The sequence below is a fragment of the Bos mutus genome, chromosome 4, assembly GCF_027580195.1.
Source record: "Bos mutus isolate GX-2022 chromosome 4, NWIPB_WYAK_1.1, whole genome shotgun sequence".
Taxonomy (NCBI): Eukaryota; Metazoa; Chordata; class Mammalia; order Artiodactyla; family Bovidae; genus Bos; species Bos mutus.
In genome coordinates, this window is record NC_091620.1 from 84,884,253 (window position 1) to 85,973,282 (window position 1,089,030).

Genomic DNA, 1,089,030 nt, shown 5'->3' on the forward strand with positions numbered 1-1,089,030 from the left:
AGTAGGTCCTTGGTGATCTTATATATGCTAATGTGTATATGTTAATCCTAAACTCCTGATTTATACCCCCTGACCCCATGTTTCCACTTTCATAACCATAAATTTGTTTTCTATATCTTTAACCCTGTTTCTGTTTTGTACATAAGTTCATTTGTATCATTTTTAAAAATTAGACTCTACATATGAGTGATATCATATAATTGTCTTCTAACTTACTTCACTTAGTATGATGATCTCTAGGTGCATCCATGTTGCTGCAGATGGTATTATTTCATTCTTTATTATGGCTGAGTAATATTCCATTGTACATATGTACCATACCTTCTTTATCCATTCTAATTCTGGGCTTTCAGAGGAACATCATTTACAAAAGCTGCTGCTACAGCTCAGTGGTCAACAGAATTACAGTTAGAGGTTTTAAACTTGATTTATTTTAAAGTTTTCTAAAGAGAGGTTGATATTTTTTGACTGCTTAAATACTGTTAAAATATGTATAACTTCCTGGCCAATTTTCTACACTAAAAGATAAGTCATTTTATTATTAAAATTATCTGATTAAAATATGTATAGTTTAGGTGGTGCTTTATGATCAACTTAGATGCCTAAATCCATATATGTATCTATATCAATGTCTACATTTATGTCTATATAAAACCAAAGGTTCATTTTTTAATCCATTATGAAAAAATACAGTACTGCTTACAAAAAGAATTTGAATAAATATTAACTGCAACTTGTCATATATCTTCATTTTCCCAACTCTCTTCTAAATACCAGTGTTACTTCCCAACACGGAGAATCACCATAATTTTATGAAAAACACATTTTTAAATGAAAGTGTTTATGTGGTAATTGGAGGGTATTAATGCTTGCCTAGATAATCAGAATGTTCAAATACATTTGCAACCAGCCACTCATCCTGCCAGACCACAAGTGAGACAGACACAGTGCTGGCCTTATTGTCATTAACTTCTTTAGCACCTCAGCTGACTCTTAGATAGGTAGACTTGTCTCCACATGGAGCAACTTGGTTTTTTCTTTACAACAAAAGCCAGGGTTGGGAGCTGAGTTGATATAGAAATAAGTGGACAAAAAACCTGTAATGACATAGTTTCTTAAAGTGAATCCTAACCTCTGTTAGGTGCACTGTGATATCACCAGTCTTCTTTGTCAGAAAGTTTTCTAAAGAAAGGTTGATGGTTTTTGACTGCTTGACTACTGCTAAAATATGCATAATTTCCAGGCTGATTTCCTACATGTCTACTGAAAGGTAAGTCATTTCATTATTAAAAGTTATCAGATTAAAACGTATAATCTAGATGGTCTTTTTACTGTCAATTTACATGTCTAGATCCATATCTGTATCAATGTCTATATTTATGTCTGTATAAAACCAAAGGTACCTTTTTGAATCCATTCTGGAAAAAAAATCAATGCTACTTAGGAAAAGAATTTGAATAAAAACTAACTTACTACTCATATGTCTTATATATGTCTTATATAAGACACACTACTTATGTGTCTTATATCTTCAATTTCCCATTTTTCTTCTAAATACCAATGTTACCTTCCCAACACAGAAAGTCACCATAATTTTATGAAAAACACATTTTTAAGCAAACACTTTTAGATGGTAAATGGGAGTATTTATACTTGCCAAAATAGGCAGAGTGGTCAAATATATTTGCAACCTGTCACTAGCCATTCATCCTGCCAGAGGACAAGTGAGACAGACACAGTGCTTGCCTCATTGTTATTAACCATCTTCCCTACTTATCACCTCAGCTGGCTCCTGGGTAAGGTGGGACTTGTCTGAGGATGGAGCAGCTTGGCTTTTTCTTTATAACAGAAGCCAGAGTAGGGAACTGAGTTGATACAGAAATAAATGGAAGAAAAACCTATAAGGACATAGTTTCTTCTGAATCCTCACCCCTTGCACTGTGATATTGCCAGTCTTTGATAGAAATATTCATTCTTTGAGATCATATTTGATCAGATTTTCTAGATCTCTCTGAATGGATTAGAGGCACTGATAACTTAAACTTTTAAGGCAGTCCTCTAAAAATAAAGTATTTGTGTACCTTTGTTATGAACCTGATCAGGGGGTGTTGAAAACCACAGTATAAAATTGGCACATTATTTTGAAGGGTAATGTTTACAAGTATATGTAGTCAGATGGGGTGGGTTCAGATCTTGACCATATGACTGAGAAATGTCCATTACTAAACCTTTTTGAAGATCAGTTCCCTGAATTGAGAGAACTGAATGAGAATACATGCGGAAAGCGCTGAACACTGCCTGGCACATACTGAGTACTCAATAAATATAAGCCATTATTATTATGAAAAATATCAAGAATATTGCTAAGTTTAACTCATAGTAAGCATGGGTTTCTGTTACAAAATAAGAAATTTTAAAGAAATTAAGCTGGTCTTTTCTTTCTGTGCTTCAGTCTATTCTGCTCATATTCACTGTACCTTAGAAGGTTTAAGAAGGTCTGGTCTGTGGGAATAATGGCTTTTTCTGTTTTTCTTTAAAGCATTGCTATTAACTAGTCCTTTCTTTTTTGAAGTTGTGCTATTATTAGTGCTTGCTATTATCTAGTCCTTTCTTTGAAGATGTGCTGTTGTAAAGGTCTGGGACTGACCATGGCTTCAGTTCAGTTCAGTCGCTCAGTCGTGTCCGACTCTTTGCGACTCCATGAATCCCAGCATGCCAGGTCTCCCTGTCCATCACCAACTCCCGGAGTTCACTCAGACTCACATCCATCGAGTCAGTGATGCCATCCAGCCATCTCCTCTGTCATCCCCTTCTCCTCCTGCCCCCAATCCCTCCCAGCAACAGAGTCTTTTCCAGTGAGTCAACTCTTCGCATGAGGTGGCCAAAGTACTGGAGTTTCAGCTTTAGCATCAGTCCTTCCAAAGAAATCCCAGGGCTGATCTCCTTCAGAATGGACTGGTTGGATCTCCTTGCAGTCCAAGGGACTCTCAAGAGTCTTCTCCAACACCATACTTCAAAAGCATCAATTCTTCGGCGCTCAGCCTTCTTCACAGTCCAACTCTCACATCCATACATGACCACTGTGAAAATCATAGCCTTGACTAGACGGACCTTTGTTGGCAAAGTAATGTCTCTGCCTTTGAATATGCTATCTAGGTTGGTCATAACTTTCCTTCCAAGGAGTAAACGTCTTTTAATTTCATGGCTGCAGTCACCATCTACAGTGATTTTGGAGCCCAAAAAATAAAGTCTGACACTGTTTCCACTGTTTCCCCATCTATTTCCCATGAAGTGATGGAAAGTTTGAAATCCATTAGATAAGATGTTGTTTCCTGGGAACAACAGACACAAGATCACCTGAAAGGCGTCCTTTTTTTGGTGTTTTATTTTTCTGTGAAAACTAAAATATATATTTTAAATAACTTTAACAAAGTTATTTTCTAGTTAGGTTACTTGATTAAGCTGTGAAGACTGTGTGACCTTTTTATGAGTCTTGCTTTGTCTTTAAAAAAGCTGTATATTTGTCTATCAATCCAACCTACCTTCCTAGTTTGATTCACTAAAAAGACCTAGAAATAACAATAACCCAGTAGGAATAGGCACCTCTGTCCTCAAAACTATGAACTCTGAAATGTTATAGCCACTAGTTGTCTTAAATTATTGGCTGACTCAGGACTATTACAGGAAATGTTCAAGGTGAGTCTGTGATACTGCATCACAGCAAAATAAATAAATAAATAAATGTATAATAATGTTATATCAAAAGGATTTTGGGACTAAAATGAAGGAACTCCAACAAAGGTAGGAACTTTGGCAACAAATGTAAAATCAGGTTTTGTTGATTAATATATATGAAATATATATTTTAAAACATTGAGTTAATAATGATACTAAAAAAGAAGATATAGGGTCAATTTAAAAATTAATAAATAACACAAACAAAAACCTTTATTTGTCACCACCTAGGTATATAGAGCATCACTTCTTTACCCTGAAATTGGTAATTGATGGAAGATTTAATATCTTCCCTACTGATCTCATATTAATGGCATTTTGTTATAACTCAGTAGTCCTAGCTGTTGATGAAAATGTTTTTATTATAGAAAAACTTAGTTAATAAATGAGGAATACCCAAATGAGAACATTTCCACTTTGTATTCTGTAATTAAATAATTGTTTCAGACAGAGGAGTAAACAATTAGATCTAAGATTGATGGGGAGCTTTACAAAGGATGAGATAAATGTTATTGCCACCAGAATCCTGCTTAGCAGTCTTACTGCTATTAAAAGTGAGACAGCCAGATAGCCAAATACTGTGTACCTCCTAGAAGCATTATTCCCAAAGTTGAACCTGAGTCTTCTAGATAATGCTTCCAATTTATAAGGGAAAAAGAATTGTTTCTCCATCAATTTAAATGGCATCCAAAGGAACGAGACAGAAAAATCACCAATGCAATCCATAACACTTGACAGTTTACTTGGATTTTGCATTGTGTCAAGGTTGCAAAACAAGAATCAGGAGGACTTGGAGAGAGGAAACCATTCTAGAGTAACAGACCTCAGAAATATAACAAGCAAGTCAATGAACTTAATTTGAGTAACAATTTGAACAAACTGATTTTAAGCAGATGTTATAAGACAGTTGAGAAGCTATCAATAAGAAATGGCATTAGATGTAAAGAAATTATTGCTAAATTTCTTAGATAGGTGTGATAGTAGAATTGTGCCAAAGAAAGAGAGATATTTATCATTTTATAGTGCCCTCCACATTCCTGATAACATCCCTTCCCCTGAAGTCAGCTTCATCTGAAATTATTACAGATTTTGATTAGTGCTAGCATGATATTTATTTCCTTAAGGAGATCTAAATTTCTGATGTATATAATTTTCCCTTGACCTGAAAAAAAAATATTTTAATATTTTTCATAAGTAAGGACTGGTTGCAATGAATTCCTTCAGATTTAGTGTGTCTGACATGTTTGTATTCTTCTTAACTTTAGAATGGTAATTGTACTAGACACAGAATTCTAGGTTGGTAGGCTTTCCCCTACCCCCCAGCACTTTAAATGTTCTAATCTGCTGTCTTCTTTTTTGCATAATTTCTGACAAGCATCTGTATCTTAGCTTCTGATCTTTCTTCAGTTATGGTTAAGGTACTCTGCCTCAATCCTCACCCTCTACCCCCAAGAAAAAGGCTTTTTTCAAACTTTTCTCTTTGTTTTGGGTTTTCTACTGTGTAAGGGTGATCATGTATTGGTCTGCTTGAACTACCCATAACAAAATACCATAGACTGAGTTCCTTAAAAATCAGGCTTCTTCCCCTCATAATTCTGGAGGCTAGTGGTCCAAGATTAAGGTGACAGCAAAGTAGGTTTCATTGTGAAACTTCTTCCCTTGGCTTGTAGGCAGCGACCTTCTGGTTGTGTCATCTTAGTGGAGAGGGATGAAAAACAAACTCTTTGCTGTGTCTTTTTACATGGCTGCTAATCCCTCATCTAACCATAACTGGGTCCTAACGGCTCAAATACCATCACACTGAGGATGAGGGTTTCAACATATGAATTTTGAGGAACACATTCAATCCATAGCAATTTAGTGTGATTAGGTTTTGGTATTTATTCCTTTTTTTTGTTATCTGAGCTTCTCATACCTGTGAGTTGGTACCTGTCTTTAATTTTAGGAAGTTCTCAGCTATTACTGCTTCAGATATTCATATCCTCCATATTCTTTTTTTCTCTTCTGGTATTCCATCTATATACAATTGCAACTTTTAAAACTGTCCAACAGCTCTTGGATATTCCAGTCTGCATTTTATTTTTTTCTCCTTTAGTTTCATTTAGTTTTTATTGACATATCTTCAAGCTCACTGTTTATTCTCTTGGAAATTTCCTCTGAGGATTGTCAGATACATTGTTTATTATTTTAAGTTACTCACTTGAATTCTTCTCTTTTTAATATAAATACTTATTGCTATAAATTGTCTCTGAGCACTGCTTTACCTGTATCCTATAAATTTTGGAATGTTGGATTTTATTTCCAATAACCTCAAAGAATAACCTTTGTCCTATTGGTTATTTAGGAATGTGTTACTTAACATGCACATATTGTGAATATTCTAATTTAAATTTATTTATTTTAATTAGAAGGTAATTACTTTACAATAAATTTCCTTTTGTTATAGATTTCTAATTTAATTACTTTATGATTAGAAAACATACTTTGTACACTTTCACTTTAAACTAGTTTTACATAGTTTTTGGTCCTCGAGAATGTCTCATATTTATTTAAGAAGAATGCATGTTCTTCTCCAATTGGATGGTGTGTTCTGTAGACGTCTGTTAGATCTAGTTGATTTTCTTAAGTTTTCTGTTTCCTTATTATCTTCTACCTTATTATTATATATATTGCAAGTAAGGTATTGAAGTCCCAAATATTTATGTTTTTCCTTCAATTCTGTCAGTTTCTATGTATTTAGGAACTGTGATTCTGTGCAGATGCTTGTTTATAATTGTCCTATTTGCCTAGTGGACCAGTCATTTAAACATTAAAAATATTTCTGTTCATCTCTAGTAATATTTTTTGTCTTAGTCTTTTATTTTTTTTATCCTTTACTTTCATTCTATTTGTGTCTTTGAATCTGAATTATGTCTTCTGTAGAACACATACAGTAGAATATTGGTTTTTTAGAAATGCAATCTGAAATCTGTGACTTTGTTGCATTTTAATCTATTTACATTTATTATGGTTATTAGTATGTTTGCATTTATATCTCTTCTGTTTTTTGCTTTCTATGTGCATGATGATTTTTTTTTGTTTCTCCATTGCCCCTCTTTTGTCTTCCTTGAACTAAGTAGTTATTTTTAGCATAACACTTTAAATCTTCTAATAAATCCTAATTTTATTTTTTGAAGTTCAAAAATCTGCATCACTGGTTATAATAACATGAGAGAGGAAAGTGACTGTAACCCTCAGTGAAGGTAAATTGCTATCCCTTGGATTTGTAGTATTTCCTTCTGATGAACAGTGAGTTTCAATCCCTAATGAATCAGTATTATTTTCAAGAAATGTTACTGATGGGAATGTGCTCTGTAATCAGATAAGGGAGAAAGGAATTTGAGAATCATTATTCTGTATTAAGTAGAAGAAGGTTACACTTTATCAGTCACTAGAAAAAATAAAGAACCACAACATAATGTAGGGCTTCATCTGGATGAAAATGTATTACAAAACTGAAAACGGTATCAACAGCAATTCAGCCCAGTGTATAAGGAATATATGTGTGATGGGCTTCCCTGGTGACTCAGACAGTAAAGAATCAGCCTGCAATGCAGGAGACCCAGGTTTGATCCCTGGGTCAGAAAGATCCCCTGGAGAAGGGAATGGCTACGCACTTCAGTATTCTTTCCTGGAGAATTCCATAGACAGAGGATCCTGACAGGTTACAGATCATGGGGTTGCAGAGAGTCAGACATGACTGAGCAACTAACACTTGGGCTTCCTGGGTGGCACTAGTAGTAAAGAACCTGCCTGCCAAAGCAGGAGACAGAAGAGATTTGGGTTCAGTCCCTGGGTCAGGAAGATCCCCTGGAGGAGGACATGAAAACCCACTCCAGTATTCTTACCTGGAGAATCCCATGGACAGAAGAGCCTCATGGGCTACAGTCCATAAGGTCATAAGATTTGGACACAAATGAAGCGATATAGTATGCATGCATACATATGTGTGATATAGATATATGTTTATACACATACACATGTATTAGTATATACTGTGTATATTGATATGTACAGGTAACGCTTGAACAACACAGGTTTGAGCTGCAAGGGTCCACTTATATGTGCATTTTTAAATATGTATTACAGGACTACATGATCCATGGTTGGTTGAATCCTAGAATACAGAACCAGGGATGCACAGGGCCAAGTTATGGCTGGATTTTCAACTCTGTGAGCACCCCTAACCCTCATGTTGTTCAAGGGCCCACTGTATATACATATGTACATATATTTATGTATGTATACATGTATGTATATGTATAAACATTGATGTAATTATTCTATAATAAGTAATGTTAGAATGCTTAATCCAATTAGTTGCAAAGAACCTTATGATTTTATCTTTATCAGTATCCACTTTAGGTGGATCTTGAATATAGCATGATAAATCAGCTTTTCAGGAAAAGCTACATAGTTTATCTGTCCAACTAGTTGTTACTGATAAAATAGAGAAGTTCTAACTAAGAATTAACTCTGTTGAAGAAAATATCCAAGGCACCTGATTTGGGACATTTCCATATTTGCTCTGAAAATTTTCCACAGCATTTTCCACAAAAAGCCTAATAAAGCTTATTGAGGCACTTGCTTGAGAAACCAAGGTAACTCTTTTTGTGCATCTGAGTTCTTTAATGATTACCTGGATCATCTCAGACCACAGTGGGAGTGGATGGTTGTACTCAGGCCAGGAGAATCCCTCTTTCTGACCCCTTGTCCTACTGAACAAATCCACCCTCCCAAGTTCAGATTTGTGGAAATTTTATTAAATAACATTCTTTACCAAAGTTATCTTGCATGGTTTTTATTCATTTTGGAGCAGTTTTAAGTCTAGGAACTGATCATGTATAGGCAATCCTTGAATTTCTGGTTCTTAGACATTCATACACTTTTTGAAAGCAAAGGCATTATTTCCTATTACCATCAATGGAATATTCCCTTTTAATCTTGCCACAGTGCCTTTCTGAAGGGCAGACTGAGATTCCCCACTGAATTTTAAGCTTTGAATTCTGTAAACATATAATGCAATTGTCCATTTGCACCCAAAGTGATGTTCAAAGTGACTGTAAGATTAGACATTCACTTGTGGCATAAACATTTCCCATTTCTAAATTAAGACACATCTGTTATAATTTTAAAATGTTAATTTTTAATGTTTAAATGGAAATAACACTAAATATTAGAAAGCAATATTTATGTTTTATACAGATAAGTTCATTCTATAAAAAAATGTGTTATTAATGGAAATAAACTTATGAACTATGTTTTTAAATAAACAGACTCTCACTGTTTCTAGGCAATGTTTTGCTAGAAAAGTAAAGCATAAGCTTTATTTAACTCAAAAATTGTCAGGTCATAACCTGAAAATGCCAAAAAAAATTTTAGTGCCATCACTAAGAAAAATAATCTTACTTGGTAACTGGCTTTAGTCAATACGTCTCAAAATATCATGATAACAGATCAAGAGTTTCTTAAGTTTATCGGTTTTAGTACATGTAGCTCAATTGCTGACTTGACAATTTTTTGAAAAGCTCTAGTGAAAAATTTATATGGGAAAGAAGTTACAGTAAAATATTTTTAAGACAAAGCAGTTAAAGCTGTTTTAACTCTGAATATGTTCTGCTCAGAGTGAAGCATGATACAAAGCAGTGGTAGGTGATAAAGAAATAGCAATATTGTACTCTTTAGTCAGTCCTGTCTGACTCTGCGACCCCATCAACTGTAGCCCGCTGGGCTCCTCTGTCTATGGAATTCTCCAGGCAAGAATACTGAAGTGGGCTGCCATTTCCTTCTCCAGTGCATGAAAGTGAAAAGTGAAAGTGAAGTCGCTCAGTCGTGTTGGACTCCTAGCGACCCCATGGACTGCAGCCTACCAGGCTCCTCTCTCCATGGGATTTGCCAGGCATTCACTGGAACAGCCTCTTGGAGCTCTGGGGCAGAGCTGCAGGAGAGTAGGTGGGGTCCATTTCTGTGAATTCTTCTGCAAAGTTACTCACATCTAATTCATCTCGAATGACTGGCTTAAAACGTGCGGGCACTTTCTTGGCAGCTAAATCATCCCAGTTTATTTTCTGAAAAAAGGGATGTTCTTTGATTTCATCTGCATCGTGTGGACCACATCCCAGTCTTTTCTTGGGATCTTTCATCAGGAGACACTGGATCAGGTCTTTGGCTACAGCACTCAGTTGACTGGCAGAGTTTAGGTGTTGTAATGTATGAATTACTACCTGGAGCATCTCCGTTCACTGTTGATGGAGAGAACTCCCAAGCTGAGATATCTAGGAGAATATTAAAGAGCGAGCCTTGTATCCCCAGGAAATGAGCGCTGTAGCCAAAGAGATCTAACCTAGGTCTCCTGAATTGCAGGCAGATTCTTTTCTATCTGAGCCATGAGGGAAGTCCAGCAAAGACAACCACACAGTGAAAAAAAAAAAAAAGCTTATTATCTGAAGATAAAAATAGGTGAGATCAGATTCTTTTCTTTTTAAAATATCTACCATTTAATTCTCACAAAGAGGTCGATTTATAGGACATATATACAAGAATGAACTTTCTGTTTAGTAATTATCCCTTCTGGTATATTCTGTTAAACAAAACAAATTACAAGGTTATCACGTTATAAGGGATAGGAAAGTAAACTATTACTAATGCAATAAGTTGCAAAGATATATCACAAGGGCATGAATGCACAGAGAGCTAAATAATTAAGGCTAAATATCATTGTAAAGGAATGAAGACTAAAATCATAATTTAAATTTATAAATCTGGTTATGCATATATATGTATATAACATTAATAAATAATATTTAACATTAATAATAATATAATGTAGTTAGTATAGTATATTCATTAGTAAATACCTGACATCTCAATTATATAGTTTAGTGATTGTTGAAGTTTATGATTTAATAATACGGAGAAGGCAATGGCACCCCACTCCAGTACTCTTGCCTGGAAAATCCCATGGGCGGAGGAGCCTGGTGGGCTGCCATCTAAGGGGTCGCACAGAGTCGGACATAACTGAAGTGACTTAGCATAGCATAGCATAGGGTTAATGCACTATTCTGCTCATTAAATTAAAATCTATATATCCTTTCAGCCTTTCCCACCTAGGGTCACAGGAGCAATTTAAGCCCTAAGGCCTTCAGGCAGCTCTTTATTGTAATAAATTAACATTCTTCCTATGTATCTAGAATGGTACTAGGTAAGTACCATGCTTCAGAAACTGGAGAATAAAATATAATAGATAAAGTATATTAAAATTATATGCTTCATTTGTTGTATAATTAATTTGATTTTACCAAGTAAATTTTAATAATGAAAACTATTTAGACTTCTAGCTTTTATTGACCATCTAGTCATCAATATAATGAATCAGTATCTTTCTTTATTCATGTTACAAGTGGACCTACAGTATACACTGTTTGGGGCTTCCTAGATGTCTCAGTGGTAAAGAATTCGCCTGCCAATGCAGTAGACATGGGTTCGGTCCCTGGGTCAGGAAGATCCCCTGGAGAAGGAGTAACAACTGACTCCAGTATTCTTGCCTGAGAAATACCATGGACAGAGGAGCCCGGAAAGCTACAGTCCATGGGGTCACAAGACTTGGATATGACTTAGCCACTGCTGCTGCTGTTGCTGCTGCTAAGTCACTTCAGTCGTGTCCGACTCTGTGCGACCCCATAGACGGCAGCCCACCAGGCTCCCCCGTCCCTGGGATTCTCCAGGCAAGAACACTGGAGTGGGTTACCATTTCCTTCTCTAATGTAGGAAAGTGAAAAGTGAAAGTGAAGTCGCTCAGTCGTGTCCGACTCTTTGCGACCCCATGGACTGCAGCCTACCAGGCTCCTCTGTCCATGGGATTTTCCAGGCAAGAGTACTGGAGTGAGTTGCCATTTCCTTCTCTGACTTAGCCACTAAACAACAACAAATAGACTGTTTAATACAGCCAAGTATTTCCCAGCTGTCATGAGCATATGTGAATTCTGCACTAAATCATGAGGACTTCTAGAACTGTAAATCCAACCAAGGGAAAAAATAAAATGGATGTTTGGCACTACTGAGTAATGGCAGCATTGGTATCTGTTGCATTTTTGCTGTATGAAAAGATTTTGTACATTAAAAGCAAGAATGTATTTGTCTATTTTAATGTAGGCACTTTCTGTTTAAATGTTCTCTGTACCCCAAAGCAATGGCACCCCACTCCAGTACTCTTGCCTGGAAATCCCATGGACGGAGGAGCCTGGTGGGCTACAGTCCATGGGGTTGCTAAGAGTCGGACACAACTGAGCGACTTCACCTTCACTTTTCACTTTCATGCATTGGAGAAGGAAATGGCAACCCACTCCAGTGTTCTTGCCTGGAGAATCCCAGGGATGGGGGAGCCTGGTGGGCTGCCGTCTCTAGGGTCGCACAGGGTTGGACACGACTGAAGCGACTTAGCAGCAGCAGCACCCCAAAGCAACATCTGTCTTCCAGTGCCAGCAGTGACCTCACCCAGAGTTCACAGCCCTTTGATGTCATCATGTTTCCTATTAAGGACACCTGCAGAGAGGTTCATTAGTCTCAGAATACCAGATTTAGAAAATACAGGTTTTGATTACTCAATTAAATTTAAGTTTCAGATAAATAACACACTTTCATATGGGTATGTGGGTCTTTCCATGTGTCACTAATGGTAAAGAACCCGCCTGCCAGGGCAGGAGCTATAAGAGATGAGGGTTTGATCCTTAGATTGAGAGGATCCTCTGGAGGAGAGGGCATGGCAAACCATCTCCAGTATTCTTGCCTGGCGATCCCATGGACACAAGAGCCTAGTGGGCTAACAGTTCATAGGGTCAAAAAGAGTCAGACATGACTGAAGCAACTTAGCACGCACGCACGCATATGGGTATGTCCCCAATATCGCAAGAAATGTCATTATATATATGGAATTCAAACTTACATGTGTGTCCTGTATTTTATCTGGCAGTTCTACATTAACCATGAAAGGTGATGTTTAGTGTTACGGGTTAAAAACTGTGTACCTATTGAGCATAAAATCCTATTGAACAATTTACCAGTGGGTTTTTTTGTTGGTGTTTATGTTTTTTAACAAGTGTGTTTTTGGTTGGTTTGTGATGATTCAGGTCCTCAGAGTTGCCAGATTCCAGGGCCCAAAGCAAGGCACTTCTGCTCTGTTCAAATGCTAGTGCTTTGCCTGAGTGCTGTTTTTCTACTCTGCCATTTTTAAACTTTTGGCTAGTTCCCTTTTCATTATTTAACCCATCACTAACTAGAGACAGAAAAGGACTATTTTTAACCAATGCTCATTTTTCTTTAAAAGCAAAGACGCATAAGATAAGCTTTTTGAAGAATCCCTCTTGCATTTCATTGGCCTGGAACTGGGATGCTTTCCTATGCCAAAACCAGTCATTAACAAGAGAAATCTAAAGGAGTGAACAGGTGAAAACTGGATGTGCAGTTTGTTACGAAATCCTGTTATATACCCCTTGTAAGCCAGCTCTTCTACTCTCCAAGGTAAGAGTTTCCTCTCTCTCTCTTTCCATTCATTCCTTCAGCATAGAATTGTGAGGATTTCTATGTGCCAGGTATTCTTGGTCCTTCAGGTATTCCAGCGTACAAGCTCTACTAGCCTTTCATAGCCCTCTCTTCCTTTTTCTGAATCAGCTGATGATGCCACTTGATAACTAAATAAGAAAATTTGTTGTTGTTTAGTCACTAAGTCATGTCCGACTCTTTTGTGACCCCATGGACTATAGCCAATCAGGCTCCTCTGCCCATGGGATTTCCCAGGCAAGAATACTGGAGTGGGTTCCCATGCCCTCCTCCAGGGGATATTCCAAACCTGGGGATCAAAACCGCATCTCTTGCATTGCAGGAGGATTCTTCACCACTGAGGCACCAAGGAAGCCCAAATAAGAAAACACATGATCAAAAGGAAAGGATTCACCTTCTCAAAACAGAATCCACCCATGTAGATTTTGCTTAGATTCTGTGGCTTCTCTTCTATTATAGTAGAGAAAATACTACTTTTTTAAAAGGACAACTTTCCTGCATAAGTTCCAGATCCAGGACAATTTCACTCTTGCCTCCTCAGGGTCTTACTCTTCTAAGTATTCCTTCTTTTCCTGCATCATCAATCTCTCCCTCCCAGTTTGTTCTATCAGTACATTTTATTTCTTAACAGATGCATATTTTTCCAGAAACCACTCAGTTTCTATATTCCCCTTCTAAGCAAAACCTCTCAGTAATGTACGTACACTCTTCCAGGGCTTCATTTACCATTCACTCTTTTACCTATTTCACTCGGGCTGGTCAAAGTCTACATTCCATTGAAATGTCACCTGTCAACATGACTAAAGACCTTCCTTTGGACAATCCCAGTGGACATTTGTCTGTCTTCACCTTAGGCAACCTCTCACCATATGCTACACTTGACCACTGCATTCTTCCTAAAATATCCCCTCCTTTGGTTTCCATGATGCCTCACTTTTCTTGATTTTTATTCCCTATTTTATTTTCCATCCTTTCTCAGTCTGTATATGCTATCTCCTTCTCAAAGGGATCCTGTAGGATTTCCTGTAGGCCTCTATTTTCTTCTCTACTATACCCTCTCCTAGTGATCTTAAAAATTTACATGGCTCTATATACCATATGAAAATGACAGTGAAAGTTGCTCAGTTGTGTCTGACTCTTTGCAAAACCATGGGCTATACAGTCCATGGAATCTCCATGCCAGAATACTGGAGTGGGTAGCCATATCAGTTCAGTCCAGTTCAGTCTCTCAGTCGTGTCTGACTCTTTGTGACCCCAAGAACCACAGCACACCAGACCTCCCTGTCCATCATCAACTCCCAGAGTCCACCCAAACTCATGTCCATCGAGTTAGTGATGCCATCCAACCAACTCATCCTCTGTTGTCCCCTTCTCCTCCTGCCTTCAATCTTTCCCAACATCAGGGTCTTTTCAAATGAGTCAGCTCTTCACATCAGGTGGCCAAAATATTGGAGTTTTAGCTTCAACATCAGTCCTTCCAATGAACACCAAGGACTGATCTCCTTGCAGTCCAAAGGACTCTCAAGTCTTCTCCAAAATCACAGTTCAAAAGCATCAATTCTTGGTAGCTCAGCTTCCTTCACAGTCAACTCTCACATCTGCAGCCTACCAGGCTCCTCTGTCCATAGGATTTTCAGGCAAAAAGTACTGGGTGAGTTGCCATTTCCTTCTGACTTAGCCACTAAACAACAACAAATAGACTGTTTAATACAGCCAAGTATTTCCCAGCTGTCATGAGCATATGTGAATTCTGCACTAAATCATGAGGACTTCTAGAACTGTAAATCCAACCAAGGAAAAATAAAATGGATGTTTGGCACTACTGAGTAATGGCAGCATTGGTATCTGTTGCATTTTGCTGTATGAAAGATTTTGTACATTAAAAGCAAGAATGTATTTGTCTATTTTAATGTAGGCACTTTCTGTTTAAATGTTCTCTGTACCCCAAAGCAAACAGCACCCACTCCAGTACTCTTGCCTGGAAAATCCCATGGACGGAGGAGCCTGGTGGGCTACAGTCCATGGGGTTGCTAAGAGTCGGACACAACTGACGACTTCACCTTCACTTTTCACTTTCATGCATTGGAGAAGGAAATGGCAACCCACTCCAGTGTTCTTGCCTGGAGAATCCAGGGATGGGAGCCTGGTGGGCTGCCATCTATGGGGTCACACAGAGTTGGACAGGACTGAAGCAACTTAGCAGCAGCAGCACCCCAAAGCAACATCTGTCTTCCAGTGCCAGCAGTGACCTCACCCAGAGTTCACAGCCCTTTGATGTCATCATGTTTCCTATTAAGGACACCTGCAGAGAGGTTCATTAGTCTCAGAATACCAGATTTAGAAAATACAGGTTTTGATTACTCAATTAAATTTAAGTTTCAGATAAATAACACACTTTCATATGGGTATGGGTCTTTCCATGTGTCACTAATGGTAAGAACCGCTGCCAGGGCAGGAGCTATAAGAGATGAGGTTTGATCCTTAGATTGAGAGGATCCTCTGGAGGAGAGGGCATGGCAAACCATCTCCAGTATTCTTGCCTAGCGATCCATGGACACAAGAGCCTAGTGGGCTAACAGTTCATAGGGTCAAAAAGAGTCAGACATGACTGAGAAACAACTTATATATATACATATGTATGGTATGTCCCCAATATACATGAGAAAATGTCATTATATATGGAATTCAAACTTACATGTGTGTCCTGTATTTTATCTGGCAGTTCTACATTAACCATGAAAGGTGATGTTTAGTGTTACGGGTTAAAACTGAAAATTTATTGAGCATAAAATCCTATTGAACAATTTACCAGTGGGTTTTTTGTTGGTGTTTATGTTTTTTAACAAGTGTGTTTTTGGTTGGTTTGTGATGATTCAGGTCCTCAAGTTGCAGTTGGGAGCCCAAAGCAAGGCACTTCTGCTCTGTTCAAATGCTAGTGCTTTGCCTGAGTGCTGTTTTTCTACTCTGCCATTTTTAAACTTTTGGCTAGTTCCCTTTTCATTATTTAACCCATCACTAACTAGAGACAGAAAAGGACTATTTTTAACCAATGCTCATTTTTCTTTAAAAGCAAAGACGATAAGATAAGCTTTTGAAGAATCCTCTTGCATTTCATTGGCCTGGAACTGGGATGCTTTCCTATGCCAAAACCAGTCATTAACAAGAAATCTAAAGGGTGAACAGGTGAAAACTGGATGTGCAGTTTGTTACGAAATCCTGTTATATGCCCACTTATGGCCAGCTCTTCTCTCAAGGTAAGGTTTCCTCTCTCTCTCTTTCCATTCATTCCTTCAGCATAGAATTGTGAGGATTTCTATGTGCCAGGTATTCTTAGTCCTTCAGGTATTCCAGCGTACAAGCTCTACTAGCCTTTCACAGCCCTCTCTTCCTTTTTCTGAATCAGCTGATGATGCCATGATAACTAAATAAGAAAATTTGTTGTTGTTTAGTCACTAAGTCATGTCCGACTCTTTTGTGACCCCATGGACTATAGCCAATCAGGCTCCTCTGCCCATGGGATTTCTGAGCAGAATACTGGGTACTGGGTTCCCATGCCCTCCTCCAGGGATATTCAAACAGGGATCAAACGCCGCATCTCTTGCGTGCAGGAGGATTCTTCACCACTGAGGCACCAGGAAGCCCAAATAAGAAAACACATGATCAAAGGAAAGGATTCACCTTCTCAACAAGATCCACCATATGATTTGCTTAGATTCTGTGGCTTCTCTTCTATTATAGTAGAGAAAATACTACTTTTAAAGGACAACTTTCCTGCATAAGTTCCAGATCCAGGACAATTTCACTCTCTCTTGCCTCCTCAGGGTCTTACTCTTCTAAGTATTCCTTCTTTTCCTGCATCATCAATCTCTCCCTCCCAGTTTGTTCTATCAGTACATTTTATTTCTTAACAGATGCATATTTTTCCAGAAACCACTCAGTTTCTATATTCTTCTAAGCAAAACCTCTCAGTAATGTGCATTACCTTCCTTCCAGACTTCATTTACCATTCACTCTTTTACCTATTTCACTGGGCTGGTCAAAGTCTACATTCCATTGAAATGTCACCTGTCAACATGACTAAAGACCTCCTTGACAATTCAGAAAACACATGATCAAAAGGAAAGGATTCACCTTCTCTCAAAACAGAATCCACCCATGTAGATTTTGCTTAGATTCTGTGGCTTCTCTTCTATTATAGTAGAGAAAATACTACTTTTTTAAAAGGACAACTTTCCTGCATAAGTTCCAGATCCAGGACAATTTCACTCTTGCCTCCTCAGGGTCTTACTCTTCTAAGTATTCCTTCTTTTCCTGCATCATCAATCTCTCCCTCCCAGTTTGTTCTATCAGTACATTTTATTTCTTAACAGATGCATATTTTCCAGAAACCACTCAGTTTCTATATTCCCCTTCTAAGCAAAACCTCTCAGTAATGTAATGACACTCTTCCAGGGCTTCATTTACCATTCACTCTTTTACCTATTTCACTCGGGCTGGTCAAAGTCTACATTCCATTGAAATGTCACCTGTCAACATGACTAAAGACCTTCCTTTGGACAATCCCAGTGGACATTTGTCTGTCTTCACCTTAGGCAACCTCTCACCATATGCTACACTTGACCACTGCATTCTTCCTAAAATATCCCCTCCTTTGGTTTCCATGATGCCTCACTTTTCTTGATTTTTATTCCCTATTTTATTTTCCATCCTTTCTCAGTCTGTATATGCTATCTCCTTCTCAAAGGGATCCTGTAGGATTTCCTGTAGGCCTCTATTTTCTTCTCTACTATACCCTCTCCTAGTGATCTTAAAAATTTACATGGCTCTATATACCATATGAAAATGACAGTGAAAGTTGCTCAGTTGTGTCTGACTCTTTGCAAAACCATGGGCTATACAGTCCATGGAATCTCCATGCCAGAATACTGGAGTGGGTAGCCATATCAGTTCAGTCCAGTTCAGTCTCTCAGTCGTGTCTGACTCTTTGTGACCCCAAGAACCACAGCACACCAGACCTCCCTGTCCATCATCAACTCCCAGAGTCCACCCAAACTCATGTCCATCGAGTTAGTGATGCCATCCAACCAACTCATCCTCTGTTGTCCCCTTCTCCTCCTGCCTTCAATCTTTCCCAACATCAGGGTCTTTTCAAATGAGTCAGCTCTTCACATCAGGTGGCCAAAATATTGGAGTTTTAGCTTCAACATCAGTCCTTCCAATGAACACCAAGGACTGATCTCCTTTAGGATGGACTGGTTGGATCTCCTTGCAGTCCAAAGGACTCTCAAGAGTCTTCTCCAAAATCACAGTTCAAAAGCATCAATTCTTCGGCGCTCAGCTTCCTTCACAGTCCAACTCTCACATCCATACATGACCACTGGAAAAACCATAGCCTTGACTAGATGGACCTTTGTTGGCAAAGTAATGTCTCTGCCTTTTAATATGCTATCTAGGTTGGTCATCAGAGAAGGCAATGGCACCCCACTCCAGTACTCTTGCCTGGAAAATCCCATGGACGGAGGAACCTAGTGGGCTGCAGTCCATGGTGTCACTAAGAGTCGGACACGACTGAGCGACTTCACTTTCACTTTTTACTTTTATGCATTGGGCAAGGAAATGGCAACCCACTCCATTGTTCTCGCCTGGAGAACCCCAGGGATGGGGGAGCCTGGTGGGCTGCCATCTATGGGGTCACACAGAGTTGGACAGGACTGAAGCAACTTAGCAGCAGCAGCAGGTTGGTCGTAACTTTCCTTCCAAGGAGTAAGCATCTTTTAATTTCATGGCTGCAATCACCATCTGCAGTGATTTTGGAGCCCCCCCCCCCGCCGGCCCAAAAAAAGTCTTCCACTGTCTCCCCATCTATTTGCCATGAAGTGATGGGACCAGATGCCATGATCTTAGTTTTCTGGATGTTGAGCTTTAAGCCAACTTTTTCACTCTCATCTTTCACTTTCATCAAGAGGCTCTTTAGTTCTTCACTTTCTGCCAAAAGGGTGGTGTCACCTGCATATCTGAGGTTATTGATATTTCTCTCAGCAATCTTGATTCCAGCTTGTGCTTCTTCCAGCCCAGCGTTTCTCATGATGTACTCTGCATATAAGTTAAATAAGCAGGGTGACAATATACAGCCTTGATGTACTCCTTTTCCTATTTGGAACCAGTCTGTTGTTCCATGTCCAGTTCTAATTGTTGCTTACTGACCTGCATATAGGTTTCTCAAGAGGCAGGTCAGCTGTGTGGGTACCCATATATGGGATGATAATTCCCAAATATCTCATTGAACATCTTATTATATATCTAATTGATTACCTGATCATTTCTACCAAAATGTCTCATAAACATGATAAATTTCACAAAACAGTCTTTTGATTGTCTTTCCTCTTTCCTAAAAGTTCATCAGTTAATAATCCTGTTTCTCCACTAATCCTTTTCATCTTAGTGAATTCCTAGATATGCCACCCAGTTATTTTAATCTGAATTTCTCCTGATTACCACCATATTCACATAAACACATATATGTAACTTGTCAGTGCCAAATTCTTCTGCCTTAACTTAAAAATGTGTCATAAATTTTTCTTTTTAACTTTACTCTTACCAGCCCAGTTATCATCGTGTTCCATTTAGAATATGGCAGTAGCCTCCTAAAAGGTTTCTCTTTTCCCTCTTTCCACCTTCAATTCCCTTTACATCAGATAATCAAATTGATCTTTAATAACGTGGTCATTTAATGTACCTTTGCTACCTGAAATTATCCATTAGCATCCAGTTTTTACTTAGAATAACATAAACTTTTTCCCATCCCTTCAGCCTCGCCTTAGTCTCAGTTCAGTTCAGTTCAGATCAATCACTCAGTTGTGTCTGACTCTTTGCGACCCCGTGAATCGCAGCATGCCAGGCAGGCCTCCCTGTCCATCACCAACTCCGGGAGTTCACCCAAACTCATGTGCATCAAGTCGGTGATGCCATCCAGCCATCTCATCCGCTCGTCCCCTTCACCTCCACTTTCCTTTGTTTGGTACATTCCTACATGCAGGACTTCTGACAGATAAAATCCATCAAGTCTTAGCTTTACAGATTTTGAAGAAGTATTAAGACCTTGATTTTTATGTGGAGAGCTAATAGTTTGACATATAAAACTAAACTATCCATGCATTCAATAAATTTTTAATTAATGTACTGTTTCTTGGCACAGTAAAGGAGCATAGCATTTCTGTCAGTCAAGTTCCTAAACTTTGGAAGTACAACTTGCTATTCACATTAGAATCATGCTCTTAAGTATCAGCTCAGACTCAGATTGACCTCAATTTCAGTGAAGAAATTTGACCTGAAACAGAAGGATTTAACCACCTCACACTCTTGTGCTCAGCCCTATCACTGCTGCTCATTCAAACATGATGCTGTTCCAGTTCTGACTATTCAGCTTAAAATTTTACTTTGACAAGTCCTTGGCACAGCACAGGCACTGAAATAACTCTTTTTTAAGTGATAAGATACAATTTGTACCCTTCTGGAGCTCTCGTTTTCAGACTCCTCATCCCTATTCCTCAGTCCTTTGCCTTTTATTCCAAGCCCCCTTCCCTGTCTGTCCACTCCATTCAACCATTCAAACCCGCAGTCTTATCACTGTTCTTCAGCTTTGAATACTATTTCACTCTTCCTTTTCTGGAATCTGGCTGATAAGTAGGTTCCCACGTGTGAGATTCTCTGTTGCTTTTATACTGTAGGTTGTTGTCATGTCCTCTCCCAGAAACAAGGGCATCACTCCTAAAAGAGATCATCTAGCTTTTGACTCCAGAGAAGGCAATGGCACCCCACTCCAGTACTCTTGCCTGGAAAATCCTATTGACAGGGGAGCCCGGTAGGCCGCAGTCCATGGGGTCACGAAGAATCGGACACAACTGAGCCACTTCACTCTCACTTTTCACTTTCATGCATTGGAGAAGGAAATGGCAACCCACTCCAGTGTTCTTGCCTGGAGAATCCTGGGGATGGTGGAGCCTGGTGAGCTGCTGTCTATGGGGTCGCACAGAGTCGGACACAACTGAAGCAACTTAGTAGTAGTAGTAGTAGTAGTAGTAGTAGTAGTAGCTTTTGACTCAGCACCGAAATTGCAATCAGTAACCTGATAAATTGCCTGATTCAGTTTATTAGTTTGGTACCCTTTATTCCTTCAGCTTTGCCTTTGAACTTCTTCTTCTCTTATCTTTCTGGTATTTTCCAGAGTAGTAAACAAAGGATCAGGGAAGACAATGGCACCCCACTCCAGTACTCTTGCCTGGAAAATCCCATGGACGGAGGAGCCTGGAAGGCTGCAGTCCATGGAGTCACAAAGAGTCGGACACAACTGAGCGACTTCACTTCACTTTTTACTTTCATGCATTGGAGAAGGAAATGGCAGCCCACTCCAGTGTTCTTGCCTGGAGAATCCCAGGGACGGCGGAGCCTGGTAGGCTGCTATCTATGGGGTCGAACAGAGTCGGACATGACTGAAGCAACTTAGCAGCAGCAGCAGCAAACAAAGGATATCATTCTTTGCAACTCCTTATTTAGTCCAAAATACAACAGAATAGTGATTATTGGTGGGATGAGTATGTCACTAAATTTAAATTCTGTATACAAAATGTTGTGTCATGAAAAATTCAAGAACAATTGACTAGGTTGGAAAGTATGCATATCTTACAAATTAAAGGAGCTGTAGCCTCTAAGTTTCTGCTAAAGAAACTCTGTGGAAATAACTAGTGTCAATAATTTTCCAAGGCTTAGTTCCATCTTTTAAAATACTATAAATAATTGAATTTTAGATGAAGAAGCCAACCAGATCTACCAGTTAAGACAGGGCTTTCCTGATAGCTCAGTTGGTAAAGAATCTGCTTTCAATGCAGGAGACCCCGGTTCGATTCCTGGGTCAGGAAGAACCTCTGGAAAAGGGATAGGCTACCCGCTCCAGTATTCTTGGGGTTCCCTTATGGCTCAGCTGGTAAGGAATCCACCTGTAATGCAGGAGACCTGGGTTCAATCTCGGTTGGGAAGATACCCTGGAGAAGGGAAAGGCTTCCCACTCCAGTGTTGTGGCCTGGAGAATTCCATAGATGGTATAGTCAATTTGGGTCACAAAGAGTTGGACACGACTGAGCAACTTTCACTTCACTTCACCAGTTAAGACAGTCTCATGAAACTGTAAATTCAAATGAAGAATGTACCCATTTAATTGCTCTCTATTTGCCACTTTAAAGTCTCTTCTAGAAAACAACATAACAAGGTCTTGTATTAGAAGGGGGGGATAGATTGGTTCTAAGCTGGAATTCCACATGTTTATCTTTATGATAGTATTAGTTTCCAATGGTTGTGCTAACAAAGTACCACATTCTTGGTGGCTTAGAACAGCACACAGTCTCTTATAGATCTGAGGTTCAAAATCTGTTTCACTGGGCCAAATCTAAGGGGTTGGCAGGACTGCACTCCTCTGGAGGTTGCAGGGGGTAATCTGTTTCCTTGCAGGGATTAGGAGCTAAATCTTAGACAACCCAAAGATTTTTCAGCCTTCCACAAGGACTTTGTGTTACCTTTGAATCTCAGTTTCTGGTATAAAATGGGGCTAAACAGGATATTTTTAAGAACTGAAGGAAATGAAAAAAAACTTAAACTTGTCATCTAAGGGGCAGTTACAGCTCCTGATTTACATTTGTTACTAGCTTTATGGTTTAATGTAAAATCTCTTCTTGACTCTTATCTATAAGTTTAATTTTTCAAGAGACAGTGCTATTTAAAAACAAGGAAATGATTTTCTGATTTTCCATGTTTGTATGTGAGTGTATCATATTGCTGTTTAAAGTATGGTACTTTTTCCAGTTTGGTATTTGGAGTTGGTGGTGGTGCTCAGTCATGTCCAACTTTTTGCAGCCCCATAGACAGTAGCTCTCTAGGCTCCTCTGTCCATGGGATTTTCCAGGCAAGAACACTGGATTGGGTTGCCATTTCCTCCTCCATGGGATCTTCCCGACCCAGGAATTGAACCCATGACTCCTGTTTCCTGCATTGACAGGCAGATTCTTTACCACTGAGCCACCTGAGAGGTTTTAGCATCTAAAACAAAAGTAATCAAATCACTGATGCACCAGACATAACATAAACACAAATGCCAGCATATCTCTTAATGTTTCAGAAATTCGTCTTGAGTGGACTGGTGAGAATTCTCTGGACTTTGTCATTGGAATTGCAGATACCCTTGTTTTATCTTAACCTTATCAGCCATGTCATCTCTCCCATTTTAGGTAGGTTTAGCCTTAGTGGGAGAAGGCAGGGGCACCCCCACTCCAGTACTCTTGCCTGGAAAACCCCATGGACAGAGGAGCCTGGTGGCCTGCAGACCATGGGGTCAAGAAGAGTCGGACACGACTGAGCGACTTCACTTTCACTTTCCACTTTCATGCATTGGAGAAGGAAATGGCAACCCACTCCAGTGTTCTTGCCTGGAGAATCCCAGGGACGGCGGGGCCTGGTGGGCTGCCCTCTATGGGGTCACACAGAGTCGGACACGACTGAAGTGACTTAGCAGCAGCAGCAGCAGCCTTAGTGAAAACAACACTGATAGCATGAGTAAGTTAAAGGGGAATGCATTTCTTTTAAATCAGTTTAAATTATATATCTCAAGGTCTCTGAAAGTTACTAAGACAGCTAAAGCTCTTTCAGAATATTTACAGTAGCAGAAGCTGTCAAATTGGTAAAAATATTTGAGAGAAATTGTATCTTAATAAAAGGGAGACACTGATTGAGACATATTGATTTAGTCTTATCAGAGACCTAGACCAGACTTTGGAACGATAAATTTATATCACAAGTATTGCTGCTGCTGCTGCTGCTGCTGCTGCTGCTGCTGCTGCTGCTGCTGCTGCTAAGTCACTTCAGTCATGTCCAACTCTGTGCGACCCCATAGATGGCAGCCCACCAGGCTCCCCCATCCCTGGGATTCTCCAGGCAAGAACACTGGAGTGGGTTGCCATTTCCTTCTCCAATGCATGCAAGTGAAAAGTGAAAATGAAGTCGCTCAGTCCTGTCTGACTCCTAGCGACCCCATGGACTGCAGCCTACCAGGCTCCCCTGTCCATGAGAATTTCCAGGCAAGAGTACTGGAGTGGGGTGCCATTGCCTTCTCCACAGTATTGCTAAGGAACTAATAATCTACTTTTGACTGTAAACAGCATTATCTGTCTCACACTGTTGTTAATTTCAGTTCAGTCGCTCAGTCATGTCCGACTATTTGTGACCCCATGAATCGCAGCACACCAGACCTCCCTGTCCATCACCAACTCCCAGAGTTCACTCAGACTCACGTCCATCAAGTCAGTGATGCCATCCAGCCATCTCATCCTCTGTGGTCCCCTTCTCCTCCTGCCTCCAATCCCTCCCAGCATCAGAGTCTTTTCCAGTGAGTCAACTCTTCTCATGAGGTGGCCGAAGTACTGGAGTTTCAGCTTTAGTATCATTCCTTCCAATGAACACCCAGGACTGATCTCCTTTAGGATGGACTGGTTGGATCTCCTTGCAGTCCAAGGGACTCTCAAGAGTCTTCTCCAACACCACACTTCAAAAGCATCAATTCTTTGGCGCTCAGCTCTCTTCACAGTCCAACTCTCACATCCATACATGACCACTGGGAAAACCATAGCCTTGACTAGATGGACCTTTGTTGTCAAAGTAATGTCTCTGCTTTTAGTTTAAGTCACTTTATTATAATACCGTATTTTAAAAGAACATGGAATATGATAATTTTAAGATATTTTAAAGTTTTTAAGTATTCATGTAAGCAGTATTGATGCTTGAGACTGTATCTTTATATTTCCAAATGCTTGGGCATGATATTTATTTATTGTGAAATGTATCCAGGAATATTTAAGTTTTAGATTTTACATGGTTGGCTACTATTCATTATTCAAGTCCTGACTCAGGTGTCACATGCTAGGAAAACTACTTCATGAACATCTATTCTAAATTAGTATTTTCTACTAAGTTATTCTCTATAGCGCCACTCTGTTTTACTTCCTGCATAACATCTGAGTTTCCCTGAAATCACCTCTTCACTATTGTCTGTATTCCCATAACATGTAAGCTCCATGAATTACAGACCTCTATACCTCAATTGGCTAACAGAGAATGAGGTCCTCTAGGCACTTAATAGTTGATGAGTAAATGAGAGACCCAAAACAATTTGATGGAGGTAATAATAGTTTTGGGATCTGGCATTTTATGATGACATACTGTCTGATGTTTTTATATCTCTGATGACTTTCAGTACTCAGAAGAGTCCCTGGAGATTGGCAGATTCAAAGGGAGTAGAGATCATTCCTCTCACAGGACCCTGGAATGCAATTCAGATACAAAGGACAGTCACAAGGTCTGTCTGACAATGCCTTTCAAGAAAACATCAACTTTAAAAAAAAAAAAAACAAACTTTAAATATATCTCAAGAGCTTAGAGGATTCTTAGTGAAGTAAAAACTAAGTGCAGATTTCCTTGTTTCCGGTTGAGTTAAACACAGGGTCCCTCACTCCAGCAAAAAGTTCAGTACAGTACAGTCGCTCAGTCATGTCCGATTCTTTGTGATGCCATGGACTGCAGCATGCCAGGCCTCCCTGTTCATCACCAACTCCCAGAGTTTACTCAAACTCATATCCATTGAGTCGGTGATGCCATCCAACCATCTCATTCTCTGTCATCCCCTTCTTCTCTTGCCTTCAATTTTTCCTAGCTTCAGGGTCTTTTCAAATGACTCAGCTCCTTGCATCAGGTGCCCAATGTACTGAACTTTCAGCTTCAACATCAGTCCTTCTGAAAACATTCAGGGCTGATTTTCTTCAGGATGGACTTGTTGGATCTCCCTGCAGTCCAAGGGACTCTCAAGAGTCTTATCTAACACCACACTTCAAAAGCATCAATTCTTCAGTGCCCAGCTTTCTTTCTAGTCCAACTCTCACATCTATACATGACTACTAGAAAAACCATAGCCTTGACTAGACAAACCTTTGTTGGCAAAGTAACGTCTCTGCTTTTTATTTTTTTTGTCCCTGCTTTTTAATATGCTGTCTAAGTTTGTCATAAATTTTCATCCAAGCAGTAAGTGTCTTTTTTAATTTCATGGCTGTAATCACCATCTGCAGTGATTTTGGAGCCCAAAAAAATAAAGTCAGCCATGTTTCCACGGTTTCTGCATCTATTTGCCACGAAGTAATGGGACCAGAAGGAGAAGGCAATGGCACGCCACTCCAGTACTCTTGCCTGGAAAATCCCATGGATGGAGGAGCCTGGTAGGCTGCAGTCCATGAGGTGGCTAAGAGTTGGACACGACTGAGCGACTTCCCTTTCGATTTTCACTTTCATGCATTGGAGAAGGAAATGGAAACCCACTCCACCATTCTTGCCTGGAGAATCCCAGGGACGGGGAGCCTGGTGGGCTGCCGTCTATGCGGTTGCACAGAGTCAGACACGACTGAAGCGACTTAGCAGCAGCAACAGTAGCAGCAATGGGACCAGATGCCATGATCTTAGTTTTCTGAATGTTGAGCTTTAAGCCAACTTTTTCACTCTTCTCTTTCATCAAGAGGTTCTTTAGTTCTTCTTCACTTTCTGCCATAAGGGTGGTGTCATCTGCATATCTGAGGTTATTGATATTTCTCCCGGCAATCTTGATTCCAGCTTGTGCTTCATCCAGCCCAGAGTTTCTCATGATGTACTCTGCATATAAGTTAAATAAGCACAGTGACAATATGCAGCCTTGATGTACTACTTTCCCTATTTGGAACCAGTGTATTGTTCCATGTCCAGTTCTGACTGTTGCTTCCTGACCTGCATATAGGTTTCTCAAGAGGCAGGTCAGGTGGTATGGTATTCCCATCCCTTTCAGAATTTTCCACAGTTTATTGTGATCCACACAGTCAAAGGCTTTGGCATAGTCAAGAAAGCAGAAATAGATGTTTTTCTGGAACTCTCTTGCTTTTTCGGTGTTCTTGCCTGGAGAATCCCAGGGAGTGGGGAACCTGGTGGGCTGCCGTCTCTGGGGTCACACAGAGTCGGACACGACTGAAGCGACTTAGCAGCAGCAGCAGCAGCGGATGTTGGCAATTTGATCTCTGGTTCCTCTGCCTTTTCTAAAATCAGCTTGAATATCTGAAAGTTCACGGTTCACGTATTGCTGAAGCCTGGCTTGGAGAATTTTGAGCATTACTTTACTAGCGTGTGAGATGAGTGCAATTGTGCAATAGTTTGAGCATTCCCTGGCATTGCCTTTCTTTGGGATTGGAATGAAAAGTGACCTTTTCCAGTCCTGTGGCCACTGCTGAGTTTTCCAAATTTGCTGGCATATTGAGTGCAGCACTTTCACAGCATCATCTTTTAGGATTTGAAATAGCTCAACTAGAATTCCTTCACCTCCACTAGCTTTGTTCATAGTGATGCATCCTAAGGCCCACTTGACTTCACATTCCAAGATGTCTGGCTCTAGGTGAGTGATCACACCATTGTGGTTATCTGGGTCATGAAGAACTTTTTTGTATAATTCTTCTGTGTATTCTTGCCACTTCTTCTTAATATCTTCTGCTTCTGTTAGGTCCATACCATTTCTGTCCTTTATTGAGCCCATCTTTGCATGAAATGTTCCCTTGGCATCTCTAGTTTTCTTGAAGAGATCTCTAGTCCTTCCCATTCTATTGTTTTCCTTTATTTCTTTGCACTGATCACCGAGAAAGGCTTTCCTAACTCTCCTTGCTATTCTTTGGAACTCTGCATTCAAATGGGTATATCTTTCCTTTTCTCCTTTGCTTTTTGCTTCTCTTCTTTTCACAGCTATTTGTAAGGCCTTCTCAGCCATTTGCTTATTTGCATTTCTTTTTCCTGGAGATGTTCTTGGTCCTTGTCTCCTGTACAATGTCATGAACCCCCTCCATAGTTCATCAGACACTCTATCAGATCTATTCCCTTAAATCTATTTCTCACTTCCACTGTATAATTCTTAGGGATTTGATTTAGGTCACACATGAATGGTTAGTGGTTTTCCCTACTTTCTTCAATTTAAGTCTGAATTTGGCAATAAGGAGTTTATGATCTGAGCCACAGTTAGCTCCCAGTCCTGTTTTTGCTGACTGTATAAAGCTTCTCCATCTTTGGCTGCAAAAAATATAATCAGTCTGATTTTAGTGTTGACCATCTGGTGATGTCTATGTGTAGAGTCTTCTCTTGTGTTGATGGAAGAGGGAGTTCGCTATGACCAGTGTGTTCTCTTGGCAAAGCTCTGTTAGCCTTTGCCCTGCTTCACTCTGTACTCCAAGGCCAAATTTCCCTTTTACTCCAGGTGTTTCTTGACTTCCTACTTTTGCATTCCAGTCCCCTATAATGAAAAGCACATCTTTTTTGCATGTTAGTTCTAGAAGGTCTTGTAGGTCTTCATAGAACCATTCAAATTCAGCTTCTTCAGCCTTAATGGTCGGGGCATAGGCTTGGATTACCGTGGTATTGAATGGTTTGCCTTGGAAACAAACAGAGATCATTCTGTCATTTTTGAGACTGCATCCAAGTACTACATTTTGGACTCTTTTGTTGACTATGATGGTTACTCCAGTTCTTCTAAAGGATTGTTGCCAACAGTAGCAGATATAACAAAAAGTTACATATACATAAAATATCTAAATATGAGAAAAATGAATGTATGTATATTAGATGTGCTGTGCTTAGTTGTTCAGTCATGTCCAATCCTTCATGACCCAATGGACTGTAGCCCGTCAGGCTCCTCTGTCCATGGGGATTCTCCAGGAGAGTATACTGGAGTGGGTTGCCATCCCTTCCTCCAGGGGATCTTCCCAACCCAGAGATCAATCCCAGGTCTCCCACATTGCAGGCGTATTTTTTACCATCTGACTTCCACCAGGAAAGTCCATGTATTAGATGGATATAGATGTAAAAGATAGGAGAAAAGGGAAAATAGTGAAAGAAATTAGCCAGTTTAAAAAAAAAAAAAGCAAACTAAGAATAAGACAGAGCTGTAACAAAACAAACATAGCTAATAACAGATCTGATATCTTGCACATCTGTATTCACAGATTTGTGTTTTATTAAAGTTTTTAAAGGTCATATGATCGTTTGAAGAGCTGTTTAGAAAGTCATGAGATAAGAACCCTCTGTATTAACTTACTAGGCTGAGGCCGATATACTTTGAGGCTAGGAAAGCCATCATGAATGAAGGGAAGGCTTGCTGATCCTTGATGGCAGCCAGGCCCAAACCAGTGGCCTGCACCTCCTGGTACAGTCACATCTGTCTTCCCTCAATACTGCAAGCTCCTTGCAGCAGCCCCACTCAATTGACCCAGAGTGGTCAGAATACAACAGAGTAGTCTGATTTAATGAGTATATGAATGAATGCATGAGTGAATGGATTATTTACCTCCTGTTTTACCAAACTTAAAATATTGTCAATTTGAGCTGAATCATATCCTGAAAGTTTCAGGTCACCAAGATAAGAAATGCCCTTCAGATAGAATTTTGCAAAATTCAGAGTAAACTGCTGAGTTGCATGTTCCATTTCTTTGTAAATATTCACTCTCATCTGGAGCATGCCCATTTCTGATAATTCTGCTGTTTACACATCATCCCATAAAAAAGATTTGAGCTGCCTATTAAAATAGCTGTATAATCTGACATTTCTGAAATGTGCTAGGTAAATAAGTAATGAAAAAAAAATCTTGCAGTTTCCCAGGAGGAATCAAAATCACCTAATCAAGGTACCAACCAAGTATCTTCAAAAATATTTAAAATATTCATTATCTTCTCATGCAACTTAACTGCTGTTCTGTTTCTTTCTTTTCATTTGGAAATTATATAAACTGTGTATTTTCTAAAAGATTATGTATATTTAGAAGCAAGTTTTTTAGTAAGAAGCTAGTCCTTTTACAACTGTCCTGTGGGAAAGAAAGAAACTTCAAAGAGAGAGTTACTGAAATATATTAGAATGTTATCCCAGGATTGTGAATGTTTTATAGACACAGGAAAAAAGCTCTTTGGAATTCTGAAGGCAAGACTAAATTGAGCACAGTAGAACTCAGAATGTCCTTTGAACCCCAAGTTTTTATTCTCAGCATATAGCCAAGGTAGCATATAAAGGTTTCAAAATTTTTCCTTAAAATGAAAAAGCAAAATCTTTGCACTTGCCTATAAACAATGCAAGACTGTGCTCTAGTGTAGATATAATTCACTTAGACTGTTTAAACAGTTCTCTCAGCCTCAACATTTGTCACATAAAATTTAATATTAATAGAGCAATATTTCAGTATTCTTAATTTTAATAAAAATGTTTATTTGTATAGCTTCTCAGGAAGAGCTTTCTTCAGTTCAGTTCGGTTCAGTTGCTCAGTCGTATCCAACTCTTTGTGACCCCATGAATCGCAGCACGCCAGGCCTCCCTGTCCATCACCAACTCCTGGAGTTCACTCAGACTCATGTCCATCGAATCAGTGATGCCATCCAGCCATCTCATCCTCTGTCGTCCCCTTCTCCTCCTTCCCCCAATCCCTCCCAGCATCAGAGTCTTTTCCAATGAGTCAACTCTTCGCATGAGGTGGCCAAAGTACTGGAGTTTCAGCTTTTTATACTTTACCTAATTTGAATTTCTAAACAGCTTCTGTGAGAGTCACAATAGTTGTCTTTGCCCCTTAGAGGCATATGACTCCTTCACTCTTTCATAGTTTTAAGTACAAGATTCCATGAACCTTTGAGAAAAGACTGCAACACAAACTACCCTCCAGGTGTAACTATGCTTATCATGAGGAATACCAACTCTTACAGTATCCACTGTCATGAGGACATGGCATTATTCATACCATTCCGTAATGAGATGTATCTACAGGAACAGTGGTATTGTTCAAACAAAACATGTATACCTTATCAGATATTTCTCTGAGTATTAAAATTTTATTTTATTTAAAAGGCAGACTCTGAGGAGTCTCTTTGTGCAGTAGTTTATTTAGGATACACACATAGGCACACAGAAAGGAAGAATTAACTTCAACCTGACTGATTAAGAAAACAAAGTCACTATATCTACCCATCCAGTCACATACTCAACTAGTTAAACACCTAGACTCTTGTGCTTAGTATAAGCAAATCATTAGGGTTTTATATTATTTCAGATTTTGTAAAGCATAACAAAATCTTGCTTCGACCAAAATAAAATATCCCTCATTATTTTTTTAAATTAAGCTGATTGTATTTTGGCCACCTCATGCGAAGAGTTGACTCATTGGAAAAGACTCTGATGCTGGGAGGGATTGGGGGCAGGAGGAGAAGGGGATGACAGAGGATGAGATGGCTGGATGGCATCACTGACTCGATGGACGTGAGTCTGAGTGAACTCCGGGAGCTGGTGATGGACAGGGAGGCCTGGCGTGCTGTGATTCATGGGGTCGCAAAGAGTCGGACATGACTGAGTGACTGAACTGAACTGAACTGAATTGTATTTACATTTGTTGTTTTTAAATCAAAGTACAATAAACTGCATCTGTGTTAAGTGTATAAAATATTATATTTGGACAGATAAATAAGTATGTGGATACAAGCCACAATCAAGTTACATAATATTTCCATCATCCTCAATGCTGTTTCCTCATTGTTCAACAGTCTGTCCCCTCCCTCTGCTCCCAGATCCAAACAGCTGGTCTGCTTTTCATTACTTATAGATTGTATTTTCTAGAATTTAGTATGAATGGAATTAGGCAGTAAGATATTATATTTGACATTCTTAAAGACAATGATTCTGAGATGTGTCTGTGGTGATACATGTATTAGTAGTTTATTATGTTTTATTTGCTCAGTAGTGTTTTTTGAATGTGTGCCATGTGTTCAATTGTGTCTAACTCTCTGCCACCTCATGGGCTGTAGTCTGCCAGGCTTCTCTGTCCATGGAATTTTCCAGCCAAGAATATTGGAGTGGGTTGACATTTCCTCCTCTGGGGGATCTTCCCAACCCAGGGATCAAACCCACGTCTCCTATATCTTCTGCTTTGCAAGTGGATTCTTTACCTGCTGATATACCTTAATTTCTTAGCTCATTTTCCTGTTGATGAAAATCTAGTTTATTTCTAGTTTGTGTCTACTATCAATAACACTTCTATAAACATTCATAAACAAATATTTTTGTGCATGAATGTTTTTATTTCTCCTCAGTGAATATAGTGGAATTGTTAAGGTATATGGTTGGTATATATTTGACTTTATAGGAAGCTACCAAACCTGTCAATATACAGTAAATCTTAAAATCAAATTTTGTAGGTGCTCTAGCATTCCTCCACTTTTTAGTAATTGTTTTAGTATTTATAGATTTTCAAAAAATAGCATGGTTTTCATAGGAGCATACTAGGATATTTTTTGGTATTCCATTGAATCTATAGATCAATTTGGTGAGAACTGACTGCTTAAAATAGTAACTGTTGCAATCCTTGAGCATGGTATTTTCAACATTGTCTTGTTTTCTTCAATATTCATAGAAATAACTAGCTTTATTATAAAGATTTTGAATGTTTCATTAAATTCACTCCCCAAATCCTATGTTTTATGTCATTATAAAAGAAATTTTTGCTTGTTATATGCTGGAACAATTTGCTAATTTATTTAATATTTAGGGATCTGTGTTCATAAGCAATATTGACCCATAATTTTACTTTTTTGTAGTATCTTTACAGGTTTGGTATCAGAGTAATTCTGATTTCATTTGAAAGAGTTTATCAGTAATTGATATTAATTTTTCTTTGAATTTTTCATAGACTTAATCATTAAAAATATCTGCTGGTACTTCTGGGAAAATTTTTGAGTAACATTTCAAAAATTCAAATAGACATAACACTATTTATATTTTTTATTTATTTGTGTTGATTTTAAGCTGTAGATTTGCAGTTATCCCTTTCATCACAGCTATTTTATTTGGACATAAAATTATTCATAGCATCATATTATTCTTTTAATCGGTACAGAATCTATAGTGAAAAACTTCTTACGTTACATTAGTAATTGTACTATTTTTGTGTTCACTCTACTTAGAGTTTAATCAGATTCATTTATCTTTTTAATAAACATGCTTTGGCTTTATTTTCTTTATTCTCTTTTTTATATTTAACAAATTCTTGCTCTTATTTAGTCTTATTATTTAGTTTTTTCTACTTGAAAAACATACTTTTCACTGTTTTTCTAGCTCCTTTTGATAATTCAACAAACAGAGAAATGATTTAATTTCTTTATTATTGTCTTATATAATCATGTAAAATTTCATACTGCTGTCTATGCATTACTTTAATTCCCATAACTTTTGATGTATGTATATGACACCACCCTTATGGCAGAAAGTGAAGAGGAACTAAAAAGCCTCTTGATGAAAGTAAAAGAGGAGAGTGAAAAAGTTGGCTTAAAGCTCAACATTCAGAAAACGAAGATCATGGCATCTGGTCCCATCACTTCATGGGAAATAGATGGGGAAACAGTGTCAGACTTTATTTTTCTGGGCTCCAAAATCACTACAGATGGTGACTGCAGCCATGAAATTAAAAGACGATTACTCCTTGGAAGGAAAGTTATGACCAACCTAGATAGCATATTCAAAAGCAGAGACATTACTTTGCCAACAAAGGTTCGTCTAGTCAAGGCTATGGTTTTTCCTGTGGTCATGTATGGATGTGAGAGTTGGACTGTGAAGAAGGCTGAGCACCGAAGAATTGATGCTTTTGAAGTGTGGTGTTGGAGAAGACTCTTGAGAGTCCCTTGGACTGCAAGGAGATCCAACCAGTCCATTCTGAAGGAGATCAATCCTGGGATTTCTTTGGAAGGAATGATGCTAAAGCTGAAACTCCAGTACTTTGGCCACCTCATGCGAAGAGTTGACTCATTGGAAAAGACTCTGATGCTCTGAGGGGTTGGGGGGCAAGAGGAGAAGGGGACGACAGAGGATGAGATGGCTGGATGGCATCACTGACTCAATGAACGTGAGTCTGAGTGAACTCTGGGAGTTGGTGATGGACAGGGAGGCCTGGCGTGCTGAGATTCATGGGGTCGCAAAGAGTCGGACATGACTGAGCGACTGATCTGATCTGATCTGATCTGATATTCTAATATTCTTCACTATTCATTTAGAAATATTTTCCACTTTCTCTTGTGATTTTTCTTTGATGCATGGGTTTTTTGAAATTTTCTTGTTTAATTTTGGAAATACAATTTTCTTGGGAATCTTAGGGTTTTTTAATCTATAATCTGATTCTGTTATGGGCATACAATATACACAGTTAAGTTTGCTTTTAATTTCTTGATCCTTGCTTTTTGGTCCAGCATGTTGGCAAATATCCTTTGTGCACTTGAAAATAACAGTTGTATCAGTTCAGCTCAGTTCAGTCACTCAGTCGTGTCTAACTTTTTGTGACCCCATGAATCACAGCATGCCAGGCCTCCCTGTCCATCACCAACTCCCGGAGTTTACCCAAACTCGTGTCCATCGAATCGGTGATGCCATCCAGCCATCTCATCCTCTGTTGTCTCCTTTTCCTCCTGCCCCCAATCCCTCCCAGCATCAGGGTCTTTTCCAATGAGTCAACTCTTCGCGTAAGGTGGCCAAAGTATTGGAGTTTCAGCTTCAGCATCAGTCCTTCCAATGAACACCCAGGACTGATCTCCTTTAGGATGGACTGGTTGGATCTCCTTGCAGTCCAAAGGACTCTCAAGAGTCTTCTCCAACACCACAGTTCAAAAGCATCAATTCTTCAGTGCTCAGCTTTCTTCACAGTCCAACTGTCACATCCATACATGACCACTGGAAAAACCATAGCCTTGACTAGACGGACCTTTGTTGGCAAAGTAATGTCTCTGCTTTTGAATATGCTATCTAGGTTGGTCATAACTTTCCTTCCAAGGAGTAACCATCTTTTAATTTCATGGCTGCAGTCACCATCTGCAGTGATTTTGGAGCCCCCCCAAAAATAAAGTCTGACACTGTTTCCCCTGTTTCCCATCTATTTCCCATGAAGTGATGGGACCAGATGCCATGATCTTCGTTTTCTGAATGTTGACCTTTAAGCCAACTTTTTTCACTCTCTACTTTCACTTTCATCAAGAGGCTTTTGAGTTCCTCTTCACTTTCTGCCATAAGGGTGGTGTCATCTGCATATCTGAGGTTATTGATATTTCTCCTGGCAATCTTGATTCCAGCTTGTGCTTCTTCTAGTCCAGCGTTTCTCATGATGTACTCTGCATATAAGTTAAATAAGCAGGGTGATAATATACAGCCTTGACGTACTCCTTTTCCTATTTGGAACCCGTCTGTCGTTCCATGTCCACTTCTAACTGTTGCTTCCTCACCTGCATACAGGTTTCTCAAGAGGCAGGTCAGGTGGTCTGGTATTCCCTTCTCTTTCAGAATTTTCCACAGTTGTATAATAGGATATAATTATTAAAAAAAAAAAACAAACAGCTAGGCCACCGTATGTGATAATTTTTCTAGTCACCTCTACTTGTACCAACTTATTACCGTTTTATATCAGTTGATGAGATAATTCTGTTAAATATATCCTACTGTACTTGCATTTCACTTTCCTGATACAATTTTTGGCTTTACAGATCTTGAGATTCCTTTATTATTCACCTACACAGACAGATTGTCATGTCTTCCTTATGAACTGACTCTTACCATTATACAGTGTACAATTTTATCTCAAAAAATACTCTTTGATATTATATATCAATGATCCCATAGTGGAAAATTTGATTGAATTTAAAAATGAGTCATAGAGTCAACAACAATTATATACTCTGTCTTGAAGACTATTTCACCTAATACTAATAGAACATTCTAAACCACTCAAGCTACTTGTTATATCATTGATCCTCTGTATCCCTGGTATCCACATCCTGGGATATAAAGGGCCAGGTATGTTATGCCATTTAATATAAGGGAGGGCCCTGGAACCATGTCCCTGAGAATGCTGAGGGATGACGGTATATTATTTCTTTTTAATCCATTTAGTTTGAACCCACCAGTGTCTTTATATTGTTTCTTCTCCACAGTATGTAACTCGGCCCTGCTTTTTTTCATTCTTACATTCTCTGCATTCTCTGGAGCATTTAGTCAATTAATTTTTTAAATTTAGGTATAATTAATATACAGTGTAAGTTCCAGGTGTACAACATGGTGAGTCACAATTTTTAAAGGATATGTTCCATTTATAGTTATTATAAAATATGCCTGTATTCCTTATGTTGTACTCTATGTCCTTGTAGCTTATTTATTTTATACATAGTACTTTGTACCTCTGAATCCCCTACCCCCAATATGTTCCTTACCCCACTGGCAACCACTAGTTTGTTCTCTGTATTTGTGAATTTGTTCTTTTTGTTATCCCCTGCAGGAGGGCAGGTTACATTAGTTTTACATTTAAGATTCCACAAATATATGTGATATCTTACCATATTTGCATTTCTTTGACTTACTTCACTCATCATAATATCCTTCAAGTGCATCCATGTTAGTGAAAATGGCAAAATTTCATTATTTTTCATGACTGTAGTATTCTATTTTATATATATATATATATATATATATATATATATATATAATGGAATATTATATCTAACATCTTTATCCATTCATCTTTTGATGGACACTCAGGTTGCTTCCATGTCTTGGCAATTGCAAATAATGCTGCTGAACATTGGGTGCAAATATCTTTTTGAATTAGTGGTTGGGTTTTTTTTTTTTTTGATATGTTACCTGGAGTGAAATCAATGGGTCCATATAATAGTTCTTTTTTAGGCTTTTAAGAAGCTGGCACACTGTTTCCCACAGGGCTTATACCAATTCACATTCTCACCAACACTGTAGAAGTGTTCTTTTTGATGATAGCCATTCTGATGGTTATGAGATGATGCTGCATTCTGGTTTTGATTTGCATTTTGCAGATGATTCATGATTTTGAGCATCTCTTCAAATTTCATGATTTTTGAGCATACAGGCCACCTGTATGTCTTCTTTGGAAAAATATATATTCAGGTCATTTACCCATTTGTTAATCAATTTGTTTGTTTCTTGTTGAGTTGTATGAGCTATTGATATATGTTGGGTATCAACTCTTTTTGTTTTTAATTTAATTTTATTTTTAAACTTTACATAGTTGTATTAGTTTTGCCAAATATCAAAATGAATCCACCACAGGTATACATGTGTTCCCCATCCTGAACCCTCCTCCCTCCTCCCTCCCCATACCATCCCTCTGGGTCGTCCCAGTGCACGAGCCCCAAGCATCCAGTATCGTTCATCGAACCTGGACTGGCATCTCGTTTCATACATGATATTTTACATGTTTCAATGCCATTCTCCCAAATCTTCCCACCCTTTCCCTCTCCCACAGAGTCCAAAAGACTGTTCTATACATCAGTGTCTCTTTTGCTGTCTCGTACACAGGGTTATTGTTACCCTTTTCTAAATTCCATATATATGCGTTAGTATACTGTATTGGTATTTTTCCTTCTGGCTTACTTCACTCTGTATAATAGGCTCCAGTTTCATCCACCTCATTAGAACTGATTCAAATATATTCTTTTTAATGGCTGAGTAATACTCCATTGTGTATATGTACCATTGCTTTCTTATCCATTCATCTGCTGATGGACATCTAGGTTGCTTCCATGTCCTGACTATTATAAACAGTGCTGCGATGAACATTGGGGTACACATGTCTCTTTCCCTTCTGGTTTCCTCAGTGTGTATGCCCAGCAGTGGGATTGCTGGATCATAAGGCAGTTCTAGTTCCAGTTTTTTAAGGAATCTCCACACTGTTCTCCATAGTGGCTGTACTAGTTTGCATTCCCCCAACAGTGTAAGAGGGTTCCCTTTTCTCCACACCCTCTCCAGCATTTATTATTTGTAGACTTTTGGATCACAGCCATTCTGACTGGTGTGAAATGGTACCTCATAGTGGTTTTGATTTGCATTTCTCTGATAATGAGTGATGTTGAGCATCTTTTCATGTGTTTGTTAGCCATCTGTATGTCTTCTTTGGAGAAATGTCTATTTAGTTCTTTGGCCCATTTTTTGATTGGGTCATTTATTTTTCTGGAGTTGAGCTGTAGGAGTTGCTTGTATATTTTTGAGATTAGTTGTTTGTCAGTCACTTCATTTGCTATTATTTTCTCCCATTCTGAAGGCTGTCTTTTCACCTTGCTAATAGTTTCCTTTGTTGTGCAGAAGCTTTTAAGGTTAATTAGGTCCCATTTGTTTATTTTTGCTTTTATTTCCAATATTCTGGGAGGTGGGTCATAGAGGATCCTGCTGTGATGTATGTCAGAGAGTGTTTTGCCTATGTTCTCCATGAAAAGTACAACTTTCCAAAACTCGACCAGGAAGAAATAGAAAATCTTAACAGACCCATCACAAGCATGGAAATTGAAACTGTAATGAAAAATCTTCCAGCAAACAAAAGCCCAGGTCCAGACGGCTTCACAGCTGAATTCTACCAAAAATTTAGAGAGGAGCTAACACCTATCCTGCTCAAACTCTTCCAAAAAATTGCAGAAAGGTAAACTTCCAAACTCATTCTAAAGGCCACCATCACCCTAATACAAAACCTGAAAAGATCCCACAAAAAGAAAACTACAGGCCAACATCACTGATGAACATAGATGCAAAAATCCTTAACAAAATTCTAGCAATCAGAATCCAACAACACATTAAAAAGATCATACACCATGACCAAGTGGGCTTTATCCCAGGGATGCAAGGATTCTTCAATATCCGCAAATCAATCAATGTAATACACCACATTAACAAATTGAAAAATAAAAACCATATGATTATCTCAATAGATGCAGAGAAAGCCTTTGACAAAATTCAACACCCATTTATGGGTATTAACTCTTTAATGATCATATAATTTGCAAGTATATTCGACCATCCAGTAAATTGTCGTTTCGTTTTTTCAGTGGTTCATTTGCTGGCTGTGGAAAAGTGTTTAAGCTTAATTAAGTCTAATTTGTTCATATTTGCTCTTATTTCCTTTGCTTTAGGAGACAGATGGAAACATATTGGTATGATTTAAGTCAAAGAATATTCCAGCTGTGTTTTCATCTAGGTCTTTTATGGTTTCTGGTCTTACATTTAGGTCTTCAATCCATTTTATTTTTTTATATGATGTTAAAGAGTATTGGAATTTCATTCTTTTACAAGTAGCTATCCAGTTTTCCCAGAAACACCTATTAAAGAGACTGTCTTTTCTCCATTGTATATTCTTGCCTCCTTTGTCATAGATTAATTGACCATATGTGTGTGAGTTTATTTCTGGATTCCCTATCCTGTTCTATTGATCTATATGTCTGTTTTTGTGCCAGTATCCTACTATTCTGATTAGCGTAGCTTTGTATTATATTCTGAGGCCAGGAAGATGATTCTTTAATCTCTGTTCTTCTTTCTCAAGATTGTTTTGGCTATTCAGATTCTTTTGTGCTTCCATGCAAAATTTTAAAGTATTCTAGTCCTGTGAAAAATGTCATTGGTATTTTGATAGGGATTGCATTTAGTCTATGAATGGCCTTGGATGATATAGTCATTTTAACAATATCGTTTCTTCCAATCCAAATACATGATATACCTTTCCATCTCTTTGTGTTGTCATCAATTTCTTTTATCAGTGTTTTATAGTTTTCCAAGTAAATATTCTACCTCCTTAGATAGATTTATTCCTGGGTATGATATTCTTTTTGATGCAGTCAGGTCAGATCAGATCAGTTGCTCAGTCATGTCTGACTCTTTGTGACCCCATGGACTGCAGCATGCCAGGCCTCCCTGTCCATCACCAACTCCCGGAGTTCACTGAGACTCACGTCCATCAAGTTAGTGATGCCATCCAGCCATCTCATCCTCTGTCGTCCCCTTCTCCTCCTGTCCCCAATCCCTCCCAGCATCAGAGTCTTTTCCAATGAGTCAACTCTTCGCATGAGGTGGCCAAAGTACTGGAGTTTCAGCTTTAGCATCATTCCTTCCAAAGAAATCCCAGGGCTGATCTCCTTCAGAATGGACTGGTTGGATCTCCTTGCAGTCCAAGGGACTCTCAAGAGTCTTCTCCAACACCACACTTCAAAAGCATCAATTCTTTGGTGCTCAGCCTTCTTCACAGTCCAACTCTCACATCCATACATGACCACAGGAAAAACCATAGCCTTGACTAGATGGACCTTTGTTGGCAAAGTAATGTCTCTGCTTTTGAATATGCTCTCTAGGTTGGTCATAACTTTCCTTCCAAGGAGTAACCATCTTTTAATTTCATGGCTGCAGTCAAAATCTGTAGATTTTGGAGCCCAGAAAAATAAAGTCTGACACTGTTTCTACTGTTTCCCCATCTATTTCCCATGAAGTGATGGGACCGGATGCCATGATCTTCGTTTTCTGAATGTTGAGCTTTAAGCCAACTTTTTCACTCTCCTCTTTCACTTTCATCAAGAGGCTTTTTAGTTCCTCTTCACTTTCTGCCATAAGGGTGGTGTCATCTGCATATCTGAGGTTATTGATATTTCCTCCCGGCAATCTTGATTCCAGCTTGTGTTTCTTCCAGTCCAGCGTTTTTCATGATGTACTCTGCATAGAAGTTAAATAAGCAGGGTGACAATATACAGCCTTGATGTACTCCTTTTCCTATTTGGAACCAGTCTGTCGTTCCATGTCCAGTTCTAACTGTTGTTTCCTGACCTGCATACAGATTTCTCAAGAGGCAGATCAGGTGGTCTGGTATTCCCATCTCTTTCAGAATTTTCCACAGTTTATTGTGATCCACACAGTCAAAGGCTTTGGCATAGTCAATAAACCAGAATTAGATATTTTTCTGGAACTCTCTTGCTTTTTCCATGATCCAGCGGATGTTGGCAATTCGATCTCTGGTTCCTCTTCCTTTTCTAAAACCAGCTTGAACATCAGGAATGGTAGGTGTCAAATGGTGTATAAAAATGCAACACACTTCTACATATTAATTTTGTGTCCAGCAATTCTAATGAATTTATTGATTAGCTTTAGTCGTTTTCTAGTGGCATCTTTAGGATTTTCTATGTATAGTATCACACCATCTGCCAACATTGATAGTTTTATGTTTTCTTTTCCAATTTTGTTTCCTTTTATTTGTTTTCCTTGTCTGAGTGCTCTGGCTAGAACTTCCAAGACTATGTTCAATAAAATTTTGAGAGTGGGCATCTTTGTATTGTTCCTGATCTTAAAGGAAATTCTTTCATCTTTTCACTGCTGAGATGTTAGCCATGGCCTTGTCATACGTGACCTTTGTTATGTTAGGTATGTTCCCTCTATGCCCACTTTCTCGAGAGTTTTTATCATAAATAGATGGTGAGTTTTGTCAAAAGACTTTTTCTATTGAAATGATAAGATTTTCATTATTCAGTTTGTTAATGTGGTATATCACATTGATTTGTGAATATTGAAAAACCCTTGCATCCCAGAGATAAATTCCACTTGATCATGGTGTATGATTCATGTGTTTTTGGATTTAGTTTGCTAACATCTTGTTGAAGAAATTTGCATCTATGTTCACCAGTGATATTGAAATGTAACATTCCTCTTTTGTGATATCTGTGTCTGATTTTAGTACCAGGGTGATGTTGGTCTTATAGAAGTAGTTAGGACATATTCCTTCTACTGAAATTTTTGGAATAGTTTCAGAAGGATAAATGTTAACTGTATTCTAAATGTTTGCTTGAATTCACCTGTGAAGCCATCTGGTCCATTATTTTTAGTTTGCTGCTCTGGACATTACAATATATATTCTTAATTTCTCAAAGTGCATGGAGTCATATGTCCCTAATTATTCTGTGTCAGTAATTTAGAATTTCCCTGCTTATTGTGAATTTTATAGAGACTCATATTCTAAATTGGTTAAACTCTAACTTCAAGCTCTCTTTTCAGCTGCAGGCCAAATCTCAGTTAAATGCATTTTCTTCTAAGTGCACTACTTTGAGTAGACCACACACACAGATGATTCAAAAGGCAGTAAAAAACTTTAGTAGTCATTAAACACAGACTTTGGGGTTCCCCTCCTTGGGCTTCTTCATTTAAAGGATTCCCAGCCATTTCATTTGATAGGACTTCTCTAGTGGCTCAGATGGTAAGGAATCTGCCTGCAGTGCAGGAGGCATGGCCTCAGTCCCTGGGTTGGGAAGATCTCCTGGAAAAGGAAATGGCAACCCACTCCAGTATTCTTGCCTGGAGAATCCCATGGACAGAGGAGCCTGGCAGGCTACAGTCCATGGGTCACAAAGAGTCAGACACGACTGAGTGACTATCACTTTCACTTTAAGACTACCATAAACTTTTTCTCCAGTTCCTCACACCACCCCACACCATCAAGAATCATGGTTTACCTGCATTTTAATTACACACAAGTGTGTAACTCAACAAAGACTGGTCTTTTTCCAAGTTTTAACTTCTCTCCAAAATCTTCCTATCTTTATTCAGTCTCTAGAATCTCGATGTTGTTAATTTTGGCATGCTTTTGAACTATGGTGTTGGAGAAGACTCTTAAGAGTCCCTTGGACTGCAAGGAGATCCAACCAGTCCATTCTGAAGGAGATCAGCCCTGGGATTTCTTTGGAAGGAATGATGCTAAAGCTGAAACTCCAGTACTTTGGCTACCTCATGCGAAGAGTTGACTCATTGGAAAAGACTCTGATACTGGGAGGGATTGGGGGCAGGAGGAGAAGGGGACGACAGAGGATGAGATGGCTGGATGGCATCACTGACTCAATGGACGTGGGTCTGGGTGAACTCCAGGAGTTGGTGATGGACAGGGAGGCCTGGCGTGCTGCGATTCATGGGGTTGCAAAGAGTCGGACATGACTGAGCGACTGATGTGATCTGATCTGATTTTATTATTTTCTCTAAGGAAAGGCCTCCTATTAGGAGCTTATTCTTACATTACTTTTTTGAAATGTGCAATGCTGTTTTCTTTTACAGTGCCTCGTACTCTGGATTTGATTAACTGTCCCCTCATGGTTCTTTAGAGTGGCAAAGAACTCACCTGCTAATGCAGGAGATGTAAGAAATGTGAGTTTGATCCCTGGGCCAGGAATATCCCACGGACAGGGGAGCCTGGTGGGCTACAGTCCTTTGAGTCACAAAGAGTTGGGCACAACTGAAGCTACTTAGCACACAGCACACAGTTCTTTATTCCTCTATCCTTTGAATTTAAATGGATATGTATTTAAAAGTTTCATTACTTTTAGCTTAATATTTGGTAAGAATAATTTCTATGTTCTTATTATATCATACAGAGAATAATTTCAGATGTATGTCTGTAACTGATGCTATGATGATTAAGGTGGTCACTGCCAGATCTCTCTATTGCAAACACAAAATTTTTCCTTGCTAAGACATAAGTAACCTGCTGTGTTATATTTTGGCACTCTGCCATATTGTGTCTCCAATAACATCTCTTTGAACATTCTTGCCTGAATTGGTTAGTACAGTGGAAATGATAAAATGATGGTTTTCCTAATTATAGTTCACTAGTTGATGTGTACTGATAGATTTTTTTTTTTTAAATAATGCAAGAAGTAGAGTTTTTAATTACAGGGGAAAGGTCTACTACAGAGAGCCCAGAAGAGAGCAGGTTCAAGAGCTAGTCTCAGGACATATTTATAAGGGCACTGGCAATGAATATAAGGAGTTTTAGACCATAAGCTTAGCACAGAGACCAGAACCTGAGAGCAGTCTAAGGCTGCAAAATCAGCCTAGAAATTTGAGTGAAGCCAGTTGCCAGTTATTTAGATTTTAGACACTAATTTGCATTCTACATACCTAAGCCTGAAATTGTAATAAAAAGTCAGCTCTTTTAAGAGTTTGAAAATTGTGATGAAGCAATACCAAATAAAACATTGGACTGTTTTGGTAAGCATATGTCTAAACATCCTGTGTATTTTATTGAGTAAGCACAGATATTTTAGGCACTGCTAAACAAAAAGAAAAAGAAAAAAATTTGAGAGAGAGACAGAGATGAAGAAAATGTATTCTAATGGGCCTTAAAGTATGCCAGGGAAATCAAAGTAAATTGATATGATAAATTGTTTGTAATTTACTCTGTGTGTGTATATATATGTGTGTATTTATGTTTAGAATGTCTCCATAGTGGGAGACTTTGGGAGTCATCTAAATCACAATGCATTTGATATCTGATGGAGGCACTGAGTTATAACTGGCTGAAAATTTCTCAAAAGACACTCTGTTCCAAGGGGGCAATCTGTCTTACCTGTAGGTGGTCTAGGTAGTCTAGCTCCTTGTCTTAGATATAAAATCCATCGCTCTGTAGCATTAACATACTTATTCAGTTTCAAACAAACATATATTGAACACCTACTATATTATAGTGTGCTGATTCAAGTAATAGGTACTCTGTATTATGAGAACAATTACTATAAGAAGACAGCCCTTTAAATATTTGATCTGTGAGGATTTCCATGCAGACAGTAACTTGCATAGAGATGCCATGGAAAAAACAATGAAGGATTATTTAGTTTTCAAGAAAATATATATACATTTATTAATAATTATATTTATCATGATGTGGGAATTTCAGTGGAGTTGCTTTTATGGGGACTGTTTATCATAACCATTTATGTTTAAATTATTTTAATTTTCATAACTTAGAAATCAGTAGAAAGAATGAATTCCCTTTTATCCTTGATTCTTTGTCTACCAGTTAAAAGTGAAATTAAGGCTCTAATATAATATTTACATTATTTAAACCAAATATATACGTATATTCATTGAATGTCGATATATAAAGATACACAGGAATGCCAAGCTTCAGTAAGGACTACAATTATTAGCAGTCTTGCCTTCTGCAGCAGTGCTGAGTGCTGGCTGGCTGTGGATACTTCTCCATTGTTGAATGACCTCCCACTGCATTTAATTTGAATGTTGTTCTGACAGCTTTAATCAACCATAAAACATTACCAGCAGAAAACAGACTAAAACCTTCAGATGGTTTGCCTAAGTATTCAATATTGTCATAAACATTAAGCTTTGTTTTTAATGTTCACTCTTCCCCTACATCAACCCCAGTTATACTTTCCAAATAAAATTGAGCTACACAATACAAAGCTTGGTAGAACATGATTAATTAACATCCATTTCCTCCGACAATAGGATCTTCCTCTTCAGAAAGGGAAAGCATGTGGGAAATATTTCTGCTGAACAAATTAGGTGGGGGAACCTCTCTCATTAAATAAGAAGGTATATAAATTTAGCACTCAGTATTCAAATGGAAAATACATTCCTGATGGTATATTGACTACTCCCAATTGAAATATTATACAAAAGCAATAGGACTAAAAGATCAGGCAAGAATTCCATTATGCTTCATTTCCATTAAGTCAGACAGCTAAGTGTGCTTGACAAAGGTGCATTTGTGTGGGCTCTATCTCCACATACCAGGTAGCTAACTGTCATGAGCAGCTTAAAGAAGTCTGACACACTGAAACCACTATGCCCCAGAAGAGTGCTGGGATCCTTTTCTTTAGCCATTGAATATTAAGAAGGTCCTTTCATTGGTAGCAGTGTACACCGGAGACAGTTCACACTCGCAGCTCTGCAGAGAATGGCATTCCAGAAGTCTGCTTTTCTGCTGATAGCTCTGATTGTCTTTGGTGTTGGATATGCAAACAGAGGAGTGGCATACATGGCTAGGAAGTGTTCAGAATCAGACCCCACGGGCAGACCTGAAACAGAAGCAAGGACACTTGATGCTTCAGTAATTTGAGAGTGGGCTACAGCCACATGTCTATTTGTGTGAGACGCATAAAACCCCTTCAGGTGCTTAAGCTTCAATAAACCCAAACCTCTCCAGTTATCTTTGTGTCACAGACACTGAACACAATGCCCGGCTCAGTATTTTTTTTTTTTTTTTTTTACTCTTATTGAGACTTTCCATCACCGTTCAGTTCAGTTCAGTTCAGTCCAGTCGCTCAGTTGTGTCTGACTCTTTGAGACCCCATGAATTGCAGCACGCCAGGCCTCCCTGTCCATCACCAACTCCTGGAGTTCACTCAGACTCACGTCCATCGAGTCAGTGATGCCATCCAGCCATCTCATCCTCTGTCGTCCCCTTCTCCTCCTGTCCCCAATCCCTCCCAGCATGAGTCTTTTCCAGTGAGTCAACTCTTTGCATGAGGTGGCCAAAGTACTGGAGTTGCAGCTTTAGCATCATTCCTTCCAAAGAAATCCCAGGGCTGATCTCCTTCAGAATGGACTGGTTGGATCTCCTTGCAGTCCAAGGGACTCTCAAGAGTCTTCTCCAGCACCACAGTTCAAAAGCATCAATTCTTCAGCGCTCAGCCTTCTTCACAGTCCAACTCTCACATCCATACATGCCCACAGGAAAAACCATAGCCTTGACTAGATGGACCTTATTTAATTTAGAAACTGTTTATAATATCTGAATTACTTTCAGATATATATAGAAAATGTTTTTTTAATCTTTTATGTTACTTAATATAGAGTATTTAACTTTATTTGGGTAAACATAACTCCAAGGTTATGAAAAAAATTCATAACAGTTGAAATAGAGCTTTTACCACATCAGTGAAGGAAAGGCTGACCAAAAAATGAGGGGCTACGTTCAGTAATAGAGATTTTGATGATGAATGTTTACTAAATCAGCTCTTTTTTTAACCCTCAACTTAGTTTATCATTAATAGTCCAGTTTATGTAGGTTTATATCTTATACTTTGTCAACTACATAAACAGGAGAGATATGTATAATTACAAGTAAAACATGTTATGAAGTTATGAAATTCTTTTTATCCCTTTGTTTTAAACTTCCCTCCAAATACATTTTAAACTGTATTTTCTAATAAGATGTACATCAGTTCTACTTCTCACCCATTCCTAATCAATTCTCTCATTTTCAACTCTAATCTTTCTAAAATTTTTAGAAAGAAAGTAACAAATAAAAACCTAAAAGTCACCTGAAACATTCCCTATAAAAGTGTGGGTAGCGAAATTTATAGTATACATTTAATAAGTCAGTGAATATTAATAAGTCAATGTAGGGTTAATAGTGTAATGCACATAACATATGCACTATAGATCTCATATAATGCTACCCTATATTTTCTTTTTGATAAGCAAAATTTTTCATTTAAAAATATGTCCTGAACATTACTTCATGTCACTAAATATCCTACAAAAAAACATCAATACCATTTATTATATTAATATACCTATACCTAATTTCATATAACCAGTCAACTAAGGGAAAGTTAGATGGAACATTAAAGGTTAAAAGAAGACTTTCAGGGGGAAAAAAAAAGCACAAACCCTACCAGACTGGTGACAATCTTATGGTATGCAGTACAAAAACAGAGTTGATCTAGATCCAGATTTCCATTTCCTATTCTGAATCATGAGTTTTTAGAAACTCTCTGTTTTGGTCAGGTGAGTTTGAGTGACTTCTCTCAGAGTTGATTACAAATTTCTAAATACCACTCTCACCTATGGTTACCATGTCTGCTTCCCTATTAACCTAAAATAATTTAAATAAAAAACAATTCAAGCATTGCTGTTTTGTATCACCAAAATAACTGAAGCATTTTATAGTATATAGAGTTTTACCTTAGCTCTCAAATTTGTCATCTTTCACTAATTATGTGAGAACATTTAAAAGAAGAATTGAACCCTGCTTAAACCCTCAGCCACTTAGTAACTCTTATATTTTTTCATTATTTAGAAAAAATTTAAGTAGATGGTAAGTGTTTAAAATAGTATTCTCCATCTGATTCAAATTGCAATTTTTGTTGGGTAAACTTTTCCAATTATAATTTTGGTGTATTTAACTTTATTTTTTCACTATAAATCAATTTTCTTAAAGATCTGGGTATTAGATGTGCTCATACCTGCAATAATCATGCTTTTTTATCTTTATGTCTCATCAATGGATCTCAAGTTGCATCAGCTATTTCTAACATTTGCCATCTCTATTAGACCCACGTTTAAGACTGGGTTTATGTGTATCCCAGTATTTGTGCATCTTTTATATTCTTTGGCTTTAACTCCAAGTATGCAGTCATGAGAACTAGAAGAAAAATCATGGGACAAGTGGAAATGGTCTCTAACCACTTAATCTTTCTTGGAGCAGTGAATCCATATGAGGACACTGATATACTAAGTTATCATGGTACTATTCCTGAGAGACTAATTTGTAACGGTATTCTTTTGAAAGGAATGCAAAATAACTAAATTTAAATTTGAGTGCCAGCTAAAAATAAATTGAATGTCTTGTGTGTCAGCACTTAAAAGCTCCCTAATGGGCTTTAAACCACTATTCACTATTATTGAGAGATGACTTCCAATTTATAAGGCAGACACTTTTGTCATTAAAAAGAAAAAGAAAAACCTCTACTACAGAAATACTGTTAAGTTGCATCCAAATGGAAATGTTATCGTAGGAATGTAAAACTTTATTTTGCCTCCAAAGTTTTCTCTAGTTTCAATCCTGACTTTTTCTCCCTAAGACCAAATACCACTCTCTTGATCATTTTCAAGATGATTTTCTTCATCCTGCTAACCAGACTCAGTTTGATCAGCACTACAGCCTCTAGCATCATAGACTCTTTCTTACACAAACTATTCTTTAATATAATAAGGAATCCTAATAAGCCTGGCTCTATATTAAATCTATCATCCATTCCTTGTACAAAATGTTCCCCTCTGCTCCTGGTCCTATTTCATGAAGAAATTGTGGAGAAATGCAAAGCTGTAACAAAATTTGTGATTTTTTTTTCCTTTAAGCCATAGAAGATTAATTTGAGTAAGGCTAACTCTTTCCCCAAAACTGGAAAATCTGGACGATATGCAAAATAAAACATATGTCTTTCATAGTATTGAAGTAGGAACACTTGAATGGTCATGATCCTACCAAGATGAAATGCCCCCAGATGTGAGTAATGCATTCAAAACTGCATTTCCTCTAAAAAGGTCAGTGCCTTAACCACAGCACTACAGACATATTAAATCAGATATTTGTTAAGGGGAGTTGTCCCGTGCATTATAAGAAGTTTTACAACATCCTTAGTCTCTATGTGCTGGATGCAAGTAACACCATGATAGTTGTAAAAACCAAATATGTCTATTGACATTGCCAAATGTCCTGAATGGAGGAGACCAAATTTCCCCCAGTTGAGAAAACTACTGCTATACAGCATCAGTGAATCAAGAGAAGCATCTGTTAACCTGGAAAGAACATTCAGGAGCTTTTAAGAGCTGGGGCACAAACTGTGCTAATCAGGGCATTCAAAATGAGCTCTCAGGTTAAATTCCTAAAGGACAGCCACATAGCAGTATGAGTGAGCCAGAAATAGTTAAGTCCTGATTTTGGCCAACTTTGAAACAGCACAACCAATGATTGGATTAAAATTATCTATTTTGGCCCTAATTGCCTTGAAGAGCCAAAATTAATCCTCTCTGAAAGAAAAGATCAGCCAAGTCCTCAAATTATGTGAACAAATTCATGTGTGTGTGTGTGTGTGTGAGACATGTAGTATCATTAAAGTCATAAATGATTGACCAAAATGAAGAAAAACAAGTCAATTGAAATAAATTCATGGAATAGGCATTGACTTAACAGATAAAGGTTAAAATAACAGGTATAAGAAATTAAAGAATTATAAAATGGATTAATTAGGACAGAGCAGATAACGAGAAAATAATAGAATGAAATTTGTAGTCTAAAACTAAAAACTGAAATAAAAAATGTAATATATGGGTTTGAAAACAGATTAGACAGTATGGAAGAAACTGCTATTAAACTGTTCAGTTCAGGTCAGTCACTCAGTCGTGTCTGACTCTTTGCAAACCCATGAATCACAGAACGCCAGGCCTCCCTGTCCATCACCAACTCCCGGAGTTCACTCAAACTCATGTCCATTGAGTCAGTGATGCCATCCAGCCATCTCTCCTCTATCATCCCCTTTTTCTCCTGCCCCCAATCCCTTGCAGCATCAGGGTCTTTTCCAATGAGTCAACTCTTCTCATGAGGTGGCCAAAGTACTGGAGTTTCAGCTTTAGCATCATTCCTTCCAAAGAAATCCCAGGGCTGATCTCCTTCAGAGTGGACTGGTTGGATCTCCTTGCAGTCCAAGGGACTCTCAAGAGTCTTCTCCAACACCACAGTTCAAAAGCAGCAATTCTTTGGTGCTCAGCTTTCTTCACAGTCCAACTCTCACATCCATACATGACCACTGGAAAAACCATAGCCTTGACTAGACTAACCTTTGTTGGCAAAGTAATGTCTCTGCTTTTGAATATGCTATCTAGTTTGGTCATAACTTTTCTTCCGAGGAGTAAGCTTCTTTTAATTTCATGGCTGCAGTCACCATCTGCAGTGATTTTGGAGCCCAAAAAATAAAGTCTGACACTGTTTCCACTGTTGCCCCATCTATTTCCCATGAAGCGATGACCAGATGCCATGATCTTTGTTTTCTGAATGTTGAGCTTTAAGCCAACTTTTTCACTCTCCTCTTTCACTTTCATCAAGAGGCTTTTGAGTTCCTCTTCACTTTCTGCCATAAGGGTGGTGTCATCTGCATATCTGAGGTTATTGATATTTCTCCCAGCAATCTTGATTCCAGCCTGTGCTTCTTCCAGCCCACCATTTCTCATGATGTACTCTGCATAGAAGTTAAATAAGCAGGGTGACAATATACAGGCTTGACATCCTCCATTTCCTTTTTGGAACCAGTCTGTTGTTCCATGTCCAGTTCTAACTGTTGCTTCCTGACCTGCATATAGGTTTCTCAAGAGGCAAGTCAGGTGGCCTGGTATTCCCATCTCTTTCAGAATTTTCCACAGTTTATTGTGATCCACACAGTCAAAGGTTTTGGCATAGTCAGTCAATAAAGCAGAAATAGATGTTTTTCTGGAACTCTCTTGCTTTTTCCATGATCCAGCAGACATTGGCAATTTGATCTCTGGTTCCTCTGCCTTTTCTAAATCCAGCTTGAACATCAGGAAGTTCACGGTTCATGTGTTGCTGAAGCCTGGCTTGGAGAATTTTGAGCATTACTTTACCAGAGTGTGAGATGAGTGCAATTGTGCGGTAGTTTAAGCATTCTTTGGTATTGCCTTTCTTTGGGATTGGAATAAAAACTGACCTTTTCCAGTCCTGTGGCCACTGCTGAGTTTTCCAAATTTGCTGGTGTATTGAGTGCAGCACTTTCACAGCATCATCTTTCAGGATTTGAAATAGCTCAGCTGGAATTCCATCACCTCCACTAGCTTTGTTCGTAGTGATGCTTTCTAAGGCCCACTTGACTTCACATTCCAGGATGTCTGGCTCTAGCTGTATATTAAACTGTAATATAGGTCAAAAAAATACAAACAGGCTCAGAGAGAGAAAAGATTAAAAATTCAATAAAGAGTAAACGGTGTACAGTTATAGCAAAAGAAGCTGAATATATGCATGATTAGAGGATAAGAAGCAGAGGAGAGAGATTGTGACAGAAATGGTATCTTAGAAATTTCTAAATTTGATAAAAACATGAACCCATACATTTAAAAAAAAATTTTATGAACATATATAGGAAGAAAGATATACCTAGGTACATCATAAAGCATTGCTGAAAAAAATCCAAAGACAGAAAGTTTAAAAGTAACCAAGAAAATGAGACATTTTTAAAATAGAGTAATAAAACACGCAACTAACTTTCCAACTTAAACTGGAGGCTAGAAGGTAATGGAGTGCTATTTTCTGCCAACCTCAGACTCTCTATACAGTGAAAATATCCTTCAAAAATACAGACAAAAACTTATTACCCTGAAAAAAAGTAAAGAATTTATCATCAGTATAACTACACTAGAAATAGTACTTAATGAAAAGTGTTCATTAAGCAAAAGAAAAGTGATCCTAGACAGAAGTATAAAAACTGAGGAACAGAGTAAAAATAGCTAAATACAGATGAATATAATTACACACACAATGATAATAATCAAGTTTGAGGAGTTTAAAATGTACTAGAAATTAAAATACATGGCATACATACAGCAGTACAACAGAGTCAAAATTCAACAGTGTTTGAAAAAGGCAGGAGGGAAGTACACATATGTAGTGAGTGTTGCAGCTTCTTTATCTAGGAAATGTAAAAGTTTTCGTTCATATTACATGCACATATTATTCTATAGAGGTATCACTAAAAACAGGAGCAGAATGTATTGCTAACAATTTAGTACAGCAGGAAAATGGGAAAGTAGTAGTTCATCAAAAAGAAGACAAGAAGAGAAAATATAAATGTACATTGAAAATAGAAATGAGAAAGAGTAAGATGGTAGATATATTGTTAAATATATCAATATTCACAGTAAATTTATGCTAACCTTTTTATTATTAAAAGAACATTATGTGAACTATTCTGTTATGTGAACTATTCTACTGGATAACTGCGTACTGCAGATAGGTATAAATTCTTCAGATAAGCTGTGACATAGGCACTGCAATATACTTGTTAATAATACCCTAAAGAGATCTCATTATGCACACTGGTGTGTTTTCTCCCCATTCCAATCTAGCACATTCTTGAAAGATATACCTGAAATGCTTTAAATATCATAAATGACAGCAGTGTTTTATATAACCTGGCATAAAATGACACCATCCTGGCCTAAAATTATCTTTTACTACCATCCCTGCCTCTTTCTCAAAATTTATTCTCTCTCAAGTTCATTCACAGGTGCTTCAGTTCTCAACACTGTTAACAAGATGTATCCAGCATATTTCTTCTTTTTTTATATTTTACACTTATTAAATATCCATATATGGAAAAATAATACCAATGTTAGGACCCACCTCAGATCAAATAAATTAGAATCTCCAATGCTGGTACTAAAGTTTTGGCCTTTTTATGCTTATCAGCTATTTTCAACGGGATAATGATTTTATAGGTCAACAGTTTTATAGATATTTCCTAAGGCTTATGTGAATATTCATTTTATGTAAGTTATAACGCAATAAAACTTTTTAAAAAATCAAAACTTCCACATATGATCCCAGTGCACAGCTATACTGAATAACTGCTAAAGTAAAGAGGGACAAAAGAATGTAGTCAAGAAAGATTTCAGTGGTGAATGTATGAAGTAAGATAATGGGTTTAGTTCCCACTGAGTTTCAAGGATCTTAAAAACATACAAATAAATATGCCCGGAAGATAGTTGGAGTTAAGAATGGTCTTTGAAAGTCAGTGGTTAAGTTCGAAGATACACATTTGGAAGTTTTCAAGTTTCAGTTGGATAATTTCTTCCAAATTGTTGGTGTAGCAAGAGATTAGCAGATGTTTTAGGATAAAACCCTGGAGTACTACCAATATCAATGGCCTGGAAAAGAAGATTGAACCAAAGAGAATATGAGGAACATGAAAAGTGAAGAGAATCAGAAACCTCAGATGAATCAAGAAAAAGTTAAAGATAGTTTTAGAGGAAGAAACTAATTGCCTGTGTCAAAAGATGTTGAGGGACCCAAAAGGAAGAAAAATTAGAAAAGATCACTGAATTTTTCTGAGAGAATATCACATAAAAGTAAGTGGTTTTGTAATATGAAAATGAAAGAGGCCAAAATGTAAAGGATTTTGAAAGAAGTCATCAGATAGTGAATCTGTTGTATATGAGGAAATTGATTAAAGAAATTAGATATTACACATTTTAGGAAAGAAAATTAATAGAGATGCAAAATGATAATACAGTCAGGAAGAGTTTTGAAGACCAGTGAACTCTTAGAGAAGTCTTAGAATTATATGCCAAATATATTTTGTGTCTAATATACAATACAGCAAATGGTAACTGCTTGATATATATTAATGAATAATTATTATGAATGCTGGACATGAATATAAAAACCTTATACATCTATTTCTATTATAGAGTAGATATTTGGTTTGTACAGCAGAGAACATGAAAACCCTTTAAATAGCATTATCAAGATTTTATTACTGTACATACAAATTTTTGTTCAGGAAAACAAATACAAGAAAGAGCTTTTGACAAAGTTGGTAATATTTTATAAATAGTACTTCATTTATTTTTATAAGTTTTCATCAGTAGAAGTACATTGGTCTTTCTTCATAGTCCAATTCCTACTTTGTACTGAGCAGTCAGTTCTAAACACAGAATCATATTGCTGGGAGTTTGATGGTAGCCTTTGAAACTACCAGTCATAAAGGAATTACAAGTTCCAGTACTTCAGTAAAGATTTGAAAAGTGGTGCAATGTCACAGTTAACAACCTTTATTTAAAAAAAAAAAAGATTCCTAACTTGGTGAATGACGACAAATCAACATTCAAACCCTTCCTTTTAAAAATTACTGTTTTTACTTTCATGAGATTAAGGTGTCATTAAATATTTCTCAAGAAAGTTTATATAGTTCATATCTTGTTTATCTTACATCTATTAAATTCAAATTTCCAGTGTCCAAAAATTTGTAGGTTTTTGGGTCTGTTCAACAGAAGGAAACATGTGTATGTGTTCAGGAAAGTTCAGAATTTTGTTTCAGGTGTTGTCATTTCTTAAACAACTCACTAGTCTAGTTTATGTCCTCAATGATATATTGACACGAAAGAAAATTAAAACTTAAAAGAGGTGATGTCAATTCCCATTTGAAACACCAAATTGCATTCCAACTCAGTGTATACTATAGTCAATCAAGATCTCCAAGAATTCTTAAAATTCTAGATCAGAAATAGAAATGAAAATTAAATTACCAAGTTTCTCACAAAAAATTAACACAGCAATGTTGTTATTGTTCATCTTCATTATTTTTTTTCTTGGTTGGTTGGCTTGTTTTTTCAGCTTAATTGAGATATAATTGATATATAATATTGTATAAGTTTAAGGTATACAGTGCATTCATTGGATATACTTACATATTGCAAAATGATTATTACCATAGCATTAGCTAACACCTCTGTCATGTCACATAATTGGCATTGTTTGTGCTGAAAACAATTTAAGATCTACTCAACAGTTTTCACATATATGCTGTGCTTAGTCGCTCAGTCATGTCCAATTCTTTGGGAACCCATGGACAGCAGCCTGCCAGGCTCCTCTGTCCATGGGTATTCTCTAGGCAAGAATACTGGAGTGGGTTGCCATGCCCTCCTCCAGGGGATCTTCCCAGCCTAGGGATTGAACCCAGGTCTCCTGCATTGCAGATGGATTTTTTATTGACAGAGCCACCAGGGAAGATCTCTTTCATATATGTAGTACAGTATTATTAACTATAATTCCATGCTGTCATTAGATCCCTAGAGCTTATTCATCTTATAACTGCAAATTTTAAGCCTTTGACCAACATCTCCCTACTTCTTAGAACCCCCAGCCTTTGAAAAACAGTGTTCTTTTCTGTTTCTAGGCGCTTGGCTTCTTTATATTCCACATGTAAGTGATAAAACATAATGCCCTCAAGGTCCATACGTGTATTGGAAATGACAGGATTTCCTTATTTCTCATGTTGGTATTTGTTGTTTAGTCTCTATACACAACTTAGGACCCCATGGACTGTAGCCCACCAGGCTCCTCTGTCCATGGGATTTTTCATGCAAGAATACTGGAGTGGGTTGCCATTTACTTCTCCAGGAGATTTGCCTGTTCCAGAGACTAAACTGGCATCTCCTGCATTGCAGGTGGATTCTTTACCATCTGAGCTACTTGGGAAGCCCTGCTGCTGCTAAGTCACTTCAGTCGTGTCCGACTCTGTGCGACCCCATAGATGTCAGCCCACCAGGCTCTCCCGCCCCTGGGTTTCTCCAGGCAGGAGTACTGGAGTGGGTTGCCATTTCCTTCTCCAATGCATGAAAGTGAAAAGTGAAAGTGAAGTCACTCAGTCATGTCTGACTCTTTGCGACCCAATGGACCACAGCCTACCAGGCTCCTCCATCCATGGGATTCTCCAGGCAAGAGGACTGGAGTGGGGTGCCATTGCCTTCTCCATGGGAAGCCCTGGAGATGGCTTATTGTTATTTAGTCACTAAGTTGTGTCTGACTCTTTATGACCCAACGAACTGTTGCCTGCCAGGCTTCTCTGTCCATAGGACTTCCCAGGCAAAAATACTGATGTGGGTTGCCATTTCCTTCTCTATGACTGGATAATATTCCATATATAAACATATATATATATATATAGAGAGAGAGAGAGAGAGGGAGGAAGGGGGAGAGAGGGAAAGATAGAAAGGTCATTTTGATCCATTTATCAGTTGATGGACACTTAGGTGATTAACAAATCTTGGCTATTCGGAATAATTCTTCAGATAATATGGAGGGGCAGAGATCTCTTCAAGATCCTTCTTTCAAATTGTTGGATATATACCAGAAGTGGGATCACTAGATCATATGGTGGTGGTTTAGTCACTGTCATATCTGGCTCTTGTGACCTGATGGACTGTAGCCTCCCAGGCTCCTGTGTCCATGGGATTTCCCAGGCAAGAATACTGGAGTAGGTTGCCATTTCCTTCTTTAGGTGATCTTCCCAAACTAGGGATTGAACCCTGGTCCTGCAATGCAGGCAGGCTGTGTACTGACTGAGCCACCACCGAAGTCCATAAGATGAGAGGTAGATCACATAGTAGCTGTATTTTTAATTCTTCAAGGAACCTTCATACTGTTTCAATAGTGGCTATACCAATTTACATTCCCAAAACCAGTGTATAAGGGTTCCCTTTTCTCCACAGCATCACTAACAATTATTTTGTCTTTTTGATAATAGCCACTCTAAACAGGTTCCAGGTGTTATCCCCTTGTGGTTGACTTGCATTTCTCTGATGATTAATAATACTGAGCACATTTTGTGTACCTGTTGGCCACTTGTGTCTTTGGAAAACATCTATTCAGGCCCTCTGCTCATTTTGTAATCAGACTGCTTTGATTGATTTGTATGGGTAATTAATATATTTTTGATATTAACCTTTTATCAGGTGTATGATTTGTAAATATTATCTCCCACTCTGCAGGTTGCCTTTTTATTTTATTGATTATTTCCTTTGCTGTGCTGAAGCCTTTTACTTAGATATTGTCCCATTTGGTAATTTTTGCTTTTCTTGCTTGTGCCTTTGGTGGCACATCCAAAGTATCCTTGCCAAGACCCATGTCAAGGAGCATCTTTTCAATATTTCCTCCCTCGAGTTTTAAAGTTCCAGGTCTTATGTCTAGGTCTTTAATTCATTTGAGTTAATATTTGGGGGTGATAAAATACAGGACTCCAGCTAAATTATTCTGCATATGATTATTCAGTTTTCCGAACACTATCTATTGATGAGACTATCCTTTTCCCTTTGAGTATTCTTGACTCAGTTTCAAATGTTAGCTGAGTGTGTATTCAGGCTTTATTGCTGGGTCCTCAGTTCCTTTTCATAGGCCATGTGTCTGTTTTTTTGGTCAGCACCATACTGCCTTGATGACAATAACTTAAATATAGTTTTAAATCAGGAAATGTGCTTCTGCCAGCTTTGTGCTTTCACAGAATTACTTTGGCTATTCAGGGTCTTTTGTGGTTCCATACCAATTATAGGAATGTTTTTTCTATTTCTGTGAAAAAAAAGTCATTGCAATTTTGATAGGGGCTGCACTCAATCTGTAGATGGCTGTGGACATGGTAACATTCTTTCAATCCAGGAACATGGGCATTTTTCCATTTGTTTGTCTTGTTCAATTTCTTTCATCAGCATCTTAGAGTTTTCAGGTACAGATCTTTCACCTAGTTAAATGTATTAATAAGTATTTTATTGTTTGGGTGCTATCATGACTGGAATTGTTTTATTTCTTTGTCAGATATTTTTGATTTTCATTTTCTTTGTTGACTCATGGTTTTCCAGTAGTGTGTGATTTAGTTTCCACATGCTTGTGAATTTTCCAGCTTTCCTACTGTTACTGATTCCTAGTTTCATTCTGCTGTGGTTAGAAAAGATACTGGATATGATTTCAGCCTTACCAAATCTGCAGAGGCCGTTTTTATGCCCTATGACATGCTCTATCCTGGAGTATATTGCTGTGTACGTCAGAAGAGTCTGCATTCCGCAACTGCTGCATGGAGTATTCTATGTCTGTTTAAACCTCATGATGTCGTAATGTCTTTATTAGTGTTTTTAAAAGTTACACAATTATTTTTAGGAAAATTAAAAATTTATAAAATATAAGTAAGAAAATCTAACACTAATCTGGTCCCCATTTTTCAGATATAATTTATTTATATTTTTAAATACCTCTTAGTAATTTTTCTATGCATTGGAATCACTTGTCATTAGATGTCTTCATTTGCTCTGTCATCAAAATGCTTCTGATGCTTGTCTATTCACTGGATACATTTCTATGTTAGAATGTGCAAACATATATCTAATTCCTTCTTTTCTTTGTCAATTGTCACATTTTACTCTCATTAATAACTCTGAATTTAACTCTGAATTGTCAAAAAAACAATAAATATATTCTTAATTCATTTTCCTTAGACAATTCTCCTAAAACTATAATTACCAGGTCAGTGAATGTACACATTATTAATTCTGATTTTATTATCACCCTTCAGACATATTGTGTCATTTCCTTTTCTACCTTATTATACAAAGGCATATTTAAGTATATTTTTGCCAAAATAGAGTTATTTCCCTAAAATCTTTTCTACTTTTATTAGCAAAATTATAGGAATATTGAACTTTTTCCATGATTTTAAAGAGAAATGTTACCAATATGCAGTAGCTATTTTTATTTCTTTTCTCATGCTTTTCAGGACATGTATACCAATAGGTTGTCTGGTAATCTTAGTTTTCCAAGTTTTTAAAGTCCTTAATTTTCTGAATTGATAATGAGGAAGATTACATCAGAAGCAGCTAGAAAACACTAGTTTTAAAATGTTAACCCTAATAAAGAAGAGAATCCCAGGGATGGGGGAGCCTGGTGGGCTGCCGTCTATGGGGTCACAGAGAGCCAGACACGACTGAAGTGACTTAGCAGCAGCAGTAAAGAAGCAGCAGAATAAACAATTTAATTGGAAATAAAGTAAGTTTGATGGCATAAATATTAAGTATTAGAAGCACGTGTTACCATCTCTTTTTTGGAGTATTCTAAAAATAGGAAATGGATAAGTGATTTTTGTCAAGGAGTAGAATGAGTAAATATTCAGTGTGTCCAACTTCCCAATGTGTATCAGTCTATGCAGCCACAAAGGCATTTGGGCATCTTTGCTTGTAATGTAATCAATCTAGGAAAGAACTTTAAAGGTATCCGATATCATGTCCTTACTACCTACACTGTAAGATATTTAAACTATTAGAGAAATTAATTCATTTAGACACTTCTATGTGAAGTCAAGTGGACCTTAGAAAGCATCACTACAAAAAAAGCTAGTGGAGGTGATGGAATTCCAGTTGAGCTATTTCAAATCCTGAAGGATGATGCTATGAAAGTGCTGCACTCAATAGGCCAGCAAATTTGGAAAACTCGGCAGTGGCCACAGGACTCAAAAAGGTCAGTTTTCATTCCAATCCCAAGAAAGGCAGTGCCAAAGAATGCTCAAACTACTGCACAATTGCACTCATCTCACACTCTAGTAAACTCATGCTCAAAATTCTCCAAGCCAGGCTTCAGAAATATGTGAACCGTGAACTTCCTGATGTTCAAGCTGGATTTAGAAAAGGCAGAGGAACCAGAGATCAAATTGCCAACATCTGCTGGATCATGGGAAAAGCAAGAGAGTTCCAGAAAAACATCTATTTCTGCTTGATTGACTATGCCAAAGCCTTTGACTGTGTGGATCACAATAAACTGTGGAAAATTCTGAAAGAGATGGGAATACCAGACCACCTGATCTGCCTCTTGAGAAATTTGTATGCAGGTCAGGAAGCAACAGTTAGAACTGGACATGGAACAACAGACTGGTTCCAAATAGGAAAAGGAGTACATCAAGGTTGTATATTGTCACCCTGCTTATTTAACTTATATGCAGAGTACATTGAGAAACGCTGGACTGGAAGAAACACAAGCTGGAATCAAGATTGCTGGGAGAAATATCAATAACCTCAGATATGCAGATGACACCACCCTTATGGCAGAAAGTGAAGAGGAACCAAAAAGCCTCTTGATGAAAGTGAAAGAGGAGAGTGAAAAAGTTGGCTTAAAGCTCAACATTCAGAAAACAAAGATCATGGCATCCAGTCCCATCACTTCATGGGAAATAGATGGGGAAACAGTGGAAACAGTGTCAAACTTTATTTTGGGGGGCTCCAAAATCACTGCAGATGGTGACTGCATCCATGAAATTAAAAGACGCTTACTCCTTGGAAGGAAAGTTATGACCAACCTAGATAGCATATTCAAAAGCAGAGACATTACTTTGCCCACAAAGGTTTGTCTAGTCAAGGCTATGGTTTTTCCCATGGTCATGTATGGATGTTAGAGTTGGACTGTGGAGAAGGCTGAGCACTGAAGAATTGATGCTTTTGAACTGTAGTGGTTAAGAAGTCTCTTGAGAGTCCCTTGGACTGCAAGGAGATCCAACCAGTCCATTCTGAAGGAGATCAATCCTGGGGTTTCTTTGGAAGGAATGATGCTAAAGCTGAAAATCCAGTACTTTGGCCACCTCATGTGAAGAGTTGACTCATTGGAAAAGACTCTGATGCTGGGAGGGATTGGGAGCAAGAGGAAAAGGGGACGACAGAGGATGAGATGTCTGGATGGCATCACTGACTCGATCGACGTGGGTCTGGGTGAACTCCGGGAGTTGGTGATGGACAGGGAGGCCTGGTGTGCTGCGATTCATGGGGTCGCAAAGAGTCGGACACAACTGAGTGACCCATCTGATCTGATCTAATCTGATGTTGCTTCTGAATATCATTGCTTCTTGGCATTTTCAGTGGAGAAAACCACATGCTTATGTTAAACTATTTATGTAATAAGTTTCAGTGCGCAACACAGAATACTACTACTAAAAAAATTAATGAATGACAAGATTTCTCTGCAGTTTTCTTTTTTCTTTAGAAAGTGTCACTAAGGCAGTAGCATAAGGGATCTGGTCTTCATCTATTTGGTTTGTTAACAGTTTGGGATTTAGCCTTCTCACCAAGTTTCTTGAATGTGTAAAATATTGATTTGGTTCTAAATGTGCAAAACTATGTAATAATATACTCGGAAAAGTTTTGTTCTCAACTCCACACCTTATACTCATTTCACTCATTCCTATACTGATCACTTTTATTTACATTAGTTTTTATCAGTACGTCTTTGATAAATAAACATCTGATGATGTGTGTATATATGTGTGTTTAAGTATGTAGATGTATCTATATATTTTCCTAACTTCTTACATAACAAATAGAATGCCATCTACTCTTACTGTTCTTTTCTAGTTTAACAATGTACATATTCTTTCAAGTCCATAGAAATGTCCTTCACTGATTTTATAATACCATGGTATTTTGATGTGTAGATTTTTAAAAATTTACACTGTCTCTTAATCTGAACATTTGCTTTGTTCTGTAACCAGTGCTACACAGGATAGCATCAGCATTTCCCATCCCCCACAACCGCCCCTTATTTTCAAAGGGCTGTTTTTAGGTTGGATCCCTAGAAGTTAATTTGCTAATGTAAAACATCTGTCTAGCATTTTGTGTGATAGTTTCCCCTAGTAAATTTCATGGCATTTTGCCTGTGGACCAGTAGACTGACAATGCCTTTCTCCTCAGCAAACTTGTAAGGCCAACAGAGTTTGTTGTTGATATTTTTGCATTTCAGATCTAAACAATGAGAACATTTTTTAATGTAGGTTTTAATTTGAAAAATTTAAAATTATGAATGTATGTTTCCTAGATTTAAGGGTATTTTTCCCATTTTACTCATTTCAACTGTTTTCTAATTTTTCTATGAGAATTTACTTTTCTGAAAGAGACAGAGGAAAGAGGGTCTGAAAGAGCCAACCTAAGGATTAAATTTATGAGGAAAAGGTGCACATGTCTTCTGGTTTTAGTTTGGGGGGGGTGTATGTGTTTTTCCATGCCTAAGGTTTTCTTTTTTTTTTAATAGTCAAATTTACTCATATAATATCACTCCTGAATCTTGAGACATACTACTTAGGCTTCTCAATTCTGACATAAGATACTTAATAAATATTTACTACTGGCATGATTTCTTTTAAAATACTTACATATCTGACCTACTTGGAGTTTATCCTAGTGAAAGGTAGGACATACAGGTTCAATTTTAGCTTTTTTAAAAAAATTACTCTCAAATTGTCTTCAAAATATTAATCAAAAACTCATTACATCGCCCCCCACCCCAACTTAATTTATGATATATAGTACTTCTATTGGTACTTGGGTCCAATTTACTTTGGTACTAGTGGCCTTTCTGATTTTTCAGATATAAACAGCACATTGCTTTCATAAGAGAGGGTTTTTTCTTTATTTTAATGTCTAGTAGGGGCAGTCTTCCTCCACCTTGCTGATCTTTAGGGTTTTCTTGTCTACCATGTTTATTTTTTCCATATGACATTCCTAATAAACTTGTTTACATATAATGAAATTCTACTGGTAAACTTTTTGGGACCATGGTAAGTTTATATTTTACCTAGTATAGATCAAGGTCTTTACAATGATTGATTTTATACTAAAAGATTGTGCTTCCTTCCATCTAAGATGACATTTGTGTCTTTCTGAAGAATTTAAATACTTTCCTTCTATAGGTTTTGTACATTTCATCTTCGGTATTATCTTTTATCTTAAACAAGACCTTCTCTGTGATCATTTTGTTTGAATGTATGAAGGTTTTTTGAATTTATTAAGTTTTAATACTCTGATAACTTACTAAAATGTTTGCATTGGGTTTTCCTTTTTTTAAAACTTCGTCTTGAGTTTTCCATAAATACTATTATAAAACTCACAAAATTAAGCATGTTTATTCTTTTCCAAATCTTTTCCCTCAAATTATTTTTTCTTTTCTTATTGTTTGAGTAATAACTATAAATCAGCCTTAAATATCAGTATAGATAGATAATGGGCCTTTTTCTTATTTATTTTGGTCTTACTGCTCTATTCCTTCCTACTATGTCAGATGTTGGTTTTGCAACTGAGGCATATACATTTTATCAAGGTTAGGAAGTCACAATAATTTTTTTTTTAATTTTATCAGTGTTTTGTTAACAGTGGAATTTTAAAGTTATATCTCTGTAGTATAAATTGAATCATCCTTAAATTTCTATAATAAATCCTACTTGATCATCATATATTATTTTTAATGTGCTTTTAGGTTCTTCTGATATTATTTTATTCATGATTAAGCAGGACCAGCCTGTCCTTAAATTCCATATCTCTTACACTATTACAATTCTAACATCCTTATATAAGGAACTGACAATCTTGACTGGTATAGTAGGTATAGTATTAATGTGTGTGTGTTACTAGCTCAGTCATGTCCAACTCTTTGCGATCCCGCAAACTGTCACCTGCTAGGCTCCTCTGTCCATGGGATCCTCCAGGAGAGAATACTGGAGTGGCTTGCCATTCCCTTTTCCAATAGTATTAATATATCCTCCTTAATCTCTCTAACATTTACGTGGCATTAGAATTGCTTTTGTATTTTTGGTAGATTTTTCAGTGAAATAAATCTAGGTATGTGGGGGAGTGTTTTGAAACAAGGTTTTGCTTTCTTTTTTTCTGTATTTTATTTTTTTTGAAATCTGAAAGTTAAAAAATATATAAATGTTTTATTGATAAAATTTTCATCACAGAGGCTGAAAAATAACATTTTGAATGGAGTTTTATCACTTCTACCTTTCTCTCGGCCAGGAAAAACCATTTATTAAGATGGTATCTCTTCTTTATTGTGCTCTTCACCAGGTGATTGATGATGAATAGATATAGTATCTTGTTGATAGCTTACAGAGCTTTAGAACAGAGTGGAAAACACTCTGCAAACTGAGACTGCTAACTCAGATTTTAACAATTTGAGTTATTTTCCTCTGCTGCTATCTGAAAGAAAAGAGTGATTAATAATTACTAATCTGACAACTATTATGTATCTACCAATTGATTTAAAAATTCAGTGATAGAACTCTTGCATTTGGATGTAGACATTTTAATTTTTAAGAAAACTTTCAGTGTTAAGAACTTTCCTTCCCCACCTAGCTCAGCTGGAAAATTCTCTGCCCCACAACAAATGGAGATATGATACGCCCATGGAATTCTATTCTAACTCCATCCTTTTCCTGGAGTATTTTTTGCACAGCATCCAAAACTTTCTAGGAATATTTCCTTTGCCCAGGGCATACTTCTGATTTTTGAATATCTTATGCATGGTTTAAGAATTAGAAAAATGAGTGGTCTTTGAGCCACATATTTGCTCTGTATCCTCTTTTTTATATAAGTTCCATTCATTCAGCAAATATTTAATAAGCATATGATATCCTTTAGTTGGAAATAAACATATTTATACCTATGGTATTTATGATGTCTTTATATTATTGTGTACTTAATGTCCATGAAATAATCAACTCTAGTTCAATTCCAACCTGCTTATTAACAAGGTAGCATACTAAAAATGGTGAAATGCTTCCAGGCTCAGTGAGTTTAACTCTTTTAACTTTGGTATTGGAAGTTTAAGTGAAAAAAGGGCCAATCTGAAAATAAGTGTCAAGATATTCAAAAGTCTATAAACTCTGATGTAATGACTCTCATCTTAGAGCTCTCTCTTAAGAAAGCAGAAACTCAGATAATGATTAACGTATAAAGAACTTCAACATTATTTAATGTAAAATTGGGAATAAATTGTATAGCCAATAATATGGGACTAAGTTAATACTATATTTCTGAGTTCCTATACTATACATACAGAGAACGCACTGGTCATAGCAAACACCTGCTTCCAGCAACACAAGGGAAGACTCTACACGTGGACATCACCAGCTGGTCAACACCGAAATCAGACTGATTATATATCTGCAGCCAAATTTGGAGTAGTTCTATACAGTCAGCAAAAACAAGACCGGGAGCTGACTGTGGCACAGACCATGAACTCCTTATTGCCAAATTCAGACTTAAATTGAAGAAAGTAGGGAAAACCACTAGATCATTCAGGTATGACCTAAATCAAATTCCTTACAATTATACAGTAGAAGTGACAAATATATTCAAGGGGTTAGATCTGATAGACACAGATGGAGGTTCTTGACATTACAGGAGACAGGGATCAAGGCCATCTCCAAGGAAAAGAAATGCAAAAAGATGAAATGGTTGTCTCAGGAGGCCTTACAAATAGCAGTGAATAGAAGAGAAGTGAAAGGCAAAGGAGATAAGGAAAGATATACCCATTTGAATGCAAAGTTCCAAAGAATAGCAAGGAGACATAAGAAAGCCTTCCTCAGGGATCAGTGCAAAGAAATAGAGGAAAACAATAGAATGGGAAAGACTAGAGATCTCTTCAAGGAAATTAGAGATAGTAGGGGAACATTTCATGCAAAGATGGGCACAATAAAGGACAGAAATGGTATGGGCCTATCAGAAGCAGAAGATATTAAGAAGAGGTGGCAAGAATATACAGAAGAACTATACAAAAAAGATCTTCATGACCCAGATAATCATGATCACTCACCTAGAGCCAGACATCCTGGAGTGCAAAGTCAAGTGGGCCTTAGGAAGCATCAGTACAAACAAAGCTAGTGGAGGTGATGGAATTCCAGCTGAGCCATTTCAAATCCTAAAAGATGATGCTGTGAAAGTGCTGCACTCAATATGCCAGCAAATTTGAAAACCTCAGTAGTGGCCACATACGAAAAAAGGTCAGTTTTCATTCCAATCCCAAAGAAAGGCAATGCCAAAGAATGCTCAAACTACCGCACAATTGCAATCATCTCACACACTAGCAAAGTGATGCTCAAAATTCTCCAAGACAGGCTTCAGCAGTACGTGAACCATGGAATTCGAGATGTTCAAGCTGGATTTAGAAAAGGCAGAGGAACCAGAGGTCAAATTGCCAATAACCATTAGATCATCAAAAAAGCAAGAGAGTTCCAGAAAAACATCTACTTCTGCTTTATTGACAAGCCTTTGTGTGGATCACAACAAACTCTGGAAAATTCTTCAAGTGGTGGGAATACCAGACTACCTGATCTGCCTCTTGAGAAATCTGAATGCAGGTCAGGAAGCAACAGTTAGAACTGGACATGGAACAACAGACTGGTTCCAAATAGGAAAAGGAGAACATCAAGGCTGTATATTGTCACCCTGCTTATTTAACTTCTATGCAGAGTACATCATGAGAAACAGTGGGCTGGATGAAGCATAAGCTGGAATCAAGATTGCCAGGAGAAATATCAATAACCTCACATATGCAGATGACACCACCCTTATGGCAGAAAGCAAAGAACTAAAGAGACTCTTGATGAAAGTGAAAGAGGAGAGTGAAAAAGTTGGCTTAAAACTCAACATTCAGAAAACTAAGATCATGGCATCCAGTCCCATCACTTCATGGCAAACAGATGGGGAAGCAGTGGAAACAGTGACAGACTTTATTTTGGTGGGCTCCAAAATCACTGCAGATGGTGACTGCAGCCATGAAAGTAGAAGACGCTTACTCCTTGGAAGAAAAGTTATGAACAACCTAGACAGCATATTAAAAAGCAGAGACTACTTTGCCAACAATTCTATGTAGTCAAAGGTATGATTTTTCCAGTAGTCATGTATGGCTGTGAGAGTTGGACTATGAAGAAAGCTGAGCGCCAAAGAATGGATGCTTTTGAACTGTGGTGTTGGAAAAGACTCTTGAGAGTCCCTTGGACAGCAAAGAGAATCAACCAGTCCATCCTAAAGGAGATCAATCCTGAATATTCATTGGAAGAACCTGATGCTGAAGCTGAAACTCCAATACTTGAGCCACCTGATGCAAAGAACTGACTCATTGGAAAAGACTCTGATGCTGGGAAAGACTGAAGGCAGGAGGAGAAGGGGACAACAGAGAACAAGATGGTTGGATGGCATCTCCAACTCAATGGGCGTGAGTTTGGGTGAACTCCGGGAGTTGATGATGGACAGGGAGGCCTGGTGTGCTACAGTCCATGGGGTCACAAAGAGTCGGACATGACTGAGCAACAACTGAAGTGAACTGATACTATACATTCAGTTGTGTAATCAGGATTTTAAAATCAGAAGCAAAAGCTTGCAAACTCTAAGTAATGCCTCAACTAAATGCACTGTCCCAACCCTGGTAACTAAGTTCCAACTACATTGATGTTCTTTATCTTCCTGGAATGTGCCATACTTATGCTGCCTCAGAGCTGCTGCACTCCGGTTACTGTCACACTATCCGTTTTCATCATCTTTATTACTGTTATCACTAGTGGCAGTCATCAGATTGATTCATTTATTTATCTTTCTTTTTTATGTTGAAGTTTAGTCTCAGGTGTACAGCAAAGTTTAGTTATACATAAATATACATCATTTCTTCACATTCTTTCCTTTACAGGTTATTACAAATATGGAGTATAGTTCCCTGTGCTATACTGTAGGTACTTGTTAGTTAAGGATTTTATATATAGTAGTGTGTATCTGTTAATACTAAACTCCTAATTTACCCCCCGTGCCCCTTGCTCTTCAGTAACTATATATTTTTTCTATGCCTGTGGGTCTATTTCTGTTTTGTATATAAGTTCACTTATATATATATTTTTAAGATTCTATGTATAAGTGATACCATATATTTGTCTTTCTCTATCTGGCTTACTTCATTTAGCATGGTGGTCTCTAGGTCGATCCATGTTGTTGCAAATGACATTCTTTCATTCTGTTTTATTGCTGAGTAATATTCTACTGCACGCCACTTCTTTATCCACTCATCTGTTGATAGACACCTAGGTGGCTTCCAGTTCTTGGCTATTGTAAGTAGGGGTACATGTATCATTTCAAATTATGGTGTTTTCTGGATATATGCCCAGGAATGGGATTGCAGAATCATGAAAGAAAGTGAAAGTGAAGTCATTCAGTCATGTCCGACTCTTTGCGACCCCATGGACTATAGCCTACCAACTTCCTCCATCCAGTGGATTTTCCAGGCAAGAATACTGGAGTGGGTTGCCATTTCCTTCTCCATGCAGAATCATAGTTCTGCACAATAGTTCTATTTTTAGTTTTTTAAGGAGTTTAGTTCAGTCACTCAGTTGTGTCCAGATCTTTGTGACCCCTTGGACTGCAGCACACCAGGCTTCCCTGTCCACCACCAATTCCCAGAGTTTACTCAAACTCATTCCCATTGAGTCGGTGATGCCATCCAACCATCTCATCCTTTGTCATCCCCTCCTACTCCTGCCTTCAATCTTTGCCAGCATGAGGGTCTTTTCCAGTGAGTGAGTTATTTGCATCAGGTGGCCAAAGTATTGGAGCTTCAGCATCAGTCCTTCCAATGAATATTCAGGACTGATTTCCTTTAGGATGGACTGGTTGGATCTCCTTGCTGTCCAAGGGACTCTCAAGAGTCTTCAACACCACAATTCAAAAGCATCAGTTCTTTCTTTGGCACTCAGCTTTCTTTATGGTCCAATTCTCACATCCATACATGACTACTGGAAAAAACATAGCCTTGACTAGATGGACCTTTGTTGGCAAATAACGTCTCTGCTTTTTAATACGCTGTCTAGTATGGTCATAGCTTTTCTTCCAAGGAGCAAATGTCTTTTATTTTCATGGCTGCAGTCACCATCTGCAATGATTTTCGAGCCCAAGAAAATAAAACCTGTCACTGTCCATTATTTCCCCATCTATTTGCCATGCAGTGATGGGACCAGATGCCATGATCTTAATTTTTTGAATGTTGCGTTTTAAGCCAACTTTTTCATTCTCCCTAGTGGTTGTACAAAATGTACAGTCCCACCAACAGTGTAGGAGGGTTCCTTTTTCTCTACATCCTGTCTTTTACATGTATTTATTTTTTACTATCTGCCTCCTTCAGTAGGAATATAAACTGCACAAGCATATAAGAGTGTGGCCTATTCTCTTGAGTACTCCATGTTTGTATAAACTTACTTCTTGATAAGCACAGACACAGAATCTAAAGCAAACAATAATATGAAGGTAAATTCATATGAGTGGAGACATTTCTTCCTGTTAACTTACTTAACACATACACCTTGAATATACTACTGGAACACTCAAAAATCTTAGGAGGAATAAAAACCACACACACATAACATGGAAATAAAGATGTTCACAAATACTCAAAAGAAATATCTCTTGATAAACTACCAAAAGTTTTATAATCTGTATGATTTTTAAGGTCAATATTTTACAACGAATGTTCAAGAGAATATTGTGTAAGCATAAAAAATTTTCTTTTAATATTTATAGGGCAGAAAGTTTTTCTATCCCTTTATGAATGAGAAAAAAATTACAGAGAAAATACTGAAATAAACCCTTTTGGAAAGTAACAGAATATCCAGTATCATTACATATCTCTTATGTCATTGTGTCACTAATATCCTTTAAAATGAAATGACAAATGGATGTAATTTTCTTGATATGAATGGTTGTAAAATAATGTTAAGTGAGTCAGAGATCTAGGAATGAATCACAATTTTCTTTTCTTCCAGAGATCTAGCCACTTAAGTAGTTTTTGTGTATTTTTGACTGTATTATAATAGAATTCTGATAAATACCAAAATTTTTCAAAACAGTTTTTGCCTAAAATACACCAGTAGTATTTTTGAATGGCTTGTATAAATAATCAGTAGTTTCCCTAAATGATATCATCCACAAATGTATTCAAATTATGCAGCAATCTAACATTACATTGACCAAGCAATTATGGGCTCACTAAAAGATTAGTCCCAGTGTAATCTTCAGAAAAAAATAATAAGTACATTCTATTTCAGCTTAGAAATATAATTACAGTGTTACTGGGCTCAAATAAGTATCATCAAAGAGAATTAGAATAAGGTACATTAGCAATGACATAACTTTGCTAGCTGAAGATTTTTATAAAATTATTTAACACTGAAGAGAATATTCTTAGAATCAATTAAAACTTACATACATAAGGAATAATATCTGTTTAAACACCTGAGAGTTACTGGGTTGTCTTTACAGTTCTTTTAACATAAATGAAAAAATGCAAACAATATTTCATTGAGGAATCTAAAATGAATTATTTTATATAATAATTCCAAAGTCCCTTTTGATGGAAGTTAAACTCTCCAGAATACTTTAAGAATTAAAGAGAGTAATGGTTTCAGGCTGTCATTAATCGCCTTAGTTTTCTTTAATAAAGAATTCATTTTGTTCAAATCAGCTATATGTTCAAATCAAATGATTGGGACTTTCTTTGGAAAGTTGGATGCATTCATTCTCAACAATTCCTAAGAATTAAGACCTGACTAAATGACATAGCTCCGTTGGTAAAGAATCCAATTGCAATGCAGGAAACCCCAGTTGGATTCCTGGGTCAGGAAGATCTGCTGGAGGAGGGCTAGGCTACCCACTCCAGTATTCTTGGACTTCCTTTGTAGCTCAGCTGGTAAAGAATCTGCCTGCAACGTGGGAGACCTAGATTCAATCCCTTGGTTGGGAAGATCCCCTGGAGAAGGGAAAGGCTACCCACTCCAGTATTCTGGCCTGGAGAATTCCATGGACTGTATAGTCCATGGGGTCATAATCACTAACATTTCCATTCCCTCATATACTTAACACTGATGATGGGGGAGGAGGTGGTGAGAACATTTTACTTTCTTAACAACTTTAAAGTATATGATACAGTTTTGTTCATTATAGTTATCATAATATACATTAGATCCCCAGAACTTATTGATTTTATGGCAAGAAGTTTGTACACTCTGGCCAAATTCCCTCTATTTTCCCCACTCCCAGAAATGGACAATTGCTATTCTACTGTATCTCAGAATGACTTTTATTTTTAGATTCCTCATATAAATGAGAACAAATACTTATACTTTATATACTTTATTTTGGGGGGCTCCAAAATCACTGCAGGTGGTGACTACAGCCATGAAATTAGAAGATGCTTACTCCTTGGAAGGAAAGTTATGACCAACCTAGACAGCATATTAAAAAGCAGAGACATTACTTTGCCAACAAAGGCCTGTCTAGTCAAAGCTATAGTTTTTCCAGTAGTCATGTATGGATGTGAGAATTGGACTGTAAGGAAAGCTGAGCAACAAAGAACTGATGCTTTTGAACTGTGGTGTTGGAAAAGGCTCTTGAGAGTCCCTTGGACTGCAAGGAGATCCAATCAGTCCATCCTAAAGGAGATCAGTTCTGAATATTCATTGGAAGGACTGATGCTGACCCTGAAACTCCAATAGTTTAGCCACCTGATGCGAAGAACTGACTCACTGGAAAAGACCCTGATGCTGGGAAAGATTGAAGGTGGGAGGAGTCAGGGACGACAGTGGATGAGATGGTTGGATGGCATCACTGACTCAGTGGACATGAGTTTGAATAAACTCTGGGAATTGGTGACAGACAGGGAGGCCCAGCGTGTTGCAGTCCATGGGATTGCAAAGAGCCGGACATGACTGAGTGACTGAACTGAACTGATAATTAAGCAATGTTGACTTATATTCATACCCCTGTTGGTCATCTGCATTTCTTCTTTTGAAAAAAGTCTAAAAATGGGCAGAAGACCTGAATAATCAGGTTGTTTTTCAATACTGTATTTTCTATGCGATTTATATAGTTTGAATTTTAACACCCTTTGGTCATATCATTTGCAAATATTTTCTCCCTTTCAGAAAGCTGTCTTTTCATTCTGTCAATGGTTTCCTTTGCTGGGCAAAAGCTTTTAAATTTAACTAGGTCTCATTTCGTTTTGCTTTTGTTTCTTTTGCCTTAGGTAACTGATGCAATAAAAAAATAAAAATAAAAACATCAGAGTGTTCTGCCTATATTATCTTCTAACAGCTTTATGTATTTTAGTCTTACATGTAGATCTTTAATCCACTTTATTGTTGTGTATATTATGAAAAAATATTCTAAGTTCAGTATTTTACATGTCGCTGTCCAGTTTTCCCAGCACCACTTACTGAAGAAACTCTCTTTTCTCCATTGTATATTCTTGATTAATTGACCATAAGTGTATGGGTTTATCTGGGCAGTCTTTATCCTATTCCACTTATCTGTGTGTCTATACTGTTTTCATTACTTTTTTGTGTGCCAGAATCATACTGTTTTCATTACTATGCTGTGTGCTGAGTCGTTCAGTCATTTCTGATTCTGTGCGACTCCATGGACTGTAGCCCACCAGGCTCCACTGTCCATAGGATTCTCCAGGCAATAATACTGGAGAGAGTTCCCATGCCCTCCGCCAGGGGATCCTCCCAACCCAGGTCTCCAACATAGCAGGTGGATTCTTTACTGTCTGAGCCACCGGGGAAGCCCTTTCATTAACATAGATGTATAGTATTGTCTGAATTTAGGAAGCATGACTCCTCCGGCTTTGTTATTTTTCTTCAAGATTGCTTTAGCAATAGGAATCTTTTGCCTATATAGTGGTTCCATCTGTATTTTCAGATGATTTTTTCTAGTTATGTGAAAAGTTTCCTAAGTATTTTCATAGGTATTGCATTGGTCCCTATATTGCCTTGGGTAGTTAACAATATTAATTCTTCCAATCCATGAACACAAGATATTTTTCCATTTTTGTCTTCTTCAAATTCTTTCATTAGTATCAACAGTTTTGCAAGGACAAGTCTTTTACTTTCTTAAGTAGGTTTATTCCTAGTTACTTTATTCTTTTTGTTGTGATTGTGTATGAGATTGTTTTCTTAATTTCTCTGATTGTTCACTGTTAGTGTATAGAAATGCAACAGATTTATGTGTATTAATTTTGCATCCTGCAACTTTACTGAATTAATGAGCTCTAGTACTTTTTTGGAAACTGTTTGCTATCACTGTAGGTTTCTGGATACAGAATTAATATACAGAAATCTTTATACACTAATAAAGATCTATCAGAAAGAAAAATTAAGGAAACAATCCCATTAAAACAATCCCACCTAAAAGATAAAATACCTAGGAATAAACAGACCTGAGGAAACAAAAGACCTGTACTCTAAAACCAGAAGATGCTGATGAATGAAACTGAAAATGACACAAATGGAAATATTGTGTTCTTGGGTTGGAAGCATCAATAATGTTCAAATGACCATAATACCCAAAACAATCTTGAGAAAGAAGGGTGAAGCTGGAAGAACTATGGTCTGTGACTTAAGACTATACTACAAATCTGTAGTAATGAAAAAAGTATGTGGTACTTGCACGAAAAAAGACAGAGACCAATGGAACAGGATAGAGAGACCAGAAATAAACCCACACACTTATGGTCATTAAATGAGGTAAGAACACACAATGGAGAAAAGACAATCTCTTCAATTAGTGGTACTGGGGAAAGTGGAATAGTAATGACTAAACTTAAAATATTATTTCACACCATATACAAAAATAAATTCAATGGATTAAAGACCTAAGTGTAAGTCCAGATACTATAAAATTCCTAGAGAAAAACATAAAAAAAAAACACAATCAAAAAATGGGCAGAAGACCTAAATAGACATTTTTCCAAAAAAGACATACAGATGACTAAGAAGCACATGAAAAGATGCTCAACACTCTTAATTACTAGAGAAATGCAATGAAGTACTTCCTCCCATCAGTCAGAATGTCCATCATCAAAATGTCTACAAATCATAAATTCTGGAGAGGATGTGGAGAAAAGGGGACTCTTCTACACTGTTGGTGGGAATGTAACCTTGTGCAACCACTGTGGAGAATACCATGGAGGCTCCCTAAAGAAAATAGGGTTAACATTCCCACACCTGGGCCAGGTCCAGAGAAAATTCTAAATCAAAAAGATAAATGCACCCCAGTGTTCACAGAAGCACTGTTTACAATAGCCAGGACGTGGAAACAATCATTTCCATTATGACAATAAAGAATATAGTATATGTTGTGGTTCAGATCATGAATTCCTTATTGCCAAATTCAGACTTAAATTGAAGAAAGTAAGGAAAACCACTAGACCATTTAGGTATGACCTAAATAAGATTCCTTATGATTATACAGTGGAAGTGATAAATAGATTCATGGGATTAGATCTGATAGACAGAGTGCCTGAAGAGCTATGAATGGAGGTTATGGCATTGTACAGGAGACACGAATCAAGACCATCCCCAAGGAAAAGAAATGAATTAAGATGAAATGGTTGTCTGAGGGGGCCTTACAAGTAGCTGTGAAAAGAAGAGAAGCCAAAAGCAAAGGAGAAAAGGAAAGATATACCCATTTGAATGCAAAGTTCCAAAGAATAGCAAGGAGAGATAGGAAAGCCTTCCTCTGTGATCACTGCAAAGAAATAGAGGAAAACAATAGAATGGGAAAGACTAGAGATTTCTTGAAGAAAATTATAGATACCAGGGGAACATTTCATGCAAAGATGGGCACAATAAAAGACAGAAATGGTATGGGCCTGTCATAAGCAGAAGATATTAAGAAGAGATGGCAAGAATACATAGAAGAACTATACAAAAAGATCTTCATGACCCAGATAATCACAATGGTGTGATCACTCACCTAGAGCCAGACATCCTGGAGTGCAAAGTCAAGTGGGCCTTGGGAAGCATCACTACAAACAAATCTAGTGGCGGTGACAGAATTCTAGTTGAGCTATTTCAAATCCTAAAAGATGATGCTGTGAAAGTGCTGCACTCAATATGCCAGCAAATTTGAAAACCTCAGCAGTGGTCACAGGACTGGAAAAGGTCAGTTTTCATTCCAATCCCAAAGAAAGGCAATGCCAAAGAATGCTGAAACTACCACACAATCGCACTCATCTCACACGCTAGTAAAGTGATGTTCAAAATTCTCCAAGACAGGCTTCAACAGTAGGTGAACTGTGAAATTCCAGATGTCAAGCTGGATTTAGAAAAAGCAGAGTAACCAGACATCAAATTGCCAGCATCCGTTGGCTCATCAAAAAAGTGAGAGACTTCCAGAAAAACATCTATTTCTGCTTTATTGACTATGCCAAAGTCTTTGACTGTGTGAATCACAACAAACTCTGGAAAATTCTTCAAGAGATGGGACTACCAGACCACCTGACCTGCCTCTTGACAAATATGAATACAGGTCAGGAAGCAACAGTTAGAACTGGACATGGACTGGACTGGTTCCAAATAGGAAAAAGAGTACGTCAAAGCTGTATATTGTCACCCTGCTTATTTAACTTATATGCAGAGTACATCATGAGAAATGCTGGACTGGAAGAAACACAAGCTGGAATCAAGATTTCCCGGAGAAATATCAATAACCTCAGATATGCAGATGACACCAACCTTATGGCAGAAAGTCAAGAAGAACTAAAGAGCCTCTTGATGAAAGTGAAAGAGGAGAGTGAAAAAGTTGGCTTAAAACTCAACATTCAGAAAACGAAGATCATGGCATCTGGTCCCATAACTTCATGGCAAACAGATGGGGAAGCAGTGGAAACAGTGACAGACTTTATTTTGGTGGGCTCCAAAATCACTGCAGATGGTGACTGCAGCCATGAAATTAGAAGATGCTTACTCCTTAGAAGAAAAGTTATGACCAACCTAGACTGCATATTAAAAAGCAGAAACATTACTTTGCCAACAAAGATCAGTCTAGTCAAAGCTATAGTTTTTCCAGTAGTCATATACGGATGTAAAGTTGGACTACAAGGAAAGCTGAGCACTGAAGAATTGATGCTTTTGGACTGTGGGGTTGGAGAAAACTCTTGAGAATCCCTTGAACAGCAAGGAGATACAACCAGTTCATCCTGAAGGAAATCGGTCCTGAATATTCACTGGAAGAACCTGATGCTGAAGCTGAAACTCCAATACTTTGGCCACCTGATGCAAAGAACTGACTCATTGGAAAAGACCCTGATGCTGAGAAAGATTGAAGGCGGGAGGAGAAGGGGACGCCAGAGGATGAGATGGTTGGATAACATCACCACCTCAGTGGACATGAGTTTGAGTTGGTGATGGACAGGGAGGCCTGGCATGCTTCAGTCCATGGGGTTGCCAAGAATCGGACACGACTGATCGACTGAACTGAACTGAGCTGATACTGGTAGCTCGGTTGTAAAGAATCTGCCTGCCACTACAGGAGATGTGGGTTTGATCCCTGGGTCAAGAATATCCCCTGGAGAAGGAAATAGCAACCCACTCCAGTTGTCTTGCATGGAAAATCCCAGGTACAGAGAAGCCTGAGGGGTCACAGTCCATGGGATCACAACTTAGCCACTAAACTACAACATATATGTATCTAATGGAAGGTTACTTGGGCATAAAAAGTAATGAAATAGTACCATGCAGCAATAGGGATGGACCTAGAAATTATTGTTTTTAGTGAAGTAATTAAGAAGTGAAATATCACTTACATGTGGAATCTGATTTTAAATGAATTATACGAATAGACTTATTTACAACACAGAAACAGGCTCACAGATTTCAAAAATAAATTTTTAGTTACTAAAGGGGAAATATGGGCAGGGAGGGATAAATCAAGAGCTTTGGATTAATAGACACAACTACCATATATAATACAGATAACCAACAGGGACCTACACATAGTACAGGGAACTCTACTCAGTATTCAAGCCTATATGGACTAGAATCAGTAAAATAATATTGAATATATATGTATAATTGAATCACTTTGTTGTACAGCTGAAACTAAAACAACATTGTAAATCAATAAAATTAAAGAGGCAATATATAGCAAGCATGGTCACTTGTCTCCCTAACAGTGTCTCAAGGTCAGTTGGGATAAAATTTTGTTCACTTTGCCACTCTTTTCCCAAATAAATCATGTATACATTCCCATTAGAACAACCCAGAGAGTGTAATCCTCCTTTTATTAGTACTCAATTTGAGAGAAGCAGTATTTTCCAGTTCTTGATACTGAGATTTGAGATTTATGCCAAAGAAAAAGGAAGTGTCAACTCTACTGACAATTTCCTCACTCTTAAAAGTAGCATACCTAAAAAGATAATCTCTTCTACTTTTGACAGTGTCCAAAAGTAGAAGGGTTTGTCCATAATTATAACTATCTTTTTGCAAAAGTGAGAAAATAAAGCCTGATAAAATGTAAATACTTAAGACAGGTAAAAGCTACAAAGAATCCTTAAGTTGGTGCCACCACTAAACCACTAAAATAAGTAATGATTTATGGATCCCTAGACCTTCTTGTCCATGAACTAATAAATATGTTTTTTGCTTAAGTTTCATAATCATGCTTCTAAATTCATGATAATGTTTTTCTCACCAGAACTATACAGTTCAATAAATTATGTATGTAAATGAAGAATAAATGAATGGAGCATATTTTAATTCCCTGAGACTTAAGAGTAAGTGTTAATCACTCAGTCGTGTCTGACTCTTTGAGACCCCATGGACTGTAGCCTGCCAGGCTCCTCTGTCCACAGGATTCTTCAGGCAAAACTACTAGAATGGGTTGTCATTTCTTCCTCAGGGGATCTTCCCTGAGACTTAATAAACACTGTTAAATGGAGTAAGATGAATCTGGAAATAAAGGCAGGCAGTGTTCTTGCTTGGAGAATCCCAGGGACGGGGAAGCCTGGTGGGCTGCTGTCTCTGGGGTCACACAGAGTCGGACACGACTGAAGTGACTTAGCAGCAGCAGCAGGGCATGGAAATTTTAACACTCATTATGAAGAAACTTAATCTCTATTATGTAAAACAATGTATCCAAAAGTTTTTATCAGAAATAGCTCCATGGACTGATAAAGGAATGGCATAAAAGAATCTTTAAGTAAATAAGCCTTAAGATTTCATTCAGAATTATAGGTTTCTTTTCTTCAAGATTATATATATAGCCATATGAAAAAGGCATTATATTCAAAAGAATATTATATAAAACATCCTCATTTTCTTATTTTAGGGCTAGTGTTTTTAAAATAAATTATAGAAAATACTAATCTAAACAAAGTAATCAACTGAAGAATTTTAAAACTAAAATGTATGATTTTTTTTTCATTGTGACAGTGGTATTAAAGATGGGTTTTAGAAAAATATGTCAGTGGCAGATCATTGAGAAGTCTACTGCAGTAATCCACCCAAAAGATCTAAAACCTTGAACAAAGGAAGTGACACTAGATATGAAGGAGCAAGAATAGAGTTGAGACCTACTTACATATTAGGATTACTAGTAATCACTGAGTAACAAGATGTGTCCAAGTCTGAATTCTTGGATGTATTTAAGAAAAAAATTAATAAATTGAGATGATATCAGTGCCTTCACAGAAGCCATGGGAAAGTTATACAGGACTTGTCTCATCTTTAAACACCAAGGCAGCTTACAATGAATATCAATGTTTCTGTCTGAGGATTTTTTTCCAGCTGCAGGATCCAGATAATTAATGTCCCAGAAGCAGCTCTCAATCAGTAAAGGACATTCAGCTACTTTATAATATACACTGTATTCCTTGTTTCTCAGATAGGATCATTCTGGCATAGATTGGATGCTGGATCCTGATGGCCCCAGAACGATGTAACTACAGTTGTTCATAGTGTTAACCCCCTCACTAATGCATCTACTGTACTGGAAATCCTAGCTAATTCAGTAAGGAAAGAAAACAGTTTAAAGGTATATAGATTTTAAAGTAAGAATTAAGAATACCTCTAGATGTCCATTGGCAGATGAATAGATAAGGAAGTTGTGGTACATATACATGATGAAATATTACTCAGCTATAAAAAGGAATGCATTTGAGTCCGTTCTAATGAGGTGGATGAACTGGAGCCTATTATACAGAGTGAAGTAAGTCAGAAGGACAAATGAAGGATATTAATTCGTATATATAGAATTTAGAAAGATGGTACCGACAGTCCTATATGCAAAGAAGCAAAGCAGACAGACAGGAAGAACAGACTGTTTTATTCAGTGGGAGAAGGTGAGGTTGGGATGATTTGAGAGAATAGCATTGAAACATATACATTACCATATGTAAAATAGACGACCAGTGGAAGTTGAGTGCAGGAAGCAGGGCACCCAGTCAGTGCTCTGGGACAACCCTGGGATAGGGTGGGAAGGGAGGTGGGTGGGGGGTTCATGATGTGGGAGACAGATGTATATACTTGTGGTCAATTCATACTGATGTATGGCAAAAACCATCACAATACTGTGAAAAAATTACCTTTCAATTAGTAACAACAACAAAAAAAACTCAGGTTATCTGGGTGGGGGGCGGGGGGGTGGAAAAAAAGCTCTATAGGCCTATAGCAAAATTCTATAGGTAGAAAAGGCTACAGAATCTATAAAAATTATAGAATAATGGAATAATAATAAGTTGAAAACAAAATGATGAGTGGATAAACAAACTTTGGTATCTATATAATGGAATTCTACTCAGCAATGAAGAGGGACAAAATATTTATATATGGCCATTATGCTAAGTAAAAGAAGTCAACATGAAAGACTTAATAGTGTTTGAGTCCCTTTATATTAAATTCTAGAAAAGGCATAACTAGAGTGACAGGAGTTAAATCGTGGTGACTGGGAGCAGGGTCAGGCAAGTGCACAGAATGCAAAGGGGCAGAAATGTTAGAGGGCGATGGGATTTTTACCTTCATAGTCGTGATGGTTAAGAACATATAATTACTAAACATCAAGTTATACACCTAAAATGAGTGAAAATTATCTATTAAAAGTATATATACAATTAAAATTAAAACAAGGAATTAGAAAGGTAAACAAGACAGGAATGAAAACAAAAGGAGGCCACTGATGACCTTACCAAGAGAAGTTTGAATAAAATAGTTGGGTCAAAAGTCAGATTTTATTGGGCTTTACATCAATGGGCAGTAAGGAAATATGCACTAAATATACATTATAGTTTGGAGAGTCTGAGTTGAATGACGGAGAGAGATTACACGACAAGAGGAACCAACACAGAGGGTAAAGGGAGAATGTTCCAAAATAAAAGAGATGAGACTTAATTAAGATGCAGATGAGAAAGACTGATGGGAAAGGATAGATTGAAATCTTCATTGAGATGGTTGCCCTTGGTTAAGACCCACATCCAGACTAGGAAGAAGAGAAATTTAGATATGGCTATATATATTACACATTCATATGTAGGGCAGGAAGGTCAGAGAGATGTTGGTTTTCTCAACTTTCTCAGTAAACTAGGAAGCAAGGAAGTTTGGTTAGAGTGAAGTTCAAGAATGGTGACCTTGAGAATTAAAATTTTGTAGCCAGAAGGGAGGAAATCAGTATGGTCAGTAGCTAATGAAGGCCAAGAAAAGGATTGAGCAGTGCTAATAGTGGTGATGAAATTTCAGACGATGAACTGAGAGTGGTTTATATTTACGAAGTTGAATGATACATTTAGAAAGTACAGCCTTGGATAAATAAAAATATTGTAAAAATCCACAGTATATAAAAATATCAAGTCATTGCGCTGTACACTTGAAAATAATGTTATATGTCAATTAGAATTTTTTTGAAGTTGAGGTATAGTCTTACAAATTGTACTAAAAGCCAGAAAGTTTAATTTTAGCATTGGTCTCAGAGCTTTGCTTGGAAGGTGTGGCTAGAGAAAAGAGATACAAAGGTATCAAGAATTTTAGGCAGAGTGTTGTTTCACATGATCGCTTGTCGGATCCAGTAGGAAAAGAGAGTTCAGAAAAGAACTATTTGTTAGGGTTACTTATCTCTTAGTAATACAATCCCTGCTTCCATAAAGCATATATATACACATCTTTATGACAAGACGTTTTCAAAGAAACACCTTTTTAAGTATATGCTGAAGGAGGAAAAATCCACAAAGACAGAAAACAGACAAAATTGTTTTCAAAGGATGTCTATCATTGGTAGTTTGGGTATTTGTTTAACTTAAATTATCTATTATATATATCAAAATTAGAAATGTTTAAAAGTTTATATCTAATCTTTAGCCTGATTTCAACAAAAGATGTAAGAATTTGAAAATAATAGATCCCTTAGATAGTCTTCTGATTCATGACTAATCCAGCATCTTATCTCTGTGACATAATGATGAATACAATTCATTTAGTTTCATAATTATGCATAGTTCTTTCATGTTTGACATGAAGAATATGAGAATGGGAAAAATTTTTATATTTTTCAGTGTTACTTGTACATACTAACAATTTAAAAAACACACATTCTGTCAAACCATGTCTTTACTGTTTCATGTTTATGCAAAATAAAATGGTATACCTCAGTTATTTTTTAATTATATAAAGTGATTTTTATTTTGTGGCTTTCAATATCTGTATCTCTTTTATATATAAGATGCTTAATCTTTAGGATAATCTTTTAAATTTAAGATACTTAAAATATAAAAATACTGATGATAAAGTTATAATTTTGAAATTCTCACATAATATACCAAAAAAAGCCTCGAAGGACATATTTCTTATGTTTCAACCTTTAACCATTTCCACTGGCAATTCAAGCAACTCACAGTTTAATTTGCACTTGACATTATAAAGCCTGTAAGTGAGTTTATCTGGTGTCTGCGTGTACGTGTGCCTGCCTCACACAAAGGAGCCACATATAACGATTCACCTTGCACACCTTAGAAGCTCAGGCAGTGATTTATGGGAGTATGACAGCCTTTTTGTATGATGTGTTTGTGATCCATGATACTGAAACTTTCCAAATAAAGCTGAAGGTCATTTACAAGAAAGTATTGATCATTTTAGAAAATAAGTAGTTAGAAAAAGCCCTACATCTATACAAGCTAGGTTAAGCACCACTTTTGAAGGCAAGAGGAATTGCATTTGTCTGGACTGTAAAACCCAAGTTTAGATAAAGAATCTGGCAATAAAGCTGAAAGGCAGACAGGATAAAAGAACAGGGTATTATTAGCGCTTATCACTCCTTAGGTCCATGCAGTTCAATGACAGATTCAAAGGGATGTGCTGATAAAGGATTTGCCTATAGTTTGACACAGTGTGCAGTGGTTCCAATAAGCCTCTTGTGGAACAAAGAAAGCTAAGACACTTCTGAAGTTTGAATAGATGAATGACAGCTCTGAACCCAAGTGGCAGATAGTGTTTCCTTCAGGCTTTGTTACACATATATGATATATAACAATTTATATATATATATAAATATCTCTAAGAGATTATATCAACTTGCTGTGTTAATGACAAAGTAGTGACTGCAATTCCTGCTTTAGTTTCAGGAATTTTTATGAGAGCATCAAACAGAACCCTAAATGTTCAAGGAAATACCATTGTTTTCACTTTACTGCAGATCTTAAATTTTCTGGATCTTTCTAAACTTTTTAAAACATATCACTGAACATGCCAGCACATTACCAGCAATGAGGAAAAATATGCCAGAAAATACAGACTGTAAGAATTTATTCTACCAAATCAAGCACCTTAAAATTTTAAGGCAGTGAACTCCAGATAAATATTAGATTTTGACTATATATTTCCTAGTAGTTTTCTAGTAGACAAAACATGCAAATAGTTTAAAATTGATCAATATTTTACTCATGTGATTATCAGCTAATTTTACATAGAGAATACTAAATGTCATGTACACAGGCCTTAGCCTATATACGCCTGAATAAATGTTCTGAAAATAAGTCAAAATGAAAGTTCTATTTCTTTTATCTTTGTATATACTGAGTACTTTTTTTAATAAAATATAAAAATTACACAGGTTTACTTTATATAAGATGGACAACATTTAAATGATAAATCTTCCATAGTTAAAAATATCTCAACATTAATGGTTGTTATATTTTTTATTCTTTTGTCCTAAAGAATTATAGTTGAAATTATTCATAATACGTATTCTGAGACTTTGTTTTTCATTTATATTTTCACAAGCATGAGTCAAGTAGTTTTAAGAAAATATGGTCAACTGCAAATATGTACTTTATCATAGAAAATTTGTCTTAAGTCATCTCAAAGCCATGGAGAATTGGGGAGCTAGAGCACTTTTGAAATTCATTTTTCAATTAAAAACAGTAAAATTAAGCAGGTAGGTGACTCATATGTATTGAATATAAATGATGAAAATTAAAATGAGTTTCTTCCTCTCCACAAATCTATAGTAAGTCCACCTAAGAGGCTGCTATTTTTTTTTTTTTTTTGGTACCGTTTTGGATATTTTATGTATTTAGAAAAAAGACCTCTTTCCATTCCCACCCCCTTCTCCCTTCTACTCCTCTGCACTGACTCCTCCTCCCTTCCACCTCTACTACTTTCTCTCTCTCTTCCTCCTCCTCTGTGTGCATTGTCTCTAAGATGCACATATATGTTTGGTAACCCTTCCATATCTGTACATACGTATCTAAATTCATTATGCTAATAGTTTCAAAGGGATGTAGGATATTTAAGCAAAATATATTGTCCCTATTTGTGGGCTCTGCCTAGATGCTCTGTTTGGTCTTATTGTGTGTCCTTGTGTCAGTGTATGCACACTGTTTACATACTGTGTGTGTAGGTGTGTCTCTCATGTCAGTATATCTGTATGTCAGTCATGTCTGACTCTTTGTAACCCCCTGGACTGTGGCCCACCAGGCTCCTCTTTCCGTGGAATTTTCCAGGCAAGAATACTGGAGTGGGTAACCAGTCCCTTCTCCAGGGATCATACCCAGGTCTCCTGCACTGCAGGCAGATTCTTTACCATCTGAGTCAAAAAGACTATACCACCTTAATAATTCTTGATACCTGTTACAATAAGTCCATTTTGTTCTTCAGTATTGCATTTTCTCCATTTGCCTCTTAAACATCTTTCACTCCTTGATTATATAGAATTATATTGCTTAATTTTCAAATATAAAGAGATATTTTAGTTAACTTTAGTTTCTGACTTCTGCCTTAATTTCCATGAGAATAGAAATATAATCTGTTTATTTATAAACATTTTGGAAATTAGTTGGGAATTTTCTTTTTGGCCTAATTGTTATATAAATACACTATGCACTTCAAAAGGATTAATGTTTTTTCAGATTTTGCAGGAGCAGCTAGAAGTAAGAGCATATTTGACATATATGACATATATATATACATATATATATTATATAAGTATGGATATTTATATCAAATATTCTAAGTTTATACATCTTTTTCAAAGTTCCTATCTCCTTGCTTACTTTTGGTTTCTTATTCTAACATTTATTTAAAGAGATATGATAATTGGAGAAGAAGAAGAAAAACTCACTGTTTTATAGATGACATAATACTATCATAGAAAATTCTAAAGATGCTACTGAAAAACTCCTAGAGCTCATCAATTAGTTCAGTAAATTTTCTGGATACAAAATAAATATACAGAAATCTGTTGGAATTTCTACATACTAACAATGAAAGATCAGAAAGACAATTTAAGGAAATAGCTCATGCTGCTTAGTATCCAAAAAAAAAAATTCATTCAAAAAATGAGCAGAAGACCTAAACAGACATTTCATCAAAGAAGATATACAGATGGCAAAAGGCACAAGAAAAGATGTTCAACATGCTAATTATTAGAGAAATGCAAATAAAAACTACAATGAGTTATCACCTCACACTGGTCCCAATGACCATCGTCAAAAAGTCTACAAACAAGAAATGTTGGAGGAGGTGTGCAGAAAAGGAAACCCTCCTACTCTGCTGGGGGGATAAAATTTGATATAGCTGCTATGAAGAACAGTATGGAGGTCCCTTAAGAAACTAAAAATAGAACTACCATATGAAGCAGCAGCCTTACTCCTGGGCATATATCTGGAGAAAACCATAATTCAAAAGGATACATGAACCCCAATGTTCTTTGCAGCACTGTTTACAACAGCCAAGCCATAGCAGCAACCTAAATGTCAATCCACAGAGGAATAAAGAAGATGTAGTACATATATACAAGGGAATATTACATAAAAAAGAATGAAATAAAATCATGTGCAGCAACATGGGTAGACCTAGAGATTATCATACGAAATGAAGTAAGTCAGAGAAAGACAAATATCATATGATATCACTTATAGGCAGGATCTCAAAAAATGATACAAATGAACTTACCTCTAAAACAGAAACAGACTCACATACTTAGAAAATTAACTTAGGGTTATCAAGGTGGAAGAGAAGGGGTGAGGGATAGGTGGGGATTCAGGATTGACATGTACAAACTTCTATATTTATAATAGATAAACAAAAAGGATCTAGTGAACTCTGCACAGCGAACTCTGCAATAACCTTCAAATGGGAAAAGAAGTTGAAAAAGAGTACATACATGGATATGTATAACTGAATCACTCTGATGAAACTAATAACATTGTTAATCCACTATATTCTAATAGAAAATAAAAATTAAAGTCCCGGATTTTGGATTTGTTGTTTTTTCCTTTTAATTCTATTAAAATCTTATCTTTTGAGGGCATTTTATTTGGGTATATATGTACATTTTAAACTTTTATCATCCTGGGAATTAACCCATTTAATTACTATGAAAGAGTTACATTCATTTTTCTGTTATATATTATTCTAATCCATTACTTTCATATTTCCTGAATATTATATTTAAGTTGTAATTCCTGGAAGCTGCATATGTTTTGTTTTTTTTTTTTTTTGAGTCTGAAACTCTTTCCTTTTTCAATTGAATGTAAGGCATTATTTTAAGGGTCTTATGGTACCAAATGTATTTTGCCCATTTTCAAATGGAACAAAAGTATTTTTTAAGAAAACAGCTTCTTACACCTATACTCCAAAATACAGAGGAATTATTTTATATGGTGCTACTGCTTAATAGTTGTTTTTGTATATCTTTACTGTTTCCTTCCCCCTTCATTGATCCCTGCCTTGTCGTGGCAAAGAGGCTTGCATAATTCAGTGAAGCTATGAGCCATGCCACGTAGGACCACCAAGACAGACGGGTCACAGAGGAGAGTTCTGACAAAACGTCATCTATTGGAGGACAGAATGGCAAACCACTTGAGTATGCTAGTCACAATAACCCCATGAACTGTATAAAAAGGCAAAAAGATGTGACAGTAAAAAGTAAGCCCCCCAGATCAGAAGGTGTCCAACATGTTACTGCAGAAGAGCAGAGGACAAATACTAACAACTCCAGAAAGAAGGAAGCAGCTAAGCCCAAGCAGACATGACTCCTGGTTGTGGATGTGTTTGGTGATGAAAGTAAAATCTACCACTATAAAAAACAGTATTGCATAGGAACCTGGAATGTTAAGTACATGAATCAAGGTAAATTGGCCCCCTAATGCAAATAGCTGACTCACTGGGGGGAAATCCTGTTGCTGGGAAAGATTGAAAGCAGAAGGAGAAGAAGGTGACAGAGGATGAGATGGTTGGATGGGATCACCTAGTCAATGGATATGAGCTTGAGCAAACTCCAAGAGATGGTGAGAGACAGGAAGGCCTGGCATGCTGCAGTCTGTGGCGTCACAAAGAATCAGACACAAGTTGGCAACTGAACAACAATTTCTTTCTTCAAAACACTAGTCATTCATTCAATTTGAAATCAATGAAAGAGTTGCATATGCCCAATTTCAGTCATTTGTTTTATTTCATATAAAGTTCTAAACTATTTTAACGCCATTTTTAACACAATCTTTGCCAAAAGAATTTAATTATTTTCTGTTGCATATTTCTTATTAAGTATTAATAACAGTACTTAATGTTGAAAAGGTCTCTCTACCTCACTGTAGGCTCTTTTAAACCACTTTTATTAGTGATCTTTCTTGACCAAAGAGAATGCACGATTGAATTTAATAAGCTGGATTTAAAAGTTGAAACAAACAGATAAAAGAGCTTTAACACAGAAAAATTAAAGCAAGACTGATGAGAGTGAGATGAAATGAAATGCAAAAAGGATCTGAAGGGAGTCTTTGAATGTGATATTAAAGCAATTGTTATGTCGTTCAAAAGCTGAAAGCTGATACCTATTGATGATTCTTTAATAGGCCCATCCAAAATAAGAGAAGTTCACAAGTTCAACTGAAAACAGATACATGACTTTTTCTAGGCCCCCCAAAAAACTTCTATCACTTTGCAGAAAGAGACATAAAGATACAGATATAAATACAGATATAGGTATCTATCAAATGCCTTTTGTGAGTAAATCATGTCAAAAATAAAGAGGTGTATTTCTTTTTCTAATTTTCTCCAGCTGGTGGTTTAACTATAGAGTAGTTAGGCTGATTTCCATAAACTGAAGTCACAAATCAGTCTCATTGCTTTTCTGTAATTATGTCTTGTATAATGCAGAAATTAGAGGTTTACAGAAACATGCAATCAAAAGACATTTCAGGAATCGACAAAAAAAAAAAAAGGCTACTTTTCTTATGTTTTAAAATACTTAGAAATTATCTCTCCTCTCTCAATTCCTTTATGTGTAAAATCAGATGCTAGTAATACCTACCTACCTACATAACAATTATAAAGATAATTTAAAATAGATTATGTGGAGTACTTAATTCAATGGCAGTCTCTTTGTTATTGCTTAGTATTATTTGAAATTGAATATAAAATTGATCTAAATGTCCAGCCAAGTTACATGTTTTATCTTTATCTACCAGATAACATTTGAAGTAAAATGTCAAGTAGTACCACATATCTAAAATTGATTTTTAAAAATTTCAAAAGTATAAACTTGAGAACACATCAGATTGTTCTCATTGACTAGATAAACCAGAAGTAAAACTGGCAGCAAATGACATATCATAAAAGTAATAAACAGTGCCCAAAGAAGATGTCCAAGACGATCCACTAGACTGCGTGGGAAAATGCTACAAATTCTATTGATAATTATAATTAATATGTTGAGGTTTTCATTATGATGTAGATTAAAAGAACCAAAACTCAAATATTAGGGGTCCAACCACAATCCAGATACACCCACTGCTACTGCTCATGTCTGAGTTTTCATCAAGGAACCACACTGCTTGGCCATTATTTGCACAAAACATACAGGAACTCAGACATCAAAACAAATGCAGTTGGGGAGGGGGGTGGATCTAAATATTCAAATGAAAAATAAATGTAACAATAAATTATTTAGTGCAGAGCATTTTTGTATTTGGGGTTTGTTTTTTGAAAACACAGTACAGCCTAGTTTCCCAATCCTTTGAACTTTCCAACTTAAAAATCTGCAGGGCAAGAATGCAGACACAGATGTAGAGACTGGACTTGGGGACACAATGGGGGAAGGAGAGGGTGGGCAGAACTGAAAGAGCAGCATTGACATATCTACACTGCCATGCGTAAAACACATAGTGGGAAGCTGCTGTAAGCACAGGAAGCTAAAGATGGCCTAGAGAGGTGGGATAGGGAGCCACTGGTGGCTCAGACTTTAGAGTCTGCCTGCAATGCGGGAGACCCGGGTTCAGTCCCTGGGTTGGGAAGATTCCCTGGAGAAGGGAATGGCTACCCACCCCAGTATCTTTGCCTGGAAAATCCAATGGCCAGAGGAGCCTGGCGGACTACAGTCCATGGAGTCGCAAAGAGCCAGACACAACCGAGTGGCTTCACTTTCACTTTCAGAGGGGTGGGATGGCGGGGTAGGAAGGAGGCTCAAGAGGGAAGGGATATATATATATATATATATATATATATATATATATAGATCTGACTCACTTTGTTGTACAGCAAAAACTCACACGACATTGTAAAGCAATTATACACCAATTTAAAAAGATAAGTAAATTTAAATATAACAAAAGCCACCAAAGGAGATCACAAGTAATTAAATTTATATCATTAAAAGACTTATCAAAAAGTTTGAACACTGTTATTTGGAAAGTCATATTTAATTTTTAAATGCATCTGGGTTTTCCATAATTCAAGGGTTTTATGCTATACATAGTGTGTTTTACCAATATAGACTTCATATATCTTTTGTTTAATATAGAAAAATTCACAAAGAACCCATAATATGCATTGGGACATATCTGTTTTTGTTCTTTAGAACACAATGTTGAACATTTAAAACTTTTTTAATTTACAGCCCCATTCTCTCTTTTAGTTAACCACAGGTACCAGTTTTGTTAATTAAGAAAAAAACATTTTAACTCCTTTCTATTTTTTCTTTCATTATCGTTTAGTGTCTAAAAATTCTTTGTAATGTCTATTTCCAAATATACCTGGCAAGATCCTTATTTAGTTAAAACTCTTCTGGAAAACAAGGGTTTAGACAGTGAGCTTGTTTTTTTCTCTTTTTTTCAAAACTAAAGTGTATTATCATTACCAAAATTGGAATATATTTTTATAATTTTGAAATATTTTAGAGTAGTAGGAAGTTGGAAAGTTATCACAGAAAGTTTCTATGTAATCTTCTTCCAGAATCCCTATTGGTTACATCTTATTATATAAATAGAATCAAAGGGTCACATGTTTATGACTATTTGTATAATATTCTCAAAATGACAAAAGTATAGAGATGGAGAACATAGTAATGATTGTAAGAGATAGGAATGGTAGGTATAATGATTACCTGGATCTAAACATATGATCAGAGAAGGCGATGGCACCCCACTCCAGTACTCTTGCCTGGAAAATCCCATGGACAGAGGAGCCTGGTAGTCTGCAGTCCATGGGGTTGCGAAGAGTCAGACATGACTGAGCGACTTCACTTTCATTTTTCACTTTCATGCATTAGAGAAGGAAATGGCAACCCACTCCAGTGTTCTTGCCTGGAGAATCCCAGGGATGGGGGAGCCTGTTGGGCTGCCGTCTATGGAGTTGCACAGAGTCGGACATGACTGAAGCGACTTAGCAGCAGCAGCAGCAATGGTAAAGAACCTGCCTGCCACTGCAGGAGACATAAGAGATGTGGGTGCGATCCTTTGGTCAGGAAGATCCCCTGGAGCAGGACATGGCAACCCACTCCAGTATTCTTGCCTGAAGAATCCCATAGACAGGGGAGCCTGGTGGGCTACAGTCCATAGGGTCACAAAGAGTCAGACACAACTGAAGTGACTTGACACGCACATGTACATAAGATAAAGTTCCTTGAAACCACACAGATACCTTACACCAATGTCAGGTCCTTGAGTTCGATATTATACTAAAGACATCTAAGATATAGCCAATAAAAGATAACATTGCTCCTGTCTGCCTTGGCTGCTGATAAAAGTTCAATTTGCCAGGTATAGAGCTCCCAAAGGGCCATACCGTCCTTCCAGGGTGATGTTTGATTATGACATGTACCTTGTGTTTTAGTGGAAGGAGCTGTGATTCTTCTTGAATCAAATATTCTGGGTAACATTCCTGAGCCGAGAGCCTCTTAACCAGTGCCTCTATCTAATACAGTGGTTTTTGTCCATGAATCTGGCATACTGCATGAATCAAATATAAAGCACCCAATTTAAAGAAGAAAAAGGAGTGTAGCAGATCATAGGATACACTTGGTGCTATGATACAGATCATGGTGCTATCACATATCGTACCACCAGTAACTGCTGGTTTGAGAGAGAGATGGCCTGCCTTTTGAAGGTGCAGTTAAAAGAACAAGTTAGACATATTACCTATGATCTTAGCCATCCTTCTTGATACACCATCCTCCAGCATGCAATCTATAAGATAAAAACCATCATTCTATATATATGGTTGTCATAATAAATAGAATGCATGATTCTGGGAACCAAAGTTTAGAAATAGGACTGCCATGCTTCTAATAATTTCCTATGACTCATGAAGAATCAGTGGTTTCTGTCTCTTTTTCCCACAAGGGAAATCACTTTTACCAGAATTTCTATAAACTTTATATCAAATTTTAAGTTTTGCCTGCTGCTCAGTCACTTTGATTTATGCAGAGAAAAAATCAAGGAAAAGGGTCACTATTTGGACAAGAATAATTGACCCTGAATATTAGGAGACAGAGCTGCTCTAACAGTTTTGGGCAACCAGGTGATCAACTAGGCCTTCTTCTGTCTCTTAAATCTTCCCAAATTTTTCGCTTTGGAGAAGATGGAAGATAGTGTTGCTGGGTTTTTTTTTTCTTTTTTTTTTTTAACTTATGAAGGAAAATATGATTTTCCCCCCTGGAATATTCATGACATAATTCCTTGTTCTTGATGTTTAGAAAATTCAGGAAATATTCCAATATGGATCATTCTCTAGTGATGGTGGGTACTGACAGTCTGATAGGTGCTGGCAGCTTGTTCTAGTTTGCCTGCAGAGAGAATCCAACATCTCAAGTGATACTGAATAGAAGAAGAGTGATAAATGTGGACATGCAATTACATGGTGTTTATTACTAAAATCAGCTCGAATAGAAGCAGCAGAAAGAAGCCCTCCCCAACAGGCAAGCTCTCAATACTTAACTCATAATTATAAACTTGTCCTGGTGGGAGTCTCAGCACCCCTGTAGGCCTCACTGATACAACCCTTCACCCTGTCGTTTCTTAGGCCGTGATGTTCCTAGCTTGTCAGACATCTTCTTCTCACTTTTCAGTGTTTTTTTTTTAATTTTTAAGCTTTACATAATTGTATTAGTTTTGCCAAATATCAAAATGAATCCACCACAGGTATACATGTGTTCCCTATCCTGAACCCTCCTCCCTTCTCCCTCCCCATACCATTCCTCTGGGTCATCCCAGGCACTAGCCCCAAGCATCCAGTATCGTGCATCGAACCTGGACTGGCATCTCATTTCATACATGATATTTTACATGTTTCAATGCCATTCTCCCAAATCTTCCCACCCTCTCCCTCTCCCACAGAGTCCATAAGCCTGTTCTATACATCAGTGTCTCTTTTGCTGTCTCGTACACAGGGTTATTGTTACCATCTTTCTAAATTCCATATATATGCGTTAGTATACTGTATTGGTGTTTTTCCTTCTGGCTTACTTCACTCTGTATAATAGGCTCCAGTTTCATCCACCTCATTAGAACTGATTCAAATGTATTCTTTTTAATGGCTGAGTAATACTCCATTGTGTATATGTACCACAGCTTTCTTATCCATTCATCTGCTGATGGACATCTAGGTTGCTTCCATGTCCGGGCTATTATAAACAGTGCTGCGATGAACATTGGGGTACACGTGTCTCTTTCCCTTCTGGTTTCCTCAGTGTATATACCCAGCAGTGGGATTGCTGGATCATAAGGCAGTTCTATTTCCAGTTTTTTAAGGAATCTCCACACTGTTCTCCATAGTGGCTGTACTAGTTTGCATTCCCACCTAAAGAAACTAAAGACCTATATATAGAAAACTATAAAACACTGGTGAAGAAATCAAAGAGGACACTAATAGATGGAGAAATATACCATGTTCATGGATTGGAAGAATCAATATAGTGAAAATGAGTATACTACCCAAAGCAATTTATAGATTCAATGCAATCCCTATCAAGCTACCAACAGTATTCTTCACAGAGCTAGAACAAATAATTTCACAATTTGTATGGAAATACAAAAAACCTCGAATAGCCAAAGCGATCCTGAGAAAGAAGAATGGAACTGGAGGAATCAACCTACCTGACTTCAGGCTCTACTACAAAGCCACAGTTATCAAGACAGTATGGTACTGGCACAAAGACAGAAATATAGATCAATGGAAAAAAATAGAAAGCCCAGAGATAAATCCACGCACCTATGGACACCTTATCTTTGACAAAGAAGGCAAGAATATACAATGGATTAAAGACAATCTCTTTAACAAGTGGTGCTGGGAAAACTCGTCAACCACTTGTAAAAGAATGAAACTAGAACACTTTCTAACACCATACACAAAAATAAACTCAAAATGGATTAAAGATCTAAACGTAAGACCAGAAACTATAAAACTCCTAGAGGAGAACATAGGCAAAACACTCTCTGACATACATCACAGCAGGATCCTCTATGACCCACCTCCCAGAATATTGGAAATAAAAGCAAAAATAAACAAATGGGACCTAACTAACCTTAAAAGCTTCTGCACATTAAAGGAAACTATTAGCAAGGTGAAAAGGCAGCCTTCAGAATGGGAGAAAATAATGGCAAATGAAGCAACTGACAAACAACTAATCTCAAAAATATACAAGCAACTCCTACAGCTCAACTCCAGAAAAATAAATGACCCAATCAAAAAATGGGCCAAAGAACTAAATAGACATTTCTCCAAAGAAGACATACAGATGGCTAACAAACACATGAAAAGATGCTCACCATCACTCATTATCAGAGAAATGCAAATCAAAACCACTATGAGGTACCATTTCACACCAGTCAGAATGGCTGCAATCCAAAAGTCTACAAATAATAAATGCTGGAGAGGGTGTGGAGAAAAGGGAACCCTCTTACACTGTTGGTGGGAATGCAAACTTTTCAGTGTTTTTAATGTTCATTTTACATAGAATGTCCAGGGTTTTAGCTGTATTAGCTGGAAGAAAAGGGAACATCTCATCTTCCCAGAAGCAAAATACCATATTGATTTTTAATTGTTTTAACTACTATACAAGGCTCACTCGTCTAAGAGAAGGCATATTTAGTCTTTGACGTCCTTGTGTGCCTTCACAATTAAACCCATTTCCCAATTGCTTCCCACGTGGAGCTAATGGTAAAGAATCTGCCACAAGTTCGGGAGACGCAGAAGACATGGGTTTAGTCCCTGGGTAGGGAAGATCCCCTGGAGAGGGAAATGGCAACACATTCTAGTACTCTTGCCTGGAAAATTCCAGGACAGATGAGCCTGGTGGGCTGAAATCCATGGGGTCGGAGAATTGAACAGGACTGAAATCCATGGCGTCAGAGAGTTGAACAGGACTGAGCATGCACATTCACAAACACACACCTAATGCAAGATGAGTCTGAAACCAAACAGGACCCCATGGGCATCCTGAGCAAGGAAGCCCTTCTGTCTCCCCCATTTCTTATTTTCAGGAAATAGACTCTGGCCTCTATGGCCTTCCCTGAGTTCTAAAGGGCAGAATTGAATAGCTGCTAATCAAGGAAGGGAGGGGGTGCAGAGACAGGGGAGGAGCAGTGAAGGAGCAAGAGTGGAGTCTTGGATGAAAGTCGTGGTCCCCCCCAAGGGATACACTTAACAGTATCTCTGAGCAACCACCAACAAAGGAAAGATGTTAGCATTCTTTACTCCAGAGAAGACCTCCTAAGGCCAGATCAAAGTAACCCAAGAAGCTTATCAAGAGATTCTGAGACCAGATTAAAGGACTGCAGGCCCTTCACACACCCTGGGTTATCAGCGGCCCCATCCTTGGACCATTGCTAGGAAACTCTTCACCCCATCCTCCTGAGTTGAGAACCCCAAACCTGCTGTGTCCCCTTTTACCTGACAAAGCAATAAAGATACTCTTCTACTTCAGACAAACTGTCTCTGAGATCTGATGCGGCACCAGCACACAGAGGCCAAGTTTTCTACATCAAGCCCACTGCTCCTGCTCTCTCAAGTCTCCATTTCTCTCAGGAATATCAGTTCTATGACTCTCTTCATTTTATGGAACTCATCTACATTCACAGGGAAGTAGTATTGAGTTGGAGTGAGAGTAACAAAATTTAGGAATCTCTTCTACAACATAGACACCAGGCTACTGAAAAAATGCACATACGTCTTGGTGATACAATTTTGTACCATCAGTTCAGCTACTTAGCCTCTTTCTGTATTTAGAGAAGCAGCAAAGACCTCAGGCATTCATGGGAAAGGAATATTGTTTCTATACATATTTGCTTTTACTCTTTAAATCCATTTCTCAAATGCTACATTTCCATATCTGCTTGTGTATTATCTGTTCTGCACATAGATAGCACAGATACTTCTAGACTTTCCTCTGCTGCTACTGCTTAATACTTAGTTGTGTCCGACTCTCTGCAGCCCCATGAACTGTAGCCCACCAGGCTCCTCTGTTCATGAGATTCCCCAGGCAAGAATACTGGAATGGGTTGCCATTTCCTTCTCCAGGGGATCTTCCTGAGCCAGGGATCAAACCTGCGTCTCCTGTGTCTCTTGCATTGGCAGGCAGATTCTTTATCGATGTGCCACCTGGGATATTCAAGGTAATAAACGGCCAAGATGAACGTGAGGTAAAAGGGAGTAAGGGGTGACCCTTGTTCCACTATTACATCCTGTGTGAGAGCTGTGTGATTCTTCAGATCAAGAAACTAGTTTGCTGGGTTTTTGTTAAAATAAGCTATCACAGGCCATAGGCCTTGTCCCATCTACATTAGACGATGTACTGTCTTTGGCCATTCCCTTAAATCCTTTTGCTTTACACATTTAAGTCCTGACCCCATACAGTCACAGGCATGAGGAAAAGCCATCTATTCAAGTTCTTTGTTTGTTCTTTAAACCATAAATAAACACACATAACAAACCTTTCTCTTGCTTAAAAAAAAAAAAAAAATGTATCCAGGAAACTAATGGAGAAAGATGAGGTGACAAAGCAAAAAGTATGTCATTTTATAAATGGCCTCTACTTTCTATTGAATCAATATTTTCATAGAAAGCTATCTAGAAAAAGGGCTTCTGATTCTAAAAATTCAAATATCATGCTGTTTTATCTGCAGTTTGTTTTTGTTTTTGTTTTCAGTGCATCTAGAGAAATCTTCGATTGTGAAACAGTAGACTAAAAGTGTTTCTTAGCAGTGGACTCTGTTTTCCTGTGACCTGCTCTTACTCCCTTATTCCCAACCCCCACTGCACACTGGAAAGCAGGTCACACAGTGTTATCACAGCCCCGTACTTGTTTTTTCATATCCTTGCTGCTACATCTTTGAACTTTCTGCTCATACATATATAGTCGCTCAGTCATGTCTGACTCTTTGCAACCCTTTTGGACTGTATCCCACCAGGTTCCTGTGTCCATGGGATTTTTTTAGGCAAGAATGCTGGAGTGGGTTGGCATTTCCTCCTTCGGGGGATCTTCCCTACTCATGGTTCAAACTTGTGTCTCCTATGTCTCCTGCATCGCAGGCAGATTCTTTACCCACTGAGCCATTGGGGAAGCTCTTGAACTTTCTACTCAGGAGCAATGAAATAGGCTCCCTCTGTGACGATCACCTTTCCCACTTCATCTTCACCTCTGGCCCTCAGGCTTTCATATCTGGGACTACTAGCCTGGTCTTCTGGGGTTTTAGTCTATTTTCTATTTCACTTTGCTTCTTTATAACTGTCCTTATGTCAATTTCAGTATCCTGTGCACATCTTCAATCAAAGTTACAGTATTAATGACCCATATGATAAGGTTTTCTTAACCAGTTTCTATTTGCTAGAATTATAGTCCTTCACTGAAAAGCCAAAAGTTGCCCCCACCTTTTTGGATTATATTTGAGTTTAGGTTTTTCTTAAATTGTTTTCATACCAGTCTGCCTAGAAATCTCTTAATAAGCTATATTTACATATGTAAAATGAAAAAAATATATATTTTAAAGTGTAAGTTTATATTTACCCTCACAAAGCACATTATTGCATATTTATAAATTGAATTTAGACTTTTCTTTTTAATTCCACATTACAAGAGAACTAATACTGTGCTGGAAGTAATTCTACCATGATGAAGATCAATGTTTTATCTACTTTAAGACAATGTGGGAACAAATGAAATAAAGAATAGCAAATCTGGCTGAAACCCTGATAAGCCAAGTAACCAATTTTTCTTTAATGTATTTTTTTTGACTATTCATAATTCAGCGGAATTCTGCTTAAACTACTTACTGCTGGACAATTTTTAAGTCAGGGAACAGACTGAAGGATGCCTGCTGCAGAAATATAATGCCTTCCTGAGCAGCACTTACAGTTTTCATTTTGGATTTTCAAATCTCAAAGGAAGCATCTACTTAAAGAAGTTCATGTGTGTGATGAAGAGTCTTAGTCACAAAAAATAACAGGAAATGTAATTAGAAGAATCTAGCAAAAGGGAAAAAGATGTGCAGAAGACATTTTTGTCACTTAAAGTGCCATTTTTTACTCTATTGTTTCCCACTGTCTGATAAGCTTAAACTTTTCCAGAGAAGTTTGTACAGAGATTTTAAAAATTAATTTCTGTGGGATTCTTTTGAGAAAATGCTTAAATATAATACCATTTAATCAGGCAAGCCATGAGTGGTAAAAAACTGAAGTGACCTTTCTGTTACTAGTAGGAAGGCACTTAGGTTGGAGACAAAGTGGCCTCCTGTATCTGACTGCTTCTGTAGAGTATTCAGATCATGATCTTTCTTGTTCTGCAGCAATTGAAAGCAATTGCACAGCTCTGAACATTTTAATTTGACCACCATCAAATTTGTGTAAGGTGTTCAGCTTGTGTAGAGGTCTGTGTTTAGAGAAACTATTACAATCTGATGAAAATGTACCATGAGATCAACCCAATCTCTATTAGGCATCTGCTTTAAGAGATTTTGTTTTTAATTTATTTTTTACAGTGTTGTTGTTTTCTTCCATACATCAGTGGAAATCAATCATAATTATACATGTGTCCCCTCCCTATTGGGCCTGGCTTCCCTCATCCCACCCCTGTAGGTCATCCCAAAATGCCATGCTGGGTTCCCCGTGTTACATACCAACTTCCTACCAGCTATCTGTTCTAAACTTGATAGTGTATATATGTTAATGCTCTTTCTCCATTCGTCCCACTTTCTCTTTCCCCAACTGTGTCCACAAGTCCATTTTCTACAGCTCTATTCCTTCCCTGCAAATAGGTTCATCAATGACATTTTTCTAGACTCCATATATATGTGTTAATATACATCTATAGCAGGCATGAAATCAAAGTGAAATAAAGAAAAAATATACTGAACAAGTTTCAAGTTTATCTCCTATTCATCAGAGAAGGAATGAAAAAGATTTAATAGATAAGCCTGCTTAAAATAAGGAAACAAATAGGAAACCTTCGGTATGAGAATTAGCTATGGAAGTAGAATTTAAAGTCAACTCTGATAAAGACAGACCAATTATCCTTTAAATTAAATTAGGATTTCAGCTCTAATGAACAACAGGCAGACACTAATTTAGATGTTTTTAAACCTCAAATTTTTAAGGAAATATAGAAGCATGCTGGAAACCTTCAAATCAATAGAATCAGTTCCCCTGCCATATTCTTCCCTATCAGTGATAGAGGCACAGATAACAAGATAATCCCAATTTTATTAGTTTCTACAGGCAGTATAAAAATAATATGAATATAGAGTATTTTTCTCAAAAACCACTCACACATTTTTATAAAATTGTTCCCATGCTTGCCCCATCAGTTGGATTCATACCTTTAGGATGAAGTTTGACACATGTGTTGCACTATAATACTTTGTCATGGTTTATAACTTCTGCCACAACTGACCACATACCTGAAGTACATTCTCCCAGTGCTGAGTCAATGGACTTATTATTTGGAAAATTAACTATAAATAACTATAGTCAACAAAAGAGTCCTAAATGCAGTACTTGTATGCAATCTCAAAACACAACACAACAGAATTAGGTGTTCCTCCAACATCACAGTAATCCAAGTCTATGCCCCAACCCCTAATGCTGAAGAAGATGAAGTTGACTGGTGCCAAGAAGATCTACAACACCTTCTAGAACTAACACCAAAAAAAAAAAATGTCCTTTTCTTCATAGGGGATTGAAATGCAAAAGTTAGGAAGTCAAGAGAGACTTGGAGTAACCGGCAAGTTTGGCCTTAGAGTACAAAATGAAGCAGGGCAAAGGCTAACAGAGTTTTGCTAAGAGAACACCCTGGTCATAGCAAACACCTACTTCCAGCAACACAAGACAAGATTCTACACATGGACATCACCAGATGGTTAATACAAGACCCGGAGCTGACTATGGCTGGGATCATCAGCTCCTTATTGCCAAATTCAGGCTTAAGTTGAAGAAAGTAGGGAGAACCACAAGGCAGTTCAGGTATGACCTAAATCAAATCCCTTACGATTATACAGTGGAGGTGATGAACAGATTCAAAGGACTAGATCTGGTAGACAGAGTGCCTGAAGACCTATGGAAGGAGGTCTGAATATTGTAGAAAAGATGGTGACCAAAACCATCCCCAAGAAAAAGAAATGCAAGAAGACAAAGTGGTTGTCTGAGGAGGCCTTATAAATAGCTGAGAAAAGAAGAGATGCAAAAGGCAAAGAAGAAATGGAAAGATATGCCCAACTGAATGCAGAGTTCCAGAGAACAGAAAAGAGAGATAAGAAAGCCTTCTTAAGTGAACAATGCAAAGAAATAGAGGAAAATAATAGAATGGGAAAGACTAGAGATCTCTTCAAGAAAACTGGAGATACCAAGGGAACAGTTCATGTAAACATGAGCACAGTAAAGGACAGATATGGCAAGGACATAACAGAAGCAGAAAAGATTAAGAAGAGGTGGCAAGAATACACAGAAGAACTATACAAAGAGATCTTAGTGATCCGGATAACCATGATGGTGTAGACACTCACCTAGAACCAGACATCCCGGAGTATGAAGTCAAGTAGGCCTTACGAAGCATTAGTACAAACAAAGTTGAGGTGATGGAATTCCACTTGAGCTATTTCAAATCCTAAAAGATGAGGCTGTGAAAGTGCTACACTCAATATGCCAGCAAATTTGGAAAACTCAGCAGTGGCCACAGGACTGGAAAAGGTCAGTTTTCATTGTAATCTCAAAGAAAGGTATGCCAAAGAATGTTTAAACTACCACACAATTGCTCTCATTTCACATGCTAGCAAAGTAATGCTCAAAATTCTCCAAGCTAGGCTCAGCAGTACGTGAACTGAGAACTTCCAGATGTTCAAGCTGGATTTAGAAAAGGCAGAGAAACCAGAGATCAAATTGCCAACATCTGCTGGACCATAGAGAAAGCAAGGGAATTCCAGAAAAACATCTACCTCTGTTTCATTGATTACACTAAAGACTTTGACTATGTGGATCATAACAAACTGTGGAAAACTCTTAAAGAGATGGGAATACCAGACCATCTTACTGGTCTCCTGAGAAACCTACATGCCAGTCAAGAAGCAACAATTAGACCTTATATGGAACAACTGACTGTTTCAGGATTGAGAAAGGAGTATGACAGGGCTGTTTATTGTCACCATGTTTATTTAACTTATATACAGAGCACATCATGAGAAATGCCAGGCTGGATGAGTTACAAGCTGGAATCAAGATTGCCAGGAGAAATACCAACAACCTCAGATATGCGGATGATACCACTCTAATGGCAGAAAGTGAAGAGGAACTAAAAATAAAAAGCCTCTTGATGAGAATGAAGGAAAAGAATGAAAAAGTCAGCTTAAAACTGAATATTAAAAAAAAAATTAAGATCGTGGCATCTGGTCCCATCACTTCATGGCAAAAAGAAGGGGAAAATGTGGAAGCAGTGACAGATTTTCTCTTCTTGGGCTCTAAATTCACTGCAGATGGTGACTGCAGCCATGAAATCAGAAGATGATTGCCTGTTGGCAGAAAAGCTATGACAAGCCTAGATAAATGAGTTAAAAAGCAAAGACATCACTTTGCCAACAAAGATCTGTATAGTCAAGGTTATGGTCTTTCCAGTGGTCACGTATGGTTGTGAGAGCTGGAAAATAAAGAAAGCTGAGTGCTGAACTATTTATGCCCTTTAACTGTGGTGCTGGAGAAGACTCTCAAGAGTCCCGTGGACAGCAAGGTGATCAACTCAGTAAGTCTTAAAGGAAATCAACCCTGAAAATTCATTGGAAGAACAGATACTGAAGCTGAAGCTCCAGACCTTTGGCCACCTGATGTGAACAGCTGACTCAATATTTCCCTGATGCTGGGAAAGATTGAAGGCAGAAGGAAATGAGGGCATGACAGAGGATGATGTTTGGATGGCATCACCAATGCAATGGACATGAACTTGGACATACTCTGGGAGATGGTGGTAGACAGGGAGACCTGGCGTGCTGTAGTCCATGAGGTCACAAAGAGCCGGACACAACTTGGCAACTGAACAACAAACAAAGAAATCATAGAACATAATCCATCCTCTCTGATGGATAAGAAATATCCATAAGATAATAAGTTTATTATTATAAATAACAGTTTTCTTATTACCTTTTAACAACTGTTACATGAGTTGTTTTTTTGTTTTATGCTTCTTTTATGGTTTACTGTGTATATGTGTGTGTGCTCAGTCACATCTGACTCTTTGCAACCCCATAGACTGTAGCCAGCCAGGCTCCTCTGTCTGTGGAATTTTCCTGGCAAGAATACTGGAGAGGGTTGCATTTCATATTCCAGGGGAATCTTCCCAACTCAAGATATTGAAACTGCATGTCTTGTGCCTCCTGCATTGGCAGAGGGCTTCCTTACCAGTGCGCCACCTGAGAAAGCCTTATGGCTTATAGACTATTCACCAAATAGAAATCTACACATCAAAGAAACATTTTAACTTACAGTTTTCAAAAAAAATTTCAATACTTAACCCTATACTGATATAAAAGATCTTGTAAAGCACTACAATGAAGTGTTCAGGAAAAAACGTAAATTTAATACAATAGATATTAATATTTTGGTGAAGAACATTTTTACTGGTACAACTGTTTACTATAGATATTTTTATTTCAGTTGCATATTTTCCTTAGCAAAGAGCACTGGTACATCATAAATCAAGACAAGGTCAGCTTCCCAGCAGAAAATTAATCCTAGCTTACAAAGAAGTCAATAGGAATTGAGGGGATATAATTAATATAATGTTAATTCCTCAGTTGTCTCTGTCTGGCTTTATATTAATTAAAACTCTGGGATCCCTGCAACTCTGATAAGGCTCCAGTAATCTTACAGTCTTTAAAGGGTAGAGTAAAGGACGAGCTAGACCATCAAACAGTTACAGCTTAAACATGCTTTCTCCTTGAAACAATCCTCAAATCTCAGCACTTAAGGATCCACAATGCATGAATTCACTGCCAGGAGAAAGAGAAACATTTGAACTATGTAAAATCACCAATATTCTACCATTTTTCCCTTAGAAATTTTCGTGATTTGACCTGGTATTAAACAAAACAAAAAGACAACCCACAAAATGGAAGAAAATACTTGCAAATAAAGTGACTGATGAGGGATTAACCTCTAAAATATGCAAATAGCTCATATAGCCCAATATCAAAAAACAAACAACCCAAATAATGGGCAGAAGATCTAAAAAGACATTTCTTCCAAAAAGACATACAGATGGCCAAGAGACACATGAAAACACTAATTATTAGAGAAATGCACATCAAAACTATAATGAAGTATTACTTCACATCTGTCAGAATGGCCATCATAAAAAAAATCTACAAACAGCAAATGCTGAAGAAGCTGTGGAGGAAAGGCAACACTCCTATACTGTTGTTGGGAATGTAAATTGGGTCAGCCACTGTGGAGAACAATATGGAGAGTCCTTAAACTAAAAATAGAACAACTATTTGAACCAACAATCTTACTCCTGGTTATACACCCAGAGAACACCATAATTTGAAAATACACATGTACCCCAATATTCATATAAAACATTCTGTGACATGGAAGCAACCTGAATGTTCATTGACAGAGGACTGGATAAAGCAAATGTAATACATATATACAATAGACTAAGACTCAGCCATAATAAAAAAAACGAAACAATGCCATTTACAGTGACACGGACGGACCTAGAAATTGTCCTACTGAGTGAGGCAAGTCATACAGAGAAAGACACATATCATATGATATAATTTATATGTGGACTCTAAAAAAAAAATTGTACAATGAGCCTATTTACAAAACAAATAGAATCACAAATGTAGAAAACACACTTTTGATTACAAAGGGGGAGAATAAATTAGGAGATTGGGATTGACATATGTACATTATTATATATGAAATAGATAATTAATAAGGACCTATGGTATAGCACAGGGATCTCTACACAGTACTCTGTAATGACTTATGTAGGAACAGAATCTAAAAAGAGTGTATTTATGTATATGTTAACTGGTTCGCTTTGCTGTACAGCAGAAACTAATACAACATTGTAAAGCAACTATAACAAAATTTAATTAAAAATAAAACATTTAAAAGGGATATGGAATCAATGCAAAGTATAATCTCTCTAACAAATAATCAGGAACCTCAGCAGTGATAAGAATCATGTACATTAATAAATTTAACAGATACAAAAAGTAAACCTTTTCCCAGCATTGAAACTGCTAAAGAATGAAAGGGACAAACTGTGGGGGTACGTACCTATGTTTAAAGAGCAGTTTATTTACATTATATAAGTCTTTTAAATGAGTCATCATTGTTATCACTGCTGCTGCTGCTGCTAAGTCACTTCAGTCGTGTCCGACTCTGTGCGACCCCATAGATGGCAGCCCACCAGGCTCTGCCATCCCTGGGATTCTCCAGGCAAGAACACTGGAGTGGGTTGCCATTTCCTTCTCCAGTGGATGAAAATGAAAAGTAAAAGTGAAGTCGCTCAGTCGTGTCTGACTCTTCGCGACCCCATGGACTGCAGCCTACCAGGCTCCTCCGTCCATGGGGGTTTCCAGGCAAGAGGACTGGAGTGGGTTGCCATTGCCTTCTCCACTAGTTTTTACTTACTTATTTCTACTCTGTCTTATTTCTAGAATGATTTCAATGGATTGGATGAGTTTTATGTGAGCCAATACAAAAAACAAAACCCTGAGTACAACTCATATTACAGTGTCCTTGCAGTAGCGTCCCCTCAGAAGATATACTATTGTGCTTATAAGATCTCGTAAGGGTAGTAAGCAATGATGTAAGACTCAGTAAGGCTTATGCCTCTTACTTCTTTATTAAAGGGCATTGTAACCTTTAATTATGGAGATCACAGTCAAGACAGCAAAAGGAAATGCAGAGTTGAAAAATGGAAATAAATATCTTTTAGTCATGTTACACAGAGCTGGCCTAGAATATAACCATAATGTAACTTGTTGCAACAAGTATAAAATATGTGCTATTCACCTATTCACTCTTTTAGTCATTCATTTATTCATTCATTCATTCCACAGGTGTTTACTGAAGAATTCACACATGACAGGAAGCATTCTTGGTGCTGGGATGCCTTCTCTTGTGGAAACGACAGCCTATTGGTACTATAGGATTACCTATGAACTCTGTGTTTTTAGAATAATATACTGTAGGTGCAGAAAATGCTGTTTGACTCCGCTTATGGAGGTACCTAGAAAAGTCCAATTCATAAAATCAGAAAGTACACTGGAAGATGCCAGGGGCCCAGGAGTGAGGGTAGATGGGAAGGGCAGACAGGGACTTAGTGTTTAATGGAGACAGAGTTTCAGTTTAAGCAGGTGATCAATGATGCTGCAAGATGACTGCAATTGTGAATGTACTTAGTGTCACTGAACTGTACAGTTAAATATGGTTAGAATAGTATGTTTTATATTATATGACTTCTACCACAATAAACGTTAAAGAAATGTGATTATATCTTAGTTACCTCTATAATCAACTTCTGAATAATTTTTAAAAAACGGTATTATCATACACAGCTTAATTATAACACAACACAGAAGAATCTAACTTTCATCCTCCTTCAGTATTATATTCTTAGTAGAAGACACTGTGTGTGTGTTAGTTGCTCAGTTGTGTCCGACTCTGCAACCCCATGGACCGTAGCCCACCAGGCTCCTCTGACCATGGAATTCTCCAGGCCAAAATACCAGAGTGGGTTGTCATTTCCTTATCCAAGTAGAAGACACTACCATATTTTATATCAACTATTGCAATAATATCCTAACACCCTCCTATAGTCTTCACAGAACTGCTCGAATATGTTTCTAAAATATAAGCCAAATATTTTCCATGCTCTGCTCAAAACCCTGTAATGTTTTCAAATTTTCTATCTCATTGAAAGTTATTTTTTTATCATAGCTTTAAGGGATAACCCCTGGTATGCCTCTGACCCAGATAATTATCATTCTCTCCTTTCTGCATCCATTATTCGGATTCCCTGCTGTTCCTCAAACATAACAGACATGTTCCTGTCTTAGGACCTCTGCACTTATCTTTCCTCTGCTGAAATACTCCACTTCCTGGTCCCCACAAACCTTAGTTCCTATTAAACTGAAACTCAAAAATTCTTTTTATCAGAAAAGCTCTTCCTGATCACTTTATATAAAATAGCTCTGATCTCAATTATATACCATCACCCACATTATTAAATGTTCCTCTATGCATAACACAAGCCAACATGAAAAACAATTTTATTTTTCAACTTGGAGTTGTATAAAGATGACAATTAAGTTAAATATTAATATATGCAACAAATCCTGAATGCACTCAGATGTTGATATTTAGTTGCTCTCTAGGGGTTAGTGAGATTCTTTATTCAGCATGAATAAGGAACCATCACTTTTTCTTTTGTTTCTGGATGCCTGTTTGTCCAGGTCCATCTAATCCCCTTCTCTTTCTCATGGCCATCATGTTTCTAACATTGTACATTTATATATAGATTGTTGTTTCTGGTTATCTATTACTGTTTACAGAATTGTCTTAGTTTTGCATCTGCAATTATTTGAAGCTCACTTTGAGTACAGTATTTATCAAGCTCCTTGGCAGTATGCTTTTCCAATAAATTATGCAAAATTCTGTTTTCTATTCAACAACAAGAAACATCTGCTACATATCAGACACTGTCCAAATATTGGAGACACCTAGAATAATACACACAGGCAACAATCAAATAGATGGGAATTAAACTCCATATTTTAAAAGAAAGAGTACCAAAGAATTTGTGGACATGTTTTAAATCATTACACAAGCATTTAAAGATATGGCTGATTCTCAACACAAATGATGGGAACTTCTATGGGGCCATAAATTAAAAACTGCAAACAAGAGAGGTAAAGGAGCTGTCCTGGATATCTGCCTACTAAAGAAACCTAGAGCATTAATATGAAAATACCTGAAAACTCATATTCCAGCTTCTCTTGCAATAAGGTTAAACATAGGACTATGCTAACCAATAAAATATGAATAAAAGCAATGGGTATATTTTCTGTGCCAACGTGAGCAATCATCCATCATGTCTTCTTCCCTTTTCTCTCTCCCCTGTGTGGATGGTAGTAAAAAAAACTCCAAAATGTCAGTGCCCCATGATCAAAGAACTTTGGATACCCAAGTCAACTTTTGGATTAGGACAGCCCAGGAATACGCCACTGGACTTCACGTTAGATACTTTTATGATGTCAAACCCCTGAGATTTCAGAGGTAGAGAAGAATGACTCATTCACTCGTGATCATCTAGAACTTTGAAGAGGTGTTCTTCTGCAACAAAACCATAATATATGTGGCTGCTGCTGCTGCTGCTAAGTCACTTCAGTCATGTCCGATTCTGTGCAACCCCAGAGATGGCAGCCCACCAGGCTCCGCCATCCCTGGGATTCTCCAGGCAAGAACACTGGAGTGGGTTGCCATTTCCTTCTCCAATGCATGAAAGTGAAAGTGAAAGTGAAGTCGTGTCCAACTCTTCGAGACCCCATGGACTGCAGCCTACCAGGCTCCTCCGTCCATGGGATTTTTCAGGCAAGAGTACTGGAGTGGGTTGCCATTGCCTTCTCCAATATATGTGGCAGTGATCAGCAAATATTGCAAAGGGCCAGCTTATAAATATTTTAGGCTTTGAAGCTACTATGGTCTCTGTTATAACTGCTCAATAATCCTATACTCAGCCATAGACAGTACATAAATGAATGAACATAGCTGTGTTCCAATACCATTTTACTTACAACAACCGGCCAAAGGCTGGATTTGGCCCATAGGTAGTTATTTGCTGAATCATGGCTTACAATGTGAAAAGGAAATTGATAATGAAGGATAGAGATGAGATGATCCATGTTATACCACAGCAAAACTTCCAGCAAAACTGTTGCTGCCATGATATAGAAGTCAACCGTGTGCCTAGTGGGTTTGGAGATCTAGCAGAAGGGATTTTAAAATCCTAGCACTAAGGATATACTTTCTAATACTAAAAAGAGCTCAACAACAACAAAAAGGGCATCACTGAGCAAGTCAACGGGAAAAGTATCAGACTTTAGAAGAAATGAAACAGTTGAATATTTTCAGACCCTAACCAAAGAGATTAAATGCTAAAGGCTCCAAGCAAAAAAGAGCTATAAAAGACCCTCACTTGCATAAAGTGAATAAGGGAACTCAAAACCAGAGTAGAAGACTGGCCTGCACAGGCCACCTCTGGGCTAAGGGGTGACAAGGGCACCAAAAAGCACAGCTGAACTGACCAGAAGCACAGGTTTCCTAAATTTAAGAGATCTGTATTGCCAAGGTAAAGAAAGCTTTGGGGTGGCTACAGAAAAAGAAGACTGTGTAGGAAAAATCGCTCTGAATCTTTTTCTAGAGGATTAAATTCTCTGTCTATCTATGAAAAGACTATAGGCAAAATCACACCTTTAAGGTTACTTGAAGATGGAGGATGTAAACTTACTGTTAATAAGAAGAGAAAGAGCATGGGATGATCAGCACCACAGACCAAATGCTCTCAGTCATCCCCACGCATCTCAGTGCTCCACGACAAGGAAAGGAAGGGAAAAAAATAAACAAAAGAAACACAAAGAAAGGACACTTGCTAAGGAGCCTGAGGGTGAGTTGAAGCAACCAGAGGAAAAGGGAATCTCTGAAGTGGGACAAACAAAACTCAGATCACACAACAAACCTCCAGGAAGGGACTGCCAAGTATTTGCCCTTAAAGAGCCAAACAGTATAAAAAGAGAGAGGTTCAGGATATAAAGAGATACACTCCATTTCAGGCATTCAATTTAAGGAGGTAAATTGCTTCATGGGGCAAGTTTCTTAATCAGGAAACGTGACTTTCTAAATTTCATGGAATAATCAAGGGAACAAGATGTTAATGTCTGTTCATTAGTGGGGTATTCCCAAAACTAGTTCACTACTTCAGCGACCATGGTTTTAAATTGAGCATTAATGTCTCTGGGGAAGACAGAACATATTTTCATTATTTAGATGTGTTTCCTTACCTAAGACTTGTGTGTGGAGGGGAGGTGGGGAGAGCATGATTCTAAAAATGTCTTCCAAACACAGAGCTCTGAAGAGGTACAGGAACCAAAGAAAGGAGTGAGGTCTGTTAATTGGGTGACAAAAAAGGAAAACAGTAAGAGAAAGTGGAAAGGATACAGTGACGAGAATCTATCAACCTCTCCTCCGTCATCAAAACCAAACAATGACAACAATAAAACACTGCTAAGTTATTGTCTTTGCTAGGTTCATAGAAAACGGTACCATTAAAATAAGAATTCTATAAAATATAGAGATATCATTCAAAATAAAAACAACAAAGTCCACAGAGATCTGCTGCACAAAAATCAGGTTTAAAAAAATGCAATTTAAATGAGGCATCTTCCCCACTCCCACATATATGAAAACATCAACCCAAAGAAAAAGTCCTAATCTACACACTGAATAGAATTAAAAATACTGAAATGAGCAGTTGAACACATGAAAAGCTACTTTGAATCAGAAATCAAAAATCAAAATGAATTTTCTAAAAAAGCACAAGCTTCACCCAACTTAATTATGACTGTGAAATTTTCAGAAAAGGATAGATAGCAAGCATTTCTTGAAAATATATGAATAATATATGAATATACTCATAAAGGGAGAGATATGTGGGAGATTACCATATACATTTTAATTGAAATAATATTTACATCTAACATTTTATTATTTTCAGGTATAAAATATAATAATCCAACATATACATATACTGTGAAACAATCCCCACTATTAGCCTAGCAAATATTCACCACCAAACATAGTCACAACTTTTTTCCTCTGTGATGAGAACTTCTAAGATTTATTCTCTTAGCAACTTTCAAATATGGAATGTAGTATTATTAACTATAGTCGGCATGCTGTACTTTACATCCCTAGAACTTAGTTTCTAACTAGAAGCTTATACATTTCATAACCTTCATGTTGTATATTTTGATAACAAATAATACAATTAAAAATTGAGAGAAGGGAGAAGAAAAAAGAAAACCACAAAAAACTCATTGTTTATAGACAAAAAGTAGATATTTAAGGCCACCTCCACCAAAAAAATTAAAAAGTGGTAAAACAGAGAGTAAAAGGTTAAATAAGAAGGAATTAAAGTTGCTAGAGGAGATCTGCTGCTGCTGCTAAGTCGATTCAGTTGTGTCCAACTCTGTGCGACCCTGGAGACGGCAGCCTACCAGGCTCCTCCATCCTTGGGATTCTCCAGGCAAGAACTCTGGGTTGCCATTTCCTTCTCCAGTGCATGAAAGTGAAAAGTGAAAGTGAAGTTGCTCAGTCGTGTCTGACTCTTCCCCACCCCATGGACGGCAGCCTACCAGGCTCCTCCATCCATGGGAGTTTCCAGGCAAGAGTACTGGAGTGGGGTGCCATTGCCTCCTCCGAGAGGAGATCTAAGTACCAAAATAGCCCTTGACAAACCATTCAACCTTCTTCAATACCCAGTTTTGTATAAAAGAGACAGTGTACATCTTATAGATAAATAAACAAAGCAAATAAAACAAAAGGCCCATAATTATAAATTATGATGCAGTTGAAAACTAAACCAATCAGTCCTACAAATGAATTTGAATGAGCTTAATTAACCCTCCAGCATAAAAGAAAAAAATAAAAATATGATCCTTTATGATCCAGCCATCCCACTCTGAGCATATATCCAGACAAAATTATAATTCAAAAAGATACATACACCTCTATGTTCATTGCAGCACTATTCACAATAGCCAAGACATGGAAGCTGCCTCAATGTCCATCAACAGATAAATGGATAAAGAAGATGTGCTACATATATACAATGGAATACTAGTCAGTCATAAAAAGAACAAAATAGTGTCATTTGCAGCAGCATTGATACAACTAGAAATTATCATACTAAGTGATGGAAGTCAGAAGGAGAAAGATAAATACCATATGACATAACTTATATGTGAATCTAAAATATAAAATGAACATTTCCACAAAACAGAAACAAACTCACAGAGAACAGGCTTGTGGTTGCCAAGGGGAAGAGGGTGGGGAAGGGATGGAGTGGGAGTTTGGAATTAGCAGATGTAAACTATTATATGAAATGGATAAACAACAAAGTCCTACTGTATAACATAGAGAACTATATTCAATATCCTGTGATAAACCATAATGGAAAAGAATATGAATATATATATGTATCGTAACTGAATCATTTTGCCAATCAGCAAAAATTAACACATTGTAAATCAACTATAGGTCAACAACATAAATTTTAAAAATTAGACACATGGTCATAATATTCCCAGTATTAAAAAGGAAACTTGCTAGTAAGATTTGACAGAATGAACTTTATAATATATGATCCAAAATCCCCCTTTTGTTTTCCCACAGAGCATTTTAGTGCAATTTCTTTTTCAGGAAATGTCACCTCACTGAATTTCACAGAGTCATCAAGGGAACAATAAGATACTGCATGCTCATCAGTGGGGTATTCCCAAGCTAGTTCAGCAGCCACTATTTTCAACTGAACATTGGTGTCTCTGGGGTGGGGGTGCGGGGACAAAACAGTTTTGATTTATTTAGACATATTTGCCTGTCTTATCCAAGACTTGTGAGATTCAGTCTCCATATGTGCCTTCACCTTTCCTTCTGCACCAAGCCCAATCACAAATGCTCTGTTTCTGTTATTTATCTTCCTAATCGAGTTATATATGTCCTCCCATCTGTCATGAAAATAACACAGTCACTTAGCCTTCTTTTTCAGCTGTGCCTTGGTCACACTGCCGTTGGTGTTATAACCGTCCTGGTTTTCTTTACTTTATCTGAACTCTTAGAAAATATGCTCACACTATTTGCCACGTTAAAAGGTCAACCAGCTCTATCTTCCCATAAAGGACACCAGTTAATCCACAGGCAGAGACAAAGAACTCTGCTATTAATACCATTCCCAATTCCAGCACTGAAGGTGCATTTTTACATCATGACATGTGGAAGGCTGCAACAATGGATAATGACCGTGAGCTGTAAATCATGGTTGCCAACATCTGTCATAAGAGATAGTGAGTACATCGGTGAATCATCTCAACCCTATCCACCTACTAAAAAGTTCCTCAGACCATATACAGATGAAAAAATAAATTTGAAAGTATGTTAGGACTCATGCAATAGATACTCTTGGGCTTAGGTATACCCTATTTCCTTTTAGAATTAGGACTCCAAGAAAGAAAAAAATCTACAATTTCTTTTTCATTAGTAACTCTGGGAGATTTTGATCATATACCTGTTAACATAGGACAACACCAAAAGAGGGTGAGGCCTTCTCCTTTTGCATGGAACACAGTGAAGCACAGAAAGGATGCCACATCACACAACTCCAGGGCAACTGAGCAGCTGTGTTTTGTGGCCTTCCCGAGTCCTAGGCACTGATGTAAAAAGGTCCAGTGGCAGCCAGACCCGTCAAGAGAAGAGCAAGGTTAATACAGGTGGTGCTGCCTGGCAGGGCCCCAAGGTACCCATCTAAAACTGGAGTGCCAAACAGATACCTTGGCTCCAGACTAACCTGTGCGCCTGTAATACGGACATTTATACAGATCCTTCGGATTTTTAGATGCTCGTGAAATATAACTGGCAGCATCTACCACTCCCCACCCCCACTTCTCGGGCTTAAATGATTAACTCACCCTGGCAAAATGTTTCTTCAAGTCAGTTCTAATTCGCATGTCAATGGCAGCATACAGGTTAGAAGCAGCCTGTGGAAAGCTGGGCAGAAGATCAAGTTCCTTCTAATGAAAGCCTAATGGTACCCTCCAACCCCAGAGGAAATCAATTCCAAATCAGCGGTGTGAACTGATGTGTTTAATGAAGCTGTTGCTGATGTTTTCAGAAGGACGTGTCGGTCATTAGGATGCTGCCAGCTTTCCTAGATACTGCAGACGATTCTTCTAAATATTTCTGGACTTAAAAGGGAATAGTTTTCCAAATGTTAACTGTTACTTGCAGATAACCTAGGATACCTAAGCTTTTTGAATAAAATTAATTCATTGAGATTATTTTATGTAAAGCATCCAAGAGACCTGGAAAATGCAGGTAGTTGACCACAAAAGTCTCTTCTATTTTCTTCATTTAATACTGAATTCTTTAAGTATACCCACATAATTCACTTGCATGGCAGAGATCTTTCACTTTATTAGCTAGTCTTTATATTTTTATCTGGGCTTCCCTAGTGGCTCAGTAGTAAAGAATTTGCCTGCCAATACAGGAGACGCAGGTTTGATCCCTGGTTTGGGAAGATCCCCTGCAGAAGGAAATGGCAACCCATTCCAGTATTCTTGCCTGGAAAATCCCATGGACAGAGGAGCCTGGCTACAGTCCATGGGGTCACAAAAGAGTTGGACACAACTTAGCAAAAAACAACAACAATAACAATATTTTTATTTTAAAAGACTTGGGAAAAGTCCTCATATTTCTCTGAATACTCTCAAGTCTTGGATTGTCCCATTCATCTTCCTGATATTTCACAGCCAAATTCAGTATAATTTGTAGAACCATTTTTGAAGGTATTCATTTCATGAGTATGTCTATTCTAAGAAAAACTAACAAGTATTAACTATTCATTAAATGGCACTTTTTTAAAAATCCAAATTTTTACTGAGTGAAGATATTTTTTCCCAAGCACTTTAGGAAGTAGTGAAAGAATTTATAGGAAAAACAAAAAGGCTGAATAAAGAAGGAATCAGGGTAGGATCAGGGCTTCGTTGGAGACTATTAAAACCTTTATGGACTGGTGTTGCAGCAGTAACATCTTGTGTTACTGCATAAGGCATGTCATCCTCAAGAATTCTAAAGCAAAATATTTAGTTTGCAGGTATCTGAATAGACCTTGATGTCTTAACAGTGAAGCCCTCATGATACCAGTTAGTGTTCAAAGTGTCTGTAATTCACTTGGGCTGGTAATACTAATATATATGCCACTTCTAGTAAGCAGAAATGAATGCTCATTAGCTCTCCAGATTCAAGGTGTCCTGCCTAGGTCTGAATTCTGACTCTGCTGGTTAATAGAAAAATATATATTAGCCCCTATTTTCCTTTGCTTTCTCAATTTTAAATTGTAATAATTACAGCACTTACAAAATCAGATTGTTAACATTGTTGCTATACCTAAGATACTGCAAACATTACTTGGCACAGAATAAGCTTTATAAAGCATTAGCTTTCTATGCTGTGCTTAGTCACTCAGGGGTGTCTGACTCTTTGTAACCCCATGGACTACAGCCAGCCAGGCTCCTCTATCCATGGGGATTCTCCAGCCAAGAATATTGGAGTGGTTTCTATGCCCTCCTCCATGGGATCTTGCCAACCCAGAGATCAGACCCAGGTCTTCTGCATTGCAGATGGATTCTGTACCAACTTGGGTTACCAGGGAAACCCAAGAATATTGGAGTGGGTGGCCTATCGCTTCTCTAGGGATTCTTCCCAACCCAAGTATTGAATCAAGGTCTCCTGCAGTGCAGGGGGATTTTTTACCAGCGGAGCTACCAGAGAAGCCCAGCTTTCTATGATTAAGACACAATTAAAATACAATAAAATATCATATATCATCCCACAACCTAAGGAGGAGAACCAAAAATAAAGGTAATTCCAAAAATAATAACTATTGATCCATGATAATAATCCCTGAGGGTTGGGTTTTGTTGTTGTTGTTGTTTTTTAAAATAAGTATACAAACAATAAGTGCTTCAGAGGGTGTGGAGAAAAGGGAATCCTCCTATGCTGTCAATGGGAATGTAAACTGGTATAAACCCTGTGAAGAAGAGTATCAGTCAGTTCAGTTCAGTTCAGACGCTCAGTCATGTCCGACTCTTTGCAACCCCATGAATCGCAGCACGCCAGGCCTCCCCGTCCATCACCAACTCCAGGAGTTCACTCAGGCTCACATCCATCTAGTCGGTGATGCCATCCAGCCATCTCATCCTCTATGGTCCCCTTCTCCTCCTGCCCCCAATCCCTCCCAGCATCAGAGTCTTTTCCAATGAGTCAACCATTCACATGAGGTGGCCAAAGCACTGGAGTTTCAGCTTTAGCATCATTCCTTCCAAAGAAATCCCAGGGCTGATCTCCTTCAGAATGGACTGGGTGGATCTCCTTGCAGTCCAAGGGACTCTCAAGAATCTTCTCCAATACCACAGTTCAAAAGCATCAATTCTTTGGTGCTGAGCTTTCTTGACAGTCCAACTATCACATCCATACATGACCACAGGAAAAACCATAGCCTTGACTAGACACACCTTTGTTGGCAAAGTGATGTCTCTGCTTTTGAATATGCTATCTAGGTTGGTCATAACTTTACTTCCAAGGAGTAAGCATCTTTTAATTTCATGGCTGCGGTCATCATCTGCAGTGATTTTGGAGCCCCAAAAACATAAAGTCTGATACTGTTTCCACTGTTGCCCCATCTATTTCCCATGAAGTGATGGGACCGGATGCCATGATCTTCGTTTTCTGAATTTTGAGCTTTAAGCCAACTTTTTCACTCTCCTCTTTCACTTTCATCAAGAGGCTTTTTAGTTCCTCTTTACTTTCTGCCATAAGAGTGGTGTCATCTGCATATATGAGGTTATTGATATTTTTCCCAGCAATCTTGATTCCAGCTTGTGCTTCTTCCAGTCCAGCGTTTCTCATGATGTACTCTGCATATAAGTTAAATAAACAGGGTGACAATATACAGCCTTGATGTACTCCTTTTCCTATTTGGAACCAGTCTGTTGTTCCATGTCCAATTCTAACTGTTGCTTCCTGACCTGCATATAGGTTTCTCAAGAGGCAGGTCAGGTGGTCTGGTATTCCCATCTCTTGAAGAATTTTCCACAGTTTATTGTGATCCACACAGTCAAAGGATTTGGCATAGTCAATAAAGCAGAAATAGATGTTTTCCTGGAACTCTTGCTTTTTTGACCTGGCAATTTTTCAAATTGCTAGCGGACATTGGCAATTTGATCTCTGGTTCCTCTTCTTTCCTAAAACCAGCTTGAACATCTGGAAGTTCACAGTTCACATATTGCTGAAGCCAGGCTTGGAGAATTTTGAGCATTATTTTACTAGCATGTGAGGTGAGTGCAATTGTGCAGTAGTTTGAGCATTCTTTGGCATTGCCTTTCTTTGGGATTGGAATGAAAAGTGACCTTTTCCAGTCCTGTGGCCACTGCTGAGTTTTCCAAATTTGCTGGCATATTGAGTGCAGCACTTTCACAGCATCATCTTTTAGGATTTGAAATAGCTCAACTGGAATTCTATCACCTCCACTAGCTTTCTTCATAGTGATGCTTTCTAAGGCCCACTTGACTTCACATTCCAGGATGTCTGGCTCTAGGTGAGTGATCACACCATCGTGATTATCTTGGTCGTGAAGATCTTTTTTGTACAGTTCTTCTGTGTATTCTTGCCATCTCTTCTTAATATCTTCTGCTTCTGTTAGATCCATACCATTTCTGTCCTTTATCAAGCCTATCTTTGCATGAAATGTTCCCTTGGTATCTCTAATTTTCTTGAAGAGATCTCTAGTCTTTCCCATTCTGTTGTTTTCCTCTATTTCTTTGCATTGATCACTGAGGAAGCCTTTCTTATCTCTTCTTGCTATTCTTTGGAACTCTGCATTCAGATGCTTCTATCTTTCCTTTTCTCCTTTGCTTTTGACTTCTCTTCTTTTCACAGCTATTTGTAAGGCCTCCCCAGACAGCCATTTTGCTTTTTTGCATTTCTTTCCATGGGGATGGTCTTGATCCCTGTCTCCTGTACAATGTCACGAACCTCCATCCATAGTTCATCAAGCACTCTATCTATCAGATCTATTTCTCAGTTCCACTGTATAATCATAAGGGATTTGATTTAGGTCATACCTGAATGGTCTAGTGGTTTTCCCTACTTTCTTCAATTTAAGTCTGAATTTGGCAATAAGGAGTTCATGATTTGAGCCACAGTCAGCTCCTGGTCTTGTTTTTGCTGACTGTATAGAGCTTCTCCATCTTTGGCTGCAAAGAATATAATCAATCTGATTTCAGTGTTGACCATCTGGTGATGTCCATGTAGAGAGTCTTCTCTTGTGTTGTTGGAAGAGGGTGTTTGCTCTGACCAGTGCATTTTCTTGGCAAAACTCATTAGCCTTTGCCCTGCTTCATTCCGTATTCCAAGGCCAAATTTGCCTGTTACTCCAGGTGTTTCTTGACTTCCTACTTTTATATTCCTGTCCCTTATAATGAAAAGGACATCTTTTTTGGGTGTTACTTCTAAAAGGTCTTGTAGGTCTTCATTGAACCGTTCAACTTCAGCTTCTTCAGCGTTACTGGTTGGGGCGTAGACTTGGATTACTGTCGTATTGAATGGTTTGCCTTGGAAATGAACAGAGATCATTCTGTCATTTTTGAGATTGCATCCAAGTACTGCATTTGGGACTCTTTTGTTGACCATGATGGCTACTCCATTTCTTCTGAGGGATTCCTGCCCACAGGAGTTGATATAATAGTAATCTGAGTTAAATTCACCCATTCCAGTCCATTTTAGTTCGCTGATTCTTAGAATGTCAACGTTCACCGTTGCCATCTCCTGTTTGACCACTTCCGATTTGCCTTGATTCATGGACCTGACATTCCAGGTTCCTATGCAATATTGCTCTTTACAGCATCAGACCTTGCTTCTATCACCAGTCACATCCACAACCGGGTATTGTTTTTGCTTTGGCTCCATCCCTTCATTCTTCCTGGAGTTATTTCTCCACTGATCTCCAGTAGCATATTGGGCAATTACTGACCTGGGGAGTTCCTCTTTCAGTATCCTATCATTTTGCCTTTTAATACTGTTCACAATGTTCTCAAGGCAAGAATACTGAAGTGGTTTGCCATTCCCTTCTCCAGTGGACCACATTCTGTCAGCCCTCTCTACCATGACCCGCCCATCTTGGGTGGCCCCACGGGCATGGCTTAGTTTCATTGAGCTAGACAAGGCTGTGGTCCTAGTGTGATTAGATTGAACAGTATGGAGGTTCCTTAAAAAACTAAAAGTAAAACTACCATACGATCCAGCAATCCTACTCCTGGGCATATAGCTGGAGAAAACCATAATCCAAAAGAATAAATGCACCTCAGTATTAACTGCAGCACTGTTTACAATAGCCAAGACATGAAATCCACCTAAATGTCCATCAACAGATGAATTAATAAAGAAGATTTGGTACATTTATACAGTAGGATAATACTCAGAAATAAAAAAAATGAAATCATGCCATTTGCAGCAACATGGATGGACCTGGAAATGACCATACCCAGTGAAGTCAGTCAAAAAGAGAAAGACAAATACCATATGATATGATTTATATGTGGAATATGAAAAAAAAAGATACGAATGAACTTATTTACCAAACAGAAACAAACTCACAGACTTAGACAATAAACTTATGGTTACCAGAAAAGAAATGTGGGTGGGGGGTGGGGGGCCAGTGGGGAGGTGTGATAAATTAGGAGCCTGAGATTGACATATACACACTCCTATATATAAAATATATAGTCGCAAGGACCTACTGCCTAGTACAGGGAATGGTACTCAATTGTCTGTAATGACCTATATGGGGAAAAAATATCTGAAAAAGAACAGATATATGTATATGTATAATTAAATCACTTTGCTCTATACCTAAAACTATACACAATGATATAAATCAACTGTGCTCCATTGTAAAATTTTTTAAAAATAATTTAAAAATTAAAATAGTAAAAGTTGCAAAATGTTGATGAAAAACTCAATGGTCTAAATAAATGGAAAGCTATTTCCTGTTAAAGACTAGGAGGAATCAGTATGTTTAATATGTTTGCTCTTCCCATTTGATCTAAAGATTCAATATAATCTCACTCAAAATCTCAGCAAATGATTCTAGGTTTCAACAAACTCATTCTAAAGTTTATGTGGAGATGCAAAAGACCCAGAATCGTCAAAATAATACAGAAGAAGAATATAGTTGGAATACTGATGCTACCCACTTTAAGATTTCACTACAAAGCTACAGTTATCAAGACTAGTAATGGTGACTGCTGTTGCTGCTGCTAAGTCACTTCAGTTGTGTCTGACTCTGTGAGACTCCATAGATGGGAGTCCACCAGGCTACTCTGTCCCTGGGATTCTCCAGGCAAGAATACTGGAGTGGGTTGCCATTTCCTTCTCCAATGCATGCACGCATGCTAAGTCATTTCAGTCATGTCTGACTCTGTGCAACTCCATGGACAGCAGCCCACCAGGCTCCTCTGTCCACAGGATTCTGCAAGCAAGAATACTAGAGTGGGTTGCCATTTCCTTCTCCAAGTAACGGTGAAAGAATATACAAATGGCCCAGCAGTCCATTCCACTCCTGGGCATATACCCAGAGAAAACCATAGTTCAAAAAGATACATGCACCTCGTTTTTTATAGCAGCACTATTTACAATAGCCTGGACATAGAAGCCAACCTAAATGTCCATCAACAGAGGAATGGATAAAGAAGATGTGATGCAATGAAATATTACTCATCCGTAAAAAGGAATGAAATTGGGTCATTTGTAGAGAAAAAGATGAACCTATAGTATCATATGGAGTGAAGTAAGTCTGAAGAGAAAAGCAAATATAATATATTAATGTATATATGTGTAATCTAGAAAAATGGCATTGATAGTCTTATTTGCAAAGCAGAAATAGAGACAGTGACATAGAGAACAAATATATGGATACCAAGGGGAAGGGGGGGTAATAGGAATTGGGGTACTGGGATTTACACATGTACACTACTGACACTATGTATAAAATAGATAACTAACGAGAACACTACTCAATGTACAGGACAACGAACACTACTCAGTGCACTGTGATGACTTGAATGGGAAGGAAGTCCAAAAGGGAGTGCATATGTGTATCTGTATGGCAGCACAGTAGAAATTAATACAACACTGTCAAGCAACTATACTCCAAAAAAAAGTGATTTCAAAAAAAGAATAGACAAATAGTGACCCTCCTACACTGTTGGTGGGAACATAAATTGGACTAGCAATTGTGGCAAACAGTATGGAGCTTCCTTAAAAAACTAAAAATAGAGCTACCATATAATCCACCAATCGCACTCCTGGGTATATATCAGAGAGAAACATGATTTGGAAGGATACATGCACCTCAATGTTCATAGTAGAGCTGTATAAAATAGCTAAGTCATGGAAGCAACCTAAATGTTCACCAAAAGATGAAATGATAAAGAAGATGTGGTCTAGGGTACTCTTTCTACCCCCTTCTGATGTCTATCTCAGAAGCTTTCTCTATCTCCCTTATACTTTAATAAAACTTTATTACACAAAAGCTCTGAGCAATCAAGCCTTGTCTCTGGCCCCAGATTGAATTCTTCTCCTCCGGAGGCCAAGAATCCCAGCGTCTTTGTATGATTCAGCAACAACCTTTCATCTTGGGGGCTCATCTGGGATTCTTCAGGACAAGATGGGAGCTAACAATTCCAGCCTCACTCCTTTGAACTGTATCCTGAAAAACTGGGATAGATTTGATCCCCAGGGCTTAAAGAAGACACACCTGGTCTTCCTATGTGTACTGCGGGGCCAGAGTATCCATTGGAGGATGGCAAATGGTGGCCAGTTGGAGAGTCTCTTAAGTATAATACTGTTTTACAATTAGACTGGTTTTGTAAAGAACAAGGTTCTGTAAAGAACAAGGGAAATAGGTAGAAGTAGCATATGTGTTGCCCTTTTTCTCTCTGCGAAATATGCCAGACTTATGTCCTAAGGGTATAGATTTGGGCGTGAAACCTTCAGCTCCCTCCTGTCCTCCTTGTTTGCTAGTTGAGATGGAGGACAGGAGACAAGAGATAAAGAAAAGCAGGTTTCTCCAATCTATCCCTGGGATCATATGTGCAGAACAACCAGAGAGACCGAGGAACAGCCACACAAGCTGTTGCCTCTTCATGAAACACCCACCAGGAGAAATAATCAGTCTATGAGAGTTAATAAGCCTTTTTCTAATCAAGAAATACAAAGAATCAAGGAGGATCTGGGAGACTATTTAGAGGACGCAGAAAAAAATATATTAGAGCTTTTAAAGGTGTTACTCTGCTTTATGACCTTACTTGGAAAGATGTGATGTATATCTTGGGACAAACGCTAACTCCCAACTCAAAGAGTCAAATTTTGGGAAAAGCGGTTGCTTATAGAATGAATGGCTTGGTAATGAATCAGTAGGGAAGAGGGAGAATGAGATAACCGCCCTCCCCACTGGAACGCAAGCCATCCCAATTACAGAACCAGACTGGAACTACAACACAGCTAAAGGAAGATGGGATCAGAGTAATTTTGTCAGATGTATTCTTGAAGGACTCAGGGAGGTGCATGCTAAGCCTTTAAACTATGGCAAATTGGCAAACATAGAACAGGAAGAGAAGGAAGCTACTGGTAAATTCCTAGATAGACTGAGAGAAGCCCTTCACAGATTCACTGAGATTGATCCCGAAAGTGAAGAGGGAAAAGTGATCTTAAAAGATAGATTTCTCACTCAGTTGGCTCCAGATATCCGCCATAAGCTATTAAAATGGGCGTATGGACCAAATCAGTCTTTAGATAAATCTGTTACAACTGGCTCAGACAGTCTATTATGGTAGGGAATATGAGGAAAAGAAAGAAAGGCAGAAAAAGACAAAGGAACAGGCAGAAGCCCTCTCAATGGCCATGAGAACCATTCTTCAGTTCAGTTCAGTTCAGTCGCTCAGTCGTGTCCAACTCTTTGCGACCCCATGAATCACAGCACGCCAGGCCTCCCTGTCCATCACCAACTCCCGGAGTTCACCCAGACTCACGTCCATCGAGTCAGTGATGCCATCCAGCCAACCATTCTTAAAAGGCCTGAAGAAAAATGCCCAGAGGGACCCAGATGAAAAGAAATGGGCATGCTATTACTGTGGAAAGGAGGGAGACCTCAAGCGGAATTGCCCTCAGGCATCTAAGCCGCACCCAGCTCCATGTCCTATCTGCAAAAGACCGTACTGGAAGAGAGACTGCTCCCAGAGGTATAGGTTTCAGGGGTCAGACTCTCAAAACAATCAGGACTGAAGGTGCCTGGGGGTCCCCACACAAGCTCCCATCCTAATTACACCCGAGGAACCCCGGGTATTAATAACTGTGGGGGGCCAATCCGTCGATTTCCTTTTAGATACTGGGACAACTTACTCCGTGCTTACTGAAGCCCCTGGCCCACTTTCTTCCTGATCTGCTTCCATAATGGGACTGTCTGGACAAGCCAAAAGATGGGCCTGATAATCTATATGAGCCTACTTCTGCTGACTCCAAAAATCCTGAGTCTGCCGTTTGGCCTTCCTGTCCTGGGCCCACTCCTATGCTGCATTTCATAATTGGTCTAACTGCTGGGTCTGTGGAGCACTCCCCTCTTCATCAGTGGAAGGCTTCCCATGGTGGACATCTCCACTTCAAGGAAAAGACTTTCTCCAAATCTGCAAATACCTTCGACAACAATTGCATGTGATGCCTCTTCTTAAATTGATGACATCTAACAACCCTAAAATAGACTAGTGCAACATTTTGTACTTTAACTATGGACATAATGTGACTTTTCATTTTGGTTTTAACTTGTTTTAATGACTATTTTGCCTTACCTCTGTAACTGTATAATGGGGTTTTCTAATCGTCTAAAAGCTTTTAAGTTACAAATAGTTGTCCATGCTCCTACGAGTGCCACAGCCTCCTCCAACTATTACTTGGGGCCCCTGGATCAGAGACCCTCAATATAAGGGTTAGGAGAATATGTTGCCTCAACAATTTAGGGACCACACCCCTAAACAGAAGGAAGTAGTTATGGAACTAAAAACAACGCCCCATTCCCTTGGTGACATAATTCTCCTAAAAGAAAAGGGGGGAATGAGAGAGTCATTTCCTAGGCAGGTTGATAAGAAGTCTAGGGGTCCCCAAGGAGAGAGGGGTCTGGAATCCTCAAGGAGGAAGAAAGGACAAACTTTTTTTTCCTCTACGTTCCTTAGGATTATATACCAATAATGTATCCTGCCTGAGGACAATCTCTGGATTAAACCTTCTGGCTAATTCTGTTATCTTAAAATGTAAATTATGGGAGTAGGTCTGGTGAGGTCTTTACAACCTCCAGACATTCTTTGGATTCATTGGAGAGTATATAACTCCATTGCTAACACTAAGCAAGTGGGTATTCTTTCTACCCCCTTCTGATGTCTATGTCAGAAGCTTTCTCTATCTCCCTTATACTTTAATAAAACTTTATTACACATACACACAAAAGAAGATATGGTCCATATATACAATGGAATATTACTTAGTATAAAAAGGAATGAAATACGCCATTTGAAGTATCATGAATAGTTTTAGAGATTATTATACTAAGTGAAATAAGCAAAACAGAGAAAGACAAATATCATATGATACTGTATGTATATGGAATCTAAAAAAATGATACAAATGAATATATTCACAAGACAGGAATGGATTCACAGACATAGAAACAACTTTATGGTTACCAAAGGGGAAAGGGATAAATTAGGAGTTGGGGATTCAAATATACACACTACTATATATAAATGGCTCAATGATAAATATACACACTACTATACATAAATGGCTCAATGATAAAGGGTCCAGCTACCAATGCAGGATGGCAACCAACTCCTATATTCTTGCCTGGGAAATCCCATGGACAGAGGACCCTGGGGAGCTATAGCCCATGGGGTAGCAAAAGAATTGGCCATGACTTAGCAACCAAACAAAAACAACAATATATACAAAATAGATAACCAACAAAGATGTACTGTATAGCACAGGGTCCTATACTCAATATCTTATAATAACCTATAATGACAGAAAATGTACAAAAAGAATATTTATGTATATATAATAAAATCACTTTGTTGTATATATTAAAGTAACAAAACATTGTAAATCAACTATATTTCAATTTTTAAAAAATCTAAAGTGTGTTTTAAAAAAACCTGATGCTTAACTGGGGCTAAGAAAGTAATAATATTTAGTTATATTAACAAGATATCTAACCTTATTATTGAAGCTTTTAAAATCAAGAATAACTGCTGAGTTTTTAAAAATTAGGTTTATGGACAATAGAATGGGAAAGACTAGAGATCTTTTCAAGAAAATTGGAGATACGAAGGGAAAATTTCATGCAAAGATGAGCACAATAAAGGGGAGAAACATCAAGGACCTAACAAAAGCAGAAGATTAAGAAGAGGTGGCAAGAATACACAGAAGAACTATACAGAAAAGTTTTAATGACCCGGATAACCACATGGTATGGTCACTCACCTAGAGCCAGACATCCTAGACTGTGAAGTCAAGTGGGCCATAGGAACCATTACTAAAAACAAAGCTAATGGACGTGATGGAATTCTAGCTGATACATTTCAAGCCCTAAAAGATGATGCTGTATAAGTGGTACAGTCATCATGCCAGCAAATTTGGAAAACTCAGCAGTGGCCACAGAACTGGAAAAGTCCAGTTTTCATTCCAATCCTAAAGAAGGGCAATGCCAAAGAATGTTCAAACTGCCACACAATTGCACTCATTTCACACGCTACCAAGGTAATGTGTAAGCCAAGAACTTCCAGATGTACAATCTGGATTTACAAAAGGCTGAGGAACCAGAGATCAAATTGCCACAATCCATTGGACCATAGAAAAAGCAAGGGAATGCAAAAAAAGAAGAAAATATCTACTTCTGTTTCATTGACTACGCTAAAGCCTTTGACTGTGTGGATAACAAGAAACTGGAAAATTCTTAAACAGATGGAAATGCCAGACCACTTTACCTGCCTCATGAGGAGCCTGTACACAGACCAAGAAGCAACAGTTAGAACCAGACATGGAACAATGGACTGGTTTCAAATTGGGAAAGGAGTATATCAAAGCTGTATATAATCATCCTGCTTATTTATTCTGTGCAGAGTACATCATGTGAAATGCTGGGCTGGATGAAGCACAAACTGGAATCAAGACAGCCAGGTGAAATATCAATAACCCTAGATATGCAGATGACATCACCCTTATGGCAGAAAGCAAAGACGAACTAAAGAGCCTCTTGATGAAAGTGAAAGAGGACAGTGAAAAAGCTGGCTTAAAATTCAACATTCAAGAAACTAAAATATTGGCAGCTGGTCCCATCACTTCATGGCAAATAGATGGGGAAACAGTGGAAGCAGTGACAGACTATTTTTTTCAGCTCCAAAATCACTGAGGATGGGGACTGCAGCCATGAAATTAAAAGACCCTTGCTCCCTGGAAGAAAAGCTATGACCAACCTAGACAGCATATTAAAAAAGCAGAGACATCACTTTGCCAACAAAGCTGCATAATGGTTTTTCTATTAGTCATGTACGATTTTAAGAGTTGGACCATAAAGAAGGCAGAATGCGAAAGAATTGATGATTTCGAACTGTGGAGCTGGAGAAGACTCTTGACAGTCCCTTGAACTGCAAGGAGATCAAACAAGTCAATCCTAAAGGAAATCAACCTTGAATATTCATTGGAGGAACTGATGCTGAAGCTCCAATACCTTGGCCACATGATGTGAAGAGCCGACTCATTAGAAGACCTTGATGCTTGGAAAGGTTTAGTGCAGGAAGAAAAGGGGGCAATAGAGGATGAGATGGTTGGATGGCATCATTGACTCAATGGACTTGAGTTTGAGCAAACTCTGGGAGATACTGAAATACAGGGAAGCTTGGTGTGCTGTAGTTCATGTGATGGCAAAGAATCAGACAGGACTTTGTCACTGAACAACATTTGAAGTATAATATCCATAGATTAAAATTCCTAATATTTTATAGGACTCAGAGAATTTTGAGAAATGTATGAAGCTTGCTAATTATGAACACATTAAAGATATGGAATAGTTTCAACACCACAGACATTTCTCTTCTGACACTTGATAGTCAATTTTCCCAACATTCCTGCTGCTGCTGCTGCTGCTGCTGCTAAGTCACTTCAGGTGTGTCCGACTCTGTTCGACCCCATAGACAGCAGCCCACCAGGCTCCCCTGTCCCTGAGATTCTCCAGGCAAGAACACTGGAGTGGTTTGCCATTTCCTTCTCCACAACATCCCTACCATCTGGCAATCAATGATCTGATGTTTTCACCCATGGTTTTGCTTTATCCAGAACAAATGGAATTATACTGTATATAGTGGATACTTTTGAAATACATTCCTATAATTTTATTTATGAATTGTTGTTGTTCAGTCGCTCAGTCATTTCTGGCTCTTTTTGACCCCATGGACTGCAGCATGTCAGGCTTCCCTGTCCTTCACTGTCTCCAGAGTTCTTTTTTTGTTTTTGAGGACCCCATTGTGTGGTTGTACCACAATTTGTCCATTCACTAGTTGACAAATATTTGGAATGTGTCCAGATTCCAGCTTTTTATAAATAATCTACAAATATTTGTATATAATTATGCTTTCATTTTGGAGGGTAAATATTTAAGAATAAAAAATATGAGTTGTATGGTAAATGCATATGTAACTACTAGAATTTTCCCAACTGTTTTCTCAAGTGGCTATATCACTTTGAATTCACACCATCAATGTATGAGAATTATAGTTACTGTGTATTTCTGCCAAAAAGAGACAAGACAAACAGATACATTACATGGAATACAGAACCCAGAAATATACCAACACAAATATTAGCTGATCTTTAACAAATGAGCAGACAATTCACTGGAAAAAGGAATGTCTTTCAACAAGTGGCACTGGAATGACAGGACATACGCATGCACACTTAGTGATAAATTTCTAAATATATCACCAAGCATAATCCATGAAAGAACAAAATGGCAATTTGGACTTTATTAAAATCCCTACTCTTTGAAGACATTGTTAAGAGAATGAAAAGACTAACCATAGGCAGAAAGAAAATATTTACAAAACACGTATCTAAAAACTGACTTCCCTGGTGGCTCAGACAGTAAGGAGTCTGCCTGCAATGCAGGATCCCCCAGTTGGGGGATCTCCCCAACCCAGGGAGAAGGAAATGGCAACCCACTCCAGTATTCTTGCCTGAAAAATCCAATGGACGGAGGAGACTGGCAGGCTACAGTCCATGGGGTCACAAAGAGTCAGACATGACTGAGTGACTTCACTTCACTTCAAAAACTGACTTGTATCTAAAAAATCCAAAATATACTTAAATTTCAACAATAAGAAACAAGACAATTTTAAACAGTGCAAAAGATCTGTACACATGCCTAGCCAAAGCAGATATAGATACGGCAAACAAACATATGAAAGGATCCTTAACATCATAGATAATTAAGGGACTGCAAGTTAAAATAATAATGAGATACCACATTAGAATGGCTAAAATCTAAAAAACTGATACTACCAAATGCTGACTAGGATTTGGAGGATAGGAATACTCTTATTGCCAGTTGGAATGCAAAATGGCATAGCATTTTAGAAGACAGTTTGACAGATTCTTAAAAAGCTAAACATAGTCTTATCATCAACCAGGAATTATTCTCTTAAGTATTTTACCAAATAAGTGGAGAACCAATGTCAACACAAAAATATGTATGCAAATATTGAGAGTAGTTTTATGTTAATTGCCAAAACTTGGAATTAGCCAAGATGTCCTTCACTGAGTGACTGGTAAATCAACTGTAGTACACTGCAGTTCATACACTGGAATATTTTTCAACAGTACAAAAGGAGCAAGTCAATTGTCAATTCCCCAAACTACTAAGAAAATGTGTTATGAAGAATAAAAACAAGTAATTAAAATTATAAAAAAATATAAATGAATTCCCAGAGAAATGCCAAAAAAGAAATGATCTATCAAACCATGGGAATTTATGGAGAAATAGTAAATACATTTTACTAGATGAAACCAGTTCAAAAAGCCACAAACAATATGGTCCCAACTATATACCATTCTAGAGAAGGCAAAACTATAGAAACAGTACAAAGAGCCATGGTTACCAGAGGTCAGAGAAAGGAGAAGGATGAATATGGAACACAGTGGATTTTTAGCTTTGAAACTATTCTGTATGATACCTTAATGATGGATATGTAAACTTGCAAGCATTTGTCAATACCCATAGAATTACACAACATATAATGTTAGAAGTGTGGTTCATCCATTCCAAAACTAAAGTAATTATCAACACTGAAGAAGAAAAAAGCACATGGTTATCTCAGTAGGCAATTACAAAGTAGTAACAAAATCCAAATCCATTCCTGATAAAATCCTTCAGAAAACTTGAAAGAGGAGCAAACTTCATCAACCTGATAAAGTACATATACAAAACACCTATAGCTAACATCATATTTAATTGTGAAAGGCTCAATATTTTTACTTAAATTCAGGAATAAGACTATAAAGTCTGCCATCACTATTTTGACAGAACATTTATTAGCGGTTTCAAAATGTATCCAGATTGGAAAGGAAGAAGTAAAGCTGTCTTTAAACAGATGACATGACATTTAATAAATATCTTTATAAAAATTTCAAAATATAATACCAATATACATTACTTAGTTGGAATTCTATACACCAATAACAATCAGAAGTTGGAAACAATAATCCTGTTTATAATAATATCAAATTCTATGAAATACCTGTGGATAAATCTAGATGAGTATGTGAAACCTCTACTGAACACTACAAAATATTGCTGACAGAAAATAAAAACTTAAATAAATGGAGACAGCATCCGTATCTTCATGGATCTGAAGACTGTTATTCAGATGTCAAATCTCCAAAACTGATCAATAGACTCAATACAATCCTGTTGAATAAAAATGCCAGCAGGTGTTTTTGAAGAAATTGATAAATGTATCTAGTAATCCATATAGAAATACAAAGGACCTGGAACAGCCTGGACAACTTTTAAACAGACAAGCAAAGTTGCAAGAGTGACACTATGTATGCTAAAGACTTGGATGAAGCTACATAAAGAATACAGCATTGTGCTGACACAAGTATAGGTTTAAAAACCAACAGAACAAGAAAAATTGAGAAATAGGTCCACACTTATAGAGACAACTGACCTTCAACAAAAGTGCAATGGCGATTGATTGACAAAAGGTATATATCTCAACAAATGATGCTGGAAACACTGGATATTAATATACAAAAAAATAATGTTTCTTATTTCTTATTCAAAAATTAATTTTCTTCACAGGCATAAAGGTGAAACTTCAAACTATGCAATGTGTGGAATAAAACAAGATAAGATATTTGCTTCCCTAGATGAGGAAAGATTGTTTAGTTATGAAATAAAAAGCATATTCCACAGAAGAAGAAATAGATAAATGAAACTATCAAAATTATAACTTATGTACTTTGAAAGATACTATTAAAAGAATAAAAGTACAAGCAATACTTGTTGTACCTTTTTTTGAAATACAATATTTCCAATATTGTATTGAAATACAATATTTCAAGGAGAAAACACTTGAGAAGCATGTATCTGATGGACTGGTATTCAGAACGTAAAAAGAACTATCAAAGTTCACTAACAAGAAAACAAGCCAGTTTTTAAAATGGGCAAACATTTGAAAATGGACTTCACTATGAAAAGAAAACTCTACAACAAATAAGCTCACGAAAACATGACCCACATAATAAGCTATCCACACAATTTATTAGCAAATGTAAGTTAAAACCACTTGAAATGACACTGCACAGCTATTAGAATGTCTAAAGACTGACTGTATCAAGGGTCATTGAGTATACAGAGGAGGGGGAACTCAACACACTCGCTGAAAAATGAATGGTACAACCTCTTTGGAAAACAATCTGCCAGTTTCTGGCAGTTCCCCTAAAAGTTAAATATGCAGGTATCATACCATCCATCCATCTAGAGATACACCCAAGAGAAAAAGCAGATATCCATATAATCCTGGGTACAGTGATTTTCATAGCAGCGTGATGTGTAATAGTCAATAGGAGAAACACCCCACACGTTCTTGAGATTTGATGACTCTTTAGTGCTATGTTTAGATTCCTTTTCTTTTTTGTATGTATATTTATTATAGATTTTTGGTTTGCAGTTAGCATGAGGTTTCTGTATAAAAGCGTAGTAGTGAAATTATCCGGAGAAGGCAATGGCACCCCACTCCAGTACTCTTGCCTGGAAAATCCCATGGAAGGAGGATCCTGGAAGGCTGCAGGCCATGGGGTCGATAAGAGTCAGACACGACTGAGCGACTTCACTTTCACTTTCCACTTTCATGCATTGGAGAAGGAAATGGCAACCCACTCCAGTGTTCTTGCCTGGAGAATCCCAGGGACGGGGCAGCCTGGTGGGCTGCCTTCTCTGGGGTCGCACAGAGTTGGACACAACTGAAGTGACTTAGCAGCAGCAGCAGTGAAATTATCTATATCTGCAGTAAGCAGTTAAGGGGTACACAAAACAGATATAAAATGTAATATCAAAAATAGTATCGGGGAGGAAAGTAAAAATGCAGTTTTTAAAATGCTTTGAAATTAAGAGATAAGCAACTTAAAATATATTTTAAATTATATAAATGATTTTACTACTTTTGTTTTTTAACCTCTCTACTAGCTTTGTATGTGGATGACTGCCTGCCCTTACGCTATGCTTGCCTTTACCAGTGAGCCTTTTCACTTCATAATTTTCTTGTTTCTAGTTGTAGCCACATGTTCAACAGGTAAGCTGATAAAGAAATTGTGGTATATCCAAACAATTAAATACTACTCAACAACAACAACAAAAAACCTGTCAATATATGTAGCCATGGGGATGCATCTCCAACTGACTGTGATGAGTAAAATAATCCATACAAAAAAGAATACATGTTATATTATACAATTTACCTTATATTCCAGATATGCAAACTAATCTATAGTAACAAACAAGATCAGTGGTTGTCTGGGGTGGAGAGGGGATGGAATAGAGGGATTATAAATTAGTCAAGATAAACTTTCCAATTGATGGAATTATTCACTTTTTGAAATAGTCACAGTTTGATGAGTGTATTCATATTTCTCAAATGATACATTGTCTGTCAAACTCAATAAAAATTAGGAAAATAAAACATTTTAAAAAAACAGGTCAAGAGGGAAGTAGAAGAGAAGTTCTCCAAAACAGGTTCAGGTAGCCAAATAATTCTTTTCATACAATACATTACATATAGTCACAGCCTTTCCCCATAACTAAGATTCCATTTAATTCTATGGGCATTTATTTTCTACATTGTTTAGTCTTTCCTAAGTGCCAGATGCCATGCTAATGGCTGAGAGTTTAAAGATGCAGGAGAGATACTGTGGAATATTTTAGCACAGAGGTTGTTAGGGCTGGATTTATTGCACACTGACCTGGGTTCACCCTTCCCTCCTAAATGCTGCTGCTGCTGCTAAGTCGCGTCAGTCATGTCTGAGTCTGTGACCCCATAGATGGTAGCCCACCAGGCTCCTCTGTCCCTGGGATTCTCCAGGAAAGAATACTGGAGTGGGTTGCCATTTCCTTCTCCAATGCATGAAAATGAAAAGTGAAAGTGAAGTTGCTCAGTTGTGTCCTACTCTTAGCGACCCCATGCACTGTAGCCTACCAGGCCCTCCATCCATGGGATTCTCCAGGCAAGAGTACTGGAGTGGGGTGCCATTGCCTTCTCCGTCCCTCCTAAATGATCATATGCCAAATACCCAAATTATTTAAGCTTCTGTTTCCTCTAATGAAAATAAGAGTAAATGGGATAATGTATATCACATTCTAACTAATGCATGGGGAATGGTAGCGTTCAATCAATTATTACTATTGCCATATTACTATTAAAATAAAAAAAGTGATTTTGAGCATATCATCAAGACTCTAGAGAAATAAAAGAACAAACTGATTTGCAGAACATTGAAAAGCTTTTAAGAAGCTTATTTCTTCTCACAGAAGGTGTACTAATTTGTCAGCCTAAAAATACACTATCTGGAAACCTTCTGCCTTTAGTATACTATTTTTCAGTGGCTAAAGAAACCCAAGATTCCTTTAAAATGTCAGAACAGTACACATGACGCCAACTAGTGTTGTCTCAGTTAGCAAACTGCAATTCAATTATCCACATGCAAGATGAAGAAAATAAAGTTCCAGAACCCATTCTAAAGGCCTTCTGTCAGCTGCAGCAAAGATCACCTGCTGTTTGAAAGTTGTGTTCAGCCAAAACAGCTAATATACTTTCAAATGTCTTTTTTTTTTTTTCCATTTCTGTTGGGACATAGAATGTCACTCCTGGCAGTCTTCAGAGCTTCTCAACGATCTGAACTCTGAAGCATGAAGGCATTGTATTTCTGATCATCACCTTTGAGACAGGGGGTGGGCAGGGTAAAGGAACAAATGGAAGAAAAAAATCCCTCTATAAAGCATGATGTTCGTTCTAGAACATCAGCAGGAGGGACAGATACTGAGCAGGACTCAGGCATGGCTGCCATGCAGAGCCCATTACTGCCTTCTTCATAGTTTTCAGGCTGAGTATGTATTTCCATGGCTGAAAAGAGGCCAAGATGTTTTGTAGAAGTAAATGAATCCTGAAAATGTCTGTGCCAGAGGAAACTCTTCTCAAGCACCTAAGCTCCTTGAAGCCAAGGTCTAGGAGTGCTTCAAAATGGCAGATAATAATTTGATATTTTGAGGCTAGATCACTCCCTGCCTCCCCCACCCGCCCAAGGACTCTCCCACCTGCCCAAGTCACGTGTGCATGCACGGTCAAGTCTGACTCCCTGTGACCCCATTGACTGTAACCCGCCAGGCTCCTCTGTTCACGGGATTTTCCAGGCAAGAATACTGGAGTGAGTTGCCCTTTCCTCCTCCAGGAGATCTAGACACTGGTCGAACACAAACAGCTCCTGGAATTCTACTTGTTAAACTTTTAAAACCAGTGAATTGGGCTAGTAAACTGGTCAAGGGAATGCATTAGCTGACATTTGAAACTTACAGAGGGAACAATTAAAAGTGTGGAGGGTTTGGATGGTTACTGCTAAACTGCACTGTTGCTGCAGAGAAAGAGAATGAAATCCTGAAGCCAGTTATCAAACATTTTAAAGTCAAGTATGAAAGCCAGAGGACCCTTTTCGTAGCATACAGAGCCCTATCTGCTGTATCAGGAGTACAGACACTGTATCCTGGGCAGAAAACCAGGCCCAGGATATAATGGTCTCAGTGGGCAAGCTTCAGAAGGTTAAATGCTCCAGCCAGCTAAGTCTTTTAAGTCAAGATCAGAGTCCTGACTGGGAAATCCTAGGAGTTTGACATACAGAATAGAGACATCTGGGAGAAACTCTGAGATTTTAGGTTCCCTAGACTCCACTGAACCTTCTGAGCCAACAGGGTGACAGACCTCTCTTCAGAGTTGGCACTCCCCTAATGGCTGCAGGAACACAGAGGTCTCTCCCCATCAAGGCGACCACTTCTCCCTAAGGGTCTGTCCCATCTTCCTTCCTGACAAACTAGGCACCTAGCTAGGCTTAAGTCATGGCATAGACTAGCTGGGGACATACCTGGCCTGTTAAGGAAGGAAATACCATATATCCCTAAGGAACTACAAGGCCTATTTAGCATGGACCCATAGAAGCTGGAGGAATATTCATAGAAATAGATTCTAAGAGTGCGTTGTCAAAGGGTCCAAACAGCAATAACAAAAATGGACAGGAAAGTATTTATACATTTGCAAGCACTCTCCTAAGATACAGGATTTTAAACCAACGAAGATTTCAGGAGACAGTTCCTCATAACGTGGAAAAGAAGTTTAGAACTGGTCTGTGTTAAGCAAAGTTGAATTGCCCTGGCAGATGGTGAAAGAAAAAATTAGAAGGCTCAGATAACTGGGCATTCTTGAATAAATATACTCTATGTATTTGGAACACTCACCAGATGATTTTCTTCCATAGGAAGACACAAAGTCAAGTGCTGCTGGAAAGAGGCATAAAAAGTGAACTAAAGAGTTACCTGGCAGTTCTTTTCTAACTATAGAAGCTGAAGGTAAGCTTCGCTTACCAGAACTCCAGAACTTGGCTTGCTAATATTAAGTGGGATCTCAGACTAATGGTAGAAGCCAAGTAGCTGATTTGAAGACTGTAAGCAAGTCTCTTATTGATCAATAATGGTGCAGCTGCAGCCAAAGAGACCTGACATCTAGAATGTTATCAAACAGGCTAACAGAACCATAGCAATCTTAGGGGGAAAATGGATGGGCATCCACCAAGAGTACCACTCAGCTATACAGGGATGATGGAGAGGCTGAGACCAGTCACTCCTATAAGAAGCCTTGACACCCAGTATACAGACTAGTCAGGTTTTACACCTAGAACTCTTCTAGAATCAAAACGCTTTCACAAAAAGAAGGATTCTGCAATACCACCAAAAGTGATCATGTTTCCTCAGTCCTTCCCCAACTACACATGGCCATTTAGTTGTTTTTCTGCTGTATTTCAGGAAGAACGAAACACCCATATATTTCAAGGAGTATTAGAAACAGAATGTGAGTTCATTTTAATATCCAGATAAGCCAAGTGTTACCTGGGCTCTGCTGCTGCAGTGGACAGTACATGGGAATAAATAGAATGGTAAAAATAGAATCCTGGCCAAGATTTGATTTATGATGGGTGTTCTGAGCCTGGGGACTCACTCAAGCTTTCTGCAGTCCCTGAATGTGTAACGGGGACTGACATACTTGGCAGCTGATGCAGTTTCCACATTGAGTCCTTGGCATGTGAAGTAAGAGCTACAGTAATGGAAAACAAAAGTGGAAGGCTCCAAAATTTCCCTCAGATTGCTAAAACAGTAAATCAAAAGCAATGTTACGTTCTGGACTGGAATGGCAGTGATTAGTGCCACGCTTAAAGATCTTAAGGATTTTCATCATATCAATCCATTTTCATTACTTTTGATTGCTGCTATATTAAGACCTTCTTTTAAGATCTTGTTTGCCGTCTGCTTCCCTGATTCTGTTTCTCCCCTTTTCTTCCTGTTGAGAAAAAAAATAGTATTTTCTAAAGTACCCGATGTTCTGGAAATATAAAATTAATTTCTAATATTTTAATGCATGTCTCTTGATTTTTAACCTGCATACTTATTTTTTTGAAGTCTAAAACCACTCAAACGATTTCTCAGGATAAAGCTGTTAGCTTCTTTTTGTCACCTGCTAAATATACTATTTTTTTGCTTAGTTTTACCTTTATCTTTTTACAAAGTAAGTATTTTTTTAGTCAAGAATAAATTAAACTCACCAAAAGATTGTTAACTATCATGTTGCTCTGATATTCTGTAATTTTTAATATCCTACATCCACCATCTTAATTTTCCTTTTCACTGTAGTCTATTTTTAAAGAATTCTTTAACAGGTTTCTTGGTTATTCAGATATCACAGTATATCTTTAATTTATTCTTATACTTGGTAATTTAACTGGGCATGCACTTCAAGGTTATTTTCCCTCAAAACTTTGAAAATATCATTTTATTGCTTTCCAGCATCTGTTGTTGCTAAAGAGAATTTTATTGTCGGTTTAATTTTCACTTATTTTGTCAATCATCTGGCAGCTTTTGAAATGGTTTCTTTAATCTTGATAGTCTGCAGTTCAACTATGCTACGTTTAAGTCAAGTTTGTTTCTGTGTTTTTAATTTTTTATCTTACCCAGAACTCCAGGAGGTATGTTAAATTGAAGCTCTAACTTTCTTTAATATTTGAAAATCCTTAGCTCTTGTCTCTTCAAATACTGCTTCTTCTCTTTTTCAGTTCCTATTTTGGGATCTCTTAGAATCTTGATATATCTTCCATGACTCTCATTTACTGTCTGTCCCTTTTACCAGTGATATGTAGTAGGGTGAATGCATTAGTAACATTTTCCTATTTTCTGTTTTATATCCAGTCCAGGGCTTTCCCTTCCTCTTGCTTTTTTTAAATTTTATTTTAAAGACTATATTTTTATTTTAATGAATATATATCAGCATTAATGATTACTTTGCCAACAAAGGTCTGTCTAGTCAAGGCTATGGTTTTTCCAGTGGTCATGTATAGATGTGAGAGTTGGACTATGAAGAAAGCTGAGTGCGGAAGAATTGATGCTTTTGAACTGTGGTGTTGGAGAAGACTCTTGAGAGTCCCTTGGACTGCAAGGAGATCCAACCAGTCCATTCTAAAGGAGATCAGCCCCAGGTGTTCTTTGGAAGGAATGATGCTAAAGCTGAAACTCCAGTACTTTGGCCACCTCATGCGAAGAGTTGACTTATTGGAAAAGACTCTGATGCTGGGAGGGATTGGGGGCAGGAGGAGAAGGGGACAACAGAGGATGAGATGGCTGGACAGCATCACCGATTCAATGGACATGAGTTTCAGTGAACTCCGGGAATTGGTAATGGGCAGGCAGGCCTGGCGTGCTGCAATTCATGGGGTCGCAAAGAGTCGGACACGACTGAGCGACTGAACTGAACTGAACTGATACTTATTTTGTGATCCCTTCTACCTACCTTTTCTTGTTTCATTTCTATTTTGTTTCACATTTTTTCTATATATGTGATTTGTAACATGTTTTGAACACTCTATGTTCCTTTTAAGTGCTATTAGACTATTTTATAAAATCAATTTTGTTTCAAGTAAAATTATCTTTGAATTGTTGAGTCTGCATTATTTAGTATGCTCTTTCTTCATCTTTCCCCCATGTTAATTTACCAAGTTAAGATATCAATGTTAGCAGCATGAGACCCTCTGTCTTTATGAGGGTTTGTAGGGATTTACTCTAAAAAGGAAGGGCTTTTCCCCTCCCTTCTTTCTTGCTCTTTCCCTTCATTTCCTGACATCCTTCTCTGTCGGGTACTTTTTAAATTAACTCCAGCACCTCTACCTCTCCAGAGTCCAAGTTAAGAAACAGATCTTAAAATAATGATTTAGAGTGACTTTTACAAAGCTTGAGTCTACAGCACATCCAGTAGTGAACCAATGTGCTTTAAAAGTAGTGTATCTGGACCCCCGAATGTCACTAGTCCCACACGTCTACATAAAACCTAAATCTTGGCAGTGTTTATAGGACATTAGTTTGCTTTCCTTTTCTTTGACGGGGAGGGGTGGTGGTCCTCACTAAGGCACTGGTTTCATGAGTGACTCAGGTCTATTTCCACATCATAAGGGCTGTTTTTCATCCCAGTTACCACCTGGAGGTGAAGTGCAGACCCATTGTCCACCTGCAGACCTGGGGCCAAGTGGGTCTATAGTTTCACATTTATTCATAAACTTCCTTTATCTTTTCCATTTTTAGTACAAAGTGCAATTCATAAAATAAAAAAACTACTAAAAATTTTTGTTTTCTTCTCAATAATATCCATTCGTAGGGAAAATAAATTGGTATGTATCAAAGTGATATTTTGATTAATTTAAAACAGAAATGACTTTTCTCCCCTCCCTTCTTTTATTTGTATCACAACCTACCCAACTTTTTATAGTATCAGGGACTTAAGAATTACAATGCATTAGGAAAAATGAGCAATGTTTAAATAGATTAGCTATGATGGGATGGTGAAAAACTGAAGGAAAAAATAATCTTTCATATGTTATTGGGATTTTCCAGTATATATTCTGACTTTAATGTTTAGCATTTAGTAGTATGTATTTTTTGCAGAAATAATAAGTATTCATATTATGCTTTTTCTTCTGTACACTTACAAACATAATTCATTTTTGAAGTATAGTTAATTTATAATATTAAATTAGTTATAGGTGTATAACATAGCATTTCAAAATTTTATAGATCATACTCCATTTAAAGTTACTATAAAATATTAGCTATATTCCCTGTGTTGAATACTATATCCTTTTAGTATATTTATTTTACATATAGAAATCCAATTAATAGAGTGATAGTTTACAAAGAAAGAGCAGACGGAAGATTTAACTCTGTGAACATTAAGAGAATATGTCTAGGTTTAGTGTCAAACCAGATGATCTGCCCCCCATCCCCCACCAAAAAAAAGAGCAAACAGAAATTAGGAAATTGACCCTATGAGCAAAACCTAAGGAATGTGAAAAACAAATTCCTTAGACTAAAGATGACCTAATAAAAAGAGGACTGATAAAAGACAATTAGATGTATGGAGTCAAATATCTATTTCTCTATAAACAACAATCAGAATGAGGGCAGGGAAGGAAGGAAGGAAGGAGAGAGGGAGGGAAGGAAAGGGAAGAAAGAAAGAGAGGGATGAAAACAAGGAGAGGTGGAGGAAGGAAAGGGAAAAAAGAAGAGAGGAGAAAGAGAGAGAGAGACAAGGCATGAAAGATAGGATGGGAATTTAGTGAATACACAAAACTCCTTGATTCTAAAGATTGTAAGCTGTGAATGCAAAATCTTGGTCACTGGGGACTATTCACCAAAGTGTAAACAGCTCTCTTTCTGAGCCAGTTTAAATATACTTAAATGGCAGCTTTAGCTGAGAACTTGACTTCCTGAAGTTCCTTCTAGTTTAGTCATTCTCTCTCACGTCTTATAGCTAGACGGAGTGCCTCATAAAAGTTCTTTCAACTTCTGCATATTCTTGGCCTGAAAGTTGGAGGGAGTTCTGCTGAGATTTGCATTTCCGTATTACTGATCTAAGAAGTTTGTGAGCACACATAAACCTTTGGATACTGATTGGAATTGCACTCAAGAGCTTCTTGGGTTGTCTGCTACTTAATTAGACCTTCCACACAGGGAAAGAGCAATGAGCTGGTGTCCCATCTCCAGCAGATGCTTGTGCCAGATGTGCAGAGAAACACACACTCCATTTCCTATAATATTCTCTGTTGTTCATTTTTATACTGTAGCAAAGAAGCCTTTCTGAGAATACTCCTAGAATTTATGATGAAAACAAAAAATGTAAACACTAAAAGAGCTAATCTCTATTTCAATATTTTTGCTGTGTATGCTTTTAATGTATATTCTCTCTTCTCTATTGTTCTACTGCTTATACTTTAACTTCTACACAGTCATTTCTGATGATTCTAAATTGGACTTCCTGTGCACCAAAAAGAGGCCTGATTATCCCCTATATCCCAGAGCACTGGAGGATGATGCCTGAAATTCCACAGTCAGAAAATCTAGTCACCTTAGGGCAGGCTTTGATAAAATGTGATGTTGAGAGCATTGAGACTGATGTAGTGGAGAAACAGAGAAGAAAAGAACATTCCTGAGGAGATGTAAAAATTTTAAAGAAAAATAAACTAATAATAAATTATATCCATTGTGGTATTTTGCTAAAGGCAGTCTCTTTAAACCTTCTCATAAAGGCATTAGAGGGAGGACCTCAACCAGGACATCCAGGCAGGCAGCAAGTTTCACTGACTTAGAATTACTACAGATTTTGCCAGTAAAAATACCAATAATATCATTATTTGTTATCTGATACCTTACTACATTGATGAAAGAATACATTTGAGAATGCTTTTCTAGAATTAGTTGAGTCTGCATTCAGGGGTCTCTTGCCATTGCAGTCATATTCCTACTTCATATAGAATGAGGTATAAGAGAGGGAGTATAGGATTTACAGGTAAATAATATAATAGTAACTATTCTATGTCACAGTCTCTGAGCTCCTGTGTGACACACAGAGTTTACAATTCCTAACATACAGAGTCATTAAGTTCACATGATAAAAATACGCAAAGCATTGCATAGAGCTTAGTGCCTGTTTGGTGTCCAGTAAATATTAGCTTCCAACATTCTCTGACATAACTGCAGAAAGATCTATTTTGATCCACTTCTGAGAGTAATGAAAATTAAAAAAAAAAAAATCAACAAATGGGACCAAATTTAAGTTAAAAGCTTTTGCACAGCAAAGGAAACCATCAGCAGAACAGAAAGAAAACCCACAGAATGAGAGAAAATATTTCCATATGAAGTGACTGACAAGGGATTAATCTGCAAAATATGCAGACAGCACATGCAGCTCAATTAAAAAAAAAAAAAAAAACCCTGATCAAAAAAAATGGGTGGAAGATCTAAACAGACATTTCTCTGAAGAAGACATACAGATGGCCAAGAGGCACATGAAAAATGTTCAACACCGTTAATTATTAGAGAAATGCAAATCAAAATTACAAAGAGATAGCACTTCACACTGGTTAGAACAGCCATCATCAAAAATTCTACAAACAATGGGACTTGCCAGGTGGTCAAGAGAAAACCCTAATTCAAAAAGATAGATGCACCCCAATGTTCACTGCAGTGCTATTTACAATAGCCAGGACATGGAAGCAACTTAAATGTCCATCAACAGAGGAATGGATAAAGAAGATGTGGTACATATATACAATGAAATATTACTCAGCCATAAGAGAGAAAGAAATAATGCATTTATAGCAACATGGATGGATCTAGAGATTGTCATACTGAGTGAAATAAGTCAGACAGAGAAAGATAAGTATCATATATCACATATATTGCTTATATGTGAAATCTAAAAAAAAAAAAAGTACAAACTTACTTACAACTTACTTAAAAAACAGAAATAGAATCACATGTAGAAAACAAACTTATGGTTACTAAGCGGGGAAGATGGGGGTTAAATTGGGAGATTCAGATATGATATACACACACTACTATATAGAAAAGAGAACTATAAAGAACCTAATTATAGCACAGGGAACTCTATTCTGTGCTCTGTAACAACCTATATGGGAATGGAGTCTAGAAGACAATGATATATCAATATGTATGTGTATGGCAGATTCACTTTGATGTACACCTAAAACTAACACAACATTGTAAATTAACTATATTCTAATTTAAAAAAAAATCAAGGTGCCAAACAAAATATAAAAGTATGAATCATAATATTTAAAATGTTTATGAACATATATCTGTATATTCACTGGGATAGGAAAGGAAATGCAGGAAGGGTGACAGGAAGGGAGATAAATTCCAGTTCTTGATACCCAGTTGTAATGTCTGAATTTGTTCAAATAAATATTTATAGCTCATGGAATTTAAAATTATTAATAAATCAGATGACCAATGAAAAAATAAATTAAAAACAGACAAATAGTTTCCTTCCCACTACTCCCACCCCCACTGCCTAAATTTTCTCTAAAGGATAATTTTTTCATAGTGAAATTGAAAGTATTAGTCACTCAATCATGTCTGTCTCTTCATGACCTCATGGACTGTAGCCCACTAGGCTTCTCTGTCCATGGGATTCTCCAGACAAGAATATTGCAGTGTGTTGTCATTCCCTTCTCCAGGGAATCTTTCTGACCCAGGGATCAAACCTGGCTCTCCTGCAATACAGGTGGATTCTCTACTGATAGGACCCATCCTTTATGTCCCCTCATGGGCTTCCCTGGTAGCTCAGCTGGTAAAGAATATGCCTACAATGCGGGAGGCCTGGGTTCGATCCCTGGGTTGGGAAGAGACCCTGGAGAAGGGCATGGCAACCCACCCCAGTATTCTTGCCTGGAGAATCCCCATGGACAAAAGAGCCTGGTGGGCTATAGTCCATGGGGTCACAAAGAGTCGGACATGACTGAGTGACTAAGCACATTTGTTGTATGATAAATATCAGCTAATGATATCTTGCCTTTGGATTCTTAGATAAAACTATCTCACTCTTTTCTATCACAGTTTATGTAAAATCTAATGCCTTGTCAAAAATTTCAGCAAATTTCCCAAAACTTCCATTCATGGCTACATTTGGACACTAGTTTCTGACCCAGGGAACTCTCATATTCCCTTAAATTCCACCTTCTACAGCTATGCATTTCTCCCAACTTGATGTGGATCCCTATATGAAAAAAATTCTTATCCTTGATTTCTACCAAAAATTTACATAAGCAACAGAGGTAATACCACAGAGATGGAAGAACTCAGAACAATACATACCACTGTCCCTACACTTTCATTGCCTCTCTAGCATGGGAAATTTCTTACTGGACGTCCTTTTCCCCAGGTTCAGCCCCTAATCAAACTGCTTTGCCTTTTCTTCCAACTGTTTCCCTTCATTATTTTCATATTTACCCCCACCACTATTCCATTCATCTCTTAGGTATCCATCCTGTATTTTCCCAGCTTGCTTCTTCAGAAGCTTTTCTTGTCTCTGTTAACTTAGTAGAGTACATTCAGTTTCTTCACCAAGAAGACCCTAGATTCCCCACTATTAAACTATATTTTTTGTATTACTGTAAGAGTGCTGGATACGCTTACTGAAAGTGAGTATTTTGAATGACAATTCTTTTGTATCTTCTTTTTGTAAATGACTGAAATATAAAAGTGAACTGTCCTTCCGCAGGATATCAACACAAGCTTCATTTATTTTTTTCCTGTTTTTGTTGTTGTTCTATAGTGAGCTACTTTGAGTATTCACATATCATCACTTTTAAACTGTACACTGAACCTCTGTGCAAGAATAAACAAACATATTATTATAGTCAAAACAAGTCTTTTTAAAAAGGAGGAAGAAAGGTAGGGGAAGGGTCAAAGGCAAAGTCAAGGGCAAGTCCAAACAGCTAGTGTGAGGCCAAGTTCAAAGTCAACCTCAAGTTCAATCCAAGGTCAAAGTCAAAGTCAAGTCTTTTTCCTTGTTTTAATAATTGCTCCAAGTGATTCTGTTGCATGCTGAAGTTAGCAAAGCACTACTATAATGAACAAACTTTCACTGTATCTTCTTCTGTTTTAAAAAAATTGGAGTTTAATTGCTTTACAATATTGTGTTAAGTTTCTGCTGTACAAATGGATCAGGTATAAGTTTACATATATTCCTTCCTTTTTGACTCTCCCTCCCATTCCACTCCTCTATAATCTATACCACTTTTGTAAAAAATTCTATTAAAAATCATTCTGAAGCATTTTCTTTTTTTAAATTTATTTTTTTTAAAAAAGACTAGAGCTATCCTATGATCCCGCAATCCCACTCCTGGGTGTATATCTTGAGAAAATCATGATTTTAAAAGATACATACACCCCAGTGTTCACTGCAGCACCGTTTACAATAGGCAAGATATGGAAGTCCCTAAATGTTCATCGGCAGAGGAATAGATAAATAAGATGTGGTACATATATACAAAGGAATACTACTCAGCCATAAAAAAGATTGAAATAATGTCATTGGCAGCAACGTGGATAGACCTGGAAATTCTCATACTGACTGAAGTAAGTCAGACAGAGAGAAATATATGATATGGCTTATATGCAAAATCTAAAAAAAAAAAAAAATGATACAAATGAACTTATTTATAAAACAGAAACACAGACTTAGAGAATGAATTTATGGTTACCAGGAAGAAAGGGCAGGGGAAGGATAGTTTGGGAGTTTGGGATTGGCACACTACTATATTGAAAATATATAACCAACAAAGACCTGCTATATAGCACAGGGAACTCAGCTCAATATTCTGTAATAACCAAAAAAGGAGAAAAATTGAAAAAGGATACTGGTATTGGTATAACCAAATCACTTTACTGTACATCTGTAAGTAACATATCATTGTTAATCAACTTTTCTCCAATATAAAATAAAAATTAAAAAAATAAAAATCCTATTAAAATTTTTTCTAAAGAAAAAGTCTTTCTATACTTGTTCATTTATTCCTAATACTTGAACATCCAATACTAGAGCTCTCCAGTGCTGCTCTGACCCAACTAGACTGCAATCCTCATGAGGGGAGCAATTTTTGTTTTACCTACTGCTAAGTCCCTGACATAGTACAACAGCGTTTGGAGGTCTCTAATGCAAATGTGAGATAAAGCTTCAGGCTGGAGTTATCTGAATATTCAACTGAGATGTGTGTGCAAATGACCTCTTCATTCCTATGGCTGGCCTTTCAGTGCCCCTTTCTGAGGTCTCTATTAGAAGGTACTTGAATTTCTCTTTTGGTAGATCAGGGCTCCAAGAGATAAAGGAAGTAAATACTAATCCTCTAACAGTCTGGGTATGAAATTAGCATAATGCTATAAACTGAGTGTTCCTGTTCCCCCAGAATTCATGGTAAATCCTAATGCTCAATGTATTTGGAGGCAAAGCCTTTGGGAATTGATTAGGTCATGAATGCATAGCCTTTATGACTGTAACTGTGCCCTTATAAAAGAGACTCTAGAGAGTTCCCTGGAACCTCCTACCATGTGAGGATACAGTGAGAAAAGGGAATTCTAGGACTGAGGCTCTCACCAGAACCCAACCTCGCTGGCTCCCTGATCTTGGACTTCCTAGCATCCAGAACTGTGAGTAATAAATGATGTCTGTAAGCCTCTCTGTCTAGGGCTTTTGTGTTATAGCAGCCCAAATGGACTCAGACATGTAGTATCACTTCTGCCGTAACTCACTGGTCAGATGTCCCTGGTAGGTCAGCCCAGATTCAAGGGAGGGAACTACCTCCCACTCTTTGATTGGATGACCATCTTTACCAGCAGCTCATACATTAAGCCCTATTTCATTGATCTGTGTAGTGATCAGGCTCCATACAAAACTAGAAATACACATTATCTCATTTAATGGCCATAGCAACTCACTGAGGTTATTATGAGTCGGTTTGGGCAGCTGACAGCCATGGTTACAGTGAGTTGTAAAGTGTGCTACTGGTTCTTGTGGTCTGACTTTGATGCCCAGATATTTTATTATCATGACATATAGGCTCTGATTTAGTTCACCAGAAGATTCTGCTAGTAAGATTTATTGTCATCCATCTTCCAGGGTGTGTCCAGCAACACTGATATATTCATATATTTCTGAAAACTCCAGACAGTTGCTTCTGCAAACATCAGATTGCAATTCAACTTGCAATTTTTTTTAGTCCACTGCCAACTGACTACAGGAACCTATGACAATAGGTCGGACATTTATATAATACTTGATCATGGTTGCTTTTGAGGATACAAAACTACCTATGTTTATTTTCTGTTTGTTTTTAAAATTTACAAACACATATTGGCTTGATATTGGTTGACAAGCTTGGGCAGAGCTTGGAATATTTGCTTGCTCAGGAGGGCATGTCATAATTTTTGGAAGTTCCACTTATTCCTTTAATAGCAAACAAATTGACACAATAATCCTGTCTTCTAGATGAATCTCTCTAGTCCTTAATCTATGAAAAGATCTGGCACATGAACACTGAAGTAAATTTATATAATGGAGAAATACTATAAGTTTCTTTCTTTCATGAGAAATACTCATAGTAATCTGGAATATCCTGTATACCAAGTCTGTAAAACAGGAAGCATTATTCATTTTTAGCAGGAAGTTTCTTTTTAATATTAAACTAATTTCTTCTTTCTAGTTGAACTTTTCTTTTTTCTCATAATTTCTTACTAAAAGATTTCCACACTTGTAAAAGTAAATATTTTTTTAAAAAGAGACTAAAATTTATTCAGTAAAGTGCTTTACACCTTAGGATTGTGTATGTGGGTATTCTCTGTTCAAAACTGTCACTAAAATATACAAATAAAAAGACAACATGGTATATATCTTAAGGCAGTATTGCAGATCATAAAGTTGTTTAATCCATCTTTCTTGTCCAAAATCTACTCTAAGAAGCTGATAGTCTCAAAATCTATTGAAAATGAAAACAAAAAACTTCACATTCTGAATGTCACATACTCAGTGATATATTTGCCTTTCATTCTATAGTTAATCATTCTGTTAAAAACCCACTATGATTGAATATTATTATAGGTTAGTCTTAGCTTCTTTTTTAAAATTTATTTTATTATTAAAGTTCAGTTGTGCTAGGTTCAGGTGTACAACAAAATAGTTCTGTTACATATATTGTATATATAGATACACACACACACACATATACATCTATATGTATATATATTCTTTTTTTCAGTTTCTTTTTCCATATAGGTCATTACAAAATACTGAGTGCAATAATATATGAAAGTGAAAGTCACTCAGTGGTGTCCACCTCTTTGCAACCCCATGGACTATCAGTCCAGTTCAGTTCAGTCGATAGTCATGTCTGACTCTTTGCAACCCCATGGACAGCCTTGCTGTCCATCTCCAACTCCCCGAGTTTACTCAAACTCATGTCCACTGAGTCGCTAATACCATCCAACCATCTCAACCTCTGTTGTCACCTTCTCCCACCTTCAGTATTTCCCACCATCAGGGTCCTTTCAAATGAGTCACTTCTTCACAACAGGTGCTAAAAGCATTGGAGCTTCAACTTCAGCATCAATCCTTCCATGAATATTCAGGACTGATTTCCTTTAGGGTGGACTGATTGTATCTCCTTGCAGTCCAGGGGACTCTCAAGAGTCTTCTCCAACACCACAGTTCAAAAACATCAATTCTTTACCACTCAGCTTTCTTTATAGTCCAACTCTCACATCCATACATGACTACTGGGAAAACCATAGCTTTGACTAGTAGGACTTTTGTTGGCAGAGTAATGTCTCTGCTTTTTAATGTGCTGTCTAGGTCGGTCATAATGAATTCTCCAGGCAAGAATACTGGAGTGGGTAGCCGTTCCGTCTCCAGGGGATCTTCCCAAAACAGGGATTGAACCCTGGCCTCCCACATTGCAGGTGGATTCTTTACCAGCTGAGCAACCATGGAAGCCCAAGCATACTGGAGTGGGTAGCCTATCGCTTCTCCAGTGGATCTTCCTGACCCAGGAATTGAACCAGGGTCTCCTGCATTGCAAGCAAATCTTTACCAGCTGAGCAACCAGGGAAGCCCTTTAAATATATATAAATAAATAATGTATAAATTATATAAAATAAAATTGTATATTTATATAAATATATAATATATAAAAATAAAACTATATAAATAATCACATATAAATACATATATATGTGTAATATACTATATTATATAGTATATATATATATATATATATATATATACACACACACACACATACCAGGAAGCCCTTCAAATATATATATATTGCATATGCAATATACTATATTATATACTATATCAAAATTGTATATTGTCACCCTGCTTATTTAAATTATATGCAGAGTACATCATGAGAAACACTGGGCTGGATGAAGCACGCTCTGGATTCAAGATTGCCGGGAGAAATATCAATAACCTCAGATATGCAGATGTCATCACCCTTAGGGCAGAAAGCAGAGAGGAACTAAAGGGACTCTTGATGAAAGTGAAGGAGGAGAGAGAAAAAGTTGGCTTAAAACTCAACATTCAGAAAACTAAGATCATGACATCTGCTCCCATCACTTCTTGGCAAATAGATGGGGAAACAGTGGAAACAGTGACAGATTTTATTTTAGGGGGCTCCAAAATCACTGCAGATGGTGACTGCAGCCATGAAATTAAAAGATGCTTACTCCTTGGAAGGAAAGTTATGACCAACCTAGACAGCATATTAAAAAGCAGAGACATTACTTTGCCAACAAAGGTTCATCTAGTCAAGGCTATGGTTTTTCCAGTGGTCATGTATGGATGTGAGAGTTGGACTATAAAGTAAGCTGAACACTTAAGAATTGATGCTTTTGAACTGTGGTGTTGGAGAAGTCTCTTGAGATTCCCTTGGACTGCAAGGAGATCCAACCAGTCCATCCTAAAGGAAATCAGTCCTGAATATTCATTGGAAGGACTGATGCTGAAGCTGAAACTCCAGTACTTTGGCCACCTGATGCAAAGAACTGACTCATTTGAAAAGACCTTAATGCTGGGAGAGATTGAAGGCAGGAGGAGAAGGGGTGACAGAGGACGAGATGGTTTGATGGCATCACTGACTCAAGTGGACATGAATTTGGGTGGAGTCCAGGAGTTGGTGATGTACAGGGGAGCGGTCCATGGGGTCGTGAAGAGTCAGACACCACTGAGTGACTGAACTTAATTGAATATTATATATATATACACACACACACACAAAACATAGAGTTCCCTGTGCTACACAGTAGGTGCTTGTCATTTACCTGTTTTCTATATAGTAGTATACATATGTTATGTATTCAGGGATATATTTTCTTTCCATTCTATAGTTTGTCATTCTGTTAGGACTCACTATGACTGAATGATATTATCACAGTTTAGGCTTAAGTTTCAATACCGTGTATATCTGCTTAAAAGGAAGGAATTTATTAGTCTCTCATCATCAAGTCCTTACATTTTGCCCCAAGTTTATTATAGCACATTGTGTTTCTGAAAAGCAGATCCAGTATTTCAAATTTCCCTAGTGTCTGTTAGAAAGAACTCAGTAGTAGAGGATACTCAAAGGAGAATGTGAACTTGCAGTTTAAAATTAAAAACAAAATTATAATCCATGGCAATGAGTCTTACTTTATTTCCCTATTCCCCAATCCTCTTTAAGGACTAGGAAAATGGAATGGGGCCCAGATTTATGATAATAGCCAAGAGCATAATCACATAAATAGGTCACAGAGTCTGAAATCTTTGAGCTTATTCCCTGGCATTCCCCTGGTTGGTTAGGAATTGTCTGTGGGCGGGGGAGGTGTTTGAGTACATGTACTCCTTAAAAAGGAGAAGCATGATACAAACTTTAAACACTTTTAAATCTTTAATTAAAGTTTATATTGTTAGGAATGAGAATAATTATGCAAAGCTTCAGTTCAGTTCAGTCACTCAGTCATGTCCGACTCTTTGCCACCCCATGGACTGCAGCACACTAGGCCACCCTGTCCATCACCAACTCCCAGAGTTTACTCAAACTCATGTCCATTGAGTCAGTAATACCATCCAACCATCTCATCCTCTGTCATCCCCTTCTCCTCCCTCCTTCTATCTTTCCCAGTATCAGCGTCTTTTCAAATGAGTTAGTTCTTCACATCAGGTGGCCAAAGTACTGGAGTTTCAGCTTCAGCATCAGTCCTTCCAATGAATATTCAGGACTGATTTCCTTTAGGATGGACTGGTCGGATCTCCTTGCTGTAAAAGGGACTCTCAAGAGTCTTCTCCAATACCACAGTTCAAAAGCATCAATTCTTCAGTGCTCAGCTTTCTTTATGCAAAGCTTAGTTTAATATTATATAAGCAATGGACAGACTTTAATATGATTTCACAAAAGAATACTTTTATTTTAAAAATTCAAATTAGCACCAGAAATAACTGCAAACTTTACAATGAACCTTTTTCAAGATGAAGTTATAATTTTCTATCCATATTTAGTAATCAAGATAGATTTTGAATGACAATTATTATTTTCTAAACTCTAAATAAGATTCCTAAAATACAGTCTAAAACATGAGAGTTTGGACTCCATTCTATCACTTGTGACTTGACTAGGTCAATTTCTAAGACATGCACAAGTCATTCCTGAGTCATTTCATGAGTTAATGTGAAAAACAATCACCAAAGTTGTTAAACTTGTGACTTGATAAAAACAGATTCCTCCTATGAGGAAGAAACAGATGTGGAGAAGGTGCTTCTTAATGAAATCATTTGCTGAAAAACAATAAAGAGATAACAGTATACATTGAAATGCTGTCACTTCTATTGTAATAAAATACAAACCTTTTATCCTGGGAGACTAAGAGAGATTGTAATTCAGTAGAGGAGAAACATGCAGACTGCTCTATCGATCAATACAAAGTAAAAGATAATTCATAATAGCCCACTTCAGAACAATTAATGTCTTTCATTCTAAGTTGAATGAAGAGGAGAAAAGGAGGGCACAGACAAGATAGCAATAAAGAGAAAGAGAAGACATCGTTAAAACATGGTCCTTCAGTTACTTTCCAGCACAAAACATTGTGAAGACTAGAGACCAGGGCAGTCAGGATGTGATTTATTTGCCTGTAGCTGGGATTGACTGATCCATCCTATCAAGAATATTCTGAAGTAATTAGATTAAATTTTGATTTGAAGGTATTTATTCATATTCACAGTTTATGTAGTACATTGGAATGATGATTTGGTTCTCTGGGGGAAAAAAAACTCTTAAGAAAGAAGACTATTTACTTTCATTTCTATTGAGCCATTATCAACCAAGTACAGTTAGACTATCTCTTCAGGGTGAGGACAAAACAACAGTATTTATTCAAGAACATTAAAAGACATATGCTAGAGTTCCTAAACCCTTAGTAAGCCTTCAAGTGGAACAGAAAATGCTTTTAAATATATTTAGTGAGAAGTTCTCATACAATAATTGTGTTTACCTCCAAGGGGATTCAAGTTTTCTAATCCCAAAATCAAGCCCAACAGAGTCAAATATTTGGATATGGAAAGTTATCTAAAAAATTTGACAAAACTATTTAAGCCCTGGAAAACAGGCACCGTGTACTATGCAATACAATTTCTTGATGATCCTTCAATACTCCATATAGCTATGACTTGTAATACAATGTCATTCCATGCTTTCATGGTCTTCATATAAAGTCATAAATTTGTATTTGTTAAAATTTAGATTAAAATAAAAATAGTGGTTCAAGCTATTTCAAGATTCAGAAATGCTAAATACTTAATTTATCCTAAGTCTTTGGAATACCTAGTCTATGCTAAAGTTTGGCATTAATATTATAAAGCCTTTAGACATTGAAGAAAGTGAAAGTATCACTAAATGAAAGACAAAATACATGACTAAAGATGCAGTATATGATTTTAGAACTGGACTTTTAAATTAACTGGCATCATACATTTTTCCAATGATTCAACTTGGATAACAATTATAACGTTTCTTGAGATATATTAAGTTAATATGTGGGGCATAATTGGAACTAGACAGTTAGACTGTAGTATTAAAAAGGAATCAAGTAGTTTGAGTCTGCACAGAATGACCATTTAGAAATTTTTAAACCACACTTATGATTAATACTGGTAGATAGGCTTTAAAATATTTTGTGCTACTGAATAAATGTAAGGGATTTTTATAAATGGAAGTCTGAATATATGATCATGAATGTGTCAAGGGGAATAAATACAGACTAACACAATGGAAGATTTCTTCACAATGGTGACCTAAACTGGGTCTTACAGTTTGAACAAGGAAAATTTATTTAAACCATGAAGAGAAATAAAATATGAATTCCAAATATTAAAAAAAAAAACAACAGAAATTTGGTTAATTTATATTACAAAGGCAAGTGCCTAGAAACTTGCAGGCTAAAAATTTAAAGGGAACTTTTATGTTAACCCATCTACCCCTTTGTAAGTCTCCAGCTTCTGAAAGGGAGAAGGCAATGGCACTCCACGCCAGTACTCTTGCCTGGAAAATCCCATGGATAGAGGAGCCTGGTAGACTGCTGTCCATGGGTCGCTAAGAGTCAGACACGACTGAGCAACTTCACTTTCACTTTTCACTTTCCTGCATTGGAGAAGGAAATGGCAACCCACTCCAGTGTTCTTGACTGGAGAATCCCAGGGATGGGGGAGCCTGGTGGGCTGCTGTCTATGGGGTCACACAGAGTCGGACACGACTGAGGCAACTTAGCAGCAGCAGCAGCAGCTTCTGAAAGAATGCAGATATCTTAGCAGATGACAAAAGCACATGTAATATGATGGCAATCCATTCTCCTCAAGGGAAGTTTTTCCCAGAAGTAGAAACACAAGTTTTTCTCAACAAGATATTTCAGGTGCTGTAATAGGGCAATTCAAAGAGAAACAAGAGTCTCAAGAAATTATCAAGGTATTTTCTTTGGCTCCAAAAGCACTGCAAATGGTGACTGCAGCCATGAAATTAAAAGACGCTTGCTCCAGGGAAGAAAAGTTATGACCAACCTAGACAGCATATTAAAAAGCAGAGACATTACTGTGCCAACAAAGGTCCGTCTAGTCAAAGCTATGGTTTTTCCAGTAGTCATGTATGGATATGAGAGTTGGACCATAAAGAAAACTGAGGCTGAAGAATTGACTCTTTTGAACTGTAGTATTGGAGGAGACTCTTGCTAGTCCCTTGGACTGCAAGGAGATCAAACCAGTCAATCCTAAAGAAAATCAGTCCTGAATATTCATTGGAAGGACAGATGCTGAAGTTGAAGCTCCAATACTTTGGCCACCTGATGCGAAGAACGGACTCCCTGGAAAAGATCCTGATGCTGGGAAAGATAGAAGGTAGGAGGAAAAGGAGATGACAGAGGACAAGATGGTTAAATGGCATCACCGAATCAATGGATATGAGTTTGAGCAAGTTCCAGGAGATAGTGAAGGACAGGGAATCCTGGCATGCTGCAGTCCATGGGGTCGTAAAGAGTTGGACACGACTGAGTGACTGAACAGCAACAACAAAATTTAGGTAACAAGATGGCCTCATCTGGAAATCACAGAACTTTTGCTTTAATTGAAAAGATGTTATTACCAGTCAGAACAGTCTTGGTGGTACAGTTTGGAACTCTGAGCTGTGTAACAGAGTTTATTTTATGTCTACCCAAGTGGCTAGCAAAACCATGATTGTCAAAAGCAAGGTATTATCTGAAATATTTATATCCAGTGTAATGACAATGGTACTGGGTAAAAATAGTTCAGTAAATGAAAATTCTAGAAGGCATCCAGTAGTCCTTGCCACACTGGTTGGCATTAAAATCCTTCTCAGTTAGTAATCACTTTATTACTTTTCTGAATTACTTTATCCAAATGTTCAAGAAATACTGCTATGGTAATATATCTCTTGAGGTACATTTACTACTGCTTTCATATTTTCTATACTTTCATTCTTTTTAGTTTGCTATATTTTATGGCCTAAAACTTCATCATTTTTGCACATATATCCTATTTTGTCCAGTTTTTATAAGTCTTCAAAAAAATGCTCTTATGAAGGACTGCTCATATCACAGATAAAAATTAAGGTTCTATTTTTCTTCAAGACCTAGAATTTCATGTACACATTAAGATAAAACAAAAATTTCTACCTGCCTAACATTATGACCCAGACACAAGATTAGAAAGAGAAAGCAATAGCTATTGTTATCTTCTTTAGTTTAAAATAATCACTGATATTTTATTTTGGTATGCAAGTAAAAACTTGCATTGTTAGCAAGAAGAAAGAAAAAAAAAATACCTCTGTTGGGGCAAGTTGAGATTCCCACCTGTGTTTTAAAGTGCATCTATTGTAATCATGCAAACTTATATTTTACAGTAATTTATAGAGAAGGCAATGGCAACCCACTCCAGTACTCTTGCCTGGAAAATCCCATGGACAGAGGAGCCTGGTAGGCTGCAGTCCATGGGGTCACAAGGAGTCGGATACGACTGAGTGACTTCACTTTCACTTTCATGCATTGGAGAAGGAAATGGCAACCCAGTCCAGTGTTCTTGCCTGGAGAATTCCAGGGACAGGGGAGCCTGTTGGGCTGCTGTCTCTGGGGTCGCATAGAGTTGGACACGACTGAAGCAACTTAGCAGCAGCAGCAGCAGCAGCAACATACAGACACTAATATTGTTTCTTATCTAAGTGATGACTGTCTAAATGCCTAAAGCAGAATTTGTTATTGAATTACACAGACCTTCCATTAAGCGCCATTGAGATTGATGCCTTTTGATTTCAACTATAATTTTAAGATCAAATGTAAGATACTTGAAGCTAATGCTATTAAACCACTCTCAGACTTTTTATTACTGGTTAGGAACATAAATTCAGCCTTGAACTCTCCTTTTAAGTCACATGACATTTATCTGATAGTGGCCACAATGTCCTCTCTGTAGGAATCTAAAGACCTGTATCTGCTAGTTATGATCAGATAGCAAAGTTCAAGGCGATGGAGGTCAAAAGTGAAATTAAACCATGAATACTGCTCACAGTAGGGAAAGGGGAAAATGGTTAAAGAAACAAAGGCGCACTCACAGGAACAAAATGTCAACAGTGAATCTACAGAAAATGTGCAGAGGTGTACGTGCCCAGAAATAGGTATGAACAAAGGGGACAGCCCCTAAATATACTCTAGGAAACCAATGTTGGAGTCAAAGAGACCTTTATTTAACTCTAGGGTTTTCCTTTACTCTACGCTTTCAGACCTAGATTCCAGGATGACAAAGAAAAGCCATTATATCTTCTAAGTGAGAGCGCTTCTGCTATTGGAAGATAGAAGTACCAACTCTTCAGTAGTCTTATCAGTTCTAATCACATATCATGTTATTTGCCCAAAATTCAAATAGTACAAGTTGACCCTTCATTTAACCCTTCACAAGTCCAGGCATTTATCTTTGTCATGTGAATTTTTTGCCTCTTCATTTTAATAAAACAAACCCCCCAAAAAATCAATACTGTAGATCATGACAGAGCAGTACATAATACACTGCTGCCGCTGCTGCTAAGTCGCTTCAGTCGTGTCCGACTCTGTGTGACCCCATAGACGGCAGCCCACCAGGCTCCCTCGTCCCTGGGATTCTCCAGGCAAGAACACTGGAGTGAGTTCCCATTTCCTTCTCCAATGCATGACAGTGAAAAGTGAAAGTGAAGTCACTCAGTGGTATCCGACTCTTCGCGACCCCGTGGCCTGCAGCCCACCAGACTCCTCCGTCCATGGGATTTTCCAGGCAAGAGTACAGGAGTGGGGTGCCATCACCTTCTCCGTCATAATACACTGGTCCTGTCTTAATTTATAAGTTTTTTAAATTACTTTATTTTAGGTAATATTACTTTACTTCTTTGGCTATAGGATTGTATTTAGGTCTGAATCAATAGAGCACATTACTGTCTTAACTAGGTATATAGTTATTTTCTCTGTATAGTTTTGTATATTGAGGTAATTGGCAAATTTTTTGAGGACATATTCAATATATCCTACTACCAGGTATGATATTTTTCTGTGCCCAGCATAGAGTTTTGAATAGATGACCCAATGGTCACGGAAAAATTTAAAGCTAAATTAAAACACACACATACATCATTACCTTAATGTATCACTCTATCCAATAAATATAGAAAGCAAGTAGATCAGAAGTATATTTTATCTTTCTCAACCCACATGTTCACTCTTCTCCATGATCCCCTGATACTTTAATAAATTAGCAATAAAATCAAACAGTTTAGTAATAAGCATTTTACTACCAGCACACAAGGAGCATTTCTGTCCTCAGAATTTACATGTATTTTTAACTGCATCTTCCCATTATGTTACTGATTATTTAAAATAAATATGACCATTGTGATTCAACTACTGATTTATATTTTTTAAAAAACTGAAATAAACAAGATATTTTATCTTTTCAAGGTCATCCAAATGACTGCAATGAGTTGAAAAAAGCAAGAATGTCACTCAGCTTGAAATAAAAATTATGGCTCTGAATTCAGAACAAAGGTTAGAACATTAAAGTTTCCTTTACTTCTCATGTCTGACTTAACTCTATGCTGGAAAATTAAATGTAAGATAAAAAAAAATTATTTTCTCTCCAAAAATATTCTAGTTAAAAATAATTTTACTTGAATTTCTTGTGATTCTAGTATGCAGATGGCTACATAGGAGACACCACATATGTTGGCAGCACCAAGCCTTATATTTGAACTTCACTAGCCATATGACCTGTGACAGGGTCCTTTACTCCCTGACAAAATGCTATTGTCATTCTTGACTGTAAATGTTTAACTAAGATTGAGAACTTCTATCTTTGCCTTAAAGTTTTATTCTCTTTGTTCAGCCTGGGTGATCTCATTGACTTCCATTGTTTTAACTTCTACTTGTAAGTTGGTAACAAAAATCTTGCTTGAGATTTTCAGCTCTTGTAGCATAGACAATTCCAGTCAACCTGCTCAACAGCCCCGTCTTACCTTTTTCTCCTCCAGTATCTTCCCTCAGTAGGTACAGAACTGATTGCCCTGGGATCTACTGTCTAATACACCAATTTTTTCTCCTCTGCTTCAGGTACAAGAGCAGCTGTTCATGAGATTTTAGCCTTTCCATTCTCTTGCTTAAATACTTAAGTGAATCCCAACAACTTACAAAAGTTAGTATTATGAGATTTAAATCCTATCTTTTAGGACCTCTATGTACTAAACCTTGTTTACCTCTCCAATTTCCCCTCTCACCATTTCTCCCCTCACTTTTTTTGCTCACACTGAGTTATTTACAGTTCTCCACAAATATCAGGATATTTCCAATTACTCTTTCTTCATGTTTCTCTATTCATTTATACTTTCCTCAACCCTCCAACTCAGAGAAGGCAATGGCATCCCACTCTAGTACTTTTGCCTAGAAAATCCCATGGATGGAGGAGCCTGGTGGGCTGCAGTCCATGGGGTCACTAGAGTCGGACACGACCGAGCGACTTCACTTTCACTTCTCACTTTCATGCATTAGAGAAGGAAATGGCAACCCACTCCAGTGTTCTTTCCTGGAGAATCCCAGGGACGGGGAAGCCTGGTGGGCTGCCGTCTATGGGGTCACAGAGAGTCGGACATGACTGAAGCGACTTAGCAGCAGCAACAACTCTCCAACTAAATAACGTCATCTCTTCAGACACAGATCATGTGTCATCTCCTACCGAAAACAAAACTCTTCTCTAATTCCCTTTCCTCACTTGCTCTGATTAATATGCAATAAAAACCCAGTAACAATTCTATGGCAGCATACCACATTTATTTTTGAAATTATCTCTGCCTATATCTATGTTTCCTTATTTCTACATGGTTCTTATCATTTGATTCCTAAGCATGTAAGAGGTATTCAGTGAGGATCTGAAGGATGAATGAATAAATATATAATATCTGAGCTAGGCTTTAAGAAGATAAGCAAGATAGTGACTTGTGCAAGTGGCAGAAAGGTTGTTCCAGGCACTGCCACACCCTAAGCCCACAAGTGAGGAGGAAACCAGAGCACATACAAGTCAATGTAAAGTCAGTCAAAGGGAAAATGGTTCAGACAGCATAAACCATTCAGTAGCAATGGCTACTGCCACCTGGCTGTGTCCTCTCAGGGTACTTTAAAGTGTCCAGAGACCCTTCTCCAATCCAGGTAGCCTTCTATACCTCAGCACTTAATATGGATAATGAGAAGATTTGTTAAGAATTGCTGACTTCATACTTTACAATAAATATTATATAAAATCAACCAAAGTATCATTTCACAATCATATACCAGGAAGAATAGAGCCCTGTCTATGTCCAATTCCCACTTGATCAGGAGAAAAGTCTTGTTCATGGATTCTTACCATGAATAATCTTCCTCTTGTCAGGGAACGTCTCTGGTCTGGATTTCAGCACTCTCTCATGGTCTTCATACCACACCATTCTGTGCTGGCTGCTTTCATCCTTGCACTGCAGAATTTTTTCAGTCTTTGCTTTAAGGTCACCTTAAGTATTCTTTTTTTTTTAATCAAAGTGATGGTTAAGCTAGTTTTGTTCCTCTCTGTTATGCTCTACAAACTGTCTGGCCTGCATCACTTGGTACTGTAGACTGATTTCTTTCTATTTGGGGGGACCTGAATTTCTCTGTCTCTAATCTTAGGACATTGTGTTCTCTAGCCATCTGTTCCAGGGTTCTGCCTACACAGCAGAGATGGGGGAAATGTTTTATATCCTTCTTCTGTTGGGAAGAGTAGCTTCCAGATTGAGTGTGAACTAACAGCAGAACCCCTACTGCATGGGAATGTGGAGGCCATGACATTTCAGGTACAAAACAGTGATACCCACTCCTAAGTCCCTCAACTCTGTTCATCTCCAATAGACAACCTCATACTCAATGTCATGAAACTGAACAGGAAACATTTATGGTAGCAAAACAGAATTTATGAAGCTATTAAATTTGCAAAGTCAGATGAAGTCAAAATTCATGCAGAGTTTTAAATGAAGAGCTGCATAAAGACTGGATAATCAAATAAAGGTAATTCCATGAAAATTGTAACATCAAGACTTACTCTTACAATAGTGAGATATATCTTATTTTTACTTTCACATCGAGACTCTCAGTGGGTGCAAATGTTGTCAGTATGTAAATCAGCTTGGTCAAAAACATATCATATGCTTCAAAATTCTAAACACACTTTTCCTAAACATTAGCTGGAATTTTCCATTAAAAGGCATGACTTTTTTTTTTATAACCAACTACAAAAACTTTACTTTTCCAGGTTGTTTTAATACTAAAAATAAATAGCTCCTGGTCACCCATGCATTTATACAAGAGTAGTATCCACAGCAGTTATTGCTGAAGGACAGCTATACCTTCTGAAAGCATAAAAATAGGCTTGAATTCACCCTTGGAAACTTGAAAACTCATAGTGACATGTGCTATGTTTGATAACAGTGTTACTTGGCAGAACAAATTAGTGATGTCCAATCAACATCAAAAAGGACACTGGAACATATCAGACAGAAAGTTATTTTGACACATTGGAAATGTAGTATGTATATTAAAAAAAGACTCAGTTGAGCTTAATTTAATTTTATACAAATTTGATCTTCTGTAGATAAATGTGACATCTCTAATTTTCATGAGGTATCCTCAGCATTTAATTATCAGTTATTCATTGAAATGTTTTGGCTATCATGACACTTGATTGTTTTTCTTTTTGTTATTACTGGGTTCTCTGTGTAATGTGGTAAACATATCTCTATTTCAGAGATGAAGGAAAATATCCAGTAGGGTCTTAATACTGTAAAACACTAAATAAAGTATATGTAAATTACATTTCTCTGATATTATAAAATGTTCACCTATCTTGTTCACATTGGTTATTTTGTCATTAGTATGCCTTGCCTTTAAACAATGTTAATAGATACTTTCTCACAAGTGTTCAAATGACTATGTAGAAATGACTATCTCATAATAGTTTCTTTTTATATATATAAAATTGTTACTTCAGTATTTCAATGTTCTAGGTAGAAAAACCTCAAGACAGTTTGCATACATATAGAAGAATGACTTCCATGGCTATTTTCCTTTGAAAAATATCCACATATTGAAATATAATACCAATTTCAAATTTTTGCCTTGAAATGTTAAAGGCTCAGTATTAGAGAAGTTGCTCTCATTTATGATTTGGAAAACATAAAATGCTACCAAATGTACCATGATACCAATATGAATGAATTTTTCTGACAGTGCTGAAGATAATGTGGCATGCCACCCACATCTTCTCTTTAGGAATGAAGCCTCCATCCCCCACATGCAAGGACTTCTGACTGTTGAATCAAGGAGATTCACCTCCTTGCCACCCTTGAAAGACTACAACTTCAGACCTCCAATGGGATCTGGTGAGGCCTGTGCTGAAAATACAGCCCTTTTCAAATAACCCCTCTGGCCACCCCCGCTACTCTGACATTCTCACAGGAATTAAGGGTATTTCCTAGTGTATCTACTGCATGTAAATGTCTACCTTAGAATCTATTTCCTGGGGAAAATGATCTATGAAAACTAGCACTGGGAAACAGACACTAAAATGAGGTTTTGGGACCATACCATCCACTGTCCAGATACCATCCATCACTGGTGTTAGATGAAACGAAGAGCCTCTGGCCTGTGATCTTCTCCACTGGTAAACTGGATAGGTTGGGAAAGGGGAAGCTCTGGTGAGTACACTAACTTAGACACTCCCAGAGTTTCAGGGAATTGGCAGTCATAATTACAACAGAGGCAGATGGTTCTTGCTGGATGCTACTGATGTATTAGAGAAAAAATATAAAAAGAAGAGTAGAGGGTGATTAATTACCAATTCAAGGAAAAGTGTGACAGCTAGATAATCTCCCTGGTAAAATAGAAAAGTATCTTGTCTCCCTCATCCTGGAAGCAGTAAAGGCTAGGGATCAGACCCAGAACTTAAGAGTACTAAAGCTCTCAGGAAGACTCAGTTCTCACCTCCAGCAAGTCTATTATGCCAAGGTCAGATTCATTGTTGGGAAGGAGTGGGAATCTAAGATTAAGTTTGGAAAATCTGAATTTCCAGACCAATAGCCCCATGCAAGCCACAGCCCTCTGGTCCTTCACAAGTGACTCTCTTTGCTTAAGTTAAAGGTTGGTGCTCCTTCTACTCACCAGAACATCAAGTTAGAATTTATTTATATGAGGTCATTATACATGATGCAAACAATAAATTCCAAGCAAGGACATTGGAGACAGATGTTGACACTGTATTAGGATGGCTCTTAGAATCACAGAAGAAGCAATGACCCATACTCAGTGAAATAAAAATGACAAAAATATCATGGAAAATTGTGGAAGAGTTCAAAAGGCTCAGAGATTAGACATGCTAGAGTAGGTATACTATGCAAAGTCAGAACAAATGTCCGCCAGATAACTATATTTCACAGAGAAGACACAGAGGAGCCTCTGTTTAGCAAAGTGCTAAAAAATGTGTTTGTGAGAAGGGTACCAACCAGCATTATTAGGAAGCTCAGTGGTGGCTGTCATCTGTAGGATAAGGGGATCAGTAGGAGATGCTGTTACAGAAACGACTCCCCTGACAGCAGGGGATGGTATCATCTCCCAACCAGGAAGGCCATATGGTGTCACTTAACCATCAGAGACAAAGTTGGAGCCATGATCCTAATGAGCAGCAAGGCTGAACAAGCAGTCAGCATGGCCTGACTCATAAAACCTTAGAGACGGTTAATGGAACACAGTGTCCTTGGGGAAAGACAGTGTTTTGCTCCATCATCACAAAGAAATGAAAGATGGATGGTCAGGAGACTAAGAGTGGCTAGCCTTATAAAGCTCACCATCTCTAGCAGAGGATCCAGGCCTGAGCCAGTTTGCAGATCCAGAACCCCTTGATTAAAGGGCAGCTCAGGTCTAATGTAGGGTGGCTCAGTCAGTGAAGAATATGCCTACAATGCAAGAGACTGCCTGCAGCACAGGAGACCTGGGTTCGATCCCTGGGTCAGGAAGATCCCTTGGAGAAGGGAACAACAACCCACTCCAGTATTTTTGCCTGGGAAATCTCATGGACAGAGGAGCCTGGAGGGCTACAGTTCATGGGGTCATAAAAGTCTCTGTCTTACTATATAAAGGGTATGTAGTAAAATTTCCTCCGGCATTTTACCAAAGGAACCTTTGGCCATCTATGAAAGTAACTTCACTTTGAGGAAAAAGAGAATAGGTGGATTTGATTTATGACTCTTAGACACAGTGCTTGAGCCGACAATTACGGTTACATCCAGGTAACTGAAGTGTCAACATATCCATTCCCTGTCTCCACCTCTGTTATCTGAGAGGATGTGGAAGCCAGGCAGTAACTGTCCTGGCCTGGATCTGGCTTCAGTCTAGGTCTACCAATGTATTTTATGGTAATTTCCTTGATCCCTGAATGTATAATTGAAATGGATTCCCACACTGGTTCCATGGTTTGTGAGGTAGGAGCTATTAAAGAAGGGACAGCCAGATAGGAGCCTCTGAAACTCAACCCCCTCCCAGCCAAGATATTAAGAAGCTAGATTGTATCTCAGGAAGAATTATCTAAATATTTAAAAGGTGACTCGATGGACGTGAGTCTGAGTGAACTCCGGGAGTTGGTGATAGACAGGAAGGCCTGGCGTGCTGCGATCATGGGGTCGCAAACAGTCGGACACGAATGAGTGACTGAACTGAACTGAACTGAAAGAGCTTTTGGTCCCTTCATATCATCATTTATTCTCCACACTGGCTCTCACATCAAACAGATCCTGAAGGATGAGAGTGGACTACTGCAAATTCAGTCAGGTAATAGTCCCAGTTGCAGCTTCTGAAACTGATGTTCTATTTTTGCTAAATCAATAGACCTGAGGTAAACTACCATTAATATGAAGAATGCACTCTTTCCTCGTACCTATTAAAAAGCAGTTCACATTGACATGGGATTGACTACAGTATATATTTTCAAGTTTCCCCCAGGGTTAGGTTTACTCTCCTGCACTTTGTTATATTGTCTGAAGTTCTCTACTACGTTAAATCAACCTCAGAATATTACGTGAGTCCCTACATCAATGACAACATGTTTGTCAAACAAGGTTACTTGTTCATCAATTTGGTTAATTAAATGAACTGAAAGCAAGTTAATCAAACCAAAATATACTTTGTACTAAATATGTTGGAGGCCTCCATGAAGTACATACACTGTACAAGGTTTTTAATCAGTGAACTTTTTCTATGTCCTGTGGTCTGGGGCATTCTTGGACATGTCCTTTGTAAAACATGGATTATCACCTCTCCCACTGCTAAGGAAACAAAACCTGGCTGGACTCCAGGATTTGCTCCCAATACAGTAAAGGCATGTCCTATGTCCTGGATTACATAGAAGGCTGCCAGCACCAAGGGGACCAAGAAGAGAACAGATCTCCACAGCAGGCCCAGCTTTCAGTACAGGCCTGTCTGCCTCTTGGGCTACATGATCCAGGAGACCCTATGGCTTCAGAGGTATATATGATAAGAAAAGATGCCATGTAGAGAATTATCCAGCAGTAAAATTACAACACAGACTGCTAGAGTCCTTGATAAAGGCCATGTCATCTGTGGCAAAGAGTTAAATAGCATTTGAAATGTAACCTGTATTGGCCTTCTGGGCCTTGATGGAGATAAGGCAAATGACCATGCAGCCAGAGGAACTCATAATGGGTTGCATTCTGTCCTATTGTAAGGGGGCACCCAACCATAATCCCTTGTAAGATCAGATGGAACCTGTGGGATAGGGCAGAAGCAGGTACAGAAGGCACAAGGGTCTGTTCATAAATAGTTGAAACAGATTTTGGCCTGTCTCTCAGCTCACTATAACTAAATCAGGAGGACCCCTTAAAACTAGATGATGGAGGGGGAAAAAAAAGTCACTCTGGAATCATAGATAACATCAGCTCAGTGTGAATCTGAAAGAAAATCTGCTAATGCAGGTTATCGTCATCCAGAGATGGCTATGAAAGTCAGTCATAGGGAAGAGTCTTTGCAATGACCAGAGCTTCAGACAGGATAGACCATCCACTTTGTGTGGGGAAAATGGCCTGGATTAAGAAGATTTATAACCTGATAGAAAGCAGAGACTGACTTGGCTATTGGGTCATGGATGTAAAAAGATAAAGGCTGGAAGACCAGGAGGTCTGGAGAAAATGTTGATATATAGATCCAAATGAACTTGTTTATATTATATGTTAAAGGCTATCCAAGAGCATCTACCATAGAAATGACACCAATAACACAGACACAATGGCTCAGCCACTTGGTATCCACCAGCTTCTGTTACTGGCCATCACAATGCTCTGGATTCATGAATAGTAGCATGGGGTCTCATTCATTAAGGCTGATTTCACTACTACCGGTGTTGAATATCTTGAGTTTCAGCAACACAGACCAAATCCCAGGTCTCAAAATACAGTAGACATTAGTAACTATTTAATAATTGGCTGTCAGAGGAAAAAAAGTCTTTGTCTCTGTGATATTACTATTTTCTGCATGATGACTTTGAAGTTACCAAGAGGTCACTACTGAACTTAGAGGCATAAAGAGAAGGGCACAGTCACCAGTTGAGACAAAACTAAAAGCAAACACTGCCACAGTGGCAAGCTGATTACACGGGAAACTTTTCATCTTGGAATTGAATCATCCTAACTGAGATCATTAATTATGTATATATTCCATCATTGGCTGCTTCTCATATCCACAAGGCTTAAATGAGCATTAGTATCTATGTGAAGGTCAACAGAATGTTTAAACCCTTGACATGAGATCCCATATATCATCATACTCAAGGTTAAAGAACCTCTTCCCAGCATAGGAAAAGTTGCAAAGGGAACATGTTCATGGAATAGAGTGATGCATCACATCAGTCCTAAAGGAAATCAACCTCTGAATATTCTTTAGAAGGACGGATGCTGAAGCTCCAATACTTTGGCCACCTGATGCAAAGAGCTGACTCACTGGAAAAGACCCTGATGCTGAGAAAGACTGAGGGCAGGAGGAGAAGTAGGTGACAGAGGATGAGATGGTTGGATGGCATCATTGACTCAATGGACATGAGTTTGAGCAAACTCCAGGAGATGATGAAGGACAGGGAACCGTGGTGTGCTGTAGTCCATGAGGTCACAGGGAGTCAGATACAATTCAGCAACTGAACAACAACAAATCGCATACCATAGAGAAGCTGCTGGCCTGTCAGAACAATAAAATGGACTTCTGAAGGTGCAGCTACCTGCTTAGAAATTATCATCCTTCAAGTATGAGGCATCATCCTCTCGGTCTTAGAACACACCATACACCTCAGTTACAGTTTTATTTCTTTAATAGGTTGAATGCATGGAATCAAGAAGATGGATGTAGAAGAGATGGCCGTTTTTAAGAGTTCTCATTTTCTTTTTGGGGAAATTGGTGCTTCTAGTGACTGAAAGTCTATGTTCTGCAGTTCTGGATGCCTTATTCTCCCAGAAAGTAAATGTTTCCACAAGGGGACTCAGCAAGAGCCCCACTGAATTGCAGATTCTCATTCTCCACCTGCAGAGATGACTGTCTGCTGAGCTCATAGCTGAACTGCCCCCCAAGAAAGGTTTCTGCCTCACCAAGGTTACACTTTCTTCTTAGTCTGCATCAAACATGCTGACAACCTGACCTCAGTTTGGGCCATCTCAGATCCAGAGTTTCACTTGTGCCTGATTAAGCCTCTGCTGCAACCGTCCAACAGTTCACCTCCTCCCCTGTACAAGCCTGCTCCCCTCTCTCTGTCACAGATATTGGTTGCTTATTCAACCACTTGCTTGAGAATCTCCATTTTAGCACCTACTTCCAGCCAAAACCAAACTCTGATGGTACCATCAATCTCAATCTCATTTTCAAAAACTTGTCCCAAATTCTCTACATTTTTCTGGCCACTTCATACCAAAGTTCAAAGACTTTTTTTTGTATTATTCTTTCTTATTCTTACTCTTAAAAAAATACTTCAAGCAGTGCTCATACAATCTGGCACTCAATTTTCAGAGTACATTTATATTTTCTAAAAATGATCATTTCATCAGAAGCAAATATCCCCTCTGACTAAAATTACCCTATTCCCCTACCACCTCATCGCAGAACACAGTCTGACTTCTCAGTAGATCTGAGTGTTACAAAGGGAAAACAACCAAAGCACTACTGTTAAATTTAAAACAAAATCATCTACCTTTTAGCCAAGTTCCACATGTCATCTCTTGGTCTATAATTGTATCACCATAAATAGCAGTTTCCTGATTCCTCTCAAATTGCTCCAAAGATTAATGTACAGGTTTTCTTATAATTTTAACAAAAATAGAGGCGGTGAGGCCTTCTTCCCTTTTCAAATGTGAAAAAGTCTTTTGTGAATTATAAAGACTATTTGACTGTTTAACACATCATTAAATCTTTATGTACTTTTAGAACTTCCTGAAAAAAAAAAATCTACTCACTTTTCAAATCCATTCAGGATATAAGTACGGCTAAAATAAATAGGGTGTTAAAATAAAACTCTAACTAGGCCATTATATTGGTGAGATAAACAGTACTGCCAGGTAAAATTTCTCTTGTTAAATTGGTCTTTATTTCCTAAACCTCTTACTTTTATTTCTTAAAGTTGTCCAGCACCATGAAAATTCACAGATTCCAGGTACCGGTTTTGTTTTTTCTTTCATTTTCCCCTCTAGTTTCAAAAGGATTGCTTCTATAGCAAAGAAGCAATATTCCAGCTGGCTCCTAAACCATGTATTTTAAAGTTGTTTGGAAAACTAGAAATGGGTCACAAGACAATTTTTTCACTGTATCCATTACAGTGTCCAGATAACAAATTAGTTACAGAATCCAAGGTGCTTCTTGACACGTCAATATGTGGTTATGAACAAGATATACTTGAGCAAGGAATCAATTTCACTGCAAATGGTACATTATAGTATCAATATCTCAAATCAGTCTCTATCTCCATAACTCAGCTTTCTTCCCAATTTGTCCTTAATGTCTCTCAATTCTAATGACCAGCAAATTCTAAAGTCAATTACAGAATTCATCTCCCACTTTTTTCTCCAATATTGCATACATTATTCCCACCACAGATGTAACTGCTATGTCATTTTTAAAACACATTAGAGTAACTTGAGTTTAGAGTAAATTAATCAAATTGTAATTGGCCTTAACATAAAATCAACATCCAACACATGCAGGGTTGAAAAGAGGAAACAATGTTTACATTTTAAGACCAACAAGTTCACAATTTGTAATATGACACGCACTGAAATATATCATTTAATGTGTATTTAGGGAAATTAATCACTGCAGATGGTGATTGCAGCCATGAAATTAAAAGATGCTTACTCATTGGAAGGAAAGTTATGACCAACCTAGATAGCATATTCAAAAGCAGAGACATTACTTTGCCAACAAAGGTCCATCTAGTCAAGGCTATGGTTTTTCCAGTGGTCATGTATGGATGTGAGAGTTGGAGTATAAAGAAAGCTGAGCACCGAAGAACTGATGCTTTTGAACTGTGGTGTTGGAAAAGACTCTTGAGAGTCCCTTGGACTGCAAAGAGATCCAACCAGTCCATCCTAAAGGAGATAAGTCCTGGGTGTTCATTGGAAGGACTGATGTTGAAGCTGAAACTCCAATACTCTGGCCACCTGATGTGAAGAGCTGACTCATTTGGAAAGACCCTGATGCTGGGAAAGATTGAGGGCAGGAGGAGAAGGCGATTACAGAGGATGAGATGGTTGGATGGCATCACCGACTTGATGGACATGGGTTTGGGTAGGCTCCGGGAGTTGGTGATGGACAGGGAGGCCTGGCGTGCTGCAGTTCATGAGGTCACAAAGAGTCGGACACGACTGAGGGACTGAACTGAACTGAACTGAGGGAAATTACATTTAGCAAAACAAATTCTTTATTTCCTTGAATGCCTTTCTGTTTCTCCTCTCTCTCCGTCTCTTTCTGCCTGCCTGCCTGTAGGTGTAATATTTCTTTTAGGACCTCAAACATAGCACTGTGTGAGACCTGTAGAAAGCCTTTGATAGGAAATCAATAAGTAATTGAATTCAAAATTGACTGAACTTAAAATAAGCTACAGCAATAAACCTATATCAGCAGAAAGGCAAATCTATTTCCCAAACAAGATCAAAGAAGCACAGCAACTCCATTATGTGACCTCACTGAAAATTAAAACAATTAAGAGGCTCACAGAGTAAGATATAAAAATACATTTTGTAACTTTGGTAGAATTCTTTGGGAACTAGAAGATCTTTGAACAAGATGAGGTATATCTGAAGAAAACTTTATACTTTTTCTCTTATTATAAATTATAAATAATCTCACACTAGATAAATAGTAAACAATCCTCATATTTAAAAAAAAAAACACAGACTGATACTGCAAGAGTGTAATTCAAAATATATAGTACTTGATAGGAAGTCTGGCTAACTCACAAGATTTGAAGAATATCTATTCACTCAGAAGTCACTTTTCAACAGTCCCCGGAATCCATGGCAGATTGAAGAGAGCTAGTAAAGCGAGAAATGAACAGGCCTGAAGCATTTAAAAATGGAAGTGACAAGTTACACCAAACTGAGCACTATAATAGCTTTCTTATAGTGCATGACAGTGGGAAGTATCTTTTACTCAAGATTCACTATGGTTGACTAGGAATTTCAAACCCTGGTATGGGTTCATGAGATTAAGAAATTCCACTTGACTTTCAGTTCACTAAGTAAACCACTTCTCCTCTGCTTCCTCTGTTCACCACCTTTATAAACTCATGATAATCTCCTCTTCCTCTGCATTTTAACAGACGATATGAGGTTTCAGAATTTAGGGGGGGAAATATCTATCAATAATGACAAAACATTGTCATCATCCTTAAGTGAATTTGGTCTTAAAGACATCATTAAGGTATCTGTAGCTCTCTTTGGAATCTACCACAAGCTCATCGTAAGCTGATGCTTTGTTATTGCTGTTTATTTTGCCTGCCTTTCCCTTATTTTATACCTGATGAGGATTCACAATAATGTGAGAGACTTCTAACTGAAGACTTGGTCCTCTGCCTCACAATTTATCTTCTCCATCCACACTGTACCGGGGGAGAAAAAATAAGCACTAGGAAACTACTCATAACTACAAGAACTATTGACTGCTTCATTTATGTATCCACTAGACACCTAATATCTGTTCATTCATGAAGGCTTCCTTCAGACATTGTTAATACACAAATGAATATGGTAGTTTCCTCATGCTGAGTTCTCACAACTGGTAGCCTGGAGATCTCTAAATTATACTCTTCTCAACTCCTGGGAAATAATCACCACCAACCTCTCACTCAGGACCACTCAGTCTGGGAAACATCAGCTTTAATAACAGACCTAGGACTATACTTTACGAGGCCGTTCTGGCTTTTTATGAAAAAACCAGTCTTCTCCTTCCTGACACTTAGCACTGATGTAATTCTATTATTATTTGTACATTTTCTTTATAGGAGTCCCACCTTGTCTGTGAGGGACAGGTTCCAAGACCACCAGTGGATACCTGAAACCATGGATAGTTACCAAACCCTATATATACTATTTCCTACACATACATAACCTATGATTAACTTATAAATTAGGTACAGCATGAGATTATCCAAATTGCCAGCCAGCCGCCTTGGGGGCCATTATTAAGTAAAATACAGATTACTTGAAACATAAGTACTGTGGTACCCTGAACAGTTGATGTGGTAACTAAGAAGGCTGCTAAGTGACTGATGGGAAGAACATGCTTAACAGAGGGGTGACTGACATCCCAGGCAGGATGAAATGAGATGTTGAGAGATTTCATCACACTACTCAGAATGGCACACAATTTCAAGTTTATGAATTATTTATGGAATTTCCCATTTTCAGACCATAGTTGACTATGGATAACTGAAACCATGGAAAGAGAAACTGGAGAAGGGGGAACTACTGAATTGACATGTTTCCTAAGTTTAATATAAGTTCCATGTTGGAAAGGGGCCTTGTGTCTTCTATTCACAGTGAATCCCACAGAGACTCAATACTGTGTATGAGCCACAAAAAGTTAATTCATGAGTTAATTATGACTCCACAGAGTTACTTGAGACCAATTATCATTTCAGAGAGCTTTGATTTACTAAAATCTAAAATCTTGATTCTTAATTCCACATTTAATTTCAGAATATAATGGAACCACCCCCAGTACCTAATGTTTCACTGTTCTTTTATTAAAGTAGATTCAGGTCTCGGTTCTGGAAGTTTGCCCAACTCTTCACAATAGAACAATGATTAGTACCTTATTCACATGCTAAAGAAATGAACATCATACTTCATAAAATCGAAGATACAAAAAGTTACTCCATCTTTGGGAGCTTCTGTTTTGCCTGAAAAGGTAGGGACCAAAAAAAAAAAAACAGTTTCAAGGTCTTCACAGTATAGAGCATGAGAAATTTAAACCTATCCTTATATTTTTTCTAGGAAAACACATGTTTTACTTATGAAGAAAAACTGGGAACACATATCTACCTTTATATGAGAGTGTCTCCAAACCCTATCTTAAGGCATTCTCTATCCACTTTGTAGTAGGTTAAAAAGTAAATAGAAAGTAAGACTTGGAAACACGAAGTACAGACAACTCTCCTAACAAAGTGCAGAGCCTTTAGGACAGAGAGACATGGTTCAAGGTCTAGAAGGAACACTACGGGAAGAGAGACATATCCTCAGTTTAGAATTTCAGAGGAGTTGGAGACACATTAGTTAGACACGTTAGCTGCTAGGGGAAATTAGAATGAAAGGCAATTCTTTTGAAGGGAACAGGGGTTTCTGAAAGTGGAATGTTACGTAAAGATGGACTTGCTTAGAAACAAATATTGCTTTGCCAGGGGAAGAGGAGAAGCACGGGAGAGAAGTTATGTTTAGTCACATCCAGATTACAGTGAGAGCAGCTCAACGATGCAGAAATATCCTACAGATTTGAAAATACTGGTGGGATGACAGATGAAAGGTCACAGGTGACCTTTTGTAAATCACATCCATTGATTTCCTAAGAAGCCAAGACCAAGAAACAATCAGGTTGTTCTCTGAGTGATGAAGCAGAATTGGATTTATCACATTACAACCTACATTCCAAAACAATATTTTTAATATAATTTCACCAAGAATCCTTGACAAAGTCATTTGACTACATAAAATGAATTGTCTGTCCTCAAAACACTGAATGATACATGACATCTTATTTGAATGATGTGCAGAGCTGGACAATGTATAAACCATGCAAATATATGGAGAAACAAAGAGCCACAATAAATCCTTGACAGATATTAGAATCAGAGATGGGTATTATGAGGCAACATCATTTGTTTACATTTTTATTTTTGCTGAAAAATAGTCATATTTGGGAGTGTAGAATCAGCTTTCCTTATTGGAGTCACTAATTCCTTTGAAATTAATTTCCCTTTGCTAAGCTGACCTAACAAATTGGGATCCCACCCCCAGTATGTATAGATGTGTTGAAGATTAGTTAGATATTGTTTATAAAGAACACAGTCTCCTTAGCAGGAATTATTCTATAGGTATAAACTGTGAACTTATGTACTAACAGCAGAAAAAGAAAATTAAATGCTAGCTATTGCTTTGGGGGAATATTATTTCTAAGAGTTCAGAATTGTTTCTAATTAAAACTATCTTTCCTTAAAGCAAGTTTCTAGAGATTCAGTAGGTTCCTTCTGCCTAAGAAATATTAAAAACTCTGTGTTAGCAGACCACCCCTGACCTTGGATCTTTAGACTGGAGTATGTTACAAGTACTTAGGTTTGATGCTATAATATCTTTGCCATATTTTATTGTATTGAATTTCTCTACACAATTTGGATTTTTTCTTAGAGATGTAATAAAAATTTATGGGCATAGCTGCATAGCCCATTGCTGTTACACTTCTGCATATACTGTCATTAAAGACAACACGTGAAAGTGTTTACAACATCGGAAATCCACATCATATATGAATATTCAAAGGATTTCCACCATCAGGTGGCTCACAACATTCTTGTGGTGTTTTCTATCCCCTTTTACTGATTTATGTTAGAAAAACTTACATTTCTACCATTGGGGGGCTGGAATTATAACATGTTTTTTTATGCTCTGATTAACGTTAAGACACTTCCAACATTGCAAAAAGGCATTTCTTCTGAGGTTTTAACTTCTAGTTTTCATAGCCCTTTGCAAGTCTGGTTTTTTTTTCATTTATTCATGCTGCCTCACTTTAATTTATTCGTGTTACTCAGCCCCAGAAACAGACGAAACAGCTTTGGACTTGTAGGAACCATTTGACCAGTTACTAGTGGACAGAGAGGGGCAGCACACACACTCAGCCCTCTGGCAGCCTGTGTGAAATGCATCAGTAGCCTCCACCCAGGAGGCAGGGTAAGTGCCCACATCAAAAAAAATATACCATTACAATGGATGCTAATGTCTCAGAGGAATTCAACTTGAATGAGAAAGTTCCAGTTCATTATCTTTTATCACTTACAGTCACAACAATGTGCTAAGTTATTTTCGCTAATATCTTCAGCTGAGCCATTGCACAATGCCTTTTATCTTTTGTGAAAATTATCTAGTTTTTGCAATAAATAATGCGGATAGAGACCAGACAGCTATTTTAAGATGAGCATTTTAATGGTTAGGTCAACTAAGTAGAGCATGTTAAAGATCAGAGAGACTTTTTTAGACAATGACTCACAAAAAATAATGGAGAGTCTAAAATGGTAAAAAGAAGAAAAAAAAAAAAAAGTAATCACCTGGTATAAGAAAAGAAGTAGTAAAGTCAAAAAATCATCTCAGATGCAGGATATACTTGACAATGGTATAGAAAAAATGTAAACCTATAGTTAGCTTTTATATATTTCTACCCAATTAAAACACAACCATGACATGTATTCACCTTCCCTGGAAGGCTAATAATGTGGCACCTAAAGCAATATTCCCCACCCATGTCCCCCTGGGATTGACCACAGTGCGAGGGCTGTGTGGAGGAAGGCCAGAAACATTGCTTACAAGAGGTACTTAGGAATTTAGAGATTGAAGGTGAATGCCTAGGTAATTCTTTTAAAATAGACCCCAAAAATGTTACATTCCTGACTCAAGTCAATTCAAAACAACCATTTAAATAACATACATAAATTATCACACCACTGCATTTTGTATAGTTAAACACAATTCTTGGTGATATTTTCCATTTATGTGGCTCCAGTATGTTTGTTTTCTCAGACTCACTACCCAATTTAAAGAAGTAGCCCCCCTCTAGATGGAGAGGTTACTTCAACCCTTACTTTCTTTTTTCTTAATATTTCTTATCTGAAATGCTATCGTCTGTGTACTTGCCAGTCTGGCTACTTTCTGTTCCTCTCCCCTTCTCAATAAAGTCAGCTATAGGATATAGACATCGGTTTTACTCACCCCTGCAGTCCAGCTCCAAGAACAAGGTTGGCCACCACAGAAGATGCTCATGTCATTCATATAATTACCCCATTTCAGTTAGAATTTTTAAAATGTATGCCTTTCAATTGAATTGAAAATACACCCCCCCATACACAAAAAAAAAGTTTGCCATTTTACAATGAAATGAAAGAGAAAAAGTAAACAAATTTATTACCCCAGTAAAACATTCCTTCTACATTTAATCTTAAATGTCTTTGAGCTGACCCATCTCTGGGGAACACAGCTTCTGCTTTTGCTGTGTATTTGTGGATGTGGGTTAGAGTTGGGCACGATTTATGAAGCTAACTTCTCCAATACTTAATATCATCATAAAATGTTAGACCAAAATCATTGTGATCAGCATCCCCGCACCACCGCTGATGGGTAACTTCACATAAGGGAATGAAGGCATTAGTCATTGATGAAACCTCACTGTGAACTTTTTGGGAGCTGCTCAAGTGCATGCCTCTGAATCTTTACTGCTGATTTCTCTGTAGAACTTACCTTAGTGGCTTTATTCAGTTTCAATGAAACTTAGTATCAGAAACACTTGTCAAACATATGACTAAAGTCATAAATACAGTACCATCAAAAATGAAAGAAAAATAATAACGCAGGATGGATATCATTTATGTCAACTTAACATTTAAATTCCCAAAAATAATCCAAAGCTTTGAGAATCTGGTGGACAGCAAGGAGATCAAACCTGTCAATCCTAAAGTATATCAACTCTGAATATTCACTGGAAAGACAGATGCTGAAGTTGAAGCTCCAGTACGTTGGCCACCTGATGTGAAGAGCCAACTCATCGGAAAAGACCCTGATTCTCGAAAAGACTGAGGGCAGGTAAAGAAGGGGGTCAGAGTATGAGATTGTCGGATGACATCACCAACTCCATGGACATGAGTCTGAGCAAGCTCCGGGTGATGGTGAAGGACAGGGAAGGGAAGCCCAGCATGCTGAAGTCCATGGAGTCACAAAGAGTCAGACATGACTGAGTGTCTGAACAATTAACAACAACAATTAAATTCCCAAATATAATCAGAAGTTTTACCTTTATGAAAGCCTCTGGGAAGACCTGGGTCTCCTTTGCAACTGCTCAGCTTCCTAGGGGGAAAAGGAATGAAAGAATCAAAGATGGAAGGGGAAGCAGAGATAGAAGCAGGGGTTAATCAGCTGTTGTAGAACCAGTTCCAAACACAGGGGGAGATAACTGCCTTTGGGAGGGCAATTCCACAGAAGGTCCTGATCTAGAAACCTCCCCATCCCCTCAGCTCTCCTCATCAATGGGTTGATGTTATTTTCATATCTATGATGTCACGTCTTGGCTCCCTGTTAATAGTAATAGATCCTGGAGTAATAGGGAGGAATAAACCAGAAAAATAAGAAATATTGAGTATAAAATACAGGGGGTGGTGAGATTCAAAAGACCACTTCATACAAAACAATGTGTTAACTTTTCTGTCCTCCCTTTCCTTTCCTTAAAGCCAAGCAGTGAAGAAAGTGCTAGTGTTGCATTCAGCTTTTTCATTTGTTTTGTTCTCTTCCACATACAGGTCTGTTTAAAAAAGTAATGCATGTAAGAATTTCACTGCAAATAAAAGTTACAACACAATTACAGTATGTCTAGCCTTCAGCCATTTCCAGAGCTTGAAACAAAATGCCATTAAATTTTACCTAACCTTTTGTTACTTAAAGTAGATAGTTCCTGCCTGCCCCCAAACACACGCAGTTTTTCATTCTTTCCAAAATTCAGTATTGTGTCTAAACTAGTGAAAGTGAAAGTGTTAGTCTCTCAGCCATGTCTGAATCTTTGAGACCCCATGGACTGTAGCCCACCAGGCTCCTATGTCCATGGAATTCTTCAGGCAAGAATACTGGAGTGGGTAGCCATTCCCTTCTCCAGGGGATCTTCCCACCCCAGGGATCTAAACTAACCAGTCATGAAAATGTAACTTCATGAATGGGATTTAGCTTGTATCTCTATAACAGCAGGCTTCCCAGGTGGCACAGTGATAAAGAATCCACCTGCCAATGCAGGAGACTCAGGAGACATGGGTTTGATCCCTGTCTCGAGATGATCCCCTGGAGAAGGAAATGGCAATCCACTCCAGTATTCCTGCCTGGAGAACACCATGGACAGAGGAGCCTGGTGGACTGCAGTCCAGGGGATGGCAAAGAGTCAGATATAACTGAGCAGTCTATAATAGCAAAGTATTACCAATGAAGCAAATAAGGATTTGAACTTTTGAGGATTATTTTATGGGGATCCTAACGATGTGAGAGTTGGACTGTGAAGAAAGCTGAGCATCGAAGAATTGATGCGTTTGAACTGTGGTGTTGGAGAAGACTCTTGAGAGTCCCTTGGACTGCAAGGAGATCCAACCAGTCCATTCTAAAGGAAATCAGTCCTGGGTGTTCTTTGGAAGGACTGATGCTAAAGCTGAAACTCCAGTACTTTGGCCACCTCATGCGAAGAGTTGACTCATTGGAAAAGACTCTGATGCTGGGAGGGATTGGGGGCAGGAGGAGAAGGGGATGACAGAGGATGAGATGGCTGGATGGCATCACTGACTCGATGGACGTGAGTCTGAGTGAACTCCTGGAGTTGGTGATGGACAGGGAGGCCTGGCGTTCTGCAATTCATGGGGTTGCAAAGAGTCAGACATGACTGAATGACTGAACTGAACTGAACGATAATGTAATATTTTTAGAGAATTGTAGAAGGGAAAGAGAAATGATGGAGACACAGAGACAGTGAAAGAATGAATCCAGGCCAAACATGAACAGAAGCTCAAAATAGTTGATTTTTTTCCCTTTGTAACCTCCTTCCAAAGCCCTCCTGTTTTATTTGCACCTCCTCTCCCTCCATTGTCTGCAGCCCAGGCTTCTGGAGACAGAAGTGACCTAATGTTCACCCTCTATGACACATCTTCTAGAGAAGCCTTGGGAGAAAATGGAATGAACCGTTTAGTAGACAGTCCTTTGGACAGCAAGGAGATCCAACCAGTCCATCCTAAAGGAAATCAGTCCTGAATATTCATTGGAAGGACTGATGCTGAAGCTGAAACTCCAATACTCTGGCCACCTGATGTGAAGAACTGACTCATTTGAAAAGACCCTGATGCTGGGAAAGATCGAAGGCAGGAGGAGATGGGGATGATAGAGGAAGAGATGGTTGGATGGCATCACTGACTCAATGGAGATGAGTTTGAGTAAACCGGGAATTGGTGATGGACCGGGAGGCCTGGCGTAATGCAGTCCATGGGGTCACAAAGAGTCGGACATGACTGAGCGACTGAACTCAACTGACTGATAAACTCGGTGTGTTATATTTGCCATATTACACAATTACAAATTCTGGATTGGTCATTACACCCATTTCACAGATAGGAAAGCTGAGGTTTCATAATTTGTTCTTTGTTACCCAGCTTTCCAGTGAAATATCTGGCTTCAGGTCCTGTTTCATTTGACTTTAGAATGTGTCTTTTCAGTGCAGTGCGCTGTCTCTCTACCTCCTTACCCAGACTTGCGATCGGCCAGCAATTGGACTGAATGAACTAGTTCCACCAGAGCCTGAATAATGAGTGAGACTTAATACACTTTCCCTCCAAGGAGTACACATATTTACACAGGAGAAAACACCCTTGATTAATGAAGGATCTCCTAAGGTAAAATTTCTAGGCTACGCATCACTTTTCTGATCAAGTGGCATCAGGGCTGAATGCTCCACTGGCTTTATTCGGCAGGTTGTGGCTCTCAAACAATCAAGTATATTTAGTCCCAACAGACAACTAGGCATTGTGCGCCACAGTTTTTTTTTTTTTTTTTCCAGTGATTGTTACTGGCAGGCTTTGAAGCAGTTGCTCTAACATTTGGGAGAGCAGTGTTTGCAGAGGGAATTTGGTTCAGTTCTTAATAAATGCATTTGTCATGTTTCTAATTTTCTTTCTGTACCCTTCAAATGCAGTTGCTTCCAGCCTGAAAACAAGATAACCTCAGTTTGATGTTGTCATTGTCTCTCTTGTTTCCTGTAGGATATCTGAAGAGAGAGAAGCAACATGAATTCTTGGCAGTAACAGGCTTTTCCAAAGGTGTTAATGCCTCACATTCTGAGGCTGTTTGAACTGCTTTAGTCACACAACAAGAGTAATAAATTAACCTCACTTTGTAGCTACCACCTCAACTACAAATGGTGCTCCTACCAGCATCTCTCCGAGCCCCTGTCTAGAGCAATAAGCTTCACATATGCCAATAGTCTAAGAGGTAAGGTCAAGTTCCCAAGCCAAAGTTCCTGACCTTGAACCTCCGTCTGTTAACTCAAAGCTTTGTGGAGTCTATTCACCCACTTTGTTTCTAGTGCATGAGAAGGGAATAAATATAGTACCCACCCAATTACTCATATGATTGAATGAGCAATGCCTATGAAGTGCACAAAAGAGTGCCTGAAATGCTCTCTTATATGGGAAATAGATTTGCAATTCACTTAGTCCTTCTGAAACATGGTATTTATTGTGCTGCATCATATATGGCAAGAAGGGATTCACTGTCATTATAGGCTGTGTGTGTGTGTGTGTGTGTGTGTGCATGTCTGTGTGTTAGTTGTTCACTTGTTTTCAACCCTTTGTGACCCCATAGACTATATAGCCTGCCAGGCTCCTCTGTCCATGGAATTTTCCAGACAAGAATACTGGAGTGGGCTGCCATTCCCTTCTCCAGGGGATCTTTCCACCCAGGGATCAAACCCGGGTCTCCCTCACTGCAAGCAGATTCCTTACCATCTAAGCTGCCAGTCTTTAGACTATGAAAAAACAGGATTCATAGGAGGCTACTAGAAGAGCACATGTTTGGCACAGCATTCACTACTCATAGGACAAAGCAGATCAGTGATCGAAGCTGGCAGAGTTCTTCAACTGCATGAAATGGGGACTTGAGAAAAGAGAAGGCTGGAGCAGAATGAGAACCCAAGTGCCTTCTCAGAACCAAAGAGGATAACATGCCATGAGACCTTTAAGAAGAAAGTCCGAGCTAATAAAAACTTGCTAAATAGATTAGAAATGGCAGGTTGCAATGATAAAATACAATCATCTAGAAGCTGTCACGGAGAAGGCAATGGCACCCCACTCCAGTACGCTTGCCTGGAAAATCCCATGGATGGAGGAGCCTGGTGGGCTACAGTCCATGGGGTCGCTAGGAGTCGGACACGATTGTATAACTTTCAAGTAGACAACCTGAGCGACTTCACTTTCACTTTTCACTTTCATGCATTGGAGAAGGAAATGGCAAGCCACTCCAGTGTTCTTGCCTGGAGAATCCCAGGGACGGGGGAGCCTGGTGGGCTGCCGTCTATGGGGTCGCACAGAGTCAGACAGACTGAAGCGACTTAGCAGCAGCGGAAGCTGTCTGAAAAGCAAAGGTGATTAAGGCAAAGTGAGGAATTATTATAGACAAAGAAAGAATACCGCTGAGTGTACACTCTGTTTTAAATTGATTTCACTGCCCGAGGCACTCGTGAGAGTCACATTCTGAAGGACCAAACTAAGCCTTTCTCCAGAAACGTTGAGACATGATCAAATTAAAATTATAGTTGGTAAAACTCTTATTTCCAATGAGGGAAATGAATCCACTGAGAACCTGGAGAGAGAGGTATTCAAAGTAGAGACAAGCAGCAGAAGAAAACATAGGAAAGTTCTAGAGACAAATTCATCTGGCAGCAAAGACACTTTTCAGTGCTACTGCTTGCTGTCTGCCATCCACCATCCGTGCAGCCTGGAGTCAAGGCCATGGTGCCACTTGAAATCAATCAAACATACAACCAAATACATGAAACTTTGACCACATCTCTAGATTTAAAGATGAAAACAGTCAAGAAACAGGTTTTAAAAAATCAGGAACATTCCAGAATCTCTGATCATTCATAAAGTTCCCCATTCCTGTAAGAGCCCCATCCTACAAGTTGGCCCCAAACACACCTCCCCATGTGAACTGAACAATTTACTATATTCTGTTACATCATCAAATGTTCTCCGCTAATAATCTGAGATACTAAACGTCCACTGCTAAAAATGAAAATGCCTCTGGGAACATGAAGAAACACCTCTTCAATGCTGAGCAGAGAGGAACGGTACTGGAGAACTGGAGTTCTCATCAAAGCAGGGTAGAGGTAAGAAAAAATTACAGGAGGAAAGTCAGACCTCGACACGGGTTCAGCGAGCATCCACAGGTACACAGGGCAGTAGAAGAAAGAAGCGGAAAGGAAAATAGAGAAGTACACTGTTACATTTTGCCTAAATTTTTACTTTTTCTTTGGACCATGCTTGAGTCAAGAAACTGTTCTTTCAGGCTTTCATTCTCAACTACATGACTCCAAGAATGTGGATTAGATATTTAAATCAATACTTTATTTCAGTTACCTTCACTATCAGTTATCAGGGTTCTGGACACTGCTTTCAAACCTGATTATGGCGACTTTTCTGGGAATGTATAGTAGTGAAGTCGCTCAGTCATGTCCGACTCTTTGCGACTCCATGAACTGTAGCCTACCAGGTTCCTCAGTCCATGGGATTCTCCAGGCAAGAGTACTGGAGTGGGTTGCCATTTCCTTCTCCAGGGGATCTTCCCGACCCAGGGATCGAACCCGGGTCTCCTGCATTCCAGGCAGACGCTTTAACCTCTGAGCCACCAGGAAAGACTCCCTGGGAATATATACTCAATTTAAATTCACTAGAAAAAAATTTTTAATTGACAGAAGCTAGAGGAGAGCTTAAACTGTAACTGAGATGGAGGAAAATGGGTAGAGGTTCAGAGAGCAGTGGGAAAATGTTAAGGTTCAAGCCCTTATTACAGAGACAAAAACAGTCCCCTCAACCACCACAGCTACAGGAGGAGGAAATGGAGGTATGGAAAAACCACAGCTCAGCAACTGAAGATGCCAGAGAACAGAGTTCAGGGCTGGAAGAGCTGCTGGAAATTTTAAGAATTCTGGCAACAAGAGAGCTGAAAGAATGAGGTCCAATATCTGTGTGTGAAACCTGCCCAGATCCCTGGCTGACAGCAAAATTACCCCCATGTCGGGAAGAGCTCATGAAGCACGGTGGGAAAATAGGCACAGACAAGCGGAATCACCCTTGAAGGACAGATCTGCAGAAGAGACCTGTGAGTTTGGTGCTTCTGTAACTCTCACCATTCCCCTAAGCATAAGTTGCTAAAAGACTGGCCACACCACGCATTGGTGAGAATGTAGTACAACTGGAACTTCATAAATTGGTGGACAAAATACACATTTGCCCTGCTACTTTAGAAAATAATTTGGCAACATAAGAAACTGCTGTGTCAAACTACCATACAACCCAACAATCACATTTACATTCACTTAAGAATGAAAATATTTGTCCACATAAAGATCTGTATGTCAATGTTCATAGCAACTTAATCATGACAGCTCAAAAATGATAAACAAAATGTCCATTAATATATAAACGGATAAAACCAACTGTGGCTTTTTTTTTTTTTTTTGTACAGTGGAATACTACTAAGCAACATAAAATGACTGAACTGCCGAGACAACAACAACAGGGGTCCATTTCCAAATAATTAAGCTGAGTTAAGGAAGTCAGAAACCTATTTCCAGGGAATAGGTATAGCCTTTTTTTTGAAATTCTAGAAAAAATGCAAACTAATCTATAGTGACACAGCAGAGCAGACCAGTAGTTCCCCGGGTTGGCAGAGGTAGTCTGCAAAGGAAAATATGGAAACTATGGCATAATAGGCTTGATCAATATTCTTAGTGGGACAGTTATTGCACCAGTCTATATTTTGTCAAAACTCATCCAACCACACACTTAAAATGGGGACAGTTTACTCTATATAAGCTACACCTCATCGAAGTTAACAACAAGTAGGTGGGATGATTTGTAGATTTTAGAGCCGTTCAAAAGCAATTTTTCATAGACCTTTAAACAGTTATTTACACAATCTGGTTATCTTTTAAAACAGCAAACTCCACTGCACAATGAAGTGAAACAGCCACATACATATGTATCCCCTCCCTCTTAGGTGTCCCCCTACCCTCCTTTTGTCCCACCCATTCGGGTCACCGCAGAGCACTGAGCCAAGCCCCTTGCACCACCCAGCAGGCTCCCACCAGCCATCGGTCCTACACAGTGTAGTGTATACATGTCAACACCGATCTCCCAATTCAACCCCCACCCCACCCCATGCCCACAGCTCTGTTCTCTACATCTGCATCTCTATTCCTGCTCTGCATATAGGTTCATCTGTACCAGTTTTCTAGATCCCACATATATGTGTTAATATATGGTATTGTTTTGCTCCTTGTAACTTAGTTCACCCTGTATGACAGACCCAAGCTAAAGTCATAGGGAAAATATAGCTTTAAATACTTATGTCAATTTAAAAGAATAACAATAAACAAAATAGGCATGCACTTTAATAAGCTTGTAGAAAAAGAACAGAAAAGCCACCCCAAGGTAATTAAAGGGAAGAAAATACTAAAGATAAGAACAGAAGTACCTAGTAAACCATAGAACTGAGAAATAAATTCAGGTGCATTTTAAACAGGCAAATAAAAAAGCACACAGTATATTACATAAAGTCATGACTTGGCCCTCAGAGTTTATCTATCCCTTGACACAGCCCCCACACTCATCTCCCACCATTCTGAACTATGGATGACCCCTTGCCACCTGAACGAGAGATTGATGTAAATAAAATGTTAGAGAAAAAAAATTAAATAAAACATAGCACACTCAGCAATACTTATGGCTTGAAAACAAATGTAACCAGTTACATCTGTCTGACATTTGGATACTTCCTGCTTTTTTCCATTTCTCTTTCACCTGTGTGCTCAGCATTCTTCCTGCCCCCCACTCCTTTTATTCTCCTCTCATACTTCTGACATTTAAAAATGCTTATCGCGTATAAATTATCTGGATAGATTTGAAGTTCAAGGCATTGAAAATCTGGTTTATTTATAGGAAAGACCTTTCATAAATGAGTAAAGAAATATTGGGGGGAGAGGAAAAGAGGTCAATATTTCCTTTATTTCTATTTTTGACATTTATAGAAGGGCCTCTGGTCCATATAGTGCATTGTGGCAAACTGTTCAATTTTCCCTTCTTCTCTATTAACAGAATTATAATTTTGCTTGGTGTGGCATTGCTCTCAGCTGCAAATCCAACACATTAACAAATACAATAATCCCACTTACTTCTGCAACCTCCTTTGGAATAAGTAATGGCCAGAGGGCACAGTTTTGTTAAATTAGATCTAAGCAGGCTAAGCAGAGCTTATGAGAAAATGTTAATAAAGGCTGATGCAGTTTGAATATGATTTTTATGCTATGCTCTTCCCCTTCTTCATTCCTTAAATAGGGACACAGAAGAGTCAGAAATGGCATCTTGCAACCACAGGTAAAAGGATATCAACAGAAGCCTAAGAACAACTCTAAGGTTGATGGAGCAAAAAGTGAGCCATGACGGCTTCCTGGAGCTACCAAGTCAACCCTTTCTTTTCTTAATCTAAACTTTTTGTTACGCAGAAACAGACAAAATACCTTATTTATTTAATTGAATTTTATATGCCTCTGAACTTATTCCTTAATGATGCATGCAATCCCTCTACAAAACCTCTGGTTAACAATCATCATGAAATGATTACAAGAATTTAGTGAACATCTATGGATAGAGGTGCCTGGTGGGTTACGGTCCATGGGATAGCAGAAGAGTTGGACACAACTTGGTGACTAAACAACAACAACAAATCATCTCATACATTGATGCTTTTGAACTGTTGTGTTGGAGAAGACTCTTGAGAGTCCCTTGGACTGCAAGGAGATCCAACCAGTCCATTCTGAAGGAGATCAGTCCTGGGTGTTCTTTGGAAGGACTGATGCTAAAGCTGAAACTTCAATACTTTGGCCACCTCATGCATAGAGTGGACTCATTGGAGAAGACTCTGATGCTGGGAGGGATTGGGGGCAGGAGGATAAGGGGACGACAGAGGATGAGATGGCTGGATGGCATCACTGACTCAATGGACATGAGTTTGGGTAAACTCCAGGAGTTGGTGATGGACAGTGTGCTGCAATTCATGGGGTCGCGAAGAGTTGGACATGACTGACTGACTGAACTGAACTGGATTTTATATGTAAACTTAATATACAACAATATAATTAATATTTTTATAGTTGAGAAATAATGAGGAGCCATCTTTATACCATTCAAAAGGATAAATTCCCAAGAGATCAGAAATTTGAATAGTGAAAATAGGAAACTATATAAATATTAGACAAAAACATGGGTAAATTCTTCTATAGCTTTAGCAATGGAAACACTTCCTTAATGACTCAAATTCAGATGCACAAAAGATTGCTAAATTTGAAAAATAGATTATGCAAAAACAAAAATATGTTTCATAGCCAAAAAAGTCCACCATAGTGGTATATGAAATAAAACACCATTATTACGTAATAATAATGTATGTCAAACTTATAAACAAAATACTAAAGTCATTAAAATGTACACACTTGAAAAATAAAGAAAAATTAGTAAGGTGTAAGAATGGATACTTCACAGATATGGAAATATAAATATCTCTTAACCATATGAGAATATACTCAACCTGATTCGTCTTCAGTTCAGTTCAGTTCAGTCGCTCAGTCATGTCCGACTCTTTGTGACCCCATGAATCGCAGCACGCCAGGCCTCCCTGTCCATCACCAACTCCCAGAGTTCACTCAAACTACGTCCATCGAGTCAGTGATGCCATCCAGCCATCTCATCCTCTGTCGTCCTCTTTTCCTCCTGCCCCCAATCCCTCCCAGCATCAGAATCCTTTCCAATGAGTCAACTCTTCACATGAAGAGGCCAAAGTACTGGAGTTTCAGCTTTAGCATCATTCCTTCCAAAGAACACCTGGGGCTGATCTCCTTTAGAATGGACTGGTTGGATCTCCTTGCAGTCCAAGGGACTCTCAAGAGTCTTCTCCAACACCACAGTTCAAAAGCATCAATTCTTCGGCGCTCAGCTTTCTTCACAGTCCGACTCTCACATCCATAAATGACCTCTGGAAAAACCATAGCCTTGACTAGACAGACCTTTGATTCATCTTAACTGAATGCAAAATAAAACTAAATTGAGTTTCCGGTTTTCACAGACTGGAAAATTTGAAAACTTCTGATGTTACACCTTGCAGGCAAAGCTGGGTAAAATGGTCATTGTCAGTTATTGCTAGTAGGGATGCAAAGTAGGGAAACCTAAATGATAAAGAATTTGATGAGGTAACAGCTGGCAAAATTATGTAAGCATTTGAAACCAAGAGGGGTCATCAGTTTGCCATTAATACATAATAAACTCACCCTCTTTCTCTTATCCAAGTTACTTTGTTTTTACAAAAAAAACTTGTGTCCTCTAAATTTCATGTAGTCTAAACAATAAGATGTTTTTGCCCAAGCTGTCCAGTTCCAGGTCAAGCAGGTTAAGACTGTTTCTGACCACAGGCCCTCCAACTGGGCACACATGAGCGTCTACTCTGTGAACTTTGGACATCAAAGACCAAAATTCCACCCTAAGAACATGTTCACACTATCATTTTCTGAACACATCCCCGAGGAAGAAGTCTATAGCTTAGTCACACCTGCAAAGAAGGATGATTACCCTATCTTTTCTTATCTCTAGTTACCTTTTCTAGGCTCCTCACACTTCAACTTTATTCCATAAATACCTTGAGCCCCTTACCTTCAGGGAGGCAGAATCGTTCCCCTGTCTCCTTGCTTAACTGCCCTGAGATGAAACCATTTCCCTCTGTAAATCTTGGCATCTCAGAGTTTTACTTGCTTCATGCCTGATGAAGGAACCTAGTTTGATGAAGGTAACACTGACCTCCTGACTCAGCAATTCTCCTTCTAGTAATCTAGCCCAAATGTATCCTGACCAAAATTTTTAAAAAGCTATGTGCAACAATTTTCATACAACAGTGTAGACTGGTTGAATGAATTATAAATTGTCCTCAGAGTGGAGTACTCAGTTCAGTTCAGTATGTAACTGCAATATAACAATTAGTAAGGAATATCTGCTTTAACATTCTAGCCTATGAAGACTCTGAATTCACAAAGTTGTACTATTTTATGCTGCACGCAATATGCCAGCAAATTTGGAAAACTCAGCAGTGGCCACAGGACTGGAAAAGGTCAGTTTTCATTCCAATCCCAAAGAAAGGCAATGCCAAAGAATACTGAAACTACCGCACAATTGCACTCATCTCACACGCTAGTAAAGTAATGCTCAAAATTCTCCAAGCCAGGCTTCAGCAATATGTGAACCATGAACTTCCTGATGTTCAAGCTGGTTTTAGAAAAGGCAGAGGAACCAGAGATCAAATTTCCAACATCCACTGGATCATGGAAAATGCAAGAGAGTTCCAGAAAAACATCTATTTCTGCTTTATTGACTATGTGAAAGCCTTTGACTGTGTGGATCACAATAAACTGTGGAAAATTCTGAAAGAGATGGGAATACCAGACCACCTGATCTGCCTCTTGAGAAATTTGTATGCAGGTCAGGAAGCAACAGTTAGAACTGGACATGGAACAACAGACTGGTTCCAAATAGGAAAAGGAGTTCGTCAAGGCTGTATATTATCACCCTGTTTATTTAACCTATATGAAGAGTACATCATGAGAAACGCTGGACTGGAAGAAACACAAGCTGGAATCAAGATTGCCAGGAGAAATATCAGTAACCTCAGATATGCAGATGACACCACCCTTATGGCAGAAAGTGAGGAGGAACTCAAAAGCCTCTTGATGAAAGTGAAAGAGGAGAGTGAAAAAGTTGGCTTAAAGCTCAACATTCAGAAAACGAAGATCATGGCATCCGGTCCCATCACTTCATGGGAAATAGATGGGGAAACAGTGGAAACAGTGTCAGACTTTATTTTTTGGGGCTCCAAAATCACTACAGATGGTGACTGCAGCCATGAAATTAAAAGACGCTTACTCCTTGGAAGGAAAGTTATGACCAACCTAGATAGCATATTGAAAAGCAGAGACATTACTTTGCCAACAAAGGTCTGTCTAGTCAAGGCTATGGTTTTTCCTGTGGTCATGTGTGGATGTGAGAGTTGGACTGTGAAGAAGGCTGAGCACCGAAGAATTGATGCTTTTGAAGTGTGGTGTTGGAGAAGATTCTTGAGAGTCCCTTGGACTGCAAGGAGATCCAACCAGTCCATTCTGAAGGAGATCAGCCCTGGGATTTCTTTGGAAGGAATGATGCTAAAGCTGAAACTCCAGTCCTTTGGCCACCTCATGCGAAGAGTTGACTCACTGGAAAAGACTCTGATGCTGGGAGGGATTAGGGGCAGGAGGAGAAGGGGACGACAGAGGATGAGATGGCTGGATGGCATCACTGACTTGATGGACGTGAGTCTGGGTGAACTCCGGGAGTTGGTGATGGACAGGGAGGCCTGGCGCTGCGATTCATGGGGTTGCAAAGAGTCGGACATGACTGAGAGACTGATCTGATCTGATCTGATGGCTTTAAAAGATTTTCTTACATAGGATATATTAAAACAAGTTTTAAATACCTAGTTTGCTTGGTAATAACTTATAAAGCTTCCAGCATACTGTTATCTATTTTGGGTTAGAAAGGGAAAAACCTGGGATACATACATTTTCCATTTCATGTCTTCAATTTTTTTCTTGATTATAGAAAGCAAAAATGAATTAAAAAAAAGGGAAGGGAAAAGGAACAGGAAAATAAAGAAAAAGATTATGATAGGAGACCATGCTGACCTATAGCTCTACAATCTCACCTTAAGTTGTTCTTTTTTGAGACATCTAAGCTTTGTAGAATTACCTTTTTCTAGCAAGGCATAATGATTTGCTGAGAAATACAGTAAGCAAGACAACAGAATAAATAATGCTAAAACATAACTAGTTTTATATTTCAGCAATATGTTCTAGTTGTTTTTAGTAATGTATGTAATTTGAAAGTTTGCATTGTGAATTGCTGGTTGGTCACAAAGATATTGAGACAGTTATACTTTAAAATGAGTGGGGTCTGTGTGCATGCATGTTTCAAATGGTTAGTACAAATTAACTGACTTTCAATTCAGTTCAGTTCAGTCGCTCAGTAGTGTCCGACTCTTTGCGACCCCATGAATTGCAGCACGCCAGGCCTCCCTGTCTATCACCAACTCCCGGAGTTCACTCAGACTCACGTCCATCGAGTCAGTGATGCCATCCAGCCATCTCATCCTCTGTCGTCCCCTTCTCCTCCTGTCCCCAATCCCTCCCAGCATCAGAGTCTTTTCCAGTGAGTCAACTCTTCGCATGAGGTGGCCAAAGGACTGGAGTTTCAGCTTTAGCATCATTCCTTCCAAAGAAATCCCAGGGCTGATCTCCTTCAGAATGGACTGGTTGGATCTCCTTGCAGTCCAAGGGACTCTCAATAATCTTCTCCAACACCACACTTCAAAAGCATCAATTCTTCGGTGCTCAGCTTTCTTCACAGTCCAACTCTCACATCCATACATGACCACAGGAAAAACCATAGCCTTGACTAGACAGACCTTTGTTGGCAAAGTAATGTCTCTGCTTTTGAATATGCTATCTAGTTTGGACATAACTTTCCTTCCAAGGAGTAAGCATCTTTTAATTTCATGGCTGCAATCACCATCTACAGTGATTCTGGAGACTAGAAAAATAAAGTCTGACACTGTTTCCACTGTTTCCCCATCTATTTCCCATGAAGTGATGGGACCGGATGCCATGATCTTCATTTTCTGAATGTTGAGCTTTAAGCCAACTTTTTCACTCTCCACATTCACTTTCATCAAGAGGCTTTTTATTTCCTCCTCACTTTCTGCCATAAGGGTGGTGTCATCTGCATATCTGAGGTTATAACTGACTTTGGAGAGAGTTTAAAACTCTATCTATAAAATTCTGATTAGAGAACAGTTTCTAATTTAATTTAGGGTTAAAGAAAAATCTATTTAGTTAAAATATTAACATGTGTCTCACCTAAGGAATAATTCTTGCAAGTCTTATACCTATATTCTTGTACACCCATGCAAAATAAACCCAATTCCCTTAGTCCCTTTCCTATGCAGCAAAGGCCTATAAAAAGTTTTAAGCTTAGATATAAAACTATTTTGAATATTACCTGGAGTAGCAGGATATTAATTACCTCTTCAGGGTATGAATTACTCCATGGTAATCAATTAATACAAAATCAGGATAAGATCATGACTATATCATTAAAGAAACATGTGCATGGAACAATCAACCAAATTAACAGTTTGATTAATGGAGTCAATGAGTAAGTCAAATTAATCAGTATACCATTAACTAAAAAATAATCCAAACAGATCATCCATGACTATTACCTGCTGCTGCTGCTGCTAAGTCGCTTCAGTTGTGTCCAACTCTGTGCGACCCCATAGATGGCAGCCCACCAGGCTCCCCGTCCCAGGGATTCTCTAGGCAAGAACACTGAAGTGGGTTGCCATTTCCGTCTCCAATGCATGAAAGTGAAAAGTGAAAGTGAAGTCGCTCAGTCGTGTCCGACTCTAGCGACCCCATGGACTGTAGCCTACCAGGCTTCTCCGTCCATGAGATTTTCCAGGCAAAAGTACTGGAGTGGGGTGCCATTGCCTTCTCCGAACTATTACCTAAACAGAGGCTAAAATTAGACAATGTCTACATCATACTGAAGAGAAACACTGAAATATTTAATATTATCACCATGTTATCAATATTCTCCTATTCTGAACTGGCAAATCTAAATTGTAGCATTCTTGAACTCTAATTATATGTTTTTCAAAATAGGAACAACAATAGCAAAAAGCAGTTATGTATATCTACTGATGGCATAACCAAATACATACAACAACCAACTAGCTGATAGCCTAGAAAAATAAATCAATTACAAGAGTTTCCTCACAAAATACCATTAGACCCCTTCTTTTCTACTGCATTGATGGGCCATATGGTGATGGATTTATTCTACACTGCAGTAGGAAAATTTTATGGTAAAGAAATTAGATTGACATTTTATTTCTGCACACTGCTAAGTTTAGTTATGAGCTAATTATATGTGAAATATGGTATGTGTCTGTTGATATATGGGCCTGGATTATATTTTTAAATCAAAGAATAATTTAAGATATATTCCCAAGCTGCATTCATCCAACAACTGATGTCCACTGGGAGGAGCAAAAGAGCGGGGCTGGTGGCTGCAGGTTGTCTGCAGTGACAAAAGCTCCTAACAATTTGCTGTTCAATCTTCAGCAAAGCTTCCAGACAAACACAGACTCCAAGCATCGGTGTGCAGCCAAACTGGCTTTGAATAAAGAATTGCAAGAAGGTGTCAAGGGATCAAGGGATCAGCTAGTTGGTCTCAGCCACAGAATGCAGTACAGTTCTGCCACCTAGTGGTCGCTTCCTCACACGTGACTTGGCGGCATTTATACGTGTGCATTCTTACAATTATCTCAAAGAAAACCATGATGCTGAGAATGGTCAGCAAGAGCTTGGCAAATTACTTTCCACCATGTGAATATACGGTTATCCAAGCTTTAAGAAATGCTCCTTTATTTGATATACAGGTGAGGCCCTTCGAGATCTGATCTCTCTCTGTCCATCATCGAACTTATCCCCAATCATAGACCTTCATAAAGACCAAGCTGTTGTTACACAGTTCCACCATATTCTCTCAGGAATTTATCTGGTACATAATTCCTTCACTCCTCTTGACCACACTGAACATTCCTACATCTTTTAACTTGCTAATTTTGTCTCCATGAAGCCTGCACTGACTCCTAGTCAATTTGACACGTGGCACTTTTTCATATAACTCACCCCATTCTGACTGCCCTTTTGAATACTTGACTTACTTACTAGAAGCTAAGTTCCTCAAAGGGCAGGATTTTACTTTTACATCTTTATATTGCTTCACATTTACTGTGCCTCTGGCCCATAAATACATGATTTACTGATGTCTAGATATGTATGTTAATGTGTGTGACCCTTTGCAAGAGGTGTTTAATTCCTCATTTAGCACAATTATTTTATATAAAGGGTCAGCAAAATCCCCTGGAGAAGGGAATGGCAACCCACTCCGGTATTCTTGCCTGGAAGTTGCATGGACACAGGAGCCTGATGGGCTATAGTCCATGGGGCTGCAAAGAGTCGGACACAACTGAGCAACTAACACACATTTTATATAAAAGTGAAGCAAACATTTATTAACTATTTCCAGGCATGGTCTTCTAATGTTTCATAAATCTGATTTTTCGGTGTTTTCACATGATTCAAGTACATTTGCAGCAAATATATGGCAAATTTGGGTTCTCAGCACTACTAAAGATTCCACTCCTTCTAAGACCAGATTTTATTTTTAAGATTGACTGTAAAAGAAATCTGAAGAAATTTTAAGCATCATTTTAAGTTTCATCCTACCTGAATGCAAGAAATGAAAAATGAAATTAGAAAGTATGTATACTTTATTTGGAAAATAAATTTCCCTGGATTAGTCTTCAATTTGTGAAAAAAACCTTTAATCTCAAATGTGCAATATAAATTTTCATGGTGGTCAGGAAAGTAATTTTGTAAGATTACCACCTTTTTTACTTAATTTCACTCATCCCGGCCTATCTTCAAGCCACACCTGCTTGCTATATCAACCAAACTCAACATTTACTCATTTCCGTATTACATAACTGAAATAGTTGTGGAAGAGTCAGCTTAGATTTTTCTGTCATTATCTGCTGGGTTTGCAGTGAAATCCTGGTTTAGAAAGTTTATTGTCCAAAGATATTCTATAGCAGATAAAGTTTGACGCTTGAGGTTGCCAAGTGGAGTTTACAAAACGACTGGTTATGAAACAAAATCACCTTTGCATGTAGATGAGACATTTGATATGGAAAAGTATAAACAGGGAAGGCCTGAAGAGCCATGAAAAATGATGAAGTATGGTACCCTTTAGCAAGTAACTGAGCACAATCCATCATCAGAATGTTTTTATGTGAGTTCACCTGTCTCATCTCTCATGCTCTGGATGGATGTTCAGCAGATAACTTTGATAAATTTAGAATCAACTAAATACTTTCTTAATAATTTTGCTTAATGAGTTTTAAAAGAAATAAAGAATAGAATCATGGGCGTTATTATACAGTGTGATGTATATCACTATACATATATGAGATTTGGCTTCTAAGTGCTTTTAAAGACATAAAACCCAAAGCAATGTTATCATCTTTTGGAAGGAAATTTATACTAAATATAAATGCTATTTTGTCTTCTATTTAATCAAAATCAAACAGACTGGTATTTACCTAAATAAGAATTAATTATATTTATTGCTCTCTCCCTTTGTATCAGAATGATGTCTTATTATTTTTTGTTATATTTATTCTAAAATTTGAAGCCTAAGAAAAGCCCAAGTATATCATTTAAACCCAATAAAACTTTAGCTCTATATAGAGAAGCAGTTTCCAAACCTGGATTATTAATATGTCCTGGGAGCTTTTAAAATACATAGATGCCTTGATCCTGGTGAAGACTCACAGAAATGGAATTGGAGATTAAGATCTAAAATCTATTCTAAAGGCTTTCCTATCTCACCAGTGGATGAACTGGTGTTTCAGATGAAATGGTTCTCCAGTGTGCTCCTCAGAGGAACAGGGACAGTATCACCTGGGAACCTGTTAGAGCCACAATTTTTTAGACTTACTGCATTTTAATAAGCCAGTCCAACACAAACAGATGGAGAGATATACCAGTTTTTGGATTGGAAGAATCAATATTCTTACAGTTAGAAAATGACCATACTCCCCAAAGCAATCTACAGAGTCAATGTAATCAGTAATAAATAAAAATGACATTTTTCACAGAATTAAAACAAAAAATTGTACAATTTGTATAGAAACACAAAAGACCCCAAATAGCCAAAGCAATCTCGAGCAAGAAAAATGTAGCTGGAGGAATCAGACTGCCTGACTTTGGACTCTACTGCAAATATTACAGTAATGAAGACAGTATGGTACTGTCAAAAAAGCAGAAATATATATCAATGGAATAGGACAGAAAGCCCAGAGATAAACCTATGCATCTATGGCCATATAATCTATGACAAAGGAGGCAAGAATATACAGTGGAGGAAAGACAGTCTCTTCAAAGAGTGGTGATGGGAAAATTGGAGGGCTACATGTAAAACAATCAAATTAGAGTAGTCCCTAATATCATATGCAAAAATAAATTTAAAATGGATTAAAGACATAAATGTAAGGCCAGAAACTATAAAACTCTTAGAGGAAAACATGGGCAAAACACTCTCTGGCATAAATCACAGCAAGATCTTTATTGATCTACCTCCTAGAATAATGAAAATAAAACAAAAAATAAGAAAATGGGACCTAATTAAACTTAAAAGTTTTTGCATAGCAAAGGAAACCGTAAACCAGATAAAAAGACAACTCTCAGAATGGGAGAAAATATGTACAAACAAACCAACTGACAAGGGATTAATCTCTAAAATATACAAACAGCTTATGCAGCTAAATATAAAAAAAAGACAAACAACCCAATCAAAAAATGGGCAGAAGATCTCAATTGACACTTCTCCAAAGAAGACATGCAGATGCTAATAAATACATAAAAAGATTCTTAACATCACTAACAATTAGAGAAATGCAAACCTTACACTGGTCAGAATGGCCATCATCATCAAAAAAATCTACAAATAATAAATGCTGAAGAGTGTGTGGAGAAAAAGGAACCCTCCTACGTCCTAGGAATGTAAATTGGTACAGCCACTGTGGGGAACTGGATGGCGAGTCCTTAAATACCTAATAGACCATAAACATATCAGATCAGATCAGATCAGTCGCTCAGTCATGTCTGACTCTTTGTGACCCCATGAATCGCAGCATGCCAGGCCTCCCTGTCCATCACCAACTCCCGGAGTTCACCCAGACTCACTTCCATCGAGTCAGTGATGCCATCCAGCCATCTCATCCTCTGTCGTCCCCTTCTTCTCTTGCCCCCAATCCCTCCCAGCATCAGAGTCCTTTCCAATGAGTCAACTCTTCGCATGAGGTGACCAAAGTACTGGAGTTTCAGCTTTAGCATCATTCCTTCCAAAGAAATCCCAGGGCTGATCTCCTTCAGAATGGACTGGTTGGATCCCCTTGCAGTCCAAGGGACTCTCAAGAGTCTTCTCCAACACCACAGTTCAAAAGCATCAATTCTTTGATGCTCAGCCTTCTTCACAGTCCAACTCTCACATCCATACATGACCACAGGAAAAACCATAGCCTTGACTAGACAAACCTTTGTTGGCAAAGTAATGTCTCTGCTATTGAATATGCTATCTAGGTTGGTCATAACTTTCCTTCCAAGGAGTAAGCGTCTTTTAATTTCATGGCTGCAGTCACCATCTGCAGTGATTTTGGAGCCCAGAAAAATAAAGTCTGACACTGTTTCCACTGTTTCCCCATCTATTTCCCATGAAGTGGTGGGACCGGATGCCATGATCTTCGTTTTCTGAATGTTGAAGCCAAATTATTTTGCTGTACAGAGGAAACTAACTCAGCACTGTAAAGCAACTACACTTCAATAAAAATTAACTAAAATAAATAAGAAAACTGATGTCTCAATTTAATAACATTTATCAAATACTCATTATTTCGAAAACATGTAAACACCTTATGGGTGGCACAATATAACCATAGTTGAATTATCTCTTTTTTTATTACTTTAAGCTTTTATGTCTTTTTTATGTTTTTATGAATTAAGCTTTTTATGATTTTAAACAAATTATTTGCTTGTTAATATATCCATTTATAACCATTATTTATTTTCTCTAAATGATCCTTACAGATACCATATGCAATGCATCAAGGCTGTATATTGTCACCCTGCTTATTTAACTTATATGCAGAGTACATCATGAGAAACGGGCTGGAAAAAGCACAAGCTGGAATCAAGATTGCTGGGAGAAATATCAATAACCTCAGATATGCAGATGACACCACCCTTATGGCAGAAAGTGAAGAGGAACTAAAAAGCCCCTTGATGAGAGTGAAAGTGGAGAGTGAAAAAGTTGGCTTAAAGCTCAACATTCAGAAAATGAAGATCATGGCATCTAGTCCCATCACTTCATGGGAAATAGATGGGGAAACAGTGTCAGACTTTATTTTTGGGGGCTCCAAAATCACTGCAGATGGTGATTGCAGCCATGAAATTAAAAGACGCTTACTCCCTGGAAGGAAAGTTATGTCCAAACTAGATAGCATATTCAAAAGCAGAGACATTACTTTGCCAACAAACGTCCGTCTAATCAAGGCTATGGTTTTTCCAGTGGTCATATATGGATGTGAGAGCTGGACTGTGAAGAAAGCTGAGCGCCGAAGAATTGATGCTTTTGAAGTATGGTGTTAGAGAAGACTCTTGAGAGTCCGTTGGACTGCAAGGAGATCCAACCAGTCCATTCTGAAAGAGAACAGCCCTGGGTGTTCTTTGGAGGGAATGATGCTAAAGCTGAAGCTCCAGTACTTTGGCCACCTCATGCGAAGAGTTGACTCATTGGAAAAGACTCTGATGCTGGGAGGGATTGGAGGCAGGAGGAGAAGGGGACGACAGAGGATGAGATGGCTGGATGGTATCACAGACTCGATGGACGTGAGTTTGAGTGAACTTCAGAAGTTGGTGATGGACAGGGAGGCCTGGCGTGCTGCAATTCATGGGGTCGCAAAGAGTTGGACACAACTGAGCGACTGAACTGAACTGAAACTTAAACACCCTTTCACCAAAAAGACATATCTCCTAAATAAACTGCTCTCAGAAATATCCCTTTGTTGACTTTCTAAAGTATTTTCTTTTTGTGAGAATAACAGAATTTAGAGGAATTAGTAGGGCTGACAATTTTATCTTGTTTTATAAATTGAACAAAAAAGAAGCAAAATTGCACCTTGAAAATTGTCCTAACATTGTGACACATATGTTACTGTTCAGATCAGATCAGATCAGTCACTCAGTTATGTCCGACTGTTTGCAACCCCATGAATCGCAGCATGACAGGCCTCCCTGTCTATCACCAACTCCTGAAGTTCACCCAGACTCACGTCCATCAAGTCAGTGATGCCATCCAGCCATCTCATCCTCTGTCGTCCCCTTCTTCTCTTGCCCCCAATCCCTCCCAGCATCAGAGTCCTTTCCAATGAGTCAACTCTTCGCATGAGGTGGCCAAAGGACTGGAGTTTCAGCTTTAGCATCATTCCTTCCAAAGAAATCCCAGGGCTGATCTCCTTCAGAATGGACTGGTTGGATCTTCTTGCAGACCAACGGACTCTCAAGAGTCTTCTCACCACCATAATTCGATGCTCAGCATCAATTCTTCACAGTCCAACTCTCACATCCATACATGACCACAGGAAAAACCATAGCCTTGACTAGACAAACCTTTGTTGGCAAAGTAATGTCTCTGCTTTTAAATATGCTATCTAGGTTGGTCATAACTTTCCTTCCAAGGAGTAAGCGTCTTTTAATTTCATGGCTGCAGTCACCATCTGCAGTGACTTTGGAGCCTAGAAAAATAAAGTCTGACACTGTTTCCACTGTTTCCCATCTATTTCCCATGAAGTGGTGGGACGGATGCCATGATCTTCGTTTTTCTGAATGTTGAAGCCAAATTATTTTGCTGTACAGAGGAAACTAACTCAGCACTGTAAAGCAACTACACTTCAATAAAAAATTAACTAAAATAAATAAGAAAACTGATGTCTCAATTTAATAACATTTATCAAATACTCATTATTTCAAAACATGTAAACACCTTATGGGTGGCACAATATAACCATAGTTGAATTATCTCTTTTTTATTACTTTAAGCTTTTATGTCTTTTTATGTTTTTATGAATTAAGCTTTTTATGATTTTAAACAAATTATTTGCTTGTTAATATATCCATTTATAACCATTATTTATTTTCTCTAAATGATCCTTACAGATACCATATGCAATGCATCAAGGCTGTATATTGTCACCCTGCTTATTTAACTTATATGCAGAGTACATCATGAGAAACGGGCTGGAAAAAAGCACAAGCTGGAATCAAGATTGCTGGGAGAAATATCAATAACCTCAGATATGCAGATGACACCACCCTTATGGCAGAAAGTGAAGAGGAACTAAAAAGCCCCTTGATGAGAGTGAAAGTGGAGAGTGAAAAGTTGGCTTAAAGCTCAACATTCAGAAAATGAAGATCATGGCATCTAGTCCCATCACTTCATGGGAAATAGATGGGGAAACAGTGGAAACAGTGTCAGACTTTATTTTTGGGGCTCCAAAATCACTGCAGATGGTGATTGCAGCCATGAAATTAAAAAGACGCTTACTCCTGGAAGGAAAGTTATGTCAAACTAGATAGCATATTCAAAAGCAGAGACATTACTTTGCCAACAAAGCGTCCGTCTAATCAAGGCTATGGTTTTTCCAGTGGTCATATATGGATGTGAGAGCTGGACTGTGAAGAAAGCTGAGCGCCGAAGAATTGATGCTTTTGAAGTATGGTGTTAGAGAAGACTCTTGAGAGTCCGTTGGACTGCAAGGAGATCCAACCAGTCCATTCTGAAAGAGAACAGCCCTGGGTGTTCTTTGGAGGGAATGATGCTAAAGCTGAAGCTCCAGTACTTTGGCCACCTCATGCGAAGAGTTGACTCATTGGAAAAGACTCTGATGCTGGGAGGGATTGGAGGCAGGAGGAGAAGGGGACGACAGAGGATGAGATGGCTGGATGGTATCACAGACTCGATGGACGTGAGTTTGAGTGAACTTCAGAAGTTGGTGATGGACAGGGAGGCCTGGCGTGCTGCAATTCATGGGGTCGCAAAGAGTTGGACACAACTGAGCGACTGAACTGAACTGAAACTTAAACACCCTTTCACCAAAAAGACATATCTCCTAAATAAACTGCTCTCAGAAATATCCCTTTGTTGACTTTCTAAAGTATTTTCTTTTTGTGAGAATAACAGAATTTAGAGGAATTAGTAGGGCTGACAATTTTATCTTGTTTTATAAATTGAACAAAAAAGAAGCAAAATTGCACCTTGAAAATTGTCCTAACATTGTGACACATATGTTACTGTTCAGATCAGATCAGATCAGTCACTCAGTTATGTCCGACTGTTTGCAACCCCATGAATCGCAGCATGACAGGCCTCCCTGTCTATCACCAACTCCTGAAGTTCACCCAGACTCACGTCCATCAAGTCAGTGATGCCATCCAGCCATCTCATCCTCTGTCGTCCCCTTCTTCTCTTGCCCCCAATCCCTCCCAGCATCAGAGTCCTTTCCAATGAGTCAACTCTTCGCATGAGGTGGCCAAAGGACTGGAGTTTCAGCTTTAGCATCATTCCTTCCAAAGAAATCCCAGGGCTGATCTCCTTCAGAATGGACTGGTTGGATCTTCTTGCAGACCAACGGACTCTCAAGAGTCTTCTCCAACACCATAATTCTTCGATGCTCAGCATCAATTCTTCGATGCTCAGCCTTCTTCACAGTCCAACTCTCACATCCATACATGACCACAGGAAAAACCATAGCCTTGACTAGACAAACCTTTGTTGGCAAAGTAATGTCTCTGCTTTTAAATATGCTATCTAGGTTGGTCATAACTTTCCTTCCAAGGAGTAAGCGTCTTTTAATTTCATGGCTGCAGTCACCATCTGCAGTGACTTTGGAGCCTAGAAAAATAAAGTCTGACACTGTTTCCACTGTTTCCCCATCTATTTCCCATGAAGTGATGGGACTAGATGCCATGATCTTCATTTTCTGAATGTTGAGCTTTAAGCCAACTTTTTCACTCTCCTCTTTCACTTTCATCAAGAGGCTTTTGAGTTCCTCTTCACTTTCTGCCATAAGGGTGGTGTCTCTGCATATCTGAGGTTATTGATATTTCTCCCAGCAATCTTGATTCCAGCTTGTGTTTCTTCCAGTCCAGCGTTTCTCATGATGTACTCTTCATATAGGTTAAATAAACAGGGTGACAATATACAGCCTTGACGTACTCCTTTTCCTATTTGGAACCAGTCTGTTGTTCCATGTCCAGTTCTAATTGTTGCTTCCTGACCTGCATACAAATTTCTCAAGAGGCAGATCAGGTGGTCTGGTATTCTCATCTCTTTCAGAATTTTCCACAGTTTATTATGATCCACACAGTCAAAGGCTTTGACATAGTCAATAAAGCAGAAATAGATGTTTTTCTGGAACTCTCTTGCTTTTTCCATGATCCAGCAGATGCTACTGTTATAACAACATAAATGTAGGAGATAAAGTTAAAAGACTTCCTAATAGACACTCATCTAGTAAATATCTGGGCTCAAATTACAGAAATAGATACTATCATTTCCAAGAAATCCCTGTCTCATGCTTAACATTAGCACTCACTGCCTAGTCTACTGAGTACACATAGTAGGCACTGTGTAACTGAACTGAAAAGACTGCCTCACTTCCAAGATGAGGGGAAGTAAGACAAAGATTTTCATTCCTGTTAACTCCCTCTGGATAGAGGCATCTTAAGAAATAGTACCTGGAGTTTTTAGCCATGAGTGTCAAGTAGGAAAACCAATTCATCTGCATTGAAGGATACTGATTTGCAGAGGTTCAGAAATGAAGTAAAACTGGAAAGAATTCAGTATGATGCCTGGACAATATCCAGGGCTAATAGTTTTCCTGCATCAGAAGTTTGAATTCACTATTCCCCAGGCCCTAAAACCGTATTAGTGCTCACACAATCTCAAGAGCTCATGTGTTCAAACATTCCATCAACATTTAAACTGAGTCATTTATTTTTCTAGACATCAGATGTCAGCTGAACTATTGATCATTATAAATTTGTGTGTAATAAGCATGAATTGGTCCACAACATTCAGAATGCCAGATACCTCACATTTCTTTATTATTTTCAATCAAATCAAACTGAATTCTAGCTGCCAATCATCATAGTTGACAATGCCATTATCAATCCATTATCCCCACTATTGATCAGATGAGTACACTGAGGTTTACACCATTGAGTTAAATGAAGCCTTTCTCCCCACCCTCACCCCTGCTCCTTCGGGTTGGTCACTGGAGCCTTCGTCCCCTGCTCAGGCCTAGGGCTGATGAGAGGACAGCTCCTCTGTATTCTGCCAGTCGGTTCCACATCCCACCATGGGACCCTTCCAAAGACCAAGAATTAATGGTCTCAACACACAGTCTCCTCAGGGACCCACACAGCTACTTCTTTCAAAATTCTATCACTTCAGGGATGCTTCAGTAATTCAAGCAGCAATTCTCAAAATTTCACAAGGTTCCACCCTTCTCGTCTCTCATATTCCGGTCTCAGGAATTCCAATCAGCAACCTGATTTTCTCATACACTATGTGGAAAACCTCTTTCAGAAATCCCACAAAGCCATTTTTACTTGCCTGGGAGCAAGGAAAGCCTAGACCTTAAAAGTAAAATTCTGGCTACTCTGGTGAGTCTCTAGTAAATTTTACTGCTAGCAATAAAAATCAATTAAACATAAAAAGGCAAATACAGTATTTTAATATATGACTGCATATAAATCACTTAATCTCTCAAACTCTTGAGTAGCCTAGAATTATAAAAGCATCTAAGGACCTTTTATTGTTTTTCTAATTAACCTTAAAGATCACCTCAACTTCTTCCCCAGAGAAGCTCATGGAATGAACAAAGTAGATTTACAGAAGACCCCTATTTATCTTCAGTGACATCTCTTCTCACAAGTAAGATATGCAAAATATCTGTATGGTCCACCCTCTCCCACCCCTCAGACACACACATACGATGTAGACTCTATACCTCACTTCATATGACAAGGACTCTAAAGGTAGTGATTGAGGATGGGGGCACAGATTGCTTTGGATAAACTAGGAAAGCTGAGCATGCAGTAGGAAAACTGGAGAGTCACCTTGGTAGCTGATTGAACACGGAAAACAAAGAAGTTAAAAGTAATTAATTTAAAATAGAGCAAATGGAAAAAGTCAAGGAATCGAAGTGTTCTGATTTGGCTGATTTGGCTTTTTGGATAGAAAAAAGAGAGACAGAGCAAAATTGTACAAAAATTATAGTGAGTTCAGTTTTGAACATGTCGAGTTTCAATGCCTCTGAGGCATGCAGGCTTCCTGGGGACCGTTTCACAGAGGTTACCAACAGAATGAAACTCAGGTCTGGAACTCAGGGGAGAGGTCTGAGCATTATAACTTCAGCTTTGTACCAAAATTTCCGGCTTCAAGCTTCAGGAACTTTAAATTGCCTTTTGATTTTAATTATTTTAATCACTTTATTGCTTAAACCTTATCTTCCCTTGCATCCTCTTAATCCTTAGAATTTAAATTCCTGTGCCCTCTTTTCCTGGAGAGAACTACCTTTGGGTACAGCTTCTATTTTGGGGTATGTGGAGGGAGTGCAGAAAGGGGGGAGACTTGCTTTCAAAGACTAATGCTGAGAGATATCAAAGTTTTAAATAAACTCCAGGGGTTCTGAGTCCTTTTCACTGTAAATAAATTGAAGGAAAAGCACTTTGCATTTGACGGTCTGAATCAAAATTCCAGGGGTCCAGATTTTAGATTATTAATGGAGCTAGTGAACAAAAAGCTTAAGTGATCCAACTAGGAAACAACAGTTAGAACTGGACATGGAACAACAGGCTGGTTCCAAATAGGAAAAGGAGTACGTCAAGGATGTATATTGTCACCCTGCATATTTAACTTATATGCAGAATACATCATGAGAAACGCTTGGCTGGAAGAAGCACAAGCTGGAATCAAGATTGCCAGGAAAAATATCAATAACCTCAGATATGCAGATGACACCACCCTTATGGCAAAAAGTGAAGAGGAACTAAAAAGCCTCTTGATGAAAGTGAAAGAAGAGAGTGAAAAAGTTGGCTTAAAGCTCAGCATTCAGAAAACTAAGATCATGGCATCTGGTTCCATCACTTCATGGGAAATAGATGGGGAAACAGTGGAAACAGTGTCAGACTTTATTTTGGGGGGCTCCAAAATCACTGCAGATGGTGATTGCAGCCATGAAATTAAAAGACGTTTACTCTTTGGAAGGAAAGTTCTGACCAACCTAGATAGCATATTCAAAAGCAGAGACATTACTTTGCCAACAAAGGTCTATCTAGTCAAGGCTATGGTTTTTCCAGTGGTCATATATGGATGTGAGAGCTGGACTGTGAAGAAAGCTGAGCACCAAAGAATTGATGCTTTTGAACTGTGGTGTTGGAGAAGACTCTTGAGAGTCCCTTGGACTGCAAGGAGATCCAACCAGTCCATTCTAAAGGAGATCAGTCCTGGGTGTTCTTTGGAAGGACTGATATTAAGCTGAAACTCCAGTACTTTGGCCACCTTATGCAAAGAGTTGACTCATTGGAAAAGATTCTGATGCTGGGAGGGATTGGGGGCAGGAGGAGAAGGGGACGACAGAGAATGAAATGGCTGGATGGCATCACCGACTCGATGGACGTGAGTTTAAGTAAACTCTAGGAGTTGGTGATGGACAGGGAGGCCTGGCGTGCTGCAATTCATGGGGTCGCAAAGAGTTGGACACGACTGAGCAACTGAACTGAACTGAAGTGAATGTACATAAATCATCTTGAGTCATCAAGGACAGTTTAATTTTAATCAACTATTTAATAATTTTAATTTTGCCACTTCCCTCAATGTTCCTCTTAGTTTTTTTCATGAAATTATCACGGTCTAATCAATTATTGAAGCTACAAAATGTTTACTCTGGTGAGGCCTCAGCTGATATAATTTGGGTTTTTCTACTAAAGCATTCCTTTCCTACAAACCCACCCTGCCCCTTCTAGTCTGGGCCTCACTGACAGTAAGAAGCCATCTCATCTTCCTGCCTAGTGCTTAGAGTCAGATAATCCTTGCTTTTTTATTTTTGTTTTGTTATTTTATATTGGAGTATAGTTGACTTACAGTAATGTACAGGAAAGTAATTCAGTTATACATATATATACATCTATTTTGTTTCGGATTGTTTCTCCTTTTTTTGGCCACCCTGAGCGGCTTGTAGGATCTTAGTTCCCCGAGCAGGGATCGAACCTCCAGTGGAAGCAGCAAGTCCTAACCACTGGACCCTCCAAGGAATTCCCTCAGATTGTTTTTCCATATAGGTTATGACAGAGTATTGAGTAGAATTCCTAGTGCCATGTAGTAGGTCCTTATTGTTTATATATTTTACATATTGTATTATATACATGTGAATCCCAACATCCTAGTTTATCCCTCCACCCCACATTTGTAATTTGGTAACCATAAATTTGTTTTTTTAAATCTGTGAATCTGTTTCTGTTTTGTAAATAAGTTCATTTGTGTCATTTTTTTAAGATTCCATATATAAGTGATATCATATATTTGACAAGCCTTGTTTTGAATGCTGGGTTTCTGCAGAATCTCTGTGCTCCAGCCTCCACCCTACTTATTACCTGGGAAAACTTGGGCAAATTATTTAGCTTCTCTGAGAATCTTTTATCACAGAGTCACCTGAGAAGCCCTGTATAAAAATACCTATCATAATTGGAAAGAAAGAATTAGAAGGGAAAGGAAGGAGTAATGAGAAGCAAGAAAGTGAGAGAGAGAGAGAGAAAATAAAGGACTACTTAAGAACGGAGGAATCAGTGAACAGGGGGCAGAAGGAAGAAAGGAAACACAAAGGAGAAAAATGGAAAAGAATGTCTCCATGTTTATGACATCATCCATTATGCACAGTGTCTTAATAGACATTAATGGTTATTCCTGACAATCCCATGACATAGGTATTATTTCCTAAGTAGTAATTTTACATCTGAGGAGACAGATTCTCAGTTCAGTTCAGTTCAGTTGCTCAGTCGGGTCCAACTCTGCGACCCCATGGACTGCAACAGGCCAGGCCTCGCTGTCCATCACAACCTCTCAGAGTTTACTCACTCATATCCATTGAGTTGGTGACAACATCCAATCATCTCATCCTCTGTTGTCCCCTGCTCCTCTCGCCTTCAATCTTTCCCAGCATCAGGGTCTTTTCAAATGACTCAGCTCTTCCTATCAGGTGGCCAATGTATTGGAGTTTCAGCTTCAACGTCAGTCCTTCCAATGAACATTCAGGACTGATCTCCTCTAGGATGGACTGGTTGGATCTCCCTGCAGTCCAAAGGACTCTCAAGAATCTTCTCCAACACCACAGTTCAAAAGCATCAACTCTTCAGTGCTCAGCTTTCTTTATAGTCCAACTGTCACATCCATACATGACTACTGGAAAAACCATAGCCTTGACTAGACAGACATTTGTTGGCAAAGTAATATCTCTGCTTTTTAATATGCTGTATAGGTTAGTCATAATTTTCCTTCCAAGGAGTAAGCATCCTTTAATTTCATGGCTGCAATCACCATCTGCGGTGATTTTGGAGCCGAAAAAAATAAAGTCTGCTACTGTTTCCACTGCTTCTGCCATCTATTTTCCATGAAGTGATGGGACCAGATGCCATGATCTTTGTTTTCTGAATGTTGAGCTTTAAGCCAACTTTTTCACTCTCCACTTTCACTTTCATCAAGAGGCTTTTGAGTTCCTCTTCACTTTCTGCCATAAGGGTGGTGTCATCTGCATATCTGAGGTTACTGATATTTCTCCCAGCAATCTTGATTCTAGCTTGTACTTCCTCCAGCCTAGCGTTTCTCATGATGTAATCTGCATATAAGTTAAATAAGCAGGGTGACAATATACAGCCTTGATGTACTCCTTTTCCTATTTGGAACCAGTCTGTTGTTCCATGTCCACTTCTAAGTGTTGCTTCCTGACCTGCATATAGGTTTCTCAAGAGGCAGGTCAGGTGGTCTGGTATTCCCATCTCTTTCAGAATTTTCCACAGTTTATTGTGATCCACACAGTCAAAGGCTTTGGCATAGTCAATAAAGCAGAAATAGATGTGTTTCTGGAATTCTCTTGCTTTTTCAATGATCCAGCAGATGTTGGCAATTTGATCTCTGGTTCCTCTGCCTTTTCTAAAATCAGCTTGAACATCTGGAAGTTCACAGTTCACATATTGCTGAAGCCTGGCTTGGAGAATTTTGAGCATTACTTTACTAGTGTGTGAGATGAGTGCAATTGTGCGGTAGTTTGAGCATTCTTTGGCATTGTCTTTCTTTGGGATTGGAATGAAAACTGACCATTGCCAGTCCTGTGGCCACTGCTGAGGTTTCCAAATTTGCTGGCATATTGAGTGCAACACTTTCACAGCATCATCTTTCAGGATTTGAAATAGCTCAACTGGAATTCTATCACCTCCAGCTTTGTTCCTACTGATGCTTCCTAAGGCCCACTTGACTTCACATTCCAGGATGTCTGGCTCTAGGTGAGTGATCACACCATCACAGTTATCTGGGTCATGAAGATCTTTTTTGTACAGTTCTTATTGTGTATTCTTGCCACCTCTTCTTAATATATTTTGGTTCTGTTAGGTCCATATAATTTCTGTCCTTTATTGATCCTATCTTTGCATGAAATGTCCCTTGGTATTTCTAATTTTCTTGAAGAGATCTCTAGTCTTTCCCATTCTATTGTTTTCCTCTATTTCTTTGCACTGATCACTGAGAAAGGCTTTCTTATATCTCCTTTCTATTCTTTGGAACTCTGCGTTCAAATGGGTATATCTTTCCTTTTCTCCTTTGCATTTGGCTTCTCTTCTTTTCACAGGTATTTGTAAGGCCTCATCAGACAACCATTTTGCCTTTTTCCAATTCCTTTTCTTGAGGATGGTCTTGATCCCTGTCTCCTATACAATGTCATGAACCTCTGTCCATAGTTCATCAGGCACTCTATCAGATTTAGTCCCTTAAATCTATTTTTCACTTTCATGGTGTAATCATAAGGGATTTGATTTAGGTCATACCTGAACATCTATTTCTGCTTTATTGACTATGCCAAAGCCTTTGACAGTGTGGATCACAATAAACTGTGGAAAATTCTGAAAGAGATGGGAATACCAGACCACCTGACCTGCCTCTTGAGAAACCTGTATGCAGGTCAGGAAGCAACAGTTAGAACTGGACATGAAACAACAGACTGGTTCCAAATAGGAAAAGGAGTACGTCAAGGCTGTATATTGTCACCTGCTTATTTAACTTATATGCGGAGTACATCATGAGAAACGCTGGACTGGATGAAGCACAAGCTGGAATCAAGATTGCCAGGAGAAATATCAATAACCTCAGATATGCAGATGACACCACCCTTATGGCAGAAAGTGAAGAGGAACTCAAAAGCCTCTTGATGAAAGTGAAAGTGGAGAGTGAAAACGTTGGCTTCAAGCTCAACATTCAAAAAACAGAACATGGCATCTGGTCCCATCACTTCATGGGAAATAGATGGGGAAACGGTAGAAACAGTGTCAGACTTTTTTTTTTTTTTTTTTTTGGCTCCAAAATCACTGCAGATGGTGACTGCAGCAATGAAATTAAAAGATGCTTACTCCTTGGAAGGAAAGTTATGACCAACCTAGATAGCATATTCAAAAGCAGAGACATTATTTTGCCAACAAAGGTCCATCTAGTCAAAGCTATGGTTTTTCCAGTAGTCATGTATGGATGTGAGAGTCGGACTGTGAAGAAAGCTGAGCACTGGAGAACTGATGCTTTTGAACTGTGGTGTTGGAGAAGACTCTTGAGAGTCGAATGGACTGCAAGGAGATCCAACCAGTCCATTCTAAAGGAGATCAGTCCTGGGTGTTCCTTGGAAGGAATGATGCTGAAGCTGAAACTCCAATACTTTGGCCACCTCATGCGAAGAGTTGACTCATTGGAAAGTCATGATGCTGGGAGGGATTGGGGACAGGAGGAGAAGGGGACGACAGAGGATGAGATGGCTGGATGGCATCACCGACTTGATGCACGTGAGTCTGATTGAACTCTGGGAGTTGGTGATGAATAGGGAGGCCTGGAGTGCTGTGATTCATGGTGTCACAAAGAGTCAGACACGACTGAGCGACTGAACTAAACTGAACCTAAACTATCGTGGAGGTAATGAAGATAATGGTGACCTCCTTCAAAAGATCCTATGCATGTACTGCTACAGTCCATGCCCCCAACCCTGTATCAGGCCACCACGACCCCCATGCCTTCGCCAGAGACTCCCAGACACCCACAGGCAAGTGTCCTGCGGGGTAACTATTCCTTTCTCCTGGGTCCTGGTGCACCTGAGTTACCAGGGAAGCCCCTTAATGCTCCCAAAGCACAATTTCCCCACCTCAGTGTCTGTGTACTTTCTGCTGCTTTCAGAACCTACCCCTTCCCCAACTTCATATAAATGTCCTCTCTCGCTTTCTTCAAGTCACTGCTCACATGATGTCCTATCTATGACAGCACACAACCCACCTCCAACTGGTTCTCTGTTGCTTTACAAGCTTTACTTGTATATTTATTTATTTTCGCATGCCACTTATCAACAACTGGCCTAAAGTCAGTGTATTGCATGGAGGAAGCCAATTCTGACCCCATGATGGCATGATTGCTTATTTGACTTGCTTTGCATTGCTCTTATTATAATTATACAGAATGCCTTGTCTCAGAGAATCTTGCCCCTCTGCCTGACTGTTAAACCTAAGTTTCTTTGTTTAGAACCCTGTCCACCTGTAGATGGCAAGAAGGGAGAAATTAACACATCTCCTGCCTGAGGCTTGCCATTCTGGGAGATGTTTGCAAGATTAGTGGCAAACATTAATTAATTAATCCTCACCTCTCCCCATCTCTCATCTATAAATGAACCTGGTGTCCAGACCCCAGAGATTGTTTTAAGGAACTAGCCTGCCATCTTCTCGGTCAGCTACTTTCCAAATAAACTTGTTTTTCTTGCCTCAGCACTTGGCCTGTTGTGCAGCAAGCAGAGCGAACTTGGACTCAGTAACAAGTCTACTTGATTATTTGTTCATTATTCATTTCCAGACTAAATATATGATCCATGAGAGCTAGGACATTTTTGGTTCACTGCTTGATCTCATTGCCTAAAACAGTGTTCAACTCAGTAATGCACAAATATTTTTCATCAAATGAATGAAAGGATAATATAATTGCATCAACAATGTAATGAATGTGGCCTGAACTAAAACCTTATCTCCTGAATTTTTTTGCCCAATTTTATTTTTCCATCAGTTTACAATTCCTCTACTCCATACATCAAAGCATAAAATGCAGCGAAATATCACAGGAAAGATAAATGCTTACTGTGACTTGGCGCTAGGCACACTGAATCAAACCCCATGATGCTTTAGAATACATGGACCACTGAACAAATGGATTAAGTCCTATTTGCTTAGCCAAAAATTTAACTGCAAACATCGGTCATTTCCTACACAGGGACTACTGATGTGGGAGAGCCTTGAAAAACAGCCAAATTTAGTCCAGACCTCCTGAAATTCTCCCCAGACTAAATGGCAATGACAAGTAGTATGTAGGATGGGGGATGCTGAAGAAGGGATTTCTAGATAATTTAACAGCAAGTCACCCTAAAATGTGCTTTCCCCAAGCCTTCTTTGGATTAAGTTTATAAAAGAAAACTAAGAGTAGAATTGAGTTTCAACCAAAACCCGTAGGGGCCAGTTTCAATAGATTATCCAGGCACTTAACTTTTGTGGAGTAAAGGCCAGTGAAACCTCTGAAATCTTTTGAACTGAAATGAATTATTCTTCCATTACCTTGTAATATAATAATGATAAGGATATTTAGGCTAAACTTTATAAAAATAAATACCCTAAAGAAGTAGCAATTCTGACTCAGGCTCTACCATGCCAATATAATTTTATGAATCCCCAGACACTTTTTTATCCAGGCTATTATCCAAGTGGTTTCTTTGGAGGGTAGGTCTGTTTGCATACAAACAGGGTATGGTTAAAAAATATTACCCATATAATAAGTTTTTTTTAATAAGTTAATGTAAATGAAAGATTTCTTATTAAGACTTCTTGCTCAAGGGAAATAGTGCCTTAAAATTAAGCTTGCTATAGAACATTATACTAAAGAAGCATGTAGCCACAGAAAAACTCTTGGAGCAATAGTGTGTATTTTTCATGCATAGGTGCCAGAAAATCTAGGACCTTGTTAAGGTCAAATGGTTCCATTATTTTCTTCAAGTCCACACTCTTAATGAATCAAGCCATTAGGAGGGCAGACCATCAATGTCCTTTGAGAAAACAAGAAACTGGCAGAAATGCCTGAACTTAAGCTATTTCAGACCTGATGTTATTGATTGATTCTTGGTGGCTTCATGTAAGCCTTCATCAGAAAGAAGATCAAAATACAGCTGATCTTAACCTTTTCCTTAAAAATGACCTCAATTCAATAAAAGTGTATAGATTGCTCATTTTATAGTCATGGCTGTCCTTTGCCCCATGGGAGAATACAAAGCAGTATTAGACCCAATTCCTGCCTTTAGGGGCCTTATGTTGGGAATAGTCAAAAAGTTCATTTGGGTTTTACCGTATGCTGTTACAGAAAAACTTTTTGAAACCTTTGACCAAGACAAGAAATGGATATACCTGAAAGCTATGACTGTGTTACAAAAATCAAGAGACCATGTGAGATAAGCAGGAGATGAATGTCAAATACTTTGGAAATCTAGACATTGGAAAGATCCCATCTAACTGAAGATTCAAGGGGATTCACACACACACCAAAGGTATCATAATTGAGTTGGACCTTGAGCTGGGTTTGAGGGAATTTGTAAGGAAAGAAATCCCCAAACAGTAACTCTCCAAACAGGGAGAACCAAGCCAAGGTTATGTCTAAGGAACGAGAGACAGTCCACATAACAGGCAGCTTTCAAGATGACCCTCACCTCCTATTATCCACACCATCATAGAATCACCTCCCCTTGAGTATGAGACGGACCTAGTAACTTGCTTTTCAGGAAAAGTAAAGGCCAAAGTAATAAGATATCAGTTCTACAGTTAGGTCACAAATGATTTTAACTTCCATCTTTCTGGACTCTTTCTATTGCCTTCTAGGCTTACAAACCTTGATAAATCATGATCCCATATAGGAGAAGCCCATGGCTCAAGTGGTAAAGAATAGGTCTGTAATGCAGGAGACCCAGGTTCAATCCCTGGATCAGGAAGTTCCCCTGGAGAAGGGAATGGAACCCACTCCAGTATTGTTTCATGGAGAACTCCATGGACAGAGGAGCCTCGTGGGCTACAGTGCATAGGATCATAAAGAGTCAGACAAGACTGCGTAACTAACACTTTCACATGTACCAAGGAATTGTGCAGAGCCCACAGACAACAGTGAGTGAGAAATTGAGGCCCTCGGTCCAATAACCTGGGAGGAACTGAGCTTGGAAGCATACTCTTCACGACTTGAACATTGAGATGACTATAACCACTGCAGACACCTTCACTGTAGTAGTGAGAGACCCTGAAGCAGGAAACAGAATTAAGCCATATGCAGATGTTACAGCAGGCAGGAAGCTAGATATGAGCAGAGCAAAGGGGGGCAGGTAACAGGAAATCATGCATCTTGCAAGCAGCAGGGGTCCGTAGGCAAAGAAAAGCAGGAACCTCCAGAGTGACGGGAAACAACACATTTTGGGTGATGAACGTTCTGGAAGCACACAAAGAAAGGTTGGGAAAGGCGGGAATCTCCTAGTTATAAAATGCAACCTGTTTGGGCTTCCCTGGTGACTCAGTGGTAAAGAATTCATCCATCTACCAGTGAAAGTATCCCTGATAGCTCAGCTGGTAAAGAATCCTCCTTCAATGCAGGAGATCCTGGTTTGATTCCTGGGTCAGGAAGATCTGCTAGAGAAGGGATAGGCTACCCACTCCAGTATTCTTGGGCTTCCCGTGTGGCTCAGCTGGAAAGAATCTGCCTGCAGTGTGTGAAACCTGGGTTTGATCCATGATGCAAGAGACATGGGTTTGAACCATGATCAGGGAAGACTCCATATGCAATGTAACAATTAAGACCATGTGTCACAAACTATTGAGCCTGTGCTCTAGGGTCCGAGAGCAGCAACTACTGAAGCATACATACCCTAAAGTCCATGCTACACAACAAGAGAAGCTACTGCAATGAGAAGCCCACATGCATTGCAAAGAGTAGCCTTTGCTCGCTGCAACTAGAGAAATGTTGAACCAACATTTCTCTAGTTGCAACCAGCAATGAAGAACCAACATAACCAATAAATAAATAAAATTATTTAAAAACATGAAACATTTAAATGTAACTTGTTGCTCCTTGTGCTCTCATTACTGTAACATTAGCCTCACAGATAAGAAGTACTCATCATACACTGAGGCCATGACACTTCTGATCTAAGCTATATATTGAAAATCCTCCTCCCTTCCAGAAGATGGAGCTGGGATAAAAATCAGAGACTAGACCCCCAAACTCCTCCTTCTCTAGTGAATATTCTGCCTTTTCACTTGTATGCCCCTCATAACCAGCTTACATTTAACTTCTAATGCAGAGTACATCATGCGAAATGCCAGGCTAGATGAAGCACAAGCTGGAATCAAGATTGCCAGGAGAAATATCAATAACCTCAGATATGCAGATGACACCACCCTTATAGCAAAAAGCAAAGAACTAAAGAGCCTCTTGATGAAAGTGAAAGAGGAACATGAAAAAGCTGACTTAAAACTCAACATTCAGAAAACGAAGATAATGGCATCTGGTCCCATCACATTGAAAGGTTGTTGCTGAGCCGTGAAAGATGCCAGGATTCTTGACCTCCAGAGGAGAGGAATTCAATCTGGGGCCAGTGACGAGGCCTGATCACTCAGAGCTTTTGTCTGACAAAGCATATTAAAGTATAAAAGAGACTGACAAAGCTTCTGACATAGACATCAAAAGGGGGTAGAAAGAGTGCCCCCTTGCTAGTCTTTAGCCGGATCTTTTATGCCTGTTAGAAAGCTATTAATCAGAGAAGAGAGACACCTCAAGGCTGAGGGGGTTTCCCCTCTTCCACAATATGCATTCTCGAAATAGGATGGCACAAGCTGTGTCATACCCCAACCATAAAACAATTGATACGAATACTGGTTTATTGAGCTATTATCAGCCCAAGGTTTGAGAACAGAAAAAAAAAAAAAATTAGTCTTAGATAGAACCATTTTGAAGACAGGCAAATTCCAAAGCAAATGCATAGTTTCATAAACATAGCTTAAGAAAAATATTTCCATAAGAAAAACACATTGGTTAGCTCAAGGTTTGAGAAAAGTTAAGTTCAGGTGGAACCAGGTGACGTCATAGCAACACAGAATTTTAAGAGAAACCTCCTTTTAGTTCTGTATGGAGAAGGGAAAAAAAATCTGACCCTTGTACTTTGTTTCGTCACGCCGCTTAAGGGAGAGAGAAAAAATGTCTCACACTTGAAGCCTATTACCTTTGTTGGAGACCCCTGGCCTTCCTGCCTGTTACCCTCTCTACTTCATGGCAAATAGAAGGCGAAACAATGGAAACAGTGACAGACTTTATTTTCTGGGGCTTCAATATCACTGCAGATGGTGAGTGCAGCCATGAAATTAAAAAGCACTTGCTCCTTGGAAGAAAAGCTATGACAAGCTTAGTCAACATATTAAAAAGCAGAGACATTACTTTGCCAACAAAGGTCTATGGTTTTTCCAATAGTCACATATGTATGTGAGAAGTGGACCATAAAGTAAGCTGAGCGCCAAACAATTGATGCTGTTGAACTGCAGTGCTGGAGAAGACTTTGAGAGTCCCTTGGACTGCAAGGCTATCAAGCCACTCAATCTTAAAGGAAATCAGGCCTGACTATTCATTGGAAGGACTGATGCTAAAACTGAAGTTCCAATACTTTGGCCACCTGATGCAAAGAACTGACTCACTTGAAAAGACTCTGATGCTGGGAAAGATTGAAGGCAGGAGGAGAAGGGGATGACAGAGGATGAGATGGTTGGATGGCATCACCGACTTGATGGACATGAGTTTGAGCAGGCTCCCAGAGTTGGTGATGGACAGGGAAGCCTGGTGTGCTACTGTCTATGGGATCGCAAAGAGTGGGACACAACTGAGCAACTGAACCAAACTCACTTGTATCCTCCTCATAACCAGCTTGCCAAAGAACCCCAGGGCAGCAGCTCCTCACCTGTCTGACTGCTCTCCCTCTCAGGGTGCATCCTTCTTAAACAAACTCTCAGTTTACTTTCTTAACCTCCTTGCTTGTCTCAGAATTCTTCTGTGACAAAGAAAGAACCTAAAATTCACTGGAAACAGTTTTCTACCATAAGATACTATGTGACAGCTGTTGTTTGAGGACACTAGGTTTTGGGATAACTTTTTATGCAGGGGTAGATAAGTTTTGCACTTCAGACTGACTAGAGATTATTGTGTGGAGTAATTATTTATGTGTTGGCTTACTATTTCAAAATCATTTACTCGTGTCATTTGACTCTTAACATTCCTTTGTGATCAAAAAAAGCAAGTTAAAAACTCACTTTACAGATAGGAGAAATTACCCTGGCTTAATGGTTTATAGTCTCTGTCACATAAGTAGCTAGTGTTTTTCTTTAATTCAGGGATCTTTTAATTACAACACTCAGAGGAACAGAGGGCTGGAAATTTTCAAGATTTAATGTATATGAGGATCATAGTCTTTAATTGGGATGAACAGAAATGACAAATACCTGATCACAGGGAATTGGTTTTGCTGTTTATCTTTGCCTTTCTCACTCTTAAACCCTGAATGTGTTATAAATAATCTTCTGCTGGGTTTTATAGCTTTGTTTTGGTGTCTTTGTGCTTCTCCTAAGGCTGTCACCAAAATGTCAAAGTATGCTGACATTTCAGTTGATTTTGAATGGCTATTAACTTTTTAAAAATTGAAGAGATCTGATATGCAAACAGGCAGGCTTTCCATATGGTACCTAACATATGTACATACCATAATATATTGCATATTGAGTTTCAGAAAACTCCTAGCTAACTTATTAAATACTCAACTGATGCTTACCTCTTGCAGTATTAACATTTATTTATATTATTTAAATTATATTACTGGGCTTACCTGGTGGCTCAGACAGTAAAGAATTCAACTGCAACACAGGGAATTATAAGTATATACTACTAGGAAATTATAAATATATACTTACTCTCCTGAAGGAAATATACAGAGCAAAAACAAATCTTGCTTTTTAAATTAGTTGTTGAAATGAATCTATTCTAATCAAGTAATACTTTCAATAACACTAAATATTGCTGCATTTAGTAACATTTATACCTCCCAAACCCCAGATTTTTATTTTAAATACTTATGGACTTTATATTCTTTATTCTCAGTCCTCACTATCAGCCCATCAATCATCAGTTTATTCTGACCTATATTTTTATTTTTCCTGGCACTTTTCATTTCTAACTTCCTACTTTCTCTATGAAAAAGAAACTCAGAAAATACCCAATTTTAATGATGTTTAAAGATAGGCTCTACATGAGAGTTTAAGCTAATGTGAGAGCAGTCAGGGGAGACATCCTGTGTGGGTTTGAAGCCCACCATTTAGAAACTGGGTAATGTTACACCAAAAAACTAAAAATTAGTACTTCCGGTAAAAACAATTCTGATCTTATAAAGGAATTACGGGGATTAAATAAGTTAATATTTTGAATGTCAATCGAGTCCCTGGTGATGGGTGCCAGACGTGTTTGATAAAAGTCTTCTTAGGAGATTCCAAGGAGCAGCCATTCCTCTAACTCAGGGCTCTTGCCCTGGCTATACCTGAGGATCACCTTGTAGCTCTCAAAAATGACTCATGTTTGGACTCTGCCTTCATTTTCAATCACTGCTATAAAAAATTCCCACAAACTCAGCAGCTCAAATAGACATAAACATACTAACTTACAATCTGGGAGGTCAGAAGTCCAAAATGAGTCTCACTGGATGCACCCCATGATGTCAGAGGGCTGTGCTCCCTTCTAGGGGCTCTAGAGGAGAATCTGTTTCCCTGCTTTCTCTGGGTTCCAGAAATTACCTGGATTTGGGGGCTGCTGGCCCACTCCTCTCCTCTTCAGAGCCTGCAATGAGTGAGTCTTTCTCATACTGCATCACTCTAACACAGACTCATTATACGCCTGCCCTCTACCCCACCTAAAGAAGCCTCTGACGACACTGGACCCACCTGGATACTCCAGAATAATCTACCATCAGGTAGACAATTAACAACACGGGTCCCATCTGTTACCTTGATTGCCATTTGCCAAGCAAGGGACTCACCCTTGCCAAGCAAGGGTTCCAGGAATCAGGGCATAAACATCTTCTGGAGGCCATTATTCTGTTTACTGCAGATTCCCACCCTCCAAAGAGCCAGGGTTAATTGCTCTTGGCAAGGATACATGCTTTACACACTCACTAAGTGATTCTAATGTCCAGATTCGCTTGAGAACTGCTGATCTCAATTATTATCAAGATTCCATGAAACATAATGCCCATAAAATGTTCAATACTGCTAAAATTAGATTTGGAAAGCATTTAATTAGACACATTAGATGTTAAAGACAGTATGAAGTTCTATAATAGAGAAATCTGTTCAACCTCATTTAACGAATCTCTTAAACTTTTTAGAGTAATATCTGTTAAGAGTCCAAGGAATTATTTTTCTACATAAGGTTTTTGGGATTTAATGCTCTAGGGAGGAAAATGAGTGTAATGGTATTTTTTGTTTTCTTTACTCAGATGCTTTTTAAAAATTATTTTACTACTAAGCTGTCTGTTGAATTTAGGATATGGCAAATACTTGTAATCCAAATTTAAGACAATTTACTCAACGTCGTATTACTATTTATGTCATTAAGAACCAAATAGTCAATATAGTATAATTGAATCATTCTTTGAGGAGAAAAGAAAGAGCAAAAGAGCTCCCCAAACAGAACTATTTTGTTAAATAAAAGAACTTGGTTTTCTCATGCTTAGGACTGAATTGTTTACACAGAATCACATAATGACTTAATGCCATAAAGAATTAAATCACTGTATTTTATAGACACATATTGTGAAGACAATTAGGGCACATCTAAAAAATGAACACCGAGTCCATATTTACTAGAGGACTCACTAACAGAGATAAAATAGATAAACTATTTCTTTCTTAAATTTCTCAGCAGAAATCCACCTTCTTGTGTCTCAAGTCAATGTGGAACATGTAAGTGTTTGGGAAATTTTGTATCTATTGAAGAGAGACTCAAGATTAATAACTGAAATAATTTGACAGCTACATTCTCATGTTTCAGAAGAGGGATAATTCAAGACAAATAATCAAAGAGGTTAAATAAAGAGTTTTGATGGTAAAAGAGCAAGCAGGTACTTATGAAAGGTTCTTCCAAGATAAACAAAGGCAAAGAGTTATTTCTCATTGAATTATCTGCATCCCATGGTTGGTGTGCGCATGCTCAGTCATTCAGTTGTGTCTGACTCTGATCCCATGGACTGTACCTCACCAGGCTCCTCTGCCCAAGGAATTTTCCAGACAAGAATACTGGAGTGTATAGCCATTTGGCACTCCAGGGGATCTTCCCACCCGGGGACTGAACCCATATCTCCTGCACTGCAGGCAGATTTTTATCAGTGCACCACCTGGGCAGCCTCATCCCATGGTTGGACTGTCCTCCAACTGCTAACTGCATTCACAGCACATCCAGAGAGTCTAGGGTCAGTAGTTGGAGACTGACTGTAAAAGTTCAAGAGTTCAAGTTATTGTGGGTTACAAAGAAAATGTCCAACCCCACCTACTGCCTAACTCAGAAAATACTGTTCATTGGGTTGGTTTTTTTTTTTTTTATATTGAGTTCCATGAACTGTTTGTAAATTTTGGAGATTAATCTCTGCCAGTCTCATTATTTGCAAATATTTTATCCCATATATACACACCACTAAAAACAGATAACCTATAAGGACCTACTGTATAACACAGGGAATTATGTTCAATATTCTTTAACAAGCTAAATGGGAAAAGAATTTGAAAAAGAATAGATAAATGTATATGTACAATTGAATCACTTTGTTGCACACTTGAAACTAACACAACACTGTTAATCAACTGTACTTCAATATAACATAAAATTTTTTTTTAAATATTGTTCAGGGCTTTTTTCCTACTCAAATAGTGGCATATAGTCACATATGATATACAGTGGTACTGAACCACACAGCTCTGGAACCCAGCCCCTTATATCAAATCCCAACTGCACGTTTAATTGGATGAATGACCTTGATAGGTTATTTAACCTCTATTGCCTTGCATTCTTCATCAGCAAAACAGACAAAGTGATACCTCAGTGCTTAGAACTTAGTAAAAGCCTCACTAAATATTAGTTCTGGTTTTTAGCTCATTATGTTTATATATATTATAAAGTAATAAGACTAAGTGCTTAGACAAATTTATTTCAAATGTGTTATTTTATAAATTTGATTAAAAGTACAATCTGCAATGCATAAAAGAAGTTTAAGAAATGAAGTGGAATTTCATTTGAAATACTGTGACATGTGATATGCATAATTTTTCAACGAATTAACACCATTAATTTATGGAAATAAAAGCTATGTTTAAAGCTCTATTCTCATTTTTCAGAGAAAAACATGGAGTCCAAAAGAGATTAAATGACTCATATCTTTAAACACATAAAAAATAAAGGACAAAATGGCAAAGTTGTAAAGATTTCATGCTTAAACAATTTTACTCTATTAAGATCTAAAAACTACTTAAAATTCTCGAGGGAAGTTTTTTTGTACTGAAGTTTCTTCAAATACCTCCTTCAAAAACACACTAAATATCGTGTCAGTCACCAGCCACTATGCTGAAGGCAGAACAAAAGTTGAACAGTGATAAAAAGGTATGTGGGAATTAATAAGATGAGATTTTTTTTTTGAGAGTGTTAGGATGGAAAAGGCCCTTTGACTCCCACATTTTTGTATTACTGATGAGGTCATCAAGTTCTAGAAAATGTTTAAATAACTTGCCCATAATCCCTCAGCCAGCAAAGGACATATTTAAGTTCTGTAACTCCCAGTTTGCCTACCCAGCAAATATTGACCTTCATAGGAGATTCTGAGGCATACAGAAACCAAGGAAACCAATCCTTATACGGAATAATGGAGGAGAAATGCAGTGCTGGAAATTTTTCTGAGCATTAATAAGAAACCATATCTGAGCTTTCTCCCAGGATATTGGAGTTTTTAAAGGTCTTGGGTTTAAAAAAGCAGATTTTTGATTTGGAAATTTCAACTAGCTAATAGCAAGCTAAGGCATTACAGAAACAATGAAAAACCAGCAAACAAGGTAGTAAACACATCTCTCCATTTTTCTCACAACATGACTCTAACTGTCGACTTATGACCTAGGATTCTTTTCTCCTTTTTTAATGTTTATTGGGGTATGGCTGATTTACAGTGTTGTGTGACCTAGGACTGTTGATCATTCTCTGACCTGCGCTGTTCACGTCATTCCACCCAAGAATTGTCACATTCGTCCAACCTCCCCCTACTGGACTCGGGCAGTGTATTGTTCACTGTGCTGCACTGAGAGCCTCTCAGGGTTCGCTGTGTTCTCCTCATTCTGACTCCTGCTCAACCCACCCTGTCAGGCTGAAAAGGGGTCATATTTTTCCCCTTATATTTGAAAACATAAATCTTTACTCCCCCACCGAGCGTTTTCCCTGCATGCAACACTGTACTGTGAACGCTCTATTGCAAGGTCCTGTGATCCCACTTCTGCTGCTGCTGCTGCTGCTAAGTCGCTTCAGTCGTGTCCGACTCTGTGCGACCCCATAGACGGCAGCCCACCAGGCTCCTCCGTCCCTGGGATTCTCCAGGCAAGAACACTGGAGTGGGTTGCCATTGCCTTCTCCGATCCCGCTTCTACTCTACCGTAATTGTTCCAGATTTGATTTTCCCTGCTTCCAAGCTTGCCTGTGTACAGCTGCCAGGTAATCTGCTTAAAGTCCAACTCTAGTTACACTGGACCCTGGAACAACACAGGACTGAACTGTGAGGGTCCACTTACACATGGGTTTTTTTCAGTATTAAATACTAAAGTACTACAGGGTGTGTGGTTGACTGAACCAGGGATGTGGAACCACGAATGTGGAAAAACTGCAGATGTGATGGACCAACTCTAAGTTATACTTTAATTTTTGACTATAGGGTCAGCATCCCTAACCTCTGTATTGTTCAAGGGTCAACTGCATATTATTCCTCTGATTAAAAAGTAAAAACACTACACACACACACACACAAATAAATGCAAGTTAAAAATAGTGAAAACTGAATAAGGTCTGTACTATAGTTAGCATGCTTTTGAACTGTGGTGTTGGAGAAGACTCTTGAGAGTCCCTTGAACTGCAAGGAGATCCAACCAGTCCATTCTGAAGGAGATCAGCCCTGGGATTTCTTTGGAAGGAATGATGCTGAAGCTGAAACTCTAGTACTTTGGCCACTTCATGCGAAGAGTTGACCCTTTGGAAAAGACTCTGATGCTGGGAGGGATTGGGGGCAGGAGGAGAAGGGGACGACAGAGGATGAGATGGCTGGATGGCATCACTGACTCAATGGACGTGAGTCTGAGTGAACTCCGGGAGTTGGTGATGGACAGGGAGGCCTGGTGTGCTGCGATTCATGGGGTCGCAAAGAGTCGGACACGACTGAGTGACTGAACTGAACTGAACTGAATGTTGTTGCTGTTCACTTGCTAAGTCCTGTCCAACTCAATTGCAACCCCATGGACTGCAGCATGCCAGGCTTCCCTGTCCATCACTATCTCCTGGAGTTTGCTCAAACTCATGTCCATTGAGTCAATGATGCCATACAACCAACTCATCCTCTGTTGACTCCTTCTCCTCCTGCCCTCAATCTTTCCCAGCATCAGAGTTTTTTCCAATGAATCAGCTCTTCACATCAAGTGGCCAAAGTATTGGAGCGTCAGCAGTAACGTACTGAATTCAGTTTTCTGGTTTTAACATCACACTGTAGCTGTATATCATGTTGTTAGTTCCCAAACTGGCTCTCATACACACAGGGCAAGCAAAGACCAAAGAAGCAAATCCCTCTAGACTGCTAGGTGGCAGGTTTCATGAGCAGGGGAACTTACTTTAGGAGGCTTGTTTAGGGCAGCCGCCAAGACTTCTTGGGACAGCTTGCGCTCTGGGAACAGTAGGCAGAGCATAAATTCCAAGAACAGGGGATGGAGGAAGGAGTTCTCTGAAAGACCCAATCCAGCTTGTGGGTCAGCCACTAATCACATCCCATCACCTCCTCCAACAAAGTCAACCCTGGCAGAATCTGAGTGATAGGTACCTGACAGGCTTTCTACGATGTACTTCCTAAGCTCCTGATTATGTCAAAATTTAAAACAACCAACAAAAAGGTAAAATTTGTAAATGGATTTCTTCACATTTTCAAAATAAACATGATATTCTGTTTGGTACTTCAGGGAACTCTCCAGAACAGAACCACTTACAATTTCCTAAAAAACCTAGTGTTTATTGAGATATTTTGCCTTGACCTTTCAATGCCTCTCTCCCCCTCATTTGGCTTGTCACTTCCTCTTTGAAGGTGTACCTTAAATACCGCTTTCCCTTCAAGCCCTGCTTGATCCCTCATCAGCTAAACACAATCTCTCCCACCCAAAAAATCTTGTCCCATGTCTCTTTTGACACTTGCTGTTGTTCAATCACTAAGTTGTGTCTGACTCTTTGCAACCCCATGGACTTGTAGCATTTACAATATTAGATTATTCAATTTGCGGACTGATTTTCAGCTTCTACTCAATTATAAACTCTTAGAGGACAAAGTCTATATCTTAACTATCTTTTAATGCCCCAAGATTCTAGTAAGTACTTTGCCCAATATTTACTAAAGTAAAAAAGAAGACTTCTGCTTCCAATAGGCAAATGAAAGTGGACATCAGTTATAATCAATTTAATAAAACAAAAATTTTACACACTGAGGAGCAAAATAATACACGTGTTTTAACCAAGTGGAGCTTTGCATGTATGAATATTTTTTGTTAGAAACAGCAGAAAGTAAAGATGTTATTTGGGTACTTGCTCAGGAGTTAAACTTTTGTTTGCCTATGCAACATTCAGGCAAACTCTATGGTGTAAGTTGCATAGAAGATCCACACCAATTAAAAAGAAAGGTCTTTTTCTTTCAATTAAATAAGCAAGGTCTCTAAAACTGCACCTTGGTTTCATCCTTCCATAAATTATTTTCTTCGCAATATGAATGTCTTTCTCTTTACTTCCCTTTATCTTCTCATTGTTTCCTTCCATCATAAAGGGTTCAGCAAGTCCCTCCAGTCACTGGGGTGTGGTCCCAACACATAAAGTCTGTGGTGACTTCAATCTGAGGTTCCTATTTCACTGCAAGTTGGTATTCCAGTTGTAAGGCTCAAATATTATTTATCTGTCACTTAGTGTGACATAGCATAATTATTTCAGCACCCTCCTTGATGAAAGAATATGGAAGCAAATAATATAACAGTATAAGAGGAAGCTCAATTTTTTTAAATTTATTTTAATTGGAGGCTAATTACTTTACAATACTGTGGTGGTTTTTGCCATACACTCATATGAATCAGCCATGGGTGTACATGTGTTCCCCATCCTGACCCTCCCTCCCACCTCCCTCCCCATCCCATCCATCAGGGTCATCCCAGTGCACGAGCCCTGAGCACCCTGTCTCATGCATCGAACCTGGACTGGCGATCTATTTCACATATGATAATATACATCTTTCAATGCTATTCTCTCAAATCATCCCACCCTCGCCTTCTCCCACAGAGTCCAAAAGTCTATTCTTCACATCTGTGTCTCTTTTGCTGTCTTACATATAGGGTCATTGCTGCTGCTGCTGCTGCTGCTGCTGCTAAGTCACTTGAGTCGTGTCTGACTCTGTGCAACCCCATAGGCGGCAGCCCACCAGGCTCCTCCATCCCTGGGATTCTCCAGGCAAGAACACTGGAGTGGGTTGCCATTTCCTTCCCCAACACATGCGTGCATGCTAAGTCGCTTCAGTCGTGTCCAACTCTATGCAACCCTATGGACAGCAGCCCACCAGGCTCCTCTGTCCACAGGATTCTCTAAGCAAGAATACTGGAGTGGGTTGCCATTTCCTTCTCCAGGGTCATCTTTATCATCTTTCTAAATTCCATATATATGCGTTAATATACCGTATTGGTATTTTTCTTTCTGACTTACTTCACTCTGTATAATAGGCTCCAATTCCATCCACCTCATTAGAACTTATTCAAATGCATTCTTTTTAATAGCTGAGTAATATTCCATTGTGTCCACAGCTTTCTTATCCGTTTTTCTGCCAATGGATATCTAGGTTGCTTCCATGTCCTGGCTATTTTAAACAGTGCTGCGTTGAACATTGGGGTACACATGTCTCTTTCAATTCTGGTTTCCTTGGTGTGTATGCCCAGCAGTGGGATTGCTGGGTTGTATGGCAGTTCTATTTCCAGTTTTTAAGGAATCTCCACACTGTTCTCCATAGTGGCTGTACTAGTTTGCATTCCCACCAACAGTGTAAGAGGGTTCCCCTTTCTCCACATCCTCTCCAGCATTTATTATCTGTAGACTTTTGGATAGTAGCCATTCTGACTGGCATGAAATGATACCTCATTGTGGTTTTGATTTGCATTTCTCTGATAATGAGTGATGTTGAGCATCTTTTCATGTGTTTATTAGCCATCTGTATGTCTTCTTTGGAGAAATGTCTGTTTAGTTCTTTGGCCCATTTTTTTGATTGGGTCATTTACTTTTCTGGAATTGAGCTACAGGAGTTGCTTGTATATTTTTGAGATTAATTCTTTGTCAGTTGAGGAAGCTCAATTTTTAAAACAATTTATGCATCCGTATTTACTTCATGTGAATCTCCATATCTAGTTTCCAAATTGGCAAAAACAACTTGTTTTAATCTACTAATAAGGGGTGTATTATTCAGTGTAATCTACCTTGAGCTGTTTTATTATTTGGGGTGACTGGACCACTGACATTCCAAAATGAATTCACATTCAATGGAGCATTTTGAGGGCTTCCTAAATGACAGATGCTGTGCCTGACACTCAATGGACTTATCTGATTTTCTAGTCTCTGTGGCAAATTTGAACATGGTAAATATTCCTTCCAACCTCAGCCAGTGCCTCTTGTTAATAAATTAATATAAAATGTTTTAAAGAATAAACTGGAGTTGGTAACGTCATCTATGGTTTGTACAGCTCATGAGTCTCATTCAAGGATCAACCCAGAATCATGCCTAAGTAGCACCAAGAACTGATGAAACTGAATTGACTGAAAATTACTTCTTTATAGCTATACTTGTTCCCCAACATGTATCCATTGATAATTAGCTTAATTTCTGTTCCCTACAACTGATCCTCAGCTAAGATCATAGATTTAAAGATGGAACTTTTTAAAATAAACTCCTCAAACTACAACCACTTCACCTGCTCCAATGCACAAGGTCTTTCAAAATTTGCAAAGTCAAAGAGAAGCATATGTTTCTCAATAAGAATGTGAGAAATGTGTTTGCACATTTGTTTTATATGTAAATGTGTTTTAATAAACATCTTTAGCTCAGAGCCACAGTAACTCTGTCCAATGTAATCTAGAAAGAGCCTGATAACAGATTTTAAGTTGGATGAATGATTCTAAAGAAACCAATATTTTGGCACCACATAACTTCAGAGAAGCATTAGGAAATCCACTTATTTTAGTTTCATGAGCTCATAAGGAAATAAACTTACATTAGTATCAATGGCAGAGATTGAGGTTTCCTCTCAAGATTTCTTCAAAGTTATAACCAGGGGTGAGAAATAAAAATCTAGTTTCCCAGAGATCCCTCACCAGAAAGAAGAGTATATTTATAATCCAGAGATTTGGGGGAAAATAATACAGCTTTGTATGATATGTAAAAGGCACTAGTGGAAGTAAAATATAATCAATTTCATTTATTAACACCTTAATTGTATACCACAAAGAAACAAGAATTTGATGATTTCCAAGATCAAGAAAAATTCTAGATACAGAGCATATTAATTCAGAGTTGTCTTAAGAACGTGAATATAAACCATGAGAATTAAATGAAAACTTTTGAGGAAGTAAAGATATTACAGCAGTTAGGCTTTTGTTATTATTGCTTCTATTGTACATGTCTATGTGTACTTTCTATAACCAAAGAACTGTAACACTGAGCCCCTGTCCTCAGAAGGCTATCTAGATGTAGCAAATTTCAAGATGTATCCACAGGAAATATTGATGACATTGAAGAAAGTACTAAGAAAGAAATTGGAACATGAGCTGAAATCTAGAAGAATGTGTAAAATGTGTACCTCTGCTAATAAAATTTGCACAGATGTAGAAGAGGACAGAGAAGAAAGAAACATGAGCAAATGCAAACACGGTGTCCAGGCTACCTAAACGTGAAGAGTTTTTAATTACAAAATTAGGTAAGAATTACTCCAGGCAGATAAATTCTAAAATTATTATAAAGTTAGTAATTATAAGAGTTCTTGAGTAGAACATGAAAGAAAAAACTGAATGGCATGCCAATTAAGCCATAAATCAATGGAAGAAAGGCTACACTGAGTGAGCTAAGAAATTACTGAGTGTGTTCATTTGTGCAGTGATAGGAGCTTTCACAGGTAAAAGCTTTCACAAGTGGTGCTAGTGGTAAAAGAACCCACCTGCCAATGCAGGAGACATAAGAGACGCAGGTTCAATCACCCAGTCAGGAAAATCCCCTGGAGGAGGTCATGGCAACCCACTCCAGTATTCTTGCCTGGAGAATCCCATGGACAGAGGACCTTGGCAGGCTACAGTCTATATGGTCACAAAGAGCTGGACAGGACTGAGTCAACTTAGCACAGCACAGCATAGGAGTTTTCATTAAGGTGGTAGTCACAGGATTTGAGAGTCAGGGGCAAATGAGAAATGTATTTCAAGTGAAGAAACAGTACAACCTGATGATACATAGACGATAAATTGCAGATTTATGAGGAAGAAGATATGAGCTAAATTTTATTCCTAATTTTCAGGACTATGAGAATAGAGAAAAACAATTGCCATTAAATAATTTGTAGTGTAAGAAGGGAAATGAATGTAGAAAAACATTGGGAGTGAAGTATAAATAGAATTCAAAAACGACATGTATTCAAATGGGTATTATCTACTGGCAATTCAAAATGTGAGTAAATTTTGGGTGAGTGGCTTGGCTAAATGCAATATATTTGTGAAGCATTAGTAGAAAGGTGGAGAAGGCAATGGCACCCCACTCCAGTACCGTTGCCCGGAAAATCCCATGGATGGAGGAGCCTGGTAGGCTGCAGTCCATGGGGTTGCTAAGAGTTGGACGCAACTGAGCAACTTCACTTTCACTTTCCACATTCATACATTGGATAAGGAAATGGCAACCCGTTCCAGTGTCATTGCCTGGAGAATCCCATGGAAGGAGAAGTCTGGTGGGCTGCTGTCCATGGGGTTGCACAGAGTCGGACACGACTGAAGCTACTTAGCAGCAGCAGCAGTAGAAAGGTTACTTGAGTTCCTGAGTGTTAAAGATATTTCAAAAATGGGAAGAACAGATAACCATGAATTTGTTTGAAGACTGTCTCCATAGAGAATGGAAGAATAGGGGGAAAAGAAATAATAGAGTAGAATGTCAGAGAATAGTGTAATGTATAGAAATCTAAAGAAGCCACTTTTAACATTAAGCTCCACTGTGTGCATGCTGAGTCACTTCAGTCATGTCTGACTCTTTGCGACCCCATGGACGGTAGCCCACCAGGCTCCTTTGTCTATGGACTTATCAAGGCAAGATATACTGGAGTAGGCTGCTGTTTCCTTCTTCAGGGGATCTTCCCAGCCCAGTGACTGAACCCGCATGTCTGACATCTCCTGTATTGGCAAGCAGGTTATTTTACCATGAGCACCACCTGGTTCTTAAAATGCAACATCGCTACTTGGAATAAAGTATATTCTTCTATAGAGAATATACTTTTTTTGATTAATGAATGTAATAAATAAACCTACAGATCTCAATGGAATCACATAACAGAAGCTTATTCTTTGCTTTCAGGAAGTCCAAAACCCTGGACCTGATTGGTAGACAGCCTTCCAAGGGCTCATGTTTTGAAGCCTTTTATCTATGGCTCCTCTCTTTTCCTGGACTTCAGAGTCCTGGGTTTCTGGCCAAGGAATAGGGAAAGAGAATGGACTATGTGTTATAGTTTGTGTGCATCACTTTTCTTCTCGTTCCACTGGCTAGAACTCAGCCACGTGGGCTTATTAATTGCAGGTGTATTTCGGAAATCTAATCCATGGGCTCAGGAAGGGGAGGAATCTGATTTGGTGAGCAGCTAGATAATCTTCACCACACTTGGTTCTGGGGATGTATCTGATTAATAATGATAATGATGAAGAGATAGGAGCCACATCAAATTTCAACATTTATGTCATTCATATGGATGTGGAATTGAATAATTCTTTTTTCATCTTTCAATAAAATGCTTACATTCTAGGTACAAATACCACTGACTACATGAAATTTAGCAAATCACATCTCCCATAGTAGGAGTTACAGTATTATGGCAAGTAAAGTAAATATTCAGTTTAAAATTGTAATGTGTTTATATATTTAACAGAAATAGAATTTGTTATACTGTGTTTGATAGAAATACAAATGAAGGGAACTAATGTGTCATTCACTTATTCTTTGTGGCAAAACGGACAAAACAAGGAGGAAAGCTAGCAGCACTGCAGTTTTCTGCATCTTTGGACAACTGGAGTTGAGAATAATCAACAAAACAGCTGACCCAGGAGAATCAAGCTTAAGCTAAGGTGAGTAAGCACCACTCCTGGTTGTCCTAACAACAAGGTAATATATTAAGAGTCTTGCAATGAGATAAATAACAAGCAGGGGAGGCAAAAAAGTCATCTGAATAAGAGAAACAGTGTCTTATCTTGTTTCTCAAGTGACAAATGTCAGAGGAAATCTGAAGAGCTGTCTCTTTAAGAAGGTATAGATAATAACAGGAAAGACTTTGAAGTAAAGAGGATTAAAATTGAGTTTACATGCCCTCAGCTTCTGGGTCCCTCAACCTAATTATTGTTCATCCCATCAATTTGCTTAAATGTCATACAAAAATGTGAAGAATTTGGAAGCTAACTCTGTCTTACCACCACCCTTCCACTCTGCTCAGGAAGATGGAGCTGGTATGGGATATGAAGGGTCTCACTGACCAGCATAATTGGGAATTAGAGTGACTGTAGCAACCTGTGGCTTAGATGAGTGGTTCTCCAGCTTGTCTATACACTGAAATATAGGGGAAAAAATTAATTATGCCTGATTCCCACCCCTACTAAGTCTACATTTCTTGATTTAAAAATCTAGATTTTTTTTAATACAAACAGCTCACACAACTCAATAACAACAACAACAACAACAAAAACCCGAACAATCCAGTCAAAAAATAGGCAGAAGACCCAAATTTATATTTCTCCAAAGAAAATATATACTTGATCAATATGGACATGACAATATGCTCAACATCACTAATAATAGAGAAATGCAAATCAAAACTACAGTGAGGTACAACCTCACTCTAGTCACAAGACTCATCATTAAAACGTCTACAGATAACAAATGCTGAGAAGGTGTGAAGAAAAGGGAATCCTCATACACTATTGGTTGGAATGTATTCAGAAGCTGGTACAGCCACAATGGAAAACAGTGTGGAATTTTCTCAAAATCTAAAACCAGAACTATCATATGATCCAGCAGTCCACTCCTGGGCATATACCCAGACAAAACCGTAATTCAAAAAGACACATGCACCCCTATGTGCATAGCAGCACTATTCACAACAGCCAAGCCATGGAAGCACATAAATACCCATCTAGAGACAAATGGATAAAGAAGATCTGGTACGTCTATACAATGGTATATTACTCAGCCATTAAAAAAGAATGACATAATGCCTTTACAGCTACGTGGATGGACTGCAGATTATCATACTACGCAAAGTGTGTCACAAAGAGAGACAAATACTGTATGATGTCACTTATATGTGGACTATAAAATATGACACAAATAAACCTACCTACAAAACAGAAACAGACTCCCACGGAGAACACACTTGTGGTTGTCAAAGGGGAAGGGAAATGCGTTCAGAATTTAGGATTAGCAAATGCAAACTATTATGTATACAATGAATAAAAAACAAGGTCCTACTACATAGCACAAGGAACTATATTCAATATCCTATAATAAACTATAAAGGAAAAGAAAAAAAAGAAAAATCTCAATTTCTTCCAAATCTCCCTAGATGATCCTCATGTGCAGCCAAGGCTGAGAACCTCTGACTGAGGGTTTTCTCTTCACTCTCTTCCTACTGTCCAGGTAGCTGGAGTCTCTCTTTGAGCAAAGTGAGATTCTAGGGGAGCATTATGGAATTAAGAGTCAGTATTGATTATGATTTATCAGCTGAACTTGAGAATGGTTATTGAATATTCATTTGTGTTAATGGTGTGTGAGGCATTGTTTTAGAGTCTTAGAATACAAAGTAAACAAAACAAAGAAAGGTCCCTTCTCCTGTGAAGCTAACATCCAGGAGAGACACAATAAACAATGAATTCAGTAAGCAAATAAGTTTCATATATATTAAAAGGTGATAAAGTGCTATATAAAAAAAAGGAAAAGTAGAGCAAGGTAAAGGGGGATTGAGAACGCTAGGAGAGGTGAAAGAATTACAACTTTGAATACAGTCATCTGGGAGGACTTTCCCCAAAATTTTGTCAGCGCTTTTGTGTGCTGTTTCATTCTTTTGTCTCTCACAGTCTTGGGGTATTATGACCTACATGATGTTCAAAGAGGGAAAGAAACCTGCTTAAAATCACTACACTAAATAGGTAGGTTATAGAGTGATGAATGGGCTTCCCAGGTAGCTCAGCTGGTAAAGAATCTGCCTGCAATGCAGGACACCCTGGTTTGGTTCCTGGGTTGGGAAGTTCCCCTGCAGTAGGGCATGGCAACCCACTCTAGTATTCTTGCCTGGAGAATCCCATGGACAGAGGAGCCTGGCAGACTATAGTGCATGGGGTCACAGAGAGTCAGACATGACTGAGCTAGTGGACTAAGCACAGGACAGAGTCATGAATACAACTCGGGTGTGTGTGAGCCCAAAGCCAGTGTTCTCATTCACTTTACATGATCCCTTCTTTCTTTGCAGTCATATTATTTATTACTCATGCATCTGGTTGTGTTGCCTCCATTTATGCATCATATACTTCTTCATGGCTTGTCAATCAGAACTAATGTTCCCAGGAGATCATCTGCATGTAATATAAGCCTGTCGCCCTTGGACAATGACACCAAGTTTCAAAAGAAAATAGGTTTGATTTCTCTCACATGTCTGAGTTAGTCTAGATATATCCTATTTCTAACAACTGTAGAAAGTTAAAGCCACAATTTCTAATTTGCTGATATTTAATAGCTCCCTGCAGCCATGAAATTAAAATATGCTTACTCCTTGGAAGAAAAGTTATGACCAACCTAGATAGCATATTGAAAGCAGAGACATTACTTTGCCAACAAAGGTTCATCTAGTCAAGGCTATGGTTTTTCCTGTGGTCATGTATGGATGGGAGAGGTGGACTGTGAAGAAGGCTGAGTGCCGAAGAATTGATGCTTTTGAACTGTGGTGTTGGAGAAGACTCTTGAGAGTCCCTTGGACTGCAAGTCCATTCTGAAGGAGATCAGCCCTGGGATTTCTTTGGAGGGAATGATGCTAAAGCTGAAACTCCGGTACTTTGGCCACCTGATGCGAAGAGTTGACTCATTGGAAAAGACTCTGATGCTGGGAGGGATTGGGGGCAGGAGGAGAAGGGGACGACAGAGGATGAGATGGCTGCATGGCATCACTGACTCAATGGCCGTGAGTCTGAATGAACTCCAGGAGTTTGTGATGGACAGGGAGGCCTGGCGTGCTGCGATTCATGGGGTGGCAAAGAGTCGGACACGACTGAGCAACTGAACTCTGAAAGCTTTTTTGTCCATTCCTACTATCTTTATTAAATAACAATTTTTATCAAAAACACTTTGGTAAAATTTAAGCAATCTTTGTTCCAAGGTAATATTTTAGACATTCAAAAGGGAACATCCTTTGTGCTATGTTTAACATATCTAAAAATAATAATTAAGGAAACCAGTATGGCAACTGTGAAGAGTCAATCATGTTCTATCTTTAAAATATATCTTTGGTATATTTGTTCTCAAAATTCTTGTCCAAGCCTTTATCCTCCATCACTAAAACACTTATACAGGTCCCTCCAAATATTCACTGCTGCTCAAAGAATAAAACCCAGAACCTTGATTGGCCTGCTATGTCTCTACCATGAGCTCAGAGCATTTCCTACCTGGATCACCACGAGCCTTCTTTCTTTTCCTTAAATACACCCAGCCCTCCCCCACCTACAGACTTTGAACATGTTCCCCGTACTGCCAAGCTTTCTCCCCATCGGCTCATCGCTGTCAGTAAGGACTCACCACAAATGTCCTACCATTTGTAGCCGTGAGTGTATCTATTAACCTAACGCAGCATCCACAACCCATCTCTAACCCATTATTCTGTTGTTTCCAATCTACCATTTAAGAACCTCTTGTTATCTTGTTTACTGGATTATTTGCTGTCTCATTCACTAGAAAATAGGCTCCCTGAGCACACAGACCTTATCTATATCCAACAGACATTTACATCCACAGCACAGAACACTGTCTTCAATAAATCCTTCTCAAACAAAAAAATCATGGGCAAATATCTGGATAATATATGATGGACATGAAGATCAGATGCATTTGATTCAGAAGGTGGATGAAAGAAAGAGAAAAAGTGAGAAAGAATATGTGTGTCTCTTTGTAGGGATATCATGTGTATTCTGTGCAAAAGGTTAAGTATGTGTGGTCTAGTCTCACATAGGAAGTGCAGATACATAATTTTAGATGATGAATGCATACAGTTATTTCACTACTTCATTAACTTTGTAGTTCCTATCAGTTGTACAATGATTTCATTAACTTTGGGGAGAGTTATTAATATATAGACACACTTCCACTTGTCTGTTGTGATTCAATAATAAAAAGTGTGAGGTCACTGATGACTTCTAATTAAAGCCATAGAGTGAAGGAAAGTTCTAACACAGCATTTAAAGAAAGGAGAAAAGACATTTGAAAGTTTTACGCTACACAGCGCTGGAGAATTCATAAAGACATTAAGCTATGGAGTACTACCTTAAATGATATGGCTTTAGGTGTGTTGAAAAGAAACAGAGGAAGAAAAAAAACAACTCCAGTTTTGCTAAAATTGGTTTCTGATGCAAAAATAATAAATGAGAGGAATTTGACATTTAAGGGAACATTGTTTGTCAGAGGATTCCCAAGAGAGCGATATAACATTGCAAAGGCAACATTCAACTCCCCAGTAAGGGTAAGGATTTAGCTTAACAAATAATGATATGAAGGAAAATTAAGAAAGCACATTGCTTGGTTGAATAATATTGTGGGAAACTATTCATTTAAAAATCCTGCTAACAGATGTAAGCTATCATATACAGAACGAATAAACAATGAGGTCAAACTGATGGTCCTACCAAAGAACTATATTCAATATCCTATGCTAAACCATAATGTAAAAGAATATTTTAAAAACATGCATATGTATGTAAGTATATATCCCAATCAATGGGTTGGCAAGATCCCGTGGAGTAGGAAATGGCAACCCACTACACGATTTCTGCTGAGAGAATCCCCATGGGCACAGGAGACTGGTGGGTTACAGTCCGAGGGGTTGCAAAGAGTCTGACACAACTGAGCCACTAATACACACACATGTGTAACTGAATTGATGCTGTATAGCAGAAATTTATACAACTGTAAATCAACTAAACTTCATTAAAAAATGTTTTATAAACCCTGCAAATAGATTTTGATCTGTAGTTGCAGATCTTAGGAATGTTTTGATCAGACAAATATACCAGAAACATCAGTAAGTTCAGTTGCTAAGTCGTGTCCAACACTTTGTGATCCCATGGACTACACCACACCAGGCTTCTAGTATATCACTAGCTCCCAGACCTTGCTCAAACTCATGTCCATCGAGTCAGTCATGCCATCCAACTATTTCATCCTCTGTCATCCTCTTCTCCTCCTGCCTTCAATCTTTCCCAGTATCAGGGCCTTTCCCAATTAGTCAGTTCTTCCCACCAGATGGCCAAAGTATTGGAGCTTCAACTTCAGTCCTTCCAATGAATATTCAGGACTGATTTCCTTTAAGATTGACTGGCTTGATCTCCTTGCAGTCCAAGGGACTCTCAAGTGTCTTCTCCAATATTACAGTTGGAGAACATCAATTCTTCAGTGCTCAGCTTTCTTTATAGTCCAACTCTCTATACATAACTACTGGAAAAATCACAGCTTAGACTAAATGGACCTTCATCAGCAAAATAATGTCTCTGCTTTTTAATATGCTGTCTAGGTTGGTCATAGCATTTCTTGTAAGGAGCAAGTGTCTTTTAATTTCATGGCTACAGTCACCATCTGCAGTGATTTTTGGAGTACAAGAAAATAAAGTCTGTAACTATTTCCATTGTTTCCCTGTCTATTTGCCATGAAGTGATGGGACCAGATGCCATGATCTTCATTTATGAATGCTGAGTTTTAAGACAGCTTTTTCACTCTCTTCTTTCACTTTCATCAAGAGGCTCTTTAGTTCCTCTTTGATTTCTGCCATAAGGTGGGGGTGTCATCTGCATATCTGAGGTTATTGATATTTCACCGAGCAATCTTGATTCTAGCTCGTGCTTCATCCAGCCCGGCATTTCACATGATGTACTCTGCATGTAAGTTAAATAAGCAGGGTGACAATATACAGCCTTGACGTACTCCTTTCCCTATTTGGAACCAGTCTGTTATCCCATGTCTGGTTCTGTTGCTTCTTAACCTGCATACAGATTTCTCAGGAGGCTGATAAGGTGGTCTGGTATTCCCATCTCTTTAAGAATTTTCCACAGTTTATTGTGATCCATACAGTCAAAGGCTTTGACATAGTCAATAAAGCTGAAGTAGATGTTTTTCTGGAACTCTCTCACCTTTTCGATGATCCAATGTATGTTGGCAATTTGATCTCTGGTTCCTCTGCCTTTTCTAAATCCAGCTTGAACAACCGGAAGTTCTTGATTCACATACTGTAGAAGCCTAGCTTGGAGAATTTGTTAGCATGTGAGATGAGTTCAATTGTGTGGTAGTCTGAACATTCTTTGGCATTACCTTTCTTTGGGATTGGAATGAAAACTGACCTTTTCCAGTCCTATGGCCACTGCTGAGTTTTGCCAAAGTTGCTGCCATATTGAGTGCAGCACTTGAACAGCATCATCTTTTAGGGGTTGAAATAGCTCAGCCAGAATTTCATCACCTCCACTAGCTTTGTTTGGAGTGATGCTTCCTAAGGCCCACTTGACTTTGCACTCCAGGATGTCTGGCTCTAGCTGAGTGGTTACACCATCATGGTTATCTGGGTCGTGAAGATCTTTTTTGTACAGTTCTTCTGTGTATTCTTGCCACCTTTTCTTAGTATCTTCTGCTTCAGTTAGGTACATACTGTTTCTGTCCTTTATTGTACCCATCTTTGCATGAAATATTCGCTTAGTATCTCTGATTTTCTTGAAGAGATCTCTAGTCTTTCCCATTCTATTGTTTCCGTATTTCTTTGCACTGATTACTTAGGGAGGCTTTCTTATCACTCCTTGCTATTCTTTGGAACTCTGCATTCAGATGGATATGTCGTTCCTTTTCTCCTTTGCCTTTTGCTTCTCTTCTTTTCTCAGCTATTTGTAAGGCCTCCTCAGACAACCGTTTTGCCTTTTTGCATTTCTTTTTCTTGGAGATGGTTTTGATCACCACTTCATGTACAATGTCATGAGCCTCCGTTCATAGTTCTTCAGGCACTCTGTCAGTTATAATCCCTTGAATCCATTTGCACCTCCAGAAACATATGAGAACACAAACTAGAAGTATCAAAACATACCTTCTATATTTCCATTTTCTTCACCTCAAACACTCCTTATATCTGGAGTCTTCTGTGACCAAGCTGAATAAATCCTCTGGCATGAAAAGGTTCTCTTTTAAAATTGTATTATCCTCATTTTTATAGATTAATTTTTCTCCTGTTTCAGCCAAGCTACCAATATTATTCAGTTGGTTCAAAAATATATTGCTTGCACTGTGCAGACAGTTTGGGTATCGCCTCTGGTTAAGCCTTTATGAAAAAGCTGATTTTTCTATAAAAGAGGAAACTTGTGTAGCAGGACAACAAAAGACTTTCATGCTGCATTCTTCAATCTGAATGAACCTGCTGAATTGATAAGGACACTAAAACCAGAATTAGCATTTTGCTTAAACTTTCCTTTCAGCAGTGCCCCAAAGCTTTATAATTCACTTCCTCTCATTCTTTACTATTCTCAGATAAAAAGAAAGGGAAAAGAAACTAATGTACATATTAATACTGGAGTTTTGTGAAAGAAAATGTAACTTCCTCTGGCTGAATGATGATGAGATTTTTACATATAGAAATCTTTTCAAGAGTGGTGCTGGTGAGAAACTTAGGTGGCAAGACTGATTTCTTCAAGGAAAAAAAAAGGCATCTGGACAAATCTTCCATTCTTAAATTATTATCAATATTGGTGCTATTTCAGATTTGAAAATGCCTAACTTGTCATTTCTAGAGACTTACCTGCCTGTCCAGTGGTTAAGACTCAACACTTCTATTTCAGTGGACACAGGTTTGATCCCTGGTCAGGGAACCTAGATTCTGCATGTCTTGTGGCAGGGTTAAAAAAAAATCATTTCTAGACTTAGGTAATACAGAATCAGGTTCATAATCAGCTAAAAGAGATATAAATAAATTTCTCAAAATTTCCTTGAGTAAATACTAGAAAATTATATTTGTGTGTGTGTGTATGTGTGCACTCGGTCGCGTCTAACTCTTTGCAACCCCATGGACTGTAGCCCGTCAGGCTAGTCTGTCCATGGGATTCTCCCGGCAAGAATACCAGAGTGGGTTGCCCTTTCCACCTCCAGGAGATCTTCCTGACCCAGGGACTGAACCCTCGTCTCTTGCATCTCCTGCACTTCTTTACCACTGTACCACGTGACATTATTTTAAAATCTTATTAAGCGCTTTCTGAATCCTATGTGATACTGATTGCTAATCGTACTTTCAAGACCAGGAAAATTGTTTGTTCCATCATCCCATCTCCATCCTTTTCAAGAAACCTTTTCTAGCTGCATCCATTTCTCCATTCAAAATGGCTCAGTCTGTCAGTTAAATTATTCTAATGTACTTATTTACATGAAAGTGCTACTAAGTAACCATAGCTTGATATTTTGCCCAAAGGAATGGTTCACTTAAACTAAGGGCTATGAGAGAAAGTTTACTCCAAAGAAATAATTATCAAATGGTAAAAATTTAGCTGTTCTTGCCAGGGCACACACAATCTAGAAACACAGCCCTTTACAACCAACATCAGAAAACACGTCATCTGTTTTGCCCTGCCCGTGTGGCCCACTTCTCTGAGACTGTGATCCTCCAATTTTAGCATATGGCCAAAGCATCTAGGACTTCTTAAAACATAGATTGCTTAGTGTTATCACCAGAATTTCTCATTTAGTGGGTATGAGATGGGGCTGAAGACTGTATTTCTAATTATCTCCAGTGCTGCTGGTTGGTGGGCACATACTGAAAAGCACTGATCTAAGTTACCAGTCCTCATGCCTATCTGAAATCACCTAAGGAACTTTACTTTTTAAACCTTTTTTTAAACTGAAGTCTAGTTGATTTACAATGTTGTGTTAGTTTCAGGTGTACAGCACTGTACAGATTTTCAGATTCTCTTCCCTTATAGGCTTTTACAAAATACTGAGTACAGTTCCTTGACTATATGGTAGGACCCTGTTGTTATCTATTTTATGTATAGTAGGTGTATATGTTAATCCTATCCACCTAATTTATCCCCCACACTTTCCCTCTGGTAACTATAAGCCTGCCTTCTTATTGGTTCTGTAAATAAGTTCTCTGTTCTATAAATGCAGATGCTACCCACAGAGATCCTGATGTCATGTGCTTACCCTATGAACTAGAATCAATCACCTTTTTTAAAAGATCCCTAGGTAATTCTAATATGCAGCAAAACTTTCAGTGCATTACTCCAAGCACTTTAATGAGGATAATGCTAAGAATATATAATAAGACAGTATATAGCTCCTGTACACCCATCCTTAATCAACAATATTTAGTAGATGCTCATTCAACACCAATCCTGTGTGCTGGGTGCTGGGGGTGCCCTGGCCTGCAATATCCTCTGTGACCTGACCCTCGGAAATCTTTGACCTCACATCTAACACCCTCTGCCCGGCTTACCCACAGCCATTAGTCTCCAGGCACAAAGGCCTCCCTGTTGACCTCAATGTACTGCCAGCTCAGAGCCTTTGTATTCATCATCCTTTTTCCAAGAAGACTCTGCCCCTTCCTCTAGTTCTCAACTCATGATCACTTCAAGGAGGAAATCTAACCCTTCTAGCTAAAGGATTTGACTTCCTTCTAATCCACTCCCTTTATTCCTTTACCCATCTTTATTTCTACTGGTAGCACTTAGTACTACTCAAGTTAATAAACATTTATTTATTGTCTGTCTAATTCCACTGAATATAAGAAACTAGAATCTATGTTTTGTTCACTGCTACATTCCCACTGCCTAGAGTTGTGCTTTGCCTACGACAGACACTTAAGAAATATTGCTGAATAGATGGGGATACAGTGACAACAAGATGAGCATGACAAGAAGAATGGGACTCGTGGATATGAAAAGCCAACAGGCACAGAACAATGTAAGAACAGTCCATATGGCTAGGAGAGTACAAAGGAAGGGCAGAAACCCCAGCCTGAAGCAGCCCTAGAAAACTACCCAGAGGAAACGATTTCTAAACTAAAAACCGAAAATGAGTGGGCACCTTCCAGAAGGATGGTAGAAAGTGCTCAGAATATGACACACTGATGAACAGAAAAAAGCTTAATAGATAATTCAGCATGGGTCTACTAAATTTCCACTAGGAATGAAGTGCAGTAATTAAGCTATAAAATATACAGAGATGACTCAGACTGAAATCTGAGAGCATGAAATCCGGGAAGGCAGGAATCAGACAGATAGATTTTAAACATCTTCATCCACCCTACTGTTGCTACACCTGGCAACAATGCACACACAGTAGGCTCTCTATTAGCACTGGGATGAATAAGTATGAAGAAAGGAATTGCAACCATGAGGGTTCAGGGATCTAACACTTCCACAGTGCCTTGCACACAGACAGGTTTCAAAAAATAACTGCTGATCCATGATCTCCTGAGATGAATGATGTTCACCACACTTTATTCAAATTCCAAATGATATGACTCATCCTACATGAATATTAATTAGATGTTATTACTGTTGTATCTTACCACAAGGAAACAATAATTATTTCATTCCACTAAATTTCTCCACAAGCCACCAGGATTATGTGACTATGTTTCCAGCTTTGATTTTATGCTAAATTTTCTTTATGAATTCAGTAAATGATTTTGTGCAAGTTACTTCTTTGTACTAACCAAAAGACACACATTTTTTGTTTGTTTGTTTTTTAAACCTGTCAGAACCTTACAGAATAGAACAACCAGGTTTTTGTAATCTTCTTATCCTAGTTTTAATCTTGAGATACCTGACAAAGTCTTACATTCTTTTATTGTGACAAAACTTAAAAATGACACTGCAGAGAAAAACCACACTGAGTACTTCTCTAGTGTTAAAAGTAATTGACTTAGATTTAACACATATTAATTCTTTTTACTCTAATCATCCTCTGTTAGAATCCTGAAGATATGAGAAACATGATTCAGGCAAAAGGAATAGTATCTGATAAACCAAAGAGAATTTCGGTTGTCAGACTCTCAAGTACTCCCCAGTGACCCCGTCTCTTGAACCTGCTCTCATGTAATTCCCTCACCTTAACCATGGGCTACATCTGTCAATTCACTCTAACAAAACATGCAAAAGTGATGAAATGTTACTTCCAAGAAGAGGTAACGAAAAGACTATGGCTGTCACTGGGCGCATGTTTGTTCTGTTCCTCTTTTGAGTCACCAGTCGTTCTGTCATCAAGACACTCAGGCAGCCTACATAGGGGCCCAGAGAGTGAGCACCACCGTGAGGTCCACCAGCGTCCACCAGGCGAGCTGGGGAAGATACGCTCCAAGGCAGAGCTGCAGCAGTTCAATCAGCGCGCGTGGACAAGGATGCTACAGCTCCCGCTGAGCACTGAGATGGCTCCAGTCTCGGCTCGTAGCACGAGTCCAACCTCATGTGACACTGAACCAGACACTCCTAGCCAAATCTCGCCTAGATTCCTAATCCACAGACTCTGCGGGATAACTTTATGCTTTAAGCCGCTATGTTTCAGAGTAATTAGTAACTGGTACAATAATGAATCGCAAGAAAGATGCCATTATTTGATTTTTACCCCCTTGTGGCTGTCTCCTAGGCTCCCTCCTCTCAGAGGTAGTATAGCATCGCGGTTAAGAGCACTGACTCTAGGGACTTTCCCTGGTGGTCCAGTGGCTAAGACTCCACCCTCCCAGTTCAGGGTGCCTGGGTTCAGTCTCTGGTCAGGGACTAAATCCCACATGCCACAACAAAGATCAAAGATACGGTGCCACAACTAAGACCTGGGGCAGCAAAATAAGTAGTTTTATTTTGTTTTGTTTTTAAGAAAAGAGCACTGACTCTGAAACACTGATTCATTCATCTGAGTGGGAATCACAACTCTGACTCTGGAGAGTAATAACACATGATCGTAGCATCTACCCTGGGCCTTGGTAGTAATTAAATGAGAATGTAAAGTTTCTCACTGATACCTGATGTTGTGCAATTGTAGTTGCTTTTCTTATCCATTCTTTTCCTCCCTCCCTACATTTTCATTTCTCCTTGTCAGTTCTCCTTTCCTCCTCTTTGTCTTACATCCATTTATTTCCCCTTGCCTTAAGCATTCTTTCAAGACATAGTTATTGAATTCCAACTATTTGCTCTTCCATAGCCTATTTCACAGACAACAGAAGAATGAGGCCCTCTTATTGCTGTTAATTCTCTCCCCTCTTTCTATTGTTTTACTCTCTGCCATTCTTCCTAACCACCACAGCACTCTGAATTTTTTTTTTTTTCTTCCCACCCTCTCCCTCTCCCACAGAGTCCATAAGCCTGTTCTATACATCAGTGTCTCTTTTGCTGTCTCGTATACAGGGTTATCGTTACCATCTTTCTAAATTCCATATATATGCGTTAGTATACTGTATTGGTGTTTTTCCTTCTGGCTTACTTCACTCTGTATAATAGGCTCCAGTTTCATCCACCTCATTAGAACTGATTCAAATGTATTCTTTTTAATGGCTGAGTAATACTCCATTGTGTATATGTACCACTGCTTTCTTATCCATTCATCTGCTGATGGACATCTAGGTTGCTTCCATGTCCTGGCTATTATAAACAGTGCTGCGATGAACATTGGGGTACACGTGTCTCTTTCCCTTCTGGTTTCCTCAGTGTGTATGCCCAGCAGTGGGATTGCTGGATCATAAGGCAGTTCTATTTCCAGTTTTTTAAGGAATCTCCACACTGTTCTCCATAGTGGCTGTACTAGTTTGCATTCCCACCAACAGTGTAAGAGGGTTCCCTTTTCTCCACACCCTCTCCAGCATTTATTATTTGTAGACTTTTGGATCGCAGCCATTCTGACTGGTGTGAAATGGTATCTCATAGTGGTTTTGATTTGCATTTCTCTGATAATGAGTGATGTTGAGCATCTTTTCATGTGTTTGTTAGCCATCTGTATGTCTTCTTTGGAGAAATGTCTATTTAGATCTTTGGCCCATTTTTTGATTGGGTAATTTATTTTTCTGGAGTTGAGCTGTAGGAGTTGCTTGTATATTTTTGAGATTAGTTGTTTGTCAGTTGCTTCATTTGCTATTATTTTCTCCCATTCTGAAGGCTGTCTTTTCACCTTGCTAATAGTTTCTTTTGATGTGCAGAAGCTTTTAAGTTAATTAGGTCCCATTTGTTTATTTTTGCTTTTATTTCCAATATTCTGGGAGGTGGGTCATAGAGGATCCTGCTGTGATGTATGTCAGAGAGTGTTTTGCCTATGTTCTCCTCTAGGAGTTTTATAGTTTCTGGTCTTACGTTGAGATCTTTAATCCATTTTGAGTTTATTTTTGTATATGGTGTTAGAAAGTGTTCTAGTTTCATTCTTTTACAAGTGGTTGACCAGATTTCCCAGCACCAGTTGTTAAAGAGATTGTCTTTAATCCATTGTATATTCTTGCCTCCTTTGTCAAAGATAAGGTGTCCATATGTGCGTGGATTTATCTCTGGGCTTTCTATTTTGTTCCATTGATCTATATTTCTGTCTTTGTGCCAGTACCATACTGTCTTGATAACTGTGGCTTTGTAGTAGAGCCTGAAGTCAGGTAGGTTGATTCCTCCAGTTCCATTCTTCTTTCTCAAGATCACTTTGGCTATTCGAGGTTTTTTGTATTTCCATACAAATTGTGAAATTATTTGTTCTAGCTCTGTGAAGAATACTGTTGGTAGCTTGATAGGGATTGCGTTGAATCTATAAATTGCTTTGGGTAGTATACTCATTTTCACTATATTGATTCTTCCAATCCATGAACATGGTATATTTCTCCATCTATTAGTGTCCTCTTTGATTTCTTTCACCAGTGTTTTATAGTTTTCTATATATAGGTCTTTAGTCTCTTTAGGTAGATATATTCCTATAAGTATTTTATTCTTTTCGTTGCAATGGTGAATGGAATTGTTTCCTTAATTTCTCTTTCTGTTTTCTCATTATTAGTGTATAGGAATGCAAGGGATTTCTGTGTGTTGATTTTACATCCTGCAACTTTACTATAATCATTGATTAGTTCTAGTAATTTTCTGGTGGAGTCTTTAGGGTTTTCTATGTAGAGGATCATGTCATCTGCAAATAGTGAGAGTTTTACTTCTTCTTTTCCAATTTGGATTCCTTTTATTTCTTTTTCTGCTCTGATTGCTGTGGCCAAAACTTCCAAAACTATGTTGAATAGTAATGGTGAAAGTGGGCACCCTTGTCTTGTTCCTGACTTTAGAGGAAATGCTTTCAGTTTTTCACCATTGAGGATAATGTTTGCTGTGGGTTTGTCATATATAGCTTTTATTATGTTGAGGTATGTTCCTTCTATTCCTGCTTTCTGGAGAGTTTTTATCATAAATGGGTGTTGAATTTTGTCAAAGGCTTTCTCTGCATCTATTGAGATAATCATATGGTTTTTGTTTTCAATTTGTTAATGTGGTGTATTACATTGATTGATTTGTGGATATTGAAGAATCCTTGCATCCCTGGGATAAAGCCCACTTGGTCATGGTGTATGATCTTTTAATGTGTTGTTGGATTCTGATTGCTAGAATTTTGTTAAGGATTTTTGCATCTATGTTCATCAGTGATATTGGCCTGTAGTTTTCTTTTTTTTTGTGGCATCTTTGTCAGGTTTTGGTATTAGGGTGATGGTGGCCTCATAGAATGAGTTTGGAAGTTTACCTTCCTCTGCAATTTTCTGGAAGAGTTTGAGCAGGATAGGTGTTAGCTCTTCTCTAAATTTTTGGTAGAATTCAGCTGTGAAGCCGTCTGGACCTGGGCTTTTGTTTGCTGGAAGATTTTTGATTACAGTTTCAATTTCCATGCTTGTGATGGGTCTGTTAAGATTTTCTATTTCTTCCTGGTCGAGTTTTGGAAAGTTGTACTTTTCTAAGAATTTGTCCATTTCTTCCTCGTTGTCCATTTTATTGGCATATAATTGTTGATAATAGTCTCTTATGATCCTTTGTATTTCTGTGTTGTCTGTTGTGATCTCTCCATTTTCGTTTCTAATTTTATTGATTTGATTTTTCTCCCCTTTGTTTCTTGATGAGTCTGGCTAATGGTTTATCAATTTTATTTATCCTTTCAAAGAACCAGCTTTTGGCTTTGTTGATTTTTGCTATGGTCTCTTTTGTTTCTTTTGCATTTATTTCTGCTCTAATTTTTAAGATTTCTTTCCTTCTACTAACCCTGGGGTTCTTCATTTCTTCCTTTTCTAGTTGCTTTAGGTGTAGAGTTAGGTTATTTATTTGACTTTTTTCTTGTTTATTGAGGTGTGCCTGTATTGCTATGAACTTTCCCCTTAGGACTGCTTTTACTGTGTCCCAAGGTTTTGGGTTGTTGTGTTTTCATTTTCATTCGTTTCTATGCAAATTTTGATTTCTTTTTTGATTTCTTCTGTGATTTGTTGGTTATTCAGCAGGGTGTTGTTCATCCTCCATATGTTGGAATTTTTAATAGTTTTTCTCCTGTAATTGAGATCTAATCTTACTGCATTGTGGTCAGAAAAGATGCTTGGAATGATTTCTATTTTTTTGAATTTACCAAGGCTAGCTTTATGGCCCAGGATGTGATCTATCCTGGAGAAGGTTCCATGTGCGCTTGAGAAAAAGGTGAAATTCATTGTTTTGGGATGAAATGTCCTATAGATATCAATTAGGTCTAACTGGTCTATTGTATCGTTTAAAGTTTGTGTTTCCTTGTTAATTTTCTGTTTAGTTGATCTATCCATAGGTGTGAGTGGGGTATTAAAGTCTCCCACTATTATTGTGTTATTGTTAATTTCTCCTTTCATACTTGTTAGCATTTGTCTTACATACTGCGGTGCTCCCATGTTGGGTGCATATATATTTATAATTGTTATATCTTCTTTTTGGATTGATCCTTTGATCATTATGTAGTGACCTTCTTTGTCTCTTTTCACAGCCTTTGTTTTAAAGTCTATTTTATCTGATATGAGTATTGCTACTCCTGCTTTCTTTTGGTCCCTATTTGCATGGAAAATCTTTTTCCAGCCTTTCACTTTCAGTCTGTATGTGTCCCCTGTTTTGAGGTGGGTCTCCTGTAGACAACATATGTAGGGGTCTTGTTTTTGTATCCATTCAGCCAGTCTTTGTCTTTTGGTTGGGGCATTCAACCCATTTACGTTTAAAGTAATTATTGATAAATATGATCCCGTTGCCATTTACTTTATTACTTATCAGTAATTACCTTAAACGTAAATGGGTTGAATGCCCCAACCAAAAGACAAAGACTGGCTGAATGCACTCTGAATTTTTTAAAGTACATCACCTTGATTATTTTATCATTAGAAAGATTTACTGGACATAGAAATAGTCCACAGCCAACAGACCTGTCCATCTTCCTCATGTAAGGGTTTCTGGTATTGGCTTAATCTCTTTAAGATCGCTGAGTTGCAAATAAAATTTACTAATACAACTAAACAAGTTATATACATATTTTAAAACTTGAAATATTTTATAACTTGAAATACCCTGATTTTTTAAAATCTGTTTATTTTCTTGACGTAAATCCACAGGACTACATATAGGAATATAAATCCTATGCTATTAATAACCCCGAAGTTTCTTGTGGATTTATATAATTTTTAGCAACTAGCTAAATGTAAAAAAAATACTCTTTTTCACAGAACATTTAAGCAATTTTAGTGGAGTGATATGAGCTCTTAATAACTTCTCAATGACTCTTTACCACAGGTTGAAAAATACTGCAAACATCAAGCACTGTGAGAGGGGGCCTGGCTAAGTGCTCATGAGTACCAACTCTGGGAACCAGACCACTTGGAATCACATTCTATTCTTATACCACCCTGGCAATTTACTTCACCTCTCATGCCTGTATTTGCTTATCTGTGAAATACGGACAACAAGGTTGCCTGCTTGGTAGAGTTCTTATAAAAATAACATGAGTTTATATCTCTAAGTTGCTTAGAGTCTAGGATATAATTTATACCCTATGTGTTTGTTAAATAAGGATAAGGAGGTTGAGAGCTCTCTGAGATGGATATTTTAAGAAACCAAAACATAAAACAGAAAGGAGAGCTTCCTAATAACCCTAAGTGTTCCATCTCAGAGTCCTATAAAGAATAATCAAACTGTTCTCAAGCACAGTGTACTCTTCCAAGAATATCTATATCCAGGAGAAATATAGTGGGCACTCAAAGAGTGCCCAGGAAGACTACCCAGGAGACAACAGTGGCTGGAACAAGTGGATGTTTGATTGGATGATGTGAATAATTTAGAATCAAAGCTACTATGCTCAAATCATATTAATCTGGATATAAGCGGAATATGAAGGTTTACAAAGTCAAACTTCACTTTAATTCAGAATTTCTGATCAGTAATCCAGTATCGGATGAGCTAAAAATGTATTTGTGCATTTGTTTCATCACTTTTGCGTTTACTGGGGACCATTTCTTGGAAAACCAAGATGAATGTTGCTGGCTTTAGGAAGCTTACTCTAGAGAAGACCAAGCAGTCATAAAAAGCAAACTGTCTTGTGTGCATGAATGAAGACACGTAGCATGCCCTAATGAAGACACATAGCAGAAATAATGATAATGTGGTAAAAAGAAAAGGATAATATGGATGATATAATCAATATAACCTTCAGAGAGGAAGTATAGATATAAAAGATATAAAGATATAAAAGAAAAGTAAAGTTTGGAGTGATAACTAAAGGCAGCTAACAGGCCAAGCAGAACAATCAAACTGCAAAGCAAGGATGGGCATGTGAGTATAGCCTGTCTCAGAAACGAGAAGAATCTCTCTCTTGCTGTTTGTGGAACATAGGGGAGAAAGTGGTGAAAAAGAACAGACACACAGGCCGCGGGAGGTTCTTGCAAGGGCTTGTGTGCCATGGTAAGAAATGGATGGTTCTTCTCATAGGCCAAGCAATGTTCCAAAAGGATGGACTACTGGTCAAATAAGTTTGCTTATTTGAAAAGTGCTGACTAGCACATCTCCTTGGGGACTGCGTTGCCTCTAAGGACTCAACAAGATCACAATGAAAAGAAATCATTTTCTCAAATTTAATTGAATAGGCAAATTCAAACGGAGTTCCACTTTCTGGAAATTACATGTCCTCAGAAACACAGTTCAGAGAAGATTATTGATAACTCTGCTTTTGAAGTGGAAGACAAATTTGAAAAGATAAAAAGGTGTAATCGGGGAAGCCAGGCAGGAAACGACTAGAACACGAAGTAGGGAAATGGTAGTAGGACGTCACAATAAAATCTTTGAGAGAAGCACACAGCACCTGCTCAAAGGCAGAGAGTAAGAGGGAGAGGACAGTGTGAAGTGACTCAAAGGCCGCTTCATTTAAAACCAGGTAACTGTTGGCTTAAAACTCAACATTCAGAAAACTAAGATCATGGCATCTGGTCCCGTCACTTCATGGCAAATAGATGGGGAAACAGTGGAAACAGTGTCAGACTTGATTTTTTTGGGCTCCAAAATCACTGCAGATGGTGACTGCAAGCCATGAAATTAACAGACGCTTACTCTTTTGAAGGAAAGTTATGACCAACCTAGACAGCATATTCAAAAGCAGAGATATTACTTTGCCAACAAAGGTCTGTCTAGTCAAGGCTATGGTTTTTCCAGTGGTCATGTATGGATGTGAGAGTTGGACTGTGAAGAAGGCTGAGCGCCGAAGAATTGATGCTTTTGAAGTGTGGTGTTGGAGAAGACTCTTGAGAGTCCCTTGGACTGCAAGGAGATCCAACCAGTCCATTCTGAAGGAGATCAGCCCTGGGATTTCTTTGGAAGGAATGATGCTAAAGCTGAAACTCCAGTACTTTGGCCACCTCATGTGAAGAGTTGACTCATTGGAAAAGACTCTGATGCTGGGAGGGATTGGGGGCAGGAGGAGAAGGGGACAACAGAGGATGAGATGGCTGGATGGCATCACCGATTCAACGGACGTGAGTTTGAGTGAACTCCGGGAGTTGGTGATGGACAGGGAGGCCTGGCGTGCTGCGATTCATGGAGTCGCAAAGCGTCGGACACGACTGAGAGACTGAACTGAACTGAACTGAACTGTTGTCTTCCTTTTAGGTGTCAAACACAAAAGAGGTTCAGAAAAATTCAAGGTATAAGAGAAACACTATACTTAAGAATTCACATATAGGTAGAAAATGCCACACCAAAAACAGAGTAAATCTGTTAGAGGCCACTGTCGGCAGAATTTGCTGCTAAGCCATTCTTCCCACCTTTGTGGACCACCACCCCAGCTCCGTGTCCTGCGGTGGTGCCCGTGCACCCCTAAATTTCTTTTCCACGGCACCTTTTTTCCCAGAAAACATTCCTTTCATTTACACTTACAAGTGATGCCTTTACCTCTTGGATATTTCTCATTTAAGCCTTAGCTCTAATACACACTAAAGGCTTTACCTTTTGAATATAAAGCACATCAATAAAGGGAAGAAGGATAAATGCTTAGGAAAAGAGAAAAGGCTGGCATTGCCTAAAAAAAACACCAGACCGAGGTGATGGCCTCCCCTTTGTTAAGGACAGCTCTGGAGCTGGGAAAGCGATGAAACTGACAGCAAATCAACTTTCCTCCGAACACCTGCAAAGTACACTTCAAAGCATCGTGAGCCCAAAATGTCTGAGAGTGAGCACAATGAGATGAACACTTTCTCAAGCGAGAGCCAGGATTACTTACATCAGAATACACAGTGATGTTTTGTTTAAAAGGTGAGTAAGCCTAGATGGCAACCCTAGGAATCTCTAGGTTCAGTCATCTGAATGTATCACCTAACACCCTTCAGTGACTTTCTGAATACAGGTATTCAGGAACTGTTGGTGAAATAAGATGTATGCAAATCATGTTTGGTAAAGGCTTGATATAAAATATTGGCAAACAACATTTGGGTCAACAAATTTGGGGCTATTTTTGTTGGCAGTGGTAGAGAAGCCAGAAAGTAAATTTCATTCTGAACTTGCTTTAGGTAAGTTAATTATAGAGGGATTTACCAGTATTTCTCAGAATGGATTTGCAATCAGCTTGGAACATTTTTATTATCTTGATTTAAGAAAGGATATAATATAAATCAACCCAATTTAAAATGGCTAGTTGATTTAATCAAATTTTAACCCAAAAAGAGACTTAATTATTTGACATTACCTCTGGCTGTTTTTGCAAATTTTAAATAATTGACTTTTTGTGTAAGATATAAAATGTAAATTTTAAAATAATTATTATGAAACACATTAACAAAATCACAAAACTGAGTAATTTGTTTGCTATCAGTAAATGAATATGAAGACTTTTTGAGATTAACCATCTTCATTATAAATATATAGATTTATTTTTTAATATGAAAAGCAAATTATTTGCATTTTGGATTTTTCCATCAATAGGAACAGATACTAATATATACATAATATTATTCTGAAAAAGCCTGCAGGCTAAACTTAAACTTTTCTAGAGACAAATGTCCTGTTTTTATTTTAATGTTGCATGGAGAATATCTGTCCAGGTGAACATGAAAAATTAAAAATATATTTTTATACTGTTAATGGCCTTCATCTTATTCTGTTTATTCTCTAGTCAGAAAATTATGTTCTGTTCACTCAAAATTCACACTTGCAATTTAGTGTTTGTTTCAGAAATATTTCTTATCCTTGACTAAAAATATAAATCATCAGTGAGCTTATTAAAGTACACTAATACCCAGGCTCCCCACTAACCAGCTTTTGAGGGGTAGAGCTGGACTGCTGTTTCAGAAACTCACTGGTTAATCCTAAAGTCTGGCCAAGGTTGAAATACCCAGTTTACAGAAAATACAAATAGTTCTAAGTGTGCATAAGACTCTATTATTATTAGACTGGTTTATCATAAGCAATGTGCTGTGCTTAGTCATTCAGTCATGTCCGACTCTTGTGACCGCACAGACTATGGCCTGTAAGGCTCCTCTGTCCATGGGATTCTCCAGGCAAGAATACTGGAGTGGGTTGCCATTTCCTTCTCCAATCATATACAGAGTTTTAACTAATTCAATCAAGTTGTATAGATGACTCATGCCTATTCACTGGTTTTGTGTGTTTCTGTGCACATATGGGTGTGTGTGTGTGTGTGCACGCTGGGATGTGTTTATTCATTTGCTTATTTTTACCATTAGCAATAACTACACATTTCTGAATGTTCCACTCTTGTATCAATCTTAGTTATGGCTGGATACTGCAAATTCAAATTTCACCTTAAATGTCCTACCACCAAATGTTCCTACCACCAAGTATTAGAAAAGAATACTAAAGAGCTTTAGACTTGTTCTTAGTTATCATAAAATTTATCTGAAAAGTTTTTTTTAACGTAATATCTAAAATACTTTAAAATTTAATGTCCATTGACAGAGAATGGATAAAGAAGATGTGGTACATATGTACAATGGAATATTAGCCATTAAAAAGAATGAAATAATACCATTTGCAGCAACATGGATGGATGTGGATATTATCATACAAAGTGAAGTATGTCTGATAGAGAACGACAAGTATCATATAATATTGCATATTGATATATGCATAATATAAAAAAATTATACAAATGATCTTATTTACAGAACAGAAACAGACTCACAGATTTAAAAGCTAACTTATGGTTATCAGGAAAGGGCTGGGGGAAGGGATAGACTGGGAGTTTGGGATTGACATGTACACACTGCTATATTTAAAATAGGTAACTAACAAGGATTTACTGTATAGTAGAGGGAACTTGCGGAGAAGGCAATGGCACCCCACTCCAGTGTTCTTGCCTGGCAAATCCCATGGACCGAGGAGCCTGGTAGGCTGCAGTCTATAGGGTCCCTAGGAGTCGGACACGACTGAGTGACTTCACTTTCACTTTTCACTTTCCTGCACTGGAGAAGGCAATGGCAACCCACTCCAGTGTTCTTGCCTGGAGAATCCCAGGGACGGGGGAGCCTTGTGGGCTGCCGTCTCTGGGGTCTCACAGAGTCGGACATGACTGAAGCAACAGCAGCAGCAGCAGCAGAGGGAACTTGACTCAATACTCTGCAGTAACTTAAAAAAGAATTTGGAAAAGAATAGACACATGTATATGTATATCTGGGCTTCCCAGGTGGCTCAGCAGTAAAGAATCTGCCTGCAGTGCAGGAGCCACGAGACTCAGGTTCAATCCCTGGGTCAGGAAGATACTCTGGAGAAGGAAATGGCAACCCATTTCAGTGTTCTTGCCTGGAGAATCCCATGGCCTGAGGAGCCTGGCAGGCTATAGTTCACAGGGTCACAAAAATTCAGACACCATTGAAACAACTTCGCTTTTTCTTTTTTATATGTATATCTGAATCACTCTGCTGTACACTTGAAACTACACAAGACCATACTGTTAATCAGTTATAAATCAACATAAAATAACACAAAAGTATAAATTACCTCAAGAGAAAATAAAATACCTTAAAATTTGAAGGCACAATATATTTTAACCAAAATTAAGATATAGATCATTTTCAGGCTGGAAAATCTTGGTTTTAATACATCAAATCAAGATTATTTTTAGAATAATGTAAAAAGGCTATCGAATAAAACTATAAGAACATACTTGAAATGTACAAAATGCAAAATTCAGGTTAAAATATGTGTGTGATATAATCTTAGTGGGGAAAATGGGCATCAATAAATAAATAGGGAAAAGAAAAAGGACATTAAAACATATTTTCACTGCTGACTTCTAGGTAATAAGCGCAGGTAAACTTATTTTCTGTACTTTCCAAATTCTCCCCAGTAAACATGTGGGAAGCCAGATTATGTCCAAACTAACTTTATAAATTGAAATGATTTATACAGATTTTAATATTAGATTTGTTTTCTAAAAATTCACATTGTTTTTATTTAAAAAATAATGTGAAACTACGAATTGTACTCATACTTTTCTAATTGCTGCATTCTTATTTTAAAAGAGGAATGATTTGGCCTGTTTTTACCTTAGAAGAGATGATCTAAGTAGAGTTGATTTGGCTTATGCATCTTAGCTGATTAGATTTACACATTTGCAGAACCTAGTAAAGCAAATATGTTCAAGAAGATGCAGCAAAATATCCACAATTCAACTTTCATCTGATCTACTCATTTTCTAGTTTTTTGTCTCTTTTTCTTCTATGCCCTTCTTTCATTTTTAATAGCATGTTAACAAAAAAATTAATTATGGTATTTTATTAAATGCTATTGGGTAAGTGTCTACAACATGCTAAGCTGCTAACATATATTAGATAGAGTGTACAGTCCTTTCAGAGCCAATAAGTCAGACTAGAAGAAAGTAATTTTTAAATCTCTGGTGATTTCTTTGTCTTTAGAGAGTAATAGAAAAGATTTGTTGCCCAATAATTATCCTTAATTTAGGACCTCATAATTAAAGAAAACTCTGCTTAATAGTATGAAATGTAAGTAGCATTTAGAAGAAAAATAGGTCAAGTAAATTGAATTTTGAGAAAGAGCCTTAGGTTAATGACAAAGGAGGTTTAAAGGTGATAGACAAGGCTAAAATTAATGTAAATGAAAGAGAAGAAATTGCTAGATATTGCACATTCATCATACACATCCTGCATAGTTCAGGGCTGATGTAAGCTTTCTCTCCTAAATTTCTCTTTCTCTAATTGTATTTATCCAAGTTAGTGAGAATGGTAGCTACTGAGCAGCCATTTTCCATCCATTTTCCTAGATAGACATATTTATATGTACATATTAAAAACTTAATTGCTCAGAAATGCATGTCTTTAATAAATGTAAATTAATAAAAACCTATTTAGGAAGACTTTTTACTTGCATGCAATAATTCACATAATATAACGTTAACTAAAAACAGTGGGATACAAACTTATAAATTGTCAAGACCGGCTTGACAAGCAGGGTTTCCTTCCGGAAGCGCGATACTGCGGGAGAATGAGAAACAAGACACAAGAATTCAGTGAAAAGCGAGGATCAGAGGACAAACATCACTCCAAGGTGAAGGTGCCGAAACTGAATCCAAGCCAGCTTTATTACACTCTCAGCCGCGAGTGAAAGAATGTGCAGGGAGTTAAGCTGTAACTCATAGGCCTTCAGGGCCAAAAAACAAAGTGATCATTAACCACTGAGTAACTAAGAAACAGTAATCAATAACAACTCAGTAACTAAGACTAATATTCTTATCTATAGATTTTCTACCAGATACGTAAAACATGTGACTCGCCAGTTGGGAAACAGTCTGGGGTCGGTTTTCCGACCCCAGGATCGTATCTTGTTTTCAAGATTATGAACTGTTCCCTCTGGACTTGTTCCAAGAGTCTCATGCATTATAGCATCCAGTTTATCCATAATTATACATTTCTTTTGTGGCAATTGCCGGGGCCTGCTTTTCTTTTATTCTTCTTGTCTCCTACAATAAATAAGATGAAATAGCAATTATTTAAAAATAAGCATATATATAAGGAGAACAGACTTGAAACAAATATACCAAAATTAAAGCTTGTTAGTAGTTATTTCCAAGAGTTAAGAATGATCTTTAAGTTACTGCTTCATTACTTCCTATTTTCTAAAATGTTTATTTCAGAAAGGAACTGTTACTTAAAATGTTCGAATGGGAGGACACACGAGCAAACCTAAGTCTGACTCATGTTGATGTTTGGTAGAAACCAAAGCAATGCTGTGTGCGCTTAGTCGTTCAGTCGTGTCCAACTCTTTGCAACCCCATGGACTGTAGCCCACCAGGCTCCTCTGTCCATGGGGATTCTCCAGGCAATAATACTGGAGTGGATCGCTATGCCCTCCTCCACGGGATCTTCCCAACTAAGGGATCGAGCCCAGGTCTCCCGCATTGCAGGCAGATTCCTTACCATCTGAGCCATGAGGTAAAGCAATTATCCTTCAATTAAAAATAAATAAAATTTTAAAATACAGTAATACCAAAAATATACATATTTAGATATATGTTGCTGTTGTTTAATCACAAAGTCGTGCCTGAACCTTCCGACCCCATGGACTTCAGCCCATCAAGCTTCTCTGTCCACGGGATTGCCCAGGCAAGAATACTGGAGTGAGCTACCATTTCCTTCTCCAATTTAGATGTATAAGATAACTAAAATACTTTGAAATGAGGAAAATTTATGCTAAGTGCTAAAGACCAAACAATCAACAAAGACTATTTTAGACATAGTAAGGTTAAGAATCAGTATTATTTAAAAATAAACGATATAGTCAGTGGGGAACACTAGAATTTAGTGGAGAACACTAGAATTTAATGGAAATAATTTCTAAATTAATCACTTTTTTATACATACTATGAGCTATATGATGTGAGGGGATAAAGCACTGAGTTTATGAGATTGCAATCTGAAAACACAGAAAATAAGAAACTGGGTAAGGTTCACAGGTATTTCTTCTCAAAAAGTAGGTGAAGATATGTATTTTTAATTGATTGTCAATGGTTCCAGAATGGATGCTCTGGTCAATGCACTAAGGCAGTCAAATCATACCATTTTAAGGTAAAAAATGAATTAGATACAAACGATATTCAGATGGAAAGAATGTATGGGGGTCACTTTAGTGCCACCTCCCTTTAAGTGTCTCCACTTAAACACTTCCTCACAAATCAGCTTATTAAGTCCAAATGTCTATATTCTATTATCCCAAATGACTTCTCCCAGGTCATACAAAAAGAAGATACACATTTAGCCAAAGCTCTCATCTACAAACAGGCCTTCAACCCTTGGATGGGTGCTATCTTGGGCACAGCCAGACTAATCTTTTTTTTAAATTCTCATTTTTTGTCCCTGCTCTGGTTTGTTGATTTATTCCATAAAATTTGGCACCAAAGACTACAGACTGCTTCAGATATGATCTTACCAGAAGGGGGGCTTTCACAGGAAATGTATCCTAGATCCCTATGAATAATATTCCAAGTCACAAACTTCACTAGGACATAATAATTATCACAGTCATACTCCCAATGAACTATTAAGTATGCAGGTGTGTGCATGCACACACACACACACATTTACCGTGCAAAAAGGAGAGGGAGACAGTTTGAAGGAATAATTATTTAGCAGTCAGCTGCAGGATGGCTCTCAGGGAGGAAAGAGGGTGATGCACAATGGTGACAGCTCAGTCTGGTCACCTGACAAGAGCCAAATCAGTGTTCTACAAGTTACCCCCAAGAGTGCTGACTCTATTCAGGACCTGTAGAACGAAAACAAAGACTAGTGTATATAAGCATCACTCTCATGACAAGGAAAATACGGTTTAAATGGAACCTAAAGAAGAGACAGGAGGCTATATTGGGAACTTGTCACAATCATCTAGGGGAAAAAATGATGATGTTCTAATCTAAGGTGGTAAACCTACCGAGAAAACTCAGAATGGAGATATATCCGGAAAGAGAGTCAAATGTGATGTGGTTGGTGAGGGAGGTGGAGACGTCAAAGATTATGTCAGGCTTCATCTCACCTTTATTCTCAGGCATGACTAGTAAATTTTATATAATTTTGCAATCCTGAGGCAAATGGCATCAGTAGCAAGTTTTACTAGTCAATAAAGAGTAATTCTATCCATCCACTGGTAATTAATATACTAAACAGTGAGAAAGCATTTCACTAAAAGCAAAGTACTTAGATAAAATAGATATCTATACAAAATTATAAAATGCTCATAAGTGCACTTAAAGGAAAACACACACTCATTTTAATTTATACAGCCAGATAAAGCCTGGAAGAATTTAAGTGGAAACTGAAAGATGAGATACCATTAACCAAGAGAGTAAATCCATACCATATGGTGGTATCCAACAGGCAGCTGGATATATGGGCCAGGGTTTGGGAGAGAAATCTTGGCGAGAATTTCACTCATGGTTCCTAAAAATATGTAAATTGGCATTGAAGCCACATGATCTTGTAAAATCTGAAGATGGGTGGCTTCCTGTGAAGTCAGATCGGTGCTTCCAATGCCGCCCCATCTGCCTTCTCATTGGTGTTACTGGCAACTGAGTATCAGACTCCCATTCCTCAGAGCTTCCATCCTGGAGCACACCTGCCTTCATGGAAGCTCTGCCTGCATCTGAATATTCCACAATGGACCTTCTATGCCCTCTTTAATTTTGAAAAAGACTTGCTCACTTTTTTTCAAAATATCCATTTATTGCCACACCACAATCTTTCTATGGGCCACCATCAAGAATACAGAAAGTATCTATGCTCTTCTTAACATCTCTAGCTAGAAAATTACAGTGTTAGTTTTCTAGTTAGAGATGAGCTCTAATAAAGACCAGCCTTTTCCAGGTATCTTCTCTATAATATCTACTAACATCTAAAATTATGAGTGTGGTGGGCATTTTGCTTTAGTGGTTAAGTGCATGGGCTCTTGAGCTCTATCTAGCATCTGGTTTCAAATCCCAGCTCTGCCACCTCTGAGCTTTGAGTTCTTGGTCAAACAACTTGACTCTGTGCTTTAACTTTCTCATCTGTAAGGGGGACATGATAATAGTATGTACTTCCTGTCTTGTCATAAGGAGTATATGAGCGGACACATGGAAACTACTAAAACAGTGTCTGGTTCCTGATAAGTGCTACAAAAATGCCCACTATTATTTTTATTGTTTGTTGTTATTAGCATTATTTTTTCTATCCATCAGTCTTTCATAGAGGAATTCTGATATCTGGCAAGTCACTATCAAAAGAAATTAAAAATATATAGTTTGTTAATATTCTCAGCTTCGTATAAGAAGAAAAAAAGGGTGTAAGTGAGGAATTTCTAGTTGTTCTCAGTGGAAAAATGTTCTCAACTTTTATTCTATTATGATATCTGTACATCTGTCATATCAATAAATAATTTAAAGTTTTATAATTAATATTTCATGGGTTGTAACTGTGGTCAATCACTAATAATTTCCAGTTATGGGTAACTTCAGTAAATATTTAATGTCTTTAGCCAAAAATGATCAGGGAAGGGAAGCAAATATCTCTGGTGAGTAGAAATGCAGGTTTTTGAAGTAGAAAACTCTCCATGTACTCAGCAGAATGAACCATTACATATAAAAAGACAGTGACTTATGTCAGCAGCATCATCACCAGACACTCATTGGTGATGGTGCTGCCTAGAGCAGAAGTCTCTACTGCTCACAACACACAACCACCATCTCATCCTTAAAGTCACGGGGAGATTCTATTCTAGGAGTCGGTCTTCAGCCCTATGAGGTTCCTTCAATGTGTTAAAGACTTGTCTACTGTATAAGGAAGTTTTTTGTTGCAAGTAACAGAAAACACACCTTGCCTTACCTTACGTATCCTTTGTTTCTTGTTACCGAAACACTCACAGGTAGGCATGCTTTATCACTCCTTAAGCTCCACTTCTCTTTGATTCTCTCTGCCCCAGTCTCATCTATGAACATTTTATTTTTAGCCTGGTGTCTATCATGCAGCAACATTATCAGGTCCCACTAACCACATGGTACATGTGCTAGAAGACAGAAAGCTTCTCGTCGCCAACCACAGATCAAAAGCTCTGAGCTTCACTCTATTAGAACCAATGCATGTTATAAGCCCATCCCTGATGAGCGACTGTACAAGACGGATATGACTTTGCTGAGTGGTTATGTGGCTATTACCATAGCCCAAAGGCAGAATAAATAAGGAGGCAACAAATTCATCTGGTTATTTTTTATGTGAATGATGCCATTTCCACAGTTTTAAGAGTTCACACTATTATGCTTGGTATTCTATGCCAAACAAGTATTTTAAGTTTGATATGATTTCAGATTTTAAACAATCATTGCATATTAAATAGCAGTACCCCAAAAATAAGTTTTCTTTTTCCTTCTTTGATCAATAGAAAGGATCACTTCAACATTGCTATTTTTCAGTTAGCCACTACTACAGAGTTAGTTTTGAGATTCCTATTCTTATCAAGAGAATTGTTTCCTTGTATTTCTTGCAGTTAAACTATCAGTAAGATTAGCACAAAGGTATTATTTTCACAAATGTCATTAAGGCTCTAGCTGAGACAGCTCTCCAGTTTGACCACAGTCTACTTTAACAGAAGTTCTCATGTCCAGGACCACTTGTTCACATAATAGAAGCTATTGGTTAAAAGGGTACATTAAATAAAGAATCTAAGATACATTGTTTTACTTTTATTGACATTGACACCCTCAGTCCAGAGCAACCCCTTATTATTTAATGATATTAAGTTATTTAGGAGAAGGAGTGTTCTTTTCCATAAGTTTCCCTTCAACATTTTATCAGGATATTGATGGTTCATTCAATAGTAAGTCAATACAATGTCTAATTACATCTATAACTTTTTTGAGTACTTTTTTTGAGTACTTCATGCATAGCTTTTGGTTTTGAAATCTATTTCATAACTTCTTCATATTTAACTTTTTTTCTGTCCATACATGCAAGAACTCTGCATTTTTGATAATTTAACTTGCCAGAACACTTATCACAAACCCTCTGCTATGTATCATCTTCCAGAAAATATTTGCACTCTAACCAGCCCCAAATCAGCTAACACTATAGAGACTTAATTATTTTTTGTGTTTGGGCTTTACGATAGCCCTCTATTATATAAGTGCGTGTGCATATACACATAAAAATATCACCTGAGACATACATTTTCACCTGTATTTATTCAAAGGTTAGAGTACAAATTTAAACCAATAATAATACAAAAGTTTCTGCTTAATGGACACTTATGAGTCCATAAGACATATATCCTTATCTTGTATCTTTTCTAAAACAAGAAAAATTTTGCCTGCATTTAAAATATTCTAGAATTTTTTTAATGTTTTAAGATGAATTAACAATGTCATATTCAAGAAAAAAAAATGGAAAGTCTTTACAGACCTTGAAAGTTTTTCCAATTGAGTTGTGAACATATGTTACTTTAAAAAAGTGGTTTTTTGTAACTTTATTTTTTCACGTTTCTTTGAATAATTCACCATCCATCTATGCTGAGGCTGATTTTTGTGAGATACATTAAACCAGTAAAGATAAAAGATTTATGTTGTAAAAGCTGTAGAATGTGCTGATTTAAAAAATATTAATTTGGGGTTGCTGCTATGATTTCTTCTTTGAAAGTCTAACTCTAGATGCTGCACACTCTGGTTTTTATGCCATTATTTCTGTAAGTAAATGTGACATATTCTTATTTAGATCTGTTTCTCCAATTTGGTAGAGTTACTCTCTAATCCAGTTTTCTCTATTGATAAATGACTTTAACTTCTCTGCAATTCTCTGAGCAGCATGCATATCAGCAGGTAATATCTCCTAGCTGGTGTTCAATATGTGGATTCCATGAGTTTTTTTCCCCAACAACTACACTCCAGTCCATTTATTAAAAATATGTGGGTTACCCATATCTTCTGATGCAATGGTAGGACCTGTTTGAGTATGGTTAATGAATTTTCAACACTGTCTCTGTTGCATAAGAAACATCTATAATGGATCAATTATAATTTATAATTTAGATTTGCATTTCTAAAATAAGACAAGAAATTAGCCACCTGTGAACAAACCTGTGAATTGTTAATGTTTTTAACAATATTCCAATCCATAAATAATCCAAAAACATTTTATTTAGCAAGTGACTTCTTCATGTTTTCACATAATTTTTATGTCAACAACTCTCTTCTCCCACTCATCTATCATAGTTTTCACTGTTCATAAAAATAAAAGATCCAAATAACATGTGTGCAGCTGTCATGGCAGGCAGGGTATGTGATGTCCTCAATGATCCCAAACTCCTAATATGCACATTGTTGTGTAACTCCTTCCCCTTGAGTGTGGGCTGCCTAGTGATTTGCTTCTAATCAATATAACATGGCAAAGGAGACAGGATGTCACTTTCATGATGAATTTACATACAATTGTAACTTCTCTTTTCCTATCAGACTCTTCTGCTTTCTTGGCTCACATGCTTTGATGAAACAAATTGCCATCAATAAACTAAGGGTGATCCCCAACCAAGAACTAACTAGGAAGTGAAGTCCTCATTTCAACAATTCTCAGGGAAGCAAATTCCTCCCAAAACCCCAAAACCACAGGAGTTTATGAGTACATCCTTCCCCAGTTGAAACTTTACAAGAAATGGCAACCCTGGCTAACAGTTTTGATTGTAGTCTCATGAGAGCCACTGAAAGAAAGCCTAGGCCAAGCTATGCCCAGACCTCTGACTCACTGAAGCTATAAAATAAAAAATGTATGTTAAGTCATTTAGTTTATAGTGATCTGTTATACACCAACAAAACTCTAATATACTTGCCACAAACAAGTTTGAGAGAAAGCAAAACTAATTAGGATCAGTTCAGTCACTCAGTCGTGTCTGACTCTTTGCGACCCCATGAATCGCAGCACGCCAGGCCTCCCTGTCCATCACAAACTCCCGAAGTTCACCCAGACTCACGTCCATCGAGTCAGTGATGCCATCCAGCCATCTCATCCTCTGTCGTCCCCTTCTCCTCCTGCCCCCAATCCCTCCCAGCATCAGAGTCTTTTCCAATGAGTCAACTCTTCGCATGAGGTGGCCAAAGTACTGGAGTTTCAGCTTTAGCATCATTCCTTCCAAAGAAACCCCAGGGCTGATCTCCTTCAGAATGGACTGGTTGGATCTCCTTGCAGTCCAAGGGACTCTCAAGAGTCTTCTCCAACACCACACTTCAAAAGCATCAATTCTTCGGCACTCAGCCTTCTTCACAGTCCAACTCTCACATAAGTTTGACTATACAATGGTGGAGTAATCAAATACATTAAAGGATAATCCAATATTGTGGCATTTTCAGGGTCTTCAGTCAGTAATTTTTTTTAACAGAAAGAATGAATAACGTTGCATTTTGGTAAGTCAGTGAAGTAGAAAGTTTTAAACACTCTTACAAATTGGAGAAGGAAATGGCAACGCATACCTGGAAAATTTCATGGATAGAGGACCCTGGTGGGCCAAGTTTAGCACTGGAATTGTTTATTATATTACAAAGTTTCTCTAAGTCTCAGAATGATAATTCTAAAATACCTGCATCTATTGTCTTTCCTCTTATGCAACTTAAATGCAAGTTTCCAAAGAACAAGGAAATTTATGAACACTGACTCTGTCATGTTGAATTCAGTTTTTCTGTGTCATTAGTTAGTCATCTGATTATACAATGTATTACATATAATACATACAAAAATTAAGTTCCTGTGTATCTATTCTATATACCCAGGGATTGAACTTGAGTCTCTTACATCTCCTGAATTGGCAGGTGGGTTCTTTCTCACTAGCACCATCTGGGAAGTCCATTCATTACATTACTACCAGAAAACAGTGGACTGGATTATACCAAAGTAGAGTTTAAGTTTCAGATGTTTGTCTCATCCATTAATTCTATGATATAACTGAAGTTATACTTGGGGAGAATGTAGCTGCTAAGCTAAGTCGCTTCAGTCATGTCCAATTCTGTGCAACCCCATAGACGGCAGCCCACCAGGCTCCCCTGTCCCTGGGATTCTCCAGGCAAGAACATTGGAGTGGGTTGCCATTTCCTTCTCCAATGCATGAAAGTGAAAAGTGAAAGTGAAGTCGCTCAGTCGTGTCCGACTCTTAGCGACCCCATAGACTGCAGCCCACCAGGCTCCTCCGTCCATGGGATTTTCCAGGCAAGAGTACTGGAGTAGGGTGCCAGAGGTACCTCAAAAACAGCAGATATCTTTCACAGTAGTTGATCAGGGTGAGCTGCCAAAAGATAATTAGAGGTATAGCTATTTTAATGCGTATTTCATGTCAATGAGAATATATAGGAACTACTTTTTGTCTTTATCACAACCATTAGTACTATTTTTTCTAGGAAGAGACATAAAGCAGAGAGCTAGGCAACTCCAAGGCTGGTGCAACCCAGATGGCATCCTCAGTCCCCACTTTCACATTTCCAGCTCTGAATCAAACATGAAGTGAAAATCTCAGACAAGTGGAACAGGGTGTTAATTCCTGGCTCAGAAGACTTTTCTAGCATTTCCTTCACATTACACTTATCTCAGCATCTTGCCAACCTAAAGGTAAATAATGCTCACTGACTGTGATAGAACCTCTGACCCCTCTTTTTAGGACTGCCTGCCAATAACTATTTGTAGAGTCCCTGGGGTATAAGTCACATGTGCTCATGCACAGAGTCATCTCTATCTTATGATTCCAACATTTTCCTATTTAATCCATATTTTCTGCCAAAGGTTCAAATCCTTCCAGGGTTGACTTAGAGGCAGCAGTTGCTCTCTAAGGCTGCCAACTATCTTTCTCTGATGAAAATCTGCTTTACCAAAAAGCTTAGAGTTGTATGTAGTTATGGAAAGTGTAACAGAAGGGTTAGCTGCTGCAACTGCTGCTGCTGCTAGTACTATTCATAGTGTCTGACTATCTTGGTTCAACATTATGCTTAGTCAATTAATATTTGTTCTATTTTTCAGCCGTGACCCCAAATGGGGGAAATAACTTTCAAGTTTTCACCACCACCAACAGGCTTCACTCTTAAATAAAAGTTATAAAGCAGTATTGACTTTGCATTCCTCTTTTCCAGCAAGTATATGCTCCCTTCATATGTTTACTGCACATTCTCCTGAGGGTTCAGAGACGGGAGGGAGGTCCAAGAGGGAGGAGATATACATATGTATATGAAGATGGGCTTCCCAAGTGGCACTAGTGGTAAAGAACCCACTGGCCGAGGCAGGAGACACATGAGATATGGGTTCAGTCCCTGGGTCAGGAAGATCACCTGGAGAAGGGCATGACAACCCACTCCAATATTCTTGCCTGGAGAATCCCATGGACAGAGGAGCCTGGAGGGCTACAGTCCATAGGGTCACAAAGAGTCAGATCAGAAACAAAGCAACTTAGCATGCACACACACGGCTGATTCACTTCCTTATACAGTAGAAACTAACACAATGTCGTAAAGCAACTATACCTCAATTGAAAATAAAAACCAAGTATCTGAATGATACACATTGTGCAATACATTTCAGCATCTCTCTCCTCTAATTCTGAAGGATACTGCTTACATCAAAATTGGGGCTTCACGACTACTCCCCAAGAATGCAGTCTTTGAAAGATCTTTGGGTCGTACTGAAATAACTCCTCAGTGAGCCCCACCCACCATTGCTATAGACATCATTGGAAATGCCTAAATTCCAGAGATATGTTTATAAAAATTAAGATTCAAATTAGCACTCTATAACCTAAGAAAGTCAGGTTGAGTCTTTTTCAATTAATACTGGACTTGATGCATCGCCAGTTCTTGAACCCATGCCTTCATCCACCCACATCTATGGCCCTCTATGAGGACAGCATTAGCCACTACGGTAGATCAACCTCATGCTTACCATTCCACAACACAGTCATAGTTTCCAACACTCTCTCTGGAATACACATTTGTCCAGAAAGTAATTACAATGCATTGCACACTTTTTGATTTAGAGCCACGTGAAATAACAGGCTATATCTATAAGCTGCTTGAAAAAGAAATCTGTACCAGACAAAGGTAAATGTCCAACTCCTAACTATAAAAGTGATGATTTCATTTATCCTGCAAATAAAATTTCGCTATTAGACTACGGTATGTATTTCAGATCATTTCACTTGCACAATCAGCATTTAACAATCTGTAATGAGGCTTGTCATTTTGTAACTTGAAGCCTGATCATAAACTGTGCAAAAAAAATTCAAGGTTATGCAGTCAATTATTTGGATGGGAAATGAGTATCATTCTTCCCTTGATTAGAGACTAAGAGAAATCTTAAGAAAGTGGGGCATCTGTTTTCCTGCCCTGAGAGAGGTCTATATGTTAATGTACTGCCCTGATTCTGAGGATGACACTGCGAACCATGAGTGAGTCATTGCAGTATTTTTCCATCAGCAGTGAGGAATTTTCCCTATTTTACCTCTTTTTACCAGACATTGATTTACTGGATGAGATCAAAGGACTGTAAATGGTTAGGTCCATAGCTTCTGGTTAACATGGACACAGTTCTGTGCCCGTTGCCAGAACTGAATTCCAAAATGGGTCAGTTGATCTTAAGCAACATCATACAGGGGACCCACAATCGTAAAGTTAACATCCAGGATGTCTGAGCGCTCAGATTGTGGTGCCAACTAAGGCACTGGAGGCAAGGAAAACAAGCTCATACCCAGAACACACGTCAGCCACAGAAAGACAAACACCTCCTTCCTCTGAAGTAGAAGAGATGTGAAGAAAGCTACCTGTCCCAGTAGGGCTGGCTGTTCTCAGTGGCTCAGTACTGATCTCTGCTGCTGACAGGTCAGTGTTCAGTTAAAACAGGAGCTCGAATAGGGATGAACCTGTAATAGGGAACTCAGACTCTAGGCTTAAAAGCAAAGTCCCCATTCTGCAGCCAAAATCACTCCTGAGATACAGTCACAAGTATACTTATTAACAGAAGCTAGACAAATCATCACACCCAGAGGTACATTTAGCTCCCCGCTGCATTGAATGGTATACCATTGGCACTGCTGTGGATACAAAAATCTGCAAGCTTCGAGCCACTCCCATATGCCTACCTTTCCACAGAACTCTTCATCTCAACTATCTCAATCTTTTTCCGTACAGGCTCCTAACTAAGTAGCCAGGCTATTTATCACAGCCAACTACAGCCACATGTATTTTTACCTCAGATCAATTCTTTCTCCATGCCAAGTAAAAGACCAAGCATACTGCTTAAGGGTATTTCCAATGGAAAGATTTCTCTGCAACACTGCTCTTAAGGCCACATATGCTATAATGTAGCTGCTGTCCATTTTTGGCTCACACCAACTTATCAAGCTAACCCACCCACATACCAAGCCAAGATATTTTCCATGTCTATCCTCTGGTCATAAAAACCCATCACAAGATGTGAACATCAGCAGAATATTGGTCCCCCGAAAAATTCATCATTGCATCCGGTCCTGAAATCTTGACACGGTATGTCTCACTCTCTGGAGAATATGTGTTTTAACACAAAATCCAGAGCACATTCCAGTTCCTGCTCCCCTAGTATTCTTAGTATGTTGTTATTAATTTACAGTGAATGAACATAATGCTCTGTGGAATGTTTAAATCAGTGCTGTTCAGTGGAAATATAAACATATAAATAAAGTTTTTCACCAACCACATTTTTAAAAGAACAAGTTAAATCCATTTTACTTACATGTATGTTAGTCAACCAATATCCCAAACTGTTTTTGAAAATGTAATCACTATAAAAATATTAATTAGATATCTCAAATCCTTCTTTGGTACTAAGACTTTACTATTTTACACAAACAGAACATTTTGATTTGCCTTCTCCACATTTCAAGAGCTCATTAGCTACATGTGAACCTCCACTTTTGACCAAGGTGGGATAACAAGAACCAGAATTACCCTCCTGTCAAGCAAAAAACTAGACAAAATATGTGAAATAATACTTTTCTAGACACTTGCCTTATGGAACAAAGTACAGGAATACCTTGGAGATGGGAAATGAGTGAATTAGCCCTATGACTGCCCCAACTTACTGTCCTGAGAGTTTCTAAGACCTTGTCCAAGAAGAGAGACCCCAGGAGGAGTTCAGTAGACTCCCTGGTTGAGGAGGGGGCTTGGAGCCCGAGGAGATCAAGGCAGCTACAGGCCTCAAGAAAGAGAACCAGAGAGGAGAATGCTGCATAGAGAGAGAACCACAGGGATCTTCAGCAGAACAGCACATGTGTGTAAGGAAACTAGGTAAGTCAGACAAATAATCACATGAAAGGATTAGCGGAAACACACGCTCACACAAATCAAGGAAGAGTATGCATTCCCACCAGCCATGTTGGAAAATGTCAAGATTTATTGGGTGTCAGGAAGAATACACAGAGGTGTCTTGCTTCAGTTGGGGTGATAATTAGGTCTGCGATAGGGGATCAAACTATTTCCAAGTAACAGGTGCATCCCAGAACAAAAGACAGGATTATTTATAAGACTACGAAAATACACAGCACACAAATTGGTAAAATTCACAACATCTCACCTCCAATCAAAAATGACGAGGCTTGCAAATAAGCAAGAAAAAATGCTCCATCATGACAAGAAAAATTAATCAACTGCCACCAACCCAGAATAGACCCAGATATAAAAACTAGCTGATGAAAACATGAAAGCAGTTATAATTATACTGTAAATTAAAAAATACAAGTTGAGAGGGACTTCCAGTTTCAGATTAAACAAACTTGGAAACTGTCACTCCTGTCTTCAAAACAAGAAAAATTGATTGTTGATAGAAAATCAATGACTTGTCCTGCACATTAAGGAATGGAGGTCACAGAACAATCCTGAAATCTGGAGAGACAACTACATGAGGAAACACCACATCTGAAATCTACCTCTACCTACCTGGAGAAAAAGCTGCTGGAGACAGAAACTTGCAGAAACTGTTCAATGGTAAATTTGATGACATGCTAGAAGCTGAATGAGGACTCGTAAGAGACCCAGAAATTCCCTGAGAGATGATCCTCTATTTTTTTAAGGGCTTTCTCTCCAGGGACCTGACCAAGTCTCATTGTGAGGAGTAGAGAAAGATCCTCTTGTGGCCCTGGGAGGGCCTGGGGAAGAATAACCACTGGGAAATACATGTAGGTCCATTTTCATATCAGAGGCTTCTCTCCAAGACTAAGAATTTGGCCAAAGCAAAATTTTAAAATCTTAAGCCAGGTGGGAGAAAGGGGAAGAGAATTTTCCCCATGCCAGCCTTCTATAGTCTCTTTATTTCATGTAAGGGTGTTGGTGAGAAATAAAATTAACACAGATTAGAACACTGCAGCCAAGGAAAGGAGTAGATGGTAATGGGAAGAGAGAAGGGGAGTAAGCTATACCTGAAGAAAACAATTGTGAAGGTCACAGTCCTGAGATAGAAGTCCATCAAAAGACTGAGACTTAGTTGGAATATCATACATTGCTCCCATATATAAACACCTTACCACCACGTCAACAGGCTCCAGTATAATAACAGTAAGTGATAGCTGAACAATCTGAGGATCCAGACCTTGTCTGATTAAGAGCATGTGAAGCCTGATGTCAAAAGGGGAGGAAGTCAAGGACATTAAGGAAGTGAAGTCTCTGGCACCTACAGCTACAGTTATCGATCACAGTGCTGCTCTACTCCCAGACAGATTAACAGCAATCCTTAAAGCCCTATTTATTCAGTTCTTATTACCCAGAATAACATGTCTGGCTTTCAACAAAAATGATTGAGCATGTCAAAAGCAAGGGGAAAAAATACTCTCAAGAGACAAAGCCATCAGCAGAACCAGACTCAGAAATGACACAGATATTGCACACTGTATGATTCCAATTGTAAGATATTTTGGAAAAGGTTTAGCTATCGAAACAGTGAAAAGCTATCAGTGACTGCAGCTACTCAGGCAGATGGAGGAAAGAATGAAAGAGGGAAGCACAGGAACATTTGAGCATGGTGAAACTATTCTGCCTAATACTAAATCTGGATACATGACACCATTCGTTTGTCCAAAGCCATAAATTTTTACAGCAAAAGAACTTTAAAGTATGAAAAATTTTAAATATACTCAGGAAGTTAAGGGGTCCCTGAAAATGATACAGGCAGTAACAAAACAATCTAATGGTATTACAATGGTATGAAATAATGTAACTGAAAGGGCAGAGGAAAAAGATTTTGTTGGAAGTAACTCTGAAAATGAGTTAGGACTGCAAGAGTAAAGATGACAGAAACAACATAAGCACTCTACTTTGACTCATAAAACTGTTTATGGTGGGAGTAGAGGTTGACAAGTCTTAAATTATTATACATGGATTCTGAGCAATACAGTGAGATCCACGAAGGAAGGATGAAGGGAGAGAGATCCCTCACTGCTGGACTGTGAATTTATAGATATCCCAAAGGAGGAGGCTAGAATGATCCATGTGGTAGATGATTAGCATTAGATAACTCAATATTAATTCAGGATTAGTGTAATACAGATACAGATGAATACATAGAGAAACACATATAGATGTATATATACACGAGTTGGTAAACACATAAATATTCTTGCCGTCAGCTTAGAGGTCCTGCAAACTTTATCACTCTACCGCAACAAACACATCTAATGTCTAGATCTTGGTGTCAATAATACTTTCCTTTAAGAGGAACCAGGGCTCCCTGGATAAATGCATGACTCCAGAGCTCAGGGAAGGAACACACAAGATGATCCCTGTGGTCTGGAGCAGTGTAGAGTGCCAGAAAGTAAGAAAATGATGAATGAAAAGTCCACAGAAGTGGGGATGTATCAAAGGGACACAGGAGCTAACAAAGAGTTCTCAAAGTCAAAGCTAAAACAATTTGAACAATGAAATAAAGTAATACTGGATTATAAACCAAAGTCCAAAATAAACAACCAGGAGTTCACAATAATATAAATAAATGATTCAATAAATAAAGAGGAGAAAGAAGACAAGTCTCCAAAGGAGAATTCTAAATAATTTATGTAGACACCCCAGCTTCAAGGGGAAGAAACATAATTGCCTTCTTTTTAAGTGTGGGCTGAGTACAGTGACTTCTTTCCAAAGAGTACAGTGTAAAAACAAGGAAAACAGAGGAACTTTGCTGAGGAGAAATTTGACCAATGTGACCTGAGCCGGGTGATGGAGACGAACACCATCAGCGATGGGACAGCTGAGCTCTAGGTCTTGATACGACGTGCACTTGCCTGTGTATTCTGCCTTCCAAAAACCCCAGTCTAACTATGAGAAAAAAAGTCAGATAAACACCAATTAAAGGACAGTCTATACATATCTGACCAATACTTTGCAAAGACTATCAAAAGTCACCAAAGATTAACAGTGTCTGAGAAACTGTTACAGTCAAGAGGAGCCTAAGGAGATAAGGCCAGATGGGATCCTGCAACAGAGAAAAGACACTAGGAAAAGAGCAATGAAATCTTAATAAGTTATGGACATTTTTAATACGTGGTTTATTAGTTACAATAAACATACTACAACCACTGAGCGATGTTAATAATAGGGAAACTGGGAGTGGAATATTGGGAACTCTCTGTACCATCTTCACAAGTTTTTTTAGAACTCTAGAACTATTTTAAAATAAGTTTATTTAAAACGTGTTACTGACACGAAAGATATTTTTAAAAGGACTCAAATTAAACTTCTAGGGATGAAAACGACAATCTTAAATTAAGGCCTAGATAGATTTTGCCTCAGATGCAAAATTTAGGGGTGGGGGGACGGTGCCAAAAAACTCTATATCAATATAAACAATATTTTAAAGCAATATTCTAAGTCATAATTAATGCAAAAATATCCATGATGAACATAATACATAAATTTAAAATAAAGGATTCAAAAAATGCTGTGCCAAGCCATATTGGAGCCTGAGATAAAAAGGAAAATTGTGAGCCCATATACATGTTTTATGTATTTTCTTACTAGTTTTTTCCAGAACATGAGAGTAATTGAAAAAATAAAAAGTATGTATAATAATACTCACAGCATTAAAGTTTATTCAGGAAATTTATCTCGATAAAGTTTATACATATTAAACAAGTTACATTCACTCATTTTAACTAAAACTCAAAATTAAAAATGAGATAAGCCAAACAACAAGTCCTTAAAAATATTATTGATGAGTTTCCAAGAAACTAAAGACCTATATATAGAAAACTATAAAACACTGGTGAAAGAAATCAAAGAGGACACTAATAGATGGAGAAATATACCATGTTCATGGATTGGAAGAATCAATATAGTGAAAATGAGTATACTACCCAAAGCAATTTATAGATTCAATGCAATCCCTATCAAGCTACCAACAGTATTCTTCACAGAGCTAGAACAAATAATTTCACAATTTGTATGGAAATACAAAAAACCTCGAATAGCCAAAGCGATCTTGAGAAAGAAGAATGGAACTGGAGGAATCAACCTACCTGACTTCAGGCTCTACTACAAAGCCACAGTTATCAAGACAGTATGGTACTGGCACAAAGACAGAAATATTGATCAATGGAATAAAATAGAAAGCCCAGAGATAAATCCACGCACATATGGACACCTTATCTTTGACAAAGGAGGCAAGAATATACAATGGATTAAAGACAATCTCTTTAACAAGTGGTGCTGGGAAATCTGGTCAACCACTTGTAAAAAAATGAAACTGGACCACTTTCTAACACCATACACAAAAATAAACTCAAAATGGATTAAAGATCTAAACGTAAGACCAGAAACTATGAAACTCCTAGAGGAGAACATAGGCAAAACACTCTCCGACATACATCACAGCAGGATCCTCTATGACCCACCTCCCAGAATATTGGAAATAAAAGCAAAAAAAACAAATGGGACCTAATTAACCTTAAAAAGCTTCTGCACATCAAAGGAAACTATTAGCAAGGTGAAAAGACAGCCTTCAGAATGGGAGAAAAATAATAGCAAATGAAGCAACCGACAAACAACTAATCTCAAAAATATACAAGCAACTCCTACAGCTCAACTCCAGAAAAATAAACGACCCAATCAAAAAATGGGCCAAAGAACTAAATAGACATTTCTCCAAAGAAGACATACAGATGGCTAACAAACACATGAAAAGATGCTCAACATCACTCATTATCAGAGAAATGCAAATCAAAACCACTATGAGGTACCATTTCACACCAGTCAGAATGGCTGCGATCCAAAAGTCTACAAATAATAAATGCTGGAGAGGGTGTGGAGAAAAGGGAACCCTCTTACACTGTTGGTGGGAATGCAACCTAGTACAGCCACTATGGAGAACAGTGTGGAGATTCCTTAAAAAACTGGAAATAGAACTGCCTTATGATCCAGCAATCCCACTGCTAGGCATACACACTGAGGAAACCAGAAGGGAAAGAGACATGTGTACCCCAATGTTCATCGCAGCACTGTTTATAATAGCCAGGACATGGAAGCAACCTAGATGCCCATCAGCAGATGAATGGATAAGAAAGCAGTGGTACATATACACAATGGAGTATTACTCAGCCATTAAAAAGAATACATTTGAATCAGTTCTAATGAGGTGGATGAAACTGGAGCCTATTATACAGAGTGAAGTAAGCCAGAAGGAAAAACATAAATACAGTATACTAACGCATATATATGGAATTTAGAAAGATGGTAACAATAACTCTGTATACGAGACAACAAAAGAGACACTGATGTATAGAACAGTCTTATGGACTCTGTGGGAGAGGGAGAGGTGGGAAGATTTGGGAGAATGGCATTGAAACATGTAAAATATCATGTAGGAAACGAGTTGCCAGTCCAGGTTCGATGCACGATGCTGGATGCTTGGGGCTGGTGCACTGGACGGCCCAGAGGGATGGTATGGGGAGGGAGGAGGGAGGAGGGTTCGGGATGGGGAACACATGTATACCTGTGGCGGATTCATTTTGATATTTGGCAAAACTAATACAATTATGTAAAGTTTAAAAATAAAATAAAATTAGAAAAAAAAAATATTATTGATGAGTTTCCTTTTATTAAATCCTGAAAAATAAAATTATAATATTCTGTTTGGGGTATAAACAAAATGCTTTAAGTTAAACTAGCATTGTGCATTTGAAATACCTACTTTTCAATCATTCAGTGTTTTCCCAGGAATGGGGTGGAATAGAAAGTTCAGCAAAAGATTCATACGCACAGCCCTTGAGTTACAGAAAATAATGAACTAGTATAATTCACTAGGGAAAGGTTGGTACTTTCAATCAATAATATTGGAAAAATGGCTATATCAAAGAAAAATAAATATTGACTCTTTTCTCATTTCATGCATAAAAATCAGTTCACAATTTAGCACAGATCTAAACGTGAAAGGCAAAATAATATTTTTGATATCTTTACATTAGTTAGTAAAAATATTTCATTAACAAGATACAAAAAGTCACTAACAACAAAGAAAAAAATAATGAATTGGACCTTATTATTTTGGTTTATTAAAAGACTCCATTAAAAGAGTGAAAAAATTAATTACAGCTGGGAGAAAATATTCACTGCATATATCGAATCAAGGACTCATACCCAGAATATTTAAAGTATTTCTACAAATCAATAAGGGGGAAAATAAAGACCTCAATTGAAAAATGGGAAAAACGTAAATGGATACTTCTTGAAAGAGGATATCCAAATAGCAAACAAACAAACAAAAAAAACATATAGAAAAGGGGGCTAAAAAGTATGTTATCATGAAAATGCAAATTAACACCATAATGAAATGTCACTGCATGTGTGTACAGAACTCTTTGGTGATTACTTAAATAAGATCCAAAAATAAAAAAAAATAATAATTTCATTCTTTTTGTTATATATGGAGAACAAATACTGCTTTTTTATTTAATGAAGAAAAACACAAATGTAGCTAAAAATTAAGCAATCTGACAGGTACCTTAAATGTTAAGTTTGCTTCATAGGAATTAGAAAAATGTTAAATATTTTATATGGTAACTTAAAGTGAGGCTTGACTAAGTCAGTATTAATATTTTCTCACACAATTAATAAAATATTTCTAGCTACCTTAGAGCTTACATATGTGAGTTTTGAAAGAAACTGCACAAAACTTTGTCTATGTTTTACCCAAAACGCTGTAAAAAATTTTGGTATTTCCAAAAGCATTCAACTTATATTGGAAAAAGCAGCATCTCACTAATTCATTAAATTTTTAGGAATTAATATTCAGAACTGACAAGTATCAATTATATTTAAACATAGTATTTTTAGCATTTACCGTTTTTTATCACTATTTTTGCTTTGCTCCAAAGCTAGGCATTTTTGACATTTCCATCTAGGGATGGAAGAGGTATAGTTGCTAACCGGAATTTTTCATGACTTCTATCACACCACATATTTCTACCACATATGTGAATTCAGACATATCCTACATGTTTCAATACCCTGTTTTTAAAGCCAGGCTTCACACTTAGCAGAGATATATGTGACAGGGAAAGAAAGGTTTAAAAAGCATTTTCTTAGCTGTTCTTTAGATTTTAAAACCCTGGGCAACATCCCTTAGCAGGATTGGGGTAGTTGAGGAATATGCTTATTTTCCATAAAATGGAAGAAAATTATTTTGCAGACATCTGCTTTTCAGATAATTTTAAGATCAATTTTAGGAACAAATACATATGGAAGTTCAAGATCTGGAAGATGAAAAATCTGTGCATATAATCAACCAAAACATATTGAGAGATACAGAATTTTGTAAGATTTTATCTTAGAAATTCTGTAAAGTTAAGATGAAATGATGGGAATATTTCACCTGCAAGTTATCCAGGTGAAATCTTAGGCAAGCAATCTTCAGCTTTGGAAACTTAGAGGTTAACATAAAGGAAAAAATTTCCACTTGTAAGTTCAAAAATTGATTCTTACTAACATATGCAAATTCAGGTATAAAATATTAGAATAATAAGTATATCCAACTATTGATGATACATACAGTAAATGAGATCAGTGTTTTCTCAGTTTTGTAAATGACATATAATAAATGGAACTGAAATGCAATTTGAATAGTACTGCACTAGATTTTTCAGAGTATTTTAATTATAATGAGTAGCTTTTTCATTGTTTAAGATGGGTTTAGCAACAACTCTGAGATGGGTTTTAAAATGGCTTAAAAATGATATTTCTAATTAGACTGAGGTCTATGTTTTAATGGCCATTTTTGAGTCAATTCAATATATTTTCACTACCATTTCCTTTTGAAAAGGGCATATTTTATATTAGAAAATAAAACACACTTGATTTTTCTTCCTCTGGTTGAGTCTCTAAATGATAAGCTTTTAGTTGAATAACTATGGCCCAGGAACATACACTAATCTCCATCTGCCTCCAAGAACACTTTCTTGACCTCTTGGCTCCAGAGGAATCTCAAAATCTCCACCTTTTGATCTGTTTTTATGAGAATGAGGAATAAATTGTTTTTATCTGTATGGGTTTTTCCCTCATAAAATTTATTGGGTTGTCAAAGGAATGCCTATGTTCCCACAAGCTGATCACCCAAAAGTACTAAAATAACAAAATATTTCTTGATGCCATAAAGAAATCTCTCCTCCAACTCCTGTTTTTAACAAAGGTATCTAGGAAATAAGACGCTCTGTCAACAATAATCTCAGCTAAACAAAGCAGATTTTTCAGTATTCTCTCTGCTTAGAATTGAGTTAGCCAAAAAGTTGGTTTGGATTTTTCTGCAACAGCTTACAGAAAAACCCAAATGAACTTTTTGGCCATTCAATACTGCTTTAAGCACTAATACTTAACTGATCATCTAAAAAAGAAGACCTCTCTCTAAATCACTTCTATTTCATAGCCCTTTGAGAGTCTATGCATTTTAGCAGTCATAGTCACATTCCTTTCTATCAAAACCACACAGACATGTTATGGAAAACTATGTTACTTGTTTTACTATTTAAACCTAGATCTTCCCACTACCAGTGCCCGCCCCACCCCCACCCCCAACTCTTACCTCTGACAACACCCTCTACTACAGCATGTATTTATTCATCTGTTACTTGAGCATATACTCTGTCCCATGCCTTTCCTGGTAACTGGAGAGATCAACAACTGAAATAACAATCTACAAGAGGGTGTAGATGATTCTTGTGCTGACATGCTAAGTCACCTCAGTCTTGTCTGACTCTTTGTGACCTTATGGACTATAGCCCACCACGCTCCCCTGTCCAAGGGATTCTCCAGGCAATTATACTGGAGTGGACTGCCATGTCCTCCTCCAGGGGATCTTCCCAACCCAGGGATCAAACCCATGTCTCTTAGGTCTCCTGCATTGGCAGATTGGGTTCTTTAAGAAAAAGAATGAAAAATAAAAATATATAGTATATTAAAAAGTAATATGTACTATGGAAAAAAAGGATAGGAGAGACTGAGAATATGGATTGCAATTTTAAATACAGTGGTCAGCTTAGGCTTGGTTGAAAAAAAAGACATTTAAATAAATCTTAAATAGGGTGATCGAATATCCCTACAAATATCTGGGGGAATAACTTACTAAGCAGAGGTAAGTAAATTTACTTACCAATAGAAAATCCTCTATTTACTGCCAACTGAAAATCCTCAGGCAAGAATAAAGTAAAGATTCTCTAGGGACATAAAGTTCTGAAGCCTGGAGAGAGTAAACAAGATTAACAGGAAGAACAGTACATTAAGGTAGAAAGATGAGGCAGATCATTCAGCATCTTAGAGACCAATGCAAGGAATGTGGCTTTCATTCTAAAACAATGGAAACCAATAATATTGACACAATCCATCTTCCATAGTTGAACTATTTAATACTATCCTGCAAGTAGGATAAAGAAACAGGGACTACTAACAAGGAGCTATTGCAGTAATCAAGGGAAAAACTAACGGTGGCTCATGTTGAGAGGTACACTATTTTAGCAGTGATGTGTGTGAAAGTGTTATTTGCTCAGTCACGTCCTACTCTTTGTGATCCCATGGACTATAGCCCACCAGGCTCCCCCTGTCCATGGGACTCTCCAGGCAAGAATACTGGCCTGTGTTGTCATTTCCTTCTCCAGGGGATTTTTCTGACCCCAGGGATAGAGCCCATGTCTCCTGCATTGCAGGCAGATTCCTTACCATCTGAGCCACCAGAGAAACTGTGAGGTGATTTAAAAAAAAAAATGGTCATAAGGTGAAGATAAACTAAAGTAAAAGCCAAAATTATTTCCTAACCAAATGGCTGAAGGGTGAGTAAGCCAGAGTCAAGGAAAGGAAGATTCCAAAGTTTCAGATGTTAAGTGATTCTATTTAGTAGCTCAGCCGTGTCTGACTCTTTGTGACTCTATAGATTAAAGCATGCCAGGCTTCCCTGTCCATCAACAACTCCCAAAGCTAGCTCAAACTCATGTCCATTGAGTTGGTGATGCCATCTAACCGTCTCATCCTCTGCCATCCCCTTCTCCTCCTGCCATCAATCTTTCCCAACATCAGGGTCTTTTCCAATGAATCAGTTTTTCGCATCAGTGGCCAAAGTACAGACGTTTCAGTTTAAGAATCAGTCCTTCCATGACTTTCAAGACTGATTTCCTTTAGGATTGACTGGTTTGATCTCCTTGCAGTCCAAGGGACTCTCAAGAGTTCTCCAACAACACAGTTCGAAAGCATCAATTCTTCAGTGCTCAGATTTCTTTGTGGTCAAACTCTCACATCCATACATGACTACTGGAAAAACCATAGCTTTGAATAGACAAACCTTTGTTGGCAAAGCAACTTCTCTGCTTTTTAATATGCTTTCTAGGTTGGTCATAGCTTTTCTTCCAAGGAGTAAGCGTCTTTTAGGTTCATGGCTGCAGTCACCATCTGCAGTGATTTTGGAGCCCCCAAAAATAAAGTCTCTGTTTCCACTGTTTCCCCATCTATTTGCCATGAAGTGATGGGACAGGATGCCATGGTCTTAGTTTTCTGAATGTTGAGTTTTAAGCCAACTTTTTCACTCTCTTCTTTCACTTTCTTCCACCTTTTTTCAAGAGGCTCTTTAGTTCTTCTTATGCCTTAAGAGTGGTGTCATCTGCGTATCTGAGGTTATTGATATTTCTCCCAGCAATCTTGATTCTAGCTTGTGCTTCCTCCAGCCCAGCATTTCACATGATGTACTCTGAATATAAGTTAAATAAGCAGGGTGACAATATACAGCCTTGACGTACTCCTTTTCTGATTTGGAACCAGTCTGTTGTTCCATGTCAGGTTCTAAATGTTGATTCTTGACCTGCATACAGATTTCACAGGAGGCAGGTCAGGTTGGTCTGGTATTCCCATCTCTTGAATAATTTTCCACAGTTTGTTGTGATCCATACAGTCAAAGGCTTTGGCATAGTCAATAAAGCAGAAATAGATGTTTTTCTGGAACTTTCTTGCTTTTTTGATGATTCAACGGATGTTGGCAATTTTATCTCTGGTTCCTCTGCCTTTTCTAAATCCAGCTCGAACATCTGGAAGTTCACAGTTCATGTACTGTTAAAGCGTGGCTTGGAGAATTTTGAGCATTACTTTGCTAGCATGTGAGATGAGTGCAACTGTGTGGTAGTTTGAGCATTTTGGGGGATTGGAATGAAAACTGACCTTTTCCAGTCCTGTGCCTACTGCTGAGTTTTTGAAAATTTGCTGGCATACTGCGTGCAGCACATTCACAGCATCATCTTTTAGGATTTGCAATAGCTCACCTGAAATTCCATCTCCTCTACTAGCTTTGTTCATAGTGATGCTTCCTAAGGCCCACCTGACTTCACATTCCAGGAGGTCTGGCTCTAGGTCAGTGATCACACCATCGTGGTTATCTGGGTTGTGAAGATCTTTTTTGTATAGTTCTTCTGTGTATTCTTGCCACCTCTTAATATCTTCTGCTTCTGTTAGGTCCATACCATTTCTGTCCTTTATTGAGCCCATTTTTGCATGAAATGTTCCCTTGGTATCTCTAATTTTCTTAAAGAGATCTCTAGTCTTTCCCATTCAATTGTTTTCCTCTATTTCTTTGCACTGATCACTGAGGAAGGCTTTCTTATCTCTCCTTGCTATTCTTTGGAACTCTGCATTCAAATGGGTATATCTTTCCTTTTCTCCTTTGCTTTTCGCTTCTCTTCTGTTCTCAGCTATTTTTAAGGCCTCCTCAGACAACCATTTTTCCTTTTTGCATTTCTTTTTCTCAGGGATGGTCTTGATCCCTGTCTCCTATACAATGTCACGAACCTCCATCCATAGTTCTTCAGGCACTCTATCAGATCTAATCCCTTGAATCTATTTGCCACTTCCACTGTATAATCGGAAGGGATGTGATTTAGGTCATACCTGAATGGTCTAGTAGTTTTCCCTACTGTCTTCAATTTAAGTCTGAATTCAGCAATAAGGAGTTCATGATCTAAGCCACAGTCAGCTTCCGGTTTGTTTTTGCTGACTGTATAGAGCTTCTCCATACTGGCTGCAAAGAATATAACCAATCTGATTTTGGTATTGACCATCTGGTGATGTCCATGTGTAGAGTCTTCACTTGTGCTGTTGGAAGAGGGTGTTTGCTATGACCAGTGCATTCTCTTGGCAGAACTCTATTAGCCTTTGCTCTGCTTCATTCTGTACTCCAAGGCTGAATTTCTTGTTATTCCAGTTATCTCTTGACTTCCTACTTTTGCATTCCAGTCCCCTATGATGAAATGGACATCTTTTTTGAGTGTTAGTTCTGGTAGGTGTTGTAGGTCTTCATAGAACCATTCAACTTCAGCTTCTTCAACATTATTGTTTGGGGCATAGGCTTGGATTACTGTGATATTGAAAGGTTTGCCTTACAAATGAACAGAGATCATTCTGTCATTTTTGAGATTGCACTCAAGTACTGCATTTCAGACTCTATGGTATTTCAGACTGATTCTACTCATCAGCCATTTTTATAAGTGCAGGGAAAGACAGAGAGACAATGAGAAAGGAAAAAAAAAGAAAATTAGATGAAAAAATTATTTTTATTAGTGGGTTGTGATTGCATAAGTGGAAAGGAAAGAGCTGAATATCTATACTAGTTCTTCCATTTATTAGGCAAAAAGTTGAACTCCCTGATCTTCAGTTGCCATGTCTCTAAGAGTGCATATCGTCTATTTATTAAGATGCTGTTCGGAGTCCTTACTAAGATAACATAAAATACCTAACATAATTTTTCTTCTATTTTCTTTACTGTTACTATTACTAAACAAATAAACTGAGATTGTTTACAGAACCAAAAAAAAAGCGCGTAACTAGATTCTCCACATCAATAAACCAGCTCAGGAATTCTCAAACGTATTCTTTCAGCTGTCATTAAATCTCTATGTACTATATTAGGTTTATAGTCCTTATTTTTTCTTTTCCATGAAAATTTACCCCAAATTCATCTAAAATGGTTATTTTTCCTAAGAATAGTGCACTATGAATCAATTTCACAACAATACGATCCTATTGAGAACTAAGACTTAGTTATGATTTTTCCTAAGTGAAAACCAAAGTAACATGTATGTTAATAACTAGGAAAAGAAAAACTCAGTGCTGAGGTTAGTTCATTAAACCTTATCAGATAAACTCAAATCTACATCATGAAAAATGACTGGAGCAATACTAGATGTCTAAATGGAAGAAACATCTCTTCTAGTATGTATTCCTGAGATTTGTTTTTAAAGCCTATTCTTTAAATCTTTTCAACAAGCTTAAAATTCAACATAGGTTTGTTTTCCCCAGAAAGATAATTTCATATTTTAGACCATAAAGTAAATGTATACCTAACTCACAGCCACAGGAAAGCATAACTCATCTTTCAGTTTGTTCCCTAATTATAAATCTAAAATCATATATAAAAAGACTTGGCATTTGGAATCCTAGGTAGCTGCTATTAAATGATTCCAGGTACTTGTTGGTACATTTAATATACTCTCATCTACCAAATAGTAAGTCAAATGTCTTCATACCCAGTGAAAACTGGGTCAGGGATAGAGAATGAGGAAGGAACCAGATATTAAAGAAAGTTCTCTGTGAAGAGAAAACTTGATGCCAGATTGGTATGGATACCTGGTTCTATACAAAGGAATGTAGAGGAACACAATGATGAAAAAGTGTATGAAATATTTTAAATATTTTTTACACTTTAATTTGAAAAAAATTCTGTGTTTATAATTGCTCATAGCCAAAAAAAAAAAAAAAAAACAACCTTATAATGTGGAGTTTATAGCTTTTCTTATGTGGAAATAAAACTACTTGAGCATAGGATCAAAGACAAGATGGAAAAAATTAGGGTATACTGTTTTAAGTTTCTTACATTATATGAAGTTGTATAACACTATTCAAAAGTGAAGTGTGGCGAGTAAAAGATTCATACTGTATACCCTAATATATAATAACTGAAATATTTTTAAAGAGAGCTACAACAAATTATGAAGATAAAATGAAATACTAAAAGAAATCTAAAACAAATCAAGGAAAGAGAAAAAAGTAAAATGAAGAGCAAGACAAATGGAAAGCAACCTGCAAGATTATAAACTTAAACATAACCATATCAATAATCATTTTAAATTTAAGTGGTCTACAGTCCAATTACATTAAAAAAGTAGAAATTTTCAGATAAAAAGGCAGTACCCACTACATCTAATCTGTAAGAAATCCACTTTAAAAATAGAGACACAGGTTAAAAATGAAAGAATGGCAAGAGATATACCATGCAAACCCAAACATAAGAAAGTTGGAGTGACTGTTTTAACATCAGAAAAAGTACGCTTCAAAACAAAAACATCACCAGTGATAATAAAAAGGGGTATTCTATAATAGAGTATCTATAATAATAGAGTATCAATTCACCAAGAAGATACACCAATTACAAATGTATATGCCACTAATAAGGGCTTCCAAATATATGAAGCAATAACTGAAAAAAGTAAAAGAGAAGTAGACAAATCTAAAATTTTAAGTTGGAGATGTCCATGTTCCACTCTCAATAATTGATAATACAAGTAGACATAACATCAGTAGTGATATACAAGACCTGGACAAAACTGCCCATCAACTTGACCTAATTGACAGTGATAAAACTCTACCAAGCCACAGAATACTCATTCTTTCCAAGTTTACATGGAATAGGAATGGAGACAGACCATTTGTTTGGCCTTCAAATGTCATAGTACATGTTAAATTAATTAAAACTCCTAACAACTCAATTAAAGTAGAAATTACTAACAAATATAGAAAAGTCCTCAAATATTTAGAAATTGAGCCTCACATCATTAAAAAATGCCATTAAGTCTAAAAAATCACAGAATAAAATAAGATGTATTAAAGTGAATGGTTATATATACACAATGGAGTATTACTCAGCCATTAAAAAGAATACATTTGAATCAGTTCTAATGAGGTAGATGAAACTGGAGCCTATTATACAGAGTGAAGTAAGCCAGAAAGAAAAACACCAATACAGTATACTAACGCATATATATGGAATTTAGAAAGATGGTAACAATAACCCGGTGTACGAAACAGCAAAAGAGACACTGATGTATAGAACAGTCTTAAGGACTCTGTGGGAGAGGGAGAGGGTGGGAAGATTTGGGAGAATGGCATTGAAACATGTAAAATACCATGTAAGAAACAAGTTGCCAGTCCAGGTTCGATGCACGATACTGGATGCTTGGGGCTAGTGCACTGGGACGACCCAGAGGGATGGTATGGGGAGGGAGGAGGGTTCAGGATGGGGAACACATGTATACCTGTGGCGGATTCATTTTGATATTTGGCAAAACTAATACAATTATGTAAAGTTTAAAAATAAAATAAAATTAGAAAAAACAAAAAAAATAAATAAATAAAATAAAGTGAATGGTTATAAAAACACATCAACAACATGCCAACATTTGCAGGCTACAATTAATAACAGTATCCACAGGCTTCCATGGTGAATCCTATCAAAGGTTTGAGGGAGAAATAATATAGGTCTCAGAAAATATTAGAGTATTAAAAGAAAGCAAACCATAGACAAGTGTTTAGGAACAGATACTAGAATAGATGCAAACAATTCAATCAAAAACTGAGCAGAAGACCTAAATAGACACTTCTCTAAAGAAGACATACAGATGTCTAATAAACACATGAAAAGATGCTCAACATTGCTCATTATTCAGTTCAGTTCAGTTGCTCAGTTGTGTCCGACTCTTTGCGACCCCATGAATCGCAGCATGCCAGGCCTCCCTATCCATCACCAACTCCCAGAGTTAATGCAAATCAAAACTACCATGAAATATCACCTCACACTGGTCAGACTGGCCATCAACAAAAATCTACAAACAATAAATGCTAGAGAGAATGTGGAGAAAAGGGAAATCTCTTGCACTGTTGGTGGAATGTAAAATGATACAACCACTATCGAGAACACTATGGAGATTACTTAAAACACTAGGAATAAAACTACCATATGACCCAACAATCCCACTACGGGGCATATACCCTGAGGAAACCATAATTGAAAGGACACACGTATTCCAGTGTTCACCGCAGCACTATTTACAATAGCTTAAGACATGGAAGCAACCTAGATGTCCACTGACGGATGAACGGATAAAGGACATGTAGTACATATATATAAGGGAATATTAATATTACTCAGCCATAAAAAGGAACACATTGGAGTCAGTTCTAATGAGGCAGATGAACCTAGAGCCTATTATATGCTGCTGCTGCTGCTAAGTCGCCCCAGTCGTGTCCAACTCTGTGCGACCCCATAGACGGCAGCCTACCAGGCTCCCCCGTCCCTGGGATTCTCCAGGCAAGAACACTGGAGTGGGTTGCCATTTCCCTCTCCAATGCAGGAAAGTGAAAAGTGAAAGTGAAGTCGCTCAGTCGTGTCCGACTCTTAGCGACCCCATGGACTGCAGCCCACCAGGCTCCTCCGTCCATGGGATTTTCCAGGCAAGAGTACTGGAGTGGGATGCCATTGCCTTCTCAGAGCCTATTATATACAGTGAAGTAAGTCATAAAGAGAAAAACGTATATCATATATTAATACAAATATAGGGATCTAGAAAGATGAACCTATTTGCAGGGCTGCAATGGAGACTCAGAGGTAGAAAACAGACTTGTGGACAGGGAGGGTTGGGGAGGGTGGGAAGAACTGAGAGAGCAGCATGGAAACACATGGTGTCATATGTAAGCTAGATAGCCAATAGGAATTTGTTGTTATGCTGCAGGAAGCTCAAATCTGATGCTCTGGGACAACCTAGAGAGGTAGGATTGGCTGGGAGATAGGAGGGACAAGATATATGTATACCTATGGCTGATTCATGTTGGCGTATGAAAGAAACCAACACAACATTATAATGCAATTATTCTCCAATTAAAAATAAATAGTTTTTTTAAAAAGAAAAAGAAAGCAAACCATAGACAAGTGTTCAGGAATTGGAAAAAAAGACAACTTAGTATTCCCCAGAAAATAATAAAAAATAGATACTAGAAATATAAAGAACTTCAACCTAATATGGGATATCTATGAAAAAAAGATCAGGAAAAAGTAAAGAATATTGATTTTTAGCACTTAGCATTACACATTGCAAGGGAAGTCTAGGTAGTGTGTAAGGCAATAAGAAGGAGACAGGAAGACTTAAAGAATGATGTAAAATCCCTTTACTCACAGTTCATACCATCATGTATTAGAAAGTCCTATGGGATTTTCTATAAATTCCTTTTGTAAAGTATTTTTAAAAGGCTACTACAATCAGGAAGTGACTTTTATAAGATTACAGGCTAGAAGAACAGCACCCAAAGATTAAATATATTTTAATATACAAACAGTGAAAAGTTGGAAAATAAAACTATAAGAAAGTATAAAAGTATCTAAAAATTTAAATGTACTAGAAAATTTGATAATATTAAGATATCAATTTTCCCTTAATTGATACATGGATTCAATGCAATTTTAATCAAACTAGTTGTTTTAAGGATTTGGGAAGAATATTTTAATATTTATGGAAATGTAGTATAAGATACCTATGAATGGAGTATAATGGAATATAAAGTAAAATGATAAACATTTCCATAATAAATAACCACTGGAATTAACCCAGGTATGATAATCAAGAGAGCACATTATTGGTACAATGATAGTTAGGCAGGTAGAAAGTCCAAACACTGAACATATACAATAAATTGATTTTCAACAAAAGTTCCAAATAAATCAATTGAGAATGGATACTCTTAACAAACTATACTAGAAAAATTAAATATCCACATGTGGAAAGGGGGAACACTAAACCTACATGCAAAAATTATTATGAAATGGATCACAGTCCCCTCAAAAAAAAAAAAATAAAACACAGAAAAAAGACTTGGGTTAATCAGTAACTTCTTAGAAAAGAAAAAATACAACCATTAAAATATTGAAAAATCATACTTCAAAATTTACAATTTTCAATCTTTGAAGGCCACCATTAAAATGAAAAACAAACATAAAACAATCAGTGTCTGAAGAATAATTCTTAGTATTCTCAGTACATATGTTCAACTTAGAACTAATACCCAGAATATATTTAAAAATTTCCTACAACTCATTAATAAAAAAATAGCACAAGGTAATCTAGCAAAATGTGAATGAACATTTCATAAGAACAGATATAGAGGTGATCAGTTAAGTACATGAAAAGATGCCCAAAAATACAGTGAAATGAGTACTGAGTATAAATTTATTAAGATCCATTTGAATGATTAGAAGTGAAAAGACTTCCCAAGTTTGGGTGAGGATATAGAGCACCTACCTGTAGCTTTCAGGCCTTGCTGCTGGAAATGTGAAATGTTACAACTACTTTCAAAAACCATTTGGCAAGTCTCCCAGAGTTAAGCATATACTATTCCTACCACACAGCTATTCCACTCCTAGGTATTCAATCAATAGAAATTCAAAACATATGTTCAAACAAATATTTGTGCATAAATGTTCACAGTAGCTTTACTCATTATAACCAAAACTGGGAAAGAACCTAATGGCCATTGACAGCAGAATGGAGAAAGAAATTTCACTATATTCATTTAATGGAATATTATTCAGCAGTAAAAATGAAAAAACTAATACCACACACAAAAGAATATCCAAACATTATGCTGACATATAAGCCAGATATAAAAGAATGGATATTGTACAACTTTATTTATATTTAAGTCAAGAAAAGGCAAAACAGAGACAAAATTTCCTGCGGCTTAGGTCTTCCAGAAAGTTCAAAAAGCAATCAATGGTAGCCTGGGTTTGGAGGGTAGTTTTCTATGTATGGACATGAAAAAACTTTGAGGGCCTAATAAAAACCTTCAATATCTTGATTATGGTGGTGGTTACGGGAATGTACACTTAAAACATGTACTATAGAAATAATAAAAATCAATACCTAATAATCTGGTCAAATTAACTTTTGTTCTATAAATTATTCAATTTAGCCCACTCTGATTTATTATGGTTAACAAAATAATATAGTTGCTGACAGAGAGTGAATATTCAAATGATACCAGTTGCATTTTATTCAGTAATAGTAAAGTACACAGATTTATTTTATACTTGGTATATACTCCTCTATTTTCAATCCATGATTAGGAATTGTCTACTAGGCATCATGCAAAAGGAAGTTATAGTACCTTTAAGTTCTCTTTGAGCATATTGGACTTTCCTTAACTCTCAAAGTAAAGTAATTTCACTAAAGGTCTAATTTTTCCAGTTTAATTTAAAAATTCAATGATGTATATCACTGTATTACATCTTTCTACTGCCACTGCAGAAGGGAAAGCCAGTGATCCATTAGAGAAGGTTAGCAAAACTAGAAGACCACAATTTTTCATTTAAGATACAGATTTTATACATTCTAAGGTATATAAAAGTAGAGCTAAAAGTATACATTTAAAGGTATTCTCAAGTAGACAAAAATAAATAACAAATAACTGAATCTATAATAGAAAAAAAATGGTCCCTCATTTCAGTTGTGGTACTCTTCTAGACTGGTTTTAGCAAATGCATGCACTTTTGTGTTCCAAAATGCATTCAAATCATTAAGACCACCTTATGTTACAGTGAATTTTCAATGCATTATTTTCTAAAACATCTTCATATAAGATATACCTATACAATGTCAAAGGATCTAAATGATAAGTAAAACAATTTAAACTTCCCTATTAGAATGAAGAATTTAATCTTCAGTTTGTTCTACATAGAAATACTATTTCTATGTAGAAATACTCATGTAGAAATACAGTCTCATGAAATACTATTTAAAGAGAAATTTAAAACAAGGAATAAAATGGGTAGACCAAAAACAACTTAACTACTTATTCACTATCTTTTTTCTCTATTTTTAACAGCTTTATTGAGATGTAATTTATGTATAAAACATGCACATGTTTAATGTATACAATTTGCTGAGTTTAGATATTTGCATACATCTGTAATACCATCACCATAACCAAGGAATTCAGCAGATCCATCACCTCCAAAAGTGTCTTGTCTTCCTTTACTAGAGTTTTTGGTTTTCCTTTCTTGTTTGTTTTTTGGATTAATGTTTTGTTTTTGTCATAAGAACACTTAACATGAGATCTACCCTCTTAACCAATGTTTAAGTGCATAGCCCTGTAATGTTAACTAACTAGAGGCACTGGGTTATACAGCAGATCTCTAGGTTTATTCACCTTGCATAACTGAAACTTTTATCCATTGCATAGTAACTTCCCATTTTCCCTCCCCCTAGGCTCTGGCAGCCACTATTCAATTCTGTTTCTGTGAGTTTGCCTGTTTTAAATATCTCATATAAATGGAATCATGTACTATTTGTTCATGGGTGAATGCCTTATTTTCCTCACCTTGATGTTCTCCAGGTTCGTCCATACTATTGTAAATGTTAAGATTTTCCTCTTCTCGAATACTGAATAATATACCATTGCATGTATATACCACATTTTCTTTGTGCATTCATTTGCTGATGGACATTTATTTATTTGCTGATGTGGAAATAAATGTAAATAATGCAGCAATGAATATGGGAGTGTATCTTTTCAACATCCTCATTTCATCTCTTTTGATGTTTAGTCAGAGGTAAGATTTCTGGATCATAATTTTATTTTCAGTTTTTTGAGGAACTTTCATATTGTGCTCTCCGGTGGCTATACCATTTTACCTCTCCATAAACAATGGAGAAGTGTTTGAATTTCTCCATATCCTTATCCTCACTCATCTCTTGTCTTTTTGATGATAGCCATTGCAACAGTTGTGAATTTAAAACTCACTGTGGTTTTGATTTGCATTTCCACAGTGATTAGTGATGTTGAGCACCTTTTCATGTACCTGGTGCCTATTTGTATATCTTCTTTAGAGAAATGCCTGTTCAAGACCTTTGCCCATTTTTAATTGGATTGTTTGGTTCTTTCCTATTGTGAAAGTTGCCCAATTCAGTTCAGTTCAGTCGCTCAGTCGTGTCTGACTCTTTGCAACCCCATGAATCGCAGCACACCAGGCCTCCCTGTCCATCACCAACTCCCGGAGTTCACTCAGACTCACGTCCATCGAGTCAGTGATGCCATCCAGCCAGCTCATCCTCTGTCGTCCCCTCCTCCTCTTGCCCCCAATCCCTCCCAGCATCAGAGTCTTTTCCAATGAGTCAACTCTTCGCATGAGGTGGCCAAAGTACTGGAGTTTCAGCTTTAGCATCATTCCTTCCAAAGAAATCCCAGGGCTGATCTCCTTCAGAATGGACTGTTTGGATCTCCTTGCAGTCCAAGGGACTCTCAAGAGTCTTCTCCAACACCACAGTTCAAAAGCATCAATTCTTTGGTGCTAAACCATAGCCTTGACTAGATGGACCTTTGTTGGCAAAGTAATGTCTCTGCTTTTCAATATGCTGTCTAGGTTGGTCATAACTTTCCTTCCAAGGAGTAAGCGTCTTTTAATTTCATGGCTGCAGTCACCATCTGCAGTGAGTATGGAGCCCAGAAAAATAAAGTCTGACACTGTTTCCCCATCTATTTCCCATGAAGTGATGCAACCGGATGCCATGATCTTCGTTTTCTGAATGTTGAGTTTTAAGCCAACATTTTTACTCTCCACTTTCACTTTCATCAAGAGGCCTTTTAGTTCCTCTTCACTTTCTGCCATAAGGGTGGTGTCATCTGCATATCTGAGGTTATTGATATTTCTCCTGGCAATCTTGATTCCAGCTTGTGCTTCTTCCAGTCCAGAGTTTCTCATGATGTACTCTGCATAGAAGTTAAATAAGCAGGGTGACAATATACAGCCTTGACATACTCCTTTTCCTATTTGGAACCAGTCTGTTGTTCCATGTCCAGTTCTAACTGTTGCTTCCTGACCTGCATACAGATTTCTCAAGAGGCAGGTCAGATGGTCTGATATTCCCATCTCTTTCAGGATTTACCACAGTTTATTGTGATCTACACAGTCAAAGGCTTTGGCATAGTCAATAAAGCAGAAATAGATGTTTTTCTGGAACTCTCTTGCTTTTTCCATGATCCAGCGGATATTGGCAATTTGATCTCTGGTTCCTCTGCCTTTTCTAAAACCAGCTTGAACATCAGGAAGTTCATGGTTCACATATTGCTGAAGCCTGGCTTGGAGAATTTTGAGCATTACTTTACTAGCATGTGAGATGAGTGCAATTGTGCAGTAGTTTGAGCATTCTGTGGCATTGCCTTTCTTTGGGATTGGAATGAAAAGTGACCTTTCCCAGTCCTGTGGCCACTGCTGAGTTTTCCAAATTTGCTGGCATATTGAGTGCAGCACTTTCACAGCATCATCTTTCAGGATTTGAAATAGCACGTGTCCAACTCTTTGCAACCCAATCTCAGCACTACCCAGATTTTTACTAGATAACTTATTGCAAATATTTTACCTACTTTATATGTTGCTTTTTTTTTTTTACTGTATTAATGTTTCCTTTGCCATACTGAAGATTTTTACTTTATTATTATTCCACTTGTCTATTTTTGCTTTCATTAAATGTGTCTTAGATACCATATCTAAAAAGATGATTGCCAAGACCAAAGTCAAGAAGCTAATTCCCTTTGTTTTCCTTTAGTAGTTTTACAGTTTGGGGTCTTTATTTTGAGTTAATATTTATAATGATGTGAGGTAAAGGTCCAATTTTATCCTTCTCCATGTGCATATCCACTTTTTACAACACCATTTACTGAAGAGAATTCTGTCACCACTGTGTATTCATGGTACCTTGCTGAAGATCGCAGAACACATATGCATGGGTTTATCTCTGTTCTCAATTTTGTTCCATTGGTGTATATGTCTGTCTTTCTGCCAATACCATACTAATTACTGTGACCTTGTAATAATTTTGAAATAAAAAATTGGATGCCTCCAGCTTTGCTCTTTCTCAAGATCATGTTGACTATTCTGGGTCTTTTGTATTTCCATATGAATGTCAGGGCTTTTTTTTTCCATTTTGGCATAAAAATGCCATTTGGGTTTTGATGAGGATAGCAATGTATCTGCAGATCATATTGGGTAGTATAGACATTTTAACAATTATTAAGTCTTCCAATTCATAAATATGGGGTGTCTTGCCACAACTTTAATTTTTATCAATATTTTATACTTTTCAGTGTATAGGTCTTTTAGCTTCTTCAGTAACTTTATTCCCTAATATTTTATTATTTGGTGCTATTCTAAATGAGATTTTCTGAATTTCCTTTTCCTTTCCTTAGTTCATTGTTTATGTATAGTAATACCACTGGTTTTGTGGGTTGATTCTCGTATTCTGTAACTTGACCAAGCTCATTGAATCTGTTCACTAGCTCAACAGTTTCTTGGTGGTGTTTGGAGTCTCCCATATATATAAGATCAAGTGTCCTAGTGAAAGTCTCTCAGTCGTGTCCAACTCTTTGCAACCCCATGGACCATACAGTCCCTGGAATTCTCCAAGCCAGATTATTAGAGTTAGTAACCATTACCTTCTCCAAAGGATCTTCTAAACCCAGGGATCTAACCCAGTTCTCCCGCATTGCAGGCAGATTCTGTACCAGCTGAGCTGCCAGGGAAGCGTATAAGATCATGTCATTTGCAAAAAGAGAAATTTTATTTCTTTCTGATGTAGATGCCTTTTACTTTGTTTCCTTGCCTAATTGCTGTGACTACAACTCCCAGTACTCTGTTGAATAGAAATGGGAAGAGTAGGTCTCTGTACCTTGTTCCTGATTTTAGAAGAAAAGCTTTCTGTTTTCTACCATTAACTTTGATGTTAGCTGTGTATCTATTACCTTAGTTTATGGAAGTTCTACAATTATCAAATTGCTTTTATATGCATGGTACTGTGTGCAGAGCAATCAAAGATTTTGAAACCTTCTATAACAAGGTACTCACAGTTTGGTGGAGGATCGGCTGATGGAGGAGTTAAAGAGACATTATTATATTAAAAGGTTTTTTTTCTCCTCTTCATTAAATGTTATAAACTAAGGAGTAACTTAGAAGAAACTGAATATGTTCTGTATCTCATACTTAATTGTTCATTTAAGGAGGTCTTCTCTCTTCCATAGCCTTCCTTTCCATTAAGTCAAAGCAAAATCTTCTTAAACTTTCTTATTATGATCCCCTCTTTCTCAGATTCATGCATATCTTCCAAACTATCAGTATAACATATTTTTCTGTAATATTAAGAGAGATACTTTTAAAAGAGGAAGTATCTCCTCTCATACTGTTATGGGGCAAGAACACATTTCTTGCATTAGCTTCACCAAACAATTGTGTCCTATATCATTATACATGATCATTTTAAAGCAAGTGCTGTCTTAGCTCACCAATAAGTTGCAATCTTATACAAGAAATTACCTTCTCTTTATTTGCATCGTGATGCCTAGTGAATGTTAAGGACATTGTAGATGCACAATAAATACATCTTAGCTTAACTGTGGGTTTATATATGTTATAGATTGAATGTTTGTATTGCCACAAAATTCATTATATTAAATCCAATCTCCCATGTGATGGTATTCAAAGGTGGGGACTTTGGGAGGTAACCAGGTCTTGAGGATGGAGCCCTCATGAATGAAATTAGCATGCTTGTAAGAAGAGGCCATGGGGCTAATTTGGTTTTTCTACCATGTGAGGATCCAATGAAAACTCATCAGTCAACAACCCAGAAACAGCCCTCACTAGAACTTGACCATGCTCGCATCCTGATCACAGACTTCTAGCCGCTATAACTGTGAGAAATAAATTTATCTTATTCCATGCCACCCAATCTATGGTACTTTATTACAACAGCCCAAACTATGATAACATACTTGGAATTATCGTCAGGAAATAACAATCTTTCTCCCTTAGCTCATATTTTAAGCATTAACTTATCAGAGACCTGACTTTAATCTTCAGCTCTTTCATAGGAAATATTATGCCTTTGGGGTAAATAGATTGATTTCAAAGCAAAATTTTCAACCTGCCACTTTTTATTCTTAAAAACAGCATTTCTGGCATCCAGCTTCCCTCATGTGATCATCCAGCTTTGGCCTGGTCTATCATGTAGGGCAGGGACAACAGATACAATCTGAGCATGAAAATCAATAAATCCAGATTCTAGCTCTAGTTCCTTGCATCTCACTTTCCTTTGACTTAGGTCATTGTCCTGAGCAATCAACAGGACAAAGTAGAAATTCACAATAACGTTTTCTTGTGGCTTAGGGTCACCAGGATTTGTGCCATATAAATAGAACTTAGTATGCATTACTGTTATCTCTGATTTTCACACATGATAATGAGTTATCAGTCATGTCTAATCCTAACGTATATGAGAGACAAGATAGTTCAGGTGTTTTGACAGTTTAGGGGAAAAAAAATCACTTGATTTTTCAGAATGCTTCTAAAAATTCTATTAGGCATTCCAGTGCCTGATTTAGACAATAGTATTCATGAGAACATTTTTTAAAACATCCTCTCACTTTATTTTTTGACTATTAAGTTTTCTGACACAAAATGAACCTTAGGAAATAAAATGAATTAAATTTTGGTATCAGCCACTGGTGTCCAAGTGTTGCTGCACATATTAATGACCTGAGGATCTTTAAAATTACTAATGCTTGGCTAGCACCCCATATATTCTAATTTAAGTCATGTGGGTGTAACTTGGACATTTCAATTTTTAAAAAGCTCCTCAGGTGATTCCAATGTTCAAACCACTATCCTAAGCAAATACCTAGTCTTATTTCAGTTTTATTTCTCAATTGCACCATAGCTGCTGAAGCTCAATGATGAAGTTTTGCTCTTCTGAATAATTTAACTATAATTTATTATAGTTATTTATTATAGTATATTATAATCTATAAATTAACTATAATTTAACTAATAATGATTACCTATTTTATTTAGAAATATCAAGTCACTTTTATGCATTACTTTTCTTACTGTGATATATTAATGTCTTAACATTTGGCTTTCCAAGTCCTTACTGTGTCCACTAATTTCGAGTGAACCTTATTATTTTCCCCGATCAAACTAAAACATTCAGGCTTTTGTAAAACTCAGAAGAAGATCTACTCTCCAATTTGCATCTCTATCACAAACTATTCTGTTCAGTGAAAGTTTCCTCGTGTATGTACAAAGTTAGAGATATACAATGCAACACCACACTGCACCCATCACCTAGTTCTGTTTTCGACAAGCTGTGCTCTACAAGGCATCAAAAGCAAGTTTGAGTATCCAGTTCCCTTAGGGCACAAAGGCTATTCTAATGAATTAATCTTGCTAAGGTAATTGTTGGGAAAAAAATCTCATCTCTGTGCTTTTGTTCATGCTGCACAGTTTCATTGGAATAACCTTTCCCATCCTTGTCATCTGGTTTTTGGACTACTGAACATAGGTTGATGTTCCAGGGCTCAGCCTGGACATCACATTGATCATTAAATCTGTTCTGAGCCCCTTTTTCCTGGTGAGAATTGTTCACTTCATTCTTTGTGTATTCACTGGGCAGGTGAGGTTTCTATTATAGAACTTTAAACTTTCTTGCTGCTGCTGCTGCTAAGTCACTTCAGTCGTGTCCAACTCTGTGTGACCCATAGACGGCAGCCACCAGGCTCCCCCGTCCCTGGGATTCTCCAGGCAAGAACACTGGAGTGGGTTGCCATTTCCTTCTCCAATGCATGAAAGTGAAAAGTGAAAGTCAAGTTGCTCAGTCGTGTCCGACTCTTAGTGACCCCATGGACTGCAGCCTACCAGGCTCCTTCATCCATGGGATTTTCCAGGCAAAGTACTGGAGTGGGGTGCCATTGCCTTCTCCGAACTTTCTTGCTATGCTATGCTAAGTCACTTCAGTCATGTCCGACTCTGTGTGACCCCACAGATGGCAGCCCACCAGGCTCCCCTGTCCCTGGGATTGTCCAGGCAAGAACACTGGAGTGGGTTGCCATTTCCTTCTTCAATGCATGAGAGTGAAAAGTGAAAGTGAAGTCACCCAGTTGTGTCCAACTCTTAGCAACCCCATGGACTGCAGCCTACCAGGCTTCTCCGTCCATGGGATTTTCCAGGCAAGAGTACTGGAGTGGGGTGCCATAAACTTTCTTACACTATCATTATAACTGACGGTTCTCTTTATATGGGCTTCCCTGGTGGCTCAGAGGTTAAAGTGTCTGCCTCCAATGTGGGAGACCCGGGTTCGATCCCTGGGTTGGGAAGATCCCCTGGAGAAGGAAATGGTAACCCACTCCAGTATTCTTGCCTGGAGAATCCCATGGACGGAGAAGCCTGGTAGGCTACAGTCCACAGGGTCGCAAAGAGTCGGACATGACTGAGCAAGTTCACTTTCAGTTCAGTTCAGTCGCTCAGTCATGTCCAACTCTTTGCGACCCCATGAATCTCAGCATGCCAGGCCTCCCTGACTTCACTTTAAGTGACTATAAATCACTCAAAGTTAGGGAATATGCCTTATCTTTTTGTCCCAAGTCCCCATAACTATATTTGCCAATGTAGGTAAAAAATGGATAAACATTTATCCAGTGAATTAAATTGACTGAATAGTGATAGAAGTATGGGGTTTGGGGTCAGAAATGAGTGCAAATTCCAATTCTGCTTCTATTAGCATGTTTTGAACAAATGACAGATTTCCTAAGTTTAAATTGACCCCAAGTATAAAATGTGACTCATAAGAGCTGTCCTTTTAGGATGGTATGAGATGTTATACAAGAAGATATTATGTGTGTCAAGTACCTCTTACAACACATTCTCCCCCAAGCCTCATCTCTGGTAAACTCTAGTATTTACCAGCACCATCTCTCCATACTTCAACCAAACTTTGTCTGTCCCAAATATTTTAAGCAACAATTTGACTATCTATCCTCTTCACTATTCCATGATGTTATTAAAGGGTGTTAAGCTCCAATTTCTAAATACTGGGAGCTAGTGTTTAATCAAGGCGGACATAATGCAAGAAAATGCAAGCATTCCAGCAAACTATGCCACTGGATCATGAAGTTGACCCAGTATCTGACAATTGTCAAGGAAATGTTGCTCAAGGGCAGAGTAGTGAAACGGAACTACATGGCAGCTGGGTGTTTTCATCTTCTATTACTACTTGCTGTCACTATAAATTAGAACTTAAAAAATCTAGTACCTTAGGGTGAGAAGACACTGAGCACCCCCTCTCCTTTTGCCTCCATTTCTGCCTGCCACGCACCTGAATAAAAACAGTCATTGCTGCTAGTTCAAACCTCAAATGAATTTATGGCACTGTTTATCAATTGTTTGTTAAATAAAAACTCATTCAGTTCAGCTCAGTTCAGTCTCTCAGTCATGTCTGACTCTTTGTGACCCCATGAACCGCAGCACACCAGGCCTCCCTGTCCATCACCAACTCCCGGAGTTCGCCCAAACTCACGTCCATCGAGTCGGTGATGCCATCCAGCCATCTCATCCTCCGCCGTCCCCTTCTCCTCCTGCCCCCAATCCCTCCCAGCATCAGAGTCTTTTCCAATGAGTCAACTCTTCATATGAGGTGGCCAAAGTATTGGAGTTTCAGCCTTAGCATCAGTCCTTCCAAAGAACACCCAGGACTGGTCTCCTTTAGGATGGACTGATTGGATCTCCTTGCAGTCCAAGGGACAAGAGTCTTCTCCAGCACCTTGGAGTACGGAATGAAGCAGGGCAAAGGCTAATAGAGTTCTGCCAAGAGAACACACTGGTCATAGCAAACACCCTCTTCCAACAACACAAGAGAAGACCCTACATATGGACATCACCAGATAGATGGTCAACACTGAAATCAGATTGATTATATTCTTTGAAGCCAAAGATGGAGAAGCTCTATACAGTCAGCAAAAACAAGACCAGGAGCCGACTGTGGCTCAGATCATGAACTCCTTATTGCCAAATTCAGACTTAAATTGAAGAAAGTAGGGAAAATCACTAGACCATTCAGGTATGACCTAAATCAAATCTCTTATGATTATACAGTAGAAGTGAGAAATAGATTTAAGGGACTAGATCTGATAGACAGAGTTCCTGATGAACAATGGAGGGAGGTTTGTGCATGGTACAGGAGACAGGGAGCAAGACCATCCCCATGGAAAAGAAATGCAAAAAAGCAAAATGGCTGTCTGAGGAGGCCTTACAAATAGCTGTGAAAAGAAGGGAAGCGAAAAGCAAGGGAGAAAAGGAAAGATATACCCGTGTGAAAAACTCATTAGGATCTGACAATTGTCAATTTTAGAGATGACAGTTAGGGAGAAGAGAAGAGAATACAACTTTAGCTTTTTTACTGAAGAGGAATAAGCAAGCAATGTTTCATTGTCTTACTTTTTTTTAAGAAATATTTTAAAATACCACATCACATATGTAAGACATATGATCTTGATGACTTCACAGACATTCTATGGTTGACAATAAACTATTTTAAGTCCTAATCCATTTAAAAACTAAGTACTCATTTTGGAAAGCAAATACTCGGTTTCCTTAAAGTGAAATCCATCAGTATACACTATTACTCTACTATAATATATAATACAATGGCCAAATACCTAGTCAGTCAAAAAACTTTGATTTTCATTAAGAAATTCTTACCTTGATCCCCTGGAAAACAGCATATGCTAACCTTCTTTTTATCTTTATTAATTATATAAAACCATTAGTACCTTTCACTTTTAAGTGACTCTGTTAAGTGTACTTATGATTTAGCCTCTATGTCTCAACTCATATGCTACTTATAAAGGGAAAAAAAGTTTTTCTTCCACATCCAGAATGCGTTGTGTATTTCCTCTGTATTTGAGTAATACTGAGTATTATCCTTATCATAGAACTTTTCATATGTCATTGCAATAGCTTCTCTGCTTACATGTATCACTGACTAATTCTCAAGCTCTCTTCGTGTTATTTATCAGTGTGTATATTACATATATACATGATTTTTCTATTTTATCTGTATATATATACATATATATATAAGCATAGGGCTCAGTGTGCAGTGAACGCTCAATTATCATTTCTCAATAAGTATTATAAAAAACTAAATGGACTTACCGGTGAAAAGATTAAAAATGACAGTGAAATGGACATTTTTGATAAATAAAAGAAATAATTCACTGCCTATAAACATATACTACAGGAACTGTTTAAAATATGGAAATTTATAGCTACACAAAGTAGAGCTTGGAAAGGATAAAAAATAATGATAAGTGTAAAACACATTTTTCTTATTTTAAGTTCTTTAAAAGATTACTGTCTAAAGCCAAAACTTATAACAATATATTATGAGTTATGCAAAATATGTATAATATGTGACAGCAATAGCACAAATACTAAAATGGAATAAATGGGAATATATTTTTATGATGTTCCTACACTCCATGTGAGTGTGTATTTTTGAATGTGTATTTTTGTAGATGGGATACATAAAATACATATATTGTAAATGATTCCAAAAATTTCAAAGGTATAACCAGTACATAAATTATTCTCAACAGCATAAATTATTCTATAAATTATTCTCAGTGAAACTGAAGTCACTCAGTCACATCCAACTCTGCAACCCCATGAACTATAGCCTATCAAGCTCCTCCGTCCATGTGATTTTCCAGGCAAGAGTACTGGAGTGGGTTGCCATTTCCTTCTCCAGGGGATCTTCCCGACCCAGGGATGGAACCCGGGTCTCCAGCATTATAGGCAAACGCTTTTACTGTCTGAGCCACCAGGGAAGTCCCATAGAGAATACCTAACGCAAACAAGGCAGAAGATAATTATAAAAGATACAGAAATATTGAGAAAGCAACTAGCAAATTGGCTGATTTAAATGCAAATATATAATTATGTTAAATACAAAGGTCAAGAAATGCCAATTAAAAGATATACCATGTTAGACTTAAAAAGTAGATCCAACTCTAAGCTGTCTACAAGAAACTTACATTAAATATCAAGGAACTGATGGATTAAAAGTAAAAGATGGCAAGGTACAGCATGTAAAAACAAAGAAAGTTAAGGGAAGTGGTCCAGTGGTCCAGTGGTTAGGAGTACACACTGACTGCTGAGTCCCACGTTCAGTCCCTGGTTGGGGAGTTAAGATCCAACAAGCTATATGGCATGTCCCCCATAAAAAAAAGTTGAAATGCCTATACTGGTTCCACTCATAATCGTCAAAAACTAGAAACAACCAACAACCTTAATGTCCATGAAACAGTGACTAGATAAACTGGCGCATCCATACTATGAAACAATGTTAAGAAAGGAACTTCTGATTTACACAATAACATGGGTCAATTGCAGATGTGTTACACAAAGTGAAAGGAGCTGGCTTCAAAAAGCTACAAAGCTTAACATATGATTCACTTACATGACACTATGGCAAACTATACTTGTTGGTTTCTCAGTCATATCCTACTCTTGGCCACTCCACGGACTATACAGTCTGTGAGGCTCCTCTGTCCATGGAATTCCCAAGGCAAGAATACTGGAGTGGGTTGCTATTCATTTCTCCAGGGGATCTTCCTGACCCAGGGATCAAACCAGGGTTTCTGGCATTGCAGGCAGATTCTTTACCATCTCAGCCACCATGGATGATTCATTTACATGAAACTATGCCAAAACTATAGGCAAAATAATTCATATCAGTGGTTTCCAAGCGCTAGTTGTAGGACGAGGGGTTAATGATGAAGGGGCATGAATACTCAGGGTAATGAAATCGTCCTATATCCTGCTTATAACAGTGGGGACATAACTGTGCACATTTATCAAGTTCAAACTTTACACTTAAAAAGGGTAAATTTTATAATATACAAATTATACCTTAATAAATCTGACTTCAAAAAGTGCATTACACATTAAAGATGTGTTAAAAAGCAGGTCAAATATCTTTCCTCTCCTTGTACACGTAAAAAGGAAGTAGAAATGTCCCTTTGGAAATATGTGTCAAGCAGCTCTGCACTTCAGAGCCAGCATCAAAGCTTGAGGGTTTAATGCTATTAATTTTCTCTGGTTCAGCTCTAGGCACCCTGAAGGGCACTAAATAAACAGCCACTCACTGAATGACTGTTCTTTATAGCTCCTGCAGCACAAAGTTTAAAAATCATTGACTAGAGGATGGAAAAGGGAAGTTGCAAACTATAATTTTTGAGAGGGCAGAAACAAGCCCCAATACTATGTTCCATGACTTAACCTTCATTTTTAAGTATTGTCAAAAGGAAATACAGCAAAAAGATCAAGGAGCCTTGGGTCCCAGACTCTTTGGTCTTATTCTTTGTCACTGACTGCTCATCTCCTCTCTCCTCCCTTCTTTACTTCTCCCTCTCTCTATCTCCCCCCAACTCTCCCAAACACAAGTAATGCACACACTGAAACTCTGAGTATTCTTTATTTTCACAAAAATGCAAATATCTGAAAAAGATTTATTTGCATTTTGAAACTGATCAATAGATTCAGTTCAGTTCAGTCACTCAGTCGTGTCCAACTCTTTGCGACCCCATGAATCACAGCATGCCAGGCCTCCCTGTCCATCACCAACTCCTGGAGTTCGCCCAAACTCATGTGCATCAAGTCAGTGATGCCATCCAGCCATCTCATCCTCTGTCATCCCCTTCTCCTCCTGCCCCCAATCCCTCCCAGTATCAGAGTCTTTCCCAATGAGTCAACTCTTCGGATGAGGTGGCCAAAGTATGTGGAGTTTCAGCTTTAGCATCATTCCTTCCAAAGAACACCCAGGACCGATCTCCTTTAGAATGGACTGGTTGGGTCTCCTTGCAATCCAAGGGACTCTCAAGAGTCTTCTCCAACACCACAGTTCAAAAGCATCAATTCTTCAGTGCTCAGATTAGGCTTTAACAAATAGATATCAGTCACATTTGAATTGGAAGGAAGTGTTTGTCTACATTCCCTAAATCATACATCTATGACTGGCCACTACCCTCAACATGAAACAGACCACACCCTTTCTTATTTAAATTATTACCAAATATACACTGAATTCTGGAAAGACGGAAAAACTTCTCTGAATTTTATTGCATTCACAGAGCTCTTTTATTTTGCTATAGATCTTATTCCAAAGGACTTTACCATGGCCAATTGGCTAATCACCCTCTGCGCTAAGAAGCATATTTAGAAACTATCAAGGATTTCAGTAGGCCAAAACTCATAAAGAGAAATCTGGGGACTCAAAATAATAATTCCAAAGATGACTTACTCATTTTGTGTTAATTATAAAATGAACTATCAGATCATAAGTAAAGGATTAATTAGTTGTACAGTAAAAAACCTGCTAGATCATATGGAGGACAGAGGCACATAGTAATATCAGAACTGTGCTGCTCTAATGTATACTCCAAGGAGATACAACAATTGTAAATATATGTACACCCAACACAGGAGCACCACAATATTCATACAAAGGAAAAATGCTAATAACCACAAAAAGAGAAACTGACAGTAACACAGTAACAGTGGGAGACTGTAACACCACAATTACACCAATGAACAGATCATCCAGACAGAAAGTCGATAAGGAAACACAGGCCTTAAATAAAGCATTAACCCTAATAGACTTAATTGGTATTTATAAAGCATTCTATTCTCCAGAACAGATACAAGCTGGGTCACACAGCAAGCATCAGTAAATTCAAGAATATTAAGATTATATCAAGCATCTTTTCCAACCACAATGCCATGAATTAGAACCTACAAGAAAAGAAGTATAAAAAACACAAATATGTGGAGGCTAAACAATATGCTACTAAACAACCAATGAATCACTGAGGAAATCAGAAGTTACCTATAGACAAAAGAAAATGAAAACACAACCATCCAAAACCTATGGGACACAGCAAAAGTAGTTCTAAGATGGAAGTTTACAGAAATAAAACCATACCTCAGGAAGCAAAAAAAATCTCAAGTAAACAACCTAACATTACAACTAAACCAACCGGAGAAAGAAGAACAGATAAAACCCAAAATTAGCAGAAGGAAAGAAATCAGAGGTCAGAGTAGAAGTAAATGAAATAGAGTGAAAGAAAGCAATAGAAAACATCAATGAAACCAAAAGCTGGTTCTTTGAAAAGATAAACAAAATTGATAAATCTTTAGAGAGATTCATCAACAAAAAAAAGGGAGAGAGCTCAAAACAGTAAAATTAGAAATGAGAAAGAAGTTACAACTGACACCACAGAAATACAAAGGATCATAAAGACTACTATAACCAACTATATACCAATAAAATGGACAACCTAGAAGGAATGGACAAATTCTTAGAAAGGTACGGTCTCCAAAGACTGAACCTGGAAGAAATAGAATATATGAACAGGCAAATGAAACTGAAACTGTGATTAAAAACATCCAAAAAACAAAAGTCCAGAAACAGATGCCTTCACAGGCTAATTCTAGTAAATATTCAGAGAAGAGTTAACACCTATCCTTCTGAAACTCTTCCAAAAATTTGCATCTCAATAGATGCAAAAAAAGCTTTTGATAAAACCCAACACCCATTTATGGTAAAAACTTTCCAGAAGGTGTGCAGACAGGTAACCTACGTCAGCATAATAAAGACCATATATGACAAACCTAAAACTAACACTCAACAGTGAAATGCTGAAACAATTTCCTTTAAGGTCAGGAACAGACAAGGATATCCACTCTCACCACTTTTATTCAACATAGTTTTGGCAATCTTAGCCAAGGCAATCAGAGAAGAAAAAGAAATACAAGGAATCTAAATTGGCAAAGAAGAAATAATACTGTCACTATTGGCAGGTGACATGGTACTATATGTAGAAAATGCTAAAGATGCTACCAGAAAACTATTAGAGCTCATCAATGAATTCAATAAGGTTGCAGGATACAAAAATTAATATGTAGAAATTTGTTGCATTTTTACACACTAACAATGAAAGATCAGAAAGAGAAATTAAGAAAATAATTTCAATTATAATCATATCAAAAAGGATAAAATACTTAGGAATAAACCTACCTACAGGGCAAAAGAACTGTACTTCAAAAACTAAGACACTGATGAAAGAAATCTAAGATGACACAAACAAATGAAAAGATGTTCCTAGATTGGAAGAATCAATCTTGCCAAAATGACTGTATTACCCAAGGCAATCTACAGATTCAATGCAATCTCTATCAAATTACCAATGGCATTTTCTGTAGATCTAGAACAAAAAAATCTTAAAATTTATATGAAGACACACAAAAGCCAAACAATTTTGAGAAAGAAAAACAGAGCTGGAAGCATCAGGCTCTCTGACTTCAGACTATACTACAAAGCTATAGTCATCAAAACAGTATGGCACTGGCACAAAATTAGAAATATAGATTGGCACAGGATAGAAAGTTCAGAAGTAAAACCACACACTTATGGTCAATTAATTTTTAAAAAGGAGGCAAGATATACAATGGAGAAAAGACAGTCTCTGCAATAAGTGGTGCCGGGAAAACTGGATAGTTATATATTAAAAAATGAAATTAGAATACTTATTAATACTGCATACAAAAATAAAAGGGATTAAAGACCTAAATCTAATAACAGATACTATAAAACTCATTTGAAAAGAGTCTGATGCTGGGAAAGATTGCGGGAAGGAGGAGGAGGGGATGACAGAGGACGAGATGGCTGAACGGCACCTCCAACTCAATGGATGTGAGTTTGAGTAAGCTCTGGGAGTTGGCAATGGACAGAGAGTCCTGGCATGCTGCAGTGCATGGGGTCACAAAGAATTGAACATGACTGAGTGACTGAACTGAACTGAAATAATCACCATAAGCACGATTCAATATGCTTCTCAAAAAACACACTTACAGTTTGCATCTTCACTTCTGGTCTTCTTTTACTAGTAAACCCTCCTGTCTGTGATAATCTCCAAATTTTTCCAAGATCTGATCTGAACTGAGTTATAGGTTTGCTAGATAAACATTTTCTTTTTTTTTTTAATATAAATTTATTTTAATTGGAGGTTAATTACTTTACAATATTGTATTGGTTTTGCCATACATCAACATGAATCCACCACAGGTATACACGTGTTCCCCATCCTGAAACCCCTCCCTCCTCCCTCCCCATACCATCCCTCTGGGTCATCCCAGTGCACCAGCCCCATAAGAGCCTTTAGAGTTGGTTCTATTTATAAGCAACTGTTTGTGTCCTGACTCCTTGTAGTCTGCTGATCTGTTTTCCTTGCTCTATTCTCTTGGAAGAGTCACCTCCTTACATTTGGAATTTTAACACAAATTATAGATTATTTTTGGTCTCTTTGACTGTAATTGGTCAAAATTCCTATTTAACCACAATCTCATTACAGAATACTTCTAAAGCAGTTTTATTTCCCTAGGTGCATTTTTGTCCTATAAAATCACATCTTGCTCTCTTCCACACCTTGAGCTGTTGTTATCTGAGCAGTGCTATAACCTAGGCTGGATGTCTGTCCCACATTCCAGTGAAAGAATTATTTCAAGATGCAGAATAGGATAGAGATAAAGGGCTTGGGCTTGAAAGTAAAACTACACACTAATTTTAAATACTCACTATTCTGGCTGTGTGACTAGGTCAAATCACATAATATATCTAAATAAGGCCCTCCATGATTCATTCTTCCTGCAATAGGTATTTATAAAACACCATGTATTATCCGACCCTTGTCAACCTTTCCAGCCCCTTCAGCTGAACAACCTCACCCTACGGCTTCACCACTAAGTTTCAATAATAAGTAATGAATACACACATTCAGGAACTCTCTCAGCTCCTGCTTTTTGCACATGCTTTGTTTCATTTACTGAGAGTAGTCTTACCACCACTACCTTACCTAATTCTTACCATAATTACTAATTCTTATCATATTTACTTTTTTTACATAATTACTTTACATTTTTTACGTAATTACTTAATTCTTACTATCGTAGCTAATTCTTACCACCGTAGCTAATTCTTACCATAAAATAATCCTCAGAAGTGATTTTGAAATATAATGAATAAATGAAATCTTCTATCTGATTGCCGAATCAAAAAAAGTTTTCTCAGAGTAGATAAATCTCAAATGATGGGAATGTCATCGGGAAAACTGAAAAGTGAGTTCACACAGAAAACCAATCAAGCAAAGGAATGGAGGAAAAAGGGGAAGGCAAGTAGAAAAGTTTAAAATTGAGGAGAAACTCATTGGTGTAATGTGACTTAAGGGAGGAATATTCTCTGAGTAGAATAAGTAACAGGAAACAGAGCAATTTCCTTCGCCAAAGAGAAGGCACAGTCCAACTATAAAATATATCTTTCGGCCAGATTTCAAGACTCAGATTTCATCAGTAAAGAACCCTTTTCCTGCCTTTCTGCTGCTATGTTTCATGCTTTGCTTTTCTCATCCTGCCTAACTCTTTGGCTTGATGACTCTACTAGACGGTAGGCCAGGTTTTGGATTGCAGGTTTTTCATGGAAAGATGACACACACCTTGGCTTCAAAACCATGCAGTGCTGTGTTTGGTAAAATTCATTTACCCTCTCACTTTGCATAACCTGAAACTGGACACACCAGATTTCAGCCAGAGGCACAGGTTCCTTCTTACCAGAGATGAGATGATACCAGTGATCCATGTATCAATTCAACACTCAAATTTAAATTAGAAAACAATTCTAGGTAATACATTTTTTTAATTTACTAAAATTATTGGCTACCAATAATTAACTGCTAAGAAATAATTACTAGCAAACCTAATTCAACAGCACATAAAAAAGATCACACATTCTGACCAAGTTGGATTCATCAGGGTCACAAGGATGGTTCAACATATGCCAATGAGTGTGATACATCTCGTAAACAAAAGAAAAGACAAAAACCTCGTGATCATTTCTGCTCAAGAAATTTAAGGCATCATCAAAATTGTCTGGGGGAAGATAGGGCAGAGTACTTTCTCAGGACCACTGAAAAGATACTCTATGAGCAGTTAATCCTATCATATCTAAATTTAAAACTGTCTTTAATATTATAAGTATTTTTCTGAGTTTTCACACTCTGAAGAATTTTCTCAAGCTGCATCCTTTAACCACTACACTACTGTAAGAGTAAACTTATCAGGGAACACCAAATTTATGTATCTGGCTAAAAATCATAATAAAGAAAAAAAAAAGAACATGATGTGATAGCCAACTTTTTACGTTTTAAAGATCACCCTTGTTTCAAATCTTAATTGACCAAACCATTGATCACTGACTCGGCATTTTTCAAGTCTCCTAAGAAATGTCCTTCCTTAAAATTCAATTATTTATCTGAAAGTAGTCCTACACAATTTTAGAAGATCTAATTCTAAAGAAAACTGTAGAGGCCAATGAAAAACAAACAGAATTTTCCCAAAGATTTTTGCTAAATGCTCCCTTTAATAATGTATAATTCTGTTATTCAAGTACTATATCAGATCAGATCAGATCAGTTGCTCAGTCATGTCCGACTCTTTGCGACCCCATGAGTCGCAGCATGCCAGGCCTCCCTGTCCATCACCAACTCCCTGAGTTCACTCAGACTCATGTCCATAGAGTCAGTGATGCCATCCAGCCATCTCGTCCTCTGTCATCCCCTTCTCCTCCTGCCCCCAATCCCTCCCAGCATCAGTCTTTTCCAATGAGTCAACTCTTTGCCTGAGGTGGCCAAAGTACTGGAGTTTCAGCTTTAGCATCATTCCTTCCAAAGAAATCCCAGAGCTGATCTCCTTCAGAATGGACTGGTTGGATCTCCTTGCAGTCCAAGGGACTCTCAAGAGTCTTCTCCAACACCACATTTCAAAAGCATCAATTCTTTGGCGCTCAGCCTTCTTCACAGTGCAACTCTCACATCCATACATGACCACAGGAAAAACCATAGCTTTGACTAGACAAACTTTTGTTGGCAAAGTAATGTCTCTGCTTTTCAATATGCTATCTAGGTTGGCCATATAGTCATTGTTAAAAATTAGAAATAAGAAAAATCACCTGTAATTTAACACATTACTACCCTGTGAACTATCCAGAAATAATTCTTGTTGACACTTTGGTATATAGCTTTTCAGAGTTTCCTACAAATAATCTGTCTATATTACAAATTATATCATACTGTATGTATTATTTTAAATTTGTATCATTCATTAAATGGTATATCATGCACATCTTTCTATATCAGCAAATACATATCTAAAACATACCAAGGCCCTCTTAATACTCCAAAGTTTGAACACTGTATGTTAGCATTCCTTTACCAATTCCTTATCTTTGGGGCATTTTAGTGGTTTTCAAGGTTTTTTTTTTTTTCTATTATATATATTTGATAAACTGGTGGATATTCCTATATAGGAAACACATCATTTATTAACTATGTTTAAGTATGAGAAAACATTGAAGTCTTATCTATCTGAAAACCACTTAGCAAGTAATTTCAGATATCTGAAAACATTTACAAAAGAACAAAGTCAAATGTTTTATAAATACATGTTGTTTGATTATGAAAGTAATTTTTAGTTCTTTGCTCAAAATCATGTAATTTTATTTAAAGCACAATTAGAATTGGTTTGAAAAATAGAAACAGAAAAAAAGTAAACAGGTAATATTACACTAAACACAAGAGGCACTTTGTTGCCTTTTGGACATTACAAAAAACATTCAATAGCAATAATGAATACTGTAATTTAATTTTTTAATTTATTTTTTATTGAAGTACAGCTGATTTACCATAATTTAAATGTAATATTCACTGGGTATTTGCTATGCATTATGGAGAAGGCGATGGCACCCCACTCCAGTACTCTTGCCTGGAAAATCCCATGGATGGAGGAGCCTGGTGGGCTGCAGTCAATGGGGTCACTAAGAGTCGGACACGACTGAGCGACTTCACTTTCACTGTTCACTTTCATGCAATGGAGAAGGAAATGGCAACCCACTCCAGTGTTCTTGCCTGGAGAATCCCAAGGACAGGGTTTAATTATCTATATCTCCAAAAATATTTAATAGGGCAGGTGCTATGCAATATATTTAAATGCTTCAATCTAAATTATCTTTAATTCAATATGTAAATGAATAAACCTCAATTTTTTAAATCTCTTGCCTATAGAATGTGCTTATAGCCACATGTAACTCTTTAACAGTTGAAAGGTAGTTAGTACAACTGAGAAAATGAACTTTTAATCTTATATCATCTTCAGTTCAGTTCAGTCGCTCAGTTGTGTCTGACTCTTTGAGACCCCATGAATCGCAGCACGCCAGGCCTCCCTGTCCATCACCAACCCCCAGAGTTTACCCAAACTCATGTGCATCGAGTCAGTGATGCCATCCAGCTGTCTCATCCTCTGTCGTCCCCTTCTCCTCCTGCCCCCAATCCCTCCCAGTCTTAATTCATTTAATTTAAATTTTAAAACTGAAAACTATCTTTGTAAGATGACCTCTCACTTTAGTAGTATTATAGTTCACACACTGGCACTGTACATTATTTCACTATTACACATAAACAGCACTGATCTAGTGGGTATCAGTGGATTGATCCATTTGAATAGTATTTTTCTATGCAGCACTGTAACATGATAATATGTTTATTTGAATATGTGTGCAGACACCATGAGTTAAAATGATATGCAAACTGTATTTGATAATTAAATTGAAGTATTCATTATAACTTTAATTCAAATATAATAATATTATGGTTGTAGTTTTAAAATAAGTATGAACATATCTTTAAATTTAAAATATAGGTACAAATCAACTTATTTACAAAACAGAAAGAGACTCACAGACAGAAAACTTGTGGTTACCAAAGAAGAAAGTGGAAAGGGAGGGATAAATTAAGAATATAGAATTAATAAACATACACCACTCTGTATAAAATAGATTAACAAAGAGGTTTTACTATATAGCGCATGGAACTATAGTCAGTATCTTTCAACAATCTATAATAGAAAAGAATCTGAAGCTCTACAACTGAAACTAACATAATACTGTAAGTCAACTATAGTTCAATGAATAACATTTTAAATAAACAAAGTATAGGTTTATTACTGGTGCATAATTAAATAAAGATTCAGAAGATGGTATTAAGATGAGAAATAGTAAGAGGGTAGTTTGCAAGTTCACAATGAATGTCAATTGGAATTTTCTCTATGAGAATAAAAGTAAATTGTTACTGTATAAAAATACAGATAATAAATCAGACACTACTAAGATACTTTTTCAGCAAAAACATAATTAATTTGATAAGATTCCTCTCAAAAGTCAAAAAAGAACCAATTACATTAGTATCTGAGATCAGAATTAAATGTCAAAAAATTCTAAATGATTTTAAACAAATCAAGCTTGTAACTTTGGCAATGTATAGAATAATTTGACTTGTTGAAAAATGAATCATTCTTAGATGAAAAGATTATAAAAGAAATTACCTTAGTCATAGAAATTTTATAAGGAAATTATGAAGTCTTCAATTAAATTACCAGATAATTATAACAAAAAAAATCAGTTCGTTCAAAAATTTTTTTAATTATGAGCATTTTTCTTTAGCTTTAGTTGAGTTACAAAATATAAGACATGTACATGCTGCGTGCTAATTTGCTTCAGTCATGTCTGGCTCTTTGCAACCCATGGACTGTAGCCCACCAGGCTCCCCTGTCCTTGGGATTCTCCAGGCAAAAATACTAGAGTGGGTTGCCACGCCCTCCTCAGGGGATCTTCCTGACCCAGGGATTGAACTCAAAGTCTCTTAAGGCTCTTCCGCATTGGCAGGCAGGCTGTTTGACCACTAGTACCACCTGGGAAGCCCAATGTTAAGACATGCAGCCTAACAAATATTTTTAGGTAGTTGTGTCTCAAAAAACTTAAAATTTGAGAGAAAAAAGTCAATTTATAGCCTAAAGAAAATCTAAGCTAAGCAATTTTGAACCTTTTGCATCTTTCAAAGAATTATAGCTAAATATTAAAAAGTTAGTTTCTATCATGACTGATAGTGTTCAGCTATAGCTATATTAGGTGAAAATCTGGATTTATTAGAATTTTAAGACAATAAAGAATGTTTCCTGTATCACTTTATTCCACTTCATGATTCATCCTGAAATGTTTGTGCTCAATTTTCTAAAGTATTATAGACTCTATATATAATTTCTAAATCCACAAAGAAAACATACATGTATGTATGTGTAAATGAGTACAAATGCTATGAATCATTGCCAGTGTGAAGAACTATGAGAACATACAGAATATAATGAGTTTAATTTCTTTGCCAATGCACATTGAGTTCTGAACAAGTTTACAAGGGTTTGGTGTTCTGTCAACTCCACTTCAAGATTTCTTTAAACAGAAGAGAAGCTCATCATTCAGTATAGGAAGAAAAAAAGTGGCAGTGTAATTTAATTAATGCAATTTAATTTCTCACTGATATTATACTGCATATGAATGAGCTAAACTTGACATTCTAGGAAAAGAGAAAGTTGGTTCATGATCTAGCTGGAGAATTACATGAATTTATGCTGAACTGTAATTTCTCATAATAGTTATCAATAAGAATATCTTACCATATTTTTCAATAATGAGGAGTGTGCAAATAAAATAATTTTGTTAATTTAAAATTGCTGTTGCATTATACAAATTATCCACCAAAATAATAAAATTTGATGAATGCTTTGTTGACACTGGTAAATTTAGATTTTCTTTTAGTTTATGCAAAAATCTTTTGAAGTTATTAATACTAAGTTAAAGTTAGGGAATTTTTTTAATGTGGAAAGACATGTTTTGATTGTGTTATGTTTTTCTTCAAAGTCAAATCCTTTCTAAAGTAATGAATGAGTATTGTCAATGTTGATGTGAATATTAAAGAAAAATTATTTTTGGGTACTTATCTCACTTATCTGAAATTTTAAAAATCTGAAACAACACGAGTATATAAATTTGTTTTCAATGTAAATTTTATGAAATCTAAACACTGATCACATATTTTCAATGTAAATGTATGGTTTAACTTGAGGTGTGCTATACTGTAAAAACATAATCTCAAAGACTTATTACCAAACAAAGAGATGTAAAATATCTCATTAATAAATTTATATTGCTTACATATTATATTTGAAAATAACTTTTTGGCATATTCAGTTAATAAGTTATATTTTTAAAAATTAAATTCCCCTGTTTCTTTTTATCTTTTTAATGCAGATGCTGAAAAGTTTAAAATTACATTTGTTTGACCGCATTATATTGTTGGATAGCAATGATGTATAATAACTTTTCTCCCTAATATCCAGATCAAATGATTCTCTAACCCTTCCTCTATGAAAATTCTATTTACATAGAAATTTAGAAAAATATATAAAAATTTTAATTATCCATAATCTAATTTAGAATTTTTATTATTTTGATGTACTTTCTGGTCTTTTTCCTAAATCAATCTCATTTCTCTTTTTCTTTCTCAAGATCCTCTCCATACTTCCAATAAGTGAAACAGAACACTGTTATTTTTTCCAAAATTTTTTGTGCCAGTAAGAAATGAAAAGTGAATTCAAGTTTAGCCACAAAATGATTACAGAAGCTATGCCTTTTGGGGATTTAATGGTTAAAAAGCAAAGTATCCCATTTCTCTGCAAAAGACATTGTCAAGAGAATGTAAAGACGAGCAACATACTGGGCAAAAGTATTTGAGAAAGACACATCTAATAAAGGACTGTTATCTAAACTGTACAAAGAACTTTTAAAACTCAACAGTAAGAAACAAAACAACCTGATTACAAAATGGAACAAAGACCATGACAGACATCTCACCAAAGAAGATATATTTTGGCAAATAAACATATGAAAAGATACTCCACTTCATGTGTCATCAGGGAAATACAAATTTAAATAATGATGAACTGTAATTACATACCTATTAGAATGGCCAAAATCCAGAATGCAGATGACAGCAAATGCTGACAAAGATGTGGAGCAACAGGAATACACATTCACTGCTGGTGGGAAAGCAAAATAGCACAGCTACTTTAGAAGGCAGTTCGGTACTTTCTTATAAAACTAAACACACTCTTAAACCATATAATCCAGCAGTCACACTAACTTGATATTTACTCAACAGAGTTGAAAACTTATCTCTACACAGAACACAGCACACAGATGTTTCTACCAGCTTTATTGGTTATTACCAGAACTTGGAAACATGAGAGAGGTTCTTTAGTAGGTGACTGAACAAACAAACTGTGACACATTCAGACAATAGAATGTTATTCAGTAGTAAAAAGGAATGAGCTCTCCAGCCATGAAATGACATGGAAGAAAGTTATACACCTAGTATTAACTGAAAAAAAAAAGCCAATCTGAAAAGGCTACATACTATGTGATTCCAACTGTATTATATGCTGGAAAAGACAAAACAATGAAGGCAGCAAGATCAATGGTTGCTAGGGACTGGGGGATGAAGGGATGAACTCGGGAAGCACAGAGGATTTTTAGGGCAGTGAAAATAGTATCTGCATGATGCTATCTACAGTAGTGGACACTCATCACTAGAATTTGTCCAAATCTATAGAATGTACACCATCAAGTTGTCATTGTTTAGTTGCTAAGTCACGTCTGACTTTTTGTGACCCCATGGACTGCAGTGTACCAGGCTTCCCTGTCCTTCACTGTCTCCCAGAGTTTGCTCAAACTCATGTTCACTGTTGCTATCTAACCAACTCATCCTCTGTTGCCCCCTTACAATGCAAACTATGGACTTTGAGTGATTTTAATGTTAGTCCAGTTTCATCAGTTGTAACAAGTGTACCACTCTGATGGGGATGTTGATAATAGGGGAGGTTATGCAGATGCAGGGGCAGAGAGTATATGGAAAACTGCTGTTTCCACTCTCTGAAATTAGATGGGACCTTTCCCCACTTGGATTTTTTTCTAGATTTCCCAAAATAAAAAACATTTTATAAGTTGTTCAGTGTTGTTCCATTTATGTTGAAAGCAATTTATAGAGAAGATACAAAAAGTTAAATTATTTAAACAAACTTGTACAATGATAACTCCTTGAAAGGATAATTAGTATCTTCAATTTAAGTAAATCATAAAAACTTGTATAAATATATCATATATACTTCAAGCAATTATTTACAAAGAGCTTTTCTTACCATTATCACTATTATTGGTAATTAATGGGATATGCATCTAATATTTCTCTATAATAGAGCACAAGCCTATGTGTGACTTTGAAATCTTTCCATTTATTCAACAAACAATATATACAATTTATTGAAGTAAAGTTAATTTCAGATAACTGATTTAGTAACTGTATAATAATTTTTAAAACCTGATTATGAAGTGTGTTATGTGTGTTGGTGGTGGTGGCATTATAGTTATGAAGGAGGAGCCTCATAATACTTCTCTGTTTATTTTAGAAAGGCTAGATTAGAGGGTGAGCTCTAGGGTGGGTTTCTGAATATAACAACATATGACATATATTTCTTCTTTACATAAAAGTATGAAGTTTGCACAAATTGACAATAAGAGCAATTTAATCTCAATCCAACCATGTCAAGCTTTAACTGGAAATTCAGAAACCTAAAGTAAAGGCTTATTGGGTAACAAACCACAAGCACAAATACTTGTCCCTACACTAAAGCGTATGCCACAAAGTCCATTGGAAAATTAATTTCTAGTCAACACCAGTAGCATTACTTAGAAACAGGTTATTTGTCTTACAAAATTAGCAACCATCCAGATAATTTGCATTTTGTTCTTCCTTCACTCCATCTATAAAAGCAAAATAACCTTCAAGGAGATAGTTATCTGTGAAATACAGAGATAAAGTGTGTATTTCAATACAAAATGCATCCTTTCTCTTCCTTTATGGAGTAAGTCAGAGTGATGAATTTTAAGACTATCTTAACATCTCCAATGGATGCAACTTGCCCTGAATTAAAGCATTTAAAGAGGGCATCTTTCTCAAGTGTTGATAATCTATCTAAAGTACAAGCTAATAATAGCACGATTGTTGGTATTTTAAATAATATTCTTGTAGCTCTGTAACCAGTAAGAAATAAAACTGTTTTCTTCTAAATGTTTAGTTTTATTATTTAAACATGATTAATCTCATGCATTTTATTTGCATATTCCTTGGTACAGAAAATGCTAATGCTACATTATTTTGAATTAAAAGTTTGTGTTTGTGGCCTTTTCTCTGCATTTACTGCCTGGCTTGTTGCATCAACAAGAAGTGATGAAGTTTAATTACATTTATGAAAATGAACTTAAAACTGTTAATACTTTGCACAAGTTTTAAAGGCAATACCACTTTAGAATGAACAACAAAAGCAGACCAAGTGAATCACATTACTTATAGCATGCAAAGTAATAGAAAGGAATTCGTATTTATTAGAACAACATTAGTACAGAAAAGTGATTATGCTTCCCTGATTTGTTTATTTTCTTCATGCTCTATGGGGCTCTTACATGGCTTCTGAATAATTTTCTAACTTGTTATTTCCCATAGCAAGAGTATAGCTATTACTATCTTGGATGACACATTAGGGTAAGTCAAAATGTAATCAAATCACAGAATTTAAAGCATCTAAACTCCGAGAATACCAATATTTTATCTGAAGGAAAGTGTCACACATTAAATTTCAAACAGGCAGGCTCTTCTGCTTGGATCATGTGCATGTGATTAATTAAGGAGGCTGAAGGGAATGGGGCGATGAGGAGGCATTTGTACAATTTGTTCATGTCTTGAAATCCTTTTTTCTTTCTCAAATAATTTCAAAATTTCATCTTATTCAATTATGAAAATGGATGACAAACCTGGGCTTACCAATACCCCACAAATTTTTACAAGGGAAGGAAGACACCTTGCAATGTTTGACATAAAGTCCTCAATAACAGGTACTAAGTAACATTAAGGAACTGAGAAATTTAGTCTCTGAACTCAAATAGGCATAGATATGAAATTTATCACTATGTGACTTAGGCAAGTTACTAAGCTCTAGCCAATTTTTTCATAAAAACCCCACAGGACTTTTTATAAAGAATAATAAAGAAAGTTCACAGGAAGAAATACTATGCATTTAGAACAAAAACTGTTGAATAGTAGCCATTCAATACATATTCATTCTAGTATTATTATTGTTAGTATTACTAATGAACCCTTAATAAAAATCAGAGTTAAGTAGGCACTCAATAATGTCACTTTTTATCACTGTTAATATTACTGTTATTGAATACCATTATATTGTCTTCCTCTCAAGTACTGTCTAGCCAAAGTTTATCCTGCCCATCCATTCTTATCATCATTCCAAAGAGAATGATCTTTCCTCATTGGGACTTACAAGGGATATGGGATTTTAAAATTTTTATTTACCACTGAGAGTACTAAGGCTATTCCCAGCAATGTGCTAGGTGTACAGGGAGCACAGGAGAAAAATGAGGTACAGATATTAGTAAGACACCTGAGGCCCATGCAGCAAAGTCTTATCAATAGCAAGAAACAATTCAGAAGCTGTGTTCCAATCCTTCACAACATTTAAACTAGCTTGAAAAAGCTTCAAGTTAGTGAAGGAGAGCCAGTCCTCTTCCACATACTTTCAGAACAAAAATGGCAATAATATAAATGTTTGCCAGCCTCAACTTAAAGTCAATTTATCTTTGAATAATGCTGAAAATAACACAACCCCAGGGATTTTGTTGTAATAGAATCTGTCTGTTAACAAACAAGACCTTCCCCAGAATGCATTATAATCCTAGGAAACATCCTAGAAAATGAAACGAAGAACCAAAAATAACATTTCAAGATTAAAAAAAATAAGTTTTGCTCTGGCATTCTCATAAGTAAACAGAGAAGAGAAATACTTTCTTTAGGGAGTACATTTGTAAATCCTTTTTTCTTCCGAAGGCACACAGATGCGTGTGCCTGACTAAATGGCTAGGTAATTTATCACTATATGGGCATCAATTCAAACCTATTTATTATCTGAAATAATTAGATGTGATCATTAAAAACATAGAAGGACATAATAAGAACCAGAAAAACAGTCGATGAGATGAAGCTTTCTCATCATTCTTTTCCTTCCCTTATTTTTCTTGATTCACCCAAAAGGATAGATGGTGCCAGTTAACAGGGGTAAGGAAAGAAAAATGCTGACTGAGCTGTAATACACAAAGTAAAGGGAAAACAAAGCAAAGTAAACATACCTCAGCCAAAGAGAAGGAACAAGTGTAAAGAGAGAGGAAAAAGAAAATGCGATGTTAGTATACTTAGAAAAACAAAAACAAGGGGGACGGGAAGAATATTACAGAACAAGGGAAGAGCTGGAACAAGAAAGAAGCAGCATAAAAAAGAGGAATGAAAGAAACTGAGGAAAGAATAAAGGCCAGGGCTGAAAACCAAAATTCTCCAAGCCAGGCTTCAGTAGTATGTGAACCATGAACTTCCAGATGTTCAAGCTGGTTTTAGAAAAGGCAGAGGAACCAGAGATCAAATTGCCAACATCTGCTGGATCATCGAAAAAGCAAGAGCATTCCAGAAAAACATCAATTTCTGCTTTATTGACCATGCCAAAGCCTTTGACTGTGTGGATCACAATAAACTGTGGAAAATTCTGAAAGAGATGGGAATACCAGACCACCTGATCTGCCTCTTGAGAAATGTGTATGCAGGTCAGGAAGCAACAGTTAGAACTGGACATGGAACAACAGACTGGTTCCAGATCAGGAAAGGAGTACATCAAGGCTGAATATTGTCACCCCGCTTATTTAACTTATATGCAGAGTGCATCATGAGAAACACTGGGCTGGAAGAAGCACAAGCTGGAATCAAGGTTGCTGGGAGATATATCAATAACCTCAGATATGCAGATGACACCACCCTTATGGCAGAAAGTGAAGAGGAACTCAAAATCCTCTTGATGAAAGTGAAAGAGGAGAGCGAAAAAGTTGGCTTAAAGCTCAACACTCAGAAAACGAAGATCATGGCATCCGGTCCCATCACTTCATGGCAAATAGATGGGGAAACAGTGGAAACAGTGTCAGACTTTATTTTGGGGGGCTCCAAAATCACTGTAGATGGTGATTGCAGCCATGAAATTAAAAGACGCTTACTTCTTGGAAGGAAAGTTATGACCAAGCTAGATAGCATATTGAAAAGAAGACACATTACTTTGCCAACAAAAGTCCGTCTAGTCAAGGCTATGGTTTTTCCTGTGGTCATGTATGGATGTGAGAGTTAGACTGTGAAGAAAACTAAGCGCCAAAGAATTGATGCTTTGGAACTGTGGTGTTGGAGAAGACTCTTGAGAGTCCCTTGGACTGCAAGGAGATCCAACCAGTCCATTCTGAAGGAGATCATCCCTGGGATTTCTTTGGAGGGAATGATGCTAAAGCTGAAACTCCAGTACTTTGGCCACCTCATGTGAAGAGTTGACTCATTGGAAAAGACTGATGCTGGGAGGGATTGGGGGCAGGAGGAGAAGGGGACAACAGAGGATGAGATGGCTGGATGGCATCACTGACTCGATGGACGTGAGTTTGAGTGAATTCCAGGAGATGGTGATGGACAGGGAGGCCTGGCGTGCTGCAATTCATGGGGTCGCAAAGAGTCGGACAGGACTGAGCGACTGAACTGAACTGAACTGAACTGAAATATGAACAGAAGAAAAAGGAGACTATGGTGGACTGGGAGGAGCAGGAAGGGAAAAGCAGGAGGGGGAGAAGGGAGAACAGGAAAATAGTAAAAGCCTGGGATTGAAAAGCCTCAAATTTAGACATCACACCAATACCATCTTCATTTTCCTTAAATATAACACAAGAGAGTTGTCTTGCCCAGGATATCTAAGATCCTCCTCTATATATGTGTTTTGTTTCAATCTAAGGTGATTGGTAGGTAATACATACATCTGTGAGCACACATTTACACACACGTGTGTGTACTTTCGTCATCAACTGATTAATCACGTAAGTAAAGAAGTGAAGTGAAGTCACTCAGTCGTGTCCAACTCTTTGCAACCCCATGGACTGTGGCCTACCAGGCTCCTCCGTCCTTGGGATTTTCCAGGCAAGAGTACTAGAGTGGGTTGCCATTTCCTCCTCCAGGGGATCTTCCCAACCCAGGATCAAACCCATGTCTCCTGTATTACAGGCAGATGCTTTACCATCTGATCCACCAGGGAAGCACAAAACTGCTTGCAAATGCAGGAGCCTCAGAAGACTCCGGTTTGATCCCTGGGTGGGGAAGATCCCCTGCAAGAGGGCATGGCAACCCACTGAAGTATTCTAGCCTGGAGAATCCCATGGACAGAGGAGCATGACAGGGTACAGCCCATGGGGTCGCAAAGAGTTGGACACGACTGAGTGACTTGACTTCAGGACTGAAGCCACAGAGCACTCAAGCATGCATAGTAGTAAGGGTTCAGTGGTTTAAAAAAAGGAACAAAACAAAAATCCACCTGCTAATGCAGGAGACCAGGGTTCTATATCTGGATTGGGAAGATTGGATGGAGCAGGAAACGGACAACCCTCTGCAGTATTCTTGCCTTGGAAATTCCATGGACAGAGGAGCCTGGTCAGCTACAGTCCATGGGGTCACAAGAGAGTCAGACACAACTTAGCGACTATACAACAACAAATAGTAGTCATAGGGAACTCATTATAACCTGAATCAGCCAATTTGTCTTTGAAATGAGGATTCGCATATGCTTTATGTTCTATATCTAATGGAGCCACACCGAGTAAAGCAGTTTCTTTTCATCTGAAGTCACTGACAGAACTTTTTCAGTCAGGGTACAGCTGCAGAACCGTGATTCAAATTCATAGAGAGATGACATAGTAACAATAACATTCACAATCATTATGATATTTGTTATTAAATAAAGTCTCTTCCTGATTCAACAATATTTCCACCAATCTGATATTGTGAAGCATGTCACTCTGAATTACAGTTCACCTCCTTTCTCCCAAAAAGTCCACCTCTTCCCAGATGTTTCCACTAGAGAAACGCTCTCTTCAACTCTTACACAAGTCTCCCTTCCCCTTTTCCTCCTGGAGCTAGTCGTTCCTAGGGACTGGGGGTGCAAGGCTTCCAAATGCTAGAGTTTCTAGACCAGGGCGATAATGGAAGCCACACAACTGACGACTGTGATTAATTGGGGAGGTGGTGCCTCCTATGCAGAGGTCAACCACTACTGCTGCTGCTGCTGCTGCTAAGTCGCTTCAGTCGTATGCGACCCTATGTGACCCCATAGACAGCAGCCCACCAGGCTCCCCCGTCCCTGGGATTCTCCAGGCAAGAACACTGGAGTGGGTTGCCGTTTCCTTCTCCAGTGCATGAAAGTGAAAAGTGAAAGTGAAGTTGCTCAGTCGTGTCCGACTCTTAGCGACCCCATGGACTAACTCACGATCCCCTGTAGTAATGCGTGTTAGAACTTTGGAGAATTTTTAAGGCAAAGTTTTAAGTAAAATCTCCCAATTTTCATCTTATATGTTTGAAACTATTTCATAATTGTCGAAGACAACATATAGACTGTGAAAGCTAATATATATATATATATATACACACACACATATATATACATATATCCTTGGGTTAAATTTGACCCAGAGCTGCCGGTTTCAAGTTTCTGGTTTAGACTTGTGATGTAGTAGGATATTTTTCACCATGCCTGAGCTGTTAATTCCTCACTGGAGTTGATGAGAGATCAAATTTTAGGAACAAAAGCCTCTATTTATATTCACCAGATATAACAAATTGTAAAAGAAGCATATTCAGAATAAGTATGAGGTTTTATTTGCAATCTTTGAGAATCTGCTATTTTAAAGTTAGCAATATAAAATAAAAATTAAACTACAAAATAAAGTTACAACCCTTAATATTGGAGTTCAAAATTTTCAGATGTTGTAACTTTTGGAGGTGATGAAACAGTTTCCCAGGGTGGTATTTACTTTAAACAAATCACAATGAAACAAAAAATAATTTTAGACAAAAAGCTTCTTTATTCTAGGTCAATTTATAACCTCTGCCTGTTTATCCAGCAATTTTTACTTTAAAGATGTCATGTTACTTTTCAATCCCAAGAGATGGAAATAATCATTCCTACAGTCCAGAGCAGGGATCAGTGAACATTTCAGCAAAGGACCTCATAGCAAATGTTTTAGTAAATATTTTAGGCCTTATAGATCGTATGATCTCTGCTGCAACTATTCCAGTATGCTCTGTCATGTTAAAGCAGAAAAAAAAACAGTATGTAAATGAATGGCATGGCTGTCTTCCAGTAACGTTCTCTACATTTACTAAAATTTGAATTTTACATAATTTTCATGAGTCACAAAATATTATTCTTTTCATTTTTTCAACCATTTAAAAGTATGTAACAAATATTCTTGGCTCATGGATAGTATAAAAACAGGTGGTGGGCCAGATTTGGTCCACAGGCTGTAGCTTGCTAACCTCTGATTTCAGAACACATCATTTCCAGTGTCGAGACATGTGGAACACCAAGTTACTTATAAATACAGAAAATTTTTTAAATTATATCAAGTTGTTAGGGAAGTGGTTTGGCAAATGGAGAATCAGAACGAGGGGGAACTGCATTATTTGAAAAAACACCTCATCTAAAAGCAGGGAACTTATCCATATCCCACAAAAAAAGCATATCACATGGAAACTGCTAATTAAATGCCTTTTTGTTGTTGTTGTTAATTAAATATCCTTTTGCACTCTTGTGAAATGTTCTTGTTCAAAACCACAGATCTAGGAGACAGTTTAAAATTCTAGTAGTGGTAAATCACACTCATTTTTGTTTGTTTTGATTTTTAATTGGAGCATAGTTGCTTTACAAAGTTGTGTTGTTTCTGCTGTGCAGAGGTGAATTAGCTATAGGTATATAAATATCCCCTCTTTTTTTGGATTTCTTCCCCATTTAGGTCACCACAGAGCACTGAGTAGAGTTCCCTGTGCTATATGGTTGGTATTCATTAGTTGTCTACTTTATACATAATAGTGTATACGTGTCCATCCCAATCTCCCAATTCATCCCACCCACTCCCTCCCCCAGTTGGTATCCATACACTCGTTCTCCATGTCTGTGTTTCTACTTCCACTTGGAAAATAGGTTGAAGTGAGTTAGAAAGAGAAAAACAAATATTGTATATTAACGCATATATGTGAAATCTAGAAAAACAGTACAGATGAACCCACTCCTCACCATTTTACCAGCTCTGACTTTGGCCAGTTGTTTTTAATGATATTTCTGACCATCTTAACTCCTGCTAACATGTTAGAGGCAAATTATACCAATATTGTAAGACCATTTCCCATCATATGGACAACATGGGTGTATGCATTAGGAGGTATTTTTTCTTGATCTTACCCTTTTAAAATATTTCAAGGAAAATGTGAAATAATTTATTAAATATGCCTTGGGTTTCTGTTTTCAATTTCTTAAGCAAACAATTATTATCCATTACTTTCTTTCAGGTTAAAAATCACACTGCAGATTTATTTTGTACAATAGATAGAGATTGTTTATATTACTAAGGCATTAGAAAATCATTTATCATACATTCTTTTTGTGTGTGCATTTCTATCTTATGTACTAAACAAGATGTTTCCTTTTGCAAAGGTGTTGCATCCAGAATAAATAAACCTCTGGAAGGAATGTGAGCAGGGCTGAAATTATCCATCAGGATAATGAATGGTATTTTAATTATTTTGAGTATTTTCCTTTGTATATTTCAGACATTGTATTTATCCTGAAAACATATAAAAGAATAGAAGGCCAAAAGATCCTTTGCAAATGTCTCCTTAACTAATTAAGTCCAGAGCCTGAACTCAGCATTTGGTACTTAAAGTTATTTAATGTCCTCCAGAATTAGATAAGCTAGAAAGCTAAACTTACTTTTCACTCTGTAAACAGCAATGCTTGTATGTCTGTTTTGTTTCAGGGGAAAAAAAAAATCATCCTACAAACTTTATAGCCCTGCACTAATACTATGGCTTGCATGCATGCTGTCAGTTTAGTTGTGTCCAACTCTTTGTGACCATATGGACCATAACCCACCAGGCTCCTCTGTCCATGGGATTCTCCAGGCAAGAATACTGGAGTGGGTTGCCATGCCCTCCTCTGGGCATCCTCCCAACCCAGGGATTGAACCCATGTCTCTTATGTCTCCTGTTGGCAGGCAGGTTCTTTACCACTGGTGTCACCTGGGAAGCCTAATATTATGGCTTATTTAACATATACTGAGATCCTGAAAGGGAGGTATGAGTAATCACTTCTAAACAATGGGAAATTTGAGGAAAAATAATTTTTCTTAATGGTGTCAGCTATTTCATTAAGAAACAGAGTTCACTGCTTTTCTTCCTTGGAGAATTTATTGATTTTATAAAATATTTATACATAGATGGGCTTGCCTTGTGACCCAGCTGGTAAAAAATCCACCTGCAATGCAGGAAACCTGGGTTCAATCCCTAGGTTGGGAAGATCCCCTGGAGAAGGGAAAGGCTACCCACTCCAATATTCTGGCCTGGAGAATTCCATGGACTTTATAGTCCATGGGGTCATGAAGAGTCAGACACAAATTCTGCAGGCCAGAAGGGAATGGCAGGATATATTTAAAGTACTGAAAGGGAAAAATCTACAACCAAGATTACTGTACCTGGCAAGGATCTCATTCAAAATTGATGGAGAAATAAAAAGCTTTTCAGATAAGAAAAAGTTAAGAGAATTCAGTACCACCAAACCAGCTTTACAACACATGTTAAAGGGACTTATATAGTCAAGAAATACAACAGAAGAAAAAAAGATCTACAAAATCAACCCCAAATAAATAAGAAAATGGCAACAGGAACTATATGTCAATAATTACTTTAAATGTAAATGTATTAAATGCTCCAACCAAAAGACACAGACTGGATGAATGGATACAAAAATAAGACCCGTATATACGCTGTCTACAAGAAACCCACTTCAGACCTAAGACATATATAGACTTAAAGTGAGAGGATGGAAAAATATATTCCAGGCAAATGTGAAGCAAAAGAAAGCTGGAGTAGCAATCCTCATATCAGGCAAAACAGACCTTAAACTAAAGATTATAAGAGATAAAAAAGGACACTACATAATGATCAAGCGATCAATCCAAGAAGAAGACATAACAGTTGTAAATATCTATCCACCCAACATAGGAGCACCTCAATACATAAGACAAACACTAATAGACATAAAAGGAGAAATTGACAGTAACACAATAGTAGAAGACTTTAACCCCCCACTCACACCAATGGACAGATCATCAAAACAGAAAAGGGAACACAAGTCTTAAATGATACATTAGATGAGATGGATCTCATAGATATCTTCAGGGCATTCCATCCAAATTCAGAAGAATACACCTTCTTCTCAAGTGCTGCTGCTGCTGCTGCTGCTGCTAAGTTGCTTCAGTCATGTCCAACTCTGTGCGACCCCATAGACGACAGCCCACCAGGCTCCCCGGTCCCCGGGATTCTCCAGATAAGAACACTGGAGTGGGTTGCCATTTCCTTCTCCAATGCATGAAAGTGAAAAGTGAACGTGAAGTCACTCTTATCCGACTCTTATCGACCCCATGGACTGCAGCCTACCAGGCTCCTCCATCCATGGGATTTTCCAGGCAAGAGTACTGGAGTAGGGTGCCATTGCCTTCTCTGCTTCTCAAGGGCACATGGAACATTCTACAGGATAGACCACATCTTGGGTCACAAATCAAACCTCAGTAAATTTAAGAAAATTGAAATCATATCAAGCATCTTCTCCGACCACAATGCAATGAGACTAGATATTATTTACGAGGGAAAAAAAAGTAAGAAACACAAACACATGGAGATTAAACAACATGCTTCTAAATAACCAACAGGTTACTGAAGAAATCAAAAGGGAAATCAAAAAATTTCTAGAAACAAATGACAATGAAGACATAAAATCTATGGGATGCAGCAAGCAGTTCTAAGAGGGAAGTTTATAACAATGCAATCCTACCTCAAGAAACAAAACAAAACATCAAAGAGACAACCTAACTTTACACCTAAAACAACTGGAAAAAGTAGAACAAAAGAACTCCAAAATTAGTAGAAGGAAAGAAATCATAAAAATCTGAGCAGAAATAAATGAAAAAGAAATGAAAGAAATAATAGCAAAGATAATAAGACTAAAAGCTGGTTCTTTGAGAAGATAAACAAAATTGACAAAACTTTAGCCATGTAGGAAACGAGTTGCCAGTCCAGGTTCGATGCACGATGCTGGATGCTTGGGGCTGGTGCACTGGACGGCCCAGAGGGTTGGTATGGGGAGGGAGGAGGGAGGAGGGTTCGGGATGGGGAACACATGTATACCTGTGGCGGATTCATTTTGATTTTTGGCAAAACTAATACAATTATGTAAAGATTAAAAATAAAATAAAATTAGAAAAAAAAAAAAAACTTTAGCCAGACTCATCAAGAAAAAAAGAGAAGAAACAAATCAACAAAATTAGAAGTGAAAAAGGAGAGGCTACAAGAGACAATGCAGAAATACAAAGGATTTATAAGAGACTATTATGAACAACTATATGGCAGTAGAATGGATAATTTGGAAGAAATGGACAGATTCTCAGAAAAGTTCAATCTTCCAAGACTGAACCAGGAAGAAACAGAAATTATGAACAACCCAATTACAAGCACTGAAATTGAAGCTGTGATAAAAAACAAAAATCTCCAAAAAAACAAAAGCTCAGGACCAGATGGCTTCACAGGAGAATTCTATCAAACATTTAGAGAAGAGTTAATGCCTATCCTTCTAAAACTCTTTCAAAAAATTGCAGAGGAAGGAACACTTCCAAACTCATTCTAGGAGGCAATCATCACTCTGATATCAAAACCAGACAAAAGCAACACACAAAAGAAGAAAACTACAGGCCAATATCACTGATGAACACAGATGCAAAAATCATCAACGAAATGTCAGCAAACAGAATTCAGCAACACATCAAAAAGCTCATACAACAAGATCAAGTTGGGTTTATTCCAGGGATGCAAGGATTCTTCAATATATGCAAATTAATCAATGTGATACACAATATTAACAAATGGAAAGATAAAAACCATATGATAATCTCAATAGATGCAGAAAAAGCCTTTGACAAAATACAGCACCCATTTATGATTAAAACTCTTTAAAAAGTGGGCATAGAAGGAACCTACCTCAACATAGTAAAGGCCATATATGATAAGCCTACAGTAAACATTATTCTCAATGGTGAAAAACTGAAAGCATTCCCCTTAAGATCAGGAGCAAGACAGGGTGTCCACTTTCATCACTATTATTTAACATAATAGTGATGATTTAACATAATAAGTCCTAGCTACAGCAATCAGAGAAGAAAAAGAAGTAAAAGGAATCCAGATCGGAAAAGAAGAAATAAAGCTCTCCCTGTTTGCCAGTGACATAATACTTTACATAGAAAACCCTGAAGACAGTATCAGAAAATTACCAGAGCTAATCAGTGAATTTAGCAAAGTTGCAGGATATTTGTATCCTGCAAATCAATACACAGAAATCACTTGCATTTCTATATACTAACAATGAAAAATAAGAAAGAGAAATTAAGGATTCAACCCCATTTACCATTGCAACAAAAAGAATTAAATATTTAGGAATAAACTTACCTAAGGAGACAAAAAAACTGTACACAGAAAATTATAAGACACTAATAAAAGAAATCAAAGACGACATAAACAGACGGATAGATATTCCGTGTTCCTGGGTAGGAACAATACATACTGTGAAAATGACTATACTACCAACTGCAATCTACAAATTCAATGTGATCCCTATCAAATGGCATTTTTCACGGAACTAGAACAAAAAATTTCACAATTCTTATGGAAACACAAAAGACCCCAAATAGCGAAAGCAGTCTTGAGAAAGAAGAAGGGAGCTGGAGGAATCAACCTTCCTGACTTCAGATTATGCTACAAAGCTACAGTCACAAGACAGTATTCTACTGGTGCAAAAACAGAAATATAGACCAATGGAACAAGATAGAAAGCCCAGAAATCAACCCATGGACCTATGGTACCTTATTTTCGATAAAGGAGTCAAGAATATACAATGGGGCAAAGATAGCCTCTTCAATAAATGGTGCTGGGAAAACTGGACAGCTACATGTAAAAGAATGAAATTAGAACACTTCCTAATACCATACACAAAGATAAACTAAAAATGGATTAAAGACCTAAATGTAAGACCAGAAACTGTAAAACTCTTAGAGGAAAACATAGGCAGAACCCTTGATGACATAAATCAAAGCAAGATCCTCTGTGACTCACCTCCTAGAATAATGGAAATAAAAACAAAGGCAAACAAGTGGTACCTGATTAAACTTAAAAGTTTTTCACAGCAAAGGAAACTATAAGCAATGTGAAAAGACAACCCTCAGAATGGGAGAAAATAATAGCAAATGAAACAAGTGACAAAGGATTAATTTCCAAAATATGCAAGCAGCTCATACAACTCAATGCCAGAAAAACAGACAACCCAATCAAAATTGGGAAAAAGACCTAAACAGACATTTCTCCAAAGACATACAGATGGCTAAAAAACACATGAAAAGATGCTCAACATCACTCAACATTAGGGAAATGCAAATCAAAACTACAATGAGATATCACCTCACACTGGTCAGCATGTCCATCATCAAAAAGTCTACAAATGATAAATGATGGAGAGGGTGTGGAGAAAAGGGAATGCTCTTACACCATAGGTGGAAATGTAAATTGATACAGCCACTATGGAAGATTGTATGGAGATTCCTTTAAAAACTAGGAATAAAACCACCATATGACCCAGCAATCCCACTCCTAGGCATATACCCTGAGGAAACCAAAGCTGAAAAAGACACATGTATCCCATTGTTCATTGCAGTACTATTTACAATAGCCTGAACACAGAAGCAACCTAGATGTCCATCAACAGATGAATGGATAAAGAAGTTGTGGTACATATACACAATGGAATAATACTCAGCCATAAAAAGGAATGCATTTGAGTCAGTTCTGATGAGGTGGATAAACCTAGAACCTATTATAGTGAGTGAAGTGAGTCAGAAAGAGAAAGATAAATATTGTATTCTAACGCATATACATGGAATCTAGAAAAATGGTACTGAAGAATTGATTTACAGGGCTGCAATGGAGAAACAGGAGAGAAAATAGACTTATGGACATGGGAAGAGGGGAGGAGAGGATGAGATTTATGGAAAGAGTAACACAGAAACTTATATTACCATATATAAAATAGACAGCCAACAGGAATTTGCTGTATGGCTCAGGAAACTCAAACAGGTGCTCTGTATCAACCTAGAGGGGTGGAATGGGGAGGGAGATGGGAGGGAGGTTCAAAATGGAGGGATATGGCACCCCACTCCAGTACTCTTGCCTGGAAAATCCCATGGATGGGGGAGCCTGGTAGGCTATAGTCCATGGGGTCGCACAGAGTCGGACACAACTGAAGCGACTTAGCTTAGCTTAGCTTAGCTTAGCTTAGCTTATGGTTGATTCATGTTGAGGTTTGACAGAAAACAACAAAATTCTGTAAACCTATTATCCTTCTATAAAAAATAAATTAAAAAAAAAAGAGTCGGACACAACTGAGCAACTTTCACTTCACTTTATAGGTAGATATCCTTTTAGTATCTCACTTGATGATAAATTGCAGATGATTTCATGTCCAGAAAGGTCTCAGAAGAAATCATCATCATATTTTTTGGTGATGGTTGGCTGTGTGTGTGTATGTGTGTGTATGTCTTGCCTCTGTGGCAAAACATTTGTTTAGACATTCAAATTATATGAAAAGGATCATCTAAAATGGGCAACTTTTATAGGGAAACAAAGGGATGTTTATACACTTTCTGTATACTACTTTATACATCTCTATAATTCAAATTGTCATTTACCATCACTCCTTAGATTAAGCTGCTGTAAGTATGTAAAAACTTAATAATATTTCTAACTCAAATTTAAACACTTTAACCTTAAGGAATTCATAGGAAACATTTTATCAAATGTTGCACCAAAAAGATAGATTATCTATGGTCATGTAACCCCACAATGTAGTATTCCAACAACTATTTTTAAGAAATATGTTCTCTTTCTGTCTTCCCATTTCTTTTGTGATTACTTAGGTTTGTCATTTAAGTGCTATTTTCTAGAATCTGAGAAAATAGTTACAGGTTTTGTTTTATCTAGTATTTAATGTTGGCTTTGCAGGTGGCTCAGATGGTAAAGAATCTGCCTGGAATGCAGAAGTCCTGTGTTTAATCCCTGGGTTGGGAAGATCCCCCAGAAAAGAGAATGGGTATCCACTCCAGTATTCTTGCCTGGAGAATTTCATGGACAGAGGAGCTTGCAAGCTACAGACTATGGAGTTGCAAAAATATAGAATTTACTGTATCCTCTTATACATGTGAACACAAACTGTTTGAAACAATAAAAAAAAAAAAACCTGAAATTAAGTCACACTATAAAGAACTATAATGAACCTAGCTCTTATCTACTTACCATCTATCCTTAAATTAGAATTTTTAGAAATTATTAAACTGAAAATATTCCCCTGGCAAGCATACTTCATGAATGTTAAGTCCTCATAAGGGAGAAAGCCCTGCAGTGGAAATCAAAAGAAAGAGTTTTAGTGCTGGCTCTGATTCCAATTAGCTCTATAGTCTTCAATAAGTCTTTTAAAAGCTTTGTTCATCTATAAAATGAGTTAACAAGACTTCTACCATTGATTAAGCTATTTTGTGTTAAAGAAATTAATACATATGGAAAGCTTTTAAACTGTATAAAATATTCTAAAATTTTAATCTATTATTAAATCAATTCTACTAATATTTACTTGTGTATTATTCTATTATATTCAAATTTCTATTTCACTTTAGAGCTCCAATCATTTCAAATAATGAATGTGGAATATAGGAGGAATATCACCATAGGACAAATAAAATGAATCTGATATTTGGAAAAACCTAGGTCTGTTTTATGCTGCTTTACAAATTCAGCCTGTATCTGTGTGCATGTATGTGATCTTTCCATTGGCAGGTGTACACGGAGAGATTCCAGCTCAAGGATTTACTCAGTATCTATTCCTGACTACTGGAGAATGCCTCCAGGAAAAGGTGCTAGATTGAGGTCATAAAATATTATGACTCACTTTGTTCATGACAGTATAATCAACTTAACAGTGGCAACCAAAAGCAATTCATTATGTGTTGCATGATGTATTTGCTGGTCATGGGTCTGGCTGTTACACATTTATGTTTAAAAAAATTTTAGATTACCTTAACCAAAGCAAATCATTTAGTCATCTAACACATATAAGTCAGAATAAAATAGACTTCATCTATGCTGCTATGAATTAAAATTCAATCAGGATGTTAATATCAAGAATATAAGTACATTAAGGATGTTGTCATTAAAGGTTATTCATACAATACCACTTTTGCACTCACTATTGGTTTATAGAATAATGACCTGTATACATGGAAAACACTAAATTTTAAGACAAAAAGCTTTCTGAAACAGGATCTGAAAAGGGTTCAGAATTTTAAGTGCTTCAGTACATTTAACAATATTTATCAAAGTGTTATTTGTTAATATGGTACATAATTCATAATTACTTTCAAGAACATTCAAAACAAACAAGATTGGTCACTTCCAAGTCTTCTCCCTTTAAAATATTTGTTGAAAGCATTCAAAAACACTCAATACAAATAAAATTGGTCACCAGTAAGTCTTCCACCATTAAGTTCAGTTCAGTCACTCAGTTGTGTCTGACTGTTTGCAACCCTATGGACTGCAGCACGCCAGGCCTCCTTGTCCATCACCAACTCCCACAGTTTACTCAGAATCATGTTCATTGAGTCGGTGATGCCATCCAACTACCTCATCCTCTGTCATCCCTTTCTCCTCCTGCCTTCAATCTCTCCAACCATCAGGGTCTTTTCAAATGAGTCAGTTCTTCCCATCAGGTGGCCAAAGTATTGGAGTTTCAGATTCAACATCAGTCCTTCCAATGAATATTCAGGACTGATCTCCTTTAGAATGGACTGGTTGGATCTCCTTGCAGTCCAAGGGACTCTCAAGAGTCTTCAACACCAAACTTTAAAAGCATCAATTCTTTGGCACTCAGCTTTCTTCACAGTCCAACTCTCACATCCATACATGACTAAGGAAATACCATAGCTTTGACTAGACGGACCTTTGTTGGCAAAGTAATGTCTCTGCTTTTTAATATGCTAAGTTGGTCATAACTTTTCTTCCAAGGAGTAAGCATCTTTTAATTTCATGGCTGCAGTCACCACCTGCAGTGATTTTGGAGCACCAAAAAATAGTCAGCCACTGTTTCCACATCTACTTGCCACGAAGTGATGGGACCAGATGCCATGATCTTCGTTTTCTGAATGTTGAGCTTTAAGCCAACTTTTTCACTCTCCTCTTTCACTTTCATCAAGAGGCTGTTTAGGTCTTCCTCACTTTCTGCCATAAGGGTGGTGTCATCTGCATATCTGAGGTTATTGATATTTCTCCTGGCAATCTTGATTCCAGCTTGTGCTTCTTCCAGCCCAGCATGTCTCATGATGTACTCTGCATATAAGATAAATAAGCAGGGTGACTATACACAGCCTTGACGTACTCCTTTCCCTATTTGGAACCAGTCTGTTGTTCCATGTCCAGTTCTAACTGTTGCTTCCTGACCTGCATACAGATTTCTCAGGAGGCAGGTCAGGTGGTCTGGTATTCCCACCTCCTTCAGAATTTTCCACTTTGTTGTGATCCACACAGTCAAAGGCTTTGGCATAGTCAATAAGACAGAACTGGATGTTTTTCTGAAACTCTTGCTTTTTCAATGATCCAAAGGATGTTGGCAATTTGATTTCTGTTTCCTCTGCCTTTTGTAAATCCACTTGAATATCTGGAAGTTCACGGTTCATGTACTGTTGAAGCCTGGCTTGGAGAATTTTGAGCATTAGTTTACTAGCGTGTGAGATGAGTGCAATTGTACGGTAGTTTGAGCATTCTTTGGCATTGCCTTTCTTTGGGATTGGAATGAAAACTGACCTTTTCTAGTCCTGTGGCCACTGCTGAGTTTTCCAAATTTGCTGGCGTATTGAGTGCAGCACTTTCACAGCATCATCTTTTAGGATATGAAATAGCTCAACTGGAATTCCATCACCTCCACTAGCTTTGTTCGTAGTGATACTTCCTAATGCCCACTTGACTTCGCATTCCAGGATGTCTGGCTCTAGGTGAGTGATCACACCATCGTCATTATCTGGGTCGTGAAGATCTTTTTTGTATAGTTCTTCTGTGTATTATTGCCACCTCTTCTTAATATCTTCTGCTTCTGTTAGGTCCATACCATTTCTGTCCTTTATCGAGCCCATCTTTGCATGAAATGTTCCTTTGGTATCTCTAATTTTCTTGAAGAGATCTCTAGTCTTTCCCATTCTATCGTTTTCCTCTATTTCTTTGCATTGATCACTGAGGAAGGCTTTCTTATCTCTCCTTGCTATTCTTTGGAACTCTGAATTCAAATGGGTATATCTTTTCTTTTCTCCTTTGCTTTCTGCTTCTCTTCTTTTCACAGCTATTTGTAAGGCCTCCTCAGACAGCCATTTTGCTTTTTTGCATTTCTTTTCCATGGGGATGGTCTTGATCCCTGTCTCCTGTACAATGTCACGAACCTCCGTCCATAGTTCATCAAGCACTCTATCTATCAGATCTAGTCCCTTATATCTATTTCTCACTTCCACTGTATAATCATAAGCAATTTGATTTAGATCATACCTGAATGGTCTAGTGGTTTTCCCTACTTTCTTCAATTTAAGTCTGAATTTGGCAATAAGGAGTTCATGATCTGAGCCACAGTCAGCTCCTGGTCTTGTTTTTGTTGACTGTATAGAGCTTCTCCATCTTTGGCTGCAAAGAATATAATCAATCTGATTTCGGTGCTGACCATCTGGTGATGTCCATGTGTAGAGTCTTCTCTTGTGTTGTTGGAAGAGGGTGTTTGTTTCCATGAACAGTATGAAAAGGGCCATGCTCAGTAAATCTTTAATCCAATTTTCTCTTGATGGGTGGGGCTGTGTTCCCTCTCTGTTATTTACCTGGGGCCAAACTATTGTGAATTAACTGCAGAGTAGTAGAAACAGCAAGAGAACTAGAAGTGGAGCCTGAAGCCATGATTGAATTGTTGCATTATCAAGATCAAACTTTAACAAATGAGGAGTGGCTTCTTATGGCTAAGCAAAGCAAGTAGTTTCTTAAGATGAAATCTACTCCTGCTGAAGATACTGTGAAGATTGTTGAAATGACAATAAGGGATGTAAAATATGACATAAACTTAGTTGATAAGACAGCTGCAGGGCTTGAGGAAATTGACTCGTTTTGAAAGAAGTTCTCATGTGGGTAAAATGCTATGAACATCACTGTATGCTACAGAGAAATCTTTCTTCAAAGGATGAGTCCATGGATGTGGCAAACTTCATTGTTATTTTAAGATACTGCCACAGCCACCTCAACCTTCAGCAACCACTACCTCAATCAGTCAACACCACCAATATAGAGGCAAGACCCTTCTCTAGCATAAAGGATTACAACTTGCTGAAGACTCAGATGATGGTTAACATTTTTTAGCAGTAAAGTTATTTTTGAATTAGGGTATGCACATGCTGTTTTTCCTGACAGCTTATGATTACTATTTACCCTTGTCATTAAGCACTTCCTAAAAACCATTGTTTGGGGCCGCATGATGGGTCATTTTATAAGCATGTACTCTTTGTCCAATGCTGTACTGAGGACTATAGCAGCTATAAGAATACTGGAGGAAAAAAAAAAAAAAGAATACTGGAGAGTGCTATTTTTCTAAGAGTTAAACAAAGGGATTCTTTCATTTTATTACAATTTTATGAGTACTGTTGTTAACTCTAGTATTCAGAATTTTTAAAAAAATTCTTAGTTATAGAAATGTAAAGTATTTGCCAAAGGTCACAGAGCTGGTAAAGAGTAGAACAAGAATATGAACTTAGAAAATCTGACTCCAAAGCCTACCTTTGGAGTAGTTAAGCCTACTTAACTACTATATTATGCCACCTCCCACTTACCCCAAATGGACAGGAATGATTGATCGTATGCTCTATGCCAGATACTAGCACTGATTAATTACCTGCATTAATTTATCTAATTGCCAGTATTGCCTCATGATTGTCATCTTTTTACAGAGGAGAAAGCTGAAACCTAGAGAGAGTAGGTAATGTGCTTAAGATCACATAGGTAGAAAGTGGTGGTCTTGGGTCAGAGCCCAGGTCTCTGACTCTAGCCCTATACTTGACTGCTCTTCTCTACTAGAGCTTAAAACAAAATCTCACTGCCACATTCATTGTCATGAAGCTCCTCTTTTGTTTTTTTTTTTTTTTCTAAGAGTTTTATAGTTTGAGCTTTAATGTTCTGATCTACTTTGAGTTAATTTTTGCATGTTATGTGAGGCAAGTGTCTAACTTCACTATTTTGCATGTGGATATTCAGTTTCTACAGCCCCATTTCTTAAAAAGACTGACCTTTCTCCAATGGTCTTGTCACCCTTATTGAAAATCATTTGACGGTATATGTGAGAGTTTATTTCTGGGCTGTCTATTCTATTCCATTGGTCTATACTTGTGTCTTTATGCCAGTACCATGCTGTTTTGATTAGTTTATCTTTGTATTAAGTTTTGAAGTCTGGAAATATAAGACCAACTGTTTTTCAGGATTTTGGGGGGCTATTAGGGGCCCCTTGGGGCTTCTCTGGTGGCTCAGACAGTAAAGCGTCTGCCTACAATGCAGGAGACCAAGGTTTGATTCCTGGGTTGGGAAGATCCCCTGGAGAAGGAAATGACAACCCACTCCAGTACTCTTGCCTGGAAAATCTCATGGACAGAGGAGCCTGGTAGGCTATAGTCCATGGGGTTGCAAAGAGTCGGACACGACTGAGCGACTTCACTTCACTTCACTTCAAACTATGGTGGAGTGAAGATAATGAAGATAATGGTGACCTCCTTCAAAAGGTCCCATGCATGTACTGCTACACTCAGTGCCCCCAAACCTGTAGCAGGCCACTGCCGACACACGCCACCACCAAAGGCTCCTGCACACTCATGGGCAAGTCTGGGTCAGTCTCTTGTGGGGTCACTGCTCCTTTTTCCTGGGTCCTGGTGTGTACAAGGTTCTGTTTGTGCCCTCCAAGAGTCTGTTTTCCCAGTCCTGTGTACGTTCTGGCAGCTCTAGGGTGGGGTTAATGGTGACCTCTTCCAAGAGGACTTATGCCATACCCAAGTCTGCTGCACCCAAAGCCCCTGCCCCTGCAGCAGTCCACTGCTGACTCATACCTCTGCAGGAGACACTCAAACACAGTTCTGTCTCAGTCTCTGTGGGGTCTCTGGCTTCTGGTGCACACAAGGTTTGTTTGAGCCCTCTGAGTGTCCACAATTAAAATATTGTTAAAATTCCTCTGATACAGGTGAAAATCCATAATGATTCTGCTAGGTAGGTAGAATAGGGAAAAGGAATCCAAAATGGTGGTGGCTAAAAGACAAGGAAGATCCGAGGACCAGAGTGAAGACTTCAGGCAGAACAAACAGAACAAACAGCACTCCTGGCTAAGCCCAATTTGCATAGGGCAGGCCCAGGTGGAGGAAAAAACATATAAAAGGAGGAGCCAAAGCGCTTTCTCTCGGACTCTGTCTCCCGCATGCATGTGTGCGCTCTTTTCTCTCTCTCTCTCTCACTCTCCTGCTATTTTCTAAATAAAATGGAGCTGTAACACTGATTTGCCTAAGAGCTGTAACACGGTTTGTCCAAGACCCGAGAGCTGTGATGTGCCGAGGGCTTTAATGTCCGTTGCTCCAAATCTTTGTTGTGACGAGAAAAAGAACCGAGGAACATACACTTGCGTGACAATTCCAAATCCCTTTACAAGTAACCTGGTCCTATGGCCTGCTCATATTTGTAATCAAGTCTAAGTCTTATTCAATGGAAAACAAATCTCTTAAATAATGCCCTTTGATTTGGTCTTAATATATCAACCAAGAATATCTTGATTCAGGAAATTTAACTTTGGTCATATTTTCTTTTTAAAATTACAAATCAGTAATATTATAGGAAAACAAAAATTAGCAAGATGTGTTTGTATACCACAGTTACTTAAATAATAAATACTAATAGAGAAAATGCCAGAATCAAGTATAATTGCTAGGTTATTTTCAAGAGCTCATCAAATTAAGATGATTATAGTACTGTTTTAAGGCATAAATTTAGCATTCTTAATGAATATGCAAGCCTTAAATGGTAACAGTTATTACTTTAGATATAAATTTTTATGGCCTCATTTATTTTCTAAACAATGAAAAATTTCTATCTTTGTAAAGCATCTCTTTCTGTGTGCCTCTTTTTCTCTCAGTTTGAAAAATAAGAGATTTTTGCTGTAGCAAAAGCAAAGACTAATAATTAAATCAGATAACATTTAAGGAATTTCATTTTTCAATTTATTCAACTGAATTTCTTTCAGTTTCTTCTCTTTATGTATTCTTGAAAAGAAAATGTGTGTTTGAATTGACAAAAAGAAGATAGAAATAACATAAAACTCCTCATCACCTCTTTCTGACATTATGAGTCTTGCCCTGGAATAGAAGACTATCATGCATATGGTGGTTCTTTGAGTTTGTATGGCTTTTGGTATAACACCTTGGTAGTAACTTTTCTTAGGCAAAGGACCCACTCTAACAATTCTTGCCCAGAAAAGAACTGAAAGAACAAATGGAGGTATCAAGGTGTTATCAAAAAAGAAAGACTACAGGGCACTTATTGCCAGAAAAATTTCTGTAACAGAAAACTTGATCTTTAATGCTCCACTCCTTCCCACTTACATCTTATTTTTCCATGTTCCATTTCTGTCTAGGACTGGAAAATAGAGCAGGAAAGGGTGGTTTTTCCAACTACTAATCAGCTCAAGTAGTTAATTTTTCCTTGTGAAATGTACTTTAAAGTGATGATATAGAAAGATTTTTTAAAATTTTATTGGAGTATAATTGTTTTACTATATTGTGTTAGATTCTACTGTACAGCAAAGTGGTTCTGCAATATCTATACATACATTCTCTCTATTATGTATTTCCTTTCCATTTAGGTTACCACAGAACATTGAACAGAGTTCCCTGTGCTAAATAGTAGGTTCTCATATCTATTTTATACATACTATCAGTCTTCCAGTTCATCAAACCTCACATCTTTTTCCTTTGGCTTCTTTCCTGGGTGAGACATTTTGACCAACATAGTTATTTTCTATGTATAATATGTTTTTTAGTCCAAATGTGTAAGTTTCAATTCTGATTATTTATGAACATTAGGGAACTTTTTAAATGATAAGCAAGGAAAAATAAAAGCATCTTGTGAGATACCCCATAACACAGGCCACATCCCTCATTAATCCCAACACCAAGATTAAGTAAACAGAACTGCATTATACACGTTTATAATTTAAACAATATTTTTAAGGCAAAGTAGAGCTACACCAAATCAAATATTAACATATCAAGTAAAAAGCAAATTAATATGAACATATTTAACAGGACAAATGTTTCTTCACAAATATAGTTATCCCTGAGTTATAAGTAATCTTATTATTGACAATAACTTTTACATTATTTAGTACCTGGAGTGCTCTGTACTGATTTTTGCATCTTTCTTACATATTTTCTTGTACATATTTAAAAATGTAAAATATCCTCTTTTGTATTCAATTATATATATAAATCCATAGTCTAGTATATTTCAAAATTATATATATATATATATATATATATCTCCTTTCCTATAATAAAACCACATTTATCTATGTTACAAAAATAATCATTTGAAAACTGAAAAATATTTTTTAATTGTATTAACATTTTTAAATGCCATTTATATATGAAGTTGCTCAATTTAAAATAAGAGACACTGATGTATAGAACAGTCTTTTGGACTCTGTGGGAGAGGGAGAGGGTGGGATGATTTGGGAGAATGGCATTGAAACATGTATAATATCATATATGAAATGAGTCACCAGTCTAGGTTCGATGTATGATACTGGATGCTTGGGGCTGGTGCACTGGGACGACCCAGAGGAATGGTATGGGGAGGGAGGAGGGAGGAGGGTTCAGGATGGGGAACACATGTATACCTGTGGTGGATTCATTTTGATATATGGCAAAACCAGTACAATATTATAAAGTTAAAAAATAAAATTAAATTAAAAAAATTTTTTTAAATAAATAAAATACCAAGATATTGGTGATATTAGATAGGATACCACCTACTTGGTGTAGTTTCAGAATGGCTCCACTGAGCATGCGTATTAGCTATTGATAAATGAAAATGGAACTTGTGTACTAGTTCTATTTCTAAAGAAAGAACAGAGGACACTTTGTGAACACCTCTCTCTTCCTGGCTTGAAAATAGGCTTTCACTTAAATTATCTAATTTAAACTTCATAATGACTCTACCCTAATACACTGAAATAATTATCCACATTTTTCAGATTAGGAAACTAATAATATTTAGAGAGACCAGATAATTTCCTTGTGGTAATATTTATTATAGCTCTTGATTTGTTATTTATATGCTAATGTTCCAGCAAACCTATCTATCTCACAAAGATGCATATATAGGATAAGCTAAAATAAATTTATATTAAGTGAGGTTGAGGTAGAATAGAACAAAATGAAGTTACATATTCCAGAGTTAGGATACAACTTTATCTAAGCCTTCTAACAGACAAGATTTAAAACATAGTCATTTATATGTCATATACTACCTACAAGTTAAAAATTAGCAGTTGCTCAGAAAAAGCACATCTAATCAGAGACTTGAGAGAAATTACCTTATTTTTGTAATTTCCTGACATGATCACTGTCAACGGGGGATTTTCACAAAACCATTTCTTATAATTCATGTAGTCTAACAATATTATACTGTTCAAGAGAAAAAATGAATATGTCAGCAGCAATCTATTAACTGATGTAGAAAGGAGAGGCTTTTCCTTTAGGAGAATCCTAGATACACACTGAAAATAATGTTTCTGAAAACTATTTATTACCATGGGCAATGGTCACAATAAAATGTTAAAAGTGAGAAATATATTTCAAAATAAAATGTTAAAGTGAAAGAAAATAAAATGTATATTCTCCTACATTCATCATATTTAAGGTTCCCTATAAATTATTTTCCAGATCTAACATAAATGTCTCTAATTAGCTCCTATTAGAAACACAAATAATATCATTAAATAAATAATTAAATCACACTTGTGTCTATCTGCAGCCATCAAGGGCTAAGTAACATTTGAATAGTATAACATATTATCAAAATATATTAAGGTAAGATAATCATGCTTAACAATTCTCTTTCAACTATGTCTTCTGTACTTTTTATTTCACCAAGAGAATGAGTTAGTAATTAACCTATTGTTAGAAGAGCTAAATCCCAATTTACCCACGACCTTAAACTGCACAAAAGCACATTCCTTCTTTAATGCATGCGTGTGTATGTAAAAATAGAAACTGAAGTGTCATAGGGAACATACCCTTCTTCTATTCATTGCCACTTGCCTGACAGGTCAAGTAGCTTCAGGCCAAAATAATTCATTTCAGGTCACCAGGCTAACAATTTCCAGTTTACAGTTCTCTAGTAAAACGAATTCTAACACATACCAGAAAATAGAAAACTGCCTTCAAAACATTTTGGAAACCTTCAAAGAATAAACCAGGCTTTTCATTAGTGCTGTAAAATTTAATGACACTTCCACTTATAATTGGCTTTTTAAAAATTTATTTTATGATTACATTATCTGACATCTATGTCTTTCTCAACTTAACTTTTATCCCTTTATCACAACTCATTAGGCAGGGAAGCAAGGAGATACGAAACATAAGTTAAATGGTTTTATTGTTGGCCCTTTTGGCAAAAAAAAAAAAGACAACTCTACTCCCTAGAGAATTATCTAGACTCTAAAGGCCAGTAGGAATTCTTTAGTTGTTTTCTATTTTATAATATACTTAATATTTCCTACTGTCCTTAAAAATTATTCCTTGAACAAATACTATAGGACTTCAGCATCCTAATATAGTCAAGGTAGAAAAGTTGGAGAACAGGAAAAGTACAAAGGAAAACAATTACCAATGCTAAAATTTGATGTATGTCATTTTTTTTCCAGCAGGTAAAAACACATTTTTTTAAAATTTATCTTATACTATCCATTTTTTTAGCATTTTCTCAACTTTAGCAATCTATTTTGCAAAACAGATCTTCAGTTCAGTTCAGTCGCTCAGTCGTGTCTGACTCTTTGCGACCCCATGAATCGCAGCACGCCAGGCCTCCCTGTCCATCACCAACTCCCGGAGTTCACTCAGACTCACATCCATGGAGTCGGTGATGCCATCCAGCCATCTCATCCTCTGTCGTCCCCTTCTCCTCCTGCCCCCAATCCCTCCCAGCATCAGAGTCTTTTTCAATGAGTCATCTCTTCACATGAGGTGGCCAAAGTACTGGAGTTTCAGCTTTAGCATCATTCCTTCCAAAGAAATCCCAGGGCTGATCTCCTTTAGAATGGACTGGTTGGATCTCCTTGCAGTCCAGGGGACTCTAAAGTCTTCTCCAACACCACAGTTCAAAAGCATCAATTCTTCGGTGCTCAGCCTTCTTCACAGTCCAACTCTCACATCCATACATGACTACTGGAAAAACCATAGCCTTGACTAGACAGACCTTTGTTGGCAAAGTAATGTCTCTGCTTTTGAATATGCTGTCTAGCTTGGCCATAATTTTCCTTCCAAGGAGTAAGCATCTTTTAATTTCATGGCTGCAGTCACTATCTGCAGTGATTTTGGAGCCCCCAAAAATAAAGTCTGACACTGTTTCCACTGTTTCCCCATCTATTTCCCATGAAGTGATGGGACCAGATGCCATGATCTTCATTTTCTGAATGTTGAGCTTTAAGCCAACTTTTTCACTCTCCTCTTTCACTTTCATCAAGAGGCTTTTTAGTTCCTCTTCACTTTCTGCCGTAAGGATGGTGTCATCTGCATATCTGAGATTCTTGATACTTCTCCCAACAATCTTGATTCCAGCTTGTGCTTCTTCCAGCCCAGCATTTCTCATGATGTACTCTGCATATAAGTTAAATAAGCAGGGTGACAATATACAGCTTTGACATACTCCTTTTCCTATTTGGAACCAGTCTGTTGTTCCATGTCCAGTTCTGACTGTTGCTTCCTGATGTGCATATAGGTTTTTCAAGAGGCAATACAGATCTTAGTAGCTAAATATTTCATTATATGGATGTATTGTCATTTATTGAAGTAACTTTGAGGTTATTTCCACTTTTTGCTATTAAAAATAAAGCTACAGTGGGCACCCTTGTGAACATATCTTTATGCATAACCGAATTTTCTCATAAATTCCAATAATTTTAATATTTAAGTCAAAGTATAAGACATTTTTAAAATTTGACTTCCAAAGGCAATTTATATAGTTCTATCATTTTCTACTCTATATAGCAGTATGACAATGCCCTTTTCCAAGAAGTCTACCAAATAATATATTTTTCTTTAATTTTGCCAATTTCACTGGTAAATATTACTTCTTATAAGGTCATCTTCAGAAGGTGAAAATCTGAAAGAATTAATCTCCACAACAAGAAGCACTAAAAAAAAGAATTTCTATAGGCTAAAGGACAATGATATCAGATAGAAACTTGGTTTTACAAGAAGGAATGAACACCAGAAAAAAATAACATTGCTCAGTAAATATTAGGAACCATTGAAATTATTATTCCCATACTTAATGCAAATTTCTGTTGTCACCTTAAAGACATCTAGCCATTTAAAGTAATTTTAAAAATAGATTTTTAAAATATTTAGAAGTACATGACAATTAAAAATATATTGTTATAAATTTCTTATATTTTTCTTTAATAGAATTAGTGCTGTTTAAAGGATTGGTAATAGAATTTTTAATGCATGCTGTAATAAATTACATATGCATATTTTATTATCTAAAGAAAAACCCCGAAGTACAAAAAGGAACAACTACAATGTAACAAGATCAGATAATGCAGAATATTAAAAATACATTTATATACTGCCAAGAAAAGACAAAAGAAAAGCACTGGATGACAACAAATGGTTAATTTTAAAAAATCAAATAATGATATGAAATTCAAGCATGTCAATAACTACATTAAATTTTACAAATTAAACAATCCTTGAAACACAGACTGTAAAGCTGGATTTTAAAAAGCAAGACTCAACCATGAAAAATAAATAATTTTTAACATAAAAGAATGATAAATTTTAAAGTTAAGATATTTTTCACTATGCAAGCATTGATCATAAGAAACCTGTTATAGCTATACTAACGTCTACCAAAAAGACTTGAAGATGAACAGCATACCAGGAAATTAAAAAGTATGTCCAATTAGATGATAATAAAAGTAAACAAAATAAAATTTATGGAACTCAGCTAATTCATTTTTAAATAAAATTTATAGGTTTCTTCTCCAATTTTTAAAATTGTGGTAAAATATACATAACATAAAATATACCACCTTAATTATTTCAACTATACAGTTCAGTGTCATTAAATATATTCGTGATGTATAACCACCACCACTATACACCTCTGTAACTCTTTTCATCTTGTAAACTGAAACACTCTACCCTTCAACAATAACTCCCCCTTTTCCCATCTGCCCCACCTCTGGCAACCACGAATTTACTTTGTCTCTGTGATTCTGACTACTCACATAAGCGGAATCATACTGTGTTTGTCTTTTTGTGACTAGCTTATTTTACTTAGCATAATGTCCTTAAGATTCATCTATTAATATATTCTCTTGCCTGGAAAATCCCATGGACGGAGGAGCCTGGTGGGCTGCAGTCTATGGGGTCGTGAAGAGTCGGACACGACTAAGCGACTTCACTTTCTCTTTTCACTTTCATGCATTGGAGAAGGCAATGGCACCCCACTCCAGTACTCTTGCCTGGAGAATCCCATGGACGGAGGAGCCTCGTAGGCTGCAGTCCATGGGATCACTGAGAGTCGGACACAACTGAGAGACTTCTCTTTCGCTTTTCACTTTCATGCATTGGAGAAGGAAATGGCAACCCACTCCAGTGTTCTTGCTTGGAGAATCCCAGGGGCGGGGTAGCCTGGTGGGCTGTCGTCTATGGGGTCGCACAGAGTCAGACACGACTGAAGCGACTTAGCAGCAACAGCAGCAGCATATGTCAGAATTGTCTTTCTTTCTAAGCCTAAATAATATTTCATAGTATACATAAACCACATTTAAGTTATCCATTCATCCAGCAATGGATATTGGGATTGCATCCATGTTATAATTATTGTGGATAATTTTGCTATGAATATGAAAGTAAAAACATTTCTTTGAGTTCTGGTTTTTAGTTCTTTGTGTTTGTTTTGCTTTCTCTTACCTAATGGCTCTAGCCAGAACTTCAGGTACTACACTGACTGGAAGTGACAAAAGCAGGCATCCTTGCTTTGCTCCTGATCTTAAAGGGCAAGTTTCAGAGAATGACATTCACTGTTGGTTTTAATTATTGCTTTCATTATGTTTAGGTAGTCTCTGCCTATTCCTTGTTTGTTGAGTGTTTTTATCGTGAAAGGGTGGGTGTTGAATTTTGTCACTTTTTTTAATCAATTTGAATGATCATGTAGGTTTCTTTACTTTCATTTTGTTGGCTTTATCACATTGATCAATTTTCATATATTTAATAATCCTTGCATTCCAATAATAAATTCTACTTGGTCATTTTATAAAATTCTTTAATAAACTGTTGAATTTTGTTTGATAGCATTTCATTGAAGATTTTTGCATTAATGTCCATAAAGGATATTGGTCTCTACTTTTCTTGTAGTGCCTCTGTCCAACTTTGATACAAGTTAATGTTCTTCAGTAAATCTCCAGTTTGAAATATGTTTTGATTTAAGTAATGCAGTGGGATATTTGTAGTCATTAGAAAAATAAGGTTGACCTTTCTTTCCAGCCAAGATGGAGTAACAGAAACCAGATCTACCCTACCTGAAACAGCTTAAAAATTAGGCAAATACATGAAACAAAGGCTTTCAAAACATCATACATTAGGTAATGAAGACAATGAAATGCGCCTTATGATTGTTCCAGCTTACTGCCAGTTGTAAATCTGCATGTAGCAACTCAAAGAGAAAAAAACCCAGGCAGTGCCTGGCAATATCCCTAATGGGAGACAGAGCTGAGTGTCAAAGGAAGCTACAGTCTCCAAACCAGAATAATAGAGGAGAGAAAAATACACTCAGAGAGAACCCCAGAGATGTGCAGATAATCCATCTAATATTCGTTAAACTACTGTTCAGCACATGAGTGTGAGAAAACTACCCATGTCTGTGAGGAGGAGCAGGGAATCATCTGAAAGGATTACAGGAAATAGTACTTGGAGCTCCCACAAGGCTGGGAATAATTCCCGTTCCCAAGAACCAGATAGAAAACCTCACAATGCACAGAACATGTAATGCTAACAAGCGTCTTGCTTCTGCAATGTGGAAAAAATTAATTCCAGACTTTTAAAGCAAGACCCTATGTTAAGGATACTTGAAGAAACACTGGATACCTTTGTTCAAGAAAAGACAAGAGAGATAGAAGAACCTAACTGAACTTCTAAAAATGAAAACTTAAATGTCTGAGATAAAAATACACTAAAAAAGCAGATTAGGTCTTGAAGAAGAAATGCCACATGAACTTAAAAATAAAGTTATCTGAAATGAAACCCAGAAGAAACAAGACAGAGAGAGAGAAAGATAATAATGAAGGGACTGTAAAATAACATTAAGCAATTAAAATATGTATAAGTAGAATCCCCAGAGTGGAGGACTGAATAGCTATTTTAAGAAATAATGGCCAAAACTTTTCCAAATATGATAAAAACTATAAACACACAGGTGCAAGAATCATAGCAAATAAAAAGCATGACAAACATGAATATAATTACACAAAAGAGTAAATAAAGTGGAAGTGTTAGTCACTCAGTCATGTCAGACTCTCTGCAACCTCATAGACTGTAGCCTGCCAGGCTCCTCTGTCCATGGAATTTTCCAGGCAAGAATATTGGAGTGGGTAGCCATCCTGTTCTACAGGGGATCTTCCAGACCCAGGGAACAAGCCCAGGTCTCTTGTATTGCAGGCAGATTCTTTACCATCTGAGCCACTAGGGAAGCCCATGCAAAAGCATATCATTATCAAATTGTTTCAAATCAGCAATAAAGACAGTATCTTAAAAGGAGCCAGAGAAGCAGCCATAAAGAAAAAAAATAACTATGACAGATATCTCATTAAAAAAAAAAAAAATGAAGACGATGTTAAAGCAACATCTTTAAAGAACTAAAAGGGATGAACGTCAACTTATAATTCTTAAACCAGTGTAAATATATTTAATAAAGTTAAAATACACACTTGTTCAGACATACAAAACTTGAAAGAATTCATCCGCAACAGACATGAATCATAAGAAATATTAAAGGTCCTAAAGCAAAATAATATTAAAAATACACATTTTTAAAACTTGAGTCAAACAAAGCCTAAAGCAAGACCCCAAGAGATCAACCTGTTTAGAAGTAACTGTAGTCCAGAATAAAGCCCAAGAATATTTTTAGAAATACAAAAGCACCCCAAAGGTAAATTAAGCAAGCCTGGCATCCAATGAAAAATCATGAGCCAAGCAAGAAAGGAGGAAAACACAACCAATAATAGAAAGAATAACACAAAATATTCCAAAAGGTGGTATAGTGTGAAATATATTGACAACTGTTTTAGAAAATTCTTTGGCAGCTTCTTAAAGACCAAAAAAAGGCTTGAACCAAATGTTCACAGCTGCTTCATCAGTAATAACCCAAACTGGAAATAATCCAAATGTCTATCACCAGATGAACAGATAAACTGTGGTATATCCATACATTGGAACACTACTCATCAATAAAAAGGAATGCATACTGATGCAGACATCAACATTTCAGAATGTTAAAATAAACATGAGAGAAAAGGTCAGACCAAAAAAAAAAAAAAAAAAAACGTTTATACTCTATGATTGAATTTACATGAAGTCCTGGAAAATGTACATGAATCTGTAGTGAACGAAAGCAGTTCAGTGGTTGCTGGCAGATATTGACTAGAGAAAGGTATAGGAGGATAACAAAGTGAAATAAGGCAATTTTTCAGTGAATGATAGGTTCAGTTTCTCAACTGTAGTAATATTTTCACAGGAAGACATATATATTACATCCTACCAAATAGTATACTTCGATATAGTTATACTTCAATAAAGCTATTAAAAACCAAAAGAAGGTCCATAGGTACTAACTAATATGAGAAAATGTTTATTATAAATCAATTTTTTATAGTCTGGGAAACTATGTATTTTATCATCCTAACTTAGTACAAAACAATAGATACATATACATATTTGTATAGACCTAGAAGATACCTGGCTGAGAAGGCAATGGCACCCCACTCCAGTACTCCTGCCTGGAAAATCCCATGGACAGAGGAGCCTGGTGGGCTGCAGTCCATAGGGTAGCTAAGAGTCAGACACAACTGAGCGACTTCACTTTCACTTTTCCCTTTCATGCATTGGAGAAGGAAATGGCAACCCACTCCAGTGTTCTTGCCTGGAGAATCCCAGGGATGGCAGAGCCTGGTGGGCTGCTGTCTATGGGGTCGCACAGAGTCGGACACGACTGAAGCGACTCAGCAGCCGCAGCAGCAGCAGCAGACACCTGGAAATAAAGGTTTATGCTCACAGCAGGGCACACAAAGGAAGTAAAGTAGGTTTCAGGAATCGTAGTGGACTTTTTGCTTTATATACATCACATTTTTATAACCAGGAAGCTATTCATTTGACATTTAATTTACATAAATAAATTGCCTTAGAGAAATTAGAACTGTCTTATAAATGTTTTAACTCATTCTGAGGCAGGAAGCAGATGGGCCCATCAGGGAATAGCAATTGGAGATTCATTCCCTATGGCCTGAAACTCCAAAACGAGAAAAGCAGTATAATTGAGGGAGGAGGCTGGGCCCTGCCCAGACCACATATTTCTTATTCTCCAAGTCAAGAGACTTCCCCAACCACACATACATGAAAAAGGCTCCTTGGAGACCAAAGGGGATTTATGTCAAGGGATATTCCCTACTCAGATACCTTTTCGCTAAAATCCATCTTGACTAAGAGCTGTGTGTGCACACGTTGGAGGATCCTGAGATATACCAAATATGGACTGTGAACCAGGCAAATCAAAATGATTGGCCAAAGGAAACCCAGAAGAAATGCCCCATAAAAGTAATTCCAACTGTCATGAGGATGCAACTCAGTGCCTCTCTCTCTCCCTGAGTCTGCCCATGTATCTATTCACACACACTATACTTTTTTTTTTCCTCCTAATAAATACTTGCTTCACTACTTTCCATCTTTGTGGAAATTCTTTTCTGCAAAGCTGAAGGGCCAGGGCCCTTGTCACCGACCACAGGTCTAGTGGCTAGGATCTGATGTTCTCACCACAAGACCTAATCCCAATCTCCAGCTAGGAACCAAAGCCCCGCTCCAAGTCACTGCAGACTGAAGTGACCCAAGATCAATTCTTTCTCATTTCTCATTTGAATAAGTAATAAGGGATATAAGTAATAAGCGCAATAACCTTTTGCTAAGGTTATTGCTTAATTTTTGTAATTAGTGTTGCCATCTTGGTTATACTCTGTCCCTTAGATTGAAGAAATCTTCTGAGCATGATGAAAGTAAAACCAAAAATAAAAATATCATAAACTAAACCTGCCTAGAAATATAGCTTTTCATTTCAACTAGTAGTAAATTAAAATCCTGGTTAAATATTTAGACCCTGGTATACATACAGATGGATTCTTTGTGTGATACATGAGCAGAACAAAATAGTTAAAATAGCTAAAACAGCTAAAGTGGCAAATTTAAGACTCAGAAATCTGGCTGCCTCTAGGGTATAATTGCATTTCTTTCCAGGGAACCTCACACCTTGAATTAATGAGAACATTTGGATATTGTTTTCTTTCTTTTTTTTTTTTTTTACCTTTATCTCTATTTGATATATAACAGACCAAAAAAGAAGGAACTGCAAAAAGCAATTCTATAACTTTTTACCAAAAACAATCATACTGATCTTTTTATATACAGGTCAATTTAAGGACACACCAGATTCTTTATGTATCAAATTAGCCAATATTTCAAAAGGCTTAGAGCCTAACAATATTATGTAATTCTTATAAATTAATAATGAGTTTTAAGTGCCACAACACCTATAAGTAATAAAAGAAACCTATGATTTCTGCCTAGACAGGCTGTTAAAGAAATGGTTTTTCATTTAGAATAACTTTGCAAAGTAGTCAACTGCCAACTTAACCAATGGGTTGTAACAAATAGGTTTTGTTTTAAAAGTTCATTTGCAAATCTTACTGTTTGAAAATTAGAATACATTACTTTCTTTGCTTAAAAAGAATCCTAGCTTTAACACTAGTCAGGCCACTAAAGCCTACTTGGTGTGCATGCGTGCTAAGTCGCTTCAGTTCTGTCTGACTCTTTGTGACCCTATGAACTACAGCCTGCCAGGCTCCTCTGTCCATGGGATTCCCAGGCAAGAATACTGGAAGGGGTTGTCATTCCTTCCTCCAGCGAAGCTTTGCAACCCAGGGATCAAACCGAAGTCTCTTAAGTCTCCTGCACTGACAAACAGGTTCTTTACCACTGGGAAGAACCAAGTGGGAAGCCCCAAGCCTACTTGGTACCTAATTTAATATGTATATATCATATTCTACAAGTACTAAAGAAGAGATGCACCATTTTAAATATTCATTTTCATAAATAAATACATGACAGTTTTAACTTGGAACTTGAAAAATGTACCATACCCTGCTAAAGTTGTAGTTAGAACTTCCCACTTCCTAAGTCTTCCTCTCCCTAATACTAAGTAGAATCAGTCTACAAAAGTATGAAATGTTTTTATCTTGTTAACTGCCTTTATCCCCCAATAGAATATAAGCTCTAGGAGAGCAGAAAGCATACCAAAGAGACAGTTGTCAGCAACAACAACAAAAAAGGTAAGGACAAGGGGTAACTGGATCAATATTATGATTAAAAATTTGAGTAGGAAATGATGATACAAGATATATGTGCTGTGCTGTGCTTAGTCAACTCAGCTGTGTCCAACTCTTCGTGACCCCATGGACTGTAGCCTGCCAGGCTCCTCTGTCCATGGGGATTCTCCAGGGAAGAATATTGGAGTGGGTTGCCATGCCCTCCTCCAAGGGATCTTCCCAACCCAAGGATCAAACCCAGGTCTCCCTCTCCTGCATTACAGGCTGATTCTTTACCAATTGAGCCACCAGGGAAGTCCAAGAATACTGGATTAGGTACCCTATCCCTTCTCCAAGGAATCTTCCCAACCCGGGAATCGAACCAGGGTTTCCTGCATTGCAGGCAGATTCTTTAACAACTGAGCTACCATGGAAGCTCACAAAAGATACACAGTACATAACAATTAAAAACTCCAGGAACAAGAAGCTATACAGGATCCATAGTTCAATTATAAGATAATGGCTTCAAATAAGATTCAGTGAGTTTTAGGAAAAAAACAGAATGTATCCAATACAGAAACAAAAATAATTAACAAGCTGAAATATAACAAGGAAACAGTAATGAACACATATATGTGTTCTCTCCACAAGAAAATAAAAGGGGTTATCAGAAATTCCAGGAGATAAAAACAGTCTAAGATGACTGCTTTCAGCATATCATGCAAACTAAAATGTAGCAGGGTTTTCAGCAATGAGTAGAATTCAAAAAGAAAGAATACATTTCAACTTGGTATTAGACATACAGATCTATCTTTGGAATTCAGAAGACACGATATAAATTTGGCAAATTGATTTTCTCTTCCCTGAACAAAATTTGCACAATCATAAGCAAATCTTTGCAAGTTGTCAACTTTTAGAATTAAACCTATAGACAAAACATCATGTTTAAAAAATAAAAACAATCTGCTTTAACAGTGTAGGCATAAGGACATATCTGACAGAAGTTAGTAAATAGGAATGGGGAAATTAGGAGGTCAAAATAACAGGAAGACTAATCATATATATATACATATATATATATAAATCTATATATAAACCACATGGTAATCACAAACCAAAAATCTATAATAGATAACACATTACCAAAGAGAGAATGGAATCCAAACATAACAAGATAGTCATCCAATCACAAAGGAAGTAAACAAAAGTTGTCAAGCAAAATACATCAGAGAAACACAAACACCATATGATTTCACTTATATGTAGAATCTAAAGAACAAAGAAACGAACAAATACCACAAGACAGAAACAGAGTTCTAGATGCAGGGAACAAACAGCTGGTTGCCAGATGGGGGAGGAAAGAAATAGGTGAGGGAGATTGAGAGGTATAAACTGCAAATTGCAAAATAGATGAGTCACAGGCATGAAACATACAGAGTGGGAAATGCAATCAGTAACTAAATGACATCTTTAGATGCTGACATACTGTAACTAGACATAATGTGGTGATAAGTTTGAAATATACAGAAATAACAAATCACCGGGTTATGTAATAGGAACTAACATAGGTGCAGATAAACTGTACTTCAAAAAAAACCAAATTCATAGAAAAAGACATCAGATTTGTGGTTACCAGAGGACAAGGGTGGGAGAGAGGGACCTGGATGAAGGCAGTCAAAACATACAAACTCCTAATTATAAATCAATACACAGCATATAACATACAATATGATAAATATAATCAACACTGCTGCAAGTTATATATGAAAGTTGTTAAGAGAATGAATCCTTAGAGTTCTCCTCACAAGGAAAATAGTTTTTTCTATGTCTTTAATTTTGTATCTATATTCCATAATGGATGGACATTCACTAAACCTAGGGTGATAATTACCTTATAATATATATAGTGCAAATCATTTTGTTGTATACCTTAAACTTGGTGCTATATATCAAAATTACATCAACAAAATTGGAAGAAAAATGTAATTGAAAATATTTTTGAAAGAACAGGAGCCACTAATAGTCATTATAAAACGTACAGAACCAAGAGATACAGCCTATATTTCAAAGAATAATAAATATGGGTGTGTCTGTATATATGTGTGAGTATATATAAATATACATATATATATATATATGTGTGTGTGTGTGTGTATATATATATATATATATATTCCTGCATGCATGCTCAGTCATGTACAACTCTTTGCAACCCTACAGACCATAGCTGGCCAGGCTTCCCTATCCATGGGATTTCCCAGGCCAGAATATGGGAGTAGGTTGCCATTTCTGACTCCAAGGCATTTTCCTAACCCAGGGATCAAACTTGAGTCTCCTGTGTCTCTTGCATTGGCAGGTGGATGCTTTAACAATGAGCCACTGAGGAAGCCCACATACATATAAACAGAGAGAGAGAGAGAGAGAGAGCTATATGTCATAAAGAAAGAAACTAGATAATGATGGAATAACTACATTGGGGAGTTGGCAGGTACAAAATGATAGAAGTGAACTAATTCCTTTCTACATCATAGAAAAGAAATAATCATTTCTAGAATTGATAAATCAAGAAAGGGCAGTATAAACAGTGTCAAGATACTATAGTTTCCCAAAACAAGGAAACAACTGTAAGAAGTTGCCCTGCTTGGCATTTGATATTTCTGTGCCATTTAATTTTTTAACCATTTGCTTTAAATATTTTCATGAAAATTTTATTTGATAAAGGGAAGATATACTCAATAACATGTGCAGCAGGCTCAGTATGAGTTCTGTGCAGGACTGTATGAGCCAAACTGTCATTTGCAATTCTAGTACTTCAGGCGTGAAGAATCACAGATGCAGGGAGAGTAAAAGCTCTGGTTCTCTGTCCAGTCATACCCAGTCCCCACTGATGAACTGAGCACCTTTTTAAAGTATTTACCCATCAATTATGGTATAGACACCTCATCAAACTTTAAAGCCAAAAGCACTGAAGATCAGCCTCACCCAGTCCCTGCCATAAAAGCATTCTCCCTGGTTAACTATTTCCCCATCAGTGTAATCTGAGCAGTTCTATAGGGACTTTCAACTATTAATATAAACATCAGACTTGCTTCTGAGATGAAATGAGTATGTAGTTGTCTAGTTTTTCTACAACTACTCTACTTTTGGCCTTCACAAATATTTTTTTAAAACTATATATTGTTAGATAACCAGATATATGAAAGAAGAAAAAAGAGTAAAGGATAATGTGTTGACATATTAGATAACATGTCTGGGGACTTTATGGTGAAGGACAAAGGAAGTTAATAAGCACTTGGTCATGGAGGATCTGGAAAGAAAGGAAATAATGGGCGAAAACCCTGAAGAAAGAAGATGTCTGGTGGGCTTAGTAAGGCTGGAATAGAGTGCTGGTGAGGGGCTGGATTGTGAAAGATAATTCAGGGGGCAGTGTGACTAGAGAGGGACATATAGATCATATGGAGTCTTGTTGGGCAAGTTAAGACTTAAGGATTTTCTCCAACAGAAGGAGAAACACTGGAGATTTCTGAGCATAAGACTGACACAATGCGTTGGCCACTGGTTTGACATCTGAAAATGTACAAAAGCAGAAGTAAGGAGACAAGAGATGATGAGAAGTGGACAGATTAGGGTTATACTTTGAAGGTAGAGATGATAGGAGAAAAAGAGAAGCTTCAAGTATTAAACCAAGGTTTTCAGAATAAAAACTGGAAGAATGGAGTTGTCACTTACTAAGATATGGAAGACTCGAGGAGGAAGAGGTCCTGGAGGGGGCATGTCAGGAGTTCAGAAATACTACTAGATATTTCTTTCTAGATAAAAAGAGATCATATCTATATTTTCACCATAGTAAAAATCTGATTGAATTCAAATATTCTCCACTTCAGGTAAGTGGAAATATGACCATTTTGAGATTTCTAATGTTACTAAAAGCATCCCAAATCCGTATTGCAGGAAAATGGACCTGGAACACAGCAATTAAGCATGCAAATGAGCAGCTCATTTCTTTTGGTCCTGGGAAAATATCATTAATCAAATTTATGAATGCAATGAAATCATTTCTTCCATGTTTATTAAAAGTCATTATGAAAATGTTATCTCTGGGTTCAGCTGACAGTTTTCAACTTAATGTGGCTTTTAATCAATGGCAACAAAATCAATTATGTCACCACTGGACACCTCAAGGAAGGTAAATTACTACCAGTCAAAAGTTGTTTTCCTTTAGATTTATATCCCCACAGATGTATTAAAAAAAAAAAAAAAAGGAAACTAGAACCATAAAAAAATAGTAGAATCATGTTTTCTATAGGATAACACTGTGTAATGGAAAGGACCCTTATTCAGGAGAAAAAAGGCAGTCCGAGTTCCATGGTCTGCTACCCACCAGCAGGGTAACCTTTAAAACTTCACCCGATTTTATTGAGCTACAGATTCCCCTTCTTTTGAATGCCTTCTTAACGTTTTACAATACAATATAAATGTAAAATGGTATTAATCATAAATTACATGTAAATTACCTACTCATTTATTTACTCATTCAAGTATCATTACTTGCTTAGTGCCAATCAGATATTTTAATATCATCTTGACTGTGTAAATAATATTTTTTTAACTTTTTATTTTATATTAGCATACAGCCAATTAGCAACATTGTAATAGTTTAAGGTGGACAGCAAAGGGACTCGCCATACATCTACATGTATCCATTCTCCCCCAAACTCCTTGAAGTGAGCATCTTCATTTGCTTGGAAAACATACAGGTATGTATTCAAGGCAGGTGAAGGATGGATAAGAAGATGAATGGGCAGATAGATGAATTAATCAATTGATAGTGTACATGAAACTACTTCATAAGATTCAAAGTGCCATTTCGATGTTGATTTTGAGTATTCAGGTAGAATAGCCATCTGACTAAATAAAGGGAGATAAAAGTTTAAAGATGTGTTGACAATGCATTTATAATCTCAAGTTACACAGCCACCTTTTGAGGAAAGCTGATATGATGTTCTATTCCCCACTCCAAGTTATAGCCAGTCATTGTATTCAGTACTTCCCACCAGAGAATACACAATATACACAAATGACAACATGAAGACTCTCCAACTATAAAACAGAAGTAAAGATATATCCCAATCTAAATATAAACCTCATTAAAATTTCTTGGGAAAAAATTTAAAAACCACACAGTCAACAGAAATTAAATCCTATTGACCTTACAAGTTAAAATCTCTACAAAATTAGTAGTCCAAAATCAATGCTCCTCAAATTTTTATTTCACTCAACCTCAACAGGGTGAATTCTCTATGCTAGGGAGAAGACTTCAGAGGTTCCAGTCTTGTTAATTCTTCTAGATACTCAAGACAATATATTCATTGCTAAATCTCTCAAGAAAAGCCCTTTTAATGGTCTGGAAAGTTAATAGGGTATTAAATATTATCATAGTATTTGCTGCATATCCATGAAATTTAGGGATAAAAAGCATTACTTATCTCTAAAAGTTATCACATTCAACATTATGCTTCTAAATACAGTATTCAGGAATGCCAAAGCATCGCTGGTATCTGAGAGAAAGGAAAATGGATAGAGAGAATATCAGTGTCAGTCTGGCTAAAATACTAGTCAGTTTATAATAGATGCTTGGAATCCACAACCTGTAAGAAGATTAAGCTCAATTCCACCAACAGGTTAATGTTAGGAATAAGTCTATCAGGAGAAAATCATCCAGTTATACTATTCCCATCTTCAAGTTGCTTGTTTTGTTTTAGTTTTGTTGTTTTTTTTTTTTTTTTTTGCAATGTTTGAAAAATTGCAATGTCAGCAGCCCTAGTCATTTAAAGCATGTTTTCTCCTATTCAGTATATTCGACATATCTTAATACTCCTTTCTCCTTTGAGTTCTATGTTTCTCTCACCCCAGTGTTGAGTCGTCAGCAATGTCTAATGATGCAACATTCATAATGACTTGCAACAATTCAATTATTATTTGAGTTGGTTTCCTTCTCTGTTTGGGCTTCCTGTGTGGCTTAGCTGGTAAAGAATCCACCTGCAATGCGGAGACCTGGGTTCGCTCCCTGGGATGGGAAGATACCCTGGAGAAGGAAAAAGCTACCCATTCCTGTGCTAGTTGAGTTTGCTGAGCTTGACTTCTCTCCATTGTCTTTCCATGGGTTTTTCTAGTCAAGAAGCTTGTTTTTTTAACTCCTCTAGATGTTCTCTTCTGGAGCCTCATCAGAGTAAGAGAGATAAAATCAGTTAGCCTGGTTCTACCTGAAGTATTTTGCCCATTTTCTCTCCTTTTTCTGGGTAACTCCCACCATTAGGTGGGCTTCCCTGGTGGCTCAGACAGTAGAGAATCTGCCTGCTATACAGGAGACCTGGGTTTGATCCCTGGGTTGGGAAGATCCCCTGGAGAAGGGAATGGCTACCCACTCCAGTATTCTGGCCTGGAGAATCCTCATGGACAGAGGAGCCTTTCAGGCTACAGTCCATGGGGTCACAAAGAGTAGGACACAACTGAGCAACTAACACTTTCCACCATTAGGGTATTTCTCTATAGACTGACATATAGTCAAAACCACAATCTATTGTTCTATGTATTGCATCTTTGTTGTGTCTTCCTACAGAATATGAATTCTATAAATTTCAGGTAGGTTCCCTCAGGACAAAGAGAATACCTGACTTCCCCTTGTAATAATTCATAATGGTTTGAGTATTTTGCACTAATATTCCTAAGTTCCTCCTTGTAAATGTGTCCAAATTTCCTTATAACTAAATGGCATAGTCATCCTGGTCTTCCAGGTATAACGACACAAATATTCTCACAAGGAATTCTCTATCTTCAGCTTTAAGAATTTCTTCTCCATAGTCATTTGGATCCTAGTTCCTTCCAGCATAGTTATTTAATCCTGCTATTCTCTTTCTGTCAGAATTCTTTGAGTCCCAGTCACCTTTTCTGTCCTGGTACCAACTAAACCAATATCTTGCCTTTACCTTCTTCAGAGCAATTAAGCGTAGGTTCAGCTCTTTCCCTTTTATATCTGACTCCCCTGGCCTTTAAGATCTCATTTTTCCCTTCACATTTGTCTAGTCTGTGAGCTAAAATACAACTTTTCTCTTAAGCAACTCTCTTTCTTCAACTCACTAAGCCAGACTTCCTTTGTTTTTAGCTAATCATTCCAGTTCCTTTTCATTTTTTAATTATTTTTATCTGAGTATAGTTAATTTACAAGGTTGTGTTAGTCTCTACTGTACAGCAAAATATACATATAACCCCTCCCTTTTGACTTTCTTCTCATTCAGGTCACCCCACTGCAATAAGTAGACCTCTCTCTGCTATACGGTATGTACTCATAGTCATCTGTTGTATGCATAATATCAGTAGTACATGTGTGTCAATCTCAATCTGCTAATTCCTTCCAACACCACTTCCGCCTTGGAATCTATAGATTTGTTCTCTATGTCTGTGTCTCTATTTGTGCTTTGCAAATAAGATCACCTGTATCATTTTTCTAGATTCCACATATATGCATTAACATATATTTGTCTTTCTCTGATTTACATCACTCTGTATAACAGTCTCTAAGTCCATCCTCATCTCTACAAATGACACGATTTCATTTCGTTTTGTGGCTCAGTAGTATTCCATTGTATATATGTACCACCTCCAGTTGCTTCTTAATTGACTGATAAAACTTACTTTTTCTACTGTTAAAAGATATAACTTTCAATTGTCTTCTTAGACAGTGGGTTTGCAACAACCTAACTTTGAGTTACGTCATTACCATCCCAGGAGAACATTATATTCTCTTCACTAAAAGAGCTTCCATTCATTTTCAGTTATTCATTCATAAAAATCTACCACACTTTCCTGGGAAAACCCATAGTTTGGGTCTGTGAAAACAGGTTCCACAGTGAAAGTTTATTCAGTTAACAAGTTTCAAGCCAACTCGAAGCCACATAGTTTGTTCCTGCTATACATTTACGTACTGGCCTTGCAGGCAGGTGACACAAGGATGAGCAGAACGTGCCTCAGCTGGTCTAGCAGTGCTCACGCCAGCCCTGGTACAAATGGTGCAGAACTAGAACCTCACAGAGTCCTGTAGAACCTGCAGAATTCAGCTGTGTTGCAGTCTTAAAGCCGCAAATATCGTTACTCCTTTCAAGGTCTAAAAGGACTAAACTTCGCTACACCTGAAATTACTCAGCCAAGTTGTGCCTATGAATCTCAAGGTCTTACTGTCACAGTCTTACCTAAAGGCATCTACATCCAGGAAGGCTAAAGTCACCTGCACTGCCCGACTGCATCGAAGGCACAGGTGCTCGTAGCCTTGCCTGAATAAAACTGTCACTTTCCTGGGACAAAGTTATGTGCTTCAGTGACCCATCAAAGACAAAATCCCACCTGGCCAATTTACTAAAGCCTGAGGCCTAATGCCACCCACCCAGGGAGCATGAGTTAAAAGCCAATAATAAAATGATTTTTTAAAAAATAGCCATATGTTGTGCTATAGAGAGTTACTGCCCACCAAAGTCAAAAAACCATGACTTCCACCTCTGCCGTTGCTTGGAAGCCAAAACCCTCTTGGACTGTTTTAGGGTCTGGCTTTGGTAATGTACCTCTACCTCCACAATTCTCTTCTCCCCAACTTCTATTCCTGACCTGTTATCAAGGTGTCTGATCCAATATACAAGATTCAGAGATTCTCATGTTGAATATATAACACTCCTCTCCCCTTACTGAAGTTCAAAACCAAATGAGAACTGATTACAATGTTAGGAGGATGGAGACATCGCCTTTATGACTAAGGAAACTGTTGGGGTAATGACTTAACACGTGCAGTCACAGTGAATTCCTAACACTGCGCCCCACGGTCAGGCTATCTACCATATGTTAGAGAGGGAAACAGAATACCATATTCATCTAATGACAAATGTGTAAGGCATGCCATTATTTTCTGCACCCCTGAGAAAGAAATGAACCCTGTCTATCATTTAAACTAGGACCTGCCATTAGTCATAAGATGTATGTTTATTCAGAGATGCTCAGTTATTTTAAAAGTGTGTCTTGGCATAGAGAACAGACTTGTGTTTACCAAGGGGGAGGGGAATGATGGATTGGAGTTTGGAATTAGCAGACGCAAACTACTGTACACAGAATGACAAACAAGGTCCTACTGTATAGGGAACTATAGTCAATATCCCAAGGTAAACCATAATGGAAAAGAATATGAAAAGGAATATATGCTTATATATATATATATATGTATAACTGAATCATTTTGCTGTACAGCAGAAACTATCACAACACTGTAAATCAACTATACTTCAATAAAATTAGGGGTTTTTTTTTTAATGTGTCAGATCCAACCAGTCCATTCTGAAGGAGATCAGCCCTGGGATTTCTTTGGAAGGAATGATGCTAAAGCTGAAACTCCAGTACTTTGGCCACCTCATGCAAAGAGTTGATTCATTGGAAAAGACTCTGATGCTGGGAGGGATTGGGGGCAGGAGGAGAAGGGGACGACAGAGGATGAGATGGCTGGATGGCATCACCGACTCCATGGACCTGAGTCTGAGTGAACTCCGGGAGTTGGTGGTGGACAGGGAGGCCTGGCATGCTGCAATTCATGGGGTTGCAAAAAGTCGGACACGACTAAGCGACTGAACTGAACTGACATAGAGAAGAGACTTATGGGCATGGCAGGAGGGGAGGAGGGAGAGGGTGAGATGTATGGAGAAAGTAACATGGAAACTTACAACACTATATGTAGAACAGACAGCCACTGGGAACCTACTATATGCCTCAGGGAACTCAAACAGGGGCTCTGTGACAATCTAGAAGGGTGGAATGGGGAGGGAGATGGGAGGGAGGGGAACATGAGTGTACCCATGGCTGATACTTGTTGATGTTTGACAGAAAAAAAAAAAAAAATTGTAAAGCAATTATCCTTCAATTTAAAAATAAATATTTTTTAAAATGTGTCTTAGAATTGAAGAAATATGAAAACAGGATCTCTACAAGCTGGCAGATGCCACAAAAAGTAAAGGGGAAGTGGTTACACTTCATGTGTCCTTCTCATCCTCCCCTGCACATGAATATGATGTTGACTCCTCCACCGAGGAGCGACGCGAAAAGGGAAGAGAGGCCAGGCAGAGCTATCCTAGTTCATAAAGGCTTGGAAATACGAGACAGGGAGAAAAGAGATGCCCTCACTCAACCAAAAATTAATGTTCTGTTTCAAAGAATCTGCAATAGTATGAAAGATGATGCCAAAAGTAATCTTGAAAACTTTTCATACAGAAAAAAAAAAATGCTTGTCCTTCACAGAAGACAAGTTCTGCAGGAAAAAAAAGAAACCTAAGTATGAAGTTACTATTTATTTTGAAAGCCTGGAAACAATATTTCCACAAGGCAGTTTCAATTTTAAGAGAATAATTAGAGCACAGTAAATACGTTGGGGCTATCATTTGCAATTTTCAAGCACTGACCCAGCATTTTAAACAATCAATAGAAACAGGATCTAGAACTTGATTTTATCAGAATAACACAATTGGTCTCATGAGTTTAATCAATCTTGACTGTTCATTTATCTGAATGGTCTCATGGTAACTCTCCTTTTAAATCAGAAATATAGTCTTAGTCTCGGTAGCAAGAACAGAGTGTTGATTTTCAACTTTCAGTTGACCAGAAGCATGCTAGCTCAGCATTATGGATAAAAGGACATTCAGGAATCTGGTGAAAATCACCACTAAAGGCAAACATATAGGTATTACAGCAAAACAACACTGCATGACTGTCAAGGGCATCATCTGTGGAGTCCGGAAGACCTGAGCTCTAACATGAACCCCACTCCTCACTAAATGGGCAGAATATTCACTTCACTTCAGCTTCTTCATCTATATAGAGAATTAATATTTGCTCCCTCTCATAACTGTTGTATGAATTAGAAGGAAATGTATGTAAATCACTGGCACAATGCCCAATCCATAGAAAATGGTCAAAAAACAGAAATACTTAATTTTTGCTATGGGAAAATACACACCTCAGATACAGCTTACACACAAGATGAATACCATTCTCCAGTATGGTAATGATTAGTGCAGTTCACAGCTGTTTCAGGTCCTCCGCCTTGTGGACATGGGGTAGAATTGCATCTCTGCCCCCTTACGGTTTCTGGGATTACTTCTGCCCAAGAGCTGTGAATAAAATTTATGTGTGTCTCTTGCTGGTCAGTACATTTAAATACTGATGTGGGACCCTCGAGCTCTTCTTTCCCTTTGCCACAACTGACAGGGTTCCATAGGGTGAGTGGCTGCTCCTTCAGCTTGGATCCCAGAGTGAGGACAATATGCAACAGAGCTCCTAGTCAACCTTCAAACAACATGTATTATGAGTGTTGTCATAAACCAGCAAGATTCAGGGACTGCTATTACTGCAGAATAATTTAGTCAGTCCTACCAAACACACCTAATTAATCTCACCTCTGAGAATCACATGTTTTATAACTACATTATCGTAATATCAGTTTTTATATGTCCTACATCTTCCTTCTATGGTTATCATCAAGCGGATTGTTGGCAATATTGCTTAAATTCATTCATTCAACAAGTATGTTCCATGCACTGTGCTATATTCCAGGCAAAGAACACTGAACAAGAAGACACAGTACCTGTCCTGATAGTTCATTATGAAGTTGACTGGATCATGGAGGAAGGAGATCACAGATAATAACCAAAATATTCTCTTAAAATTTTGGCTTATTTCATTTTAATTTATATAGAGATCAATCACCACATACTCCCAGTCATTACAGTCACAATAGGTACATAATCTTATTAATTTTCAAATTACCTGAAACTTTCAGTCATGCTATTACTCCTTAAAGTAAAAACTTACCTGGGAGAGAAAATCATTACCAGGCTAAAGCCCTTAGTAGGGACGGTTTATTTGCTAACATTTTTTACAAATGGCAAAGCTACTAAAGATGAAAGCTCTGTGAAAGGGAAAAAGAAATACTCAACAGAATTTTGAAGGGGAATGAAGTTTAGGTATATAAGGAACAACCTAAATGTAGACCACCGGTAAGCACGGCGTGATCTGTGGTAAAATGGGAGAAGCCGAAAAGCATCACTCAGTGAAAAGGAATAAGGAGAGGCAAGATAGGGTCTTAGAACACATACTGGATTTAAAATCCATTAGCGTGATTAAGGTTCTGGCTTTACCGCTCATTTACTGTATGACCTAGAATAAGTCAGCTAACTTTTTCTCTGCCTTAGGTTCTTCATCCAGAAAATATGGACAGTAGCTTAAAAAAAAAAAAAAAAAAACACAAGAAGTTTTCCAGACATGAAGGCATTTCGAAAACCCAAAAGTGCTGGTGAAGGTGAAAATGTTTCTATTTGGGAATTTGGGATTAGCTGATGCAAACTATTATATATGGAATGGATAAGCAATGAGGTCCTACCATATAGCACAAGGAACTATATTCAATATCCTTAATAAACCATAATGGAAAGGAATATTATAGTTAAACGGTACCTTTTCCTTCTCCAGGGCATCTTCCCAACCCTGGGATCAAACCCAGGTCTCCCACATTGCAGGCAGATTCTTTACCAGCTAAGCCACAAGGGAAGCCCAAGAATACTGGAGTGAGTAGCCTATCCCTTCCCCAGCGGATCTTCCCGGTCTAGGAATCGAACTGGGGTTTCCTGAATTGCAGGCGGATTCTTTACCAAATGAATTATCAGGGAAACCCTACTATATAGTATAGGGAACTATACTCAATATCCTGTAGTAAACCATAATGGAAAGGAATATATATATGTATATACACACACATATATATATACAAAACGGAATCACTTTTGCTGTACAGCAGAAACTAACACATTATAAATCAATGAGATTCACCGATTCACCATGACTATTTCTGCAAGACAGAAAATAAAAGAGGTCAATAGTTTCTATCCTGTGATAAAGTGACAAGGCTTCTGAGTGTTTCACTTTGTATGTCAACCAGAAGAGATACAAGGGCACTCCTAGAATAATCATTCCTTCTCACCTGCATTCCAATAACTCATTCCAATATTCACTATGGAGAATTCAGTATTTGGAATAGTGAAATACTCAATAGTTCATTCCAATACTCACCCGCATTCCAATAGTCTTCAGTGGAAGAAAAAGGAGTTGAGTTACAGCAGACAACAGAATTCAGAATAATGCGAGATGCACCTTCGAGAATGACAGCCAGCTGGAAGATCATTATGAGTTCTGGGCAGAAAAAAAAGTTTGAGAAGCACTCAATCAGCTGACTTCTTGGTAAGCCTTTCACTGTTCTTATCCAACTATTCTCTGATCTATTCATATTCCTGGAACATCCATTTAGGAAACATACTATTAGAGAATAGATGGGCAAGAGCAACTTTATTACTTAAGCAATACTCTAAGGAACAAAAAACACTTCATTTAAGGTACAAAAAGGGATTTGCCCTTCTTCCCTGCAAACCTTAAGAACCACAACTTTGCACTGCATTCTAATCATTGCTACTAATAAGAATACATGAATTCTACAACTTTTAGAATCAAAATAATTATCCTTTAGGAAAAATAATGGATCACAAAAGTAAAGAATTGTGACTACCTTGTAGTTTTAATAAATGTTTCCTCCAGAACTTTAATCCAACTTTCCTTCTCAGGCTAAGAGATTCTCATTTGAACAGGATGGATTTTATGTGTAGTTGTTACTACTAGTTTGACATAACTTCTAATTGAAATGTCATGCCCTCAGTGATGGAGTCTCCACTACCAAACCAAACTAGAAGATAAAAACAACTACCTTATTAAGGTTTTGACTCAATAATTCCAGCAACATATGTTTTGCCTGAGAAAAAATTTTCCTGAAATCTTGAATTAATTTTATTAAATTCTGGACTAGAAATGACAGCAAATCTTAACATCTTATGTTGCCATTTTGTGGTATCCCCACCTATAAAGAGAATCTTTCTTCTTTTACAGTGTCCTTACACTAGATCAGACCAAAACAATTCTAACTGAAATGGACATGGTTTTTCTTATGAAAAGATTTCCCAATAGGCACATTGACTTTCACATTAAAAAATGCTTATAAACCTAGTGTTTTATAAACCTAGAGAAGTTATTAAATATTGCTTAAACATATAAAAGGTTAAAGGAGGAAATATAGAGGCAGAGGAAGCAACTTTTTTTTTGTTTGCTTTTGTTTTTAATGAAAAGTACATTTCCAAAGTAGCAAGTTAAAACAAATTTAAAAGCAGAATATTGTGGATCAGAGTAAAATAACCTGAAATATGATACTGAGAACTTGCGACATCTCCCATGGTCATAAGGATTCTGGTTGGAACATTCCTAAAAATAAAGCTTATATTGATTGAAAGCATTTTTCTGGCTGTATGTTCTGTAACATCCAGAGCTATATTGAACTAATCTATCCTCACACCTAGCAGATAGCACATTGCCTGGCATGGAGCAGGCCCTCAGTAAATATCTATTATTAAATGAGTCCCCAGAATAGAACCACTAGAGGGATATCTCTGCACAACATTCATGCTTGAGGATCCACTTTTTTTTTTTTTTTTTTTTGCATACTTGAAAGTGCATTTACTCTTTACTGAACAGTCTTCCAATAACTGAACTGTAGGGCATCATTGTTTGGAATTTGTGCTTATACCTATTGATACAAACAGTTTGCATTGCAACTTAGCATTTCCTTTAAAAGGAAACATACTTTTAAGCCCTAAGAGTATTAAATGATCCATATTGCTTTCAGATAAAGTGCGAGCCAGATATTAAGATACTTAATAATAGGAACTACACTTGACCTTGATCCTAAATAGTCACTTAGCCAGGGCCTATAAAGGAACAAGGAGTGAATGCTCTCAATAGGTAACTACAAAAATTTTCCCTTCCATGACAGATCTATTTATGTCCCCCAATTTCAAGTCAAAATTAGACTTGAATGATTAGCAGTTTGGGAGTAGCAGAGGCAAACTACTATATATAGGATGGATAAACAACAAGGTCCTACTATATGGAACAGAGAACCATATACAATATCCAGTGAAAAACTATAATGGAATAGAATATGAAAGAGTATATATATGTATAATGGACTCTCTTTGCTATACAATAGAAATGAATACAACATTGTAAATCAACTACACTTAAATAAATTTAAAAAAAAATTAGACTATGGACTGGAACACTATCTCCAGCATAGAAATGATTTAAGAGGGAAGCAGTGAGATTACTGCCCAAGTCAGATATTTTAAGCCAGCTGACTCAGCTGCCAGCTCCATTCACCCTCTTTCTTCATACCGTACACTAAAGAAGCTAGAAAAGCAAATTGCATGTTTCGAACCAACTATGTAGCTAGGGGCAGTCATATGGAAAGGTCTGGTCAGTTAGACATAAATGATAATATTATTATGTTTGGCACAGGAGGGCCTAGAGGAGCTATCCCACGTTGAAGGTCAGGAAGGGCGGCGGTGAGGAGATACCCCTCGTCCAAGGTAAGGAGCAATGGCTGCACTTTGCTGGAGCAGCCGTGAAGAGATACCGCACGCCCAAGGTAAGAGAAACCCAAGTAAGACGGTAGGTGTTGCAAGAGGGCATCAGAGGGCAAACACACTGAAACCATACTCACAGAAAACTAGTAAATCTAATCACACTAGGACCACAGCCTTGTCTAACTCAATGAAACTAAGCCATGCCCGTGGGGCAACCCACGACGGGTGGGTCATGGTGGAGAGATTTGACAGAATATGGTCCACTGGAGAAGGGGATGGCAAACCACTTCAGTATTCTTGCCTTGAGAACCCCATGAACAGTATGAAAAGGCAAAATGATAGGATACTGAAAGAGAAACTCCCCAGGTCAGTAGGTGCCCAATATGCTACTGAAGATCAGTGGAGAAATAACTCCAGAAAGAATGAAGGGATGGAGCCAAAGCAAAAAGAATACCCAGCTGTGGATGTGACTGGTGATAGAAGCAAGGTCCGATGCTGTAAAGAGCAATATTGCATAGGAACCTGGAATGTCAGGTCCATGAATCAAGGCAAATTGGAAGTGGTCAAGCAAGAGAAGGCAAGAGTGAATGTCAACATTCTAGGAATCAGTGAACTGAAATGGACTGGAATGGGTGAATTTAACTCAGATGACCATTATATCTACTCCTGTGGGCAGGAATCCCTCAGAAGAAATGGAGTGGCCATCATGGTCAACAAGAGAGTCCGAAATGCAGTACTTGGATGCAATCTCAAAAACGACAGAATGATCTCTGTTCGTTTCCAAGCCAAACCATTCAATATCACAGTAATCCAAGTCTATGCCCCAACCAGTAACGCTGAAGAAGCTGAAGTTGAATGGTTCTATGAAGACCTACAAGACCTTTTAGAACTAACACCCAAAAAAGATGTCCTTTTCATTCTAGGGGACTGGAATGCAAAAGGAGGAAGTCAAGAAACACCTGGAGTAACAGGCAAATTTGGCCTTGGAATATGGAATGAAGCAGGGCAAAGACTAATAGAGTTTTGCCAAGAAAATACACTGGTCATAACAAACACCCTCTTCCAACAACACAAGAGAAGACTCTATACATGGACATCACCAGATGGTCAACACCGAAATCAGATTGATTATATTCTTTGCAACCAAAGATGGAGAAGCTCTATACAGTCAGCAAAAACAAGACCAGGAGCTGACTGTGGCTCAGACCATGAACTCCTTATTGCCAAATTCAGACTTAAATTGAAGAAAGTAGGGAAAACCACTAGACCATTCAGGTATGACCTAAATCAAATCCCTTATGATTATACAGTGGGAGTGAGAAATAGAATTAAGGGCCTAGATCTGATAGATAGAGTGCCTGATGAACTATAGAATGAGGTTCGTGACATTGTACAGAAGACAGGGAACAAGACCATTCCCATAGAAAAGAAATGCAAAAAAGCAAAATGGCTGTCTGGGGAGGCCTTACAAATAGCTGTGAAAAGAAGCAAAAAGCAAAGGAGAAAAGGAAAGATATAAACATCTGAATGCAGAATTCCAAAGAATAGCAAGAAGAGATAAGAAAGCCTTCTTCAGCGATCAATGCAAAGAAATAGAGGAAAACAGCAGAATGGGAAAGACTAGGGATCTCTTCAAGAAAATCAGAGATACCAAAGGAACATTTCATGCAAAGATGAGCTTGATAAAGGACAGAAATGGTATGGACCTAACAGAAGCAGAAGATATTAAGAAGACATGGCAAGAATACACAGAACTGTACAAAAAAGATCTTCATGACCCAGATAATCACGACAGTGTGATCAATGACCTAGAGCCAGACATCCTGGAATGTGAAGTCAAGTGGGCCTTAAAAGCATCACTACGAACAAAGCTAGTGGAGGTGATGAAATTCCAGTTGAACTATTCCAAATCCTGAAAGATGATGCTGTGAAAGTGCTGCACTCAATATGCCAGCAAATTTGGAAAACTCAGCAGTGGCCACAGGACTGGAAAAGGTCAGTTTTCATTCCAATCCCAAAGAAAGGCAATGCCAAAGAATGCTCAAACTACCGCACAATTGCACTCATCTCACACGCTAGTAAAGTCATGCTCAAAATTCTCCAAGCCAGGCTTCAGCAATATGTGAACCGTGAACTTCCTGATGTTCAAGCTGGTTTTAGAAAAGGCAGAGGAACCAGAGGTCAAATTGCCAACATCTGCTGGATCATGGAAAAAGCAAGAGAGTTCCAGAAAAATATCTATTTCTGCTTTATTGACTATGCCAAAGCCTTTGACTGTGTGGATCACAATAAACTGTGGAAAATTCTGAAAGAGATGGGAATACCAGACCACCTGATCTGCCTCTTGAGAAATTTGTATGCAGGTCAGGAAGCAACAATTAGAACTGGACATGGAACAACAGACTGGTTCCAAATAGGAAAAGGAGTTTGTCAAGGCTGTATATTGTCACCGTGTTTATTTAACTTATATGCAGAGTACATCATGAGAAATGCTGGACTAGAAGAAACCCAAGCTGGAATCAAGATTGCCGGGAGAAATATCAATAACCTCAGATATGCAGATGACACCACCCTTATGGCAGACAGTGAAGAGGAACTCAAAAGCCTCTTGATGAAAGTGAAAGAGGAGAGTGAAAAAGTTAGCTTAAAGCTCAACATTCAGAAAATGAAGATCATGGCATCCGGTCCCACCACTTCATGGGAAATAGATGGGGAAACAGTGGAAACAGTGTCAGACTTTATTTTTCTGGGCTCCAAAATCACTACAGATGGTGACTGCAGCCATGAAATTAAAAGACGCTTACTCCTTGGAAGGAAAGTTATGACCAAGCTAGATAGCATATTCAAAAGCAGAGACATTACTTTGCCAACAAAGGTTCTAGTCAAGGCTATGGTTTTTCCTGTGGTCATGTATGGATGTGAGAGTTGGACTGTGAAGAAGGCTGAGCACCGAAGAATTGATGCTTTTGAACTGTGGTGTTGGAGAAGACTCTTGAGAGTCCCTTGGACTGCAAGGAGATCCACCCAGTCCATTCTGAAGGAGATCAGCCCTGGGATTTCTTTGGAAGGAATGATGCTGAAGCTGAAACTCCAGTACTTTGGCCACCTCATGCAAAGAGTTGATTCATTGGAAAAGACTCTGATGCTGGGAGGGATTGGGGGCAGGAGGAGAAGTGGACGACAGAGGATGAGATGGCTGGATGGCATCACCGACTCGATGGACGTGAGTCTGAGTGAACTCCAGGAGTTGGTGATGGACAGGGAGGCCTGGTGTGCTGCATGATTCATGGGGTGGCAAAGAGTCGGACACGCCTGAGTGACTGAACTGATCTGATTATTTTTTTTAATTTATTTATTTTTAATTGAAGGATGGGGCTCCCTGGTAACTCAGTTAGTAAAGAATCTGCCTGCGATGCAGGAGACTCTGGTTCGATTCCTGGGCCGGGAAAATCCCCTGGAGAAGGGATAGGCTACTCCAGTTTGTTTACAATATTGTGTTGGTTTCTGCTCTATATCAACATGAATCAGCCAGAGGTATACATACCTGGCTCAGAGAGTCCCCTCCCTCTTGAGCTTCCTTCCCACCTCCCACCCCATCCCACCCCTCTAGGTTGTCACAGAGCCCTGGTTTGAGTACCCTGAGTCATACAACAAATTCCCACTGGCTATCTATTTTACATATGGCAGTGTATATGTTTCCATGCTACTCTGTCCATTCCTCTCACCCTCTCCTTCCCTCACCACACCGTGTCCATAAGTCTGTTCTCTATGTCTGCATCTCCAATGCTGTCCTGCAAATAGGTTTGTCAGTATAATCTTTCTTGATTCCATATATGTGTGTTAATATATGATATTTGTTTTTCTCTTTCTGACTTACTTTATTCTGTGTAACAGGCCCTAGGTTCAGCCTCCTGATTAGCACTGTTCCTTTTGTAGCTGGGTAATATTCAACTGTGTTCATGTACCACAACATTTTTATTCATGTATCTGTCAATGGACATCTAAGTTGCTTACATGTCCTAGATATTGTAAATAGAGCTGCAATGAACACTGGGGTACATGTGTCTTTTTCAATTATGGTTTTCTTCAGGGTATAGGCCCAGTAGTGGGATTGTTGAGTCATATGATAATTTTATTCCTAGTTTTTAAGGAATCTCTATTCTGTCTTCAATAGTGGCTGAATCAATTCATATTCCCACCAACAGTGCAAGAGCATTCCCTTTCTCCACATCCTCTCCAGAATTTATTATTTGTAGATTTTTTGATGATGGCCATTCCGACTGGTGTAAGGTGATATCTCATTGTAGTTTTGATTTATAAGACTGCAGCCTACCAGGCTCCTCCGTCCATGGGATTTTCCAGGCAAGAGTACTGGAGTGGGGTGCCATCACCTTGAATAATGAGCAATGTTGAACATCTTTTCATGTGTTTATTGGCCATCTGTATGTCTTTTTTGGAGAAATATCTGTATAGGGCTTGTTCACATTTTTACTGGGTTGTTTGTTTTTCTGGTATTTAGTTGCATGAGCTGCTTGTACAGTTTGGAAATTAATCCTTTGTCATCTATCTCATTGCTATTATTTTATCCCACTCTGAGGGTTGTCTTTTCACCTTGTTTATGGTTTTCTTTGCTGTACAAAAGCTTTTAAGTTTAATTAGGCCCCATTTGTTTATTTTTGTTTTTATTTCCATTACTCTAGGGGGTGGGTCATAGAGGATCTTGAGGTGATTTATGTTATAGAGTGTTCTGCCTATGTTTTTCTCTAAGAGTTGTATAGTGTCCGGCCTTTCATTTAGGTCTTTAATTCATTTTGAGTTTATCTTTGTGTATGGTGTTAGGAAGTGTTCTAATTTCATTCTTATACATGTAGCTGTCCAGTTTTCCCAGCATCACTTATTGAAGAAACTATCTTTGCCCCACTGTATATTCTTACCTCCTCTGTCAAAAACAAGGTGCCCATGGGTACGTGGGTTTATCTCTGGGCTATCGTGTTCCATTGTTCTATATTTCTCTTTTTGCACCAATACCATACTGTCTTGATGACTGTAGTTTTGTAGTATAGTCTGAAGTCAGGCAGGTTGATACCTCCAGCTCCATTCTTCTTTCTCAAGATTGCTTTGGCTATTCTGGGTCTTTTGTGCTTCCATACAAATTGTGAAATATTTTGTTCTAGTTTTGTGAAAAATGCCATTAGTAATTTGATAGGGATTACCTTGAATCTATAGATTGCATGTGGTAGCATAGTCATTTTCACAATATTGATTCTTCCAACCCAGGGACATGAAATGCCTGTATATGTTATCTTTAATTTCTTTCAGCAGTGTCTTATTATACAGCTATTTTGTCTTCTTACATAGGTTTATTCCTAGGTATTTTATTCCTTTTGTTGCAATGGTAAATGGGGTTTATTCCTTAATTTCTCTTTCTGAATTTTCATTGTTAGTGTATAAGAATGCAAGTGATTTCTGTGTATTGATTTTGTATCCTGCAACTTTACTAAATTCACTTATTAGACGTAATAATTTTCTGATAGTATCTTTAGCATTTTCTATGTATCGTATACTTTGTCTGCAAACAGTGAGCATATTACTTCTTCTTTTCCAATCTGAATTCCTTTTATTTCGTTTTCTTTACTATGTGGTTTTGAAAAAGATCATGCATCCCAGATACCCGGGTAAATACAGCTTATGCTTCTGATCCTGCTTATTCTTGCCTCCTGAATAAGTGATGTGACAGAGCATCACTGGAGCTGGAGCTGGAGCAGCAATACTGCAACATGAAGGAATAGAGAGAAATGCTGGCTCTCACAATACTGAGCCACTTAACCAATACAAAAACTGCCTATTTCTACAGTCTTGATAATGAGAAAATAAACTAGGATCGCTCTATTTGCTTAATCTATTGTTTGTTAGGCAATCTGTTAATTGCTGCCAAAAAACATTTCTAACTGCTATGCTTCCCTTTCTCACACATATGTATTTCAATTTTAGCTTTGAAGTGCTAAATTTGTAGAACAATAAGCTCTTGCCATGGGTCATTATATTCAAAGGGTATGAGGTCAGGATTTTTATCTTGATTAGTATATAGTGGCCACTTCCATAAGGTCACTCTTCTTCCTAAAGGACCTTCCTTATCTATTCTATCATATATTTTTAATGACTTGTTGACACTTCTGTTTGCCATTATCAGAACTAAAATCTTAAAGGGCAAGGTCCCTACTACCTTCTATCTTTGGTATCCAAGGCACTTTGCAGAATGTTTGGCACATGATAGTCTCCAATGTCAAGTACAGATGTGACAGTTGGATCATAAAGAAGGCTGAGCACTGAAAAATTGATGTTTTCAAATTGTGGTGCTGGAGAAGACTCTTGAGATTCCCTTGGAAAGCAAGGAGACCTCCCAGTCAATCCTAAAGGAAATCAACCCTGAATATTCATTGAAAGGATTGATGCTGAAGCTTTAATAGTGTGGCCGAAGAGCTGACTCACTGGAAAAGACCCTGATGCTAGGAAAGATTGAGAGCAAGAGGAGAAGGGGGAGACAGAGGATAAGATTGTTGGATGGCATCATCAACTTGATGGTAATGAATTTGAGCAAACTCCAGAAGATCATGAAGGACAGGGAAGCCTGATGTGCTGCAGTCCATGGGGTCGCAAAGAGTCAGACATAACTGAACAAGTGAACAGCAAGTCTCCAGTGAATGTTACTTGATTACATACATACATATGTATATATCAGTTGCTCAGTTGTGTCTGACTTTTTGCTACCCAATGGACTGTGACCTGCCAGACTCCTCTGTCCATGGCATTTTTCAGGCAAGATACTGGAGTGAGTTGCCATTTCCTACTCCAATAACATACATACACATGTAACTAATTGGATCCTGCTCTGAATCAAAAGGCTGACTTAGGGATGACCCACTCAGTATGTCATCTCTTCCAGGGATTGAAAAATAGGTATGAATTTTCAGGAAGAAAATAATCAACAAAAGACCAAAATCAATAATATCACCATATGTTTTATCTAACAACATACAATGTAAACCTTTGCCAAAATCTCTGGGATAAAATTTACAGGTGAAAAGATAAACCCATTCACGCACTTTTCCTTCTTCTGAACCCCTTTAGCATTTGTGCTCTGTATCATTTACAGAGACCAGAGTCATGAGTCCAAAGTAAAAGCAGTGATTCTAACCACACATAATCTGTATAAATTAACTCCTCTGAGCAGTAGTTATGCCAAAAGCATTTCATTAACCAATAAATCTCATAACTTTCATCACCACATTATCCCTGATCACCACCAAAAAATTATTTTTAAAAAGACCTGAAAGAATCTGCCTGCAATACAGGAGACCTGGGTCGGGAAGATCCCCTGGAGAAGAGAAAGGCTACCCACCCCAGTATTCTGGCCTGGAGAATTCCGTGGACTGTACAGCCCATGGGACCGCAAACAGTAGGACATGACTGAATGACTTTCACTTCACTTCAAAACTAAAAACAGTTTGCTTGACATGAATACAGAATGGAGACAAAACCTCTAGAAAGATCTTCCAATCATTTTAATCTTTTTATTGATCAGATGCCTATTAAGCTTTATAACATGTCAGTAAGTTTTAAGAATTTCAGACAGAAAAGTGATTGTATGACATCACTCCCCTCTTAAAGAGGGTGAAGCAAATTAACAATAAGCCAGATTAACAATTCTAAACTCCTCTTACATAGAAATTTGGGAATACATGCTATATCCAGGACTCGGTTTACTCAACCATCGAAGTCAATATGATCTTTTAATCTTTAAAGGTTAATTCATTCATTCAACAAATGTCTACTAAGAATGACTTCTCTGAGCCCCTGTCCTCCACATACTCATCATTTCCTTAAGTACTATCAGTAAAACTTCCAATTTATAGAGAAGACAAATAAATAAGCACTTCGATTTTTTTCTGATGAATATTTTCAAAGAATCTAATATTTTATTAATATTTATGTTTAGTTACTTATTTATTTTTATTAACAATTATTCTAAAAATTTAAATATTCCAAAGAAGCTACTTGTGGGTGATGGATATTTTAATATTTGAACATTTAAGTTTAGAACCTCAATTCAGCTATTAACTAAGCTATTTGAAGGATAAAAGCAAAACACATAGTAAATATCCAAGAATTATTTCTCTTCTTTTTCCCTTGTGAAAGGCAGGGATGAAAATGCAAAAGAACCCAAAGCAGTGCTCAGATCATTTATATGCCTACAAAGTGAGTTTCATAAAGCACCACAAAAACAAATGTATTCTTTTCTCACTGCTGCCCTTGCCTTTCTTGCCTATAGAGCTTATTCTTCCCTATCCCTTTGGATGTAATTGAAAGCCAGTGCCTTGACTTTAAGATTGTTCATAGATAAAAATTGCTTCCTTCACTTTAGAACCAAAAGACAAACAACAATAACAACAATCCACTAAACTCACATAGAATTAGGTTCTATATAATGATCAAAATTCTGATGTCCATCTGGGTTAAAGTTTTTCCCCTCCCCCAGCCTTAAAGAGCAGCGAGAGGAGCCAGGGAAGTCTGCAGTGGGAGCTAGCAGGCTGTCTCCTCTCTGCTCAGCCAGTTCTGCATCCTCAACCTCCCTCCACCTCAATTAGGAGATGAGTCCAACAGGTCAGAGACGGAAGACACGGCAGGATAAGAAAAGTCCTGTGTGAACTGCTCTCATTTAGCATTGCTTTTTCCTGGGTTTAGTAGGTGCTCAATGCTGTCATTTCTAATCTCATTTTAATCAGTTCTGTGAAGACCCTTGGATCTGGAGGATTTCTGATTGCAAAGTATGACCTGCTTCTGGTGAGGCTTTCATGACTGAACAGTTACTACCCTACTTCAAGCCCCTGGCTGTCTGTACATTACCTTCAGATTTCACCTAGCCTGTTGTATGTGAATTAGGACATGGTGTCTCATCCAGACAGATGAATTACAAAAAAAGCAACCCCCAACCAGGTTGATACAGCACACACATAAGCCCCGGGTCAGCAGTTCTTTTTCAGCCTTCAACTAGGCACCTTTGAGCACAACCACACTGCCACACTTCCCTGGTGGTTCAGAATGTAAAGAATCTACCTGCAATGCAGAAGACCTGGGTTCAATCCCTGAGCAAGGCAAACCATTCCAGTATTTTCGCCTGGAGAAGCCCCAAGGACAGAGGAGCCTGGCAGGCTACAGTCCATGGGGTCACAAAGAGCTGGACGCGACTGAGCAACGAAGCACAGCACAGCACACTATCACAGTCCCGTGCCCTTCACGGACTGTCTAAGGGGCATTCAAAGTTTCTCCACCAAGCCCTTCTGGTTAGAATCCAGGCAAACACTCCTGTTCTGTGTGCTCACCACCGCCTGCACACACATACACACACAGAGAGAAAAGCAAGCCCTTCTACCTGTCATAGGAGGCAGTGCAGTTACCTGCCAAGTTCAGCTTTATTTCAGCCCTCTGGGAAACAGATCTGCACCCAGTCTCTTGCATTTTATATTTTTCTGCTATGAATTTAAAAGCAAATCTATTACATCACCCTAATTCCAGAGGAATGTAGCAATGGTTTCTCTGAAGCAGCAGCATCCCTCACTAGAGTTGAAGTGAGGAGACAGCACATAACTGCCCCCCATCCTCTACCTGCATGTTGAGAGCACTGCCAAAACTCTCTCAATTCCAGTTTTCCTATCTATCTCAGCTTCTTGGACTTTAACTCTTTCATAATCCACATGGCTTAAAGGTATTCCATTCAAACCCAGCACAGGGCATCTGAAAACTGCTTTGGCACCTGGGGTAGTTGGCACCCCCTTGCCTTGGAGCTCCAATCAATATTAAGACTAGAATATTTTAACTTTTGTATTGTGTAACAGTAGTTAAAATTAGAATGTACGAAAGATCCAAGGAGAAACATTTTGAAAGAAGTTGAAAAAAAGGAATATTTCTAAGAAAATTAGATATAAACTTTAATATTTTAAATATGTGCATTATGTATTTACAGAGATGTGTGTGTTAGTCCTCTAGAACTGGTCACTCCTGTTCTGGAAAAAGAGTTACAGAGGGGAATTTAACAGTCACATGGCAGATGAGTGAGGGCAGACTGATACAGGAGATACTGGCCAGATGATTGGAGGGTTCACATAATTCAATGCCCAAACCCCACCCACACTTTCCAGAAACAAAGTAAGCAATGTGAATTCACTAACCTGGCAGGTGTGAGCCAGCACTGTTCCAGACAAACTGGACACCCCATGTTTGAATCAAAATAACTGCACACTGCTGACTGGAAGGAGAAGCCAGCAAAGAAACTGATCTCTGGAGTGACCCAATCAATGGACATTCACATCAAAAAGAACGTTAATGAGAGTCAACTCTGGATCAGAATGGGAACATGGAAGGCATTTTCATTTGTAATTAACAATGGCAACACATCAAATCTCAATGTTCTTTATGAATGAAGGGTGGTATGCTTTATGGACCACATCCAACAGGCATTTTACCAAAAGTTGGAACACTGGCTGTAAAACAACTTAAGAAGGAATATCACGATTAATCATTCAAATAAATATAGATGAATTAGTAAAAAATGAATTAATAAAAATATAAACTAGAAAGAGTGGTCTAGATATCCAAACACATATGTGAATTGAACAAATTTTATAAAGGGCATAAACATACTATACTAAGGTACTTAAAACAGGGGACTAGAATTGTTTAGAGTTGGAACCCAGCTAGAATATGTAGGGGAGGATGGGGAAAGGGAGAGATTTCATTTCCAATTGGTCTGCCACTTAGCTAGAAACTGTACTTCATTTCTATCCCTTGAAGCTTTTAAAAGGAACTTGGAAAGATACACATACATATGCACATACACACACACACCAAATAAATATTAAAAATTAAAGCTATGTTCCAAATGATAAATTTAAGTTAAATTAAAAAGGAAGAATTAAAGTATAAGACTAACTGCCTTCAAGTAAATATTATGCTTGGCACAACAATTAAGTTACCATTAAGTTAAATAAAACTATAAACTGGAGACCAATAGTGGTAACTAGTAATTAGTTGCACACAGCTAATATGGTACTTGCTAATCCCCAAAATAATTCTGAGGGATGAGAAATTATTATCCACATTTTACAGATGATGAAACCCAGATACTGTGAGATTAAAAGACTTGCCCAAGGTCACAAAACTAGGAAACGATGGCAATTACAGATTTGAATTCAGGGAGCATGCTTCTACCAGGCTGAAAAGCCCTTACATTCATCAATCCTTTGTGTGTGTGTGGGAGAGGAAAAAGGGAAAGTGTCCCATAACAGCAGATCTGGTAACAGATTGATAATTTGCTTCAGTATTTCAGCCTCTACACATCACAAATCTTAGTATGTTAAACAGGCTACATACAGGATATGGTAATGCAGTTCAGTATATACATCAGGGCTTTCTTTGTGCAAACATAGCTACTTTTTCAATGAAATTTTAAAAATCACATCTCTTTGTTCTATTTCAGCTGACTCTGATAAACTCTTAGAAAAGCAAAAAGATATCTTCTGAAACAGTCTGAAGAAGGAAAAAAAAAAAAAACTGCCAACGTGGCTCTGTGGGTATCTGAAGACCTTGCAGTATATACAACTTTATCTTCTCCATTGTTGTGTCACTGTTCCTTGATGTACAGTCGTCTATTGGAAAGACATTGTGAAAATTCTCTCTTATGAAAGTCAAATGTGTTTGTGGCGAGATAATAGCAATGCGGTACAAAGGAAGAGTGATTCTTCTCCTATTTGGGCACTCCTATTGCAGTCCAGAAAGAATGGTATTGGAAGGGGAACTTCGAGCATTTTTACAGATTCACTATTAAATAACATTTTAATTTTTAGTATATTCAAGTTTCTAGTTTTAATGACATTCACAATGGAATATACAAGTATTTTTAAAATATCCTTGGCTCTCTAAAAGAATCAGTGGTAAATTGTTTCTGTAGTCTAAATGTTCTGGCTGGCTTACAAAAGCAGGCAGTTGTTTAACAAGTTAACATTAAATATTAAAGAATAAATGTAGCATTAAAGCATTAAGTTTAATGGTCTCTGGATACAGGTAACTCAGGCCCTGGTTAACACAAAGTTAGTATATTAGGGTGGGGAAATTATTGACAGTGAATTTTCATTTTGAAATTATACACAGAAAGAGGCCTGGAATTTCACGTTTAGGATTTTATTTGCAGCTCGGAGTCTATTACAGCTATTTCCGTGTGCATTTTCTCTTTTGTGCCTACGTCACCGATTTTAGGTTATTTATTTAATTTTAAGAAGAAAGAAGAGGTTCTGTAAAAATCATTGTGTCTGCTAACCACAAGTAGGACTAGAAAAGAACTAATGTGGGGGAGGGAGGGTCGCTGCCAGCAGGCGGTGTAGAAACATCTGATGATAAGAAGGGAGATTATACAGCACTCCCCTCTAATCTTATTCCACCCAAGAAATTTGGGAGAATGCGAAAAAGCAGCAGCCCAGCATTTTTTGAAGGGGCGTGGTTTCCCTCCAGGGGCTGTCCAATCGAATTCCTTCAGAGGGAGCTATCCCGAGAAGATTGATGAGGGTTGCTAGGAAACAGGAGCGTCCCCCTCCCGTCTGACCCAGAGATTGTTCTGCACAAGCCCTCTCCAGGGGCTCTCAATGTGCAGTTGAGCGGCGTGTGGGGCAGAGCTGCACATCGGCCTCCCAAGCTCGCTCCCTCTCTGTCTCCTCCAGCATGCGGTCCTCCGGTTGCACTGGGACCACAGGAGAGTTCTTCCAGGGCTGACAGTCCTGGTTCTCCCGCAGGCCACGAGCTCGAGCAGAGCTTCAAAGTTAGAGCCTCCGACCTCCCTGCTGCCCCCATTCCTCTCCACCCGACCCCTCCGAAATTTACCAACCTTTGCAGGCACTGCTTCAGGATTTTAAACAGAGAGGTAAAGCCACCAGCAAAATCACCCTGGCTTTCTGTATAATAATCCTCCCCTCTGGGTACCCTGGCTCACTGAAGACTCTGCAGATACACCCCTGTTAAGGGAGGGAGAAAGGGGGACGAAGAGGGAAAGGGGAAACGAGAGGGTAAGAAAGGAGCAAAAGAAAAGGAGAAGGAGAGGATGCCAGAACTGTCCGTGCCTCTGCCAAGAGAGTCCCAATTAGATACGAAGGTTTCAGCCCGGCCAAGGTGAAGGAAAGTTGCTACCTAGCTGGGAAGTGGGTTTGCCCCTAAGGAGAAGGACAGGCACTCGGCAGAGAACTGCTCCCCTCCCCTCCTTGGAAGACCACTGCACCCCCTCCCCTTTTCCCAACCTCCTCCCTCTCTTCTCCTCCCACCCTCCCTTTTCCCACTCCCCACTGACTCGGAAGCCTGGATGCTCTGCCACCGGGCAGTGGTCCAGCACGCAGCCTGGAGGGGGCGGGGGCAGGGGGCACTGTGACAGGAAGCAGCGCGTACAAGTTGGCCATTTCGGGGGCAAAATAAGTTCTCCCTTGGATTGGGAAAGGACAAAGCCGGCAAGCTACCTCTTTTGTGTCGGATGAGGAAGACCAACCATGAGCCAGAGCCCGGGTGCAGGCTCGGCCGCCACTGCTGCCACCGCGGTCCGCTCCAGTCCCTGCCGGGAGTTGTCGGTGAGAGGTAAGGGGCCCCGAGGAGGACGTGTCCCTCTGGAGGGCGCCCAGCGAAGGCGCGGAGGCTTGGGTGCCGCGTGGGGCAGGCACAGCCCGTAAAGTTGAGGCAGAGCCCGGACCAGTCTCTACCTTTCTGGCAGGGGTGGGGAGGGTGGGGGGCAGCAGCAAGGTGGGTGTGCGTGAATGAGAGTTTGTGTGTGTACGCGCTCATCTATGACTCTGGGAGGGAGGCAGATTTGGGGGTACATATCGGGTGCCCAGGGTTGGAGAGGTGGAGGGACTGACGAGCGCTCGCAGACCCCCAGAGAGACCAGTCTCACCAGCCAACCACCTCCAGCTCTGCTCTCGGCTCCGGGATACGTTTCTATCGGGGGTTCCCCCAGTTTTGTGCACAGGAAAACGTGCGGTGACTGGCTGCCACACAGGCGGTTTCATGTGGGTGTGGAGGTTGCCAGGCGAGGTGGGCAGCGGTCAGCGGAGCTGGTCCGCGTCGCAGCTGGGAGACGCTGTGCTGCCAGAGGTTGGCTCTCCCACAAGCACGCCTGTCAAGGATGCTTAACTCATGCCCTCCGCTCCCTTTGGCTTGAGCGCAAAATCAAAGAGCCAGACTGGGAGCATATCTCTTCGTCAATCCTGTTCCATTTTCTTATCTGACAGTGAGATAACTCAGAGAGGGCGGGATCCAGAAATAGACTAGGTAATATACCCAATAAGCTCGTTTCTTAAGGATTTCATTTAGATTTCCTTCTAGTTCCTTCCCTGGATTAGCAAGTGTAGAGGATTCCCAGAGGTGTAGCACTCTCAGGTAGATATCTTAAGGGGACATGCCCCTGCCTTTTAAGTATTTTAAAGCATTGTAAATTTTAATAACAATAGAACTATATACTTCTAATAATCTGCACTCAAGTGCTCAGCTAATTTGCTAGTAAAATTATTTATACTGCTATTTGAATAGTGCTATGTTTGACATATACAGAAACATAGTTACATATCAGTATATTCGAAGTTGAGGTTTCTGTGAGTTAAGGATCTCAGCAGTAGTTTGTTACTTTTAAATTTCTCTGCTTAAATTTATCTGTGCTACATGATTTTAGAACTAGAACTATTTATTAGAGCTATGTTGTGTTTCTTTGGAAGAAAAAAGCATTGATTAGTACAGAAATATTGTTCATTTACTCAAATTTAGGTCTGCTTTGGTTTATCTGAATACGTATTTTAAGACTGTTACTTAGACTCTAATTGTTCGTGGAAACATATGTAATCTTGGCATGACAAAAAACAGACCCTAAACTCTGGTGGATTACACACTTCCTACCAAAGATGTTTAGGATACTCTATTAGTTAATGGTTCTATAGTACTATGCACATTTTTCCTCAAAGCAACCCAATAGAATTTGAATAGATTTGTGAAGTGTTATAATATCAGACTTCAATAAAGTGATCTATTCCCTTACATCATGGCAATGTCTGGTATTTACAAAGATTTCTCACACCTGTAGGCTTTATGTGTCCACCCTTTCAAGTGCTGACCAAGCAGGAGGAGTGCATGGGTATTTTGTATAGACATGCCCTAAGACTTGATTGCTGTTCAGAGTAACTCAGATGCTCAGGATGGGAACAGGAGAAGTCTTGAAATTTATATTATCACAAATAACAGAATGAAAATTTCAGAGTATCTACATTCATTGGGCTAAAAAGAATGATAAATGGTAAGAATACCTTTTAAAACTGATAACCCCTCCCCTCCAAAAAAAAAAAAAAAACTATAAAGCCTCCTGTTCTATGAGCTAGATTCATACCAATGAAATGTGAAATTCAGCTTGTAGAAAACTATGCCAATGCAAGCAATAAATTATATTTGGAGACAGGGAGAGAAAGTCACCTATTTAATTAATGGCATTTTTTAGACTTCAGAAATATCTATAATCAATACATTGAGAAAAGAGATGGAAGGCTACATAAACAGAAAACATTATACATAATGAAAATACATCCTATTGTCTTTTTTAAAAGTTGTACTGTACACCTGAAAAGAGGGTAAGTCAATGACTTTTCCCCACAATTACCAAACATTTAAATGAGCCCCACTCTGATTTTACTCACTGCAATTAAAATTGATAAGTTGAGTAAATGCTCAGATGGAATAAAGAGCAGTAATCTTTATTTTTATTAAATTTAAATTAATACTTTTATTGAGTGAAAGAACTAGGATAATTGTCAGAAGGCCACCTATCTTACTTCTCTACTTCATGACAAGTGACCATCTAGAACCACAGAAGAGCAAGGGCAGTCTTAGTTTGAAAGATTCCCAGCAATCACATTTTTTTTTTACAACTTCCCCAGGTACCTTTTTCTCTTTCTTGTTTTATGTCAAATTCTTTTTATCAAGTTAAACCATTTTCTCTTTTTCATCCAGTTACAAAATGGTACATGATTTTTTTTTTCTCCAGGGTTGTAGTTACCTCCTGCCAAAATATAGCCCATTATCTTGGGGATAAAATGTTTCAATTGGTTATCCTACACTCGACAAGTTCCCAAGATACCATTAAACAAAAGAAAATTAATACCTAACCTCCATTGAAAGCCAGGACAGTGTGCATTCATGCACTTTGGAATATGGCCAGAGTTCCAAAGTAAGGTTTTCTTTTTTTTCCTCCAGGGTTTACTCCTCTCAAAAGTAGCAATGTTTACTCATAGTTGTCTCACTTTGCTATTTTACACTGAGCTTAGTGTGCATTTTCATCTTTTCTGAGATTCTGCTAAATGCAACCAATTCTGCATTACATGAATTTGTTGAAATTGCTCCCAAGAAGTAGCATAAAATTGTAGAAGATTATCCACCAAGACTGAACACATAAAATGAGTACAATCATATTCATAATGGAGAAGGCAGAAACTGTTAGGTCATCCCCCTCCTTCTTCATCTAATATAGTCTTGGTCTCTACAGCACATTATGTTTTAGAGTACTTCAGTCCAGTCCGATTTTAAATGGCTCAAGTAATGACCTCTATTATCTTTGAAAGATTCTTTTACAGTTTAATAGTTCTCCCTATCAAAAACTTTTGTTGTGATATTCAGTCTAATTTTCCCTTGGTCCCATTTGATCTTGTAATTTATTCCCTATTATAATCCCTCTGGACCAGTTCATTCTCTTATCTGATTTACACTCTTTCCAACCTTTATACAGGATTTGTAAAATACAAAAGCTTTATAAAGTTACAGGAGAGAACACAAAGGTCGCAGTTTTATATCTGGACATCTTTTCTAAATATTTATGACACATCTTTCAGGTCATTCATGTGTATGTGTGTGACTGTATATTCTCAATAATTTATTTTAGCAATGCAAGTGTGGAGAAATTTTTCATCTTTGACATTCATGACCTATGTGAATATGAAGCTGATCCCTTCTAAGTAATGTGCTATGTGGATGCACATTTATGAGACATTTTCATTGCAAATTTGGTGTCAACAGAACCCTGTCAACGCCCACACTACCAGGGAGTTCTGTGACATACTGGTCTGATGCTCCATTGAGTCCCAGAAGCTGTTGTCATGTAAATTCCACTATTGAAATGAAAATTATTTCCATAATTAATAGAGTGTGCTAGGAATGTAATAGTGTATATACTTATTAATGAATGCGTACATTAACATGATCCAGCAATTCTTTTAGAACACGGTAGCCCTTTCATACTAAAACAATCTGAAAAGCCAACAAAATTCAGCTTGAGTTCATCACTTTCCTGTATCATGAAGAGTAAGCTCAAATCATGCATATATCAATATGGAGTCTATTTAGATTTATAGGGAGGTACCATATGTGAAGGTTACTTTAAAAATAGAAAAGCCTACAATAACCACGAGAGAAACAGGTTTTCACTTTGTTCACTTAAAAATCTGGTTCCAAGACATCCTTGTGTAGGATTCTTTAAGAGTCTTGAGCAAATATCTTGGTAGACTTGCCATCCCACTCAAATGTTTCTTCAAGTCCCAAGCATCGAAAAGCCACTTCTACCAGACAGTGGAGGAATAAATGACAGAACTCAAGAAATAAATTTCTAGGTTATATTTGGCAAAATATACAACAAAGAGTAAGGTAAATCAGCAACTCGAAACACAATTTAGTGCTGTCTTCTTTACTGCGTGGTGAGCATTAACATTGGAGGTAGAAACATTCGTATGGATTGTTAAGGAAACAGAACAGAGAAGTGACATTCCAAAACTGAATATAGCTTTAGAGGAGTAAAATTAGACTGCAAGGAATAAATAACTTTTAAGCCAGTATTCTCCCTTCTAAAGCCCCAAAGTGTTTTTATAGTGCCATTCATCACATCGTGGTGAGTACCCTCAAAATGATTTTCCTTAGAAACAAAGGGGAATCAATTCTCTTGGTACAGGCAAAGTAGGCCATTAATATACTTGTGACTTCTCCTTGGGACAGAGCCATTCTAAGAAGTCTGAGTCTACACAGAATGTAATAGGTCCTCACCAAATGAGTAATCTTTCTACTGAGCTGGAAACCGTACACTGAACTTTTAGGAACAGAACACAAGAAAAGATCTTGAAAACATTAAGATAGAATCTATATAAGCAGAGACTAAAATATCATGTTTGGAAATAAAATCATATATAAAGAGAAGTACCTCCGCAGAAAGCTCACATGTTTATTCCTTATTAGAATTTACTTCACTATCATTGCCTTTGCACAATATTGCCTTTGCCACAGCCTCTCCACATACACAAACACACAACATCTGAGTAAATTCAATTGGAAGAGTATAGGTATCCACCAGAGAGAAAATTTCAAAACCTTGACACTAGACACATAGCTTGAAAAAATATTACAACTTATATATATGTAGCATGGGAGTAGTTCTGACAGTTTTGGCCAGATTACCCTAAAAAGAGGTTAAATAAAAGGTGGCTAACAGGGAAGCAATCAATGAGTAAATATTATTAAGCACCTGTATATGCCAAACAAGATTCAGGACATACAAATGAGGACATAAAAAATGTTAATACACACACTAAATCTCAGAAACATGTAAAGTTGAAAGTATTCCAAAAATAAAATTTGAAACTCTTGAGTAGAGAAGAGGTTACCAGAATTATCAACTGAACAAAAAAGTCTATTCCATCATTGAAAAGATGTATTTAGACTTAAAAATTCCATATATAGATATTCCAGCACTCTGTGGAGACACTGTGTCAGATGCTTTAAGGTGAAAAAACTATCATAATGTCATGAAGTGAAGTGAAGTTGCTCAGTCATGTCTGACTCTTTGCAACCCCATGGACTATAGTCTACCAGGCTCCTCCATCCATGGGATTCTCCAGGCAAGAATACTGGAGTGGGTTGCCATCATAATGTCATAATAACAGATAATTACTGACCCATGGCCATGTTCTGAAAACTCTGCTAAACCACTGCATTTCCTAATTTAATACTCACAAGAACCCTATGAGGTCGGTACTGTAATCCCCAGTTAGTAGAAGAAGAAAGAGGTGCCCAGAGGTAAATTGTCCACAGTTCAGATAGTTAACAAGATAAGCACTAGAATTCAAAACTCACTTCCTTGTCCCAAGTCCCATTCTGTTTGCTACTATGCTACACTGCCTCCCAAGTTTATGTTTCTGTGGGGGGATTTCATTTCATGCATCAAATATTTTCTGAGCCCCAAGTAGAGGGGCTTTGGTTAAAAAAGAGAGACAGAGAGAGACCAATGGTGAAAGAAATGGAGCCAGAACAGAATTTGACAAGCTCCATCTTTCTTCACCCTGAGAGAGACACAATCTCTTCTGAGGGGCAAAGAAATGCAAACGGAAGAAATAAACTAAAAAATTATTTACAAATAATTAAAAGAACTAAGGGGGAAAATGAGAATCAGAAAATTCTGTGAAGATGATAGGTTTGTTAACAAACTGAGAAATAAACATTTAGATATGAAAATGTGACAGAACTATGTTTCCCTGGAGCCTGATTTCAGCGAACATTTCGAACCCAGGTCTCCCACATTCCAGGCAGATGCTTTAACCTCTGAGCCACCAGGAAGCCCTCAGCGAATATTGCTATCTGTAAAACTTAATCCAGGTAGCAAGAATATAGTCTCACAAACAGCCAGCAAGGAGATGAAAAGCAGTTTTGCTTGTTAAGGCTAAAATAATTATATTTCTCTTTACAACCAAACTACTTCCTACCAAATAAAAGAGCTGGTAAAAATGGTTTGTAGACTAGTACAAGTTTGAAATTTCTTCACCCAGCTGAAGCAGTCATTCATCTTTATGTAAGAAACTCTGAGCATTTCACACCTTTGGGCATTTATTCCTAATATAAAGAACAACTTGAAAAATGATGGATTCGAAGTTTCCAGATTTTAAACACACTAAGAGCAAGAGAGGCAAAGTGACCTGCTGGTGATTCCAAAGGCTCAGTAGGGCGGCTCTGGAAAGACCCACAGACCTCACGGGTCTCTGACCTGGGTACTTCCCCACAGGCAGGAAACCTGCTGTCTTGTCACATGAATTAATAGTTCATTTCAGACAACCAAAGAGCTGAAATAGGAGTCTTTACTTGAAAGTCTTACTCTGATTTGTGATTTGTGCTACTTCATGGACATAAAAACACGAATGGGTATCACAGATCTGTCTCCCCATCTGGTGGAGGCTGTTTCTTTTGAATGTTAATAATACATAGCAGATAGATTATTAGTAATATTTTGTATTTTGCTTAACAGTTTCAACGTACCATGTGTTGGTGAATATAACATAATGGAAACTGCTTTCACAAAATATGTCGAAATATGTGCCAATTTGGGAGATGACACTCTAGGGTCAGAAACAGTTGGAATTTGTATCTGTCTCAAGGAGAAAATGAGATCTGGAGAATATAATTAGCAGTTTCTATTTTGAAGCATCTTATTTTTCCTTAAAAAAGCAAAGACCTTCTACAAGCTGATGCATTAATCCCAGTGATTTCTGTCAAGTCCAGATATACTGGTGGCCAGACCATACCTCACTTCAGAATTAAGGAGTCAAAACATGGGACTTAGATCCTCCACAGACTTTGCTCAAGAGCTACCCTTGAGAAAGATGTTTAAAAGAATGTTAAATCCCCAACTCCCTCCAAAAGGACCTCTCCCTTAGTTCCTAACAGTGTCTGAATTTTACCTAGGAAATAATATTTCATGCAAGAAATATGAAAGACCATATATGTTTAGGTCCATGTAGTTCACCAACTTTCCAACACATTGGATTTAAAGGTTCATCTTTTTCAGAAAAGCTAACTTCTTCGAGTTTGGTGGGGAGTGGCAGAAAGAACAATTATAATTTTTACCTATTATACAATTTTGTCTAAGTAGAGCCCTTCGATGGAGAAGGACATGGCCACCCACTCCAGTATTCTTGCCTGGAAAATCCCATGGACGGAAGAGCCTGGTGGGCTACAGTCCATCGGGTCTCGAAGAGTTGGACACTACTGAGAGATTTCACTTTCACTTTTTACTTTCATGCATTGGAGAAGGAAATGGCAACCCACTCCAGTATTCATGCCTGGAGAATCCCAGGGACGGGGGAGCCAGGTGGGCTGCTGTCTATGGGGTCACACAGAGTCGGACACGACTGACGCGACTTAGCAGCAGCAGCAGCAGCAGAGCCTTTCAATGGCTATGATTTCCTGAACAAATGTGATGCAGAAATGTGAGAGAAAAGCCATCTTTCCTATAGTTATTGAACAAATGACATCCGTCTAGGAAAGCCATTGAGATGTTATAGAGTGTTCCCCTGCCCTACTTTTTTCCTTCTAAAATTCTAAATGTGTGTCTGTTGCTATGATGTTGCTAGGGAATCTGGTAATTGGAAGTATAGTCATGGGAGGGAAAAGGTTGAGATATATGAAGTAGGACAGAAGGAACCCTGAGGGGCAGACACTGAGCAGTTCCCCTCACCCTTCCCTTCCTACGCACACACTCAGACCACAAACAATAATCACTCACTTTGTTGTTTGGTTGCTAAGTCATGTCTGATTCTTTGTGACCCCAGAGACGGCAGCATGGCAAGTTTCCCTGTCCTCCACTGCCTCTCGGAGTCTGCTCAAGCTCATGTCCATTGAGTCAGTGATGCCATCCAACTATTTCATCCTGTCACCCTCTTCTCCTGCCCTCAATCTTTCCCAGCATCAGGGTCTTTTCCAGTGAGTTGGCTCTTGGCATCAAGTGGCCAAAGGATTTGAGCTTCAGCATCAGTCCTTGCAATGAATATTTAGGGTTGATTTCCTTTAGAATTGACTGGTTTGATCTCCTTGCAGTCCAAGGGACTCTCAAGAGTCTTCCTCAGCACCACAATTTGAAAGCATCAATTCTTCAGTGCTCAGCCTTCTTTATGGTCTAATTCTCACATCCGTACATGACTACTGGAAAAAACCATAGCTTTGGCTAGATAGATGGACCTTTGTTGGCAAAATGATGTCTCTGCTTCTTAATACACTGTCTAGGTTTGTCACAGCTTTTCTTCCAAGGAGCAAGCCACTTACCTTGCTATAAATAGTATTTATCATATTACTGTCCAGAAAAGCCTACACCAGAATCACTCTGAAGTCTACTTAAACTGAAGAATACGGAGACAGATCCATTCCAGACTAATTTCCTTTAGGTTGGGATTCGGGAATGCATGTATTAAATATGCGTCCAAGTTACTCTTAGGCACACTCAAGTCTGAGACACACTACTGTTTTAGTCAGCCCCGGCTACTATGTATTTGAATACATAGACTGGATGGCTTAAACAACAGATGTGGACTTCTCTCAGTTCTGGAGGCTGGGAAGTCCAAGATCAAGGTGCCAGCAGATTGGGCTCCTGGTAAGAAGCCCCTTCCTGAAGAACCGCCTTCTCACTGTGTCCCCACATGGTCAATAAAGAGAGTGAGCTCTGGTCTCTCTTCTTCCTCTTACAAAAATACTAATCCCAACACTGGAGCCCCTATTCTCATGACCTCACCTAAACCGAGCGGACACGACTGAGCGATTTCACTTTAAACTTTTCACTTTCATGCATTGGAGAAGGAAATGGCAACCCACTCCAGTGTTCTTGCCTGGAGAATCCCAGGGACGGGGGAGCCTAGTGGGCTGCCGTCTATGGGGTCGCACAGAGTCAGACTCGACCAAAGTGACTTAGCAGCAGCAGCAGCAGCACCTAAACCTAACCTCCAGAAGGTCCCATCTCCAAATATCACCACATCAGCGTTACAACTTCAATATATGAATTTGGTGGGGTGACGAGAGAGACATTCAGTCAGTCCATAAACATTAGACTTAAGAAATGAGGCTCAGCGAATAGCCAGTGAATCAGTGTACAAAACTATTCCCCACAGCAAGTCCACTTTAATTATATTAACAAATGTCCTGAGCCACTTGTTAATTCTGTGAGCCTGAGAATTAATGAATTAATTGTGTCTGCATGCTCAGCTGCCCAGTCATGTTCAACTTCTTGCAACCCTGTGCACTGCAGCCTGCCAGGCTCCTCTGGCCATGGGATTCCCTAGGCGAGAATACTGGAGAGGGTTGCCATTTCCTTCTCCAGTGGATCTTCCCAACCCAAGGATCAAACCCAAGTCTCCAAGTGAATTCTTTACCACTGAGCCACCTGGGAAGCCCAATTAATTAAGTTCAGCTAATAAAGCACTGTCTCTGTGAGTTCTCTGAATACATTCATTTTCTGGAAACCTCATACTGTTTTCACTGCAAATATTTTTTTTTCTATCACCTATAGTAAATTCCACTATGATACGCAAGCACATACAATACCTATTTTCTGGATGTTCTTATGAGGAAAACTTCTCATATTTGATCTTTCATTTCATATTTTAGAATGGCAATACTGGGATGTTAGAAAGGTAAGTTACTGGTATTTGAAGAAGATCATCGAGGAAAATATTATTTCTATTTCTGAGAATAGAAATGCTTCTAGTTTGGTAACTGCACATGTAAAATTCCCATTGTCTTTAAAGCTAGACCCTTGTTAGCTAGGGGATGTGGGGAAGCACTGTTTTGTCCCAGTCCTCCCCTTTGCCCTGTGGATCCACAGAGCAAGAGAAATAAAACAAAACAAAAACTTCATTTGGCAACTTCTTATACATTCTCCCCTCAGCTTCTAGTTCAGTTCAAGTGAATGGTTGCTTAGCTGAAGCTGGCAATCCTCACAAATACTGCCAAAGATAGTTTCCTGAGCAGCGTTCAGAGCCACATGGGAAAAATGCAGGAGGGGAAGGAGGGGCAGGCAGCAACGGGTGGGGGATGCTTACGCTGGACCACCAGCTTCACTTCCTAGGGGGTCTTGGCCAACTCTTTGTTCACTTGATTTCCACACTTTATAGACTTCCTGAGAAGAAAAGTAATAAAAAATAGAACATTTCCCCCTACAAAATGTCAAATTTCTGAAAGCTACGCCCTCTGGGATGGTTGCAGTGTTTCGACCTGATAATGACTTCTACAGGACTCTTCCCATTACACAATCAAGCTAAAGCTAAACACCCATTGCTACCTCAGATTTCCGGATTCTAGAAGGGATACCATGATTTCCCCAAATGGTTTCAAGTCTTCGACATTTCCATTCTGTTTGGTACTCTGTTATTTCTTCCTCCCTAGCCCAGAGAAGGCAATGGCACCCCACTCCAGTACTCTTGCCTGGAGAATCCCATGGACGGAGGAGCCTGGCGGGCTGCAGTCCGTGGGGTCGCTAGGAGTCGGACACAACTGAGCGACTTCACTTTCACTTTTCACTTTCATGCATTGGAGAAGGAAATGGCAACCCACTCCAGTGTTCTTGCCTGGAGAATCCCAGGGACAGGGGAGCCTGGTGGGCTGCCGTCTATGGGGTCGCACAGAGTCGGACACGACTGAAGCGACTTAGCAGCAGCAGCAGATGTGTAAACTGTGTTCTTTTCTCTCCAACTATGGGCAAATCCTTAGCCCAGGTTATCAGCACTTAGCTTTCAAACTTCTCTCACAGGTTATCTCGTCTAATCTCTCCCTCTTCCTGTATTATTTACTTCCAGATATCTAATGAGTGCCTACTATATGCCTACTCTCTAATCTAGAGATGTTATAGCAGTAAACAACAACAACTGAAAAAAAAAATTGTTTTAAGAATTTTTATCATTCACCTTCCACTAAATAGTGAGAGTCAGACAATAAAGAAGGGAACTGATGTGTGTGGAGAAAACATAATGATGTGATGTAAGAAAAGGGGGGGGAGGAGTTGAAAAAGATAACATTACTACCAGATGAATAACTGACTTTGCCATTCCATTCCTTGGTTTACAAGGCATTAAAGATAAACCATTACTTAAAAAGTAAGTTTGTGTTTCCTAGCTTGGCCATCAAGATCTTTAACAAGCAGATTCCTAAGGTGTCTTTCCAACCTTTCTTCCTCAATATAAGCCTCTCCTTTGCCCGGATTTTGTTTCCACACAAAAAGGAACTTTGAGTATCTTTTTAAGCCCCAACTATATTTAGAATGAACTTCCTTTCTACAAACCTAAATTTCAAGGCCAATTTCAAATCTCACCTCATTGAAGTTCATACTAACGATACTTTCCTATCAAGGCAAATTTTCTCCAAAATATTCATGTGATCTTCATCATCTGGGGTTTTGAATAGTGAAATATTGTTCTGTCCTGAGCAAACAGGACAAACTGTACTGTAGGGAGAGCAGTAGTTCAAAGAATAAAATCAGAAGGCAAATTTATTTTTATTTCACATTGCCCCTCTTAAGTGCATTCAATAAGCTGCATTACACTCTGATGTAATAAAACAATACACTTTAATTGCAAAGCAGTCTCCATTTGCAAACTGAATATGCCTGGACCAATATAATAAATAAAACTTTGAACTTTAGAGTTGAATCTCCTCTCTGTTCCCAGCAGGAGCCTATTTCGGGTCAGAAGTTGAGGAAGAAAGCACCACCGTTTCTAAGGTTCTCTTCCACCCTTTCTTGTCCCTCTTACCAGCACAAGTTCTGAGTCTTCCAAGGACAGAGTTGGGCACAGTCAGGAGACATGGGAAATAAGTTCTTACCTAATAAGGTTCCTAGTCTCTGGGCCCTCAGATTTTTAAGGTGAGAGAGAGAGAGAGAGAGAGAATGTGTGTGTGTGTTAAGACTTCTTTCTCCATTGCTGGGAGTCTCTCACCTCAGATTTCTTGACACAAATTTTCCTTTGTCTCAGCACACCTCAGCTCCTGCTCTTTCAGCAGTCCATCCTGCACAGATTCTCACTTTTGCCCCTCCTGTCTTTTCTCTTGGGCTGGAACCCCCTTTGATGTCTCTCCTGTTGAAATGACTATGTAAATATGTGTTTGTGGAATGTATGAGTTTGGTAATACAGTCTAAGTAGAAAATATTATAACGTTTTTATAACCCAGAAAAATGTTTTTATGAGGCTACCTGTATAAAGACTTACAGAAATCAATGTCTATGAAATAATTTAAGATGTGGAATACCCCTGTTTCCCTGCCAAGAATTAGCTCCAAAAGGACTAAGGCCTTCTCTTTTTCAGCAGCTTATAATAATGACTGGAACATGTAATAATTATTGAAAATGCAGGTGTTAGTTGCTCAGTTGTGTCTGACTCTTTGCAACCCCATGGCCTGTAGCCCATCAGGCTCCTCTGTCCATGGGATTCCCCAGGCAAGAATACTGGAATGGGTTGTCATTTTCTTCTCCAGGAGATCGTCCCAATCCAGAGAATGAACCTGTGTCTCCTGCACTGCAGGCAGATTCTTTACTACCTGAGCCATCAGGGACCCATATTTAATAAATGAAGGAATCCTACTTCAAGTTTTACATTTACTCAATGGCTATCTTCCACATTGAAATATTAACATTAATTTCTCTTCATATCTCATACCTTAAGATATAAGGATTACTATTAAAAGGATTACTTTCAACCCATAAATTATACCATTTTCCTAAAGGCACTTTGAACCCAAACAAAAGAATACCATAAAAAATTTTTAATTTGCACATGAAAAGTGATATCAATTGAATTCAATAAGTCCTTACTGAATGTCTATTATGTTCAAGGCACTGAACAAGGTACTGAGGAGAATACAGAAAAGAAAAAGTTACCATGTCTTCCTAAGAATTTATCGTCTCACAGGAGAGATAGGATATGTCCATATGTGACTATGCTGCTAAGTCACTTTAGTCGTATCCGACTCTGTGTGACCCCATAGACGGCAGCCCACAAGGCTTCCCCATCCCTGGGATTCTCCAGGCAAGAACACTGGTGTGGGTTGCCATTTCCGTCTCCAATGCATGAAAGTGAAAAGTGAAAGTGAAGTCGCTCAGTCGTGTCCGACTCTTAGCGACCCCATGGACTGCAGCCTACCAGGCTCCTCCACCCATGGGATTTTTCAGGCAAGAGTACTGGAGTGGGGTGCCATTGCCTTCTCCAATATGTGACTATAGTAGCAGGAAAATTCAGGAGTTCAACTGTGAGGCCCTAGAGTGAGCAATAATAATTGTGGCTGGCACGAATGCAGAAAGTATCATATTTAAAAAGTTGCTTCTGTTCTGGACCTTAAACAATGGTTAAAATTTCAGAAAGTGGAGAGAGTCATTCTAGACTGATGCAGGGGTAGAGAGACGGTGTGGGGAAGCTCCTGAGGGAGCAGCGTGTGAGCTGGCTAAGCTGAAGGGTGGGGTGTCTGTGGTTCAGAGGAGGTACAGCTCTGTGAGTGGACAGAACAATGATTAATATCTCTCCAGTGCATGCCAAGTCACTTCAGTCCTGTCAGGCTCTTTGCAACCCCATGAACTGTAGCCCGCCAGGCTCCTCTGTCCATAGGATTCTCCAGGCAAGAAGAATAGTAGGGTTGCCATTCCCTTCTCCAGGGGATCTTCCCAACCCAGGAATCAAACCCTCATCTCTTTATGTGTCCTGCATTGGCAGGCGGGCTCTTTACCACTAGCGCCACCTGGGAAGCCCCACACATCTCCTGTAGGCCAAGGGACACCTCTGAAAGCATATGAGCAGGGGGATCCTCAAGCACAATGTGAAGACAACTATGAGGAAATAAAGGTTTGGGAGTCAGGGAGATGAGCGGGCTCGTATGGCAGCCATTCGGGTGAGAGGTAATGATGGCCTAAACTAGGGCAGCGGCAATGGGAATAGAAAACAGAATGAATCGAACAGACACAGAGATGACAGTGCCTGGTAGGTAAGAAATAGCTGTTGGATGAAAAACACCAGCCAACACAATTAAGCTAATTGTCTTCCTCCTTCTGTAATAGGAAGGGTCATGCAGTATCAAATCCTGGATTTAATAAAGGGAAAGCGGGGAAGAGTTAAAAGGCTATTTTTTAGGAACTTGAGTGGAAAGAAAATGTAATATTCCAGGTGCTATTTAAAAACAAGACTTAGAAATGAAATCAATATTTTCCACATGATTATGATCTGATAGTATTTATCCACCCATAGTAGGTTAAACCACCATGGACTCTCATCAACCACCTTGACTTATGTCTTCTACATCCATCCACAGGCTAGAGCCAGAATGATCTTAACACAAATCTGAGCATGTTTCCCTTTGCTTGCTGCTGCTGCTTAGTCACTTCAGTCATGTCTGACTCTGTGCGACCCCAGAGACAGCAGCCCACAAGGCTCCCCCGTCCCTGGGGTTCTCCAGGCAAGAACACTGGAGTGGGTTGCTATTTCCTTCTCCATCCCTTTGCTTAAAACTCTCCAAAGATTCTCCACTGCTTTTGGGATAATCAAACTTGCTTTACCTGGCCCACTATAATCTGCATTTTCCAGATTTATGTTTCCAGCTTTATGTTCCATCCCTCTCAACTCACACCTCTTCTTCCAATCAAACTGAACAGCTTGAATGCCTTCCCCTTTCTCTCTCCCCAGGCCTTCTCATAGCTGAGCAACTTCCCAGAACCCGGGCACACTCAATTTGAATTTTCAGGGCTTCATTAGAATTCTAGACCACTTCTGACAGTCTATAGTTCTTGATGCTATGCACACCTCAAACTCCCTGTACTTCTCTTTATCGTTCTTTATGATAATTGTCTATTTCCCCACTGGAGTCTGTAAGTGCTAATAAGACAGAGACCACGCCTGCTTATTCACAGCTGGGTCTCCGTTACCCAGCAGAGCAAATCGCACATAGAAGACGATCAATAAATTCTTATTCAATCAATGGAGTAAAGGTTTAATTAAATCATTCTGGGACTCATTTTCCTCATTTTAAAACTCAAGTATTGATCTTTAAAATTCCTTTTAGTCATATAGTTCCTACAAGTAAACTTTTTCAATAAAGAGGATGGAATTCAGCATCCCAAGTTGAAATGAGTATCCTACTACACTCAAAACATCAGTGGGTCCTATTTATAAATTTATATTTTAATTGCTGTTTAAATAGGAAAATCATTGAAGGGATGGACTGGGAGTTTGGGGTTGGTAGATGTGAACTATTATATATAGAATGAATGGACATCAAGGTCCTACTGTATAGCACTGCTGCTGCTAAGTCACTTCAGTCGTGTCCGACTCTGTGGTAACGATATTTAATGTCCTGGGATAAATCAAAATGGAAAAGAATATAAAAAAGAATGTGTGTGTGTGTATGTATATATATATGTGTGTGTGCATATATGTATAACCGAGTCACTGTGCTGTATAGTAGAAAAACACAATACTGTAAGTCAACTATATTTCAATTAAAAAAATAAGTAGCAAGATAATTAATAAAATGCTAGTGATATGTTTCCCTATTCCTCAAACTGTCTTCATTTTGCAAGCATTTCTCTTCATCTTAAACAGGGAGATCTAAGTAACAAGGAGACAGAGAAAAATAACCATAAGAAGAGATTTTTCCCAAGAAAGTCACCTTCCAGGCAGATTTCCTCTTCCCCAGAATTCTCATAAATGGAAATACATTTCAGACATTTTCATAAAAGAGGATGCAGAAATCTCATCTGGTAATACTAATTCCTACCAGCTCAAGTGAGTAACACCTCAAGGTGTTCCATTTAACGCAATTTCTGTCACAATACTTTCCTACAATAAAACAAATGAGGCTCACACACATATTCTATATGGTATTTTTAGGAGAATTAGAGGGATACTGTGAATAACAATGACTTTTATTGAGTACTCACTGTATGCTAGGTACTGCTTATTTGCTTTAGTTATATTAACTCATTTAATCCTCACACTAGCCACCTGAGATAGGTACTGTTGTTATTCCCATTTTCCAGAGGGGGAACCCAAAACACTAACAAAAGTTTACATAGTAAGAGTATAGCTAGGATTTGGACCCAGTTCATGAATTTGACCAGCTGACTATACTGCTTCTCTCACAAAATCATCCCCAAACTAAAATGTATAATATGCAAGAAACATTTGCAATAACCATCTTATATTCCTTGATTTGAAAAAATAATACAAAACCTGGTGACATTCTGAGCTCTCAATGGACAATAAAAATCAGAAATATACACAATAGAATGTTACTCAGCTATTAAGGAGAATGCATTTGAATCAGTTCTAATAAGGTGGGTGAAACTGGAGGGTATTATACAGACTGAAGTAAATCAGAAAGAAAAACACCAATACAGTATATTAACACATATATACAGAATTCAGAAAGATGGTAACAATGACCCTATATGCGAAACAGCAAAAGAGACACAGGTGTAAAGAACAGAGTTTTGGACTCTGTGGGAGAAGGCGAGGGTGGGATGATTTGAGAGAATAGCATTGAAACATGTATATTACCATATGTGAAATAGATCACCAGTCCAGGTTCGATGCACGAGACAGGGTGCTCAGGGCTGGTGCACTGGGATGACCCCGAGGGATGGGATGGGGAGGGAGGTGGGAGGGAGGGTCAGGATGGGGAACACATGTACACCCATGGCTGATTCATGTCAATGTATGGCAAAACCCACTACAATATTGTAAAGTAATTAGCCCCCAATTAAAATAAATAAATTTTTTAAAAATCAGTAATATAGTCAGACATTGGCCCAATTTACTAATATTATTATCAGAATATATTTATGTTTACTGTTTTCACCTAAAGCTTTCTACTTCCAGTAGCTTGAGACTCAGCTAAAACTAAAATAATCACTTCTAAAACTTTCTATCTTTACAAATAATTCAGTCTTTTCAATTCTAGAATTTGCCACTATTTGAAAAGGCAAAGTGACAGTGCTTTTAATCTATTTATTACCAAGAGACAATGTAAAGAAAAAGGAAAACAAAATCACTTCCATTATTTTCTGGAGAAAGAAAAGATCTCTGATTATTTTGTGTATAAGAGACATAACTGGTACACAGTGAAACCAGTGGTCAGGAAGAGGAAATTGTCCTGCTTTATGCCTTTCTCTGTCATCCAGCTCTCAGAATAGATATCTTTACATCTATCTAATCTTTGAATTGATTTATTAAGCTGAGTTTACAAGTTAAAGAGGAAGAGGTCCTAAGGAGATAATTATAGGAATACAAATCAAGAGAGACAACTTTGAAAGAATAGTAATTCTGCTTCTTGCAACTGACCTTAAATCCCTAGGAGGAGAACAGATCAGCTTAAAGCAACCTTTTCTCTCTATTCAGAAGTGATCGTGAATTAATTGTGCAGTTTAGCTGAACTTTGTTTTTCCTGGTATCCTAGGAGAAGATCTCTGACAGACTGGGAATTTTTGCTTGTTTGTAATGTAAACTCAATATCTAGAGGTAGTTCTTCACACCACATGGGCTCATTGGAAAGCCCCGATTCCCAAAACAAACAAAGAGAAAAAGCTGAACAAAATAATCCATCAGCAAAAGGGAAAAAGAAAATAGAATGCGTGTAAAAAAAAAAAAAAAGTTTTAAATCATTTGATTTTAAATAATCCCTGAGAACATTCTGGTGACACCAGAAGTCTGATAACCATATTCAAACTTGCTCATCAATGAAGGCATATAACTCTTGTGGTTCACATGGCTTCATTACTTGCCAGGATAATAAAAGCACTTAGTGAAAAGTTTGTGTATATTTGGTATATCAACTAGTCCATGCAGTTCTAGCAAAGAGGAAGTTGGAGCATTTGATGATAAATACAGGAAGAAAAGGGGACGACAGAGGATGAGATGGCTGGATGGCATCACTGACTCAATGGACGTGAGTCTGAGTGAACTCTGGGAGTTGGTGATGGACAGGGAGGCCTGGCGTACTGCGATTCATGGGGTCGCAAAGAGTCGGAAACGACTGAGCGACTGAACTGAACTCCAGCACTGCTAAGTACTAACTTTGATAGTAAAAATTAGAGCTTTATAATTTTAATTTTCTCAAATGGATTATTTCCATGCATGCATGTATCGTTTTAGTTAGTTAACATTAACCTTATGATGCTAATTCTATAACTTCTTTCATTTACCCATGACAGTTTTATCCATCCATTCAACCGCTACTTATCAAGCACACATATTGAATTTGTTAGGCATATTTGAGTATGTTAGACACTGGCAAGCAAAAACAAAAAGCAAACAAAAAAATTGGTCCTTGCCCTCAAAGATCCTTATTTACAATTTTAAAACTACGTTTTATTTCTTTTTAAGTATAAGTGCTATCATTGTCCATATAATAGTTCAGACAAAAATGAGTCTATAAAGGCTACTAGGACTGGATCTGCTTCCTTGAGCTTCCCTGAAACAATGCCAGAGGCATAAGAGTCACCCCAAACAAACTCCCTTTCCTGTTTTCATAGTAAGAAGATTTGCTTAACGCTTTTATAGAGAAAAATGTATTGTCATATAAAGAACAAAGGTGACAACTGAGGGAATGCTCTGGGGGTCAAGTCTTTAATATCTTGGTATGTGTATAACTGTCTCTATTTACTCTAACTTAGTGTATCATTCGGAGAAGGCAATGGCGACCCACTCCTTTATTCTTGCCTGGAAAATCCCATGGGCGGAGGAGCCTGGTAGGCCAGTCCATGGGGTCGCTAAGAGTCAGGCACAACTGAGCGACTTCACTTTCACTTTTCACTTTCATGCATTGAAGAAGGAAATGGCAACCCACTCCAGTGTTCTTGCCTGGAGAATCCCAGGGACGGAGGAGCCTGGTGGGCTGCCGTCTATGGGGTCGCACAGAGTCAGACACGACTGAAGTGACTTAGCAGCAGCAGCAGCAGCAGCAGTGTGTCTTTGGCACATCGATTTATTCTTTCCAGAAACTTGGACTAAGTACCTTCTGTGTCTGAGACCTATAGTTGGTGCTGGGATCTGTACATTTGACCTTCTGGTCCTATGAGTAGAACTTACAGAAAATAAGTCACATGGATAGTGTTTAACTTATTAATGACCATATGCTCAGGATTTTAAAAAATTCAAAAGGTACTCAGTAGAATGTCGACTCCAAGAATCATATTTTCTAATGTTCTTTTCCTGAAGTTAGAAAGAATTTGGTCTAATTAAGGAGGCACGGTATTCTTTGACAATTAAAAAAAAAAGGAACCTGAATCAAAAGACACTGGAAGACATATATGGGACCAATTTGAATTTCACAAAATAAAAAGCATTTTTGCTGCCAATGTTGTTCTGAAATTATTTGCAAAATGTATTTTGTAAATGACTTATCAAAAATATTTAAACCAATCAATAAGTCAACTGAAGCTAGAAACTACACTAGCTAGTAAATTGATTTGCTATTATTATTCCTCCATACAGCAAAATAGGCACTTTCTTTTCACAGTTTAATGTTCCTATAATTGTGATAAAATTCAATTTATGTGCATACTTTATGTAATCGTTTTTTTTTTTTTTTCTCAAAATTGTTCTTAAATGCATGGTGAATCTTATAATGAATGGTATCAGAGGTAAGGAAATATATTTAGCTGCAAGCACACTTACTTCCTTTCTTATAAACTGTATGTTTCATAATAATTGCAAATAACTTAATCAACTTTACTTTTAAATGCTTAACATTTTGCTACAAATATAATGATAAACTCTTTTCTTTCATATACTTTCCAAATCAAATCACTTGCTTTGAAAAACCTCATTACCAGAATCAGAAATTCTCTCTCAACACCTTCATTAATTCTGCTTGAAAATAAGAATGGTGTCTTATTAATCTCTACACATTTCTTGTAGGGAAAGCCATAATCTGCTATTTCTATATTGCTGGAGTCTACAATAATGCCTTAAAACAGTAAATAATTGTTGAGTGAATAAATGATATGCTGGAGGAAGAAATGTAAGAATAAAGACCTTGAATACAATGAGACCTCAATAAATATGTGTTGAATTATAATACATTGCTTATGTTGACTGACAGGTTATATTGCCATAATTCAGTGATAAATTTTAAGATCTTTCTATAGTGTTTGCCTTGATACCATAAAGAGGCAATTAATAAATGCTAATGATTTAAAATTTTATTTCAATTTTCAATTTTATATGTATCTAAAATGGATGTATTTAAGACCCTTGGTATTTCAGTCTTTTGCTCAAGCACTCCTGTCATATACTCAACAATTTTTATGATACTGTCTGTTAAAGAATGTCCCCTGAGTAACCTTTATCTTAAAGATGAATTTTTGAAGATATAAACTTCTTATGAAATACAACCTTCTCAGTAATTACTTTCTGCACATACTCTAATATTAAATTGTTTATTAATGTATCCTTGCCTTCATACTTTATCATCAGCACATCTAACCCCCAACAGCCACGAGAGCCAAACCTAGCCCTTTGTCTCTAAACTGAATTTCTCCATTTAGACTCTTAACTGGAGTCTACCATATTTGTTGTAGTTTTTACTCTACTGAGTTAAAGCAGCACATCAAATCAAAAAACTGGCTAAAAGTTTGGGCTAATATAAAGAAATATATTTTAATACAATGAATGAAAATTGAACAGTATTTTTTTCCCAGTGCTCAGTCTCAGTAATTTCTCATTAGAAATTAAAAATGTATTTGTAGACTACTTATTATCTGGTAGCAGAGACCATTTCACCAACAATATCACTTGGAGTAAAAACTGTAAGTAGGGAAAAACAGAGGATCTCAGACCAGGTCCTTGTTGTTCGTTGTTCAGTCACTCAGTAGTGTCCAACTCACAGGGACCCCATGGAATACAACATGCTAGGCTTCCCTGTTCTTCACTATCCCCAGGAGTTTGCTTAAACCCATGTCCACTGAGTTGATGATGCCATCCAACCATCCTAGAGATGTTTTCCCAGGCGAAGGCAGTGGTAAACTGTACTGCTGTGGCTGGGAGGGCAAGTTGGCTGAGAAAACGCATGGGACCAATGCTTTTGCATCTTGATCCTAAAAACTACTGAGATCAACATGTTTAGCATCTTAAAAGCTATTAGAAGTTAACATGGAGTAGAGAGATAAGAAACTGGAGAAGACTGAGTTGAAAATTGGATTTGAGGAAGTAGGAACAGTGATTTCTTCTCATTTGTGTAGTTTTGCAGTTATGGTGGGCAAAAAAATGAAATAGTAGCTGGAGAGGAATGTGGATCAAAAGAAATTCTATAGCTCTTTAATACTGGGACTTCTCAGGTGGTACTAGTGGTAAAAAAAAAAAAAAAAAAAAAAAAAAAGCCTGCCAATACAGGAGACATAAGAGATGTGGGTTCGATCCCTGGGACAGGAAGATCCCCGAGTAGGAAATGACACTCCATTCCAACATTCTTGCCTGGAAAATTCCATGGGCAGAGGAGCCAGTCCATGGGGCTGGAAGAGTCAGACATGACTGAGTACAGCTTCAATATATACAATACATTATGTGATTAAAATGTATTGATGCTGTTTTCAGACTGAGTGAATTATATGACATAATTCCTTGAAGAAGAAATTGTAGTATTGTAGTATCAGGGCCAAATCAAATGGCTTCATAAATATTGTCAAGAATTTTGTATATAATATTTTGAGCTTAGGGTAAGGGTAGGCCATTTAAGTTCAGGCCAGAGGAACTTATTATCTAGTGGGGGAGAGAGGGATCAATCAAATGTCTCAAAGAAATATGAAACTGCAACTACAATGGATACTAAAAATAGATCTACGATGCTGTGGGAACATATAATAAGAGGGCTTTATATCACAGAAGTAGGCTCCCATGAAAAAATTGACAGGTCGAGGATAAGGGAAGAGGGGAGGAAATCAGACTGTAATCAGTAGGCTGAGCAGGAGCGTAGACCCTGTGAGAGTGAGAGCAGGCCTTCTATGAAGAGCTGAAAGGTCAAGGTGACTAAAATACCGAGGACAGTGAGCAACACTGTATATGCTGAAAGCTAAAGTGTTAGTTGCTCAGTCATATCTGACTCTGCAACCCCATGGACTATAGCCTCTGTCCATGGGATTCTCCAGACAAGATTTCTGGAGTGAGTTGCCATTCCCTTCTCCACAGGAACTGAACCTGGGTCTCCTGCATTGCAGGCGGATTCTTTACCATCTGAGCCACCAGGGAAGCCCGTATATGCTAAGGGTTATCCTTATCCTAAGAACAGTGGGAAATCATTTAAGTACTTAAAGCAGAAGTGGGGTCTTTCATTCTTTTACTTTTTAAAAAAGAGCCCTCGATGGAATCTGGAGAATGGATGAATGGATTGAGGTCAGAGAGGTCAACTGGATACAGATTGATCTGTTTTGGAACTTTTATAACTACAGAACACAGAAGATGTTAGCTTGGGGAAAGTTGACAGATTTTTAAATGAGGAAGCAGGTGATTTAGAGGAAAGTTTTAATAGTTAGAAAGTAAAAGGATGGTGACATATGGGTTATGGATATTAGACATCATCTTGATATTTATACAGTTGTTCAGGACATTCACAATGAATCAAGCAATCAATCAATAAAGATTTACTGAGTGCCCACTATGACAACAATCCATCATTCCTTCTACGGAAGGCTTGAAATTATTTATGCATTAGAAATAGAGATCAGATTCTAGACATTGTTTATCTCAATTGTTTTTGACATGCTAAAAAGAAACAAGCCATTGTTGATGAATATCCATTGTGTCCTAGGGATCTGGGGACAAACACCGCATTCAGAAGCTATAAGAGGCTTATCCAAAAGGGATGACAAAATCATCTCTACCCAGCACAGCCTGCACAACCATGGTGCAAGCAGATGAAAGTTGCAGTTGGCAGAGAACTCATCAAGGGTAAATCATCCACACAACTGCAAGACTCAAACAACACTCTCACCTCCTCCTGACACAGGAGAACTAGTAAACCAAGTCACACATATCATAAGTCCCACTCTTAATGACTGAGGAGCAGTGACAGCATTGACCTTGGGGAGGCCTGGCCAGCATTGGACAAACACCAATGAGAGAGACTGATTTGAAAATATTACAAAGATAAGCTTTCATATTTCTCTCCTCCAATTCTCTGGGAAAGACGGCTGAGACTTCACATTAAGTCTAACGAGTCTTACAGCACAAGAATTCTATTCTCAGCATCACTATTGATTATAGTAGCTGTGGAAGTCTGCTTAGAAAGACACATTTTTCATTAGTCAAACTATTACCTGACACATGAGGAAATAAATTTTTTCTTTGATTCTGTTTTTTTCCACTGTTAACAAACTGAATATATTTAAGAGAAAAAATACAGTGAGGAAGACAAGTTTCACACTCAATGCTGGAAGAACCAGCTATGAATACGGATTCTACCATTTGTAAACTGTGCTATCCTGAAAGATATTTTAATTTTTCAAATCTCAGTATACTATCTACCTCACAAGGCTGTTCAGATAAGGGAAGGTAACAAATATAAAAATACTTGATGGGGCACTTAGTAGGTGCTCATGAAACGTTAGCTGAAACTTACCAAGACTCCATCACCTCTGCCCCTAGAGTAATATCCACTCACAGAAGATTCTTAGCCTTCATTCCAATAGCAACAGGACCCCACCATCCATCTATATCAACACTTCTTTTTATAACTCTGTATGGATACTAATTAAAACAGATTCCTTCATCAAATGATTTCTACCTATCTTTTTAGAATTTTCTACATAGATCCTACTATGAATTCTATAGGCTTCTCTGCCATATGTTCTACTTCTTATGTTTATGAAGATTGTGTTATCTAAGTTTAAGAAAATGAAGATTTCATATAAATTATCATTTGGTGAAGGAAGCAAAATAACACAGAATATTTCCTGGCTTCTTTCAGGCTGAACTGCTGTAGCTTTAATAACTTCTGCACTGCAGTGATTATGAAACTAATGCATATTTTTAAATGTTAACTCAAGAGTGTCAGACGTTTACTTATATTCGGCAAAATCTTAGGAAGAACAAGTTTGAGGGCTACACAATAACGTGGGCTGTTAGACATATTTTCTGTTATTCACATTTTGTGAAAAGTCTTTAGCCTCTAATCATTTTTTATCAAAATTGTTGTAATATCTACTTTCTGAGAGGTGTGAAATCAGAAATAAGAACTTGCTGTTAATGTTAATTACAGGAGCAAGTTGAAATGTATTTTAACAAAAGCATGAGATATTGAAAGTCAAATAATTCCTTAGAGACTTTAAGCTTCACTTAACAGGCAGAGGGATCTAGAATAAAATTTGTGGAATTAATAATCCATGTTATAGAGAGAAAGAATCTTGCATCTCACAAGCACAGACAATGATCTGATTAGCTTCCCTTTTCTCTCTAGTCACTCCGGAAAATGTCTTATTCATGGAAGCAAATGGAAAGAAGCTTCAAGATATCACACAGCTTCTTTACAGCCAAAAACATGACTCCATTCCCCACACATCACCTCTCAGTGTAACACAATTAACCTTAAGAAAATTAAAATAAGCTCTTTAGAACTAGTATGTATAATCATCAATGTTTGTGGGGTTTTTTTTTTTTTTCCTTTTTCCATCTAAAAACCTGAGCAACGCTAAATGACGGGTTTTATATTTAGAAGTGAATATCCCTCACTGGAAGACAGAACATAATCTTTTGCAGTTCATCTTGTTTTTTTCTTATCCACATTCCCCAAATAGCCCTTCAAGTTTCAGAACCCCTCTTTTCTAATGAATTGTAGTATCCAAACCAGCTATTTTGGGTTTTTGGTTTTCTTTTTTTTAAATGAGAAAATTAGCTTATTCATGAAGCACATTCTTTTAAAAAGATTAAGATGCAGACACTGATGGGCTTAATGGTATTTTATCAGGGCAAATTAGGAAAGGCATTCAGAGTTGCAGCCCCCTTGATGAGCATCCGCTTACGTACTCTCATTACTTCTGTTTATTCCATACAGATACCTGTTCCTGGCAAGTGATCCACTTCGTGAATTTCTTGCCAAAATTCACACCAGATATTTTGTTGTATAACTTAACTACCCAGAATAAATCTTTGACGTGAAGGTTGTCATAGGAGACTATGAAATAATACGAGTAGGAACATTTATATAAAGCATATTTCTTCCCGGAAGTTTGATCTCTTTTTGAGCTCAGTGCCTCTGACAGGAAGGAGGCAGCAGGAAGCAACTTATCAAATCAAAGACTTGTGGATCATCTCTAGTGCAAATGTCAAAATCCCTCAAAATTGTTTTGTAAAATGACTGATGCCCCACATATCCCAGGTAACTAACAAGGCAGTACTTTCACATCTGACCTGAATAGTAGAGTTGCCTGACTGACCCAGATTGTCACAGAATTAAGGGCAGAGGACAGTGGATGATTCATCTAGGTTCCTGAAGCGGAGGGGGTGGGGGAATACCTGTGTTTTGAGATATATGATACCAGGTAATGAGTACTTTACTTTTAGTGGAGAAAAACTAGTGCGCCTCACAGTAAGAAGCCTAATTTATCCTTCAGTGTTTTCCTTAGCCTGCTGTGCTACCTGCATTTTTCTGATTTCATCAGGTAGAAGGTTATTTCAATAGACATTTAGCAAAGCTTTAACCCATTATATCATCTATGTGACCTATTTTTCAATAGAGCAATAGCTTAACATTTCAGCCACCTTGCAGAGTGGAGGTTCCGGCTGCTTCATTCTGCTGAGATGCTCCCTGGAGTAGAGATAGCACAGCAAAACTGCTGCTGCTGCTGCTAAATCACTTCAATGGTGTCCGACTCTGTGCAACCCCATAGACGGCAGCCCACCAGGCTCCCCCATCCCTGGGATTCTCCAGGCAAGAACACTGGAGTGGGTTGCCATTTCCTTCTCCAATGCATGAAAGTGAAAAGTGAAAGTGAAGTCGCTCAGGCGTGTCAGCCTCTTAGCGACCCCATGGACTGAAGGCTACCAGGCTCCTCCATCCATGTGATTTTCCAGGTAAGAGTACTGGACTGGGGTGCCATTGCCTTCTCCCAGCAAAACTGAGGACACTCAAAACATTGGGCTACCCACCACCCATTCATTGAATACCTTGGCCCCAGTCTTTATATCAAAGTCTCTTCTTCCTAAGTCCAAACCTCCAAGAACTTTCAGCTGCTCAAGTGCTCTGCTCCTGAGGAATGCCAGTTGAAACAGAAAGTTATGAAGTCCGTCATAAAAGTGCCATTGCTTTTTTATTACAAGCTACAGGGATTACTCATCAAGCCTTCCCAGTCACTTTCATCCAATCAATCAACAGCAGGCTTTTTAAGCAGACACTGGAGGGAACCACTTATGGTGTGGAGGGAAATTCTGTTAGCTAATCAGAGCCTTTCTTTTCTCCCTTGTTTTTTTTCTTCATATCTCCCCTACTCCCCTTCACCCCCTTTTCCCCCAGTCCTCCAAGTCTGACCCTGTTTGGTGAAAATTTTTTCCTGATTTATAGATATAAATTAAAGGCAAGTGACTTCATTAGATTCTTAACTCTGCCTGTCATATTGCTGTTGATCTGTTTTTGTATGTCTTGGTTATTTCAATTGTCAGCCATAATAGTAACAGGAGCATGTTTTAATATAGTGTCAAATATTCTCCTGGCAAGCTTTTATCCTGCTACTACATCCTTGTGATTCTTTCAGTTTCCAAAAAACAGCCAAAATGACAAAATATTTTTTATTTTGTTTTTGTTATATAGGCCACCAGTTATGAACAAATTTAGGTAATCAGCAAGCTTGTTTTCATGTGAAAATGTACACATACACACAGGTTAAGTTCACTCAGAGGCAGGCTAAGTTTTAATTCTCCTTTCATTCATGTTGGCCTTAAAGTGGTTGAAATTAATTCCAACCACCCTTTCCCCACCCCATTGGATGGGTTTTACACCCTTTGATGGTGTTGTTTGGGCTTTTCTCTCACATGCTAATGAGGCATTCACTTTAGCTGCCACAACTTCATATAATCCCTGGGCAATTCTCACACTTCCTAATGACCTCTTCTTTAGAGAGCAGTGAATCCTGGAGGAAAGGGGGCGAGGGAAGTGAATGACTGGGCTAGTGTAGACCTATCCTGAAAATAGATTCACTCTGGAAGAGTAACAGTTGCTGAAGAAGAGAGTCCTTGCTACCGGTCATGTACAGACTGTCCACACTGTACCCAGAGCAAACCACTGTAAATTTCCTGCAGCCTGGTTAATCATCGAGTGGGGATTTCAGGGGAAAAAAAGGAAACCTATCTCCTGGGAGCTTTGCCTTTTATCCAATGGATATTCCTTTAATATGGATTTTACAATGTCCTAAGATCATGGCACCCCACTCCAGTACTCTTGCCTGGAAAATCCCATGGGCGGAGGAGCCTGGTAGGCTGCAGTCCATGGGGTCGCTAAGAGTCGGATACGACTAAGCGTCTTCACTTTCACTTTTCACTTTCCTGCATTGGAGAAGGAAATGGCAACCCACTCCAGTGTTCTTGCCTGGAGAATCCCAGGGACAGGGGAGCCTGGTGGGCTGCCATCTATGGGGTCCCACAGAGTCGGACACGACTGAAGGGACTAAGCAGTAGCAGCAGCAGCAAAGACCAAACTACTGTAGCTCTTGCTTCTTCACAATCATGGGTGAAAAGCCCTGATTAAGCTGGGTAAAAGGTGAAATATGGGAAAAAAGCTCACCTTTCTATACCAGGGAAGTGAATACATTTTCCACATAGTCTCCTGAGGCTCTCAAGACCTTCACTAGTGGCCATTCCTTCCTCAAGCAGCTTTTGGAAAATACCTAGTTGGAGGTATAGCCTCTCCAGTGGAGAAACTGAAGCCCAAACTGAAGATGCTGAAGCAGAAGTTTCCATATTAGATGCACATTAGCTTGGGCATGTTCAGTCGCTCAGTTGTGTCCGACTTTTTGTGACCCCAAGGACTGTAGCCCACTAGGTTCCTCTGTCCATGGGGATTCTCCAGGCAAGATTACCGGAGTGGGTGGCCATTTCCCCCTCCAGAGGACCTTCCCAACCCAGGGCTAGAGCCCGCATCTGCATCTCTTGTGTCTCCTGCATTGGAGGATTCTTTACCACTGAGCCACGGGGAAGTCCACTGCACATTAGCATCACCTTCAAAAGTTCTCCATGCCCACACTTCACCCCAGGCCAATTAAATCAGGACCACTGGGATTTGAGGCCCAGGAACTAGTATTTTTTCATGCATGATTCCAATGAACAGCCAGGTTTAAACTGCAAACCAAAGCAAGAACAAGTACTGACAACCAAGGGCACAGAGACACAAGAGCTGGCTCTGCTGCTGAGAGCACCTCTGCTCAACACTGTCCATGTAACATCTCTCTTGTCGGAACACGTTTCCTAGATCTAGAGTGAGAAAATCCTTACACTTGGCTACTCATCTTTACACAATTCTGTTTTCTAATCTTTCTTGTACCTTATAAGTGGATCCTTAGAAGACTGAGCTGTGAGTGACTGTCATCAGGGTGGCGTGATCCTTACTTTGTCTTTCAAAAAGGCAACCGTAATCAGTGGTAACCACTGCATAGGAAAACGTTTTTTAAATAATAATTAGAATTTCTTAACAATCATCCATGTTTTCCCTTATGTATTCTCCATCTAAATTGACTCCATCTCTTCCATCCATGAGTTGTGTTGAGTTCAGTCCCTCAGTCATGTCCAGCTCTTTGTGACCCCAAGGACTGCAGCATGCCAGGCCTCCCTGTCCATCACCAACTCCCAGAGTTTACTCAAACTCATGTCCATTGAGTCAGTGATGCCATCCAACCATCTCATCCTCTGCCGTCCCCTTCTTATCCCACCTTCAATCTTTCCCAGCATCAGGGTCTTTTCCAATGAGTCAGTTCTTCCCATCAGGTGGCCAAACTATTGGAGTTTCAGCTTCAACATCAGTCCTTCCAATGAATATTCAAGACTGATTTCCTTTAGGATGGACTGGTTGGATCTCTTTGCAGTCCAAGGGACTCTCAAGAGTCTTCTCCAACACCACAGTTCAAAAGCACTAATTCTTCAGTGCTCAGCCTTCTTTATAGTCCAGCTCTCACATCCATACATGACTACTGGAAAAACCACAGCTTTGACTAGATGGATCTTTGTTGGCAAAGTAATGTCTCTGCTTTTTAATATGCTGTCTAGGTTGGTCACAGCTTTTCTTCCAAGGAAGAAATGTCTTTCAATTTCATGGCTGCAGTCACTATCTGCAGTGATTTTTGGAGAAATAAAGTCCATCAACTGTTTCCATTGTTTACCCATCTATTTGCCATGAAGTGATGGGACCAGATGCCATGATCTTAATTTTCTGAATGTTGAGCTTTAAGCCAACTTTTTCACTCTCCTCTTTCACTTTCATTAAGAGGTTCTTCCATCCATAAATATCCCCAGTTTCTAAAAAAATTATATCAGAAATTCTTTCTGGGGCTGCATATTCCTTCAACTCTCTGCTCTCGTTTTACCTTTATGATTAAACATAAGAGCAGAGTTACGTAGTCTTTCCATTTACTATCTCCACTTAGTGTCACAATTCATTACCCCGCAGCTTTCTGCCATGTAATTTTTGTCCCCACCACTCTAATGAATGATGTCTTTAGTCCTAGATTCACAATGAACTCATCCAGTGAGCACCAGTCCAGCAACTTCTCCTAGTTGTAAAACTTGGAACACTTAGAACACGGCATTGCTTTAAAGTGCCTTTTAAACCATCCTCATCACCCTGGCTTCTTTTCCCTTTTTTTTTTTTCTGGCCACACCAAACAGCATGTGGGATTTTAGAGGTATTGAACCTGTACCCCTTGCATTGGCAGCTCAGAGTCTTAACCACTGGACTTAACCGAGGGAAGTCCCCCAGTTTGTTTTCTACTGCTGTGTCATCTTTTCCTGATTTTGTCCCCTTCAAGCAACATTTTACCACGTTCTTTCTTCCATTCTCTTTTCTTTTGGTACCAAGAAATGCAAAACTAAGGTCTACAATATTTTTTACCTTTGTGTTTGCACATTCTTCTGGCCAAGGAGATACAGAACTGTCATCATATTCTGCAAGAATTTCATAACTCAAGCAGGGCAAAGAACTCATAATAACCTCACTCCATCAGGAATCGTATTGACTCCTATGGCAGCAACTATCAACTTCTAAGCTGGCAACTTCTGGTACTGAACTTCTCCTCTCCCTTCCAAATGCCAGGTGTACATTTCCAGTGTCTGCCAGGCACTTCTACAGGATGTACACGTAACCCCTCAGAAGAATCACAGCCTATCTCATCAAAGAGCACCTCATGACTTCCCTTTGTCTTTTCATGGAAGCCTTATGTTCCCAAATGCCCGGTTACACGGTCTTGGAAACTTAAAAAGTTTTGTGCCCACATCTTAAATCAAAAAATCCAGTTGGTTCTATTCCCAAATGACCTTTTGAATCCAATCCTCTTTCCCACCTCTTCACTTACCATGCTGTTTCAGGATGTTGTTTTAAGTACCATATCACTAGAGTCTCTAACTTGTCTGATTCCCCAGCTTAGTTTGTCCCAGGATCACCATCCTACATTCAACTTTCAAGTTAATTTTCCTAAATTTCCACTCCATTTATGTTTTCCCCTGCTTAAAGCTTCCAGCAGCTCCCAGTTTCCTACTGAGTTATTTAAGCCTTCAAGCTCCTTCACTGGGTGGTCCTAATTTACATTTCCATGCTCGTCTTCTAATTCCCTTCAACATTTGACAACTCTTCATTCTCAAAAGACGGTCTGTATTTCCATTACTTATATTACGCTCAGGACAAAATATATATTCTCCCATCACTTATTTCAAATATCCTACTCATCCCTCAAAGTTTATCTCAAATGCAGCCTTCATGAAATATGTTCAAACCTCTGAGCAAAATACAAAATATCTTATTTCTTGGCCAAATAGAAAAAAAAAAAATCACAAAAAGCCACTTAAATCTAATGTCACCCAATCCAAAATAAGTTTCTTTTTAATCCCCAGGCTTCCTACATGCTCCTTTCCACGTGTTTCTGCAACCATTTTTAGCAGCACTTACTTACTTCCTTGTATGGTAATTCTCATGTATAAATCTTTATATGTATTTTCATGTATAAATCCTTTACCAGCTTTTCAATACTCAAGGGTACATAACTTTTCTTTTTCACCTCTTTATCCTCTAAAGTTAGCTCACTATCAAGCACATAGGGGGATACACAATTAATCTTAAATATCTCTCAACTATGTTTTTAGCAAATGCCCTGTTTATATTGGTTAGTTGTAAAATTAATATTCAGAGCTTCTTAATTTCTCCCCACTATGATCTTGCATGTTATTTGACAGCAGACTCCATCTTACTCACCACATTCTCAATAATATCTGCTGAAATTAAGTGAATGATTCAGGTTAATTGAGAAAACTCAGGATTTGTCAGCATTGGGAACTGCATTAATCTAGTTAGGTCTCAGTCCTAATTTCAATCCTTTCAACTCTCTTACTTTCTGGTTCCCATGTCAACTGCTTGTGGCAAGTGAGGAAAAATAATTTTCCTCTATACATCTAGGTTTTTGGCTAAGACCTCCCACCACCAAATAAAAAGACAGATTAATAGGAGAAAAACAGAAGTTTAATAATATGTTTACTCTCTCGGATACACAGGAGATACCCAGGAAAACTGAGTAAATCCTTGAAATGGGCCAAGTCACCACTTTAAACACTATCCATAGGCAAAAAATGAAAGACGGTATTAGGGGGGGACTAGTTACGGGAGGTTACCAGGAAAAGCACAATCAATATGGATAAGGTTGTTATACAGATCTTAATTAGTTACCTTCTTTACTGATAAGAGTTTCTGGAGATTTAGAATCATCCTTCTCTTCCTGGTAGAAGGTTGGAGACCCCCTTATAAGTGGACATTTCCCTTATAAATGTAAACGTTTCTTATAAGAAGATAACTTCTATTCAGTTTTCCAAGCTCCTCCCATGTCTTTGATTTCTTAAAAATAACCCATTCAAAATGATCAATATAACAAAGATGCATATTTCATGGTGCCATATTTTGTTCCCTTTCACTCACCAGCTTCCCAAAATTCCAATGCTTGATTCACTTCTCTCAGTTTATTAGCCCTGTGTTAACCCTACTGGGCTTCCCTGGTGGCTCAGACAGTAAAAAAAAAAAAAAAATCTGCTTGCAATGCAGGGGACCCGGGTTCAATCCCTGGGTCAGGAAGATCCTTTGGAGAAGGGAATAGCAACTCACTCCAGGATTCTTGGCTGGAAAATCCCATGGACAGAGGAGCCTGGTGAGCACAGTCCAATTGGCTACAAGCCAATTGTTTTGGGATTTTTGTTGCTACTGTTTTTGTTTTTATTTGATTTGCTTGCTTTTTCCCATCCCTGAATAAAATCTCAGCCAGGCTGTACAGATTTTCTAATCAATTGTAGGTAACAGAATATCTCATCTCTTCTAAAGAGCATCCCTTCCCGTCCAGTGTGAAATCAATTAGGCAAATAGAAGGCTTCTTCCTTCCTCCTGCTCAAGACTGTTGATGCAGAAGAGGCCTGCTGGGGAGGAGGAACTGCAGTTAGCGCCTGTGGCATCTTCCTGCTCTGCTTCCTCCCTCCTTCCATAGATACTGTCTTGGCCCTTCCATAGCTGGGCTGAGGTAGAGGATGTAGGGAAAAGAGACAAACAGGCAATAAAAATCTATCTTGGCAAGTGCATTGTGATTTGGCATCAGCTTCTTCTGTGAAGAACATTTACCCAAAGGTGACTTATGGTCACATTTGCAGTTTCCACTGAAGACTGCTGCCTTGCCTACCCTCCCCTGACTTGACAATGGAGGTCACAGCTTCCTGGATATGGCAGTGTCTTTCCCCCAGATGTCACCTCATCCCAAATGATGGTTTGAAGCAGGGTTCCTTGTAAGCAGATGATGGGCAGGTTCCCTTTTTAGGGAACATATCTCATATGTGGGAAATAATAAACTACCCCAGCAGTAGCAGAAAGACAACTATCTCTCAAAGCATCCCATGGTCCTGTTGTTTTACCAGCTCCAACCAGGCCCTTAACCTTTGACTATGTCCCCAAAACTCTAGAGGGCTCTAATCAAACTTTCTGGTTATCTCAAATGCATTTTTTTTCACTTGGCTTATAACATGCAGAAGCACCCAAGCTTGCGGGTATATTGAAAGTGGTCAACACGCTGACAACCAACAACACTCTAAAACAAGGCCTCTTCATCAAGGTCTCTGAGATCAATTTGACAACCCTCATATACTCAAGAAAACTGGTGAACTAAGAGTCACAAAACTAATTTCACAATCCTTCAGCATGTCTTACATAGGTAAACTACTAGCTATAACACTGCTACCAGCTTCAGGGCTGAAGCTGAAGTGGAATACAAATAGCCCCAACTGTTACAATGTTCTATGTCCCTACTGAGATCACTTACCTCAAAAACTGGGTCTCTGAATCTCAGCTGAGTACTCAGCACAATCCATCCATTCCCTTAACTGTTTTTGCTCATCTTGGTCTGCACTTCTATAGTTTTTCCAGTTTCTCCTCTTTACTTACCTGTTATCATCTGCACCCATGGCAGGGGATCTTGTCTCCTATTTCATCTGGAAAACTTGCACCACCAAGGATAATTCCTCTCAATTGTCCACTTACGTCAAAACGTACCTAAAACGAACCCATTTTTGCCTTTTTCTCCCCAATGTCAGAGAGTGAGGTTTCCAATCTCACGTCTGAAACCAAAGCATCCACTTTTTCAAGGTTCTCTGCTTCTCATTTCCTTTATGTCTTCCGGCCATGTCTTTTACATGTCATCTGCTTTGAGGCTGATTCCTCAGACAATGGCTTTTCTCACTCTATACACTTTTCTCTTTTAAAATTATACTGGAGTATAATTTACTTACACTATTTTGCTAACTTCTGCTGTAAAGCAAAGTGATATAGTTATATAAATATATATATATTCTTTTTATATTCTTTTACAGTATGGTTTATCACAAGATATTTAAGGTTCCCTGTGCTATACAACCGGAGAAGGCAATGGCACCCCACTCCAGTACTCTTGCCTGGAAAATCCCATGGATGGAGGAGCCTGGTAGGCTGCAGTCCACGGGGTCGCTAAGAGTCAGATATGACTGAGCGACTTCACTTTCACTTTTCACTTTCATGCATTGGAGAAGGAAATGGCAACCCACTCCAGTGTTCTTGCCTGGAGAATCCCAGGAACGGGGGAGCCTGGTGGGCTGCCGTCTATGGGGTCACACAGAGTCGGACACGACTGAAGCGACTTAGCAATGTGCTATACAACAGGACATTGTTGTTTTATACACCTTTTTAAAATAATCACATTTGTGTTTTTCATGTCAACTACTGTCTCTACACCAATGACCAAAATCTTCATTTCTTCACCTATAGACCTGGATTTTTCACGTGGACATCTCACAGACAACTCAAACTCATTGTCCAAAACTCAATCTACTCTCTCCCAAAAACTATGCTCCTTCTCCATGGTTCAAAACCACCATCTACCTGGTCTCTCAAACAAGAAATGTATAAATCAACCATGACTTCTATCTGCAACACCTTCTATTTAATCATCTTCTAAGAGATTTTTATCTCCCAATTTTTTTTATACTTTTTCCCTTCTAGCCATCTTTCAGGTCAGTTCAGTTCAGTTCAGTCACTCAGTTGTGTCCGACTCTTTGCAACCCTGACCCCATGAATGGCAGCACGCCAGGCCTCCCTGTCCATCACTAACTCCTGGAGTTCACTCAGACTCATGTCCATCGAGTCAGTGATGCCATCCAGCCATCTCATCCTCTGTCATCCCCTTCTCCTCCTTCCCCCAATCCCTCCCAGCATCAGCGTCTTTTCCAATGAGTCAACTCCTCATCAGGTGGCCAAAGTACTGGAGTTTCAGCTTCAGCATCATTCCTTCCAAAGAAATCCCAGGGCTGATCTCCTTCAGAATGGACTGGTTGGATCTCCTTGAAGTCCAAGGGACTCTCAAAAGTCTTCTCCAACACCACAGTTCAAAAGCATCAATTCTTCGGCGCTCAGCCTTCTTCACAGTCCAACTCTCACATCCATACATGACCACTGGAAAAACCGTAGCCTTGACTAGACAGACCTTTGTTGGCAAAGTAATGTCTCTGCTTTTCAATATGCTATCTAGGTTGGTCATAACTTTTCTTCCAAGGAGTAAGCGTCTTTTAATTTCATGGCTGCAGTCATCATCTGCAGTGATTTTGGAGCCCAGAAAAATAAAGTCTGACACTGTTTCCACTGTTTCCATATCTATTTCCCATGAAGTGATGGGACCCGATGCCATGATCATCGTTTTCTGAATGTTGAGCTTGAAGCCAACTTTTTCACTCTCCTCTTTCACTTTCATCAAGAGGCTTTTTAGTTCCTCTTCACTTTCTGCCATAAGGGTGGTGTCATCTGCATATCTGAGGTTATTGATATTTCTCCCGGCAATCTTAATTCCAGCTTGTTCTTCTTCCAGTCCAGCATTTCTCATGATGTACTCTGCATATAAGTTAAATAAGCAGGGTGACAATATACAGCCTTGACGTACTCCTTTTCCTATTTGGAACCAGTCTGTTGTTCCATGTCCAGTTCTAACTGTTGCTTCCTGACCTGCATACAGATTTCTCAAGAGGCAGATCAGGTGGTCTGGTATTCCCATCCCTTTCAGAATTTCCCACAGTTTATTGTGATCCACACAGTCAAAGGCTTTGGCATAGTCAATAACGCAGGAATAGATGTTTTTCTGGAACTCTCTTGCTTTTTCCATGATCCAGCAGATGTTGGCAATTTGACCTCTGGTTCCTCTGCCTTTTCTAAAACCAGCTTGAACATCAGGAACTTCACGGTTCACATATTGCTGAAGGCTGGCTTGGAGAATTTTGAGCATTACTTTACTAGCATGTGAGATGAGTGCAATTGTGCAGTAGTTTGAGCACTCTTTGGCATTGCCTTACCTCCCCTAAACTATACCTATATTATTTCTAACCTAGTCAACTACAACAGCCTCCTAACTTGTCTACTTGCACTGAAGTTTTATTCTCCTCAAAAGGCAGTGTATCAATCTACTGTTGTAGACCATGTTATGCCAAATGCAAACACTTGAAACAGCAAGCACTTATGTCACAGTTTCTGCAGGTTAAGTGCATGGTGTCGGCTCATGGTCTCCCCACAGTCACATTCAGAGTCATTTGAAAGCTTAACCAGGACTGGAAGATCCACTTCATAGATGATGATCTCACAGGGCTACTGGCGGGCTACTAGAGCCTTAGTGCCTCACCATGTGGGCCTCTCCTGGGGCTTCCCAACTGTCCTTACAACAGGGCAGCTTACTTTTCTAGAACCAGGGAATTTATTACAACTGCAAATCTATCAAATCTATCACCTTTCCTACTAGAGATCTAAAAGATCTCTCTATAACCCACAGGCTACACTCAAATTTCCCTTACGTTGCTTCCAAGACTCTCGAGGATGGAACCCTAAATGTATCTACAACTTCAGTTCCCATCACTCTTCTTTATATAATGTCTTCTGAAAATACTAAATTGTTTCTTGTTCCCTAAACACGATATTGTATTTTGATCCCAAGACTTTTCTCAGGCTACGATTTCTGCACAAAATTTCCTGCCCTTTGTAACAGATTATATTTATTTGGACCCAACTTACCCATCACCTATTCTAGAAAGCCTTCTTAGAAATATGCCTCCCAACCCCAGGCTCAGGACTCACCTGCTGCTGCTGCTGCTGCTAAGTCACTTCAGTCGTGTCCGACTCTGTGCGACCCCATAGACAGCAGCCCACCTACTTTCCTATTATTATTGTTAAATTTACTGTTATCTAATCACTTAGGCATATTCCCTGTATATGAATAGAATGTAAACTTGCTTACGGTATCCAATTACTTATCTGTGTCCCTTTAAAAATTTTGCTGCTATAATGGTTCCTAAAATCTCACTGTGTATCTCTGTATTGATGACATACTTCATTCTCAGGGCTTCCTGAAGAACCAAGAGTACAATCCAGGTGGGCTGGCATTTTCTGAAGAGATGAATCATCTTTCCTGGAAAGATACTACCTTCCTCAAGTAGGATTTATAGACCTAGGCCAGCCTCCGCACAGAACCAGAAGTGGTGAGCCATGCTCAGTTACAAGTCTTTAAGCAAAACACCACATTCCTGATTCTAGAATGTTTTTTGTCTGCCTGATTTGGCAGCTTCAAGACAACCAGAAGGTAAAACTCCAGTAATCCTAGGCTGAGAACCAGAAAAATAAACCCAAGTGTAGTGAGAGCTAATATCCTACCAAGTGCTCTAGCAAAGTAGTACTACCAACAGATAGAACTGGGCTTAATGTGTCCTGGGTGGGCTTGCAAATGGGCTTAGGAATGAAGATGAACTATTATGATCAACGTTCTGCAACCATTATCCTAAAGAGTTATCCTCTAAATAGAGTAATGAGTACATTGATTTCTTGTCAAGTTTGGTTTACCCATTTTCTGGGTAGACACATAAATCTCAAGAAAAAATAAGGAAACCAAGATTCTTCTTGACAAAGGAAACACTGTATTTATTTCAAATTTTTCCATAGATTGAGATGTCTCAGAATTTTCCCTCTGACATACATTGAAGGAATAAAAACTCCCAAAATAATACTTTTTAATGTTGAGATTTAAATTCTCTTTAGTTGAAAAATGATACTTATTCTGGTAATTCTTTTAATTATCAGAAAGATATGAGAGATAAGTATTAAAAAAACAGAAGTAGCAATAAATACAGTCTCATATAGCAAAAGAAAGATACAACTGCATTAAGTATGGTAGTGTTCCATTAGGAAGGAAAAAACAAACTCTTAAGCCTTAGGCTTTTTTTTCAAGCTAATGCTCTCAACAGAAGCTATATGGATTTCATCAATATGTTTATACGATTTCAAGCCAAGAAATTCTGTAAAGATTATCAAAGTATCTGATGTAGCTTCTGGCAAGGAATAAAGTACATCTCACAAGGACCTTGAAAAAAATGTTTGTTAGAGGGGTTTCTGATTTTATCAAGAAGATTTAGCTTAAAATATGAAGAGGAGAAAAAAATATCCCAATAAAAGATTGAATAGCATAGAAAACAATATATAATAACATAAACTAACATCAAGGAGGAAATAACCAAGTAACTCTTACAAAAAAAATAGCAGGATGTGCGGAATGGGAAAACTATATCTTCAAATCAATAAACCAAAGCAGAGAGAATAAATCTAACAAACATAATACATTTTCTTTTGAGACAGTTACAATCTCATAGGTATATTTTAATTTCAATAGTGTCACTAATGATGAGAATATGCAAGTTAAGAGGAATATTAATACTTCGTTGGAAAAGATTTAAATGGGTCAGAGATCAGTTTCTCTTCTAAGAAAATATAGACAATCACTAACAATCACGGACAAAATGGTGGAAAAGTCGCAAAATTTACTTGAGTAAACACAGAAGTGGCAGAAATGCTATTATGTGTTGGGCAAAAATGTAGGTAATATATTTAGATGAACTATACAAAGTTTTTTAATAAATCCTTGCACAGAGGTGGGATAAAGTAATGACAAAGAGGTAGTGTTTATCTTTTCATCTGCTGGAAATCTTTTGGTCAAAATCAGAGTGTCTAATACAACCATGCCTTGATTTTGGTCACAACAGCAGACTTCAACTGGCATCCTTAATCTCAGACAGTTCCTAAGCCAATCTTAGTTGGAGAAGATCATATATCTGTTAAATTCAGTAGCCCACTGTTGACAACCAGCTGAAGCCCTAGGTATCTTGCCTGCTTACTACCCCTGTGCTGTGCTGTGCTTAGTCTCTCAGTCATGTCCGACTCTCTGAGACCCTATGGATTGTAGCCCATCAGGCTCCTCTGTGGGGATTTTCCAGGCCAGAATACTGGAGTGGGTTGCCATGCCCTCCTCCAGGGGATCTTCCCAACTCAGGGATTGAACCTAAGTCTATTGAATGCAGGCAGGTTCTTTACCATCTGAGCCACCAGGGAAGTCCAAGAATACTGGAGTGGGTAGCCATTCCCTTCTCCAGGGGACCTTATGGACCCAGGAATCGAACTGGGGTCTCCTGCATTACAGGCAGATTTTTTTTTTTTTTTACCAGCTGAGCTACCAAGGAAGCCCTACAATCCCTGAGTCTTCCCCAACCCTTGTGCATTTTCTCATTAATATGACTTGACTTTTCACTTAATCACTAAATACCAGTAGAGGGCCCCAAGTGGGACAAGATTCCTGGCTTAAGCAGTAACCCAGTGAGCACCCTGACACCTTATACAACTATGTATGTGGGAGTTTCAGTCCTAGAACCCTAGATGTCTAGTTGCCATCCATGCCCTGCTTAAAACTGAGACACCAATCACATGACACTCCTTGGAATCATCTGGAGATGCCATCCCCCTCACTGGACCAAACCATGCTTTGCAGTTTCAGATTTCTCTCTTGGCCCAATGGCCTCTGCTGAGGTCAAGCACATTTTGTCACCCAGCCTATACAAGACATGTCACTTGCTCCTAATTTGCTCTTTTAGAAGACCACAGAAAAATAAAATATTTTTCTGAAAACAAAGGAATCATAAAAGAAAATTGCTAGGATCTTTATCAACACTAACACTGTACTATTCTATACTTTTAAGTTTGGCTGAAAAGGAAGAACTCACTGGGGAATTGATGCGTGACTCTAGAGAAGGTAAATATGTTAGCTAGCTAGATAAATAAACTCTAATCTAGGAAAGACTGTTTCTGAAATTTCAGAGAAATAGCAGAAGACCTTTAGATGGAAAAATGGCTCACTAGGTATGAAAAATCTAAAATTAAATTATGACTGTACAATTTTAAATAACATCATAAGAATAAAACTATTAAAATGAATTATTTTGCTGAGGAGAGAGCTGTCCAAAATAGTCCAGGGCCCTATATTTCCCAAAAAGGAGGCTGGTAAATGAATTTTAATGTATGTAACAGAATATTTTGAAACAAAATGATGTATGCAAATATTGCATGCTATGGAAAAAGATTTTTATAAATTAAAAAGGCAGGATAGAAATATGAATTGGCCCTAACTAAAGAATACATATGCATAAAAAAATGAAGCATGTTAAAATTTGAATCATTATTATTATCATTTCTGTGGTGGAACAGAAGTTGATTTTTATTTTTTATTTTATTCTTCATATTGGTTTCTAGTTTTTAAAATTTCTTCAGTAAAGATTCCTTTTATTAACAGGGGGTACATGAATGTACAAAATGTACAAAATGTGGAAAAAGGAGCCCCCAACTACAAATGGAGTACAAAAGAATGGTACAAACATTTAAAAAGCAGTATCAGGAATGCAGAAGCAATAACTCTGGCTATGAAAAATGCTAAGGAAAATGAAAAGAATTTTAGAAGCTATGTTTAAAACAAGAAGAAAAGAATGAACTCTAGCCATTTCTCCAAACAGAGCAGATCATATTAACATTGCTTCTTTTTCTGTGTCAAAGCAAATCTTCACAGTAAAAAACAGCACATGGCTAAGAGATGGGATTCCAGGGCTGTTAAGAATACTGTCAGGATGCACCTAACTCTTAAGTGATTTCACATCTCCAAATGACGTCTCTCAGTCGTGTCCGACTCTTTGCGACCCCATAGACTGTAGCCTTCCAGGCTCCTCCATCAGTGGGATTTTCCAGGCAAGAATGCTGGAATGGGTTGCTGTTTCCTTCTCCATCATATCTCCAAGCTCAAGAAATTTTACTGTCTAGAAGGAATTTACAGATCTCATCACCACAGCTCAGACATCATCTCAGAGAAATCACAGCAATTAGGAAAAGTGAGAAAAGTCTGGAAATGGACAAATATATAACCATTTATCCAACAAGGGCATAAAGAGATGTTATCAAAACTATATGTAGTTATCTTAACATTGTTTGAGAAGAGACCTTTAAGGAGATTTTGATCCCTTAGAGGGTAAGTCAGAATATTTGTAGTATAAGGCAAATGTAGTTAAATGTAAAATGTAGTTAGCAGCTTGCTGCTGCTGCTGCTGCTAAGTCGCTTCAGTCGTGTCCGACTCTGTGCGACCCCATAGACAGCAGCCCACCAGGCTCCGCCGTCCCTGGGATTCTCCAGGCAACAACACTGGAATGGGTTGCCATTTCCTTTTCCAATGCATGAAAGTGAAAAGTGAAAGTGAAGTCACTCAGTCTTGTCTGACTCTTAGCGATCCCATGGACTGCAGCCCACCAGGCTCCTCCATCCATGGGATTTTCCAGGCAAGAGTACTGGAGTGGGGTGCCATTGCCTTCTCCAAGTTAGCAGCTTAATGTCCTATCAAAGCTGAAAAGAATATGGTATGATTCCCAAACTCCTTTCTAATTCTGAAATTCCAGGGTAAACACCAGCTTTCCTGATCTCACACAGCATTTGGAAGCCTGTTATCACTGTAAGCAAAGGTGGATGAACACAGACTACAGAAACACAAGCTAGAGGAACATGGTAATGGATGGATAAATGCCCCACATCATACTGATTAATATATCATGTAACCCTTAATTCATTCCCTCTCTAGAGTGATTTGCCGTGAGACTCTAATCTCTTGGCTAACCATTTTATATGATCAGAATAACAAATACATAGATGGCAGGCATATAATATCTATAGAGGGTAATTTGCAGAAAGATGTTTAATTAATTTGGATTCTCAAAGATTTTGATAATGATATAACAAAGTTAAAAGAATATACACACATACACATACATATTTTAATTAAATATAAAGAACTGTGCCTTTTTAAAACATAGGTTTTGGAAAATATAGGATGAAGTAACTTTACTGTTAGTATCTCCCATAGAAGAAGGCCTAAAGATTTTAGCTATCTGCATGGTCAGTAAAAGCAAAAGTATGATCCAGTTCGTAGGGGATCACATTGAACTATCCAGAGGAATGGAGGAAAGAGGGGGAAGTGACAGGCAATTAGCCAAGTCCTACTTCACCCACACAGGCAAATGGACACAGCGAACAGCCAGTATATTTAAAAAGAAGATAAATATCTTTGTTGTTTACAGTAGACTAGGAAGAAAATAGAATGGTGCTGGCTGCCAGTTGCCCACTCCCCATGCCTGCTCTCCCCTCACCTGTATCCTTGATCCCTTCCATCGGAAACTGGATCTTCTCTTCTGGTTTCTCATGGTTCATACACTATTAACTCATTAGTCCCAAAACCTACCCAGAGAAGTTCTTATCTGTTTATTCAAGTGACTTATTTTGCTGAGGAAGACAAAGTTACCTAAAAATAAGAATCAAACTCTTTTGGTGGTTAGACCAGGTTAACCAGTGCAGACATCTTTATCTCTATAATTTATTTACTCAGAGCCACACATTTAAAACAAAATACATTCAATGGGAACTTTCTGTTACATGGTAAGATAACCACAGGTTCAGATGTTCACAGGATAGGATAATTACAAGATAGTATTTTTTTTTTAATTTTTAAAATTAAAAATAGACTTTCTAATGGAAAGTGAACTTGCAGAGCAAGGAAGGCAGTGGTTCCCCAGTCCTCACTGCTCAGCTACTGTTCTGAACAGATCTGCTCACTATACTTAGGGCTTCCCAGGTGTTGCAATGGTAGAGAATCCACCTCCCAATGCAGAAGACACAGGAGACACAGGTTAGATCCCTGGGTAAGGAAGATCCCCTGGAGGAGGGCATGGCAACCCACTCCAGTATTCTTGCCTGGGAAATCCCATGGACAGAGGAGTCTGCGGGCTACAGTTTATGGGGTTGCAAAAAGCCATACACGACTTAGCAACTGAGCAAGCACATTTTGAAAGCTATATGAGGTTCTAGAAATAAATCATCATGATGACCAAGCACATTGGAGCCACAAAGCATGAGGATTGCTGAAGAAGCTACAGTCCATTTAGAAGAAAAGATTTAGGAGGAATATCGTAATTGACATAACACATTTTAAGACTCTTGTGTATTTGCTATTAGCTTTATTCAGAAGATCTCCAAAAGGATGAATAGTATTAATAAACAGAACATATGGGAAAGTTGTAAAGAACAATCTTCAGACAATATGGTCTACTTGACTAATTATAAACTATAAATCTCCAAGATTTAGTCCTAAAAGTATAAGCTGATGGATAAGACAACGAATAGAACAGGCTAGCCTCTATTCTCCCAAATTTCACCTTCCCCTAAAAGTTCTTTTCGACTTCTTTTCAGCTGCCTCCACTATGAAAGCTTCAGGTGGTCTTTTCCCAATTTAATACATCCTACTTTAAGTCACAGTATTGAATGAAGTCCTTTTTCCTTAGTATATTTAAACAGATTAAAGCTTTTAATAAGACTTTGTTAAATACTAAATGGTTGCAGAGGAAGAATGATCATAGAGAGTACAAGAGTCGAAGATCTGCATAATTAAGAAGCCCGAGGTGCTGGGCTCGTGCAGCTGGCCTGTTCTCAGAGCTCCCTGAACCCTCCCACTAGACATGCTCTGAGGAGTTGGCTACGCCTGAACCACCACAGACAAACAAGTTCTCACGTCTCTCTCTTTGACCTCTCATAACTTCTAAGTCCTGGCCTGCCTCTGTGTAGTGGGCGCTAATGTACCACCGCCTTTGGCAGCCCAGAGAAACAAAATACTCTCTCCTCTCTACCCAAGGTCTTTCTTCCTATTTTCCAGTGCAATGCACAATGTAGATCCAATATTCAATTATATCTTTGGGCAGCACAATTAGCATAGCATTTGTATAGCAGGAAGAGCACGCCCACACAGTAAACAGGATGTGCTCTCCTCACAGTATCTTCATCAGTTAGAGCTGTGACAAAATCATACAGCAAGCTCTCCTTTACAGAAAGCTTTACAACAGAAGTTATACGCCCCACAATTCATTATATCAAGGGGAATCTCCACACTGGCCAAGAGGATTCAGCCATGTAGATTAATTCTAATATTCCTAAGATGAAAAGACATTCTATCTCATTTGCATTTCCTTTTTCTCTGGATATTTCATACTATGTCACATTCAGTTCAGTCGCTCAGTCATGTCCGACCCTTTGCGACCCCATGAACCGCAGCACGCCAGGCCTCCCTGTCCATCACCAACTCCCAGAGTTCGCCCAAACCCATGTCCATTGAGTCGGTGATGCCATCCAGCCATCTCATCTTCTGTCGTCCCCTTCTCCTCCTGCCCTCAATTAATGGAATTCAATAGAAAGAATATGACATTAATGTGTCCTACCATCAATTAGTAATGAATATGCTCTTTTTTTAATGTGTCTATATTATTTATGAATGGCTCCATTTTTATTTTAGGGAAGTTTTTGGTGGCCAGGGGAGTAGAGTAGGTGGGGAATTCATGCCAACAGCAGCTGGCAAGCGTGAATGAATGGAGCAATGGCCCAACATTTAACATATGCCTGAAGAAATATTATAAATTCTCTGTAGACATTTGAATTCTGGACTAATATCTTACCTCTGAGGTTTCCTGATTTGAAACCTATCTTCTCTTTACACTTTTCTATCTCCACGATTTCAACAAGCATGGACACACTGACAAAGGTGAATTAATGTAGAACTATCCCTGCAATTCAAAGAACAAACAACCCATTTGAAAGCATAAACTTAACTTGGTTTCATAAGAAAATGTTCCTATGATAAGTAGGCAGTGTGTAACATTCACAAGTAACAGCAAAGCAAGCCACACAGATCAGTGCCACTGCCTCAAGTTGACAGTACACACCAATGAGCTCACAGCCTCAGCACTTAGTTTATTAATTCTAACCCAGAAGTCCAGTATCTTTGAAAGGAAAACAACTTCAGGAATTTTTAATAACCAGACTGACTAGGTAAGCAGTTTTCACACTTAACCAGAGCATTTGCAGAGCACAGAGTATAACATCAATATATAGATACTTGGATACACATATACACATATCTTTGTATACATATACATATTTCCCTGGTGGCTCAGAGGTGAAAGTGTCTGTCTGCAATGCGGGAGACCTGGGTTCGATCCCTGGGTTGGGAAGATCCCCTGGAGAAGGAAATGGCAACCCACTCCAGTACTCTTGCCTGGAGAATCCCATGGACGGAGGAGCCTGGTGGGCTACAGTCCATGGGGTCACAAAGAGTCGGACATGACTGAGCAACTTCACTTCACTTCACATACATAAATGATATCTATCTATATATGTATAGATATCTCATATACATCAGGATCTGGTGTCACAAAAAAGCAAAAATGTAACAGAACTAACATGTAATGCATGCCATAAACATGAATATATTGCATTTGCATTTTATATGAAAGCCATTACAAAATTAAATAGTCCACAGCTTATAGGGGTTGCAAGCCTATGTACTAAATGCTGTTGCTGTTTTAGTCACTCAGTCATGTCCAACGCTTTGTGATCCCAAGGACTGTAGCCAACCAGGCTCCTCTGTGAGATTTTTCAGGCAAGAATACTGGAGTGGGTTGCCATTTCCTCCTCCAGGGAATCTTTCAGACCCAGGGATCAAACTCATGTCTCCTGCTTGGCAGGCAGATTCTTTACCATTGAGACACTTGCGAAGCCCCTAGTACCCAATAAGATAAAATAAAATACAAAGAAAAGTAATGACCACTGGATTCAAGATAGTACATACTTAAGAGAAACTCTGCTTATTCTTTTTTGCTTTGGATTCTGCTTTAGTTTATATTTGCATTCTTTTTTGTTTCGGGAGGATTGTGGTGGAGCAGTGATGAGGAAGAGGAAGTCAAAGGCATACTGTCATGAAGTAGAAAATCACACGGCACATCCAGAAACTGAACTGAGTTCAATTTTCACCTGAAAAGAGCTGAATTCTTTATTCTCTGACTACATTTTCGGTCACTCATCAAGTATTCTTTATCATTCATTCAACCACTGTTGACTGACTTCTTGCAATGTGCCCAGAGAATGAGATGGTTCCAAGGAACCTTTCCTTCTCTCAAAAGACTTAGAGAAAGAGAGAGAAAGAGGACAGTTATGTAAAAAATGAGGTTCCAGCGTGATAAGAACTACAGTAGAGGTGAGTGAGATTACAGCATACAGGAGACACAGCTAAGACTAGAGTCAGTGTCATGAAGGCCTCCTGGAGGATGTGACTATTAAGCTTCTTTTTGAAGACTGAGTTGGCCAAATAGAGAAGGAAAGTCAATATTCCAGGTGGATGAGGAGCTAGTGGGCCAAAGAGCAGAGAGTGCAATTTAATAGGAAGAGGACTTTGGTTTGAGGCAGAGTCAAACAAGAGATGAAGTGGAGAAAAAGAGATTGTTTGTACTTCTCATGCTGAGTGGTTTAATTCTTATGCACAAAGCATCAACGTATTAGAGGAGGTAGCATTTTCAGATTTGCACTTAAAAACCATTCTGGGTAGCAGTTTAGAAAAATGGATCATAAGGAGGGAAGCCTGATGTCAGGGAGACTCTGAAGTTACCTGAAGAAATATGGGACTTGAACTGATGATGGCCATGGAGACTTATGACAGCCAAGAGATTGAAGAAATATTCCTCTACTGTAAAGGAACTTTAATGACCAAGTAGCCAGAAATTGGTAGGGAGAGGAGAAGAAGGGGTCAATGACCCAAGTGCCTGTATAGTCTTGCCATCTCATTTACTGAGATGGAAAGTGTAGGAAGAAATGGTGATCTGGAGAAGGGAAAGGTAACAAATTTGCTTTGAGATATGTTGACATCACAGTGCCTGCCCATGGAACACACAAATGAAGATGGATGCCAGGGAATTATACAAACCAGTTGGAAGCTTAAAAGAAATGTCTACTGATTTGGGGACATCAGCCCACAGGGTATCACTGATTGCATGAAGTCTTCAATAGGTGTTGTGTGAGAGGTAGGTGGCCGGAGACTGAACACAGAGCACACAACCTCTTGCCTAAGAGAAGCCCAAAGAGATGGGAAGACAGCCAGGAGACATGATGTCACTGATACCAAAGGAGGGGATTGTGCAAAGGACCTGCTTGGTGCAGGCATGGTACCAGAGACTGTAGTGATTCACCTGAGAAGTAAAAGTCTCCTCTCTGAAGGAGGTCAAAAAGAAAGCATACACATATTAAATCATAATACAGGATAGAAAGTGACAGATACTGTTTAAAAAAAAAATTCAGATTAGTGCTCAGGAGCTCAGAGGAGGGAGCAGCCATTTCCATTTCAAACACAGAAGTGACACTACAGTGGCTGTTGTATGTAACACATGGTCATAGTTTTTTTATGGTATTTTTTTAGTTTATATGGTATTTTTCAGATCTTTACTAACCACTCCTTTTTTTTTCAGAAATCTTCTTTATCATAGCTGAAAATAATCTCTCCCTCCTTTGAAGACCTAAATACTGCATCTAAATTATGATATGTACCACATTCTCTTTGCAATGGATTTGCTGTTTTCTTATGTCTTTTACCAGATTGTAAAGCTCTCTGTGGCCCCAAACTCTGTCTTACTTTTCCTCGGGACCACTCTCCCCTTCCCCAGTGCCTGGACCAGCCCCCACAGGATGACAGTCTTGCTCTGTCACTCAGTCCTGGATTCAAAACCCATCGCAGCCACCTGTTCAGCTACTAGCTTCTTGACAATTCACAAATGATTAATGCCCACTAAGGCATAGTTTTCTCAACTGAAAGTAGAAATAAAATATTCCACGAAGGGCTATTGTGAGTATTAAGTATAATGATGTTTCTAAAACTACTCAGGAAATTATTTGGCACACAGTAAAGATTCAGTAATGGTTTGTTTTATTTCAATGTATGGTACATAACAAATAAATGCTTACAGAACTAACAAATACCTGAATGAATGATCGTGGCAACCAGTTTCCATTCCTAATAGATTTCTGATTCTTTTCAATTCTTGAAATGTTACAACCTATTATAGCTAGGCCTTCTCTACATCCAGAATATCCTTTTCCATCAAAATGTTGCTTCAGATTTCTAGAACTTTTGCCTCCAGCTACCCTCCTTCTCCTTAGCAGTATCAGAAATATACTGTGCAGTGGACTGATTTTGTTTAGCAAAATTTCTTACTAGTATGAAAACAGAAAATATGGTGTTAGTGCTTTTCATCACAGAATCAACTATGAATAATATTCGATTCTTCAAGAATTTGAGGTCTTTTAGATGTTGCTTATTATTTGTCTTCCTGTGCAAAAGACCTAAGCCAGGCAGCCAGGTTTTAAATCCCAGCTCTGCTTTCCAATGTTGTGTTAGTTTCTGCTCTACAACAAAACAAATCAGCTCTGTGTATACATGTATACTGTTCTTCGTGAGCACCCCTCCCTATCCCCAATCCCATCCTTCTAGGTCAGCACAAAGTACGGAACTGAGCTGGGTGCTGCACAGCAGCTTCCCACTAGCTGTCTAGGTTACACACGGTACTGTATGTATCTCAGTGCCACTCTTCCAATTCAGCCTGCCCTCACTTTCTAGTTTTGTGATGTTGGATAATGTATTAGTCATCTCTAGCCTCAGTTTTCTCATCTGTTAAATGGCAATAACCTACATCAGAGAGGTGCTATGAGGATTAACCAAGCATGTGTTTACAGCACTTACCACAAAGTAAATATAACGTAGATGTTACTATTTATTTCCTATGCATTCATGCAGACTTTGCTACTCAGTGTTTTCTATTCATGTTACAGATAGGTTCAATCTCTCATTATTTTAAACACCTCAATTGGCTTGTACGCACAGCATGTTTTCTAGCCTCAATTAATATACTGCAGAAAACAAAATAGAAAGTGGTTTAAGGTTTATTGAATGATCTGAAGATTTCTCCAAGTACTAATTAAAGCAGCAAAGACAGTTGGTATGACACATTGTTTCCTCAAAAGCGTTCTTAAATAAAGCTTGGAGAACATAATAAACATGTTTTTCTTGTTTTCTTGGTGTTATTTCATATTACCAGTAAAGATTATACAGCTCAGTTCTTAATCAGAAGTAAAATAAGACTATGGAGATAAAGTGTCATCGGTCAGAAAAAAGCAGAGCATGCCCTGGTGTCCTTTCAAGGGCCCCAAACAAACCTTGCTGTTCTCTGCCCTCGCCCTTCCCTCTGTCTGTGTCAGATAGATCTAGATACACAACCTACTGTGTCACCTGGGCTAGTTAATTATCCTAAGTCTTAGTTTCTTTATCTACAAAATTGAGAACAACTACTTCAAAGACTGCTGTGAGGATTAAATGAGAGAATACAGTTAAATCCCTGAGCACCATACCTGGCAAATAATGAATGCTTAATATACATAGCTTAAAAATAATAACCCTCAGTTTGAACAAAGAACAAGATAGATTAGCTATACCAGACTAACCCTCATACTATAAACAATTAAAATTCTGGACATAATATAAAGACACATGGATTGCAGTCCCTGAGGAGCAACTAAAGCAAGCAGCAAACTGAGAGGCTATAAACCTAAAGAAGAGCTGTACTTCCTGTGGCTGTTTTCCCTGTAGACTCTTACAGGCTGCACTGGCAGGGGATAAAGCTGAGTAGGGGAAAAGCTGAGGAGGGGAAGAAGGGACCTTGCTTCACGGAAGAAACCAAAGTTAGAGTGCAAGGCTGCCAGAGAGGCTGGAGGTTAAGGGGCAAAATCCAAGAAAGAAGAGAGTCCAGAAGGAGGGCCCAAAATACGGCTGCAAATTTTTCTCTAGTGGTACACAAGGAGAACTCCAAGAAACCCAACACAAAGCAACAGCTGGGGCAAAAGGGAGAGCAGATATTCTAGAAACGTCTCGTGCTGGAAAAACAGAAATTAGTCTCTTTAAGTCCCTCCAAATGGAGAGGCAGGGTTAATATATTAAAATTTGCCTTGTTGAACCCATAAAGCCTTCCCTAAAGTAGGGCAAAGGCAGGCATCTAAGAGACTGACCCAAAGGCAGTACATTTGACTGGCCAAAGAAAACTTGATGCTTAACTCAATGTCTGTGAAGTTCAGTGTTCATTCAAAACCAAGGCTTGCTAAAAACAGAAGAAAACCACCAGAAGCCAAAAGAAACATAAAAAAATTGAAATAGATGTCCTGGTGTTTCAGATATTAAAGTTATCTGAAGGGGATTTTAAAATAGTCATGCTTAATATGTTAATAATAAATAAAGAGATGGACAGACGATTTCAGCAGAAATCTAAAATCCCTAAGGCTCAAGCTGAAATTTCACAACTGAAGATATAAAAATTGAAATCAAGAATTTAATTGATGGGTTCAGTAACATATTAGAGATAGCACAGTAGATAATTTAGTGAACTAAATACATGACAAGAAAAAGTGCTCAAATTAATGCCTATAAAATAAAAAAGGATAGAAAACATAAGGAAAAATAAGAATAACAAAGGATTCAATGAAAAGGTCTGGCATACATGTCATCTGAGCATTTGAAGTAGAAGAGACAGAATAATAAAACTTAAACACCTGAAAAATTTTTCCCAGGAATTTTCCAAAATTAATGTAAAGTGTCTAACTGTACATTTAAGATTCAACAATTGTACAAGCAGTCAGTAGGACAAATGTGAATAAAGCCATACTTAGGCACATTGTAGTTAACACTATTAAAAATGAAGGCAACGAGAACATGAGAAAAGTACAAGACAAAAACTAACACTGACATCTGACTCTGCCACAGGAAAATGCAGAAATCAAACAGCAATGGACTGACATTTAAACTGCTGAAAGAAATGTATTGCCTAGAATTCTGCACCTCTCAAAATTATTTTTCAAAAAATGAAAACAAAATAAAACTATTTTTAGAATATTAAAAACTGAAAGGTGTTTTGCAGGCAGATCTGCATTACAAAATACTGACAGGACTTTTGAGACTGAAGGAAAATGATCTCAGAGAAACATATAATGTCAGGAGGCAGTGCAAAAAAAGGATTTATGGGTTAAAAAAAATAGTGCATATTGACTATTAAAAATATATACAATTCACACTTGAACAACAAGGTCTGAACTGTTGAAGTCTACTTATCAGTAGATTTTTTTCAGTAAATAAATAACTACAATACTATGTGATTAGGTGTTGGTTGAAATCTCAGAACGTAGATATGGAGGGCAGAGCATAAAGTTATCCCTGGATTTTTCAAGTGCACAGGGGGTTGGCACCCCTAACCCACACGTTGTTCAAGAGTCAACTGTGTATTTTGTCAGTTTGAGGAACTGACAAAATATAGATGTAACATGTTCAAGCAGTAGTAAAAGTATACTGTAGTCAGTAATGGAAACACTCAAAAGAGCACTAAAAGAATGCAAAAGTTAAACTCTTAAAGGAATTATAAAATGGATTAATAATGAAGAATGATAAACTGATGAATATAAGTGAAGCCAAAAAAGGAGGGAGAAAAGGACCAGTAGTACAAACAGTGTGGAAAACGAAACAGTCACTTAAAGGAGTCAAGTCAGTGGTTATAGTTAATGTAAATGGACTCAACTTTTCAATTAAAATACAAAATTTGTCACACTAAATAAAAAGCAAAATGGAGGCATATCCTCTTTATAACAGAAACTTTAAATGAATGGACATATTGTAAAGTAAAAGCACGAAAGTATGAAAATAGGTATACCATGTAAATATTAAACAAAAGAAAAATGATATGGCTATATTAATATTGGACATAGATCTCAACTAGAATAATAAGATATAAAGATGTACTTTTCAATGTAATAAAAGGGTCAAGTCCATAGGAAACTATAAATTTTAAAGTACATAAACTATAAAGTTATAAATTTGTAAATACACAATAGCATAAATTTCAAAGTACATAAGGCAAAAGCTGACAAAACTAAAGAACATACAAATCCACAATCATAGAGGTAACTTCAATACATTATTTCAGTCACTAATAAGAAAGCAGACAAAGGAATCAATTCAACATAGAGAAGTTAAGAACATTATTAACTAACTTGACCTAATCTGGTTTATAGAACACTACACCCAACAAATGTAGAATGAATATATATATATTTATATATACATATATGTGTATGTATAAAGACACATACAATATATAATATAATATATACTATATATAATAACTTATTTAAAGACAGACTTTTTTGATTAAAATGAGGATCTTGTCTTTATGTTCACAAAGTGTTAAGAAATAGAAAGCTATAAGTCAGTCTTTCCAAGAATCTGGTGTCCCAAGATACAGTGTTGAACAATTAATTCTGTTTGTATTTATTCAAAACCTTGAATTCTTAGAATTTAATTCTGAATCAGCTCTATTATCTTCATCCCAACAGGCATACATTTCAGCTACAATATACAGAAAGTTACCACTAAGCTTCTGAGATTTTAAAAAAAGAGGTGGGAGGAGAACCAATAAATAGATAATTCATTTATTCTAAAATTAGTCCCATTTCAGACAAATGCCATCCTATTATAAGACTGAATAAACTAATGAAACATAGCAGAAAAATTAATTACAAATAGTAAGAGCCCAGGGATAAATTTATAATGGAAAAAGGAATGTTATTTCTTCTTTTTTCCTCAGGAAAGTTGTTGCTTGCCACATAACTTTGACTTTGAAAGTTTTGAAGCAAAATAACTCTTCTGGGGTACCATAAAGTTAATATTTTACACTTATTTAGAGAAAAAGTTTCTGACAAATATTTTTGCATTGTACAAATAAAATCTGAAGAAGTTATAAGATACTAGCCAAAAAGAGTCAATGAATAGTGACAAGATATAACTTTTGAAATAAAAGCTTCTGATTTGTAAAAATTAGCAGTGAAAATTCACCCACAAACAGGTCTCTAGATGGGTCTTATAATAGATATTAGAAAATCTGAAACAAATTTATTTAGCTTTTTGTAAGAAATCCATCACTAACCTATTTTTTTTAATAAAAGCCATTATATGTTTGCTCATAAATAATTTTTTAAACATCTCCTCAGACTTATACCTTGCAAATTCATCACACATTCATTTAAAAATTATCCATGAAGTATATTCCATGTTCTAGGATTAAGCCAGGTGCTGTAGTTAAAAATAGTGAGTCAGAAGGACTTTATTATGAGTAAAGTGAATAAAAATGACAGTAAATTATGGAAGTACACCAAAGGAGAAACAAGTTTGTGAAACGTAAGCTAACAACATCAGGCAAGAGACCTGTTTTAGATGGAGGGTCACAGGAGCCCTCACCAGTGTATTAACGTTTGAAGGAAGAGTGTCCCAGGCAGAGAGGATCAGGCCTCACTGGAGTCAGGAAAGAAACTAGAGAGGCAAGAGAACTCCCTGGAGCTATGGAGGTCCAGTGGTTAGGACTCGGAGCTCTCACTGCAAGGGTCCAGTTTCAGTCCCTGGCTGGGGAACTAAGATGCCACAAGGCACTGCCAAAAAAAAAATAATAATAATAATTAGAGAATCAAGGAACTGAAAGTCCATGGGACATGGAGTGAGGGGAAGAGCAGACTGGAGTGAGTCATCATTCAGAAAATTAAAGTAGACAGATTCAAAATATAGATTTTTGTGGGTAGATTCACCATTCTTGCTGATTTACTACAAACAGGGGGTAAGGGACAGGCCGAAAACAAGGATAAACTCATAAATGTTTGCCTTGGGCAACCAGGTAGATAGTGGCACCACGTACTGGCATAGGAAGGCTGGATGTTGGGAAAGGACAACTTTGCAGAGTGGGGATCAAGAGCCTTATGGTGAATATGAAAAATTTTCCTAAAAATTATTGCACTTAAGAACAAGAAGGCTTGGGTGAGAAGCTTAAAGAGTGGAATTTGCATATATAAAAGGAGAAGTCATTCTGAGGATTTCAGAAGACTTGACCTTGTTCCTTCCCGTAGATGTATACTATGCCCTTTTGTGAAACAGACGCTTTGGTCAAATACCTCAACATTTTGAAAGAATTAGGAAATGGTGTTAAACTCTTCCAGGAATGGAATCCACCTTGGGACTTCCCTAGTGGCTCTTACAGTAAAGAATACACCTGCCATGCAGAAGACCTGGGTTTGATCCCTGGGTCAGGAAGATCACCTGGAAAAAGGAACGGCAACCCACTCCAGGATTCTTGCTGGAGAATCCCATGGACAGAGGAGCCTGGTGGGCTGCAGTCCATGCAGTGGCCAAGAGTTGGGCATGACTGAGCGACTAACACTTTCACACTTTAGAGAAGAGATTAAACACTAAGGAAAAGGATGAAAACAAGGCTGTAGGATCGTACCTGAAATATCTGTACCATATTTATTTAAATGTATAAAGTATGTGGGCAGGACACACTCATTCAAACAACTATATCTGTAAGTCCACTTCATTTGCATACCAGCATGTATTTTAAAGGGGATTTTCCTCTTTCCTTATGGCAAAAGGGAAAAATTGCCTTCTACGAAATTCTAAGATTTTGAAGTTATTATAAAGATGAAACTTCTCAGGGAAAGCAGTTTTGACCTGCATGATTCCCTGCAGTATTCCTAGAATATTAGATGGTTACTGCCTTTTCTTGTCCTTAAAACCTCAAGTATTTTACTATTCTCATTTCCTTTCCCATCTGAGAGCTCTGAAACTAAAGCTGGGAAAGGAATGAACATCAAAAAAAATCCTTTATTCTCAAAAATTGATCAGCTAGAGGAAAGGAAGAAAGTAAAATGCTAAGTCAAAAACCATCCTAACATGTAAGGTGCCTTTCTTAAGTGCAAAAATTCCTGTCATTTTCCTGGATTATGTGTATATTTTAAATAGTGTTTCACACTGGGGTTTATTATGTGAGTTTTGTTTGTTTCTATATCCATTTTGCCAAGTTTCTTAATGTGTAATTTTCATGAATCTAAGTAGCAGTTATTTATATCTTCTACTATAATAAACTACTGATTCATATAATATTAACTATTACATTAATTGAGTGTGTATACTATAGACTGGAACACTGTTCAACAGTATTTCATATACTGTTTTCTTTAATTCTTATAGCTACCCAATGAAGTAGGCATTATTAATCATTTCACTTTATAGACACAGATAAACAGCTATTAAATCACTTGATCAAGATTAAATTATGCATCTAATAAACAGCTAGTTCCTTATTCACCATACTTACTGCTGTTCAATTAGACTTTGGACATAATGTATTTAGAACACTAAATATATTTTTAACACTGGCCTACAAAAAAGATAGTAAGATGAATCTATTATGTAAATCATTATTCTAAATCGTATGTGGCCAAATTGAATTGTCTTTTTTATGTTCTACTGATTAAGATCATAAAGCATTCTCCCAATTGAGAAAAGTTTCTCTCATCCATATATACGGTATATATATTCATCAAATTATTGAGAACACACTATGTATTAGAGGCACTTAGCATATTTCAATAAATAAAAGAGACAAAGCTCCCTACCTTCTGGCAGCTTACATTCTAATGGAGGAAGATGCATAATAAACATATAACCTAGCTTAACAGAAAATTAAAATATGGTGACAAGTGCCTTGGAAACAGAAAAAACAAAATGTCAGCAGAAAGTCATCAGTACTGCTATGGCACAGGGTCTGGTAGAGGGGGTTGCAATTTAAACAGGGTGGTCAGGATCAGCCTCACTGAGATACTCAAGAACAATTACCAGCAAGAACTTTATTCTTGCTCATTGTTCTCCAAATAATAATACATAACAATAATCTGACTGCAGTGTTTCTGTTTTTAATGCTACTAATTATCTTTTTGGACTTTGGCCACCTCATGCGAAGAGTTGACTCATTGGAAAAGACTGATGCTGGAAGGGACTGGGGGCAGGAGGAGAAGGGGACAGAAGATGAGATGGCTGGATGGCATCACCAACTCGATGGATGTGAGTCTAGGTGAGCTCTGGGAGTTGGTGATGGACAGGGAGGCCTAGCGTGCTGCGATTCATAGGGTCACAAAGAGTTGGACACAACTGAGCGACTGATATGCAGATGACACCACCCTTATGGCAGTGAAGGAACTAAAGTGAAGAGGAACTAAAAAGCCTCTTGATGAAAGTGAAAGTGGAGAGTGAAAAAGTTGGCTTAAACCTCAACATTCAGAAAACGAAGATCATGGCATCCACTCTAACCACTTCATGGGAAATAGATGGGGAAACAGTGGAAACAGTGTCAGACTTTATTTTTCTGGGCTCCAAAATCACTGCGGATGGTGACTGCAGCCATGAAATTAAAAGACGCTTACTCCTTGGAAGGAAAGTTATGACCAACCTAGATAGCATGTTCAAAAGCAGAGACATTACTTTGCCAACAAAAGTTCGTCTAGTCAAGGCTATGGTTTTTCCTGTGGTCATGTATGGATGTGAGAGTTGGACTGTGAAGAAGGCTGAGCGCCGAAGAATTGATGCTTTTGAACTGTGGTGTTGGAGAAGACTCTTGAGAGTCCCTTGGACTGCAAGGAGATCCAACCAGTCCACTCTGAAGGAGATCAGCCCTGGGATTTCTTTGGAAGGAATGATGCTAAAGCTGGAGCTCCAGTACTTTGGCCACCTCATGCGAAGAGTTGACTCATTGGAAAAGACTCTGATGCTGGGAGGGATTGGGGGCAGGAGGAGAAGGGGATGACAGAGGATGAGATAGCTGGATGGCATCACTGACTCGATGGACATGAGTCTCAGTGAACTTCGGGAGTTGGTGATGGACAGGGAGGCCTGGCGTGCTGCAATTCATGGGGTCGCAAAGAGTCGGACACGACTGAGTGACTGATCTGATCTGATCTGAGAGACTGAACCAAACTGAACTGAATTATCTTATTGAATAAATCCAACACATATAGAATTAGGACAGAAACTGTCATCTCATAAAGGAAATAAGGCTCTGTATGTGTGCAACCCCATAGATGGCAGCCCGCCAGGCTCCGCAGTCCCTGAGATTCTTCAGGCAAGAACACTGGAGTGGGTTGCCATTTCCTTCTCCAATGCATGAAAGTGAAAAGTGAAAATGAAGTCACTCAGTCGTGTCTGACTCTTCGCGACCGCATGGACTGTAGCCCACCAGGCTTCTCCGTCCATGGGATTTTCCAGGCAAGAGCACTGGAGTGGGGTGACATTGCCTTCTCCGATGATTAAGGAACTGATGCTTTCTTTTTAAAGCAATTTATTGTCAGTTGAGTAATGCGTTGTAACATCAGAGAGTAAAACAATCTTAAAGTCAGAGCTTTAGTTCTTTTTTTTTTTTTTTTTTTTGAGCTTTAGTTCTTGAAACGCTTGAATCTGAACTTTCTAATTTAGCGGAATGGGAGTATTTTTACCAATTCCATGGAAAATTCTGCCAAATATTGTATGTGTATATACACCTGCACACATATTTAAACATCAGATGGATAGAATAAATGTGTTAACTATGTAAAACATATATGTAATTATGAATGTTTGTTAAATACTGATTTGCCTGATTATTGCACAGAGACATTGACTTTAGCACCTAAGGAAATTTGCCAAAGACTCACAGATCATGTATCAAATTACCATATCTTATACGGATCTCTTAATTTTCTCTGAAAATGCTGCTCTTCCTCTACTGCCATTTCCCAGTCCCCCAAACAAACAAATAGATCCTTCTATTTATCACACCCCTCACCTGTTTGGCATGTCTTGTTTCTTCCTCCAAGCCAAATGTAAGGTACAATCACGCACTTCCCACCTTCCTCACCACCACTCAGCACCATCCTCCTTACCTACCTTTCCACTTCCCATCTGACAACTCTCCCGGACACCTTCACACTCACTCATTCTCCATCCAGCTGGCAACATGAGCTCTATGTCAAAGTACCTCATTTTCACAAAGCTAAAACTGTAACTCTCGTATAAATGTAGAATCAATATGCATCAAAAATTCTGAATCTATTAATGACACAACCAGGATTTTGAAGCTGGATCACAAGATAGTTGGAGAAACATGGTATACAGGACAAGCATATTGAAATATGCTTGCTGATTTAGAGACAAAACTGGCTAACGTCCTACAGGCAACGAAACTATCACCTATGGAGTCTTCTTCTCTACCTGTCAAAAATCCTTTGCATCTCTAACAGACAAAAATCTCCAAGTCCACACATAATGCCGTAGAATCGGGGCTCTAAAGTAGAAAGAATGTCAAATGAAGATATTCCCTTAGAGAATTAAATAATCCTTCGAAGGGCCTCCTGGACATTGTTCCCATTTGATAATCAAAGCATACATAGCCATCTTTTGGCCTTATTTCCAGGTCTGTGATAGTTTTTCTTAACAAGCACAAATAAGATTCTATCCTTCTCTATTTTAAAACTTTTCTTTCTAGAATGAAATAAAAATTGCCTACCATGGACCACAGAGTCTACACAAGCTGTTCCTTTGCATCTTCTCTACCATCCTCCTGTGATCCCGCCACACTGATCTTGCTGTTCATCAAACATGCCTCCTTCCGCCCTTTACTATTCCTTTTCTCTCTGCCTACTGCTCTCCCACCAGATTCAGCAAGGACTTCCAGTTTGCATCATTCAAGCCTCTGCTCAAAGGCCCACATGCACATGCACACACACTTGTGTACACACACACACACATAACACACACACACACAACACACACACACCTGCCACATCTTTCCATCCCATTGCTTTTTATTTTCCTTCAGAGAACTCACCATGGTATGATGTGATAGTATTATGTTTCTAGTTGTCTATTGTCAGTATTCATTTTTAGAATATTAAGGAATTTTTGCCTCTTTTATTCTTCACTATCTCTCTAGTACTTTGAATAGTGCCCAGTACATAATATACACTCAATATATTTTTATTTTATGACTGAAGTCACACAGACACTATATAGCACTGTCTCAAAAAGAAAATGTTGCTCGCTTAAAACACTGTTTCTTATTTCATAAAAGACAAAACATTAAAAAGTAATTCCAGAAAGCAACAGTAAAATAATGCCACATCTGGGATCAGGAGCAGGGAAGGGCACACTGGGTCAGAACATGAAGCCTGGACAGATGCACCATGAAATGGCAGAAAGTCCAGGCAGCCCTGAGAGGCTGAGAATATGAGAAAATCCAGATAGGTGGACTTTTGTCATCAGAAAGAACTGTCTGGTAATTGATTGGTGATGAGTATCACAAGGAGTGGACACGGATTCAGGACAATTTTGGGGGGCAGACCACTATCATTCATTGAGAACTTGCTCTGTATGAGGCACTGTAGCAGGCACTTTGGCTGTTATCTCACTTAATCTTCATCAAAACCCTTTGAGGTGAGCAGCATAATGAAAGTGGAAGTGTTAGTCACATCAACTCTTTGTGACCCCATGGGCTCTACCCCACCAGATTCCTCTGCCCGTGGAGATTCTCCAGGCAAGAATACTGGAGTAGGTAGCCATTCCCTTTTCCAGGCGATCTTCCCAACCCACAGACTGAACCCAGGTCTCCTGCACTGCAGACAGATTCTTTACAGTCTGAGCCACCAGGGAAGGCTGAACAGTACAATATCTATTTTTACATTTAAAAAACCAAGGTTCCAGGAAGTAGAAGTTGTATATGACTAGGAAGCGGCCAGCATGCATTAGGACATGTATTCATTCTTCTGTTGATAGACATTTAGGTTGCTGCCATAGCCAAGATATAGCTTGACCACAATGAACATAAGAGCTCAGCAACAAAAAACAATGCATGATGTTAGGGCAGAACTTTCTTGGGATTAATATGAGTTTGCTGCTGCTGCTGCTAAGTTGCTTCAGTCGTGTCCAACTCTGTGCGACCCCACAGATGGCAGCCCACCAGGCTCCTCCGTCCCTGGGATTCTCCAGGCAAGAACACTGGAGTGGGTTGCCATTTCCTCCTCCAATACGCATTTAAAATTCCTGAAATCCCTCACAACCATAGCCAAGAACTGTCCCTAGAGTATCTTGTGGCATGACCCCATTGGTAGCAGAAAAATGATCACAGACAAAGGGCCTGGAAAGAGAATTAGACTGCTATAAAAAGTCAGTTCATTGCAATGACTATTTTTTGTGCACCTCTATTTTATAGGATGTCCCAGACCAGGCATCACCAATAAAAACTATCTCCTCCAAGTCTTTTAACTACAGCTGAGCTTTGAACCTGAAGAACATATCATTTAATAACCACATTGCCTATTTTCAAGTCATTACACTGGAAAGGAAAGATAATCTCCCTTTCACTACAGCTCCACTGTTTCACATAGGTAGTTCTGTATTAAGTTCATCAATCACTTCCACACTACGAATTCCAAAGGTTTTCATTAACACTCAGTCATAGAAGACAACCAAATGATAATAAAAGTTATTAAACCAATATGGAATGTGGAGGGGAGAAGTTAGCTCTTAATTTGGATTGACATGAGTTATTTTCCTCCTAGAAGTATACAGTTTTGCAAATAAGAATGGGATTCTCTGTAATAACAACTACCCAAATAATTCTCTCAGAAATAAAGTATAAACATATGCTTGAAAATCAGTCCGCCTGTACAAAATTCTCTATTTTTGTACCAACTTCAAAAATCACAGAGAGAAACAACAGTGAGCCTAGTTTTGCCTTCCCTCGTGTGTTTAAAAGGGAAAAAAAGGCAATGCATGAAATGGAAGAATTATATAAAAAGTATTAAATGCTGATGCAGGATACATTTACTTTTAAATATTTGATTTAATTTAATGAGTAACTTTTTATTTGGTTATGAAACTTAGGTCATTCTTCAGGTTCTGCTGTTTTCCTGAGGAAAACTAATCCCAAAACAGTGCTTCTTGTTTGCTGAGCTGAACAATGACTGGTCGTCTATGAATTGGTGAGGAAATAACTGGTGTCTTCACTTCCTCACACATTATGTTTGTTCACAGGCTTCTTTGATGTTAATTCTCTTCACAGCACTTATGTTGGTAATGAAAGAATATCAAGGGTCCCCTTTCATGGCTACAAAGTTAATTACTGCAATCAGAGAGCATTTGCAACAGTGGTTTGTACCAGCGCTTATCAAGTCCTTAAAAGTATTCATTTGCTTGATTCCTGGACAAATCACCTCAAATAGAGCAGTCCATAAATGTACTTCAATTACCTTGCAGATTTATTTATCCCTTTTTCCCCCAACTGAAGTTCACAGAACTGTAGATAAGAAAGACAATGAACTTGGTGGTGGATTAAAAATAGAGAAGTTGTCATGGAAATGAACTCTTTCCTTTCTCCTATAAATAGATGAAAGATTTTGGAAAGGTGTTCATTATAAAGAGAATATAATTTGATAACTAGACAAGCAGATTTTGTTTCACTTGTGAAAATTAAAATTACGTAAGGCCTAGAATTAAAATCTTTCTATTCTTTTCAGTTCTGAATATATTTCTTAGGCTTAATATGGTAACACCACCCTACATTCTGAAAACGGTACAAAGGACCAGCAGCATAAGACCAGACTCTGCCCTCAAGCAGCACAATTTTTACAAGTAAAAACAGTAAATGACGTATGATTCCTAGATAGAACTGCAGTAAATATAATAAAATCATGATTTTTTTTGCACATAAAAAATTAATTTAGAGAAAAGTCCCCATATAGGTCATTAGATAAACACACCTAGATTCTAGCCAGGTTCTTGCGGATGTAGCAACTCACTCTGCAGCAGATGAACTGAGTCATTCATTCCATGAAGGCAACATGTTAAAGCGGGGAAAGTTGAGCTCTGACTTCAAATGATATACCTGCTCTCACCCGTCCTTCACCCACTTTGATACTTGTAAGCAAGTCACTTAGGGCTTCTAAACTTCAGTTTCTCATCAGAAATAATGCCCAGCTCAAATAACTCTAGAAGGAATTAGGGAAATAATACAGATAATGTGAGAACTTTATTAGTGTTCAAAAAAGATAGTCCTCTCTCCCCAGAGCACACCATATCTGCATCCAAGGCAGGGACTATAAAGAGAACCGGGGCACTTTTTCAAGTTGGAGAAAAGCAACAATGACAGTCATAAGAGAAAACTGATACCACCCATAATGAATAAGGCTTTCCATGCAAAAATAGAAAAGTAAACACTACTTTAACTTCCACTTACACGGAGCAAACAGATCTATTGGAGTAAGAGTTTGCTCTGCTGTCAGTCAAAGCTGATTAACTAATTCTGTCTATATACACTTGCTGCTCTTCTGCTTGAAGTGCAAGTTACTTCTTGATCCTCTTTTGCTTCTTTGCACCTAAGTGCTCGGTCCGTCTGAGGTAGGCTGAATAATAGCCTACCCTCCCATACACACACACACACACACACACATGCGCACACACACAGATGTCCACAGCTTAAACCCTGGAAGCTGTGAATGGTACTATACATGGCAAGAGGAACTTTGCAGATGTGATTAAGAATCTATGATGAGGATATTATCCTAGATTATTCAGGTAGATCCAATGCAATTACAAGGTCCTTCTAAGAAGGACGCAGGAAGATCACAGGGAGGGGAAACCCATGTGACAACCGTAACAGAGGTGGACTGGTGAGGCCACAAACCAAGGGATGCCTCTAAAAGCTGAAAGGGACAGAGAACAGACTTTCCTGTAGAACCTCCAGGAAAGAACCCTGCCAACATCTTGCTTTTAGCCCCATAACAATCATTTCAAATTTCTGACTTCCTGAACTGTATATTTGCAGCCACCAACTATGTGGTCATCTGTTACAGTGGCAACTAAGAAACCAATACACCACCAGTGAATCTCTACACTGTTGACAGCTCATCTGTTTTATAAAGTTGAAGTGCATCCCTTGCTTTTGGTTCTTCTGCATTAATAATGATAACAACAACAGCAGCAGATGGCATTTGTAGAACTCCTGAATTGTGCTAGACACTGAGTTAGACATCTTACCTACACTGTGCTACACAGGAACTTCTATGAAACCATTTCACATATGACACATTGAAGATCAGGATTCCAGTTCAGCACGATCTCCTGCCAAAGCCCGTCATTTTAACCACTATGACATTCTGAATCTCTTCCCTCTATTCCATCGTCTCTCCCTTCCTCTTAGATCCCCATCCCACAGGCAGAAATCACTGGAAAGATGCCTATTTCTTATATGTCTCCAAAGGCAGGTTTTTAAAGAAGGAAGACCTTGACCTATAACTGTGTGTAAACAGTGATGCTACTCTAAGGAAATATACACCTAGGGAAGCTCCAATACTTTGGCCACCTGCTGCAAAGGGCCGACTCATTGGAAAAGACCCTGAGGCTAGGAAAGAAGCATTGAGGGCAGGAAGAGAAATGGGTGACAGAGGATGAGATGGTTGAACAGGATCACCGACTCAATGAATGGACATGAGTTGGGGTGCACTCCAGGAGAGAGTAAAGGACAGGGAAGCCTGGGCGGTGCTGCAGTCCATGCAGTCACAAAGAATCGGATATGACTTAGCAATTGAACACCACCACCTAGAAAAAGAGAAAGAAGGGAGGAAAGTAGAGAAACAGATAGGGAGTGAAGAGAAGAGGAAATTTTTGAAACTCTATCCCCAAATAAATGTCACTGTTTACTCATATGCAGGGTTTAAGTTAAGAATATCATGAATAGGTAAAGAGAAGTAAGGATATACATAGTGAAGGATTAAGCATAAACCAAAAAAAAAAAAAAAAAGAGAGAGATAAAATAGACACAGTTTGTAGGCAGAACTTACTGAAAGACTAGTCTGACTCAAGCAGTAAATGTAAATTAGGAAAGGATAGGTATTTTGACACAAGTAAGTTGAGGTCAGTTTTCTAAGAAGCTTAACTGCCAGGAAGAGTTGAGGATGCAAACCCTTTATTCATTTTTGAGTAGGGGACAGGGAGAAGGTGAGAAAATCAGAGAGGCTTTTTAAAAAAACTTTTATTTTTATACAATTTTAAAGGTTACTTTCCATTTACAGTTATTATGAACTACTGGCTACATTCCCTGGGCTGTACAGTACATCCCTGTAGCCTATCTTACACTAAGAGTTTGGACCTCCCACTCCCCTCACTCTGTATTGTCCCTCCCCACCCCCACTGGTAACCACTAATTCATCCTCTATATCTGTGAGCCTGTCTCTTTTCTGTTATATTCACTAGCTTGTTGTAATTTTTAGGTTCCCTATATTAGCAATAAAATATAGTACTTGTCTTTCTCTGTCTTAGCTATTTCACTTAGCATGTGAGAGGTGCTTGTTTCAACCTCTGCCTTTTTCCACCTGATCCTCCTAAAAGTTTAAGATCAGAATTAAAATTAAAATGAAGATAGTTTTTAAAATATTTACAATAATTCAATAACTATTCCTGATTTTTAAGTGTATAATTTAGAGGTAATAGGTACTTAAATTTTAAATGATTTCACTACTAAAAAATTGAAATCCTTTGCAGGCATACTTTTATAGACTATACATACTGTATCACATCACATTTATTCAGCTTTGAGAGGCAATAACCCCCTCCATGGTATTATAAAGCCCTGCTAAATCAGACAACAGTGCTTATCTCTGATGCAGAAAATGATGATAAAAAAGAAAGGGAACTGACCAAACTCTGATGACTACTTCATGTATGTCTCTCATTAATCCTTACAGTACTACAGGGGAATTTATTATCTCCAGTTTACAGATGAGGAATCCAAGGCTCAGAGGATTTAAGTAACTTGACCATTTAGAGACATTAATAGAAAAACTGCGTCTGAGCTAAGAAAGTGTCTATTCCATTGGAAGAGAATTAAACTGAAACTGACATTTTAGTTATTATTTCCTGTTATCCATTCATTTCCTATAAAAACAAACACTTTGATAACATCAAAAAACAACAACTGAACTAGGCTATTTACCAATTTACTGAGGCTAGCTTCCCTGGTGGCTCAGAGGTTAAAGCGTCTGCCTGCAATGCAGGAGACCTGAGTTTGATCCCTGGGTCGGGAAGATCCCCCTGGAGAAGAAAATGGCAACCCACGCCAGTATTCTTGCCTGGATAATCCCATAGACGGAGGAGCCTGGTGGGCTACAGTCCACGGGGTTGCAAAGAGTCGCACACGACTGAGTGACTTCACTTTCTTTCTTTCCACACTTCTTCCTCTCTGAAGCAAGTATTAACACATTTCTGTGACAAAAAACTATGTGTCTATACCACAATCTACTGTTAACAGTTGGAGAGCAAAGGGCCCTCAAAGCATCCTTTCAGAGAAAACTCAGAAAGTAGTCCCCTCCCTGACCACTAGGCATTGAAACACATTCCCTAAAATGTATTTTTTTTAATTTAAAAATACCTGGAACCCCACAGTACCGTACCATATATAAGATAAGCAAGGTCTTACTGTATAGCACAAGGAACTATATTCAGTATCTTGTAATAAATTATAATGAAAAGAATCAGAAAAAAGAATATAGATACATACATCTACAAGTGTATAACCAAATCACTTTGCTGTGCACCTGAAACTAACACAATATTGTAAATCAACTATACTTCAATTATAAAAACATACTTGGAACCCTAAAGCAAAATGCACATTTTGCAAGTCCAATTTTCTATTCAAACACTGGGGGGAAAAAAATACTGCCAGCTGAAATGTTAATTAATAACTGATTAATACCCTTGCAAACCAGAAGAGTCCTTGGGGACACTTTTCCAGAACAAGGCCTCAGTGGCTGTATTTACAGCTTCCTCGTCTCCTAAGTGTCCTATGACAGTGCCATTTCACATTCAGTCCTATCTTCCTTGCTAAAGCATTTGTCTTGAGATTCAGAAATCTTCCCTCCACCCTCCTCAAGCCCCTCCACCTGCCCCACCAAAGGTATGTTTCTTTACTAGGAAGCTCTTCAGTTATGTAAATGTGCTGAGAGCATTACCCTGAGAGAGGGCACTAATGAATTCTTTACATCCCTAAAGATCTTAAATAACATACACAAAGCCAGAGATTTTAAAGTCAAAAATGAAAGTTTAACCATGAAAGAGAAATCCATGGGGGAACAGCATTAGACTGCTTCAGGAAAGTAACCCTTGAGCTGTGACCCGCTTATTAATTAGGAGAGGCTGAGGTTCAGAAAGAAAATTTGCTAAAATCACATCAGCTACCTTAATAGATTCAGGGGAATTTTCCCTCAATCCACTTGATTAGTAGAGGCTGAAACGTACTATCTTCTACAGGATGATTATGTCGACTGGAAAAAAAAAAAAAATAAGCACAATGTGAGAATTGTGAGTTAAGCTGTATTTGGGCAAAATGAGGAGTAGAGCTCGGGAGGGCATGTGTTCATGCATGCGTGCTGTCACTTCAGCCATGTCCAACTCTTTGCAACCCTATGGACTGCAGCCTGCCAGCCTCCTCTGTCCAAGAGATTCTCTAGAGCCCGGGAGACAGCATCTCAAATAGCTCTGAGAAACTGCTTCAGATAGGGAGATGGGAAGGTCAGTACATACGTGATTCCAGTGAAGGGAGAACACATGCAACCCAACACATATGTCTTGCAGAAGGCTGTTGCTAGTCACAAGGAGCGGACATCACCATGAAGGGTTTTAGTGTTTTTCTAGATGTGAGGAGATAAAAGAATTGGGCTCATAAAATTGGCTCCTAAAAATATCTAACTATCTGAAGACCTGTTCTGCCAGTTTTTTCCAGAGCACAGAGTACCTCATTTCTGATCTCCACCTCCTTTCAGGGGGTGTTGAGGTCAGCATCTGCAGCAGCTCATAATTGAATTCTTGTAGAGATAAACAGCAAGTACCAATTTGTAGGAGACAATTAGAAACAATCTGTATTCATCTAAAATCTTCACTTCTTTGCCTCTTATGTGGGAATGATTGTTCCCCTAGAACCTGACCCTAGTTGGTTCTCGGTCTGTTTATTCTGATGATTTAATAACTGAGCAACTAGCACTCCTAATGGCTACTCCTAAAACACCATCTCCCTCACTAATGTCATCAGAATGGCAGGGCATACTGATAGGAGCCATCAAATGTGGTATCAGGCATGAGAAACAAGGCTTTTTTAGAAAGTACAGAGAACCTGCAGGTGGTGGTATTAGAGGGGAATCTGTATTTTCTTTTTGTTTTCATTTGTTTTTCAAATTTTGAAAATGCTTTATTTATCTAATCAGAAAAGTTATTTTTTAACATCAACGTAAATCATACATCATATCCCATGCTGAAATAGAAAGCCAACAGATCTCACTGCAAGGTCCACTTCAGCCAAAATGGAACAAAATCATTTTGGAGGAATGGGGTCATGGGAAACTTTCAGGCTTGAGAATGAGGCATGTGTCATGAGATGAGGAGAATCAGCATTTCCCAAGGGGTCAAGAGGGTTAAGAAGTCACACAGAACATTATTAACATCATCCTTATTTGAGGGCAGGAAAAGTTTGATCTGATCCAATGTAAAACGTATTATTTATTTTTAAGAGTCTTCAATGAACTTCTATGCTGCCAAGATCTCTAGTCAATGGGGAGCTAAGAGTGCAGGCTTCATAGCATGGTGTTCATGAACCTGGTGAATTTACCACAGTCCACAGGCCGACTGTATCCTGCAGACACTTCCCACATACTGAGGGCAGGTACCATCAGTAAGTAGGGTTTCCATGAACCAAGCTCAGAAAACTGATGTGTAAAAGCCTGAGGTCATTTTATTAATTCGCAAAAACAAACAATGGTCTTAGAGACCCAAGTACCTAATTGTGTTCAACTAGTCTAACTGCTGCATTGAGACAGACCTCATCAGGGAGCCAATTCATAACCAGAAAACAATTTTAAGAAGCATGAATTCAAAACTGAGAGAGGTAATGAAAACGAAAGTATTCATGAAAAGGCACTTTTCCAAATGCTTTATAGAACCCCTTCAGTTTCTGCTGAAATGGTTAAGGTGGAAGGTTTCTGTTCTCATCTTTAATTGTGAAATGAAAACATAGCCTACAATCTTATTTTCAAATTCTTGGGAGAAGCCTCATGTCAGTTCCCAGCTACTAAACACAACTTTATATTTTTCACTCTAATTTGCTCTATGTTTTAATTAACAACCCTGAAGCTGCCTTGAAAAGTGTTTCCTACCTTTCTCAGTCTGAGTAAAATCTGCCTCACGCTATATGGTGAAGCCAGACAATTATCTTATTTATGTCCCAATATCTTGACACAACACAATTAAGGAAGCTGGAAAGTGGAGCACAAAGCAGTACTGGGATTGTTTTTCTGTTTTCCAGAGGATACTGAGCATTTCTATAATAATGTAAGGAGACTGGGGTCACTCAAGAGAAATTATTGCTTCTACTGTCATATGTCCTTCTTCGTGGCTGGGAAAAATGAATACTAATGTGCTCAGATACATGAATTCAAAAGCCTTCAATTTACTTGGTAGCATCAGTGCCATTAATTTATACTCTGCTAATTTAGAATATATGATTTAACCTGCATGCATGCATGCTAAGTCGCTTCAGTCGTGTCCGACTCTGTGCGACCCTATGGACAGCAGCCTACCAGGCTCCTCTGTCCACAGGATTCTCTAGGCAAGAATCCTGGAGTGGGTTGCCATTTCCTTCTCCAGCAATTTAAGCTGAGATTAACTGAATTTAAATGTAATAAAACCACATTTAAATATTCTATATTAATTTTTGTAATCCCAGACAAAATTCAATCTCAAAGTTTTACTACTATCCAAATCATAAATACATTTTTTCCATAAGCTGTTATTTGACAAGAGAAAAAGAAAAAGAGATGAATTCCTAGATTATCTTGGAAACTGTCTCAACCCTTTGCTTCACCCCTTGGCTGGAACATTTACGTAGCCCCCCAGGGATGGTAAGCGTTGATCAAAGTGACTGGCAAGACCACCTCACTTGTAGGGTCCAGTTTTCTAGGGACAGAACACAATGTGCCCAGGTGGAAGCCTGCTGAGTCAGGCTTGCACAAGTAGCTGCACATCCCTGATAGACACCCTCAGCAAGCAAGCTTTCAGTGTTTATTTATAAACACAGAGAACACAGGGTTATCATTATTTTCAAGAATCTAAGATTCTTAAACAAGGCTTATGGGTGGGGGATTCATATTCCAATGAGCTGATCTTTATCAGAACCATGAGCTGAAGCTCAGCTTTGGGCTCCCTAAAGCACTCAATTATTCTCCTTTGGCCAATATTCTTCACAAATCCAACTCTGTCTGTGCTGTAAGTGAAAAAGCACACGAGAGAGAACAGAATGATCTCCATCTCACCCTCTTTCATTTTTTTTAATCTTTCTTAAGAAAACATTTTGGCCCTGGTAAACACTCAGGTACTTGACAGTTCTATCACCTGAATACATTTCCCTAAAACAAGAGAAATAATACAACGCCAGGTTCAAGAGCCAGCCTATGTATCAAAAAGTAGCTGACAGTCGGCACACTAGAGTTACTCTTCCAGAGGAAAAACCAGGCAGAACAAACATAAAAAAGAACAACCTTCTAGGAGATAATTTCCCACAAGCTGTATAAACTTTCTTTAGCTAAACAAATAGTCCTAGAGATGAACTTTTGTTTTCCTATTTTGGGGACACATCATAATGATTACCTGCGGTTTTTCTCACTGGAAAACTTGACAACGAGACAAAATATGTTCTTTGTTTTTCCCAGCTGAATGTCTCATAAAGATATTTTCAGAATCTAAGTTTTTCCCTTGTGAATGATTTTATAAAATTTAATATCAACTGTATAACCATCAGATCAGACTTTGTCAAAGGACAGATCCTCAAGCCATGCTCCAGAAATTCCACCCTGAGACAGGCAAAGCATTTGTTTGTTAAGGACCACCTTCACAATCTCCCATTCTCCAATATATCTTAATACTCCACAACCCCAAAGAGGTGGGAGAAGCTGCCGTGCGTTAAGTTGTCAGGTGCAAGTTTCATGAAATGTCAATGTATTCCGAAGATTTTCTCTGGGGCAACACTCTCAAAAATCAACCTCAGATAATGGAGCAAAGACATGGAGTAGATAAAGAGCTATAACTGTGTGCTAGGAGAAGGAGCTTGTGTCCACAAGTCATAGAAACAAATCAGAAAAAGACATCAGTGTCCACGTAAGACCTTGGCCCTCCATCCATATGACTGTATAACTGGGAAAGGCCCAGCCATGGGAGAGGCTTAGGTTTAAGCAGTTAGGAGAAGTCTGCTCAGTATGACTGAGTCATCCTCCTACCAAAATGATTTTCTAATGTCTCACCTCTTACCACTTTTTTTCACCTGCCTTTTCTGAAATTTCTGGTCTCCTCTCACACATGAAGTATCCGAGTAGTCTTACCTCAAACTATAATTTGAATTTGGAACATGAAGCCACTCACCCCTTAAAATGATGGTTTAATCAAAGCCTCATCTGAGAAGGGCAAGACCTTCTGTCTGCTTCACATCTTTGCTACAGGAGTGAAATGTCACTGGGGCTTACGCAATGCCCATGTCCTGTATTACAATTACAACAAATACAAGGAGAGGAATTTTCACTTTGTTCTCTAGGAATGTGCATTCATTTGTTCATCCCACTTCAACTCTGGTTAAACTTTTACTCAGCCAAGTGGAATGATTCATCAGGTAACACATGGAAATTTGATAGCATAGTTAGAAAATCTCAGATCTACTGAAAGCATTTCAGGGAAACACAACTTCTTCACCAGTCCCTTTAAAGGAACCAGGCAAATGAAACAGTATAATGAATTCATACCTTTCTAAAAGATCCTTTCTAGTCTTAACCTGCCCAAGAGGACATAAGTCAGATATGTTCAGTTCAGTTCAGTCGCTCAGTCATAGCTGACTCTTTGCAACCCCATGAATCACAGCACGCCAGGCCTCCCTGTCCATCACCAACTCCCGGAGTTCACTCAGACTCACGTCCATCAAGTCAGTGATGCCATCCAGCCATCTCATCCTCTGTCATCCTCTTTTCCTCCTGCCCCCAATCCCTCCCAGCATCAGAGTCTTTTCCAATGAGTCAACTCATTGCATGAGGTGGCCAAAGTACTGGAGTTTCAGCTTTAGCATCATTCCCTCCAAAGAAATCCCAGGGCTGATCTCCTTCAGAATGGGCTGGTTGGATCTCCTTGCAGTCCAAGGGACTCTCAAGAGTCTTCTCCATCACCACAGTTCAAAAGCATCAATTCTTCGGCGCTCAGCCTTCTTCACAGTCCAACTCTCACATCCATACATGACCACTGGAAAAACCATAGCCTTGACTAGATGGACCTTTGTTGGCAAAGTAATGTCTCTGCTTTTCAATATGCTATCTAGGTTGGTCATAACTTTTCTTCCAAGGAGTAAGCGTCTTTTAATTTCATGGCTGCAGTCACCATCTGCAGTGATTTTGAAGCCCCCCAAAATAAAGTCTGACACTGTTTCCACTGTTTCCCCATCTATTTCCCATGAAGTGATGGGACCGGATGCCATGATCTTCGTTTTCTGAATACTGAGCTTTAAGCCAACTTTTCACTCTCCACTTTCACTATCATCAAGAGGCTTTTTAGTTCCTAAAAAGGTCCTTTCTAGTCTTAACCTGCCCAAGAGGACATAAGTCAGATATGTTCAAAGACCTTAAAATCAACTAAAGCTTTGAGACTTTTATAACTCCCCATCCCTAAAGTTTGCCTAATTTACCTCTACTGAAAAAGTTGTTTAATCCCATTATTTTCTCTCTTATTGTAGTCATCTATTTCAGATATTCTATATCTGATGGTTACAGATACTCTATATCACTTAGCCTATCAGTTCTGACCCTGCTCAGATTTCACACAGCAACCTCATTTTAGCAATATAACCAAATATTTTCATACTCCCTATTAATAAGAAGTACTCAAAGTTTTTCTCCTTTTTTCATGGGTATTAAAATACTTATTTGAAAACTAAGTATGTTTTTTAATAGATACAGTTAAAAGTAGAATAAACTCGTCTTGAGTTTTTATTCAGCCTTTTAGGGATGGACTAGATAAGTACTATTAAAATTAATTTGTAAGAGGACATTCATAATTGTCAATGATACCAACACTGATACTGTTTCATTATCACTTCAGTAGTTCTTTAAACGGAGAAGGCAATGGCACCCCACTCCAGTACTCTTGCCTGGAAAATCCCATGGATGGAGGAGCCTGGAAGGCTGCAGTCCATGGGGTCGCTGAGGGTCGAACATGACTGAGCGACTTCACTTTCACTTTTCACTTTCATGCATTGGAGAAGGAAATGGCAACCCACTGCAGTGTTCTTGCCTGGAGAATCCCAGGGACGGGAAGCCTGGTGGGCTGCCGTCTATGGAGTCACACAGAGTCGGACACGACTGAAGTGACTTAGCAGTAGCAAGTTCTTTAAAGATTCAGAATATCACATGGGGTCACAAAAAGAAACCATCCTTGCCAATGTGTTTTGACCATGAACCAGAACACATTTAATTTCTTCCTTTACATCTCCAAATATAGATGGCAATCTTTCAATACTGTTCACAAACATATTAAACAGTAACATCAAATATTTGGAAGTTTGAAGTATAAGAAAGAAAAAGAAAGGTGATATACTTAATTTTAATTATTTTGAGATTAATTTCATGAATTTTACACCTAAAGGATTCTATTTGCTATAGCTGTACGGTGAATAAATTTTTCTCTTGAAAACTGATAATTAATTCTTCCACCTTGGAAGGCTGAAAAGCCTAGACTTCTGAATATATTTACATGGAAATTAACATTCTCTTCTCCTATTTCTTTGAAATTTCTTTAGAGACTATCTTTCCTCATTCAGTTCTGACTGTATCAAACATCTATTAATATAGTTTCCTTTTCTCTATATTCTGAAAGCTTGGGGTTTAGAGAAACCTCAAGTGTGCAAAAGTCTGCAAACTAAGGACAAGCCAACCAATGTTAACTATGAACTATTTCCTTTAATCCTGCGAACAGTGTTGAAAATATTATTAGGCTAACCTCACATAGGCAACTATTTCCTAGTCACCTACAGTTCCTCCCTCCATACATACAGCAGCATGTTTCTGCAATCAAAAAGAGAGAGAGAGAGCTCTAATAAGGAAGCTGATGGGTATCATTGATTATATTTTCACATGTATCTGGAGTCTGGTAGGCAATGCTAATGTATCAGTGAATGCTAGAAAACCATTTGCAATTAGATATTCCAGCTACCGCTTTCTTCATCCCTTCCTTCTTCCTTCTTTCTTTTAAATTGCTTTGCCTCTTTCTTTCAATGTCATTTATTTTTCAATCTTTGGACCATTTATTTTCTCATTAAAGTGAAACACAAAGAATGGGTTTCATTACCTCTCAGACAAGAGAAATGCTGGTTGATTGGCACCAACATACAGGTTCCCTCACTGGAGAACTCAAAGTCATCTCACTTCCCATCTTTGAGACAGATTCTTCACAAAAGATAAGTGATTTGAGAATCAAAGGGTCACTTTGCTCAAAGAGGGAGGAAAGGCTGAACTGGCAGCTTGGTCTCCATACTGAGGAGTGAGCCAGAAGACAAAGGCCTAAGTTTTAAAAATAAATAAATAAACAAACAAACAGAAAAGACATATTGACCCAAGTCCAAATATTGATACTGTCAGATCTGGCAATGAAAAGATAACCAGAGTCTTTTCCATTGTTTTGCATACATCTTTTTGAGAAGCTCCAGTTTGGACAAAGCAAAAACTGAGAACAAAAGGAAGAGAGGAAAAAATATATATAAAATAAATAGACATCATTTTGTCAAGTTTCTAATTTTTCTTTTTGAGGCCCCCTAAAAATTGGAGAAGACTCTTGAGAGTCCCTTGGACTGCAAGGAGATCCAACCAGTCCATTCTGAAGGAGATCAGCCCTTGGATTTCTTTGGAAGGAATGATGCTAAAGCCGAAACTCCAGTACTTTGGCCACCTCATGCGAAGAGTTGACTCATTGGAAAAGACTCTGATGCTGGGAGGGATTGGGGGCAGGAGAAGAGGACGACAGACGATGAGATGGCTTCATCACTGACTCGATGGACGTGAGTCTGAGTGAACTCTGGGAGTTGGTGATGGACAGGGAGGCCTGGCGTGCTGTGATTCATGGAGTCGCAAAGAGTCGGACACGACTGAGCGACTCATCTGATCTGATCTGAACAATTTTGGACCACCATGCATACAAAACATAACTGTCATCTGATAGACCTCACCTCTCTCCTCTGGAAAAACTTGTGTCTAAACCATTCATTTCTATACTCTTTTTTCAAGATCACAAGGCAAGATTTTGCTAATGAAGCTTATCAAAATATAACACTGGAAGATGAGACTCCAAAATACTGAAGCAAACACAAAGGTGGCAAAGCACCAGAAATGCTGCACTGGACTTCAGTCCAGCGGAAGGAAACCTGCTCAAGATGAGAAAACCCACACTATGCTCACACAGATCTACGGACCATTTGAACCAAAAATTACACGTTATATTTCTAATTCTCAGGACAAAGTGAACATTACTAAGAGACATACTTTGCAATGAATTCATTAAAATGTCAGACTATTTTCAATTCTGACATTTTTGTATTTTGGATTTTTTTATCCTTCAAAATGAAGCACGATGTAGTGACAGAAATATTCCTTAAAGTTTAAAGTGAACAGAGCGCCTTTTTCCTAACTTATTGTTAATTCCATCAATAAAATGATATCTAGAATTCCCTTTGTCATTTGTAAGCAATCATGTGAGACGCAAGAAGAATTTAGTAGAGTCTATCTATGGTCTCCAGAAGCTTATAATCTAAAAGGACTGAGTGGATGGATGTGTCAAAGGCCACCCACATTGCATGGCCATTACAGATGCCAAAAGTTCAGAGGAAGAGAGACCATTTCCAGCTGGTTTTGGTTAAAGAAGTTTCTTTGGAAGGGCTTAAGGAGGGCAGTATGCAATTTTCATCAATTTTTTCAAATGATGGATGAAACAGAGGATGATACAAATCAATCTGATGACACCAACACAAAACATAGAGTCAAAGAAGTACAAGGGTCTCATCTGTGTACTCCTGTCTGAGTTGTTACGAGGAATAAAGGAGTGAAGTAGTTTGGAATGGAGCCTGATAGATGCAAGGACTAGGTACATATTCATCGTTACTATGGAAAATAGTTGGCACACTACTTAGATCATAGGGCAGATGGACCTGTTAGTCAGGTGCCCCTCAGGTAAATGCAGGAGAGATTGGAGGTTACTCAAGGACTCCAGGGACATGCTGTTAAACTAGGGACACTGACCATAGACCAATATGGACAATAGGGGCTGATTTCATAAACTGTCTTCTTTAATTATCAAGTAATAGCAGTATTCCTGGAGAAGGAACTGGCAAACCATTCTAGTATTCTTGCCTGGACAGAATCCCATGGACAGAGGAGCCTGGCGGGCTACAGTCCACAAGGCCGCAAAGAGTCAGACATGACTGAGTGACTGAACAACAATAGCATTATTGGAAAAAAACACTCTTGTAAATCACAATTTTACCACCTGAACAAAACAAGTATTTTCATTGCTTTGTATTCCCTTCCAGGGATTTGTCCATATGGCTGAATATTTTTTACCTAGAAGTTGTCATACAATTTTGCACTCAGACTTTTTTCACTGAACATTCTAACATCGAATATATCTTTGCTGCTTTTTAAAATCTTTTTTGAGGAAACACACTTCCCTAGAAGACAGAATTAGACCTGCAACAGCCACTCAGGAGATTAAAAGCAGACACTGAAAAGAATTTTGTCTCTGCAAGAGTAGCTAAAAAGAGAAATTATTTCTTGATGAGTTTTTATAAATACACTTCTCTGGAAGGTCCTTCAGCAAATGGCGCATGTTCCATGTCTTAAATTTTTCAAAGCAACACCAGCAACAAAATGTCTTTCTCCCCTCTCTGCCTTCCCCTTCCTCCTCATCTTCAGGACACTCAGACATGTCAGACTTATCTTGATCTGATTCTATATTTTTAGCAAATTGTCTGGAATCCAAGTCTTTCCTCACTTACTTCAATGTGCACTCAGGCAACGTGCTCAACCTCTCTAAGCCTCCAGTTTCATTCCCTGTAAAATGAGAGGAGTATGAATACATCCACAGAGGATTGCTGTAATAAGTCAAGGAGGGATTCCATGAGAGGCAGCATGTATCGCGGTAAATGCACAGACTGAAACCATTCTGCCCAGATTCAAATTGCGTTCTACCCCTCCCCATGGAATCTCGAGGCTATCAAACATCTTGCCTCAGTTTACTCATCAGTACAATGGGAATGACTGTAATAATGGCTTCTATGTTCTTCTGTGTAGGTTGTTATGAGGAACAAAGAAGAAAAGTAGCTTGCAGTGGTGCCTGATACATGCAAGGGCTAAGTAACTATTCATCATTACTATGGAAAATGGCCAGCACACTATTTAGATCATGGTAAACAGCCAACAAGTGCTAACTATAGATAGTACTTTCTCACACTCAAGCAGAATACTTTTATCATCTCTGGTAATCAGTATTTGTTTCATCACTAAACCCAAAGGATATCAGTCAGTTGAGTCGCTCAGTCATGTCCAACTCTTTGCAACCCCATGGACTGCAGCACATCAGGCCTCCCTGTCCATCACCAACTCCCAGAGTTTACTCAAACTCATGTCCATTGAGTCGGTGATGCATCCAACCATCTCATCCTCTGTCGTCCCCTTCACCTCCCACCTTCAATTCTTCCCAGCATCAGGATCTTTTCCAATGAGTCGGTTCTTCGCATTGGGTGGCCAAACTATTGGAGGTTCAGCTTCAACATCCGTCCTCCCAATGAATATTCAGGACTGATTTCCTTTAGGATGGACTGATTGGATCTCCTTGCTGTCCAAGGGACTCTCAAGACCCTCCTCCAACACTACAGTTCAAAAGCATCAATTGTTCTGCACTCAGCTTTCTTTATAGTCCAACTCTCACATCCAAACATGACTACTGGAAAAACCATAGCTTTGACTAGACAGACCTTTGTTGGCAAAGTAATGTCTCTGCTTTTTAATATGCTGTCTAGGTTGGTCATAACTTTTATTCCAAGGAGTAAGCGTCTTTTAATATTATGGCTGCAGTCACCATCTGCAGTGATTTTGGAGCCCCCCAAAATAAAATCTGTCACTGTTTCCACTGTTTCCCCATCTATTTGCCATGAAGTGATGGGACCGGATGCCATGATCTTAGTTTTCTGAATGTTGAGTTTTAGGCCAACTTTTTCACTCTCCTCTTTCACGTTCATCAAGAGACTCTTTAGTTCCTCTTCACTTTCTGCCATAAGGGTGCTGTCATCTGCATATCTAAGGTTATTGATATTTCTCCTGGCAGTCTTGATTCCAGTGTGTGCTTCATCCAGCCTGGCATTTTGCATAATGTACTCTGCATAGAAGTTAAATAAGCAGGGTGACAATATACAGCCTTGATGTACTCCTTTCCCAATTTGGAACCAGTCTGTTATTCCATGTCCAGTTCTAACTGTTGCTTCCTGACCTGCATGTGAACCGCATTAATTTAACCAAACAATTAATATAATATTTACCAAGTGCCAGGCACTGTTATGGGAGAAGGAAATGGCAACCCACTCCTGCAATCTTGCCTGCAGAATCTCATGGAGAGAGAAGACTGACTGGTGGGATACAGTCCAGGGGGCTGAAGAGTCAGACACAACTGAAGCGACTAAGCACAAGTACAGGCACTGTTATAAAGTGCTTTCCAAATAGGAGCTCACCCCCATGAAACAGCTTCTGTTGTTTCTTCCACTTTACAAATGAGAAGACTGAAACCCCACACATCTCTAAGACTCCAGGTGATGAATCCATCCCAGTGCTAGCAGCCGACAGAGCTGGGATTTGAACTCAGGCTCTCTGGCTCTAGAAATCAAGTTCTTAACTATGGACTGTGTGCTTCCAAGAAAGCAAGACGTTCAACCCACAGGCCCTTTTCTCATGCAATCTCCTGGGCCACATGCCAAGCACCGTAAGCCCCATCTCAACACTAAAGATCTATGGGAATGAGGTCTGTAAACATTCAGGCTCCATGCCAGTGGCCACTTTGGTTTGTATTGCCAGGCTCCTCCAATCCCCCACCCGGCAAAGGCCACACACAGAAGCCTCACAGTTCAGGAGCGTCTGGGAAATTCAAAAAACAGAAGGCAGATGAGAAGCAGCGGGGAGTTTCATCCATGAATGTCTTCACACAGGGACCTAAATGCTGATTGAGGGTATGTTGCCCTCCATTGAGGAGAGACCGACTCCCGCTGGCAGGAAGCTCGGCGTTGACAACAACCACTGAAAGGGAGGCAGTGAGTCTGCCAGCTGGGATAGACATCTGGCAGAGGATCACAGGGACACCCCACCAGCCCGTCCAACCCGGAGCTGGATTTAAACTCATTTCCCCTTAGCACTATGCAAGAGCCTGCCCGGTCCACTGCTGGGAGAATAGAGCTAAAGAAACTCATCCAGAAGCAATCAGTTCCAAGGTAGAAAGGGTGGAACTTCTAACGATGCATCATTAGTGAGTTCTCCTGACCAGAACATGACTGAGGCTGGCCAGAGTCTTTTAATCACCTTGGTTTAAGGTTTTGTCTCCATATAAGCAGAGAGTAGGAGGATATCTTGACAATTTACTAACTAGCTCCAATCTCAATACCTCCCTTTCTCTCTCTCTCTCACACACACACACACACACACACACACACAGCTGTTAAAAAACAAATGTCACAACATGGATGGACTTAAAAATCATCATACTAAGTAAAGTAAGCCAGACAGAGGAAGATAACTATCATATAATATCTCTTATATGTGGAATCCAAAAGAGAGAGAGATACAAATGAATTTATTTCCAAAATAGAAAGAGACAACAGACATAGAAAAAAACTTATGGTTACCAAAAGGGAAAGAGGGGCAGGGAGAAATAGATAAATTAGGAGACTGGAATTAACATATACACATTAGTGTATGTAAAATATCCAACAAGGACCTACTGTATAGCACAGGGAACAATGCTCAATATTTTGTAATAATCTTTAAGGAAAGAGAATCTGAAGAACATATATTAGGTTGGCCCAAAAGTTTGTTCAGGTTTTTCCATAAGATGTTGTGGAAAAATCTGAACAAACTTTCTGGCCAATTCAATATGTATATATACGTTTGTTGTTATTGAATCACCAAGTCACGTCCAACTCTTTGCCACCCCATCAGGGAAGTCCATATGTATGTATATGTATTCATATTTATGGGTTTCCCGAGTGTCTCCCTGGTGGTGTAGCAGTGAAGAATCCACCAGCAATTCAGGAGTCATGGGTTCAATTCCTGGGTCGAGAAGATCCCCTGGAGAAGGAAATGGCAAGCCCCTCCAGTATTCTTGCCTCGGAAATCTCGTGGACAGAGGAGCCTAGTGGGCTACAGTTCAGGGGGCTGCAAAAGAGACATTACTTGGCGACTAAACACCACCACCTATTTATACAACTGAATCACTGTATTGTACAACTGAAACTAACAAGATTCTGAAAACTGACTTTGCTTTGATTTAAAAACAAAAAAGCAAAAGTCTTAATTTTTAGCCTTTAAAAAACAATTACAGAGGTTATTTTGCTTTGGTGCCTGAATTATCATCTAAGTGATCTATTCAAGGTCTCATCTTCCATTTTTAGTCAACGAAATCCCCAGCTTAGATTTCCCAAGCGCTCTGGTTTGGACTGCATTTCAAGTCCATTTCAGGTTCAGCCCTGTGTTCCCAATTTCAGACCCTGGTCCTGAGCCCCACTGTCCTTTGCATGCTGAAGTTTCCCAGCTAGTACAGTTCTCTGCTTTCCTTCCTGTGCCTGTAACTACAAGTGGCCCTGTAGCTCTAACCCGGCCGCTGCATAGCTGCCCCCAACATCCATGCTCCCCACTCCTCAGGACTTGTTGCTACCCAGCCCCTAGCCCTCAGACCACCTCATCACAGATCCCATGAGAGACTCTGCTTCTGGTGACCCATGTCAACTCTATTCTTGGTCATACCTAACCAGGCTTCCCATTTGACTGTCAGCTTCATATGGCCCTTTAATTTCAACATTCCCTTAACCTCAAGAGAGAAGCACCCTTTCTTTAAGACCCTAGCCCTGCAGAAGCTTCATAGGTGGATCAAACTGAGTCACTTTTCCTTCTACCTCCCACCATTGACACCTCGGCCTCTGTAACCAGCTCAGACCTGTCTGAGTGAAGCAAGTCTTCTGTTTCCCTGAGGGGGTAATTTTAGACTTGGAAATGGTATCATATTAGTAGACATCAAAGTAAAGTAAGTCCTGCAGACTAGAAATGCTGAGATTTCAAAAAATTAGGAAACACAACAGAGTTTTACCAAAAATGTCTTTAATTGAAAAATTCATACCAAAAATATATTCTAAAGACTATGTGGAGCTGGGGATACAAGGGTAGGATGGGAGCATGGAAGAAGGGTGAATTATGTTTGGATGGCATCAGGAAAATAGCGTATGTCCTCAGCAGGGTTAACGGCATAAACAATGGAAATAACCCATTTGAGGAACCAACAACACAGAGAATCTTGGTATTAAAAAATGGAACAACAAGTTTTAATACCAAGATTAAACTACACTGCAATTAAAAATGAGCATTTTCTGCTATCTCAAAGCCAATTTTGAGTATGTCCTTGTATAGTTGTACATAATCAAGAGACTATTTGTTCATAAATTGAACAGCCTATGAATATAGCTTCTATCTACTTTTATTATCCTGGCAACTAAATCCACTTATAATTTCATTTTTAATAACGCTAATGCAACCAATTAAAATGTAAGTAATATAGTCCACTTATTTTATTCTTTCAGCTCCCCAGCTATGAGCTGGTAGGAGCTCTGGGAAGCACAGCTTCAGTGCGCATGCCACCTGTGATTCATGAGCCAGCAGTAGGGGAGCTTGTCAGTTACAATCCCTGTACTTGGAAGTCTGTAAGATTCACCTTCACTGTCCCTGAGAAATTAACTCATTAGTTCAACATGTGGGTGCTGTCTATGTACTCGAAAGTTATTTGGCTGAAAGTTGTGGGAGATACAAAGACAGTTAAGACCAACTTCTGTAACTCAGGCCCAAGTGATCCAAACATGAGGCAGAGTTTATTTTGTGCCAAATATGGCGAAGGCAAAGGGAACCTACAGCCCTCGAGTGTGGCCAGGATACTAAGGCCTCCCCATTCCTGGGAGATGTGGAACTTCTCTGAGAGCCAACTATGACTCAAAGGCCTGCAGACAGCTTTGCTGAGCCCTCTTACATCACACAGGGGTCAAGGTCATGACCACCCAATAGTTTTTCTTTCTCTCCTTCACTGTGGGTCAAATTGGTTTGGTCTTTCTCATCTTTTTGGTCATCTGGTTGGAGTCAGATGGTCTTTCTGACTCCAACCAACAAGGACACAGTACAGCATAGGGAACTATATTTAACATTCTTTAATAACTCAGAAGGGGAAAGAATCTGTAAAGATTGATACATAACTAAATCATTATGCCATATATACCTTGAAACTAGCATGATACTATAAACCAACTATACCTCAATTTAAAAAAAAATATGAATACAAGAAAAAAACTGGTATTAGTCTGACAAATCCCCCAGCTTTATCCAGCTAACTCCCTGTTTTTCTCACACAGCTATTTTCCTAATAAAGTTCTTGCACATTTGATCCCATCTTGGCCTCTGCCTCTCAGAGGACCAGGGCTGACACAATTTCCTATCTGACATAACTGCACATTTGCCCTTTTAAACTTTGTGCTGTGGAAACCTTGCTTCAGTCTCTACTTTACCACCAGTTCAAATATCAACAACTGTTAACCCTTCAGTGTGCAAGCATTCTCTCGCATGACCAGAGGAAGCAGATGTGACTCTCATTCCCATTTTTTTCAAGATGAGAAAGAGAGACTTAGTTAAGTAACTTGCCTAAAGTCACCCAGTTAATAAAAGATAGAGCCAGGACTTGTACCCATAAAATCTATGTTCGGGGCATATCCTTTTAACCACTATGCAAGGCTGCTAAGTAATTAACCTACTAAATCAAATGCATTTATATAAGTTTGCAATCTTTGCATCTATTCAAAATTTTACCATGGCTCACCTTATTGTTTGCTCAGCTATTCTCAAAGTGGCCCTGAAACTTCCAAACAGTTTAGGTCGAGTGTGGACACTGCACACAGCTCTGAATTAGGAATACGTCTTGCTGCTGCAGACATTTCTGGATTTTTCAATATATTTTGAGAGATCACCATGTGCCAGGCACCAGGCTATGAAAATATCTGTTCTTTCTTTAAGGAAGTGAAATTTTGAAACAGAGGAGCTCTGTGTAAGCTAAGGTTCCACTACTGTAGGATTCTAAACTCCCAATCACCATTTTGCCACATGGCATCCGGTCCCACCACTTCATGGGAAATAGATGGGGAAACAGTGGAAACAGTGTCAGACTTTATTTTTCTGGGCTCCAAAATCACTGCGGATGGTGACTGCAGCCATGAAATTAAAAGACGCTTACTCCTTGGAAGGAAAGTTATGACCAACCTAGACAGCATATTGAAAAGCAGAGACATTACTTTGCCAACAAAGGTTCGTCTAGTCAAGGCTATGGTTTTTCCTGTGGTCATGTATGGATGTGAGAGTTGGACTGTGAAGAAGGCTGAGCGCCGAAGAATTGATGCCTTTGAACTGTGGTGTTGGAGAAGACTTTTGAGAGTCCCTTGGACTGCAAGGAGATCCAACCAGTCCATTCTGAAGGAGATCAGCCCTGGGATTTCTTTGGAAGGAATGATGCTAAAGTTGAAACTCTAGTACTTTGGCCACCTCATGGGAAGAGTTGACTCATTGGAAAAGACTCTGATGCTGGGAGGATTGGGGGCAGGAGGAGAAGGGGACAACAGAGGATGAGATGGCTGGATGGCATCACTGACTCGATGGACGTGAGTCTGAGTGAACTCCGGGAGTTGGTGATGGACAGGGAGGCCTGGCGTGCTGCGATTCATGGGGTCGCAAAGAGTTGGACATGACTGAGCGACTTATCTGATCTGATCTGATCTGTCACAAAAACTATTCTTGGATCAATTTTTTCCCCTCTCAGCCCCATTACTTAGCTTTTTCTTGATGTAGAATCATTAGTTTTCATGAGTTTCCCTCTGTTAGGATCCTGATGATTGTACTGGTCAGAAACAGCTAGTTAGAACAGAAGGGTCAAGCACATGTCCAGCCTCCATGCAGGGGTCATTTTGATGCTTACCAGTCACCTCTACAAGGATGTGGAAGTGATCAAAATCAAGGTCAAACATGAATGGGAACAATTGCTGTTAAACTCTCAAACACCAGGTACCATCTGTTGGTGACCATGATTACACATTGCACAGGATTAAAACAATCTATGAGGAAGCAGTGGAGAATAGTGGAAAGATGGACTTTAGCATCAGACAGGTTTGCACCCTACTCTACCATGACTGACTCAAATCACAGGCATATTACTTAGCCTTTCAGAACCCCCATTTCCTTTCTTATCCAATCTTCATGAGAACTAAACAAGGTATTACAAGTGAGTGCTCATTAAATGCCTCCTACTGGCACTACAACTCTACAACCCCTACCAGGCTGTCAGCTCCTTCCAGACCCATTTCCAGATTATGTAGCCTCAGCACATAACAACTGACTGGCACAAGACAAATATGTTGTTATTCTTATTTATGGAATGAGTGAATGAATGATTTGTAATCTAGACAGTGGGCTCTCTACATGTAAATCCACATGGTGATCTTCCAGACCAAATCACTCTTCATCCATGATTCATAAAAGCAATTCTAATAACTCTTGGACCTAATTCCAAGATCCCAGCTTACTCTGAAAGGCCAATGCACATGAGTTTAGAATACAAAGAGAAAATTTTGATTTGTCACCTTGCAACAGCATTTAAGCATGAAAGGACTGAAGATGAGGTTTGACAATGGGAAAGCCAGGGAGATTATAAGGGAAAGAGAAAAGATGAAAGCAATGGTAATTTCATCTTTAAACGGAGTTTGTTCAAAGCATAGATTTAATAAATTATAGTAGCAAACAGTTACATGGCAATTTCCATCTTCAAGGCTCTGGATCAACTGTTACAAACCCTCTTTCCATGCAAATGAGGAATACTGACACCATTTGACAGCTGGGTAAGTGAAGAGAAAGACCTTCAATCACATTTCCAGTGTTGCACGAGAAACTCAGTAACAGTCAAGCTGCGTGTCCAGGCTTATGCTCACAGCACTGAACCTTCCTTGATCATAAGATAATGTACAGAAAAGATCAATTCACTGGTGAGGTATAAGAAAGCACAGAGAGAGAAAGAAGAGGAAAGAGGAGAAAAAAGAGATAAATAAACAGAACAGAGAACATTTACTGAAGGTTCCCAAGGATATTACATGCATTATTTCACTTACTTCTCAAAGCCAGCCTTGGTTTGGATATTACTGTGAGAAAACTCAGCCTGAAAAAAGCCAAGGCATTTGTCCAAATTAAACTGTTGGTGAAAAAGTTAAGATTCAAACCCCAGTTCTGTCTGACTCTAGAGTCCAGGATTTTCCCAACATCCTTGTCTGCAAGAAGTCCACAAGATAATGAGGCATCTGATACCAGGCAGGAGTGAGTATGTGTGTAGGCATCTGCACGTGTGAGTCAAATGAGATCATGCAAGAGAAACACTCTGCATTATAACCCAGTTGGCCTCTGTTCCAGATGTTGTATGCAAAAATAGTTTCTGCTTATTCATTTGCTTAATATTAGGCTCATAGTTTGCATAAAGCAATTAGGAAAAACAATCTCCAATTCCCCTGTTGGAAGATTTGAAGATATCTTAGCCAGGAAAAATGAAACATTTAGTTTCAATTTAGCATCCCCACCACTGTTGAAGGGATCAATGATTATTGGAGATTTATAGATCAAAGATTTATTTTCCGAGTGTGGGTAGATGTTAGAAAATAGAATCCTGGAGGTGAATGACGTGGGTCAACTTTTGGTTCCCCTATTTATTAACTATGTGTCCTTGGGCTAATTATAGCTATTTCCACCCTCAGTTTTCTCATCTGTAAAATGGAGTATAATAGTACTGTAGATGCCAGAAGGTGATCATGAAGATTAAATGTGTCAATATATGTTCAAATGCATGGCAAGTGCAAAATAAAAATTAGTTATTAGACTTATTACGAAGTATATCACTTGCTTACTTTTTAAGTCTGATTGTCTCATTACTGGACTACGCTAATGTACCCTAGAAGTCTTACTATCCACCACAGATTGTTTTAATCAAAAAGAGACATCACTGTCAAAGAAATGAACTTGATTGCTTTTAAACATGTCCCCGCAGTGAAACATACCAAATTGTTCCCTCATAATTCCATTCATGTATGTGTCAGCATTGACTTTTACTTCAATTCATAATGGCATTTACAGCCTCCAAGCTGATAAATACAGACTCGTAGCAGAATAATCATCAGTACAATGGCTATCATTTGGTCTTATTCTATTTTTCTATCTATTTTTCTTCATCAATCTCTCCTTACAAAGGAGAGCTTTTGCCTTCTATCACTGATAGAAATTTATAAAACTATTATCAAGGTGTTTTGAAGCACTTCTTGCTCACTTAAAATAATATGCAAAATAAAATAAGCATCAAGTTCTCTAGAAATGTAGGGGGTACTGGTGTATGGCTAGTTATTTTTAAATGCCTCACCTTCTAACAGCAAACTGGAGCAATGGGAAATCCTTCAAGTTACTTACAGATATGGAATAAAAGAGTTTGCCAAGGCTTACCATACTCAAGGGGGGGGAAGATGGCCACAAAGGAAAGGGCTTTTGAAATATCAAAGAAAAGGTAAAACTCTGCAGCACTTCTGATTTCCAAATCACAAAGGGAATATCCAGAACAGGAAGAAAACATCAAGAAGTCATTGTAAAACAGTGCACACACCATCTTCCCAGTCAGTGACAGTAAGGAGAAAATATAGGATCAGCTTAAAAAAAAAAAAAAAAACCTCGCTAAGGGTATTTTATTGATGTACCTTCATTTGCTAAAGACCTCTGAATTCTTCTGGGTCCCTGAAACTGTCAGAAATTCTACAAGTGTGAAGAGTGTTGTATAAGCAAAATGAATGTCTTCATCGCTGAGTGTGATGTTTTAGGCTTTATATATGCCTATATTAGCAGGATTTTTTAAAATGAAAATGTAAATCTGTTACCATTTACATTTTTCAGCCCACCTGGCCTTAAGTCATTATTTTAGTCTGGCATTTATCTTGGGGTTGTAAAGCAAGCATTCTCATCCATTCATGAATTCCACGTTGCAGTTTATCCAGACTAACGACCACCTAAGATTTGAATGTAATGATCTAGTCAATTAAATAAACACTGAAAAACAAACAGAGCACTGTTTGCTTTCAGATTTCTCACAATCTGACCCTTTGAATAAGAATGATACATGGGTGTGTGTGTGTGTGGGTGTGTGTGTTTGAGACAGAGAGAGAATAGGGGGAGATTAAAAGGACATCCCTGCATCTCTTTGGTAAATGTAAAACATCCTTTCTACTAGAAATAGTCCTTTTGTTTCCAAACACTTGAGACTAGTTGCTGGTTTGCTAAGAGAGGTCCAGGGTATTATTTTCTGCCACACTGAGGCTGAGCATCATTGTCCCAACATTCTCTCAGAGCCACCACCCATCTCTGCAAAAGCAAATCTTCCTAATCAAAGGTGGTGGAGAGAAAAGAACCCCAAACTAGAAATCAGGACACCCAGGGGCCAGAAGCATAAATGCTATTAATTAGTTTGTGGCCAAGGGCAACTCACTTAACCCCCTCAAGGCCTTGGAATCCTCTATTAAATACAGGAAACTGGAATAATCATTAGTTAAGGAAGATTACAATTGTCAACTTCTTTGGTTTGGTTGTGTGAACAGGAACTAAGGCCCTCCTATGTTCTCTAAACGAGACCATAACTGAGCCACTGCTGCTTTTGAGCTCTGAATGGCACCGGCTGGCTTAAGGTGGAATCAAAAACATCTCCGAATTCATGTGGAAGTGGGCAATGCAAGGGCATCCTAGTAAGCATGTTGAATTTGATGTGCTGGTGAGGATCCAAAACAAGGTACCTTGAGTAGTTGGTGACAACAGCTTTAGGTATCAGAAGAGGAATGGAAGCCGGGCTACAGGGAACAAGTCAAGTTATGGGAGTGGATGAGAGTGAACCGGAAGAGTAAAAATGGAAAACATGTGCATACGCACACACATACACACTGATAAAAAATACGAAGAAATAAGAGAAAGAGAGGCAATCAGTGGTAAAGAATCCGCCTGCTGATACAGGAGACAATGGTCATGACTGATCCCTGGGTCAAAAAGATCCCCTGGAGAAGGAAGTGGTAGTCTACTCCAGTATTCTTGACTGGGAAATCCCATGGACAGAGGAGCCTGGTGGGCTACAGTCCATGGGATCACAAGAGTCAGACACGAATTAGTGACTAAACAATAGGCAGGTAACAGTCTGGGTTCTTTGGGCATGGGCTGAGCTTAATCCTTCTTTCTGAACTGTACATCCTCTCCTCAATTTGTACTCTACCACAGAAAGCCACAACCAAGCAAATCAAGTGTGAACTAACACAGTGTATCACAGTGTATGTCACAAAAAGTCAGCACCTAAAATGGCCTGTCCACATAGTGGGGTTTGTGTGAAAGCATTCATTCATTCAACAGATATTCACTGAGTACCTACTGTATGGCAAGTACTTTTAAATACAAGAGACAGAGTGAGCAAAATTCTGCTTCTTAGCATACATCTTGTGGTAGAGAGAATGAGACCAGCAATAAAATAAACCAGCTCTGTGTGCTGTGAGAGAAATGAGAGAGGTTTTACAAACAGAGGGGGCTGATCTAAGTAATTTGGTCAGGCCTTCGCTTGTCTGGGGCCCCAAGGGGAAACTGATGGTCTATCATATCATCTGCTGGGGTCACTGACATGCACCTTGCTTAGCTGCTCACATTCATGCTCACTAGCTATGAAGACAGCTGTCCCCAAGAATCCACATTGCTCAGAACCAAATCAGTAGCAAATACATCCACTGAGCAGAAGAAGAGTTCAAAAGGGGTTATACAGTAGCCTAGTATGTAACAGATGAAAGCTTCCAGCCTCCCAGCCTTCATGCTGGTTTGTTGATGAGTTTTTAATTTCTTCCTCATGGCCTCTTGGATGAAATACCAAGTAAGGGAAAAATCTAAGAGGCATTCATTTGACCCCTAAAAACATGGAAATTTCTGCTCTTCCTTGACACAGATAAGAAAGGAATCTGATCAAATGATATCTGTATAATTCTTTAAAACACATATCCTCCTCTATAAAGGAGAGCTTTTTATTTCATGACAGATAACTTTGTCATTGTTCTGGGATTCCTATTTGATAATTCAAATCTTAAATTTAGGCCACTGGATTAAACCTATAATTAAGCATGAAAATATATACATACTTGTGTGTGAGCATGACACTCTAATACAGCATAAGATGAAGAGTAAAAATTCTATTAATGGACAGAAAGATTAAATGTCTAAAAGATGTTTATCTCAGCCATTCTGAAATGACCTTATCATCGCCTTAAGACTTCTATTAAAGTGTACCTGTTACCTTGTCAAAGACTTGACACCTGGAATAAATGCATTCTGAGGCAAAGGAGAAAGGCTGGTCCAATGCTGGGAGGCATTCTTAAGAAAGCATAGATCCAGCTGGTCAGTATAGAGAGGAAGTCATGAGCTGGCACACCCATCACAGTGAGAGGCTATTGAGTACCTTGGAGAGAGGACACCACTGGGAGGCATGGAAGACTCTAAGAGAAACATGGACATCTGGGAAGTCAGAGTTGTCAAGAGACCTTAAAATTCAGCAAGCCAAGACTCCTCCCTGTAGAGAATTTGGCCTCTGGAAGAAAAAGGCCGACAACATAAAAATTTAAAGTTGGAAGACCTTTGAGACTGGGCACAACCCTCAGCATCAGTGTTTCCTACACTCATCTGGGCCTAAGAGTCCTCATAGGTGCTTGTGAAAAATACAAACTCATAGTCCCTTCTCTTGCCCACCACCAGCAATTCTGATTCATCACATCTTGAGTTATCCTCAGAAAGTTCTATTTTTAAAAAGGGATGTGTATTATCTAGGGAATGTGAGAAAGATTCCTCTTGATGATGCATGAAGCTTGTCTATTAGATTATTTATTCATCATGTGGCTCTGCATGAACTCGTATGTGCCAAGACTTATCATTCTTTAGTTAATAAATTCACTCAGTCAGTTCAGTTCAGTCACTCAGTAGTGTCCAAGTCTTTGTGAGCCCATGGACGGACGGCAGTAGGCCAAGGTTCCCTGTCCATCACCAACTCCCAAAGGTTGCTCAAACTCATGTCCATCGAGTCAGTGATGCCATCCAACCATCTCATCCTCTGTCATCCCCTTCCCCTCCTGCCTTCAATCTTTCAAAGCATCAGGTTCTTTTCCAATGAGTCAGTTCTTCACATTAGGTGGCCAAACTATTGGAGTTTCAGCTTCAGCACCAGTCCTTCCAATGAATATTCAGGACTGATTTCCTTTAGGATTGCCTGGTTGGATCTCCCTGCAGTCCAAGGGACTCTCAAGAGTCTTCTCCAACACCACAGTTAAAAAACATCAATTCTTTGGCACTCAATTTTCTTTATAGTCCAACTCTCACATCCATACATGACCACAGGAAAAACCATAGCTTTGATTAGATGGACCTTTGCTGGCAAAGTAATGTCTCTGCTTTTTAAAATGCTGTCTAGGTTGGTCATAACTTTTCTTCCAAGGAGCAAGTGTCTTTCAATTTCATGGCTGCAGTCACCATTTGCAGTGATTTTGGAGCCCAAAAAAAATAAAGTCTGACACTGTTTCCATCTATTTGCCATGAAGTGATGGGACCAGATGCCATGATCTTAGTTTTTTTAAATGTTGAGTTTTAAGCCAGCTCTTCCAATTTCCTCTTTCACTTTCATCATGAGGCTCTTTAGTTCTTCTTGACTTTCTGCCATAAGGGTGGTGTCATCTGCATATCTGAGGTTATTGATATTTCTCCCGCCAATCCTGATTCCAGCTTGTGCTTCTTCCAGCCCAGCGTTTCTCATGATGTACTCTGCATGCATATAAGTTAAATAAGCAGAGTGACGATACACAGCCTTGACATACTCCTTTCCCGATTTGGAACCAGTCTGTTGTTCCATGTCCAGTTCTAACTTTTGCTTCTTGACCTGCATACATATTTCTCAGGAGGCAGATCAGGTGATCTGGTATTCCCATTTCTTGAAGAATTTTCCACAGTTTGTTGTGACCCACACAGTCAAAGGCTTTGGCATAGTCAATAAAGCAGAAATAGATGTTTTTCTGGAACTCTCTTGCTTTTTCCATGATCCAGCAGATATTGGCAATTTGATCTCTGGTTCCTCTACCTTTTCTAAAATCAGCTTGAACATCAGGAAGTTCACGGTTCACATATTGCTGAAGCCTGGCTTGGAGAATTTTGAGCATTACTTTACTAGCATGTGAGATGAGTGCAATTGTACGGTAGTTTGAACATTCTTTGGCATTGCCTCTCTTTGGGTTTGGAATGAAAACTGACCTTTTCCAGTCCTGTGGCCACTGCTGAGTTTTCCAAATTTGCTGGCATATTGAGTGCAGCACTTTCACAGCATCATCTTTTAGGATTTGAAATAGCTCAACTGGAATTCCAACACCTCCACTAGCTTTGATCACACTAATGCTTCCTAAGGCCCACTTGACTTCACATTCCAGGATGTCTGGCTCTAGATGAGTGAACACCATCATGCTCATTTGGGTCATGAAGCTCTTTTTTGTACAGTTCTTCTGTGTATTCTTGCCACCTCTTCTTAATATCTTCTGCTTTGTTAAGTCTATACCATTTCTGTCCTTTATTGTGCCCATATTTGCATGAAATGTTCCCTTGGTATCACTAATTTTCTTGAAGAGATCTCTTGTGTTTCTCTTTCTATTGTTTTCCTCTATTTCTTTGCATTGATCACTGAAGAAGGCTTTCTTATTTCTCTGCACCATTCTTTGGAATAAATTCACTCCTTCTTTTCAAATGCACTGCTGAGCATGTGATTTATGTCAGGGACAACATGTGAAGCTATCAAGATGGTTAGGATGTAATCCCTGCCCCCAAGGGTCTGGCCTCAGGAAAAGCTCTAACACGTCCATGGTGCTACAACAATGGCTCGTGAACAGATACCCAAAGTCTGAGTTACCGAGAACAGGAGGCTCACACTGCACTTTCCTTGATGCTGTCTACATTGGGAGGTGTTTTTTGAGTTTTAAAGTCACATGCTAGTTCTAAAGTCACAGACGTCATTAATTAGAGTCAAGACTTCTGGTCTTAATGCCATATATTTCTACTACACAGCTATTTTCCCACTTTAAAAAGTTACCTAGAGTTTAAGTTCCTTTGCAATCCTAATAGCTCCAAATAACAGAACTACTAATACAACCCACACCATGACACTTCATTTTGTACCTGACACAAATCATTTCTTTCAACAGCAATAAAGATTCACAGGTAATATAGAAATTGTGTTTGTTAAATGAATCCCAAAGAGGTCATCTTTCCATGAGTCTCAATACAGTCAGAACTCTATGACCTGTAACATCTCCTATTGAGTTCTACATTATTAAAAAAAAATTAAATTACATGAGGAATATGATTCAGATGATAGCCATAATGATAATTAAAAGGAATGACAATGACACCTGTGACAACAGGTAGACAAAATTGGAACTGGCAACGCTAGAGTGGGAGCAGGCTAGGGAGTGATGTTATCCTTCTGGTACCCCGGGCAATACTGCATACAGAACGGTGATTGTCTGAGTCCTGTTGGTACCGATAGCAAGAGAAAAAGCAGAATGTGTCTAAGTACTCATTCCTTTCTTAGCACTAACCTTAAAGGGGAGTTGAGTGGATGCTAAGAAAAGTCGCTAAACGTAAGATCTTATTACCAAACAAAGTAGGAATAGTCGCTCACTGTGTGCTCAGTCATGTCTGACCTTTTGTGACCCTATGGACTATAGCCCATCAGGCTCCTCTGTCCATGGAATTTTCCAGACCAGAATATTGGAGTGGGTTGTCATTTCCTCCTCCAGAGGATCTTCCTGACCCAGGGATCGAACTCAGGATTCCTGCATTGCAGTCAGGTTCATTACCATTGAACCACCTGGGAAGCCTTTAGTCATTCACTAAAGGGCTTTTGGGGGGCTTCTCTGGTGGCCCAATGGTAAAGAGTCCGCCTGCCAATGCAGGAGTCCTGAGTTCGGTCCCTGGGTCGGGAAGATCCCCTGGAGGAGGAAATGGCAACCCACTCTAGTATTATTGCCTGTAGTCTTTTGGAAAGAAGAGTCTGGTGGGCTACAGACAATGGAGTTGCAAAGAGTCAGACAGGACTTAGTGACTAAATAAAAACAAACAAGAAAAGAACTCTTTACTGAGATATTTTTAAAAACTAAACATGTATTTGCATCTCATCATGGGGAGGTAGGTTGTGCTGCTGTCCAGAGTCGGGGAGCCACACAGCTCTTTGAGGGAGGCTGAAGCTATTGATTGGACACAAAGGTGATGACCAAATATCATTTAATTAAGCAAAGAAAATTCTGAGAATTCTGAGGATTTCTTCTCCAGTCCTGCCTCACCAAATGCAGTCTTCACCTTGTTCCCTCATATCACTGCAAATCTTTGGCAGAGTAGATTGCACTGAGCTATATTGGTTTGCTGAACCCTCCTGGCGGATGCATAATGCAAAATTTGTGGCCAAGATAGTACATGTGGTAATAAATGGATTTTTAAATCATATGTGTTTACAATTATAAATCAGCACTGCAGTCTCATTGATTATAAATGAAGTAAATCTAAGGACAGAATGTATTTTTTTCTAGACTTCCTCCAAGAGGGGCCTTGGTCACTATTTCAAGGGAATGGAGAGATCATGTGTGTGAACCAGTGGTATCAAGAAGACAGAAACAGATTAAATTGATCCCTCCAACTCTGCTTGAAAACAAACTACCAGCACAGTTGCTGATTCCCTCTACAAACCCTGCGTCTATCAAACTGTTTCCTTCCTGAGAAATTGCTCACTAGCACCGACTGTCTGGGAGACAGTTAGGAAATCGTTTTCCAGGCAAAGCACTAATAGCTGAATTTAGCTTTTTCATTAGCACAGAATGTAACCGCCAGGTTTCAGAGCGCATATCATCTATCTCTATAGTATCCAAAAGGACTTACTTGAAGACACAGTCTTCGTGCTGTAAAATCATCTTCCTGGGAGTGCTTTAAATTTCTTCACTTTGCAGAACTTAGTGGCAAGGAGCCCAACTCTCCTTGCTGGGAAGTTTTCCTAAGTGAGGACTAAAATTAGTTGAATCACTGTTCCTCGAACTCATATGTGTTTCGACACCTGGGGATATTGTTACAATGCAGATCTTGATACAAAAGTCCTGTGATGGGGCCTAAGAGTCTATTTCTAGTAAAATCCTGGTTGATGTCTCTACTGGTGATTCACAGAATACAGTCTTGAATGGCCAGAGTCAGATCATTTGCAAAAGCCAATTCAATTCAGCATTCAGTTAATAAGCACTTGTTCTCTGCCAAAAACTGTGTCAGGAGTGGTTCTCCGGAGTCGCATCTCTAAAAGACTGCAGTATGATTGAGAAAATTAAGTTCACTTCCTGTAATGCCTTCACAAAGTTTCCAAACTTCCCCATTGACTGAAAAAAAAAAAAAAAATCTCCTGAGGCATCTGTTTAAAGTTCAGTCCAGTCACTCAGTCATGTCTGACTCTTTGCAACCCCATGTACTGCAGCACACCAGTCCTCAGTGTCCATCACCAACTCCTGGAGTCCACTCAAACTCAAGTCCATTGAGTCGGTGATGCCATCCAACAATCTCATCCTCTGTCATCCCCTTCTCGTCTCACCTTCAATCTTTCCCAGCATCAGAGTCTTTTCCAAAGAGTCAGTTCTTCGTATCAGGTGGCCAAACTATTGGATTTCAGCTTCAGCACCAGTCCTTCCAATGAATATTCAGGACTGATTTCCTTTAGGATTAACTGGTTTGATCTCCTTGTCATCCAAGGGACTCTCGAGAGTCTTCTCCAACACCACAGATCAAAAGCATCTATTCTTCGGTGCTCAGCTTTCTTGTAGTCCAACTCTCACATCCATACATGACCACTGGAAAAACCATAGCTTTGACTAGACAGACCTTTGTTGGCAAAGTAATGTCTCTGCTTTTTAATAAACTGTCTAGGTTGGTCATAACTTTTATTCCAAGGATCAAGTGTCTTAATTTCATGGCTGCAGTCACTATCTGCAGTGATTTTGGAGCCCAAAAAAATAAAGTCTGACACTATTTCCATTGTTTCCCCATCTATTTGCCATGAAGTGATGGGACCAGATGCCATGATCTTAGTTTTCTGAATACTGAGTTTTAAGCTAACTTTTTCACTCTCCTCTTTCACCTTCATCAACAGCCTCTTTAGTTCTTCTTCACTTTCTGCCATAAGGGTGGTATCATCTGCATATCTGAGGGTACTGATATTTCTCCTGGCAATCTTGATTCCAGCTTGTGCTTCATCCAGTCCAGCGTTTCTCATGATGTACTCTGCATATAAGTTAAATAAGCAGGGTAACAATATACAGCCTTGATATACTCCTTTCCTTTGGAACCAGTGTGTTGTTCCATGTCCAGTTCTAACTGTTGCTTCTTGACCTGCATACAGATTTCTCAGGAGGCAGGTCAGGTGGTCTGGTATTTCCATCTCTTGAAGAATTTCCACAGTTAGTTGTGATCCACACAGTCAAAGGCTTTGGCATAGTCAATAAAGCAGAAGTAGATGTTTTTCTGGAACTCTCTTGCTTTTTCAATGATCCAACAGATGTTGGCAATTTGATCTCTGGTTCCTCTGCCTTTTCTAAATCCAGCTTGAACATCTGGAAGTTCATAGTTCATGTACTATTGAAGCCTGGCTTGGAGTATTTTGAGCATTACTTTACTACCGTGTGAGATGAGTGCAATTGTGTGGTAGTTTGAGCATTCTTTGGCATTGCCTTTCTTTCAAGTCCTGTGGCCACTGCTGAGTTTTCCAAATTTGCTGGCATACTGAGTGCAGCACTTTCACAGCATCATCTTTTAGGATTCGAAATAGCTCAACTGGAATTCCATCACCTCCACTAGCTTTGTTTGTAGTGATGCTTTCTAAAGCCCACTTGACTTCACATTCCAGGGTGTCTGGCTATAGGTCAGTGATCACACCATCGTGATTATCTGGGTCGTGAAGATCATTTTTGTACAGTTCTTCTGTGTATTCTTGCCATCTCTTCTTAATATCTTCTGCTTCTGTTAGGTCCATACCATTTCTGTCCTTTATCGAGCCCATCTTTGCATGAAATGTTCCTTTGGTACCTCTGATTTTCTTGAAGAGATCTCTAGTCTTTCCTATTCTGTTGTTTTCCTCTATTTCTTTGCATTCATCACTGAAGAAGGCTTTCTTATCTCTTCTTGCTATTCTTTGGAACTCTGCATTCAGATGTTTATATCTCTCCTTTTCTCCTTTGCTTTTTGCTTCTCTTCTTTTCACAGCTTATATATATATATATACATATATATATACACATACACACACACATATATAACAATCACCTTGCTGTATACCTGAAACTAAAACATTGTAAATCAACTCTATTTCAAAAAAATTCTTTTTAATTTTTAAAAAGCAAGTTTCTTGAAATTTGTAATGGGCCCTTAAAACAGGCCAAAATAATTAATGAAAGTCAAATGTGGGACTACCTATACTTTAGTCATCATTTTTTCAATTTACTTGCAGCAGCTGTGTACAAACTTAACTACCCTGAGAACTTGTGAACCAGTAGCCTTCAGAGACATATCCCTTTCTTCCCCAGGCAGTGGGGCTGTTGAGCACATCAATGAATTAAATTCATCTAACAGTCCACAGTGAAAAAAAGTGAAGTCAGTCAGTCCTGTCTGACTCTGCGACCCCATGGACTGTAGTCCACCAGGCTTCTCCGTCCATGGAATTTTCAATGCAAGAGTACTAGAATGGGTTGCCATTTCCTTCTCCAGAGTCCACAGGGTCTCACAGAAACGAACATGACTGAAGGGACTTTGAGCAACACACAATGGCTTAGACGGGCTTCCCAGGTGGTGCTAGTGGTAAAGAAACCCCCTGTCAATATAGGAGACCCAGGAGACTTGGGTTTGATCCCTGGGTTGGGAAGATCCTCTGGAGAAGGGAATGGCTACCCACTCCAGTATTCTTGCCTGGAGAATTCCACGAACGGAGGAGTCTGGCAGGCTATAGTCCATGGGGTCTCAAAAGAGTCAAACACAGCTAAACAGCTAACACTAAACTAACACTACATCAATCAGCCATCAGGCCTGAGGTTTTCCAGATCCCTGACTCCCTGCACTGTCCCCACTACTGAGCTGGCAGCCTTTCACATCATCTTCTCCCCTCCTCCTAGCAGAGGCTGCCACTGCTTCAGTCACTTGTGAGTACGCAGGCGTGACTTTCCCTGCATGTTTACTCTTCTTCATTGCCACACACAGAGCAGAGCAGCCAAGTCCACATCTGTTCCACTGGTCAGAATTTTATCATTTAGTTAAATGAGCAGGCAATGACACTGGTAAAGTAATTGCAATTCAGTCCAAGCTCCCCACAGTGAGATGCAGTGGTGGCGGTACACGATTATTATTACAGGGTTTACAGTGATACAGAGTCCAAAGACTTAATTTCTTCACTTCCAGAGAAGTTTTTTTTTTTTTTTTTTTGCTAGACTATCTTTACCTAGTCTAAAAATAGTACCTCCCAAGATAAGGAGTTTACAGTTGTCACAGTCAATTTATCCCCAAAGAAAGTAGCTCTCTTTTATCTGCTCTGATTCTATCTTCATAGAGTGAATTCAGATGCAATCACCAAGCATTACTTCCAGTTAGCTTCCTGTTGTGAAATCATTTTTAAGCAGATTTTTTAGTTGAAGAACGCTGATGTCCTTTACAAATAGCAAGGTATAATAGATAAGTGTTTCTAAGTTGCATTTGCTATGGGCTAAGTCGCTTCAGTTGTGTCCAGCTCTTTGCAACCATATGGACTGTAGCCCACCAGGCTCCTCTGTCCATGGGGATTCTCCAGGCAAGAATACTGGAGTGGGTGGCCATGCTCTCCTCCAGGGGATCTTCCCAACCCAGGGTTCAAACTTGTGTCTCTTTTGTCTCCTGCATTGGCAGGGTAAGCTGCACTGCCTGGGTTCATATCCCAGCTCTACCAACCTCAAGCAAAATAATCTCTTCCCGGCTCTATACCTTAGTTTCTTCACCTAAAAAATGATGATGACAGGGCTTACCACATGATGATGTCAGAAGGATGAAGTGAGATAACACATCGAATCTAACATTCTTAGAATAGTGAAGTGAAAGTCACTCAGTTGTGTCTGACCCTTTGTGACCCCATGAACTATACAGTCCATGGAATTCTCCAGGCCAACAACTGGAGTGGGTAGCCTTTCCCTTCTCCAGGGATTCTTAGAATACTGCCTGCCATAAAATGTGCATCAGCAGTATGATTTCTCACTCTGGATTCATCTTTATTTTTCTAGACAGCATCCCCATGCTACCCACGGTTCCACACAGAAGTGACTATCTTGTTAATGGCTTTTGAAAAGTGGTTTTGAACAAAATGCTGTTTTATGTTTCTGATCACAAACACACTCTCTTCTGTCATGGACAAAAGCTATAATTTCTAGTGTTAGTTTAGTTCAGTTCAGTCGCTTAGTCGTGTCTGACTCTTTGCAACCCCATGAATCGCAGCATGCCAGGCCTCCCTGTCCATCACCAACTTCCGGAGTTCACCCAGACTCACGTCCATCGAGTCAGTGATGCCATCCAGCCATCTCATCCTCTGTCGTCCCCTTCTCCTTCTGCCCCCAATCCCTCCCAGCATCAGAGTCTTTTCCAGTGAGTCAACTCTTCGCATGAGGTGGCCAAAGTACTGGAGTTTCAGCTTTAGCATCATTCCCTCCAAAGAAATCCCAGGGATGATCTCCTTCAGAATGGACTGGTTGGATCTCCTTGCAGTCCAAGGGACTCTCAAGAGTCTTCTCCAACACCACAGTTCAAAAGCATCAATTCTTTGGTGCTCAGTCTTCTTCACAGTCCAACTCTCACATGCATACATGACCACTGGAAAAACCATAGCCTTGACTAGACGGACCTTTGTTGGTAAAGTAATGTCTCTGCTTTTGAATATGCTATCTAGGTTGGTCGTAACTTTTCTTCCAAGGAGTAAGCGTCTTTTAATTTCATGGCTCCAGACACCATCTGCAGTGATTTTGGAGCCCAAAAAAATAAAGTCTGACACTGTTTCCACTGTTTCCCCATCTATTTCCCATGAAGTGATGGGACCAGATGCCATGATCTTCGTTTTCTGAATGTTGAGCTTGAAGCCAACTTTTTCACTCTCCACTTTCACTTTCATCAAGAGGCTTTTGAGTTCCTCTTCACTTTCTGCCATAAAGGTGGTGTCATCTGCATATCTGAGGTGATTGATATTTCTCCCAGCAATCTTGATTCCAGTTTGTGCTTCTTCCAGTCCAGCGTTTCTCATGATGTACTCTGCATATAAGTTAAACAAACACGGTGACAATATACAGCCTTGATATACTCCTTTTCCTATTTGAAACCAGTCTGTTGTGCCATGTTCAGTTCTAACTGTTGCTTCCTGACCTGCATACAAATTTCTCAAGAGGCAGATCAGGTGGTCTGGTATTCCCATCTCTTTCAGAATTTTCCACAGTTTATTGTGATCCACACAGTCAAAGGCTTTGGCATAGTCAATAAAGCAGAAATAGATGTTTTTCTGAAACTCTCTTGCTTTTTCAATGATCCAACAGATGTTGGCAATTTGATCTCTGGTTACTCTGCCTTTTCTAAAACCAGCTTGAACATCAGGAAGTTCATGGTTCACATATTGCTGAAGCCTGGCTTGGAGAATTTTGAGCATTACTTTACTAGCATGTGAGATGAGTGCAATTGTGCAGTAGTTTGAGCATTCTTTGGCATTGCCTTTCTTTGAGATTGGAATGAAAACTGACCTTTTCCAGTCCTGTGGCCACTGCTGAGTTTTCCAAATTTGCTGGCATACTGAGTGCAGCACTTTCACAGCATCATCTTTCAGGATTTGAAATAGTTCAACTGGAATTCCATCACGTCCACTAGCTTTGTTCGTAGTGATTCTTTCTAAAGCTCACTTGACTTCACATTCCAGGATGTCTGGCTCTAGGTCAGTGATCACAGGATTGTGATTATCTGGTTCGTGAAGATCTTTTTTTTCATTAGTAATGAAGCCATTCACTTAGGACTCATATCTCAGTTCTAAGTTAAAGGAAAATGATGGTTTCACATACATATGTATCAAATTACATATGTTTAACTTTCCCAACAGAATCTGAACAAATTGTTTGCATATGTTACTGTCAAACAACAGAAATAATTTCACAAGTCTCATTCTGTCCCATCATAGTTCTCATAGTTCATCATTTCTTTGATCATATAAGATCAACTGCATTCTTTCAATAGCCCAACATATTTAAATTTCTATTAAAAAAATAGTGTGACTGGTTGCCATAGTGGAAAGCTATAAAAATATGATGTCTCAGTGGAAAGGAATGGCCCACTATTCTTGTCTCCTAGGTGTTCATTTTTATAGATTATATCTGCTACTCCATTAATTTTGTGCATTTTCATAAGGAAAATCAGCTTTTCAGAAATCACACTATCTATATCTTTTCCCTTAATAACTTTAGAAACCATCTAATTTCTTCCAAATTTGCAGAAAAGACAGAACTTAGAATTTTTCCTGAAACTTCAAATATATACACATATGTAGAAACATACTCCAAAAATAATTTTCAAAATAATTAAATAACAAGTATTAGCTAGACCATCATTCTCCCAACTATTTTATACTTCTGGATCTTAAAAATAGGTCGCTTGGCAAGACAGTCTACACTCCTTGCTTTTACTTTCTCACCACTTATTCTCTAAACCTTAGTATTCAGTCCTCCACTGGAACTACTAGTCACCTGGGTTTGAATCCTAGGAATCATCTCTGATTTTTCTCTCTATACAAAATCAATCACCAAATTCTTTTTATTCTCCCCAAGAAATGACTCACAATTACAACTATTTCATTTCATGTTCTGGAACACCACCAGCATTAACTACCCCTGCACTGCTGAACCTGATTCCTAACAAGCTCCCCACCCCAGCATCTCTCCACACTGATCTACAGGATACATGCGTGTATGCACGCTCACTCATGTATGCATTCACATCAACATTCTTCCTGGATTCCATGTTGTAACTCCAAAACAAGAAAATCTTGCCAGAAGTTACCAAACACCATATATACATTTGTGTTCTATGTGAGTGTTTCTGTTTTGCATATAGATTCATTTGTATTATTTTTTAGATTCCACATAGAAGTGATATCATATTGAAATAGAATTTGTCTTTCTCTTATTTCATTTAGTATGGTAACTTCTAGATCCATCCATGTTGCTGCAAATGGCAATATTTCTTTTTTTTAATAACCAAGTAATATTCCATTTGGAGAAGGCAATGGCACCCCACTCCGGTACTCTTGCCTGGAAAGTCCCATGGATGGAGGAGCCTAGTAGGCTGCAGTCCATGGGATCACGAAGAGTCAGACATGACTGAGTGACTTCCCTTTCACTTTTCACTTTCATGCACTGGAGAAGGAAATGGCAACCCACTCCAGTGTTCTTTTTTTTTTTAATTTTAATTTTATTTTTAAACTTTACATAATTGTCTTAGTTTTGCCAAATATCAAAATGAATCCACCACAGGTATACATGTGTTCCCCATCCTGAACCCTCCTCCCTCCTCCCTCCCCATACCATCCCTCTGGGTCATCCCAGTGCACTAGCCCCAAGCATCCAGTATCGTGCATCGAACCTGGACTGGCATCTCGTTTCATACATGATATTTTACATGCTTCAATGCCATTCTCCCAAATCTTCCCACCCTCTCCCTCTCCCACAGAGTCCATAAGACTGTCCAGTGTTCTTGCCTGGAGAATCCCAGGGACAGGGGAGCCTGGTGGGCTGCCGTCCATGGGGTTGCACAGAGTCGAACATGACTGAAGTAACTTAGCAATATTCCATTAAGGGGCTTCCCCAGGTGGCTCAGTGGTAAAGAATCTGCCTGCCAATGCAGGAGACACAGGTTTGATCTCTGGGTCAGGAGGATCCTCTGCAGTAGAAAATGGCAACCCACTCCAGTATTTTTGCCTGGGAAATCCCAAGGACAGAGGAGGCTGACAGGCTACAGTCTATGGGGTTGCAGAAGAGTAGGATATGACTTAGCAGCTAAACAACAATAATATTCCATTATAAATATAGATAGATATGTATGTATGTGGGTCTGTACGTATATGCCACATCTTAAACCAATCATCTCTTGATATTCATTTGGGTTATTTCCATGTCTTGGCTATTTTAAATAGAGTTGTAATGAACATTGATGTACATGCATTTGAAAGATTAAAATTTTAAATGTGTAACCATTATGGAGAACAGTATGGAGGTTCCTAAAAAAACTAAAAAATAGAACTACAATATGATCCAGAAATCCCACTTCTGGGGATATATCCAGAGAAAACCATAATTCAAAAAGATACATGCCTCTAACATTAATTGCAGCACTGTTTACAACAGCCAGGACATGGAAGCAACTTCACCAACAGAGAAATGGATAAAGAAGATGTGGTATACATATACAATGGAGTATCATTCAGCCATTAAAAATAATGAAATAATATCATCTGCAGCAACATGGGGGCACGTAGAGATTGTCATATTGAGTGAAGTAAGTCAGGGAAAGACAAATATCACTTGATATGGCTTATATACAGAATTCAGAAAAAGGGTACAAATGAGCTCATCTACAAAACAGAAATAGAGTTACAGATGTAGAAAACAAACAACTGGGGGGGCGCGACAAGGAGAGGGATAAACTGGGAGATTGAGATTGACGTGTACACACTGCTACATATAAAGTAGATAACTAGAGTAATAATGACCTACTGTACAGCAAAGGGAACTCTATTCAGTACTCCATAATAGCCTATATGGGAAAAGAATCTAGAAAAAGAGAGGATGTACAGCTGATTCACTTTGTTGTACATGTGAAACTAACACAACATTGTAAATCAACTATACTCCAATAAGAAAAAGAAAATTTTTATGATGTGTATTACATTCTACATGGACAGTATTTCAATTATTTAATATATATATATATATATCTTTCCATATATAAGATATATTAGGAGAAATAAGAATGTAATTGATAAGGTCCCTGACCATAAGGAGTCTACAATTTAGCAAAGAAGGAATAAAATGAGTAAACAAGTTTTAAGGCAAAGTGTACTAGGTGTCTTAAGAAGAGAAATATCAAATTGCTAGCATGTCAGGACTCAAGAACACCTAAGTATGAGGCAGACCCAAACCAGAGGAGAAGATAAACCTAAGGCTCATGACAAGGAGGGCTGGGAAAACAAACGTGGAAACAGAGGCAGTGGTTCATGTCCAACGAGCGTGGCAAGTTTAGGTGTGGTTTAAGCAGAAGATTTTAACTCAGAGACTGTACCTCAACAGAGATGGCATATTGCTGAGGATACTAAGAGCATAAACAATAATAACAGCTAACATTTTTGAGCATTTACGGTACAGCAGGCAATGTCCCAAGGATTAACTAGGTTCATTCTCCCAACAGTCCTATGAAGTAATACTATCAATACAAAGGAAATTTCAATATGAGGAAAGTAAAGTTTAAAAAGATTCAGTAACTTTTCAATAGTCATTCAGGTAGCAGGAGGAGTCAGTGGCAACTAGAGACTAGAATTAAGTACCTCTTAAAGAAAGGTGGGCGGTCATCCTGGGTGACCATTCATTTCACAGAATAGAGAAATAGCTGAAGGAACATCTAGCACCACACTTACCAAAGCACAGGGCTAGTGTGAGCTCAATAAGTTCTATGGACTCTGACAACAGCACTGGAATCCAGACTCAGAAGGAAACCGAAATGCTAGGCAGCAAAACTAAAACAGAAGAATATGTAAACAGAAACTCCATGAGGAAAGAAAGGATGGGGAAACAGTAAAGGCTGAGACTTACAAGCTCACCCCCTCAAATAACTGGATTCCCCGTCTATGGAAAAAAGGCTGAGGTTAAACCCAGAAAACAGCTGCCTTGAGGCTCTTGTCATTCTTCCCTCTGGGAAGTGCTAGGCACACATGAGCCTACAGATGGGCAGCATCTGTCACTCCAGAGGGATGGGCCAAGGTTTAGAAGCGCACACACAAACACTGGGTTAGAAAAGCGCCTCATGGATAAGATAAGAGTTGACTTGTATATTCAAGAAACAGAAGAATTTATGAAGACTGGGCAAAAGAAAGGGACTTATAACGAGGCAAAGATGTAGCAGGGAAACAGGGAGTGATCTAGTTTTGCTGAAGCCAAGCATTTCTTTCTAAAAGTAGCCAAAAAACATAGAAAAGGAAGATGCCAGGTTGAGGACTCCATACAGCATCCAGTGAGATGAATGGTGTCCTAGAGAGTTTTGAGATAATCAAGAGTCATTTTCTTCTACTTCTAACTACTAATTGTTCAAGAAAGATAAAAGGATAGATTAAACAGCAGCTCAGCATGAATTACACAGCACACCTCTTTCTAAAGCCTTTGATCTCTCCATCACCTCTATTGCTCACTGATTTGAGCCAGTTCATTACTCAATTAGTTCCTTTTCTGGGAGAGGTTCCAGGCAGGTAGGAGGCAACACTAAATCCATCAGTTCTGGTGCCTGCTAACAATTCTGCCATTCGAAACTATGAGTTAAAATAAAATTTAGACATTGCTTTTGGATTCAGTTTCTCTCCCCTATTTTTCTCCATCAATAACATGGAATTAGTCATAAGCCATTAATCTCTTCACAGACATGTTAAGGTTAGGGAGCCCCAGAACATACTTACAAAGAAAAAGAGCTCCATATGCCCATAAATGTCACATAGGAAATTTCTCTGCAGGCAGCTTCATTCTAGAACACCACCCTCTAATGATGCAAATGCCCTTCACAAAGGTACACCCAGAGGTGTATTTCCATTCATGGATAGTTTGTTCTAGCCAAATTCTTCTCATCCTCTTCTCCTCAGTTTAGTTCAGTTCAGTCGCTCAGTTCTGTCCGACTCTTTGCAACCCCATGAATCGCAGCACGCCAGGCCTCCCTGTCCATCACCAACTCCCAGAGTTCACCCAGACTCACGTCCATCGAGTCAGTGATGCCATCCAGCCATCTCGTCCTCTGCCATCCCCTTCTCCTCCCGCCCCCAATCCCTCCCAGCATCAGAGTCTTTTCCAATGAGTCAACTCTTCGCATGAGGTGGCCAAAGTACTGGAGTTTCAGCTTTAGCATCATTCCCTCCAAAGAAATCCCAGGGATGATCTCCTTCAGAATGGACTGGTTGGATCTCCTTGCAGTCCAAGGGACTCTCAAGAGTCTTCTCCAACACCACAGTTCAAAAGCATCAATTCTTTGGTGCTCAGCTTTCTTCACAGTCCAACTCTCACATGCATACATGACCACTGGAAAAACCATAGCCTTGACTAGACAGACCTTTATTGGCAAAGTAATGTCTCTGCTTTTGAATATGCTATCTAGGTTGGTCGTAACTTTTCTTCCAAGGAGTAAGCATCTTTTAATTTCATGGCTGCAGTCACCATCTGCAGTGATTTTGGAGCCCAAAAAAATAAAGTCTGACACTGTTTCCACATCTATTTCCTATGAAGTGATGGGACCAGATGCCATGATCTTCGTTTTCTGAATGTTGAGCTTTAAGCCAACTTTTTCACTCTCCACTTTCACTTTCATCAAGAGGCTTTTGAGTTCCTCTTCACTTTCTGCCATAAGGGTGGTGTCATCTGCATGTCTGAGGTGATTGATATTTCTCCCAGCAATCTTCATTCCAGCTTGTGTTTCTTCCAGTCCAGTGTTTCTCATGATGTACTCTGCATATAAGTTAAATAAACACGGTGACAATATACAGACTTGATGAACTCCTTTTCCTATTTGGAACCAGTCTGTTGTGCCATGTCCAGTTCTAACTGTTGCTTCCTGACCTACATACACATTTCTCAAGAGGCAGATCAGGTGGTCTGGTATTCCCATCTCTTTCAGAATTTTCCACAGTTGATTGTGATCCACACAGTCAAAGGCTTTGGCATAGTCAATAAAGCAGAAATAGGTGTTTTTCTGGAACTCTCTTGCTTTTTCCATGATCCAGCGGATGTTGGCAATTTGATCTCTGGTTTCTCTGCCTTTTCTAAAACCAGCTTGAACATCAGGAAGTTCACGGTTCACATATTGCTGAAGCCTGGCTTGGAGAATTTTGAGCATTACTTTACTAGTATGTGAGATGAGTGCAATTGTGTGGTAGTTTGAGCATTCTTTGGCATTGCCTTTCTTTGGGATTGGAATGAAAACTGACCTTTTCCAGTCCTGTGGCCACTGCTGAGTTTTCCAAATTTGCTGGCATATTGAGTGCAGCACTTTCACAGCATCATCTTTCAGGATTTGAAATAGCTCAACTGGAATTCTATCACCTCCACTAGCTTTGTTTGTTTGTAGTGATGCTTTCTAAAGCTCACTTGACTTCACATTCCAGGATGTCTGGCTCTAGGTCAGTGATCACACCATCGTGATTATCTGGGTCATGAAGATCTTTTTTGTACAGTTCTTCTGTGTATTCTTGCCATCTCTTCTTAATATCTTCTGCTTCTGTTAGGTCCATACCATTTCTGTCCTTTATCAAGCTCATCTTTGCATGAAATGTTCCCTTGGTATCTCTAATTTTCTTGAAGAGATCTCTAGTCTTTCCCATTCTGTTGTTTTCCTCTATTTCTTTGCATTCATCACTGAAGAAGGCTTTCTTATCTCTTCTTGCTTTTCTTTGGAACTCTGCATTCAGATGTTTATATCTCTCCTTTTCTCCTTTGCTTTTCACTTCTCTTCTTTTCACAGCTATTTGTAAGGCCTCCTCAGACAGCCATTTTTCTTTTTTGCATTTCTTTTCCACGGGGATGGTCTTGATCCCTGTCTCCTGTACAATGTCACGAACCTCAGTCCATAGTTCATCAGGCACTCTATCTATCAGATCTAGGCCCTTAAATCTATTTCTCACTTCCACTGTTTAATCATAAGGGATTTGATTTAGGTCATACCTGTATGGTCTACTGGTTTTCCCTACTTTCTTCAATTTAAGTCTGAATTTGGCAATAAGGAGTTCATGGTCTGAGCCACAGTCGGCTCCTGGTCTTGTTTTTGCTGACTATATAGAGCTTCTCCATCTTTGGCTGCAAAAAATATAATCAATCTGGTTTCGGTGTTGACCATCTGGTGATGTCCATGTGTAGAGTCTTCTCTTGTGTTGTTTGAAGAGTGTGTTTGCTATGACCAGTGCATTTTCTTGGCAAAACTCTATGAGTCTTTGCCCTGCTTCATTCCGTATTCCAAGGCCAAATTTGCCTGTTACTCCAGGTGTTTCTTGACTTCCTACTTTTGCATTCCAGTCCCCTATAATGAAAAGGACATTTTTGGGGGGTGGTAGTTCTTGTAGGTCTTCATAGAACCGTTCAACTTCAGCTTCTTCAGCGTTACTGGTTGGGGCATAGACTTGGATTACTGTGATATTGAATGGTTTGCCTTGGAAATGAACAGAGATCATTCTGTCTTTTTTGAGACTGCATCCAAGTACTGCATTTCGGACTCTTTTGTTGACCATGATGGCCACTCCATTTCTTCTGAGGGATTCCTGCCCGCAGTAGTAGATATAATGGTCATCTGAGTTAAATTCACCCATTCCAGTCCATTTCAGTTTGCTGATTCCTAGAATGTCTACATCACCCTTGCCTTCTCTTGTTCGACCACTTCCAATTTGCCTTGATTCATGGACCTGACATTCCAAGTTCCTATGCAATATTGCTCTTTACAGCATCAGACCTTGCTTCTATCATCAGTCACATCCACAGCTGGGTATTGTTTTTGCTTTGGCTCCATCCCTTCATTCTTTCTGGAGTTATTTCTCCACTGATCTCCAGTAGTATATTGGGCACCTACTGACCTGGGGAGTTCCTCTTTCAGTATCCTATCATTTTGCCTTTTCATATTGTTCATGGGGTTCTCAAGGCAAGAATATGGAAGTGGTTTGCCATTCCCTTCTCCAGTGGACCACATTCTGTCAGATCTCTCCACCATGACCTGCCCATCTTGGGTTGCCCCACGGGCATGGCTTAGTTTCCTTGAGTTAGACAAGGCTGTGGTCCTAGTGTGATTAGATTGACTAGTTTTCTGTGATTATGGCTTCAGTGTGTCTGCCCTCTGATGCCCTCTTGCAACATCTACCATCTTACTTGGATTTCTCTTACCTTGGGCGTGGGGTATCTCTTCACGGCTACTCCAGCAAAGCACAGCCACTGCTCCTTACCATGGACGAGGGGTATCTCCTCACCACCACCCTTCCCGACCTTCAACATGGAATAGCTCCTCTAGGCCCTCCTGCGCCCACGCAGACACAGCTCCTTGGACATGGGGTTGGTCCTCCCGGCTGCCGCCCCTGGCCTCAGGCATGGGGGCGTGGGGTAGCTCCTCCCAGCCGCCGCCCCTGACCTCAGACGCAGGGTAACTCTTTACCCATCATTTTTATTTGTATTTCCACTCCCACAGCTCCCTCTGACTCCTCTCCTCTTCCACTCTGCAACTTCCACACTGACTCATTTTTGTTGTACACACACTCAAATGAATTTCCTCCCCCTATATGCAGTAGAGAATAATACGTGACTACTGCAAAAGCTTTTCTATTTATAATGTGTGAGAGTGTATCATTATTACTATCAGTAATGGTCTCACATATTTGTTAAAATGACTGGAAGGGAATGAAAGAAGGGAGTAGAGAGGATCGTCTTTCTCTATTTGCATATGAAACTGGATCAAAATCTCAATGTGATAGGGAAGCTTCGTCTACAAGAGACCACAGGGATCTGATGAGAAACTGTGTTAACACAGCTGGACTGGGAAAGAGTGACAACACATGTTTGATGGTGAACAATGTGATCCCCTGCTGCTACCTGCCTCCTTTTCAGCCTTCAGTCCTCACTTAAGAGCAGATCTGCCTGGCTGTCAATCACTGCACTCCTCAGTATAAGAAACTATGTGAAGCATTAGTTCTTACAAACATTACACAGATTTAGAAATTTGAGAAGTCATACAAAATAATATTCCCATGGTTAGCATGATACTCTCTAAGACACTTCGTCTGTCTTCCAATTGGATGGTGACTTCTAATTCTTCAGTATTATCTGCTTCCTTGCCTCCACTGTTAAATACTTGCTAATATGCATACAGATAGTTACTAATGCTGGAATTATCTTGACCTGCTGCAAATCCTTCAAATATATTATTTTTTATATTTTTCAATGCCTAATTTGCAAGCATTTATTTGGCTTCACAACTCTCTGCAAAGTAGGCATTATTAACTAAAACTCAGATAATACAACCAAGCCATGAAGCTACTAGTTCAATAAAGTCCTAGTTCATACAGCTAGTAAGCACTGGAATGTATGATTCCAATAAAGATGTCTATCAATTTGTTTTAATACACCATATTGCCTTTCACAAATAAAAGGAAATCGGGTAATCGGACTAAGTACTAAATACCATTTTAATATAAAGACTGCAAAAGTGAAAAGTGTGAAAAGCTCAATTGTGTCCAATTCTTTGCAACCCCATGGACTGCAGCCTGCCAGGCTCTTCTGTCCATGGGATTTTCCAGGGTGCACATTTTTATATAAATATTAGTTATAATGCCATATAGAGTACTTTGCAATTCCTTGAAAACTCACATAAATAGTATGTCCATCCTCAAAGCATTGCAGGAGAGAAGCAGCATAAGAATTGATCACATTTTACAGACAAGGAAACTGAGTTTAAGAGAAAAAGAGTTTTGCCTGAGGCTAAAGGCACTGGCGATCCACTCCAGTACTCTTGCCTGGAAAATCCCTTGGATGGAGGACCCTGTAGGCTACAGTCCATGGGGTCGCGAAGAGTCGGACACGACTGAGCAACTTCACTTTCACTTTTCACTTGCATGCACTGGAGAAGGAAATGGCAACCCACACCAGTGTTCTTGCTTGGAGAATTCCAGGGATGGGGGAACCTTGTGGGCTGCTGTCTATGGGATTGCACAGAGTCGGACATGACTGATGTGACTTAGCAGCAGCAGCAGCAGCAGCATGTGGTCATTAAGTAGCGGAAGCACAAGGAGCCCGCAGGTCTTCCCAGCTTATTTTCCCACTGTGTTCAAAGCAGTTGTGAGCTGAATTAAATTTCAAATTCTATCTGAACTGTCCTACTGCTATGATATAGTACAATATGATATGATGATACATAATACAAAGGAACACTTAGATAGCACTGAAGAGCACATGGACAGGGGATAAAGCTGATGGATACACGCTGATTCTAATGGGAGGTGTGTGAGGATCCTTACAGGCTGGCAGGCAGAAAGGTGGAAGAGATTCAGGGTGGCCTCCAGGGGCCGTGTGCAAGTTCATTTTTCCTGCAAGCAGGTGGTGAACCTTGACTCATTAAAAGACGCAGGTTCTCGATCAATCTGGTTGGCATCCTTGCCAAAGTTTGTGAGACATTTGTTTAATGTACCAAACAAATCCCAAGAGGGATTATGTCCCAACACAAAAGAAAGTTATATTTTGCTCATGTAAATTCCACTGGCGTGTTTTAGATGGATGGGTAGCAGTTACCCAAGCATGATCCAAAGAGACCCAGGTATTTTTCATGTATGGCTGTGCCACATTTTGCACTTGGCTTCCAAGGCTCCTGTGCTTTCCTTCAGTTTAGCAGGGAAGGAAAAAGAACATGGAGACAACCCAATGAGGAGGTTTACAGGAGCCATACCCCACTCACCTTCCATTGGCTGAATTCAGGCACAGGAGGTTGGGGTATATTATCTCGCTCAGTGCATCCAAGGACACGAAGAACTAGATTTGGTGAATAACTGACACACTTTCCCAGAGCTCTAGCAAAATTTGCCTGTGTTTTTTTTTTTTTTTTAATTGAATCCATACCTAATGAAATTCTTCTAATACATTCATCATAAAAAGAATTATGCCTATTTTAACTCTTGTGACAGAAGTCCAGAAGTCACTATTAAGGCCTATAAACAATATAAACCATCTAATTCCACTTCAAAAATGATAGTTTCTGTGGTTCTTTCATAAATAGCCATAGGCACCTGCCTTGCCGGATCAGATTTTTAGTTCAGCACAGGAATAGAAACAAGCACAGCCTTGGGCTCAAGAGGATGGACTTAGGAAATGGAAAGTTTCAGATGACTCCTGACTGTGCTTCTCATTGGTGAGAGTTAATGTTTAACAAGTGTCAAGGACCAAGCAAGTATTTAGCACTTGACATGTATTATCACAAAGAGTGGATTTTATGGATGCTAAAACAAGTTTAGGGCTTGCTGACCTGCCCAAGGACACAAGAGAATACAGAACTAGGCTCAGAACAAAAGGCTGAGTGAGATTCCAGTCCTGTGCTCTTATCACCCTTACTGAACTCCTCTGAATGCTGGCTACTTCACTTGTAAAACAGAACTAACCACACCTACTTCGTAGATTTCTTGCAAACAGTAAATGAGCAAGCATGTAACACAAAAACAGGCACATAATGAAAGGCCTGGCTTGTTAATAGTATTAAGGAGAGTAACTGCTCTCTCAACATGAGTTTTGATCTACCAGAGTTTGTTCATCTTCAAAAAATTATATCTGAGAGGAGTCTAATAAAAATATTCTTTATGCCATATCTCTGGGACACAGAGATCTCCAGAAATTTACAGAGGGGCAGCTTTGCTAGTAGTTTATAAGGTTCACATGGCCTCTGCAAGCACAGGGCATGATATAAACCAATATAGTCTTTAAAACAGCTATGGAAAAAAAAGAGGTCAAAATATATTGGTAAAGCCATAATGAAACAGTCAGCGTTAGCAGCAGACAATCTATAAGCTGGCAGACCAGACAAGAAGGATAAATACTCTTATTATGAAGGATAAATACTCTCACATGACCCACATTGTTCTCTGTGAAATCTATGGTACACATTTTCCCTACCAATTAGATACTCCTTTGTCAGATCTGACACAAGAACATTTCCCAGCTTTAGAAGTTCTGCTTTGTTGGGAATATTTTGTGGGCAGCCATGTGATGGAGCATTTAGCATCCCTGGCCGAATGGCAAGGAAGTAAGAGCAGGAAGGAGCCATAGATTTCTCTCTTAAGGATGCTCAGTGCCCACCCCAGGGGTGGAAAGAGAAGAGAGTCTCAGAAACTAGTGATGGAATGATTTTCCACTGCCTATATTCATAGCCATTGCCCCTCCTCAGCCAACTCCTGCTCCCAGATAGAACAGAAAATGAAACCATCCTGAGACACACCAAATCTCCACATTTTTAGCTCAGCAAGGAAAAGGCATGGACACTTGTAAACACAGTCAAGGAGAACAAAGTGCCATGCTCATGGCACTGGGAGGAAACTAGCCTGACTGTGGCAGAGGTCAAATCTTAGAATACAAGATACAAAGCTGAATTCACTGTATCAGGTAATAACAGAACTCGAAAGTCAAATATAAAGCCAGACACATTGCTCTTCAGTTAGCTCACTTAACTTTATTTCACCTTCACAACGTCCATGTGAAGCAGATGTTCTTTCCCTCATCTTACAGATTTTATAGATGAGGAAACAGAGCCTCAGAGAAGTTACATGACTTGCCCAGGATCACACACTTCACAAACTCCAAAGCACAACTCATTTTCATTCTGAATCCAGGCTCCTGAGGCAGGAGGCACTGGGGGTACACTGGGAGGTTTCTGAACTTGTCAACTCAGTGCCTTATAACTGCATGACTGGTACTGAAAGAAGCCTAGAGCACCATGTACTACCTCAGAGTTACAGAGTGTACCTCCACTTTAAATCAGAGCACCATTTCCACAGCCCACATTTATCAGATTGCGGAGCTGTAGGTGAAGGGCAGGGGAGGCACACTTGGGTCTCTTCATTTTGAGGTGCCCTGTGAGCGTTTCTGCTGACCTGTTACAAGAATGTTGCCCTTCCTACTCCCACAGGGTGTAGCTGGTTCTCTCTGGAACCTCTGGTCTCCCTCATCTTCTCATGTCTTTCCTAAACACTTCATACAATCAATCATGTAATGGCCATCAATTCAGGGTTCTACCAACAGACCAAAACATGGAGCCAAGAACAGCTGCCTCTGATAAAAACTGAGGGGCAGACAATGAGAAAGGTCAATGAACCGAAAACAGACTAGAGAGGCTTTGATACATGATCACTTCTCAGCGCCATCAGAACCACTGCAGCGAGCAAGGATCATAAGGAAAGAGCGAAAAAGTGGCTATGCCCACACACCGGCTGCCTGAAGTTTTCGAACTGTTGAGATTGATACTTCCTTTGGTGTCATGGGTTGCTGATTGTGCTGATCAACGGACATGCAAGAATCAATACTCCCAGGTCTCTGAGTGCGTGCTACCTGCGGCCCACTCAGCCAAAGGCATCTCTTAAACTTGAGGAAACTGCTTTGGTCAGAGCTGACACCCCAGCCATCTTTAAAAAGCTAAAAGAAAAATCATAAATCATGCATAATTCTGTCTCTAGGAGGCAAAAAAGAAGAAGAATTCCTAAATTGGTTGATATTACAGTTAAATCAATGCAGAGGTTAATACGTGTATCATTTATAGTCTGCCTTCAAATGCACAGTTCCTACACATTCAGGGCTCCTCCACATCAGCAGGCTCGGCCAATCACAGACCATGTAGTACCCTAGTATTTACTACTAAAAATATCTGCTTCTAAGTGAACCCACGCATTCAAGCTCGCGTTTTTCAAGGGCCAACTACACACATATACCAACTTGCCACATTTGGACGGAATTAGAAAGTAGAAGCATCTTAACTGTACCTGAAGGGAATGAGCTAAACCAGTGATTCTCAAAGAGCCAGCCCAGACCAGCTGGAAGCTTGCTGAGATTTCAGGTTCGGGAACACTTGCCAGACCTCCAAAAATAGAAACGCTATGGGTGGAGCCTGGCCATTTGTGGATCAACACCCGCTCCAGGTGTTTCTGATCGTGCTCGGTTTGGAAATTATTGAACTAAGACCACCTGAACGCACCTTTTGAGCCTTAACTGAAGTAAAATCAGAGCCGAAATTACCCGTAGAAAACGAGGAAAGTAGACTTATTACTTAGGATATAGTAGTAAATGATTAAGTCCTTTCTACCAGTTTTACGAGATGAAATAGTTGGATGGCATCACCGACGTCGACTCAAACTCAACGGCCTAAGTTTGAGTAAGCTCCGGGAGCTGGTGATAGACAGGGAGGCCTGACGTGCTGCAGTCCATTGGGTCACATAGAGTCCGACATGACTGAGCAACTGAACTGAATTGAACCAGTTTTATGTTCTTTGGGAACTTACATATTTTCATTTCCCTTTTCAATTCCCTCATCTCTAAAATGGGAATAATTGTATAATTTAGTTCACCAGGAAGTTGTGAGGATTAAACAAAATAATATTTGGATTCACAAAATGTGCCTGACACAATTGTCAGCATTCAAAAATATTAGCTATTATTATTACAGTTCAAATTAACACCAAAAACAAAACATCCAAACCTGAAGAAAATGTCCACAAGGGTAATCAAATTTAAGCAAACCAAATATAAATGAGAAAACTTACAAATCAGGAAGAAAAAGCAACCCGATATAAATGAGGAAAAATAGTACATCTACTATGAATGAAAAACTGTAGGAAGTGAGAAAAAAGAAAATTTTCCGATTGTGAAGTTAGTAACAGCTGAACAGTTAGTTAATAAGATCTGATAACCATTCCATTAGTCCAGCTTCTACTGTGAGGAGAAAAAATAAATGTAACCTGTCCTTCCTTAGAGTAACCCATTCTAGGAGTAACTCATGCTCTCTTAACCTGGAAAATCAAGACCAAGGAGCAGAAGATGAGGTAAAACATTCCACAGTAAAACTGCATTGGACTTAGTGACAAACATGGACACTACGTCCATTTAAAAAGCGAGAATTTTTGACAATATAAAACTTAAAATAGCAAGTTTTGTTGCCATTGAAAAACATTTGTAAAGTTTAAAAATAAAATAAAATTTAAAAAAACCAACCAGATTTTTTTTTAATAAATAAAACAAAAAAATTCTGCCTATCCAAAATCAAGTTGCAGAAGACAGTTTGTGATCTGAAACCCAACTGAATTTTTTTAAGTGCATAAGGAAATTTCAAGAACCAATTCAAAATTCAGAAGTAGAATTATGGGAGAAGTAAGCTAGCATTGATTTCAGTGAAGCAAAAACACTCTTAAAATTCTTTGGTTATTTCAAAAATCAATCTTCTAACTGTCTGAAGACTTGAAAAAGCAGAAAGAAGCCCTATTGCAAGGACTTCCAACTCATTGACTTCATTCATCCAGAACTTGCCTGACTGATGTGTCATCTTCCTCCCAGGGTGATGGAAATGATTTTCACTTCATCCACTTGTCCCTGTGGTGTTCTATTCTTTAGAGCATTGTAAGCATGTCAACTACAGAGGTAGAGATCAACCTGCACAGTTCATGTCTAATTCAACCTTTGCAGGCAGATGAAGGCAGAAATACATGTATAAGTGTGGACTGACCTTGGCAGTCCTGCAAAGAGAAAACTGTCCTCTCAATGCCACTATTTCCCCCTCCTGCTGAGTTTTCAAGAGCCCTTTCTTCCCAGACCTTGTGAGAGCATAGAAATATTTCAGGTACTTAAGGATCATAAGGAAAGAGCGAAAAAGTGGCTAAGCCTACAGACCGGCTGCCTGACATTTTCGAACTGTTGAGATTTGATACTTCCCTCGGTGTCATGGGTTGTTTATTGTGCGGATCGACGGACATCCAAGAATCAATACTCCCAGGTCTCTGAGTGCGTGCTACCTGCGGCCCACTCAGCCAAAAGCATCACTTAAACTTGAGGAAACTGCTTTGGTCAGAGCTGACACCCCAGCCATCTCTAAAAAGCTAAAAGAAAAATCATAAATCACGAACAATTCTGTCTCTAGGAGGCAAAAAAGAAGAATTCCTAAATTGGTTGATATTACAGTTAAATCAATGCAGAGGTTAATACGTGTATCATTTATAGTCTGCCTTCAAATGCACAGTTCCTCCGCATTCAAGGCTCCTCCACATCAGCGGGCTCGGCCAACCACAGACCATGTAGTACCCTAGTATTTACTACTAAAAATATCCGCTTGTAAGTGAACCCACGCATTCAAGCTCACGTTTTTCAAGGGCCAACTACATACATATACCAACTTGCTACATTTGGACGGAATTAGAAAGTAGAAGCATCTTAACTGTACCTGAAGGGAATGAGCTAAACCAGTGATTCTCAAAGAGCCAGCCCAGACCAGCAGTGTCCACGTCAGCTGAAAGCTTGCTGAAATTCAGTTTCCGGAGCGCTCGCCAGCTCTCCAAAAATAGAAACGCTATGGGTGGAGCCTGGCGATTTGCGATTCAAGGCCCGCTCCAGGTGTTTCTGATCGTGCTCATTTTGGTAACTACTGAACTAAGACCACCTGAAAGGACCTTTTGAACCTTGCTGCTGCTGCTGCTGCTGCTGCTAAGTCGCTTCAGTCGTGTCCGACTCTGTACGACCCCATAGACGTCAGCCCACCAGGCTCCCCCGTCCCTGGGATTCTCCAGGCAAGAACACTGGAGTGGGTTGCCATTTCCTTCTCCAATGCATGACAGTGAAAAGTGAAAGTGAAGTCGCTCAGTCGTGTCCAACTCTAGCGACCCTATGGACTGCAGCCTACCAGGCTCTCCCGTCCCTGGGATTCTCCAAGCAAGAACACTGGAATGGGGTGCCATTTCCTTCTCCAATACATAAAAGTGAAAAGTGAAAGTGAAGTCGCTCAGTCATATGCCTAGCACTGATTTCTCCTCCAAGCACAGAACAAAGACGAAATGCCTTTTGCCATCAAAATCTTTAAATATAAATGGGAATCAGTTCTCCCAAGCTGTTACGCGTCTCTATTGCTGAGAAGCAAACTACCCAAAACTTAATGCCTTAAGATGATGACATACATTTTCCTCCTGAAGCTGCCATTTTGCCAGAGCTTGATGGAGACATTTCACCTCTCTTCCATTCATCCTATCTGGGGCTGCCTAGGACTGGGGGCTGGAATATATGCGTTGGTGGAGCCTGGATGTCTGCTGGGACCCCTGCAGGTGCTACCACCTGAAACTCTTACATGATGCCTCTCCACGTGCTGCTCAGCTTCTTCCCAGTAAGGTGTCCGGCTCTAAACGTGAGCATCCCAAGAGAGAGAAAGCAGCAGAAGCAAAAATCCTTGTCCCTTTTACACCTTAAGGTCACACAGCTGCTGGCATCTCCACCTTATTCTCTTCATAAGGAAGTCACGAAATCCCACCCAGTCTCAAAAGGATGGAAAGTAGACTCCGCCTCTTGAGAGAGAGTGGCAGATTTCTGGAAGAGCATGTAGGACCAGAAATACTTTGGGGAACCACCACCTGCCGTACCATGAGTAAAGTAGCAGATATGTAACAGAGAATAAGGCAGGATGGTAAGAGATAGGATTGGAAAGGCACTGTACAGAGAATTTAAAAGAACTTGAAAATCAGGAAGAAGAGTTTAGACATGCTTAGGTAGGAAATCAAACCATGGAAGGGTTTTGAGCAAAGCATTCTTTGAGCAAAGGATTCTTACTGCATTTTACCCCCACAAGAGATACATACTGTAAATAAAGATGAACTTTGTAAAGCCCTCTAGGGAAAGTGTGTTATAGGCCTGGAGAACTGAGCTCTGTTTCTTCTCGGTGACTGCTCTCCATGACTACAGTTGTGAATTTAAGAAAAGGAGACCAATGGGAGCACTTGGAGGTGTTTCCCACATGCCAGACATTTTGAATGTATTATCTTGTTTAATCATCACAAGAACAACCAGAGGTCAATATTATAATCACCACTTTCCAGTGAGGAAACCGAAGCTCAGAAATGTTAAATAGCTTGCCCAAAGTCAAAGAGCTTATAATCCATAGAGTCATGATTAAAACACAAGTCTGACTACAAAGTGAGGGCTTTCTCACTGTGTTGTTCTATATGGCATCATCATTTTGAAAGTGTAAATTCTCAAACATTATATGTTTCATGCAAAAATATAAACAATGTAGTAGTCACTCTGTATGTATGTTTTAATGTCAGATACTGGAAAATGCTCAAACTACCACACAATTGCACTCATCTTACACGCTACCAAAGTAATGCTCAAAATTCTCCAAGCCAGGCTTCAACAGTACAACCATGAAATTCCAGATGTTCAAGCTGGATTTAGAAAAGGCAGAGGAACCAGAAACCAAATTGCCAACATCCATTGGATCATTAAAAAAGCAAGAGACTTCCAGAAAAATATATACTTTTGCTTTATTGACAATGCCAAAGCCTTTGACTGTGTGGATCAGGGCAAACTGTGGAAAATTCTTTAAGAGATGGGAATACCAGACCACCTGACTTGCCTCCTGAGAAATCTATATGCAGGTCAAGAAGCAACAGTTAGAACTGGACATGGAACAACAGGCTGGTTCCAAATCAGGAAAGGAGTACATCAAGCCTGTATATTGTCACCCTGCTTATTTAACTTATATGCAGAGTACATCATGAGAAATGCTGGACTGGATGAAGCACAAACTGAAATCAGGATTGCCGGGAGAAATATCAATAACCTCAGATATGCAGATGACACTACCCTTATGGCAGAAAGCCAAGAAGAACTAAAGAGCCTCTTGATGAAAGTGAAGAAGAGATTGAAAAAGTTGGCTTACAACTCAATATTCAGAAAACTAAGATCTTGGCATCTAGTCCCATCATTTCATGGTAAATAGATGGGGAAACAGTGAAAACAATGGCAGACTTTATTTTTTGGGGCTCCAAAATCACTGCAGATGGTGACTGCAGCCATGAAATTGAAAGACACTTGCTCCTTGGAAGAAAAGTTATGATCAACCTAGACAGTTTATTAAAAAGCAGAGACATTACTTTGCCAACAAAGGTCTGTCTAGTCAAAGCTATGGTTTTTCTAGTGATCATGTATGGATGTGAGAGTTGGACTATAAAGAAAGCTGAGAGCCGAAGAACTGATGCTTTTGAACTGTGGTGTTGGAGAAGACTCTTGAGAGTCCCTTGGATAGCAAGGAGATCCAACCAGTCAATCCTAAAGGAAATCAGTCCTGAATATTCATTGGAAGGACTTATGCTGATGCTGAAACCCTAATACTTTAGCTACCTGATGCGAAGAACTGACTGATTTGAGAAGACCCTAATGCTGGGAAAGATTGAAGGCAGGAGGAGAAGGGGGTGACAGAGGATGACATGGTTGGATGGCATCACGGACTCAATGGACATGAGTTTGAGTAAACTGTGAGTTGGTGATGGACAGGGATACCTGGCATGCTGCAGTCCATGTGGTCACAAAGAGTTGGACAGGATGAGTGACTGAACCGAACTGAACTGGATGGAAAAGGAAAGCAACAGAAGATTCAATTAAAATTTTCTGCTTTCGCCTTGAAATAAGAACTTTTTCAGAGAAATGGAAAGGCAGGTGCTATATTCCAAGTTACTATGATCTGTAAGATGTACATTTTATCCCTTATCACACAGAGATGCACCTCAATGATTCAGAAAAGCACAGTCTCTGAAAGATCAAAAGAAAACTACAAAAAAGTAGAGAGAATTTATAGAAACTCCATGGTCCTTCCATTATTCCCTTTCTACTAAAAACAGTGTTCACATCTCATATTTTTTTCCCTTTTGAAATCACATTGTTTTTCTTATTATGATATTCAATCTGTAACCCTGACCATACCATATCCCTGTGACCAGGGATAAATTGGAAGGTTGACAATGCTTATTTTTAGAAATATTACTAGCAACTACTCACCCCTAAGTACTTAAAATGTCCTCTGTGGATTGAAAAAAAATGTTTGTGATATTTATCTTGCCAGTGGAATCTGTATTATAACAAGAGACTTATGGGTATAAAAAGTAAATCTCATAGCAGAATTTCAGTTTGCAGGCTTTGTTAAAGAGGCTAAGCACCAGGATCTCTGTGAGTGAGAAGGGAGCATTCAGCACCTCCTCCAAATCTATTATATACACACTAATACACTAATTAATTTAAATTTGACCCAAGTCACTTTCATATGTAATTCCTCAAGAAGTGAGCTGGCTTAGACAATGACAATGAGATATTCCACTGTAAGGTATTTGGTCTTTTATATATATATATATTTATTTATTTATATATATATTTACATATATATGTGTATATAAAACAGAGCACATCCATGAGCATTTTCTCATTTAAGTTTATGAACAACATTGGGAACTGTTATTAGCATTATCTCACAGATAAGAAAACTAAGACACCAAGGGTTGTTTAAGATCACATTCAACAATGCTAAAGTTTTTCTTCAAGGAGAGCTATAGCAGACATGTGGAACCAGAAGCTCTTGCCCGCTGTAGCAGCCTAATGCCATATGGGTGTCTCTCCCAGATAGTCTGGGCCCCTGAAAAAAATCACAGAGAGTTATGCTGTTGATTTTTTTCTGCAATGGAAAGCAAGAACAACTACCCATCACTAAGTCCCACCAAGAGGAAATAGCACCCATAGGAGTGTGAGGCTCAGAAGGAGACACAAAGATGCCAAGCAGACCACATGCTGGGAGTTTCCACAAGGGCACTGGAGAAGCTTCCAACCTCCTGCTCCCAGAGCAACGTGGGGGTGACGATGAGCACCACCATCTCAGAGGGAAGAGTTAAATTCCTTCTAGGTGTGGCAGCATTCTCATGCATGAACAGAGGAATGAGGAAGTGACTGTACCACCAAGGAGCTTACAAGAGTTCTAGCATGGTGACCAAAACAAGTGCAGAGATAGATTCTCTACAGTACAGAAGGGGATGTGCCTTACAAAAGACACCCAAAAAAGCACCCTTGGAAGTATATGAATGGGAACCAGCAGAAGCCGAAGTGGGCTCTGCTTGATTCCTCACGCCCAGGCCTTGGACTCTTAGCCAACACCAGTACATGCTGGTTCCCTCTGCTGTGGCCAAGTCTGGGTCCGCTGGCTGTCTTGGCATCTCATGGCCCCATGTGGTAAGTGGCTGATTTATGTGGCGAAGAAAAGCCAGGCTTTCTCATTTGCGTTTTACCTTATGGAAATTTCCTTTCCATCTCATAACTCTCCCAGTGCTGGCATTTGGGTCATTTTCTTCTCCAGTTGGCTTTGTCAAACAGCAGCGAACTGCCTGGGCATTTGGCCACAGCAGAGGGTCAGGCCAGTGCTTGACTGAGATAAAGTGCATTTGACTTGGCAGGTGTACCCAAAGGCCCCAAGGGCAGTGGGATGTGTGCTTTATCTAATTACTCACAGCCACGCCACTGGGGTAGAGTGGGGCACTGGCCAAGGGTAGAGAGAGCTCTCCCTTGTTTTAGCACTGGCCTACCTTGGAGAAGACAGACTCAGATTTAGAACACCACCCTCCAAACCTGGCCATTTGTACACTGGAAAATCGGACTGAACAGTCACGAAGGTGAAAAAAATATAACCAGAACTCTTCCCTAGACACCTGCAGACACCTTGAATCTAGGACTTTCTGCCACCTCATTCAGTGACCTTGGTGTAGTTACATGACCGTGCTCTGCCTCCAATTCCAACACTACATGAACACCGTCCTGCAGAGCTGCTCACCAAGAACTTAACAGACTGAGAAACTGGACCTTTGGAGTGAGAATTCTTTGGACAAAATATGCTATGTCATCATTATAGTAGAATATATTCACATCTGATTTTTTTTAATATACATGGCTAGGAGGAATTTTTAAAAGAGAGGTCATATTTCCAAAGCTTCTAGAAGAAATCCATAGTTTTACAAAAGCACAGGAACTTTGGAGTAAAGTTAAAGATAATATATTTGTTTGATTAAATGGCTCACTTTAGGACAAAGGACAAAGACCTTACTTGTCCCATTCACCTGTGTATCTTGAGTGCCAGTCATGTCAGTGCATTAATTAGCATTGGTTTAAATGAATGACTGATGGAGAGGACCAAATTAGAAATCTATGGCTATGTCTAGTCTCCTAGTCTCATACTTCACGCAAGATAGGCCCTTAATAACTATTCTTACCTTTCATAGTTTTCTCCCTGACTTTTTTTCTAACATTGCCCAAAATACAAAGCTTCTTCTAGGTAGGCCTCAGGTGTTCAGTATCTTTCAAAAATATCGAGTACCTGAGCATATTTTCTAATTGTTTCCTCATCAGCCCCTCTAATCTTTATCTTATGACTAATTTGTTTGTGTTCTATCCTTGGTGGGTAAGGAGGGAGAACACATAACAAAGAATGGCAGGATGGGTCTAACGTAGCCCTGAACTGAGAAATCAAACCAGATACATGACTCGTAGGGGGTTAACCATATGCAGAAAAGGATATATATATATATATATTTTTTGAATGACTTCAGTAGAAGTCTATGCTGTATTTGAGAGGAGAGAAAAGTGTTAAGTTAAACAGACCTCTAGAATTCCAGAAATATGTGTCAACCACGAATTTAAGATGGAAAACAAAATATGCAAGTTAGAGAACACTGACCATTCAGCTCAACCCCTTGGTTGTACAGACTGGAAAAGTGAAATTCAGACACTGCCCAAGGCCATGTAACTCATCAGAGTCCAGCCATGGCCTTCATCACATTTGTTTCACCTTCTAAGGCAAGCTGAATCTCTAGCCTGGTGCATTTGCTAAGGCCAAATTTCACAGGGCTTATATCACTTTACTGGTACTTTAAGTGATTCTTGGGTAAAGCAGACCATTTACAATCAGCTTCTTTGAATAACAGGGTTGGCAAATGTCACACAAATTTGGCCTGACAACAGCTAGGAGTCAAATGTCTCACACAGGCTTCAGATGCCAGTGTCCACTCTGCACTGATTCTGCAGACTGAGCAGAGCAAAGACCACTGACTCTTCCCATGAAGACAATACACTCAGAGGACTCTGGAGTCATAAACTGAATTCTAGTCTTCGTTCTGATTTCGTTCTGATTTAATAATGCAGACGACACTGCTCACTGCTCCAGATCCTGAGAGGAACTGGAGGAGACAGCTTGTAAGCTCACTTCCACATGTAAGTGTCCATGATTCCATTACACATCCAATCACCCAGAGAAAAATTTCAGCAGACGCCCTTGAGCCATGTGGTGAAAAGTCAACTGCCACAACTGCTTAACTAAGTTTCAGTGCACTCAACAATGCGATGTTTCATCCATAAAATGCGCTCTCCTTTACAGATTCTAGACCCTCACTAACATGTCTCAGAACACGATAATGGACCCTCTCGTATCTTGGGGGTCAAAAAGGATTTGAAAGCCATTATTTTAAGAGAAAATTGACAGGGGATTTATTCTTTTATATTTGAAGCCATATTTTCTGTGAGCTCATTGTATTTCCTAAATGGCAATTGTGATATTGAATACCTTTGATCTTCTACATAAATCAAAGCCTCTATTTCCTTAAAGGCTCAGTGTGTGCTATGAGCTCCCACTCATTTGTCTACAAATAGGCACTGAAGAGGTTTAGCCTAAACCGCATGCAAGAGTCCAGGTATAATCCTGGCAGAAGTATGCAGAGACGTAAATGGAAACCTCAGGCAGACTCTGTCGGAATATGTTGGAACCGTCAGCTCTGGTTGCCAATTCTGCTCAACCCATTTCCTGCTTCAGCAGCCCACCCTGGCAAACATCCGAAATGGCCAGGATCTAAAATAGCCACACAGCAAGGGGTACTATCATCCAACGTTTTTATTAATGATTTCTTCAAGGCCGTATCACAGTCCAGTGACCACAGAGTTGTTCAGTGTGGTCGTTCTAAATGCAGCTAATAGCAGGATGTAATTGGAAGCAGCTTCGGCTCACTTACAAAACCCTTGCTCTGTTAATTGTGATTTCACAGCCCACTAAGCAGCACAACCTGGAGCGAAGGTTTCTGCGAGGAACGTTCAGCGTTCTGTTACTCTGTCCTCCCCGCTGCTGTTCTTCCTGTCGCCCTGTGCTTAACGTCACCTTTTTCAAAAGCTCAGGAGCTGGTAGTAGTTGCCTTCCTCAAGGCGACATCCTTTTATTTGTCCCCCTATGTGGTAGCAGACAGCCTGTGGATACACCTATTATTTTGCTTTTGTCTTAACCTTTCCCTTTCTCCCCATTGTTCTCAGAGCAGCAGCATATGTCCAATGTACACCTTGTGTTTCCTACAGCTGGCTGCCAGCCATCCCTGTGAAGCAACAACAGAAGACCTCTTTGTCCGCCTTGGCTAACCTGCGCTAGTACCAACTGTACCCCCAGGAAGGGACAATATTGTCTAATGGAAGAAAAATATCAGCAGGAATCTCAAATCATTTGGGGAAAAGTAGGACTTCCCTGGTAGCTCAGAAGGTAAAGGATCTGCCTACAATGCAAGAGACCTAGGTTCGATCCCTGAGTCAGAAAGATCCTCTAGAGAAGGGAATGGCAACCCAGCCACTATTCTTGCGTGGAGAATTCCATGGACAGAGGAACCTGGGAGGCTACAGTCCATGGGGTTGCAAAGAATCAGACATGACTGACTGACTAACACATTCACAACAGGTCTCTGTCTAGAAGAAAATATATTGGAAGAATCTAGTGTTGTGTTACATCCACAGATACTCGCAAATAGGCACCACATGCAGACTAGAGTTCATCCAGGGCAAGAGCCCTTAACTAAAGTTTTTGTGAGAGACCCTAAAATAGGGATCCCCTTTCTCTTCAGGACTCAGATTCTTCATATGAAAAATTGAGAAGACCAAGGGTCAGAGTAGGCTATTTCTAAAGCTCTTCTATTGAAACATTTTATCATCTGCAAATACTCACACATATCAAAAACAAAAACACAAACTGTGATGCCAAGGACAGTGGCTGTTTAAGGAAGGAGCAGAGGAAGGAGCTAGTACATTAAGAGGTACACCGTGAAATTTTTCATGGAATTAGACTACTGTCTGTAGTTCACTGGCTGCCACAGAATCCACTCAAAACGCCAAAAAGAACACTTATCTTCCTTTGATTCACCTATGTCAGACAGTGTCATTCATTGTTCTTGATATGTCAAGTCTTCACAGCTCAAATAATGCATTCCAGGGGAGTATCAGAGGGCAATTTTGTTTCGATCAGTATGCAAACATCATTGAACATACTCAGATGCTAACATACTAGCAAGGGATTTCATGTAAAGTCCACACAGTGTCAGTAATATTTAAGGAAATCCAACATGCTCATTCTTTGTGCAGTTTTAACTAAAGGTGCTACTTCTCATCAATAAAATCAGAGCCCATTTTCTAATTCTTACTACAAGTTTTTGACCTAATGAAGAAATAATAGTTTTGAATAAAATCTGCTTTCCCGAGGCATTCAATTTTCCTCTGGGTGTCATGTGAAAATACCATCCTGTGGGTAGCATCTGTGTGTCCCATCACAGTCTTGGTAAAGTGACAGCCCTCCCACTGGGAAGTGGGTCACTGGCATGCTGGGGAGGGGATGGTTGGCTAGTTCAGCATTCATGCCACTGGGATAATTCTGTAGGAATTGCAAACAGGAACTGCAGTTCAGGGCTTTTGAAACTCCCCGAGCTTATTACTTGATACGTTCACTAAATAGCAAGGTGGAAATGTCTCATGCTAAGCCACAAGTTAGAGAAACATCTGGACAGTGGATGGACTTAGCTCCAAAGATGGCCCTGCTGAGAAGACTAATGGGCACCAGGTATAGAAACAAATTCATCTTCAAAGACGTCCCCCTAGTTAGGATCTTTCCAAGAGTCTCGCCCTAGAGGAAACAGTCTTCTGAAATGAAAATGGAACTTGTACAGACTTGAGACAAAATATTTTTGAGGCAATAATACTTAAGGAATTTAAGTGAAGCAAACACAAATGCGTGCAAGTAAAAAGAAGCCCCAGAAAGACATTCAAGCCTCTTGATGGGATCTTACAGGTCATGCTTTTCTTATCTGTCCACTGGGATATCTGGAGAGAATCCTCAAAGACAGGGAGTAACAACAGGAAGGCCAAAGAACTGGGAATCAGACAGATCGGTTCCACTGCTCAGTGACTCAGCAGTCCTGAGCATGAAGTGCTGAAGTCTGCCCTTAAGCTGGTTTTATTCATCTATTTACAAAAGAAACCTTGGGAAGAGTAAATGAGTGCAAATTACAAATAAGCTCCAAAAATGTTAATTATTTTTCCATTCAGGATTGAAGGATCGAATGAAAAAGGAAACTGTGATTTATTGTAAAGTGTGAAGGAAAGGAGAAACTAGTCATTTATTTAGCCAACAAATAGTTCTGGCCCACCTGCTAGGTGTTGCCTGGCAACACATCATCCATTGAAAGGGAAGACCCTACTAAGCTCCACAGATCTACCGGATCTCCAAAGGTTAGCTATGATAACTGGTTTGTTCACAGCTTGCCAGGTAGCACGTCCAGCAGTTTACTTTATGACCAATAGCCGACTTTTTCGGTACAGACCATAGCCAAACATGTGACCCAAGTTCTTTGTAGAATAATACAACTGGGACAAATCAAATGATAGAGACTTCACTAGTGCTACAAGCTGACCGATAAATTAACTTGTGCAGACTAGAAAACTCTTCTGAGTTAAGAATGACAACAGAAAGCATCAAATGTTATGTTGGTATTTCCTAGGAGCTAGCTAAAGAAAACAGGCTGTAAGAGAGAACAGAAATGAAGTGAATGGGTAAAGTGATGGAAACTGGTGATGCTAAGACTAAATTGAGAGTGACAAGAGATGTCTGAATCTGTTCAAGTGACCACAAGAAAAGACTACAAGTGGAGAGCAGTATGTCGACCAGACTGAAGTGGAGATAAGACAGGTGTGTGAAATTCAACTGGAAGAAGGCTGTGACTGGCAGTCAGAAACAAAGACCAAGAGAAGATTAATGTTATCTAACAGTGGCAACAGAGAAAAGAAAGCTAAGTTCAGAGCTGCTGTGATCAAAACAGCAGTCAGGATATGGTGAAGGCTTGAGCATATATAAAATAATGTGCACCTCAAAGATGGGATAAGAAGGATAATTAAAATCAACTTTCTATACAATTATTTGTGACCTTTTAAATGAAAGGCTAGTGTCACCAAAAATACAGAGCATAAGAAAGACAACAGAAGCAAATGCCTGGGTATATTCTCAGGACTGCTACTTACTGACACTTTGATCTTGGACCACGAGTTGGCCTCTGCAGGCATCAGTTTGGCAGCTATCTAAAACTGCACCAGGCATCACAGAAGGCAGAATGGTCATACTCAGAGATTAACTGTCTCTGGAAAGGGCAGTGGTATCTGCAGCCCTTGGAACCCCACCAGATGGATGGCCTTGAATCAAGCGCAACCTGTGTGTACGAGCAAACAATTATGGCAATGAAGGCAGGAGTCTCTGGGTCCCCATCAGGGCACAGTGGAGTGCTCTGCCAAAATCAGTTTGGGTTACATTACATTAGCTTTCGATGATTATCATGTTCTCAAGAAACCGTATTTTTACTGTATGTAGCCAGGATGCTATCCATTCATCCCTGTATCTTTAGAATCTACCAGAGGCATTGGCATGTAATGGTATAGTAAATGATTTACTTAAGATTGCTGAACAGAATTTCTTCAACACTGGAACATAAGTAAGTCAAAGATTAATTCCATTTGCTTTTCAGAACTTAAACTGTGAAAGCCTTGGTTGCCTCACTTCACAATGAGCCTGAAGTTTAGCTCCACTAATTGGAGCTCACTGTTCACCTTTCTGCTCCCATCCTACCTGAGATGTTAAGTCACAGGGACGGACTACCAGTTTGCATGTGACTGGTGTATGTGTCAGTTACACTCCGATTCCTGGTTTCTGCTTAAATACAGGAAGGAAGACAAAGTGCCTGCCTTCCTATTATAATGAGAAGGAGGTCTCTCTCTGCATCACCCACACTCACTCTCGATGAAGTAAGGCACCTCATTTTCCACCAGGGCCTCTCACCCGGCATTAAGAGATTCTCTCATCAGGGCTGGAGCTGTCAACAAGCCCACAGTTGTAAAGTTTATATCAATACCCCAGTGACCAATTTGTCATAAAATCACTTCAAAAAGCACACAGTCATGTTCACCATCCTTTTTCACATTAGTCTTGCTTTTACTTCTTAAATTTTCATTGAAGGATAATATACATACACTTTATCTGTTGAAACTATGTATCCATCCTAATTGTGCATTGATGAATCTTAACAAACTGAATACTCCCTGTGAAACAAGAAAGCTACAAGCACTCAAGAAGAGCTCTCATGCTTCTTCCAGTCACTAACTTCCCACATCCCCAAGCATGACATCCATCCTCACTTGCAACACCAGAGATGACATTGACTTGGTTTTGGCTTTTTCCTATGTGCAGATTCATACACTATGCACTCTTCTGTGTCTTGCCCCACCCCCACCCCCCTTTCCTCATGGAGGAAATGGCCTTTGTGTAACATGGGAGCACTAATAATTTCACGCTGATAGTTTGGGTGGTATACAAGGAAACAAAAGGATACCCTGAAGCTGAGTTATAGGAAGACTGTGTTAAACTCAGTCTTTCTTAAAACACAGATTAAGGTTGTCAGACCCGTTTAAAAGTTCGAGCTACCCAAGAGACATGTGAGTCCTGCTGGTTGAAACTCTATGAGTCGAGCTACAGCTGTGTGTTAGCAGCTCCCCACATTTGGATGTGGACAAAGATAGGGGCTCAACTCTCCCTGAAAGCGAGGCAGGGACTGGCTAAGAGGGTAGAAGGCAGTGCGGACTTGTAGGCACAGTAGCTGCCATGGAATTTAAGGACTGGTCATTATTACAGCCACAAGCCTCTGTAGCTGAGGTTCCTAACGCTCTGGGATCATTAACATTAAGACAGTTTTGCTGGTAGAATCTTAGTAACTGTCTGCTCTTGGCATATGAATCAACTAATGTCCTAGTCCACAGTGACCTGGAGTAAGAGGTGCCCAGCCCCTTCCAGTAAAACTCAGTATGACAGGAAAGGATCAAGGGAGAAGGGATGAAGCAAGTTGTTCAGAATAAGCAGAATAAATCAACTGGCAGTGAGCACCTCTTTTTCTTAGGTGGTTACTTTCCATCTTCTCCAGGCATTTTATGGTCCTGAGCACCCATACACACTGAACAGTCTAGAATTCACTGGCTATCTTAGAAGTTAGGGCTTACCTTGCATCACTCAGGCAGCCAGCAAAGATGATGCCACTCCTAAACATCAGCCAGGAGAAAGACAGGATGCCAGAGCATTAGCATCAGGTGGTCTGTTCACTAAAAGAAGAAAGAGACTAGGCAGTGAAATGTACCCAGTCCTGGATCAACGGTGGCCTTGAGCTAGAGGTGATCATATGGAGAGTCTAGAATACCTCCCAAATATCACTGGAGCCATTGACAAACTATCCTCACTACTATCATTCTTTTTTTTTCAACTCTCTGGTGGCTCCAACAGTAAAGAATCCGCTTGCAATGCAAGAAACCTGGGTTCGATCCCTGAGTGGGGACGATGCCCTGGAGAAGTATTCTTGCCTGGAGAATTCCATGGACAGAGGAATCTGTCAGGCTACAGTCCATGGGGCTGCAAAAAGTCAGACACAACTGAGCACTAACACATACATAGCCCATTAACAATATTGTGATAGTTTCAGATGGGCAGCAAAGGGACTTGGTCACATGATACATATACATATATCCATTCTCCCCCAAACTTCCCTATTGCTCTAATAGTAGCTAACAGTTATTGAGCTAATTATGAATTATTTCATTTACTCCTAAAACAACCCCATGAGATAGGTACTAATAATGTCTGAAAAGACAACCAAACCAGTATTCTTGTCTGGGAAATCCCATGGACAGAGGAGCCTAGCAGGCTACAGTCCATGGGGTTGCGAAAGAATTGGACATGACTTAGCGACTAAACAACAACAAAAATGAAGCAGAAGTGGCTGTATGCCAAGGCCAGGAAGTAGATTCATGCCTTAGATCACTGTTCTGACATTCACTATTATATTTTAAACTTTTCTGTTTCCTTTAAAGATAGTCATTACAATTCATTCACATATTTCATGACACTTGAATAGCTTGTGATCTGCAGTTAGAAAAACACTGGCTAAAGCATTATGTTGTATTGCTTTCCCAAGCTCTTCTTACTTGATTCTCTAGGAATGGACTTTATGACCACACCATTAAATTTACCACCACTGGTGTGCTAGTAAATGTCTAACAACTAGATCTTTGGGGTTGTGAAGGCCCTGGTTATTAATTTTTGCTGATTTTTACACTGTAAATATTCCCACCATGGCCGATTTGAAGCTATCAACATGACATCGATGAACACAGACTTGGGAAGAAACACAGATGATTGGCTGCCAAGAACTACTATCAATCAACTAAAAGAGCACCAATACATCTCCCCAAAATTTTCAACAAGAAGAATAGAAAACACGTTTTAAAGTCATGTCAGTGATCAGAAGAGTTGGAGATGATCTATCAATGACATTCAACTGCCTGTTTCATGGCAATTAGGGGCTTCCCAGGTGGTACTGGTCTTAAATAATCTGTCTGCCAATGCAGGAGATGCAAGAGATGAGGGTTCAATTCCTGGGTAGAGAAGATCCCCTGGAGCAGGGAATGCCAACCACTCCAGTATTTTTGCCTGGAAAATTCCATGAACAGAGGAGCCTGGCAGGCTACAGTACATGAAACTGCTGAGTTGGATATAACTCAGTGACTTTCACTTTCATGGCAATTAGTCTAAACCCACAGTCTCACAGTATCTAATATATATATATATATATATATATATATGTATATAATCAATCAAGCCTTTTCTATTCGAGTAGGAGTTCCTAAGTGTTATAACTTAAAGAATATTAATTAGACCCTGCTACTTCATTATCAGTACACTGAATATCTAAAATTCCATCATTAAAAGTGTTTCTCTTTTCTTAAGCCCACGTTTAGCCCATTTAAAACGTTGACCATCCATAAATAGGTGACAAATGAACTTGTATCAATGTGCTAAAAACCAGTAGTTTAAAATATCAGATTATTTTATTTGTAGTAAGAAAATTGAAGTTGCTCAGTCATGTCCGACTCTTTGCAACGCCATGGACTGTAGCCTATTCAGGCTCCTCCATCCATGGGATTTTCCTGGCAAAAGTGCTGGAGTGGATTGCCATTTCCTTCTCCAGGGGATCTTCCTGACCCAGGAATCAAACATGGGTGACCAACCTAGATAGCATGTTGAAAAGCAGAGACATTACTTTGCCAAAAAAGGTCCGTCTAGTCAAGGCTATGGTTTCTCCAGTGGTCACGTATGGATGTGAGAGTTGGACTGTGAAGAAAGCTGAGCGCTGAAGAATTTATGCTTTTGAACTGTGGTATTGGAGAAGACTCTTGAGAGTCCCTTGGACTGCAAGGAGATCCAACCAGTCCATTCTGAAGGAGATCATCCCTGGGATTTCTTTGGAAGGAATGATGCTAAAGCTGAAACTCCAGTACTTTGGCCACCTCATGTGAAGAGTTGACTCATTAGAAAAGGCTCTGATGCTGGGAGGGATTGGGGGCAGGAGGAAAAGGGGATGACAGAGGATGAGATGGCTGGATGGCATCACTGACTTAATGGACATGAGTCTGAGTGAACTCCAGGAGTTGGTGATGGACAGGGAGGCCTGGCATGCTGCGTGATTCATGGGGTCGCAAAGAGTTGGACACGACTGAGTGACTGAACTGAACTGAACTGAAGAGAATTGAAAAAATGGAAATTCAGATAAGAGCATAAAGGAACTGATGACTTTGCAGTAGTTGCATTTCTAGGAAAATCCATCATGAACAGGGTAACACAATAGGCACCATCACAAATTCTGGTATCATCTGAGATGCAGGACAGTGTCAGGCATCTGTGGAAAGGTATAACTGAGTAGGAGGAAAGTTGCAGGATTAAATAAAATAATCTATTTAGAACATTAATTATAGTCTCTAGCACAGCCTAGTTGCTCAGTAAATTTTAGTATCTTTAAAGGGAGGAGATGCGAAAAGAAGAGAGGTTCTATTCAGAAATCATTTAATGAAAAGTGACTTAAAAACAGATTTCAAACTGACATAAGCAAAGAGGAATTTATTATTTCACATGACTGAAAAATCTTACCTGGCTTAAATAGCACGCCAATATTGTCAGTTCAGTTCAATCACTCAGTTGTGTCCAACTCTTTGCTACCCCATGAATCGCAGCACACCAGGCCTCCCTGTCCATTACCAACTCCCAGAGTCCACCCAAACCCATGTCCATCAATTCAGTGATGCCATCCAACCATCTCATCCTCTGTCATCCCCTTCTCCTCCTGCCCTCAATCTTTCCCAGCATCAGGGTCTTTTCAAATGAGTCAGCTCTTCGCCAATATTGTCAGGTCTTATTATTTCTCCATCTCTTGGCTTTGCATCTCAGACAAGCTTTGCCTCACGGTGGTGAGAAGGCTCCCAGCAGCTCGAGGCTTACATGCATTCCTCTAAGTCATTCTAACAGAAAGAGGATGGTTTCCTCCTGATGGTTCTAGAAAATATCCTCACATTAACCCTGGTTGGCAATGATTTGGTTACAGGCTCATTCTGAAACAAATTGCTGTGGTCAGGGACCTAGCACACTCTGGTTAGTCATGCGTGTCACAAGCCACCTAGCAAGTCAGGAATGGATTCACTTTACTTTATAAACATAAGTTTTGGTTCCCAACAGAAAACTGTGGTATGCTTTCCAGAAAAATTGGAAATGGATGTTAATCTGTCAAACTACAAGGGAAAATCCAGTTTTGTTCTAGATCATGAGAATTTTAAAACTGAAAGTTTTCCAAATTTCCAACATCTTATTCAGCAAATCAATTCAGGGGTGATACGCAAAAGGTTTAACAACTAATATAAAGTTACAAAAATGAACAGCAACCACACCCCTTGGACCTGGAACCTAAAGACCAGACTCTTTCAGAACTGAACACTTTACCAGCTGTGCCACAAGGAAACTGAGAGACGTGGTGAAGATATGCCAGAGAGGGAACCAGAGCAGCCAGAGAAGTGGCAGAATATTCAAAGGGTGTGGTAGACTGACTACTCACCACCTGGACAAAGTGTTTCAATATCCTAACAATTAGAACAACTATACCAGTGTGTACCAGTGGTGTTTCAACCTTGGCTGAAGCTATTTGCAGCTGTATCATAAAGAAGAATGTGCTGTTGGCTATGATCCTTTTATATTCAGAAGCCTGGCCTTTGAATTAGGAAACTGTTCTTTTCAGAGGACATCGGAGGAGCAAAAAGGTTTTCTGCTAACAAGATCTAGGATAAATGAAAACATATACACAAAGGGAGAAGTAAACTCAAACTATAAAATAAACCAAATAAAAGCAGAATTCATCTTTTCTTAACATTTTAAAATTTGTAACAAATAAAATTGTCATGATCTCATCCTATCAATACTTAATAGTTAGATTTACAGATATTCTTCTATATTAAACCACATATTTACCATTTCTGCTGCTCTTCATTCTTTCCTGTAGATTTGATTTTCCATCTGGTGCTGTTCCCTCTTCCTCTGAAGTAATTCCTTTAGCATTTCTCATAGTGTAAGTCTGTTGGCAGTGAAATAAATCGCTCAGTTTTAGCTACCTGGAAAAAAGTTCTTATCTTACCTTCATCCTTGAAATATATTTGAACTGGAAGTAGAATGTTGGGATACTTGACCAATTTTTTCCCCAAACCTTTAAGGATTCCACTGAGTATGGTCACCATTGCTTCTGAAGAAAGGGATCCCTCATTCATACTGTTACCCACAAATTGTGCTATTTTGTTCTGTTTTCAATGTTTCTCTCTCTCTCCCTCTCTCTCTTTTTTTTTTTTTTTTGGGGTGTTTTATCAATTTGGCAAAGATTTGTCTACATATGGTTTTATTTGAATTTATCTTTCTTAGGGTTTGCTGAGCTTATTGGTTCTTTTTTAAGTTTTTTAATCTTATGTTTAATCACAAAATTGAGGGGATTTTCAGCCATTGTTTCCTCAAGTATTTTTTTTCTTCTTTCTCCTCTGCTTATGAAACTCAGATTCTACCTGTGTTAGATCGCTTAATATTCAAAAGAACCCTGAAACTTTAACTTTTTTCAATGTTTTTTCTATTAGGTCAGATTAAATAATTACTTTTCATCTATATTCAGCTTCCCTTATGGCTCAGCTGACAAAGAATCCCCCTGCAATGCATAAGACCTGGGTTCGATCCCTGGGTTGGGAGAAGGGAAAGGCTACACACTCCAGTATTCTGGCTGGAGAATTCCATGGACTATATAGTCCATGGGGTCGCAAAGAGTCAGACATGACTGAATGACTTTCACTTTCACTTTCTTCCATCTATATCAAGTTTACTGACTGTTTTACCATCTTCAGTCTTTTGGGTCCCCCATGTACACCCAGTGGCATTTTTATTTTATATATTACTAAATAATTAAGTAGTTTTCTTGGATATTTACTTTCATGTTCTAAAATTTCTGCAGTTTTTTTTTTTTTTTATAGCTTCAATTCTCTGCTAAGATTCCTCATCTGATCATTCATTTTTTTAAAGTCTTTGAACAAACTTATCTTTATAATAAATTATTTAAAGTTCTTATCTGCTAGTTTTAGAATGTGGATAATTTGGAGACCTATTTCTAATGAATGCTTTCTCTCTTTACTTCAGGTCCCATTTTCCTGTTTTCTTATATTGCAAGTAATTTTTGGCTGTATACTATGGAATTATATTATGTCTGTGCCTCATGAGGTCAACAAGCCTGCCATTGCACCATGGCAAAAATGCATTCCCATGCAGAATGTTGGGGAATTCATAGGGTAATCATGTGTTTCCCTTGAATGTTTCTTTCTCTCAAAGACCATAGTTTGCCTTGTATGTGTTGTCAGTTTTATAGCTGTTTTCAGCAAGAGGACAAGTCTAATATCAGAAGTCTAATGACATGGCCAGAAGCAGAAGCTAGCTAAAGATATTCTGAGGAGTTCATTTAGCACAAGGCAGAGATAGGGCTGTTTCAAACACTGTACCATTTGTATACTGAGGAGAATTTGGTAGACAGGGGTGAGGTTTTTGTGGAAATGTGTATGGCATGCATTCTCTTTTGTAAGACTACATTGGAAACTAATGATAAAAGTCTTCTTGAATCTAATTCTATATTTACTTTTCATTACTATTTTGAGCACTCTGCATTACTTTCTCTCTCTTGCTCTATTCAGGAAGCAGTAAGGCTTCATTTTTCTTCAAAACACTTTGACATTATTCAAGAGGAAGGACAGTATACACACAGGCTATTATGAATAATATCCACTTGAGGAATCATATTGTTAATAGGTAAAAATATTCTCCTGTGAAGAATAGTCCTCCATTTTTTCCCCTTCATATTTTGTCCAGAGCTATAAGGAAAGCTTATGACAAACCTAATTTCTGTACCCTCTGTTCAGGCTGACAAACCTGTAACTTCTAGTAGACTTGGCAGCTTCTAAGAGGAAAAGGATAAAGACGCACTGCAGGGAGCCGGGGGAGGCTCCAATTCCAAGGCGTGGAAATAAGGTTAGGAAACTTAAGGATGAAAAAACAGCTGCAGTGGCAACACACACAGACACAGAGGAAAATAAATGTGCCCTTTGATATAAACAAAAATAAAGGTTTACTTTGAAGGGAAACAAATGGTTTTTAAATATAACATATATTGAATGACCAACTCAAGTTAACATTATTGTCAAACTACCTGCAGTTACTCTAAGGACCAAAGTTTAGTAATGTCAATGAATTGACAGCTCAAAATTGTCAGTGTTTTCCTACCTCATAAAAACATGTCCCTCTAAATTCAGATGATAAAGAAAGGCGAGGAAAGTTGTCCAAGGCCATTTAGTGAAGCGGGCAAGTCTCCTTTTGGCTTCATCAATATATCTTTCTGGCTTCATCGTCCCAAATGGTAGAGTTCCCCTCTTCACTGTAATCATGTAGGGTTCCTGGGCTTCTTTTATCTTCTCTGTGAATAAAACAGGCTCATAGGAAAGGGTCTGATCAATTTGTTCCCACTATTCAACTCAATGGTTTGGTTATTTGAAATTTTTAAATTTATGGTTGGACTTCAAACTAGAGAAATTTGAGGAAAGCAGAACTCTCCTCCCTAACTTCAAATCTTAATACATAAGCCTGGCATCCACTCTTCTTACTTGTCATTCATGTTTTCACAGAATATAACCTGTTATTTGGTGTGTTACTTTCCATTCCTCCTAATCGCTCTCAGATGGACAATATGTTTTCCAATCTTACTAGTTTCTCCAAGTGCTCTCAACTTTTCTAATTTTATTTAATTTTTTCCTTAAAAGCCAGCAATTTAAAGGATCAGAGCTTTAAATAGGATCAGAGCTATTTAGGCCAAATTTCTCTAGTGCCAAGGTTGAATCTTGACCTATGACAAAAATCATTTTGGAAAAACCTGGTCATTTCTTTATTCTCTGACTGGAATTTCCAGATCATTTTTCCAGTCTCCTGACCAGTCTCTCAAAAGTTTACATGCTATTTGGAATTTATCATTTGACAATGATGTACATGAGACACTGTGAAAAATACAATATCGTTTAAGGTATTGATCTTGATACCAAGTAGATTAAAATCTAATGAGGAAAGAACAATTCACAATTGTTAAATTTAAATTTTCAAACTATGCAAAGTAAATATAAAACAAAATATGATCATCCTAATAAACACTGGCTTCCCACATGGTGCTAGTGGTAAAGAACTCACCTCCCAGTACAGGAGACGTAAGAGACATGGGTTCAATCCCTGGGTCGGGAAGATCCCCTGGAGAAGGGCACAGCAACCCACTCTAGTATTCTTGCCTGGAGAATCTCAAGGACAGAGGAGGCTGGTGGGTTACTGTTCATGGGGTCACAAAGAGTTGGCCATGACTGAAGTGACTTAGCATGCACACAATAGACACAGCACAACTTATAAGGGAATTCAGCAAATGGTATTAAACTTCCTTACTGCTGCAGTAATATGGAAGGCTTATAAGCAGTAGAAATTTTAAGCTAAACATGAATGGATCTTAAATAGATTCTCATAGTAATTCCTTAAATGTTTCTGGAAAAAGTTCCTTTGTTGCCTAATAAGAATAAAAGAAGTAAGAATTGCACAGTGATACATCCTGCTAATAAAAACACCAGTATGGCTAGGAGTCAGACACGGCTGAGCGACTTCACTTTCACTTTTCACTTTCATGCATTGGAGAAGGAAATGGCAACCCACTCCAGTGTTCTTGCCTGGAGAATCCCAGGGACAGGGGAGCCTGGTGGGCTGCCGTCTATGGGGTCGCACAGAGTCGGACACGACTGAAGCGACTTAGCAGCAGCAGCAGCAGCAACATGGCTACAGCCTCTGTTTACCCAATTAAAAAGGTAGTCTAGGAACAAAAACCTTGTCTCTTATTGCCTGTAACTCTTGAAGCTGAAAACTTTCTAACGAAACATACAGCCAAATTGCACATGCTAGCACTAACCCTAAATTTTCTTCGGATCAGTTGGGTGTGCAGGCTTTGAGCACACTCAGAAGCCCTTCAGCACCTCAAGGGCTTATTTTTAGGAAAGAGTGAGCATGACTTCTGGCATTATACCTCCCCTGGATAAACTACTTATTCATTGAGTCAAACTGGATTTCATTTTCGACATTAAGTCCCTGGGCAAAGTCAAGAGAGGAAGCAAAATACATATTAACATATGCAGAGTATAGCAATATGTCCTGCCCACGTCTTTCAGGGGTTATATTCACAGTCAACCCCTGAGATGCTACTAATGCAAAGATTAATAAAACACTGCTGAGCAGGTTGCCTACTGAGTGGACTATACATGCTTGTTTATGGCACACACGTCACTCACCACCCCTGAATGGAGAACTCTGGAATGCAGAGCCTCTGGCTGCATACAAATGTGGCTACAGGAGGAAGTCTGTTTATCTGGGGAATGTGCTACTGGCTGATTTATCATGAAAGGAGCCTGAAAAGAAGTGGTGGCTGCTCTTTCCCACAATCCGATAAGCTGTTACACAGAGATAAACAGTCGCATTGAATTAAGCATGTTTGTCTATTTTTCAATGCTGACTTTTAACTTCCTGTTCTTTCTGTTTCTTGGGGCTTCATTTTTAATAATACTAAGTTTTAAAATTATGCACAACCCTACAGTCTTAATCATCTCAAGTTCTGCTTTAAGGAAAAGGTAAATAAGAAAATATTGACAGCGAATTTTACTCTAATTGATGTTTAACTGGTAACTGTCTAAGACTACATAAAGTGTTACTTAAGGATGCCCTGTCAGAGGGCTTAAAACTATTTCACATGAAATAGGTGTTAGTCAACTTGTTTTTAAGTACTGTATATCTAATATTTTAATATATATATAATATGCAATGAATTGCTTTTTCAATCAAATACTTAATAACAATCACCATGTTAAAGGAAACCCATGGCAAACTTATTATCAATATTTTCACAAATGGTGGAGATAGTTGGTAGAAAGAGAGATGAGTACTTTTCCATCACTCTCTCTGTAAAAACATACAAGCATTTAAATTATTCGACACCAGGCATAATGTTTATTTGTTTACAACTAAAGTTTCTATCTTGGGTACCCAGTTCATGGCCCAGCACACACAAATTAGGTGTTCAATAAATATTTGATGAATGACTGCATCTGTGAAGCTTTGAAACAGGATAATAGGCATGTTCCTACTTCAGTATTCTCCTGACTGAAAACCAGTAAATGTAGGAATGTAGGTCAACTTGAGGCCACATCTTTCCTGGCTTTGTACAGATCTGCCTCAGCTACAACTTCCCAATTCAAAGGCAGCATTTTCTCCTACATGCTGCACAAAATACTGCCTGCTGGCAGTCCTGTCATCAAAGAACATAGGGGAAGAACATTTGGGATGATCAGGTAGGTAATGACATAGAACAACTGATTTCTCTAATTTCCACTTGCTATGCCACAAGTGAAATAGTGGAGTCATTTGCAAATATCATTATTGTGGATAGCTATATTCCTTCAAGAAATATTTGTTGAATATCTGGATGACAGACACTACGCCAGGCCCTGGGTACATAAAGGCAAACACAACACGGGCCCTATGTATGAAACAGACAGACTGACGCTCTGACAGTCTGACACACACTACTACTTTCAGCGTGCTGTGATGTGTCATCTGAAGCCTTCTCTGGCCAAGAGCGTTTTCTTAAGAGAATTAAGCTTTCCATAAACTATAGGGTCATCTTTACTCTGTATAGTCAAATTTCCTTCATATTCAGGAGATATCTACATTTTTAATAGGAAAACGGTAAGACTGCGTTGATGACCTTCTTTTAATTAACTATTCTCTTTCATTAGGCACATAAAACAATTATTTTGTAGTGCCAATTTCAGTTTCTTTATCATTAGTGATAATGATCGCAATGTCTTTTACCTTCCACGGCAGTTTTGCTTCAAAGGGAATTGCACATAAAGATCAAAGAGAGACCAGAACTCACAGGAAACAAACAAGATTCTACTACAGTGTCAACCTCTTTAAAAGTCATTATTATTATTAGATTTTCTGGTGCCCTATGGCAGATCTCCCAGAGAAGCTCTGGGTTAACACTGAGTGTTCCAACCACCACCACTGTGAGTGTGGAAGTTCACACCTATTAAATAAACAAAACCAAACTCAGGTGACTTGCGTGTCTCAAGAAAACAACCCATCACTTGCCTCACATAAAAGGAATAGGAAGCATTTGGAAAGCCAGGTTTTAAAGGGCAATGCCAATAGGAGAAGGAAGAAATGTCAAAGATACTGAAATATACACTAGACTAATTCTTGTCTGGATGTTTTCGTTGAGTTTTGGTTCTTTTCTGCCTACCTTAAAAATCCTTAATGTTGTGCATTTCATTTATTCTAAATGAGCAAAGAAACAAATATGAATCGTAATAATAAATGCAAATATTTCTTGATCCAGCTACAGCAGGAAGACAAAGCAAGAAATAAACAATTTGACTGAGGAAGGAAGATAGGAAAAAATTCTTGGCCTTTTCTGGTACTGACCACAAGATCTTAAATGTTAAGTTGATATTTACCGAACAGTGTAGAAGGGCCTTCCTAGCAAAGAGACCAACATGTGCAGGATGATGATGTCATCATCATCCTCTGAAGTGAAGAGTTCAAATGACCGAAGCATAAGGTTTGAAGGTAGAGGTGAGATGATGCTGATGGGCATGGTAAACAATAAGACTTGAGAGCTTGCCAGATTCAAGATCATGGAGCATGAAGTCCTTCTTTCAACCTAGAGGCAAGGGGAAGTCAGTATAAATTAATAAGAGATGGGCACTCTGAACAGCAATTAAGATTATACGTTAGACAGAGTATCTCCTCCAATGGGACACCCAATGGCTAACATTTACTAGTATTAATATATTTGAGAGCACACTGGTGGTATGCCTTTTAGACAGTCTGACTGAGCCATAAGCAGCCAGGAAAGACCCCTCCTCCATAAAACCTCACAAATACACCATCATGCACAAAAGTGGGAGAGCAGACCCACATACTCAACCACACACACAGAGGCATGCAACTGTGTGTTGTCAGGAAACTGCTGCAGGAGTCCCTGCTCTACCGTCTCTCACCTGCCTCTGATATAATAAGCTTACATCACCAAGTGGATGGGCAAATTGAGAGAGTGTGCTGACCAGTGCTTACCCTAGTGCCAGGGAGCCACGTGTCAAGAGTACAACAGCAGGTCCATTGGTTCGTGTGCATGTGCAACCAGACAGCCCCACACCAGGATTTTTTAAAAAGTCCCCTGGTAAGACCCCAGCCTACTGTCAACAACATGATCCCCACCTTTGCTTGATTCATAAAAGTTGCATACGTTCAAGCTTATCATGTAAAAAGAAGCTTGATTTAGGGAACTGGCCTAAGCTCCAGTGTACTGTGCAGACCCCAGCACTCATGCTTACCATTCTCCCTGAAATGTGAGGCCCATGTCAGGAGCTGCCTAGCCCCAGCTAAACAAGGCAGCCACCAGGCATCACACTTTCTCCAAAATCAGTGTTATATCAATGCTACAGGTTATACAATAAAAAATTGTATAAGTTTACATTTGAGGAAGGTTCAGTTCAATTCAGTCACTCAGTCGTGTCCGACTCTTTGCGACCCCGTAAACTGCAGCACGCCAGACCTCCCGTTCATCACCAAATCCCGGAGTTCACTCAAACTCACGTCCATCGAGTCGGTGATGCCATCCAACCATCTCATCCTCTGTCCCCTTTTCCTCCTGCCCCCAATCTCTCCCAGCATCAGAGTCTTTTCCAATGAGTCAACTCTTCGCATGAGGTGGCCAAAGTACTGGAGTTTCAGCTTTAGCATCATTCCTTCCAAAGAAATCCCAGGGCTTATCTCCTTTAGGATGGACTGGTTGGATCTCTTGGCAGTCTAAGGGACTCTCAAGAGTCTTCTCCAACACCACAGTTCAAAAGCATCAATTCTTCGGCGCTCAGCATTCTTTACAGTCCAACTCTCACATCCATACATGACCACTGGAAAAACCATAGCCTTGACTAGACGGACCTTTGCTGGCAAAGTAATGTCTCTGCTTTTGAATTTGCTATCTAGGTTGGTCATAACTTTTCTTCCAAGGAGTCTTTTAATTTCATGGCTGCAGTCACCATCTTCAGAGAGGAAGGTTATCTTTTCCTAATTCACAAAGAGACGGTTTGGAGGCTAGCATCGGAGAAGGCAATGGCACCCCACTCCAGTACTCTTGCCTGGAAAATCCCATGGACGGAGGAGCCTGGTGGGCTGCAGTCCATGGGATCGCTAAGAATCAGACACGACTGAGTGACTTGACTTTCACTTTTCACTGTCATGCATTGGAGAAGGAAATGGCAACCCACTCCAGTGTTCTTGCCTGGAGAATCCCAGGGATGGGGGAGCCTGGTAGGCTGCCATCTCTGGGGTCGCACAGAGTCGGACACGACTGAAGTGACTTAGCATCAGCTCCCTAACAATATACTGCTATTGTCCTGTTAGAGATAACAAGAGACTGACATTATGGGTTAAAAAAAAAAAAAAAAAAAGAGGACGTGGCTTTGGGAAGGGCTCTTTTGTGTAGGTTTCTGGCTCAGAAGCCTGGGTACAGAGAAGAACCATTCACAGAGATAAGAGTAGACCCTGAGGTGTCAGAGGATGTGTAGAGAGAACTATTTATCTGTTATGTTTGGTCACTAGGTCATGTCCAACTCTTTGCGACCCCATGGACTGTAGCACACCAGGCTTCCCTGTCCTTCACTATCTCCTGGAGGTTCTCAAACTCACATCCATTGAGTCCATGATGCCATCCAACCATCTTATCCTCTGTCACCCCCTTCTCCTGCCCTCAATCTTCCCAGTAATTCCTCAGTCTTTTCCATTGAGTCTGCCCTTTGCATCAAGTGGTCAAAGTATTGGAGCTTCAGCTTCAGCATCAGTCCTTCCAGTTCAGGGCTGATTTCTGACTGGTTTGATCCCCTTGCTGTCTAAGGGGCTCTCAGTTGTAGTGCTAGAGAGCTGTTTAGCAGGCAGTTAGCCTAGGAGACTGTTAAGTGGTTGAAACTGTGAACACTAGTTGAGCTAACCCAAGAAAGGAGTATTCAGTACTGGAATTGAGATGTAATCGGACATGAATCATGAGAACAGAAACCTAGGAAGCAGAAACAGGTAGAAAAAAATTAAGATTTCAATTAAGTAAAATGAGGACTACAGAGGGTTTGTCGTTGAAAGACAGGGAATAAAGACTCATAGCCAAGTTGCTTCCCTACCAATAGCAAAGTAAATGACTCAGTAGAGATTACTGAACTGAACATTAGAAAAACCAGAGTCTGAACACTACTAAGTGCAGCTTGTCAGGTCACTTCCTCTCTTTAGTCCTCAGTGTCCATTTCTGGGAGGTGGGGCCACTAAGAGCTATGTCACGGGGTGTTTTAAGGACTGGGTGAGAATACTTGGGAGCACTCCTGGTGCACTGCTCCATATGTGTTTAGTAGATGGTAACTGGAGTCATTATCCCACCAAAGGTCTGAATGGGGACCATCAGTATAATCACTGTTGCCTTCTTTACCATTTTTGTTCATTCAATTTTTATCTCTTTAGGAATTTGGTGACAGACTCTGTTAGTCTGCTCCTCCTTTACACGAAGGACAGACCAAAGATCCAGGCTGGCAATGAGAGAGGAGGACTAGCGGGCAGCATTGGCTCCATCCACTGATATCTCCCAGAGGTACAGACACGGGACTCATGAAGATGTTGACAAGACTCCAAGTTCTTACATTAGCTTTGTTTTCAAAGGGATTTTTACTTTGTTTAGGGGACCATAACTTTCTTAGGAGGGAGATTAAAATAGAAGGTGACCTCGTTTTAGGGGGCCTATTTCCCATTAATGAAAAAGGCACTGGAACTGAAGAATGTGGGCGAATCAACGAAGATCGAGGGATCCAACGCCTGGAAGCCATGTTGTTTGCTATTGATGAAATTAACAAAGACGATTACCTGCTCCCAGGAGTGAAGCTGGGGGTTCACATTTTGGATACCTGCTCAAGGGATACCTACGCATTAGAGCAATCACTGGAATTTGTCAGAGCATCTTTGACTAAAGTGGATGAAGCCGAGTATATGTGTCCTGATGGATCCTATGCCATTCAAGAAAATATCCCACTGGTCATTGCAGGGGTCATTGGCGGCTCTTACAGCAGTGTTTCCATACAGGTAAGACTGACAGTGTTGTTAATAAAACACTGTATCTCTTTGGTTTTATGTCTTTGGGGAACAAAAGGAAAATATCCTAATAGCTTCATCAATGGGTGATATTAACCATGTAATTGTTCATTTCTGTAAGTCTCTGGTAATATAGGTTTGCAGACAGAACAGTACTTGAGCAATGAAAATTGTTTAAAGATATAGCAGGTAGCTAGTGCAGCATAATGAGCTACTCCAAAATTCAGTGACTTAAAACAACAATTATTACTTACTATAGTTTATAAGTCTGAAGACTGGCTGGAGTGAGCAGATCACAGCTAGGTTCAGCTGCAGGTAGCTCTGCTCCAAGTTTGTCCCTTATCCTCCACCTGGAATCAGTCAGCTAACCCGGTCATGTTTGTCTGAGTGATGACAGAGGTGCAAGAGAATGCAAATTTAACTGCACAGGCCCCTTCCAAACTTCTGCATGCTTCCCAGCTGTGAACATCCCACCAGCCAAAGCAACTCACAAGACTCAGTCAGAATCAAGGAGCAGGGAAACAGGTGCCACCCACAACCCACGTGCTGCTAAGTTACATCACAAAGATGCGGCTACATCGCAGAGCCATGACTTCAAGTCCTCAATACAAACAAGCATAACACTGAGCTCTATTTTTTTCCACATTAATTTTTTCCCAAGCATTGCTTTATTCAGAGATAAATTATAAAAAATTTCTCATGGTATAAACCTGCAAATGTATGCAGAGATGCTAGATAATTACAAAAAAAAAAAAAAAAATAGAGGGAACAGTTTAGCACATAACTAGATAAAAAAACTGATAATTGGTTCTCATAATTTTGTTAGGGAAAGAAGGAACATATTAGTCAAACTCTTACAATGCTCACAGGTCACAAAATTAGAGATGGAAAAGAGCTAAGAAATCATCCAGCTCAAAATTCTCATTTTCCCATGCCCTAGAAATACTGGTTTCATGAATATTTCCATTGGTAGGTAGCACATGAACTAGAACTTAGATTGATCTCTTGTACTTTTGGGCTCTTTCAACTCTTCTATGTGATTTTTATGCTATATGAAGTTCAATATTTTTCCCGGTAAATGTGGCAGTAATACAAGTCCATAAGATATGAATCACATACTTTGCTTCCTACCAAATGACTGTCATCAAAGCTCCATACACTAAAAGAAGTCATATTACACCCATGTTGTCTGTACATGTCACCAACCACTTAAGTTGGCTCCACTCACATTGGAATAATCTTATTTCCATATCAGAGACTCAAGGCCTATAAAATTCTACATAGAGTTCTGTGCTGCTCTAAGCAGCTAGTGCAAATTTTTTTCCTTCTATAAGCACACATTCATATTATGAGTAATTAGGATAATTGATTTTTCATAAATATCCTTTGACTTCATTAGATGGATAGAAAATACTGCACATCTCAAAGCATATCATGTTAATTTTGCCTCTATTTTTACACTTGGATAACAAAAGATGGAATTTGCTATTTGAGAAGAGAAAACTCAAGTCTATATTTGTCATACTTCAATAATAATTTCATCAGATAAGTGCCAAACATTTTATAAATATTTATCTTGTACTCAATATTACCACTAGAAATGAATTACAAATATGTTTTTCTGACCTTAGTTTCTCCCAATACAGTAATAGCACTCCACAGCAGATGTGTAAATACATATTTACCCAAAGTAATTAACAAACTGTGCTAGGCAAATAAAATTTTAATCTACTTTTACTTTTTTATTACCTATAAACTTCTCAAAAGGGGTCAGATTATCTTTTTAAAATGTAGGTTATTAAAAGCCTGCAGTTGTTCACAAGGGGAAAAACCACTTAATCATCGAAGGACCTGGCTTATTAGTTCACTTATCTGGTCTATATCTCTATAAAATCACAAATACTGATATGGTTTTTGTCTCCACATTATACATAAGGAAACTAAAACTCATATTATATTGAAAAGGACATAGATTTAGGCAGCACCAAATGGAATTTGAACTCCAGCTCCACAATTTACAAAAAGTGAGTGAGTGTTAATCGCTCAGTCACTTCAGACTCTTTTCGACTGTAGACTGTAACTCACCAGGCTCCTCTGTCCATGGGATTGCCATTTCCTCCTCCAGGGGGATATTCCCGACTCAGAATCAAACATAGGTCTCCTGCAATGCAGGCAGATTTTTTTTTTTATCATCAGAGCCTTCAGGGAAGCCCCAATTTACAAGCTTATTTATAAAATAAGGAAAATACTATCCACTTTAAAAAGTTATTGAGAGGATAAATTGAGAGAAGCCATGGGAAATGCGTTACCAAAAAAACTAACAGATTCAATAAGCAGTAACTATTATGAACCTAAAATCTTGGGGAAAATCGGTGGAAGAGCCACCTCTAACACCAGCTCCAAGAAGTTCCGAGAAATTGTTGCTGGTCCCTCATGTGCCTCGTCAGTCAGGTAATCTGTACAAAGCTCCCTGGGTGCATCCTGCAACATCAGAGGGGTTAGAGAGACCACTCAAGTCACAGAACTCAGCCTTGACCTCGAGGAACCTAAATTCTGGCTATGGATACAGTACTATTATGAAATAATAGTGACTACACTTCTGAATACATTCAAGGGGCTTACATGGTAAGAAATGACCTTTGGGAAAGTTTTGAAGGTGACTGAGAGAATGAAAGCTGCACTAGAGAAAAGCTAATTGGGCCACAGTCTGCATGAAACACTGGATCTGAGGAAGTCAATCAGAAAGACATGGTAGGAGTCTGCGAGCAAGAGGACAAAGACCTTGCCAGCAGTAAGAGTGTGAGCCGGAGAAGAAATGAGAGAGAGGGCTTCACTGCCCCCTTCCCGGTCCCCAGGTGCTCAGGCTCTGATTAGGCCCCCACTGGTCCCCTCAGCCAAAGGAAGTGGGGAGGTGGGGCCATCTGTCTACACTCTGATCTCCAGGCCACCTTCCAAGGAATCCTTTGCCATAGAGCCTTAGCCTTAGCCTTAGCCTTTCAGCTAAGCATCATGAATGAAAAGCAGTCTTAGGGGCTCTTACATAGGTAAGAATTCAGGTGTGTTACCCTTGTTAATCCTATCTGTCTTTAAATAAGAATTCTTTTAAAGAAATAGTCAATAGCAATCCAAAGCAATAAATTCCTGATGGGGACTTTGAGACACTCTTGCACCTACATTAATGAGAGAAGTGTTTTAGAAGAGAGGCATTTTCTGGGTGCCCCTCACCCTCACTTTTGTTCAGGATGGATTCTGATCCTCTGCCCTGGTGTCTGGTAACTGTGGTGACGGCGTGCAGCTGGTAGCCACAAAGATGCATGCCCTGTGGTCACCTCTGTCATCCATTTTCAACTGCTTTTAACTTCTTGAATAATTACTGGAAAACGTCTGAGCTTGAACTGAGCTAGGGGGAGAAAAGAGGGTTAAACTGTAGGGGGGAAAAATATATATATATATATATACACTAAGATAAATTCACCACACAATTACAAAGATTCCACTCATTTAATTGTTGCATCCAGTATCAAACCACAGCACAGAGTTTTTAGTCACAAAATCATTCCTGAGAGCCAGACTTATCAAGAATGATAAAATTTGTGCATCTTCTCTTTTGTGGTTGGGTCAGTTTAGACATTATCATCTCCCCATTTGGCCAGAATAGCTTTACTCTTGGGATGGCTTCAGAAAGTACTTTTCTCTCCAGTTTCCTCTCCTCTCATTATCTTCCTACTAAAGAAGAATTCCTCTAGAATCAGCAGAGGAGACACCCTCCACTGTATTAGTTCATACAACAGGCAGCCTGCAGACAGCAAAAACCACGTGGAAGGAGAAATTCTTAATGATTTGCTGAGTTAATCTGTATCACCATTGACAAAAAAACAGAATATTTTCTTGACACTCTTAATAGACAAACCAGTTTTTGGTGGTCCATTGTCTAAAGCAACAGAATGGATTTTTTAATTTGGTAATCAATGAAAGCTAGAATCAAAATCCTTCTTTATTAGCAAATATTCATGGAGTCCATTCACCACCCACTCTGGTGAATAAGCCTCTTTTCAAAGTATTTTAAAGATTGTATTCCACTCTCCTCTATAAGCCTGCAACCCACCCACTTGGGGGAAAACACTGTTTATTCAAGTAGAAAAGCAGGTTGGTTGCCTTTAGCAAGGCAGTTGTCTACATGGTACTTTTCCGAAGCAGTGTTTACACGTGTGCTTTTTTCAAACAGACTGTAGCTAGAGCTCCTAAGTTGTTCAGTCAAAAAAAAAGTCTCATGAATTGTTCCAAAATATTCCTTTCAGGAAATGTCCATTTCCTTGGTCTTTCTTGCCTTAGCCAGAGCAAGGTCAGCTGCAACAGAACAGGCATAAGTTGACCCAGTTATTATTGCATCCCTGAGTGTTAAAGTAGCCTCAGCAATAAATGGATATTTGGGTTACATAGCTCATACAAAGGGCAGAAGAGAGCCTTGAAAGGATCCTAATGCCTCTTTTCCATGCCTGACACAGTAAACTCTTTTTTCAGAATTTTTAGCACTAGTCACATCCCAAGAACTCCCTGACCCTGGGAGGTAGTCATTATATCGTTTACCATGACATGGATTTGGACATGTCATGCATTGCTCACATCAAGTCCCTGAGAAGAGTAGCTCAAACTAAATCCCTTGCAATAAGTTTCCCAGATTTTATCTAGATAGGGTATGAAGAATAGCCTATAAAGACACTAAGCAGTCTATTCTTCCTCCTCCACCCAATTGCACAGTGAGAAAGTGGACCAGCACTCCGGTCAATCTGTATTAAGTATCGTCTTCCCTCAATGATTCATTCCTCCTTTAATTCAAATGCTGTGGGGAAGACTCACACATGAATTCCTGTTATCATAGGAACATCAGAAAAACAGTTGAAGGACTAGATGTTACAAAAGGCCTCATAGGGTTAGCTGTGTCCAAGGATCAGATAGACTCCAGAATGGAAAAATAATGCTTTTTTTCTGTGGATAAATAAATAATTTTTTTAATTTAAATTTATTTATTTTAATTGGAGGCTAATTACTTTACAATATTGTATTGGTTTTGCCATACATCAACATGAATCCGCCACGGGTGTACACGTGTTCCCAATCCTGAGCCTCACCCCCCACCTCCCTCCCCATACCATCCCTCTGGGTCATCCCAGTGCACCAGCCCCAAGCATCCTGTATCCTGCATCAAACCTGGACTGGCGATTTGTTTCTTATATGATATTATACATGTTTCAATGCCATTCTCCCAAATCATCCCCCTCCTCCCTCTCCCACAGAGTCGAAAAGACTGTTCTATACATCTGTGTCTCTTTTGCTGTCTCGCATACAGGGTTATCATTACCATCTTTCTAAATTCCATATATATACGTTAGTATACTGTATTGGTGTTTTTCTTTCTGGCTTACTTCACTCTGTATAACCAGCTCCAGTTTCATCCACTTCATTAGAACTGATTCAAATGTATTCTTTTTAATGGCTGAGTAATACTCCATTGTGTATATGTACCACAGCTTTCTTATCCATTCATCTGCTGATGGACATCTAGGTTGCTTCGTGTCTCTTTCAATTCTGGTTTCCTCGGTGTGTATGCCCAGCAGTGGGATCGCTGGATCATAAGGCAGTTCTATTTCCAGTTTTTTAAGGAATCTCCACACTGTTCTCCATCATGGCTGTACTAGTGTGCATTCCCACCAACAGTGTAAGAGGGTTCCCTTCTCTCCACACCCTCTCCAGCACTTATTGCTTGTAGACTTTTGGGTCGCAGCCATTCTGACTGGCGTGAAATGGTACCTCATTGTGGTTTTGATTTGCATTTCTCTGATAATGAGTGATGTTGAGCATCTTTTCATGTGTTTGTTAGCCATCTGTATGTCTTCTTTGAGAAATGTCTATTTAGTTCTTTGGCCCATTTTTTGATTGGGTCATTTATTTTTCTGGAATTGAGCTGCAGGAGTTGCTTGTATATTTTTGAGATTAGTTGTTTGTCAGTTGCTTCATTTGCTATTATTTTCTCCCATTCTGAAGGCTGCCTTTTCACCTTGGTTATGGTTTCTTTTGTTGTGCAGAAGCTTTTAATTTTAATTAGATCCCATTTGTTTATTTTTGCTTTTATTTCCAATATTCTGGGAGGTGGGTCATAGAGGATCCTGCTGTGATTTATGTCTTGCCTATGTTCTCCTCTAAGAGTTTTATAGTTTCTGGCCTTATGTTTAGATCTTTAATCCATTTTGAGTTTATTTGTGTGTATGGTGTTAGAAAGTGTAGAGCAGAGTTTCTCAGCATTGTCACTATTGGGCTGGATACTTCTGCTGTGTGGAGCTGCCCTGTGCACTACAGGTTGGTTAGCAGCGCCCCTGGCCCCTCCTCACTAGACTGCATGCCAACAGGACCTTAAGTGGTGGTGCACCCAAATGTTTCCATACACTGTCAAACGACAAAGTTCTCCCCCTCCCCCACGGACCAGCACTGACTTAGAGCAGGGTGTATCTACAGCCAGCATAAGGAAGACTTATTAGAAATGAAATGATAGTCCTGAATGAGGAGGCTGTAAGTCCTTCATCACTGGAGTTATTCAAACAAAAACTGACCTATATGTAATTGAGGAGACAAAGCAACATATTAGTATCTGAATTGTGTTGCATTTAAGGGCATTTCTTAATTTTATAATTATACGGTGCTAAAGCAAAATACTCTATTAAGATGAGTGATTATAACGAAAGTATCTAAAACATGAAACAAAATAAATTATAGACTCTTTTCCATTGGGAGTAATTTGAAGAAGTCTAATCAATTGTTACTTCACTTGATTATGGTAGTATTTGTGTGAGTTTGGTAAATCAAGCTTCTCAGTTATGTACTAGTTACAACTAGGACACATATAATTTCCCTTTCATTAGAAAATAAGCACTTATTAAGCATATGTATTTTAGGTTCAGCAAGAACACTACTGTGTAGACTAGGTAAGGGGAAACAGAGAACATGCAAAATAAAATGCATAAATCTTATTACAAAACAGAAACAGGCTCATAGAAATAGAAAACAAGTTCAGAGTTACCAAAGGGGAAAGGAGAGTGAGGATATATTAGGAGCTTGGGATTAACAGAGACACACTACTACATATAAAATAGATAAACAATGAGGAGCTACTATATGGCATAGGGAACTATATTAATATCTTGGGACAACCCACATGGGAAAAGACTCTGAAAAAGAGTATCATTTTGCTGTATACCTGAAACACTGTAAATCAACTGTACTTCAATAAAAATATTTATAAATAGTAGACATTTTATGAGCCCTTGAGGCATCTATAAGCAAATATCAAATCCATACATAAAACACGTACAAGAACTGAGAATCAGTTGACCCTGTAAGTACTAGGAGACCAGAGAGAACAATGGAATGAGCAGAAGGGAATGGAGGTAAAGAGGAAAAAGACTCTTAGATCTGTGTGAACAGAAAGCTTGCCTTGGAAGTGTCCCTGGAAAGCTGCTTTCTCATAGTCTAATGATGTATACTATCTGCTCATTCTTGCCTAAAAAGGAGAACAAAGTGTTTCTTCTCTCTGGAATGCACTGTCCCTTAGCCATTTGGCCAAGCCAAATCCTTCTCTCTTTCTGTTCTCAGCTCAGACACTGTCCTTTAAAAAAAAAAAAAAAAATCCCTTTTATTTGTTTTTAACTTTTTGGCCATGCCACACAGCATATGGAATCTTAGTTCCCTGATCAGGAATAGAATCCATGCCTCCTACAGTGAAAGTGCAGAGTCTTAACCACTGTACTGCCAGGGAAGCCTCATACCCTATCTCTTTTGAGAAATGTTTCCCAAGCTCCCACTACTTAAGTACACACCTCCATTACTAGCTTATTAACTATAATTATTCCTTTGCATATCTATTTTCCCACCTAACAATAAGCTACTTGAGTTTGGGAACCACATCTTTTATCTTTATATTGAGGGTACCTAAAACAATACCTCCACCAAGTTGAGAGTAAATGCTTTTTGAATGAATTGAAAGAAGTAACAGACTGATAACCTGCTGCCTGTCCAGAAGGCTGGAAATCCCTGAATGAATCCTGGGTTGCAGATCACAACCATGACCTACTTATTCTAGGTCAGTCTGGATGATCATAAATGAAAAATAAGCATTTTTATACAATGGAAAACTGCATATGATACAAAAGACAGATGATGTAGCAAAGTGAGCTTGTGGGACAAACCCCCCCACCACACCCTCCCCACCTTCACTGCATGCCACAAAAGATGCCTTGATTTGAGAGTAGCTCTAAGGGTTCCACTCCATTTGTCCTTAGACTGACTATTCCCAGAGACTACTATCCAACACTCAACACAGGTGGGCACCCGGGCCATTCCAGATTAGGTTAGTGCCTCATACTTATTCTCATCAAGCTCTCTTCAGGCTTTCCACATAAAGAATACAGTGTTGACTATGCCAGATTCTATGCTAGAAGCCAACACGAAACAGAAGGAAACATCATCCTATCCTTAAGACAAGCAGAGTGACAGCATTAGAAATCCATTCACAAATCCACCTTTAGTGTCTCTATCACTAGAAAAGCAAAAATGATAGTTGCATTTAATGAGCTTAAAATTGCAAACACAACAATCACAGCAAAGATACAGCTATACACTTTTAGCATGCCTTCCTAAAAATTTCAGCTCGGTAATTAAAACTCTGGGTGCAGACTAACTAGAATTTATTTAATCCTTGACTCTTTCCTCATTTCTAAGACTAAGATATTAATAGGACTTCTTTTACTGGGTTATTGCATGAATTAAATGAGAAAATACATGAAAACTAGGTTAAAAAAATAGAGTTTCACACATAATGAGAATTAAACATTTTTGATTTTAGTATATATTATCTGTTGGCTTTAAAAAAAAAAAAAAAAAACTTTCAACATCTCTAGTGCAAGAGGAATAGTTCCAAGAGGAATTGAGGTTCATGAAGGTCAAGTACCAAGTTTAAGTTTCTACCACTTTACAAGCAGTGGAATCAACATTAAAATCTAGATAGCTGGCCTCCCACACTGCTATCCTGATCACCCCCTCTCACAGCCTAAGCGTCAGAAAAACTCAAGAACTATCTCAGATAGAATCTGTTTATTTATTTCCTTCCCAGACTTTTCATGCTAAAGCAATCTCACAAATCCCACCCCACACTCCCCCCCATCAAAACAGGGCTGTGTTATTTAAGGACTTTATCTCAGGGAGGGAGGCAACAGCAAGAGCAATTCAAAAATGCTTTTGTTAACATTGTTTCACTGTAGAAATTTCTCGCCAGAGGTAATTATCTAAGATGCACTATTTCTTTTCCTTTGCTTTGGAGTTAATTTATTCCTTAATTAATTCCCCTTCTGTCATGTGTCTATTTGGAAACTACTCATGAAAAACAAGAGATTACCATCAGCACCACTGGCCGCAGGGCAATAGAACGGCCCATGACTGAGAACCAGCTTCTGTGCTGTTCACACGTCTAGGATGGAGGTCGTGAAATGGGCATTCCTGAAAGATCAGTAAGTGTTTCATAATATAGTACAATTATAGATTAACAGGTCAGCTCATCAATGTAGGACTATTGAAACTTTCAGTTAAAATTTAACAACACAAAGTTCTCTTTCCAAATCACTATCAAATATGTGCCTTCTTAATAGCTCAATATATACAAGGCTCAGGATGTCAATATGGAAACAGCCAATGCGTAGCAGTTTATAATAATGCAAGTCTATTGATTTAATGCAGAATAGAAGCACTTTTACAGTTCTCTGAAAAACGCAGTTGAAAACTTAGAGTATTTTCGCAATAGTGGACTCTGAAAATTCAAGAAAAATGTTCCCAAAACACCTGCAGTTAAACTCTAAGCAAACACTGCTACTCCAGGCCGTATAGCAGTGGGACTTGGAACACTGAAATTGTGGTGTCGCTATTTTTGACATCACCACCTGGTATATTATGGAAATCCCTCTGTTACTAGTGACAAAGTCTTGATTCCTGCCAGCTCCTTGATTTTACATTCCCATAGAGGGAACTGTAAAACACAAGAAAATACAATAGGGACAACATCTTCAAAAATTATATGCCAAAAATAGACCAGGTTTACTTGCCAAGTGGTCAGAATGGCAAAGCATATTGAGACATTTGCCGTCACTTATTAGGGTCAAATTGGCAGGGCGTGCATCCCAGGGACTAGCAGGTCCCTACCAGGCACTGTGTCTCCACTTTGGGTGGCTGCCATTAGGTTCACAATGAGGCCTCAGAGAATACAAACCAGGCAATTAAGCTCTCCCAGTGTGGAAAACAGATGTGATGGAACACATAATCTATAATTTGTTCAGGATTTTTCTCCAAAAAGTAACCTTCCATCAAAGCAAAAAGGACATATGTGCATTAAGCATACATTACCTATATTGACACAGTAGTTTTAAGGAATATCATTTATACAAGATTTAAGAAATGTGACAATAAATGTAAGCTGGTGTCATCCAGTGAACTTCAGCTGCTATCAGAGTTCACTTAACTGAATCTCTGCTTTTATTTCTACCTGCAAGAAACTGCTTATGCCCTTTTTCTGAGATGCTTCCAGGAATTTAAAAGTTCTTTAGCCTTTTTATAGTCTCCAATGATGAACATTATTTATGACCTGCTTCTTTTCAAGAAGATTTCAAGGTGACCCGTAATGACACAAACAGGAGAACAAATTAAGACATGAGTACTTAAGTAATTACTACCAACCGAATAAATGGTTTTAATGAACTCGGGTTTTATTTTTTAACTTCCAATCTTGACCTTTCTACTATTAACTTATTAACTGCTATTAGGATTACAAGGTCCCTGGCCTTCAACACCTCACAGCCTGAGTCAGAATGAGTATGTTGTCCATCTGATTACCCTTCCCTGACTTTTTCTTTTCAAGCTGGATGTCATCCACTGTGGCCTGCTTAGAACATAACTTTTGTCATGTCATTCCTTTATTTAAACTTTGTAATGTCTTTTTATCTCTTAAAGAATAAAAATCAAAATCTTTATCATAGCATGTGAAATACTTAGCAGTCCAGGCACAATCCTTTAATTCTTCCTCATCCTACTAATCCCTAGAGGGCACTGGGTACCCTGATAACACTGAATAATCTGCTACTCATAAGGCAGAAGTGAATTTGCCCATCTCTGCCTTTGTGCTCATCTTTCTGCCTGAAAACTTCCTTTCCCTTCCTCTGCTTGGTAAACATTCACTCGGTCTTCAGGATCAAGTCTAAGTGTTACCTCTACACGGGAACCCACCATGACTCACTTGAACCTGCTCCTTCACCTGTGTTTTTGTATATGTACATGTATCTCCAAATTTTATCCTTAGTATGCTTCTTTGTCTCCCACAAGACTACACCTTCCTAGAAGACAGTGGGGGTACATTGCTCATCTTAGGACAATATAAATTTGAGCATAGTGTCTTGTAACATCAATGTCGATTGAAGTTTGCTGAATGAATGACTGCTGGATCAGCCATTCCCACCACCTCTTTCATTTTTTGAACATTTACTAAGTGCCAGCTGGTGAGTTAAGTGCTTCACAAGTATTAGCACTTCATCCTTAAATAACTTCACAAGCCAGAGACTACTTATTCCCTTTTTACAAAAGAAGAGACTGAAGCTTAAGGAATTAAAATAACTTAACTAAACCAATAACTTACAAAACTAAACTCAAGCAGCTAGTGAGAGAATGGGCTGGTATTCCACTGCTGGCCTATTTGATGCCAATCCTATGCACTGAATGGTTACCCTACTTGCTTATATGCCTGACAGTTCTGTTGAAGTGATGAACGTTTAACAGAAACCCATGAATAGCATAGTTTTATTTACTACAAATAATATGGTATACAGCCCTCTGTCCTAAACTATTGCAAAGGATCTCAGAAATAAATAAAAATCACTTTTTAAAAATTAAGCTACAGTCCTTAGCTCTTCCTACACATCCTCAACAGTTTCGGACGTCAGTTAACAGTAGAAAAGGATAGGAGTGTCTTTTTTAATCAATAGGTCTAAATTTATCACATTATGTTATACAAGTGACTTCAGGGGCCACAGAAAAGTATGGATTTGTTCAACTTGTGGCTTTGTTAAATCCTCAAGAGGCACTGTAAAAAATCAATATCCAAGGCACAAAAGGATGTGTTTTTAACAGGTCTTTTGCTGTCAAGTCATCCTTGAAGTCATCTTTTTGCAGGTGTCACTGGCAAACACTAACACACACCAGACAAGATATGCCATAGACTTTCTGATCTTATTGTTACGGACTGCAACTCAGACTCATTCAATCCCATGATTTCTCTTAAAAATTAATTCACGAGGGGAAAAGGAGTAAAGAGCAGATACAGGCTGATACAGTAGGCAACATGTCATCTTGTTTCCCTTCTAAGTATCTGCTAAGACTAGTTGGAAACAAGTCATTCCTGAGACAGTGCCTTGTTAGAAAGGGAGCAAGACAGACCCTTGTCAAATGTGGGTTTCACGATGAGAAACCTGACATGTCTGATGATGCCAGTCTCCCAGGAAAATGTGATTCAAGGGACCCTACATGGTCTACATAGCACTTCAGCCTCAGTAATAAGGGATGAGAATGCCAAAATGGCTAACCTTGCTATTCATGAATTACTTAGTCACAAAGGAAGAAAATGAAAATGTCTGACAATACGGGTTACAAACCACAGGTGTTGAGTGCAAAGATTTCAGGAGAGAGAGAGACAGCAGTCAGAGTTACTCTAAGCCATTTATGAAGGTTTCCACCATGATTAAAGAGTCCTTTTCTGGAACATCCCTACAAAATCATCAGGACTCAGTCATACCATTAATGGGAATGGCAATACAAATCTTGGACTAGAGTGTTTTTTGTGCTCACGGCATGTAAGAATCAGTGACTTTTGCAGATTAAACTGAGAAAATTGGCATTTGCTATGCTCTGTTATATGACTTCCTAAATCCAGATTAATCTCTGACCCTCAAATATGGGCTGCAGTCAACTCATTTCATGCAAAACATTCCCAGATGTGCTGCAGGTAAAACAAACAAACAACAAAAAAAAATGACTAATCCTTTCTGCAATAACAATATGATTGGCATCCTGTATGGGCAGATAACTCATGTGATGGGAACAGCTTGAATTCCTCAGGCAGTTTCTCAACTACACACCACCTCCAGTTTCATTTTAAAATCCAAGCCAATCTGAGGTTTCTGAACAGCTAATAGTACAGCTTGATCATTCTCAATAGAAAGGTCACTGTGGTCTCATCCCATAACAACTTTGAGAACTGGCTTTATGTAATAACATGGGTTATAAGGTAGCAGATGGCTTAAAGTACAGTAGTCTTGTGGGCTTGCATATAATCACTTAATTAAAAGAATGAAACAAAGCATTCAGCACTGCATGTGTGATAAAACAATTAAAGGTGTAGCTTATTCTTAGAAAACAGCCCCAAAGTGATATGGAAACAACACCAAATGCAAAGGCAAACACTTGGAGGTTATTATCAAGTCTCCTCATTCCCGGGACAGCACCAATGGCTTATTTTTCAAATGCACACAGTTCAGCTTTGTAGATAGCACTTTTCTTGGGAAGTAATAATTTGATGCCTCTTTACCATCTGGACTTGTTATAGCTAAGCACAGGTCCCCGTAAAAACCAGCTATTGTTGTCCCCATCAGCACAGCCTCAGAAGATAATAACCACGAACTTTCTGAAAAGAATCCTCATCACGGGCAATCACTTTAGTAGGACACTTACTTCTACTGGACTCTAGACCTACATCTGCCCTTTTGTCCTCTGTTGAATAAAATGTCTGGCATTGTGTCACCACAGAAGGCATGAAGGTCATGTTTAAAATGGGTATGTCATAGCCCTTATATGTGGACTTTAGAAAGAAAAGATACAAGTGGACTTACTTACAAAACAGAAAGCGACAGACTTAAAGAAATGAAATTGTGGTTGCCGGGGGGAAGGGATAGTTAGAAAGTTTGGATGGACATGTACACACTGCTATATTTAAAATGGACAACCAACAAGGACCTATGTATAGCATATGGAACTCTGCTCAATGTTATGTGCCAGGCTGGATGGAAGCGGGATTTGGGGAAGAATGGATACATGTATTATGTGTGGCTGAGTCCCTTCACTGTTTACCTGAAACTACCACAACACTGGTAATCAGCCATACCCCAATACAAAATAAAAGTTAAAAGTTTGGGGAAAAAGAATATGTATCTCAGTGAAACTATAAAATAAAATGGGTATGTCATGGATGTCCTGAATGGGAAGAGTGACCACAGGATGTGGAGGCTCACAGTGACTGACATTTCTAATTCATATTCCCTTTTTTCACAACCTCAAAGAATAGATTACCCCAGCTCTTTCCCAAAGCTTACACTCTTTTATCCCTATGATCAGAGCATCACTGAAATGAAGCATGACACCGAGAATTCTAAAGACTTCCCATAACTTGCTAAAAAAAAATGCCAGGAGAAATAAAACTCCCAAATAAATTGGTCTTTAACTCAAAATTCTCAACAGCAAATGAGGATGGTTTGGATACCTACAGGAGCCTGACTCCATAGTCAGCTATTGATTATTGGAAAAACATTCCCAAGAAAGAATAAGAACAGAGCAACTGATGTGAGTGCTGAGGGTTTGGCTGCTTACGTATCTGTACACAATGCATTAGTCTGCAGAAAAATCTTACCTTATGGGCAGACCTTAGTATGGGTTCATTTGATGAAGACTTCCCTTAGGTATATGTTTATCTGATTCCTACTTTAGGTTTATATGGTTTGAGGACTAAGGCTCCATGATAAGGCCTTTAGTCTGTTTTCCTTAAGATAAAAAGGCACCTTTGTAGCCCAAGGAAATTGGTGCAATAACCAGATCCAGTTGGCATTATACTGACTTCCTTTTGTATACTCCTAATTAGTTACACAGAGATACTCTGGAGAAATTTTGGTTTTAACAGTATGAAAACCTTAGCTTCAGCTACCTTAAGGTCTAAGCCAATTGTCTATGTATCATCTCACTTTGGAGAAAACTTGACAATGGTTAGCGAAGGATCTACAATGCACAGAATATTGTTTATAGGTAGTGTTTGAGAGGAGCTTTACATTGCTTACTGGGGTAGTTAGTTTGGGGGGGGTTCCCACAGAAACGTATTATTGCAATTAGAAAAGGTCACGTGGAAGTGAAGCAAACTATCCACTCACTCATCAGCTCATTTATTTAACAAATAATACAGCGCACAGGCTTCCCAGGGAGCACAAGTGATAAAGAACCTGCCTGCCAATATAGGAGAGACATAAGAGATGTGGGATTGATCCCTGGGTCACGAAGATCCTCTGGATGAGGGCATGGCAACCCACTCCAGTATTCTTGCCTGGAAAATCCCCTGGACAGAGGAGCCTGGCAGGCTACAGTTCGTAGGGTCACAAAGAGTCGGACATGACTGAAGCGACTTAGCACACACACACATGCGCATGGCACACGTCTTTACTCCACAAGGCATCGAGGGAACAGAAATTAACAATGCACATTCCCTGGCCTTCAGAGTTTTCATTCCAGTAGAGGAATTAGTGAATGATCTAGAAGTCACCATACATTTTGATTAGTGCCATGAGGGAAATAAATAAAGGAGTGACAGTCTCAGAAAATGGGTGTGCAACTCAGCCTGAAGTAACTTCTCAGAGAAGGGGCCCTTGAATGGATTCACTGAGCAGACAAGGGGTAAAAGTCATTTTAAGCACAGGGAACAACATAGGCAAAGGCACATAGATTTGAGGACACAGTACATGGGAGAAACTAGATAGTTCATTGGGAGACAGAAATAATAGGGAAATAGTAGCAGACATTCAACATTATATACCATTGGTTGTTGGACAGCTATTGCTGGTGACGGCCATCCTGGGGCTTCCCTGATGGCTCAGCAGGTAAAGAATCCGCCTGCAGTATAGGAGACACAGGAGACACGGATTCAATCCCTGGGTTGGAAAGGGTATGGCAACCCACTTTAGTATTCTTGCCTGGAGAATCCCATGGAGAGAGGAGCTTCGAGGGCTACAGTCCATGGGGTAGCAAAGAGTTGGATGTGACTGAGCGACTAACACTTTCACTAAAACTGCAAAAATGAAACAAAGGCAGAACTACTAATTCAAACCATCACATCTGCTGGAAAACATAACAGTAGCTGGTCAAGCCCAGCATCTTTAGTATTTCTCAAATCAAAAAAAAAAAAAAGTCCATACATTTGTGGCTTGAGAGGTTGCACTGAAAACATTGCACTGCCTAGTCCAGGATAAGTTCAAACCACCCAGAAAGTGGATACTCCTCAGGTGTTTGAACACTGAACATAAAACTATAGTACACTATGTGCAGAAAGGGCTTCTAGGAAACCTGGATGCAGTCTTTCGGGCATTAGGAAACAACGTGTTTCCTACATAAATCATAAAGCCAAACTTGGTAATGATACGTATAACTTGAAGCTTTCAAACTCCCAGCTGAAATGACCCTGGTTTCTCAGACCACTGTTTTTACCTCTGTAGATGGTCAGGCAGTAAACAAACATCTACAGAGTTATCTCAAAGTACAGAACTGACAAATGAAAAAGTATATTTTTAATAATAGGGAATGACTACTCATGGTATTCCGGTCAAGGAGACAGTCCCTTAAGAAATGAAAATGGACAGACATATTATAACTTGAAATATATCATTGCTATACTGTAATGAGAGGAATTCCATATGGCAGAGGTTAAGAGCTTGAATTGCAGAATGAATTGAATAAGAGGAGAAGGAGACAATAGAAGATGAGATGGTTGAATGGCATAACCAATTCAATGGACGTAAGTCTGAGCATGCTCCGGGAGTTGGTGATGGACAGGGAAGCCTAGTGTGCTGCAGCCCAGGGGGTCGCAAAGAGTCAGACACAACTGAGCTACTGAACCAAACTGAACTGAGAAAGTAAGCGTAGTGTCAGACAGCTGGGACGCAAGATTCCCAGCTGCTCTGTGCCTCAGTTCCTCAATCTATAAAATGGGATGATGGTAGTATCAGCCTCATAAGATTGTTATGAGGATTAGAGGAGATAATACAGCTATAACGGTGGATCTAAAATTGAATCTAAAGAAAGCAAAGCACTTAATAATTCCTCTTTAACTTTAGCCACACTTGGATTCCTGGTGGATTTTTGCAACATTCAACTTGGCATCTATACCCTCATTTTCCCCTAGTTTTCTTATTTTTTCTTCACTTATATGTAATTTTAATGTAAATCCAGAAACATACATCTCTTCCCATGTAATATCACCCAATTGCCAGAAAAGAAGGCTAGTCCTTTGGAAAAATCAAGAAACTGGGCTCCACTCAGCTTTTTTGCTTATTGGTTGTATAAATTTTAGAAAGTCACTTCACTCTGTGAGCTTCAGTTTCCTCACCTATAAAGCAAAAAGCTTAGATTAGCTTCACAGCTCCTTCTAGCTCAAAAATGTAATGATCTCATAGCTTATTTATGTTTTTTCCAAAGTCACTGATAAAAATTTAATCTTACTTGGCCACCTCATATAGAATTTATTCCAAGCTATTCTATTTTAGTATATTTAAATTTTTATCCAATTCCTATCACTTTCCCCTTTTCATGAGAATCCAGGTAATGTCTCCAATACCTTGTTGAAGTCAGAGTTCATGGCTACAACTTCTCCCTAAATGGTCCAACTAATGTTGGAAGATTCTACTGAAATTCATTCTCAGTGAATCCATGCTGATTTCTAGCAACTTTTTTGTTCATTTCTAAATGCCTGCATGCTCTCTATAGGGAACTCTGAGAAAAAAAAATTACCAAAATATATCATGATTATTGATTTATATTTATTCCTGATTTATAGTTCCTGAACTTTCTCTTACTCCTCCCTTTTTATCCTCTGACAGTCCTCCCATTATTAATTTCTCAGAAATTATTAGTAGTAATTACTTGATTTAATCTGTGATTTCTTCCAGAATTCAGAACCGGAGGAAAACTTAATTGATTACGGACCCTTCTTGTGGTCTTCTCCCCGGCTTGGATGTGAGAGAACTTTTTCATATATTTGTATCACAATCTCCAGATTAGGAAACATTCTCACAAAGGCACATAAGGAGGCAGAAAGGACTAGGCAGTGTCTTGCTTTCACTCATTTAGAGCCAACTCTCCCAACCAGTGATTCGCTCCCTTCTTACCACAACTTCTCCTAAAATATAATTGAAAACCAATCATAGCAACAATCAGCATCAGTCCATTTTCACATTCTGTGCTTTATTCTTCCTGGTTCTCACAGGTTCGTGCCAGTCTTGTATATTGTCCCAGGCCTGCCCAAGGACTAACACACCTACAGGTTTCGTCTCTCTTGCTAGTTCTTTCAGCACTCACATGGCTCAATGCAGCTTAGCCATCCAGTGGCTTCTTTGGAAATCTTGACTTGTCTGTCTTATTGAGACTATTCTGTATTATTTTAATTATTTTTTAAGTTTTCCTATTGCTCTTAAGCTATATATCTTTTTATTAGAGTTTCTAACCATGAAAAGTATCTCTCTACTTTTAAAGCAATTTTCCCTAAAGAATGTAAGTAGATCTTTCTGCCCTTCCTCCACTCCTACTAACACTATAACTGGGTAACTTTCTTCCAAAAGTCCACATGATTTCTCCATCCTAAAATGATTCTTCTATTTTTAAAATGATGTCCAGTGTAGATGTTCTCTTACACCTTCATGTTTTCACAGAGGAAACCACATGGCCAGTAAAGCAAATCAAGAATGTTTCAGATGGCCGGTTTTATGGTAAAAAGAAAGCTCCTAGTAGCAATTAAACCACAATACTGCTTCTGTTCCTCCCTCCTGTTCTTCCTACCTGGGTGCCCTTCTGTGCTTCAGACCTCAGATTCACAGTCACACAGGAAACAGCAGACTCAAGGTTATGAGAGGGCAGCTACAGTCCTTCAGGTCAAAAGACCTGCTTCTAAATTGTAATTTTGCCTCTACTTTCTAATCCTATGATCACAAACAGAGGTCTTCATCTCAGTTTCTGCACTGCTACAATGGAGAAAACAACATTCATCATAAAAGGCAGTTGTGAACATCAAAGGAGAAAATACACATATAAATGCCCAGTACAGTAGTCACTGGCTTTACAACAGAATAAATAATTTTGAAAATGCACAAATCAAACTAAGAACTTTATTCTTCTCTAGAAGTCAGGCTGGAGAGGGTGAGAGAGGGAAAGAAAATGAGATTTATAATCTGCTTATTTCTGTGGTGTTTAATTTTTATATTAAGCATTTTTACTCATGTAATCTAAGGAAATTAGTATTAAAATGAATGGTTCACCATGACAAAAGGCCTCCAACGCTTTGTTCTATCATTCATTTGCATTACATGTGTTTCAAAAATGTAAATGTAACTCTGAACATCATCCTCTGACTATATGATTGCTCCATGCTATTTAAGAGGTAATACAATTGAGGTTACACTTTAGTAGAGTTCCATTCTCATGTTTAGCTCACTAAATGTGCCTCCTTTTTCTAAAGTAGGCTGTAGTCTCCTCATTAAAACACTCATACACAAGCTATTGTATTATTGAAGTAGAATTGATTTACAAAGTTGTGTTAGCTTCAGGTGTACAACAAAGTGATTCAGATATATAGATAGATACATATTTTTATATATCTATATATATTCCTTCAGATTCTTTTCCATTATAGATTATTACAAGATATTGAATACAGTTCCTTGTGCTACACAGTAGATCCTTATTGTTTATTTTGTACATAATCATTTGTATATCAGATAACTACTCATAAAATGATAGCAATCGCTGCAGTTGTATTCTAACCGACACCTATCCAAACCTGCTACATTTGTGCCCCTTCCTACCCAGAGAATCTTCTCCATATCGCTATCATTCTATGCCCAGTTCACTCTCTTGTACGTCTGCCTTGTTTGTAAATTGTTCTCAGATATCCTGGAGAGGTAGACATGGAGCCACAGGATCCTATTCATCAAAGGACAAGAACTTTTTCTTTACTCATATCCCTCTAGGAGAAGGAAGTTTCAACAGTTTAGGATTCTTCCGCTGTGGTTCCTAGCTGCCAGAAATTATGTCTACGGGCATTTTTCAGGTCCTTTCATTCTCTGCCTCCCTGAAGGGTTCAGATCCTGATGAACAGAACTTGAAGATTAGAAAACTGTAGCATCCAGAAGAGATGGTCTCTCCAATGTCATCCAAAGTCTCCATAATCAAGCCAAGTCCGTGCACAGACAGGGGTCTCATCACAGTCTGCCACAGTGCTACTTACATTCGAAAGAAGCCAGGTACTCAGTACAGAAGTGATGACAGTACTGGCTCAGTGCCATCGCAATCAGGCTGAGTAAACAACCAGCACTCCCATGTTCAAATGAATCAGGAGAGTCCATTTTGTTCAGGGTCTCCAGCCCTGAGAAAAAATAAATGGCATACTAGCCTTCATCCACCCACTTACCCATTCACTCACCTCTATTCCCCAAAATTCACTCACATCCTAGTATATATACATATATTAAAAGTCAAGATGCAAAAAAAGATCTGGATCCTAAATTTGCATTATGTTGCGTGCAAAGTGCCAGATTTTCTTGCTGTTCTATTCGTAGTTACACGAGAGGTACCATGATTTGCAAAGATATAGAAAACATTTTTGATAGCTCTGGGCTATATCAAGTATTGGTTTTAGTAGCAGGCCAGATTTCTGAGAACACGCTGTGTGGCTGTGTATGAATATGGCTGTTGGTTTCCACTGCCAGTTGAAATGATGATTAACCAGGACTCAGCTGTCAGTTGTTTGATGTTACTTGTGCTCTTTGCTAACAGCTGCCTACTTCAAGCTGTGCTTCCTACATGTCAAACATAAACCCGAAACCGCAACTTTCAGAAGGGAAATTTCAAAGTTCTCATCGAGTATGTTGGAATAGTCAACATTATTTCCAATTAAAGTCTACTTAGTATATTATGTAACTAAAATCATTGTAAAGATAGAAATGTTCAGAATATGTGAGGTAGCCAGGAAAAACAAAAACTTATTAGATTTACATACAATCTGCATATATATTTTAAAATGTATAAACTTCACAAATACTCTATGCATAAAATGTTCCTTGATATGCTGTTTCCTTTTTTATTCTGTAATAAATAAGAAGTGAAATATTATTCCAAGGTAAATTATAAGAAATGTACATTCTTTATTCAGAATAAACTTTAAACATTTTAAAGTAAATAGTTCTTTATTGACAAGGTCCTCAACACTCCCTAATTTGCTTTTTAATCAAAAATATCATAAAAATAGCATTTGTATGCTTGGGCTATGTATAATCCAAGCAGAAACAAAATGTTAAAAAGGTGAAGAAAATGTTGGTCAAGCTCTTTAAGGTTAGAAAGGCATATGCCTAAACTTGGGGTGGGCCAAAAAGAATGGATTTTTTTTTTTTTTTTGGCTTAACCTAGATAATAAGTGTCTAATTTGGACTGTCCATGTGGCATACAGTTCCCAAATTAAATTCTTTCAGAGACTGCCTTTTTTAGCAAAAGAGGGGGAAGTGAGAATTAGACAACACCCAGGCTCTTTCTGTACAACCACAGCCAAGTTTGTCTAAAAACCGAATTTGGCTAATTCACTGTAGTTCATTGTTAGACTCAGTTATAAGAGGGCTCCAGAAACTTAAAGCAGCCCCCATTCACACCTGAACAGAACTGAGTCTGTTCCAGGATGTAGTATAAAGTCTAGGAGAGACAGAAACATGCCCTTCTCATTTCTCTTTGTCTTTTCCCAACACTTGAATTACCTGCTTGGAACCTCTTTCCTAATTCCCCAAATATAGTGTCCAGGAATGCAGCTGGCAAAGCGTCCAGAACAGCTTAGCAGTCTGGAGTTGCAAAGGGAGCTGGGCTTTACCCAGTATGTTTCATCTTTCCTGTGCAGTCAGTTACCTCCAGATTTCTAAAAAAATGGTACCTGCCTTGTCTCCCTCCCTCCCCCAGGTGGCAAACCTGCTGAGGCTCTTCCAGATCCCACAGATAAGCTACGCATCCACCAGCGCCAAACTCAGCGACAAATCGCGCTATGATTACTTTGCCAGGACCGTGCCCCCCGATTTCTACCAGGCCAAAGCCATGGCCGAGATCTTGCGTTTCTTCAACTGGACCTACGTGTCCACCGTGGCCTCGGAGGGCGACTATGGAGAGACGGGGATCGAAGCCTTCGAGCAGGAAGCCCGCCTGCGCAACATCTGCATCGCCACTGCGGAGAAGGTGGGCCGCTCCAACATCCGCAAATCCTACGACAGCGTGATCCGCGAGCTGCTGCAAAAGCCCAACGCGCGCGTTGTGGTCCTCTTCATGCGCAGCGACGACTCCCGGGAGCTCATTGCCGCTGCCAGCCGCGCCAACGCCTCTTTCACCTGGGTGGCCAGCGACGGCTGGGGTGCGCAGGAGAGCATCATCAAGGGCAGCGAGCACGTGGCCTATGGCGCCATCACCCTGGAGCTGGCCTCGCAGCCCGTCCGCCAGTTCGATCGCTACTTCCAGAGCCTCAACCCCTACAACAACCACCGCAACCCCTGGTTCCGGGACTTCTGGGAGCAGAAGTTCCAGTGCAGCCTCCAGAACAAGCACAACCACCGGCGTCCTTGTGACAAGCATCTGGCCATCGACAGCAGCAACTATGAGCAGGAATCCAAGATTATGTTCGTGGTGAATGCAGTGTATGCCATGGCCCATGCCCTGCACAAAATGCAGCGTACGCTTTGCCCCAACACCACCAAGCTCTGCGACGCCATGAAGATCCTGGACGGGAAGAAGCTGTACAAGGATTACTTGCTAAAGATTAATTTCACAGGTAAGCAAGAAGCCTTTAATCAATTTTCTTCTATGATGCAAATAGTGGAATCAAAGAGGAATCAAATTCCTCTGCCCCAACCCAGAAATCTTTGTTTCAGAGCCACCCAAGCGATTCAAACTGAAATATTCCAAGATGCAATATGATGGGTTTTTTATGTCGGTTACTTATTTTCTTGTGAATATCTTGTCTGGTACACCACATGAGATTGAAGACCCCCTAGGCTGGACTGACCTGCGGTAGCTGCCTAGATGTGGGCTATGCCACATTTGCTCTCTTTCTTGTGATTAGCTGTGGGATATGACACCTGCGCAATGAGCATTTAATCTTCTTTAGCAGAACTGACAACTCTCTAAGGAACATGAACTTCCAAGCTTTCCTTCTGGGTGATTTGAGCAAAAGAGTCTCATAACTTTCACAGTGGGGGTGAGAAAAAAAAAGTCACTCTTTTTCCAGAGCCTAATTAGGGAAGGAAAGAGAAAAACACTCAGAGCATGGTGATTCCAGGCATTCGAATTTATATCTTCTGCTGTACAGCAGCATTTCCATGTCAGTATTAAGAGTTGTGGATTTTTCTCAGATTATCTTATGAAATGAAACTGTTTTCCTGGGAGCTTGACTTTAAGCAAACTGAAAACTGATGGAAGTCATTCTGATATAGAAGTGAACATCCAGAGGTGTGTTCAAAGTGGCTTTTGCTGCTCTATTTGTTTATAAATATGGTCTATACATTTCTCAATATAGCACTGTGTTTTAACGTACTGCTAACATATTAAAAAAAACACATCTTTAGAATTGCATGCTCTTCTACAGTGCATGCGATATCATTGCATTAAGGTACCAGTTCTGGGGAATTTTGCTTAAACCTAAGTCATAAAGTGGTAAGTAATATTACTGAGTACAAAAGATTTTGATGCCAAAAATATTCCAAGGAGAGAACACTTTCATTTGTCTAAGTTGCTAATCATCTCCCATGCCACTAGTGCGTCATTCTAGTCTGCAGAGTCTGTTTCAATTGATTTATCATCCAAGGCATGAAAGTTTTTATGCTCAAATCATATTATCAGTGAAGCAAGTAGCAATTCTCACTTCTCCCTTATAGATAATCACTCAGAAGTCAAATGGACTGAAAAAAATCAATGGTAGTACTGAAAGAAGACCCCAAGACAACTGGCTTCTAGTCCAGAACTCTCACCCCTACTTTAGCCCAGAAAATAAGCACCAAAATTATCAGCCTGCATTTTTGCACATCCTTTCTTCATTCTACACAGAGAGAGCCAAAAGTGGCTAAAATTGATTATGTCAGCATTCGCTCCTATTCATCTGATGGATACCACCTCTTAACATTAGAACAGGCACTGAAAATGGTAAAGATGAAGCCTTTCCTGTGCCCTGTATTCCCACAGGTGTATTCCATATAAGAGCATGTGTGTGTGTGTGTGATATACATGTATACACGTCCAGGATTGATCTCAGATCAGTTCGCACTGATGACTCCAGAATATAAGAATGGACCACAGAGTCAGTAAAAAAAAAAGAAAAAAAAAAGGACTATCTTTAGACATAAATGAACTCTCAGATTATAAATAGCATCTACAATGCACTTAATTCTTAAAGCTGAATAAGATAAGCAACTTCCTTCCCTTTCAGACTACCCTTGGGGTAATCATTCATCTTTATGCATCACAAGTATTAATTAACTCTATTATTCTAGTTTGTTACTCCTTGGTATGCAAATATACAAATATATCCACTCATTAACAGCTAATAGAATGAAAATTCTTGGATTTCAGAGAGCCTTTGCAAAGTTTTTCTTGTAACCAAAATATTTTCCTTGATTTCACTGATTGAGTCTTAAATGGCAAAGAAAAATGAAGAAATAAGGCTATTATTTGGATAAATGAAACAACAGGATCTTCTTTTTGTCTGCCTTGTTCAATTACTGGCTTTGAGTCTACAATTTAGTTTGGCTGTGGAGACCTGACCACAAAGTGCTATTTTCGCCTTCTCAATTTGCTCGACATTACTACTAGTCACTCTCCATCTCTGAAGAGAATAGCAGGGTGAAAAACAGATTCACACTACAGAAAAGAGAGGGAATTTAGACCAGCTACCAGGCACATATGCATAGCAGCAAGACTTGGGCAAGAAAATGCCTTACTATGAGAGGATCCTGAGATGCTAAACTAGCTAAATATGTCTGTTGGAAGAATAAGGTAACCTAGTAAACTCCTGAAAAGTACATCTGTTTTACATTTTTTGGAAATAGTCTCTCTGATTCTCTAACTTGAATACTGAGGCAGTGGATTAAGCACAATAGTGAACACCTCAGCAAACATTGCACAGTCTTCTCTGGGATCAAATAGTCCTCATGCACCCATCTGCTTGTTCTCAGTGCATCTACTCCAGGATTCTTCTGGCAGACAGTTGTAGTCAATCCCCTTAGAGCCCTAGTCCTCACAGGATGGAAGCTCTAAGCCTCCTGAGACTACTCCTCTGTTCCTGGGTATATTCCTACTAACTCATTCCAATACTGGCCACTATGAGTATTCCTTAAAGTTAACCAACTGTGAATATTTCTTTTACAAAAGAGATTTTTGCAAAACTATGTATGCTGTGTTAAAAAGACTTCTAAATAGTGAGTCCTCCTGGCATAAGATCTAGTGACTCTCTACCTCTCTAGACTCATCTTCTGCCACACACCCAGCATTCACCCTTCCTTTCATTAAGACTACTTTCAGATCACCATGAACATCATGCCTTTCTTTATGCCTTTGTGCCCTCTGTATATGCTATATCCTCTACCTGGAACATGCTCACCCCATCCCCTTCTGTCAGGTCTAGCCCCTTTACTTATTCCATCCTAACTGCTACTACCCTGGTCCAAGCTGCCAACACCCACCTCCAACCCATCCACAGCACAGCAGTCAGGATGGCCTTTTACAGTGTTCAGTTCAGTTCAGTCACTCAGTCGTGTCCGACTCCTTAGGACCTCATGGACTGCAGCACGCCAGGCCTCCCTGTCCATCACCAACTCCCGGAGTTCACCCAAACTCACGTCCATTGAGTCAGTGATGCCATCCAGCCATCTCATCCTCTGTTGTCCCCTTCTCCTCCTGCCCCTAATCCCTCCCAGCATCAGAGTCTTTTCCAGTGAGTCAACTCTTCGCATGAGGTGGCCAAAGTACTGGAGTTTCAGCTTTAGTATCATTCCTTCCAAAGAAATCCCAGGGCTGATCTCCTTCAGAATGGACTGGTTGGATCTCCTTGAAGTCCAAGGGACTCTCAAGAGTCTTCTCCAACACCACAGTTCAAAAGCATCAATTCTTTGGCCCTCAGCTTTCTTTATAGTTCAACTCTCACATCCATACACGACCACTGGAAAAACCATATCCTTGACTAGACAGACCTTTGTTAGCAAAGTAATATCTCTGCTTTTTAATATGCTGTCTAGGTTGGTCATAACTTTCCTTCCAAGGAGTAAGCGTCTTTTAATTTCATGGCTGCAATCACCATCTACAGTGATTTTGGAGCCCAGAAAAATAAAGTCAGCCACTGTTTCCATTGTTTTCCCATCTATTTGCCATGAAGTGATGGGACCAGATACCATGATCTTAGTTTTCTGAATACTGAGTTGTAAGCCAACTTTTTCACTCTCCTCTTTCACTTTCATCAAGAGGTTCTTTAGTTCTTCTTCACTTTCTGCCATAAGGGTGGTGTCATTCTGAGGTTATTGAAATTTCTCCTGGCAATCTTGATTCCTGTTTGTGCTTCATCCAGTCCAGCATTTTTCATGATGTACTCTGCATATAAGTTAAATAAGCAGCGTGAAAATATACAGCCTTGATGTACTGTTTTTCCTATTCAGAACCAATCTGTTGTTGCATGTCCAGTTCTAACTGTTGCTTCTTGACCTGCATATAGATTTCTCAGGAGGCAGGTCAGGTGGTCTGGTATTCCCATCTCTTGAAGAATTTTCCACAGTTTGTTGTGACCCACACAGTCAAAGGCTTTAGCATAGTCAATAAAGCAGAAGTAGATGTTTTTCTGAAACTCTCTTGCTTTTTCGATGATCCAACAGATGTTGGCAATTTGATCTCTGGTTCTCTGTCTTTTCTAAATCCAGCTTGAACATCTGGAAGTTCATGGTTCATGTACTGCTGAAGCCTGGCTTGGAAAATTTTGAGCATTAATTTGCTAGTGTGTGAGATGAGTGCAGTTGTGCGGTAGTTTGAGCATTCTTTCGCATTGCCTTTCTTTGGGATTGGAATGAAAGTCAGAGGAAGTCACTCCTGTACTCAAAACCTCTTAGAGAGTCTCCGCATGTCGCTCACAGTCAAAGTCAAACTTCTAACAGTGTTCTACAAAATCCAACCTAGTTGGCCCACCCTGGCTCCAGCATCCCTTTTACTGCTGCTCCCTTGCCATCATCTGTTACCTTCCTCTCTTGCTCACCTCACTCCAGCCAGCCTTGTTTCCAAACTTAGGGCTTTTCCACTCCCAATTCCCTCTGCCTGGTAAAGCCCTTTCCCCAGACATCCCTATAGCTAATTTATTCCCTTACTTCCATCGGGCTTTCCTTAAATTCTAGTTTCTTATTGAGGCCCACCTGGCAATGCTTCTTAAGATGGCAATGCCCCCAGTCCCTACCACATGTGCCCCTGTTTCCCTTTAACCTGTTCTACATTTTCTTTCACTCTATTATTTTTTCACCTTCTCTTTTATGGATAATATTTACATTTTCATGTTTATTCTTTATTGCTTGATCTTTGCACTTGAATATAAACTCCTGAAAACAGAAATTATTATCAGTTTTATTCACTGCAGTAGCCCCAGCATAATAAGTGTTCAGTAAATATTTGTTGATTATGACTAGCACTTAACACCCATATTTGTGTTTCCTTCTCTGTCTCCATTACTAGATTGTGAACTTTTTCAACGCAGAAAACATATGTTCCATCTCTGATCTCAAATACACAACACATTTACTGGTATAGAGTGCAAAATATATTAGTGTTTACCAAAGGAATATGGGATGAGAAAAATAATCAATAGCTTTATAATGTGATTCTTTTTTGTGAAAATTAAATGTATATTTCTTCATTAACAAATGAATTTCAAGAAAGAAAAGTTTATGACTTCTAGAATGACTGGCTTTTTTTTTTTTTTAACCTAAGCACTGTCCATTGGTTCTATCTTTGTATTTGAGGCAAATTTAAAACCAAAGAGCATCAGCACTGGATCTGGGATTTGTTCCTGTTTTATATATGAAGCCCCATAACTGAAAGTAATTTGCCCAAGATCATCATCTTCGTAGTGGCAAGGAGCAAAGTTGAAATCCAGGTCATCAGACCCAGTGCTGCTTTTATACATACACGGGAACTCTGGGAAGTTGGGGACGTTGATCCCAAACACCTAACACAGTGACTGACACATGCTCACTGTTTATTAATGGAGTGCTTATTAAAGGAATAAAAGACAGTCGGTCAATAAGTTCGAAATACGCTTCTTCTTGCTCTCCTTTTCATTATACCCTTAATGCCCCTGGATCACTTTCTCAATTATTTGGAGCTAAGGTTATTCATAAAACAGCCAAACTTTGGAAGCTGAGCCTTAAACCTTAGGATATTAAAAGAAAAAAAAAAAAAAGCTTCAAAGTATTCTTTTATTAGTAAAATTTTTTCCATCTGAAAGAGCCATGTCATGTTGAATTTTAAAATAAATATTTAAATCAGAATTATGTTTGGTGGCAGGAGACTTTTCCAAATCATTTTGAGTAAACTTCCATGCACTCATCATATAAAAAGAGAGCTTAAACTCACCAATCAGATAAAAACAGAGGAGACAGAGAGGGCTATGAAACAGTTGAAGAAATGCAATGCCACTGTCATTTTGTATGTTCGTGGTCTGGTACAATGCCTCTCACTTTTTATTATGAGACGAGCTCCAGAAAATGGAATAGACTAAAACCACAGAGTTCCAAAAGGCCTTCCTCAAAGAGAACCATACTTTTATTCCTCACTTGACAGAGGTGGAAATTCAGGATGTCAGCATTGTGATCTTCACTTACTGAAACACCTAGAAGTGAACGCAACTGTCAGGGTGACGTGGTAACTAGAGTACACCCAGTTCAGAAGAAAGCATTCCCACCTACTGTGCACACTGCCTGGGTTCTCCAAGGCACAGCCAGAGTGAGGATGCCTTATCTTGGGAATAACACTCATAGCATTCCTTTGTGTGATTCACAAGCCTGGGCTAAAATGTTCGAGAATGGAAAAACTGAGAATTTTACACAGTAGGAAACTGATCCAAGATCATAGAAAAAATAGGTGGTAGAACAAATCCTCAAGGTCCTGATGTAGCCATGGATTCCAGCTGAAGTTTAGACTTTAGTCCAGGTCCTGGGGACCCAGCAGTAAACAAGACAGCTGGAGTTCCAACTCTGTGAAGCTTACACCAACAGCCAGTCCCCAGAACATCCTCAAAATATAGAAGCAGGATTAGTGGGGCTGCATAAAAAAGAATGAAATAATGCCATTTGCAGCAAGATGGATGGACCTAGAGGTTGTCATACTAAGTGAAATAACTCAGAGGAAGACAAATATATGATACCACTAATATGTGAAATATTAAAAAATGATACAAATGTACTTATTTACAAAATAGAAACAGAAAACAAAGGTGTGGTTACCAAAGGGGAAAGGTGGGAGGGAAGGGATAAATTAGGAGGTTGGAAGTAACATATACACATATTAATATATGTAAAATAGATGACCAACAAGCACCTACTGTACAGCACAAGGAACTCTACTTAATATTCTATAATAGCCAATAGGGAAAAGAATCTGACAGAGGATACATACATGTATATGTATGACTGAATCGCTTTGCTATACACCTGAAACTAACATAACATTGTACATCAACTGTACTCCAATATAAACAATTTTTTTAAAGAATTAGTGGTTCTGCAATAGTATTCTTGTCTGGAGAATTCCATGGAGGAGCCTGGCGGGCTACAGTCAGTAGGGCTGCAAAGAGTCAGACACGACTGAAGCAACTTAGCACGCACACACACGTTAAGTTTTGTGTTCTATTTGGTTTTGAGTTTTGTTTTGGATTGGAAAATCATTGTGTATCTTATCCCCAGAATAAATCTAAATTCACTGAACAAATCTTACTCCCAAGACTTGAATTATAAGCAAAGAGGGCAGCTCCTTGTTAGTACCGGACCTGGTAATCAACAATGGGCTGAAGAGTAGAACACACAGCTGTGAAGGGTTTTTGTTCATTTGTTTGTTAGTTGCTTTTCCCTTTCTCTCTCTCTTTGTGGCACACTTGTCTCCTGGTACCAGCCAAGAGACAGACTCCTGAGATCAGAGGGGCCTGGAGCTCACGGAGATGGTCTAGCTCTGTTCTTATGTTTACAATTCTCCAAACCTAAAAGAGGAGCAGAGGCAGAAAATGGGTAGTCCAGCCTCACAGCCCCATTCAGCTCTGCATCTGACTCAGCCGGTTGGTAGAATGTTCACTCCTGTTGGGAGCTGTAATCACAGAGCACAGGCCAGGAAGGGCAGGTTTTCTGGGACACTGCACTCTTAAGGAATATGTGTGAGCTGGCCCCAACCCAGCAAGGCTCTCCTCTTGAAAAGTCCAGGGCCATCCAAGGCACAGCAAGGAAGCCAAAATGGTAATGGCCACATCTTTAGATGAATGGGCTTTGAAGTTCCTGAAAGAGCAAACTGCTCTTGATCTTGCTTCCTCCCCTGGAACTTTTATAGTTCCCACAAAAGCACAGAAACTTGTTCCAGCTCTGCTGATCAAAAGCATTTGCAAAATGTAAAGATAAATATCCTGTACTTTTTTTTTTGCCCCCTTTTCTCTCTGGTCAGCTTCCTGGGGTCACCAGAATAAGATCTAAACCCCCAAAGGACACTGCTCACGCAGTTACTTATTTGTTTATACATCATGCATCTGTGCTTTGGTCGCCTAGAAGCTTGAGAAATGACTCTCATTTTAAGGTCACACAGTGGAGAACAGGAGCCTCTAGAAAACCTAATTTGCCACTTTGGCCTGAGCTTTCTGCTGCTGCTGCTTGTTATTATGATCATATGGTTGTTATTATTATTATCATGATTATTCCATAATGCTTACTTTTTCTCAATCCGTTTGAAGAGCCATCCTGTCAATGAAGCAGAAAAACATAATCATCCCCAATAAAATGGATTTTACCATCTTGCTAATTGGAAAAAAATAATACGATGAATGTGCTATTTCTTCTATGTGTCCAGACTCTGGGACACTGTGGTGTATTTACAAGGACATTACAGTAAAGGTGTCTGGAGACTGAAGAAAATATTCAGACCATTTTTAAAAATACATAATCAACATATCCTTCAAAAATAAACTTAGCCTACAATCCTAACTTTCAGGATACCCAGGGAGCGCCTTTTATGGGAAGTTCCCCAGAGCTGGGTTTAGTAAAACTTCCTAGGAACCTAGCAAAATTCTCCTAATGCCTAAGCAGTGAGCACAGCTTCTGTAGGTGATGGGAGCTGATGTTCTGAGCTGAGGAGTAAGCACTGAGGAGGCTGGCTAAGGGACTCAAGGACTGGTCACTCTTCTAACCACTCTCTTTTATTTATTTTTTAACTGTTCATTTTATATTGGAGTATAGTTGATAAGGCAATGGCAACCCACTCCAGTATTCTTGCCTGGAGAATCCCTTGGACAGAGGAGCTTGGTGGGCTGCTGTCCATGGGGTCGCACAGAGTTGGACACAACTGAAGCAACTCAGCATGCCTGCATGCATTGGAGAAGGAAATGGCAACCCACTCCAGTGTTCTTGCCTGGAGAATCCCTTGGACAAAGGAGTCTGGTGGGCTGCTGTCTATGGGGTTGCACAGAGTCGGACACGACTGAGGTGACTTAGCAGCAGCAGCACAGTTCATTAACAAAGGGGTGATAGTTTCAGGTGTACCACAAAATGATTCAGTTATACATATACATGTATCTATTCTTTTTCAAATTCTTTTGGCATTTAGGTTGTTACATAATATAACTGGGGTCATGTATCTTTTCAGACCATATTTTTTTCCAGATATATGCCCAGGAGTGGAATTTCAGGATCATAGATAACTCTATTTCTAGTTTTTTAAGGAACTTCCATTCTATTTTCCATAGTGATTGTACCAGTTGACTTCCCTCCAATGGTATAGGAGGGTGACCTCCCTCTTACTTTAAATACTTAACAGATGTCCACTGTATATTTAGTCACTATATATGACATCACCCGGCAAGATTACATAGTAATTCTTCACATTTTCCCCCAAATACCTAGCATTAAACCCGAGGTAATGTAGACACTCCACTTGGGTGTGTTTCATTTCAAAACTATGATAGCTAAATAATTCATTTCGCTAAGATAAATTGGAATTTGAAAAGGTGGCAGAGTCCCCAGAACTTATAGTGCTAAATAACATTTCAGAATATTCAAGTATTTAATTCCGTCCAAAAACTATTAACAATTTTACTAGCACAGAATCAACCCTATATTAAATTTGCACAATAACATCACAAATACAAGCTTATCCACAAACTAAGCCACTGACCCTAGTATAATTAGATGTTCTAAGACTGACCATTAATATTTTTGTTTATTATTTTAAAAAATCAAGCTTATTGCAATATAATTGACATACCACATTTTGCAAGTGTAAAGTGTGCAACATGTTGACACATTTATATGCTACAAAGTAATTACCATTATAGCCTTGGCTAACATCTCCATCCCATTACAGAATTACCATTACATTTCTGTGGTGAGAACATTTAAGAACTGTTCTCTTTGCAACTTTCAAGTATGTAATACAGTTTTATTGGCTATAATCACCATGTTTTACATTCAGTTCATTTCAGTTGCTCAGTCGTGTCCGACTCTTTGCGACCCCATGAATTGCAGCACGCCAGGCCTCCCTGTCCATCACCAACTACCGGAGTTGACCCAAACTCATGTCCATCGAGTCAGTGATGCCATCCAGCAGTCTCATCCTCTGTCGTCCCCTTCTCCTCCTGCCCTCAATCCCTCCCAGCATCAGAGTCTTTTCCAATGAGTTAACTCTTCGCATGAGGTGGCCAAAGTACTGGAGTTTCAGCTTCAACATCATTCCTTCCAATGAACACCCAGGACTGATCTCCTTTAGGATGGACTGGTTGGATCTCCTTGCAGTCCAAGGGACTCTCAAGAGTCTTCTCCAACACCACAGTTCAAAAGCATCAATTCTTTGGCGCTCAGCTTTCTTCACAGTCCAACTCTCACATCCATACATGACCACAGGAAAAACCATAGCCTTGACTAGATAGACCTTTGTTGGCAAAGTAATGTCTCTGCTTTTCAATATGCTATCTAGGTTGCTCATAACTTTCCTTCCAAGGAGTAAGCGTTTTTTAATGTCATTGCTGCAGTCACCATCTGCAGTGATTTTGGAGCCCAAAAAAATAAAGTCTGACACTGTTTCCACTGTTTCCCCATCTATTTGCCATGAAGTGATGGGACCGGATACCATGATCTTAGTTTTCTGAATGTTGAGCTTTAAGCCAAGTTTTTCCACTCTCCGCTTTCACATCCATCAAGTGGCTTTTTAGTTCCTCTTCACTTTCTGCCATAAAGGTGGTGTCATCTGCATATCTGAGGTTATTGATATTTCTCCTGGAAATCTTGATTCCAGCTTGTGCTTCATCCAGCCCAGCGTTTCTCATGATGTACTCTGCATATAAGTTAAATAAGCAGGATGACAATATACAGCCTTGACATACACCTTTTCCTATTTGGAACCAGTCTGTTGTTCCATGTCCAGTTCTAACTGTTGCTTCCTGACCTGCATATAGGTTTCTCAAGAGGCAGGTCAGGTGGTCTGGTATTCCCATCTCTTGAAGAATTTTCCACAGTTTATTGTGATCCACACAGTCAAAGGCTTTGCCATAGTCAATAAAGCAGGAATAGATGTTTTTCTGGAACTCTCTTGCTTTTTCCGTGATCCAACAGATGTTGGCAATTTGATCTCTGGTTCCTCTGCCTTTTCTAAAACCAGCTTGAACATCTGGAAGTTCATGGTTCACGTACTGCTGAAGCCTGGCTTGGAGAATTTTGAGCATTACTTTACTAGCGTGTGAGATGAGTGCAATTGTACGGTAGTTTGAGCATTCTTTGGCATTGCCTTTCTTTGGAATTGGAATAAAAAGTGACCTTTTCCATTCCTGTGGCCACTGCTGAGTTTTCCAAATTTGCTGGCATATTGAGTGCAGCACTTTCACAGCATCATCTTTCAGGATTTGAAATAGCTCAGCTGGAATTCCATCACCTCTACTAGCTTTGTTCATAGTGATGCTTTCTAAGGCCCACTTGACTTCACATTCCAGGATGTCTGGCTCTAGGTGAGTGATCACACCATCGTGATTATCTAGGTCATGAAGATCTTTTTGTATAGTTCTTCTGTGTATTCTTGCCACCTCTTCTTAATATCTTCTGCTTCTGTTAGGTCCATATCATTTCTTTCCTTTATCAAGCCCATCTTTGCAGGAAATGTTCCCTTGGTATCTCTAATTTTCTTGAAGAGATCTCTAGTCTTTCCCATCCTGTTGTTTTCCTCTATTTCTTTGCATTGATCACTGAGGAAGGCTTTCTTTTCTCTTCTTGCTATTCTTTGGAACTCTGCATTCAGATGCTTATATCTCTCCTTTTCTCCTTTGCTTTTCACTTCTCTTCTTTTCACAGCTATTTTTAAGGCCTCCTCAAACAGCCATTTTGCTTTTTTGCATTTCTTTTCCATGGAGATGGTCTTGATCCCTGTCTCCTGTACAGTGTCACGAACCTCATTCCATAGTTCATCAGGCACTCTGTCTATCAGATCTAGCCCCTTAAATCTATTTCTCACTTCCATTGTATAATCATAAGAGATTTGATTAAGTCATACCTGACTGGTCTAGTGGTTTTCCCTACTTTCTTCAATTTCAGTCTGAATTTGGCAATAAGGAGTTCATGATCTGAGCCACAGTCAGCTCCCGGTCTTGTTTTTGCTGACTGTATAGAGCTTCTCCATCTTTGGCTGCAAAGAATATAATCCTTCTGATTTCGGTGTTGACCATCTGGTGATGTCCATGTGTAGAGTCTTCTCTTGTGTTGTTGGAAGAAGGTGTTTGCTATGACCAGAGCGTTTTCTTGGCAAAACTCTATTAGCCTTTGCCCTGCTTCATTCCGTATTCCAAGGCCAAATTTGCCTGTTACTCCAGGTGTTTCTTGACTTCCTACTTTTGCATTCCAGTCCCCTATAATGAAAAGGACATCTTTTGGGGGTGTTAGTTCTAAAAGGTCTTGTAGGTCTTCATAGAACCGTTCAACTTCATGTTTTACATTAGATCCTCCAAATTTATTCCTCTTATCACCAGAAGTTATTGCTATATTGCTATACTAAAAAGAGTATAATTTTGAAACTTTTCAAAGAATATTTAGTTTTCACAGTGAATTAGTGTCAGGTACTGTAAAGTATGAAAAACATGAGTAACTGCATCCTTTCTACACTTAAGTAGCTTCATAACTAGTAAAGGCACTAAGAGAATATATCTTGCACTATACAGCATTTCATCTTTGGCATCTTAAGAGAGGGACAGGTAGAAGAGAGAGAATGTAGGTACAAAGAAGAAATCAACAGTGAGCTGGATTTTAGAAAAGGCTTTCTAAAATATAGAACACTGGATATGACTCATATTTTGTTAGAAGTGGAGAGGGAGAAGGAGACTTTCCAGGTGAATAAACCATTCCACACCACACCAGCATGTTAATAACTTTTAAAATGTGTCATTTCTCTTTAACTTGCAATAAATGCAGAGCTCTTTTGGAAACTAAAATTAAACAATAAAGTATTGATCTGAGTTTTTAGATTAGATCTGAAATGTGCCTTTTCAGTCTCCTCCTATAGAAAATGCATAAAATTTTCCAAAATCACATTGTTTGTGATCATTATCCTCTTATCTTAACCCTGAACTTCAGCTAAAACCAGTAGAGCTCTAACCTGAAGAAAGAATGAAAAGAAAAAGAAACCAGAGTTTATTGATTGCCAGCTGCCTTACAATAGCCATTGTACATTTCATTCATTAATTCTCACAAAAATCCTGTCAGCTAAGTAGATGTTACTTCCCCAGGTTTAAAGGTTTTCAATGAAACCCAAAGGAGTTAAATCACTGTCTCAAGTTTGCAAAGCTAAGTAGCCTCCAAAGCCAACTTAAGGCTGTTTCCTAATGACACATTATTTCCCACTATTGTTTCCTAAAGAGAGAAAAGGTCAGTTTATACTGAGAAAAAGGAGACAGCCTCATCATCATTTGGCTCGGCTTACTGTGTGAAGTTGCAGAAATAATAAAAAATTGCTCCAAAATGATCATGATCTGAAAAGAAGTCTGTTAACTCTTTCATTAATTGCCACAATGGTGTCTTCATAAAGAATGACTGTTTGCTGAGGCCTCCATTATATACTTCACTCCTTCTTCTGAAAGCATCTAATTGCACTAGATCAATATTCTTGATATCATACTGTTATTTCCAAAAATCAATAATAAATTGCAAAAAAAGAGTAATCAGGCTGCAGGTCACTGTATCTTAAACACTGTTTAAGATTGCATTTCTGCATTTTTCTTCCCTGTCACCCCATTCTCTCATTCTAATTATAAACCTTCATACTTAATTAAAAGCAAATTGATAAAAGAAAGAGGGAAAATAGTGGATGTGAAACCCTTCCAGAATTTCCATCCAAGACCATAATAATTCTGAGGGCTTGTTTGTTTAATGTATTTGAATGTTTTTTTTCTGTTCTGTTCTTATTGTTGGGTAGTGGTGGTTGTTTAGCACACATCACAAATCAGGTGTTCTTTCTAAAATTTTTTAAAATACGCTTGGGACTTTCATAAATTAGAACTTTTTTTTTTAAGAATTTTTCTGTCACTAAGTTTTGTTTATAGTTCCAATTATTGATCACATATGGTAGCCTTATACTAGCTTCTCCAGGTACCTAAAACGTCTTCTCAGGGATACAGGTATACATGGTTGATTCACTTGCTATAGAGCAGAAATGAACACAACATTGTAAAGCAATTATATTCCAATAAAAATATAGCAAAAAAGTCTTCTTATCCCTAAAATATTATAATCTAATAAAAATGTATCTTTAATTATCTCTATTTTATAAAAGTAGAAAACAAAGAAAATGTCTCAATCATCAAAAAGCAAGCTTTGGATAGTGAGGTCATTTATAGCCTCTTCATTTTTATTCATTAAGAACTCTGTGTCAACTCCAGATATATTTTAAATAAAATTATATATGAAAGTGAAAGTGTTAGTCGTTTAGTCATGTCTGACTCTTTGCAACCCCATGGACTGTAACCCACCAGGTTTCTCTGTCCATGGAATTCTCCAGGCAAGAATACTGGAGTGGGTTGCCATTTCTTTCTCCAGGGGATCTTCCTGACCCAGGGGTCAAACCAGGGTCTCCTGCTTGGCAGGCACATTCTTTACCATCTGAGCCACCAGGGAAGCCCCCCAAATTTTATATGTGCATATATATATATATATATACACAATATAGATATTAAGTTTCTACAAAATTTCTAAAAGGAAAACAATGCCAACTTCCAGAGATAAGTTCCTCCACTCTTTTGCCTATCTAAATTCTCCCTGTGAATATAACCTCTGGATAATCCCTCCTCCATTCAATTCCTCCCTTTTCAATGTAGAAATTTATTAAGTTCTTTTTCTGTCTTTTGTCTTGCAAGCATCTTTTGCTGCTGAATTAATCCAGTATTTAAACAGAATTTTTTAAAAAAGGAACGTCTACTTTGTTTTATTTTTTTCTTCATTTCTTCAAAATTATTATAATTTTATTTAAAATGTTGTAGCAATATTTAGGATTCTGACAGACACTTTTAAAGTGAAGTAAGATCAATTCCTTTGACAACAGAAGTAAGAAAACAAGAGCTGGATATCCCAGTTCTCCACTCCTTTTTGCTGGTCTCTTCAGTTTAAATTTACATAGTAAATAGTATTTAAATTTAAATAGTATTCTGGCCTGGAGAATTCCATTAGACTGTATAGTCAATGGGGTCGTAAAGAGTTGGACATGAGACTGAGCGACTCTCAGTTTAAATTTAGTCGTCCAAGCTATTAGACCAGGGATTGAATGAAATGATACAGTTAATTCAATTCCATAACTACACAGGCTCATCCCTTTTCACCCTATCTCAAGCCACAATGTGACAAGGAGTTTAGTATCCTGTCCCTCATGTCTGATAGCCCATCACCAGAGCTCACTCCACCAATAAAAATGAAAACGTCACCAAAAGTTCAGAATCCTAAAACCCTAATGATAGTTGTAAAAATGTATGTCATTTACACTATCTTTTTTTTAAATATAAATTTATTTATTTTAATTGGAGGCTAATTACTTTACAATATTGTGTTGGTTTTACACTATCATTTTTAAAACACTTTGAAACACACTAAAACTAGATCCTATGAACTAGGTTGCACAGTTACTATTTATCATTTTACAGAAGAGGTGAAGTCACTTACCCAAAGTCAGAGAATAAAAACTCCTGGATTAGAATTCATGTCCCTTCATCGTTAGTTGTGATATGTCCCCTTGACAGCCTGATGAATGGTGTCAGATTCATGATGTCTGAGGAAGAAGATTTAGCTTCAGGACCACGGACCACTCAAGAGCTTTTGTGTAGCAAGGTTTTATTAAAGTATGAAAAGGGACAAAGAGAGTTTCTGATATAGACATCAGAAGGGGAATGGAGAGTGCCCTACTCACTAGTGTTAGCAAGGGAGTTATATGCTTTTTTAACTAGTTATTACAATAAATCAAAAGAATGTCTCAAGGTTGTAAAGATCTTACTAGACCCACTCCCATAATTTACATTTTAAGATAACAGGCTTAGCCAGAAGGTTTTCAGGAAAGAGAAACTGTCCTCAAGCAGGATACATTGTTGTTATATAATCCTTAGTAAAGAGTTTATGGTAGGCTGGTGGCTCAAATGGTAAAGCGTCTGCCTACAATGCGGGAGACCCAGGTTCAATCCCTGGGTAAGGAAGATCTCCTGGAGAAGGAAATGGCAACCCACTCTAGTACTCTTGCCTGGAAAATCCCATGGACAGAGGAGCCTGGTAGGCTATAGTCTATGGGGTCGCAAAGAGTTGGACACAACTGAGCAACTTCACTTTCTTTCTTTGTACAGAGTTTAGACTGAGTTGTTTGTTGTGTAATCATCAGTTCTGGAGTTAAGGAAAAAAGCATTTTATGTGACTAAGACTAAGGAATGTAGAGGGAAAGAAAAAAAAAGTGTTTGTCCTTACCTTCTCCTTGAGAATTCCAGACCCCTATCTCCACTTCGAGAGCCCTAGACCCCTTTCTCTTCCTCAGAGACCCTGGATTTCTTATCAACCTGCCTAGGAATTGACTCTCTCATTCCCTTCTTTTCTTCTAGGAGAATTATGTTGCCAAGGGAAAGGGGCATTGTTTTCATTTCATAACTACTTCCTGCTGTTGAGGGGCATGGCCCCTAAATTGTTGAAGCAACGTTTTCTCCTAATCCTCATATTGAGGATCTCTGATCCAGGGGCCCCAAGAAATAGTTGGAGGAAGTTATCACACTCATAGGAGCACGGACAACCATTTGTAACTTAAAAGCTTTCAGACAGAAACAAACCACATTTTACAGTTACAGATGTAAGGCAAAATAGTCATTAAACCAAGCTAAAACATAATCAAAATTAAAAGCCACATTATGTCTATAATGTGTCCACCAGTACATCTTAGGACTGTTAGATGTCATCAGATCAAGAAGAGGCGTCACATACAATTGTTGTTGATGAAGGTTTTTGCAGAGTTGAAGAAAGTTCTTTCCTTGAAGTGGAGAAACCCACCATGTTAAACCTTCAGTTGATGGTGGGGGGGTGAGAGGATTGCTCCGCAGACCCAGCAATTAGACTGATTGTGGAATGCAGCATTAGAAAGAGTTCAGGACAGGACAGGGTTGACTTTAGGGTTAAACGGCAGACTCAGGACTTTTGGAGACAGCAGAAGCAAGCCCACCTAGATTCTCAGACCCATCTCAGTTCCTGGCTCAAACAGCAGCTTGTTTGGCTCAAAGCCTAGGTCAGGAGTTAACTTCCCGGTAATGTCTGTTGAAAAGCTAAAAGCTGAGTCACATAGTTAATTTTAAGGTTTCAGGATCTATGACAATATCTGTGCACAAAAACAGTCTGTCATAGAGACAGTCCCCTTTTGGGGGGGGGCAGTTCTGGTCCTTATTAAAGCTACAGGTAAAACTTTAAACCAACTGTCTTGTTTCCTGAGTTAGCTTACACAGGTGTCTTTTAATGACGTCATTAGCCTTTTCAACTTTTTTGAAGATTGGGGTCTCCAGGAACAGTGTAAGTGATATTCTATTCCTAGAGCTTTTGACACCCCTTGAGTTACAGCAGCTTTAAAGGTTGAGCATTGTTGCTCTGAACTTTAGAGTTCAAGATCCCACTTACATCATGAGAAGTCAGTACAGTAAGATTTTGCCCATTCCTTAACCTCAGGCTTTAGTGAATACTGCTTTTGATGTAGAAATAAGTGAGGGTCATTGAGCTTGATAATGACAGGAACAGCATTTTGTGCTCTACCCACAGTTTTCCATCAGTCCACACTCTAGGATTTATAGTTTGTTCCATTAAAAAGAGCTGGTTCCATATTCATGAAAACAGAGGCCTGGACCTTGGTCAGTATATACCTCCCCGAAGGGGTGAGGGAGACTCTGGCATAAACAGCACAGAGTCCCAATGACACTAAAAGGATGACTGACATCATGTTTGGCTCATCCAGACAGTCCCACTACGGTAGTGGATCAGGAGGAAGGCAGGCCAGGGGCTTTAGTGAGCACAGAGAAAGTTACCCCAGTGTCCAAAAGAAATCGACTGATTGGCCCTCCACAGTTATTAATACCCGGGGTTCCTCAGGTGTAATTAGGACAGGAGCTTGTGTGGGGACCCCTGGGCACCTTCAGTCCTGATTGTCTTGAGAGTCCGACCCCTGGGGCCTACACCTAGGAGGGCAGTCTCTTCTCCAGTATGGTCCTTTGCAGACCGGACCTGGAGCCGGGGACGGCTTGGTTCCTGAGGGCAATCCCGCTTGAGATGCCCTTCCTTTCCACAGTAATAGCAAGTTCATCCCTTTTCACCTGGGTTCCTCTGGGCATTTTTCCTTAGGCTGTTTCAGAGCAGATCTAACAGCCATTGTTGGGGCTTCAGTCTTTTGCCTGGTTCTTTTTGCCTCTTATTTTCCTCCTTATATTCTCTACCATAGTATACTGTCTAAGCCCGTTGCAACGGATTATCTAAAGACTGATTTGGTCCAAACGCCTGTTTTCATAACTTACAGCAGATATCTGGAGCCAACTGAGTGAGAAATCTATCTTTTAAGATCATTAGTCCTTCTGCAACATCAGTAAACTTGTGGAGAGCCTCCCATGGTCTGTTTAGGAATTTACCAGGAGTTCCTGTCTCTCCCTGTTCTATGTCAGCCAACTTGGCAAAGTCTAAAGTCTTAGCTTGTGCTTGCTTAAGTCCTTCAAGAATACATCCAGCAAAGTGGCTCTGTTATTGTGTTGACTAAAAAAACAGATGTACAATTTGAGAGTTGTGAGTTAAGTTTTATTGGGGGCAAAATGAGGACTGCAGCCCGGGAAGCAGCATCTCAGATAGATCTGAGAGACTGCTCCAAACCAGCAGTGGGGAAAAATCAATATATAAGGTTTTGGTGAAGGGGGAGTTCAATGCCATGAAGCACTCATTTTACAAAAGGTTTTTGTTAGTCATGAGGATCTGATGTCACCATGAAGGGATTTAGTCCTTCTCTAGATATGGGGAGATGCAAGGATTGAGGTCATAAAATCTGTTCCTAAAAATATCCAACTATCTAAAGACCTGTCCCACCAGATTGCTGGAGCACAGAGTGCCTCACGCCATCCTGAATTCCCTCAGGGGTTGTTGAAGGTCCACAGCTATAGCAGCATGGGGTTCAATCTCATAGAGGCAGATTGCAAATGCCTTTGTTGTTCCGTCCTTGGCAGTGCTCTTGGTAAGTGCCAATTTGTAGTTGACAATTGGAACCACTTGGCTCCCAGTAGGAAGGAGGGCTCTTTTGTGTTCCCTCTTTTCCCTTATCTCACATTCAAGCCATTCATCTCCAAAAGCAGTAGCTTTCCCCAAAACTCAAGCTCTCGAGTCAGGAGTCAGCATCTGTCCCAAGACATGCATTATAACTCTTCAAGTAAGCTCATAAAATAAGTTTGTCCTGTAAAGTCTCTATGAACCTTTTGGATCCTCTTGATAGTCTTGGCCACAATTGGTACTGTTTGAATTTCTACCAAGACTGAGGCAACCCCTACCGGAAGGGTGCCCCGATTCTCAGCCTGTTCAGTGCCTCTGATACAGGGGCAAAGTAGGAAGACAGGAGGGAGCTGAAGTTTTCACACCCAAATCTGCACCCTTCGGACACAAGTCTGGCATGTCTCGCAGAGAGATAAAGAGCAACACATATGGCACTTCTACCCGTTTCTCGTTTCCTACAGAACCAGTCTAGTTGTAAAACTGGATTGTAATTAAGAGACCTTCAGCAGGCCAGCATTCCCCATCTTCCAAAGGATACTGTGGCCATTCAGTATCACAGAAAAAGATCAGGAGTGTCTTTAAATTCTAGGGATCGAACTTGTCCCAGTTTTCTTAAATACATTTTAAAGGAGTGGTTCTGGAACTGCTAGCTCCCATTTGTAAGAGAGAAAAAAGTGGCATCCACAGCCATCGCTTTTTTCCACTGGAAGCATCTTTCCCTACTCTGGATGGATGTGTAGACAGACTCTCCACTGAAGCTTTCCTTCCCTGGTCAGACCTAGCCTGTCCCTTACCAACGCAGACGTCTTACTCATCCATCTGTGTTCTATCACCAAGGCAGGGTGGAGATGCACCAGGGGTAGACCTGATGGCATCCCGATTGATTTTCAGTTCCTTACCACCAAGTCCTTTGATTTGCTAGAGTGGTTTCCCAGAATCTTTCTCAAGCTAAGACTATGAGGGGAAGCATCTGTCTTACATGTGCCGTGCACATTCCTGAGTACCATCCTGGCTGCAGTAGAAACAGTGAGTCATAAAGGGACGAACAGCAACCAAGATGTCCCTTCTGAGTGTCACCATGCTGGTATATGTGATAGCAAAAGAGATAGTGGAGGGTTGGCCAGCAAGGAAAAAGTGATTTTCGTCCTCAAGCTACTAGGGCCAATCCTTCCAGTTCATTCCCACAGATTCCACAAAAGGAATATCTAGGGACTCGAGGCAAATCCATCAGAGAGCCTCCTCTGATCCACTAACAGTTACCACTGCCAAAGGAAGAAGCCCACCATACTTCCAATCAGAACAGATCCTGCAGTTCCTGATGTGTGTCCTCAGAAACCTCATGGTCACCAGCAGTGCTTCTATCCACATAGACAGGAGACACAGCCATGACAAAGACTCACTTTCAGGTCCCTGGCCCCTGAGGCAGGCCTTAACTCTGAGTTAGATTAGAAGCTGTCAGAAGGCTCTGAAAAAGAAGTGACAGGAACCACAGCAAAGATTTAGAAGAGGGCACTTTTTGAAAGTATGCTTACCGAGCAGAAAAGCTGGGTTTCCCACGTGGTGCCAGTAGTAAAGAACCCTCCTACCAATGCAGGAGACGCAAGATACACAGCTTCAATCCTTGGATCAGGAAGATCCCCTGGAGAAGGAAATGGCAACCCACTCCAGTATTCTTGCCTGGAAAAATCCCATGGATGGAGGAGCCTACTGGGCTACAGTGCTTGGAGTGGCAAAGAGTCGTACAGGACTGAGCATGCACACATCAGAAAAGCTAATGAGGAAACTTAAAGAGGCCTGTCAAGGTTGGCATCCTAACACACATCTTCTATAAATTCTGAAGATTCTAAGACATTTTAATTTCTCAAGAGTAAACCTTTTGTTAAATCTCTGAAGCACTCAACTAGAACTGGAATCGATTTTATCATACATTACCTAAGAATCACAGATGAATTTGCTTTTAATATTAAGCTTTGAATTTTATACTCCAGATTTAAAACTGGACAAAAGTGCTTACCAAATAACAATGTGGTTCTACAGGAATTTGTATTCTCTCCATCCAGACTTCCTACCATATAATTGTTGATCATATCTACAAAGAGAGAAAAATCATGGTGATAATAGATATTCTTTTCTCTGCAAATCTGTCTTCCCCACAGCACAAGACACCTACTCCAATTGTGCAACTTCAAGCAATCCTCAAATTGTTCTGGCCTCATACACTTCCTGTGCATAATATTGATAGTAAGGTGATCTACTTCTATCCCTTTAATATTTATTGTTAATGATAGGAACATCACAAAATGTTATGGGCTTCATTGATCAAAATATTAAGTCATTTCTACTATAATTATTGCAGCATATTTCTTATGTCATACACAGAAAGAGGTCAAAGAAAAAGATGTGATTACTACCCTTGAACAGCCACATAATCAGCTGCAGGAGGCAAATATATATCTTAAAACATCACATGAGGCAGGATGCATTAAAGTCTGTAATTATTAAGGCAGTAAAATAGCTCATGTAGTACTTTACATTTTAAAAACATACTTATAGCACCCCACTCCAGTACTCTTGCCTGGAAAATCCCATGGACGGAGGGGCCTGGTGGGCTGCAGTCCATGGGGTCGCTAGGAGTCAGACACGACTGAGCGACTTCACTTTATTTTTTCACTTTCTTGCATTGGACAAGGAAATGGCAACCCACTCTAGTGTTCTTGCCTGGAGAATCCCAGGGACGGGGGAGCCTGGTGGGTCCCACAGAGTCGAACACGACTGAAGCGACTTAGCAGCAGCAGCAGCATACATATAGTATCTCATTTGAGTTTTATACCATTTACAAATGAACAATGCTTATTAAACACAGATGACGGTAATGCAAATTTCAACTAGGGATTGTGAAAAGGGCAGGATTTGCTCACGAAAGTCCTCTCAAGAGGAACTTGAAGAATTAGACATTTTTTTAAATTGGGTAAATATTTGAGCAAGTATAATAGGTAAGACACTTTAAAAATCCCCAAACTAGAGCCACTGCCATCTCACCCAAGGATGGCGTCTCTTGCTGTATGGTTAGTGATGACCTTGGAAAAACTGCATTGATTATGGCCTATAATGGTTTACTCAGCCTCATTCCTTGTCAAACAGTCAAGATACTAGAAACTTCTGCTCAATATATTAAGTAAGAACATATTGAAACCCATTACGTGATTGTGGTCATCAGCAGCACTCAGGAACCCAGCAAGCACAAGCCTTGCTTTCAAGAATCACGTGGGTATAAAGTGAAATCTCAAAAATTACATCCTGCTAGAAATTTATAAATACATGCTACTTTTCTTATGAAGAAAAACAGTGTTGATGTAGCCTGTATCATCAAGAATTTCATCTTCTGGTTCTGCTTCACTGAGAATGACAAGGTAATCCTGTGTGGTTCCTCCAAATTGGAAACTACTTCACATAATATTGACTGAAAATATCCCCTCTAGTTTGAAAACGTCTTCCTTCTTGAAGCCAATTTTTGCTTAATGACTTTGTCATAGAAGGTAACCCTAACTGAAGGTTAACTGCATATAACCAAGTATTATGATATGCGTGAAGCACACTGAACAGAGAATCAGATGTGAGGTCTGCCTCAAATTGTGACATTAACTAGCCCTGAGATCTTGAAGCAAGTTACGCAAGCTCTCTGGTCCTCAGTTATGCCATATATCAAATCAAAGAATCTTTCTTGAAAAGAGCCTTCTTTTTTTTTTTTTTTAAGAAAAATGTAATTAAAACCCTCATTTTGCTCACACACACACACTTATACATCACATATAAATACACCCATTGCAGTAAGGTCTCATCTTTTTTCACAAAACCACCACAGAATAGTTTCTTTACTTTATCTTTTAGTACCATAGAAACAATGGATCATTTTCCCAACTTCATCAAAACTTTGTGTAGTCAATACTGTTTCCTGGTCCTGTGGGAGCATGTTTAATCCATATTGCTCAGTATGTCATTGTTCCTGTTTGTCTAGAGTTCATAATAAAATTGCCCAGAATATCTATTTTTCTGTGAGTTTCACCATAAGAGAAGCATCAGGTGAGAAGTAGAGAAGAGAGAGCAGGAACTAATAGCAACTCATTTCAAACATAAATTTTGTTTACAACATATGAAGTACCATCCAATTGCTTTAAAGCCATCATTAGAGCAAAAGTTCATGGTAAGGGACAACAGTAAGTTTACTGAAAGGCTGGGGGGGGAGTGAAATTTAGCTTTTGATCTTTTCAATTTTTTTTTTTTTTCGGATTGCTAACACCAAGAATCAACCTTTGAACTTTTAAGACATTTTTAGCTTGTCCTAAAAGAACCAATAAAAGAAGCTAAATCATCCCATGAACCATCTTTGTTGCTCTGCCCTAGCTATGTGATTTTCTCTTTCTGCATTGTCCCTGCTTTCCAGGAAGTGTCGTCTCCAGGGGCTATTGAAGGTAGATGAGTGAAGAGAGATTCAGCATTTTGATGGTGCTCTTTTACCCACCTGATGCTCCCATGGCAAATGTGCCCCAAACTCTGAACTGTGTTCTTGATGTGACCGAGAATCTATCTGACCCTACATGCTGAGAGGCTTCAGAGAGCTCTCATTGAGCAGAGTCTTTTAACAAAATGGAAAGGGAACATTGCAATTACTTAATCAAAGTTTTCAAGTCTTTTAAAAATTAATCTATCTCTTAAAGAGTATTATACTAAGAAGTAGAAAATCAAAACCAGACAAAGTGGAGACACTCGGATTGAATTCGGGGGTGTTGGGAACCCTGATATCCATCCAATAGTCTGCTTCCCTACTGCTCCTTCTCCTCAGTTCACTGTACTCATTCGCTGGATGAGAAGCCAGAGATATATCTCAATCTATATAATAGAAAGACGGTATGAAACATATAGAGCATTATATAGATGGAGAAGGAAATGGCAACCTACTCCAGTATCCTTGCCTGGGAAATCCTATGGACCGAGGGATCTGACAGGCTGCAGCCCATAGGGTCGCAAAAAGTTGGACACTACTTAGTGACTAAAGAACATCATATAGAACATATGAAATAGAAGCTTCCCTATTTACAGATTTTAAACTTCTTAATTTGTACTCAGATTAGCAGAGTTATGATGTGGAATAAAAATTCTTCCCCACTCTACCACCATCAAATGGGGGTTTGAGCAGCTCTCTATGGCCCTCATGCCCACAACTATTGCATGTTGTTACTTTGAAGTGTTTTTATGAAAAGCGTTTACCCCATTTTGAAAGGTTAAAAGTAGCAAGAATGTTAAAAGTGCTAATAAGATGTATTTGACTATAAGACAAAATAGGTGTAAGATCATTTTTTAAGTGTGACCAATTTTACAACACACATTGAGATCAAACATCGGAGAGTTCCGCTGTTTCTCGCAGATGGCCTGACTCAAAAGGTGGGGAAGCCCACGTCCTTGTGCTGATGCAGTTGAGCATCAGGAGACAAGGAGAAGCAACAGACCAAAGTGGGGAAACCTTGGAGCGTGTGGGGCTACAAAACAGGAGATTTACCTCTGATGCCTGTTAACCATGCGATGATTCAAAAAGATGTTAGAATTCCAACAAAGAACTGAAAACTAATTCTTCATAAAAAGTGTTGCTGTTGAAACTTCTGTCCGTAGCCAGAGATGGCCCACTGGTTTCAAAGCACATGTGACTCTAAACAGAATCAAAGTTAAAGTAGTGATGGAGAATAGAGCCTCTGAGAAAATCCTCATGGTATTTGCAGGGAACATCAAGGATAATCCCATCCCAACAGACTTTTGATGTAGAAAAATTGGTCTATTTGGGAAAAGAATAATATGCCTATTTTACCATTCCCGTTTATGTTTAGTAAAAATGAAGGGACTCTAGGCATAAACTCACCTCAGTCACTTTGGACTTAGGACCAAAAGGACTGATGGACAGCGTTTGGGAGTCTAGTTCGTTCATATTAGGGCCTTCCCAGGTGGTGTTAGCGGTAAAGAATCTGCCTGCCGGTGTAGGAGACACAAATATGGGTTTGATCCCTGGGTTGGGAAGATCCCCTGGAGACGGAATGGCAACCCACTCCAGTATTGTTGCCTGGAAAATTCCACGGGCAGAGGAACCTGGTGGGCTACAGTCCATAGGGCCACAAAGAGTCGGATACGACTGAGTGATAGAGAACCAGTTTGCTCCATATAATGAACAAATAAATTTCTGAGTAACACCAAAACCTCCTTATCTTGACTCATTTGCTCTATCTGGAGGGCACTATACTTAAATTTTTATTTTCCTTGGTAGATACAAATTAGTTGACAGAATGAAGTCTAATCACAGTGGCCCTTGTTATTATCTGAAATCCTTGAGTTATTTCCGAGTTCTGAGATTATTTTGATTATTCCCCTAATTTAAAAGTACAACATAAAAATAAATTGTATTGTGTTTCAAGTCATAAAATCTATACTCATCTGCTAAATGTGGAAAATTCTCCCCATAAAGCTAATTAACTAGATAAAAGGTCTGTATCAGGCTTGAAGCAGTTCCTGTCTCTAAGGGCCTAACTCAGTAATTAATTATGTTTCTGAGAGTCTCTGAAAACACTTTTCCAGCTTCCTGGGTCTTTAGAAATAAAACATTTTGGGCATCATCCAAAATATCTTAATCTCTCGATCTGCTTAGAGTCCAGTCAAGTTCTACAAGGAAAGAAGGATGTGTGAGTCCTTACTGTCCTCATCATTTCCTCAGTTATTCACCTCAGGGTTCAGATGACACCAGTTGAATTTTTAATCAACCTCATTTTTTGAGATTTGTTAACATTCGAGTGACCATTCATTTGCAGTGAGTTTAGGGTATAGGCTTGGTTGAAATCAAAGCTATTAATAAAGCATGAGTTAAGCACTGAAAGTATAGAACAAATGAAGAGATGTGCTATTATTTAATAAGCCACATCTTGGTCCCTGTTAAAGTTCCCCACGTTAGGCAGGATGTGTGTGGACATGTCCTAGTGGCCAGGACTCTTGGAGAGTCCTGCCGCTAGATCTAGAAGAACTGGCATCCAAGGGGGAAGAGAAAAGTGAAAATCACCTCCCCCACTGAATCATTCTGCCTAGCCCTTTACTTTGGGCTTTCCCCCAAATCCAGACCAGATGGTTTTTTAAAGCTCCTCAGGGGAAAACAGACTATAAACATCTAAGCAAAATCAAAAGATGTGCATAGATGACACTGATGCTTTATAAAGCCCATGTATGCCCAGGAGTCCACGCTGCCAATTGTACAGTTGAGCTCACTGTCACAGTCTGAATACACTCACCCTTCTCTATAGTGTCTCCAGATTTGAAAAGCTTTCAAATTATTCTTAAAGAAACAAGAGTCATATAATACTTCAAAAAACAACTAGTAGAGGATGGGATAGATAATATCAGAAGAAATACAGCCTGTTGAAGATAGAAAGCTACCCTCCAAAGATTACCTGAAATAACGTGTTCTCCCCTTTCCCTTGGAATTCCATAGTGTCACCCTAACAAAGCTGAAGAGGGTTGGAATTTTTAATTACAGGCTCCCTTGCTATGTTTACCAAACAGCTAGTAGCCCTGAGGGTGGAATTAGGCTGTTTAAAGTCATGTTTTAATCTCCTTTGTAATTGCAATTTGATTGTGGGTGTAAATTACCTAGTAGGCTTACCACCTTCAGTGCCAGCTACTTCCCAGAGTGCATAATTTTGAATTAAAAGGCTGATATCCATCCAAAAGTTTCCCAGAATGTTTCATGGGCTTGGTGAATTATGCATTAAACAGAATTCTTTAAAAAGAAGGCAAGAGGTTCCTTTGATGTCAGCTGGGGTTTTTCATCATATTATGGACTATTAATTTCTAGACTCTTTTAGAGGTACTTTCTTGAAATCTATGTTCAATTTAGGACTTATTACTGATCTTTCTCTAACCTTTATATTTTATTTTAACAGCATCATATATCACCCTGAATATGGCAGGTTCTGGCAGAAACCTGGTGGTTAATTTCCTTGGGGGTGTAGGGATGGGGGGAGGAGGAAGAAATGGATAGTTTGCTGCAAAGACACCATCTGCTGGACAAAGTGTGGATATACTGTTAGGAATCTGCCTGCACATTAGCAAAGTGATTTCGAAGCCGATGAGGACAGAACCAATTAGGGAGCTGATGTATATGGGGGCTCATCTATGGGACTTCTCTAAGCTATATCCAGATGCTAGTGGCCTCATTTCGTGATTTTTTTTTAACACCTCGCAAGTTGTGTTGATGTGTTTGACTTTGAGCTGTATTCCCTATTCAACTGTAACATTATAGGATATAATAAGCAAAACTGATTATAAGAAAATAAACAGGGACCTCCTTTATGCAAAAGGATATAAAGATAGTCAAGCTTCCACCATCGTGGGCAAATGCAGATTCTGGGGAAATTATGTTTTACACAATTCCATATTTCTATTCTCTCTCTGTTTTTATTTCTGTACACAAAGCACTCTGAAATTTGTCAAGGGCTGTGCTTTTCTACACCTTATAAATCGGATGAATGAATATAGGCTTTATCTTTCAACATAGACCCTTTTGAGACTGAAAAGGAATGCTGTGAACAACAGAACAGAGTGCATAAACTGGGACTGTCCTGGGCTAATTCAGGATAAAACATCCCTCCCATCATAGGTAACCCAGTCTCCTCACAAACAGAAACCAACTCTTATTCTCTATCTACTGCCAATTTATGTTAGAGAACAAAACTTAAAAGTTTAAATGATTCAGTGCCTTGAAAAGATTCTGGACTGGGGCATTGAGAAAAACTTGAGTTTTCATCACTAATAGGTTCAGCATTGAAATTATTTGATTCTGTTTTGCATGCATTAATTCATCCATGATTAAATATCACAGGAATGTCAGATAAAGTTTCACAAGTACCTAGAAGGGATTTATACTAAGTCACTTCCGTTGTGTCTGACTCTTTGTGACCCTATGGACTACAGCCCAACAGGCTCCTCTGTTCATGGGATTCTCCAGGCAACAATACTGGAGTGGGTTGCCATGCCCTCCTCCAGGGGATCTTCCTGATTCAGGCAGGGATCGAACCATGTCTCCTACACCTCCGGCATTGGCAGGAGGGTTCTTTACCACAGCACCACCTGGAATTTAAGTCCCTTCTATTAATACCTGGGTGGATACACTGCCTTATGAATAAGGCAGCATTTGAAGTGAGCGTTGGAAAAGATGCAGGATTTGGGAACTGGGCACTCCAACAAAGACAGAAGCTTTCAATAATAACCTGTGCAAATCAAGGGACGCATAGTGCTCCCCCATTGCAGAGCTAACACTGCTTTTCCACAAACATTTCTTAAAGCTTACTAAGTGTCAAGCACTCACTCTGACACACTGATGGATGAAACAGACATCAGCCTCTCCCTTGAAGAATACAGGGCCTGGCAAGCAGTAGTATTGAGCATCTGCATTTCAGAGGCCATTTCTGAATTAGAGCCAAGTTGGGAATCATCCGTGTATTTAAACTGACAGGAAACAGATAAGATGACTTAGGGGGAAAATGTACAGGAAAAAGGAAAAGACACAGAACTAAACCCTGATGTACTCTGATATTTAGAAATAGGATGAAGAAATTCCCAAAGGAGCAACAACAACAAAACTAGCTGGTATGGTAACAATGAAACAAAAAGAAAAACATATCTTATTCTTTCTCTCCAAATGGGGGATTTAGGTAGAGCTCAGAAGAAACGAAGCTTGTCACGGTGTACATCAGATGTAGCTTTAAGCTTCCTCATTATCTAATAATTAACACAATAATTTTAAAATTATGAACACCTTTCTCCAAGGAACCCTAAACGCTCTGTGTGTCCCTTCTAATGTATCTCCCTAGCACTGTAATTAAATTATAAAATTATACGTTATTGAAAATTAAGCAAAAACACCATTACCCTCTATGCTATATTTGATTTTAGATTTCCTGTGGGGAAATGTGCAGTTCTACCTTTTCACTTTCAATGAGGTGAATCAAACCAGGGCTACAATTCCAATCTTATTTATGAATATAAAATTAACTCGAAATATAGCTCAGTCAGTCTCCCCAACTCCCTCCTGTATGGCATACTGTGTCACACTGTCCATCATTTTTTAATGAATCTTATTCAACGAGCTGTTCAGGGGCCTGCATCTGATTGCCTTCTATGTTAATTTTTATAGAAAATTTAAAGTATAACTTAGGCTGGAGGTGAGTGTGAAGAACGACAAATACTTCCCATATTTCCTGAGCCTAGTCTCACTTTCGGAGAAGGCAATGGCACCTCACTCCAGTACTCTTGCCTGGAAAATCCCATGGATGGAGGAGCCTGGTAGACTGCAGTCCATGGGGTCACTGAGGGTCAGACACGACTGAGCAACTTCACTTTCACTTTTCACTTTCATGCATTGGAGAAGGAAATGGCAACCCACTCCAGTGTTCTTGCCTGGAGAATCCCAGGGACGGGGGAGCCTGGTGGGCTGCCGTCTATGGGGTCGCACAGAGTCAGACACGACTGAAGTGACTTAGCAGTAGCAGTAGCAGTCTCACTTTAGCTGTCATCTTGTTAGGCTTTGGAGTTCATTTATCCACTCAGTAAATATTTAATAAGCATCCAGCAGGTGTTAGGCCCTGTACCTGCACATTAAGGCTAGAAAGGTATCCTAATCTACCTTCGAGGAAGTTAGAATCTACTGGAGAATACACATGAGTAAAGAGGTGACTACAGTATAGTGTACTAAGTCTACCCCACTCTGGACACAATTGGTCTTTTACTTTTTCATTCATTCTTTTTAAGATTCTCTGGTTTCTATTACTTTTCCCAACACAATTCTTCTATGACATCCAGGATTCCATACCCTCTTTATCTTTTCTCCTTCCCTCTGCAGCCCTTCTCTTTCAGTCTCCTTAGAAGGCGTCCTCTTCTCACCCTGTCCAAACTCTCAATGGTGGGACACAAAAAGACTCCATCCTCCTATTCCTCCCATATAGTTAACCTCCTCTAGTCCCTAACATTGGACATCATCCATGTAGTAATGACTCACAAGTGAATTTTCTCCATCCCTGCCCTCTCTGCTGGCATAGAGAATTGTATATTTAATGGCTTCTTTGCATAGGCAAAAAAATCTCGTTTATCATATTCAACTCAAAGATCTTTATTTTTCACCTCTCCTTCCTGCACCAAAACACACACACACACAACCAATCCTTTACCAATTTTAGTCAATAGTACCATCATCTGCTTATTTAAATAAAACTTTATAATCAATCAAAGATTAACTCTGTTTTCTCATTCCTAATGTTCAGTTCTTGAGCACTGCTTCAAAAGATACTTCCTAATCTGACCACTTCTTACTGTCTGCACTCCTCTTCCAACTCATCCATCTTCATCTCTTGATCCCTGAAACAGGAGCTAAATGACTTTCCTTGTCTCCCTTCTGATGCTCTTAGGGTTCATTCTTCACATAGTAACCAGAGTGAGCTTTTCAAAATGTAAATCTAGTCAGAATATCCTCTGAACACTGTTCATTGATGATAGAATAAAATCTAAATACATTACCAAAGCCCATAAGCCCCTGTAGGATCCAGTCCCCTGCTTACCACTCCAAATTCATATCTTGCACTACACTTTCTTCTTATTCTCTAAACATGAACCACACTGGCTTTCTTCTTGTCCATTGAGCACTTTAAGCATGTTCCAACTTGAGAAACTGTATTTCCTGCTCCTTCAATCTAGTATATTCTTCCTCCAGAGCCTCAAGTGTCTCACTCCTTCTTGTCTTTAAGTTCAGCTCAGATATTACTTCCCTGAAGAATCCTCCCAACCATTATTACCTGTCATTCTGTATACCATTACCTTGCTTGACTTTTTGTCACAGCATTTACTGATCACAATTTGAAGTTACAGTATATGTTTGTTTGTTTGTTTGTAATCCACTAGGGTCATCTGCATGGAGGCAAGGATTGTAGTCATGTTGGTCACACGATTAGCTTTAGCATCTGCTACATGTTTGACAAATACATGAATCAACTGAGGTTAGAATCAAATACTGCTACTACTGAGTCACTTTAGTCGTGTCCAACTCTGTGCAACCCCATAGACGGCAGCCCACCAGGCTCTGCAGTCCCTGGGATTCTCCAGGCAACAGCACTGGAGTGGGTTGCCATTTCCTTCTCCAATGCATGAAAGTTAAAAGTGAAAGTGAAGTCGCTCAGTCGTGTCCAACTCTTAGCAACCCCATGGACTGCAGCCTACCAGGCTCCTCCATCCATGGGATTTTCCAGGCAAGAGTACTGGAGTGGGGTGCCATTGCCTTCTCCGGAATCAAATACTATGGGAATACAAAGGAGTCTCGCATATCCTAATTCGGTGGGGGGAGGGAGTCAGGAAAAATAAAACATGTCTTCAGACATAAAGATTAGTAAAAAGGAGTCAGGTGAAGGAAATTGCTTGTGCAAAGGAACGAAGGCAAGAACATGGAACTTTCAGGGAATAGGAAGTACTCACAGAGCACAGAGCTTTCGAAGGATTTTCTGGGGCAGAAGTGGTGGGGACACACACTGGGAAGAAGGATGTGAGGGAAGACATAAGCATTTGATAGAGAAGTAAAAGGACCACGTTGTCAAAGACATAGAGTATCCTGTTGAGGATCTGAAGTATTTTTCATGAAGGCATAAGCCCATTGGAAGGTTTTAATCAAGAGGGAACCTAACAAATATGGTTTTAGGAAGATTGTTACAGCCACAGCATGATTGGGGTGGCCAAGTCAGGGCAGGGGGGTGGGCTTAGCTTAAACCTGCATATTCATTTACTAGGCTGGAAAGTCTCCTTCTCTGGATGTCCAAAAGTATCAGTTCAGTTCAGTCACTCAGTCATGTCCAACTCTTTGCAACCCCATGGACTACAACACGCCAGGCTTCCCTGTCCATCACCAACTCCCAGAACCTCCACAAACTCATGTCCATCCCATTGGTGATGCCATCCAACCAGCTCATCCTCTGTCATCCCCTTCTCCTCCTGCCTTCAATCTTTCTCAGAATCAGGGTCTTTTCCAACAAGTTGGTTCTTCGCATCAGGTGGCCAAACTATTGGAGTTTCAGCCTCAGCACCAGTCCTTCCAAAGAATATTCAGGACTGATTTCCTTTAGGATGGACTGGTTGGATTTCCTTGCTATCCAAGGGACTCTCAGGAGTCTTCTCCAACACCACAGTTCAAAAGCATCAGTTCTTTGGCGCTCAGCCTTCTTCACAGTCCAACTCTCACATCCATACATGACTACTGGAAAAACCAGAGCTTTGACTAGATGGACCTTTGTTGGTAAAGTAATGTCTCTGCTTTTTAATATGCTGTCTGCTGCTGCTGCTGCTAAGTCACTTCAGTCGTGTCCAACTCTGTGGGACCCCATAGACGGCAGCCCACCAGGCTCCTCTGCCCCTGGGATTCTCCAGGCAAGAGTGGGTTGCCATTTCCTTCTCCTGCATGAAAGTGAAAAGTAAAAGTGAAGTCTACTAGAAGTCAAAAAATTAATGTGCATGAATCAGGAAAGATGGAAAGAATTCAGAGCCTTCTACAGTTTCTCAACCTCCCCCTTTACTTTAATTAATAAGATGCAATTTTTTAATTGATCACAATGAAAACTCATAAATATGGTCTCAAAAGTTATTAATCAATGAGATACTCAAAATAACAACATTAAGTCTGTCCAGAAGACACTTATACCACCAGAGCAACTATCTGGTATGCAGCCTTGAGCCAGAAAGGGAATTTAGATCTCTTGAAGTAGACCATGCACTACATACACACACATACACACACACTCACACACACACACACACACACACACACACACACACACACAGCATGTCTCCATAGGTGTTGTCTCATATTGCAGACACGGGTATTCCTTCTAGTCTAGACCACTCCTTTCCCTGGTGACAGCCAAAAAAAATTAATTCCTTCTAAAATTACCCACTTACAGAAATTTTCAAATCACATTGTGAAGGTGTTTGCATACTTTGCCTAAAAGACCAGCCCTGATTGTCATTTCTAATCACTCATCTAACAATTATTGAAATGCTTACTATGTGCCTCTTACGGTGCTAAATATTAAAGATGAATAAGACATGGTTTCTGCCTTCAAGACAACTAAATCAGTATGTGAAAATCACTAAGATAGATGAACTCACTTACTATTTATGGAAGCACCATGAACAAACATATACATTAGGCTGGGGAGACAAGACTCATACTAAGAAAGGACAAACCACAGTTCAGAACACAAGTGCTGTTGTCATACAGACCGGGGCCTGGTTCTGAGATGTTCGCATACTAGTCTCATGACCCAGCCTCTTTCACATTCACTTCTCTCACATGTAAATGTTCAATAAGGACCCACTTGATTTGGTTAAATTAAATGAGATGATGTATGGAAAGCACAAGAGTAGCACTACTCAAGTAGATGCATATGTAGCAGTATTCATAAATATAGCTTATAATTCCTCTCTTAGATGATTATAAGAAGGAACTTTTGAGAAGGTACTAAAGGGTATTCATTTTCCAGTAAGAGAAGGTACATATAATGCCAAATGCCTCAATGGTCGCAGAAACCTGCAGCCTTACTCACTTCCCAGCAGCACCTAAAATTCCAGAAACTAAATACAATTGGCAACCCACTCCAGTATCCTTGCCTGGGAAATCCCATGGACAGAGGACCCTGGCAGGCCACAGTCCATGCAGCAACAAGTGTCAGATACGACAACCATCTCCATCTAATACAATTAAAAAAGAAGTTCTGATCCGGCAATGCTACATGATGTGGATCAGCTTCCAGGACATGCACATGTACACTTTGGACCATAAGCTTCTCTTCTGGGCACCAAATCTCTCATCTCGTTGACCAAAGCTCTGATGGGAACTGGGCAAAGAAGCTGTAAGGTATCTCTCAGCCATCGCAGTCACCCCCAAAAATCTGTCTCCAAGTTCATCATTGTAAGACATATCTACCTGTAAGATATATCCCAGCCAAGTCTGCTCCACCAGCTTCAACTACTCACTAGAAAGAAGACTTCACTTTCCATGGAAGTTATCACAGCCAGAGACACTTGATGCCATTTGCTGAACACATTGGATGAAAATAAAAAAGAAAGCAATAGCTGTCATTGTTTGTATGTCTTTATGCATGTGTGGGAAGCAGTAAATCCAAGGGGAAAATAGCTTTTCATCTTTCCCCTTTATCCCCGCAACAAAATTTTTGCAAATTTCTTCTCTCTTAAATCATACATTATTAAGAGAGGCTTTGAAAGAAGAAAGGATTTTACATTCATTCCAATTGCTACCTTAATAATGTTCTTGCTTATTGCTTTTGCTTCAAATGAGTTACCATATAGTACATTTAAGGACAATCATACACCCTAAAGCCAACCACAGAAATGCTCCAAGGACAATTTGGAACCTGTTTGAAGAAAAGTATTGAAAGCTGACAACTGTAGCAACAGCAATCAGAGATGAGGGGCCGAGTTGAAGTTAATACCAGGCTGCCCAGCAGGCCTGGGGGCACAAACATATCACAATGGCTAGGATCAGCAACCAAAAAATGAACTCTCCTCCAAAATGCAATTTCTGCGGTGCAATTACTCAGAGCCATTTGATCCAAGATGTACCGTGTTCTATCTCATGAATGCCAAAATCACACATCATCGCTGCCTCCTTCCAAAGCTGTCTGTCATTAGTTCTGAGTGGAAAGCACTTGCCACAATGAAAATAGTCAAAAACAAAATAGATTTAAAAACAACACACGCAAACAACAAAACACACACACACACACAAATCCCTTCCCACTCCACGCTCCACAGAAGGTGCTTTGAAGTCAAAATAAAATAGGATCTGCCAAGTTCTAGGAGAATGACAAAGACTCCCCACCATCCTTGAATATATTCTTCCCACCCTTCCAAAATTACCTGTTCCCAGATGATCATATTCAATCCCATTAAGATTGCAGACTTTTACAAAATGAACCAATGATCCAACTCTTGCAGTGATTTTAAATTTATACACCAGTCTCTATAACCAATAACCACACGCTTGGGGGCAAGTTTTGATGTGGTGAATGTTTCTGGCTCATAGCCATGGAAAGCGTATAAGTGTTGTGGGGAAAAAACCTGGATACTCAAAATTCAAACATCCAATGCCAATGCCTAGACACAGCTCTGAGTGTGGCTTGTCCTGCTGAGAGTAGACCAGACCTGCATTTAGGGCATGGCGGGTGTGGTGAAGAACCTGTCTGCCTGTGCAGGTAGACGTAAGAGACACAGGTTTGGTCCCTGGGTCAGGAAGATGCCCTGGAGAAGGAAATGGCAACCCACTCCAGTATTCTTGCCTGGAGAATCCCATGGACAGAGGAGCCTGGAGGGCTGTAATCCATAGGGTCGCGTGATCCATAGGGTCACACAGTCGGACCCACACTGAAGCAACTTAGCATGCAAAAGGTGCTCTCTGATTTCCACCAGGGTCTCAGCCCTGGGGCTTGCATGGAGAGGCGAGGAAGAATTACTTTATCTCAAAGTCATTATTCTAAAATAGATAACAGAAATTCATTAAAATCTTAAATCCAAATTAACTCATTAGGTAGTATGTATTAAGTACCTTACAGAAGCAGATAATCTACTTAACTTGCAAACATTTTTTAGTATTCAGATGAGAGCTTTGAAGTATTAACCCTAAATATATCAGGTTTCTTCAGAGTGTTATGACCATATTTACAGCATCATAATGATATATGATGGGCTTCCCTGGTGGCTCAGTTGGTAAAAAAATCTTCCTGCAGTGCAGGAGGCCAGGCTCAATCCCTGGTTTGAGAAGATTCTCTGGAGAAGGAAATGGCAACCCATTCCTGTATCCCTGCCTCGGAAATCCTATGGACAGAGGAACCTGGCAGACTACAGTCCATGGGGTCGCAAGAGTTGGACACAACTTAGTGATTAAACCACTGCCAATAATAAACTATAATAATATATACTATACCATATATATTTATAAGAATTTTATCAATTTATCATCTGATGCTTGGGGAGGTCCCTTGCTTTCTGCCTTATATTATTCATTCTTTCTTTCTTCTTCTAGTTCCTTTATCCATTCCTCCAGCACAAAATTGGTAAATGCTAGCTACTAAGGTTGTAACAATTAATAAGACAAAATCCTTGCTATCAAACATGTTATAGGTTCTCCAAAAGAAAAGGACAGGGATAGGAAAGCAAAACCAGAACAAACTTTGCGAAGCAAAATTGCTTCCACACTTCCAGGCTCTTCCCCCTTCAGCATCCCTCCATTGCCCATCTTCTGGCAAGAAATCCCTAGAAGTGCAGAGAGACAAAGTCATAGGTTTTTCTTCCTCAGTTCCATAGCCAAAATTATACCCTGAAGAAAAGGCCCAACATTTCTTCACTACCTCTAGCTTTGTGTGTGTGTGTGTGTGTGTGTGTGTGTTTGTTGACCTCCAAATGTAACAGGTACTCAGGCAAGGTTTAGAGTGTGGTGGGATGCAGTTAATTCATAAGCAATTTGCAAAATTGGAAACAAAGACAATATTACAGATAATATACTCCATGGTAACAGGCCGAATGAAGAGGAAAGTTTTCTTAGCTATAAATAAATATATTATGTTCTAAACACTTAGGCAGTTTAAGTCTAATTTAAGTCAGTGAAGTCTGGAATCTAAAGAACTATGGTTCGTAGATTAGCTGTGGTTCCTGTAATGATTATTGGAATAGACCTAAGCCATTTAATGAAGACTCAGAGAACCAGCTGGCTGTCAACATAGTGGCTGTACAATGGTAGACACTAATTCACTCTCTCATTCATTCATTTGTTAATTTAACAACCATTTTTCAACTCCCTACCAGAGAAGAGATGCTCTAATCATCAGAGTGATAGAACCTTTCAGTACGCTATACACAACACCAAGCACTGTCAGTGTAATGGTCCCAGGAATTCTTCGGGTCACTGAAACACAAGTTAGTAACCAGTGAGTGATGAAACCCAGATTCCAATGTCGGCAGGCAAGCAGGCTCCAGTGAAAATCGATGCGTGACATAGTTCCAGGTCTCATGGGGCTCTCAGTCTAGACTGGGGTCCCAGAGCAAACAAACAATTTATTAACAATGAATCACTCTCTGCTACAGGTATACACACGGGTGCTGGAACCCCAGAAGAGAGTTCATTCATGGTCAGGCATCATTGTTTACTTGCATTCTCCACCAAAACACTTCATTTGGTTACTTCCTCTCTCCTCATTTTGAAAAGAAAATCAAATTTTGAAATCTCAAATTTTCTTCCTAAATAGTAGGATTATTTTTCCATCTCCCTTGGTATTTGTTGAGGTAGTTACACCTGGCCTAAAAAAACTGTTTTTCAAGGACCTATTCTGTATCAGGCATTATTTGAGGGGTGGAAGTTCAAATACCTCACCAGGTATGTATTTGAACTGCAACTCCCATCAGCCATGGCTGTTTTTCAATAAAGGCCCAGGGTTATCTGGTCTTTCTGTGATTCAAGAGATGAAAATAAATCTAAACTTTTCTCTCAGTATTTTAATAAAGCTAATTGAAGTGTTTTACAAATACTCTGGTGGCTCAGACAATGAAGATCTGTCCTCAATGCAGGAGACCTGGGTTTGATCCCTGGGTCAGGAAGATCTCCTGGAGAATGGAATGGCAACCCACTCCAGTATTCTTCCCTGGAGAATTCCATGGTCAGAGGAGTCTGGAGAACTACAGTCCATGGGGTCGCAAAGAGCAGACATGACTGAGCAACTAACACTTTTACAAATGCAGTAAAGAACAAATAAAACTATTTCTCAGGCCGATCTTAGCTTATGGATCCCAGGTTACAATCTCTGAAAGATAATGAAGTTTGGCTTCTGCCACTGAGGAGCTCAAAACAAGGATAGTAATGGAAAAGAGAGACAAAGACGATCTATACTAAGAGAAAGACGATGAATGCCGAAGAAAAGGAATGTTATACATAGGCTCAGAGAGGAATTACACTTTCAACTGAGATTCAGCAATGGGCAGCAATTCCATGTGAGCAATTTCACAAGTATTTACAAGAAAGAGAGGGCATACGGAGCACAGGGAAGGGGAGAGTTAAGCTGCAGGTGGAAAAGCGCAGGCTGCATCATGGCAAAGTGGAAGAGGATTGTTGGCATTTCTTGTGCATTGTGAAGGGAGAAAGTGAAAGATACAAACAGTGAGATGGGCTGGATTTTGCAGGACTGTGGAGTTTAGCATGATCCTTTATTCTGGAGGGGATAGTCCCAAGGATCACCAATACACAAGACGTTAGGCGTCCTTCAATGAAGTAAATGAAATTAAGTTTGGAAGTCCAAATCTTGGGGAAAGGCTGTATACCACATCAATCTCTGGATGATTCTCAAAATAGATTCACAAATTAGATGCTCTAAGAACTAAACCCTGTACAGTTAGGAACAAACTTCAAAGCAATTACCTAGCTTCCACATACTGTAGGTGGCTTCAGAATATTAAGGTTGTATAGATAGATGGAATAGATAGGAGTATGCTATATATTGTTGTTGTTGAGTTGCTAAGTCGTGTCCAGCTCTTTTGAGACCCCATGGACTGTAGCCTGCCAGGCTGCTTTGTCCATGAGATTTCCCAGGCAAGAATACTGGAGTGGGTAGCCATTCCCTTCTCCTGGGGATCTTCCTGACCCAAAGGTTGAACCCACATCTCCTACAATGGCAGGCAGATTCTTTACCACTGAACCACCAGGCTATATAATAGGAGTGTGAACCAGTAAAATAAAGGGGGGCAGGGAGAGGAGAGAGATTGGATACAGAAAGTCACCTAGGAGGCTATTACAATAATCCATTGTAATAATAACAGTTTGGTATTGCTAGCACTCCCTGTGTGCCAGATATCACATGAGGTGCTGTTCATATATACATATTGTAATGAGAACCAGAGTTAGGGTAAGAGCAGTCCTCACTATTCAGTTTCAGGAAAAAGTTGGATCAGCCAGTATTCACTCCTCCCCTCCCATCCTCTCAGCTTTTTCTATAATTTTTCCCTGTCCTTTTACTTCTAATACAAATGCATGTGCCCCATAACTACAATTTGAAAGAAAACAAACATTAGCTATTTGAATGCTGCCATTAAACCATTTTTCCAACAACTGAGACTCATTCCTCTCTTTTTACTCTTCCCTGAAATAGGTCGTTAACAGTGCCAAATCCCTATTCTCCTTTTTCTCCTCCTGGGTTTTAGTACATACGGATCAATAGCCAAGAGGAAACAAATTTCAATATTTGTTAAAAAAAATGAGCAAGGGCTTGGTTTCCTTCCCACCATCCTCTCCCTACAATACTGCTATGATATTACAGGTAGGATATAAGGCAAAGGCCAGAAGCAGAAAAAAAGCTTTGGTTTCCTCCCTCTAAACAGCTGAATCTTTAGAGCAGATTCTAAGCCTACAAATCCAAACATGAGAAGTGAATATCAGGACTTTATTCCCCCCATCTTCCAGGCAGGAGGAACAGAGAGCCTGGAGGAAGATCAGAGCTACTAGACAAATGTCAGCATGTCTGCATACTCTGCAGACTAGCGGTGCAAACGTGGGCATGACGATGGTCCAGGTCAGCCCTGAGAGGTTGGTGCCTCCATCAGTTGGCCGTGGGAGGTAGAAGAGTACCTGCCTGTCTCTCTTAATCACTGTGATTCTGACAGTTAGGGAAAAACGATCCATGAACGTCAGACTGTGCCAATCACATCCACAGATTCTCTTCTGTGGAGGAGAAAGATAAGATGGAAAAAGAGGTAAAGTTAAGGAGCAGAAATCCCTCTTTCTTAGGGCAGAGGCCAAAACATGAAAGGTATTGTTTTAGGAAAGCTGGACAAACCTTCTTTGCCCCAAATTCTTTCTCTACTGAGATATCACATTCCATCATCAATAATGTGTCCCTGATGACCTTTCACACTGTCCTCTAAGTATGATCTCTTTCACTATGAACAGCCCTGAAAGGAGTAACCTAAACAGAATCTAGTACTTTGATGGGAATTACATACCTAGGGCTATGTGGGAAGCTGGGGTACTGGGAACAAGAAAACATGCTGAGAAAAAAAAGAAGATAAAAAGGAAGTAGATGAGTCCCAAGAACAATTTGTGCCACCTTCATTATGACACACTTGCTCAGATGCTATCAGCAAATAAGACCATGTTCTCACTGATTTCAAGGATGACTTTGGGTAAAGTCCTAGATGTTAATAATGCCCAATCCTCTGGGTTTGCAGTAAAAGTACCATCTGGGAAATGAGGGAATTTATGCAAGAAAATGATATATATATAGGACTTTATAATAAAATTAACTTGGTGATAGAATCCTAACAGCTCTGAAGTATAATGATTATATATTATATAAGTATATATAATGTTATATACATTATAGATACTATGTCAGTATATATTGTCTACTTATATAATTGACATGTATGTGTGTGCTCAGTTGTGTCCAACTCTTTGCGACCCCATGGACTGTAGCCCACCAGACTCCTCTGTCCATGGAGTTTTCCAGGCAAGAATACTGGAGTGGGTTGCCGTTTCCTTCTCTGGGGGATCTTCCTGATCCAGGGATTGAACCCACATCTCTTGCACCTCTTGCATTGGCAGGCAGATTCTTTACCTCTGTGCCACCTGGGAAGCCCTGTATAACTGATAATTACATACTAATACACTATATAATTATATAAGGGCTATGTTAGAGTTCTATCAGTAAGTTAATTTAACACAATTGGAGGAAGAACGGAAGACTCATCTGATTTAAAATGATTCCTGAGGTTGATCAATTTCTAGGAATATTTTCTAAGAAGGAACAAAATAACTAGATTTATGATACCCTTTGCTCTTTTATTTTTAGAATAATTCAAAATAGATTTTATGCACAAATTGGGGTGAAAATGTAAAGCAATTACTTTCAATTTTGTCACCTTAATTATTTCCAGCGGAACAGAAATCCTTCTGGGAAGATGCAGGTTTGGAATTTTTAACAGTGTGTGAAAGTGCCTGATGGCCTGACAAGGTCACTCAACATACAGGAGTTCATTGATGCAGTCCCTCTCAGTGAAGACCTGCTAGGCTACAGTCATTTAGGAAAAACATGACAATGTAACAATAGACCCACATACTGGGAGGAGAAGCAATTTATTTCCCCTGTATTCTCTTTGCACCATACCACACAGAGTATCAAATGCATGTCCAGGCATGCATAAGGCAGGAGACTAGAAATTAATTTGCTTCCCTCATAGAAACCGCAGTTACCGCATGCTAAGCTGCCCTGCCTATCTGTGGGTGTTCATCCATGAATGCTGAATAAAATTTCTGCTGTTTGGCTTTTTATATGAAACATTATACTGTTTGCTTAAAAAGGGAAACTCATTTTATCAAGTATTCTTGCAACCGTGATTATGTTCTTCAGAATATTAGCTCTGCTACTATTTTTTAAATAAGTTTTCTTTTTTTAACAGTTTTTACTGCTGACTTACTATCACCTCTCTGAAAGGGATTTTCTCAGTTTTCAACTTCACATTTCACTCTTGTGCAGCATTTAGAATTGGAGCCCAGCAGGCCAAGTGACTGAAGGGCAGGACAATGGGAAACAGATGCCTTCTTTTTTTAATTTTTTTTAACAAAGTCATGGACATGTGCTTGTATCCAACTTTGGTTTGGGGAAGCATTTTTTTTAATCTATGCGATTAAATTATTCAATTCATGTGAGGGAGTCACCTTTAAAAGCATGAGGACAGATTAAATTTATCCTCAGAATTCACAATTTCTTTTCATAAAATTGAACACCTCTGGTGAGTGTTGCAAAGTCACAGTGTTCTTGGGTGCTCAGATTTGTGCCGGAGATGTCACATTAAAAAGGAAGAAAATTCCCACAGAGACCCCACTGCCTGCCCCCCGACAGCTCTTCTTGCTGTGATCTGCTCTAAAAGGGTCCCTGACACCCACCCCTGTGACACACAAGAGACTGCTGCTCTCCTACAAGGTGATTGACAGCCAGGAGACACCCAGCCAGGCTGGCTGCTTTTTCCAAAATGGATAAAAGAAAATCACAGAGATCTGTATGAAATGGGGTCTGTGGTAGAGGTGAGAGGCTGTGGAGAGGGGACCGGGGGCAGTAAAGCTGTTGACGAATGTGAAAAGGAAAGGACTTTGAAGGAGAACACCGAAAGGACTTTGTAAGCTGGAAATGACTGGAGGAAGGAAAAGGACTAGATAATTATAACATCCATTTTACAACACCAATAAAGAATTTCTCTGGAATGGATGTTTTCAATTTTTAAAGAGGTTTGAGATTATTAAACTATTTCTAAAACTCCAAACAAGTATTACCTTAGACCAGGATTTCTCAGTCTTGGCACTGATGAAATTGAGGGCTGGGAAATTATTTGTTGTGAGTTTCTGATCAGTACCTTGTGGACTGGTTAGCAGCACCCCAGGCCTCTCTCCACTAAATGCCAGTAGTAGCCCCCAGCCTGAGTCATAACAACCAAAATATCTCCAGACATTGTCAAATATTTTCTGGGAGGAAATATCACTCCTGGGATTTTCCAGGCAAGAATACTAGAGTGGGGTGCCATTGCCTTCTCCGTGGCTGAGAACCACTGGCTGTTAACCATGGCTATATAATAATACAGTAAACTGGTAGACTCCAGGAGTTGGTGATGGACAGGGAGGCCTGGCATGCCGTTCTTCATGGGGTCGCAAAGAGTCAGACATGACTGAGTGACTGAACTGAACTGAACTGAAACTATCAAAATACAAGTGCAGGCCCATTTCCTAAGATTGATGTTTAATCGGTCTCTGGTATGACTCACTGGCGTGTGTTTGAAGTTCCTAGAATGATGCTATTTGACCTAATAAGTCTAATCATCAATTTAGGAAACAGTCAGTGAATGCATACGGCATGCCCAGCATTGCCTTGGATGATGAGAGAGCAAAGATGAATGAGAGGCTTAGGACCTAGTGAAGAGATGGTCATACAGTGGAAACTTTTCCAAGATGTACTTGATTTTCTTAATATTAAATGTACAGGACACTGTACCAACACAGAGGAAGAACTGGTAGGCTGATGGCACAACATTTGAGATGTCACTGCATTTCCATCAGAACTGCTAAAATTCAAAAGCAGCAACATGCAGGAAGTAGAGCAACCGGAACTCGCATACATAGTAGTTTTACTACTGTCAACATGTGCATATGTACACTTGTACACACATACACACATCAGAAGTGCACACATGTATCAGAAAGGTCATAGCATCATGCAGGAGATGCTCTCGCACCTCCCCAAATTCCCTCAGCACTCACTGTTCTCATACATATCAAGGGCTTCCTAATAGAAGCATCTGTGACCCTCTGCCAGGGGGCTCTCTCTGGCCACAGAGCCATGCTCTGCCTGTACCTAGAGCAGCTGAAGGGGCCTGGGGCAGCTATTAAACGAGAGCTGTCCCATCCCAGCTAGTGAGTAGCTTTGGTATTCTGTCCCAACACCCATTCTGTAAAGACCCCAGGGAGAATGAGACCCGTGGCGCTCAGGCATGCCTCTTGTTTTGGATTCGTTCCTGTGTATGTCTTATTTCTCCATTTCCCTATCAACTCTCAAATCAACTATTTGAACCCAAATCTAGTCTTAAGGTTTACTGCTGGGATAACCCAGCTAAAGATGTAGCATGATTCATATAAGATGAAGACTTTAAAAAGAAGGGGGAAAAGGCATGTCCATCAATAGCAGCATGGCTAAGTAAATTGTGGCACACCCATATAATAAAATATGATGTGTCAATAAAAGTAAACCTATGTTCTCTAGGAGTTTTGTAGTTTCTGGTCTTACGTTTAGATCTTTAATCCATTTTGAGTTTATTTTTGTGTATGGTATTAGAAAGTGTTCTAGTTTCATTCTTTTACAAGTGGTTGACCAGATTTCCCAGCACCACTTGTTAAAGAGATTGTCTTTAAGCCATTGTATATTCTTGCTTCCTTTGTCAAAGATAAGGTGTCCATATGTGCGTGGATTTATCTCTGGGCTTTCCATTTTGTTCCATTGATCTATATTTCTGTCTTTGTGCCAGTACCATACTGTCTTGATAACTGTGGCTTTGTAATAGAGCCTGAAGTCAGGTAGGTTGATTCCTCCAGTTCCATTCTTCTTTCTCAAGATCGCTTTGGCTATTCGAGGTTTTTTGTATTTCCATACAAATTGTGAAATTATTTGTTCTAGCTCTGTGAAGAATACTGTTGGTAGCTTGATAGGGATTGCGTTGAATCTATAAATTGCTTTGGGTAGTATACTCATTTTCACTATATTGATTCTTCCGATCCATGAACATGGTATATTTCTCCATCTATTAGTGTCCTCTTTGATTTCTTTCACGAGTGTTTTATAGTTTTCTATATATAGGTCTTTAGTTTCTTTAGGTAGATATATTCCTAAGTATTTTATTCTTTCCATTGCAATGGTGAATGGAATTGTTTCCTTAATTTCTCTTTCTGTTTTCTCGTTATTAATGTATAGGAATGCAAGGGATTTCTGTGTGTTGATTTTATATCCTGCAACTTTACTATAGTCATTGATTATTTCTAGTAATTTCTGGTGGAGTCTTTAGGGTTTTCTATGTAGAGGATCATGTCATCTGCAAATAGTGAGAGTTTTACTTCTTCTTTTCCGATTTGGATTCCTTTTATTTCTTTTTCTGCTCTGATTGCTGTGGCCAAAACTTCCAAAACTATGTTGAATAGTAATGGTGAAAGTGGGCACCCTTGTCTTGTTCCTGACTTTAGAGGAAATGCTTTCAATTTTTCACCATTGAGGATAATGTTTGCTGTGGGTTTGTCATATATAGCTTTTATTATGTTGAGGTATGTTCCTTCTATTCCTGCTTTCTGGAGAGTTTTTATCATAAATGGATGTTGAATTTTGTCAAAGGCTTTCTCTGCATCTATTGAGATAATCATATGGTTTTTATTTTTCAATTTGTTAATGTGGTGTATTACATTGATTGATTTGCAGATATTGAAGAATCCTTGCATCCCTGGGATAAAGCCCACTTGGTCATGGTGTATGATCTTTTTAATGTGTTGTTGGATTCTGATTGCTAGAATTTTGTTAAGGATTTTTGCATCTATGTTCATCAGTGATATTGGCCTGTAGTTTTCTTTTTTTGTGGGATCTTTGTCAGGTTTTGGTATTAGGGTGATGGTGGCCTCATAGAATGAGTTTGGAAGTTTACCTTCCTCTGCAATTTTTTGGAAGAGTTTGAGCAGGATAGGTGTTAGCTCCTCTCTAAATTTTTGGTAGAATTCAGCTGTGAAGCCGTCTGGACCTGGGCTTTTGTTTGCTGGAAGATTTTTTATTACAGTTTCAATTTCCATGCTTGTGATGGGTCTGTTAAGATTTTCTATTTCTTCCTGGTCGAGTTTTGGAAAGTTGTACTTTTCATGGAGAACATAGGCAAAACACTCTCTGACATACATCACAGCAGGATCCTCTATGACCCACCTCCCAGAATATTGGAAATAAAAGCAAAAATAAACAAATGGGACCTAATTAAACTCAAAAGCTTCTGCACATCAAAGGAAACTATTAGCAAGGTTGAAAAGACAGCCTTCAGAATGGGAGAAAATAATAGCAAATGAAGCAACTGACAAACAACTAATCTCAAAAATATACAAGCAACTCCTCCAGCTCAACTCCAGAAAAATAAATGACCCAATCAAAAAAATGGGCCAAAGAACTAAATAGACATTTCTCCAAAGAAGACATACAGATGGCTAACAAACACATGAAAAGATGCTCAACATCACTCATTATCAGAGAAATGCAAATCAAAACCACTATGAGGTACCATTTCACACCAGTCAGAATGGCTGCAATCCAAAAGTCTACAAATAATAAATGCTGGAGAGGGTGTAGAGAAAGGGAACCCTCTTACACTGTTGGTGGAATGCAAACTAGTACAGCCACTATGGAGAACAGTGTGGAGATTCCTTAAAAACTGGAAATAGAACTGCCTTATGATCCAGCAATCCCACTGCTGGGCATACACACTGAGGAAACCAGAAGGGAAAGAGACACGTGTACCCCAATGTTCATCGCAGCACTGTTTATAATAGCCAGGACATGGAAGCAACCTAGATGTCCATCAGCAGATGAATGGATAAGAAAGCTGTGGTACATATACACAATGGAGTATTACTCAGCCATTAAAAAGAATACATTTGAATCAGGTCTAATGAGGTGGATGAAACTGGAGCCTATTATACAGAGTGAAGTAAGCCAGAAGGAAAAACATCAATACAGTATACTAACGCATATATATGGAATTTAGAAAGATGGTAACAATAACCCATGTATGAGACAGCAAAAGAGACACTGATGTATAGAACAGTCTTATGGACTCTGTGGGAGAGGGAGAGGGTGGAAAGATTTGGGAGAATGACATTGAAACATGTAAAATATCATGTAAGAAACGAGTTGCCAGTCCAGGTTCGATGCACGATACTGGATGCTTGGGGCTGGTGCACTGGGACGACCCAGAGGGATGGTATGGGGAGGGAGGAGGGAGGAGGGTTCAGGATGGGGAACACATGTATGCCTGTGGCGGATTCATTTTGATATTTGGCAAAACTAATACAATTATGTAAAGTTTAAAAATAAAATAAAATTAAAAAAAAATAAAAGTAAACCAACTATAGCTTCTTAATGTTACTTGAATGAATCTCACCAAACTTAATTTTGAGCAAAAGATATTAGAGTTAACATAACCCATACTTTATTCTATATTCATACCATGCATAGTATCAGGCAATCATGGTTCGTGGTACTTAAAGATGATGGTGGTACCTTTGGGAAGAAGCAAGGGTAGACAGGGATAGAACAAGAGTACTGGCAATGTTCCATTTCCTAACACCCATAATGTTACATAGGAGTATTCACTTTGTGATAATCCTTATTTTTACCCCTTTTTCTGTATATGGATTTCAATGAAAAGTTCTTAAAAATTTCATCATAGGGCATGTGAGAAAAGCAATAGATTATGTAATGGAGATCAGGACTTGGGAAGAGAGGGTAGAAAAAGATGCGGTAGTTACATTAGCTCAGGTTAAAAATGGTCCCTAACCAAGATTCAGGGGCCACAATTAACCTTCCAGCTAAAACCAAAAAAAAAAAAAAGCAAAAGCAGACCCTGAGCCTTTCTCCTGAATTGAGCTGAAGGAGATCGAAATCTCACTAATTTCCACACACTGCTCTTTTCTCTGTGCCTTGCCTCCACACTCTTCATTCTTAGTCTAGGAAATATTGTTCCTTTCTGCACCTCCTCAGTGCTGAAAATTTCAGCCATAAGATGTAGACTCTAGATAGGGAAACAGGAAAACGTGTAATGAGACCTCAGAAGTGTTAGCCGTGCTAACTTCTCAGGAGAACTGGAGAGGTCTTTATACCATCTTAACCCTAAAAAAACCGCAATGTTCTTTCAATAGCTTTTCTAGAACACTCACTTTCCCTTGCACCTGAGGAACTTAGCCAGTATTTTTCCCTGTATGAGACAGCATTTCAGACATCTAGATGGTGCTGTGCCTCAGCAACCACTCTCAGGTGGTAAATAACCTTGGAAATGCTTCGCAATTGTGTTCCTAATCAGTAGGTAAATTAATTACACATAGCCAAGAGTTCATTTTTATTCTTTCCTGTCTTCCTGCTGCATGATGTTTGTAAAGGATTCTGTTGGCTCCAGCCAGAGGATTTTGATTTCTTCACCACTTGACCCCTAATAAGGTCTTTCAAGGGAAAAGCCATTTTCTGTCTTCTCACCTAGGTCTTTATTTCAATCCATCAAAAGAGTTCACGGAAATTTCAGTGATGGCCTGGTTGTAAAATTGGAGCCACGTTGCTGCTGGTAGCTCTTGCAATCTTTATTAGCATTTATGGACGTGAACCCAGGCAGTGGCAGTTATATTCCCATTATTGACAGCCTGTTAAGAGCTACATTGACTTCTGTCTGAAAGGAAAAAATAAAGAACTGATTTAATTTCCTCCTGCCATTGACCTGTAGTATTTATAAGGTATCGTCCTGCCTCGTCTCTATGAAACGGACCCTAGGAGGGCTGGTCACCTTGGTATGAAACTTCCAGAATAAATCCATTTGAAACTGGGACCAGAACTAACTGGATAATGAGCTAAACTGAGAAATTAGTCTCCTGATTCGAGGCCAGATCAGGTTTCTCTGAAACGTGAAGACCTGATTTTGAGACACTAGCGCAGTGAAGTAGATTTTGGAGAAAGATTCTTAATCTTTGTGGAAAAAAAAAAAAAAAACTCCGCTATCTTTCCAATTCTTTCCCAACCCCTTTAGTTTTTTTTCATGCTGTTACCACAACAACAGAGGTGATTTATCTTTCCATTTTGAATGATGCTTAGTTCCTTGGGGGAAATTCAACTCGAGAAATAGGAAACTCACTCTAAAGAACAGACAGCTCATCTCCAGAGAACCATACTTCCAGATCACTGGACTTGAACTATTTCCCAGGTGAGTCATTTGACTTAGAAGCGACTCTGAATGCATCAGGAAGGTGACAGGATCGATACTCTCACACTGCTCCGTCACTTGAAGTCACTCTAGCAACACCTGAGAAAGAGCTAGGTTTTCCTACCTGCCTCCTCACTACCCAAGTCAGTCGTGTTTGGATCAGCATTCAGGTACAGGAAGATTCTCCCTTGTGGAATATTTGACAGATACAGTTTACCTTTTTCTTCTAGGTTCCCCTTTCATTCTTTTTCCTTCTAGTATAGACATAGCAAGGGCTTCCTAAGATTGATGTTTAATCGGTCTCTGGTATGACTCACTGGCGTGTGTTTGAAGTTCCTAGAATGATGCTATTTGACCTAATAAGTCTAATCATCAATTTAGAAACAGTCAGTGAATGCATACGGCATGCCCAGCATTGCCTTGGATGATGAGAGAGCAAAGATGAATGAGAGGCTTAGGACCTAGTGAAGAGATGGTCATACAGTGGAAACTTTTCCAAGATGTACTTGATTTTCTTAATATTAAATGTACAGGACACTGTACCAACACAGAGGAAGAACTGGTAGGCTGATGGCACAACATTTGAGATGTCACTGCATTTCCATCAGAACTGCTAAAATTCAAAAGCAGCAACATGCAGGAAGTAGAGCAACCGGAACTCGCATACATAGTAGTTTTACTACTGTCAACATGTGCATATGTACACTTGTACACACATACACACATCAGAAGTGCACACATGTATCAGAAAGGTCATAGCATCATGCAGGAGATGCTCTCGGCACCTCCCCCAAATTCCCTCAGCACTCACTGTTCTCATACATATCAAGGGCTTCCTAATAGAAGCATCTGTGACCCTCTGCCAGGGGGCTCTCTCTGGCCACAGAGCCATGCTCTGCCTGTACCTAGAGCAGCTGAAGGGGCCTGGGGCAGCTATTAAACGAGAGCTGTCCCATCCCAGCTAGTGAGTAGCTTTGGTATTCTGTCCCAACACCCATTCTGTAAAGACCCCAGGGAGAATGAGACCCGTGGCGCTCAGGCATGCCTCTTGTTTTGGATTCGTTCCTGTGTATGTCTTATTTCTCCATTTCCCTATCAACTCTCAAATCAACTATTTGAACCCAAATCTAGTCTTAAGGTTTACTGCTGGGATAACCCAGCTAAAGATGTAGCATGATTCATATAAGATGAAGACTTTAAAAAGAAGGGGGAAAAGGCATGTCCATCAATAGCAGCATGGCTAAGAATTGTGGCACACCCATATAATAAAATATGATGTGTCAATAAAAGTAAACCTATGTTCTCTAGGAGTTTTGTAGTTTCTGGTCTTACGTTTAGATCTTTAATCCATTTTGAGTTTATTTTTGTGTATGGTATTAGAAAGTGTTCTAGTTTCATTCTTTTACAAGTGGTTGACCAGATTTCCCAGCACCACTTGTTAAAGATTATTGAATCTATAAATTGCATTATACATTTTCTATATTGATTCTTCCAATCCATGAACATGGTATATTTCTCCATCTATTAGTGTCCTCTTTGATTTCTTTCACAGTGTTTTATAGTTTTCTATATATAGGTCTTTAGTTTCTTTAGGTAGATATATTCCTAAGTATTTTATTCTTTCCATTGCAATGGTGAATGGAATTGTTTCCTTAATTTCTCTTTCTGTTTTCTCATTATTAATGTATAGGAATGCAAGGGATTTCTGTGTGTTGATTTTATATCCTGCAACTTTACTATAGTCATTATTTCTAGTAATTTCTGAGTCTATTTCTAGTTTTCTGGTGTGAGTCTTTAGGGTTTTCTATGTAGAGGATCATGTCATCTGCAAATAGTGAGAGTTTTACTTCTTCTTTTCGATTTGGATTCCTTTTATTTCTTTTTCTGCTCTGATTGCTGTGGCCAAAACTTCCAAAACTATGTTGAATAGTAATGGTGAAAGTGGGCACCCTTGTCTTGTTCCTGACTTTAGAGGAAATGCTTTCAATTTTTCACCATTGAGGATAATGTTTGCTGTGGGTTTGTCATATATAGCTTTTATTATGTTGAGGTATGTTCCTTCTATTCCTGCTTTCTGGAGAGTTTTTATCATAAATGGATGTTGAATTTTGTCAAAGGCTTTCTCTGCATCTATTGAGATAATCATATGGTTTTTATTTTTCAATTTGTTAATGTGGTGTATTACATTGATTGATTTGCAGATATTGAAGAATCCTTGCATCCCTGGGATAAAGCCCACTTGGTCATGGTGTATGATCTTTTAATGTGTTGTTGGATTCTGATTGCTAGAATTTTGTTAAGGATTTTTGCATCTATGTTCATCAGTGATATTGGCCTGTAGTTTTCTTTTTTTTTTTGGGATCTTTGTCAGGTTTTGGTATTAGGGTGATGGTGGCCTCATAGAATGAGTTTGGAAGTTTACCTTCCTCTGCAATTTTTGGAAGAGTTTGAGCAGGATAGGTGTTAGCTCCTCTCTAAATTTTTGGTAGAATTCAGCTGTGAAGCCGTCTGGACCTGGGCTTTTGTTTGCTGGAAGATTTTTATTACAGTTTCAATTTCCATGCTTGTGATGGGTCTGTTAAGATTTTCTATTTCTTCCTGGTCGAGTTTTGGAAAGTTGTACTTTTCATGGAGAACATAGGCAAAACACTCTCTGACATACATCACAGCAGGATCCTCTATGACCCACCTCCCAGAATATTGGAAATAAAAGCAAAAATAAACAAATGGGACCTAATTAAACTCAAAAGCTTCTGCACATCAAAGGAAACTATTAGCAAGGTTGAAAAGACAGCCTTCAGAATGGGAGAAAATAATAGCAAATGAAGCAACTGACAAACAACTAATCTCAAAAATATACAAGCAACTCCTCCAGCTCAACTCCAGAAAAATAAATGACCCAATCAAAAAATGGGCCAAAGAACTAAATAGACATTTCTCCAAAGAAGACATACAGATGGCTAACAAACACATGAAAAGATGCTCAACATCACTCATTATCAGAGAAATGCAAATCAAAACCACTATGAGGTACCATTTCACACCAGTCAGAATGGCTGCAATCCAAAAGTCTACAAATAATAAATGCTGGAGAGGGTGTAGAGAAAAGGGAACCCTCTTACACTGTTGGTGGGAATGCAAACTAGTACAGCCACTATGGAGAACAGTGTGGAGATTCCTTAAAAAACTGGAAATAGAACTGCCTTATGATCCAGCAATCCCACTGCTGGGCATACACACTGAGGAAACCAGAAGGGAAAGAGACACGTGTACCCCAATGTTCATCGCAGCACTGTTTATAATAGCCAGGACATGGAAGCAACCTAGATGTCCATCAGCAGATGAATGGATAAGAAAGCTGTGGTACATATACACAATGGAGTATTACTCAGCCATTAAAAAGAATACATTTGAATCAGGTCTAATGAGGTGGATGAAACTGGAGCCTATTATACAGAGTGAAGTAAGCCAGAAGGAAAAACATCAATACAGTATACTAACGCATATATATGGAATTTAGAAAGATGGTAACAATAACCCATGTATGAGACAGCAAAAGAGACACTGATGTATAGAACAGTCTTATGGACTCTGTGGGAGAGGGAGAGGGTGGGAAGATTTGGGAGAATGACATTGAAACATGTAAAATATCATGTAAGAAACGAGTTGCCAGTCCAGGTTCGATGCACGATACTGGATGCTTGGGGCTGGTGCACTGGGACGACCCAGAGGGATGGTATGGGGAGGGAGGAGGGAGGAGGGTTCAGGATGGGGAACACATGTATACCTGTGGCGGATTCATTTTGATATTTGGCAAAACTAATACAATTATGTAAAGTTTAAAAATAAAATAAAATTAAAAAAAAATAAAAGTAAACCAACTATAGCTTCTTAATGTTACTTGAATGAATCTCACCAAACTTAATTTTGAGCAAAAGATATTAGAGTTAACATAACCCATACTTTATTCTATATTCATACCATGCATAGTATCAGGCAATCATGGTTCGTGGTACTTAAAGATGATGGTGGTACCTTTGGGAAGAAGCAAGGGTAGACAGGGATAGAACAAGAGTACTGGCAATGTTCCATTTCCTAACACCCATAATGTTACATAGGAGTATTCACTTTGTGATAATCCTTATTTTTACCCCTTTTCTGTATATGGATTTCAATGAAAAGTTCTTAAAAATTTCATCATAGGGCATGTGAGAAAAGCAATAGATTATGTAATGGAGATCAGGACTTGGGGAAGAGAGGGTAGAAAAAGATGCGGTAGTTACATTAGCTCAGGTTAAAAATGGTCCCTAACCAAGATTCAGGGGCCACAATTAACCTTCCAGCTAAAACCAAAAAAAAAAAAAAGCAAAAGCAGACCCTGAGCCTTTCTCCTGAATTGGAGCTGAAGGAGATCGAAATCTCACTAATTTCCACACACTGCTCTTTTCTCTGTGCCTTGCCTCCACACTCTTCATTCTTAGTCTAGGAAATATTGTTCCTTTCTGCACCTCCTCAGTGCTGAAAATTTCAGCCATAAGATGTAGACTCTAGATAGGGAAACAGGAAAACGTGTAATGAGACCTCAGAAGTGTTAGCCGTGCTAACTTCTCAGGAGAACTGGAGAGGTCTTTATACCATCTTAACCCTAAAAAAACCGCAATGTTCTTTCAATAGCTTTTCTAGAACACTCACTTTCCCTTGCACCTGAGGAACTTAGCCAGTATTTTTCCCTGTATGAGACAGCATTTCAGACATCTAGATGGTGCTGTGCCTCAGCAACCACTCTCAGGTGGTAAATAACCTTGGAAATGCTTCGGCAATTGTGTTCCTAATCAGTAGGTAAATTAATTACACATAGCCAAGAGTTCATTTTTATTCTTTCCTGTCTTCCTGCTGCATGATGTTTGTAAAGGATTCTGTTGGCTCCAGCCAGAGGATTTTGATTTCTTCACCACTTGACCCCTAATAAGGTCTTTCAAGGGAAAAGCCATTTTCTGTCTTCTCACCTAGGTCTTTATTTCAATCCATCAAAAGAGTTCACGGAAATTTCAGTGATGGCCTGGTTGTAAAATTGGAGCCACGTTGCTGCTGGTAGCTCTTGCAATCTTTATTAGCATTTATGGACGTGAACCCAGGCAGTGGCAGTTATATTCCCATTATTGACAGCCTGTTAAGAGCTACATTGGACTTCTGTCTGAAAGGAAAAAATAAAGAACTGATTTAATTTCCTCCTGCCATTGACCTGTAGTATTTATAAGGTATCGTCCTGCCTCGTCTCTATGAAACGGACCCTAGGAGGGCTGGTCACCTTGGTATGAAACTTCCAGAATAAATCCATTTGAAACTGGGACCAGAACTAACTGGATAATGAGCTAAACTGAGAAATTAGTCTCCTGATTCGAGGCCAGATCAGGTTTCCTCTGAAACGTGAAGACCTGATTTTGAGACACTAGCGCAGTGAAGTAGATTTTGGAGAAAGATTCTTAATCTTTGTGGAAAAAAAAAAAAAAACTCCGCTATCTTTCCAATTCTTTCCCAACCCCTTTAGTTTTTTTCATGCTGTTACCACAACAACAGAGGTGATTTATCTTTCCATTTTGAATGATGCTTAGTTCCCTTGGGGAAATTCAACTCGAGAAATAGGAAACTCACTCTAAAGAACAGTACAGCTCATCTCCAGAGAACCATACTTCCAGATCACTGGACTTGAACTATTTCCCAGGTGAGTCATTTGACTTAGAAGCGACTCTGAATGCATCAGGAAGGTGACAGGATCGATACTCTCACACTGCTCCGTCACTTGAAGTCACTCTAGCAACACCTGAGAAAGAGCTAGGTTTTCCTACCTGCCTCCTCACTACCCAAGTCAGTCGTGTTTGGATCAGCATTCAGGTACAGGAAGATTCTCCCTTGTGGAATATTTGACAGATACAGTTTACCTTTTTCTTCTAGGTTCCCCTTTCATTCTTTTTCCTTCTAGTATAGACATAGCAAGGGCTTCCCAAGGGGTGCAGTGGTAAAGAATCCACCTGCCATTGCAGGCGGCTCAAGAGATCCGAGTTCAAGCTCAGGGTTGGGAAGATCCCCTAGAGGAGGAAATGGCAACCCACTACAGTATTCTTGCCTGGAGAATCCCATGGACAGAGGAGCCTGGCAGGCTACAGCCCAGGGGATTCTCCAGGCAAGATTCTCTCAGATCTCAAAGAGTCAGACATGACTGAGGGACTAATACGCACACACAGTAGCTCTTTATTCCAAACTACAGATCAGGACACTTCTGCTGACAATGGGTTTGTTACATACTTAATGAGACAGATTTAATAAGAGGGAAATTTATATTAAAAAATTCCACCAAACGACTGTTTACCACCCACTTACCAAGCACTTGTGATAATATTTGCAGCAGTATCATTTTCCTTATTTATTTACTTTGCAAGCTGTTCTGCCTGACCTGGCCCAATTATTCATTATACTTTTTAACTTTATAATTTATTTTTATAAAAATAATACATGTACATAATTTTTATGTGACTTTGACAAAGCTCATAAGAAAGAGCAATAGTCTCTTGTCACCCTTTCCCAAGTCAGTTTGTCCAATAATTTACTTTGAATCTCTTGATACTGTTTTCCTTCTACTTTCTCTTTCTCTCTTCCTACAACATCTCTTGATTGAATGCTGAAATTCCATAGAATCTTCTCATATCTTTATTTTCTTCTTTCCTTCTGAGCATTTTGGTCAAACTTTGAGAATTCTTTCAAATTTAACTTTCAATCCTTATACTGAATTTCTATTTTCTGCTCTCAATTCCAAAAGTTCATTCTTGCTCTCTGAATGTTCCTTTTTAAGAATAGACTGTAGTTATCTCCTAGATGCAGCATCTTTTCTTACCTCTCTGAGCTCATTATTATTATAAAGTTTTCATCTTTTGCTCCCTGCATTGTCTCTATTGATGCCAAATTTCCTTTTCTGGTTGTTTGTCTTTCAGGTTGGAAGTTTACTCAAATATCTGGTGTTCCTTGATTGTTAATGTATATTTTCCTTTTTTTATTATTGTATTTTGAATAGGTGTTATAATCATGTGCTTCAAAATGCAAAAATATAAATATAAAAGAATTCAGTAAAAATTTCCCACCCATCTTTGCCATGCATCTGCCCACTTCCCATCTCTTGCCATTGGTAACCACTATCCTTGGGCATCCTCCCAGAGGTCCTTTATGCACAAAAGAACTGTAGAAGCCACATTTCCCAGCCACTCTTGAAGTTGGGTGTGACCCTGTAACTAATTTCTAGTCGATAAATGTGAACAGAAACACGTGCCACTCCCAGGTTTATACTTTTAGGAAGCAGGTTCAACTACTTCATACTCTTTTTCTCCTTTCACTGGGTGGATGCTGATGAGAAGGAGGCCCTAGGAACTGGTACAGCTTCAAGAGGGAAGGGACATGAGTTCCTGAATCAGCGTGTGGAGGAGAGATGCCCATGGACCAAGACCTTGGCCTGCTGCACGAGGGAGACATAAACTCCATTGTATTTGAATGCTTACATAATTTGGATCTATTTATCCACACACTCAAGCCTACCCTAACTAATAAAATTTGTCTACGCATCACAGAGACATCAGCCACATTCTCTACATTTAAGGAAAGAGTAAAAGTCAGCAGTGTGAAATAGTAGGCACAGAATCAACCAGAGAAGGTGGCATAAAAACGGCAGCAGATGTTGGCAAGAGACATGATGAGCAGCAGCTGGAAGAGCGGAACCAGACACGCCTAGAGAGCTGCTGCTCTTCAGTTCAGTTCAGTCTCCCAGTTGTGTCCAACTCTTTGCGATCCCATGAATCGCAGCACACCAGGCCTCCCTGTCCATCACCAACTCCCGGAGTTCACTCAAACTCATGTGCATCAAGTCGGTGGTACCATCCAGCCATCTCATCCTCTGTCGTCCCCTTCTCCTCCTGCCCCCAATCCCTCCCAGCATCAGAGTCTTTTCCAATGAGTCAACTCTTTGCATGAGGTGGCCAAAGTATTGGAGTTTCAGTTTTAGCATCAGTCCTTCCAATGAACACCCAGGACTGATCTCCTTGCAGTCCAAGGGACTCTCAAGAGTCTTCTCCAACACCAAGGTTCAAAAGCATCAATTCTTCAGTGCTCAGCTTTTCTTCACAGTCCAACTCTCCAGCTATAAGAGACAGTGTTGAGGGTACCAGTCCTGTACAGTTAAGAACAAACTTTAAAGCAATTACATAGTTTCTGCATATGGTAGGTGTCTTCAGAATATTCAGGTTGTGTGTAGATAGACAGATAGATAGGAGTATGTTATACATGGGGCTTCCCCAGTGGCTCAGTGGTAAAGAATCTGCTTGCAATGCAGGAGCCACAGGAGACATGGGTTCAATCCTTGGGTCAGGAAGATCCCTTGGAGGAGGGCATGGAAATCCACTTCAGTATTCTTGCCTGGAGAATCCCATGGACAGAGGAGCCTGGTGGGCTATAGTCCATAAGGTCACAAAGAGTCAGACATGACTGAAGTGACTTAGCATGCATGCTGTATATAGATGGCTTGCAAATATGTAGTCAGAATGATTATCCTCCAAAACATGAAAATACTACAGTTGAAGGATTATGGATGAGTGTTTTTTTTCCATCTGAATCATCTAAACTGTTTAAAAGAAAAATACCATCCATTTATGGTGAAAATATTTTTTCTTGACTTTGAAGGAGACAAAAAAAAATCTTCCTTTTAATTATATACTTCCATGAGAATATTTAATTTCTATGCATTCAATAAATAATACAGATGTGGTTCAAAGTTCTGTCCAATTCCTATTTGGAGTTTTTCAAGAAATGAATATTTATATACCACACAGACTATGACTGGATGTTTGCCGTTCCCCAGTTCCCCAGTTCCCCAGTTACGTAATCAGCTCCTTTGAAGGCAGACGCTATATTGTACTCATGGATTGTCACTGGCACTTGGCACATAGGAGGCATTAAGGAATGTTAAGTGAATGAATTTATGAATGCTTGAGTATTCCAGTAGCTTTTAATATGTAAATTCAATGGTAATTGATAAATTATCTCAGCCTTGGAATCTTGTTCCCTGTTATTTCAGTTCTGCTAAGTGTATGATATAAAGTCATTGACTGATCATACTTAAGACACCTAAACAATGTTCTTTTCTTTTTCTTTTACTTTACACATTACAGCTCCATTCATCGCAAATAAAGGTGTAGATAGCATTGTCAAGTTTGACACTTTTGGAGATGGCATGGGACAATACAACGTGTTCAACTTCCAGTATGTGGGTGGCAAGTATTCCTACCTGAAGGTTGGTCATTGGTCAGAAACCTTATCACTAGATGTTGACTCTATCCACTGGTCCCGGAACTCAATGCCCACTTCCCAGTGCAGCGACCCTTGTGCACCCAACGAAATGAAGAATATGCAACCAGGGGATGTCTGCTGCTGGATCTGCATCCCTTGCGAGCCCTACGAATACCTGGCTGATGAGTTTACCTGTATGGATTGTGGCCTTGGGCAGTGGCCCACTGCAGACCTATCTGGCTGCTTTGACCTTCCTGAGGACTACATCAGGTGGGAAGACGCCTGGGCCATTGGTCCAGTCACCATCGCCTGCCTGGGTTTTATGTGCACATGCATGGTTGTGACTGTTTTTATCAAGCACAACAACACACCCTTGGTCAAAGCATCAGGCCGGGAGCTCTGCTACATCCTGTTGTTTGGAGTTGGCCTGTCCTATTGCATGACGTTCTTCTTCATTTCCAAGCCGTCACCAGTCATCTGCGCCTTGCGCCGACTGGGGCTGGGGACCTCCTTCGCTGTCTGTTACTCAGCCCTGCTGACCAAAACAAACTGCATTGCCCGCATCTTTGATGGGGTAAAGAATGGCGCTCAGAGGCCAAAATTCATCAGCCCGAGTTCTCAGGTGTTCATCTGCCTGGGTCTGATACTGGTGCAGATCGTGGTCGTGTCTGTGTGGCTCATCCTGGAGGCTCCAGGCACCAGGCGGCACACCCTTCCAGAGAAGCGGGAAACAGTCATCCTAAAATGCAACGTCAAAGATTCCAGCATGTTGATCTCACTTACCTACGACGTAGTCCTGGTCATCTTATGCACTGTGTATGCCTTCAAAACGCGGAAGTGCCCAGAAAATTTCAACGAGGCCAAGTTCATTGGTTTTACCATGTACACCACGTGCATCATCTGGTTGGCCTTCCTCCCTATATTTTATGTGACATCAAGTGACTACAGAGTAAGTCTTGGAATGGTTTCTCCTTTTCCTTCTTGTATCCTTCTACTGTTTTGTTATGTAGAATTTACAATAGACTCCCTTTATCTCAGCAATCAGGTAGCTAAATAACAATGCTATGATGAACTGCCATGTTGCATATGGAAATTAATTCACTGTGTTTTAAAAGCATTTAATTAGTGCTTACTATGTGGAAAACATTGTGCTAGGCACAGAAAGGAAGATACATGTATAGGGCATGGTCATTCAAACAATTTATAATCTGGTGGGAGAAAAGTATAATATGCACACACACCTTTAAAACTTTTAATTAAATTTAAAAAGTGAGTGACGAGAGAATAAGACTTAACCACTAGAAATCTAATGAGAATACTTTAAATTAGACACAAGAGGACCGGGCTACCATAGATCGATCTGTAAGTTAAAGCAGACTTGCAATATTAAGCCAGGATCAGTTTAAAGACCTAAAAACTCTCACTTGAGTTTCAGATAAGCATCATTATTTCTCTAAAATGGGTTAAAATACAATGTTTACTTATTGTACTCTTCCTACAACTTTAGTTCCTGTAGGCATGGTATATATATGTAATCCTTGAATTAGTTAAAAATTTTACTGTCTATATTCAGGCAATCTAATTACGTCATTATTCATATAGTCTTCAGTGATATTTAGTTCAAAGTTCTGGGCTTCAATATAATTATCATCTTTTCTGAAAGAAACTGATTCATCATTCCATCAAAACTTTTCAAATTGTTGAAATGATCCATCAGTTGCTCTTGCATTTAAAATTGTAATTTTAGTATCTTCCAATGAATGAGTATGAGTGAGTATAGGAATTTTTCCCTCTTAAAGCAATCGGTTTTTATTTTCTACATTTCTTAAGTCATCATAAAGTTTTCCAGAGGCATTATGGTTTCCTTGTTACACTGTGATTTCACCAAATAAAGTGCCTCTGTAGGTTAGAATAGTCTCCAAAACTTTTGTTTATCAGCAGTTCCTATGTTGCCAACCTCTTGAATATTGCAGCTCAAAAATAAGACAAAGCTACTTACAGCAACAGATCAAGAGACTGGCAAAGCTTAGTGTGTCTAGTCTATTAAATTATCCACCACCATATGACTGAAACCTCTGGACTACCATAAAGGAAGAATAAGAAAAATGAAGAATATATATTCAGTGTTGGGGTAACAGTCAGGCTTTCTAAGACTATCTATAAAAATTTTTGAAAATCTGTCAAAGGAAAAAACATCAGAACTAAATCAGAGGTCAGAATTAAAATCAAAGGCCAGATTATATGCAGCACAAGTTTTGAGTGTGGGGATTAAATGGAGAATTACAGTTCATGTATTTTAATACCCCTGATTCTATCTTTTATTTTTCAGTACACATCACCCTCTTAAAGACCTGTAAGGATTTTTTTTTCCAGTTCTTAGGTAGCCATCTTTAGTAGTTAGGACTTGGGGTATTGGGACTGCAAAATGGTTATTACACTGTTAATTATTTCAGCCTCATGATTTGAAACTATTCTTTCTCAGAAAAGCTAATTTTAAAAAATAGCAGAAAATACTACTTAGAAGGAAATTTAATTTCATTGAATGAACTAGCATTTATTTCTAAAGATGACTTTTCCCCCCTTTAACATGATAGCAGTATCATGATTAAATGAAATTAACTGAAGCCCCAAAGTTTCACATGACAGAAGTTACTAGAGAAATGCAGCAGAGAGTGTAAAATGCAATAAAGTTGAGTGTTTTGAGGTGTGTGCTAATTAAGGCAACAAATCACACAGAGATCATCTGAGGTCTCACTTATCCTTACAATAATGCCAACCCTGAATTTACAAGAGAACTGAGAAGGTACACCAGAGCTTCCAACACAGTGGTTCTCATCTCAACTGCACATTGAATCAACTGGGTAGCTTTGAAAAAATACTGATACCTGGAGCAGAGCCCCAGAAATTCTGATTTAATTGGCCTGATCTGTGGCCTGAACTTCAGGATTTGTCAAAGCTCCCCAAGTGACTCTCACTTAAAGCCACGATTAAAAATTGCTGCTCTAATGAATCACATGCTCTTCTCATCTCATAGATAGCTTTAGTGTGGTCTGCATTGTTCTGAAATTCTTTGAAATATCTGTCAAAGTTAGAAAACTGAGAAATTTTATATAGCTATCCAGATTCTTGGCTCCTCTTAACCAAGTGAAACTTGTGAACCCTAATTCCTACATGCAACAATTAGCTGGTTGAGTAGTGTTCGTGTATCTAGACAGAACTCTCACTCCTGTTGCCCACAATCCCACCAACCCCTGAATTCTTACACTTGGTTTCCTTCATGTATGAAGTATTGGAACTCGGCCCCTTGTTTTAGACTGAGTTTTTAAATTTCTCAGAGGTAAACCATGTGGCTCAGATAGAATCAGCAGCACTAGAAAAGTACCCATTAATCTAATCAGTCAACAAGGTTTATGACTCAGTACTTTGCCACCCACTGGGAGTTACACATAAATATAAAGTACCTTTCCAGTCTTCAAAAAGCTTATACTCCAGTTGGGAAAAAATAACAAGAATGAATGAATTCAAGATTAATGCAGAATAGTTTATAATTAAATTACTGATACAAACTCTTAAATGCCTACTTGTTTCAAAAAAAGAGTTGGATCAGTAAGAGCTTGGTCTTTCTAGGAATACTCCTGCTTAAAAAGGTGAGATTTCACCCTGGACCTTCGTTGGAAAGTGCAGTTAAGGTAGTTAGAGAATGTAAGGCTTACAGGGAATATTCTTGAAGCAAAATAGAAATGAACCAAGAAAATATGGTAATATCGGTTGTTCTCAAGTGGGAGGTAAGGGGAGTCTGGTAAGAAACTCATGGGAACTGGCAATTTGGTCAGATTTATACCAGGTAAAAGAATTCATTTAAATAATGTTTAAGGGCTTTGAGGTCTTGTGATTTTTTTTTTTTTAATTTTTCTTGTTTTCTTTTGGTTGGTTGTTTGCTTGGGCAAAAAAAATAATGTAATTAAGGTAAGAGGGAAAGAAAGGAACTGACTCTACCTGATCGACCTCCAAGACCTTACTCTGCTAAATGCTTTGCATACTTGAGCTCACTTACTCTCATTGGCACCCTGGAAAGCAAATTTCATTATCCATTGGAAAGATGAGTAAACAGACTCAGAGGATAATTAACTTCCCAGGTGGCACAGTTAAGAAATAGTAGGACAAGATTTTTGGATCCAAATCCGTGCCTTTCATGCTACACCACAAACTTATCTGTTCTTAATAGAAGGAATACATTTGTAGGAGTAAAGCCTAAAACAAGCAAGACTAATTGATTCTATAAGAGGCATCAAGACAAAGCAAGCAAAAACTTGGGTAAGAATCCAAAAATGTGAAGAATCTTTGAGGAATACCCAGACCATCTCCTTCTTTACTGCAACATAACCATCCTAGATAGTGTAAAGAAACAAACACTGAGTCATCGGGGATTCAATACATAGTGTACACGGTGTAAATAAAAAATTAGGCCACGTTTGGGTGGAAAGTTTTCCATAAAAAATTAAAATGGTAATTACTAAGTATTTTGTTCAGTCATGTTTTCCAAAAGTATTTGAGCCTTTATCATGGGCGTTGGAGATGCAGCAATTAACATAGGCCAGCCTCTCCTTTTTATAAATTACAGTCTAGTAGGGAACAAGAGGAGATAGAGATGGAGAGTGAGGAATGAACAAATGAAAAGTCGGGATAACTCCTGCAGGGGTGAGTGCTGTGATGGAAGGGAGAGGGGGTATGCTACTTCCCAAGCTTTAAGGTGTATACACCTGGGAATATTGCTGAACATTTTGATTCAGTGAGAAGGGATGAGGCCCAAGATTCTGGATTTCTAGCAAGCTCTTAAGTGATGGAGATGCTACTGGGCAAAGGACTGTACTTCAGGTTTCAAGGTGCTAGATTCTTTTCTGGGGTTGGGACAGGCAAAGTACTTAATCCAGGCAGAGACTTGGGGGTGACTTTAGAATTTTTTTTACAAGATTTAAGTACTTGCAAAGAAATTTCAGTGTTCCCACGTTGAATATTTGAAGACTTAAAGAAATGTATCACATCTCGTTCTTTCAAAAAAAATCTTTGCCACCCCTCCTAGTACCCATTTCATAATACTCTACTGAAAGATGGAAAAGCCAGACAGGGGAATTCCACACACTAGACAGACGAAGCAGTAAGCACAAATGCCTCTAGGCAAAAATGTCATAGCAAAGAAAGGTGTATCTGGCTACGGTTTAATGCGTAGATGGAAATGTGATTTTATATGAGAAGTAGGCAGGGCATGGGGGGATAGACCACTTAGGACTTCATAGCACATAGCAAGAAGTTTAGATTTTGTTCTATATGGAAAAAGAAACCACTGAAATTCACTTTTAAGCAGAACAGTTTAGTGATCTCACATTTTAGAAAAAAAAAAAATTCAATCTGCTGAAGACACTATTTGACAGAAAGGCAAAAGCAGGAGAGGGGAGAGTGGTTAGGTATTGTAGTAGGTGTTCCAGTTGGAGCTGATGGTGACTGGAGCCAAGGGTAGGATGTCAGTGAAGGAGACAGAACCTGTCAGGAACTGTGAAGGGTTTTTAAACCATCCCGCAGTCTAACAGGTGAGTCCACCACAGTTTCTGGGATGCTGACAGAAGACACGAGACTCCTGATTCAGAGACAAAGGACTTTATCACTCACGGCCACCACTGTAGCCAGAACATCAGCATTGGTGTAGGCTTCCCAGTTTCCACTGGCAACGCAGAGTGGGCTGGTGACCCCTGCACACACAGTCATCAGGACAAGATCAGTGTTAGTGACCTTTCACCTTCTCTTTGAATCTGCCCAGCACTGTTACCTGTCTTATCCTTTTTTTAAAAGGTGGGTATTGTGTTCATCATAGGCTTTTAGCAAGAATTTTTTAAGAAACGTTGCAATAAAATGTCATTGACTTCTGAGTTTGGGATGCCTCCTTAAATCTCCCTCTCAAGCAAGTGCCTCACTTGTCTCATTCTGATCCCAGCCCTAACCTCTCCCTAACGGGTCTGGGTAGGATGGTGACTTGGTTGTTTGTAACCAACAGAGCATAAATATTTGAGTTCTTACTTCCCCAAAGTTTCCCAGCATACTGGGTCTGGTGCATACAGTTGGCAGCTCCCCCTGGGGACGGGGAGACTTTCACCCAGTCCTTCCTGTCTTCTTAAGGCAGCTGCAGTCAGGATGGAGAGTAAGGGAAGAAGCAGGCAGCAGGCAAATCTGCGTGCCAGGAAGGAAAGCACCTTTGCTCTGTGTTTCAAGAATGTAGAGCTATGCATGGTTCAAGTGAATGAAGATCCAATGTTTCTGAGCACCCAGAACCTTGAACTGAATGGCAAGATCATCATTATTGTCACTGTTCAACTTTGGGGACCACTTGACTCAGGAGGCCAGAGCCAGGTAGCTATCTGCCTAGGGAATGTTGTTTGTGTATTTCAGCTTATTTGGCACTGACTCACATAGACAGCAACATTTTTAAAGGCATCCGTCCCAACTCAGGGCATCTGCTATCTCAACACGATGACATCGCTTAGTGTCTTGCCTGGTTTTAGCATAGAGCTAGGCAAGTGTTCCAGCGCTGCAGCCGACTGTAAGAATCTCTCTAGATTTCCTCACATCAGTTTCTCATTCTTTGGTGTGGCACTTTTGTCAGCATTTTAAACACAATGCAGGTCAGTAAAAGCCCCAATACTAGTCAGTGCCTCATCTATGGTCTTCCAAAGCATTATTCTGTTTCAGGGAAATCTCATAGAAAGGACCAAAGCTCCTTTTCTGCAGCCCAGTTTCCACTGTAAAAAAGCTGAGACCTTTGTCATCTTGGAATGGATCTAAGTTTGGCAGGAGAGACTACAGCAGGGGATGAGCCATAAGGGGCTCAGCTGTTGCCATTCCTCCTTCACAAGCAATAGTCATCTGCCTCCCTCATCTTCCAGGGGAGGCAGGCAAAGTCCCAGTGATTCACCTTGTCTCTGCAAGGTTTCTCTTTTCATGGTCAGCGTAGTCACATGTCCCTGCATCTTTTGTGTGAAAAAGAGTGGAACTTTCTGCCCATCAAGGACCCGAATCAGAATAGGGAGGAAATCCACCCCATGCCCACAGGAGAGTCAGCAGCGATCTCAGTACTGGTCCAGCAGCTCTATCTAAACCCACTTCCTGGTACTCAGCCTGTGACCCCATCCCTCAAATCTTCTTCATTGATGGCAATAAAGTGGAGCACTATTTATTGCTTGGATGACCACATAGTTTGGTCAACCTGTTTGCTACAGATTCTCTGGACTTCTCTCGAGGCCTGTTAATCAGCCCACATTTCCTCTTTGAGAAAACCTTTCCAATCTCACTGTCACAGCTGTCAAAGACCATAAAGTCTGGATTTTACTCAACTTATTCTAATTTACCATGCTAGCCTGCCACAGTCTTGTGGACGCTGACAAAAAGGACTTTATAAGTCAAAGCAATAGCAGTAGCTGGAAATCTAGCATTGGCTCTGGTTCCCTGAGCCCTACTTTCTGCAGACTAGGCAAAGGGGACTGTAACCACCGCATAGTCAGTGGTGGCATTACCCGGAGGAACTGTGAGATTAGGGAACCCGAGTCTTCTCTAATGGATGATATGCTGGTCCCTTGTTTCACAGACACTATCTCCATCTCTTAAGGCTCTTTGCAATAAAAATCTCTTGAAAAGAAAGTTTGGAACAAAGGCAGTCAGAGCCGCTGCTTGAAAGATATAGAAGCCCAAGAGATCATAGAGGATTATCTTCCAAAAGAACAAATACTACTTGCTATTGGACTGGAAGTGTGGGTGTAAGAGAAATGGAAAAATTGAGGATGACTCTCAGGTTTGGGGCTGCACAGTTGGGTGGCATTTGGTGCCACTTAAATGGAGACACTTGGAGGAAAGGATCAAGTTCTGCTTACAGATTCATTCTGATTTGCCTACTACATATCCACAACGATACGCCAAGACAGCAGTTGAGTGTATAGGTTTGGAAGCCCAGAGGATAAGCTGGAAGTAGTACTACATGTGTGAATATCATCCACACAGGAAGTACTTATACCCTGGAACTCAATGAGATGGTGAAGGGAAGAGTGTCCAAAACTGAGTTCTGAGACACTCCAGCACTTAGAGCTCAGGTAGAAGAGAAAAAAGTTAGCAAACTGAGTTAGTAACCCAGATGAGGAACTGTCCGTGAGGGAAGAATGTATCCAGGAAATGGTTAACCATGTCAGGCGTTGCTAGGAGCTTGAGGAAGATGAAAACAGAGCAGCGTGAACTGGGAATGTTCAAAGATACAGGACAAATAATTATATGTAAGTGCAGACTTTTTATAGTGTGATTTATAGAAGGAATTTGGCAACTGAAACTATGAGGCTGATACTTGGGTTTTGAAAAAAAATTAAGAAGTACCTTTTAATTTTGCAGCATAAACTGTGACCAAAACGCACCTTTAGTTTTGCCTCCCATTGTTCCCTTAGTAGTGAGTGAGAGTAATCACCCCCCAGCCCTGGATGGAAATCCCAGTGAAGAGAACAAAAACACAGGGTGTTCACCACATAAGGCACCGTGTTAGTGTTGGGACGAACGACAGGCGACCATGCTCAAGAGGTCCATGACTTTGTGCGCCCTTAGGTAACATAAGGTCCTACAATAATGTTCAGTGGGAAACAGTCTGTTAGGAAATTCAAATGCCTTGCCCATGTAATTATCAAAACCATATCCTGACTTAACATTCAATCTTATTTTCTCCTGCAGTCTGGCCTGCCTTCAAGCGGTAGCAGTTGGTTTCCCCTTTCTCCCAGCTCATAGTCCCCAGTCCACCAGCTGCTCTCCCCTCAGCTCTGGTTAAAGAGTAATAAGGAAGAAGTAGATCAGTTCTTATGTAACAGGATGGCTTTATGATCTTTGAGTCCCCAGTGGCTAAAGACACATCCTTGGGATAATCTGGAAGATGATTAAAGGATGTTTTCATGTGATTATCAGAAATTTCCTGCTGTTTTTTTTTTTTTTTTTCCTTGCAGGTCCTTGAGTGAGTTGGCTGGCAATTTTCTACTCTAAGTTGTCACACTTAGGCCCAGAACATCCAGCTGTTCCCCCTCCAGCCTCCTTCCCATGCTGGGAAAGACTCCAGGCCCCTCCACATGGCCCTTAGATTCCCCCCAATGGTTCTCTATCCCGTGGCTCATCTTGTCCAGCATCCCACTCACATAGCCTCTGCTTTGATAAATTCTTAAGGGCTATTTCAACACATTCACAAGTCTCCTTGCTGTGGTACAAAAGTAACTGGCCATTTCTCACCTAGGAATCAGGCTCCCAGTCAGAGCATCTTCCCTCCACAGAAAAAGCGTCAGACCTTCTGTGAATGGCCACACCAATGCCCTTCTCTCTAGACTTTAAGTGAGGAGATGGGTACAATCCCCCTATAGTAGAGAGGATGTGGAATTCACAATACAACTTTGTGCAAGCTCTTCTCACAAAAGCCTTCCTCCTCCTCTCCTTGTAATGTCTTAAAACGTGTGATGAGTTTCACATTTATAGAAGTGTTTTTAGAAAAGGTTTAGAAAATGTGCACATTTGAACCTGTCTCACCCTCATGGGATAAGTGATCCCTCTCATACCGGCACCACAGTCAGATCCGAGGCAGGGAGAACACAGTTCTAATAACATGTTTTATATATCTATGTAAAACAATTGTGCTAGTAATGGGCTTGCTATGAATAACATAGTTATGATTGATCAAGGCTTTTCCATCATGGAATTAGATAGTAGACTTTTCTGAGAAGTTAAAGGAGCCTGAAATCAGGGACCAAGTTGGAGAGCACTGGAGTGGTTAGGGGAGCAGAAGCTTTAAGACAGTGAGGAGAGATTTACTTTCAGCAATTAAAGTAAAGGCAGATTCTGAAGAGTTATGAAATACATGTAACCTGATTTTTTAAAAAATCAGAAACAGGAAGAAATCTTCTGAAACTATGTGGCTCTTCTAGTTAATTGTTCAGTCTTCAGTTTTCCTTGATTATAGAAGAAGGTCAGACACTTTGGGGCATGAGAAATTATTGCTATCTGGTAATAGCATTGCCTTAAGAAAAAGGAAAAAGAACTCTAAAATGACTCTAGGATTTACCATAGCTACTCTGAGTAGAAACTGATAGAAGAAATAATTAATTGCCATTTTTCATACTAAGAGTGATTAAATATGTAGAATCTAATTTAGGATTTTCCAGAAAAATTTATGGGAGGTGAAGCCAGGACAAATGAGAAGATCAGAGAAGATGAAGAGTGGAGGCAAGAGAATAAAAAGAGGAGATGATAAAACCCAGTTCTGAGGTTTGCTTTCAGGGATAAAGGGAAAATTCTTTCTTTGAAAGAAAGGGAAACGAAGATGGACTAGTGAGTATCTGATGTATCAAAATTCCAGAGAGATGCTAATGAAATGCTTAAGAGTCGGTACCTAGAAGAAAATTGACACTGTCCCCCACTATTGAGTAAGGAAACCAAGAGCAGATAGGCAGCACCCCCAGCATGAAAGAGAGACAGAAATATGAAACAGGATCAAATTTGTTCTTAATATAGTATACCTTAAACAAGCCAAGTTGATTAACTCAAACCATCAGACATCGAGTCACTCCATCACTTAGTACTTAGTACTGATATTTTACTACTTAAGATTCTGACTTCAGTAGCTCTGCAGAAGTATCTTTTATACAAATATACTGAAGAAAACAAACAAAGCAAGAAAGTCCATGGGAAGTCTTGGCAAGCCTTGAGGAACACCCATCACAAAGAGTGTTTGCTTACAAATCCTCAGCAATGGTTCCCTGTGGATCCCAGGCTCAGAAGATTCAACATAATTGCTGTATTGGTTTGGCTAGAATAAGAATAGAACTGTAGATGATCTGGTTTTTTCAGTTTGCTCTATTTTTTAGCTCTTCAGTTGACCACTGTATTGGATTTATAGTCAAGATACCTAACTAGGCAACCTTTTCTTGTAGGTGCAGACAACTACCATGTGCATCTCTGTTAGCCTGAGTGGCTTCGTGGTCCTGGGATGTCTGTTTGCACCTAAGGTGCACATCATCCTGTTTCAACCCCAGAAGAATGTGGTCACGCACAGGCTGCACTTGAACAGGTTCAGTGTCAGTGGAACTGGGACCACATATTCTCAGTGTAAGTATGGCACTTGACACGGACCCCTTCAAACATAGCATTGTGGTAGGGAGCAGGCTGGGAGGGGGAACAGTAGACATAGAAACGGACAACACATGTCTGCCCATAATCAATCTCAATTCAGTTTTAAAAAGTGCTGGTTAATCACTGTGTGCCCGGTGCTGTGCTGGCTGCTAACAATACAATGACAATGGAAGAGGGCAAGTTCCTGTATTCAGTCTAGCTGAGATGACAGATATTAAACCCACGACCACAACTGGGATTTTTAAGGATGTTGTGGACTCAGACAACCAAATTTCTAGTCCAACCAGGTCAATAGTGAACCGTGAGCACATCACTTTACTGCTTCCTCCCCTAGGTGGTCTAGAGGGCTGGACTAGATTGGTGCTCTATAAAGTGTGTTTTGTGTCACATAGATGCTGAAGGTGCTTCATAAAAAGTAAAAGAGGAAGATAATCAAATAAGACGGAAAATGCAGCAACCTAAATACCCACTTGGAAGTTCAAAGTACGTCCTTTGACATGAGCACGTTAAAGGTTCTAAGAATCTCTACAGCAAGGAAACCTGTTTCATTCTGTTATTTACAGTTTCTTAAAAGTATCTAACCACAAGAAAACCAACTCACATCCCTTGGAATACACCTTGGAAAATTTGGACTAGATCTACCTCCTATTACAAAGACACAATGTTTTTTCAGCTAACAACCAGCTGAGAAGGCAATGTGAAGTGAAAGATACCAGGTAACTCCCAATCAGAATTCTCTCTCCTCTTGGCCTGCAAGTCTCTGAAACTATCCTTAGAGAAGCATTTAATTCTTTAGAGTCATCCAAAGCACAAATGTACCTAAAGGGGACAACCTTTTAAGCCATTTTCAGCTAATCTGTGGTATGAAGTAGGAGAAATTCACTGACAGAAGGATGAAGAAGGGGAAGTGTGGGGGCGAAGGGCTGAAAGTGACAGAGACAAATGACTACTTCACAATTTTGCCCCAAGCCGATTAGAAAGAAAACTTCAAAATAGCTCAGCATCACAGAGTGAGCAATCGCATTAGTGCCCCAGTTTCTTCAACAACATATAGAATTTTATAGTGCAGTCCTTTCCCTCGCAAACAAAGGGAAGACTGAGAGCTGCCAGCACCTTTCAGGGACGCGCTGAGTATACCACTCCTCCTCAGTCTCAGCTGCTATAGAGATGGACACCTTATTTATTTTCGGCTCAATTTCCAGGTGTCACAATGGCTGAGTCCCAGGACCTGGTAAAACCTGTGGCATCATTTTCCATGTGTCCGACTCTCTGTGACCCCATGGACTATACAGCCCACCAGGCTCCTCTATCCATGGGATTTTGCAGGCAAGAATACTGGAGTGGGTAGCCATTCCCTTCTCCGGAGGATATTCCCAACTCAGGGATTGAACCTGGGTCTCCTGCATTGCAGGCAGAGTCCTTACTGTCTGAGCCACAAAGAAACATGCTTATGTCTTGAGCAAACAAATCTCTTGTCTAGCAGCCAAACTATAACAGCTAATCCAGACAAGAAAAAGCTAGCATGTAATAATAATAACTAATAAAAACAAAAACAGTAATGGAGCTAAGAGGAACTATCATTTATTGTTTCCTTTGTGCTGGGCATTGTGCTAAATACTTCACACATGTGTGCATGCATGATATAGCTTATTTAACGCTCACAACTCTAGGAGATAAAGAAACCTATCTGAGGGCACACATATTGAAAGTGGCAGAACCAGAACTTAGAGACAGTTTCTCCAATTTCCCAAACCAGGGCACCACACCACTGCATGCTGCTACTTGAAACAGGAAATTTCCCATGGACAAGGTACTTGGTAGGCTTTCGAGGGAAAACAAAAGAAAGGTTACCCTAGGCTGTGCAGCATGATTTACCTCTGGGTGAAAAGAGTCTTGTTGAAAGCTTAGAACTCTTAGTTGTTATTAAAACAAGTTGTCAAAATCCCCAAGTCTTTCACAGACATTTTTCAAATCTCATATGTCCAAACTAAAGTAATTTAGAAATGGTGGCATTTTCTGATGCATAGACTAGGAATTAATAAATTCCTGAAGAGGTAACAAAGGCACTTTACCCAATCAAGTCTCTCCTCAGAATTTCAGAAACATCCATTGACACAAAAGCAATGCGATGCAGCTGCCACGGCTGTGCTCCAGCTGTCACTGTGTCTAATCTGCTAGCGGCCCAGCCAGTACTTCAACACAGACGTCTACCAGCCCAGCAGTTTAGGACTGCTTTGTCACTCAATGAAATTTCATTTTTTATCTTTTAAAAAGTCTAAATTTAGACCTCATTTTCCCCATGACTTTCCTCTAATTAATCCAAATTAATTAAGTGGCATTAAAGTAACAAATAAGATAAATTTTGACTTCCCTGGTGGCTCAGACAGTAAAGCGTCTGCCTATAATGTGGGAGACTCGGGTTTGATCCCTAGGTCGGGAAGATCTCCTGGAGAAGGAAATGACAACCCACTCCAGTATTCTTGCCTGGAAAATCCTATGGACAGAGGAGCCTGGTAGGCTACAGTCCATGGGGTCGCTAAGAGTTGGACACTACTGAGCGACTTCAATGTCTTTCTTTCTTTCTAAAGTAACAAAGTGAAGTACTTTTGTCATGTTCTAGGCAATTTCAAAATGCATAAGTAACAAATCCATTGATTTTTTACTTATAATTCTTTATCTTTTGCTCACAATAGTTTTATATTTATGGGCTCATTTTATCCCATGAATACTGGGTATAATGAGTTCTATTTTATAGCAAGAAAATAAGAAACGTTATTTCACAAGGATTCAAGTATTGACAATGGATTTTCTGATTTGTGATTAGTATCCTTCCCATTTTAATACATTGGAACCATTGCCATGAAATTCATTCAATTATTAAATGCTTGAATGCCTTCTATACACCAGAAATTTCTAAGCACCTGTTGTACACAATGAATAGGATAGAATCCCTGGTCCCAGGAAGCTTAGTGTCTAGGGCAGTGTTTTTCATGCTATAGAATGTAATCCATGAATGGGTCATGAAATTGATTTAGTAGCTTTGACCAGCATTTTTTAAAAGAAAATATAAAGTATCTTAGAGTGCATCACATGTAATAGGGTAAATAGCATTTCGTGAAGTTTGCTCAAGTTTATATATGGATACCAGGTTCAGGTAAAACATCTATTTCTATGAATTGCCATCAAAGAAATTTGAAAGCCATTGATCTATGGAATCTAGTTATAGGTATAAACATGCTGCTGCTGCTGCTAAGTCGCTTCAGTCGTGTCTGACTCTGTGCAACCCCATAGACGGCAGCCCGCCAGGCTCCGCCGTCCCTGGGATTCTTCAGGCAAGAACACTGGAGTGGGTTGCCATTTCCTTCTCCAATGCATGAAAGTGAAAAGTGAAAGTGAAGTCGCTCAGTCGTGTCTGACTCTTAGCGACCCCATGGACTGTAGCCCACCAGGCTCCTCCATTCATGGGATTCTCCAGGCAAGACTACTGGAGTGGGGTGCCATTGCCTTCTCCGATAAACATGCTACTGACCCACTATGGTGAAAATTTGAGCAATTGGTTTAACATCTCAGTGCCTGTTTCCTCAATTATAGATTCAGTTCAATTAATATTCATTTCACTCCTAAATACTGGGAAGTATGTTTTTTAAGTAATCAAGAAAAAATCCTTAAACTGTTCTGAGTTCATTAAGTAAAGCATATGCTTTTCTTACATTGTACATAATTTGTATTCTCCTGGTGAGTATTCGCAAGCATGTTATTCCATCGGGTTATTGCTACAATGTTGCTGCTGACTTTCTGACTTACTTCCTTCAGAGGTAAAAACAAAAACCCCATGTATGGATGAGAGTCAGCTGGTATAGCAACAAAGTTGCCCCCACAGAGACACATTTAGTTATCTATTCCCACATAACAAACTTCCCCCAAAATTTAGTGGTTTAAAAGAACGCGCTTTTATTATGTCTCTTGGTTTTGTGGGTCAGGAATTCAGGCAGGGCTGGACTGAGCAGTCCGTCTGCCCTACGAGGGCTTTACTGGGGTCCTTCTGTGCTGTCGGCTGAGACTGAGCTAATCTGGAGAGAACACAGTGGTTCACTCTCTCATATGGCAAATTGGTGGAACACCTCTCCATGTGGGACCTGGAAAGCATGACAGACCCTACCCTAATTCAAGGGGAGGGATGAAGACCCCACTTCTCAGAGAATGTGTGGCCATTTCCATCATGCTACACCCTCCAAATCCTATATCCATCCAGCACTGCACTCTTAGCAGAGATTAAGTGACATGACACACGCAATACCTAGAACTCACCTTGACTGAAAGGTGCGGCCACATTAACTTGCAGTTAATTCTCTGGCAAGAGAATAGCAGAGATACCACATCCCTCCACTTTGGAGTGTAAGTGAGCTCCCTGACAGCAGCTAAGGTGGTTGATAGTAGAAAGAGTATCAGTTATTGGGTTTTAAAAGCTGGGCAGTTGCTCCAAAAAGATACAAAAGAATGGCCAAACTCAGAAGCAGGCATGGAAGAAAGAACATGGTTAAGGACATCCTGGAAGATCCACAATCTGAGAAGTGTTTACATATTACTGTATATAAGAGAGAACAATTTTAGTTGCATCTGATTAACTATATTCAGAATAATAAAAATAAAGGAAACAGTAACTTTTTCCCACTAAATGTGCCCATAGGCTAAGTGTTCCCAATATTTATGTATTTAAAAACACACACACACACACACACACATTTGAAATGGAGGTTCCCAGACCCTGTCTCCAGAACCTTTGTATCATGGATTCTTGGTAAAGGCCAGAAATCTGGTCCATAACAGATACTCCAGCTGGTTCAATAGAAATGGTCAAGGAAAACATTTTGAGAACCTCGGCTGAAGGCAACCCGTCTACTTCATCCACTGCTATCAGTGAAGAGCAGAGAGCATCCTTTATATGAGTCTCAAAGAGGAAGGAGGCCCTGGGTTCAGAGAAGGAGAGCTGTTTTGAAGTCCTGTCCTTTGCTTCGTGATGCCAAGAGCTACATCTCAGCACAGTTATTTCCCCACCACCCTCAGAACACTCAAAGGAAGGTATTTCTTTCATAGAAGCATCAGGCCCCTCAAAAAAAAAAAAAAATTACTAAAGGTGAAGGTAGGAACAGACATCCGATAGCAGTAGATCTCAGAGACCCTGATATCCTAAAGTCCTACTTGTAATGCTGTTCCCACACCCACACACATAAGCAAACAGCCTTCATATTTGGAAGAGGGAAAAAGAGGTCATTCTTTGTTTTGATCAGCTTTAGAAGCAAAGGATCTTCCCAGAGCTGATCCCCAAAGTAAGGCAATCAAGAACGTATGCTGAGAATCTTAATATCTGCAAATTGAATGATTTTTTAAAAATAAAAGCCTTTCCTTTCCCATTTCACCTGGCAGTGTCTTGTTCTACCAGCATGGGTGTACAGTGTAAGTGTACAGCTGTCCCCCTCAAAATGGCATCATTTTGAGGGGGACAAGCTGGGTGAACATGTAAGGTTTCACACCATAAAATCCTATAGGGCCTGTGCAGGTTAGAATGTTGTTGACACTGATATGAGTTTGCATCAGCATAGACTGAGGGGAGAAGAGAGAAATGGAGTGTGCCCAATAGTCTTCAGAGCTATTATGTACCCAGACATGGTCCTACAGGGATGTGTAGTTCTCTTGCTCATGGTGATCATTCAAATATATGTATGTCATTATCATTACGATCAGCCAAGAGGCTTCTGCTAACTAATGATACCCAGATTTGGGTCCCAGAGGAGCCATGGGCATATGGAGATTGATTTTTTTCTGCCAAAACCTTATTCAGAAAGTCACTTGTTTAGGTGGTAATGTGTGAACAGCTCAATTAATAGAATTATTCATTATTACCAAGAATTTGCCCATTATAAAAAGAAAGCAGTAGTCTAAAAAGATCAAGGGAGGGACTTCCCTTGCAGTCCGGTGGTTAGGACTTCACCTTCCAAGGCAGAGGGTGCAAGTTCAATCCCGGGTTTGGGAGCTAATATCCCATATGCCTCAGGGCCAAAAAAACAAAACCAAAACAAAAGTGATAATGTAAAAAATTAAATAAAGACTTAAAAATGGCCCACATCAAGCAAAAGTCTTTTAATAAAACAAAATGGTAAAGGGAACAGTCTTCTAGCATCACAGCATAATGTGCCATGGATCTGTAGCAACAAAAAGTAACTGCATGAGGGCCAGATTTTGTACTTATCAGTGGTCAAGCTTTGAAGATACCCCAGTTGGCAGGGGCAAGCCACTGTTCAACTCTGAATAGCACTTTATAAAAGACAAAAAAGCACATAATACCAAGTTTCTTCTCTACACTGATAGTTCAGAAAAACAGTATAACATACCTGCACTTTACAGTTCAGGGAGTCTCATGACGACTGGCCAGCAAATTAGCAAGTTATTTGGCAACCCACACTGAAGTGACGGTCTTCTTCGCCACAGGCATAAGTATATTATAAACATAAATCCTGTCTGACCAATGTAGGAAGAGCCTAGAGTTTGCAGCAAGTTAAGCCATTTGCTTCGGGCAGAATACACCTAGTGCATCCAAATCAGATAGACGTCAATCCATTTTCCCTTAAGAAAGCCAAGTCCACAGCACTCCTGAAAACCTCTTTCTACTGCCTTTCTCTCCCTCATTGAGGAAGGAAGGACAGTCTCCAGCTATAATAGGTAACCCCATATACATCAGGGAACTGATGTTTAATACCTCTCCTTTTATTTGACATTTCCATTTACTTGTCTCACAACCACTCTTACACAGCCTTTAAATCACTTTCCCTTTACTTCTACTATCTTCCTAGGTTTTCCCCAAGTAACTATAGCCCACCTCCTTTAATACAGAGACTGGAGCTGCAAGGGATGATATGGATCATGTATTCTAACAAACACGTTTATAGATGAGAAAACCAAGGTCCCATCTATTAGGTACTTTATGGAATTTGATAACTGAAGTCATAGATAAAACTCTCAAAGGCGTCTCTGTGGCTCCTCTGGCCTCTCTGGAGTTTCTGCCTCGGTTCAGTTACAGAATTCATCTCAGAGACCATTCTGACAGTGAGAATCTTAGCATCTGCAAATTCAGTGATTTCTTTTTTTTAAGTTCAAAGCTTTCTCTTAAGCACAGCACATAACGTCATCTTGTTCTAACAGCATGGGTGCAGACTTGTGTTCCTCTCAAAAACCCGTGGCAAGGAGTTCAGCACCATAAATCACATCTCTGTGAAAGCCCTGTGATCCCCACACCCTGGCTGCACACAGACTAGGTGACGCGTTCCAAAAGGGCTGCCCACAAAGTTTCTTCGAAAACGAGATTTGATGAAGACAAAGGAATATAGTTAATGGTGACCCTCTCTAAATGTCTATGTCAGAGATATAACTTCTCCCATTAACATAGTTTTTTAAAAACCTCACTTTCTTGAATTAAATTACATTGTATAGTTTCTCTTCTGTATTGTATATTAGAATGGAACATAAACACAGCAGTTCAAAGAAAGTTCCTAAACCAGAGAATTTAGTATTGTATGAGAGATACTTATAGTCACATGCATTTCCATGTAACCCCAAATTTAATGATGCCTTTAAGAACAGGATACCATGTTCAGAACTATGCATATATGTCAATAAAAAAGAAAATATGTATTTAATCAAATACTGTCCATACACTGATTTCAGATGATCAATACCTTAAAACAAAGCAAAGGGTCTAACATCAATTTATTATATCCTATTTCATCTACTTCTTTTACATTTTAAGTGAAATTCTCTAGAGAACATCCATAAATGGAGATATCTGTATGCCTACAGCAGAAAAATGCCTCAGTTTAGTCGCTCAGTCATGTCCGACTCTTTGGGACCCCATGAATCGCAGCACACCAGGCCTCCCTGTCCATCACCAACTCCCGGAGTTCACCCAAACTCACGTCCATTGAGTCAGTGATGCCATCCAGCCATCTCATCCTCTGTCGTCCCCTTCTCCTCCTGCCCCTAATCCCTCCCAGCATCAGAGTCTTTTCCAGTGAGTCAACTCTTCGCATGAGGTGGCCAAAGGACTGGAGTTTCAGCTTTAGCATCATTCCTTCCAAAGAACACCCAGGACTGATCTCCTTTAGAATGGACTGGTTGGATCTCCTTGCAGTCCAAGGGACTCTCAAGAGTCTTCTCCAACACCACAGTTCAAAAGCATCAATTCTTTGGCGCTTAGCTTAACGCCTAATCATATGGAAAACATTTTTTTTTTTTTTTAACATTTCTACCTCACCTGGAGTAATTGCAAAGGCTTTGGGAAAGGAAACACTAACCAAGTTAATGTGACCAATTTGATGGATAATACACACTTTGATTGAAGGAATTTTGTGCCCAGGCTCAGCTGTAGGCACTGTGGTCATGGATGAAACAGACAAAGTGTATACTCATGATGCTTGCGTTCTCATCAGGCAAGGTGGGGCATGGAGAAACCAGTACTCCACAATAACTCAGGTGTTGGTTGATAAGCAACGTGTAGAAAATAATAGGGAACTCAGGCAAATAAGGCAGATGGGGAAGAGAATCTGTTACTATTTTTATAAAATGGGAGGAAGTGATAAGGTGACACTGAGCAGAGTCATGAAGGAAATGAAAGAAGGGAGTTATACTGATATCTGGGGAAATGACATTCCACACATGGGAAACATGCAAAGGGCCAAAGAGGCAATGAGCCTATAGGTAAATGGTGAAAGGGAGAGGAGATGAGGACAAAGACGGAGCAGATCCTTTAGGACTCTGGAGGTCATTCATTGTAAGGACTTTTACTTTTCTACTGAAAGAACTGGGAAAACACTCGAAGGGTTTCATCAGAAGTGGCAAGACCCAACTTGAAAAGCATTGTTTTGGCTGTGTGGGCAGAATATAAGACAGGGAGCAGGCAGAGACCTACCTCATTCAGCAGGCTGCTGCCTAGCCCAGATGATGGCTTAAATCAGGGTGGTAGAGATGAAAGCCAATACCGTGAGCAGATGCTGGGGATAACTGGAAGACGAGGCTATCAGCATCAGCTTCACAAGAAAGAAGGACTAATACCTGATATTACTTCATTAGAGTTTAACACTTCCAGCTTTTGACTTGGATCCCTAGATGTAGTAGCACTTACAGCTCCTATTCGTTGTTTGAATTAATTGTTTTAAGTGAGTTTCTGATCTTAGCCTGAGAACACATTTGGATAGAAAAGAGGAAAAACAGATGTTTAGCAACTAAGAAGAGGGGAGAACAAAAAGTAAGTAGAACAGTACAAAAACTTCTTGAGTACTTTTATTTAGAGATTATTGTGCATCCAACTTTGGTATTTCTTGGGGGAGGGAAGAGAAGATAAAGGAACATAATTGGAAAGAAAATATGACAGCATTATGTGGCAAAATGGACTGAGGTATTAAGTTGAAGATCAAGTGGAATTTCTGTTGATAAGGTAATTAAGTTGTATCATGGGTTCTATTTTCTCTTTCCATGAATCTTGTCTCATAAGAAATCAATCACTAAATGAAGCAATCTTTGCTTTCTTAAGTTCTAATTCCACATTTGGAAACTAACTCTTGAGTTTATAGAAAATAATTTCCTCTTCAAACTACTGGTAACAGTTGAAGACATTTTGGTCATAAAGGGAAAATTAAATTATTAATAATGGATTCTCTGTCTCCTACTGAGAAATCTCAACATAGCAAGGCTACCAAATGGTTGGCTAGCAGTGTCACATCTGCCCAGACAGCATTATCAACACATGCACTTCTTTTGAAATGGGACCAAGGGGCCCTAGCACAAGTAAATTAAGGTGAAGAGTAAACCAGAAACAGGTCCAATAACAAAGCAGGAGGACAAGGCAACAGACAGTGGATGGAAACTGTATTCCATGACCATAGCAGTAAAATCTCTAAACAAGCAGACACACTGGGAGAAATTATTCGGGGTCACTGGGAGCAAGGAAATGGAACAGATGGAAACAGACTGGAATGTCTGTTCTGTTTAAATGTTTATTTTTTTCTAAGTCTGATGTATTACACAGAGTAACACACTGATTCTCAGGAATCAAGTCTCAGCCACTGAACTGACTAACAGACTTGGCATCCATAAGAATCTATTGAATAAATATGTTTAGCATTGATTGGGAGCCCAGTTACTCAGAAAAATTGGGTCATTTTCTCCAAAGCCTGGCCAGTCTCTGCATTACTGGTACAAGAAAAATGGATTTCATGTTGCTAGACAAAGCTGCCACTTGGCTGCATTGATCTCTAAAGCTTCACCATGTTTGTGAAGCAAAACATGCCTTTTGATGGACGTGAATGGTCCTTTTGTGGTCAGCTGTGGAACTTATTAGGGCTTTTTCAGCTCTCTTCAGTTTTCACTTTAAATAGCAAAAAGTACCACGTTAACCTAGAGTAACAGCTGCTACTCACCCCCACTCCCAGGAAAGCCAAAAAATAAGCCTGCACACTTCTTATTTCTGACAGAAAGGACAATTATAGAAATCTGCATAACCGCACTTAATAAAATAGGCTAAACTTATGCCATCAAAACTCTTGTGAGAATTTCATTCGAATCATAGAAAAGCTCATCACAAACACACACACGCGAATGGCAGTACTTTCCTCTCCACACATTTTACTACCTCGGGGAATAACAGATGGGCTAATACAGGAGGCATATGTAAAATATTTATGAAAGGCAAAGTAATTGTGATGGTAAACTCATAAAACAGTAATTTCTTCTGCTATATTCAGCAGCGTGTACAAAAATGAGAATATCTTTTACATAATAAAAAATGCCCTGACAAAAGCTACAGATGAAACAGTAAAAGAAAAGCAGAAAAATACAAGTTACAATCCCCTCTGATACACTGAAGTGTTTAGGAAAAAAATAAAACTGCAGTGTCTTGTGGGGTTTTTTGCTGTTGTTGTTCCTTGCGAGAAGACCTTGAATTCGCACCATCTTCCTCTCAAATAGTTTAGACACTCTATCATAGGGTGTTCCCTTTAAAGTCCCTATGAAGCAGGTGGATAATTTCAGGCTACTCTGTAACGTTCCATGATGGCGTTCACATGGTGTTTGGCAGAAGATCATGTGACACTAATAGTTTGAGAATTTTCCACGTGCCTACCTTTGCAGCCCATGTACTTCTTACCTACATGGTCAAAATATACCCGATTTTTAAGAAGTCATACGTGCACACTTAAGATAGCAATCATCAAATTCCACAATAGTATGGGGAACATTGGAGTAGGTTTCTGATACCATCTTTAGAAATGCAGGTAGAAGGGATTAGATGAGTTCAAGGTGGACAGCAAGGAGCACTAACACACTAATCCCTGGTTATGCTAGACGTACCCCCATGACACATCATTGCTTTTCAATCTCTGAAAATGAAAATCCTGCACAGAAATAATAAAACTTGATCCTGGAAAAGATGAAGAGCTTAGTCAAAATGTCAAAGGCAGAACTGCTGTGGAATGCTCACAGCCCAGCCAGTTCTCTGCAAGCACAGTTGATGCCACTATGCAACTTAAGAAGGAGAAAGGCCAACTCGTTCCAAAATAAGGCCGCTCACAAGCCTTACATTTGCTGTCATTTCTTCAGGATAATAAATTATTTCCCCTGTTTAAATTTCCATCAGCTCTACCGTTGTTTGAAAGGCAACCATTCATACAATCATTCAAAAAGGTATTTATACAGTGTCTGTTCCATGACCAGCAAGATGAATAAAATAATGAAAATGACAAACAGAGTCCCAGCATACTTTCTAGTCAAGAGTGTAAGACTTAAGATGCTAAGGGGGAAAAAAGGCAAGGGAAAAATTCAGTTTAAGATTGGGTAACATGACAGAGAGTAACTGGTTGATTACTTTAGACTAGATGGGGGATGATAGCCTTTTCCAGAGGATGACATTTCACATGTGGATGACAAGAAGGAGCCAGATATGTGATTAAGAGAGGAAATAATATTCCTGGTAGAAGCAACAGCTATTTCAAAAGGCCAGAAATTGAGAAACAGATATTCTGTATTAGAGAACAAAATCAAAAGGGGATGGGGGTTGGGGGAGGAGAGAATTAGATGAATTCAGAAAGCTAAGCAGTGTCTAAATCATGCTGAGATTTATAAACCAGAGTTAGGAGAGCACAGAGAAGCCACGGGAGGTGTGTACGTTGGTGACTTACACTTACAAATACGCTGGCTGCTGCAGAGAAAAAGCACTGCAGGGGAAGCAAGGATGGACACAGATAGCCCAGTGGTGCGGCTGTTACAGTGGCCAAGAGAGAATGCTGGCCTGGCCCAGGGCACTGGATGCAGACAGACAAGTAGCTGGAGGTAGAGACACAGTCGATTGGACCTGATGATAGGTTTGACGTGGGAGGAGAGAGAAAAAAGGGAAGTGTAAATGTTAGACTTTTGGTTTGGCTAACTGGCCAGATGGTGAGACCGTTCACTGAGTAAAGGAAGACTAAACAGGGACAGGTCAAGAAATCAAAATTATGTGTTGGCCACTTGATTCTGAAATGTCTATTAAACAGCCACATGGAGATGCCAAGTAGACAGGTGGACACAAGAAGCTGTCGAGAAAGTACACACTGAGTGGCTAGGAGCACTCCCCTGGGCTTCCAGTGAACTGTGGTTTGAACTTCATTTCACCTTGTTCTTTCTCTTGCCTTACCTAGCTTTGATGAAGCAAGAATCAGAAAAAGTATATGAAGAAGCTTTGCAAAGAATAAATTGATGCCGTCATATTTGTAATTATTATCACGTATCACCTTCCATCAAATATTTATCTGGTGCACACTGTGTCTTCACCATGGAAGTTTCAGGAAATGTAGATTATGCCATCCCTGTCCCCCAGGATACTGTAGCTTCTAGTGGGCTCACATGGTAAAGAAAAGTGAGCCTCATTCTAAAAAGGATAAAGGGAATAATCTCCAAAAGAGTTAGCACGTCACATGACTCCTCTGTAACCTTAGGCAGCCGCACAGACTTGCCTTTCTTATTTTCTCACACACCAAGACAAATAGCACAGAATTGAGGCTGGAGTTTTACTAGCAGGGTGTCTGCTTGAAACACTTCTGGTGCTCCAACTATGGTGAATGTTCCCACGCTGAATGCCACATACTAGCAAATTTCACAATTAGCTTCTCCTTCATGTTTAAAGACATTCCTATGAAAAATGCAGTTTCATGCGGCAAGAATATTTCCACTATGATAGTGAACATGAGGAGAAGGCACTGGCAACCCACTCCAGTGCCTGGAGAATCCCAGGGATGGGGGAGCCTGGTGGGCTGCCGTCTGTGGGGTCGCACAGAGTCAGACACGACTGAAGCGACTTAGCAGCAGCAGCAGCAGTGAACATGAAAACTTTAACATGAAGTTAGTTTATTTGATTATTAACTGAGAGAGCTATGTCTTTAAAGAATGGGACAGCTAACTGGGCAGCTTGACCTGGGCTGTGGTCAGGTAGCCAAGGAGATCAGCTCCTCTAGGTCAGAGCACGCCAGATGGACAGACCAAGAACAGGATGTCAGCAGTTCCAAAAGGTAATGTGAGGCCATGGCTAACTGATTCTCTTGGCCATGTTGTTTGATCCCATGGAGGATGGGGGGACTTGCTTTTGTTCTCATTCGATAAAAGGAAAAAGCTTTCAGGGAGACATGAATATAACTTAGCTGTCTTTATATCTCTCTCTCACACACACAAAAAATGTTCAAAACAAGGTCAGCTAGGAATTTCATCTAGGAAAATGATGACCCATAAAAAGAATGAATATTTGTATCCATATTATACTCACACCCTGACACGGTCATCACTATTGTCACTAATGAGAGCATCATCCCTTTGAAATGCCTTTCTTTCTGCAAACTATTATGAAACTGAAGTTCTTACAACTCAGCTCTCACTAGAATTATCACTGAGGTTATCCACTTGAAGAATGAAAACACGTGAAACCATTCTCAAAGGCAGTGGGTTCACAGATGACTCTTGGGTCTACAGAGTCATCCTGTCCATAGAGAACAAAATTAATTAAGGTATTGAAAATAATTAATTTAACAATCTAAGTAAATTGCCATGAGTATTCAATTTTATGCACTGTATTTTAACCAGTTTGGAAATTACCAAAGTTAATTTTAAACCCACAAGTGACTTCTTTCAACAGTGATTATGCTTATCAACTCTTTCCAAGAGGTATGACATTAGTGAGCGACTAATCTGATCTGATCTGATGACATTAGTGGAGGTAAGATCTGGGATACACACTAATTTTGTGCAGAGCACATTTTGAAACTTGACCTGCTGCAGCATTAAATCACCTAGCATTTTCTAAAGCCAAGTTAAAATGAGTTTTCCACTTAATTTTAACTAGTGTCTAGGATTATCCATGCCAGTATCTCTATGGCCCCCTTGACTAATGCAGAATTTTCTGTCCTGCTCTGTTTTCCAGCCTCTGCCAGCACATACATGCCGACGGTGTGCAACGGCCGGGAAGTCCTCGACTCCACCACCTCATCTCTGTGATTGTGAATTGCAGTTCAGTTGTCGTGTTTTTAGGATATTAGATGAAAGTGCTCGTGTGCAGCTCCAGAATGTGGAAACAGCAAAAGAATACCCCTAGTACCTTTTTTTAGAAACAGTACAATAAATTATTTTTAAGGACTGTACAGTATATAGTGATGTGCTAGAACTTTTTAGACTGATTTTAGTGATTATTAATGATTCCTTAGAACCTGGAAATAACCCATTGTTTACAGAGCTGAGCACTGGTGACAGGGTCTGACAGGGTCAGTCTGTTAGAAAATATGGTGGCAATATTAGATACCCTTTTTTCCTATGAAGTTTTTTGTAGGCCCTTGTTGTAACTAACTTAGGATGAGTTTCTATGTTGTATATTAAAGTTACATTATGTGTAACAGATTGTTTTTCTCAGCACAAAATCAAAAGCATCTGTATTAATGTAAAGATACTGAGAATAAAACCTTCAAGGTTTTCCAGCATGGTGGATAATGGCCTTGTTCTTATTTAATCATTTCAGTTAATTTGACTATGTTGATTTAGACCATTTCTATTTTATTGTTGGAGGAAATTATCTAACTATGCTTCTCTTTACATCTGTTAATAGATACACTGAACACAAGTTTTACCCTGTAAGAGAATTGTAAGCATGTCTAGACTTCTTCGCAGATCTTTGCAGATAACATGATCAGAATTTGACTGATGACACCATAAATATCAGGTTATTACAGTGGCCAGACAATAATACCCTTATTGGTTTCTTTAAGCCACATGTGCAAGGCAGCCCAGAATTTGCCCAAATAGGTCTCTGAGGTGAGGAGAGAGTTCCTCCATTCCTGTATTCCTCTGAATACCAAAACTGACCTGTCAGGGAAGGTTTGATGGCTCTCATTTCCCAAAACCACCTAAATTTTTAGCAAGGAGCCTGGAAAAGCATCTTATTCCATTGGAAAATCACTCTGGTGGTTCACAGCTGAATGAGGCAATGAAAATGCAGGATATCTTCTTTTCCAAAGTCCCAAGAACAATGTTTAGGAGCACACAGACTTGTCACTAAACTTGAATATTTTACTAACTTAAATAAAGGAGCACACAGGGAAAGCACGGATAAGCTAAAATGGGGTCATTCTTACCAGTACTGTCCTATTTCTCCTGATACGTCCTTGAGTAATAAATCATTTATTAATGTAGAAAAATCACTGAGAATCTAACTATCTGCTAGGTCCTGCACCAGATACCATGGACAGAGCATGTATTCATTTCCTGTAACTAATCTGACAACTTAACGTGAACTCAGTGGCTTAAAACAACAAAAATTGACTCTGCACAGCTACACCTTATTGGCTATGGGGAGAATCTGTCCCATTCCTCTTCTAATTTCTGGTGGCAGTCAGCTTCTTGAAATCATATCACTCCAATCTCTGCAACCGTCTTCATGTCACATTCTCCTCTGTGTGTCTCTTATGAGGACACTTCTCACTGGATTTAGGGTACACCTGGATAATGCAGGATGATCTTATCTCAAGATCCTTAATTGCATCTGCTAAGGCCCTTTTTTGAAATGAAGTAACATTAGGATGTGTAACTTCTAGGGGGCCATGCTTCAACTCATGACAGGGAAAAAGAGGATTACCAAGTACTTGCCTTTAAGAAGCATCAAGACTGGAAAATATGCTAATGAGGAGACTGCCACTGAGGGAGACAGTGAGAGGAAGGAAGAGGAGGCTATGAGGGACCCACAGGCTAAATAACCAGGGCCTAGATAATCAAGACTGATACTATTTTTAAAATATCCAGAAATAATGAGTAGGTGCATGAAAGCCAACATGACTGGCCTTGAAGGAAATAAACTGAGGAGTCCCATGTTAGCAATTCTCTTCCTCCTTCTAGATGCCTTTGAAGCGGCACCCTCATCAATGTGTCCAAAACTCACCAGATGCTTAAAGACAACAGTGCAAAACAGTCTCTAAATTCTCAGATTCAAAGAACATGGATGGGAGGGGGTGGGTGTGGCAGATTGGGTAACAGTAGTTGTCAAAAAAGACACTAGATGTCAAAAAAGAACTCTGTTGTGACTGAAACTGGCAGGAGTGCTAGATAGGTGTGCTCAGAATGAGTACCTGCTCAAAATCAAGGCTGAGGCAAGGCTGATGGCAGAGAAAATAAACTCAGTCCACTGATGGGATTTGACAGGCCAAGGAAGGCAATATCAGGTGAGTTGTTCAGAGACACTGCTGATGCCTAAAACAATCAAATTGATCTTGGATCTTCTTAAACAAGACAATTAGGTTGTGGGTGACTCCTGAGTGGGTGTTTCTGAGGACGGGTTTTGATCTGTGGTCACTGTATTTCACTCCCTGTCTTTACACTGAAAGTGCACTGACTGACAGCTCTCATCATCTTTTTTCTTCCCTGCCATGAACCGTGTTTCCTATTCAAATGCACACACCCTAACATGTGATCCCTAGAAGTAATTTTTTAAAGAGCATTCAGCATATGTATGGAAAATAGCAACTATAAAATCCTTTTTACATGAGCCATTTCAAACCAATAGGTTTTGGATTGATTTTTTTTTAACTCCAGTAACAACATTTCATTCTCTCAGAATATAAAACTTGCTAAGCTGATCCATCTTTGCAAAAACATCCTGAATGCAAGGAACTCAAGCAGAATGATGTATCCCACTCATAAAAAAACATGCCAGAGCCTCATGATATGGTTAATTTTTGTTGGATTCCTGAGTGTTTACAGCTTTTGAAATCCTCTGTGTCCTCTCTAGTTTAAATACTAATGTTTACTTGCCCACTCAGATTTCTCACAGTAACATAAAAATGTCCCATTTTCAAATTGTGAGGCAAGCTGGTTTGCAGATCACACAGAGGACAAATTAAGAGAATGGCTGAGAAAGGAGGTAATTCAGCCAGTGTCTTTGCAGACTTCAACCCCACAGTTCCTCTCAGCTAGCCCCCTGCTTTATCCATGTAGCCACCATGATAGTTTGGGGTGTCAGAGCTCTGTGGCAAAAGGCCACAGAGAAGCAAAAATAAAATGAGGTGCCAGGAAGATGGAACATCAGTACGAATCAAAACCTTCACAGTCCTAATAAGGCCTAAACCCACGAATAAGGCAATTATCACTCCTGCACTGTGAAAGAAAGTTGAGATTTGCATCATTCCCACTGGTTGGACTCATTAATTTAACCCAAGCAATGGTAATTTGAAATCTGTTGATGGCTTGGATGGAAACCCTTAGATGGTTAGCTAAGATAAAAGGAATATTACTCCCTTCAAAACCAAATTTACCAATATCCACAAGCTGTTTTATTTAGTATTCTTCATCCAGGAGTCTTTATTAATAAGATGAGGAAAATTCCAGCAAATGAAAAACCTAACTGGGATATTTTGCTCAAGGCAATTGGAGGTCTGTTTCTTGAACCACCAATCATTAAAGGAATCCTAAGTGTCCTTTGCAGTTCAGTCAGTCTTAAAATACGATTTGGTAAATACGTGTGGACTGAGGTGTACGTGGCCCGAATACATGCAATGGATGCTCCAGTGCTGCCAGGGAACCCTATCCAGCACCAGAGCTCATGAATCTAGGCTGACACTACTTTCATGCATCAATATATGTTACTTCCAAATAGTTAATTGAAATAAATCTGTCAAAGAGATTGAATATTATCTCCAAATCTAGTTACCTTAGCAATAAATGTTATAGAAATCACAATGAGGAAAGGCTTTTAAATCAATCTTACTGGTTGACTTTGAACCAATTCACTTGTTTTATCATTTCCTAATCAATATCTACAATCAAGTCCCAGAAGAGTATCTGGCTTTGTCTTTGGTGAGTGATTAAATCACCAAGGGAAGGTAATGCGCTATTTTTTTCTTGATCATCTCTAGAGACTTGAGAAACTTTGAAGGTGTAAACTCCTAAAGGGCAAAGAATCTGTGGAAATAGGTTATTCCAAATAGTTTTGCCTGTGGGTTGTAGTGATGGAAAACAGTGGTCAGCAAGCCACAGCCCACAGGTCAAATCCTAACCTAGCATCTGTTTTTATAAAATCTGTGAGCTAAGAATGCTTCTACATTTTTAAATAATTGGAGAAACAATACCAAAAGTAATATTTCATGACAAGTAAAATTGAAATGAACTCAAATTTCCATGTACATCAAGTTTTATCAGAATGTAGCCATACCCATTTGTGTATAGACTATCTGTGGCTGCTTTCATGCTATAAGGGCAGAGCTGAAACAGAGACCACATGAGCTGAAAAGCTGAAAACACTACCTGACCCTTTACAGAGAAAGACCGCTGATCTAGACAATTGCAATGGTAATATCCATTAATAGCAATTGTAATAGTAATATCAATTAATTTTCAATTATTTGTCCCCATCTTTTACTTCATTTGATTCTAAAATGAACTCATCTGAAAACATTAAACCAAAATAAAATTCAGCAAAAGTGTAATTTCTGGCCGTTTACTATGAAGGTTAACTCCATTTTAGTGTCCAAAGAAGAAGTCAGGTGTTGGCATTTTTTTAGGTTTATCCTCCTTGAGTCCTTTTCTTAGAGCAATCTTAATTTAGAACTTGGTCATGTAAACCTTAGATAATGTTCATGGTCACTAGGAAATAGATGTGAGGATATATAAATCCTCTGAAGAAGTTCTACTCTACCTATCTTTATAAATGTGAACAATACACTGCCAATGAAATCAACTTCCCACCCCAGCTCTCAGGAAATTTACATTCATGAGGAAGAGAGAAATGATCTGCATATTAGCCTCCCATCAGGAATGACCATGAGTCACAGGAAGTAGCTCTACTGACAGATGTCAGATGACAGTTGACCAGATTTGTCTTGAACTACCCCAGAGGGTAAATGACTAGACACAGGTAATCCTTCCACATAACCATTTAAATCACCTTTTCTCTCCTTGGGAAGAAAATAATGACAAAAATCTACACAAAAATACTATGAAATATTTTTAATCCTGAAAAGGACTTGATTACTAGTGATCAAAGAGGGGAAAAGTCAATAAAAATAAAGTTCAATCTTTTAAATCAAGTGAATACAAATCAAATAGCTCAACATTGTTAAATGATATGATATGGTTTATCCATGGAAGATATGGTCTCATTCAGTGGAAAACTGATTTAAATATGTTTTGACAGAGTGCTAAAAGATTTTATAGGTGATAGCTGACTTAATGGAGTATTTAAGGCTTCACAACTGCCTTTTAGAAAAATAACAAATAGCTTCTTCTACCACCTAGAAGGGAAAAGTTTTAACAAATGTCAATTAAAAGTCAGAAATGTGATTGTTTATGCCTTTCAACATTACATTGAGCTTTGCAAAGGCAAGACATAAAGTAAGTTTTATAGCCAGAATTCATCTGAATGTCTTCCTCATAATATACCTTCTGTCATACTTCTTCAGTGGTTGAAATAAAATGACAATCCACTGGGATCCAAATGAAAAAGTCAGCTCTTTCCAAAGATGGGACTGAGCTGCCAAAATCTATTTAATATCTAAAATAAGAAATAAAATAAATAAAATTTTCAATACCAACTATATTTTCTGAGAGTTCATTAAAATTTAAGGCATTTTTGACATGTCAGAGATTTTAGTCCAGTGACAAGAGAAGAAAGACGCTATCTGTGAGCAAATCCCAATTATCTCTATGGCTTAGAACATACATGCTGAACACAGCAAAAACGAAGACAGAGGTGGCAGGTGACCATGTGGAAACTTCCTGACTCTGTCCAGTCTGCACAACTTTGCCAGGGCTCCTGTGAAAGGGTGTATTTCAAGTGTATTTTTATTCTTTTGTTTAATTTTTGATCATAATGGGGAATGGCTCACCAGCAGTGATGGCAGGATAAAAAGGAGCAATGTCAAAATAATTTCATTATAATAAAATGTAAGAAATTAAATGTAGAAAAGGTTTATGTAATGCAATATCCTCTGTGAATTTCACAAAAAACAACAAAGCCCACCTCACTTATACTCACGAATCTAACAGTAGTGACATACACAAAACAAACATTCATTCAACAGTAACACAATGGTCCACTGTTTTACCCACCAGTGAAATAAATTCAAGTATTTATTTTTCCTTCATTGGCCACAAAACTAAGGATGACCTGCTGAATCAAAAATTACAAGGCATACCTCATTGACAGACTGGGGGCAAAACATTTAACAAACTTGTCCCTGTGCCCTACCTCACTGGCCAATTACCAATCTTTTTAAAACTCTGGATTAAAACCTATAAAGATCACTGTTTATTGAAAACAAACAAGATCACCTTAGATTATATATGGTCAGGAAACTCCCCTCTTTCCTAGTTTTAAAACAAGTTTTACACAAAATTGGTCATACCCAGCTTCGTTCAAACTTCTTTCGACAAATATTCAATTCCTGCTAATATCAGTATAACCTGTCCATTAGAGAAAATACCACAATTATCTGGATCATTTTTTCATAAGAGCAACAATACTTATTTCATAGCTGCTTATGGTACGACAACATTCTTATTTTGAATACAGATATATGCAATATTCTAAAATTGAATTTCTAAGTAACTTAAAAAGAAAACTTCCATGGAAGTAATAATCCTTACGGCCTAGCATGTAACCTTTGATGCCTGACACAGGGCAAATGTACCCACTGCCATTTTGGGGAGGCCATAAATTATCCCAGTAGCTCTGTACAGTTATCTGTACTGATACACAAGCCATCCCACTTTTTTCTCACGATTTTGCAAGTGATTTGATAAAAAAAGCTTTCCTATTCATTCTAAATTATACTTCAAGTATTACATAAATTGTTTCAAGCCATTTGACTTCTGTGATAGTGTCAGCTTGTTTTTATTAGGGGAAAGTCTAAGCTTCTCTTTGCCTTTATATATATATATATTTTTTAAGAATCCCATTTCTTAAAAAGCCCTTCTTACCAGTTCCAACAAGGATGGAATTTCAAAGGCGATTATAAGTTTAGATAACCCAAACACATGCTGACTCTTCATTAAGAATTACTGCTTACTTAAGGCTCCTGAAATCAAGAAGGATACCCTATGGAAAAATGAAAAATCTATTGTCTTTCTTTGTTCATCATTTTTAATAGAAAACATGTTTAAAGGTCAGTCAGGAAAATAAATAATGGGAAAAATAACTGTACCTTAAAAAATTTTTCAAATCTTCCCCAAAATATAAACAAAGAAAAGACATACATGGGATCACAATGCATATGCTCACATTAGCCCTCCAAACACACTTTTTATATAGAATTTATAAAGAAGAAAAATTACCCATTAATTATATGGCATGCATCAGCAGTGCACTGGTGGGCTTAACCTTGGTTTTGAGTTATGTGTATATACAGATAAATCTCTTCCTGAGTTGAGCTTCATCTTCAGTTGAGACTCAAACCATTTGCTTTCTTATTTTTGGCAAGACACTTGACCATGTGATAAGGCAATCTAACACTTCAACCTCCTTCCCTTCTCAGTGGCGTGGCCCTCCTCTGTAACATCGCCAATGTGCCGGATATGAGGACAGGCTCTAAACTATGGTTCTGTAAAACTAGAGCGTGGGTTTCTTTGTTCATTAGTCTGACAGCTACAGCACTGTCTTTTCATATATTTGGAGATCTTGAGGATTTCAGTTGAACAGATTCAAAATGGTCTTCTTTTTCCTATGGGTGGAAAATATAAAGACAAAAACAACTCATTAAAATTACAGTAAGATTTTAGGATCTTACCTACCCAGAAAGTAAGTTTTGAAATCAGCTCAATGTATGTACCAGCCACTCATAATTGGGATTTTACATTTAAAGGGGAGGGTAGCAGATGTAAAACAGATAGCATGCCTACCCCAAAGACACACAATCCAAAATAGAAGCAAACACATGACTGTAATAGATACCAAAAGACACAGCTGTGATCCTTATGAAGAAATTCACTGAGACCCTTCCAAGGAGGACATCTGATCTGAGTGCTGAAATAGATGACCTATTCATGTAAACTGTAGATAGTAAGCTAAATAGTCTCAAGATAACATAGGGTAAATAATAAGAAAAAAGGAGAGCAGAAATAAAGAGAACATAAATAAAACATAAGATCATTTGGGTTCACTGATAAGTTTTAGGAAAATGTTTGGGGATCATGTTTACTAAAGATATTAAAAACAAGCCATCTCAGATAATAAATCAAAATTTGAGTGCAAGTATATCATTGATGGAATTTGTTTTATAATGCATTCAAAAAATGTAATCTATTAAGATAAATTATTCTTCTTTAATGGGGAGAAAAGGAAGTAGTGAAGTATCTCCCAATGTTTTCATTGCTAGACAAAGCTTTCCAAAGGCTGCTAGAATGTAGTGGAGGGACTATGCTGTTGAGGAGAATAAAGATGCAAAGAATTAGGATTATTTTAAAAGTAAAAGAAATATGAAGCAGATCAGTCCTGGGTGCACATGGATATGTGTATAAAACCGAGAAGTGAAATGAGAAAATAACAGGAAATAGATTCTGAGTATCTGTCAAGATGAATCAGGTTGCTTTTGTGTCTTCTCCCATTTGAGCAGAGAAGTCCAAGACTTCAGATCAACTTTAGGGCTACATGGTCAGAATTACAGAAAAAAAAAAAAAAAATCACAATGCGAACCAGCATATCCCATTTCCCTGCCTCTGCCCAGGCAACAAACCCCTGGGAGAGCAGCCTGCAAATTGTAGCACCCTAACCCACTGGTTCTAGGAGAATCTACCTCAAGTCTCACATATCCCAGCCTTAATTTTGTAGGAATAACCATCGATAATCCAAATATTTGTTAAACATCCATATGTTGCAGGAACAGGAACATGGACTAGACTTTACGGGATACAAAATGCCTGCCCTCAAGGATCTCACCGTGTATTTATAGGAAAGAGCATTAGACATCAACCATGAACTAGAAGGGAATGCTGAGGTTTTTGTGGCCTTGCTTTGAGAAGATCTGATTCAACCTGTTCTCAGGAAGGGGAGGCAGAGACCTGTTGGTTATCGTCCAGGTAGTGTTTCAAGTAAAACACTGGAAGCCCTCTACACGGTCATGTTTGCTTCATAGGGCTTTTGTCACCATGTCCTCTGTATTCACAGGGGATTTTGCTCCTATAACTGATATGGTGGGATATATACACACATATGTGTATGTGGTTAACATCACTAATTAACTGGAATCTCCTGATGGCAGGAATCCTATCACTTTTTAATTCCCATAAAATGACCCAAGGCCTCACATATCATTGGCTGTCAATCAATGGTTGTGAAAAAGTCCTGAACCACTCGCATGTAGAAAAAAAAAATTCTGAATTGGAACTCAGAAGATGCAGTTCCTAATTCCTACCTCACCCTCTCTTGGACAAAGTGAAACTCTCTAGGTCTCAGTTTACTCATGCATTAAATAAAGAGGCATACAAAATGATCTTTTAAAGCTCTAAATTCAAGAAACCAAAGAAAATCCAACTTCTCCCAGAAGTTTCTCCTTAGCCTGTCACTACCCACCTACCTGCATTCTTTTCTCTTCTGCTGTGCTCCAAGAGACCCTACTCAATACTCCTGCCATGTAACAAAAAGAATAAAACACCTAGGAATAAACCTACCTAAGGAGGCAAAAGACCTGTACTTAGAAAGCTATAATATACTGATGAAACAAATCAAAGACAACACAAACAGGTGGAGAGATTATACCATGTTCTTGGTTTGGAAGAATTAATATTATGAAAATTAATATACTACCCAAAGCAATCTACAGATTCAAGGAAATCCCTATCAAATTATCAATGGCATTTTTCTTAGAAATAGAACACAAAATTTTAAATTTGTAAGGAAATAAAAAGATCATAAATAGCCAAAGCAATCCTGAGAAATAAAAACAGAGCTGGAGAAATCAACCTCCCTGACTTCAAACTATACGGTAAAGCTACAGTAACCAAGACATGATGGTACTGGCACAAAAGAGAAACACAGATCAATGGAACAGGATATAAATCCTAGAGATAAACCCAAACACCTATGGTGACCTAATCTATGACAAAGGAGGCAAGAATATACAGTGGAGAAAAGACAGTCTCTTCAATAAGTGGTTCTGGGAAAACTGGACAGCTACATGTGAAAAAATGAAATTAGAACACTTCCTAAAATCATACACAAAAATAAACTAAAAATGGCTTAAAGACCTAAACGTAAGGCCAGACACTATACAACTCTTAGAGAAAAATACAGCCAGAACACTCTTTGGCAAAAATCACAGCAAGATCTTTTATGACCCACCTCCTAAAGGAATGAAAATAGAAATAAACAAATGGGACCTAATCAAACTTAAAATCTTTTCCACAGCAAAAGAAACCATAAACAAGACAAAGGCATCTCTCAGAATGGAAGAAATTATCTGCAAATGAAGCAACTGACAAGGGATTAATCTCCAAAATATACAAAAAGCACCTGTAGCTCAATATCAGAAAAAAAACAAACAACCCAATCAAAAAATGGATGGCAGACCTAAACAGACATTTCTCCAAAGAAGAAATGGCTATGCAGATGGCCAGGAGGCACATGAAAAGATGTTCAGCCTCACTAATTATTAGGGAAACACAAATCAAAACCACAATGAGGTATTACCTCACACTGGTCAGAATGGCCATCATCAAAAAAGTGTATAAACAATAAAGGCTAGAGAGGGTGTGGAGAAAAGGGAGCCTTCTTGCACAGTTGGTGGAAATGCAACCTGATACAGCCACTGTGGAGAAGAGTATGGAGGTTCCTTAAAAAACTAAAAATAGAACTACCATTTGACCCAGCAATCCCACTCCTGGGTGTGTACCTGGAGACAACCATAATTCCAAAAGATACATGCACCTCGGTGTTCACTGCAGCACTATAAACAATAACCAGGACATGGAAGCAAACTAAACACCCATCAACAGAGGAATCAGTAAAGATGTGGTATGTGTATACAATAGGTTATTATTCAGCCATAAAAAGGAACAAAATTGTGCCATTCACAGAGACATGGATGGACCTAGAGACTGTCATCCATGAGTGAGGTAAGTCAGAAAAAATAATACTGTATATTAGTCCATAAATGTGGAATCTAGAAAAATGGTACAGATGAACCTACGTGCAAAGCAGAAATGCAGGCCCAGATGTAGAGAACAAACATGAGCACCGAGGCGGGGAAGAGCGGGAAGGATGAACTGGGAGCCTGGGATTGACATATATATACACTATTACATATAAAGTAGATAACTAATGAGAACAAACTACAGATCAGGGAACTGTACTCACTGCTCCATGGAAACCTACATGGCAAGGAAATTCAAAAAAGAGGGGATATATGTATATGTATAACTGCCTCACTTTGTTAGTATAGCAGAAACTAACACAACACTGCAAAGCTGCTACACTCCAATTAAAAGAAAAAGACTTCTACTGTAGCCCACTTGGACAAAGGTACAAAACACACTGCTGCTGCTACTGCTGCTAAGTCGCGTCAGTCGTGTCCAGCTCTGTGCGACCCCAGAGACGGAAGCCCACCAGGCTCCCTCGTCCCTGGGATTCTCCAGGCAAGAACACTGGAGTGGGTTGCCATTTCCTTCTCCAATGCATGAAAGTGAAAAGTGAAAGTGAAGTCACTCAGTCGTGTCCGACCCTCAGCGACCCCATGGACTTCAGCCTACCAGGCTCCTCCATCCAAGGGATTTTCCAGGCAAGAGTACTGGAGTCGGGTGCCATCGCCTTCTCCGACAAAACACACTAGGTCTCCCTAAGTGTTTTTAAAAGCCCTTGACCTTCCTGGACCTGAATGTTCATAGGCACAGAACTCCAGTAGATGAATAGAAATAAGGGACATTTCAGCTACTGAAATGGGACAAACTGATTTGTGGCAGTGGAGGATCAACAGTGTAGTCTGATAATGAGGCACCTGGGAAGGAGTTACCTTACACCCTGAGAGATGCAAAGGTTTTTAATTTTCAAAGTTACACTTTCACCTCCCTATGAAGGAAAATGTTCCACTCTCAAATTGTTGCAAGTGCCTTAGATTTAACAGTCTACTGTCTACCAAATCCAGCAGATGCTCTCACCACAATTTGGTTGCCATTCTCCCTTAAACTTAATGAAAAGTATCAGAAATAGCTGGTACAGTGCCAGCTTCTGCTCCAAAATAAAAACAATCGACATGTCCATTCCCATCACTCAATCATCCCATGGAGTGGACAAATACCACCCAGTCTGCGGCATGGGCAAACAGGAAAAGCTGGACTAACTGTCCTCAAGCAGTCTCTCCAAAGACAAAGAAGAGACACAGCTGTCAGGTGAATCAGAAACACTAAGGTTTATAAGCCAGCAAGAAGGTCGCAGGCACTATCAACCAGTGCTGCCTAGCTAAAGAGATTCCACTTGGTATCCCTATCATAAATAAATACTTTCTTTCCACTGGCACCAAGTGTACCTACAGGGCTATACTTTTTGTGAGAACCAGACATTAATTTCTCTCCTAGAAACAGCATAGCTTGTACCCTAGGAGTGGTCCTAAGTGGTCATAATTTAACTGTTAATGAAAACATCCTCCATAGATCATGTAGCTCTTAAACAACTGCAAGGACCTTTTCAAAATCAGTCTACTCTTGGTTAATCAGAGTAGATTCCTGGAGGGAAAACTGACTTGTTATTCACACTCACTCTGTGGGTAGCTAGTAAATTTAAAAAGATGGAATATTTTTTAAAAATGTATGAAATCATGCCATTTGCAGCAATACGCAGAGAAGGCAACGGCACCCCACTCCAGTACTCTTGCCTGGAAAATCTCATGGATGGAGGAGCCTGGTAGGCTGCAGTCCATGGGGTCACTAGAAGTCGGACACGGCTGAGGGACTTCACTTTCATTTTTCACTTTCCTGCATTGGAGAAGGAAATGGCAACCCACTCCAGTGTTCTTGCCTGGAGAATCCCAGGGACAGCGGAGCCTGGTGGGCTGCCGTCTCTGGGGTCGCACAGAGTCGGACACGACTGAAGCGACTTAGCAGCAGCAGCAGCAACATGAATGGAACTAGAGATTAATTACTAAATGGAAGTCAGTCATAAAAAAAAAGACACCATATGATATCACTGATATGTAGAATCTAAAATATGACACAAGTGAACTTATCTATGAAACAGGAACATAGAGAACAACCTTGTGATTGCCAAGGATGAGGGGCAGGAGGAGAAGGAAAGATTAGGAATTTGGGATTAGCAAATGCAAACTGCTAAGAAGGTTTGGATTTTGTTGGGAGACAACTCTCCTTGGTTCTTTGGCATTTCTGCATATCTTATGACTACAACACTGATTTCCCTTTGTTCTAGACTAACTTTTCAAAGGTCTTTATATAGAAAGCGAACTTTGAAGATGTTATATCCTTCCAGAGCAAAGGGCAAGCTCACGTACAGTCTTGAAAACAGTGTCTCCCTCTAGAGCAATGAATGGGGATGCAAACTGTCCAGCACAATAATATCTCTCTTAGGAACAAGGGCAGAGATGCTTGCTGCCCATTCTAAAAGATTTAGATTCCCAAGTTCATTATAGGTTCCTTGCCTATAATGCAGCCCACCAAGAGTCATCTGTAGGAAGTGAGGCTTTGAAACTGGGATAAATGCTGAGGTTTTAGCTAGTGCTTCTGTTATGACCATTTAAACTGTTCTTTTTCTCTGATCAGAAATTCTATATCTTCTAAAGTATCCATGAAATCATAGCAGGCTCACTTATTAGCTTATAAATAGGATAAATTCTCAGCTCTTGACAATCACTGTACAGTCACTGTCCCTTAGCAATAGTACCCTCCATAAACCAGCATAATAAGCAAAATCAAATAGCCATTAGTATAAGGAGAGTAGGGCTTATTCATTTATTTTTAAATGATCCCCTATGATATATTAAGTACCTAAATTAGGAAATGATTACTAAAACACTCGCAATAAATGTAATCTTTGCCACATGCCCTGCCTGCTGAAAATCCTTTGAAATGCAGTTTCTTTCATGTTGCATTCTATTTTCAATCTTGCAAAAGTGAAGTGGCATGTTTTATCTTTTATGTCAATGGTGAAGAATGTCAATAAAATGTGTTTACAAATAATATGTAAGGCTTCATGTTATCTGTTTGGATATAGTACTCATTTCAAAGCTGATGAATGTGATACCATCTGATAAGGTAATATCTCAACGTTTTATATAACTTTTATTTTCTCTAAATGAAACAATCTTGTTCTAAAACAAAATATATAAATAAACATTGGATCATTTATTTATCTAAAATTTTTGGTTTTGTAATACTATTAACACATTATCTTTGTATAAATTCAAATATTACAAAACTGTATTACTTCAAAGACAAAAGACACCCATTAATTAAAAACTCTCAAAATGCAGCTACCATTAGTAGTTTCCTGTTCAGATAGTAATATAAATGTACATTTAATACAAATGTGATAGTCTATGTGTTGCTCTCACTTCACTGACCTTGGACCTACTAACATATCAGTACACACAGACATCTCCATCTGTAACAGCTGCAGGATTGCACAGCATCCCACTACTTTGATATATGGAAATTTAACTACTTCCTGATGGTGTTAAAAGTTTCTTCTACTTGGTTAACCAGCAAAACAATACTGCAGTGATTATTCTTGTATTTACATCTTTCTGTATTTCCAAAAGTATTTCTATCAGATAAATACCACAGAGATACAGATATGTTGAATGACAGAGTTTGCAAGAATGTTACTGTTGGGTTAATATGGCCTCTTACTCATAAACACACAGTATTACCAGGTTAAAATTCTGCTGTTACCTTTGTTGCCAAGGATTTGAGTTTTCCCAGTAGGGACTGTTTATTGGAGTATACAACTTCCTCTTCATTATCTTCTCCTTCCATGATAGCACAGCTGTCTGCAGCTGGGAGTTCACACTCTTTTGAGTTCGTAGTCATTACTAATTTGGAATATTTGTACTCCAGTCTAAGTAGTGGTAAATATATAAATAGATAAAGAGGCTGTTTAATATAAATTAATACTTATTTGGGGTGGTCATACACCAGCTAATTATCTTGGAGTATAGTTGCTTCACCAACGGATTTTCTTTACCCATCACTGCAACACTGTGTGTTCTCATTAATCTACCACCTATACACCAAGCTTTTCCAGAATTTCAGAGACTCAGTGCAATATAGTTAATTCTATTACACTTATTTTACATCACATAAAGTGGCCAATTGTGACAAACTTTGAAAGACAGAGAAAATTAGAGGTATGAATAAATTTTCATCATTTACAAATATTTGGGAACTAATTTAATATGCAGTTTTCCAAAGTTTACTTCATAAGATGAGAACATTGTACATAGGCAAGTGATTTGGTCTTACTATTTCTTTCACTCATTGCTTTCTGTTTCCCACCTCAGATTATAACTGTCCTTAGATAATACAAAAAAGAACTTTCACAGCCCCACTGACAGGTAAATCATTTTTAAAAAGCCTAATCATATAATGTATCAATATATAATTGGTAGTTAGACTCAATACTCAACTTCAGATCCTTGAAGTCCTGGAGTAAATAAAGGTGAGACTTGCCTACATGCTTAGACTGTTTCTTTGCAAATATTTGCCCACAAGAAACTGAAAAAACAATGATGGGGCAAGAAGGCAGCATGATGTCATGAAAATAAAATAGACACACAGAGAAAATCTGCCTTTCGCTCTGAGCTCTGCTCCCGTCTACCTGAGTAGCCTGGAGCCTCTGTTCTTCTCTATCGCATAAAAACAGTGAGTCCAGTGCAATTATCTCTAATGTTCTCCAGTCTTTCTGTTATCAGAATAACAACAATTCCATCTGCCTTCTTAAAGACCTTTCCCATAACTCCTTCAACTAGGAGAAATTTCTTTTGGCTCTGGGAGAAATTGTTGAGTATGGTGATTAAGCCTAAAATTTTCACGATAAAAGAGATTCCTCATTCTTATTCGGAAGTTACTTACTTCTGATTCTTTTTCCAGAAGTAGCAAGTTAGAGCCACCAGCAAAACGGCTGTAAAAGCTCCCACTCCTGCTCCCACTTTTAGCCAAAAGTCAACTGTTTCACAGGTTGACAACTTTTTCTCAGGTAAAGAAATTCCTTTAATGCACCACTTAGGCTCATTCCACACATATAAAGTTTCCTTTCAAAACACAAAGAGGACATAGAAATTAGATTTAGAAGGAGGAGGGTCCTGCTAACCCTTTATTGACAGTAGGCAGAGAGGATTATTCAGCTTTCACCTAAGCTGAAGCTCCATGAAGAGAGGAACACATGTATACCTGTGGCGGATTCATTTTGATATTTGGCAAAACTAATACAATTATGTAAAGTTTAAAAATAAAATAAAATTTAAAAAAAAAATTAAAAAAAAAAGAGATATAAGAGAGAGAGAATAAGGAAATGATGAATGAAAATGCAACAAGACCATGAATTGTCAGATCATGTTTGCTTCATTATAAGGAGGCTGAACAAAAAATGATTCCCTGTGGATTTATCATTTGAGCTATTTTCTTCAAATATGTGATGAGCCCTGACTTAATCATGTTTTTAAATGAAAGATTGGGTTGTTTAATATAACTAACTGGGACGGGTTTTACCCACTCATCACGTAGGTCCATTTTCCCAAAAAGCCTCTCCCCTGAATAGCAGAACAGATCCTGGAGCCAGACATCCAGGCAGAGCATGACTGGAAGACTTTGGTGACTAGTGTGAGGTAGGCATGCAGACTGCACCCACTTCCCCAGGCCAAAATAAGGAGCAGGTTATTCTGGGTCATTGCTACCCAGCTGAGGGACTTACTCTTGTCCTCCCAAAGTAGATGACAATTTTGCTAGGGCAATGTTTTCAAACTGCTCCCTGCAATCAACTAGTAAATAGTAAAATAAAAACAATGGGTCTCAACCAGCAATATTTTTTAATAAACAGATCAAATAAGAGATCAGAGACAAAAATCAGAGTACAGGCATGATTCCTTATATATTTCAACATATACAATAACCAGTAGCAATTTGCATGATGATTATGCCCAGTGACATTAAATGACATGAGGCATTACATGTTTTACTCAGTGTGCCTCCTTAAATTTTCTGGTGAATGATGGTAACTTTATCTACATGCTAACAGAAGCATAACACCATAATGTTTAATTTCACACACTCACACACTTTCACAGTTAGTCTTGAAGTAAATGATGTGTAGGAGAATCCTATTTACTTTGAGGAAAAGTTTCAACAAAGTCTTGGTTGAGAACTTTTCAGAAAGGATGTTAGTAATTGAAGAAAATTTTAGTGTAACACTTTATTAAACTTAACTGTGAATAAATTATTTTTTAAATGGCTCATATAATTTTTATAAGAAAGGTGAGGAATGAGGAGGCATGAACAAGCTTAAACTGCTGCCTCTCTACATGTAAATAATGACAACAAAGAGATAAATGTTAACTCCAGTCAGCAAATACTGATTTCAACTGAAGGGTGTTCCAACAAGAGAAAAAAAAAGAAAGGCTGTGAAAGAATTTACATGGTTGTATCACATAAGCTACACCCAAAGCAAATGGCAAGCTCTAATGTCCAATGACGGTCTTATAAACGAGCCATTAAAACTTCAGAATTAAAAAGACACAAACTTGTAAACCCAGAGATTTTAACTTCTCAATAAGCTCCTCGTATTGTTAAGGAAAAATAAAGTCAAGCTATTGACAGAATTTCTAGTCATTCTGTAACTTGATCATTCTATACATTTCTTAGTCATTCTATTAATTACAAAATTTTACCCCTACATTAGGGGCTTCCCTTGTGGCTCAGCTGGTAAACAATCTGCCTGCCATGTAGGAGACCTGGGTTCAATCCCTGGGTTGGGAAGATCCCCTGGAGAAGGGAAAGGCCACCCACTCCGGTATTCTGGCCTGGAGAACTCCAGGGACTGTACAGTCCACGGGGTCACAAAGACTCGGACACGACTGGGTGAGTTTTACTTCCACCTTCACATCCCTACATTAAGTCATGTTTTTGGCAAACAAGAAAATGGCTGATACAGCAGCTGAAAATTTTATTCTTGCAGCATGTAAGGATATTTTGTGAACGGAGTGAGATAAATTCTCAAATCTCTGCCACTATATAACATTTAGAAGTAATGCTTAGTACGTACTTAGAACCTGGTATGGATTTTTGAGATTCAATTTGATAAGAGCACTTTATCACAAGTCATGCAGCTCTTTTAGTTTATATCAGCTGTATGTGGAGGAACTGTAGTGTGTAAATTTAACTTCATGTGCGTCTGGATTATACATCTTTATAAAATTAGAAAAACATATTCTCAGTCAATATAAAGTACAAAACTATAAAGAATGGAGCAGACAATATAATAGAAACACAGTAGAATTATTTAAAAATTAAAAGATAGCCATCTCGATATTTTACAATCATTTTTTTTTTAATATCAAAAGACTTTGGCATCCAAAGAAATCCATCCTCATTCACTAACATAACGGAAGACGCCAGGAGAGTTGTCACATGTATTGAAAACTCACCAAAGAACAGACTTTTCAAAATATAATATTCAGAGACTGGCAGTAAACATACCCACGTACTGCATCAAACTCATTTGTCTGCTATTGCAATGAATACCCTGAAGAAGGACATTTCATTTTTTTCTACTTGAAGCTCCCTCTCATTTGGCAAATATTTTCAAATTTGACATCTAAACATAACAGAAAGGCATATTTAACTGATTTTAATATTTCTCAAAGTAAATTTGGAACTATAGGGGGAGTTACACACCTCAACACATCAAACACAAAAGTGTTCCAAAAGGCATTATTCTTAAAGCAAAACCAAGCATTGAAAAAGCATCACCTCACAACTATCTGTTTCAATCATCTTATAAGATGTTGAACAGAGGTTTTAATGAAGATCGTTTGAATGAGATAAAATTAGAGAAATAGTTGCCTCCCCATTGTCTCAAACTTATAATCACTACCTTCCAGAAGAGAAATATTAAATATTGAAGAATGGATAAAAGGTCATTTAGCTTGACTGAGCAACTTCACTTTCACTTTTCACTTTCATGCATTGGAGAAGGAAATGGCAACCCACTCCAGTGTTCTTGCCTGGAGAATCCCAGGGACAGGGGAGCCTGGTGGGCTGCCATCTCTGGGGTTGCACAGAGTCGGACACGACTGACGCGACTTAGCAGCAGCAGCAGCAGCAGCTTCTCAAAACTCCTGAATTAAACTTGGTGCCCAAAGAAGGGAGTGCATCTTTTATTTTTCATTTACTCTTTAAAAAAATTATTATAAGGTAGGAAGTGTATCATAATTCTAGAGAAAAGATAAATTTCCACTGTGAAGCATAAAAATGTATCATTATTAGGATTAAAAAGAAACCATCTTTTGTGAGGTTGAAATTTTCATCTTTGACCCACTTACAAAGGTTTAAAAGAAACTGGCTCAGCCATGCCTAAGATATTTGAGCAGTCTTGGCTCTGTTGCTCTGAGCTGGTGTGAGCTATCAACAAGTAAACACACTTACTGAATTAAGTATTTCCTAATTTTTGGTTTAGTGTTATCTATTTGGAGATGTCTCCATTTTGTATTAAAGTATTAATGAAATATATTTTGTACTGTTATGCCTATGCTCTATAAGAATAAAATATTAAAATAAGTATTGTTTCATAAAACAATTTTATTTTTAGGCATATCTCTATGTTTCTGAGTTTGCGTCTATTTCCTAGGCTTGATGTATCATGTATTTCTTACTACAGGTTCACTGTCATTCAAGAATGGAAAATACCAGTTTAGAGAATAGTTCTCAATGTTTTTGTTTTTTTTTTTTCCCTTGGAGGTGGAACTACTGCTTCCAAATATGCTGAGTGTATGGGATTGGGTGGAGGTATTCCGATTTCTTCTCCCACTTGGACCCTCCAACCTGCCAACTACAAGCTCTTTAAGAGTTTCCTGGATAGAATAGCTCCCCTCTCTGATCACTTTCCACAGTGAGTACCCTAGCATGCTCCGTGCTGACCTGAAAGTCAGTCCTATCCCATCTACCTGGTGTGCTGTGTTCTTTGCTGAGTCACTTAGTAGTGTCCTACTCTTGCGACCCCATTGACTATAGGCCATCAGGCTCCTCTGTCCATGGGGATTCTGCAGGCAAGAATACGGGAATGGGTTGCCATGCCCTCCAATCCCACTGGAATCTCTGATCCTCTGATGTCCATTTTCCAATAGGGTCTCCACCACTGGTACTGATGAATCCCCTCATCTGTGCTTCTTCAGTGTAATTTCAATGGAATTTAGAGAAGATGAAGTAGTAAGTTATTTTGAAAGAGGAAAAGTATGTTTTTATATAGTACTAGTCAAAGCTGCTATAGTGAAGTGGGTGCTCTCAAACATCATATTAGTATAAGAGCAAATTGATGTAACCAAAGCAATTTATTAATAGTATAATAAGCATCAAGAACCTTAATAATGGCCATATCTTCCTAGCAATAAACTCTAAGGAAAGAATCAAATGTCTAACAAAGATACTCACTATAGAGTTATTTACAAAAAGATGGTTTTCAATTTTTTTCTTAAATGTTCAACAGGGGAATTATCAAATCCCAAATTGCATACATAATAGAATATTTCTCTATAAATAAAAGTCATTTTTTTAAAAAAGTAATGACAAGGGAAATATATTAAATGTATAAAGAAAACAAAATAGAATCCTTACTTTTAAAAAACAAGTAAGTGAATGCAGAGAAAATATAGAGTAGGATCTTGATTAACATGTGTGTGTGACTGCACATAAGATTTACTCTTTATATATGCTTCTTGTGGGGAGTCAGTTTTATCATCCTCATCTTCATTATACCTATAACTGCATTCTATAAGCTATATCCTGGATTCTTTATATCATTTCTTTATGATCTCGGTAAATACCCATAGTCTACAACTCCCTTATATAATTTATTTTCCCAATTCCAGTACACATTTTCAGCTACCTCAGCATACAGAAGTATAGGTATCAAACTTTATTTTAATATATATTAATGTCTCATTAAGTTAAGCTTTAGCCACACTACTGAATCTAAATGTCTATGATGTAAAAGTAATACTGAACTAAACCGTTGTATCTTCAGTGACACAGTTCTGCTTAAACAGTTTGCCCCTTACCTGAAATCCTCTCTTACAGGCACCCTCAATCTCATGGAAGTCATGTTCAGTGCACAGAGGGCAAGCTTCCACACTCTCCCACAGGAAATAGAATGTACATCCATCACAGGTGCCTGCTGGACACTTGCTGAAATAAATCATGGAAAACAACAAAACCAACAGCTTTTGTAATGCATTCAATTGAGTCCAATCAACATTTGAGCACATACTGTATACTCGGAAGCAATAGGTAGATGCAGAGGAAACACATGAAAAAAAAAAAATCTGAAGGAGACAACACCACACCTAGATACCACTCTGCACCAACCAGGATGGCTAGAATCAAAAGTTGTGAGGTTGTTGGGCAATTGAAATCTTTACACTCTGCTGATGGGAGCATAAAATCGTGCAACTTTGGAAGAATCTGGCAGTTTTTCACACGATTAAACAGAATTATCCTATGATTCAGCAATTCTACTCTTAGGGAAATATCTAAAAGAAATAAAAATGCTATCTCCACACAAAAACGTGTACATGAATGTTCCTAACAGCATTATTCATAATATCCAAAAGGTGGCAACAATCAAAACGTCCATCAGCAGATGAATGGGTGAACAAAATATGGTATACCCATCCAATGAATTATTACTCCACCTTAAAAAGGAATGCAGTACTGATGCATGCCCCTACTTGAATGAACTTCAAAAATATTATGCATAGTGACTGAAGCAAATAAAAATTCCACATTTTTATGATGTTATCCGTATTTAAGTCCATAGTAGGAAGCTCTATAAAACATTTGAAAATGGGTTAGTGATTGCTTACAGTTAGGAACCACTTACTAGGTTTAAGGAGATAATAGCAGCTATGGGATTTCTTTGCGAAATGATGAAGAGGTTCTAGAATTGGCTAGGCTGATGGTTGCACACTCAGAATATACAATAACCACTGAAGTGTACGTTTTCAATGAGTGAATTGTAATGGTGTGTGAATTACACCTGTGGCAGATTCATTTTGATATTTGGCAAAACTAATACAATTATGTAAAGTTTAAAAATAAAATAAAATTAGAAAAAAAAAACCACATTGAACACTAAAAAATAAAAATAAAAAAAAATTGTTTGGGGTTAAAAATAAATAAATAAATAAAGTTGAGTTTTTTTCTTTTTAATTTAAAGGAGAAACAGGCACAGGTAATGAACAACAACAAAAAAAACTTCAAAGAAGTTTACTGGTGAAAGTGATGCCTGAGCCATGTCTAGAATATTCTAGATAGGAGTTAGAATAAAAGGGATGGACGCATGGGAATTCCTGCCATAGGAATGGAATGGTAAGTGAATTGGAGGAGAAGTGCAAGCAGGTCATTGTCATGGGAGCTTCAGGAACAAGGCAGTGACTGAGTACTGGGCATTCGGGCACTAGGTGGTGAAGGAGGTTTGCAGTTTCTGTTTAAGGTAATTGCACAGAAGTGAGGTGCTTTAGAGAACAGAAGACACATAGGTCCATGATCTGCAGAGGGTAGGGGAAAGACATACAAACAAAATTGTCTAATGTAAAAAAAAAAAAAAAAACACCATCAATCAACACACAGCTCAGTGATGTAAATGATTCTGCAACCCTGGGTTTCCTCAGTCTGAGGATGACTTCCTTTGACAAGAGGCACTCAGTGATGATGAATAAGGCTTGGACCCAGATGACGGATTGCACTGAACCAACCATCAGGCAGGACCTGCATGCAGACTTTAAAATCGTACTTTCCGGTGGGTATGCCTTTTATGTCAACTCATCTCTTTCATTTTAAGGACAGATACACATGGCATAGCTCAAAAATTAATGTGCTGTTACTGGATACAGAATTCTTACTGAAGCAAGAAACTATTCAGAAAGATTCTAATAGGAATGACTGTTTTGTTCATGAATTCATTAAAACCAGGGGAATATAGTTCCCTCAACTTGTGTACTGCACTTCCCTTAAGTTAAGCTGTGTAAATATAAGGCATTGCCCTGAAAATCTCCTTCAGACCTTAGCTTGTGCAAAGTGCAGGTGCCCTGAAACAACTAATAGCAAAGCGACAGACACACAATAATACAGAGAATCCAAAAAACACCCCTTTTTAAGTTTTCATTTCAAATGTCTTTCTGATGATTCACTATCCAAAACTTCAGCCTATCAGAAAGGTAAAATTTCATACTATTAGTTAACTAAATATATTCTGAAAAAGTGAAAGTGTTACTTAGTCGTGCCCAACTCTTTTGTGACCCCATGGACTGTAGCGGGTAGCGGGCCAGGCTTCTCAGTCCATGGAATTCTCCAGGCAAGAATACTGGAGTAGGTTGCCATTCCCTTCTCTAGGGGATCTTCCTGACCCAGGGATCAAACTGGATCTCCCACATTGCAAGCAGAATCTTTACCATCTGGACCACCAGGAAATACATTCTAAGGTACCCTAATATGAACACTGAAACAAATGTACATGCCTGATAACTGATGCATTTTTATATGTCTGTCTTTCCAAAGTGTCTGTGTGCTGTAGACTAAGTGAACATGGATGGGATGTAAAAACAGCAACATTCTATATGACATGCTTCAGAAACAGAGGCCCAGTGTTGGCACAGCTATGAACAATGGTGAACAGTGACTCTTGGGAAAAATGACTTGACTCTCTAACTTGCTTTAATTTCTCTTTTTTATAAAAAGGGAATAATAAATACATTCAGAATAAAAAATACAGAGAGATATTTTTTTAAAAACAGGAGATTACAATAGACAAAAACCATGCCACCTAAAAAGTTATTTCTACCCTCTACCTTCCAGATCAGTAAAAGCAACTTAAAATTGTTCTTTTGAAAAAAACTGGTAACCAATTGGAGAAATTCTTCAAGAACACAATTATTATATGCATAACAATGACTTACAACTTTTGAAATAATTACAGTTTTCTGATCAGTTAGCAAAAATTACCAAGAGGCTTTCCTGTTCAAATCTTTTCTCCCAGAATTATTTTCTACTTTATCTTTCCAACACAGAAAAACTTTAAAAAGAGGAAAAAAATGTTTCTATTGGGAAAATGAAAGAGTAAGTCTGCTAAAGTTTGAAAAAAAGAACTCAACAAAAGAAAAGGAGAAAATTAATCAAAGTTGCAAAAAGCAAGACAGAAGACTTGGGTTACAGTCCTAACTAGGATTTTCAAATGATTTTGTGTTTTTCCATAAGTGATTCAACCTCTCTCCCCACCATGTCATTCCTGCAATTTGTCAAAAGCAGAATGTCTGCCATACTGCATTCACAGGGTAGTTATAAAGGATAAAATGAGAGAACCACTTGACAAAGTTTAAAGAACTGCAAGATATAAAAGACTATTAACAATGCACATCATTTTCTAAAGAACTGGTAGAGCCAAAGAAATATGAAAAAAAAAAAATCAAGACATTGATATAATTTATAAAGCTGCCATTAAGTGTCAAAATACTACAACGATTCAGTGCATTCCCTTTGCAGACTTTACTTTTTAAAAGAAAGTCTTAGGTTTAAAGCAGTTTAGAATCGATTCTTAAATTCTTTCAACTCAATGAATCATTTGAAATATGGAGCATCAAAATTTGATTCTTTGTTATGAAGCTAATTTTCACAGTTTGAATCAGGCCTTCCCTGGAGAAAAAACAAGAATATATGAAGCAATAGTTATTTCAATCATGCTTACATACATAAATGAAAACAGAAAAAAAGGTACAAGAAAACAATGTAGTAATATAAACATTTTATCTTTGTGAAATACTTTTCCCTTTGATGACCTGGGTCACCATCATCTTTACTTCCCAACCAGCTTTTTTCAGGTGTCACTAATTGTGCTTCTACATAACTTTTGCTCTGCATGATCACCATAGAAACCAATGGGCACATGTTTAAAGAAACAAGACAAAGTCATGGATAGCTGGGTTATGGGAAGCTAGACTTCTATAGGATGGCCCAATGTGCTGTGAATTATAGGTAGAGAAACCACCACATATTCAAAGGGCAACCAGGTAAACCTTGATTTGGTTTACTGAGAAATGAGTAACAGGCTTTCTAATTTCCCAATTTTGCTTCTGGGATTGCTTTATCAATCAGGGTGGCTCTAGCAATGTGCAAGAATGCAGACAGTCTTTTTTTAGAAAGTTATGTCTTGGATTCTAAAATGGAATATATTTCATAAATCAGTTACTAGTGTCCTCTTTAGAATGAATCATCTTACCTAAAACAGGATCTAGCTGGTTCATATTATGAATCCACAGAGAAGAACCTTGTGTTTTTATGAACAATTATCACCCCAAAAAAATCTATTACTAATATATGGATAGTTGATAAATCACTGTAAACAGTTTTCTCTAAACTTTATTCAAAATCCAAAGGTAAAACAAATTCATCTATGCTGTCAGTACCTTCCCAACCCTTCTGGAGTTAGTCTCAGGAGATTGGTGAGAAAGGCCACTGTCTAATGTGCCAAGAACATTTATCATCTGGTATCAGGGCACTACTGTTGTTGAACTTCTTTCATGTGGGGCATCTGTAGTTTTCTTGGGGTTCCTTGGTCTCAGAGTATACAGATTGGGATCCTCTGTTGAGGCAATGCTCTCTGACCTTCTGCTGTCTTTTTTCAGCTTTGGAATCTCAGGAAGTTCATCCTGTTTCTGCTAAGGATGCTTTGTCATAGGCCAGAAACTCTTCTTATGTAGGGTCCATAAAATTCATTGCTCTAACTCCATCTGCGTTAAGGCTGAAGAGTATCAATCACTTATGATGTGGTTTAAACACAAGATATTTTGACCTAGAAGTCTAGATCTACAAGATCTAGAGGTACAAAATTTTACCAGTCTCCTGCAAATACTTCTCTTTCTAAAGCTTCTACCTTGGGTTAACTACCAAAAGTCAGCATCTGTTGAAGATCTGGAGAAACTAAATTTACTGACACTCTCTAGTCCCTTTTATCTATAGATTCTGTATTTTCTGAAGTGAAATTAAAACATGTCAAGTTTTATCATCTTTATTTCAAACTTGATCACAAAACTTGATGACTGTTTCATGATATTTTTACACCATATCTTAAGATTATTTTTTAGTGTTTAAAGTACATACTTTTAACAATTTTCTATTAGAATTTTTTCATTTTTTTCCCCAAGTAGGATAAATTAATTTGTGAATGAAGAAAAACGTAGGGAAACTGATACATGGTAGATTCTAGCCTCAATCTTGATATTCAGTATTTTAGGGTACATCTGGATGTTGGTTACTTTTCATAAACTTTTTTGTATTGACGCATAGTCAATTTCAGTTCAGTTTAGTCTCTCAGTCATGTCCAACTCCTTGCAACCCCATGGAGTGCAGCACACAGGCTTCCCTGTCCAGCACCAACTCCTGGAGCTTGCTCAAACTCATGTCCATCGAGTCAGTGATGCCATCCAACCATCCCATCCTCTGTCGTCCCCTTCTCCTCCTGCCTTTAATCTTTCCCAGTATCAGGGTCTCTTCCAATAAGTCAGTTCTTCACATCAGTTGGCCAAAGTACTGGAGTTTCAGCTTTAGCATCAGTCCTTCCAAAGAATATTCAGGACTGATTTCCTTTAGGATTGACTGCTTTGATCTCCTTGCAGTCTAAGGAACTCTCAAGAGTCTTCTCCAACACCACAGTTCAAAAGAATCAATTCTTCAGCGTTCAGCTTTCTTTATAGTCCAACTCTCATATCCATACAGGACTACTGGAAAAACCATAGCTTTGACTAAACAGACCTTTGTCATCAAAGTAATGTCTCTGCTTTCTAATATGCTATCTAGGTTTGTCATAGCTTGTCTTCCAAGGAGCAAGCATCTTTTAATTTCATGGCTGTAGTCACCATCTGCAGTGATTTTGGAACCCAAGAAAATAAAGTCTGACACTGTTTCCACTGTTTCTCCATCTATTTCCCATGAAGTGATGGGACCGGATGCCATGATCTTCATTTTCTGAATGTTGAGTTTTAAGCCAGCTTTTTTCACTCTCCTCTTGCTCCAACTCAAATTTACAATATTGTATTAGTTTCCTGTATACAACAGAGTAATTTAATATTTTTATAGACTATACTCCATTTAAGGTTATTATTAAATATTGGCTATATTCCCTGTGTTGTACAGTATATCCTTATAGCTTATTTACTTTATACATGGTAGTTTGTACCTTTTAATCCCTCTACCCCCATCTTGCCCCTCCCCACTTCACTTTTTCCACTTGTACCACAAGTTTGTTCTCTATAATCTTTCTTTTTGTTACTGTCACTAGTTTTATTTTTAAATTCCTCATTTAAGTGATGTCATACATTATTTGACTTTCTCTGACTTATTTCACTAAATGTAATACTCTCCAGGTTCACCAACATTGTTGTAAATGGCAAGATTTAATTCTTTTTTATGGCTGAATATTATTCCATTTTGTTATATATATGTAGGTATGTATGTATGTGTGTATATATACATATATATACACTGGTTCCAAATAGGAAAAGGAGTACGTCAAGGCTGTATATTGTCACCCTGCTTATTTAACTTCTATGCAGAGTACATCATGAGAAACGCTGGACTGGAAGAAACACAAGCTGGAATCAAGATTGCCGGGAGAAATATCAATAACCTCAGATATGCAGATGACACCACCCTTATGGCAGAAAGTGAAGAGGAACTAAATAGCCTCTTGATGAAAGTGAAAGAGGAGAGTGAAAAAGTTGGCTTAAAGCTCAACATTCAGAAAACGAAGATCATGGCATCTGGTCCCATCACTTCATGGGAAATAGATGGGGAAACAGTGGAAACAGTGTCAGACTTTATTTTCTTGGGTTCCAAAATCACTGCAGATGGTGACTGCAGCCATGAAATTAAAAGACGCTTACTCCTTGGAAGGAAAGTAATGTCCAAGCTAGATAGCATATTCAAAAGCAGAGACATCACTTTGCCAACAAAGGTCCGTCTAGTCAAGGCTATGGTTTTTCCTGTGGTCATGTATGGACGTGAGATTTGGACTGTGAAGAAAGCTGAGCGCTGAAGAATTGCTGCTTTTGAACTGTGGTGTTGGAGAAGACTCTTGAGAGTCCGTTGGACTGCAAGGAGATCCAACCAGTCCATTCTGAAGGAGATCAGCCCTGGGATTTCTTTAGAAGGAATGATACTAAAACTGAAACTCCAGTACTTTGGCCACCTCAGGCGAAGAGTTGACTCATTGGAAAACACTCTGATGCTGGGAGAGATTGGGGGCAAGAGGAGAAGGGGACGACAGAGGATGAGATGGCTGGATGGCATCACCAACTTGATGGATGTGAGTCTGAGTGAACTCCAGGAGTTGGTGATGGACAGGGAGGCCTGGTGTGCTGCGATTCATGGGGTCGCAAAGAGTCGGACACGACTGAGCAACTGAACTGAACTGATACACATGTATATATATGCACATACACACCACAATATATACCACATTTCCTTTACCCATTCATTCATTGATAGATATTTAGGTTACTCACTACATCTTGGCTATCATAAATAATACTGCTATAAAACATTAGGGTATGTGTACCTTTCCAAGCTAGTGTTTTTATTTTCTTTGGATACATACCCAGGAGTGGAATAGCTGGATCATATGGTAGTTACAGTTTTAGTTTTTTAAAGAACTTTCATACTGTTTTCCACAGTTCTTGTTCTGTCCTCAGTTGTGTCCGGCTCTTTGTGACCCCATGATCTGCAGCATGCCAGACTTCTCTGTCCTTCATTATCTCCCAGAGTTTGCTCAAATTCATGTTCTTTGAATAGGCGGTGCCATCCAACCATCTCATCCTCTGTCATCCCATTCTCCCTCCTGCCTTCAATCCTTCCCAGCACTAGGGTCTTTTCCAATGAGTTGGCTCTTGGCTTCAGTTGGCCAAAGTATTGGAGCTTCAGCTTCAGTCTTAGTCCTTCCAAGGAATATACAGGGTTGATTTCCTTTAGGACTGACAGGTTTGATTTCCATGCTATCCACACGCCTCTCAAGAGTCTTCTCCAGCACCACAGTTTGAAAGCATCAATTCTTCAGTGCTCAGTCTTCTTTTTTTTTTTTTTATAGTCTCTTTTTTTTTAATTGGATATAGTTGATTTACAATGTTGTGTTAGTTTGAGGTATACAGCAAAGTGATTCAGATTATATATATATATATATATACATCTATATGTATATGTATACATAATACACATACATATATATAAACATGTATATATGTACACACACATATATGAGCATATATATATTCTTTTTCAGGTTCTTTTCATTTCCCAGTTATTCCAAAATATTGAATAGAGTTCCCTGTGCTATACTGCATGTCATTATTGGCTATCTGTTCTACATACAGTAGTGTGTGTGTGTTAATCTCAAACTCCTAATTTAACCCTCTCTCCCTTTTCATTTTTGGTAACCACAAATTTGTTTTCTATAACCATGAGTCGATTTCTGTTCTGTGGATAAGTCCATTTGTATCATTTTTAAGATTCCACATATAAGCAATACCATATGAGATTTGCCTTTGTCGGATAGACTTTACTTAGTATGCTAATCTCCAGGTCCACCATATGGCTGTAAATGTTCGCTGTAGCACTATTTATAATAGCCAAGACATGGAGGCCACCTAGATATCCATCAACAGATGAATGGATAAAGAAGATGTGGTATTACTCCACCATAAAAAAGAATGAAATAATCTCTCACTCTCTCAATCTAACCACAAAGGACAAAAATATGATAAAATATGAAAGAAAAATATAGTAAGAACCCAGGGGACCTTTCTCTCCCTGGAAATCATAGAAATTATCCCAATAAAAATTCATTATCACAAAGACTGTACTAGGAAACTTATACTCTTTACATCTTTCATGTTTGAACAATTTAGACATGGCTGTTAAATATCTGAATAAATGCTCCTCCTCACTGACAGAAAAAGGAAATTAAAATGCTTGAAGTCAATTTTACCCATGGAGCACTGGTGAAGCTGTAAGGAGAAATCACTTTCATTTATCAGTGGGACCCCTTGGGAAGGCAACTTTGCAACATTTATCGAATTTACAATTCAGGTACCATTTGACCTAGCAGTCTGCCCCTAAGAATTTATCCTTCAGATTTACTTACACAGATCCAAAATGACCTGTTTATAAAGTTATTTCTTGCAGCACAGTTTTTAATAGCAAAAGATGTTAATAAACATCCATCAGATGTTAATAAACGTCCATCCATTTAGGACCAGGTGGGCGCTGGTCCTAAATCATAGTTCAACCATGCAGTGGAGCACCACACATCACAGGAAGAATGAGAAGCTTTCAACATAGAGATGGAAGAAGTGCTGAGATCCATTGTAAAGAGGAATATGCGAGGTGCAGGACAGTTGATGCTGGATATTACTATGCCCATAAAAACTCTGGAGGAGAAATCTAAAAATATGTGTACTACTTACTCATGAATAAAATGTATTTTTAAAGATACACAAGAAAATGCCAGCATCCATTGCCCTTCAAGACTGGAGGACTAGACCCTCTCTGGTGCCTCTGGAATTTTTAACCACGTGACTATACCTCCCATTCAAAATTTTTTCTAAAAATAAAATAAAAAGAAATCATTTCTTTTAAATTGCTTTCCTTACCTTGGATGAGGTGCAGATAGACCAAGAGCAAGAAAAGCTATTTTCTTTACATATCTTCAAATTGTTTTCACAACCATGTATATATTTTAACATAAAAATATCCAACAAAGATTAAAAAGATACATTTTCTTTTGCAATTCCTAAAAATATTTTTTAACCATTAACAGAAAGCTATTGTGGTCCTAAATGTTTAAAAAAGCTAAACTGGCTATGTCAGTCTTCTTTATGGTCCAACTCTCACACCTATACATGACTACTGGAAAACCATAGCCTCGACTATACAGACCTTTGTCAGCAAAGTGATGTCTCTGCTTTTTAATACACTGTCCAGGTTTGTCATAGCTTTTCTCCCAAGGAGCAAGCATCTTTTCATTTCATGACTGCAGTCACCATCTGCAGTGATTTTGGAGCCCAAGAAAATAAAATCTTTCACTGTTTCCATGTTTCCCCATCTGTTTGTCATAAGTGATGGGACTGGATGCACGACCTTCCTTTTTTGAATGTTGAATTTTAAGTCAACTTTTTCACTCTTCCTCTTTCACCTTCATCAAGATGCTCTTTAGTTCCTCTTCGCTTTCTGCCATAAGGGTGGTGTCATCTGCATATCTGAGGTTATTGACATTTCTCCCGGCAATCTTGATTACAACTTGTGCTTCATCCAGTCCAGCATTTTGCATAATTCACTCTGCATAGAAGTTAAATAAGCCCAGCTTGAAGGATTTTGAGCATTACCTTGCTAGTATGTGAGATGAGTGCAATTGTGCAGTAGTTTGAACATTCTCTGGCATTGCCCTTCTTTGGGATTTGAATGAAAACTGACCTTTTCCGGTCCTGTGGCCACTGCTGAGCTTTCCAAATTTGATGGCATATTTATGCAGCATTGTATCAGCATCATCTTTTAGGATCTGAAATAGCTCCGCTGGAATTCCATTGCCTTCACTAGCTTTAGTAATACTTCCTTAGGCCCACTTGACTTCACACTCCAGGATGTCTGGCTCTAGTTAGCTGCACTAATTTACATTCCCACCAACACTGTACTAGAGTTTCCTTTTCTCCATTTTTGCCAACATTTGTTATTTGTGACTTTTTTGGATGGCAGCAATTCTGACTGGTGTTGAGGTGATATATCCTTGTGGTTTTGATTTGCATTTCTCAAATAATTAGCAATGTGGAGCATCTTCCCTGTGCCTTTTGGCCATCTGTATGTCTTCTCTGGGGGGGAAAAATAATGTGTATACAGGTCTTCTGTCCATTTTTAAGTTGTGGGTTTTTTTTTAATATTGCGTTTGTCAACTACAAATTGGCACTTGCCATGGCTGCTTGCCATCTGCCTCTACAAGGATTAAACCGTGTGCTTCTGCTGCTGATCTTCAACACCTCCAAAGGAGTTCAGTGTGGAGAGCAGAAATGATGCACTCTGTCCTCTGGGAAAATTGGCAAGATAGGTCTCCAGACAGATATTCTCAGGAGCTGATTTTATGAGCTCAGTTCTTGCATCTCTTCATATCTAGAAAAGTACTAAAACCCTTCATGGTGACACTATTCCTCGTGACAAGTGAAGGGTTCATAAGACTAGTAGAAAACTCCTGGAAAAATATGGCCTTGATTGCACGTATTCTCCCTTCACCAAAATCACATATATACTGACCTTTCCCCCCTGCCTCTTTGGAGCAGTTTCTCATAGCTATCTGAGGTGCTGTCTCCCAGATTGCAATCCTCATTTTGGCCCAAATAAAACTTAACTCGCAACTCTCACATTGTACATTTTTAAGTCAACAAATTGTATGAGCTGTCTATGTATTTTGGGTACTAATCCTTTCTTGGGCATATCATTGGGATACATTTTCAATCAGTAGGCTATTTTTCACTCCAGTATTCTTGCCTGGAGAATCCCATGGATGGAGGAGCCTGGTGGGCTGCAGTCTACGGGGTCACGAAGAGTCGGACACAACTGAGTGACTTCACTTTCACTTTTCACTTTCATGCATTGGAGAAGGAAATGGCAACCCACTCCAGTGTTCTGGCCTGGAGAATCCCAGAGACGGAGGAGCCTGGTAGGCTGCCTATGGGGTCACACAGAGTCAGACACAACTGAAGTGACTTAGCAGCAGCAGCAACAGGCTATTTTTCATTTTGTTGATGGTTTCATTGCCTGTCAGACCCCAAGGCTGGAGCGTTTACTATGTAGCTGAAACCACTCACTCTTCAGGGGGATCTCCCAGCTTGTGATGTCTCCCTCCTCTTCTGTGTCCCTTCTGAGGGGCACAGGTCCATACTGACCACTTCTCTTCCCTTCCTAATTGACTCCATGTGACTCTTTCTGTTACACCCCTGGGTGCACACAAGTCCTTCTACCAGCCTCCAGTTTGTTTTCAGTGAGAATCGCTCCACATGCAGATGTATTTTTGACATGTTCATGGGGGGAGGTGAGCTCTGCATTGTCCTACTCCACCATTTGATCTCTTCCTCCTTCTCTTTCTTGATCATAACGGGTTTCAGTTGTTTTCACTTGTGATCACAGTCCTTTCATATGCCTCCTTACTATTTAATGTTATAAGAACATGTTTGATTTTAATTGAGTTCTATTGCCTTTTTAACCTATATATGAATTTACATATTATCTGTCCCTAAAGGGTGCAGAGAACAGAAATAAACAAGGAACTCATTTAAACAATGGTTATTCTCTGGCTCTTAATAAATTAAAATGAATAGACAACTGTTTTGGCTTTAACAGTCCTTCCCCAACTACCAAGAAAAGCACTACACTAGCAGCCAATAGATCCAATGACTTTGATACGGAGATTTTAATTAGAGCCTGTGGAAGAAATCCCTGGTGTGCGCAACCTCTGAAAGCTCTCAGGACAGAACTGTGAAGCATCCCTTTTGTGAGAGACAGTCTCCTCAGAAGCTACACTTAGAAAGAAAATGAATTTTGGTTTTGAAGGAGGATTTCACAAAATGATTTTGGACTTATCAACTACCCAAGCAGTTAAATGTGGTTAAAAGTTGTAAGAGAGAAAGGAGGAGGATTTTCCTCTAACTCATAACATTAACAAAGACAACCTTATTTGAGGAAAGATGAGTCATTAAAAAGAAGGCACCAACAACTTGCAGATCAGTTGAGTTCCCAGATAAATGTGCTATTTCCCTCTGTTTACTGTGTTTATTTGCAAATCTCTGCCCATGAAGGACGGGAGGAAATGACAAGATAAAAGCATGATGACATAAAAAGAACAACAGAATCAGGCAATCACCCCATTGTGACTGCCACGCTATAGCCACGCATACAACCAGGCTTCTCAGTGTTTCCTACTGCGTCGAGTAAATGGGTTTGATGGGAGGATCCCAAATGTGCAATGACATCTCCATTATCAGAGTAAAAATGGTTCCCTCTGCTTGTTTTCCAATAAAGCTTTTAAAAAAACTTTCAAACCTTTTTAAATCTTTCCAGATAAAACTAACAGCAATTTCTCATGTTTCTGAAAAAGTACTCTGGACATAGTGCTTAGGTCTAAATGTTTCCCAATGAAAGGAGAATCTTCGAGTCCTCTAACCACATAGGATCATGATTAGGGGTTTGGGAAGCCTTTTAGGTAGAAACTGGAGAGGCATCTATTTAGGGATATTAGTGGTCGACTGTGTTAGCAATTTCTTCTTTAGCCAAGGTACAAACTGCACTAGATAATCTCAAAAGTCCACTCCAGCTCTCTGATTTCATCTGCCACAGACATCATGCTGTTAAGTTTTCATTGAAAATGTCTCACATCCTCCAGACACTTTGTGGAATTAGAAACCAACTGCATCTGCCAGACCAAACAGACAGGCTGGAGTTTCCAACTGCAGATTTGTGGGCGGTCCAGGATGTTTGCTGCTCCTTCTACGTTGCATGTGAGATCCACAGAGAACACACAGTTCTCCTTTTCTCTGGCCCCTTTCGCTTTCTGTGAAGACATCCTAATTTTTTTCCCCAAGGCTGGGGATCTTGTGACATGTTTCCTGGTCACCAAGACACGGAGCCCCAGTCAACATCACTACTGCTAAAGTCGCCTTTGCCTGGTTTGTAAGGTTATTGACCAAGAGAGAATTCCAAGGGACAGCACCCTTTCTGAGCTGGCAAATTCTCTCCATAGTGACTTCTTGGTAAGCATATGAGATTTCACAGGGCAATTGCCTGGTTAGTACCTTTCTTTCTCTCCTGGAGAATTTAAAGCTCAAAAAAGAAAAATGCAAATTAAATCCCCTTCAAAAGTAGCCTAAGTAAATTTGGCTCTGTTAACATTTCTTTACTGTTAGTAGGAAATCTTTAGTCAAACCTACAGCTAAAAAAAATATTCTGATTATTTCCGTACAAGCTTCCATTTCTCATGTTCTGATCGCAGAGCGCCCCCTTGTGCCCTGATGGGAAATTCAAGACTCAAGAAAGAATGAAAGATCAGCACAGGTGGTTCATACTTGGTAAAGAATCCACCCACCTCCATGGGTTTCCTGGATGGCTCAGCGGGTAAAGAATCTGCCTGCAATGTAGGATACACAGGAGACATGGGTTCAATCCTTGGGCCGGAAAGACCCCCCCTGGAGAAGGAAATGGCTACCCACTCCAGTATGCTTGCCTGGAAAATCCCATGAGCACAGGAGCTTGCTGGACTACAGTCTATGGGGTTGCAAAGAGTCAAACATGTCTGAGCAACTAACACACAGGCAAGCAACAGCAGGTGTATATTCAGTCCTATTAAATGTGCACACAGCACACTTAATTCCAAAAAAAAAAAAAGAATCCACCTGCAATGCAGGAGACCCTGGTTCAATTCCTGGGTCAGGAAGATCCACTGGAGAAGAGATAGTCTACCCGCTACAGTATTCTTGGGCTTCCCTGCTGGTTCAGCTGGTAAAGAATCTGCCTGCATTGCAAGAGACCTGGGTTTGATCCCTGGGTTGGGAAGATCCCTGGGTTGGGAAGATCCCCTGGAGAAAGGAAAGGCTACCCATTCCAGTATTCTGGCCTGGAGAATTCCATGGACTATTCCATGGGATCTCATAGCGTCGGACACGACTGAGCGACTTTCACTTTCACTTTTCACTCTGAGCACATTTAGGTTGTGAGGTTCAAGCAGTTCCCTAGAGCAGCAGTCCTCAAACTACAGGATGCATCAAAATTAAAGAGTTTTATGAAAATATGAAAGAATCCACCCTGTAGACCACAACCTTTTAATTTAGCTTTTCAGAAAATTAAAATGCAAAACAAAATGTGAGAATCTGTCTCAGAAAAAAAAAATTTCCAAAATGGGGGTTAAGATCAATAGTTCTCAAATTTTAACATGTCAGAACTGCCTTGTGGTTTTATAAATATTCTGGTGCTTAACATTTGGAGATTCTTTCGGTTTCAGTGAAGGCCTAAAAATCAGTTTTACAATAGACACTCCAAGGTATTCTGCTGTCTCTGATCTTGGGAAATCCTTGCAAAGATAGTCAAGTAGAAAAAACTGCCTGAGGTCAAAGGAAAAACTTAACTTTTCTTCTTTTCATAAGGAAAAAGCTAGTTTCTAGATGCCATCATTTAACATCATGAGACTATCATTTTCTCATTACATGAAAACATCAGAACCCACCTTGGGAGAGTTAGAGTGGTGCATTTTCTAAAGGACAGTGCTTGACTTCAGTAGTATTATCTGCTTAAGTCATGGAGGCTCCTGAAGGAGGCCTTAGAAGTCATTCATGTGGGCTCCCAGAGGCTAGACCAAGAGAACTGAGCTGATAGGTCCAAAAAAGGACCTCAGAAGTGCTCTAGTAAATAAAACAAGTGTCTGAACTCAAAGCAATATGGTGAGATATGAGACCATAGTGAACAAATCTCTGGATACACCTTCTCAAAAAGAAAGTGTGCTCTGCTGCCCCAACTCCAGCTTGGATGCTGGCCCAGGGATCCTCTACTACATGATGCCCTTGAGCTCCAGGCTCCCTCTGTTTCTTTCAGTTTTATTATTTTCTGTGCTCATCATATTAATATCTCACCTTGAACAGGTGAAGAGAAAAATTAATGAAACAGAGTTGGTAAGAGGTGAATGCTGGTGTGAGTTTATGCCCAGAAATGAGCTCAAAATACCATGTTATCACTGTAATTATTTTTTAAGATACCCAAGTAACTGAATCAATGCTTCAACCACTGATTTCCAATCCTGATGTAATATAAGCAGGATTTATTAAAATCTCATAAAAGTTACAGTGAAAGTAACAAAAACAAAATTAAGTCAATCATTTTTTAAATATACATTTTTTGCTAGCTTGATGGATAAAAATCTGCAAATTAAATTATAATCCAAAGGTACCTTAACCCTAAAAATATTAGAAATAAATAATCTACATAGTAGACAATGAATAACTATACAAAATAAAAATCAGGAGACACTATGAGAGCATTTTTTAAGTTTACAATCTTAAATTCATGAAATTGCTTAGTTTCTCTTACTGTTTCCAACCAAAGTGGCTGTATTAATCAGATCTAGACTGTGGACAGCTAACAGCTCACTTGGTGATTTCCCCACCAGTCATTAGAGAACTCAAGAACAGGAAACTCATCTAACCTGACCTTCATCCCTCATAGAGAAAGAAACTATGACAAAGAGGTTAGATTGCTTAATCTAGGTCACCTAGATAGTTCCTTGCTGATAAAGAACTATAATCCAGGGCAAGTCTTAATCCAGCTCTTAAGAAAACTGACACTAGATAGTGAGACTCAATCAAATGATACAACAATATAGTTATATATTACTTAAATAATTTTCAAGATAATTAAGACACGCAGGCAAACAAGATGAGAATCTGTCATTGAGGAGACTGAAAGTGCTGAGACTCGCAAGGACCTATACCTCTTAACAGGCAAGCAGCACATCTGGAAAACAAAAATCTACAGATTCTTTGTTCCCTTTCTGCTTTACACCCATAGAGAATGTGTTTTAAAATAGCAAGGTTCTGGAGAGTTGTGCTTCCTGATAAATACATACATGAAGGAATCATATTGAAATAAGACTACCTGGGGACAGAAATGGCTCCCGCTCCTGGTTTAGCAGGATTACACCTCATTTTCACAGCAGTTGATCGGCCATTTACACAAGAGGTTGTAGTTGTAGAAGACCTATTAGAAGGCAAAGGTCACTTCACAAAACAAATATGACACAGGCTTCAAAAACAAAAACATTCTGTGTATAACTGCTCCTATGCTCTATGAATAAATGAAAAAATGTATCAAAGTTCACCAATTCAGAATTTTAATATAGACTTAGTTCATTTACTTTCACTGACTATGAAAAGCTGCCTGCTCCACAGGTAAAGTGATATGCTATCATCAAAGGATTAATAGAGCTATTGTAATTATAATCAAAATTATAATCAAAAGAATTTTTTAAGGTATTAGAGGTCATAGTGACTTAGGCTGATGTTTTGATGTGTGAATTACAAATAATTACTGCCTAGACAATGAATAGTCTCTTTATTGCCTTATTTAAAAGATTATATATATGAGAAAAATTACATAATGCTTTCTAAATATTCCATGTTTCCTATTTTTTACTAAGTCTTTCATTTAAGAACCAACTACTGATTATCTATTCAAAATAAGCTACTATGTTAGAAACCCTGAAGTGATGTCCTTATGATTAAGAAAATAATCAAAAGAAGCAGCATGTTCACTTACTTATAAAAGAAATGCACATCTGGTATTTGGCTTGGTGAAACTGGGAACATATCTTCTTTTATATTAATATTTTGTAATGTGGTTTCAACTGTTACTCCTAGATGACAATGAAAAAGAAACTATTAAGCAATATGGGAAAATTAGGTTTACTTAGTCTCTATATCTAAAGAGAAAATAGCTTTACTTTGAGGCTGTCATTTTAACTAGAAATATCATATAAAATTAATGTATTATGTAAGAATAATAAACCTTACAAGGTTTCCAGAATAAAAAATACTCTACTCCTTAACTTTGCAATTTTGCTTTAGTCACTTTACTTCCCTGATTCTTATGTCCTGAATTTGTAAAATGCATGCAATAATTTAGGTGGTCTGCATAGTCCCTTCTAGTTTTAACATTTCAACAATCTATGATTATAACTCTCAGCTTCTTGTGAGTTATGTTGAATGAGCTGGGCTACTTTGCTAATGTAGCTTTTCATCCATTCACATTCATTATAAACACATTTGACAAAATAAAATTTTGTGTGCCCTAAATATTTCCAGAAAGTAACTTCAAATTTTATCTAAAAGCAAGGCATTCCCCACCCATCAACCCCATGCAAAATGATAGCCGAGTCAAAATGCAAGCAATAACAGCAACCTTTGTTCTAAGAGTTCTGATGCACAAACTCAGTAACTGTCCTTGGTGCTGAAAATTATAGCAAATGTCCTTGGTGCTAAATTCTTCTGGAGTCTATCAGTGGTACTGGAGTGGGTTGCCATTAACTTCTCTAGGGGATCTTTCCAACCCAGGGATCAAACCCAGGTCTCCCACATTTCAGGCAGACGCTTTACCATCTGAGCCACCAGGGAAGTCCAGAGTCTATAACTGCTACTGCTAAGTCAATTCAGTCGTGTCTGACTCTGTGTGACCCCATAGATAGCAGCCCACTAGGCTCCTCTGTCCCTGGGATTCTCCAGGCAAGAATACTGGAGTGGGTTGCCATTTCCTTCTCCAATGCATGAAAGTGAAAAGTGAAAGTGAAGTCGCTCAGTCGTGTCTGACTCTTAGCGACCCCATGGACTGCAGCCTACCAGGCTCCTCCATCCATGGGATTTTCCAGGCAAGAGTACTGGAGTGTGGTGCCATTGCCTGGGTCTCAAATCTAGCTGCAGATTAGAATCGTCTAAGAAGCTCTTTAAATTGTTAGATTATCATATGCATTGTTAGATCCCTAATCCTACTCCAGATATTTTAATAAACCAGATCCTTAAGAATAACTAGTTAGGGACCTGATTTTTTTTAAAGTTTCCTATACTTTCCAGACCAGAGATAGAAAGGGCAGATGGAGAATAACATTTAGCACACTCACTCTTGCTGTTTGTCACCAGATTTCCTCTGGTATGAGAAAAGATGATAAAAGCTGGTGACAGATATGATTTAAGTCTATATTGTGTTTGTTTACTCTTCTTCTTTTGCTCACAGTTTGGGAGGTTATTATTTTACCTCAAAAATTCCTAGAAAATCTGATGAAAGACACAGATTGCCAGAGAAAAACATGTCATATGAATTAATACATAACTCTGGAAGCTTCTACTACTCATTAAGAATGATCAAAAGATCTTACTTGTAGGGAGTTCTAAACCATGTTATAAAGTGATGACTTAGAATTATCTGTGGGTTTTAATCACCTATGGTAAGCACCACTGCAGAGACAAGTTATCAGTACCATGATTTTAAACAAATGCATGCATGAATATATGAACCAAATGAAACTTACCCAAAAATGTATCTGCCAGAATGATGGATTGTGATGATAAGGCTGCTCGGAAACCCTTACTTTCAGAAGGAATAATAGTTGACTGGCACACAAATGCTCCTACCAAATTCGTGTAATCATCTGACCCTGCCACCATTTCCTTTACTGTAAAGTCTGTTATATTGTTGGTACAGACAGCCAACTTCTTCCCCTAGGAAAACAAAGTCAGAAATAAGTTTTTACTGAAGGTAAGTTTCTAAACTGGATCTCAGCTTCCTAGTGATTCTAGCAGAGCATTGGCTCTCTCCTCACCACAATTCTGATTTCAGGGATCTGGTGAGGGAGCACAGGCACCAGTATTTTTTAAAAGCTCTCGGGTGCTCAGTCACTTCAATCATGTCTGGCTCTTTGTGACCCTATGGACTATAGTCCACCAGGCTCCTCTGTCCATAGCATTCTACAGGCAAGAACACTGGAGTGGGTTGCCATGCCCTCTCCAGGGGGTCTTCCTGACCCAGGAATCAGACTTCCATCTCCTGCATTGCAGGCAGATTCTTTACCCAATTCCAATGTTCAAACAGGGTTGAAAATCTGACATTCTAATGAATATAGTGATTCAAGGCTGCACTGCTCCCCCAACTACAGACTTCATTTGTGCTGGGTGAAAGCCACTTGACTTAAGGAAATATAAGTCATCTATGAAATCTTCAATTCTTCAGACAACACTGCATACAAAGGGATCGGAAAACTGCTGGTGAAAGTTTTAATGCCAAGAAAAAAAACTTGCTCTTCCTTCTCCTGAATAGGCCTGTGTGTGGCAGAAAAGTATTGTCAAGTCTAAAAAAGAAAATATAAAAGTCTAGGACAACATCTAAATTCTAAACAGTTGGTCACTATAAGTGTTTTTATTCACCTACTCTTAGACTCAATGATGTGGATCTGCTCAAGTTCACAGTATGTTGAAAGGAATACAGGAGCTTACTTTTTTAATCATTTGGAGGATAGTTATAAAACTGGGAAGACTTTAATTTTTTTAATATAGTATGTTTAAATATACTATAGTTCCACTAAAAATCACTTTAGCTTACTCTATAATTTCTGTGAATAAATGTATAAAGAAAAAGAGAAACACTATTTTACTGGTCTTAGATGTAGAATGTGCACAGATGGGCATAAAGAACAAAGATTTCTCTTTCTTAATGCAGCTAGCAATCTTAACCTACAAAATGTTTTCTCTCCACCAAGCCTGCTCACCACAATACAGGTGCAATATATTTTTACTAAGCTTAAATTAAATTGTTGAGACTAAAAGATAAACAAAGAGAAAGAGCAGAGAGAAACTACTGAGGAAATGAATAAGAGAATAACAGTAAAAGAATTAGAATAAAAAGGAAAGAAAGAGAAGGAAGACAGAAGAGAGAAGACAAAAGCTAAGTCAGTGGCCATACAGGAAGGAGATTGAGAAGTGTGATATACTGGGTTGGCCAAAAAGTTTGTTTGGGGTTTTCTGTAACATTTTAAGAAAATGCTGGAAAAACTTTTCAGCCAACCCAATATAATGGAATTAATCTTCTTCACTGCTTTACACAGCATTTAACACAATAGGTATGTAACATATAATTATACATTCAGTGAACTTAGTGACTAATCAAGTGAGTGTGCTGGACTGCCCCGTGTAAAATCAGGATAGGACAAATGTCACACCATGTAAAAATGTATAGATCTTTCTGTTTGAAAACCTCTGTAGTCATGAGATGTCTTTTTATTTCCTTTGTACAAAGTTTGGCACAGCAGTTCAAAATGAAGACAATAGGAGTTAATAAGGGAATAGATATGGAGAAAATGAATTATACTTTCAACTTAGCTAAGGGTGAATATATACATCCCAACTCCAACCTTGTATGCCCACAAAATTATTGGATACAGAGTCCTGTAACTCTCCCTTTACCAGTATCAATTAACATTCTACTTCTTCCCAAAGAAAATTAAATCCCCATAATCTATTAGCAGAGGCTACCTCATCAACTGACACTTACCCCCTGCTTATTTCCATTTTGTTTTTGGACAAACTTCCTCTGAAAAGTCTTTTCTTTTTAACATAAGCAACAGTAAAACTTTCTCAAACCTTAACTTTATGCCTAAGAAACAGGTGGGATTGGCAAGTCTGAACCACCTTTACAAAAGTGAAAGACCCTCAAAGCCCTTACACCATGGCTTCAAGCTTTGGGGGTTCAGCTGACTGGATAAGTGCTTTGATGGACTGAGAACCAGACAAGGATGCTCCTGGTGGAGAAAACTGCCAACATGCCAGAAGGCAACAAAGGATTTAAGCTGTCAAAACTCACTTTCTGACATTTGGCTGTTAGTTTCCATAGAGATTTTATTGGTCCACCCACACAGAAAACAACTCAATCAGAGCTGAAACCTGGCCCCATCTCACCTTGCCAGAACTCACCTCGTGCCCACATAAACTGATATTGAAGAAATGGAAGTACTTTGTTCCTTTGGAGGTAAAGCTGGGACCATTCATTAAGGAGCCCACACTGCTGAGGTTGCTGAAGTCATAATGCAAACTTTGATTTTCTTTTTCATGGTAGAAAAAGCAGTCACTGTAGCACACTGAGTGGTCCTTTGACCACAAACATTAAGAAATCCAAAACAAAACAAAGCAAAAACAATATGGCAGGAAAGAAAGCATTAGCTGCTATAAAAAAAAGTGTTTCCTAAAAGTACTAGGTTTAAAAACTATTTCAGTAGTTTTGTCTTAGTCATGGCATATTTTACCACTCTAATATAGAAAATTTCTAAACTCTAGATTTCTCTAAGCAAAGTTCAGAAGAGTTAGAATTTTTTAAAGAGTGAAGTATTCTAAGATTAGTTTCTTGTGGAAAGGTATTTTTAATCAATAGCCAAAATGCCCTGTCATGCCAGTTCAAATAGACATCAAACTATTTTTTACTTCACTCATAGCATCAATCTTTTCCTTTAAAATGTTACAAGATACTCTTGCTGTTCTCCATATACACCTACAGCCTACCTATAGAGAGGCAGCTTACTTGTTCTGTCATAATGGAATATACAAGAAATCACTTTTAATATTTTGGGAAGGTATTCTTATTTAGATGTTCTTCTTAATATTCTATGTCCCCAGTAATTATCATTTTCAAGACCCATGTTAAGCACTCAATAGATGCAAGGCAAGGTAAAATAAGGAAGGGAATTCAAAAAGCCATTTATAAATATAAATTAGAAACATTAAGAGAAACCTTTGAGTTTGTCTATTAAAATATGCTTTCCTGGGGATAACTGAAATACAGACCCACTTACCTGAGTGCTTCTACTCCCAGGCCCACATGGAATACAAGCCTCCTTGCCATAGACCTGATGTATGGACAGGTAGGTATCAGGTGGACACTCCATGCACTGGTTGGTTTCTTTCTCAATGTAGTGGCCTGGGGGGCAGGGGACACACGATGAGCCCGACTGTTCAGAACCAAGGGCACAGGCACGGCATGAGGACGCCACCCCATCAACTGCATTAGTGGCAGTGATAGAATAAATCTTCACCATGTCATTGATGAACCGTCTATTCTAAAAAGAGAGCAGAAAGTAATGACTTCTGCCTTGGCACTCAGTTGTACAACCAGATTGTTTTATGTTCATATCACCAAAATAACTAAGCAAAGTATTCCAACTTAGCAGTTTATAACTGACAGTAGATTAAGAGTACTCCTTTTTGGTACTTTTCTTTTTTAAAATTATTAAGATTTAACCCAGTTCACTTTTCACTTTCATGTATTGGAGAAGGAAATGGCAACCCACTCCAGTGTTCTTGCCTGGAAAATCCCAGGGACGGCGGGGCCTAGTGGGCTGCCATCTATGGGGTCACACAGAGTCGGACACGACTGAGGTGACTTAGCAGCAGCAGGAGCAACCCAGGTCTCATTGCAGGCAGACGCCTTAACCTCTGAGCCACCAGGGAAGCACCTAAGACTTAACACTAGAAGCTAATTTTCATGGTTATAGAGTTCCAGGAATTTTGCCACAATCACCATGAGATTATATCATAACTGGTAAAAATTCAGGCATATGTATAGACTTGGAAGAACCAATACGATTTAGCAAAAAGAGCAACTGTATCTCCCATCACTGTTTATTCTGATCTAATCTAAATATCATGATAAACATGTTTATAATGAAGTTTACAGTGTGGTAAGTTGAAAAAGACTTGGACCAGGGATTAAAAAGTCCTTACTTAAACACTAACTGTGTGACATTGATGCAACTGCATCAGTTCTTTGGGTTTCCTCTCCCTCTTTAGCACTTTCCTTAACCAACACGCTCTGACTTCTACTGGATGCACAACAGAGAGTAAAAACCTGGATCTTACTAATACTTTTCCTTCTTGTGACACTGAGTCAATTAAAGTCTAGTTTTCATCAAGCAGTGAGCACCACTGTATCAGTAGAGAGCAGCTTCTGAAATGCTTTTTGTCTGAGCTAAAGACAAAAGGGAGGCCAGGATGTCTTCTATAGCATGTTCACACCCCACAGGCTGGGACTCTGAACTCTCATAAAACACAGCTGGAGTCAAGTGAAACCTGAGGAACAGGTTCTTCAATGAAAGTCTGAAGAGAAAAGAGAAAATGCTCTCCATCTGCCACCATAGTGTTAAGGCAGCGCTTAAAGAGTGATTTACCTTATTCGCACCCTCGGAAGGTCGTTATGATGGAGATCTACCACAATAACATGTACTTGAAGCATATGATGGAAAATACTTACGAGAGGATTAAGGTCTATTCTATTCTAGCAGAAAGTAAAAGAGAATAGTTCTGTGTTTTAACCCAACAACATGTACACATACAGTCTTCAAGCCACAGAAGGTGACAATCATGACCTTGAAGTAACAAACCAACACCAAGAAATGGCATCTAAGCAAATGACAGATCATTCAGACAAAGAGGAAGAAAGTTACCAGCCTTCCCAAAGGCTCAGAAAGCTTTACAAGTAAGTTTTTAAATAACTACAAAGTAAGATTTTCTTCCACTTAAACTTTTTAACAGCTATGTTTATTCAAAGTGTGGAATAATTCTAAGATGCGTTGTCATTCCTTTTCATAGTCTTGCTCTCAAAACACAAATAAATATGTGTGTATATACATATATCATTTTATACCAGTCTACTCATAACACAATGATTGATTTCACATCAGTAAAAAGCTAAGTCTTTTCCTCCAGGAGATTTCAGTCAACACTTTGTATAAATCTCCACAAGGAGTATCATCTTTGCTCTTTTTTTTTAAGTGCTTGGAACTTACATCTTGACCCTGATTGGTCCTCTGGAATGCCCATGTAAATGTAAATGTGGCATTCTTGAAGATGACATGGGTATAAGCTTGTTTTTCTTTGGTTCCACCCCATGACTCCACCACATTCGTACTTTTTCTATTAATATCCTAAAATACAGTAGAAAAAACATATATATAAGAAAGCACAAATCCAGAATGAATATACATGAATATACATCACAATCCTATATTTATATTTACAGTAACCCTATAGGGTTTGTGAATATTTATCTGCAGAGCATGTAAGCCTAAAACTCTCAAAACCTTCCCTTCAAGTCTACACAAGCACTCACTAGCTTAGTAATTACAATGCATCAACCACATTGCCGATATAACCTGAAAGAGATCTCAAATCAGTATGTTTAAGGAGTTATTCTTTTGTGAGAGAGATTGGTTCATGTGTATATGCGTGTGATTCTAGCATAGGAAATACACATAAGGAAAAAGAAAACAAATTTCTCAAACTTCTGACAGCAAACTTCTAGGATCCTCATAAAATAACAATGCTTTCTTTCCATCTTTTTTTTTTCCCTTGAGGGATTCTGACAGGTGACTCTTACACAGGAATTCTAAATTCTCTCTGAATTATATTTGCAATTTACAGTGCAGATTAGCCAGAATGTTATTTTATGTTCATGCAATCTTCTTTTGTTTATATTTGAATTCTAAAAAGATGAGTCTGTGTAACATTTTATTTCTGATTTCCTTAGCTAAATTCAATATCTAGAATATTATATGAATGTGTGACAGTCCAACCAATATTATGTCATTAAAATGGTCAGAAAGCAAATGTAGTAAGTAAAGCAAGAAATAGAACACACATCTAATTTATTTGAAATGAAAAACTGGACTAATTCTGAATTTTCTAATTAGTCTTCCCTGCAGAAACCCTAAAAGATGACTTAGGAATTTGGATAGGCCTCTTTTAGTTATCCGAGATGTTGATAAAACAATGGCATGAGCTCAAGCCATATGTCTTTCTTTCTATGATGCAAGGGCAAGCTTTGACAACAAACATGTAATAAAGCAATCAGATATGCTATAAAGATACGTTTCTTGAGTTCACACCACAGATAGGAATAACAGCGTATGCTTGTCACACGTTACACAATTTCTCACATTACCAAACAACCAAATAGTCACACATGCCACTTCCAAAAAGGATCTCATAATATACTGATAGTGCTTTGTTAAACACCTTCTGGATATTTATTTCAATAACAAATGGAATATTAGTTTTGCACCTTACCCTTGCAAAACACGACATGATTTTCAAAGCATTTTGATGTGTTATTTAGGTGATGATATCTCAAAAACTCTTGTGCAGAAATCAAATCAGAGTAAAGAACACTAACAGATCCTGCTATGAGCCAAAAATGCTTAAGATTGATTTTACAAAATAAATATTAATATGTATAAATCCTTACCCTCAGGAATGCTTGATCAACTGAGAGAGACAAATAATGAATACATTCACATAATTAAAATAGGGTTTTCTCAAAAGGTTTTAGGAGCACACTGAAGAGAGTGGTTAACTTTACTTAAAGGAATAAGAGAAAGCTTCCCAGAAAGGTGAGGTTTGAGCTGCCCTTGATGTATTGTGTGAATGGGTGTTCACCAGACAAAAGAGAAAGTCACGCTAGCTTAGCGTGCCAAGGCATATGAAATGAAAGAGGACAGAGTGTTCCACTAACAATCCAGGATATCTAAAGAGGGCTGAGTAGTAACAGCAGTTTGGTAACAGAGGCTGGGCAAGAAGTACAAAAAGCCATATAGATGCCATGCTAAGGAATTTTAAATGTATTTATAAGCTATTGGTTCTCTAGCATTAGTGCATATTAGAACCAACCTCAAGGCTTGCTAAAATACAGAACGCTGGGCCCTATCACCAGAGTTTCTCGGTAAGACTAGTGTAGGGCTCAGAAATTTTCATTTCTAAAAGTACCTAGGTGATGCTAGTCCAGGAACCACACTTTGAGAACCTCTGCCACGGGCAATAAAAAGCCCCTAAAGGCGAGGGCTGCCTCTACTATTGTTTTTATGTTTATAAAGATAATTTTGACAGCAAAATGGACAGGATGGAGGTAAGAAAAATAGACAACAGACTACTGTTGAGAGATAATAGGAATCTGAATTGCAGTCATGGCACTAAGTATGAATAGGAACTAACAGATTGACGAAACGAGGAGAGAGACCTGAGAGAATGAAAGACTTCTTAGTCACGGATGTGTTGAAGATTAGTCATCATCTTCTTTTACTACCATCATGAGTTAATACTTAAATCTCCACATATCTTGTATATCATGCAGGAAACTGTTAACAGACTATTAACTAGCTACCAAAGGACTGTTGGAAAAAAATTAATCATGTCATTGATGTCATCACTTAATGATAACACCAAAGTCTTAGCCAACAACCTTCTAATACCTGCATGAAGTCTTAGTAAATTTTGTGTTGCTACTTTTTCTCAAGCTATTAGATGAGATTTATAGGACATCTAGGGGAAAAATGGGCAAAATTATGACATGTACCTAATAAAATCCTTTGTCTGCATGTATTAATTTAACAAGGAAGAGTGTCATTTTTCCCAAAGCTCTCCCACCTCCATTATTTTGTACTCTCACTTATTAATACATGCTTTTCCCTCATGATGGCTTGAACTGCTGAGTGGTTACTAGGGCAGAATTTTCACTTCTGTTAGTGGCATATTTTTTGAAGAAATTTTCTCCAGGATTAATATTTCCTGGCTTCTGTCTGTCACCCATACCTCATCACTAATTTCTCTCCGTGAGGAATGAGTGCTTTGTAGACTTCGCAACTCTTAGTGAGTTCTTTAGACGTTTTTTAATGTTTTTGGAAGACTCTAAAAATGGGAAGAAAAATGGGATTCTTATCCCAGTTTGTATAAATAAGTTCACACTTGAAAGAGAAGGCTAAGCCTAGAAATATACCTCTGAAAGCCACTCTTTCACTTACCACCATGAAGTACAGAACACAGTCAGCTGAACAGAGGGTCTCAAAAACAAATGTTATTCTTCCCAGTTCAGAACCCATGGCTCCAGTCATCGATGTTGGTGGTCTATTTAACAGATTAAAATTACAATACTTACAGCATGTTCTAAGTACAATCTGGAAAAAATTAAGTCACTTTATTCACTAGGCTGAAAGCCATGCTCTTCTCTCGTCCTAGTCTACTGCTGCACGGAGTCTACAAAACCACAGCGATATGCTCAGACCTCCTGGGCTAAATGCCGCCATATAGCCTATAGCAAGAAAAAAACTCCAATTGGGAAATTCAACATGGGGGACTAAAGCAAACTGTGAATTTGTAACATAGTACTTTACATATAGAACTGCGAAAAAACAATAAACCAAAAAAAGACTCTCCTGTAAATGTCTTAGACTACTATCTCTGAATCAAGCATCCAAGAGTCATAGTTTTCATAATGCTTGGATAGAGTATTTTTAAAAACTTTCAGCTTCATCTAATATAAAATTAACAATTACAGTTCCCCAATCACTGATTCTATAAATATTCTTAAATCTATATTATCCTACTCAGCTTGCTATTTGCTAAGTACATCACAGTATAATAATAATATATTTTATAAAAGCAGTCCTGCTTCATCTGTTTCTGTTGGGAAACAAGCATGAGGATTCTTACATAAGGGAATCAGAATTGGTTTTCCTTACTTAAATCCTGGGATATGCAAGTTTAAGATCAGGTAATCATTATCGGAACCTCCAGCCCCACTCTGGATGTGATCTCCAGCCACCTCCCAACCTAGAAAAGATAAAGCTTATCAGCGAAAACTCCATGAATGATTTCCAACAATCTTTTTATATAAGGCCACAAAAAAAGAATTCCCTTTTTTTTAATTCCAGTTGTAAATTGCATGCAGATGTAGATGCCTAGATATCAATAAGACATTGCATATGATTCTCCAGGAAAAATCAAGTAATGCATATTTTTGCATCAAAGTTACTTAGTGGTAAAACTAACAACAGTCTTCTCAATGAAGCATGATTTTTTTAAACAAGAACAGATGGTTTTTATCCAGTTTAATAAACTAAGAAAAAGATCCTAGTCTTCAGTTAACCAATGGGAAATAGAAACTTCAAATTACTTAATGAAGATGTGAGGTCTGGAGTTCTTTCTTAGAGTTCATTGTATTATTGTTCCCTAATTTAACACCTATTCACATTCACTTACTTATTCATTCACTGAACTGGCATTGAGTCTCATGAACCATGATACACATTAGGGAAAGAGAGCCGAAACTGGGTCCACCCTCACTATGAAATCAGTACAATATAAGAGACACAGCTAAGAACAGTCAAAAGTATGGGGTAATACATGCTCATAGAATGTGATGTGAGTCTGCCCTCTGCAAAGAAACAATCAGCATGCCATGGACTGAAATGGCCACAATAAAATGTAAGGAGATGCAGCCCTCCAAATACCATCAAACAAGGTTATTAATTAATGGCAAACCTTATTAATGGCAAATCTTTGCAAGAGGAAACAAATACATCTCATGTTTGAACACTGGCTATTACTATATGTTTTATTATATCGCCTGCCTAAAAAACTATATTTAAGTTCTAACCCCCTGTACTCACGAACAGACCTGATTTGGAAACAGAGCCTTGGTAGATATAATCAAGTTAAGATGAGGTCATTAGGGGGAGGCTTACTCTAATATGACTGGTGTCCTGATGAAAAGAGGGAAATTTAGACACAGACACTCAGGAAGAACACCATGTAAACACACAGAGACACAGAGACCCAAGAAGACAGTCACATGAAGATGGAGACGCAGATTGGAGTTATGCTGCCACAAGTCAGGGAATGCCTGGAGCCACTAGAAGCTAGAAGAGGCAAAGAAGAGTCTTCCCAGAGAGCCTTCAGCAGGAACATGGCCCTGCCAATTCGGGGGTTTCAAACTTCTAGCCTCCAGAGCTGCAAGAGTGTAAATTTCTGTGGTCTTAGAAAGAAAGAGAAGTTGCTCAGTCATGTCCAACTCTTTGCAACCCCATGGACTGTAGGCTACCAGGCTCCTCCATCCATGGGACTTTCCAGGCAAGAGTACTGGAGTGGGTTGCCATTTCCTTCTCCAGGGGATCTTCCTGATCCCGGGATCAAACCCAGGTCTCCCGCATTACAGGCAGACGCTTTACTTTCTGAGTTACCAGGGAATCCCTGGTCTAGAGGAAGCCAATTCCGGGGTTTCAAATTTCTAGCCTCCAGAGCTGCAAGAGTGTACATTTCTGTGGTCTTAAACCCCCCAGTTTGTGATACATTCTTGCAGCACATTTGTATTTTGCTTTTTCCCTCCGAATGAATCCCACATTTTTCATGTTTCTACACATAATTTCTATTTTGAGTTAATTTTTATGTTTTTAGAAACGACATTTATATTTATTGTAAAATTTTGAAAGCTACAGAAAAATTTAAAGATGAAAAGTAAAATTATTTATAAATTCGCCACCCAGAAAAAAACTACTGTTAACATTCTGAGGTGTTTCTTTTCACTATCTTTTTGATATACACATGGTTTTACATAACTGAAATCTTATTGCTGATGACATTTTGTTTCATAGTTTTATACACTAACATTATTACATAAGCATTTGCATGTATAAATGGCTCACCAACATGCTAATGACTGAGTTGATAGTTTATCATGTAGACAGATATAACTAATTCTCATAATGTAAGAAATCACTCCCACTACAGTGCTTACCTCCTGCTGACCATACATCCAGTGTAACCATTTGGATTGTTTTAGCTTTTTTAAATAGTTTAAGTGACACTATAATTAATATATTTTTGGTAAAGCTTTTCTATATTTTTCTAGAAAAGAACCCCAATAAAAGAACTGAGAGAGTTAATTCCTAGGTAGGTTGATAAGTAGTCTAGGGTCCTCAAGGAGGAAGGGGTCTGGGGCTTTCAAGGAGGAGATAGGGGTCTGGAGATCTCAAGGAGGAGAAAAAAGCCAATGTTTTTTTCTTTAAGCCCAGAGCTAATAACTGCACAACAAAACAACTCATCTTGCTCAAGGATATGTTTTTCCTTAAACTCTGTACCAATGATTATATAACAACAATGTATCCTGCTTGAGGACATGTTTCTCCTTGAGAACCTTCTGACTAATCCTCTCATCTTAAAATGTATGTTGTGGGAGTGGGTCTTGGAAAAGTATATAAGGCCTTGATAAGACTAGTGAGTGGGGGCACTCTCCATCCCCCTTCTGATGTCTATGTCAGAAGCTTTCTCTGTCCTTTTTTTCACTTTAATAAAACTTTGCTGCACAAAAGCTCTTGAGTGATCAAGCCTAGTCCCAAAGCTAAATCTCCTTCTTTGGAGATCATGAATCCAACATCGTTCACCGTAAGCTATCAGAACTACTGGGTCAAACAAATATATTTTTTAAAGCCAATATTTTGTACTGTTACTCCGATTCTGAAAGCAATGTGAATACATGAGGAATATTTATTAAATACAGTGGACTAAATGAAAAAAACAAAGTAACTCAAACTTCTCAGAAACCTCCCAGCCCAAGTAATGAACAACATTTCAGAGTATTTCTTTTCACTCTTTATCGAGTGCATAATTTTCTTTAAAATTATCCTTAGGTTCTATTGTATAATCTATTTTCTGTTTTTTTTTTTTCACTTGGCATTATCTTCTCATTTTTCTAATAATCATTATATCAAAAATACTTTCCCATTAAAAATCTTTGTTACATCTAGTGTTAAAGAGTTAACAATATGCTATAAGGTTATATCATCATTTTATTTAATCATACCCCATGCTGAAAACTTTGTTTTCTCATATTTTTGACTCTCATAAATAATACTAAAATTAACATATCTGTGCATAATTTCTTTCTTTACATCACACAAGTTTCCTTGGTGTAAACTCCCAGATGTGAAATTACTGGGTTAGAGAACGGGACCATTCAAAATGTTTGAAATACTGCCAAATTGTTTTCCATATGGCTGTCATTTTTAATGATTACATAACATTTCATCCAATTAGTACAGCATGACTTTTATAAACATTATCATATTGTTGGAATTTAGATTATTTCGTTTTGTTATTAGAGATAATGCTCAATGAAATCTTCGTGAATAAACACTAATTTGTTTACAACTTTAAATTCCTCTTAGGCAAAATTCCAGTACATAAAGATGTACTTATACATACCTGTTCCACAACCATGGGAAATTCCAATTGAGCATACAAAAGAACCTCAAAGTACTTCAAGTCACACAGTCAAGTTGGTCAAAGCACATCCACTTTAATTCCATGATACAGTAATGACCTTACGAGACAGGTTACCCTGGGCCTCTCACTTTGATCCCCATTATTCTGAGCACTGCTTTCCTCGAGGCTAGTTACTGAACCACCAGTCATAAAATTATAATCACTCTTTATCTTTGTATCTTTCACTTACTGTTTGCTATTTCAGTATCACATGCTAATATTGCAGCGATATATACTTAAATTGAACATTTCAGAAAATCAGGAAAAATTTAAATTATAGCCTCTGAGTGAATGAGAAGCCTTCCCTGGTGGCTCAATGATAAAGAATCCACCTGCCGATGTAGGAGACAGGATCTTCCCTGGGTTGGGAAGATCCCCGAAGAAGAAAATGGCATCCACTGCAGTATTCTTGCCTGGGAAATCCCATGGACAGGAGAGGCTGGCGGGCCACAGTCCATGGGGTCGCAAAAGAGTTGGACATGATTTAACAACTAAACAACAAGTAAATGAGTAAGCAAGTGGCTAAATTAAATATTGTCATGAGATTTAGACTAAGAGTAACATCTTTAAAAAATTAATGTTTCAGACAATCCTCACTAGTAAGTGCATGCACACACAAGTGTACCAATGCTTTCATCAATACATTCTTCTTATTTTTGCAATATCTCAAACTTCCTCAACCACAGGATAATTTTAGAACATAAACCCTATAGTCAGGTAATAATTACTATGTAATTTCTCCTTCTCCTTTAGGAAAAAAATCCCAAAAGTGGGATTAAGTGATAAAGAGTACTGTTCCATAATGTTCTTTATATATAAAGGCTTCCTTCATGCATCTGTTTAACCAAAATTATTCAAAGATCTAGGATTTGTCAACCTGAGTACTCATGTGTACACCTCACTCCCCACATTTCAAATCTGTTTATTTGGGATAGGTGCTGATGTAAAACAGATGTGATTAAATAGCATTTTTCCAACGATTAAATACAGTATTGAGAAAAACTGAACTGATAAAAAATACCAGTGAACTTATAAAAGTAAAGAGCACATTTTAGTATCCGTAACATCTATGTCTAGTGTCAAGTTTAAAAATGCACATACAGATATTGTCATTCATTCGAACAACAAATATTGCAGAATAACTAAGTGCTACGCTCACTAAAACGTAAGAATAAATAAAATTCAGCAACCATCCTATAGAGTTCAGCCATGTTTCCAAGTTATCAGTAAGTGAGGTTGATACATGTTTGTAAACACGGTCATAGACTCCATAGGAAGAGGAATAAGAGATGATTTAACCCTCTCCAAGCTCAGTGCTGAGCCAGAAAACCAAACCAGGCAGAACACTCTCATAAAGTGGTATGTATACACTATGACCCTTCCAAGAAAACAACATAAATTTCATTGCCTCCCTTAGTAATCTATTCTAGTATTTATAACAACCATGAATGGTGATCCTCAATATCTATTTCAAAACTGACTCCAAAAATGCAAAATAGTTTATATTCTTATAGGACAGTCATGTGGTTGCAGCACTGTATTAACTATTTTTATGTGAGGTCTGGGAAGACAAGTAGCCAAGAGATAAGATTAAGGTTCCTCATACCAATATTTAGTGGGTTTTTACACAAGTGAGTCCAAGAGTCACTACCACCAAAATACATTAAGAAGGCTGATTCTGAACTCACCATTCATTCCGTCACACTTTGAATTCCCAACATTGAAACAGGAGGTTTTCATGTTGCCAGGAAGTACATTCCACCATTTATATTCAAACCCAAGTGCAGGCTCCGTTCCTGCTGGACATGATCTACATTCTACAAGAGACGAGTGGGACAGAGAACTACAATGATGTCACATCTGGTTAATTTCCTCTTCCTCTGTTCCAAGCACTACTAAACTTCAATCATCAGGGAGGCAAATAGTAAGGAGAGAGAGTAAAGCTCTTAAGAATTAACAACTTTTTCAAGAGCAGTCTGAAAGAAAAATAATTCTGGGTAGAGTATACATATACTTGACTAACATGAAAAAGGAAACAAACACAAACTCTTCTAAAATAATTTCTTTCATTTCTGGGCGTAACTGCTTATACTGAATTAATTTGCATAAGAAAGGTAACTCTGAAACAACTTCTCTTACATGTGATTTTACAATCAGTTTTCTCCATTTCATAAATAAAGAAATATTACATCCTTCCTATTAGTTACTAAACAGAACATTATATCACTTAATTATGGACTGATGACTTGAAATTCAAAATATAGGGTATACTGAAAAGTGATGACAGGAGCTGTGGGGTGTGGCAAGAGTCAGATTTATAAACAAACCTTATTTAAATTAATATTTAAATCTGCAACATTAAAATAAAGTGTCTTTTACAACCATTGTTTTCACGTAGCCAAGACACTCTGCATTACCACATCAGTAAAAGAAGGGGAGAGAGAGAAATTGTTTATTGAGCAAGCATTTTCTGGTACTGAAGTACTACAGGAGACATTTTCATATACTTCTCAATGATGATGAGCTAGATATTATTCTCTGCAATTTTACAAATGAGAAAACTGAATTCAAATTAGTGGATACATCATACTATTGATAGCCTGGCAGGAAGCAGATTTGAACACAAGTCAATTCAACTGCTTTTTATGCTCTCAAAGGCTCTGGATATTAAGCATACAGCATGGCTATACTCAAGTAAGGTATCTACAACAATAATGCATTGTAATCTTTAATAAAATTAAAACAAATTTTGTAACCATCTTTCTTTAATATTGTTAAGATTTCCCCAAATGTACACGTTGAAACAACCTACTTAGGGACTATTTAATTGCTACCCGATCAAAATAATCAATTTTTTCTAATATTATGGTATAAAATGTGATTATTCCAATTGAAATAGGAGTTGTATTTTATGCTTACATCAATGTTTGTGTGCACACACACTGGAAAAGGAGCACTTATCCTTAATCACTTAAATTAGTGGAATTCTCTTTAAAAATATCCAAAGCATCATCCCATTAAGAGGATGTGTGTTACATGAAATGCCATTAAAAAACTATTCTTTGCTATACTGAATAAGCCACTGCAGTCTCATAATTCCCTTATATTTCTTAACTCTTCTTCAGCCTGTGAGATAAGAAAATTATGTGTTCTAAGGAATTTTCCATAAAAGCAATTCAGGACAATGTCAGTGTGACCCAAAAAGTTTATTTTACTAAAGGTCTGATTCTTGGGCCAATTGATATCCCATACCCTTTGTTCCATCCGAAAATGTTCCAGGAGGGCAGGGATGGCAGGAAGATGATCCATTGTTATAAAACCCAGGGTTGCAAGGTGGACAATCCTTCTTCTCTCCAGAAGGGGGCAACCTAACAGCATCCGTGAGATCCTCTCGGCAGATTTTGGGCTCTATCCATTTGTACATTATCTGTGTCTGCAAAAGAAAAAGAAAAAAAAAAAAAAACAACTTGCAGGTCCTGTAACATGCTTTATTTGCTTTAAACTTCCAGTAACAAAAATGTTAAACTGACAGCTTGGGTAAGGTCCAAATAGTGACAGAACAGAGTGCCAGCTGAAGAGAATCTAAAACTTCAGTAACAAAATGAGACAGAAAAAAACACTTTGGTGGGAAAACGACAGTTACCTCCAAATGGTTTTATGCTAAGCTGCAAAGACCTTACCTCATATACACAGGGTATCATTATGAAATTCCTCTTTAAAACATACAGAACATGACTGCAACTCTTACTCTTCTAGCCACTTGTTCACTTTATCCCATAAATGCCCTAAGTTTCTCTGCAGACCATGTTCCTTGTGTTGAGACCCACCCCTCACTACTCTCTTCCTTTCCCCTTTCTACAGCCTACATCATCTTGCTTTGCACATAGTGATGATAAAACAAAAAAAGTTACATTTTTAGTTGAATATCTCTAGCTTCACATTTCAATCCCGTTATTTCATACACTGGTAGCTCTTCTCTGAGTCTTTCCAAATAACCTGAGGTTAGACTACAAGAGCTGTAGCTAAACTATTTCCTCCTGAGGCTTCTAGGCCCTGCCACCTGTGTTCTAAATGACAGGATTAAGATCTCCTCTACCTTCATGGAGGGTAGTCTTTTAAACTTTTCTTCTCACACATGCATGTACCCAAAAATAAAACAAAATACAACTAAGTAGCTACAAGTCAGACAAACCCAGAAAATTGTGATTATAAAATTCTTATATTTTGGAACTAGAAACATTAAGAGAGTTAGCCATTTCAGAACAAAATGTATATGCTCAGCGAAAAATAGAAAAGGCAGTCTACATGCAAAGAGAAAAATCACTCAAGTTCTTTCATAGTTTAACACACTTTTTAAAAATAGACTAAAATTTATTTCATATGTTCAGCTGAAAGTACCATTTCTCCTTGAAAGCAATGATAAGTCTAATATTGAAGCAGGAAAATCAAAATTAAAGACAATTCTCTATAGTTATTTCCAGTTAATAAATCATATATAGTAAGCCCTTGAGGCCACTCAATTTTATTCTCAAATATTAATAAATTACCTTATCTGATGAAAGCTACTTAAGAACATAGTTTAAAAAGTATATGTCTCAGCAGAATTATAAATAACTGTTGTTTGGGATTTTTTTTACAATTCTGCATTTATGGCCTATGTCATGATACAGCTTAACCAGCCACTTCAACCATCTGCCTTTCTCACCATCTGCAAAAATGATTGCTATTCCTGCTGGAGTTTCCTAAATAGCTGAAAAAATTAATTAGATTCTGTATCCAACAGGAGCTATCAATTCCTCTGAGAAAGACAATGTAAAATTCAGAGAATGTAAGCAAATAAACACATTATGTTTAGGGGATTGTCTTTTTAAAAATCTGGCTTAATAAGTATAGAAAACAAGTTTCTGATAATGATCAATTCACAAATTTGCTGATTTATTTTGACATTAACTAAAACCGCAATGAGTTATGTGTGAGGTATTGCACTGTCGGGAAGAGATGGCTCCCATATGCCAGTGGGTGTGGTGCTGAGGCTGTGCACTGAAGGCTCATCTTGAAGGCATTGTGCAATCATCCCCACCATTTCAGGAGCTCAGTTATATTATGCACAAGTTTGTAAATGAGGAAACTTCAGATAAGAGCCCCAAAGTCATACACAGCTAGTAAATGGTAAACTAGCACTAGCCAAGGAGAGTTGGTTTGGTGAGGGTAAAAATAATAAAAATTTTTATTGATTTTAGACAAACTCCCTAACCACATTATTTTCAAACCAAGCACAGTATATGTTTAAAATTTAGAAAATGTGCACCACCTTTAAACACTTGGAAGTCAAATTGCAAATGCTCTGTAGTAAAAGTTTTGTTTGCAAAGCCTCTTGCTTCATATGCAGATTGATTCTGTGCCTCTCTAATGTGGACAGATGCTTTCAAGTCTGGCTGACTGGGGAAAGATAATGATTAATATTAATGATATTTAGTACCAGACGGCTCACAGTGCAGGTGAAAAACCACAATCAACTCATTCTTTGGCAAGTTGAGATAAAATTATGAAATGCTTTATGAAACTAAAACCCTAATAGACCAAAACTTAGCAGATTGCCATTAAGGCTACAGAAGAGCTGTAAGATCCATGTATACTTATATTAAGCATGAGTAAAATATGTTTTAAAGAGATGCATCAGACGTATCAATTGGAAGCTGGTTTTCACATAAAAATACCATTCAAATTTGAGACTGGGTTTGCCCACGGTTGACAGCTTTCTCCCTGTGGAAGTCTCTGCACAAACCCACCAAACCCTTTGCAGACTGACAGCTCATCTAAGCTAAATTACATGTGATTTAAAAGGATTTACTGATTGCCACTCTAGCATAACAGCGTGTGCGTCACAATGTTCTAACTCAAAAGTTTTCAGGCAAACAGTCTATCACTCACCTCTCTGCCTCTCCCAAACCTTGATACTCTCCAGCTGCAAACCACTGGGCACGTATCACCACTTCTCTTGGAAGTACCACACCATTCTGCCAAGGTGTGAAAGACCACTCCTTCAAGGTTGGGCTCAACATCCACAAATGCTCTAAGCTGGTCCTCAGCCCACACTTCTATGTATCAACATAGAGTGAATGTCGACATTCTAGGAATCAGTGAACTGAAATGGACTGGAATGGGTGAATTCAACTCAGATGACCATTATATCTACTACTGCAGGCAGGAATCCCTCAGAAGAAATGGAGTGGCCATCATGGTCAACAAAAGAGTCCGAAATGCAGTACTTGGATGCAATCTCAAAAAAGACAGAATGATTTCTGTTCGTTTCCAAGGCAAACCATTCAATATCACAGTAATCCAAGTCTATGCCCCAACCAGTAACGCTGAAGAAGCTGAACGACTCTATGAAGACCTACAAGACATTTTAGAACTAACAACCAAAAAAGATGTCTTTTTCATTATAGGGAACTGGAATGCAAAAGTAGGAAGTCAAGAAACACCTGGAGTAACAGGCAAATTTGGCCTTGGAATACGGAATTAACAGGGCAAAGACTCATAGAGTTTTGCCAAGAAAATGCACTGGTCATAACAACCTCTTCCAACAACACAAGAGAAGACTCTACACATGGACATCACCAGATGGTCAACACCAAAATCAGATTGGTTATATTCTCTGTAGCCAAAGATGGAGAAGCTCTATACAGTCAGCAAAAACAAGACCAGGAGCTGACTGTGGCTCAGACCATGAACTCCTTATTGCCAAGTTCAGACTGAAATTGAAGAAAGTAGGGAAAACCACTAGACCATTCAGGTATGACCTAAATCAAATCCCTTATGATTATACAGTGGAAGTGAGAAATAGATTTAAGGGCCTAGATCTGATAGATAGAGTGCCTGATGAACTATGGACCGAGGTTCGTGACATTGTACAGGAGACAAGGATCAAGACCATTCCCATGGAAAAGAAATGCAAAAAAGCAAAATGGCTGTCTGGGGAGGCCTTACAAATAGCTGTGAAATGAAGAGAAGCAAAAAGCAAAGGAGTAAAGGAAAGATATAAACATCTGAATGCAGAGTTCCAAAGAATAGCAAAAAGAGATAAGAAAGCCTTCTTCAGCGATCAATGCAAAGAAATAGAGGAAAACAACAGAATGGGAAAGACTAGGGATCTCTTCAAGAAAATCAGAGATACCAAAGGAACATTTCAAGTAAAGATGAGCTCGATAAAGAACAGAAATGGTATGGACCTAACAGAAGCAAAAGATATTAAGAAGAGGTGGCAAGAATACACAGAAGAACTCTATAAAAAAGATCTTCATGACCCAGATAATCACGATGGTGTGATCACTGACCTAGAGCCAGACATCCTGGAATGTGAAGTCAGTGGGCCTTAGAAAGCATCACTACGAACAAAGCTAGTGGAGGTGATGGAATTCCAGTTGAGCTATTTCAAATCCTGTAAGATGATGCTGTGAAAGTGCTGCACTCAATATGCCAGCAAATTTGGAAAACTCAGCAGTGGCCACAGGACTGGAAAAGGTCAGTTTTCCTTCCAATCCCAAAGAAAGGCAATGCCAAAGAATGGTCAAACTACCACACAATTGCACTCATCTCACATGCTAGTAAAGTAATGCTCAAAATTCTCCAAGCCAGGCTTCAGCAATATGTGAACCGTGAACTTCCTGATGTTCAAGCTGGTTTTACAAAAGGCAGAAGGACCAGAGATCAAATTGCCAACATCCGCTGGATCATGGAAAAAGTAAGAGAGTTCCAGAAAAACATCTATTTCTGCTTTATTGACTATGCCAAAGCCTTTGACTGTGTGGATCACAATAAACTGTGGAAAATTCTGAGAGATGGGAATACCAGAACACCTGATCTGCCTCTTGAGAAATTTGTATGTAGATCAGGAAGCAACAGTTAGAACTGGACATGGAACAACAGACTGGTTCCAAATAGGAAAAGGAGTACCTCAAGGCTGTATATTGTCACCCTGTTTATTTAACTTATATGCAGAGTACATCATGAGAAATGCTGGACTGGAAGAAACACAAGCTGGAATCAAGATTGCCGGGAGAAATATCAATAACCTCAGATATGCAGATGACACCACCCTTATGGCAGAAAGTGAAGAGGAACTCAAAAGCCTCTTGATGAAAGTGAAAGCGGAGAGTGAAAAAGTTGGCTTAAAGCTCAACATTCAGAAAACGAAGATCATGGCATCCGGTCCCACCACTTCATGGGAAATAGATGGGGAAACAGTGGAAACAGTGTCAGACTTTATTTTTCTGGGCTCCAAAGTCACTACAGATGGTGACTGCAGCCGTGAAATTGAAAGACGCTTACTCCTTGAAGGAAAGTAATGACCAACCTAGATAGCATATTCAAAAGCAGAGACATTACTTTGCCAACAAAGTTCCATCTAGTCAAGGCTATGGTTTTTCCTGTGATCATGTATGGATGTGAGCATTGGACGTGAAGAAGGCTAAGCACCAAAGAATTGATGCTTTTGAACTGTGGTGTTGGAGAAGACTCTTGAGAGTCCCTTGGACTGCAAGGAGACGAGCCCTGGGATTTCTTTGGAAGGAATGATGCTAAAGCTGAAACTCCAGTCCTTTGGCCACCTCATGTGAAGAGTTGACTCATTGGAAAAGACTCTGATGCTGGGAGGGATTGGGGGCAGGAGGAGAAGGGGACGACAGAGGAGGAGATGGCTGGATGGCATCACTGACTCGATGGACGTGAGTCTGAGTGAACTCCGGGAGTTGGTGATGGACAAGGAGGCCTGGCGTGCTGCGATTCATGGGGTCGCAAAGAGTCGGACACGACTGAGCGACTGATCTGATCTGATCTGCTGCGGTGTTTCCTTGTCATTTCCCCCCTGTCTCTTCTCTAAATGCTTTAAAGCCTGGGTCCTGTTCTTCCATTATGTGGAAGACAGCAGGGGGATCTAACATTGTCCTGAAGGTTCTAGCTGGGGCTTTAGGTAAGCAAATGTTCTAAAATTAAATATAATAATAATAATAAACTGAATCGACACTATACATGGATGACCTTATGGTATGAGAATTACATCTCAGTAAAGCTTTGTTTCAAGTAAGGATGTTAAGACTTGTGAAATTTTTATTTTAAATTCAGAAATTGCTAGTCACTGAAAAATGCCACGTTTTTCCATAATCCTAATTAAGAAACAAAGGCCCCAAGTACATTCCACTTGCTTAAATCATATAGGGAGAAAGGCACATCTAAAACCCATATCACTGTATACCCTATTTTTTAATGTTATCTACATCTTACTTCTGCTATAAAATTCAGAAGGACTGTTACAGACGCTGATCATTAAAACGATTTGTAATATTGAATTAAAGAGCAAAGAAAGTACTAGATAATATGACACAAAAACACTAGCAAACCTTTATGATCCAACAATTTCCTAGACTCAGAGATGAAAAATTTCCATGGTTGGATGTCTTCTCTGTAAAAATTTCGCTTCTAAAATGCCCTTCCCTACCAGGCACTCTCTAGCCTTGACAGAAAGTTTCCAATTTGGCAAAACATGATGTTCCAGAACTGGGAAGTTCTGGTTGTTAGAACATCATTACATACAACTGAAATTTATGTTCTTTAAATATGCCTTAATGAACCCAAATTTTGCCTTATGGGATAACACAAAAAGGTCTATTTGTTTTTTATTTTAAGACTTTCTTTCAAATGCTTAAACTTACTATTCAGGAAATTCTAAGTATCTACTACATGTAGAAGAACACTGTAGGAAATTTAAATATTAGTAAGACAAACTGTTCTGAAAGAGGTTTACAAACCTGTGCTTGTAAGAGAAAGATTTACAAACTACTATAATATAAAAAGAAAATATATGAAGAGGATACAAAAGCATCAGATTTGGAAAACAACAGAGTTGATTAGAATTCTAGTCTTAAGACATAGCCACAAATAGCTATGACCTTAGAAAAATTATTTAATCTGATTAAGCCTGTTTTCTAATTTTCAAACTGGGTATACTAATGTCCAGTTACACAGCTGTTGAAAAAAAGATCTGGAAGCAATGCTTGAATATACACACAGAGCAAGCATGTAGATAAATATGTAAATGACACCAGCCTCTGCTATTAACACTATCACTACTATTACTATTATCATCATCATCATTTCCAAGAGAAACATGAAATGTCATGGTTATTCAAAGGAAAGAGAGATCAAATCACTTTTGGACTAGCAGGAAACATCAAAAAGATGATCACCAGTCCACCATTAGATGGGGTCTTTCCTCCAATCTGAAAAAATATTTCTAGTAACTTCAATAATATTTCATATGAACTAGTTATCTACTTCTTTTCTCTGGAGTCTTTCCATTTTGTCAAAATTTCCTCAAGCCTCTACAGAGTACGGAACACAACACTCTGTGTTAATCATACATCCACTTACTAATTCTCTCATTCATTAATTCATTCAAAAGATAATTCACTACCTTCTGCATTCTGGGTACTCTACTAGACCTAAAATTTTTATATTTATTTTTTTAAATAATTAAGAACATGTTTCTATGGGAAGCAGAGTTCGGTGACGGAAACAGTCATCTTTACAAGTATTTGCAATAAAGTGATCTCATATCAAAGAAGACTCTAGACAGTGCCATGGACTGCAAGGAGATCACACTGGTCAATCCTAAAGAAAATCAACTCTGAATATTTTGGAAGGACTGATACCGAAACTCCAATACTTTGGCCACCTGATGTGACGAGCCGACTTACTGGAAAAGACCCTGATACTGGTAAAGACTGAAGGCAAAAGGAGAAGAAGGCAGCAGAGGATGAGATGGTTGGATAGTATCACCAACTCAATGGACATTAACTTTAACAAACTCCGATAGATAGTGGAGGACAGGGAAGCCTGCAGTGCTGCAGTCCATGGGGTTGCAAAGAGCTGGACATGACTTAGCGACTGAAAAACATATCAAAGTATTGCAAATGTTGACCATCACATAAGCATCAAAAGAGGTATGTACAAAATTCTGTGGGAATTCCCAGGATTTCAAGACAATCTTGCCAGATCTACGTTATTTAAGAGTGATGTATTCTGGAATTTATGCAGAATCACTCTGATTTTATTGTGCCAACAGACAGTATCTCTTTCTCATTTGGAACTAATTTACTAATTTGTGTGATGATGAAAGGAACTGGGAGCCACATGGTCTAGCCTTCCCAGCCATAGAGATTAACAGGTGAACTAAGCGGTATAACCAGAGTAGTTCACACTACTGGACTGAATGGCTGGTCTGAGATGGGCTCGAAATTCAAGCAGGGCCAGTATTTTCAGAAACTTTGTTCAGCTCTCCTTTGATCAAATTCTCTAAGGATGACAGTGGCTGGAATGGAGATATCAGAGTGTATCTGGCACCACAGAAAGAAGTATCTGAGAAGGAAATCAAACTGAGCCAAGAATATTGGTGAGAAAAGCAAAAGAAAGGCTTGGTAAAACTGTTTGCTCTGTGATAACTTCCCCAGTCACATGAGTCAAGGAACTCCTGCCCTGCCTGTTCCCACTCAAATTCTGAAAAGTATTTTTTTTAATTCAATACATTAATTTCATAATCATCTCCAACTACAGAAGCCAAACTGACGTGGTATGGAGCTGAGCATGACCAGAATGTGGGGGTGAGAGTAGGGAGTTGCACTGGAATACAACTAATGACATAAGCAAGCGCTAGAGTAGGCGTGCTTTCATAGCAGTGAGTGAACTTGAAATTTTAATGTGTGTTTTGTTTTTTAAAGATTGCTTAGAACCCACATTTTACAAATGTTGCATGAGGTACACCTATATCAGATCAGATCAGTCGCTCAGTCATGTCCGACTCTTTGCGACCCTATGAATCGCAGCACGCCAGGCCTCCCTGTCCATCACCAACTCCCGGAGTTCACTCAGACTCACATCCATCGAGTCAGTGATGCCATCCAGCCATCTCATCCTCTGTCGTCCCCTTCTCCTCTTGCCCCCAATCCCTCCCAGCATCAGAGTCTTTTCCAATGAGTCAACTCTTCACATGAGGTGGCCAAAGTACTGGAGTTTCAGCTTTAGCATCATTCCTTCCAAAGAAATCCCAGGGCTGATCTCCTTGCAGTCCAAGGGACTCTCAAGAGTCTTCTCCAACACCACAGTTCAAAAGCATCAATTCTTCGGTGCTTAGCCTTCTTCACTGTCCAACTCTCACATCCATACATGACCACAGGAAAAACCATAGCCTTGACTAGATGAACCTTTGTTGGCAAAGTAATGTCTCTGCTTTTGAATATGCTATCTAGGTTGGTCATAACTTTCCTTCCAAGGAGTAAGCGTCTTTTAATTTCATGGCTGCAGTCACCGTCTGTAGTGATTTTGGAGCCCAAAAAATAAATTCTGACACTGTTTCCACTGTTTCCCCATCTATTTCCCATGAAGTGATGGGACTGGATGCCATGATCTTCGTTTAAACACATGCAAAGATTCAGTGCTTGAGATCTGAGCCCAGAAGAATGTTAACTAGTTGACTGGATAACAGACAAATATTCCTCAAGAGAGGGCATCTTTTAATATTAACAAAATATTTGATAGAGCTTCTCATTATCTCCCTGTGGATAAGACAGAGAGCTGTCGACCAAATGATATGATTAGTGGATATATGGCTAGTTTAAGAACTATATGTAAAACATTTGATTTTATAGATTTTTTTTTATAAACATTTCACCCAGGTTTTACATGGCTCTGAAGCCTTCCCTGATTTGGTCAGAGCACCCAAAAGCTCAGACTTCTCTCCTATAGCACTAATAATAATCAGAAATAGTGACTCATTTTCTATAACAGATTATCTCTTTTTCTAAAGTCTAGACCAGATGTGCCCAAATTGCTGAGATCTTCGACCAGCAGAGTCAGAATTACCTGGGAACTTCTTCGAAATGTACATTCCAGGCCATGCCCTGGATCTACTGAAATAGAAAATCTGGGACAGGAACCTCCAGGGGAGTCTGATGTTCACCAAAGCTGAACAACAACTGCTCTGCAGTCTATGGAGACATGTATCTTCTTCTGTCTGTCCTTACTTGGCTCTGCACTCATCATTCAGCACTCTGCATATAACCAGTGCTCAGTAAAGATTCACTGAATGAATGAGTGAATGAGTAGACGCTCCACATTTTTCATGATGTGAATGAGTCTATTAATCAGGATTAGAATGGTTCCAGTTACCAATTAAAATTTTCCTTAAAAGTGTACTCTATAGGCAGGCAGCATATTAAAAGGCAGAGACATTACTTTGTCAACAAAGGTCCATCCAGTCAGGGCTATGGTTTTTCCAGTAGTCATATATGGATGTGAGAGTTGGACTATAAAGAAAGCCGAGTGCCGAAGAATTGATGCTTTTGAACTGTGGTGCTGGAGAAGACTCTTGAGAGTCCCTTGGACTGTAAGGAGATCCAACCAGTCCATCTTAAAGGAGATCAGTCCTGGGTGTTCATTGGAAGGACTGATGTTGAAGCTGAAACTCCAGTACTTTGGCCACCTCATGCGAAGAGCTGACTCATTGGGTAAGACTCTGATGCTGGGAAAGATTGAGGGCAGGAAGAGAAGGGGATGACAGATGATGAGATGTTTGGATGGCGTCACTGACTCAGTGGACATGGGTTTGGGTAAACTCCAGGAGTTGGTGATGGACAGGGAGGCCTGGTGTGCTGCGGTTCATGGAGTTGCAAAGAGTCGGACACGACTGAGCGACTGAACTGAACTGATAGGCAGGAAGCAAGCAAATAACTAAGTTTCAAAAACTTGAACATTCCCGTGTCATATGAATTATAATGTTCAAAATCTGTATACCTTAAGAGCCATTTCCCTTGATGATGCTCTCCAAGCAAGGGGATAATAAGATCCAAAAGAGCATGACAGGACAATAAGAGTCAAAAGACAGTCAATGAATGCCCTGGGAAACATCATTAAGCCACCAGCAAATTTCCAGGCTACTCAAAGCAAGAACAAATAACTCTTACAAAGATGAAACCAGAACAAAAGAAAATGTTGTAATAAAATCAGAAAATATTCAAATGGATGTGTATAATAGACATGTCTTCACTATATCTGTTATCTAATTAAGTTCACATTGCTTTTTGTTCACTTCTGAAGCTAGAAACCTCTCTCTTAAAGACTTAGATCAGTTTTTAAAGAATCAGTGATATAAAAGAGATAATTAATAAGGACCTACAGTATGGCACAGGGAATTCTACTCAGTACTCCATAATGACCTATGTGGGAAAAGAAGAGAGTGAATATATGTATACGTATAACTGATTCACTTTACTATATAGCAGAAACTAATTCAAGATTGTAAATCAACTATACTCCAGTTAAAATTTTTAAAAAAGAATCACTGAGTTTATGGAGTGCTGGTACACTGTTTTGCTATATATCAAAAACACAAAAAGAGCATAAGTTGTCTGTATCTGTGTACACAATATGCCTGTGGAGGTACACATGTGCCCATATATGTGTGTGTATGCATGTATGTGCACCCTGTACAATCTATACTTAATATGTGGCTCTACTTCTTTACTTCAGTTCAGTTCAGTTGCTCAGTCATGTCTGTGTATTTGAGACCCTATGAATTGCAGCACACCTTCTTTAAGCACAGGCTAACTAGATTTTATCATTCTATTCACTGACATCATTACTCACTGACATAATACAAACATGATTTTTGAATATTTTTATTATAGCAAAAACAAGATACATTTGTATATTAGATCTTATTCATTTACGCTTCAGGAATGTTTTCATTGTTGTTCAGAGCTCAGTTTAGTTCAGTCGCTCAGTCATGTCTGACTCTTTGTGACCCCATGAACCACAGCACACCAGGCCTCCCTGTCCATTACCAACTCCTGGAATCCACCCAAACCCATCTGGCAGACAGCCATCTGTCTGTCATCCCCTTCTCCTCCTGCCTTCAATCTTTTTCAGCATCAGGGTCTTTTCTAATGAGTCAGCTCTTCACATTCAGTTCAGTTCAGTTCAGCCACTCGGTCGTGTCTGACTCTTTGCGACCCCATGAATAGCAGCACGCCAGGCCTCCCTGTCCATCACCAACTCCTGGAGTTCACTCAAATTCATGTCCTTCGAGTCAGTGATGCCATCCAGCCATCTCATCCTCTGTCGTCCCCTTCTCCTCTTGCCCCCAATACCTCCCAGCAACAGAGACTTTTCCAATGAGTCAACTCTTCACATGAGGTGGCCAAAGTACTGGAGTTTCAGCTTCAGCATCATTCCTTCCAATGAACACCCAGGACTGATCTCCTTTAGGATGGACTGGTTGGATCTCCTTGCAGTCCAAGGGACGCTCAAGAGTTTTCTCCAACACCACAGTTCAAAAGCATCAATTCTTCGGTGCTTAACCTTCTTCACAGTCCAACTCTCACATCCATACATGACCACAGGAAAAACCATAGCCTTGACTAGACGGACCTTTGTTGGTAAAGTAATGTCTCTGCTTTTGAATATGCTATCTAGGTTGGTCATAACTTTTCTTCCAAGGAGTAAGCCTCTTTTAATTTCATGGCTGCAGTCACCATCTGCAGTGATTTTGGAGCCCAAAAAAATAAAGTCTGACACTGTTTCCACTGTTTCCCCATCTATTTCCCATGAAGCAATGGGACCAGATGCCATGATCTTTGTTTTCTGAATGTTGAGCTTTAAGCCAACTTTTTCACTCTCCTCTTTCACTTTTATCCAGAGGCTTTTTAGTTCCTCTTCAGCTTCTGCCATAAGGGTGGTATCATCTGCATATCTGAGGTTATTGATATTTCTCCTGGCAATCTTGATTCCAGCTTGTGCTTCTTCCAGCCCAGAGTTTCTCACAATGTACTCTGCATATAGGTTAAATAAGCAGGGTGACAGTATACAGCCTTGACGTACTCCTTTTCCTATTTGGAAGCAGTCTTGTTCCATGTCCAGTTCTAACTGTTGCTTCCTGACCTGCATATAGGTTTCTCAAGGCCAAAATATTGGAGATTCAGCTTCAGCATCAGTCCTTCCAATGAATATCCAGGGTTGATTTCCTTTAGGACTGACTGGTTTGATCTCCAGGCAGTTCAGGGGACTCTCAATATCTTCTCCAGCACCACAGTTCAACAGCATCAATTCTTCAGTGCTCAGCCTTCTTCACAGTTTAATTAAAGACTAGAGTACCAAAGAATAGCATGGAGAGATAAGAAAGCCTTCCTCAGTGATCATTTCAAAGAAATAGAGGAAAACAATAAAATGGGAAAGAGTAGAGACCTCTTCAAGAAAATTAGAGACACTAAGGGAAAACTTCATGCAAAGATGAGCACAATAAAGGACAGAAATGATATGGACTAACCGAAGCTGAAAATATTAAGAAGAGGTGGCAAGAATACATAGAACTATACAAAAAAGATCTTCATGACCCAGATAATGAAGTGATGAAAAGTGAAGTGATGTGATGTGAAGTGAAATGATGTGATCACACGATGGTGTGATCATTTACCTAGAGCCAGACATCCTGGAATGCAAAGTCAAGTGGGCCTTAGGAAGCATCACTACAAACAAAGCTAGTGGAGGTGATGGAATTCCAGTTGAGCTATTCGAAATCCAAAAAGATGATACTGTGAAAGTGCTGCACTCAATATGCCAGCAAATTTGGAAAACTCAGCAGTGGCCACAGGACTGGAAAAGATCAGTTTTCATTCAAAAGCCAAAGAATGTTCAAACCACCACACAACTGCACTCATCTCACAAGCGAGCAAAGTAATGCTCAAAATTCTCCAAGCCAGGCTTCAACCGTACATGAACTAGGAACTTCCAGATGTTCAAGCTGGATTCAGAAAAGGCAGAGGGAGCAGAGATCAAATTGCCAACAACTGTTGGATCATCAAAAAAGCAAGAGACTTCCAGAAAAACATCTACTTCAGCTTTATTGATTACCCCAACGCCTTTCACTGTGTGGATCACAAAAAACTGTGGAAAATTCTTAAAGAGATGGGAATACCAGACCACCTGATCTGCCTCCTGAGAAATCTGTATGCAGGTCAAGAAGCAACAGTTAGAACTGGACATGGAACAACAGACTGGTTCCAAATCAGGAAAGGAACATGTCAAAGCAGTATTATTACCCTGCTCATTTAACTTATATGCAGAGTACATCATGCAAAACGTGAGGCTGAATAAAGCACAAGCTGGAATCAAGATTGCTGGGAGAAATATCAGTAACCTCTGATATGCAGATGACACCACCCTTATGGGCAGAAAGTGAAGAAGAACTAAAGAGCCTCTTGATGAAAGTGAAAGAGGAGAGTGAAAAAGTTGGCTTATAACTCAACATTGAGAAAAGTAAGATCATGGCATCTGGTCCCATCACTTTATGGCAAATAGATGGGGAAACAATGGAAACAGTGACAGACTTTATATTCTTGGGTCCCAAAATCACTGCAGATGGTGACTGCAGCCATGAAATTAAAAGACGCTTGCACCTTGGAAGAAAAGCTATGACCAACCTAGACAGCATATTAAAAAGCAGAGACGTTACTTTGCCGACAAAGGTCCATCTAGTCAAAGCTATGGCTTTTCCAGTAATAATGTATGGATGTGAGAGCTGGACTATGAAGAAAGCTGAGTGCTGAAGAATTGATGCTTTTAAACTGTGGTGTTGAAGAAGACTCTTGAGAGTCCCTTGGACAACAAGGAGATCAAAACAGTCAATCCTAAAGGAAATCAGGCCTGAATATTCATTGGAACGATGCTGAAGCTGAAACTCCAATACTTTGGCCAACTGATGCAAAGAACCGACTCATTGGAAAAGACCCTGATGCTGGGAAAGATTGAAGGCAGGAAGAGAAGGGGACAACAGAGGATGAGACGGTTGGATGGCATCACTGACTCAGTGGACATGAGTTTGAGTAAGCTCTGGGAGTTGGTGATAGACAGGAAACCTGGCCTGCTGCAGTCCATGGGGTAGCAAGGAGTCAGACATGACAGACTGAACGGAACTGAAAACATAAATTTAATTTGCCTTACTTAATATAAAAGAAAGTTCAGCCAAGAAAAGTTTAGCTAAAGAAACATGATTCCAAATTACTTTCAACCCACCTTAATGGAGGAAGGCACAGAAACCCACTCCAGTATTCTTGCCTGGAGAACCCCCATGGATAGAGGAGCCTGGTGGGCTACAGTCCATAGGGTCACAAAGAGTCAGACACAACTGAAGTGACTTAGCATGTAATGGCTCTCTGCATATATTTTCTAAATAGAAATAGCTCTTACTTGGCCATTAACATACATTCAACATCATACTTCATAAATCCTTGCTCTTTAAAAGCTGTTAACGTTACTCTTCTGATTGAAATTCACAGATGCACTTCTAAATGAAAATGTCCATAATTTAAACTGTCCTTCCTTTGACTTATTCTAAGTACTTGTTATACTGTAAATATAAGAATATACTTTGTGTTAAGTATTGGGAGGTAAATTTAAAAAGCTTAAGGACTAAGGGTAAGATGAACAATTATATAAATATAAAAATTATAGATGAGAACCTAAGGACAAAAATCAACGTCATTATTTCAAAGACGCAAACACACACAAAGAATGCTGCATCACAGCCACCTTAATCCCAGGTTCTCCTGCTAACATAGACTGGTAGGCTAACTTTTTAATTAAGACAATGGCAGGTCAACTGCAGAGTTCAGGTTTGTATCCTTCCTCTGGCTAAGTGCCATTTATATGGTAATTAATTTGCATTTTCTAAATGCAATTACACAACAATCTGCCATAACTGCATCAGCCTATGGCTGCATGGCTTTTATTGACTGAACCTACTGAGTAACCAAATAATTGAAGAGAAGTCAAACATTATCTTCATTCTGTGAGTCACAGAACACATTTTAAGGCTGTGCTCTCCTGATACTAATATTCCTGAAAAAATTTAACTGTTTACAATAGCACTAACTGACTGAGCACTCACTATGCACCAGGCCCTGTGTTAGGGAATCTTAAATGGAGTATCTCATGTATTTTCCTGGCAGCCCTATAAAGTAAGTACTGATACTATTCCCATTGTACAGATGAAAAACTCTTGAGACTTCAAGCACACAACACAGCACTAATAAGCAGTGTGTGTTAGTCGCTGTCATGTCTGACTCTTTGCAACACAGTGGATCCCATGTCACCCTGCCAGGCTTCTCTGTCTGTGGAATTCTCTCCCAGGCAAGAATACTGGGAGTGGATTGCTTCTCTAGAGGAACTTCCCAGCCCAGGGATCAAACCCTGGTCTCCTGCATCACATGCAGATTTTTACTGGTTGAGCTACCTACAGGGAAGACCTAATAAGCAGTAGATATGAAAATCAGAGCCAGAAAGGTGGGCTTAGGAGTCTAAATTCTTAAATTTCCTCTGTGCTACTTAAACACACGTGCTATATATCTGCTCATTTAACTGTCTAAGGAACAAACTGTAGTCTGTTCAAAATAGGAAAAGGGGTGGATAAATGAGGGATGTAGATGACTGAACATAGCCTGTACCTTTCCTTCCTCATCACATGGAGTGTGGATCTGGAAATAGTCTTTTGAGGTACAGGGAGGGCGCTCCATACACTCGCTGGATCCTTCTTCTGCAACACAAGAATGCATTTCAGAAATGAGTCATTTATGTTGTGACTCTACGAAAAAGGCAAACATGAAAACAAGCAAACAAACAAAAAGCAGACAAGTGAAAAGTAAAAATAATCTTGCCAGAAGAATTTAGGTAGAACTAGTTACTCCTACTGCTGCTGCTAAGCCGCTTCAGTCGTGTCCGACTCTGTGCGACCCCATAGATGGCAGCCTACCAGGCACCTCCGTCCCTGGGATTCTCCAGGCAAGAACACTGGAGTGGGTTGCCATTTCCTTCTCCAATGCATGAAAGTGAAAAGTGAAAGTGAAGTCGCTCAGTCATATCCGACTATTCGAGACCCCATGGACTACAGCCTACCAGGCTCCTCCATCCATGGGATTTTCCAGGCAAGAGTACTGGAGTGGGGTGCCATTGCCTTCTCCAAGAACTAGTTAGGCCTAGAGCAAATGAAGGCCTGAATTTTTTTTTTTTTTTTCCTAGAGCAATAAAATGTTTCCAAGGTACACAAGAAGCATATCATAGCTTTCTAAGAAAACATTAGATTTCCTTCATTATCACTGCATGTTGTAAATCTGGAACAAATTAAGTTTCTAAGTACATCTCCATGCCAACGAATCATCTAAAAGTACAATACAAAATTTTTTTAGGCAAGTATAAACATATCCAAAACAGCTACCTGGGGGTTGTGGAACAGAAAACATTACGGACAAAAAGAAAAGTTCTGCAGAAAGAGGTAATTAGAAGTCCTATTTTATCCACTAAGCATGAATTCATTTCAGGACTTTGGTTTCTGGCCCACTGTTTTCATCACATTGTATGTGTGATTTCTGGCTTATGACTATATACTGTCCACAAACATAAATTTAGCAAAAAAGATCAAAGAGTATAAACGGGAGACTCATCTTACCTGAAAATTGCGAGTCCTCATCACACCTGATGCATTCTTTGGCTCCCTTCTCAGAATAGGTGTTTCTGGGACACACTTGGCAGATGAACGAACCTGGTTTGTCGCTAAAGGTGCCGGGCTTGCATGGAAAGCATTCTGATGTGTAGGCCACCCCTGTGTGGTAACGGGAGACACAGCATGGAGGGAGGGCCCTGTACCACCCCTGTGTGGTAATGGAAGAAAGAGCATGAAGGGAGGGCATTATATCACCCCTAAGTGGTAATGGGAGACAGAGCATGGAGGGAGGACCCTGTGTCACCCTGTGTGGAAACAGGAGACAGAGCATAGGGGGAGGGCCCAACAGCAACAAATCAGCATGTCCTTGCTTCTGCTACCAGAAGTGAACAAGAAATATTAATAGTAAGCTCAACCCAGGTCTTTTATATACCATTAATTCAACATCACAAATGTATTTACTGTTTGTAGAGAGCTGGGATGAATACTGAATTGAACAATGAAGTATAGTGAACAGTTAAGAGATTCAGATTTGATAGAAGTATATAATCAGTGTATGAGATTCCATAGTAAGATGGCAGAGTAGAAGGATGTGCGCTCATCTTCTCCTGCGAGAACTCCAAAATTACAATTCACTGCTGAGCAACTGTCAACAGGAGAATGTTGGATCCCACCAAAAAAATATACCCAACTCCCAAGGGCAAAGGAGAAGCCCCAGCAAGACAGCAAGAGGGATGAAATCACATTTAGAACCAAACCCCATACCCACCAGAGATGCTCAGAGGGCTCAAACAAAACCTTGTGTGCACCAGAAAAGTCCTAAGAGATTGAGCCAGACCTGCCTTTGAGATCTGCCTTTGAGTGTTTGAGTGTCTCCTGTGGGGGTACAAGTCAGCAGTGGCCTGCCACAGAGGCAGAGGCCCTGGATGCAGCAGACCTGGGTATGGCATAAGCCTTCTTGGAGGAGGTCACCATTAACCACATCACAGAGCTGCAGGAACTTACACGGGACTGGGGAAACAGACTCTTGGAGGGCACAAACAAAACCATGTGTGCACCAGGACTCAGAGACTCCACAGAGACTGAGCCAGAACTGTGTTTGAGTGTCTCCTGCAGAGGTATGGGTGGTATGGGTCAGCAGTGACCTGCTTCAGGGGCAGGGGTTCTGGGTGCAGCAGACCTGGGAATGGCATTAGCCCTCTTGGAGAAGGTCACCATTAACGCCATCATAGAAGCACCAGAGCTTACACAGGTCTGCGAAAACAGATTCTTGGAGGGAACAAACAAAACCTTGTGCACACCAGGACCCAGGAGAAAGGAGCAGTGATCCCACAAGAGACTGACCCAGACTTGCCCGTGAGTGTCCAGCAGTCTCCGGCGGAGGCATGGGTCAGTGATGGCCTGGTGCAGGGTTGGGGGCACTGAGTGCAGCAGCACATGCATGGGACCTACTGAAGGAGGCCCCCATTATCTTCATTACCTCCACCATAGTTTGGCCTCAGGTCAAACAACAGGGAGACAACACAGCCCCACCCATCAACAGAAAATTGGATTAAAGATTTACTGAGCATGGCCCCACCCATCAGAACAAGACCCAGTTTCCCCCTCAGTTAGTCTCTCCCATCAGTAAGCTGCCATAAGCCCTGTATCCTTATCCTTCAGAGGGTACACAGAATGAAAACCACAACCACAAAAAACTAATCAAACTGATCACATGGAACCACAGCCTTGTCTAATTCAATGAAACCATGAGCCACACCATGTAGGGCCACCCAAGACTCACGGGTCATGCTGGAGAGTACTAACAAAACGTGGTCCACTGGAGAAGGGAATGGCAAACAACTTCAGTATTCTTGCCTTGAAAGCCCCATGAACAGTATGAAAAGGCAAAAAGATAGGGCACTGAAAGATGAATTCCCCAGGTCGGCAGGTGTCCAATATGCTACTGGAGAACAGTGGAGAAATAACTCCAGAAAGAATGAAGAAATGGAGTCAAAGCAAAAATAAAACCCAATTGTGGATGTGACTGGTGATGGAAGTCCGATGCTTTAAACCATACTGCATAGGAATCTGGAATGTTAGGTCCATGAATGAAGGTAAATTGGAAGTGGTCAAACAGAAGATGGCAAGAGACAATATCAACATTTTAGGAATCAGTGAACTAAAAGGGACTGGAATGGGTGAATTTAACCCAGATGACCATTATATCTACTACTGTGGGCAAGAATCCCTTAGAAGAAATGGAGTAGCCCTCATAGTCAACAAAAGAGTGTGAAATACAGTACTTGGGTGCAATCTCAAAAATGACAGAATGATCTCTGTTCGTTTCCAAGGCAAACCATTCAATATCACAAAAATCCAAGTCTATGTCCCAACCACTAATGCTGAAGAAGCTGAAGTTGAACAGTTCTATGAAAAACTACAAGACCTTCTAGAACACCCAAAAAAGATGTCTTTTTCATTATAGGGGACTGGAATGCAAAACTAGGAATTAAAGAGATACCTGGAGTAACAGGCAAATTTGGCCTTGGAGAATAGAATGAAGCAGAGCAAAGGCTAACAGGGTTTTGCCAAGAGAATGCACTGGCATAGAAACACCCTATTTTAATAACACAAAAGAAGACTCTACACATGGACATTACCAGATGGTCAATAGCGAAATCAGACTGACTATATTCTTTGCATTCAAAGATGGAGAAGCTCTATCAGTTCAGTTCAGTTCAGTCACTGATCGAGTCTGACACTCTGTGACCCCATGGACTGCAGCACGCCAGGCTTCCCTGCCCATCACCAACTCGGCGCTTACTCATATTCATGTCCACAGAGTCAGTGATGCCATTCAACCATCTCATCCTCTGTCAACTGTTCTCCTACTGCCTTCAGTCATTCTCAGCAACAGGGTCTTTACCAGTGAGTCAGTTCTTCACATCAGGTGGCCAAAGTACTGAAACTTCAGCTTCAGCATCAGTCCTTCCAATGAATATTCAGGACTGATTTCCTTTACGATTTGCTTTGATCTCCTTGCAGTCCAAGGGACTCTCAAGAGTCTTCTCCAACACCACAGCTCAAAAGCATCAATTCTTTGGCGCTCAGCTGACTTTATAGTCCAACTCTCATATCCATACATGACCACTGGAAAAACCATAGCTTTGACTAGACGGACATTTGTTGGCAAAGTAATGTCTCTGCTTTTTAATATGATGTCTACATTGGATATAACTTTTCTTCCAAGGAGCAAGTGTCTTTTAATTTCATGGCTGCAGTGATTTTGGAGCCTAAGAAAATAAAGTCTGTCACTTTTTCCATTGTTTCCCCATCTGTTTGCATGAAGCAATGGGGCCAGATGCCATGATCTTCATGTTCTGAATGTTGAGTTTTAAGCCAACTTTTTCACTCTCCTCTTTCATTTTCATCAAGAGGCTTTCAGTTCTTTTGCACTTTCTGCCATAAGGGTGGTGTCATCTGCATATCTGAGGTTATTGGTATTTCTCCCAGCAATCTTGATTCCAGCTTCTGCTTCATTCAACACAGCATTTCTCAGGATATACTCTGCATATAAGTTAAATAAGCAGGGTGACAATATACAGCCTTGACATACTCCTTTCCACATCTGGAAACAGTATGTTGTTCCATGTACAGTTCTAACTGTAGCTTCTTGACCTGCATACAGATTTCTCAAGAGGCAAGTCAGGTGGTCTGGTATTCCCATCTCTTGAGGAATTTTCCAGTTTGTTGTGATTTACATAGTCAAAGGCTTTGGCATAGTCAAGAAAGCAGAAGTAGATGATTTTCTGGAACTCGCTCACTTTTTCAATGATCCAACAAAGGTTGACAATTTGATCTCTGGTTCTTCTGCCTTTGCTAAATCCAGCTTGAACATCTGGAGGTTCATGGTTCACGTACTGTGGAAGCCTGGCTTGGAGGATTTTGAGCAATACTTTACTAGCGTGTGAGATGAGTGCAATTGTGTGCTGGTTTGAGCATTCTTTGGCATTGCCTTTCTCTGGGATTGGAATTAAAACTGACCTTTTCCAGTCCTATGGCCACTGCTGAGTTTTCCAAATTTGCTGGCATATTGAGTGCAGTACTTTCACAGCATCACATTTTAGAATTTGAAATAGCTCAACTGGAGTTCCATCACCTCCACTAGCTTTGTTTGTAGTGATGCTTCCTAAGGCCCATTTGACTTTGCATTTCAGGATGTCTGGCTCTAGGTTGAGTGATCACACCACTGTGGTTATCTGGGTTATGAAGATCTTTTTTATACAGTTCTTCTGTGTATTCTTGCCACCTCTTCTTAGTATCTTCTGCTTCTGTTAGGTCCATAACATCTCTGTCCTTTATCGAGCCCAACTTTGCACGAAATGTTCCCTTGGTATCTCTAATTTTCTTGAAGAGACCTCTAGTCTTTCCCATTCTATTTGCATTGATCACTGAGGAAGGCTTTCTTATCTCTCTTTGCTATTCTTTGCAACTCTGCATTCAGATGGGTATATCTTTCCTTTTCTTCTTTGCCTTTCATTTCTCTTCTTACACAGATATTTGTAAGGCCTCCTCAGACAACCACTTTGCTTTTTTGCATTCCTTTTTCTTGGGGATGGTCTTGATCACTGCCTCCTGTACAATGTCACAAACCTCTGTCCATAGTTCTTCAGGCACTCTATCAAATCTAATCCCTTGAATCTATTTCTCACTTCTCATAAGGGATTTGATTTAGGTCATCCTAAATGGTCTAGTGGTTTTTCCCTACTTTCTTCAATTTAAGTCTGAATTTGGCATTAAGGAGTTCATGATCTGAGCCACAGTCAGCTCCCGGTCTTGTTTTTGCTGACTGTATAAACTTCTACATCTTTGGCTGCAAAGAATATAATCAATCTGATTTCGGTGTTGGCCATCTGGTGCTGTCCATGTGTAGAGTCTTCTCTTGTGTTATTTGAAGAGGGCGTTTTCTGTGACCAGTGCATTCTCTTGGCAAACTCTACTAGCCTTTGCCCTGCTTTATTCTGTACTCCAAGGCCAAATTTATCAGATACTCCAAGTATTTCTTGACTCCCTACTTTTGCATTCCAGTCCCCTATAACGAAAAGGACATCTCTTTGGGGTGTTAGTTCTTAGTAAGTCTTGTAGGAGTAGCTCTATACTGTCAGCAAAACAAGACCAGGAGCTGACTATGGCTCAGATCATGAACTCCTTATTGCCAAATTCATATTTTAAGAAAGTAGGGAAAGCCACCAGACCATTCAGGTATGACCTAAATCAAATCTCTTATGATTATACAGTGGAAGTGACAAATAGATCAATGGATTAGACCTGATAGAATGCCAAAAGAATTATGGACAGAGGTTCGTGACATTGTTTAGGAGGCAGTGATCAAGACCATCCCCAAGAAAAAGAAAAGCAAAAAGCCAAAATGGTTGTCTGAGGAGGCCTCAGAAATAGCTGAGAAAAGAAGAGAACCAAAAGGCAAAGGAGAAAAGGAAAGATATACCCATTTGAATGCAGAGTTCCAAAGAATAGCAAAGAGAGATAAGAAAGCCTTCCTCAGTGATCAAGGCAAAGAAATAGAGGAAAACAATAAAATGGAAAAGACTAGAGAGCTCTTCAAGAAAATTAGAGACATTATAGGAACATATCATGCAAACATGAGCACAATAAAGGACAGAAATGGTATGGACCCAACAGAAGCAGAAGATATTAAGAAGAAGTGGCAAGAATACACAGAAGAACTATACAAATAAGATCGTCATGATCCAGATAGTCATGACGGTGTGATCACTCACCTAGAGCCAGACATCCTGAAATGCAAAGTCAAATGGGCCTTAGGAAGCATCACTATCAAGAAGGCTGGCTGTGGAGGTGATGGAACTCCAGTTGAGCTATTTCAAATCCTAAAAGATGATGCTGTGAAAGTGCTGCACTCAATATGCCAGCAAATTTGGAAAACTCAGCAGTGGACACAGGACTGGAAAAGGTCAGTTTTCATTCCAATCCCAAAGAAAAGCAACACCAAAAAATACTTAAACTACCACACAATTGCACTCACACACAAGCAAAGTAATGCTCTAAATCCTCCATGCCAGGCCTCAACAGTATGTGAACCGTGAACTTCCAGATGTTTAAGCTGGATTTAGAAAAGGCAGAGGAACCAGAGATCAAATTGCCAACATCCATTGGATCATAGAAAAAGCAAGAGTTCCAGAAAAACATCTATTTCTGCTTTATTGACTATGCCAAAGCCTTTGACTGTGTGGATCACAACAAATACCAGACTACCTGACCTGCCTCCTGAGAACTTTGTATGCAGGTCAAGAAGCAATAGAACCGAACATGAAGCAACAGACTGGTTCCAAATAGGAAAAGGAATACGTCAAGGCTGTATATTGTCACCCTGCTCATTTAACTTATATGCAGAGTACATCATGAAAAATGCTGGGCTGGAAGAAGCACAAGCTGGAATCAAGATTGCTGGAAGAAATATCAGTAACCTCAAATATGCAGATGACACCACCCTTATGGCAGAAAGCAAAGAAGAACTAAAGAGCCTCTTAATGAAAGAGGAGAGTGAAAAAGTGGGCTTAAAATTTAACATTCAGAAAATGAAGATCATGGCATCCGTCCCATTACTTCCTGGCAAATAGATGGGGAAACGATGGAAACAGTGACAGACTTTATTTTCTTCGGCACCAAAATCACTCTGTTGGTGACTGCAGCCATGAAATTAAAAGGTGCTTTCTCCTTGGAAGAAAAGTTCTGACCAACCTAGACAGCATATTAAAAAGCAGAGACATTACTTTGCCAACAAAGGTCCATCTAGTCAATGCTATGTTTTTTCCAGTAATCATGTACGGATGTGAGAGTTGGACTATAAAGACTTGCTGAGCACTGAAGAATTGATGCTTTTGAACTGTGGTGTTGGAGAAGACTCTTGAGAGTCCATTGGACTGTAAGGAGATCAAAGCAGTCAATCCTCAAGGATATCAGTCTTGAATATTCATTGGAAGGACCAATGCTGAAGCTGAAGCTCCAGTACTTTGGCCACCTGATGGATGAACTGACTCACTGGAAAAGACCCTGATGCTGAGAAAGACTGAAGGCAGGAGGAGAAGGGGTTGACAGAGGATGAGATTGTTGGATGTCATCACCAACTCAATGGACATAAAGTTGAGTGAGCTCCGAGTTGGTATGGACATGGTAGCCTGGCGTGCTGCAGTCCATGGGGTCGCAAAGAGTCCGACATCACTGAGTGACTGACCTGAACTGAATCAGTGTATAAGCTCAGCTATTAAAACAACTTCATTAATCAGAAATGTTGTAAATTCTGATTCCTTCCAATTCTGTACCATTCTCTTCTTTCTGTGTCTACCATTTCGCTTTTTCTCCACTGCTCACTAGTTACATACAGACAAGACCCGTAAGACCCAGGGAAAAGCTGACTTTTCTTCAGGTTTGTAAGTCCAGGTATCACCAGCAGATGTCCCTACAACTAATGAGTTAGCTTCACAGGAAGAAGCACACTTTTACCATAGTAAAATGTAAATCAAAGTTAAATAAAAGAGAAATCACTGCTTTAAGTAAAAGTAGCTCTGATAATGAACCATGCCAGAACATGCTGTCCACTCTCAGGAGTCAGAAAATGCAGTTGGTTAAGAGAGGCAAAAGGTGTAGGAGACAAGCCAAGATATTTATTTCACTGTTATTTTTATGGATACAGTCGTGACCCGTATAAGTACTATGCCAGCACAATGAAGTCTTCTTGAATGAAGAGTAGGCTATTAATAAAGATTGTTTTCTTTTATTTCAAGACACCTACAATTGTCATTATTTTTACTTTCTCACACAGATTAAATAATTCAGTTTAGGGATTGGAAAAACAAACAGCCAACTTGCCAGAAATAAAACCAGAGTCTCTAGGCCAATATGATGTCTAACCTGCTAATTTTTGTCCCATATCCCCTTGAACCAGTGAAACCAACAATGTAGTCAGTATTTTAAATGGGATAGGCGACTACTAAAAGAGACAGATGTGAAATACCTTCAATTGTGATATTTTTTACCAACACTGGCTTGACTGCCTTGGAACCCATAAGGATGCCTGTAGTTCTCCAGTATAGTATGTTTGTGCCTGATTTCAACATTACCTGTAAAGAAAACACAAGACACTCAGGTCAGATAAACCATGCTACTTCCAACCATACCTATATCAAAGTTAATCCCCTATACACTTTTCAACACATTAAAATGAAACACGATTATCTGGAACCCACAAATTTAAATCAACTACTTACTGAGACTTAAGCTTTCCTTAAATTCACATTTTGTAAAAAAAAAGAAAAAGTTTGCCAACCCCAAAAATACAGTAAAGAGGGAGGAACAGAAAATTCTTCAAGCGTGGAAGAAGATAAAATGAATTTCAAATCATGTGCATGAAGACTTGGTTTATATTTAAAAGACTCAATTTAGATTGTGAGAGGCACTTAGCCCAATTACATACTGATTGCTGTCACTATTCATAAGTAAATCTCTGGGCTCTGAAAACAAAAAGGTAATAGAATGAGTTTGCTTCCTTTTAAAATTACTTAACAAACAACACTGCAACAGCAACAAAAGAAAAATAGGACTGTTCTTATAGAATAGCCTGATTTGACTCTATGGCTCCAGAATGTAAATGATACAATGTCTAATATTTGCTTCCTTTGCCACCAGAACATTTTTATCAAATTACTTTTCCGATCAATTTCATGCTGATTCAGTCAAGTAAACTAATGAAATTAAAAGATGCTTACTCCTTGGAAGGAAAGTTATGACCAACCTAGCCAGCATATTAAAAAGCAGACACATTACTTTGTCAACAAAGGTCCGTCTAGTCAAGGCTATGGTTTTTCCAGTGGTCATGTATGGATGTGAGAGTGGACTATAAAGAAAGCTGATTGCCAAAGAATTGATGCTTTTGAATTGTGGTGTTAGAAAAGACTCTTGAGAGTCCCTTGGACTGCCAGGAGATCCAACCAGTCCATCCTAAAGGAGATCAGTCCTGGGTGTTCATTGGAAGGACTGATTTTGAAGCTGAAAGTCTAATACTTTGGCCACCTGATGCGAAGAGCTGACTCATTTGAAAAGACCCTGATGCTGGGAAAGATTGAGGGCAGGAGAAGAAAGGGATTATAGAGGATGGGATGGTTGGATGGCATCACCAACTCAATGGACATGAGTCTGGGTGGACTCCGGGAGTTAGTGATGGACAGGCAGGCCTGTCATGCTGCGGTTCACGGGGTCGCAAAGAGTCGGACACGACTGAGCGACTGAACTGAACTGAAGGGTGTTTTGCTTTCTCATTTGCCACCCTTATACCTCTATGGAGTCTGGCTGGGCGAATTCAAGCAATATAAAATTAAAACATATCTGACTACCTCACCCTGCCAGAGAGTCAGAAAAGCTGTATGTTAAATACTCTTCCTTTGTGTTAAGTCTTTACAAGTGAAGAAAGCATATTTGCTGCCAAGGGTTACTTGTACCTTCAAAGCCCAGAGGACTGAAAGCTTAGGTGAATGGATTTTAATTGGTACTAATATCACTTCCAGGCATACAGATCAAAAAAATTACTCTGAAAGGATGCATTATATTAATCACTCAAGGATGAGGTATCTGCTACAACACAAAGGCAAGGATGGATGGGCACTTATTGAAACAGTGTTCAATCTACACGGCAGGCACCATGTTAGGCCCTCCCTATGTATCCTCTCAATGGACATGAGTTTGAGCAAACCCCGGGAGATGGTAAAGGACAGGGCAGCCTGGCATGCTGCAGTCCATGGGGTCACAAAGAGTCAGACGTGACTGAGCCACTGAATAAAATGTATCCTCTCATTTAACTCTGCAAGATTGGTCCTATTTCTCATATGAACTATTAGAGTCAAAGAGACAAAGTCAATTGCCTAAAGAAACACAACGACTATAAACCAGAGCTGCTGCTGTTGTTTAGTCGCTATTTCTGATTTTTGCAACTCCATGGACTATAGGCTGCCAGGCTCCTCTGTCCATGAGATATCCCAGGCAAGAACCCTGGAGTGCTTTGCCATTTCCTTCTCCAGGGGACCTTCCCGACTCAGGGATCAAATTAGGGTATAGTACTTTACCATGTTGTGTTCGTTTCTGCTGTACAATAAGTGAATCAGCTATATGTGCACACATATGCCCTCTTTTTTGGATTTCCTTCCCATTTAAGTCACCACAGAGCATTTGGTAGAGTTCCCTGTGCTATACAGCAGGTTCTCATTAGTCATCTATTTTATACCTAGTAGTGTATATATGTCAATCCCAATCTTCCAATTCACCCCACTCCCTTCCCCGCTTAGTGTCCAAACATTTGTTCACTATATCTGTGTCTCTATTTCTTCCTTGTAAAAAGGTTCATCTATACCATTTTTCTAGATTTTAAATCCATGTCTCACTCCAAAGGGACAGTGCCTCAAATAATAACAGATTTAGGGACTGTGTTACCTAATAATTGCCTTCAAACACTCAGGGTTGTCCTTAAAGAAATAAGCAGTTTACCAGACACAACCAGAAAGGGTAGAATTTTGAACAATGGGTAACAGATAGAAAGCAGGTTTCAGCTCCAGACATGGATGAATTTTGTGATATGCAGAGCTGTGCAAAACTGGGCTCAGAACAGTCCCCAAGAAGACAACTTTGAAAATCGCTTCTTGGGGTAACTGCAGAGAAAGCTGGATAAAAGAAACTCAGTTCAGTTCCATTGCTCAGTCATGTCTGGCTCTTTGCAACCCCATGGACTGGAGCATGCCAGGCTTCCGTGTCCATCACCAACTCTGGAGCTTGCTCAAACTAATGTCCATCGAGTCGGTGATGCCATCCAACCATCTCGTTCTCTTCATCCCCATCTCCTCCTGCCTTCAACCTTTCCCAGCATCAGGATCTTTTCCATTGAGTCAGTTCTTCACATCAGGTGGCCAAAGTACTGGGGTTTCAGCTTCAGCACCAGTCCTTCCAATGAATATTCAGGACTGATTTCCCTTAGGATAGACTGGTTGGATGTCCTTGCAGTCCAAGGGATTCTCAAGAGTCTTCTCCAACACCACAGTTCAAAAGCATCAATTCTTCAGTGCTCAACTTTCTTTATAGTCCAGCTCTCACATCCATACATTATTACTGGAAAAGCCACAGCTTTGACTAGATGGACCTTTGTCGGCAAAGTAATGTCTCTGTTTTTTAATATGCAGTCTAGGTTGGTCATAGCTTTTCTTCCAAGGAGTAAGCGTCTTTTAATTTCATGGCTGCAGTCACCATCTGCAGTGATTTTGGAGCCCAAGAAAATAAAGTTTGTCACTATTTCCATTGTTTTCCTATCTATTTGTCATGAAGTGATGGGATCAGATGCCATGATCTTTGTTTTCTGAATGCTGAGCTTTAAGCCAACTTTTTCACTCTCCTCTTTCACTTTCATCAAGAGGCTCTTTAGTTCTTTGCTTTCTGCCATAAGGGTGGTGTCATCTGCATATCTGAGGTTATTGGTATTTCTCCCAGCAATCTTGATTCCAGCTTCAGCTTCATCCAGCCCAGCGTTTCTCATGGTGTACTCTGCATATAAGTAAAATGAGTAGGGTGACAATATACAGCCTTGACATATTCCTTTCCCTATTTGGAACCAGTCTGTTGTTCCATGTCCAGTTCTAACTGTTGCTTCCTGACCTGCATTCAGATTTCTCAAGAGGCAGGTCAGGTGGTCTGATATTCCCATCTCTTGAACAATTTTCCACAGTTTGTTGTGATCCACATAGTCAAAGGATTTGGCATAATCAATAAAGCAGAAGTAGACATTTTTCTGGAACTTGTTTCCTTTTTCTATGATCCAATGGATGTTAGCAATTTGATCTCTGGTTCCTCTGCCTTTTCTAAATCCAGCTTGAATATTTGGAAGTTTATGGTTCATGTACTGTTGAAGCCTGACTTGGAGAATTTTGAGCATTACTTCGCTAGTGTGTGAGATGAGTGCAATTGTGCAGTAGTTTGAGCATTCTTTGGCATTGCCTTTCTTTGGGATTGGAATGAAAAGTGACCTTTTCCATTCCTGTGGCCACTACTGAGTTTTCCAAATTTGCTGGCATATTGGGTGCAGCACTTTCACAGCATCATCTTTTAGGATTTGAAATAGCTCAACTGGAATTCCATCACATCTATGGTTAGCTTTGTTCATAGTGATGCTTCGAACTCAAGGATCCACCCAATGCCAAGAGTCACTGATTAATATCTTTCATATGATAACCACATCTGTAAACTTACATACCCAGAGGTTCTGTATATTAATTCTGAGTAGACTTCATTCCTGTTAATGCCTCCCTTGAAAAGCAGGACAGTTGAAGTGTGATAGGAAAGAGCAGGGAGAAGGAGCTAAGGAGAAAAGAAAAGGAAAGAAAATAATACTAGAAAGAGCCTGAGTCCATGAAACTTAGGGGCAATTTCTTCCCTAACTAGAAATTTCTAAGTTAAAAGATAATTTTTTTCTTTAAAATAAACTTTTAAAAATAAGTTTGAGAAAAGAAAGGAGAAGAATGGGGTTGGTATGAGAGAAGAGCAGAGAGAGACTTACAGAATGAGAGCCCCATTCTCCATTGTCTGTGAGTTTTACCCACTTGTCAGCGGTGGTGTCCATCTCCTGGCACTGATCATTCTGAATCTGTGGAGTAAACATAAGGGCCCAGTAAAGCTCAGTGAACAGTGTTTTTAATTAGATGTGTCACTCATCACAGGACAGGCTACAAGAGCTTCTTTCAATGTGTAGGAAACAACAGCCACGAGTAATTATCAATAAGTAAACACACCAGATCTCTGGAGCCTGAGTGACAACTGCATGAGTATGTAGTTCTAAGTGAATCTTTCTCATTATTGTAACAAAAAGACAAGCCCATTAAGAAGTTGGAAATTGGGCAAGCAGGAGCATGGGAAGCAGAGGAGGAGAGGGGAGTTAACACTGAAAATTCACATAGAGGAGAAAAAGTCATTGCAAAAATGTAAAAGCTTGTGTTCACCATGCAGGCCCAATAGTATAAAAATAAATTTTATTTTTATAAGATTTAGGGCCATTTAAACCTTAAATTAATAAATAAATGAAATCTGATTTGTTTTCAGTTCCCCAAGACTTAATCCAAATGTGTGCATAAGTGGCTATAGCCAAAGTCAAAGACCCCGGTTGGTATCTGGGGACAAATGTTGATACTTTACAGCAATTCAAATAAATACAGCTAATATCTTCAGCACCAAACATCTTGTGCTTTCCAGACAATTCTTCTAAAATACCTAGGAGTTGGGACATACCTCTCCAAGTCTACAAAAAGTAAACAGACATCAAAAATGTCTCTGTAATTTTTTTACAATCTTGATTTCTTGAGGCTATATTTACAGTCTTGACTTCTCCTCGTAGCTCCTGCAATGCAGGTTCAATCCCTGGGTCAGGAACATCCCCTGGAGAAGGAAATGGCAACCCACTCCAGTATTCTTGCCTGGAGAATCCCTTGGACAGAGGAGCTTGGCGGGCTACAGTCCATGGGGTTGCAGAGAGTCAGACATGACTTAGCAAGTGAGCACATAATAGTCAGCATCAAAGTGGGGTTGAAATAATATCTCATCATCTGTACTTCCTCCAAAATGGCTATTTCTCTATTCTTTAAGTTATTTTTCCACTTTATTCACTCCCCTGACTAATTTCACAAACAGCATTAATCTTGTCAGTAAGAGCTATTTCCTAAAGACTTGACTAACTAGAAAACAGATCCTTTTAACAGCCAAAACCAGAGGAAATCAGCTACTAAGGATATTTGCTTTAACTGAATTTAAGTACCATATTTATATTATAAGCATAATGACAATCAATACGAATGTTAAGCCATTTTTAAACAGATATAAACCCTTTATATACCTTTTTTGGTCCATATTTGCATAAACTGAAAGCTTTTTTCTCAGCAGATATCATACATCTAGTGTTATTTTGACAGTCTACTAGCATTCTGGAGATCTGAGTCCTCTCGTTACTCATTCTAAAAGTAACTAGTAAAGGTATAACCTTGGTCCAATCACTTCTTCTGTCTAGGTTTGAGTTTCATCATTTAAAAAAAAAAAAAAAGTATGTGTGGAGGGGAGAGCTGAATGAAACTCCCAGACTCCTAACATTAAATATTTTACTGCTTTCAATCTGTAACGTTCACAGGTACATCTGCATCCTTTAATCTTCAGACATTCCCTTTCCATTAACTACTAGCAGGATGGACATAAGGCACTGACTGTCTGAGTCAATAAATTGCAACCTATTAAGCTGAAACATCAACAAAAGAGGAAACATAAACTCACCATCCCTTTTCAATCCATAACCAGAAGAACAAAGGCATCACTGAGAGGAAGCAATGAAACTTCATGCCTTAAGAATACCTTCACTGACAACTCTCAAAGGACTTAATAGACAACACAGAACTAAATGTTTATTCAAACAATTATACAATTACCTTGCTTTTTAACTTTATTTTAGTAATATTTCAAAAATATCCCATGGAATATGGAGTTATTCACTCTGAGAAGTGTCTTGCAAACAAAATATAACTTAAAAAGCCAATCTGTTTGAATATTGCTTAATATCTTAAACTCATCAAAGGATATTAAGAGTAAAGAGGGTCCTTAAAAGGTCTGGTCTACAATCCTCTTTATGAAAAGGAATGTTGAGAGCTGAAAAGTTAGTTGTCCAGTAACACACAACCAGCAACTGCAGAATTGGGACATGAGCCAGAATCTCTTGACTTTAAATCTTAGGCTCATATATTCACAAAAAATACTTCCTAGCAAACTTTTGATTTAGAAATTTCCATTATCAAGAGCAATATAAATTTGCTTTAGCATTATCAGTACATTTATCCCTGAAATCTGGGCCACAGAAACATTTTACAAGATATTTTCCCAGTTACTTGCACAACACACATACTTTTTTTTTTTTTTTTTTTAAGAAGTCAATCGGAACAATTTTTTCTCAAGCATTTGAGTCACTGCCACAACAAATATTTGCACAATTAGGTACAGTTTACATAAAAATAGCTAAATAATCTTTGTGGTAACATCCTGTTCTGTTAGACTATTATTTTATCCTATAGTCTTTAATGTTATTTAATCTCTTGCCAGAGACATCAACTACCTCATCCCTTGATTTCTTTATATTGTACAAAACTGGGATAATCAGCAAGATACAGTCATTTCTAGTTCTGTAATATCGCCCATGAGTACATTTAAATAATTCAAATATTTAAAATTGAAAACAGAAGAAAAATATTTTTAAATAAAAACCAAGATTGGTGAAAACATATTTTTAAACAAAATAGCATCTATCACTATAAAAAAATTAAATGAATCTCAGGAAATATATTCAACACACAAAAAGTCTCAACCAAATGGTCACCTAATGATCATATCCAAAAGGAAAACAACCTGAATGTTATTCTACAAGGAGAGAACTCAGAGGTAAAAAAATAATTATTAACCAGAAAGGATTATAGAAAAAATAAATATTTCTTATCGAAAGCTTCAGTTAACACAAAAAACCAAGGCACACATTGAAATGGAAACAAATGATTAAGAGAAATTTTACATGAATGCCCTTTAAAAACTGAATTCTAGAATATAAAAGGCCTTACAAAGAACTCAAAGAAGATGTTGTTGTCCACATATTGGTACTCAAAGAAGACATAACCTGACTTCTTGAGGTGCACAGCATAGATCAAGGACACTGTGCAGTCATCACGATTGGACTCTATGTAGTTTCCACGAGGGACCCAAGAAGAGCTGTGGAAACAAAACCATTTCATGTTAGCATTCAGAAACCTCTCTGTTCACAAGTTCTATAACCGAGATTTAAAAGCAGTTCTGTCAACAAAGCGCAGCAGGGAAGTCTGAAGTGCATGTGGACCCCAAAGGCCAACACCACTGCTTGAAAAAAGGTTCAGGTCTTGTGGCGCATAACTTCCTAAACTCATCGTGAGATGATGCAATTAATGTGCCATGCAGCTGCTGCTTATCACCAAAAACGTGATCACTAGATAGCTGGTCACTAATTCTAGCAGTCTTTGATGGAATTACTCTCAAATAATATCTAAAGTTTTATTTACAAACACATATTGGCAGGGGTGTGTCCATTTATTATGAGAGAAGAAATCATCCTAGAAAAAGTCCTTTAAAAGTGACTCTAAATACTTTTTAATGTTTATTTTGTATTGGGGTATAGTCAATGAACAATGCTGTGATCGTTCCATGTGAACAGCAAAGGGCCTCAGTTATACATATACACTTATCTTTCTCCCTCAAACTCCCCTTCCCTCCAGGTTGCCACATAACACTGAGCTGAAAAAAAAAGAGAGAGAGAAAGTGGAATCTAAGAAACAAACCACAAAGGGACTTATAGATACAGAGAACAGACTAGTTTTCTGTGGTTGCCAGGGAGGGGGGAGCAGAATAGATGGAGGGGATGAAGGGGTACCAACCTCCAGTTATGAATAAGTCATGAGGTTGTAAAAAACAAGATAAAGAATATGGTCAATACTGTAATAACTTATTGTGGTGATCGTTTCATAATATATGCCACTGTCAAATCACTATGTAATGCTCCTGAAACTAGCATAATATCAATTTGCTATGCAACTGTTATATTTCGATTGTTTAAAAAAAAAAAGAAGTACATGATCAGCCAGATGGAAAAATATAATAAAGTGAACCTAAATAAAATGTAGATCATAGTGTCATAGTACATAGTAGGAGCAAAAGTCTGATAGGAAATTTTATTTAAAAAATAAAAGATTAAGTAAATATACTAGTGAACAAAAGTTGGATTGTAAATCTAACCATAAGCTAATTCTTAGATTAATCAACAGTGAGTCATGCGTCCACTTCTGGGCCAAGAAAGTTTCCAACCAGACTGTATGACAGCACAACTTAATATCCTTCTCTTTGAATGTAACTTTCCATTTGGATTATAAGAGTGAGATTTTTGGCAAATTCTTTTTACTAACAACAACAAAAAAAAAGACTGAGACTTCCACGTCTCAACATGACTCACTGATTGGTACTGGACTTGCCCTTTTCTTTAACAATCCAGTAAACTAAACAAAACACACCAGCCACGCTCCGGCACTCACACTAGCCAGTGCAGGACCGAGGGTCTTGACAGCAGGAAAACGCATGAGACAAAGCCCAAGCTGACCCTGACCTCATTCATTCTCAGGACACTTTCCAGACTCTGGCACGGGGAGACAGCTCCCAGAGCACAGTGGTCTCACTGAGTGGAGAAACAGGGACGAATGTCTGGGGGAAGCTGAAATAACCAGAATTTACAGGCATGAGAAGCAGAGAAAACAGGGGCTCCAGAAGTCCACATGGAGCTTCTCTATAGGCCCAGGCTTGGGGCTGGAATGTGCAGGCCTAGTAGAGAACAGCCACTGCAAAACTAAGTCAAAATCAGAGAGGTCACGTTTATGGGTATTGCAGGATCTCCAGGCCAGCCAGAGAGGAGAAAATTTAATAACCACATTGGACATCCATCTGAGACTCCAGAAGTGCCACATTTTAGGAATAAGGACCATGCCCTAGGGTAGGTATCCACAATTTTTTTCATAAAGGGCCAAAGAGTCCATAACTGGGGCTTTATGAGCCATGTGATCTCTCCTGCAGTACTCCACTAGGCAATTATAGCTCAAAAGCAGCCATAGATAACACATAAATAAATGAATGCAGCTGTGTTCCAATATAACATTATTTATAAAAAAGGAGTAGGCTATAGTGTGCCCTAGAGTAAAGACCATGAGCTAGAACTAAGTGTGAAACCAATACAGAGCCACCTTAAAAAAATTCTAAATACCAGACCTAACGAGACACTCTTCTGGTAAATATGCAGCCTTCCAGATCAAAATCCAACGTCTTTTACACAAAAGAAAAAAATAATCCACATTCTCCACATTGTAACACTCATGATGCCTAAGATACATTAAAAATTTACTAGAAATGCAAAGAAGTGGTAAAACATGACCCTTAATTGACAACAAAGAATGAAAAGAAACAGAAAAGTATTTAAGACAGCTTTTAAAAATATAATCAAAAAACATCAAGAGATGAATACAGTAAGTGAAGGCATGAATAATCCCAACTATTTAAAGGGAAATAAGAACTATTTTAAAAACTAAATGGAAAATTCTACAGCTGAAAACTACTATTTGTGAAATTTAAAATTCAATAGATGAGCTTAAGATCAAGTTTGAAACTGCAAAAGAAATACTGACAGAGCAATAGAAACTATGTAATCTGAAGTATAAGAGAGAAAAATGGGGGGAAATGGAGTCTCAGTGACTACGGACAACACCAAGTGGCCTAACTTACATGTAAATGGAGTTATAGAAGGAAAATAGGCAGAGAAGGGGGCAGAAAAACATATTGGTGAAAGAATAGCTTTAAAAAATTCCCAAATTTAATAACAATATCAACCTACAGATCCAGGAAACTCAGTCAACTTCAAGCAGAGTAAAAATACAAAGAAAACCAATGCTTTCTTTGAGTCATGTGTCAACTTTTGGGCCAAAAAAGTTTCCAACCAGACTATCTGACAGCACAACTTAATATCTTCTCTTCAAATTTAACTTTCTATCTGGATTACAAGAGTGAGATTTTTGGAATTCTTTGTTTTTACTAACAAAAAAATAATAATAAAAGACTGAGACTTCCACATCTCAACATGACTAGCAAAGAAATAGAGAACACATTATAAGCAAAGAAATACAGAACATATTATAAGTAGTCAAGGAAACAATGACACATTACATAAAAGGAAGCTAACCAAGCAAAATACAGCTAATTCTTTTTTTCTTATCACAAACAAGGGAGAGTTCAGAAGGTAATGAATGGAACACCTTTAAAACACAGAAGGAGAAAAGTAAAAGTCCAGAGTCCTACGTCCAACAAAATATTCTTCAAAACTGAGGCTAAATAAAGATGTGTTTAGATTTCAGAAAGTTGAGAGAATTTATGAGCAGCAGACCTGCATGAAATGATAAACAAAATTTTACAGATTAAAAAAATAATACTGAACACACATTTATAAAATCGGAGAAAAGAGTATCAACAACCGTAAATACATAGATAAAAACGTAAAGCTACATTTTTCTCAAGTTTTTTAAAAATTAACTGATTCTTTACAACACATTTCATTGTATTACAGGGTTTATGATGTGTTCCTAAATATATGATAATAGCACCAGGATAAGGGCATAAAGGTAACTATACTGTTGTAAAGCTTTACATATTATATAAAAGTACAATAACAATACTAATTATACTTTAAGAATTGTAAGTAGCCTTTGCAGGATATCTAAAGATGTAAAAACATCAACTACAACAGAAAACATTGATAAATTGTACTTTTAAATTTTAAACTTTTGGTTATTTAAAAACACCCCTGAGAAAATGAGAAAGCAAAAGCTGCAGATAAAAGAACTATTTCACACACATATATGTTACATGTGCATGCATATGTGTATAGGTTAAATATATAGATTCATGACAAAACTTCCTTCATGTCAAGCATACACAATGAACTACTACAACTCAATAATCAACTGACCCAAAAACATAACAAATGGATAAATATTTGACACTTAACACATACACACACACCCACAAACATATGGACTATGAACATATGAATAGTGCTCAATACCTTTATACAGAAGGAAATGAAAAAAAAACCACACAAAGAAATACCATTTCTCATACATACACTAGAAAGACTAAAATAAACCAAGACTTCTGTACAATATTTTACAATGTAAATAACTAGAATTCAAATGCACTGCTAGAGTCTAATGCTACAATCATTTTGAAAATCTCTGACAACTTCTTACAAAGTTCAACACACATCTTCTATATGATCCAAGCAATTAAAAAGAAGTAAAAAGAAAGCAAGATTGGGTGGATAGAAGGAAGGAAGGAAGGAAAAAGGGAGAGGGAGGGAGGAAAGGAGACAAGCTTAGCAGTAATCAACTGAAATTTACACTGAGAAAATGATACTCAATACACTGAAAAATTTCTGCTTATCGTTCGATTTCTTTAATGAATAAGAAATTTCAAGTAGAAAAAAAAAGCCATGTGAATATCTCCTGCTCACCAAAACAAAGATCTGAGGTCTTACAACATCCTGCTGGTACTCTCCTTTCAGTTCAGTTCAGTCCGACTCTTTGCGACCCCATGAATCACAGCATGCCAGGCCTCCCTATCCATCACCATCTCCTAGAGTTCACTCAGACTCACGACCAACGAGTCAGTGACGCCATCCAGCCATCTCATCCTCTGTTGTCCCCTTCTCCTCCTGCCCCCAATCCCTCCCAGCATCAGTCTTTTCCAATGAGTCAACTCTTCGCATGAGGTGGCCAAAGTACTGGAGTTTCAGCTTCAGCATCAGTCCTTCCAAAGAAATCCCAGGGCTGATCTCCTTCAGAATGGACTGGTTGGATCTCCTTGCAGTCCAAGGGACTCTCAAGAGTCTTCTCCAACACCACAGTTCAAAAGCATCAATTTTTCGGCGCTCAGCCTTCTTCACAGTCCAACTCTCACATCCATACATGACCACTGGAAAAACCATAGCCTTGACTAGACGGACCTTTGTTGGCAAAGTAATGTCTCTGCTTTTGAATATGCTATCTAGGTTGGTCATAACTTTCCTTCCAATGAGTAAGCATCTTTTAATTTCATGGCTGCAGTCACCATCTGCAGTGATTTTGGAGCCCCCCCAAAAATAAAGTCTGACACTGTTTCCACTGTTTCCCCATCTATTTCCCATGAAGTGATGGGACCAGATGCCATGATCTTAGTTTTCTGAATGTTGAGCTTTAAGCCAACTTTTTCACTCTCCACTTTCACTTTCATCAAGAGGCTTTTTAATTCGTCTTCACTTTATGCCATAAGGGTGGTGTCATCTGAATATCTGAGGTTATTGATATTTCTCCTGGCAATCTTGATTCCAGCTTGTGTTTCTCCTTTAAGAACTCTTTAATTTAAAGAATTTAAATTATACACACAAAAAGGTTTCACACGTTATACAAAGGTACAGTGTTCCTGTGAAATCTTTCATAAGCTGAAATGGTATAAAGCAAAGAAGTAATTACCTTAGCACACAAATTAATTTACAAAATAAACTGTGAGAAAGCAATTATCCCACAGATACAGTTCAAAGTTACGATGACCTGATGCTGAGATGCTGAATGTAGTTCCCAGAAAGAGCTTAGTGGGGCCACTCTCACCGCACAGGGTGCAAACTGCCTCTAGGGCAGCTCCATTTGTGCAAAATCAATGCTACACAGCACTTTTGCCTTTTGCCTTTTTTTTTTTTTTTTTTGTAAAAGCGAAAATCCTCTTCAGATTCCTTTTGGTTAACAAAAACAGGTACTAACATAGGTCATCCATAAAAGTGAAATGACGTATTAAATAAAACCAACTCTGGAAAAGCAGAGGTTATCTGTGTGTGCATGTATACACACATATATGTATTAATAGATGTACATACATATACAACATGGGTTTGAACTGCACCATTCACTGATACTCAGACGATTTTCACTAAATACACATTACAGTACTATTGGATCCATGGTTGGTTGAATCCACCAGTTGCTGAAGGGAGGATACAAAAGGCCAACTTACAGTTGTATTTTCAACTTTAAGGAGGTAGGCACTCCCACCCCCATAATGCTCAAGGGTCAACTGCATTTATACATGTGTACATTTATACACACATATATATAGTTTTTCCTCTGGCAGAGGAACCAGAGATCAAATTGCCAGCATCCGCTGGATCATCAAAAAAGCAAGAGAGTTCCAGAAAAATATCTTTTTCTGCTTTATTGACTATGCCAAAGCCTTTGACTGTGTGGATCACAATCAACTGTGGAAAATTCTGAAAGAGATGGGAATACCAGACCACCAGTCCTGCTTCTTGAGAAACCTGTATGCAGGACAGGAAGCAACAGTTAGAACTGGACAGGGAACAACAGACTGGTTCCAAATAGGAAAAGGAATACGTCAAGGCTGTATATTGTCACCCTGCTTATTTAACTTATATGCAGAGTACATCATGAGAAACACTGAGCTGGAAGAAACACAAGCTGGAATTAAGATTGCCGGGAGAAATATCAATAACCTCAGAAATGCAGATGACACCACCCTTATGGCAGAAAGTGAAGACGAATTAAAAAGCCTCTTGATGAAAGTGAAAGAGGAGAGTGAAAAAGTTGGCTTAAAGCTCAACATTCAGAAAACTAAGATCATGGCGTCTGGTCCCATCACTTCATGGGAAATAGATGGGGAAACAGTGGAAACAGTGTCAGACTTTATTTTGGGGGCTCCAAAATCACTGCAGATGGTGATTGCAGCCATGAAATTAAAAGACACTTACTCCTTAGAAGGAAAGTTATGACCAACCTAGATAGCATATTCAAAAGCAGAGATTACTTTGCCAAAAAAGGTCCGTCTAGTCAAGGCTATGGTTTTTCCTGTGGTCATGTATAGATGTGAGAGTTGGACTGTGAAGAAGGCTGAGCGCTGAAGAATTGATGCTTTTGAACTGTGGTGTTGGAGAAGACTCTTCAGAGTCCCTTGGACTACAAGGAGATCCAAACAGTCCATCCTAAAGGAGATCAGTCCTGGATGTTCATTGGAAGGACTGATGCTGAAGCTCCAGTACTTTGGCCACCTCATGCGAAGAGTTGACTCATTGGAAAAGACTCTGATGCTGGGAGGGATTGGGGGCAGGAGGAGAAGGGGACAACAGAGGATGAGATGGCTGGATGGCATCACCGACTCATGGGATATGAGTTTGAGTGAACTCCAGGAGTTGGTGATAGACAGGGAGGCCTGTGCTGTGATTCATGGGGTCGCAAAGAGTCGGACACAACTGAGCGACTGAATTAAACATATAATTTTTATATATATAGTTAGAGAAATAATCCTATTAGTGCTATCTAATATCACGACTCTATATGATGAAATGACCATTATCTGAAGAGTAAAAATGGCCGAGAGAGAGACTGCTAGAAAGCAAGGGGGATGAAGAGAAGGTAGGAAGGAAGGAGGAGCAAACGTGTCTACTTTCACAGCTAAATAATTCCCCAACATCTTTAGTTCAGGGTAAAAAATGTGAGTCATTTTTTATTTGAATCATTTTAGCTCAGGGGAAAAAATGTGACCATCCTTGTCAGAAGGTAGCCAGAGGCTGGAAGTTTAATTGTACAAAACACAGGCACATGAAGGGGAATGTTAAATAGTCAAATAAGAAAACAGGAAGGGTGAGAACCCAAAGATAAAAATACTGTGTTTTTTCAAAACAGTTTAACCTTCCTCCAATATTGTCACAGGCAAAGCTATAATCTCCTATTAAAAAGGTGGAAATTAAGTAAAAGTGCTTTCTACCTTAGGTGTTTGGCCCACTCTATGTCGCAGAAAATCATCAAGTGTACAAATGAAGGTTATACATTTTTCATTTTCAAGGAAAATTTTAAAAATGGAAAATATTCATTAAAATTAGAAAAGAGTTTGTAGAACTACTGGCTTTAATATAGTTATAAATATATTAGAAAACTAAGTTGCTTTTCTAATACTTTTATTGCATTTTACATACTATATGTTATGTCCTAAGAGCAATTATTTTAACTTCATGAAAATTCCCAGGTGCTTCCCTGGTGGCTCAGATGTTAAAGCAGTGCGGGAGACCTGGGTTCGATCCCTGGGTTGGGAAGATTCCCTGGAGAAAGAACTGGCACCCCACTCCAGTACTCTTGCCTGGAAAATCCCATGGACGGAGAAGCCTGGTAGGTTGCAGTCCGTGGGGTCGCTAAGAGTGGGACACGACTGAGCAACTTCACTTTCTTTCTTTCATGAAAATACAGCTACATAATTCATAAGGACTGTCTAAAAAATATGACTATTTGCAATCAGTTTACCTATAGTGCTTGCTTCAGCAGCACATATGCAGTTAGTTTACCTATAATCCCAATCACTACCAAGGTTAACCTCAACTTCTTTCTGGAAAAGAGCAACTACACCCTCGTCAAGGCTCCTTTGGATTCTTACTTGTTACAGCCCTCTGGCCTGCTATCAGAAGGGCCGACCACAGTGTCCATGAATGTTGCGACGTTGGAAAATCCAGCCGGCAATTCATCCCATTCGTCAAATTTGATGCCACTGCCCAAGGAGTAGGTGCCTTCACCACACTTACTGCATACCTGGTTCTTCATTTCTAGATACTCCCCAGAAGCACAGGAGAAAGCTGGAAGGCAAAATGCATAACCCGTTAGTCATCACACGTCCCCCTTCAGTTTCCTCCCTTCATCCCTATCACTAGTATTGTTTTCATAAAGCTCTGGTCATGTTACACCCTAATGAAAGTTTTCCAGAGTTTTCCTTATCACTACAGGGACTTCACAGTCTGTCCCCACCCCATTTTACCAGGTTCATCACTTGACCTATTCTCTTCCAACCACAACAAAATTATTATTACTCCCAAAATATTTCATCCTTTCTTGTCACTCTAGTTTTTGGAGTTGCTGACCAACCCATGTGCTCACCCTAAAAACTCATGTTCCTAACTCAAAAATGACCCTCTTTATAACAGAAGATGGGTTCCTGCCCCTCCAGGCAGTCAACTGGGGCTCCCGCTGTACTCCTACAATACTCTTTTTATAATAGCTTCCCTTAAAGATAGAAAAACAGAGAGACAAATATTACTTATCAATTGATGTGAGATTTCGAGGTTCCAAAAAACAGGCATCATTATTTTTGAATATTAGCTAATTGTACCTGGCTAATACTAAGTGCAAATAAAAGGTTTATCTGAAAAGAGGGGATGTATGCATACATGGGCTTCCCAGGTGGGGCTACTGGTAACGAACCCCCTTGTCAATGCAGGAGACATAAGAGACCCAGGTTCAACCCCTGGGTCAGGAAGATCCCCTAGAGAAGGGCTTTGCAACCCACTCCAGTATTCTTGCCTGGAGAATCCCATGGACAGAGGAGCCTGGCGGGCTACAGTCCATGTGGTTGCACGACTGAAGCGATTCAGCATGCATGCTGAATACATGCATGTATACATATGGCTGATTCACTTTGCTGTATAGCAGAAACTGACACATCAGTATAAAGCAACTGTATCCAAATAAAATATAAAATAAAAATGAAAGAAAAAGGTTGATCCAGTGAGTAACATAAACACAAAGGGGATAACAAGAGGGTAGTGCTTCACGTGTATCAGCTAAACAAGTATCCCCACTCTGAAACCATGAGTCCACATTTTCAATATTCACGACTCTCACCCAGTCATTTCCACAGCCTCCACTTTTTTTTTTTTTTAACTGATGCCAGGCTCTGTGCAAATCCTCAGACGGAACCAGAGACAGAAGCCACAGGCAAAGTGCAGAACAGATGACACAGTTACAAAAAAGACAGCAATTCTTCTGCTGTTATTACTCATTCAGCAAACACAAATCTATGTCCCCCAAATGTGTGGTTCTGTGCTCAGGGCAGTATTAGTGACTCAAACATAGCAAAGAGCTTTCTAATCCTTTAATCAGGATATTAAAGAACAAGAACAAAATAAAACCTCCAAATTACCTGATGAAGAAAAACAAATCTCCCAACAGACAGTGAAGCAGCAAAACCTCACATTTAGATAGATTTTCCTTTTAGAATACATGGAAATGTGGCAAAAAATAAGAACAAGATAATTTTGAAAAAAAAATTAAAGAATTAGAGCTAAGCATCCTGTATCCTGCATTGAACCTGGACTGCCAATTCGTTTCTTATATGATATTATACATGGATGCTTGGGGCTGGTGCACTGGGATGACCCAGAGGGATGGTACGGAGAGGGAGGTGGGAGGGGGGTTCAAGATGGGGAACACATGTACACCCATGGCGGATTCATGTTGATGTATGGCAAAACCAATACAACACTGTAAAGTAATTAGCCTCCAATTAAAATAAATAAATTTAAATTACAAAAAAATAGAATTAGTGCTAAAACCCATATTCATCTACTTACTTATCCAATGAATAAATGCTGTCTTCAAAAAAGTTTAAGATACTGTAAAATGAACTTCTAACCCTCAAATTAGCAGGATATCAGAAAATAAGAAAAGATTAGGCAAAAAGTATTACATGCTGGCTACAAGGTCAAAACTCTCTCAGATCAAGGTGTACCACTTCCAAACTGTGACCTTGAGTGAGGTACTTCAAGCCTCAGTTTCTGTCTCTGAAAAATCAGATAATAATCATAGTACTTCCCTATAGGGATATACTGAGAAAATACAGTACAAAGTGGTCTATACAGCATCTTGCATTTAATAAATGCTCACAACATATGGTTGTGATCACTACCAACACAACCAGGAGAGAAATATAGTAACAAAAAATTTTTATTTTGCTTTGTATGGTTTATAGGTCTTCTGGTAAACTGATAAACAATATCATAAACCAAGAGCATACTTTACACCAAATCAAGAGTCAGCAAGACTGGGAGCTGACTGTGGCTCAGATCATGAACTCCTTATTGCCAAATTCAGACTGAAATTGAAGAAAGTAGGGAAAACCACTAGACCACTCAGGTATGATGTAAACAAATCCCTAACGATTATACAGTGCAAGTGATAAATAGATTTAAGGGACTAGATCTGATAGAGTGCCTGATGAACTATGGACAGAGGTCTGTGACACTGTACAGGAGACAAGGAGCAAGACCATCCCATGGAAAAGAAATGCAAAAAAGCAAAATGGCTGTCTGAGGAGGAATTACAAATAGCTATGAAAAGAAGAGAAGCGAAAAGCAAAGGAGAAAAGGAAAGACATACCCATTTGAATGCAGAGTTCCAAAGACTAGCAAAAAGAGATAAGAAAGCCTTCTTCAGCGATCAATGCAAAGAAATAGAGGAAAACAATAGAATAGGAAAGACTAGAGATCTCCAAGAAAATTAGAGATACCAAGGGAACATTTCATGCAAAGATGGGCTTAATAAAGGACAGAAATGGTATGGACCTAATAGAAGGAGAAGATCTTAAGAAGAGGTGGCAAGAATACACAGAAGAACTGTACAAAAAAGATCTTTACAACCCATATAATCACGATGGTGTGATCACTCACCTAGAGCCAGACATCCTGGAATGTGAAGTCAAGTGGGCCTCAGGAAGTACGACTATGAACAAAGCTAGTGGAGGTGATGGAATTCCAGTTGAAGTTATTTTAAATCCTAAAAGATGATGCTGTGAAAGTGCTGCACCCAAGATGCCAGCAAATTTGGAAAACTCAGCAGTGGCCACAGGACTGGAAAAGGTCTGTTTTCATTCCAATCTCAAAGAAAGGCAATGCCAAAGAATGGTCAAACTACCACACAATTGCACTCATCTCACACACTAGTAAAGTAATGCTCAAAATTCTCCAAGCCAGGCTTCAGCAATACATGAACGGTGAACTCCCAGATGTTCAAGCTAGTTTTAGAAAAGCCAGAGGAACCAGAGATCAAATTGCCAGCATCAGCTGGATCATCGAAAAAGCAAGAGAGTTCCAGAAAAACATCTATTTCTGCTTTATTGACTATGCCAAAGCCTTTGACTGTGTGGATCACAATCAACTGTGGAAAATTCTGAAAGAGATGGGAATACCAGACCACCTGACCTGCCTCTTGAGAAATCTGTATGCAGGTCAGGAAGCAACAGTTAGAACTGGACATGGAACAACAGACTTGTTCCAAATCGGGAAAGGAGTATGTCAAGGCTGTATATTGTCACTCTGCTTATTTAACTTATATGCAGAGTACATCATAAGAAATGCTGGGCTGGAGAGGGCACAAGCTGGAATCAAGATTGCCGGGAGAAATATCAATAACCTCAGATATGCAGATGACACCACCCTTATGGCAGAAAGTGAAGAAGAACTAAAGAGCCGCTTAATGAAAGTTCAGTTCAGTTCAGTCGTTCAGTCGTGTCCGACTCTGCGACCCCATGAATCCCAGCATGCCAGGCCTCCCTGTCCATCACCAACTCCCAGAGTTCACTCAAACTCACGTCCATCGAGTCGGTGATGCCATCCAGCATCTCATCCTCTGTCATTCCCTTCTCTTCCTGCCCCCAGTCCCGCCCAGCATCAGGGTCTTTTCCAGTGAGTCAACTCTTCGCATGAGGTGGCCAAAGTACTGGAGTTTCAGCTTCAGCATCAGTCCTTCCAATGAACACCCAGGACTGATCTCCTTTAGGATGGACTGGTTGGATCTCCTGGCAGTCCAAGGGACTTTCAAGCGTCTTCTCCAATACCACAGTTCAAAAGCATCAATTCTTCAGCACTCAGCTTTCTTCACAGTCCAACCCTCACATCCATACATGACCACTGTAAAAACCATAGCCTTGAATAGACAGACCTTTGTTGACAAGGTAATGTCTCTGGCTTTTCAATATGCTATTTAGGTTGGCCATAACTTTCCTTCTAAGGAGTAAGCATCTTTTAATTTCATGGCTGCAATCACCATCTGCAGTGATTTTGGAGCCCCCCAAAAATAAAGTTTGACACTGTTTCCTCATCTATTTCCCATGAAGTGATGGGACCAGATGACATGATCTTTGTTTTCTGAATGTTGAGCTTTAAGCCAACTTTTTCACTCTCCACTTTCACTTTCATCAAGAGGCTTTTTAGTTCCTCTTCACTTTCTGCCGTAAGGGTGGTGTCATCTGCATATCTGAGGTTATTGATATTTCTCCCGGCAATCTTGTTTCCAGCTTGTGCTTCTTCCAGCCCAGCATTTCTCATGATATACTCTGCATATAAGTTAAATAAGCAGAGCGACAATACTCCTTTTCCTATTTGGAAAGGAAAGAAAAACCCCCACCGACTTGTGTAACAGCTACTGGGGCTCAGCAGATAGCACCTTTGGGACATGCTGCAGTCCAAGGGGTTGCAAAGAGTCAGACAGGACTGAGCAACTGAACTGAACTGAAGAGTCAGCAATCTAGAGCTCACAGGCCAAACCTGGCCTGCTGCATGTATTCATAAAGTTTTATTGAAACACAGTCACAACTATTCACTTATACATTATCTATAGCTACTTTCACATCACAGTGTCAGAGATGAATAGCTGTGAGAGAGACTGCACTGCATGTGAAGCTGAAAATATGCACTCTCTGATAAAACAAAGTTATCTTTGAAGACAGTTTAGTCTAGTGTCCAAAACTGTACTTTTAACTTAATTAGTAAGAAGTAATTTTCTGATAAGTGGACCTTAGGATCTAAAAAGGAGGTAACTGTTATTCCAAAGAGAACTCATTATCCTTTAAAGTCATTAAGAATATCCTCAACTCTTTCAGAGGTATTTCCTTGTCTAAGGTCAGAAGGAATAGTTATTCACCAGTAACTGGTGAATGTATTGACTATTTATAACATAGTCAGTTCTTTTTACTCATAACAGTCATACAGAGTTATCATGAAAACTACCCTGGCGAATAATGAAACACTGCTCCTGGGGAAATACAGGGTTAGACACCTGGGATTCTCTGGTCACAGTATCTTCATCAACAAATCAATATAGAACCTTGTTTTACATGTTTTTCAGCTGAAAAACATCTTATTTAAAATATATTGCTGCTTCGTTAACATTTAACTTATGGCCAAAGGGCACTTCTACTTATACTTGCTGCTGCTGCTAAGTCACTTTGGTCGTGTCCGACTCTGTGCAACCCCATAGACGGTGGCTCACCAGGCTCCCCCGTCCCTGGGATTCTCCAGGCAAGAACACTGGAGTGGGTTGCCATTTCCTTCTCCAATGCATGAAAGGGAAAAGTGAAAGTGAAGTCACTCAGTCATGTCCGACTCTTCGAGACCCCATGGTCTGCAGCCTACCAGGCTCCTCCGTCCATGGGATTTTCAAGGCAAGAGTACTGGAGTGGGGTGCCATTGCCTTCTCCAACTTATACTTGAACTAAGCTTATTTAACATATGAATTTTCTCCAAAAGGCAAAGGACAGCCTTCTTGTACTTAGGATCACTGGCCAGCACTTCAGCACTATTTTAAATGGTAAATTAAGCAATAAAAAGCACAAAAAAATGGAAAACATGGCATTGTTGCTGCTGCTAAGTCACTTCAGTCATGTCCCACTCTGTGCGACCCCATAGACGGCAGCCCACCAGGCTCCGCCATCCCTGGGATTCTCCAGGCAAGAACACTGAAGTGGGTTGCCATTTCCTTCTCCAATGCATGAAAGTGAAAAGTGAAAGTGAAGTTGCTCAGTCGTGTCTGACTCTTAGAGACCCCATGGACTGCAGCCTACCAGGCTCCTCTGTCCATGAGAGTCTCCAGGCAAGAGTACTGGAGTGGGGTGCCATTGCCTTCTCTGAGCGTGGCATTAAATAGACTGTTAAAAGGACATTGTTGGCAGTATGTGAAATAAGATGGCAGTGTCACTTTCTTTGACGTCAGCTGGGACCACGTGATCAGGAGATCCATTTTTACTGCTTTCCACATGTTGGCAAATGACAGCAAATGTATCACATGGATTGATTTGATACAAATAAATTATTTAAGGTAGGTAAATTTACAAATATGGAATCCATGAATAATAAAGACTTTCAACAGACCTGTGAAGGAGAAAGATATCATGCTCATTTGCCAGAAGAGGAAACTGAGGCACAGTAGATTTAAATAACCTGATTAGAAAGTTATCCAGTTAACAAGTGGCTAAGATGATATTCAGATTTATCTCTCTGATTCTAAAGCTCAAGTCCCAAGAAAATTCAATTCAAACAGTAACTATTATAATCAATGCAAAAGGGCAAGTAATTTAAAATTAATTCATTATTATCCTTCATAGTTTTCTTTTGCTGTCTTGAACTGTTCAACAATATTCATGTGCATTACAAAGCAATAACAATTCCCTACACACACGTCTTATGAAAATTGTAATATAACTAACACACATATTTTCAAAATATTTTAGCAAGTTACTAACTTCCATAAGTCTCAGTGTCCACACTTATAAAAGGAAAATAGTAATTATATATCTAAGAGTTTTGGGAATAAACGAGATATTCAATATAAAACATTTAGCAGCATGCCTGAGATAAAGCATGTACTAACTGTTTGCTACAATTATTAGTAATATAATTCAGAGGTCTGGGACAATAAGAATTCTGCCACTGAACTAATGATTTTACCTCTGTTTAGAATAATTACATGGTCAAAGTTAGTCTAATTGATATAAGGCCTTTAACAATACAGAAGATCTAAAGAGTCTATAGCTTTTGTATTTTAATTACTTGTTCCTACTCAATCTTTTTTTTCCATCCTGGAAGTCAGCTCTAGAGTCACATGTCAAAGAAAAGGACAAGCCACACATTCTTATTAAACTCTATTTACTCCATGAGATGATGTCAACACAAGCATACTGACTTCCTCTGGCAGGCAACAGCGAGAACTAGCATTTCTTTCTCTTGTATCTACTAACTACATCTACTTTCTACTATTTAACTCTGCTTTCTTGGTCTTTGGACTTCAGTCAGATCACAAGGATTTTTATAATCTAAAGGACTAAACTTTTCATTCAAATTTATATACAGTACAATGTAAGACTCTTTTTTAAAAAATAAAGTAGCTAATTTACAATGTTGTGCTAGTTTCTGATATTTTCTCCCAGTCCATAGGTTGTCTTTTCATTTTGTTTATGCTTTCCTTTGCTGTGCAAAAGCTTATATGGCTGATTAGGTCCCATTATTTATTTTTGCTTTTATTTCTATTGCTTTGGGAGACTGACCTAAGAAAATATTGCTATAATTTATGTCAGAAAATGTTTTGCCTAAGTTCTCATTTAGGAATTTGATGGCGGCATGTATTATATTTAAGTCTTTATTTTTGTGTATGGTGTGAGGGTATACTCTAATTTCATAGATTAATAGAAGACTCTTTCAACAAAAACTGGATGACAGTTATTGTGTATAGCTGTTTTCACTCTTGTGAATGTGAGTTTGACTCTATTTCACTTAAAGAATTAATCATTTCTCAACTAAATACTATTTTTTCTTCAACAATCTTAAATCCTAGAGTAACTGGATGGAAGATAAGCCAACTCCAAAGTTCTGGTATGAGAAGAGAAAGCTCTTATTTGAGTACAGTCACAGACTACTTAACAGTGGGATCAGCCTGGGATTTCATACTTTACCTAAGCATCCAGCAAAAGTGATGTTAAAAATCCAACCTTCTTATATATATATATACTTTGTATATACATTATATATATATATCATACACACACATACACTCAACCATAAAAAGAACAAAGCTTTGCCATATGCAACAACATGGATGGACTTGGCGTGCATTTTGCTAAGTGAAATGAGTAATACAGAGACAAATACTGTATGATATCACTTATGTGTTGAATATAAAACAATATAATAAACTAGTGGATAAAACCAAAAAGAAGCAGACTAACTGCTATAGAGAACAAACCAGTGGTACCAGTGAGGAGAGGGAAAGCCAGGGGGTGGGGGTGGGGGGGCAACATAGGGGTATGGGATAATTTTTAAAAGGGGTTTTATGGGATTATATAAAATCATGTGTATGAAATTTTTGAAAATTGTAAAGCATTATAGAATATAAAGAATCTTTCATTCAATAAAAAAGTAAAAAAAAAAAAAAAAAAACTCAACCTCTTAAAATCCAAACTGTAACCAAGAAGTCATTTGCTAAATTCAGTATTCTTTTTCTCAGCTTTATACTTCTTTCCTGACATCTATTTCCACTACTATAAAAAGTGAAAGATGCAGGTGTAAAAAAATCAGGTGACCAACCAGCAAATGGCTGGGTAATTTACTTAACCCTCCTTGACTCCATTCATTCACATTTCAAGGAGGTCACCACTTTCCCCTCCTCTCTCACAAAACTGTTTGCGGTCCTATGAAAGACTGAAAACTACTCTGAGAATAAAAATATAACATGAAAATTTAAGGCTTTACCATCTTCAAGCAACTTCCCTATACAATGTACCAAATAATGGTTTCTAAATTGAATCATTTATATACTGATTATCATCTATGCTTTATGCCTAAAAATTTTTTTTTAATTTATTTTTAATCTTTTCACCACAAGGGTCTCTTAGTGGTGCTTTTCTTCCTTCAGAGACCTCATACTTTGAAAGATAATGGCTATCAATCACATTTATTCATAATTCATCCATTTTTCCTATTTTAACTCAAAGTTATTTGTTACTAAAATTTGTTTTCTGAACAGTAAACAGCAATAAGAAGCAGTAATAAAAGAATTTTCAACTTACTTGTTCAATGAAATACTGATGATATAGAGTGCCTACGCACTCTCATTACAGGTAAATGCATGGGAATCACACTGCATTATTTCATTCAGTGGGTATCTCTTGAGGATCCAGTACTGAGTAGGCAAACACTAGTCACCAAGGGTATTCAGTGAAGATGGAAACAGTCCCTACTCTCATGAGGCAACTAATCTAGTCTACACTTACCTTCCTCAAAACAGATGGAATTCACATTTCACTAAGCTAAATTCACTGTAGAAATATATAATATCTAATCATTTAACATAAGTTAATAACTAACTAAATAAATTGCATATGTTTATGGGAAAATGATTAATTAAATCAATCTCAGAATTAAGATGAGCCAATACATTTATTTTCTTCAATTGTCTCATTTTATTTACATAAGATCAAGAAAACAAGGTTAAAGCTGTATGCATTGTCTTTACTGACTACAAAAGAAGAACTCTCTTCCAGCTATTATTATTCATGGCCATTAAGGAAAGTACTAACAGGAAAAATAATGCATAAATTGTGAGTTTCAAAAATGATATATTTTACCTTTTCACTTATGCAGGTCAAGAAGCAATAGTTAAAATCAGACATGAAACAATGGACTGATTCCAAATTGGGAAATGAGTATGTCAAGACTGTATATTGTTATTCTGCTTATTTAACTTCTATGCAGAGTACGTCATGCAAAATGCCAGGCTAAATGAAGCACAAGCTGGAATCAAGATTGCTGGGAGAAACATCAATAACCTCAGACATGCAGATGACACCACACTCATGGCAGAAAGTAAAGAAGAACTAAACAGTCTCGTGAAAAAGCTGGCTTAAAACTCAACATTCAGAAGACTAAGATTATGGCATCTGGTCCCATCACTTCATGGCAAATAGATGGGGAAACAATGGAAACAGTAACAGACTTTATTTTCTTGGGCTCCAAAATCACTGCAGATGGTGATTGCAGCCATGAAATTAAAAGACGCTTGCGCCTTGGAAGAAAAGTTATGACCAACCTAGACAGCATATTAAAAAGCAGAGACATTACTTTGCCAACAAAAGCCCATCTAGTCAAAATTATGGTTTTTCCAATAGCCATGTATGGATGTGAGAGTTGGACTATAAAGAAAGCTAAGTGCCAAAGAATTGATGCTTTTGAACTGTGGTGTTGGATAAGATTCTTGAGAGTCCCTTGGACTGCAAGGAGATCCAACCAGGCAATCCTAAAGGAAACCAGGCCTGAATATTCATTGGAAGGACTGATGCTGAAGCTGAAACTCTAATACTTTGGTGACCCAATGAAAAAATCTGCCTCATTGGAAAAGACCCTGATGCTGGGAAAGATTGAGGGCAGGAGGAAAAGGGCATGGCAGAGAATGAGATGGTTGGATGGCATCACCGACTCAATGGACAGAAGTTGGAGCAACCTCCGGGAGTTGGTGATGGACAGGGAAGCCTGCCATGCTGTAGTCCATGGGGTCGCAAAGAGTCGGACATGACTGAGTGCCTGAACTGACTGGCTGATCTTTATTAATCATTTAGCCAGTCAATTATCATTATCAGATAATTAAAGCTACAACTGCCTGTCAGGTTTATAAGTCTTCCCACAGAAAACAGAAAGGAAGTAGGAAATGGCATCTAAAAGAAGCTGAGGGAATTCCCTGGCAGCCCAGTGATTAAGAATCCACACTTCCACTGCAGGGAGCTTGGGTTTGATCCTTAGGCAGGGAATTAAAATCCCGCGTGCCACGCTTGTGGCCAAAAAATATAAATAAAATAAAAGAAGCTGAACAACAGACTCAGTCCAGCAAATCTTGGCTGTTCTTCCTCCCTCCATGCCTGTGACAAGGAGAATGCTTGGATACTCTCTTTTTCAGGTTCTTAATTGTGAAATTCTTAGAGAAGAAAAATAATTTATCTCATTTTACAACATTAAAGTGAGACAGGAAGATACCAAAACAGTGCATTAAAACAGGCCATTTCTTGTTGATGTTCTTATTTACATGTAGGCATATTTCTTTCCCGTTGGCTAAAAGGATTCCTTGTTCTCTTTCATTATAGTTTACTTACTGTATTTGTTTTATTTTCCTGGTCAAAATTCACAAGGCAGCAATACAGGCTGGTTGTGAACACATCACCTGTTTGCCATGTTCAACATAAGGCTGGAAGAGAATAGAAGATGGTAACACTATGCAAATTCTAACAACAGCAGACATTGCAGTGTTCTGTGAGGAGTAAATACTCATGAACGTTGAGAAGAGATATTATATTTCCACTCTAATTCACAAGGCATGACATATGAGACATGATCTGATCACAGAATGAATAAATTATGGTATGTAATAACTCTTAAAACTACCAGAATGACCAAAACGGACTTTTAAGATCACCTGGTACAAACCCTCTTGGTATGGATGCCGAGTTTCCTCATCTGCTGTGATCTGGAGTATCTTAGTTCAACTTCTCTACAGGCACCATGGGCAGACTCACAATCTATGAGTCTCATAACTCCTATGACTCTCTACTTTAAATAAACATACTTCCCTGCAGTACCATGAAGCCAAAAGACTTTATTACAGCTAAGCTAAAAAAAAATCCACTGTTTCTGAAGTAAAGAAGAGCATCCGAAAAACACATCTCTGCCTTAGAAGTAAAAGACATGAATTCTACTTACAGCAGGGCTGCTTAGCCACGTGGAGTAACATACGAGCTGCAGTGCAAAGTCTGAAGTGGTGCAATGATCAGAACCAAATTCTTAAATAACCTACAATAAACATGTTTAACTTTCCACTAAGATTCAGTGATGAAGATGGAGGCCACAGGGATATGTTTGTAAGTTCAGATTTGTGCAATTCTTCAACAGAGAAGGAAGAAAATTTTCACCTCTCATTTTGCAAAGATGAAAGGAAGACAAGAGATATACAAAGGATTACATTAATACAAACCAGTTCTGGCTGATGTGCTCTAATTAACTGTTTTATGAAAAGACTATTCAGTCAAAGGATTGCCTCTCCTACTGTGAAAATGCATCCTCACCTTAACATTCTCTCCAGTGAACGAGTCCTCACAGAACCCTACCAGTTAGGATGGTGTGACTGTCACTGCGCTTCATGGAAAAGATTGATCAGCAAGAATAATCTGTCCCCCACCCCTACCCCCCAAATCACCAATTCCTGGGAGGAAAATTGATCCAAGTAACACCACAGCTACAATCCCCATTAATTAAGAGAGCCTAGATTAAAACTTCCTATTATTAAAACACACACACAAATATATTTTATTGTGGCTTCTTGACTTCAGTGTGTTATAGGGAATAGTTATAGGGAATAGGGAAGGAGACAAATTCCAGTTCACTGCGCACAGGATGACACCAGGTTTATGAAAAAAGTCTAATAGTGAAGGTCAGGGGAAGGTAAATGTTAAAGGGTATTTGATGAGGTCACCAAAGAGGGCAGAGAAATGCATCTGTGAAATCAGTTTTCTCAACTTTCAATTATGTCCCAACACTTTGATTGTTATCACCCTGAATTTTTCCTCTTCCTTACAAAGTCCCGGTCACCATGTACTTTCTGATAGCTCCTCTGCCCTTGATTTTGCAGTTTTGAGGGCTGGGTCCTGTCATCTCCTTATAAAACACTTTTTTCAAAGAAGTTTCCCCAACCATAGCTCCCATCAAACACTTCAACTGATCTAAAGCCTGTTTTTGATCTGTTATCTTAACAATCTCATGCATTCCTGCCTTTCACCAACCACTTGTGTGTTGCTGAGCAGATTTAACTCCAGTCTTCTTCCCACCTGAAATTTGATGCATGAACACCCAAAGCTTGAGGACAAAAAGTTTTGATCCTTTCATATGTAGAACATATTTTCACTAGTCTGATTAGATCTCTGTGTTTAACCTATAGAAATGAAACACTGAAGGCAGACTCTGACTTGGTGACACCGATGTTATTCAATCAACAGACATCCCAGTGTTTGGAGCTGTCTTAGGGTCCAGGAGAGGATGACAGCTCCTCCCCTCTTGGGAAGAATGAAACAAGACTCTATTCTAAATTAAGAATCAGAAATTCTTAGTTTTCTAGTTGGAAACTAGACTAGATTCTAGTCTCTACTGTTAAAAAAAATCAATATTTTTCTACTATAGCTACACGCTAAATAATGAATGTACACTACAGGCCTCAAGCACCAACAGTTTTCTAGACAGGGGAAAAAAGGCCCTTAGCAATCCATTGTATTTGAGGATATAACTACAAATGTGCCTTAAATTAAAAATGTTTCCCCTCCCTTTCAGAAAAATAGACATGATTAAGGATAAAATTTATAATAAGGTCATCAATCAATTAAAATAACCCACCAAGCAATATATTTGAGCCTTTAGATGCTATCTTGTAAAAAAAAAAAATCCATTTACCTATAGGAGATCTGCATAACATTTTTTCAAGAGGTAATGTAAGATGAGCACAATGCCTCAAGAAGGGGCCTAACACTTGTTCAATAAACACTGGAATGCTGTCCAAAGAGATGGGACACCATACAGGTTAAGAACATGGACCCAGGAGCTAAACTGCTCTGTTTCAAATCCCGGTTCTGCCTTTGACATATCTTTGGGAGATAATCCAAGTACCTACTTCACAAGGTTGTTAGGATACTTGGATTTGAGAGAATACATGTAAATCATTTACAATCATGCTGACATAGAGCAAGTAAAGATTGGCTATTATAATTTCTATTATTATTTTCAGTAAGCTACATTATTATATTATTATGGTTCTGGATACTATAAATTATATTTATTATTTCATTTAAGGCCCTCAAATACCTGCAAACAGCTGTCTCCGGATTCAAGTCCTTGGTATAACACACTGGAGCCTGTAAGGCTGGCTAGCATTATCTGTCCCTGCTCACTTCCTCCCTGAGCACCAGCCACGCATACCTGCCAGGGCCCCCAGGAAACCCAGTGCTGCCTCTAAGCTTCACCTCGGCCCATGCTCCCTCTGCCGCAAATGCCACTCTGCTTCAAGTTCATGAAGGTCATCCTTGAGGGTTTGCCTCAGAGATCCTCAGAAAATTAACACATATGGCCCATTAAGTAAGGCATTTAATCCCTGTCTCAACTCTAAGTCAGGACACAATTTTTCACATGAACCTGCCAAGGGTCAGATAAATTTCCAAGGTTATTCAATCTGCATTTCAAACTCACACCTGCTTTGCTGTGAGGTCTCTTGACTCCCTCTGAGCAAAAGTCAGCCCTCCCTTCTTAGCAAGATCACCCTAGGTATTTGTATCTATCTTGCACTTTGCCCCTATACTAGGAATAATTTATTTCCCCACCTGCTCCATTAGAATGAAAAATCTTGGAAAATAGGAATCTAGTGTTCGTTTATGGAATATTTTTGGATCCCTATTTTCAAGAATATAGGAAATATTCAACAAATGTTTAGTGAATCGATTAAAACTCAATAAATAGCTGTGAACTAAATATTTTGCTCAAGACATACATCTGTTGCAGATCTGGGGTTTCATCCCAGGTATATATCACACCTGCCCATGATTGGTAGGAAGTCTGGGACTGGACACCCATTTGGTAGTGCTTCCACTGAGCCTTACAGAGCAATGAAATTAGCTAAACCATAGCATAAGGAACAACATATAAAAATTTCCTAAATTAGCCTGGCATTTGTGTTTAAACCTGCGTTTCCCCAAAAACATTATCTGCAGAAATTAGCCAAAAGGGTGCAACTACACATTGGATAAAAGAGTCCTATAATCAAATACACTTGGGAAACTCAGGGTAAAACAGAATTCAGTTAAAACACAGTAAATGTTCTATAAATAATTACCGTGTTTCTCAGAGACTTTATTATGAAAATGTGCACTGCAGCCCTTTATCAAGGGGATATCGCAGTAGCCGTTTTTAAAAAGTATTGGCATTTTTCAACAAAAAAAACTCTCAACACCATTTAATTGTTTACATGAAATATTGCAGAACAGAAGCATTCACCATTCAATACCAATGTACTCAATTTTCCCAAATGTTCTGGTTGCCATATCAATAACAACTCCACACAACTGAAACAGGCTATGTATTGAATCCTGGGGAAGCACCTACACTTCAAAGAGCTGCTGCTGCTGCTGCTGCTAAGTCGCTTCAGTCGTGTCTGACTCTTAGCGACTCCATGGACTGCAGCCTACCAGGCTCCTCCGTCCATGGAATTTCCCAGACAAGAGTACTGGAGTCGGTCACTATTGCCTTCTCCTTCAAAGAGCTATGATCCCCCAAAAAGGGATTTTTAAATATCCCACCCAGAAAGCTAAAACCAACTCCCCTTTCCATGACAATCCTTCCTCTTCTTTTAGTCCAACTGGAATCAAAAACTATTGATTCAAACTGTCACCTCTGCTTACACCTTAAGGCCCATGAAATGTAGGTTAAAACAACAGCTCTGAGAGACACAGTGAAAAAAGGAAAACAATTGTATTCAAGGGTTTTTTAATATCTAAATATAGCATTTTAAAATCTAAGAGCCAAATATCAGTTTATACAAATAATGAACTATAAGACTAAACAATGCCCACAATACTATGACTTGATGCCAACATAACAAATCAGATTACAAATACTTTAGTCATCCCTGATTAGAAAGCAATGTGTTAAGGTTATACTTGAAGTCACAGGCTGAGAAATATGTGAAGTAGTAGACAACAGAAATACACACTCCCCAAAGGAAGAGAGATCTTGCTATGTTTTTTCCCTTTGGTGTTCCAGATATGTCTGAAAATATGTAAGGCAATAGGTAAAGGAGCTCTTCCCTCACTCCTAGTAGCCAGGCTTTTATTTCTAAAGTTTAGTTTGAAACAAAAAGACCCTTTTCTTCAATGTGGTTGGTGAGAGTAAGAGAGACGATAAGGAGAGAAGGTATCCCACCCAGGAAACCATTCCAGAATGACTATTGCTTTTAATAATCTAAGAAAGTCAAGCAAACACCCAGAGAGTCAAGGGAAGAGTTTTAAAACTCTTGCGTAAGAGGAAAGTGATCCAACAGTAGAGAAGGGATGGAGTTGGGACCGGGGTTATATCGCCTCATTTTGGGAGGAAGTAATGAGTGCTATATTCAGGAATGACACGCTACCTGTAAGCTGTGTCTGAATGACACCAACACCTCCAATGGTGGATGATGTCCACAGACATGAGACTCCAAGCACCAGGGCTTGGAAACAGCAGCAAAGTTCTCTGAAGCTAAGCCTGGAGCCAGCAGAGAGACAGAGAGAAATGAAGTCATCTCGGTGGCCTGCCCAGTGCAGCACTGCCTAAGACACTGAAGACTCCACAGCGGAGGGGTCAGGAGGACAATGGGAAGCTGTGTCAGTTAATAAACAGAGGTCTCTCCCTCCCATTTCCTGAGTGCAGCAAGCCTCAAGCTCACATACAGTCTAGGGATCTAGCACAACAAAAACTGAAGCCTGACTTCTCATTAACTTCACTCAGAGCCATGCAACCAGATTTTACTGGATTTATTAAAGATAAAGATATAATACAGCTTGCCCATCAATTTTATTTTTTAAAACATACAGTTGCTACATAAACATTTCTATAATCCTTTGCCTAAGGAGAAGCCTCATGTACTATTTGTTTCTGAGAAAGAGGGAAAGATCTAGCCAATTACATTTTGAAGATTCTATAGGAATTTCAACTGAGGCCGCATTCTGGGTTTTGCTTCACTGAGAACAGTGGGATCTGGGGAAGTTATGTCTTACATAAGCACTGCCCTAAATACTTTTCACTTGCATGAAGCACATATGTGAATTTTTAAATTTTCTTTTAGATGGCCCAACTGCTGGGCCATATCATCACAACATAACTGCTGAGTCTAATGCCTGTGGGCATCACCATCATTTCAGGTTTGGGCATCATTCACACACCGCTTGCAGATAGCAAGCTGCTCCTGAACCCCAATATTTTTATCCTCTTTTATCCTGAAGCACACGTTTTCTAATATCTTCCCTTGAAGATGGTCAGTGATAGAGCTATATGTACCCCCATGCCAGCTTATATGTCCAGATAGGCTCTGGAATCAGACATGTCTGTATTTGACCGCATATCTGCCACATCCTGCCTATATGACCCAACCTGCAGTAACTGACTTCACCATCTTAACTCCGAGTTTTCTTATCAGCAGAGATATTGACATTAGCTATCAGAGAGTGTTGTTGTGAGGATACAATGGAAAATGATACGAAGCTCCAAGCACGGTGGTTAGCCTATCATCCATGTATGAAAAATGGTAGCTATTATTAGCAGTAGAACATCTAAGCCACTGAAGGAATATTTCAGTTATTATCATAACTGCCTTCAGCAGTGCTTTGATGGCCAGTAATGTGCTAAGCACCGCGCTTAATGTTAGGAATTGACTGAGCTTCTAAGGTAATTGCCTCTATTAAGTTTCTTGTGAGTTTCAAAATAACTTACCTTTATCATATAAAGAACAGTCACAATCAGAGGCCAGACTAATAACCTCCAGAGCAGATATAATTATAGTATACAGAAATACATGTAAATTCAGATTTCAGACAAACCAAGATAGAGCCATCTCATAAGTAGTATCATTTTAGGCTATCATTTTAAAAGTAAGTACTATCATTTAAAGTGATTTACAACTAATAATGACTTTACTATATTGAGTTTTTAGAGTAGTTCTGGCTGGCATGTCAAATTCATAACATTATCTGTGGAAGATAATAATAATTAATGAGCAAAAAACATCCTTGGCAACAAACAGAAATAATTCCTAGTCAGACATCAATTCTGAAGCATATTTTTGAAATTTTGGCCAATGAATTTAATTAGTGGTATGCTGGTAAGCTGATTTGTAGTGTTTGTCAATTTCCATCATGTAAATACTCCACCATAGCCCATTTCAAAGGAACAATCAGTTCTCAAAAGCCAGTGTCAGTCAACATCAGCACAGCTGCTGAAACAGTTCAGTTCAGTTCAGTCCTTCAGTCGTGTCAGACTCTTGTGACTGCAGAGACTGCAGCATCGCCAGGCTTCACTGTCCATCACCAGCTCCCGGAGCTTGCTCGAATTCATGTCCATTGAGTTGTTGATGCCATCCAACCATCTCATCCTCTGTCATCCCTTTCTCCTCCTGCCTTCAATCTTTCCCAGCATCAGGGGTTTTTTTCAATGAGTCAAGTTTTTCACATCAGGTGCCAAAGTATTGGAATTTCAGCTTCAGCATCAGTCCTTCCAATGAATATTCAGGCCTGATTTTCTTTAGGATTGACTGGTTTGATCTCCTTGCAGTCCAAGGGACTCGTCAAGAGCCTCCTCCAACACCACAGTTTAAAAGCATCAATTCTTCGGAGCTTAGTTTTCTTTATAGTCCAACCCTAACATCCGTATATGACTACTGGAAAAAACATAGCTTTGACTAGTTGGACCTTTGTCGGCAAAGTAATGTCTCTGCTTTTTAAAATGCTGTCTAGGACTGTCATAGCTTTTCTTCCAAGGAGCAAGCATCTTTTAATTCCATGGCTTGCAGTCACCATCTGCAGTGATTTTGGAGCCCAAGAAAATAAAGTCTATCACTGTTTCCAGTGTTTCCCCATCAATTTGCCATGAAGTTATGGGAATACATGCCACGATCTTAGTTTTCTGAATGTTGAATTTTAAGCCAACTTTTCAATCTCCTCTTTCACTTTCATTAAGAGGCTCTTTAGTTCTTCTTCACATTCTGCCATAAGGGTGGTGTCATTTGCATATCTGAGGTTATTGACATTTCTCCCGGCAATCTTGATTCCAGTTTATGCTTCATCCAGTTCAGAATTTCTCATGATGTACTCTGCATAGTCATTGGAAAAGACTCTGATGCTGGGAAAGATTGAAGGCAAGAGGAGAAGAGGATGACAGAGGATGAGATGGTTGGATGGCATCACTGACTCAATGGACATGCTGCTGCTGCTGCTAAGTTGCTTCAGTTGTGTCCGATTCTGTTTGACCCCATAGACAGCAGCCTACAAGGCTCCTCCATCCCTGGGATTCTCCAGGCAAGGACACTGGAGTGGGTTGCCATTTCCTTCTCCAGTGCATGAAAGTGAAAAGTGAAAGTGAAGTCATTCAGTCATGTCTGACTCTTCAAGACCCCCTGGACTGCAGCCTACCAGGCTCCTCCGTCCATTGGGATTTTCAAGGCAAGATTACTGGAGTGGGTCACCATTGTCTTCTCCCAATGGACATGAGTCTGAGTAAACTTGGGGAGTTGGTGATGGACAGGGAAGCCTGGTGTGCTGCAGTCCATGGGGTCGCAAAGAGTCAGACACGACTGAGCAACTGAACTGAATTCTGCATAGAAGTTAAATAAGCAGGGTGACAATATACAGCCTTGACGTACTCCTTTCCCAATTTGGAACAAATCTGTTGTTCCATGTTCAGTTCTAACTGTTACTTCTTGACATGCATACAGATTTCTCAGGAGGCAGATAAGGTGGTCTGGTATTCCCATCTCATGAAGAAATTTTCACAGTTTGTTGTGATCCACTCAGTCAAAGGCTTTGGTGTAGTCAAAAAAGCAGAAGTAGACATTTCTGTGGAACTCTCTTGCTTTTTCGATGATCCAACAGATGTTGGCAATTTGATCTCTGGTTCCTCTGCCTTTTCTAAATCTAGCTTCAACATCTGGAAATTCTTGGTTCACATACTGTTGAAGCCTTGCTTGGAGAATTTTGAGCATTACTTTGCTAGTGTGTAAGATGAGTGCAATTGTGCAGTAGTCTGAACATTCTTTGGCATTGCCTTTCTTTGGGATTGGAATGAAAACTGAACTTTTCCAATCCTGTGGCCACTGCTGAGTTTTCCAAATTTGTTGGCATATTGAGTGCAGCACTTCCACAGCATCATCTTTTAGGATTTGAAATAGCTCAACTGGAATTCCATCACCACCATTAGCTTTGTTAGCAATAATGTTTCCTAAGGCCCACTTGCTTTTGCATTCCAGGAAGTCTGGCTCTAGGTGAGTGATCACACCATTGTGGTTATCTGTGTCATAAAGATCTTTTTTGTACAGTTCTTCTGTGTATTCTTGCCACCTCTTCTTAATATCTTCTGTTTCTGTTAGGTCCCTACCGTTTCTGTCCTTTATTGTGCTCATCTTTGCATGAAATGTTCCCGTGGTATCTCTAATTTTCTTGAAGAGATCTGATACATTCAAAATGCTGACACACTGCACCTCAGTAGGGTTGTTTACAAGGGAAACAAGGAATTAGCCCATAAGGAAAATGTAAATATAGATAAAAGATATACAGATTTTTCAGAAAAGCGACAGAAGCAATTTTGCAATGAGTTAATTCCACAGGCAATACTCAGGCTGTTTCCCTTTTAACTGGAATCCTCCCTGAGAGCTGGTCCTTTCTGTAGAGGCGGTCACATATACCCCAGCCATGGATCCATCTTCTTCACTGGCCCCACTATCCTCTCAAGATTCTTGCTGGACACAAGCCTTTCCCTGGCTAACCTGGATTTCTCAGGTTCTCTTTATATTCATTTAATATCATTCACCAAGAAATAATGTCTTTCTTCTCTAATTTTCCTAAGACATACCATCTTCCTGTCTCTCTTTTATTACTAAATCCACACCTATGCTAAAACTCCTCCAACCAACCATGGAGATAGAGTTTTCCCATGAAGAGGAAGGAATTAGCTATCTGTTTAATTAATTTGCTTATCTGCTTTTTCATTTGGGAACAAAACAACTCAGCTTTTAGGAATACCATTTGGAGGACTGTAGAAAAACCAAAATAATCTTTGTCTTACTTCTGGCTTTGAAGTCTAGAATACCACAAGACAACTTTACTGCAGGATCTTATGACTCACCAAATTCAAGGGTTTTTAAAAGTAGAGTCTATAAATGAAAATTAATTTAATGACGTATTTCTGTTAATTCATGTTACACTTCAAACCTGCTTAATTGCTACAAGACAAGCTGTCGAATATGATAGACAAATTCTCTAATTTCTCTGTACATTAAAAAGACAAATTATAATATTTCTATGGCTAAAAAAAAAAACAAAAACAAATCCATTGCCAGGTTAGAGAGTTCTATAGATGTGTGTTGGAGAGGAAAGCACAACAATGTAACTGTTCTTAATGTCACCGAACCTACAAATGACTAAGAGGGCACATTTTACGCAATGTATTTTTAACAATATTATGTGTACCAAATGCTACTTATGTGTACCAAAACTCTGAAAAGTCCCTTAAAATTTAAAGGAAAAAAATCTATTAAATAGAAATTCTGCCACTCTGCCCTTTAGAATTTCAAGAAAGATAGTAACCAGATTTTTTAAGACAAATAAATGAAAACAACACCCTTTAACACAGCCTGCATCTCCTTTCAGACTTCAGACCTGAGGGCACTCGGTGCTGAGAAAATATGCTTCTGTTCTGCTGGACAGCCATGCTCCCTTTTTCCAAGGCCTTTTATAGGCATCACACTTAACTTCTCAGGCTCATATGAAGGACTTAGGGTTTAACTGGGAAAAAGGTCAAAAAGTCAAGACATACTGCATTCTTTGCCTCTCACTGGGTCAGGCAGGCCAGAGCAGTCCACTGCGGAATTCGGAATGGCAACTCTCCACCTGGAGCCACTGCTATCACATTCTGTATATTCAAAGTGGTAATCTTTCTGCAAATAATCACAAAGACAAGTCTTTGTTAGAGCCAGTTTTAATGGGACAACTGTGCTTTCTCAGTCACTCTCAAACCTGCCTGGAAGCCTCATTCCAAACTGTTCTCTCTGGTTGATCCTCATTCTTCCGAGACTCCATCCATATCATGCAGTTTTTTGATAAAAAAATATATCATGCCACAAATGAACTGACTTGCAAAACAGAAAAGGACTCAGAGACTTAGAAAACAAACATACAGTTGCCAGGGCCAGGGGGTGGGAGGGAGGGACAGTTAGGGCGTTTGGGAAGGTCATGTGTACACTGCTACATTCTAAACAGATAACCAACAAGGACCTACTGTATAGCACATGGAACTCCACTCAATGTTATGCGCCAGCCTAGATGGGAGGGAGGTTTGTGGGAGAATGGATACATGTATATATATGGTTGGGTCCCTTCACTGTTCACCTGCAACTACCACAACATTGTTAATTGGCTATGTGTGTTTAGGTCACTCAGTCATGTCTGACTCTCTGTGACCCCATGGACTACAGCCCATCAGGTTCTTCTGTCCATGAAATTCTCCAGCCAAGAATATTGGAGTGGGTTGACATTTTCTTCTCCAGGGGATGTTCCCAAGCCAGGGACTGAACCCAGATCTCCCACACTATAGGCAGATTCTTTATCTGAGCCTCCAGGGTATACCCCAATAAAAATAAAAAGTTTAAAGTTTGAAAAAAAATGTACCATACAAGGTGCTAAGGCTCTGAAGAGGAACATGACAGCCATACACTTAATGGTGTGACCAGGGACCTGTAATCTCACACACCCAAAAGGCAACAGCACACGTCCCTATTTTTGCAGGCTTCTTAAGATCTGAATAATTGATAGATCTGAATAGATGAGCAAAATAACCCTAAGAAATTGAAGGCTGTCACTGTCCTAAGTTTTTCAAAGGAAGAAATAAGAGAATTGTTCCCACAGACCTAGTTTTTCACTGTTTAAAATTTAGCAGAAGGCATAATAATTAATCATCCAAATACTAATTAAACGACTACCAAATTTTAAAGCAGCTCTTCCAGGCTCAATATATCCCTACCACAGCAGACTATCTTCAATCACTGACTGTAAAATAGACCATTTACTACAGTCGCCAAGTAAGACCAACCCACTTGTCTCTGGCCCTTGGTTGTTCTGAACTCTGTCTTCACGTTGACCACCCCTGCTCAGAGCACATCACTGAGACCTTGAGCTGATAGGAATGAGGAAAAAATGTAGCATTTCATTTCACTGTAGCATTTCAAGAATGAGAGAAGTTACAAATCTAGCCCAAAGTATTTTCAACTTATTATTTTAGAAGTTGCTAGGTGGTTTCATCTACTCTGTTTATTAATAACGGGAGTGAATAGAAATATTGTCACATAATCATCAGAAAACTAGGTGTGGGAGGTAGGGAAGTTTGTGTGCATGTGTGTGCGTGTGTGTGTGTGTACACAAAGAAAGAATACCAGTTAAGAGGCAGGTTCTGGAATCAGGTCTGAGTTTGAACTGACATCCTATTCCTCCACATACCATCAATGTGCTATACTGGGCAAGCCACTTTACCTCTCAAAGCATCCATTTTTTTCATTGGTAAAATTAGAATAATAGTATTTCCTATTTTGCATGGCTTTGCAGCAGTAAAATGTTAGCCAGGTTAAGCTCCACTGAGTTAGCACTTATTAGTGGTAGAATTCTTCTTCTTCTTAAAGGCAATGTGGGTACAGAGGGTGATATGCAGGAAGGAACTAACTAGCAGTAATAAGGCAAGGCACAAACTACCTGCATCTCTGTTTCCCCTGCTTCAATATCTGCAAGCTGTTAAAGATAAAACAAAAAGGGACCGAGAGTTAAAGAAGGTATAATCACTGAGCTGGGAGCCAAGGGCTTTATGCTGCATTCAGCAGACTCTCTCCCAGAAATAAGATTCATTATATCCTTCAAGCAATCATCTCTAAATAGGATTTTTTTTCAAATAGGATTTTTTTTTTTTTTACAAAGCTTGGTAACAGACAATTTGAGATGATGTTATTTGACAAGAATCTGGATTTCTAATATGTTTTACTGCCAACTAAGAACAAATCTACACATGTTTAAAAAAAAATCAATAGAAACCCACAAATGGGAAAGGCTTTCCAGAAGGAAAGATAAGAGGAAGGAGGGAAGAAGGGAGGAAAGGAGAGAGAGAGGGAGGGAGGAAAACACAATGAGGTTCACTAAATTTGACAGCATACAAATGTTAAACACTATACATCAGTAGTCATCCTAAACAAAAGCAAAAAGTAAACAACAAAACGAACTGCCGAAGAAACATACAGCAAAGGTTAATTAACTTAAGAATACCAGGTTTCTGAGTTCTGCAAATGAATGGTGGTGATGGGTGTACAACAATATGAATGTACTCAATGCCTCTGAACTGTATACTTCAAATTATTAAGGTGCTAAATTTGATATATATATATATATATATTTCACCATAATCTTTAAAGTATAAAATACTGGGTTTCTAAAAATCAGTAAGGAAAAGGACAAATAACTATTGGAAATATGGTCAAAGAACACAAGCAGTTCATTAAAGAACAACACAAATAGCCAAGTATATGCAATACAGGAGACCTGGGTTTGATCCCTGGGTTGGGAAGATCCCCTGGAGAAGGGAATGGCAACCCACTTCAGTATTCTTGCCTGGAGAGTTCCACAGACAGGGAAGCCTGGAGGGCTACAGCCTATGGGGTCACAAAGAACTTGACACCACTGAGCAACTAACAAAAAATATATATACAAAACAAGTTGAACACTGCCAAAGAAATACAAATAATGATTTTCATCAAGTTGACATGACATTTAAATTTATTTTAAAACTCTCTAATGTAACAGTGCAGTAAAATGAGCACTCATATGTGCTTCCAAAGAGAGAATGAAGTAGTATAGGATTTCTGGGGAGAAACAGGCATTCTGTACCAAGAGCTTTAATGTGTTAAAATAAATTTGACTCCAAAATTCCACCTCTAGCATCTTATCTAAGGTGGGGGGAGTGTTTCATGTGTTCAGTGATTTGTGTACAAAATAGCTCATGAAAACCTTCCTATAGGTTGAGGGAGCCTAATTAAGAGTTTATTATGGAATCTCACATGCACTTTATCTGGAATTTTTCACACATATTTATGTCATTAAATACTCATAATAATTATGTGGATTAGGAAAGACAGTTAACATTATTCCCATTACTCAACTAAAACTCAGAGGTGACTTACTCATACATACCTACCTAGTAAGCAACATAGCTGAGAGCAAAACTCAAGCCTTCCATTTATTTACTAGTGTTTTCAGTTTATATAATGCAATTGTGCTTGAAATAGAATGCTAGTTTTAAAATAGAAGTGGTCAAAGTTTTGAATATAAGAGCCTGATAGTTACAAGTCTAATAAGAATCATAAAGATGTCTCACACTCAGAATACAAGAGGACACAGGTAAGCAGAAACCATTTGATTCTCCCTCTATTTCTATATTAGTTTTCTGCAGATGCTGCCAAAAATTACCACACACGTAAGCCACTTGAGACAAAAGAACTTTATCCTTTCACAGTTCTAGAGGCAAAAAATCCAAACTTGGTATCACTGGGCCAAAATCAAAACATCAACCAGGCTGCCCTCCCTCCGGAGGTTGTGGGGAGAACACTCTCCATGCCTCTTCTGGTTTCTAGTGGCTGCTGCCATTCATTGGTTTGTGGCTGAATCACTCTGGTCTCTACCTCTGTGGTCACACTGCCTTCTCCTCTTCGGTCTGATCTCCTTTTTATCTCATTCTGATAAGACTCTTGTGATTGCATTTAGGGTCCACTGAGATCATTAAAAAAAAAAAAAAAATCCCCCATCTCAAGATCCATAACCTGTTCACATCTTCAACCTTTTTATCCACAAAAGATAACAACTCATAGGTTCCAGGGGAGAGGATATGAATATCTTTTGAAGAGGAGGGCATTATTCAGCCTACCACGGCCCACCCTCTAGTTTCAAATTTTCATGTCCTTCCCACATGCAAAATACACTCACCACATATCAACATTCCCTAAAAAGTCTCAACCCATTACAGTATCAATTCAAAGGCCAAAACCTCATTTACATCTCATCAGCTCAAAGGTCCCAAATATAATCATTTAAATCAAGTATCAAGGAGACTCTGGTTATGATCTATAAGGGGGCAAGATTCCTCTCCATCTGCGCACCTATGTTACCTGCTTCCAAAGTCCAGTGGTTTTTGACATTAACAACAGTTATAGACATTCCCACTCAGAACAAGATAAAGTGGAAGAAAGGGAAGGATGATGTCAACCATCTCAAGACATTTCAAAATTTAGTAGGACAAATTACATAACGTTTCAAGGTCTGGGAATAATCCACTATAGTTCATGGCTCCAATCTCTGGGCCCAAGACTCTACCCTCAGAGTCATTCTTCTGAATTTTTTTTTAAATAAAAACATATTTGCAGTTGAATAGTTTTACTGGACTTCTTCTTGCCTGTAAAGTTTTGGGAATCCAACAGCCCTCCTCCATTTCATCCATCTCCATCGTTTTCTTGATGCTGGCAGTATTTCCCCTTTTATCAAAAAGTTTGTGGGTCTCCTGTGCATTTCATTCCATGAGACAGAAGATCTTCCTAAAATCTTTCCTGGATAATCCCATCTGTGTTCCTGGTTTCTGCTAAGACAGTTGAGATCCATGAATCACACACCTAATTTCTTTGACACTAGCAAAAGGTTTTCCAGCCACACTCTGGGCCTTGTCTCCAAAGCATACTCTCCTAACAGTTATGAATTTAGCATCTTTTGCAATTTGCACAGGCTGAGAATTTTCCAAATAATCAAGTCTCGATTTCTTTTTAACAATTCTCCCTTCGATTTCTCTTTCCTCTAACATTTTATTGTAAGCTGTGAAACTTTGCTCAGAAACCTCCCCCGTTGATATTCAAGTTCATCACTTACAAGTGTTACTTACCTTCCACACAACAGGATGAAATTGTTAAACTCTGCCACTATATAACAAAAATCACCTGTCCTCCAATTTCCAACAATGCATTCCTCATGTTCTTTTTAGCCTTAACCAGTAGCACATTTAAAATTTCTACCAACATTCTGCTAAGGACAATTTAATATTCACTTTTACTACTGTATTTCTCACTTCTTCCTGAATCATCACTGGAAGAATCTTTAACATTCATATTTTTGTCAACAGTCTGTTCTAGGCAGTCTAGGTTTTTTCTATCATGTACTTTAAATTCTTCCAGCTTCTGTTCATTACCCAATTCTAAAGCCACCTGCTCATTTTTAGTTATGTGTTACAGCAACTCCCCACTTTCAGGTAGTAAAATCTGTATTAGTTTTCCTTTGACTGCTGTAACAAATTACCAAAAATTTATCAGCTTAAAGCAACAGAATTTTGTTCTCTTACAATTCTGGAGGCCAGAATTCCAAAGCCAGCATCACTGAAGTGCCACCCAGGCCACATTCCCTCTGGAGGCCCTCAGGCAAAATCCATTCCTTGCTTCTTCCAGTTTCTGGTGTCTGCCAGCTTCATTGGCTTGCAGCTGCCATCACACCAATCTCTGCCTCTGTGGACACACTGCCTTCTTCTTCCTCCCCGTTGTGACTGCATTTAAGACCCATTCAGATAACCATCTTCATCTCAAGATTCTTATTCACATCTTCACAGTCTTTTTCTAGGCCCTTTTCTCCCCCTGTCATATAAGGTAACATACACAGATTCCAGGGATTAGGACATGGCCACCTTTCTTTGGTAGGAGGAGTAGTATTCAGCCTACCACAATCTCCTACTGCAGAATAGCCTAGACCAGCCATATAGTTGCATAATGGTTTTCCTGTTCCTCTTGTTCCCAGTTATTTGTATTAGGAAGTCTTTCTTTCTCATCTGCATATCCCACTGTAAAGATCCTGGCCCTCATATGTAATTTGTTATCCTCCTTGCAAAATAATGATGCTGAAAAGTATGGCATGAATTTCAAATGAAGCAAGACCTCTGAATAAAATAGCCAAGCTCAAGAAAACTCTGTCACCATGGCCTCTGTGTTATTCAGGTTGCCAGTTATGAAATGAGAATAGAAGTAAGTACACAGAAAAGGTATGTTGTGTTTTCTGGATGCAGTGGTAGATGTCATATGCCAATTAATCTTCCTATGATTCTTTATTCTACCTGCCTCCTCTAAAATACCCTTGAAATCTAAAGAGGCACAGCTATTGTTAAGTTACAAAATTCTTAGCACTCCAGCAGGAAACTGTAATGTGTTTATTTATAATTTAAAAACACTGAAATGCAAACATACTTCATGGAGAGGGCAGCACTTGGGGTCAGAAATTTAGACTGCAGCCCCTACCTGATGGGTTTTATTTTTAAAATTATTTAATAGGCTATTTCATCTAGGCCAGTAATAATTTTTTAAATCTACTTCTGAAGTCAACCCTAAACTCAAAGCAGAGATCTAAGAAATAGTGTGATGCAGTAAAATCACTCAAGATACAATATACACTCCCCAAATATTTTGAATGGTATTCAAGGTACTGAATAAAGAGAGCTACAGCACATTCATTTTCAGATTTATAGATAATACCTCATAACTCTAGCCACAGACCTAAATAGATATTGAACTACATGGATCCCTTGGAAATGGGAATTTGGGGGCTATCAAAGAGAAATTAAAAAGAAAATGTAAATTTTTTCTAATGTAAATATAAAATTAATATGTCAAATATTTTATTTAAGTCATTAACTAACAAGTCAATCCAGAAATAAGCCATTGTCACCAGTTCAAAGGAGAACTCAAAAGAACACATATCAGCTGCCAACCAGGAAAGTGAAATGAACTAAGAGACGCAGAACTGGGAAATATCCTAAGGGCAATAATCAATTACATTCCAAAAAATACAATGGATTTTCATTTCTATGGACAGGAATCATTTGTATTCTTATCAATTTCAGTACTGCAAAACAGTTCAAAGTCAGGGAACGATGCAAACTTATACAGAAACTGATCAGTCAGAAAAGTGCTCTAAACAGGTCAGTCATCTTTTCTGCCTATTTCAACATGTTTCACAATTTTGCTGACAAGAGGAAAAGTTCCTGTCAATTTTTGCAACATTACAGGGCTCCTGACACTTTATCACCAAACATAATGATGTGAGTCAGAGCACACTCTAAACAGCAGAACATCCGCTCACAAGCCACACTCCAAATTATAAACTGGAGGAAGGGCTTGTCGTGACCCCACTCAGGGGATGGCAGTTATTTAGACAAGTCTGCAAATCACCAAACACTGGGGAATGAAAATACTGCCTCAAATAACAAAATGATGGGACACTCTGAAAATTCAACATTGTAAATATATGGGAACCAAGGAAACAACCCAAAAAGAAATAGAGCATGGAATTACTCCTGATGAGAGTGGATGAAAAATTGTGGCTCGCCATCTGCAAGAACAAAGTCACCAGCTACTGCAGACACTGACCTTCAACACCTCTGAAAGGAGTTCAGGATGGAGATCAGAAATGAGGCACTCTGTGCTCTGGGAAAAAAAAACAGAACAGGCCTGCAGATATACATTTTTAGGAGAAGATTTTATGAGTCTAATTTCCTGCATCTTCTCATATCTAGAAAAGCACTAAAATCATTACTAGCAGCCACCTTTTCTCAAAATGTGTTAACTGCATGTACCCTCTTTATCAAAATCACATACATCCTGCCCTTTTCTCTTACCCCTTAGGAGCAGTCCCTCAGAGCTCTCTGAGAGGCTGTCTCCCAGGGTATAGCCTTTATTTTGCCCCAAACAAAACTTAACTCATAACTCTCATGTTGTGCATTTTGTTTTTTCAGTAGACAGCAAATGCTTAAGAGAAGATTATTCCTCAATACAAATCATGATAACACACACACACACACACACACACATTCACTCACAAATCAAGTATAGGCACAAACTCCCAAATTGTGCTTTCTTACACCTAAACAGAAAATGTCAGGATACACCCAAATAAATATTAGCTACTTAAAGTAGCCCCTACAAAAGACCGTTTCCTTGACCAATCATCAGTCAGCCTCCTCTGAACGCTCTTCCCAATGAAGCCTTGACCTCTGGGCTTCTGTGATCATCTCTGCATCACCCAGTTTTATCAAGAATCCTGTCAAGTCAGTTTAGATAGAATCCCCCTTTACTCTTGATGTTTCCTCTTAGTAATTTTCCATCCACTGACCCTCACCCTGCTCCTTGGATATAAATCCCCACTTGCTTATGCTATATTTGAGCCTGAGGTCTCTTAAACCCCATTGCAATAGTTCTCGAATAAAATCTGTTTTTACCATTTTAACTACTGACCACTGGCTTTCTCTGACACCCTTAATGCAGAAGTCATTTATATTACAAAAGACTTATAGTTCTCACAGAAAATCTGGAGTATCATCTCTCAATTATAATGACAGTTGCTATAGTTTAACTACACATAGGCTAGACAATGTTTTGAGTATATCTCACATATGAAAATAATATGCATATATGTATATATGTTCTTGACATTATATTGACAATAGTGAAAGTCGTTCAGTCGTGTCTCTTTGCAACCCAATGGACTGTACAGTCCATGGAATTCTCCAGGCCAGAATATTGAAGTGGGTAGCCTTTCCCTTCTCCAGGGGATCTTCCCAACCCAAGGATCGAACCCAGGTCTCCCACACTGTAGGAGGATTCTTCACCAGCTGAGCCACAAGGAAAGCCCATATTGACAATAAATATATAGTATTTATATACTGACATTAACATATATCATTTATCATGCTTTATACCTATATTAGGGCTTCCCAGGTGGCTCAGTGGGTAAAGGATCCGCCTGCAAAGCATGAGATGCAGGTTCAATTCCTGGGTTGGGAAGATCCCCAGGAGGAGGGCATGACAACCCACTCCATTATTCTTGCCTGGAGAATCTCATAAACAGAGGAGCCTGGTGGGCTATGGTCCACAGGGTCACAAAGAGTTGGACATGACTGAAGTGACTGAGCACACAAACCTACATTAATATAATTCATTTTCATACATGAACATCAATTTATATCATTCTGGCTCAACTGGTAAAGAATCTGCCTGCAATGCAGGCTACCTGGGTTTGACCCTGGGTTGGGAAGATCCCCTGGAGAAGGGAAAGGCTACCCACTCCAGTATTCTGGCCTGGAGAATTCCATGCATCCATGGGGTTGCAAAGATTCGGACAAGACTGAGTGACTTTCACTTGATCACTTACTACATGACACTTTAGTTATTAAGTAAGTACTATGGCCTAAATGCCATGGGGGAGATTTAAAATATATATAGCACACAGTCTTTTTACTCAATAAGTTTATGTTTTTGTTGGAGCACCAAGACAGACAGACAGACACACACACACACACACATACCCTATATAATTTTATAAGAAAGCAGAAAGATTGAGGCTTCCATGTTGAACAGTGGCATTACAAGACAATGGACAAATTAAAACTGTATAAGGTGAAAAAAAAAATTACCAATAAAAATCTCTCAACTCTACCAGAAAATAAAACAGGTACCACTTTCAATAAACTCATCACAGCCAATTTTTCCTTAAGCCCTTATAAGTTACCCATTTCTTAGCAATCAAATGGCTTGCATTTTAGGGATCATTTTCTAGAAAAATAGGGTAGAATATGCATGATATGATCTCATTATATCATGACTTCAGAGTCAGAAGAAATTTCTGTGATCTTGAACCACCTGAAAAGGCTTTGAGGAGAAAGCCCTGGAAGACAGGTGGGGTTTGTAACTGCTCTAGTGCTTATCAGTTCCTTCATAACTAGCAAGTCTAATAGGGTGTGATAAACAGTGAGGCCAAGTCTGAAGATAATATGCCTAAAGACATGCAGTGAAATACATTAGCCTAAGACGGGTGAGGGAGTAAGAGAACTAAGGAAAGAACAAACGAACCAACGAGATGTACTCATGTCAGTGACTCTCCTACGAGCAAATCAGGTCCCTGATGCTCCCTGCCTCCCCTGTGCAGTCAGTTCAGAGCTGACCAAAGTTAATTATAATGATCCAGTAGATGAGCACATATTCGAGTTTACAGAGTCAAAAGCAATAGAGACAGAAGAAGAATAAGTGCTGATATCTAAGAGAACATACACAGAGGAAAGAGACCCAAAAAAGCAAACATAATTCTTTTCTTCAAATGAGGCTCCTTCTCTTTGAGTATTTTTATGTGAAATGCTAACAACAGCATAGTCTTGTATTTGATGAGACTGCAACTCCTCTTGGAGCAAGGCCCTCAAATTTAAGTCTCAGCAAAGTGTGTGACACCGTATTTGAGAGAGCGAGACACCAGGAAGGAAAAAGAGAAAGCATGAGACTGTAGTGCTCAGCACAAACGTTCCAGCTCCAGTTCCCACGGGTGAGGGCATACAGCCTACTACGTGGGAAGGTCAAACACAGGATGCTCAGTGCAGACACACATGTGACATAACAAAAACGTCCTTAGCCTACATGACCAAGTACATAAGCACACAGCATTGTGCAGAAACATTCATACCCAGACTTTTTATAGAAGGAACATGAAGTTAGTTACTATGGGAACCTAAGGCTAAGTAAAGCAATATGTATCTGATCTATTTATGACACATCCTCTTCTCTACATTTGCAGACATGATGGCTTTTAGAAACTATTTTGAAAATATTCATGTTTTGAACCTGAGTTCAATATCTGTCTTTGTAAACAAGGCCTTATAGGTACTCAACTTATTTTGTCATTCAATAAATATTCACTGCACGTCTCCCCCATGACACTGTGGAGATGCTGCAGATACCACGAGCAATGAAGCAGCCCCCTGCTCTCACGGGACTTACACTTTAGTATGAACAGAAGTGCCCATGTCGATGGACATCTAGGTTGCTTCCATGCCTCAGCTGTTGTAAATAGTGCTGTAGTGAAAACTGGGGTGCAGGTATCTTTTTGAATTATGGTTTTCTTCAGATATATACCCAGCAATGGGATTGCTGGAGCAAATGACAGCTTTTTTTTAGTTTTCTAAGGACACAGAAGCAAACCTAAATGTCCACTGATGGAGAAATGGATAAAGAAGATGTGGTACATACATACAATGGAACATTACTCAGCTGTAAAAAAGGACAAAATAACGTCATTTGTAGCAACATGGATGGACCTAGAAATTGTCATACAGAGTGAAGTAAGTCAGACAGAGAAAAACAAATACAGTATGATATTGCTTAAATAAGTTATCTTTTTTAAAATGGTACAATGAACCTATTCACAAAGAGAGTCACAGATGTAGAGAACAAACCTGTGGTCACCAAGGGGGAAAGGAAGGAGGGATAAATTGGGAGATTGAGATAGGCTTATATTTACACACTGCTATATATAAATCAGATAAGTACTAAGGACCTACTATAAAGCACAGGGAACTCTACTCACTACTTCATAATGACCTATGGAGAGAGAGATATATATATACAAAATATATTATATATATATAGCTGATTCACTTTGCTGTACAGCAGAAACTAACGTAACACTGTAAATAAACCATACTCCAATAAAAATGTTTTTTAAAAAGAAGTGCCCAGGGTTTCTTGGCAGGATCCAGCTTAGACCATTTTCTTTCTCTGGCTCTCAGTCCAAACTGATAAAGATATACAATGGGCTAGTCCTTGTCTCCCCTCTGTCTGTGCCAAACCTAAGACCACAAGCAACTCAGGTGCCTCCTAAGTTATGCTTGTAGTCTTACATCCCATTTCTCATATTTTCATTGTTCTGGATAAAGGGGAACCAGCCACATCTCCTGCACTGTCATGGGACATCAGGAAAAGTTGCAAAGAATATTCTAAAACAAGTTTGGAAAAAGTGACAGACTTTATTTTCTTGGGCTCCAAGATCACTGAAGATGGTGACTGCAGCCATGAAATTAAAAGACACTTACTCCTTGGAAGAAAAGCTATGACAAACCTAGACAGCAGACACATTACTTGGCTGACAAAGGTCCGTATAGTCAAAACTATGGTTTTTCCAGTAGTCATGTATGGATGTGAGAGTTGGACCATAAAGAAGGCTGAGCACCGAAGGCTGATGCTTTTGAACTGTGGTGTTGGAGAAGAGTCTTGAGAGTCCCTTGGACTGCAAGGAGATCAAACTAGTCAATCCTAAAGGAAATCAACCCTGAATATTCATTGGAAAGACGGATGCTAAAGCTGAAGTTCCAGTACTTTGGCCACCTGATGCGAAGAACTGACTCATTAGCAAAGATCCTGATGCTGGGAAAGATTGAAGGCAACAGAAGGGGGACGACAGAGGATGAGACGGTTGGATGGCATCACCAAGTCAATGGACATGAGTTTGAACAAACTCCAGGAGACAGTGATGGACAAGGAAGCCTGGTGTGCTGCAGTCCATGGGGTCACAAAGAGTCGGACATGACTGAATGACTGAACAACAATACAACAAAACAAGTCTACCCAAATAGAAATGAAGGAAAATGTCAAAGTCCTTAAGACTGCAGATAATCTCTATTATCGATGTTAGATATATTAGTTTAAAAAAAAACTTCATAGAAAATGCTGAGGAAAATGTTATGTCCTTGAACTAAAGGTCTTTAAACACCCACCATTATTATTTTACCATCTAATTATATTTAAACTTGCTGAATTATCCCTATTCCCCAAAACCCATAAAAAATGGAGATTCTCAAAAAAGTAGAGAGAAAAGGAATAAAAATAATATAAATGACAAAAATAGAGGCTAGAAGTGAAAAGCACAATGCAGGTGTCAATAATTTGGAAGACAGGACACCTAGGTGAACTCTAGCAGACTTATGAAAGCAAAACAGCTAAGGACTGCACATCCAGACAGTAACAAGAAGAAAGCTGACATGAGCCACAGAAAGACTTAAAATTGAAGGCATCAAACATCTCAAAGCAAACAAAGCTGACAAACAGAAAGACTGAAAATCTGTTTTAAAATGTAGACTCTTCCATTCCCTTTCAATCATGACAAGAGAAAAAAATTATTTGCTCCAGAAAAGTTGAAGTAGAAAGGTTACAGATTCAGGGGCATCAAGTGCAGCAGATGGAAGAAAAGGCAGCTTATCAAAAACAAGGGACTGTGTGCACACCTGCATACTAATGAAAAGACCCACCCCAAACCCTCCCCTGAAACACAAGCCCAGCACACTGTCCTTCCACCTGAACTGCCTCCCCCAAACTAGTAGCCACCTTTCTCCTTCCCAAAAGGTGCCCTTGATAGATGGTATGCCTCACATCAGGAACCTTACCCCTGCATTTCAACTGATTTTCACATCTGCTTATCCTAGGAATGAGACTTGCTGGAACCTAACTTTTATCCACAATATCACTGTTATTCATAAAAACACTAATGACATTTGCAGAATTCTATAAGTGCTCCAAAATAATTTTCATTACATTATCCTACTTGAATTAGTCTGAAGCACAACCCTACGTAGTAAGCAAGTGTCCTGTCTCCATCCTCACAGCCAATGTCAAATTTCAATCACCATCTTCTGCCATCTGAATGACTACCAACAACCTAACTGGCCTCCTGCTTCTGCTCTTATGTACATCCACGACAATCTGCAGCCAGTTCTCATTATGTCATCCCTGCTCAAAATCCTGCAACAACTTCAAATTAGCCACAGGACAAAGTCCATAATCTTAGCATAGCATGAAAAGCCTTTCTTGATTCATGTTCTCTCTGCTTCCTCAAGTTTTATTTCTCAATCTTCTGCATATGTGAAACACTGAAACACAGAATAAAATATATTACGTTCTTCCTTCCCTCCGTGCCCTAAACATGACTTATTCTCAGCGTGGAAGGCTTCCTCTTTGCCCAGACCCTGTAACAGCATAAAGGAGTCTCCATAATCACAAAGCACTGTGTAGCAGGTTCTCCTTCAGGCCATACCTAACATTGGCAGGACCAGGGCAACAGTATAAACTGAAATGCCCTTCATCCTCTACACTCACCACACACCTTGAATAGCCAGCCTCCTCATATACAAGTGGTGACACCAACCCACACATTCAAGCTCTGTCAGTGCCCCTCCCACATAACACCGTCTACACTCAGGAGTATGGACCTGAAAAAAGCCACTGATCACCCTGGAAGCAGACCTGGGACTTATAAGCATGCAATTGCAAAGTCATGTTAGCCAAAGTATTGTATAAAAGGGCGGGGAAAGAAGGAAATGTGACATCTAGGTGGGCACATCTCCTTAGCACATAGATTACAAGGCAGGTGGGGGAACACAGCCACAAGAAGCCCAGAGGGGGGCCCTCTGCAGCAGAGACAAGGTAGAGGCCCCTCTTGCCTTGTCTAAAGGTTGATACTGATCTCTCTTATGGGCTTCCCTGGTGGCTCAGATGGTAAAGAATCTGCCTGCAATGTGGAAGACCTGGGTTCTATTCCTGGGTTGGGAAGATCCCTGGAGAAGGGAGTGGCTACCCACTCCAGTATTCTAGCCTGGAGAATTCCATGGACAGAAAAGCCAGACATGCTACAGTCCATGGGGTCACAAAGACTTGGACACAGATCTCTGCTTACATAACAAGATCCAAAGAAAAGAGCAGTAGGAAGACAGCAACTACTTCAATAGACAGAATTTCCAGGGATGGCAAGAAAATTGGCCTACATCTTGAAGGGTTCTTGGGTAGAGGTAATTTTTTCTTCTTTTTTTCCTCTTTCCTTTTTTCTTTTTTTTTTTGGCCTCACCCAAAATAAAAATGTAAAATCGTAGATAAAAGTCCAATGTTCCAAAAAAATAAGAAATCTCAGAAATTGATTTTTATGTCTAACAACATATGATTGTGAGCTTATATGTATATAAAATCCAAATTTTTCTACATTAATCAGGCTGAAACCGAAAAGGTGCCTTTGCTTCTGCAAAATTTGAGCAACAACTTACTATTTAACAAGCACCAAGAGAAACTGCATCAAAAGTTTCAGACAGGTACTAAACATAACCCATGACACATCAATTCCACTTCTACTTCTGGACACATAACCCACAGAAACCATAATAGGTTTACATCATAGCATTATTTAAAATCATAAAAACCTTGAAAACACTCTAAATGCGCAACAATAAGGGATTGGTTAATAAATTATTGTGCATGCATGATGGATTTTATATAGTCCATTCTAAAATGATAAAGTCATTACCATATTTGTGATAAAATTATAACATTTAAGTATAATATAAAAATTATACAAAATAATATGTCTGAACTTGTAGGCATGGATATGTAGTAATACAGAGAAAAGTTACTGTGGGTATGTATACCAAAAAATTGACAGCAGTAAACTGAGTAGAGGACATAGCAATTTTTTTCAATTCAAGTATAGTTCATTTACAATGTTGTGTCAGTTTCTGGTATACAGCAAAATGATTCCGTTATATTCTTTTTCATACTCTTTTCCATTATGGCTTATTACAGGATATGGGTTTCCCTGTGCTATACAGTAGGACCTTGCTGTTTTGGAACATAGTGATCTTTATTTTCTCTTTTGTGACTCTGTATTTTTAAATTTTGCTACAGTTCTTAATAAAAATATACTTCTTCCCCTAAATTTGGGTATCTGCTTTGCCAAGCAAGATATACACACACACACACACACACACACACAAATGCTCCTGTTTCTTCTGACTTTAAAATAGGTATCTGATGGGACTTGTAAAAATTCAAAGCATACCACTGAAAGATTATTCTATTACCATGCATTAGCCTTTCTGATGGGTGTCAATCATTAGCAAGGCTTTAAGGGCAAAGGCCACAAGACATAGGTTGTAAGTTCTGTAGAAGGCAGCAATGGGAAAGAAGCCCCAGACCTGAAGTACTGTACAAGCAGGCAGAAACAAAGATTTTAAGTAAATATAAAGAAGATAAAGAAAAGCAGGAGAGTTGGCTGGGAGAAAAAGAGAACGAGACAGTGGAGAAACTCTGACTACAGAGTTTGCTGATCTCACAGTTTGGTTCAGGAAAGGGAAAACTCCACACTTTAACTCACCTAAGCCACTGGCAGAGTTCAGAGAGAAAAGACTTATAAAATACAATTTAAATTCAAATTTAATTCTTGTCAGTGCTGCCACTTGAAATTGAGCTTTACTTGTTAAGAGTCTACAGAAATAGCATAGGTGATAAAAGCCTCTGAGAATTTTGACATCCAAATCATGTTTTTGCTTACAAACTGTGTGAGCTTAATAAAAACAAACTAGTTATTTAAGTTCTTTTGAACTCAATTGACCCTATAAGAATCTCTCAAAGTAACAGAATTTTTTTTTTTTTTTTTACGCAGTCTCAGTTCCGTCGCTCAGTCGTGTCCGACTCTTTGCGACCCCGTGGACTGTAGCCTACCAGGCTCCTCTGTCCATGGGATTTTCCAGGCAATAGTCCTGGAGTGGATTGCCATTGCCTTCTCCAGGGGATCTTCCCAACCCAGGGATCAAACCCTGGTCTCCCACATTGTAGACAGATGCTTTACCGTCTGAGCCACGAGGGAAGTTGGGTTTTTTTTTTTTAACTAGTATAATCCTAATATCTATTATCAGGCTTCTCTGCTGGCTCAGTGGTAAAGAACCACGTGCCAGTGCAGGACATAGGTTGGATCCCTGGGTCAGGACGATCCCCTTGAGAAGTAAACAGCAACTCCCTCCAGTATTCTTGCCTGGGAAATCCCATGGACAGAGGAGCCTGGCGGGCTATAGTCTATGGGCTTGCAGAGTCAGACATGACTTAGTGATTAAACAACAACAATGCCTATTATCATAACCACACTCCTAAGAAACAAACTTTTAAAATCTGTTAAGAGATTTTTTTTATAAAAATGAGAAAGAGTAAATACCTGCTGATCTATCTGGCTAGCATCCTTTTCCCATTTCTTCATATAGCAGAATACCTCATGAGTTCAATACCCTCTGAGGACCTCTTCAAGATTCCAGGCAGTTCTGATTAGGCAGCCAATCACAGGACTCCTAGCCCTGGCCAGGCCATGCTATGGACATGTTACCTGGTCAGTTTTAATAAACTAGTCTGGGTGTCAGACAGGATGCAGAACACCTAATACAGCTTCTTTTTCCCCAAAATAAGCTTGCATCTACACAAAATGCAAGACTCCGCAAAATTAAATAGCAAGTGACCTGGGGAACAATGTCAAATTTTGAATAACAACTAGTACAACCATAGTGAGTTTGCTGGTTTCATTTCTTCTTGTATCTCCTGGCTTTGAGCTGAAGGTGGGCCCAGTCAGGGAACTGTCTAGTAGATGTGACTCAAAATCTTCCAACTTTTCAGGCAGATCAAGAAAACGGATCCCTGTGAGCTAAATAAGAGTGGGGGGAGGGGGCGGCGGGGGGAAAGTGTGCTTGTGTTTTTCCTTTTTCTCTCTGCCAGCCCTACCCCAAGGCCAGCACCACTTACACAACTACACAGCTGCCACTGCAGTGACACAAGGACCTAATGCCCCAAGAGAAAATCATCTCCCTGGATAAAGAAACTACAACAAGGACCTCCTGCTGTGTAAAGAGCTGGGAGCAGTGGAAGAGATGGGTATTCTTGTTATCCTTTTTATCCCTTTTTTCTCTTACCACTTCACCCCAATCAAGTGCATTGAAGAAAAGCATGGAGGCTAAAATTATGGAGGAATCCATCTTTCTGGCCAGACGAAATATAAAAAGGAGTCCTTTGGAAAATATCCCAGAGTCATGGAAAAGAGGACCTCCTAGCTGTGTGTATAAATTCCCAGGCTCACCCTCAAGCTAGGTATGTCTGGAATACAATTAAAGCAGCATCTCAAAGTCACAGAGAACTCAAGTACAGCATAAACCAGCTTAAGACGGGGTAAATAACTCCTCCTGTCCCTGCCCCCAACAAACAGCAAAAGCTTTGAAACCTGAATGAACACTGGAATCACGGCATACAGAAGGTGATCTATGCTATGAACCTAATTAGCTCAGCTGCCTGCTAAAACAAACAAAAAAATTTTCTATAGAAAACTTTAAAAGGACCCAGAGTTTCACGACATATTTTAAATATTCAGAATACAATTAAAAAAATTTGATATATAAAGAACTAAGAAAATCTGATTGCTATTCAAGAGAAAGACAACCACCATGTGATAAGTCCAAATGAAGATATTAAGAATTATCAAAGCAAGAATTTAAAAGCAGCTATTTTAACTGTCTTCCGTGAGACATTTATTTTCAAAATCTAGATATCGTTTATATTGCCAAGTTTGTAATTATGCAAATAACAATCATAATTTACTATAGAAAAATTAGAAAACATAGATAAGGATGGCTCCCCTCAATTTTTCTTGTCTACCTATAATAAAACTGTAGGATCCTCTTTCCTTCTTTGGTAGGACTGTGAGCATAAGCAAACTAATTGAAATCACTGTAAAACATGAGATGATTATTCATACACAAGACACAGTATTACTAAGTAATATTTAGGTTTACATGCCAGAGAGCTCTTGCTGACTTATATTTCAGGCCACCCCACCATAGTAGACACTAGAAATAAGGACTGGAACCACTGAAAAGACTCATCACTAGCTACACACAATGACAAGACTGTCGCAGCCCGTGCCTGGGTAAACTGAACACTAGGGCAACTACCCATGCCTGACATTATCCCTTCAGTTATTTGCATCCCAGGAGCTGGATTTTTCTTTGTTACCTATAAGGTCTGAACAAAAAATGACACAATAATGTGGCACAGAAACCAAAAGTGAGTAAGTGCCCAAGGCCACCTCACCCTAAAAATGGAATGTAGCCAGGCAGAAGTGGTCCATCCCCTAAAAATAGGCCACCAAAGCTTAAAAGCTAGGACAGGATCCCTTCATGGATCCTGCAATATGATCTGCCAAACACTTGTGAAGAACTCCAAAGAGACAGTGTTTAATTACAAATGACAAAACCATAAATGTAACTTAGTAGGAAAAAAGAAACTTTTAAGGATGTTTCCAAAACAGGGCTCAAATCATTCACATTAGGAAATACAATTTTTTTAAAAAACAGTAATGTAGTAGTGAAGTCACTCAGTTGTGTCCGACTCTTTGGGACCCCATGGACTGTAGCCTACCAGGCTCCACCATCCATGGCATTTTCCAGGCAAGAGTACTTGAGTGGGCTGCCATTTCCTTCTCCAGGGGATCTTCCTGACCCAGGGATCCATCCCAGGTCTCCCGCATTGTAGGCAGACGCTTTTACCACATGAGCCACCAGGGAAGTAACAGAAACAATAGGAAATGTGAGGTCACAGTCCAGCCTTAACTATGTAACAGCTTAAGAGCTAAGAATATAAATTGACCAATTCCTAAACTCAGTCAAGTCAGGGCACGGACCAAAAAAACAGAAGAATCTTGAGGGTGATTAAAGCCAGAATGTGGAGAGAATGCAAGAGAGTGGATAGAATAAGACAGAGGAAAATTAGACAGAGATCAATGTCATGGAAGGCAAGACAGAGGTTGTATCAGGTCAAGCCAATACAAACCAGGATACTGAGTAAAGGTTTAGAAAGGAAAAACATCACCCCATCTCAGGGGCTGCTGATAGCAGTTATTCAGAATTTAAATATTTCAGGTGAAGACAGAGACTCGGACCTTGGCAGAGATATTAAAGAAAAATGATACATAATTAAGTTGTTGCTTTTAAGTGGCTCAGTCGTGTCTGATTCTTTAGTGACTCCATGGACTATAGCCCTCCAGGCTACCCTGTCCATGGGATTTTCCAGTCAAGAATACTGGAGTTGGTTGCCATTTCTCTTTCCAGGGGATCTTTCAAACCAGGGATTGAACCTGTGTCTCCTGCATTGGCAGGTGGATTCTTCACCACTGAGCCACCAGGGACGCCCATGTAACTAAGTAAATATATTTATACTATTGTTGATTGGGGGGAAATATTGTACATTTAACACAATGGAGATTTCTCCAAGCCTTCAAAATGTTAATAAAACTCTGGTGCCTTTTAAAATAAATGGTGATTTAAAATTGAGGAAATAGAGTATTGTGAGAAATCTGAGACTCAAGATTACTGAGATCCAACAGCATGCCTAAGGCAGAGCTGAGTCAAAAATAGCACAAGTAAAATTATCTTCACCACATCGCAGCTCCTAACATGAGCAATTTGCTTATTAATATGTATTATGGGTACTTGCCTCTCATTATCGGCTTTTACTACTGAGCACTTTTTCAGCTGGACTCCCACCCTACTCAGTGGTCTTTCTGTATTCCTCCTCTAATCAACTCACTTTGTCTCTTCACAATTTTAACACTAATATTTTCAAGCCATATACTAAAACTCAGTCCCTTCATTCTCAACAGATAACCTTACATCTGACCTCAAAAAGAAAATCCCTCCAGGCACATATTTCCCCAAATTGTCTTTCTTCTCCTGTGAGTGTCTGTGCATGCGCAAACTTACTTAACCAGCTTGCCTTCTTCCCTCGGGTCTCATGCAACAGTGCATCCTTACCATTTTATAAAATTTATCTCTGACTGTTCTCTAAGCCTCATTTTTTCAAGAATGTTCCATTTATTACTCTGCCTCTCCCTCTCTCTCTCTCCCCTCAATGCATAAATTATTCATGTCTCTCCCATCAGTTAAAAAAAATCTCCACTGACCCCATGTGTTGGTAATTCATCATTCGGTCCTCAAATCCAGTCTCCACCCTCATTTGCCCCAGGTTAGTCCCAGAGAGGCTGACCTCTGTAGACTCCATCACTCACACGCCTTAAAAGCTGGATTCTGATTATCTTTGTCCAATAGAAGGAGGCTCCAGCAAGACAGGAGAGCGAAGTGCTTATCTCCCTTTCACCATCCACAGCCATGGAGCTTCCCTAAACACCACTGCCTCCCTCTCTGTCAGGGCTGTGAGTACTAACAGCTTTCTGATCTATTCCTGATAGTCCCTGGGGCCTCCGTGGTAAAATCAGTCCACAGCTCCATACAGTTTCTTTATTAAATGCTATTCAGGTGAATGTTTTGTGTGAGCTGTTTTCCTGCTAGGATTCTGATCGATACAGCTCATGTCCCACTCCAGCTCCTTTCTGTCTCTTCCCAGTCAGGCTTCCTGAAAGGGTGCTCTGAACTCACCACTGTTTTTCACTTATCCATCAACTCACTATGATCTTGGAAAAGGAAATGGCAACCCACTCCAGTGTTCTTGCCTGGGGAATCCCAGGGACGACAAAGTCTGGTGGGCTGCCGTCTATGGGGTCGCACAGAGTCGGACATGACTGAAGCGACTTAGCAGCAGCAGCAGCACTATGATCTAGCTTCTGCTGCCCATGAATCCACTAAATTCACCTTCCCAGTAGGGATATTTAATATCATTTATGACCTGGCTCTACCTTCCAGCTCTATCGCCCACCATCTGCCATGAGACCATATGCTCCATCCAGCAAATGACCCTAGAGTTGTCTTCGGCCTCCTATAGGATTCTCTACACCTGAAATGTCCTTCTCTGCTCAGGTATCTAGTGAACCTCTAGTCATCATGCAAGTGTCAACTCAGGAAGCTCTTCCTTCTGGGAGTCCTTCTCTCACTTACCCACCCTACATTAGCCAGGATTAAGTGGCTTAAACCCCCAGATCCTGTAAACAGCTCTTGCACTTATCATATTTATCTTGTAATCCCACCAAATGATTCTCTCTCTCAGAGCAGAATGACTCCAGAGCCCTCAGAAAACAGAGCTTATGTGGAAACACTGTACAGAGAAGTACAACTCCAGGGAAAGAAGAGGCAGGAAAGGAAAGTGAACATAAGAGAGAGGGTCACCAAGCTCCCTTATAAACTGGTTGCTCAGACTGGCAGAATATCTTCAGAGAGGCAGTATGAAGCTATTGGATCTCCAGCCAGTCCAGAAGCACGAAAAGAAAGAATTGATCCCCTGACTCCTTCTCTCATTGGTCAAAGTTCTGCCACATAGGATAACTCCCACCACTTGCAGGTTGCCCATATATGAGTTCCAAGTGGGTCCCATTGTGTCATCTGATAAATATATATTAATTAAATTATTAGAAAAGGAAAAATTTATACCTTTGCCCAATTGATAAATCTCAATTGAGTAGTCTAAATCTCTCAATGTGTAAGACCATTAAGGCATTAATACCATAAACTGTAAAAAGTTGCAGCTGATGAGGTTAATGAGTAGAATTAACTCTTGAAGAACTAGACTAGAATCCAAAGTGTTGCAAATAAGTTTGACTTTTTCTTGTGATTCCTTCTCTTTCAGAGTAAAGTTTAATACCCAAAGTGAAGATGTTTTATTTATCAATCGATGTCTGAATTAACTGGGACGGACAATATGCACGTGCAGCACTGTGTCACTCATCTGATCTAGACTCATTTGACAGCTTAAGAATAAGAAACGCTGCCATCTGACTGAACCTATTATTTCTAATAGTAATATAATATTATAGAACTTGGAACAGAAAAGGGATCTTCCACTGAATCCAAATTCTCTACTACATTAATATAGAGCAACTAATCAAATGTTCATTCTTAAAATCATAGTAACCATTCTCTGAAGAAGCAGTGTGGCTCTCCAACATTACAACAGTGTTTACATGTTCCCCTCACTACTTTTATATCCCTCACTAGTATCTGGGTAAGCCCCAAATTATAGAACCTAGATAAGAGAGCAAAAAAGAAATTCCTTGACCTTTTTTTTGATGAGAAGGAATCTAAATCATCTGTGATCAGTTATGCAGATGCATGCTCAAACTAAGCAGAAGAGGTATGTTTAACCATTAGCTATTTCAACCATAAAGCAGAAACTTTAGCCTGTGATCACACTCAGGTCTATCAGAGTCCTTGGTAATCATGAGTGAAAATCTGGGTCCAGGCCACACTCACACCTTTTGCTTAAGCCAGACTCTGCTAGAAACTATGGCCATCTTGAAATGTCACTTAATCCATCTCTTCCCCTGCAGGAAAATGGTAACAGACTCTCCTTCCAAATTTCCAGAACCACCTTCAGAACTAGAAGAATTAAGTCTTTTCCTCCTCATTCCAGAGAGCAATGCCTGCTGCTGGGCAGTCTCCGTACCTAAAAGAGCTGGACAGGCAGTAATTCCCCAAAGGCTCATGGCTGGGTTCTTGAGAACCCAAATCTCATCAAAATGAACTAAAAGGGTTATTCAACATTCTTCTCTACCATCACACCAATGAATTATATCCTGCTTTAATAACAGTGGTATAATCTTTTAATTATGGCCTATCTTTACATATATTGTTAAGCATTTGACAGAGAAATAATACTGTGGAAACCATCATCCTCTCAAAATTTAAATTTAAACATGAAGTTCTCCTTTAACATTTATATTAAAATGCTTCCACCTAAAGGTTTGCTTTGATTGCTTTTGCAATAAATTTTAAGATTTTCGTTAAAAAACATCCGAAAAGAAAGGCAATGCCAAAGAATGCTCAAACTACCGCACAATTGCACTCATCTCACACGCTACCAAAGTAATGCTCAAAATTCTCCAAGCCAGGCTTCAGCAATACGTGAACCGTGAACTTCCAGATGTTCAAGCTGGTTTTAGAAAAGGCAGAGGAACCAGAGATCAAATTGCCAACATCCGCTGGATCATGCAAAAAGCAAGAGAGTTCCAGAAAAATATCTATTTCTGCTTTATTGACTATGCCAAAGCCTTTGACTGTGTGGATCACAATAAACTGTGGAAAATTCTTCAAGAGATGGGAATACCAGACCACCTTACCTGCCTCTTGAGAAATTTGTACACAGGTCAGGAAGCAACAGTTACAACTGGACATGGAACAACAGACTGGTTCCAAATAGGAAAAGGAGTACATCAAGGCTGTATATTGTCACCCTGCTTATTTAACTTATATGCAGAGTACATCATGAGAAACGCTGGTCTGGAAGAAACACAAGCTGGAATCAAGATTGCTGGGAAAAATATCAATAACCTCAGATATGCAGATGACACCATCCTTATGGCAGAAAGTGAAGAGGAACTCAAAAGCCTCTTGATGAAAGTAAAAGTGGAGAGTGAAAAAGTTGGCTTAAAGCTCAACATTCAGAAAACGAAGATCATGGCATCCGGTCGCACCACTTCATGGGAAATAGGTGTGGAAACAGTGTCAGACTTTATTTTGGGGGGCTCCAAAATCACTGCAGATGGTGACTGCAGCCATGAAATTAAAAGACACTTACTCCTTGGAAGGAAAGTTATGACCAACCTAGATAGCATATTCAAAAGCAGAGACATTACTTTGCCAACAAAGGTCTGGCTAGTCAAGGCTATGGTTTTTCCTGTGGTCATGTGTGGATGTGAGAGTTGGACTGTGAGGAAGGCTGAGCACCGAAGAATTGATGCTTTTGAACTGTGGTGTTGGAGAAGACTCTTGAGAGTCCCTTGGACTGCAAGGAGATCCAACCAGTCCATTCTGAAGGAGATCAGCCCTGGGATTTCTTTGGAAGGAATGATGCTAAAGCTGAAACTCCAGTACTTTGGCCACCTCATGTGAAGAGTTGACTCATTGGAAAAGACTCTGATGCTGGGAGGGATTGGGGGCAGGAGAAGAAGGGGACGACAGAGGATGAAATGGCTGGATGGCATCACTGACTCGATGGACATGAGTCTCAGTGAACTCCGGGAGTTAGTGTTAGACAGGGAGGCCTGGTGTGCTGCAATTCATGGGGTCGCAAAAAGTCGGACATGACTGAGCGACTGATCTGATCTTATTTACAACTATGTGCTTGGCTACAATAATTTATCTTTCTACCAAGAGGCAGAATTACGTAGTTGGTAAAAGTTCAGGACCCTGAAACTAGACAGTTTGATTACTGGAGAGTTTGCTTAACTTCTTGTCATCTGTGAAGTAGGGGTCACAGTTGTACCTTCTTCACAGAATCTTTGTGAAAATTAAGTGAGATGATAAATTATTTAGGATACGTCTCGGTCATAGTAACCACTATGGAAGTATTGCTATAGTAACCACTATTGGTAGTAGTACTACACAAACAGTTTAAGCATGGTTTTCAAAAAGCACGTCTGCCTCAAAATCATGATAACATATTCTTGCTGCACGTCTGTGTTTGCATTATGTCCCTTGCTCTAAAGAATATAACCAACCCAAGAGATGATGGCATCTCTCTTTTTATAAATCTTAGAGTCTATCATTGAGCTTAAAACTGCACACAAATTGAGCCACAGTACCTGTTGGGTTACATGAAACAATGAACTAAAATATTCCCCACTTATACAAAAACAAAATTCTCTTCGCCTACATGAGTAAATTTACTTTTCTCTGGTGCAAACTGACAATTTAAGTGAAAAAATGAACCAATTTAACACAGAGTATTATAAAACCACAAATAATTATATATTAAAATTACAAAGCCCTTGATAATACTGAGATGTTCTCGTGCAATTAAAACAAACTGAATACATGAAGGCGAACCAATCACCTAGTTTTGTCAGAGTTTCATAATTTGTGAAACAGCAGATTGTAGATATTTTTTTAATGTGCAATTTTAATCAATTTTGGCTTTGTTTCCTTTTTAAATAATGCAGGCTATATGTCTGGGGTCCAAATATCTTTCTGTTTAGCCATAATGAAGAGAGTAAAACAGCACATACAAACACATGCCTATTTTGAGATGGGAGATTTCTCACATGGTAGCTTTTGGCTACCTTGGCTCTCAATTCCAAAGAGTTTGAGGCAGACGGGCTGTGAGCCAGCATGATGCACAATCAGGTTCAGTGGGCTACGGGCTGCTATTTTTTTTTCCCCAAAGTCTTTGGAACAACTGCAAATGTAAACAAGCACATTCAGTTCAGTTCAGTTCAGTCCAGTCGCTCAGTCGTGTCCGACTCTTTGCGACCCCATGAATCGCAGCACGCCAGGCCTCCCTGTCCATCACCAACTCCCGGAGTTCACTCAGACTCACATCCATCGAGTCGGTGATGCCATCCAGCCATCTCATGCTCTGTCATCCCCTTCTCCTCCTGCCCCCAATCCCTCCCAGCATCAGAGTCTTTTCCAATGAGTCAACTCTTCGCATGAGGTGGCCAAAGTACTGGAGTTTCAGCTTTAGCATCATTCCTTCCAAAGAACACCCAGAACTGACCTCCTTATGTATCCTAAACAAGCACATTAGGATACATAATTTAAAAGCAACATTTGATGGGATGGGGAGGGAGGTGAGAGGGGGTTTCAGGATGGGGAACACATGTACATCCATGGCTGATTCATGTCTTGTATAGCAAAAACCACTATAACATTGTAAAGTAATTAGCCTCCAATTAAAATATATTAATTTAAAAAAATAAAAGCAACATTTGCACATATTTTTGTCTTTTATATTTAAAGAAAACAAATGGCCATGCCATTGCCAATGTTACTACCATGTAGGCAGAAGTGACTGAAAAGAAATTTCTGAGGCAGAGTTGATTTTGTTTCTAACTCACCTTCTATCCCCATATGCAACTCTGAGCACCATTCTGATGCTTACTCTTTGTATGCTAGGCTTCAAATTTGAAGTGGAATGCCCTGAGTTCTACTCTCTAAACTGAGATTCCAAGGAACAGAAATTTACAAATTTTAAATATAAAGAAAATAGTACCTCCTTATTACTGTAAATAAGACAATAAGCTCTCCAAACCTTGATTTTACCTTGGATAAAATTAAAAGAGAAAATATAGTCAAAATATTATTTTAAGAGATGACACAAAAAGAAAGAATCTTGCAAATCCCTTAGTTCTTTAAGGTTTCAACTATTGAGCTAGCTGTTATTCTTCTCAGGAGACTAAAAAAAAAAGTCTAGAAATTATTTATTTTCTCTAGACCACTAAGGCACACTGAACAGCAAAGTTAAAGAACTAGCTAAGTGAGTTAAAGGTCTTATTTCAATTTAAACCTATATAGTCTGTGACCTTTATCATAAAATAATCCTTTCTTCAGTGCTTACAGAAAAGAAATAAGGCCCCCAGCTGCTAACTACAAAAAATTAATATAATCTCCCAGAAATATAACCTTTAACTATACAGAATGTTATAGCCAGAAAGCTTGGAAACCCTCTGTCAAAGGAAACAATGCTTGCTGCCTTCATCTATAGGATATAGTCACCATTACAAAGTGGAATTTATTCACCTGAGCTGTAATGGACTCACCAGCATTGTGTGATCCATATATGTAATCACAGACTTATCTATGAATGTATCACATTTAGATCTGCCATATATCATAATAGAAGGTAAGATGATGATGAAGCACTAATGAAAGTCCCAAGGACTGCAAAGTGCCCACACAGCTGGCACAGAGCAAACTCGAGGCAAGTGACAGTGTCTGGTGACTGAAAGCAACGATGATTCCTTTCATATGTAACAAACAAGGGGTCTCTGCTATTAAATACCTATATTATTGACTAGCTGGTCAGTGACAGAACCAGGGCAAACTATCCAAGGCATCATGTTCCCAGTCTGATGTTTTATCTAGTTCACCACACAGCCTCTCTTTCCAGGAAAAGAGCTTCTCACCTCTAAACTTCCTTATTACTTAGTGAGTATCATCACATGTGTGGTCAATGAGAAAATTTTACAGGTTTCTCTCAAAACACATGCATGATGTTCCTGATTATAAATGTAATTACAAAATTATCCTTGACAGTTGGGAAAATGTGCCCCAACTCTGCTATGCCAGGGTTTGTTCTCTTAGGGAAAAGGAAGTAAAAAGCAAGCAGTTCAGAGCATGTTTGGAGGTTCCATAAAGTCAGGAGGCTCCTCCTGTGTTTCTAGTTCATCCCTCTGACTTTCAGCCTCAATGCCACCTCATGATCCAAGATGGTTGCTGAAGCTCCTGCCATTCTACTCACGTGACAGTCAGCAAGGCAAAAAGAACTGAAGAGAAAGAGGAGAGAACGTGTGCCCTCCTCTTTTTAAAAAGCCTTCCGAAAAATCTCATCTGACACAACTGTTTATATCTCATTCGCCAAAACTTAGTCCATGGCCACAAGCTGCAAAGAAGCCTGGGAAAGTGTCTTAACTAACCATGCTGCCCAGGTTTCTATCATTAAAGAAGAGGAGATAATAAATATTGGACGGGTACTACTTACAATGTGTAAATAAAAAATGAGTCATCAACGAAGGAAGACAAATTATTGCTACAACAGAAAGCTGACTAAAAATATATAGTTACTAATGAAAGATATTTATAAAATCTAGTGTTTCTAGATTTAGTCCAAGAAGCTCCAACCAGGATGAAATTTTTTTTTAATGGAAATTTACCATAAAGCTTATCCTAAAGAAATCAGACCCACATTATTTTCTTAGTTAAATTCATGTGGAAAAATTAGGAGAAGCAATTTCAACTGAGCCCTCATAAAATTTCTTTGTCTCTCTCAGCACAGACAGTCTTATTACATTAAGTGAAAAGGCAAAATTCTTTTCATTTATGCTGTTATGGGAACAGAACTTTATCATTCTAGTGTCGAAACTTGTCTAATGTCTTCACTGATGTTCTGATTTGAAAACACCAACTGAAATCCTTTTTTATACAACTTTTAAGGACTACTTCCCATGTTCAGCAATTATAAAACATTGACCACATTCCCCATGTTGGACACTACACTCTTGTAGCCTATCTTACACCCAGCAGTTTGTACCTCCCACTTCCCAACCCCTATATTGTCCCGCTTCCACCTGTACCCTGGACCCCCTTAATCGTTTGTCTGCTCTCTATATCTGGAAGTCTGCTGTTTTTATATTCACTAGTTTGTCTATTTTTTAGGTTCCACATATAAGAAATATATTTCTCTACCTGAAATCTTTATAATCAAAGAACGTTATGATCCCTATCATGTTAAAAATGCTACAACTGTAAAATATGCAGAGACTCCCTAAGAACAGAACTGAAATCCTATGAAATAAATGAAGAACTCAGAACCTGAGATCACTTCAACCATCACACAGTAATCCCCTCCCCCATGGAATAAGCCCTGGAAACATAACACTGAATAAGACATGGCCATTCCTCTAGAACAAACAGATGAATTCAAGAAATGATGAGTTATGTCAATAAAATACCATAACTACTGTGTGTAGAACCTCAAAAGAGAGAAGGAAATCATCTATTTTGGGGATGAAAATGAGAGAAAGTCTATAAATATTTGGGAGACAGCTAATAAGTTCTAAAAATGAGTGAAAGTGAAAGTGCTAGTTGCTCAATCGTGTCTGACTCTGCGACCCCACGGTCTGTAGCCCACCAGGTTTCTCTGTACATGGAATTCTCCAGGCAAGAATACTGGAGAGGGTTGCCATTCCCTTCTCCAGGGAATCTTCCAGACCCAGGGATCAAACCTGGGTCTCCTGCAGAGCAGGCAGATTCTTCAACATCTGAGTCACCAAGGAAGTCCTAATAAATCTCTTAATTTAATAACTGTATTTTTGTTTAAATTAGGAGGGTGTGGTGGCTGCATGGCACAGGAGTGGCTGAGAGGAGCTACCTCACGTCCAAGGTCAGGAGCAGTGGCTGTGAGAAGATACCCCACGTCCAAGGTAAGAGAAACCCAAGTAAGACAGTAGGTGCTGAGAGAGGGCATTAAAGGGCAGACAGACTGAAATCACAATCACAGAAAACTAGCCAATCTGATCACACGGACCACAGCCTTGTCTAACTCAATGAAACTAAGCCACGCCATGTGGGGCCACCCAAGACAGAGGGGTCATGGTGGAGAGGTCTGACAGAATGTGGTCCACTGGAGAAGGGAATGGCAAACCACTTGAGTATTCTTGCCTTGAGAACCCCATGAACAGTATGAAAAGGCGAAAAGATAGGACACTGAAAGATAAACTCCCCAGGGTGGTAGGTGCCCAATATGCTATTAGAAATCAGTGGAGAAATAACTCCAGAAAGAATGAAGGGCTGGAGCCAAAGCAAAAACAACACCCAGCTGTGGATGTGACTGGTGATAGAAGCAAGGTCCCATGCTGTAAAGAGCAATATTGCATAGGAACCTGAAAAGTTAGGTCCATGAATTGAGGCAAATTGGAAGTGGTCAAACAGGAGATGGCAAGAGTGAATGTCAGCATTCTAGGAATCTGCAAACTAAAAGAGACTGGAATGGGAGAATTTAACTCATATGACCATAATATCCACTACTGTGGGCAAGAATCCCATAGAAGAAATGGACTAGCCATCAGCAATTATAGTCAAAAAAACAGTCCGAAATGCAATACTTGGATTCAATCTCCGAAATGACAGAATGATCTCTGTTCATTTCCAAAGCAAACCATTCAATATCACGGTAATCCAAGTCTATGCCCCGATCAGTAATGCTGAAGAAACTGAAGTTGAACAGTTCTATGAAGACATACAAGACCTTTTAGAACTAACACCCAAAAAAGATGTCCTTTTCATTACAGGGGACTGGAATGAAAAAGTGGGAAGTCAAGAACCACCTGGAGACACAGGCAAATTTGGCCTTGGAGTACAGAATGAATCAGTGCAAAGGCTAATAGAGTTTTGCCAAGAGAACGCACTGGTCATGGCAAACACCCTCTTCCAACAACACAAGAGAAGACTCTACACATGGACATCACCAGACTGCCAACACCGAAATCAGACTGATTATATTCTTCACAGCCAAAGATGGAGAAGCTCTATACAGTCAGCAAAAACAAGACCAGGAGCTGACTGTGGCTCAGATCATGAATTCCTTATTGCCAGATTCAGACTTAAACTGAAGAAAGTGGGGAAAACCACTAGACCATTCAGGTATGACCTAAATCAAATCCCTTATAATTAAACAGTGGAAGTGAGAAATAGATTTAAGGGACTAGATCTGATAGACAGAGTGCCTGATGAACTATGGACGGAGGTTCGTGACATTGTACAGAAGGCAGGGATCAAGACCATCCCCAAGAAAAAGAAGTGCAAAAAAGCAAAATGGCTATCTGAGGAGAACTTACTAATAGCTGTGAAAAGAAGAGAAGTGAAAAGTAAAGGAGAAAAGGAAAGATATAAGCATCTGAATGCAGAGTTCCAAAGACTTGCAAGGAGAGATAAGAAAGTATTCCACAGTGATCATTGCAAAGAAATAGAGGAAAACAACAGAATTGGAAAGACTAGAGATCTCTTCAAGAAAATTAGAGATCCCAAGGGAAAAATTTCATGCAAAGATGGGCTCAATAAAGGACAGAAATGGTATGGACCTAACAGAAGCAGAAGATATTAAGAAGAGGTGACAAAAATACACAGAAGAACTGTACAAAAGAGATCTTCACGACCCAGATATTCACGATGGCGTGATCACTGACCTAGAGCCAGACATCCTGGAATGTGGAGTCAAGTGGGCCTTAGGAAGCATCACTACGAACACAGCTAGTGAAGGTGATGGAATTCCAGTTGAGTTTTTTCAAATCCTAAATGATGATGCTGTGAAAGTGTTGCACCCAAGATTCCAGCAAATTTGGAAAACTCAGCAGTAGCCACAGGACTGGAAAAGCTCCATTTTCACTCCAGTCCCAAAGAAAGGCAATGCCAAAGAATGCTCAAACTATCTCACAATTGCACTCATCTCACACGCTACCAAAATAATGCTCAAAATTCTCCAAGCCAGGCTTCAGCAATACATGAACCGTGAACTTCCAGATGTTCAAGCTGGTTTTAGAAAAGGCAGAGGAACCAGAGATCAAATTGCCAACATATGCTGGATCATCAAAAAATCAAGAGAGTTCCAGAAAAACATCTATTTCTGCTTTATTGACTATGCCAAAGCTTTTGACTGTGTGGATCACAATAAACTGTGGAAAATTCTTCAAGAGATGGGAATACCAGACCACCTGACCTGCCTCTTGAGAAATCTGTATGCAGGTAAGGAAGCAACAGTTAGAACAGGATGTGAAACAACAGACTGGTTCCAAATAGGAAAAGGAGTATGTCAAAGCTATATATTATCACCCTGCTTATTTAATTTATATGCAGAGTACATTATGAGAATCACTGGGCTAGAAGAAGCACAAGCTGGAATCAAGATTGCCGGGAGAAATATCAATAACCTCAGATATGCAGATGACATCACCCTTATGGCAGAAAATGAAGAAGAACTAAAGAGCCTCTTGATGAAAGTGAAAGAGGAGAGTGAAAAAGTTGGCTTAAAAAGTCGGCTCAACATTCAGAAAACTAAGATCATGTCATCTGGTCCCATCACTTCATGGGAGATAGATGGGGAAACAGTGGAAACAGTGTCAGACTTTATTTTTTCAGGCTCCAAAATCACTGCAGATGGTGACTGCAGCCATGAAATTAAAAGACGCTTACTTCTTGGAAGGAAAGTTATGACCACCCTAGATAGCATACTCAAAAGCAGAGACATTACCTTGTCAACAAAGGTTCGTCTAGTCAAGGCTATGGTTTTTCCTTGTCTGTAGTGGTCATGTATGGATGTGAGAGTTGGACTGTGAAGAAAACTGAGCGCCAAAGAATTGATGCTTTTGAACTGTGGTGTTGGAGAAGACTCTTGAGAGTCCCTTGGACTGCAAGGAGATCCAACCAGTCAATCCTAAAGGAGATCACTCCTGGGTATTCATTGGAAGAACTGATGTTGAAGCTAAAACTCCAATACCTTGGCCACCTGATGCGAAGAGCTGACTCATTTGAAAAGACCCTGACGCTGGGAAACATTAAGGGCAGGAGGAGAAGGTGATGACAGAGGATGAGATGGCTGGATGGCCTCACTGACTCAACAGGCATGAGTTTGGGTAAACTCCGGGAGTTGGTGATGGACAGGGAGGCCTCTCGTGCTGCACAGTTCATGGGGTCGCAAAGAGTCGGACATGACTGAGTGACTGAACTGAATTGAGGAGTATACTATGATCTCATTTTCTTTTATGAGTCATTCTTATTTACAAAAGCAATCATGGATTTCAAATTGTTATACTGTCCAAACCACTTGCCCTTCACTTTAACTGCTCCATAATCTAGCGCTCAATATTGCTGATGATGTGTAGGTGTGCTCAGTCGTGTCCAGCTCTTTGTGACTTCCTGGATTTTAGCCCACTAAGCTCCTCTGTCCATGGAATTTTCCAGGCAAGAATAGTGGAGTGGGTTGCCTTTTCTTCTCCAGAGGATCTTCCTGACCCAGGGATCAAACCTGCATCTCTTCTGTCTCCTGCATGGCAGGCAGATTCCTTACCACTGTGCCATCTGGAAGCACATTGTCACATCAACACCATGCCACCAAAATTAGTCTAATCATTTACCTCTAAAGGTACTATGTGCTCATCTGCCCCCTCTATTATGACTTCACCTCACATATAATTCCTCATGTGCACACATGCACACACATACTCTACTCGGCTAAATTCTTCTCTTCTTACAAAACCACTTAACACTCTTCTCAATGAAATGTATTCCAAATCAAAATCTCTCTTTGATCTACTTTAGCTGTTTCACCTGCACTATTAATATGATCCCTCAGATTTCCTTTCTTATTACAAATCTTAGATTCCTGGCCAAATTTTAATCTCCTGTGAATGTAGGAATTAAGTCTTATATCTCTTTATATTATCTGACTCTAGAATAATACAAATGTTCAGCAGATTTTGAATTCATAGTATTGGCAGTTTTTCAATCATATCCCTTTACTCTAAACACAGAAGGAAGGGTGGAAGAATAACCTTAGAAAGGAGACGCCCTTGGGAACTGGGGAAACCACATTAGACTTCTCCTTCTTCCAAACACGCAGAGAGCTGCAGTGATAAGCATGAAACATTCTCTTGACTTCAGAGGTATAACAATGAGTAAACTGAAGTCATTTATCAGGTGTTTTGAAATTCCAAGATAAAAGCTGTCAAATTAATATAAGGTCCTCATCAATCATCTTACATGCTTAAATGATGTAGCAAAGCAGCAATAAAATGCACATCATTGAGAAACAGCTCCACTAACACATATATTTTTTCATAACTGAACTGGTCGAGCAATTCCTATCTAAAATATGACATGTTTAGGGCCTCCCAATACTTTACAACACAAAAGCCATTTATAAGGAATTTTCCAATCACTGAACTTGGGTAATGGGAGTGGTGGGGACGGAAGGGTACAGGGTGCAAGGCAGTTTCAATGGTAATACAGAAAAAAATGTTTTAAAAAAACCTATCGGGGTCTCAGAAATTGAATGGGAGAATGGTGATAAGAAAAAGTTGACTTTTCAGCTGGTACTTAAAAAAAAAAAAAAGAAATCTAAGTCTTATAGACATACTTTAGCATTCACCCATAAACCAATGCCTCCATAACCCACAGTAAAAGAGACAGAGATACATTTCCTGCCCCCACTTTATTACTCATTCATTCATCTCAACATGTTAAGTACTAATATATCTATTATAATACCCTGGACTACAAGTAAACACCTTTTCAAACTAGTTTTAACGGGAAAGCTGAATTTTGTCATATAACATGAAGTCACCAAGATGCGAGACTTTCTAAAGTTGACTTCAGTGGCCTAAGGATGTCCTGAAAGATTCAGGTTTGAACTGCAGTTGGCCCTTGAACAATGTAGGGGTCAGGGGTGCTGACCCCCAATGTGGTTGAAAATCACTGTATAACTTTTGATTCCCCAAACACTTAACTACTACTAATAGCCTACTGCTAACTGGAAGCCTTACCAATAACACAAACAACCTATTAACACATTAACATATACTTGGTATATGTACTCTTACAATAAATGTATTTTTACAATAAATTCTTGCAATAAAGTAGGCTACAGAAAAGACACTGTTATTAAGAAAATTATAAGAAAGAAGAATACTATACTGTACTTATTAATACATTTTCTGTTACACTGTTTACAAGATGAATTATCTTCAGCACCTACATCAATATTGTCTTATATGATACAAAACACTGTAGGTCTTATCCTATTACTAACACTGCTGCTGTTGCTGCTAAGTCACTTCAGTCGTGTCTGACTCTGTGCCACCCCATAGACGGCAGCCCACCAGGCTCCCCCGTCCCTGGGATTCTCCAGGCAAGAACACTGGAGTGGGTTGCCATGTCCTTCTCCAATGCATGAAAGTGAAAAGTGAAAATGAAGTCATTCAGTCATGTCCAACTCTTTGAGACTCCATGGACTGTAGCCTACCAGGCTCCTCCGTCCATGGGATTTTCCAGGCAAGAGTACTGGAGTGGGTTGCCATTTCCTGCTCCAATTACTAACACTAGACATCAAAAATGTAAAATGTAAAAAAATTCACATTTCTGTACAATAATAGTGATTCATACATTGATTATGAAGATGCAACATATGATTACTTTATAGTAGCCTAGTAGGATCAGTAGAATCGCTTTGAGGAAGCCTAGCCTATACCTAATGAATGAATCATTGTAAAACTTTTATGGTATAGAGTATTACAGCCATACTCATAATACAGTGTTAGAAACAGTGTTACTTTTTTAAATGCACTTACCTGTGAAAATAGACTGATACATATTTCCTCCAATTACGAGAGAGAGGCATCCTATATGGATTATAATTCTTTAAAGGAGAAGGCAATGGGACCCCACTCCAGTACTCTTGCCTGGAAAATCCCATGGATGGAGGACCCTGGTAGGCTGCAGTCCATGGGGTCGCTAACAGTCAGATACGACTGAGCGGCTTCACTTTCACTTTTTCACTTTCATACATTGGAGAAGGACATGGCAACCCACTCCAGTGTTCTTGCCTGGAGAATCTCGGGGCAGGAGAGCTTGGTGGGCTGACATCTATGGCGTCACACAGAATCGGACACGACTGAAGTGATTTAGCAGTAGCAGCAGTAGTAAAGCAAAGTTATAAAATAGTAAGAAATACACTACTAATTTTACATTAAATATCATTCACTTTATGCCTACCTAAGGATAGGCTGGTATCTGTATATACTTTATGCATTCATGACATACCTACATTTTTCTTAATTTTTTCATTATTTCTAAGCTGTGTGATTCATCTGTCAGGTTTTTCTTTCAAATGATCACAAGCCTCAAAAAATATTTCCATATATTTATTGAAAAAATCTGCATATAAGTGGATGCTGAAGAAGCTGAAGTTGAATGGTTCTATGAAGACCTACAAGATCTTTTAGAATTAACACCCAAAAAAGATGTATTTTTCATTATAGGGGACTGGTATGCAAAAGTAGGAAGTCAAGAACCAGCTGGAGTAACAGGCAAATTTGGCCTTGGAATACGGAATTAACAGGGCAAAGGCTAATAGAGTTTTGCCAAGAGAATGCACTCGTCATAGCAAACACCCTCTTCCAACAACACAAGAGAAGACTCTATACATGGACATCACCAGACGGCCAACACCGAAATCAGGTTGATTATATTCTTTGCAGCCAAAGATGGAGAAGTTCTACAGAGTAAGCAAAAACAAGACCGGGAGCTGACTGGCTCAGATCATGAACTCCTTATTGCCAAATTCAGACTTAAACTGAAGAAAGTGGGGAAAATCACTAGACCATTCAGGTATGACCTAAATCAAATCCCTTATGATTATACAGTGGAAGTGAGAAATAGATTTAAGGGCCTAGATCTGAGAGACAGAGTGCCTGATGAACTATGGATGGAAGTTTGTGACATTGTACAGGAGACAGGGATCAAGACCATCCCCATGGAAAAGAAATGCAAAAAACAAAATGGCTGTCTGGGGAGGCCTTACAAATAGCTGTGAAAAGAGAAGTGAAAAGTAAAGGAGAAAAGGAAAGATATAAGCATCTGAATGCAGAGTTCCAAGAACAGCATGAAGAAATAAGAAAGCCTTCCTAAGCAATCAATGCAAAGAAATAGAGGAAAACAACAGAATGGGAAAAACTAGAGATCTCTTCAAGAAAATTAGAGATAGCAAGGGAACATTTCATGCAGAGTTGGGCTCGATAAAGGACAGAAATGGTATGGACCTTACAGAAGCAGAAGATATTAAGAAGAGGTGGCAAGAATACACAGAAGAACTGTACAAAAGAGATCTTCACGACCCAGATAATCACGATGGTGTGATCACTGACCTAGAGCCAGACATCCTGGAACGTGAAGTCAAGTGGGCCTTAGGAAGCATCACTACGAACAAAGCTAGTGGAGATGATGGAATTCCAGTGGAGCTATTTCAAATCCTGTAAGATGATACTGTGAAAGTGTTGCACTCAATATGCCAGCAAATTTGGAAAACTCAGCAGTGGCCACAGGACTGGAAAAGGTCAGTTTTCATTCCAATCCCAAAGAAAGGCAATGTCAAAGAATGTTCAAACTACCGCACAATTGCACTCATCTCACACCCTAGTAAAGTAATGCTCAAAATTCTCCAAGCTAAGCTTCAGCAATATGTGAACCATGAACTTCCAGATGTTCAAGCTGGTTTTAGAAAAGGCAGAGGAACCAGAGATCAAATTGCCAACATCCGCTGAATCATGGAAAAAGCAAGAGAGTTCCAGAAAAACATCTATTTCTGCTTTATTGACTATGCCAAAGCCTTTGACTGTGTGGATCACAATAAACTGTGGAAAATTCTTCAAGAGATGGGAATACCAGACCACCTGACATGGAACAAAAGACTGGTTCCAAATAGGAAAAGGAGTACGTCAAGGCTGTATTTTATCACCCTGCTTATTTAACTTATATGCAGAGTACATCATGAGAAATGCTGGGCTGGAAGAAGCACAAGCTGGAATCAAGATTGCCGGGAGAAATATCAATAACCTCAGATATGCAGATGACAACACCCTTATGGCAGAAAATGAAGAGGAACTAAAAAGCCTCTTGATGAAAGTGAAAGAGGAGAGTTAAAAAGTTGGCTTAAAGCTCAACATTCAGAAAACGAAGATCATGGCATCTGGTCCCATCACTTCATGGCAAATAGATGGGGAAACAGTGCAAACAGTGTCAGACTTTATTTTGGGGGGCTCCAAAATCCCTGCAGATGGTGACTGCAGCCATGAAATTAAAAGACGCTTACTCCTTGGAAGAAAAGTTATGACCAACCTACAAAGCATATTCAAAAGCAGAGACATTACTTTGCCAACAAGGGTCCGTCTAGTCAAGGCTATGGTTTTTCCAGTGGTCATGTATGGATGTGAGAATCAGACTGTGAAGAAAGCTGAGTGCCGAAGAATTGATGCTTTTGAACTGTGGTGTTGGAGAAGACTCTTGAGAGTCCCTTGGACTACAAGGAGATCCAACCAGTCCATCCTAAAGGAGATCACTCCTGGGTGTTCATTGGAAGGACTGATGCTGAAGCTGAAACTCCAGTACTTCACATGAGTTTCAACCTCATGCGAAGAGTTGACTCATTGGAAAAGACCCTGATGCTGGGAGGGATTGGGGGCAGGAGGAGAAGGGGACGACAGAGGATGAGATGGCTGGATGGCATCACTGACTCGATGGACATGAGTTTGAGTGAACTCCGGGAGTTGGTGATGGACAGGGAGGCCTGGCGTGCTGTGATTCATGGGGTCACAAAGAGTCGGACACGACTGAGTGACTGAACTGAACTGAAAGTGAACCTGTGCAATTCAAACCCATGTTGTTTGCAGATTAACTGTATTTTTCCTTTCTATTAGGGTTGGCTTCATTCTTAATGTGGTCACAAGATGGTTATAGTAGTCCCAGCTAACACCTTCACAAAACGCAATATCCAGAAACAGAATAAATAATCATGTCTGTCAGTTTTTCTGTCTATTGTTAAGGATATTTTCCCTCATCTCACAGGCCAGGACAGGATCACATGTCCACTTTTAACGTCTAGCAAGGGAAAGATCTTGACAATTGGTTCAGACCATTCATCAGAAAACTATTCAACTGCCACTGTAGCAGGAATAGACAACACATAAATGAGTAAAAGTTGTGTTCCAACCATACTGACAGAAACTGGTGGAGGCCTGGATTTGGATTCATATAATTGACTGACTCCTAGTTTATACTAACAGAAAGCATTCCTGGAGTTGTATACATAGTTATTTACCCAGAAGCACATGGTAGACTTATAAACAAGACCAAGGTGGAAGGAAGGAAGATGAAAGTGAGCAAGAGTGAAGCAACCAACTGGGCTACCACAACCCACTTTGTGTTCCATCCCAAGGCCAGGTTGCCTGTTATCCTTTTGTGATTTCTTCCCTTTTTTCAAGCGCATAATAGAGTCGTAAAGTGATTTTCCTCCCAGAACTGGGAATGGGGTCAAGGGAAGGAGCATAAAATAAAGTCAAGATTAAAGAATGTATCTAGTAAATAAAGCCCAAAGACAGGAGAGGAGTCATTAAAAGAAACTTTCCTGGGGAGTCAACTGTTGTGGATTAATTCAGAGCAATTCTATCAGTTAGATTCCCTAAGTTACAGAAGAAGACATAAGCAACATGGTCACAATGATATTGTAGGGAAACCAGGCTATGTATATTCCTGAGCCAAAACTTTAATTGCAATGAAACCCACCACTGAGCTAAATGCGAGAGAAGTGAAGAATAAGACAGACAGGATTCTCACCTTTGGGAAACATGTTCTAGTTAGACAAATTAACAACTAAAGTAACAGATTATTAAATTTATGATAAAAGTTGGAAATACTCACAGAAGGGTCAGCCTTTTTGTTCTATGCAGACTTTCCACTGACTTGATATGGGCCACTCAATGAGAGGGAAATTTGCTTTACTTTCTCTACTGATTCAGATGTTAATTTCATCCATAAACACTCTCACAGACACTCCCGAATAACATCTGGCCAAAAGTCTGGGCACTCCCTAACCCAGTTATATTAACCATCACATTGTTCTACTTTCTCCTAGTTATAATATTCTGAATGTAGTATAGACCAGGCCCTGAGAACAGCTCAGAAGTTTTGGCTGACCATTTCCTGAAACAATTTTAAGTATGATACTGCTATGCTTAGTCACTCAGTCTTGTCTGACTCTGCAACCCCATGGACTGTAGCCCACCAGGCTCCTGTGTCCATGGGGATTCTCCAGGGGATCTTCCCAACCCAGGGATCAAACCCAGGTCTCCCGCACTGCAGGCAGATTTTTTACCAATTGAGCCACCAAGGAAGCTCAAGAATACTGGAGTGAGTAGCCTATCCCTTCTCCAGGGGATTTTCTCAACCCAGGAATGGAACCGGGGTCTCATGCATTGCAGGCGAATTCTTTACCAGCTGAGCTACCAAGGAGGCCCCAAGTATATTAACCACATTCATATTCAAGCAAATTCACAAATTTAGCTCTTTCAGCATTTACATTTTATATATTTCAACCTTTACTTTTATACATTTCAGCATTTACATTTATATACTTTACAAATTTCTCTCTCTGAGCTTGGAACTAGTTTTTTCAAGGATGACCTATTCCTACAACTGAATCAATACACAAAAGGGAAAAAACAAAACTTAGATTTTTCTGCATACCCCATACTTTCCATGGGTATTTAAGCTTTAGAATAAAGCATGTAGAGGGGAGAATACTGGATAAATTTTTCAAAAAGTCTGGCCCAATGAAAGGAGCTAGAAAGTAACCTAAATATGCTGTTTTCCTGAGTAGGTGGTATTCATATATAAATTTAAATGAAGGCAGATGACTATTACAAAAAGAAGCCAGGGAAGTACTACAGGGATTTATCATATTGCTTCCCTGGTGGCTCAGATGGTAAAGCAACTGCCTGCAACTTGGTAGACCCGGGTTCAATCACTGGGTCAGGAAGATCCCCTGGGGAAAGAAATGGCAATCCACTCCAGTACTGCTGCCTGGAAAACTCCATGGACAGAGGAGCCTGGTGAGCTACAGTCCATTGGGTCGCAAAGAATTGGACACGACTAAGCGAGTTCACTTTCACTTTTGACTACAACTAAGAAAGAAGAGATGAGAAGTTGCCAGTCCCCTTCTTCTCATCCTTCATGCTCAAATTAACTATTCTGCTATCTCCCACAAGAACTGCCAGACAAATGATTCCAGGAATGATCTGAATTTTCAGGATTAAAAATTCCAACCTTACTTATCTACCTATTTCTCCATACATTTAGAAAATTTAGGCAGAAGTAGTTCAACTGGCAGAGAAGGCAATGGCACCCCACTCCAGTACTCTTGCCTGGAAAATCCCATGGATGGATGAGCTTGGTAAGCTGCAGTCCATGGGGTCGCTAAGAGTTGGACACAACTGAGCTACTTCACTTTCACTTTTCACTTTGATGCATTGGAGAAGGAAATGGCAATCCACTCCAGTGTTCTTGCCTGGAGAATCCCAGGGACAGGGGAGCCTGGTGGGCTGCCGTCTATGGGGTCGCACAGAGTCGGACACGACTGAAGCGACTTAGCAGCAGCAGCAATTCAACTGAAATGAGAAGACACGGAATCATCAACAACGCCCTCACTTAACAGCCTGTGAAGCTGGTGGGCTTTTGTAACAAGTCAAGAAATTCAGATCTCTTCAAGACTGATCACAATCCTTGATCTGAAGAAGTATCATGAGTGTCCCTTCTGACCAAGGTCACTTGCCCTAGCGTATCTGCGGTTCCTTCTGGATCACACGTGGACCCAAATCCCCAATAGGTCATAGAAGGAGCTCTCAGTCACATGTTCATCCAGTCAGTTACACCACACAAACTGATTTTCTCTAGACATCCTCACCTAGTTTTACAGTTTGGGTATCTGAACACTGAATTGCTGTTATGAAAAAGCCTGTAGTATGGATTTATTTGGAATCACATGGTATGTGATTAACATCTCCTAGCAAATCAGAGAGTGGCTAGACCCACTATCTAAGAGCTGACAATTAAACAGCCCTACGCAAGGGTAGACAAACAAAAGACTATAATGGAAGGTCTGAAGAAGCACAAGCTGGAATCAAGATTGCTGGGAGAAATATCAATAACCTCAGATATGCAGATGACACCACCCTTATGGCAGAAAGTGAAGAGGAACTAAAAAGCCTCTTGATGAAAGTGAAAGACGAGAGTGAAAAAGTTGGCTTAAAGCTCAACATTCAGAAAATGAAGATCATGGCATCTGGTCCCATCACTTCATGGCAAATAGATGGGGAAACTGTGCAAACAGTGGCTGACTTTATTTTTGGGGGCTCCAAAATCACTGCAGATGGTGACTGCAGCCATGAAATTAAAAGACACTTACTTCTTGGAAGAAAAGTTATGACCAACCTAGATAGCATATTCAAAAGCAGAGACATTACTTTGCCAACAAGGGTCCGTCTAGTCAAGGCTATGGTTTTTCCAGTGGTCATGTATGGATGTGAGAATCAGACTGTGAAGAAAGCTGAGTGCCGAAGAATTGATGCTTTTGAACTGTGGTGTTGGAGAAGACTCTTGAGAGTCCCTTGGACTGCAAGGAGATCCAACCAGTCCATTCTAAAGGAGATCAGCCCTGGGTGTTCTTTGGAAGGAATGATGCTAAGGCTGAAACTCCAGTATTTTGGCCACCTGATGCGAAGAGTTGACTCATTGGAAAAGACCCTGATGCTGGGAGGGATTGTGGGCAGGAGGAAAAGGGGACAACAGAGGATGAGACGGCTGGATGGCATCACCGACTCGATGGACTCGAGTTTGAGTGAACTCCGGGAGTTGGTGATGGACAGGGAGGCCTGGCATGCTGTGATTCATGGGGTTGCAAAGAGTTGGACACAACTGAGCGACTGAACTGAACTGAAAGTATACATGTATGTAATTAACAAAAATATACTGCTCCGTTTTATATTTGGAATTATACTTGAGGATATAAGAGAAATAAAAGTGTAAACCCTATCTTCAAGAGATGATCACATGAAAAATTCTGAATTCGTGAAGAAAGTGTTCTGTTAAACAATGATACTATAAGAATACTCACATTTGCTTTATTCCATGGGGTCGCTACAAGTCGGACATGACTGAGCGACTTCACTTTCATTCTTCACTCTCATACACTGGAGAAGGAAATGGCAACCCACTCCAGAATTCTTTCCTGGAGAATCCCAGGGACAGGGGAGCCTGGTGGGCTGCCGTCTATGGGGTTGCACAGAGTCAGACACGACTGAAGTGACTTAGCAGCATTATCATACAAGTTGTACATATCTTTAGTTTATAAAGCATTTTAACATCTATTAGCTCACAGTGATCTGTACTATGAGACTCAAAAATTTGTGGAAAATGAAGCATTATCTGTATTGCCACAAAGAAGAAACTGACGCTCACAGAAGTCAAGCAGTTTTGCCTAATGTCTGATGGTTCTTGGTGATGGAACCAGACTACAGATCAAGGCTTCCCATCTCTGCGTCAAGCCAAGGGTTTCCCAATATTCGCACTTCAGATATTGGGACCCAGATGGTTCTTTGTGGGGCCAGATAGGTCTTTGTTGTGGGGAGCTGCCCGGTGAACTTCACGGTTTCAGCAGCATCCCTCACCTCTACCCACCAAATGCCAAAGGCAAGGTCTCCCCTCATCAAGTCATGACAATCAAAAATATTTCAGAGATGGCCAAATGACCCCACTGGGGCCAAATTCACACATCCACCATTGACAGTCATTCATCTAGTCTACTTTCTAGGATTCTGTTCAGGTTAATAGCAACTATATTTACAGTATATGGCAATTCTGATTCATTGGATCATCAATTTTTCATAAGGCAAATGTAAAATATGTATATATAACAACCATATATATAATATTTATGTTATATATATGTTCTAAAACAATCTCTCTTACCAAATATTTTTTAATATTCCATAGTTTGATTTTTTCAAAGAAACTAAGAAAATTATACTGCCTCATAACTAACAGGAACAGCAAGCAACAGGTGTAGGAAAGGGATATTTAATGAAGAGTTATGGTTAATGGAGAGTTCTGGAGTGTTCATGGCAAAAAGATAAATTCTTATATGTATTTGCATACTAGTGAGGTTAACAAAAAATAAAAGTACCAAACTAGTACTCCCATTTCCACTTCTTCCCTTCCTAATTCTGGTATTATCCATATTTGACATTGTGAAAAAGAGATTAAGAAAAGACACCTTGTAAATTACCCAGTCTATAGCAGCCAAAGGGAAAAAAAAAACAGCTGACAAACCCCCTAATTTGGCACCAAAAGCCTTTTCTTGGCATTCCCCAATGAGACCACTTAAGAACATCAAATATGTAATCCTACTTGATTTATGCAGATTATTCAGTACTTTGATGTTTTAGCATTTTTTGGAAACAGAGTTTGTTTCAATCACTGTGTCATGTACTTTACTCTGCCATAGGAATAAAGAAACCTCCCTAATAAAAGACCTAGATGGGAAACAATTAAAATGAAAAATGTGTACCCCTATCACCAAACCCTGTAGGTAACTCTTAACTAACTTTAGTAAATGATATAGTCTATCAGTTACCAGCTTGACTATTCAACAATAAAAATCAATGGAGTATATATAATGCAGAGTAAAGAATATATATGCTTTGAAATGATAGCCTGGAGTAGAAAATTAGGTCAGTTCCCATAATCATGTGTGCTGGGTCGCCTCTCTGCTCTGTTCATCAGAATTATGCTGCAGTTTCTGGAGACAGCATACCCAGATTTATCAACAACACCTACTAAAGCCCCAAGCCTCCCCAGGGAAGACGGAGCCATAACAAGCTCTGCCTATGAAAACAACACTCATACAGTTTTAGCACCATATTTCACCTGTGTTTTAAGAGACTGAATCTAAATTACACTGAACAGAGTCTGTTCTCCCACGTGAACTCCTGTGGTTGAGAATAATTTCATGACCTAAAACACTGAAGATACACTCTTTGCATTTTCATAACAAAGATCCATGCACATGATATGATCCTCCTTCACACTACATTTGTTTCCAGAACAGACTGTTTACATGTCTAAAGGTCAATACCTAACAAAGATGATGCAAGAATAAAAACAGTGCCATATGGAACTCCCTGAATTTGACTGAAAAACACATCCCCAAGAGCCAGATTACCCTTGCAGAGAACACATTACTGTCCATGTGCAAGGCAAAAACGCCGTGTGAACTGTTAAGAGCTCCAAGGGACACTATACGCCCCTCCCTGCAAGCTGCCACATCACCCCTTGTGAAACTGTCCTGGTGAACACTCGTCAACAAAGGCTGGGCTTCCTCTCAGGACACTACACTTTTTCTTTTTAAAGGAAGAGAAAGGGAAGAACTTCTGTGCTTTTTTAATTTTTTATTTTATATTGGAGTACAGTTGATTTACAATGTTGTGCTGGTTTCGGGTATACAGCAAAGCAATTCAGTTATACATATGTATGTATCTATTCTTTTTCAGATTCTTTTCCCATATAGGTTATTAGAGAGTATAGTTCCCTGTGTTATACACTAGATCCCTGTTGATTATCTATTTTAAATACGGTAGTGTGTATGTAGTAATCCCAAACTCCTAATTTATCCACCTACCCCCCCAAAGGAAGGCATGTATGTGTAAAGGAAGCTGTGAGATTCAAGTGGCACACCCTGGGTAACTGCAGACTTCAGAGGTGACTCTTGAGAAAAAACCCTCCTTGTCCCCAGGCCATAATCTGAAGCTTGGTTTTCTAAGCCAGAGAGAGAAAGCTTCTGAACCCCTGTCCCCGTCAACACCAAGGTGTCCTGTAAATTCAGCTCATGCCAGAGAAACCTGAAGAAGTCTTTAAAAAAAAAAAAAAAAAGCAGCCTGAATTCATTCACTGGCCCAGACTCAGCGTCTGACTCAGCCCTGCAGTGTCTTCAACTTACTGGGGCTCCTGAGCCAGCCGTCTACTGTTGTCATTCCTCTGCCTCTCTTAGTAATCTAAGCAAGCGCCAGCCACATTCTACACAGTGTACAAAATATCCAAGAGGGAATGAACCCCACTCGTCAGATTCACGTCACAGGCTTCAGCTTGGCTAAGACCTAGGAAAAGCACTATCATTTTAGTAGTTTCAATCAAGAAAACAAAGCATCATCCAGTGACCCATGTCAAAAAGTAGCTGCACCGCTGAGTAACTGGCCAAGTTCACTACTCTGTCAAGAGAGCTGATCTACAACAGCAGCATGTGCTGGAGAGAACAGGGGAACACAATGGAGTGAGAAGTTCACATTTCCATTCTGCCTCTTACTAGATGAGTGACCTTGACCTCTCTGAGCTCCATTCAGAAAAGATTATTTATTATCAGAAATATTGTCACTCAGAACTGGGAGAGGATTAAATGAGATAATGTGTACCAGAGATAACAGCACCTTATGTATTGTTGTTCTCCATAAATGAGGCTCCCAGGAAATCATCCTGCCAAGAAATTAAGAAAAGGACATCTTGGTCCAGCTGGATGAAGGAAGCCCACCACATCAGGCTCCCAAATTGCTGTGAGGAAGAAAAGGAGGCTGTGCAAGCAAATGGCAGAGAAAGCAATGGCACCCCACTCTGGTACTCTTGCCTGGAAAGTCCCATGGACGGAGGAGCCTGGTGGGCTGCAGTCCATGGGGTCGCTAAGAGTCGGGCACGACTGGGCGACTTCCCTTTCACTTTTCACTTTCATGCATTGGAGAAGGAAATGGCAACCCACGCCAGTATTCTTGCCTGGAGAATCCCAGGGATTCTAGAGAATCCCAGGAGTCTAGTGGGCTGCTGTCTATGGGGTCGCAGAGAGTCGGACATGACTGAAGCGACTTAGCAGCAGCAGCAGCAGCAGCAAGCAAATGGTGAGACAGGTGTGTCTAACGCCCCCTCAATGAAGCTCAAGTCCCAGGAGGGATAGATGTGTCATTAGACAGATTGAGGAAACTCTGGTATGAGAAATGGAGCAGCTTTATTTTCCATGCACATCTGAACTTAATGGAGTAAACTGTGATCCACCAGAGTTACAAGTCAATGCAGATCTATTCTGGCAGATTTGGCTGAAGAGTCAACACAGTGCTGGGGTTTTTTTCATGAAATGTTACCAGTGTCAAAATCAAGGTTCTCATCCAGTTAGGCAAAGGTTAAACTAACTTGCCAATTAGGAATATCTCAATCCAATCCAATGTTTCCAGTCACTTCTAGTCTAAAATTTAGTCCAACCCAGTATAAAGCCAGGGTGCCCCACCCTTCTAACACAGACTGCCTGTGCACAGGTACTAGTTCTTGCTCTCCCCTCCCTGCCCCACAGGCCGGCTCTATTGAGGATGGCAAGGAAGAAGCAAGGCAGGTGGGGTCAGCTTGTGCAGCAGCAGTCATTCTGCTGGCCACTGCTACTTCTCCATCCTATGCCAGTGACAAGTAATTGTTATTGCCATCAGCATGACCTCTCCCCCTAAGTGAAAGTGTTGGTCACTCAGTTGTTTCCAACTCTTTGCAACCGCATGGACTGTAGCCTTCCAGGTTCCTCCACCCACAGAAGTCCCCAGGCAAGATACTGGAGTGGGTTGCCATGCCCTTCTCCAGGGTATCTTCCTGACCCAGGGATTGAACCTGGGTCTCCTGCACTGCAGGAAAATTCTTCACCATCTGAGCCACCAGGGAAGCCCAATATGAATGTCAAATGCTGAAGCCTTCTACCTCCCAAGTACGCTTGGGATAGAAAGCATAGCACCAGGTATTGTTCCCTCCACAGAGGCACACAAGATACTGCGAAGGGAGGTTGTGCATTTCCTCGAGAACCCAGCAGTGGTGAGAACTGTACTTCCTCATCAGACATGTACCTCCTCACTTACTTGGGGCACATCAACTAGAGAAGCCCAACAATGCCTCCCACTCAGCTAACTGTCCCATCCTTAACACAAAGGTCCTCAGGAAATGCCAGCCCCCCTTATCCTTCAGTTTGGGAGACTGTTGTAAAAGTTTTAGTATGTGGGGCTGGATGCTTCCACCCTCTCCACACCCAAGTGCCCCACCTCCCAGTTCTTTTTTGTTAAGAAAACATGGGACACTTCTGTGAGTTGCCAACCAAGAGGAATTCCAGGTGAAATGTGAACCACCCTCTTTCAAAACCTCCAGTGCTACATGCTACATGTTGTCTCTGGCTTTGGGGCTTGGTTTTGGAGAAGAAACATGATGAGTAACCCTTCAAAGAGGAGGGAAACGGGTAATTACTACATCACAGTCTCGCTCCCTATAGAGGCTTTCTGTCCCCACATAGATGAGTAAATATGGAATAACAGAAGTTCTATAGGTCTGCCATCTCTTCATAGGCCCTGCTTTGTGGAACTGTAACACAGGCCTTCCTCTGATCTAAAATATAAGGAATGCATCTCCTTATGCTCTCAACTGTGAGTTGACTCCAGAGTAAAAGGGAACCTGGAAAATCATCTGTTAGTGTTATTATCCATCACCCTGTGGCATCCTTAATATCAGAAGTTATAAACTGAGGTGCTCACCTCCAGCCTTAGCAAGGACCAAAAGGGTGACGAAGGTAGGGCAGTCACCTGACCTCTCAGAGGCTCGGTCTATGCTCCTCAGAAGAGAACACTATCCTCCCAGCAAACTACACAGTGTGACATAGACTAATGAAGGCATTTGAAAACTATAATGTTTTTTTTTTTTTTAAATTTTAAATTCCCTTATCTTTAATGTCTAGCTCTAAGTAACTGATTTAAATAATCAGCAAAAAGACCTACTCTGCTTTGCATTAAAATGTATGTTAATATGCCAGCTGAGAAGCATCATCCTGATTAATTTCAAAGAAGAGTAAGGAAGAAGTGAGGTGTTTTAAGTTGCAGCCCTACGTTTTCACAAAGGCAGACAGGGACTAGCTGAACCCACCCTTTCCCAAGGCCACACATGCATGGTACCAGCCATGGTACCTGAGTACTGGCATCTTGGGTCCTGAATTTCTGATGTTATGGCTTACAAATCTCCAGAACCTCAACATTCACTGAGGATTGTAGACCTCAGAATTCAAAAGTACCTGAAAGCTCTTTGTGGTTCAAAAATGCCTTGTTTTAAAATGAAAGAGCTGGACTCCTGGGCATATGTCTGGAAAAGATGAAAATTCTAATTTGGAAAGATACCTGCACACCAATGTTCACAGCAGCACTATTTACAACAGCCAAGACATGAAAGCAGCCTAAGTTGACCATCAGCAGAGGAATGCATAAAGAAGATGTGGCACATATATACAATGGGATATTATTCAGTCGTAAAAAGAATAAAATAATGCCATTTGCAGCAACATGGATAGACCTAGAAATTATCATACTAAATTAAGTCAGACAAAGACAAACGTCATATGGTATCACTTATATGTGGAATCTAAAGACTGATACAAATGAACTTATTTATAAAACAGAAATGGACTCTTAGACGGAGCAAACAAACTTACAGTTACCAAAAGGGAAAGTGGAGGGGAGGGATTAATGAGCAATCTGGGGTTAACAGACACACCCTACTGTACATAAAACAGATAAAACAACAATGATCTATTGTATAGCACAGGGAACTATATACAATAACCTGCAATAACATATAATGGAAAAGAACGTGAAAAAATAATATATATGTATACATATGTTTAACTAATCACTTTGCTGTACACCTGAAACTCACACAACATTGTAAATCAACTATACTTCAATTAAAAATAAATAATGAAGCAGGAGCTCAGAGCGTAAAGCTAGATCAAATAAAGCATTCTCTCTAAATACAAGCCGTGTTATGCTGGAGTAAAGAGCTGGTTTTTCTCTGAAGCTGGGAAAGGTACAATACAAAGGAACCACATGAAGTAACCCAGAAAGCTGGCTCTGCCTCTTTGGTGGGGTCAGAGAGCAATAACGGTGCTGAGAACAGGTGCGCTTGGCTTCGCAGCTGTGAGAGTTGAAAGGGGCTCTAAGGAAGCAGGCACCTCCCAGCTTCTCATGTTGCTACAGAGGTTCTTATCTACAAAGCCATCTTAAGAACTAAGTGTGAGGCACTGGCTGTGCCATGAGCTCACTAATTGAAATGTATTAACAGCATTGAGTCCAATTATCCTTTCAAAAGGAAGAGAGCCAAACCAGGCCTCCAATAGCAGAGAAGATAATTAAGTAAAACTGTTTCTCACAGATAAATAATGGATATGACAACAGATGCCCCTCTTTCCTGGATGGTTGGGGACAACAAAGGAGGAATGTGGTTGTTTCCAAAATGAATGCAAAATAGCTGCAGGCTAAAGATCAGCCCCCTTTGAAACATCCAGTCAGGAACAGACCTGGCCTCTGTGAACCAGGATGAAACAAAAATCAATGTTTCTACACACATTACTTATTTCATTATGTACTTGCACTTTGCCTTACAAAAGCAGCTAATACAAATTCAATACGTGTCCACATCCCAAACATAATACTGCTGCCCGGTCAGCCAAGGTCTCTGTCCACAAACTCGAAGCATCTTTGACACAAGATGCTGCAGAAAGCAACTCTTTCTGGGAGCACTGGGCCTGAGCCTGCCCTGTCATCTGCCATTATTCTTGCTCAGCTCCGGTGGATTAGAGATAACAGTCACTCGACACATTTTTCCCTAACACACACTCTCAAGGATGCATGCTGATGGCTACTGGGGGCCCATCATCAGCTGTAGGCCTAATTACAGACAGCGCATTCTCACTGTGAAAGCCACTAATGGGACAGGAAGTCCTAAAACTGCTATGCTGAAAGGTCTTAAAACAGAGAAAAATGAGACCATTTCAAGTATTCTCCTCCAAAGAATAAATATTAGACTACAAAAGAAAATTGTTAACCTTGGGAAAATGAATCCTAAACAGTAAGCTATATGGAGAGCTCAGACTTCGCTTCACAATAGCCCAGAGCCACTAGTAATGAGATCTCTAAGGCAGCTTCCTCACTCTTCCAAAGAGTGAGGAGGAATCTACATGCATGCGTGTGCATATTTTATAGGCTGAGTGCAGGTACCCATCATGGCAAATTTCAGCCGTGTCTGTTCTCTAAGGTTTATGAAATGTGATTACAAAAAGCCAATTGCCATTCATCCTCAGGGACCCACAGTGAGGCAGCCTACAATAGGAGCTCAATACACATACACTGAATAGATGAACAAAAACAAAGGAGAGGAAAGGAGGTGGGTGAAAAGTTTGCCAACTGTTTTCACTTTTTAAAAATTTACTTACTATAAGCATCATAGCATATAATGCTTGGTTAAAAATGAAAGACTGATTTACTACATTATTTAGGTCTTTATTTTCTAAACAAGGTGAGAAAGAAACTACGCAGGAATCCTTTCATATTAGCAAAAGGACAATGTTGAAAGAAACAGAGGCTACATATTTTAGACCTCAGTGATAGAGGTTATCCCAGGGCAAAACACACACCAACTTATCCTGGCATTTGATGAAGAAAGTAGTCAAACCACAGCAAACTGTCCCTATAGGTGAAACGTGAGTAAAGGTTTTTATGAATGCTGCTTAAAATATAAAGTAACAGCTCAATGAAAATGAAAGCCATGTTTATAATTAAAATTATTCAGGAAACTCGCACAAGCAACTAACTGCTCAAATAGTGCCAAAGTAATTAAATAGGAAGAAGAGAGTCTTTTTTAACAGATGATGCTGGACAACAGAATACTCATATGGAAAAATAAACCTCAACCCCTATGAGTAAGCTATATAAAAAATTAATTCAAGATGGATCATATACCTAAATGTTAAAAAGTATAAAGCTTTTAGAAGAAAACAAGCGAATATCTTCACAATAGGTAAAGATTTCTTTAACAGATACAGAATCCAACGATTCAAAAAGAAGGGGGAAAAAGGTAAATTAGACTTCATTGAAATTTAGAAGTCTGGCTCAACAAGAAAAAAGAGAATAGGCAAGTCACAGACTTGGAGAAAATACTCTGAAAACACACTTCTAGAAAATAATTCAAAGTCAGAATATAAAAAGAGTTCCTACAACTCAGTAATGAAAAGAAAAACAGCTAATAAAATCAGTCCCACAGCAAAAGAGACACAGATGTATAGAACAGTCTTTTGGACTCTGTGCGAGAGGGAGAGGGTGGGTTGATTTGGGAGAATGGCATTGAAACATGTATAATATCATATAAGAAACAAATCGCCAGTCCAGGTTTGATGCAGGATACAGGATGCTTGGGGCTTGCGCACTGGGATGACCCAGAGGGATGGTACAGGGAAGGAGGTGGGAGGGGGGATTCAGGATGGGGAACACATGTATACCCGTGGTGGATTCATATTGATGTATGGCAAAACCAACACAATATTGTAAAGTAATTAACCTCCAATTAAAATAAATACATTTTTTAAATAAAAATAAATTTTAAAAAATAAATAAATAAAATCAGTCCCAGATATCCACAGAAATTTGACCAAAATATACAAATGATCAATGCTGCTGCTGCTGCTAAGTCGCTTCAGTCGTGTCCGACTCTGTGCGACCCCAGAGACAGCAGCCCACCAGGCTCCCCCGTCCCTGGGATTTTCCCGGCAAGAGTACTGGAGTGGGTGCCATTGCCTTCTCCACAAATGATCGATACATATATATAAAAAAATTTTCCTCACTGATCATCAGGAAAATGAAGATTAAAATCACAATGAGGTACTACTACACATCCACTGGAAAAGCTACAACTAAATAGACTAAAAATGCAGAATGTTAACAAGGATGTGAAGCAAATGGAACACTCATATCTTGCAGGTGGAAGTGATAAGTTGAAACAATCATTTAGGAACAAGGGTTCTGCAGTTTCTGATACAGTCAAGTTAACACCTACACAACGATTCAGCTATTCTACTCCTAAAATTCTAACCCAAAATATGAAAACAAAATGTCCACAAAAAAGATTTGGGTAAAAATCTTCAGAGCCACTTACTTTATTCAAAATAGCTAAAATCTAGAGTCAACCCAAATGCCCATCAACCAAAGAATGGATAAACAAATTGTGGTACAATTACACCAGGGAATACTGCCCAGGATTAAAAGAAACTGCTGATACATACATCAGTGTGAATGAATCTCAAAAACATGAGAAGCCAGATACACACAAAAGAAATATGTACAATATAATTCCATTTATATATAGTTCTAGAACAGGCAAAACTAAACTATGGTAAACAGTGTCAGAAAAGTTGATGTCTCTTGGTTGCAGGGTTGAAGAGAGGATTAACTGGAAAGGAACACAGTGGTATGGGAACAGCAACTCTGAAACTGCTTTCTACACACTCTACTGCTACTGCTAAGTCACTTCAGTCGTGTCAACTCTATGCGACCCCATAGACAGCCTCCTACCAGGCTCCGCCGTCCCTGGGATTCTCCAGGCAAGAACACTGGAGTGGGTTGTCATTTCCTTCTCCAAAGCATGAAAGTGAAAAGTGAAAGTGAAGTCGCCCAGTCCTGTCTGACTCTTAGCGACCCCATGGACTGCAGCCTACCAGGCTCCTCCGTCCATGGGATTTTCCAAGCAAGAGTACTGGAGTGGGGTGCTATTGCCTTCTCCTCTACGCACTCTGATGCTGCTGCTGCTACTAAGTTGCTTCAGTCGTGTCCAACTCTGTGCAACCCCATAGACGGCAGCCCACCAGGCTTCCTGTCCCTGGGATTCTCCAGGCAAGAACACTGGAGTGGGATGCCATTTCCTTCTCCAATGCATGAGAGTGAAAAGTGAAAGTGAAGTCGCTCAGTCGTGTCCAACTCTAGCAACCCCCATGGATTGCAGCCTACCAGGCTCCTCCGTCCATGGGATTTTCTAGGCAAAAGTACTGGAGTGGGGTGCCATTGCCTTCTCCGCTACGCACTCTAGACTTGACCAAATAAGCATAAACACTCAACATATTGAAACCAGGTTTCTCACTACTACAAAAGGGAGTTACAAATACAGAAACGAGAAAAATATGGAAGTAATCTGTGTTGTCTGATTGAATTGAAATTACCAATATAAATTTATAGCTTTTCACGTGAACAGTTAAGTTTAGAAATAAATAGGATATATATGTGTGTGTGCGTGCATGTGTGCATGTATATACACACACAAGCATAAATTTTCCAGCTTTGTCTTCTAAGAAGATCTAGAAAAAAATGATACCCAGTAGAAGAAACATGCTTGGCTCCCAGATCTCAGTTCTAAATACCATCCTTCATTAAAAGAACCAAGGTTTCTTGGTTTCTTCAAGGAGAAAAGGCTAATTCAAGGGCTGAGGCAGGAAAAGTATACAATAAGCCTAGAACATCTTGTGCTATACAATAAGGAAATGTTCAAAAAATAAATGAAACTGGTAAAAGTGACACAATAGCGAGTCTGAAGGGGCTTTGATTAGCTGAATCTGAGTCAATATGTGAATGAAAACAATCAAAATTACTGACTAAAATAAGAATCCATCAGTCCATAAATAAATAAATCAAAGGTTTTTATTGCAGTGTCATGCTGTGCTTAGTGGCTCAGTTGTGTCCGACGCTTTGTGACCCTGTGGACCGTAGCCCACCAGGCTCCTCTGTCCGTGGTGATTCTCCAGGCAAGAATACTGGAGTGGCTCCCATGCCCTCCCCTCCAGGGGATCTTCCCACCCCAGGGATGGAACCCAGGTCTACTGCACGGCATTAGTTCCAGGTGGACAAGATTTGTATACATGCAAAATGATAATCATAGTAAGTCCAATTAACAGCTGTCATCTGACATAAAATTTTTCTTACAATGAGAGTTTTAAAATTTACTCTTAGCAACTTTCAAATATGCAATGCAGTATTAACTATAGTAACCATACTGTGTTACACTTTAATGACCTATTTATAACTGGAAATTTGAACTTTTGACCACCTTTAGCCATTTCACCCACTCATACACTTTCTCCCTCTGGCAACCATCAAACTGTTCTATGTTGGTGAGATATTTTTTTAAGACTCCACATATAAATGAGTGAGTTTCCCTGGTGGCTCAGATGGTAAAGAATTTGCCTGCAATACAGGAGACCCGGGTTCAATCCCTGGGTCAGGAATATCCCCTGGAGAAGGGAAAGGCAATCCACTCCAGTATTCTTGCCTGGAGAATTCTACAGACAGAGGAGCCTGGTGGGCTATGGTCCATGGAGTCACACAGAGTCAGACATGACTAAGTATGCATGTACACATATGCTTACAAATGAGATACATAAAGTATTGATCTTTTTCCATCTCACATATTTCACTTAGCATGATGCCACAGAGATCTATGTATGTTGTCTCAAATAGCAAGAGTTCCCTCTATTTTGAGGCTGAACACTATTTCAATGATTTTACATACCACACATTGTTTACCAAGTCATCTACTGATGGACAGTTAGGTTGTTTCTATATCTTGGTTACTATTAATAATGCTCCCGTGAACACTGGGGCAATGTAAATTTTTGAGTTAGTGTTTCTGTTTTCTTTAGATAAATATTCAGAAGTGGAATTGTTGAATCATATGGCAGCTCTATTTTAATTTTTTGAGGCACCTCCATACTGTTTCCCATAGTAGCTGCACCAATTTACATACCTACCAGCAGTGCACAAAGTCTCCCTATTTCTTCACTTCCTTGCCAACACCTTCTTGTCTTCTTGATAATAACCTTTCTGGCAGGTGTGGGGTGACATTTCAGTGTGGTTTTGATTTGCATTTCCCTGATAATAGATGATGATGATTGATAGTAACATTGAACATCTTTTCATACACCCATTGGCCATCTATATGTCTTCTTTGGGAACATGTCTACTCAGTTCATCTGCCTATTTTTTAATCACATTGCTTTATTGATGTTGAGTTATGAGAGTTCTCTATACCTTTTGGACATTAATCTTTTATTAGATACAAAATTTGTAAATATTTTCTCTCACTCAGTAGGTTGCCATTTCATTTTCTGGTGGTCTCCTTTACTCAGCAGAAGCTTTTTAGTTTGACATGGTCCCACTTACTTATTTTTGGTTTTGATATCGTTGCTTTTATTGTCAGATACAAAAGTATCATTCAATTGCTGCCAAAGAAATTACCACATATGTTTTCTTCTAGTTGTATGGGTTTGGGTCTTAACATTCAAGTCTTTTATCCATTTTGAGTTAATTTTTGAGTATGGTATAAGATAACAGTCCAGTTGCTTTCTTTTGCATGTGGCTGCCTAGCTTTCATACCACTGTTTATTGAAGAGACTGTTCTGTTTCTACTGTATAGTCTTGGCACCAATACCTTCTTATCAATAGAAGTTCAACTAATAAGTAGAGAAACAAAAATAACAGTCAGAAAACCATTAATGGTTGCTAAAGTCAGTGGCTAAACATGCTTTTGTTTTGAGGTATAGCTCATTTATAATATATTAGTTTCAGATGTATAACATAGGGATTCAAAACTTTTATACACTATACTCCATTTAAAGCCAGTATAAAATATTGGCTATATTCCCTGTGATTTACAATATATTCTTGTAGCTTATTTATTTTATACATAGCAGTTTGTACCTAGTAAGTAAAAGTTCAGTGAGAACCAGAATACTTGGAGTTCAAATGTATCGACCACAAAGTACTAATTGATTCCAAAGGGAAATGGTAATTTTAGAGTGGAGGGTCCTGATAAGCTTAATGAAATGATCAAAGTTTACATCATCAATACTGGGGCAAACTGATATCACATGTTTCCTAACAGGATGTACAGGGAAGGACATAACATTACATGTGCTATTTAACTCCGGAGCATCCCACAAGCCCAATTCAAGGAACGTTCGACAAAATACTCTTCAATATATCATAATCAATAAAGACAAGACTGAGGAACTATTCCAGATGGAAGAAGGCTACAGAGACATGACAAGAAAAGGCAATCTGGAATGCAAGATTATATATTAATACTAAATTAGGGAGGAAAGTAGCTCCTGGTGGCTCAGACTTGGGATTTATCCCTGGGTCAGAAAGATCCCCTAGAGAAGACAATTGCAACCCACTCCAGTATTCCTGCCCTGGAAATCCCATGAACTGAGAAGCCTAGCAGGCTACAGAGTTGCAAAGAGTCAGATAAGACCTAGCAACTCTGTCACCACCACATAGCTATAAAGGTCATTCTTTGAACTGATGAAATTTGATTATGAACTGTAGATTAGACAGGAATACAATATCAATGTAAAATATCCTTTTTTGATCATTATACTATGGTTGTGTCAGAGAAGGATCTTATCCTTAGGAAAGCAACATAATGCTTCCAAGTTCAAGCAGACAGAGGCAGAGAATAAAGCAATTGGAACAAAATGTAAATACTTAGTAAATCTGGATAAAGGGTATATAGATGTTTCTTGAACTATCTTTTCAACTTTCTTTAAGTTTAAAATAATAAAAGCAATCAGAGAAACATGAGTAAGCCATAGAAAAACTATTTAATAAATAGAAAACAATCAATATACATAGCAAGTAGTACTATACTGAATTCAGTAATTGGAGGAAAACAAACATACCAAATTCAGTGATTCATGAATTCAAAAAATATTTGCATCTCTAATTTTGCTAAGCATTATTGGGTTTAAAAAAAATACTTACAAGACATGAAGATTTATCTTCATTATAGGAAAAATAAGACTAACCAGCACACAAGATGAATTGTGATAATTACTACAATAAAGGTACAAGCTTACCCAGTATGCAGAAAGAGCATTCCACTCAACTAGGGAGATCCTAGGGTGGCTTCACGGAGGAAGGAGAGATTTGATCTATGGGTAGGATTTCAACATACAGAACAGAAGTAGGGAACAAAGCACAGAGATGTTCCACACAGAGGGAACATCATGGCGAAACTCACTGCGGAGCACATGTGGGCTTTACTGCACAAATTGTGAGGAGAAAATTTGACTTGGTGTAGAGAGTATGAGAAGGAGCACTAGGAGAAAGGACTAGAAAAATAAGTGTGAACAAAAATCAGATGAGTTTTAGATACCAGAGGTATCTGAATCTAATTTACATTCAGGGGAATACCCCAGTGTTCTGGGGGTTAGGAACAATGGGGATGGCTATTTCACACAGAAAGTCAGGCAACAGGCTAATCTAACAGTTCAGGTAAGTGGACATAAAGATCTGGACCAAGAGAAGGTAGAGACAGAGAGTGTGGTATTCCTAAATCTTCCTCTGATCATCTCACCTCTAGCCATAAAAAGGCTCAAGGTAACCACCAGCTGTTAAGCAAGCTAATAAGCATGAAGTGTGCTCACAAAGCATTTTATAAGTTCATCTTTAAAACCAGCATATTAAGTCTCTGCACTAGAATGAAGAAATTTGTACAGATTTATTAGTGTTTCTGTTTTTCTCCAATAAGCCTAGGAAAGCTTTAAAGAATATCCTTTAAAATTCCAGTGTATAAAACTCTTTATAAACACTACCTTTGAAGTCTTGTCTCAAGTAAACTTTTTTTTTTTAATAAAAGAAGAAAAGCCTAAAATCAAAGCATTTCATTTATTCAAATCTTTTTTCTATATTCAGAAATAAAATCGATGCCTGTGGCTATTGCAAACTTCACAGTAAAATTTACATTTAATATTTCCTACATCACTCCACAGATAATTTTAATTCTTATAAATAAATACATTCCTTCCAAGTGGGGAGGGGAGCAGGGTGGAATGAAAAGCAAGATTCTTAATACACGCCCCCAACAATAGTTTTGCCAACTTTGCAACTGGAAATCTTTGAAATTAGGATTCAAGTAGTGCTAAGTTTATTTCACAACTATAAATGGAGTAAAATAAAGCTGTAATGCAGGGAGTATCTACAACTTCAACCTGTGCTCATATTATTATAGAACTCAAATGACAGGCTAAATAGGAAAATGCCTAGCACACTCTCACTTTTGTTTGGGAAAAGCTGGGCTTCCCCAATGGCTCAGAGGTTAAAGAATCCACCTGCAGTGCAGGAGACACGGATTCGATCCCTGGGTCAGGAAGATCCACTGGTGGAGGAAATGACAACCGCCCCAGTATTCTTGCCAGAAAAATCCCATGGACAGAGGAAACTGGCGGGCTGTAGTCCAAAGGGTCACAAAGAGTCAGACACAACTGAGCACAACACAAACAATATATTATTACACATTTCTACTGAAAACCACCAAGAACTTTTCACTTGAATTCACTGAGAAATTGTCCTGTTTTTAGGAAATTACAGGAGAGATGAATCTTAATGTAGAAGAGAGGAGCACTTCATTCTGCTGTCACCTTTATTATTTCTCTAGGGGATCTTCCTGACCAAACCTGCATCTCCTGCATTAGCAGGTAGATTCTTTACCGGTGAGCCACTAGGGAAGGCCTATGCCAATATGACATTGATTTAATTTCTACTGCTTTATAATAAGTCTTGAAATCATCTACTGTAAGTTCTCCAAATTTGTTATTTTAAAAATTGTTTTAGCTATTCTAGTTTCTTGGTATTTTCATATGAATTTTAGAATCAGACTAGCACTTTCTATTTTAATAAAACCACTTGGGATTTTGATTGAGATTGCATTGACTAGAGACCAGGGTTTCAGGGTATTAACATCTTAACAGTATTGAGCCTTCTAATCTATGAACATGGCACTTCTCTCCATTTACTTTGTCTTTAATTTCTCTCTGTAAAGTTTTCTGGTTTCCAGTGTAGACTTTCTTCACTTAAGGATTTCATATTTTTAGTGCAATCATGCAAATTATTTTTTATAAATTTCATTTTCTAATTGTTTGTTGCTAAATAGAAAGGGAAAAAGTGGAAACTGTGACAAATTTTATTTTCTTGTGTTCCAAAATCACTGCGGATGGTGACTGCAGCCAGGAAATTAAAAGACGCTTGCTCCTTACAAGAAAACCAATGACAAACTACAGCATATTAAAAAGCAGAGATATTGCTTTGCCACAAAAGGTCTGTCTAGTCAAAGCTATGGTTTTCCAGTAGTCATGTATGGATATGAGAGTCGGACCATAAAGTAGGCTGAAAAATCAAAGAATTGATGCTTTTGAACTGTGGTGCTAGAGAAGACTGCAGAGTCCCTTTGTACAGCAAGGAGATCCAACCAGTCAATCCTAAATGAAATCAACCTTGAATATTCACTGGAAAGACTGATGTTGAAGCTGAAGCTCCAATACTTTGGCCACCTGATGCAAAGAGCCGACTCATTGGAAAAAACCCTGATGTTAGGAAAGATTGAGGGCAGGAGGAGAAGGGGACGACAGAGGATGAGATGGTTGGATGGCATCTCTGACTCAGTGGACATGAGTTTGAGCAAACTCCAGGAGATGGTGAAGGACAGGGAAGCCTGGTGTGCTGCAGTCCATGGAGTAACAAAGATTCGGACACAACTGAATGACTGATCAACAACAACAATATACAGAAATACAACTGGCTTTTTTATGTTAACTTTGTATCTTGTGACATTGTTAAATCCAAGGATTTTTGAGGCATTTCCTTTTGTGCTTCCTTTCTTGGATTTTCTATTTCTATATCCAGTCACTCTGGCAGCCCCAAACTCTGAACTCTTAACTCCTCAGACCAAGACTGTTGCTTTTTGCTTGGATTTTATATGCAATGACAGAGGATTGACAGTGCCCAGGAAGGAAAAACTGGATAAATGTGGCCCTCACTCAGTGTGGTTTCTGTCTTTTATGAGATGTAGCAAAAACCCTTACACATGTTCTATTTATTGTCTACTAAAAGCTATATATTACTATATTTAATATAGACACAATTATGAGAGACATTACATTAAAATTAGGCATTTATAATTTTGCATTGTCCAAGTTCATATGAGTAAAGTGTTACTTTTATAATAAAAGCTTCTGAAATTTTAAAATGCTGCCACAAAACAAGTTTGCAAATAAACCATGTGCCTGATGCTATACCAAACGAAATAATAAAGGACAGAACATTTCCTGGACTGAATTCACCTCCATAGACTTGAAAATAGCATCCAGTTTTTTACAATGCATAATACTGCTCAACACTTTGATAATATTAAATTCTCACTGACTGATAGTAACAAGTTTCAAAAGAATTCGTACTTGAAAACAAGGATTGCTGAAATTTATTTCAAACTCTTTTTAGCAGATTCTCAATACACTTTTTCCGGGTTCAGTGAATTCTCAAGATTGCCAGTTGGTTTAACTTCAGCACATTAAAAACTATGGTCTCATGTAATCCAGCTTTTACTAATTTGGTATCTTGGGAGCTTTCACAGAAGTGCATGGCAACTACCTATAATGAGAAGTGTGGTTGGTTGATCACTAGGGAGTTGATCATTGAATAAACACATTATGTCTTACCTTCTCCTCAACAGGACAACATTACAGGTATATTTATAAGAAGGGAGGGAAGATAAGAGAAAAAAATAAGAAATAGGGTCTATATATTTTAAATATCTAGAATATAACATCTATACCAACTTTATATACTATTGAACAGAAATATAAGCAACAAATGCTAGTCACATACATAATTTTAAGTTCCCTAGTGGCCTGATTATAAAAGTAAAAAGAACACAAATAAACAGAAAGATATACAGTGCTCATAGATTGGAAGAATTAATATTGTTAAAATGGCATACTACCCAAGGTAGTCTACAGATTCAGTGCAATCCCTATCAAATTACCAATGGCATTTTTCACAGAACTAGAACAAATTACTTTAAACCTTGTGTGGAAACATGAAAGACCCCACATAGCCAAAACAATCTTGAAAAAGAACAAAGCTAGAGGTATCACATTCCCTGATTTCAAACTATACTACAAAGCTGCAGTCATCAAAACAGGATGATACTGGCACAAAAACAGACACATAGATCAATGAAACTGAATAGAAAGTTCAGTAATGAACCCACACATATGGGCAATTCACCTACAACAAAGGAGGTAAGAATATACAATGGAGAAAAGACATCCACTTCAATCAAAGGTGTTGGGAAAGCTGGACAGCCACATGCAAAAGAATCAAATTGGACTACTTTCTCATGCCATACACAAAAATAAGTTCAAAATGACTGAAAACTTAAACAAGACCTGAGAGCATAAAATTTCTAGAAGAAAACATAGGCAGTATGCTCTTTGATATCACTCTTAGCAATATTTTTGGGATATGTCTAATCAGTCAAGGGAAACAAAATCAAAAATAAACAAACTGGAACTACATCAAACTAAAAAGCTTTTGCACAGTGAAAAACTAATAACAAAACAAAAAGGCAGCCTACTGAATGGGAGAAGATACTTACAAACAATATATCTGCTAAGGAGTTAATATCTAAAATATACCAAAAATTCATATAATTCAACATCAAAAAAAGAACTCAATTTAAAAATTGGCAGGGGACCTGAATAGGCATTTTTCCAAAGAAGAATAGACATGTTACAGAAACACAAGTCCATGTGCCTGACACACAGTGAAGCCAAACAATATGAAAATGTCAGAGATTGGACAGAGAAAGGTTTATTAAGGGCCATGCAAGGAAATGGGTGGGTCATGCCATAAAACCCCCAAACTCTCCAAAAGTTCTCAGCAAAGCCCTTTTCTCTGAAAAGGGAGGGCCATGGTTAGTTGCTACAAACTCCTTGGTGTCAGAGTCTCTTTTCTTGAGGTCAGGTAATAATGTTCCTTTAAATCTCTACCAAACAAATGTTATTCTCTGTTCTGTCAAGAAAGGGCAAGGTCCCAAGGCACAACTTTTCCCCTCTGAGGTCCAGGTCCTGACTGAAGGACCTCCGTTGGTGGCTCCCTCAGGGACAGTTCCCCAGACCCCGCCCAGCTGTTACTCACTGAGGGAGCCAGGTGTCCAGGACCCAACTGGCCTTTAGGCTCCTCAGGCCACCCAAATGAAGATTGCTGCTGCTATTTGATCAGGGGACAGGGATAGGGGAGAGATTCACTGCTGCCTCAAGGCCTGGGCCAAGGCCAGTTGGGTGGCCCTGGTGAGCAGGTGAGCTCAGAGAGGCCAGGACCTGTCTCTTACCTCACTCTCCACCTGAGGACCACCATTCCCTCAACCATTGGCTGAATGCCTCACTAACGGTCGCTCCTTGACAGTTGGTTGCTTGTGGGCGGGGCCCACTGCAGCACCAACCAGTGACTGAGCAGGACCACTAAAGGTCGCTCCTTGACCGTTGGTAGCTTGTGGGAGGGGCCCACTGCAGTGCTGACCAATGACTGAGCGGACCCATTGTCTGGTAACACAGTGCAAAGTTATGGTGCACAGCAGACAGCCTTTTGCTAAGGGCTGCCCTTCATCGCACTCTGTCACAAGGTGAGGTAGAGGGTCCCCAGGAAGAAGGCTGGGATCTGCCTTTTACCTAACTCGTTGCTAAGAGTCGGACACGACTGAGCGACTTCACTTTCACTTTTCACTTTCATGCATTGGAGAAGGAAATGGCAACCCACTCCAGTGTTCTTGCCTGGAGCATCCCAGGGACAGGGGAGCCTGGTGGGCTGCCGTCTATGGGGTCGCACAGAGTCGGACACGACTGAAGCGACTTAGCAGCAGCAGCAGCAGTAGCAGCTACCTAATGATCACCAGTTGGTGAACGGGCCTAGTAACGGTCACTGACAGTTGGTTGCTTGTGGGAGGGCCCCACTGCGGCATCAATCAATGGCTGAGCAGGACCACTAATGGTCCCACGGTGGTAACGGATGTTTCCTAATAAGATGCAGGGTAATGGCGCACAGCAACAGTAGCGTGCTAAGGGCTGCACTCAGCCACGTTCTATTACAGACTCACAAAAAAGATGCTCATATCTCTATCAGGGAAATGGAAATCAAAAACCACAATGAGATATCGCCTCACACCTGCCAGAATGGACATTATCAGAAGACAACAAATAATAAGTTTGGTTGAGAATGTGGGGGAAAAGGAGCCCTCTAACACTGATGGTGAGAATGTAAATCAGTTCACCCACTAGTAACAGTGTGGAGGTTCCTCAAAAAAACTAAAGCTAGAACTGCCATACAACCCAGCAATTCCATTCCTGGTATTTATACAAAGAAAATGAAAATACTAATTCAAAAAGATATGTGCACACCTATGTTCATTGCAGCACTATTCACACTACCCAAGATGATAAAGCCATAAAAAGAAGGTACTCTTGGTATTTGCAACAGCATAAATGGATCTAGAGGGTATTACACTAATGAAACAAATTAGACTGAGAAAGACAAATACCACATGATTTCACTTATATGTGACATCTTAAAATGAACAAACATTACAAAACAGAAACAAACTCATAAATATGGAGAATAAACAGGTGGATGCCAGAGGGGAGGGAGGTAGGAGGATGAATGAAACAGGTGAGGAAGAATAAAGGTACAAACATCCAGTTATAAAAACAAATGAGTTATAAGGATGTTCTTTAAAATGATAAAAAGGTAAAAAGAAACAGTTAAAATTAATTATGATATATTTATCCTATCCTAGTATCATTTAAACACATAATCACATAAAATATTAATGAGAATCTACATTCTTTTGTTTGTACTAAACCATCTAAATCCAGACTGTATTTTACACTGACAGCATGTCTCAGTTTGGACTGCTCACATTTCCAGTAGTCAACAGCAACATGTGGCTAGTGGCTACAGTATTAAAAAGAGCCATACTTTCTCCATGCAGTCAGTGAGTTTTTATTCAATTACATCATGCCTCTCTATCCTGAGCTAGTGACCATTTTTGTATTTAGGATGTGAATAACACTCTGAACACATACTGCACTGCAACAAAAATATGATGGGAGCAAAATCTAATGTAGGCAAGGATGAAAAGAACATTCCAACCAGAATGAACGAAGAATAACAAAAGTCTTATCTGAAATGGATCCACTAGCAGAAGGTAGCATTAAATCTGCATCTGTTCACAGCAGGGCAGAAAATGTACACTGCATGGTACTGCTGAACAGACCAAGGAGTGAGGCACTAGACTAAAGGCCAAGAAAGTTAATAACTGGAATATCCTCCAGAAAACTGACCACAAAAAAAATGTTAAAGCTGGTCTGAAAAGGAAGGAATTAAAGCTCAAAATTACACAAATATGGTAAAGATGCCATTGAACTGGGCACAAAGAAGTCTTTGGTCATCTGAGGGCTGGCTTAAACCTTTCCAGAGACTTCAGAAGGCAGTACAAACTTCACACTCTCCCCTCTACTGCAATTCACAGTGCTGGCATCTCAAAAGGAAGGTCCAGCACAGGTCTGCTGCCCCAGTTTTTACATCTGGTGTCCAGTTCTGGTGGCCACTGCACAGAGGATGCTCCTTGATGGCCTCCTCTGAAACTGGCAGGCTTGCATTCTTAGTCCCACAGGACTGTAACAAGCAGAAAGGTCTTGAAAGTCTATCAGCCTCAAGGCACTGTTTGGACAGCTGACAGTAACACACCCCAACCTTAATCTGAGAAGCAGGCTTCAGGTCCGGAACACATCTAAAGACCAAAAGATACTCTCAGAGAACACAGGCCTGGGAATGCCATCTTTCTGCTCTCTACTTTGCCACGGCTCACTGGTACCTCCCTAAAAAGAACTTATACACTCTTCCAGAGGCCCAGTTTTTGCAACTGCCCCACAGGGGACCCCCTCTGATCACCCAACCTGGAGACCAGCAGGATTTATGATTGTGGTCCCACGAGACTGGATATATTTGTAAAAGTTGCTGTTTGATGGTCTAGCTTCCAGTCAGCCTGAAACTAGATGCCAGCTGAGATGCCTCTGTTTGGACCATTGACAGGACTTGGCACATCCTCACCCACTGGGAGTTATTAACAGTAAATCAAGTTGCTTGGAAGATCACAAAGGTTTGTGAGACAAACAAGAGCTAGGGCAAGCTTGAACAATAAGTTTCATCTCCTCCATAAGGCCACTGCTCCAAGGCTTGGAGAGGCAGCTGTTTCACCTAATAGAAACAGACACATAGAAACAAGCACAAGAGTCAAGAAGTGTTTGGCAAACTTCCTTGTCAGCTCTGCTATTACTCTAAGCCACTTAGCCTGTGTTTCTACACATGAACATCTAGTCTTTTAAGAAGAAGTTAATGTTCCTATAAGCAGCAATAGGGATGGAGGAGCCTGGTAGGCTGCCGTCTATGTGGTCACACAGAGTCGGACACGACTGAAGCGATTTAGCAGCAGCAGCAGCATGCAAAAATGACCAAGATTACTATCAGAGTTTTTATACAATCACTAAAAGAAAAAAAAAAAGTGTTCAAAATGTTAACCCAGGCTTGAGTTATCATCCTCACTAATCTGATGGCAAAAAAAATTGGCATTCTGAAGCATTGCATACACCGTGGAAAACAATGTTAACAAAAGACTGAGTCAGAAGGGAAGTGGCTGTCACAAAGGTAATGTATTGAAGTCCCTCTCTCATTTTCACACCCATATTTATTGAGTTTAACTCATATATACAAACTATTCTTTTTTTTATTTTATTTTATTTTTAAACTTTACAATATTGTATTAGTTTTGCAAAATATCAAAATGAATCCACCACAGGTATACATGTGTTCCCCATCCTGAACCCTCCTCCCTCCTCCCTCCCCATACCATCCCTCTGGGTTGTCCCAGTGCACCAACCCCAAGCATCCAGTATCGTGCATCGAACCTGGACTGGCAACTCGTTTCATACATGATATTATACATGTTTCAATGCCATTCTCCCAAATCTTCCCACCCTTGCCCTCTCCAACAGAGACCATAAGACTGATCTATACATCAGTGTCTCTTTTGCTGTCTCGTACACAGGGTTATTGTTATCATCTTTCTAAATTCCATATATATGCTTTAGTATACTGTATTGGTGTTTTTCTTTCTGGCTTACTTCACTTTGTATAATAGGCTCCAGTTTCATCCACCTCATTAGAACTGATTCAAATGTATTCTTTTTAATGGCTGAGTAATACTCCATTGTGTATATGTACCACAGCTTTCTTATCCATTCATCTGCTGATGGACATCTAGGTTGCTTCCATGTCCTGGCTATTAGAAACAGTGCTGCAATGAACATTGGGGTACACGTGTCTCTTTCCCTTCTGGTTTCCTCGGTGTGTATGCCCAGCAGTGGGATTGCTGGATCATAAGGCAGTTCTATTTCCAGTTTTTTAAAAAATCTCCACACTGTTCTCCATAGTGGCTGTACTAGTTTGCATTCCCACCAACAGTGTAAGAGGGTTCCCTTTTCTCCACACCCTCTCCAGCATTTATTGCTTGTAGACTTTTGGATCGCAGCCATTCTGACTGGCATGAAATGGTACCTCACAGTGGTTTTGATTTGCATTTCTCTGATAATGAGTGATATTGAGCATCTTCTCATGTGTTTGTTAGCCATCTGTATGTCTTCTTTGCAGAAATGTCTATTTAGTTCTTTGGCCCATTTTTTGATTGGGTCATTTATTTTTCTGGAGTTGAGCTGTAGGAGTTGCTTATATATCTTTGAGATTAGTTGTTTGTCAGTTGCTTCATTTGCTATTATTTTCTCCCATTCTGAAGGCTGCCTTTTCACCTTGCTAATAGTTTCCTTTGATGTGCAGAAGCTTTTAAGTTTAATTAGGTCCCATTTGTTTATTTTTGCTTTTATTTCCAATATTCTGGGAGGTGGGTCATAGAGGATACTGCTGTGATGTATGTCGGAGAGTGTTTTGCCTATGTTCTCCTCTAGGAGTTTTATAGTTTTTGGTCTTACATTGAGATCTTTAATCCATTTTGAGTTTATTTTTGTGTATGGTGTTAGAAAAGTGTTCTAGTTTCATTCTTTTACAAGTGGCTGGCCAGATTTCCCAGCACCACTTGTTAAAGAGATTGTCTTTAATCCATTGTATATTCTTGCCTCCTTTGTCAAAGATAAGGTGTCCATAGGTGTGTGGATTTATCTCTGGGCTTTCTATTTTGTTCCATTGATCTATATTTCTGTCTTTGTGCCAGTACCATACTGTCTTGATAACTGTGGCTTTGTAGTAGAGCCTGAAGTCAGGTAGGCTGATTCCTCCAGTTCCATTCTTCTTTCTCAAGATAGCTTTGGCTATTCGAGGTTTTTTGTATTTCCATACAAATTGTGAAATTATTTGTTCTAGCTCTGTGAAGAATACCATTGGTAGCTTGATAGGGCTTTATCCCAGGGATGCAAGGATTCTTCAATATCCACAAATCAATCAATGTAATACACCACATTAACAAATTGAAAAATAAAAACCATATGATTATCTCAATAGATGCAGAGAAAGCCTTTGACAAAATTCAACATCCATTTATGATAAAAACTCTCCAGAAAACTGGAATAGAAGGAACATACCTCAACATAATAAAAGCTATATATGACAAACCCACAGCAAACATTATCCTCAATGGTGAAAAATTGAAAGCATTTCCTCTAAAGTCAGGAACAAGACAAGGGTGCCCACTTTCACCATTACTATTCAACATAGTTTTGGAAGTTTTGGCCACAGCAATCAGAGTAGAAAAAGAAATAAAAGGAATCCAAATTGGAAAAGAAGAAGTAAAACTCTCACTGTTTGCAGATGACATGATCCTCTACATAGAAAACCCTAAAGACTCCACCAGAAAATTACTAGAACTAATCAATGAATATAGTAAAGTTGCAGGATATAAAATCAACACACAGAAATCCCTTGCATTCCTATACACTAATAATAAGAAAACAGAAAGAGAAATTAAGGAAACAATTCCATTCACTATTGCAACGGAAAGAATAAAATACTTAGGAATATATCTACCCAAAGAAACTAAAGACCTATATATAGAAAACTATAAAACACTGGTGAAAGAAATCAAAGAGGACACTAATAGATGGAGAAATATACCATGTTCATGGATCGGAAGAATCAATATAGTGAAAATGAGTATACTACCCAAAGCAATTTATAGATTCAATGCAATCCCTAACAAACTATTCTTAATCATTCTATGAGTGTGGTTTTCTGCTTCCTCCTAAAATCTCAAGGTTTTCCCTAGTTTATAGGAGCATAAGGAAAGGGAAGAAGAGGGTTAGAAACTTAAAGCTGAAATACTGAGAAGCACCAGCAGAGATGGAGTGAAGGCAGCTGCTGCTGCTGCTAAGTCGTTTCAGTCGTGTCCAACTCTGTGCAACCCCATAGACAGCAGCCCACCAGGCTCTGCCATCCCTGGGATTCTCCAGGCAAGAACACTGGAGTGGGTTGCCATTTCCTTCTCCATTGCGTGAAAGTGAAAAGTGAAAGTGAAGTGCTCAGCCACGACTGACTCGTAGCAACCCCATGGAATGCAGCCCACCAGGCTCCTCCATCCATGGGATTTTCTGGGCAAGAGTACTGGAGTGGCTTGCCATTGCCTTCTCCGAGTGAAGGCAGAGCAGGTGATAAAGAAGATAATGATAATAAACTAGGGATACAGAGTGGGGATAGAGATGACAGATTCTCAAAGAAATGTTGGATTAACTTCATAAACATCTTCATAATGATGCACCTACAACATCAAGATAAACTGAAATTAAGTTCAATCCTACTTTATTTTTTAAAAGTTCTACCAAAAAGAGTTACAGTAGGTTCTTATTATTTACAGATTCCTCACTTACAAATTCTCCTACTCACTAAAATTTGTCTGTAGCCTCCAAATCAAAATTCATGGCACTTTGGCCATCATTCACAGATATGGACAAGATGGCAACTGTTTGAATCATCCAATACACATCTTCCCAGCTGAGGTCAAAAAAGATGATGCTCTGTCTTCCTGTTTCAGCTGTCAAATACTGTAACTAAGTGTTCTTCTCATAGTATATGTTGTGCCAAGTTTTTGTGATTTGGGCTTTATATGAGCTCAGATGGCAAAGAATCTACCTATAATGCAGGAGACCCAGGTTTGATCCCTGGGTTGGGAAGATCCCCTGGAGGAAAAAATAGCAACCCACTCTCATATTCTTGCCTGGAGAATTCCATGGACAGAGGAGCCTGATGGTGGTCCATGGGGTCTCAAAGACTCAGACACAACTGAGCGACTAACACACATACACACACATGAGTAATTTTGCCCTTTAAAATGGGCCCCAACTACCAGGCTCAAAGTGCTGGCCAATGTTCCTAGAAGGCTGTGATGTGCCTGATGGAGAAAGGCTTCAGGAATAAGTTATAGTGTTATTAGCCATTAAGTCAATACTAACAAGTTAATGATATATATTAAACAAAATGTCTTTAAGCGGAAACACCCATAAAACAAAGTAGGGTGGAGAGAGGGCAAATGTAGACTGCATGAGTGGCTGAACAGCTTAACATGACCACCATGACATGTGCTCTACCCTGAGCCATGCAACCCTCCAGGCATGTGTGCTTCACAGTGTGGCGATGGCTGCTACAGCTGAGATGAAAGCTCAGCTGTGAGACACAGAGGTGGCTCAGACCTGAAGCAGCCAGAGCAGGACAGGGACAGCCATTACTGGTGCTTACTTAGGCAGCATGTCAGAAGCACTACCAATCTCTGTCTGTGGCCAGACCACCACAGCCTGCACCCCAACCAAGCTGAGTGCCTGCATCAGTCCTTCTTGTCCTTTTGCTACCCTCTGGGTCAAAACAAACTCAAGAGAAGAGAACTGACATCAAGCCTTTTTTTCCAAACATAATAAGAAACTGGTAATCAATTATATAAGAAAAGTGGGAAACTAAATAACGAACTACTAAAAAAACCAATGGGTCAGTGAAAAAATCAAAGAGGAAATCAGAAAAATTTCAAGACAAATGTAAATGGAAACACAACTTTCCAAAATCTATGCAATGCAACAAAAGCACCTCTAAAGGCCTTCCTCAAGAAACAATAAAAATCTTGAATAAATAACCTAACCTACCATCTAACAGAATTATAAAAAGAATAAAGCCCAAAGTCAGCAGAAAGAAGGAAATTATAAAGATCATAAAGATCAGATGGGAAATTAATAAAATAGAGACCAAAAAAATATAGAAAAGATCAATGAAACCAGAGCTGGATCTTTGAAAAGATAAAATTGATAAACCTTTAGTCACGCTCATCAAGAAGAAAAGAGAGAAGACCCAAATAAACAAAATAAAAAATGAAAAGAAGAAACAAGAATTGATAACATATAGATACAAAAAATCATAAAAGAATTCAACAATTACATGCCAACAAACTGAACAACCTAGGGGAAATGGACAAATTCCTAGAAATACACAATCTTCCAACACTGAATCAGGAAGAAATAGACAACCTGAAAAGACCAGTCATTAGTAGTGAAATTGAATTTGTACTTAACCAAAAAAAAAATTTCCAGCAAACAAAAGTACACAGACAACATCACAGGGGAATTCCACCAAACATATAAAGAAAAGCTAACACCTACCCTTCTCAAACTATTCCAAAAACTTAAAGAGGATGGAATATTTTCAAATTTATTCTGTGAGGCCAACATTACTGTGATACCAAAGCCAGACAAGGACACTAAAAAAGAAAAAAGGAATTATAGGACAATTATCTCTGGTGAACATAAATGTAAAAATGTAAAAGTCCTCAACAAAATATTAGCAAATCAAATTCAACAATATAAAAAGGAATCATATACCACGATCAAGCAGAATTTATTCCAGGGATACAGGGTGGCTCAATATTCACAAATTAATCAGTATGACACACCATTTTAACAAAGGCAAGAATAAAAAAATCACATGATCATTTCAACAGATGCAGATAAAGCAGATGACAAAATGCAAAACCCATTCATGATCAAAACTCTCATCAAAGTTAGTAAAGATAGAACACTTATCAACATAATAAAGGTCATTTATGACAAACCCATGCTAACATCATACTCAAGAGTGAAAATATGAAAATCTTTCCTATTAAATCAGGAACAAGACAAGAATGCACTTTCATCACTTCTATTTAATACATAATTGGAAGCCCTTGTCACAGCAATCAGACAAGAAAAAGAAAAGGTACCCAAATTTTTTCCCAGAGAAAAGTGTCACTATTCACAGATGATTTGATACTTTATATAGAAAACCCTGAAGTCCTCACCCCAAAACTATTAGATTAATAAATGAATTCAGTAAAGTTACAGGATACAAAATTAATATACAGAAATCTTTTGCTTTTTTATATACTAATACTGAACTATCAAAAAAAGAAAGCAAGAAAACCATTCTTTTTTAAATTACATCAAAAAAGAATTTAAAAAAACCTAGGAATCAACTTCCCAAGGAAATGAAAATGTATATTCTGAAAACTATAAACCATTGATGAAAGAATTTGAAAATGGAAATATACCCCATATTCTTGAAATGTAAGAACTGATAATATTAAAATATCCATACTACTCAAATCAATATACAGATTTAAAGCAATCCCTATCAAAATATCCATGAAATTTCTCACAGATTAAGACAAATAATCCCAAGATTTATAGAACCACAAAAGGTCCTGAATTGCCAAAGTCATCCTGAGAAAAAAGAACAAGATGGAGGTATCATCTATACTGCGAATCCACAGTAATCAAAACAGCAAGGTACAGGCACAAAAACAGACACAAACCAATGGGTTAGAGAGCCCAGCAATAAACACACACTTATGCTCAATTAATCTATGACAAAGGAGGTAAGAATATACCATGGAGAAAAGGCAGTCTCTTCAATAAGTGGTGCTGGGAAAACTGGACAGCTCCAAGCAAAAGAATGAGATTAGAACATTTCCTCACACTATATACAAAAATAAACTCAAATTGGATTAAAGACCTAAATATAAAACCCGAAACCATAAAACTCCTAGAAAAGAACTTAGGCAGAACACTCTTTGACATCAACCATAGCAACATTTTTGGATCTGTCTCCTAAAGCAAAAGAAATAAAAGCAAAAGTAAACAAATGGGACCTAAATATTAAACTTAAAAGCTTTTGCATAGCAAAGGAAACCATCAACAACAACAAAAAAGACAACCTACTGAATGGGAGAAAAAATTGCAAATTATATATGATCAATAAGAGGTTAATATCCAAAATATAAACAGGTCATATAATTCAATATCAAAAAACAAACAGCTCAATTAAAAGATGGGCAGAAGCCTGAGCAGCCATTTTTTCAAAGAAGATTTGATAGTCAACAGGTTGTTAACTGCAACACTTTTAAAGATCCCTGGACAAAAATAGGACATCTGCTTTAGAAGTTCTCTGACACAAGTTTTAATCCCAGCTCTTTCCTGCTATCTGCCTAAAGTCTTTCCAACAAACATGAACTATGAACTACTCAATTCTTCACTAGTACCCATGTCAAATCGTTCAAAAATCAAATTTTTCTAATATTAACATCCCTTTATTTCAGAATGAGTACTTTACATAACAAATTTTCTTAAAGTAGGTTGGTTGTCCATTGACCGGCTGCAGTGGCCAGTTTCATAATTAAAGCAGTGGACATAACAGCAACAACTTCCTTTCTTGGCAACAAATCCCTCTGAAGGTGTGATTACTCTCACACTCTCAAGTTGCTCCTAAATTAGCGCTATCTGTGCTTCACGATTCACAGTGAAGCTGAAACCTGAGACAAACAAGTCTAAACAAACAAAAGCAAGCAGACAGAAGACTCTTTAACCTTCAAGAGGCAAAGAAACACTCTTCAAAAAAAAAAAAGAAACACTCTTCATTTCTCAATGACTTTGATAAGAATGACACCTTTATTTTAGGGTTACGTATATAGGAATATTTGAGCCCCAAACCATTAACATAACTTTGTTCTTGGAATAAAATTATTTTTCAGTGATAAAATTATAAACATCTAAGAAAATAATGAAAAAATTGGCATGGAAAGGAACAGAAATAGTCAGAAATCATAGGAAATTGTGGGGCAATGCCCAAATAATTTACAGTTCATATTTCAATTGCTTTTGTCAGTTATATAAGAATTGACCCTACTGAGTTATTTGCTGCAACATGTCATGTGACTCTCCTGAGCCAGGGAACCTATCCTCTCTCCATCCCCATTATGTTGAGCAGCAGCTGCACACGGTGGGCTCTTCATGTCCATGATGTCCATGGGAAAGGAGAAGGCAGAAGTTTAGAACAAGGTGAGTAGCGATCATCAGGAAAACAGTAACACCATCAGTAAAAACTGTCCTAAATGTCAAACAGGCCAGGCATGGTCAAAAGAATGGAAACCACCATTCCAAACACCTGCCCTCAAAAAGTAACAACAAAACAAAAAAAAAAAAATCAAATTTCCAACAAGAAAACAGATAAAAAGCAAGTCTTCTAGAATTCTTATCCCACTGAAGTTCTCAATTTTATTTTCCACAGGAGGGAAAATAAATTAGACTGGAAGATGAATTGCCAGAAAGAGAGCTGTAGAAAGATAAACAATGCCTTTACAATGAAGAGAAAATTTTATTTCATCTATTAAATTTGAAAAGATATCTAGTGTAGACTTCTACATTCCTGACAATCTCATTTCTCAAAGAAAAAAAAAATTGTAAGGTTCAGAAATTGGATACATTCCATTTTCAGGAATTTGTCCTAAGGAAATATCTAAAGATAAATATCTAGATATAGAAAAGATAGAGCAATGTTTATTACATAACTGTAATATCCAAAAGTGGGAAACATTCTAAATGACTGACAATGGAGAATTGCTGCAATACATTTTGAGGCATCCACACAGAGGAATTCTGTGCACTCTACAAACTGCGTATATCTTCCCTGATATGGCAATATGGTTCAAGATGATAAGTGTAACACGATTCCATCTTTATAAAATACATGAATGACTACACATATATAGAATGTATGCATGCTATATCACTTCAGTCATGTCCAACTCTTTGAGACCATATGGGCTGTAGCCCACCAAGCTCGTCTGCCCATGGGATTCTCCAGGCAAGAATACTGGAGTGGGTTGCCATGACCTCCTCCAGGGAATCTTCCCAACCCAGACATGGAACGTGCATCTCTTCCATCTCCTGCATTGCAAGCAGGTTCTTTACCACTAGCACCACCTGAGAAGCCCATATATATGGAGTGGATATACACAAAAGCATTAATGTAATCATCCCAGCATGTTTGGCTTTCTTTTATTTCCTGATCTCTTTTATAATAAACATGTATTATTTTTATACAAAGAAAAAAAGAGATCATTCAGAAGTAAAATACAAAAACAAGCAGATAAAGACTAAATGACTTCTCATTAATATCTTCAGCCTGCAGTAAACAGATGTTCCATTTCATACCACTGGAAAAGTCACTTCCCATTCTGACATTTAATGCAAGAAAAATACTAAATGCTTACCTAGGTTACCATCGATTCATACAATTTGTTTCCCTAAGATGCAAGAATATTTTACCTGTGTATGATAAATCAATTGAAATGGCTAAGAAATGAGGTGTTCTAGTTAAATGATCTTCAAAGGGTAAAAACAATTTCCCTCAGCAATGAATCAGTTCAATTTCCTGTAGAGGCAGATAAAGTATAATGAACAAAATTCAATCTGTCTTTGATGAATGAGGATATGAGTACCTCAAAAGTCAATGCAAATTATAAGACTCTGGACACAGAGAAACTATAGAGAAAAGACTAAGTGAATTTGTTCTGACTGGAACATATGCCATGGAAATGAGCATATGCCTGTCATGAGCAAATTCATATGCCTGAATGAATCCCAGATGTGCCCTGTTTTCTTGCAATCTATGTCTGTCTCTAAAGTATAACACAGAAGATCCTCGGCTGGTGGTACAAGAAGCTTCCAGTTAATGGCAGTCTTTTTCTAAGTTACTGAACAAAGTTAGTATATAGCAAAATAAATACTAAGAAGCCTTTGTAAACAACATGTAAGTTTTAAGCCACATTTATTCAAGACAATATAGGATTTTTGCTCATTATAAAAATCATGCACCAATCACTTAAAAACTTGGGGAAAAAATCTGAGGAAGGCAGAAACCAAAAAATCAAAGAATGATAGATATCACTACAAAAAGACTTCTAAGTTCCCTCTGACCAAAATACAACAGACAAAATGAGGAGACAAATAGCAAACTAGGAAAAACATTTATAACAGATTGTGAAGACTAACATCTTCATTATATATTTTTTAAAATTCTAATTATTAATAAAAAGACAAATTCACTTAAGGCCATGAAGCAGGCATTCAAAAAAGGATGAACACAGTAACTATGATAAAATGTTTTATATGAAAAGTGTAATAATATAATAAATATAATTTTTATTAAAATGACAATGATTATGAATTTTTTAATGTACAAAAAAAAGAGGAAATAGACACTGAAATACTGCTGGTAGGAATGTAAACCAGCCTAACATTTCTGGAAGGAAATTTGGCAATACGCACCAAAAGCCTTAAAAATATTTACTCTGATAAAACAGTTATATTCCTAAGGTTTTTTTTATCCTTAGAAAAGTAACTAAGCACTATTTGACAAAAAATAAAGGGATACTTATCATAGCATTACTTAAAATAAGGATCCAAAGCTAAGCTTTAATCACAGAAGAGACTGGCAAAATTAATTCTGCTTATTAAAAATCATGATGTACCAGAATACTTATAGACATCAGAAAATATTTTGAAATGTTAGATGGTAAATACTTCCATAAAATGGAATGCATAATAAGATTTCCAATTTTTCTCTTTCAAGAAAATATTTTTATACAGTTGTGTTTTCATACATATATGCATGTCCATATTTTATAAATTTTCTAAAAGAAACTTCTGTTGACAGAAGAAACTATTTTTTAACAAAAAAATAAACAATTCATGACAGCACTATTACAGTTGCCAAAGTACGGAAACATCCCAGGTGTCAATCAGTGGATGAATGAATACACAAATTATAATACATATATATCATAGAATATTAGTCAGCCACAAAAAAGGAATGAAGTACTGATGCATGCTACAACATCAGTGAACCTCCAAAACATTATGCTAAGTCAAAGAAGCTAAATACTGAAGGTCACATATTATATGATTCCATTTACATGAAATACCCACATAAATTCATAGAAACATAATGCAGGCTGGTGGATGCCGAAGCTGCAGGGACCGGGAAACTGATGAATATGCACGGGGGTTACTCTAGAATGACAGAAACATTTATTAACTAGAGGAGATAGTTAAACGACATCGTGAATATACTAAATGCCACTGAACCGTTCACTTTAAAACAGTTAATTTTATGTTTGTAAATGTCGCAATACTTATTTTTAAAATTTAAGAAAACAGTAGAGAAAAAAAAAAAAATCCCCTAATGATTATATTCCTCTCTAAAATTTACCAAACTATTTCAGTCACTTGATACTTTAAGAGACCATTTCCTCAACCAGTGAATCCCAGGTAGGCTAATTTGTCTGTCCATTAGTCCCTCACTCACTAATTTTATTACACAAATATTAATAGCTAACACAAACATGGTACTTACTATGAATTGTTCTAAAGAGTTCACATACATTAATTATACTGAATCATCACAGCAGCTCTATGAGGTAGGTATTATTACTATCAGTGTTACTTATTATTATCTCTACAAATGACAGAGAAATAAACTGACTTGCTCAAGGGACAGCTAGCAAGTGACAGGATTGGGACTTAAACCCAACGAAACTGCCTGCAGAGCCCTCACTCTCAAGTGCTTCAACTGGCATGTTCTACTTCCTCAAAGAATCCATGGGTCTTGACAGAAAAATTAGAGGTAAGAGTGCAAAGTAGGGGGGAAACTACCCATGATCTTTCCATTACAGGGATATTCACTGTAAATCTGTTGCACATTTTTTCCAAATCAATATACACATCTACATACATACAACCAAGTCTGCATAACATCTTTTTTAGCCTGTTGTGCTCAGTTTTTTCAGACTCTTTGCAACCTTATGGACTGTAGCCCACCAGGTTCCTCTGTCCAAGGGATTAACCCGCTTAACTTATTGTAAACTTTTTCCATGTAAATAATTATGCTGCTATGTCATCACATTTAATGGTCCCATGGTATCCTGTTTAATAGGAGAAACAACCTATTTAACCAGCCACCGATTAAATATTTGGGTTGTTTATGAATAATGCTGAGATGAACCACATAATCCACACATCACTGTTCAGTTAACCAATTTACTCAAGAGAATTACAGAAGTAGGTATAAAATACTTGGTGAGAAATGCTTCAAAGCTCTTAAAAAATATTACCCAACTATTTCTAGAAAGTATTTAACAGTTTACACTCTCATTTGTAGGTTATTAGAGTAACTCTCTTGCCACACTTCTTTGTCTGAATTTTGAGATATATTCTATCTATGAACCTGAGGATCATTTCATTCCCTACTGTACCTCTCCAACAGACACACACTTTCAGTGGCGGGAAACTATATTTGAATCTTAGAGGATTCTTTTTAAAGTATAAATCAATTTGTGGAGCATAGACATCTTTACCATGCTGAGTCTCTTCACTTTAAACTATGATATAAATCTGTTTAGGAGTGATTCTTATTAAACATGCCTGTGTGGCATGATCATTTTCAATGAAAAAGCAAGGTCTCAGCAGTTGAAGGCCATACATCAGTGACTGAACTAACAAGAATTAAAATAAAAAGCAAATTCCACTCAAGCCTGTCTCACATCACTAATGTGTGACTCTTTTATTACAGAAAAACCCTAGGCTAGCTGTCTTGGATTTAACTGATGAGATTAAGTCCTCCTTATTCTGTTGTTGTTGTCTAGTTGCTAAGTTGTGTCCATCTTTTTTGGTACCCCATGGACAGGAGTCTACATGGCTCCTCTGTCCATGTGACTTCCAAGACAAGAATACTGGAGTGGGTAGGCATTCCTTTCTCCAGGGGATCTTCCCAACCCAGGGAATGAACTTGAGTCTCCTGCATTGCAGGCAAATTCTTTACCATCTAAGCCACCAGGGAAGCTCTATATGCTGAAAAGTGAAAGTGAAAATGTTAGTCACTCAGTGGTGACTGACAGTGGTGTCTGACTGTTTGCAACCCCATGGTACAACTGTAACCCAGTCAATCAGTGGTGTCTGACTCTGCAACACCATGGTACAACTGTAGCCCACCAGGCTCCTCTCTCCATGGGATTCACCAGACAAGAATGGAATGCGTTGCCATTTCCTTCTCCAGGGGATCTTCCTGATCTAAGGATCAAATCCACATCTCCTGATTTGCAGGCAGATTCTTTACCCCTGAGTTATGAGGGAAAACCCCTTCTTATTCTAGATTGTCCTATAACTCAAGGCAGAATTACAGAAGGCTGACCTTCTAAGGCTCCAAACTCTTGTCCTGAGGAATGTTAAGTGTCTCATACTCAATGAATAAACTTGATTGACTTAGATGACTAAATTAAAATTACAGAACCAATCATGTGCTGGTAAAAAACAAAATGCTAACACATGTCTGGGTCAAACAAAAGTAGCACAGGCTTGATTCACCAAGCCTTCTCATTGATTAATTGTAAACAAGGCTTATTTTCTAGAAACTACCAAGCTACATCCCTCTGCCTGGTATGACCATACTGTGTTTTAGTCATGGTTTAGTCACTAAGTTGTGTTCGACTCCTGTGGCCCCATGGACTGTAGCACACCAGGCATCTCTGTCCATAGGATGTTCCAGGCAAGAATACTGGAATGGGTTGCCATTTCATTCTCCAGGGATTGATCCTGGTTCTCCTGCACTGCAGGCAGTTTCTTTACCGACTGAGCCACCAGAGAAGCCCATGACCTTGCTGGACATGAAAAATTCCACATTCAGTCAAAAGTATCCAACAAAAAGCAAAGATACAGTTCCTATTTCTCTAAAAACATAAAACCAGAAAAAAGAAAGTCATAAAATGTTGAGTTTGGAACCTTTACAGATTATCTAAAGCAATCTCTTTCTTTTCCAAATGAGATCAAGATAAAGCAAGCTACCCAAGGTCACACAGTTAGCATCAAGACAAATCCCATAATTGGGTCTCTTAACTCCCTGGTTCAATGACAATCCCACCACACTTTGGCACATGCAGATACAATTAAACATTACCTCTCTAATAACTGATTTACAAAAAATAATTGCAATAAATATGAAGTGTTTCTTCTGAATAATTAAAATTAGATGGTATGCTCTTTAAGCTGTTGTAAATTAAGGCTGGTTCTGTAATTAATACTTAAGAAACACCAAGCCTTTATCATGAAATACTTTTAATAAATTAAAAACAAAACCAAATTTGAGCACAATTCTTCAAAACTCCACACTATTCTTAAATGATACAGGTTTGATATAATGCATTTTACAGGGAGCCAGTTAATTCACTGGAAAAAAAGTCATCAATTGGAAATTGTCAAATAGTGTGGGAGTAAAGGTGTACACTTCTGGCAAGCCAGCCTCAGAAAGAGAAAACACAGCAGCTGGTAGAAAGGAAAGCCTTAAACAAACATGTTCTCCTCTTGCTTTTGCTTAAATAAATCAGTCTACCAAAACATAAAATCAAGACCTACGCATATATCTGCTTCCATATGCTCTCTGTATTTCATCAGTACAGGCACCAAGAAAGTCCGGAGAAAAAGATGTCTTTCTAGAGTCACTGAATATGAGAAAGTGAAGGGAGAAGCTGGAAGGCTTGTGGTTTCATGACGGCAGAAGAACACTGAATTCAGATTTCACTGAGCTGTGGTCATCAATGAGATAAACCATGGAGCTAGAACAGGAATCAGTTCAGTTCAGTCACTCTGCTGCTGCTGCTAAGTCGCTTCAGTCGTGTCCGACTCTGTGCGACCCCACAGACGGCAGCCCAACAGGCTCCCCAGTCCCTGGGATTCTCCAGCCAAGAACGCTGGAGTGGGTTGCCATTTCCTTCTCCAATGCATGAAAGTGAAAAGTGAAAGTGAAGTCCCTCAGTCGTGTCCGACTCAGCGACCCCATGGACTGCAGCCCACCAGGCTCCTCCATCCATGGGATCTTCCAGGCAAGAGTACTGGAGTGGGGTGCCATTGCCTTCTCCATCAGTCACTCAGTCATGTCCAACTATTTGTGACCCTATGGACTGCAGCACACCAGGCTTCCCAACTCCCGGAGATTACTCAAACTCATGTCCATCAAATCAGTGATGCCATCCAACCATCTCATTCTCTTGGCATCCCCCTTCCTCCATCTTCAATCATTCCCAGCATCAGGGTCTTTTCTGGTGAGTCAGTTCTTCGCATTAGGTGGCCAAAGTATTGGAGTTTCAGCTTCAACATCAGTCCTTCCAATGAAATATTCAGGACTGATTTCCTTTAGGACTGACTGGTTGGATCTCCTTGCAGTCCAAGGGACTCTCAAGAGTCTTCTCCAACACCACAGTTCAAAAGCATCAATTCTTCAGCGCTCAGCTTTCTTATAGTCCAACTCTCACATCCATATGTAACTACTGGAAAAATCATACCTTTGACTAGACGGACCTTTGTTGGCAAAGTAACATCTCTGCTTTTGAATATGCTGCCTAGGTTGGTCATAATTTGTCTTCCAAGGAGCAAATGTCTTTCAATTTCATGGCGGCAGTCACCAACAGCAATGCTTTTGGAACCCCAGAAAATAAAGTCTCTCACTGTTTCCATTGTTTCCCCATCTATTTCCCATGAAGTGATGGGACCAGATGCCATGATCATAGTTTTCTGAATGTTGAGTTTTAAGCCAACTTTTTCACTGTCCTCCTTCACTTTCATCAAGAGGCTCTTTAGTTCTTCTTCACTTTCTGCCATAAGGGCGGTGTCAACTGCATATCTGAAGTTATTGATATTTCTCCTGGCAATCTTGATTCCAGCTGATGCTTCATCTAGCCTGGCATTTCACATGATGTACTCTGCACAGAAGTTAAACAAGCAGGGCAACAATATACAGCCCTGATGTACTCTTTTCCCTATTTGGAACCAGTCTGTTGTTTCATGTCCAGTTCTAACTGTTGCTTCCTGACCTGCATACAGATTTCTCAAGAGGCAGGTCAGGTGGTCTGGTATTCCCATCTCTGTCAGAATTTTCCACAGTTTATTGTGATCCACACAGTCAAAGGCTTTGGCATAGTGAATAAAGCAGAAATAGATGTTTTTCTGGAATTTTCTTGCTTTTTCAATGATCCACCAGATGTTGGCAATTTGATCTCTGGTTCCTCTGCCTTTTCTAAAACTAGCTTGAACATCTGGAAGTTCATGGTTCACATACTGTTGAAGCCTGGCTTGGAGAATTTTTAGCATTACTTTACTAGCATGTGAGATGAATGCAATTGTGTGGTAGTTTGAGCATTCTTTGGCATTGTCTTTCTTTGAGTTTTCCAAATTTGTTGGCATATTGAGTGCACCACTTTCACAGCATCATCTTTTTAGGATTTAAAATAGCTCAATTGGAAATCCATCACCTCCACTAACTTTGTTCATAGTGATGCTTTCTAAGGCCCACTTGACTTCACATTCCAGGATATCTGGCTCTAGATGAATGATTACACCATCGTGATTATCTGGGTCATGAAGATCTTTTTTGTACAGTTCTTCTGTGTATTCTTGTCACCTCTTAATATCTTCTGCTTCTGTTAGGTCCATACCATTTCTGTCCTTTATTGTGCCCATCTTTTCATGAAATGGTCCCTTGGTATCTCTAATTTTCCTAAAGAGAACTCTAGTCTTTCCCATTCTATCGTTTTCCTCTATTTCTTTGCAATGATCACTGAGGAAGGCTTTCTTCTCTCTCCTTGCTATTCTTTGAAACTCTGCCTTCTAATGGGTATATCTTTCCTTTTCTCCTTTGCCTTTAGCTTCTCTCCTTTTCTCAGCTATTTGTAAGGCCTCCTCAGACAACCATTTTGCCTTTTTCCAATTCCAATTTTTTTCTTGGGGATGGTTTGATCCTTGCCTCCTGTACAATGTCACAAACCCCTATCCTTAGTTCTTTAGGCACTCCATCTACCAGATCTAGTCCCTTAAATCTATTTCTCACTTCCACTGTATAATTATAAGGGATTGGATTTAGGTCATACCTGAATGGTCTAGTGGTTTTCCCTACTTTCTTCAATTTAAGTCTGAATTTGGCAATAAGGAGTTCATGATCTGAGCCACAGTCAGATCCTGGTCTTGTTTTTGCTGACTGTATAGAGCTTCTCCATCTTTGGCTGCAAAAAATATAAACAATCTGATTTTGGTGTTGACCATTGGTGAACATGTGTAGAGTCTTCTCTTGTGTTGTTTGACAAGGATGTTTGCTATGACCAGTGCGTTCTCTTGGCAAAACTCTGTTAGCCTTTGACCTGCTTTGTTTTGTCCTCCAAGGCCGAATTTGCCTATCACTCCATGTATCTCTTGACTTTCTACTTTTGCATTCTAGTCCCCTATAATGAAAAAGACATCTTCTTTGGGTGTTAGTTCTAGACAGTCTTGTAGGTCTTCACAAACCATTCAACTTCAGCTTCTTCAGCATTCCTAGTTGTGGCATAGACTTGGATTACTGAGATATTGAATGGTTTGCCTTGGAAACAAACAGAGATCATTCTGTCATTTTTGAGATTGCATCCAAGTACTACATTTCAGACTCTTTTGTTTACTATGATGCCTACTCCATTTCTTCTAAGGGATTCTTGCCCACAGTAGTAGATATAATGGTCATCTGAGTTAAATTCACCCATTCCAGGACATTTTAATTCACTGATTCCTAAAATGTCGATGTTCACTCTTGCCATCTCGTTTGACCACCTTCAATTTGCCTTCATTCATGGACCTGACATTCCAGGTTCCTATGCAATACTGCTCTTTACAGCATCGGACTTTACCTCTATCACCAGTCACATCCACAATTGGGTGCTGTTTTTGCTTTGGCTCTGTCTCTTCACTCTTTCTAGAGTTATTTCTCCACTGATTCCTATAGCATATTGGGCACCTACTGACCTGGGGAGTTAATCTTTCAGTGTCCTATCTTTTTGCCTTTTCATGATGTTCATGCAGTTCTCAAAGCAAGAATACTGAAGTGGTTTTCCATTCCCTTCTCTTGTAGACCACATTTTGTCAGAACTCTCCATCAAGACCCATACATCTTGGGTGGCCCTACACTTCATGGCTCATAGTTTCATTGAGTTAGACAAGGCTGTGGTTCATGTGATCAGTTTGGTTAGTTTTCTGTGATTGTGGTTTTCATTCTGTCTGCCCTCTGAAGGATAAGGATAAGAGGCTTATGGAAGCGACTGACTGAGGGAGAAACTGGGTCTTGTTCTGATGAGTGTGGCCATGCTCAGTCAGTCTTTAATCCAATTTTCTGTTGATGGGAGGGGCTATTGTTTGACCTGAGGCCAAACTATGGCGGAGGTAATGAAGATAATGGCGGCTTCCTTCAAAAGGCCCCATGCATGTGCTGCTGCACTCAGTGCCCCCGACCCTGCACCAGGCCACCACTGACCCACGCCTCCACCAGAGACTCTTGGACACTCACAGGCACGTCCGGGTCAGTCTCTTGTGGGGTCACTGCTCCTTTCTCCTTGGTCCTGGCACACACAAGGTTCTGTTTGTGCTCTCCAAGAGTCTGTTTCCCCAGTCCTGTGTAAGTTCTGGTGGCTCTATGGTAGAGTTAATGGCGACCTCCTCCAAGAGGGCTTATGCCATACCCAGGTCTGCTGCACCCATGCTTCCTAAAAAATCATCTGCTATAGTATGGTTCATATTGGGACCCCTGCCAGGCTTAATCTGTGGAACATCCCCTGAGGAGAGGCTTGCTGCTATTTTACATTAGAGAAAAATTAACTTTCTTCCAGCTGGGGTTTTTGTAGTGTTTAAAGTTAAACAATATTTTTTAAAAGTTGTAATTATTTAAACCTCCATCTCCAAGAGCTTCATTCAGTGGCTATCTTAGGACACTGCCACAGGTTTAGGTTCCCAAGCCAAAATGTAGCTTGAAAAATGACCAAATAAGCATTCTATTTAACACTAATTTCCATCACAGATGTTTTCTTCACTTAAAAGCATTGTGTTCTGCCTTAATACTACAAGGAAGCAATAAGCTCACACACACACACACAAATTGCTATTTGTCAATTAAATTTACAATTCTCCCTTGTTGCACTGATAATTTAGAGCTCATGGGCCCATGTACTGACAACTTCAATCATTAGTTATGGGTGCATTTTAACAGTTTCCAAATGAAATCCTTTAGAGTCACAGACTGTTTTATGAGGCTATCTTAATGGCATGTATTCCAAAAAAGCCTGATGCTAGAAGAGAAGCAACTCTTTTGAGAGAACAGGATAGCCAAAAATTTGCTGGAAACACTTCAATAGATCATACACCCAGATATACAAATAAAGACAGTTTATATGATGCTCAATGCAAACAAAACTTCTTAAACAACTTCTCTGTATAAGGGTGATATATGATGGGGTCTGATGTTGGTCTTTATTGAGAGCTAGGCTGTGCTGCCATCTTGATAAGACCACGGAGATGATACACAGAGTTCAGGTTGGTGTTTTCTCAGAGAAGGCACCATGGCTTATCTTGTCTCCCCATGTAGACAAAGTCTGAATCTGCTGACATACTCATTCTACTCTATCATTTCTACTCATGAGAGAAAGGAGGATTCTAAATAAAGCCTGACCTTGTGTGAATACAAAGTATTAATAAAAACCACCTCTCTAACTCATTTTATATTTCTTTTCAAAAGGATGATTCATGGAAAGTCCAATTCAGTATGTGTCCATTTTACATCAGGAAATCCATCTTCCTGGCCCAAATCCTCTAGGTGACCTCTGTTGCCAGAATGACTAGATTAAGTAGCCAATGATTATACCTAAGTACCACCCAGTAGAAAAATGTGTAATATTATTAGAGTAAATCTTCAGAAATGAGCCTACAGAGAGTAATGGTATTATGGCCCCCCACAAAATTCTTACAATGAGTCCTCACCCACAGTATCTCAGGATGTGAGCTTATTTGGAGATAGAATCCCCATAGAAAATAATCAAATTAAAATGAGGTCATTAGGGTGGCCCCGAATCCAATATGACTGATGTCCTAACAAGAAGGAGAAATGAGAGCACAGAGAGAGGCCAAGAGAGCAGACAGATGTGAATGGACCTATGGAGGAGATGGCCACCTGCAAGCCATGGAGAGAGGATGGAACAGACCCTTCCCTAGAAGGAACCAATCCTGCCCACATCTGGGTTTAGGACTTGTAGCCTCCAAAACTGAGAGACAATCAATAGCTGTTCTTAAAGCCAGCTAGTCTGTGGTACTTTATTATGGCAGCCTAATACTAAAAGACACCCCCAAGCTAGAAGGAAGGGACAGTCATGTGACACTAAAAAGTGTCCTAAGTTCAACAGGATAGAAAAATAAAGGTGTGCTTCATCTTAATTCTTTTAAAAAAAAATCCAATAAAACCAGAGTCACTAATCGTAGAACAAAATCTTGCCACCGGAAAGAACCTTAAGTATGTCTGTTCAGCATTACTCTCGGCAAGTAAATATCTGCACCTTCCCCTTCAGCTCCTGTCCTTTCCTCTTCTCTCCCCTGAACAGCTAAGTTCCTCAAAAGAGCTGCCCCTTCTCACTGCATCTGCTGCCTTTCTTCTCACTCTCTCCTGACTCCACTCCCATCAGTCAACCTGGATGACCAATGAGCACCTCTATCAGTCAATCAAAACTGCTCTTTCAAGATCACCAGTGGCCTCCACTTGGCAAAATCCAAGCATCAGTTCTCAACATTCCTCTTACTAGAGACAACAACTCAGTCCCTCCATCTTCCCTCCTTCAGCAGTTTCTTTATCTAGCCCCCAGGACACTAGTTTCCTCCCTGGGCACTCTGAACTCTCCAGAGGTGCCCTAGCACTTGGTCTTTGACCTCTTCTTTCTCTACCTACAAGTCACTTCTTTGGAGATATTAGTAAAGCCTACTGCCTCTTTCAAATACATAAAAATATACTTTGTGCACAAAATATACCCAGAATCCAACTGTTTCCCATAACACCACCCAAAACCCTAATCTAAGCTGCTATAATGCCTCACAAGATTACTGTAATAATCTAACTGAGCATGTTTTCCACATAGCAGCTAGGTTGATCTTTTTACATATAAATCATATTACTTTTTGTAATATCTGTGGAAGTTTAAAATCAAAGTCTTTAACCTGCCCTAAAAGGTGCCATGTCCTCTGCCACACCCCATCCAGCTGTGCCCTCTATGTCTGCATCTCCTGCCTTGCCCCCTCACTCATTCCAGTCCAGCCACCATGGGTCACTCTCCTTTGAGTATGGCAAGGGCACACTCATCTCAAGGTCTTTGCCCTGCCTCTTCCATGTGCCTGGAAGCCCTTTCCCAAGACGTCCACATGGCCTGAGCCCTCTCTTCATGCAGGTCCTGCTCAAATTCCAGATCTTTCCTGAGCTCTCAGACAACTCCTCTGTTCCCTCATCTCCCTTATTTTTCTTCTTAGACTTATCACCTCTCATATATTTGTGTAATATCTATATTCTACCATTTTATAAACTCTGTAAGAAGAGAAACTCTATTTTTCACATTGATGAAGTGAAACATAAGAAGGGCTGGATAAATATTTGTTTAAAGAATGAATGAACATCACATGGCCAGCCAGAGTAGGTGACATATAAATGACACTTTGAAACATAAACATTAGACCTGTACACTGGAATGTATTTCCTGGGCCCTGTCCTCAGTTAAGTTCGCTTCAGTCACTCAGTCATGTCCAACTCTTTGCAACCCCATGAACCGCAGCACGCCAGGCCTCCCTGTCCATCACCAACTCCCAGAGTCCACCCAAACCCATGTCCATCGAGTCGATGATGCCATCCAACCATCTCATCTTCTGTGATCCCCTTCTCCTCCTGCCCTCAATCCCTCCCAGCATCAGGGTCTTTTCCAATGAATCAGCTCTTTGCATCAGGTGGCCAAAGTATTGGAGTTTCACCTTCAACATCAGTCCGTCCAATGAATACTTAGGACTGATCTCCTTTAGGATGGACTGGTTGGATCTTCTTGCAGTCCAAGGGACTCTCAAAAGTCTTCTCTAACACCACAGTTGGAAAGTATCAATTCTTCAGCACTCAGCTTTCTTTTTAGTTCAACTCTCACATCCATACATGACTACTGGAAAAACCATAGCCTTGACTAGACGGACCTTTGTTGGCAAAGTAATGTCTCTGCTTTTGAATATGCTATCTAGGTTGGTCATAACTTTCCTTCCAAGGAGTAAGCGTCTTTTAATTTCATGGCTGCAATCACCATCTGCAGTGATTTTGGAGCCCAGTAATATAAAGTCAGCCACTGTTTCCATTGTTTCCCCAACTATCTGCCATGAAGTGATGAGACCAGATGCCATGATCTTAGTTTTCTGAATGTTGAGCTTTAAGCCAACTTTTTCACTCTCCACTTTCACTTTCATCAAGAGGCTTTTGAGTTCCTCTTCACTTTCTGCCATAAGGGTGGTATCAACTGCATATCTGAAGTTATTGATATTTCTCCTGGCAATCTTGATTCCAGCTGATGCTTCATCTAGCCTGGCATTTCACATGATGTACTCTGCACAGAAGTTAAACAAGCAGGGCAACAATATACAGCCCTGATGTACTCTTTTCCCTATTTGGAACCAGTCTGTTGTTTCATGTCCAGTTCTAACTGTTGCTTCCTGACCTGCATACAGATTTCTCAAGAGGCAGGTCAGGTGGTCTGGTATTCCCATCTCTGTCAGAATTTTCCACAGTTTATTGTGATCCACACAGTCAAAGGCTTTGGCATAGTGAATAAAGCAGAAATAGATGTTTTTCTGGAACTCTCTTGATTTTTTGATGATCCAGCATATGTTGGCAATTTGATCTCTGGTTCCTCTGCCTTTTCTAAAACTAGCTTGAACATCTGGAAGTTCACGGTTCACGTACTGCTGAAGCCTGACTTGGAGAATTTTAAGCATTACTTTACTAGGATGAGTGCAATTGTGTGGTAGTTTGAGCATTCTTTGGCATTGCCTTTCTTTGGGATTGGAATGAAAACTGACCTTTTCCAGTCCTGCTGCCACTGCTGAGTTTTCCATATTTGCTGGCATATTGAGTGGGCCCTACTAAATTAGGAACATGTTATTAGTCTGTAATTCTCATGTGCAGCCAGGTTGAGAACCACTACATTAGATTATAAACTCCTTAAAGGATTTTTTTTATCTGTGTACCTCAGGCACAGTGGTTGGCAAAGTGATTAACAATGTTGATTAAATTAATGGATCCATGAAAAACCGTCATTTAAAGTGATTGCTTGTTTACATTTATGGATAAAGAGCTATAAAAGAGCTATAAAGTCCTTTTCACTGTGATGTATCTTCAAAGGTTACAATTCTTCCTTAGTCTAAAGAAAAATGTTCCTCACTATAAACTCTACTCACTAGCCCCAGGTCTGCTGTTTGAAACACACTTGAAGACTAGTCTCTGGTCTTCATTTATTTTCAAACAATAAATGGTCATATATTTTCAAACAATCATAATTGAGCCCTTGCATTTAGGCTTCTTCTTTGGTCAGGACAAATCTTAGCCCATGTAGATTCACTCTGCTGGGAAGTGGATATTTCAGCCACAAACAAGGACATTTAATCCATGTTCTGAATAATAATTAAAAGTTAGCTGTACTGAGAAGAAATGGTTTTTCAGACATAGCCATGAGCAAAGCATCCACGAATGGAAGTGCGTGATAATCTCTGGAAATTGAGAACTGTGGTTAGATCACAGAATAAAAGGGGTGAAATGGGAGTAAGAGGCAGAAAGAGAAAGAGAGGTCACCTCAGGCCACATGATAAAGAGCCTTATATGATATTAAAATAATTCTTTTTTGACTAATTGGATCCACCTGGAGTTTAGAGATGAGAAGAGAACCAATGAATTCAGGTCAATGACTATCAACCAATCAAAAATGAAAGCAAGAAGAAAAACCAGTTTCAAGTAGAGGGGAAGATAATGAATTTGGTTTGAGATGTTTTTAATTTTAAATAGTTGAGGATATCCTACCAGAGGTATTTCTGAAGGAGTTGTCAATGTGCTTTTGGAACTTGATGGAGAATCAAGCACTGAAGGTTGGATTTATTCATTTTGATATTTGGCAAAACTAATACAATTATGTAAAGTTTTTTTTGTGTGTGTGTGTGTGTGTGTGTGTGCCACGCACCACGAGCGCGCAGCACCGCAGTCCTGGGAGCACGAGGCACGGACGGCTCCGTTGGCGGGACCACACGCTGGTACCGGGCCGCGGCGGGCCGAGGCGGGGCGGTGAAGAGTGTAAAGTTTAAAAATAAAATAAAATTTAAATTTCCCAAGAGGCAAAAAAAAAAAATAAAGAGTCATTTAAACAAAGGTTGTAGGTAAGACAGGCAGTTGGATGAAAAATATTAACACTGGTTCTCCATAGTGGGACTACAGGTATCTTTTTTCTTGTTCAAAACACTCAAATTGTTTATAGTAAGAATGTATTACTTCTAAAGAAAATAAGGATTATAAAGTAAAATATGGGTAAGATCATTGAAAGATGGCAAGAACAGTGTAAAAAGAGAAAGATCAAATGCAAAAACCTGGGAATAACCAGCATTTACAAAGGAGTAACAGAGGAGTAGCTAGCTAAATAAATGGGATCTACAATAGAGTAATACAAAATTTCAGAAGTATCTCAGAAAGCAAGAGAGGAGCAACCTAGAAAAGAGGGTTTAATGCTACAGAGAAAAAGAGTAGGATGAGGATTAAAGAAACCACTGGTAATTAGGAGATGATTACATAACAAGACATTTAGGGAAATGATTGAGATAAAAGCCAGACTACAGTGAGTTGAATAGAGAGTAGGAAATTAAAGAAATAAAGGTAAGGAGCCTAGCTTTGAAGGGAAGGTCAAAAACAAGTCATAACTGAAAAAGAAGGTCAGGTTAAGGACTAGCCTACCTTTCTCTGTGTCCACCATGGAGACGCAAAACTTGCAGTCAAGGAAGTCAAGTGAGTCACATTCATTCTCTGTCCTACCAAAGTCCTCACCTGCTGCCACAAAGAAAATAACCCTACACGGGACAAGGTAGCCTGTCTCACGGTCATCGCTCATGTCAGTACCTTTGTCCTTCCGGAGGAAAAAAAAGACAGTTTTCAGAGCCACTATTACTCTAAAAGAATTCTTACCTTATTCTCAACACAAACATGTGAGTCAACCAAAATTACACACACACACACACACACACACACACACACACAAATACAGTGAAACTTAGCTACCTTGCTAGATTTATGCTTACAGAAATATAATTCCAAGGACTGCTGTTGAGTCTGTTGACCTCGTAAGGAGCTCAGGTGCCCCTTGTGGAAAGTAACTAAATAAATAAATAACATTTCAACTCGTAATCCATATATTGAATTATCCTTCCAAATGAACACAAAGACTTCTCTCACTATCCAGATGGTCCACAAATGCTCATCACCATGAGTGAAAAATAAATAAGTAAAAGTCCTTATTTTAGCCTCCGAATGAGTGGTGGAAGATCCACCTTTTTCACCTGCACTCTGAGAGACATGCATTCAGTTAACTGACCGTGAAATGATCTATAGGCAGACAGGCAGGCAAGTGGAAGCAGTTCCAACAAGCTGATCTAACTCAATGATTAGCTCTCCCCGAAAATCAAGATTTGTCTGAAATAGCGCTAAGCACTGAGTAAAACAGAAAACTAAATTAACTCCCAGAATATCTCAGGAAGCTGAAAGTCCCTGAGTGCTCACATTTACATTTCAGGCTGCTGCTGCTGCTGCACTTTATAAACAACCTATTTGGAGTCCTCACTAATGAGTTCTTGATATTCATAGATTACATTATTATACCAGAGCTTGACAATATCAAGTGCTATGATTAGAACTATGTCATGTTAAAAATAGATGGGCATATGTGGCAGAGTCATAGGATGGAATGCTACTCAGCAATAAAAAAGGACAAGCTATTGATACTCACCACAGTGGGAATCAATCTCAGAATCATTATGAGTGAAAAAGAGCCAGATCAAAAAAAAAAAAAAAAGTACATGCTTCTATGATTCCCTTTATAAAATCTAGAAAAAGCATGTGAATCTGCAGTGACTGAAAGCAAATCAGTGGCTGCCTGGGGACAGGGCAGAGGAAGGGCTGGATTACAAAGTGGAAGCAGGAAGCCTTTGGGGCTATAGGAAATGGCTATCTTGATTATACTGACAGTTTCATGAGTGTACATATATGTCAAAACTGACCAAACTGTATACTTCCAATGTCTGTCATTTAGTGTACTTCAATTAACCTTCAATAAATTTTTTTAAAAGTTTGAGGCAGTTGTTCAATCTTCTCATAAAATATCTGAATAACACTTTAAAGCAGTATCATTTACATATGAACAATGAACAGACTAATAAAAGATGATTATTTTTAAATGCATGAATATGCCTAAACACTTAGAACAATGTCTGACTCATATAACTCTGACACAAGTCTTTAAAAAAAGAGGAATAAAAACATTTAAATAGTTGTGGTAAAATGATAGAACAGTGGTCCATTGATTTTTCTTCTCAATCGTCTTCGGTATATACTGTTTTTACAACCGAGTTGAGCCTTTTATTTGTGGTTGAAGATATCATCAGAACAATATGCCTCACCCCCGATTTCATCTCCATTCTTTATTCTCAGTACACACAGATGAAGACAGTAGCGAGACATACTCAAGGTCCAGTGCCTGCCATGTGCTGCTTGCTATGGAAATACTACAGACAGCTCTGCTACTTCAAAATTCTAAAAACATTTTTCTAATTGAGAATCTCGTATAGCAGAATGAGATCCCCTCGGTTGATCAGCACAGCATAGAAAGAAAGTTTGTCTGACAGCAGGAGCTGGCCCAGGGACACTGCACAGAACCCTCATCCCGAGGCAAGAGGACCAGAGGCCACCCACTGTGCACCCAGCTGTGCAAGGGTGAGACCCAGAGAGTGGCACAGGGAGCTCCCCCAGTGAAGACATGTGCAACACTAATATCTGCCTTGGAGGGGATGACGGACTTCTGAAACAGAGGAAAAGACAATTACTACCTTGAGAAAACAGAATAATGACAATGACTGACTAAAAGACAAAAAATCTATAAGTAGCTGCTCAGTGTCCTTTAATACAATTCAGTATGTAGCCTCCTGGAAGCAGCTATCGTGAGCTATAAGTATAGACCAGCCTCCTGGGTAGGCAGAGTATAAGTCTGTGGGGTTCAGTGAGGTCTCTGGAGACAAATACATCCCAGCCTCATGGCTCACTAGTTTTGTCATCTTCTTCAAGGTATTAATTGCCCTTCACCTCCAGTTTCTTCATCTCTAAAAGCAGAGGGATGGACTGCTGTGAGGATTGCTGTTAATATAAGTGTTTACACACTTAATTACTCAATAAATGGTACTGTTACCAAGAAAATTGAAGATAATTAACTGACAAAATATTAGAATTACCAAGACTGCTCTGTAAGAAACTAGATACACAATTAATTTTCAAAACACACTAGCTTTTCAATATATCAGGGAAAAATCAAAAGATAAAATGGTAGGGGAAACAGCCACAGAAAATAGTAACACAAAACAGATATACAAGGACTGTACAGGTGAAAAATACAGAATGCTCCAAACACTGAAGCAGATTCTGCCCTCAAATATGAAGATAATTCTGTAAAGATGACTTTTTCTTCCCAAATAAATGAAGAAATTCAACAGAATCCAAGAGAAAATTCCAGGGAGAATTTTTTTTTTAATTTTCAGAAGTATTCTGAAATTGAACTGGAAGACTAAATGGAGTAAGAACAGTTGAGAAACCTGAAAGAAAAGCGAAAAATGTTATATAAAATTGTATTATAAATCTCTGTGAGCAATCTTGGTACAAAAATATCCAACAGATATAAAGTAGCCCAAAAGGAATCAAATAAATGTTTGTGTGCTTATATAATATGCCTCATATGTTATACATAAAACAATAGATTATAAAGAATATATATGCCTATTTGGCATAGAAAACAAATCAATGGAGAAAGGATGGATTATGGATTGTTCAAATATTATTTGTGAAAACTGGCTTTTCAAAGAATAAAGTCAAAGATTTACCTGACAACAGCACTGAATAAAATTTTAGTTGAATTAAAATGTGGCAGTAAATTCACAGCATATTATTAAATGCAAAAAAAAAAAAGATCACCAACTGTATGTACAGACTATTCCCATTTTGTCAACATACATGTAAATTCATAAGGAAATACATGCAGAGAAATATGTGTTATTCCTATTACAAATGCTAAAATTTTCAGAGTGGTGTGCTTATTTGGTGGGATTAAGGATGGTTTTATTACTTCACTTTTCTAAAATGTTATACATACACTGCTTTTAATTTTAAAAAGGTCAAATGGGAAATGTGAAACCATAAAAAAAATGTTAAAGCAAGTGGTGTTAGCATTTACCTGCTATTTAGATAGTGAAGCACTTTCTAGCATACCAAGTTCAGATCTACTTAAGCATCAACTGATTATTTTGGCTTAAATTTTCTCCTAGTATGCATTACTGATATGCCCAAGAATTATCACATAGAAGTCAGGGGTAAACTTATATTTCAAATGGCCAGTTCTTCCTGTTCTCAACTTTAAGGTGTTAGATTAAACACCAAAGGGCATTGCTTTATGTTTACAATGTAGCAATATTAGAATACACTGCTAAGGATGAAAGATTAAGAAAGAATGTGTCCTAAGATTAAACCACCAAGGAGAAAGATTTATCTTCTCATTTGTTACAGTAGCAATGCACACACATTCATTGAACTGCCCCTTAAATCTACCACAGACTGCAGCCATGATATTAAAAGATGCTTCCTCCTTGGAAGAAAAGGTATGACAAATCTAGACAGCATATTAAAAAGCAGAGACATTACTTTGCCAACAAACGTCCATCTAGTCAAAGCTATGGTTTTTCCAGCAGTCATGTATGGATGTCAGAGTTGGACTGTAAAGAAAGCTGAGCACCGAAGAATTGATACTTTTAAAATCTGGTGTTGGAGAAGACTCCTGAGAATCCCTTGGACTGCAAGGAGATCCAACCAGTCCATCCTAAAGGAAATCAGTCCTGAATATTCATTGGAAGGACTGATGCTGAAGCTAAAACTCTGATACTTTGACCACCTGATACAAGAACTGACTCATTTGAAAAGACTCTGATGCTGGGAAAGATTGAAGGCAGGAGGAGGAAGAGACAACAGAGGATGAGATGGTTGGATGGCATCACCGACTCAATGGACGAGTTTGAGCCAGCTCCAGGAGTTGGTGATGGACAAGGAGGCCTGGTGTGCTGCAGTCCATGGGATCGCAGAGTCGGACATGACTAAGTGACTGAACTGAACTGAATCTAAGTGTTAGTCACTCAGTACTGTCCAACCTTTTGCTACACCATGGACTGTAGCCAGCTAGGCTCTTCTGTCCATGGGATTTCCCAGGCAAGAACACTGGAGTGGGTTGCCACTTCCTTCTCCAGGAGATCTTCCCAACCCAGGGATGGAACTCATGTCTCCTGCATTGCAGGAGGATTCTTAACCTCCTAAGCCACCAGTAAAGCCCACAGTAACATAGATGCAGTGCAGTAAACCAGAATTCATGGTTCCACACAGACGTGACCCAAGACAACAGTCTGTCCTAAAAAAAAACAAAAACAAAAACAAAAAAACTCTGCAACTTTCAGAGTTAAAAGTAGCAGCACATGGTTCTATAGATATCAAACATCTTCTTGGATGAATTAAATTGTGCATTCTTCTATCAGCACTAAGCCTAATCTTGTCCTCTAAGTGAGCATTACACCAATACCTCTTATGCGTGACTGCACTGACTGTTACTTGAGGCTTACTACTATGGTCCCCTTAAGTCTTCTTCAAGCTAAACAGCCTCAGCTCCTTTGACCCATCATCAAGTATTTGGAGACACTCTCCAAATAGTTCATCTTCCTAATTTACACCTTAAACTAACATCACCCTACTCCAATGTCCCTCTTCAAATATTGCATCTAAGTTGTATTGAAAGTGAAGTGAAAGTCGCTCAGTCGTGTCCAACTTTGCAATTCCATGGAATTCTCCAGGCCAGAATACTGGAGTGGGTAACCTTTCCCTTCTCCAAGGGATCTTCCCAACCCAGCGATCCAACCCAGGTCTCCCGCATTGCAAGCAGATTCTTTACCAACTGAGCTATCAGGGAAACCCTAAGTGAAAGTCATTCAGTGGTGTCCAACTCTTTGCAACTCCATGGACTATATAGTCCGTGGAATTCTCCAGGCCAGTATTCTGGAGTGGGTAGCCTTTCTCTTCTCCAGGAGATCTTCTCAAACCAGGGATCGAACCCAGGTCTCCCACATTGCAGGCGCATTCTTTACCAGCTGAGCCATAAGAGAAGCCCAAGAACACTGGAGTGGGTAGCCTATCCCTTCTCCAGGGGATCTTCCCAACCCAAGAATCGAACCGAGGTCTCCTGCATTGCAGGCAGATTTTTTACCAACTGAGCTATCTGGGAAGCCACATAAGTTGTATTACTGACCTGTTAAATGTCCACTTTCTATGAGCCAAGCACTCTGCCTATATTAGTAGAACCAAAGAATCCTTCTGCCTGCCCATCACTGCTTTTGGCAGCCGCATGACATTTGTGGCTTCAAAAGCACTTTAAAGCAAGAATTCCTCATCTTATACTTGAATATCTAAATTTCAGAACCAAAAAGGACAGTCCACATTTAAAACAATTATGCTTGCCCATTACTCTAGCCTTTTGCAATCATCTGAATCCCAATTCTGTTTTCCAACTCATTAGGCATCTTTCTCAGCTTTCTGACTTTACAAATTTTGGTTAAGCCTTCTCAAAACCAAACTACTGTTTCAACAGTCAAAGTAGAACAGTAACAGGACAGAGACCAGAGACTAAGACCAAAGGTTATTACATTAGAAACCTTCCTCCAGTTTATCATTAAATCCTTGAATTAATAACCTCAGGGTACATTTGTTCATGTATCCAAGACTCTTCCTAGATATACTATCATTCAGCATATACTTCTGCATTGGTTCAGACAGTAAAGCGTCTGCCTGCAATGCGGGAGACCTGGGTTCGATTCCTGGGTCAGGAAGATCCCCTGGAGAAGGAAATGGCAATCCACTCCAGCACTCTTGCCTGGAAAATCCCATGGACGGAGGAGCCTGATAGGCTACAGTCCATGGGGTCGCAAAGAGTCGGACACGACTGAGCGACTTCACTTTCTTTTCTTTCTTTCTTTCTGCATCTTGTCCACAGGGATATGATATTTCAAACGTCTAGCCAAACATCAAGAATCATGCGCCTGTATCATACTGCAGATCGACTGGTCACCTAACCCTTTGACCCTCAGTCAGCTTCTGTGCTTTTTCAGTCTCATTCTCAATCGCTTCTTCCCCTGCTTGCCTCTAAATGCTGGTGTTTCCCTGAGCACCGCCCTCAACACATGGTGCTCACAGCCTAGGTGACCTCATCACCACCACTGGCTTCAATCACCTCTTACTATGTGCCCCCTGGCTCCCAAGTCGCCTCTCGGATGCACTCGCAAACATTCAGCTGTCTCTGGGAGAGCACTGCTTGGCTGTCCCTCGGGCACTTTAAACTGAGGATGCCAATAATGAACTCATCCTCTTTCTCCCAGCAGCCCTATTCACCTCTTACATTTTCAATCTCAATGAAAGGTAGAGTGTCTACCAAGTAGCCCAAGGCAAAACCCCTAGAAGTTATCGTAGACTGAAATTGATCACTCAGCTGTCAAATCCATCTCCTAGCCTCCCCCTTTGACCACTTGCTTAGCTCTGACTTTTTTTTTCCTCCTCATGGGAGAGGTGAGAGCTTCCTAACTGAACTTCCTGCCTCCAATATTACCCCCTTTTATATTCCTCCACTCACAAACAAAATAATCTGTCTAATCTGATGTCAATGATTCCGCAAAGTTTTTCTCACAAAAACCTCAGGCCCCATCTTCCTCATCATCTAGTTCCCTCTGGCCACTGTCACTCATACGCCTTTACTCCGGCCCGTGAAGTGGTCGTGTGATTCAACTCCTCTGTGTGGTCACACAATCGGTTTACTTTGGCTAATAAGATAGGCTGGCCTCCGTGCATACTATAAAGCACTTGCAGAAATCTTTCAAAACAGCTCAGAAAGCACCTTCTCTGAGACCAGGACTCCTTAGTGTGATTTAGTCCCCCATCTCTGCTTCTATAAAACTCTACACAACTTCATCACAGCACTTAACCCATCTCTAATCATAGACTTCCATATTATTAGTTCACTGATGAGAGAAATACATGGTCTGAACGCATTAAATGTCAAATGAACAAATAAACACATGAATGGCCACGGAAAAAGAATAAGCAGGGAATGAAGTAGGGTGGTCTTGAAATTTCAAAAGAACACTCTTAGAATAAAGACTGTCAATCGAAACTCAAGAATGCTTGGTCACTCTGCAGTTGTTTCAGGATTTTTCTCAGTCAGTCACATGAAAGATTTCATATAATGTAGGAATTTAATACAGTATTATGTATCAAACATTAGATTTTTTAATTAGAATTTATTCCTATGCTATATGTTAAGGGAAGCAATTCCATATACATACTTCTTATCTGAATAATTACTTTCTTTGGATTTTATATTATCTCAAAGCATGTAGACAGGAAAAAAATGTAAGGAAATATATTTCCAAAGTACTGTATATATGGTATCCTTAGTACATTTTAAGAGCACCATATACGTAAGAAAACAGTAAGTGAAAACACCTAAACAGAAGTTCCACAAAAAGTGAAATACAAAAAGCTAAGTCACATAAAAAATACTGACCATCAACAGTGATTAAAGAAATGCAAATTACGTCAGTGAGACAACTTTTTCCACCATCAAATTAATATTAATAATTTTTCACAGGCAAAGAAAACGTATGGTTACCGAAGGTGTAAGGGGAGAGGAAGGATGAACTGGGGAGTTGGGATTAACACACACACACTACTATGCAAGCTTAGCTGCTCAGTCACGTCCGTCTCTCTGTGACCCCACAGACAGTGGCGGGCCAGGCTCCTCTGTCCAGGGGGATTCTCCAGGCAAGGACACTGGAGTGGGTTGCCATGTCCTCCTCCAGGGGATCCTCCTAACTCAGGGATTGAACCCAAGTCTCCTGCATTGCAGGCGGATTATTTACTGTCTGAGCCACCAGGGAAGCCCACACACTACTATAATAAAACAGATAACCGACAAAGACCAACTTATAGCACAGCGAACTATACTAAATATTTTGTAACAACTTATAAGGGAAAAGAATCTGAAAAGAATATATCAATATATAGCTGAATCATTGTGCTATACACCTGAAAGTAACATGACCCTGTAAATCAACTATACTTCCATTAAAAAATAATAAGTCAATAACACTTTTCACTATTGTTTAGTACAGTATAGTTCACATCCTTCAATCTAAGATTTCTGAGGCAATTTGATAATATCTTCAATAATCAGGAATTCAGTGGTTTGTGTTGTTCTTTATATTGTTGTTTATGTATTTTCATACTACAAAGAATTAAAAACAATCAAAATTAAATTTACTCATTTGTTTGACACAGTGCTAGGCACTGTTTGAGGTGCTAAGGATACAGTATGTGTGTGTCCAGTTACTAATTCGTGTCTAACTCTTTGCAACTCTATGGACTGTAGTCTGCCAGGCTCCTCTATCCATGGAATTCTCCAGGCAAGAATACTGGAGTGCAGTAGCTTATCTTTGAAAAGAAGTAGGAAGAAAGGGATGGAGGGAGGGATTGCCTTGTCTTTATGGAACTTATAGTTACTAAGAGTGGGGTCATAAACACTAAATAATTTAAATGTATATTATGATGGATGCTGAAAAGTGATACGGAGAAAAATAAAAGCATGAAATGGGGATAGAGAGATGGCTGCAAGTTTAAGTAGGGGACCAGGGAAGGCCTGACTGAGAAGATGACAACTGAGTAGAAACCTCAAGGACATGAGGGAGAAAGACAAGCAGATACCTGAGAAGAGAGCTGCAAGCAAAGGAAGAACCAGGGCAGAAGCCCTGAGAAAAGCTTCCACAACACGTTCTGCAAAAAGCAAAGAGAACGGGGAGGCTGAAGTTGAATGAAGAATGGGGAGAATAGTAAGATGACATGACAGGCTTAACGGAGGCCAGATCATGTTGGGCCCTGCAAGCCACCATCAGATCTCTGATTCTGAATGAAGCCTGAGAAGAGCTCTGAGCAAAAGATAACACATGTTTTAATGGGATCTCTTGACTGCTCTGCTGAGATCAAACTGGACCTCAAGATGGGAAACAACAGCCATCATCCAGGCGAGGTCCTCTGGTGGTGTGGTCCAGCAGGCCAAGGGGTGAGAAGCTCGGACTCTGGCTCTTCAGAAGCAGAGCCCGAGAGTTTGCCAATGGATTGGATGTGAGACATGGGAGGACAAGAAGTCAGGGGAGACTCCAGATGTTGAGGCCTGAGTCACTGAAAGGGAGGACTTGCCAGTCAAAACCTGGGGAAGCCCACGCAGGAGCTGGAGCGGGCAAGAGCAGGGGCTCAGTTTCAGACACGTCAGGTTTGAGGCACTTACCCAAGCAGAGGCATCCAGGCTGTGCTTGTCACGAAGCCACAAGATGGCCACGCAGGAGATGGGAACTGAGAGAGGTCCATTGGCATATGGCATTTAAAACCAAAAAACTGTATGACATCACCCAGAGTGTGAGGAGGCAGGGTGACAGAAAAAATAAGGGGGTTAAGGGTTGAAGCAGGAAAGTCCCAACGTAAAGAAATCAGGGACATGAGGAAGAACTGGCAAAGACTGAGAAGGGTTGGAGTGGAATAAGAAAAAACCAGAAGCGCGGGATGCCTGAAGCCAAGTAGGCGTTTCAGTGGTGACAGAGCATGCAGCTTGGTCCAGTGATATAATAAGGCAGGGAAAGCTAAGGAATGACCGCTGAACTTATTATAGCAAAGAGGAGGTCATTGTGGACCTGGGAAAGGGCATTTTCAATGAAAGGCTGAAGTAAAAGGCTCATAAGTAGACAATGGCAGATACTCAAATGATGCTATATTTTGCAATATATCATATATTAAAATATTTTATAAGTATTACAAAAAATACCTATAAACAAACATTAATATCATTGGGAAATGCTTAAATAAGAGAGAAAAAGATACAATATCTACATAAACTATGCACTCACTTATAGCTAAAAAGGAAAAGAAAATATATAGGTAGGAAGTGTGCTGAAACATTAATGCTAGATATCCCTAAGTGGGCCTCCCTGGTGACTCAGTGGTAAAGAATCTGCCTGCCAATGGAGGGGACACAAGTTTGATCCCTGATCAGGAAGATCCCCTGGAAAAGGAAATGGTTACCTACTCCAGTACTCTTGCCTGAAAAATCCCAAAGACTGAGGAGTCTGGCGTGCTACCATCCATGGGGTTGCAGAGAGTAGGCACAATTTAGCAACTAAACAACAGTAACAAAGATGCCCTGCAGAAGCAGGAAGTTAGCAAGAGTTACAGTTGAAGAAATTCTAACAACAAAACAGGTCCCTGGGTTTCAGACAATTAAACTGTATCCCTCACTTTATACCTAGGGCAGTGGTCTCCACCTTTAGCCTGCCTCATAATCCTGTACAGGGCTGGTTGTGACAGATTGCTGGGCCTCAAACTCAGAGTTTCTGATTCAGGAGGGTGTGTGCAGGATCCAATAACCTGTATTTCTAACAAGTGCCTGGGGAATATTGACAGTCCTAGTGTTAGGATCACATTTTGAGAGCCATGGACTAAGGGGAAAGAACCTAATAAAAGTGAAGTTTTAAATAGGTTAAATAACATCCTGAATTCCAGAGCTGTAAATTGACTTGAGAATAAACTTCAATATATTCTGATCCCTGGGCTTTTGTTTCAGAGTCTTAAATCTGGTACAATTAAGAGAAGGTGTCAATTAGGATTAAATGTGTTATAAAGATCAATTCCTTTTTATAGCTGAAAAGAGTGGAAGTCACTCACTCTATAATATTTTCAAGGCAGTGATTAGTGCCCCCAGAGAAGAGGACCTGTACCTTACTCATTTCTAAAACCCCTAAAGTGCCTTAAACAAGAAGACAGTTAATCACCATTTGCTGAATAGGATGAAATGCCTGCCCTAATGAGTCTATCTCATGTTGGGTGGGTTGGAGGGGCAGGTGTTCAGAGCCTCTGGTAAGGCATTCATGCACCTCTGAGTGACTCAGAAAATGGAACCGGCTCTGGGCATATGACGCAGACAAAGGCCCTCTTTCCTCTGGATGGATACAGACCTGCGTCAGGGCAGCTGGCTGGGCACCCTGATCACTGCATGGACTCCCACTCTTATGTGGCCCCACGGCTGGGTACAACTCACCCAGCCTTGCAGGATAGGTCTGTGTGTGTGAAGATTTTGTAGAACAGGGTATGGATGCCCCAGAGCAAGCAACAGGCTGGAACAGTGAAAAGTCTGTCTGTGTTTAGTACTCTAGGAAGGGTTAGACATGGTGGTGGTTTAGTTGCGAAGTCGAGTCTGGCTCTTGTGATCCCATGAACTGCAGCCCACCAGATTCCTAAATCCCTGGGATTTCCCAGGCAAGACTACTGGAGAGGTTTTCCATTTCCTTCTCCAGGGGATCTTCCTGACCCAGGGATCCAACCTGCATCTCCTGCTTGGCAGGCGAATTCCTCACCACCTGGGCCACTGGGAAGCAGGTCATAGGAACTGATCCAGGAGTAAATGGTTTCCTCTGGATGAGATGCCCTATCATCACCACCCACAGCCTCGTACTCATGCTGTGGGTCTCAGCTTAAAAATCTCTTTTTTGGGGAATCCCTCCCACTCCAACCAGACTAAAAAGGCTATGTATACCCACTGCACACAGTTCCCATCACAACTTATGACAAATGTAATTACCTGATATACGGTGTTGCTTTGAGTCTGCCCACATGAGATTATAAAGCTCAACATGGGGAAGACCACACATCTTATTCAACATTTTACTGCTAGTACCTGGTACATGAGTACATAATAAATGTGTTTAATGTTGAAATATTACATATAACTTCAATTAAGAAAGGCAAAAAGGGATAAGAATTATCCTTGGTTTCTTCAGGGGGGCGCTTCCCCAGTGGCTCAGATGATAAAGAATCTGCAATGCATGAGACCCAGGTTTGATCCCTGGGTTGAGAAGATCCCCTGGAGAAGGAAATGGCAACCCACTCCAGTATTCTTGTCTGAAGAATCCCATAGACAGAGGAGCCTGGTGGGCTACAGCTCATGGGGTCTCAAAGAGACAGACACAACTGAGCGACTAACACTTTCTTCAGGGAGAAGGAGACGACCACCAAAATTTAACTTTTTTTTGCCATAAGCAAGAATTATTCTAGGATCCAAGGCACTGCTAAAGAATACACTCTGATAGGAAAACGTGCCACTCTATACTATGCTCTGCTATTTCTATCCCTTGTGCTAAAATATGACACTTCACAGATCTGTCAACTCTTGGTTTTACATTGTAAATATTGATGGTGTGAATACTTGCTCACATTTGCCTAAAACATGAGAAATGGTTCTGAGCATAAGAACTTGAAATGGAAAATTCACCTTCACAAGCATAGCACGCAAGATTAACTATGTTCACTGCTTGAAAACAGAAGCCAAGTCCTAACTTCTTCAGTGACAGTGTGGCTTTACACTCCCTAGGCCCTTAACCCACAGCCCATGACCTTCAGAGACTTCCTACAGAAAGGTTAAAGGTTATTTCTCAACTATTCCCATCAAAGTCTCAAACAGAAAACAGGACCATTTACAAGTCTTCTGACTTCTGACATGAATGACCCAATTTCTTAGCAAATCTTAGAATACTATAATGATAAAACTCCACTCCATCGCTATAGGGCTTCCCAGGTGGCGCCAGTGGTAAAGAACCCCCCTGCCAATGAAAGTAATCATCAGAAATGCAGCTTTGATCCCTGGGTCAGGAAGATCCCCTGGAGGAGGGCATGGCAACCCACTCCAGTATTCTTGCCTAGAGAATCCCATGGACAGAGGAGCCTGGTGGGGTATAGTCCGTAGAGAGTCAGACACCACAGAAGCAACTTAGCATGCATACATGCCATCACTACCTCCCCACCTGCCAGTTGGTACCATCCCACCACTCCACAGGAACCACTCGGGCAAGAGCACCAGTGAGCTAACCGTCAAATTTAAACTTCTCTTTTCGGGTCTCATCTTATTTGAATTTCTTTGGACCACTGACACTACAACCAACCCCCTCCTTCATCAAAGGCACTTCTCCTTTTCGCCCTAATTCCACACTATTGTGTTTCCCTGAAACCCGCTATTCCTTATCTGTTTCCTTTGGGTACTTCTCAGTTTCTGCCCCCTTTAACGTCAGTAAAACCCAAGTTCGATCTTTCACTTCTTGTGCTCACTCCTTGGATGATCTCATGCAACCCAGCAGTGTCAACCATGCCTTTCATTCAGGTGAGCTCCATGTCTCCACTCCAGCCTAGACCACGGCCTGAGCCAAAGGGCCTGCCACCTAACTGCCTAGGCCAACCCTTGAAAGGTTGGCTCTCCAGAACCAAGCTCCTTATCTCCTCTTCCTCATACTCCTCCTCATGGAGGCTGGAGGCACCAGCCTCTAGACAAAGCAGAACCTTCCATTCCCTCACCCTCCACATCTACCCACAGGCAGTTCTACCTTCCCTCTTTCCATCTTCACAACTACTCCTCAATTGAGGTTCTGTCATCCTTTACCTGGACGCTTACAACTGCTCCTGGCAGGCCTCACCTCTTTCTATGTCCCACTCCTATGTGACCTCCATACTGTTGCCAAACTATATTTTGTTACCCGTGATTTTTAAATCCTTCTATGGCTTCCCATCACCTACCAAATGAAGAGCAGCTTCTTAGCAGAATGGAAGGTCCTCTGTGATCAGCTTCTGTCTGCCTCTCAGGCTCATCTCTCATCAGGCTCCTCAGAGCATGCAGCACTCTGGTTATATCCGATTAGAGAGGAACTGTTCTGAGCTGCTCATTTTCAATCTGCACTCTACATCAAAAATGTCTTCCCCCAAACTAGCCCAACCTCACATCTGACCCTTGTTTGCTTGGCAAACTCCTACTCATCTTTCCAGACTCCTTCACCTCTTCTGCAGGGCCTTTTTTGATCCTTTCCACTAGATTTACGGCCCCTTTCTTCTTTCATGGCGACAAATCACCGCAATTGTTAGTTTCCATATCTGACTCATCCTTACCCAATTAAATTTTACTTTTTTAATTTGGAATTTCACATCAGCTGACATTTTTCCTGGCACAGTAACGGTTTAAACTCAGTAATGGTGGAATAAAAACCATTGGCCAAAAAGTCATGATTCAATCAGGATTCAGAGAAACCAGAAAAATTATATTATGTAGGAATGTAGAACAGTGAAGTAAGAATCAAGCGAGTTTGTGATTTAATTTTCCAAATTTAAATAATGCATACATAATTCAGTTAGTTCTGTTCTTTTTATGCACTTTTCTCTCATACACTCTCTCTTCTAATACCTTACTCCAACTCTGAATCATCTGTTGGCTTTTATCTTTTTGTTCCTCTGGCAGTCCCATTAATGAGTCAAAAATTCCATTGTATTCAATTCTTGGATAAGACTATTTTCTCTGAACCTCTAAAGTTTCTCTGTAGACCCTTCCTGAAACATCAGGATCAAGGTCTACTCAGCTAGCAATCATCAACTTTCATATATTTATAAAGTTTCCTTTAACTCATACTTTTAACTCATATTCATGCTCACAATTGAGACAGGCAGATCTCTTTTTATCACTATCATTTTACAAATGTAAAGCAGATACCCAGAAACCTAGAAGATATTTATCCTTTTAAGTTCCCCCTTAAATAGCTTGAAGAAAATTAATTCTATACTTTCTGATGTTTAGTCCTCACTGTTTTTTGTTGTTGTTGTTTTAATTTAAACGCCATTTATCAAAGTCACATCCTACTGGTGTCCTTCAACTGCTGGCACACTGACTGTACTGTTATTACTGTCTCCTCTTTCTGTCTGCGCTTGTGAGTCCACCCTACTGACTGGATCCCCAGCTGAGCATTCCAAAGGAATCACTTTTCTCCCCTTCTCTGCTCCATAATCAATGACTTTGACAAAGGAAGCTGTATTGTATGAGTTTCACCCAGAGTCCAATCCTCTGCAAAGAATCTTAAGTGAAACTTTGCACGTGTCCCAGCCACTCTCTTGCGAACTCAGGGGATCATAAAAAGATTCTTCCCAGGCCAGCTTTCTCTGCTTCTCCTCTGCCAAAACTAGGCAAGGAAAATGAGAGTCTATGTGATTTAGTTAAATACGATGATTTTTTATAAAAATACTGATAAATGAGGATGAGGCTGAAAGTACTGGCGGCCATGAGGTTTAGAATTACCTGCAGATTTTCCCTTCGACATCCTCTCCTTGTCATTAAGAGCCGGCTTTAGTTTCCAGCCTCATGCCCCTCCCTCACTTTCAGGGCTCTCACTGTCCTCCCCACCACATGGTGCTATCCCTTATGTGGGGCATTCCTTTTCTGTTAATAAAGAGTGGAAAGGGATTAACAGGCAGGCGTGGACACAAAAAGTTACTTTTTAGTGTTACATCTTTATTTATAAGAGTTTGGCCCACATTCCATAGCTGTTATCTCACAGGAAGGCCCCTTCCCACACATAAGCACCAGCCAACTCTTACCCTCAAAGCCTGAAAAACTCCTCCATTCTCACATTCCTCTTAAAAACAAAGTTAGATGGGGAACACGTGTATACCTGTGGCGGATTCATTTCGATATTTGGCAAAACTAACACAATATTGTAAAGTTTAAAAATAAAATAAAATTAAAAAAAAAAAAAAGCCAAAAAAAAAAAAACAAAGTTAGAGAGAAACAATAATCAATTCTATAAATTAGCTCAGTGGGTTAGACCAGAGGCCAAAGAGCAGATTCAGCCCCCTGGCCCGGCCAAAGGAACCCCTAACTCCCAGTTAAACATCTACTAACTGTTCGTCAGTCATCAGAACATAACTGGATCTGCGCGTCACCATTTCTAAAAACACAAGCCACAGGCATGTTCAGGAGCATCCTCCTATCATTTTATTTATTCCCATCAATTCGAACTTGAAACATCAAGGAACTGAGTCAAGTGAAATTTGTAAACTCACTATAATTAACTGAACACAGCCTTCTGGGACCTTCAGTCAACCCCCTGCCTCTGGTTTCACTATATCTGTCTCAGGGTGCAAACTCCATTCTGTCCGGGTCTGCATGGACAGAACATGTGCTCACCTAAAGGATCGGTCTAGCTCTAGTGGCCACCACCCCCTCACTAGCCCTCACTTTCACCTGTTTCAAGTAAAGCCTCCATCACTAAGAATTAATTTTACAAGAATCTGACTTTTCACTTAAGGAAAAAAAAATGTTTTGCATAATTGGGACTAGGGGCTGGAGGCAAGGTTTTCAGTTTGTCCTGTTACAACTACTCAATCTGAAGATGACCAAGAAGTGGGCTTTTTCTGGAAGCCTGGAAGAATGGACTATTCCCAGGTGACAGAACACAGATTAAACAACTAATTATCCTAATAAACTCTGAAATTAAACACAGCTGTTCGCTGAGCTCTTGCCCTGATTTCCCCAATTATAACACTACTGTGTGCTGGTATACATGCCTTTGATCTGAATCTCTTTCATTTCAGTCTGTCCTAGGACTGAGACTGTGGGAGAGGAAGGTGAAATATATGGATGATGGATGAGGTCTAGAATGCAGATATTCTATAATTCGAGCCTGGGTAAAATTCAAAAGTGACACAAAGGAACAAGGTCTGGTCTTGCTTCCCAGAGGGGATATTAACTAACCCATTTTTGCTACATTAAAATAAAATGACCCATCACCCTGATTCCTAGCAATCTTCCTAAAACAGTATTCACTGCTCACATCCTCCTCAACATAATCACTCAAAGTAGGTCAGAAATGTTGCTTCCTTCCCCTCATTGATTTTCATTAAGAGGATGGACTTTCTGGAACACTAAAGGGGAAGATAAACACCCAGTACAGCTACCAATGACATCCCCTGTACATTTTTGGCATTATTAAGTACAGTTCTCCCAAAAGCAGGGGAAAAAAATCTCATCACTCCTATTTATCTTTCCTGGCTGTATATCAACGATAATCTCAAACTTCAAAATACACAGTAGTAGTGCTTCAGCCAGCTGATGAACATCTCCCAAAAGGAGTACATTAACTCTGTCTTTTCTAATTTTCTAGATCACCAACCCACCTCTTCCCTAAGTACACATTCTTTTTCTTCCTAATTCACGTCCATGTTTTGCCAAAAGGATGCCAAGCGACACCACACACTGGCTTGGCAAGTCCCCGGGGCCTTATCAGGACGCTGAGTGCAAAGGAAAGGGTTTGTACACACTGGGGAGTGGCGAAGGGGGAGCTGGAAGCCCTCGGCGGCAGTGCCGGCTCTCCAAACCCCACTGGCAGGGCTTCCCCGGTCCCCTGCCCTTGGTGAAAACTCCCCTCGGCCCCAGGTCCTCAAGCCTGGCACTCCAGAAAAGCGCCGCAAAGTCCTTCAGAACCCTCAAAACACAGGAGTGCAGAAAGCATCCCCTCAAAGCCAGCAAAGCCACACATCCTCTCTCGGCCAGCTTCTCGGGGCGGGCAACTTCATCCCTGCAAACAAACGAAAAGCCCGGTCCTCTCAGGAAGGAAAGAGGTGACAGCAGAGAGCAGTAAATGGGCACGACCCTCATCCCTCACCTCCCGTCCCCCACTCTCCCCCACCCCCACCCCCCGCAAACTCCAGGTTTCAGAGCAGGTGCGGCTCACCTCCAGGCAAGGAGGAGGCGGGCGGCCGGAGGTGGAGGGCAAGTCCCCAGCCCAGGCCGCCTGGCAGCCGGCGAGTGCCCAGCAGCAGATCCAGGCGGGGCTCCAGGGCGGCGAGAGTCCGCTGTGGGGAGCCCTGGCCGGCCGCCCCCGGCCCCTCCCCCGCGCCGGCCCCGGGCGGAGGAACAGCATCTCCTTCCCGCTGCGGTCGGCCCGCCGGCCGGCTGGAAAGCAGCTTCCCGGGGTGGGGCGCGTTCTGCTACCGGGCCGCTAGGGCTGCGCGCTCAGCTCACAGCTGACAGCTCCGCTGTGCTCGCGGCCCCGGCGGCCGGCGCCCGTGCTCCCGTCACGCCGGAGGGAGGGACCGCGGGGCGCGGGCGCGGCGCGGAGGCGGGACGCGGGGCGGGGACGCGGGAGCCCGGGAGCAGGTGCAGCAGGCGGGGTCTGCGGCCCAACCCCTCCGGTCCTGGGGTGCCGCGTGGTCGCCCAGGGCTGGAGCTTCATTACACTGTAGAGAGGGAGAGAGGCCGGGGTGTCTCCCGTCCCCGGTCCCCTCTGCCCACCAGGAGGGGCGCCCCGGGAGAGCCAGAGTAAAATCCAAGACCTCGGGACATTGTTTTCCGGCGGCCGGTCTTTAAATGCTTCCTACTTCCCGCGTCACGCACAAACACACCCAGATGAGCCACAGGAGCATCCTTTCGTAAGAATCCAACTAGCTGGCGTCAGATCGAATTTGGGGGTGATTTGGATGAGCATCAAATGGCGGGGAAGAAAAGGGGAATGAAATTTAGATCCAGGTTATGACTCAGTATTCTAACTTACTTGACGAGAATAATGACAATTCCTAACCCATAGGTTGTTATGCGGGTTAAGTAAGTTGATACACTGTTAAGCACCCGAGAATGCCTGACAAGTAGATGTGGTGCGCGTTGAAATCAGTAGTGAGGGATCATGGATGCTGCTGCTGTTACTTAACGGAGATAACTGTGCAACCTTGGACAAGTAAGCCCTTTTGTTCTGGAAGAAGCAGGTTTTCCATCTGTACGATAACTGGGGTAGTCTTTTTCTTTCATTCAAAAACATGTTGAGTTGGGTGGTGGGCACCAAGTGGTGAGCAAGACGAACATTACAGCTTCCTCAGTGTTGGGGATCCCTTCCTCTAAAATTCTGTGAATGGATGAGTTATCCTGTTCTTCAAAAGGAGCACCCAGATTTATTTTAATTGAGCACCTAGAGAAATCTACCAGGCGGACCCAATGTAAGTTGACCTGAATTGCCTGTGGCACTATCCTAATGTCCCTTTAATAAACATTTCCACGTAAAATGTGCAAGTCCCTTTCTCTCTCTCTCCTTCTCTCCCTCTATCCTGTTTCATGTGTTCTGATTATAACAATAAAGCATGTTTACTGTTAACATTTTGGAAAATATTGAAGACTATCAGGAAGAACATAAAATCACTAGGGAACCCACCACCCAGAGATAATACTATTAGTGGTATTAGCATGTTGAGGTATTTCCTTCTTGGCATTTAATTGCGTCTCTGCTGCAAAACCGGGATTATAATTTGTAACCTGCTTTTATTTTTTCCTTAGTATTAATATTTTTTCAAGTCATTAAAGTCTCTGACAGCACAACTTAAGTAACCATATAATATATAATATATTCTACTGTTTGGATTATATATTATTTACTTTTGGATATTAGGCACTGTTTCTCAAGTATTCAATGTTATTAATCATTCAACCCTGTATATTCACTAGTAGGACTGATGCTACACCTGAAGCTCAAATACTTTGGCCACCTGATGCAAAGAGCCAACTCATTGGAAAAGACCTTAATGCTGGGAAAGATTGGGGGCAGGAGGAGAAGGGGGTGACAAAGGATGAGATGATTGGATAACATCACCAACTCAGTGGACATGAGTTTGAGAAAACTCTGCTGCTGCTGCTGCTGCTAAGTCGCTTCAGTCATGTCTGACTCTGTGTGACCCCATAGACAGCCCACCAAGCTCCCCCGTCCCTGGGATTCTCCAGGCAAGAACACTGGAGTGGGTTGCCATTTCCTTCTCCAATGCATGAAAGTGAAAAGTGAAAGTGAGGTCGCTCAGTTGTGTCCAACTCTTCGAGACCCCATGGACTGCAGCTTACCAGGCTCCTCCGTCCGTGGGATTTTCCAGGCAAGAGTACTGGAGTGGGGTGCCATTGCCTTCTCTGTTGACAAAACTCTATGAGATAGTAAAGGACAGGGAAGCCTGGCATGCTCCAGTCCATTGTGTCACAAAGAGTCAGACACAACTTAGTGACTGAACAACAACAGTAATTTTAGAATGAATATATATCTCCTTTTAATTTTCTATGATGCTTTTCTAAAATTGAAATCATTGGATTACATAGCATGTGCATTTTTAAAGGTTTTGGTGAATAGTGCACAAATTCCTTAAAAAAATTTTTATCAGTTGCTATCAGCAGTTTATGAGTACTTATTTCATAACTTTCTAAATTATAATGCTTCATGTATTTGCCATTTTTGTAAAAGAGCAAAATGCAACTGTTAATATTTTTTAAATGTATAGTATTTTTTTTATTTAGTAATGTTACCAAACTCATGTTCAGCTGCTCACCACTCAAAAGCCAATAATGGAGAGCCAGTGTTGGTAGAAAGAAAAGTTTGCTTTAATCAGAAGGCCAGCAATCTGAAGAGAAGGAGGACTCATGTGCCAGAACCAACTCCCCAGATTCTGCTCAGCCATGAGAGTTTTTGAAGGGAAAGGGGGGAAAGAATATCAGTGAATTACCAAGGTACAAGCTTAGATTCTGCATCATTCTTCACTGTGCACAGACTGGCTGACTCCTCTTTATCTTTTCTTCAGATGTCATCTTGCCCATGTCATCTGCCTGCAGGATTGCAAAGGGGGCTGCTGGGGGTACATAGCTGCTCATGCTTAACTATTTAATTATTCATTCTTCTTTTAATCTAGGGAAAGAATTCACAGGTTAGGCATGGCATGGTGTGCATTCAGTAGAATATAAGTCAGGAGTAAAGTCAAATTGTCTAGTGATCTCATTCCTATAATTAGATTCTTTTAGGGTTAGAGAGGAACAGGAATGAGCAAGCAGAAAAGGGACAAAAGAGCTTCTTTCAGTAACGCAATAATTTTTCACATATATTTACCAGCTATATTGTTCCTTCTCCTGTTGGTGTGTGAATTTTTCACTGACACTCTTTGACCATTTTTCTATTTCAGTTCAATCTTTTTTATTGATTTGTAAGCAGTCTTTGTAAGTTTTATATATTATACCTTTGCTTACCATATATGTCACAAATGCTCCTCTCAGTTTGTAGTCTTCTTTTTAATTTTGTTTCTGGTGACCTTCTCTGCAACAGACTGTCATTTTTATGTACTCAAATATTGCCACATTTCCTTTTGTGAGTTCTTCCTTTGTTTTATGCTCAGAGGTACTGTACCTTTGCAAGATCAAATAGATGCCTGTATTTTCTTATTTTGTTATTACTTTCTTTATATGTTTTTATTATTTAATCCATTCAGAATTTGAGTCAAATTATATTATTATTTTTGTCACCTAAGTGGGACCTAACAACATGGTTAATGGATTGAAAACAGTTTTTTCCTTGTAAAAAAATAAAAGTCATCCCAGTCACCTTAGCTTACATGACAATTACAAATTTTCCTAAATGGGACAATTTGCCACTTTCAATAAATGATTTTCTCATAGGATTTTCACCTAGAGAAAACATGTTCACCTTAAGTAATTAAAACCAGCATGCAGGCTGGTAGAGAAAGGAAAATTCTAAGAAAACTCTGTGGTTCCTTTGTACTTATTTATTTTAGAATTTAACTGTAGGTTATTCAGTTGGTTATTGATTATCTGATCAATCAGTTCAGTTCAGTCACTCAGTAGTATCCAACTGTTTGCAACTCCATGGACTGCAGCACACCAGGCCTCCCTGTCCATCACCAATTCCCAGAGTTTACTCAGACTCATGTCCATTGAGTCAGTGATGCCATCCAACCATCTCATCGTCTGTCGTCCCCTACTCCTCCCACCTTCAATCTTTCCCAGCAACAGGGTCTTTTCTAAGGAGTCAGTTCTTCGCATCAGGTGGCAAAAGTATTGGAGTTTCAGCTTCAACATCAGTCCTTCTGATGAATATTCAAGGTTGATTTCCTTTAGGATGGACTGGTTGGATCTTCTTGCAGTCCAAGGAACTCTTAAAAGTCTTCTCCAACACCACAGTTCAAAAGCATCAATTCTTCGGCACTCAGCTTTCTTTATAGTTCAACTCTCACATCCATACATGACTACTGGAAAAACCATAGCTTTCACTAGACGGACCTTTGTTGGCAAAGTAATATCTTTGTTTTTTAATATGCTGTATAGATTGGTCATAACTTGTCTTCCAAGGAGCAATCATCTTTTTATTTCATGGCTGCAGTCACCATCTGCAGTGATTTTGGAGCCCAAGAAAATAAAGTCTGTCACTGTTTCCCCATCTATCTGCCATGAAGTGATGGGACCAGATGCCATGATCTTAGTTTCCTGAAAGTGGAGTCTTAGGCCAACTTTTTCACTCTCCTCTTTCATTTTCATCAAGAGGCTCTTTAGTTCTTCACTTTCTGCCGTAAGGGTGGTGTCATCTGCATATCTGAGGTTATTTATATTTTTCCCGGCAATCTTCACTCCAGCTTCTACTTCATCCAGTCCAGCATTTCTCATGATGTACTCTGCATAAAAGTTAAATAAGCAGGATGACAATATACAGCCTTGACGTACTCCTTTCCCGATTTGGAACCAGTTTGTTGTTCCGTGTCCAGTTCTAACTTTTTTCTTGACCTGCGTACAGATTTCTCAGGAGGCAGGTCAGGTGGTCTGGTATGCCCATCTCTTTCAGAATTTTCCACAGTTTATTGTGATCCACACAGTCAAAGGCTTTGGCATAGTCAATAAAGCAGAAGTAGATGTCTTTCTGGAACTCCATTGCTTTTTTGATGATCCAACAGATGTTGGCAATTTGATCTCTGGTTTCTTTGACTTTTCTAAATCCAGCTTGAACATCTGGAAGTTCTCCATTCACATACTGTTGAAGGCTAGCTTGGAGAATTTTGAGCATTACTTTGTTCGAGTGTGAGATGAGTACAATTGTGCAGTAGTTTGAGCATTCTTTGGCATTGCCTTTCTTAGGGATTGGAAAAAAAACAGAGCTTTTCCAGTCCTGTGGCCACTGCTGAGTTTTCCAAATTTGCTGGCATATTGGGTGCAGCACTTTCACAGCATCATTTTTTAAGATTTGAAATAGCTCAACTGGAATTCTATCACCTCCACTAGCCTTGTTTGTAGTGATGCTTCCCAAGGCCCACTTGACTTCACATTCCAGGATGTCTGGTTCTAGGTGAGTGGTCACACCAACGTGGTTATCTGGGTCATGAAGAAACTCGTTTCACAGTAAAATAATTAAGGCCAGTGCTCTTGGGTTTCACTAGTAATTCCACAAAACCTTAACTCAAAAGCACCCAACTTACAGCATAGCAGAATGATCCAAGTAACCAATTTACTGAGTCAGCTGGGAAATAATGCCTTTTGACATTAGGGTGGTACCCTTCAGTGTAAAATTGTATATTGTATATATATAAAATTGTATATAATATTGTATTATCTGAACTAGTGACTAATATGTGATGCTGTTTCTCCCCAAACAAGACTTATATTAATAAAAGAAAAAATTAATATATGATTATATACATAAAATAATAAGGGAGAAACTGTGAGCAGGGACAATCATTTCCATTTCTACAATTGCTTCTGAGATTATCTGTGGCATTGATCACTTTCTTCCTCCTTCATTCATGCTCAGACAGCTCCTCAGCTGGTCATGGTTCTTTGGCTAATAGGCTGATCAAAAGCCTAATCCCTGAGTAGGTCTGAACCTTGGCGATACTTGCTATATAGGGTTGCTGTGGTCTGCCATCGGAGAAGGCAATGGCACCCCACTCCAGTACTCTTGCCTGGAGAATCCCATGGACGGAGGAGCCTGGTAGGCTGCAGTCCATGGGGTCGCTAACAGTCGGACACGACTGAGCGACTTCACTTTCACTTTTCACTTTCATGCATTGGAGAAGGAAATGGCAACCCACTCCAGTATTCTTGCCTGGAGAATCCCAGGGACGGGGGAGCCTGGTGGGCCACCATCTATGGGGTCGCACAGAGTCAGACACTACTGACATGACTTAGCAGCAGTAGCAGCAGTGGTCTGCCATTAACTTTTGGCACTGGATATCACAATAGTAGGAGGTACTCCAGAGGAATTCCTGAGCTCCATCTTAGAAACTCATAGTTAACCACTCTAGTAAACTTTATTTTTCTTCCTGGTCCATTGGCAGGAGGAGCCCAAAAAGCCAAATGGCAGTCTTAACATCCCAAATTTCAGTTCAAATGTCTCCCCCAATGGAATATTTATCCACTGAATAATAAGACCTTCAGGCTAGCAGGACTTGGACTTGGGAAGGAAAATTTTGTGCTTTGGTCATTCAGCATAGTAATAAGAAATATCACCCACATTGTACTCCTTGATTTCTGGACCAATATGTCCTGGTTTGGGGAGAAACAGCATCACATATTAGTCCCTAGTTCAGATAATATTGTATATTTTATACTGAAGGATACCATCCTAATGTCAAAACGCATTATTTCCCAGCTGATTCAGTAAGTTGGTTCCTTGGATCATTCTGCTATGCTATAAGTTGGGGGGCCTTTGAGTGAAGGTTTTATGGAATTACTAGTGAAACCCAAGAGCACTGGCCTTAATTATTTTGCTGTGAAATGAGTTTCTTGATAAAAACAATATTCTATGAGAACACATGGTATAATAAGGTAAGATGTAAATAAGGCATTAAGTCAACAGACTCAGCAAAATGGCCCAGGAAAACAAACCAGAACCAGATTGTGTTTACTCCAGTGAGGACAGAATACTGTTCACTCTATAATGGAAAGGACTCAATATAAGCAACCAGCAGGAAGGCTGCCCTCTCATTGTTATACAATATGGAGAGCTTTCTAACGGTCTCTACATCTGGCTGATTGGCATTTAGCAGTAGTGGGAGAGCCAGGTCAACCTCAGAGAGAGGCAATCAATTTCTTTATGGAGGCATATCCAATCATCATCACTGCTATGATGCACTATTGTTTATAAGCTCATTGACACAGTAAGGTCACTAGGGAAAGAAGCTGATTGACGTCAATGGTGAGTCATCTGGTTTACCTGGTCATTGAACATGTGGTGAAAATTCACATGGGATATTAATATCCCCACAGGCTAGGCCCATTTCAAGACATACATGCACATAATTCTTCCCCAATCCTCCTTATCAGCAAACCTCCAATCCTATTCTTTCCAGATTCCTTCACCAAATGGCCAAACTTTTAGCTATTACCTGTGAGCTGGTGTAGAGCTGACATCATGTCACCTTCCTGGTAAAGTTCACCATAAGGATTGTACCCACTGGAGGAGTTCCCTTCATTGTCCTTCAGAGCCACTCATGATTTATTTGTTAATCAATGTAAAAGCAGAGGATTGGTCCTTGAGTTTTTCAGCACAAAATTCTAAGGCCAGGAGGCATGAACTAAAAAATCAAAGAAAAGTTAAACCACTTGGAAGCAGAATATTATGCTGAGTTAGATAAATGTCAACACAATTTTTTTTCTGTACATACATTGTTCCAAGAATCCTCTGCCCTCTGCAATAACCAGCTTGTCTGTGAACCATATACTCAATATTTGCATGCCTATTAGCTAATATTGATATTAGGTGAGACAGGAACATTGCTAGCAACTAAAGCTGAGCCATCAGAAATCCTGTGACCTGACAATTCCTTTATCATTTTATCCACTTCCCTATTCCAAAAGAAACACAAGTATGATTGGCATGCACAGATTCTGCAAATCCATTTACCCAGATAAGAGCAGGGAAGGAAATAAATTCTAGCCCCTTAAAGGTCAGGGATATGCAATTTTTATTTCATGTAAGTGACTTCAGTCAAATAATTTGGAAGAAAAGACTAGGTGAGTGGATGCAGATTTTTTTTAAGGTTTTAAATGTTAAGCACTGTAAAGAAGTCAACAACTGAACCTCAGGAAAGGATTGGCCTTTAAAGATCACTGAGCCAAATCCCATCTCAAATCCCTGAATCCTCTTGGCAAGTCTCCCTCAAATGACTTTCCAGACTTTAAAAAAATTTTCAGTGACTGAGAAGTCACTACCTTTGCAGACAGTCGTGTAAGGAAGTCTTTCTTCAGGGGAGCAAAATATCTGTGTCACAGTCACAGTTCTAACTCAGGCCCAAACAGGCCCTCTTTCAGTGACAACCCTTCCAATAGCTTCTTCTATCATAATCTTTTCTCCAAAATAAGTGTCCCCAATTTCTTCCACAATTTTTCACATGATCTGACTTTACATTCACCTCAATTTTCCAATATTCCTCTTGAAAGTATACATTTAAACTGAAGTAGTAGCATAGATTTAGTATACAATAGAGTAGAAGTATAATTCCGTATATTCTAAAGAGACTGTAGTTTTTTCAACTTAATGTCCAGGTGGATTTTTCTGAAAGTTGCACCAATGTTCACTCTGATGGCTAATATTCACTAGGAGCTCACAATGTGCGAAGTACCTTGAAGAGGGCCTCATATGCATCATCTCATTTAATTTTCCTGACAACCACCTGTGAGAAAGGCACTATTTTTATGCCACTTGCAAATAAGGAAAATGAGGTTTAGAAAGAATAAGTACCTTGAAAAGAAAGTGAAAGTGATAGTCGCTCAGTTGTGCCAGACTCTTTGGGACCCTATGGACTGCAGCCCACCCGACTCCTCTGTCCATAGGGTTTTCCAGGCAAGGATACTGGAGTGCCATTTCCTTCTCCAGGGGATCTTCCTGCCCCAGGGATTGAACCCAGGTTTCCTGCACTACAGGCAAATTCTTTACTGACTGAGCTACCAGGGAAAGACTTAAATGTGAGTGAGTGAGTGAAAGTCGCTCAGTTGTGTCTGACTCTTTGCGACCCCATGGACTATACAGTCCATGAAATTCTCCAGGCTAGAGTACTGGAGTAGGTAACCGTTCCCTTTTCAGGAGATCTTCCCAACCCAGGGATCGAACCCAGGTGTCCCGCATTGCAGGTGGATTCTTTACCGTCTGAGGCACCAGGGAAGCCCAAAGTACCTCACCTAAGGTCAAATACCCTATATAAGTGGCAGAATTTGGTCTGTCCCAGGATTTCTGGGAAAGTAGCAGCACCTATTGGAGAAGGCAATGGCACCCCACTCCAGTACTCTTGCCTGGAAAATCCCATGAACGGAGGAGCCTGGTAGGCTGCAGTCCATGGGATCGCTTAGAGTCGGACACGACTGAGCAACTTCACTTTCACTTTTCACTTTCATGCATTGGAGAAGGAAATGGCAACCCACTTCGGCATTCTTGCCTGGAGAATCCCAGGGGGGCTGCCATCTATGGGGTCACACAGAGTCGGACACGACTGAAGTGACTCAGCAGCAGCAGCAGCAGCAGCACCTATTGATACTTAGTATGTGCCAAGACTGTGCTGAGCTCTCACTTCAAACAGTTAAGTAGTTAGTATTAATATTCCCATTTTACACATAGGGAAACTGAGACTTTGAGAGATATAACAAAATGATTAGAAATCATGAACTAGCTTATCTGAACAAGTTCAGTTTATATACCCAGATTTGGGATTTTTAATTACCCCTTATAAAATTAATCTTGCTGGATTCAGTCCATTACTCTGTCAATTTTTTTTACAAATACTGATTTGTTCCAAAGTATTTTTATCTCTGCTCCATTTTTATAACTGCAAGTTTTACAAGAAAGTTTCCATGTGTTCAAGTTACCAACAAATTACACTGCATGGAAGGAGACATAGGAAAGAGTCACGCACAAACCACTAGAACCGTCTTTCCAGATGCTATCAACATACTCACCAGACCATATCAGCCAGTCATTCAACCTTTAATACACTATGTAGTCTGGGCCATATTTCTCCATTTTGTCCACAAGGACACAATTTCTTGTATCTTACTGAAATACAGATTTGTCATCCCAGCTCAAACTTAACAACCTTATCAAAATAGAATCATATTAGTGTGAAATAATTTAGAGATAGTAAATCTATCTTGGATCTCAGTGATCTTTGTGTGTTTCTAAGTATTTGTTATGTTTTCAAAATAAAACAGTAAATTAAATGTATTTGCAGTTGCTTTCATTCTCGTGATGCTATATTTTTATTCATGTAATTAGAGACAGCACTTTCTCCATCATTAAAATGATATCTGAGTTCCAGTGCCTTCCCACTTAGTCTTCTGAGTTGATTTTTGACTCTTGTGACTTGATTTTTATAATCCATGCTTGTGATCTTGACCTCTTGGGCATCTTTAAGATTGGCAGTATAATTTTAGACTTTTGTTTGTATTTCCTATTTTGCTAAGCTGATAGTTTTACTTTTTCCATCATTGAATTACCCATCAACTATAAGTAAATTATCTTCTCCTGACAGTCATCCAGAAGCTTTTGACAAATAGAGGCTTGGCACCTGAGTAATAATCCTTTAAGACCACGAATCTGTCATAGAACCTTTCCTGGCTTTGAAATGCTGTGATATATTCAGTAGATTTGGCAGTTTTCTGTTACCTCTGATTTCACTGCTTGGCATTTAATGTTCTTCTTTGTGTAAAATAATGTTTCCTTGTATATATATGGCTGAGTCTCTTCATTGTTCACCCAAATCCATCTCAACATTGTTAATTGCCTATACCTCAGTACAAAATAGAAAATTTTTAAACAAAAAAATTTTTCATTAAAAAAATAGCATTTCCTTTCAGTATTACAATGATATCTCTTTTTAAAACATTTAAAGCAATATTATAGATTTAAACTTAAGTTAATTTAGGCATCTGAATGCTACCACATATGACTGTAATGTTATTCACAAAGATAACGACCACTAAGAAGCATAGGAATTGCAGCATGTTTCTTTTGACACTGCCTTTCAGAAAACACCTAGATTTCAACATGTCAAAACATGAAAAATATGTAACTCAGATAACTGAAGAAAAACAATAGCTATGCTAGTTATTGAGGCTATGGTACAAATTGTGCCCATGTTTCAAAGTCGTGCAAAACTGAAAACTTTCAACAGTATTTTCCTGGCCTCCATTCCCCATTTACAACCTGTAACAGAAGATGAAGATGTCTGATTAGGAAATGACAAAGGTCAGACATCTGTCTAATATTATGAAATGCTTTGTTCAAGATACTTTGCATTTTTCAACTAATTACCAAATTTCTTCACATAATCTTGTAAATCTTTTGTCCTGTCCCAATTAGCTTTGTTTTAAATGTATCTGTAAAGCTATTATCCCTTTGAGAGATACGAAAGGTCACTTTCTTTTTTTAAAACACAGAATTATTCAACAGAGCTTAATAACTACACTGCTAATGTAATTCTTACTATACCTCTGAGATGAAATGCTCCTTGAGATAGATTCAGACCAAGTTTCATTTGTAATGTTAATGTATTTTGCCTGAGAAAGCCTCAGCTGTTACACTTCCCCACATGCTGACCAAATCCTAATGAGGTTTTGGTACTACAGTAAAGAAAGACATATCTTTTCACTTTTCGTCTTGGTTCAGAAATTAAAATTACATTAGCCATTTGCAGTATGCCTATTAGTGTTCCTTTGATAATTTTCTGATCCTTAGCATTTATAAAGTAGACCTTGAATTTTGATACTACAAATCCTGATTGACAGTTAATGATTCTTTTCCTTATTAATAAAATGGAGTGGCCTGAGAAATTGATAGAGATGCTCTGTTAAAATAACATCATAACCTAAAAGGTAAGATAAAATAAGCAAAACAGAGCAGGAACCAGCTCAGTTCTTCCTCTTCAAAATGAGGGGGGGAATTTGTTTCTAAATATCGTGTCCTCAGTATTACAACTCAGATGAATGTTACTCATGGAAGAAAAACCAAGATGTGGTTTCAAACCTATTCAGAAAATAATTTTTTTTCCCTAAGCAATGGAAGAAAGTAAGTATATAAACCACATTAAGCCATTGTCAGAAATCAAGATTATTCGTATCAGACACCCTGAATAAACACCAACATTTTTACTTGTTTCACACCCCCATTCTTCATCTCACTCTAGTTTACCCCTGTTTATAATTGCTAGAGTTTAGCTAACTCTTTGTTTTTGGATATTTTATTTATTTGACAGGGCCAGGTCTAGTTGTGGCACGTGGGATCTTCAATCTTCATGCAGCATGTGAAATCTTTGTTGTGGCACATGGGATCCAGCTCCCTGCCTAGGGGTCGAACCCAGCTCCCCTGCATTGGGAGCACGGAGTCTTAGCCACTGGACCCTCAGAGAAGTCCTGAATTTAGCTAAGTCTTGATTCTACTATTAGCCCTGCATAAATGACACATTTTAAACTGTATAAAATTGAGAAGTTAATACATCTATTAATGACTCTCAGTCCCCCACTAATTTAAGCTCAAATGACAGGGCTTAGAATTCACAGCCCTTCTCATTCTGGCCTCAGCCTAACTTTCAATCCTTGTCATTAACCATTTCTTTGAAATTGCTTATGATCCAGTCACTTATGAGATAACATGCAATTATCTCAGCTGCTCCATGATTTTTTTATCTCTACACCTTTGTTTACATTCTTTGGTCATTTACCTGAAATGAATGTCCAGGTATCGATCTCCCCCTGTCTATCCTACAAAGTAAGCTAAAATATCACTTTTTAAATAATGATTTGTTTTAGCCCCCAAGTTGTGTACGAGCATTTAGTTTATATGATCTTTATTGAATTTATTATTTACACCTATAAATGATCAAGTAATCTTTGAAATCCAAGGACCTTTCAATATACTTTCTGGCAGCTTCTGCAGTGTAACATAGCACCTCACATTACATACTTCTCAGTAAATATGTATAAGAGCGTGAATAAATGAATAAATGTCTAGTCTCTGGTCTTATATTTATGCTATCTATTATTCATAAAGCAACCTCTCATTTTTTTTCATGCCAATCTAAACTTATTATAGGAATAAATTATTTTCAAGGACTAGGAAAAAATCCATTTTCAGTAATGTGACCCATGACACCATGCCACTGAAAATAATTAAAATAATGAAAAATATTTTAACTATATCTCATATTAGCAAGAAAATAAGGCCCCTCAGAAACCAAAAACTAAGTAAATACAGGAATCCAAAGAAGTAAGCTGAACTTTGACTCTGGCTTTCACTTTTGAGGACATTTGCCCATGGAGGTGAATTTGGGTTTCTGTATTCATAGGTTACAAGGAGATAAATCCTGGGAGCTACCTGACCAAGATGAGCAATCTGATAGGAGATGCCTTGATAAATCAGGTACCTCACAGGCCTAAACTTTCCCAGTATATGTGAACTAGAAATAAATCCAGAGGACAGCAAGGAAAATGGCCTATTATAAAATGTGTCATTGGGTAGAAGCAAACACTAAATCGCCCCTTGGAATTCCTACCCACAAGCTGGCCCTCACTTGAACTGGTAGCTGAATCTCATACCACCTGGGTACATCCAAAAAATCCTCAGGCAAAAAATTTAAAGTGTTTCTATGTTGGTAGAGTTCCCCAAAATTTGGCAGGAGCAAAAGCAAGTAGTCACTGGAGATATAAATTGCAAATACAGGGCTTAAAAAATTCAAAAGATAAAATTCCCACACATATAAACTTAGAGTTTAAAAACTCACACAGGGTTTCGCTGGTGGTTCACTGGTGAAGAATTCACCTACCAACGCAGGAGACACAGGTTCGATCCCTGGTCTGGGAAGATCCCACATGCCACGGGGCAACTAAGTCCGTGAGCCACAACTTCTGAGGCTGTGCTCTGGAGCCTGGAAGCTGCAGCTACTGAGACACATACTGAAGCCTGAGCACCCAAGACTCTGCTGCACAGGAGAAGCCGCTGCAGTGAGAAGCTTTGCACCACAACTAGAGAGGAGCCTCTGCTTGCTACAACTAGAGAAAGCTTGCATACAGCAACAACGACCCAGAACAGCCAAAAACAAATAAGTAAAACAATAAATTTCTAAAAACTCTTACAACATATCAGGAAACAAGACACCTAGAGTCAGTGGTAAATAGAAACAACAGATAGCAAAGTCAGATATGTAAAGATTTCAGATATTGGATTTAGAAGACAGGGACGAAATATTAAACTTATCTATTTTAAAAATTAAAAGGACAATGAAAATATAAGAGAAAAATAATAATGAATGTTTTAAAAAGACAAAACTGGTTTGAGAGAGCAAGAAAGAAGGAAGGAAGGAGGAAGAGAAAGAGGAAAAGAAAGAGGAAAAAAGGAAGGAAAGAAGGATGAAAAGAAAGAAAGAAAAGGGGTGGGAACTACATAGAACACTTAGAAATTAAAGCTATTAAAAGTGGAATAAAAAAACTCAATAGACTCTCCTTTCCCATTCTATTTCCCTTTCTCTTGGCCCAGCCCAATAATTCAACCTTGATTTTTTTTTAATTAGCAAATTGTCTTACCTAATAAAGAGTATTTACAAAAACTACCACTAAATGTCATACTCGATGATAAAAACTTACCTTTCTTGATCAGGATAATGACTAGAATGCCCAATTTTTCAGCTTTTTACTGGAATTTCTAGCCAATACCAAAAGGAAATAAACAATAGACAGGATATAGGGGAAGAAATGAAAATATCATTACTTTCACAAGATATGAGTGTTATGAAAATTCAACAGAACTGTAGATAATTTCTAGAATAAGAAGAGTTTAGTAAATTTGCAGGGTAAAATCTATTACATTTTATACATCAATAATACATAACTGAAAAATATTTTTGAAACCAAAATAAAAATTTATAGAATACTCAGAAATAGACTTAATAAAACTATGCAAAATCATTATGGACAAAAATATAAAGCTATGCTGAAGAACATTAAAGACCTGAATAAATCAAGAGATATATCATGCTCATGAAATAAAAGAGTAATATCATATAGATGTGAAGAAGGGAATGGCAACCCACTCCAGTATTCTTGCCTGGAGAATCCCTAGCACAGAGAAGCCTGGCGGGCTACAGTCCATGGGGTCACAAAAGAGTCAGACTGAGTGACTAAACAACAAACAACAATCATATAGATGACAGCTCTGTAATTATGTAAATTCAATGCAATGCCAATAAAAATCCCATCAGATGTGTGTGTGTACAAATTAACATGCTGAGGCCAAAATTTGTAGTGAGATTCAAGGATCAAAAATTGTCAAGCTACTGTTTCAACTGAGGGAGAAAAAAAAAGTTTAGAAAACTTGCCTTACTAGAATAATAAGATTTTCAATACAGTTATAGATATTTAAATCAGCTGTTATTTACACAGATTGACAATTAGAGAAAAGAAGTAGAGTAAAAAGCTTAGAAATAGACATGTATTTATCAATTGATACATGACCAAGGTGGTTTTAAAAGTTCATGAAGGAGAAATTGACTTTTCAAGGCAGTTCTGGGATAACTGAGTATCCATAAGCAGAAAAGATGATATTGTAGCCTTACCTGATAGCATAAATATTCAGTTTTGTTTGGATTAAATATCTACTGGATTAAATATGTGACTGTTAAAAATATAATTAAAATACAATATAGGAAAATATAATCATGACCTCACACCACAGAAAAATTCTTTAAAATGTGCAACATAAAGGAAATGATTGATAGAATTTACATAAAAATAAAGAATTTTGTTTCTCAAGAGATACCATAAAAAGATTAAAAACAAAGGGGCACAAAGAAGATATTCCTGGCAGAAGGATTTATATCTAGAATATATAAAGAATTCCTATGAAACAGAATGCAGCATCCAACAAGTTTATTAAAAGTATCCTTCCAACAGATTTAACCTGTCTACAAAAACTTCCTAAATCTCTACCTCAGTGACCCCTAGCCATATTAATTTTGGTAAATTTAACATTGAAGTAATCTTGTTTTTCCTAAAACTGAGTCATCCAAGTTCAAAACTTGTAGTCACACTTAACATTTACCTGACTTTGCTTTCCATATTCAATTATTTATCAAATACAATCAGTTCTTTTTCTGCAAGTCTTCTCACATTTTTGTTCTTTCCACCACCATGTCATCTTCATGATTCAGAACCTCATTTTCTTGACTTGTGGTAAATTCCTAACTGGTCTCCCTGCCTCAAAGTTCTCTTTTACAATTTTCCTGGCTGTTGCTCAACAAATCTAGATTCATCCACCTAAACCACACTTTATTTTTCAATGAAAACATATTTAATCACAACCATATAACAAAATGTTGTTTAATCTGATCTAAGAATAGGGGGTGGCTTTTTTATTACACAAGTCAAGAAATCTGTTATATGACAGCATTAGCACCTCAATTTGGTAGAGAATGTCAGAATTCTAAGTGGCTAACCATTCGGAAAAAAATAAATTATACTCCTAAAGCACACTATATGTATCAGGAAAATCATGTACTGAAAAATAAAACATTTTTGAAGAAGATGAAAGAGACTATCAATAAAACCTTAGGATAAAAAGGATTTCTTAACTGATACAGTAAGTACAAATTATACGAGAAACAGTGATAAACACAACTACATTAGAATTTATTAATACTTGTGTGTACCCAGAAAAATTATTTTAAAAAATGAAAAAGATAAATCATAAATTGAAAGATTTGCATCACAAACTACTGTCGAATGATTAGTATCCAAAAGATATGTTAAAACAAAAAACACATGTTCAAATCAATGATCAAGACAACCCAATGGAAAATAGTCAAAGATCTTCAGACCAAATAGAAACAAGAAGTACCAAAAACATAAGAAATAGTGTTTAATCTCATTAGTACTTGAGGTATACAAATTAAAACTATACTGAGTTACCAGATTAGCAGGAGTTGAATAAAAGTGACAATAATAAGTATAAAAGATAGCTGTGGAACAGTTAAAACTTTAACATGACTCTTGGCAGTGTTCAGTACAACACTCACTCTGGAAAAACACTGTGACATTATTTGATAAAGTTGATGCAACTTTATTATCCTATATAGTTGACCCAGCAAATATACTCCTAAGAATATGTCTCCCCTACAGCAACACATGCACACATGCTCCAGAATACTTGCAAAAAGAATGTTCACATCAGCATTTACTTGCGACAGCAAAAACCCAGAAACAACCCTGCTGCTGCTGCTGAGTCACTTCAGTCATGTCCGACTCTGTGCGACCCCATAGACGGCAGCCCACCAGGATGTCCCCTCCCTGGGATTCTCCAGGCAAGAACACTGGAGTGGGTTGCCATGTCCTTCTCCAATGCATGAAAGTGAAATGTGAAAGTGAAGTCGTTCAGTCGTGTCTGACTCTTTGTGACCCTGTGGACTGTAGCCTACCAGGTTCCTCAGTCCATGGGATTTTCCAGGCAAGAGTACTAGAGTGGGTTGCCATTTCCCTTGCCAGGGGATCTTCCCAACCCAGGGATCAAACCCAGGTCTCCCACATTGCAGGCGATGCTTTACCGTCTGAGCCACTCCATCAAAAACACAAAAGATAAGCAAATTATGGTATATACACATGATGGAACTTCACTTATGACAGTAAAACTTAAAGGATTGCACCTAAACAAAACTGTATGGATGAATCCCAATGACATAACATTAAATAAAAAAGCAAGCTATGGAAAATGCTTATAATATGATTCCATTCATATAAACCATAAAAGTATGTACTACCTGCAAGGATTTTTTTTTATTTATCAATATTGTTGGTTCTTCACAATCGGAAGCAAGCAATCTATTTTGCTAAACTGTGAAAATAATTTCATATATATTAGTTTCCTGGGAGTCAACCAAAAAGTGTTCATCAGTCCTTTTCCAGAAACTGATGAGATACAAATCAGAAAGGAAGAAAAAGAGAATGAGAGCGTTGAATGGTAGAGTGAGAGGTCCCTATATTTTCTGTGATCAAAATCAGTACATATCCGTATTTTTTTCTTTTTTTAATTTATCTATTTTAACTGGAGGCCAATTACTTTACAGTATTGTAGTGGTTTTTGCCATACATTGACATGAATCAGCCGTGGGTGCACATGTGTTACATATCCATCTTTCACTTTCTTCTTTCTTTGTTTTACATTTTCTGTGGCATTCCAGTGACCAATCTTTTACTCTACTTCATATGGCTCAATAAAATGCACAAAATATCGGTCAGAGATTATAATAATCAGTTATATGTCACTATTACAAAGCAAGGCAAAAAAAAAAAAAAAGTCCAAAGACTTGGCTTCCAGTTCCAGTTCTCCAAAGTTTGTCACATGTCCTTCATCAAGTCATGCAACTTCACTGTGCTTCAGTTTTTTCTTCTGGTAAAACAGGGATAATCATGCCTGCCTCAGAGCATCCTCATGAGAATTAAAACAGTAAACTTTTTTTTTTTTTAAATGGACCAACACATAGTAGACATTCAAGCAGTGTCAATTCCCTACTACCATCACTGTGCTACCTGAGCAACTGAATCACAGATAAGTGTGAACAGGGGCAAGGTGGGGCTGGGGTGGAGAATGAGCAAGATTGTACCTCGGGATGCAAGCAACTGCTTAATTTGCTTTCATTCCATAATTACAAGGTCACCAAGTCTTTTGCAAATAAATTTATGTCTGTTGCAACAAAAAGAAGGTCACGGTAATTCTAACTTGTGTTTTCTTTAGCTATTAATTCATTACATAACCAATCATTATGCTCGTTTCTTCCCCCCTTATTTTATGTAACAGCCCTTGTCAATTTGATGACAATCATCATGTCCTGTCACTTGTTTCCTGTTCTTTTATCTAGCTTTCTCGACCCAGATTCCAAGTCCCAGCCTTATCCTCCTTTAAGATGCCACTGACTGTTTCATGTGCAGTATCTTATGTTTATGCTTCTGAAAAAAACTAGCCTAACATATGCAAGTTCCTATGACTACTTAGGCCCACCCTCTTCAGTTACTGAACACGGAGGACTGTTTGCAATCCTACCAGCAACTGGGGCATCTAAAACTTGAGCCCAGAATCCATGTTATTTGATACATACACCATAATTTGTATACAGTTTCTAGGGGTTAAATGTGCCCCTATTTCTAACAACGAACTCACAATAGAGCTTTGAACTCAACCTATTACTGATTTGCTTAAACAGAATAAGTCATAAAGACTTCTTGCCTTAATCCATTCCAAGCATGGGACTTTTGACCTTCTTTCCACTTTCATGGTACCTAAACAACAATAAATATTGCTGACTGACCATTTATAATTAAAAAATATGACAGAGACTATAGGAAGGTCACATTTCCCCACTCTTTGTATCTAGGTCAGGTCATGTAATTTTAGCCAATGAAATATGGGTGGTCATATAACCACCCATATAACATCCTGACCCCTATAACATCCCCTGAGGCCCTCAACCCTCTTTGCTAGTTAGCTGGCCAAATGGAGAGCACCCACTGAAGGACTTGGGAGCCCCTACTAGAATTGAAACCACCAGCTAAAATGGGCCTGGATCCCTGACTCAATACTGGAAGAGAGAACCCCTGGGAGAGCCATCTGACCTGCTTTGGTCTGTGACATGAATAAGAAATAAAACTTTTTTGTATTATGTCACTGAAACTTGGGAGTGGTTTGTTATAGCAGCTAGTGTTAATTGCCTTGACTAACAGCATGAACCACCTTATTACCTGACAGTGTGCATGTCAAAATAAAACACCAAACAAAGCTGTAAACATTCCTAAAAGAAATTTGGACAATTCAGGGAAATGCAGTCTTTAGATTGTGATTGTCCTAGTTAAGACTGTATCTCTGTGTTATAAGCCTCATGTAGTTGTGCTGTTCCTAAATTTTAAATAGGAGAGATATGCAACTGTAAAATCAATAGATAATCTGGGAAATATTTGGCAGATATTAAACCAAATTGTTTTATTCATAATAATCCCTGGGTTTTGGTAGTTCCCAAACTCTTATGACAATAGTCGAGCCTGTAAGACTCTGAGCATAGTTTCTTCCAGATTACCCCTTCTAAAGATTACCCCTTGTACCTTTAAGGCTGAGCTGGGAAACTTAATGCTTTTGGTTAAGGATGTGTATGTTGAGAGACAGTTCCCCGTTCATCTTTTGTGTTTCTTCACATCATGTAAGCAGAGGTGGTGATAGCCTTTTACTCTGGACTATCTCTTCTAGAATGGCTGCGGAGAGAGTAGTCTTGGAAGATAGAGATAGCATGTCCCTTTGGAGTACAAGTTTGTTTTTTTGCTGTTCAGTAAAATGAAAATAATATCTCCCTTTAGTTCAAAGTTTGGATGGGTTTGGGTGGGTTTGGGCTTTCCTAAGCTTGAGTTCCTCAGCTGTGACATCAACCTTGTGTGTGTACAGCACCCATCTAGGGCCATCATCCTTACTCCCCAGGACTTAGGGGAACTGGGGAATGGGCACTCACATGAAGCTCACGCTGCCTCCTGTGCCACGAGTAATTCAGCCCCTAGTCTCTGACCCAGGAGTCTCATGCGTTCTGCCAGCAACCATGAAACTGTGACAGGCTAACTTGCTAGCCAGGGTAAGATCTCAGGCACCTTATGATTCTTGACATGATGTAGGAGGATAAGTCCACTCCAAAGAGAAGCAGGATGGAGAAACCTCTCCACTCTCACAGTCCAGGGAGAGTGTAAGAAATGCAAACAATGAGGAATTAGAGCAGTAACAACTAATGACTGTGCTGCCTCCCTGCCCTCTCAGAGTAGAATGCCTAGACAGAGTGGGGGAATGAGACCCACTAGAAGTATCCAGGTTGGTAAAGAGATTCCAAGAACATCCATTAGGAATCAGGAGAGGCTAAGGCAGGCTTACCCAGGGTAACAAATGCTCTGGTATGGCACCCCATTCTTCCCTTCTTCAAGACTAAGACACTCATTTCCCTGGCTGGTGGGCGTATTGATGCTGACAGTTCATAGCTAAATATTTCTCAGAGAACTGTTCTCAACTCAAGACAGTCCCACTGCCCAAGGGAATGCCCTCTGGAGAGCAGGAAAACAACTCTCATCCAGTGACTGGTCAATACAGAGTTACACATGCCTTATTTAATTCAAGACCACTCTACCATTCATTTCAGCTTCAGAGATTCTCCATAGGATGAACTATGTCTTTACTACATTCCGTCATACCGTTGCTGATGTTACTGACCCTGATGCTGGGAAAGATTGCAGGCAGGAGGAGAAGGGGACGACAGAGGATGAGATAGTTGGATGGTATCACTGACTCAATGGACATGAGTTTGAGCAAACTCCAGGCGATGGTGAAGGACAGGGAAGCTTGGCGTGGTACAGTCCATGGAGTCACAAAGAATCAGATACGACTCAGGGATTGAACAACAACAATCACACTGTTGTCATTCCCTGCCTCCAAGAATAGATTCTGGGGAACCTTCTCAATAAACTTCTGCATGCAATAAATCTTATCTCAACCTGTCTCCTGATAACCTTATCTGCAACACATAAGCATAGCTTAGAGACTTTATGCCCCTAGATGGAGTGCCACATACAGCCTCACTTGGCATGATGGGAAGCAGTGATGCAGTAATGGAGAGATGAGCCTGGAGCAGCATTCATGTCCTCCTATGACCCACGTAAAAGACGCAAGGGACACATAGCGCTGCACTAAGAACCATAAGATTCTGAGAGCTGTAGGACTAGCAGAAGTTTGAATTGTGAGGTCACAGTGCATGGAGATTTTAACTCTAGAAATACATGTCTAGGACAAGGGTCTATTGTTTGTGTTTTTTGGTTTTTTTTTTTTTTCCATTCAGTTGCTCAGGTGTGTCCAACTCTTTGTGACCCCATGGACTACAGCAAGCCAGGCTTCCCTGTCCTTCACTATCTCCTGGAGTCTGCTCAAACTCATGTCCATTGAGTCAGTGATGCCATCCAACCATCTCATCCTCTGTCATCCCCTTCTCCTGCCTTCAAATTTTCTGGCATCAGAGTCTTTTCAAATGAGTCAGCTCTTCATATCAGGGGGTCAAAGTATTGGGGCTTCAGCTTCAGCATCAGTCCTTTCAATGAATATTCAGGACTGATTTCCTTTAGGATTGATTGGCTTGATCTCCTTGCAATCCAAGGGACTCTCAAAAGTCTTCTCCAACACCACAGTTCAAAAGCATCAATTCTTAAATGCTCAGCCTTCTTTATGGTCCATACATGGAAGTTAAAGTTACTCAGTCGTGTCAGACTCTTTTCAACCCCATGGACTATACAGTCCATGGAATTCTCCAGGCCAGAATACTGTAGTGGATAGCCTGTCCCTTCTCCAGGGGATCAGGAGATTCTCTGCGATCAACCCAGGGATTGATACATGGCTACTAGAAAAACCATAGTTTTGACTATACAGATCTTTGTCAGCAAAGTAATAATGTCTCTGCTTTTTAACATGCTGTCTAGGTTGGTCATAGCTTTTCTTCCAAGGAGCAAGTGTCTTTTCATTTCATGGCTGCAGTCACCGTCTGCAGTGATTTTGGACCTCAAGAAAATCAAGTCTGTCACTGTTTCCATTGTTTCCTCATCTATTTGCCATGAAGTGATGGGACTGGATGCCATGATCTTAGTTTTTTAAATGTTGAGTTTTAAGCCAGTTTTTTCACTCTCCTCTTTCACCTTCATCAAGAAGCTTTTTAGTTCCTCTTAGCTTTCTGCCATAAGGGTGGTGTCATCTGCATATCTGAGGTTATTGATATTTCTCCCAGTAATCTGGATTCCAACTTGCTTCATCCAGCCTGGCATTTTGCATGATGTACTCTGTATGTAAGTTACATAAGCAGGGTGACAATATATAGCCTTGGCGTACTCTTTTCCCAATCTTGAACCAGTCCATTGTTCCATGTCTGGTTCTAACCAGCAGAGTATCCAGGCTCAAGAACATTTCAATGAATACTAGTCTAGGAAGAAAACCCAAGAGCCACTCCACAGCAGACACCCCTGTACTCTACTATGATTGTGTAGTCACATAGCCTCATCCCCAAATACACACAGATACCATTTTGGAAAGGTAGAGGAAGAGGGGAAATAGATTTTAAATCTAAAAATCTGAGTCAGTCAGAAGAAAATATTTAAACCAGAAGATATTGTAAACTGGCAAATTTAAAGTTTACATCTCTTTCTCCCTCACTCCACTATCACTAAACATGCTACTGCTAAGTCACTTCAGTCGTGTCCGACTCTGAGCGACCCCATAGACGGCAGCCCACCAGGCTCCCCTGTCCCTGGGATTCTCCAGGCAAGTCACTAGACATGAGAAGCCTTCATTTTATTGGCACACTGTACAGTTGGCCCTTGAACACACAGGTTTGAAATGCATAGGTCCACTTATACATAGATTTTTTTCAGCAGTGAATACTGTAGTACTACATGAATCCAAGGTTGGTTGAATCTACAGATGCAGAACTTGTGGATACAGAGGGCAGACTATAAGCAGATTGTTGAGAGTGTGAAGGTTGGTTCCCCTAACCCCTGCGTTGTTCAAGAGCCAACTGGATGAGCAAATTTGCAACCACTGGTAAATATAGGTCTATAGCAGTATCATTTTAAAAATTCTAGTTTTCAAATCCTAATGATTGTTAATAACGTAGTACAAAGTACTAGAACCTACGTGGGTGGTTTGGAAGTCCTCTGATGCAAGAATATGAATTTTAAATTGACCAGACTACCAACTCCTTGAGTATGGCAACTGAGCTTTACGTATCTTTGAATCTCCCTAGTGGCTAGCAAAGCATATAATGAATAAACATTTTAACATAATTTACTATCAGCCTATTATAAATCATTTTGAAACCTATTGCTCCACTTTGTGTCCTTAAGTCTTTGGATTTTCCAAATCTTTTGATACTGTGAAAATATCCTTGGAAGGATCATTTGTTTAGCTCATATTAAAAAATAGTTTATCTGTATTAACCCAGGGCTGAGAGTAAGAAGTGAGCAGAGTTCTGGGAAAGGAGAAATAGAACTAGAAGGGGAAAAAATTGACAGGTCAGACAAATCACATCACCATTTTGCCTTGGGCCAGCTCTGAAAAAGAGCTGGCAAGAATAGCAATTTTACTCCTGAAATGTATTTTACACTACAACAGCTGAAGTAGTAAACTAGTATGACTGAGAAATAGGAAAAGGAAAACAGTATTTCCCAATGACCTTGTCCCACTTCAGACATTATCCATTCTTCTGAGTTAAAGTATTTGTGGTTGATAGGATTATGCACTCCACTGGGAAGATGTCCATGTCCTAAGCCCTAGAACCTGTGAACACTTTGCCCTACATGCCAAATGGGACTCTGTGACTGTGAATAAGTCAAGGACCCTGACCTGGGAGAGTATCCTGAATTAACAAGGGTGGCCCCAAGGTAATCATGAGGGACCTTAAACATGGGAGACACAGGAGTGTCTGTGTCAGAGAGGCACACTGTGAGAAAGACTGGACAGGCCTTGCTGGCTTTAAAGATCCAAAGGGATGCAAGAGACCCCTAGATACTAGAAAATTCGAGAAATCAGTTGCTCCCCCAGGGCCTCCGGAAAAGAACACAGTCCTGCCAACATCTTGATTTTAGTCTGGTGAGAACTGTTTCAGACTCCTGACCTCCAGATTTGTAAGATAATAGATGCCTTTTATGCCACTAGATTTGAGGTAATTTGTTTCAGCAGCTATACTAGGGAACCAATCTAGTGTTCACTGAAGATTTCTTTTAAAATGTAAACATAATCTTGGGGAAGAAAAGCAAGGCTAATGTAAGAATCAAATCATCATTCAGCCAGTGTGTTTGTTTAATCACTTGAGAAGAGGTGTGTGAACTGCATCTTCAGACACAGACACTGGTTTCTCCATCAGAAAAGATCCTACATGGCGTCTTTTCAGAGAGCACGTCTGACTGAGCAGCCCCCGTGGGTTTTTACACAGGAAACAAGAGGCTAGACTAGAGCACTGGGTGACAGAGATCCTGCAGTGGAGAAGGATCCTAGGGGCTTTTTATGTTTCTCTTTTCCCGAAAGATTTTTTTAGTGTGAATGGTGAAAAAGGATCACAGCAGTACATATTCATGCTGGTGGGATAATGAAAAAAATCAATCATCTCAAAACAACCTCATTTCTAGGATGACCTCAGTAATTTAGGAAATAATGGCCTATCTTAGATATGAATATGTTTCTTGACTTTAGGAAAATATATGCAATCTTACATTTCACAATGATAAAAGAGGCAGGTGACAATTAATTATTTATTGACTAAATATTCTATAAATACATTTGAAGTTAAGCTAGAAACAGTCCAAAAATAATAATGTATCAATTTTTTCTTTCTATTCATTGAGCATTTTTCAATTAAAATTAATGCTAAGAAAGGAACCAAATTAACAATGGTTGTCTGTAGGCGGTCAGTCTGCTGCTGCTGCTGCTAAGTCGCTTCAGTTGTGTCCGAATCTATGCGACCCCATAGACAGCTGCCCACCAGGCTCCCCCGTCCCTGGGATTCTCCAGGCAAGAACACTGGAGTGGGTTGCCATTTCCTTCTCCAATGCATGAAAGGGAAAAGTGAAAGTGAAGTCGCTCAGTCATGTCTGACTCTTAGCGACCCATGGACTTCAGCCCACAAGGCTCCTCTGTCCATGGGATTTTCCAGGCAAGAGTACTGGAGTGGGGTGCCATTGCCTTCTCCAGGCGGTCAGTCTAGAGAGTTGTCTATTTTTCTTTCTACTTTTTAATATTTTTCCAATTTTACACAATAAATGTGTATTACTTTTAAATTTGATTAATTAGTAGGCCTTGAAAAATTAATGAGGAAAGTTTTTTCTAATGTTGTGAAATGTTAACAATTAAAAAAGTAAAGTCATCTCTTAATCATTAGGAGGCAACTTTGCATTGTATCAGTGATCTGTAAAAGTTCTCTGAGTAATTATACCCTTAAAATATGCCTGTGAAAAGTAGCCCACCCTCTTTAGGAGACAGTCATTCTGCCCTGTTTTCTGAGAAATCTGCTAGTGACACAGAGCTCATAGATTCTTTAAATCTACAAACATGAAAACACAATATTATTGAATTTATACTAACAAAAAGGGGTGATAACAAACAACTTAAGCTTTATCTGCAGTGTTTTCATTTTTGGAGCAGGGATAGACAAACATTTTCCATAAAGGGCCAGAGAATAAACATTTTAGGCTTTTCAGGTCAGAAGATTTCTGTTGCAACCGTGCAACTCTGCCTTTGTAGCTCAAAAGCAGCATAAACATGCACTCAACAGAGTTACTATAATGGATTGCAATTTTAGTTTTTGCATGTTATGGGACTGTCACAATTTTCTACCCATGAGTCAAATGTGAGGGAGAAAACAAGTATGCATGAATATAAATGTGTAAAATCAAAGTGGCCTTGAGTCTTGAAGTATACACCAAAACAATCTGATGAATTTTGGCCTAAATGAAGTTTTATCAGGGAGTCTCAGAGCAAAAGTCAATAGATGTGATTTCTTGTTCTATATCTACTCCCAACAAACTTACATTTGGGGGGTCCTCAGTGTTTCCTATGTAAAGTGTGTCAAAGCAATCAGATTCCCTCATCCCTAGGCTCCAGAGAACAGCCATCACAGTCACACAGTTATTTTTACGGATGCTGGAGCTCCTCTCACTAATGTATTTCTCAATATCTTAGTGAAGGGAATGATCGCTGGGCCTTCTCTAATATTACAGTAGAGGGAGTGAGGCAGTGTGAGCCTGCGTATGATTAATCCACTCTGAATTCCCACCTCCCTAAATTTTTGAATTCCTTCCTCAACATTATACCTGGAAATCCTGGCATCTCAACCTCAATGAATGTAGACAACCACTGACCCCAACTTTAATTCACCTAATCAAGCAAACGGTTACAGCCACTTTCAGCTGCTTGAACCAGTATATTAAATCCAAACACTCTGTGAACACATATCAATAAACTTAGCCTAATCCAATGTTATAATCCATCTATCTTAATCTAACAACTAGAAAATCCATTCCCACATAAATTCACCAAGTTTCTGCCAACATATAATAGCAAATTTTGCAACTCTTTTGAACATAGCTATGTAAGCACTTTTTGGCAGGTAAGAGTCCTTTACAGGAAAGAGCTCTCTGCAGGAGGCCCTGTTGTCTCATCATTAACCTTAAACCAGGCACCCCAATGCTCTACTCATCTCCATCCCTGGCACACCTTTCACATCTTTTGATCACATAATACTTCACCTAACTTGTTTGTTCTTTCCATAGATCAAAGACGTAGAAGTGAAGAATAAGTAATTAACAGCTAACCGTATCTCTTCTCTAGCTTCCCCTTCAGTAATCTGGTGAATAAATTGTGTGAACAAAATAGCATCGAAAGAAGAATCAAAGAAGTCAACAAGCCTGCACACAGGCACGCACGCAGTGGGGGATGCCAGTGACTCTGACACCCTGTCTCAGTGATTGTTGTTGTTTAGTCACTAAGTCATGTCTGACTCTTTCTCGACCCCATGGACTGCAGCCTGCCAGGCTCCTCTGTCCATGAGATTTCCCAGGCAAGAACATGGGAATGGATTTCCATTTCCTTCTCCAGGGAATCTTCCCAAGCCAGGGATCAAACCCATGTCTCCTGAATTGGCAGGCAAGTTCTTTGCCACTGATCCACCAATAAACCTCTATCTCAATGATTAACTGATATGATTTCCCTTTTGAAGCTTTCATGGCTGAACAGAATCTTCGGAGATGGTTTTTGGGGAACACGGGAGTCCACCATGTCTCCAGATTGCCAGCATTCTGCTTAAAAGGAATTTTCCTTACTACTAACATTTGCCTCTCTCATCAGTATTGATTGTCAAGTAGCGAGCAGCCAGACCTGAGCTACTTTTACTCATGACCTGTACATGTTCTGACTGAGTTGTAGAGGTCAGAACAGATGGTGCTGGCGGGTCTTGACAAGGCTAGGCATGAGGTTATTACAGGACCTTGCTGTAAGGGAAAGCCAGTTTCCTCAGTGACAGCAGGAAGCAAAGGAGGCTCAAAAAACCCAGGGGTTCCAGACTCTCAACTTTGTCTGAATTTGCAGTTACTCCATTCCAAGTCCCACTCCTTCCCAATTAATGTCTTAACTTTCAAGTAAGAGACTGACAGTGTATAAATCCAACTCAATTCTGCAATCTACACAACTAAATTGTGACCTGCTTTTCAGCAAAGTCCATCCAGGGGCTACAGAAAGTAAAAGATTCTTTTTGGGCTGCTATAGAAACTCTCTGAATCTGCAAGAGTGCCTTCAGCTGAGAGCTAAAAGGTCTGAACTGGTCATTTTCTCTCAGTAAGCTCATCAGTTCAATCAAGGAGTTACCCTGCCTTTTGGATTTTATAGTTTTCACCACAAACAAAAAAAGATACGTATGACAGCCACTTGGTCTCCAAGACATTTGCTTCAGCAAATACTTCATCACAATCAACCACAAGAGATTATTTAATTAATCATGATACTAGTGCATGTCATGGACTGTAACAACTCATTTTTTATTGCTAAGACATTAAGCAGTAATTCAAGGCCAAGAATATAACTAAACCAAATCCAGAAATCCATCTTTTAGGATGTTTCCTGGGACCTTTTCTGTTACTACACATTGGGATCTAGTCAGGAAAACAGACACCAATGTAAGTATTTCAAGAGGGAATTAAATATAAGAAATTGGTTACACAGGTGTTGGTAGGCTGAATGGGCAAAATAGAGACACCGGGGTAGGCCAGAGATAAGAACACAAGGAATTCCCTGGTAGTCCAGTGGTTAAGATCCCACCACCACAATACAGGGGGCAGAGGTCATCCATCCCTGGTCAGGGAACTAAGATCTTGCATGACATATGGCACAGCCAATAATAATAATAATAAATGTAGCTATCACCCCTTATGCCAGTGAAACACAAAGGAGAGTTTAGATTATCAGAGCTTGGAAGCTCAGAGGAGGGAGACATGGCTGCTCCAGGTACCTCTGAGCAGACAAAGGAGCAAAATACCAAAAGAAGATGGAGCCTGGAACAAAATGCTCTTGTAGGTGCCTTACTAATGGGAATAACAAGCCAACAGGATGAAAAGCTTTTCTCTCCTCCTCCTAATATCCAATTTCTTTGAAAACACTGCTATTCAAGGAAACTGGCAGGCAAAGTTTTCTGGGAAATATAGTTTACAAAGCCCCAGCTCCAACATTACAGAGTAGACTAAAACAGGTTAAATGTAAAGTGAAATGAAAATGGCTAAGTAACTGGTACATTGCCATCTCCCAAGGGCAGACTCATCTCAATTCAGGAAACTCAAGCATCAAAAACCAAATGCCCACTTAATATGATACAGTTTTTTAAACTGCCATACGACTAGAATGCACAAAGCCAATAAGGTCAGCACATTCTCTCTCTCTCTTTAGAGGCAGACTTCATGAGGGTAAAGACAAGAAGTTTTGACCGTCAGTTCCAATTCAACCTTCACATTTAGAGCATTGCATGTGAGCCAAGTCACTTCAGTTGTGTCCAACTCTTTGCGACCCTATGGACTATAACCTGCCAGGCTCCTCTATCCATGGGGATTCTCCAGGCAAGAATACTAGAGTGGGTTGCCATGCCTTCCTCCCAGGGATCTTCCCGACCAAGGGATCAAACCCATGTCTCCTGTGGCACCTGCATTGCAGGTGAATTCTTTATCACTGAGCTGCTGGGAAAGCCTCACACTTAGAGCTTTAGATATGTGTAAATACTAATACCCTCCATGACTCCTGTGTCAAAATTCTGATTCATCTTCTCATTTTAATTAGTTTATCCAGAATACCACCTGAGGCTTTGCCTACTAAACTCATAAATGAAAACTACTACTTCTTCAGTTCTTCAGGCCATTGTATTCTTCAGGTTCCCTTGTATTTAACAGAAAAAAAAAAAAATTACTTCTCAAAGTATGTGGCATAACCAATTAGGACTCTTTGTGGCTACAAATGACAGAATCCTAACACAAAGTGGCTTATGCAAAAAGTAGGATTCATTAGCTCATGCAAATCTGTCGCTATGTGTTTATCAGGTATACCAAGTTCAGTTATCCAGGTGGGAGATATAGAGCGAAAAGCTCTCCTCATTGTTCTGGCCTGGAGTTGACTATAGGTGCCTGCTCTTCTTGCTTAATAGTCTGCAACTATACAAAGGACCTATCACCTCCCGTGTTCCAGGTCCCTCTTCTTTTACCTACGCTCAAGCAAAACACAGTTGTCCCCTGAACAACAAAGGTTTAGGCGCACTCGCACTGCATTATCCAAGTAAAACTTATATAACTCCATTATCCACAGTTTGTACATATCCCCAGTTCCACATTTGAGGATTCAACCAACCTCAGATGGAATAGAACTGTATAGCGTTTACTCTTGAAAAAAATCTACATATAAGAGGATCCATGATGTTCAAACCCATATTGTTCAAGGGTCAATTGCATACAACCACTAGACCCTAAGGACAGTTTCAGCAGTTCTTTATTCAGTGGTTCAACAGAACAGTGCTAATTGTAGAGAACCAGGGAGTAAAGGATATAGGATTAACCACTGAGCCTCCAACCACTTCACTCCTTTCTACTATAGTCAGCCCTCCATATCTGAGAGTTCACAAGCATAGATTCAACCAGCCATGGATTGAAAATAATTGGGAAAACACATTCCAGAAAGTTCCAAAAAGCAAAACTTGAATTTGCTGCACCAAAAACTTTTTACTTTGTATTTACATTGTATTAGGAATGATGCTAAAGCTGAAACTCCAGTACTTTGGCCACCTCATGCAAAGAGTTGACTCATTGGAAAAGACTCTGATGCTGGGAGGGATTGGGGGCAGGAGGAGAAGGGGACGACAGAGGATGAGATGGCTGGATGGCATCACCGACTCAATGGACATGAGTCTGAGTGAACTCCGGGAGTTGGTGATGGACAGGGAAGCCTGGCATGCTGCGATTCATGGGGTCGCCAAGAGTCGGACACAACTGAGCGACTGAACTGAACTGAACTGAGGCATTATAAGTTATCTAGAGATGATTTCGGAGAAGGCGATGGCACCCCACTCCAGTACTCTTGCCTGGAAAATCCCATGGACGGAGGAGCCTGGTAGGCTGCAGTCCATGGGGTCGAGAAGAGTCGGACGCGACTGAGCAACTTCACTTTCACTTTTCACTCTCATGCATTGGAGAAGGAAATGGCACCTGACTCCAGTGTTCTTGCCTGGAGAATCCCAAGGACGAGGAAGCCTGGTGGGCTGCCGTCTATGGGGTCGCACAGAGTCAGACACGACTGAAGCGACTTAGCAGTAGCAGCAGCAACAGAGATGATTTAAAGTATATATGCTAGGATAAGTGTAGGTTATATGCAAATACAATGCCATTTTATATAAAGGGCCTGAGCATCAGAGGATTTTGGTATCCATGGGGTCGTGGAACTAATCCCCAGGGGGTGCCAAGGGATGGCTGTACTTGGAGTGGGGAGGCCTCTTTGCTACCTGGGGCCTCTGGAGGAAGGAAGCCAAGCACAGGGCTCAACTTTCCCTGCTCTCTTCCTTCTCTCTAGTAATTCCTACAGTCCCCTTTTCACCTACTGGTGTCATCAATTCTCTCCATATTCTGAAAAGTTGCTTCCCTGTCTTCTTACTTCTTACAAATTACGTTGAATATAGAAGCTTTTCTCTACCAGCATCTATTGGTTCTGCTAGAGAAGAAGTGAACATGGGTCTGTGGGAAGTAGGGGTAGAAAGAGGTGAAAACTCTACCTCTATCAGTAAAAGAGAAAGAGTTGGAAGATGATCTTCCGACAAATGTTAGCATAACAATAATTGCTAACATTTATATAACATTTGGGCTTCCCTAGTGGCTCAGACAGTAAAGAATCTGCCTGCAATGTGGAAGACCTGGGTTTGATCCCTGGTTTGGGAAGATCCCCTGAAGGAGGGCATGGCAACCCACTCCAGTATTCTTTTTTTTTTTTAATTGGAGGCTAATTAATGTACAATATTGTAGTGGTCTTTGCCATACATTGACATGAATCAGCCATGGGTGGATGATTCATGTCATCCCTCCCACCTCCCACCATACAACTCCCACCTCCCTCCCCATCCCATCCCTCTGGGTCATCCCAGTGCACCAGCCCTGAGCACCCTGTATCATGCATTGAACCTGGACTGGTGATCTATTTCACATATGATAATATACATGTTTCAATGCTATTCTCTCAAACCATCCCACCCTTGTTTTCTCCGACAGAGTCCAAAAGTCTATTCTTTACATCTGTGTCTCTTATGCTGTCTCGCATATAGGGTCATCATTACTGTTTTTCTGAAGTATTCTTGCCTGGAGAATCCCCATGGACAGAGGAGTCTGGCCGACTACAGTCCATGGAGTCACAAAGAGTCAGACATGACTGAGCGACTTTCACATATAACATTTACTATGGACCAGGCACTGGAGAAGGCAATGGCACCCCACTCCAGTACTCTTGCCTGGAAAATCCCATGGATGGAGGAGCCTGGTAGGCTACAGTCCATGGAGTCGCTAAGAGTCAGACATGACTGAGTGACTTCCCTTTCACTTTTCACTTTCATGCATTGGAGAAGGAAATGGCAACCCACTCCAGTGTTCTTGCCTGGAGAATCCCAGGGACAGGGGAGCCTGGTGGGCTGCCGTCTATGGGGTTGCACAGAGTCGGACATGACTGAAGCGACTTAGCAGCAGCAGCAGCAGCATGGATCAGGCACAGTCGTAAGTACATTATAAATATCAATTCACTTAATCCCTACAAAAAGTACATCAGAAATCCTGAGTCCTTTACTTACTAATGGTGGGATAAGCAGGAAACTCTTTACTTCACTGAACCTCTGCTGAAAATGTGGGTAATAGAAGTAGCTACCCTAAGGCTCATGGGGTTGTTGTGATGAATAAATAATAAAATACACAATGCACTTGGCTGGCTCCTGTCTGGAACACAGTAAGCACAGAACAAATCATTAGGAAAGGTAAAAACATCAAACATGCATTACACTGGCTGATTAATTCCCTTTTGAAATCCCCATCTCTCTTGCACAAATGATTCTTATAACTTCCTACAGATTTCCCGCATTTTTGGGGTACTGTTTCTCCCAGTGGTGGGGGTCGAGGGAGGGTTGGGAGAAGATGAAGTCTTCTTAGGGACACTGATTTTCTTTGCAATCCAGCCAATTATGACATGACTTCTCTCCAATCTTTACATTTTTTTCCCCAAGTCCTTCCCTTTCCCCCCAAAGATATAAGTTTTTGAAACTCAGAAAACAGGAAAAGGTTCCTTCGTCTCTGCTAGACACTATTTCCCTCTGAAGGCAAAAGCATAAAAGAGTGCCCCTGCGTCCTTGAAGTGTGGTCCTTAGACCAGCAGCATTGGCATCTCCTGAGAGCTTATTAGAGGTGTGTAGATCTAGAAAATTTAAAAAAAAAAATGCTAGACATGTACAGGTCTAGAGAAAAATTAAATCTATGAAATAAAAGAATATGCATTTGGGACTCTGAAGAAAATCTAAGTATAGTCAAATCTAACTATGATCACTTAAAGTTAAATATTGAGATAAGGGAGGTTGTTTTGCATTAATATCTGTGATGGTTAATTTTATGTATCACCTTGAAGAGTATCTTTGAATGTGATCCACATTTAAATCGGTGAACTTTAAGTAAAGTAGATGGTCCTCCATAGTGTCATTGTTGTCGTTCAGTCACTCAGTCGTGTCCGACTTTTTTCGACCCCATGGACTGCAGCACGCCAGACTCCCCTATCCTTCATCATCTCCTGGAGCTTGCTCAAACTCATGTCCATTGGGTCAGTTGTGACATCAAATCATTGCATTCTCTGTCATTCCCTTCTCCTCCTGCCTTCCATCTTTCCCAAAATCAGGGTCTTTTCTAATGAATCAGCTGTCCATGTCAGGTGGCCGAAGTATGGGAGTTTCAGCTTCAGCATCAGTCCTTCCAGTGAATATTTAGAACTGATTTTCTTTAGGATTGACTGGTTTGATCTCCTTGAAGTCCAAGGGACTCTCAAGAGTCTTCTCCAACACCACAGTTCAAAAGCATCAATTCTTTGACACTTAGCCTTCTTTATGATCCAACTCTCATATCCATACATGAGTACTGGAAAAACTATAGCTTTGATTATATGGACCTTTCTTGGCAAAGTCATGACTCTGCTGTCTAGGTTGGTCATAGCTTTTCTTCCAAGGAGCAAGCATCTTTTAATTTCATGGCTGCAGTCACCATTTGGGGTCATTTTGCAGCCCAAGGAAATAAAACCTGTCACTGTTTCCATTGTTTCCCCATCTATTTGCCATGAAGTGATGGGACTGGATGCCACGATCTTTGTTTTCTGAATGTTGAGTTTTAACCCAGCTTTTTCACTCTCCTCTTTCACCTTCAAGAGGCTCTTTAGTTCCTCTTTACTTTCTGCCATAAGGGTGGTGTCATCTGCACATCTGAGGATATTGATATTTCTCCCAGTAATCTGGATTCCAGCTTGTGCTTCATCTAGCCTAGCATTTCGCATGATATACTCTGCATATAAAGGATTTAGTGTAGTTAATGAAGCATAAGTAGATGTTTTTCTGGAATTCTCTTGCTTTTTCTGTGATCTAGTGGATGTTGGCAATTTAATCTCTGGTGCCTCTGCCTTTTCTAAATTCAGCTTGAACATCTGGAAGTTCTCAGTTCATGTACTGTTGAAGCCTGGCTTGGAGAATTTTGAGCATTACTTTGCTAGTGTGTGAAATGAGTGCAATTGTGTGGTAGTTTGAACATTCTTTGGCATTGCCTTTCTTTGGGATTGGAATGAAAACTGACCTTTTCCAGTCCTGTGGCCACTGCTGAGTTTTCCAAATTTGGTGGCATATTATTGCTAAGTCGCTTCAGTCGTATCCGACTCTATGCAACCCCATAGACGGCAGCCCACAAGGCTCCCCCATTCCTGGGATTCTCTAGGCAAGAACACTGGAGTGGGTTGCCATTTCCTTCTCCAATGCATGAAAGTGAAAAGTGAAAGTGAAGTCGCTCAGTCGTTAACAGCATCATCTTTTAGGATTTGAAATATACTCATCACCTCCACTAGCTTTGTTCATAGTGATGCTTCCTAAGGCCCCCTTGACTTCACACTCCAAGATGTCTGGCTATAGGTGAGTGATGGCACCATCGTGGTTATCTGTGTCATGAATATCTTTTTTGTATAGTTCTTCTATGTATTCTTGCCACCTCTTCTTAATATCTTCTACTTCTTATCTTATCCAATCACCTGAAGACGTGAATAGAATAAAAACACTGCCCTCCCAAGGAAGAGGGAATCCTCCAGCAGATTGAGTTTGGACTTTATCTGCACCACTGGCTCTCCTGGTCTTGCATGTGCCAGCCCACATTGCAGGCTTTTTAACTTGCTAGCCTCCATAACCATGTGAGCCAAATCCTTATAATAAATCTCTGTCCACACATGTACAGAATATATATGCATCCTATCGGCCCTGTTTCTCTGGAGAACTCTGATTAACATAATGTCTAAGTTCAGAAATAGATTATTTGTGATAAAAAGATTTCAGGGAACCACTGAGCAAGACCACCATCTTAATGTCATGCCAGTGCATTCTCTTAAATGGCTAAGGGCACCCTGGTCTGCATTAAATGCCTACATAGATCTCATTTCTTCGGAGACTTTCTACTTTGAAAGTAAAGCGAACTGGAGGTTTGACTGATTGAGGATTGATTGATACTTGCTGACTCTTCCAATTTAATTCTGTTTATATGTGTAAACTCCTGTCATTCTACCTTATTTAATGTTGATTAAACTTTAAACTTACAATGTTGGTTATTCAAAATCAAAATATTCTTCAGATTCCTTCATTGTGATTCTCAGTGCAATTTAGATTTCTCCAGCTGTGCTCTAAATCCTTTTCTCAATTGTTACAGAATATATTATAATACTTTGCACATAATAGGCAAAAAACATGTATTGGCTCACTTATTTCAGTCCAATATAAGCAAAGCTCTCCATTTATCTTCAGTCATTTGATATATACATATATATATTTATATCTCCAGTATGGAAATCCTGAGATGACAAAAAACCAACAAACTTTCTTATTCTCCTACGGTGACTTTCAAATTAGTTACCTTTTAGGGTCCAAAGGCATGTTTGTTGGAGAAGAACTGACTTTAGGAAATATACCAATACTTCTAAAGTTAACACATAGAAAAGTTTGTCTCATTCATTTGTTCACCAAATATTGTTAAGTTCACAGGTTTGGTCAACGCACCTGGCTAAATGCTGAAAAGATACCACTAAAGGCTGGCCCACAATCCCTTATCTACAATTGGGAAATTCTCAAAACTGCAATTTTCTTCTGAAATTTGTTTAACAAAATTCATTTGGCTGCAAAACTAGATCTCGGCTAATACAAGTGGTCTTTACTGTTTCCACTCAACTTTAATGTTTAGGTATATCACTGACAAAATATTTATGTATTTGACCCCAGGGGAAAGATCCAGACCCACCAAGAGTATTTCCTCTTAATGATTTATGCACCATTTTACCTTTTCAAAAGATGGGGGAGTGGGATTCTGGTTCCGAAACATTTCTGACTACAAACATTTCAAATAGGGACTGCAAATCTGTTCCCAAAGAATTTGTAGACCTATGCACATACAAATCACCTGACCAGCTGTTAAATCATGCTAGCGCTCAGTGTTCACTCAAGTTTTAAAATTGAAGTGCTGGGGATAGCATCAGTACTTTTTAAAATTCCTCAGGTGATTCTAATATACATCCGGATTCGAGAGTCACTGTAATTGACATATAGAACGACAGGATACTGATTAAGTGACTTTGGGAGTGCCTGCCAGAGTTCAGAATCCCATCCTTTCATGAGTATGCTGAAAAAAATGCCGTGTGTTGAGACGAGAGTGACCAGGAGCGTAGGGGGTGGACACGATGACATAAGAAATCATGATATCAATAAATAACTCAAGTAACTGGAAATTAGATGGAGAAGAAAAGACTTAAGCAAAATGCGTGTAATATCAGCCTATAGAACTTGATTTTGTTTGCATAGCTCCAGAGGATAAATCAAATTCTGATTCAATAAATACCTATCAAACACTTTTGTTTCTTTATTTACTTATGGCTGTGCTGGATCTTCATTGCTGCGTGGGCTTTTCTCTAGTTTCAGTAAGCAGGGGCCACTCTGCAGTTGTGGTCGGTGCAGGCTTCTCATTGCAGTGGCTTCTCTTGTGGAGCACGGGCTCTGTGGTGTGCAGGTTTCAGTAGTTGTGGCTCCTGGGCTCGAGCACAGGCTCAATAGTTGCGGCAAACAGGCTTAGTTGCTCCAAGGTATGAGGGATACTCCTGGATCAGGGATCGAACCTGTGTCTTCTGCATGGGCAGGCAGATTCTTTACCACTGAGCCACCAGTGAAGCCCCCAAACACTCTCTTAGTGTCAAGGTCTATGCCAAGGACTTTCACATATGTCTTCATTTAATTATTTGAATTCTCAGTTAATGCCATTCTTGCCACAATAAGAAGTAGATATCAGTCCTCCTTTACAAGTGAAGTGAACAGAAGTAGAGTGTTTTGCCCAGGACCATAAAATGATTAGTGAATGGAGTCATGATTCAATACTAGTTTTTTCCAGACCCTACATTTACTGTGTTTCTATAACTCCCTCCAAGAGTGAAAGACACAAGAAGGCAGATTTGAGGGCTTTTAATAAGAAAAATTTTTCTGATCATTAGGGTGTACCTGGGAACGGCATGGTCAGTCATGGGATATAGTGAGTTCTCCATTATTGGGGGTAATCACATAGAAGCTTAGTGACTATTTAGTGAGAATATTGTAGAAGAGTTTCGACATCAGATAAGACATTAGATGACATATTTTGAGGCTCTCCCAGCTCTGAAATCCTTAAATCTATGACTTTAAATACACAAGTAGAATGTTAAATAACAAAGCAAGCCAGCATACATCTAGGACCCAAACATATGAATGATATAGGAGTTTCACAAACAGGCAAGGGTTCTGGTAACAGTGTGCCCAGAAACGACCTCCTGGAGGTGCCTTAAAGCAGTGGTCCCCAAACTTTTTGGCACCAGGGATTGGTTTCATGGAAGACAATTTTTCCATGGATCAGGATGGAAGGATAGTTTCAGGGTAATTCAAGCACATTACATTTATCGTGCACTTTATTTCTATTGTTATTACATCAGCTCCACCTCAGATCATCAGGCATTAGATACCAGAGGTTGGGGACCCCTGCCTTAAAGAATGGTTTGGGTGTGGGCAGGACATTTGATGAGGAGGAAACAGCACATACAGAAGCACAGAGGTAGGGAGATGCATTTGGAGGACAATAATTATTTCAGCCTATCTTGGGTAGAAAGCTCACATATAGGGGGTAAGATTGAGCAACAAGATTAGAAAAATAGTATTAGTTTCAGGCATGCTCAGTCGCTTCAGTCATGTCTGACTCTTTGTGACCCCATGGACTGTAGCCTGCCAGGCTCCTCTGTCCATAGGATTCTCCAGGCAAGAGTACTGGAGTGGGTTGCCATGTCCTCCTCTAGGGGATCTTGATGACCCAGTGATAAAACCTGCATCTCCTGCAATGCAGGCAGATTCTTTACTGCTGAGCCACCGGGAAAGCCCAGTGGCTCTGAAGGTGTTTTTTGGGTTTTGTTTTTCCCCTAAGAGTGGACGGTCTTTAGAATTTTTTTTCCAAGGGATCATATAAATAATATATATATATATATTAAAAAGATGAGAACAGTAAATAGAAGACAGCTATAATTATACAGGGCCCAAATTGGTCAGCAGCAAGAGGATTAAAAAGAAAGAGACAAGAAGAATCATCAGAACATTTATGTGAATTTTAAATGGGTCAAAAATGTACTTGTAAAAATGAAACTATGACTGTACTAGAAGAAAATTTAGGTAACCTCTTTTATAGTCTTGAGATGAAGAAAGATTTTCTAAGCATGATTCCAAAGTAAGAAATAAAGGAAAATATTGACATTTTTGATTACATAAAACTTAACATTTCTGGTAGTATAAAACAGCATAGGTTAAAAAAACAATTGATAACCTGGAAAAATATTAGCAATTTGTATATAACATTACTAGGATTTAATATCCAGATAATATCCTTAATAAAGAGTTTAAAAGACTGCTTTGAAAGAGATGAGCAATCCAAAATAGAGAATATTTAAAGTACATGAATAGGTAATTCACAAAATAAGGGGCATATTCAAAACATTGAATGAAATCTAGAAGAAAGGCAATTCGATAGTTCAGTTCAGTTCATTTCAGTCGCTCAGTCGTGTCCAACTCTTTGTGAGCCCATGAACCGCAGCACTCCAGGCCTCCCTGTCCATCACCAACTCCTGAAGTTTACCCAAACTCATGTCCATTGAGTCAGTGATGCCATCCAGCCATCTCATCCTCTGTCGTCCCCTTCTCCTCCTGCCCTCAATCTTTCCCAGCATCAAGGGTCTTTTCAAATGAGTATCAGGTGGCCAAAGTATTGGAGTTTCTGCTTCAACATCAGTCCTTCCAATGAACACCCGAGACTGATTTCCCTTAGGATAGACTGGTTGGATCTCCTTGCAGTCCAAGAGACTCTCAAGAGTCTTTTCCAACACCATAGTTCAAAAGCATCAACTCTTCTGCTCTCAGCTTTCTTTATAGTCTAACTCTCACATCCATACATGACTACTGGAAAAACCATAGCCTTGACTAGACAGATCTTTGTTGACAAAGTAATGTCTCTGTTTTTTAATATGCTGTCTAGGTTGGTCATAACTTTCCTTCCAAGGAATGTCTTTTAATTTCATGGCTGCAGTCACCATCTGCAGTGATTTTGGAACCCAAAAAAGTAAAATCAGCCACTGTTTCCACATCTATTTGCCATGAAGTGGCAATTCAAAAAACCATTGGTAAAAGCAAAATTTTGCTAATTTAGCAATAAGGAAAAATAAGAAAATCTGTATATTTTTGTCCCAATAACTTTACTTCTAATAATTTAGCCTAAATAAATAATCAGGTAGAGACTTCCTGGTGGCATAGTGGATAAGAATCCACCTGCCAAGGCAGGGGACATGGATTTGATTCCTGATCTGGGAAGATTCCACATGCCACAGAGCAAATAAACCCGTATACCACAACTACTGAAGCCCACACACCCTAGAGCCTGTGCACGGCAACAGGAGAAGTCACTGCAATGAGAAGCCTGCTCACCACAAGAAAGAGTAGCCCCTGCTCATCACAACCAGAGAAAGCCCACACAATGCAATGAAACCAGCATAGCCAAAAATAATATAAATTGATTTTTAAATATTATTTTAAAAAAGAAATCATCAGGTATGTGTACATGTGTAGAGATATTTGGGTTTCCTAGGTGGCTCAATGATAAAGAATCTGCCTGCCAATTCAGAAGACACAGGTTCAATCCCTGGGTAGGGAAGATCCTGTGGAGAAGGAAAAGGCAGCACACTCCAGTATTCTTGCCTGGAAAATTCTGTGGACAGAATGGAGCCTGGCGGGCTATAGTCCATGAGGTTGCAGAAGAGTTGGACATGGCTTAGCAACTAAACAACAATAGAGATATTCATTGTGATGTTGTATGTAGTAGTGAAGAGTAGGTATAAGGTTAATATTTTATAAGAGGATATCAGTTAAATACATGAAGATATATCCATTTATTTGGATGTTGCTGCTGCTGCTGCTAAGTCGCTTCAGTCGTGTCCGATTCTGTGCAACCCCAGAGACGACAGCCCACCAGGCTCCCCCGTCCCTGGGATTCTCCAGGCAAGAACACTGGAGTGGGTTGCCATCTTCTTCTCCATATTTGGATGTTATGAAACCATTAAAACTGTTTTGTAGACATAGCTTTATTAACAAGAAAAGATGTACACAATTCACTAGACAGTTAACAAGTTAAGAAGACAACCCAAAAATATGTATAGTATAATCTCATTTTTTAAAATACATGGGATTTTTAAATTTATGGCAAGCATAAATGTACAGTGTCTAGAAGAATGTACATTACAATATTGAGAAAAGGTATCTCTAAATGGTGAGAGGACTGATAATCTTTTACTGTCTTCTCTATACTTGCTAAAATATATGAAATCTTACATCTCAATGAACTCTTTAATGTTCATTTTACAAAGGCATAATAAAGTCATTTCTACTTAGGAGACAGATAACTAACTAGCCTGATTTAACAACTGGATTGGGCGACAAGAGAGATAGGAGAATTAATAATAGCACTGAAGTTTGGACCCAGAATTAACCTAAGAATAATACTGGAAGTGAAGAAAGGATGACAGCAAGGGAATCACTTTGAAGTTGAGAAATTGAGTTTCATGTTAATCTTTGTGTCTGAGATGACATGAAAGACAAGCAGAAGTATCTGGCAAGCACTCTTTCTTCATTTCTCTGACCAAAATGATGAATGTGGGAACCACACAGTTTTCAGCCTACTCTGTGTTGAAATGAGGATTCTATCCTCAGTGGATGGTTTTGAGGCAAGCAAAGACTAAGCTGAGGTAAAGTGAGAGTGTAGTCGCTCAGTCGTGTCCGACTCTTTGTGACCCCATGGACTGTATGTAGCCTACCAGGCTCCTCCGTCCATGGGATTTTCCAGGCAGGAGTACTGGAGTGGGGTGCCATTTCCTTCCCCAGAGGATCTTCCCAACCCAGGGATCGAACCTGGGTCTCCCGCATCGTAGGCAGATGCTTTACCATCTGAGCCACCAGGGAAGTTACTACCATCTGAGTCACCAGGGAAGCTGAGGTAAAGTGACATGTAAATTTGAAGGGGTGCCAAAAATCTCAGATCAAGATACGTAATATTTTATGCAGTATTTTTGAACATCAAATGCAAAGAAAATATCCGCAATGAACAAAATAAAGACAAGATCAATATTACTAATGTTTTATTCCTTTTGCCCCGTGCTCCAATATGCTCAACATGAAGCTACCACTTATCCTATCCTTATTTAAATTTTTTATATTTTGTTTGGCATTGATTTTTTGCATTAATTTCCATTCCTTAAATAATAAATGAAGATATTATCTATATTCATTACTGAAGGGTATTTTTAGTGCCCCTTAAATGTTGTGCCTGAGGCAAATGCTTTGTTTTCTTTGCCCTAGTCCCAGACCTGTTTAAGAGAAATGGAGAAAATGTCACCTATGTGTATTAGTTCACTAGGGCTGTCATAACAAAGTACCACAAACTGGCTGGCTTAAATGAAGTTGATTGTGTTACAGTTCTGGATGTTGGAAGTCCAAGGTCAAGGTGTTGGTAGGTTTGGTTCCTTTGAGGGCTGTGCTACAGAATCTGTTCCATACCTTTCTCCTAGACTCTGGTGGTTTCAGGAAATCTTTGGTGATCTTTGCTCTATAGATGCTTGATCCCAATACTTGTTTTCATGGTGTTCTCCCTGTGCCTGTGTCTGCCTCGAAATTTTCCCTTTTGTAAAGACACTGGTCATACAGGATTAGGGGCTCACCCCATTCCAATATGACCTCATCTTATCTTAAGTAGTTATGTCTACAATCACCCTATTGCTATGTAAAGTCATATTCTTCCCTACTGGAGATTTAGGACTTCAATAAATGAATTTGGGAGAGGGGACACAATTCAACCTGTAACACCATGTTTAGTAAATTTTCTATATGCTTTAGTCTAGTATTCTTTAGAAGTCTTAACACAGTTAAGCTCAGAGTTTCCATTCTGCATTCAGCGATGAGCAGGGTTGACTTATAGCCTCTGACTTCCTTTTGACTACAAATACTACGACTATCTGACTATTAGTTCTATATCTGCATGCACGCTAAGTTGTTTCAGTCATGTCTGATTCCTTGCGACCCTATAGACTGTAGCCTGCCAGCCTCCTCTGTTTATGGGATTCTCCAGACAAGAATACTGGAGTGGGTGGCCATGCCCTCCTCCTCGGAATCTTCCTAAATCAGGGATCAAACCCATGTCTCTTATGGGTCCTGCATTGGCAGGCAGGCTCTTTACCACTAGCGCCACCTGGGAGGCCCAATAACTGGCTGACAAATCATTAATATTAACCGTCAGTTCATTAGAAAAAATTACATTCATTCCTCCTATTTTGAAGAGAAAACACTTCATTATCATTTAATGAGTAAAAAACCCCAAGATAGATCAGAATATTCCTGACATTATGGAGGATGTCACTTAGATCTATATGTGGACTTCCCAAAATCTAGTTAAAGGAAAAAAAAAAAAAAATATATATATATATATACATTGTTGTTGTTGTTCAGTCGCTAAGTCATGTCTGAATCTTTGTGGTCCCCATGAACTACAGAAAGCCAGGTCCCCTGACCTTCACTGTCTCCCAGAGTTTGCCTAAATTCATGTCCATTCGGTCGATGATGCCATCCAACTATCCCATCCTCTGTCACCACCTCTCCCCCTGCCCTCAATCTTTCCCAGAATCAGGAATTTTTCCAGTGAATCAGCTCTTCACATCAGGTGGCCAAAGCATTGGAGCTTCAGCTTCAGCATCAATCCTTCCAATGAATATTCAGGGTTGATTTCCTTTAGGATTGACTGGTTTGATGTCCTTGGTATCCAAGGGACTCTCCAAGAGTCTTCTCCAGCATCACAATTCAAAAGCATCAATTCTTCAGTGCTCAGCCTTCTTTATGGTCCAACTCTCACATCCACACATGACTACTGGAAAAACCATAGCTTTGACAATACAGACCTTTGTCAGCAAAGTGATGTCTCTGCTTTTTAATAAGCTGTCTAGGTTTGTCATGGCTTTTCTTCCAAGGAGAAAGAGTCTTTTAATTTTGTGGCTTAATTTTAATTTTAATTTTGTGGCTTAATTTTAATTTTAATTTTGTGGCTGCAGTCACTATCTGCAGTGATTTTGGAGCCCAAGAAAATAAAATCTGTCACTGTTTCCACTTTTTCCCCATCTATTTGCATATTTATATCATATATTGCATATATATTTATATTATAAACATATATACATATTTTATATATAATGTATATAATTACATAAAAGCAATGGGGCTTCCCTGGTGGCTCAGATAATAAAGAAACTGCCCACAAAGTGAAAGACTCGGGTTTGATTCCTGGGTCAGGAAGATCCCCTGGACCAGGGGATGGCTACCCTCTCTAGTATTCTTGCCTGGAGAATTCCATGGACAGAGGCTACAGTCCATGGGGTTACAAAGAGTTGGACACAGCTGAGTGACTAACAGTAACTAAAAGCAATACAGAAAGACAAAAGAGGGAGGAACGTAGACCATGGTGAGCTCAAAATATTCCCTATCTTCAGACTTCTATTCCTTAAACTGAGTTCTAGCATTTCTACTTGGAAAAACATCCTTTTAAAACTTAAAACACGTCTGCCACTCCGACCACCTTCTGCCAACCCCTGTGTTCTCCCCAAGGAAGCAGGAACTGCTTAACCAGACTGATAAGGCTCAAAATACTCATCTGGCCACACATAAAATATAAGCATTCACCATGCATTTAAATGCAAAAGGTACATACAGGTGACCTCTTTGCCTTCTCTATTCTTGGGGTTACGGAGAAGGCGATGGCACTCCACTCCAGTACTCTTGCCTGGAAAATCCCATGGACAGAGGAGCCTGCTAGGCTACAGTCCATGGGGCCGCTAAGAGTCAGACATGACTGAGTGACTTCACTTTCACTTTTCACTTTCCACTTTCATGCCCTGGAGAAGGAAATGGCAACCCACTCCAGTGTTCTTGCCTGGAGAATCCCAGGGACAGAGGAGCCTGGTGGGCTTCTGTCTATGGGGTCGCACAGAGTCGGACACGACTGAAGCGACTTAGCAGCAGCAGCATTCTTGGGGTTAAGTGTGTAAATAGGCCTAGAATTGCCACCAAGGAAAAGCATGTCCTTCCAGCTGTTAGGGAACTGGTTATTGCTTCTTACTGTGGTAACTTGTGGCTTCCCAGAGAGTGGTGACATGTCAAGGTAATAGATTGGGTTTGAGAGCAACAGGTGGGAGGCACTGTTTAGGCTTCCATGAATGTTTTTTTTTAAATAAACACTGATTAATTGGAATGTGTCCAGAGGTACAACGGTAACCCTTTGGGAAACACTGACCTAGCCTATGTGTATCAGGTATTAATAAATGACCCTGGACAACCTGTCCTTCACCTTGTCCTCTCCTCTTGTTGAAAGATGAACTGTAAGTCAAGGAAGCAGCCACAGGTGAGGCAGGCGTTGGTTCTGATGGCTAATCTGATATGAACAATCAGCCTATAAAAATGCATCTTATTTGCACCCACAAAGCTCAGCAGGAGGAGCTCCTCTCCTCACTTCTTTGCAGGCCATAGCCCTTTTAAAAACTCTTTTCCTACCCCCCCCCCCGCCCAACCCCCACCCTGTGATGGCTCAGCAGGTTAAGAATCCATCTGCAATGCAGGAGACACAGGAGGTGTGGGTTCCATCTCCATGGGTCAGGAAGATCCCCTGGAGAAGGAAATGGCAACCCACTCCAGTGTTCTTGCCTGGAGAATTCCGTGGACAGAGGAGCCTGGCAGGCTACAGTCCATGGGGTCACAAAGAGTCGGACACGACTGAGTGACTAAGACTTTCACTTTCCCTACCAAGGCTCTCGGTGTTCCTCGTGACTTGATAGCATCTGATTAACAAAAGAGATGGAGCAGAGAAGGGGACACACTGCCTGATCCACCCCAGGCCTCACACCCTTCACCCCACCCCAAGGACTGCCCACTTCCTAGAACTAATTAGAAAAAGTACAATCAATAATGCATTAGCCAGTCTTTTGAAATTCCTCTTGGGTCAGCAGGCATGGGCCCTGCTGAATTTTACACTTGAGAAATTAACCAATTCTTGATTTTATTTCAAAGGTCAGAGTAATAGGGAACATACTTCTTTCATTTCCAAGAAATTCACTTTAAAATTGGCATCTCACACATAATAATATCACTTACAATAAGTCTGAAGCTAAAGTAAAAAGAACTTTTCTCCCTAATCATCCTATCAATCTTTGAAAATCTTTAGGTATTAACTGTATTTAATATTTCCCTCCCAACAATAATGTCACATGTGATTCTGATAAAATATCATTTAAGTATGTATGAATCTGAAGTATTAAAATTTTTAAAGTGAGCGATAAACAAAAGTACATCAAGATACTAGTATAATTATATTCATTGTTGAATTTTTGAAATGGCAAACTCCTGGAATGGACAAAAATATCTATTGATGGGGATCTAAATAAATGAATCATAGTACATCCACAAAATAGTAGTACATTGTGCCATTTGCTTTTTTATTTTTAATGAAATTTATATCTGGAGGTCTTTAAGCCATAAAAAGGAACTAGGTAAATTTGTGTGTGTTTTCCTGAGAAAATCTCTGAGACACATAATTTTCTTTAATGATAGAGTGATCCCATTGGTGTAACTTTCTTAGAGTGTGTGCATGTGTGTGTCTGTGTCTGTTCCTCTGTATGAAAGGTAGAGTCATTCATTCAATAAAATATGTATTATGCCCTGTTATGGACCAGGCACTGGGATTTTTTTTTAAAAGATATTACAGAAACAAAGAGGAACAAGACAAAGTCCTTATTGTTAACAAGCTTATTTGTGAATGGAGCAGAAAAACAGTAAGGAAGTAAATAAATAAATCAGATGCTTTTAGACAGTGACCAACACTAAGAAGAAATAAAACTGACTAACGACAAACTGCGTAAGATAGGCTGAGGTAACACCTGAAAGCCAGAATAGATCAGGGGAGTCTTTCAGGCAGAAAAACCTTCTGATGCAAGACCCTCAGATAGAACAAAGCCAGTGAGGTAAAACAGGGCTAAAGAAGATGGTAGAAATAATTGAAGAAGCAGGCAAAGCCAGATCAAGAAGAATCTTCTAGCTCATTTAAAGGAATTTACATCTTATTCTATATGCAGTAGGAAACCAAGGAAGCTGGGATTGAGCTGGGCTTGAGTGATGAGGGAGATGACCCAAGATGAATTACAAACCTTAAAAAATGCATAAGCACTCCCCATGCCAGTCCTTAGGATGCATTAGAGGCATCCAAAATGTAGGCAGAAACTTTTTCTCCACTGTTTTTTTAACTATGTACAAATAATATTTGAAATGTTTAATGAAAAAATGGGTTAATAATGTAAGGTGGCAAACCAACGCTGAGAATGTTTTCTGGTTTTTTGGTTTAATGTGCAATACTTTTTTCTAAGCATCAGTCTTCACCAGACTGTGAGCAAGGACAATGTCATACTTGCATTAACTAAGACCTCCAAACTTCTGAACTCCCCACCAATTAAGGAAAAAAAGTATTACTTTTTAAGTTCATCCTCTCTTCTAGCCAGTTCAAACCAATTCTTCACATCCTAGCTTGGGCTTCTTTAAAGAGAGAAATGATGTCTAACTCAGATTTAATGAGTTAATGCAGGAAGAACTTAAAGTTAGGTGCATATTGGTACTACCCAGAAAGTTAGTACAGGTTCCAGAGGATCACTGCCATAGGATAAGATCTGAATATCTGCATTTTATTCAAAGTTTCCAGGTGATTGATATGCACCCAAGCTTGAGAACCAGCAAGTTAACATATGTGCCTAATCTAGTGTCATTCCTGGCATAGCAAACCCTAATAAAAAAATGTTTGCTCCTCACTCTTCCTCCTTCTGTCTGAACTACAGAGTAGTTGGTTTCCCTTCTATCATCTGTCTCACCAACTCTTCAGTGAAACTAACAAAATGAAAACTAAGAGAGATAAAATGTATGACCCTTGTTTAGTTGTTACGTCGTGTCTATTTGCAACCCATGGACTGCAGCATGCCAAGCTCCCATGTCTTTCACTGTCTCCCAGAGTTTGCTCAGATTCATGTCCATTGAATTGATATGCTATCTAACCATCTCATCCCCTGCTCCCCCTTCTCCTTTGACTTCAATCTTTCCCAGCATCAGGGTATTTTCCAGTGAGTCAGCTCTTCGCATCAGGTGGCCAAAGTACTGGAGCTTCAGCTTCAGCATCGGTCTTTCCAATGAATATTCAGGGTTGATTTCCTTTAGGGTTGACTAGTTTGATCTCCTTGCAATCCAAGGGACTCTCATGAATCTTCTCCAGCACAATTTGAAAGCGTCAATTATTCAGTTCTTAGCCTCCTTTATGGTCCAGCTCTCATATCTGTACATGACTACTGGAAAAATCATAGATTTGACTAGAAGAACCTTTGTTGACAAAGTAATGTCTGCTTTTAAATATACTGTCTAAGTTTGTCATAGCTTTCCTTCTGCGGAGCAAGCATCTTTTAATTTCATGTCTGTAGCCACTGTCTGCAGTGATTTTGTACTATTCTGCACAAATAATACAAGTCCTGTGTGCAAATGTTAAGTTTTATGTGCCCTGCAATTACAGACACTTTTTTGGCCACTTTAAAGAATTTGCATATGCATGAGATGGGTAGGAATAGTGTGGGACCTGTCCCTCTCAAAGAGTGACAGTTGATGGTAATGATTTGCTCCAGCCCCCTGAGCCTCCCCAACATGAGAGAGTGATTCATTTGCATTCAGACTCATCCACACTGTTGGTAATATCTCCAGACACCACTGACTGACTCAGCCTCCCTGGAAGTAAAGGTCAGGCACTGACAAGGCTGCAGCTGTGCCCACCATAATTGGAGCCACTGAAGTTCCTGGAGGTACTGAAGTACCCTGAGACTCTGACTCTTCCCACAATCTCACCTCTGAAGAGCTGCATGAACTCTGGGTCTCCCAGTGGAGGGGCCAGAGAAACGCAACTCAAGAGTATGGAGGAGGTTACTTCTTCTGAGAGATGAGACAGAAAAAGAAGGCAGCAGATAAAGGAGACTTGCTCTTCTGGGTCCTCTCCCTACTCTCCTATCCATGTTGTACCCCTATTCCCCAAGCTCTATCCCCATATCAAATTGATACTTCCATGAATCAGTCCCTAAGGCCATCATCAGGCCCCCAAACACATAGCAACTAAAAGTGAGATGTTAAAACTAGGCAGCTGACCTCACTCCTCTTCATAAAATATGATGGACAAGGAGGACCCCCTACTCCCACCTCAGGAAGAACCAGAGGTATGAATGGGAGGACAGAGGAATTTCCCAGAAAACAGAAACATTGTCCACTAGATTGACAGAACGTTCACGACAGCACAGAGTCCTTGCCACGCCCATCCACCAGAGTCTGAAGGCATGCTGTGCACCAATGACAGCCAGACATTTTCACTCTGTCCCTTTTAAAATGGAAATTTCTTTTGCAATTTTTCCTGCTAAAGTTTAATTACTGCATATGCTTGTGTTGAAAACCAATAACTTATATTTAAGTTTTTACATCATTTGACACTGGGGAAACACAAGGAGACCAGATGGAAAGGAATGAACATCACTCAGAGACCATAGACTTTAAAGAAGACTTTATATAACTATGAAGAGGGATATATAAGTGCAAAGAAAAATGTGATATTGAGTACCAAAGAGATGGACTACGAAAATTCACTTCTACTAGCATGATGAGTATACCCTTGGCTTCTGCATCCCTGCTTTCAATAGCTATTATTGCCTTTTATATCTTTTCTTTTTTTTTTTCCTTTAGCATTTTCTAGTCTGACAGGTGTAAAGTGGTACGTTGATGTTAATATAGTTTGCATTTTTATGACTACTAGCACACTGGAGCATCTTGTGATATATTTATTGGTTGTTTGGATTTGCTCTTGTGAATTGCATAATCATACCCTTGTTTGTTTTTCTGTTGAGTTGTCTTCTTTGTCAAATTGTAAGAGCTCTCTGTGTATTATAGTTATTAACCCTTGCTAAATCCATCATCTGCTTTGCAAATATTTGTTCCAAATTTAATGACTGTCTACAAGCATTGCTTATACTTTATTTTACATAAAAATTTTAGTATTTATGTGCTCAGATATATCAATTTTTAAATTGATGCTAGAAAAAAATTTATCATAAAAAATTTTTTAATAGATTCTAGGCTTATTATTTTATCATCACCATTAAGGTCTTTCTTTCCCCATAGACTGTATGCCTTGTCTCTTAGATTTTTTTTCTAAAATTTTAACATTTTAATTTTTATAGTTAAGTCTTTGAACTGAAATTTACTTTTGTATATGTGAAACGTAGGAATCCAATTTTATTTTCTTATAGATGAACAACAAGTTGTACCAGCACCAATTGTTAAATAAATTGTTTTCTCCATGAATTAAAATATTCTCTTCATGTGTTAAATTTTGATGTTCCCTGTATGTCTGAATGAACAATTTGTCTACTCCTGAGTAGTGACATTGTAGAGGCAACTATCTTACCCCACCTCATATAACTTGCTTTGGCCTAAAGAAAGGGGCAGAAGTGACAGAATGCTAGTTTCAAGCCTAGGTCTCAATATGCTTTGCATATTCCTGTTTGTTCTCTTGCACCTTTCCCATAGCCATGAAAAGAGCTTTCTATAGCTTTTTCTCTATAACCACTGCCCCTTCAACTTAGAGACAGACCTTAAAGCAAAGCCAGTCAGACAAGTTCAGACAAGAAATATGGGTGAAAATACCTGTCAGGGTGGTCCATGCCAAGATCCTATTTGTCATTCCCATTGTGCCCTTGCTATCTCTGCAGTGACTTATACTATGCACATCAAATACAACCAAGACTGCCATTTTGACCACAGAAGATTGGACCAGTTATTCTTACCTATGCTGAAAGCATATATAGTTACCTGAACATTAGGAAGAGCTAATCCTTTGAGAAGCTTAGAATAAAACTCTGCCCAATAGGGATACCCTGTATCAAATGGTAACAAATCAACAGACTCCATTCCTCTTGCTAAGGATGAAGTAATGTGTACACAGAAAAGGGTGAGGATACCATTGAGTGATAAACGTTTGCTCCCTACTCCACATAGTTTGCGTCCATGCCAGTTTAGGAAGTGCTGGCTATTCTCTGGGGTTTAGCCTATGAATGTCAACAAATCTGTACTTTCTAACCTTTTATTTTCCAACAACAAAATAATAGCTGGTATATTTTAGTATTTACCAAGCAAAAAAATAATACCAAAGAATACCCTATATTTAACATATATATGTCATTTTGTTAAATCCTAATAAATTAATCTACGAGGTAGTTAGTATTCTTATTTTCTTTTTACAGGTGAGGAAACTGAGGTTTAGAGAAGTAAAATAACCAGTAAAATAACCAGTTCATTGTCATATAGCAGGGAAGCAGAACTGGGATACAAAATCAGACCTGTCTGGCTCCCAGAATAGTCTATAGCAATGGTTCTCAAAGTGTGGGCCATCAGCACCACCTGGGAACTTAGAAATTCTTGGGTCCTACCCAGACCTACAGAATCAGAAACTCTGAGAAAGGGACAAGACATCCACATTTTAACAAGCTCTCCTCACCAGGATTTTGATGCCCGCTTAAGTTTCAGAACCACTGCCTTAGACCATACTACCTCTACAAAATAGTTTTAAAGGCAGGAATAAATTCTGTGAGCATAAATGGTCTAAAAGTCTTCCTGAAGACTCTAAGCTGAGCTTTAGAGGATGTAGAGAATGAAAGTAGGTATAAAAAGGAGATGTCAAAAATTAAACATACTCTAACCAAATGGACTTCCCTGATGGCTCAGATGGTAAAGTGTCTGCCTGCAATGCAGGAGACCTGGGTTCAATTCCTCGGTCGGGAAGATACCCTGGAGAAGGAAATGGCAACCCACTCCAATACTCTTGCCTGGAAAATCCCATGGACAGAGCAGCCTGGTAGGCTACAGTCCATGGGGTCACAAAGAGTCGGACATGACTGAGCGACTTCACTTTCACTTTCAACCAAATGACCCAGTAATTGCACCCTTCGTTATTTACCCAAAGCAGTTGAAAACTTACGTGCATACAAAATGTAGCACATGGATATTTACAGCAGGTTTATCCAGAATTGCAAAATCTTGGAAGCAACCAAGATGTCCTATAGTAGATGAATGGATAAATAAACTGTGGGTATATCTACACAGTGGAATGTTATTCAGTGCAAAAAAAGAAGTGAGCTATTAAGTCATTAAAAAAATTGAGGAAATCTGCTCTTGTTGTTCAGTCAGTCACTAAGTCACATGCAACTCTTTGTGACTCCATGGACTGCAGCATGCCATGTTCCTCTGTCCTCCACTATCTCCCAGAGTTTGCTCAAATTCATGTCCATTGAGTCAGTGATGCCATCTAACCATTGCATCCTCTGATCCCCCTTCTCTTTTTGCCTTCAGTCTTTCCCAGCATCAAGGTTTATTTCAACAAGTCGGCTCTTTGCATCAGGTGGCCAAAGTCTTAGAGTTTCTGCTTCAGCATCCGTACTTCCAATGAATATTCAGGATTGATTTCCTTTAAGGTTGACTGGTTTGATCTCCTTGCAGTCCAAGGGACTTTCAAGAGTCTTCTCCAGCACTACAATTCAAAGACATCAATTCTTCAATGCTCAACCTTCTTTATGGTCCAACTCTCATATCCGTACATGACTACTGGAAAAATCATAGCTTTAACTATATGAACCTTTGTCCACAAAGTGATGTCTCTGCTTTTTAATAAGCTGTCTAGGTTTGTCATGGCTTTCCTTCCAAGGAGCAAGTGTCTTTTAATTTCGTGGCTGCAGTCACCATCTGCAGTGATTTTGGAGCCCCAAAAAGCAAAGTCTGTCACTGCTTCCACTTTTTGCCCTTCTTTTTGCCATAAAGTGATGGGACCAGATGCCATGACTTTAGTATTTTTTAATGCTGAATTTCAAGCTGTTTTTTTTTTTTTTTTTCACTCTCCTCTTTCACTCTCATCAAGAGGCTCTTTAGTTCCTCTTCACTTTCTGTCATTAGAGTCGTATCTTCTGCATATCTGAGGTTGTTGATATTTCTCCCTGTAATCTTGATTCCAGCCTGTGATTCATCCAGCCCAGCATATCACATGACGTACTCTGCATGTTAGTTAAATAAATAGGGTAACAATGTACAGCCTTATAGTACTTCTTTCCCAATTTGGAACCAGTGAATTGTTCCATGTCCAGTTCTGTTGCTTTTTGACCCTCATACAGATCTCTCAGGAGACAGGTAAGGTGGTTTGGTGCTCCCATCTCTTGAAGAATTTTCCACAGTTTGTTGTGATCCATACAGTCAAAGGCTTCAGCATAGTCAATGAAGCAGAAGTAAATGCTTTTCTGGAACTCCCTTGCTTTCTCCATAATCCATTGAATATTGGCAATTTGATCTCTGTTCCTCTGACTCTTTGAAACCCAGCTTGTACATGCAGGATTTTTCAGTTCACGCGCTGGTGAAGCCTAGCTTGAAGGATTTTGAGAATAACCTTGCTAGCATGTGAAATGAGTACAATTGTACAGTAGTTTGAACATTCAATTGTACAGTAGAGGAAATTTAGATGCATATTAATAGGCAAAAGAAACCAATCTGAAAAGTCTACTTATTTGTAATAGATGACTCCAACTATATATGACATTCTGGAAAATGCAAAACCCTGGAGGCAGTAAAAAGATCAGTGGATGCCAGGGAATGGGGACTCTGAGAGATGGAGCAGAGAGATTTTTAGGGCAGTGAAAATACTTTGTATGATAATATAATGGTGGATACATGTCATTAGGCATTTTCCAAACTCATATAACATATAACATCAAGAGTGAACCCTAGTGTAAACTATGGGCTTTGGATGGTTACGATGTGCCAAGGGAGGTTTAGCAATTGTAACAAATGTACCACTCTGGTGAAGGATGTTGATATGGTAGAAATTATGCACATATGGGAGCAGAAAGCATATGGGAAATCCCCATACCCTCCTCTCAATTTTGCTGTGGATCTAAAACTACTTCTTTAAAAATTGCCTTAAATAAATAAAAAATAAAATACTAAATAGAGAAAAAGTACTTTGTCTGGGAAGGTTGAAAGTCAGAAGAGTAATTATGTGGATGGAAAGACCAAGACCAGCTTTCATGCAGGAGGTAATCATTAAAAGAAGCTATAAAGAACAGCTAGAATTTGAACAAAGAGCAAAGGACAGGACTTTCTATCTTGAGATTCTCAACCTTGGCACTAGGAATGTTTTGGAAGAGATCATTCTTTGTCATGGTGTCTGTCTTGTGCGTTGTAGAATGTTTAACAGCATCCCTAGCCTCTATCCACCAGACACCAGTGGCATCCTCCAGTTGGGCCAACCAGAAAGTCTCCAGATACTGCCAAATATCCCTGGCAATAAGAGGACGGAAAGAGCAATGTCACGCGTGCTTAAGAACCAGATAAAGAGCTAGGTGAAAGGAACAGCAGTTGGAAAGGCAAGGAGACAAATAACACAAAGCACGAGAATCGTTCAGTTAAAATACAGTGTTGTAAAAACTATTCATTATGAAAGTCAAAGCTGGAGTGTAATAAAGTAATGAATGGTGGGGCTAGAAAAGTCTTCTGGGACCACAAGTTTTCATGAAAAGTGGAAGTGTTAGTCGCTCAGTTGAGTCCAATTCTTTGTGACCCCATGGACAGTAGCCTGTCAGGCTCCTCTGTCTAAGGAATTTTCCAGGCAAGAATACTGGAGTGGGTAGCCATTCCCTTCTCCAGTGGATCTTCTTGACTCAGGGATTGAACCTGGGTCACTCACATAGCAGGCAGATTGTTTACCATCTGAGCCACCAGGGAAGCCTCACAGGGTGTCATACTTTCAACTTAAAAGTTTGGAGTATATCCTGTAAACAAAGAGGAAATATCAAAGGTCTTTGATCTAGAAATAACAGCTTAAGAGCACTAAGATTTGTGGATAATGCTGTTTAGAAAGAATTAAAATGATTGCTCAATGTCCTTCTTTGGGGAGAGCATTTTAAAGGACTGCTACATAGATAAACCATTAACACTCAATATTTTCTTCTTCAGGAGATATAGAAGCTGTAGCCTGTTTTAAAGACCAGAGGCCCAGAAAGGAACCAGATGGGGGCTCACTGAGCTGAATCTCAGGCGGGCGTCCAGTTTGTGTCTAGGCTGGAGTTAGAATCGTGGAGATGCAGAAGGAAACCCCGTCCTTCCTCGTGCCCACACCCTGTGGCCAAAAGTGGAACCCTCCCCCTAACACGCCTGCCTATGGAGCAGGCATTGGAGGCTGCACTGTACCTGTTTGGTGGGATGTTCCTGCTCCAGGCTTCTAACCTGAGTGACCACTGCTGGGCTGGCCCCCTCAGGCTTTTCAAGGCCACTTTGTGCCGCCCCCAAGGAAGGTTTCTGCTTCGTGGAGTCCAGACAGAGGCGAGTGGCTAACCTCACTTGGATAGGAGACAGAGGTATCCTAGTGGCTTCTGATCCAGGTGCTGTTGAATTGTGGGAGCTGGATGAGAATGAGACGCTCATTGACAACAAGTTCTGCAAATATAAGCACAATGACATTGTGTCTACAGTCAGTGTCCTGAGCTCTGGCACACAAGCTGTGAGCTGGTAGCAAAGACTTCTGGATCAAGGTTTGAGACCTTGCTCTGCAGATGGTTCAAAATTCCTACCGAGCTCATTCTGGGCAGGCCACCTGTGTTGCTGCCTTTCTCCACAAGGATCCTGTGTTTCTTTCATGTGACGAGGACAATAGAATCGTATTGGAGGATATCTGCTGTCCCAAGCCAGCCTCACAGATGGGCCATGGTGCCTCTGGCTACCTTCTTGCCTCCCCGGCTTTGCATCCTCAGCAGACTGAAGTCTTTGTCTTTGGTGATGAGAATGGGACTGTCCCCAATGTGGACACCAAGAGTGCAAGCTGTGCCCTCAGCTCGGTGGTGCAGTCCTAGTGCGTCTCTGGGCCGGTGTTCTCTCCACACAGTGCTCCCTTCCTGGCCTCTGTCAGCCACAACTACTCACTTGCTGTACTGGACTTAGACCTTTCGGAGGTTTAGAAGCCAGACCCAAAGAAACTTTGTGAGAGAGGCTACTTGGTCCGCACTGAATCACTCCCTTCTTACCACAGCGGGCTGGGACCGTGAAGTCCTCCACCATTTCAGGCCCACAGAACCTCTCCCAGAGCCTGGACCTAAGAGTGTTGCCAAGTAGATTAGATTTCAGACAAAAAGCAAATCCCCCGAGAGTATCCACTCCCTTTGCTCCTGCCCTCTCGTTGTGTGAGACAACACAGGAGCCTTATAGAGTGTGTCAGTACACCAGATCTGTGCAGTTAGTAGGCATTGTCTCTCAGGCTGGGGGAGGCTGGATTCTGAAGTCCTATAGTCAGGGAAGAACAATTTCCTTGAACAGGAAAAAAAGAAATATTTTCTACATCAGCTAGAGGATGGTGAATGCTTTTTGGACAAAAGTTTATGGAATTCTTCAGGAAAGCATACTAGAGTGGGTAGCCATTCGCTTCTCCAAGGAATCTTCCCAACCCAGGTCTCGAACCTAGGTCTCCTGCATTGCAGGCAGATTCTTTCCTGTCTGAGCCACGAGGGAAACCCCATATAAAATATTTCATACTAAAACCTTTTTCTTAAAAAGCTCTTAATTTGGAGAAGCAAATGGCAACCCACTCCAGTACCCTTGCTTGGGAAATCCCATGGGGAGTCTAGTGTGCAACAGTCCATGGAGTACAACAGGGCCGGACACGGCTTAGCGACTAACAACAGCAAATGGCAGTTCTAGCCAATGTGTGAGAACAAAGACTTGTAAGGAATCGGGGGTTGGGGCTGAAACCAACATCCTATTGTTTACAGATGTGAATGTCTACTTAGAAAAACCAAAATAAACTGCAAGCAAATATTTAAACTAAAAAAAAAAAAAAAAAGCTCTTAATTTTTAAGTTTTTAAAAAAGGAGATTTTTAACATTTACTACTGTTTTTTTCTATCATACTGTAAGCTCTGAAGAAAGTGACTATTTTCAGCTCAGAACTGACATAAATGGGTGCTGCTGCTGCTGCGCTTAGTTGTTCAGTCGTGTCCAACTCTTTGCGACCCCATGAACTATAGTCCGCCAGGCTCCTCTGTCCATGGTATTCTCCAGACAAGAATACTGGAGTGGGTTGCCATGCATTCCTCCAGGGGATTTTCCTGACCCAGGGATCAAACTCAGGTCTCCCACATTGCAAGCAGATTCTTTACTGTCCAAGCTGCCAGGAAGGCCCAAGAATATTGGAGTAAGTAACCTCTCCCTTCTCCAGGGGATCTTCCCAACCCAGGAATTGAAACGGGGTCTCCTCCATTGCAGGTGGATCCAATGAATAAAGCTTTTGACAAAAGATGATGAAATATACATCTTGTTCTAAGGCGTAAGTGAACTTGACTTTTGCACTTCTGCATTACCTATGTCCAGTGATTATACTTCAATTTTCTGGTCTTTAGAGTCTATCTCGGGACCCATAAACCTCTCAGCACAAAATATTCATGACCTCATTTCACATGGCTCCCAACATAATATCATGTGCTGCTGTAACACTGTGATAATAATATGGTAATTAATGCTCAATTAGCTTTAGCAGCAAGTGAATTATTGTTGGAGAAGATGAAAGAGGGCAGTCCAGAATTAATTTTGTTAAACTAAAAACTTTTAAGAATTGGGGAAAATTTAAATCACAAGAAAAAGAAAAATAATATATTTCATAGGACATGAGATATTAAAATCTGAAGTAGACACAAATTTACTAAGTGGCATTCCCATTCTAATTCACATGATGCAAAAATGTCAGGATTATTAGTTCTATGAGTTATAGTCCTATTGGAGCAGACAATATGATAGAATATGTATATTTTCCATAGCGGTAATGCCCTTTCTGTGATTTTGATAAGTGCATCTTTAGTTACGCATTAATACATAAATAATAATACAATTTTGAATTTATAGAGCTCCTCTAAAAAAATCACATGTCCTAAAAAATTATATTCAAAGTGACCCTAATGAAAATAGATTTTTTCCACTGTGAAAGAATTTCCTCCCTCTCTCCAAAGTAACTGGGGAATGAACGGTAACAATCGAACAGAAGGCAGACAAGGCATGTCTAAACCAAATGTAAATATGTTGTCTTAAATATTTTACATACCTTTTGAAAGTCAGAAGAGACTTCTTTAGGAAGATGATTTTTTTAATTAACATATAAATATGCATCATGACTTATGCATGCATGCTAAGTCACTTCAGTCCTGACTCTTGGCAACCCCATAACCTGCCAGCTCCTTTGTCCATGGGATTCTCCCAGCAAGAATACTGGAGTGGGTTGCCATGCCCTTCTGCAGGGGATCTTCCTGAATTAGGGATCAAACCTGTGTCTCTTATGTCTCCTTCACTGGCAGGCAGGTTCTTTACCACCAGCAACACCTGGGAAGCCCATGACTGCCAAGGTCCAACCCCCGCTGATCCAGGGAGTTTGAAGCAGGGACGGTGTCGGCGAGGATCAGGATACAATAGCTTCAATTAGATATTAATTAGAGATATAAAGAGTAATGGAATGAGGATAGCTCACTAGGAAAATTCAGTGGAGAAAAGAGGCTGAGTAGCTTGGTTTATGCGGGAGACCAATAAAACTTCAAGACAAGAAGTTTGCACCACTTACATAGGCCGCAGGCATCCTTCCGTTCTCCTGAAGGAGAGGAGACACTGAGGCCTCCCCAGTAGGATCTTAGAAGCCCAGGCAAAATTAGTAAGCTTGGTGGGTTCCGCACTCCAGATGGAGACTCAGCCAGAGTTTGAAAGAAAGAGCGACATGGAGAGACCAGTATTTCGAGAAACTGATCCCAATTCTTTATTTTCCATGGTCTACTTTTATACACTGAGATGTTATGCAAAAGTCATGCAGGGTCATCAGTCCTGACTTTTATCAAAGTCAGGTGCTTCATACAAATGTATACAGAGGTCTTAGGGGTGTTACATCATCTTCTGGCCAGGGGGCCTGCTGACAATTTATGACCCTCTCCTTGTGACAGCAGTCAGTCAACCAGGACACTTATTTCTCCAGGGGTGATTATTCTTAAAAAAGACTCCACCTTCTGAAGGTACCAGATAAAGTTACATTCCTATAGGATGAGGGTGTAGTGGGTTTTAATTAAGGAAAGAATTTACTTAGCCTAAGGTCTAACGTGATTAATATCAAAGGTTAATACATATTTCTTCTATATATTCATTAATGTGTGTAAAGGCAGGGGATGTGGAGACTTAGCAACAAACATTGGCTCAACAAGTGAAAAACCCTTCACCAATACAATTTCTAATCAGCCCACTATACTTATACTGATGGTTTTATACCTTTTCTAAGGAACCTGTTTTTAGAAGGTTTAAAGCATCTCATGCCTCTCTCACGGTTTGGAGGCTGTGAGCAATCACATGTGGCCGGACAAGCCTGTCAGGCAGGCTAGAGAACCTTCAGAGGAGTTTGTAGGTTAAAACACTCTTGTCACGCCCAGGAGTTTTTATTAACTGGAGCTCTAAGTTAACTCCTTCTTCGAAAGAGGTGGTGGGGGACAGCCCCCCGTAAAGTCAGAGGTGTAGGTGAGAGCACAAAGTAGTAAAGTAGGCAGGCTCTGGTTATGGGGGTAGATGCTCGAGAATTTCCAGGGGGATTCCTGAGGCTCGATCCCGCCTTTGCGTATGTCGAGCCTCCTTCCTCATGACCTTTGCCATGGCTGGAGGTCCTCACGCCGGCTCCCCGCACAGGACTTCTTATAGGATATTTTAAAGGGGGGTCTAATTTGTTTGAATCCAAACTAGAAAAGAAATAGTTCAAAGGTAAAATGAATAAACAAAATGAAAGGACAGAAACAAATATCTATGAAATTTGAGATGCTTTGAGTCAGCATTTGAAGGTTGTATTAGCCCATGACTTAAAATAGAGAAGTCCTGGGCAGAGCAAATAAGAAATGCACTGATCCAAGCAGTCAAGGTTTGCAATCTTTTAATTTTGAGTGTGGGCTGGATTAGTGGCTTCCTCTTAACAAACAGAATATGACAAAAAGTGATGGCTTATTACGGAGGTTAGGTTCCATAAAGACCATGGCTTCTGTCTTTGATGTCCTCTCTCACTCCCTCACACATTCGTTCTGAGAGAAGTCAGCTGTCATGTGAAGAGCAGCCCTCTGAAGAGACATAGCAAGGAACTGTATATACATGGCACAGAACTCATTAACAGCTAGCAAAGAACAGAAGCCCTCAGTCCAACACCCTAAGAGGAACTAAACAAACTCAGAAGTGCTTGTTTCCCCAGTTGAGCCTCACATGAGACTGTGGTCTCATCTGATAGCTTAACTGAAACCTCGCGGGATTAAGGACCAGAGGCATCTAACATCTGGCTCACAGAAAATGTGAGATAATAGATATTTGCTATTTTAAGCTACTAAGTTTTAGGGATAATTTTTTAAGCAGTGATAGATAACTAAAATCAGGGGTGGTTTGAAGCCCTGCAAAGAAGCTAAAATACAACTCATATCTACAGCTTGGAATGGGCTCCATGGTAAAAAGAATGTATTTTCAAAATGTGCAATGGAGGGGATTGATTCTTGGTCAAGAGATAAGATCCTGAGACCAAGGTGTAATGATGGCAGAGGAAATTGGAAAATATTCCTGGTTTCTAAATAAATTCGTCTCAACTAACCCAGTTAGGTAAGAATTTACTTTTAATTTTGCTTAAAATATATGTCATTAAATCTCTTTGTAAAATAGAAACATCTAGTTGGACCTTGGAATGAACTATTCTGGACTATTAATAAAAAGCAGAGAGAGCAATGGGGAGCTACCAGAAGAAAAGAAAGACCAAGGGGACGTCTGTTCCAAAGAGCTTAGCTTTGAAAAAGTTCACTTCTTGGGGTTTCTACTCACTCCCATAAAGGAAAATCCAAGATCCACGATAGCACTTATTCTGTACTGCAATTTCTGGTATATCTGTCTTCTATACCGGACAATGATAAACTTGGGTAGAAACTGGGACTTATTTATAAATATATTCTAACACATTTTTAAGGTGTAGAACACAGTAGGTATTCAAATATTTAGTGAATAAGTAGATCAACAAATAAGTAACTCTAGGGGATTAAAGATCTTTATATCGCAATACACAGTGAACGTATCAGATCACATACATACCAGCTCACTTTAAGAGCTAACCAAGGAATTTCTGTTTCCATTTAAGGTGGTGTAAGCTGGAATCAAGATTGCCTGGAGAAATATCAATAACCTCAGATATGCAGATGACACCATCCTTATGGCAGAAAGTGAAGAGGAACTCAAAAGCCTCTTGATGAAAGTGAAAGTGGAGAGTGAAAAAGTTGGCTTAAAGCTCAACATTCAGAAAACGAAGATCGTGGCATCCGGTCCCACCACTTCATGGGAAATAGATGGGGAAACAGTGCAAACAGTGTCAGACTTTATTTTTGGGGGCTCCAAAATCACTACAGATGGTGACTGCAGCCATGAAATTAAAAGACGCTTACTCCTTGGAAGGAAAGTTATGACCAACCTAGATAGCATATTCAAAAGCAGAGACATTACTTTGCCAACAAAGGTCCGTCTAGTCAAGGCTATGGTTTTTCCTGTGGTCATGTACAGATGTGAGAGTTGGACTGTGAAGAAGGCTGAGTGCCGAAGAATTGATGCTTTTGAACCGTGGTGTTGGAGAAGACTCTTGAGAGTCCCTTGGACTGCAAGGAGATACAACCAGTCCATTCTGAAGGAGATCAGCCCTGGGATTTCTTTGGAAGGAATGATGCTAAAGCTGAAACTCCAGTACTTTGGCCACCTCATGCGAAGAGTTGACTCATTGGAAAAGACTTTGATGCTGGGAAGGATTGGGGGCAGGAGGAGAAGGGGACGACAGAGGATGAGATGGCTCGATGGCATCACTGACTAGATGGACGTGAGTCTCAGTGAACTCCGGGAGTTGGTGATGGACAGGGAGGCCTGGTGTGCTGCGACTTATGGGGTCGCAAAGAGTTGGACACGACTGAGTGACTGAACTGAACTGAACTGAAGCCCAATACACCCTAACTCTCCTGGTAATTACAAATAAAACCCCTGCAACAGAATACAAAAAAGCAACTATCTGAGGATTTTGAAAATAAATAAGAGGAAGCACATTGAAGAAGGCAACCAAAACTCAAAGAACAACCTGAATAGCAGTTTCCCAGCCTGGACCAACGGCAACCCAAATCCTGGAACTGTGCAGCAAGTGTGGACGTGAAAATCTTCACAAGAAATGCTTTTTATGATCAGAGGATGGGTAGTGATGTGCCTGTGTGCTTTGGTGAAATCTCTCTGCTTAGTTTTATTTTCCTGTATTCCAGCCTTCCCCAAAGCAGTATGAGGGCAGTGACAATTATGGTTGGATGGGCTCCTAAAACTCTGAGAGAAAGCCTTTACCTTCAGTCAGAAGGTCCAGGAAAGAGCTTGCTCCCCACCCTCAAAAATGTATGGGGGAAACCCAGGATATTTCTTTCTTTTTCCTCCGTCCTCTATGCCCCAGGTATGGGAAATGCCCAACAGTGTGAAGAAGCTAAACTCTGAGTGAAACTGCAATTTTCCAGTCAGGGGACTGGGATAATGAACCTCAGACACTGGGGAAATAATAGGAGAGGAGCTCAAGGAGACTCTCTCAACCTGGGTATCCCTCTCTCAGTCTGGGTATCCCTGTATGAACCCACACAAGTCCTAGGCTCACCTCCAAGATGTGAATGCACAAAATAGACCCAAAACAACATAATGAAGGCTTTAGAACTGAACTAACTGTAGACTCCACCCAGGTCTCAGACTCACATCTAGTGGTATACACATAAGATGGGATCCCAGAAGCTGGAAAGACTTTAAAGACTGAACCACTTACCACAGAAGACAGTCAGAATTTGTAGTCTGAACCTAACTAGGATGACTGCTGCTAAAACAACAACAACAAAATCAACAATTTCCAGATGATTTTTACACAACCCAGACGTTCACAGCATAATGTTCAAAATGTTCAGGATAAAATCCAACATTACTAGGCATACAAAGAACCAAGACAATCTAAACAGCTCTTAAGAGAGCGTGCAATCACCAGATCCCTGGAAGCAGGTAGAAATGTTAAAGAATATAGAGGTCTCCTATGCTGGAGCAGCCATGAAGAGATACCCCATGCCCAAGATAAGAGAAACCCAAGTAAGACGGTAGGTGTTGCAAGAGGGCATCAGAGGGCAAACACACTGAAACCATACTCACAGAAAACTAGTCAATCTAATCACACTAGGGCCACAGCCTTCACTAACTCAATGAAACTAAGCCATGCCCGTGGGGCAACCCAAGATGGGCGGGTCATGGTGGAGAGATCTGACAGAATGTGGTCTGCTGGAGAAGGGAATGGCAAACCACTTCCGTATTCTTGCCTTGAGAACCCCATGAACAGTATGAAAAGGCAAAATGATAGGATACTGAAAGAGAAATTCCCCAGGTCAGTAGGTGCCCAATATGCTACTGGAGATCAGTGGAGAAATAACTCCAGAAAGAATGAAGGGATGGAGCCAAAGCAAAAACAATACCCAGCTGTGGATGTGACTGGTGATAGAAGCAAGGTCCGATGCTATAAAGAGCAATATTGCATAGGAACCTGGAATGTCAGGTCCGTGAATCAAGGCAAATTGGAAGTGGTCAAACAAGAGATGGCAAGAGTGAATGTCGACATTCTAGGAATCAGCAAACTGAAATGGACTGGAATGGGTGAATTTAACTCAGATGACCATTATATCTACTACTGCGGGCAGGAATCCCTCAGAAGAAATGGAGTGGCCATAATGGTCAACAAAAGAGTCTGAAATGCAGTACTTGGATGCAATCTCAAAAATGACAGAATGATCTCTGTTCGTTTCCAAGGCAAACCATTCAATATCACAGTAATCCAAGTCTATGCCCCAACCAGTAACACTGAAGAAGCTGAAGTTGAACGGTTCTATGAAGACCTACAAGACCTTTTAGAACTAACACCCAAAAAAGATGTCCTTTTCATTCTAGGGGACTGGAATGCAAAAGTAGGAAGTCAAGAAACACCTGGAGTAACAGGCAAATTTGGCCTTGGAATATGGAATGAAGCAGGGCAAAGACTAATAGAGTTTTGCCAAGACAATGCACTGGTCAAAACAAACACCCTCTTCCAACAACACAAGAGAAGACTCTATACATGCACATCACCAGATGGTCAACACCGAAATCAGATTGATTATATTCTTTGCAGCCAAAGATGGAGAAGCTCTATACAGTCAGCAAAAACAAGACCAGGAGCTGACTGTGGCTCAGACCATGAACTCCTTATTGCCAAATTCAGACTGAAATTGAACAAAGTAGGGAAAACCACTAGGCCATTCAGGTATGACCTAAATCAAATCCCTTATGATTAAACAGTGGAAGTGAGAAATAGATTTAAGGGCCTAGATCTGATAGATAGAGTGCCTGATGAACTATGGAATGAGGTTCATGACATTGTACAGGAGACAGGGATCAAGACCATTCCCATAGAAAAGAAATGCAAAAAAGCAAAATGGCTGTCTGGGGAGGCCTTACAAATAGCTGTGAAAAGAAGAGAAGTGAAAAGCAAAGGAGAAAAGGAAAGATATAAGCATCTGAATGCAGAGTTCCAAAGAATAGCAAGAAGAGATAAGAAAGCCTTCTTCAGTGATCAATGCAAAGAAATAGAGGAAAACAACAGAATGGGAAAGACTAGGGATCTCTTCAAGAAAATCAGAGATACCAAAGGAACATTTCATGCAAAGATGAGCTCGATAAAAGATAGAAATGGTATGGATCTAACAGAAGCAGAAGATATTAAGAAGAGATGGCAAGAATACACAGAAGAACTGTACAAAAGAGATCTTCATGACCCAGATAATCACGATGGTGTGATCACTGACCTAGAGCCAGACATCCTGGAATGTGAAGTCAAGTGGGCCTTAGAAAGCATCACTACGAACAAAGCTAGTGCGGTGATGGAATTCCAGTTGAGCTATTCCAAATCCTGAAAGATGATGCTGTGAAAGTGCTGCACTCAATATGCCAGCAAATTTGGAAAACTCAGCAATGGCCACAGGACTGGAAAAGGTCAGTTTTCATTCCAATCCCAAAGAAAGGCAATGCCAAAGAATGCTCAAACTACTGCACAATTGCACTCATCTCACACGCTAGTAAAGCAATGCTCAAAATTCTCCAAGCCAGGCTTCAGCAATATGTGAACCGTGAACTTCCTTATGTTCAAGCTGGTTTTAGAAAAGACAGAGGAACCAGAGATCAAATTGCCAACATCCACTGGATCATAGAAAAAGCAAGAGAGTTCCAGAAAAACATCTATTTCTGCTTCATTGACTATGCCAAAGCCTTTGACTGTGTGGATCACAATAAAGTGTGGAAAATTCTTCAAGAGATGGGAATACCAGACCACCTGACCTGCCTCTTGAGAAATTTGTATGCAGGTCAGGAAGCAACAGTTAGAACTGGATATGGAACAACAGACTGGTTCCAAATAGGAAAAGGAGTTCGTCAAGGCTGTATATTGTCACCCTGTTTACTTAACTTATATGCAGAGTACATCATGAGAAATGTTGGACTGGAAGAAACACAAGCTGGAATCAAGATTGCTGGGAGAAATATCAATAACCTCAGATATGCAGATGACACCATCCTTATGGCAGAAAGTGAAGAGGAACTCAAAAGCCTCTTGATGAAAGTGAAAGTGGAGAGTGAAAAAGTTGGCTTAAAGCTCAATATTCAGAAAACGAAGATCATGGCATCCGGTCCCACCACTTCATGGGAAATAGATGGGGAAACAGTGGAAACAGTGTCAGACTTTATTTTTCTGGGCTCCAAAATCACTGAAGATGGTGACTGCAGCCATGAAAATAAAAGATGCTTACTCCTTGGAAGGAAAGTTATGACCAACCTAGACAGCATATTCAAAAGCAGAGACATTACTTTGCCAACAAAGTTTCATCTAGTCAAGGCTATGGTTTTTCCTGTGGTCATGTATGGATGTGAGAGTTGGACTGTGAAGAAGGCTGAGTGCCGAAGAATTGATGCTTTTGAACTGTGGTGTTGGAGAAGACTCTTGAGAGTCCCTTGGACTGCAAGGAGATCCAACCAGTCCATTCTGAAGATCAGCCCTGGGATTTCTTTGGAAGGAATGATGCTAAAGCTGAAACTCCAGTACTTTGGCCACCTCATGCGAAGAGTTGACTCATTGGCAAAGACTCTAATGCTGGGAGGGATTGGGGGCAGGAGGAGAAGGGGACGACAGAGGATGAGATGGCTGGATGGCATCACTGACTCGATGGATGTGCGTCTGAGTGAACTCCGGGAGTTGGTGATGGACAGGGAGGCCTGGTGTGCTGTGATTCATGGGGTCGCAAAGAGTCGGACACGACTGAGCGACTGATCTGATCTGATCTGATCTGATAAATCTATAATTATGCAAATATACTTGACTATATGAGCAGTTTCACAAACTAAGAAAGACTTTAGCCACGAGAAGACTAATCTTGAATAAGGAAGCTTCAGAGGATACGGTAGGAACCCCTAGAAATCATCAGAACCTCAAATTGGGCTCTGGCTACACTCACCCTCCATAGACACCAACGGTACAAACTGACTCAGGTCCAGCCTGTCTTCAGCACATTTGCTAACTCTGAAACCTTGACAAAGCTACATTGCAGTAACTTCTTAGTGCCAGTTTCTTAATTAGCAAAATGGACATAATGGCACTTGCCTTGAAGGTACTTAAAAGTATTTGTGAGGATTTACAGGGTTAAAACATATAAAGCACTTGGAGTAGTTCCTGGGGAGATTTTTGTGCAGAAAGCAAATGGATAGCATTTCTTGTGTGCCCTATGTGCCTGCTCCTTCCTCCTCCACCCCTTCTAAGCTCTTATTATGTAGCAGGCACCGTACTAAATGTTTTACATGCTTTATTCCATTTAATCTGCACAATGCCACTGTTAAATAGGATGGTGGCTCAAATGGTAAAGAAACTGCCTGCCATGCAAGAGACCCAGGTTTGATCCCTGGGTTGGGAAGATCCCCTGAAGAAAGGCATGGCAACCCACTCCAGTATTCTTGCCAGGATACTTGCCATGGACAGAGGAGCCTAGCAGGCTACAGTCCATGGGGTTGTAAAGAGTCAGACATGACTGAGCAACTAACACTTTCAATTTTATCTGCATTTTTTAGATGAAAAAAAATTGGATTGACTCACTTTATTTCTGTACACACAAAGACACACATATCATTATTTTTTACTTTTATTTGTGAGTTTTCTGTCTTCCTGAGTAATTTTTATATACCTTATATATCCACTATATATTTATTTTATAGATTAAATCTCAAAGGAAAATCCCATTTCTCTTATTTTAAAATTTCTTGGGTGGCAACACACTGTTGCCTCCATATACCACCTACCTTACTGTTGATTATTTTCCCTTTTAAATATGTTATTTTATAGACTTTTCCTGACCTCTCTGAATCTGGGTCCTTTGATCTCATGATAGATAGTCACACCATGGTATTTGTGCAGAAATCTGGACCAAAGCAGGTGTTTACTGCATCTAGGAGTATGCATTCTTAGAGGCAGTGTGGGGACAGTTCTCACGAGCCATTTCATGTTCTAAGGACAGAAACATTGTAGTAATGTTCAGGCTCTCTCTGGTCTTTGAAATAGACCTGACTCCTTTGGAATATATTCTTTAAAATAAGTTGATCAATTATTTTGTACTTAATGCCAATGGCTGTGTCAGCATTACTGATTTGGAGACTAATTACGTGATTTCATAACTATTCTGGGAAAACATGAACATACTGGAAATAGAATGAGGGAGGTTATGGAAGTGTTGAATGAAACATGGAGACAAGCCAAAACTATTAATGACTTTCATGCTGCTCAGCAGAAATCACCTTTCATGTTCTCTGTTAATACAGTTAGAATCTAGGGATGACAGATTTCCAAGTTATGGATTCTCAAGAAGTAAATACAAGAAGTCATCTCTTTCTATAATTGTAAAAATATAAGATCTATTTAAAATAATAATCATTATTCAACATTTTATTAACCAAATTTTTGCATTGTTCCCTATGTGAAAGAAGTATGGTAGGCCTCATACAAGAATAAATTACATGTAAGGACACAATAATCTCAGGAAGTCCTTCAAAACTAACTGGAGGAAGAGATACAAGTTAGGGAGAAATGAGAGCAGAACTACTTATGGAGGTTAAGGAATCATTTTGTGGGGTTCCTTCCACTATCAACATTTATATACAGATGAAATCAAGTAAAATTACATTACATGCACTCTTTTTTGATTAATTTTTATTGAAGTATAGTTGATTTTCAATGTTGCATTAGTTTCAGATGTTGTGTTAATTTTAGATGTAAAGTGAATTAGTTATATATATGTATACATATATCCACTCTTTTTTAGACTCTTTTCCCATATTGGTCATTACAGAGTACTAAGTAGAGTTCCCTGTGCTATACAGTAGGTTCTTATTAGTTATCTATTTTATATTTAGTAATGTGTATATGTCAATCCCAATCTCCCAATTCACCCCTCCACCCCTTTTACCCTTGGTAACCATAAGTGTGTTTTCTATATCTGTGACTATCCTGTTTTGTAAATAAGTTCATTTATGAAAAAGTTCATTAAAAATAAATAAAATGTGGGATCCACTGACAATCATTATATTTGAGAGAAAAATCAACTCAAACTGATTTTAACAATAAAGGAATATATGACATCAAAGGCTCAGTTTCACACTCGTCTCCATTCTGCCTTACATAATATATCTTTAGACTGGCCTTCCTGGGAAGCTTCACAGTTTCCCTGCTGGTGGTGGTAATATGCTACAATACAACCAACTTTACATTTGTTATACCCCAACATCCAGTACCAAAAAGATGTCTCCTCTACCATTTCTCACATGTGAATTTTTATTTACCTTCCTTTTAACAAGATAGCAATTGTCACACAAAATATCATTGTTTTGACCTGATTATGCACCCATGCCTGAAACAATCACTGTGATCAGAAGGATGGGATACATAGATTGGTCATTTGTCTTACCCTTCTAATAGATAGAACCCTTCTAATGTACTAAATGCTCTAACTTCAATCTAATTGTCTCAACTGATATTGAACTATTAAATAGCTACAAATTGACTTATCTATAATTCTAGAATGAGGCTTTCTTGGTGGGTCAGCAGAAAAAAATCCACCTGCAATGCAGGAGACATGGGTTTGATCCCTGAGTCAGGAAGATCCCCTGGAGAAGGGCATGGCAACCACTCCAGTATTCTTGCTGGGAAAATCCCATGGACAGAGGAGCCTGGAGGGCTATGGTCCATAGGGTCATAAAGAGTCGGACACGACTGAAGTGACTGAGCACGCACGCATAGTTTCAGCAACGTCCCATTTAATTAATTGTTATTTTGCTCTGAAAGGTAAAGGCTACATACAGATAATTCTACATTTACTGCTATGTTAAAAAATGCTGAAACAGAATGCTTTTTCTTTGTTGTTTTTATCATTTACATTATGCATTTATTTTTCCAACTTATTTTCATCTATCAGGTAAATACTTCAATTAAAATTCAGTTAAAAGTTCTGAAATAGTTTTCAAGTAACCATGATAATATAGGATAGAATTTGAAAGAAATGCAATTCCTTTTAAAGTAGTATTATAACTTGTATCCCTGTTCATATTTTTGACTGGTTGCCTAGAGCTACAAATATATTTGGACTTTTAAAAAATATTAAAATAAATCTTTAAAGCATATATTTCTCAAGAAGTTTATCTATGCTTCCCATCTCCACCTTCTCACCTCCCCCCTACATTTTCCAAACCCCTGGAATTTGGCTTCTGCCTCATCATTATCATTACCAATAGGCTCCATGTCACTCATTTCAACTGATATTTTTCAGCTCGTGGATTACATTACTTGATCTTTCAAAGTCTTCAACAGTTGGGCCAATTACACTCTCCTCTCCTGGATTTTTTGAATCTGCCCTCTCCTAGGAGCCTCCTACCTTTCCAATCACCCCTCTTGTGTCCCCATTGCAGGCTTATTCTCTTCTACGTGGCCATTAAATGTTGGAGTCCCTCAATATGACTCTTAGTTGCTGTCTTCATCTCACTCCTCACTTTTTTCCCAGGAAATCTCACATACACACAGTGGTTTGATAACAGTCTGCTGTGCCAGCCCTAGCAATGCAGGTCACAATGCAGGCCAAAGCTGTATCCTTGGCCCAGAGAAGCCATCTGAGCCCTGGACTCAGTGTTCCTACTGCCTGATTGTGGCAGACCCTGAAAATACTGTTCAAACCCCATTTCCTTCAAAAAGTCATTGGCTGCTCAGCTATAAAGAATGTGGCAAGTTGACAGACAAAACTATAATTCAAAAAGATACATGTACATCTATGTTTACCCCAGCACTATTCACAATTGCCAAGACATGGAAACAACCTAAATGTCCATCGATGGATGAATGGATAAGGAAATGTGGTACATATATATACAAAGAAATACCACCCAGTCATAAAAAAGAATGAAATGATGCTATTGACATCAACATGATGGACCTAGAGATTATCATATGAAGTGAAGTAAGTCACAAAGAGAAAGACAAGTACCATATACCACTTACCTGTGGAATCTAAAATACAACACAAATGAACCTATCTACAAAGCAGAAACAGATTCACAGACAGACAGAACAGCCTTGCGATTGCCAAGGGGGATGGGACTGGAGAAAAGATGGAGTGGGAGGTTGGAGCTAGCCACATGAAAACTATTACTTACAGAATGAATAAACAACAAGATTTTACTGTATAACACAGGGAACCATATTCAATAACTTGAGATAGATCAAAGTGGAAAAGAATATAAAACTAATGTGTACATATATATATATGTATATATACACACTCACACACACACACACACATATATATATACAACTGAATTGCTTTGCTGTACAGGAGAAATTAACACATTATAGATCAACTATATTTCAATTAAAAAAAAAAAAACTGATCTGCCAATACACCGCACAGCATCTCACTAATCCAGCTCACAAAGACTGACACATAAACTCAATTTCAAGTTACTAATTTGCAAAGGAAAATGTTTACTGCCTCTGGTTGGTATGGCCTACACATTCTTTACCTATAGGAACACTACACAAAAAGTCAAATTATAGTCAAAATGTTTCTTGGTGACCATAACCTTGGAATGAGTGGTGTCAGTTCTATGCTGTCTCTGGGCCAAGTCTTCTGTCCCTACACACAGTCAATCTGCCTTTTTTCTGAAATGTCAGGGCTGACCAAGCCCCCACACCATCTGATTGTCATGTGTTTTCCTTTAGCTGCTAAATATAGTCAATTAGGTTACACAGTTCAATGTCACCTGGTGGGCAACCATTCTTCCTTTTTAGAGAAGAGTTTGCTATTCTATCCTATGATCCTTTTAAAACTTTAATTCCCAACAAACAATCTAAAGTCTCATGGAGAAGGAAGGGAGCTCACCTCCCTGTGAAGTATTCACAACATATAGGAATCTTGAATTTCAAAAATTCCTCCTCCTCTAGCCTTCCTGCATACATCTCTAAACTGTCATCTGGGCAAAATACCATTTTAAACAGAAGAGAATTTGTAAGAAAAAGGGAAATGATGGAGAAAGGTAGTACCTGGATATGGGATAAAACTTAGCCATTGTCTGTTCCCCGATGTATATATCAGAAGCTCAAAAATATATACAAAATGAAAGTAAGGATAAGAAAACCAAAACGAGTGAGAAACTAGAAAAGCAAACAGAAGTCAAGCAAACAGGTCCTCACGAACAGGGAAACCTAAAACATGGAATGAGTCAGAAAATAGTGCACAGAGGAACCAAGAGTCAGGGGCTGGGGCTATCCCACTTGACATTCCAGGGGGTGCCTTTCACATCACCATCTATATGAACAGATTCCAGGGTGTGTCTTTCACATCACCATCTATATGAACAGATTCCAGGGGGTGCCTTTCACATCACCATCTACATAAACAGTGCTTGCTAGAGTTTTGTCATGTGCATGCTCACTGTTTACAGAGGCCCTGGATATAAGGATAAAATCAGAAGTCCAGATCCACAGGAATAAGGAACTGAAAGGGAAGGGCAAAACAGGCAGAAGATATGAGTCCGTCACACTCAGATGATTTAAAATTTTTAAATATTCTCGGTCTTGGAGAGCTTTCCTATAGTTCTGCTAAGGAAAGAAACACATTCTTTAAATATGACTGATCTATGACAGCAAATTCGGAGAAGGCAATGGTACCCCACTTCAGTACTCTTGCCTGGAAAATCCCATGGACAGAGGAACCTGGTAGGCTGCAGTCCATGGGGTCACTCAGAGTCAGACACGACTGAGCAACTTCACTTTCACTTTTCACTTTCATGCATTGGAGAAGGAAATGGCAACCCACTCCAGTGTTCTTGCCTGGAGAATCCCAGGGATGGGGCATCCTGGTGGGCTGCCGTCTATGGGGTCGCACAGAGTCGGACACGACTGAAGCGGCTTAGCAGCAGCAGCAGCAGGACAGCAAATTAAAGCCAGCTACGTAACCTATTGAAGTGAGGAGGGGGAGGTGGGGAAGACGGCTAATCCCAAGAAATGTTGTTTACAGCTAGCATTTTATTCTGTGTTTCACCCTGGATCTAGGATGGTTTTTCCAAACATATATTCTGATCCAGTTCAATGCACCACTGAAAAAAGGCTTCGATAGCCAAGAAACATTTCAGAAATGAGTAGAATGTATTTCCCTAATGGGAATTTACAACTCTTAGTAATTTATAATGACTCATACATAAAAGGCCAATCTAGTTTATTTGAATATGAAATATCTTTTTTTCTGGGTAACATTAACATTCTGTGGATGACGCTTTAGGAGCAGGCAATTACTGACATGTGAGATAACTGCTTAATTCTCCCTTAAGATTTACAGTACATTTACGTTTAGAAATACTGTACTCCTGAACAAACAAGATGAAAGAAGAGATCATGGGAGGTGTATCCACTGGGGAAATGGTTTGGGCTGCTAGAACTGAGCCTCAATTATAATGGTTAAAACTCATTAGGATCTCAATCTCTTTCTCTTTTCTCTGTCTCTGTGTTTCACTGTCTCTCAGTCTCTCTGTCACACACACACATATACACACAAATGTATGCTATATGGTCCTACAAAGCTATGAGGAACTTACACTCCATCTTTTTATTCTGCCAACCTAATGTCAAGTTCCACATCAAAGTTAGATAATTGTTGTCAGGAAGAAAGGGCAAGACAAGGTATAAAAGGCTCTCTGCAGAGCTGAGTCAGCCCACCGCTTGTTTTACATACAGTGAAATACACAAATCTTACATGCACAATTCAATGGATGTACCATATAACAAGCATCCCAATTAGGAGAAAATATTTTCATAACAGTAGTAAATTACTTTGTGTCATCTTCTACTCAGGAAGATGAGTGGTGCTCATCTTCCACTCAAAAGATAACTATGGTCCTCACAGCAAGCCACGGTTCTGGTCTATTTTTTCATACTTTATTTTTGCCTGCTTTTGAAATTCATATAAATAGATTCATCCAGAGTGTTTTTATCTGTGTCTGGGTTCTTTCACTCAACATAATTATTCTGAAATTTATCCATGTGATAGCATGTATCATTTGTTCATTTTTAAAAAATTTTTGCTAAGCGATATTCCACTGTATGAATATACCACAATTCTCATGCACTCCCCTGTTGGTATGTATCTGTGCTGCTTCCAGCTTTGAGCTTTTATGAATAAAGCTCCATAGCTATTTTTATAGTCTCTTTGTGATGACCTTATACATTTCTGTCCACTGAAAGGCCTGGGAACAGCAATGTTCGAATAGTAATGACCATACTTAGTGCCCAGTTCTTGATTTCTAAATACTGCCCTCCACTAACAGAGAACTAGAGCCTCTTGTAGAAATTGCTAATTCATAAGGCGGGGAATGGGAAGTACAAAATGAGTCTGGAAACGAGGTCAGTTTGCTTGTTTACTGACTTTATAATTTTTAAAATTACAATTTTAAATTTTAGTTTATAATCCATAAAAACCCATGAGGAAAGAAGAGGGAAGGAGGAAGAAGGAAATAAACAGTGAGAAAACTGGCAGTCACCACTTTTATCTAGTGATAAAAGTGAACATTATCAAAAATAAGTCAGGTAGGTAGAATAATGTACCCCCACATAAAACTCCACATCCGAATTTCCAGACCTGTGATTATATTCCTCTAGATAGCAAACAGAACTTTGCAGATTAAGGTTAAGGACATTGAGGTGGGAAGAATATTCCAGATTATGCTGGTGAATCCAATGTAATAAAATGATCCTTAAAAGTGGAAAAGTAGGGCAGGAGATGAAGTCAGAGAAGAAGATATGATGAAAGCAGAGTTCAGTGTGATGTGATTATTATCTTTGAAGATGGAAGGGAGCCACAAGCTAAGGAATGCAGGCAGCCTCTAGAAGCTAAAAAAGGGAAATTTTCCCCAGAGCCTCCAGGACAAATTCAGCCCTGCTGATACATCCGTTTTAGACCAGTGAACCCATTTCAGGTTTCTGATTTCTAGAAGTATAAAATAAATCTGTGTGGTTTCAATCCACCAAATTTGTGCTGTAATATGTTGATACAGCAACAAAGGAAATGAATGCAATGGGACAAATCAAAGTTTTGTGCCACCTGATAGGATGCAATGGGAGGAACCTGGCATTACTTCTGTGATACTTCTGAGAAAGGCACAGAACCTAAATTTAGTGGTGAGGACACATTAGAAAAATACAAGTGGTGAGACATTTTATAAAATAACTGGTCTGATTGCTGTGTTTAGGACTTCCAATACAATATTGAATAGAAGTGGCCAGAGTGAGCATTCTTGTCCTGTTCCAGATTTTAGCAGGACAGCTTTCAGCTTCTCACCACTGAATATTATCTGAGCTGTAGGTTTGTCATAAACCTCTTTTATGATGTTGAGATGTTCCCTCTATACTCACTTTTACAAGGGATTTTATCCTGAATGAATGCTGAATCTTATCAAATGCTTTTTCTGCATCTATTGAGATGATCATGTCCTATTGTACAGCACAGGGAACTACACTCAATATCCTGTGACAAACCATAGTGGAAAAGAATATAAAAAAGAATATATACATATAACTGACTCGCTTTGCTCTACAGCAGAAATCAACACAACACTGCAAGTCAACTATACTTTAATAACATTTAAAAATATTTTTTAAAAACTGGTCTGCAAACTTCATAAATGTCAAGGTCAAGAAAATGAAGGAAAGACCAAAGAATTCTTCCATACTGATGGAGAGTAAAGAACAAAGACAATAAATGCAACACATTGTTTGAACTGGATTCTTTTTTCTATAAGGGATATATTAAGACAGTAGGTGAAGTTTGAGGATTAGATGGTAGTAATCTATTTATCATGATTGTGCTAAGTCACTTCAGTCCTGTCTGACTCCATGTGACCACATGGACTGCAGCCTGCCAGGTTCCTCTGTCCATGGGATTCTCCAGGCAGTAACACTGGAGTGGGTTGCCATTTCCTTCTCCAGGGTAGCACAGCACATTTATTATGATTATTCAGGGGGAAATGTCACTATAGGATACACACACAAAAGTATTCATGGGTGACAGTGCATTATGACAGCAGTTTACTCTCAAATGGCTTAGGAAAAAAAATTAATTATACTGCACATGCAACTTTCCTGTAAGTTTGAGATTGACTTTCAAATAGAAACTAAAACAAAACTATGGAGAAATATCTTTACCAACAGATTAAATGTTCAGAATCCTATGAATAAAGAAACTTTTTTTTAAAGGAGGAGGAGATTTTTTCATTAAGGTACAGTTGATTTACAATGTTTCAGGTATACCGAAAGTGATCAGTTATATATGTGTACATATACACACATAAAGACTTCTCTGTAGTTCATACATACAGAATCTGCCTGCAATGCAGGAGACCCAGGTTTGATTCCTGTGTTGGGAAGATCCTCTGGAGAAGGGAATGGCAACTGACTCCAGTATTCTTTCTTGTAAAATCCCATGGACAGAGGAGCCTGTTGGGCTACAGTCTGTGGGGTCGCAGAATTGGACACAACTGAGCAACTAAACCGCCATCCTACACACACATGTGTATATGTGTGTGTGTGTATATATATATATTCTTTTTTAGATTCCTTTTCACTATAGGTTATTATAAGATACTGACCATAGTTGCCTGTGCTCTACAGTAAGTCCTTGTTGTTTATAAAGAAACTTTCTAGAATGAATTAACTTGCTCAAGGACGGGTAACTGGTCAATGACTGAAGATAAGATGAAATAACAGATACAAACTTTTGGCCTAGATTTAAAAAGATTTTTCCCTGCTGGAGACAATTCTGTTATGTTATTTTGGGTCATTTTAAATTGTCCAGTTCTTCGTATCAAAAATTTCAGATATTTCTGTCTTCAAAGTTCAGTTTAAATCTGGCTTCTGATTCTGTTCTCTTTGTGTTGCTCAAAGCAGGCACATGGAGATGTCTTTGGGTTAAGGTCATCCTACCAGTTCTCCAGTGATGGTAAGGTTGGGGGTGGGGATAGGGACGTAAGAGATAAGAAGTAAGGAGAGGTATGCTTTTTCTTCAATTTAATTCTATCTCTGCTTTTTCAGAGCATTCTTTCCACCTTCCATTTCTTCCCAAATGAAAACCCCAAATGAGGGCTGTGTACCAAAATGTTTTCGGAATGTAGAATATTGTGGGAGAAAGAACCATTATCTTTCCATCTCCCTAATCTAAAAAAGTATAACGACATAGTCCATATATCATTCTATTACTTTTCCACATGCTGTAAAAAGTCATTTGCATCACAAAATTTTCATGTGAATATTTAAAGTGCCAGTGTCTCCATGAAACCGTGGTTCTAATATTCTTCCATGTTTTTCAACAGTTCATCTAAGTAATGACAGCTCAAACAAGCAGCATATGCTCTTCATTCATTCTTATCTCAAATAATTATTTGAGCAAACAATTATCAGTCACTAATTTGCCATTTGTCAGAGATATTTTTATTCATGTGTTTAACTACCAAATCCCTAGTCTGGGGCTTATACTGACATACTATAACATCTTATCTTATAAGTACCCTTTTGATTCATGAAGCTAAATCTCCACCTCTTCCCCTCCCTCTTCCAGTCTCCCACATCAGCTGAGCACTTTACTAGTTCCTTTCACTCCATTCTATGGCATCTATGTCCAATTGTCAAAGCTTTCTGCACCCTCATATTCTTCCAGAAGTATTTTTTCTTTCACACAGTGAACATCTGGCTTTTCCCTAATGATATTTTTAACCTTAAAATCGGTTATAGTGGGATAGCTATTCTTTTTTTCTCCAATTTATAGGGAAAAAAAGTTAATCTTTTTCTCAATTCCCACTGCCCTTTAGTTGTCTTCATCCAATTTCCCTTCTCTGCTTTTCATGCCTTATGCCACCTTCTCCCTATACTCGTACAGCCTGACTTTCTAGGCTACACTGGCCTCTGATTGACAAGGGGATGTCAAAGGGGCACAGGAGCCAACCTAAATATGGAACAATTTGAGCAATAAAATAAAAATTAGGATCAGGTTATAACCCAAAGCATATTAAATGCCCAGTTCATACTGATATAAATAAATCACTGAGTAAATTAACAAACAGAGAAGAAGAAATAAATCTCCCATGTAGAGCAATTCCAAATAATTTGTGTAGATATTCCATCCTTAAGAAAAGGGAGAATGACACCCCACTGCTTAAGTGTGGGCTGAGCGTAGTGACTTCCTTCCAAAGAGCACATGGCTGGGGGCAGGGGCATTGGCAGGAGGGTGGCTTTCCAACGGAGGAACCTGAGAAAACTACCACAGCTAGGTGATCAAGACTCACATTAACAGTGGGAAGTCATGAGGACAGCACGTACCTTTGATATGTTGAAACTGGCACTCTGCCTCTGGGTCTTCCTTCCAAAACCTCATAACCCAAATCTAACTATGAGAAAAATAGTCAAATTCCAATAGAGGTACATCCTACGGACTATCTGGTCAGTGATCCTCAAAACTGTCAAGGTCACCAAAAACAAGGAAAGTCTAGAAACTATCACAACCAAGAGAAGACATTACAACTACATGTAATATGGTATTCCGGGATCCTGGAACAGAAAAAGGACATTAGTAAACACTAAAGAAATCTAAATAAAGCATGGGTATTAATAATACTATATTAGCATTGGTTCCTTACTTGTAACAAATATACCATAATGTAAGATCTTAATAACAAGGGAATACAAAATGTATGGTGTATGAGGATTCTGTACCATCTTTTCCATTTTTCTATAAATCTAAAACTCTTCTAAAAAGACAGTTTTCTGGCTACATTTAAGGCTAGTCACCAAATCTGTGCCCTTCCTTTCTGTCCACCAATTAAAATTCCAAATTTCTTAGTTTAGTATTCAAGGACCTAGAAGATTACAAAATACTGTCCTCTGATTATTTGCAAATCTTCCTACCAAGAGGTGAAGTATTATCTATACACATGGGCTTGGACGGTGACTTGCTAATATGAAACAACTAGAGGCTTAGGAAGTGTTTGAGCATTGAAGTTTGCTTTCTTTGCTACTCTTGGAATATTGCTGCCATATAGACAATCTGAAGCCAGATAGATACCTGAAGTGACGACATGGAGGAGGACTAAGCCGTACCAGCCATCAACCTATAAACTAGACATGTAGATGAGGCCACCCAATCCCAGTTGATCTTCCAGCTGACTTCACCTGCATGAGTAAGCCCAGGTGAAACTGGCCAACTGCTGCCAGCCCCAGCTGCCACAGCCCCAACTGCCAACCCATTCATAGTGAACTAATGATTGTTTTTGTTAGACACTATAAAATTGGTGTTTTGTTACACAGCAAATTAACCAAAGCTCACTGATACACTGCTTCATTACTTACCTTACCTCACTGAAGTCAGTCCAACTTTGTTTTCCAGAATTCTTCTATGTTCCACTCAAATTGCTGGGGGTTTATTTCTTGTAAATTCTTTATACTTTTCTGAATATTAGCTCGTAAAATCTTATCCCCCTCTACCTAAAGTAGAGTGACATTTCCTTAGACAGATACTCTCACATCTCTGTCTAAGGAAATGTCACTCATTTTACATTTCTACAGAAAGTTTAAGATAGAAATACTAAGAGGGGAGGAAATTTGGTTCATCAGAGTTCTTGTTTGAGTCTAAGAAATATCTTGGTGTGAAAGGTAAGAGCTTGAAGACATTGTATGGATTAGTATATAGACTCAACTGCAGAAACAGGAATTCAAAATACACATAGATTAAGAAAACAGAGGTTTACCTCTCTCTCGTGTAACAGGGCATAATCACTCAAGGACAGGTGTGAGAAAAATCAGATGTGGGAAATTAAATCCTGTCCGTCTATCTTGTTGCTCCACTTTTCCTATAGCCTTTATCTATGTAGTTTAAAATGACTCATTACCATTACACCCACATTCCAGGCAGAAGTAAAAGAAGAAAGCAAAAAAGAGGGCACTCTCATTCCTTTAGGGAAAATATCCAGATACAGTACACATCAGTTACATATAATACTTGGCCAGAGTGACAGTCATACAATTAAACCTGGATGCACAGGTTAGGAAATTAGCACCAGAAATTATTATCTTGGCACTCAAATATTTTACTATTACTGAACAAGGGAAGAACAAATATGGGGATCAGTAGTAGATTTCATCACAAGTAAGATCAAGAATATTAGCCTGCCAAATGCTGTATCTAATGTCTGAGGCAAGAAGAAGAGCTGCCTCTGTTCTGAGGTAAGAGAGCGTAGGAGAAGAGAAAAAGCCAGGCAAATGTTGGAAGGCTATGAATCCTCTCTTAAAACCTCTAAATTCTTGGATTGACAAGCCCTGTGACAACTGGTAAAGAGACTAGATTCTTCAAGGTAAAATAAATTCAAGAATTAGAGGAAGAGCGAACCATGATAGCATAAAACTGAGAACCTGTAGAAGACTAGGGAAAGCTTTGAATGTAACCAGATTTTGGAATTGGGCATTTGAGGCAATCTAACACTGACTTTGTGATACAGGAAACAGAAGACCCTACCTGACATGTGAGGATTACCAAAGCTCCTTTTTATTATTAATTTCTGAAATATAGAAACACTATTTATTTGGAGATGTGCAATGCAAGTTAAAATACATTCCAGCATTTTTTCTTTTCCTTGGTAAAGTATAGTTGCCTTACAATATTTATTAGTTTCAGGTGTATAAAATAGTGATTCAATATTTTTATACCTTATGAAATGGCCACCACTATAAGTCTAGTTACAAGTTGTCACCATGCAAAGCTATTACACTATTATTGACCATATTTCCTGTGTTGTACATTATGATGATTCACTTATAACTGGAATTTTGTACTTTTTATTCCCCTTTTACTTATTTCACCCATCCTCCCACCTCCTCCATTCTGGCAACTACTAGTTTTCTCTCTGTATCGGTAAATCTGTTTCTATTTTATTATGTTTGCTTGTTTGTTTTTCAGATTTTGCATATGAAAGGTCATAAGGTATTTATTTATCTTTCAATGTCTGACTTATTTCACTTAGCATAATACCCTCTAGGTCCATTCATGTTGTGACAGATGGCAAGATTTCATTCTCTTTTATGGTTAAGTAATATTTTACATATATAAAGCATATATACTTATATATAAACATCAGTTCAGTTCAGTTCAGTTCAGTCGCTCAGTTGTGTCTGACTCTTTGCGACCCCATGAATCGCACCACACCAGGCCTCCCTGTCCACCACCAGCTCCTGGAGTTTAACCAGACTCACGTCCATCGAGTCAATGATGCTATCCAGCCATCTCATCCTCTGTTGTCCCCTTCTCCTCCTGCCCCCAATCCCTCCCAGCATCAGAGTCTTTTCCAATGAGTCAACTCTTCGCATGAGGTGGCCAAAGTACTGGAGTTTCAGCTTTAGCATCATTCCTTCCAAAGAAATCCCAGGGTTGATCTCTGTATATGTATAAATGACTCACTTTGCTATACACTGGAAACTAATACAACATTGTAAGTCAACCATACTCCAATATACAATAAAAATTAAATTTAAAAAACTGACCAAGCCTGGACAGATTAACCCTAAGATCTACAGTAAAATCTATTAGTCAACAATCTCTCCCTCCACTTCCTCTCCATAGCTTCTAAACATAGGTTTTCAGTGTCTCACTCTCGTGAGACAGACAACCAAGGAAGATCAGGTTGTTTTTTTTTTTTTCTTTTTAAATTTATTTATTTTTTAATTGAAGGATAATTACTTCACAGACTTTTGTTTTTTTCTGTCAAATATCAACTTGAATCTGCCATAGGTAAACATATGTCCCCTCCCTCTTGAACCTCCCTCCCATCTCTCTTCCCATCCCACCCCTCTAGGGTGATACCAGAGCCCCTGTTTGAATTCCCTGAAACATACAGCAAATTCCCATTGGCTATCTATTTTACACATGGTAATGTGCTCAATATTGCTCCTTATTAGAGAAATCCAAATCAAAACTACAATGAGATATCACCTCACTCCAGTCAGAATGGCCATCATCAAAAAGTTAACGAACAATAAATGCTGGAGAGGGTGTGGAGAAAAGGGAACCCTCTTGAGCTGTTGGTGGGAATGTAAATTGATACAGCCACTGTGGAAGATGGTATGGAGATAAAACCACCATGTGACCCAGCAATCCCACTCCTAGGCATATACCCAAGGAAAGCAAAATTGAAAAGGCCAGGTGTTTTAAGAACATCTCCATGATGGAAGACAAAAAAAGAAACAAGAAGAATGAGGAACTTTAAAAATACTATCTGATAGAGAAATTAAGAAAACCCATCTGTAGTTGCATCAAAAAGAATAAATTTAATCAACGAGGTGAAAGACTTACACTCTGAAAACTACAAGGCAATTGATAAAATTAAAGATGACACAAATGGGAAAAGACACTGTGCTCATAGATTCGAACAGTTAATAGTTAAAATTTCCATACTACACAGAGCAATCTACAGATTTAATGCAATTCCTACCAAAATACTCATGGCATTTTTCACAGAGCTAGAACAAATAAACCTAAAATTTGTATGGTTGCACAAAATCCTGAATAACCAATGCAATCTTGAGAAAGAACAACAAAGCTGCAAGTATCACAGCTCCTTTTAAAGTCCGTAACTTTTTAGAAAACAAGGGTGCTAGGAACAGGATAAAGCATGGTTAAAAAAACATGGTTTCTTTAAAAAAAAAAAATCAGTATAGACTTCCTAATTGTGCTACTTATAGCAACTATAAAGTTAGCAATTTGAGAGAGCTTTTAATTAGGCATAACATAGTGTTAGTTTTAGCTACTGGAAATAGATATGAAGTATGAATCACTTTCTTAAGAGAAATGTAGGCTAAATGTATCCATCACAGACTTTAAGAATTTCACCTAAATTTCTTCTTAGCTGCATTTTGCATACTGAAACTGAGACATCAGTAAACCGGATGAACTAGCCAATTTCTGTCTTTCCAAATGAGTCCAAATGGACTATAGTTTATAATGTCAGTGGAAATGACACAGCAGATGGACAACTGCACTTATGACAGATTGCAACATGCCTGATTACAAAATAATTCGTTGCTGAATAGGCCTCATCACCAGCAGAAGTTCTCATGGAGAAAGTTTCTTTAGAACCAAATAAACATAAAGCAAGAGTCATCAGGAAGCATTATGTGAGCTTCCATGTGTCATTTTCCAGATGTCAACCAGGTACAATATAAGAAGGCTCTCTCAGAAAAAAAATTCCTGGAACAAGTTACTCTCGCCCTTCTGATGTAAGCTGTGGGAGAACAGCTGTTCAAATGTCTGGCCAACCAGGAAACGCAAAACATGACTCTGCCCTCTATGAGCTACTGGTGGGATTTAAGATCCAGGTAACCTCTTTGTTATTGATTAATGACACGTAGAATTCAGGTAAGTTCTATGAATATTCATATTATTAGTAATATAACAAATATGGGAATATCTATTGCATCAACATTCCTTATCTACACCACCATGGCTTGCAATGGCTATATTTTAAAATATGTTGAAAGTAACATATAACATTTTTTTAGTTTCTAACCTATAGAATTTTCAAAATCCTAATCTTTTTAATCCTTAATCTGCTGTGAAAGGACTCAATATCTCTGAATTGTGCTCTACCAACACTTCCATGCCCTCATGCCACTATCTTATCTTCCTGTCACTGGAAAGGAGTCAGGTGGATACTCTACTTCCAGCCTTTTAAAACCCAGAGGCATCTCTGTAGTCTTTGGAATGCACTCTGTTGAGTTGCCTGTCTCCTGAAAATATTGGTAATTCCCAGGTACATTTTTCCTTCAGTCTCTATTTCCTATGGTACAACTGTGTAAATTGGAATTCCAGTCCTGGGTATCCATTCCACATCCCCCAAATTTCAAAATCTATCACAAATAAATAGATAAAAAGACAATCAACTATAACATATACACATACTTTGTGCAAACTTTTATTAATAGGTAAAATCAAATACCACTTACTATCAATATATAAGTCAATGTTAATCATCCCTCAGTATAATCATATCTTTGCACTATTAGTGGGTTGCTGTTCCTTCCTGTACTTTCTTGCACCTGTTAATCCTTCCCTTACCATAAAGGCAGCTTTGATAGTTTTCCATGCTCTGATTCAGAGGAAGAATATGCATACAGGTGAGAACAAAGAAGTCAATTAAGTTTTTGAATGGATTTTTATAAATTTACATGAGACAATACTGAAATCCAGAATTTTCAATCTTTAAGAGCCAAGAATATGAAGGGAAAAAAAAGGATTTTGAGGCTTCAAACAACAGTAATATTATTACTCATAGCTTCTATGGATCAGAATTCTAGGAAAGGTTGGGATATGCAGCTCCACCTTGCGGGTGTTGCATGCCTTTGCAGTCAGATAATGGTGGGCAGGTGCCCACAAATTCCTTCAAAAGGTAGAGCCCAATCTTTATCCCGTTAAGTGTGGGTTTACCTTAGTGTCTCACTTCCAATAAGTGGGACAAAATAGAAGTGACAGTGTGTAACCTCTGAAATTAGGTCATTCAAAGCATGGCAGCTTCCTCACTCTTGGGTCACTTGCTCTTCAGGAAGCCAGTTGGCCTGTGCTTGAGGACACTTAAGGAGCTCTATGGAAATGTCCATATGGTAGGAATTGAAGCCTCCAGCCAACATCCAGGAACGAAGTCTTTTGCTTGGAACTAGATCTTTTAGTCTCAGTCAAGTCTTCAGAGGGCTGAAGCCCCAGTCAACATCTTGATAGCAACCCCATGAGAATCCCTAAGAAAATCACCCATCTAAGCCACTCTTGAATTCCGGACCCATAGAAACTGGGAGAGAGTAAATGCTTGCTGTTTTAAGACACTACATTTTGGGGTAATTAATTTGTTACACAGCAATAGATAACTAGTTAGAAGGGGAAGCTGGAGCAGCTGGGGGCTCTCCAATCATCCTTCATTTTTTATGTTCTCAGTACTTCTCTAATGTGGTTTATCTGGGCTAGTTTGGGCTTTATCACTCTGTGGCAACTGGACTGCATATATAATGGCTGAATACTTGTTGGCTGATAGGCCTTTTATAATCTATCTTTAGAAGTCAACATAGCACCACTTTCTGCATACTTTATCGGTTAAAGTAGTCACACAACAGTGGGAGGCCAATTAGAGACTAAGGACAAAGCATAAAATGTATGATGAAATAAAAGCTATGTCTTAACACACACAAAAAAGTAGCCACAAAACCTGTCCAGTGTCAAAGGGAGGAGTCACGCACCTCCATCTCTTAATGAAAGGAGTGGCAAGTTGTATTGTATGAAGAACATTTTGGATAGGAAATACTATTACAGCCATCTTCAGAAAATGCAGTTTTCCACATTGTAAGCCTTCCACATTTTAAGCCAAGTACCATATCCAAAAAAAAAGGCATTTGAATAACAGATTAGCCGAGTCATAAATTTAGGAGTCATCAGTGTACAGAGAGCAACTGTAGCCACTGGGAATGGATAATATCACCTAGAGAGAGGATAGTGTGAGGAAGAAATGTAGGCCTTAGAGGTCACCATGAAGAACTCTGAAATTTAAGAGCCAGGCCAGCTAAGAAGCAAATGGAGAGGTAGCAGGAATTTCAGAGTATTTTATGTCAAAGTCAATAGAAGAGGAGTACTCAAAGAACAATGCAGTCATTTCAGGAGCAAATGCTGCTGAAAATTAAGTTAAATGATAGAATATTTTCATGAGATTTAGCAATGTGGAGGTTGTTAATGATTTTCAGGGGCACGTTGGAGGCATAAGCAAGACTAAAATGATTGAAAACATAAAAGAAGGAATAAGCATAGTCCCAGGAGGGAGATGAGATCATAAAGCACAAAAGAATGGATTAGCCTTAAATAAGAGAAGGAACATCTGTAGGATTGGAGGAAAGGAGTTTAGGATGAGCTTGGATGAGCACATAAGCAGGGGCAGGGTAGGGGCAGCAGGCTATCAAGGAAGTTAATGCTTAAAAGTCTCTTGTAAAAGGTCATTTGTTGAAGAGGGGGTAGAAAGAATAGCTCTTAAGAGTCTGAGAAGGTCTCTGAAGGCCTGTTGCCAAGGAAATGACAGATTTACTCACTGCAAACCTATAGTGTATAATCTATGACTTTAAAAAAGTTCATTGACTTGAATTTAACTTTTTGTTTAAATAACAATAAAGTTAAATAAACTATGTGATTTCTACTTAAAATTTAATAAAAATAAAATATCTATATAATATCAGATTTTCCTACCAAGTGAATATGAAAATGGTAGGAAAACCCTGGTCACTTATTTTATTCTACCTTCAGATATAAGCCTCCTATGCTAGGGAAATTTCTAAATGCTTCATTTGATTTATTACTTTATAAAAGTGTAGTTGCAGTAAGGAGAGACATAAGGTCTAAAAGCAGGAAATTACAGGTTTATTTTCCTTTTTACCCATTGCAAGAGACATACTGCTTATACTATAGCTACTATGATCTTTTCAAATAACATAGCTATTTATAAGATTATATATGAGACACTGTTATATCATATATTCCTCCTGCAGTTGTTCTACAATGGCAAAGCAGCATGGGTTCCTTCTCAGCCGAGACTCATGTGAAAATTTATTACAGACTCATGATCAAGAGAGTTCTCAATAGAGAATGACTCCACAGCATATGGCTCTTTGGCAAAGGAAAAAAAAAGACTGCAGTATCTTTTGCAGTATCTGAAAATGAGCTCCTGTTCAACAAAAATGAGCTTATCCAATTACAATGGAAATAGAGAAAGGATTTTTACCTCTGGACAATGGCTGTAAGAACCTTATGTCTTGCTACACCAGGTTGAACCAACACAGACCAAAATTCAGCATAAATGTAAACTTCTGGTAAGAAACATAGACACAGGAAAAAGATTTTAGTGATACTCTCCTGCTGCAGCCACATATCTTTCTTACCCTAGGTTTGCTAAAATAAATATAATATGGCTGTAGAGGCTACAACTATATGATTATATATGATAATAATATTCTCAAGTCTGAACACATAATCCTGTTATTCCCAATTTCATTAAATTAACTATTATATATTACATGTCTTCATCAGGTCTGTCCTCTTAAGGTGCAGTTGTTATAATAAACATTATTATGCTCTGGAATTTAATTTACTATGGTTTATTTAATATAAGGTAGACATTCTTTATGAAACAGAAACAGATTCACAGACATAGAGAACAGACTTGGGTTCACCAAAGGGGACAGGGGAAGTGGGGAAAGGATTGAGATTTGGGGATTAGCAAATGCAAACTATTATTAATTGAATGAATAAACAAAGTTCTACTGTACAGCATGGACAGAGGAGCCTGGCAGCCTACAGTCCATAGGGTCGCAAAGAGTAGGACACTATATAACACAGGAAACTATATTCAAGATCTTGCAATAAACCATACTGGAAAAGAAAATGAAAAAGTATGTGTGAATCATTTTGCAGAAATACACAACAGAAATACAGCAGAAATAATACAACATTGTAAATCAACTGTATTTCAATAAAGTAAATTTTAAATATATATATAATGTAGATTTTCTTAAGTACATATTATAAGACTAGGCTGATAGTTCAAGTAATTGGGGAAAGAAATGGCTTAAGAAATAGTATTTCCTATTGGGTTTAGACTTTGCCTGTAACAATTTCAGGTCAAGGAAAACCTTTAGCTTGCATGTATCTATATATTTCTGTTACATGTATATTAAGGGTATCCAGTGAACCCTTAAGTAAGAAGCCATATCACTTTTTCTAGTGTTTGAAACACTTTGCCCAGAAACATGAAAACAGACCAATTTCCAAGGAATTTTAAAAAAACAAAAGACTTAGAACAATGGAACTTAAAATATCCCTTTTCATACCTTTCAGCAATAGACTGCCATTATGAAACACAAAATTTTAAAAGGTATTCATTGAAATAGAATTGCTGTCCTAACAAATCCTACTCAACATTCAAATAAGGCAAAAGTTCTCTTTTCCTGCTTTTTATCCTTGGCTGTTATGATGGGTAAATACAAATAATAATATCTGACACTTCTGAAAATCTGCTATTGGTCAGATATTTTTCAGAGTGCTTTGACTAAGCAAGACCAATGAAGAACGGTCCATCTTTCCTAATATCTGCCATTTAGAGCAGGAGAAGGCAAATGGCACCCCACTCCAGTACTCTTGCCTGGAAAATCCCATGGACGGAGGACCCCGGTACGCTGCAGTCCATGGGGTCACTAGGAGTCGGACATGACTGAGCAACTTCACTTTCACTTTTCACTTTCATGCATTGGAGAAGGAAATGGCAACCCACTCCAGTGTTCTTGCCTGGAGAATCCCAGGGACGGGGGAGCCTGGCAGGCTGCCATCTATGGGGTCGCACAGAGTCGGACATGACTGAAGCGACTTAGCAGCAGCAGCAGCAACTGAGAGCAATCTGAGGATACCAAGTGATTTGATTCATATTTTGTCTCAATCTTTCATTAAGTTGATAATTATGAGCAAGTTCCATGAGCAACTGAAATAATTTAGTAAATTTGTTTTGTACAGACACATTGAAAAAAAAAAAAAAAACTAGCATTTTGTAAGCTCTTTAATACTTTGTCTCTCAATCTCTGCCACGTCCCTGTTCCCTATGCCTTGGATAGGGCTCAACACAAAGGACAGGCTCATGAAGGTCTGCTCAATGAAAGGAAGGAATGGGTGTATCACAAACCTGCACACTCATGAAAGCTATAAAGGTTACGCAAGTTCCCTGTTTCTTTCTGTCATTGCACATTCTGTGCAAGGGAATTAGATATACATCGAATAAAAGAGAAAAGAATTAATCAATTAGTCATTAAATGCTAGAGGGCCTTTCACAATTGAATTTCAAAGCATAATCCCTTTGGTTTCAATATTCTTGAGGCTTGTCAACTGTCTAGCACAGCTTATCACTAACAAATTCAAGCCACAGAATTCCCATCTACTCTTGTAGCTACTGGTCTGGAAAGGAAAAAAAAATCTTGCTGAACAATAAGGACATCTGCTGGTTAAAATGGAACTTTATCCTTGAAATGCTGCAACTAGATGGACAAGATTTGGGTAATAAAGTTTAGAATAATGCCGAACATGTGATATCTTGTTCAAATAACCTCCTTCTAAGTAGAGTAATTATAAAAGTAACATTTGTTTGTTTTATTCCAGAGTTGTCCAAGTAGGGACACTATGTGAAAAAAGACTGAGCTCTCCCGCCAAAGAATTGTTGTTGTTGTTCAGTCACTAAGTGTCTGACTCTGTGATCCCTTGGAATGTAGTACACCAGGCTTCCCTGTCCTTTGCTATCTCCTGGAGTTTGCTCAAATTAATGCCCATTGAGATGGTGATGCTATCTAACCATCTCACCCTCTGCTGCCCCCTTCTTTTGCCTTCAGTCTTTCCCAGTATTAGGGTCTTATTTCCAATAAGTCGGCTCTTTGCATCAGATGGCCAAAGTACTGGAGATTCAGCTTCAGCTGAATCCTTTCAGTGAATATTCAGGGTTGATTTCCTTTAGGATTGACTGGTTTGATGTCCTTATAGTACAAGGGGTTCTCAAGAGTCTTCTTCAGCACCACAACTTGAAAGCATCATTTCTTTAGCACTCAGCCTTCACAGTCAAGCTAGATTTAGAAAAGGCAGAGGAACCAGAGATCAAATTGCCAACATCCGATGGATCATTGAAAAAGCAAGAGAATTCCAGAAAAACATCTACTTTTGCTTTATTGACTACGCCAAAGCCTTTGACTGTGTGGATCACAATAAACTGGAAAATTCTGAGAGATGGGAATACCAGACCACCTGACCTGCCTCTTGAGAAACCTATATGCAGGTCAGGAAGCAACAGTTAGAACTGGACATGGAACAACAGACTGGTTCCAAATCAGGAAAGGAGCATGTCAGGCTGTATATTGTCACTCTGCTTATTTAACTTGTATGCAGAGTACATCACTAGAAACGCTGGGCTGGAGGAAGCACAAGCTGGAATCAAGATTGCTGGGAGAAATATCAATAACCTCAGATACGCAGATGACACCACACTTAAGGCAGAAAGCAAAGAAGAACTGAAGAGCCTCTTGATGAAAGTGAAAGAGGAGAGTGAAAAAGTTGGCTTAAAGCTCAACATTCAGAAAGCTAAGAGCATGGCATCCAGTCCTATCACTTCATGGGAAATAGACAGAGAAACAGTGGAAACAGTGACTGACTTTATCTTTTTGGGCTCCAAAATCACTGCAGATGGTGACTACGGCCATGAAATTAAAAGACGCTTGCTCCTTGGAAGAAAAGTTATGACCAACCTAGACAGAATATTAAAGAGCAGAGACATTACTTTGCCAACAAAAGTCCATCTAGTCAAAGCTATGGTTTTTCTAGTCGTCATGTATGGATTGAGAATTTGACTATTAAGAAAGCTGAGCGCCGAAGAATTATTGCTTTTGAACTGTGGTGTTGGAGAAGACTCTTCAGGGTCTCTTGGATAGCAAGGAGATCCAATCAGTCCATCCTAAAGGAAATCAGTCCTGAATATTCATTGGAAGGATTGATGCTGAAACTGAAACTCCAATACTTTGGCCACCTGATGTGAAGAACTGACTCACTGGAAAAGACCCTGATGCTGGGAAAGACTGAAGGTAGGAGGAGTAGGGGGTGACAGAGGAAGAGATGGCTGGACAGCATTACCAACTCAGTGGACATGAGTTTGAGTAAACTCCAGGAGTTGGTGGTGGACAGGGAAGCCTGGCATGCTGTAGTCCACGGGGTGGCAAAGAGTCGGTCGGACATGACTGAGCAACTGAACTGAACTGAACTTCATGGTCCAATTCTCACATCTGTACATGACTACTGGAAAAACCATAGCTTTGACTATACAGGCCTTTGTTGGCAAAGTGATGTCTTTGCTTTTTAATGTGCTAAGTTTATCATAGCTTTCCTTTCAAGGAGAAAGTGTCTTTTCACTTCATGGCTGCAGTCACCAGCCACAGTGATTTTGGAGCCCAAGAAAATAAAATCTGTTACTGCTTCCACTATTTCCCCACCTACTTGCTATCCAGATGTCATGATCTTAGTTGTTTGAATGTTGAGTAAGCCAGCTTTTTCACTCTCCCCTTTCACCCTCAAGAGGTTCTTTAGTTCTTCACTTTCTGCCATTAAAGTGATATCATCTGCATAACTGAAGTTGTTACTTCTCCAGGCAATCTTGATTCCAGCTTGTGATTCATCCAGCCCTCCATTTCACATGATGTACTCTGCGTATAAGTTAAATAAGCAGGGTGACAGGCTTCCCTGATAGCTCAGTTGGTAAAGAATCTGTCTGCAATGCAGGAAACCTTGGTTCAATTCCTGGGTCGGGAAAATTCGCTGGAGAAGGGATAGGCTACCCACTCTAGTATTCTTGGGTTTCTCTTGTGGCTCAGCTGGTAAAGAATCTTCCTGCAATGCGGAAGACCTGGGTTTGAACCCTGGGTTGGGAAGATCCCCTGGAGAAGAGAATGGCTATCTACTCCAGTATTGTGGCCTGGAGAATTTGGTGGACTGTACAGTCCATGGGGTCACAAAGAGTCAGATACAACTGAGTGACTCTCACTTAACATACAGCCTTATGGTACTTCTTTCCCAATTTGGAACCAGTCTGTTGTTCTATGCCTGGTTCTCACTATTGCTTCTTGACCTGCATACAGGTTTCTCAGGATACAGGTGAGATGGTCTGGTATTCCCATCTCTTTAAGAATTTTCCAGTTTGTTGTGATCCACACAGTCAACGGCTTTAGCACAATGAACCCAATGTTTTTCTGGATTTCCCTTGCTTTCCCTGCTGCTGCTGCTAAGTTGCTTCAGTCATGTCCAACTCTGTGCAACCCCATAGACGGCAGCCCACCAGGCTCCCCCGTCCCTGGGATTCTCCAGGCAAGAACACGGGAGTGGGTTGCCCTTTCCTTCTCCAATGCATGAAAGTGAAAAGTGAAAGTGAAGTTGCTCAGTCGTGTCCGACTCTTAGCAACCCCCTGGACTACAGGCTACCAGGTTCCTCCATCCATGGGATTTTCCAGGCAAAAATACTGGAGTGGGTTGCCATTGCCCCTATGAACCAACAAATGTTGGCAATTTGATCCTGATTCCTCTGCCTTTTCTAAATCTAGCTTGTACATCTAGAAGTTCTTGGTTCACATACTGAAGCCTTGTTTGAAGAAGTTTGAGCATAACATGGCTAGTATGTGCCAAAGAACAGAAATGGCTAGATTTCTGATCTGATTTCTGATCTTCAGGTTTAAGATAGAAATATCTCTGAACTCATCAAACATTTTAAGTGTCTGCTAAGTTAAGGTACTGTACCAGGTGTTGGAAAACTAAAGCTGTAAGACAAAGCAGAGGCGGCAGACGGTCCAGCCACCTCTGGGCACATGCCCAGTTCCAGCCTCAGAGGAACGTGAACGTGAACGTGAAGTCACTCAGTCGCGTCCGACTCTTTGTGAGTCCATGGACTGTAGCCTACCAGGCTCCTCTGTCCATGGGATTTTCCAGGCAATAGTACTGGAGTGGATTGCCGTTTCCTTCTCGAAGGATCTTCCCAACCCGGGGATCGAACCCGGGTCTCCCTCATCGTAGACCGATGCTTTACCATCTGAGCCACCAGGGAAGTCTGAACCTCAGAGGAAGGGGGGTTAAACTCAGTTAACATCTGTGAGAAACCGAATCTATTACCAGCACTGTGCTCTTACCATTTTATATACATTATAGGCTAGCTGCTTCCTTACAGGAGAAGGCAATGGCACCCCACTCCAGTACTCTTGCCTGGAAAATCCTATGGACAGAGGAGCCTGGTAGGCTGCAGTCCATGGGGTCCCTAAGAGTCAGACACGACTGAGTGACTTCACTTTCACTTTCCACTTTCATGCACTGGGGAAGGAAATGGGATTGGAGAATCCCATGGACGGAGAAGCCTGGTAGGCTGCAGTCCGTGGGGTCGCACAGAGTCGGACACGACTGAAGCAACTTGGCGGCGGTGGCGGCTTCCTTACAAATACATTCTTTCCTACACTAACTGGACAGATGCCTTCCTCCCTCCTGTCCCCTTCTCACTTTTCCAGTCCCTGCTGAAGTGTCTCCTGAGAAAGGCCAACCTGGAACTCCCTACATGAAGTTCACCTTCAGAGAACTCCATTTGTATCCTTTTTAGAATTTACCAAACTGGCAATTGCTGATTGGTTTGCCAATATATTGTCCCTCTCCCTTCAAAGCCAGACTATAAAGGAACAGATATTTGAATCTGGGTACAAACACTCTCCTAGTTTTAGTAAAGTAATTTAACTGTTTCTGTTTTGTTTTGCCCACAGAATTTTCAAGGACAGAATGAAAACTTTTATTCTCATTTCCTGGGAGGATCTGAAGTTCTCCATTCTCCTAAGTGGAAGAGGAATGAATTTTTGCTAATGTTCCATTAAAAGGCCTCAGTAAAGACCTACTGCAAAAGAAAATGAAGTGAAGAGGATATGGAGTGGTGGTAACCAGGCTGAGAGATTAAAAGAAGTATAGAGATGAGACACTGACACAAGGAGGGTAGGAAGGAGTTATGAGACGGAGTGCCCTAAGCCCCACAGAAAGACCTAGACGACAAAATCTGAGACACAAGAGGACTTGGAAGGGTCTGATGGGTGGGCCTAGCTAGTGACAGTTTGCTCATTTCTCTGTTAGCATAGGAATTCCCATCAGCTCACCAGAAATTCTGGAAGGCCTCCCAATGTATACATATCAGTTGTATTAGCAGAACTCAAGAGACTGGGTAGAAAGAAGATGGGCTACTCAGTAATAATATTTTTCATTACTTTAAATAAAAGTTATTGCAAACATCTCTTTCCTGAATCATGACATCCAGAACACAAGATAATCATGAAACAATAGAATTTGCCTCTCAGTATTTGAACCACTTTTATATTAACATACCAGCCTATCAACCTTTCAAAAAGGAAAGGTCATTTCATCAATATTCTATTGCTGATGAGGTTCATGAAAGTGTTATAAAAAATCTGGGGTCCAACAGAGTTAATCATAACTAGCAAATGCGGTAAATACCGTAAGTGTCCTATACTTTTATAATACCATCTGTTTGTGAAAAAACTATTTCTCCAGATTTTTCTACAAAACACTTCATTCCTAATTAGGTAAATACTAGGATAATAGTAAAACTCTCATGTATTCTCTGCTGCTGCTAAGTCGCTTCAGTCGTGTCCAACTCTGTGCGACCCCATAGACGGCAGCCCACCAGGCTCCCCCGTCCCTGGGATTCTCCAGGCAAGAACACTGGAGTGGGTTGCCATTTCCTTCTCCCATGCATTCTCCAGGTACTACTAAATAGTGAGGTATGAAATACCTAGAATTCTAATTGCAGAAAGTTTCTCCAGGTTTAAAATTATGTTATGGATAATTTTACACTGATTAGGCAAGTTAAAGAGATGTTACTACTACAGATTTACTTTTAAAGTTATGGGTTAAACTGATACTAAAATACACTTGTTTTCCCAGAGTAAATACCAACTGACCTTGAGGAAAAGTAGTTATGAAGGAAACTCGCCCAGAAAGGAAAAATTACCAGGATGAACTTGACTTTTTTAGGGACTTAACAGCCGAATGCAGACTAACCTAACATTTTTCAGGAGAGAATGGGTAGCAATTATAATTTAGATACCACTGTCTTATGCCTCAGCTAAGAAGAATCCGATATGGTCATGCTTTGTGGAAAATGTAGCCAATTAAGAACCAATTCCTAAATGATAATGTTAACAATTTTATACACATAATTATTAGAACTCTACTTTTAGTAATTTAATTGCTTTTCTGGTTCAGAGGTTTATTATTTTCCATTTTTAAGTGCTTAAAACATATCATAGGCTCTGTGCAAAGCATTCTACATACATCATTCTGGTAGATTTTAGTATCTCCACTTTTCAAAAGCAAGTGAAGCTTAGAGATGTGTAGTACGATATCCATTGCTAAGCAATATAGTCAAGATTCACACTTTGGTCTGACTTCAACATCTGTACCACAAGACCCTGCCTCATGGTGGTGGTTATCTACAATTATGTACTCATTTAAAACTGATACCTGCCATAACCACAGGGGATGCAGAGATTACCACAAATTGGTAATAATGTTAGAGGCAATAAAATGCTGCTCCTGACACTTATTTTTGAAATATGGTCAAACATATCCTTCTTCCAGTTTAGTAAAGAATCTGGAAACTGGTTGTAATAATTTTTCATTATAAAAAGACTTTCAAAATCTACTTTATGAGCTGCAAGAGGGTAGTTCAGAGCATGGGCTTGGAGCTGAGGCTTCTATTCTGACTCTGCCACTTATCTGCTGTGTGTCCTTGGACACATTCCTTCACTTATTTGATCCTTGTCCAAAATGGGAATCATTTACAATAACTATACAGAAGCTTTGGCACTTGTGAATGTTAAATGCATTTAATATATGGAAATCATTTAAATGATACATAAGCACTCAAAAAATGTTATCTAACCTTGTCCAAACTCAGTTTGTATTTTTAACTAGACCTTATTTTTGTGGGGTACCATTTAAGATTCAAAGCAAAATTGAGGGGAAGGTACAGACACTTTCCATATAGTCTTTACCCTATACATGAATAGTCTCCCCCATTATGAACATCCCCCAAGGGAGTGGTACATTTATTGCAAAGGATGAACCAACACTGACATATCATTAACAACCGAAGTCCACAGGTTATGTTCTATGGGTTTTGATAAATGTATAACACGATGTATCTACTGCTACATTCTAAGTGTTATACATTTTATGGGTTTTGATAGATGCATAACACAATATATCTATTGCTATAGCTATGCCAAAGCCTTTGACTGTGTGGATCACAATAAACTGTGGAAAATTCTTCAAGAGATAAGAATACCAGACCACCTGATCTGCCTCTTGAGAAATTTGTATGTAGGTCAGGAAGCAACAGTTAGACCTGGACATGGAACAACAGACTGGTTCCAAATAGGAAAAGGAGTTCGTCAAGGCTGTATATTGTCACCCTGCTTATTTAACTTATATGCAGAGTACATCATGAGAAACGCTGGACTGGAAGAAACACAAACTGGAATCAAGACTGACGGGAGAAATATCAATAACCTCAGATATGCAGATGACACCACCCTTATGGCAGAAGGTGAAGAGGAACTCAAAAGCCTCTTGATGAAAGTGAAAGTGGAGAGTGAAAAAGTTGGCTTAAAGCTCAACATTCAGAAAACTAAGATCATGGCATCCGGTCCCACCACTTCATGGGAAATAGATGGGGAAACAGTGAAAACAGTGTCAGACTTTATTTTTTGGGGCTCCAAAATCACTACAGATGGTGACTGCAGCCATGAAATTAAAAGATGCTTACTCCTTGGAAGGAAAGTTACGACCAACCTAGATAGCATATTCAAAAGCAGAGACATTACTTTGCCAACAAAGGTTCGTCTAGTCAAGGCTATGGTTTTTCCTGTGGTCATGTATGGATGTGAGAGTTGGACTGTGAAGAAGGCTGAGCGCCGAAGAATTGATGCTTTTGAACTGTGGTGTTGGAGAAGACTCTTGAGAGTCCCTTGGACTGCAAGGAGATCCAACCAGTCCATTCTGAAGGAGATCAGCCCTGGGATTTCTTTGGAAGGAATGATGCTAAAGCTGAAACTCCAGTACTTTGGCCACCTCATGTGAAGAGTTGACTCATTGGAAAAGACTCTGATGCTGGGAAGGGTTGGGGGCAGGAGGAGAAGGGGACGACAGAGGATGAGATGGCTGGATGGCATCACTGACTCGATGGACGTGAGTCTGAGTGAACTCCGGGAGTTGGTGAGGGACAGGGAGGCCTGGCGTGCTTCGATTCATGGGGTCGCAAAGAGTCGGACACGACTGAGTGACTGATCTGATCTGATAGCATTAAACAGAATAATTTTGCTGCCTTAAAAAAATTCTCTTGTGCTCTGCCTATTTCACTTCCTCTGGCCTCAAATCCTGGCAACTACTGATCCTTTTATTAACTCCACAGTTTCCCCCTTTACAGAACATCAAATAGTCGGTTTCATTCAATATGTAGCCTTTTTCAGATAAGACTTTTTTCACTTAGCGGTATATATTTACGATTCCCCCATGTCTCTTCATTCCTGTCTTTTCATGGATAGCTAATTTCTTTCTAGCACTAAATAATACTCTATTGTACAGGATGTACCAGTTTATCCACTTACTTACTGAAGCATACCCTGGTTGCTTTTAAGTTTGGCAGTTACAACAAAGTTAGTATAAATATTCATATGCAGGTTATTATGTGGACATAAAGTTTCAACTATCCCGGGTAAATATCAAGAAGTAATTAATGATCACAGGGTAAGAATATGCTTTGTTCTGTAAGAAGCCACCAAAAAGATTTCCATAGTGGCTGTACCATTTTTGCATTCAATCAATAAATGAGAGTTCCGTAGTGTTTCAAAGTCTCATCAGCACTTGGTGTTCTGGACTTTAGCACTTCTAATCGGTGTGTGACGGTATCTCGTTTTCCATTTTTATGAAATGCGACATTTATGAGTGAGAAAGTTATCCCAAAGAATAAATAATGTGGACTACTGGTAAAACTTTTGCACCTTTGGCTTAAAATCTAAGTAAATATTTATCTATCCAAACTCATTTCTGTGTATAGTTTCTTCCCCTTTCTTCAAAGAATTAGTGTCACTTCCACGAAGTCTTTCAACTATATTTTGTATTCAAACCAGTTATATAAAACAATTTTTGTAAAGCAAAATATAGAGGAAAAGCATTATTGACTTGATTAGTTAAGTTCAAGACGTATATATTCCCATCTTGACAGCCTTCGTTTGACCTTTACAACTGATGCTGACCACATTCCCTCTGTGACCATGTAGTGTGACTCAAGAAATTTCTCAAATCTCATTTCTGAACTCCTCTCATCCCCCTAGTCAGAGAAAAGCAGTGCACAATAAACCAGTTTTATAAACAGATAAAATGAGGTCAGAATCACAAGAGTTGTAACAGGGTTCCGACCACTCATCTTCGAAACGCTTTCAAAACAAAAATTTCTGCCGGGGCGGTTCTCTGGCAGGCTGATGACTTTGGGAGCGGGGTCGAGCATTTCCCTTCCTGAGAGCTCCCCGGGTAACGAGCAACCAGCGTGTCAGGGCCGGGCTTTGTAAGGCGTACTGTGTATTGCAGACTACCATCTTCCTACACTCACAGACCATACATTTCACCAAGAATTGCATCACATGCTCAACAGGTAACACGTCTACGCGCCTACAGCAGGGCGGACCCAGTCAGAAGAGCCACACACACAATTTCCGGCCTTCCTCTGCATCCAGACCCCGCTTTCAAGCCGTTCCACACGGCGGCTCCCTCCGTTCTGTGGCCCTAGGTAATTACGAAAGACGGCTCGCGAGGGCCAACGGTCCCCGGGCCAAAAGGATCACAGCTGCGCCGAAAAAAGACGGTCCTCCTACACAATACCAGTAACGGGGAAGTCAGTACTTAAATTTCCTAGTGTGAGGTAAGGAAAACAGCAAACAACAACCCCTACTCTGAGAAAGACCGAACCTCCAATATCCAGAGACCCTTTTTGGCGCGCCGACATGGCCGGAAGTGACGCAACAGCCGGCGCGCAGGGCCAACCCCAGGGAGAGGAGGCCGGGCGGGGGAGCGTGCGGGGACTGGGGGCGGGGTGCGGCCGTAGCTCCGTTTCCGGTGGCTCGTAGCGCTCGCTCACTCCAGCTGCAGCCACTCTTGCCCGTGGCTGCTTCCTCCATCCTGGTATTTTTGGAGCCTCCATCCTGGTTCTTCCAAAGTGCCCGGACCCAAAACAGGAAGTAAGTGCGATAGAACCTTCAGGTCCCAACCGCCGCCAGGGCCGCTCCGCCCAGTGGAGTCTGTCCGGCCCCCTTGTTGCCCGCCTGCTCCCGCCGGCCGGCGCCAGCTGCAGGCGCTCTGGCACCGCGGGCGGGGTCGGAGCTGGGCCTTCGTGACGCCGAAGCTGCCGTTCCCGCAAGCTCAGGCCAGGGCCTCCTTTTCGGGGCCGGGCTTGCGGTGGTGGCGTGGGCTGCAGAACAGGGTAGCGAGTTGCCGCCGAGGCACAGCTAGCGATCCGGCGGGGGCGGAAAATGGCGGCTTCGGAGGAGCTAAATGGCGCCGGGACCCCTGGGGGTGGGGTGGGCCGAGATCTTGGCTAGAGAATCGGGCCCGGGAACACGGAAAGTAAAGAAGCTTTCCTAGCTTTCTGGGGGGCGATGGGGAGTGGGGGTTCCTTTCTTATGTTTTTGTTATCTTTTCGGGGTTTTTTGGTCCAGTGAAGGAGAGGTGGGCTTGGATGAGATTGAGAGGATTGGGGCGGGTCTCGCCCCACCCCACCGCACCTCGTTTTTTCCTCGTACCTTTTTGTGTCTTCACATCTCCCATCTTTTGGGAGATGGCCCAAGGCGGAGGGAATCGGGGTTGCTGGCCGTACAACTCAGGTTGTCAGCCTGAGTCTTTTAGAAAAGGGAAAGATGGGACCTGGACTGCGGGGAGACAACCCCAAACCGACGGAGAGCAGGAATATGCGCCTGCAAAATGGAAATCGTGTTTTGCCGAAATTCGAGGAAGTTCTTAAAATTTGAAATCTTCGTCCTTTGAAATAGACTTTGAGAGTCTTAAGTGAATCTGCGGCGTAGATTTGAGGGTAGAAGTGACGAAATGCTGTTCTATGCAGTTGAATGATACAGCATATGTTTTTAGAATAAAAATAATTTGGTGTAAATAAGGAGAGGTGATAAGTCAATGAAATGTAAAAGGACTCCGTTTCCCTGATTGAATTTAGAAATTCAAATCCAATGCCTATTTTCTCGTAACTTTATTCATCTTTGTGCACCTTCTGACAGTAGGTGAGGCTACTCGTTGGGACTTTTGACAAGATGCGAATTCTGTAGGATTGCTTTCTAATATTAAGTATTTTAAACTTAGAATAATACCATTTGAAAATGTTTTATCTTCACTGATTTTACCTTTGCTTCGAATTCACGAAAGACAACCATTTATAGCTTTTAAACTCCAGTTGAAGTATAAAACATTCTTGGCATTATGTTAAAAGTTTTACAAACAAAAATGTTTTAGTGAAGGATTTTCGTGTTTTCCCATTACTTCAGATTTTTTTCCTTTTAGCTGTGGTCTTAAATTTGTGTTTCTCACTGAATAGTTTACCATCACTTAAACGTTTAAGTTTTTGGTGTAACATCACCACAGTTTTTAGCTTTTTTCTCTGTTGCTGTAGTGGTAAGATTCATTTATTAGGTTAAGATTTAGAGACCTAGTTAAGGTTCAGGAAAATATTGTTTACGTTCCTTGTCGTTACAAAAGTTGTCAGACTGTAAAATTTGGTGTGAAAATCAAGTTTTTTTCCCTTCATTCACAAGGGACAAAAAATATCTTGATCCTTTCTGAAATTACGTGTTATGAAGAAAAAATGCATTTCTTGTTTTGTTATCTTATTATTTTAACTCCCATATACTAAGTTACTTTTATGTGCCACCAAACAAGCTAATTTTTTTTTTTTTTTTTTTTTTACTATTTTAGTTGATAGGCTCACCCCAAAATATGCTTTTTGGGACTGATCTAGAACCAGCATATTCTCCGTGAATCTCTTTAATTGATTGCAGTTGAGCTAGATGGTGGAGCCAAAATGCTATTGCCCTGTCTTCATCAACAGTTAATCAGTAAGTACTGGGCATTGCATACTTATATAGAACTTTTAAGTCCATAGTTTAAGCAATTATATAAATAAATATATGCTATATAAACATTTTTCTCTGAGTGTTCAGGTTTTAGAATTATTTGAGGGAAAGCAATCACAAAAGAGTATTGGGGTTAGAATTTGAGCTTTGAAAGCAGAGTATGGCTGGGAAATGGTTACTGGTAGAGAGTTCTATCCCCTCCCCCAAAAAGGTAGTTGTCCTCTTTCTAGTCTTTCCCCCACCCCACCCCAAGTTTTCTTCTTTTTACAGGCTTCTAAGATGAAGAAAAGTTATTTCGTTTCACCCTCACCGAAGCAGGAGAGAGAAGTATAATTGTAAGGTTAGCTAGACCTTAGTAGTTAATATTGAAGTAAAAACAACAAAAGTAGACCTTACTTTCCCGCATGTTTACCTTTCTGCTCACTTTATCTAACAACTGTAGACCCTAATTTTTATTAATGTTGTAATAAACATGTTTCCTGAAAATAATATTGTTTTAAAGTTGTTTTCTTCATGCTCCATCAAAAACGTTGGCTTAAGTTAACATTTGTGACAGTGAATCAGTTAATGTGAACCCAGTGCCTGGTACATTGTTGTTAAAATTTTGAGGGGGTTGGGAAGTGTGTCTTCTTGTAAAAACATCAAAACTTTAAAACAGTAATTAGAAAGAGTTCCAGTTTTTTAATATCATATGTAGCATCTGTTTGGAGAAGGCAACGGCAACCCACTCCAGTACTCCTGCCTGGAAAATCCCAGGGTCGGGGAGTCTGGTGGGCTGCCGTCTATGGGGTCGCACAGAGTCGGACACAACTGAAGCGACTTAGCAGCAGCAGCATTAGCCTGCTTTCTCAAAGTGGTATTTTCTTTTTTAATAGTTTTCTCTTAACATCATCATTTTTAGCACTTATCCCCCCTCATATAAAAGAATTCCTTAGGAATTGGTATGCTTCTAAATGCTTTGAGTTCCAAAGCCTTTTCTGTCCTCAAATGATATGCAATGACCTGAGAAAATGAAAAACCTACTGCCAAGAGTCTTAAAGTATGATTAATAACATACAGAGTTATGAAATGTATGTGGTATTTGTTTGCTTTCCTATCATTTTCTCCCTTCATTTTTTTTTTTTTTTTTTTTGCCTTTTGTGAAGAGGATGCTTGTAATAGAAGTCAAAAATATGTTTTGTTTTTGTTTTGATTTCAGAAAGGTAAATGGTAAACTTAAATAAAAGAAGGAGCCTGATTATCATGTCTTCTTTTTCAAGTTTATGTAAAGATCCCATTCCATGACTGAATAGCAGAAAGTTGTCATGAGAAAGCACACTGGATAGCCCTTTATGAGCAATTTAACTTGTTTTTGTTTGGTGGGTATATGGGAGGGATATTAACCTTATCCCATTTTTTTAAGCTGTTGTTTTAGTTGTGTGCCATTCTTTCAAGCACCTGGTTGTCAAAAGAATCTTTTTTGACCATTAGGTGTTAATGCAGCAAATGAAATGCTTATTAGACTTACTTACTATCCACGTTGTTTTATATCTGTTGAAGCGTGGTTTAAAAATCAGCTTCAGTGTATTGATATACTTAATCTAAGTGAAAGCGAAAGTCTGTGGAATTCTCTAGGCCAGAATACTGCAGTGGGTAGCCTTTCCCTTCTCCAGGGGATCTTCCCAAAGTGAAGTGAAGTTGCTCAGTCGTGTCCGACTCTTTACGACCCCATGGACTTTAGGCTCCTCAGTCCATGGGATTTTCCAGGCAAGAGTGCTGGAGTGGATTGCCGTTTTCTTCTCCAGAAGATCTTCCCAACCGAGGGATCAAACCTAGGTCCTCCCGTATTGCATGCAGATTCTTTACCAGTTGAGCCACAAGGGAAGCCCAAAACTGACTCTGCAACCCCATGGACTAATATTCCAGGCTCATCTGTTCATGGGGATTCTTCAGGCAAAAATGCTGGAGTGGGTTGCCATGCCCTCCTCCAGGGGATCTTTCCAACTCAGGGATTAAACCCAGGTCTCCCTCATTGCAGGCAGACTCTTTTATCTTCTGAGACACCAGGGAAGTCTGAAAGTTGCCAAGTCGTGTCCAACTCTTTTCGACCCCATGGAATTCTCCAGGCCAGAATACTGGAGTGGGTACCTTTGCCTTCTCCAGGAGATCTTCCCAACCCAGGGATTGAACCCAGGTCTCCTGCATTGCAGGTGGATTCTTTACCAGCTGAGCCACAATATTTAGTATTCTTGCCTGGAGAATCCCCATGGACAGAGAAACCTGGAGGGTTAGATATTTATATTTAGATACACTGTAGGGTGATAATTTAATGTACTCCCTTTAAAGAGCTTCTTATGATGCTTTACATAAAGGACTCCGTTTTGAATGGATGAAATCTTAAAATGTAGCCAAATACACATTATATTAACTCTTAAATCATGCACTGGGTGAAAGACGTTTTTGCTTTTTAATAAATGGTATGATTATATTCCGAAATGAGGTATAAAGTGGTGCACCAAGTAATTACTACCAAGTAATTTTCTTTTACTTTAATAATGTCACTGTTCCCAGTGGTTGGTAATTGAAGTCAACATCTTAAACAATTAAAGCCTATTATAATAAATCCCAGTAATATCTTTATTGACATTTTATGGTATACAGTCATTACCTTAAAACAAAGCCATAATGAACATTAGTTAGCTACCATAATTCAATATGCCTTATGTTCATGTACAGCTCTGCTTCTCACACTTTGTGCTAAGTATAAAGAACAAATCCCCAGGGGCCTGGGACCGTAGTTCAGAGCACTCAACATCAACCATGAAGTGTTCCCCATTCCTATTTTTAATAAAATCATTATTTAAGATGTTATTCTGTGGTGGTGTCTGTTTTCCGACATCCTATGTACCCGTGTTCAGGATGTAGGAATTTGTTACCTATTCTCTTCCACTAAAACTTTCTATTTAGCAGATTTTTCATTCTTTCAAAATAAAAATTTTAAAACATTTTTCAAATTATTATATGTTACTAAGAAAATCCCCATATAAGCATTTCCTAAGGTGTTAGTTATCTATCACCAGGTTTCATAGTGGCCAAAACAGTCTATAAGAGCAAGACCTTGAAAAAAAAAAATGTTCAGTAATAGGTTAATGCTTAAATAAGTTTGGGTACTATGCACACAAATAAAGCACTATGAAAGAGTTAACTAGTAATATTGGAAAGTAAGTGCAAAAAAGTTACAAAAGATACAGGTATTATTTAAAACAATAAACATCACAAAAATTTGGAAGATCATCACACAGAGAAGAGTAAAATGAGTGATTTTCTTATGTTGGGACAGGAAAAAAGACATTTGAAAACGGAATGTGTCCTCACTGCCTTATTAGTTGGATTATGCCAGAAACTTTGTCTCAGCTAATGTTTCTCAGTCAGCCTCATCCAATAAAATTTTGGTGCTTTTATGTTCTGTAGCTTGCCTGATTTCTTGCTATAAAATTATTGTAATGTTTTTCATGCCATGTAGTCTCATCCCATCTTGCAGTGTGGAATCACAACTTCAAGATTCAAGGGTCACCAAGTGTTAACTCTGCTTCTCGTGATCTCTACTAATATTTGATACCCTTCCCACCTTAAACTTGAGTACTGTGCTTGGGAATCAATGACATTTTTCTACAAAACTAAGAAGAAATGCCACTTCTTGGTTTGATCTAGTTTATAGAAGATTTGATACTTAGTTTTAAGTTGCTCAGTTGTGTTCAACTCTTTGCAATCCCATGAACTGCAGCACGCCAGGCTTCCCTGTCCATCAGTAACTGCCGGAGCTTGCTCAAACTCACGTCCATTGAGTTGGTGATGCCATCCAACCTATCTCATCCTCTGTCATCCCGGTCTCCTCCTGCCTTCAGTCTTTCCCAGCATGAGGGTCTTTTTCCATGCTCAATAAATCTTTAATCCAGTTTTCTGTTGATGAGCAGGCTGTGTTCCCTCCCTGTTGTTTGGCTTAAGGCCAAACTGTCAACCCGGACTCCTGGACACTCACAGGCAAGTCACAGCCTGTTGCATAGTTCTCTTACAGGAGGTCGCCATCCGTTGCACCATAGAGCCACTGAGCAGACGACCCACAAGCTGCAGAACAATTACACCAAAGAAATGCTTGCACTCTTAAGAAAGTTCTAGGACCCACAACATATTTCCCAACCTGGGGATCCAAGAACCCCCAGGGAATTTGACTTCGGAGGCCAGTGGGATTAGATTACAGAGCTTCCACAGCACTGGGGAAACAGATTGTTGGAGGGCACAAAATCTTGTGCGCACCAGGAGAAGGGAGCAGTGTGTCCCCACAAGAGAGTGATAAGATACTTAACTGCCTAGAAAATCAGGACAATTACGTAGGTTTAATTGATGGAAATACTAGTTTAAGGTAATCCAATGAATAAACCTGACATCAATACAAAAATGGAGTAGAATGAAGGACTCATTTCCTTAAATTGTGTGTTAAATAACAGATCCAAGAGTAGTGGGGTTTTTTGGTTTTACATTGAGTAGGTTCATGTTCATTGGGAGCTATAAATGTAAACAAATGCATTTCTCATTTTAACGTAAGTACATGTAAGTATTATAAATGTTTTGTACCACATTTCAGGTATTCTTGATTTTACTGAAGTATTGTTTCAGATGCCCCCCAAATGCTGGAAGTGTGCCAAAATGCCATGTCACCAATTAAAAATGGATGTTAAAACTTTTTTCAAGTTCTCACTTACAGTTGGTAAAACAGTACATATAGTATAACCCATTTTAGAGAAAGAAGGGAAGATCTAAATGGGATGACAGTGTGTGTTTATTTGCCCACAAAATTTGATACTAGATACATTGCTGATACATTTCCCTGATAAACCAAGTGGAAAATGGGTTTTCAATTCAGGTATAGTTTCATGCATAATGAATTACAAAGCACTAAATTACTTACTTTTGTTACCTTACTTTCATAAGTGGATTTATTCACCAGTATTTTTCATTTAGTCTAATAGTCCTACTAAGATACGGATGTATTCTTCATATAAATAACAGCTATCTTGACTCTACCATCGGTAGTGTCTACTCCCTCTACTTAACTTGAAAGCTAAACCTTGTAGACCTGTTTGCATTACCTTCTATACTTAAAGTTCTCTGTATCTCAGTAGCATTGCCCAGTCAAGTAGTCACTTCTCCATCTTATCCTCTCAGCAGTATTTAACAGTCTACTGACTACTTAGTGCTTCTTGAATCTCTGTTTTCCTCCTATATCCTGGCTGGTCCTTCTCAGTCTTCTTTTCTTGTTTGTGTATTGCTTGACTTTCCAGTAATACTGGGCTATCTTCTCTCTAACTTATCTAGTTGATCTTATCTTTACAGTTTGCATGCCACTAACTCATTTATCATTATATAATTCTTGCCTGTTGAATTACAGCTTCCAACTGGTAACTTGACATCTTTGTTTGGGTGCCTTATATCTTAATTTGTTAGTATTAACAGTAATAAAATACTTAATAAAAGATATTTTAGTGCCCCAAAACTCAGCTATTCAAGCCAGAAGCCTAGGAATCATCTTGAAATAGCTCCTTTCAGCAAATCTCCTTTCTTAATCTCCTTTCAGCAAATCTTGTCAACACTGCCTTCAAAATAAATCCTCTGTCCAGACTCCTTCCTTTCATTTCTGCCACCTATTCTAAATGACTCATTTCTTGGACAACTGCTTGTCTCCTGACTTACTCCCTTATCTGTCCTCCATGTTGCAATCTGAATGATCTTTTTAAAATGTAAATTGTTTCCCAATTTAAAACAGTCCAAGAATTTGTAAGGCCTTGTGAAATGTGCCCCTGCCTTTTCTTCCAGTCTTAAATTCAGCCACTCTCCCTCTTGCACAAAAACCTCTGCATAGTGGCTTTCTTTTGTACTCCACTCCCACCCGTCCAAGTCAGGTCCCACCTTGAAGACTTGGCTATTAATCTGTTGGCTGGCTTGCAGTCATGCACTTGAAATAGTGAAATGGTATCTCTTCATCTTGCTGTTGAGGCAATGTAAAGTAGCCACTGAGATAAGGTTCAGTGTCTGTAGTATGATAGTATTTCTGTTAAGTATATGTAACAGGCAGGGATGTGTGTGTTAGTCACTCAGTTGTGTTCAACTCTGTAACTCCATGGACTGTAGCCCTCCAGGCTCCTCTGTCTGTGGAATTCTCCAGGCAAGAGTACTAGAGTCAGTTGTCATTTCTTCCTCCAGTATATCTTCCCAACTCAGGAATCAAACCCAGGTCTCATGCATTGCAGGCAGATTTTTTACTGTCTGAACCACCAGGGAAGCCCCAGGGAGGGATATATATATTTTCTTACATAAAGTAACTGGAAGGAGGCATGAGAAATCAACAGCCTTCTTTACCTCCATGAAAGGGATCTAGGTGACTGGGGAACTAGAGTGGAAAGGAGGCTTCACCATTACCTTTGAATTTTGAACCATGTAAATCTGTTACCTAAAAAAGAAAATTAGAGGAGTTTCTTAAATACTAATAAATGCAGACCGTGTAGCTCTAACTACAAGAAGGGGGAAACCCCAGGAAAATGAGTCAAGAGCTTATATTTTGGGGTTTTAAAAAAGTAGCGACTGTCCTAGAGAGTATCTCACACATTGGGAATGTGATATATATTTGTTGATTGAACAGATAAGCTAATTAATTTGTAAAGCAGTGTAGACCCATTTACTCATCTCCAACATGAATTACCAAACTTTTAAAAATGAACCTAGATTCCTGCTTTAAAGCTAGTACACTCTTTGGGATCACCTCAATTTTGATAATACAGATTATCAAGAATGATAAAGTTCCTATCTAGCTATTTCAGACTCCCTTTTCCATGTACCATTGTCACTTTTTCTCAGAGTTTTAGATTAACTTGGGTCCTGAGATCACATTCATTAAAATGCTAAGCCAGTAACAAATTTGCACTTATCAAATGAAAAATTGTGCTTTTTTGTTTGTTTTTACTTTGTTGTTTCTTTTTTAATAAAAAAAGAAACTTTGTTGTTTCTTTTTTAATAAAAAAAGAAACTTTGTTGTTTCTTTTTTGTTGTTTCTTTTTTAACCTTTGTTGTTTCTTTTTTAATAAAAAAAGAAACTTTGTTGTTTCTTTTTTAACCTGGCAAGGTTACCAGGAGTAGAGTTTACATCTAAATGGTTGGAATATAAATTTGCACATCCTTTCAGTAAAATAGACTGCAGTATGATTTAAGAGTTTATTTTGTCATATTCTTTGATCTAATAACTTTTTAAAGAGTACAGAAAAACCTCAGTTTAATACCTAGCTTGGCTTCCTTCACAGTTTTCAATGCAGGATATAAAAGTGCTTCTATGGTATAGTCTCATAAACGTGTTGAAAGTGAACTATAATTTTGCAAAGTTTATGGATGGTTTTAACTTTTTTTAACATTTCATTTTTCCATCTTCTGGAGTAGGTACAAACCAGATTTTAAGAAGTTTTTAATGGATTCAGAAATGAGAACAACACGAAATATATTAACTGATTGAATGTTTCTCTAGCAGGATCTGTACCTGTTGCACTACAGACTCATTTATGTATACCAGTTCTAATTAGAATACTGCAAAAACGAGAAATTTAATTACTGGTTTTGCATCCCCTTAAACCTAAAATCTTACTGTGTTTTTTAGTTTTTGGTTGATCCTTTGGGGTGAAGATGAGAATCCTATTAAAAAATCCTTTAAAAATCAGTCAATTCAAATTTTGTAAATTTCACATTGCATTGAAAAGTTTGTTTATAATTTACATCTTCTAGCCTGACTGTTTAGGATTTTTTTTTCCCACAAATCCCTAGGCAGGGTTAACAGATAGTGTATGGTTTTTTAATACTTTAAGATGAAATATAGTACTACATATAAAGAGAGGTGCTGACTATTACAAAGAAAAAAATAACAGTTATTGGTAATACTTGTGGTACTGGTGGTTAGTATACACCCTGGATCGAGTTACATGTACCCAAGTCTACAGTTCATAGAACCACTGGTATAGTTCAACTTGTTTTTTCCAAGAAAGCTTGACTGCCTAATGAGGGACAACTTATGTTGAGAAACCACATGTAAACCGACTTAGTAGGCATAGGATCCTATCATTTCTGTTCTTCACTGGAGAATAGTTTTAGAGGCTGATTTCCAAAAGCTCTACTTAAAGAATTCTGGGTTGGTCCTTCTTCTTGTACTTGAGACATCACAGAGGCTAGAAGCAAAATTGTCATCAGCATACTGCTAGCAGACAGTTGTTTGTTCTCAGTAAGTGTTATTGTGTAATGCTATTACTTTTTCAGAGTGTTGCAGAGGTAGGAACATGGGGGAGAAACAATCTGGATAACATGAAAGTGATGCTGGTGGCTAAGGGAAAGCATCTGGATTCTGTGGGAAGGGCTATAGCTGATCCATCTGTTTTCTAGGTAAGCATTCCTTTGTTCTGGGTACCTCACCTCATGATTTGCAAATTTTCGTCATAACTAAATCATGGTCTCCATTTAACTTTAATTTGGAAATGACATCTTTGACATTGTAAAATGAATGATGTCCTTCTAAAACAGTAATTTGTATAGTAAAACTTGAATAAATCACTAGATCTTCACCAAGTAAATGTTAATAGTTCTTAAGTTTTTCTGCCAAGGAAAAATGCACTTGTGTAAGTGGCAATTATATGTATAGACAAATATCTTACATATAGGAACCAAATAAATATTGAATGATTAATTTGAAACACATCAAGGCTTATGTCCTCTGTATTATTTAGTTGGAGGCTTCCCAGATGGCTCAGCTGGTAAAGAATCTGCCTGCAATGCAGGAGACCAGGGATCAATCCCTGAGTCGGGAAGATCCCCTGGAGAAGGGAATGGCAACCCACTCCAATTTTCTTGCCTGGAGAATCCCATGGACAGAGGAGCCTGGCGGGCTGCAGTCCATGGGATCGCAAAGAGTCGGATACAGCTGAGCGACTAATACTAGACTACTAGACTAGACTATGTGGACCAGACCAAAATTGAGTGTTGAGACAAGAACTTCATTGAACATTACAAGGTAAGCCCAAAGACTTCAGTTAGGCCACTGATTACAACTCAGTGCATTTCCACCTATCAGCCATGACATACTGCAATTAAAGCACTGATCATTCAGTTTGTCTAAACAAAAAAAATAAGTATAAAATAATAGGTAAAGACTCAGTTCTCTATTTCAAAAGAAGGCCTAGCTCCATGTCTATTAGGAAACAGTTTGGTCAATGATAGATATATGTACTTGTTCAATATTATTAAAAAAGAATTATTTAGTGTTCATATTTTTCAGATAATAATAAGCTTAAATACTTGTAAAAAATGTTTCTCTTAATCTAATTCTTAGATTAAGAGAAAAATTGTGCTGGATCTTCTGCTAAAGAATCAGAAGTTATTAAACATCTGAGTATATCACAGAGCTGCCAATTAAAGTGGTGAGAGTTCTTGCTCATACGTCAGCTTGGAATAGACTATCTTTCATTGGATGTTATAGAAACAGCTCTTTAAAAAAAAAAAAGTAAATGCTTAAAGTTTTTAATTAATCATTGCATTTTAGATTGTTGCAGATTATTATAACTAATTCTAAGTAATTGGTATAAACTTTTTAAAAACAAATTTTGAAACTTGAACCATCATTGCAATTTCACACAAAGAGTACTGTAGGCAGATATATTTGGAGAGGGCTATTTTATGTTCATATATGGAAATAATTTTTTTAAACCTTAATCTGAAACCTATTCTTTTACAGATTTGAGTATGAGCACAGTTGAAGAGGATTCTGACACAGTGACAGTAGAAACTGTGGACTCTGTGACTTTGACTCGGGACACAGACGGGAACCTCATTCTTCATTGCCCTCATAATGGTAGGAAAACCTGCAGACATATAATTATAAATCTTTTTGGATTTCTGGATTTCATGTCACCTTTAAACCTTATTACTCAGACAGTTTAGTCTAGAACAGTAGAAAAGGAGGTTATTTCTTAGATAACCTTAATTCATGTTTATATTTTTAAAGTATACTTTGTATATTTTTTTAATATACCATAAATTTCGATCTTTATGAATCTTACAGCTATTTTATAAGTAGAATTTGTTGAATCTCTAATGATGGATTAACTATAATACACTTCCTCTTTGACACCATTTGATACCAGCAGTATATATAGTACATTAGAAAATGTAGAAATAATCCTGCCAATGAACATAGAAGAATTTTTTTTTGTCTAGAGCCTGTGTTAGAGAATTTTACATGACTGAATAGGACTTAATATCATCTGTAATGAACTAAAATTCAGTTGACTTGAGGCTTGTGGTTTTGTTATTTCTCTACCTGTTCCGTATTTATATTTATTTTTGCTTTTTAAGTTTATCCTTGTTCAGCGTAGGTTCTGTGTTCTTTTTCACTTAGTACTTAATCCCTGGGTTATTTCATTCAAATCTGTGGTTTTAATTTCTGCATAGCTACTACAGTGATTTAAACCTCTCTTTATTCTGAATTCTGTTTCTCATAGGCACCTTAAATTTCACATGCCTCTTATGTTTCAGGTCCCCTTTCCTTTGTTCAGGTTCTCATTTCTCACCTGAGTAGCCTTTTAGCCTATCTCTAACCTCTAATTTATCCTTCAAACTGCTGGTGATTGTGGTCATGATTCAATAGTACATGAAAGCTTTTTTTTAAAAAATAAGCTTCCCGGGATTTTTAGAATATAATTCAGGTTCTTTAATTTGGCACATAGGCCTCCCATCATCTCAGCTTTCTTTCCAGCTTCATTTCCTGCCACATTTCATATATCTGTGTTCCAGCAGTTCACAACTGTTATTTTCCTAACTTTCTGTAAGCTTTTCATACCTCAGTATCACTCCACATATTAATCCTACTGCCAGTGATAATCATTTTCCCCTGGCTTCTGTTTCTTTTTGAAATTCAAGACACCTTTTCTAGAAACCGTCCTTAACCTCCAGAAATTAAATGCTTCTCTGCTCATATAACAGCCTCTTCATTCCACCTTCATCGTTCTTATTAAACTATTTTGAAATTATATTAATCTCCACTGTACTACGAGCTCCTTGACAGTCAGGGTGTCTCTCATTGTTCTGCTTCTTGAACTTGAGAGGCAGTTCGAGAAGCAGAACTTCTGATGGTAGGTATTCAGTAAATATTTGTGAGTAATTAAATAACCAGTCTTTATCTTTATGTGTGAAATAATTTGGAAAGCCAGGTAATCACAGCACAAAAGTGTGATGTTTTAGAAAGTGCCACCTTGGTTCCTGGTTCCTTCTCATAAGAAGTGGAACTGAGGTAGGCGTGTTAAGGGCAGTGAGTCTCATTGCACAGCTGTCTTTTTCTGACTTAGCAAATTAATAAGAGTATTTTACATTCATAACTTGTGGAAGATTTTGTTTCCTCCTTTTTGATTTGAAGATTTCTGAGATTTTTTGTTCTTGTTTTATTTCATTAGAAGCTGATGAAATAGACTCAGAAGATAGTACTGAACCTCCACATAAAAGGCTTTGCCTGTCTTCTGAGGATGATCAAAGTATTGATGATTCCACTCCTTGCATATCCGTTGTTGCACTTCCACGTAAGTCACTGTATTAACATAGAGCTTCCCTTCTGAATCAGAGTTCACATTGCAAGAGATTAAACTGCATTTCAGTTTAACCCATCAGTTGGACCCATTATTTTTCTCCTCGTTTAATCAAAAAACCTCCTTTAATCGGCTCTTAATGAGTGCTTATTTATGTGCCAGGCATGGCTCTACATACTTTTGCTATATTGCCAAGTTTAATCTCTCAAGCTTTTATTTTAATTGACCCCCCCATCTAAGAGTCTTTTTAGACATTTTTTTCATAATCATGCTCTCCCACATGAAATTATAATTTCAGTATCATTGTTGTTTTGTTTTTAATGTACTATGTGTATGTATGTATGTCCTTGCTTTCTTAATAAAGAGAGTAAGGTTTTTTCATCTCCTCTCCTAAGAAGCATATTCACCCTCATTGAGAAGGCTTTCTCTAGAGGAGGTATTTTTATCCTTATGTTATAAATGAGAAAACAAAGGTACGGAGAGGTTAATAACTTGTCTAAGGTCTTACCCAGGCATTCTGGTTCTTGTAGTTTATGTTCTTTTTATGAGTTATATGGATAAATGGAAAGTAGAAGCCTGATAAGTTTATTCTAAGAAAGTTCTTAAAATGTTTATATTCCAAGATCATTTAGAATACACTGGATTCTAAGCAGGTGTAGTATTTTGGATGAAATACTGTTAGTGAAAGACTACAGCACATCAACTGTAATGTTAGAGTATATTTCTCATTAGTTTAGAAAAGAATATGGAATCTGTTGAACCGTGGTGGCCCTCCAAGGCTGGAGTAGATATCTCAGTCCCCGATAATGAGGCCCAGGGCTATTGGTGACGCACTCTGCACAGAGGAGGGTATTGCCATATCCAAGAACTTCCAGGGGAAGAGAACTAAGACTGGGTTTTCATTGTCAAAAATCATGTCTTCATAAGCAGATATTAATTGCTTATTAAACTGAGCAGAAAAGTATCATATTAATTGTAGTCACCATGCTGAACATTACATCCCCAAGATATAAAATAAATTTAATTAAGTCAGAATTTTTGCATGATTATCTTGATGTAAATTTTGACCTGTTACTTGATTTGGTTAGAGTGCCTTGAATGTGATTGTAGGTTTGATCTGCACTTGATATTTTGTTCTATTTTATGGAGTAAGACTAAATCCTTCACACACTCGTTCACTTACCTGGATAAAATAATATGAATGTGTTGACATGAAAGGCCATGAACTGTTTGATATTGGGTCATAGCATCACTGTGTAAAGAGGACAGTCTGGAGCCTAATTTATAGTAAGACTGAATTTATGAGGAGTGGCTTTAAGTTCCCTGGACTTGTAAGAACTTTGTTGATAAAAATCAACTTAGGAAAGTTTTTACGTTTAAAAAAGTCCCCAAAGCATGAAGTCCTATATCCATCACCATCTGGGACCAGTTAAATGGGCAAGTCATTTATGCTGGACTTCATGAAGATGAATATTAATTTAAAAATTTTAACTTTAATTTTAATATTGAGGTTTTCTTTAGATACTTTATAAAACTGATTAACATTTATCTGTCTGAGCCTTAAAAGTTCTCTTAACTCTCGTGTTAATCAGTGTAGATCACTTGCTGCTACTTTTTGCATTCATTTGCACACGTTTACTCCATTACCTATTCATCGTTAAAACTCTTGGAGTTTCTCTGGTAGCTCAGTGGTAATATGCCTGCCAATGCAGGAGACACGGGCTTGATCTCTGGTCCAGGAAGATCCCACATACCATGGAGCATCTAAGCCTGTGCACCACAACTACTGAACCCCCCTGCCACCAACTGCTAAAGCCTGTGTACCCTAGAGTCTGTGCTCCCCAACAGGAGAAACCACTGCAATAAGAAGCCTGCACACCACAACTAGAGAAAAGCCCTGAGCAGCAATGAAGTCCCATCTCAGCCATACATGAATAAATAAAACTATTTAAAAATACAACTCCTTGGAGAAGGAAATGGCAACCCACTCCAGTATTCTTGCCTGGAGAATCCCATGGGCAGAGGAGCCTGGTGGGTTACAGTCCATGGGGTCACAGAGTCAGACACGACTGAGTGACTTCACTTTCACTTCATGCTAGTAAATGTAAAATAATACATCATCGTAGTTTTATTTGCATTTCTCTAATGACTAATGATGCTGACCATACTTCAAGTGCTTATTGACCATTTTTATGTATCTCTTATTAAGTGTTTGATTCTTTCATTGACTGTTTAGAAAGCCATGTTATTTGACTTATTAAATTGTAAGAGTTCTTTATATATTAAATTGGTCAAAAAGTTAAAAAAATAAAATAAAATAAAAATACAACTCTTGTGATTATTCATTTAGATGATCGTTGGAGTTACTTATGCCTCTGATTCCTTTTGTTCTTCATGCTGCGTTATTTGTCATTCCCATACCACTCTTGCTATTGTACATATAACTGGAGTCTGTTTGTATCCTACTTCAGACTTTGTTTTCCTGCCACTAATTCCTATCTTTGCAATTTACTTTCTCTAATACTTCTGCAGTCCTTTGCCCCAGTGGGACCCATTAACCTTAGCACTTTGCAGTTATTTCTTCTTTACTCGTTTTCTTGTTTCCTTCACCTAGTTTCAGTTTTTATGGTAAATCATTATAATCTCTGTCTTGCATTTACCCTGAGATCCTTTTTTCTTTCCCTCACCTCACCTTTCTTTGATGAAACCACAACCCTGGTTCAATTTGTCTGCCTATTTATGACTATACCAGTATAGTTAATTGAAAGGGATTGGAGGAAAAAAGCACAAGTAAGCTGACTGCTCTCGCTTTAAATTTATGATCATTACATGGGTTCCTTATGTTGCATCCCAGTCATACCATACTTATCTGGTATTCTTTCTCCCACTCTAAGATGACTGTTTCATACATTTTGAAACCTCCAATATTTCTTCTACATTTTTAACTCTTAACTGATACCCTTGCTTCCTACTTTACTGAGAAATTTAAGTGGCCAGAAAATAGTTTCTGTAAGTTTCCACTACTACTAATGTATTTACAAACCAACTTGTATCTATGTCCATGTGGTCTTGTATTTTCACCCAGCTAAGGCCAACCCTTCAATATACCAAATCCCATCCCTTTTGCCTACCTAAAGACATAGTTGCAGGAATTCTCTCCTTTCTCTTCTGAATCAACAGTTTTTTTTTTTTGTTGTCTTCTGGATCATTCCCATCAGCATTACAAAAATACTATAGTTTCTTCTTTAAAATAAAATGTCCTGTTAGCTCACTTTGGGCTCCCATTCAGTTTCTCTACTTCCCTTTAGAACAGAAGTACCTTGAAAGAATTGCCTATACTTGCCTCCATTTCTAATTCCTTTGTTCCATAAGCCTACTCCAATCAGTCTCTCAGCTTTTAATGCTATACTATAAATGCTGTCTCCAGAGACTTTCTTTTTTCTTCTTTTTTTTTTTAAGTTTTTTTTTCCAGAGACTTTCTTGTTGCTAAATCCAGTGGTGATTTTTTTTTTTTTAGTCTTTGTCTTACTTGATCTCCCCACATTTTTTATCACTCCTGTCTGAGACTTCTTGTCACTTGGCTTCCAGGAAATGCATTTCTCTAGTTTTCTCTCTGTCCATTTCTTCTTAGTCTCTTATGCTGACATGTCCACATCTCCCCAGCCTCTAAATGAGGAGTACCCAGGATTCAGTCTTAATTGCTTTTGTTTTCTGTTTTTACTCTCTAGAATTCATGCTTTTAAATCCCCCAAGTTATTCCAGGCCATACCTCTCTTAACTCCAAATGTTGAGTGGGTTTAAACATCTAGTATGTTTAAAACTGAGCTACATTTTTAAACTTGCTTCTTTCTAAACCCTTCCCCCCATTTCATTATTGGTAGGTACATTGTTCCAGTACCTCAGGTAAAAAACTTTTTTTTAAATTCCATTCTTGACATTTTATTTTCTTTCTTATTTGGTTTATCTGCATGCCCTTTTGGCTCTACCATCAAAATATATCTGCAATTTGAACTACTTATCACCCTCACTTGCCTTCACTCTAGTCCAAGTCACCAACACCTCTTACCTAGTAATAGATTATTGGCTTAGTTTCTTCACTCATCTCCTTCCAGCTAGGGCTGCCCTTCAGGCTATTTTCCCCTTAGCAGCCAGGGAGATCCTGTTAAAGAAAAACTCAGTTTATATCACTCCTCTGCTCTAAATCTTACTGTGGTCACCTTAGTGGAAGAGAATTAAAGCCAAAGTCTTCATTTACAGTGGCCTTCGAATCCCAAACAATATCTTGTTTGGTCTACTCTGGCCACACTGTCTTTGCTGTTCCAGCAGGCACTCAGAACCTTTTTGCACTTGGCTTTCCATCTGCCTTAAGTGCTATCTCTCAAGATAGCTTCATGACTAGCACTTTTCCTTGCTTTGTTCCAAATTCTGGTTACTTTTCCTGGCATCCTATTTAAAATTTCAAACACTTGGCCCTACTACCAACACGTTTCCCATACTTCATTTTTTCTTCTTAACACTTTTCCAACATAATACTGTGTTAATTTTGTCTTCCCCCTAGACTCCAAGTGCCTTGAAGGCAGAATTTTGGGGTTTTTTCGTTTATTGTTGTCTCCATTGCCCAGAACAGTACCTCGCATGTATTAGGTGCGCTGCTGCTGCTGCTGCTGCTAAGTCACTTCAGTCGTGTCCGACTCTGTGCAACCCCATAGACAACAGCCCACCAGGCTCCTCTGTCCCTGGAATTCTCCAGGCAAGAACACTGGAGTGGGTTGCCATTTCCTTTTCCAGTGCAGGAAAGTGAAGTGAAAGTGAAGTTGCTCAGTCGTGTCCGACTCTTTGTGACCCCATGGACTCCAGCCCACCAGGCTCCTCCGTCCATGGGATTTCCCAGGCAAGAATACTGGAGTGGGGTGCCATCGCCTTCTCCGTAGGTGCACAATGGATACTTGTTAAGCAAATATATTTGTATGTGTATCACATATACTTAGGTGTGTGGATGTATTGGTGAGGAATATGTTAAGAAATTAGATGATCACATCCTAGTTCTTTGGGTATATTTTTTAATAATTAGGACCTGCTTTTATTACTCTGGAGATAAACTGTTCTTTTTCTTGAAGTTTCAGAAAATGATCAGAGCTTTGAGGTGACCATGACTGCAACCACAGAGGTGGCAGATGATGAGATTACTGAGGGAACTGTGACACAGATCCAGGTATAGTAAGTCTTTGTACGGCTGCAAGAAGATTATCCTTTGTACATAACCTTAGGTGATAAAATGATGAGAATAGATTCTGTCTGACAGTATGCATGAGTGCTACGTCTCTTCATTCACATCTGACTGCAATTCCATAGACTGTAACCTGCCAGGCTTTCTGTCCATGGGATTCTGCAGGCAAGAATACTGGAGTAGGTTGCCATGCCCTCCTCCAGGGGATCTTCCCGACCCAGGGATTGAACCAGTCTCTTATGCCTCCGGCGTTGTCTGGTGAGTTCTTTTCCTCTAGCTCCACCTGGGAAGCCCTGAGTCTGAAAAAGTAGCAATCACAGGATGGAAGTAAGACCCCACATATATGAGTCTCAGAATTGTAAACAACGATAGAATTTTAAAGCTGATTCCTTATAGAGTGGTTCACATCTGTTGAACTAATGCATATGCATTCTTTATCTCCCTAGAGTGATCTCTTTTGAGCTGTTAAATAACTTTAAATTTTACCTACCAGTTATTTGAGATATTGATTGGGATATAAAACTTTTTAAAATAAGCTTTACCCAGCAGTTATCTGTAGTGACTGATTTAGAAAGATTCCATGTGTTCTTTGCCCTAATGTGAATGAAAGCTGGTCATCTCAAATACATTTTAACTATAACAGTGGTAGTCATATTTCCTTTTGATAACCTGTACAACTAGATAGATTTTACCGTGTGTTGAGGTTAAATAATTAGCCTGTTTTCCTGTAAGTAGTCATCATTCTTAGCTCTCTTCAGTGGCCAGCAGCTTAAATCTATTTTACTTGTAAGTTTATCTCTGGCTGATTGTTCTTTTGCTCTGTCTCTTCATTTAATAAAATACTTTTTTAGCAGACAGTAGAGACATTGTACCATTATTTTTCTTATGTGAAGCATCATAATGACCCTTCTTCATTACGAAGTAGGTACAAGTTGATACATATCAGGGACTAAGGATATTTCAGGAAGATGTACTGTGAATTGCAGTGAGGAGCTTGAGAGCAGTTCCAGAATAACAGGATTTCCAGAGAAGTAACATGCTTCAGACATGCTCTAATGTGCTTCAGACGTCTTTGAGGCAAGCTGGGGAATTTGGACAGAAATTTTTCTAAATCCTCAGAAACAATAGGGCACATTCTTTCTTCAAAATGGATCTTGCAGGACTTCCTGGTGGCCCAGTGGTTAAGAATCCACCTGCCAGTGCTGTAAACATGGGTTCCATCACTGGTCAAGGAAGATCCCACATGCAGTGGAACAGATAAGCCATTGCACCACAACTGCTGAGCCTGTGCTCTAGAGCCTGTGCTCTGCAACAGGAGAAGCCACTGCAATAAGAAGCCTGTGCACTGCAACTGGAGAGCCAAAAAGAAATAAAAAATTTTAAAAACAGTTCTTGTCAAATTCATTTGTAGTGTTGTCTCACTTCCATTTTTAGCATGTTGAAAATAACTATATACATATGTCTCATTTGGTTTACAGCCTAGTTATTATCAGACTGATCAGTAGCAATGTACACAAGTTTTAGGGTTGTTTTGTTTAGATTATTTCTGAAGAGTTAATGAGTTACAATCTAATACTAACCTCTTGGTTTGTTATTACCATTAATTTCTAATGTTTTTTTAAATAACATTAGGTTGGGAGTGAAAGCACAGTTTAAAGTTCAGAAATAGTGTGCTTTTTTGCTGTGCCCTTTGTGGCAAACTAGGTGTAGTTATTGGACCTAGTTTAGCAGCTAATGCCCCCTTGTCCCATTCCAGTGGTGGGACTAGCTTGGAAAACAATTAGGAACTAAAATAAACTTCCCATGTATGTAGTACATTGTGGTTGCAAGAGGCATTTAGTGAGTGAAATATTTATTTTCAGATTTTTAAACCTGTATATATGATAATTAAGAAACCCAACAACCAGTTCATAAAGCCTTCATTTAGAAAAAGCAACAGCAAGTTAAACAAAGCCTGAGTAACTTGAAAAGATTTATATATAAAGTAGGAAAGTGGCTGGTGCTAAGTTGCTTCAGCCATGTCCAACACTATACACTATAGCCAACCAGGCTCTTCTGTCCATGGGATTTTCCAGGCAAGAATACTGGAGTAGGTTGCCATGCCCTCCCCCTAGGGATCATCCCAACCCAGGGATTGAACCCAAGTCTCATGTCTCCTGCATTGGCAGGTGAGTTCTTTACCACTAGTGCAACCTGGAAAGTTCTAAAGTAGTGAGAAACGGGTAAAATACCAAAAAACTTAATCACTATCTGTAAACTAAGTATAGATAGATAGCCTCTTAGGTACCTAAGTCTCCTGATATACTCAATTTGATAGACAGTGTTGAATATTACTGCTAGAATTTAGTAGTTATTTACTTCATTTGATGATTTTTGTCATGTTTAACATTATATGGTTTAAGTAATGTGTAAGTCTTCTTCAGGAAATTTTGCACCATAAGGCATTAAGTATTTACCCAAAGACAGTAATTAATCATGAAATGTTTATTCCTGAGATTCACAGAGTGGGCTTTGCTATATATATTTAGACTCACTTTGGGAAATGGTGATTTTATTCTTTCAACAAACTAGTTAATGTAAGAGAAAATCATCTCAGAAGATTTTTCTACATTTCTTAAAAGTATTGTATGTATCAAGATCTTTTGATAGCGCTCCATATTGTCCTTGATAAGTAACTCCTATATTAAATCTTACAGAATTGTGATCCTCAGAATATAAGAGGCCTTGGAAGTATATGACACATAAATGCCGGGTTATAAACCTTTTCTTGTCTGTTCTAGTGATATCTAGCTTTTGTCTTTGGTTTTTTTTTTTTTTTTTTTTAAAGAAAACCACTTTAATAAATACAAAATATTACCACCAGGTATACAAATAGTAGGTAACAATAGGCATGGCTTTTCTCCTCACTGTGCCTTGATTCTTCATTGACAGCTTCTCTCTTTTCTAAGTGAGATGTTTCATTTCCTCTTGAAAATAGAAATCCAGTTTCTGCCTACTAAAGAAACAGTCAATCTTTGTTAGGACCTATCTCCAGAAAGTGACATAGCTTAGTAGTTGATCCAGGCCAAAGACCCAGCTGGGTTGAGTGGTCACTAGGCCTATACTGCTGCTGCTGCTAAGTCGCTTCAGTCGTGTCCGACTCTGTGCGACCCCATAGACGGCAGCCCACCAGGCTCCCCCATCCCTGGGATTCTCCAGGCAAGAACACTGGAGTGGGTCTAGGCCTATGACTCTCCTCTTACCCTGGTCTGCATATAACAGGCTCACCTTACCTGATATGGTAGCACTGTTGCTATATCTTCCTCACTTATACCATAGCTCTCTCTAGCCCACAGCCAAGTCTTTTAAAAACAGCTTTGTTCCTGCAGAATTTTCTAGATTAGATATGTCCTTAATTACTGATAGCTGCATAAATACACTGAAAGCCACTGAATTGTATACTTTAAAGGGTGAATTTTATGATGTGACGTATCTTAATAAAGTTTATTTAACTATATTTCTCAATACAGGCTATTTTATTGCAATAATAATAAAATTAGTACCATATGGTTCTTTGAAAAGAAGATACCGTTAGGAGGGTAGGTATCAGCTCTAAATACCTACCCTCCTAAATGTAAAAAGTTGTCAGTAAACAATACGCAGACTACAATTTTGCAATAACATCTTTTGAATTAGCCTGTTAATCTTTTAGATTGATCAACAGGTTACATTACAGATGAACATGTATTAATATTTGGGCAGCAAACTACCTGTGAGAACATGAATAATCATGACACTCGATCCCAGCGTTTCCATTATTTAGTGGCAGCAGTAGTTTAGTCGCTAAGTCACGTCCAGCTCTTGCGACTGCATGGGCTACAGCCCTCCAGGTTCCTGTGTCAGTGGGATTCTCCAGGCAAGAATACTGCAGTGGGTTGCCATTTCCTTCTCCATGTTTTATACATATAAATATTCAAATGGCTTTTTTTCTTGTTGAAGATAATTTTGTTTTCATGCTGTCTTTAAAGCAAGAAAATGTTTGTCTTTCTATGAATTCAGTGTAGTTTTATTATATCTAAAACAAATGAATTTCATGTTACTAGAAATTCATTTGTTTTAGATACAGCAGAGTTTTATAATGCTTAGCATTACAAAGATGAATCAGGTTGGGTGTTAAATCAAGCTGCCACTTTTTTTTTTTTTTTTTGCCTTTTGAAGATTCTACAGAATGAGCAACTAGATGAAATATCTCCCTTGGGTAATGAGGAGGTTTCAGCAGTTAGCCAAGCATGGTTTACAACTAAAGAAGATAAGGATTCTCTAACTAACAAAGGTAAGATATACTGAATTTCAGTGGCCAGTGGCAAAAGTGAGTGTCAAAAAAAGCTTGTAGTCATAAGGATCCTAATTTGGGCCTTCATAATTATGGTTGAATAGTTACAGTAATTTGAACCTAATTGAATTAAATTTGGCTCTGAATGGGACTGGGGAACCAATATTCATTTTACAATAATTGATCACTTGTCCCATATGAAGTAGGTTATAAACAAATGCACAGTGTTACCGTTTAAGTCAATACAGTTATTGCTTATGGGAGAAGGAAGTCAAACCTTTTCAAAGTTCTACTACTAACTTTGACCTGATAAGTTGTTTAGAGGTTTAAAGTAAGTGTTTATAGTGCTACCGCACTTGTAAGGATTACTAGGAAGCTACTTCAAGAAAGTGGGGGTTGTGTATATGCCACTCTGAAGTAAGGAAAGGAAACAAAAAATAAGTAAATAGATTGTTTTCAACCTCGGTACAGTAACTACTCATTAAGAATGAATTACTCACTCGGTACTCCAATGTTATGTTTACCTTGTCCTAGAATCTTTTATATGTATTTTTTTTCCCATAAAACTTATTTTTCACTGCAGAAATTTTTCAGAAAGTTTTGAGTGTGATTTGGCTTTCACACTTTCTGTAAGTCCTATCCTGCTGAAAGGGTAAGAGATGTAATTAAGACAAAGTATTTTTTATGACTCTCTTACTTACTACCCCTGTTTACTAGGGTCATTTGTATTCTTTCTTAAAAACCAGGGGTCACAGAAGCAACTTTACATAGGGATTTTTCAGATTTCAGATGAATAAGACATTAAATTAGCTATATTCTTTTCTTCTCAAGAATAACATTATCAATAGCATTACTTGTTTTCTTTTAAAGGACATAAATGGAAGCAGGGGATGTGGTCCAAGGAAGAAATTGATATTTTGATGAACAATATTGAACGCTATTTGAAGGTATCTTATGGCATATTTTTTGTTTCACGAATTTTTTGATTGCCAGTTGCAAAAATACCGAAGTAGCACATTTCAGTAATTATGTAATGGAGAATTGGCTAACATGTTGTATCTTAATAATTTCAGTTGTATTATAGTATATTTATACATTTTGAATTCTCAGTTTAAAATAGCTTTATTGCTTTAGGTAACACCCCAAAGTTAAGACAGCATTTTAATAGCCTCTCAGAATCTTAAAGCTCTATCTTTTCAAGCAGCCTATAAATTAGAGTTTAAGTTTATGCTGTGTAAAGCCTAAGAGATGCGTTTTCTTTGAATTTATGACATTGCACTAGTCCTTTCCCTTAAAAAATATTAGTTCATTTTCATATTCAGGCTTATATCCTGTTTCATATTCAGGCTTAGTCATCCTCTTCATTAAAAGACTGATGAAAACAACTTTTAAAGCACTAGAGATAGAAATTGCCTTAATATATAGTGTTGGCCTTTCAAATGCCAACAGTCCATGTGGTAATTCTGAAAACATGTGAAGAATGATACAAGGCTTTGTTTGTACCATGTGAGGGATAACACATTGTGAATTATGCATGAGAACAGAGAAGGAGAAGCTTATTCTCAGGGTTAGGACAGGTACAGAAAATATTTACAAGAGTAAGGATTTGAGCTGAGTTTCAAAGAAAGGGGTAAGACTTAGGAGTAGAGTAGGGCAGAGTACATCATGAGAAATGCTGGGCTGGAGGAAGCACAAGCTGGAATCAGGACTGCCGGGAGAAATATCAATAACCTCAGATATACAGATGACACCACCCTTAGAGCAGAAAGTGAAGAAAAGTGAAAAAGTGATGAAAGTGAAAGAGGAAAGTGAAAAAGTTGGCTTAAAGCTCAACATTCAGAAAACAAGATCATGGCATCTGGTCCCATCACTTCATGGCAAATAGATGGGGCAACAGTGTCAGACTTTATTTTGGGGGCTCCAGAATCACTGCAGATGGTGACTGCAGCCATGAAATTAAAAGACGCTTGCTCCTTGGAAGGAAAGTTATGGCCAACCTAGACAGCATATTAAAAAGCAGAGACATTATTTTGCCATCAAAGGTCCATCTTAGTCAAGGCTGTGGTTTTTCCAGTAGTCATGTATGGATGTGAGAGTTGAACTAAAAAGAAAGCTGAGTGCTGAAGAATTGATACTTGTCAACTGTGGTGTTAGAGAAGACTTTTGAGAGTCCCTTGGACTGCAAGAAGATCCAACCAATCCATCCTAAAGGAGATCAGTCCTAAGTATTCATTGGAAGGACTGATGTTGAAGGTGAAACTCCAATACTTTGGCCACCTGATTCGAAGAGCTGATTCATTGGAAAAGACCCTGATGCTGGAAGGGATTGAGGGCAGGAGAAAGGGACGACAGAGGATGAGATGGCTGGATGGCATCACCAACTCAATGGACATGAGTTTGAGTACAAACTCCAGGAGTTGGTGATAGACAGGGAGGTCTGGCGTGCTGCAGTCCATGGGGTCGCAAAGAGTCAGACACGACTGTGGGACTGAACTGAACTGAGGGCTGGAGGGAACATTATGAGTTAATGATGTGTGTTGAGGATTTAGAGTTCAAACCCAGAGTACATTAACATAACCCCTTTAACCTGAACCGAAGACAATTGACTGCTAGAACTTGAGCTTTGAAGTTTAATTATTCTATTATTTGATAGTTTATGTGTAATTTTTCACTATTTTAAATACACTGCTGCCTAGTACATCCACATTCTTAAGCTTAATTTTAAGCTACACTCCTTCCAAACTATACTTTATAAATTATAAAGAGAAAAAGGAAGATCCTTCCCACCAAGCTAATTAATTGTTTTAAGAGAAACAGAAATTCAGTGACTATTGAAGTATATCCAAAAGTGTATTAAAAGTTGTCCACTGATCACACACACTTTAGTTAAAATTGGGGAAATGCTACAGGTTTAGTAACCAGTTGGTAAAAAAAAAAAAACCCACTGAATTTGGGAAATTAAGAAGCTGATTTCTTATGTAAGAAATCAGAGTAGATGATTTCCAAGGACTCTTCCAACTTGATGGTTAAAGGGCAGCTTTATGATTAAGACCTTTTAGATGACCATTTCATTTGACCAGGTTGTGAGTAGTAAAAACTTTAAACTACAGTAGTTGAAATAGAATTGGCAAAGAAAAGACAGATAAGCAAGTAGTCTTCTGAGGAAGCCTGGTGACTGAATATTGGCTAAGAAAGCAAGTGAGGAGATGGAATAATTTAAGAGTTTTTTTTATTTTAATTGAGGATTTTTATGAGGAGGATGATAGAATTTTCAGAAGTAAGAAATGTCCAAAAAAGATACACTGATCTTGGGAAGAGATAATTTGTTTGATTTTGATTTTTGACTATGATTTTTATGTGGTGCTCTTGCAAGAACATTATGGAGCTGTTTTTAAAGCAATTAATTAGATGTCATATATCTATATTTTGGGTAAAAAGATAAGATACTGTCACAAGGAACTGAGAAAAAGAAAAGTCTTTTCATCTCTCTGTATTATCATCCTGCATCACAGTGCCTTACATCTAGGTACTTGTAAATATTTAGGTTTACTTGTTTCCAGACTTGAAATTGAATAAAAGAATTTTGAAAAAGATTCTAAAATTTAGAAACTTTTTACTGTAAAGTTTAATACAGTCAAAAGAGTATACATAATGCATTTCAGTGTTATTTTACCTGTTTTAAAATTTACATCAGTAGGTTTATTCTCTGGGTATTCTGTAACTGGCTTCTTTTGTTCAGTATTGTGATTTTTGAGATTTGTCCCCTATTGGGTTTTTTTTTAATTGAAACCTGTGTTTCATCATGTGAATATATAAGTTATCCATTCCACAGTTAATGGTCATTTGGGTTCTTTTTAGTTTTTTTCTGTTGATTTGTTTAATAGGGTGGGTGTAAAAGGTATTTATTATGGGTTTAAATTGTGTTTATCTGATTATGTATTGTTATATGCTTGTTGGCCATTTGTGTTTCCTCTGAAATTCCTATTTGTGTCTTTTATCAGTTTTTTCTATGGGGTTGTTCATCTTTATAATTTTCTTGATGTCTTATCATATGCTGGATACTAATGTTCTTTTGGTTGTGTTACAGATATCTTGTCCCAAGTTAGTGGCCTGTCTTTTCATTCTCTCTAGGTATCATTTGATGAAAAAATATTCATTTCAGTGTCAAAATTATCTTTTTACTTTTATGTTTTTGTGTGCTTTTTTAAGAAATCCTCCTCTGTTTCAGGGGCATAAAGATATTCTCATATAGTTTTGCCTTTCATGTTGTTTTTTTTACTGTGGTTATGAGATAGCGTTTCAGTGTTACTGCGTTGTGGTTGTTTTTGCTTTCTTTGTGTATAGATGACACTTGTTCCAGCATTATTAGGGAATGTCTGTCCTTTTCCAGTCTACAGTACCCATTCTGTCTTAACTCAAACTTACAAAGATGTGTTTCTAGCTTTTCTAATTTGTTCCTAGGTTCTGTTTGATACCTAGACCAGTACAGCACTGTCTCAGAAGCCTTAGTATCTATCTGATGAGGCAGGTCTCTTCATCAGTGTCTTGGCTGTTCTTGGCCATTTGCTCTCCCATTATAAATTTAGATTCAGCTTGCAAAGAATGAAAAACTGTTGTAATTTTTATTGGGATTACATTGAATCTGAATCAGTTTAATAGGAATTAACACTTTTTTTTAATATTCTGACTTCATATTGAAGAACATTTTATAGCTCTCTCTATTAGTTGGGCTTCCCTGATAGCTCAGTTGGTAAAGAATCCACCGGCAATGCAGGAGACCCCAGTTTGATTCCTGGGTCGGGAAGATCCACTGGAGAAGGGATAGGCTCTTCAGCTGGTAGAGAATCTGCTTGCAGTACAGGAGACCTGGGTTCGATCCCTGAGTTGGGAAGATCCCTTTTAGAAGAGAAAGGCTACTATGCACTCCAATATTCTGGCCTGGAGAATTCAGTCCATGGGGTCACAAAGAGTCAGATACAACATTGAATCTGAATCAGTTTGAAAGGAAGTAACATCTTTTTAATATTCTGCCTGCCTACTGAAGAGCATTTTATAGCTCTTTGTTTTAGTTAGTTCCTCTTTAATTTCACTTAATAGTTTTATGTTTCCTTCATAAAGAAATTGCATAATTTACTAAGATTTAGTCCTAATTTTGATGCTATTATTAGTGTACAGTTTTAAAGATTTTTATCAGCTTTGTCTAGAAATACAAATGACTTTGTTAATTTTGTAACCAGCATTCTTGCAAGTATTCTTAAATAATTTTTTCATGGATTTTTGGGTTTCTACATGTATAACATCTGTAAATGATTCTTTTCTAATCTTTATGCTTTTTGTAAAAGTGGGGTGTAGTTGGTGTACAGTATTATATAAGTTTCAGGTATACATAGCGATTTATAATATTTAAGGGTTATACTCCATTTGTGATTATTACAGTCTTTATGCTTTTTGAATGTTGGATTTTATGATTGCTCTTTCCATACGTGTTGAGATTTTACTTCTTTCCCTGTAAGTCTACTTGTGTAATTAATTACTACTTTTTGTGACATTAATACAAACTCATTCCTAGAGTAAGCTTACTTTTTGCATTGAGTATTAACCTTTTTATATATTACTGGGTTCAGTGTGCTAAAAGATTTTGAGGATTCAGGTGATATATTTTGATGATTGAACTTGGCCTGAAAAATCTTGTCTGAAATTCTCCCTGTCTGGTTTTGCTTTTAAGATTATGCCAGTCTAATAAAATGAGTCTAATAAAAAACTATCCTTTTTATATATAGGATAGTTTAAAATCAGAATTATGTTTCTCCTAATTGTATAGTAGGATTTACTTGTGAAGTCATCTTGGCCTACTGTTTTCATTGTGGGAAAATTATTAATAACTGGTTAAATTTTCTTCATGGTCTGTGCTTATTAGATTTTCTTTCTCTTCCTGAGTCAGTTGGTAAGTTGACTTTTTCTAGAAATTTATAAATTTTATGTAAGTTTTCAGATTTATTGCCATAAAATTTTCATGAGGTTCAATCTCTAGGCTCTAGGCTCTTTTTTTTAAGGTTTGTTGTTAAGTTTATCTTTTTTGTCTTTTATTTAGTCTTGTGCATCTTTTCAAAGAAACAGTTTTTAGCATTGCTTATCTTTTTCTATTTTTGATTATATTAATTTTGTTCTTAAGACTTCTTCCTTTTCTACTTTATTTAGATATAATTTTTTATAATTTTAAAAGTGGTTTGCAGGAATTTATTGAATTATATACAACTTACTTTTGGAGTATTTAAGTATCATTATTTCTTATTTGACTTAATAAATTAGCAGTGTTATTTTTCTGAATGCCATTGGTTTTAATATTAAAAAATCTTTTAAAAAGTATAGTATATCCATATGTATTCTATCAGAAATCCCTAAATCAAAGAAATGTACCCACTTAGGCACGCGGAATAAAAGATGCTACAGAAATCATCTTTGAGATGTCAAAAGACGAAAGAAAAGATTTCTACAGGACTATAGCATGGGGTCTGAACCGGCCTTTGTTTGCAGTTTATAGAAGAGTGCTTCGCATGTACGATGACAGAAACCATGTGGGAAAGTATGAAAACTTGTAATACTGCATGTTTTCATGTAACTTAGATGGGAAATATTTAAGGAACTATCATTTTTTAACTAAAATTATGATCAAAGCCTAATTGGAGACAGTTACAAATTACTATTGAGCGATGGGTTAGTATTTTTATTCTCCAAGTACATGTTGTAAATATGGTGAAATCTCATTACAATAAGAATGTAATTTCTCTTGTAGAAATTAGAATCTGAAATACCTTATATAGGTTTGATTTGAGACTTAGCTCAGTTAATATTAAGACATCAAAATCTGCTTTTGAGTAAAGTAGTATTAAAGAAAGTAGTATAAAAGTAGTTAAAGATTTTGGAGATGTAAAAAAAAACTCAAATTCATTGGTAATGTTTTTCCTATTCATGTTTATAGTATAACATTTCCTAGGGCAGTCAGTGACTTTTTTTTTTTTTTTAATAAAAGCAGAACAGAAAATAACTAAATTTCTGGATATAATGCATGGATTTCTGTCATAGATAATATCCAGAGGAAGCCTTCATATCTTCAATGCAATGATAATAATGGTGTTATTGACATATTTTAAATTTCTCATTGGGAATTTTAGATGGTAGTACTGTGGCGTATTAGATACTGCTTTTAAAAAGAACATTGCATTGGTTATGTTGAGTACTTCCTACTAAAAAAAAGTCTTGACTTTGGAGCAAGAATATATCAGTTGTCCATGCGTGGGTAGAGAAAGAGAACTTGAATTTTTCAGTGACTTGTAAGAGTTGACCATAGATTGTCTTTTTAGCTCCAGTTTACCATATCGTCATCTTTCAGAATAGCCATGGTATTAGAGTATCTGAATCTAACTGGAAATAACACAAGTGTTAGGCAGCATAGGAGAAAATACGTTTTAAATGTTAAATTTTCCTAGAGAAAATTGTTACAGTGCTAACTTTTATTAATAGCTTAAAATATTTGTGTGGTTTTTTTTTTAAGGGAAAAAAAGCATGAGTTTGTATTAATCTACTTAGAAATTGATTACTTTAAAAATATTATGAATATGCCAAGTGATTAACATTTGGCTCCCTAAGTGAAATTCTGATTTATATTAAGGCTTTTAGCATTCTTTAATTGATCTTTTAAAAATTTCTTTAAATTTCTAGATATACCCCTGAAGAAATTGAAAAGCTCAAGGAGTAAGTTTGACTTTTTTTTTCCCATTAATTCTTATAGTTGAGTTTTAATTTTCTTTTTTAAATATTTTGTGTTTTCTAAAATTTTATTTTGAAAATGTCAAGAGATTATTGGTAGACTGGTATAACTTAATCCTGCTATTAAGCAAAGTTGACCATATAAAGACCTTGTCAAATCCATAGAGTAGCCATGTCCATAAATTCAGTCTTCTCTTGTTCTCCTTAGACCACTGATTGTGTCCTTAGACCACTAAGGGGTTACAAAAGAGATTAGATGGCCATTCTTGGTAACCTGAAGACTAAATTTGGGGAACTTACATAACTAGGACCAACACCAAGGTTGTGCTAATGGCTTAGTTTAGAATGATTTAGAGTTGGCAGATCTTTCACCGACTATCTGGACTGACTACTTTATACAGTCTTATTTTGTAGGACACGTAATTTGGGGACCATAAGTATGGGTTAACTGATTGTGTTGATCATGAAAGGAAAAAAAAAAAGGCTGATCCAATTTGTGATAATAAGAACTTGTGAAATTTTTTAGGTGTCTGAGAAGAGCTTGTTAGGAGTACTCAAAAGGGAAAAATCTGGGGATTGCCTGGGATATTGTGTCAGTAACCTGAGGGGAAATTTGGTCTTTTTTGAACACATATCCAAGTTACTTATTTCTTCTCTGACCCAGGAAAAAGGCAATTGCTGCCTGTTTTTTTTCACCCACAGACAACTGTGGACCCCAAAAAAGGCCACACTTTCAAACTTTGGCTCTCAAAGTATTGCTGCCCACCACTTCCAAACCAGTCAAATGGGAAGAAGAAGAATGAAGAATAAATGATGAAATTAAAAGGGAGAAAACAGTTGAACCAAATGCTGATTGGCAGACTCTTGTTTTAGGCTCCGGATAAAGCATGGCAATGACTGGGCAACAATAGGGGCGGCGCTAGGAAGGAGTGCCTCTTCCGTCAAAGATCGGTGCCGACTGATGAAGGACACTTGCAACACAGGTACTGTGAGCGCCGCTGTTCTTTGTCACCATTCAGCCCTCCTGCCCCTTCACATACTTCCTTCTCTTCTGTTGTGGAAAGAGCTTTACTACTCATTAAAGTTTAGATTTTTTCTTCTAGTGCCCTTTCTTTTCAACTAGACCCAACTAATCCTTTATTTTTGAGCTTTGTGTAGTAAGGTGATATTTTCATAGGGACACATCTCAGCTTCCAAGGTTTTATTTAGGTCTCGCATGTTTCCGTTTTGTAGCAATTCAAAACTGCTGCAGGTAGGAAAGTATTTTTGTCCTATACAGGTACTTTTAAAGCATATGTGCAGGAAGTAATTTTAAGTCCATCTGACTCTTGAACTGATGTTGGCAACAGCTTATCAACTCATATTTATGAAAACCTTTAGTTCAGGCATGTCCCAACTTAGGAAGAAGCTGTGTTCTGAAGGCTGTACATATTTTGCCTATTTCAAACTTGAAGAACTTTTTACATAGAAAAAAATTGTGATTGGTGTTTCAGTCCCCAGGCCAGACCACAGATACCCAGTTCATGTGTACAAATTACTGATTGATGATACTGTTAAACTTAACCTTTGTGACCAACAGTAGTATTTAGGCTCTACTACCAACTCTCACTTACCTCTCTGAACCTGTTTCCTCTGTAAAATGATGAGGGTAGAATAAATGATCTCATAGTTCCCTTTTTAACCCTCAAATTATCTGAAGGATCCGCAGCCTGTGCTCAGTCTTTCAATTAGAAATAAGTTCAATTAGTTCTCAAGCTAGGCTTGAGCTTCCAGGGAATATATTTTTGACCTCGCCCCCTAAAGTGGAATCAGGAATGTTTCCTGCTTAACCACTCCACCAGCACTATTACCTCTAAGGCAGTGAAAACATGAATTTCACCAGCTCTTATTGTGTAGTGAATGAAGCAGAAATGGGAGCTTTAGGTTTACAGTGGGACCCCAGAGGTTCATGTAAGACGTTGAGCATAGAAGCCTTTTTATGAGCATAATGGACAAACATTATGGTATTCCCTGATTGCCAGCCTGAAGGAATGCTCTGCCTGTTACCTTTCCTTGTTGCTATTTATTGTTTTGGATCAGGAATTTTGTCTTTTGACCACACCATGAGACAACAGTCTGAGTTTCCCCTTACTTTTTTGCCATGCTAAAATAGGAGAGCAGGAACTTTGTCTTGAATCTCTGATATCCAGTAATGTGCTTAGCAGTTGAATGAATGAATCCTGGAAAGGCAAGCACATAGCCTTTTTGAAATTTGCAGCTACTAGTAGTAAGAAAATAGAAACAGAGTGGAAGACATTTTTTAAAGGTTTGCTCTCTCTTTTTTTTTTTTTGCCCTGTTTTTCTGCTTAAGTTTTTTTTTCTAAAAAGAAAAAGACCAAAGAGAACATGTGATATTGTTAGTGGGTTTATGGATTCAAAAAAACTGAAATAGAAATAATAATGTGTGAATACCAGTCTCAGACTTCTATTTTATCACAGCAGCTTGGAGTTGGGAAAGGAAATGGTATAAATCAAGTTTTTGTTTTTATTGAAATGGATGGGAAGCTATAGGTGGTGTTCTACTTGTCCATCCTCATTCATTCCTGTAAGTAAAGGTCTCTCTTGAGCTTACTACTTCACTTCTGCACAGCAGGGAATCTTTGGTGGGACTAAGAAAAAAGTATGAGTTTCTGTGTCCATCAGGCCATCAATGGAACACTTCCCAATTAGGACTCAGTATAACTTGAGAGAATATAATTCTTTCTAGCTATGTTTTAGATAGTTTTTCTTTCCTTAAAGAGTCAGTTGGTGCTTTGTGTTAGGATTCTATATTTCCATTTGTAGTACTGAGAACCTTTGTTGTTTAGTCGCCAAGCCATATCCAACTCTTTGTGACCCCATGAACTGTAGCCTGCCAGTCTCCTCTGTCCCTGGGATTTCCCAGGCAAGAATACTGGAGTGGGTTGCCATTTTCTACTCTAGGGGATCTTTCCGACCCAGGGATCAACCCCGCATCTCCTGTGTTGCAGGCAGACTCTTTACCGCTGAGCCACCTGGAAGCCCACTAAGGACCTTACTGGGCTAGTAACTGTATTAGTAGTTACGTACAGGTTTTCCATATGTCATTCAGAAATAATTCTGACAACTACTGCATACTTCCGATCAGTCCTTTGAAATACAGTGCTGAGTCTGATTTGCAAAATAAGAAAAAGGTAGCAGTGGTCATCTGGATGCTCTCCTTCTTTCAGGGAAGTGGACAGAAGAAGAAGAAAAGAGACTTGCAGAGGTGGTGCATGAATTGACAAGCACTGAGCCAGGTGACATAGTCACACAGGGTGTGTCTTGGGCAGCTGTGGCAGAACGAGTGGGTACTCGCTCAGAAAAGCAGTGTCGTTCTAAATGGCTCAACTACCTGAACTGGAAGCAGAGCGGAGGTACTGAGTGGACCAAGGAAGATGAAATCAATCTCATCCTCAGGTTTGTGTCCTAAATCTTCTCATGACAAAAGCTGCAGAACTGCTGTGGCTGTCTAGATTAACTGTCCTCTTTTGGTTTCCATAGATGCCTGATGTCGGGAAAGCATCTTTTCCACAGAGAGCCACTGTTTAAAATCCTAACTATTTCATATCGAGCTCTTCTTTGGTTTGTGTTTGTTCCTCTTTTAGTGGATTTAGTGCTCGTGCACAGTACCAGATTGAAGGCGTGGAGACTGAAGTCCTCTCTCTATCCACAGATCAGGTGTGGCACAGGCCGCGGCAGTGCAGCTTCCCACTGTGCCCCGACCCGTGCCTCAGTCCTGGCTGAGAGGGGCCATGTTGAGGGTAAGAGGGCTGTCAGTCTCCATGCCCTTCAATCTTTGGCTACTGTGCGAATAAGATAACCCACGTTAGTTATCTCCCACCTTCAAATTGGACCAAATTAGACGCTTCCATTTCATACATATCCAAAGATGGCTTTTAGGTAATAATCCTAAGCTTATTGTTTTAAATTAGTTGGTTTAAGACTCAGTGGCCAAAAATACCAGCTAGAATTTTTGTGGCTACTCCCAACTGAAAATCAAAATCCTGACAGTTAACTAGAAAACATATAGACCATTAAAACCCCAAATTTAGATGTACTATTTTGTGTTAATTGTGGGGTTTGGGGTTGCTGCTCAAGCACTGTTTTAACTTTTTATCATTTTCTTTTGAGTTTTATTTTTAATATAGCTTTTCCCCAGCTAGTCATCTTTATAAATAGTTCTTTTCTGAAAGTGAAAGTTGCTCAGTCGTGTCCAACTCTTTGTGACCCCATAGAATTTTGCAGGCCAGAATACTGGAGTGGGTAGCCGTTCCCTTCGGGATCTTCCCAGTCCAGGGATCAAACACAGGTCTCCCACATTGCAGGATGATTTTTTACTTCAGCCTAAGCCATCAGGGAAACCCAAGCCACCTGGAATGTGTAGCCTATCCCTTCTCCAGCAGATCTTCCCAACCCAGGAATTAAACCGGGTTCTCCTGCATTGCAGGCAGATTCTTTACCAGTTTAACTATGAGAGAAGCCCCATTCTTTTCTAAGTAATTTTATTTTACAAGTGGAAGAGCTCAGATCTAGAAAATAGCATTATATAACACACTACAAAACATTATAGAACACTATACAACTAAACCTGTCCTTATTCTGTTCTAACCTTTAGCTCTTCCCTTTCCTTCACAGTTCTGGTTCTGACCATAGTTATGGTTCAGCACATTGGTAGTACCATTAACGAAAGGCTATCACTGTGCTACGTCTTAGCTCTTAGCTCAGGAAGCAGGCCTGCACACCCGCAGTCCATCCTTTCCCGTACCTAGCATCTCAGTGACACACCCTGCCATTCCCTTTATTGCTGGTGCCATCACCTGTAGTCAGAGGAGGATCCTTGTGGAGAAACAAACATCTAACAGATGCTTATTTTGTAACCTTATTTTGTAGGATAGCAGAGCTTGATGTAGCTGATGAAAATGACATAAACTGGGATCTGTTAGCTGAGGGATGGAGCAGTGTCCGTTCACCACAGTGGCTTCGAAGTAAATGGTGGACCATCAAAAGGCAAATCGCAAACCATAAGGATGTTTCATTCCCTGGTAATGTATTATTTGCTCCTTAAGTCCTTACCTTATCTTAAGTACTCAAGGAATTAGCAGTTAGAAGTTCTTTGCCTCGGCTGAAGAGAGATGAATCATGGTAGATTTTACTTCAACCTCTGTCCTGTTTCTTTGGGTAACAAACTTTCCTTGAGCAGAGTTAATATGATTTGTAATTCTCAAAGCACCAAGGGTGGAATTACACATATTTACACACATTCTTCTCACATAAACTGTGAAGAGGAAATAAATTTCACATGTGTTTTCACTGCATACAAAGATGTAAGAAATTACATTTAAATCAACTTTTATGAACTGAGTAACTGCATTATTTAGAGAAAGTCTGTGGAGATTTATTTTGTAGAACAAAGGCTGGTAAGTTTCTAATTTCATTTATTGTATAAATCCAGAGATCTTAGGTTTGCTTAAAAGTGAAGTATAGCTTACTTTTCCATTTCACTGTCTATTCTGTACTTAGACACTGAACCAGGTAGTGCTGTCTTCGATTTAGGTAACCAAATTCACCCTCACTGATATAGTGCTCCAGCTCCATTTTTGCAAAGGAAAATTAAATGCTGAGGAATTTGGCTTGATGAAAATGTGATTTTTTTCCCCTAAATACCCAGTTACAAATTTATTTTGCATTTTAAAAAGTTAGTATAACCAGGAGAGTGAAGGAATACTAATGTAACAGGAACCCAGCATCACCTGGGATGACTGATGTAGTTTATCATGATTAGTAGAGGAGCTGGCTTTACAGGAGCTCAGGTTGTTTGCATACTGCTGTTGGGAAAAGCTCAGCTGCCACTCTGGGGTTGTAAGTTAGATGACAGCCTGCAGTGGCTAAAGCAGTCAAGTGCCATTTGAGTCAGGGCAGGGGGTGGGTACACGATTCATTACTGAATAAAAATAAGCTAGTTAGTTTTCTTCCCAAATAAGAATTTTATCAAGAAGCCCTAAGACATAGAAAATATTGTATTTCCATGTTCCTTACAATGGCTATTAATGTGGCTTTGATGGCAGAACAATATTCGGTTGTGAATTTTTTTAAAAATCTGTTTTGATAACGTTTCCAAAAATTTCCAGACAGGTTGTGGTTTTTAAATATTTTTATTATTATTTTGGTAGGATGTCATCCTATATACAATTATTTATTCCAAATACTTTCCCTCCTTACCCCCCACCTCCCTTGCTGCTTAGATGGTGGTCTGTCGGAGAATCAATGTTCTTTTTGTCTACCCATCTCCCTTCAGTCTTGATAAAAGGTCTTAAACAGTTACATGAAAATCAAAAAAACAACCCAACGCTTTTGGAGAATAAATCAGGACCTGGAGTTCCAAACAGTAATTCCAATTCCAGTGTACAGCATGTTCAGATCAGAGTTGCCCGCTTGGAAGACAATGGTGCCATCTCTCCAAGCCCCATGACAGCCCTACAGATTCCCGTCCAGATCACCCACGTCTGTAAGTAACCTCAGGACTCCTTGCTATTTGACCTGTGCGATTTAGTGAATGGCTCTGACACCTTTCAGTCTTCTAGAATTTTGACAGAAATTTATCCAAGTTGACGAATTAAAGGAGATCTATGGCATTTTATGTTTATTAGCTTGATAAATATTTGCAAAGGATGAATGTGTAACACGAAAGACTGATAACCAACAGCCCAGCCATTATAAACCATTTTAAATCATCTTACTTTCTAGATGTTATAAAGAATTAATGGTTAATAGAAAACTACTTAAAATACTGTCAGGAAAGTAGTGCTCAAAATTCTCCAAGCTTCAGGCTTCAGCAATACGTGAACTGTGAACTTCCAAATGTTCAAGCTGGTTTTAGAAAAGGCAGAGGAACCAGAGATCAAATTGCCAACATTCTCCGCTGGATCATGGAAAAAGCAAGAGAGTTCCAGAAAAACATCTATTCCTGCTTTATTGACTATGCCAAAGCCTTTGTGTGGATCACAATAAACTCTGGAAAATTCTTCAAGAGATGGAAATACCAGACCACCTGACCTGCCTCTTGAGAAACCTGTATGCAGGTCAAGAAGCAACAGTTAGAACTGGACATGGGCTGGGCACGCAGTGGACGGTCTGAAACATAGAGCACAGCTTTCACTGGGGCTTCACGGCTCCGGAGCCCAGCATGGCTTCCTCACGATCCTCCTCCACGGCAACCAAAACTAAGGCACCAGATGACTTAGTGGCTCCTCCATTGGAGAAGGAAATGGCAACCCACTCCAGTGTTCTTGCCTGGAGAATCCCAGGGATGGGGGAGCCTGGTGGGTGCTGTCTATGGGGTCGCGCAGAGTCAGACACGACTGAAGTGACTTAGCAGTAGCAGTTGTGAAGAAACCACACATCTATTATGGAAGTTTGGAAGAGAAGGAGAGGGAGCATCTGGCCAAAGGAGAATCTGGGCTTTTGGGAAAAGAAGGACTCAAAGCAGGAAACATTAACATAACCTCTGGAGAAGTGTTTGAAATTAAAGAGCACATCAGTGAGAGACAGGCTGAAGTGTTAGCAGAGTTTGAGAGAAGGAAGCGATCCCGGCAAATCAACATTTCCACAGATGACTCAGAGGTCATGGCTTGCCTTAGAGCTTTGGGGGAACCCATCACACTTTTTGGAGAAGGTCCTGCTGAAAGAAGAGAAAGGTTAAGATGTATCCTCTCAGTGGTCGGTACCGATGCCTTAAAAAAGACCAAAAAAGATTATGAAAAATCAAAGAAGTTCAAAGAAGAGTATCAGCAGACCTGGTACCATGAAGGACCAAACAGCCTGAAGGTTGCTAGACTGCAGATTGCTAATTATTCACTGCCCAGGGCAATGAAATACTTAGAAGAGGCCCATCTTCATAAAGAGATTCCTGAGACAACTAGAACCTCCCAGATGCAAGAGCTGCACAAATCTCTCTGATCTTTGAATAATTTCTGTGGACAGATTGGGGATGATCGGCCTATCTCCTACTGTCACTTTAGTCCCAATTCCAAAATGCTGGCCACAGCTTGTTTGAGTGGGCTTTGCAAGCTCTGGTCTGTTCCTGATTGCAGCCTCCTTCACACTCTTCGAGGCCATAACACAAACGTGGGAGCGATCATATTCCATCCCAAATCCACGGTCTCCTTGGACCAAAAAGATGTCAATCTGGCCTCTTGTGCTGCTGACAGTTCTGTGAAGCTGTGGAGCCTTGACAGTGATGAAAGGTGGCAGATATTGAAGGCCACACAATGCATGTGGCTCATGTAATGTGGCGTCCATCAGGACGTTTCTTAGGTACCACCTGCTATGACCGATCATGGCACTTATGGGATTTGGAAGCTCAAGAGGAAATCCTGCATTAGGAGGGCCACAGCATGGGTGTCACACGTATGACATTGCCTTCCATCAAGATGGCTCTTTGGCTGGCACTGGGAGACTGGATGCATTTGGCCGAGTTTGGGACCTGCGCACAGGAGGTATCATGTTCCTAGAAGGTCAGCTGAAGGAAATATATGGAATAAGTTTCTCCCCCAATGGCTACCACATTGCAACTGTCAGTGGTGACAACACCTGCAAAGTGCAGGGCCTTCAACAGAGACGTTGTGTCTATACCATTCCTGCCCATCAGAACTTAGTGACAGGTGTCAAGTTTGAGCCTATCCATGGGAATTTCTCACTCACTGGTGCCTATGATAACACAGCCAAGATCTGGACTCACCCAGGCTGGTCCCCTCTGAAGACTCTGGCTGGCCACAAAGGCAGAGTGACGGGCCTAGACATTTCTTCTGCTGGGCAGCTCATAGCCACTTGTTCCTATGACAGGACCTTCAAGCTCTGGATGGCTGAACAGGCAGGACCATTGAAGGAAGGATTCAAGCCTCACTCTCCCTTTAGAGCCATTTTCGAAAGAAAGGAACTGATGTGTTTTGTTCTGTCATGTATTTTGCCAATTACCATGTGTATAGATGCTCAAAAGAATTGAATTTCTGTCTCAGCTCCCACTTCAGGCAAGCAGCCCAATCCCTGGGTGTTGGTCAACTCCTTCCATGGTTGAAAAATTTTAGTTTTCATCTTCAAGCCCCTCCATGAATGTTATAGACATTGTTTTTATTAATCTTTTGTTTGAATGCCCTCTTGCTTCCCTCAAAGCACTCAGGATTTTTACTTCTTGAAACCTGGCTTTCCATTACCTGGTACATGTTTCAGAACTCCATGTGACCCAGAGAGCAAGATGGCCGTGCTCTGTGCAGGAAGCCCTCAAGTAGAGAAACACATCTCACTGTGCGCTGGCTGAACAGTACCTGACAGAGGGAGAACCCTGAGAACGGAAGGCGAAGACGTGGACCACAGCTGTGTCCTGGGTGACTCAGTAGACATTTTACCTCATTCTGTTGAGCTCACTTGGAACGATAACTGCATCGGGAAGTTCAGAACTGAGCATCTGCCTCTTCAGAAAATGCCTTCCATTTTTGCTTTGAAGTTTGGTATCCTTTGTGTTACCCCAAAGCTAGGCCATTGTGTCAAGATTCAATGAAATTTTTAGAAAGCCAAAAAAAAAAAAAAGAACTGGACATTGAACAACAGACTGGTTCCAAATAGGAAAAGGAGTACGTCAAGGCTGTATATGGTCACCCTGCTTATTTAACTTACATGCAGTACATCATGAGAAACGCTGGGCTGGAAGAAGCATGAGCTGGAATCAAGATTGCTGGGAGAAATATTAATAGCCTCAGATATGCAGATGACACCACCCTTATGGCAGAAAGTGAAGAGGAACTCAAAAGCCTCTTGATGAAAGTAAAAGAGGAGAGTGAAAAAGTTGGCCTAAAGCTCAACATTCAGAAAACTAAGATCATGGCATCTGGTCCCATCACTTCATGCGAAATAGATGGGGAAATGGGAAACAATGTCAGACTTTATTTTGGGAGGCTCCAAAATCACTGCAGATGGTGACTGCAGCCATGAAATTAAAAGATGCTTACTCCTTGGAAGGAAAGTTATGACCAATCTAGATAGCATATTAAAAAGCAGAGACGTTACTTTGCCAACAAAGGTCCATCTAGTCAAGGGGATGGTTTTTCCAGTGGTCATGTATGGATGTGAGAGTTGGACTGTGCAGAAAGCTGAGCGCCAAAGAATTGATGCTTTTGAACTGTGGTGTTGGAGAGGACTCTTGAGAGTCCCTTGAACTGCAAGGAGGTCCAACCAGTCTATCCTAAAGGAGATCAGTCCTGGGTGTTCATTGGAAGGACTGATGCTAAAGCTGAAACTCCAATACTTTGGCCACCTCATGCAAAGAGTTGACTCACTGGAAAAGACCCTGATGCTGGAAGGGATTGGGGGCAGGAAGAGAAGGGGACAACAAAGGATGAGATGGCTGGCTGGATGGCATCACCGATTCAATGGGCATGAGTTTGAGTGAACTCCGGGAGTTGGTGATGGACAGGGAGGCCTGGCGTGCTGCGATTCATGGGGTCGCAAACAGTCGGACATGACTGAGCAACTGAACTGAACTGAACTGAAGCAAGGACATAGAGTCCCTACGATGGCACATCATTTGTAGTAATTCTCCAGAAGACATACAAATGAGGAATGGATTTGCGGTGAAATGTAGAAGAAATGGGTTTTGGTGAGGTCAAAAAAGATTCTCTTAAGGGAGTAAAGACCCAGTTTCCTACAGGGATTGTTTTGTTTACCTCTTTGGTGTAAACAGAGAGGCTTCCCTGGTGGCTCAGTTGGTAAACAATCTGCCTGCGATTCGGGAGACCTGGGTTTGATTCCTGGGTTGGGAAGATCCCCTGGAGAAGGGAATGGCTACCCACTCCAGTACTCTGGCCTGGAGAATTCGATGAACCGAGGAGCCTGGCAGGCTACAGTCATGGGGTCACAAAGAGTAGGACACAACTGACTTTCAACTTTCTCTTTTCCTTAGCCTCTGACATCTTGTGCTTAATGAGATGAGTGAGTTATAGGGAGAGAAGTTTATTTTCTAAGATCTAAGCCAAGTTGATCTACCTTTCTTTCTATTATAGAGGGACAGAAAAGGAAAGAATGAGGATAAAAATCTCAGAACCATATTATTATTTCATTTTTATCTCACTTTTTCCCCCTACACAATGTTATTTGCCTATGGAAAGGCCATTGCTAAGAGTTTTTCAATCACTGGGTGTTATTCTCAGTCCGGGGATTATTGGCATTTTGAGTGGGACAGTTCTCTGTTGGCAGGATGTCCTCCTACACACTGCAAGATGTGTAGGGTCCCCTGACGTCAGCCATAAAATGCCAAACAGTGCTTTCCAGTCAGTATGACAGATACAGGCAACTTACATGTTTTCATATGTACTCTATGGTCCCATTTGAGAATCTCTGGGCCACTTAATTGGCATTATTAACACTGTATTTCTGGGAATTCCATGGCAGATGTTTAAATTAATTATGCTTATTAAAGTTCTAATTTAAATGTGCATATTAGCTTTAGCTTTAAAACATGAAGAATTTGTTTTCTTTAACCCTGCTTGTTTTATTTTATAGTCTTGAGAATTGCAAAGCAACTGAAATTACTAATCCACCATAAATATGAGAGATTCTGTTGGCTAAAAATTATTTATGCATGGAGAAAGTTATAATTTTCCTTGGCAACTAGGTTGATAATACTTATTGGGAAAATAGCAAACATTTTATAAATGGTGCTTTAATATTCATTCACAGCATACTTTTTTAAGTATTAGAATAATTTTATTTCATCCAGTAAGAAATACGGGTAAGAGTTTTACAAGACACCCATTATTCTTGGCATTTGAGCTAAAATCTCATGATTGTTTCTTTCTTTATTAGAGGTCAGGGATGCAGACTATTTAGGTTCAGAACAGTACATATATGTTAGGCTTTGCAGGCCAAGGCCAGATAGATCTCTATGGAATTTTCTATTTTTGTTTTTACACAATCCTCTAAAAATGTAAAAACCATTCTTAGCCTTGAGCCACATTTGTCCACAGCCATAATTTGCTTACCTTTGATTTAGGTTATTTATTTTAAATCAAATTATTCTAAGTATGATCTTAAAAATCCATGAACTAGTAAGAAAACAGAAATTAAGTGCATTTCTCTTAAACTGAGAAGTATTATAGTCCGAATGTAATAAACAATAAATGTTATACATTAGAAGTCAATTTCAAATCATTTTCCACATGGATGTACCTACAAGTGGGACTCAAAGCACCAAAAGAGCTCACATTTCTTCTAGTTTGCTGTAGTTCTGTATAACCTTGAGCAGACACGATCTAGTCTGAGCTTCAGTTGACACACCTGTCTGATCTCTAAAGTGCTGTTCAATCGCCCAGTACAGTCATCTGAAACAATACTGTATGTATTTCATGTTTTTGATCCTTACAACTACTGTATGAGATAGAGAGGGCAAGTAAAGTCTCTGAACATTAGTTTGGATTAAAGTAAGTTACTTGCTTGGATTTACACTGCCAGAAGTGACGTCACTAGAACTAAAACCTAGTGTTCTCGGACATCTCTATATTCCAGACATCTATACCATCTTACCAAAAGATACAGGAACACTTGGCATTTTATCAAGTTCCTGTATCTTTGCAGGTTAGCCTTAGTGTATTCCTCTTTCTTACTAACATTAGAAATATCTTATGATCTATGCCAGGGTTAGCAAATTTTGTCTCTGTCATAGCTACTCAACTGCCCTTGTAGTGCAAAAGCAACTACAGAAAATGCATAACCAAGTAGGCTTGACTGTGCTCCTGTAATACTTCATTTATAAAAACTGGTAGTGAGCTGGATCTGGCCGTGAGTCATGGTTTGCTGACCCTTATCTATGCCATCCCAGAGAGATCCATTAGATTTCTTATCTCTTATTAAATGATTGTGGGTTTCCAGGCCAATTATTCGATATGAAATTGCCCTCCTAATTAATTGAATATACTAAGGAAATTGAAATTTAAAAAGTGTTCTATTGTCCTTGTTGTTACCACAGCTTCAGCAGACTCCGCTGCTGCTACTGTTGACTCGGAAACAATAACACTAAACAGTGGAACACTACAGACATTTGAGATTCTTCCAGTGAGTAACTACTTTAAAAAGCCATATGATGTATAAGATCAGTTGGTATCGGTTTTAGAAATGTTACATAAGCAAATGAAATATAAAAATTAACCTGATTGTCAGTAAGTGTAACTATATCCATGATTTTGGAAGCCAGATGGTTAGAAGACAACATAAATCAGACTTCTACTTTTTATAATTAATTTTAGTCTTTCTTTTTCAATCTGATATAAACTAATAACATCTTTTTCTTATATAGATGAAAATGACAAGGCTAACACGTAGGGTACATGCTACGTATTTTTATCGAGTTATAAACAAGTTCATATTGGTTGAGGAAAAGTTTATGGAATGAATTATTTTACAGAGTAACACTGCACTAGCCATTGAGGATACAGGATTTGAAAGTCCTGGTCATAAATGATGTAGCCTCTTAGGCAAAGAATCTTGCAGTCCCTTAAAAGGTTAAACATATAGTTACCATATGACCCACCAATTCTAACCCCAGGTATACCTAAGAGAAATGAAAACATTACGTCCATGTACGTGAATGTTCATAACTAAAAAGTAGAAATAATCCAAATGTCCATCCACTGATAAATGGGTAAATAAAATGTGCTAGAGACATACAAATGATTATTTGGCAGTAAAAAATATGCTACCATAAGGATGAACCTTGAACCTTATGCAAAGTGAAAGAAATGGGACACAAAATATATAGTTCAGGGCTCCCATTTGATACGTCAAAAGTAGGCAAACCTGTAGAGACAGAACATAGATTAGATGTTAACTATACTAAGAGATGGGGATATGTGTGCTAATTTAAATGTAATTTCTTTGTGGCGGGGGTTAAATTTAAAAACAGCCCCAGTTCTTTGCCTGATTTCTAAAATAGGTAAACCCAAAATTATTGGCTCAGTTTTCGTGAAGAAAATATTTTATTTAAATTATGTCAAGATTTCTTTGCTGTGAAAAATATAAGGAGTATTAGTGCATGAGTTTATTTATATCCTATACACAGCCAAATCTCATAACGGCCCACAGAGCAAAAGATTCTCTTTTGGAACTTCTACTAGGCTGCTTGCGTAACCTAAGCCTCGGTTTCCTAATTCAGTGGTCTCCGCTGAAAGTCATTTGTCACAGGTACAAAACAGAAATTTGTTTTACCTTTTTTTGCCACGTTCCCCCTGGCCAAATAAATAATGTATACACATATATTTGGGGTACGTGTTCAGGTTTTAACTTATGAGGTCACATTCAAAGATTTAGAGACTTCTATCCTAATTTATTAATAAAGCATAATAGTGCCTCAGCTCTGAAAATGTATAAGCATTAAATGTATTTAAGTATATTAAAATATGCATATATGATATACATGTACATATAAAGTATTTACTATACCACCTGATGATATGAATAAATACAACCTTTAGAAAAAGTCAGCTTTCACTTTTATGAAGAGGGAGAGAGAGAAGTGAGTTAATCCCCTGTGTGTGCCAGGCACCATCACAATCATTTCTAATCCTCAACAAACCTTTCTGTGAGAAGTAGTTATTATCCCTGCTTTCGTGTTTAAGAAACCTAGACTCAGTGAGTCAGGAGCCAGTAGAGCTGCTGTGAAGGAAGTCCACAAGACTGCATCGGACTAGAGACCAGGATTTAGGACCTTCATCTCCAGCTCGACCTGCACATGCTCTTCCTTCAGAGTTTTAGGGTAAACCAAACTCACATTACCATGGAGAAGCTTATGGTTGTGAAACGTGTGTTGCTGTTCAGTAGTTTTGTTACACTTCCATAAAACATCTCAATATACTATCAGTTAAGCAGTTTTCAATTAGGAATTTTTTCTTTCAGCAGAAGACTAATTGCTATTTCTGTACATTTTCTCCTAACATAAAAATTTTCTAAAATTATACTATGAAAAAAAATCTATTCAAGTAAATAAACACTGCCATAGTGCCTTTTCAAAGATGTTTTTAAGGGGGAGACTGCTAGGTTTTATGTGCTGCAGAGAAAGGATAAAGAGGGTGTGCTGGGTTACTGCGCTGGAAACAGTGGTTTATGAAGCAGTGTCTTGGACTGAAATTGAGCTGAAACCAGACCACAGACACACAGGGTGTGAAGAGGAGAATCAAGGCCTTGCCTCTCTGTTAAACCTGCAGGCTGAGAAATGACTTACAACACATAAATAATCCAGAATACTAAGCTTTTTATTTTATTATTTGCACCCTCATGATTGGTATCAAGTACATTTGTGGCTAGTAAAGTCCCCATTTTGGATGTAAAGCTAGACATAGTGAGCACTAAGTCTGCTTACTGAGTGGTATGATGCACCTGTGTTGACCTTATTTTTCTTTTTCCTTTAGTCTTTCCATTTACAGCCCACTGGCACTCCAGGCACCTACCTGCTTCAGACAAGCTCAAGCCAAGGCCTTCCCCTCACTCTGACTGCTAGTCCCACAGTCACCCTGGCAGCTGCTGCTCCTGCTTCTCCCGAACAGATCATTGTTCATGCTTTATCTGTATGTCATCTTACATAAATTGCTTGATTTTTCTAATTTCTGTAGAAAAGACTGGCTAAACTGATAAGTGTCACCAGAGATAGAACTCATACCTTGGGGGAGGAGGGAGATAAATTTTGAGCTCTGAGACTTCAGGATCTGTTAGGGACCAGAATTAGTTGATACATAATACTAAGAGCCAATACTACTGTAATCCATGGATTTCAACTATTCTTCTACCACTGTTGTCCCAGGAGCATGTTTTACACCTTCACTGGGGTACTTCCCTCATTCCTGTACATGAGATGGACATACATTAGGGGAAAGGGGCTCTCAGGGGCCCAGGTAGGTCAAGAAACAGGAATTCTAGAGGAACATGGTGAGAACACTGCAGATCCAGAGGTGAGAGGCATGGAGGGGACACCAGGGTACCACGTGTAAATGTCATTTGTTGTCTGTCACTTTAGGTTGGTACGTACTTTTTCATCTTGCCACTGATTGTTTTTGTTAACGTTCTATAGCCAGAACATTTGTTGAACACAAGTGACGTCACAGTGCAGTGTCACGCACCAAGAGTCATCATTCAGACAGTTGCCACAGAGGACATCGCCTCTTCCATATCCCAAGCAGAACTGACAGTGGATAGTGATATTCACTCATCTGATTTTCCTGAGCCTCCAGATGCCCTAGAAGCAGACACTTTCCCAGACGAAATTCATCAGCCTAAGATTACAGTAGAGCCGTCATTTAATGATGCTCATATATCCAAATTCAGTGACCAAAATAGCACAGAACTGATGAATAGTATTATGGTCAGAACAGAAGAAGAAATCTCTGTCACCCACCTCAAACAAGAGGACGAACCCTCCCCGTTAGCCCGGGCTTATGTTACTGAAGTAAGTTGCACTTAAACAGCCTTAAGCCTCAAACCTGCAGTTTGGGAAAAGCCTAGAGCAGGACCTGTCACTGAATTGGTTCTTTTAAATTATTTTTTTGCTAGTATGTAAAACTTCCGAGTGTGAGGTTATTATTATTTTTGTCTGTTTAAGACCTTAACTTTGATTTCTTTATATTCTAACTTTAAAGTAGGATAGTATTTGAAAGTCCTTTCAAGCCTAAATGTGTTTGGGGACTTAAGGGAAACAAGGAATATGAAACAGAATCTGTTTCTGTTTGTTTGTTATTACTTAGGATTTAGGGTCTCCTACCATAGAAGAGCAAGTTCATCAAACAACAATTGATGATGAAACGATACTTATTGTTCCTTCACCACATGGCTTTATCCAGACATCTGATGTTATAGATACTGAATCCGTCTTGCCTTTGACAACACTAACAGGTACTGTAACTCCAACATGTGCCTGATAAATCTTAAGGGGGTAATCAGGCAGTGAGTCTTGTTAAATTTTCCCTTTGGTAGAAGAACACTTATTCTAAATTCTTTGATGTGGATTAGATGATATATCTCATTACAGATCCCATACTCCAGCATCATCGAGAAGAATCAAACATCATTGGATCATCTCTGGGCAGTCCTGTCTCAGAAGACTCAAAAGATGTTGAGGATTTGGTACACTGTCATTAGGTAATTCTTAGAAACAAGCCATTCAGGCAAAGCCACACTGTTCATTATATCTCCAAAGAAACAGGAGCATCCCCCAAGAGGCTTAATTTACCATTCCTCTGGCTTTTGAATAGCTACAGTGCTCAAGCCACATACAGTGTTGCTGCTATGACTTTTTACCTCTTTAAATATATCATCTGAGGTCTAGTCTTACAACAGTATGTAGTTGAGTGGAGCACTAGGGTCTTAACTGCAGAGATCCCAGTTATTAGTGTTTCTTATCAGCAGGGAATTTCATTTTAGCAGAGAGAATTTTGAAATCGCCAAAGCTTAACTACTGTTTTAAAAGCAGTAATATTCATCTCTACAGATCAGACATGGCACTCTGTCCGGTCTCAAGTAGGCCTGTTTATATTTCAGAGAAGTCACATGCTCTAGAGCTTCCCAGTGACCTTCTGCACAGAGACATCGTCTAAGTAGTTTGAGACTTGAGGTGATTGTGTGGGGGTTATTTGGGTTTACCCATTGCTGGCAGTGGGAGCTGATTTGGGCTGGGTAATGAGAAGAGTATTAAAAGGGTTTAGAAAATTCACTACAGGTTTTTTTTTTTAATTACTTTTTAAAGGGAATATGGATGAGAGTAGTAAAACAAAATTCACCAGAAGCTAAGCATTTTCATCCCTCAGAACCCACTGTCACCAGTTTACAAAGTTAGCACTTTGAAGTAAAACTAAATGGGAAAGGAAGTACTAAGTTGCCTATCCTGTACCATGACCTTTTATTACATGTTTTGCTATGTAAATTACCCAGGAAATAGCAGAGTATCCGAGTTTGCCGTTCACTTAGTGCATTAACTGGTGGGGGTTTGATGTAACTTCTCCCTCTCAGGCAATTTAAAAACACAAAATTTGCTTCTTGAAACAAACCAAGAGTCATTCCTATACTAGAGAAGGTTAAGCCAAAATTAGCCTCTAGGGCTTTAATGAATATGACCCCTATAGAAAAGGTTAAAAAAAAAAAAAAAAAAACTTGTATAAATTATTTTATTTATTATTGTAATTAGATCTACACAATCAAAGTTGTCTTTTCACCGTCTGTGTTTTGTTAACGTGAAATTGTAGTTATAAGCAAAAGTTGGTTGCCTAGGGAACAATAATTGTATATTCAGTTTAACAGAAATAAAAGAATATTTGTCTTAAAATACAAGATTGTTTGTTACATAGCCTTGCACCACGCCATTACTTTATATAAAAAATTTCAAAAGTGAAAATGATTTGTGCTTTAAGGGGTAATGTTTATGTGCAACATCGGTTCCTTAAAGAAAAAGCAAAGTGATTTAGGATATGTCTCCCCTGCAAGAGGGAATTTAGATTTACAATTAACATGAAAATCATGTATCAGACTTCTGCAGGAGACTCTTCAGCATACCTTATCCAGCTCTTATTCGAGTCCAAATATATTGCTTTGAAGAGACCTGGTGAGTGTATCTCTTGGCAGCCTCACTTTCCCACATCATGGAAGTACAGATTCGCACATATACATAACATGATGATAGAAAATAAGATATAGTAAATAAGGTTTCTAAATTTCGGTTCTAAATCTCCTTGTCGATACCAGTAGATCTAAAAGAAGAAGAATTAAATAGAAGTTTAAGTAATAGCATTGGGCTGAATATTAAAAATTTTAAATACAACTAATTCTTTTCCACTGTGACCAGGTTCATCCATATATACTTTTCCCCCTAAATGAGGCTAAGGCAGCCAGAATTTTATTCTTTGTAATTCAAGTGTACCAGCTGAGTTTATATCCAAAATCATACTTTATTCCTGCTTTCTCAGTTAACTTTGATCAATGTTTAAACCAAGAGTCCACCAATTGTTTGGCGAGTCATTCAAGAATATATATCTATCTTCTAGAGATATTTTAATTATTATGTTAGTAAAAGGTACAGCTTTTTAAAGTACTGGAAGGGAGGACAACTTTTAAATTCCTTTAACTGATTCAAATCGCCACCAAAACCGGAGCTTTGCACATGCATGCCTCTAGTTTAAGCTGTTAACAGATCACTGTCAGCCACTTCCGGCTCTAGGCTGGGAGTGGGAGAACAGTTCTGGAAGCTTTGTTCCCAGGCTCTCCAAGTCCAAGGGGCCACTCCTTCCCTCAGGCCAAAGGAACAAAACAGTCAGTGAATCTGAAGCTGGGAAATGTCCCCAGGTTTAATTTTAACTCAGATCTTATGTGAGTCAAAACAATTCTGTTTAAGGGTTTTGAAGGGAAATGAAACAGCTGCCAACTAATGATGACTTGGCAAATACCCAGCTGAGGACTGGCTACTGTCTTTGTTTCTTTACCTAGCAGAAAGGCTTCTTAGTATTATAAAAACTGAACATTCTTGTGCAAAACATACCACTGTAGCTTTAGGTTTCTCAAGAGGTTTTGGTGTTAATTACTTTCATTTGGGGAGATAATACTCAAAGATTAAAATAGACTAGTTCTGTAATTATTAGAGGAGTAATAACATTTCCCAAAGACTGTTGGACTCTGTATGTAGTCCTTGAAGGAAGATGAATTAAATTAAATCACATCATATCTTTGGTGACCCAAGTCTTTTTTTTTTTTTTTTTTGGTATCAAGGGAACAGAGTTGCCTTTTAGGGTTACAAGGTTACAACTTTGGGATTTAGGAGAAAAGGAGACAAATTAAAAAAAAAAATACCCTGGGATTTTAACAATGAGAATTGTGACATCCTTTGGGGGAGAGGAGTGGTGTATAATTAGAGACATCTTTTCATACAGATTTCCAGGCACTGCAACCATCAGCCCTCAAGGATACTGAATTTAAATTTTCAATAGTACTCACAAGTATGCAGGCAGTGATACTACTCAAAGAGATGCAGACAGCAAAAAATATATTCAACGGTTTTGGAGGTAGTTGAGGGAAAACAAAAGCACTGATCAGCGTTACCTGTATGGAAAGAAAGTATGTCAGGCCTCAGGAGTAATTCCAAGACTTGGTTAGACTACCATCTAGGCAAAGTAACATTATAACATGCTCCAAATGGTGAAATTTGTCTTCTGGAATGTTAATGTTTAATAAAATCTTTTCAATTGTGTTATTCCTTCTATTACTTCCACTTAATCTTCCCAACCTCCTCCTTTATGAAAGGAGACAAACCACCATGAAGCAATAAAACTAGCTAACCTCAAAATAAACCTCTTCATCAACAAAGATTAGAAAGCATTTAAACATCATTCCCCAGGATAAATGACTATACTGGGCAAAGTTCTAACCTTTTTGTTATTTTGAGTATACCAGCAAAAAAAAAAATACCCAAAACTGTTTTTGCTTAACATGAAAAATACTAAAATATAGGTTTCTAATGCCCTGTAGTTCTCTTTCTACCTTAAATATAATGTTACCCATTCTTTTATGAAGAAGTCATAGAAAGAGACTTAACTAAAATTCTCTTAGATTTAATAAAAATGTGCCAAAGAAAGGTCGTTCTCAGACTGGGAAATGTAGCTTTGTTTTATTTTGACAGCAGCAAGCTGTAGTATACAGAATGAGAAATTAAAAAGCCAAAGGATAATGAACATACTTTAGGAACAAAATAAATGTAAAGATACTAGCAGAGCTGTGGGTTACCTACAGAAGGGAGTTACTAGTAGCCACTCACATACTACAGATTTATTAGGCAAACCCAGAAAACCAAGTTTATTTAACTTGTGCTATTTCACATTCAACTAGGGGATGAGAGTGGAAATCAACTAGCTACTCCATTTATACCAAATGCAGTTTTATTCAAGTGTGAATAAGATTGAAAGCATTAATTTAACTACAATTGGAATGTTCCATATGTTCATGTACTGGCCCTTTAAGGTTTTTTTTTGTTTTTTTTTGTTTTTTTTTTTGAGAGTTGATTGAACTGCAGTATTAAGGTTTTCAAAACTTTGGCTATGACCCTGGCTGACACACAAAGATACTTACTAGGATCAATAAAGATGTTAAGCTGCCAACAACTAAATTGATGATTCGATCCTGAAAAAGAGAGAGAATTTTTTAGCCATATGATAAACTCATGGCATTTTAGAAAGACACAATGCAGGACACTGAGAATGGAGAAAGCACCCTGCCCCTCTGAGCTTCAGACAAACAGCTGCCAGAAAAGCAGAGTGTACTGAGCCACCAGGGTAAAGAAAGGGGTTTGGGGAAGCTGGATAGCTGTGTAGAGAAAATTTCTTAAAGGGACATGGCATTTTTACATTAGGGCTTTTTGAAGATGGGAAAGGGAGGCTTACAAATAATCTACTTTTGCTGCTGGGAACAGTATGAGCAGAAGCAAAAGGGACAGGAACATGGGGTGGCCAGCCCAGACCCTTGGTGAAAACAGTCAGGAACCAGACTTAGATGATGTCTCTTCCCATCATGAGTTTCAACCTATTCGTGATACAGATGGTATCCTTGTTCATTAATCTTAAGAATCACCTGAATGAGGAGCTTGGGGTTTCTACCTATCGAGATCTCTTGTTATACCCATCCCTGCCCCAACCAACTCCAGAGAATGCTTTGAAAAACTGATCTAATCCAATCCTCATTTTACTGGTTAAGGTAAATTTTGGTTCAGTGAGTACAGTTAAACTATTTTCCTAAAGTCAGACAGCAAGTTAGAATCAACATGAAACAGGATATCGAAATCAGGGTCACTGGTTAGATGGTTTCTGTTAAAGGAACTGAAAAGTCAAGTAATATATAAAAATAGTATGTACTAATATGTATATTAGGTTGATAGCACTTATTCACAGACCTTACAGAATGAAGTGGTAAGGGTTTAAGACCTGATTAGGAAATACTACCTTATGGCCAATGAGAATATCAAGTAACCTTATTTTGGAAAAGTCAAAGCTGAAGTCTTTAAAGACTGTGTTGGTAACGTCTGAGCACTTTAAGATCAGCAGGATATGGAATATGAGCAGCCAATAAACAAAAGCTCCGAGATAGGAAGGGCACAGGAACTTGCACAGAGTTGTCTGCTTCTAAAGATAAGAACCCAAAGAAGAGTAGGGCAGGCAAAGCTGGGAGGGAAGCGTGGAACAAAGCCAAGTGTCCTCTCCAGGGCGTCTGACCTCACACTCCAGACCAAGGCCACTGCAATTTCATGTCACACAGAACAAAGGAAACGGAACTCCAGCCGGACCCTGACCCAACCTGAGGACTCGAACAGATCTTACCAGCTAGAGAAGACCACACTGCACACGCAAGAGTGAAACTAGAGCCTCTTGTCAGGAAAGTGACCCAGGGATAAAGCGCTGAGCACTAGTAGTCCTGCACAGGCAGATGTGTACTTAGCATAAAATGTGTTTACAGACAACCCATGTATGAGAACCCCACTGTTTCTGCCTTGTGAAAAAGTTTCAACTAAACTCTGGTCTATTCTAAGAAGTAAAGAATATTTGCTCCCATCTCCTTATAAACTCCAGGGATTCCTAAAGGTCTACATATGTCACAAGAGCTTTTGCCAACAGGAGCCACTGAAGAGGTTCAGGTGAGAGGCAGCCACCAAGAATCCCTATTCTCCAAATGGTACAGCAAGTTTGGCAACCAGGATCAAAACAGGGAGAAGAGGGGGTCTAATGGTGAACAGATGGCAACTATGCCAGAAGCTTTTGTGTATCTCCTAAAAAATCCCGGGATGAAAGGCTAGCATGACTATTTTACAAGTGGAAACACAAGCTCAGGGAAATTAAGAGATTGCTCCAAATCTCAGTACCAATAAGTAATGGAAACAGGATTCAATGCAACAGAGGAGATTCCATTTCTACTTTTCACAGAAACAGCAGCGTAGCATGTAACTGCTGGTCTAGACAAAGATAGTTGTTGGTTAGTCACTCAGTTGTATCCAACTCTTTGTGATCTCGTGGACTATAGCCTGCCAGTTTCCTCTATCCATGGGATTGTCCAGACAAGAATATTGGAGTAGGTTGCCATTCCCTTCTCCAGGGGATCTTCCCAACCCAGGGATCCAACCCACATCTACTGCACTGGCAGGCAGATTCTTTACATCTGAGCCACCAGGGAATTCCTAGATAAAGATAGCAAGTTGCAAAGTACAAGCCTATTAGCAAAGTACAACAGTACTACAGTAAAGTGTTTATCTTTCAGGAATGATTTCCTCATAAGTGATTGTTTTAGACTAGTGAACTTAACCATAGAAGCCTAACTGGTTTCAGTCATTCATGAAAATACATCTAAACTTTAATGACTACTTCCCTATTTGCCTTCTAGACAATCTGTCTAGAATCCCAACTCATTTTCATGAATATCAGGTATTCAATCATTAAAATACAGTCTCTCTGGGACTCAATGGACATGAGTTTGAGCAAACTTGGGAGATGGGGAAGGACAGGGAAACCTGGTGTGCTGCAGTCCATGGTGTCGCAAAGAGTCGGACACAACCGACTGACTGAACAACTAGGACTCCCAAGATGGGACAAAGTATTTAGAATATGGCACAACTATTTCTCACAGTCTCCTTTCTCCAAGCCAAGGTCTTGGCCTCAGGCCTTCAGCTATTGAAGTAACCTTGAATGCAGGCCAAAGAAACAGCAGAGTTAGCTTTGGAAGACCTCCCACTTCAGTCTAAACTCTTGCTATGCAGAGTGCTCTGGCTCTGCAGCACTGATCTCACTTGAGAGCCTGTAAGAAATGTGGAATCTCAGGCCTTGCCCCAGACCTACTGAATCAGAATCTACATTTTAACAAGAGCCTCACATGATCTGTGTGCACAGCTGTAAAATTTAGAATCTAAACCATTTTGAACATTGCTAAGTTCAAATCTTCGGGTAGAGACCCTCCCTAGGCCCAGAGATGATTTTTCAGGACTTAAGCAGCTCCCCCCACCCCTCCCAGTCTCCAAAGATAGAACAATAGAGAATAATTAAATTGCCCTTAATTAGCATTTCAAAGGGCAGTGTTAGGGCTAATATGTTCCAAGTCAGAACAGAGTGCATGGAGAAAAGGGAAGTATTACATTTAAATTTGCTGTTTATGGAATTAATTGAAATTCACGTTATCTCCATATCAAAAGCTAGTTTCTATTAACTCAGCTACTCTATTTCTCACAAAAACTAGCTCTGTCTCTTCCTCAGTTTTATTATTGCTGTATTTCCATCTAACAAAACCATTCTCCCTACCAGATCTTTACACTTTATACTGTTACTTATTTTCACTCCCCAAGAAAGTTGAGCAGGATCAGAATCAGCCCTGATCTTTACCCACAGAGATGACAGGACAGGTTGTCTTCCCTTCCCTCAGGTACTCCCCTCATGGCTCAGACAGTGAAGAATCTGCCTGCAATGCCAGAGAACTGGGTTCAATCCCTTTGTTGGGAAGATCCCCTGGAGGAGGGCATGGCAACCTACTGCAGTATTTTGCCTAGAGAATTCCATGGATAGAGGAGTCTGGTGGGCTACAGTCCATGAGGCAGAGTCAGACACAACTGAGCGACCAAGCACAGCCCAGCACAGCCCTTCCTCAGACATCTACTCAGCAACAGGCCAAGAGACTGTCTTAACTCATATGTATGAATTTATAAGCACATAAACATAACAATATACAAACATACATAGTATAGTTTTGACTGGGACTCTGCATATATTGGGCTTCCCTGGTGTCTCAGTGGTAATGCAGGAGACAGGTTCGATCTCTGGGTCAGGAGGATCCCTTGGAGAAGGAAATGGCAACCCACTCCAGTATTCTTGCCTGGAGAATTCCATGGACAGAGGAGCCTGGCAGATTACAGTCTCTGGGGTCGCTCCAGAGTCGGATGAAGTTTAGTGACTAAACAACAACTGCGTATCTGCATATATTACCTCTTGTGTGCTCAGTCGTGTCAGACTCTTTGCAGACCCAAGAACTGTAGCCCACCAGGCTCCTCTGCCGAAGGAATTCTCCAGGCAAAAATAAATGGAGTAGGTCACCATGCCCTCCTCCAGGGAATCTTCCCAACCCAGGTATTGAACCCACGTCTCCTGCATCTCCTGCATTAGCAAGTGGATTCTTTACCACTGAGCCGCCAGGGAAACCCATATTCCCTCTTAAGTCATTTATTTATTCACTTAAACATTATCTCAGTTATCTCAATAAAGCTGGGAAAAAAGTGTCTTCTATGTTGTAGCTCAGGATGAAGGGACTCCACAGAGACCTGGGGAGAGCAAACGTCATGACGGGGAAGAAGCTGGGCTGTGATGCACAGGTGGAGACAGCAGCCCAAGTCCAAAAGAGGCTCATCTTCCTTTGAAATAATGTAGGAGAGAAAGATTGCTGTGGCTGCAGCGTCTGTACCTGGGGTGAGACAAGGGAGCTCTGTGCAGCAGTAAGGAATATGCTCTCTCAATTTACCAGTGGGGAACTGGGTTCAGTCACACCTGTTTGCCCAAGGTCATACTGCCAGGTAGTGGCGCAAGTCTCCTCCCCAAAGCTCTCTGCAAAATGCAAGGCTAACAAGCAATTCAAAAGGTCTAAGAATGCTTAGACATGTATGTGGTGGCCCTGAAATGAGAGTTGAGACCAACGTTCTCATCTCACTGACTAGCCAGATGGCTTCAAAAGGACCCTTTAACCCCTTTGGGTCTATCAAGTGAGAGGACTGGGCTGATATCTGATCCTTTCCAGTGTTAACCATTTATGGTTCTGGGTTATCAGCTTTAGACAGCACCCAGGCCAGAGGAGAAGGCATCCCTCAGCAGTCAAAAAGCACAGGAGCCCCCAGATTCCTTGCTCAGTCATCAGCCAGCATCCTGACACAAAACAGAGAACCCCAAATTCACTTCAAGTGCTCAGGTGGTAAGGTTCTGGGAACATCCCAAATAACCAAAAGCCGGCCTTTGTCCTCAGCAACCCAAAACATCCTGCTCAGAATGCTGACAGGTAAAATCATGCTTCCATTGCCACGGGAATTTATGCTTTGCCTCATTCCAAAATGGACCTGAAGCCTGTGCTATCTTAGCAAAACGTTTCATAATCCATTCGAGCAACAATAAAAAAGTAAGGCAAAATTTCTAAAGCGATTTGGGGAGTAGAAAGAAGGAGCAAAAGGATTTACGAGAAAAAAAATCTGACTATGGGACTTCCCTGGTGGTCCGGTGGTGAGGACTCCAAGCTCTCACTGCCAAGGGCCCAGGTTCAATTCCTGGTCGGGGATCTAAGATTCCACAAGTCAAGTGGCACAGCCAAAATATATATATATCTGAGTGAAGAAAACTTTTCTAAGTTCAAATGTTAGTTCTAAGATTCCAAGCAGCCCAGAAAGAAGGCCAGTGGATTTCAAAGCTCTCCCTGATGACGGTAAGCGCACTGCAGGATGAGAAGAGGCAAGCTTCTCCGGGATCTAAGGAGAGTGTTGCAGGGGTACCCAGATGCAGAAAGCACATCTACTTCACACATAATCAGTTCTCTTATTGACACATATAAATAGCTGAAGGCATAACGTCCCCAGAAGAGTGAGCCGCGGGGTAAGAAGTGGGACGGCTGAAATGCCACACACCCAATTTAACTGCTCTTCCTTCACAGCTCAACTCAAACATCGCCTCCACTGTAACTCCCATCCAGACAGCTTCCTCGGGCACCCCTGAGGATGGGAGCTGTCCCTGTCTCAGGTCTCCCGGGTCACATGATCCACATGTGACACTTCTGTATTTATTGCCTGTCACCTCCTCCATTAGGACTGCCAGTTTATTAACCATGGAGAAGGTAGCCTCGAGCCTGGCGCACTGCCGGCCAATTCCCTGTGAATGATGCTTAAAGAACAGAATCATCAATAGAAGTGGCTGATGGCATTTTCCTTACAGCCTCTCACCAGGAGAGGTCACTCAGCCAGGGCCTGACTTATCAGAAACCCCAGCTTCCAGTCGCTGCTGTAGGACAGACACACAGCCGCACCATAGAAGCCACAGGCTGGCCCTGCAGCCCACGAGGTGAGGCTCTCCCCAACTACGGGGGCCGAACCCTCATGCTGACTCCCGGGCCAGATGTCGGCAACCCTGTGGAAATGCCAGGAGTGAGCCTCGGGCACCTCCAGGTCCAGGCTTCCTAAGCCTAAGGATAAAAGCCTGGTCACTCATTTCCCGCCAGAGCAGCATGGCCCTGGTTTCACCGGCACGACAGCAACTCCTGCTCAGGAACTGCTCCACAAGCCATGCTCCCTCGCACTCCCAGGGAGAAGCCACAGAAAGCCCCTTGAGGGCAAGGAAAACCCTGGATGGACAATGCCAGGAGAACATTCCCTGACATGCTCTGGAGGGAGGGGGTGGAGAAAGGGGGAGGCTAAGAATCCCACTTCTGTGTCACTTCCCCCTTTGCGACTCCACCCAAGTCCTCCTCAGACATCACCACAGGTGGCCCTACAGACGCCATCCCTCCCCAGGTGCGCTCCAGCTCCATCTTCACCCCTCACACCCACCGAAACCTGTTCCATGTGAGCCAGCCTGGACACAGAAAGTTCTCATGAGCCCCGGATCTCCCTTGCAGCCTCTACCCTTCAACTTTCTACCCAACAGAGCCTGTGCCACCCACATACTCCTCCCAGGTTGGCTGGGCCAGGAAGAAGGCGGGACAGGGCACGTCCTGCTTCCCAAGCTGGAGAGAGAAGGCAATTTCAGTAATATCCTCTACTATGTTCTGAATGTTTGTGTCCCCCTAAAATTCATAGGTTGAAATCCTAATGGCTAATGTGACAACAGGAGGAGGCAGGGCCTCTGTGAGGTCCGTAAGTCATGAGGGTTGAGCCTTCATGGATGGGGGACTGCATACGTCCTAAGTCGCTTCAGTCGTGTGTGACTCTTTGCGACCCCGTGGACTGTAGCCAGCCAGACTCCTCTGTCCATGGGATTTCCAGGCAAGAATGCTGGAATGGGTTGCCATTTCCTCCTCCAGTGGGTCTTCCTGACCCAGGGATCAAACTCCTGTGTCCTGTGTCTCGTGCATTGGCAGGCGGATTCTTTACCACTGAGCCATCTGGGAAGCAGGATAGATAAAAGCATCCTCTATTTTTAAGATGCATGTCCCTGGCAGTCTCATGCCAACTTCTTCCCTTCCTCTTCACAATTATTTCAGCACCTGCTCTGCCAAATCCCTCTTCTCCAACCCTCTCCTCCACTGCCCCTAAGCTTAGTCTTCATCTGCATCCACCAACTAGATCACTCCCAATCTGTGTCACCAAAGCCCTGACCAGACCATGCAATCAGCAGTTTGAGCATCCAGAGCCCCTCTGCTCTCGATGCTTTGACAATCCAGTCCTGAGTCAACCCCAGACCCCCCCAGTCACTTCCAGGCTCCGGGGCTAAGCCTTGCCGTGGAGCCTTTCAACAATCCTACCTGTAACTGTTTACTCGTCTGTCTTCTCCTCCACGCTGTAAGGCCTGGGAGGCTGAGGGCCACTTCCCCCTTGTTCACGGCCAGGCTCTGGGCCACTACCCATGGCTGACCTCCAGCTCCATGGTGCCCTCTCCAAACTGTGCACCCCTCCGTGGTCCAGTGCCCACCCAGAGGCAGGAGCAGCTCTGTCTAACTCGGACCAAGGCAAGCCATGTGGCTGTTGGAACTGCCATCACCCAGGGTGGAGAGAACCTTCTTCTACCTACAAAAGTGCACCCATGGGCAGGGATGCAGGTCATTTCCCTTTTATATACTCCTAGCATATATGAGATATTCAAATATTAGCTGAAAGAACAAACTAACTGGTTTACTACAAGTTCACATGTTTACAGCTGGGCCTTCGCTGATTTTCACGGCCTTTCATTTTGGGTTGATTGTCCCTCTCTCTAGGAAGCGGTTTGAAGCTCCACCTCATCTCAGGTTTACAATCTCACTCTTGAAGCCTGCCCATCAGCAGAGATCCTTATAAAAGACGCCAAGAGAAAGAGGACCCCCCTTCCCTCCAGCCTGAAGAGGACTGGGGGGCAGCTGGCTCCTCTGCCAATCCTGGTCTTGTTAGTTACCTCTGTCCTTCTCTCTGGGCTGAATCTCTCGCTTGTGGAGTCCACCTCTAGCCCCCAGATCTCAACTCCTCCAACTTCGGAAGAATCTTCTGTCCATCCTGCTCTCCATTCTGATGTTCAGCATCCATTCTCCACCCTTTTTACATGCTAAGTGTGAGGAAGTCAGGAAGGAATTAAAACAGGGTAAGGGAAGAGTGATCAGGGTGGAGCTGGGGGGCTATTTTTAAAAAAGGAGGTCAAGGAATCCTCCTGTCTGAGCAGGGACCTTTTTAAGAAAAAGGAACAAGACACCCAAGGATCTAGGAGACGGGTACTGCAAACAAGGCAGTATAGCACTTGCAAGGGCCCGGAGGCAGGTGTGAGCTTGGAAACTGGGAAAGAAGGCCAGGATGACTGAAGCTGAGAAGAGAGGGAAGAACAAGGACTTGTGTAGCGCCTTTCTCTCCTCCATGTCGTGCACACATGCTCCATAAGCAAAGATACACTCTCGGGACTTCCCTGGCGGCCCAGTGGTTAAGAAGCCGCCTGCCAATGCAGAGGACGCAGATTCAATCCTAGTCAGGGAACTAAGATCCCACGTGCCGTAGGGCAACTAAGGCCACGTCCCACAGCTACTAAGCCTATGCGCCACAGCCAAGACCCTGTGCAGCAAAAAGATAAAAAAAAAGGAAAGATACACTGTAGCGCACAGCACACTCCCTGGGACACAGCATGCACACAACTATTGTATCAAAGCACACATTACAGCACACTCTCGACCACTGACAGCCTCCAGAAGGAAAGTGTGCGTCATATAGCTACTCCAAGTTCTAGAGTCTGCTCACAATGGGACACTCTGCTCCCTCCCCTTTCTGGCATTTTACTGCTCCCACCCCTTCAACCCGGCTGGACCTCCTGCTTGGGATTCCCAGTCACCTCCTCCTGTCAAATCTGACTCACGTTCCTGGGCCTAAAAATCAAAAGTCTTTTGTCCTGATGCCCCCAGTATAATAAATATCCCCTTCTTCCGTGCTCCGTGGAACTCTATGCCTCCTGTCATTACAGGGCTCCACCCCACGTCAGTCCTCCTAGCTCACAAGACCCTCAGGTCCTGGAAAAGCGATCATCTTTCCTTGTGAGGGAGAGAGGAGAAAGGTAATCCAGTCACCATGCATTAAACACACCAGGAGCCCAGACTTCCTCCCACTGATGAGGCCCGTGGGCCGCATCCTGCAATTCCGCGTGCAAAGGTTTACATTTCTCATCACAGCTCAGAGTCCTGATACCAGAAACAAAAGGCCAATTCTCAGAAATGATTTTCCTTTTCTTCTTCCAAGTCGCAGTGGAAACCATCTCGTCAGGAAAGCTGTAGCAGTGTCCCAGTCAGAAGCCCCAGGGGCAAACATGCAGGGACAGAGACACTGAGAGACCTGACATGTGGGAGGAGGTTTGGGTTTGGGGGAAGCAAGAAAAGTCAGGCACTGCCGGTGGGTCTCCTCGGAGCCCCCAGAGCTGCGTGGTCCTAAGGAGACAGGAGAGTCCCCCAAAGCTGTGGCCAGAGGCAACCAGCATCCCTGGGGTGAAGCCAGGGGCTAGACGGCCTCCCCAGATAACTCTGGGAAACGGAGAGCTCCGATCACAGGGGCTGCTGTCCCCAGGCTTCAGAGAAAACCACAGGGGCAGGGCCACGTGAGGAAAACTTACGAGACTCACACACACCCACACTCGCCAACTCTCATGCTCTGAGCCCAGTCTCAAACACACCAGGGCCTCTGCAGCTGCCTATAGCTCTGAACGCCCACTTCTGCCTCAGGCCCTTCTAGAGAAGGCAGACATTATGGATGCCTTGAAACATGTCCCCTATTTCACAGACTCACATTCTGAAGCATCTTTCACTTGTGAATATTTCTGTGATATCCTTCCTGCCAGATTCTCCTCACAGTGAGGCATACTTGAAATATATTATTTTCATTGAAGCATCACTTAGGGAAATGAGATCACAGTAAAAATAGAAAACAAACCTACTCCACATGTTTAGGGGACAAAATGATCCCTAGCACTGGTACCATAGGAAGTGCTGCTGCTGCTAAGTCGTTTCAGTCGAGTCCGACTCTGTGCTAAAAAACAGAAGAAGAAAAAAAAAAAAGGATCTAGCACTTCCTATCTATCTAGTGCTAGATCCATTCTTTTCTTCTTCTTCTTCTGTTTTTTAGCCTCACCACACAGCATGTGGGATCTTATTTCCCAGATCACTGATGGAACCTATACCCACCCCACCAAGAACTGGAAGCATGGAGTCCAAACCACTGGACAGCCAAGGAAGTCCCAGAAATGCCAGGTCTTTATGTGCTCTGACCTTCAGAACTGGGAGACCAAGAACAAGGGCTAGGACGTCAGGATCATGACAGACCCAATATCTGAGTTTTCCCCTGCCTCATGCCTGCCTATGATCTCAGGTACATCACGGAACACTGAAGCCAAAGTTTCCATATTTATACAACAGTCTAACATGCGGGGAATCCCATAAAGATTCAGATATATTACAGTAAAGCCGTAGAACAGAGTTACATTTACAAGCATCAGTAAACGGCTGCTCACATGCTATTAGTATTATTTCCACCACGTCTAATGGGCTGTCATTCACCAATGGGATTAGGTTCTCAGAGATGAGTGGGAGTTGAGTGGGCCACAGAGCCTGGCCCCCCTTTCAAGAGCAGCCCAATTTCAAATGCATTCCATCATCCCCACCGGGACACTTAAGTTTGTCAACCCAAGTGTCTCCATGGCAGCCCCAAAAATATGGTCATTATGGGTGCTTAGTCATTCAGTCATGTCCAACTCTTTGTGACCCCGTGGACTATAGCCTGACAGGCTCCTCTGTCTATGGAATTTTCCAGGCAAGAATACTGTAATGGGTTGCCATTTCCCGCTGCAAGGGATCTTCCAGGCCCAGGAATCAAACCCACATCTTGTGTGTCTCCTGCATTGGCAGGTGGGTTCTTTACCACTGAGCCACCAGGGAAGCCCCATGGTCATTATACCTACACACAAACTATGGACTGAACCTAAGGAAAAAAAAAAAGACTAATTTAGTAGACCCAGTTTGTTACCACAGAGCTGCGAAAACCTTGTCTACAGAAGGAAAAACACAAGCAAACCACCAGCTTCTGAAAGACCAGGCCTCCGTTTAAGTTTTTACACAGTATTGTATTATGTTTATGGGCTCTTTGCTCAAGCTCAGCAAGGAGAGGAGAGAGTGATGCCCTTAACTGCACAAGAGCCTGTTGGTACCCAGCACCCCAGGTTTCTGAACACCAGCCCCCACCTTCTGCTGATGTTCAGGAGGTCCCAAGAAAGTAGGTTACTTTTTGGTGATGCTAGATGCTCACCTCACTTAAAACTTAACATACCTAAGAACATAACAAGAAGCAGACATAGATACAGAGAACAAACTAGCGCTTACCAGTGGGGAAAGGGAAGGAAGGAGGGGCTCGACAGGAGTAGGGGATGAAGAGGCACGAACTATTAGGTATAAAATAAGGGATGCAGTGTAAAACATGGGGAATATAGCAAATATTTTACAATTACTATTAATAGAATATAACCTTTAAAACTAAACTTCAGGGCTTCCCTGGTGGTCCAGTGGCTAAGACTCCGCACACCCAATGCAGCGGGGCCGGAGCTCAAACCCTGATCACAGAACCTGATCCTGTATGCTGCAACTAAGACCTTGCACAGCCAAATAAGTTAATATTTTTTAAAAAAACAAATAAAAATTGTAAATCTCTCTATTGCATACCTGCAACTCACATAATATTGCACATCAACTATACTTCATCAACAGCAAAAAAATACATAAAATCCAGGACTAGGTAAGGCATTGTGCCAAGTGCTAAAAAGGCTGGAGAAATAAAGCAATCGGCTGCTACCCTCAAGGAGTGTAGACTCTGGCCGGGAAGGCAAGACATATATGAAACCCTCACAGCACAAGCAGTGAATACCAGGAGGCATCTCTGACCACTAGGCTCATAGGATGTAGGCTGGGCAGAAAGGAAGGCTCTAAGGTGGGAAATCAGACTAACCAGGATTCAGGTATTTGGAGACGAGAGTGTGCAACAGAAAGTAGAAGAGCATTTACCGGGAGCAAGAAGGCAGCTCGTGCACAGAAAGAGGCCCAAGGAGAGGGCTCAGCCCAGACTGGGCATCGCAGAGCACAGTTAAGACCAGGGCTGTCAGCCTCCTTGCGCACCAGCATCCTTGGAAGAGCTTTCTCAACATACAATCTCCTGAGCCCATTGCTCAGAAACTTCCCAGTCCTGGCATCTATCATCTGGAACCATCTCTCTAACACAAGCAATGGCAACTAAAGTGGTTTGGCAGGCTGGGAGAGAGCCACAGGGACAACGGATCCGTCCTGGGAGAGACTAGCTCCACTTTGAGGGAGAATCAGGGTGCGCTCAGAGAATCTCAGAGAATCACCCGGAGGGAGGCTGTGTCAAAGGCAAGAGTCGAGAGGCCCTGGGGCTCTGGGCAGGGGAAGGGGCGGCAGGCAGACCCAACACTCCTAACCACAGCTTTGTCCTTAAGGAAGCAGCAACCCTCACCCCCACCCTGCAAAAGGCAAGAAGTAGCACTCTAACCTTAACACAATTATTTGCAAAGTCAAATGCTCCAAGTCTGAACTGGCTGAATTCAACTAAAGGTCATCAAAAGACCTGTTTTTCACTTTTTGTTTTTTTGACTTCTTTTGCAGGGAGGGGAGGTAAGGATTCAGGAATATGCAATAGAACATGAAACTTTTTGCCTTTGGTACCAAAGATCTGAGCCTCGGGACCCACTAACTTGCTCCCTCCATGGAGAGACCCTCCATATTATAAGTCCAGTGTATGTGCCTTCCTCCAGTGTCGCTCACTCTTCTTACATCACATCCACGTAGGAACAAAGGGACAGAATGGTCACCACCCTTCTTAGAGGATGAATCAATTATTATTAGTGAAAAACAACAGAAGAGGCTGGTCCAGGAACTGGCTTTCATTGCATTCCATGGAGGGAATGCAGCTAATTTCAGTAATATACTTTACTTCCATACATCTAAAATACTGTCATTTCAGTACGTACTCAGTATGAAAAGTGGAGAGATTTTTACACCTTTTTTTTGTACTAAGCCTTTGTAATCCAGTGCGTATTTTCACTTACCCCTCCCTGCCACCAGGAGGTGGAACCCCTGCCACCCTCCCACCCCGGCCCACTGCACTGGCTGTGGGAGGCGGGTTTACCTTCCACCCCAGACAGAACCACCCTCCTTCTTCCCCTAGGGTCACCAATCCACTGGCTAAAATGGATTTCGGATGATTCTGCAGCCAGCTAGCAAATCAGGAAATCAACATCAACTCACAAGCCCTGAGGATAACTCAAAGCATTTCATTACCCAGACAGAAAGATGGCCCAAAGGAAACTTTTACAGGCAGCTGTGGACAAGAGAGGGACAAATATCTCCAGGGTATAGTTCACACGAGGAAGGGAGGAGCAAGGAATAGATTTCTAGAGTGACATTTCCTGAAGGGAGTTCTGTAGACACTCCGTTCAAATCTGCTGCGGGTGGAGGCACGCAGGGTAAGACTCCAGAGTAAGGCATTGATTGTGCCAATGGTCAGAGGTCAGCCACCAAAAGAGCACCACGTACCATCCCCCTTCTCCAACCAGACTCCCAGTGAAAATGAGCACATTAAAGGTTCTGACAAGTCCCGCAGTAAAGAAAAATGTTTCACAAACGTGACTATGGAACTGCTAGGACTAAAAATTCACTTGCTTTAGAACTGCACTGTCTGACGTACCAGCTCTGTGTGATTACTGAGCACCTGAAACGAAGCTAGTCCAAACTGAGATGGGCTCTAAGTGAAAATGCACACTGGATTACGAAGGCTTAGTACAAAAAAAATGATGTAAAAATCTCTCCACTTTACATATTGAGTACGTACTGAAATGACAGTATTTCAGATGTATGGAAATAAAGTATATTACTGAAATTAACTGCATCTGTTTACACTTTTAAATATATGGCTATTAGGATATTTAAAATCTCATACATGCTTCACCTTATATTTCTATTGGGGTAGTGCTGAAAATTCAGAAAATGCTAAGCAACAGCACATGCTCTGAAACCTCAGACACACCATATTATCATATCATTTGTGCCACATTTGTTTTTTCCCTGAAAGAGATGTACTGCATCCCAGAACTGGGGATGAAATAAAAACAGATGAGAAATGCACCTGGATATTCAGACCAGGGTGGGTAAGACAGCCCACCTAGCAATATAAAATTCCAAAGGTATCAAGGAATGACTATCTCAGCTTTTGTCTATTATCCCTTAGACATTTATGTAACAACAGAGAACTATTTTGCTTTGCCATTCACTCCAAGGCTGTATCTATAAAGTTATTGCTAAACATCATGCTAACAACTGAATAAATCCGGGGTTTGGTAACTGAAAACAGTACGTAAAGACAGAAGTTCCTTTAGGGACTGCCCATGCGGGCACTGCTCCAGACCTGCTGGGTCGTGTATTTCTTGTAATACGGCAGATTCTAGTATCTTTCACTTACTCCATGACTTTGGGCATATAAATCCACCTATTTCCTGTGAAAGGGCCAAGTACGTGAATGCCCACAGTGGTTCCTGGAGCATGTGACCCAGACTGCGAAACTCAACATTTACTGTCCTAGTCAACTCGTGAAACATTGCCAGAGGAGAACCAGTTGTGTGACTGAACTCATAGCCTGCTTTGTAGTTCAGCTTCCCTGCTTGTGAAAGGAGTGACAACATCCATCACACAAAGGAACTGGGGGATCAAACAGGGTGACGCTGGATGCAAAGCATGCTGCCTGGCATGGAGGAAACACCACTTCCCTCCTGACTCTGCTCTGTGGGCTTCAGTCATCTTGGCCATAGAGTTAGAGACTGGACCTCAACCTCTGGGCCTTTCTAGACTTAAAAGTGAGAGCCTATCTGTGGTCAGTCAGTAAAAGGCAATGAAGAGGACTAAAAGCTCAGAAGATCTGTCAGACTAGGACAGGAAGTGGGCTTTCCCCTTTCTGGATTTTTTACTCAAAGGCAACAGTTCATTAATGAACTGGCTGTTGTGTCCAGTTTCCAGGGAATCGCTGGGAGCAAACTCACACAGCAGCCATCAGCAGTTTCCCAAGGTCCTCAGGAAGCCACCTGGCTCCAGCAGTGACCACCCTCCATGGGAATGGCTCCACTGTAACATGTCCTGTCCTTTCACTACTGAGGCCATCCTGTGCCCTGCTCACTCACGTCCCCAATAAATCATTTGCCGTCATTAAAGACGGATGCCTCTTCTTCCTCAGATACGACAATTTATATGAAACATGATGTTTCTTCCTATCCTAAGACCAAAGTCTCTCTCCTTTCTCCATTCTGTGTAATTTCTGTATGTCCAATCACCCTGTCAGCCCTACAGAAGAAGCTAAAGGGAGGAATTCTGAGAGATCTGGAAATATATATTATTCATAATTTTTTTTTTCTCTGAGTAGCTGATTCTACTGTTATGAGGTCTAAAACGGCCTAAGTAATGCTGGGAGTATACACTCTTGGATTGAATACATCTGTGATAAACAGAGATATATTTGGAATAGTCAAATTCTTGGATGGATTTCAAATGGATCATAGGCAATAGAGAAACATAGTCATTGACTACTTAGGCCCAAGTGAGTCAGAAAACATCACTATTTCTAAGTGTCCCTATAAATCAATACGTCCCTTATCGATTCACGTATATCAGTATTAAGGGGCTAAAGGAGGTCAGAGGTCTGCACCACCAGAACCCCACAATCCCTTGTGCACCAAGGTACACGGAGGAGAGACTGAACCTCTTCATTCTCAGGCCAGCTGGGCAGCCACTGGGTAGTCCAGTGGCTAAGACTCTGCGCTCCCAATGCAGGAGACCTAGGTTTTGTGGCTAAGACTCTGTGCTCCCAATGCAGGAAGCCTAGGTTTGATCCCTCGTCAGGAAACTGGATCCCACATGCCCCAACTAAGAGTTTACATGCCACAACTAAGGATCCTGTGAGCTTCAACTAAGACCCTGCACAGCCAAATAAACAAATATTTCTATAAAAAGGAGCGGGGGATAATCTGATCCCTTCAAGCAGTCAGCTGCCTCTACTCTCCAGGCCCCAAATCCTCTTCCGGTCAACTCCCAATGTAGGAGCCTTCATATTTGAAAGCTGAAGGCTACCAAATGCTCAGAATGGAGAATCTATCCTCTAAGATCTTCCCAAGCTTCACAGAGGGACCACTTTCTCCCCTGTCCCCCAGTATGCCCCCTCTATGCCTTGTCATAGCACAGATCCAGCTGCCTCACGTGTGCTTACATATTTCCCCCATCTACTTGGGTTCCTTGGACCCCACCCTGCCACCCCCCAGGCCTATCACAATACTGTTAGCAGATAGGAATTCCATGGCAGTCCAATGGTTGACTCCTCAGTGATGAGAGAGAGCCTGAGTTCAATGCCTGGTCAGGGAACTAAGATCCCACAAGCCATTCGGCCAAAAAGAAAAGAAAAGAAAAACAATATTAGCAGAAATAGGAATATCTACTGGATTCTGGGATTATACAAAAGCCACACAATAAACGAAGCATCTTCCTATACATCAAGCTTAAAACATTTTCTTGTAAAGACACTTTGAGAAGAGAAAGCAAAATCCACAGGGAGGTAAAAAAAAAAAAAAACAAGCAGTGGTCTCCTGGCAGACTGGAAGCTTCCAAATTCAGGGTCATGCCCCAGGTTGTCGGCTGGACAAGCTTTCTGTCCTTTCTGCTAAAGAGGTCCCTGCCTGAGCAGAGAAACCCAGGAAGCTCTGGACTCCATATGTGCCCTACTTTCTATGAGAGCCTGAGAGTACTTTGTCAGGGGTCAAAGATCACCATGTCACTTTCTAACTAAAAAAAAAAACAAACAAAAAAAAACAGGCTAATCTTGCCCATACAACTCAGAAATTTAATGCTGGGGACAGGAAAAGAACTCTCTTCTACTGGCCCAGGACATCACAGGATTAGCTTGTAAGAGAACATTATACTTTTTAAAAGCCTGAAATAGGGCACTAGAACGTGTATGGGTCTGAGACTCTTTGATCACTTCCTGGAATGGAGCCCCATCAAAGGAACCCTAATTTCATGCCTCCACTCTTTTTCTCTGCTTGGTTGCCTCAGCAGTAAACCCTTAAGGGCTCTAGATAAACACAAATCACAAGCACCACTCTTGGGCCCTTACGGAAGCCTCAGAAGCCGCTTGAAAGTCAGCACGCCAGGTGGACAAGCGGATGTGCAAACACCCTGACCACTCGGCTGGGAGGCGAGGCAGAGAGCGGGCTTCCGCACTCCCGTTTAGGGCCCCTAACAGCCCAGAACTTTCTGAACTTTTCTCCACCCTCAATCTTCAAAGGCTCTTGGCCAACCCTGTCCCAGAGAGGGAGCCGAGGGGCAAGGCAAGTATCCTGAGAAGGATGAAGGGGGATCTCGCTGCAAGTTCCCTCCAGGGGCCGCAGCAGGACCCAGCAGGGCTCCGGGTCCCAGGGGCGGGGAGTTGGACAGACGCGCCACTCAGGCCCCGCGTCCGGGGCCGCACTCACCTTGGCAGATGTCTCTCCAAACAGAGGTCTGTTGTCCAGGCCACTTGTGCCGTACGTCCTGGTGGAAAAGTCCTCCATTTTAGGGTTTCTTCACTGTCCCCGAGCCACTCCTAGCCGAGCCAGCATTGCCTCCCGGAGTCCCGGGTCTACGACTCGCGGCGCCGCCGGTCACAGGGCGCTCATTGCCGAAGCCCAGAGAGGCCGGAGTCCCGGCGGCGGGGGTGGGCGCTCAGACCCGCGGGACGAGGCCGCTCTGCCCGAGCCTCGCTCCCCTCCTCATCGTGAGCAGCTGCCTCAGGAAGTGAAAGGAAACAACACCGCCTGGCCGTCCCGCCCGGCCGCTCCCGCTTCCCCCAATCTCAGGGCCCCGGGCCGCCCGGCTGTCTCCGCAGCTTGGGATGCAAATCGGCTTGGCCGGGGCTCCCCGCTTCCCCGCCCTCGCCGCTCCGCTCCGTGACACGACCATTTCCCGAGCTTTCTAAATGTTCTGGTGAGCACGGATGCCTCCACGCTCGAAGGCGGGGAAAAGTTTTCCCGGGAGAAGGCATTACCAGCCCTCCGCACCGCTCCGCCCCTCTCGCCCCCGCGGCCAGCGGCCGGAGTAGTGAAGCTGCGGGAGCAAAGCCCAGCGGTCCGCCCGCCCCTCCCGCGGCGTTGCGGGATCAGGTCACGGCCGCGCGGAGCAGCTCGGGTCCCCGCTCAGGTGTTGCCGGCACCCGTGGGCCGGCGCGCGCTTGAGGCGTAAGAAGGGGATCCTGCCTCGGCCCCGCACCGACGGGCCACCCTCCCGGAGCCGCCCCGCGCCCGCAGGCCAAACCTCGGCGTCTCCAGCCGCCCGCACGCTCGGAGTCCTGGCTGCACTGGAGAGCGCGGGTCCCGATCCACGCCGGTGCGGGGATGCGGTGCCAGGCGTCGGGGAGAGAGAGACCTTCCGCGCGGGCGGCGAGAGTGTGCTGTGCGGCGGGTCCCCGGTCCCCTCCCACGGCCGGGACCCGCGGCCACTGTCGCAAACCGACTCGGCCCGCCCAGGCCGCGTCACGGCCGAGGCCACCAATCCCGCACGCCGGGGCGCCGCATTGGCTACGGAGCTTTATTTCTAGAGGTGCCAGTTTATTCCCCGCGAGGCAGCCGATCTCCCGGCTCCCCGCTTTCTCTGGCTCCTAGTAATTAGCGCTTGCGCGACCCACGTGGGCAGAGCACTCTCGGGAAGATAGCCTCGCATTGGGCTGAAAGCTTCTTAAAAACAACCAGCCTGCTTTAACCACCCCAGTCTTTGCACCACTAGGATGGAAAGGGAGTGGTTGATAAATTAGTTGTTTATCATGTTTGTGTGTTTGTCTGGTTTGTTCTGTGATAGAGAACCTATGTCTTGGACAGAGACGGTCAAGAGGTAATCCGTGCTTAGGTATTTCTTCGATTTGTCCACTCATTCTGCTGGTGATGATGCTGAGAAGCATATGTGTATCCACAGAGGAAAAATGCATCGTATGTCAACCTCTTCGGGTTTGAAGCTGGAGAACCTGAGGTGGACAGGCACCATAGGCAACCCAGCGTCACTCTGCATTTGGGAGCCTTTGAAAGTATTAGGGAACAAACGCAACCACGCTAGGTAACCCGAACACTACAGCTCCTACACTGAAGAGAGCTGTGACTTAGGTTTGTTCGCAAGGAGAGTGCATGTTTGAACACTGTAACCCTGTAACACTTAGAATCCAAGACAAATTTCCACGTAGTCCTTCTAGAGTTTAGGACAAGGGATTGGGATAAGGGATGGACTAAGAACCACAAAGCTTCAGTGGAATCAGGTATGGAGCATATCGATCTACCAGCTCTGTATTTTATGGATCTTCTCTTTGTCAGGACTTTTTAAGAGGAATGCACACAATCTTGCACCCAGTTCTATTAGACGTTTGACCCAATAAGTAATTTTATTCACTCACAGGCAGTCACATTTATTCAACAATACTTCTGAGAACCTGCTCAGTACCAGGCAACCACCAAATAGAGTAATACAGTCATCAAGAGAGTCATGGTCATAGTGTTGAGGCTGGAGTGGCAAAGAGAGACACGTGACACAGTGGAGTGACTAATAGCACAAGCTTTGAGGTTGATTATATCTGCCCTCAAACCTTGATGCCACCATCTACAAGCTTTGTAATCTTGGGAAAGTTATCTAATGTCTAACCTCTCTTGAGCTCCTTCCGATGTAAAAAGTGAAGATGATAATAGTAAATGGAACTAGATCAACCTTTAAAAAAAATAATTGAATAGAGAATATTTAAGACACCTGGCAAGTAAGTTTCCAAATGGTTGCTTGCTTGAATGCTTCCTTAGTCATGTCTGACTCCGTTACCGAGTCCCAGCTTGCTCTGCTCACGGCCTGATAGGCCAGTGAATCCGAGAGAGGAAGTACTGGGGCAAGGAAGAGACTTTAGTCGGGAGCCGGCAGACTGAGAAGATGGCAGAATAGCGCCTCAAAATAGCCATCTTATTGGGGTCTGGATGCCAGGTTCTTTTATAGATCAGAGAGAAAGAAGCAATGAGGAACTAAAGTCAAAAGGCAGACTAGAGAGGGAGAGGCAGTGGGGAAGCAAAGTGAAAGGTTCTTCAGTCTTGCAAAACATCTCCAAAGGGATGTCCAGCCTTCAGAAGAAGGGGTGTGTTAATCTCTTCTATTCACAGGTGGGCAGGGACAAACAATCTCTCCTCGAACTGAACAAAGACACATTAATTTACATTAAAGCAGAGGGGCAGGTTCCTCTAAACAAGCCATTGAGTACGATTATAATAATAAAGGCAAGTTAAAGAAACAGTTTCCAACCTGGAGTCAGAATTGGCTTCCTCCCTGCAACATTTGCAGTCCCATGGATTGTAGCCCACCATGTTCCTCTGTCTCGGAGAAGGCAATGGCACCCCACTCCAGTACTCTGGCCTGGAAAATCCCATGGATGGAGGAGCCTGGTAGGCTGCAGTCCATGGGGTCACTAAGAGTCAGACACGACTGAGCGACTTCACTTTCACTTTTGACTTTCATGCATTGGAGAAGGAAATGGCAACCCACCCCAGTGTTCTTGCCTGGAGAATCCCAGGGGCGGGGGAGCCTGATGGGGCTCACAGAGTCGGACAAGACTGAAGCGACTTAGCAGCAGCAGCAGCAGCAGTAGCAGCAGCATGCTCCTCTGTCTATAGGATTATCCCAGCAAGAATACTGGAGTGGGTTGCCATTTCCTTTTCCAGGGGATCTTCCTGACCCAAGGATCAAACCCGTGTCTCTGGCATCTCCTGCATTGGCATTTGGATTCTTAACCACTGAGCCATCAGGAAAACCCCACACTGTGGAGATGCACTCCCCCTATTCTGGTGGCAAGGAAAGCTTCCCCAAGGAGCCATTTAAATCAAAACCCCCAAAGAAGAGCGTACATTAACCAAGGTGAAGAGCAGAGCCAAGAAGACAGGCCAGAGAGACTAGATATTCATGTAGGGTATATTTGAGGAGGAAGGTTGAGTCAGGAATAGTGACCCTCTGACTCTTTAGCTGCTTATTCTCTTGTCTCTTCAATTTTCTGTGTCTCTCTTCCATTCCTTTTCCTAAAACCCAGTTTCCTCATGACTGCTACTCACCCAAAACTTCAATAAACCAATGGCTTTAGTTTGGTTTTGGTGCTAAACTCAGGGAAAATGGATCTTATAGCTCCAGTGCCCACCACTGCTTGGGGGGCTCAGTCTCTCGTCTTTAAGTTCAGATTCTCATGAGAAATTTCAATGGGCTCAATCTAGATTATAGACTGATTTCTAGTTACATAAAGTCCTCCATCCCCAAGAGTCAACAGGTGGGACCACACAGAACACATTTTCTAGGGACCACCCCCTTAAGGATGGTTCAGTTCAGTTCAGTCACTCAGTCGTGTCTGACTCTTTGTGACCCCATGGACTGCAGTACACCAGGCTTCCCTGTCCATCACCAACTCCTGGAGCTTGCTCAAACTCATGTCCTTCGAGGTGGTGATGCTATCCAACCATCTCATCCTCTGTTGTCCCCTTCTCCTCCCACCTCCAATCTTTCCCAGCATCAGGTCTTTTCCAGTGAGTCAGTTCTTCAAATCAGTTGACTAAAGTATTAGAGCTTCAGCTTCAGCATCAGTCCTTCCCATGAATATTCAGGACTGATTTCCTTTAAAATTGACTGGTTGGATTTCCTTGCAGTCCAAGGGACGCTCAAGAGTCTTCTCCAACACCACAGTTCAAAAGCATCAATTCTTCGGCACTCAGCTTTCTTTTAGTCCAACTCTCACATCCATACATGACTACTGGAAAAACCATAGCTTTGAGAAGACAGACTTTTGTCGGCAAAGTAATGTCTCTGCTTTTTAATATGCTGTCTAGGTTTGTCACAGAGTTTGTCATTGAGGAGGGTAGAAGATTGTTTAAATAAAGAAGAAACTATGTCTGTATCGGGTCAATGGTAGGATTTTCCAGTGTCTTGCTGCTCAGAGTGTGGTTCCTGGACCACAAGCAGGACATTACCTGCTAACTTCTTAGATATGCAGAGCTTCAGTCCTCACCCTAGATCTACTGAATCACAATCTGCATTTTAATAAGATCCCCAGGGGACTCAAAAGCCCATTGAAGTGAGAAAGGTGCTTTTTTCATACACCTCCATTTTACAAATTGGCCATACAGATGACCCAACCAGTAACCATCACTTCTCATTTCTTGATCTTCATTGTGCTTCAGCCACTCATTCCAGTGCAACATTCTGGACTTTGGCAACACCCAGAATGGCACTGTGTTTGAAATAGGCCCAGATGGACCATTTATTAAGCCTTCTCCTCCAATCCCTTTACATCTTTCACTCCTGGTCAGTACATCAGTCCCTTGGTCCCTTCAGTGTCTCCGATTTTTTGGTCTCTTGACTCCTTCTCAGTGGATCTAGTCTCTTGTTTTCACTTTCTTCCAGCTTAGATTCTGTGTTCTCTCGCTGCAGTCACTCTTGTGATAGTATCTTCAGTTCTCTTATCCCACACCTGGGCAGAAAGTCCCCTAAAATGCTAACCCTTCTGCTTTCTCAACACCTGTGGCCAGGTGTCTAGTGCAGCTGGAGGGGGAAAAAAATCATAAATGTCCCTAATTAGAGTAATTTTAGATTTAAGGCAGCCAACCTCAAGTATGCCCTTAAAACCATGTGGAAGTCCTGTGTTGCCTGGACAACTGAGCTGTGTGTTGTCTCCGCTCCCTGACCCTCAGCAGACGACTCGGCTGCCTGCTTCACAGGGAAAAAACCAAAGCCATTCCACGGGAATTCCCTCTACTTCCCAGCACACCTACACACCCACCTCTGCCCACCCTCTTCTACTCCTCCTTCCCTCCAGTGAAAATGGAAGAGATGCCTGTCTGTCTCTCATGTTTTACGTTCCACTGCACCCCATGATCACAAGGCATCTCACAGCTATGATTATAATTTTTCTATGAAAAGCATTTAAACATGCTCAGTTTCAACCATGTTAAAACGAACAAGCAAAAACCTTGCATTAAACCGGTGTCTCCCTCTGGCTACCACACTCCTCCACACCCTCTCTGGAACTCTTGGTTGCCTTGGTAGCCAGTTTAATCCTCCCCTCTTCTCCCTGGAAAGCAGAGCTTACCTCCCATTATAAAGGGGAAAAAATGCCAGATGTACATTCGTAGCTGGAGGAGTGGAAAGTGAGTGTTAGGGTCACTGAGTCATTAAGGCAAGTCTGCTGGGGATTTTTAGGAGGGTTTTGTCCCTGATAAAAGGAGGGAAGTACATGAAGAGAGCTTTCCCTCTAGACATTGTCATGTGATGATGTGGCCTTTGGAGATGCTTCTACCATCTTATGACCATGTAGGGTGGCTTAAGAATATCCCAGAGAAACCAACTGGAGTCTTAAGTTGTGTGTTTCTTACATGTTGTGTGCGGGTCTCTCTGTGTGTGTGTCTCTCTGTGTGTGTGTCTCTGTGTGTGTGTGTGTGTGTATTGAATGGGAGTGACTCTATGGTCTGAATCATTTTTATCTGGGTATTCCCATGCTCATAGCTGAAAGTGTATTGACGCATTTTTAAAGCCAAACTTTCTGTAAAAAGCTCCACAGAGATCGTATCCTCTTCCTCCCTTCCCACATTTGCCTCAATCACTGAAATCTGGCTTAGCAGCACTACTTCCTGGGTGTTCTCTCAGGAAGGTTCTCATGAGAACTTTTTTGCTGAATCCACTGGACCCCTTTCAGGTCTCCTCCCACCTGGCCTTTCCGTGGCACTTTGCCTTTTAAAATGCGGGAAGTAACCTTTACTATAGGTCTTCTGCTCTTCCTCTGCACGTCTCTTAAATATTATTCCCCAGGGCTCCATCCTTCATCTTTTCTCTTCTTACTACATGCTTTGCAAGAGCCATGGCTTCAATTTCTATCTCTATGCTAAGGACTCCCAAACCTATATAAATGGACTTCCACGATTTGCCAGGAGAGAGATAATTTATGAAGAAAGTCACTTGTGAAGTTAAATAACTCCTTTATTTCAGATATAATTGAATCATGCTTCTCCCCTTCCGCTGTCTCTACAGTAAAGCTTCCCTGGAGAGCAGTGCCTCTCCATTCCAACTGGACATTAAATACTTAGGATTTTTGAATACCCTGGGTGCTTGGGGCCACACCCCAGGCCAATAATATCAGAATCTCTGGAGACAACACTCAGCAACAGTATTTTTTCAAAACTCCCCAGACAATTCTGATATGCAGCTAAGTAGAGAATCACTGGTTAAAGGGCAAAGAATTGGGCTCAAAATCTGGGCCTAGAGTTTCACTGTGGATCTTTATTCTGTTAGGGAAGCACACTGACGGAAACTGCCCACCTCTAGGCACCATAGTAACCATTTGCATGAGCTGTTTTACAACAGGAGGTCTGGTAAGGAACACAGAACTAATAAGCCACCACCAACCTGGAGAGTTCAGAAAAGATCAGAAAGTGACACCACATGTCCAACCACCTCCCAGAATCCTTCTCGCTGGCATCTGTCTTGGCTGAACACGCATGCTCCACCAGGAAGGACTCTGAGTCAGAAAGATTGACTAAAGACAACACAAACTAATCTCATTACCATGGGATTAGTCACCAAACCCAAGACTGTGGCAGAGCAGTTCTCCTGGGTTCTACCCTACTGCTCTCCGCCCACGTACTCTTTCCCAATAAAATCTCTTGCTTTGTCAGCACATGTGTCTCCTCAGCGGAGAAGGCAATGGCAACCCACTCCAGCATTCTTGCCTGGAGAATCCCAGGGACGGGGGAGCCTGGCGGACTGCCGTCTATGGGGTCGCACAGAGTCGGACACGACTGAGCAACTTCTCTTTCACTTTTCACTTTCATGCATTGGAGAAGAAAATGGCAACCCACTCCAGTACTCTTGCCTGGAGAAATTTTTGAAATACGTGTAGATTTATAGAAAACTTCTAAGGGTAGCACAGAGAGTTCTAGTACATACCCTTCACCACCCACCTTTCCCCAATGTTGTCATGTTACACAACTATGGCATATTTATCAAACCTGAGAAATTAATGTCACTCTGCTACTATTAATCGAATTACACACTTTATTTTGGAGTTTCCTAGTTTGAAATAAGGCTGATGTGTAGTAGAGAACTGTGGTACTGAGCACGTGTCAGAGGCTCAGTTTTATATCCATTAAAAGCTAAAGGAAAATAAATTTCCCCAGAGGATGTGAAAATGAAATGAGATATGGTAGGTGAAGCTGATTTTTATACTCTAAAGTGCTATTCACTGGAATGAATCACAAATGATAAAGAGTCATTTTTAGATGTTTTTATAATTGATTTGGCATTGCTACTAGAGTGGATAAAATATGAAACAGTGGTCTATTGCCCATGGCTGGAGCATAGTTCTCTATTTGAAAGTGCAAAATTTGCACAGAGAAATTAGAGCAATGAAATAAATATGCTAATTTAAGCCAATCCTCTTGAATAGGATCAAATAGATTTTTTAGCTGAGGACAATTCACTGAAGTTCTTACAATAAATTGTGAATTTTAAAATGTGTGTGTATTGCTTTTAATTAATTCTTAATTTAGAAATCTGAAATTAGTTTCATGGACAAGGTAAAGAATTTTTTAGGTTTTGAACTATATTACATTATTTTATTTTATTTATTTATTTGGTTGCTGGGTCTTAGTTGCAGCACACAGGATCTTTAGTTTTAGCATGTGAGATCTAGTTCCCAGACCAGGGATTGAACCCAGGCCCCCTGCAGTGGGAGCCCAGAGTCTTAGCCACTGGACCACGAGGGAAGTCCCTATAATACATTTCTTAAGAAAGCTTAGAAACAAATGATGGGAATGACAGTAGGCAGTTATCTTTTGTTACCATGTCATTCAAGATTTAGAATATCCCTGAAAATGATTTTGAGTAAATTAATTAAAATTCAGGCATTTAGCTTTAGGAGTAGTGTGTACTAGGTCTTGGCTTTGTCACTAATTGCATCACGTTTAGTTATGTATGTAACCCTAAGAGCTTCATTTCCTCATTGTAAATGAGAACAATGGGAGAGATTGCCTTTTAAAGATTTGTGGCACTAACATCAGGTGACTCTTTGGCCCTAAGAGAGGAAAGACTGAAGTTAAAGAGGAGAAAGAAAGGAAAATATAAATATATACGTAGTTTACAGATGCAGTGTAGCTGTACTAGCAATTTGTACAATGGCACTGGATATTTTGGGTCTTGTTCTGGGGGGCGGGGAGGGCAGGCTTAAGATCTTTCTCACAAAGGTGTTTGCGTTATGACAGATATTTTTAAAGCCATCACCACAGCATCACACACTCAAGCCCTAACCTGCTCGCCTTGCTGAGGGGGTCCTTCCCCTGTGGTTTCAGTTGTCCTCTTCATAGACCTAACAACGGGGTAATCACCCTTCTTTTCTTAGAATAATGTCACTTTAATTATTTTAAGGGAGACAAGACAGGAATCCAGCTCTCTCATTGCTTAGGAATCCACATTCATAGTGAAAAACATTTAAAGAAGTAAATGGTATCACTTAACAAACTATGATGTCTCTTGCTAATTATGGGAAATTTATCAAATTAACTTTTTAAGTGTAAAAATACAGAAAAGTTTCCAAAAATGAAAAAGCTAAGCATTCATCATTCTTACTTCTGACTTGTTAAATAAAATAAATAGGACATTACATAACAGATTTCTTTTCCAGGGAAGAACTTTGGGGAAGTTTTGTTTTTTTTTTTTTTTTTTTAAGAAGCATGTTAAGATGTAGAATAAAATAATTAAATAAATAACAACCAAGGTAAAGAAATTCTCATGCAACCTGTCCATCCAACAACACACGCATTTTTCCTTCTTCAAGAGTCATTTATATTCTCCCTCGTGAAAATATTAGCACCACTTCCCCTTTGGCTGGGTTCCCTGACACTCCCTACAGTGAGAGCAGACATCTGATACTGAGCCTCTATTTTGGGAAAAGATATTAACACTCAGAATCCACATAGGAAGAAATCTCATCTAGAACACCCAGTGTATTTTTCAACTCCATCCCCTGAAAGAGTGATCTGAGCAGAGCCTCTGAATGTCTGATATAATTAGCCAACAGCGCCTTCCATTCCCCACTGTGGCGGGTTGCATTGTGGATTCTCGAAAGACGTTTACCAAACACCTGTGACTGCAACCTTATTTGAAAAAAGGATCTTTGCAGGCATAATCAAGGTAAGAATCTCGAGATGAGATCATCCTGGAATAGTATGGCCCTACATGCAATAACAAGGGTCCTTGCAAGAGACGAAGGCCAGGGCAAGACAGCCTGAGGCTGCAGCGCCAAGGGTTGCTGGCAGCTGCCCGAAGCTAGCACAGAGGTGAGAAACAGATCGCCCTCAGAGCCTCCAGATAACCCTGCTGACGCCCTGACTTTGGACTTCTGGGCTCCAGAGTTGTGAGAGCATAAATTTGTGTTGTTGTCAGCCACTCGGTTTGTGGTTATTTGTTAAACAGTCTTGCAAAATGAATACTGGGCACTTCTGGGAGTTGCTCCCTCTCTCACTAGAGATGTTGCAAGAAGTTAATAAGGTTGGCCAAGCTTTCTCCTGAGGTAAGTCCCCTAGAAGAACCACTTGTTCCACAGTGAAGAGGGTCCTAAGAGAACCATTAAGTAGATGTACAGAAAAGGAAACCTATTGCCCGTAGAGTATGACACTTACCTATCAAATAAGGACCTGAGTTTTGAACAGACACGCAGAACTTTAGGATCATCCTACAATGTCATCCTTACACGCTACGCCTGCTTCAAGCTGCTACCTTCACTTACAGTTTTTTGTTTTTGTTTTTTTTTTTTGACTTTACCACATGGGCTGTAGGATCTTAGTTCCATGACCAGGGATGGAGGTGGCACCCCCTGCAGTGGAAGTGTGAAGCCTTAGCCCCTGGACCTCCAGTGAAGTCCGACAACAGCACTTTAAAGCAAAGATGTAAAATATTAGGATATCTCCACCTCTACTGCTGGCATTTCTGTCAGAAGAACTGCTATACTTGTTAGGTCATAAAGGTGCAGGAGATAATACTTCTCACCCCAGTAATTCTAAACCTAGGATTGTAGAGGCAGCTCTAAACCAACACAGTAAGAGACTTGGGAGTTTCAAGGTAACATTACTTGAGATAACAAAAGAGTGGAAGCAGCACAAATGTCCATCAACAAAAGAACCGATGAAGTCAGTGGACCAGATCTATATGGTGGAATACAACAAGGAAAGTGAGTGAACATTTCAACATGCCAACATGGACGAATCTCACAACCATAACGATGAACAGTAACCGAAAAAAGTAAGTTGCAGAATGCTCATGATGCTGCTGCTGCTGCTAAGTCGCTTCAGTCGTGTCCGACTCTGTGCGACCCCAGAGACGGCAGCCCACCAGGCTCCCCCGTCCCTGGGATTCTCCAGGCAAGAACACTGGAGTGGGTTGCCATTTCCTTCTCCAATGCAGGAAAGTGAAAAGTGAAAGTGAAGTCGCTCAGTTGTGTCCGACTCTTAGCGACCCCATGGACTGTAGCCCGCCAGGCTCCTCCATCCATGGGATTTTCCAGGCAAGAGTACTGGAGTGGGGTGCCATTGCCTTCTCCAAGAATGCTCATGAGTACATAGCAAACACTGGAAGTGCCCTGCTCATAAACCCTTAGGCCTTATCATCGCAGCACAGGCCAGTCTAACCCTTAACTGTCAGTAACTTAAACCCTTTGCCGGGGGATTGCTCTGTTTGCAAAGCCCACTCTGGCTGCACACGGGGCAAGCGGGAATGCCAGGAAGTTCACAGCATCCAAGAGCCAGCCCTCAACCAGTGATCCACAGGGCTTGGGTAGAAATCCTTGGGAGGAATAGTTCCACCGTGTATCTTCTACTCTGTCTCCTCCATGCGATTAAGGTACAGATGTCCACAGGGTAGTAACTTCTTTCTTGGCTGCTTTTTCTTCCTTGTCTCAGGTCCCCACTCCCTTGCTGGGGCTTTGTGACTGTGATGGCTACTTTTACATGTCAGCTGAGCTAAGCAATGCCCAGATGGCTGGTAAAACCTCTCTGGGTGTGTTTTGGGGGGGCATGCCTTGGAAAGACATTAGCATTTGAATGGGAAGACTAAGTAAAGATGGTGGCCCCCACCAATGCAGGTGGTCACCACCCAACTCACTGGGGACTGAACAGAACAAGAAAGCTGCGAAAGGGTGAATGTGCTCTCTCTGCTGAGCTGAGACACCTGTCTTCTCTACCTTTGGACACTGGCGCTCCTGGTTTGTGGGCTGTCAGACTTAGACCAGACTTACACTCTCGGGCCCTGATTCTCAGGCCGTCAGACTCGGGGCTGAATAACACCACCTGCTTTCCTGGTTGTCCAGCCTGGAGACGGCAGATGGCAATACTTCTAAGCCTCTACAACCACATGAGTCAACTCCTATAATAAATACAAATCTCCTCTTATATGCATCTATACATATCCTATTGGTTTTATTTCTCTGGATAACCCTGACTAATACAGTGGCTCGCCTCTCAGATAAACTACTTGTATTAGAATTCATATCTCAGAGAGTGCTTCTGGGCAAACAAAACCAAGGCAGTAGGGCTCTATTTGTATGTGATTCAAAAATAAGTAGAATAACAATCTGTTGTTAAGAAGAGGTGCAGCATGTAGTTAAGGGTAAAGAAGCTAGAGTGGACTGCCTGGGTTTGAAGCATCTGCCACTTACTAGCTGTGTGCCTCTGAGCAAATCTCTAAACCTTTCTGTGCCTCAGTTTCCCCGTCTGCTGAATGGGGATGGTAACGATATTTACCTTTATGATTGTTGTGAGGACTAGACTTAAAATACGTAACAAATTTAGAATACTGTCTTAAGAGTCCAAGCTATTACTACTGCATTTGCAATAAAACCATAAGGGAAATTTTAAACACAATATTCAGAAGCATTGTAACTTTTCAAAGCAAGGAGTTTGATAGGTTCAGAGCTGGGTATATGGGGGTCTCAAAGGTGCTAGTTAAGTTCTGTTTTTTTAAGTTGGGTAATGGATATATTTTTGTTGTTTTATTACACTTTATAACTTACATGTAAACTGTCTTTTAAAATATCTATCAAATAGTGCATAATTTTTTAAAGGTGAAAAAGTAATCTCCAAATATATTCAAATTTGTGTCTCTTATGATCTCACGGTACTGTTTCAGCTAAGGTTGCCCCTCCCCCACTTTCCAAGCGTTCCCTGGAGGTAGTGACCTTTCAGACTTTGCCTGAGTGGCCCCTTTCAGGAGACTTTCCCAGACACCTGTACCCTGTGAGGCCCTGGGCCCAGCCCACATCACATGATCCTCCTGGAGTTTCTCAGCAACCTTGTACTGTTATCTTTAAACATATCTTAACTTTAAAAATTCTATCCTTTTGAATGAGCATCGCACTTAAAATATTTAACAATTAGTATATGTTTACTTTGGGCTTCCCTGGTGGCTCAGATGGTAAAGAATCTGCCTGCAATGCAGGAGACCTGGGTTTGATCCCTGGGTTGGGAAGATCCCCTGGAGGAGGGCATGGCAACCCACTCCAGTACTCTTGCCTGGAGAATCCCATGGACAGAGCAGCCTGGCGGGCTATGGTTCATGGGGTTGCAAAGAGTTGGACACGACTGAAGCAACTCAGCACACACACATGCACACATATGCTTACTTTAGAAAAAAGATACTTGTGCAAAAAAAGAAAACGGTATTTTCACAATATCATCACTCACCTATAACCACTGTTAATATCCTGATGTCTGTCCTTCAGGACTTTATATTCTATTATACATTTAAAAACAAAATTACATTATAAAGTAGTGCTACTAAATGATATCCTTTTAAAACTTAATATACTGGAAACATCTTTTTTTTTTTTATTAAAATACTGAGTTTATTTCACATGTATATTTTTGTCTCCCCACCATTTCCATCTGTCTGACCACCAATACTACTATTCCTATCATAATATTCCATACATACTTAAAACCAAGCAAAGGGTGGAGTTCCATCGTTAAAAACTAAACAGGCATTTTGGACAACACATTCTTGGCAATGGAACATGGACAACATTTATCAGACACGGTAGGGAAAGTTCTCACTCTGCATTATAAAAAGGACAGCCAGATATCAACTGTTACAGAAATGAAATAAGACGGAAATTTTTTAACAAACTGTTTAAACTATTTTCTTAAAGAGACTTCCTCCACTGCCAGAGATCTTGAATAGCCTCCTGGTCAGTCATCCGGAAACAATTCTTCACATAATTGATAAACTTGGCTTCCACTTTGGGAAGGGAACCACCTTTTTCTATACTTGCTTGCATTTTTGCTTTAGTGTCTTCTACAGAGCTAGGTCCTTTCGGTGTTTCAGGTGTTTTTTCCTGTTTTTTGAAGGATTCTTGGCCTTTCGATCTTGGTGTTGACGGTTTTGAGTCTTTTCCATTTTGGTTTGATTTTTGTGCATTTTTGGCTGGAGTATCTCATACAGATTTCTTTACTGGAGCTTTTTCTTCAACTTCCTCCTCAGCATCGTCATCGTCATCATCTTCATCTTCATCAGCAGCAAGCTTTACTTTTTTCTGGGGAAACTTGCTACCACTGCCAGGGGCAGAACGCTTTCCAGATATACTTAGGAGTTTCACCTCCTCCTCCTCTTCTTCTTCTGACTCTGCATCTTCCTCCACAGCTACTAAGTGCTGTCCACTGATATGCACAGGCCCTGAACCACACTTGAACCGTAAGACCACAGGTGGTGTAATTTCAAAGTCCCCAAGAGAAACCGTTGGCTGTACAGACATTTTCAAAGTTGCCAGTGTTACTTTAATTGGACTGCCTTCACAATTCATGGCCTCTGCTTCAACAATGTATAACTCATCCTTTGCTCCAGCCCCTAAACTGACCGTTCTTAAATATAACTGGTGCTCATTTTCATCATTATCCACCTTGAAGTGATAATCTCTGTCAGCCTTTAGTTCACAACTGAAAAGATAGTTCTGGGGCCTCAAGGGGCTCATGTCCATGTCCATTGACTCCTCCATGGGTTGGCGGCACGCACTAACGTGGGAGAGAAGCCGGACGGAATTAAACGACTACTATTCGAACCAGCAGCCGCACAGGACGGAATCACACCAGGGCTGTGTGATTTTTTTTTTTGAGAAGATTTCATTGCAGGAATAAACAGAAGAGATTCAACGGCTGCTTAGTCAACAGAAAAGAGGCAGAGTTTACTGTAAGGATGCCTGGCGCTAAGGAACACAGGATCCACGAGACCCTAGAAGGAAATGCAGGTATGAAAGGCAGCAGGAGTTTGAGAAGCCCCTCTAGGGCTCCACCATTAAAATGATTACATGTCTCTGTGTATCCGGGCGTTCTCTTCTCTGTATTGACAGGCTTTCTTGCCCTAGGTATTATTTTTTTAGGTCCTTAAAGCTTCTGCTTTTTCAGTTTCTTCTTTCTCGTGACTTCAACTTATTGAAACCTTTGGCTTTTTTGTGACCCATTATTACCCTTTTAGTATCTCTTTATCTTGTGGAGTTTCACCTTTAGCCTCACTCTGCCAATCACCTAAATCTCTCGGCAGTTTCTATTTCAGGCTTACAAGACTCAGATTCTGATGGACCCTGACAGTCTCCTTAGGGGCAGGACTTCCGTCTCAGGACTTGAGGTGAGTCAGTGGTCAAGAGACTGGCTGTCCTCGAGCCAGGTGGTCACTGCTGGTCTCCTTGGTCGTGTCCTTCCCCTGCCCCCATGCCCCTCCTTTATTCTTGCCTATAAAATGTGTCTGGCTAGAGTTGTGGTGCCCTCTTGTGGAAGCTCTAGGTATTAAGTGAAAGAAAGTATTCACTCATTCTTGTCCAACTCTGCAACCCAGGCTCCTTTGTCCATGGAATTCTCCAGGCAAGGATACTGGAGTACATTGCCATTCCCTTCTCCAGGGGATCTTCGTGACCCAGGAATCAAACCCACAGTTCTCCCACATTGCAGGCAGATTCTTTACCATCTGAGCCACCAGGGAAGCTTTTAGGTATTAAAAGTACCATCATTTTCTTCTAAAATTGTTTTCAAATTATGGGTACATGAATTTAGGGTCATAAAATCAACTAGAGACTGACAACTAGAATTTTAAGAATGGAATAGAGTGGAAGGAAATGGAACAGAATAGACTGGAACTGAACAGAATGGAACAAAACAGAATGGTGTAGCACAGAAAAGAACAGAACAGGATAAATGAGTGTATCACACTTCCTATGACTGAGTACTGTTTCATGAAAACTTATTTCATGTGTGTGTGTGTGTGTGTAAAACAATGTATGTGATATTCAAAAACTCTGAAAACTGGCATGACATAGGAATAAACATTCATCATAAATAACTAGTACAGTTGAACTGGTGAGAGACAGCTGCTCCTCAGCCTATTATGGATGGGCATGGATGTGATAAACATGCTTATTTATTGATATCGGTCACATCAAAAGAACTTGAAAGACACTGTTCTAGGACTCAGTATAGTTATATATCAGAATTTTAATGATCATCCTATTTGTACAGATGTGCTACAGTTCATGCAACCTAGTGGCCCTCTCCCTTTTTCCATCTCCTCTCTAATCCCAAGGAATATGAAACAGTCCCACCACTAAGAGAGGCCCTAAGTGATTTGGATACGTGCTCATGACACAACTCTCCTGCGTATGGCACACGTATTCATTCTCTCACCCCTCTCTCCTTTCATTCTCCTCCTCCTCCTTCTCTCTCTCTGTCTCACACACACAGCATTACTCCTCCTTCTCTCTCTCACACACACACACACAGTATTACTCCTCCTTCTCTCTTTCTCTCTCTCTCTCACACATACAGCATTACTATTTTTAACTGTTTTCCTGTTATTGGAGCACTGGTAGGGTGGCCTGGTTAACAGCATGGGATTCTAGAGGTTAACTGTTGGGGTTAAATCCTGACTGTTTCATCTACTGGGTATGTGACCCCATGAATTAACCTCTCTGTGGCCCCCAGTCCTTCATCCGCAAAATGGGCATAATAATAATAACAGAGTTGTCTGGGAAGGCTGAATGTAAACTCCTTAGAAGAGTGTCTAGGACATAGGACTCAATTCAATGATAGCTCTTATCATTATTTAGACTGTGTCCAGTGTTTCACAATTATAAGTAAAAATATTGATTCAGTGAATACTTCTGTAGCAACATCTATGGAAAACAGACTTAAGTCACCATAGGGAAATAGATTGCTAGGTGAAACAGATACATTTTTATTTTTATTTTTTATTTTTCAGATACATTTTTAATTAAAGCTTTAAAAAAATTTGCTAAATTATCTACCTGCAAGGCCTTTCTTCTACCATTGTTTGAGAGTGTGTTTCCCAGAAACTGTAGTCAACACTAGGAGTTATGATTTAAAACAATAAATGCTGCTAATCTGATCAGGAAATATGATACTTATCATTATATCAGTTTGCTTATCTTTGCTTACTAGCACAGTAGAATAATTTTTCAAGTGCTTACTGGCCATTTATGTTGACACTCCAGCAAAGCATCTTGAGAATGTGTCTTGATGCTGAGTTGGTTTTACTTGAGATTACATCCCCATTAACCTGTAAAACCCTCACATTCAGATCTTTCACACCAGCTGAGCACAAGTCCTGTATGCAACTGGTTCCAATACAGCTTAGCTGAATTAAGTATCACGGCTACCACATCTGATTCCTGCAATGAATTTCTGAGTCTAGTACTTAGAAAAAGAAAGACATCAGACTGATCTACACTGCACTGTCTTACAAATAGCCTTGGACAAAGGGAGCCAGTGGCCTTCCTTTGTGCGTCTGAGAATTGGGTGACTACATGTTGTTCAGTTGCTCAGTCATGTCTGACTCTGCGACCCCATGGACTGCAGCACACCAGGCTTCCCTGTCCTTCACCATCTCCTGGAGCTTGCTCAAACTCATGTCCATTGAGTCAGTGATGCCATCCAACCATCTTATCCTCTTTTGCCCCCTTCTCCTTCTGCCCTCAATCTTTTCCAGCAACAGGGCCATTTCTAATGAGTCAGCTCTTCACATCAGGTGGCCAAAGTATTGGTGATTAATAAGAGCATTTACATATATTTTTAATTAGTTTCTCTGTGGAGGTTATTTGTCAAAATGTTCCTCTTCTCAAAAAAGAGAACTGTTTTTGTATTGACACTATGCAAAGGCTATAGTTTCAAATGGGACAGCCTTTCCATCATCTACAAATGAGTATAAGGCAATTACTGTGTGCTAGGTATGGGAAAGGACTGTGTGTGTGTGTGTGTGTGTGTGTGTGCATGCTCATGTGTGCAAGGGCAAGGGTGGGTATGTGTACAACGTTCAAAACACAAGCACTTCCCTTCGAAGATTAGCCTTTAGTTGGTGAAGGAAGCAGCATGGTATGGATAGAACGATGCTGAAGAGTATCCAGAAACTGGCATTCTGTTCCCAAGCAGCTCAAACTTACTTTGTCAACTCAGGCAAGTCCCTTAACCTCCCTGCACTTCAGTTTCTTTACCTGGAAAACTAAAAGCAATGAGACTGTTTCTAACAACCCCCTGTGAGCTATACAGTATAAGAAATAAAGGGATGGGATGAGACAAACACATAAGACTCATAAGTGGTTGCTGTCAGGCAGTGAGAGACGGGCCAGGCAAGGGAGAAAGGTTTAAAGCAGGGAGATGGCATGTCTGGGTGAGGCAATCGAGGGGGATCTGTGTAAAGGTTACATCTCAGCTAACCTGGTGGATAGAGCAGAGGGCGTGGGAAACAAAATTGGGGGAAGAGCAGCAGCAAAGAAGAAAAGCTAAGGTAAGAAAGTGCCAGACATCTCCAAGGAAGGAGAATGAGCAGTTTGGCTGCAACACAGGGCTCACTCAAGCATCCAGTGAGATTTCACTGGGAAAATGAAAGAGGAGTGGGGAAGGGCCTTGACCTGGCACAGGCATTCACCCACAGGGTTTCAGGCCAGAGGCAGGAGGGGTGTCTCAGGATTTCTAGGAGCACCAAGATGAGAGAGGAGCATGCAAGGGTCTGTTGATGCATGTGTGTGGGTAAGAGTGATGGGGGGAGGAGCTTCCCTGGTGGCTCAGTGGTAAGGAATCCACCTGCAATGCAGGAGACGCGGGTTCAACCCCTGACGCAGGAAGATCCCACATGCCGCTGACTAGCAACGTTTGTGCACCCTAACTATTAAGCCTGTGCTCCAGAGCCTGGGCGCCACAACTACTGAGCCTCCACGCTGCAAATACTGAAACTCGCGCTCTGCAACAAGAGCGGCCACGGCAGTGAGAAGCCCGTGCACCACAGCTAGAGAGTAGCCCCTGCTCAACCCACCTAGAGAAAAGCCTGCTCAGCAACAAAGACCCAGTGCAGCCAAAAATAAATAGATAAAAGTATTTTTTAAAGAAAAGAGTGAGTAAGATGGCTCCATGGGGCATGGTCAGTCCAGCTGTGAGTCGTGGGACGATGTGAAGGTTTTTTGAACAGAGTCAACAAAGAGCAGTGTTCTAGGGCAACTGACCTGGGGGAAATATAGCGGAGGCTGGAGAACTCAAGAGACTGGAGAAGGGAGGCCAGTTAGGAAACTTAAAGAATTCATGCCCTTGGGCCTAACTCTGGGTTCTGGCAATGAACAGGAAGAAGTAGTTATGGCTACAAGAGCTTCTGAGGAATTGCTGATAGAAAATTCCCCACAGGAAGTTGGTGATGCAGACTGAAGATGGAGGTGAGAAAGGCTCCAGTGAAGGGCAGACGGTGGAATCATAGAGCCTCGGAGCACAAAGGAGGAGAAACGCTTGCTTCTCTGAGCTGGAGAAGAAAATTTCCAAATGGAGGAGAAAGAGTTCACACCTCTGTTTTTTTCTTTTTTTTTCAGTAAAGTATGGTGCAGTGGGAGGAGGTCTCCTGAGTAGTTTGGGGAGGGAGTTTTGCAGCCAGACAGACATAGAATGATTTTTAGTTAGTGGCTTCACCACTGACGGGCTTCCCTTGTGGCTCAGCTGGTAAAGAATCCACCCGCTATGCAGGAGCCCTGGCTTTGATCCCTGGGTTGGGAAGATCCCATGGAGAAGGGAAAGGCTACCAACTCCAGTATTCTGGCCTGGTGAATTCCATGGACTGTATATATATAGACCGTGGGGTTGAAAAGAGTCAAACAGGACTGAGCGACTTTCACTTTCACTTTCCACCACGGACAGAAGGGATGATGATCCATAAGATTATTTTAATCTAGTTAAGATTCTGCTTCCTCATTTGTAAATGGAGATGTTAATAATACATCGACATTCTAGGAATCAGCGAACTAAAATGGACTGGAATGGGTGAATTTAACTCAAATGACCATTATATCTACTACTGTGGGCAGGAATCCCTTAGAAGAAATGGAGTGGCCATCATGGTCAACAAAAGAGTCCAAAATGCAGTACTTGGATGCAATCTCAAAAACAACAGAATGATCTCTGTTTCCAAGGCAAACCATTCAGTATCACAGTAATCCAAGTCTATGCCCCAACCAGTAACGCTGAAGAAGCTGAAGTTGAATGGTTCTATGAAGACCTATAAGACTTTTTAGAACTAACACCCCAAAAAGATGTCCTTTTCATTATAGGGGACTGGAATGCAAAAGTAGGAAGTCAAGAAACACCTGGAGTAACAGGCAAATTTGGCCTTGGAATACGGAATGAAGCAGGGCAAAGACTAATAGAGTTTTCCCAAGAGAACGCACTGGTCATAGCAAACACCCTCTTCCAACAACACAAGAGAAGACTCTACACATGGACATCACCAGATGGTCAACACCAAAATCAGATTGATTATATTCTTTGCAGCCGAAGATGGAGAAGCTCTATACAGTCAGCAATAACAAGACCAGGAGCTGACTGTGGCTCAGATCATGAACTCCTTATTGCCAAATTTAGACTTAAATTGAAGAAAGCAGGGAAAACCACTAGACCATTCAGGTATGACCTAAATCAAATCCCTTATGTTATACAGTGGAAGTGAGAAATAGATTTAAGGGACTAGATCTGATAGACAGAGTGCCTGATGAACTATGGACAGAGGTTCATGATATTATACAGGAGACAGGGATCAAGACCATCCCCAAGAAAAAGAAATGCAAAAATGCAAGATGGCTGTCTGAGGAGGCCTTACAAATAGCTGTGAAAAGAAGAGAAGTGAAAAGCAAAGGAGAAAAGGAAAAATATAAGCATCTGAATGCAGAGTTCCAAAGAATAGCAAGGAGAGATAAGAAAGCCTTCCTCAGCGATCAATGCAAAGAAATAGAGGAAACCAACAGAATGGGAAAGACTAGAGATCTCTTCAAGAAAATCAGAGTTACCAAGGGAACATTTCATGCAAAGATGGGCTCGATAAAGGACAGAAATGGTATGGACCTAACAGAAGCAGAAGATATTAAGAAGAGGTGGCAAGAATACATAGAAGAACTGTACAAAAAAGATCTTCATGACCCAGATAATCATGATGGTGTGATCACTCACCTAGAGCCAGACATCCTGGAATGTGAAGTCAAGTGGGCCTTAGAAAGCATCACTACGAACAAAGCTAGTGGAGGTGATGGAATTCCAGTTGAGCTATTCCAAATCCTGAAAGATGATGCTGTGAAAGTGCTGAACTCAATATGCCAGCAAACTTGGAAAACAGAGCAGTGGCCACAGGACTAGAAAAGGTCAGTTTTCATTCCAATCCCAAAGAAAAGCAATGCCAAAGAATGCTCAAACTACTGCACAATTGCACTCATCTCACACGCTAGTAAAGTAATGCTCAAAATTCTCCAAGCCATGCTTCAGCAATACGTGAACCATGAACTTCCTGATGTTCAAGCTGGTTTTAGAAAAGGCAGAGGAACCAGAGATCAAATTGCCAATATCTGCTGGATCATGGAAAAAGCAAGAGAGTTCCAGAAAAACATCTATTTCTGCTTTATTGACTATGCCAAAGCCTTTGACTGTGTGGATCACAATAAACTGTGGAAAATTCTGAAAGACATGGGAATACCAGACTACCTGACCTGCCTCTTGAGAAATGTGTATGCAGGTCAGGAAGCAACAGTTAGAACTGGACATGGAACAACAGACTGGTTCCAAATAGGAAAAGGAGTATGTCAAGGCTGCATATTGTCACCCTGCTTATTTAACTTATATGCAGAGTACATCATGAGAAGCACAAGCTGGAATCAAGATTGCTGGGAGAAATATCAATAACCTCAGATATGCAGATGAGACCACCCTTATGGCAGAAAGTGAAGAGGAACTAAAGAGCCTCTTGATGAAAGTGAAAGAGGAGAGTGAAAAAGTGGGCCTAAAGCTCAACATTCAGAAAACTAAGATCATGGCATCTGGTCCCATCACTTCATGGGAAATAGATGGGGAAACAGTGGAAATAGTGTCAGACTTTATTTTTTTGGGCTCCAAAATCACTGCAGATGGTGGCTGCAGCCATGAAATTAAAAGACACTTACTCCTTGGAAGGAAAGTTACGACCAACCTAGGTAGCATATTGAAAAGCAGAGACATTACTTTGCCAACAAAGGTCCGTCTAGTCAAGGCTATGGTTTTTCCAGTGGTCATGTATGGATGTGAGAGTTGGACTGTGAAGAAAGCTGAGCACCAAGGAATTGATGCTTTTGAACTGTGGTGTTGGAGAAGACTCTTGAGAGTCCCTTGGACTGCAAGGAGATCCAACCAGTCCATTTTAAAGGAAATCAGTCCTGGGTGTTCATTGGAAGAACTGATACTAAAGCTAAAACTCCAATACTTTGGCCACCTCATGCGAAGAGTTGACTCATTGGAAAAGACTCTGATGCTGGGAGGGATTGGGGGCAGGAGGAGAAGGGGACGACAGAGGATGAGATGGCTGGATGGCATCACCAACTCAATGGACATGAGTTTGAGTAAACTCCGGGAGTTGGTGATGGACAGGGAGGCCTGGCGTGCTGTGATTCATGGGATCGCAAAAAGTCGGATATGACTGAGTGACTGAACTGAACTGAACTGAATGATACCTTCTGACTAGGCCCCTTTTGAGGATATTGACCTGTAACAGAACAAAGATAATAAATAATTGCTATCGGTAAAACTATAATTATTATTTTCATGTATTTCTATTTTAATATATAACCACAGGACTAGTCCAAACTAGCCCTATCCTGTTTTTAACAAGGTACTGAGCTGGTCTTTGGAGACAACAGAACAAAACTCTAAGTCATGCAGCCAAAGCATACGCAGAGGAGAAAATGTTGACCTCAAATAAGACCTGAAACCTAAGTCTCTCCCCTCACTGAACCAAAGTACTGGACGTGCCCCTGAACCAGAGCACTGGAACCCTTTCGGAAGCGTAAGGTCTGCTGTCCAGGAAGATCTGGTGCTGAAACCCCGTTCCCACACCTGACCGCAAAGGGCCACTTTCCAAAACCTGCCTGCCAGCACATCCTCATAACAAACTCCTCACCTAATTCAGAAATGGGTGAGAGAATCACTGATGGGGAGAGAGATCTAAGCTTTGCCTCCTGCCTCCTTACTTGGCTGCCCTGCAGTAAAGCCCTTCTCTCTGCAAAGACTGTTCCCTCAGTATTGATATCTGGGCAATAAACCCAACTTGCTCTGAGACAAGAACAGAAGGGGTTTGGCATTGTGACTGGAGGCAAAAAAAGTTATGAAAGTTAAACAACTCGTGAGGGAAAAGGAAATGGGGATGTTTTGTGATCAAGCATCTGGATTCTCCTTTTTTCTCTCTGTCTCATTCAAAAGTTTTATTAAAGAAGTTTTCAGATACTAATAAATCTGTATACAAAATGAATCTGTATACAAAACAGAAACCGACTCACAGACAAGGAAAACAAACTTGTGGTTACCAAAGGGGAGAGGGATGAGAAGAGGGCTAAATTAGGAGTATGGGATTAACATATAAAACTACTATACACACAAGAGAGAAGCAACAAGGACGTACTCTATAGCACAGGGAACTATACCCAATATCTTGTAATAACCTTTGGAATATAATCTGCAAAAAACAAACAAACCACAAATTATTATTCTCTACACTTGAAATTTAACATAATATTGTAAATCAACAGTACTTCAAAAAACAAAAGGTAAAAAAAAAAAAAAAAAGGTAAAGAAATTTTCAAACACAAAAGTAGAAAGAATTGTATCATGACCCTCTTTGTACCTAACACCCAAGCTCAACATTTTGCTAACCTGTGTTGTTATTTTTTGGATGAAATTATGTTAAAGCAAATCTCACATATCAATCAGTTCAGTTCAGTCACTCAGTCGTGTCCAACACTTTGCGACCCCAGGGACTGCAGCACGCCAGGCTTCCCTGTCCATCATCAACTCCTGGAGCTTGCTCAAACTCCTGCCCATTGTGTCGGTGATGCTGTCCAACCATCTCATCCTCTGTCATCCCCTTCTCCTCCCACCTTCAATCTTTCCCAGCATCAGGGTCTTTTCCAGTGAGTCAGTTCTTCGCATCAGGTGGCCAAATTATTGCAGTTTCAGCTTCAGCATCAGTCCTTCCAATGAACACTCAGGACTGATTTCCTTTAGGATGGACTGTTTTGATCTCCTTGCAGTCCAAGGGACTCTCAAGAGTCTTCTCCAACACCACAGTTCAAAAGCATCAATTCTTCGGCACTCAGCTTTCTTTATAGTCCAACTCTCACATCCATACGTGACTACTGGAAAAACCATAGCTTTGACTAGATGGACATTTGTTGGCAAAGTAATGTCTCTGCTTTTTAACATGCTGTCTAGGTTGGTCACAGCTTTTTTTCCCAAGGAGCAAGTGCCTTTTAATTTCATGGCTGCAGTCACCATCTACAGTGATTCTGGAGCCCAAGAAAATAGTCTCTCCCTATTTCCATTGCTTCTCCTTCTATTTGCCATGAAGAGATGGGACCAGATGCCATGATCTTCCCTTTTTGAATGTTGAGTTTTAAGCCAGCTTTTTCACTCTTCTCTTTCACTTTCATCAAGAGGCTCTTTAGTTCCTTTTCAATTTCTGCTATAAGGGTGGTATCATCTGAGTATCTGAGGTTATTGATATTTCTCCAGGCAATCTTGATTCCAGCTTGTGCTTCATCCAGTCTGGCATTTACCATGATGTACTCTGCATAGAAGTTAAATAAGCAGGGTGACAATATACAGCCTTGATGTACTCCTTTCCCAATTTGGCACCAGCCATTGTTTCATGTCCGGTTCTAACTGTTGCTTCTTGATCTGCATACAGGTTTCTCAGGAGGCAGGTCAGGTGGTCTGGTATTCCCATCTTTTGAGGAATTTTCCAGTTTGTTGTGATCTACACAGTCAAAGACTTTGGAGTAATCAATAAAGCAGAAGTAGACACTTTTCTGGAATTTTCTTGCTTTTGCTATGATTCAACGGATGTTGGCAATTTGATCTCTGGTTTCTCCGCCCTTTCTAAATCCAGCTTGAACATCTGGAAGTTCACAGCTCACGTACTGTTGAGCCCTGGCCTGAAGAATTTTCAGCATTATTTTGTTTGTGTGTGAGATGAGAGCATTTGTGCAGTAGTTTGAACATTCTTTGGCATTGTCCTGCTTTGGGATTGGAATGAAAACTTATCTTTTCCAGTCCTGTGGCCACTGCTGAGTTTTCCAAACTTGCTGGCATACTGAGTGCAGCACTTTCACAGCATCATTTTTTAGGATTTGAAAGAGCTCAACTGGAATTCTATCACCTCTACTTGCTTTGTTCATAGTGATGCTTCCTAAGGCCCACTTGACTTCGCATTCCAGGATGTCTGGCTCTAGGTGAGTGATCACACCATTGTGGTTATCTGGGTCATGAAGATCTTTTTTGTACAGTTCTTCTGTGTATTCTTGCCACCTCTTCTTAGTATCTTCTGCTTCTGTTAGGTCCATACCATTTCTGTCCTTTATTGTGACCATCTTTACAAGAAATGTTCCCTTGGTATCTCTAATTTTCTTAATATGACTTCTTGTAATCTTTTTAAAGGAGCATGAAAATCAATTCCCAGTAGTATCATGGATGAGCTTGTAATAATCAGGGATCTTTAAGAAATACTCCACCGATATTTTTTTTCCCCAGTGCTGAATTAAATATGGGCAAAGAAACTAAAATGCACTGAAGAGTTAGCAAGAAATAAAAGAATTCTCAGAGTCAAAAAACTAAAAATAAAAATCAGAAAAGTATGCAAAGAACTAAAACTAGTTTTCACTTTGAGGATTAACTTCACCCAGCTAAGCATGAGTTTTCATTCTCACAGGTTTCTAAAAGCGCCCCAAGCCCAGTGTCCACACAAGCTGTGTCAGTCACTCAGTCTCTGCAACCCAGTCACACAGACTCTGCAACCCCACGGACTGTGGCCGGCCAGGCTTCTCTGTCCACGGGATTTCCCGGGCAAGAATACTGGAGTGGGTTGCCATATCTACCTTCAGTGAATCTTCCAGCCCAGGGATTGAACCCACATCTCCTGCATCTCCTGCATTGGCAGGCAGATTCTTTCACCACTCAGCCACCACTGATGCTGGGGTGCTATGGGGCTACCTCCTTGCTGTAAACATAAAGGAGAAATCATCAGTTTCTTCACAGAGCAGCAAGAAGATGGATTGTCTCAAACCTTGTCAGTGGGGAATGGGGGAGGGGTGGGGGGGGGCAGAATTTATAACCACAAAATGGCCTCACAGTAGGTATTCAGTCCCTAAAAAGCACTCTCAGTGCACCACGGAGAAAGAAAACCCCTCAGGGCAAGAATGTAAAGTGGTTCTGGCTTGGCAGAGCCTTCAGGCTCTGAGAAAAACACTTAAGTTCAGGCCTGCAAGAAGTCCCACTGAGAAGACTCCAAGAAATCTGAACTCATGGTCAATAACCACAACACTCATAAGGAGTGTTGGATGAGAGCTCACAGGAAAAGACAGGCTCCAGAATCAGAACCACAAAGGCCATACGGGATGATCAGACAAGTACCAGGACAAAGTGTGTCAAGCGGCGAAGTAATCCCCCCGAGGAGAGAACTGGGCAGTGACAGAGCTGGTGTTTCTAGCCACAGTCTGAAATCAGATTTGTCAGATAATAAGGCATTTTCTTTTTCCTTTTAAAGGTAATACTTAACATGCTCTGTATTTACCATCCTCAGTTTTGCCAACACTCAATCATGTTTGCTGAATAATTTTTGTAAAAAGCTAAAGCATATTTAATAGATAACTTTGAATCCTCACTTATACCTCTGAGCCATTTCATTTCTGTCCTTCCCGCCCCAGAGGTTTGTCATACTCCCCAGGCTTGTCTAACTCTTCTAACTCTTCTTCAATTTGTTCTTCCTTTGACATTGTTTTGAACAATATACCTATCATACGTGGGAGATTTTTGGTATAACGGAGGGTAGGAAACAAGGAGTCTCTTCTATCTTGTTAGATTTAGCCAATGGCTTTCCAGAAAGATTTTATGCTTCAACCCATCTTGCATCAGAGTTAGTTTAGCTCCACATTCTAACAAGGATCAGTTTTATCAGCTGTTTTAATTTTTGCCAATACTGTGTGTGAGAAGTCACTTCACTCATGTCATATCTGACTCTCTGCGACTCTATGGACTGTCTCCTCTGTCTAAGGGATTCTCCAGGCAAGATTACTGGAGTGGATTGCCATTTCCTTCTCCAGGGGATCTTCCCGACCCAAGGATGGAACCTGAGTCACTAAAGTCTCCTGTGTTGACAGGTAGGTTCTTTACCATTAGCACCACCTGGGATATTATAGGTCTGATATTGTGTCTCATTGTCTTAATTTGCATCCTTCTGAATATTAGTGAGGCTGAGCCTCGTTTAAAATGGGTTTTCTCCTTACTAACTTGCCTGTTCAAATCCTCTGCTTATTTTGTGACTGGTTTCTTAGCCCCTTGCCAGTTGATTTGTGTCCATGCTGTTTACCAATTCTCTATAAATATGGGTGTTGTGAATATCCTCTTTCAATCCATGGTTTGTCTTTTCACATTTTTAAAGGTTTTCTCTGATGCCCAGAAGTTTTAATTTTGGCATAATCCATGTGTTAATATTTTTTATTTTTTCTTTATGTCTTGTTTATAAAAGCATTTTTCTACCCAAAGTCATAAAGATACTTTCCTATATTTCACTCTACATGTCCTAAAGTTTTGCTTTTCACTTTTGAATCTTTAATCTATGTGGGCTTCCCAGATAGCTCAGTGGTAAAGAATCCGTCTGACAAGCTGCAGACCTGGGTTCCATCCCTGGGTCAGGAAGATCCCCTGGAAAAGCCAATGGCAACCTACTCCAATATTCTTTCCTGGAGAATTCCATGGACAGAGGTGCCTGGTGGGCTACAGTCCATGGGGTCACAAAAGAGTTGGACACAACTGAGTAACTAACTTTAAACTGTAAGGGGAACATTAAGAGTAGTTCAGTTCAGTCACTCAGTCGTGTCCGACTCTTTGCAACCGCATGGACTGCAGCACGCCAGGCCTCCCTGTCCATCACCAACTCTCGGAGTTTAATCAAACTTATGTCCATTGAGTCAGTGATGCCATCCAACAATCTCATCCTCTGTCATCCCCTTCTCCTCCCGCCTTCAGTCTTTCCCACATCAGGGTCTTTTCAAATGAGTCAGCTCTTCGCATCAGGTGGCCAAAATATTGGAGTTTCAGCTTCAACATCAGTCCTTCCAATGAACATCCAGAACTGATCTCCTTTAGGATGGACTGTTTTGATCTCCTTGCAGTCCAAGGGACTCTCAAGAGTCTTCTCCAACACCACAGTTCAAAAGCATCAATTCTTTGGTGCTCAGCTTTCTTTTTAGTCCAACTCTCACATCCATACACGATTACTGGAAAAACCATCGCCTTGACTAGATGGACCTTTGTTGGCAAAGTAATGTCTCTGCTTTTGAATATGCTGTCCAGGCTGTTTATAGCTTTTCTTCCAAGGGGTAAGCGTCTTTTAATTTAACGGCTGCAGTCACCATCTGCAGTGACTTTGGGGTTCAAAAAAATAAAGTCTGTCACTGTTTTCACTGTTTCCCCATCTATTTGCCATAAAGTGATGGGACCAAATGCCATGATCTTAGCTTTCTGAATGTTGAGCTTTAAGCCAACTTTTTCACTCTCCTCTTTCACTTTCATCAAGAGGCTCTTTAGTTCTTCACTTTCTGCCATAAAGGTGGTGTCATCTGCATATCTGAGGTTATCGATATTTCTCCCAGCGATCTTGATTCCAGCTTGTGCTTCATCCAGCCCAGCATTTCTAATGATGTATTCTGCATATAAGTTAAATAAGCAGGGTGACTATATACAGCCTTGATGTACTCCTTTCCCTATTTGGAATCAGTCTGTTGTTCCATGTCCAATTCTAACTGTTGCTTCTTGACCTGCATACAGATTTCTCAAGAGGTAGGTAAGGTGGTCTGGTATTCCCATCTCTTTAAAAATTTTCCAGTTTGTGGTGATCCACATAGTCAAAGGCTTTGGCATAGTCAATAAAGCAGAAATAGATGTTTTTCTAGAACTTTCTTGCTTTTTCAATAATCCAACAGATGTTGACAATTTGATCTCTGGTTCCTCTGCCTTTTCTAAATCCAGCTTGAACATATGGAAGTTCTTTGGTCACATACTGTTGAAGGCTAGCTTGGAGAATTTTAAGCATTACATTGCTAGCGTGTGAGATGAGTGCAATTGTGCAGTAGTTTGAACATTCTTTGGCATTGCCTTTGGGACTGGAATGAAAACTGTCCTTTTCCAGTCCTGTGGCCACTGCTGAGTTTTCCACATTTGCTGGTATATTGAGTGCAGCACTTTCACAGCATCGTCTTTTAGGATTTGAAACAGCTCAACTGGAACTTCATCACTTCCACTAGCTTTGTTTGTAGTGATGCTCCCTAAGGCCCATTTGCACTCCAGGAAGTGTGGCTCTAGGTGAATGATCACACCATAGTGGTTATCTGGGTCATGAAGATCTTTTTTGCATAGTTGTGTGTATTCTTGCCACCTCTTCTTAATATCTTCTGCTTCTGTTAGATCCATACTGTTTATGTCCTTTATTGTGCTCATCTTTGCATGAAATGTTCCCTTGTGCACACCAGGAGCCAGGAGAAAGGAGCAATGTCCCCCCAAGAGACTGAACCTGAGGGAAGGCCTCAAAGGGTGGGGCGGGGTGTGGAGCCAGCTGGCATGCAGTACTCACACATGCCAGTAGGTGCCGCTCCACCACTGCCGGCCCCTGCAGGAGAATCAGAACCACTCCTCACTGAATCTGTTTCTTTAAATCTGCAACCTAGTAATTAGTAACCAGGCTGTTTTCAGGTATTTTTGCCACGTCATTACCAGGAGGAGATGTGTCAGGTTTTTAGATTACTTTTTGAAGTCCCTTTAAAATTACTTTCTTTTATAGTCAGGTATTTGACGATTCTCCGTAAGTGATATGTTACATGCTGGAAACTTTCCCAAAATTGGACAGCAATGTATGTTTTGCTTTCATTCAAGATTGAGTCATTGTAGGAAATATAGTCTCAGTAAGTAATTCTGTCAAAATGCTAAGAAAGTTAAGCCTACGTTTGGCATTAGGTGGACTATTTCAGAGGCTGAAGCCACGTGGTCTCACCACCTATGCCAGAGGGTCTGATGTGGGGAAAGCAACAGTTCTCAATAGTGGGCAGGAAACAGGCTCGAAGGCACAATTGACTGCTCTCAATGTACGTGGCAATTTTACTTTGGATTATTTTCTTCCCTGGAGGAAAAAATGGCCACAGTAAATGGCCTTCATAAACTCCACAGAGGTTCTGTTATGCAGGGAAAAGAACCCTGGGGCTCTCAACCCAGCCCCTCTGGGAGCACTCCGAACTGAGGGGAAAGCATTCTTTAAACTGCTCATCCTCTGCTTGTAGAGACTTGTGTCCCAGAACTAGATCTGGTCCAAAGTGAAGACAAACTGACAATCAGTGCTTCTGTTTGGACTTTGTACGGCTAAAGGGGACGCACTAGGATTATACTCTCTATTGTTTGAAAGAGACTAAAACGGGCCTGGTTTTTTAATATGAGAATATTAATAGATTTCTGAGCAAATTCTGGAAGCAGAGAAATGAACAAAGAGGAACTGACATGGTGGAGAGCTCTCTCCCTTGAGCAAAGGGGCGTCTTCTAGTGAGGCTGCATTCAGAGCAATGGCTCTCATCCTTCATATGGGTTTAGACTCTGCTCTTTCTCACAGCTTTCCCTGAAAGGTGCATATGTGGGGTGGGGAAGAGGTCCATTAGGAACCTGCTGGAAGATGGAAGAAGTGCCCCCCCATTTCACGCTTGCAGAGAATCCTCCATGGAGACCAGAAGACTTGGAGGGTCAAGTCCACATGGGACCAATCTGCTAGAGTACCTCCCATCATTCTATATTAAGATTTGAAGACTCATCCTATGGTCAATCATGTCTCCAAGATGCCATTGGGATTTATTAGAGTTTTGTTCTTGGGAAATACCTAGTTTAACTACTGCATTTAGCAGATAAGGCAAGTAAAGTCTGAAGAGGAGAAATGCACTGCCCAACATCATTCCAATTAGGAGTCAGATTGGCTTTTCTTATTCTTGCTTATATTAATATATTCCTCCCTTCCTTAAGTTATTGAAATGATATTTTCTAGGGAAAGTATATAGTGTTTCCAAAGCTCTCTTATCATCCTCATCACATGAGAAAAAAGTTCCAGCAACCCAGAGCTTACTGTTTTTTTCTTTCACCACTGTTTGCTCAGAGTAAACACTCAACAGATCTGTACTAAATAAATAACATTGTAATGTTAAAAAAAATATGCTGTTGTGGCCGAGATGGGGACTCAAACTTTAGCTGTGTTAGAGGTTTTACTGATGAAGGATGGGGTGCAATTTGTACCGTGAGATACCGAAGTATCTTCTCTCTTTCTGAAGAGGTGAGTGAACACCAGGACAGGGAAAGAGGCTGTGTCCACAGAAGGGCTTAACTGTGTATTTTTTTTTAAGACCTGTGATGTGAGCACAGTTATAATTTGCATATAGTTTAAAGTTTTTCCCTTACATCGAAATTTCTCTAGTCATGGCTCTTCAGCAAAGCCAGTTACAGGAGCAACAGTTTTAGGATGGTGATGTTATCCTTTCCTCCAAAGTTCAGGACAGCTGAGGAATAAGGCACTAGAAAGAGATGACCTCTCAGCTCCGTTACCAAAACGCTGACCTGGAGAAGGGCTGGCCTGAAAAGCCCAGCCAAATCACCAAATCAGGAGTAGGGAAATGACAAGCCGGCTCTTGAGCTACAGAAGCTTGTTTTTTTTTTTTTTTTGTAATAATTGTACTTATTTTGGCTGTGCTGGGTCTTTGTTGCTGCACAGGCTTTTCTCTAGTTGCGGTGTGCGGGAGCTACTCTAGCTGTGGCGTGCGGGCTTCTCGTTGCAGTGGCTTCTCTTGTTGCAGAGCATGGGCTCTAGGGCATGCAGTCTTCAGTAGTTGCGATTCCTGGCCTCTAGATCACAGCTCAGTAGTTGTGGCGCCTGGGCTTAGCTGCTTTGTGACACATGGGCTCTTCTAGAACCAGGGATCAAAGCCACGTCTCCTGCATTGGCAGGCAGATTCTTTACCACTAAGCCACCAGGGAAGCCCCTATAAGAGCTTGTTTTAAGAGAAGTGGGCCTGGGTTGGATCCTGTAACAGGCAGGACAATGTGAAGACACTCTGGTGTCATTGTTGGCCTGGGTTGGCCTTGGGTCCCATGAGTGGTGAGGATCATGGGAATTTCCAACCTGCCTTTTATAATTGGGTCTCCTTGTTTTTCTAAGGTCGTTCCCTTTTAACACTCCTCCTCCTGTAATGAGGAGGCAACAAGTAAGTACAGCCCAAAACTTCAGTTTCTGGAGTCAAGCTCTGCTGCTTTCAATAGCCAGATGTAGATGGCCAGGAGTCAGGATTCTCACTGCTTGAATAAGGAGATATCGGTGAGGCTGCTGCTGTGTTTACGTTGGTATGAAAATGAATGCTGATTCTAACCCTAATTCTAACGTTTCAGAAAACATACCATGAGCGTCACTACAATCCACCAGGAAATATCATCCCTTATTCACAGGAGAGGCCAGTGATTTTCAACCAAAGGGCCCCTGTTCTCTACCATTCTACACTCTTTTTCATTCACAAGCTCATTCAGATGTTTTTTTAAATATCAGTTCTATAACTTGGACAGAGATCTAGTTTCTGAAAGTGTATCAAGTCTGGGGTTGATATAGTTCAGGGAGAGTCTTGCTGTTTTACTGGACAACAGTCTGGTTTTAAGAAGTCAGACGGACAGTGTTCTCCCAACTGTAATGTCACCTAAATGACAAATATAAATGACATATATATGAAATATATTTCTATATTTTAAAATTATATAACCGTCTGCTTAAGGGAAAGATCACGGTGAGCCTTGCCTGCCCAGGGACTTCTCCCAGGGTGGACTCTCCCACCTGAGGATCACTTAGGCTCCTCCCATCACTGCAACTCCCCACCCTCCATCAGGAAATAAACCCCACACCCTTGTGATGGGGTGCACTTATGATCTATCAGTCTAGACTACTGCCTGCAAACCACCTGGGGATCTTGTGAAAATGTACATTCTGACTCAGAGTCTCCCAGCTCCCAGTTAACAGCTCCCAGAGGGGTACCAGTGCTACTGGTTTTTCGACCACACTCTGAGTGTCCAGAAAAGGTCTAGACCAGCATTCTCTAACATGGGTTCCCTGAAACTTTTTAAATGAAAAACAACAACAAATGTCCACGAACTGGAAAAATTATCGCTAAGCCCTTCCTCAAAATACACTGTTACAAATCTGAGGAAGTTTTATGCTCCTATCAGTAATTATCTTAAACAGGACTCTCTCCATGGCTCTCTGATGATTTAAAGTTTCAAACTTCTCAGATAAGAGGGTGACTCTCATGACACTGTTTCAGCACTCTTAATACAATGCTTGCAATTTATTTCCTGACTGGGTGTGGAGTTAGGTAGGTCTTCATGGAGTCCTTGGGATGATAGAAGAAACCAAGTTTAAAAACTTGTGTTTTAATTGCCAGAGTGTTACAATAGGTGCAGAACTTGCTCAAAAACGCATGGTAATTGCTTTGATCATGGAATAAAAATCCAAATAATAAGATCCCAGACACAGAGCCCAGCCCAGGGAGTGGGCACTTGGAAAACTGGGGGGCAGATATACCTTTCAGAACAGGGCACATCTGATCAACTAGGAAAGAAAGAAAGGAAAGGAGGCAATGAGGAAGGTAGGGGCTGTCTCTCTTCAGGTAACCTCTTTTGAAGCAAGGGAACAAGCTTAGGCAGCAAGCTACTCATTTAAATCCTAACCTTCAGTGTTCTCTGTTAAAGCTCTCTGTTCTGCTTAGCTTCAAGCAGAAACTGCCTACCCCACTGCCTGACCCTGGGTTTAGTTTCCTGACAGTCAGGGACAGCAGACAGAGCTTTGTGCCATGGGATTTGGGGGCCAAATCAAGCTAGACAGAAATTTTGGCTCTGATGAATGACTTTCGGCAAGTTACTCACTTCCCTGAGCCTGTGCAATGGGGATAATATATAGTATCTTTTGCCTGGGAGAGTTGAAAGTTGAGAGATTATAAACATGATGTATGTAAAAGACCCAGCCAGGCACAAGGCATTTGCTGTTTGATTTAATACTACGGAGTATTAAAGAATGGAGCTACTGTTTATGTTAGTGTTCATACTAGCAAGCCATGCTGGGTATGGCTTAGCAGCCAAGCAGCCACCTAGAGGCCAGTCTTAGAGTCTACAACTTTCCTTCCTTTTCCCACCTTTGTCAGGTAACTTGCATGGAAGTGGTGTGCTAGGGGTTGAGACTCAGTAGAAGGAGGGGCTGTATGTAAGACCTTGGCGAGGACACAGTCACAGTGACATGTCTGGAAGACAAGCGCCATATCATGCAAGGCTCAGCAAGTTCAAAGACCCAAACAAAGAGTGGAGCCTGGGACAGGACGTTCCATGAAGAGGAGACGTGTGCTTGTGCCTATGCTGGCGGCAGTGGGGCAGCAGCAGGAGGGTGCCTCCACGGTGGGGGCCTCGTTCTTACAAGAAGCGGCAGCTGGTTGCAGCCCCAGTCTGCAGCTTTTATGCTCTGTCACTTCCCTCTCACTTTCAAGTCATTGCCCAGGGCTGCCAAGACAGAGGGGGAAGTTATGAATCTAATCTGGGCTCAGGTCACATCTCTTGCTATTATTTTTTTCAGTGAACCGACTTTGGGGACGTTGTCTCTCTGAGCTTCATTGTGTTTTGTTAATCATGAAATTGGCATTCTTTACCTAACCTCCATCAGGGTTCATGACTAAGATTGCCAGATAAGCAAATAATGCAGAAGACAGTTCAATCTGAATTTTAAATAGGCAATAAATTATTTTAGTCTCTAGGATACAGTTGAATGTGGTAATTGTGTAGTATGTGCTGTGTGCTGTGTTTAGTTGCTCAGTCGTGTCCAACTCTTTGTGACCCCATGGACTGTTACCCGCCAGGCTTCTCTGTCCATGGGGATTCCCCAGGCAAGAATACTGGAATGGGGTGACATGCCCTCCTCCAGGGATTGTGTAACAATTGGTCCCAAACATTGTATGAGAAATACATTAAAAAAAAAAAAAAAAACTGTTGGTTACCTGAAACTCAAATTTAACTGGGTGTCCAATATTTTACTGGACAACCCCATTCATAGCAACTAAATGTTTAGCACAAAGAAGGTACTGACATGACTACGAGCAAGGGCTACTCCTTCCTGTGGTTTTTATTTATTAATTTTGGCTACGCTGCGTCTTTGTTGCTTTTGCACAGGCTTTTCCTGGTTGTGGGAAGTGAAGGTTACTCTCTAGGTGCAGCGTGCAGGCTTCTCGTTGCCATGGCTTCTCTTGCTGTGGAGCCCAGGCTCTAGAGCAAGTGGGCTTCAGTAGTTGTTGCAAACAGGCTTAATTGTTCCTCATTTTTTAATGGAGGCAACATTGGTTTAAAATATTTCGTGTGTACAACACAATTCAATTTATGTATATAATAACGGGTATACACCACCAAAAGTTTAGTTTCTGTCCAACATACACTTCGCCCTTTACACCCATCTTCACCTCTTCCTACCCCCTTTCCTCTTCGGCAACCACCAAGCTGTTCTCTGTATCTGTTCATTTGTGTTTTTAGATTCCAAATATCAGTGAAATTAAATGGTATTTGTCTTCTCCTTCTGACTTGCGTCACTTAGCATAATACCTTCCAGGCCCAGTCATGTCACAAATAGCAGGATTTCATCTTTTTTTAATTTATGTGTCTGTGAGCGTGTATCACCTCTTCTTTATCCATTTCATCCACTGAAGGACACTTAGTTTGTGTCCATATCTTGGCTGCTGTAAATCTATAACAAGCACAGGAATACATAGAGACAGAAAACAGACTGGTGTTGCCAAGGGGGAGGAGTTTGGGGGAGGGGTAGAGTGGGAGGCTGGGGTTAGCAACCTGCTCTTGAGTCTTCCAACAAATGCCTTATACACTCCCTCTAAATGCCTTATTTTCCAAACTAGAAAATACAGAACAACTGCATCATAATGAGACATTTCATTCACGTGCTTCTCATTCTGGAGCCTACAAACACTGATTCCAGTGGATGACTGTGGTATTTGTACCGTACTGACTTGTCAAGGCTGTATATTGTCACCCCGTTTATTTAACTTATATGCAGAGTACATCATGAGAAACACTGGACTGGAAGAAACACAAACTGGAATCAAGATTACCGGGAGAAATATCAATAACCTCAGATATGCAGATGACACCACCCTTATGGCAGAAAGTGAAGAGGAACTCAAAAGCCTCTTGATGAAAGTGAAAGTGAAGAGTGAAAAAGTTGGCTTAAAGCTCAACATTCAGAAAACGAAGATCATGGCATCTGGTCCCACCACTTCATGGGAAATAGATGGGGAAACAGTGGAAACAGTGTCAGACTTTATTTTTGGGGGCTCCAAAATAACTGCAGATGGTGACTGCAGTCATGAAATTAAAAGACGCTTACTCCTTGGAAGGAAAGTTATGACCAACCTAGATAGCATGTTCAAAAGCAGAGACATTACTGTGCCAACAAAGGTTTGTCTAGTCAAGGCTATGGTTTTTCCTGTGGTCATGTATGGATGTGAGAGTTGGACTGTGAAGAAGGCTGAGCGCCGAAGAATTGATGCTTTTGAACTGTGGTGTTGGAGAAGACTCTTGAGAGTCCCTTGGACTGCAAGGAGATCCAACCAGTCCATTTTGAAGGCGATCAGCCCTGGGATTTCTTTGGAAGGAATGATGCTAAAGCTGAAACTCCAGTACTTTGGCCACCTCATGCGAAGAGTTGACTCATTGGAAAAGACTCTGATGCTGGGAGGGATTGGGGGCAGGAGGAGAAGAGGACAACAGAGGATGAGATGGCTGGATGGCATCACTGACTCGATGGACGTGAGTCTGAGTGAACTCCGGGAGTTGGTGATGGACAGGGAGGCCTGGCATGCTGCGATTCATGGGGTCGCAAAGAGTCGGACACGACTGAGTGACTGATCTGATCTGATCTGATCTGACACATTTCTTAATTCTGCAAACTTCTAAGATTTTTGAACAAAATTTTATAGAATTATATGATAAAAATGTGTTCACAGAAAGCCACCCTTAGTGGAGTGGCAGAAAGGTTAAATTTTAAACAGTACCCAATAGGGCTGTAAAACCACTGGGTTCATTTTGGCAAGTTAAAATACACTTATGACATGGAGTAACTGTAATAGTTGCAGTTGGTATTTAAAATTCTAGAAAAAGAAGAAATTTATAACTTTTCCAGGTATGTCAAAGGAAGTATTGACAAGTTTCTGTATTTCTACAGGGGGAAAAAGAACTGATTTTAAAAAATACAGGATCTTGTATACTTTTTAATGAGAAATTTTTCATGATGAAATAACTTTATAATGATATGATGACAGAAAATTAAGGAATTTCTTAGGCTAATCAAGGTTCAGCATTGTTGGAAAGCCTCAAGGCTTTCCTAAGAATCCTTGCCCAGCTCTCATCCAAGTGGTTACTGGCAAGGGCAGAACCTTCTGAATCCTTCCAGACCTGGGCACAGTTGCACAGCCCATCTCCAGCTGGACCTTCTGGACTGAAAAGGAACTGTGTAGTTTTGGAAGATGACAGGCCTGTTGCATCTAAGAACTTTGGTATTTGCTGCAACTGGTCTTCCCTGTAGCTCAAACAGTAAAGAATTTGTCTGCAATGCAGGAGACCTGGATTCAATCCCTGGGTTGAGGAGATCCTCTGGAGAAGGGCATGGCAATCCACCCCAGTGTTCTGGTCTGGAGAACCCCATGGACAGAGAAGCCTGGTGATCTGTTGGATTGCAAAGAGTCAGATACGACTGCATGACTAACACTACTTGTTGTATGGGATATACTGAACACAAGATATTAGGCAAGAAAAATCACGGAATGACTCACTAACTGAAAAAGACTTTGAATCAACCCTGCTTACTTGTAGAGAGAATCCACATAATAATTCAGTTTAAGGAATATAGAATGATACACTTAACAGACTACAGAATTTTCCTAGGATTACTTTAATCCATGGGACTGAAATCATGAATTCTGACACAGAGACTTTCTCTCCAATTAAAATGAGATTTAGAAAATTAAACTTTTGAGATACTGTAATTAACACCCAGTTGTAAGAAACAAAACAGAGAGATCCTGTGTGTAATTACCTCCATTTTTCCTAATAGTAAAATCTTATAAAAAACTATCATACAATGTAACACCCAGGGTATTAAAGTGATACAGTCAAGGTACAGAACAATTTTATCACCACAGGACACCTCCTGTTACCATTTTATACAGCCACATCCAGGTCCCCTCTCACTCCTACCCCCTCCTTGACTTGTGACAATCGCTAATCTCTTTGGATTTCATCATTTTGTCATTTCTGGAATGTTATGAAGATGGAAACAAACAGTCGTAACTTTGGGGGCCGGGCTTCTTCACAATCAGCACCCCCCAGATTGTTGCATATATTTACAATTCATTCCTTTTTATTGCTGAGAGGCAGATCATGAGGTAGATCATGATAAGGGTCTACTACTGTCCCTCAGTATCTCCTAGGGATTGGTTCTACAACTTCCACAGACACCAAATTCAAGCATGCTTAAGTCCCTTATGTAAAATGGTGGAGTGTCTGCATATAACCTACACACATCCTCTGTACACTGTAAATCATCTCTAATGACTTATGATGCTTCAGTTCAGCTCAGTCGCTCAGTCCTGTCCGACTCTTTGCGACCCCATGAATTGCAGCACGCCAGGCCTCCCTGTCCATCACCAACTCCTGGAGTTCACTCAAACTCACGTCCATCGAGTCAGTGATACCATCCAGCCATCTCATCCTCTGTCGTCCCCTTCTCCTCCTGCCCCCAATCCCTCCCAGCATCAGAGTCTTCCAATGAGTCAACTCTTCGCATCAGGTGGCCAAAGTACTGGAGTTTCAGCTTTAGCATCAGTCCTTCCAAAGAACACCCAGGGATGATCTCCTTTAGGATGGACTGGTTGAATCTCCTTGCAGTCCAAGGGACTCTCAAGAGTCTTCTCCAACACCACAGTTCAAAAGCATCAATTCTTCGGTGCTCAGCTTTCTTCACAGTCCAACTCTCACATCCACACATGACCACAGGAAAATACATAGCCTTGACTAGATGAACCTTTGTTGGCAAAGTAATGTCTCTGCTTTTCAACTGCTCAGCTTTCTTCACAGTCCAACTCTCACATCCATACATGACCACAGGAAAAACCATAGCCTTGACTAGACGAACCTTTGTTGGCAAAGTAATGTCTCTGCTTTTCAATATGCTATCTAGGTTGGTCATAACTTTTCTTCCAAGGAGTAAGCGTCTTTTAATTTCATGGCTGCAATCACCATCTGCAGTGATTTTGGAACCCCAAAAAATAAAGTCTGACACTGTTTCCACTGTTTCCCCATCTATTTCCCATAAAGTGCTGGGACCAGATGTCATGATCTTCATTTTCTGAATGTTGAGCTTTAAGCCAACTTTTTCACTCTCCTTTTTCAATTTCATCAAGAGGCTTTTGAGTTCCTCTTCACTTTCTGCCATAAGGGTGGTGTCATCTGCATATCTGAGCTTATTGATATTTCTCCCAGCAATCTTAATTCCAGGTTGTGCTTCTTCCAGCCCAGCATTTCTCATGATGTACTCTGCATAGAAGTTAAATAAACAGGGTGACAGTAAACAGCCTTGACGTACTCTTTTTCCTATTTGGAACCAGTCTATTGCTCCATGTCCAGTTCTAATTGCAGCTTCCTGACCTGCATATAGGTTTCTCAAGAGGCAGGTCAGGTGGTCTGGTATTCCCATCTCTTTGAGAATTTTCCAGTTTATTGTGATCCACACAGTCAAAGGCTTTGGCATAGGCAATAAAGCAGAAATAGATGTTTTTCTGGAACTCTCTTGCTTTTTCCATGATCCAGCAGATGTTGGCAATTTGATCTCTGGTTCTTCTGCCTTTTCTAAAACGAGCTTGAACATCTGGAAGTTCACGGTTCACGTATTGCTGAAGCCTGGCTTGGAGAATTTTGAGCATCACTTTACTAACATGTGAGATGAGTGCAATTGTGCGGTAGTTTGAGCTTTCTTTGGCATTGTCTTTCTTAGGGATTGGAATGAAAACTGACCTTTTCCAGTCCTGTGGCCACTGCTGAGTTTTCCAAATTTGCTGGCATGTTGAGTACAGCATTTTCACAGCATCATCTTTTAGGATTTGAAAAGCTCAACTGGAATTCCATCACCTCCACTAGCTTTGTTCGTCATGACGCTTCCTAAGGCCTACTTGACTTCACATTCCAGAATGTCTGGCTCTAGGTCAGTGATCACACCATCGTGATTATCTGGGTCGTAAAGATCTTTTTTGCACAGTTCTTCTGTGTATTCTTGCCACCTCTTGCCTCCTCTGCTTCTGTTAGGTCCATACCATTCCTGTCCTTTATCGAGCCCATCTTTGCATGAAATGTTCCCTTGGTATCTCTAATTTTCTTGAAGAGATCTCTAGTCTTTCCCATTCTATTGTTTACCTCTATTTCTTTGCATTGATCGCTGAGGAAGGCTTTCTTATGTCTCCTTGCTATTCTTTGGAACTCTGCATTCAAATGGGTATATCTTTTCTTTTCTCCTTTGCTTTTGGCTTCTCTTCTTTTCACAGCTATTTGTAAGGGCTCCTCAGACAGCCATTTTGGTTTTTTGCATTTCTTTTCCATGGGGATGGTCTTGATCCCTGTCTCCTGTACAATGTCACGAACCTGATAGTTCATCAGGCACTCTGTCTATCAGATCTAGTCCCTTAAATCTATTTCTCACTTCCACTGTATAATCATAAGGGATTTGATTTAGGTCATACCTGAATGGTCTAGTGGTTTTCCCCCACTTTTTTCAATTTAAGTCAGAATTTGGCAATAAGGAATTCATGATCTGAGCCACAGTCAGCTCCTGGTCTTGTTATTGCTGACTGTATAGAGCTTCTCCATCTTCGGCTGCAAAGAATATAATCAATCTGATTTTGGTGTTGACCATCTGATGATGTCCATGTGTAGAGTCTTCTCTTGTGTTGTTGGAAGAGGGTGTTTGCTATGACCAGTGCGTTCTCTTGGGAAAACTCTATTAGTCTTTGCCCTGCTTCATTCTGTATTCCAAGGCCAAATTTGCCTGTTACTCCAGGTGTTTCTTGACTTCCTACTTTTGCATTCCAGTCCCCTATAATGAAAAGGACATCTTTTTGGGGTGTTAGTTCTAAAAAGTCTTATAGGTCTTCATAGAACCATTCAACTTCAGCTTCTTCAGCGTTACTGGTTGGGGCATAGACTTGGATTACTGTGATATTGAATGGTTTGCCTTGGAAACTAACAGAGATCATTCTGTCATTATTGAGATTGCATCCAAGTACTGCATTTGGGACTCTTCTGTTGACTATGATGGCTAGTCCATTTCTTCTAAGGGATTTCTGCCCACAGTAGTAGATATAATGGTCATCTGAGTTAAATTCACCCATTCCCGTCTATCTTAGATTGCTCATTCCTGGAATGTCAATGTTCACTCTTGCCATCTCCTGTTTGACCACTTCCAACCAGTCTATCCTAAAGGACATCAGTCCTGGGTGTTCATTGGAAGAACTGATCCTGAAGCTGAAACTCCAATACTTTGGCCACCTCATGCGAAGAGTTGACTCATTGGAAAAGACCCTGATGCTGGGAGGGATTGGAGGCAGGAGGAGAAGGGGACAACAGAGGATGAGATGGCTGAATGGCATCACCGACTCAATGGACGTGAGTCTGAGTGAACTCCAGGAGTTGGTGATGGACAGCGAGGCCTGGCATGCTGCGATTCATGGGGTCACAAAGAGTCAGACATGACTGAGTGACTGAACTGAACTGAATAACCAATTAAAAGTATATAACTCCCTTGCTAATACTAGCAAGTGGGGCACTCTCCATCCCCCTCTGACTTCTATGTCAGAAGCTTTTTCTGTCCTCTGTCACTTTAATAAAACTCTGCTACACAAAAGATCTTGAGTGATTAAGGCTGGTGTTTGGTCCTGAAGCTAGATCTTCTTCAGAGATCATGTTCACCAGAAGCTATCACCACTATCTGCTGCTAGTGTTTTTTATTAATGCCATCTGCAGAGATTAGCATATGACTCTTCTTTCTAGGCTTTCTCACTTAAAGTTGTGAAATTGTTGAAGCTACCCTTTTGAAGGAAAGGTAGGATCAAAGTTTGCTTTCACCAAATGTAATTCCTTTATGTTCTGCTTTATAACTTGACCACGATGGCTGCTCAGAGTAGACCACTAACATGAACATTCTTCCCTGTTCTATTAGAATAAAATTTACATCAAGGCTCTGTTGTTAACAGGTTTGCTTTAGACCAAATGCCCTTGTTAATCATTTTAACATAACTTATGACTGCCCTTTGTAACACAGATGTCTTTAGGATTAACTCTCAGGCCTTCCCTGGTGGCTCAAATGGTAAAGAATCTGCCTGTAATGTAGGAGACCTGGGTTCGATTTCCAGGGTTGGGAAGATCCCCTGGAGAAGGACATGGCAACCCACTCTAGTATCCTTGCCTGGAGAATCCCATGGACGGAGGAGTCTGATAGGCTATAGTCCACGGGGTCGCAAAGAGTCAGACACGACTGAGTGACTTTACTCACTCACTCACTCTGTGTCCGTGGAAACAGGATATCTATATTCTTTCAGAAGCACCTTAGAAAAATGATCTGACTGCTTTTATTTTTAAGCTTCCTTTTGAAATGAAAATTTGTTCCAACGTGGATTTTAAAGATTCAGCAAAATTGTTCATGAATGACTTGTTTTACTCCATTTTTTCCAGCTTTATGGAGGTAAAATTGAAAAATAAAGTGTATACAGTTAGAGTGTACAGCATGATAATTTAGTATACACTGTGAATGATTACTATGATTATCACAATCAAGTTAATTAACACAACCATCACCTCACATAATTACATTCATCTCTTTTTTCCTTTTCCTTCTTTTTTTTCCTTTACAATGAGAGTACTTAAGATCTGCTCTCAGCAAATTTCAGGTATATGTTACAATATTACTAATTATAGTCCCCATGCTGTGAGATCCCCAGAACAAGTTCATCTCATAACTGAAAGCTTGACTAGTTTTAGAAGCATCCCTTCATGTTCTAGAAATTCCTATTAATTAAATATCTATCTCTGGTCTCAAGTGTTCCTTTCATATTCAGACTCCAAATTATCTGATTTTTCTCCTTAAAGAGATATAAGCTGTTTCTCTCCTTTTTTTGAACCTTGTTTTATTATCCTAAAATTTTTTTCTTCCCTATTAAAGATGAACTGCTATTGAAATTATATTCTCCTATGAATCAGACTGCTTATAAATGTGAGTTAAATAGATAACCGGTTTTAAATTTCATTCTTTTTTATCTTGTATTTCTAAAACTCAAAAAGAATTTGTGAGGAGAAGAAAAAAATTGCAGATGATTATATTTAATAATCCACTTTTAATTTCAAAAATTCAGATATATAAGATATATTAGGTGCAAAAATAATTGCAGTTTTACATTGTTGAACTTTGCCATTTGACACTAGGATAGATTCTTAAATAAATGTGATTTTGTTATACATCATTTTCTTGTACATTTCTTTTTTTTTTTGCTAATGACTTATTACTTGCTGTTTATTTTACACTCATTTTAAACTATGAACTGATGTTAGACAAAAAGCAAATTCGAGTGATTTTTTTTTTTATTCAAGTTCAAAAAGGGTCGTACAGCAGTCGAGACAACTTGCAACATCAATAATGCATTTGGCTCAGGAACTGCTAATGAATGGACAGTGCAGTGGCGGTTCAAGAAGTTTTGCAAAGGAGACTAGAACCTTGAAGATGAGGAGCATAGTGGCCGGCCATCGGAAGTTGACAACTACCAACTGAGAGCAATCATTGGAGCTGATCCTACACGAGAAGTTGCCAAAGAACTTAATGTCTACCATTGTATAGTCATTCAGCATTTGAAGCAAACTGGAAAGGTGAAAAGGCTCAATAAGGGGGTTCCTCATGACCTGACTGCAATTCAAAAAAAAATCATTGTTTTGAAGTGTTATTCTACACAACAACAATGAACCGTTTCTCAGTCAGATTGTGTCATACGTAGAAAAGTGGATTTTATATGACAATCGGTGACAACTAGCTCAGTGGCTGAACCGAGAAGAAGCTTCAAAACACTTCCCAAAGCCAAATTTGCACCAAAAAAAGGTTATGATCACTGTTTGGCGGTCTGCTGCCTGCCTGATCCGCTACAGCTTTCTGAATCCCAGCAAAACTATTGTATCTGAGAAGTATCCTCAGCAAACTGATGATACGTACTGAAAACTACAGTAACTACAGCTGGCATTGGTCAACAGAAAGGACCCAACTCTTCTTCACAACATCCAACTGCATGCCACACAACCAACACTTTAAAAGTTGAATGAATTGGGCTACAAAGTTATGCCTCATCTGCCATATTCACCTGACCTCTTGCCAACCACCTACTACTTCTTCAAGCAATACAACTTCTTGAAGGCAGAATGCTTCCACAATCAGCAGGAAGCAGAAAATGCTTTCCAAGAGTCCATCAAATCCTGAAGCACAGATTTTTATACTATGGGAAGAAACAAACTTATTTCTCATTGGCAAAAATGTGTTGATTGTATGGTTTCTATTTTGATTAATAAAGATGTATTTGAGCCTAGTTAAAATGATTTAAAATTGATGGTCCGAAACCACAATTACTTCTGTATCAACTTAATAATTCACACACTACAAAATTTACCATCTTATTTATAATATACAATTCAGTGTTTAAAAAATATATTCACAAGGTTATGCAACCACCACCACTATCTAATTCTAGAACATTTTTATCACTCCAAAAGGAAATTCCACATCCACTACCAGTCTTTCACCTTTCCACTCACCACCCCCACCTCAGCTTCTAGTAACTACAAATTTACTTTCTGTCCCTATGGATTTGCTTATTCTAAGAATGGAATATTATTTATGGAATCATGTAAATATTATTGTAGGTAAGTGATCTTTGTTTGCCCTCTTTTACCTACTGTAATGTTTTCAAGGTTAATCCATGTTTTATCAGTACTTTGTACCTTTCTGTGGCTGAATAATATTCCGTTGTATGGCTGTATAATAGTCTCCTTATCCGTTTCTCTGTTGCTAGACTTTAAGGGTTGTTTCTACCTTTTGACTATTGTGAACAGTGCTGCAATAAACATTTGTATGTACATATTTGTTTGAGCTGTTGTTAATGTTAGCTGCTAAGTCGTGCTTGACTTTTTGCGACCTCATGGACCAGGCCAGGCTTCCCTGTCCTTCACTATCTTCCAGAGTTTGCTCAAATTCATGTCCTTTGAGTTAGTGATGCCATCTAACCATCTCATCCTCTGCTGCCCTCTTCTTCTTTTGCCTTCAGTCTTTCCCAGCATCAGGGTCTTTTCTAATGAGTTGGCTCTTCACATCAGGTGGCCAAAGTATTGGAGCTTCAGCTTCAGCATCAGTCCTTCTAATAAATATCCAGGGTTGATTTCCCTTAGGATTGACTGCTTTGATATCCTTGCAATCCAAGGGACTCTTAAGAGTCTCTTCCAGCTCAATTCAAAAGCATAAATTCTTTGGCACTCAGCCTTCTTTATGGTCCAACTCTCACATTCTTACAGGACTACTGGGAAAACCATAGCTTTGACTACATGGACCTTTACTGGCAAAGTGATGTCTCCACTTTTTAATACACTGTCTAGGTTTGTCACAGCTTTCAAGAAGCAAGCGTCTTTTAATTTCATGGCTGCAGTCACCATCTACAGTGATTTTGGAGCCCATGAAAATTAAATTTGTCACTGCTTCTACTTTTTTCCCATCTACTTGCCATGAAGTCATGAGACCAGATGCTATGATCTTTGTTTTTTGAATGTTGAGTTTTAAGCCAGCTTTTTCACTCTCTTCTTTCACCTTCATCAAGAGGCTCTTTAGTTCCTCTTTGCTTTCTGCCATTAGGGTGGTATCATTTGCATATCCAAGGCTGTTGATATTTCTCCATGTAATCATGATTGCAGCCTGTGATTCATTCAGCTCAGCATTTCATATGATGTACTCTGCATATAAGTTAAAGAAAGGGTGACAATATACAGCCTTGTCATACTCCTTTCCCAATTTTGAACCAGTCAGCTGTTCCATATAAAGTTCTACTGTTGCTTCTTAACCCACATACAGGTTTCTCAGAAGACAGGTAAGGTGGCCTGCTATCCCATCTTTTGAAGAATTTTCCACAGTTTATTGTGATCCACACAGTCAAAGACTCAGTGCAGTCAATGAAGCAGAAATAAATGTTTTTGTGGAATTACCTTGCTTTTTCTAGATCCAATAAATTTTGGCAATTTGATCTCTGGTTCTTCTGCCTTTTCTAAATCCAGCATACATCTGGAAGTTCTTGGTTTGAGTACCTATTTGTTTGCATGCCTATTTTCAATTCTTTGGGGAATATATTTGGAAAAGAAATTGCTGAGCTGCGTAGTAATTCTATGTTTAACATATTTAGGAATTGCCAAATGCTTTCCAAAGTGGCTGCACTATACTACTCAGACATAAAAAAGAACGAAATAATGCCATTTGTAGCAACATAGATGCAAGTTGAGATTACCATACTAAGTGAAGGAAATCAGAAAGAGAAAGACAAATACCACGTGATATCACTTATATATGAAATACAAAATATGACACAATTGAGCCTATCTACAGAAACAGACTCGTGGACATAGAAAACAGGCTTGTTGCCAAGGGAAAGTGGAGTAAGGGAGGGGTGGAATAGGAGGTTGCGGTTGGCAGATATAAGCTATTATATATGGAATGGATAAACAACAAGGTTCTACTGTATAGCACAGAGAACTATCTTCAATATCCTATGATCAACCATAATAAAATATTTTAAAACTGTGTGTGTGTGTATATATATACGTGTGTGTGTGTGTGTATAGCTGAATCACTGTGCTGTAAAGCAGAAATTAATGCAACATTGTAAATCAATTAAAAATCCTTCAATTAAAAAAAAGTAGCTGCCCTATTCTACATTTCCACAAGCAATGTTCAAGGATTCTAATTTCTCCACATCTTTTCTAATCCTTTTATTTTGCTTTTTTTTTTTTGAAAAAATAGTCATCCTAGTGGGCATAAAGTGGTTTCTTATTGTAGTTTTGGTGTGTACTTCCCAAATGGTTAATGAATTGAGTATCCTTTCATACACTTGTTGGCCATTTGTATATCTTCTTTGAACAAATGTCTTTTCAAATCTTCTGCTCATTTTTTTAATCGAACAGATATTTTAAAAATTTTGTCTTGTTTTAGGAATTCTTTATATATTCAGGATACTAGACCCTTCAGATAGACAATTTTCAAATATTTTCTAATATTCTGTAGGTTGTATTTTCACTTTCTTGATTGTGTCTTTATATGTAAAATTTTTTTAAATTTTGATGAAGTCCAATTTATGGGGTTTTTTTCCCTTTGTTGTTTGTGCTTTTGGTGTCATTTCAAAGAATATGTGTCAATCTAAGGTCTTTTAAAGTGAAATGTCAATAGAATCCTTTCTTCTTCCTCACTAGTACAAGCAGTACTCATGAACTAGTAAAGTACTGGCAGTACTTTAATGGATCTGCAAGTCTTTTATTTACATACTGTTATGAACTGATTCTATCCCCTAAAATTTATATGTTGAAACTCTAATCCCCATTACCTCAGAATGTGACTGTATTTAGAGACAGAACTTTTAAAGAGATAATTAAGTTAATGAGAGGTATTAGGGTGGTCCCTAATTCAGTCTGACTAGTGTCCCTGTAAGATTAGGACTCACAGACACTAGGGATACAAATGCACAGAGAAATGGCCATGTTGAGGACACAGCAAGAACAGGCCATCTGTAAGCCAAGGAGAAGGGCCTCAGGAGAAACTGAACCTGCTGATGCCTTGATCTTGGACAACCAGCCACCAGAATTGTGAGAAAATTAATTTCTGTTGTTTAAGCCACCCAGTTTGTGGTATTTTATTATGACAGTCCTACAAAACTAGTACTCATGTAGTGGAATTTATATCCCAATTTACTTGCAGATCATTACAGTATTGGTAACAACAAGGGGCATATTTATTCTTTTCAATGCTAATGACCTTCTGCATCAGTTTGCTTCTTTTCAGGAAAAGACTTGAAAAATGACCAAAATTTCCCCTCTGTTTCAAAATTTTCCCTCTGGACTTTGGATATTTGAACCTTGACATCTGACAGCTTCTGATATCAATGGTGACTTATGTAAGTTGGAACTAAGTCCAAGGAAGTATGCTTTGATTTTGTAAAATAATTTGAGATAAGTAAATAAATTGAATTTGGGAAATCAACTGTAGCTAAAATGAATTTCCACATGGATGGGTCTTCAAATTGCCTACACAGACCTATTTGAGCTTTGTGGCCCATTGGGGGAAAGGAGACCAGGTTCACTAAAGTGAGCAGAGTTGTTAAGGAATAGTATCCATTTCAAAATGCCTAACTTGGTCAGGTAGTATCTCAAATTAAAAATTAACCATTGGGACTTCTTTGAAGGTCCAACCTTCTGCACTTCCACTGCAGGGATTGAAGGTTTGATCCTTGGTCTGGGAAAACTGAGATCCCACATGCCATATGGTATGGCAAAAAAAAAAAAAAAGTCTTTGAATGTCTGCAATCAACCCAAGTTTCAAAACATCACCTACTTGAGATTTAACAACTTGAACTGTTTTGTTTTATTTTTATGAAAAACTAAATATTATACAGTCATTCTAATGACAGGCTAGATTATTCAGACCAACAACCCTGTTGAAAATGTAAATTCTTGTGTTAAACATGGGAACAGTCTCCTTAAAAACAGATGAATGCCCAACCATGGGATCTGACCTTTGGTTCTGAAGCACTGCACAGCAAGAGAATCAGGAAGCAAAATCTGATCCTGCCTGAGGTACAAAATCTAAGGACACATTCTTCACACCAAACTGGTTCCTTACAAATAATTGCATAATCAAACTAACACTTACAAATACCTGGAGCCCAAATTTTCTTCCACTGAGTGACCCAAACACCTGAAGCTGTAAATTAAGCTTAAAGTGACCCCAAGTTAGCACATGTCTAAAGGCAACTGTCAAGAAAGCAAGTAATTTCTGGATGGAGGAAGTCACATCCATCCAAGACCTCAAATTTTCCCTAAAAATAACCTGAGAACGATGAGTGGCACACGATGAAAACAAAGTAAACAACAAAATAAGTCACCGTGAAAGAAAATAAGCACAACAACAGAAAGACCTCAGATACAGGAACTATTAATACTAGGAAAGCAATGTTTTATACTGTTATCAGAAAATTTCAGAAAGGAGCCTAAAGGTAACTTTAGGAGAAAGTATAAAGAGTGAACTAAAGTAAGTGAAAAAGAACAAATAAAATTTTTAAAATAATTGCAGTAATTTCAAATAAAAATTCTATAGCTATGAACTGTGTAAAAGATACTAAGAGACTTAATGAACTGGAAGACAGAGCAGAAGAAATTATTGAGAATGTGATTTAGAGAGAAAATAATGGGAAGCACAGAAGGAAAATTAAGAGACAGAGAGAATGGAGAAAGAAGGTAGCATATAGGTGTAAGAAGTCCCAGAAGAGTAGAGAGAATGGAAAAGAAATAACATCAACAAGGTAATCGCTGATAATTCCCCCAAAATGAAGAAATACAGTGATCTTTTGATTTAAGAATGAATCTCAAGGACTTCACAAAAATAGATTTCAAATACAAAATAGGGGGGCTTTCCTAGTGGCTCAGGGGTAAAGAATTCACCTGCCAATGCAAGAGATACAGGTTTGATCCCCAATCTGGGAAGATTCCACATGCCATGGAGCAACTAGTCCATGCACCAGAACTACTGAACCTGCGCTCTATAGCCACAGCTACTGAGCACACGAGTCACAGCTACTGAACCCTGCACCCTAGAGTGCGTGCTCAGCAACAAGGGAAGCCACTGCAACTAGACAGTAACCCCTGCTTCCCACAACTAGAGAACAGCCCATGTAGCAACAAAGACCCAGTACAGCAAAAAGCAAATAAAATACCAAACCGGGAAAACCACAGAACACCAAAAACATAGAATAAATACAAAGGAAGACAGAAAGAGAGATTCATATATGGATTAACCTCAAAGGAGTAATCACTGACATCGTCAGCAAAAGTGGAAACTAGAAGTTGGTGGAATGCTAATGTTAGGTAGTTAGAACAGGAAAAAGGAGTTCAAAATGGCAGTTGGCTAAAAGACAAAGACAGGAAAAAGCCCATAAAAACGGAACAAAAGAAAATCCAAGGACTGCAGTAAGAACCTCAGGTGAAACAAACAGCCCTCCTGCCTAGCCCAGTTTACACAGGGCAGGCTGAGGCGGGAGGAGACAAAGGTATAAAAAAGAGGAAGCCAAGGTGGATTGAGGGCTCTCCTTTGGGACTGGCCCGCCCTCACGCCCTCACGCAAAGGCTGTACTATCCTTTGCTTAATAAAACTGAGCTGGAACCTAGCTGTAACACTGGCCCACCATTTCAAATGTTTGCTGTGGCAACACAAAACCAAGGAAATTACACACTCCCCCGACACTATCTTTCATGTAAAAGAAGATAACAGTCAACCTAGGATTTTTATACCTTAAAATACCTTTTAAAAATGAAAGTGAGTGACTTCCCTGGTGATCCAGTGGCTAAGACTCTGAGCTCCCAAAGCAGGGGGCCTGTGTTCGATTCCTGGTCAGGGAAGTAGATCCCATGTGCTGCAACTAAGAGTTCACACGCTGCAACTAAATATCCCGAGCACTGAAACTAAGACCTGGCACAGCCAAATAAATAAATAATTTTGTAAAAAACAAAGTGAAATAAAGACATTTTCAGGTAAATATAAACAATGATTTTTGCCATTAGCTGAACCTCTTTAAAGAAAACTCAAAATGAGCTATTTCAAGTAGAAAGAAAAGTGATGCCAGACTCAAAGTCTGAGATCCAAGACAGAATGAATAAGTACAAAACTAGAAAATACATGGATAAATCTAAACAAATTTTTACTGCATAAAATAATAACAGATGCACAAAATCTCATACATGAAGGCCAAAACCCAGGAATAACCCAAATGTTCATAAGCTGATGGATGAACAATACAGGTATATCTATAATGTAATATTATTCACCAACAAAAGGAAATGAAATACTGATACATACTACAATATCGAGAAGGATTTGTCAGTAAGGCGTTCACAGAAAATCTGATAAAAGCTATGACATAAAACAAACAAACCACAGATAGGGCTGAAGACATATCGTGGAGATGACAAACTAGATCAGTCATGGGACTTTTTGTTGTTTTAATCTTTATAACTCTCCGACCTGCCATTGTCAGTGCCTGATTCAAAGCATATGCTCAACATACCATGACACGTCTTTTTTTTTTTTTTTTCAAGTATTTCTGACTTTTTGAATAAATCTCTCATTGAAACTATAGATTTCAATAATAATAAATAATAATAATTTCAATAATTAATTCAGATAATAATTTCAATCTAATAAACTATAGATTATTCTTCCTTCATTTGTACACAAGTCACACTTGTACTACACTGATTTAAGTATGAACTGGGGAGTCAAGAGAGGATCTAGGCTTGATTCATGATCCCTCACTTATTAGTGATATGAAATTGGTGTATGTATTTTATATTAATTCCCTATTGTTCCTGTTATGAACTACCACAAACTTAGTGGCTTAAAGTAACAGGAGTTTTATCCCTTTAATCTTTCCATTCTAGAGATCAGAAGCTCAACATCAGGGCTAAAATCAAGATGTCAGCAGAACTGCATGCCTTCTGGATCATCCATTTCTTGCCTTTTCCAGCTTTTGGAAGTCATCTGCATTCACTGCTCTGTAGCCTCCTTCCAACTTTAAGGCCAGCAGTTATATAACTCCACCACCTCTTCATCCATCTTCACATCTCCTTCCTTGACTCTGTCTCTGCCTGTTCCCCTCTTGTGAGTACATGAGGCCCAGGTGTCGAATTCCAGAAACCCTATCTATCTCAGTTCAGTTGAATCACTCAGTCATGTCCAACTCTTTGCAACCCCATGGATGGCAGCATACAGGCTTCCCTATCCATCACCAACTCCCAGAGCTTGCTCAAACTCATGTCCAACGAGTTGATGATGCCATCCAACCATCTCATCCCCTGACATCCCCTTCTCCTCCTGCCCTCAATCTTTCCCAGCATCAGGGTCTTTCCCAATGAGTTGGCTCTTCACATCAGGTGGACAAATTGTTGGGAGTTTCAGCTTCAGAATCAGTCCTTCCAATGAATATCAGGGTTGATTTCCTTTAGGATTGACTGGTTTGATCTCTTTGCTGTCCAAGGGACTCTCAAGAGTCTTTTCCAGCACAACAGTTCAAAGGCATCAATTCTTCAGTGCTCGGTCTTCTTTATGGTCCAACCCTCACATCTGTACATGACTACTGGGAAACCCATAGCTTTGACTAGACAGACCTTTATTGGCAAAGTAATGTCTCTGCTTTTTAACATGCTGTGTAGGTTTGTCATAGCTTTCCTTCCAAGGAGCAAGCGTCTTTTAATTTCATGGCTGCAGTCACCATCTGCAGTGATTTTGGAGCCCAGTAATATAAAGTCAGCCACTGTTTCCATTGTTTCCCCAACTATCTGCCATGAAGTGATGAGACCAGATGCCATGATCTTAGTTTTCTGAATGTTGAGCTTTAAGCCAACTTTTTCACTCTCCTCTTTCACTTTCATCAAGAGGCTTTTTAGTTCCTCTTCACTTTCTGCCATAAGGGTGGTGTCATCTGCATATCTGAGGTTATTGATATTTCTCCCAGCAATCTTGATTCCAGCTTGTGCTTCATCCAGTCTGGTATTTACCATCATGCAGGAAGAGTATAAAGAAATAAAAAATAGTCTCTATGATTATAATGCAGAGATAAAAGCTCTTATCTAGTATTTTTTTTCCCACACCTAAAAATTAAAGCATCATTCACTTTGGCTTGGCATTGTGCTAGAAAGATGCAAAGTATGTCTAATAAAATGATATGTATCCTACATTCAATTTTTATTGAAGAAGCAAACATCACTGCAAGGGATAGTATTAAGTTCTACAGATTTGTATAAGTTAGGAAAAGACATAAAATATAGCACTTGTATTGATACAAGCAGAATGTCGAATGCATTTTTTGTAAAAGCTACACAGTTGGCAGCCTACTATTATATCTTACAATATATGTATTTCACCATAACATACAACAAAGAATGCTTCACGACTCCCACCTTCTATGAGCTGCCCTACACATGAGACAGAAAACTGGAAAACAGAATCAATGTGTTGATTTGTATCTGTATTTAACATAATGCTGGGCAAGGACTAGTGCTTAATAAACATGTATTTGTATAGCCTTTCACCTCTTTAGCTAATCACATTATCAGCTTCTGTGGAACAAAGAAAGTGAACCTTGCACACACCAAAGCAGAGGCCAAGGTATTTAGAAGGCTAAAAGGAAAGCTACCGAAAGGGGCTATCAGTCTGAACAACTGTGTCAAGTTGCCAAGTCACAGTAACTGTCTGAGTTAGCCAACTTCAGTAGCACAGGGGTGAAACTATACGTGAGGATGGTTCACAAGGATTACAAAAAGGATGGGCAATGAAGAATTTGTGTGAGTCAGCCTGGCTGTGCAGTCAGCCTGGGTTGTTGGTAAAAAGGTGAGAAGAGAACAGGAAGGAGAACACCAAGAAAGGGTTCCTACAGGAGTCTGTGTGTAAGAAAGAGCAGAAGGCAGACCCATGAGATGGTGGAAATCATTTTATTTCCTAAGGAATTCTCCAAGTTTGCTGTGGCAGACTGCAAATCTCTCTCTCTCATCTCTCTCTCTCTTTCACACATGCACACGCACACTCATACACACACACACGTGTGTGTGTGTGCCATGACCACTTCACTTTCCCATAGGATTTCTGCCCATCAAGAGACATGGTCCCAATCAGCCCTGTTTTAGGACAACTTGTAAGGCTCACTGGGAATTTCTCAGAACTAAAACATAGGCAGGGATGAAGGAGCTCTGAGAGCAACCATTTTGTTTCCCAGGAATGCCATGATCTACCTGGGGTTTCAATGATTAGCTCCAGACATATCTGTTAGCAGCACAAGTAGGTTTCTAGACCTTCTCAGGAGTGCCCTGACTACACCACCCTGCCTCCTATCACATTTTTGGAATTACATGGCCCTGCTATAGAATCTTGAGGCTCTCCAAGGCTATTTCTGAACTCTCTTTACAAAGGTTCATTGTTTATTCAAGAATATTATATTCTTATTTGCAAAATTCTATTTGGGAAAATGGCAGCCCTAAAATCTAAATGGTTTTGTGTCCCAAATAAGTCCCAGGACCCAGAAGAGACATAGGAAACACCTTATACACAATATATTATCTCAATGAAGCAAGAATTCAACATTGAATAAAAGCTGATACACTACTGTGTAAACATCAATATGACAGAGTATCTTAAAGCTTTTAAAACGATATGAAAGTATCTTTAATCTTAGTGCTTCAAAACTTTCATTTTTATTGACTTAAAGTAGGTCTTTTGAAGCTTTGTCATAAAAACAAGTTGTCGAGTTTCTATTTTTTTAGGAGAGAAGCTATCATTAATGAAGTGGAAGTCGCTCACCGGTGTTCGACTCTTTGCGATGCCATGGACTCTCCATGGAATTCTCCAGGCCAGAATACTGGAGTGGGCCGGCCGAGAGGAGCTATGCCACGTCCAAAGTCAGGGGCAGAAGCCGGGAGGACCCCATGCCCGAAGGGCGGGGGCCAAGAGGAGTTACCCCACGTCCGAGGTCAGAGCCGGCGGCCAAGAGTGCCAGGCTGCGACGGCGCAGGAACCGCGGAGAAGAGCTACCCAAGTCCGAGGTCAGGGGCGGCGGCTGGGAGGAGCTACCCCACGCCCCCACACCGGAGGCCAGGGGCAGAGGCGGGGAGGAACAACCTCACGTCCAAGGAGCCGTGGTTGCGCAGGCAAAGGAGGGCCTAGAGGAGCTATCCCACGTTGAAGGTCAGGAAGGGCGGCGGTGAGGAGATACCCCTCATCCAAGATAAGGAGCAGCAGCTGCGCTTTGCTGGAGCAGCCATGAAGAGATACCCCACGCCCAAGGTAAGAGAAACCCAAGTAAGACGGTAGGTGTTGCAAGAGGGCATCAGAGGGCAGACACACTGAAACCATACTCACAGAAAACTAATCAATCTAATCATACTAGGAACACAGCCTTGTCTAACTCAATGAAACTAAGCCATGCCCATGGGGCAACCCAAGATGAGCAGGTCATGGTGGAGAGATCTGACAGAATGTGGTCCACTGGAGAAGGGAATGGCAAACCACTTCAGTATTCTTGCCTTGAGAACCCCATGAACAGCATGAAAAGGCAAAATGATAGGATACTGAAAGAGGAACTCCCCAGGTCAGAAGGTGCCCAATATGCTACTGGAGATCAGTGGAGAAATAACTCCAAAAGAATGAAGGGATGGAACCAAAGCAAAAAGAATACCCAGCTGTGGATGTGACTGGTGATAGAAGCAAGGTCCGATGCTGTGAAGAGCAATATTGCATAGGAACCTGGAATGTCAGGTCCATGAATCAAGGCAAATTGGAAGTGGTCAAACAAGAGATGGCAAAAGTGAATGTCGACATTCTAGGAATCAGCAAACTGAAATGGACTGGAATGGGTGAATTTAACTCAGATGACCATTATATCTACTACTGCGGGCAGGAATCCCTCAGAAGAAATGGAGTGGCCATCATGGTCAACAAAAGAGTCCGAAATGCAGTACTTGGATACAATCTCAAAAACGACAAAATGATCTCTGTTCGTTTCCAAGGCAAACCATTCAATATCACAGTAATCCAAGTCTATGCCCCAACCAGTAACACTGAAGAAGCTGAAGGTGAACGGTTCTATGAAGACCTACCAGACCTTTTAGAACTAACACCCAAAAAAGATGTCCTTTTCATTATAGGGGACTGGAATGCAAAAGTAGGAAGTCAAGAAACACCTAGAGTAGCAGGCAAATTTGGCCTTGGAATACAGAATGAAGCAGGGCAAAGACTAATAGAGTTTTGCCAAGAAAATGCTCTGGTCATAACAAACACCCTCTTCCAACAACACAAGAGAAGACTCTGCACATGGACATCACCAGATGGTCAACACTGAAATCAGATTGACTATATTCTTTGCAGCCAAAGATGGAGAAGCTCTATACAGTCAGCAAAAACAAGACCAGGAGCTGACTGTGGCTCAGTCCATGAACTCCTTATTGCTAAATTCAGACTGAAATTGAAGAAAGTAGGGAAAACCACTAGGCCATTCAGGTATGACCTAAATCAAATCCCTTATGATTATACAGTGGAAGTGAGAAATAGATTTAAGGGCCTAGATCTGATAGATAGAGTGCCTGATAAACTATGGAATGAGGTTCGTGACATTGTACAGGAGACAGGGATCAAGACCATCCCCATGGAAAAGAAATGCAAAAAACCAAAATGGCTGTCTGCAGAGGCCTTACACATAGCTGTGAAAAGAAGAGAAGTGAAAAGCAAAGGAGAAAAGGAAAGATATAAGCATCTGAATGCAGAGTTCCAAAGAATAGCAAGAAGAGATAAGAAAGCCTTCTTCAGTGATCAATGCAAAGAAATAGAGGAAACCAACAGAATGGGAAAGACTAGGGATCTCTTCAAGAAAATCAGAGATACTAAGGGAACATTTCATGCAAAGATGGGCTCGATAAAAGACAGAAATGGTATGGACCTAACAGAAGCAGAAGATATTAAGAAGAGGTGGCAAGAATACACAGAAGAACTGTACAAAAGATCTTCACGACCCAGATAATCACAATGGTGTGATCACTGACCTAGAGCCAGACATCCTGGAATGTGAAGTCAAGTGGGCCTTAGAAAGCATCACTACGAACAAAGCCAGTGGAGGTGATGGAATTCCAGTTGAGCTATTCCAAATCCTGAAAGATGATGCTGTGAAAGTGCTGCACTCAATATGCCAGCAAATTTGGAAAACTCAGCAGTGGCCACAGGACTGGAAAAGGTCAGTTTTCATTCCAATCCCAAAGAAAGGCAATGCCAAAGAATGCTCAAACTACCGCACAATTGCACTCATCTCACACTCCAAGCCAGGCTTCAGCAATATGTGAACCATGAACTTCCTGATGTTCAATAGGGTTTTAGAAAAGACAGAAAACCAGAGATCAAATTGCCAACATCCGCTGGATCATGGAAAAATCAAGAGAGTTCCAGAAAAACATCTATTTCTGCTTTATTGACTATGCCAAAGCCTTTGTGTGGATCACAATAAACTGTGGAAAATTCTGAAAGAGATGGGAATACCAGACCACCTGACCTGCCTCTTGAGAAATTTGTATGCAGGTCAGGAAGCAACAGTTAGAACTGGACATGGAACAACAGACTGGTTCCAAATAGGAAAAGGAGTACGTCAAGGCTGTATATTGTCACCCTGCTTATTTAACTTATATGCAGAGTACATCATGAGAAACGCTGGACTGGAAGAAACACAAACTGGAATCAAGATTGCCGGGAGAAATATCAATAACCTCAGATATGCAGATGAGACCACCCTTATGGCAGAAAGCGAAGAGGAACTCAAAAGCCTCTTGATGAAAGTGAAAGTGGAGAGTGAAAAAGTTGGCTTAAAGCTCAATATTCAGAAAATGAAGATCATGGCATCTGGTCCCATCACTTCATGGGAAATAGATGGGGAAACAGTGGAAACAGTGTCAGACTTTATTTTTCTGGGCTCCAAAATCACTGCAGATGGTGACTGCAGCCATGAAATTAAGAGATGCTTGCTCCTTGGAAGGAAAGTTATGACCAACCTAGATAGCATATTCAAAAGCAGAGACATTACTTTGCCAACAAAGGTTTGTCTAGTCAAGGCTATGGTTTTTCCTGTGGTCATGTATGGATGTGAGAGTTGGACTGTGAAGAAGGCTGAGCGCCGAAGAATTGATGCTTTTGAACTGTGGTGTTGGAGAAGACTCTTGAGAGTCCCTTGGACTGCAAGGAGATCCAACCAGTCCATTCTAAAGGAGATCAGCCCTGGGTGTTCTTTGGAAGGACTGATGCTAAAGCTGAAACTCCAGTACTTTGGCCACCTCATGCGAAGAGTTGACTCATTGGAAAAGACTCTGATGTTGGGAGGATTGAAGGCAGGAGGAGAAGGGGGACGACAGAGGATGAGATGGCTGGATGGCATCACTGACTCGATGGACGTGAGTCTGAGTGAACTCAGGGAGTTGGTGATGGACAGGGAGGCCTGGCATGCTGCAATTCATGGGGTCGCAAAGAGTCGGACACAACTGAGCGACTGAACTGAACTGAAATGAGCCTTTCCCTTCTCCAGGGGATCTTCCCAACCCAGGTTTCCTTCATTGCAGGCGGATTCTTTACCAACAGAGCTGAAGTGCCTTAACTTTCTTTTCTTGGTATCCAATTCAATGTTTCCTTGGAAATTTTTTATATCGAGTAATATGCATAGATCTAGGTCTGTCTAGCCAAAATTTAGACTTCAATTGAACAAAGTACAGAAAACTACTAGACCATTCAGGTATGACCTAAATCAAATCCCTTACAATTATACAATGGAAGTCACAAATAGATTCAAGAGATTAGATCTGATAGAGTGCCTGAAGAATTACGGATGGAGGTTCATAACATTGTACAGGAGGCAGTGATCAAGACCATCCCCAAGAAAAAGAAATGCAAAAAGGCAAAATGGTTGTCTGAGGAGGCTTTACAAATAGCTGAGTAAAGAAGACAAGTGAAAGGCAAAGGAGAAAAGGAAAGATATATCCACCTGAATGCAGAGTTCCAAAGAATAGCAATGAGAGGTAAGAAAGACTTCCTTAGTGATCAATGCAAAGAAATAGAGGAAAACAATAGAATGGGAAAGACTAGAGATCTCTTCAGGAAAATTAGAGATACAAGGGAACATTTCATGCAAAGATGGGCACAATAAAGGACAAAAACAGTATGGGTATAACAGAAGCAGAAGATATTAAGAAGAGGTGACAAGAATACACAGAAGAACTATGCAAAAAAGATCTTCATGACCCAGATAACCATGATGGTGTGATCACTCACCTAGAGCCAGACATTCTGGAGTGCAAAGTCAAGTGGGCCTTAGGAAGCATCATTATGAACAAAGCTAGTGGAGGTGATGGAATTCCAGTTGAGCTATTTCAAATCCTGAAAGATGATGCTGTGAAAGTGCTGCACTCAATATGCCAGCAAATTTGGAAAACTCAGCAGTGGCCACAGGACTGGAAAGGTCAGTTTCCATTCTAATACCAAAGAAGGGCAATGTCAAAGAATGTTCTAACAGCCACACAATTGCACTCATCTCACACACTAGCAAAGTAATGCTCAAAATTCTCCAAGCCAGGCTTCAACAGTATGTGAACAAAGAACTTCCTAATGTTCAAGGTGGATTTAGAAAAGGCAAAGGAACCAGAGATCGAATTGCCAACATCCATTGCATCATTGAGAAACCAAGAGAATTCCAGAAAATGTCAATGTTAGCTTCATTGACTACGTTAAAGCCTTTGATTGTGTGGTTAACAACAAACTGGAAAATTCTTCAAGAGATGGGAATACCAGACCATCTTACCTGCCTCTTGAGAAATCTGTATGCAGGTCAAGAAGCAACAGTCAGAATTGGACATGGAACAACACACTGGTTCCAAATAGGGAAAGGAGTATGTCAAGGCTGTCTATTGTCACCCTGCTTATTTAACTTTTATGCAGAGTACATCATGAGAAATGCTGAGCTGGATAAGCACAAGCTGGAATTAAGACTGCTGGGAGAAATATCAATATCCTCAGATGTACAGATGATACCACCCTTATGGCAGAAAGTGAAAAGGAACTAAAGAGCCTCTTGATGAGAGTGAAAGAAGAGAGTGAAAAAGCTGGCTTAAAACTCAACATTCAGAAAACTAAGATCATGGCATGTGGTCCCATCACTTCATGTCAAATAGATGGGGAAACAATGGAAATAGTGAGAGACTTTATTTTCTTGGGCTCCAAAATCACTTCAGATGGTGACTACAGCCATGAAATTAAAAGACACTTGCTCTTTGGAAGAAAAGTTATGACAAACCTAGACAGCATATTGAAAAGCAGAAACATTACTTTGCAAACAAAGGTCCATCTAGTCAAGGCTATCTATGGTTTTTCCAGTAATCATGTATGGATGTGAGAGTTGGACTATAAACAAAGCTGAGTCCGAAGAATTGATGCTTTTGAACTGTGTGTTGCAGAAGACTCTTGAGCGTCCCTTGGACTGCAAGGACATCAAACCAGTCAATCCTAAAGGAATCAGTCCTGAATATGCATTGGAAGGACTGGTGCTGAAGCTGAAACTCCAATCCTTTGGCCACCTGATGCAAAGAACCGACTCATTGGAAAAGACCCTGATGCTGGGAAAGATTGAAGGCAGGAGGAGAAGCAGATGACAGAGGATGAGATGGTTGGATGGCATCACCAACTAAATGGACACGAGTTTGAATAAACTCTGCAAGTTGGTGATGGACAGGGAAGACTGGCACGCTCTAGTCAATGCGTCGTCACAAAGAGTTGGACAAGACTGAGCGACTGAACTGAACTGAGTATACACAAGCGTTAAGTCCATGGTATTTAAACTCATTCATAAAACTCATGCTCCAAAACATGGGAAAGGGTATCTTTCAGTACCTTTCATTTTCCTGAAAACTAGTGATGATATGGAATCACATGTTCTGTAACATGAAAGTTGACTTCTTAAGAGAATCCTCCATGAAATACATTGGAGTGTTAGTTCCTAAGAGAAGCTTTTGTTTATCTTAGTGTAAACCCATATCATTAATACCTAATGTTCCTGACTTCTGAATATGAAGTAATACATGAATGGAAACCAGCTGTCCTCTGAGTTAGGTGAGACAGCTCAAAGCACACAGGCATAACTTAACTGCAGTGTTCATAATGACTTTCTAGAAAGCTATTAATCCTGCTAAATAGGGAATCTGTATACTAATCTCACCTTTTTCAATGCAGGAACTATAACGATAGGGCAGCCACGGGAGTGCTTCCTAAACAGCAAGTTTTTTTTTTCCTTGGTCATGAATTCCATTCTTTCTTGACCATTAAAGACTCTTTGGTTCTATCTCTTCACAGCTTATCCCCACTGTGCTACACTTTCTTTTTTTGAAAGTCACAGACAATTTATCTTTCTTTAATTAGATTAGGAGGAAAAAAGTGAAGAACGCATTGTGGGCAGAAGTGCACGCTAAGTCACTTTAGTCGTGTCCGACTCTTTGTGATGCCATGCACTGCAGCCTGCCAGGTTCCTCTGTCCATGGGATTCTCCAGGCAAGAATACTGGAGTTGCCATACCCTCTTTCATGGCAGGAAGCAGTAAGAGTCTTTTAGGGTCTGGCATTGATTTTCATAGCAGAACAGAGACATGGGAACACACAGGTTACTCTTATGTTCCCTAACTATGCTGCTTAAAGGGATGCTGTTGCCATGCTAGTTGGCTATGCTCCACAGGTGGGGTGCTGGTCTTTCCCCAGAAATCTTTATCCTAGTCTTCATCACAAGGAGGGCACTGCCACGTGCTCTTGGCCAGAGTCTCTTGTCCAAGGTCCCTGATTTGGCTGACTACATCCTGCTCAATACGCCTTTTGTCATCACAGCTTGATACATGGTGACTGATTTCAGCCTGGGGAAGCTGATGGAGAGCACTGAAGGGACAAGTAGCCCATGTGTTTGTGACGTCAGGATGATTCTTTCTCCACTTGATGAGATGATAAGGAAACCTGCAGGCCCTAATCTGGTGGTTTTTTTTTTTTTTTTTCTACCATAGGGGCATTATAAAAGCCTTTCAGGGTCCAGGGAATCATGTAAATTTCTTCCATGTTGGCAGTGAAGAAGCCAAGACAAAGAGCTCAGCCAAGACACACTCTCCCTACAGTTGCCTTCAACCCACACCTACTTTACTCTGCTATACTTTCTAAAACACTTTCTAACTTATAAACCTACAACAGCTTTCTATTGTCAAAAGAAATCTTGAGAGACAATGTGGGATAGCAGAAAGAGCCCCAAGTAAGGCCAGCTTTAAAAGTGTGGATGTGTGTGTCTCCACAGCTTTCAAGCACAAAAAGTGAAAAGTATATTCTTCATTCAGTCATGTCCGACCCCATGGAGTGCAGCCTGCCAGGCTCCTCTGTCTATGGGATTTCCCAGGCAAGAATACTGGAGTGGGTTGCTTTCCCTGCTCCAGGGAATCTTCCTGACCCAGGAGCCAAACCCAGGTCTGGCTTTTCATCAATCATTACCATCTCTCCATCTCTCTGTATACAGCCCCAGTATGAATCTCTCATCTCACCCAGCCTCCTCACTGTCCTTTACACACCTGTCAATGTGGCTGTCACTTTCAGAAGGAAAGCCCATCTTCCTCCCTCCTTACCAGTAAACACGTTTCCTCTATGGCCCTTTAATTCCAAATATTCTCGGGTTAGAGCTCATAATAACCTCTCTCATGTTTTAGGTTTTAAAATACTATGGCACTGGTATTTATGAACTATTAATATATGACATCTCCTGACACTCAATTTTCAAAAGGCACAACCTCTTCTCCAGTTATTTTTGCATGTACATTTATTCCTATACCTTTAAGTGTATAAATATTTTTTCTAACTCTTGATTCCTCCTTCTTCCCCACCCTTCCCTCATTTTACACATGATTTGAAATCAGTTTCAGTAACAAAAAAGGGAACAATAAATAGACACTGTTTATATGATTCAAATTTTGCTGAGCTTCCTGGCAGCTATAGCTTAAAGGAAAAGTTTAAATCTCATTAGCAGAAAAGAGGAAACATACCAAAAACTTTCTGTGAATTTAACCCTAAAAGAAAGGTTTTTAATGTGAGACATTGTAGGAGATATTGTAAGTGATGTAATGAACAACATCCTTAACATTTGCACAACATTTTTCAAATTTCAGGTAGTTGCTTCTTGAGAGGGCCTCCAATGTGGGTTGAAGACAAAACATTAATATAAATCTAGTGAAGATGATACTTTAAAAAATCCTCTCTGGCTTCTTGCAGAATATTAGGCATTGAGTAGGTGCCTAATAAATACTTGTTAGTGACCTCTTTAAGGGAACTTTTACATTATTTTCACTTGAAAACTAGCGATGGAAATCTGCAATGTTTTTCTCTTACAGGCATCTAAGTAATCAAAGAGAACAGGGAAGGTAAAGAAAGCCAGATCCTTAAGTTAGTGAAGTTTTAATCAATGGTTTGTTTTCTCTGCACAGAAAGTTATGAGTTGGACTTTCCACCCAAAGGAAGTAAGAATTTGGTTGTCAGGCTGAAAAGATATGGTTACATTGAATTAGAACAGATTTTAATATTGATTCTACCCTTTGGCAGAGTTCCCAGTGAGGTAAGAGATAGAGATGCCTCTGGGCTAGACAGCTGGTGTTTGTCAGGTGGAGTAAAATTCAAGCTTTGTTCTCACCCAGACACTCCAAGGGCAAAGCCAGTGGCAGAAGCTGAGCTCTGCTGAAGGAAAGAGATAAAGTGCCCACTCCTGAAGTCAAAGAAAACTTCCCTGTTGGGACAGGCACAGGAAGGCCTCCTGTGGGTCAAAAAGGGAGAGGGTACCACTCCATACTAAATGTGGACCTACCCTCACAGGCCTCTGTGATGGGGTCCATCTTAACAAAAAGTCATGTCCACATGTTGGAGAGGGTCCTAGAATTAAGATCTCTCTTCAGGCCCACTCACTGCTGCCTCTCCAGGATCAGCAGTATGGCAGAGTACCAACCCGAGTCACTCTGGGCTGGAAGCCCAAACAGCTTGCTCGAATCTCATTCTTTTTACTCATCTACCTGGACCACGATTGCCCAACCTCAGCCCTGTTGACAATTGGGGATGGATAATTCCTTCTTGTAGGTGGCTGTCCAGTATAGGGTATTTAGCATCTCTGGTCTCTACCCACTAAATGCCAATAATATTCCCACCTGTAGTCATGATAATCAAAAATGTTTTCAGATATTGCCGAATGTCCCATGATGGGCAAACAACTTCCTTTGTCAAGTTACTGCTTAGAATGTGCTGTGATAGGTACTCAATAGTCTCAGTAAAGCCCATTTACAGCTAGATTCTAGTTGTCAGAGGATACATTTGTAGCCTGTATTTCATTTCTATGTACTTTGTCTTAAAATTACTGTAAATACTCCTTTTGAAAATTTAGGTTTGTACCAGTTGGACTAAATGAAAATGGAATTTTCCTCACCTTAGTTTAGGAAGATAACTCAGAGCCCTGGAGGACAGTAATGAATTATCCCAGGGAAGCACCCAACACACAGAATACAGAGGTGTAGGGGGACCTGTGGGTGCTGGAGTTTTCCCTTTAAAAAACTCACTACTTTTCCCCCCTGGAATTTCATAGGATATCTGTATTTTCTTTGCAGCCTCACGCAAATGTTTTCATGAGCTCCCAATTTGTACACCCAAATATTCACTGACTGTGTCCTCTGACTGTTTCAAGATCCCTCAGCATCAACACAGGGCCTTGGAACCACCTTAGGAGAGCCTGGCTACACCTCACGTGTGTTCTCTGAGCTTTGGGCTCACGTGAATTCATGTGCTCGGAGATAAACAAGACAAAGAAATAAAAACCAAAACATTCAGATGGCTTTGGGGCCCCTATTAACTCAGAGAAAGAGATAGCTGAAAGGAAACCACAAATACACTTGATGAAATGAGGGTTTTGACAGATACTCAATGTGCAGAGCTAAAAGAAAGTTCAGCAGAGAATGCCAGAATAGAGGAGACCAGGGGTTGTTAGAAGTTTCAACAAGAAACAGATGGGTCCATCCGGCTCTAATAAAAGATGAAACTACTTCTTCAAAGCAGCCTAGTTACCTTATGAATATGTGCAGGAAAGAAACCAACGACTGGAAAGAGAATGAGGAAAGGGATTTGTGTTGTGAAAATAAAGAGAGAAACTTCATTAAAATGGAGTCAGGAGGCCACCGGGGGGTGGAGGGAGCTTTCATGCAATATCACTCATTGTCCATGACGGGAAGAATTGTCAAGGTCAGCAGAAGGAAAGAATCATTGATTACAGGCCCCAACAGGAAAATATATACATTGCATCTCCTACAGTTCTGCCAAGAGAATGCACAGGTCATAGCAAACACCCTCTTCCAACAATGCAAGAGAAGACTCCACACATGGACATCAGCAGATGGTCAATATTGAAATCAGACTGATTATATTCTTTGCAGCCAAAGATGGAGAAGCTCTATACAGTCAGCAAAAACAAGACCAGGAGCTGACTGTGGCTCAGATCATGAACTCCTTATTGCCAAATTCAGACTGAAATTGAAGAAAGTAGGGAAAACCACTAGACCATTCAGGTATGACCTAAATCAAGTCCTTAACAATTATACAGTGGGAGTGAGAAATAGATTTAAGGGACTAGATCTGATAGACAGAGTGCCTGGTGAACTATGGATGGAGGTTCGTGACATTGTACAGGAGACAGGGAACAAGACCATTCCCAAGAAAAAGAAATGCAAAAAAGCAAAATGACTGTTTGAGGAGGCCTTACAAATAGCTGAGAAAAGAAGAGAAGCAAAAAGCAAAGGAGAAAAGGAAAGATATAAGCATTGAATGGAGAGTTCCAAAGAAGAGCAAGGAGAGATAAGAAAGCCTTCCTCAGTGATCAATGCAAAGAAATAGAGGAAAACAATAGAATGGGAAAGACTAGAGATCTCTTCAAGAAAATTAGAGATACTAAGGGAACATTTCATGCAAAGATGGGCTCAATAAAGGACAGAAATGGTATGGAACTAACAGAAGCAGAAGATATTAAGAAGAGGTGGCAAGAATACACAGAAGACTGTGCAAAAAAGATCTTGACGACCCAGATAATGACGATGGTGTGATCACTCACCTAGAGCCAAAAATCCTGGAATGTGAAGTCAAGTGGGCCTTAGGAAGCATCACAACGAACAAAGCTAGTGCTGCTGCTGCTGCTAAGTCGATTCAGTCGTGTCCGACTCTGTGCGACCCCATAGACGGCAGCCCACCAGGCTCTGCCGTCCCTGGGATTCTCCAGGCAATAACACTGGAGTGGGTTGCCTTTGCCTTCTCCATTGTGTGAAAGTGAAAAGTGAAAGTGAAGTCCTTCAGTCAAAGCTAGTGGAGGTGACAGAATTCCAGTTGAGCTATTTCAAATTTTGAAAGATGATGCTGTGAAAGTGCTGCACTCAATATGCCAGCAAATTTGGAAAACTCAGCAGTGGCCACAAGACTGGAAAAGGTCAGTTTTCATTCCAATCCCTAAGAAAGGCAATGCCAAAGAATGCTCAAACTACCGCACAATTGCACTCATCTCACTCACTAGCAAAGTCATGCTCAAAATTCTTCAAGCCTAGCTTCAGCAATATGTGATCCGTGAACTTCCAGATGTTCAAGCTGGTTTTAGAAAAGGCAGAGGAACCAGAGATTAAATTGCCAACATCCGCTGGATCATTGAAAAAGCAGGAGAGTTCCAGGAAAACATTTATTTCTGCTTTATTGACTATGCCAAAGCCTTTGACTGTGTGGATCACAAAAAGTTGTGGAAAATTCTTCAACAGATGGGAATACCAGGCCACCTTACCTGCCTCTTGAGAAACCTGTACACAGGTCAGGAAGCAACAGTTAGGACTGGACGTGGAACAACAGACTAGTCCCAAATAGCAAAAGGAGTATGTCAATGCTGTATATTGTCACTATGCTTATTTAACTTATATGCAGAGTACATCATGAGAAAGCCTGGGCTGGATGAAGCACAAGCTGGAATCAAGGCTGCCAGGAGAAATATCAATAACCTCAGATAAGCAGATGACACCACCCTTATGGCAGAAAGTGAAGAAGAACTAAAGAGCCTCTTGATGAAAGTGAAAGAGGACAGTGAAAAAGTTGGCTTAAAACTCAAAATTCAGAAAACAAAGATCATGGCATCCGGTCTTATCACTTCATGGCAAATAGATGGAGAAACAGTGGAAACAGTGTCAGACTTTATTTTGGGGGGCTCCAAAATCACTGCAGATGGTGATTGCAGCCATGAAATAAAAAGACGCTTACTCCTTGGAAGGAAAGTTATGACCAACCTAGGCAGCATATTTAAAAGCAGAGACATTACTTTGTCAACAAAGGTCCGTCTAGCCAAGGCTATGGTTTATCCAGTAGTCATGTATGGACGTGAGAGTTGGACTATAAAGAAAGCTGAGTGCCAAAGAATAGATGCTTTTGAACTGTGGTGTTGGAGAAGACTCTTGAGAGTCCCTTGGACTGCAAGGAGATCCAACCAGTCCATTCTGAAGGAGATCAGCCCTGGGATTTCTTTGGAAGGAATGATGCTAAAGCTGAAACTCCAGTACTTTGGCCACCTCATGCGAAGAGTTGACTCATTGGAAAAGACTCTGATGCTGGGAGGGATTGGGGGCAGGAGAAGAAGGGGACGACAGAGGATGAGATGGCTGGATGGCATCACTGACTTGATGGACGTGAGTCTGAGTGAAGTTCGGGAGTTGGTGATGGACAGGGAGGCCTGGCGTGCTGCAGTCCATGGGGTCGCAAAGAGTCGGACATGACTGAGCGACTGCACCTAACTGACTGAACAGGAAACCAGCTACTCCAGCAACTCAGCCAATGAGAAACAGTCATCAGCCTAGACTCTCACTTTTCTCTGACAGACTAATTCAAAACAATACTTCCTAACTTCCTCTTTTTTCTCTTATAACTTTCCTTTCTTTTGTTGAACTTGCCTATGGCTTTTGCTATGGCTTGCTTGTCCTGAAGTGTAGCTCCTCTGGTATTTCCTAATAAACCCATTTTGGTAAAACAACTGACTGATTTATTTTGAAGGTCAACATCACTTGATGATAAAAATTGGGATGCCAAGAAGACCTCCAACAACTCCCAAGGTGTGTGAACAACCCACAGAGCCCAGAGCTCATTGCTTTCTCACTGATCATGAATTTGAGGAACAGAATCTCCTGGATTTCAAGCTCACACTCTTTGCATTTTGAGTTCAGGCTTTATTTGGGATCTGTTTGAAGGCTTTGTTCTTTCTGAGAGTGTTCATATGGCCTTTGGCCCAATTCCTTTGGAACTGGGCTGTTCCCACTGCAACTCTGTCTATTGGAACTCTGTTTATTGGAACTGTGTTGACCTTTAGCCTCATTCCTTTTGGAACTGAGCTGTTCCCACTGGAAGTCTGTCATATCAGAACTCTATCAGAACTGTCCTGATCTTTAGCCTGATTTCTTATGGAACTGGGCTCTTCCTATTGGAACTGTACATTTGGGAATTTTTCTTGTTGATTTAGAGGAAAAAATCCCAAAGAAATGGGATCCCAGTCATCAGAATGCTTTGAGGGTGCCCCCGGCCAGTTTTATGTTTAAAAACTTGGATCTCTCCTTAAAAAGAAGAAAGTAATGCCATTTGCAGCAACATGGATGGACCCAGAGAGTGTCATACTGGGTGAAGTCAGACAGAGAAGGAGAAATATCTTATGATAGCCCTGTAGAATCTAAAAAGAAATGATACAAATGAACTTACAAAACAGAAAGAGACTCACAGATTTAGAGAACAATCTTAGGGTTGCTGTGGGAAGGACAGGGAAAGGGATAGTTAGGTAGTTTGGGATGGACGTGTACACACTGCTATAATTAAAATGGATAATCAATAAGGATCTACTGTACAGCACAAGGAACTCTGCTCGATGTTATCTGGCAGCCTGGATGGGAGGGGGATTCTGGGGAGAATGGGTACATGTACATGTATGACTGAATCTCTTCACTCACTGTTTACTTGAAACTATCATAACATCATTAATCGGCTATAACCCAATACAAAATAAAAACTTAAAAAAAAAACCCAAAACCCTTTCCTCACGCGCATTTCTAACTCAATAGACTGACCTAACCAAAAGTAACTTAGAACACTAATGGCCATTATGGGGAACTTCCAAACTCCTCACACTTTTCTTCAAACTGAATTGGACAGCTGTGGTCTCTAAAGCTATCAAAACCTAATGGGACACATATTTTCAATGATATTTTGAGGCTTCCAAGCATTCTGCTGCTGCGTCACTTTAGTCGTGTCCGACTCTGTGCAACCCCAGAGACCGCAGCCCACCAGGCTTCCCGTCCCTGGGATTCTCCAGGCAAGAACACTGGAGTGGGTTGCCATTTCCTTCTCCAATGCATGAAAGTGAAAAGTGAAAGTGAAGTTGCTCAGTCGTGTCCGACTCTAGCGACCCCATGGACTACAGCCTACCAGGCTCCTCCGTCCATGGGATTTTCTAGGCAAAAGTACTGGAGTGGGGTGCCATTGCCTTCTCCGTTCCAAGCATTATCCAGGGTCTAAAATTGCTTCTCTGCAAATACAATTTCCAAATTAACTGAGTCACTAAAGAAAGACAAGACAGCTTCTCCCCTACTACCTCATTTTTTGAAGGCAGCCCCTTGTGCCCAGCCCCCACCCCTGGTGCCATCTTTCTCCTCTGTTGCACCCTCAGTTTCCCAGTCTCATTCTTTCACCAAGCTGCCCCTTTTCCCTGAGCCTCTCCTCACTTCCCCCTTCTCTGAGGCTATCAGAACCTTTCCCTTTAAAGGTTTCTCTTCTGAGGATCCAAATAAACCCCAAATGTCTTCTGTTCCCTGGACTATAAGGCCAAATTGAGAGCCCTGAAATAACTGAGGAGCCCCATAGGTTTGCTGAAGTATTTAACATTGTTGTTCAAAGTAACCAACCTGGTGTCTCAGATTTTGATCAGTTAGTCCACTTGCTTGTCGCTGATAGTCAAGCCAAACAGTGAACGAATTTTGCTGGATGAGAACATCCTGAACAGATGTAGAAAAACAAACTCTTAACTTTTAGCAAAAGGCTAGAACACTGCCTGAAAACTTTCACTGGGCAATTACAGTAGCTCTTCCTAAGCCTGATCGAAATAAAATGAAGGCTTGCCCACAGAAATCTGAGGAACCCCTTCATGACGATTATAACAGACTTCAGATTGTTTTCAAATGAAATTCAGGTCTTCCTTCAGATGCTGAATCCACTCAGGTAGACTTTAACTCTATGTTTATTAATGGGCTGAACTAGGATCTTTCTCTGTTGGTTAAAAGACCCAGGGTTGGAGTGGGAAGCCATGTCTACTTCAGAATTTAGTTAATTTAGCAAATCAGCTCATTTGAACTCTACCTGACTCAATTAAATGAGAGACCACTAGAATTCTTAATTTTCAACTCCAGCAAATGAAGGCCCTGAAACAAAACTGAAAAGCCCCTAGTGGGACTTTCCTGGTTGTCCAGTGGTTAGGACTCCTTGTTTTCCCTGCAAGGGGCATGGGTTCGATCCCTGGTCAGGGAACTGACATCCCATATGTTGTGTGCCCAGGAAAAAAAAAAAAAAAACTATCAAAAACCTATTACTGCTGTTTCTATAAGAACCAAAATATTGAACAAAAGGTTGTTATAAATTCAGGTGCTCCAGGAGTTTTCAGCCCTCTAGCCAGTCTAATTCCCAAGACCTCCTGATTCCCAATGA

At 39.3% G+C, this 1,089,030-nt stretch overlaps 4 protein-coding genes, 1 long non-coding RNA gene, 2 other non-coding genes and 3 pseudogenes across 12 annotated transcripts; 5 read left to right on the plus strand and 5 right to left on the minus strand.

Moving 5' to 3' along the window:
• Positions 1 to 178,110: 178,110 nt before the first annotated feature.
• TRNAS-GGA (transfer RNA serine (anticodon GGA)) lies at positions 178,111 to 178,183 on the minus strand. Its single transcript has one exon. It is a non-coding gene; the product is annotated as a tRNA-Ser (tRNA).
• Positions 178,184 to 370,774: 192,591 nt separating this feature from the next.
• On the plus strand, positions 370,775 to 621,775 carry GRM3 (glutamate metabotropic receptor 3). Its single transcript, XM_070368812.1, has 6 exons — positions 370,775 to 370,929; positions 513,824 to 514,435; positions 536,540 to 537,395; positions 595,440 to 596,506; positions 606,540 to 606,714; positions 621,227 to 621,775. Exons 2-6 carry the CDS (start codon positions 513,968 to 513,970, stop codon positions 621,298 to 621,300), a joined length of 2,640 nt encoding a protein of 879 aa, XP_070224913.1. The 5' UTR covers positions 370,775 to 370,929; positions 513,824 to 513,967; the 3' UTR covers positions 621,301 to 621,775.
• Positions 621,776 to 626,292: 4,517 nt separating this feature from the next.
• ELAPOR2 (endosome-lysosome associated apoptosis and autophagy regulator family member 2) lies at positions 626,293 to 850,047 on the minus strand. The gene is made up of 22 exons (XM_070369712.1): positions 849,633 to 850,047; positions 740,699 to 740,819; positions 718,909 to 719,104; positions 710,445 to 710,592; positions 707,366 to 707,452; positions 702,794 to 702,899; positions 694,768 to 694,920; positions 693,770 to 693,858; positions 677,472 to 677,652; positions 675,908 to 676,036; positions 670,640 to 670,730; positions 669,923 to 670,025; positions 666,917 to 667,054; positions 664,928 to 665,191; positions 664,056 to 664,229; positions 661,622 to 661,811; positions 659,860 to 659,956; positions 659,200 to 659,301; positions 642,540 to 642,666; positions 637,345 to 637,523; positions 636,166 to 636,331; positions 626,293 to 628,997 (listed from the first exon to the last, which is right to left on the minus strand). Exons 1-22 carry the CDS (start codon positions 849,819 to 849,821, stop codon positions 628,938 to 628,940), a joined length of 3,090 nt encoding a protein of 1,029 aa, XP_070225813.1. The 5' UTR covers positions 849,822 to 850,047; the 3' UTR covers positions 626,293 to 628,937.
• Positions 850,048 to 891,519: 41,472 nt separating this feature from the next.
• Positions 891,520 to 891,591, minus strand: TRNAR-ACG (transfer RNA arginine (anticodon ACG)). The gene has a single exon. It is a non-coding gene; the product is annotated as a tRNA-Arg (tRNA).
• Positions 891,592 to 904,898: 13,307 nt separating this feature from the next.
• On the plus strand, positions 904,899 to 905,925 carry LOC102279471 (methylosome protein WDR77 pseudogene; annotated as a pseudogene).
• A 42,355-nt stretch (positions 905,926 to 948,280) lies between these two features.
• Positions 948,281 to 997,342, plus strand: DMTF1 (cyclin D binding myb like transcription factor 1). Of its 5 annotated transcripts, none has more exons than XM_070369714.1 (20): positions 948,281 to 948,426; positions 950,165 to 950,304; positions 950,593 to 950,662; positions 958,648 to 958,770; positions 960,116 to 960,232; positions 961,830 to 961,952; positions 967,076 to 967,170; positions 971,383 to 971,497; positions 972,368 to 972,444; positions 977,923 to 978,080; positions 979,217 to 979,249; positions 980,138 to 980,247; positions 982,492 to 982,720; positions 984,194 to 984,345; positions 985,599 to 985,808; positions 992,316 to 992,401; positions 994,750 to 994,905; positions 995,406 to 995,780; positions 996,076 to 996,223; positions 996,360 to 997,342. In XM_070369714.1, the coding sequence occupies exons 5-20, from the start codon at positions 960,124 to 960,126 to the stop codon at positions 996,467 to 996,469; spliced, it is 2,286 nt and encodes a 761-aa protein (XP_070225815.1). In that variant the 5' UTR covers positions 948,281 to 948,426; positions 950,165 to 950,304; positions 950,593 to 950,662; positions 958,648 to 958,770; positions 960,116 to 960,123; the 3' UTR covers positions 996,470 to 997,342. The 5 variants fall into 5 exon arrangements, with proteins under 5 accessions (XP_070225815.1, XP_070225818.1, XP_070225816.1 ...); XM_070369716.1 differs by lacking the exon at positions 948,281 to 948,426 and adding an exon at positions 948,433 to 948,811; XM_070369717.1 differs by lacking the exon at positions 985,599 to 985,808.
• On the plus strand, positions 986,672 to 992,309 carry LOC138987638 (U4/U6 small nuclear ribonucleoprotein Prp4 pseudogene; annotated as a pseudogene).
• A 135-nt stretch (positions 997,343 to 997,477) lies between the features above and the next one.
• Positions 997,478 to 1,019,085, minus strand: TMEM243 (transmembrane protein 243). Of its 2 annotated transcripts, none has more exons than XM_070369718.1 (5): positions 1,018,892 to 1,019,085; positions 1,018,075 to 1,018,363; positions 1,000,436 to 1,000,486; positions 999,308 to 999,412; positions 997,478 to 998,070 (listed from the first exon to the last, which is right to left on the minus strand). In XM_070369718.1, exons 2-5 carry the CDS (start codon positions 1,018,150 to 1,018,152, stop codon positions 997,948 to 997,950), a joined length of 357 nt encoding a protein of 118 aa, XP_070225819.1. In that variant the 5' UTR covers positions 1,018,153 to 1,018,363; positions 1,018,892 to 1,019,085; the 3' UTR covers positions 997,478 to 997,947. The 2 variants fall into 2 exon arrangements, with proteins under 2 accessions (XP_070225819.1, XP_070225820.1); XM_070369719.1 differs by having other exon boundaries at positions 1,018,075 to 1,018,367.
• A 10,161-nt stretch (positions 1,019,086 to 1,029,246) lies between these two features.
• Positions 1,029,247 to 1,042,244, plus strand: LOC138987639 (uncharacterized). Its single transcript, XR_011464028.1, has 4 exons — positions 1,029,247 to 1,029,511; positions 1,032,790 to 1,032,905; positions 1,033,199 to 1,033,282; positions 1,037,335 to 1,042,244. It is a non-coding gene; the product is annotated as an uncharacterized lncRNA (long non-coding RNA).
• On the minus strand, positions 1,029,533 to 1,032,899 carry LOC102278453 (nucleophosmin pseudogene; annotated as a pseudogene).
• Positions 1,042,245 to 1,089,030: the final 46,786 nt, after the last annotated feature.

Excerpts from the sequence above, each read along its gene's own strand:
- GRM3 (XM_070368812.1), top strand. The coding sequence starts at position 513,968 with ATGAAGATGTTGACAAGACTCCAAGTTCTTACATTAGCTTTGTTTTCA. Across the intron at positions 514,436-536,539 it reads ACAGCAGTGTTTCCATACAG|GTGGCAAACCTGCTGAGGCT; the intron begins GTAAGACTGACA and ends TCCCTCCCCCAG. Across the intron at positions 596,507-606,539 it reads TGACATCAAGTGACTACAGA|GTGCAGACAACTACCATGTG; the intron begins GTAAGTCTTGGA and ends CTTTTCTTGTAG.
- DMTF1 (XM_070369714.1), top strand. The coding sequence starts at position 960,124 with ATGAGCACAGTTGAAGAGGATTCTGACACAGTGACAGTAGAAACTGTG. Across the intron at positions 960,233-961,829 it reads TCTTCATTGCCCTCATAATG|AAGCTGATGAAATAGACTCA; the intron begins GTAGGAAAACCT and ends TTATTTCATTAG. Across the intron at positions 984,346-985,598 it reads TAAGGATGTTTCATTCCCTG|TCTTGATAAAAGGTCTTAAA; the intron begins GTAATGTATTAT and ends ATCTCCCTTCAG.
- TMEM243 (XM_070369718.1), bottom strand. The coding sequence starts at position 1,018,152 with ATGGAGGACTTTTCCACCAGGACGTACGGCACAAGTGGCCTGGACAAC. Across the intron at positions 1,000,487-1,018,074 it reads TTGGAGAGACATCTGCCAAG|GATCGAATCATCAATTTAGT; the intron begins GTGAGTGCGGCC and ends TCTCTTTTTCAG. Across the intron at positions 999,413-1,000,435 it reads TAACATCTTTATTGATCCTA|GTAACGCTGATCAGTGCTTT; the intron begins GTAAGTATCTTT and ends CTTTCCATACAG.
- ELAPOR2 (XM_070369712.1), bottom strand. The coding sequence starts at position 849,821 with ATGCTGTTCCTCCGCCCGGGGCCGGCGCGGGGGAGGGGCCGGGGGCGG. Across the intron at positions 740,820-849,632 it reads CGCCTCCTCCTTGCCTGGAG|AAAGATTACCACTTTGAATA; the intron begins GTGAGCCGCACC and ends GATTATTTGCAG. Across the intron at positions 710,593-718,908 it reads AGGCCAGAGGGCTGTAACAA|CTCTTCTTGGGTCCCTCGTG; the intron begins GTAAGAATCCAA and ends TTGTTTCCACAG.